The 1,153,433-nt window shown below is 50.2% G+C and overlaps 2 protein-coding genes across 7 annotated transcripts; one reads left to right on the plus strand and one right to left on the minus strand.

Annotated features, from left to right (window-relative positions):
* Positions 1 to 111,639: 111,639 nt before the first annotated feature.
* On the minus strand, positions 111,640 to 230,676 carry LOC140428232 (androgen-induced gene 1 protein-like). 5 transcript variants are annotated; one of them, XR_011948735.1, is made up of 8 exons: positions 230,457 to 230,676; positions 186,849 to 186,998; positions 186,483 to 186,584; positions 186,048 to 186,163; positions 183,345 to 183,496; positions 182,398 to 182,479; positions 152,873 to 152,928; positions 111,640 to 113,267 (listed from the first exon to the last, which is right to left on the minus strand). XR_011948735.1 is itself a non-coding variant. In XM_072514480.1 (7 exons), exons 1-7 carry the CDS (start codon positions 230,607 to 230,609, stop codon positions 113,250 to 113,252), a joined length of 747 nt encoding a protein of 248 aa, XP_072370581.1. In that variant the 5' UTR covers positions 230,610 to 230,676; the 3' UTR covers positions 111,640 to 113,249. The 5 variants fall into 5 exon arrangements, 4 of the variants coding, with proteins under 4 accessions (XP_072370581.1, XP_072370583.1, XP_072370580.1 ...); XM_072514480.1 differs by lacking the exon at positions 182,398 to 182,479; XM_072514479.1 differs by lacking the exons at positions 111,640 to 113,267; positions 182,398 to 182,479 and adding an exon at positions 116,971 to 118,523.
* A 113,497-nt stretch (positions 230,677 to 344,173) lies between these two features.
* LOC140428234 (uncharacterized) lies at positions 344,174 to 890,000 on the plus strand. Of its 2 annotated transcripts, none has more exons than XM_072514483.1 (8): positions 344,174 to 344,286; positions 446,708 to 446,914; positions 549,951 to 554,073; positions 563,179 to 563,294; positions 668,784 to 668,944; positions 685,607 to 685,705; positions 884,893 to 885,599; positions 888,004 to 890,000. In XM_072514483.1, the coding sequence occupies exons 3-8, from the start codon at positions 550,222 to 550,224 to the stop codon at positions 889,714 to 889,716; spliced, it is 6,648 nt and encodes a 2,215-aa protein (XP_072370584.1). In that variant the 5' UTR covers positions 344,174 to 344,286; positions 446,708 to 446,914; positions 549,951 to 550,221; the 3' UTR covers positions 889,717 to 890,000. The 2 variants fall into 2 exon arrangements, with proteins under 2 accessions (XP_072370584.1, XP_072370586.1); XM_072514485.1 differs by lacking the exon at positions 344,174 to 344,286 and adding an exon at positions 352,464 to 352,523.
* Positions 890,001 to 1,153,433: the final 263,433 nt, after the last annotated feature.

A 1,153,433-nucleotide genomic window follows, 5' to 3' on the forward strand; every position in this document is an offset into this window, starting at 1 on the left:
GGCTGCACGATGAGGCAGAGGCTGCTCGATGAGGAATAGGCAGCTCGATGAGCAGATTACTCGATGACACAGAGACTGCTCGATGAGGGATAGGCTGATCGATGAGGCAGAGGCTGCTCGATGAGGCAGAGGTTGCTCGATGAGGCAGAGGTTGCTCGATGAGGGATAGGCTGCTCGATGAGGGATCGGCTGCTCGATGAGTCAGAGGCTGCTCGATGAGGGATAGGCTGCTCCATGAGGCAGAGGCTGCTCGATGAGGCAGAGGTTGCTCGATGAAGCAGAGGTTGCTCGGTGAGGCAGAGGCTGCTCGATGAGGCAGAGGTTGCTCGATGAGACAGAGGCTGCTCGATGACGCAGAGGTTGCTCGATGAGGCAGAGGCTGCTCGATGAGGCAGAGGCTGCTCGATGAGGCAGAGGTTGCTCGATGAAGGATAGGCTGCTCGATGAGGGAGAGGCTGCTGGATGAGTCAGAGGTTGCTCGATGAGGCAGAGGTTGCTCGATGAGGCAGAGGGTGCTCAATGAGGTAGAGGGTGCTCAATGAGGCAGAGGTTGCTCGATGAGGCAGAGGCTGCTCGATGAGGCAGAGTTTGCTCGATGAGACAGAGGTTGCTCGATGAGGGATAGGCTGCTCGATGAGGGATCGGCTGCTCGATGAGTCAGAGGCTGCTCGATGAGGGATAGGCTGCTCCATGAGGCAGAGGCTGCTCGATGAGGCAGAGGTTGCTCGATGAAGCAGAGGTTGCTCGATGAGGCAGAGGCTGCTCGATGAGGCAGAGGTTGCTCGATGAAGGATAGGCTGCTCGATGAGGGAGAGGCTGCTGGATGAGTCAGAGGTTGCTCGATGAGGCAGAGACTGCTCGATGAGACAGAGGCTGCTCGATGAGGCAGAGGTTGCTCGATGAGGGAGAGGTTGCTCGATGAGGGATACGCTGCTCGATGAGTCAGAGGTTGGTCGATGAGGCAGAGGTTGCTCGATGAGGCAGAGGTTGCTCGATGAGGCAGAGGTTGCTCGATGAGGCAGAGGGTGCTCAATGAGGTAGAGGGTGCTCAATGAGGCAGAGGTTGCTCGATGAGGCAGAGGCTGCTCGATGAGGCAGAGTTTGCTCGATGAGGGATTGGCTGCTCGATGAAGCAGAGGTTGCTCGATGAGGGATAGGCTGCTCGATGAGTCATAGGCTGCTCGATGAGGCAGAGGCTGCTCAATGAGGCAGAGGTTACTCGATGAGACAGGCTGCTTGATGAGGCAGAGGTTGCTCGATGAGGCAGAAGTTGCTCGATGAGGCAGAGGCTGCTCGATGAGGGATCGGCTGCTCCATGAGGGATAGGCTGCTCGATGAGCCAGAGGCTGTTCAATGAGCCAGAGGCTGCTCGATGAGGCAGAGGTTGCTCGATGAGGCAGAGGCTGCTCCATGAGGCAGAGGTTGCTCAATGAGACAGAGGCTGCTCGATGAGGCAGAGGTTATTTGAGGTAGAGGCTGCTCAATGAGGCAGAGGTTGCTCGATGAGGCAGAGGTTGCTCGATGAGGCAGAGTTTGCTCGATGAGGGATAGGCTGCTCGCTGAGGCAGAGGCTGCTCGATGAGGCAGAGGTTGCTCGATGAGGCAGAGGTTGCTCGATGAGGCAGAAGCTGCTCGATGAGGCAGAGGTTGCTCGATGAGACAGAGGTTGCTCGATGAGGGATAGGCTGCTCGATGAGGCAGAGGTTGCTCGATGAAGCAGAGGTTGCTCGATGAGGGATAGGCTGCTCGGTGAGTCAGAGGATGCTCGATTTGGCAGAGGCTGCTCGATGAGGGATAGGCTGCTTGATGAGTCAGAGGCTGATCGATGAGGGATAGGCTGCACGATGAGGCAGAGGTTACTCGAGGTAGAGGCTGCTCGATGAGGCAGAGTCTGCTCGATGAGGCAGAGTTTGCTCGATGAGGGATAGGCTGCTCGATGAGGCAGAGGTTGCTCGATGAGGCAGAGGTTGCTCGATGAGGCAGAGGTTGCTCGATGCGGGATAGGCTGCTCGATGAGTCAGAGGCTGCTCGATGAGGGATAGGCTGCTCGATGAGGCAGAGGTTCCTCGATGAAGCAGAGGTTGCTCGATGAGGGATAGGCTGCTCGATGAGTCAGAGGTTGCTCGATTTGGCAGAGGCTGCTCGATGAGGGATCGGCTGCTCGATGAGTCAGAGGCTGCTCGATGAGGGATAGGCTGCTCCATGAGGCAGAGGCTGCTCGATGAGGCAGAGGTTGCTCGATGAAGCAGAGGTTGCTCGGTGAGGCAGAGGCTGCTCGATGAGGCAGAGGTTGCTCGATGAGACAGAGGCTGCTTGATGAGGCAGAAGTTGCTCGATCAGGCAGGGGCTGCTCGATGAGGGATAGGCTGCTCGATGACGCAGAGGTTGCTCGATAAGGCAGAGGCTGCTCGATGAGGCAGAGGTTGCTCGATGAAGGATAGGCTGCTCGATGAGGGAGAGGCTGCTGGATGAGTCAGAGGTTGCTCGATGAGGCAGAGGCTGCTCGATGAGACAGAGGCTGCTCGATGAGGCAGAGGTTCCTCGATGAGGGAGAGGTTGCTCGATGAGGGATACGCTGCTCGATGAGTCAGAGGTTGGTCGATGAGGCAGAGGTTGCTCGATGAGGCAGAGGTTGCTCGATGAGGCAGAGGGTGCTCAATGAGGTAGAGGGTGCTCAATGAGGGATAGGCTGCTCGATGAGGCAGAGGTTGCTCGATGAAGGATAGGCTGCTCGATGAGGGAGAGGCTGCTGGATGAGTCAGAGGTTGCTCGATGAGGCAGAGACTGCTCGATGAGACAGAGGCTGCTCGATGAGGCAGAGGTTGCTCGATGAGGGAGAGGTTGCTCGATGAGGGATACGCTGCTCGATGAGTCAGAGGTTGGTCGATGAGGCAGAGGTTGCTCGATGAGGCAGAGGTTGCTCGATGAGGCAGAGGTTGCTCGATGAGGCAGAGGGTGCTCAATGAGGTAGAGGGTGCTCAATGAGGCAGAGGTTGCTCGATGAGGCAGAGGCTGCTCGATGAGGCAGAGTTTGCTCGATGAGGGATTGGCTGCTCGATGAAGCAGAGGTTGCTCGATGAGGGATAGGCTGCTCGATGAGTCATAGGCTGCTCGATGAGTCAGAGGCTGCTCAATGAGGCAGAGGTTACTCGATGAGACAGGCTGCTTGATGAGGCAGAGGTTGCTCGATGAGGCAGAAGTTGCTCGATGAGGCAGAGGCTGCTCGATGAGGGATCGGCTGCTCCATGAGGGATAGGCTGCTCGATGAGCCAGAGGCTGTTCAATGAGCCAGAGGCTGCTCGATGAGGCAGAGGTTGCTCGATGAGGCAGAGGCTGCTCCATGAGGCAGAGGTTGCTCAATGAGACAGAGGCTGCTCGATGAGGCAGAGGTTATTTGAGGTAGAGGCTGCTCGCTGAGGCAGAGGCTGCTCGATGAGGCAGAGGTTGCTCGATGAGGCAGAGGTTGCTCGATGAGGCAGAAGCTGCTCGATGAGGCAGAGGTTGCTCGATGAGACAGAGGTTGCTCGATGAGGGATAGGCTGCTCGATGAGGCAGAGGTTGCTCGATGAAGCAGAGGTTGCTCGATGAGGGATAGGCTGCTCGGTGAGTCAGAGGCTGCTCGATTTGGCAGAGGCTGCTCGATGAGGGATAGGCTGCTTGATGAGTCAGAGGCTGATCGATGAGGGATAGGCTGCACGATGAGGCAGAGGTTACTCGAGGTAGAGGCTGCTCGATGAGGCAGAGTCTGCTCGATGAGGCAGAGTTTGCTCGATGAGGGATAGGCTGCTCGATGAGGCAGAGGTTGCTCGATGAGGCAGAGGTTGCTCGATGAGGCAGAGGTTGCTCGATGCGGGATAGGCTGCTCGATGAGTCAGAGGCTGCTCGATGAGGGATAGGCTGCTCGATGAGGCAGAGGTTGCTCGATGAAGCAGAGGTTGCTCGATGAGGGATAGGCTGCTCGATGAGTCAGAGGTTGCTCGATTTGGCAGAGGCTGCTCGATGAGGGATCGGCTGCTCGATGAGTCAGAGGCTGCTCGATGAGGGATAGGCTGCTCCATGAGGCAGAGGCTGCTCGATGAGGCAGAGGTTGCTCGATGAAGCAGAGGTTGCTCGGTGAGGCAGAGGCTGCTCGATGAGGCAGAGGTTGCTCGATGAGACAGAGGCTGCTTGATGAGGCAGAAGTTGCTCGATCAGGCAGGGGCTGCTCCATGAGGGATAGGCTGCTCGATGACGCAGAGGTTGCTCGATAAGGCAGAGGCTGCTCGATGAGGCAGAGGTTGCTCGATGAAGGATAGGCTGCTCGATGAGGGAGAGGCTGCTGGATGAGTCAGAGGTTGCTCGATGAGGCAGAGACTGCTCGATGAGACAGAGGCTGCTCGATGAGGCAGAGGTTCCTCGATGAGGGAGAGGTTGCTCGATGAGGGATACGCTGCTCGATGAGTCAGAGGTTGGTCGATGAGGCAGAGGTTGCTCGATGAGGCAGAGGTTGCTCGATGAGGCAGAGGGTGCTCAATGAGGTAGAGGGTGCTCAATGAGGCAGAGGTTGCTCGATGAGGCAGAGTTTGCTCGATGAGGGATTGGCTGCTCGATGAAGCAGAGGTTGCTCGATGAGGGATAGGCTGCTCGATGAGTCATAGGCTGCTCGATGAGGCAGAGGCTGCTCAATAAGCCAGAGGTTACTCGATGAGACAGGCTGCTTGATGAGGCAGAGGTTGCTCGATGAGGCAGAAGTTGCTCGATGAGGCAGAGGCTGCTCGATGAGGGATCGGCTGCTCCATGAGGGATAGGCTGCTCGATGAGCCAGAGGCTGTTCAATGAGCCAGAGGCTGCTCGATGAGGCAGAGGTTGCTCGATGAGGCAGAGGCTGCTCCATGAGGCAGAGGTTGCTCAATGAGACAGAGGCTGCTCGATGAGGCAGAGGTTGCTCGATGAGGCAGAGGTTGCTCGATGAGGCAGGGGCAGCTCGATGTGGCAGAGGTTGCTCGATGAGACAGAGGTTGCTCGATGAGGCAGAGGTTACTCGATGAGGGATACGCTGCTCGATGAGGGATAGGCTGCTCGATGAGGCAGAGGTTGCTCGATGAGGCAGAGGCTGCTCGATGAGCCAGAGGCTGCTCGATGAGGCAGAGGTTGCTCGATGAGGCAGAGGTTGCTCGATGAGGCAGAGGTTGCTCGATGAGGCAGAGGCTGCTCGATGAGGCAGAGGCTGCTCAATGAGGCAGAGGTTGCTCAATGAGGCAGGGGCTGCTCGATGAGGCAGGGGCTGCACGATGGGGCAGAGGTTGCTCGATGAGGCAGAGGTTGCTCGATGATGCAGAGGTTGCACGATGAGGCAGAGGTTGCACGATGAGGCAGAGTTTACTTGAGGTAGAGGCTGCTCGATGAGGCAGAGGTTGCTCGATGAGGCAGAGGTTATTTGAGGTAGAGGCTGCTCAATGAGGCAGAGGTTGCTCGATGAGGTAGAGGCTGCTCGATGAGGCAGAGTTTGCTCGATGAGGGATAGGCTGCTCGCTGAGGCAGAGGCTGCTCGATGAGGCAGAGGTTGCTCGATGAGGCAGAGGCTGCTTGATGAGGCAGAGGTTGCTCGATGAGGCAGAGGTTGCTCGATGAGGGATAGGCTGCTCGATGAGTCAGAGGCTGCTCGATGAGGGATAGGCTGCTCGATGAGGCAGAGGTTGCTCGATGAAGCAGAGGTTGCTCGATGAGTGATAGGTTGCTCGATGAGTCAGAGGCTGCTCGATTTGGCAGAGGCTGCTCGATGAGGGATAGGCTGCTCGATGAGTCAGAGGCTGCTCGATGAGGGATAGGCTGCTCGATGAGGGATAGGCTGCTCGATGAGGGATAGGCTGCTCGATGAGTCAGAGGCTGCTCGATGAGGGATAGGCTGCTCGATGAGGCAGAGGCTGCTCGATGAGGCAGACGTTGCTCGATGAGTCAGAGGCTGCTCGATGAGGGATAGGCTGCTCAATGAGGGATAGGCTGCTCGATGAGGGATAGGCTGCTCGATGAGGGATAGGCTGTTCGATGAGTCAGAGGCTGCTCGATGAGGGAGAGGCTGCTCGATGAGGGATAGGCTGCTCAATGAGGGATAGGCTGCTCAATGAGGGATAGGCTGCTCGATGAGGGATAGGCTGCTCGATGAGTCAGAGGTTGCTCGATGAGGGAGAGGCTGCTCGATGAGGGATAGGCTGCTCGATGAGTCAGAGGCTGCTCGATGAGGGATACGCTGCTCGATGAGGCAGAGGCTGCTCGATGAGGCAGACGTTGCTCGATGTAGCAGAGGTTGCTCGATGAGACAGAGGCTACTCGATGAGACAGAGGTTGCTCGATTAGGCAGAGGCTGCTCGATGAGGCAGAGGTTGCTCGATGAGGCAGAGGTTGCTCGATGAGGCAGAGGTTGCTCGATGAGGCAGAGGTTGCTCGATGAGGGATAGGCTGCTCGATGAGTCAGAGGCTGCTCGATGAGGGATAGGCTGCTCGATGAGGCAGAGGTTGCTCGATGAAGCAGAGGTTGCTCGATGAAGCAGAGGTTGCTCGATGAGGGATAGGCTGCTCGATGAGTCAGAGGCTGCTCGATTTGGCAGAGGCTGCTCGATGAGGGATAGGCTGCTCGATGAGTCAGAGGCTGCTAGATGAGGGATAGGCTGCTCGATGAGGGATAGGCTGCTCGATGAGGGATAGGCTGCTCGATGAGGGATAGGCTGCTCGATGAGACAGAGGCTGCTCGCTGAGGGATAGGCTGCTCGATTAGACAGAGGCTGCTCGATTAGACAGAGGTTGCTCGATGAGGCAGAGGTTACTCGATGAGTCAGAGGCTGCTCGATGAGACAGAGGGTGCTCGATGAGTCAGAGGCTGCTCGATGAGGGATAGGCTGCTCGATTAGGCAGAGGTTGCTCGATGAGGCAGAGGTTGCTCGATGAGTCAGAGGCTGCTCGATGAGACAGAGGTTGCTCGATGAGACAGAGGCTGCTCGATGAGGGATAGGCTGCTCGATGAGACAGAGGCTGCTCGCTGAGGGATAGGCTGCTCGATTAGGCAGAGGTTGCTCGATGAGGCAGAGGTTGCTCGATGAGTCAGAGGCTGCTCGATGAGACAGAGGCTGCTCGATGAGTCAGAGGCTGCTCGATGAGGGATAAGCTGCTCGATGACGGATAGGCTGCTCGATGAGGGATAGGCTGCTCGATGAGGGATAGGCTGCTCGATGAGTCAGAGGCTGCTCGATGAGGGATAGGCTGCTCGATGTGGGATAGGCTGCTCGATGAGGGATAGGCTGCTCGATGAGTCAGAGGCTGCTCGATGAGGGATAGGCTGCTCGATGAGGCAGAGGCTGCTCGATGAGGCAGAGGTTGCTCGATGTAGCAGAGTTGGTCGATGAGACAGAGGCTGCTCGATGAGACAGAGGCTGCTCGATGAGGCAGAGGTTGCTCGATTAGGCAGAGGTTGCTCGATGAGGGATACGCTGCTCGATGAGGGATAGGCTGCTCGATGAGTCAGAGGTTGCTCGATGAGGCAGAGGTTGCTCGATGAGTCAGAGGTTGCTCGATGAGGCAGGGGCTGCTCGATGAGGTAGCGGGTACTGAATGAGGTAGTGGGTGCTCAATGAGTCAGAGGTTGCTCGATGAGGCTGAGGTTGCTCGATGACGCAGAGGCTGATCGATGACGTAGAGGGTGCTTGATGAGGTAGAGGCTCCTCGATGAGGTAGAGGCTCCTCGATGAGGCAGAGGCTGCACGATCAGGCAGAGGCTGCTCGATGCGACAGAGACTGCTCGATGAGGCAGAGGCTGCTCGATGTGGCAGAGGTTGCTCGATGAGACAGAGGTTGCTCGATGAGGCAGGGGCAGCTCGATGTGGCAGAGGTTGCTCGATGAGACAGAGGTTGCTCGATGAGGCAGAGGTTACTCGATGAGGGATACGCTGCTCGATGAGGGATAGGCTGCTCGATGAGGCAGAGGTTGCTCGATGAGGTAGAGGCTCCTCGATGAGGTAGAGGCTCCTCGATGAGGCAGACGCTTCACGATCAGGCAGAGGTTGCTCGATGAGGCAGAGGTTGCTCGATGAGGCAGGGGCAGCTCGATGTGGCAGAGGTTGCTCGATGAGACAGAGGTTGCTCGATGAGACAGAGGTTGCTCGATGAGGCAGAGGTTACTCGATGAGGGATACGCTGCTCGATGAGGGATAGGCTGCTCGATGAGGCAGAGGTTGCTCGATGAGGCACAGGTTGCTCGATGAGGCAGAGGCTGCTCGATGAGGTAGCGGGTGCTCAATGAGGCAGAGGTTGCTCGATGAGGCAGAGGCTGCTCGATGAGGCAGAGGCTGCTCGATGAGGCAGAGGTTGCTCGATGAGGCAGGGGCTGCTCGATGAGGCAGGGGCTGCTCGATGGGGCAGAGGTTGCTCGATGAGGCAGAGGTTGCTCGATGAGACAGAGGTTGCTCGATGAGGCAGAGGTTGCACGATGAGGCAGAGGTTACTTGAGGTAGAGGCTGTTCGATGAGGCAGAGGTTGCTCGATGAGGCAGAGGTTACTTGAGGTAGAGGCTGCTCAATGAGGCAGAGGTTGCTCGATTAGGCAGAGGCTGCTCGATGAGGCAGAGGCTGCTCGATGAGGCAGAGGCTGCTAGATGAGGGATAGGCTGCTCGATGAGGCAGAGGCTGCTAGATGAGTCAGAGGATGCTCGATGAGTCAGAGGCTGCTCGATGAGGGATAGGCTGCTCGATGAGGGATAGGCTGCCCGATGAGTCAGAGGTTGCTCGATGCGGCAGAGGTTGCTCGATGAGGCAGAGGCTGCTAGATGAGGGATAGGCTGCTCGATGAGGCAGAGGCTGCTCGATGAGTCAGAGGCTGCTCGATGAGGGATAGGCTGCTCGATGAGGGATAGGCTGCTCGATGAGGCAGAGGCTGCTCGATGAGGCAGAGGCTGCTCGATGAGGCAGAGGCTGCTCGATGAGTCAGAGGCTGCTCGATGAGGGACACGCTGCTCGATGAGGGATAGGCTGCTCGATGAGTCAGAGGTTGCTCGATGCGGCAGAGGTTGCTCGATGAGGCAGAGGTTGCTCGATGAGGCAGAGGCTGCTCGATGAGGTAGAGGGTGCTCAATGAGGTAGAGGGTGCTCAATGAGGCAGAGGTTGCTCGATGAGGCAGAGGCAGCTCGATGAGGTAGAGGCTCCTCGATGAGGTGGAGGCCCCTCGATGAGGCAGAGGCTGCTCGATCAGGCAGAGGCTGCTCGATGAGGCAGAGGCTGCTCGATGAGGCAGAGGCTGCTCGATGAGGGATAGGCTGCTCGATGAGGGATAGGCTGCTCGATGAGGCAGAGGCTGCTCGATGAGGCAGAGGTTGCTCGATGAGGGATAGGCTGCTCGATGAGGGAGAGGCTGCTCGATGAGGCAGAGGCTGCTCGATGAGGCAGAGGCTGCTAGATGAGGGATAGGCTGCTCGATGAGGCAAAGGCTGCCCGATGAGTCAGAGGCTGCTCGATGATGGATAGGCTGCTCGATGAGGGATAGGTTGCTCGATGAGGCAGAGGCTGCTCGATGAGGGAGAGGCTGCTCGATGAGGCAGAGGCTGCTCGATGAGTCAGAGGCTGCTCGATGAGGGATAGGCTGCACGATGAGGCAGAGGCTGCTCGATGAGGGATAGGCAGCTCGATGAGCAGATTACTCGATGACACAGAGACTGCTCGATGAGGGATAGGCTGATCGATGAGGCAGAGGCTGCTCGATGAGGCAGAGGTTGCTCGATGAGGCAGAGGTTGCTCGATGAGGGATAGGCTGCTCGATGAGGGATCGGCTGCTCGATGAGTCAGAGGCTGCTCGATGAGGGATAGGCTGCTCCATGAGGCAGAGGCTGCTCGATGAGGCAGAGGTTGCTCGATGAAGCAGAGGTTGCTCGGTGAGGCAGAGGCTGCTCGATGAGGCAGAGGTTGCTCGATGAGACAGAGGCTGCTCGATGACGCAGAGGTTGCTCGATGAGGCAGAGGCTGCTCGATGAGGCAGAGGCTGCTCGATGAGGCAGAGGTTGCTCGATGAAGGATAGGCTGCTCGATGAGGGGGAGGCTGCTGGATGAGTCAGAGGTTGCTCGATGAGGCAGAGGTTGCTCGATGAGGCAGAGGGTGCTCAATGAGGTAGAGGGTGCTCAATGAGGCAGAGGTTGCTCGATGAGGCAGAGGCTGCTCGATGAGGCAGAGTTTGCTCGATGAGACAGAGGTTGCTCGATGAGGGATAGGCTGCTCGATGAGGGATCGGCTGCTCGATGAGTCAGAGGCTGCTCGATGAGGGATAGGCTGCTCCATGAGGCAGAGGCTGCTCGATGAGGCAGAGGTTGCTCGATGAAGCAGAGGTTGCTCGGTGAGGCAGAGGCTGCTCGATGAGGCAGAGGTTGCTCGATGAGACAGAGGCTGCTCGATGACGCAGAGGTTGCTCGATGAGGCAGAGTTTGCTCGATGAGACAGAGGTTGCTCGATGAGGCAGGGGCAGCTCGATGTGGCAGAGGCTGCTCGATGCGACAGAGACTGCTCGATGAGGCAGAGGCTGCTCGATGTGGCAGAGGTTGCTCGATGAGACAGAGGTTGCTCGATGAGGCAGGGGCAGCTCGATGTGGCAGAGGTTGCTCGATGAGACAGAGGTTGCTCGATGAGGCAGAGGTTACTCGATGAGGGATACGCTGCTCGATGAGGGATAGGCTGCTCGATGAGGCAGAGGTTGCTCGATGAGGTAGAGGCTCTTCGATGAGGTAGAGGCTCCTCGATGAGGCAGACGCTTCACGATCAGGCAGAGGTTGCTCGATGAGGCAGAGGTTGCTCGATGAGGCAGGGGCAGCTCGATGTGGCAGAGGTTGCTCGATGAGACAGAGGTTGCTCGATGAGGCAGAGGTTACTCGATGAGGGATACGCTGCTCGATGAGGGATAGGCTGCTCGATGAGGCAGAGGTTGCTCGATGAGGCAGAGGTTGCTCGATGAGGCAGAGGCTGCTCGATGAGGTAGCGGGTGCTCAATGAGGCAGAGGTTGCTCGATGAGGCAGAGGCTGCTCGATGAGGCAGAGGCTGCTCGATGAGGCAGAGGTTGCTCGATGAGGCAGGGGCAGCTCGATGAGGCAGGGGCTGCTCGATGGGGCAGAGGTTGCTCGATGAGGCAGAGGTTGCTCGATGAGACAGAGGTTGCTCGATGAGGCAGAGGTTGCACGATGAGGCAGAGGTTACTTGAGGTAGAGGCTGTTCGATGAGGCAGAGGTTGCTCGATGAGGCAGAGGTTACTTGAGGTAGAGGCTGCTCAATGAGGCAGAGGTTGCTCGATTAGGCAGAGGCTGCTCGATGAGGCAGAGGCTGCTCGATGAGGCAGAGGCTGCTAGATGAGGGATAGGCTGCTCGATGAGGCAGACGCTGCTAGATGAGTCAGAGGATGCTCAATGAGGGATAGGCTGCTCGATGAGGGATAGGTTGCTCGATGAGGCAGAGGCTGCTCGATGAGGGAGAGGCTGCTCGATGAGGCAGAGGCTGCTCGATGAGTCAGAGGCTGCTCGATGAGGGATAGGCTGCTCGATGAGGGATAGGCTGCCCGATGAGTCAGAGGTTGCTCGATGCGGCAGAGGTTGCTCGATGAGGCAGAGGCTGCTAGATGAGGGATAGGCTGCTCGATGAGGCAGAGGCTGCTCGATGAGTCAGAGGCTGCTCGATGAGGGATAGGCTGCTCGATGAGGGATAGGCTGCTCGATGAGGCAGAGGCTGCTCGATGAGGCAGAGGCTGCTCGATGAGGCAGAGGCTGCTCGATGAGTCAGAGGCTGCTCGATGAGGGACACGCTGCTCGATGAGGGATAGGCTGCTCGATGAGTCAGAGGTTGCTCGATGCGGCAGAGGTTGCTCGATGAGGCAGAGGTTGCTCGATGAGGCAGAGGCTGCTCGATGAGGTAGAGGGTGCTCAATGAGGTAGAGGGTGCTCAATGAGGCAGAGGTTGCTCGATGAGGCAGAGGCAGCTCGATGAGGTAGAGGCTCCTCGATGAGGTGGAGGCCCCTCGATGAGGCAGAGGCTGCTCGATCAGGCAGAGGCTGCTCGATGAGGCAGAGGCTGCTCGATGAGGCAGAGGCTGCTCGATGAGGGATAGGCTGCTCGATGAGGGATAGGCTGCTCGATGAGGCAGAGGCTGCTCGATGAGGCAGAGGTTGCTCGATGAGGGATAGGCTGCTCGATGAGGGAGAGGCTGCTCGATGAGGCAGAGGCTGCTCGATGAGGCAGAGGCTGCTAGATGAGGGATAGGCTGCTCGATGAGGCAAAGGCTGCCCGATGAGTCAGAGGCTGCTCGATGATGGATAGGCTGCTCGATGAGGGATAGGTTGCTCGATGAGGCAGAGGCTGCTCGATGAGGGAGAGGCTGCTCGATGAGGCAGAGGCTGCTCGATGAGTCAGAGGCTGCTCGATGAGGGATAGGCTGCACGATGAGGCAGAGGCTGCTCGATGAGGGATAGGCAGCTCGATGAGCAGATTACTCGATGACACAGAGACTGCTCGATGAGGGATAGGCTGATCGATGAGGCAGAGGCTGCTCGATGAGGCAGAGGTTGCTCGATGAGGCAGAGGTTGCTCGATGAGGGATAGGCTGCTCGATGAGGGATCGGCTGCTCGATGAGTCAGAGGCTGCTCGATGAGGGATAGGCTGCTCCATGAGGCAGAGGCTGCTCGATGAGGCAGAGGTTGCTCGATGAAGCAGAGGTTGCTCGGTGAGGCAGAGGCTGCTCGATGAGGCAGAGGTTGCTCGATGAGACAGAGGCTGCTCGATGACGCAGAGGTTGCTCGATGAGGCAGAGGCTGCTCGATGAGGCAGAGGCTGCTCGATGAGGCAGAGGTTGCTCGATGAAGGATAGGCTGCTCGATGAGGGAGAGGCTGCTGGATGAGTCAGAGGTTGCTCGATGAGGCAGAGGTTGCTCGATGAGGCAGAGGGTGCTCAATGAGGTAGAGGGTGCTCAATGAGGCAGAGGTTGCTCGATGAGGCAGAGGCTGCTCGATGAGGCAGAGTTTGCTCGATGAGGGATTGGCTGCTCGATGAAGCAGAGGTTGCTCGATGAGGGATAGGCTGCTCGATGAGTCATAGGCTGCTCGATGAGGCAGAGGCTGCTCAATGAGGCAGAGGTTGCTCGATGAGACAGGCTGCTTGATGAGGCAGAGGTTGCTCGATGAGGCAGAAGTTGCTCGATGAGGCAGAGGCTGCTCGATGAGGGATCGGCTGCTCCATGAGGGATAGGCTGCTCGATGAGCCAGAGGCTGTTCAATGAGCCAGAGGCTGCTCGATGAGGCAGAGGTTGCTCGATGAGGCAGAGGCTGCTCCATGAGGCAGAGGTTGCTCGATGAGACAGAGGCTGCTCGATGAGGCAGAGGTTGCTCGATGAGGCAGAGGTTGCTCGATGAGGCAGGGGTTGCTCGATGTGGCAGAGGTTGCTCGATGAGACAGAGGTAGCTCGATGAGGCAGAGGTTACTCGATGAGGGATACGCTGCTCGATGAGGGATAGGCTGCTCGATGAGGCAGATGTTACTCGATGAGGCAGAGGCTGCTCGATGAGCCAGAGGCTGCTCGATGAGGCAGAGGTTGCTCAATGAGGCAGGGGCTGCTCGATGAGGCAGGGGCTGCTCGATGGGGCAGAGGTTGCTCGATGAGGCAGAGGTTGCTCGATGAGGCAGAGGTTGCACGATGAGGCAGAGTTTACTTGAGGTAGAGGCTGCTCGATGAGGCAGAGGTTGCTCGATGAGGCAGAGGTTATTTGAGGTAGAGGCTGCTCAATGAGGCAGAGGTTGCTCGATGAGGCAGAGGTTGCTCGATGAAGCAGAGTTTGCTCGATGAGGGATAGGCTGCTCGCTGAGGCAGAGGTTGCTCGATGAGGCAGAGGTTGCTCGATGAGGCAGAGATTGCTCGATGAGGCAGAAGCTGCTCGATGAGGCAGAGGTTGCTCGATGAGACAGAGGTTGCTCGATGAGGGATAGGCTGCTCGATGAGGCAGAGGTTGCTCGATGAAGCAGAGGTTGCTCGATGAGGGAGAGGCTGCTCGGTGAGTCAGAGGTTGCTCGATTTGGCAGAGGCTGCTCGATGAGGGATAGGCTGCTTGATGAGTCAGAGGCTGATCGATGAGGGATAGGCTGCACGATGAGGCAGAGGTTACTTGAGGTAGAGGCTGCTCGATGAGGCAGAGTCTGCTCGATGAGGCAGAGTTTGCTCGATGAGGGATAGGCTGCTCGGTGAGGCAGAGGTTGCTCGATGAGGCAGAGGTTGCTCGATGAGGCAGAGGTTGCTCGATGCGGGATAGGCTGCTCGATGAGTCAGAGGCTGCTCGATGAGGGATAGGCTGCTCGATGAGGCAGAGGTTGCTCGATGAAGCAGAGGTTGCTCGATGAGGGATAGGCTGCTCGATGAGTCAGAGGTTGCTCGATTTGGCAGAGGCTGCTCGATGAGGGATCGGCTGCTCGATGAGTCAGAGGCTGCTCGATGAGGGATAGGCTGCTCCATGAGGCAGAGGCTGCTCGATGAGGCAGAGGTTGCTCGATGAAGCAGAGGTTGCTCGGTGAGGCAGAGGCTGCTCGATGAGGCAGAGGTTGCTCGATGAGACAGAGGCTGCTCGATGAGGCAGAGGTTGCTCGATGAAGCAGAGGTTGCTCGATGAGGGATAGGCTGCTCGATGAGTCAGAGGTTGCTCGATTTGGCAGAGGCTGCTCGATGAGGGATCGGCTGCTCGATGAGTCAGAGGCTGCTCGATGAGGGATAGGCTGCTCCATGAGGCAGAGGCTGCTCGATGAGGCAGAGGTTGCTCGATGAAGGATAGGCTGCTCGATGAGGGAGAGGCTGCTGGATGAGTCAGAGGTTGCTCGATGAGGCAGAGACTGCTCGATGAGGGATACGCTGCTCGATGAGTCAGAGGTTGGTCGATGAGGCAGAGGTTGCTCGATGAGGCAGAGGTTGCACGATGAGGCAGAGGGTGCTCAATGAGGTAGAGGGTGCTCAATGAGGCAGAGGTTGCTCGATGAGGCAGAGGCTGCTCGATGAGGCAGAGTTTGCTCGATGAGGGATTGGCTGCTCGATGAAGCAGAGGTTGCTCGATGAGGGATAGGCTGCTCGATGAGTCATAGGCTGCTCGATGAGGCAGAGGCTGCTCAATGAGGCAGAGGTTACTCGATGAGACAGGCTGCTTAATGAGGCAGAGGTTGCTCGATGAGGCAGAAGTTGCTCGATGAGGCAGAGGCTGCTCGATGAGGGATCGGCTGCTCCATGAGGGATAGGCTGCTCGATGAGCCAGAGGCTGTTCAATGAGCCAGAGGCTGCTCGATGAGGCAGAGGTTGCTCGATGAGGCAGAGGCTGCTCCATGAGGCAGAGGTTGCTCAATGAGACAGAGGCTGCTCGATGAGGCAGAGGTTATTTGAGGTAGAGGCTGCTCAATGAGGCAGAGGTTGCTCGATGAGGCAGAGGTTGCTCGATGAGGCAGAGTTTGCTCGATGAGGGATAGGCTGCTCGCTGAGGCAGAGGCTGCTCGATGAGGCAGAGGTTGCTCGATGAGGCAGAGGTTGCTCGATGAGGCAGAAGCTGCTCGATGAGGCAGAGGTTGCTCGATGAGACAGAGGTTGCTCGATGAGGGATAGGCTGCTCGATGAGGCAGAGGTTGCTCGATGAAGCAGAGGTTGCTCGATGAGGGATAGGCTGCTCGGTGAGTCAGAGGCTGCTCGATTTGGCAGAGGCTGCTCGATGAGGGATAGGCTGCTCGATGAGTCAGAGGCTGATCGATGAGGGATAGGCTGCACGATGAGGCAGAGGTTACTTGAGGTAGAGGCTGCTCGATGAGGCAGAGTCTGCTCGATGAGGCAGAGTTTGCTCGATGAGGGATAGGCTGCTCGATGAGGCAGAGGTTGCTCGATGAGGCAGAGGTTGCTCGATGAGGCAGAGGTTGCTCGATGCGGGATAGGCTGCTCGATGAGTCAGAGGCTGCTCGATGAGGGATAGGCTGCTCGATGAGGCAGAGGTTGCTCGATGAAGCAGAGGTTGCTCGATGAGGGATAGGCTGCTCGATGAGTCAGAGGTTGCTCGATTTGGCAGAGGCTGCTCGATGAGGGATCGGCTGCTCGATGAGTCAGAGGCTGCTCGATGAGGGATAGGCTGCTCCATGAGGCAGAGGCTGCTCGATGAGGCAGAGGTTGCTCGATGAAGCAGAGGTTGCTCGGTGAGGCAGAGGCTGCTCGATGAGGCAGAGGTTGCTCGATGAGACAGAGGCTGCTTGATGAGGCAGAAGTTGCTCGATCAGGCAGGGGCTGCTCGATGAGGGATAGGCTGCTCGATGACGCAGAGGTTGCTCGATGAGGCAGAGGCTGCTCGATGAGGCAGAGGTTGCTCGATGAAGGATAGGCTGCTCGATGAGGGAGAGGCTGCTGGATGAGTCAGAGGTTGCTCGATGAGGCAGAGACTGCTCGATGAGACAGAGGCTGCTCGTGAGGCAGAGGTTCCTCGATGAGGGAGAGGTTGCTCGATGAGGGATACGCTGCTCGATGAGTCAGAGATTGGTCGATGAGGCAGAGGTTGCTCGATGAGGCAGAGGTTGCTCGATGAGGCAGAGGTTGCTCGATGAGGCAGAGGGTGCTCAATGAGGTAGAGGGTGCTCAATGAGGCAGAGGTTGCTCGATGAGGCAGAGGCTGCTCGATGAGGCAGAGTTTGCTCGATGAGGGATTGGCTGCTCGATGAGGGATAGGCTGCTCGATGAGTCAGAGGCTGCTCGATGAGGGATAGGCTGCTCGATGAGGGATAGGCTGCTCGATGAGGGATAGGCTGCTCAATGAGGGATAGGCTGCTCGATGAGGGATAGGCTGCTCGATGAGTCAGAGGCTGCTCGATGAGGGAGAGGCTGCTCGATGAGTCAGAGGCTGCTCGATGAGGGATAGGCTGCTCAATGAGGGATAGGCTGCTCAATGAGGGATAGGCTGCTCGATGAGTCAGAGACTGCTCGATGAGTCAGAGGCTGCTCGATGAGGGATACGCTGCTCGATGAGGCAGAGGTTGCTCGATGTAGCAGAGGTTGCTCGATGAGACAGAGGCTGCTCGATGAGACAGAGGTTGCTCGATTAGGCAGAGGCTGCTCGATGAGGCAGAGGTTGCTCGATGAGGCAGAGGTTGCTCGATGAGGCAGAGGTTGCTCGATGAGGGATAGGCTGCTCGATGAGTCAGAGGCTGCTCGATGAGGGATAGGCTGCTCGATGAGGCAGAGGTTGCTCGATGAAGCAGAGGTTGCTCGTTGAAGCAGAGGTTGCTCGATGAGGCAGAGGTTGCTCGATGAGGGATAGGCTGCTCGATGAGTCAGAGGCTGCTCGATGAGGGATAGGCTGCTCGATGAGGCAGAGGTTGCTCGATGAAGCAGAGGTTGCTCGTTGAAGCAGAGGTTGCTCGATGAGGGATAGGCTGCTCGATGAGTCAGAGGCTGCTCGATTTGGCAGAGGCTGCTCGATGAGGGATAGGCTGCTCGATGAGTCAGAGGCTGCTAGATGAGGGATATGCTGCTCGATGAGGGATAGGCTGCTCGATGAGGGATAGGCTGCTCGATGAGGGATAGGCTGCTCGATGAGACAGAGGCTGCTCGCTGAGGGATAGGCTGCTCGATTAGACAGAGGTTGCTCGATGAGGCAGAGGTTACTCGATGATTCAGAGGCTGCTCGATGAGACAGAGGGTGCTCGATGAGTCAGAGGCTGCTCGATGAGGGATAGGCTGCTCGATTAGGCAGAGGTTGCTCGATGAGGCAGAGGTTGCTCGATGAGTCAGAGGCTGCTCGATGAGACAGAGGCTGCTCGATGAGACAGAGGCTGCTCGATGAGGGATAGGCTGCTCGATGAGACAGAGGCTGCTCGCTGAGGGATAGGCTGCTCGATTAGGCAGAGGTTGCTCGATGAGGCAGAGGTTGCTCGATGAGTCAGAGGCTGCTCGATGAGACAGAGGCTGCTCGATGAGTCAGAGGCTGCTCGATGAGGGATAAGCTGCTCGATGACGGATAGGCTGCTCGATGAGGGATAGGCTGCTCGATGAGTCAGAGGCTGCTCGATGAGGGATAGGCTGCTCGATGTGGGATAGGCTGCTCGATGAGGGATAGGCTGCTCGATGAGTCAGAGGCTGCTCGATGAGGGATAGGCTGCTCGATGAGGCAGAGGCTGCTCGATGAGGCAGAGGTTGCTCGATGTAGCAGAGGTTGCTCGATGAGACAGAGGCTGCTCGATGAGACAGAGGCTGCTCGATGAGGCAGAGGTTGCTCGATTAGGCAGAGGTTGCTCGATGAGGGATACGCTGCTCGATGAGGGATAGGCTGCTCGATGAGTCAGAGGTTGCTCGATGAGGCAGAGGTTGCTCGATGAGGCAGAGGTTGCTCGATGAGGCAGAGGCTGCTCGATGAGGTAGCGGGTGCTCAATGAGGCAGAGGTTGCTCGATGAGGCAGAGGCTGCTCGATGAGGCAGAGGCTGCTCGATGAGGCAGAGGTTGCTCGATGAGGCAGGGGCTGCTCGATGAGGCAGGGGCTGCTCGATGGGGCAGAGGTTGCTCGATGAGGCAGAGGTTGCTCGATGAGACAGAGGTTGCTCGATGAGGCAGAGGTTGCACGATGAGGCAGAGGGTACTTGAGGTAGAGGCTGTTCGATGAGGCAGAGGTTGCTCGATGAGGCAGAGGTTACTTGAGGTAGAGGCTGCTCAATGAGGCAGAGGTTGCTCGATGAGGCAGAGGCTGCTCGATGAGGCAGAGGCTGCTCGATGAGGCAGAGGTTGCTCGATGAGGCAGAGGTTGCTCGATGAGGGATAGGCTGCTCGATGAGTCAGAGGCTGCTCGATGAGGCAGAGGCTGCTCGATGAGGCAGAGGTTGCTCGATGAGGCAGAGGTTGCTCGATGAGGGATAGGCTGCTCGATGAGTCAGAGGCTGCTCGATGAGGGATAGGCTGCTCGTTGAGGCAGAGGTTGCTCGATGAAGCAGAGGTTGCTCGATGAGGCAGAGGTTGCACGATGAGGCAGAGGTTGCACGATGAGGCAGAGGTTACTTGAGGTAGAGGCTGCTCGATGAGGCAGAGGTTGCTCGATGAGGCAGAGGTTACTTGAGGTAGAGGCTGCTCAATGAGGCAGAGGTTGCTCGATGAGGCAGAGGCTGCTCGATGAGGTAGAGTTTGCTCGATGAGGGATAGGCTGCTCGCTGAGGCAGAGGCTGCTCGATGAGGCAGAGGTTGCTCGATGAGGCAGAGGCTGCTCGATGAGGCAGAGGCTGCTCGATAACGGATAGGCTGCTCAATGAGGGATAGGCTGCTCGATGAGGCAGAGGCTGCTCGATGAAGCAGAGGTTGCTCGATGAGGGATAGGCTGCTCGATGAGTCAGAGGCTGCTTGATTTGGCAGAGGCTGCTCAGTGAGGGATAGGCTGCTCGATGAGGCAGAGGCTGCTCGATGAGGCAGAGGTTTCTCGCTGAAGCAGAGGTTGCTCGATGAGGCAGAGGCTGCGCAATGAGGCGGAGGTTGCTCGATGAGACAGAGGCTGCTCGATGAGGCAGAGGTTGCTCGATGAGGCAGAGGTTGCTCGATGAGGCAGGGGCAGCTCGATGTGGCAGAGGTTGCTCGATGAGACAGAGGTTGCTCGATGAGGCAGAGGTTACTCGATGAGGGATACGCTGCTCGATGAGGGATAGGCTGCTCGATGAGGCAGAGGTTGCTCGATGAGGCAGAGGTTGCTCGATGAGGCAGAGGCTGCTCGATGAGGTAGCGGGTGCTCAATGAGGCAGAGGTTGCTCGATGAGGCAGAGGATGCTCGATGAGGCAGAGGCTGCTCGATGAGGCAGAGGTTGCTCGATGAGGCAGGGGCTGCTCGATGAGGCAGGGGTTGCTCGATGAGGCAGAGGTTGCTCGATGAGGCAGAGGTTGCTCGATGAGGCAGAGGTTGCACGATGAGGCAGAGGTTACTTGAGGTAGAGGCTGTTCGATGAGGCAGTGGTTGCTCGATGAGGCAGAGGTTACTTGAGGTAGAGGCTGCTCAATGAGGTAGAGGCTGCTCAATGAGGCAGAGGTTGCTCGATGAGGCAGAGGCTGCTCGATGAGGCAGAGTTTGCTCGATGAGGGATAGGCTGCTCGCTGAGGCAGAGGCTGCTCGATGAGGCAGAGGTTGCTCGATGAGGCAGAGGCTGCTCGATGAGGCAGAGGTTGCTCGATGAGGCAGAGGTTGCTCGATGAGGGATAGGCTGCTCGATGAGTCAGAGGCTGCTCGATGAGGGATAGGCTGCTCGATGAGGCAGAGGTTGCTCGATGAAGCAGAGGTTGCTCGATGAGTCAGAGGTTGCTCGATGAGGCAGAGGTTGCACGATGAGGCAGAGGTTACTTGAGGTAGAGGTTGCTCGATGAGGCAGAGGTTGCTCGATGAGGCAGAGGTTACTTGAGGTAGAGGCTGCTCAATGAGGCAGAGGCAGCTCGATGAGGCAGAGGTTGCTCGATGAGGCAGAAACTGCTCGATGAGGCAGAGGCTGCTCGATGAGGCAGAGGTTGCTCGATGAGGCAGAGGTTGCTCGATGAGGGATAGGCTGCTCGATGAGTCAGAGGCTGCTCGATGAGGGATAGGCTGCTCGATGAGGCAGAGGTTCCTCGATGAAGCAGAGGTTGCTCGATGAGGGATAGGCTGCTCGATGAGTCAGAGGCTGCTCGATTTGGCAGAGGCTGCTCGATGAGGGATAGGCTGCTCGATGAGTCAGAGGCTGCTCGATCTGGGATAGGCTGCTCGATGAGGGATAGGCTGCTCGATGAGGGATAGGCTGCTCGATGAGTCAGAGGCTGCTCGATGAGGGATAGGCTGCTCGATGAGGCAGAGGCTGCTCGATGAGGCAGAGGTTGCTCGATGAGTCAGAGGCTGCTCGATGAGGGATAGGCTGCTCAATGAGGGGTAGGCTGCTCGATGAGGGATAGGCTGCTCGATGAGTCAGAGGCTGCTCGATGAGGGATAGGCTGCTCGATGAGGGATAGGCTGCTCGATGAGTCAGAGGCTGCTCGATGAGGGATAGGCTGCTCGATGAGGCAGAGGCTGCTCGATGAGGCAGAGGTTGCTCGATGTAGCAGAGGTTGCTCGATGAGACAGAGGCTGCTCGATGAGACAGAGGCTGCTCGATGAGGCAGAGGCTGCTCGATGAGGCAGAGGTTGCTCGATGAGGGAAAGGCTGCTCGATGAGTCAGAGGCTGCTCGATGAGGCAGAGGCTGCTCGATGAGGCAGAGGCTGCTCGATGAAGCAGAGGTTGCTCGATCTAGCAGAGGTTGCTCGATGAGACAGAGGCTGCTCGATGAGACAGAGGCTGCTCGATGAGGCAGAGGTTGCTCGATGAGGGATACGCTGCTCGAAGAGGGATAGGCTGCTCGATGAGGCAGAGGTTCCTCGATGAAGCAGAGGTTGCTCGATGAGACAGAGGCTGCTCGATCAGTCAGAGGCTGCTCGATTTGGCAGAGGCTGCTCGATGAGGGATAGGCTGCTCGATGAGTCAGAGGCTGCTCTATCAGGGATAGGCTGCTCGATGAGGGATAGGCTGCTCGATGAGGGATAGGCTGCTCGATGAGGGATAGGCTGCTCGATGAGTCAGAGGCTGCTCGATGAGGGATAGGCTGCTCGATGAGGCAGAGGCTGCTCGATGAGGCAGAGGTTGCTCGATGAGTCAGAGGCTGCTCGATGAGGGATAGGCTGCTCAATGAGGGATAGGCTGCTCGATGAGTCAGAGGCTGCTCGATGAGGGATAGGCTGCTCGATGAGGGATAGGCTGCTCGATGAGTCAGAGGCTGCTCGATGAGGGATAGGCTGCTCGATGAGGCAGAGGCTGCTCGATGAGGCAGAGGTTGCTCGATGTAGCAGAGGTTGCTCGATGAGACAGAGGCTGCTCGATGAGACAGAGGTTGCTCGATGAGGCAGAGGCTGCTCGATGAGACAGAGGCTGCTCGATGAGGCAGAGGTTGCTCGATTAGGCAGAGGTTGCTCGATGAGGGATACGCTGCTCGATGAGGGATAGGCTGCTCGATGAGTCAGAGGTGTCATGATATTCAAACACACACATCATGATGGACACACTAACAGGCAAATCAGAGTACACAACACCACAACCAATCACAGACAAGAACACCAACCACATAAAAAGCACGAGCACGACACCTGGTGGTCAGTAGGTCTGGGGAGAAGGGAACAAGAAAGAGCTGTTAAAACATCACAAGCAGGGAACCCCCACGTGCAGAGTGCAAAGACCAAACTGTAAATAGTAAGTTTAAATAAAGAAGCATTGTACCATATGCAACCGTGTTGGCTCATCTGTGTGTCAGAACACCCAACACCACATGGTACAGGAGTGGATCGATACCTGCCTACTAACCTGCCATTCTGGACATGGACCACACCGACGGACCGCAGCCGATGCAAGTCGGGGGGAACCTAGGCACCAATTGGAAGCTCTACAGGCAGCGATTTGACCTGTACATCCGTGCCACCGAAAAACAGAATGTCTCGGATGACACGAAGATTGCAATGCTCCTCTTCTACGCAGGTCCGCACGCCACCGACGTCTTCAACTCACTGGTGTTCGAAGAAGGCGAAAACCAAGCCAAATATGACACGGTCATCCTCAAACTGGACCAGCACTTTCAAGTTGAAGTAAATGAAAGTTTTGAAAGATACCTCTTTCAGCAACGCCTGCAAGGTAAGGAGGAGCTTTTTCAACCCTTTTTGACGCACCTCCGGATTCTAGCGCAGTCCTGCGGTTACGGCACCACCACAGAGTCCATGATCAGGGACCAGATTGTTTTTGGCGTTGCCTCTAGTGGCCTACGCCAGCAGCTTTTTAAAATGAAAAGCCTCACCTTAGCGTCTGCTGTGGAAGCCTGTGTCCTCCACGAAAATGCTACCTGCCGTTTTGCCCGATTTCAGGCGTCCGAGTTGGCACGGAGGGGGTCCCCAGCCGTCGAATCAGCAAGCCAGGCCGCCCACGACGTCGAACGCATCCAGGCCGTCGATTACTTCCCGACCCACGGCCCGGACGACAGCGGCCGCTTCCCGCGCTTTTCGCGGTCTCCCGCGCAGGTGCGCGCCAAAAATAACGGCCACAACGAGGGACGCACTGCGCAGGCGCGCCCACCGCAAGATCGCACTGCGCATGCGCAGTGGCGCAACGAACGCCGTGACGTCATGACGTGCGGCAATTGTGGAGCTCTACATTTAAAAGGGCAATGTCCTGCAAAAAACCGACAGTGCCACAGATGTGGCAAGTTGGGCCACTACGCAGCCCACTGTCGTTCGGCTCAACCCATGGATCCGGCGCATCCTCGACAACCTCGCAGACAAGTCAGGACCGTCCAGCCCACGCATCAAGACTTCCAGTTAAGTGATGCAGATGACCAGGATGCCTTCCGAGTTTCCGTCATTGATGTCAACAAGGTCAATGCCATCAATCCAGCCGATGAGTGGTGTGCCACCCTGACGGTCAACCGATCGCGCGTCGCCTTCCGTCTGGACACCGGCGCATCCGCCAACCTGATTGCTTACTCTGCAGTCCAGGCCATGAAGGTCAAACCACCCATCACGCCATCCCGGCTCAAGATGGTTGACTATAACGGGAACGTCATCCCGTCCATAGGATCTTGCCAGCTACAGGTGACTCACAAGATGTACACGGCCACACTCCCCTTCGAAGTTGTCGGCTCATCAAAGGACTCGTTACTGGGCGCACAGGCGTGTAAGGTCCTTCACCTGGTACAGCGCATTATGTCTCTCTCTCCAGATGAGATATCCGACTTCCCGGATGCTGAGTTCCACGCAAATCTCCATTCCCTCCTTGCTCACAACCAGGAGGTTTTTGAAGGCATGGGGACATTGCCATACACGTACAAGATTCGACTCAAACCGGACGCCATCCCTGTCGTTCACGCACCTCGCAGGGTTCCTGCGCCACTCAAAGACCGCCTCAAGGCACAACTGCAGATTCTTCAGGACCAAGGGGTCCTATCCAGGGTCACGGAGCCCACGCCATGGGTCAGCTCCATGGTCTGTGTAAAGAAGCCCTCTGGCGAGCTCCGTATATGTATAGATCCTAAAGATCTGAATAACAACATCATGCGGGAACACTATCCCATCCCGAAACGAGAAGACCTCACCAGCGAGATGGCGCGAGCCAAAATATTCACTAAATTGGATGCGTCCAAAGGATTCTGGCAGATCCAACTGGACCCGGCCAGCCGAAGACTATGCACATTCAACACCCCTTTTGGCAGATTCTGCTACAACCGGATGCCATTCGGCATCATTTCGGCATCTGAAGTTTTCCACCGCATTATGGAACAGATGATGGAAGGCATCGAAGGGGTACGTGTATATGTGGACGATATCATCATTTGGTCCACCACTCCGCAGGAACACATGCATCGTCTACGACGTGTCTTTACCCGCATACGACAAAATGGCCTGCGTCTCAACCGTGCGAAGTGTGCCTTCGGCCAGACGGAGCTGAAATTCCTCGGGGACCACATCTCAAGGTCAGGGGTCCGTCCCGATGCAGACAAGGTTAGCGCCATCACAGCCATGCCACGACCGGCTGACAAGAAGGCTGTCTTAAGATTCCTGGGCATGGTCAACTTCCTTGGGAAGTTCATTCCCAACCTGGCTTCTCATACAACAAATATGCGCCATCTCGTAAAAAAATCGACAGAATTCAACTGGCACCAATCGCATCAGCGGGAATGGGAGGAGCTCAAGCACAAACTGGTCACGGCACCAGTGCTGGCCTTCTTTGACACGACTCGCCCTACAAAGATCTCAACAGACGCCAGCCAATCTGGTATTGGAGCGGTACTCCTGCAAAAAGACAGCACGTCGTCATGGGCCCCGGTTGCATATGCCTCACGAGCCATGACCCCTACCGAACAGCGCTACGCGCAAATCGAAAAAGAATGCCTGGGCTTGTTAACTGGACTGGACAAGTTCCACGACTATGTGTATGGCCTGCCACGATTTACGGTCGAAACTGACCACCGCCCCCTGGTCAACATCATTAACAAAGACCTGAACGACATGACTCCTCGCCTCCAGCGCATCTTACTTAAACTCAGGAGGTACGATTTTGAACTAATCTACACTCCGGGGAAGGAGCTCATCGTGGCGGACACTCTTTCCCGAGCAGTGAGCACACCACCAGATGCGGAGGGGTTCGTGCGTCAAATTGAGGCACACGTAACTCTGACAGCAGCAAATCTGCCAGCTGATGATCCTAGTCTGGCCCACATACGCGCAGAGACGGCGACTGACCCCCTTCTGCAGCGAGTGATGCGCCACATGACGGAAGGGTGGCTAAAAGGGCAGTGCCCCCAGTTTTATAATGTGCGAGATGATCTCACCAACATAGACGGGGTCCTTATGAAATCACACAGGATCGTTATTCCGCACAGCGTGCGCCAGATGATTCTTCATCAACTACACGAAGGCCACTTGGGCGTCGAAAAATGCAGACGAAGGGCCCGGGAGGCGGTATATTGGCCGGGTATTAATGAAGACATAGCCAACATGGTGCTCAACTGCACAACCTGTCAGAGGTTTCAGCCGGCGCAACCTCCGGAAACACTTCTACCACACGAGATGGTGACGTCCCCCTGGGCGAAGGTGGGTGTTGACCTATTTCACGCGCTCGGCAGAGATTACATTGTTATTATAGACTACTTCTCAAACTACCCGGAAGTCATGCCTCTCCATGATCTGACGTCGTCCGCAGTCATTGGGGCCTGCAAGGAAACATTTGCTCGCTATGGCATTCCAAGGACTGTCATGTCAGACAATGGACCTTGTTTTGCCAGCCGTGAATGGTCGTCCTTTGCCGCAGCATATGGTTTCACTCATGTGACATCCAGCCCTCTGCATCCACAATCGAACGGGAAGGCTGAAAAGGGTGTCCACATCGCCAAGCGGCTCCTGTGCAAGGCGGCTGCTGCCGGATCGGACTTTAACCTTGCCTTGCTGGCCTATCGATCGGCCCCGCTATCCACGGGTCTCTCGCCAGCGCAGCTACTAATGGGTCGCTCCCTCAGGACGACGGTACCTTCCATCCTGGCACCAACAACAGACCATGAGGCGGTTCTTCGGAACATGCAACTGCAGCGTGATCGCCAGAAAAGTCGGTACGACACACGAGCGACGGACCTGCCCCCCCTGTCCTCCGGAGACAAAGTACGCGTCCATCAACCGTATGGTGGCTGGTCAGCACCGGCCGAAGTCCTCCGACAAGTGGCTCCCCGCTCGTTCCTGGTTCGCATGCCGGATGGTTCCGTGCGTCGCCGCAATCGGCGCGCCCTTCGCCGACTTCCACGCTCACAGCCACACAGCTCACACACGCCAGATCCTCAACAGGCTTCCGAGGATGACTTTGTGGAGCTGCCGCACATCACGCCCTTTCCATTGCCACCCATGGCCATGCCTGCACAGCAGCCGGTGGTTCTTGATCCACCCTTGAGGCGGTCAACCCGAACTCGTCGCAAGCCCATTAGACTGGACTTATAATACCGTTCATATGTTTAACAAGTTGCACAATTTTACATGATAACCTGTTGTTGTTTATCGTTCCAGATGTCGTCTGACTGGACAACTGTTCAAGTTTTTTTTTCTTCTTCTCTCGTTCGCATTTATGTTATGTTATGGTACAACTTGGTTCATGTGACGCACCCGACATCGCCCCATGTACATAGTTCCGTCATATGCACATGCTGCACACGACACACACACACTCTTAGATGCACTCACGACACGATCATATTTATTACCACGTAGGCACATATCTTTGTAAAAATGGGGGATGTCATGATATTCAAACACACACATCATGATGGACACACTAACAGGCAAATCAGAGTACACAACACCACAACCAATCACAGACAAGAACACCAACCACATAAAAAGCACGAGCACGACACCTGGTGGTCAGTAGGTCTGGGGAGAAGGGAACAAGAAAGAGCTGTTAAAACATCACAAGCAGGGAACCCCCACGTGCAGAGTGCAAAGACCAAACTGTAAATAGTAAGTTTAAATAAAGAAGCATTGTACCATATGCAACCGTGTTGGCTCATCTGTGTGTCAGAACACCCAACACCACAAGAGGTTGCTCGATGAGGCAGAGGTTGCTCGATGAGGCAGAGGTTGCTCGATGAGGCAGAGGCTGCTCGATGAGGTAGCGGGTGCTGAATGAGGTAGAGGGTGCTCAATGAGTCAGAGGTTGCTCGATGAGGCAGAGGTTGCTCGATGAGGCAGAGGCTGATCGATGACGTAGAGGGTGCTTGATGAGGTAGAGGTTCCTCGATGAGGTAGAGGCTCCTCGATGAGGCAGAGGCTGCTCGATCAGGCAGAGGCTGCTCGATGAGGCAGAGACTGCTCGATGAGGCAGAGGCTGCTCGATGAGGGATAGGCTGCTCTATGATGCAGAGGTTGCTCGATGAGGCAGAGGCTGCTCGATAAGGGATAGGCTGCTCAATGAGGGATAGGCTGCTCGATGAGGCAGAGGCTGCTCGATGAAGCAGAGGTTGCTCGATGAGGGATAGGCTGCTCGATGAGTCAGAGGCTGATTGATTTGGCAGAGGCTGCTCGATGAGGGATAGGCTGCTCGATGAGGCAGAGGCTGCTCGATGAGGCAGAGGTTGCTCGCTGAAGCAGAGGTTGCTCGGTGAGGCAGAGGCTGCTCGATGAGGCGAGGTGGCTCGATGAGACAGAGGCTGCTTGATGAGGCAGAGGTTGCTCGATGAGGCAGGGGCTGCTCGATGAGGCAGGGGCTGCTCGATGAGGCAGAGGTTGCTCGATGAGGCAGAGGCTGCTCGATGAGGGATCGGCTGCTCCATGAGGGATAGGCTGCTCGATGAGCCAGAGGCTGCTCGATGAGCCAGAGGCTGCTCGATGAGGCAGAGGTTGCTCGATGAGGCAGAGGCTGCGCGATGAGGCAGAGGCTGCTCGATGAGGCAGAGGTTGCTCGATGAGGCAGAGGTTGCTCGATGAGGCAGGGGCAGCTCGATGTGGCAGAGGTTGCTCGATGAGACAGAGGTTGCTCGATGAGGCAGATGTTACTCGATGAGGGATACGCTGCTCGATGAGGGATAGGCTGCTCGATGAGGCAGAGGGTGCTCGATGAGGCAGAGGTTGCTCGATGCTTCAGAGGCTGCTCGATGAGGTAGCGGGTGCTCAATGAGGCAGAGGTTGCTCGATGAGGCAGAGGCTGGTCGATGAGGCAGAGGCTGCTCAATGAGGCAGAGGTTGCTCGATGAGGCAGGGGCTGCTCGATGAGGCAGGGGCTGCTCGATGGGGCAGAGGTTGCTCGATGAGGCAGAGGTTGCTCGATGAGGCAGAGGTTGCACGATGAGGCAGAGGTTACTTGAGGTAGAGGCTGCTCGATGAGGCAGAGGTTGCTCGATGAGGCAGAGGTTACTTGAGGTAGAGGCTGCTCAATGAGGCAGAGGTTGCTCGATGAGGCAGAGGCTGCTCGATGAGGCAGAGTTTGCTCGATGAGGGATAGGCTGCTCGCTGAGGCAGAGGCTGCTCGATGAGGCAGAGGTTGCTCGATGAGGCAGAGGCTGCTCGATGAGGCAGAGGCTGCTCGATGAGGCAGAGGCTGCTCAATGAGACAGAGGTTGCTCGATGAGGCAGAGGCTGCTCGATGAGGCAGAGGTTGCTCGATGAGTCAGAGGCTGCTCGATGAGGGATAGGCTGCTCAATGAGGGATAGGCTGCTCGATGAGGGATAGGCTGCTCGATGAGTCAGAGGCTGCTCGATGAGTCAGAGGCTGCTCGATGAGGGATAGGCTGCTCGATGAGGGATAGGCTGCTAGATGAGGGATAGGCTGCTCGATGAGGGATAGGCTGCTCGATGAGTCAGAGGCTGCTCGATGAGGGATAGGCTGCTCGATGAGGAATAGGCTGCTCGATGAGGCAGAGGCTGCTCGATGAGGCAGAGGCTGCTCGATGAGGCAGAGGTTGCTCGATGTAGCAGAGGTTGCTCGATGAGACAGTGGCTGCTCAATGAGACAGAGGTTGCTCGATGAGGCAGAGGCTGCTCGATGAGGCAGAGGTTTCTCGATGAGGCAGAGGTTGCTCGATGAGGGATAGGCTGCTCGATGAGTCAGAGGCTGCTCGATGAGGGATAGGCTGCTCGATGAGGCAGAGGTTGCTCGATGAAGTAGAGGTTGATCGATGAGGGATAGGCTGCTCGATGAGTCAGAGGCTGCTCGATTTGGCAGAGGCTTCTCGATGAGGGATAGGCTGCTCGGTGAGTCAGAGGCTGCTCGATGAGGGATAGGCTGCTCGATGAGGCAGAGGTTGCTCGATGAGGCAGAGGTTGCTCGATGAGGGATACGCTGCTCGATGAGGGATAGGCTGCTCGATGAGTCAGAGGTTGCTCGATGAGTCAGAGGCTGCTCGATGAGGGATAGGCTGCTCGATGAGGGATAGGCTGCTCGATGAGGGATAGGCTGCTCGAACAGGGATAGGCTGCTCGATGAGGGATAGGCTGCTCGATGAGGGATAGGCTGCTCGATGAGGGATAGGCTGCTCGATGAGGGATAGGCTGCTCGTTGAGTCAGAGGCTGCTCGATGAGGCAGAAGCTGCTCGATGAGGCAGAGGTTGCTCGATGTAGCAGAGGTTGCTCGATGAGACAGAGGCTGCTCGATGAGACAGAGGCTGCTCGATGAGGCAGAGTTTGCTCGATTAGGCAGAGGTTGCTCGATGAGACAGAGGTTGCTCGATGAGGCAGAGGTTGCTCGATGAGGGATACGCTGTTCGATGAGGGATAGGCTGCTCGATGAGTCAGAGGTTGCTCGATGAGGGTGAGGTTGCTCGATGAGGCAGAGGTTGCTCGATGAGGCATAGGCTGCTCGATGAGGTAGAGGGTGCTTGATGAGGTAGAGGCTCCTCGATGAGGTAGAGGCTCCTCGATGAGGCAGAGGCTGCTCGATCAGGCAGAGGCTGCTCGATGAGGCAGAGACTGCTCGATGAGGCGAGGTGGCTCGATGAGACAGAGGCTGCTTGATGAGGCAGGGGCTGCTCGATGAGGCAGGGGCTGCTCGATGTGGCAGAGGTTGCTCGATGAAGCAGAGGTTGCACGATGAGGCAGAGGTTACTTGAGGTAGAGGCTGCTCGATGAGGCAGAGGTTGCTCGATGAGGCAGAGGTTACTTGAGGTAGAGGCTGCTCAATGAGTCAGAGGGTGCTCGATGAGGCAGAGGTTGCTCGATGAGGCAGAGTTTGCTCGATGAGGGATAGGCTGCTCGATGAGGCAGAGGCTGCTCGATGAGGCAGAGGTTGCTCGATGAGGCAGAGGCTGCTCGATGAGGCAGAGGTTGCTCGATGAGGCAGAGGTTTCTCGATGAGGCAGAGGCTGCTCGATGAGGTAGCGGGTGCTCAATGAGGCAGAGGTTGCTCGATGAGGTAGAGGGTGCTCGATGAGGTAGAGGCTCCTCGATGAGGTAGAGGCTCCTCGATGAGGCAGAGGCTGCTCGATCAGGCAGGGGCTGCTCAATGAGCCAGAGGTTGTTCGATGAGGCAGAGGCTGCTCAATGAGGCAGAGGTTGCTCGATGAGGCAGAGGCTGCTCAATGAGGCAGAGGTTGCTCGATGAAGCAGAGGCTGCTCGATGAGGCAGAGGCTGCTCGATGAGGCAGAGGTTGTTCGATGAGGCAAAGGCTGCTCAATGAGTCAGAGGTTGCTCGATGAGGCAGGGGCTGCTTTATGAGGCAGGGGCTGCTCGATGGGGCAGAGGTTGCTCGATGAGGCAGAGGTTGCTCGATGAGGCAGAGGCTGCTCGATGAGGCAGGGGCTGCTCGATGTGGCAGAGGTTGCTCGATGAAGCAGAGGTTGCACGATGAGGCAGAGGTTACTTGAGGTAGAGGCTGCTCGATGAGGCAGAGGTTACTCGATGAGGCAGAGGTTACTTGAGGTAGAGGCTGCTCAATGAGTCAGAGGGTGCTCGATGAGGCAGAGGTTGCTCGATGAGGCAGAGTTTGCTCGATGAGGGATAGGCTGCTCGATGAGGCAGAGGCTGCTCGATGAGGCAGAGGTTGCTCGATGAGGCAGAGGCTGCTCGATGAGGCAGAGGTTGCTCGATGAGGCAGAGGTTGCTCGATGAGGGATAGGCTGCTCGATGAGTCAGAGGTTGCTCGATGAGGCAGAGGTTGCTCGATGAGGCAGAGGTTGCTCGATGAGGCAGATGCTGCTCGATGAGGTATCGGGTGCTCAATGAGGCAGAGGTTGCTCGATGAGGCAGAGGCTGCTCGATGAGGCAGAGGCTGCTCAATGAGGCAGAGGCTGCTCAATGAGGCAGAGGCTGCTCGATGAGGCAGAGTTTGCTCGGTGAGGGATAGGCTGCTCGATGAGGCAGAGGCTGCTCGATGAGGCAGAGGTTGCTCGATGAGGCAGAGGCTGCTCGATGAGGCAGAGGTTGCTCGATGAGGCAGAGGTTGCTCGATGAGGGATAGGCTGCTCGATGAGTCAGAGGCTGCTCGATGAGGGATAGGCTGCTAGATGAGTCAGAGGCTGCTCGATTTGGCAGAGGCTGCTCGATGAGGGATAGGCTGCTCGATGAGTCAGAGGCTGCTCGATGAGGGATAGGCTGCTCAATGAGGGATAGGCTGCTCGATGAGTCAGAGGCTGCTCGATGAGGGATAGGCTGCTCGAGGAGGCAGAGGTTGCTCGATGAGGCAGATGTTGCTCGATGAGACAGAGGCTGCTCGATGAGGGATAGGCTCCTCGATGAGGGAGAGGCTGATCGATGAGGCAGAGGCTGCTCGATGAGGCAGAGGCTGCGAGATGAGGGATAGGCTGCTCGATGAGGCAGAGGCTGCTCGATGAGTCAGAGGCTGCTCGATGAGGGATAGGCTGCTCGATGAGGGATAGGTTACTCGATGAGGCAGAGGCTGCTCGATGAGGCAGAGGCTGCTCGATGAGTCAGAGGTTGATCGATGAGGGATAGGCAGCTCGATGAGCAGGTTACTCGATGAGACAGAGACTGCTCGATGAGGGATAGGCTGCTCGATGAGGCAGAGGCTGCTCGATGAGGCAGAGGTTGCTCGGAGGCAGAGGTTGCTCGATGAGGGATAGGCTGCTCGATGAGGGATAGGATGCTCGATGAGACAGAGGTCGTTCGATGAGGCAGAGGCTGCTCGATGAGGCAGAACCTGCTCGATGAGGCAGGGGCTGCTCGATGAGGCAGAGGTTGCTCGATGAGGCAGAGGTTGCACGATGAGCCAGAGGTTACTTGAGGTAGAGGCTGCTCAATGAGGCAGAGGTTGCTCGATGAGGCAGCCTTACTTGAGGTAGAGGCTGCTCAATGAGGCAGAGGTTGCTCGATGAGGCAGAGGCTGCTCGATGAGGCAGAGGTTGCTCGATGAGGCAGAGGCTACTCGATGAGGCAGAGGCTGCTCGATGAGGCAGAGGTTGCTCGATGAGTCAGAGGCTGCTCGATGAGGGATAGGCTGCTCGATGAGGCAGTGGTTGCTCGATGAAGCAGAGGTTGCTCGATGAGGGTTAGGCTGCTCGATGAGTCAGAGGCTGCTCGATTTGGCAGAGGCTGCTCGATGAGGGATAGGCTGCTCGATGAGTCAGAGGCTGGTCGATGAGGGATAGGCTGCTCGATGAGGGATAGGCTGCTCGATGAGGGATAGGCTGCTCGATGAGTCAGAGGCTGCTCGATGAGGGATAGGCTGCTCGATGAGGCAGAGGTTGCTCGATGAGGCAGAGGTTGCTCGATGAGACAGAGGCTGCTCGATGAGGGATAGGCTGCTCGATGAGGGATAGGCTGCTCGATGAGGGATAGGCTGCTCGATGACGGATAGGCTGCTCGATGAGGGATAGGCTGCTCGATGAGTCAGAGACTGCTCGATGAGGGATAGGCTGCTCGATGAGGGATAGGCTGCTCGATGAGGGATAGGCTGCTCGATGAGGGATAGGCTGCTCGATGAGTCAGAGGCTGCTCGATGAGGGATAGGCTGCTCGATGAGCCAGAGGCTGCTCGATGAGGCAGAGGCTGCTCGATGCAGCAGAGGTTGCTCGATGAGACAGAGGCTGCTCGATGAGGCAGAGGTTGCTCGATGAGGCAGAGGTTGCTCGATGAGACAGAGTTTGCTCGATGAGGCAGAGGTTGCTCGATGAGGCAGAGGTTGCTCGATGAGGGATACGCTGCTCGATGAGGGATAGGCTGCTCGATGAGGCAGAGGCTGCTCGATGAGGCAGAGGTTGCTCGATGAGGCAGAGGTTGCTCGATGAGGCAGAGGCTGCTCGATGAGGCAGAGGTTGCTCGATGAGGCAGAGGTTGCACGATGAGCCAGAGGTTACTTGAGGTAGAGGCTGCTCAATGAGGCAGAGGTTGCTCGATGAGGCAGAGGTTACTTGAGGTAGAGGCTGCTCAATGAGGCAGAGGTTGCTCGATGAGGCAGAGGCTGCTCGATGAGGCAGAGTTTGCTCGATGAGGGATAGGCTGCTCGATGAGGCAGAGGCTGCTTAATGAGGCAGAGGTTGATCGATGAGGCAGAGGCTGCTCGATGAGGCAGAGGCTGCTCGATGAGGCAGAGGTTGCTCGATGAGGCAGAGGTTGCTCGATGAGGGATAGGCTGCTCGATGAGGGATAGGCTGCTCGATGAGGCAGAGGTTGCTCGATGAGGCAGAGGTTGCTCGATGAAGCAGAGGTTGCTCGATGAGGGATAGGCTGCTCGATGAGTCAGAGGCTACTCGATTTGACAGAGGCTGCTCGATGAGGGATAGGCTGCTCGATGAGTCAGATGCTGCTCGATGAGGGACAGGCTGCTCGATGAGGGATAGGCTGCTCGATGAGGGATAGGCTGCTCGATGCGTCAGAGGCTGCTCGATGAGGGATAGGCTGCTCGATGAGGCAGAGGTTGCTCGATGAGGCAGAGGTTGCTCGATGAGACAGAGGCGGCTCGATGAGGGATAGGCTGCTCGATGAGGTAGAGGCTCCTCGATGAGGCAGAGGCTGATCGATCAGGGATAGGCTGCTCGATGAGGGTTAGGCTCCTCGATGAGGGATAGGCTGCTCGATGAGTCAGAGGCTGCTCGATGAGGGATAGGCTGCTCGATGAGGGATAGGCTGCTCGATGAGGGATAGGCTGCTCGATGAGGCAGAGGCTGCTCGATGAGGCAGAGGTTGCTCGATGTAGCAGAGGTTGCTCGATGAGACAGAGGCTGCACGATGAGACAGAGGCTGCTCGATGAGGCAGAGGTTGCTCGATGAGGCAGAGGTTGCTCGATGAGACAGAGGTTGCTCGATGAGGCAGAGGTTGCTCGATGAGGGATACGCTGCTCGATGAGGGATAGGCTGCTCGATGAGGCAGAGGCTGCTCGATGAGGCAGAGGTTGCTCGATGAGGCAGAGGTTGCTCGATGAGGGATACGCTGCTCGATGAGGGATAGGCTGCTCGATGAGGCAGAGGCTGCTCGATGAGGCAGAGGTTGCTCGATGAGGCAGAGGTTGCTCGATGAGGCAGAGGCTGCTCGATGAGGCAGAGGTTGCTCGATGAGGCAGAGGTTGCACGATGAGCCAGAGGTTACTTGAGGTAGAGGCTGCTCAATGAGGCAGAGGTTGCTCGATGAGGCAGAGGTTACTTGAGGTAGAGGCTGCTCAATGAGGCAGAGGTTGCTCGATGAGGCAGAGGCTGCTCGATGAGGCAGAGTTTGCTCGATGAGGGATAGGCTGCTCGATGAGGCAGAGGCTGCTTAATGAGGCAGAGGTTGATCGATGAGGCAGAGGCTGCTCGATGAGGCAGAGGCTGCTCGATGAGGCAGAGGTTGCTCGATGAGGCAGAGGTTGCTCGATGAGGGATAGGCTGCTCGATGAGGGATAGGCTGCTCGATGAGGCAGAGGTTGCTCGATGAGGCAGAGGTTGCTCGATGAAGCAGAGGTTGCTTGATGAGGGATAGGCTGCTCGATGAGTCAGAGGCTACTCGATTTGACAGAGGCTGCTCGATGAGGGATAGGCTGCTCGATGAGTCAGATGCTGCTCGATGAGGGACAGGCTGCTCGATGAGGGATAGGCTGCTCGATGCGTCAGAGGCTGCTCGATGAGGGATAGGCTGCTCGATGAGGCAGAGGTTGCTCGATGAGGCAGAGGTTGCTCGATGAGACAGAGGCGGCTCGATGAGGGATAGGCTGCTCGATGAGGTAGAGGCTCCTCGATGAGGCAGAGGCTGATCGATCAGGGATAGGCTGCTCGATGAGGGTTAGGCTCCTCGATGAGGGATAGGCTGCTCGATGAGTCAGAGGCTGCTCGATGAGGGATAGGCTGCTCGATGAGGGATAGGCTGCTCGATGAGGCAGAGGCTGCTCGATGAGGCAGAGGTTGCTCGATGTAGCAGAGGTTGCTCGATGAGACAGAGGCTGCACGATGAGACAGAGGCTGCTCGATGAGGCAGAGGTTGCTCGATGAGGCAGAGGTTGCTCGATGAGACAGAGGTTGCTCGATGAGGCAGAGGTTGCTCGATGAGGGATACGCTGCTCGATGAGGGATAGGCTGCTCGATGAGGCAGAGGCTGCTCGATGAGGCAGAGGTTGCTCGATGAGGCAGAGGCTGCTCGATGAGGTAGCGGGTGCTCAATGAGGTAGAGGGTGCTCAATGAGGTAGAGGGTGCTCAATGAGGCAGAGGTTGCTCGATGAGGCAGAGGTTGCTCGATGAGGCAGAGGCTGATCGATGAGGTAGAGGGTGCTTGATGAGGTAGAGGCTCCTCGATGAGGTAGAGGCTCCTCGATGAGGCAGAGGCTGATCGATCAGGCAGAGGCTGCTCGATGAGGCAGAGACTGCTCGATGAGGCAGAGGCTGTTCGATGAGGCAGAGGTTGCTCGATGACGCAGAGGCTGCTCGATGAGGTAGCGGGTGCTCAATGAGGTAGAGGGTGCTCGATGAGGCAGAGGTTGCTCGATGAGGCAGAGGTTGCTCGATGAGGCAGAGGCTGATCGATGAGTTAGAGGGTGCTTGATGAGGTAGAGGCTCCTCGATGAGGTAGAGGCTCCTCGATGAGGCAGACGCTGATCGATCAGGCAGAGGTTGCACGATGAGGCAGAGGCTGCTCGATAAGGGATAGGCTGCTCACTGAGGGATAGGCTTCTCGATGAGGGAGAGGCTGATCGATGAGGCAGAGGCTGCTCGATGAGGCAGAGGTTGCGAGATGAGGGATAGGCTGCTCGATGAGGCAGAGGCTGCTCGATGAGTCAGAGGCTGCTCGATGAGGGATAGGCTGCTCGATGAGGGATAGGTTGCTCGATGAGGCAGAGGCTGCTCGATGAGGCAGAGGCTGCTCGATGAGGCAGAGGCTGCTCGATGAGTCAGAGGCTGCTCGATGAGGGATAGGCTGCTCGATGAGGCAGAGGCTGTTCGATGAGGGATAGGCAGCTCGATGAGCAGGTTACAAGATAACACAGAGACTGCTCGATGAGGGATAGGCTGCTCGATGAGGCAGAGGCTGCTCGATGAGGCAGAGGTTGCTCGATGAGGGATAGGCTGCTCGATGACGGATAGGATGCTCGATGAGACAGAGGTTGCATGATGAGCCAGAGGTTACTTGAGGTAGAGGCTGCTCAATGAGGCAGAGGTTGCTCGATGAGGCAGAGGTTACTTGAGGTAGAGGCTGCTCAATGAGGCAGAGGTTGCTCGATGAGGCAGAGGCTGCTCGATGAGGCAGAGTTTGCTCGATGAGGGATAGGCTGCTCGATGAGGCAGAGGCTGCTCGATGAGGCAGAGGTTGATCGATGAGGCAGAGGTTGCTCGATGAGGCAGAGGCTGCTCGATGAGGCAGAGGTTGCTCGATGAGGCAGAGGTTGCTCGATGAGTCAGAGGCTGCTCGATGTGTTATAGGCTGCTCGATGAGGCAGAGGTTGCTCGATGAAGCAGAGGTTGCTCGATGAGGGATAGGCTGCTCGGTGAGGCAGAGGCTGCTCGATGAGGCAGAGGTTGCTCGATGAAGCAGAGGTTGCTCGGTGAGGCAGAGGCTGCTCGATGAGGCGAGGTTGCTCGATGAGACAGAGGCTGCTTGATGAGGCAGAGGTTGCTCGATGAGGCAGGGGCTGCTTGATGAGGCAGAGGTTGCTCGATGAGGGAGAGGCTGCTCGATGAGGGAGAGGCTGCTCGATGATTCAGAGGCTGCTCGATGAGGCAGAGGTTGCTCGATGAGGCAGAGGCTGCTCGATGAGACAGAGGCTGCTCGATGTGAACAGCGGTTGCTCGATGAGGCAGAGGTTGCTTGATGAGGGATACGCTGCTCGATGAGGGATAGGATGCTCGATGAGTCAGAGGTTGCTCGATGAGGCAGAGGTTGCTCGATGAGGCAGAGGTTGCTCGATGAGGCAGAGGCTGCTCGATGAGGTAGAGGGTGCTCAATGAGGTAGAGGGTGCTCAATGAGGCAGAGCTTGCTCGATGAGGCAGCGGCTGCTCCATGAGGCAGAGTTTGCGCGATGAGGGATAGGCTGCTCGATGAAGCAGAGGTTGCTCGATGAGGGATCGGCTGCTCGATGAGTCATGTGCTGCTCGATGAGTCAGAGGCTGCTCGATGAGGCAGAGGCTGTTCGATGAGGCAGAGGTTGCTCGATGAGACAGTGGCTGCTCGATGAGGCAGAGGTTGCTCGATGAGGCAGAGGCTGCTTGATGAGGCAGAGGTTGCTCGATGAGACGGAGGCTGCTCGATGAGGCAGAGGTTCCTCGATGAGGCGGAGGTTGCTCGATGAGGCAGGGGCTGCTCGATGAGGCAGAGGTTGCTCGATGAGACAGAGGTTGCTCGATGAGGGATAGGCTGCTCGATGAGGTAGCGGGTGCTCAATGAGGCAGAGGTTGCTCGATGAGGTAGAGGGTCCTCGATGAGGTAGAGGCTCCTCGATGAGGTAGAGGCTCCTCGATGAGGCAGAGGCTGCTCGATCAGGCAGAGGCTGCTCAATGAGGCAGAGGTTGTTCGATGAGGCAGAGGCTGCTCAATGAGGCAGAGGCTGCTCGATGAGGCAGAGGTTGCTCGATGAGGCAGAGGCTGCTCGATGAGGCAGAGGCTTCTCGATGAGGCAGAGATTGTTCGATGAGGCAGAGGCTGCTCAATGAGGCAGAGGTTGCTCGATGAGGCAGGGGCTGCTCGATGAGGCAGGGGCTGCTCGATGGGGCAGAGGTTGCTCGATGTGGCAGAGGTTGCTCGAGGAGGCAGAGGCTGCTCGATGAGGCAGGGGCTGCTCGATGTGGCAGAGGTTGCTCGATGAGGCAGAGGTTGCACGATCAGGCAGAGGTTACTTGAGGTAGAGGCTGCTCGATGAGGCAGAGGTTGCTCGATGAGGCAGAGGTTGCTCGATGAGGGATAGGCTGCTCGATGAGTCAGAGGCTGCTCGATGAGGGATAGGCTGCTTGATGAGGCAGAGGTTGCTCGATGAAGCAGAGGGTGCTCGATGAGGCAGAGGCTGCTCGATGAAGCAGAGGTTGCTCGATGAGGCAGAGGTTACTTGAGGTAGAGGCTGCTCAATGAGGCAGAGGGTGCTCGATGAGGCAGATGCTGCTCGATGAGGCAGAGTTTGCTCGATGAGGGATAGGCTGCTCGATGAGGCAGAGGCTGCTCGATGAGGCAGAGGTTGCTCGATGAGGCAGAGGCTGCTCGATGAGACAGAGGTTGCTCGATGAGGCAGAGGTTGCTCGATGAGGGATAGGCTGCTCGATGAGTCAGAGGCTGCTCGATGAGGGATAGGCTGCTCGATGAGGCAGAGGTTGCTCGATGAAGCAGAGGTTGCTCGATGAGGGATAGGCTGCTCGATGAGGGATAGGCTGCTCGATGAGGGATAGGCTGCTCGATGAGTCAGAGGCTGCTCGATGAGGGATAGGCTGCTCGATGAGGCACAGGCTGCTCGATGAGGCAGAGGTTGCTCGATGAGTCAGAGGCGGCTCGATGAAGCAGAGGTTGCTCGATGAGACAGAGGCTGCTCGATGAGACAGAGGCTGCTCGATGAGGCAGAGGTTGCTCGATGAGGCAGAGGTTGCTCGATGAGGCAGAGGTTGCTCGATGAGGCAGAGGTTGCTCGATGAGGGATACGCTGCTCGATGAGGGATAGGCTGCTCGATGAGTCAGAGGTTGCTCGATGAGGCAGAGGGTGCTCGATGAGACTGAGGTTGCTTGATGAGGCAGAGGTTGCTCGATGAGGCAGAGGCTGCTCGATGAGGCAGAGGCTGCTCGATGAGGCAGAGGCTGCTCGATGAGGCAGAGGCTGCTCGATGAGTCAGAGGCTGCTCGATGAGGGATAGGCTGCTCGATGAGGCAGAGGCTGCTCGATGAGGGATAGGCAGCTCGATGAGCAGGTGACTCGTTGAGACAGAGACTGCTCGATGAGGGATAGGCTGCTCGATGAGGCAGAGGCTGCTCGATGAGGCAGAGGTTGCTCGGAGGCAGAGGTTGCTCGATGAGGGATAGGCTGCTCGATGAGGGATAGGATGCTCGATGAGACAGAGGTTGTTCGATGAGGCAGACGTTGCTCGATGAGGCAGAAGCTGCTCGATGAGGCAGGGGCTGCTCGATGAGGCAGGGGCTGCTCGATGAGGCAGAGGTTGCTCGATGAGGCAGAGGTTGCACGATGAGCCAGAGGTTACTTGAGGTAGAGGCTGCTCAATGAGGCAGAGGTTGCTCGATGAGGCAGAGGTTACTTGAGGTAGAGGCTGCTCAATGAGGCAGAGGTTGCTCGATGAGGCAGAGGCTGCTCGATGAGGCAGAGTTTGCTCGATGAGGGATAGGCTGCTCGATGAGGCAGAGGCTGCTCGATGAGGCAGAGGTTGATCGATGAGGCAGAGGTTGCTCGATGAGGCAGAGGCTGCTCGATGAGGCAGAGGTTGCTCGATGAGGCAGAGGTTGCTCGATGAGTCAGAGGATGCTCGATGAGTTATAGGCTGCTCGATGAGGTAGAGGTGGCTCGATGAAGCAGAGGTTGCTCGATGAGGGATAGGCTGCTCGATGAGGCAGAGGCTGCTCGATGAGGCAGAGGTTGGTCGATGAGGCAGAGGTTGCTCGGTGAGGCAGAGGCTGCTCGATGAGGCGAGGTTGCTCGATGAGACAGAGGCTGCTTGATGAGGCAGAGGTTGCTCGATGAGGCAGGGGCTACTCGATGAGGCAGGGGCTGCTCGATGAGGGATAGGCTGCTCGATGAGGCAGAGGTTGCTCGATGAGGCAGAGGCTGCTTGATGAGGCAGAGGTTGCTCGATGAGGGAGAGGCTGCTCGATGAGGGAGAGGCTGCTCGATGAGTCAGAGGCTGCTCGATGAGGCAGAGGTTGCTCGATGAGGCAGAGGCTGCTCGATGAGATAGAGGCTGCTCGATGAGGCAGAGGTTGCTCGATGAGGCAGAGGTTGCTCGATGAGGGATACGCTGCTCGATGAGGGATAGGCTGCTCGATGAGTCAGAGGTTGCTCGATGAGGCAGAGGTTGCTCGATGAGGCAGAGGTTGCTCGATGAGGCAGAGGCTGCTCGATGAGGTAGAGGGTGCTCAATGAGGTAGAGGGTGCTCAATGAGGTAGAGGGTGCTCAATGAGGCAGAGGTTGCTCGATGAGGCAGCGGCTGCTCCATGAGGCAGAGTTTGCGCGATGAGGGATACGCTGCTCGATGAAGCAGAGGTTGCTCGATGAGGGATACGCTGCTCGATGAGGGATAGGCTGCTCGATGAGTCAGAGGTTGCTCGATGAGGCAGAGGTTGCTCGATGAGGCAGAGGTTGCTCGATGAGGCAGAGGCTGCTCGATGAGGTAGAGGGTGCTCAATGAGGTAGAGGGTGCTCAATGAGGCGGAGGTTGCTCGATGAGGCAGGGGCTGCTCGATGAGGTAGAGGTTGCTCGATGAGACAGAGGTTGCTCGATGAGGGATAGGCTGCTCGATGAGGTAGCGGGTGCTCAATGAGGCAGAGGTTATCGATGAGGTAGAGGGTCCTCGATGAGGTAGAGGCTCCTCGATCAGGTAGAGGCTCCTCGATGAGGCAGAGGCTGCTCGATCAGGCAGAGGCTGCTCAATGAGGCAGAGGTTGTTCGATGAGGCAGAGGCTGCTCAATGAGGCAGAGGCTGCTCGATGAGGCAGAGGTTGCTCGATGAGGCAGAGGCTGCTCGATGAGGCAGAGGCTTCTCGATGAGGCAGAGGTTGTTCGATGAGGCAGAGGCTGCTCAATGAGGCAGAGGTTGCTCGATGAGGCAGGGGCTGCTCGATGAGGCAGGGGCTGCTCGATGGGGCAGAGGTTGCTCGATGTGGCAGAGGTTGCTCGAGGAGGCAGAGGCTGCTCGATGAGGCAGGGGCTGCTCGATGTGGCAGAGGTTGCTCGATGAGGCAGAGGTTGCACGATCAGGCAGAGGTTACTTGAGGTAGAGGCTGCTCGATGAGGCAGAGGTTGCTCGATGAGGCAGAGGTTGCTCGATGAGGGATAGGCTGCTCGATGAGTCAGAGGCTGCTTGATGAGGGATAGGCTGCTTGATGAGGCAGAGGTTGCTCGATGAAGCAGAGGGTGCTCGATGAGGCAGAGGCTGCTCGATGAAGCAGAGGTTGCTCGATGAGGCAGAGGTTACTTGAGGTAGAGGCTGCTCAATGAGGCAGAGGGTGCTCGATGAGGCAGATGCTGCTCGATGAGGCAGAGTTTGCTCGATGAGGGATAGGCTGCTCGATGAGGCAGAGGCTGCTCGATGAGGCAGAGGTTGCTCGATGAGGCAGAGGCTGCTCGATGAGACAGAGGTTGCTCGATGAGGCAGAGGTTGCTCGATGAGGGATAGGCTGCTCGATGAGTCAGAGGCTGCTCGATGAGGGATAGGCTGCTCGATGAGGCAGAGGTTGCTCGATGAAGCAGAGGTTGCTCGATGAGGGATAGGCTGCTCGATGAGGAATAGGCTGCTCGATGAGGGATAGGCTGCTCGATGAGTCAGAGGCTGCTCGATGAGGGATAGGCTGCTCGATGAGGCACAGGCTGCTCGATGAGGCAGAGGTTGCTCGATGAGTCAGAGGCGGCTCGATGAAGCAGAGGTTGCTCGATGAGACAGAGGCTGCTCGATGAGACAGAGGCTCCTCGATGAGGCAGAGGTTGCTCGATGAGGCAGAGGTTGCTCGATGAGACAGAGGTTGCTCGATGAGACAGAGGTTGCTCGATGAGGCAGAGGTTGCTCGATGAGGCAGAGGTTGCTCGATGAGGGATACGCTGCTCGATGAGGGATAGGCTGCTCGATGAGTCAGAGGTTGCTCGATGAGGCAGAGGGTGCTCGATGAGACTGAGGTTGCTCGATGAGGCAGAGGTTGCTCGATGAGGCAGAGGCTGCTCGATGAGGCAGAGGCTGCTCGATGAGGCAGAGGCTGCTCGATGAGGCAGAGGCTGCTCGATGAGGGATAGGCTGCTCGATGAGGCAGAGGCTGCTCGATGAGGGATAGGCAGCTCGATGAGCAGGTGACTCGTTGAGACAGAGACTGCTCGATGAGGGATAGGCTGCTCGATGAGGCAGAGGCTGCTCGATGAGGCAGAGGTTGCTCGGAGGCAGAGGTTGCTCGATGAGGGATAGGCTGCTCGATGAGGGATAGGATGCTCGATGAGACAGAGGTTGTTCGATGAGGCAGACGTTGCTCGATGAGGCAGAAGCTGCTCGATGAGGCAGGGGCTGCTCGATGAGGCAGAGGTTGTTCGATGAGGCAGAGGTTGCACGGTGAGCCAGAGGTTACTTGAGGTAGAGGCTGCTCAATGAGGCAGAGGTTGCTCGATGAGGCAGAGGTTACTTGAGGTAGAGGCTGCTCAATGAGGCAGAGGTTGCTCGATGAGGCAGAGGCTGCTCGATGAGGCAGAGTTTGCTCGATGAGGGATAGGCTGCTCGATGAGGCAGAGGCTGCTCGATGAGGCAGAGGTTGATCGATGAGGCAGAGGTTGCTCGATGAGGCAGAGGCTGCTCGATGAGGCAGAGGTTGCTCGATGAGGCAGAGGTTGCTCGATGAGTCAGAGGATGCTCGATGAGTTATAGGCTGCTCGATGAGGCAGAGGTGGCTCGATGAAGCAGAGGTTGCTCGATGAGGGATAGGCTGCTCGATGAGGCAGAGGCTGCTCGATGAGGCAGAGGTTGGTCGATGAAGCAGAGGTTGCTCGGTGAGGCAGAGGCTGCTCGATGAGGCGAGGTTGCTCGATGAGACAGAGGCTGCTTGATGAGGCAGAGGTTGCTCGATGAGGCAGGGGCTACTCGATGAGGCAGGGGCTGCTCGATGAGGGATAGGCTGCTCGATGAGGCAGAGGTTGCTCGATGAGGCAGAGGCTGCTTGATGAGGCAGAGGTTGCTCGATGAGGGAGAGGCTGCTCGATGAGGGAGAGGCTGCTCGATGAGTCAGAGGCTGCTCGATGAGGCAGAGGTTGCTCGATGAGGCAGAGGCTGCTCGATGAGATAGAGGCTGCTCGATGAGGCAGAGGTTGCTCGATGAGGCAGAGGTTGCTCGATGAGGCAGAGGTTGCTCGATGAGGGATACGCTGCTCGATGAGGGATAGGCTGCTCGATGAGTCAGAGGTTGCTCGATGAGGCAGAGGTTGCTCGATGAGGCAGAGGTTGCTCGATGAGGCAGAGGCTGCTCGATGAGGTAGAGGGTGCTCAATGAGGTAGAGGGTGCTCAATGAGGCAGAGGTTGCTCGATGAGGCAGCGGCTGCTCCATGAGGCAGAGTTTGCGCGATGAGGGATAGGCTGCTCGATGAAGCAGAGGTTGCTCGATGAGGGATAGGCTGCTCGATGAGTCATAGGCTGCTCGATGAGGCAGAGGCTGCTCGATGAGTCAGAGGTTGCTCGATGAGGCAGAGGCTGCTCGATGAGGCAGGGGCTGCTCGATGAGGGATCGGCTGCTCGATGAGGGATAGGCTGCTCGATGAGCCAGTGGCTGCTCGATGAGGCAGAGGTTGCTCGATGAGGCAGAGGCTGCTCGATGAGGCAGAGGTTGCTCGATGAGACAGAGGCTGCTCGATGAGGCAGAGGTTGCTCGATGAGGCAGAGGTTGCTCGATGAGGCAGAGGTTGCTCGATGAGGCAGGGGCTGCTCGATGAGGCAGAGGTTGCTCGATGAGACAGAGGTTGCTCGATGAGGCAGAGGCTGCTCGATGAGGTAGCGGGTGCTCAATGAGGCAGAGGTTGCTCGATGAGGTAGAGGGTGCTCAATGAGGTAGAGGCTCGTCGATGAGGTAGAGGCTCCTCGATGAGGCAGAGGCTGCTCGATCAGGCAGAGGCTGCTCAATGAGGCAGAGGTTGTTCGATGTGGCAGGGCCTGCTCAATGAGGCAGAGGTTGCTCGATGAGGCAGAGGCTGCTCAATGAGGCACAGGCTGCTCAATGAGGCAGAGGTTGCTCGATGAGGCAGAGGCTGCTCGATGAGGCAGAGGCTGCTCGATGAGGCAGAGGTTGTTCGATGAGGCAGAGGTTACTTGAGGTAGAGGCTGCTCAATGAGGCAGAGGGTGCTCGATGAGGCAGATGCTGCTCGATGAGGCAGAGATTGCTCGATGAGGGATAGGCTGCTCGATGAGGAAGAGGCTGCTCGATGAGGCAGAGGTTGCTCGATGAGGCAGAGGCTGCTCGATGAGACAGAGGTTGCTCGATGAGGCAGAGGTTGCTCGATGAGGGATAGGCTGCTCGATGAGTCAGAGGCTGCTCGATGAGGGATAGGCTGGTCGATGAGGCAGAGGTTGCTCGATGAAGCAGAGGTTGCTCGATGAGGGATAGGCTGCTCGATGAGGGATAGGCTGCTCGATGAGGGATAGGCTGCTCGATGAGTCAGAGGCTGCTCGATGAGGGATAGGCTGCTCGATGAGGCACAGGCTGCACGATGAGGCAGAGGTTGCTCGATGAGTCAGAGGCGGCTCGATGAAGCAGAGGTTGCTCGATGAGACAGAGGCTGCTCGATGAGACAGAGGCTGCTCGATGAGGCAGAGGTTGCTCGATGAGGCAGAGGTTGCTCGATGAGACAGAGGTTGCTCGATGAGGCAGAGGTTGCTCGATGAGGCAGAGGTTGCTCGATGAGGGATACGCTGCTCGATGAGGGATAGGCTGCTCGATGAGTCAGAGGTTGCTCGATGAAGCAGAGGGTGCTCGATGAGACTGAGGTTGCTCGATGAGGCAGAGGTTGCTCGATGAGGCAGAGGCTGCTCGATGAGGCAGAGGCTGCTCGATGAGGCAGAGGCTGCTCGATGAGGCAGAGGCTGCTCGATGAGGGATAGGCTGCTCGATGAGGCAGAGGCTGCTCGATGAGGGATAGGCAGCTCGATGAGCAGGTGACTCGTTGAGACAGAGACTGCTCGATGAGGGATAGGCTGCTCGATGAGGCAGAGGCTGCTCGATGAGGCAGAGGTTGCTCGGAGGCAGAGGTTGCTCGATGAGGGATAGGCTGCTCGATAAGGGATAGGATGCTCGATGAGACAGAGGTTGTTCGATGAGGCAGACGTTGCTCGATGAGGCAGAAGCTGCTCGATGAGGCAGGGGCTGCTCGATGAGGCAGAGGTTGCTCGATGAGGCAGAGGTTGCACGATGAGCCAGAGGTTACTTGAGGTAGAGGCTGCTCAATGAGGCAGAGGTTGCTCGATGAGGCAGAGGTTACTTGAGGTAGAGGCTGCTCAATGAGGCAGAGGTTGCTCGATGAGGCAGAGGCTGCTCGATGAGGCAGAGTTTGCTCGATGAGGGATAGGCTGCTCGATGAGGCAGAGGCTGCTCGATGAGGCAGAGGTTGATCGATGAGGCAGAGGTTGCTCGATGAGGCAGAGGCTGCTCGATGAGGCAGAGGCTGCTCGATGAGGCAGAGGTTGCTCGATGAGGCAGAGGTTGCTCGATGAGTCAGAGGATGCTCGATGAGTTATAGGCTGCTCGATGAGGCAGAGGTGGCTCGATGAAGCAGAGGTTGCTCGATGAGGGATAGGCTGCTCGATGAGGCAGAGGCTGCTCGATGAGGCAGAGGTTGGTCGATGAAGCAGAGGTTGCTCGGTGAGGCAGAGGCTGCTCGATGAGGCGAGGTTGCTCGATGAGACAGAGGCTGCTTGATGAGGCAGTGGTTGCTCGATGAGGCAGGGGCTACTCGATGAGGCAGGGGCTGCTCGATGAGGGATAGGCTGCTCGATGAGGCAGAGGTTGCTCGATGAGGCAGAGGCTGCTTGATGAGGCAGAGGTTGCTCGATGAGGGAGAGGCTGCTCGATGGGGGAGAGGCTGCTCGATGAGTCAGAGGCTGCTCGATGAGGCAGAGGTTGCTCGATGAGGCAGAGGCTGCTCGATGAGATAGAGGCTGCTCGATGAGGCAGAGGTTGCTCGATGAGGCAGAGGTTGCTCGATGAGGGATACGCTGCTCGATGAGGGATAGGCTGCTCGATGAGTCAGTGGTTGCTCGATGAGGCAGAGGTTGCTCGATGAGGCAGAGGTTGCTCGATGAGGCAGAGGCTGCTCGATGAGGGATAGGCTGCTCGATGAACCAGTGGCTGCTCGATGAGGCAGAGGTTGCTCGATGAGGCAGCGGCTGCTCCATGAGGCAGAGTTTGCGCGATGAGGGATAGGCTGCTCGATGAAGCAGAGGTTGCTCGATGAGGGATAGGCTGCTCGATGAGTCATAGGCTGCTCGATGAGGCAGAGGCTGCTCGATGAGTCAGAGGTTGCTCGATGAGGCAGAGGCTGCTCGATGAGGCAGGGGCTGCTCGATGAGGGATCGGGTGCTCGATGAGGGATAGGCTGCTCGATGAGCCAGTGGCTGCTCGATGAGGCAGAGGTTGCTCGATGAGGCAGAGGCTGCTCGATGAGGCAGAGGTTGCTCGATGAGACAGAGGCTGCTCGATGAGGCAGAGGTTGCTCGATGAGGCAGAGGTTGCTCGATGAGGCAGGGGCTGCTCGATGAGGCAGAGGTTGCTCGATGAGACAGAGGTTGCTCGATGAGGCAGAGGCTGCTCGATGAGGTAGCGGGTGCTCAATGAGGCAGAGGTTGCTCGATGAGGTAGAGGGTGCTCAATGAGGTAGAGGCTCGTCGATGAGGTAGAGGCTCCTCGATGAGGCAGAGGCTGCTCGATCAGGCAGAGGCTGCTCAATGAGGCAGAGGTTGTTCGATGAGGCAGGGGCTGCTCAATGAGGCAGAGGTTGCTCGATGAGGCAGAGGCTGCTCAATGAGGCACAGGCTGCTCAATGAGGCAGAGGTTCCTCGATGAGGCAGAGGCTGCTCGATGAGGCAGAGGCTGCTCGATGAGGCAGAGGTTGTTCGATGAGGCAGAGGCTGCTCGATGAGGCAGAGGTTGCTCGATGAGGCAGGGGCTGCTCGATGAGGCAGGGGCTGCTCGATGGGGCAGAGGTTGCTCGATGAGGCAGAGGTTGCTCGATGAGGTAGAGGCTGCTCGATGAGGCAGGGGCTGCTCGATGTGGCAGAGGTTGCTCGATGAGTCAGAGGTTGCACGATGAGGCAGAGGTTACTTGAGGTAGAGGCTGCTCGATGAGGCAGAGGTTGCTCGATGAGGCAGAGGTTGCTCGATGAGGGATCCGCTGCTCGATGAGTGATAGGCTGCTCGATGAACCAGTGGCTGCTCGATGAGGCAGAGGTTGCTCGATGAGGCAGAGGCTGCTCGATGAGGCAGAGGTTGCTCGATGAGACAGAGGCTGCTCGATGAGGCAGAGGTTGCTCGATGAGGCAGAGGTTGCTCGATGAGGCAGAGGTTGCTCGATGAGGCAGGGGCTGCTCGATGAGGCAGAGGTTGCTCGATGAGACAGAGGTTGCTCGATGAGGCAGAGGCTGCTCGATGAGGTAGCGGGTGCTCAATGAGGCAGAGGTTGCTCGATGAGGTAGAGGGTGCTCGATGAGGTAGAGGCTCGTCGATGAGGTAGAGGCTCCTCGATGAGGCAGAGGCTGCTCGATCAGGCAGAGGCTGCTCAATGAGGCACAGGTTGTTCGATGAGGCAGGGGCTGCTCAATGAGGCAGAGGTTGCTCGATGAGGCAGAGGCTGCTCAATGAGGCACAGGCTGCTCAATGAGGCAGAGGTTGCTCGATGAGGCAGAGGCTGCTCGATGAGTCAGAGGCTGCTCGATGAGGGATAGGCTGCTCGATGAGGCAGAGGCTGCTCGATGAGGCAGAGGTTGCTCGATGAAGCAGAGGTTGCTCGATGAGACAGAGGCTGCTCGATGAGACAGAGGCTGCTCGATGAGGCAGAGGTTGCTCGATGAGGCAGAGGTTGCTCGATGAGGCAGAGGTTGCTCGAAGAGGGATACGCTGCTCGATGAGGGATAGGCTGCTCGATGAGTCAGAGGTTGCTCGATGAGGCAGAGGTTGCTCGATGAGACAGAGGTTGCTAGATGAGGCAGAGGTTGCTCGATGAGGGATACGCTGCTCGATGAGGGATAGGCTGCTCGATGAGTCAGAGGTTGCTCGATGAGGCAGAGGTTGCTCGATGAGACAGAGGTTGCTCGATGAGACAGAGGTTGCTCGATGAGGCAGAGGCTGCTCGATGAGGCAGAGGCTGCTCGATGAGGCAGAGGCTGCTCGATGAGTCAGAGGCTGCTCGATGAGGGATAGGCTGCTCGATGAGGCAGAGGCTGCTCGATGAGGGATAGGCAGCGCGATGAGCAGGTGACTCGTTGAGACAGAGACTGCTCGATGAGGGATAGGCTGCTCGATGAGGCAGAGGCTGCTCGATGAGGCAGAGGTTGCTCGGAGGCAGAGGTTGCTCGATGAGGGATAGGCTGCTCGATGAGGGATAGGATGCTCGATGAGACAGAGGTTGTTCGTTGAGGCAGACGTTGCTCGATGAGGCAGAAGCTGCTCGATGAGGCAGGGGCTGCTCGATGAGGCAGAGTTTGCTCGATGAGGGATAGGCTGCTCGATGAGGCAGAGGCTGCTCGATGAGGCAGAGGTTGATCGATGAGGCAGAGGTTGCTCGATGAGGCAGAGGCTGCTCGATGAGGCAGAGGTTGCTCGATGAGGCAGAGGTTGCTCGATGAGTCAGAGGATGCTCGATGAGTTATAGGCTGCTCGATGAGGCAGAGGTGGCTCGATGAAGCAGAGGTTGCTCGATGAGGGATAGGCTGCTCGATGAGGCAGAGGCTGCTCGATGAGGCAGAGGTTGGTCGATGAAGCAGAGGTTGCTCGGTGAGGCAGAGGCTGCTCGATGAAGCGAGGTTGCTCGATGAGACAGAGGCTGCTTGATGAGGCAGTGGTTGCTCGATGAGGCAGGGGCTACTCGATGAGGCAGGGGCTGCTCGATGAGGGATAGGCTGCTCGATGAGGCAGAGGTTGCTCGATGAGGCAGAGGCTGCTTGATGAGGCAGAGGTTGCTCGATGAGGGAGAGGCTGCTCGATGGGGGAGAGGCTGCTCGATGAGTCAGAGGCTGCTCGATGAGGCAGAGGTTGCTCGATGAGGCAGAGGCTGCTCGATGAGATAGAGGCTGCTCGATGAGGCAGAGGTTGCTCGATGAGGCAGAGGTTGCTCGATGAGGGATACGCTGCTCGATGAGGGATAGGATGCTCGATGAGTCAGTGGTTGCTCGATGAGGCAGAGGTTGCTCGATGAGGCAGAGGTTGCTCGATGAGGCAGAGGCTGCTCGATGAGGGATAGGCTGCTCGATGAACCAGTGGCTGCTCGATGAGGCAGAGGTTGCTCGATGAGGCAGCGGCTGCTCCATGAGGCAGAGTTTGCGCGATGAGGGATAGGCTGCTCGATGAAGCAGAGGTTGCTCGATGAGGGATAGGCTGCTCGATGAGTCATAGGCTGCTCGATGAGGCAGAGGCTGCTCGATGAGTCAGAGGTTGCTCGATGAGGCAGAGGCTGCTCGATGAGGCAGGGGCTGCTCGACGAGGGATCGGGTGCTCGATGAGGGATAGGCTGCTCGATGAGCCAGTGGCTGCTCGATGAGGCAGAGGTTGCTCGATGAGGCAGAGGCTGCTCGATGAGGCAGAGGTTGCTCGATGAGACAGAGGCTGCTCGATGAGGCAGAGGTTGCTCGATGAGGCAGAGGTTGCTCGATGAGGCAGGGGCTGCTCGATGAGGCAGAGGTTGCTCGATGAGACAGAGGTTGCTCGATGAGGCAGAGGCTGCTCAATGAGGCACAGGCTGCTCAATGAGGCAGAGGTTCCTCGATGAGGCAGAGGCTGCTCGATGAGGCAGAGGCTGCTCGATGAGGCAGAGGTTGTTCGATGAGGCAGAGGCTGCTCGATGAGGCAGAGGTTGCTCGATGAGGCAGGGGCTGCTCGATGAGGCAGGGGCTGCTCGATGGGGCAGAGGTTGCTCGATGAGGCAGAGGTTGCTCGATGAGGTAGAGGCTGCTCGATGAGGCAGGGGCTGCTCGATGTGGCAGAGGTTGCTCGATGAGTCAGAGGTTGCACGATGAGGCAGAGGTTACTTGAGGTAGAGGCTGCTCGATGAGGCAGAGGTTGCTCGATGAGGCAGAGGTTGCTCGATGAGGGATCCGCTGCTCGATGAGGGATAGGCTGCTCGATGAACCAGTGGCTGCTCGATGAGGCAGAGGTTGCTCGATGAGGCAGAGGCTGCTCGATGAGGCAGAGGTTGCTCGATGAGACAGAGGCTGCTCGATGAGGCAGAGGTTGCTCGATGAGGCAGAGGTTGCTCGATGAGGCAGAGGTTGCTCGATGAGGCAGGGGCTGCTCGATGAGGCAGAGGTTGCTCGATGAGACAGAGGTTGCTCGATGAGGCAGAGGCTGCTCGATGAGGTAGCGGGTGCTCAATGAGGCAGAGGTTGCTCGATGAGGTAGAGGGTGCTCGATGAGGTAGAGGCTCGTCGATGAGGTAGAGGCTCCTCGATGAGGCAGAGGCTGCTCGATCAGGCAGAGGCTGCTCAATGAGGCACAGGTTGTTCGATGAGGCAGGGGCTGCTCAATGAGGCAGAGGTTGCTCGATGAGGCAGAGGCTGCTCAATGAGGCACAGGCTGCTCAATGAGGCAGAGGTTGCTCGATGAGGCAGAGGCTGCTCGATGAGTCAGAGGCTGCTCGATGAGGGATAGGCTGCTCGATGAGGCAGAGGCTGCTCGATGAGGCAGAGGTTGCTCGATGAAGCAGAGGTTGCTCGATGAGACAGAGGCTGCTCGATGAGACAGAGGCTGCTCGATGAGGCAGAGGTTGCTCGATGAGGCAGAGGTTGCTCGATGAGGCAGAGGTTGCTCGAAGAGGGATACGCTGCTCGATGAGGGATAGGCTGCTCGATGAGTCAGAGGTTGCTCGATGAGGCAGAGGTTGCTCGATGAGACAGAGGTTGCTAGATGAGGCAGAGGTTGCTCGATGAGGGATACGCTGCTCGATGAGGGATAGGCTGCTCGATGAGTCAGAGGTTGCTCGATGAGGCAGAGGTTGCTCGATGAGACAGAGGTTGCTCGATGAGACAGAGGTTGCTCGATGAGGCAGAGGCTGCTCGATGAGGCAGAGGCTGCTCGATGAGGCAGAGGCTGCTCGATGAGTCAGAGGCTGCTCGATGAGGGATAGGCTGCTCGATGAGGCAGAGGCTGCTCGATGAGGGATAGGCAGCGCGATGAGCAGGTGACTCGTTGAGACAGAGACTGCTCGATGAGGGATAGGCTGCTCGATGAGGCAGAGGCTGCTCGATGAGGCAGAGGTTGCTCGGAGGCAGAGGTTGCTCGATGAGGGATAGGCTGCTCGATGAGGGATAGGATGCTCGATGAGACAGAGGTTGTTCGTTGAGGCAGACGTTGCTCGATGAGGCAGAAGCTGCTCGATGAGGCAGGGGCTGCTCGATGAGGCAGAGGTTGCTCGATGAGGCAGAGGTTGCACGATGAGCCAGAGGTTACTTGAGGTAGAGGCTGCTCAATGAGGCAGAGGTTGCTCGATGAGGCAGAGGTTACTTGAGGTAGAGGCTGCTCAATGAGGCAGAGGTTGCTCGATGAGGCAGAGGCTGCTCGATGAGGCAGAGTTTGCTCGATGAGGGATAGGCTGCTCGATGAGGCAGAGGCTGCTCGATGAGGCAGAGGTTGATCGATGAGGCAGAGGTTGCTCGATGAGGCAGAGGCTGCTCGATGAGTTATAGGCTGCTCGATGAGGCAGAGGTGGCTCGATGAAGCAGAGGTTGCTCGATGAGGGATAGGCTGCTCGATGAGGCAGAGGCTGCTCGATGAGGCAGAGGTTGGTCGATGAAGCAGAGGTTGCTCGGTGAGGCAGAGGCTGCTCGATGAGGCGAGGTTACTCGATGAGACAGAGGCTGCTTGATGAGGCAGAGGTTGCTCGATGAGGCAGGGGCTACTCGATGAGGCAGGGGCTGCTCGATGAGGGATAGGCTGCTCGATGAGGCAGAGGTTGCTCGATGAGGCAGAGGCTGATTGATGAGGCAGAGGTTGCTCGATGAGGGAGAGGCTGCTCGATGAGGGAGAGGCTGCTCGATGAGTCAGAGGCTGCTCGATGAGGCAGAGGTTGCTCGATGAGGCAGAGGCTGCTCGATGAGATAGAGGCTGCTCGATGAGGCAGAGGTTGCTCGATGAGGCAGAGGTTGCTCGATGAGGGATACGCTGCTCGATGAGGGATAGGCTGCTCGATGAGTCAGAGGTTGCTCGATGAGGCAGAGGTTGCTCGATGAGGCAGAGGTTGCTCGATGAGGCAGAGGCTGCTCGATGAGGTAGAGGGTGCTCAACGAGGTAGAGGGTGCTCAATGAGGCAGAGGTTGCTCGATGAGGCAGCGGCTGCTCCATGAGGCAGAGTTTGCGCGATGAGGGATAGGCTGCTCGATGAAGCAGAGGTTGCTCGATGAGGGATAGGCTGCTCGATGAGTCATAGGCTGCTCGATGAGGCAGAGGCTGCTCGATGAGTCAGAGGTTGCTCGATGAGGCAGAGGCTGCTCGATGAGGCAGGGGCTGCTCGATGAGGGATCGGCTGCTCGATGAGGGATAGGCTGCTCCATGAGCCAGTGGCTGCTCGATGAGGCAGAGGTTGCTCGATGAGGCAGAGGCTGCTCGATGAGGCAGAGGTTGCTCGATGAGACAGAGGCTGCTCGATGAGGCAGAGGCTGCTCGATGAGGTAGCGGGTGCTCAATGAGGCAGAGGTTGCGCGATGAGGTAGAGGGTGCTCGATGAGGTAGAGGCTCGTCGATGAGGTAGAGGCTCCTCGATGAGGCAGAGGCTGCTCGATCAGGCAGAGGCTGCTCAATGAGGCAGAGGTTGTTCGATGAGGCAGGGGCTGCTCAATGAGGCAGAGATGGCTCGATGAGGCAGAGGCTGCTCAATGAGGCACAGGCTGCTCAATGAGGCAGAGATTGCTCGATGAGGCAGAGGCTGCTCGATGAGGCAGGGGCTGCTCGATGAGGCAGAGGTTGTTCGATGAGGCAGAGGCTGCTCAATGAGGCAGAGGTTGCTCGATGAGGCAGGGGCTGCTCGATGAGGCAGGGGCTGCTCGATGGGGCAGAGGTTGCTCGATGAGGCAGAGGTTGCTCGATGAGGCAGAGGCTGCTCGATGAGGCAGGGGCTGCTCGATGTGGCAGAGGTTGCTCGATGAGTCAGAGGTTGCACGATGAGGCAGAGGTTACTTGAGGTAGAGGCTGCTCGATGAGGCAGAGGTTGCTCGATGAGGCAGAGGTCGCTCGATGAGGGATAGGCTGCTCGATGAGTCAGAGGCTGCTCGATGAGGGATAGGCTGCTCGATGAGGCAGAGGTTGCTCGATGAAGCAGAGGTTGCTCGATGAGGGATAGGCTGCTCGATGAGTCAGAGGCTGCTCGATTTGGCAGAGGCTGCTCGATGAGGGATAGGCTGCTCGATGAGTCAGAGGCTGCTCGATGAGGGATAGGCTGCTCGATGAGAGATAGGCTGCTCGATGAGGGATAGGCTGCTCGATGAGTCAGAGGCTGCTCGATGAGGGATAGGCTGCTCGATGAGGCACAGGCTGCTCGATGAGGCAGAGGTTGCTCGATGAGTCAGAGGCTGCTCGATGAAGCAGAGGTTGCTCGATGAGACAGAGGCTGCTCGATGAGACAGAGGCTGCTCGATGAGGCAGAGGTTGCTCGATGAGGCAGAGGTTGCTCGATGAGGCAGAGGTTGCTCGATGAGGCAGGGGTTGCTCGATGAGGGATACGCTGCTCGATGAGGGATAGGCTGCTCGATGAGTCAGAGGTTGCTCGATGAGGCAGAGGTTGCTCGATGAGACAGAGGTTGCTCGATGAGGCAGAGTTTGCTCGATGAGGCAGAGGTTGCTCGATGAGGGAGACGCTGCTCGATGAGGGATATGCTGCTCGATGAGTCAGAGGTTGCTCGATGAGGCAGAGGTTGCTCGATGAGACAGAGTCTTCTCGATGAGACAGAGGCTGCTCGATGAGGCAGAGGTTGCTCGATGAGGCAGAAGTTGCTCGATGAGACAGATGTTGCTCGATGAGGCAGAGGTTGCTCGATGAGGGATACGCTGCTCTATGAGGGTTCGGCTGCTCGATGAGTCAGAGGTTGCTCGATGAGGCAGAGGTTGCTCGATGAGGCAGAGGTTGCTCGATGAGGCAGAGGCTTCTCGATGAGGTAGAGGGTGCTCGATGAGGTAGCGGCTCCTCGATGAGGTAGAGGCTCCTCGATGAGGCAGAGTCTGCTCGATCAGGCAGAGGCTGCTCGATGAGGCAGGGGCAGCTCGATGAGGCAGGGGCTGCTCGATGGGGCAGAGGTTACTCGATGAGGCAGAGGTTGCTTGATGAGGCAGAGGCTGCTCGATGAGGCAGGGGCTGCTCGATGTGGCAGAGGTTGCTCGATGAGGCAGAGGTTGCACGATGAGGCAGAGGGTACTTGAGGTAGAGTCTTCTCGATGAGACAGAGGCTGCTCGGTGAGGCAGAGGTTGCTCGATGAGGCAGAAGTTGCTCGATGAGACAGAGGTTGCTCGATGAGGCAGAGGTTGCTCGATGAGACAGAGGTTGCTCGATGAGGCAGAGGTTGCTCGATGAGGGATACGCTGCTCGATGAGGGATAGGCTGCTCGATGAGTCAGAGGTTGCTCGATGAGGCAGAGGTTGCTCGATGAGGCAGAGGTTGCTCGATGAGGCAGAGGCTTCTCGATGAGGTAGAGGGTGCTCGATGAGGTAGCGGCTCCTCGATGAGGTAGAGGCTCCTCGATGAGGCAGAGTCTGCTCGATCAGGCAGAGGCTGCTCGATGAGGCAGGGGCTGCTCGATGAGGCAGGGGCTGCTCGATGGGGCAAAGGTTACTCGATGAGGCAGAGGTTGCTCGATGAGGCAGAGGCTGGTCGATGAGGCAGGGGCTGCTCGATGAGGCAGAGGTTGCACAATGAGGCAGAGGGTACTTGAGGTAGAGGCTGCTCGATGAGGCAGAGGTTGCTCGATGAGGCAGAGGTTACTTGAGGTAGAGGCTGCTCAATGAGGCAGAGGTTGCTCGATGAGGCAGAGGCTGCTCGATGAGGCAGAGTTTGCTCGATGAGGGATAGGCTGCTCGATAAGGCAGAGGCTGCTCGATGAGGCAGAGGCTGCTCGATGAGGCAGAGGTTGCTCGATAAGGCAGAGGCTGCTCGATGAGGCAGAGGTTGCTCGATAAGGCAGAGGCTGCTCGATGAGGCAGAGGTTGCTGATGAGGCAGAGGATGCTCGATGAGGGCTAGGCTGCTCGATGAGTCAGAGGCTGCTCGATGAGGGATAGGCTGCTCGATGAGGCAGAGGTTGCTCGATGAAGCAGAGGTTCCTCGATGAGGGATAGGCTGCTCGATGAGTCAGAGGCTGCTCGATTTGGCAGAGGCTGCTCGACGAGGGATAGGCTGCTCGACGAGGGATAGGCTGCTCGACGAGGGATAGGCTGCTCGATGAGTCAGAGGCTGCTCGATGAGGGATAGGCTGCTCGATGAGGCAGAGGCTGCTCGATGAGACAGAGGTTGCTCGATGAGTCAGAGGCTGCTCGATGAGGGATAGGCTGCTCGATGAGGGATAGGCTGCTCGGTGAGGGATAGGCTGCTCGATGAGGGATAGGCTGCTCGATGAGTCAGAGGCTGCTCGATGAGGGATAGGCTGCGCGATGAGGCAGAGGCTGCTCGATGAGGCAGAGGTTGCTCGATGAAGCAGAGGTTGCTCGATGAGACAGAGGCTGCTCGATGAGACAGAGGCTGCTCGATGAGGCAGAGGTTGTACGATGAGGCAGAGGTTGCTCGATGAGGCAGAGGTTGCTCGATGAGGGATACGCTGCTCGATGAGGGATAGGCTGCTCGATGAGTCAGAGGTTGCTCGATGAGGCAGAGGTTGCTCGATGAGGCAGAGGTTGCTCGATGAGGGATACGCTGCTCGATGAGGGATAGGCTGCTCGATGAGTCAGAGGTTGCTCGATGAGGCAGAGGTTGCTCGATGAGACAGAGGCTGCTCGATGAGACAGAGGCTGCTCGATGAAGCAGAGGTTGCTCGATGCGGCAGAAGTTGCTCGATGAGACAGAGGTTGCTCGATGAGGCAGAGGTTGCTCGATGAGACAGACGTTGCTAGATGAGGCAGAGGTTGCTCGATGAGGGATACGCTGCTCGATGAGGGATAGGCTGCTCGATGAGTCAGAGGTTGCTCGATGAGGCAGAGGTTGCTCGATGAGGCAGAGGTTGCTCGATGAGGGATACGCTGCTCGATGAGGGATAGGCTGCTCGATGAGTCAGAGGTTGCTCGATGAGGCAGAGGTTGCTCGATGAGACAGAGGCTGCTCGATGAGACAGAGGCTGCTCGATGAAGCAGAGGTTGCTCGATGCGGCAGAAGTTGCTCGATGAGACAGAGGTTGCTCGATGAGGCAGAGGTTGCTCGATGAGGGATACGCTGCTCGATGAGGGATAGGCTGCTCATATGAGTCAGAGGTTGCTCGATGAGGCAGAGGTTGCTCGATGAGGCAGAGGCTGCTCGATGAGGTAGAGGGTGCTCAATGAGGCAGAGGTTGCTCGATGAGGCAGAGGCTGCTCGGTGAGGTAGCGGGTGCTCGATGAGGTCGAGGCTCCTCGATGAGGTAGAGGCTCCTCGATGAGGCAGAGGCTGCTCGATCAGGCAGAGGCTGCTCGATGAGGCAGAGGCTTCTCATTGAGGCAGCGGTTGTTCGATGAGGCAGAGGTTGCTCCATGAGGCAGAGGCTGCTCAATGAGGCAGAGGCTGCTCAATGAGGCAGAGGTTGCCCGATGAGGCAGAGGTTGCTCGATGAGGCAGAGGTTGCTCGATGAGGCAGGGGCTGCTCGATGAGGCAGGGGCTGCTCGATGAGGCAGGGGCTGCTCGATGAGGCAGGGGCTGCTCGATGGGGCAGAGGTTGCTCGATGACGCAGAGGTTGCTCGATGAGGCAGAGGCTGCTCGATGAGGCAGGGGCTGCTCGATGAGGCAGAGGTTGCTCGATGAGGCAGAGGTTGCTCGATGGGGCAGAGGTTGCTCGATGAGGCAGAGGTTGCTCGATGAGGCAGAGGCTGCTCGATGAGGCAGGGGCTGCTCGATGAGGCAGAGGTTGCTCGATGAGACAGAGGTTGCTAGATGAGGCAGAGGTTGCTCGATGAGGGATACGCTGCTCGATGAGGGATAGGCTGCTCGATGAGTCAGAGGTTGCTCGATGAGGCAGAGGTTGCTCGATGAGACAGAGGTTGCTCGATGAAGCAGAGGTTGCTCGATGAGGGATAGGCTGCTCGATGAGTCAGAGGCTGCTCGATTTGGCAGAGGCTGCTCGACGAGGGATAGGCTGCTCGATGAGGGATAGGCTGCTCGATGAGTCAGAGGTTGCTCGATGAGGCAGAGGTTGCTCGATGAGGCAGAGGTTGCTCGATGAAGCAGAGGTTGCTCGATGAGGGATAGGCTGCTCGATGAGTCAGAGGCTGCTCGATTTGGTAGAGGCTGCTCGACGAGGGATAGGCTGCTCGATGAGGGACAGGCTGCTCGATGAGTCAGAGGCTGCTCGATGAGGGATAGGCTGCTCGATGAGGCAGAGGCTGCTCGATGAGACAGAGGTTGCTCGATGAGTCAGAGGCTGCTCGATGAGGGATAGGCTTCTCGATGAGGTAGAGGGTGCTCGATGAGGTAGCGGCTCCTCGATGAGGTAGAGGCTCCTCGATGAGGCAGAGTCTGCTCGATCAGGCAGAGGCTGCTCGATGAGGCAGGGGCTGCTCGATGAGGCAGGGGCTGCTCGATGGGGCAAAGGTTACTCGATGAGGCAGAGGTTGCTCGATGAGGCAGAGGCTGGTCGATGAGGCAGGGGCTGCTCGATGAGGCAGAGGTTGCACGATGAGGCAGAGGGTACTTGAGGTAGAGGCTGCTCGATGAGGCAGAGGTTGCTCGATGAGGCAGAGGTTACTTGAGGTAGAGGCTGCTCAATGAGGCAGAGGTTGCTCGATGAGGCAGAGGCTGCTCGATGAGGCAGAGTTTGCTCGATGAGGGATAGGCTGCTCGATGAGGCAGAGGCTGCTCGATGAGGCAGAGGCTGCTCGATGAGGCAGAGGCTGCTCGATGAGGCAGAGGTTGCTCGAGAAGGCAGAGGCTGCTCGATGAGGCAGAGGTTGCTGATGAGGCAGAGGATGCTCGATGAGGGCTAGGCTGCTCGATGAGTCAGAGGCTGCTCGATGAGGGATAGGCTGCTCGATGAGGCAGAGGTTGCTCGATGAAGCAGAGGTTGCTCGATGAGGGATAGGCTGCTCGATGAGTCAGAGGCTGCTCGATTTGGCAGAGGCTGCTCGACGAGGGATAGGCTGCTCGACGAGGGATAGGCTGCTCGACGAGGGATAGGCTGCTCGATGAGTCAGAGGCTGCTCGATGAGGGATAGGCTGCTCGATGAGGCAGAGGGTGCTCGATGAGACAGAGGTTGCTCGATGAGTCAGAGGCTGCTCGATGAGGGATAGGCTGCTCGATGAGGGATAGGCTGCTCGATGAGGGATAGGCTGCTCGATGAGGGATAGGCTGCTCGATGAGTCAGAGGCTGCTCGATGAGGGATAGGCTGCTCGATGAGGCAGAGGCTGCTCGATGAGGCAGAGGTTGCTCGATGAAGCAGAGGTTGCTCGATGAGACAGAGGCTGCTCGATGAGACAGAGGCTGCTCGATGAGGCAGAGGTTGTACGATGAGGCAGAGGTTGCTCGATGAGGCAGAGGTTGCTCGATGAGGGATACGCTGCTCGATGAGGGATAGGCTGCTCGATGAGTCAGAGGTTGCTCGATGAGGCAGAGGTTGCTCGATGAGACAGAGGTTGCTCGATGAGGCAGAGGTTGCTCGATGAGGGATACGCTGCTCGATGAGGGATAGGCTGCTCGATGAGTCATAGGCTGCTCGATGAGTCAGAGGTTGCTCGATGAGGCAGAGGTTGCTCGATGAGACAGAGGCTGCTCGATGAGACAGAGGCTGCTCGATGAAGCAGAGGTTGCTCGATGCGGCAGAAGTTGCTCGATGAGACAGAGGTTGCTCGATGAGGCAGAGGTTGCTCGATGAGGGATACGCTGCTCGATGAGGGATAGGCTGCTCATATGAGTCAGAGGTTGCTCGATGAGGCAGAGGTTGCTCGATGAGGCAGAGGCTGCTCGATGAGGTAGAGGGTGCTCAATGAGGCAGAGGTTGCTCGATGAGGCAGAGGCTGCTCGATCAGTCAGAGGCTGCTCGATGAGGCAGAGGCTTCTCGATGAGGCAGCGGTTGTTCGATGAGGCAGAGGTTGCTCCATGAGGCAGAGGCTGCTCAATGAGGCAGAGGCTGCTCAATGAGGCAGAGGTTGCCCGATGAGGCAGAGGTTGCTCGATGAGGCAGAGGTTGCTCGATGAGGCAGGGGCTGCTCGATGAGGCAGGGGCTGCTCGATGGGGCAGAGGTTGCTCGATGACGCAGAGGTTGCTCGATGAGGCAGAGGCTGCTCGATGAGGCAGGGGCTGCTCGATGAGGCAGAGGTTGCTCGATGAGGCAGAGGTTGCTCGATGGGGCAGAGGTTGCTCGATGAGGCAGAGGTTGCTCGATGAGGCAGAGGCTGCTCGATGAGGCAGGGGCTGCTCGATGAGGCAGAGGTTGCTCGATGAGACAGACGTTGCTAGATGAGGCAGAGGTTGCTCGATGAGGGATACGCTGCTCGATGAGGGATAGGCTGCTCGATGAGTCAGAGGTTGCTCGATGAGGCAGAGGTTGCTCGATGAGACAGAGGTTGCTCGATGAAGCAGAGGTTGCTCGATGAGGGATAGGCTGCTCCATGAGTCAGAGGCTGCTCGATTTGGCAGAGGCTGCTCGACGAGGGATAGGCTGCTCGATGAGGGATAGGCTGCTCGATGAGTCAGAGGTTGCTCGATGAGGCAGAGGTTGCTCGATGAGGCAGAGGTTGCTCGATGAAGCAGAGGTTGCTCGATGAGGGATAGGCTGCTCGATGAGTCAGAGGCTGCTCGATTTGGCAGAGGCTGCTCGACGAGGGATAGGCTGCTCGATGAGGGATAGGCTGCTCGATGAGTCAGAGGCTGCTCGATGAGGGATAGGCTGCTCGATGAGGCAGAGGCTGCTCGATGAGATAGAGGTTGCCCGATGAGTCAGAGGCTGCTCGATGAGGGATAGGCTGCTCGATGAGGGATAGGCTGCTCGATGAGGGATAGGCTGCTCGATGAGTCAGAGGCTGCTCGATGAGGGATAGGCTGCTCGATGAGGGATAGGCTGCTCGATGAGTCAGAGGCTGCTCGATGAGGGATAGGCTGCTCGATGAGGCAGAGGCTGCTCGATGAGGCAGAGGTTGCTCGATGAAGCAGAGGTTGCTCGATGAGACAGAGGCTGCTCGATGAGACAGAGGCTGCTCGATGAGGCAGAGGTTGCTCGATGAGGCAGAGGTTGCTCGATGAGGCAGAGGTTGCTCGATGAGGGATACGCTGCTCGATGAGGGATAGGCTGCTCGATGAGTCAGAGGTTGCTCGATGAGGCAGAGGTTGCTCGATGAGAGAGAGGTTGCTAGATGAGGCAGAGGTTGCTCGATGAGGGATACGCTGCTCGATGAGGGATAGGCTGCTCGATGAGTCAGAGGTTGCTCGATGAGGCAGAGGTTGCTCGATGAGACAGAGGTTGCTCGATGAAGCAGAGGTTGCTCGATGAGGGATAGGCTGCTCGATGAGTCAGAGGCTGCTCGATTTGGCAGAGGCTGCTCGACGAGGGATAGGCTGCTCGATGAGGGATAGGCTGCTCGATGAGTCAGAGGTTGCTCGATGAGGCAGAGGTTGTTCGATGAGGCAGAGGTTGCTCGATGAAGCAGAGGTTGCTCAATGAGGGATAGGCTGCTCGATGAGTCAGAGGCTGCTCGATTTGGCAGAGGCTGCTCGACGAGGGATAGGCTGCTCGATGAGGGATAGGCTGCTCGATGAGTCAGAGGCTGCTCGATGAGGGATAGGCTGCTCGATGAGGCAGAGGCTGCTCGATGAGACAGAGGTTGCTCGATGAGTCAGAGGCTGCTCGATGAGGGATAGGCTGCTCGATGAGGAATAGGCTGCTCGATGAGAGATAGGCTGCTCGATGAGTCAGAGGCTGCTCGATGAGGGATAGGCTGCTCGATGAGGGATAGGCTGCTCGATGAGTCAGAGGCTGCTCGATGAGGGATAGGCTGCTCGATGAGGCAGAGGCTGCTCGATGAGGCAGAGGTTGCTCGATGAAGCAGAGGTTGCTCGATGAGGCAGAGGTTGCTCGATGAGGGATACGCTGCTCGATGAGGGATAGGCTGCTCGATGAGTCAGAGGTTGCTCGATGAGGCAGAGGTTGCTCGATGAGACAGAGGTTGCTAGATGAGGCAGAGGTTGCTCGATGAGGGATACGCTGCTCGATGAGGGATAGGCCGCTCGATGAGTCAGAGGTTGCTCGATGAGGCAGAGGTTGCTCGATGAGACAGAGGCTGCTCGATGAGACAGAGTCTGCTCGATGAAGCAGAGGTTGCTCGATGAGGCAGAAGTTGCTCGATGAGACAGAGGTTGCTCGATGAGGCAGAGGTTGCTCGATGAGGGATACGCTGCTCGATGAGGGATAGGCTGCTCATATGAGTCAGAGGTTGCTCGATGAGGCAGAGGTTGCTCGATGAGGCAGAGGCTGCTCGATGAGGTAGAGGGTGCTCAATGAGGCAGAGGTTGCTCGATGAGGCAGAGGCTGCTCGGTGAGGTAGCGGGTGCTCGATGAGGTAGAGGCTCCTCGATGAGGTAGAGGCTCCTCGATGAGGCAGAGGCTGCTCGATCAGGCAGAGGATGCTCGATGAGGCAGAGGCTTCTCGATGAGGCAGCGGTTGTTCGATGAGGCAGAGGTTGCTCCATGAGGCAGAGGCTGCTCAATGAGGCAGAGGCTGCTCAATGAGGCAGAGGTTGCCCGATGAGGCAGAGGTTGCTCGATGAGGCAGAGGTTGCTCGATGAGGCAGGGGCTGCTCGATGAGGCAGGGGCTGCTCGATGAGGCAGAGGTTGCTCGATGAAGCAGAGGTTGCTCGATGAGGGATAGGCTGCTCGATGAGTCAGAGGCTGCTCGATTTGGTAGAGGCTGCTCGACGAGGGATAGGCTGCTCGATGAGGGACAGGCTGCTCGATGAGTCAGAGGCTGCTCGATGAGGGATAGGCTGCTCGATGAGGCAGAGGCTGCTCGATGAGACAGAGGTTGCTCGATGAGTCAGAGGCTGCTCGATGAGGGATAGGCTTCTCGATGAGGTAGAGGGTGCTCGATGAGGTAGCGGCTCCTCGATGAGGTAGAGGCTCCTCGATGAGGCAGAGTCTGCTCGATCAGGCAGAGGCTGCTCGATGAGGCAGGGGCTGCTCGATGAGGCAGGGGCTGCTCGATGGGGCAAAGGTTACTCGATGAGGCAGAGGTTGCTCGATGAGGCAGAGGCTGGTCGATGAGGCAGGGGCTGCTCGATGAGGCAGAGGTTGCACGATGAGGCAGAGGGTACTTGAGGTAGAGGCTGCTCGATGAGGCAGAGGTTGCTCGATGAGGCAGAGGTTACTTGAGGTAGAGGCTGCTCAATGAGGCAGAGGTTGCTCGATGAGGCAGAGGCTGCTCGATGAGGCAGAGTTTGCTCGATGAGGGATAGGCTGCTCGATGAGGCAGAGGCTGCTCGATGAGGCAGAGGCTGCTCGATGAGGCAGAGGTTGCTCGAGAAGGCAGAGGCTGCTCGATGAGGCAGAGGTTGCTGATGAGGCAGAGGATGCTCGATGAGGGCTAGGCTGCTCGATGAGTCAGAGGCTGCTCGATGAGGGATAGGCTGCTCGATGAGGCAGAGGTTGCTCGATGAAGCAGAGGTTGCTCGATGAGGGATAGGCTGCTCGATGAGTCAGAGGCTGCTCGATTTGGCAGAGGCTGCTCGACGAGGGATAGGCTGCTCGACGAGGGATAGGCTGCTCGACGAGGGATAGGCTGCTCGATGAGTCAGAGGCTGCTCGATGAGGGATAGGCTGCTCGATGAGGCAGAGGGTGCTCGATGAGACAGAGGTTGCTCGATGAGTCAGAGGCTGCTCGATGAGGGATAGGCTGCTCGATGAGGGATAGGCTGCTCGATGAGGGATAGGCTGCTCGATGAGGGATAGGCTGCTCGATGAGTCAGAGGCTGCTCGATGAGGGATAGGCTGCTCGATGAGGCAGAGGCTGCTCGATGAGGCAGAGGTTGCTCGATGAAGCAGAGGTTGCTCGATGAGACAGAGGCTGCTCGATGAGACAGAGGCTGCTCGATGAGGCAGAGGTTGTACGATGAGGCAGAGGTTGCTCGATGAGGCAGAGGTTGCTCGATGAGGGATACGCTGCTCGATGAGGGATAGGCTGCTCGATGAGTCAGAGGTTGCTCGATGAGGCAGAGGTTGCTCGATGAGACAGAGGTTGCTCGATGAGGCAGAGGTTGCTCGATGAGGGATACGCTGCTCGATGAGGGATAGGCTGCTCGATGAGTCATAGGCTGCTCGATGAGTCAGAGGTTGCTCGATGAGGCAGAGGTTGCTCGATGAGACAGAGGCTGCTCGATGAGACAGAGGCTGCTCGATGAAGCAGAGGTTGCTCGATGCGGCAGAAGTTGCTCGATGAGACAGAGGTTGCTCGATGAGGCAGAGGTTGCTCGATGAGGGATACGCTGCTCGATGAGGGATAGGCTGCTCATATGAGTCAGAGGTTGCTCGATGAGGCAGAGGTTGCTCGATGAGGCAGAGGCTGCTCGATGAGGTAGAGGGTGCTCAATGAGGCAGAGGTTGCTCGATGAGGCAGAGGCTGCTCGGTGAGGTAGCGGGTGCTCGATGAGGTAGAGGCTCCTCGTTGAGGTAGAGGCTCCTCGATGAGGCAGAGGCTGCTCGATCAGTCAGAGGCTGCTCGATGAGGCAGAGGCTTCTCGATGAGGCAGCGGTTGTTCGATGAGGCAGAGGTTGCTCCATGAGGCAGAGGCTGCTCAATGAGGCAGAGGCTGCTCAATGAGGCAGAGGTTGCCCGATGAGGCAGAGGTTGCTCGATGAGGCAGAGGTTGCTCGATGAGGCAGGGGCTGCTCGATGAGGCAGGGGCTGCTCGATGGGGCAGAGGTTGCTCGATGACGCAGAGGTTGCTCGATGAGGCAGAGGCTGCTCGATGAGGCAGGGGCTGCTCGATGAGGCAGAGGTTGCTCGATGAGGCAGAGGTTGCTCGATGGGGCAGAGGTTGCTCGATGAGGCAGAGGTTGCTCGATGAGGCAGAGGCTGCTCGATGAGGCAGGGGCTGCTCGATGAGGCAGAGGTTGCTCGATGAGACAGACGTTGCTAGATGAGGCAGAGGTTGCTCGATGAGGGATACGCTGCTCGATGAGGGATAGGCTGCTCGATGAGTCAGAGGTTGCTCGATGAGGCAGAGGTTGCTCGATGAGACAGAGGTTGCTCGATGAAGCAGAGGTTGCTCGATGAGGGATAGGCTGCTCCATGAGTCAGAGGCTGCTCGATTTGGCAGAGGCTGCTCGACGAGGGATAGGCTGCTCGATGAGGGATAGGCTGCTCGATGAGTCAGAGGTTGCTCGATGAGGCAGAGGTTGCTCGATGAGGCAGAGGTTGCTCGATGAAGCAGAGGTTGCTCGATGAGGGATAGGCTGCTCGATGAGTCAGAGGCTGCTCGATTTGGCAGAGGCTGCTCGACGAGGGATAGGCTGCTCGATGAGGGATAGGCTGCTCGATGAGTCAGAGGCTGCTCGATGAGGGATAGGCTGCTCGATGAGGCAGAGGCTGCTCGATGAGATAGAGGTTGCCCGATGAGTCAGAGGCTGCTCGATGAGGGATAGGCTGCTCGATGAGGGATAGGCTGCTCGATGAGGGATAGGCTGCTCGATGAGTCAGAGGCTGCTCGATGAGGGATAGGCTGCTCGATGAGGGATAGGCTGCTCGATGAGTCAGAGGCTGCTCGATGAGGGATAGGCTGCTCGATGAGGCAGAGGCTGCTCGATGAGGCAGAGGTTGCTCGATGAAGCAGAGGTTGCTCGATGAGACAGAGGCTGCTCGATGAGACAGAGGCTGCTCGATGAGGCAGAGGTTGCTCGATGAGGCAGAGGTTGCTCGATGAGGCAGAGGTTGCTCGATGAGGGATACGCTGCTCGATGAGGGATAGGCTGCTCGATGAGTCAGAGGTTGCTCGATGAGGCAGAGGTTGCTCGATGAGAGAGAGGTTGCTAGATGAGGCAGAGGTTGCTCGATGAGGGATACGCTGCTCGATGAGGGATAGGCTGCTCGATGAGTCAGAGGTTGCTCGATGAGGCAGAGGTTGCTCGATGAGACAGAGGTTGCTCGATGAAGCAGAGGTTGCTCGATGAGGGATAGGCTGCTCGATGAGTCAGAGGCTGCTCGATTTGGCAGAGGCTGCTCGACGAGGGATAGGCTGCTCGATGAGGGATAGGCTGCTCGATGAGTCAGAGGTTGCTCGATGAGGCAGAGGTTGTTCGATGAGGCAGAGGTTGCTCGATGAAGCAGAGGTTGCTCAATGAGGGATAGGCTGCTCGATGAGTCAGAGGCTGCTCGATTTGGCAGAGGCTGCTCGACGAGGGATAGGCTGCTCGATGAGGGATAGGCTGCTCGATGAGTCAGAGGCTGCTCGATGAGGGATAGGCTGCTCGATGAGGCAGAGGCTGCTCGATGAGACAGAGGTTGCTCGATGAGTCAGAGGCTGCTCGATGAGGGATAGGCTGCTCGATGAGGAATAGGCTGCTCGATGAGAGATAGGCTGCTCGATGAGTCAGAGGCTGCTCGATGAGGGATAGGCTGCTCGATGAGGGATAGGCTGCTCGATGAGTCAGAGGCTGCTCGATGAGGGATAGGCTGCTCGATGAGGCAGAGGCTGCTCGATGAGGCAGAGGTTGCTCGATGAAGCAGAGGTTGCTCGATGAGACAGAGGCTGCTCGATGAGACAGAGGCTGCTCGATGAGGCAGAGGTTGCTCGATGATGCAGAGGTTGCTCGATGAGGCAGAGGTTGCTCGATGAGGGATACGCTGCTCGATGAGGGATAGGCTGCTCGATGAGTCAGAGGTTGCTCGATGAGGCAGAGGTTGCTCGATGAGACAGAGGTTGCTAGATGAGGCAGAGGTTGCTCGATGAGGGATACGCTGCTCGATGAGGGATAGGCCGCTCGATGAGTCAGAGGTTGCTCGATGAGGCAGAGGTTGCTCGATGAGACAGAGGCTGCTCGATGAGACAGAGTCTGCTCGATGAAGCAGAGGTTGCTCGATGAGGCAGAAGTTGCTCGATGAGACAGAGGTTGCTCGATGAGGCAGAGGTTGCTCGATGAGGGATACGCTGCTCGATGAGGGATAGGCTGCTCATATGAGTCAGAGGTTGCTCGATGAGGCAGAGGTTGCTCGATGAGGCAGAGGCTGCTCGATGAGGTAGAGGGTGCTCAATGAGGCAGAGGTTGCTCGATGAGGCAGAGGCTGCTCGGTGAGGTAGCGGGTGCTCGATGAGGTAGAGGCTCCTCGATGAGGTAGAGGCTCCTCGATGAGGCAGAGGCTGCTCGATCAGGCAGAGGATGCTCGATGAGGCAGAGGCTTCTCGATGAGGCAGCGGTTGTTCGATGAGGCAGAGGTTGCTCCATGAGGCAGAGGCTGCTCAATGAGGCAGAGGCTGCTCAATGAGGCAGAGGTTGCCCGATGAGGCAGAGGTTGCTCGATGAGGCAGAGGTTGCTCGATGAGGCAGGGGCTGCTCGATGAGGCAGGGGCTGCTCGATGAGGCAGAGGTTGCTCGATGAGGCAGAGGTTGCTCGATGAGACAGAGGCTGCTCGATGAGACAGAGGCTGCTCGATGAAGCAGAGGTTGCTCGATGCGGCAGAAGTTGCTCGATGAGACAGAGGTTGCTCGATGAGGCAGAGGTTGCTCGATGAGGGATACGCTGCTCGATGAGGGATAGGCTGCTCATATGAGTCAGAGGTTGCTCGATGAGGCAGAGGTTGCTCGATGAGGCAGAGGCTGCTCGATGAGGTAGAGGGTGCTCAATGAGGCAGAGGTTGCTCGATGAGGCAGAGGCTGCTCGGTGAGGTAGCGGGTGCTCGATGAGGTAGAGGCTCCTCGATGAGGTAGAGGCTCCTCGATGAGTCAGAGGCTGCTGATGAGGGATAGGCTGCTCGATGAGGCAGAGGCTGCTCGATGAGGCAGAGGTTGCTCGATGAAGCAGAGGTTGCTCGATGAGACAGAGGCTGCTCGATGAGACAGAGGCTGCTCGATGAGGCAGAGGTTGCTCGATGAGGCAGAGGTTGCTCGATGAGGCAGAGGTTGCTCGATGAGGGATACGCTGCTCGATGAGGGATAGGCTGCTCGATGAGTCAGAGGTTGCTCGATGAGGCAGAGGTTGCTCGATGAGAGAGAGGTTGCTAGATGAGGCAGAGGTTGCTCGATGAGGGATACGCTGCTCGATGAGGGATAGGCTGCTCGATGAGTCAGAGGTTGCTCGATGAGGCAGAGGTTGCTCGATGCGGCAGAAGTTGCTCGATGAGACAGAGGTTGCTCGATGAGGCAGAGGTTGCTCGATGAGGGATACGCTGCTCGATGAGGGATAGGCTGCTCATATGAGTCAGAGGTTGCTCGATGAGGCAGAGGTTGCTCGATGAGGCAGAGGCTGCTCGATGAGGTAGAGGGTGCTCAATGAGGCAGAGGTTGCTCGATGAGGCAGAGGCTGCTCGGTGAGGTAGCGGGTGCTCGATGAGGTAGAGGCTCCTCGATGAGGTAGAGGCTCCTCGATGAGTCAGAGGCTGCTCGATGAGGGATAGGCTGCTCGATGAGGCAGAGGCTGCTCGATGAGGCAGAGGTTGCTCGATGAAGCAGAGGTTGCTCGATGAGACAGAGGCTGCTCGATGAGACAGAGGCTGCTCGATGAGGCAGAGGTTGCTCGATGAGGCAGAGGTTGCTCGATGAGGCAGAGGTTGCTCGATGAGGGATACGCTGCTCGATGAGGGATAGGCTGCTCGATGAGTCAGAGGTTGCTCGATGAGGCAGAGGTTGCTCGATGAGAGAGAGGTTGCTAGATGAGGCAGAGGTTGCTCGATGAGGGATACGCTGCTCGATGAGGGATAGGCTGCTCGATGAGTCAGAGGTTGCTCGATGAGGCAGAGGTTGCTCGATGAGACAGAGGTTGCTCGATGAAGCAGAGGTTGCTCGATGAGGGATAGGCTGCTCGATGAGTCAGAGGCTGCTCGATTTGGCAGAGGCTGCTCGACGAGGGATAGGCTGCTCGATGAGGGATAGGCTGCTCGATGAGTCAGAGGTTGCTCGATGAGGCAGAGGTTGTTCGATGAGGCAGAGGTTGCTCGATGAAGCAGAGGTTGCTCGATGAGGGATAGGCTGCTCGATGAGTCAGAGGCTGCTCGATTTGGCAGAGGCTGCTCGACGAGGGATAGGCTGCTCGATGAGGGATAGGCTGCTCGATGAGTCAGAGGCTGCTCGATGAGGGATAGGCTGCTCGATGAGGCAGAGGCTGCTCGATGAGACAGAGGTTGCTCGATGAGTCAGAGGCTGCTCGATGAGGGATAGGCTGCTCGATGAGGAATAGGCTGCTCGATGAGAGATAGGCTGCTCGATGAGTCAGAGGCTGCTCGATGAGGGATAGGCTGCTCGATGAGGGATAGGCTGCTCGATGAGTCAGAGGCTGCTCGATGAGGGATAGGCTGCTCGATGAGGCAGAGGCTGCTCGATGAGGCAGAGGTTGCTCGATGAAGCAGAGGTTGCTCGATGAGACAGAGGCTGCTCGATGAGACAGAGGCTGCTCGATGAGGCAGAGGTTGCTCGATGATGCAGAGGTTGCTCGATGAGGCAGAGGTTGCTCGATGAGGGATACGCTGCTCGATGAGGGATAGGCCGCTCGATGAGTCAGAGGTTGCTCGATGAGGCAGAGGTTGCTCGATGAGACAGAGGCTGCTCGATGAGACAGAGTCTGCTCGATGAAGCAGAGGTTGCTCGATGAGGCAGAAGTTGCTCGATGAGACAGAGGTTGCTCGATGAGGCAGAGGTTGCTCGATGAGGGATACGCTGCTCGATGAGGGATAGGCTGCTCATATGAGTCAGAGGTTGCTCGATGAGGCAGAGGTTGCTCGATGAGGCAGAGGCTGCTCGATGAGGTAGAGGGTGCTCAATGAGGCAGAGGTTGCTCGATGAGGCAGAGGCTGCTCGGTGAGGTAGCGGGTGCTCGATGAGGTAGAGGCTCCTCGATGAGGTAGAGGCTCCTCGATGAGGCAGAGGCTGCTCGATCAGGCAGAGGATGCTCGATGAGGCAGAGGCTTCTCGATGAGGCAGCGGTTGTTCGATGAGGCAGAGGTTGCTCCATGAGGCAGAGGCTGCTCAATGAGGCAGAGGCTGCTCAATGAGGCAGAGGTTGCCCGATGAGGCAGAGGTTGCTCGATGAGGCAGAGGTTGCTCGATGAGGCAGGGGCTGCTCGATGAGGCAGGGGCTGCTCGATGAGGCAGAGGTTGCTCGATGAGGCAGAGGTTGCTCGATGAGACAGAGGCTGCTCGATGAGACAGAGGCTGCTCGATGAAGCAGAGGTTGCTCGATGCGGCAGAAGTTGCTCGATGAGACAGAGGTTGCTCGATGAGGCAGAGGTTGCTCGATGAGGGATACGCTGCTCGATGAGGGATAGGCTGCTCATATGAGTCAGAGGTTGCTCGATGAGGCAGAGGTTGCTCGATGAGGCAGAGGCTGCTCGATGAGGTAGAGGGTGCTCAATGAGGCAGAGGTTGCTCGATGAGGCAGAGGCTGCTCGGTGAGGTAGCGGGTGCTCGATGAGGTAGAGGCTCCTCGATGAGGTAGAGGCTCCTCGATGAGGCAGAGGCTGCTCGATCAGGCAGAGGCTGCTCGATGAGGCAGAGGCTTCTCATTGAGGCAGCGGTTGTTCGATGAGGCAGAGGTTGCTCCATGAGGCAGAGGCTGCTCAATGAGGCAGAGGCTGCTCAATGAGGCAGAGGTTGCCCGATGAGGCAGAGGTTGCTCGATGACGCAGAGGTTGCTCGATGAGGCAGGGGCTGCTCGATGAGGCAGGGGCTGCTCGATGAGGCAGGGGCTGCTCGATGAGGCAGGGGCTGCTCGATGGGGCAGAGGTTGCTCGATGACGCAGAGGTTGCTCGATGAGGCAGAGGCTGCTCGATGAGGCAGGGGCTGCTCGATGAGGCAGAGGTTGCTCGATGAGGCAGAGGTTGCTCGATGGGGCAGAGGTTGCTCGATGAGGCAGAGGTTGCTCGATGAGGCAGAGGCTGCTCGATGAGGCAGGGGCTGCTCGATGAGGCAGAGGTTGCTCGATGAGACAGAGGTTGCTAGATGAGGCAGAGGTTGCTCGATGAGGGATACGCTGCTCGATGAGGGATAGGCTGCTCGATGAGTCAGAGGTTGCTCGATGAGGCAGAGGTTGCTCGATGAGACAGAGGTTGCTCGATGAAGCAGAGGTTGCTCGATGAGGGATAGGCTGCTCGATGAGTCAGAGGCTGCTCGATTTGGCAGAGGCTGCTCGACGAGGGATAGGCTGCTCGATGAGGGATAGGCTGCTCGATGAGTCAGAGGTTGCTCGATGAGGCAGAGGTTGCTCGATGAGGCAGAGGTTGCTCGATGAAGCAGAGGTTGCTCGATGAGGGATAGGCTGCTCGATGAGTCAGAGGCTGCTCGATTTGGTAGAGGCTGCTCGACGAGGGATAGGCTGCTCGATGAGGGACAGGCTGCTCGATGAGTCAGAGGCTGCTCGATGAGGGATAGGCTGCTCGATGAGGCAGAGGCTGCTCGATGAGACAGAGGTTGCTCGATGAGTCAGAGGCTGCTCGATGAGGGATAGGCTTCTCGATGAGGTAGAGGGTGCTCGATGAGGTAGCGGCTCCTCGATGAGGTAGAGGCTCCTCGATGAGGCAGAGTCTGCTCGATCAGGCAGAGGCTGCTCGATGAGGCAGGGGCTGCTCGATGAGGCAGGGGCTGCTCGATGGGGCAAAGGTTACTCGATGAGGCAGAGGTTGCTCGATGAGGCAGAGGCTGGTCGATGAGGCAGGGGCTGCTCGATGAGGCAGAGGTTGCACGATGAGGCAGAGGGTACTTGAGGTAGAGGCTGCTCGATGAGGCAGAGGTTGCTCGATGAGGCAGAGGTTACTTGAGGTAGAGGCTGCTCAATGAGGCAGAGGTTGCTCGATGAGGCAGAGGCTGCTCGATGAGGCAGAGTTTGCTCGATGAGGGATAGGCTGCTCGATGAGGCAGAGGCTGCTCGATGAGGCAGAGGCTGCTCGATGAGGCAGAGGTTGCTCGAGAAGGCAGAGGCTGCTCGATGAGGCAGAGGTTGCTGATGAGGCAGAGGATGCTCGATGAGGGCTAGGCTGCTCGATGAGTCAGAGGCTGCTCGATGAGGGATAGGCTGCTCGATGAGGCAGAGGTTGCTCGATGAAGCAGAGGTTGCTCGATGAGGGATAGGCTGCTCGATGAGTCAGAGGCTGCTCGATTTGGCAGAGGCTGCTCGACGAGGGATAGGCTGCTCGACGAGGGATAGGCTGCTCGACGAGGGATAGGCTGCTCGATGAGTCAGAGGCTGCTCGATGAGGGATAGGCTGCTCGATGAGGCAGAGGGTGCTCGATGAGACAGAGGTTGCTCGATGAGTCAGAGGCTGCTCGATGAGGGATAGGCTGCTCGATGAGGGATAGGCTGCTCGATGAGGGATAGGCTGCTCGTTGAGGGATAGGCTGCTCGATGAGTCAGAGGCTGCTCGATGAGGGATAGGCTGCTCGATGAGGCAGAGGCTGCTCGATGAGGCAGAGGTTGCTCGATGAAGCAGAGGTTGCTCGATGAGACAGAGGCTGCTCGATGAGACAGAGGCTGCTCGATGAGGCAGAGGTTGTACGATGAGGCAGAGGTTGCTCGATGAGGCAGAGGTTGCTCGATGAGGGATACGCTGCTCGATGAGGGATAGTCTGCTCGATGAGTCAGAGGTTGCTCGATGAGGCAGAGGTTGCTCGATGAGACAGAGGTTGCTCGATGAGGCAGAGGTTGCTCGATGAGGGATACGCTGCTCGATGAGGGATAGGCTGCTCGATGAGTCATAGGCTGCTCGATGAGTCAGAGGTTGCTCGATGAGGCAGAGGTTGCTCGATGAGACAGAGGCTGCTCGATGAGACAGAGGCTGCTCGATGAAGCAGAGGTTGCTCGATGCGGCAGAAGTTGCTCGATGAGACAGAGGTTGCTCGATGAGGCAGAGGTTGCTCGATGAGGGATACGCTGCTCGATGAGGGATAGGCTGCTCATATGAGTCAGAGGTTGCTCGATGAGGCAGAGGTTGCTCGATGAGGCAGAGGCTGCTCGATGAGGTAGAGGGTGCTCAATGAGGCAGAGGTTGCTCGATGAGGCAGAGGCTGCTCGGTGAGGTAGCGGGTGCTCGATGAGGTAGAGGCTCCTCGTTGAGGTAGAGGCTCCTCGATGAGGCAGAGGCTGCTCGATCAGGCAGAGGCTGCTCGATGAGGCAGAGGCTTCTCGATGAGGCAGCGGTTGTTCGATGAGGCAGAGGTTGCTCCATGAGGCAGAGGCTGCTCAATGAGGCAGAGGCTGCTCAATGAGGCAGAGGTTGCCCGATGAGGCAGAGGTTGCTCGATGAGGCAGAGGTTGCTCGATGAGGCAGGGGCTGCTCGATGAGGCAGGGGCTGCTCGATGGGGCAGAGGTTGCTCGATGACGCAGAGGTTGCTCGATGAGGCAGAGGCTGCTCGATGAGGCAGGGGCTGCTCGATGAGGCAGAGGTTGCTCGATGAGGCAGAGGTTGCTCGATGGGGCAGAGGTTGCTCGATGAGGCAGAGGTTGCTCGATGAGGCAGAGGCTGCTCGATGAGGCAGGGGCTGCTCGATGAGGCAGAGGTTGCTCGATGAGACAGACGTTGCTAGATGAGGCAGAGGTTGCTCGATGAGGGATACGCTGCTCGATGAGGGATAGGCTGCTCGATGAGTCAGAGGTTGCTCGATGAGGCAGAGGTTGCTCGATGAGACAGAGGTTGCTCGATGAAGCAGAGGTTGCTCGATGAGGGATAGGCTGCTCGATGAGTCAGAGGCTGCTCGATTTGGCAGAGGCTGCTCGACGAGGGATAGGCTGCTCGATGAGGGATAGGCTGCTCGATGAGTCAGAGGTTGCTCGATGAGGCAGAGGTTGCTCGATGAGGCAGAGGTTGCTCGATGAAGCAGAGGTTGCTCGATGAGGGATAGGCTGCTCGATGAGTCAGAGGCTGCTCGATTTGGCAGAGGCTGCTCGACGAGGGATAGGCTGCTCGATGAGGGATAGGCTGCTCGATGAGTCAGAGGCTGCTCGATGAGGGATAGGCTGCTCGATGAGGCAGAGGCTGCTCGATGAGACAGAGGTTGCTCGATGAGTCAGAGGCTGCTCGATGAGGGATAGGCTGCTCGATGAGGGATAGGCTGCTCGATGAGGGATAGGCTGCTCGATGAGTCAGAGGCTGCTCGATGAGGGATAGGCTGCTCGATGAGGGATAGGCTGCTCGATGAGTCAGAGGCTGCTCGATGAGGGATAGGCTGCTCGATGAGGCAGAGGCTGCTCGATGAGGCAGAGGTTGCTCGATGAAGCAGAGGTTGCTCGATGAGACAGAGGCTGCTCGATGAGACAGAGGCTGCTCGATGAGGCAGAGGTTGCTCGATGAGGCAGAGGTTGCTCGATGAGGCAGAGGTTGCTCGATGAGGGATACGCTGCTCGATGAGGGATAGGCTGCTCGATGAGTCAGAGGTTGCTCGATGAGGCAGTGGTTGCTCGATGAGAGAGAGGTTGCTAGATGAGGCAGAGGTTGCTCGATGAGGGATCCGCTGCTCGATGAGGGATAGGCTGCTCGATGAGTCAGAGGTTGCTCGATGAGGCAGAGGTTGCTCGATGAGACAGAGGTTGCTCGATGAAGCAGAGGTTGCTCGATGAGGGATAGGCTGCTCGATGAGTCAGAGGCTGCTCGATTTGGCAGAGGCTGCTCGACGAGGGATAGGCTGCTCGATGAGGGATAGGCTGCTCGATGAGTCAGAGGTTGCTCGATGAGGCAGAGGTTGTTCGATGAGGCAGAGGTTGCTCGATGAAGCAGAGGTTGCTCGATGAGGGATAGGCTGCTCGATGAGTCAGAGGCTGCTCAATTTGGCAGAGGCTGCTCGACGAGGGATAGGCTGCTCGATGAGGGATAGGCTGCTCGATGAGTCAGAGGCTGCTCGATGAGGGATAGGCTGCTCGATGAGGCAGAGGCTGCTCGATGAGACAGAGGTTTCTCGATGAGTCAGAGGCTGCTCGATGAGGGATAGGCTGCTCGATGAGGAATAGGCTGCTCGATGAGAGATAGGCTGCTCGATGAGTCAGAGGCTGCTCGATGAGGGATAGGCTGCTCGATGAGGGATAGGCTGCTCGATGAGTCAGAGGCTGCTCGATGAGGGATAGGCTGCTCGATGAGGCAGAGGCTGCTCGATGAGGCAGAGGTTGCTCGATGAAGCAGAGGTTGCTCGATGAGACAGAGGCTGCTCGATGAGACAGAGGCTGCTCGATGAGGCAGAGGTTGCTCGATGATGCAGAGGTTGCTCGATGAGGCAGAGGTTGCTCGATGAGGGATACGCTGCTCGATGAGGGATAGGCTGCTCGATGAGTCAGAGGTTGCTCGATGAGGCAGAGGTTGCTCGATGAGACAGAGGTTGCTAGATGAGGCAGAGGTTGCTCGATGAGGGATACGCTGCTCGATGAGGGATAGGCCGCTCGATGAGTCAGAGGTTGCTCGATGAGGCAGAGGTAGCTCGATGAGACAGAGGCTGCTCGATGAGACAGAGTCTGCTCGATGAAGCAGAGGTTGCTCGATGAGGCAGAAGTTGCTCGATGAGACAGAGGTTGCTCGATGAGGCAGAGGTTGCTCGATGAGGGATACGCTGCTCGATGAGGGATAGGCTGCTCATATGAGTCAGAGGTTGCTCGATGAGGCAGAGGTTGCTCGATGAGGCAGAGGCTGCTCGATGAGGTAGAGGGTGCTCAATGAGGCAGAGGTTGCTCGATGAGGCAGAGGCTGCTCGGTGAGGTAGCGGGTGCTCGATGAGGTAGAGGCTCCTCGATGAGGTAGAGGCTCCTCGATGAGGCAGAGGCTGCTCGATCAGGCAGAGGATGCTCGATGAGGCAGAGGCTTCTCGATGAGGCAGCGGTTGTTCGATGAGGCAGAGGTTGCTCCATGAGGCAGAGGCTGCTCAATGAGGCAGAGGCTGCTCAATGAGGCAGAGGTTGCCCGATGAGGCAGAGGTTGCTCGATGAGGCAGAGGTTGCTCGATGAGGCAGGGGCTGCTCGATGAGGCAGGGGCTGCTCGATGAGGCAGAGGTTGCTCGATGAGGCAGAGGTTGCTCGATGAGACAGAGGCTGCTCGATGAGACAGAGGCTGCTCGATGAGACAGAGGCTGCTCGATGAAGCAGAGGTTGCTCGATGCGGCAGAAGTTGCTCGATGAGACAGAGGTTGCTCGATGAGGCAGAGGTTGCTCGATGAGGGATACGCTGCTCGATGAGGGATAGGCTGCTCATATGAGTCAGAGGTTGCTCGATGAGGCAGAGGTTGCTCGATGAGGCAGAGGCTGCTCGATGAGGTAGAGGGTGCTCAATGAGGCAGAGGTTGCTCGATGAGGCAGAGGCTGCTCGGTGAGGTAGCGGGTGCTCGATGAGGTAGAGACTCCTCGATGAGGTAGAGGCTCCTCGATGAGGCAGAGGCTGCTCGATCAGGCAGAGGCTGCTCGATGAGGCAGAGGCTTCTCGATGAGGCAGCGGTTGTTCGATGAGGCAGAGGTTGCTCCATGAGGCAGAGGCTGCTCAATGAGGCAGAGGCTGCTCAATGAGGCAGAGGTTGCCCGATGAGGCAGAGGTTGCTCGATGAGGCAGAGGTTGCTCGATGAGGCAGGGGCTGCTCGATGAGGCAGGGGCTGCGCGATGGGGCAGAGGTTGCTCGATGACGCAGAGGTTGCTCGATGAGGCAGAGGCTGCTCGATGAGGCAGGGGCTGCTCGATGAGGCAGAGGTTGCTCGATGAGGCAGAGGTTGCTCGATGGGGCAGAGGTTGCTCGATGAGGCAGAGGTTGCTCGATGAGGCAGAGGCTGCTCGATGAGGCAGGGGCTGCTCGATGAGGCAGAGGTTGCTCGATGAGACAGACGTTGCTAGATGAGGCAGAGGTTGCTCGATGAGGGATACGCTGCTCGATGAGGGATAGGCTGCTCGATGAGTCAGAGGTTGCTCGATGAGGCAGAGGTTGCTCGATGAGACAGAGGATGCTCGATGAAGCAGAGGTTGCTCGATGAGGGATAGGCTGCTCGATGAGTCAGAGGCTGCTCGATTTGGCAGAGGCTGCTCGACGAGGGATAGGCTGCTCGATGAGGGATAGGCTGCTCGATGAGTCAGAGGTTGCTCGATGAGGCAGAGGTTGCTCGATGAGGCAGAGGTTGCTCGATGAAGCAGAGGTTGCTCGATGAGGGATAGGCTGCTCGATGAGTCAGAGGCTGCTCGATTTGGCAGAGGCTGCTCGACGAGGGATAGGCTGCTCGATGAGGGATAGGCTGCTCGATGAGTCAGAGGCTGCTCGATGAGGGATAGGCTGCTCGATGAGGCAGAGGCTGCTCGATGAGACAGAGGTTGCTCGATGAGTCAGAGGCTGCTCGATGAGGGATAGGCTGCTCGATGAGGGATAGGCTGCTCGATGAGGGATAGGCTGCTCGATGAGTCAGAGGCTGCTCGACGAGGGATAGGCTGCTCGATGAGGGATAGGCTGCTCGATGAGTCAGAGGCTGCTCGATGAGGGATAGGCTGCTCGATGAGGCAGAGGCTGCTCGATGAGGCAGAGGTTGCTCGATGAAGCAGAGGTTGCTCGATGAGACAGAGGCTGCTCGATGAGACAGAGGCTGCTCGATGAGGCAGAGGTTGCTCGATGAGGCAGAGGTTGCTCGATGAGGGATACGCTGCTCGATGAGGGATAGGCTGCTCGATGAGTCAGAGGTTGCTCGATGAGGCAGAGGTTGCTCGATGAGAGAGAGGTTGCTAGATGAGGCAGAGGTTGCTCGATGAGGGATACGCTGCTCGATGAGGGATAGGCTGCTCGATGAGTCAGAGGTTGCTCGATGAGGCAGAGGTTGCTCGATGAGACAGAGGTTGCTCGATGAAGCAGAGGTTGCTCGATGAGGGATAGGCTGCTCGATGAGGGATAGGCTGCTCGATGAGTCAGAGGCTGCTCGATTTGGCAGAGGCTGCTCGACGAGGGATAGGCTGCTCGATGAGGGATAGGCTGCTCGATGAGTCAGAGGTTGCTCGATGAGGCAGAGGTTGTTCGATGAGGCAGAGGTTGCTCGATGAAGCAGAGGTTGCTCGATGAGGGATAGGCTGCTCGATGAGTCAGAGGCTGCTCGATTTGGCAGAGGCTGCTCGACGAGGGATAGGCTGCTCGATGAGGGATAGGCTGCTCGATGAGTCAGAGGCTGCTCGATGAGGGATAGGCTGCTCGATGAGGCAGAGGCTGCTCGATGAGACAGAGGTTGCTCGATGAGTCAGAGGCTGCTCGATGAGGGATAGGCTGCTCGATGAGGAATAGGCTGCTCGATGAGGGATAGGCTGCTCGATGAGTCAGAGGCTGCTCGATGAGGGATAGGCTGCTCGATGAGGGATAGGCTGCTCGATGAGTCAGAGGCTGCTCGATGAGGGATAGGCTGCTCGATGAGGCAGAGGCTGCTCGATGAGGCAGAGGTTGCTCGATAAAGCAGAGGTTGCTCGATGAGACAGAGGCTGCTCGATGAGACAGAGGCTGCTCGATGAGGCAGAGGTTGCTCGATGATGCAGAGGTTGCTCGATGAGGCAGAGGTTGCTCGATGAGGGATACGCTGCTCGATGAGGGATAGGCTGCTCGATGAGTCAGAGGTTGCTCGATGAGGCAGAGGTTGCTCGATGAGACAGAGGTTGCTAGATGAGGCAGAGGTTGCTCGATGAGGGATACGCTGCTCGATGAGGGATAGGCTGCTCGATGAGTCAGAGGTTGCTCGATGAGACAGAGGCTGCTCGATGAGACAGAGTCTGCTCGATGAAGCAGAGGTTGCTCGATGAGGCAGAAGTTGCTCGATGAGACAGAGGTTGCTCGATGAGGCAGAGGTTGCTCGATGAGGGATACGCTGCTCGATGAGGGATAGGCTGCTCATATGAGTCAGAGGTTGCTCGATGAGGCAGAGGTTGCTCGATGAGGCAGAGGCTGCTCGATGAGGTAGAGGGTGCTCAATGAGGCAGAGGTTGCTCGATGAGGCAGAGGCTGCTCGGTGAGGTAGCGGGTGCTCGATGAGGTAGAGGCTCCTCGATGAGGTAGAGGCTCCTCGATGAGGCAGAGGCTGCTCGATCAGGCAGAGGATGCTCGATGAGGCAGAGGCTTCTCGATGAGGCAGCGGTTGTTCGATGAGGCAGAGGTTGCTCCATGAGGCAGAGGCTGCTCAATGAGGCAGAGGCTGCTCAATGAGGCAGAGGTTGCCCGATGAGGCAGAGGTTGCTCGATGAGGCAGAGGTTGCTCGATGAGGCAGGGGCTGCTCGATGAGGCAGGGGCTGCTCGATGAGGCAGAGGTTGCTCGATGACGCAGAGGTTGCTCGATGAGGCAGAGGCTGCTCGATGAGGCAGGGGCTGCTCGATGAGGCAGAGGTTGCTCGATGAGGCAGAGGTTGCTCGATGGGGCAGAGGTTGCTCGATGAGGCAGAGGTTGCTCGATGAGGCAGAGGCTGCTCGATGAGGCAGGGGCTGCTCGATGAGTTAGGGGCTGATCGATGAGGCAGGGGCTGCTCGATGGGGCAGAGGTTGCTCGATGACGCAGAGGTTGCTCGATGAGGCAGAGGCTGCTCGATGAGGCAGGGGCTGCTGGATGAGGCAGAGGTTGCTCGATGAGGCAGAGGTTGCTCGATGGGGCAGAGGTTGCTCGATGAGGCAGAGGTTGCTCGATGAGGGATACGCTGCTCGATGAGGGATAGGCTGCTCGATGAGGCAGATGTTGCTCGATGAGGCAGAAGTTGCTCGATGAGGCAGAGGCTGCTCGATGAGGTAGCGGGTGCTCAATGAGGTAGAGGGTGCTCAATGAGGCAGAGGTTGCTCGATGAGGCAGAGGCTGCTCGATGAGGTAGAGGGTGCTCGATGAGGCAGAGGCTGCTCGATGAGGCAGAGGTTGCTCGATGAGGCAGAGGCTGCTCGATGAGGCAGAGGTTGCTGATGAGGCAGAGGTTGCTCGATGAGGTAGAGGGTGCTCGATGAGGGATAGGCTGCTCGATGAGGGCTAGGCTGCTCGATGAGTCAGAGGCTGCTCGATGAGGGATAGGCTGCTCGATGAGTCAGAGGCTGCTCGATGAGGGATAGGCTGCTCGATGAGGCAGAGGTTGCTCGATGAAGCAGGGGTTGCTCGATGAGGGATAGGCTGCTCGATGAGTCAGAGGCTGCTCGATTTGGCAGAGGCTGCTCGACGAGGGATAGGCTGCTCGACGAGGGATAGGCTGCTCGACGAGGGATAGGCTGCTCGATGAGTCAGAGGCTGCTCGATGAGGGATAGGCTGCTCGATGAGGCAGAGGCTGCTCGATGAGACAGAGGTTGCTCGATGAGTCAGAGGCTGCTCGATGAGGGATAGGCTGCTCGATGAGGGATAGGCTCCTCGATGAGGGATAGGCTGCTCGATGAGGGATAGGCTGCTCGATGAGTCAGAGGCTGCTCGATGAGGGATAGGCTGCTCGATGAGGCAGAGGCTGCTCGATGAGGCAGAGGTTGCTCGATGAAGCAGAGGTTGCTCGATGAGACAGAGGCTGCTCGATGAGACAGAGGCTGCTCGATGAGGCAGAGGTTGTACGATGAGGCAGAGGTTGCTCGATGAGGGATACGCTGCTCGATGAGGGATAGGCTGCTCGATGAGTCAGAGGTTGCTCGATGAGGCAGAGGTTGCTCGATGAGACAGAGGTTGCTCGATGAGGCAGAGGTTGCTCGATGAGGGATACGCTGCTCGATGAGGGATAGGATGCTCGATGAGTCAGAGGTTGCTCGATGAGGCAGAGGTTGCTCGATGAGACAGAGGCTGCTCGATGAGACAGAGGCTGCTCGATGAAGCAGAGGTTGCTCGATGAGGCAGAAGTTGCTCGATGAGACAGAGGTTGCTCGATGAGGCAGAGGTTGCTCGATGAGGGATACGCTGCTCGATGAGGGATAGGCTGCTCATATGTGTCAGAGGTTGCTCGATCAGGCAGAGGTTGCTCGATGAGGCAGAGGCTGCTCGATGAGGTAGAGGGTGCTCAATGAGGCAGAGGTTGCTCGATGAGGCAGAGGCTGCTCGGTGAGGTAGCGGGTGCTCGATGAGGTAGAGGCTCCTCGATGAGGTAGAGGCTTGTCGATGAGGCAGAGGCTGCTCGATCAGGCAGAGGCTGCTCGATGAGGCAGAGGCTTCTCGATGAGGCAGCGGTTGTTCGATGAGGCAGAGGTTGCTCGATGAGGCAGGGGCTGCTCGATGAGGCAGGGGCTGCTCGATGAGGCAGGGGCTGCTCGATGGGGCAGAGGTTGCTCGATGACGCAGAGGTTGCTCGATGAGGCAGAGGCTGCTCGATGAGGCAGGGGCTGCTCGATGAGGCAGAGGTTGCTCGATGAGGCAGAGGTTGCTCGATGGGGCAGAGGTTGCTCGATGAGGCAGAGGTTGCTCGATGAGGCAGAGGCTGCTCGATGAGGCAGGGGCTGCTCGATGAGGCAGGGGCTGATCGATGAGGCAGAGGTTGCTCGATGAGGCAGAGGTTGCTCGATGAGGGATACGCTGCTCGATGAGGGATAGGCTGCTCGATGAGTCAGAGGTTGCTCAATGAGGCAGATGTTGCTCGATGAGGCAGAAGTTGCTCGATGAGGCAGAGGCTGCTCGATGAGGTAGCGGGTGCTCAATGAGGTAGAGGGTGCTCAATGAGGCAGAGGTTGCTCGATGAGGCAGAGGCTGCTCGATGAGGTAGAGGGTGCTCGATGAGGTAGAAGCTCCTCGATGAGGTAGAGGGTGCTCGATGAGGTAGAAGCGAGGCTCCTCGATGAGGCAGAGGCTGCTCGATGAGGCAGAGTTTGCTCGATGAGGGATAGGCTGCTCGATGAGGCAGAGGCTGCTCGATGAGGCAGAGGTTGCTCGATGAGGCAGAGGCTGCTCGATGAGGCAGAGGTTGCTCAATGAGGCAGAGGTTGCTGATGAGGCAGAGGATGCTCGATGAGGGATAGGCTGCTCGATGAGTCAGAGGCTGCTCGATGAGGGATAGGCTGCTCGATGAGGCATAGGTTGCTCGATAAAGCAGAGGTTGCTCGATGAGGGATAGGCTGCTCGATGAGTCAGAGGCTGCTCGATTTGGCAGAGGCTGCTCGACGAGGGATAGGCTGCTCGATGAGGGATAGGCTGCTCGATGAGTCAGAGGCTGCTCGATGAGGGATAGGCTGCTCGATGAGGGATAGGCTGCTCGATGAGTCAGAGGCTGCTCGATGAGGGATAGGCTGCTCGATGAGGCAGAGGCTGCTCGATGAGGCAGAGGTTGCTCGATGAAGCAGAGGTTGCTCGATGAGACAGAGGCTGCTCGATGAGACAGAGGCTGCTCGATGAGGCAGAGGTTGCTCGATGAGGCAGAGGTTGCTCGATGAGGCAGAGGTTGCTCGATGAGGGATACGCTGCTCGATGAGGGATAGGCTGCTCGATGAGTCAGAGGTTGCTCGATGAGGCAGAGGTTGCTCGATGAGAGAGAGGTTGCTAGATGAGGCAGAGGTTGCTCGATGAGGGATACGCTGCTCGATGAGGGATAGGCTGCTCGATGAGTCAGAGGTTGCTCGATGAGGCAGAGGTTGCTCGATGAGACAGAGGTTGCTCGATGAAGCAGAGGTTGCTCGATGAGGGATAGGCTGCTCGATGAGTCAGAGGCTGCTCGATTTGGCAGAGGCTGCTCGACGAGGGATAGGCTGCTCGATGAGGGATAGGCTGCTCGATGAGTCAGAGGTTGCTCGATGAGGCAGAGGTTGTTCGATGAGGCAGAGGTTGCTCGATGAAGCAGAGGTTGCTCGATGAGGGATAGGCTGCTCGATGAGTCAGAGGCTGCTCAATTTGGCAGAGGCTGCTCGACGAGGGATAGGCTGCTCGATGAGGGATAGGCTGCTCGATGAGTCAGAGGCTGCTCGATGAGGGATAGGCTGCTCGATGAGGCAGAGGCTGCTCGATGAGACAGAGGTTGCTCGATGAGTCAGAGGCTGCTCGATGAGGGATAGGCTGCTCGATGAGGAATAGGCTGCTCGATGAGAGATAGGCTGCTCGATGAGTCAGAGGCTGCTCGATGAGGGATAGGCTGCTCGATGAGGGATAGGCTGCTCGATGAGTCAGAGGCTGCTCGATGAGGGATAGGCTGCTCGATGAGGCAGAGGCTGCTCGATGAGGCAGAGGTTGCTCGATGAAGCAGAGGTTGCTCGATGAGACAGAGGCTGCTCGATGAGACAGAGGCTGCTCGATGAGGCAGAGGTTGCTCGATGATGCAGAGGTTGCTCGATGAGGCAGAGGTTGCTCGATGAGGGATACGCTGCTCAATGAGGGATAGGCTGCTCGATGAGTCAGAGGTTGCTCGATGAGGCAGAGGTTGCTCGATGAGACAGAGGTTGCTAGATGAGGCAGAGGTTGCTCGATGAGGGATACGCTGCTCGATGAGGGATAGGCCGCTCGATGAGTCAGAGGTTGCTCGATGAGGCAGAGGTTGCTCGATGAGACAGAGGCTGCTCGATGAGACAGAGTCTGCTCGATGAAGCAGAGGTTGCTCGATGAGGCAGAAGTTGCTCGATGAGACAGAGGTTGCTCGATGAGGCAGAGGTTGCTCGATGAGGGATACGCTGCTCGATGAGGGATAGGCTGCTCATATGAGTCAGAGGTTGCTCGATGAGGCAGAGGCTGCTCGATGAGGTAGAGGGTGCTCAATGAGGCAGAGGTTGCTCGATGAGGCAGAGGCTGCTCGGTGAGGTAGCGGGTGCTCGATGAGGTAGAGGCTCCTCGATGAGGTAGAGGCTCCTCGATGAGGCAGAGGCTGCTCGATCAGGCAGAGGATGCTCGATGAGGCAGAGGCTTCTCGATGAGGCAGCGGTTGTTCGATGAGGCAGAGGTTGCTCCATGAGGCAGAGGCTGCTCAATGAGGCAGAGGCTGCTCAATGAGGCAGAGGTTGCCCGATGAGGCAGAGGTTGCTCGATGAGGCAGAGGTTGCTCGATGAGGCAGGGGCTGCTCGATGAGGCAGGGGCTGCTCGATGAGGCAGAGGTTGCTCGATGAGGCAGAGGTTGCTCGATGAGGCAGAGGTTGCTCGATGAGACAGAGGCTGCTCGATGAGACAGAGGCTGCTCGATGAGACAGAGGCTGCTCGATGAAGCAGAGGTTGCTCGATGCGGCAGAAGTTGCTCGATGAGACAGAGGTTGCTCGATGAGGCAGAGGTTGCTCGATGAGGGATACGCTGCTCGATGAGGGATAGGCTGCTCATATGAGTCAGAGGTTGCTCGATGAGGCAGAGGTTGCTCGATGAGGCAGAGGCTGCTCGATGAGGTAGAGGGTGCTCAATGAGGCAGAGGTTGCTCGATGAGGCAGAGGCTGCTCGGTGAGGTAGCGGGTGCTCGATGAGGTAGAGACTCCTCGATGAGGTAGAGGCTCCTCGATGAGGCAGAGGCTGCTCGATCAGGCAGAGGCTGCTCGATGAGGCAGAGGCTTCTCGATGAGGCAGCGGTTGTTCGATGAGGCAGAGGTTGCTCCATGAGGCAGAGGCTGCTCAATGAGGCAGAGGCTGCTCAATGAGGCAGAGGTTGCCCGATGAGGCAGAGGTTGCTCGATGAGGCAGAGGTTGCTCGATGAGGCAGGGGCTGCTCGATGAGGCAGGGGCTGCGCGATGGGGCAGAGGTTGCTCGATGACGCAGAGGTTGCTCGATGAGGCAGAGGCTGCTCGATGAGGCAGGGGCTGCTCGATGAGGCAGAGGTTGCTCGATGAGGCAGAGGTTGCTCGATGGGGCAGAGGTTGCTCGATGAGGCAGAGGTTGCTCGATGAGGCAGAGGCTGCTCGATGAGGCAGGGGCTGCTCGATGAGGCAGAGGTTGCTCGATGAGACAGACGTTGCTAGATGAGGCAGAGGTTGCTCGATGAGGGATACGCTGCTCGATGAGGGATAGGCTGCTCGATGAGTCAGAGGTTGCTCGATGAGGCAGAGGTTGCTCGATGAGACAGAGGTTGCTCGATGAAGCAGAGGTTGCTCGATGAGGGATAGGCTGCTCGATGAGTCAGAGGCTGCTCGATTTGGCAGAGGCTGCTCGACGAGGGATAGGCTGCTCGATGAGGGATAGGCTGCTCGATGAGTCAGAGGTTGCTCGATGAGGCAGAGGTTGCTCGATGAGTCAGAGGTTGCTCGATGAAGCAGAGGTTGCTCGATGAGGGATAGGCTGCTCGATGAGTCAGAGGCTGCTCGATTTGGCAGAGGCTGCTCGACGAGGGATAGGCTGCTCGATGAGGGATAGGCTGCTCGATGAGTCAGAGGCTGCTCGATGAGGGATAGGCTGCTCGATGAGGCAGAGGCTGCTCGATGAGACAGAGGTTGCTCGATGAGTCAGAGGCTGCTCGATGAGGGATAGGCTGCTCGATGAGGGATAGGCTGCTCGATGAGTCAGAGGCTGCTCGACGAGGGATAGGCTGCTCGATGAGGGATAGGCTGCTCGATGAGTCAGAGGCTGCTCGATGAGGGATAGGCTGCTCGATGAGGCAGAGGCTGCTCGATGAGGCAGAGGTTGCTCGATGAAGCAGAGGTTGCTCGATGAGACAGAGGCTGCTCGATGAGACAGAGGCTGCTCGATGAGGCAGAGGTTGCTCGATGAGGCAGAGGTTGCTCGATGAGGCAGAGGTTGCTCGATGAGGGATACGCTGCTCGATGAGGGATAGGCTGCTCGATGAGTCAGAGGTTGCTCGATGAGGCAGAGGTTGCTCGATGAGAGAGAGGTTGCTAGATGAGGCAGAGGTTGCTCGATGAGGGATACGCTGCTCGATGAGGGATAGGCTGCTCGATGAGTCAGAGGTTGCTCGATGAGGCAGAGGTTGCTCGATGAGACAGAGGTTGCTCGATGAAGCAGAGGTTGCTCGATGAGGGATAGGCTGCTCGATGAGGGATAGGCTGCTCGATGAGTCAGAGGCTGCTCGATTTGGCAGAGGCTGCTCGACGAGGGATAGGCTGCTCGATGAGGGATAGGCTGCTCGATGAGTCAGAGGTTGCTCGATGAGGCAGAGGTTGTTCGATGAGGCAGAGGTTGCTCGATGAAGCAGAGGTTGCTCGATGAGGGATAGGCTGCTCGATGAGTCAGAGGCTGCTCGATTTGGCAGAGGCTGCTCGACGAGGGATAGGCTGCTCGATGAGGGATAGGCTGCTCGATGAGTCAGAGGCTGCTCGATGAGGGATAGGCTGCTCGATGAGGCAGAGGCTGCTCGATGAGACAGAGGTTGCTCGATGAGTCAGAGGCTGCTCGATGAGGGATAGGCTGCTCGATGAGGAATAGGCTGCTCGATGAGGGATAGGCTGCTCGATGAGTCAGAGGCTGCTCGATGAGGGATAGGCTGCTCGATGAGGGATAGGCTGCTCGATGAGTCAGAGGCTGCTCGATGAGGGATAGGCTGCTCGATGAGGCAGAGGCTGCTCGATGAGGCAGAGGTTGCTCGATAAAGCAGAGGTTGCTCGATGAGACAGAGGCTGCTCGATGAGACAGAGGCTGCTCGATGAGGCAGAGGTTGCTCGATGATGCAGAGGTTGCTCGATGAGGCAGAGGTTGCTCGATGAGGGATACGCTGCTCGATGAGGGATAGGCTGCTCGATGAGTCAGAGGTTGCTCGATGAGGCAGAGGTTGCTCGATGAGACAGAGGTTGCTAGATGAGGCAGAGGTTGCTCGATGAGGGATACGCTGCTCGATGAGGGATAGGCTGCTCGATGAGTCAGAGGTTGCTCGATGAGACAGAGGCTGCTCGATGAGACAGAGTCTGCTCGATGAAGCAGAGGTTGCTCGATGAGGCAGAAGTTGCTCGATGAGACAGAGGTTGCTCGATGAGGCAGAGGTTGCTCGATGAGGGATACGCTGCTCGATGAGGGATAGGCTGCTCATATGAGTCAGAGGTTGCTCGATGAGGCAGAGGTTGCTCGATGAGGCAGAGGCTGCTCGATGAGGTAGAGGGTGCTCAATGAGGCAGAGGTTGCTCGATGAGGCAGAGGCTGCTCGGTGAGGTAGCGGGTGCTCGATGAGGTAGAGGCTCCTCGTTGAGGTAGAGGCTCCTCGATGAGGCAGAGGCTGCTCGATCAGGCAGAGGATGCTCGATGAGGCAGAGGCTTCTCGATGAGGCAGCGGTTGTTCGATGAGGCAGAGGTTGCTCCATGAGGCAGAGGCTGCTCAATGAGGCAGAGGCTGCTCAATGAGGCAGAGGTTGCCCGATGAGGCAGAGGTTGCTCGATGAGGCAGAGGTTGCTCGATGAGGCAGGGGCTGCTCGATGAGGCAGGGGCTGCTCGATGAGGCAGAGGTTGCTCGATGACGCAGAGGTTGCTCGATGAGGCAGAGGCTGCTCGATGAGGCAGGGGCTGCTCGATGAGGCAGAGGTTGCTCGATGAGGCAGAGGTTGCTCGATGGGGCAGAGGTTGCTCGATGAGGCAGAGGTTGCTCGATGAGGCAGAGGCTGCTCGATGAGGCAGGGGCTGCTCGATGAGTTAGGGGCTGATCGATGAGGCAGGGGCTGCTCGATGGGGCAGAGGTTGCTCGATGACGCAGAGGTTGCTCGATGAGGCAGAGGCTGCTCGATGAGGCAGGGGCTGCTGGATGAGGCAGAGGTTGCTCGATGAGGCAGAGGTTGCTCGATGGGGCAGAGGTTGCTCGATGAGGCAGAGGTTGCTCGATGAGGGATACGCTGCTCGATGAGGGATAGGCTGCTCGATGAGGCAGATGTTGCTCGATGAGGCAGAAGTTGCTCGATGAGGCAGAGGCTGCTCGATGAGGTAGCGGGTGCTCAATGAGGTAGAGGGTGCTCAATGAGGCAGAGGTTGCTCGATGAGGCAGAGGCTGCTCGATGAGGTAGAGGGTGCTCGATGAGGCAGAGGCTGCTCGATGAGGCAGAGGTTGCTCGATGAGGCAGAGGCTGCTCGATGAGGCAGAGGTTGCTGATGAGGCAGAGGTTGCTCGATGAGGTAGAGGGTGCTCGATGAGGGATAGGCTGCTCGATGAGGGCTAGGCTGCTCGATGAGTCAGAGGCTGCTCGATGAGGGATAGGCTGCTCGATGAGTCAGAGGCTGCTCGATGAGGGATAGGCTGCTCGATGAGGCAGAGGTTGCTCGATGAAGCAGAGGTTGCTCGATGAGGGATAGGCTGCTCGATGAGTCAGAGGCTGCTCGATTTGGCAGAGGCTGCTCGACGAGGGATAGGCTGCTCGACGAGGGATAGGCTGCTCGACGAGGGATAGGCTGCTCGATGAGTCAGAGGCTGCTCGATGAGGGATAGGCTGCTCGATGAGGCAGAGGCTGCTCGATGAGACAGAGGTTGCTCGATGAGTCAGAGGCTGCTCGATGAGGGATAGGCTGCTCGATGAGGGATAGGCTGCTCGATGAGGGATAGGCTGCTCGATGAGGGATAGGCTGCTCGATGAGTCAGAGGCTGCTCGATGAGGGATAGGCTGCTCGATGAGGCAGAGGCTGCTCGATGAGGCAGAGGTTGCTCGATGAAGCAGAGGTTGCTCGATGAGACAGAGGCTGCTCGATGAGACAGAGGCTGCTCGATGAGGCAGAGGTTGTACGATGAGGCAGAGGTTGCTCGATGAGGGATACGCTGCTCGATGAGGGATAGGCTGCTCGATGAGTCAGAGGTTGCTCGATGAGGCAGAGGTTGCTCGATGAGACAGAGGTTGCTCGATGAGGCAGAGGTTGCTCGATGAGGGATACGCTGCTCGATGAGGGATAGGATGCTCGATGAGTCAGAGGTTGCTCGATGAGGCAGAGGTTGCTCGATGAGACAGAGGCTGCTCGATGAGACAGAGGCTGCTCGATGAAGCAGAGGTTGCTCGATGAGGCAGAAGTTGCTCGATGAGACAGAGGTTGCTCGATGAGGCAGAGGTTGCTCGATGAGGGATACGCTGCTCGATGAGGGATAGGCTGCTCATATGAGTCAGAGGTTGCTCGATCAGGCAGAGGTTGCTCGATGAGGCAGAGGCTGCTCGATGAGGTAGAGGGTGCTCAATGAGGCAGAGGTTGCTCGATGAGGCAGAGGCTGCTCGGTGAGGTAGCGGGTGCTCGATGAGGTAGAGGCTCCTCGATGAGGTAGAGGCTCGTCGATGAGGCAGAGGCTGCTCGATCAGGCAGAGGCTGCTCGATGAGGCAGAGGCTTCTCGATGAGGCAGCGGTTGTTCGATGAGGCAGAGGTTGCTCGATGAGGCAGGGGCTGCTCGATGAGGCAGGGGCTGCTCGATGAGGCAGGGGCTGCTCGATGGGGCAGAGGTTGCTCGATGACGCAGAGGTTGCTCGATGAGGCAGAGGCTGCTCGATGAGGCAGGGGCTGCTCGATGAGGCAGAGGTTGCTCGATGAGGCAGAGGTTGCTCGATGGGGCAGAGGTTGCTCGATGAGGCAGAGGTTGCTCGATGAGGCAGAGGCTGCTCGATGAGGCAGGGGCTGCTCGATGAGGCAGGGGCTGATCGATGAGGCAGAGGTTGCTCGATGAGGCAGAGGTTGCTCGATGAGGGATACGCTGCTCGATGAGGGATAGGCTGCTCGATGAGTCAGAGGTTGCTCAATGAGGCAGATGTTGCTCGATGAGGCAGAAGTTGCTCGATGAGGCAGAGGCTGCTCGATGAGGTAGCGGGTGCTCAATGAGGTAGAGGGTGCTCAATGAGGCAGAGGTTGCTCGATGAGGCAGAGGCTGCTCGATGAGGTAGAGGGTGCTCGATGAGGTAGAAGCTCCTCGATGAGGTAGAGGGTGCTCGATGAGGTAGAAGCGAGGCTCCTCGATGAGGCAGAGGCTGCTCGATGAGGCAGAGTTTGCTCGATGAGGGATAGGCTGCTCGATGAGGCAGAGGCTGCTCGATGAGGCAGAGGTTGCTCGATGAGGCAGAGGCTGCTCGATGAGGCAGAGGTTGCTCAATGAGGCAGAGGTTGCTGATGAGGCAGAGGATGCTCGATGAGGGATAGGCTGCTCGATGAGTCAGAGGCTGCTCGATGAGGGATAGGCTGCTCGATGAGGCATAGGTTGCTCGATAAAGCAGAGGTTGCTCGATGAGGGATAGGCTGCTCGATGAGTCAGAGGCTGCTCGATTTGGCAGAGGCTGCTCGACGAGGGATAGGCTGCTCGATGAGGGATAGGCTGCTCGATGAGTCAGAGGCTGCTCGATGAGGGATAGGCTGCTCGATGAGGCAGAGGCTGCTCGATGAGACTGAGGTTGCTCGATGAGTCAGAGGCTGCTCGATGAGGGATAGGCTGCTCGATGAGGGATAGGCTGCTCGATGAGGGATAGGCTGCTCGATGAGTCAGAGGCTGCTCGATGAGGGATAGGCTGCTCGATGAGGGATAGGCTGCTCGATGAGTCAGAGGCTGCTCGATGAGGGATAGGCTGCTCGATGAGGCAGAGGCTGCTCGATGAGGCAGAGGTTGCTCGATGAAGCAGAGGTTGCTCGATGAGACAGAGGCTGCTCGATGAGACAGAGGCTGCTCGATGAGGCAGAGGTTGCTCGATGAGGCAGAGGTTGCTCGATGAGGCAGAGGTTGCTCGATGAGGGATACGCTGCTCGATGAGGGATAGGCTGCTCGATGAGTCAGAGGTTGCTCGATGAGGCAGAGGTTGCTCGATGAGACAGAGGTTGCTAGATGAGGCAGAGGTTGCTCGATGAGGGATACGCTGCTCGATGAGGGATAGGCTGCTCGATGAGTCAGAGGTTGCTCGATGAGGCAGAGGTTGCTCGATGAGACAGAGGCTGCTCGATGAGACAGAGTCTGCTCGATGAAGCAGAGGTTGCTCGATGAGGCAGAAGTTGCTCGATGAGACAGAGGTTGCTCGATGAGGCAGAGGTTGCTCGATGAGGGATACGCTGCTCGATGAGGGATAGGCTGCTCGATGAGTCAGAGGTTGCTCGATGAGGCAGAGGTTGCTCGATGAGACAGAGGCTGCTCGATGAGACAGAGTCTGCTCGATGAGGCAGAGGCTGCTCGATCAGGCAGAGGATGCTCGATCAGGCAGAGGATGCTCGATGAGGCAGAGGCTTCTCGATGAGGCAGCGGTTGTTCGATGAGGCAGAGGTTGCTCAATGAGGCAGAGGTTGCCCGATGAGGCAGAGGTTGCTCGATGAGGCAGAGGTTGCTCGATGAGGCAGGGGCTGCTCGATGAGGCAGGGGCTGCTCGATGGGGCAGAGGTTGCTCGATGACGCAGAGGTTGCTCGATGAGGCAGGGGCTGCTCGATGAGGCAGGGGCTGCTCGATGAGGCAGAGGTTGCTCGATGAGGCAGAGGTTGCTCGATGGGGCAGAGGTTGCTCGATGAGGCAGAGGTTGCTCGATGAGGCAGAGGCTGCTCGATGAGGCAGGGGCTGCTCGATGAGGCAGAGGTTGCTCGATGAGGCAGAGGTTGCTCGATGGGGCAGAGGTTGCTCGATGAGGCAGAGGTTGCTCGATGAGGCAGAGGTTGCTCGATGAGGGATACGCTGCTCGATGAGGGATAGGCTGCTCGATGAGTCAGAGGTTGCTCGATGAGGCAGATGTTGCTCGATGAGGCAGAAGTTGCTCGATGAGGCAGAGGCTGCTCGATGAGGTAGCGGGTGCTCAATGAGGTAAAGGGTGCTCGATGAGGTAGAGGGTGCTCGATGAGGTAGAGGCTCCTCGATGAGGTAGAGGGTGCTCGATGAGGTAGAGGCGAGGCTCCTCGATGAGGCAGAGGCTGCTCGATGAGGCAGAGTTTGCTCGATGAGGGATAGGCTGCTCGATGAGGCAGAGGCTGCTCGATGAGGCAGAGATTGCTCGATGAGGCAGAGGCTGCTCGATGAGGCAGAGGTTGCTCGATGAGGCAGAGGTTGCTCGATGAGGCAGAGGTTGCTCGATGAGGCAGATGTTGCTCGATGAGGGATAGGCTGCTCGATGAGTCAGAGCCTGCTCGATGAGGGATAGGCTGCTCGATGAGGGATAGGCTGCTCGATGAGGGATAGGCTGCTCGATGAGTCAGAGGTTGCTCGATGAGGGATAGGCTGCTCGATGAGGGATAGGCTGCTCGATGAGGGATAGGCTGCTCGATGAGTCAGAGGCTGCTCGATGAGTCAGAGGCTGCTCGATGAGTCAGAGGCTGCTCGATGAGGCAGAGGCTGCTCGATGAGGCAGAGGTTGCTCGATGAAGCAGAGGTTGCTCGATGAGACAGAGGCTGCTCGATGAGACAGAGGCTGCTCGATGACACAGAGGCTGCTCGATGAGGTAGAGGGTGCTCGATGAGGTAGAGGCGAGGCTCCTCGATGAGGCAGAGGCTGCTCGATGAGGCAGAGTTTGCTCGATGAGGGATAGGTTGCTCGATGAGGCAGAGGCTGCTCGATGAGGCAGAGGTTGCTCAATGAGGCAGAGGTTGCTGATGAGGCAGAGGATGCTCGATGAGGGATAGGCTGCTCGATGAGTCAGAGGCTGCTCGATGAGGGATAGGCTGCTCGATGAGGCAGAGGTTGCTCGATGAAGCAGAGGTTGCTCGATGAGGGTTAGGCTGCTCGATGAGTGAGAGGCTGCTCGATTTGGCAGAGGCTGCTCGACGAGGGATAGGCTGCTCGATGAGGGATAGGCTGCTCGATGAGTCAGAGGCTGCTCGATGAGGGATAGGCTGCTCGATGAGGCAGAGGCTGCTCGATGAGACAGAGGCTGCTCGATGAGACAGAGGCTGCTCGATGACACAGAGGCTGCTCGATGAGGCAGAGGTTGCTCGATGAGGCAGAGGTTGCTCGATGAGGCAGAGACTGCTCGATGAGGTAGAGGGTGCTCGATGAGGTAGAAGCTCCTCGATGAGGTAGAGGGTGCTCGATGAGGTAGAGGCGAGGCTCCTCGATGAGGCAGAGGCTGCTCGATGAGGCAGAGTTTGCTCGATGAGGGATAGGCTGCTCGATGAGGCAGAGGCTGCTCGATGAGGCAGAGGTTGCTCGATGAGGCAGAGGCTGCTCGATGAGGCAGAGGTTGCTCGATGAGGCAGAGGCTGCTCGATGAGGCAGAGGTTGCTCAATGAGGCAGAGGTTGCTGATGAGGCAGAGGATGCTCGATGAGGGATAGGCTGCTCGATGAGTCAGAGGCTGCTCGATGAGGGATAGGCTGCTCGATGAGGCAGAGGTTGCTCGATGAAGCAGAGGTTGCTCGATGAGGGATAGGCTGCTCGATGAGTCAGAGGCTGCTCGATTTGGCAGAGGCTGCTCGACGAGGGATAGGCTGCTCGATGAGGGATAGGCTGCTCGATGAGTCAGAGGCTGCTCGATGAGGGATAGGCTGCTCGATGAGGCAGAGGCTGCTCGATGAGACAGAGGTTGCTCGATGAGTCAGAGGCTGCTCGATGAGGGATAGGCTGCTCGATGAGGGATAGGCTGCTCGATGAGGGATAGGCTGCTCGATGAGTCAGAGGCTGCTCGATGAGGGATAGGCTGCTCGATGAGGGATAGGCTGCTCGATGAGTCAGAGGCTGCTCGATGAGGGATAGGCTGCTCGATGAGGCAGAGGCTGCTCGATGAGGCAGAGGTTGCTCGATGAAGCAGAGGTTGCTCGATGAGACAGAGGCTGCTCGATGAGACAGAGGCTGCTCGATGAGGCAGAGGTTGCTCGATGACGCAGAGGTTGCTCGATGAGGCAGAGGTTGCTCGATGAGGGATACGCTGCTCGATGAGGGATAGGCTGCTCGATGAGTCAGAGGTTGCTCGATGAGGCAGAGGTTGCTCGATGAGACAGAGGTTGCTAGATGAGGCAGAGGTTGCTCGATGAGGGATACGCTGCTCGATGAGGGATAGGCTGCTCGATGAGTCAGAGGTTGCTCGATGAGGCAGAGGTTGCTCGATGAGACAGAGGCTGCTCGATGAGACAGAGTCTGCTCGATGAAGCAGAGGTTGCTCGATGAGGCAGAAGTTGCTCGATGAGACAGAGGTTGCTCGATGAGGCAGAGGTTGTTCGATGAGGGATACGCTGCTCGATGAGGGATAGGCTGCTCATATGAGTCAGAGGTTGCTCGATGAGGCAGAGGTTGCTCGATGAGGCAGAGGCTGCTCGATGAGGTAGAGGGTGCTCAATGAGGCAGAGGTTGCTCGATGAGACAGAGGCTGCTCGGTGAGGTAGCGGGTGCTCGATGAGGTAGAGGCTCCTCGATGAGGTAGAGGCTCCTCGATGAGGCAGAGGCTGCTCGATCAGGCAGAGGATGCTCGATGAGGCAGAGGCTTCTCGATGAGGCAGCGGTTGTTCGATGAGGCAGAGGTTGCTCCATGAGGCAGAGGCTGCTCAATGAGGCAGAGGCTGCTCAATGAGGCAGAGGTTGCCCGATGAGGCAGAGGTTGCTCGATGAGGCAGAGGTTGCTCGATGAGGCAGAGGCTGCTCGATGAGGCAGGGGCTGCTCGATGACGCAGAGGTTGCTCGATGAGGCAGAGGCTGCTCGATGAGGCAGGGGCTGCTCGATGAGGCAGAGGTTGCTCGATGAGGCAGAGGTTGCTCGATGGGGCAGAGGTTGCTCGATGAGGCAGAGGTTGCTCGATGAGGCAGAGGCTGCTCGATGAGGCAGGGGCTGCTCGATGAGGTAGGGGCTGATCGATGAGGCAGGGGCTGCTCGATGGGGCAGAGGTTGCTCGATGACGCAGAGGTTGCTCGATGAGGCAGAGGCTGCTCGATGAGGCAGGGGCTGCTCGATGAGGCAGAGGTTGCTCGATGAGGCAGAGGTTGCTCGATGGGGCAGAGGTTGCTCGATGAGGCAGAGGTTGCTCGATGAGGGATACGCTGCTCGATGAGGGATAGGCTGCTCGATGAGTCAGAGGTTGCTCGATGAGGCAGATGTTGCTCGATGAGGCAGAAGTTGCTCGATGAGGCAGAGGCTGCTCGATGAGGTAGCGGGTGCTCAATGAGGTAGAGGGTGCTCAATGAGGCAGAGGTTGCTCGATGAGGCAGAGGCTGCTCGATGAGGTAGAGGGTGCTCGATGAGGTAGAGGCTCCTCGATGAGGTAGAGGGTGCTCGATGAGGTAGAGGCGAGGCTCCTCGATGAGGCAGAGGCTGCTCGATGAGGCAGAGTTTGCTCGATGAGGGATAGGCTGCTCGATGAGGCAGAGGCTGCTCGATGAGTCAGAGATTGCTCGATGAGGCAGAGGCTGCTCGATGAGGCAGAGGTTGCTCGATGAGGCAGAGGTTGCTCGATGAGGCAGATGTTGCTCGATGAGGGATAGGCTGCTCGATGAGTCAGAGCCTGCTCGATGAGGGATAGGCTGCTCGATGAGGGATAGGCTGCTCGATGAGGGATAGGCTGCTCGATGAGTCAGAGGCTGCTCGATGAGGGATAGGCTGCTCGATGAGGGATAGGCTGCTCGATGAGGGATAGGCTGCTCGATGAGTCAGAGGCTGCTCGATGAGTCAGAGGCTGCTCGATGAGTCAGAGGCTGCTCGATGAGGCAGAGGCTGCTCGATGAGGCAGAGGTTGCTCGATGAAGCAGAGGTTGCTCGATGAGACAGAGGCTGCTCGATGAGACAGAGGCTGCTCGATGAGACAGAGGCTGCTCGATGAGGCAGAGGTTGCTCGCTGAGGGATACGCCGCTCGATGAGGGACAGGCTGCTCGATGCGTCAGAGGTTGCTCGATGAGGCAGAGGTTGCTCGATGAGACAGAGGCTGCTCGATGAGACAGAGGCTGCTCGATGAAGCAGAGGTTGCTCGATGCGGCACAAGTTGCTCGATGAGACAGAGGTTGCTCGATGAGGCAGAGGTTGCTCGATGAGGGGATACGCTGCTCGATGAGGGATAGGCTGCTCGATGAGTGAGAGGTTGCTCGATGAGGCAGAGGTTGCTCGATGAGGCAGACACTGTTCGATGAGGTAGAGGGTGCTCAATGAGGCAGAGGTTGCTCGATGAGGCAGAGGCTGCTCGATGAGGTAGAGGGTGCTCGATGAGCTAGAGGCTCATCGATGAGGCAGAGGCTCCTCGATGAGGCAGAGGCTGATCGATGAGGCAGAGGCTGCTCGATGAGGCAGAGGCTGCTCGATGAGGCAGAGGTTGTTCGATGAGGCAGAGGTTGTTCGATGAGGCAGAGGCTGCTCGATGAGGCATAGGTTGCACGATGAGGCAGAGGTTGCTCGATGAGGCAGAGGTTGCTCTATGAGGCAGAGGCTGCTCGATGAGGCAGGGGCTGCTCGATGAGGCAGAGGTTGCTCGATGAGGCAGAGGCTGTTCGATGAGGCAGGGGCTGCTCCATGAGGCAGAGGTTGCTCGATGAGGCAGAGGTTGCTCGATGAGGGAAAAGCTGCTCGATGATGGATAGGCTGCTCGATGAGTCAGAGGTTGCTCGATGAGGCAGATGTTGCTCGATGAGGCAGAAGTTGCTCGATGAGGCAGAGGCTGCTCGATGAGGTAGCGGGTGCTCAATGAGGTAGAGGGTGCTCAATGAGGTAGAGGGTGCTCAATGAGGCAGAGGTTGCTCGATGAGGCAGAGGCTGCTCGATGAGGTAGAGGGTGCTCGATGAGGTAGAGGCTCCTCGATGAGGTAGAGGGTGCTCGATGAGGTAAAGGCGAGGCTCCTCGATGAGGTAGAGGCTCCTCGATGAGGCAGAGGCTGCTCGATCAGGCAGAGGCTGCTCGATCAGGCAAAGGCTGCTCGATGAGGCAGAGGCTGCTCGATGAGGCAGAGGTCGTTCGATGAGGCAGAGGCTGCTCGATGAGACAGAGGCTGCTCAATGAGGCAGAGGCTGCTCGATGAGGCAGAGGTTGCTCGATGAGGCAGGGGCTCCTCGATGAGGCAGGGGCTGCTCGATGGGGCAGAGGTTGCTCGATGAGGCAGAGGTTGCTCGATGAGGCAGAGGCTGCTCGATGAGGCAGGGGCTGCTCGATGAGGCAGCGGTTGCTCGATGAGGCAGAGGTTGCTCGATGAGGCAGAGGTTGCTCGATGAGGGATACGCTGCTCGATGAGGGATAGGCTGCTCGATGAGTCAGAGGTTGCTCGATGAGGCAGAGGTTGCTCGATGAGGCAGAGGCTGCTCGATGAGGTAGAGGGTGCTCAATGAGGCAGAGGTTGCTCGATGAGGCAGGGGCTGCTCGGTGAGGCAGGGGCTGCTCGATGAGGCAGAGGTTGCTCGATGAGGCAGAGGTTGCTCGATGAGGCAGAGGTTGCTCGATGAGGGATACGCTGCTCGATGAGGGATAGGCTGCTCGATGAGTCAGAGGTTGCTCGATGAGGCAGAGGTTGCTCGATGAGGCAGAGGCTGCTCGATGAGGTAGAGGGTGCTCAATGAGGCAGAGGTTGCTCGATGAGGCAGAGGCTGCTCGATGAGACAGAGGCTGCTCGATGAGGCAGAGGCTTCTCGATGAGGCAGCGGTTGTTCGATGAGGCAGAGGTTGCTCCATGAGGCAGAGGCTGCTCAATGAGGCAGAGGCTGCTCAATGAGGCAGAGGTTGCCCGATGAGGCAGAGGTTGCTCGATGAGGCAGAGGTTGCTCGATGAGGCAGGGGCTGCTCGATGAGGCAGAGGCTGCTCGATCAGGCAGAGGCTGCTCGATGAGGCAGAGGCTTCTCGATGAGGCAGCGGTTGTTCGATGAGGCAGAGGTTGCTCCATGAGGCAGAGGCTGCTCGATGAGGCAGAGGCTGCTCGATGAGGCAGAGGTTGTTCGATGAGGCAGAGGTTGCTCGATGAGGCAGAGGCTGCTCAATAAGGCAGAGGCTGCTCGATGAGGCAGAGGCTGCTCGATGAGACAGAGGCTGCTCAATGAGGCAGAGGCTGCTCGATGAGGCAGAGGTTGCTCGATGAGGCAGGGGCTCCTCGATGAGGCAGGGGCTGCTCGATGGGGCAGAGGTTGCTCGATGAGGCAGAGGTTGCTCGATGAGGCAGAGGCTGCTCGATGAGGCAGGGGCTGCTCGATGAGGCAGAGGTTGCTCGATGAGGCAGAGGTTGCTCGATGAGGCAGAGGTTGCTCGATGAGGGATACGCTGCTCAATGAGACAGAGGCTGCTCGATGAGGCAGCGGTTGTTCGATGAGGCAGAGGTTGCTCCATGAGGCAGAGGCTGCTCGATGAGGCAGAGGCTGCTCGATGAGGCAGAGGTTGTTCGATGAGGCAGAGGTTGCTCGATGAGGCAGAGGCTGCTCAATAAGGCAGAGGCTGCTCGATGAGGCAGAGGCTGCTCGATGAGACAGAGGCTGCTCGATGAGGCAGAGGCTGCTCGATGAGGCAGAGGTTGCTCGATGAGGCAGGGGCTCCTCGATGAGGCAGGGGCTGCTCGATGGGGCAGAGGTTGCTCGATGAGGCAGAGGTTGCTCGATGAGGCAGAGGCTGCTCGATGAGGCAGAGGTTGCTCGATGAGGCAGAGGTTGCTCGATGAGGCAGAGGTTGCTCGATGAGGGATACGCTGCTCAATGAGACAGAGGCTGCTCGATGAGGCAGAGGTTGCTCGATGAGACAGAGGTTGCTCGATGAGGCAGAGGTTGCTCGATGAGGGATACGCTGCTCGATTAGGGATAGGCTGCTCGATGAGTCAGAGGTTGCTCGATGAGGCAGAGGTTGCTCGATGAGGTAGAGGGTGCTCGATGAGGCAGAGGTTGCTCGATGAGACAGAGGCTGCTCGATGAGATAGAGGGTGCTCGATGAGGTAGAGGCTCCTCGATGAGGTAGAGGCTCCTCGATCAGGCAGAGGCTGCTCGATCAGGCAGAGGCTGCTCGATGAGGCAGAGGCTGCTCGATGAGGCAGAGGCTGCTCGATGAGGCAGCGGTTGCTCGATGAGGCAGCGGCTGCTCGATGAGGCAGAGGTTGCGCGATGAGGCAGAGGTTGCTCGATGAGGCAGAGGTTGCTCGATGAGGCAGGGGCTGCTCGATGAGGCAGGGGCTGCTCGATGAGGCAGGGGCTGCTCGATGAGGCAGCGGCTGCTCGATGAGGCAGGGGCTGCTCGATGAGGCAGGGGCTGCTCGATGGGGCAGAGGTTGCTCGATGAGGCAGAGGTTGCTCGATGAGGCAGAGGCTGCTCGATGAGGCAGGGGCTGCTCGATGAGGCAGAGATTGCTCGATGCGGCAGAGGTTGCTCGATGAGGCAGAGGTTGCTCGATGAAGCAGAGGCTGCTCGATGAGGCAGGGGCTGCTCGATGAGGCAGGGGCTGCTCGATGAGGCAGAGGTTGCTCGATGAGGCAGAGGTTGCTCGATGAGGGATACGCTGCTCAATGAGGCAGAGGCTGCTCGATGAGGTAGCGGGTGCTCGATGAGGTAGCGGGTGCTCAATGAGGTAGAGGCTCCTCGATGAGGTAGAGGCTCCTCGATGAGGTAGAGGCTCCTCGATGAGGTAGAGGCTCCTCGATGAGGCAGAGGCTGCTCGATGAGACAGAGGCTGCTCGATGAGGCAGAGGCTGCTCGATGAGGCAGAGGTTGTTCGATGAGGCAGAGGTTGCTCGATGAAGCAGAGGTTGCTCGATGAGGGATAGGCTGCTCGATGAGGCAGAGGCTGCTCGATGAGGCAGAGGTTGCTCGATGAAGCAGAGGTTGCTCGGTGAGGCAGAGGCTGCTCGATGAGGCGAGGTTGCTCGATGAGACAGAGGCTGCTTGATGAGGCAGAGGTTGCTCGATGAGGCAGGGGCTACTCGATGAGGCAGGGGCTGCTCGATGAGGGATAGGCTGCTCGATGAGGCAGAGGTTGCTCGATGAGGCAGAGGCTGCTTGATGAGGCAGAGGTTGCTCGTTGAGGGAGAGGCTGCTCGATGAGGGAGAGGCTGCTCGATGAGTCAGAGGCTGCTCGATGAGGCAGAGGTTGCTCGATGAGGCAGAGGCTGCTCGATGAGACAGAGGCTGCTCGATGAGGCAGAGGTTGCTCGATGAGGCAGAGGTTGCTCGATGAGGGAGACGCTGCTCGATGAGGGATAGGCTGCTCGATGAGTCAGAGGTTGCTCGATGAGGCTGAGGTTGCTCGATGAGGCAGAGGTTGCTCGATGAGGCAGAGGCTGCTCGATGAGGTAGAGGGTGCTCAATGAGGTAGAGGGTGCTCAATGAGGCAGAGGTTGCTCGATGAGGCAGCGGCTGCTCCATGAGGCAGAGTTTGCGCGATGAGGGATAGGCTGCTCGATGAAGCAGAGGTTGCTCGATGAGGGATAGGCTGCTCGATGAGTCATAGGCTGCTCGATGAGGCAGAGGCTGCTCGATGAGGCAGAGGCTGCTCGATGAGGCAGAGGCTGCTCGATGAGGCAGGGGCTGCTCGATGAGGGATCGGCTGCTCGATGAGGGATTGGCTGCTCGATGAGCCAGTGGCTGCTCGATGAGGCAGAGGTTGCTCGATGAGGCAGAGGCTGCTCGATGAGGCAGAGGTTGCTCGATGAGACAGAGGCTGCTCGATGAGGCAGAGGTTGCTCGATGAGGCAGAGGCTGCTCGATGAGGCAGAGGTTGCTCGATGAGATAGAGGCTGCTCGATGAGGTAGCGGGTGCTCAATGAGGCAGAGGTTGCTCGATGAGGTAGAGGGTGCTCGATGAGGTAGAGGCTCGTCGATGAGGTAGAGGCTCCTCGATGAGGCAGAGGCTGCTCGATCAGGCAGAGGCTGCTCAATGAGGCAGAGGTTGTTCGATGAGGCAGGGGCTGCTCAATGAGGCAGAGGTTGCTCGATGAGGCAGAGGCTGCTCAATGAGGCAGAGGCTGCTCAATGAGGCAGAGGTTGCTCGATGAGGCAGAGGCTGCTCGATGAGGCAGAGGCTGCTCGATGAGGCAGAGGTTCTTCGATGAGGCAGAGGCTGCTCAATGAGGCAGAGGTTGCTCGATGAGGCAGGGGCTGCTCGATGAGGCAGGGGCTGCTCGATGGGGCAGAGGTTGCTCGAAGAGGCAGGGGTTGCTCGATGAGGCAGGGGTTGCTCGATGAGGCAGAGGCTGCTCGATGAGGCAGGGGCTGCTCGATCTGGCAGAGGTTGCTCGATGAGGCAGAGGTTGCACGATGAGGCAGAGGTTACTTGAGGTAGAGGCTGCTCGATGAGGCAGAGGTTGCTCGATGAGGCAGAGGTTGCTCGATGAGGGATAGGCTGCTCGATGAGTCAGAGGCTGCTCGATGAGGGATAGGCTGCTCGATGAGGCAGAGGTTGCTCGATGAAGCAGAGGGTGCTCGATGAGGCAGAGGCTGCTCGATGAAGCAGAGGTTGCTCGATGAGGCAGAGTTACTTGAGGTAGAGGCTGCTCAATGAGGCAGAGGGTGCTCGATGAGGCAGATGCTGCTCGATGAGGCGAGTTTGCTCGATGAGGGATTGGCTGCTCGATGAGGCAGAGGCTGCTCGATGAGGCAGAGGTTGCTCGATGAGGCAGAGGCTGCTCGATGAGGCAGAGGTTGCTCGATGAGGCAGAGGTTGCTCGATGAGGGATAGGCTGCTCGATGAGTCAGAGGCTGCTCGATGAGGGATAGGCTGCTCGATGAGGCAGAGGTTGCACGATGAAGCAGAGGTTGCTCGACGAGGGGTAGGCTGCTCGATGAGTCAGAGGCTGCTCGATTTGGCAAAGTCTGCTCGATGAGGGATAGGCTGCTCGATGAGTCAGAGGCTGCTCGATGAGGGATAGGCTGCTCGATGAGGGATAGGCTGCTCGATGAGGGATAGGCTGCTCGATGAGTCAGAGGCTGCTCGATGAGGGATAGGCTGCTCGATGAGGCACAGGCTGCTCGATGAGGCAGAGGTTGCTCGATGAGTCAGAGGCTGCCTGATAAAGCAGAGGTTGCTCGATGAGACAGAGGCTGCTCGATGAGACAGAGGCTGCTCGATGAGGCAGAGGTTGCTCGATGAGGCAGAGGTTGCTCGATGAGACAGAGGTTGCTCGATGAGGCAGGGGTTACTCGATGAGGGATACGCTGCTCGATGAGGGATAGGCTGTTCGATGAGTCAGAGGTTGCTCGATGAGGCAGAGGTTGCTCGATGATACAGAGGTTGCTCGATGAGGCAGAGTTTGCTCGATGAGGCAGAGGTTGCTCGATGAGGGAGAGGCTTCTCGATGAGGTAGAGGGTGCTCGATGAGGTAGCGGCTCCTCGATGAGGTAGAGGCTCCTCGCTGAGGCAGAGTCTGCTCGATCAGGCAGAGGCTGCTCGATGAGGCAGGGGCAGCTCGATGAGGCAGGGGCTGCTCGATGGGGCAGAGGTTACTCGATGAGGCAGAGGTTGCTCGATGAGGCAGAGGCTGCTCGATGAGGCAGGGGCTGCTCCATGTGGCAGAGGTTGCTCGATGAGGCAGAGGTTGCACGATGAGGCAGAGGGTACTTGAGGTAGAGTCTTCTCGATGAGACAGAGGCTGCTCGATGAGGCAGAGGTTGCTCGATGAGGCAGAAGTTGCTCGATGAGACGGAGGTTGCTCGATGAGGCATAGGTTGCTCGATGAGGTATACGCTGCTCGATGAGGGATAGGCTGCTCGATGAGGCAGAGGTTGCTCGATGAGGCAGAGGTTGCTCGATGAGGCAGAGGTTGCTCGATGAGGCAGAGGCTTCTCGATGAGGTAGAGGGTGCTCGATGAGGTAGCGGCTCCTCGATGAGGTAGAGGCTCCTCGATGAGGCAGGGGCTGCTCGATGAGGCATGGGCTGCTCGATGGGGCAAAGGTTGCTCGATGAGGCAGAGGTTGCTCGATGAGGCAGAGGCTGCTCGATGAGGCAGGGGCTGCTCGATGTGGCAGAGGTTGCTCGATGAGGCAGAGGTTGCACGATGAGGCAGAGGGTACTTGAGGTAGAGGCTGCTCGATGAGGCAGAGGTTGCTCGATGAGGCAGAGGTTACTTGAGGTAGAGGCTGCTCAATGAGGCAGAGGTTGCTCGATGAGGCAAAGGCTGCTCGATGAGGCAGAGTTTGCTCGATGAGGGATAGGCTGCTCGATGAGGCAGAGGCTGCTCGATGAGGCAGAGGTTGCTCGATGAGGCAGAGGCTGCTCGATGAGGCAGAGGTTGCTGATGAGGCAGAGGATGCTCGATGAGGGATAGGCTGCTCGATGAGTCAGAGGCTGCTCGATGAGGGATAGGCTGCTCGATGAGGCAGAGGTTGCTCGATGAAGCAGAGGTTGCTCGATGAGGGATAGGCTGCTCGATGAGTCAGAGGTTGCTCGATGAAGCAGAGGTTGCTCGATGAGGGATAGGCTGCTCGATGAGTCAGAGGCTGCTCGATGAGGGATAGGCTGCTCGATGAGGCAGAGGCTGCTCGATGAGACAGTGGTTGCTCGATGAGTCAGAGGCTGCTCGATGAGGGATAGGCTGCTCGATGAGGGATAGGCTGCTCGATGAGTCAGAGGCTGCTCGATGAGGGATAGGCTGCTCGATGAGGGATAGGCTGCTCGATGAGTCAGAGGCTGCTCGATGAGGGATAGGCTGCTCGATGAGGCAGAGGCTGCTCGATGAGGCAGAGGCTGCTCGATGAAGCAGAGGTTGCTCGATGAGACAGAGGCTGCTCGATGAGGCAGAGGTTGCTTGATGAGGCAGAGGTTGCTCGATGAGGCAGAGGTTGCTCGATGAGGGATATGCTGCTCGATGAGGGATAGGCTGCTCGATGAGTCAGAGTTTGCTCGATGAGGCAGAGGTTGCTCGATGAGACAGAGGTTGCTCGATGAGGCAGAGGTTGCTCGATGAGGGATACGCTGCTCGATGAGTCAGAGGTTGCTCGATGAGGCAGAGGTTGCTCGATGAGACAGAGGCTGCTCGATGAGACAGAGGCTGCTCGATGAAGCAGAGGTTGCTCGATGAGGCAGAAGTTGCTCGATGAGTCAGAGGTTGCTCGATGAGGCAGAGGTTGCTCGATGAGGGATACGCTGCTCGATGAGGGATAGGCTGCTCATATGAGTCAGAGGTTGCTCGATGAGGCAGAGGTTGCTCGATGAGGCAGAGGCTGCTCGATGAGGTAGAGGGTGCTCAATGAGGCAGAGGTTGCTCGATGAGGCAGAGGCTGCTCGGTGAGGTAGCGGGTGCTCGATGAGGTAGAGGCTCCTCGATGAGGTAGTGGCTCCTCGATGAGGCAGAGACTGCTCGATCAGGCAGAGGCTGTTCGATGAGGCAGAGGCTTCTCGATGAGGTAGCGGTTGTTCGATGAGGCAGAGGTTCCTCCATGAGGCAGAGGCTGCTCAATGAGGCAGAGGCTGCTCAATGAGGCAGAGGTTGCCCGATGAGGCAGAGGTTGCTCGATGAGGCAGAGGTTGCTCGATGAGGCAGGGGCTGCTCGATGAGGCAGGGGCTGCTCGATGGGGCAGAGGTTGCTCGATGACGCAGAGGTTGCTCGATGAGGCAGAGGCTGCTCGATGAGGCAGGGGCTGCTCGATGAGGCAGAGGTTGCTCGATGAGGCAGAGGTTGCTCGATGGGGCAGAGGTTGCTCGATGAGGCAGGGGCTGCTCGATGAGGCAGGGGCTGCTCGATGAGGCAGGGGCTGCTCGATGAGGCAGAGGTTGCTCGATGAGGCAGAGGTTGCTCGATGAGGGATACGCTGCTCGATGAGGGATAGGCTGCTCGATGAGGCAGAGGCTGCTCGATGAGGCAGAGGCTGCTCGATGAGGTAGCGGGTGCTCAATAAGGTAGAGGGTGCTCAATGAGGCAGAGGTTGCTCGATGAGGCAGAGGCTGCTCGATGAGGCAGGGGCTGCTCGATGAGGCAGAGATTGCTCGATGCGGCAGAGGTTGCTCGATGAGGCAGAGGTTGCTCGATGAGGCAGAGGCTGCTCGATGAGGCAGGGGCTGCTCGATGAGGCAGGGGCTGCTCGATGAGGCAGAGGTTGCTCGATGAGGCAGAGGTTGCTCGATGAGGCAGAGGTTGCTCGATGAGGGATACGCTGCTCGATGAGGCAGAGGCTGCTCGATGAGGTAGCGGGTGCTCGATGAGGTAGCGGGTGCTCAATGAGGCAGAGGTTGCTCGATGAGGCAGAGGCTGCTCGATGAGGTAGAGGGTGCTCGATGAGGTAGAGGCTCCTCGATGAGGTAGAGGCTCCTCGATGAGGCAGATGCTGCTCGATCAGGCAGAGTCTGCTCGATGAGGCAGAGGTTGTTCGATGAGGCAGAGGTTGCTCCATGAGGCAGAGGTTACTCGATAAGGCAGAGGCTGCTCAATGAGGCAGAGGCTGCTCAATGAGGCAGAGGCTGCTCAATGAGGCAGAGGTTGCCCAATGAGGCAGAGGTTGCTCGATGAGGCAGAGGTTGCTCGATGAGGCAGCATCTCCTCGATGAGGCAGGGGCTGCTCGATGGGGCAGAGGTTGCTCGATGAGGCAGAGGTTGCTCGATGAGGCAGAGGCTGCTCGATGAGGCAGAGGTTGCTCGATGAGGCAGAGGTTGCTCGATGAGGCAGAGGTTACTTGAGGTAGAGGCTGCTCGATGAGGCAGAGGTTGCTCGATGAGGCAGAGGCTGCTCGATGAGGCTGGGGCTTCTCGATAAGGCAGAGGTTCCTTGACTGGCCCTACTCTTACCCTAGTCATTCGTTTATTCCATAAGTTGAAGAGAACATGAAGAGAGCAGAGTGGAAGTTGAAAAGAGAAATATAGCACAAGGTCAAGTCATAGTGTAGTTTGTATTGAATACTGTACTACATATGCAGTATCATTAGTTTATTATCTATAACTCAGTAGTGTGCGAACTTCATTTTAGTTAGTAGTGTCAAATAAATTAGTTTTAATTCAATCTCATTATTTGTATCTTCTTTGTCAACACTACATATCTAGCTATCTTGGAGGAAAAGGCAAGGAATATAACAGAGATAATACAAGCAATTGCTCAGCATTTAAATTTGCCAGAGACACAGCCTGAATCATTCAAATTAGTGTTACGGGACCCTGGGTTATGCACGGGCAATACCAGCCCACAGGCCCCGGAGCCGCAACACAAATGATTTAACCAATAATTTGTATCAGGTTTCTGAGATCTTTGGCCCTTGACTGTTTCATTTATTTACAGGCACAAAATGTGAAAGTGAAACACAACTGTTTATTTGTAACAAGAGATAAGACATGCAACAATTATACTCGAATAATGGCAGGTAATCTACTATTCTCCCGCCCCACTTTTTTACAGTCCCACCCTCTACCTAAACACACATAAGACAAACACAGGCAGGAGAGGGAGGGGAAAAATAAAATAGGATTAATGTAAAATGCAGGATGAGTGCCCTTGCTTCAGATGATAAAGTTGTTTTTCCAGCTGACTGTCCCCCAGGACGTGGAGTGATTGGGAACCACCGGTTCTTTACGACAGAGATAGATAGGTTCTTGATTAAGAAGGGGTTCAGGGGTTAAGGGGAGAAGGCAGGAGAATGGGGATGAGAAAATATCAGCCAAGATTGAATGGCGGAGCAGACTCGATGGGCCGAGTGGCCTAATTCTTCTATGTCTTATGGTCGGATGGTTAATGAGGATCTTCTGCCTGGAACATTCAGTCCAAATCTCCAGACAGTGTGATTCCGTCTGGGGAGTCACCACTGCTTTTTTTAACCTGGGCCTTCACTTAGGAGAGCCATCTCAGGCCGGTGTAATTCGTACATGTTTCCAACTCCACCAGAATGTTCCCTAACTTTACTGAGGAAAAACAGAGTTCCCCTCACGAGATTTTAAAGAGGGTGCTTTAAACAACTTGCCCTGCCTGCAACTGAACTTCCTTCAGTTCAATCAGACTCTAGAGAGAGAAAGGTCTTTACTTTGAACCTTTAGACAGAGTCCATCAGATTAGAGAGATCAAGGCTTTGACCCTCCAGCTTCTTGATCAAACCGCAACACTCACAAGCTGGATAGAGAGGAAAAGCTGGCTGCTCCGTTTACCTGGAGTGAGCCCCAGCCAAGGTGTTTCAGAGAGTTCTATGCTTTTTTAGGGAGAGAGAAAACTCCAAAGATCTTACTTTGGATCTGAGTTCAAACCAAATCTAATTTGAAAACAGTCTCAATGAGAAAAAGAGCATTCGAGAGCAGTCATTATCGATCAGCATAGATCAGTGTTCTTCAAACATTTTTCCGGGGACCCATTTTTACCAACCAGCCAACCTTCGGGCCGACCTTCACGACCCACGCCGGCCAACCTTCACGACCCACGCCGGCCGACATTCGCAGCCTATGCCGGCCACCTTCACGACCCACGCCGGCCGACCTTCACGATCCACGCCGGCTGACCTTCACGACCCACGCCGGCCGACCTTCGCGGCCCACACCGGACGACCTTCATGGCCCACGGCGGACGACTTTCGCAACCCACCTTTTCTCTTACCTTGTTTGCTGCTGACAAAAATGGAGGAAATGGTTTTGGGTCCCTTTGGCCCTCGCACACGCTCCGCCAATGGAGCCTGTTGGATGAAGGTGAAGCCTTCCGGTATCGGAAAGTATGGAGTCTCCACCTGTCCAAAGTTCTGCATTTTGTTCCGGTAAAATGTTTTCAAAAACCCGCCCCCCCCGAACTTGTAAAAAAAATTTAAATAAAATGAATAACATAAATGAAAAAAATAAAAATAAAATGAATAAAACAAATGAATAAAACCCCCACAAACTTGTAAAACAAAAAGCTGCGACCATTTTAAAAAGAAGGGGCCGCATGTTCGCCAATGATCGGGCACGCATGCGCATAGTTTTGCACATACGCGCCTGGCACGATCTGGCACGCATGCGCAGTGCAGCCGCATTTTTTAAACATGTTCGCGGCCATTTTGAAGGCCACTTGCAGCCGCCGTTTTTAACAGCCAGCTGCTGCGGCTGTTGCACGCAGATCTGCGCGATCGGGAGTGCCGCAACGGACGGCTCCGCGACCCTCCCGACACCCGCCCACAACCCACCCGCGGGTCGTGCCCCCGAGTTTGACAATGCCTGGCATAGATGACCAGCTGAGAGCCTGGTTGACAGCCTGGTAAATAGCTGATTGACCAACAGCCAAGTCCATCAAGGTGAGTCATCACCCATGTCAGCACATCCGGCTGGATTCCTTTTTTTAAAATTAAAGGTGAAGTCCATCTTTAAAAAAAAAAAAAATTTAGAGTACCCAATTAATTTTTTCCAATTAATGGGCAAATTAGCGTTGCCAATCCACCTACTCTGCACATCTTTGGGCTGTGGGGATGAAACCCACGCAAACACGGGGAGGATGTGCAAACTCCACACGGACAGTGACCCAGAGCCGGGATCGAACCTGGGACCTTGGCGCCGTGAGGCTGCAGGGCTAACCCACTGCGCCACCGTGCTGCCCCAAGGTGAAGCCCATCTTAAAGGCATAGATGATTTTTTGTTCAGATACATAAAGTATAAAAGCCAAACAAATGAAAATAAAGAGAATATACAGGGAAAACATGGTTTAAAGAGGAGGATCCTTACATACCTCCCTCCGAAAAGAATGAACTCTAAGGCACAGATATTTCATTCAGAGGTATGCAAGACATACAACACCCACAAATACCTATCTAACCTAGCCCCATCATTCAAGGTCCTTTCCTCATTTCTACATTCGTAAAGAGTCAGCTTTTAAACACATGATTAAATATTTGCCAACAAATTGCAGGACTATGTACAGGCTTAGTATCAAGCTGTTGCAATAACAAACTCCAACAGATTAATCTTGTGTTCTAAATGTGTATAAAAGTAGAAAATGGTTGGAAAAGTCCAGAGCAGCCAGCATCAATTTGTCCTCCTACATGGCTGCTGGTCTCCCAAACTCTCCTTGGTGTTCCATGGATCACAACAGTTTTGCTTGTTTCTGCAACATGTCCAACATTCACTATTCCTCAGTCTCTGTGGTTTTCGTTAAGATGGCTGTGGCTTTAGTGATTCAAGGTTCCAGAGGTCTACACCACGAGTAATTAAGAGACTACCCTCTGATGTTCCCCTACCACTCCATCTATGCTCCTTCGGTACCTGCACTACATCTGTCTCTTTCTGTCCCTCTAGTAAGACTGATAGTCTTTCCTGATTGCCAATGAACACTCAACCAGATTTCAAGGATCTCCGACCACTAAACTATGAGTAGGATTGTCAACACTGAGAGAAGTATTGGATTCACCTTTAACCAATAGAATCTTTTCAACGCTTCCAGCTTCACCTCCCTTGGCCTTCACATAGCTACCTTCAGCAACAAGGGCAACTGAGGGATCAGTCCTTTCAGGGTAGGTTGACTTGAAATGAACCACTCCTTAGCACCTAACTTTTACCTCCTCCTCAGAGTTCACATAATCACCACCTTTATCTCCAATTAGTAACACTGAATCACATGATTTGTGCTTTTCAGATTTCAATTTTGCTTCTCTACTTTCAGAATCAGAGTATGGTGCACAACTGGCTTTGAACGTTTTGCTTTTGGCCAACATCTATGGGTACAGAACCAGTATGAGGCTCTCCATCCACCTTCCCTTAACTCTGTAAAGGGATTATAGATCATAGAATTTACAGTGCAGTAGGCCATTCAGCCTATCGAGTCTGCACTGGTCCTTGGAAAGAGCACTCTACCTATGCCCACACCTCCACCCTATCCCCGTAACCCAATAACCGCACCGAACCTTTTCACACTAAGGGGAATTTAGCACGGCCAATCCACCTAACCTGCACATCTTTAGACTGTGGGAGGAAACCGAAGCACCCGGAGGAAACCCAGGCAGACACAGGAAGAATGTGCAGACCCAAGCCAGGAATCAAATCTGGGACCCTGGAGCTGTGAAGCAATTGTGCTAACCACTGCTACCGTGCTGCCCGTATTTGATTGCCAATTACTTCACCTGCCTTGCTATCTGCTTCTGCTACCTCGAAGAGGCGCTATAGACCTTCAAAAAGATAAGGGTAAACCAGCAGCTCGCTTGGTATCACTTCACAGAAAAACAGATGCTGTGCTGGCAGGTATACTTTCCTTCAAATGAAACCAGATTTAAGAAGGTGACTTCGGTGGCAGAATTTGGTGGCTCCCGCTCGAGGTAGAATTGTTTAGTCGTTTTCACCCGATATAGAGGGTGTTTGCTGATGCAAAGTGCATGAACAGTGGGAGACAGAGATTCTCCTCCGTGGGGCCAGTTTATGATTTGCCAAATGAGGACTGGAATGAGCGAGGATTGGATTTTTTCATTGTCACGTGTACCGAGGTACAGTGAAAAGTATTGTATTCCGTGCAGTTCAGACAGATCATTCCGTACATGAAAATACATAGGCAAACATAAAATACACAATGTAAATCCATAGACACAGGCATCGGGTGAAGCATACAGGTCTGTGGTGCTACTTAGTGGAGATGTGTGAAGAGATCAGGTCAGTCACAAGGGGGTCATTTAGGAGTCTGGTAACAGTGGGGAAGAAGCTTATTTTGTATCTGTTAGTGCGTGTTCTCAGACTTTTACATCTCCTGCCCAATGGAAGTTGGAAGAGTGAATAAGCCGGGTGGGAGGGGTCTTTGATTGTGCTGCCTGCTTTCCCAAGGCAGCAGGAGGTGTAGACAGAGTCAGTGATGGGAGGCAGGTTCGCGTGATGGACTGGGTTGGTGGGGCAATGGTCTGGCCAGGAGGACCTTCGAAGTGCAACATAGGGAAAAATGCAGGTGGCTTTTCACAATATACATTAATGACCTGGAAGAAGGAACTGAAGGTACTATTGCTAAGTTTGCAGATGATACAAAGATCTGTAGAGGGACAGGTAGTATTGAGGAAGCAAGGGGGCTGCAGAAGGATTTGGACAAGCTGGGAGAGTGGGCAGTGAAGTGGCAAATGAAATACAACGTGGAAAAGTGTGAGATTATGCACTTTGGAAGGAGGAATTTAGGCATAGACTATTTTCTAAATGGGAAATGCTTAGGAAATCAGAAGCACAAAGGGACTTGGGAGTCCTTGCTCACAATTCTCTTAATTTTAACATGCAGGTTCAGTCGGCAGTTAAGAAGGCAAATGCAATGTCAGCATTCATGTCTAGAGGGCTAGAATACAAGACCAGGGATGTTCTTCTAAGGCTGTAAAAGGCTCTGGTCAAACCCCATTTGGAGTATTTTGAGCATTTTTGGACTCTGTAGATAAGGAAAGATGTGCTGGCCTTGGAGAGGGTCCAGAGGAGTTTCACAAGAATGATCCCTGGAATGAAGAGCTTCTCGTATGAGGAACGGTTGAGGACTCTGGGTCAGTACTCGTTGGAGTTTAGAAGGATGAGGGGGGATCTTATTGAAACTTACAGGATACTGAGAGGCCTGGATACAGTGGACGTGGAGAGGATGTTTCCATTTGTAGGAAAAAATTAGAACCAGAGGGGACAATCTCAGACTAAAGGCACAATCCTTTAAAACCGAGATGAGGAGGAATTTCTTCAGCCAGAGGGTGGTGAATCTGTGGAACTCTTTGCCGCAGAAGGTTGTGGAGGCCAAATCACTAAATGCCTTCAAGACAGAGCTAGATCGGTTCTTGATTAATAAGGGGATCAGGGGTTATGGGGAGAATGCAGGAGAATGGGGATGAGAAAATATCAGCTATGATTGAATGGCGGAGCAGACTCAATGGGCCAAGGGGCCTAATTCTGCTCCTACGTTTATGGTCTTATGGCTCTGGTGTGTCGTTGGATGCCAAGTGGTCTACCGGGGAATTGGTGGAATTTGTGAATGCCAGGTTCCAGCATCAGATGCAAGAAGCCTTGGAGGACCTGGTTAAGGTGGCACAGCCGTTCAGGGCGCCTATTGAGAGAGTGGAGTAAAGGGTGCTGGTGCAGAATTCAGCGCTCCAGAAGGAGGAGTCAGTGATGCATATTTCTTGCATTTTCACTGTATAATGCTACACTGCCTGGATGTCACCACAAAGTGCTGTTTAGAAGAGTTCATCTAGGACAGTAGCAAGTTTTCCAATTATACTGTTGGGCCCTTGAATATCTAATTACCCAGACAAGTGAACATAACACAGAATCCCCCATTAACTGTTAGGTAAATCAACGTGGGGCAATTGGGGTTTGGGGAACAAATGCTGGCCTTACCAGTAACACCCACCTCATTACCCCCCTCACCTCACCCACCTCATTACCCCCCTCACCTCACCCACAGTCTATTTAACTAAGATCCTGATTTAAACTGCAATCCATTGGGAATGAAAAGGGTTATACACCATGTTCATACAACCATACATTACACAAGAGGCTCCTATAGCCAGTTATCTAGCAAAGAATAAACAGGCTGGGAACAAGCACACACACTTAGTCGTTTCTCAATTCAGTGAGTGAATTCTAGAATAGTTATTCACTGTTTAATCACAAAGACGGGGGCTCACAGTTTCTCACATGAAATCTGCCTTTATTATACAATACACAAAAATCATCCCAAGAATAACAGAAAACCAAAGGGCAAAAGAGAGGAATTTTAAACATTCATTATCGCCTGAGCAAAAAGTAGTGGGAAAATTTAAGATTGAAGATGGAGATGAGGTGGAATTTCTTCTCTCACATGGTCAATAATCTTTGGAATTCTCTCCCTCCTCAGAGAGCAGTGGGGTCATTGATTATATTCATGGCTGAGTTAGACAGATTTCAGATTGACAAGGTTTACTGCAGACAGACAAGGAAATGAAGTTAAGACGTCAATCAGTGCATCCATGATCTTATTAAATGCTGGATTGATCTTGAAGGGCCGAATGGCCTCCTCCTGCTCATATTGCTTATGACCTTAAGCCCCCAGATCAGGGGCAATGATGTGGGTGCATTAATAAATCACCTATACTCCCTTCCACAGTAATTAGCTTCCAGATGATTTGGGTTATGAATGGAACTGGATTTTGGATGGGTCAGAATGTAGACTAGCCCTTGCATTAATAGGGAACCATTCAAACTCCGGTTCTGGTACGCGACTTTGACATATCCTATTTTGCCCATCGCCCATTATTAACTGCTCACTATCTGGACAGCTGCTGTCAGTTACTGGGTATAGGAATTTGGTTCATGGTGTCTTCAGCAGTGACTGGGAATCACTGAAATCAGACCAAGAGTCATTGAAATCAGACCACAAGTCACTAAATTCAGACTGGGAATCACTTAAATCAGGCTGCGCATCAGGGCAATCAGACAAGGAATCACGGAAATCAGACCCAGGAACCACTGATATCAGAATGGGAAACATTGAAACTGGGATTCAACTAAATCAAACCAGGATTCTCTGAAATCAGGCTGCAAATCATTTAAATCAGAGTAGAAATCAATGACATCAGACTGGGAATCATTGAAATCAGACCACAAATCACTAAAATCAGACTGGGAATTACTGAAATCAGATTGGGCATCCGGAAAATCACAAGGAATCACTGAAATCAGACAAGGGTTCAGTGATAACAGACCAGGATCCACTGATATCAGATTGGGAATCACTGAAATCAGAACAGGAAACACGGAAATCGGGATTCACTGAAATCAAACCAGGATTCACTGAAATCAGGCTGTAAATCATTTAAATAAGAGCAGAAATCACTGACATCAGACAGGGAACCAGACATCAGACCGGGAATCATCAACATCAGACCAGGAATCATCGACATCAGACTGAAATCAGGCCGGGAATCAGTGAAATCAGTCCTGGACTCACTGAAATCACTGGAAATCATTGAACAGTGATCACTGATCCAGAGTCAACCGGTAAATCTTACTGTTGTTATGTCCACTAATAGCTGATAGGGCATTAACCAGACGAGGCATCTCTTGATCTACATGAATGCTACAGGGAATACTCTAACAGAATTCAATCATCTTGGGATTAATCAGAGATGCAGACCAGAAAGAAGAGATATTTCATTGTGATCAGGCCATTAATGGATTCAATAGCAAGATCCCAACAATAATGCTATAATTAACATCCTCATTTTAAATTCCAATTCTCAGCCGATCACTCCCACTTCCTCAGAGATTCCACGGTGCCTGCAAGGAACCAGAAGAAAAACAATCACTGAAACAAAAAATAGGAGCAATGCTCAGTCTGCAATCTAATATCAGATACCAGAGGGTCAAATACAGCAGTTTGGAATCAGGAAAGGAGCGGAGACGAGCGGTTGGACCAACGGCATCTTGGGAAGATAAGCGCGGTGTTTAAAAAATACCTCGTGGACGCAGTTTTCCTTATCAGGAGTGGAACATAGATGAGCGGTTGGACCAACGGCATCTTGGGAAGGTAAGCGGGTAAACAGTGAATCTGAGGATTAGACTGGGGGGAAACTGAAGAGTGACGTCACAGGAGGGCTATGATTTGATTGGCCAAGAGGGGACCTGCTAAATTTGAATCTATCTGGTAAGTAGTGGTGACTGGTAAGTAGTTTTTCTTCTCTTTTCATTTATCTATTTTTGGGGGGCATTGTAGTTATATAAGTTAAGGGCTAATACATTGCAGGAGATCCCAGACCTGTGTCATGCTCCTCATTTGCGATGTGGGAGTTCAGCGATGTGGAGTGTGTCAAGTTGCAGCTCCTGTTAAGACTGCTTGACGGCTTTGGAGCTGCGGATGGACTCACTTTGGGGCATCCACGATGCTGAGGAAGTCGTGGATAACACGTTTCGCGAGTTGGTCACACCTCAGATAAAGAGTACTAAGGAAGGTAGGGAATGGGTGACCAACAGGCAGAGGAAGAGTAGGAAGGCAGTGCATGGGTCCCCTGTGGTCACCTCCCTCCAAAACAGGTATACCGTTTTGGATACTGTTGGGGAAGATGGCTCACCAGGGGAAGGCAGCAGTAGCCAGGTTCATGGCACTGTGGCTGGCTCTGCTCCGCAGGAGGGCTGGAAAAAGAGTGGCAGAGCTATGGTGATAGGGGATTCGATTGTAAGAGGAGTAGACAGGCTTTTCTGCAGACGCAAACGAGTCTCCAGGAAGGTATGTTGCCTCCCAGGTGCAAGGGTCCTGGATGTCTCGAAGCGGCAGCTGGACATTCTAGAGCGGGAGGGTGAACAGCCAGCTGTCGTGGTGCATATAGGCACCAACGATACAGGTGAGAGAAAAAAAATGAGGTCTTACATGCTGAATTTAGGGAGTTAGGAGCTCAACTTAAAAATAGGACCTCAAAGGTAGTAATCTCGGGATTGCTACCAGTGCACGTGGTAGTCAGAGTAGGAGTGACAGGATGAATGCGTGGCTTGAGAGATGGTGCAGGAGGGAGGGATTCAGATTTTGGGGAAATTGGAACCGGTTCTGGGAGAGATGAAACCATTACAAATCGGACAGTCTACACCTGGGCAGGACTGGAACCAATGTCCTACGGGGGTTATTAACTAGCGCTGTTGGGGAGGGCTTAAACTAATGTGGCTGGGGGATGGGAACCAATGCAGGAAGTCAAAGGGTAGTAAAGAGGGGATAGAAACAAAATCCAGTAAGGAGAAAAGTGGAAGGCAGAGAAACAGATTGAATTACATTTATTTCAATGCAAGAGGCCCGGCAGGCAAGGCAGATGAACTCAGGGCAGGGATAGGTACATGGGACTGGGATATTATAGCTATTACTGAAACATGGCTAAAGGAGGCCATGTTGCGGAGTATAGATGCTTTAGGAAAGATAGAACAGGAGGTAAGAGAGGAGGGGAAGTTGGGTATTTGATTAGGGATAGTATCACGGCAGTACAGAGAGAGGATATATCCAAGGGTTTGCCCACTGGGTCTATATGGGTAGAACTGAAAATTAAGAAGGGTGAGATCACTTTGATTGGACTGTACTGTAGGCCCCCAAATAGTCAGCGGGAAATCAAGAAGCAAATATGTAAGGTGATTACAGGTAGCTGCTGGAAAAATAAGGTGGTAATAGGAGGGGACTTTAACTTTCCCAACATTAACTGGGACGGCCATAGTACTAGGGGTTTGGATGGAGAGAAATTTGTTGAGTTTATTCAGGAAGAATTCCTCATTCAATATGTGGATGACCCGATTAGAGAGGGGGTAAAATCTGACTTCCTCTTGGGGAATAAGGATGGGCAAGTGACGCAAGTGTTACTGAGGGATCACTTTGGGACCAGTGACCCTAATTAGTTTTAAGATAGCTCTGGAGAATGATAGATCTGGCCCAAAAGTTAAAATTCTAAATTGGGAAGTCTTTGAAAATGGTGTTAACTAGGGTTCAGGATGAGCACATTCCTCTTCAAGTGAAGGGTATGAAGTTGGGAACCCTGGATGAATGGGCAGCACAGTAGCATAGTAGTTAGCACTATGGTTTCACAGTCCAAGGTTCGATTCCCGACTTGGGTCACTGTCTGTGCAGAGTCTGCACGTTCTCCCAGTGTCTACGTGGGTTTCCTCCGGGTGCTCCTGTTTCCACCCACAAGTCCCGAAAGACGTGCTGTTAGGTGATTTGGACATTCTGAATTCTCAGTGTACCCGAACATGCGCCGGAATGTGGCGACTAGGGGCTTTTCACAGTAACTTCATTGCAGTGTTGTAAGCCTACTTGTGACAATAAAGATTATGACTCGGGATATTGCGGCCATGGTCAAATTAAGAAGCAGGCATATGACATGCATAGGCAGCTGGGATCAAGTGGATCCCTTGAAGAGTATAGGGCTTGTCGGAGTAGAGTTAAGAGAGAAATCAGGAGGGCAAAAAAGGGGACATGAGATTGTCTTGGCAGATAAGGCAAAACAAAATCCAAAGGGCCTTTATCGATACATAAAGGGCAAAAGACTGATTCGGGAGGGTAGGGTCTCTTCAGGATAAACAAGGTCATCTATGTGCGGATCCACAAGGGATGGAGAGGTCCGAAATAAATCTAGTCAGTATGTACTGTTGAGAAAGGCACAAATGTTAGGGAAATAAAACGTGATGTCTTGAAGAGTGTACATATTACAGAGAAGGAGGTGCCAGAGGTATTAAAGCGCATCAAGGTAGATAAATCCCCTGAACCTGATGAAATGTATCCCAGAATGTCGTGAAAGGCTTGGGAGGAAATTCCGTGCCCCAGCTGAGATATGTGAATCATCAACAGCCACAGAAGAGGTGCCTGAAGATTGGAGGGTAGCAAATGTTGTGCCCTTGTATTAGAAGGGCTGTAGGGTAAGCCTGGGAACTGCAAACTGGTGAGCCGTACTTCTGTAGTAGGTAAGCTGTTGGAATGTATTCGGAGGGACAGGATTTGCAGGCATTTAGGCAGGCAAGGGCTAATTAGACAAAGTCAGCTGGCTTTGTAAGGGAAAAGCCATGTCTAATCAATTTGATTGAGTTTTTTGAAGGTGTAAGCAAGAAGGTAGATGAGGGCAGTGCGGTTGACGTTCTCCACATGGACTTTAGCAAGGCCTTTGATAAGGTATCGCATGGTTGTTGCAAAAGGTCAAATCTCATAGAATCCAGGGTAAGGTAGCCAATTGGATACAAAATTGGCTTGGTGACCAAAGCCAAAGGGTGGATGTGGAAGGTTGTTTTTCAAACTAGAGGCCTGTGACCAGCAGTGTGCCTCAGGTATCGGTGCTGGGTCCATTGATTTGTTTTATATATACATATAAATAAATGATTTGGATGAAAATTGTTGCTCTTTTTAACCTTAGTCTATTTGTTCTGATTACGTCACCTTTGCTCATGAGTCGCCAGGTATCTTTATGATACCGCCACGTGGTTCAAGTTCAGGTTATGATTAATAATACAGCACACCGCTTAGTAAGGATTAAAACAACAGTCATTTATTATATACAACAAGCAATATTAATACCCTAATACTACTTTCTATATAATAAACCTATCACTACTGGCCAATACTTAACTTAGGAAGAGCCCACCAGGTCAGGGAAACGAATGGCTTGTCCAATCAGATCTGGCCCGCGGGATTCAACAGGTCGGTGGCTAGGTGTCTCTACCGGATAGCGATCGCTGGATTCAAACTTACTGTTGCCGGTTGCTGGTCTTGCGAAGGTCTCGAGCAGGCGAAGAGGAGAGCGAGAGAGATCTGAACTTGGACCCTCACTTTTATAGGGCCCAGGGTTTCCCGCCTCCCGGGGCGGCCCTTGACCCTGAGTCCCAAGTGATTGGATCTGTTCCCAATCCCTGGGGTCGATGTGTCCAATGGTGAGGCGATTCCTCGATCGGGGGGTGGTCGCTCACCTGTCTTTGTTTCGGCCACTGCAGGCGCCGACAGGTCTGGCCCGGTATTCAATTGCTAATATGTTGCAATTGTTCCCGGGGATAGCCGATTTAACTGTGGATGTCTGAGTTGATTAGGTGTAAACAGTCCTGAATGAAACTGCGGATACCTGGGTTGATGGGCTGTTGATAGCCCGGAGTATCGATCTGGGCTAACTTCCCAGAGCCGAATATGCAATACTGTCTGCAGCTGCCTGCTTGTGTCTTCTTAGCTGCTTTTCCCAGCAGTCTTTCGGGTTAGCCATTTTAAACTGGGTTTTGGCCAGATTAATCGGAACGCAGCCATTTTACGTGGCTACAGTCCCGCCTTGTGATCCTAACGCGAAGCGTGAAGGATCACATAAATGTTGTCCTCTTCGTTCCCTGACCAGGGGGGGGGCACCTCCTACATGGCCACTACTCTGACCCTAGCTATGCACAAAAATTTACCTAAACAATTCTTGAGGGCGCTATGTCAGGCAGGGGCATGTATCTATAAAAAAATAAACTCGGAACCTCTAATTTTACCTAAACAATTTTTCAAGCATTATACAATCTTATCTCTCTAAACATACAATAACAATCACAACATTTAATATATTATTTCCTGGCTTGGCAGTCATGCTCAGGATCATACATTTCCATACATTTTCTTTTTATTTACAGGAAAAACCGCCAGTGCATGTTTTGTTATTCATATGTCGCGGGGGTCTGGTCATAGCCGAATATGGGGATCGGATCCGATAGACCGGGGTTCGAGCACAGTACGCTCTCCTTTTCCACTTGCGGAGGCACATGGTCTGTACTGCACAACTGAGTATAGCCAATGCCAACAGTGCCTCAATGATGTACGATAGGGAGTACCAAGTTATGAACTTGGCACACCAGGATAATGCAGCGTGGTTGGTGACTGGGCCCTCGGTACTACTGGGCCGTGAAGTGTTAACAGGCAAGGGGTTTGGAGTGATGGGGTCCGCGTTCCCGCGCAAACAAAAGCTCATCAAAAGAGTGTTGAGCACGATGAAAGGAGTCCTCATGGCTGTCTTCTTTCTTTCCTTTTCCTGTGTTCGCTGGTTTTCTCCGGACTTGGAGCTTCTGTAAGACAAGCGCAGTGTGTGTAAATACTTCGGTTTAATATCTGGTGTGTTAGTGTGTCTGTCCTTCTTGGGGCCAATTAAACCCTTATAATTGGTCACAGTATGTGACTCTCCCCCCCCCCCCCCCATTTTTTTTTTTCAAAACAAATGTTTGGACACGGCACACTTCCCAATGGTGGACCAGTGGTAAGTTTATCATCCAAATGTTCCAGGATGTAAAATGTGGCAGCAACCCAAAGGTTGCCTAACTAAAATAAAACTTTTTTTTTGAAAGAAAAGGTCGAATGAGGTGCGTGTGGGCCGCGACGGGTAAGATTTGGGTGGAGTCCCCGGGTAGGACGGCTACCAATACCGTATCTTCCCTACCCGAGCGTTTTTGACCAACGGGGGGGTCCCCAGGCAGGGCGGGTCTCACGCCGTTTCTCCACTGCCTGAGCGACCAAAGAACGGACAAAAATGTAGTCATCATGGTGGGGTTACTGTTCTGATTCTACCATCAAATCAGAAGGGTAGCTACGATCGGGTGTCTGGTCTGGTGACCACGTATCAGCTGAAAAGCTAGTTCCTCTGAATGGGCGTCTGGTCTGGTGACCAGGTATCTGTGGACAAGTTGGTACCGCTGAACAAGCGTCTGGCTTGTCCGTTTGGAAAAAGAGCTACAAAGTTCAGGTGAATGGGTGTGGGGCGGTGAGAAAATTCTCCTGTAGGACGAACATTTAACAAACAGACAGACAACATAAAACATTCTGCAGGTTCCATCAGGAAGGACAACACTTTTCACCAAGTGTCTCCTTTAAATCATCATGTGGACACCTCAGTTCTCGGTCGCGATGGGCTCTGCCTTTTTCTTATTGAGAGTGCCTGTCGGTTGGGCACTCTGTGGTTTTTTAGGGCCATTGCATTCTTTAGCAAAATGTCCCAACTGTCCGCAATGGTAGCACTCTTGCGGTTTGGCTGGAGGGGGCTGTTCTTTCCCTCGTTTACCCAGGCGGGGTTGTGGAGAGTGGTTCTTACTGCCTGCACGCCTGCGGCAGCTTGGTTTTCCTCGGGCGTTCTAGTGGCTGATTTGCCGTGAGCCGCTTGTTCCCAAACACGGGACAATCTCTTGACCACCCACTTTTCATTATGAGCCTCCTCCGAGGGGTCATAATTGCTACAGGCATTCTGTCCTGCTTCCGTGGCATGGGTGATAAGGGTGCGGGTCCATTTGGCCATATTGTCTGGGGACAAATGGGCACGATCTACGTTGCAGAAAACGGCTTCAAAATGAATCCACAAGCGTCCTGCGAACGCTGTGGTGTGTTCAGACTTTTTCTGTCTGCATTTATTCAGACCGTCTACGGGGTCGCCCCGGTTGTACCCGATCGCATCCAGGATGGCGGTATGCATTTCTGCAAGGGTGCCTCCTCCTACATTCTGTGGGTCGGGAAGGGCTGCTGCGACCGATGGGTCTAAGCTGAGGACCGTGAGCTTTACCTGCTCTTTCTCATCCAGGCCGGACATGGTCGCCTGGTGTTTGACGGTGGCAAAGAAATGGTGTGGGTCTGAAGCGGGGAGGAACGGTGTGATTTTGGCACACGCGTCCCGTAATTGGGTCACTGTGAGTGGGGTGGAATATAAGACCTCCGCCTCGTCTGCTGTGGCGGTGCGGTGGGTTATTACAGGGTTCATGGGAGCCTGTATTATCTGTTGTGTGGGGGCCGGGGGTGCTTTCCTCCTTTGGGGTTTTCCCTGCGCACATAGAACATGGAACGATACAGCGCAGTACAGGCCCTTCGGCCCTCGATGTTGCACCGAAACAAAAGCCATCTAACCTACACTATGCCATTATCATCCATATGCTTATCCAATAAACTTTTAAATGCCCTCAATGTTGGCGAGTTCACTACTGTTGCCGGTAGGGCATTCCACGGCCTCACCACTCTTTGCGTAAAGAACCTACCTCTGACCTCTGTCCTATATCTATTACCCCTCAATTTAAAGCTATGTCCCCTCGTGCCAGCCATTTCCATCCGCGGGAGAAGGCTCTCACTGTCCACCCTATCTAACCCCCTGATCATTTTGTATGCCTCTATTAAGTCTCCTCTTAACCTTCTTCTCTCCAACGAAAACAACCTCAAGTCCAACAGCCTTTCCTCATAAGATTTTCCCTCCATACCAGGCAACATCCTGGTAAATCTCCTCTGCACCCGCTCCAAAGCCTCCACGTCCTTCCTATAATGCGGTGACCAGAACTGTACACAATACTCCAAATGCGGCCGTACCAGAGTTTTGTACAGCTGCAACATGACCTCCTGACTCCGGAACTCAATCCCTCTACCAATAAAGGCCAACACTCCATAGGCCTTCTTCACAACCCTATCAACCTGGGTGGCAACTTTCAGGGATCTATGTACATGGACACCTAGATCCCTCTGCTCATCCACACTTCCAAGAACTTTACCATTAGCCAAATATTCCGCATTCCTGTTATTCCTTCCAAAGTGAATCACCTCACACTTCTCTACATTAAACTCCATTTGCCACCTCTCAGCCCAGCTCTGCAGCTTATCTATGTCCCTCTGTAACCTGCTACATCCTTCCTCACTGTCGACAACACCACCGACTTTAGTGTCGTCTGCAAATTTACTCACCCACCCTTCTGCGCCTTCCTCTAGGTCATTGATAAAAATGACAAACAGCAACGGCCCCAGAACAGATCCTTGTGGTACGCCACTTGTAACTGAACTCCATTCTGAACATTTGCCATCAAGCACCACCCTCTGTCTTCTTTCAGCTAGCCAATTTCTGATCCATATCTCTAAATCACCCTCAATCCCCAGCCTCCTAGATGATTATAAATCTTGTCTCTTATAATCCCCTCCAAGACTTTACCCACTACAGACGTGAGGCTCACCGGTCTATAGTTGCCGGGGTTGTCTCTGCTCCCCTTTTTGAACAACGGGACCACATTTGCTATCCTCCAGTCCTCTGGCACTATTCCTGTAACCAATGATGACATAAAAATCAAAGCCAAAGGTCCAGCAATCTCTTCCCTGGCCTCCCAGAGAATCCTAGGATAAATCCCATCAGGCCCCGGGGACTTATCTATTTTCAGCCTGTCCAGAATTGCCAACACCACTTCCCTACGTACCTCAATGCCATCTATTCTAATAGCCTGGGTCTTAGCATTCTCCTCCACACCATGCTCACGGTAGCCTTGTGGATAGCACAATTGCTTCACAGCTCCAGGGTCCCAGGTTCGATTCCGGCTTGGGTCACTGTCTGTGTGGAGTCTGCACATCCTCCCCGTGTGTGCGTGGGTTTCCTCCGGGTGCTCCGGTTTCCTCCCACAGTCCAAAGATGTGCAGGTTAGGTGGATTGGCCATGATAAATTGCCCTTAGTGTCCAAAATTGCCCTTAGTGTTGGGTGGGGTTACTGGGTATGGGGATAGGGTGGCGGTGTTGACCTTGGGTAGGGTGCTCTTTACAAGAGCCGGTGCAGACTCGATGGGCCGAATGGCCTCCTTCTGCACTGTAAATTCTATGACAATCTATGCTCCCTGAACATATCTCTGCGCTGTCTCTTGCAATTCTTCCCAATCAGGGCCGTCTTCCTGGTCTAAACTTTCCCCAAAGGTTTCTTGAAATCCCTTTTGGACAGAAAGCAGTGCTTTCAAGTCTGCAATCTGCTTTCGGCACTTTGCATGGTCCAAAGTACTCTGCCTTTGTTCCGTGGTTGTGGCGTGGAGCGCTCTCAAGGCTGCCTTGAGATCACGGCATTGTTCCTGGAGCGTCTCTAACTGGTTTTCTGTTTCTTTCTTTACCAGGACTGCACGCTGCAGGTCCTGATAAGCCTTTTCATATTGTGACTGGAAACTATTCTAGTGCGCCAGACAAGATTGGTGACCCCGTTTGGCGTCAGCCACCTCTTCGTCCTTTGCTGCTAATTTCCCTTTTAACTCCAGGTTCTCTTTCTCAATTACTCATACATCGATTTTACTCAACCGATGTATGCCTTCTATTTCCTTGCGGAGCGTCCTGACGACCTCCTCTGTGCCTCGCAATTGTGCCAGACAGGACACAATTGCCATCGGCTTGCGCGCTTTTGCGAAACTCTTTCTGTGGATCTCACTCGGGTTCTCCCACCAAGTATGCCCTATACTTCCAGGACCTGAGTCGTCGTTATTGCAGAAATCCTTCCACATGAGCCATCCTTTGCCCTGCAGAAATTTGCGGATTTCCACTTCCCAAACGGGACACTGTCCCGCTCCTACGCTGCTGACTGGTGCGACAGCAAAATCTTCGGGGTTCATGAGGCGCTGCATCGCTTGCATTGCCTGCATGGCTCTCTCTTATCTGCTCGTTACGTTCGAGTTTGGAACAGGGGGCTAAGGTGGTGTGGTAGTTGCGGGTACGGCTTGCGCTAATTTCCGAAATACCAACTGCCGATATTTTTGACGCAACAAAAATCTATCAGTTTTGCCTTATAACCCTGTTAGTTACGCATGCATATACACACTTCCGAATTGTGAATTATTAACCAGAACCGCTTGAACACTTGTGGGTTTTTTTTTTTTGTTTCCGATTGGATTCTAATTCAAAATGTTGGGATTCTCTCGGAGTGGTTTTCCACTTCTATGTCGGGTCCCGTCAGGATATCGCCAATTATGTTGCTCTTTTTAATCTTAGTCTATTTGCTCTGATTACGTCACCTTTGCTCATGAGTCGCCAGGTATCTTTATGATACCGCCACGTGGTTCAAGTTCAGGTTATGATTAATAATACAGCACACCGTTCCGGGTGCGGCGATGACCAGCTGAGTCGCACGTTTCGGCAGCTCCCTGTGAAACGGACTTTTGGGCTCTTGATAGGAGCCCCAACGGCAATTTTGACGGCTAAAAACACTGTGCGGTAAACCAGAAGGGAATCCCCCCTGGATACGGATGGAAAAAGGAGGAGAGAGTGGCCAGATTGCAGTGGATCCTTTAGAACAGCGGCAAGGAAGGCAAGCAAAAACCAAGATGGCGTCGGAAGGTGGCAGTTTAACATGGGGCCCTGAACAACACGAGTTCTTGAAATGCTGTGTGGAAGAGATCAAAAAGGAAATGAAGAAAGAGCTGTTGGCCCCGTTACTTCAGGCGATCGAAGGGCTAAAGGAGGAACAAAAGACCCAGGAGCGGGAGCTTTGGGTCGTGAAGGCAAAGGCAGCCGAGAATGAGGACGATATACAGGGCCTGGTGGTGAAGACGGAGACGCAGGAGGCACATCAGAAACGATGTGTGGAAAGGTTGGAGGCACTGGAAAACAACGCAAGGAGGAACAACCTGAGGATTCTTGGTCTTCCTGAAGGTGTGGAGGGAGCGGACGTCGGGGCATATGTGAGCACGATGCTGCACTCGTTAATGGGAGCGGAGGCCCCGGCGGGTCCGTTGGAGGTGGAGGGAGCATACCGAGTGATGGCGCGAGGACCGAGAGCAGGAGAAATTCCCAGAGCCATAGTGGTGAGATTCCTCCGTTTTAAGGATAGAGAAATGGTCCTTAGATGGGCGAAGAAAACTCGGAGCAGTAAATGGGAGAACGCGGTGATCCGCGTTTATCAAGACTGGAGTGCGGAGGTGGCGAGAAGGAGGGCGAGCTTTAATCGGGCCAAGGCGGTGCTTCATAAAAAGAAGATAAAATTTGGAATGCTGCAACCGGCAAGACTGTGGGTCACATATCGAGGGAGGCACCACTACTTTGAGACGGCGGATGAAGCGTGGACTTTTATTGTGGAAGAAAAACTGGAATGAGCGGGTTATTAAAAAGAACGTTCGAACAAAGTGGTGGGGCGAATGTGGGGGGCAAAGAGGGGTTTTATGTACTAATCCTGCGATGTGGTAACTTTTCTCTCTCCCACAGGTGGTGATGGGGGGAGGAGGGGAGGTGGAGGAGATGGGGCGTTGGCCATTGGGGCGGGGCCAAGGGAGAAGCGCGGGCTTGGTTCCCGCGCTATGATAATCGTGGCGGGAATAGAGAAGCAGGAAGGAGGGGGCGTCGCACGGTGCGAGCCGAGGTCACGGGGGGAAGCCGAGGTCAGCCAGAGTTTGCTGACTTCTGGGAGCAACATGGGGGGAGTAATTACGCTAGCGGGGGATCTAGCGGGGGGGGTGGGAGGGGGGAATTACTGGGTTGCTGCTGCTGGGGAGAGGGGGGAGCTGGTATGGGAGAGGATGGGCGGGGGGGCACCGCCTGGGGGAGATACAGCTGCGTGGGAACTGGGTGAGGAGCTGGAAAAAGGTGATGGCTAATCGACAAGGGGGGGGGGGTAGGAAGCCCCCCAACTCGGCTGATCACGTGGAACGTGAGAGGGCTGAACGGGCCGATAAAGAGGGCACGGGTACTCGCACACCTTAAGAAACTTAAGGCAGATGTGGTTATGTTACAGGAAACGCACCTGAAACTGATAGACCAGGTTAGGCTACTCAAAGGATGGGTGGGGCAGGTGTTCCATTCGGGGCTAGATGCGAAAAACAGGGGGGTGGCTATATTAGTGGGGAAGAGGGTAATGTTCGAGGCAAAGACTATAGTGGCGGATAACGGGGGCAGATACGTGATGGTGAGTGGCAAACTACAGGGGGAGACGGTGGTTTTGGTAAACGTATATGCCCCGAACTGGGATGATGCCAATTTTATGAGGCGGATGCTAGGACGCATTCCGGACCTAGAGATGGGAAAGCTGATAATGGGGGAGATTTTAATACGGTGTTGGAACCAGGGCTGGATAGGTCGAAGTCCAGGACTGGAAGGAGGCCGGCAGCAGCCAAGGTGCTTAAAGATTTTATGGAGCAGATGGGAGGTGTAGACCCGTGGAGATTTAGCAGACCTAGGAGTAAGGAGTTCTCGTTTTTCTCCTATGTCCATAAAGTCTACTCGCGAATAGACTTTTTTGTGCTGGGTCGGGCATTGATCCCGAAGGTGAGGGGAACTGAGTATACGGCTATAGCCATTTCTGATCACGCCCCACACTGGGTGGACTTGGAGATAGGGGAGGAAACAGGAGGGCGCCCACCCTGGAGAATGGACATGGGACTAATGGCAGATGAGGGGGTGTGTCTAAGGGTGAGGGGGTGCATTGAAAAGTACTTGGAACTCAATGATAATGGGGAGGTCCAGGTGGGAGTGGTCTGGGAGGCGTCGAAGGCGGTGGTTAGAGGGGAGCTGATATCAATAAGGGCACATAAAGGGAAGCAGGAGAGTAAGGAACGGGAGCGGTTGCTGCAAGAACTTTTGAGGGTGGACAGACAATATGCGGAAGCACCGGAGGAGGGACTGTACAGGGAAAGGCAAAGGCTACATGTAGAATTTGACTTGCTGACTACAGGCACTGCAGAGGCACAATGGAGGAAGGCACAGTACGAATATGGGGAGAAGGCGAGCAGGTTGCTGGCACACCAATTGAGGAAAAGGGGAGCAGCGAGGGAAATAGGGGGAGTGAGGGATGAGGAAGGAGAGATGGAGCGGGGAGCGGAGAGAGTGAATGGAGTGTTCAAGACATTTTATAAAAAATTATATGAAGCTCAACCCCCGGATGGGAGGGAGAGAATGATGGGCTTCTTGGATCGGCTGGAATTTCCCAAGGTGGAAGAGCAGGAAAGGGTGGGACTGGGAGCACAGGTCAAGGTAGAAGAAGTGGTGAAAGGAATTAGGAGCATGCAGGCGGGAAAGGCCCCGGGACCGGATGGATTCCCAGTCGAATTCTATAGAAAATATGTGGACTTGCTCGCCCCGGTACTGACGAGGACCTTTAATGAGGCAAAGGAAAGGGGACAACTGCCCCCGACTATGTCTGAAGCAACGATATCGCTTCTCTTAAAGAAGAAAAAGGACCCGCTACAATGCGGGTCCTATAGACCTATTTCCCTCCTAAATGTAGATGCCAAGGTCCTGGCCAAGGTAATGGCAATGAGAATAGAGAGGAATGTGTCCCGGGGGTGGTCCACGAGGACCAAACTGGGTTTGTGAAGGGGAGACAGCTGAACACGAATATACGGAGGTTGTTAGGGGTAATGATGATGGCCCCACCAGAGGGAGAAACGGAGATAGTAGTGGCGATGGATGCCGAGAAAGCATTTGATAGAGTGGAGTGGGATTATTTGTGGGAGGTGTTGAGGAGATTTGGTTTTGGAGAGGGGTATGTTAGATGGGTGCAGCTGTTGTATAGGGCCCCAGTGGCGAGCGTGGTCACGAATGGACGGGGATCTGCATATTTTCGGCTCCATCGAGGGACAAGGCAGGGATGCCCTCTGTCCCCATTATTGTTTGCACTGGCGATTGAGCCCCTGGCGATAGCGTTGAGGGGTTCCAAGAAGTGGAGGGGAGTACTTAGGGGAGGAGAAGAGCACCGGGTATCTTTGTATGCGGACGATTTGCTACTATACGTGGCGGACCCGGCGGAGGGGATGCCAGAAATAATGCGGATACTTGGGGAGTTTGGGGATTTTTCAGGGTATAAATTGAACATGGGGAAAAGTGAGTTGTTTGTGGTGCATCCAGGGGAGCAGAGTAGAGAAATAGAGGACCTACCGTTGAGGAAGGTAACAAGGGACTTTCGTTACCTGGGGATCCAGATAGCTAAGAATTGGGGCACATTGCATAGGTTAAATTTAACGCGGTTGGTGGAACAGATGGAGGAGGATTTCAAGAGATGGGATATGGTATCCCTGTCAATGGCAGGGAGGGTGCAGGCGGTTAAGATGGTGGTCCTCCCGAGATTCCTCTTTGTGTTTCAGTGCCTCCCGGTGGTGATCACGAAGGCTTTTTTTAAAAAGATTGAAAAGAGCATCATGGGTTTTGTGTGGGCCGGGAAGACCCCGAGAGTGAGGAAGGGATTCTTACAGCGTAGCAGGGATAGGGGGGGGGGGCTGGCACTACCGAGCCTAAGTGAGTATTATTGGGCCGCTAATATTTCAATGGTGAGTAAGTGGATGGGAGAGGAGGAGGGAGCGGCGTGGAAGAGATTAGAGAGGGCGTCCTGTAGGGGGACTAGCCTACAGGCTATGGTGACAGCCCCATTGCCGTTCTCACCGAGGAACTACACCACAAGCCCGGTGGTGGTGGCTACACTGAAGATTTGGGGACAGTGGAGACGGCATAGGGGAAAGACTGGAGCCTTGGGGGGGTCCCCGATAAGAAACAACCATAGGTTTGCCCCGGGGGGAATGGATGGGGGATATGGAATGTGGCAAAGAGCAGGAATAACGCAACTGAAAGATCTGTTTGTGGATGGGAAGTTCGCGAGTCTGGGAGCGCTGACCGAGAAATATGGGTTGCCCCAAGGGAATGCATTCAGGTATATGCAACTGAGGGCTTTTGCGAGGCAACAGGTGAGGGAATTCCCGCAGCTCCCGACACAAGAGGTGCAGGACAGAGTGATCTCAAAAACATGGGTGGGGGATGGTAAGGTGTCAGATATATATAGGGAAATGAGGGACGATGGGGAGACTATGGTAGATGAACTAAAAGGGAAATGGGAAGAAGAGCTGGGGGAGGAGATCGAGGAGGGGCTGTGGGCAGATGCCCTAAGCAGGGTAAACTCGTCGTCCTCGTGTGCCAGGCTAAGCCTGATTCAGTTTAAGGTATTACACAGGGCACATATGACTGGAGCACGGCTCAGTAAATCTTTTGGGGTGGAGGATAGGTGTGCGAGGTGCTCGAGAAGCCCAGCGAATCATACCCATATGTTTTGGTCATGCCCGGCACTACAGAGGTTTTGGATGGGGGTGACAAAGGTGCTTTCAAAAGTAGTAGGAGTCCGGGTCGAACCAAGCTGGGGGTTGGCTATATTTGGGGTTGCACAAGAGCCGGGAGTGCAGGAGGCGAGAGAGGCCGATGTTTTGGCCTTTGCGTCCCTAGTAGCCCGGCGCAGGATATTGCTAATGTGGAAAGAAGCCAAGCCCCCGGGGGTGGAGACCTGGATAAATGACATGGCGGGGTTTATAAAGCTAGAGCGGATTAAGTTCGTCCTAAGGGGGTCGGCTCAAGGGTTCACCAGGCGGTGGCAACCGTTCGTCGAATACCTCGCAGAAAGATAGACGGAATGGGAAAAAGAAGGCAGCAGCAGCAGCCCAGGGTCGGGGGCGGGGGCGGGGGCGGGGGGGGGGGGGGGAGGGAGGAGGAACCAGAAGGACTCTCAGGGTTGTTAATATATACTGTATAGTATGTATAGGTCGTTGCTACAGATTGGACTGTTAAATTATATTTTTGGAGAGTGTTACTTGTGACAAGGCAGTTGCCAATTAGGGCTAGTTTTCATTTTTGTTATTTATTATTTATTCATTTTTTGTTTATAAAATAGGTCATTGTTATTTGTGTTGTTATAATATTGTGTAAAGGATGCACAATGTACTGTGTTGGTTGACCAAAAATTTTCAATAAAATATTTAATTAAAAAAAAAATAATACAGCACACCGCTTAGTAAGGATTAAAACAACGGTCATTTATTATATACAACAAGCAATATTAATACCCTAATACTACTTTCTATATAATAAACCTATCACTACTGGCCAATACTTAACTTAGGAAGAGCCCACCAGGTCAGGGAAACGAATGGCTTGTCCAATCAGATCTGGCTCGCGGGATTCAAAAGGCTGCTACAGGTCGGTGGCTAGGTGTCTCTACCGGATAGCGATCGCTGGATTCAAACTTACTGTTGCCGGTTGCTGGTCTTGCGAAGGTCTCGAGCAGGCGAAGAGGAGAGAGAGAGCGATCTGAACTTGGACCCTCACTTTTATAGGGCCCAGGGCTTCCCGCCTCCCGGGGCGGCCCTTGACCCTGAGTCCCAAGTGATTGGATCTGTTCCCAATCCCTGGGGTCGCTGTGTCCAATGGTGAGGCGATTCACCTGTCTTTGTTTCGGCCATTGCAGGCGCCGACAGGTCTGGCCCGGTATTCAATTGCTAATATGTTGCAATTGTTCCCGGGGATAGCCGATTTAACTGTGGATGTCTGAATAGATGGGCTGCAAACAGTCCTGAATGCAACTGCAAATACCTGGGTTGATGGGCTGTTGATAGCCCTGAGTATCGATCTGGGCTAACTTCCCAGAGCCAAATATGCAATACTGTCTGCAGCTGCCTGCTTGTGTCTTCTTAGCTGCTTTTCCCAGCAGTCTTTCGGGTTAGCCATTTTAAACTGGGTTTTGGCCAGATTAATCGGAACGCAGCCATTTTACGTGGCTACAAAATGCAGGAGGCATGGTTAGTAAGTTTGCAGTTGACACCAAGATTGGTGGCAGAGTGGACAGTGAAGAAGGTTATATAAGATTGCAACAGGATCTTGATCAATTGGGCCGATGAATGGCAGATGGAGTTTAATTTGGATAAATGAGAGGTGACGCATTTTGGTAGATCAAATCAGGGCAGGACCTACTCAGTTAATGGTAAGGAGTTGGGGAGAGTTACAGAACAAAGAGATCTAGGAGTACAGGTTCATAGCTCCTTGAAGGTGGAGTCGCAGGTGGACAGGGTTGTGAAGAAGGCATTCGGCATGCTCGGTTTTACTGGTCAGAATACTGAATACAGGAGTTGGGACGGCTTGTTGAAGTTGTACAAGATATTGGTATGGCCAGACATGGAATGCTGTGTTCAGTTCTGGTCACCCGATTACAAGATGGAAATTGTTAAACTAGAAAGAACACGATGTGGAGATGCCCGCGTTGGACTGGGGTGAGCACAGTAAGAAGTCTTACATCACCAGGTTAAAGTCCAACAGGTTTGTTTCGATGTCACTAGCTTTCGGAGCGCTGCCTCTTCATTCACCTGAGGAAGGAGCAGCGCTCCGAAAGCTAGTGACATCGAAACAAACCTGTTGGACTTTAACTTGGTGTTGTAAGACTTCTTACTAGAAAGAACACAGAAGAGATTTACAAGGATGCTAGCAGGACTTAATGGTCTGAGTTATAAGGACAGGCTGGGACTTTTTTCCCTGGAGCATAGGAGGCTTAGCGGTGATCTTATAGAGGTCTATAAAATTATGAGGAGCATAGATAAGGTAGATAGTCGATCTCCTTTCCCAAAGGTAGAGGAGTCTAGAACTAGAGGGCACAGGTTTAAGGGGAGAGGGGAGAGATACAAAAGGGACCAGAGGGAATACATTTTCAGAGAGGGTGGTGAGCATCTGGAACGGGCTGCCAGAGGCAGTGGTAGAGGCGGGTACAATTTTGTCTTTTAAAAAGCAGTTAGACAGTTACATGGGCAGGGTGGGTATAGAGGAATAAGGGCCATCAGCGGGCAAGTGGGGCTAGCTCCATGATAGAAACTGAGCGGCATGGACAAGCTGGGCCGAAGGGCCTGTTTCCATGCTGTAAACATCTATGACTCTATGAACAGCCATGATGTGGAGATGCTGGCGTTGGACTGGGGTGAGCACAGTAAGGAATAAGAAGGGTACTCTGTCGGTTGTGTCCCTTTGCTTGTCTTCTGAGGTCTTACAACACCAAGTTAAAGTCCAACAGGTTTGTTTCAAATCACTAGCTTTCGGAGCACTGCTCCTTCCTCAGGTGAACGAAGAGGTAGGTTCCAGAAACATATATATATAGACAAAGTCAAAGATGCAAGACGATACTTTGAATGCGAGCATTTGCAGGTAATTAACTCTTTACAGATCTAGAGAGAGGGGTAATCCCAGGTTAAAGAGGTGTGAATTGTCTCAAGCTAGGACAGTTGGCAGGATTTCACAAACCCAGGCCAGATGGTGGGGGATGAATGTAATGCAACATGAATCCAAGGTCCCGGTTGAGGCCGTACTCATGTGTGCGGAACCTGGCTATGTTTCTCTTGGCTAAGAGCTACAGAATAAAGCTCCCTTTACACTGTCCCTATCAACACTCGCAGGGCAGGTACAGCACGGGGTTAGATGCTTAGTAAAGTTCCCTCTACACTGTCCCCATCAAACTGTCATGTGAGAGTACCTTTAAGAAATGTTTTTTTATTACTGCAGTGACGTCAGAGAGTGGGTGGAGCTGGGCTGTGTCTGCTTTTACTTTTGCTTTGGGCTGTCTGCTACAGGGCGTGTTAAGTTTTGTTTTAGATTTGGAGAAGCTGCAGTCACAGCAAGCCAAAGAATGTTCATTTGGTGATTTCAAAGTGGTAACTGCTCTCAGTAGAAAAGTTAAACCTGATGTCTTTCGGTTAAAAGGTGTTTTTTTGTCTTATGGATGTTGCAAGGAAAGATTAAGAGTTACTTATAGAGTACTGTATTCTTTGGGGGATTTATCGATGTTGATAGTTGTTAAGATGTTTACTGTGGGTTTATAACGTATTAACTGGTTTCATAAATAAACATTGTTTTAATTTAAAAGTACTGTAGATCTCTGTTGCATCACACCTGCAGAGTAGGCCCATGTGCTCCCCATAACCAAAATAGATTAAAAGTTGTGGGTCAGGTGAACTTCATGATACACTTTGGGGTTCTCTAAACCCTGGCCCATAACAAAACACTCCCAGGACTGGTAATGCACAGGGTTAGATACAGGATAAAGCTCCCTCTGCACTCTCCCCATCAAACACTCTCAGGACAGGTACAGCACAGGGTAAGATACAGAGCAAAGCACCCTCCATGCTGTTCCCATCAAACACTTCCAGGACTGGTAATACACGGGATTAGACACAGAGTAAAGCTCCCTCCACGCTGTTCCCATCAAACACACCCAGGATGGTACAGCACAAGGTTAGATACAGAGTAAAGCTCCCTCTGCACTATCCCCATCAAACACTCGCAGAACAGGTTCAGAGTCAAATATCGTCCAAATGGAGGCTCTGGACACACACCATGGCTGATAATGGCAAAACCTAAGAATGATGACAATGTTCCCTGTAACTCAGTGAGACACCCAGGGTCCTGACTCTGAACAGATCTCAGCTGAACACCACTCATTTGCACAGCTTCAGGATGATTGTGCTGGAGATGGTGGAATAAATCTGTGTTTGGGGCCACGCTGCAAAGTTGGATGGCTGGAAAATCTGATCTCGGGAAATGACTGGACTGGTGGCGTGATGGGGGAGAAAATCAATTGGCTGAGATGAGTCTGGGATCAACCCTATTGGAGCTCATCAAATATCCGAAAAGACTGCAAAACGCAGAGCAACATGTACATTCAGGAAAACATCTTTCAGTTGAACACAAACAGGCGATGAGAACAAAAGCATAATTGCAAGAGATAGAGAACCCTCCTCACCCAGTGTCAGAGACCTCCAGCTACCCACAGACCCCAACCAACACAGAGACCACCACCTAAACAGGGACACCCCACCAACAGCGACTAAAGATACCCCCACTCAGAGACACCAACTCAGATAAACCCCCACCCCCCAGTGACAAAGAGCCTCATGCATGCATGCACGCACAGACACACACACACACAGTGACCCCCAGCCACCCACAGTGTAACACAGAGACCCCACCCAGATAGCAACAGAGACCCCGAATCCAGCCAAACTGACCCACCAGCCACCCACACATTCAGTGGTCCAGATCTCCCAGTCAGCGGTAATGCTGGGTCAATCACTTCTCTCTGCAAAGATCTCTGGACCCCGAGATTTCCGCGTCCTTCCAGCTGAATCTTCCACTTCTGGATGCAGCAGTGAGACTTCAGAGCAGCTAATCCCCTGGGAGAATCAGCTGCTGTATGTAGGTATGTGGGTAAGATAGAGTGAGTGAGGGTGTAAGAGTGGATGGATGAAGAGAGTGTGTGAGGGTGAATGTGAGAATGTGTGAGAGATTGAATGTGAGAATGTGTGAGGGTGATTGAGAGACTGTGTGTGAGAATGGCTAGGTGTGCGTGTGTGTGTGTGTGTGTGTGTGTGTGTGGGTAGGTGGGTGAGTAAGTGTGGTGGATGAATGAGAGAGAGAGTGAGGGTGAGGGAGATTGTGTGAAAGTGAGTGGGTGAGTGAGAGTGAGTGGATGAGTGAATGTGTGAGAGGGTGTGTGTGAGACAGTATGTATTAGAGTGAGCAAGATTGAGTGGGTGTGTGAGAGTGAGTGCGTGTGAGAATGAATAGGTAGGTGATAGGGTGAGTGGATGGGCGTGAGTGTGTGAGCGAGTGATTGTGTGGGTTAATGAGTGAGTGTGTGAGAGATTGTGTAAAGGTGAGTGGGTTAGTGTGGGTGGATGAGTGAGTGTGAGAGAATGTCAGTGTGAGAAAGTGAGAGGGTGGGTGAGTAAGTGTGTGAAAACACATGTGAGAGAGAGTGAGTTGGTAGGTGGATGGATAAGAGGTTGTGTGTGTGAGAGTGAAAGTGTGTGGGTGTGAGTGAGCAAGCAAGAGTTAACATAGACATAGAACAGTACAGCACAGAACAGGCCCTTCGGCCCTCGATGTTGTGCCGAGCATTGTCCGAAACCAAGATCAAGCTAGCCCACTCCCTGTCATTCTGGTGTGCTCCTTGTGCCTCTCCAATAACCGCTTGAAAGTTCCTAAAGTGTCCGACTCCACTCTCACAGCAGGCAATCCATTCCACACCCAAACCACTCTGAGTAAAGAACCTACCTCGGACATCTCTCCAATATCTCCCACCCTGAATCTTATAGTTATGCCCCCTTGTAACAGCTGCATCCACCCGAGGAAATAGTCTCTGAACGTCCACTCTATCTATCCCCTCATCATCTTATAAACCTCTATTAAGTCGCCTCTCATCCTCCTACGCTCCAAAGAGAAAAGCCCTAGCTCCCTCAACCCTTCCTCATAAGACCTATCCTGCAAACCAGGCAGCATCCTGGTAAATGTCCTTTTCACCCTTTCCAATGCTTCCACATCCTTCCTATAATGAAGTGACCAGAACTGCACACAATACTCCAAATGTGGTCTCACCAGGGTCATGTATAGTTGCAGCATAACCCCGCGGCTCTTAAACTCAAGCCCACTGTTAATAAACGCTAACACACTATAAGCCTTCTTCATGGCTCTATCCACTTGAGTGGCAACCTTCAGCGATCTGTGGACATAAACCCCAAGATCTCTCTGTTCCTCCACATTCCTCAGAACCCTGCCGTTGACCCTGTAATCCGCATTCAAATTTTTTCTACCAAAATGAATCGCCTCGCACTTATCAGGGTTAAACTCCATCTGCCATTTTTCGGCTCAGCTCTGCATCCTATCTCTTTGCAGCCTACAACAGCCCTCCACCTCATCCACTACTCCACCAATCTTGGTGTCATTAGCAAATTTACTGACCCACCCTTATGCCCCCTCCTCCAAGTCATTGATAAAAATCACAAATAGCAGAGGACCCAGCACTGATCCCTGTGGTACACCGCTGGTAACTGGTCTCCAGTCTGAACATTTTCCATCCACCACCACCCTTCTATGTGATAGCCAGTTACTTATCCAATTGTCCAAATTTCCCTCTATCCCACACCTCCTTACTTTCTTCATGAGCCTCCCATGGGGAACCTTATCAAACGCATTACTAAAATCCCTGTATACGACATCAACTGCTTTACCTTCATCTACACACTTAGTTACCTTCTCAAAGAATTCAATCAAATTTGTGAGGCAAGACTTACCCTTCATGAATCCGTGTTGACTATCCCGAATTAAGCTGCATCTTTCCAATTGGTCATAAATCCTATCCTTCAGGACCTTTTCCATTAACTTACCGACCACCGAAGTAAGACTAACTGGCCAAAAATTACCAGGGTCATTCTTATTCGCTTTCTTGAACAGAGGAACAACATTCGCCACTCTCCAGTCCTCTGGCATATCCCCATGGACAGTGAGGACCCAAAGATCAAAGCCAAAGGCTCTGCAATCTCATCCCTTGCCTCCCAAAGAATCCTTGGATATATCCCGTCTGGCCCAGGGGACTTGTCGACCCTCAGGTTTTTCAAAATTGCTAATACATCCTTCCTCAGAACATCTACCTCCTCCAGCCTACCCGCCTGTACCACACTCTCATCCTCAAAATCATGGCCCCTCTCCTTGGTGAACACTGAAGAAAGGTATTCATAGAATGCCTCTCCCATTTCGTCTGACTCCATGCACAAGTTCCCACTACTGTCCTTGACCGGCTCTACCCTCAACCTGGTCATTCTTTTATTTCTCACATTAGAGTAAAAAGCCTTGGGGTTTTCCTTGATCAGACCCACCAAGGACTCCTCATGCCCCCTCCCATCACTCCTAAGCCCTTTTTTTAAAGCTCATTCCTTGCTACCTTGTAACCCTCAAGCAACCCAACTGAACCTTGTTTTCTCATCCTTACATACTCTTCCTTTTTCCTCTTGACAAGACATTCAACCACTTGTGAACCAAGGTCCCCTCACACGGCCATTTCCTCCCTGCCTGACAGGGACATACCTATCAAGGACACGCAGTATTTGTTCCTTGAACAAACTCCACTTTTCATTTGTGCCTTTCCCGGAGTTTCTGTTCCCATTTATGCTCCCTAATCGCATCATAATTACCCCTCCCCCAATTATAAACCTTGCCCTGCCGTATGGCCCTATCCCTCTCCATTGCAATAGTGAAAGACACCGAATTGTGGTCACCATCTTCAAAGTGCATTCCCACAAACAAATCTAACATTTGGCCCGGTTCATTACCCAGTACCAAATCCAATGTGCCCCCCACCCTCTTGTCGGCCTATCCACATATTGTGTCAGGAAGCCCTCCTGCATACACTGTACAAAAACTGCCCCATCCGAACTGTTTGACCTATAAAGGTTCCAATCAATATTTGGCAAGTTAAAGTCACCCATGACAACTACCCTGAGACCTCCACACCTATCCATAATCTGTTTTCCAATTTCTTCCTCCACATCTGTTACTATTTGGGGGCCTATAGAAAACTCCTAACAACGTGACCGCTCCTTTCCTATGTCTAACTTCAGCCCAAATTACGTCAGTAAGCAGATCCCCTTCGAACTGCCTTTCTGCAGCCGTTAAACTATCCTTTATTAACAATGCTACTCTTCCACCTCTTTTACCACCTTCCCTACTCTTACTGAAACATCTATACCCCGGAACTTCCAACCACCATTTCTGTCCCTGTTCTAACCATGTCTCCGTAATGGCCACATCGTAGTCCCAAGTACCAATCCACGCTTCAAGTTCACTTATCGTATTCCGGATGGTCCTTGCATTGAAGTAGACACACTTCAACCCAGCTTTCTGTCTACTGGTACACTCCTGCGACCTTGATACCCTCCTCAGTGCCTCACAACTCTCAACACTGGCTTCTGGACTACAGCTCGTTTTCCCAGTCCCCTTATAAATTAGTTTAAACCCCCCCGAAGTGCCGTAGCAAATTTCCCTCCCAGTATATTGGTGCCACTCTGGTTCAGGTGCAAACCGTCCTGTCTGTACAGGTCCCACCTTCCCCAGAATGTGCTCCAATTATCCACGTACCTGAAACCCTCCCTCCTACACCATCCCTGCAACCACGTGTTTATCTGCACTCTCTCCCTGTTCCTCACCTCACTGTCACGTGGCACCGGCAACAAACCAGAGATGACAGCATGGTTTGTCCTGGCTCTCAGCTTCCACCCTAGCTCCCTAAATTCCTGTTTTAAATCCCCGTCCCTTCTCTTACCTCTGTCGTTGGTACTGATGTGTACCACGACTTGTGACTGTTCCCCCTCCCCCTTAAGGATTCTGAAAACACGGTCCGAGACATCACGGACCCTGGCACCCGGGAGGCAGCATACCATCCGTGAGTCTCTTTTGCTGCCACAGAACCGTCTATCTGACCCTCTAACTATTGAGTCCCCAATAACTATTGCTCTGCTGCTCTCCCTCCTTCCCTTCTGAGCCACAGGGACGGACTCAGTGCTGGAAATCCGTTCACCGTGGCTTACCCCTGGTAGGTCGTCCCCCTAAACAGTATCCAAAACGGTATACTTGTTACTGAGGGGAACAACCAGAGGATCCCTGCACTGACTGCTTCCTCCCAACTCCTCTCACCGTCACCCATCTATCTTGATTCTTCGGAGTAACTACATCCCTGAAGCTACTATCTATGACCACCTCTGCCTGCCAAATGATCTGAAGTTCATCCAGCTCCCTTACGCGGTTTCTGAGGAGCTGGAGATGGGTGCACTTCCAACAGGTGAAATCAGCAGGGACACTGATGGCGTCCCTCACCTCAAACATTCTGCAGGAGGAACATTGCACTACCTTCCCTGCCATCCCCTCTAGATAAAAAGAAAAAGAAATAAAGAGCTTACCTGTTATTCACTCTACCCCTTAGGTTCAAGGAGGTGGAAGGGTGGAGGACATTACAAGTGTACTGTCTAGGGTTTAGGAACTGCCCAACTTAAATACAGGTAAAAATAAAACATTTAACCAGCAACCACTGCGCCCCACACGAGAACAGCAATCAGCTGTTATGGGCCTGCGCATACAATTTAAATCTTTATTACTTACCCAGCAGTCACTCTGTCCTCACTCCGACCGGATTCAGCTGGAAACTCCCAACAGTAAGTTTTTTTAACAATTTACTCCCTTTCTCAGCAAGCACTCACTCAGCAACCACTACGCCCCGCACGATAACACCTCAGGGAAAAGAAAAACTACTTACCAGTCACCAGCCAATCACTTACCTGCAGGCTGTGACGTCACGGTTCAACTGCTTTCTACTTCTACCTGCCCTCGAGTCTCCCTCATTATCTTTACTCAGCTGGGATCCTTAGTGATTGTTTTTTTTTGTTTAGAGGAGGAGGTAGGGAGGGAAACACTGAAGAAATGTTTGGGGTTTAACTGTCACTTGACAACAACTCCTCCACAAACCACCTTCAAGATATGGTGTCCGCAATGCACTGATGCAAATTTTACCCGCAACAGCCAATCAGCAGCTCCGCTCTACTGCCCTCTGCTGGATGCTTGCCTTCACTTGAACACAGAGGGTGCCTTGCTCAGGTACACATTCTGGATGCAGTGACCGCAATGCACTGATGCAAATTTTTCCCGCAACAGCCAATGAGCAGCTCCGCTCTACTGCCCTCTGCTTGGTGAGTGTGGGAGGGAGAGTCAGTGCGTGAGTAGGTGGTAGGGTATGAATCAGTGCGAGTGGGTGAATGAATGTGTGAGGGAATGAGTGGGTCAGTGTGGGAGAGTAAGGGTGTGATAGAGGATGTGAGAGATTGTGCAAGAGTGAGTGAAAAAGAGTGGGTGGCTGAGTGAATGTGAGAGAATGTGAAATGTGAGAGGGTGGTTGAGTGAGTGCATTATAGGGTGCGGGGGTGAGAGTGAGCGTGAGTGGATGAGAGGGTTGTTGAGTAAGCGTGTGTGTTAGAATGTGCATGTGTGTGAGTGATTGAGTGCGTTAGAGGGTGCATGTGTGTGAGTGGATGAGAGGGTGGTTGAGTATGTGCTAGAGAGTGTGTGTGGTTGAGTGAGTGGGTGTGAAAGTGAACAAGTGTGCGAGAGAGAGAGTGTGTGTGAGTGGATGGGGAGTGAGTATGAGAGATGTGTCCATGTGTGAGAGGGTGTGTGTATGAGTGGTTAGCTGTGAGGGTGAGACATACAGTGAGTGGGTAGGTGCGTGAGAGTGAGTGACTGAGTGGGAGTAGACGAGGGTGTTAAGAGTGTGTGTGTGAGAGTGAGCTTGAGTGTGAGTGGGTGAGTGAAAGTGTGGGTTTGTGGAGTGAAAGTGTGAGTGAGAGTCTGTCCGAGTGAGAGGGTGGATGTAATAATGATAATCTTTATTGTCACAAAGTAGGCTTACATTAACACTGCAATGAAGTTACTGTGAAAATCCCCTAGTCGCCACACTCTGGCACCTGTTCGGGTCCACGGAGGGAGAATTCAGAATGTCCAATTCACCTAACAAGCACATCTTCTGGGACTTGTGGGCGAAAACCCATGCAGACACAGGGAGAACATGCAGACTCCGCACAGTGACCCAAGCCGGAAATCAAACCCGGATTCCTGGCGCTGTGAAGCAGAGTTCGAACCACTGTGCTACCGTGCTGCCCCTGTCAAGGAAGCATACGGAATGCTTGTATTCATTGGACGGGGCATCAAGTATAAAAACTGGTAAATTATGTTGTACAGAACCTTGTAAGGCTGTACTTAGAATATTGCGCACAATTCTGGTTGCCACACTACCAGGATGACGTGGAGGCTTTGGAGAGGATACAGAGGTTTACCAGAATGTTGCCTGGTCTTGAGGGTCTTAGCTATGCGGAGGCTGAATAGACTCGTACTGTTTTCTTTGGAACGAAGGAGGTTGAGGGGTGACTTGATAAGAGGTCTACAAGATTATGAGGAGCGTGGATAGAATGGATGGGTCAGTCACCAGGGGGCATAGGTTTAAGATCCTGGGGCAAAGTTTAGAGGAGATGTGCGAGGCAGGTTTTTTTTTTTTACACAGAGGGTGGCCAGTGGCTGGAACGTGTTGCCAGGGGACCAGATACATTAACGCCGTTCAAAAGGCATATTAACAAATAAATGGATAGGATGGGTACAGAGGGATAAAGCACAAAGAAGTGATGAGGGTTTGTCCAAGGTTGGTACCATGATGGACAGCACGGTGGCGCAATGCCTCACGGCGCCGAGGTCCCAGGTTCAATCCAGGCTCTGGAGTTTGCATTCTCCCTGTGTTGGCGTGGGTTTCGCTCCCACAGCCCAAAGATGTCTGCAAAGGGATTTGGATAGTTTAAGTGAATTGGCTGGGGTCTGGCAGATGGAATACAATGTTGACAAATGTGCGGTTATCCATTTTGGTAGGAATAACAGCAAAAGGGATTATTATTTAAATGATAAAGTATTAAAACATGCTGCTGTGTAGAGAGACCTGGGTGTGCTCGTGAATGAGCTGCAAAAAAGTTGGTTTACAGGTGCAACAGGTAATTAAGAAGGCGAATGGAGATTGTCCTTCATTGCTAGAGGGATGGAGTTAAGACGAGGGAGGTTATGCTGCAATTGTATAAGGTGTTAGTGAGGCCACACTTGGAGTATTGTGTTCAGTTTTGGTCTCCTTACCTGAAAAAGGACGTACTGGCACTGGAGGTTGTGCAGAGGAGATTCACTAGGTTAATCCCAGAGCTGAAGGGGTTGGATTACGAGGAGAGGTTGAGTAGACTGGGACTGTACTTGTTAGAATTTAGAAGGATGTGGGGGGGGGATCTTATAGAAACATATCAAATTATGAAGGGAATAGATAGGATAGATGCGGGCAGGTTGTTTCCACTGGCGGGTGAAAGCAGAACTAGGGGGCATAGCCTCAAAATAAGGGGAAGTAAATTTAGGACCGAGTTTAGGAGGAACTTCTTCACCCAAAGGGTTGTGAATCTATAGAATTCCTTGCCCAGTGAAGCAGTTGAGACTCCTTCATTAAATGTTTTTAAGATAAAGATAGATAGTTTTTTGAAGAATAAAGGGATTAAGGGTTATGGTGTTCGGGCCGGAAAGTGGAGCTGACGCCACAAAAGATCAGCCATGATCTCATTGAATGGCGGAGCAGGCTCGAGGGGCCAGATGGCTCACTCCTGCTCCTAGTTATTATGTGCAGGGTAGGTGGATTGGCTATGGTACATTGCCCCTTAATTGCAAACATGAAGTGGGTACTCAAAATTTTTTAATTTTTTTTTAAAAAGGTTGGTATCATGACCGGTACAAGCTTGGAGGGCCGGAGGGTCTGTTCCTGTGCTGTATTGTTCTTTGTTGTTATGTTTGATGCATGTTTCTGCGAAAAGAAAATTGTTCCCAGTGGTATTCCAGAGGGCTCAGTGTTGGGGCCCTCACTGTTTGGTGTATATATCGATGATTTAGGCTTATATGTAGGAGCATGCTTGGGAAATTTGCAGAGGAGACAAAAATTGGCCGTTTAGTTGCTCGTGAAGGGGATGCTCTCGGCTCCAGAATGATATCAATGGTTTGGTTCAGTGGGAAGAGAAGTGACGAATGGAATTCAATCCGGAAAAGTGAGAGGTAATGCATTTGGGGAAGGCTAACAAAGCAAGGGAATAATCAATAAGCAGGAAGATATTGAGAGTGGTTGAGAAAGTGACATTCACCTTGGAGTGAATGTCCACAGGTCGCTGATAGTGACAGGACAAGGTGGTTAATAACGCTTATGGGAGGCTTTCCTTTATTGGGCAAGGTATTGAATATTATTCAAGTATTATTGGGCAAGGATGTAATGAACTATATAAAACGCTGGTTCGGCCCCAGCTGGAGTATTGCGTTCTGGTCCCCACACTGCAGGAGGAACAGAATTGTTCTGGATAGAGTGCAGAGGAGATTTACAAGAATGTTGCCAGGGTTTGAAAATTACAGCCATGAGGAGAGACTGGATAGGCTAGGGCTGCTTTCCTTAGTACAGAGGAGGCTAAGGGGTGACCTAATTGAGGTGAACATAATTATGAGGTGCCGAGGGAGTAAAAACCTGTTTCCTCCTAGCGGAGGGGTCAAGTACATAGAACATAGAATACAGCGCAGTACAGGCCCTTCGGCCCACGATGTTGCACCGAAACAAAAGCCATCTAACCTACACTATGCCATTATCATCCATATGCTTATCCAATAAACTTTTAAACGCCCTCAATGTTGGCGAGTTCACTACTGTAGCAGGTAGGGCATTCCACGGCCTCACTACTCTTTGCGTAAAGAACCTACCTCTGACCTCTGTCCTATATCTATTACCCCTCAGTTTAAAGTTATGTCCCCTCGTGCCAGCCATTTCCATCCGCGGGAGAAGGCTCTCCCTGTCCACCCTATCCAACCCCCTGATCATTTTGTATGCCTCTATTAAGTCTCCTCTTAACCTTCTTCTCTCCAACGAAAACAACCTCAAGTCCATCAGCCTTTCCTCATAAGATTTTCCCTCCATACCAGGCAACATCCTGGTAAATCTCCTCTGCACCCGCTCCAAAGCCTTCCTGTAATGCGGTGACCAGAACTGTACGCAATACTCCAAATGCGGCCGTACCAGAGTTCTGTACATCTGCAACATGACCTCCCGACTCCGGAACTCAATCCCTCTACCAATAAAGGCCAACACCCCATAGGCCTTCTTCACAACCCTATCAACCTGGGTGGCAACTTTCAGGGATCTATGTACATAGACACCTAGATCCCTCTGCTCATCCACACTTTCAAGAACTTTACCATTAGCCAAATATTCTCTACATTAAACTCCATTTGCCACCTCTCAGCCCAGCTCTGCAGCTTATCTATATCCCTCTGTAACCTGCTACATCCTTCCACACTATCGACAACACCACCGACTTTAGTATCGTCTGCAAATTTACTCACCCACCCTTCTGCGCCTTCCTCTAGGTCATTGATAAAAATGACAAACAGCAACGGCCCCAGAACAGATCCTTGTGGTACTCCACTTGTGACTGTACTCCATTCTGAACATTTCCCATCAACCACCACCCTCTGTCTTCTTTCAGCTAGCCAATTTCTGATCCACATCTCTAAATCACCCTCAATCCCCAGCCTCCGTATTTTCTGCAATAGCCTACCGTGGGGAACCTTATCAAACGCTTTGCTGAAATCCATATACACATCAACTGCTCTACCCTCATCTACCTGTTCAGTCACCTTCTCAAAGAACTCAATAAGGTTTGTGAGGCATGACCTACCCTTCACAAAGCCATGCTGACTATCCCTGATCATATTATTCCTATCTAGATGATTATAAATCTTGTCTCTTATAATCCCCTCCAAGACTTTACCCACTACAGACGTGAGGCTCACCGGTCTATAGTTGCCGGGGTTGTCTCTGCTCCCCTTTTTGAACAAAGGGACCACATTTGCTGTCCTCCAGTCCTCTGGCACTATTCCTGTAGCCAATGATGACATAAAAATCAAAGCCAAAGGTCCAGCAATCTCTTCCCTGGCCTCCCAGAGAATCCTAGGATAAATCCCATCAGGTCCCGGGGACTTATCTATTTTCAGCCTGTCCAGAATTGCCAACACCTCTTCCCTACGTAGCTCAATGCCATCTATTCTATTAGCCTGGGGCTCAGCATTCTCCTCCACAACATTATCTTTTTCCTGAGTGAATACTGACGAAAAATATTCATTTAGTACCTCGCCTATCTCTTCAGACTCCACACACAATTTCCCATCCCTGTCCTTGACTGGTCCTACTCCTTCCCTAGTCATTCGCTTATTCCTGACATACCTATAGAAAGCTTTTGGGTTTTCCATGATCCTTCCTGCCAAATACTTCTCATGTCCCCTCCTTGCTCGTCTTAGCTCTCTCTTTAGATCCTTCCTCGCTACCTTGTAACTCTCCATCGCCCCAACCGAAACTTCACACCTCATCTTCACATAGGCCTCCTTCTTCCTCTTAACAAGAGATTCCACTTCCTTGGTAAACCACAGTTCCCTCGCTCGACGCCTTCCTCCCTGCCTGACCGGTACATACTTATCAAGAACACACAGTAGCTGATCCTTGAACAAGCCCCACTTGTCCAGTGTGCCCAACACTTGCAGCCTACTTCTCCACCTTATCCCCCCCAAGTCACGTCTAATGGCATCATAATTGCCCTTCCCCCAGCTATAACTCTTGCCCTGTGGTGTATACTTATCCCTTTCCATCATTAACGTAAACGTCACCGAATTGTGGTCACTGTCCCCAAAGTGCTCTCCTACCTCCAAATCCAACACCTGGCCTGGTTCATTACCCAAAACCAAATCCAACTTGGCCTCGCCTCTTGTTGGCCTGTCAACATATTGTTTCAGGAAACCCTCCTGCACACACTGTACAAAAAAACGACCCATCTATTGTACTCGAACTATATCTTTTCCAGTCAATATTTGGAAAGTTAAAGTCTCCCATAATAACTACCCTGTTACTTTCGCTCTTATCCAGAATCATCTTTGCCATCCTTTCCTCTACATCCCTAGAACTATTAGGAGGCCTATAAAAAGCTCCCAACAGGGTGACCTCTCCTTTCCTGTTTCTAACTTCAGCCCATACTACCTCGGAAGAAGAGTCCCCATCTAGCATCCTCTCCGCCACCGTAATACTGCTCTTGACTAGCAGCGCCACACCTCCCCCTCTTTTGCCTCCTTCTCTGAGCTTACTAAAACACCTAAACCCCGGAACCTGCAACATCCATTCCTGTCCCTGCTCTATCCATGTCTCCGAAATGGCCACAACATCGAAGTCCCAGGTACCAACCCATGCTGCCAGTTCCCCTACCTTGTTTCGTATACTCCTGGCATTGAAGTAGACACACTTCAAACCACCTACCTGAACACTGGCCCCCTCCTGCGACGTCAAATCTGTGCTCCTGACCTCTATACTCTCATTCTCCCTTACCCTAAAACTACAATCCAGGTTCCCATGCCCCTGCTGCATTAGTTTAAACCCCCCCAAAGAGCACTAACAAATCTCCCCCCCAGGATATTTGTGCCCCTCAGGTTCAGATGTAGACCATCCTGTCTGTAGAGGTCCCACCTTCCCCAGAAAGAGCCCCAGTTATACAGAAATCTGAATCCCTCCCGCCTGCACCATCCCTGTAGCCATGCGTTTAAATGCTCTCTCTGCCTATTCTTCATCTCACTATCACGTGGCACGGGCAACAACCCAGAGATAACAATTCTGTTTGTTCTAGTTCTGAGCTTCCATCCTAGCTCCCTGAAAGCCTGCCTGACATCCTTGTCCCCTTTCCTACCTATGTCGTTAGTGCCAATGTGGACCACGACTTGGGGCTGCTCCCCCTCCCCCCTAAGGACCCGGAAAACACGATCCGAGACATCACGTACCCTTGCACCTGGGAGGCAACATACCAAACGTGAGTCTCTCACGCTCCCACAAAATCTCCTATCTGTGCCCCTGACTATCGAGTCCCCAATTACTAATGCTCTGCTCCTCTCCCCCCTTCCCTTCCGAGCAACAGGGACAGACTCCGTGCCAGAGGCCCGTACCCCATGGCTTACCCCTGGTAAGTCCCCCCCCCCACAAGTATCCAAAGCGGTATACTTGTTTCTCAGGGGAACGACCGCAGGGGATCCCTGCACTGACTGCTTTTTCCCAGTCCCTCTTACAGTTACCCACCTATCTCCAATCTTTGGTGTAACTAATTCCCTGAAGCTGCTATCTATGACCCCTTCTGCCTCCCGAATGATCCGAAGTTCTTCAAACTCCAGCTCCAGTTCCCTAACTCGGTCTTGGAGGAGCTGGAGATGGCAGCACTTCCTGCAGGTAAAATCAGCAGTGACACTAACTGCATCCCTCACCTCAAACATCCTGCAGGAGGAACATTGCACTCCCTTCCCTGCCATTCCTCTAACTTTCTACCAAGGGGCAGCACGGTAGCATAGTGGATAGCACAATTGCTTCACAGCTCCAGGGTCCCAGGTTCGATTCCGGCTTGGGTCACTGTCTGTGCGGAGTCTGCACGTCCTCCCCGTGTGTGCGTGGGTTTCCTCCGGGTGCTCCGGTTTCCTCCCACAGTCCAAAGATGTGCAGGTTAGGTGGATTGGCCATGTTAAATTGTCCTTCGTGTCCAAAATTGCCCTTAGTGTTGGATGGGGTTACTGGGTTATGGGGATAGGCTGGAGGTGTGGGCTTGGGTAGGGTGCTCTTTCCAAGAGCCGGTGCAGACTCGATGGGCCGAATGGCCTCCTTCTGCACTGTAAATTCTATGAAATCTATGAAGATCTGACTAACAACTAAATTAAATTTTTTATAAAAAATAATAATAATATAATAAAATATGGTACTTACCTCAGACCAATGGGTTTTATTATTAGGTTAGAGGAGGAGGGCGGGTGGGAGACACTACACGTGTAGTGTCTCGGGTTTCCTCTCCACCAGAATTTATTGGTGAGTGTCTTCCCAGACGTCCGCGGGTCGACTTCCTGTTCCCGCCTAAAAAACTAATTTAAAAAAAAAAGAAAAATTCTCAGCTCCTGCTCAAATTGACTAACCAGCCAGCTCCACTCCCGCCGAAATCGACTGGCCTGCCCCTGCAAAGACAAGTGCTTTTAAAGGACAGACATACCTCCCAGCAGCCACTTCCGCACTGCTCCCGCTGAAACTGACTCACCAGCTGTTCTCCCGCCGAAATCGACTAGCCTGCCCCTGCAAAGACAAGTGCTTTTAAAGGACAGACTTACCTCCCAGCAGCCACTTCCGCACTGCTCCCGCTGAAACTGACTCACCAGCTGTTCTCCCACCGAAATCGACTGATACCAGTACCACGGTGATTGGTAGCAGGATTAGAGGAACATGAGAAAAAACCTTTTCACCCAGAGTGGTGGGTATCTGGAATTCACTGCCGAGGTTGGTGGTTGAGGTTGAAACATTCAATTCATTTAAAAGGTACCTGGATTTGGAATGCCACAACCATGGACGAGGTATTAGAACGTGGGATTAAAACGAACGGCTGGCGTTTTTTTGCATTTTGGCCAATGCAGACAGGATGGGCTGAGTGATCTCTTTCTGAACCGTAAGCTTTCTGTGGTTCGACAGTCAGTCAGTACATTAAATGCTGAAATAACGCACACGTAGTTTGTATTATGAGTATTTTATTTGGATGCTTTACATGAGGTTTAATAAAAAGTAGGAACGGTCTGTGTGTCAGGTACAGACCTGACAATTAGCAAATCCATCTTGTACAAACTTGGACCAAAAATGTGGTTTTGATACCCCTCTGAGCAGAGCAACTGGCCAGCTCGACATGGTGGGGGAGATCACCCTCCGCTCGACATGGTGGGGGAGATCACCTTCCCCTCGACATGGTGGGGGAGATCACCCTCCCCCTCACCTCGACATGGTGGGGGAGACCACCCTCCCCTCACCATGACATGGTGGGGGAGATCACCCTCCCCTCGACATGGTGGGGTAGATCACCCTCCCCTCGACATGGTGGGGGAGATCACCCTCCCCTCGACATGGTGGGGGAGATCAACCTCCCCTCACCTCGACATGGTGGGGGAGATCGCCCTCCCCTCGACATGGTGGGGGAGATCGCCCTCCCCTCGACATGGTGGGGGAGGTCACCCTCACCTCGACATGGTGGGGGAGATCACCCTCCCCTCACCTCGACATGGTGGGGGAGATCGCCCACCCCTCCCCTCGACATGCTGGGGGAGATCGCCCTCCTCTCCCCTCGACATGGTGGGGGCGATCGCCCTCCTCCCACCTCGACATGGTGGGGGAGATCTCTTACCTCGACACGGTGGGGGAGATCACCCTCCCGTCCCTTCGACATGGTGGTCGAGATCACCCTCGCTCACCTCTACATGGTGGCGGAGATCGCCCTCCCCTCACCTCGACATGGTGGGGGAGATCGCCCTCCCCTCACCTCGACATGGTGGGGGAGATCACCCTCCCCTCGACATGGTGGGGGAGATCACCTTCTTTTCACCTCGACATGGTGGGGGAGATCACCCTCCCCTCACCTCGTCATGGTGGGGGAGATCGCCCTCCCCTCCCCTCGACATGGTGGTGGAGATCCCCCTCCTCTTGACATGGTGGGAGAGATCACCCTCCTTTCACCTCGACATGGTGGGGGAGATCACCCTCCCCTCACCTCGACATGGTGGGGGAGATCACCCTCCCCTCGACATGGTGGGGGAGATCACTCTCCCCTCACCTCGTCATGGGGGAGATCACCCTCACCTCGACATGGTGGGGGAGATCACCCTCACCTCGACATGGTGGGGGAGATCACCCTCCCCTCGACATGGTGGGGGAGATCATCCTCCCCTCACCTCGACATGGTAGGGGAGATCACCCTCCCCTCGACATGGTGGGGGAGATCACCCTCCCCTCACCTTGACATGGTGGGGGAGATCACCCTCCCCTCGACATGGTGCGGAAGATCACCCTCCTCTCACCTCGACATGGTGGAGGAGATCACCCTCACCTCGACATGGTGGGGGAGATCAACCTCCCCTCCCCTCGACATGGTGGGGGAGATCAACCTCCCCTTACCTCGACATGGTGGGGGAGATCACCCTCCCCTCACCTCAACATGGTGGGGAGATCACCCTCTCCTCACCTCGACATGGTGGGGGAGATCACCCTCCCCTCACCTCGACATGGTGGGGGAGATCACCCTCCTCTCACCTCGACATGGTGGGGGAGATCACCCTTACCTCGACATGGTGGGGGAGATCACCCTCCCCTCACCTCGACATGGTGGGGGAGATCACCCTCACCTCGACATGGTGGGGGAGATCACCCTCCCCTCACCTCGACATGGTGGGGGTGATCACCCTCACCTCGACATAGTGGGGGTGATCACCCTCCCCTCGACATGGTGGGGGAGATCACCCTCCCCGCACCTCGACATGGTGGGGGAGATCACCCTCCCCTCGACATGTTAAAGTGTGTCTTCTTCAATGCCAGGAGCATCCGGAATAAGGTGGGTGAACTTGCGGCCTGGGTTGGTACCTGGGACTTCGATGTTGTGGCCATGTCGGAGACATGGATAGAGCAGGGACAGGAATGGTTGTTGCAGGTGCCGGGGTTTAGCTATTTCAGTAAGCTCAGGGAAGGTGGTAAAAGAGGGGGAGGGGTGGCATTGTTAGTCAAGGACAGTATTACGGTGGCAGAAAGGACGTTTGATGAGGACTCGTCTACTGAGGCAGTATGGGCTGAGGTGAGAAACAAGAAAGGAGAGGTCACCCTGTTAGGGGTTTTCTATAGGCCTTCGAAAAGTTCCAGAGATGTGGAGGAAAGGATTGCAAAGATGATTCTGAATATGAGTGAAAGCAACAGGGTAGTTGTTATGGGGGACTTTAACTTTCCAAATATTGACTGGAAACGCTATAGTTCGAGTACTTTAGATAGGGCTGTTTTTGTCCAATGTGTGCAGGAGGGTTTCCTGACACAGTATGTAGATAGGCCAACGAGAGGCGAGGCCATATTGGATTTGGTACTGGGTAATGAACCAGGACAGGTGTTAGATTTGGAGGTAGGTGAGCACTTTGGTGATAGTGACCACAATTCGATTAAGTTTACTTTAGTGATGGAAAGGGATAGGTATATACCGCAGGGCAAGAGCTATATCTGGGGGAAAGGCAATGATGCGATGAGGGAAGACTTAGAATGCAACTGATAGAGAGGAAAGCTGCAGGGGATGGGCACAATGGAAATGTGGAGCTTGTTCAAGGAACAGCTACGACGTGTCCTTGATAAGTATGTACCTGTCAGGCAGGGAGGAAGTGATTGAGCAAGGGAACCGTGGTTTACTAAAGCAGTCGAAACACTTGTCAAGAGGAAGAAGGAGGCTTATGTAAAGATGAGACATGAAGGTTCAGTTCGGGCGCTCGAGAGTTACAAGTTAGCTAGGAAGGACCTAAAGAGAGAGCTAAGAAAAGCCAGGAGGGGACATGAGAAGTCTTTGGCAGGTAAGATCAAGGATAACCCTAAAGCGTTCTATAGATATGTCAGGAATAAACGAATGACTAGGCTAAGAGTAGGGCCAGTCAAGGACAGTAGTGGGAAGATGTGCTTGGAGTCCGAGGAGATAGGAGAGGTGCTAAATGAATATTTTTCGTCAGTATTCACACAGGAAAAAGACAATGTTGTCGAGGAGAATACTGAGATTCAGGCTACTAGACTAGAAGGGCTTGAGGTTCATAAGGAGGAGGTGTTAGCAATTCTGGAAAGTGTGAAAATAAATAAATCCCCTGGACCGGATGGGATTTATCCTAGGATACTCTGGGAAGCTAGGGAGGAGATGGCTGAGCCTTTGGCTTTGATCTTTAAGTCATCTTTGTCTACAGGAATAGTGCCAGAAGACTGGAGGATAGCAAATGTTGTCCCCTTGTTCAAGAAGGGAACTAGAGACAACCCCGGTAACTATAGACCAGTGAGCCTTACTTCTGTTGTGGGCAAAATCTTGGAAAGGTTTATAAGAGATAGGACGTATAATCATCTGGAAAGGAATAATTTGATTAGAGATAGTCAACACGGTTTTATGAAGGGTAGGTCGTGCCTCACAAACCTTATTGAGTTCTTTGAGAAGGTGACCAAACAGGTGGATGAGGGTAAAGCAGTTGATGTGGTGTATATGGATTTCAGTAAAGCGTTTGATAAGGTTCCCCACAGTAGGCTACTGCAGAAAATACTGAGGCATGGGATTCAGGGTGATTTAGCAGTTTGGATCAGAAATTGGCTAGCTGGAAGAAGACAAAGGGTGGTGGTTGATGGGAAATGTTCAGACTGGAGTCCAGTTACCAGTGGTGTACCACAAGGATCTGTTTTGGGGCCACTGCTGTTTGTCACTTTTATAAATGACCTGGAGGAGGGCGTAGAAGGATGGGTGAGTAAATTTGCAGATGACACTAAAGTTGGTGGAGTTGTGGACAGTGCGGAAGGATGTTACAAGTTACAGAGGGACATAGATAAGCTGCAGCGCTGGGCTGAGAGGTGGCAAATGGAGTTTAATGCAGAAAAGTGAGAGGTGTTTCATTTTGGAAGGAATAACAGGAAGACAGAGCACTGGGCTAATGGTAAGATTCTTGGCAGTGTGGATGAGCAGAGAGATCTCGTTGTCCATGTACATAGATCCCTGAAAGTTGCCACCCAGGTTGAGAGGGTTGTTAAGAAGGCGCATGGTGTGTTAGCTTTTATTGGTAGAGGGATTGAGTTTCGGAGCCATGAGGTCATGTTGCAGCTGTACAAAACTCTGGTGCGGCCGCATTTGGAGTATTGCGTGCAATTCTGGTCGCCGCATTATAGGAAGGATGTGGAAGCGTTGGAAAGGGTGCAGAGGAGATCTACCAGAATGTTGCCTGGTATGGAGGGAAGATTTTATGAGGAAAGGCTGAAGGACTTGAGGCTGTTTTCGTTAGAGAGAAGAAGGTTAAGAGGTGACTTAATTGAGGCATTCAAGATGATCAGAGGATTGGATAGGGTGGGCAGTGAGAGCATTTTTCTTCGGATGGTGATGTCTAGCACGAGGGGACATAGCTTTAAATTGAGGGGAGGTAGATATAGGACAGATGTCAGAGGTAGGTTCTTTACTCAGAGTAGTAAGGGCATGGAATGCGCTGCCTGCAACAGTATTGGACTCGGCAACACCAAGGGCATTCAGATGGTTATTGGATAGACATATGGGCGATAAGGGAATAGTGTAGATGGGCTTTAGAGTGGTTTCACAGGTCGGCGCAACATCGAGGGGCGAAGGGCTTGTACTGCGCTGTAATGTTCTATGTTCTATGGTGGGGGAGATCATCCTCCTCTCACCTCGACATGGTGGGGGAGATCACCCTCACCTCGACATGGTGGGGGAGATCACCCTCCTCTCACCTCGACATGGTGGGGGAGATCACCCTCATCTCACCTCGACATGGTGGGGGAGATCACCCTCCCCTCCCCTCGACATGGTGGGGGTGATCACCCTCCTCTCACCTCGACATGGTGGGGGAGATCACCCTCCCCTCACCTCGACATGGTGGGGGAGATCACCCTCCCTTCACCTCGACATGGTGGGGGAGATCACCCTCCATAATGGCTCCAGTCTCCAGATGGAATCTCAGACACTCGGCCTCAGAACCAATGAATCACTATCTCTGGCCAATACCCCGCAGGATTCAGCAGCTCAAACATCTCCACTACCAGCCCCTTCCTCCACCCATCTCCAACACCCTTGCCGCTACCCTCCTCCACCCCTCCCTCCAAACCTCTCCCGCACCCACCCAACAAGCCGTATTTTCTCCCCGTCTCTCATATCCTTATAATCTATAAAGAAATTAAAAACAAAATATTTGGAATGTCCCTGTTTAGGGTGTATATTCCGGTCCTCATCCAATTAACTGTGAATAGGTGAACTCCCCAACCCTCACTCACAAGGTACCCAGTGGTGCTGAGGCCAATTTATATCTCCCTAGTCAGAGCCTTGGAGAGGTAAGTGAATTTATCACAGGTTATGAATCGAGCCTGGGGGAACTGCACTCTGCCTGTGCTCCTGAACTCGTTGATGAGATGCCTTTCATCGCCTTTCTAAGGCTTGGCAGCTGAGTTTTGAAGGGGAGGCGAGTGTGTTTTGGATTGCTGATCTCCTTTGGAGTACCAATCTCCACCTCTGGCTCCACAGAGAAGACACCAGCAGGCTTGCTCTGAACAACAGTGGTCAGGTTAGTTCTGAGACTAACACTGGTAGGAGATGGAGAGTGAATCTCAGGCTCGGCTGGTTGGGCGTGGCCTTGGGCAAGGGCACTCAGGCACTGGGCGATATTTTCTACCAGGTCTATCACCTGGTCCAACTTCCCTGCCAAATGTTCAAAGCCATCCTTTTGAAGATTTTGAAGCTTCTGTTGGAAAGTGTCTGGCAGTGGGGGAAGATTGCTGAGGGACTGGGAGCAGGTTGGTGTATTGGTAGGAGAAGGATCAGGGCAGAGAGGCAGGTCAGGGTCACTGCATTTCTGACTGCCAGTCATATTGGCCAGCTTCGGTCTGCTCACCAACACTTGCTCTTGATTGACGCAGAAAGATTCACTCCCACACTGATCCCGGTGTCCTGTGGATACAAAATTCAAACTTGTTAATAAACATCTGGAGAAGTTCATATGGATAGCAATTAGATTAAAATACCATTGTGATCCCATCACACAGTGGTTCCGAGTGACCCCAATTACATGCATTGACCAATCAGGTGAATGACGACGAGGGGCTGAACCAAAATAAAAATCAACATTTCTTTTGTTTACTTTTGACTGACCATCACCCGCTCATTCCCAGACCCTCAGCCCGGCCCCACCCTCTCACTCCCAGACCCTCGGCCCGGCCCCACCCCCTCACTCCCAGACCCTCGGCTCGGCCCCACCCCCTCACTCCCAGACCCTCGGCCCGGCCACACACCCCCATTCCCAGACACTCGGACCGGCCCCACCCCCACATTCCCAGACCCTCGGCCGGGGCCCACCCCCTCACTCCCAGACCATCGGCCTGGCCCAACCCCCTCATTCCCAGACACTCGGCCCGGCCCCACCCCCATTCCCAGACCCTCTGCCCGGCCCCACCCCCATTCCCTGACCCTCGGCCCGGCTTCACCCCCTCATTTCTAGACCATCGGCCCAGCACCAGATTCCCATACCCACCCCCTCATTCCCAGACCCTCGGCCCCATCCCCTCCTTCCCAAACCTTCAGCCCAGCCGCACCCCCTCATTCCCTGACCCTAGGCCCGGCCCCACCCCCTCATTCCCAGACCAACTCCCTCATTCCCAAACCCTCGGCCCGGCCCCACCCCCTCATTCCCAGACCCACGGCCTGGCCCCACCTCCTCATTCCCAGACCCTTGGTCTGGCCCCACCCCCTCAATCCCAGACCCTCGTCCCGGCCCCACTCCCTCATTCCCAGACCCTCGGCCCAGCCCAACCCCATCCTTCCCTGGCCCTCGGCCTCGCACCACCCCTTCATTCCCAGACCCTCGGGCCCACCCCCTCATTCCCAGACCCTCAGCGCGACCCCACCCCTCATTCCCAGACCCTCAGCACGGCCCCACCCCCTCATTCCCAGACCCTCAGCCCGACCCCACCCCCTCATTCCCAGACCAACCCACTCATTCCCAGACCCTCAGCCTGGCCCCACCCTCTCATTCCCATCCCCACCTTCCCATACCCACAGCCCGGCCCCACCCCTTCATTCCCAGACCATCGGCCCAGCCCCACCCCCTCATTCCTAGACCCTCAGCCCGGCCCCACTCCCTTATTCCCAGACCCTCGGTGCGGTCCCACCCCCTCATTCCCAGACCCTCGACCCGGCCCCACCCCTGCATCCCCAGACCATCGGCTCGGCCTCACCCCCTCATTCCCAGACCCTCGGTCTTGCACCACCCCCTCAGCCCCTGCCCACACACCCTCATTCCTAGCCCCATCCCCTCATTCCCAAACCTACAGCCCAGCCCCACACCCTCACTCCCAGACCCTCAGCCTGGCCCCACCCAATCATTCCCAGGCCCTTAGCCCGACCCCACCCCCTCATTCCAAGACCCCCAGCCCGGCCCCACCCTGAAATCCCAGACCCTCAGCCCGGCCCCACCCCCATTCCCAGACCCTCGGCCCAGCCCCACCCCTTCATTCCCAGACCCTCGGCCCGGCCCCACCCCTCATTCCCAGACCCACCCCCTCATTCCCAGACCCTCGGCTTGGCCCCACCCCCATTCCCAGACCCTCGTCCCGGCCCCAACCCCTCATTCCCAGACACTCGGACCGGCCCCACCCCCTCATTCCCAGACCCTCAGCCGGATCCCACCCCCTCATTCCCAGACCATCGGCCTGGCCCCACCCCCTCATTCCCAGACCTTCGGCCCGGCCCCACCCACTCATTCCCAGGCCATTAGCCCAGGCCCACCCCCTCATTCCCAGACCTTCGGCCCGGCCCCACCCCCTCATTCCCAGACCCACCCCCTCATTCCCAGACCCTCGGCCCGGCCCCACCCCCATTCCCAGACCCTCGGCCCGACCCCACCCCCACATTCCCAGACCCACCACTCATTCGCAGACACTCTGCCCGGCCCCACCCCCTCTTTCTCAGACCCTCGCCCCCAATCCCCTCCTTCGCAAACCTTCAGCCCGGCCCCACCCCCTCATTCCCAGACGGTCAGCCTGACCCCACCCCCTCATTCCCGGACCTACCCACTCTTCCCAGACCCTCGGCCCGGCCCCACCCCCTCATTCTAAGACCCTCGCCCCCAATCCCCTCCTTCCCAAACCTTCAGCCCGGCCCCACCCCCTCATTCCCAGACCCTCGGCCTGGCCCCACTCCCTCATTCCCAGACCCTCGGCCCGGCTCCACCCCCTCATTCCCAGACACTCGGCTCGGCCCCATCCCCTCATTCCCAGACCCTCGGCCTGGCCCCACTCCCTCATTCCCAGACCCTCAGCCCGGCCCCAACCCCTCATTCCCAGACCCTCGGCCCGGCCCCACCCCCTCATTCCCAGACCCTCTGCCCAGCCCAACCCCCTCATTCCCAGACCCTCAGCCCGGCCCCACCCCCATTCCCAGGCCCTCGGCCCAGCCCCACCCCTTCATTCCCAGACCCTCGGCCCGGCCCCATGCCCACACCCTCGGCTGGGCCCCACCCCTCATTCCCAGACCCACCCGCTCATTCCCAGACCCTCGGCCTGGCTGCACCCCCATTCCCAGACCCTCGGCCCGGCCCCACCCCCATTCCCAGACCCTCAGCCCGGCCGCACCCCTCATTCCCAGACACTCGGCCCGGCCCCACCCACTCATTCCCAGACCCTCAGCCCGGCCCCACCCCTCATTCCCAGACCCTCAGCCTGGCACCACCCCCTCATTCCCAGACCCTCGGCCCAATCCCCTCCTTCACAAACCTTCAGCCCGGCCCCAACCCCTCATTCCCAGACCCTCGGCCCGGCCCAACCCCTCATTCCCAGACCCTCGGCCCGGCCCCACCCCCTCATTCCCAGACCCTCAGCCCGGCCCATCCCTCTCATTCCCAGACCCTCGGCCTGGCCCCACCCCCTCATTCCCAAACCCTCGGTCTGGCACCACCCCCTCAGCCCCTGCCCACACACCCTCATTCCTAGCTCCATCCCCTCATTCCCAAACCTACAGCCCAGCCCCACACCCTCACTCCCAGACCCTCAGCCTGGCCCCACCCACTCATTCCCAGGCCCTTAGCCCGGCCCCACCCCCTCATTCCCAGACCCCCAGCCCGGCCCCACCCTGAAATCCCAGACCCTCAGCCCGGCCCCACCCCCATTCCCAGACACTCGGCCCAGCCCTACCCCTTCATTCCCAAACCCTCGGCCCAGCCCCATGCCCACACCCTCGGCCGGGCCCCACCCCTCATTCCCAGACCCACCCCCTCATTCCCAGACCCTCGACTTGGCTCCACCCCCATTACCAGACCCTCGTCCCGGCCCCAACCCCTCATTCCCAGACACACGGACCGGCCCCACCCCCTCATTCCCAGACCTTCGGCCCGGACCCACCCACTCATTCCCAGGCCATTAGCCCAGCCCCACCCCCTCATTCCCAGACCTTCAGCCGGGCCCCACCCCCTCATTCCCAGACCCTCGGCCCGGCCCCACCCCCATTCCCAGAACCTCGGCGCGTCCCCACCCCCACATTCCCAGACCCACCCCTCATTCGCAGACACTCTGCCTGGCCCCACCCCCTCATTCTCAGACCCTCGCCCCCAATCCCCTCCTTCGCAAACCTTCAGCCCGGCCCTACCCCCTCATTCCCAGACGGTCAGCCTGACCCCACCCCCTCATTCCCGGACCCACCCACTCTTCCCAGACCCTCGGCTTGGCCCCACCCCCTCATTCCCAGACCCTCAGCTCCATCCCTTCCTTCCCAAACCTTCAGCCCGGCCCCACCCCCTCATTCCCAGACCCTCGGCCCGGCCCAACCCCCTCATTCCCAGACCATCGTCTCGGCCCCACCCACTCATTCGCAGAACCTCGGCCCGGCCCCACCCCCTCATTCCCAGACCATCGGCTCGGCCCCACCCCCTCATTCCCAGACCATCGGCTTTGCCTCACCCTGAATTCCCAGACCCTCGGCCCTGCCCCACCCCCTCCGCCCCTGCCCGCACCCCCACATTCCTAGCCACACCCCCTCATTCCCAAACCTTCAGCCTGGCCCACCCCCATTCCCAGACCCTCAGCCCGACAGCACCCCCTAATTTCCAGACCGACTCACTCATTCCCAGACCCTCGGCCCGGCTTCACCCCCTCATTCCCAGACCCTCAGGCTGGCCCCACCCACTCATTCCCAGGCCCTTAGACCGGCCCCACCCCCTCATTCCCCGACCCTCAGCCCGGCCCCACCCTGAAATCCCAGACCGTCAGCCCGGCCCCACCCCCATTCCCAGGCCCTCGGCCCAGCCCCACCCCTTCATTCCCAGACCCTCGGCCCGGCCCCATGCCCACACCCTCGGCTGGGCCCCACCCCTCATTCCCAGACCCACCCCCTCATTGCCTGACCCTCGGCCTGGCCGCACCCCCATTCCCAGACCCTCGGCCCGGCCCCAACCCCTCATTCCCAGACCCTCAGCCCGGCCCCAACCCTCATTCCCAGACACTCGGCCCGGCCCCACTCCTCATTCCCAGACCCTCGGCCTGGCACCACCCCCTCATTCCCAGACACTCGGCCTGGCCGCACCCCCATTCCCAGACCCTCGGCCCGGCCCCAACCCCTCATTCCCAGACCCTCAGCCCGGCCCCAACCCTCATTCCCAGACACTCGGCCCGGCCCCACTCCTCATTCCCAGACCCTCGGCCTGGCACCACCCCCTCATTCCCAGACACTCGGCCTGGCCGCACCCCCATTCCCAGACCCTCGGCCCGGCCCCAACCCCTCATTCCCAGACCCTCAGCCCGGCCCCACCCCTCATTCCCAGACACTCGGCCCGGCCCCACTCCTCATTCCCAGACACTCGGCCCGGCCCCACTCCTCATTCCCAGACCCTCGGCCTGGCACCACCCCCTCATTCCCAGACCCTCGGCCCAATCCCCTCCTTCGCAAACCTTCAGCCCGGCCCCAACCCCTCATTCCCAGACCCTCAGCCCGGCCCAACCCCTCATTCCCAGACCCTCGGCCCGGCCCCACCCCCTCATTCCCAGACCCTCAGCCCAGCCCATCCCCCTCATTCCCAGACCCTCGGCCCGGCCCCACCCCCTCATTCCCAGACCATCTGCTCGGCCTCACCCCCTCATTCCCAGACCCTCGGCCGGGCCCCATCCCCTCATTCCCAGGCCATCGGCTCGGCCTCACCCCAAATTCCCAGACCCTCGGCCCTGTCCCACCCCCTCAGCTCCTGCCCGCACCCCCTCAGCCCGGCCCATCCCCCTCATTCCCAGACCCTCGGCCCGGCCCCACCCCCTCATTCCCAGACCATCTGCTCGGCCTCACCCACTCATTCCCAGGCCCTTAGCCCGGCCCCACCCCCCCATTCCCAGGCCCTCGGCCCAGCCCCACCCCTTCATTCCCAGACCCTCGGCCCGGCCCCATGCCCACACCCTCGGCCGGGCCCCACCCCTCATTCCGAGACCCACCCCCTCATTCCCAGACCCTCGGCCTGGCCGCACCCCCATTCCCAGACCCTCGGCCCGGCCCCAACCCCTCATTCCCAGACCCTCAGCCCGGCCCCACCCCTCATTCCCAGACCCTCGGCCCGGCCCCACTCCTCATTCCCAGACCCTCGGCCTGGCACCACCCCCTCATTCCCAGACCCTCGGCCTGGCACCACTCCCTCAGTCCCAGACCCTTGGCCTGGCACCACCCCCTCATTCCCAGACCTTCAGCCGGGCCCCACCCCCTCATTCCCAGACCCTCGGCCCGGCCCCACCCCCATTCCCAGAACCTCGGCGCGTCCCCACCCCCACATTCCCAGACCCACCCCTCATTCGCAGACACTCTGCCTGGCCCCACCCCCTCATTCTCAGACCCTCGCCCCCAATCCCCTCCTTCGCAAACCTTCAGCCCGGCCCTACCCCCTCATTCCCAGACGGTCAGCCTGACCCCACCCCCTCATTCCCGGACCCACCCACTCTTCCCAGACCCTCGGCTTGGCCCCACCCCCTCATTCCCAGACCCTCAGCTCCATCCCTTCCTTCCCAAACCTTCAGCCCGGCCCCACCCCCTCATTCCCAGACCCTCGGCCCGGCCCAACCCCCTCATTCCCAGACCATCGTCTCGGCCCCACCCACTCATTCGCAGAACCTCGGCCCGGCCCCACCCCCTCATTCCCAGACCATCGGCTCGGCCCCACCCCCTCATTCCCAGACCATCGGCTTTGCCTCACCCTGAATTCCCAGACCCTCGGCCCTGCCCCACCCCCTCCGCCCCTGCCCGCACCCCCACATTCCTAGCCACACCCCCTCATTCCCAAACCTTCAGCCTGGCCCACCCCCATTCCCAGACCCTCAGCCCGACAGCACCCCCTAATTTCCAGACCGACTCACTCATTCCCAGACCCTCGGCCCGGCTTCACCCCCTCATTCCCAGACCCTCAGGCTGGCCCCACCCACTCATTCCCAGGCCCTTAGACCGGCCCCACCCCCTCATTCCCCGACCCTCAGCCCGGCCCCACCCTGAAATCCCAGACCGTCAGCCCGGCCCCACCCCCATTCCCAGGCCCTCGGCCCAGCCCCACCCCTTCATTCCCAGACCCTCGGCCCGGCCCCATGCCCACACCCTCGGCTGGGCCCCACCCCTCATTCCCAGACCCACCCCCTCATTGCCTGACCCTCGGCCTGGCCGCACCCCCATTCCCAGACCCTCGGCCCGGCCCCAACCCCTCATTCCCAGACCCTCAGCCCGGCCCCAACCCTCATTCCCAGACACTCGGCCCGGCCCCACTCCTCATTCCCAGACCCTCGGCCTGGCACCACCCCCTCATTCCCAGACACTCGGCCTGGCCGCACCCCCATTCCCAGACCCTCGGCCCGGCCCCAACCCCTCATTCCCAGACCCTCAGCCCGGCCCCAACCCTCATTCCCAGACACTCGGCCCGGCCCCACTCCTCATTCCCAGACCCTCGGCCTGGCACCACCCCCTCATTCCCAGACACTCGGCCTGGCCGCACCCCCATTCCCAGACCCTCGGCCCGGCCCCAACCCCTCATTCCCAGACCCTCAGCCCGGCCCCACCCCTCATTCCCAGACACTCGGCCCGGCCCCACTCCTCATTCCCAGACACTCGGCCCGGCCCCACTCCTCATTCCCAGACCCTCGGCCTGGCACCACCCCCTCATTCCCAGACCCTCGGCCCAATCCCCTCCTTCGCAAACCTTCAGCCCGGCCCCAACCCCTCATTCCCAGACCCTCAGCCCGGCCCAACCCCTCATTCCCAGACCCTCGGCCCGGCCCCACCCCCTCATTCCCAGACCCTCAGCCCAGCCCATCCCCCTCATTCCCAGACCCTCGGCCCGGCCCCACCCCCTCATTCCCAGACCATCTGCTCGGCCTCACCCCCTCATTCCCAGACCCTCGGCCGGGCCCCATCCCCTCATTCCCAGGCCATCGGCTCGGCCTCACCCCAAATTCCCAGACCCTCGGCCCTGTCCCACCCCCTCAGCTCCTGCCCGCACCCCCTCAGCCCGGCCCATCCCCCTCATTCCCAGACCCTCGGCCCGGCCCCACCCCCTCATTCCCAGACCATCTGCTCGGCCTCACCCACTCATTCCCAGGCCCTTAGCCCGGCCCCACCCCCCCATTCCCAGGCCCTCGGCCCAGCCCCACCCCTTCATTCCCAGACCCTCGGCCCGGCCCCATGCCCACACCCTCGGCCGGGCCCCACCCCTCATTCCGAGACCCACCCCCTCATTCCCAGACCCTCGGCCTGGCCGCACCCCCATTCCCAGACCCTCGGCCCGGCCCCAACCCCTCATTCCCAGACCCTCAGCCCGGCCCCACCCCTCATTCCCAGACCCTCGGCCCGGCCCCACTCCTCATTCCCAGACCCTCGGCCTGGCACCACCCCCTCATTCCCAGACCCTCGGCCTGGCACCACTCCCTCAGTCCCAGACCCTTGGCCTGGCACCACCCCCTCATTCCCAGACCCTCGGCCCAATCCCCTCCTTCGCAAACCTTCAGCCCGGCCCCAACCCCTCATTCCCAGACCCTCAGCCCGGCCCAACCCCTCATTCCCAGACCCTCGGCCCGGCCCCACCCCCTCATTCCCAGACCCTCAGCCCGGCCCATCCCCCTCATTCCCAGACCCTCAGCCCGGCCCATCCCCCTCATTCCCAGACCCTCGGCCCGGCCCCACCCCCTCATTCCCAGACCATCTGCTCGGCCTCACCCCCTCATTCCCAGACCCTCGGCCCGGCCCCATCCCCTCATTCCCAGACCATCGGCTCGGCCTCACCCCGAATTCCCAGACCCTCAGCCCTGTCCCACCCCCTCGGCCCTCTCCCACCCCCTCAGCCCCTGCCCGCACCCCCACATTCCTAGACCCACCCCCTCATTCCCAGACCCTCGGCCCGGCCCCACCCCCTCATTCCCAGACCCTCAGCCCGGCCCACCCACTCATTCCCAGACCCTCAATCTGACACCACCCCCTGATTTCCAGACCCACTCGTTCATTCCCAGACCCATGGCCTGGCCCCACCCCCTCATTTCTAGACCATCGGCCCAGCCCCACCCCCTCATTCCCATACCCACTCCCAGACCCTCGGCCCCATCCCCTCCTTCCCAAACCTTCAGCACAGCCGCACCCCCTCATTCCCAGACTCTCGGCCCGGACCCACCCCCTCATTCCCAGACCCTCGGCCCGGCCCCTCCACCTCATTCCCAGACCCACCCCCTCATTCCCAGACCCTCAGCCTGGCCCCACCCACTCAATCCCAGACCCTCGGCCCGGCCCCACCCCCTTCTTTCCAGACCCTCGGCCTGGCACCACCCCTTCATTCCCAGACCCTCGGCCCCATCCCCTCCTTCCCAAACCTCCAGCCCGGCCCCACCCCCTCATTCCCAGACTCTCAGCCGGAAGCCACCCCATCATTCCCAAACCCTCGGCCCGGCCCCACTCCTCATTCCCAGACCCTCGGCCCGGCCCCACCCCCTCCTTTCCAGACCCTCGGCCTGGCACCACCCCTTCATTCCCAGACCCTCGGCCCCATCCCCTCCTTCCCAAACCTCCAGCCCGGCCCCACCCCCTCATTCCCAGACTCTCAGCCGGGAGCCACCCCATCATTCCCAGACCCTCAGCCCGGCCCCACCCACTCATTCCCAGACCCTCAGCCCGACCCCACCCCTCATTCCCAAACCCTCGGCCCGGCCCCACTCCTCATTCCCAGACCCTCGGCCTGGCACCACCCCCTCAGTCCCAGACCCTTGGCCTGGCACCACCCCCTCATTTCCAGACCCTCGGCCCAATCCCCTCCTTCGCAAACCTTCAGCCCGGCCCCAACCCCTCATTCCCAGACCCTCAGCCCGGCCCAACCCCTCAGGCTGGCCCCACCCACTCATTCCCAGGCCCTTAGCCCGGCCCACCCCCCCATTCCCAGGCCCTCGGCCCAGCCCCACCCCTTCATTCCCAGACCCTCGGCCCGGCCCCATGCCCACACCCTCGGCCGGGCCCCACCCCTCATCCCCAGACCCACCCCCTCATTCCCAGACCCTCGGCCTGGCCCCACCCCCATTCCCAGACCCTCGGCCCGGCCCCAACCCCTCATTCCCAGACCCTCAGCCCGGCCCCACCCCTCATTCCCAGACCCTCGGCCCGGCCCCACTCCTCATTCCCAGACCCTCGGCCTGGCACCACCCCCTCATTCCCAGACCCTTGGCCTGGCACCACCCCCTCATTCCCAGACCCTCGGCCCAATCCCCTCCTTCGCAAACCTTCAGCCCGGCCCCAACCCCTCATTCCCAGACGCTCAGCCCGGCCCAACCCCTCATTCCCAGACCCTCGGCCCGGCCCCACCCCCTCATTCCCAGACCCTCAGCCCGACCCATCCCCCTCATTCCCAGACCCTCAGCCCGGCCCATCCCCCTCGATCCCAGAGCCTCGGCCCGGCCCCACCCCCTCATTCCCAGACCATCTGCTCGGCCTCACCCCCTCATTCCCAGACCCTCGGCCCGGCCCCATCCCCTCAGCCCCTGCCCGCACCCCCACATTCCTAGACCCACCCCCTCATTCCCAAACCTTCAGCCCGGCCCACCCACTCATTCCCAGACCCTCAATCTGACACCACCCCCTGATTTCCAGACCCACTCGTTCATTCCCAGACCCATGGCCTGGCCCCATCCCCTCATTTCTAGACCATCGGCCCAGCCCCACCCCTTCATTCCCATACCCACCCCCTCATTCCCAGACCCTCGGCCCGGACCCACCCCCTCATTCCCAGACCCTCGGCCAGGCCACTCCCCCTCATTCCCAGACCCACCCACTCATTCCCAGACCCTCAGCCTGGCCCCACCCACTCAATCCCAGACCCTCGGCCCGGCCCCACCCCCTCATTCCCAGACCTTCAGCCCGGCCCCACCCCCTCATTCCCAGACCCTCAGCCTGACCCCACACCCTCATTCCCAGACCCTCGGCCCGGACCCACCCCCTCATTCCCAGACCCTCGGCCCGACCCCACCCCCCCCTTTCCAGACCCTCGGCCTGGCACCACCCCTTCATTCCCAGACCCTCGGCCCCATCCCCTCCTTCCCAAACCTCCAGCCCAGCCCCGCCCCCTCATTCCAAGACCCTCGGCACGGCCCCAACCCCTCATTCCCAGACGCACCCCCCATTCCCAGACCCTTAGCCTGGCCCCACCCCCTCAATCCCAGGCCCACGGCCCGGCCCCACCCCCACTTTTCCATACCCTTGGCCTGGCACCACCCCTTCATTCCCAGACCTTCAGCCCGGCCCCACCCCCTCATTCCCAGACTCTCAGCCGGGAGCCACCCCATCATTCCCAGACCCTCAGCCCGGCCCCACCCCCTCATTCCCAGACCCTCAGCCCGACCCCACCCCCTCATTCCCAGACCAACCCACTCATTCCCAGACCCTCAGCCCGGCCCCACCCTCGAATTCCCAGACACTCAGTGCGGCCCCACCCCCGAATTCCCAGACACTCAGTGCGGCCCCTCCCCCTCATTACCAGACCCTCGACCCAGCCCCACCCCCTCATCCCCAGACCATCGGCTCGGCCTCACCCCGAATTCCCAGACCCTTGGCCCGGCCCCACCCCCTCATTCCCAGACCAACCCACTCATTCCCAGACCCTCGGCCTGGCACTACCCTCTCATTCCCAGGCCCTCAGCCCCATCCCCTCCTTCCCAAACCCACAGCCCGGCCCCACCCCTTCATTCCCAGACCCTCGGCCCGGCCCCACGCCCTCATTCCCAGACCCTCAGCCCGGCCCCACCCCAGAATTGCCAGACCAACCCACTCATTCCCAGACCCTCGGCCCGGCCCCACCCCCTCAGCCCCTGCCCGCACACCCTCATTCCTACCCCCACCCCCTCATTCCCAAACCTTCAGCCCGGCCCCAACCCCTCATTCCCAGACCCTCAGCCCGGCCCAACCCCTCATTCCCAGAACCTCGGCCCGGCCCCATCCCCTCATTCCCAGACCCTCAATCTGACACCACCCCCTGATTTCCAGACCCACTCGTTCATTCCCAGACCCATGGCCTGGCCCCACCCCCCTCATTTCTAGACCATCGGCCCAGCCCCACCCCCTCATTCCCATGCCCACCCCCTCATTCCCAGACCCTCGGCCCCATCCCCTCCTTCCCAAACCTTCAGCCCAGCCGCACCCCCTCATTCCCAGACCCTCGGCCCGGACCCACCCCCTCATTCCCAGACCCTCGGCCCGGCCCCTCCCCCTCATTCCCAGACCCACCCCCTCATTCCCAGACCCTCAGCCTGGCCCCACCCACTCAATCCCAGACCCTCGGCCCGGCCCCACCCCCTCATTCCCAGACCCTCGGCCCGACCCCACCCTCTCCTTTCCAGACCCTCGGCCTGGCACCACCCCTTCATTCCCAGACCCTCGGCCCCATCCCCTCCTTCCCAACCTCCAGCCCAGCCCCGCCCCCTCATTCCAAGACCCTCGGCACGGCCCCAACCCCTCATTCCCAGACGCATCCCCCATTCCCAGACCCTTAGCCTGGCCCCACCCCCTCAATCCCAGACCCTCGGCCCGGCCCCACCCCCTCTTTTCCATACCCTTGGCCTGGCACCACCCCTTCATTCCCAGACCTTCAGCCCGGCCCCACCCCCTCATTCCCAGACTCTCAGCCGGGAGCCACCCCATCATTCCCAGACCCTCAGCCCGGTCCCACCCCCTCATTCCCAGACCCTCAGCCTGACCCCACCCCCTCATTCCCAGACCAACCCACTCATTCCCAGACCCTCGGCCGGCCCCACCCGCATTCCCAGGCCCTCAGCCCCATCCCCTCCATCCCAAACCCACGGCCCGGCCCCACCCCTTCATTCCCAGACCCTCAGCCTGGCCCCACCCCCTCATTCCCAGGCCCTTAGCCCGACCCCACCCCCTCATTCCCGGTCCCACCCCGAAATCCCAGACCCTCAGCCCGGCCCCCACCCCCTCATTCCCAGACCCACCCCCTCATTCCCAGTCCCTCAGCCTGGCCCCACCCCCTCATTCCCAGGCCCTCAGCCCGGCCCCACCCCCTCATTCCCAGACCCACAGCCCGGTCCCACCCCTGAATTCCCAGACCCTCTGCCCGGCCCCACCCTCGCATTTCCAGACCCTCAGTCCAGTCCCACCCCGATTCCCAATTCCAAAGCCTCCGGCCCCACCCCCTCATTCCCAGACCCTCAGCCCCGCTCCCCCTCTTTCGCGGACCCTCAGCCCCGCTCCCCCTCTTTCCCAGACCCTCAACCCCGCTCCCCCTTTCAGTCCAAGAGCCTCAGCCCCACCGACCGTTAATCTGGGAACTTCAGCCCTGCTCTCCCTCATTCCCGGACCCTCAGTCCAGCTACCCCATACACCTGGACCCACAGCCCAAACCCCATTCCCGGATCCCCAGCCACATTTGCCCTAATTTCCGTACTCTCAGCCCGGTTCTCTTTCCCATTTTCGCTCATTCCTGTTTACTTAGCCCAACTGTCCCTCAGCCCGACACACTCTCATTCCCAATCATTCCTACTCCTCTTCATTTCCAGATCCTCAATCTCACTCTCCCTAATTCCTGAATCCACAGCCATCTCCCTCTCGTTCCCAGACGCTCAGATCGTCTCTCCCTCATTCCCGGATAATCAGCCTGGCTCCCTCTCGTTCCCGGACAACAAGCCCAGTTCTCCCTCAGTCCTAGATAATCAGCCCGACTATCCCTCATTCCTGGCCCTCAGCCAGGCTCTTCCTCCTTCCCGGACAATCAGCCCAGCTCCCCCTCATTCCGGATCCTGAGCCTGGCACTCCCTCATTTCCGGACCCTCAGCCCAGCACTCCCTCATTCCCAGACCCACAGCCCGGCACTCCCTCATTCCCAGACCCTCAGCCCAGCACTCCCTCATTCCTGGACCCTCAGCCTGGCTTCCCCTCATTCTCACACCCCCAGCCCGGCTCTCGCTCATTCCCAGAACCTCATCTTGGCTCTCCCTCATTCCCGGATCCTCAGCCTGGCTCTCCCTTATTCTCGGACCCTCAGCCCCGTTCTCCCTCATTCCCGCACCCCAACCCGACTTCCCCTCATTCCCAGGCCCTCAGATTGGCTCTCCCTCATTTCCAGATGCTCAGACCAGCTGCGCCTCATGTCCAGACCCCCAACTCCATTTTTCCTGATTCTGAACCCTCAGCCCGTGAGCTCATTTGGCTCCATAGTGCTGATATGGTCACCCGGTTTTGGGGTCACTCTATATGCTTTGCTTGACCGAGAGTCTCTGCCCCTTTATTGCTTCAGTAACTGGACAGTTGGGGTTGCTCTGTACCATGGCTTACTTTCATTACATAAAATGGATGAGTACTGTTGGCTGATTTCAGACTGGTTGACTATTTGGACAGCCTTTTCTAGAGTCACAACTTCCTTGGCCTGTAGTATGTCTGAAAGTCATCGGCAACCACTCTGATGAAAATTCTGTCCCTTATGAGTTCTGACTTAAGATTATTGTGGTTACCACCTTCAGCCAATCTGTTCAATTCATTTATAAAAGAGTCAACTGATACTCCAGGCTGTTGGACATCTTTCTTGAATTTCAATCTCTCTAAAAATATGTAGCTTCTTTGATTAAAATATGTATTGAGTGATTGACTTCCGGTGACGGGGATATGCTGAGCGGATGCACAAAAGGTGTCTCTCTTCCTGAGAATTAGGATTTAGGCACTTTTAATTCAAAATAGCCCCCTAGAATCAGGACATGACACCCCCACCCCCACTTCCAACAACATCAAGATTAGCTGTGCCAAGCAGCAGCAGCTCCAGGGGAAGAAAAGAAGAAAAAGACAACAGAAGCCTGTAAGAGCGAACTGAAGAGACATCAAATATGGGGGGGTGATGAATTCCTGACCCAACTGAGGGGGGACCACCAGCCCGTGCACCGAGGTCACCCTCCCCTGCGAATGATGGAGGGAATTCCTTACAAAGGAACTCCAGGAACAGAAGGGGGCCATTATAATCAATATGACGGACACGGTCAAGGTGGTGGAGGCACTGATCACCATGCAGACAGCCCTGGAAAAGATGGAGAGGCAGCTCGAGATCCAGGGGTGTAGCCACTTAAAATGGCCAACTCCCGATTCAAAATGGCAAACGGCAAAGGCTGATGGGAAAGTCAGCCAACAAGACAAAAACAAGCAGCTGCAGGTTGGCTGTGTATTTACCTCTGGGAAGGCCAGACACTATCAATATCAGCAACCATCAGCATAACAAAACAACAGCCATCTGCATACTAATGAGCAATCCCCAGGAACAATAAGCAACATTTAGACACACAAAGCAAAACCAGACTCTTCGGCGCCAGCAGAAGCCTACACAAAAGGAGGTGAACGAGCACCTCAAGACCGCCCATCAATCAGGGAACCGCTCCAGCATTGGAGAAAATCGAACCAAGCGATTGGGACAAAGTCCAATCACTTGGGACCAGGTACAGGGTCCGCCCCGAAAGGCGGGAAGCCCCTGGGGACTATAAGAATTGAGCCCCAAGTTCAAATCGCTCTCTTCACTCTTCAGCAGCTCCTCTTCAGCTCTTTTTCCTGCCCGGGTCACCCAGCAACAACGAACCAACATTGACCGTGACCGGAGCAGTGAAGATCAAAATCGTAAGTCTTAATTCAACGCTCGCTACGAGATAGGCGCTCCTAGCTACCAATCCGTACCAACTTCAAATCCCGCAGGCTCAGAACCCGAACAAAAGGCCATTTGTTTCCCTGACCTGGTGGGCCAGTCAAAAGTTAAGTATCGGCCTGTTAGTTGTAGAAGTAGCTTAGACGTAGAATGCGTGCATGAGTAGCGATTACTGTGTATAATAAATGTGCTTTGATTTAAATCTTACTAATCGGTGTATTGGGTTATTGATTACTCGGACTTGAACCTCGTGGCGGTATCAGAAAGATACCTGGCGACTCGAGAGCAAAGGTAATAAAACAGAGCAATTGAACTAAGGCAAAGTTAGCAACAGGGGGCGACCATAAGGGAGCTGGAAAAGGTCTCAATAGACCAGAGCGACCAGATCGCTGCACTGGAAATGGAGGTGGCAAGGTTGGTGGCTACTCAGGGGATGCTAAAGGGAAAGGTCGAAGATCGGGCAGCACGGTAGCACAGAGGTTAGCACAATTGCTCCACAGCTCCAGGGTCCCAGGTTCGATTCCCGGCTTTGGTCACTGTCTGTGCGGAGTCTGCACATCCTCCCCGTGTCTGCGTGGGTTTCCTCCGGGTGCTCCGATTTTCTCCCCCAGTCCAAAGATGTGCAGGTTAGAAGGATTGCCCATGCAAAATTGCCCTTAGTGTCCAAAAAAGATTAGGTGGGGTTACTGGGATAGGGTGGAGACATGGGCTTGGGTGGGGTGCTCTTTCCAAGTGCCGATGCAGACTTGATGGGCCGAATGGGCTCCTTCTGCGCTGTAGATTCTAAGAAGTTCAGGCGCACCAACACCTACGCATAGTGGGCCTACCGAGGGCAGGAAAGCCACAGAATATGTGGCCCAGATGCTAGGCAACCTGATGGGGAGAGACAGCTTCCCCAAGCCACCAGAAATAGACAGAGCCCACAGGTCACTCCAGTCAAAGCCCAGTGCCAGCGGTCAGCCAAGGGATCATAATCGCAAAATTACACCGGTACCAAGATCGGGAAAGAATCCTTAACTGAGACAGGCAGACAAGGTCCTGCATCTGGGAGGGTCACCAAATCAGGATTTATCAGTGGTCAGCGCCGAGCGGAATTCATAGAATCATAGAATTTACAGTGCAGAAGGAGGCCATTCGGGTCATCGTATATGTACCGGCTCTTGGAAAGAGCACCCTACCCAAGATCAACACCTCCACCCTATCCCCATAACCCAGTAACCCCACCAAACACTAAGGGGAATTTATCATGGCCAATCCACCTAACCTGCACATCTTTGGACTGTGGGAGGAAACCGGAGCACCCGGAGGAAACCCACGCACACACGGGGAGGATGTGCAGACTCCCCACAGACAGTAACCCAAGCCGGAATCGAACCTGGGACCCTGGAGCTGTGAAGCAATTGTGCTATCCACAATGCTACCGTGCTGCCCCAATGGAATTCAAAGGAACCAAAGCAATCCTGTTCAAAAACGGGGTGAAATTCGGAATGCGGTACCCAACCAAGCTCTGGGTCACCTTCCAGGGCAGGGAGCATTACTTCATCACACCTACGGACGTGAACAAATTCTTCCATAAACACGGGCTTGGAATTCAGCAGTAGAGCCTGTCATAATATTCACTCGTATATAATGAGATGCAGACAGGCAGTGATTGACACATAGGATGACCAGTAAACATACAACACAGAACAGCCAATCACCAGACAGGACACCACCACTATAAAGCCACAGGGCATCAGGTTTCCCGCTCTCTCGGGACCCAGCTACTGAGACAGTCAAGAGTCCACGAGCTAGCGAACACAAACACCATGCGGTAGCTAGTAAGTCTGGTCAAGCTAGTACGAGGTCATCAGTCAGATTAGTTGAGTGTCAACCCACAGCTGAATATGTACAGCAGTTCTCAAGTTGAATAAAACAGTGTTGGATCATCTCCTGTGTTAGACGTCTGTTTCTAACTTCACTGCATCAAGTTGCAGTCCATGTCGAACCAACCTGCCTAACACATCATGGTACCAGAGTGTTATTAATCCTGACAAACCTACCTCGAGTGAATCTGCATCGAATCAGCAAGCAGCCATCCAGCGAAATGGAAAACATCCAGCCTCCTCTGCAACTCCGCATCTTCAGTAACCTCGGTGCCAATTGGAAAATCTTCAAGCAAAAGTTCCTTCTGTATATCGAGGCCTCCGACCTCGAGGCAGCATCGGATGCCAGGAAGATCGCGCTATTTCTGTCGACTGCGGGGGATCACGCCATCCATATTTACAATTCGCTTACGTTTGCCGATGGCGAAGACAAAACGAAGTTCAAGACAGTTCTGCTGAAATTCGACAGCCACTGCGACATTGAGGTGAATGAGAGCTTTGAACGGTACATCTTCCAGCAGAGGCTTCAGGGTAAGGATGAAGCTTTTCAGTCCTTCTTGACACATCTCCGCATCCTCGCGCAGTCATTTAATTATGACTCGATGGCTGATTCCATGATCCGGGATCAGATCGTTTCCAGACTCCACTCCGACTCCCTGCGGCAGCAGCTCCTTAAATTCAAACAGTTGACCCTCCCTGTCGCGATTGAGACGTGCGTTGTCCATGAGCATGCCAAGAATCGTTATTCCCACATCAGGGCGGCAGAAACTGCAAAGTTGGCCTCCCACGATTCGGAAAGGGTGCAGGCCATTGCACAAATGCAAGGCCTGAGCATCGAGGAGAGTGGCCGTTTCGCGCGCTTTTCCCGGATCCCTGCGCATGCGCGCCACGACCGGGTGGACGTAGGTGCGTACGTCGGCCGACCGCACTGCGATGGTGCACGGATCGTACTGACGTCAGCGTCATGACGTTTCAGAATTGTGGCCCCGCCCATTTAAAGCAGCAATGTCCGGCAAAAGGACGGCAATGTCGCCAGTGTGGCAAGCCTGGCCATTAAGCAGCCTTCTGCAGGTCCGCTCCACCGCTCAGCAACCAGCGATCCCAGCTGCGGCGCAGAAGTGTCCGCTCGATACAACAAGGCATGCCAGATTCTGATCCCAACAGCCCAACGGACCCTGATGCTGACTGCCTCAAGTCTCTATATCAGGTGGGCATCATAACCACACGAGCTGGCCTCCACCGCACCTGCACACCACCTCTCGATCCTCAAGTGTGGATCCCGACGACGAGTGGTGTGCTGTCCTCACAGTTAACCGGGCTCGCATCCGATTTAAACTGGACACCGGCACGTCTGCGAACCTCGTCTCACAGTCAGACCTCGACACCATCCGGGCCCAACCATGCATTCTTCCACCAGCCTGCCAACTCCTTGACTACAATGGCAATGCCATAGCTGCCAGTGGATCGTGTCAACGAGGGGTATCTAACAAGGCGATCAAGGCAACATTACGATTTGAAATTGTCCGGCCTGACAGGGCGTCCCTGCTCGGTGCTCATGCCTGCAAATTCCTGAGTCTGGTCCAGCGAGTCCACACCATGTCCTCGGCACCGGCGACTACCTCGGCCAATGTGAATGTCCAAGCCGAAATAGACGACATTATCACAACGTTATCGATGGAATGGGCACGCTCTCATATCGCTACAAGATACTGCTCAAGCCGAACGCCATCCTTGTGATCCATGCACCACACCGAGTCCCAGCACCCCTCGAGGATAGTTTAAAAAAGCAACTACAGGACCTTCAAGACCAGGGCATCATCTCGAAGGTCACTGAGCCAACAGACTGGGTCAGCTCCATGGTCTGCGTAAAGAAACCATCTGGGGAGCTCCGCATTTGCATTGATCCCAAAGATCTGAACCGCAACATCATGCGGGAGCACTACCCGATCCCGAAGCGTGAAGAGTTAACCAGTGAGATGGCTCATGCCAAGTTCTTCACCAAGCTGGACGCCTCCCGGGGTTTTTGGCAAATACAACTGGATGCATCCAGTCGGAAGCTGTACACGTTTAACACTCCGTTCGGCCGCTACAACCGCATGCCTTTCGGTATCAGATCAGCCTCCGAAGTATTTCATCGCATCATGGAGCAAACGATGGAGGGCATCGAGTGGGTGCGAGTCTATGTGGACGACGTGATCATCTGGTCCACAACGCCCCAGGAGCACATTGCTCGCCTCAAGCAGGTCTTCCAGCGCATTCATGAAAATGGTCTCCAGCTCAATAGAGCCAAATGCTCATTTGGTCAATCCGATATTAAGTTTCTGGGTGACCACATTTCACAGTAGGGTGTGCAACCTGACGCCGACAAGGTGTTGGTGATCAACGCCATGAAGGCCCCGGGAGGACAAGAAGGCAGTCCTCCGCTTCCTCGGGATAGTCAACTTTCTCGGGAAATTCATTCCCAATATGGCATCCCACACCACGGCCCTCTACCATCTCGTCAAGAAGTCAACGGAATTCCAGTGTCTGCTCACACTTGAAGCGGGATGGCGTGAGCTGAAGGCGAAGCTCACCACAGTCCCAGTTCTGGCGTTCTTCGACCCAACCAAGGAAACCAAGATATCAACTGATGCAAGCCAGGACGGCATTGAGGCAGTGCTCCTCCAGCGAGACGACTCCTCGTCCTGGGCTCCAGTGGCATATGCCTCCAGGGCCATGACGCCAACCAAGCAACGGTATGCCCAGATCGAAAAGGAGTGTTTGGGTCTTCTGACAGGAATAGTCAAGTTTCATGACTACGTATACGGCCTGCCGAAATTCACGGTGGAAACAGTCCACATAGTCCACAAAGATTTAAATGACATGACACCTTGGCTACAGCGGATTCTTCTTCGTCTCCGCCGATATGACTTCCAACTCGTCTACACACCAGGTAAGGAGCTGATCATCGCGGATGCCCTATCCCGATCCATCACCACGCCGCGTGAACAGGGCGACGTCATCTGCCACACCAGAGGCGCAAGTGCACTGTGCGCCACCTACATCACAGCCCCTGATGAACGTGTGGTCCAAATATGTGAAGAAACTGCCAAAGATCCTCTACTGCAGCGTGTGACGCAACACCTCGCCCATGGCTGGCAAAAGGGGCAATGTCCCCAGTTCTTTAACGTTAAAGACGAGTTAACGGTTGTTGTGGGGATCTTTTTTAAACTAGATAGGATCATCGTTCCTCAAAACATGCAGGCTATGGTGCTGGGTCAAATCCATGAGGGTCACCTTGGGATCGAGAAATGCCGACGCGGAGCTCGGGGGGCGGTTTACTGGCCGGGCATTAACCAGGATATTGCCAACACGGTCCTCAACTGCACCACCTGCCAGAAGTTTCAACCGGCTCAGCCCAAGGAAACACTGCAACAGCACGAGATAATGACCTCTCCGTGGTCCAAGGTAGGGGTAGACCTCTTTCACGTCAAGGGGCGTGACTACGTGCTCTTGGTCGACTACTTCTCCAGTTACCCAGAAGTGGTGAAACTGTCCAACCTCACGTCGCAGGCAGTCATTAAAGCCTGCAAAGAAACATTTGCCAGGCATGGGATACCACTCACAGTAACGAGTGACAACGGTCCATGCTTCTATAGCCAAGAATGGTTGATTTTGCACAGTCCTACAACTTCCATCACGTCACCTCCAGTCCCCACTACCCGCAATCAAACGGCAAGGCCGAGAAAGGGGTCCATATTGTCAAGCGGTTATTGTGCAAGGCTGCAGACTCAGGCTCCGACTTCAACTTAGCGATGCTGGCATACAGGGCAACCCCTCTGTCGACTGGTTTGTCTCCGGCGCAGCTGCTCATGAATCGCACTCTGAGGACCACTGTTCCAGCCATCCATGTTCCAGACCTTGACCACCGCACGATGCTACAAAAAGTGCAGCGATCCCAGGACCAGCAGAAGGTCGCGTATGATGCTCATGCCACGGATCTGCCTGCACTGGCTCCATCCGATCATGTTCGCGTCCAGTTGCCTGAGGGCGGTTGGTCAGCCACAGCTGTTGTTGTCAAACAGGTCGCCCCTCGGTTTCATTGTTCGTATGGCTGACGGCTCCATTCAACGGCGCAACAGAAGGGCGTTGCGAAGAGTTCCAAGCCCACCACCTGACCGCAGTGCTCCGCCAGTTATCATGCTTCCTCCGGACGACCCCTGCCACGAGGCCACCGATCAGCCAGCGATCCCGACTGCCCACGCGACCACCGCAATGCCACAGATCCCACCTCTCCACGTGCCAGCGGCTCCTGATCTGCCTCTGCGGCGATCGACAAGAATTCGTCGCCCGCCACAAAGACTGAATCTATAGACTTAACTCTTGTAAAGTTTTGTTCAGTTTGCTCTGTATCTGCACTATCGACACCTTCCCATGTACACATGTTCATTCACTCACCACTTGTACATAGTCAGGCATGTATATACACCCGAAATTTATTTATTTTTAAACGGGGGGCGATTTCATAATATCCACTCATGTATATAATGAGATGCAGACAGGCAGTGATTGACACATAGGACGACCAGTAAACATACAACACAGAACAGCCAATCACCAGACAGTACACCACCACTATAAAACCACAGGGCATTAGGTTTCCCGCTCTCTCGGGACCCAGCCACTGAGCCAGTCAAGAGTCCACGAGCTAGCAAACACAAACACCATGCGGTAGCTAGTAAGTCTGGTCAAGCTAGTACGAGGTCATCAGTCAGATTAGTTGAGTGTCAACCCACAGCTGAATATGTACAGCAGTTCTCAAGTTGAATAAAACAGTGTTGGATCATCTCCTGTGTTAGATGTCTGTTTCTAACTTCAGTGCATCGAGTTGCAGTCCATGTCGAACCAACCTGCCAAACACATCAGAGCCAGCAATGAAGCAGACACCCTGATAGACTGGGACTGTGAAAGACTATTTGTGCAGGACTGCACCGCCTCAGTTTGAATTTGAGAGCTAATTCTCAGAAAGGAGGGGGCAAGAGCAGGAGAGCGCAGGACATGAGGAGGAAGGGGGAACAGGCATGCAGTGGTTCAAGTGGAGGTTAGGCCAACCACAGGAGGGACCACACTAGCGGGAAAGCCAATGGCAGGAGGTACGAGTGAAAGAGGGGCCATGGTGGATCTCACTGTCGGGGAGAGGATGCCTGACGATTGGGGGGGGGGGGGGGGGGGGGGGGGGAGGAGATTGGATTGGAGGAGAGGGTGTGGGGAAAGGATCTATGCTGGCTATGACGGATCGCACATGACAACAAGGAACACAAAGGCACCGCAAACAGCCACTTTGGTGGGTCCCCACACAAAGGGAAACCCTGGAGTGCAGGGGCTCACCCACATGGCATATACACAGATGGTAGCTATTTTGGGTGGCCACTGGACAAAGGGGAACCTGAAACACAGGTGCCCACGTTGACCGTGGACATTTTGCATGGCCACCGAACAAAAGGAAACCCCGGAGCGCATCCACAAGTTAAGTATGATTGATCCCGCAGGAGAGGGGGACAGAAACCCCCCCATCAGAATAGTCACCTGGATCATCAGGGGGACTTAACAACCCAGTGAAAAGATCCAGAGTGTTTGCTCACCTGAAAGGCTGACATAGTCTTCCTCCAAAAATCACAGCTGAGGGAGAAGGACCGACTGCGGGTAAGGAAGAGCTGGGTGGGATCTCATGCTATAGGATGAGAGCCAAGGTGGCCTCACTGCTCAATAAGAGGACAGTGTTTATTGCGATGAAGACGGTTACGTACCCAGGGGGACGTACGTAATGGTTAGCGGTATGTACGCTCCCAACTGGGACAACACAGAATTTATAAAGAAGACCATGGCGGAAATCCCTGACATAAACACTCACCATGGGGGAGCGGGGGAGCTTTAACTGTGTACAGAACCCACGGACAGGCGAACAAACCTTAATTCGGAAAAAAATATCTAACATGGCAAAAGAACTTGGCACGTTCATGGGACAGATGGGGCAGTGGATCCATGGATGTTCACACACCCAAGGGAGAACATAGAACATACAGTGCAGAAGGAGGCCAAGGTGACCCTCATGGATTTGACCCAGCGGGAACCTGGGACCCTGGCGCTGTGAAGACACAGTGCTAAGCACTTGTGCTACCATGCTGCCAGTTCTCCTTCTTCTCCCAGGTACACAAAGTATTTACCAGGATCAACTTCTTTGTAGTGGGAATTCGGTGCTTCCAGGGGTTATAAGAGCAGAGCAGTACTCCGTAATTCTGATCTCTGACCACGCTCCATACTACATGGATGTGAGGCTGGAGAAAGGCCAGCCTAGTGTCCCCCACGGAGATTGGGCACGGCCCTCCTTGCCGGTAAGGATTTCTGCGAAACAATATCACAGGCCATAGACGGATACACTACCAATAACCAAAACAGGGAGATCTCACCCCCCCCCACATTCTGGAGGCGCTGAAGGCTGTAATCAGAGGAGAGATTATCGCTTACAAAGTGGGCGGAGAAAGGGAAGAGGGGCAACAACTGATCGACTCCATACTGGAGGTGGACCGACGGTACCTCGCAGCCCAGATCTTAGAGCTTCTGGAGGCGAGGAAAAAGCTACGACTGGACTTAATGACCTCTACGACGGATTGGACATGCCAATCGTGTGGGAAGATGAGACAGAGCCTGAAGGTACCATTAGAATTGGCGGAAGTTATGGAGAGTATCAAACTCATGCACAGAACATAGAACAGTACAGCACAGGACAAGCCCTTCGGCCCTCGATGTTATGCCGAGCATTGTCCAAAACCAAGATCAAGCTATCCCACTCCCTGTCATTCTGGTATGCTCTATGTGCCTATCCAATAACCGCTTGAAAGTTCCTATAGTGTCCGACTCCACTGTCACAGTAGGCAGTCCATTCCACACCCTAACCACTCTCTGAGTAAAGAACCTGCCTCGGACATCTCTCCAATATCTCCCACCCTGAATCATATAGTTATGCCCCCTTGTAACAGCTACATCCACCCGAGGAAATAGTCTCTGAATGTCCACTCTATCTATCCCCCTCATTATCTTATAAACCTCTATTAAGTCACCTCTCATCCTCCTCCGCCCTAGCTCCCTCATCCTTTCCTCATAAGACCTATCCTGCAAACCAGGCAGCACCTTGGTAAATCTCCTTTGCAACCTTTCCAATGCTTCCACATCCTTCCGATAATGAGGTGACCAGAACTGCACACAATACTCCAAATGTGGTCTCACCAGGGTCATGTATAGTTGCAGCATAACCCCGCGGCTCTTAAACGCTAACACACTATAAGCCTTCTTCACGGCTCTATCCACTCGAGTGGCAACCTTCAGAGATCTGTGGAAATGAACCCCAAGATCTCTCTGTTCCTCCACATTCCTCAGAACCCTGCCATTGACCCTGTAATCCGCATTCAAATTCTTTCTACCAAACTGAATCACCTCGCACTTATCAGAGTTAAACTCCATCTGCCATTTTACGGCCCAGCTCTGCATCCTATCAATGTCTCTTTGCAGCCTACAACAGCCTTCCACCTCATCCACTACTCCACCAATCTTGGTGTCATCAGCAAATTTACTGACCCACCCTTATGCCCCCTCCTCCAAGTCATTGATAAAAATCGCAAATAACAGAGGACCCAGCACTGATCCCTGTGGTACACCGCTGGTAACTGGTCTCCAATCTGAAAATTTTCCATCCACCACCACCCTGTGATAGCCAGTTACTTACCCAATTGGCCAAATTTCCCTCTATCCCACACCTCCTTACTTTCTTCATGAGCCGACCATGGGGAACCTTATCAAACGCCTTACTCAAATATATGTATACGGCATCAACTGCTCTACCTTCATCTACACACTTAGTTACCTCCTCAAAGAATTCAATCAAATTTGTGAGGCAAGACCTACCCTTCACGAATCCGTGTTGACTATCCCGGATTAAGCTGCATCTTTCCAAATGGTCATAAATCCTATCCTTCAGGACCTTTTCCATTATCTTCTCGACCACCGATGCAGGTGGGGAAGGCGCCGGGGTCAGATGGATTCAGGCGGGCTTCTGCGAAAGATTTGCACCAGGACTAGCCCTGCACTTGGAGGGGATGTTCACAGATTTGCTGGTAAAGGGCTCCCTGCCACCAACACTGGCGCAAGCTTCAATATTGCTGAAACTCAGGAAAGGCAAAGACCTGACTGAATGTGGGTCCCACAGACCCATTTCGCTGCTCAATGTAGATGCGGAAATTATAACAAAAATCCTGCCCAGACAGCTGCGTACCAGAGGTGGTCGCAGAGGACCAAACAGGCTTTGTCAAGGGCAGGCAGCTAACATTCAAGATCAGGCGCCTACTGAAGGTGATAATGAACCCATCATGGGAGAGAACACTAGAAGTGATCATCTCCCTGGTTGCAAAAAAAGCCTGCGACAGAGTGGAGTGGAAGGTACTGGATCTGTTTGGGCGTGGATGTGGTTTCACCTCCTGGGTGAAACTTAATGCTCCCATGGCGAGCGTGCAGACAAACATCACCAGCTCTAAATACTTCCAGTTGCACAGAGGCACAAGGCAGGGTTGCCCGCTGTCCCCGCTGCTGTTCGCACTGGCAATCGAGCCACTGGCAATTGCCCTCATAACAGCAAAAAGCAGGAGAGGTATCCAGAGTGGGCAGAAAGCATTTAGTCTCACTCTCTGCGGATGACCTGCTCCTCTACATTTCTGATCCCCAAACCAGTATGGAAGGGATCATAAAGCTCTTGAAGGTGTTTGGAGCCTTCTCGGGCAACAAACGCAACTTGAGCAAAAGTGAAATCTTCCCAGTGAACCTGCAAGGAGAGGGACAGAGCTGGAGGGATTACCGTTCAAACAAGCACAAAACAAATTCTGCTCCCTGGGGATCCAAATTGCCCACGACTGGACGCGGATCCACAAATGGAACCTGACGAATCCAAAAACGAGATCCAAAAACGGGTCCTACAAAGGAAAAGAAATATGAGAGGCCTGGCCCTGCCAAACCTACAGTTCTACCACTGGTAGAACAGGGTGGCCACAGCAGCAAGAGTGAGGCGATGGGCGATGGAAGCAGAATGGGTGGAAGATGAAAGAGAGTTCCTGAATAGGGACATCCCTCCAGGCCCTCGTCACGTCAGCACTCCCATCCCGATCGACCAAACACTAAAAAGCCTAGTGGTAGCAGCCACATTCCAAACATGGTACCAGCTGAGACAACACTTCGGCCTGACTGAAATGTCCACCATGGCCCCCATCTGTAACAACCACAGGTTCACACCCGCAACAATCAATGTCACCATTAAAAGGTGGAGATAGGATGAGGGGACACCGACAGTTGATGACATGTGGAGACGACAAACTTAGCGACTTTTGGGGAACTCGCGGAGATGTTCCAGTTGCCCAAAGGGAACAAATTAAGGTACATACAAATCAAAAACCTCCTCCATAGGGAAACAACAACGGACCCACGGATGCCGAGACACTCACTGGTAGAGGAACTATTGAATGCGGGTGACTCAGGAAAAGGGAACTAAGTGACCTGTACGGACGACTGTTGGAGGTGATATGCTTCCCCTGGACGAGACGAGATAGAAATGGGAGGGAGAACTAAGCATTGAAGTAGGGGGCGGAAACTCTGGATTGAAGCACTAATCTGGGCGAACTCCACCTCCACATGCGCAGGGCTGAGCCTAGCACAGCTAAAGATGGTACACAGAGCACACCTAACCATAAACCGAATGAACCGGTTTTCCCCGGAGATGGGGACAAATGTGAACGGTGCCAGGGAGGCCCGGCCAACCACATCCACATGCTCTGGGCCTGCCCAAGACTTGTTGGGTTCTGGACAACCTATTTTGAGGCGAAGTCCAAGGCTGTGGGGGTGAGAGTGCAGCCAAGCCCAAGAGACATGGTCTTCGGGGTCTCAGAACAGCCAGAACTCTTCATTGGGGGGGCGGGGGGAGGGGGGGCAACTCCCTAATCACCCACCAAAGAATCCTGCTCAGCTGGCGATCGGCAGCACCACCTAAAGCTGCAGACTGGCATTCCAACCTGTCGGAATTACTTCAACTGGAGAAAATAAAGTTCATCATCCGAGGATCGGAAGAGGGCTTCCACAAGACGTGGAAACCATTCACCAACTTATTCCAAGACTTGCTCATAGCCAGCAACCAATAGAGGGGGAAGGAGGAGAAGGGAGGGGAAAAATCCCCAGAGGTGATGACGGGATACAGACAGCATAGCTGCAGAGGACGAGCCTGAGGACAAGAGGAGCAAAGGGAAGAACACCAGCATGCTGCATGATACACACCAGGGCTAACATTGGGAGCCCAATCAGGGGGAAACGGCCAGATAGGGTCCACAGCCACCAGGGGGGGCCATGTAAATAATCATAAGATTCTTTGTTTGAATATGTATATTTTCTCTTTCTGTTTTGGGAGCTCTGTAAATTTGTAAGCATTTACCTTTCAGTGATTGCCAGAATACGTAACATAAAAAGATGAAAATCAACAAAAACATTTCATTTTAAAAAAATGCATCGAATGATTTAATAACTTAAGGATTCATTTATACCTTGCCTCACAATATCCCCAGCCATCAGATCCAATGAATATAGTGTTTCCTTGTGCAGCTTCTGTCTTTCTATCTAATTCTAAAGCTTCTCCACCCAAGTCTGTAATTTTGTATTTTGTCTGTTCCACATTGATCTGATGATGTTATGATCTGATGATCCTGTAGCCATCTGGGATGGCCACTTACAAAGGATCTCAGAAAATATGGCCACCTGCAAAGGACCATGGGAAATATGGTCAACCCAGGACTCAGGCACTCAGAGCTTGTGTATATTGACAACTCAGATAACTAGACGCTATCGAAACCCCCAGCTACTTTGCATTCTAATGGCCCATTTCCCCAGAACAAAAGACCTGTACTCAGGTAATAGATACAGAAACAGACTCATCAGCGCCACACCCTTTGCTCAGGGAGGTCAAAAAACCAAGGTCAATGACCGCTCAGGACACGCCCCACCATCAAGGCACCCGCCCCTTTATGGGCCAAAATCGAAGACAGTAATCAAAGCCTGCCAAATTATTGGGTCCAAAGCTAAGGACCGCCCAAATGAGTGCAAAACCCCAGAAGGATAAAGAGACACACTGCCATGTGTTTGGTCTCTCTTGGCCCCGACCTACGCCTAAAACCAAGTGTAGCATCACGACCAGAAGACAAGTTCAAGACCAACGATCGCGACCAGGCGGATGAGCCCAGCAGAAACAAAGTCACTTCTCCAGCCACGCAAGATCCGAACAAAGGCCTTGTTCCTCTGCATAAAGCCATGTGCCTGAAGTTAAGTACAGGTTGTTGTAGTGTTCGGTGTAATTTAGCTTGTAGTGTTTTATGTTGCATGCCGAAGTAATTCTTGTGTGTAAATAAACTATCATTGAACTTGAACTAACTAACTGGTTGTTTTGTCTTTGATCGATATCCGGTAAAACCTTGTGGTGGTATCATTTGATACCTGGCGACTCTGAAAAGCAATATCATCGATAACTGCCATATCAGTATCCAGTTAAAAGATTAACATGATTGGCGTCTCCGGTGCCGATTGGCAACACCCGATTATCTGAGTTTACAACGATCCTCTTCTCCGCTACTGTCCACAAGCAACAGGCCAAGTGAGAACTCCAGCTCAGGCCCCCGGCCGTGGTCCATTGTGGCTCCCTCCCACTGCTTCTTACCCCAGTCTCTGCTTCGTTAACCAACTGCCCTGGGTCTCCCCCCTCCCTCAATACCCTCTGTAGTCTGGGCTGTTGGGGAATCAACAAGCCTTGCACAAAGTTGGGGAACATAAACAGTAATCAAGGGTTTGGGGAATGGTACGGGTGTTAGGTACAGACAAACCATAATGAACGCAAAGCAATCAGAGACCCAGTTAGAGCCGAAAAGTAGGGGATTTGGGCGGGGGGAGGGGCGCCGCGGAGGGCTCGGGGGCGCCGCGGAGGGCTCGGGGGCGCCGCGGAGGGCTCGGGGGCGCCGCGGAGGGCTCGGGGGCGCCGCGGAGGGCTCGGGGGCGCCGCGGAGGGCTCGGGGGCGCCGCGGAGGGCTCGGGGGCGCCGCGGAGGGCTCGGGGGCGCCGCGGAGGGCTCGGGGGCGCCGCGGAGGGCTCGGGGGCGCCGCGGAGGGCTCGGGGGCGCCGCGGAGGGCTCGGGGGCGCCGCGGAGGGCTCGGGGGCGCCGCGGAGGGCTCGGGGGCGCCGCGGAGGGCTCGGGGGCGCCGCGGAGGGCTCGGGGGCGCCGCGAGGCTAAGGAAAGGTGGGTAGGGTCCAGGGTTGGGGAAAGGGAGTCACGGGTGTGGGGTACGTGCTTACCTTGGCAGGAACTCCTGGTTATGATCCTGACGTGCTGTACACCAGACTGTGTGGGCGGCAGGCTGGCTTCACTCCTGCGACACTGAAAGCAGCTCAGCAGAAGCACATTGAGTACAATAAGCAGCAAGAGCCAGTCATAGAACAGAGATCAGTGATCCCGCAGCAACACCCACACATCCATTCACAGCCACTGACTACATGCTAAGCTTCAGCATTACTGGCTCAGTCACTCAACCATGCCAGAGACCTGCCTCTCTCACTCTCATTGTTGCCCACTCGTTCAGGGAATGCCGCAACTATGCCTGCACAATACATCTCTACAATACATTAATTATTCAACTACCCAAAGAATGGGTGATGCTCAACAGCGACTGAGCTTCAATTCCCAGCACCCAGACATCGCAGAGCACCAAACATTCACCAACCATCAGTTAGTGCTGAGGGGCTTTTATTTCTGTTGCAAATCTGCTTGTTATCACTCTAGGCGTCTGTTTATTTAAATACTGCTGTACCTGTCCCGGGGGTGTTTGATGGGACTGTACAGACAGAGCTTTACTCTGTATCCAACCCCATGTTGTACCTGTCCTGGGAGTGTTTGATGGGGACAGTACAGAGGGAGCTTTACTCTGTATCTAACCACGTGCTGTACCTGTCCCGGGAGTGTTTGATGGGGACAGTGGAGAGGGAGCTTTACTCTGTATCCAACCCAGTGCTGTACCTGTCCTGGGAGTGTTTGATGGGGACAGTGTAGAGGGAACTTCATTCTGTATCTAACCACATGCTGTACCTGTCCCGGGAGTGTTTGATGGGGATAGTGTAGAGGGAACTTTACTCTGTATCTAACCACATGCTGTACCTGTCCTGGGATAGCACGGGTCAGTCTGTGTGAATGGAGTCTACCCTGGGAATGAGCCTGACAAGGTTAAACTCAGATCAATGTTACTTACCCCATCGCCAATGATGCAGTTTCACACCCACAGCGTACAGAGCGATGGTCACCAGGACAGCTGCTATGAGAAAGATGCCCATGCCAACAGGGCTGAGAACCTCCATAATGGGGTAGACCCAGATTGCTGACCTGTGACGAATCCAGAATACCCTGAAACCAGGAAAAGACAGCAGAGCCCACACGGAGATTAGCATCCCTCTCTCTATACTCTCTGCCTAGAATCCTCATGTTCGGGACTCAAGAGAAATCGTAAATATATTACACAGCTTATATCAGTGATGAAGGTTCACGTGACAGTGGATAAAGCTGAAAGACGGATCCATGTAAAACTTTGTGTTCAACCTTGTCCTGTACGTAGTCGATAGAATGCACGGTATAAGTTCATCAATAGGCTGAATCAAGCAGAAAGGGGGCGATGCGGGGCGGGGGGAAGAGAGGGCGCCACGTGCAGGGCAAGCCAGGAGACACCGCAGGTGGGGGGGGCAACCAGGGTGCACCGCGGGTCGGGTGGGGGGGTGCAGCCAGAGGGCGAGAAAGAAATACGTGTGAGAGAGGATACTGTGTGCATACACCAAGTGTGAAGGAGGAAGTGAGAAATGAGAATGCGAGAGAGAAAAAGAGAGGAGACTGCTGTGTGTGCGCGTTGAGAGACAGAGAAAGAGAGAGGGGTGAGAATGCAAGAGAGAGGCGGCTTTGGGTGTGCACAGACTGAATGTGAGAGGAGACTGTGTGCACAGAGTATGGCAGAGAGAGACAGGTGGAATGTTTGAGAGAGTAGACTGTGCGACAGAGAGAGTGAAATGAGAATGTGAGAGCGCAAGAAGACTGCGTGCGTGGGTGAGATGAGAATGAGTGTGAAAGAGAAGACTGTGTACACAGAGAAAGTGAGAGAGTGGGAGAGGTTGAGAATGTGTTTTTTGCAATATATCTTTTTTTTTAATATATTTTATTCAAGTTTTTTGGCCAAACATAACAATACGTAGTGTTTCTTTTACACAGCAATAAAGCAATATAAATAATCGTGGCCAGTTTTAAACAAATAAATAATATATAAACAAAAACAAAAAACAAAACTAAATGGCAACTGCCTTGTCCAAAATAAATACTCTCCAAAAATACAGTCCAGCAATCCAATATACAATTACATATACCAAATACCTATACATATACAATAACATCCCTGAGAGTCCGTCCGATTCTCTCCCCCCCCCCCCCCCCCCGGGTTGCTGCTGTTATCTACTTCTTTTCCATTCCCTCTATCTTTCTGTGAGGTAGTCGACGAACGGTTGCCACCGCCTGGTGAACCCCTGAGCCGAACCCCTTAACACGAACTTAATCCGTTCTAACTTTATGAACCCTGCCATATCGTTTATCGAGGTCCCCGGGGTTTGGCTTCCTTCCACATTAACAATATCCTGCGCCGGGCTACAAGGGACGCAAAGGCCAACACGTCAGCCTCTCTCGCCTCCTGCACTCCCGGCTCTTCTGCAACCCCAAATATAGCCAACCGCCAGCTTGGTTCGACCCGGACCCCCACAACCTTCGAAAGCACCTTTGCCACCCCCACCCAGAACCCCTGTAGTGCCGGGCATGACCAGAACATGTGGGTGTGATTCGCTGGGCCTCTCGAGCATCTCGCACACCTATCCTCTACCCCCAAAAATTTACTAAGCCGTGCTCCAGTCATATGTGCCCTGTGTAGCACCTTAAATTGTATCAGGCTTAGCCTGGCACACGAGGACGATGAGTTTACCCTACGTAGGGCATCAGCCCACAGCCCCTCCTCAATCTCCTCCCCCAGTTCTTCTTCCCATTTCCCTTTCAGCTCATCTACCATGATCTCCCCCTCGTCCCTCATCTCCCTGTATATATCCGCCACTTTACCGTCCCCCACCCATGTCTCTGAGATTTTGCAATATATCTTTAATGTTGCGTCAAACCATATCTTTCCAAAATTTACTTATTGGCCCCTTGAGTGAGAAAAAATTGTAATGTGACCACCTCCAAGTGAAAAGGCAGGCACGGTAGCATTGTGGATAGCACAATTGCTTCACAGCTCCAGGGTCCCAGGTTCAATGCCAGCTTGGGTCACTGTCCGTGCGGAGTCTGCACATCCTCCCCGTGTGTGCATGGTTTTCCTCCGGGTGCTCCGGTTTCCTCCCACAGTCCAAAAATGTGCAGGTTAGGTGGATTGGCCATGATAAATTGCCCTTAGTGTCCAGAATTGCCATAAGGGGTGGGGTTACTAGGTTATGGGGATAGGGTAGAGGTGTTGACCTTGGGTAGGGTGCTCTTTCCAAGAGCCGATGCAGGCTTGATGGGCCGAATGGCCTCCTTCTGCACTGTAAATTCTATTAAAAAAAAATGTTTTAAGCCTGCTTTTGACTAAACACCAGCAATTTTCAACCTGTAACTGCCTCAACAAACCAACAAGAATCCTTCATGCCCACAATGTTTTCAACCACCATCTGAACAAGCATAAAGTGGTCTATTCCTGTTTCCACATCTCTTCCTGGTCTGGAACAGGAGAGGACAGAGAGAGTGAGAGAAAACAACCACTTGGTCAGAGTCCAACTGCTGTACCCACTCCCTGGCCCCAAACCACTGCGACCACAATACCAGTATCCCCACAACTATTAGCTGGCATGCTGGCCTGATCCCATTGGAACTCGCTTGAAGTTGGCAACCAAGAGAAACTCACCACAGTAAGTAGGAGCAGCAAAAACTGATGAGTACGGCCATGCCTCCCTTGTGACTGGGCCAACGATGTGGCACCAGGATCAGTTCCAACATCAGCAGCAGCAACACCACAGAGTGCTGGAGAGAAAAATGTAGAATCAGGTAACACTGAGTCAGGATCAGGAGACAGCATGTGGGAGGGGGTGCCAGGGTAGAAGTGAGAGGGTGTTCGGGGGGGGGGGGTATGATGAGGAAAGGGAGTGGGGGCAGGATGCAAAGGCAAAGGGTGCAAGGGCATGTCAAGTGTGGGGGGGGGGCGCACAGAGAGCAAGGGCAATTCCTGGAAGTGAAACACAGAAATTACCAACACTTTTTCCAAGTCACACTGCAAACAATGAGGGAGAGGAACTGTGATTCAAAATGGCGCGACGGAGTCCTCCAAACACACAATACTCACCATGGCGTGATTCATCCAAGTGGGGATGATCTGGTCGAGAATCTTTGGGTAAACAAGCTCTCGGTCAAAGGCATAAAGGAGCCAGAAACTCACAACAACAAACTGGAAGAAAAGAAAATGGTCAACTTGCCAACTCCAACCAGATACCTTTGGTCCAACTTTGACCCCGGGGTGACCCCTGGACCTGAACCCTGGATCCAAACCACAGGACGACCCCAGAATGACCCACTGTCACGACCCTGCCCCCCCCCCCCCCCGGGCCTCATCCTGAGATCCAGGGCCCCAACACTGAGACTACCAGACCGACCCCGACTCTGGAACTCAACCCCGGACCCATGTGGATTTTTGTCGATGGTGAATACTTACAAAGCCGATGGGGAAAGCAAGAGCTGCGAAAAGCCAGTCTTGGAGAGCACTGATCCTCAGGCACAATCGCTGCACACGTTTACCATGCTGAGGGAGGAGCCACACCAGGTCTGTGAGGACACACACTCCAAAATATGTGGTCTGCAGAATCTAGAGAGAAAATATCAATCAGCTTCACCAGCATTTTACATGAGACAAGGGGTCTAGCTAACAATAATCTGATGGTGCAGAGAAAGGGGAGAGTTGTGAGGCCAAGGGGAATAGAAACAAAGAACAATACAGCACAGGAACAGGCCCTTTGGCCCTCCAAGCCTGCGCTGATCACGTGTCCTATCTTGACCAACCGCCTGTATCCTTCAAACCCTGTCTGTTCATGTGCCTACATCGATACATAGAAGAGCAGGAGGTGGTCTTTTGGCCCTTCGAACCTGCTCCGCTATTTATTACAATCATGGCTGATCATCCAACTAAATAGCCTAATCCTGCTTTCTCCCCAAGTGCTATATCTAGCCACCTCTTGACCCCTGGTTCATCCATCATTGGTAACATCTTCCCTGCTTCTACCCTGTCTAGTCCCGTTAGAATTTAATAAGTCTCTATGAGATCCCCCCTCATTCTTCTGAACTCCAGCCAGAACAATCCTGACTACCAGTCAATCTCTCCTCATATGACAGTCCCACCATCCCTGGAATCAGTCTCGTAAACCTTCGCTGCACTCCCTCGAGAGCAAGATCATCCTTCCTCAGAAAAGGAGACCAAAACATACACAATATTCTAGGTGTGGCCTCACCAATGCCCAGTATAATTGCAGCAACACATCCCTGCTTCTGTACTCGAAACCTGTCGCAATGAAGGCCAACATACCATTAGCCTTCTTTACCACTTGCTGCACCTGCATGCTTACCTTCAGCGGCTGGTGCACAAGGACTCCCAGGTCCCGCTGCACACTCCCCTCTCCCAATTCACAATCATTCAGGTAGTAATCTGCATTCCTGTTTTTGCTCCAAAGTGAATAACCGCACACTTATTCAAATTACACTGCATCTGCCATTGATTTGCCCACTCGCCCAACCTGTCCAGATCTTGCTGTAGGATCCCTGCATCGTCACAATTCACCCTCCCACCTAATTTGGTATCATCTGCAAACTTTGAGACGTTACATTTTGTTCCTTCATCCAAATTATTAATATATATTGTGAATAGCTGGGGTCCCAGCACCGATCCGTGTGGCACCCCACTAGTTACTGCCTGCCAATTTGAAAAGGATCCATTAATTTCTACTCTTCATTTCCGCTCTGCCAACCAGTTTTCTCTCCACCGCAATACATTTTCCCCAATCCCATGCGCTTTAATTTTGCACGATAATCTCATGCGGGACTTTGTCAAACGCCTTCTGAAAGTCCAAATATACCAAATCAACTGGCTTCCCCTTGTCAACTGTACTGGGTGCATCTTGAAATAATTCCAACAGATTTGTCAAGCATGATTTCCCTTCATAAATCCATGCTGACTCTGGCTGATCCTGCCATTGCTTTCTAAATGTTCCACTATCAAGTCCTTGATAATGGATTCAAGAATTTTCCCCCCAACGTTGTTAGACTTACTGGTCTATAATTCCCTGCTTTCACTCTACCTCCCTTTTTGAATATTGGAAAGACGCGAGCTACCATCCAAACTGCAGGGACTGTTCCAGTCTCTAGAATCCCAGAAGATGGGCGGCACGGTAGCACAGTGGTTAGCACAGTTGCTCCACAGCTCCAGGGTCCCAGGTTCGATTCCCGGCTTGGGTCACTGTCTGTGCGGTGTCTGCACATTCTCCCAGTGTCCGCGTGGGTTTCCTCCGGGCGCTCCGGTTTCCTCCCACAATCCAAAGATATGCGGGTTAGGTGGATTAGCCATGTTAAATTCCCCTTAGTGTCCAAAAAGGTTAGGTGGGGTTACTGGGATAGGGTGGAAGCATGGGCTTAAGTGGGGTGCTCTTTCCAAGGGCCTGTGCAGACTCGATGGGCCGACTGACCTCCTTCTGCACTGTAAAATTCTATGACCACCAATGCATCCACTATTTCCAGAGCCACCCCCCCTTAAGCACTCTGGGATGCAAATTCTCAGGCCCTGGGGATTTATCCGCCTTCAATCCCATCAATTTTCCCAGCACCATTTCTCTACTAAGGCTGATCTCCCTCAGTTCTTCCCTCGCACTAAACCCTTCATTCTCCAATATCCAGATAAGTCTTAAAGGTCACTAACGCCTCTGCCTCAACCACCTCACTTGGCAATGCATTCCACCACCGCCCACTGTGTAAAAAACTTCCCCCGCACATCTCCACTGAACCTATCCCCCCCCACCCCCCACCTCACCTTTAGCTTGTGCCCCCTTGTAATTTACAATTCCGCCCTGGGGAAAAGTCTCCAAATGTTCACCCTATCTATACCCCTAACAATTTTATAAACTTCTATCAGGTAGGATTCTGGGAAAGTCAGGATGTCCATTCGGATTGTGGTTCAGTGAGCCACCCGATGTGGAGAGGGAGGACCTCCTTATGAACCTGATCCTGGGTCTGGTGTTGCTAACTTTTGGTTGGCTCAATTGGCTCTGTTTTATAACCTTTGCTCTAGAGTCGCCAGGTATCTTTATACCGCCACGAGGTGCAAGCTCAAGTAATGATCAATAACTCAACACACCAATCAGTAAGATTCACATCAAAACACATGTATTATACACAGTAAATCACTACTCATACATAAACTCTACTTTCTAGGCTATTCTTATCACTAAAAGGCCTATGCTTAGCTTCGGACTGGCCCACCAGGTCAGGGGAACAAATGGCCTTTCGTTCAGGTCCTGAGTCTGCAGGATTCAAAAGCTGGTATGGACTGGCAGCTAGGAGCGCCTATCTCGTAGCGAGCGTTGACTGGAGACTTACTTGGTTGATGCGGCAGCTTGGACAGGTCACTCTCACTGGTTGATTCAAGTTGCTGAGTGACCCTGCCAAAGAAGAACAATTTGAACTTGGGGGCTTTACTTTATAGTCCCCAGGGGCTTCCCGCCCTTCGGGGCGGACCCCGTACCTGGTTCCAAGTGATTGGACTACTTTCCGATCACTTGGATCGATTTCTCCAATGCTGGAGTGGTTCCCTGATCGCTGGGCGGTCCCCAAGTGTCTGTTGGCCTCCCTTTGTCTTGGCTCCTGCTGGCGCCGAGGAGTCTGGCTTGGCTTTATTCACCTTAACTGTTGCGATTGTGCCCTGGAATCGCTCATTACTATGCAGATGGTTGCTGCATTACTATGCAGATGGCTGCTGGTTTCAGTGCTGTCTGGTTCCTTACAGGTTTCAATACACATGATTTCTGTATTTGCTAGTCTTTGCCTGTGTTGGCTGAAATTCCCTTCAGCCTTTGCGGTTCTCCATTTTAAGTCGGGAAGTGGCCAACTCAGGTGGCTACACTGGCCAAACTTAGCATAAACAAGTCCAGACAGCGAGCGACCGAGGGAATTATCCAACATGACTGTCTACCCCACTCCTGCGGTTACATTTGTGGCCGGGTGTCCCCGAGAGGGAGCATGCAATGTCCATGGGTACCATCGAGGCTTTCCATGGCAGCTGGGTCCCACAGGGCCTGGGGTGCTTTATCAGCCCTTTTAATCACGTTTTAGTTTGATGTTTTATTTTCATTTCCGGTTTGTCTTTTTTAATGGTAGTATCCCTTTAAGGGGTAGCCCAACCGTGAGACTGCCTGTGAACGACTTGTATTTGTGAAGTACAGAATTGGACTGTCTCGGCCGCCTCTCCGATTGCTGGAGGAATAAAGACCTTGGAACACTGAGATAAGTGTGACAAACATTATGCAAACATATCATGCTCTCGTGAAAGATACAATATGGGTTATCCCACATATTTTGAGGTAAGGGATGACATAAGGATATTGGTGAGAAAGGATTGGGCCTCAGAAAGTCATGAAGCACAATCAATTTATTTATTTTGTAAAAAAACATTTTTATTTTTATAAATTTAGTGTACCCAATTCATTTTTTCGAATTAAGGGGCAATTTAGCATGGCCAATCCACCTAGCATGCACATCTTTGGGTTGTGGGGGCGAAACCCACGCAAACACGGGGAGAATGTGCAAACTCCACACGGACAGTGACCCAGAGCCGGGATCGAACCTGGGACCTCGGCACCGTGAGGCTGCAATACTAACCACTGCGCCACCGTGCTTCCCTAAGCACAATCAATTTAGATGAAAATTAGGAATAGGAAAAGTCAGAAAACACTAGCAAGAGTATCTTATGGGCTCCCTAATCATAGTCATACCATTGGACAAAGCATTAAACAAGAAATCATTGATGCCAGTAATACAAAAAAAAAATGTAATAATTGTAGAATTTACTCAAGTAAATTAGGACAATCAAATTGTAAGAATGGTTCAGAAGATGAGTTTGTAGAATACCTTGGTGACAGTTTCCTGGCTGACTCAGGAGAAAGCGATCTTCGTATTGTGTAATGAAGCTGGGTTAATTAATGTCATGGTAAAAGATAATGGAACTAGTGATCATAATACCATTCAATTGCATGCAAAATTCTGGCTCAAGGGGTCGAGTGGCCTCCTTCTGTCCCTCATTTGTATGTATGTTTGTTGTATGTAACAAAGCGCAGCAAGATACACCCATCCAAGCCTCATTCAGGAAGATTAAAAGAAGAAGTTTTTAAAAGTTGCAAAAAAAAAAAAAAAAAACAGTAGCAACTCTGAGGATTGGGAAAGTTTTAGAAACCAGCAAAATGATTGTAAAAGGGGGAAAGGGTGAGAATAAACTAGCCAAAAATATAAAAAATACTAGATTTATAAATGACTAGATTTATAAATATATAAAAAGGAAGAGAGCAGCTAAAGTGCATGTTGGTCTCTTAGAAGCAGAGACAGGAGAAATCATCAGAGATGTTGAACAAATATTTTCTGCCTGTCTTCACAGTAGAAGACACAAGTACGATACCAGAAATAGACGATAACCTTGGGGCTAAAACGAGTGATCAACAAAGATGAAGTATTGCAGAAACTCAAATAACTGAAATCTAAACTGTGGAGAGGACAGAGAAAGCTGCAAAGAGATGGACAGGTGAAGTTGGTGGGCAACATGAAATGTAATGAAGGGATGTATGAAGTTATTCACTATGGTCATTAGAACAAGCAAGCAGGTTCAGAACAGGGTTGGTACAGAGTAAAGCTTCCTGTAACCAGTCCTCACAAATACTGCCAGGCCAGGTTCAGTATGGGGTTAGGTACAGAGTAATGCTCCATGCCTACTGTGCCCATTAACTCCACCAACAACAGGCTCAGTATGGGGTTAGATACAGAGTAAAGCTCCCTCTATGCTGTCGCCATCAAACACTCCCAGGACAAGGACAGCACAGGGTAAGATCCAGAGAAAGCTCCCTCTCTATAATCCCCATGAAAAGCGCCCAGGGCAGGAACAGCATGGGTTAGATACAGAGTACAGCTCCCGTTATACTGTTGAGGATTGTCAGAGGATACAGCAGGACGTGGATAGGTTGGAGAATTGGGCAGAGAAATGGAAAATGGAGGTTAATCTGGACAAATGTGAGGTAATACATTTTGGTAGGTTTAGAGGGGAAATATACCATGAATGGCAAAACTGAGGAATACAGAAAGTCAGAGAGATCTGGGCGTGCAGGTCCACAGATCTTTGAAGGTGACAACACAAGTGGATAAGATAGTCAAGAAAGCATACAAAATTCTTGCCTTCACAGGGCATAGAGTATAAAAACTGGCAAGTCATGCTACAGTTGTATAGAACCTTGGTGAGGTCGCACTTGGAAAATTGCCCACAATTCTGGTCGTCTGGTCTGGAAGGTGTCAGCTATGTGGAGAGGCTGAATAGATTCGGACTGTTTTCATTAGAAAGACGGAGGCTGAGGGGTGACCTGATAGAGGTCTACAAGATTATGAGGGACATGGATAGAGTGGATGGGTAGGCACTCTTTTCCAGGGTGGAGCGGTCAGTCGCCAGGGGGCATAGGTCTAAGGTCCGTGGGGCAACGTTTAGAGGAGATGTGCGAGCTAGGTTTTTTTACGCAGAGGCTGCCGAGTGCCTGCAACGCGCTGCCAGGCGAGGTTGAGGAAGCAGAAACATTAACGGGATTCAAAAGGCATCTTGACAAACACATGGATAGGATAGGTACAGAGGGATACATAGATACATAGAAGATAGGAGCAGGAGGAGGCCTTTTGGCCCTTCGATCCTGCTCTGCCATTCATCACGATCATGGCTGATCATCCAACTCAATAGCCTAATCCTGATTTCTCCCCATAGCCTTTGATCCCAATCTCCCCAAGTGTGATATCCAGCCACCTCTTGAATATATTCAAAGTTTTCGCATCAACTACTTCCTGTGGTAATGAATTCCATAGGCTCAGCACTCTGTGAAGAAATATCTCCTTATCTCTGTCTAAAATGGTTTACCCTGAATCCTCAGGCTGTGACCCCTGGTTCTGGACACACCCATCATTGGTAACATCTTCCCTGCATCTACCCTGTCTAGTCCTGTTAGAATTTTATAAGTCTCTATGAGATTCCCCCCTCATTCTTCTGAACTCCAGCAAGAATAATCCCAACCTATTCAATCTCTCCTCACATGACAGTCCCGCCATCCCTCGTATCAGTCGAGTAAACCTTCGCTGCACTCCCTCGAGAGCAAGATCATCCTTCCTCAGAAAAGGAGACCAAAACCTTATACACAATATTCTAGGTGTGGCCTCACCAAGGCCCTGTACAATTGCAGCAACACATCCCTGCTTCTATACTCGAAACCTCTTGCAATGAAGGGCAACATACCATTAGCCTTCTTTACCATCTGCTGCACCTGCATGCTTACCTTCAGTGAATGATGCACAAGGACATCCATGTCCCGCTGAACACTCTCCTCTCCCAATTTACAACCATTCAGGTAGTAATCTGCATTCCTGTTTTTGCTTCCAAAATGAATAACCTCACACTTATCCAAATTATACTGCATCTGCCATTGGTTTGCCCACTCGCCCAACCTGTTCAGATCTTGCTGTGGGATCCCTGCATCCTCGTCACAATTCACTGTCATAATTTTTACGGCACAAGGTAGTGCTGAGGGTTTTGGCAAAGGTTGGTATCATGACCAGTGCAGGCTTGGAGGGCCAAATGCCTGTTCCCGTCCTGTATTGGTCTTTGTTATCCTGTCCACATCAAACATTCCCAAGACAGGTCTGGAACTGTATTAGATAGAGTATAGCTCCCTCGACACTGACCCAATCAAACACTCCCAGGCAAGTTCAGCACGGGGTTAGATGCAGAGTAAAGCTCCCTCTACGCTATCCCATTAAACACTCCCAGGGCAGGTACAGAATGCGGTTAGATAAAGTAAAGCCCCCTCTACACTGTCCACATCAAAACCTCACAGGACAGTTACAGCACGGGGTCAGATACAGAGTAAAGCTCCCTATCAAACACTCCAAGGAATGATTCAGCCAGGGGTGAGATACAAAGTAAAGTTACCTGTATACTGTCCCTATCAAACGCTCGCAGGAAAGGTTCAGGACAGGGTTAGATACAGAGTAAAGCACCCTGCACACTGTCCCCATCAAACATTCCCAGGACAGGTTCAACATGGGGTAAAATACGGTAAAGCTCCCTCGGCACTGTCCCATCAAGGGGTTAGACCCAGAGTAAAGCACTAAAAAAAAAAGAGGGAACTAGAGAATAGGGCCAGTTGGACTCAAGGGAAGAGCACGCAGGGTGATGTTGCAAAACACATCAGGACTTGGTTGAGGGAGGGACAGTATTGGCAGCTAAACGTTCCAGGATTTGAATGTTTCAGGCGGGATGTAAAAGGGGTGGGGGTGTTGCATGGACTGTAGTGGCGAGAAACGCAGTCTTCCGGATTAGTTCGTGATTATGGGGAATTGCTTGGATAACACGAGTGATCCAGGCAGTCCATTGCAAATATTATGCGATATTTATCCAGATAAAGCGAGAGATTTTAGGAAAATGTCAGCATCTTTAAGGAAGAAATTGGGTGACGAATGGCCACTAGGGGGCACTAAAGACCTGGACATCATTAAGAAAATTCAGGGAGAAATCTGGAAAAAGGGCCAAAGTATGAAAGCAAAAGAATTAATTGGATTATGGAGACAATATTGTAAAGAGGAGAGGGATAAGATCATGTTATCAAGAAAATGCCCTTAAAATGGGGATTCCAATTAGTGAAGGGGGGAAACCAGAAAACTCTGGAGATCTTGAAAAAGGAGTGTGCATTCAGAAAACGCACAAGTCAAGAGAGGGTGGACTCGAGTTTTAAAAATGGGCTACGTAGTTCAATGGCTGGCCTTGCATTGACAGACGCAGATGATGACCTAGAGAATTGGACCATGTCGGCTAGAGTCCCGTCTGCACCAGTAGCATTGTCTGCACTAATTCCAGAACCACCAAGGTATCATTATTTATATCCAGTCACTGCTCCCCAGATTCAAATCAAGCCAGCCTCTCCAGCCCCTTCGGTTGATAGCGTGGGTCTATTTCAGCATCTTCACCATCTGTTAGAGAAGGGGAGCTCTATTCAACAAGCCCAGTTAGCTCTAGGACCCGATCTCAGACAATGAGAGAGGGGCCTGATCCTATCCAGAAACAATTACGCATACCTCCTAGATCCCTTAAGACCGATATGGTAGGACAGAAAAGTATGAGAACAAAGAAAGAGGAGGGGAATGGTTCTGAGGAGCCGGAACTCTTCCTTTCGGAAGGGAAGGACGTCGAAGTCTTTGAAGGGCCAGAGGAATCCGCTAAAGCGCCCCCTAGTGAGGCTCTGAGACAGTTGCCGATTAGGAAAATACCCAACCCTGATGCTGCAAAAGCAGCAGCCCAGCCCACGATAGACGTTTATTTCCCATGGAGACCCAGTGAGATGATGGCTATTCTGGCTGCAATCCCAGACAGGAAGAAATCTACTGCTGCTTTCGTGGACTATCTGAGAACTACCATCTCATTTTATCAAGCTGATTCAAGGGACCTCTGAGCCCTAGTCCAGCAGGTTTTAACCCTAGCAGAGCACTGCAGTCATCTCAACCACCAGGGCCCATGGTATTCGAGGCAAGGTACTAACATGGATTGACGATTGGCTGTCAGGCAGAAGGCAGAGAGTTGGGATAAAAGGTTCTTTTTCGGAATGGCAACTGGTGACGAGTGGTGTCCCGCAGGGTTCAGTGTTGGGGCCACAGCTGTTCTCTTTATATATTAACGATCTAGATGACGGGACTGGGAGCATTCTGGCTAAGTTTGCCGATGATACAAAGATAGGTGGAGGGGCAGGTAGTATGGAGGAGGTGGGGAGGCTGCAGAAAGATTTAGACAGTTTAGGAGAGTGGTCCAAGAAATGGCTGATGAAATTCAACGTGGGCAAGTGCGAGGTCTTGCACTTTGGAAAAAATAGAGGCATGGACTATTTTCTAAACGGTGACAAAATTCATAATGCTGAAGTGCAAAGGGACTTGGGAGTCCTAGTCCAGGATTCTCTAAAGGTAAACTTGCAGGTTGAGTCCGTAATTAAGAAAGCAAATGCAATGTTGTCATTTATCTCAAGAGGCTTGGAATATAAAAGCAGGGATGTACTTCTGAAGCTTTATAAAGCATTAGTTAGGCCCCATTTAGAATACTGTGAGCAATTTTGGGCCCCACACCTCAGGAAGGACATACTGGCACTGGAGCAGGTCCAGCAGAGATTCACACGGATGACCCCAGGAATGGTAGACCTAACATACGATGAACGTCTGAGGATCCTGGGATTATATTCATTGGAGTTTAGGAGGTTGAGGGGAGATATAATAGAAACTTACAAGATAATGAATGGCTTAGACAGGGTGGACGGAGGGAAGTTGTTTCCATTAGCAGGGGAGACTAGGACCCGGGGGCACAGCCTTAGAATAAAAGGGAGTCACTTCAGAACAGAGATGATGAGAGATTTCTTCAGCCAGAGAGTGGTGGATCTGTGGAATTCATTGCCACAGAGGGTGGTGGAGGCTGGGACGTTGAGTGTCTTTAAGACAGAAGTTGATAAATTCTTGATTTCTCGAGGAATTAAGGGCTATGGAGAGAGAGCGGGTAAATGGAGTTGAAATCAGCCATGATTGAATGGTGGAGTGGACTCGATGGGCCAAATGGCCTTACTTCCGCTCCTATGTCTTATGGTCTTAATTATGTTAGCCACGCCACACTTCAGCAAGCCCATGCTTTGGACGATGATAGACGGGCACAAATCCTGAATGCGTTGAATGTCACATTTCAAAAGCCCATAAACATTTCTGCTATCTTAGACCTCAAACCTAAAAATACTGAAGAGCCAGAGGAATTTCTGGAACGTTTTAATGAAATCTACCGTGGGCAGTCAGGCGACTTGCCGTATCAAAATGGTCAGAATTCCCCTCAATATTGTGCTATGTTAATGCATTGCCTACAACCTTTTGTGGCTACTGCCGTGAAATGTAATGACATGAATTGGACAGAGAACGACCCTTCTCAGGTGGCCCGGGCAGTCAGATTTTATTGGAAGGAGGGTGTAGGCCAGGAAGGAGGATCAGTTACAAGATTAAGACTGAGTATGTAATGAAAAAGGATGATCTGAGACCCCAACCAGCGGCAGATACGGTGGCTTACCAGCTGGAACCCCAATATTGTGACCTTGGGTGGGTGGATCAACACGGGGGAGGATATCAAACCCACCCAAATGGACCCTCAGCTCCTCTTTATGGCCCACGTTATGCACCAACAGCTTTACAACTGCCGCCCCCTCTGAGGGGCCATTGGTCTACTGGGAAGAGAGGACGGGGCAGATATAGAGGGAACAATACATGTTTTAATTGTGGCCGTGCAGATCACTGGCATCAGGAATGCCCCTTTAAAAGACGGGCAGCAGGAGACTACCCGACCCAAAGGAGGGGGTACCCACCAAGGGAGGACAGTCGAGGTACACCGACTTCTCCCAGGCAAACCCTTTCCCAACACAAGATTGACTAGCTAATTTAGTCATAAGGACTCTCCAATCGGACAGGGAACCTATTATTTCTCTGCAGATAGGAGATCAACACTGACCATTTGTAATCTACACTGGAGCAGCCAAGTCTTCGGTGCAATCATAACTTCGACTACCGTTATCTGATCACACGCAGCATTTGTCGGGGTTCCAAGTACAGGTGTGTGAGTATCCTATTTCTGAACCTGTGACAGTCACTTATGAGAATAAGTCTGCAGATCATCAGTTTGTGGTGACTACTGGATTGGACTGTAACTTGTTGGCCCGAGATTTACTGTGTATCTTCCAGCTACAGCGCAGAGACGAAGGGGTAATGGTTCAATCATGGAGGATGAGACAACAGTGCTATATTTCTATCACACCCCAGTGGTGGACGTTAGACATTGAACATTCACTGCACCACGTTACCCTGGCCTATGACAGAACAGGGAGTTGGAGGACAAACACCGGCTGTTAATTGGGACCGAATGGCCAGTCAAGATTACAGCCACAGTCACGGGAAAAGAAGGTAGAGCCTTTTTGTTACAATACCACCACATTTATGGCCACAGTCAGATTCTGTGGGCCCTCATATTACACGTCAGGTCCACGACCAGTACCATGCCAAGGATCTGGGGCCTATGGTAAGGAGGGCAGTGGATCATTCAGATCCAACAGAATACGCACTTCAAGTCATGCCAGACGGCACTTCCATAAAATATTTTGAGGTCCCTGTAACGATTAACACTCTACTTCAGCATCACCTGGGACGTGTCGTTTTGGAATATGCCAACCCACAGGTCTGGGCGGAATACCCATTACAAGTGGGACAGGCAAATGTTACACCCATTAAGGTAACGATTAAGGACCATGTAACGCTGCTTTCCATTCGGCAATACCCCCTGAAACCCCAAGCTGCCCCGTCTATAGACAAATTAATCAGAGAGCTGTTGCAACGGGGTATTCTGGTCCCTTGCCAATCAGAATGTAACACCCCCAACTTGCTGTGCCTAAACCAGCTGAACCAGACCAGTACCGATTAGTACAGGATTTACGTTCAATCAATGCCATCGCACAGCCACTACATGCTCTCGTCCCTAATCCTGCCCACATACTGGCTCAAATTCCAGCTCGAGCCCGGGTCTTCGCCATAGTTGACCTCCAGCACGCTTTCTTTGCCCTTCCACTCGCATCTGAAAGCCCATATTTGTTTGCCTTCACTTACAATGGACAGCAGTATACTTGGACCCGATTGCCTCAGGGGTTCGTCAACTCACCTACGCTCTTCGCCAGATGTCTGCAGACCCAACTCCAGGTCTTGACATTGCAGCATGGTTCCACTCTAGTGCAGTATGTAGATGACATATTGGTAGCGAGTCCCGACAAGCCCAGTAAAAGGGATGATGTGATCCAGTTAGAATTATAGAATCATAGAAGTTTACAGCATGGAAACAGGCCCTTCGTCCCAACCAGTCCATGCCGCCCAGTTTTTACCATTAAGCTAGTCCCAGTTGCCCGCACTTGGCCCATAACCCTCTATACCCATCTTACCCATGTAACTATCTAAATGCTTTTTAAAAGACACAATTGTACCCGCCTCTACTACTACCTCTAGCAGCACATTCCAGACACTCACTACCCTCTGAGTGAAGAAATTGCCCCTCTGGGCCCTTCTGAATCTCTCCCCTCTCACCTTAAACCTATGCCCTCTAGTTTTAGACTCCCCTACCTTTGGGAAAAGATGTTGACTATCTACCTTATCTATTCTCCTCATTATTTTATAGACCTCTATAAGATCAGCCCTAAGCTTCCTACGCTCCAGGGAAAAAAGTCCCAGTCTATCCAGCCTCTCCTTATAACTCGAACCATCAAGTCCCGGTAACATCCTAGTAAATCTTTTCTGCACTCTTTCTAGTTTAATAATATCTTTTCTATAATAGGGTGACCAGAACTGCACACAGTATTCCAAGTGTGGCCGTACCAATGTCTTGTACAACTTCAACAAGACGTCCCAACTCCTGTATTCAATGTTCTGACCAATGAAACCAAGCATGCCGAATGCCTTCTTCACCACCCTGTCCACCTGCGACTCCACCTTCAAGGAGCTATGAACCTGTACTCCTAGATCTCTTTGTTCTATAACTCTCCCCAACACCATACCATTAACTGAGTAGGTCCTGGCCTGATTCGATCTGCCAAAATGCATCACCTCACATTTATCTAAATTAAACTCCATCTGCCATTCGTCGGCCCACTGGCCTAATTGATCAAGATCCCGTTGCAATCCTAGATAACCTTCTTCACTATCCACTGTGCCTTGGTGTCATCTGCAAACTTACTATATTAAAATTCTCATCCAAATCATTAATATAAATCACAAATAACAGTGGACCCAGCACCGATCCCTGAGGCACACCACTGGTCACAGGCCTCCAGTTTGAAAAACAACCCTCTACAACCACCCTCTGTCTTCTGTCGTCCAGCCAATTTTGAATCCAATTGGCAACCTCACCCTGGATCCCGTAAGCTTTAACCTTCTGCAACAACCTACCATGCGGTACCTTGTCAAAGGCTTTGCTAAAGTCCATGTAGACAACACTGCCCCGAATCAGTCCTTGCCTCTCTAAATGCTTGTAGATCCGGTCTCTCAGAATACCTTCTAGCAACTTACCTACTACTGACGTTAGGCTCACCGGTCTGTAGTTCCCAGGCTTTTCCCTGCTGCCTTTCTTGAACAAGGGCACAACATTCGCCACTCTCCAATCTTCAGGCACCTCACCTGTGGCTGCCGATGATTCAAATATCTCTGTTAGGGGACCCGCAATTTCCTCCCTAGCCTCCCTCAACATCCTGGGATACATTTCATCAGGTCCCGGGGATTTATCTACCTTGATGCGCTTTAAGACTTCCAGCACCTCCTCCTCTGTAATATGCACACTTCTCAAGACATCACTATTTATTTCCCTTAGTTTCCTAACATCCATGCCTTTCTCCACCGTGAATACCGATGAGAAATATTCATTCAGGATCTCACCCAACTCTTATTAAACCACCTATCCTCATTGGGTTATGTTGTTTCACAATCAAAGGTCCTGTTGGCTCAGACAAAGGTCAAGTTCTTAGGAGTTTTACTTACAGCCACAGAAAGAAGTCTCAAACCCAGTAGGATTGAACCAATATGCCAATTCCCTGCCCCTACCACAGCCAAGGAGGTCCGTCATTGGCTGGGTATGGTGAATTATTGTAGGCAGTGGATACCAAACATCGCTGTCTATACAAAGCTGCTGACGCCTTACACTAGTGAAGGGGGGAATTTTACTCTCACCACCGAGGCACTCAAAGCCTTCCGTTGCCTGAAGCAGGCCTTGTTACATGTACCGGCCCTCGGTAGGCTCCTGTACGACCGGCCGATCCAGATATACTGTGCTGTTCTGTAAGGATGTTCAACAGCGGTACTCACCCAGCAACATGGGGACAAGCACCGGCCCGTCGCATATTACTCTTCCAAACTTGATCCAGTGGCGTTGGGCCACCCTGTTTGCACCCAGATCCTGGCAGCGATATACAATAGTTTGCAGGCTGCTGCCAATCTAACTCTCCAACAGGATATTACGGTGTACAGGTCCTACTCGGTCATCGCACTATTGGGGCAACTGCAGACTCAGCATCTTACCGCAGCTCGTCAGAATAGGTATGAAATATACCTTTTAAACAATCCACGTCTGACATTTAAATACTGTACCACTATCAATCCAGCCTGTTTTCTGACCATGAAGATGCACCTGGATGCCAAGACTGTTTAGCCTTGATTCAGGAAACTACCACAATAAGGGACGATCTGAGTGATATTCCGTTAGAACAACCTGACATGATTATGTATGTTGATGGTAGTGCATTAATAAGCCCCACTGGCCGGAGACTGTCCGGTTACGCAATCGTAGATCAGGATGGTCTGATTCCAGAAGCGGCCGCTTTTCAGACCCCTCATTCAGCCCAACAAGCCGAACTTTTTGCCCTTATCTGTGCATGTATACTTGGGGTAGATCGTCGGGTAAATGTTTATACTGACTCCCGATATGCCTTCGGGGTAGTTCATGACTTCGGACAGCTCTGGAAGAATAGGGGATTCCTTCCCTCGGCCGGCAAGGAAATATCCCACCGGGTTTTAGTTAATAACCTACAGCAGGCTCTCCTTATGCCCGCGCAGATTTCCGTCATTAAATGCGCTGCCCATACAAACGGTAAGACCCCAGTTGTCGTTGGTAACGAACAAGCAGATTGTGCAGCGCGGACAGCTGCGCAAATTCAGCAAGTGATGTTAAGTCAGACTAAACGATCGGCTGTAAATAGGTCTGCTTCTGACAAGCCAATGCCAACCATCCAAGACGTCATAAGGTTACAGGAGAACGCTCCTGAGTGTGATAAACAAATGTGGAAATGGTTAGGTTGTACATATGATTCTGTTTCCTCTTTATGGACCACGCCAGCACATCAGACTTGTATGTCTGATGTACTGGTTCAAGTGTCATCGCATGTGTACACTTTGCAACTCATTGTGGGGCTCAGGGGACTAGTGATTTGTTGCTGGACACTTGGTGGCACCCTAAAATGCAGGGGCTGGCCCAGAGTATCAGTAATCGGTGTTTGATTTGTCAGCAATAGAACACCGGCAAAGGTATCCCTTGTGGTATGGGGCAAACCCCATTGCCCAGTGGTCCCTTTGAGACGCTCCAAATGAATTACATTGAGTTAGAAAGGTGTCAATGTTATAAATATGTTTTGGTCATTGTGGATGTGTTCAACAGATGGGTCGAGGCGTATCCGACTACTGATAATAAAGCTGCTACGGTGGTTAAAGTTCTGATGCGGGAAATCATTCCCCGGTACGGCATACCAGCTCAGTTAAGTATTGATAACGGGCCTCATTTTATTGGACAGATTAACAAAGAGTTCTGCTCCCAGTTGGGCATACGCCAGCAGTTACACTGTGCGTACAGACCGCAGGCGGCCGGGTTGGTTGAGAGACACAATCAGACCCTCAAAACTAAATTGGCTAAATTAAGAGCAGATACGGGACTGACATGGCTTAAGTTGCTGCCCGTTGCCCTCTTCCAGCTGCGGGTTACACCTGCGGGACCGGCCCGGCTCTCTCCTGCCGATATCCTTTATGGCAGGCCCCTGGAACCTGCATGTTCCCAGACTGGTTCAGTTTCACCATATGACTGAAGAAATGACCACCTATGTTCTAGCCCTCACTAAGGTCCTCAAGGAGCTCCATGGCCAGGTCCACGCAGCTCATTACCTAGCTCACTTTCAGTGCAGCCTGGTAGTTATGTCATGGTCAAATATTGGACTCGGAAAGGGTCAGAGCCGCGATGGGAGGGGCCCTTCCAAGTTCTCCTTACCACCCCCACTGCAGTTAAAGTGGAGGGGCGGAGTGCTTGGGACAACCTCAACTACTGTAAATTGGGTCCACCTCCACCACTGTAAAAAGGTCGGTCACTAACCTGCCTCCCTTCCCCAGCGCTGTTTTACAGGTGTGAAGCATGATGGGGTGGCTACGCACCGTCTGTGTGATATTTGGCCTCGCCTCGCCTCGAGTGACATCGGCGACGGACATGGAAAAGGGAAATATCATCTACATCTGTAATCCCAACCAAACTACAAGGACATTTCATTTATGCAGAGGTGACTTTCTTCGCTGCCCCCATATACGAGGACATGGTATCGACTCGTGGAAGGTTATCAGGTTAACGGACAATGCAGGACTGATGAAGCAATTGCACCGGTCCCGGCGATGGGAAGGGAACATTGCATGGACATTGCCTTGTTTTTGGAGTACATGTAAATTTGATTTTGGATGTGTTAAGATTGGTGCCATAAAGGTAAAGTCAGACCGTACGGAGAGGGTAGGAAGAGGTTGAGAGAGAGAGAGAGGGGGACTAGAGAGAGGACGGAGTGTGTGAGAAGGGGAGTACAACTAGAACGTAGGTTATCAGGAGATACACTTAATTCATTTAGGAGCCGGAATGAGGAAAACCTGGGCAGTATGAATCTCTTCTACTAGATCTACCACCGCTTGTATGGCCAGGGACGGGTTGTCTGCTACCCGAACCCCGCAGCGGTGTCTAGGTTATTTTCTGTTTCACCGCTTTTGGACACTCCCCAAACGGTGGTTCACTGTCAGCATTCCGAGCCACCGCCCGAGCAAGACACTCTTCCTTACGATCCGGGTTCAGCACCACCGGCTATTTGCCTTCCCCTTCCTCGGGATAATTCCCACTCACAGTATGATAGGCTGCAACGGTGGAGGGCGTACATACCTAGCCACTTCACTCCCAATAGAGACTCCGAGTCGTACGAGAATTGTTTCAGCAATGACGGGTACGGCTGTTTGCTGGTAGAGGTGGAAACGAATATGACATGTCTGTTCCCCACCTGTACGGACAGGAGGTGTCATATCACTCAAGCGTCTGGCCAATGTGTCTGTTACAACACCACCTGCGTTCCATTGAACGCCGGCCTCCAGCTCCTTTGTGGCTGGGCGAATGTCTCTCATATCACTGTTGGGACTAGGGCTTTCCACATTGCTGGGAGGCCCGAATGGGCGTTCCAAAGCTGGATAAACTGGGCTACTGGGGGATCCCTACGCAACCGATATACTGATTGTGATGCTAGCCTGTACACGGAGCAAGGATACTACTTTTTATTTAATGGCACAGCGACCAATGTTTTGTCACCCCCATTTCCCCGCCAAATTGCTATCGGGACTCTAGTCCCTACCACAGTCCCCTGCCCCTCTGCGTGGATACTGCACAATCAGTTGGCACGCCAGGCAGTCTCAGCCGAATTCTGCGAGAACTGGAAAAAACCTCAGGTTCTCGCACCCAACCGGGGCCACTCAGCCGGATGGGAAATTCTGAGTGTCTTGACACTGGGAGGTGTGGTGGGTTCCTTGGCGGTCAGCGATAGAAATTATTTTATTTGTGGCCTTACCATCCTGGGAAACAAAACCTTGGGAGCCCTCGGGGCAATAACCAAGGAATTGTCTCAGCTGCGGTTGTTTGCAATGCAGAACCGGTATGCTCTTGACTATCTTCTGACCTGTGAGGGTGGGGTATGCGCCATAGTGCAGGGCAAGTGTATCATGGGAGTTCAAGACCTAACCGCTAACATCACTAAATTTATGGATCGCATACGGGATCACCTGGACGGTAGGCAGGACCCTGGCACTTGGGGTAACTGGGGATTCGGAGGTTGCAAGGACTGGTTGATAAATATGGCCATGTATTTAGCAGTGGCACTCGGCTGCATCTTTGTGGGCCTGGCCATCCTTAAATGCGTGATGGATAAAATGCAGGGTGCACTGGAACAGATAGACACATCGAGAATCTTGGCTGTTGGGATCCACGAGGGTGCAGCGGATGATGGGGTACTGCAACAGGAATTGGAAATGCAGCGACGAATCTTCTTAGATGAGGGGCCTGTAGCCACGTAAAATGGCTGTGTTCCGATTAATCTGGCCAAAACCCAGTTTAAAATGGCTAACCCGAAAGACTGCTGGGAAAAGCAGCTAAGAAGACACAAGCAGGCAGCTGCAGACAGTATTGCATATTCGGCTCTGGGAAGTTAGCCCAGATCGATACTCAGGGCTATCAACAGCCCATCAACCCAGGTATTTGCAGTTGCATTCAGGACTGTTTGCAGCCCATCTATTCAGACATCCACAGTTAAATCGGCTATCCCCGGGAACAATTGCAACATATTAGCAATTGAATACCGGGCCAGACCTGTCGGCGCCTGCAGTGGCCGAAACAAAGACAGGTGAGCGACCACCCCCCCGATCGAGGAATCGCCTCACCATTGGACACCATTGTCCCCAGAGATTGGGGACAGATCTAATCACTTGGGACTCAGGGTCAAGGGCCGCCCCGGGAGGCGGGAAGCCCCTGGGCCCTATAAAAGTGAGGGTCCAAGTTCAGATCTCTCTCTCTCTCCTCTTCACCTGCTCGAGACCTTCGCAAGAACAGCAACCGGCAACAGTAAGTTTGAATCCAGCGATCGCTATCCGGTAGAGACACCTAGCCACCGACCTGTAGCAGCCTTTTGAATCCCGCGGGCCAGATCTGATTGGACAAGTCATTCGTTTCCCTGACCTGGTGGGCTCTTCCTAAGTTAAGTATTGGCCAGTAGTGATAGGTTTATTATATAGATAGTAGTATTAGTGTATTAATATTGCTTGTTGTATATAATAAATGACCGTTGTTTTAATCCTTACTAAGCGGTGTGCTGTATTATTAATCATAACCTGAACTTGAACCACGTGGCGGTATCATAAAGATACCCGGCGACACATGAGCAAAGGTGATGTAATCAGAGCAAATAGGCTAAGGTTAAAAAGAGCAACAGGCCATAGCTATGGATTGAATTGATAGGTTATCATGAAATGTTAAAAGGAGGGAATGACGAATGTGATATAAAATAGTTAGTTCAAATATTAGTTACAGTGATGTAGATGTAGGCCAGTTTAATAATTCTAGTGAGTTCACAAAGGACAAAGCACAAAGGAATTCAGAAAGCATGGCAAGGAGAATGGGGAAAAGGATGCTTGGTAACAAGAGGCCCAGGGTTCAGGAATGCGAAGTGAGCCAATCAGGATGTATGGCCAGGTCAGGAGGGGTATAGGATGACCTATGGGAATCGTGTATGTGAAACTTGATGCCACTTGAATGTACTTGCAGAGATCTCTTTGTCTCCGACCTCATTCGTTTTCGAGGGGTCCTGGAGACAGCTTCTGTGTTCTGAGTCTCTGTGAAGCAAGTCAGCCTTGCAAATTGGTTAAAATAAATAATACTCTATCGACAAATCCATCTCGAGTTTTATTGAGGCCAGACTGACAGGTAAAGAATTGGTGACAATATTGACAGGGTTGTTGTGACGGGAGACTTCAACTTCCCCAATATTGACTGGGACTCACTTAATGCCAGGGGCTTAGACAGGGCAGAGTTTGGAAGGGGCTGTACTGGACCTGGTATTGGGGAATGAGCCCGGCCAGATGGTAGAAGTTTCAGTAGGGGAGCATTTCGGGAACAGTGACCACAATTCAGTAAGTTTTAAAGTGCTGGTGGACAAGGACAAGAGTGATCCACGGGTGAATGTGCTAAATTGGGGGAAAGTTAATTATAACAATATTAGGCGGGAACTGAAGAACCTGGATTGGGGGTGGATGTTGGAGGGTAAATCAACATCTGACATGTAGGAGGCTTTCAAGTGTCAGTTGAAAAGAATTCAGGAAGGGCATCTTCCTGTGAGGAAGAAGGATCAATACAGCAAATTTCGGGAAACTTGGATAACGAGAGATATTGTAGGCCTCGCCAAAAAGAAAAAGGAGGCATTTGTCAGGGCTAGTGTAGCCACGTAAAATGGCTGCGTTCCGATTAATCTGGCCAAAACCCAGTTTAAAATGGCTAACCCGAAAGACTGCTGGGAAAAGCAGCTAAGAAGACACAAGCAGGCAGCTGCAGACAGTATTGCATATTCGACTCTGGGAAGTTAGCCCAGATCGATACTCAGGGCTATCAACAGCCCATCAACCCAGGTATTTGCAGTTGCATTCAGGACTGTTTGCAGCCCATCTATTCAGACATCCACAGTTAAATCGGCTATCCCCGGGAACAATTGCAACATATTAGCAATTGAATACCGGGCCAGACTTGTCGGCACCTGCAGTGGCCGAAACAAAGACAGGTGAGCGACCACCCCCCGATCAAAGAATCGCCTCACCATTGGACACCATTGTCCCCAGAGATTGGGGACAGATCTAATCACTTGGGACTCAGGGTCAAGGGCCGCCCCGGGAGGCAGGAAGCCCCTGGGCCCTATAAAAGTGAGGGTCCAAGTTCAGATCTCTCTCTCTCTCTCCTCTTCGCATGCTCGAGACCTTCGCAAGAACAGCAACCGGCAACAGTAAGTTTGAATCCAGCGATAGCTATCCAGTAGAGACACCTAGCCACCGACCTGTAGCAGCCTTTTGAATCCCGCGGGCCAAATCTGATTGGACAAGTCATTTGTTTCCCTGACCTGGTGGGCTCTTCCTAAGTTAAGTATTGGCCAGTAGTGATAGGTTTATTAAAGAGAAAGTAGTATTAGGGTATTAATATTGCTTGTTGTATAGAATAAATGACCGTTGTTTTAATCCTTACTAAGTGGTGTGCTGTATTATTAATCATAACCTGAACTTGAACCACGTGGCGGTATCATAAAGATACCTGGTGACTCATGAGCAAAGGTGACGTAATCAGAGCAAATAGACGAAGGTTAAAAAGAGCAACATAATTGGCGACCCAGATGGGACCCGACATAGAAGTGGAAAACCACTCTGGGAGAACCCCAACATTTTGAATTAGAATCCAATCGGAAACAAAAAAAAAACCCACACGTGTTCAAGCGGTTCTGGTTAATAATTCACAATTCGGAAGTGTGTATATGCATGCGTAACTAACAGGGTTATAAGGCAAAACTGATAGATTTTTTTGTTACGTCAAAACTGTCGGCAGTTGGTATTTCGAAAATTAGCGCAAACCCTACCTGCATCTACCACACCACCTTAGCCCCCTGTTCCAAATTTGAACGTACCGAGCAGATAAGAGAGAGCCATGCAGGCAATGCAAGCGATGCAGCGCCTCATGAACCCCGAAGATTTTGCTGTCGCACCAGTCAGCAGCGTAGGAGCGGGACAGTGTCCCGTTTGGGAAGTGGAAATCCGCAAATTTCTGCAGGGCAAAGGATGGCCCATGTGGAAGGATTTCTGCAATAACGACGACTCAGGTCCTGGAAGTATAGGGCATACTTGGTGGGAGAACCTGAGTGAGATCCACAAAAAGAGTTCAGCAAAAGCGCGCAAGCCGATGGCAATTGTGTCCTGTCTGGCACAATTGCGAGGCACAGAGGAGGTCGTCAGGACGCTCCGCAAGGAAATAGAAGGCATACATCGGACGAGTAAAACCGATGTATGCGAAGTTGAGAAAGAGAACCTGGAGTTAAAAGGGAAATTAGCAGCAAAGGACGAAGAGGTGGCTGACGCCAAACGGGGTCACCAATCTTGTCTGGCGCACTAGAATAGTTTCCAGTCACAATATGAAAAGGCTTATCAGGACCTGCAGCGTGCAGTCCTGGTAAAGAAAGAAACAGAAAACCAGTTAGAGACGCTCCAGGAACAATGCCGTGATCTCAAGGCAGCCTTGAGAGCGCTCCACGCCACAACCACGGAACAAAGGCAGAGTACTTTGGACCATGCAAAGTGCCGAAAGCAGATTGCAGACTTGAAAGCACTGCTTTCTGTCCAAAAGGGATTTCAAGAAACCCTTGGGGAAGGTTTAGACCAGGAAGACGGACCTGATTGGGAAGAATTGCAAGAGACAGCGCAGAGATATGTTCAGGGAGCATGTGCGCAGGGAAAACCCCAAAGGAGGAAAGCACCCCCACCCCCCACACAACAGATAATCCAGGCTCCCATGAACTCTGTAACCACCCACCGCACCGCCACAGCAGACGAGGCGGAGGTCTTATATTCCAGCCCCCTCACAGTGACCCAATTACGGGACGCGTGTGCCAAAATCACACCGTTCCTCCCCGCTTCAGACCCACACCATTTCTTTGCCACCGTCAAACACCAGGCGACCACGTACGGCCTGGATGAGAAAGAGCAGGTAAAGCTCACGGTCCTCAGCTTAGACCCATCGGTCGCAGCAGCCCTTCCCGACCCACAGAATGTAGGAGGAGGCACCCTTGCAGAAATGCATACCGCCATCCTGGATGCGATCGGGTACAACCGGGGCGACCCCGTAGACGGTCTGAATAAATGCAGATAGAAAAAGTCTGAACACCCCACAGCGTTCGCAGGACGCTTGTGGATTCATTTTGAAGCAGTTTTCGGCAACGTAGATCGTGCCCATTTGTCCCCAGACAATATGGCCAAGTGGACCCGCACCCTTATCTCCCATGCCACGGAAGCAGGACAGAATGCCTGTAGCAATTATGACCCCTCGGAGAAGGCTCATAATGAAAAGTGGGTGGTCAAAAGATTGTCCCGCGTTTGGGAACAAGCAGCTAACGGTAAATCAGCAACTAGAGCCCCCGAGGAAAACCAAGCCGCCGCAGACGTGCAGGCAGTAAGAACCACTCTCCACAAACCCGCAGTTAGGGAACCCGGAGAAGAGCAGGCAGACATGCATCCAGTTAAAACACACCAGAACCCCGCATGGGTAAACGAAGGAAGGAACAGCCCCCCACAGAAACCACCGGAATGTTACAATTGCGGACAATTAGGACATTACGCACGAGAATGTCAAGCCCCCCTGAAACAGCAACGGGATAAGCCCACAAATGCCCCCCGAACCAGCAAAGAAACCAACAGCCCCGACCCCCCACCCAGGGAACCACACCCAAGGGAACAATGCACCAGAGAGCCTGCTCCATCTTATGTGCCTCAGGGGTCATGTTACAACTGTGAGCAGCCAGGACACTTCGCCCGAGATTGCAGGAGACCCCCACCAGCTAGACTAGCCCCCAGATATGAAAGAGAACACCACCCACAGCAGCTACAAGGTCCCAGCTGCCTCATGCAAACTGGGAGCGCTTACCCACCACTTCTCATGGCAGCGTTACCTCAGCAAGGCCACTTCATTTTTGTTTCACTCCTCCTTCCTTTCTTCTTTAGTCACGCTGCACTCCCTCCATATGCTAATTACACCCCAGCCCAAATGTGATTTACGACGTCCCGTATTCTGATGGAACCTGCAGAATGTTTTATGTTGTCTGTCTGTTTGTTAAATGTTGTTCGTCCTACAGGAGAATTTTCTCACCGCCCCACACCCATTCACCTGAACTTTTTAACTTTTCCCACTGACACCCACCGTGGCCTCACACCCATTCTGCCGAAACCTCTGAGGACTTGCCTCCGAGGCCCACCGAGACCAGACGCCCATTCAGAGGAACTAGCTGTTCAGCTGATACGTGGTCACCAGACCAGACACCCGATCGTAGCTACTCTTCTGATTTGATGGTAGAATCAGAACAGTAACCCCACCATGATGACGACATTTTTGTCCGTTCTTTGGTCGCTCAGGCAGTGGAGAAACGGTGTGAGACCCGCCCTGTCTGGGGACCCCCCCCACCTTTGGTCAAAAACGCTCGGGTAGGGAAGATACGGTATTGGTAGCCGTCCTACCCGGGGACTCCACCCAAATCGTACCCGTCGCGGCCCACACGCACCTCATTCGACCTTTTCTTTCAAAAACAGTTTTATTTTAGTTAGGCAACCTTTGGGGTGCTGCCACATGCTATTTACATCCTGGAACATTTGGATGATAAACCTAGCACTGGTCCACCATTGGGAAGTGTGCCGTGTCCAAACATTTGTTTTGAAAAAAAAAAAATGGGGGGAAGAGTCACATACTGTGACCAATTATAAGGGTTTAATTGGCCCCAAGAAGGACAGACACACTAACATACCGGATATTAAACCAAAGTATTTACACACACTACGCTTGTCTTACAGAACTCCAGAAGCTCCAAGTCCGGAGAAAACCAGCGAACACAAGAAAAGGAAGGAAAGAAGACAGCCATGAGGACTCCTTTCATCGTGCTCAACACTCTTTTGATTAACTTTTGGTTGCGCGGGAACGCGGACCCCATCACTCCAAACCCCTTGCCTGTTAACACTTCACGGCCCAGTAGTACCGAGGGCCCAGTCACCAACCACGCTGCATTATCCTGGTGTGCCAAGTTCATAACTTGGTACTCCCTATCGTACATCATTGAGGCACTGTTGGCATTGGCTATACTCAGTTGTGCAGGACAGACCATGCGCCTCCGCAAGTGGAAAAGGAGAGCGTACCGCGCTCGAACCCCGGTCTATCGGATCCGATCCCCGATATTCGGCTATGACCAGACCCCAGACCCCGCGACATATGAATAATAAAACATGCACTGGCGGTTTTTCCTGTAAATAAAAAGAAAATGTATGGAAATGTATGATCCTGAGCTTGACTGCCAAGCCAGGAAAGAATATATTAAATGTTGTGATTGTTATTGTATGTTTAGAGAGATAAGATTGTATAATGCTTGAAAAATTGTTTAGGTAAAATTAGAGGTTCCCAGTTTATTTTTTTATAGATACATGCCCCTGCCTGACATAGCGCCCTCAAGAATTGTTTCGGTAAATTTTTGTGCATAGCTAGGGTCAGAGTAGTGGCCATGTAGGAGGTGCCCCCCCCCACCCCCCCGGTCAGGGAGCGAAGAGGACAAAATTTATCTGATCCTTCACGCTTCGCGTTAGGATCACAAGGCGGGACTGTAGCCACGTAAAATGGCTGCGTTCCGATTAATCTGGCCAAAACCCAGTTTAAAATGGCTAACCCGAAAGACTGCCTGGAAAAGCAGCTAAGAAGACACAAGCAGGCAGCTGCCGACAGTATTGCATATTCGGCTCTGGGAAGTTAGCCCAGATCGATACTCAGGGCTATCAACAACCCATCAACCCAGGTATTTGCAGTTATATTCAGGACTGTTTGCAGCCCATCTATTCAGACATCCACAGTTAAATCGGCTATCCCCGGGAACAATTGCAACATATTAGCAATTGAATACCGGGCCAGACCTGCCGGCGCCTGCAGTGGCCGAAACAAAGACAGGTGAGCGACCACCCCCTGATCGAGGAATCGCCTCACCATTGGACACATCAACCCCAGAGATTGGGGACAGATCCAATCACTTGGGACTCAGGGTCAAGGGCCGCCCCGGGAGGCGGGAAGCCCCTGGGCCCTATAAAAGTGAGGGTCCAAGTTCAGATCTCTCTCTCTCTCTCCTCTTCGCCTGCTCGAGACCTTCGCAAGAACAGCAACCGGCAACAGTAAGTTTGAATCCAACAATCGCTATCCGGTAGAGACACCTAGCCACCGACCTGTAGCAGCCTTTTGAATCCCGCGGGCCAGATCTGATTGGACAAGCCATTCGTTTCCCTGACCTGGTGGGCTCTTCCTAAGTTAAGTATTGGCCAGTAGTGATAGGTTTATTATATAGAAAGTAGTATTAGGGTATTAATATTGCTTGTTGTATATAATAAATGACCGTTGTTTTAACCCTTACTAAGCGGTGTGCTGTATTATTAATCATAACCTGAACTTGAACCACGTGGCGGTATCATAAAGATACCTGGCGACTCATGAGCAAAGGTGACGTAATCAGAGCAAATAGACTAAGGTTAAAAAGAGCAACACTAGAAGGCTGGGAACAAACGAAGCCTGTGTGGAATATAAGGAAAGTAGGAAGGAACTTAAGCAAGGAGTCAGGAGGGCTAGGAGGGGGTCACGAAAAGTCATTGGCAAATAGGGTTACGGAAAATCCCAAGGCTTTTTAGACGTACATAAAAAGCAAGAGGGTAGCCAGGGGAAGGATTGGCCCACTGAAGGATAGGCAAAGGAATCTATGTGTGGAGCCAGAGGAAATGGGCGAGTTACGAAATGAATACTTTGCATCAGTATTTACCAAAGAAAAGGAATTGGTGGATGTTGAGTCTGTAGAAGGGTGTGTAGATAGCCTGGCTCACATTGAGATCCAAAAAGACGAAGTGTTGGGCATCTTGAAAAATATTACGGTAGATAGGTCAGCAGGGTCTGATGGAATCTACCCCAGAATACTGAAGGAGGCTCGAGAGGAAATTGCTGAGGCCTTGACAGAAATCTTTGGATCCTCACTGTCTTCAGGTGATGTCCCGGAGGACTGGAGAATAGCCAATGTTGTTCCTTTGTTTAAGAAGGGTAGCAAGGATAATCCAGGGAACTACAGGCCGGTGAGCCTTACGTCAGTGGTAGGGAAATTACTGGAGAGAATATTTCGAGCCAGGATCTACTCCCATTTGGAAGCAAATGGATGCATTAGTGAGAGGCAGCATGCTTTGTGAAGGGGCGGGGTTGTGTCTCACTAACTTGATAAGAGTTTTTCGAGGAGTTCACTAAGATGATTGATGCAGGTAGGGCAGTGGATGTTGTCTATATGGACTTCAGTAATGCCTTTGACAAGGTCCCTCATGGTAGACTGGTACAAAAGGTGAAGTCACAGGATCAGAGGTGAGCTGACAAGGTAGACACAGAACTGGCTAGGTCATGGAAGGCAGAGAGTAGCAATGGAAGGGTGCTTTTCTAATTGGAGGGCTGTGACTAGTGGTGTTCTGCAGGGATCAGTGCTGGGACTTTTGCTGTTCGTAGTATATACATATACAAATGATTTGGAGGAAAATGTAACTGGTCTGAATAATAAGTTTACAGACGACACAAAGGTTGGTGGAATTGCGGATAGCGATGAGGACTGTCAGAGGATACAGCAGGATTTAGATTGTTTGGAGACTTGGGCGGGGAGATGGCAGATGGAGTTTAATCCGGACAAATGTGAGGTAATGCATTTTGGAAGGTCGAATGCAGGTAGGGAATATTCAGTGAATGGTAGAACCCTCAAGAGTATTGAAAGTCAGAGATATCTAGGTGTACAGGTCCACAGGTCACTGAAAGGGGCAACACAGGTGGAGAAGGTAGTCAAGAAGGCATACGGCATGCTTGCCTTCATTGGCCGGGGCACTGAGTATAAGAATTGGCAAGTCATGTTGCAGCTGTATAGAACCTTAGTTAGGCCACACTTGGAGTATAGTGTTCAATTCTGGTTGCCACACTACCAGAAGGATGTGGAGGCTTTAGAGAGGGTGCAAAAGAGATTTACCAGAATGTTGCCTATGGAAGGCATTAGCTATGAGGAGCGATTGAATAAACTCGGTTTGTTCTCACTGGAACGACGGAGGTTTAGGGGCGACCTCATAGAGGTCTACAAAATTATGAGGGGCATAGACAGAGTGGATAGTCAGAGGCTTTTCCCCAGGGTAGAGGGGTCAATTACTAGGGAGCATAGGTTTAAGGTGCGAGGGGCAAGGTTTAAGGTAGATGTACGAGGCAAGTCTTTATTTTTTTTTTTTTTTTTTTACAGAGGGTAGTGGGTGCCTGGAACTTGCTGCCGGAGAAGGTGGTGGAATCAGGGACGAGAGTGACATTTCAGGGGCATCTTGACAAATACATGAATTTAGGATGGGAATAGAGGGATACGGACCCAGGAAGTGGAGAAGATTGTAGTTTAGTCGGGCAGCACGGTTGGCACTGGCTTGGAGGGCCGAAGGGCCTGTTCCTGTGCTGTACTTTGTTTGTTCTTTGTTGTCCGCAATCAATTAGGACCCTTGTAAAAGGTTCCTCAAATGCTGGACTGGGAATTAAGGGTGCTGGTTTTATCACTGCTTGAGGTTTCCCTATCACTTGTCATGTGTGACATGATTGACAAAATGTAACTACATCTTTATGTAGTCCAGGCCAATAAAAATGTTTTTGGATTTTAGCTTGAGTTTTTCTTATTCCCAAATGACCTCCCACTGGTACCTCATGTGCAACTTGCAACACCTCCTTTCAATACCCTACCGGCAATACCACTTGATGAACTCCGCCTGCATATGTAAAGGGCTCCATTTTCTCAGGAAGACATCACTTTTACGGTAATACTCTGGTATCCACTCAGTTTCCTCTTCCGTGTCTGCTTTCAGATACATCAATTTTATTTCTAAGTCTTGCTGTTGTAACTCTGCCAATTTTCCTGAACTAAAAATATCCGCCTCATCCTCCACCTGCTCTTTTCCAAGCATCTGATCAAAAATTGTTTCTGATAATTGCACTTCACCTTTAGCTTCACTCTCTGATTTCTCCTCTTGTCTTAACCTGTGACTTAGCGACTTTGTTACTACACAATCCGGAAAACTCCCAGGATATTCATCCTTCAACACTCCAGTTGTCTGATTTTCCACTGGCTTGTCAAGCACAGTAGGCATCACTCGCAACTGCGATCCAGCTATATCATTACCCAAGATAAATTGTACTCCTGGACAACATAGTTTCTCTCTTACTCCTACTACCACTTCACCACTTTTCACTGGACTTTCCAACCTTACCTTATATAATGGAACACTACTCCTCTCACCCTGAATTTCTGGCTACATTCTTCCCAAACTACATAGCTCCTCATCTCTTACCATTAAAGATTGACTAGCTCCCGTATCTCTTAAAATTGTGACTTAGAATCATAGAATCATAGAATTTACAGTGCAGAAGGAGGCCATTCGGCCCATCGAGTCTGCACCGGCTCTTAGAAAGAGCACCCTACCCAAGGTCAACACCTCCACCCTATCCCCATAACCCAGTAACCCCACCCAACATTAAGGGCAATTTTGGACACTAAGGGCAATTTATCATGGCCAATCCACCTAACCTGCACATCTTTGGACTGTGGGAGGAAACCGGAGCACCCGGAGGAAACCCACGCACACACGGGGAGGATGTGCAGACTCCACACAGACAGTGACCCAAGCCGGAATTGAACCTGGGACCCTGGAGCTGTGAAGCAATTGTGCTATCCACAATGCTACCGTGCTTCTTCACCTGCTCCTCCTGATACACGAGTAAACTTTACCCACGCAAGTAAATTCTTTGAAGAGATCTGGCACCTTCTTATCAATCACCTCTTGATCAGGCTGTACAATCTTTTGCATCTCTTTGCTTCACTTGGGCTTTCCTTTACCACTTTAACAAACCCCACTGTCTTATCCTGTTTTACCACATCAGTCTTCCCAGTGCTTTTCTTCAATCACCAACACTGTGACTTTACATGGCCTAGTTTATTACAGTGAAAATATTTGACATTTTTCATTTCTTTTCCACCCTCCTGGATTTCTTTTTTAATCTGAGGTACACTCTCCTTATTATCTCCCATCAGATCACCTTTACTTTTACCACTTGAGTATTTCTCATGTCCCCAGTTTCTATCCCTCACAGGCTGAAACTGAGGTCGGAAACCAAGCTTTGATTTATGCACTAATTCATAATCATTTGCCATTTCTGCTGCTAACCTTGCAGTTTTAATCCTCTGCTCTTCCACATGAGTTCTCACTACATCAGGAATTGAATTTTTAAACTTCTCCAAAAGCACCATTTCTCGGAGTGCTTCGTACGTTTGGTCTATTTTCAAAGCCCTTATCCACCTGTCAACCTTACTCTGTTTGAGCCTTTCAAACTCCATGAATGTTTGACCAAATTCTTTCCTTAAATTTCTAAACCTTTGTCTGTAGGCTTCAGGCACTAGTTCATATGCACCTGAGATGGATTTTTTCAGCTCCTCATACGTCCCAGATACCTCCTCCGATAGTGATGCAAACACTTCATGAGCCCTACCTATCAGCTTTGTTTGAATCAGTAATACCCACATGTCCTGTGGCCATTTCATTTGTTTAGCTACCTTCTCAAATCAAACGAAAAAGGCTTCACCTCCTTCTCGTCAAACCTTGGCAATGCTTGGACGTATTTAAATAGAGTCCCACCAAGCCTTCAACTTTGACGCTCTTTCTCACTATCCTCATCACTATCATCCAACTGTACGTTTCAGTTTACGTCTGCCAATTTTAACTGACTGTCATGTTTGATGGCCATTTTCTTAAGTTCAAACACTCTCTCTTTATCTTTTTCCCTGATCTGGATCTCCCTTTCTCTTTCTTTTTGTTCTGCCAGGGCTATTCTTTCTTTTCTCCTTTCTTCTCTCTCTTTCTTTTTCCTCTCTCTCTCTCTTTTTTTTCCTCTCTCTCTCTTTCTTTTTCCTCTCTTTCATAGTCAAGCTGCTTTAATTCTTTCTCGTGTTGCATTTGTTTAATTTGTAACTGAATTTTTGCCATTTCCAATGAGTCAAACTGTATCTCAGGCAACTTTAAATGCTTAGCCACCGCCATAATTTCCTCATCTTTTCGCATTTTGTTAGGTCATGTTAACTGCAATGTTTTTGCCAAATCTAACAGTCTGCTTTTAGTCTCTGTCTGTAAGGTATTGCGTGTGACCGTCTCCACCCCCAAAAACTTCAGCGCCTCTGAAAGAGCTATTGTCCACAACACACTCGCAACTTAAACTGGAATGCCACACCTGATAAGCAACCACAATATGCTCACCCCTCACTGTCTTTAAGTTCACTAAGCCAATCCAATAGATAAGACTTTTATCCCGGACGAGCTCCCAATTTGTTATGGGCCAGGGTTTAGAGAACAACCGAAGTGTATCAAGGAGTTCACCTGACCCACAACTTTTAATAGATTGTGGTATGGGGAGCACACGGCCCACTCTACAGGTGTGGTACAGCAGAAATGGAAAAGTATTTTTTAAAGCAAAACAATGTTTATTCTATGAACTAAAGTTAACCTTTTTAAAATATAGTGAACATCTTAGCAACCATTAATTCAAATACAACACTAAGTGACGCTTAATAACTTCCCAAACAACATCCAGAAGACAAAAGAAACACCTTTTTACAGAAGCACATTAGGTTTACATTCACTACCGAGAACATTTATAATTCTGAATTCACCAAATTATCAAGAAATAGTCTTTTGATGGCAGAGAGAACAGCAGTACACCTGCTTGGTCTGGTTTCAGCTCCAACACTGAAAACAAAACTAAAAAACACACTGCAGCAAACACCCTAAAACGAAAGTAAAAAGCTGACAGACAGCCCAGCTCCACCCACACTCTGACATCACTGATAAACACCCATTTTTTAAAGGTACATTTCTTAAACACCCATTTCTTAAAGGTACTCTCACATGACAATACGAGACTCACTTCTTGCTAGGGACTTGGATGGGGTAGAGTTCGTATGGAGCATCCAGGAAGGCTTCATGAAACAATATGTAGATAGTCCAACTAGGAACGTGGCAATACTGGACCTGGTATAGGGGAATGAACCCAGCCAGGTGGTTGAAGTTTCAATAGGGGCGCATTTCGGGAATAGTGACCATGTTTTAAGGTACTGTTGGATAAAGAGAAGAGTAGTCCTTGGGTGAAGGTGGTAAATTGGAGGAAGGTTAATTCTAACAATATCTAGATTAGGGGTGGATGTTGGAGTTTAATCAGCATCTGGCATGTGGGAGGCTTTCAAATGTCAGTTGATAGGAATTCAGGACCGGCATGTTCCTGTGAGGAAGGATAAGTATGGCAAATTTCGGAAATCTTGGTTCACGAGGGATATTGTGAACCTAGCCCAAAAGGAAAAGGAAGCATTTTTAAGGGCTAGAAGGCTGGGAACAGACAAAGCCCATGAGGAATATAAGGAAAGTAGGAAGGAACTTAAGCAAGGTTCTAAAAGAGGTCACGAAACGTCATAGGCAAACAGGATTAAAGAAAATCCCAAGGCTTTTACACGTATATAAAGAGCAAGAGGGTAGCCAGGGTTGGCCCACTCAAGGACAGGGGGGAAATCTATGCGTGGAACCAGAGGAAACAGGCAAGGTACTGAATGAGTACTTTGCATCAGTATTCACCAAAGAAAAGGACTTGTGGATGATGAGTCTGGGGGAAAGTATGTAGATAGTCTAGGTCACATTGAGATTAAAAAGGAGGTATTGCTGGGTGTCTTGAAAAACATCAAGGTAGATAAGTCCCCAGGGCTGATGGGATCTACTCCAGACTACTGAGGGAGGCAAAGGTGGAAATTGTTGGGTCATTGACAGGAATCTTTGTATCCTCACTGGCTACAGGTGGGGTCCCAGAGGACTGGAGAATATCTAATGTTGTTCCTTTGTTTAAGAAGGGTAGCAAGGATAATCCAGGAAATTACAGACTGGTGTGACTTGCGTCAGTGGTAGGGAAATTATTGGAGAGGATTCTTTGAGACAGGATTCACTCCCATTTAGAAGCAAATGAATGTATTAGCAAGAGGCAGCATGGTTTTGTGAAGGGGAGGTTGTGTCTCAGTAACCTGATCAAGTTTTTCGAGGAAGTGATGAAGATGACCAATTAAGGTAGGGCAGTGGATGTTGTCTATATGGACTTCAGTAAGGCCTTTGACAAGGTCCTTCATGGCAGAATGGTACAGAAGGTGAAGTCACATGGGATCAGAGGTGAGCTGGCAAGACAGATACAAAACGACGAGGGAGGGATTTGATTTTAGAAGTGGAGAAAAGGTCGGGGATGGGCGCTGCCAGGAGGCGGGGCTACAGAGGCGCAGGGCAGGGGTTGGGGGCAGGCCCAGGGAAGGGGATGGCTGGCCGGCAAGGGGGGGGGGGGGCACGGTGCCCCCAACTAGGCTGGTCACGTGGAACGTAGAGGGCTAAATGGGCCGGTGAAGAGGGCAAAAGTGTTCGCGCATCTTAGGGCTCTAAAGGCGGATGTGATAATGTTGCAGGAGACGCACCTGAAGGTGGCGGACCAGATTAGGTTGAGGAAGAGCAGGGTTAGTCAGGTATTCCACTCAGGGCTAGATACTAAGACAAGGAGGGTCACGATTCTGGTGAACAAGCGGGCGCAGTTTGAGGTGGGGAGTATTGTTTCGGACGGGGGAGGTCGCTACGTTATGGTTAGCGGTAAGCTGAAAGGGAGGAAGGTGGTCCTGGTCAACATATACGTGCCAAACTGGGATGATGCGGATTTCATAGAGAGGGTGCTGGGGAAGATAGCCAACCTGGATTCCCACAAGCTGGTTATGGGAGGGGACCGGTCGTGCTCAAAAAAGGGCAGAGTGTCAGCAATGTGAAAAGAACTGAGGGAGTTCATGCAAGTGCTCCATGTGCCTATCCAATAACCGCTTGAAAGTTCCAGGTCAACAATACTGGGGAAGTCTCAGCAGCGGTGGTGTGGGAGGCGCTCAAAGCAGTAGTGAGGGGGGAGCCGATTTCAATCCGGGCTCACAGGAACAAGACGGACAGGGCTGAAACGGACCGACTGTTAGCGGAGATCCTACAGATTGACTGGAGGCATGCGGGGACCCCGAATGCGGAGCTCTTGAGGGAACGGAGGAGGCTGCAGGCCGAGTTTGGGGTGGTGTCCACGGGTAAGGCAGTGCAGCCGCTCAGAATGGCGAGGGGTGGGGTATATGAACATGGAGAGAAAGCCTACAGGATGCTGGCTCAGCAGCTCAGAAAGAGGGAGACAGCTCGGGCAATAGGTAAAGTGGTGGATGGAGGCGGTAACTTGGTAGGGGGTTGGGGCAGGTGTGAACAGGGTTTTCAAGGACTTTTATAGCAATCTCCATAGCTCGGAGCCCCCCGCAGGGCCGGAGGGGATGAGCCGCTTCTTAGACGGCCTGACATTCCCAAAAGTGGGTCGGGAGATAGTAGAAGGGCTGGGCGCCCCGATCAGAGCTGAGGAGATATTTGAGGGCTTAAAGGCCATGCGATCAGGTAAAGCCCCGGGGCCGGATGGGTACCTGGTAGAATTTTATAAAAAGTTCTCCGGGATATTGGGGCCGCTGCTTGTCAAGGTTTTTAATGAGGCAAGGGACAGAGGGGTGCTACCCCAGACGATGTCGCAGGCTACCACGAACAAAGAAAAGTACAGCACAGGAACAGGCCCTTTAGCCCTCCAAGCCTGTGCCGACAATGCTGCCCGTCTAAACTAAAAACTTCTGCACTTCCTGAGTTTGCATCCCTCTATTCCCATCCTATTCATGTATTTGTCAAGATGCCCCTTAAATGTCACTATCGTAAACCTACCATCTCCTTGATTTTAAAACGGGACAAGAACCCGGAGTCGTGTGGATCTTATAGGCCGGTCTTCCTTCTTAACGTGGATGCTAAACTGCTGGCAAAGCTTTTGGCCACTAGGATTGAGGATTGTGTGCCGCGTGTTATTAGGGAGGACCAAACAGGGTTCATTAAAGGTAGGCAACTGGTGGCAAATATAAGGTTACTCAATGTGATCATGATGCCCCCAGAGGGAAAGGAGGTGGAGGTAGTGGTGGCAATGGACGCGGAGAAGGCGTTTGACCGGGTAGAATGGAACTACTTGAGAGGTGCTGGGACGGTTTGGATTTGGGGTGGGTTTCATCGACTGGGTCAGGCTGCTATATCAGGCCCTGGAGGCGAGTGTGAGGACAAACAGGACGACTACCGACTATTTTAGACTGCACCGCGGGACGAGACAGGGGTGACCCCTCTCCCTACTGCTGTTTGCGCTAGCTATAGAGCCACTGGCAATTGCTCTGAGGGTTGGAAGGGGCTGGTTCGGGGGGGGGGGGGAGCATAGAGTTTTATTGTACACAAATGACCTGCTCTTGTACGTTTTGGACCGAATGGCGTGGATGGACGGAATCATGGCGACCCTGGGGGAATTCGGCCGGATTTCAGGGTACAAACAAGTATACCACATTGGATACTGTTTGTGGGGGTGGGGGGGGGGGGACTTACCAGGGGTAAGCCATGGGGTACAGGTCTCTGGCACAGAGTCTGTCAGTGTTGCTCAGAAGGGAAGGGGGGTGAGGAGTAGAGCATTAGTCATTGGACACTCCATAGTTAGGGGGATAGATAGAGGAGATTCTGTGGGAACGAGAGACTCGCAGTTGGTGTGTTGCCTCCCAGGTGCCAGGGTGCGTGATGTCTCGGATCGTGTTTTCGGGATCCTTAAGGGAGAGGGGGAGCAGCCCCAAGTCGTGGTCCACATAGGTACCAATGACATAGGTAGAAAAAGGGATAGGGATGTAAGGCAGGAATTCAGGGAGCTAGGGTGGAAACTTAGATCTAGCACAAACAGAGTTATTATCTCTGGGTTGTTACCCGTGCCACGTGATAGCGAGACGAGGAATAGGGAGAGGGAGGAGTTGAACACGTGGCTACAGGGATGGTGCAGGAGGGAGGGTTTCAGATTTCTGGACAATGGGGACTCATTCTGAGGTCGGTGGGACCTCTACAAACTGGATGGTCTATCCTGGGGGTCAAATTTGCTAATGCTCTTCGGGAGGGTTTAAACTAGTTCAGCAGGGGCTTGGGAACCTGAATTGTAGCCCCGGGAACCTGAATTGTAGCTCCAGTATACAGGAGGTTGAGAGTAGGGAGGTCATGAGTAAGGATTCAAAGTTGCAGGAGTGTACCGGCAGGCAGGAAGGTGGTTTAAAGTGTGTCTTCTTCAATGCCAGGAGCATCCGGAATAAGGTGGGTGAACTTGCAGCATGGGTTGGTACCAGGGACTTCGATGTTGTGGCCATTTCGGAGACATGGATAGTGCAGGGACAGGAATGGTTGTTTCAGGTGGCGGGGTTTAGATATTTCATTAAGCGCAGGAAAGGTGGTAAAAGGGGCAGCACGGTAGCATTGTGGATAGCACAATTGCTTCACAGCTCTAGGGTCCCAGGTTCGATTCCGGCTTGGGTCACTGTCTGTGCGGAGTCTGCACATCCTCCCAGTGTGTGCGTGGGTTTCCTCCGGGTGCTCCGGTTTCCTCCCACAGTCCAAAGATGTGCAGGTTAGGTGGATTGGGCATGCTAAATTGCCCTTCGTGTCCAAAATTGCCCTTAGTGTTGGGTGGGGTTACTGGGTTATGGGGATGGGGTGGAGATGTTGACCTTGGGTAAGGTGCTCTTTCCAAGAGCCGGTGCAGACTCGACGGGCCGAATGGCCTCCTTCTGCACTGTAAATTCTATGATTCTATGAAAAGAGGGGGAGGGGTGGCACTGTTAGTCAAGGACAGTATTTCGGTGGCAGAAAGGACGGTTGATGAGGACTCGTCTACTGAGGTAGTATGGGCTGAGGTTAGAAACAAGAAAGGAGAGGTCACCCTGTTAGGGGTTTTCTATAGGCCTCTGAAAAGTTCCAGAGATGTAGAGGAAAGGATTGCAAAGATGATTCTGGATAGGAGCGAAAGCAACAGGGTAGTTGTTATGGGGGACTTTAACTTTCCAAATATTGACTGGAAACACTATAGTTCGAGTACTTTAGATGGGTCCGTTTTTGTCCAATGTGTGCAGGAGGGTTTCCTGACACAGTATGTAGATAGGCCAACGAGAGGCGAGGCCATATTGGGTTTGGTACTGGGTAATGAACCAAGACAGGTGTTAGATTTGGAGGTAGGTGAGCACTTTGGTGATAGTGACCACAATTCGATTAAGTTTACTTTAGAGATGGAAAGGGATAGGTATATACCGCAGGGCAAGAGTTATATCTGGGGGAAAGGCAATTATGATGCGATGAGGCAAGACTTCGGATGCATCGGATGAAGGAAAACTGCAGGGGATGGGCACAATGGAAATGTGGAGCTTGTTCAAGGAACAGCTGCTGCATGTCCTTGATAAGTATGTACCTGTCGGGCAGAGAGGAAGTGGTCGAGCCAGAGAACTGTGGTTTACAAAAGAAGTCGAAACACTTGTCAAGAGGAAGAAGGAGGCTTATGTAAAGATGAGACATGAAGGTTCAGTTAGGGCGCTCGAGAGATACAAGTTAGCTAGGAAGGACCTAAAGAGAGAGCTAAGAGCCAGGAGGGGACATGAGAAGTCTTTGGCAGGTTGGATCAAGGATAACCCTAAAGCTTTCTATAGATATGTCAGGAATAAACGAATGACGAGGGTAAGAGTAGGGCCAGTCAAGGACAGTAGTGGGAAGTTGTGCTTGGAGTCCGAGGAGATAGGAGAGGTGGTAAATGAATATTTTTTGTCAGTATTCACACAGGAAAAAGACAATGTTGTCGAGGAGAATATACTGAGATTCAGGCTACTAGACTAGAAGGGCTTGAGGTTCATAAGGAGGAGGTGTTAGCAATTCTGGAAAGTGTGAAAATAAATAAGTCCCCTGGGGCGGATGGGATTTATCCTAGGATTCTCTGGGAAGCTAGGGAGGAGAATGCTGAGCCTTTGGCTTTGATCTTTAAGTCATCTTTGTCTACAGGAATAGTGCCAGAAGACTGGAGGATAGCAAATGTTGTCCCCTTGTTCAAGAAGGGGAGTAGAGACAACCCCGGTAACTATAGACCAGTGAGCCTTACTTCTGTTGTGGGCAAGATCTTGGAAAGGTTTAGAAGAGATAGGATGTATAATCATCTGGAAAGGAATAATTTGATCAGAGATAGTCAACACGGTTTTGTGAAGGGTAGGTCGTGCCTCACAAACCTTATTGAGTTCTTTGAGAAGGTGACCAAACAGGTGGATGAGGGTAAAGCAGTTGATGTGGTGTATATGGATTTCAGTAAAGCGTCCGATAAAGTTCCCCACGGTAGGCTACTGCAGAAAATACGGAGGCATGGGATTCAGGGTGATTTAGCAGTTTGGATCAGAAATTGGCTAGATGGAAGACGACAAAGGGTGGTGGTTGATGGGAAATGTTCAGACTGGAGTCCAATTACTAGTGGTGTACCACAAGGATCTGTTTTGGGGCCACTGCTGTTTGTCATTTTTATAAATGACCTGGAGGAGGGCGTAGAAGGATGGGCGAGTAAATTTGCAGATGGCACTAAAGTCGGTGGAGTTGTGGACAGTGCGGACGAATGTTACAAGTTACAGAGGGACACAGACAAGCTGCAGCGCTGGGCTGAGAGGTGGCAAATGGAGTTTAATGCAGAAAAGTGTGAGGTGAATCATTTTGGAAGGAATAACAGGAAGACTGAGTACTGAGCTAATTGTAAGATTCTTGGCAGTGTGGATGAGCAGAGAGATCTCGGTGTCCATGTACATAGATCCCTGAATGTTGCCACCCAGGTTGAGAGGGTTGTTAAGGCGTACGGTGTGTTAGCTTTTATTAGTAGAGGGATTGAGTTTCGGAGCCATGAGGTCATGTTGCAGCTGTACAAAACACTGGTGCAGCCGCATTTGGAGTATTGCGTGCAATTCTGGTCGCCGCATTATAGGAAGGATGTGGAAGCATTGGAAAGGGTGCAGAGGAGATTGACCATAATGTTGCCTGGTATGGAGGGAAGATCTTATGAGGAAAGGCTGAGGGACTTGAGGGTGTTTTCGTTGGAGAGAAGAAGGTTAAGAGATGACTTAATTGAGGCATACAAGATGATCAGAGGATTGCATCAGGTGGACAGTGAGAGCCTTCTTCCTCGGATGGTGATGTGTAGCACGAGGGGACATAGCTTTAAACTGAGGGGAGATAGATATAGGACAGATGTCAGAGGTAGGTTCTTTACTCAGAGTAGTAAGGGCGTGGAATGCCCTGCCTGCAACAGTAATGGACTCACCAACACTAAGGGCATTCAAATGGTCATTGGATAGACATATGGAAGATAAGGGAATAGTGTAGATAGGCTTTAGAGTGGTTTCACAGGTCGGCGCAACATCGAGGGCCGAAGGGCCTGTACTGCGCTGTAATGTTCTAAATTGAATATGACAAAAAGTGAAATGTTTGTAGTTCAGAAGGGCCAAGGGGACCGGCTGAGAGAGCTGCCGTTCTGGTTAGTTGGGGGTCAGTTTCAGGTACCTGGGATTGGGGTCGACTGCACAAGCTGAACCTGTCCCGGTTGGTAGATCAAATCCGAGGGGAGTTCCGGAGGTGGGATGCTCTCCCGCTGTGGTTAGCTGGGAGAGTACAGACAGTTAAAATGACGGTCCTCCCAAGGTTCTTATTCGTGTTCCAGTGTCTCCCCATTTTCATTCCATGTTCCTTTTTTAAGAGGGTAAGCAAGATCATTTTGGGCTTTGTATGGGCAGGCAAGTCCCCGCGAGTGATGGTCGAGAGGAACTGGGGGAAGGGGGGCTTGCACTGCCGAATTTCAGCAACTATTATTGGGCGGTTAACATAGCCATGATAAGGAAGTAGGGGGTGGGGGAGGGTCGGCTTGGGAGCGGGTTGAGGCAGCCTCACGTAGGGGTATCAGTCTGAGAGCATTGGTGACGGCGCCTCTGCCGTTCCCGCCAGCACACTTCGCCACTAGTCCTGTAGTGGTGGCGACCCTTCGGTCCTGGGAACAATGGGCACGTGGGAGCAATGGGAGCATCGGTCTGGTCCCCAATATTTGACAACCATCGGTTTGCCCCGGGGAGGTTGGAAGGGGGGTTTCGGGTATGGCAGAGGGCGGGGATTGAGCGGATGGGAGATTTGTTTTTGGGAGGGAGCTTCCCTAGCTTGAGGGCGCTGGAGGCCAAGTTTGGGTTGACGAGGGGAATGAATTTCGGCATATTCAGGTGCGGGGCTTTTTGCGCTGGCAGGTGCCATCTTTTCCACTCTTGCCACTGAGGGGGATCCAAGACAGGGTAGTGTCTAGAGGATGGGTGGGGGAGGGAAGTGTCTCGAATATTTACAAGGAGGAGACGCCGACCGAGGAGCTGCGGCATAAATGGGAGGAGGAGTTGGGAGGGGAGATTGAGGAAGGCCTGTGGGCGGACACGCTGAGCAGGGTCAATGGGACTGCAACATGTGCCAGGCTTGGCCTGATTCAATTTAAGGTCTTCCACCAGGCCCACAAGTGTTCCAGATGAGCAGATTCTTCGGCGTAGAGGACAGGTGTGTAAAGTGTCTGAGAGGACCGGCAGACCATGTCCACATGTTTTGGGCTTGTGCAAAACTTAGGAGATACTGGCAGGGGTTCGAGGACGTCATGTCTAGAATATTGAACACGAGGCAATAAGTCCAGAGGTGGCGATTTTTGGGGTTTCAGAGGCCCCGGACCTCCAGGGGGAGAAAGAGGTCGCCATTTTGGCCTTTGCTTCCCTGGTAGCCCGGAGACGGATACTCCTAACTTGGAGGGACTCAAAGCCCCCGAAGTCGGAAGCCTGGCTGTCAGACATGGCGAGTTTCCTGGGCTTAGAGAAGATCAAATTCGCCTTGAGGGTCGTTGTTAGGGTTCACCCAGAGGTGGCAACCATTGACTTCTTTGCGGAGAATTAATTGTCAATAGGGGAAGGGGGGGGGGGGGTTAGGGAATGTAGTATAGGGGGTCAATTAGGCAGATCTTGGTGGAATGGGCTACGGCAATTGCACTATGTACTTTGTTTACTTTCCAGTCCTTTTGTTTTCTCGTTCTGTAATTCTACTGTTTACAATTCCAAAACATACCTCATTAAAATTGTTTATTTAAAAAAAAAGACGGATACAAAACTGGCTCCGTCATAGAAAACAAATTGATGTACAGAGAGATCTGGGTGTTCAGGTCCATTGTACCCTGAAGGTGGCTGCGCAAGTCGATAGAGTGGTCAATAAGTCACACGGCATGCTTTCCTTCATCGGAAGGGGTATGGAGTACAAGAGTTGGCAGGTCATGTTACAGTTGTATAAGACTTTGGTTCGGCCACATTTGGAATACTGCGTACAGTTCTGGTCGCCACATTACCAAAAGGATGTGGATACTTTGGAGGTGCAGGAGGTTCACCAGGATGTTGCCTGGTATGAAGGGCGCTAGCTATGAAGAGAGGTTGAGTAGATTAGGATTATTTTCATTAGAAAGACGGATGTTGAGGGGGGACCTCATTGCGGTCTCCAAAATCATGAGAGGTATGCACAGGGTGGATAGCAAGAAGCTTTTTCCCCAGAGCGGGTGACTCAATTACTCGGGGTCACGAGTTCAAGGTGAGCGGGGAAAAGTTTCAGGGAGATATACGTGGAAAGTTCTTTACACAGAGGGTGGTGTGTGCCTGGAACGCATTGCCGGCGAAGGTGGCAGAGGCGGGCACAATAGCGTCATTTAAGATGTATCTAGACAGATACATGAATGGGCAGGGAGCAGAGGGATACAGATCCTTAGAAAATAGGCGACAGTTTTAGATAGAGGATCTGGATTGGCACAGGCTTGGAGGGCCTGTTCCTGTGCTGTAATTTTTCTTTGTTCTTTGGTAGCAGTGGAAGGGCTCTTTTCTGAATGGAGGGTTATGACTAGTGGCGTTCGGCAGGGATCAGTGCTGGGAGCTTTGCTATTTGTTGTATATATAAATGATTTGGAGGAAAATGTAACTGGGTTGTAAGTTTCTGGACAACACAAAGGTTGGTGGAACTGAAGACAGTGATCAGGGCTGACAGAGGACACAGCAGGATATAGATCAGTTGGGAGACTTGGATGGAGAGATGGCAGATGGAGTTTAATCCAGACAAATGCATTTTCGAAGGTCCAATACAGGTGGGAAATATATAGTAAATGGCAGAATCCTTAAAAGTATTGACAGGCAGGGGGATCTGGGTGTACAGGTCCATCGGTCACTGAAAAAGAGGCAACGCAGGCGGAAAAGGTAGTCAAGGCAGCATACGGCATGCTTGCCTTCATCGGCCAGGGCAGAGAATAAAAATTGGCAAGTCATGCTGCAGCTGTATCGAGCCTTAGTTCGGCCACACATGGAATACAGTGTTCAATTCTGGTCCCACACTGTCAGAATGATGTGGAGGCTTTGGAGAGGGTACAGAAGAGGTGTACCAGGACATTGCCTGGTATGAAGGTCATTAGCTACGAGGAGAGGTTGGATAAAGGCTAAATTGCCCTTAGTGTCCAAAATTGCCCTTAGTGTTGGGTGGGGTTACTGGGTTACGGGGATAGGGTGGAGGTGTTGACCTTGGGTGGGGTGCTCTTTCCAAGAGCCGGTGCAGACTCGATGGGCCAAATGGCCCCCTTCTGCACTGTAAATTCTATGAAATCTATGAAATAAAGTTGGTTTGTTCTCACTGGAATGGTGGAGGTTGAGGGGCGACCTGATAGGAGTTTATAAAATTATGAGGGGCATGGACAGAGTGAAGCTTTTTCCCAGGGTGGCAGTGTCAATTACTCGGGGGCATAGCTTAAAGATGCATAGGGCAGTTTAGGGTTGTGCGAGGGAAGCTTTTTACACAGAGGAGAGTAGGTGCCTGGAACTCTGCCAGAAGAGGTGTTGGATGCAGGTCCGACAGTGACTTTTGAGGGGTGCGTTGACAAACACAACAATAATCCTTATTATTGTCACAAGTAGGCTTACATTAACACTGCAATTAAATTACTGTGAAAATGCCCTAGTCACCACACTCTGATGCCTGTTTGGGTACATAGAACACAGTGCAGGAGGTCATTCGGCCCATTGAGTTGGCACCGACCCACTTAAGCCCTCACTTCCACCCTATCCCCGTAACCCAATAACCCCTCCTAATCTTTTTGGTCACCAAGGGCAATTTATCATGGCCAATCCACCTAACCTGCACGTCTTTGGACTTTGGGAGGAAACCGGAGCACCCGGAGGAAACCCATGCAGACACGGGGAGAACGTGCAGACTCCGCACAGTGACCCAGTGGGGATTTGAACCTGGGACTGTGAAGCCAAAGTGCTATCCACTTGTGCTACCCTGAGGGACACTTCACAATGTCCAATTCACCTAACAAGCACGTCTTTCAGCACTAGTGGAAGGAAACACTGTCCCCATCCAACACTTCCAGGGAAGGCACAGTACAGGGTATGATGCAGTAAAGCTGCCACTCCACTTTCCACATCAAATACTTCCAGGACAGGTAGTGAGTGCATGGGGTTGGATACAGAGTAAAGCTCCGATTACACTCTGCTCTTTGGGAGTTTCCGGATGAGTCTCTCATGCTCTCCGTGACCACAGTAAGATCTTACACCAGGTTAAATCCAACAGGTTTATTTGGTGTTGTAAGACTGCTTACTGTGCCCACCCCAATCCAACGCCGGCATTTCCACATCCCCCCTGGCTACCATCTCCGTGACCAGACTGTGACCCGGTTTGGTTGCTCCTCCGGCCCCAGGTTCTAATCCAGCCCCAGGCTCTGGGCCTTTACCATGTTGATGAAGGTGAGATATTTCCAGCGACCGCCGTAAGTGGCGGCTCCAAGGAGCCTCCCGCCGGAGCTGAGCAGCACATCCCGGTGTAGAGTGAAGAGATACCAGAGGAAGAGCGGCAGGTGGAGCAGGAGAGGCCGGCGGAGCAGCATGGAGGCCCAGGAAGAGCAGGTGCAGGAGTCTGTCCGGGACCGGGTGGAGATTTTCCGGGGAGGGGGGGGGAGGGGGAGAGGGGAGGGAGGGGGAGAGGGGAGGGGGGGGGGGGAGGGGGAGAGGGGAGGGGGGGGGGGAGGGGGAGAGGGGAGGGGGGGGGGGAGGGGGAGAGGGGAGGGGGGGGGGGAGGGGGAGAGGGGAGGGGGGGGGGGGAGGGGGAGAGGGGAGGGGGGGGGGGAGGGGGAGAGGGGAGGGGGGGGGGAGGGGGAGAGGGAGGGGAGGGAGGGGAGGAGGGGAGGGGAGGGGAGGAGGGGAGGGGGGGGGAGGGAGGGGAGGAGGGGAGGGAGAGAGAGAGGGGGAGAGAGGGGAGGGGGGGAGGGGGAGAGAGGGGAGGGGGGAGGGGGAGAGAGGGGAGGGGGGGAGGGGGGGAGGGGGAGAGGGGGGAGGGGGAGGGGGGAGGGGGAGAGGGGAGGGGGGGAGAGAGGGGAGGGGGGGAGAGAGGGGAGGGGGGGGGGGGGAGAGAGGGGAGGGGGGGGGGGGGAGAGAGGGGAGGGGGAGAGAGGGGAGGGGGGGAGGGGGAGAGAGGGGAGGGGGGGAGGGGGAGAGAGGGGAGGGGGGGAGGGGGAGAGAGGGGAGGGGGGGAGGGGGAGAGAGGGGAGGGGGGGAGGGGGAGAGAGGGGAGGGGGGGAGGGGGAGAGAGGGGAGGGGGAGGGGAGGGGGGGAGGGGGAGAGAGGGGAGGGGGGAGGGGGAGAGAGGGGAGGGGGGAGGGGGAGAGAGGGGAGGGGGGAGGGGGAGAGAGGGGAGGGGAGGGGGGGGGCGGGCGGGAGTTCGGGTGGGGGGGCGGCGGCGGTGGTGGTCCGGGTCGGGGGGGGGGGGGGGGGGGGGTGGTGGTGGTCGGGGAGAGGGCGGCGGTGGTCCGGGTCTCTCGCTGTCTCTGGATTCCGGACTCCGCTCGGTGGGAGCTCCGATTATTTCCGCATGTGCGTTGCGTGGGGGGGGGGGGGGGGGAGAATAGTGTCCGGTCACCCCCACCCGGGCATTGAGCGGAGGGGGACGTAGGCAGTGGAATGAAAGTGCCAACGCTCCCACCCGCCGCAAATCATGTCAATGGCACAGTCCACCCGGGTCCAGACTCAGTGGCCCGGATGTGACCATTTCACCCGGGAGATTCAAACTGACCAATGGACAGCGAAACCTCGCCCCTCCACCTTGATTGACGTTAGACCAGGCCAGTTATTATTGTCTCATTTCCAATACTTGTTCAAACATCATAGAATATAAGACCATAAGACATAGGAGCAGAATTAGGCCACTCGGCCCATAGAGTTTGTACTAATTAATTCCCCCCCCCCAATCTTATCCACCTTTCCTTCACCTTTCTCCTCTTTGCTTCCCCCTTCCCCTCCCCCACATCTACAGTTCATCCTCTGATGTTAGTTTCCCTGCTCTTTGACTTTTCACATCTTTTGTTCTCTCTGGGGACTGCCATTAGCACTCTTTCCCCTTGGTTTCTGTGGCCATTCCCTCCGGTTTCCCTGGGTTTCTGTGGCTATGACTCATCTTTCATTCTCACTCCACAGTATAAATATTTCCCACTTTGTCTGTTAGCTTTGACAAAGAGTCATCGGACTTGAAACGTTAGCCCTTTTCTCTCCCTACAGATGCTGCCAGACCTGAGATTTTGCAGCATTTTCTCTTTCCAATCAAGGCTTGTGATATGTTTCTCATCCCCATTCTCCTGCCTTTGCCCCATAACCCCTGATCCCCTTATCATAGATCAGAGAATTTACAGTACAGAAGGAGGCCATTCGACCCATCGAGTCTGCACCGGCTCTTGGAAAGAGCACTCTACCTAAGCCTAAAACCTCCACACTATCCCTGTAACCCAGTAACCCAACCTGAACATTTTGGACACTAAGGGAAATTTAGCATGACCAATCCACCTGACCTGCGCATCTTTGGACTGTGGGAGGAAACTCATGTAGACACGGGGAGAAAGTTCAAATTCTGCACAGACCGTGACCCAAGCCGAAAATCGAACCTGGGACTCTGGAGCTGTGACACAACTGTGCTAACCACTGTGCTACTGTGCCCCCCTTAGTAATGAAGAACCTATCTATCTCTGTCTTAAAGACACTCAGTGATTTGGCCTCCACAGCCTTCTGCAGCAAGAGTTCACAGATTCATCATAGAATCATAGAATTTACAGTGCAGAAGGAGGCCATTTGGTCCATCGGGTCTGCACCAGCCCTTGGAGAGAGTACCCTACTTAAGCCCACACCTCCACCCCATCCCGTAACCTAGTAACCCCACCTAACCTATTGGACACTTAGAGGCAATTTAACATAGCACATCCACCTAACCTGCACATCTTTGGACTGGTGGGACCACCCTGTGGCTGAAGAAATTCCTCCTCATCTCAGTTTTAAAGGCTTGTCCCTTCAGTCTGAGGCTGTGCCCTCGGGTTCTAGTTTTTCCTACTAGTGGAAAGATCCTTCCCACGTCCACTCTATCTAGGCTTCTCACTATCCTGTGAGTTTCAATAAGATCCCCCATATCCTTCGAAACTCCATTGAGTACAGACCCAGAGTCTTCAACCGCTCCTCATATGACAAGCTCCTCATTCCAGGGATCATGTCTCCGAACGGGTAGAGGGCATCCTGAAGGGGGAGGGCAAACAGGCAGAGGTCGTTGTACATATTGGTACTAACGACATAGGCAGGAAGGGGCATGAGGTCCTGCAGCAGGAGTTCAGGGAGCTAGGCAGAAAGTCAAAAGACAGGACCTCTAGGGTTGTAATCTCAGGATTACTCCCTGTGCCACGTGCCAGTGAGGCTAGAAATAGGAAGATAGAGCAGCTAAACACGTGGCTAAACAGCTGGTGTAGGAGGGAGGGTTTCCGTTATCTGGACCAGTGGGAGCTCTTCCGGGGCAGGTGTGACCTATATAAGAAGGACGGGTTGCATCTAAACTGGAGAGGCATAAATATCCTGGCCGTGAGGTTTGCTAGTGTCACATGGGAGGGTTTAAACTAGTATGGCAGGGGGGTGGGCACGGGAGCAATAGGTCAGAACGTGAGAGCATTGAGGGAGAACTAGGGAATAGGGACAGTGGGGCTCTGAGGCAGAGCAGACAGGGAGAAGTTGCTGAACACAGCGGGTCTGGTGGCCTGAAGTGCATATGTTTTAATGGAAGAAGTATTACAGGTAAGGCAGATGAACTTAGAGCTTGGATTAGTACTTGGAACTATGATGTTGTTGCCATTACAGAGACCTGGTTGAGGGAAGGGCAGGATTGGCAGCTAAATGTTCCAGGATTTAGATGTTTCAGGCGGGATAGAGGGGGTTGTAAAAGGGGAGGCGGAGTTGCGCTACTGGTTCGGGAGAATATCACAGCTGTACTGCAGGAGGACACCTCAGAGGGCAGTGAGGCTATATGGGTAGAGATCAGGAATAAGAAGGGTGCAGTCACAATGTTGGGGGTTTACTACAGGCCTCCCAACAGCTAGCGGGAGATAGAGGAGCAGATAGGTAGACAGATTTTGGAAAAGAGTAAAAACAACAGGGTTGTGGTGATGGGAGACTTCAACTTTCCCAATATTGACTGGGACTCACTTAGTGCCAGGGGCTTAGACGGGGCGGAGTTTGTAAGGAGCATCCAGGAGGGCTTCTTAAAACAATATGTGGACAGTCCAACTAGGGAAGGGGCGGTACTGGACCTGGTATTGGGGAATGAGCCCGGCCAGGTGGTAGATGTTTCAGTAGGGGAGCATTTTGGGAACAGTGACCACAATGCAGTAAGTTTTAAAGTGCTGGTGGACAAGGATAAGAGTGGTCCGAGGATGAATGTGCTAAATTGGGGGAAGGCTAATTATAACAATATTAGGCGGGAACTGAAGAACATAGATTGGGGGCGGATGTTTGAGGGCAAATCAACATCTGGCATGTGGGAGGCTTTGAAGTGTCAGTTGAAAGGAATTCAGGACTGGCATGTTCCTGTGAGGAAGAAGGGTAAATACAGCAATTTTCGGGAACCTTGGATAACGAGAGATGTTGTAGGCCTCGTCAAAAAGAAAAAGGAGGCATTTGTCAGGGCTAAAAGGCTGGGAACAGACGAAGCCCGTGTGGAATATAAGGAAAGTAGGAAGGAACTTAAGCAAGGCGTCAGGAGGGCAAGAAGGGGTCACGAAAAGTCATTGGCAAAGAGGGTTAAGGAAAATCCCAAGTCTTTTTACACGTACATAAAAAGCAAGACGGTAGCCAGGGAAAGGGTTGGCCCACTGAAGGATAGGCAAGGGAATTTATGTGTGGAGCCATAGGAAATGGGCGAAGTACTAAATGAATACTTTGCATCAGTATTCACCAAAGAGAAGAAATTGGTAGATGTTGAGTCTGGAGAAGGGTGTGTAGATAGCCTGGGTCACATTGAGATCCAAAAAGACGAGGTGTTGGGTGTCTTAAAAAATATTAAGGTAGATAAGTCCCCAGGGCCTGATGGGATCTACCCCAGAATACTGAAGGAGGCTGGAGAGGAAATTGCTGAGGCCTTGACAGAAATCTTTGGATCCTCACTGTCTTCAGGTGATGTCCCGGAGGACTGGAGAATAGCCAATGTTGTTCCTCTGTTTAAGAAGGGTAGCAAGGATAATCCAGGGAACTACAGGCCGGTGAGCCTTACTTCAGTGGTAGGGAAATTACTGGAGAGAATTCTTCGAGACAGGATCTACTCCCATTTGGAAGCAAATGGACGTATTAGTGAGAGGCAGCATGGTTTTGTGAAGGGGAGGTCGTGTCTCATTAACTTGATAGAGTTTTTCGAGGAGTTCACTAAGATGATTAATGCAGGTAGGACAGTGGATGTTGTCTATATGGACTTCAGTAAGGCCTTTGACAAGGTCCCTCATGGTAGACTAGTACAAAAGGTGAAGTCACACGGGATCAGGGGTGAGCTGGCAAGGTGGATACAGAACTGGCTAGGTCATAGAAGGCAGAGAGTAGCAATGGAAGGATGCTTTTCTAATTGGAGGGCTGTGACCAGTAGTGTTCCACAGGGATCCGTGCTGGGACCTTTGCTGTTTGTAGTATATATAAATGATTTGGAGGAAAATGTAACTGGTCTGATTAGTAAGTTTGCAGACGACACAAAGGTTGGTGGAATTGCGGATAGCGATGAGGACTGTCAGAGGATACAGCAGGATTTAGATTGTTTGGAGACTTGGGCGGAGAGATGGCAGATGGAGTTTAATCCGGACAAATGTGAGGTAATGCATTTTGGAAGGTCTATTGCAGGTAGGGAATATACAGTGAATGGTAGAACCCTCAAGAGTATTGAAAGTCAAAGAGATCTAGGAGTACAGGTCCACAGGTCACTGAAAGGGGCAACACAGGTGGAGAAGGTAGTCAAGAAGGCATACGGCATGCTTGCCTTCATTGGCCGGGGCATTGAGTATAAGAATTGGCAAGTTATGTTGCAGCTGTATAGAACCTTAGTTAGGCCACACTTGGTGTTCAATTCTGGTCGCCACACTACCAGAAGGATGTGGAGGCTTTAGAGAGGGTGCAGAAGAGATTTACCAGAAAGTTGCCTGGTATGGAGGGCATTAGCTATGAGGAGCGGTTGAATGAACTCGGTTTGTTCTCACTGGAACGAAGGAGGTTGAGGGGCGACCTGATAGAGGTCTACAAAATTATGAGGGGCATAGACAGAGTGGATAGTCAGAGGCTTTTCCCCAGGGTAGAGGGGTCAATTACTAGGGGGCATAAGTTTAAGGTGAGAGGGGCATGGTTTAGAGTAGATGTATGAGGCAAGTTTTTTACGCAGAGGGTAGTGGGTGCCTGGAACTCGCTACCGGAGGAGGTGGTGGAAGCAGGGACGATAGTGCCATTTAAGGGGCATCTTGACAAATACATGAATAGAATGGGAATAGAGGGATACGGACCCAGGAAGTGTAGAAGATTGTAGTTTAGTCGGGCAGCATGGTCGGCACGGGCTTGGAGGGCCGAAGGACCTGTTCCTGTGCTGTACATTTCTTTGTTCTTTGTTCTATGTTCTTTGTTCATTCCTGTGAACCTCCTCTGGACCTTTTCCAAGGCCAGCACATCAATCCTTAGACACAGGGCCCAAAACTGCTCAAATACTCCAAATGGGGTCTGAGCAGAGCCTTATGGGCAGCACAGTAGCACAGTGGTTAGCACAGTTGCTTCAGAGCTCCAGGGTCCAAGGTTCGATTCCTGGCTTGGATCACTGTCTGTGTGGAGTCAGCATGTTCTCCCCGTGCCTGCATGGGTTTCCTCCGGGTGCTCCGGTTTCTTCCCACAGTCCAAAGATGGGCAGGTTAGGCGGATTGGTCATGCTACATTGCCCTTAGTGTCCAAAAAGGTTGGGTGGGGTTGCTGGGTTACCGGGATAGGGTAGTGGTGTTGGCTTGGGTGGGATGCTCTTTCCAAGGGCCAGTGCAGACTCGATGGGCTACATGGCCTCCTTCTGCACTGGAAATTCTCTGATTCTATTCAACCTCAGAAGTGCATTCCTGCTCTTGTATTCTAGCCCTCACAACATGAATGCTAACATTGCATTTGCCTTCCTAATTGCCTGGTGAACCTGCAAGTTAACCTTAAGAGAACCTTGAACTAGGACTCCTCAGTTCCTTTGTGCTTCTGATTTCCTAAGCCTTTTCCCAATTTGATAATAGTCTATGTCTCCATTCTTCCTATCAAAGTGCACTATCTCACACTTTTCCACATTGTATTCCATCTGCCACTTCTTCGCCCAATTATAGAATATGCAGTCATAGAAGATGGAATCATAGAATATACAATCGTAGAATATACAATCATAGAATATACAATCAAATAAATGGGAATATAGAATATGGCATCGTAGAATATAGAATCAAATAAATGGGAATATAGAATCACAGAATATAAAATCATAGAATATAGAGTCATAGAATTTTACAGCACAGAAGGAGGTGATTCAGCCCATCGTTTTTGCACTGGCCCCTGAAAGAGCCACATAGCTGGTCCCATTCCCCAGCCCTGTCTCCATAGACATGTGTAGAGTCATCTCAAGACTTTTCCTCATTTATTGATGTTAAATTAAAAGTTTTACAAACTTATGAAACTAAATGAATGCTTTGATGCAAAATCTAATGATGTGAACTTGAATAAACTTCACTTAGCCACAAGCAGCTGTTTCCACTGAGGGTGGAATGACCTCAAAATGACATTTGAACATTTTCTGGAGGAAGGGGATGGTGTTAGAACTTGTTAATGAACTCTTATTAATGAGCGCCAGGGACCCAGATTTAATTCTGGCCTCAGGTGACTGTTGGAGTTCACACGCTCTCCCCGTGTATGCGTGGGTTTCCTCCGGGTGGTCCGGTTTCCTCCCACAGTCGAAAGATAGGTGGATTGGCCATGCTAATTGACCCTTGGTGTCCAAAAGGTTAAGTGGGGTTACTGGATTACGGAGATAGGGTGGAGGTGTGGGCCAAGGTAAGGTGCAGACTTGAGGGGATTCTATGATTGTTTGTTGTTTCTCCTTCGAGGTGAAGAGGTTTAATATTAGGAGTGCTTGAGATGGTTCGGGTGGGTATGTGGGTGGTTGCCAATCGACACCATCCAAGACAAAGCTGTCTGCATTTTTGCTACCCCTTCCACAAACATTCACTCCCTCCACCACTACCGCACGGTGTGTACCATCTGGACGATGCACTGCTTGAACTCACCAGGAATCCTCTGGCAGCACCTTTCAAACCCACGACCACTACCATCTAAAAGGAGTGCAGCAGATACCTAGGAACCCCACCAATGGAAGTTCACAGACTGCATGGATTGGTTGGAGAAGCATTGGATACACTTAGGAGCATGCAGGTGGCAGAATGCATCATAGGCAGAAGATTTAGAGATGTGGTCACACCCAAGATGCAGGCAGATAGATGGGTGATGGCTAGATGGGGCATGCAGTCAGTGCAGGAATCCCATGTGGCAGGCTCCCTCTCTGGCAAATATACCATTTTGGATACGGTAGGGCCAGATGGCCTCCCAGGGGAAAACAACAACATCAGCCAAAGCGGTGGGATCACGGCTTGCTCTGTTGCTCAGGAGGGAGGGTCAAAGCGCAGAATAGACATGGTTAAAGGGGACACTATAGTCAGGGGCACAGAAAGGTGCTTCTGTGGACATGAAAGAGACACCAGGATGGTCTATTGCCTTCCTGGTGCCAGCTTCGAGGATGTCTCTGAACAGGCATGGGGCATTCTGAAGGGGGATGATGAACAGCCAAAGGTACACATTGGTACCAACAACATTGGCAGGAAGAGTGACAAGGTCCTACAGAGGGAGTTCAGGGAGACAGGTAGTAAGATAAAAAACAACACCTCTAAGATTTTAATCTCAGAATTACTCCATGTGCCACGTGTCAGTGAGGCTAGGAATAGGAAGATTGTGCAGCTAAGCACTTGGCTAAAGAGCTGGTGTAGGAGGGAGGGTTTGAGATATCTAGATCATTGGGATCTCTTCTGAGGCAAATGGACCTGTACAAGAAGTATGGATTTCACCTAAACTGCAAGAGCACCAATATCCTGGCCAGGAGGTTTGCTAGCATCACTCAGGAGGGTTTAAACTAGTGTGGCAGGGGGTGGGAACCAGAGCAATAGGTCAGCAGGCAAAGTAACTGATGAACTGCTAAAGAATAAGGCCAGTAAGACTAAGAGGAAGGACAGGCAGGGAGAGGTTGCTGAACACAGCGGGATTGGCGGTCTGAAGTGTATTTGTTTCAACGCAAGAAGTATAACAGGTAAGGCAGGTGAACTTAGAACTTGAATTAATACTTGGAACTATGATGTTCTTGCCATTACAGAGACTTGGTTGAGAGAGTGACAAGATCGGCAGCTAAACATTCCAGTATTTAGATGCTTCAGGTGAGATAGAGGGGGATGCAAAAGGGTTGGGGGAGTTGCACTACTGATTAAAGAGAATATCACAGCTGTATTGCAGGACACCTCAGAGGGCTCATGCAGCGATGCAATATGGGTAGAGCTCAGGAATAGGAAGGGTGCAAGTCACAATGTTGGGGTTTACTACAACCAGGGGGAGATGGAGAACAGATATTTAGACAGATTTTAAATAGATGTAAAAGCAACAGAGTTGTTGTGGTGGGTGATTTTAACCTCAATTTATCATAGAATTTACAGTGCAGAAGGAGGCCCTTCGGCCCATCGAGTCTGCACCGGCACTTGGAAAGAGCACCCTACCCAAGGTCAACACCTCCACCCTATCCCCATAACCCAGTAACCTCACCCAACACTAAGGGCAATCTTGGACACTAAGGGCAATTTATCATGGCCAATCCACCTAACCTGCACATCTTTGGACTGTGGGAGGAAACCGGAGCACCCGGAGGAAACCCACGCACACACGGGGAGGATGTGCAGACTCTGCACAGACAGTGACCCAAGCCAGAATCGAACCTGGGACCCTGGAGCTGTGAAGCAATTGTGCTATCCACAATGCTACCGTGCTGCCCCACCTTCATTGACTGGGACACACCTACTGCTAGAGGTTTGGATGGGGCAGAATTTGTAAGGAGCACCCAGGAGGTTTTCTTGAAACAATATATAGATAGTCCAACTAGGGAAGGGGCCTAGTATTAGGGAATGAGCCCAGCCAGGTGGTCGAAGTTTCAGTAGGATAGCATTTTGGGAGAGTAACCATAATTCTGTAAGTTTTAAGGTACTCGTGGATAAGGAGAAGAGTAGTCTTCGGTGCTAAATTGGGGAAAGGCTAATTACAACAATATTTGGCAGAAACTGAAGAATGTAGATTGGGGCGGGGGCTGTTTGAGGGTAAATCAACACCTTACATGTGGGTTTCTTTCAAATGTCAGTTTGAAATTTAGGACCGGCACGTTCCTGTGAAGATGAAGGATAAGTACGGTAAGTTTCGGGAATCGTGGATAACGAGGGATATTGTGAGCCTAGTCAAAAAGAAATAGGAAGAATTTGTAAGATCTAGAAGCTGAAAACAGCCCATGAAGAATATAAAGAAAGTAGGAAGGAACTTAAGCAAGGAATTAGGAGGGCTAAAAGTGGTCATGAAAAATCCTTGACAAACTGGATTAAGGAGAATCCCAAGGCATTTTATACGTATGTAAAGAGCAAGAGGGTAGCCAGGGAAAGAGTTGGGGGCCCACTGAAGGGCATGGGAGTGAATCTATGCAGGAGCCAGAGGAAATGGGCAAGGCACTAAATGAGTACTTTACATCAGTACATGAGTACTTTACATCACTGAAGAGAAGGACTTGGTGAATGATGAGTCTAGGGAAGGGTATGTAGATATTCTGGGTCATGTTGGTATCAAAAAGGTGTTGGGCATCTTAAAAAGCATTAAGCATACAAAGTTATCCAACGCGCACAAAACTACCCAGCAGGCTCAAAACTATTTAGCATGCTCAAAGCTATGCAGTGCACTCAAAGCTATCCAGCATGCTGAAAGCTATGCACAAAGCTGTGCAGCATGCTCAAAGAAATCCAGCATACTCAAAGCTATCCAGCATGCGCAAAGCAACCCAGCATGCTCAAAGCAATCCAGTTTGCACAAAGCTATCCAGCGTGCTCAAAGCTATCCAGAATGCTCAAAGCTATCCAGCGTGTTCAAAGTTATCCAGCATGCTCAAAGCAATCCAGCATGCTGAAAGCTATCCAGCATGCACAAAGCTATCCAGCATTCACAAAGCTATCCAGCATGCACAAAGCCTTCCAGCATGCTGAAAGCTATCCAACATGCACAAAGCTATCCAGCATTCACAAAGCTATCCAGCATGCACAAAGCCTTCCAGCATGCTCAAAGCTATGCAGCATGCTCAAAGCTATCCAGCATGCTCAAAGCAATCCAGCATGCTGAAAGCTATCCAGCATCCTGAAAGCTATCCAGCATGCACAAAGCTATCCAGCATGCACAAAGCCTTCCAGCATGCACAAAGCCTTCCAGCATGCTCAAAGCTATGCAGCATGCTCAAAGCTATCCAGCATGCACAAAGCTATCCAGCATGCACAAAGCCTTTCAGCATGCTGAAAGCTATGCAGCATGCTCAAAGCTATCCAGCATGCACAAAGCTATGCAGCATACACAAAGCTATGCAGCATGCACAAAGCTATCCAGCATGCACAAAGCTATGCAGCATACACAAAGCTATGCAGCATGCTCAAAGCTATCCAGCATGCACAAAGCTATGCAGCATACACAAAGCTATGCAGCATGCACAAAGCTATGCAGCATACACAAAGCTATGCAGCATGCTCAAAGCTATCCAGCATGCACAAAGCTATCCAGCATGCACAAAGCCTTTCAGCATGCTGAAAGCTATGCAGCATACACAAAGCTATGCAGCATGCACAAAGCTATGCAGCATACACAAAGCTATGCAGCATGCACAAAGCTAGTCAGTGTGCTCAAATTTATCCAGCTTGAAAGTAAAGATTGCCATCCAGGGGTCAAAAGTGAACTTCATTAGGATGTGGAAGCCATTCACCAACTTGTTCCAAGATGTGTTCTTAACCAACAACCAGTCGAATAATTGGCGGGGGGAGACACCAACGAGCCACGGGTTGAAGAGGAAAAGGAGAAAGGCTGTAACTGGGAAAGGAATGAAGGCATGCAAAGAAAGTGAGAGACAAGGGACAAAGCTGCAGGAGACTGATCCGAGGGCAAGCTTAAGCCTAAATTAAACTATAAATAGACATCTGTAAATATGTGCTCAGCCTACACTGGAGATCATAACAGATGTATTCAATTCTGCCCCATGCTGCATAGATGTATGCCAATTAAAGGGGAGCACGGCCACAGCAGGAAGGAAGACATTTCCTGTAAATATATGTGCTGATTTCTGTTGGTCTTTTTTTATTTTCCTTTTTTGGTGTGGTTTTATAATATGTAACTTATGAATTGCGAAATTAGATATGTGAAAACCCAATAAAAACGTTTGAAAAACTGTGCTGTTGGGTGGAAAGGTAGAAGATAACATCACCCTGCCTGCTCAAACGCAGTGGTCTGAAGTGTATTTGTTTCAACACCAGAAGTATAGCGGGTAAGGCAGATGAAATTAGAGCACTTATTAGTTCTTGGAATTATGATGTTGTGGCTATCACAGAAACGTGGTTAAAGGAAGAGCAGGATTGGCAGTTGAACATTGGAGGATATAGATGCTTCGGGAGAGATGGGGGGGATGTAAAAGGGGTGGGGGAGCAGCATTACTGGTTAAGGAGAATATTGTCACCATACTGCGGAGGACACCTCGGAGGCAATCTGGGTAGAGCTCAGGAACAGGAAGGGGCAACCACAGTGTTGGGGGTTTATTGCAGGCACCCTAACTGCCAACGAGAGATAGAAAAGCAGATAGGTAGAGAGATTTTGGATAGATACAAAAGTAATAGGATTGTTGGGGCAGGGGATTTTAATTTCCCCAATATTGACTGGGACTCACTTAGTGCTAGGGGCTTGGATGAGGCAGAGTTTTTAAGGTGTATCCAGGGAGGCTTCTTGATGCAATATGTAGATAGTCCAAGAAGGGAAGGGGCAGTACTGTACCTGGTATTGGGGAATGAGTCTGGACAGGATTCAGTAGGGGAACATTTTGGGAGTAGTGACCACAATTCCATACGTTTTAGGGTACTTTGGACAGGGATGAGGGTAACCCTTGCATTAAGGTGCTAAACTGGGGAAAGGCAGCTTACGATAACATTAGACATGAATTGAAGAATTTGAATTGGGTGCGGCTGTTGGAGGGTAAATCAACATCGGACATGTGGGAGTCTTTTCAAGCGACAGTTGATTAGGATTCAGGAAAGTCACGTTCCTGAGAGAACGAAGGATAAGTATGGGAAGTTTAGGGAGCCTTGGATAACGAGGGATATTGTGAACCTCATCAGAAAGAAAAAGGAGGCTTTTGTAGGTCTAGAAGGGTGGGGACAGTGGAAACCCTTGAGGAGTATAAAGAAAGTGGAAAGGTACTTAAGTGGGAAATTAAGAGGGCTAGGAGGGGGTCACGAAAAGTCCTTGGCAAGTAGGATTAAGGTGAATCCCAAAGCTTTTTATTCATATGTAAAACGCAAGAGGGTGGCCGGGGAAAGGACTGGACCACTTAAGTACAGTGGGGGGAATCTATGTGTTGAGCCAGAGGAAATAGACGAGGTACTAAATGAGTACTTTGCATCAGTGTTCAGCAAGGAAAGGGACTTTGTGGAAGATGATTCTTGGGTAAGGTGTGTGGACCGTCTGGGTCATGTTGATATTTGGGGCTGGATTCTCCGATTGTGAGGCTATGTCCTCACGCCAAATGGGCACAGTGGCATTTTACACCCGAAGATTCGGCACAAAATGGCCACCGATCCTCCATGTAGCTGGGGGCTAGCATGCTGGCAGCGTGGCGTCTGCCACTCGCGGACCCGACCTGTGAAATAGTGCCACCCCTTTGGCCTCTGACCAACCCCAATAGTGCCCCCAGCCCATGATAAAGTCTCCCCTGCCCCTGGATCGGCCCTCCCTAGACTGTGGTGGCACTGGACTGCGTCCGCAGCCGCCATGTCGAGTTCCCGACGGGTGAGACCATGAGAGACCCATGCCATCGGGAACTTGGCCAGCCGGGGGTGGAGCATTGTGGGTGGGGGGGGGGTGGATTTCGAGCAATGCCCTGAGGCCGTTGGTACGGCGAACAAGTACTCCGCTATGGATGAGGTGGAGCATCGCAAAAGTGGCGCCGTCCCTGATTTGGTGGAGAACTTGGATTCTCCGGCCGATCGCCGAACACGATTTCGGCATTGGTGACCGGAGAATCCCACCCTGGGTCTTTTTCAAGACATTAAGGTCGATAAGACTCCTGAGCAGGATGGGATTTACCCAAGAATACTGAGGGAAGCAAGGGAGCTTAACTGATATCTTTGTATCCTCAGGTAAGATCCCAGAGGACTGGAGAATAGCTAATGTGGTACTGCTGTTTCAGAAAGGTAGCAGGGATAATCCAGGAAACTAAAGGCCGGTGAGCCTCACGTCAGTCGTAGATAATTCTCTGGAACAGAATTTATCACCGTTTGGAAACAAATGGACTCATCAGCGATAGACAGCATGGTTTTGTGAAGGGGAGGTCATGCCTCACTAACTTGATTGAGTTTTTTGAGAAGGTGACAAAGATGACTGATGAGGGGACGGTGGTGGATGTTGTTTATATGGACTTCAGTAAAGCCTTTGACAAGATGCCACATGGCAGACTGGGATCAGAGGTGAGGTGTTAAGATGGATACAGACCTGGCTCGGTCACAGAAGGCAGTAGCAGTAGAATGGTATTTTTCTGAATGGAATGTGACTAGTGGTGCTCCACAGGGATCTGTGCTGGGGCCTCTGTTGTTTGTAGGATACATAAACGATTTGGAGGAAAATGTAGTTGGCCTGATTAGTAAATTCATGGATCGCACCAAGATTGGCAGATAGTGTTGAAGACTGTCAGAGGATACAGCAGGACATTGATAGGTTGGAGACTTGGGCATAAATGGAAAATGGAGTTTAATCCAGACAAATGTGAGGTAATGTATTTTGGTAGGTCTAACATAGAGGGAAAATATACCGTAAATGACAAAACACCATATAGAAAATCAGAGATCTGGGCGTACAGGTCCATAGATCTTTGAAAGTGGCAACATAAGTGGACAAGGTAGTGAGGAATCCAGGTCCTTATTTCTCATCATACTGGGCCTTCAGCTCAAGGCTCTCATTCAGGCCTCTATCATTCTGGAGAGACACTTTATTTCACATCAAACTTTGCTTTCAGTTTGTGGTTTGGATTCAGGCCCCTCCAGTCGCAATGAACAGTACTAGACTAGTACAAAAGGTGAAGTCACACGGGATCAGGGGTGAACTGGCAAGGTGGATACAGAACTGGCTAGGCCATAGAAGGCAGAGGGTAGCAATGGAGGGATGCTTTTCTAATTGGAGGGCTGTGACCAGTGGTGTTCCACAGGGATCAGTGTTGGGACCTTTGCTGTTTGTAGTATATATAAATGATTTGGAGGAAAATGTAACTGGTCTGATTAGTAAGTTTGCAGACGACACAAAGGTTGGTGGAATTGCGGATAGCGATGAGGACTGTCTGAGGATACAGCAGGATTTAGATTGTCTGGAGACTTGGGCGGAGAGATGGCAGATGGAGTTTAATCCGGACAAATGTGAGGTAATGCATTTTGGAAGGTCTAATGCAGTTAGGGAATATACAGTGAATGGTAGAACCCTCAAGAGTATTGAAAGTCAAAGAGATCTAGGAGTACAGGTCCACAGGTCATTGAAAGGGGCAACACAGGTGGAGAAGGTAGTCAAGAAGGCATACGGCATGCTTGCCTTCATTGGCCGGGGCATTGAGTATAAGAATTGGCAAGTCATGTTGCAGCTGTATAGAACCTTAGTTAGGCCACACTTGGAGTATAGTGTTCAATTCTGGTCGCCACACTACCAGAAGGATGTGGAGGCTTTAGAGAGGGTGCAGAAGAGATTTACCAGAATGTTGCCTGGTATGGAGGGCATAAGCTATGAGGAGCGATTGAATAAACTCGGTTTGTTCTCACTGGAACGAAGGAGGTTGAGGGGCGACCTGATAGAGGTATACAAAATTATGAGGGGCATAGACAGAGTGGATAGTCAGAGGCTTTTCCCCAGGGTAGAGGGGTCAATTACTAGGGGGCATAGGTTTAAGGTGAGAGGGGCAAGGTTTAGAGTAGATGTACGAGGCAAGTTTTTTACGCAGAGGGTAGTGGGTGCCTGGAACTCGCTACCGGAGGAGGTAGTGGAAGCAGGGACGATAGGGACATTTAAGGGGCATCTTGACAAATATATGAATAGGATGGGAATAGAAGGATACGGACCCAGGAAGTGTAGAAGATTGTAGTTTAGTCGGGCAGTATGGTCGGCACGGGCTTGGAGGGCCGAAGGGCCTGTTCCTGTGCTGTACATTTCTTTGTTCTTTGTTCTTTGTACTCAGAAACTTGCTGGAGAGAGAGTCAGCCCCCACAGTGTCCTTCTGGGGAGAATTAGCTGGATCTGTTTGGAGAGAGTTAGTCAGATCTCTTCATCGGGCTGCCAAAATCAAAACTGAAACCAGACTCTGATGACACCCTGCTCCGCAATGAGCTATGGTGCTCTGCAACATTGGACAACATCTGACTCTTGCTCACCGTTCACCTGGGTGTTCCCTTGTAACATTGTGTACAAGTGTTTAATGTGAAAACATAGATACAGATTTGTGCCCTAGCCCCTATCACTAAACTATGTCCTGCACTTGTGCCAACCTAACTGGTGTCTAACTTTCTAGCCGACCATGCTGCCCGTCTAAACTAAAATCTTCTACACTTCTTGGGTCCGTATCTCTCTATTCCCATCGTATTCATGTATTTGTCAAGATGCCACTTAAACATCACTTTCATCCCTGCTTCCACCACCTCCTCCGGCAGCAGATTCCAGGCACCCACTACCCTCTGTGTAAAAAACTTGCGTCGTACATCTCCTCTAAACCTTATCGCTCGAACTTTAAACCTATGCCCCCTAGTAATTGACCCCTCAACCCTGGGAAAAAGTCTCTGACTATCCACTCTGTCTATGCCCCTCATAATTTTGTAGACCTCTATCAGGTCGCCCCATCAACCTCCTTCATTCCAGTGAGAACAAACCAAGTTTATTCAACCTCTCCTCATAGCTAATGCCCTCCATACCAGGCAACATCCTGGTAAATATCTTCTGCACCCTCTCTAAAGCCTCCAATCCTTCTGGTAGTGTGGCGACCAGAATTGAACACTATACTCCAAGTGTGGCCTAACTAAGGTTCTATACAGCTGCAACATGACTTGCCAATTTTTATACTCAGTGCCCCGACCAATGAAGGCAAGCATGTCGTATGCCTTCTTGACTACCTTCTCCACCTGTGTTGCCTCTTTCAGTGACCTGTGGACTTGTATACCTAGATCTCTCTGACTGTCAATACTCTTGAGGGTTCTACCATTCACTGTATATTCCCTATCTGTATTATACCTTCCAAAATGCATTACCTCACATTTGTCCGGATTAAACTCCATCTCTCCGCACAAGTCTCCAAAGATCTAAATCCTCTGACAGTCCTCATCGCTATCCGCAATTCCACCAACCTTTGTGTCGTCCGCAAATTTACTAATCAGACCAGTTACATTTTCCTCCAAATCATTTATATATACTACAAACAGCAAAGGTCTCAGCACTGAACCCTGTGGAACACCAATAGTCACAGCCCTCCAATCAGAAAAGCATCCTTCCATTGCTACTCTCTGCTTTCTATGACCTAGCCAGTTCTGTATCCATCTTGCCAGCTCACCTCTGATCCCGTGTGACTTCACCTTTTGTCCCAGTCTGCCATGAGGGACATTGTCAAAGGCCTTACTGAAGTCCACATGGACAACATCCACTGCCCTACCTGCATCGATCATCTTTGTGACCTCGAAAAACTCTATCAAGTTAGTGAGACACGACCTCCCCTTCACAAAACAGTGCTGCCTCTCGCTAATACGTCCACTTGCTTCCAAATGGGAGTAGATCCTGTCACGAAGAATTCTCTCCAGTAATTTCTCTACCACTGACGTAAGGCTCACCAGCCTGTAGTTCCCTGGATTATCCTTCCTACCCTTCTTAAACAAAGGAACAACATTGGCTATTCTCCAGTCCTCCGGGACATCACCTGAAGACAGTGAGGATCCAAAGATTGCTGTCAAGACCTCAGCAATTTCGTCTCTAGCCTCCTGCAGTATTCTGGGGTAGATCCCATCAGGCCCTGGGGACTTATCCACCTTAATATTTTTCAAGACACCCAACACCTCGTCTTTTTGGATCTCAATGTGACCCAGGCTATCTACACACCCTTCTCCAGACTCAACATCCACCAATTCCCAATTCCTTCTCTTTGGTGAATACTGATGCAAAGTATTCATTTAGTACCTCGCCTATTTCCTCTGGCTCAACACATAGATTCTCTTGCCTGTCCTTTAGTGGGCCAACACTTTCCCTGGCTACCCTCTTGCTTTTTATGTACGTGTAAAAAGCCTTGGGACTTTCCTTCACCCTCTTTGCCAATGACTTTTCTTGACCCATTTTAGCCCTCCTGACTCCTTGCTTAAGTTCCTTCCGACTTTCCTCATATTCCACACAGGCTTTGGCTGTTCCCAGCCTTCTAGCCCTAACAAATGCCTCCTTTTTCTTTTTGAAGAGGCCTACAATATCGCTCGTTTTCCAAGGTTCCCGAAATTTGCCATATTTATCCTTCTTCCTCACAGGAACATGCCGGTCCTGAATTCCTTTCAAATGACATTTGAAAGCCTCCCACATGTCAGATGTTGATTTACCCTCAAACATGCGCCCCCAATCTGGGTTCTTCAGTTCCCGCCTAATGTTATAATTAGCCTTCCCCCAATTTAGCACATGTCAACCTGCTCATGGCCATGGAGCACAGTGAGTGGACCATCTGTGCCTGGGACTGTGCCACATTGCTCATTGACTGTATCACCAACTTCTGGGTCTGTGCCACATTGGCCAGTAAGATGTCATACAACACCAGGTTAAAGTCCAACAGGTTTGTTTCAAACACCAGCTTTCGGAGCGTTGATCCTTCCTCAGGTGAATGAAGAGGGATGTTCCAGAAACATAGATATGGACAAATTCAAAGATGCAAGACACTGCTTAGAATATGAGCATTTGCAGTTAATTAAGTGTTTACATATCCAGAGAGAGGGGTAATCCCAGGTTAAAGAGGTGTGAATTGTCTCAAGCCAGGACAGTTGGTAGGATTTTGCAAGCCCAGGCCAGATGGTGGGGGGTGAATGTAATGCGACATGAATCCCAGGTCCCGGTTGAGGCCCACTCATGTGTGCGGAACTTGGCAATGAGTTTCTGCTCGGCGATTCTGCGTTGTCGCGCGTCCTGAAGGCCGCCTTGGAGAAAGCTTACCCGGAGATCAGAGGCTGAATGCCCTTGACTGCTGAAGTGCTCCCCCACTGGAAGGGAACATTCCTGCCTGGTGATTGTCGCGCGATGTCCATTCATTCGTTGTCGCAGCGTCTGCATGGTCTCGCCAATGTACCACGCTTCGGGACACCCTTTCCTGCAGCGTATGAGGTAGACAACGTTGGCTGAGCCGCACGAGTATGTACCGCGTACCTGGTGGGTGGTGTTCTCACGTGTAATGGTGGTATCCATGTCGATGGCAAGATGTTCATCTTCATCGATGACGTGTTGAAGGCTGCGAAGAAGATGTCGTAGTTTCTCCGCTCCGGGAAAGTACTGGACGACGAAGGGTACTCTGTCGGTTGTGTCCTGTGTTTGTCTTCTGAGGAGGTTGGTGCGGTTTTTTGCTGTGGCGCGTTGGAACTGTCGATCGATGAGTCGAGCGCCATATCCCATTCGTACGAGGGCATCTTTCAGTGTCTGTAGATGTCTGTTACGCTCCTCCTCGTCTGAGCAGATCCTGTGTATACGGAGGGCTTGTCCATAGGGGATGGCTTCTTTAATGTGTTTAGGGTGGAAGCTGGAGAAGTGGAGCATCGTGAGGTTATCCGTGGGCTTGCGGGAAAGCAAAGTGCTGACGTGACCGTCCTTGATGGAGATGAGTGTGTCCAAGAACGCAACTGATTTTGAAGAGTAGTCCATGGTGAGTCTTATGGTGGGATGGAACTTATTGATTTCATCGTGTGGTCGTTTCAGTGATTCTTCGCCGTGGGTCCAAAGGAAAAAAATGTCATCGATGTATCTGGTGTACAACGTCGGTTGAAGGTCATGTGCGGTGAGGAGGTCTTGTTCAAACTTGTGCATGAAGGTGTTGGCATATTGAGGTGTGAATCTGATCCCCATGGCTGTTCCGTGCGTCTAGATGAAGAACTTGTTGTCGAAGGTGAAGACGTTGTGATCCAGAATGAAGCGGATGAGTTGCAGAATTGCATCTGGAGGTTGAACCAGAACAGCAGGCCGAGAGATCTGCGGTGCGGCAACCGAAGAGGAAAGAGTCCATTTGGACCCCTCTGGATGGCTGCTGCCCGAGACTCGACATGTATGCTCAGGCCGTCAGGAATCGCGTCAATGCCAGATTCATCAGTCGCATTCACAAGACAGCCTCGAACGGCACCCAAGCACAACGCAACGCCATCCGCGCTCTCAAGACCAACCGCAGCATCGTCATCAAACCAGCAGACAAAGGAGGGGCCACCGTCATACTGAACAGAACGGACTACTGCAAAGAAATGTACCGACAACTCAACAACCAGGAACACTACAGACAGTTACCCGCAGAACCGACCAAGGAATACATCTGCCAACTCAACAGACTGATTAAGACCTTGGATCCAGACCTTCAGAGCACCCTACGTGCTCCCATCCCACGTAATCTCCGCTTTGGAGAGCTCTACTGCCTCCCGAAAATACACAAGGCCAACACACCAGGCCGTCCTATCGTTTCAGGCAATGGGACCCTGTGTGAGAACCTCTCCGGCAACATCGAGGGCATCTTGAAACCCATCGACAAGGTACGCCCAGCTTCTGTCGTGACACAACGGACTTCCTACAGAAACTCAGCACCCATGGACCAGTTAAACCAGGAACATTGCTCGTCACAATGGACATCTCAGCACTCTACACCAGCATCTCCCATGACGACGGCATTGCTGCAACAGCCTCAGTACTCAACACCGACAACTGCCAATCTCCAGACGCAATTCTGCAACTCATCCGCTTCATTCTGGATCACAACGTCTTCACTTTCGACAACAAGTTCTTTATCCAGACGCACAGAACAGCCATGGGGACCAAATTCGCACCTCAATATGCCAACATCTTCATGCACAAGTTTGAACAAGACCTCCTCACCGCACAGGACTTTCAACCGACGTTGTACACCAGATACATCGATGACATTTTTTTCTTTTGGACCCACGGCGAAGAATCACTGAAACGACTACATGATGACATCAATAAGGTCCATCCCACCATCATACTCACCATGGACTACTCTCCAAAATCAGTTGCATTCTTGGACACACTCATCTCCATCAAGGACGGTCACCTCAGCACTTTGCTTTACCGCAAGCCCACGGATAACCTCACGATGCTCCACTTCTCCAGCTTCCACCCTAACCAATTAAAAAAGCCATCCCCTATGGACAAGCCCTCCGTATACACAGGATCTGCTCAGACGAGGAGGAGCGTAACAGACATCTACAGACACTGAAAGATGCCCTCGTATGAATGGGATATGGCGCTCGACTAAACGATCGACAGTTCCAACCCACCACAGCAAAACACCGCACCAACCTCCTCAGAAGACAAACATGGGACACAACCGACAGAGTACCCTTCGTCGTCTAGTACTTTCCCGGAGCGGAGAAACTAAGACATCTTCTTTGCCGCCTTCAACACGTCATCGATGAAGATGAACATCTTGCCAAGGTCATCCCCACACCCCCACTACTTGCCTTCAAACAACCGCGCAACCTCAAACAAACCATTGTTTGCAGCAAACTACCCAGCCTTCAGAACAGCGACCATGACACCACACAACCCTGCCATAGCAATCTTTGTAAGACGTGCCAGATCATCGACATGGATACCGCCATTACACGTGAGAACACCACCCACCAGGTACGCGGTACATATTCGTGCGGCTCGGCCAACGTTGTCTACCTCATACGCTGCAGGAAAGGATGTTCCGAAGCGTGGTACATTGGTGAGACTATGCAGACGCTGCGACAACGAATGAATGGACATCGCGCAACAATCACCAGGCAGGAATGTTCCCTTCCAGTTGGGGAACACTTCAGCAGTCAAGGGCATTCAGCCTCTGATCTCCGGGTAAGCGTTCTCCAAGGCGGCCTTCAGGACGCACGATAACGCAGAATCGCCAAGCAGAAACTCATTGCCAAGTTCCACACACATGAGTGCGGCCTCAACCTGGACCTGGGATTCATGTCGCATTACATTCACCCCCACCATCTAGCCTGGGCTTGCGAAATCCTACCAAGTGTCCTGGCTTGAGACAATTCACACCTCTTTAACCTGGGGTTACCCCTATCTCTGGATATGTAAACACTTAATTAACTGCAAAAGCTCACATTCTAAGCATTGTCTTGCATCTTTCAATTTGTCTATCTATATATTTCTGGAACATACCTCTTCATTCACCTAAGGAAGGAGCAGTGCTCCGAAAGCTAGTGTTTGAAACAAACCTGTTGGACCTTAACCTGGTGTTGTAAGACTTCTTACTGTGCTCACCCCAGTCCAACGCCGGCATCTCCACAACATTGGCTAGTGACTGCCATCTCCCTCTGGGACTGGACCACCTCCCCCTATGACTGTGCCATGTCGGCAAGCACTTGGGCAATGCCGGTGATGTTCTCAGACATGGCCTGCTGTGACTGGGCCACACTCAGGAGTGCCGCTGCTCTAGCACATGGCTGCCTGTGAGAGGGCAGCCCTGGACTGGGCCTCAGCTATTGCCTGCACAGAATGCCCAGGCCTTGGACATGCTGATCCATAGCCAAAACCCTCACCCCAAAGCCTCTACTTCGGACGCCACCTGTGCGGTGTTGGCATGGCCGACACCAATTCCTGCTCCTGCATGCAGTTGGACTCCTCCACCTGCACCTACAGGTGCTGCATGCTCGCCGATAACCCCTCACATAGTCCCTGGCTTTGTGACGGCATCTCCACAATCAATGGGACTGTCCGATCCAGAAGCCCAAAACCCTGGATAGCAGCTAGTCCTGGGGTCGGCCGGCCTTCTGACCATCCACCGCCTCGGGAGTTCCTACCGCCACCCACTGTACTGGAAGATATGTGTGGTGCACACCAGATGGTGTCCCAGGAGCCTCTTCACTAAAGTGCCCAACTGAGGTGAGTGTCTCTGGGATGGTGGAGGGTGTTGGACACAGATGTGACGGGAAATCACTGTCATCATTAGATTCGAGTTCTGGGGTGACCTGGATCTCGGGTTGATGGCACCCGTCCATGTTGACGTAGGTGTCGATGCTTGGCATCTGGGGCTCTGGATGTAGCTGGGGGCGGGGAAGAGTAGGGGTGGTGGGTGAAGCACAAGTGCGGGTGTGGTGTGGGGGTGCTGTGAGCGCGGTGTCGGGGTGATGGTGGTGTGAGGGTGTTGTGGGGTGAGGGTGGTGTGGGGTAAGGGTGATGTGGGGTTAAGGGTAGGGTGAGGGTAGTGTGGGATTGGTGTTGGGGGGCGATGACACACGTGTCGCAGGGAACTGCAACACAACAGGGTCTCACTTCCTCGCTGATCTCCACCCCAGTGACAGCCTTTTCCTGGGACCCACAAACCACGTTCAGTGCCATTTGCTCTGCTGCAGTGAGGGGCCACAGGTCCGCCAGTTCCCCCTCCAGTCTTTTTCCATACCCGTCCTTCTCCAGGGGTGGGAGGGAACAGAAAACGCACAGTGTTAGACAATCCAACGACACATGCAGCCCAGGGGGTGGGTAGCTGTTGGCTTCAATGGCCAAGGCAGCCGGCCATGGCGGCCGTTATGGGTTAATATGGGGTCATGTGGTGCAGTGTGGAGGATTAGGATGCCCACCAGGTAGAGGGGGTAGGGATACAGGTGTGTGGGACAGGTGTTGGTGCCAGTGGCACACTTCTGCCTACTCACCCTGGCCACCCTGAGGAGGCCGTGCAGTTGTTTCTGGCATAGCTGGCCCATCTGACTAGTTTTGCTTGTGCTGCTGATGGCCTCTGTCACCTGCACTGAAGCACGGCAAATGGCAGCAGCTTGCAGCCTCCTTTCCTGGCCAGGAAGTCTTCTCCTCTATGGTGTCGAGCAACGTCTCAAGTTCAGCGTCCGTGAACCTTCTTGTCACTCTCCTTACTGCCATCTTGTTGGCTGCGATGGTGAGTGTGGGAGTGGAGTGTGCATATGCAGCTGCAACTTGTCAGCCTCCTGAGTGTCAATCACGAATCCACTGATTCCGACCCAATTTCCCATTAGAATTAATTGTGTTCCACGTGGCGGCAGTGCTAGCCCCTTGACTGTCGGTCCAGGTGTGGCGCCAGTTTTGCTGTTGTAGAACTCTGCGAATCCTGCCCCGACGTCAACACTTAGTCTCAGGAAGGGAGAATCCATCAATGGTCTTTTCCCTCAATGGTCATGTACCTTGCTGGGCTATGTCCCTTCTCCCTAACTATGGTAACCACCCACTTGTGGGGAGTAGACTTTCCCATTGGGCCCTTCTGACACCTGAAACCATTTTTAATCTTCCTACAGTGAAAGTTTTTACTGAGGACGATCACCTCCCCGACATTGTATTCGGTTCGCTCACTTTCACCGCCCACACAGCACAATCCAAGGTTAATCCCTCAGCAAATGCTGATTGCATGTTAGACTAATGAGCTACAGGTCATTTATGATCTGCCTGTTGCTGGATCTATGGCAGTGTAATAATTCCCATTATTATGGCAGTGTATGTGGAGTGGACAAATCAAATCTGGCAGCTCTAATGACGGTGCTGTTGCTCGGAGTTATTTAAGACTGGTGAATGCGACCTCACACTCCTCCATCCATTCTGTCTTTTGTAACCTCTCATTAGATTTACAATGGGCTGATTGCTGCTGTGATATTGAGAGTCCACAAATAATTTCTCAAATGTTTGAAGCTATTGCAAATCTCGTTATACTTGCAGTCACCTGTAAAGCAAGCACAAAGGTTCCATTCTGCTTGGGGGAAAATGGGTTCATTTATTTGAACAAATCTGACAATTCAGAAACTTAAAATTTTGTAATTCCCAATTATGGTAAAACATCAAATGTCTCCAACTGTTAACAGACAAGAATTAATTCTCTACCCGTTTGAAAAGGGGTAGAGTAAATGTTTTCAAATGGGTGTCATTATATCAGAACCCTTCTTTTATTTTACTCCAACAAGAAACACGGTCAGGTACCCATTTTTATTTAACAATCTCTCCTTCTAAACATTTTTTTTCCAGTATCCAATCTCAATGTTCCTTTTTCATTTTGCCAGTTGAGTCAGGAATAACTCTTTGAACTTGACAAGTGTTATGAGCCAGGGTTTAGAGAACCCCAAAGAGTGGCATGGAGTTCACCTGACCCACACCATTTAATGGATTGTGGTATGCGGAGCACACGGCCCACTCGACAGGTGTGGTACAGCAGAAATGGAAAAGTATTTTTTAAAGCAAAACAATGTTTATTCTGTGAACTCAAGATAAGCTTTTTAAAACATACAGTGAACATTTTAGCAACCATTAATTCAAATACAACCCCCAAAGAATACAACACTAAGTAATCCTTTATAACTTCCCAAACAACATCCAGAAGCATGGTAGCATAGTGGTGAGCACAATTGCTTCGCAGCTCCAGGGTCCCAGGTTCGATTCCCTGCTGGGTCACTGTCTGTGCGGAGTCTGCACGTTCTCCTCGTGTGTGCGTGGGTTTCCTCCGGGTGCTCCGGTTTCCTCCCACAGTCCAAAGATATGCAGGTTAGGTGGATTGGCCAAGCTAAATTGCCCTTAGTCCAAAAGTGCCTTTAGTGTTGGGTGGGGTTACTGGGTTATGGGGATAGGGTGGGGGTGTGGGCTGGGTAGGGTGCTCTTTGTAAGGGCCGGTGAAGACTTGTTGGGCCGAATGGCCTCCTTCTGCACTGTAAATTCTATAAGAAGACAAAAGTAACACCTTTTGACAGAAGCACATTAGGTTTACATTCACTACTGAGAACATTTATAATTCTGAATTCACCAAATGATCAAGTGATAGTTTTTTCATGGCAGAAAGATCAACCGTTGACCTGCTCTGTCTGGCTTCAGCTCTAACACTGAAAATGAAACTAAAACACACCCTGCAGCAAACAACCTAAAACAAAAGTAAAAAGCTGACAGACAGCCCAGCTCCACCCACACTCTGGCATCACTGATAAACACCCATTTCTTAAAGGTACATTTCTTAAACACCCATTTCTTAGAGGTACTCTCACATGACACCTCCCCCAAGAAAAGAAAATAAACCATCAACTTCAAGATGGTTTCATTTTTCACCTTTTCACTGTCCTTTAAGAAATGCAAACAGTAAATATACTTTTTCATTTCAAAAAACAACACACGCAAACAGGTATAATAATATAGTCCATTTTTTTTCATTCCTCCAACTGAAATCCTTCTCAATTGACAATCTCATTGAACAAGAAGCTCTCTGCACGATCCGTCCATTTCTCTATGCTTCGGCATTTCTTTTTAAAGTCAGATACTTTAGTTCAATCTGATCACAGAGTCCCTTGTAATTCTCCAACACATGAGCATTGGTTATCACAGCTTTCAGGCAGTCAAATGCCTGTTGAAAGTCCGCTGTCCACTGAAATTTTCGACATTTCTTCAGCGAGTCCATCAGTCTTGAGGGTATCGGAAACTCCTCAATAACTGTTTGATGCTCGATCAGTAACTCCAGAAGCGAGATTGGAGACAATTGAAGTCTTTACTACACTAGATGTTTCTCCCACAGAAGGCAGCTGCTGGGGAGACACGGGCTCCTATACTCCACCTTACTGGGCGAAACCAGTAGGCAGGCTTAACCAATGAAAACAGTACCTCCTACACCAATGGTCTTACAGCATTACAGGGTACCGCAGTACCTCTAATATCGACTACCACATTCACCCCCTGCTAAAAAACGAGTCCGGCGGGGGGGGGGGGGGGCGGGGGGGGGGTGGTCGGCCTCGCATTACACAGTGGTAGAGGTTAAGGTTATGGAGGTATCCGGTGTACATCAGTACAGTGGGTTTGCCTCGTTACATCGCAACTATTTACAACATTTATTTACAGTTCGGAATGAAGCAATTAGTCGTCCTCTGCGATCGCCGTAGCTTTGGTGGTGATGCAGATGCCGGTTCGGGCATCTGTGGCTCTGGGAGCATGGCTTCGGCTTCTTCGGCAGCTTCATCACTCCTAGACGGGACCAGTGGGAGGACCGATCCACCTGGGAAGGGAGCGGCTATGGGGTGCACCGGTGGGAGCGAGGGTGGGATTGGTGGTGGGGGTGTGTGTGGATCCAGCGGGCACCAGGTCCCGTAGGGAGACCGTATCCTGTCGGCCATCGGGGTACGCCACGTAGGCGTACTGAGGGTTAGCGTGGAGGAGATGGACCCTCTCGACCAATGGGTCCAACTTGTGCACCCGCACGTGTTTTCGGAGCAGAATGGGTCCAGGAGCTGCCAGCCAGGTTGGGAGCGAAGTCCCGGAGGAGGACTTCCTAGGGAAGACACGGAGACCTTTGTGAGGTGTTTGGTTGGTCGTGGTACACAGCAGTGACCGGATGGAGTGGAGGGCATCCGGGAGGACCTCCTGCTAGTGGGAGTCTGGGAGATTCCTGGACCGTGAGGCCAGTAGGACGGTCCTCCAGACCGTTCCGTTCTCCCTCTTTACCTGTCCGTTTCCCCGGAGGTTGTAACTGGTCGTCCTGCTCGAGGCAATGCCCTTGCTGAGCAGGAATTGACACAGTTCGTCGCTCATAAAGGCGGACCCCCTATCGCTGTGTATGTAGGCGGGGAAACCGAACAGCATAAAGATACTGTGGAGCGCTTTTATGACGGTGGCTACGATCATGTCGGGGCAGGGAATGGCGAATGGGAACCGGGAGTACTCGTCAATCACGTTCAGGAAGTGCGTGTTGTGGTCGGTGGAGGGGAGGGGCCCTTTGAAGTCCATACTGAGGCGTTCAAAGGGACAGGAAGCCTTGATCAGGTGCGCTTTCTCTGGCCTGTAGAAGTGCGGCTTGCACTCCGCGCAGATTTGAAGTTCCTGGTGGCTGTCCTGACCTCCTCGATGGTGTAGGGCAGGTTGCGGGTTTTAATGAAACGGGATAGAGCATCAGGAGGCTCGTTTAGCTTCCCGGGACGATATAAGATCTCATAGTTGTGGGTGGACAGTACGATCCTCCACCGTGCGTTCTTGTCGTTCTTTGTGCTGTGCATTATCGAACATGAAGGCCACCGACCGTTGGTCAGTGAGGAGAGTGAATCTCCTGCCGGCCAGGTAATGCCTCCAATGCCGCACAGCTTCTACTATGGCCTGGACCTCCTTTTCAACTGAGGAATGGCGGATTTCTGAAGCGTGGAGGGTGCGTGAGAAGAAGGCCACGAGTCTGCCCGCTTGGTTGAGGGTGACCGCCAGAGCTACGTCGGACACGTCGCTCTTGACTTGGAAGGGGAGGGTCTCATCAATGGCATGCATCGTGGCCTTTGCGATGTCCGCTTTGATGCGGCTGAAGGCCTCTGACGACAGGGGGAAAACCATGGATTGGGCGGGCCTTGTCCGCATAGTTGGGGACCCACTGGGCATAATAAGAGAAAAATCCCAGGCAGCGTTTCAGGGCCTTGGAGCAGTGAGGAAGGGGGAACTCCATGAGGGTGCGCATGCGTTCAGGGTGTGGGCCTATAACTCCATCATGCACTACGAACCCGGGATGGCTAGACGGTCGGTGCTGAACACACAGGTTATCCTTGTGTTATAACCTGCCTACTTACCACTGGCTGGGGACTAATGACAATCCCACAATCCTGTGGGAGTATGAGATTCCCCAATGAGGGGGGCGGAGAAAGCATTAGTAAACTTCTAGTATAAATAAAGCTGGCCAGTTTAGGAACCAGCAGGAAGGAGTGTGCAGCAAGGGAACTTGCTGCTGCTGTTATATATATATGTTATTGTAAATAAATGTTATTACTTTGTATCCTTAAAACTCGTGCTGGATTCTTCGTGGCCCTCACAAAACTGGCGACGAAGGTTAAAGTGAATAGCTGTCTACACTGCTGAAGCCACCTCCCTGGATTTTTGTTGGATACAGGTTGGAAGTTGTTTTCTATTACACCATGCCTCTGTACGGACGTTTGGATGTTTTTGATGCTGCGCTGGAAAGCTGGAACCAGTACACACACACGGATGCGTTACTATTTCCGGGCAAACAATATCACCGAAAACGAGCGCCAGGTGGTCATATTGCTCACCGCCTGCGGCCCGCATACGTTTGGGGTGATTAGGAGCCTTACGTACCCAGCTGCTGCCGGACACCAAAACGTTTGATGAACTTGTGAATATAGTGGGGCAACATTTTAACCCAACCCCGTCCACGATAGTCCAGCGTTACCGGTTTAATACCGCTGATTTTCTATCCAGGCTACGCAGGATTGCGGAGTACTGTGACTATGGTGGACCTTGTCAGAAATGATACGCGACCATTTGGTTTGCGGTATTAACAATGCGGCCACCCAGAGAAAGTTGTTAGCTGAGCCAACATTGACTTTTCAACAGGCCATTCAAATAGTATTGTCCCGAGAGAGCGCAGAACGAGGAGTGCAGGACCAACAGGGAATGGAAGTGCATGCCTTGGGGCGCAACCCCTTCTGTCCGAAAACGTCCCCCCGCACTCCTGCAGTACCTTGGGTGAGGCAATGTCTGGACCGACGCCAGTGGCCGTCGGAGATTCATCCCCGAAGGGAGCCTTCTCCAGAACCAATGGATGAGGAACCATGTCCGTGTCAGACTTGTAGGCGCCGACCCCGTCGCAGACGGCGGTCCTGGGGGCGCCAGAGGCGCCGTCGTTCTGAACGAAACTGGGACCAGCCCAGGGGCCATAACTGGAACCAGCCCAGGGGCCGTACCTTCCATGTGGATGAACCTGCGGCGACTACTCCTGAGGACGTGGAGACGGAGGACGACTGCCTGCAGTTGCATTGTGTGGCAGCTCCCCATGTGGCCCCCAATAAGGTGACAGTATGGGTCAATGGCCACCCGCTTGAGATGGAGTTGGATACTGGCGCAGCGGTCTCCGTGATCGCCCCGAAGACATTCGACCGCATCAAGAAGGGTATACAGACCCTTACATTAACCGACTCACAGGCCAGGTTGGCCACCTACACGGGGGAACCACTGGACATTGCAGGAACTACAATGACCCCCTGTTGTTTATGGACGCCAGGAGGGGCGTTTCCCACTTATCGTGGTGCACGGCCATGGGCCCAGCCTGTTGGGTCGGGACTGGTTGCGCCATTTGCGGTTGCAATGGCAGCACATCCTCCAAACAGTTTCTGAAGGGTTGACTGAGGTGCTAGGACGATACCCAGATGTATTCCAGCCTGGTTTGGGGAAAATAAAAGGGGCCGTAGCCCGTATCCAAGTCGAACCAGGAGCCACGCCGCGCTATTTCCGGGCGCGCCCGGTGCCTTACGCCTTGCTCGAGAAGGTAGAAGGAGAGCTCACTCGTTTGGAGAGTTTGGGTATTATCAGGCCCGTCCGTTTTGCTGACTGGGCAGCACCAATTGTACCTGTAATGAAGCCAGATGCCACAGTTCGCTTGTGTGGCGACTATAAACTTACGGTGAATACGGCGTCCCGACTCAACCGATATCCAATGCCTCGCATAGAGGATCCTACGCGAAGCTTGCAGGTGGACTCTCGTTCACAAAATTAGATATGAGTCACGCCTACCTGCAGTTGGAGCTGGACCCTGCCTCCCGACCATATGTAACGATTAATACACACCGGGGCCTGTATGAATATACACGGTTGCCCTTTGGAGTATCCTCTGCCTGCGCAATTTTTCAACATGTTATGGAGGGCATTTTGAGAGGTTTATCATGTGTTGCTGTCTACTTAGATGACGTGTTGATTACAGGGATGTCGGAGCAGGAACATTTGGAAAATCTGGAGGCTGTCCTGAGACGCCTTTCGGAGGCTGGAGTCCGTTTACGTCGCACAAAGTGCGTATTTCAGGCAAAGGAAGTAGTCTACCTAGGTTATCGGGTGGACCGCGAAGGTTTGCACCCCGTCGCAGAGAAGGTGCGTGCAATTCAACAGGCCCCCGCACCGACTGACACTTCGCATCTTCGTTCTTTTCTCGGTCTCGTAAACTATTAGGGGAAGTTCCTCCCCAACCTGGCAACTACGCTGGCCCCTTTGCACCTTCTGCTAAAGAAACATCACACCTGGGTTTGTGGTCAGCCACAAGAAACCGCTTTCCGGCGGGTAAAGCAACAATTGTCGTCGTCTGGGTTACTAACCCACTATGATCCTGGAAAGCCTTTGCTCGTCACATATGATGCATCCCCGTATGGTATTGGGGCCGTCCTGTCCCACAAGATGGAGAACGGGGCTTATCGACCGATAGCTTTCGCCTCCCGCACTTTGACTGCAGCGGAGAAAAAGTACGCGCAGATCGAGAAGGAGGGCCTGGCAGTGGTTTTTGCGGTGAAACGCTTCCACCAGTACGTGTATGGCCGCCATTTCACTATCATGACTGATCATAAGCCTCTGCTGGGACTTTTCAGAGAGGATAAGCCAATACCGCCCATTGCTTCCGCACGGATCCAGCGCTGGGCTTTGTTGCTCACTGCATACGAGTATTCTCTGGAGCACAAACCAGGTACGCAGATAGCAAATGCCGACGCACTGAGCCGATTGCCTTTATCGACCAGCCCCATGTCGACCCCCACGACCGATGAGATGGTTGCAACCCTAAATTTTATGGACACCTTGCCTGTCACGGCATCATAGATCCGTGAGTAGACCCAGATGGAGCCAGTCCTGTCAAAGGTTCGGCACATAGTCCTGTATGGTGGGCAGCACAGACAGCTCCCAGGCGAGTTGCGGGCATTTTCCTCCAAGCTGTCCAAGAATTCAGCGTGGAAGACGGCATCCTCTTGTGGGGGACGCGTGTGATTGTCCCAGAAAAAGGCCAGGAGCTGATACTAACAGACTTGCACAATGGGCATCCAGGTGTGACCAAAATGAAAATGTTGGCCCGGAGTTATGTCTGGTGGCCAGGCCTCGACACCGACATTGAGAAGGTGGCCCAAAACTGCTCCATTTGCCAGGAGCATCAGAAGCTTCCACCGGCCGCGCCCCTACATCACTGGGAATGGTCAGGGCAGCCTTGGGCACGCTTGCATGCAGATTTTGCAGGCCCTTTTCAAGGATCCATGTTCCTTCTATTAATTGACGCCCAGTCTAAATGGCTAGACGTGCATAAGATGCAGGGAACAACGTCCTGCGCAACAATTGAAAAGATGCGTTTGTCGTTTAGTATGCATGGCCTCCCCGAGGTGCTGGTCACGGATAACAGCACTCCATTCACGAGTGAGGAGTTTGCGAGGTTCACGAAGATGAACGGCATACGCCATATCCACACTGCCCCTTACCACCCGGCTTCAAATGGGTTGGCAGAGCGCGCAGTGCAGACATTCAAAAGTGGTCTAAAGAAGCAGTCTTCCGGATTAATGGACACGAGACTGGCTCGCTTTTTGTTTACGTATAGGACCACCCCCCATGCGGTGACTGGGGTAGCTCCCGCAGAACTCCTAATGGGCCGGAGACTTCGCACACGCCTTAGTATGGTTTTCCCGGACATTGGCGCAAAAGTACGCCGCACACAAGAACGGCAGGGACAGGGATTCTCTCGGCATCGGCCGATTCGGCACTTTGCGCCCGGTGACCCAGTGTTCGTTCGGAATTTTGCTGGTGGTGTCCAGTGGGTTCCTGGTGTAATCTTTCGCCAAACGGGCTCTAGATCTTACCAGGTGCAAGCCCAGGGTCGTCTCCAGCGCAAACATGTAGACCACGTTCGGTCCAGAAGACTATCCCCTCAAAAGATTCCCCGCCCCGGAGCTCATTTCTACAGCCGCAGAGACCAGAGACAAGGGAAGGTAGTCCTCACAATCTTCCACTGGTGCCTCACTCGAAGCCTGAGCAGGTCGTTACAGAACCGAATGGAGATAGAGACGCTGACATGACGGAGGCAGCAGACTCTGACTCCGAGATGGAGACACAGGATGCATCAGAGGGGGAATCCTCGGGTCCACGGGCCGTGGATGTACAACTGTTACGCCGTTCATCACGGAAGCGCCGGTCTCCGTCTCGTTACACGCCGCCTGATCCAGCGCCGCGTGCAAATGGTGTCCGGCCTGCGGCAAAACGAGTCCGACGTCCTCCTTCGCCAGGGTCTTCGGTGGATTCCTTGGACTTTGGGGGGGAGGGATGTTATAACCTGCCTACTTACCATTGGCTGGGGACTAATGACAATCCCACAATCCTGTGGGAGTATGAGATTCCCCAATGAGGGGGGCGGAGAAACCATTAGTAAACTCCTAGTATAAATAAAGCTGGCCAGTTTAGGAACCAGCAGGAAGGAGTGTGCAGCAAGGGAAGTTGCTGCTGCTGTTATATATATATGTTATTGTAAATAAATGTTATTACTTTGTAGCCTTAAAACTCGTGCTGGATTCTTCGTGGCCCTCACAAAACCTTGTTATATGTCTAGGATTTTTGTGGTATGGAGGAATTTTCGGAGGTTGGTGTCGTGGTCCTGCTGGTCGTGGCCGCAGATGGTGACATTATCGAGGTACGGAAACGTGGCCCGAGAGCCGCCCATCTGCTTTGAAAGCAGTGTATTTGCGGTCGCTAGGGTGGATGGGGAGCTGGTGGTAGGCAGACTTTAGATCCACCGTGGAAAAGACCTTGTATTGTGCAATCCTGTTGACCAGATCGGATATGCGGGGGAGAGGGTACGCGTCAAGCTGCATATACCTGTTGATGGTCTGGCTATAATCGATGACCATCCTATGCTTCTCCCCGGTCTTTACAACCACTACTTGAGCTCTCCAGGGACTGTTGCTAACCTCAATGACACCTTCCCTCAGTAATCGCTGGACCTCTGACCTAATAAATGTCCGGTCCTGGGCACTGTACCATCTGCTCCTGGTGGCGACTGGTTTGCAATCCGGGGTGAGGTTCGCAAACAGGGAAGGCGGATCGACCTTGAGGGTCGCGAGGCTGCAGACAATGAGGGGGGGTATAGGGCCGCCGAATTTAAAGGATAAGGTTTAGAGGTTGCATTGAAAATCTAACCCGAGGAGTGTGGCAGCGCAGAGGTGGGGAAGGACTTAGAGCCGGTAATTTTTAAACTCCCTTCCCTGGACCGTGAGATTCGCTATGCAGAACCTCTTGATCTCCACTGAATGAGACCCGGAGGCCAGGGAGATTTTTTGGTTAACTGGGTGAATGGGGAGAGAACAGCGCCTTACCGTGTTGGGGTGTATGAAGCTCTCCGTGCTCCCAGAGTCGATCAGACAGGATGTTTCATGCCCATTGATGAGCACGGTCGTCGTTGCAGTCGAGAGTGTTCGGGCCGAGACTGGTCCAGGATCACCAAGGCTAGTCATGGCCAAAGTTGGATGTACTCCTCGGGCAGTGTGTGGTCATCCGAGTCGGGGTCCTGAGAGTCCAGCCAAGATGGCGGCGCCCACTGGTCGCACATGGCTGGGGGTGCACAAGATGGCGGCGCCCATCCATCACACGTGGTGTCCGAGAGACAAGATGGTGGCGCCCGGAGGCCACAGGTGGCCCTGAAGGAGGAAGATGGCGGCGCCCGCTGACCGCATGTGGCCCGTGGAGAGGGTTGTGGTGGTGGTCCTGATTAGCCTACGGAGACCGCAGCGACCGCCCGGGCCTGGAATACTGCCACAAAGTGGCCCTTTCTGCCGCATCCTTTGCAGAGGGATGAGCGGGCCGGATAGCGCTGTCAGGAGTGCTTGGCTTGCCCGCAAAAATAGCAGCGGGGCTCACCGGGGTTGCCTGGCAGTCTCGCAGCACAAGCTTGTGGGTGGATGGGGGAATGCATCGTAGTAGGTCGGGGGGGGGGGGGGGGGTCCCACGCTGCCCAAGGGGCTGCCGAGTGGTCGGGGATGTAAGTGCGGGCGTTTCGGGGGGCCATATCCAGGGAGATAGCAAGGGCGCGTGCCTCCTTGAGGCCTAGTGTCTCTGTCTCCAGCAATCGCTGGCGGATTTTGGAGGACAGCATACCTGCAACAAATGCGTCCCGGATCAAAAGGTCTGTGTGGTCGCTGGCCGAAACCTGCGGGCAGTTGCAGTTCCTCCCCAACATCAGGAGCGCATGGTAGAACTCCTCCAGCGATTCCCCAGGGATTTGTCGCCTCGTCGCTAGTAGATGTCAGGCGTAGACCTGGTTTACAGGGCGAATATAGTGTCCTTTCAGCAGATTCCTTGCGTCCTCACGATTTTTCGGGAGCGGGAGAGAGAGAGGGAGCTGGAGCGCAGCGAGTGCAGCTTGGGATTCAGGTAGGTGTTTAAACTTGCCCCCAGGTTCCAGCGGCCTTCATTTTCGGGAGCGGGAGAGAGAGAGGGAGCCGGAGCGCAGCGAATGCAGCTTGGGATTCAGGTAAGTGTTTAAACTTGACCCCAGGTTCCAGCGGCCTTCATTTCTGGGAGCGGGAGAGAGAGAGGGAGCCGGAGCACAGTGAGTGCAGCTTGGGATTCAGGTAGGTGTTTAAACTTGCCCCCAGGTTCCAGCGGCCTTCATTTTCGGGAGCGGGAGAGAGAGAGGGAGCCGGAGCACAGCGAATGCAGCTCGGGATTCAGGTAGGTGTTTAAACTTGCCCCCAGGTTCCAGCAGCCTTCATTTTTGGGAGCGGGAGAGAGAGAGGGAGTCGGAACGCAGCGAATGCAGCTTGGGATTCAGGTAGGTGTTTAAACTTGCCCCCAGGTTCCAGCGGCCTTCATTTCCGGGAGCGGGAGAGAGAGGGAGCCGGAGTGCAGCGAGTGCAGCTTGGGATTCAGGTCGGTGTTTAAACTTGCCCCAGGTTCCAGCGGCCTTCATTTCCGGGAGCGGGAGAGAGAGAGAGGGAGCCGGAGCGCAGCGAGTGCAGCTTGGGATTCAGGTAGGTGTTTAAACTTGCCCCCAGGTTCCACTTGTTGTGTCTCCCACTCTTCCACTTCCTCTAACCTAAGGGGGTGGGTGAATATCAGGTAAGCTCTCTCTTTTCTTTTTCTTTTATCCGCAAGTTATAACTTCAGATTTTCGGCGGGAACAGTGGCCAGGGATCTGTCAGGAAGGTAAGTAGCTGGGAGAAATTTAAGTCTTCGTGGGTTGGTAAGTATTGTGATTGGTAAGTAAAATCCTTATTCCTTTCACTTATTCATTATTTGATATTATATTTGTCATCAGTTAAGGTAAAGTGTAAAAATGGCAGGAGATCCCAGACCCGTGTTATGCTCCTCGTGCTCAATGTGGGAGTTCAGGGACGCGGCCGATGCCCCTGACTCTTTCATGTGCGGGAAGTGTGTCCAGCTGCAGCTCCTGTTAGACTGCATGACGGCTCTGGAACTGCGGATGGACTCACTTTGGAGCATCTGCAATGCTGAGGAGGTCGTGGATAGCACGTTCAGTGAGTTGGTCATACCGCAGATTAGGGTTGGTGAGGGAGATAGGGAATGGGTGACCAAAAGGCAGAGAAAGAGCAGGAAGGCAGTCCAGGTGTCCCCTGCGGTCATCTCCCTCCAAAACAGGTATACCATTTTGAATACTGTTGGGGGAGATGACTCACCAGGGGAAGGCAGTAGTAGCCAGGCTCATGGCACCGTGGCTGGCTCTGCTGCACAGAAGGGCGGGAAAAAGACTGGCAGGGCTATAGTCATAGGGAATTCAATCGTAAGGGGAGTAGACAGGCGTTTCTGTGGTCGAAAACGAGACTCACGAATGGTATGATGCCTCCCGGGTGCACGGGTCAGGGATGTCTCAGATCGGCTACAGGACATACTGAAGGGGGAGGGTGAACAGCCAGTTGGCGTGGTGCATATAGACACCAACGATATAGGTAAAAACGGGATGAGGTCCTACAATCAGAATTTAGGGAGTTAGGAGATAAGTTAAAAAGTAGGACCTCAAAGGTAGTAATCTCAGGATTGCTACCAGTGCCACGAGACAGTCAGAGTAGAAATTCAAGAATAGTCAGAATGAATACGTGGCTTGAGAGATGGTGCTGGAGGGAGGGGTTCAGATTTTTGGGACATTGGAACCGGTTCTGGGACCATTACAAATCGGATGGTCTACACCTGGGCAGGACTGGAACCAATGTCCTAGGGGGTGCATTTGCTAACACTGTTGGGGAGGTTTTAAACTAATGTGGCAGGGGGGTGGGAACCAGATTAGGAAGTTAGAGGTCAGTAAAGAGGCAGCAACTAAAGCCAGTAAGGTACTAGATAATAAACTCAATGTGACTAAGGGGAAGAGTAGATAGGGAAGAGATGATGAACGCAAAGGGACAGGTGGTCTGAGGTGCATTTGTTTCAATGCGAGAAGTGTAGCAGGTAAGGCAGATGAATTTAGGGCTTGGATTAGTACCTGGGAATATGATGTTATTGGTATTACGGAGACTTGGTTGAGGGAAGGGCAAGACTGGCAACTAAATATCCCAGGGTATAGAAGCTTCAGGAGGGATAGAGAGGGAGGTAAAAGGGGTGGAGGAGTTGCATTACTGGTCAGATCACAGCTCTGATTAAGGAGGGCACGATGGAGGTTTCGAGCACTGAGGCAATATGGGTAGAGCTAAGAAATAGGAAGGGTGCAGTAACATTGTTGGGACTTTACTACAGGCCTCCCAAAAGCGAGCGTGAAGTAGAGGTACAAATATGTAGACAGATTATAGAAAAATGTAGGAGCAATAGGGTGGGCGTGATGGGAGATTTTAACTTCCCCAACATTGAATGGGACTCATGTAGTGTTGGAGGCGTAGATGGAGCAGAATTTGTAAGGAGCATCCAGGAGAGATTTTTAGAGCAGTATGTAAATAGTCCAACTCGGGAAGGGGCCATACTGGACCTGATATTGGGGAATGATCCTGGCCAGGTGGTTAAAGTTTCAGTCGGTGATTACTTTGGGAATAGCGATCACAATTCCGTAAGTTTTAGAATACTCATGGACAAAGACGAGAGTGGGCCTAAAGAAAGAGTGCTAAATTGGGGAAAGGCCAAGTATAACAAAATTCAGCAGGAGCTAGGGAATGTGGATTGGGAGCAGCTCTTTAAGGGTAAATCCACATTTGAAATGTGGGAGTCTTTTAAGGAAAGGTTGATTAGAGTGCAGGACAGACATGTCCCTGTGCAAATGAAGGATAGAAATGGCAAGATTAGGGAACCATTGATGACGGGTGGAATTGTGAGACTAGCTAAGATGAAAAAGGAAGCATACATAAGATCTAGGCGACTTAAATCTGATGAAGCTTTGGAGGAATATCGGGAAAGTAGGACAAATCTCAAACGTGCAATAAAGAGGGCTAAAAGGGGTTATAGAATTATCATAGAATTTACAGTGCAGAAGGAGACCATTCGGCCCGTCGAGTCTGCACCGGCTCTTGGAAAGAGCACCCTACCCAAGGTCAACACCTCCACCCTATCCCCATAACCCAGTAACCCCACCCAACACTAAGGGCAATTTTGGACACTAAGGGCAATTTATCATGGCCAATCCACCTAACCTGCACATCTTTGGGCTGTGGGAGGAAACCGGAGCACCCGGAGGAAACCCACGCACACACGGGGAGGATGTGCAGACTCCACACAGACAGTGACCCAAGCCGGAATCGAACCTGGGACCCTGGAGCTGTGAAGCAATTGTGCTATCCACAATGCTACCGTGCTGCCCTGAAGTATCATGAAGTATCTTTGGCTAACAGGGTTAAGGAAAATCCCAAAGCCTTTTATTCATATATAAGGAGCAAGAGGGTAACTAGAGAAAGGATTCAGTAAGGCGTTTGATAAAGTTTCCCATGGCAGGTTGATGGAAAAAGTGAAGTCGTATGGGGTTTAGGGTGTACTAGCTAGATGGATAAAGAACTGGCTGGGCAACAGAGAGTAGTGGTGGAAGGGAGTGTCTCAAAATGGAGAAAGGTGACTAGTGGTGTTCCACAGGGGTCCGTGCTCGGACCACTGTTGTTTGTGATATACATAAATGATCTGGACGAAGGTATAGGTGGTTTGATTAGCAGGTTTGCAGATGATACTAAGATTGGTGGAGTTGCAGATAGCGAGGAGGACTGTCAGAGAATACAGCAAAATATAAATAGATTGGAGAGTTGGGCAGAGAAATGGCAGATGGAGTTCAATACAGGCAAATGCGAGGTGATGCATTTTGGAAGATCTAATTCAAGAGCGGACTATACGGTCAATGGAAGAGTCCTGGGGAAAATTGATGTACAGAGTGATCTGGGAGTTCAGGTCCATTGTACCCTGAAGGTGGCAACGCAGGTCGATAGAAGGCATACAGCATGCTTGCCTTCATCGGACGGGGTTTTGAGTACAAGAGTCGGCAGGTCATGTTACAGTTGTATAGGACTTTGGTTAGGCCACATTTGGAATACTGCGTGCAGTTCTGGTCGCCACATTACCAGAAGGATGTGGATGCTTTAGAGAGGTTCACCAGGATGTTGCCTGATATGGAGGGTGCTAGCTATGAAGAAAGGCTGAGTAGATTAGGATTGTTTTCGTTGGAAAGATGGAGGTTGAGGGGGGGACCTGATTGAGGTCTACAAAATTATCAGAGGTATGGGCAGGGTGGATAGCAACAAGCTTTTTCCAAGAGTGGGGGTGTCAATTACAAGGGGTCACGATTTCAAGGTGAGAGGGGGAAAGTTTAAGGGAGATGTGCGTGGAAAGTTTTTTACGCAGAGGGTGCTGGGTGCCTGGAACGCTTTGCCAGCGGAGGTGGTAGAGGCGAGCACAATAGCATCATTTAAGATGCATCTAGACAGATATATGAACGGGCGGGGAACAGAGGGAAGTAGATCCTTGGCAAATAGGTGACAGGTCTAGATAAAGGATCTGGATCGGCGCAGGCTGGGAGGGCCGAAGGACCTGTTCCTGTGCTGTAATTTTCTTTGTTCTTTGTTATTTTGTTCAAAATCGTCCGCGTCCTCGATGAGAGTGTAGATCTCTGGGCTCACCCCCGAGTGCAGAACTTGCATTTTCTGGTCCTCCGTGAATGTAATTGTGGCAGTTTTGAGATATCCATTGAAACACGCCAGCCAATGCTTGAAGGTTGCCGCTGAGTTTGCCGCATGGGGGCTGAGTTGCATGCACTCCGGCTTTAGTCGGAGCTCCATTCTTTAAAATGTAGTGTAATAAATTGATGCTCGATCAATAACTTCAGAAGTGAGATTGAAGAAAATTGAATGTTTTATTGCACGAGATGTTTCCCCCAGCAGCGCAGGTACAAAAGGCAGCTGCTGGGGAGACACAGGCTCTTATATTCCGCCTTACTGGGCGGAACCAGCAGGCAGGCTGAACCAATGAAAACCGGACCTCCTACACCAATGGTCTTACAGCATTACAGGATACCTTAATACCTCTAATACAGACTACCACACTGTTGTCTTCACATCCCGTGTGACCATTCGACCCTGTCCATTTGTATGGCCAAGGAAAGTGACTTGGACTTTACCAAATTCACTTTTGGCTAGGTTTATCACCAAACCCGCCTCCTGAAGTCGATCGAATAACTCCATCAGATGTTTTAAATGTTCTTTCTATGTCTGGCTGAAAATTACCAGATCGTCGATGGGTACCGCGCAATTGGGTAATCCTGAAACAAATTTGTTAGTTAACCGTTGAAATGTGGCTGGGGCCTTTTCATGCCAAATGGCATAACTTTGAATTGGTACCATCTGGAGTCACAAAAGCTGAAATCTCCTTCGCCCATTCGGATAAAGGTACCTGCCAGTAACCTTTAAGTAAATCCAGTTTGGAAATAAAAGCTGATTGTCGCACTTTCTCAATGCAATCCTCCAAACGTGGGATAGGATAATAGTCCATTCTTGTAACAGCATTAACCTTTCTATAGTCCACACACAGCCATTGGTTACCATCTGGTTTCGGTACCATCACTATGGGTGAGCTCCATTGGTTGCAACCCACTTCAATTATGCCATTTTTAAGCATACTCTCAATCTCTTTGTTAACCTGTGCCAATTTTAAATGGTTAAGTCTATATGGATATTGTTTGATAGGAACAGCATTTCCAACATCTACATCATGTATAGCCATTTTAGTACTTCCCAATTCATCTCTACAAACTTGCCCATGTGATATTACTAACTCTTTCAGGTCAGTCCGTTTTTCCTCTGGAAGGTAACTCAACAATTTATCCCAATTTTTAACAACATCCTCGTTTTCCAATTTAATTTGAGGTATGTCAAATTCACAGTCATCTGGATTTGATTCGTCATTTTGAGTTAGAATTATTAAAACCTCCTCCTTTTCTCTCCTTCCCTTTCAAAGTACCTTTTAAGCATATTCACATGACACACTCGGTGAGTCTTCCTTCTGTCTGGTGTTTTTACAACATAATTCGCCTCACTTAATTTCCTTTCAATCTGATAAGTTCCACAAAACCTATCTTGTAAAGGTTCACCTACCACTGGTAACAACACTAAAACTCTTATCTCCGCTGGCAAAACTACGAACTTTGCATTTCTTGTCCTCTACCCGTTTCATCACATTTTGTGCAACTTTTAAATGCTGTCTAGCCAATTCACTTCGCTATTTAATCGTTCCCTAAAATTTGACACGTAATCCAATCATGTAATTTCCGATTTCTCACTCACCAGTTTTTCCTTAATCAATTTTTTAGTGGTCTTCTTACCTCATGACCAAAAATTAGTTCAAAAGGACTAAATTTGGTTGACTCATTGGGTGCATCCCTAATTACAAACTGTATGAATGAAATTCCTTTATCCCAATCCTCTGGATAATCATGACAATAAGCCCTCAACATTGTCTTTAATGTCTGATGCCACCTTGCTAATGCTCCCTGCAACTCTGGATGGTACGCAGTTGATTTAAATTGTTTTATTCCTATGCTATCCATAACTTCTTGAGGTAAAATTTGATCCTTGATCCAATTGTATTTCTGTGGGTAGTCCATATCTAGTAAAAGAATTTAAGTAACTCCTCCAGCCTTTTTAGCTGTAATATTACGTACTGGAATGGCCTCTGCAAACCTCGTAGACACATCCATTGTAGTCAAAAGATATTGATTCCCACTTTTTGTTTTAGGAAGCGGTCCTATGCAATCAATTAGGACTCTTGTAAAAGGTTCATCAAATGCTGGAATGGATATTAAGGCCGCTGGTTTTATCACTGCTTGAAGTTTCCCTATCACTTGACATGTGTGACATGATTGACAAAATTTAACTACACCTTTATGTAGTCCAGGCCAATAAAAATGTTTCTGGATTTTAGCTTGAGTTTCCCTATTCCCAAATGACCTCCCACTGGTACCTCATGTGCAACTCGCAACACCTCCTTTCTATACCCTACCGGCAATACTACTTGATGAACTTCTGCCCACTTTTCACCCCCCTGCATATGTAAAAGTCTCCATTTTCTCATCAAGACATTACTTTCACGGTAATAACACTCTGGTTTACACTCAGATTCCTCTTCTGTATATGCTTTCTGATACATCCATTTTATTTCTACATCTTTCTGTTGTAACTCTGCCAATTTTCCTGAACTAAAAATATCCGCCTCATCCTCCACCTGTTCTTATTCTTTTTCAACCATCTGATCAAAAATTGTTTCTGATAATTGCACTTCAACCTCGTCTTCACTCTTTGATTTCTCCTCATCTTAACCTGTGACTTTGCGACCTTGTTACCACACAATCCAGAAAAATCCCAGGATATTCATCCTTCAACATTTTAGTTGTCTGATTTTCCCACTGGCTTGTCAACCATAGTAGGCATCACTCCCACCTGCGATCCAGTTATATCATTACCCAAGATAAACTATATTCCTGGACAAGATAGTTTCTCTATTACTCCAACTACCACTTCACCACTCTTCACTGGACTTTCCAACCTTACCTTATATAATGGAACATTACGCCTCTCACCCTGAATTCCACATATTATCACCTTTTCTGGCACCATACTTCCCAAACTACATAACTCCTCATCTCTTACCATTAAAGATTGACTAACTCCTGTATCTCTTAAAATTGTGACGTCTTTACCTATTCCTCCTGATACGGGGCTGTTTGGGGCTGTTTAGCACAGGGCTAAATCGCTGGCTTTGAAAGCAGACCAAGGCAGGCCAGCAGCACGGTTCGATTCCCATAACAGCCTCCCCGAGCAGGCGGCGGAATGTGGCGAAGCCTACTTGTGACAATAAGCGATTTTCATTTTCATTTCATACGCATGAGTAAACTTTACCCACACAAGCCTTCGACTATGACACTCTTTCTCACTATCCTCATCACTATCATCCAACTGTACGTTTTCCTTTACGTCTGTCAATTTTAACTGACTGTCATGTTTCATGGTCATTTTCTGAAGTACAAACTCTCTCTCTTTATCTTTTTCCCTGATCTGTATCTCCCTTTCTTTTTCTTTTTGTTCTGCTAGGGCTATTCTTTCTTTTCTCCTTTCTTCTCTCTCCTCTTCTTTTTCCTCTCTCTCTTTCTTTTTCCTCTCTCTCTCTTTCTTTTTCCTCTCTTTCGTATTCAAGCTGCTTGAATTCTTTCTCATGTTCCATTTGTTTAATTTGTAACTGAATTTTTGCCATTTCCAATGAGTCAAACTGTATCTCAGGCAACTTTAAATGCTTAGCCACCACCATAATTACCTCATCTTTTTGCATTTTGTCAGGTAACGTTAACTGCAATGTTTTTGCCAAATCTAACAGTCTGCTTTTAGTCTCTGTCCGTAAGATTCTGCATGTGACCGTCTCCACCCCCAAAAACCTCATAGCCTCTGAAAGAGCCATTGTCCACAACACAATCCCTACTTAAACTATAATACCACACCTGAAAAGCAACCACAATATGCTCACCCCTCACTGTCTTTAAGTTCACTAAGCCAATCCAATAGATAGACTCTTACCCCGGACAAGCCCCCAATTTGTTATGGGCCAGGGTTCAGAGAACCCCAAAGTGTATTATGGAGTTCACCTGACCCACAACTTTTAATAGATTGTGGTATGGGGAGCACACGGCCCACTCTACAGGTGTGGTACAGCAGAAATGGAAAAGTATTTTTTAAAGCAAAACAATGTTAATTCTATGAACTCAAGTTCACCTTTTTAAAACATACAGTGAACATCTTAGCAACCATCAATTCAAATACAACCCTCAAAGAATACGACACTAAGTAATCCTTAATAACTTCCCAAACAACATCCGAAAGACAAAACAAATACCTTTTAACAGAAGCACTTCAGGTTTACATTCACTTCTGAGAACATTTATAATTCTGAATTCACCAAATGATCAAGAGATAGTCTTTTCATGGCAGAGAGATCAGCAGTACACCTGCTCTCTCTGGCTTCAGCTCCAACACTGAAACCGAAACTAAAACACACCCTGCAGCAAACAGCCTAAAACAAATGTAAAAAGCTGACAGACAGCCCAGCTCCATCCACACTCTGACATCACTGATAACCACCCATTTCTTCAAGGTACACTTCTTAAACACCCATTTCTTAAATGTATTCTCACATGACACAAGAAATTTTAACCCAAGTTCGATTCAACAAAGGATTGGCCATAATCATTTCAAATATCCCGGGCGGGGATTCTCCATCGCCGGATGCCAAAATTGGGAAACGCAATTTGGCAGAGAATCGGTTTTGACGCCGACATTGTGGTGGGCACCAGTTTCACGCCAAATTGCAATTCTGCGGCGCCTTGACAGCAGCGTCAATGCATTCCACTCCGCACGTACAGTAAATACTGTTGGCATATCATTAGTAGGCCTGACACGGTATTCTCCGGGGCCTCCACGATTCTCCACCTCCAATGGGCCAACTTCCCAATGGTGAGGTTCACTTGTGCTTTAAGAATGTTGAAACTGGCGCCGTGGCTGCTGAAGATGAGAGAGGAGGTAGGACATGAAATATGCATACATATGGTGTGCGGGCCATGGGCTGGCAGTAACAGCAGGTCTGCCCCATGGGATAGAGGATGATGACAACCCACTCTGTGATGAGTTCTGGTGCTCTGCACCGTTTGACAATGTCTGACTCCTGCCCACGGTAGCATTTCCCAATGTCCACCTGCGCGATCCCGCATGCGAGCTAGCCATTCCATCACACAGTCCCACCCAATCCCTGGGAATACAGAGGTGGGGATAATGGAGTGGAGGGGGGCACCAGAGCAGTGAGCGCTGGCTGAACTGCGGTGCCTGAGCCAAGCCCACCCCCAACATTCGTCAATTTCATCCCCCCCCCCACTATGCCCCCTCTGCAGCCAGCCCAGCCCACCGAGCACCGAGGCAGGTTGTTACAGTGTGAACAGGTGTTTAACATGACAACATATAAACAGATTCATGCCCTAGCCCCTATCGCTAAACTGTGCCCTGCACCCGTGCCAATTTAACTAGTTTTCCGGCCTTACGGGTTCTAAAGTTCCATCTAGGTGGATCCCCAGGTGGTACTTCAGGACTGGAGGCAGCCTGCTGTGATTCCCGCCCTGCGACCTGGGTCACTGTTGGCGGCCGTCTTCTGGGGCGACGGGGCCTGGATGGGTCCAATTGCTACTGGGGTGTCCCAGGTGACAGGGTACTGCCCTGTTCTGCCCGATGCCCACCAGCTGTGCCAGGATAGGCGGGGGGGAGAAAGTCCAAAATGCTGCGATGTTCCGGCACCTCCCCTGCGGGAGTCACCGGTATGGGCCACATCACCTCCTCCTCCATTTATGTACCCAGTAGCCTCTGGGTACTCCATGGGATAGGGTTGTGAGTGGAACTAACCCCTGTGGCTCCCCCGGCACCTGGCACTGCCAATCCTGGAGGCCCGCTGCCGTCTCAGCCAGTGCCTGCATGCTTGCAGCCATGGAGCCCAGGGAGTGGACCTCCACCTGGGACTGTGCCACATCACCCATGACTGTGCCATCACCTTCTGGGTCTGTGCCACATCAGCCAGTGACTGCGCCATCTCCCTTTGGGATTGGGCCACCTCCCTCTATGTCGGTGCCACATCGGCCAGCGCCATGGCTGCCGACGTTTTTAGCCATGACACGCTGTGACTGGGCCACGCTCAGGAGCACTGCTGCAATGTCAATGTGGCACTGGCACATGGCTGCCTGTGAGAGGGCAGCCCTGTTCTGGGCCTCAGCCTCCACCTGCCCAGAATGTGCCAGGCCTTGGACATGCTGATCCATAGCCGAAGCCCTCGCCCCCAAGGCCTCCACAGCGGACGCACCAGTGCGGTGTTGGCCTGGGTTACACACATGGCTGGCACCATCTCCTGCAGTGGAGTTGGACTCCACCACCTGCACCTGCAGGTGCGGGATGCTCGGCGACAGCCCCTCAGTTGTCCCTGGCTCTGTGACTGCATTACCATGATCGTTGAGACGGTCCGCCAAAAAGGCCCAAAACCCATCTGGGCGGCAGCTAGTCCCTGGGGTCAGCTTGTCTTCCAACCGTCCGCCCCCTCGGGAGTTCCTACCTCCACCTGATGTACCAGAGTATCTGTGTGGTGAGCACCAGAGAGGGGGGATATGGGGGAAGGAGGAACAGACCCGGCCCATTAGGCATAACGACACCCCAGGACGTTCCAAGGCGGCCACGAGCCAGGGACAGACCCGGAGCACCAGGTGGACGCTGCCCACATCTAGTGCAAGTGTGGCAACGCCGGCGGGCCACACCCAGTGACGAGGAGGGCAGCCACAGCAACAGACCACCATTGCAGCCGACCCAGGACACCGACACACAGGACCCTAACACACAGGACACCGATGCCCAGGAGAGTGACGCACACATTACCCACACACAGGGGACGGATGGACAGGAATCACCACTCCAGGGGACCCCGGACTTTGGGTCGGATGAGGAGCATGCCATTACGTGACTGCTGTCCCCTACACCCTCCACCATCGCAGAGGCACTCAGCTCGGTTGGGCACTGATGAGGCATCTGGTACACTAACTGGTGCGCACAACTCAGCCGTCCTGGTACAGCAGGTGGAGACAGGATAAGCCGAGGGGCCGGGCGGTTGGAGGGCAGACCGGCTCAGGCAACCATCTGCCGCCCAGATTCCTGGAGTTACCACACCCACCCATAGACCTGATGCAGGCATGGGCCAAGGGACGACCGAAGGGGATGACGGCCGGCTTGCGGCAGCTGCAGACGAAGGTGGAGGAGTCCACCCGCGTGCAGGAGCTGGGAGTGGTGCTGGTCAGGCCTGCCACCCAGGTCGAAACCGCAAGGGTGGTCCGCGGTGGAGGCAATGGGTGCGACGGTGTCAGGCCTGGGTCACAGTATGCAAGGTGTGGGGCTTTCCGTGCAGGCAGCATCTGTGGCCTAGGACATTTCCTCTCACAGGCAGCCATGAGCCAGAGCCAGCAGCAGATCGCAGAGGCGCTCAACGCTGTGGCCCAGTCTCAGCAGGCAATGGCCCAGTCTCTGCAGGTCATCGCTAAGGGCATCGATGCCATGACCCAGGTGCTGGCCGGCGCCGCCCAGACACAGACAGGGATGGCCAACTCCCTGAGCTCCATGGCTGCAAACTTGCAGACCCTTGTTGATACCAGGGCGGGCCTCCAGGACTGGCAGCACCAGGTGTCAGGGGGGCATTGGGTGCTCGGTCCGTTTGCACCCCGACCCATGTAGAGGCCCGGGGCCATCGGGCATCCCGAGGGAGGAGGAGGTTGTGGTGGTATGTATTAGGGGTAATACGGTACACCACGTGTCGACAGGCTATTGGTGGAGGGATGCCAGGTCCTGATAGGATCTGCCACCTACTGGACTCCACCCAGAAATGCTGGTACAAGAACCCAGCTTTTCCCTCCATTTCCCTCAGCAGCTGCATTCTGTAACCACGCTGCTGGGGATAAAGTTCTGCTTAATAAAGCCTTCAATTGACATGACCTCAACCTGCCTCACGTCATATTGACGGTGCTACAATTTATGAAGCAGAATTTAAATTGAAGAAAACGACATGGGAACATGGAGCTCCGAATCACCCTCGGAGTGCCTGCGCATCGCACCCCAAGCAGCTAACTCGACCTCTATTTTCAAGCACTGGCTGGCATGCTTTGAGGGCTACCTCCGAACGGCCCCCGGCACACCAACAGACGAACAAAAGATGCAGGTCCTCTATTCCAGGGTGAGTCCTGACGTCTACTCCCTTATCGAGGACGAGGACGGTTTCACCGGTGCCATCGCCGCGCTGAAGGATATCTACATCCGGCCCGCCAACCAGGTTTTTGCTCGCTACCAGCTCGCCACACGACGGCAATTTCCGGGGGAATCGCTGGACGGGTTTTATAACGCCCTGCAGATCCTGGGTCGAAACTGCAACTGCCCGACGGTAACAGCAAATGAACACACAGATGGTCCGCGATGCGTATGTGGCAGGTTTGGCCTCTTCCCAGATCCGCCAGAGGCTTCTGGAGAAAGAATCTCTGGGACTTACAGAAGCTCGGGCCCTGGCGGCATCCCTCGATGTGGCCTCGCGTAACGCCCGCGCCTACACCCCCGACCGCACTACAGCCCCTTGGGCTCCGTGGACCCCCGCTGCGGTCGACTCTCTGACACCCCCCCCCCCACCCCCGCAAACCTGCGCGGCCAAAACACCAGACCAACCAGGGGGGCCCCGCTGCTATTTTTGCGGCCAGCCGAAACACCCTCGGCAGCGCTGCCCGGCCCGCGCGGCTACCTGCAAAAGCTGCGGGAAGAAGGGCCACTACGCGACGGTGTGCAAGTCCCGCGGGGTCGCCGCTATCTCCGGGGAAGAAACAGGACCACAGACCCAGCCCCCCCAGCGATCCACGTGCGACCAACGGACGCCGCCATTTTGGACCCCGGACGCCACTAGGGAGAGATGGCCGCCGCCATTTTGTCCACCCCCGACCGCGCTCGGTCCGTGGACCCCACCATCTTGGCTGAAGGACCCCGACATAGACGGCCACATACTGCCTGATTACTATGCTCAACTTCAACAACCACGTCTGGCTTCGACGACCCTCGACCAGTCGCGACCCCGGACGCTCCAGACTGCAACCACTACAGTCCTAGTGAATGGCTATGAGACTCTGGGAGCACGGAGAGCTTCATTCACCCGGACACGGTAAGGCGCTGTTCCCTCGTAATTCGGCCAAGCACCCAGAAAATTTTCCTGGCGGCGGGATCCCACTCCGTTCAGATCACGGGGTTCTGCATCGCTAACCTAACGGTGCAGGGGAGGGAGTTCCGAAATTACCGGCTGTATGTCCTCCCCCATCTCTGTGCGCCCACACTCCTAGGGTTGGACTTCCAATGCAACCTCCAGAGTTTAACATTTAAATTTGGCGGCCCTATACCCCCACTGACTGTCTGCGGCCTCGCGACCCTCAAGGTTGAACCACCTTCCTTGTTTGCGAACCTCACCCCGGATTGCAAACCCGTCGCCACAAGCAGCAGACGGTACAGCGCCCAGGACCGAGCATTTATCCGGTTCGAAGTCCAGAGGCTGCTAAAGGAAGGCATCATCCAGGCTAGCAACAGTCCCTGGAGAGCCCAGGTGGTAGTTGTTAAGACCGGGGAGAAACAGAGGATGGTCATCGACTATAGTCAGACCATCAACAGGTACACTCAGCTAGATGCGTTCCCTCTCCCCCGCGTATCCGACATGGTCAATCGGATTGCACAGTACAAGGTCTTTTCCACCGTGCACCTCAAGTCCGCCTACCACCAGCTCCCCATCCATCCCGGTGACCGCAACTTTACTGCCTTCGAAGCAGACGGGCGGTTATACCACTTTTTAAGGGTTCCATTCGGCGTCACGAACGGAGTCTCGGTCTTCCAACGAGAGATGGACCGAATGGTTGACCAGCACGGTTTATGGGCCACGTTCCCGTATCTCGACAACGTCACCATCTGCGGCCACGACCAGCAGGACCACGACGCCAACCTCCAAAAATTCCTCCAGACCGCTCACGCCCTGAACCTCACTTACAACAAAGAAAAATGCGTGTTCCGCACCGATCGTCTAACCATCCTGGGCTACGTAGTGCGTAATGGAGTGATAGGCCCCGACCCTGAACGCATGCGCCCCCTCATGGAGTTCCCTCTCCCCCACTGTGCCAAAGCCCTGAAACGTTGCCTGGGCTTCTTTTCTTATTACGCCCAGTGGGTTCCACAATACGCCGACAAGGCCCGTGCGCTAATCCAGTCCACTACTTTTCCCCTGTCGACAGAGGCATGCCAGGCCTTTAGCCGCATCAAAGCGGATATCGCAAAGGCCACGATGCGCGCCATCGACGAGTCCCTCCCCTTCCAGGTCGAGAGCGACGCATCGGATGTAGCTCTGGCGGCCACCCTCAACCAAGCAGGCAGACCCGTGGCCTTCTCCCGAATCCTCCACTCTTCAGAAATCCGCCACTCCTCAGTGAAAAAGGAGGCACAAGCAATAGTGGAAGCTGTGTGACACTGGAGGCATTACCTGGCCGGTAGGAGATTCACTCTCCTCACTGACCAACGGTCGGTTGCCTTCATGTTCGATAATGCACAGCGGGGCAAGATCAAGAACGACAAGATCTTGCGGTGGAGGATCGAACTCTCCACCTTCAATTATGAGGTCTTGTATCGTCCCGGAAAGCTGAACGAGCCATCCGTTGCCCTATCTCGCGGCACATGAACAAAGAACAAACAAAGAAATGTACAGCACAGGAACAGGCCCTTCGGCCCTCCAAGCCCGTGCCGACCATAGTGCCCGACTAAACTACAATCTTCTACACTTCCTGGGTCCGTATCCTTCTATTCCCATCCTATTCATATATTTGTCAAGATGCCCCTTAAATGTCCCTATCGTCCCTGCTTCCACTACCTCCTCCGGTAGTGAGTTCCAGGCACCCACTACCCTCTGCGTAAAAAACTTGCCTCGTACATCTACTCTAAACTTTGCCCCTCTCACCTTAAACCTATGCCCCCTAGTAATTGACCCCTCTACCCTGGGGAAAAGCCTCTGACTATCCACTCTGTCTATGCCCCTCATAATTTTGTATACCTCTATCAGGTCGCCCCTCAACCTCCTTCGTTCCAGTGAGAACAAACCGAGTTTATTCAATCGCTCCTCATAGCTTATGCCCTCCATACCAGGCAACATTCTGGTAAATCTCTTCTGCACCCTCTCTAAAGCCTCCACATCCTTCTGGTAGTGTGGCGACCAGAATTGAACACTATACTCCAAGTGTGGCCTAACTAAGGTTCTGTACAGCTGCAACATGACTTGCCAATTCTTATACTCAATGCCCCGGCCAATGAAGGCAAGCATGCCGTATGCCTTCTTGACTACCTTCTCCACCTGTGTTGCCCTTTCAATGACCTGTGGACCTGTACTCCTAGATCTCTTTGACTTTCAATACTCTTGAGGGTTCTACCATTCACTGTATATTCCCTACCTGCATTAGCCCTTCCAAAATGCATTACCTCACATTTGTCCGGATTAAACTCCATCTGCCATCTCTCCGCCCAAGTCTCCAGACAATCTAAATCCTGCTGTATCCTCAGACAGTCCTCATCGCTATCCGCAATTCCACCAACCTTTGTGTCGTCTGCAAACTTACTAATCAGACCAGTTACATTTTCATCCAAATCATTTATATATACTACAAAGAGCAAAGGCCCCAGCACTGAATCCTGTGGAACACCACTGGTCACAGCCCTCCAATTAGAAAAGCATCCCTCCATTGCTACCCTCTGCCTTCTATGGCTTAGCCAGTTCTGTATCCACCTTGCCAGTTCACCCCTGATCCCGTCTGACTTCACCTTTTGTACTAGTCTACCATGAGGGACCTTGTCAAAGGCCTTACTGAAGTCCATATAGACAACATCCACTGCCCTACCTGCATCAATCATCTTAGTGACCTCCTCGAAAAACTCTATCAAGTTAGTGAGACACGACCTCCCCTTCACAAAACCGTGCTGCCTCTCACTAATACGTCCATTTGCTTCCAAATGGGAGTAGATCCTGTCTCGAAGAATTCTCTCCAGTAATTTCCCTACCACTGAAGTAAGGCTCACCGGCCTGTAGTTCCCGGGATTATCCTTGCTACCCTTCTTAAACAGAGGAACAACATTGGCTATTCTCCAGTCCTCCGGGACATCCCCTGAAGACAGCGAGGATCCAAAGATTTCTGTCAAGGCCTCAGCAATTTCCTCTCCAGCCTCCTTCAGTATTCTGGGGTAGATCCCATCCGGCCCTGGGGACTTATCTACCTTAATATTTTTTAAGACACCCAACACCTCGCCTTTTTGGATCACAATGTGACCCAGGCTATCTACACACCCTTCTCCAGACTCAACATCTACCAATTCCTTCTCTTTGGTGAATACTGATGCAAAGTATTCATTTAGTACCTCGCCCATTTCCTCTGGCTCCACACATAGATTCCCTTGCCTATCCTTCAGTGGGCCAACTCTTTCCCTGGCTACCCTCTTGCTTTTTATGTACGTGTAAATGTACAAGTGGACTGTCTACAAGCCTTCCACGAGGACCTCTGCCACCCGGGGGTCACTCATTTCTACCACTTCCTTAAGGCCCGCAACCTCCCTTACTCCGTTGAGGACGTCCGAACAGTCAGCAGATACTGCCAGATCTGCGCTGAGTGCAAACCGCACTTTTTCAGGCCTGATCGAGCGCACCTGGTTAAGGCCTCTCGACCCTTTGAACGCCTCAGTTTGGATTTCAAAGGCCCCCTCCCCTCCACTGATCGCAACGCGTATTTCCTGAACGTTGTTGACGAATACTCCCGTTTCCCTTTCGCATCCCCTGCCCCGACATGACAGCGTCCACGGTCATTAAAGCCCTCGGTACCATTTTTACACTGTTCGGTTTCCCCGACTATATCCATAGCGACAGGGGGTCCTCCTTTATGAGTGACGAACTGCGTCAATTCCTGCTCAGCAAGGGCATAGCCTCGAGCAAGACGACCAGTTACAACCCCCGGGGGAACGGGCAGGTAGAAAGGGAGAATGGAACAGTCTGGAAGGCCGTCCTGCTGGCCCTCCGCTCTAGGAGTCTCCCAATTTTCCGCTGGCAGGAAGTCCTCCCGGATGCCCTTCACTCTATCCGGTACCTGCTGTGCACCACCACGAATCAAACGCCTCACGAGGGCCTCCTCCTCTTTCCTAGGAAGTCCTCCTCTGGAACGCCACTTCCGACCTGGCTAACAGCTCCGGGACCCATTCTGCTCTGGAAACATGTGCGGGCGCACAAGTCAGATCCGTTGGTGGAACGGGTGCATCTCCTTCACGCCAACCCGCAATACGCCTATGTGGAGTGCCCCGATGGCCGACAGGACACAGTCTCCCTGCGAGACCTGGCGCCCGCCGGAGCTACCCACACCCCCCCAACGCCAATCACCACCTCCTCACTCCCGCCTGTTCATCCCGCAGCCACGCCCTTCCCGGGGGGTTCGGTTCTCCTCCCAGACCCGCCCAGGAGTAAGGACACAGGGGACAGCGCTACGCTCCCAGAGTTGACGGGACTCGAGCCAGCGCCATCACCACCACGCCCGAGACGATCGGAAAGGACGACCAGGGCGCCCAACCGGCTCATCGAATCACTTTAACTCTCAACGTTTTCAGTTATTGTGTCTTGTTATAGTTATGGCATCATGCCGACCCTGTTTGGCCCGTTGGCCCAGTTGAAGCAATAATTTTGTGTTTTGTTCAAAGTTATGGCACAGTACCAACTCTGTAAACCCCTACCACCATGCGAACCACCATCCCGCCGGGTTCTTTTTCAACAAAGGGTGAATGTGGTGGTATGTATTAGGGGTAATACGGTACACCACGTGTCGACAGGCTATTGGTGGAGGGATGCCAGGTCCTGATAGGATCTGCCACCTACTGTACTCCACCCAGAAATGCTGGTATAAGAACCCAGCTTTTCCCTCCATTTCCCTCAGCAGCTGCATTCTGTAACCACGCTGCTGGGGATAAAGTTCTGCTTAATAAAGCCTTCAATTGACATGACCTCAACCTGCCTCACGTCATATTGACGGTGCTACAATTTATGAAGCAGAATTTAAATTGAAGAAAACGACATGGGAACATGGAGCTCCGAATACCCTCGGAGTGCCTGCGCATCGCACCCCAAGCAGCTAACTCGACCTCTATTTTCAAGCACTGGCTGGCATGCTTTGAGGGCTACCTCCGAACGGCCCCCGGCACACCGACAGACGAACAAAAGATGCAGGTCCTCTATTCCAGGGTGAATCCTGACGTCTACTCCCTTATCGAGGACGAGGACGGTTTCACCGGTGCCATCGCCGCACTGAAGGATATCTACATCCGGCCCGCCAACCAGGTTTTTGCTCGCTACCAGCTCGCCACACGACGGCAATTTCCGGGGGAATCGCTGGACGGGTTTTATAACGCCCTGCAGATCCTGGGTCGAAACTGCAACTGCCCGACGGTAACAGCAAATGAACACACAGATGGTCCGCGATGCGTATGTGGCAGGTTTGGCCTCTTCCCAGATCCGCCAGAGGCTTCTGGAGAAAGAATCTCTGGGACTTACAGAAGCTCGGGCCCTGGCGGCATCCCTCGATGTGGCCTCGCGTAACGCCCGCGCCTACGCCCCCGACCGCACTACAGCCCCTTGGGCTCCGTGGACACCCGCTGCGGTCGACTCTCTGACACCCCCCCCACCCCCGCAAACCTGCGCGGCCAAAACACCAGACCAACCAGGGGGGCCCCGCTGCTATTTTTGCGGCCAGCCGAAACACCCTCGGCAGCGCTGCCCGGCCCACGCGGCTACCTGCAAAAGCTGCGGGAAGAAGGGCCACTACGCGACGGTGTGCAAGTCCCGCGGGGTCGCTGCTATCTCCGGGGAAGAAACAGGACCACAGACCCAGCCCCCCCAGCGATCCACGTGCGACCAACGGACGCCGCCATTTTGGACCCCGGACGCCACGAGGGAGAGATGGCCGCCGCCATTTTGTCCACCCCTGACCGCGCTCGGTCCGTGGACGCCACCATCTTGGCTGAAGGACCCCGACATAGACGGCCACATACTGCCTGATTACTATGCTCAACTTCAACAACCACGTCTGGCTTCGACGACCCTCGACCAGTCGCGACCCCGACGCTCCAGACTGCAACCACTACAGTCCTAGTGAATGGCTATGAGACGCCGTGTCTTATCGACTCTGGGAGCACGGAGAGCTTCATTCACCCGGACACGGTAAGGCGCTGTTCCCTCGCAATTCGGCCAAGCACCCAGAAAATTTTCCTGGCGGCGGGATCCCACTCCGTTCAGATCACGGGGTTCTGCATCGCTAACCTAACGGTGCAGGGGAGGGAGTTCCGAAATTACCGGCTGTATGTCCTCCCCCATCTCTATGCGCCCACACTCCTCGGGTTGGACTTCCAATGCAACCTCCAGAGTTTAACATTTAAATTTGGCAGCCCTATACCACCACTGACTGTCTGCGGCCTCGCGACGCTCAAGGTTGAACCGCCTTCCTTGTTTGCGAACCTCACCCCGGATTGCAAACCCGTCGCCACAAGCAGCAGACGGTACAGCGCCCAGGACCGAGCATTGATCCGGTCCGAAGTCCAGAGGCTGCTAAAGGAAGGCATCATCCAGGCTAGCAACAGTCCCTGGAGAGCCCAGGTGGTAGTCGTTAAGACCGGGGAGAAACAGAGGATGGTCATCGACTATAGTCAGACCATCAACAGGTACACTCAGCTAGATGCGTTCTCTCTCCCCCGCGTATCCGACATGGTCAATCAGATTGCACAGTACAAGGTCTTTTCCACCGTGGACCTCAAGTCCGCCTACCACCAGCTCCCCATACATCCCGGTGACCGCAACTATACTGCCTTCGAAGCAGACGGGCGGTTATACAACTTTTTAAGGGTTCCATTCGGCGTCACGAACGGAGTCTCGGTCTTCCAACGAGAGATGGACCGAATGGTTGACCAGCACGGTTTACGGGCCACGTTCCCGTATCTCGACAACGTCACCATCTGCGGCCACGACCAGCAGGACCACGACGCCAACCTCCAAAAATTCCTCCAGACCGCTCACGCCCTGAACCTCACTGACAACAAAGAAAAATGCGTGTTCCGCACCGATCGTCTAACCATCCTGGGCTACGTAGTGCGTAATGGAGTGATAGGCCCCGACCCTGAACGCATGCGCCCCCTCATGGAGTTCCCTCTCCCCCACTGTGCCAAAGCCCTGAAACGTTGCCTGGGCTTCTTTTCTTATTACGCCCAGTGGGTTCCACAATACGCCGACAAGGCCCGTGCGCTAATCCAGTCCACTACTTTTCCCCTGTCGACAGAGGCATGCCAGGCCTTTAGCCGCATCAAAGCGGATATCGCAAAGGCCACGATGCGCGCCATCGACGAGTCCCTCCCCTTCCAGGTCGAGAGCGACGCATCGGATGTAGCTCTGGCGGCCACCCTCAACCAAGCAGGCAGACCCGTGGCCTTCTTCTCCCGAACCCTCCACGCTTCAGAAATCCGCCACTCCTCAGTGGAAAAGGAGGCACAAGCAATAGTGGAAGCTGTGTGACACTGGAGGCATTACCTGGCCGGTAGGAGATTCACTCTCCTCACTGACCAACGGTCGGTTGCCTTCATGTTCGATAATGCACAGCGGGGCAAGATCAAGAACGACAAGATCTTGCGGTGGAGGATCGAACTCTCCACCTTCAATTATGAGGTCTTGTATCGTCCCGGAAAGCTGAACGAGCCATCCGTTGCCCTATCTCGCGGCACATGTGCCAATGTACAAGTGGACTGTCTACAAGCCTTCCACGAGGACCTCTGCCACCCGGGGGTCACTCATTTCTACCACTTCCTTAAGGCCCGCAACCTCCCTTACTCCGTTGAGGACGTCCGAACAGTCAGCAGATACTGCCAGATCTGCGCTGAGTGCAAACCGCACTTTTTCAGGCCTGATCGAGCGCACCTGGTTAAGGCCTCTCGACCCTTTGAACGCCTCAGTTTGGATTTCAAAGGCCCCCTCCCCTCCACCGATCGCAACGCGTACTTCCTGAACGTTGTTGACGAACACTCCCGTTTCCCTTTCGCATCCCCTGCCCCGACATGACAGCGTCCACGGTCATTAAAGCCCTCGGTACCATTTTTACACTGTTCGGTTTCCCCGACTATATCCATAGCGACAGGGGGTCCTCCTTTATGAGTGACGAACTGCGTCAATTCCTGCTCAGCAAGGGCATAGCCTCGAGCAAGACGACCAGTTACAACCCCCGGGGGAACGGGCAGGTAGAAAGGGAGAATGGAACGGTCTGGAAGGCCGTCATGCTGGCCCTCCGGTCTAGGAGTCTCCCAATTTTCCGCTGGCAGGAAGTCCTCCCGGATGCCCTTCACTCTATCCGGTCCCTGCTGTGCACCACCACGAATCAAACGCCTCACGAGGGCCTCCTCCTCTTTCCTAGGAAGTCCTCCTCTGGAACGCCACTTCCGACCTGGCTAACAGCTCCGGGACCCATTCTGCTCTGGAAACATGTGCGGGCGCACAAGTCAGATCCGTTGGTGGAATGAGTGCATCTCCTTCACGCCAACCCGCAATACGCCTATGTGGAGTGCCCCGATGGCCGACAGGACACAGTCTCCCTGCGAGACCTGGCGCCCGCCGGAGCTACCCACACCCCCCCAACGCCAATCACCACCTCCTCACTCCCGCCTGTTCATCCCGCAGCCACCCCCTTCCCGGGGGGTTCGGTTCTCCTCCCAGACCCGCCCAGGAGTAAGGACACAGGGGACAGCGCTACGCTCCCAGAGTTGACGGGACTCGAGCCAGCGCCATCACCACCATGCCCGAGACGATCGGAAAGGACGACCAGGGCGCCCAACCGGCTCATCGAATCACTTTAACTCTCAACGTTTTCAGTTATTGTGTCTTGTTATAGTTATGGCATCATGCCGACCCTGTTTGGCCCGTTGGCCCAGTTGAAGCAATAATTTTGTGTTTTGTTCAAAGTTATGGCACAGTACCAACTCTGTAAACCCCTACCACCATGCGAACCACCATCCCGCCGGGTTCTTTTTCAACAAGGGGTGAATGTGGTGGTATGTATTAGGGGTAATACGGTACACCACGTGTCGACAGGCTATTGGTGGAGGGATGCCAGGTCCTGATAGGATCTGCCACCTACTGGACTCCACCCAGAAATGCCGGATAAGAACCCAGCTTTTCCCTCCATTTCCCTCAGCAGCTGCATTCTGTAACCACACTGCTGGGGATAAAGTTCTGCTTAATAAAGCCTTCAATTGACATTACCTCAACCTGCCTCGCGTCATATTGACGGTGCTACAGAGGTGCTGGGGCCCGTTCCGGGTCCCCCTTTAGGGAGGTCCCGGAACACCGCAACACCTCGGACTCCAAACCCCCCCTTCTGTCCCAGGTGCATCTGGTGGGCAACGGGCAGGACAGGCTGGCAGCTCTCCATCCCAGTCACCGGACCACGGCCTGGCCCATCTAGGCCGGGCCGCCCCAGGAAACGGCCGCCAAAGTCCTAGTCACAGGGCAGGAATCACAGGAGTCCACCTCCAGTTCTGTTGCACCGTCTGGGGAACCACCTAGACGTAGTCATCGGGTCCGTAAGGCCAACTAATTAGGCACGGAGTAAGTTGGCACGGGTGCAGGGCACAGATTAGTTCTGGGGCTTGGGCACGTGTATGAACTGTTGGTTATTAAAATCACTTTCACACCTACAGAAGCTGCCTCTGTGCTCTATCCGATGCGTGAGGGGGTGGTGGTGTGAGGTGAACGCCAGTGTGTGTGTGAGGGGTGATAGAACGCCGGCCTCAGGTGAGTGCACCCCCCCTCCCCCCCGAGTCACCCTCGCCATCCCCCTGGGCAGACGACAGGACCATGCGCTGCAGTGTCATGGCCGCATGCAGGGACGGTCCGGCTTGTGGGTGGTTCTGTGGCCATGGGTCAGATATTGTCCAACGATGTGGAGCCCAGAGCTCATCACAGAGTGGGTTGTCATCATCCTCCATGGCCTGCAATAGATACGCTTCCACCGGCGACCGTGTGAGCCCGGCCCGTTGTGCCGCAGGTGGATCTGCAATGGAGGGGTGGTGTGCATGCGGGTGGGGTGCGGGTGGTTGGTGTTGGGTGGATGGGGTGAGGATGAATTGTGTTGGGTGGGTGGGGTGAGGGTGGTTGGTATGCATGTGGGTGGGGTGAGGGTGGTTGGTGGTGGGTGGGTGGGGGGGGTGAGGGTGGTTGGTTGGTGGGTGGGGGGTGAGGGTGGTAGGGGGGTGAGGGTGGTTGGTGTTGGGTGGGTGGGGTGAGGGTGGTAGGCTGGTGCCGGGGTGTGCAGTCTGTGCTCATACTTGGCGATTCCCACGCCCCCCTCGTCCATGAACCAGGCGGCTATCAGCCTGTCCAGTGCCCGCTGGCCCAGCCGGTAAGGTGGGCAGACTCCCGTCCATGTCCACCCCTTCTGTCCTGACCATTGCCCCCATCCTCCTCATCTGGGGAGGCCTTGCTGCTCCTCCACTTCCCCCTCCTCTGCCTGCAGCACATCTCCCCTCTGCTGGGCTATGTTGTGCAGGACGCAGCAGACCACAACGATGTGGCCGACCCTATCTGACGGGTACTGGAGGGCCCCTCCAGGGCGGTCCAGGCACCTGAAGCGCATCTTCAGCAGCCCAAAGCACCTCTCTATCACACCCCTGGTCGCTGCATGGCATCGTTGTAGCGGTTCTCCGCGTCAGTCTGTGGCCTCCGTATAGGCGTCATCAGCCAGGACCGCAACAGGTAACCCCTGTCGCCCAGCAACCAGCCCCTCAGCCGGGGGGGGGGGGGGGGGGGGCATCCCTCGAACATGGTGGGGACGAAAGATTGCGCCAATCCGAATGAGTAGATGTACGAGGCAAGTTTTTTACGCAGAGGGTAGTGGGTACCTGGAACTCGCTACCGGAGGAGGTAGTGGAAGCAGGGACGATAGGGACATTTAAGGGGCATCTTGACAAATATATGAATAGGATGGGAATAGAAGGATACGGACCCAGGAAGTGTAGAAGATTGTAGTTTAGTCGGGCAGTATGGTCGGCACGGGCTTGGAGGGCCGAAGGGCCTGTTCCTGTGCTGTACATTTCTTTGTTCTTTGTTTGTTGAGTCATGTACACTGCCCGGGTACCGGGCGCAGATGTGCATGATCCTCATGCGGTGGTCACAGACCACTTGCACGTTCATGGAATAGGTCCCCTTCCTATTCATGAACATGGCCCTGTTATCTGCAGGTGGCTGCACGGTGACGTGCATCCCATCGATCGCCCCCTGGACCATGGGGAACCTGGCCACGGCAGAGAAGCCCGCTGCCCGGGCATCCTGGTTGGCCCGGTGCACAGACAACTGGATGTAGCGGTCCGCAATGGCATATCGGGCGTCTGTCACTGCACGGATGCACTGGTGCACCGATGCCTGCGAGATGCCGGGCAGGACCCCACTTGGCGCCTGGAATGACCTCGTGGCATAGAAGTTCAGGGCCACAGTAACCTTGACCGCTATGGGGAGAAGGTGTCCATGTAGAAGTGCCGTTCCCCCACGGCTGCCAACGTCGCTGGCTGATCACCAAACATAACAGCCTGCAGGGGGTGGGGGATAGACGACATTTCATCATCGCCCATACACGCCGCCCCCCCCCCCTCCCCTCCCAGCAGCCAGGTGCCATGGGCTGCATGGTCGCGACTGTTGCCAGCTGGCACGTGGCCAACCTCCCCAACACCCCCCCCCACCCCTCCTCCCCGGCACGCTCCCTTCCAAACCCCCCCCCCACTCTCCACCCCGACAGGCACGCATCCCACCCCCGCCCCTCCTCCCCAGCACGATCCCTCCCCAACCACCTCCACCCCGACAGGCACGCACCCCAACCACCCACTCTCCTCCCTGGCACGTTCCCTCCCCAAACCCCACCCTCTCCTCCCCGCCATCACCCTCCCAAACCCCCCTCTCCTCCCCGGCACGCTCCCTCCCCGACCCACCCCTCCCTCCCCGCATGCACCCTCCCCAACACACCCCCCGCCATCCCCGGCACGCACCCTCCCCAACCCTCCCCCACTCTCCTCCCCGCACGCACCCTCCCCAATCCTCCCCTCAACACCCCCTCTCCTCCCCGCACGCACCCTCCCCCCCCCCCCCCCCCCTCTCCACGCCGACAGGCACGCAGCCCAAACACCATCTCTCTCCACCCTGGCACGCACCCTCCCCAACCACCCCCCCTCCTCCCCGCACGCACGCTCCCAAACACCCCCTCTCCACACCAACAGGCACGCACCCCAACCCCCCCCTCTCCTCCCCGCATGCACCCTCCCCAACCACCCCCCCTCCTCCCCGCACGCACGCTCCCAAACACCCCCTGCTCTCCTCCCTGGCACGCTCCCTCCCCAAACCCCCCTCCCCCTCCTCCCCGCACGCATCCACCCCAAACCCCCCCTGCTCTTCTCCCTGGCACGCACCCTCCCCAAACCCCCCTTTCCTCCCCGCACGCACCCTCCTCCCCGCACGCACCATCCCCAACCCCCCCACTCCTCCACCCTGGCACGCTCCCTCCTCAACCCACCCCCCCTCCACCCGGGCACTCTCCCTCCCCAACCCACCCCCCCCCCCTCCTCCCCGACACACACACTCCCCAACCCTCCCCCCCCTCCTCCCCGACACACACCCTCCCCAAGCGCCCCCGCCCCCTCTCCTCCCCGGCACGACTCCTCCCCCCCGCCCCCCCCCTCCTCGCACGCACCCTCCCCAAACCACCCCCTCTCCTCCCTGGCACGCACCCTCCCCAAGCCCCCCCCTCCTCCCCGCACGCACCCTCCCCAACGCCCCCCCTCTACTCCCCGCACACACCCTCCCCAACCCCCCCCCCTCTCCTCCCCGGCACGCTCCCTCCCCAACCCCCCCCCCCCCTCCACCCCGACAGGCACCCTCCCCAACAACCCCCCCCCCCCTTCCACCCTGGCACGCTCCCTCCCCAACCCTCCCCAACACACACACCCTCCACCCGGGCACTCTCCCTCCCCAACCTTCCCCCCACCCCCCCTCCCCGGCATGCACCTTCCCCAACCCCTCCTCTCCTCTATGCACGCACCCTCCCCAAACCTCCCCCTCTCCTCCCTGGTATGCACCCCCCACAACCCCCCTCCCCCCCCCTCCCCGGCACGCACACTCCCCAAACCTGGGGGCCGGAGAATATCGCGGGCAGCCAGGTGGGATTTATGCCGCCCCCGACCCGCCAGGGGACGGAGAATCCCACCCCAGAATTGGGTGAGAATGGAAGGATACGGACTCCGAAAGTGCAGACAGTGTTAGTTTAGGCAGGTATCATGATTGGCGCAGGCTTGGAGGGCCGAAGGGCCTGTTCCTGTGCTGTATTGTTCTTTGTTCTTTGTTCATCCACATAAAACAAATGAAACACACAGATGCACACTGCTCGTAATTTCAAAGAGTTAATCCTCAACCTTCTCTCGCAGCTAAAACTTCCTCAAGCCAGAGCACCACAAGTTCACTATCACTTGATTAAATTTAAAAAAAGATCCTCCATATGACTTTGATCTTTTTATTTGTTCCATTTAAGCCAATATCCAATGCCTGATTTTATAGGCATCACCTATTCTGTGTTGATTCAAAATCTCAAAAGCATTCTCACCCAAACACGTGGGGAGGGATTCTCTGCGATCGGCGCGATGGCCTGCGCGGGAGTCAAAAACGGTGAGAACCACTCCGGCGTCGGGCCAACCGGAATGTCGGAAAACCTCCGACCCAAAAGGGGCTAGCAGTGGCGTGACACCAATCGCGACGGTGTCACCCGTCACTGATGCGCGCGTTGTCATTGACGCTGCGCAGCGTCGCAGCACAAAAGACGCTCCTGACGGAGACCTGGCAAAATGGCTGCCCGCCGCGGAGCGCCAAGGTTCCAGGAGCGCGACATCGAGGCGCTCCTGGATGCAGTGGTGAAGAGGAGGGAGGCCCTGTACCCCCCGGACACGGCCGCAGAGTCGCACCACACCTCAGCTGACGCCTGTGGACGGAGGTGGCAGAGGCCGTCAGTGCCATGGCCGTAACAACCAGGACAGGCATCCAGTGCCACAAGAAGGTCAATGACCTAGTCCGTTCAGCCAGGGCGAGTACCCCCCCCACCACCCACCAATGGGCGGGACAGCCCAAGCTGAAACCGACATGGCTGCATTGGCAAGATGGGGTGAGGACCTATGCCAACGTACACGCCCCCTTCCCCATTCCCCCTTTCCCCATCCCCCCTTCCCCCATCCACCTTCCCCCCTTTCCCCATCCCTCCTTTCCCCACGCCCCTTTCCCCATCCCCCTTTCCCCATCCCCCCTTTCCCCATCCCCCCTTTCCCCCTTCCCCCCCTTTCCTCCTTCCATCCTTTCCCCTTCCCTCTTTCCCCCTTCCCCCATCCCCTCTTCCCCATCCCCCCTGTCATAATATCCACTCATGTATATAATGAGATGCAGACAGGCAGTGATTGACACACAGGATGACCAGTGAGCACACAATACTGTTTAGGGGCTGTTTAGCACAGGGCTAAATTGCTGGCTTTGAAAGCAGACCAAGGCTGGCCAGCAGCACGGTTCAATTCCCGTAACAGCCTCCCCGAACAGGCGCCGTAATGTGGAGACTAGGGGGTTTTCACAGTAACTTCATTGAAGCCTACTTGTGACAATAAGCGATTTTCATTTCATTTCATTTCATTCAGTGCAGCCAATCACCAGACAGGACACCACCACTATAAAGCCAGAGGGCACTAGGTTTCCCGCTCTCTCTGGACCCAGCCACTGAGACAGTCAGAGTCCACGAGCTAGCAAGTGCAAACACCATGCGGTAGCTAGTAAGTCTGGTCAGGCTACTACAAGGTCTCCAATCAGTTCAGGAAAGTGTCGACCCACAGTTGAATATGTATATCAGCTCTATCGTTGGATAAAACAGTGTTGGTTCTTCTCTAGTGTTAGACGTCTGTTTCTAGCTTCCCTGCATCGAGTGCAGTCCACATCGAACCAACCTGCCTAACACATCATGGTACCAGAGTGATACTGATCTTGACGAACCTACCTCGAGTGAATCAGTATCGATCAGCAAGCAGCCATCCGGTGAAATGGAAAACATCCAGCCTCCTCCGCAACTCCGCATCTCCGGCAACCTCGGTGCCAATTGGAAAATCTTCAAGCAAAAGTTCCTCTTGTACATCGAGGCCTCCGACTTCGAAGCAGCATTGGATGCCAGGAAGATCGCGCTATTTCTCTCCATCGCGGGGGACCACGCCATCCACATCTACATCTCCCTTACGTTCGCTGACGGCGAAGACAAAACGAAATTCAAAACAGTCCTGCTGAGGTTTGACAGCCACTGCGACATGGAGGTGAATGAGAGCTTTGAACGGTATGTTTTCCAGCAGAGGCTTCAGGGTAAGGATGAACCTTTTCAGTCCTGCTTGACCCATCTCCGCATCCGAGCGCAGTCATGAAACTATGACTCGACGGCTGATTCCATGATCCGGGATCAAATCGTTTTCGGGGTCCACTCCGACTCCCTTTGGCAGCAGCTCCTGAAAGTCAAACAGTTGACCCTCTCTGTCGTTATTGAGACGTGCGTTGTCCATGAGCATGCCAACAATCGATACTCCCACATCAGGGCGGCAGAAACTGCGAAGTTGGCCTCCCACGAGGCGGAACGGGTGCAGGCCATTGCACAGCTGCAGGGTCTGAGCATCGAGGAGAGTGGCCGTTTCACACGCTTTTCCTGGGTCCCTGCGCATGCGCGCCATGATCGATTGGACAATGAGGCCGACAACCCGACTGCGCAGGTGTGTCCGTCGACCGACCGCACTGCGCATGCGCGATGGCGCACGGAACGCGCTGACGTCGGCGTCATGACGTGTCCGAATTGTGGCTCTGCCCACTTAAATTGGCAATGTCCAGCAAAAGGACGCCGGTGTCTAGAGTGTGGCAAGCTTCACCACTACGCAGCCCTTTGCAGATCTGCTCCACCGCTCAGCATCCAGCGATCCCAGCTGTGGTGCAGAAGTGTCCGCTCAATACAACAAGGCATGCCAGATTCCGATCCCGATAGACCAACAGACCCTGATGCTGAGTGCCTCAAGTCCCCAAACCGGGTGGGCATCATAACTACACATGCGCTGCCTTCCACCACAAGGGCGAAACGCCTCTTGATCCTCAGTGCGGATCCCGACGACGAGTGGTCTGCTGTCCTCACAGTGAACAAGGCCCGCATCCGGTTCAAACTGGATACCGGCGCATTGGCGAACCTCATCTCAAAATCCGACCTCGACACCATCCGTGCCAGACCAAGCATTCTTCCACCGGCCTGCCAGCTCCTTGACTACAATGGCAATGCCATAGCTGCCAGTGGCTCGTGTCAACTAGGTGTATCCAACAAGGCGATCAAGACAACACTGCGGTTTGAAATCGCAGGCCTGACAGAGTGTCCCTGCTCGGTGCTCGTGCCTGCAAGCTCCTGAACGTGGTTCAGCGAGTCCACACCATGTCATCATCACCGGCGACGGCCTCGCCTGATGGAAACTTGCAAGCCGACATAGATGACATTATCACGCAGTACCACAGCGTATTTGATGGAATGGTCACGCTCCCATACCGATATAAAATCCTGCTCAAGCCGAACGCCATCCCTGTAATTCAAGCACCACGCCGGGTGCCGGCACCCCTCAAGGATCGTCTGAAGAAGCAATTACAGGACCTCCAAGACCAGGGCATCATATCGAAGGTACCAGAGCCAACAGACTGGGTCAGCTCCATGGTCTGCGTAAAGAAGCCTTCAGGGGAGCTTCGCATTTGCATTGACCCGAAGGATCTAAACCGCAACATCATGCGGGAGCATTACCCGATACCAAAACGTGAAGAGTTGACCAGTGAGATGGCTCATGCAATATTCTTTATTAAGCTGGGCGCCTCCAAGAGTTTTTGGCAAGCTGTGCATGTTCAGTCGCTACTGCTACAACCGGGTGCCTTTTGGTATCAGTGAAGCGTTTGATAAGGTTCCCCACGGTAGGCTACTGCAAAAAATACGGAAGCATGGGATTCAGGGAGATTTAGCAGTTTGGATCAGAAATTGGCTAGCTGGAAGAAGACAAAGGGTGGAGGTTGACAGGAAGTGTTCAGACTGGAGTCCAGTTACTAGTGGTGTGCCACAAGGATCTGCTTTGGGGCCACTGTTGTTTGTAATTTTTATAAATGACCTGGAGGAGGGCGTAGAAGGATGGGTGAGTAAATTTGCAGATGACACTAAAGTCGGTGGCGTTGTGGACAGTGCGGAAGGATGTTACAAGTTACAGAGGGACATAGATAAGCTGCAGCGCTGGGCTGAGATGTGGCAAATGGAGTTTAATGCAGAAAAGTGTGAGGTGATTCATTTTGGAAGAAATAACAGGAAGACAGAGTACTGGGCTAATGGTAAGATTCTTGGCAGTGTGGATGAGCAGAGAGATCTCGGTGTCCATGTACAAAGATCCCTGAAAGTTGCCACTCAGGTTGAGAGGGTTGTTAAGAAGGCGTACGGTGTGTTAGCTTTTATTGGTAGAGGGATTGAGTTTCGGAGCCATGAGGTCATGTTGCAGCTGTACAAAACTCTGGTGCGGCCGCATTTGGAGTATTGCGTGCAATTCTGGTCGCCGCATTATAGGAAGGATGTGGAAGCATTGGAAAGGGCGCAGAGGAGATTTACCAGAATGTTGCCTGGTATGGAGGGAAGATCTTATGAGGAAAGGCTGAGGGACAAGTGGCTGTTTTCGTTCGAGAGAAGAAGGTTAAGAGGTGACTTAATTGAGGCATACAAGATGATCAGAGGATTGGATAGGGTGGACAGTGAGAGCCTTTTTCCTCGGATGGTGATGTCTCGCACGAGGGGACATAGCTTTAAATTGAGGGGAGATAGATATAAGACAGATGTCAGAGGTAGGTTCTTTACTCAGAGAGTAGTCAGGGTGTGGAATGCCCTGCCTGCAACAGTAGTGGACTCGCCAACACTGAGGGCATTCAAATGGTCATTGGATAGACATATGGACAATAAGGGAATAGTGTAGATGGGCTTTAGAGTGGTTTCACAGGTCGGCGCAACATCGGGGGCCGAAGGGCCTGTACTGCGCTGTAATGTTCTATGTTCTATGTTCTATATCTGCCTCCGAAGTATTTCACCGCATCATGGAGCAGATGATGGAGGGCATCGAGGGGGTGTGAGTATACATTGACAACGTAATTATCTAGTCCACAACGCCCCAGGAACACATCGCTCGCCTCAAGAAGGTATTCCAGAGAATTCATGAACATGGTCTCCAGCTCAACGGGGCCAAGTGCTCATTTGGTCAATCAGATATTAAGTTCCAAGGTGACCACATCTTGCAGCAGAGCGTGCGGCCAGATGCCGACAAGGTCTCGGCGATCAACGCCATGAAGACCCCAGAGGACAAGAAGGCGGTCCTCCGCTTCCTCAGGATGGTCAACTTCCTCAGAAAATTCATTCCCGATATGGCATCCCACACCACGGCCCTCCGCCATCTCGCCAAGAAGTCGACGGAATTCCAGTGGCTGCCCACGCATGAAGAGGAATGGCGTGAGCTGAAAACAAAGCTCACCACAGCCCCGGTTCTAGCGTTCTTCAACCCAACCAAGGAAACCAAGATATCAACTGATGCAAACCAGGACGGCATTCGGGCGGTGCTCCTTCAGCGAGATGACTCCTCGTCCTGGGCTCCAGTGGCGTATGCCTCGAAGGCTATGACGCCCACTGAGCAACGGTACGCTCAGATTGAGAAGGAGTGTCTGGGCCTTCTGACAGGGATAGTCAAGTTTCACGACTACGTTTACGGCCTGCCAAAATTCACAGTGTTGGATCTTCTCTCGTGTTAGACGTCTGTTTCTAGCTTCCCTGCATCGAGTGCAGTCCACATCGAACCTACCTGCCTAACACATCATCCCCTTTACCCATCCCCCATTTCCCCATCCCCCCTTCCTCATCTCCCTTTCCCCATCCCCACTTTCCCCATCCCCCCTTTCCCCATCCCCCCTTCCCCATCCCCCCCTTCCCCCCCTTCCCCAACCCCCCTTCCCCATCTCCCCTTCCTCATCCCCACTTCCCCATCCCCCCTTCCCCATCCCCCCTTCCCCATCTCCCCTTCCTCATCCCCACTTCCCCATCCCCCCTTTCCACATCCCCCCTTTCCCCCTTCCCCCATCCCCGTCTGCGTGTCTAACCATGCATGCTGTATTGTGTATTGCAGGACCAAACGTCGACTCACCCACCCCTGCGGATGCCGACCGCCCCCAGGACGTGCCAGAGCGCCCACGAGACAGGGATAGACCTGGCCCGTCAGGCATACGACGCCCCCACCCAGTGCCAGGGCGCCGCGAGCCAGGGACAGACCCGGAGCGTCAGGCGTACGCTGCCCCAACCAATGCTAGTGCGGCGACACCGGTGGGTCACACCCAGCAACGAGGAGGGCAGCCTGACTGGCCAGGTCTATCCCTGTCTCGTGGGCACCCTGGCACATCCTGGGGGCGGTCAGCATCTGCAGGGACGGGTGGATCGACGTTTGGTCCTGCAATACACAACAGGCCCCCGTCCCGTCGACCCGAGACACTGAGACACACGACACAAGCACCAACATACAGGACACACCCGCCCAGGACACATCCACCCAGGACACACTCACCCAGGACACACCCACCCAGGACACAACCACCCAGGATACTGACGCACAGGATACTGACGCACAGGACACTGACGCACCGGACACTGATACACCGGACACTGATGCACCGGACACTGACACACAGGACACACACACACAGGACAAAACCCCCAGGACACCCACACACAGGGGACAGATAGACAGGAAACACCACTCCCAGGGCCCCCGAACTTTGGGTCGGATGAGGAGCACAACATTACGCCACTGCTATCTCCTACACCCTCCACCATCGTAGAGACACTCGCCACGGTTGGGCACTTTAGTGATGAGGCCTGTGGTATACTAACTGGTGCGTACAACTCAGCCGTCCAGGTACAGCAGGCGGAGGTAGGAGCAGCCGAGGGGCCGGACAGTCGGAGGGCAGCCCGACGCAAGCAATCATCTGCCGCCCAGATGGGTCCCGGGTTCCTGGAGTTACCACACCCATCCATAGACTCTATGCAGTCACGGACCCAGGGACGATCGAAGAGGGTGACAGCCGGCTTGCGGCAGCTGCAGAAGGGGTCCCTAGTCACAGGGCAGGAATCACAGGAGTCCACCTCCAGTTCTGCTGCACCATCTGGGGAACCACCTAGACATAGTCATAGGGTCCGTAAAGCCTACCAATTAGGCACTGAGTAAGTTGGCACGGGTGCAGGGCACAGATTAGTTCTGGGACTAGGGCACGTGTATGAACTGTTTGTTATTAAAATCACTTTCCACACCTACCGAAGCTGCCTCTGTGCTCTGTCCGATGCGTGCGGGGGGGGGTGGTGTGAGGTGAGTGCCAGTGTGTGTGTGAGGGGTGATAGAACGTCGGCCTCAGGTGAGTGTGACCCCCCCCACCCTGGTCGCCCTCGCTATCCCCCTGGGCAGACGACGGGACCATGCGCTGCAGTGTCAAGGCCGCATGCAGGGATGGTCCAAGTGGAGGGTGGTACTGTTGCCATGAGTCAGACATTGTCTAATGATGTAGAGCCCAGAGCTCATCGCAGAGCGGGTTGTCATCATCCTCCATGGCCTGCAATAGACACGCTTCCACTGGTGACCGTGTGAGCCCAGCCCGTTGTGCCGCAGATGGATGTGCAATGGAGGGGTGGTGTGCATGCGGGTGATGTGAGGGTGGTTGGTGGTGGGTGGATGGGGTGAGGGTGGTTGGAGGTGGGTGGGTGGGTTGAGGGTGGTTGGTGGTGGGTGGGTGGGGTGAGGGTGGTTGGTGGTGGGTGGATGGGGTGAGGGTGGTTGGTGGTGGGTGGGTGGGGTGGGGTGGGGTGGGGGTGGATGAGTGGGATGAGGGTGGTAGGCGGGTGCCATACTGTGCTGTCTGTGCCCAGACCCTGGAAATACCCACACCCCCTAGTCTATGAACCGGGCAGCTATCAACCCGTCCTGTGCCCGCTGGCCCAGCCGGTAATGGTGGGCAGCCTCCCGTCCATGTCCAGCCCGTCTGTCCTGTATCATCCTCATCTGGGGAGGCCTTTCCTTCGTCATTTTGCTCCTCCCCCTCCCCTTCCTCTGCCTCCAGCACATCGCCCACGGCCACCAGGTGTGCCATGTGATGGCAGATATGGGCGCCGGTAACCCGGCTCATCCTGAGTCGCCTCCTGCATGCCCGGTCCATGAGGTCCTGGTACGACGTGTGGCGCCGGTACACACGGGGCCTCATCGGGCGTCTCCGTCGCCATGGCACCATCAACGCCTCCTCCTCGTCCTCCTCGTGTCGTGCGGGTGGCCCTCCAGCCTGGGCGGCTGCCACCTGCCTCTCTGCGGCACGCTCCTCTGCGGCAGCCTCCGCTACCTCCGTGGCACGCTCCTGCTCCACCCAGGGCAACATGTAGAAGAGCGGCTACCGCCACGGCGGCCAACATCGCTGGGTGATGCCAAAACATAACGGCCTGCAGGGGGTGGGGGGTGGTGGATAGACGATGTTGCTGATTTTCTCCTTGGTTCAATTGCTCTGTTTTATTACCTTTGCTCTCGAGTCGCCAGCTATCTTTATGATACCGCCACGAGGTTCAAGTCCGAGTAATGATCAATAACTCAATACACCGATTAGTAAGATTTAAATCAAAGCACATTTATTATACACAGTAATCGCTACTCATGCACAAATTCTACATCTAAGCTACTTCTAAAACTAACAGGCCTATACTTAACTTCAGACTGGCCCACCAGGTCAGGAGAACAAATGGCCTTTCGTTCGGGTTCTGAGTCTGCGGGATTCGAAGTTGGTACGGATTGGTAGCTCGGAGCGCCTATCTCGTAGCGAGCGTTGAATTAAGACTTAGTTCTGTCGGGAGTCACTGCACCGGTCACGGTCAATGTTGGTTCATGTTGCTGGGTGACCCGGGCAGGAAGAAGAGAGTGAAGAGAGAGAGATTTGAACTTGGGGCTCAACTCTTATAGTCCCCAGGGGCTTCCCGCCTTTCGGGGCGGACCCTGTACCTGGTCCCAAGTGATTGGACTTTGTCCCAATCGCTTGGTTCGATTTTCTCCAATACTGGAGCGGTTCCCTGATTGATGGGCGGTCTCGAGGTGCTCGTTCACCTCCTTTGTGTTGGCTCCTGCTGGCGCCGAGGAGTCTGGCTTTGCTTTGTGTGTCCAAAATGTTACTTATTGTTCCCGGGGATTGCTCATCAGTATGCAGATGGCTGCTACTTTGTTATGCTGATGGCCGCTGGTATCGATGTTGTCTGGCCTTTGCTGAGGTAAATACACAGCAAACCTACAGCTGCTGGTTTCTGTCTATGTTGGCTGACTTTCCCATCAGCCTTTGCCGTTCGCCATTTAAAATCAGGAGTTGGCCAATTTAGGTGGCTACACACCCTCCTTGTGATCCTAACGCGAAGCGTGAAGGATCACATAACTACGTTGCTTTCCATTCCCTGACCTGGGGGGCACTTCTTTCATGGCCTCGACACTGACCATAACTATGCAAAAGCATTTTTAACTGACAATTCTAAGGGGCGCTATGTCAAACAGGGACATGCATTACAAAACAATAAAATGGGAACCTCTAACTATTCTTAATACATTACACTCACTTAAACATTTCATTATTCTAACATCCTTAACCATGCAAACAAAATCATAGCAGTTTATACACATTTTTCCTGGCTTGGCAGTCAAGCTCAGGATCGTACAATTTGCTCATGAACATTTCTTTATTTACAATAAAACCGCAAATGAATGCTCTTTATTATAGATCGCGGGGGTCGGGGATCTGGTCGTATCTGAAAATAGGGGATCTGATCCTATATACCGGGGTTCGAGCGCGGTAGGTTCTCCTTCTCCATTTTCTTAGACCCATAGTCTGCACGATGCAGCAGAGGATCGCCAATACCAGTAAGGTTTCTATTACATATGACAGAGAGTACCAGGTTATAAACCTGGCACACCAAGATGGTGTGGTGTCCCTGGTGGCTGGGCTCTGGGTACTGTGGGGAAGTGAAACATTAACGGCTGGGGGGCTTGAGGTCATGGGGTTCGCGTTCACTCGCAACCAAATGTCCATTATCATGATGATGAACCATGTGAAGGAAGTCCTCATGGCTCTTCTCTTTTCTTCTCCCTTCTCCGGTCCTGGAGCTTCTGGAATTCTGTGGAAACAAGCATAGTGTCTGTAACTATCTTGGTTTAATATCTCGTACGATAGTCTGTCTGTCCTTTAGTGCCAATTACTCCCTTTATAATTGGTCACTATGTGTGACTCCCTCATTTTGTTTTTCAAAACCGAATTTTAGGACAAGCCACGCTTCCAACTAATGAACCAGTGCGAGCCGTCTCTCAGACTGTGCAATTCACCATCCAAATGTTTCAGGATGTGAATAGCATGTGGTTGGCAACCTAAGGGTTACCTGAAATGAAACAAAACTTTTTGAACTAAAATTTCCAAAATGAGGTGCGTATGGGCCGCGACGGGTAAGAGTTGGATGGAGTCCCCAGGTAGGATGGCTACCAATGCCGTGTCTCTCCTACCCGAGCGTAGTTGACCAGAGTGGGGGGTTCCCAGGCAGGGCGGGTCCCAAGCTGTTTCTCCACTGCCTGAGCAACCGACAAGAACGGGCAAGAAATGTAGTCATCGTGGGGGGGCTGCCGTATTGGTTCCTTCCTTGAACCAGAAGAGCAGTTACGAACGGGCGTCTGGGTTTCCGTCGACAGACGGGTTCCGCTAAACTGGCGTCTGGGACCTTAACAAGTCTCTGCAGACAAACTAGTTCCTCTGAACTAGCGTCTGGCCAATAGCACGTCTCTGTGGGCAAGACCTCAGAGGTTTCGGCCGAAAAGGCGTGGGGCCGTGAACATTTTTTCGGTCTGACAAACAACATTTAACAAACTTACAAACAACATAAAAATGTAAAAGGTTCCATCAGAAAGGACACCGTTTCTCCCAAGTGGTTCCTTTAAAACATCATCTGGACACCTCAGTTCTCGGTTGCGAACAGGATCGCAAAGGGGTTCTCGGTTTGGGAGTCAGACTCAAGGTCGTCATCTTCTCCCGGGTGCCAAACTCTTGAGTGTATCAGGGCTGAAAGGGCTGCATGGTGTGAGGTGGGGTCGATCTCGTCGTTGCGGACGAGTCGGAATGAGTTATCTCGGTGCCAAAAGTTGGTGTCTAGTTGTGTGGGGACAGAATCGGGGTCGTCATGGTAGTTCGGTGGTCGGTGGTGGGGTTTGTTTAGGAAAGTGATCATGAAGGGATCACTTGGATCGTAGTCGGATTCGCTGGGTGTGGGTCCTGTTGCATGGGGATAGTAGGGAGGCGTGCTGTGGCTATCGTCCGAGTCAGTGTCTCTGCTGCTGCAGTCTGTGGGCGTTCCGGGGCGGAGTGTATATTTAGGGGGTGGAGTCGAGGTCGAGTCCGTGGCTGGGCTGGACGTGTTGGGGGATGGTAGGGTTACGTTGGCTGTGGGCGGGGCGTGGTGTGCTGCGTCGAGCATGACGTGGTGTGCGTGGTTAAACTGTTCCATTTGCCTTCAGCTGGTTGATATGGAACCACGCAGTCTTACCGTTGGGATACTTTATTTTATATACGGAAGGGCTTACTTTGTCCGCAATGGAGTACGGACCCAAGTATTTTGGTGACAGGAATGTGCTGGGGTTATATACGGAGAGCATGATTTGCTGTCCTATACTGTACTCAGTTGCATACACTGTCTTGTCGAAACAAGCCTTGCTCTGTATCTTCCTTGTGCCCAATTTTACTGCGGCTGCTAGCTGAGCCGTTTGAACATTTTCAACTAATTGCTCTACTGCTTCCTCGTGTGTGAGGGCCGTCACCTCGGGGCTGGTCAAGTCTAAACCTAACAAATATTCTGTGCCTTTCATGGGGCGTCCGGTCATCAGGGGTTGTGGGGTGTAACCTGTGGAAGTTGAAATTGTATTACACAAAAACATCAGCGCAACAGGGAGGACTGAGTCCCAAGAGGTGTTGTTCTGCTGGACCATTTTTTCTGAGGGTAGATTTTAGGGTCCGATTCATGCGCTCCACGATACCACTCGACTGGGGGTGGTATGCTATGTGGAATTTTTGGGTGATGCCAAATATCGTGAGGATGTTCTGCATGACACGTCACGTAAAATGGGAACCTTGGTCGGATTCAATGCTGCGGGGGAGTCCCCATCTTGTAAAGATGTGGTGGGTCAAAATCTTGGCTGTGGTTTTTGCAGTGTTTGTGCGGGCTGGGAATGCTTCCACCCATTTTGTAAATGTGTCAATCACCACGAGTACATATTTGTAGCCATTCCGACAAGGGGGCAATGGACCTATAAAGTCAATCTGGAGGTTAGTCCAGGGGCCATTAACAGATCGGGTGTGGCTGAGTTGAGCATTTTTGGCATATCTGTCCGGATTATTCTGCGCACAGATAAGACAATTCTCGATGTAGTGATTTACATAGTCCTTTAAATTCGGCCAGCAACGAAGCTGCTTGAGATGGGCTGTAGTGGGATCGATTCCCTGATGTCCATGACCGTCATGGAACAAGCAAATCAGTTGATTCCTGTCCTGTTCAGGAACCACATAATGGGTGTCTTTTAACACCACACCGTCATGTGTGGTCAGTGCATTTTTGAACCTCTCATAGGGTGCTGGATATTTTCCTTTTACAATCTCCCTGAGATTGCTGTCCTGCTTCTGGGCCTCCACTAGATCCTCAATCTTTGTCTGTGAGACCTGAACTGCACTCACTGGGGCGCTTTCGGGGGGTATCCAAAAATATCCATGCCTGGAACCTGCCTTAGCCAGTGCGTCAGCTTTCACATTTCCAGGGGGGGAGGAACGATGGTGACTACGAACCTTGACTATCCCAAACGTCCTGTTCTGGGCTCTCTCTAAAATGTGACGGAGCAATGGGGCTGAGGGGAGGGGTTTTCCATCTGTGGAAACAAATCCTCTTGCTTTCCACAGGGGCAGAAATTCCGTGAGGCTGTTGCAGACACAGAGGCTGTCCAAGTATATGTCTGCTGGGCTGGGGAAGGAATCTGGGTGTTCCACGATATACGCAATGGCCGCGAGCTCTGATGCCTGCGCGCCTAAGTGGCCTGGAAGTTTCCTCAAGTCCCTGCGCGTCCTCAACATATATACCGCAACCTGTTATGTGCTTCCCATCCAAGACTGTGGAAGATCCATCCACGTAGATCTTTATGGGCTCACACGTGTCTGTGTGCTGTGGGCTCTTGGTTGAACTACCTATCTTTCTGGGGGCTGTTTTCGCAATAAAGGGGCCTGAGTTGTGGTGTGGAGAGATAATTTCACATTCATGGGGGGTTCCGGGGTACTGTAAGTTGTCGGTTAAAAAGGTGTGCGCCTTTGTCCGTTTAACAGTGATGTCCCGTCCCTGCAAGAGAAGGGTCCATCTAGCTGCTCTAATCTGGCCTACTGTACCGTCCTTGAGTCGTCCGTCCAGTAAAAGTTGGGTGGGGGTGTATTCGGTGAGAATTGTGATGGGGTTCAGTCCGGTAATATATGAAAAATACTGAACTGCCCAAAATACTGCGAGCAGGTGCCTCTCACAGGCTGAAAATCCCTCCTCCACAGCACCTAAAATTCTGGAGGCATAAGCTACTGGCCTTAACTAGTCGTGCCGTTCCTGGAGGAGCACAGCCGAAAGGGTACGGTCTGTGGTTGCTACCTCTATGGCGTAAGGGGAAAGCGGGTCTGGAACTTGTAGTGCGGGGGCTGCTATGAGTGCCTGTTTTAAAGAGTCCACAGCATCCGTATGCTGCGGAAGCCATTCCCAGGGGGCTCCTTTCTTTAGGAGGTCCGAGAGGGGTGCTGCCTTGCTGGCGAAACCATCAATGTGGTTTCGGCAGTAGCCAACCAGTCCTAAAAACAACCGGAGGACTGAAACGTTCTGGGAAAGGGGCAATTTAGCAATCGAGTCAATCCTTTTATGCTCGATCTCGCGTTTACAATGTGTGATAATTGTTCCCAAATATATCACCTTATCTTCCAAAATCTGGGCCTTTTTGGGGTTGACTTTACAACCGATTGAGTGTAAGAGTTCCAGGAGTTCGGACAGAAGCTCAATGTGCCCTCCCTTGGTGTCTGTCTGCAGTAGTAGGTCGTCTACATACTGAACCAGACATTCGGGGCGAGAGAATTTGGCTAAACCATTTGCCAGCTGTCGGTGGAAAATGGAGGGGGAGTTGTGGAATCCTTGTGGCAGGCATGTCCACATGTGCTGCTGATTTTTAAAAGTGAAGGCAAATTTGTACTGGCACGCCTTTGCCAATGGAATGGACCAGAATCCATTACTGACATCCAAAACCATAAAGAATCGGGAATTGAGTCCCTGCTTGAGCATGGTCTAGGGACTTGTTGCTACTGTGGGGGCTGCTGCGGGGGTGATTTTGTTGAGTTCCCGGTAATCGATGGTCAGGCGCCATGATCCAACGGGCTTTCTCACTGGCCAAATCGGGGCATTATTAGTGGAGGCTACTGATCTAAGTACGCCCTGCGCGAATAAGCTTTCTATTACCTTGGAGATTTCTCCCTCTGCCTCTTGGGGAAATCCATACTGTTTTTGGGGTCTTGGGTCAGGTCCTGTTATTTGTACGGAGCCAGCCATCCGTCCACAGTCGTGCTTGTGGGTCGCGAATGCTGCCCTCTTCTTTTGCAGAACTGCCCTAACCTGCTTGTCCGTACTAAGCGTGATCGGGTTGAACCAAAATTTGCCTACTGCGCTAATTTTGTTCGCGTACTCTCCTATGTTGAGCGTTGCGGGGTCTCTTGTGGATTTTGTCATCTTCCAGACACACTGGTTGACTGGATCAAATGAAAGATTGTGGGAATTCATGAAATCGATTCCCAGGATGTGTTCTGTTGTCTGGGGTAGGTCAACTAAAACTACGGGGTGCTTGGTGGTGATGGTACCGATTTCAATTGGTACAGGGGCTGTGATGTGTCCCCGCTGTGAGTGGCCTGAAAGCCGCTGAGGGTGATAGAGGCTGTCGTAGGCCACGTGTCTTTTTGGAACATGGTGGAGGAATTTATTGTGGTGCAAATTTCCTGTGTCCCAGAGAAATTCGATGGGCTGTCCCCGAATTTTCGCTGCAACTACAGGTCGTCCGGACCTATCCCAAAGGGTGTCGCAGACTCAACTGGGGGAGCCCGTACACCGTCAGTCCTTTCCGGTCAAGTCCGTCTGATCTGAACGGCTGCTAACACTATGAATGGGCTCTGTCTTCTTCTTACTCAGAGTGCCTGTCTGCTGGGCTCTCTGTGGCTTTCTAGGGGCATTGCACTCACTTGCGAAGTGTCCCAATTGTCCGCAGTTGTAACACTCCTGTGACTTGGGTGGGGGGCTGTTCTTTCCTTCATTCACCCATGCGGGGTTCTGGTGTGTTTTTACTGCCTGTATATCTGCGTCGGCCTGCTTTTCCTCGGGATTCTTGACTGCGGGTTTGCTTTGTATAGATTGCTCCCAAGCGCGGGACAATCTTTTCACTACCCACTTCTCGTTATGGGCCTCCTCTGAGGGATCATAACTCGCGCAAGCTGCTACTGAAGGGTCTAAACTTAAAACTGTGAGCTTTACATGCTCTCGCTCATCCAGGCCGTACATGGTCGTCTGATGCTTGACTGTGGCAAAGAAATGGTGGGGGTCTGAGGTGGGGAGGAATGGTGTGATTTTCTCGCACGCGTCCCGCTGTTAAGGGGGTGGAGTATAGAAATTCCGCATCGTCCGATGTGGCTGTGCGGTGGGTGGTGACTGGGTTCATTGGAGCTTGAACCATCTGCTCTGTGGGGGGTTGGGGCGCTTTCCTCTTTTGTGGCTTTCCCTGCGCACATGTTCCCTGAACATATCTCTGCGCTGTTTCATTCAATTCTTCCTAATCAGGGCCATCTTCCTGATCTAATTTCGCTCCAAAGGTTTCCTGGAAGCCTTTCTGAACTGAATAGGGGGAGGGTGAGCAGCCAGAAGTCGTGGTGCACATTGGTACCAACGACATAGGTAGGAAAAGGGGTGTGGAGGTAATAAACAAGTTTAGGGAGTTAGGCTGGAAGTTGAAAGCCAGGACAGACAGAGTTGTCATCTCTGGTTTGTTGCCGGTGCCACGTGATAGCGAGGCTAGGAATAGGGAGAGAGTGCAGTTGAACACGTGGCTGCAGGAATGGTGTAGGAGGGAGGGCTTCAGGTATTTGGATAATTGGAGCGCATTCTGGGGAAGGTGGGACCTGTACAAGCAGGACGGGTTGCATCTGAACCAGAGGGGCACCAATATCCTGGGAGGGAGGTTTGCTGGTACTCTTCGGGAGGGTTTAAACTAATTTGGCAGGGGAATGGGAACCGGATTTGTAGTCCAGCAACTAAGGTAGCCGATATTCAGGACGCCAAAGCATGTAATGAGGCAGTGGGGAAGGGAACACTGACAAAGGAGAGTATTTGCAGGCACGGAGATGGGTTGAAGTGTGTATACTTCAACGCAAGAAGCATCAGGAATAAGGTGGGTGAACCTAAGGCATGGATCGGTACTTGGGACTACGATGTGGTGGCCATCACGGAAACTTGGATAGAAGAGGGGCAGAAATGGTTGTTGGAGGTCCCTGGTTATAGATGTTTCAATAAGATTAGGGAGGGTGGTAAAAGAGGTGGGGGGGGGGGAGGCATTATTAATTAGAGATAGTATAACAGCTGCAGAAAGGCAGTTTGAGAAGTATCACCCTATTGAGGTAGTATGGGTTGAAGTCAGAAATAGGAAAGGAGCAGTCACCTTGTTAGGAGTTTTCTATAGGCCCCCCAATAGTAACAGAGATGTGGAGGAACAGATTGGGAAACAGATTTTGGAAAGGTGCAGAAGTCATAGGGTAGTAGTCATGGGCGACTTTAACTTCCCAAATATTGAGTGGAAACTCTTTAGATCAAATAGTTTGGATGGGGTGGTGTTTGTGCAGTGTGTCCAGGAAGCTTTTCTAACACAGTATGTAGATTGTCCGACCAGAGGAGGGGCAATATTGGATTTAGTACTGGGTAATGAACCAGGGCAAGTGATAGATTTGTTAGTGGGGGAGCATTTTGGAGATAGTGACCACAATTCTGTGACTTTCACTTTAGTAATGGAGAGGGAGAGGTACGTGCAACAGGGCAAGGTTTACAATTGGGGGAAGGGTAAATACGATGTTGTCAGACAAGAATTGAAGTGCATAAGTTGGGAACATAGGCTGGCAGGGAAGGACACAAGTGAAATGTGGAACTTGTTCAAGGAACAGGTGCTACGTGTCCTTGATATGTATGTCCCTGTCAGGCAGGGAAGAGATGGTCGAGTGAGGGAACCATGGTTGACAAGAGAGGTTGAATGTCTTGTTAAAAGGAAAAAGGTGACTTATGTAAGGCTGAGGAAACAAGGTTCAGACAGGGCATTGGAGGGATACAAGATAGCCAGGAGGGAACTGAAGAAAGGGATTAGGAGAGCTAAGAGAGGGCATGAACAATCTTTGGCGGGTAGGATCAAGGAAAACCCCGAGGCCTTTTACACATATGTGAGAAATATGAGAATGACTAGAGCGAGGGTAGGTCCGATCAAGGACAGTAGCGGGAGATTGTGTATTGAGTCTGAAGAGATAGGAGAGGTCTTGAATGAGTATTTTTCTTCTGTATTTACAAATGAGAGGGGCGATATTGTTGGAGAGGACAGTGTGAAACAGATTGGTAAGCTCGAGGACATACTTGTCAGGAAGGAAGATGTGTTGGGCATTTTGAAAAACTTGAGGATAGACAAGTCCCCCGGGCCTGACGGGATATATCCAAGGATTCTATGGGAAGCAAGAGATGAAATTGCAGAGCCGTTGGCAATGATCTTTTCGTCCTCACTGTCAACAGGGGTGGTACCAGGGGATTGGAGAGTGGCGAATGTCGTGCCCCTGTTCAAAAAAGGAACTAGGGATAACCCTGGGAATTACAGGCCAGTTAGTCTTACTTCGGTGGTAGGCAAAGTAATGGAAAGGGTACTGAAGGATAGGATTTCTGAGCATCTGGAAAGACACTGCTTGATTAGGGATAGTCAGCACGGATTTGTGAGGGGTAGGTCTTGCCTTACAAATCTTATTGAATTCTTTGAGGAGGTGACCAAGCATGTGGATGAAGGTAAAGCAGTGGATGTAGTGTACATGGATTTTAGTAAGGCATTTGATAAAGTTCCCCATGGTAGGCTTATGCAGAAAGTAAGGAGGCATGGGATAGTGGGAAATTTGGCCAGTTGGATAACGAACTGGCTAACCGATAGAAGTCAGAGAGTGGTGGTGGATGGCAAATATTCAGCCTGGATCCCAGTTACCAGTGGCGTACCGCAGGGATCAGTTCTGGGTCCTCTGCTGTTTGTGATTTTCATTAATGACTTGGATGAGGGAGTTGAAGGGTGGGTCAGTAAATTTGCAGACGATACGAAGATTGGTGGAGTTGTGGATAGTAAGGAGGGCTGTTGTCGGCTGCAAAGAGACATAGATAGGATGCAGAGCTGGGCTGAGAAGTGGCAGATGGAGTTTAACCCTGAAAAGTGTGAGGTTGTCCATTTTGGAAGGACAAATATGAATGCGGAATATAGGGTTAACGGTAGAGTTCTTGGCAATGTGGAGGAGCAGAGAGATCTTGGGGTCTATGTTCATACATCTTTGAAAGTTGCCACTCAAGTGGATAGAGCTGTGAAGAAGGCCTATGGTGTGCTCGCGTTCATTAACAGAGGGATTGAATTTAAGAGCCGTGAGGTGATGATGCAGCTGTACAAAACTTTGGTAAGGCCACATTTGGAGTACTGTGTACAGTTCTGGTCGCCTCATTTTAGGAAGGATGTGGAAGCTCTGGAAAAGGTGCAAAGAAGATTTACCAGGATGTTGCCTGGAATGGAGAGTAGGTCTTACGAGGAAAGGTTGAGGGTGCTAGGCCTTTTCTCATTAGAGCGGAGAAGGATGAGGGGCGACTTGATAGAGGTTTATAAGATGATCAGGGGAATAGATAGAGTAGACAGTCAGAGACTTTTTCCCCGGGTGGAACACACCATTACAAGGGGACATAAATTTAAGGTGAAAGGTGGAAGATATAGGAGGGATATCAGAGGTAGGTTCTTTACCCAGAGAGTAGTGGGGGCATGGAATGCACTGCCTGTGGAAGTAGTTGAGTCGGAAACATTAGGGACCTTCAAGCAGCTATTGGATAGGTACATGGATGACGGTAAAATGATATAGTGTAGATTTATTTGTTCTTAAGGGCAGCACGGTAGCATTGTGGATAGCGCAATTGCTTCACAGCTCCATGGTCCCAGGTTTGATTCCGGCTTGGGTCATTGTCTGTGCGGAGTCTGCACGTCCTCCCCGTGTCTGCGTGGGTTTCCTCCGGGTGCTCCGGTTTCCTCCCACAGTCCAAAGATGTGCGGGTTAGGTGAATTGGCCAATGATAAATTGCCCTTAATGTCCAAATTGCCCTTGGTGTTGGGTGGAGGTGTTGAGTTTGGTTATGGTGCTCTTTCCAAGAGCCGGTGCAGACTCAAAGGGCCGAATGGCCTCCTTCTGCACTGTAAATTCAATGATAATCTATGATTAATCTAGGACAAAGGTTCGGCACAACATCGTGGGCCGAAGGGCCTGTTCTGTGCTGTATTTTCTATGTTCTATGTTCTATGAAAGCAGCGATTGCAGCTCTGCAATCTGCTTCCGTCACTTTGCGTGATCTAGCGTACTTTGTTTTTGTTCTGTGGTGGCAGCATGGAGTGCTCTTAATGCTGCCTTTAGATCGCTACACTGTCTCTGTAACGCTCCTACCTGCTTTTCTGTTTCTTCACGTACTAGGACTGCACGTTGCGTGTCCTGATAGGCCTTTTCATATTGAGACTGGAAGCTGCTTAAGTGTGCCAGACAAGACTGGTGTGCCCTTTTGGCATCCTCCACCTCTCCATCTTTTGCTGCCAACTTCTTTCTCAATTCTAAATTCTCATTTTCTACCTCGCTTACATCGACCTTACTCATTCGATGTATGCCCTCAACTTCTTTCTGGAGCGTCCTAACGACCTCCTCTGTGCCTCGCAATTGTGCCAAGCAGGACACGATTGCCATCGGCTTGCGAGCTTTCCCTAAGCTCTTTTTGTGGATCTCGCTCAGGTTCTCCCACCAAGTATGTCATATACTCCCGGGGCCTGATTTCTTGTTGTCACAGAATTCATTCCATAGGGGCCATCCTTTCCCTTTGAGATATTTCCTGATCTCTTCCTTCCAATTGGGACATTGTCCCACTCTACTGCTGCTGGTCGCTGCGACCGCAAATTCCTCTGGGTTCTTGAGGCGTTGCCTTGCCTGCATTGCCATCCTTCCTATCCAAATGCTGCTCTTCAAATTTGGGACAGGGGTATCAAGGTGGTGCTATAAATACGGGTACGGCTTTCGCTACTTTCCGATATACAAACTTCCGACAGTTTTGTCGCAACAAAAAATCTGTCTGTTTTACCTTATAGCCCTGTTAGTTACGCATGCATACACACACTTCCGAATTATGAGTATTGATCAGAACTGCTTGAACACTTGTGGTTTTCTGATTCCAATTGGATCTCTAATTCAAATTCTGGGTTCCCCCAGAGTGATTTTCCACGTCTAGATCGGGTCCCGGCGGAGTCGCCAAATAATGTTGCTGCTTTTCTCCTTGGTTCAATTGCTCTATTTTATTACCTTTGCTCTCGAGTCGCCAGGTATCTTTATGAAACCGCCATGAGGTTCAAGTCCGAGTAATGATCAAAACCCAATACACCGATTAGTAAGATTTAAATCAAAGCACATTCATTATACACAGTAATCGCTACTCATGCACAAATTCTACGTCTAAGCTACTTCTACAACTAACAGGCCTATACTTAACTTCGGACTGGCCCACCAGGTCAGGGGAACAAATGGCCTTTCGTTCGGGGTCTGAGTCTGCGGGATTCGAAGTTGGTACGGATTGGTAGCTCGGAGCGCCTATCTCGTAGCGAGCGTTGAATTAAGACTTAGTTCTGTCGGGAGTCACTGCACCGGTCACGGTCAATGTTGGTTCATGTTGCTGGGTGACCCGGGCAGGAAGAAGAGAGTGAAGAGAGAGAGATTTGAACTTGGGGCTCAACTCTTTTAGTCCCCAGGGGCTTCCCGCCTTTCGGGGCGGACCCTGTACCTGGTCCCAAGTGATTGGACTTTGTCCCAATCGCTTGGTTCAATTTTCTCCAATACTGGAGCGGTTCCCTGATCGATGGGCGGTCTCGAGGTGCTCGTTCATCTCCTTTGTGTTGGCTCCTGCTGGCGCCGAGGAGTCTGGCTTTGCTTTGTGTGTCCAAAATGGTACTTATTGTTCCCGGGGATTGCTCATCAGTATGCAGATGGCTGCTACTTTGTTATGCTGATGGCTGCTGGTATCGATGTTGTCTGGCCTTTGCTGAGGTAAATACACAGCAAACCTGCAGCTGCTGGTTTCTGTCTATGTTGGCTGACTTTCCCATCAGCCTTTGCCGTTCGCCACTTTAAATCGGGAGTTGGCCAATTTAGGTGGCTTCAACGACATTTCATCATTGTACATACCCCGCTCCAAGGCAGGTGCCATGGGCTGCATGGTCGCGATTGCTGCCACTTGGCCATGCAACCCCCACCCCCGGCACTCACCCTCCCCAGCCCCCCCCTCCCCGGCACTCACCCACCCAAGCCCCCCCTCCTCGGCACTCACCGACCCCAGCCGCCCCTTCCCGGCACTCACCCTCCCGAGCCTCCCCTCCCCGGCACTCACCCTCCCCAGCCCCCACTTCGCCGGCACTCACCCACCCAGCCCCCCCCTCCCCGGCACTCACAATCCCCAGCCCCTCCTCCCCGGCACTCACCCTCCCCAGCCGCCCCTCCCCGGCACTCACAATCCCCAGCCCCTCCTCCCCGGCACTCACCCTCCCCAGCCGCCCCTCCCCGGCACTCACACTCCCCGGCACTCACACTCCCCGACACTCACACTCCCCGGCACTCACACTCCCCGGCACTCACCCTCCCCGGCACTTACCCTCCCCGGCACTCACCCTCCCCAGCCCCCTCTCCCCGGCACTCACACTCCAATGCACTCACCCTCCTCAGCCCCCCTCCCCGGTACTCACACTCCCCAGCCCCTCCTCCCCAGCACTCACCCTCCACAGCCCCCCCTCCCCGGCACTCACCCTCCCCAGCCCCCCCTCCCCGGCACTCACAATCCCCAGCCCCTCCCCCCCGGCACTCACCCTCCCCGCCCCCCCCTCCCCGGCACGCACAATCCCCAGCCCCCCCTCCCCGGCACTCACAATCCCCAGCACCCCCTCCCCGGCACTCACACTCCCCGGCACTCACACGCCCCGGCACTCACCCTCCCCGCCACTCAGACTCCAATGCACTCACCCTCCCCAGCCCCCTCTCCCCGGCACCCACCCTCCCTGGCACTCACACTCCAATGCACTCACCCTCCCGGCGCCCCCACCTCACCGGCACACACGCACCCCCGCACTCACCCTCCCCAGCGCCCCCACCTCACCGGCACACACCCTCCCTGGCACTCACCCTCCCAGCCCCCCCTTCCCGGTACTCACACTCCCCAGCCCCCCCCCTCCCCAGCACTCACCCTCCCCCGCCCCCCCCCCCCCCCCCCTCCCTGGCACTTCCCTTCCCCAGCCCCCACCTTGCCGGCATTCACCCTCCCCAGCCCCCCTTCCCCGGCACTCACACTCCCCAGCACCCCCTCCCCGGCACTCACCATGCCCAGCCCACCCCTCCCCGGCTCTCACCCTCCCCCCCCTCCCCGGCACTCACCCTCCCTGGCACTCACCCTCCCCCAGCCCCCCCCCTCCCCGGCACTCACCATCCCCCATACCCGTCACTCACCCTACCCAGCCCCCCCTCCCCGGCACTCACCCTGCCCAGCGCCCCCCCCCCCCCCCCCGGCACTCACCCTTCCCAGCCCCCCCTCCCCGGCACTCACACTCCCTAGCACACGCCCTCCCCAGCCCCCACACCGCCGGCACTCACCCTCCCCAGCCCCCCCTCCCCGGCAATCACCTTCCCCAGCCCCCCCTCCCCGGCACTCACCGTCCCCGGCAGTCACCCTTCCCAGCACTCACCCTCCCCAGCCCCCCCTCCCCAGCGCTCACACTCCCCAGCCCCCCCTCCCCGGCACTCACCCTCCCCGGCACTCACCCTCCCCAGCGCCCCCACCTCACCGGCACACACCCTCCCTGGCACTCACCCTCCCAGAGCCCCCACCTCACCGGCACTCACCCTCCCCGGCACTCATCCTCCCCGGCACTCACCCTCCCCGGAACTCACTCTACCAACGCCCCCCTCACCGGCACTCACCCTCCCCGGCATTCACCCTCCCTCAGCCCCTCCTCCCTGACACTCACCTTCCCCAGCCCCCCCCCCACCCCCCCATCTCCAGCACTCACCCTCCCCTCTCCAGCACTCCCCCCCCCCCCCCCCCCCCCTCCCCGGCACTCACCCTCCCCGGCACTCACCGTCCCCCACCATCCTGGCACTCACCCTTCCCGGCACTCACCCTCCCCCACCATCCCGGCATTCACCCTTCCCGGCACTCCCCCTCCCCCCACCGTCCCGGCACTCACCCTCCCCGGCACTCACCCTCCCCCCTCCCCGGCACTCACCCTCCCCGGCACTCAACCTCCCCGGCACTCCCCCTCCCCCCAACTTCCCGGCACTCACCCTCCCCAGCACTCACCCTCCCCCCACCCTCCCCGGCACTCACACACCCCAGACCCCCCTCCCCACCACTCACCCTCCCCAGCACTCACACTCCCCCCACCGGCACTGACCGGCCCTGGCGCTGACGCCCACCCCCCCCGGCACTCACCCTCCCCGGCACTCACATTCCCCGGCACTCCCCCTCCCCCCCGGCACTCATCCTCCACCCCTCCCCGGCACTCACACTCGCCGGCACTCACCCTCCCAGCCCCCCCTCCCCGGCACTCACAATCCCCAGCCCTTCCTCCCCGGCACTCACAATCCCCAGCCCCTCCTCCCCGGCACTCACCCTCCCCAGCCCCCCCACCCCGGCACTCACAATCCGCGGCACTCACACGCCCCGGAATAAGGGAATAAATAAACAGGAAGGACCCTCACGCTGTACAATGTTCAGCACCATTCACCACTTCTCAGATACTGAAGCAGCTCATATCCAAATGCAGCAAGACCAGGATCATGTCCAGACTTGGGCTGATGTAAAGAAATATTTGTGCCACACAAGTGCTAGGCAATGACCATCTCCAACAAGAGAGGATCTAACCATCACCTCTTGACATTCAATGGCATTACCATCGCTGAATCCTCCACTATCAACATCCTGGGGGTTACCATTGACCACAAACTGAACTAGAATAGCCATATAAATACTGTGGCTGCAAGAGCAGATCAAAGGCTAGGAATTCTGTGGGGAGTATCTCACTTCCTGACTCCCCTAAGCCTGTTCACCATCCACAAGTCATAAGTCAGGAGTGTAATTTGGATTTTGCTGTTTATTTTCACTTGTACCGAGATACAGTGAAAAGTATTTTTCTGCGACCAGCTCAACAGATCATTAAGTACATGAAAATAAAATAAAATACATAATAGGTCAACGCAAGGTACACAATGTAACTACATAAACACCGGCATCAGGTGAAGCAAACAGGGGTGTAGTGTTATTGAGGTCAGTCCATAGGAGGGTCGTTTAGGAGTCTGGCAACAGCGGGGAAGAAGCTGTTTTTGAGTCTGTTCGTGTGTGTTCTCAGACTTTTGAACACTTATTTTTACGCCTTTCTACCCCTCTGTGTTTGTCTATCTTCTGTGTGTGGACAGATGGTGAGACAGTTAAAGTGGGAAGTAGGTATTAGCTTGTCGTTAACCAGTTGTATTTACTGCATATTTCATGATAGTCTTTGTTCTAAATAAACAGTAATTTTAAACTTACAAACCTGGGGCGAAATTCTCCGGTATCGGCGCGATGTCCGCCGACTGGCGCCCAAAACGGCGCAAATCAGTCGGGCATCGCGCCGCTCAAAAGGTGCGGAATGCTCCGCATCTTGGGGGGCCGAGCCCCAACCTTAAGGGGCTAGGCCCGCGCCAGACTAATTTCCGCCCCGCCAGCTGGTGGAAAAGGCCTTTGGTGCCCCGCCAGCTTGCGCGGAAATGACATCTCCGGGCGGCGCATGCGCGGGAGCATTAGCGGCCGCTGACGGCATCCACGGTGGAGACCGTGGCAAAGGCGGAAGGAAAAGAGTGCCCCCATGGCACAGGCCCGCCCATGGATCGGCGGGCCCCGATCGCGGGCCAGGACCCCGGAGCCCGCCCGCGCCGCCTTGTCCCGCCGGTAAGGTAGGTGGTTTATCTACGCCGGCGGGACAGGCATTTTAGCAGCGGGACTTCGGCCCATCCGGGCCGGAGAATCGCGGGGAGGGGGGCCCGCCAAACGGCGCGGCGCGATTCCCGCCCCCGCCGAATATCCGGTGCCGGAGAATTCGGCAACTGGCGGGGGCGGGATTCACGCCAACCTCCGGCGATTCTCCGACCCGGCGGGGGGTCGGAGAATCTCGCCCCTGGTATTTATTGGGCATCGAAGGGCCAAAGACTTTCGGTATTTTTATAATAATTATTGGTTAATTCTCCTGCCCGATGGGACAAGTTGAAAGAGTGAGTAAGCCGGGTGGGAGGAGTCTTTGATTACGCTGACCACTTTCCCCAGGTTTAGCATAGGGCTAAATTGCTGGCTTTGAAAGCAGACCAGGCAGGCCAGCAGTACGGTTCAATTCCCGTACCAGCCTCCCCGAACAGGTGCGACATGTGCGAACATGTGGCGACTAGGGGCTTTTCACAGTAACTTCATTTTGAAGCCTACTTGTGACAATAAGCGATTTTCATTTCATTTTTTTTTCAGGTAGCGGGAGGTGTAGATGGAGTAAATGGGTAGTATGAGTTGAAGTCAGAAATAGGAAATGAGTTGGGAGCTTTCTATAGGGCCCCCAATAGCAGCAGAGATGTGGAGGAACAGATTGGGAAACAGATTTTGGAAAGGTGCAGAAGTCACAGGGTAATAGTCATGGGTGACTTCAACTTCCCAAATATTGAGTGGAAACTCTTTAGATCAAATAGTTTGGATGGGGTGGTGTTTGTGCAGTGGGTCCAGGAAGCTTTTCTAACACAGTATGTAGATTGTCCGACCAGAGGGGAGGCCATATTGGATTTGGTACTTGGTAATGAACCAGGGCAAGTGATAGATTTGTTAGTGGGGGAGCATTTTGGAGATAGTGACCACAATTCTGTGACTTTCACTTTAGTAATGGAGAGGGATAGGTGCATGCAACAGGGCAAGGTTTACAATTGGGGGAAGGGTAAATACGACGCTGTCAGACAAGAACTGAAGTGCATAAGTTGGGAACATAGGCTGTCAGGGAAGGACACAATTGAAATGTGGAACTTGTTTAAGGAACAGATACTACGTGTCCTTGATATGTATGTCCCTGTCAGGCAGGGAAGAGATGGTCGAGTGAGGGAACCATGGTTGACAAGAGAGGTTGAATGTCTTGTTAAGAGGAAAAAGGTGACTTATGTAAGGCTGAGGAAACAAGGTTCAGACAGGGCGCTGGAGGGATACAACATAGTCAGGAGGGAACTGAAGAAAGGGATTAGGAGAGCTAAGAAAGGGCATGAAAAATCTTTGGCGGGTAGGATCAAGGAAAACCCCAAGGCCTTTTACACATATGTGAGAAATATGAGAATGACTAGAGCGAGGGTAGGTCTGATCAAGGACAGTAGCGGGAGATTGTGTATTGAGGCTGAAGAGATAGGCGAGGTCTTGAACGAGTACTTTTCTTCAGTATTTATGAATGAGAGGGGCCATATTGTTGGAGAGGACAGTGTGAAACAGACTGGTAAGCTCGAGGAGATACTTGTTAGGAAGGAAGATGTGTTGGGCATTTTGAAAAACTTGAGGATAGACAAGTCCCCCGGGCCTGACGGGATATATCCAAGGATTCTATGGGAAGCACGAGATGAAATTGCAGAGCCGTTGGCAATGATCTTTTCGTCCTCAGTGTCAACAGCGGTGCTACCAGGGGATTGAAGAGTGGCGAATATCATGCCCCTGTTCAATAAAGGGAATAGGGATAACCCTGGGAATTACAGGAGAGTTAGTCTTACTTCAGTAGTAGGCAAAGGGTACTGAGGGATAGGATTTCTGAGCATCTGGAAAGACACTGCTTGATTAGGGATAGTCAGCACAGATGTGTGAGGGGTAGGTCTTGCCTCACAAGTCTTATTGAATTCTTTGAGGAGGTGACCAAGCACGTGGATGAAGGTAAAGCAGTGGATGTAGTGTACATGGATTTTAGTAAGGCATTTGATAAGGTTCCCCATGGTAGGCTTATGCAGAAAGTAAGGAGACATGGGATAGTGAGAAATATGGTGAGTTGGATAATGAACTAGCTAGCCGATAGAAGTCAGAGAGTGGTGGTGAATGGCAAATATTCAGCCTGGAGCCCAGTTACCAGTGCCGTACTGCAGGGATCAGTTCTGGGTCCTCTGCTGTTTGTGATTTTCATTAATGACTTGGATGAGGGAGTTGAAGAGTGGATCAGTAAATTTGCAGACGATACGAAGATTGGTGGAGTTGTGGATAGTGAGGAGGGCTGTTGTCGGCTGCAAAGAGACATAGATAGGATGCAGAGCTGGGCTGAGAAATGGCAGATGGAGTTTCACCCTGAAAAGTGTGAGGTTGTGCATTTTGGAAGGACAAATATGAATGCGGAATGCAGGGTTAATGGTCGGGTTCTTGGCAATGTGGAGGAGCAGAGAGATCTTGAGGTCTATGTTCATAGATCTTTGATAGTTGCCACTCAAGTGGAGAGAGCTGTGAAGAAGGCCTATGGTGTGCTAGCGTTCATTAGCAGAGGGATTGAATTTAAGAGCTGTGAGGTGATGATGCAGCTGTACAAAACCTTGGTAAGGCCACATTTGGAGAACTGTGTGCAGTTCTGGTCGCCTCATTTTAGGAAGGACGTGGAAGCTTTGGAAAAGGTGCAAAGGAGATTTACCAGGATGTTGCCTGGAATGGAGAGTAGGTCTTACAAGAAAAGGTTGAGGGTGCTAGGCCTTTTCTCATTAGAACGGAGAAGGATGAGGTGTGACTTGAAAGAGGTTTATAAGATGATCAGGGGAACCGACAGAGTAGACAGTTGGAGACATTTTCCCCGGGTGGAACAAACCATTACAAGGGGACATAAATTTAAGGTGAATATGGAAGATATAGGGGAGATGTCAGGGGTAGGTTCTTTACCCAGAGAGTAGTGGGGGCATGGAATGCACTGCCGTGGAAGTAGTTGAATCGGAAACATTAGGGACCTTCAAGCGGCTATTGGATAGGTACATGGATTCCGGTAGAATGATGGGGTGCAGATTAATTTGTTCTTAATCTGGGACAAAAGTTTGGCACAACATCGTGAGCAAAAGGCCTGTTCTGTGCTGTATTTTTCTATGTTCTATGTTCTAAATGGATGGGAGACAGGTTTGTGTGATGGACTGGGCTGTGTTCATGACTCTCTGAAGTTTCTTGCAGTCTTTGGCTGAACAGTTGCCATACCAGGCTGTGATGCAGCCAGATAGGATGCTTTCCATGGTGCATCTGTAAAAGTTGGTCAGAGTTAATGTGGACATGCCGAATTTCCTTCCTTTCCTGAGGAAGTATAGGCGTTGTTGTGCTTTCGAGATAGCAGCATCGATGTGGGTGGACCAGGACAGATTTTTGGAGATGTGTCGGAATTTGAAACTGCTAACCATCTCCACCTCGACCCTGTTGATGCAAACAGGGGTGTGTACAGTACTTAATCAATGACCAGCTCTTTAGTTTTGTTGGCATTGAGGGAGAGATTGTTGTCACCACTCCTAGGTTCTCTATCTCCCTCCTGTATTCTGACTCGTCGTTATTCGAGATCCGGCCCACTATGGTCATGTCATCAGCAAACTTGTAGATGGAGTTGAGACTACATTTTGCCACGCAGTTGTGTGTATACAGGGAGTACAGTAGGGGGCTAAGTATGCAGCCTTGCGGGGCCCTGGTATTGAGGACTATTGTGGAGGAGATGTTGTTTATTCTTACTGATTGTGGTCTGTGGGTCAGAAAGTCGAGTATCCAGTTGCAGAGTGAGGAGCCAAGTCCTAGGTTTTGGAGCTTTGATATGAGCTTGGCTGGGATTATGGTGTTGAAGACGGAGCTGTAATAAATAAATAGGAGTCTGATGTTGGAGTCCTTGTTGTCGAGATGCTCGAGGGATGGGTGTAGGGCCAGGGAAATGGCGTCTGCTGTGGACCGATTGCGGCTGTACGTGAATTGCAGTGGATCAAGGCGTTCTGGGAGTATGGACCAACCTCTCGAAGCTCTTCATCACGATTGATGTCAGGACCACCGGGCAGTAGTCATTGAGGCACATTGCCTGGTTCTTCTTTGGCACTGGTATGATGGTGGTATTCTTGAAGCAGACGGGGACCTTGGAGTGGAGGAGGGACAGGTTAAAGATGTCCGCGAACACATCTGCCAGCTGGTCCGCACAGGCTCTGAGTGCACGACCCGAGATCCCGTCCGGACCAGTCTCCTTCTGAGGGTTCACTTTCAGGAAGGCCGATCTGACTTCGGAAGCTGTGATGGTGGGTATGGGTGTGTTATTGGCTGCTGGGGCACTCAACAGCAGATTGATGGTTTCCTGCTCAAACCGAGCATTGAATGCATTGAGTTAATTAGGAAGGGGTGCGCTGCTGCTGGAGATACTACTCAGGTTCGCTTTGTAGCCTGGAATACTCTTCACTTGCCTGGATGAGTGCAACACCAACAACATTCAAGAAGCTCAACACCATCCAGGACAAAGCAGCCCTCTTGATCGGTACCCTTTCCACAATCCCTCCACGCACAGTAGCAGGTTTGTGTACCGTCTACAAGATGCACTGCAGGAACTCACCAAAGTTCCGTCGGCAGAACCTTCCAAAACCATGGCCACTACCATCTAGAACAACAAGATCAGCAGATACCTGGGAACACCACCACCTGGATGTTCCCCTCTAAGTCACTCGGCATTCTGGCTTGGGAAAATATTGCAGTTTCTTCACTGTCACTGGGTCAAAATCCTGGAACTCCCTCCCAACAGCACAGTGGGTGTACCTATTATGTTATTCTCTAGGTCTGAATAAAGATTGTAGACTTCCAGTTAACGCAAATACTTTATTCAGTGGGTTCGTTCTGTTTCCAGAGCTTAACTAGATATAATACAGTCAAGAGGTATGACCAGTGAAGCTAAAGTGTACAAGACCATGAAGATCTATCAAGCTTATTTGAGCCACCAGAAGAAGACACTGAATGTCTACCCACTGTATGTGAGACAAGTGACGAAGAAATCACAATTCCCATACAGAAGGTGCAGGATCACAGCGAGACTGACATATCTCAGCTAGTCTATACAGAAGCACTCAATAATCAGAGGACGGCCACCCAAGAGTCCAGAGAGACCACGTCAATAGAAATCCTGAAGATTTTGACTCCAGAACAGGAGCACCAAAAGTCCAGAGAGACCACGTCAATAGAAATCCTGAAGATTTTGACTCCAGAACAGGAGCACCAAAAGTCCAGAGAGACCACGTCAATAGAAATCCTGAAGATTTTGACTCCAGAAAAGGAGCGCAAAGAGATCACAGATGATTCAAATGAACCTGAAGTGACTCCAAAAGAGGAGCACCAAGAAATCAATGATAATTCAAGTGAACCAGAAATGACTCCAAAAGAGGAGCACCTAGAAATCAATGATGATTCAAGTGAACGAGAAATGACTCTAGAAGAGGAGTACCAAGTAAGCAAAGAAGAGGAATCGAATCCACCACAATAACTGATGTCACCTACATCAATGCAACATCAGATCATTCTCACAATTCTCAAGAAGAACTGCTCAATGTAGCAGAGACCACAAAGGACACTGACGCCAATAACTGTGACAATGACTCAAATCATCCACATGGCACACTCATTGAGCGCAACAAGAACAACAAAAAATGCAAGAAGCACAGCAGAAACAAGAACAACAACAGCAACAGCAAAAACAACATGCAGCGCAACAAGAATGACAAAAACAACAAGAAGCATCCCAGAAACAACAAGCACGATAAGAAAAAGAACAAGAATAAAAGCGAAAACAACAAAAACAGAATCAACAAGCGCGACAAAAAGAACAACAACAACAAGAATGCCAACGAAAACAACAAAGTCAGAAATGACAGAAACAACAACAATGAAACAACGACCTGTACAAAATGGTACAATTCTGCACATGAAGGACAATGCCACAGCACCCTGCGAAACAATGACAAGACTGCAAACATGCCATGGCATGATAAAGAATCTCACGAATTCACATCTGCTCCAGAACAAACGAGCAAAACAGCTTTCATGAATGATGACATACAGAATCAAAACCACAAACACAGGAAAAAGTTGAGGTCAGACAATGGTGCGACACAGAATCGCTACCCGCAATCAAATGGAACAGGGGAAAAAGATGTCCACATCATTAAATGACTCATCAGCAAAGCAGCCGAGTCATGTTCCGACATCAACCTAGCTCTGTTATTGTACCGAGCAACCCCATTGAGCTCAGGACTGTCGCCAGCGCAAATGCTCTTTGGCAGAGACATCCGGACTACCCTACCGGCAAAGCAATTCCGAGACCCCGGCAACGCACGGTTCTCAACGACATGCGGGCACTATGCTCCAAACAGAAAGTATACTACGATCAACATGCGACCCCACGCCTGGTACCATATGTTATTCTCTAAGTCTGAATAAAGATTGTAGACTTCCAGTTAACACAAATACTTTATTCAGTGGGTTTGTTCTGTTTCCAGAGCTTAACTAGATATAATACAGTCAAGAGGTATGACCAGTGAAGCTAAAGTAAACTGCCTATGCTGAGCTGTCTCTGTGTGCTGCTGCTCACTAGCCCTGTGCTTCTGAAAGAGGCGGATCCTCCCTTGGGCTGGACCCTTTATTCCCGTCTTTGATGCTGCCCTCTAGTGATGCTGTGGCTGTTACATCTGTCTGTAGTCCCTGGTGTATGTGCAGATGTATGTACAGATGTACAGATCACTACACCTATGGCACAGCACAGTGAGTGTACCTACGGCACAGCACAGTGGGTGTACCTATGGCACAGTACAGTGGGTGTACCTATGGCACAGCACAGTGGGTGTACCTATGGCACAGCACAGTGGGTGTACCTATGGCACAGCACAGTGGATGTACCTATGCCACATGGACTGCAGCGGTTCAAGAAGGCAGCTCACCACCACCTTCTCAAGGGCAATTAGGAATGGGCAATATATGCTGGCCCAGCCTATGACACTCATAACACATAAAATTATGTTTTTAAAAACGCAATCAATAACTCAACTTCCACTCAGACCCTCACAGCAACACTCCAAACAATTCACACCAAAACTCTCATTGTTCATGTTTAACACAGCCTCAGTCAAATTCTGATGCCTACACTCAAACAAGACCTCAACATAAATCTCCTGGTAATCTGCATACCCAGCCCCTCCGAATCTTAATTCACACCAATTCCTTCAAACTGAGATACACGCAATGTCACCACAGCTGACACTGGGAGTTTCAAAGCAAGTACAGGCCACCTTGTGGAAATGTTGGTTCACATGCCCATGCAGCTGGTTGTTTGTGGTTTCTGTGATGATATGCATAAAGCAATTCTGTACATAATGTTATGCACGACCTTTGACCACTAGGTGGCAGTGTAAACCCACCACGTGATCCCGTGGCTGGAAGTTGGGAATTGGGAGTAGGTCGTATTGGGGATAGACGTATTTTGCAGCAGTTCTACAATAGTTAATTAGTATTAGTAGATTATTATTTTATTTATCCAAGTTATCTTATCATACAGTTGTTCCATAATAAATTATTTAAACTAGATATTTTGTAGTTCATCATTCACTTCGGCCAGTCTACAGAACATGACAGGATTTACAAAAGCTTGCAGTTTTGCAGAATAGGGGTCATTTATGAAACTGGCCTGGATGAAGGAGGATTAGTCATCCATGTCTTCAAAGTCTGGGACATATTGTTTGCTCACATATTATAAAACCACATAACCACGGTAGCTGAATTGTTGGGTGAAATTAAGATTAAGTTAAATGTGTCTTCTTGGCTCCATGTTGTATGTCTCAGGCTTGATTTTGTACTTTATTGCATTATAGTTAACTAATAGTAAGTATGAAATGTAGAGATCAAATGTAGAGTTGGTACAAAATAATTTGAGTAAACCACTGTCTGCTGTCGACATGTTCGAGTTCGAAACTGTCTACTTAATTTCTTCTCGTGAATAGTGAACTCAGTAACAACGAACTGTGTCATCACACTGCAATTGTGTGATATAATTTGACTGAGTTTCCATATTGGATTGCGTGACAAAAGAACAATAATGACAAGGATCTCATTCTGTTGTTTAAATTTAAATAATGATGGGAAAAAGAATGGGAACGTCGTCCAACACACCTCACAGTAAAAGGCCAGCAGCGACACTCAATGCCTCATTCCCACACAGAACCCAACCTCAACACACCTCACCCACAAACCCTCACCCTCAAACCTTCACCTTCACCCTCAAACTGAAACCCTCACTATCAAACCCTCACCATCAAGCCCTCACCTTCACCATCAAACCCTCACCTTTGCCCTCAAACCGTTACCCTCACCCTCAAACCCTCACATTCTTCCACAAACCTTCACCTTCAAGCCCTCACCCTCAAACCCTCACCCTCGACCTAAAGCCCTCCTCCTCAAAACCTGACCTGGCACTGAAATCTGGCCTTCAAACCCTCACCTTCACCCTCAGATTTTCAACCTCAAATCCACACCTTCACCCTCAAACCCTCACCCGTATGTACTGGCACCACTTGTCATTTGAGGAACTGCCAGATCGGGCATGCTGTCGAACACTCTGGCTGTGCTGGGGGACAGTGCAACATATCTGCCAAATCATGGCGCACCTAGCACCGCGGGGGTATGCTGGCCATCAAGGTGGTGGTCGCCCTGAACTTTTACACCATGGGGTCCTTCCGAGTGGGGACCTGTCCAGAATCTCACAGATCTTTATGCAAAGGTGTATCCACGCCATCACAGAGGCCCTATATGCCTGGTCAGCACAGTACGTCAAATTCAATGTGGACCGAGTCCACGAGGATACCAGGGCAACGGGGTTCGCCATCATCATCGAGATGCTGCAGATAGAGGGAGTGATCAACAGGATGCATGCCCGACGAGCATCAGCCCATGTCAGGCTAGTCTTCACAAACCAAAAAGGGTACCACTGAATGAATGTGCAGCTGGTGTCTGACCATCAAATGCACATCATGCACGTCTGCGCCCAATACCCGGTCAGTGTGCATGTTGCCTTCATCCTGGCACACTCGATGATTCCTACCTCTTCTGGCAGACCCCCGGCTGAGCAGCTGGCTCCTTGCAACAGGAGTTATCTGCTGCGGCCGTGGCTGATGATGCCTATCCGTAGACCACAGACTGACGCAGAGACCCACTGCAACCATGCTCATGCAGCGACCAGGTGCGTGATCGATGGCTGTTTCGGCATCCTGAATAGGTGCTCCAGTAGAGCGTTAGGATGGTCTCCCACACCCTGGTGGCCTTCTGCGTCCTCTACAAGATCATGCAGAAGAGGGGCAAAGTGCTGGAGGAGGAGGATGAATGCCAAGCCTCATCCAATGAAGAGGATGCGGGGGAAGGTGAGGCGGGCAGGACATGGGCCGAGACAGTCATGGGAGGCCACACAGTATGTCCATCTGGACCGACGTGCATGGGATGCTCTAATCGCGTCCAGGTTCACCGACTAGGGGGTGTAACCATTGGCATGGACATCCCATCCCACGACCTCCCACCCGACCGGCCATCCTCTCCCATTAACACCCTCCCTGTGCCCACAGAAGCATCAATAATGACATTAGCACCACCCTCTCTTGCAACCCCCACCATGATTCCTACCTGCGTCACTACGACGTGCAGGTTGGCCGTAATAGCATGTCCGGGATGGAGGATGATGACAACCTGCTCTGCGATGAGCTCTGGTGCACTCTGCTGCCAGCCCAGATCAGGCCATCCCTCACACCCTTCTGACAGAACAAAGAACAAAGAATAATACAGCACAGGAACAGGCCCTTCGGCCCTCCAAGCATGTACCTGTCATGACAGAGCACCAAGGCATGTTGTAACATTGTGAACAGGTGTTTAATGTGAACAAGTAAACATAAATAGACAGCTTTGTATGCTAGCCTCTATCGTTATACTATGTGCTGCACCCATGCCAATTTAACTAGTGTCTACCTTTCTGGCCTTACGGGCCCTAATGCTACGCCGATGTGAATCCCCAGAGGATACATCAGGAATGGAGGCTGTTGTGTTCTGTGACCTTGTTGTTGCAATGATGCATACAGAACAATTGGTGACTTAACTAGAATTATGTTTCATTGATGAACACATGGAAAGATAATAAACAGAATACTATACAAAGTTATTGTTTGAGTTTTGTGAACTCTCCTGGAACTACGCTATGTCCTGTTGTACGCCTTACTACCAACTGGCAAGAGTCGGATGTCGCATGACCGATGTCTGACGCCACCAGCTGGTTGGAGGTCACATTGCTAATTATGTACAATATTATTCACAGGTATATCACCACATCCACCTTCCTTTGGAGATATTAACATTTATATGCAAAACATGATTGGTGCTATTGTTTAACACAAGTGGCATGTATATACAGATTTGACTGAGCTTTAGTTCACATGATATGCCTGCTAAATGTGTCCCTTGTGCACAGCTCATCCCGCTGATCGTCTGGGCTCTTGTCAGCTTTCTGGTAGACTGGTTTCCACAATGGTCTTTTGTGCCTTCACCTTTTCACGCAATGCGTTCTGAGGCCGGTGTCCTTTCTGGCCATACCTGCATCATCAGCTTCTGTGTCAGCAGCTTCTTTTGTATCCTTACGCAATGCTTTTTGCTGCTGCGTCACCAGCTTTTCTTGTGTCCTCACACAATGCTTTTTGCTGCTGCGTTGTGTATTCTCTGGCCTGTCGGCCACATTGCTGCTGTCTTCTTGCTTGGTGTCATCAGTGGGACTCATGGTATCTGCCACTCTCCTTCTCTTCCTCTTTTTGGTTTTGAGAACGATTTTGTGACTGATTTTGTGACTGCTCCTCTTTTTTGCCCGCACCCACCTTGCCGCAGGCCTACACCATGGGAGCAGTAGTTTGTGGATTGTGTGCTGAGATGTCTCGTGTTGGCGTGCTTCTGGGGGACTGTGTGGTTGTGGTCAAGTCTGTACCTTCAACGGCTAGCTGCAGAGGATCGCACTCTGGTGTCTGGATTGGATCCACATCCCCAACGTTGGGTGCTGGCCCGACATCCTGTGTTTGAGCCCCAAGTGATGGCTCGTCTCTTGAAATTACAATGCACATGTTAACTGGTCCTGAAGTAGCAAGTAGTGGCTCATCCTAGTCTTGTAATATTTTATACGTATCATCCGTCGTCGTAGGACTACACAGCGATATAGGCATCTGCTCCTTGAACTCATCTTTCGGTGGAGTGGCCACAAGTATTGGGGAGTCCGCAACCGGAACCATTTCAGAGGCCTGAGACGATTCACCATATGCCGCTGGAGCCAGTTTCTCCAGAATGGGTATTATATCTTTTGTTATTAGTTTGTTTGCAGCTGAGTCTTTTTTCTCCGAGGTGTCTGTTACTGCAATCTCACTTTCCAACTCTGCAAGCACTATTTTTGAGCTTTCACACTTCTTGGTGTCCTGCGCAGGCTCGGCGTTCCTTGTGATCACCTCATCACTACCGCAAAACAATCTTACTCGTGTTTCATCATTGTCCTCATCCAGTTCACCCTCTGAGCGTTCACTTTCTTCATCGTATTCATGGTCTTCGTAAATATCCTCGTAGTCCTCATCATCGGAGTCAATATCATCGTACTCATCATCATCGTCTTCCGTGAAGTATAACATTGCTCGTGGAATTGTGTGTTCATGCAGGAATTGGCCTATTTTCAAATCTTACAACATCAGGTTAAAGTCCAACAGGTTTGTTTCGATGTCACTAGCTTTCGGAGCACTGTTCCTCCCTCAGGTGAATCACCTGAGGAAGGAGCAGTGCTCTGATAGCGAGTGAGTCGAAACAAACCTGTTGGAATTTAACCTGGTGTTGTAAGACTTCTTACTGTGCTCACCCCAGTCCAACGCCGGCATCTCCACAGCATATTTTCAAATCAGCAACGAGTTTTGCTGCAGACCTTCTATCTAATACTCCATGCTCTGGAACCTGAGGAGGAATGAAGAAGTTGAAAAACAAGTCATTTAGTACAGATTTTGTGACTGCTTTACGAATAGGCCGATCCTTACGCGACTGCTTCATTCTAATGGTTTTCATTGTGACATTTGTTTCTTTCTTCCAGTTGATGTGCCAGCCTGTGCATCCCGTGATGTACATATGAAAAAGCCTGACCCCTCAGGCCCCAGCTCCATCTGCTATGTTTTGGCGAGCACCTCATTTGTGAAGTACTCATTTGATTCAAACCTGAACTCCAGAATGAAGCTCATTGGCTGTCCGGGATCTGAGATGTTTAAGGCAACACCTTGTAGATGTTGCAGGATGGGCTCATCATGCTCCTGTAACATGTGGCTGAGCATATCCTAATTTTCGAAGACCAATAACCAGAACTCTGAAGTGTCCTTCGGATCCTTTATCGCGTTATCTGGTTGATCTTCCTCCACTTTCACTGTCATTGGCATCTCATCGGATAATTGCGCCACTGTATCGAGTTGGGAGTCTCAGTATTCCTTTGTCGTCTCTCTGACTGGGACGTACAGTCACTCCACTAGGTTCAGCGCCTCACACGCATCCAGCCCTAGGATAGACTCACGTTTCATGTCCACAATGGAAAATGGTATGATGTGTCTTCTGTTGTGTACCTGTGCCTCGAGTTCACATTCCCCCAACGTCTCAAACTCATTCCCACTATAATCTATTAGCAGTCTTGGTTGATTGACGACTTTCGGCCAAATCACACAGACTGAGGAGGTTTGCCCTTGCTCCCGTGTCGCGCTTGCATTTTATCAGTGTGTCATTTAGCATCACTAGAGTGGTCTGTCTGTTTTTGACGGTATCAGCTGGATCATTACTGTTGTTCCAACTGGTCCTTAAGACTTCTTCCTCTTTTGTATTCAGATTAATCATGTCCTTGGTTGAAATTAGATCAACAAAAAATAGTTTATCAAGGGGCATCTCATCAATTGCATTGATTGACCCCGTTTGGTCGGCACCACCTCCTGCTCCTGCACGGGGTAGAACACTTCCAACTGGGGCTCTGTTTGAAGGTGATGGGATTGATAAGATGTTGTAAAGGGGGAGGGGTGGGCCTTTGAGCCTAGTCCTTAAGTGGATGGTGTGTTTGCTTTCTGTGCTTGGTGCTATTGTTTTGAAAACTTATGTTAAGAGTTGGGGGGTAAAGATCCAGCAGCTGGTAGAATCCTAGGCGCAAGCGAGAGATAGGTTTAGGTACTTGGGGATTCAGGTAGTGAGGACGGGGCTCCATAAGTGGGACTTAACAAAGCTGGTGGAGGAGGCCAGGGAGGATCTTAAAAGGTGGGATACACTGCACTTAACGCTGGCGGGGAGGGTCCAAGTGGTGAAAATGAATATTCTGCAGAGGTTTTTGTTTATCTTTCAGGCTCTCCCGATCTTGATACCAAAGGACTTTTTTCGGAAAGTGAACACAATCATCTCTGACTTTGTATGGGCGGGGAAGGTGCCGAGGTTGGGGAGGACCCTGCTACAGAGGCAGAGGCAGCAGGGGGGTTTGGCATTGCCAAACTTGCTTCATTATTATTGGGCGGCGAATGTGGACAAGGTGCGGCGGTCATGGGAAGGAGAAGGGGTAGAGTGGGTTAGGATGGAGGAGGAATCTTGTAAGGGGTCTAGTTTGAGGGCTCTGGTGATGGCAGTATTGCAATGGCTCTGAGTAGGTATTCAGGGAGCCCAGTGGCGCAGACCACGGTGAAGATATGGAATCAGCTGAGGTGGCATTTTAGGGTGGAAGGGATGTCGGTGCTAACACTGAAAATCATGGGTTTGAGCCGGGGGGGGGATGGATAGCGTATACAGAAGGTGGAGGGAAGTGGGGCTGGTCAAGGGGAGGGATTTGTACTTGGAGGAAGGGTTCGCCAGTCTGGAGGAGCTAAGGGCGAGGGTAGAGCTGCCGAGGGGTAGTGAGTTCAGGTATCTACAGGTTAGGGACTTTGCACAAAAGGTCTGGAAGGGGTTCCCTAGATTGTCGGGATACATCCTGCTGGAGGGACTGCTGCTTCCGGATGTGGAAGGGGAGGGAAGAATTGGGGATATATATATAAGAGGAGTATCAGCCGACTGAGGTAGTATGGGTTGAAGTCAGAAATAGGAAAGGAGCAGTCACCTTGTTAGGAGTTTTCTATAGGCCCCCCAATAGTAGCAGAGATGTGGAGGAACAGATTGGGAAACAGATTTTGGAAAGGTGCAGAAGTCACAGGGTAGTAGTCATGGGTGACTTTAACTTCCCAAACATTGAGTGGAAACTCTTTAGATCAAATAGTTTGGATGGGGTGGTGTTTGTGCAGTGTGTCCAGGAAGCTTTTCTAACACAGTATGTAGATTGTCCGACCAGAGGAGGGCCAATATTGGATTTAGTACTTGGTAATGAACCAGGGCAAGTGATAGATTTGTTAGTGGGGGAGCATTTTGGAGATAGTGACCACAATTCTGTGACTTTCACTTTCGTAATGGAGAGGGATAGGTGCGTGAAACACGGCAAGGTTTACAATTGGGGGAAGGGTAAATACGATGTTGTCAGACAAGAATTGAAGTGCATAAGTTGGGAACATAGGCTGTCAGGGAAGGACACAAGTGAAATGTGGAACTTGTTCAAGGAACAGGTACTACGTGTCCTTGATCTGTATGTCCCTGTCAGGCAGGGAAGAGATGGTCGAGTGAGGGAACCATGGTTGACAAGAGAGGTTGAATGTCTTGTTAAGAGGAAAAAGGAGACTTATGTAAGGCTGAGGAAGCAATGTTCAGACAGGGCCTTGGAGGAATACAAGATAGCCAGGAGGGAACTGAAGAAAGAGATTAGGAGAGCTAAGAGAGGGCATGAACAATCTTTGGCGGTGGGATCAAGGAAAACCCCAAGACCTTTTACACATATGTGAGAAATATGAGAATGACTAGAGCGAGGGTAGGTCTGAACAAGGACAGGAACGGGAGATTGTGTATTGAGTCTGAAGAGATAGGAGAGGTCTTGAACGAGTACTTTTCTTCTGTATTTACAAATGAGAGGGGCGATATTGTTGGAGAGGACAGTGTGAAACAGATTGGTGTTGCTCTTTTTCAGCCTTAGTCTATTGGCTCTGATTACGTCACCTTTGCTCACAAGTCGGCAGGTATCTTTATGATACCGCCACGTGGTTCAAGTTCAGGTTATGATTAATAATACAGCACACCGCTTAGTAAGGATTAAAACAACGGTCATTTATTATATACAACAAGCAATATTAATACCCTAATACTACTTTCTATATAATAAACCTATCACTACTGGCCAATACTTAACTTAGGAAGAGCCCACCAGGTCAGGGAAACGAATGGCTTGTCCAATCAGATCTGGCCCGCGGGATTCAAAAGGCTGCTACAGGTCGGTGGCTAGGTGTCTCTACCGGATAGCGATCGCTGGATTCAAACTTACTGTTGCCGGTTGCTGGTCTTGCGAAGGTCTCGAGCAGGCGAAGAGGAGAGAGAGAGAGATCTGAACTTGGACCCTCACTTTTATAGGGCCCAGGGGCTTCCCGCCTCCCGGGGCGGCCCTTGATCCTGAGTCCCAAGTGATTGGATCTGTCCCCAATCTCTGGGGTCGATGTGTCCAATGGTGAGGCGATCCCTCGATCGGGGGGTGGTCGCTCACCTGTCTTTGTTTCGGCCACTGCAGGTGCCGACAAGTCTGGCCCGGTATTCAATTGCTAATATGTTGCAATTGTTCCCGGGGATAGCCGATTTAACTGTGGATGTCTGAATAGATGGGCTGCAAACAGTCCTGAATGCAACTGCAAATACCTGGGTTGATGGGCTGTTGATAGCCCTGAGTATCGATCTGGGCTAACTTCCCAGAGCCGAATATGCAATACTGTCTGCAGCTGCCTGCTTGTGTCTTCTTAGCTGCTTTTCCCAGCAGTCTTTCGGGGTTAGCCATTTTCAACTGGGTTTTGGCCAGATTAATCGGAACGCAGCCATTTTACGTGGCTACATTGGTAAGCTCGAGGAAATACTTTTTAGGAAGGAAGATGTGTTGGGCATTTTGAAAAACTTGAGGATAGACAAGTCCCCCGGGCCTGACGGGATATATCCAAGGATTCTATGGGAAGCAAGAGATGAAATTGCAGAGCCGTTGGCAATGATCTTTTCGTCCTCACTGTCAACAGGGGTGGTACCAGGGGATTGGAGAGTGGCGAATGTCGTGTTCAAAAAAGGGAATAGGGATAACCCTGGGAATTACAGGCCAGTTAGTCTTACTTCAGTGGTAGGCAAAATCATGGAAAGGGTACTGAAGGATAGGATTTCTGAGCATCTGGAAAGACACTGCTTGATTAGGGATAGTCAGCACGGATTTGTGAGGGGTAGGTCTTGCCTTACAAGTCATATTGAATTCTTTGAGGAGGTGAACAAGCATGTGGATGAAGGTAAAGCAGTGGATGCAGTGTACATGGATTTTAGTAAGGCATTTGATAAGGTTCCCCATGGTAGGCTTCTGCAGAAAGTAAGGAGGCATGGGATAGTGGGAAATTTGGCCAGTTGGATAACAAACTGGCTAACCGATAGAAGTCAGAGAGTGGTGGTGGATGGCAAATATTCTGCCTGGATCCCAGTTACCAGTGGCATACCGCAGGGATCAGTTCTGGGTCCTCTGCTGTTTGTGATTTTCATTAATGACTTGGATGAGGGAGTTGAAGGGTGGGTCAGTAAATTTGCAGACGATACGAAGATTGGTGGAGTTGTGGATAGTAAGGAGGGCTGTTGTCGGCTGCAAAGAGACATAGATAGGATGCAGAGCTGGGCTGAGAAGTGGCAGATGGAGTTTAACCCTGAAAAGTGTGAGATTGTCCATTTTGGAAGGACAAATATGAATGCGGAATACAGGGTTAACGGTAGAGTTCTTGGCAATGTGGAGGAGCAGAGAAGTCTTGGGGTCTATGTTCATACATCTTTGAAAGTTGCCACTCAAGTGGATAGAGCTGTGAAGAAGGCCTATGGTGTGCTAGCGTTCATGAACAGAGGGATTGAATTTAAGAGCCGTGAGGTGATGATGCAGCTGTACAAAACTTTGGTAAGGCCACATTTGCAGTACTGTGTACAGTTCTGGTTGTCTCATTTTAGGAAGGATGTGGAAGCTTTGGAAAAGGTGCAAAGGAGATTTACCAGGATGTTGCCTGGAATGGAGAGTAGGTCTTACGAGGAAAGGTTGAGAGTGCTAGGCCTTTTCTCATTAGAACGGAGAAGGATGAGGGGCGACTTGATAGAGGTTTTTAAGATGATCAGGGGAATAGATAGAGTAGACAGTTAGAGACTTTTTCCCCGGGTGGAACAAACCATTACAAGGGGACATAAATTTAAGGTGAATGGTGGAAGATATAGGGGGGATGTCAGAGGTAGGTTCTTTACCAAGAGAGTAGTGGGGGCATGGAATGCACTGCCTGTGGAAATAGTTGAGTCGGAAAAATTAGGGACCTTCAAGCAGCTATTGGATAGGTACATGGATTACGGTAAAATGATATAGTGTGGATTTATTTGTTCTTAAGGGCAGCACGGTAGCGCAATTGCTTCACAGCTCCAGGGTCCCAGGTTTGATTCCGGCTTGGGTCACTGTCTGTGCGGAGTCTGCACATCCTCCCCGTGTCTGCGTGGGTTTCCTCCGGGTGCTCCGGTTTCCTCCCACAGTCCAAAGATGTGCAGATTAGGTGGATTGGCCATGATAAATTGCCCTTAGTGTCCAAAATTGCCCTTAGTGTTGGATGGAGGTGTTGACTTTGGGTAGGGTACTCTTTCCAAGAGCCGGAGCAGACTCAATGGGCCGAATGGCCTACTTCTGCACTGTAAATTCAATGATAATCTATGATTAATCTAGGAAAAAGGTTCGGCACAACATCGTGGGCCGAAGGGCCTGTTCTGTGCTGTATTTTTCTATGTTCTATGTTCTAAGTGGCTGGGGGAGCAGGGAGGCGAGTGGGTGGTGAAGATCAAGGAAAAATGGGAAGCGGAGTTGGGAATGGGGATCAATTGGGGAGTATGGGGTGAGGCACTGCAAAGGGTAAATGGGACCTCCTCTTGTGCAAGGATGAGCCTGATACAGTTTAAGGTGGTGCACAGAGTGCATATGACTTGGGTGAGAATGAGTGGGTTCTTTCAGGGGGTAGCAGATGAGTGTGAGAGGTGTGGGCGGGGGCCAGCGAATCATGCGCACATGTTTTGGGGCTGTGAAAAATTGGGAAGATTCTAGGCGGGAGTGTTCGCGGACATAGCCAGGATAGTGGAGGAGGGAATGCACCCGGACCCTTTGGTGGCGATATTTGGGGTTTCAGAGAAGCCGGAGCTCATGGAGAGGAGGAAGGCCGATGTCTTGGCCTTCGCCTCTCTGATTGCACGGCGACAAATTTTGCTGGAGTGGCGGTTGGCATCGCCGCCGGGGGTAGCAGAATGGTTGGGTGACTTGTGCGACTTCCTGCAGTTAGAGAAGATAAAGTATGAGTAAAGGGGCTCAGCAGGGGAGTTTGAGAAAAGGTGGGGGATGTTTGTGACCGTGTTTGAGGAGCTGTTCATCGCGGGGAGGGGGGGGGGGGGAAAAAGGCGAAAAACCTGTACAAACTGTATAGTTGATTCTTGAGAAGAATGTTTCCCGGGGTGTTTATTTGCTGTAACCTACTTTGATACAAGTTTGAATAAAATGCGTTTAAAAAAAAAAGAATCCTAGGCGCTAGGGGCGCGACCTGCTCGGCTAGCTGGTAAGGCTGGTTCATGGGAGCGAAGTGGGGGGTGAGCTGAAAAGCAACGGGGCGGGGGAGGAGAGGGTGGGGGAGGGGCGGACGGCTGATGATTAGAGGACTTCCAGGAGGTCGGAGATGGAGACTAGATGGCGGGACCTGCCGAGGGGTGGATCTGGGGAGGTACAGGCCATGGGCTAAGGGCTGGCCTAGAAAAGGTCATGGCTGATCGACATGGTAGGGGGGGCAAGAGTCCCCCTGACCAGACTGGTTACGTGGAATGTTCGTGGCCTGAATGGGCAGGTCAAGGGGGCCCATGTGTTTGCACACTTGAGACAGTTAAAGGCGGACATGGCCATGGTACAGGATAAACACTTGAAGCTGGGGGATCAATTTCGACTGAAAAAGGGATGGGTCGGGCAGGTGTTCCATTCAGGATTGGACTTTAAAACAAGGGGGGTGGCCATCCTGATTAACAAAAGGGTGGCGTTTGAGGTGGAGTAAATGGAGACAGACCCTGGAGGCAGATTTATTATGGTTCGCGGGAAACTGGAGGGAACGGTAGTGGTGCTGGTAAATATATATGCCCCAAACTGGGATGACGTCGCGTTTGATAGGAAGATGCTGGGAAAAATACCGGCCTCGACTCGTACCAGTTGATTATGGGGGGTGACTTTAACTCGGTCTTGGATCCTAGGAAGGACCGGTCAAGTTCTAGGTTGGGGAAAGTATCAGCAGTGGTGAAAGAGCTGAGGGGGTTCATGGAGCACATGGGGGGTGTTAATCCGTGGAGATTTCAGAGGCCAAGGAGCAAGGAATATTTATTCTACTCTCATGTGCACAAAGCGTACTCCAGGATAGATTTTTTAATATTGGACAAAACATTGTTAGCGGGAGTGGTGGACACAGAGTATTCAGCAATCGTAGTATCGGACCATGTGCCACATTGGCTAGAGCTACAGGTGAACACGGGAAATTCTCAGCGGCCACAGTGGGGGCTAGATGCAGGGCTGTTAGCAGACGACAAGATATGTGAGCGAGTGAGGGAGGCCTTTCGGGGGTATATAAAAACCAACGACACGGGAGAGATGCTGGGGTGGTGTGAGAGGCATTGAAAGCGGTCATCGGAGGGGAATATATTTCGATTCGGACCCACAGGGAAAGGGCTGAACGGGCGGAGCTGGACAGGCGATTAGGAGAAATCTTTCATGTGGATAGGAGATATGCGAAGTCTCTGAATGAGAAGCTCCTGAAGGATCATCAGAGACTTCAAATGGATTTTGGTCTCTTTTCTACAGGCAAGGCAGAGGGACAGCTGAGGAGGGTTAAAGGGGCAATATATGAATATGGGGAGAAAGCTAGGAGGATGTTGGCAGATCAGCTGAGGAAGCAGGAGGCGGCGAGAGAAATAGGGAAAATTAAGGATGTGAGGGGGAAAGTAGTGAGGGACCCGTGGGCTGTTAATGATGTGTTTTGTGAATTCTATAGTCGTTTATATGAGTCTGAATCCCCTGCGGGGGAGGAGGGAATTATCCAATTCCTGGAGAGGCTAGAGTTCTCAAAGGTAGATGAGGAGCTGGTTGAAGTCTTGGGGGGCCCAATTGGGCTCGATGAAGTGATAAACGGATTGGGGGCAATGCAATCAGGTAAGGCCCGGGACTTGATGGATTCCCAGTGGAATTTTATAAAAGGTTTTCAGAGTCAAGGCTTTCAATGAATCCAAGGAGTTGGGAGTGCTTCCCCCAATGCTATTACAGGCATCAATCTCTCTCATCCTGAAGCGAGACAAGGACCCAGAGAGCTGTGGATCGTACAGACCAATTTCCCTTTCAAATGTAGATGCTAAATTACTGGAAAAGGTCTTGGCCACCAGAATGGAGGACTGTGTCCCGGAGGCAATAATAATGTAATTATTAATAATAATCACTTATTGTCACAAGTAGGCTTCAATGAAGTTACTGCGGAAAGCCCCTCATCGCCACATCCCAGCGCCTGTTCGGGGAGGCCGGTATGGGAATTGAACCCGCGCTGCTGGCCTTGTTCTGCATTACAAGCCAGCTTTTTAGCCCACTGTGCTAAACCCGCCCCAGTGAGGATAGGTGAGGATCAGACGGGATTTGTGAAGGGCAGGCACCTAACATCCAATATTAGGCGGCTTCTTAATGTTATAATGATGCCAGCTGAGGGGTGTGATGCTGAGGTGGTCGTAGCCATGGACATGGAGAAGGCTTTCAACCAGGTGGAGTGGAAGTACCTATGGGATATTTTAGGCAGGTTTGGGTTCGGGCAGGGATTTGTGGACTAGGTCCGACTGTTCTATTGGGCCCCAGTGGCAAATGTGAGAACCAACCAAGCCCGGTCAGAATATTTTAATCTCGGGAGAGGGAGGGACAAGGCAGGGATGCCTGCTCTCCCCAGTACTGTTTGCCCTGGCCATAGAGCCTTTAGCAATGGCCCTCAGAGCATTGAGTGCGTGGCGGGGAATAGTGAGGGGGGAGGGGGGGGGTGGCGGTTGGAGCACAGGGTTTCTCTGGAGTAGCGGGTGACTTGCTGCTTTATGTTACAGACCCGGTGGGGGGATGACCGAAATCATGGAGGTACTGGGAGAATTTGGGCGATTTTCAGGCTACAAGTTGAATGTGGGAAAGAGCGAGATGTTTGTGATCCAGGCACGGGGGCAGTAAAGGAGACGGAGGGAGTTACCTTTTAAAGTGGTGGCGGGGAGTTTTAGATATTTAGGGATTCAAGTGGCTAAAGAGTGGGGGCAGCTCCACAAGTTAAATCTAGGCAAAGCGGTCGACCAAATAAAAAGGGATTTCCACAGATGGGATATGCTCCCGCTGACGCGAGCGGGAAGGGTCCAGACGTGAAGATGACAGTCCTCCCAAGACTGCTCTTCCTTTTTCAATGCCTTCCAATTTTTGTCCCAAAGGCTTTTTTTAGAAAAATAAACGTAGCGTTTGCAAGCTTTGTGTAGTCGGGGAAAACCCCGAGAGTAAAGAGGGCACTCCTGGAGCGGGGTCGCGGAAAGGAGGGCCTGGCCCTTCCGAGCTTTATTACTTATTACTGGGCAGCCAACATATCGATGGTCAGGAAGTGGATAGTAGAGGAGGGGTCGGCCTGGGAGCAAGTGGAAGCGGCACCCTGTAAGGGCACGAGTTTGGAGGCTTTACTGACGGCGCTCCTGCCTTTTGCCGGCTCGGTACTCCACAAGCCCGGTGGTGGTGGCAGCCCTAAGGATGTGGGGGCAATGGAGGCAGCACATGATATTGGAGTGTGGTCTCCGATTTGTAACAGTCACCGGTTTGTCCTGGGGAGACTGGATGGGGGCTTCAGGAGGTGAGAGCAGGCAGGGATCGAGAGATTTGGGGATTTGTTTAGCTAGGAGGGCTTTCCAAACTTGAAGGCACTAGAGGAGGAGTTTAAGCTTCTGGGCGGGAATGGGTTTCGATACCTTCAGCTCCGGGACTTTGTCTGGAAGCAGGTTCCCAGCTTTCCTCGCCTCCCCTGAGGGGACTACAGGATAAGATGATGTCAAAAACTGGGGTTGGAGAGGGGAGGATTTTGTAGATATACAAGGAGTTGATGGAGTGGAAGGGGGCCCCGATCAGGGAGGTTAAGTGGAAGTTGTGGTGATGTGCATCACTGTAAAGACACAAGGGGTTAATGTAAATACATGTAGACTAGCTAGACACTAGAGGGAGCACCAGAGACATGACACACAGACACTCAACCAATAGAACAGTTAGATAGGAAACGACCAATGGGCATTCACGATACACACAGAGGTGACACGACCACAGGAGGGCATTACACCAACCCATATATAAAGGACACAACACACATGGTCTTCCTCTTTCCAGTGGAGACAGTCAGTGAGTAGAGACACAGGGTTGATTCAATATTACACCCACCACGTGGATTGTAGCAGACTGGTTAGTCAGTCTGAGTAGCTATAGAAGGAATAACAGTAGTGGCGAACCCGAGTAGGAGAACTGTAAATAGTTCAATAAATGTGTTGAAGTTATCTCCACGTCTGAACCTTCCTTTGTCAGAGTGCACATCAAGGAAGCCGCTTATGCTACGCCAAAAGCAGAACAAGACATGGTACCAGAGAGAACTGTTTCAATCCATATAGCTAAAACTCAGCGTACAGTGACAACCAGCAACAATACCCAGGCAAGATGTTCGAGATCCCGGTTGCGCAGTGGCTCCAGTGCCGTGGCGATCTCCGCGAAAACTGGCGGGCATTCCGGCAAAGGTTTGAAATCTTCCTGGTTGCAGCCGACCTACAAGACGTGGCCGATGATGAAAAGACAGAGCTTCTGCTCACCATCATAGGTGGCAAAGCAGAAGAAATCTTTTAAAAATTCAAGTTCTCCAAAGGGCAAAACAGGAACGACTTCCAGGCAATCCTGGATAAATTCGGTAAATACTGTGAGGAAAACACACTCCAACCAGTTGGAAACGGTAAGAGAAGCGCCAGTACTCACCACAAGGCCGAGATCCGGGAGCAGAGAACAATTTTGATCGGCGGCCACCTTTGTAAAGGTACTGCACATGCGCAGTTGCGCGAGAAGCGCACAGAAGGGGAAGGTCTGTGTGCACATGCGCGATTGCGAAAACGGCCCCAGTACAGGAACAGCGATATGCGCATGCGCAAACGCTTCCTCTGTCTGACATCACATGCGTCATGACGTCAGAGGCCCCGGATCATGCCCATTTAAAGGGGAAATGTCCCAAATCACGAAAAAAATCTCTTAAAGCTGTAAACAAGCTTCTTTCACCTGGAATGACAGCACAATGTCTCAAATTCAACCAGGAACTGAAAGTAACCTCCACAAAACCCTGCAACAAGCAGTTAGCACCGCCCAAAGCAATGACACAGACCTTGAATATTACGACACCGACCTTTATTTTTTCTCTGGACATCGCGAGCCCCATGCCAGCTCCGACACAAACAGTGATGATATGGTCCTAGAGGACTACGACTCGGACGAAAGTTTTTTCATTAGAAATGGCGACCCCCGTACTGAATCCGATGCAGACGCGGATTCGGTCTTCGGATTTGAGGATCTTCAGCCCAGCATATACAACATCCCGACTCGTCAGTGCAGGATTATGCTGCGGCCTGACACCAAGAGACAGAGAGCGGTACAAGCCCACAGAGAGCGGCCTGCTGCCACACAGAGAATGGTCCACGCACCGCTAAGGGTTCCGACTCCACGATAGAAGACACGCAAGACTCCACACCGCAGTCCTTGCATGAACAGGAAGTGACTCCCGTGTCACAAGCCTCCACAGCGAGCTCGTAGACAGACTCCATGATTGAAGAAACGCAAGACTCCAGAGCGCAGTCCTTGCACGAACAAGAAGTGACTCCAGTGTCACAAGCCTCCACAGCGAGCTTGTGTACAGTCTCCACAATAGAAGCAACGCAAGACTCCAAAGCGCAGTCCTTGCAGGAACAAGACCATGAGGGTCTAGCAACCTCCTCTGACCAATTAGCAGCAGACGATGCAAGTCTGCCATGCTCAAGTAAACAGCAAGAAGACTATGACAGTCTACCACGCTCCAGTGCACAGCAGGACAACCATGACGGTCTATCATGCTCCAGTGAAGAACAAAGCGACTATGACAGTCCAAGCCCAAATGAACAACACAGCGACTATGACGTTCCACCCACATTGTCTGAGCCACAAGGAGAAGACTCTGACAGTATACCCAGCCCAAGTGAACAACAAGAAGCTACTGAGGCTCTATCCCCTGTATGTGAGACGAGTGACGACAGCATCCCACTTCCCATGCAAGATGTGCAATGTGACAGACCTCAGCTAGTGTGTACAGAGGCACTCGACGATCACTGTGAGACCACTGGTGACTCCGGTGACACCACGTTACTTCCAACCTCATTCGCTCGAACCTCTCCACAAGTCAATGCATTCCTGCATGTTCCAACTCCAGACGTGGAGCTTCAAGAAATCTCAGCTGACTCCAGTGAACCTGCCAAGACTCCGGACGGGGAGCACCAACAAACCAACACTGACTCAGGTGAAACAGACCAGACTCCAGGTGGAGAGCAACCAAACGGCAACTCTGATTCACATAAGCCGGACTTTACTCCAGACAAGGAATGCCGCAAACTCAGTGACGGCACGCTCAGGGTGACGACGACGACAGGAGATGGATCACTTGACAATTACACTGGGTCAGTAATAACAAGTAGTGGCTACAGTCTAAGAGGAATACACCAATATTCACCACAGCTATATCCTTCCAAGCCATACCCACGCATTCTTTCCACACCAGCAGTGCAGTCAATGACAGCTTATGCTGGACAAACCCAGTATTCAGGAATGCAGCAGCATATTCTCAAACAGGCCAGCACTACGGATCGCCCACTTATGGAATCAAGACCGAAGGAGTACTACCGCAAGCACAATCTGCAATGCAGACTGGATGCCTTAGTTACAGCCCAGGATTTGCTGCACCCCAACTGGCCAAATGGCATATTCCTAACAGATGCAAGGTTCTAGTTTCACACCATCACCCAGTAGTTATGCGAGTTAAGTGTACAGAAAATATGTAACATGTAAAAAAGGGGGATGTGGTGATATGCATCACTGTAAAGACACAAGGGGTTAATGTAAATACATGTAGACTAGCTAGACACTAGAGGGAGCACCAGAGACATGACACACAGACACTCAACCAATAGAACAGTTAGATAGGACACGACCAATGGGCATTCACGATACACACAGAGGTGACACGACCACAGGAGGGCATTACACCAGCCAATATATAAAGGACACAACACACATGATCTTCTTCTTTCCAGTGGAGACAGTCAGTGAGTAGAGACACAGGGTTGATTCAATATTACACCCACCACGTGGATTGTAGCAGACTGGTTAGTCAGTCTGGGTAGCTATAGTAGGATTAACATAGAACATAGAACATAGAATATTACAGTGCAGTACAGGACCTTTGGCCCTCGATGTTGCACCGACCTGTGAAACCACTCTAAAGCCCATCTACACTATTCCCTTATTGTCCATATGTCAGTCGTGGTGAACCCGAGTAGGAGAACTGTAAATAGTTCAATAAACATGTTGACGTTATCTTCGCGTCTGAACCTTCCTTTGTCAGAGTGCACATCAAGGAAGCCGCTTATGCTACGCCAAGAGCATAACAAAACAGAAGTGGGAAGAGGAGCTGGGAAGAGAGCAGGAAATGGAAAAGTGGGAAAACTGCTCTCCTCCTGTGGTTGTGGTTGGGGTGGAGGGCAACAGAAGGGCCCGACTCATCGCCAGATGATCCTGCAAGACACAAGACAAGATGTTTAAAAACCTCCTTACCTTGCAGGTCAGCTGGGAGCGGGAGAGAGAGAGAGCCGGGACATTGAAAACAGCGCGGGAGATTTAAAAAGCGCGGAAGCTGCGAGTCAGAGCGGAGAGTATAAAAGTTTGCGGCCTGGCAGAGGTAAGTACTGTTTAAAAACTTCCTTACCTTGCAGGTCAGCTGTTAGTTTCGGGAGATCAGTTTCGGGAGCAGGCCTATTGGCTGACTGTAAATCAGGAAGGATACAAAAGGTGTGGCTGAAGAGCCTTTAGAAACGGAGTGCTGGAAGCAAACAGAGTGTATCAGGGTTTGGGTAAGGCTGAGTTCGGGTAAGAGGTGAGTGAGGGCTGTGTTTTTTTGGAGTTTGGTGTTTGGGGTTGAGTTTCCCCCCCCAAAAAAAATCCAATTAATTAAGTAGATTAATTAACTAGTTAAGGGAATTTGGTGCTCATCTTAAGGAGGTGCAGAGAAGCAGACCTGTGAGGGAGTCTCGGGAGCAATTACATCACAGCCAGCAGGTAAGTGATTGGTTTGTGACTGGTAAGTGATTTTTCTCTCTTTGACTTTCTCTTAGCTGTGTAGTGTTGTTCAAATTTAACTTCAGGTTTAAGTCATGGCAGGAGAGCTCAGACCCGTGTCATGCTCCTCTTGTGAGATGTGGCAAATCAGGGACCCTTCTGGTGTCCCTGACTCCTTCATCTGCAAGAAGTGTGTCCAACTGCAGCTCCTGTTAGACCGCTTGACGGCTCTGGAGCTGCGGATGGATTCACTTTGGAGCATCCGCGATGCTGAGGAAGTTGTGGATAGCACATTCAGTGAGTTGGTCACACCGCAGATTAAAATTACTGAGGCAGATAGGGAATGGGTGACCAACAGACAGAGGAAGAGTAGGAAGGCAGTGCAGGGATCGCCTGCGGTCATCTCCCTCCAAAACAGATTTACCGTTTTGGAAACTGTTGGGGGAGATGGCTCACCAGGGGAAGGTGGCAGCAGCCAGGTTCATGGCACCGTGGCTGGCTCTGCTGCACAGAAGGGCGGGAAAAAGAGTGGCAGAGCTATAGTGATAGGGGATTCAATTGTAAGGGGAATAGACAGGCGTTTCTGCGGACGCAAACGAGAATCCAGGTTGGTATGTTGCCTCCCTGGTGCAAGGGTCAAGGATGTCTCGGAGCGGCTGCAGGGCATTCTGGAGGGAGAGGGTGAACAGCCAGCTGTCGTAGTGCATATAGGCACCAACAATATAAGTAAAAAACGGGATGAGGTCCTACAAGCTGACTTTAGGGAGTTAGGAGTTAAACTAAAAAGTAGGACCTCAAAGGTAGTAATCTCAGGATTGCTACCAGTGCCACGTGATAGTCAGAATAGGAATGACAGGACAGCTAGGATGAATACGTGGCTTGAGAGATGGTGCAAGAGGGAGGGTTTCAAATTCCTGGGACATTAGGACCGGTTCTGGGGGAGGTGGGACCTGTACAAATCGGACGGTCTGCATCTGGGTGGGACCGGAACCAATGTTCCGGTCCCACCCAAGAGGGTGTGTTTGCTAGTGCAGTTGGGGAGGGTTTAAACTAATGTGGCAGGGGGATGGGAACCGATGTAGGAAGTCAGTGGGGACGGAAACAAAAGGCAGGAAGGGAGAGTGTGTAAAGCATGACCAGAGAAAGCAGGGCAGAGAGCAAGGAAAGTCTACATTAAACTGCATTTATTTCAATGCAAGGCGCCTGACGGGCAAAGCGGATGAACTCAGGGCATGGATGGGCACATGGGACTGGGATATTATAGCTATGACTGAAACATGGCTAAGGGAGGGGCAGGACTGGCAGCTCAATGTTCCGGGGTACAGATGCTATAGAAAGGATAGAACAGGAGGTAAGAGAGGAGGGGGAGTGGCGTTTTTGATTAGGGAGAACATCACGGCAGTACTTAGAGGGGATATATCCGAGGGTTCGCCCACTGAGTCTATATGGGTGAAGAAGGGAGAGATCACCTTGATAGGACTGTACTACAGGCCCCCAAATAGTCAGCGGGAAATTGAGGAGCAAATATGTAAGGAGATTACAGATAGCTGCAAGAATAATAGGGTGGTAATAGTAGGGGACTTTAACTTTCCCAACATTGACTGGGACAGGATAGCATTAGGTGCTTGGATGGAGGGAAATTTGTTGAGTGTATTCAGGAGGAATTTCTCATTCAGTATGTGGATGGACCGTCTAGAGAGGGGGCAAAACTTGACCTCGTCTTGGGAAATAAGGAAGGGCAAGTGACAGAAGTGTTAGTGAGGGATCACTTTGGGACAAGTGACCATAACTCCATTAGTTTTAAGATAGCTATGGAGAATGATAGGTCTGGCCCAAGAGTTAAAATTCTTAATTGGGGCAAGGCCAATTTTGATGGTATCAGACAGGAACTTTCAGAGGTAGGTTGGGGGAGACTGTTGGCAGGCAAAGGGACGGCTGGTAAATGGGAGGCTTTTAAAAATGTGTTAACCAGGGTTCAGGGTAAGCACATTCCCTTTCGAGTGAAGGGCAAGGCTGGTAGAAGTAGGGAACCCTGGGTGACTCGAGATATTGAGACTCTGTTCAAAAAGAAGAAGGAGGCATATGACGTACATAAACAACTGGGATCAAGTGGATCCCTTGAAGAGTATAGAGATTGTCGAAATAGAGTTAAGAGGGAAATCAGGAGGGCAAAAAGGGGACATGAAATTGCTTTGGCAAATAATGCAAAGGAGAATCCAAAGAGCTTCTACAGATACATAAAGGGAAAAAGAGTAACTAGGGACAGAGTAGGGCCTCTTAAGGATCAACAAGGACATCTATGTGCAGAGCCACAAGAGTTGGATGAGATCCTGAATGAATATTTCTCATCGGTATTCACGGTGGAGAAAGGCATGGATGTTAGGAAACTAAGGGAAATAAATAGTGATGTCTTGAGAAGTGTGCATATTACAGAGGAGGAGGTGCTGGAAGTCTTAAAGCGCATCAAGGTAGATAAATCCCCGGGACCTGATGAAATGTATCCCAGGATGTTGTGGGAGGCTAGGGAGGAAATTGCGGGTCCCCTAACAGAGATATTTGAATCATCGGCAGCCACAGGTGAGGTGCCTGAAGATTGGAGAGTGGCGAATGTTGTGCCCTTGTTTAAGAAGGGCAGCAGGGAAAAGCCTGGGAACTACAGACCGGTGAGCCTAACGTCTGTCGTAGGTAAGTTGCTGGAAGGTATTCTGAGAGACAGGATCTACAAGCATTTAGAGAGGCAAGGACTGATTTGGGGCAGTCAGCATGGCTTTGTGCGTGGAAAATCATGTCTCACAAATTTGATCGAGTTTTTTGAGGGGGTGACCAAGAAGGTAGATGAGGGCAGTGCAGTAGACGTTGTCTACATGGACTTTAGCAAAGCCTTTGACAAGGTACCGCATGGTAGGTTGTTGCAGAAGGTTAAAGCTCACGGGATCCAGGGTGAGGTTGCCAATTGGATTCAAAATTGGCTGGACGACAGAAGACAGAGGGTGGTTGTAGAGGGTTGTTTTTCAAACTGGAGGCCTGTGACCAGTGGTGTGCCTCAGGGATCGGTGCTGGGTCCACTGTTATTTGTGATTTATATTAATGATTTGGATGAGAATTTAGGAGGCATGGTTAGTAAGTTTGCAGATGACACCAAGATTGGTGGCACAGTGGATAGTGAAGAAGGTTATCTAGGATTGCAACGGGATCTTGATCAATTAGGCCAGTGGGCCGACGAATGGCAGATGGAGTTTAATTTAAATAAATGTGAGGTGATGCATTTTGGCAGATCGAATCAGGCCAGGACCTACTCAGTTAATGGTATAGCGTTGGGGAGAGTTATAGAACAAAGAGATCTAGGAGTCCAGGTTCATAGCTCCTTGAAGGTGGAGTCGCAGGTGGACAGGGTGGTGAAGAAGGCATTCGGCATGCTTGGTTTCATTGGTCAGAACATTGAATACAGGAGTTGGGACGTCTTGTTGAAGTTGTACAAGACATTGGTACGGCCACACTTGGAATACTGTTTGCAGTTCTGGTCACCCTATTATAGAAAGGATATTATTAAACTAGAAAGAGTGCAGAAAAGATTTACTAGGATGTTACCGGGACTTGATGGTTCGAGTTATAAGGAGAGGCTGGATAGACTGGGACTTTTTTCCCTGGAGCGTAGGAAGCTTAGGGGTGATCTTATAGAGGTCTATAAAATAATGAGGGGCATAGATAAGGTAGATAGTCAACATCTTTTCCCAAAGGTAGGGGAGTCTAAAACTAGAGGGCATAGGTTTAAGGTGAGAGGGGAGAGATTCAGAAGGGCCCAGAGGGGCAATTTCTTCACTCAGAGGGTAGTGAGTGTCTGGAATGGGCTGCCAGAGGTAGTAGTAGAGGCGGGTAAACTTGTGTCTTTTAAAAAGCATTTAGATAGTTACATGGGTAAGATGGGTATAGAGGGTTATGGGCCAAGTGCGGGCAACTGGGACTAGCTTAATGGTAAAAACTGGGCGGCATGGACTGGTTGGGCCGAAGGGCCTGTTTCCATGCTGTAAACTTCTATGATTCTATGTATGATTAGACCGTTGGCTGGGGTGGCGGGTGGTGGTGGAGGGGGCGGTGTGAGGGGATATGTGTGGGGAAGGAGTTGGTTGTGGGAGTGATGACACACGTGCTATGGGGAACGCAACTCAGCAATGTCTCACTTGCTCGCCCGATGCCGACGTCTGCCTGACAACTGCTCTGTCCCGTGCCCACCATCAAGTCCGGTGCCCGCTGCTCAGCTGTGCTGAGAAGCCGCAGGTCCCAGTGGTTCCCCTCATTTTTTACTCTCTCCCAGCGGTTGCCGGCCAACTCCTGCTGGGTGGGGGTCGAAGACTGAAAACGCACAGTGCGAGACAGCCGGACGCAGGGGGTGGGTAGCTGGTGGACTTCGTGGACAGGGCACCCGGCAATGGCGGCACATATAGGTGCTGCCAAGTGGTGCAGGGTGGGGGTTCATTCGTCCTCGTGGTAGAGGGACATGGGTGGAGGTTACAGGGGTGTGTGCAAGGGGCAAAGTGTTGCCTTCTCACCCTGAGGTCGTGCAGTTCTTGTGGCACTGCTGGCTGGTCCTGGCGGTGTTGCCCATGGCGCTCACAGCATCTCCTACCTGTGCTCAGACCCGGTGCATGTTGACAGGTGGCAACTGCCTCACCATCCCAAGGTACAGGGTGGCCACCCTCTCCTCCCTGCGTCTAGCAGAGCCTGCAGCTGCACATCGGTGAACTGCAGTGCCGCTCTCCGTGCTGTGCTACCGTGCAGTGGGCAGCACGGTAGCACAGTGGTTAGCACGGTTGCTTCACAGCTCCAGGGCCCCAGGTTCGATTCCTGGCTTGGGTCACTGTGTGTGTGGAGTTTGCACGTTCTCCCCCTGTCTGTCTGGGTTTCTCTGGGTGCTCCCGTTTCCTCCCACAGTCCAAAGACGTGGAGTGGCCATGCTAAATTGCCCTTAGTGTCCAAAAAGGTTGGGTGGGGTTACTGAGTTACGGGGATAGGATGGAGGTGCGGGCTTAGGTAGGGTGCTCTTTCCAAGAGCCGGTGCAAACCCAATGGGCTGAATAGCCTCCTTCTGCACTGTAAATTCTATGAATTCTATGATTTATAGTCTCCTTGTGTGTTTAAAAGAGGCATTTTGAGTTCATTCGACCATTGTAACTTAAGATGTGCTTTGTAATTCATGTTGATGTTTAAATTTGTTAAGCTAAGGGGGAGTAAATGAGTATTGTATAATAATCCAACTTTTCATGTATAATAATGTTTTTCTTGTTGTTAAAATTAATTAGCGGTTCTGTGACTCTGTTTCTCCACGTTTTATTTTTAAAAAGTACAAGTTATGATATTTTGAGGCAGCGTTCCATTCTGGGATCATCTCGTCCAATTATATATTGTAACAACAGTCTGGCTCCAGAGTTTTACCCTGACTTTACCTTTCCATTGACTCCAGTTTTACAAGGGCTCATTGATAGAATCATAGAATCCTTACCGTGCAGAAGGACACCATTTGGCCCATTAACTCTGCACCGACCCTCTGAAAAAGCACCCCACCTAGGCTCCATTGCCCGCCCTATCCCCGTCACCCTTCCAGCATCTTTGGACACTAAGGGGCAATTCCTGAAAGACGTGCTGTTAGGTTATTTGGATATTCTGAATTCTTCCTCAGTGTACCCGAAAAGGCAAGTGGTGACTAGGGGATTTTCACAGTAACCTCATTGCAGTGTTAATGTAAGCCTACTTGTGACAATAAAGATTATTATTATCATTTAACATGGTCAGTCCCCTAACCTGCACATCTTTACACTGTGGGAAGAAACCGGAGCACCAGGAGGAAACCCACGCAGACACGTGGACAAAGTGCAAACTCCACACAGACGGCCACCCAAGGCTGGAATTGAACCTGAGTCCCTGGCGTTGTGAGGAGCAGTGCTAACCACTCTACCACCGTGCAGCCCATACTCAATCAAATGCTGCACTGATGTCAAGGTTAGCCACTTTCACCTCACCTCTGGAGTTCAGCTCTTTTGTCCATGTTTGAATCAAGGCTGTAATGAGTCAGGAGCTGAGTGACCCTGGTGGAACCCAAACTGAGCAGGTTATTGCTGAGTAAGTGCCGCTGGACAGCACTGTTGATGACCCCTTCCATCACTTTACTGATGATCAGGAGTAGACTGATGAGGCAGGAATTGGCCAGGTTGGATTTGTCCTGCTATTTTTGGTCTAGTAGTCACTCACTCAGCAATGATCAAGAAAAGTCTAGATGATTCAGTTTAACACAAGGTTCCCTGCACAGTAATCAACTGCAGAAACCTGGATAATTTTGCCTCTTCCAGGTTTCAATGCAAGGTGACCAGGAACAGAAATTGTGGCTGATTTACCCACTGGGGATCACAGGACAATAATCAGGATCAGGAATACTGGGTGATTGCTTCCCTTCTCTGTCCCATCTTCCCTTCCCATCTTCAAGAGTATTGAAAGTCAGAGAGATCTAGGTGTACAGGTCCACAGGTCACTGAAAGGGGCAACACAGGTGGAGAAGGTAGTCAAGAAGGCTTACGGCATGCTTGCCTTCATTGGCCGGGGCATTGAGTATAAGAATTGGCAAGTTATGTTGCAGCTGTATAGAACCTTAGTTAGGCCACTCTTGGAGTATAGTGTTCAATTCTGGTCGCCACACTACCAGAAGGATGTGGAGGCTTTAGAGAGAGTGCAGAAGAGATTTACTAGGATGTTGCCTGGTATGGAGGGCATTAGCTATGAGGAGCGGTTGAATAAACTCGGTTTGTTCTCAATGAAACGATGGAGGTTGAGGGGCGGCCTGATAGAGGTCTACAAAATTATGAGGGGCATAGACAGAGTGGATAGTCAGAGGCTTTTCCCCAGGGTAGAGGAGTCAATTACTAGGGGCATAGGTTTAAGGTGCGAGGGGCAAGGTTTAGAGGAGGTGTACGAGGCAAGTTTTTTACACAAAGGGTAGTGGGTGCCTGGAACTCGCTGCCGGAGGAGGTGGTGGAAGCAGGGACGATAGTGACATTTAAGGGGCATCTTGACAAATACATGAATAGGATGGGAATAGAAGGACATGGACCCAGGAAGTGTAGAAGATTTTAGTTTAGTTGGGCAACATGGTCAGCACGGGCTTGGAGGGCCGAAGGGCCTGTTCCTGTGCTGTACATTTCTTTGATCTTTTTTTTTGTAATGCAGGTAGTCAAAGTCCAATTTTACCGCTCTTACTCATAGAAGAACATAGAACAGTACAGCACAGTACAGGCCCTTCAGCCCACTGATGATGTGATAAGTGTTGTGTGAACGTCATAACTGTGGATCTGCCTCCTCGGGTTCCAGCATTCTGATCAGAATCCGGAGCTATTCCATGGTGCTGCTCTATCTGATGCTCACTGCAAAGCCCACAGTTGAAGCTGCTCTCTTGGTGATGCTTCTGTTGGTAAGTTGCAGATTGTTTTCACAGATAGGTAGAGATTGTCAGCTCCAATCCCCACTGTACAGGAACAAGGTGGGCTGGTTGGTGTTGTGCTGTGTTACTGGTGGTGTGTTATTGTGGCGTTCATTTCTACAGCCCTTGCTGTGTAGTTTGAAGCCAGGCTTGTCATTATGTACACCCACACAACCCCAGCGGGAAAACACTCACTGCTCCAAGTCACCAGACTGCTTGGCTTGGCTCAGAAAACACTTCCCACACATGTGTGGGCAGCAGTGCTGATGGGATATGAATAGACGACAACCTTCCTCGACGTGAAGTGTGAGTAGGCAGGCTATCAGCTCCAGATTAACCATGAAATCTCCGCTCCAAACAGCAGCCGCTCCTTACAAGGCCGCACCCATCATCAGAAGGTTAGAGGCATTGTCTCTCGCTACTCTCATCTTTATCTGCTGCCATCCATCATCTTCCTTTAGCCATGTTCTGATCTTAGGATTTGTTGTTTTTATGTGAGATACTGAGGGGTAGAATGTTCTCCTGGTTATCTCAGTTGTTCGAAACAGGGGGGTGCTGAGAAACAGCATCATTCAACAAGTAAAACGACTGCAGGAATCACAGGCAGATCGCAGGATCACCTGTTTTGTATCCAAGCGAGAATCTATCACATTTCTGCAAATTTACAGAAACCGAGAGAGAAATTGACATGGTAGAGATGGACGGAGAATGAGAGAGAGAAGCAGTGTGAGAATTGGCAAAAAGAGAGAGAGACAAAAGGTCGGAGAGAGTGAGGGAGAGACACAGACAGGCAGAGAGACAGAGAAGGCAAGGAAAGAGGCAGAGAAAGAAGCAGTGAGAGTGAAAGACAAATAAAGATGTGGGCTGGATTCTCCGAGCCTCCGTGCCGAAATCGCATTTTATCCGGAAATCGGGACCGGCGCAGCTGAAGTGATTCTCCAGTCCCCAGATCTACGTGGGTAGGGGGCCATTGACAGGACCCCCCACCCACCCCAAACCCCCTCTCGCGATTCTCCATGCAAAACTGTCTGGGTTCCCAACGGCGTAGTTCTAACCATATATCGGCCTTCGTGAAGTCCGCGGCCGCCCTGTTGGGGGGGCGGGGGAATCGATCGGCGGAAGGGGGGGCCCTCATGGATGGCCAGGGGCGATCGTGCGTCATGGACCCGCGGGCGCACCCGATCTCAGCGGGCCTACGTTTTTGATGACGGTCCGCGGTGCGGGTCCGCCATGTCACACGAAACAGCCGCTGCAGGCCGCCGCCGTGCGCATGCGCAGACTCGCGACCGGAGGTGCGGGGCCCCATATCCGCAGTCAGAGGTGAGAGAAGCACTATGGGGCCCTGTCAGCCCCTTACAGGTAGGAGAAACGCTCAGGACTTTTTTTAAGGAAGTGCGGAGTGAAAAACCAGCGTTTTACACTGGCGTGGGGACATAGCCCCATTTTTGGAGAATCCAGCACTTGAAATGGCAGAGAATGATGAGACAGAGCAAGAGGAAAGGGAAAGGTGGAGAGGATCAGAGTGACATGGTGATAGTGAGAGACTCAGAGTGACAGAGAGAGGCTCAGAGTGACAGAGAGAGGATCAGAGTGACAGAGAGAGGATCAGAGTGACAGAGTGATGGAGGGAGGCTCAGAGTGACAGAGAGAGGCTCAGAGTGGCAGACAGGCTCAGGGTGACAGACAGGCTCAGAGAGAGGCTTAATGTGACAGGGTGATAGACAGATGATCAGAGTAACAGTGACAGAGAGAGCCTCAGATTGTCTGACAGAGTGACAGAGGGAGCATCAGAGTGACAGACAGAGGCTCAGAGTGACAGAGAGAGGCTCCGAGTGACAGAGCGAGGCTCAGAGTGGCAGAGAGAGGCTCAGAGTGACAGAGAGGCTCAGAGCAACAGAGAGAGGATCAGAGTGACAGACTGATAGCGAGAGGCTCAGACTGACAGAGAGAGGCTAAAAGTGATAGAGAGGATCAGAGTGATAGAGAGATGGAGTGAGGATCAGAGTGATAGAGAGGCTCAGGGTGACAGAGAGAGGATCAGAGTGACAGAGTGAGGCTCAGAGTGACAGAGTGAGGCTCAGAGTGACAGAGTGATAGAGAGAGGCTCACAGTGACAGAGAGAGGCTCAGAGTGACAGAGAGAGGCTCAGAGTGATAGAGTGATAGAGAGAAGCTCAGAGTGACAGAGAGAGGCTCAGAGTGACAGAGAGAGGCTCAGAGCGAGAGAGAGAGGCTCAGAGCGAGAGAGAGAGGCACAGAGTGACAGAGTGACAGAGAGGGGATCACAGTGACAGAGAGAGGATCAGAGTGACAGAGAGAGGCTCAGAGTGACAGAGTGATAGAGAGTGGCTGAGAGTGACAGAGAGAGGCTCAGAGTGACAGAGAGAGGCTCAGAGTGACAAAGAGGAGATCAGAGTGACAGAGAGAGGATCAGAGTGACAGAGAGAGGATCAGAGTGACAGAGAGAGGCTCAGAGTCACAGAGAGGCTAAGGGTGACAAAGAGGAGATCAGAGTGACAGAGAGAGGATCAGAGTGACAGAGAGAGGCTCAGAGTCACAGAGAGAGGCTCAGAGTGACAGAGAGAGGATCAGAGTGACAGAGAGAGGCTCAGAGTGATAGAGTGACAGAGAGAGGCTCAGAGTGACAGAGAGAGGCTCAGAGTGATAGAGTGATAGAGAGAAGCTCAGAGTGACAGAGAGAGGCTCAGAGCGAGAGAGAGAGGCACAGAGTGACAGAGTGACAGAGAGAGGCTCACAGTGACAGAGAGAGGCTCACAGTGACAAAGAGAGGATCAGAGTGACAGAGAGAGGCTCAGAGTGACAGAGTGATAGAGAGTGGCTCAGAGTGACAGAGAGAGGCTCAGAGTGACAGAGAGAGGCTCAGAGTGACAGAGAGACTGAGAGAGGCTCAGAGTGACAAAGAGGAGATCAGAGTGACAGAGAGAGGATCAGAGTGACAGAGAGAGGCTCAGTGTCACAGAGAGGCTAAGAGTGACAGAGAGAGGCTCAGAGTTACAGAGAGAGGCTCAGAGTGACAGAGAGAGGCTCCGAGTGACAGAGCGAGGCTCAGAGTGGCAGAGAGAGGATCAGAGTGACAGAGAGACGGAGGGAGGCTCAGAGTGACAGAGAGAGGCTCAGAGTGGCAGACAGGCTCAGGGTGAAAGACAGGCTCAGAGAGAGGCTTAATGTGACAGGGTGGTAGACAGATGATCAGAGTAACAGTGACAGAGAGAGCCTCAGATTGTCTGACAGAGTGACAGAGGGAGCCTCAGAGTGACAGACAGAGGCTCAGAGTGACAGAGAGAGGCTCCGAGTGACAGAGCGAGGCTGAGAGTGGCAGAGAGAGGCTCAGAGTGACAGAGAGGCTGAGAGTGACAGAGAGAGGATCAGAGTGACAGAGTGATAGCGAGAGGCTCAGACTGACAGAGAGAGGCTAAAAGTGATAGAGAGGATCAGAGTGATAGAGAGATGGAGGGAGGCTCAGAGTGACAGAGTGAGGATCAGAGTGATAGAGAGAGGCTCAGAGTGACAGAAAGAGGCTCAGAGTGACAGAGAGAGGCTCAGACTGACAAAGAGAGGCTCAGAGTGACAGAGAGAGGCTCAGAGTGACAGAGTGAGGCTCAGAGTGACAGAGTGATAGAGAGAGGCTCACTGTGACAGAGAGAGGCTCAGAGTGACAGAGAGAGGCTCAGAGTGATAGAGTGATAGAGAGAAGCTCAGAGTGACAGAGAGAGGCTCAGAGTGACAGGCAGAGGCTCAGAGCGAGAGAGAGAGGCACAGAGTGACAGAGTGACAGAGAGAGGCTCACAGTGACAGAGAGAGGCTCACAGTGACAAAGAGAGGCTCAGAGTGACAGAGAGAGGATCAGAGTGACAGAGAGAGGCTCAGAGTGACAGAGTGATAGAGAGTGGCTCTAAGTGACAGAGAGAGGCTCAGAGTGACAGAGAGAGGCTCAGAGTGACAGAGAGAGGCTCAGAGTGACAGAGAGAGGCTCAGAGTGACAGAGAGACTGAGAGAGGCTCAGAGTGACAGAGAGAGGATCAGAGTGACAGAGAGAGGATCAGAGCGACAGAGAGAGGCTCAGAGTGACAGAGAGAGGCTCAGAGTGACAGAGAGGAGATCAGAGTGACAGAGAGAGGCTAAGAGTGACAGAGAGAGGCTCAGAGTCACAGAGAGAGGCTCAGAGTGACAGAGAGAGGCTCAGAGTGACAAATAGAATCTCAGAGTGACAGAGAGAGGATCAGAGTGACAGAGAGAGGCTCAGATTGATAAAGTGACAGAGAGAGGCTCAGAGTGACAGAGAGAAAAAGAGAGGCTCAGAGTGACAGAGAGAGGATCAGAGTGACAGAGTGATAGAGAGAGGGTCAGAGTGACAGAGAGAGGCTCAGACTGACAAAGAGAGGCTCAGAGTGACAGAGAGAGGCTCAGAGTGACAAAGAGGAGATCAGAGTGACAGAGAGAGGATCAGAGTGACAGAGAGAGGATCAGAGTGCCAGAGTGATAGAGAGAGGGTCAGAGTGACAGAGAGAGGATCAGAGCGACAGAGAGAGGCTCAGAGTGACAGAGAGAGGCTCAGAGACACAAAGAGGAGATCAGAGTGACAGAGAGAGGATCAGAGTGACAGAGAGGGGCTCAGAGTCACAGAGAGGCTAAGAGTCACAGAGAGAGGCTCAGAGTCACAGAGAGAGGCTCAGAGTGACAGAGAGAGGCTCAGAGTGACAAATAGAAGCTCAGAGTGACAGAGAGAGGATCAGAGTGACAGAGAGAGGCTCAGAGTGATAGAGTGATAGAGAGAGGCTCAGAGTGACAGAGAGAGGCTCAGAGCGACAGAGAGAGGATCCGAGTGACAGAGAGATGGAGGGAGGCTCAGAGTGACAGAGTGACAGAGAGAGGCTCAGAGTGGCAGACAGGCTCAGGGTGACAGACAGGCTCAGAGAGAGGCTTAATGTGACAGGGTGATAGACAGATGATCAGAGTAACAGTGACAGAGAGAGCCTCAGATTGTCTGACAGAGTGACAGAGGGAGCCTCAGAGTGACAGAGCGAGGCTCAGAGTGACAGAGAGAGGGTCAGAGTGACAGAGAGGCTCAGAGCAACAGAGAGAGGATTAGAGTGACAGAGTGATAGCGAGAGGCTCAGACTGACAGAGAGAGGCTAAAAGTGATAGAGAGGATCAGAGTGATAGAGAGATGGAGGGAGGCTCAGAGTGACAGAGTGAGGATCAGAGTGACAGAGATAGGCTCAGATTGATAAAGTGACAGAGAGAGGCTCAGAGTGACAGAGAGAGGATCAGAGTGACAGAGTGATAGAGAGAGGGTCAGAGTGACAGAGAGGGGCTCAGACTGACAAAGAGAGGCTCAGAGTGACAGAGAGAGGCTCAGAGTGACAGAGTGAGGCTCAGAGTGATAGAGTGACAGAGCGAGGCTCAGAGTGGCAGAGAGAGGCTCAGAGTGACAGAGAGGCTCAGAGCAACAGAGAGAGGATCAGAGTGACAGAGTGATAGCGAGAGGCTCAGATTGACAGAGAGAGGCTAAAAGTGATAGAGAGGATCAGAGTGATAGAGAGATGGAGGGAGGTTCAGAGTGACAGAGAGAGGATCAGAGTGACAGAGTGATAGAGAGAGGATCAGAGTGATAGAGAGAGGCTCAGATTGATAAAGTGACAGAGAGAGGCTCAGAGTGACAGAGAGAAAAAGAGAGGCTCAGAGTGACAGAGAGAGGATCAGAGTGACAGAGTGATAGAGAGAGGGTCAGAGTGACAGAGAGAGGCTCAGACTGACAAAGAGAGGCTCAGAGTGACAGAGAGAGGCTCAGAGTGACAGAGTGATAGAGAGAGGCTCAGAGTGACAGAGAGAGGCTAAGAGTGACAGAGAGAGGCTCAGAGTGATAGAGTGATAGAGAGAAGCTCAGAGTGACAGAGAGAGGCTCAGAGTGAGAGAGAGAGGCACAGAGCGACAGAGAGAGGCACAGAGTGACAGAGTGACAGAGAGAGGCTCACAGTGACAGAGAGAGGCTCAGAGTGACAAAGAGAGGCTCAGAGTGACAGAGAGAGGCTCAGAGTGACAGAGAGAGGCTCAGAGCGACAGAGAGAGGCTCAGAGTGACAGAGAGAGGCTCAGAGCGACAGAGAGAGGCTCAAAGTGACAGAGTGATAGAGAGAGGCTCAGAGTGACAGAGAGAGGCTCAGAGTGACAGAGAGAGGCTCAGAGTGACAGAGAGACTGAGAGAGGCTCAGAGTGACAGAGAGAGGCACAGAGCGACAGAGAGAGGCTCAGAGCGACAGAGAGAGGCTCAGAGTGACAAAGAGGAGATCAGAGTGACAGAGTGAGGATCAGAGTGACAGAGAGAGGCTCAGAGTCACAGAGAGGCTACGAGTGACAGAGAGAGGCTCAGAGTCACAGAGAGAGGCTCAGAGTGACAGAGAGAGGCTCAGAGTGATAGGGTGATAGAGAGAGGCTCAGAGTGACAGAGAGACAGAGAGAGGCTCAGAGTGACAAAGAGAGGCTCAGAGTGACAGAGAGAGGCTCAGAGTGACAGAGAGAGGCTCAGAGTGGCAAAGAGAGGCTCAGAGTGACAGAGAGACAGAGAAAAGCTCAGAGTGACAGAGAGAGGTTCAGAGTGACAGAGAGAGGCTCAGAGTGACAGAGAGAGGCTGAGAGTGACAGAGAGAGGCTCAGAGTGACAGAGAGAGGCTCAGAGTGATAGTGAGAGGCTCAGAGTGACAGAGGGAGGCTCAGAGTGACAGAGGGACAGAGAGAGGCTCAGAGTGACAAAGAGAGGCTCAAAGCGACAGAGAGAGGATCAGAGTGACAGAGAGAGGCTCAGAGTGACAGAGAGAGAGAGAGAGAGAGAGGCTCAGAGTGACAGAGAGAGGCTCAGAGTGACACAGAGAGGCTCAGAGTGACACAGAGACGATCGGAGTGACAGAGAGAGGTTCAGAGTGACAGAGAGAGGTTCAGAGTGACAGAGAGAGGCTCAGATTGACAGAGCGACAGAGAGAGGCACAGAGCGACAGAGAGAGGCTCAGAGCGACAGAGAGAGTGCATCAGAGTGACAGAGTGATAGAGAGTAGCTCAGAGTGACAGAGAGAGGCTCAGAGTGACAGAGAGAGGCTTAGAGTGACAGAGAGAGGCTCAGAGTGACAGAGAGGGGCTCAGAGCGACAGAGAGAGACTCAGAGCGACAGAGAGAGGCTCAGAGTGACAGAGTGACAGAGAGAGGCTCAGAGTGACACAGAGAGGATCAGAGTGACAGAGAGATGGAGGGAGGCTCAGAGTGATAGATAGACAGAGAGAGGCTCGGAGTGACAGAGAGAGGCTCAGAGTGACAGAGGGAGGCTCAGAGTGACAGAGAGACAGAGAGAGGCTCAGAGTGACAAAGAGAGGCTCAGAGCGATAGAGAGAGGCTCAGAGCGACAGAGAGAGGCTCAGAGCGACAGAGAGAGGCTCAGAGTGACAAAGAGGAGATCAGAGTGACAGAGAGAGGATCAGAGTGACAGAGAGAGGCTCAGAGTCACAGAGAGGCTAAGAGTGACAGAGAGAGGCTCAGAGTTACAGAGAGAGGCTCAGAGTGACAGAGAGAGGCTCAGAGTGATAGAGTGATAGAGAGAGGCTCAGAGTGACAGAGAGCCAGAGAGAGGCTCAGAGTGACAAAGAGAGGCTAAGAGTGACAGAGAGAGGCTCAGAGTGACAGAGAGAGGCACAGAGTGACAGAGAGAGGCTCAGAGTGGCAAAGAGAGGCTCAGAGTGACAGAGAGACAGAGAGAGGCTCAGAGTGACAGAGAGAGGCTCAGAGTGACAGAGAGAGGCTCAGAGTGACAGAGAGAGGCTCAGAGTGACAGCGAGAGGCTCAGAGTGGCAGAGAGAGGCTCAGAGTGACAGAGGGAGGCTCAGAGTGACAGAGGGACAGAGAGAGGCACAGAGTGACAAAGAGAGGCTCAAAGCGACAGAGAGAGGATCAGAGTGACAGAGAGAGGCTCCGAGTGACAGAGAGAGAGAGCGAGAGAGGCTCAGAGTGACAGAGAGAGGCTCAGAGTGACACAGAGAGGCTCAGAGTGACACAGAGAGGCTCAGAGTGACACAGAGAGGATCGGAGTGACAGAGAGAGGTTCAGAGTGACAGAGAGAGGCTCAGAGTGACAGAGCGACAGAGAGAGGCACAGAGCGACAGAGAGTCTCAGAGCGACAGAGAGAGTGCATCAGAGTGACAGAGTGATAGAGAGTAGCTCAGAGTGACAGAGAGAGGCTCAGAGTGACAGAGAGAGGCTTAGAGTGACAGAGAGAGGCTCAGAGTGACAGAGAGAGGCTCAGAGCGACAGAGAGAGGCTCAGAGCGACAGAGAGAGGCTCAGAGTGACAGAGTGACAGAGAGAGGCTCAGAGTGACAGAGAGAGGATCAGAGTGACAGAGAGATGGAGGGAGGCTCAGAGTGACAGAGAGACAGAGAGAGGCTCGGAGTGACAGAGAGAGGCTCAGAGTGATAGTGAGAGGCTCAGAGTGACAGAGAGAGGCTCAGAGTGACAGAGGGAGGCTCAGAGTGACAGAGAGACAGTGGGATGCTCAGAGTGACAGAGAGAGGCTCAGAGCGATAGAGAGAGGATCAGAGTGACAGAGAGAGGCTCAGAGTGACAGAGAGAGCGAGAGAGGATCAGAGTGACAGAGAGAGGCTCAGAGTGACAGAGAGAGGATCGGAGTGACAGAGAGAGGCTCAGAGTGACAGAGCGACAGAGAGAGGCTCAGAGCGACAGAGAGAGTGCATCAGAGTGACAGAGTGACAGAGAGAGGCTCAGAGTGATAGTGAGAGGCACAGAGTGACAGAGAGAGGCTCAGAGGGACAGAGGGAGGCTAAGAGTGACAGAGAGACAGAGAGAGGCTCAGAGTGACAAAGAGCGGCTCAGAGCGACAGAGGGAGGATCAGAGTGACAGAGAGAGGCTCAGAGTGACAGAGAGAGCGAGAGAGGCTCAGAGTGAGAGAGGCTCAGAGTGACAGAGAGAGGCTCAGAGTGACAGAGAGAGGATCTGAGTGACAGAGAGAGGCTCAGAGTGACAGAGCGACAGAGAGAGGCTCAGAGCGACAGAGAGAGTGCATCAGATTGACAGAGTGACAGAGAGAGGCTCAGAGTGATAGTGAGAGGCTCAGAGTGACAGAGAAAGGCTCAGAGGGACAGAGGGAGGCTAAGAGTGACAGAGAGACAGAGAGAGGCTCAGAGTGACAAAGAGCGGCTCAGAGCGACAGAGAGAGGATCAGAGTGACAGAGAGAGGCTCAGAGTGACAGAGACAGCGAGAGAGGCTCAGAGTGAGAGAGGCTCAGAGAGACAGAGAGAAGCTCAGAGTGACAGAGAGAGGATCGGAGTGACAGAGAGAGGCTCAGAGTGACAGAGAGAGGCTCAGAGTGACAAAGACAGGGTCAGAGTGACAGAGAGAGGCTCAGAGCGACAGAGAGAGGCTCACAGTCACAGAGAGAGGCTCAGAGTCACAGAGAAAGGCTCAGAGTGACAGAGAGAGGATCAGAGTCACAGAGAGCGGCTCAGATTGACAGAGAGAGGCTCAGAGTGACAAAGAGAGGCTCAGAGTGACAGAGAGACAGAGAGAGGCTCAGACTGACAGAGAGAGGCACAGAGCGACAGAGTGAGGCTCAGAGTGACAGAAAGTGGCTCAGATTGACAGAGAGAGGCTCAGAGTGACAAAGAGAGGCTCAGAGTGACAGAGAGAGGCTCAGAGTGACAGAGAGAGGCACAGAGCGACAGAGTGAGGCTCAGAGTGACAGTGATAGAGAGAGGCTCAGAGTGACAGAGTGATAGAGAGTGGCTCAGAGTGACAGAGAGAGGCTCAGTGTGACAGAGAGAGGCTCAGATTGACAGTGATAGAGAGAGGCTCAGAGTGACAGAGTGATAGAGAGAGGCCCAGAGTGACAGGCAGAGGCACAGAGCGACAGAGTGAGGCTCTGAGTGACAGAGAGTGGCTCAGATTGACAGAGAGAGGCTCAGAGTGACAAAGAGAGGCTCAGAGTGACAGAGAGACAGAGAGAGGCTCAGAGTGACAGACAGTGGCTCAGAGTGACAGAGAGAGGCTCACAGTGACAAAGAGAGGCTCAGAGTGACAGAGAGAGGATCAGAGTGACAGAGAGAGGCTCAGAGTGACAGAGTGATAGAGAGTGGCTCTAAGTGACAGAGAGAGGCTCAGAGTGACAGAGAGAGGCTCAGAGTGACAGAGAGAGGCTCAGAGTGACAGAGAGAGGCTCAGAGTGACAGAGAGACTGAGAGAGGCTCAGAGTGACAGAGAGAGGATCAGAGTGACAGAGAGAGGATCAGAGCGACAGAGAGAGGCTCAGACTGACAGAGAGAGGCTCAGAGTGACAGAGAGGAGATCAGAGTGACAGAGAGAGGCTAAGAGTGACAGAGAGAGGCTCAGAGTCACAGAGAGAGGCTCAGAGTGACAGAGAGAGGCTCAGAGTGACAAATAGAATCTCAGAGTGACAGAGAGAGGATCAGAGTGACAGAGAGAGGCTCAGATTGATAAAGTGACAGAGAGAGGATCAGAGTGACAGAGAGAGGATCAGAGTGCCAGAGTGATAGAGAGAGGGTCAGAGTGACAGAGAGAGGATCAGAGCGACAGAGAGAGGCTCAGAGTGACAGAGAGAGGCTCAGAGTGACAAAGAGGAGATCAGAGTGACAGAGAGAGGATCAGAGTGACAGAGAGGGGCTCAGAGTCACAGAGAGGCTAAGAGTGACAGAGAGAGGCTCAGAGTCACAGAGAGAGGCTCAGAGTGACAGAGAGAGGCTCAGAGTGACAGAGAGAGGATCAGAGTGACAGAGAGAGGATCAGAGTGACAGAGAGAGGCTCAGAGTGATAGAGTGATAGAGAGAGGCACAGAGTGACAGAGAGAGGCTCAGAGCGACAGAGAGAGGATCCGAGTGACAGAGAGATGGAGGGAGGCTCAGAGTGACAGAGTGACAGAGAGAGGCTCAGAGTGGCAGAGAGAGGATCCGAGTGACAGAGAGATGGAGGGAGGCTCAGAGTGACAGAGTGACAGAGAGAGGCTCAGAGTGACAGAGGGAGGCTCAGAGTGACAGAGAGAGGCTCAGAGTGACAGGCAGAGGCTCAGAGTGATAAAGAGAAGCTCAGAGTGACAGAGAGAGGCTCAGAGTGACAGTGATAGAGAGAGGATCAGAGTGACAGAGTGATAGAGAGAGGCTCAGAGTGACAGAGAGAGGCTCAGAGTGACAGAGAGAGGCCCAGTGTGTCAGAGAGAGAACTCAGAGTGACATTGAGAGGCTCAAAGTGACAGAGAGAGGCACAGAGCGACAGAGTGGCTCAGAGTGACAGAGAGATTCTCAGAGTGACAGAAAGAGGCTCAGAGCGACAGAGAGAGTATCGGAGTGACAGAGTGAGGCTCAGAGTGACAGAGTGAGAGAGAGAGGCTCAGATTGATAAAGTGATAGAGAGAGGCTCAGAGTGACAAAGAGAGGCTCAGAGTGACAGAGAGAGGCTCAGAGTGACAGAGAGAGGCACAGAGCGACAGAGTGAGGCTCAGAGTGACAGTGATAGAGAGAGGCTCAGAGTGACAGAGTGATAGAGAGTGGCTCAGAGTGACAGAGAGAGGCTCAGTGTGACAGAGAGAGGCTCAGAGTGACAGTGATAGAGAGAGGCTCAGAGTGACAGAGTGATAGAGAGAGGCCCAGAGTGACAGGCAGAGGCACAGAGCGACAGAGTGAGGCTCTGAGTGACAGAAAGTGGCTCAGATTGACAGAGAGAGGCTCAGAGTGACAAAGAGAGGCTCAGAGTGACAGAGAGAGGCTCAGAGTGACAGAGAGAGGCTCAGAGCGACAGAGTGAGGCTCAGAGTGACAGAGAGAGGCTCAGAGCGACAGAGAGAGGCTCAGAGTGATAGAGTGATAGAGAGAAGCTCAGAGTGACAGAGAGAGGCTCAGAGTGACAGAGAGGGGCTCAGAGCGACAGAGAGAGGCTCAGAGTGACAGAGAGAGGCTCAGAGTGGGAGAGAGAGGCTCAGAGTGGCAGAGTGACAGAGAGAGGCTCAGAGTGAGAGAGGGAGGCTCAGAGTGACAAAGAGAGGCTCAGACTGACAGAGAGACGCTCAGAGCGACAGAGAGAGGCTCAGAGTGATAGAGAGAGGCTCCGTGTGAAAGGCAGAGAGAGGCTCAGAGTGACTGAGAGAGGCTCAGAGTGACAGAGAGAGGCTCAGAGCGACAGAGTGAGGCTCAGAGTGACAGAGAGAGGCTCAGAGCGACAGAGAGAGGCTCAGAGTGACAGAGTTATAGAGTTAGGCTCAGAGCGACAGACAGAGGCTCAGAGTGATAGAGTGATAGAGTGAAGCTCAGAGTGACAGAGAGAGGCTCAGAGTGACAGAGAGGGGCTCAGAGCGACAGAGAGAGGCTCAGAGTGACAGAGAGAGGCTCAGAGTGAGAGAGAGAGGCTCAGAGCACAGAGTGAGGCTCAGAGTGACAGAGTGATAGAGAGAGGCTCAGAGTGACAGAGAGAGGCTCAGAGTGACAGAGAGAGGCTCAGAGTGATAGAGAGAGGCTCAGAGTGACAGAGTGATAGAGAGAAGCTCAGAGTGACAGAGAGAGGCTCAGAGTGACAGCGAGAGGCTCAGAGTGACAGCGAGAGGCTCAGAGCGACAGAGAGTGGCTCAGAGTGACAGAGTGACAGAGAGAGGCTCAGAGTGAGAGAGAGGGGCTCAGAGTGACAGAGAGAGGCTCAGAGTGATAGAGTGATAGAGAGAAGCTCAGAGTGACAGAGAGAGGCTCAGAGTGACAGAGAGAGGCTCAGAGTGACAGAGAGGCTCAGAGTGACAGAGTGATAGAGAGAAGCTCAGAGTGACAGAGAGCAGCTCAGAGTGACAGAGAGAGTCTCAGAGCGACAGAGAGAGGCTCAGAGTGACAGAGTGACAGAGAGAGGCTCAGAGTGAGAGAGAGAGGCTCAGAGTGACAGAGAGAGGCTCAGAGTGACAGAGAGAGGCTCAGAGTGATAGAGTGATAGAGTGAAGCTCAGAGTGACAGAGAGAGGCTCGGAGTGACAGAGTGACAGAGAGAGGCTCAGAGTGAGAGAGAGAGGCTCATAGCGACAGAGTGAGGCTCAGAGTGACAGAGTGATAGAGAGAGGCTCAGAGCGACAGAGAGAGTGCATCAGAGTGACAGAGTGACAGAGAGAGGCTCAGAGTGATAGTGAGAGGCTCAGAGTGACAGAGAGAGGCTCAGAGGGACAGAGGGAGGCTAAGAGTGACAGAGAGACAGAGAGAGGCTCAGAGTGACAAAGAGCGGCTCAGAGCGACAGAGAGAGGATCAGAGTGACGGAGAGAGGCTCAGAGTGACAGAGAGAGCGAGAGAGGCTCAGAGTGAGAGAGGCTCAGAGTGACAGAGAGTGGCTCAGAGTGACAGAGAGAGGATCGGAGTGACAGAGAGAGACTCAGAGTGACAGAGCGACAGAGAGAGGCTCAGAGCGACAGAGAGAGTGCATCAGATTGACAGAGTGACAGAGAGAGGCTCAGAGAGACAGAGAGAAGCTCAGAGTGACAGAGAGAGGATCGGAGTGACAGAGAGAGGCTCAGAGTGACAGAGAGAGGTTCAGAGTGACAAAGACAGGGTCAGAGTGACAGAGAGAGGATCAGAGTGACAGAGAGAGGCTCAGAGTCACAGAGAGGCTAAGAGTGACAGAGAGAGGCTCACAGTCACAGAGAGAGGCTCAGAGTGACAAAGAGAAGATCAGAGTGACAGAGAGAGGATCAGAGTGACAGAGAGAGGCTCAGAGTCACAGAGAGGCTAAGAGTGACAGAGAGAGGCTCACAGTCACAGAGAGAGGCTCAGAGTGACAGAGAGAGGCTCAGAGTGACAGAGAGAGGATCAGAGTCACAGAGAGCGGCTTAGATTGACAGAGAGAGGCTCAGAGTGACAAAGAGAGGCTCAGAGTGACAGAGAGACAGAGAGAGGCTCAGACTGACAGAGAGAGGCACAGAGCGACAGAGTGAGGCTCAGAGTGACAGAAAGTGGCTCAGATTGACAGAGAGAGGCTCAGAGTGACAAAGAGAGGCTCAGAGTGACAGAGAGAGGCTCAGAGTGACAGAGAGAGGCACAGAGCGACTGAGTGAGGCTCAGAGTGACAGTGATAGAGAGAGGCTCAGAGTGACAGAGTGATAGAGAGTGGCTCAGAGTGACAGAGAGAGGCTCAGTGTGACAGAGAGAGGCTCAGCGTGACAGTGATAGAGAGAGGCTCAGAGTGACAGAGTGATAGAGAGAGGCCCAGAGTGACAGGCAGAGGCACAGAGCGACAGAGTGAGGCTCTGAGTGACAGAGAGTGGCTCAGATTGACAGAGAGAGGCTCAGAGTGACAAAGAGAGGCTCAGAGTGACAGAGAGACAGAGAGAGGCTCAGAGTGACAGACAGTGGCTCAGAGTGACAGAGAGAGGCTCACAGTGACAAAGAGAGGCTCAGAGTGACAGAGAGAGGATCAGAGTGACAGAGAGAGGCTCAGAGTGACAGAGTGATAGAGAGTGGCTCTAAGTGACAGAGAGAGGCTCAGAGTGACAGAGAGAGGCTCAGAGTGACAGAGAGAGGCTCAGAGTGACAGAGAGAGGCTCAGAGTGACAGAGAGACTGAGAGAGGCTCAGAGTGACAGAGAGAGGATCAGAGTGACAGAGAGAGGATCAGAGTGACAGAGAGAGGATCAGAGCGACAGAGAGAGGCTCAGAGTGACAGAGAGAGGCTCAGAGTGACAGAGAGGAGATCAGAGTGACAGAGAGAGGCTAAGAGTGACAGAGAGAGGCTCAGAGTCACAGAGAGAGGCTCAGAGTGACAGAGAGAGGCTCAGAGTGACAAATAGAATCTCAGAGTGACAGAGAGAGGATCAGAGTGACAGAGAGAGGCTCAGATTGATAAAGTGACAGAGAGAGGATCAGAGTGACAGAGAGAGGATCAGAGTGATAGAGAGAGGGTCAGAGTGACAGAGAGAGGATCAGAGCGACAGAGAGAGGCTCAGAGTGACAGAGAGAGGCTCAGAGTGACAAAGAGGAGATCAGAGTGACAGAGAGAGGATCAGAGTGACAGAGAGGGGCTCAGAGTCACAGAGAGGCTAAGAGTGACAGAGAGAGGCTCAGAGTCACAGAGAGAGGCTCAGAGTGACAGAGAGAGGCTCAGAGTGACAGAGAGAGGATCAGAGTGACAGAGAGAGGATCAGAGTGACAGAGAGAGGCTCAGAGTGATAGAGTGATAGAGAGAGGCTCAGAGTGACAGAGAGAGGCTCAGAGCGACAGAGAGAGGATCCGAGTGACAGAGAGATGGAGGGAGGCTCAGAGTGACAGAGTGACAGAGAGAGGCTCAGAGTGGCAGAGAGAGGATCCGAGTGACAGAGAGATGGAGGGAGGCTCAGAGTGACAGAGTGACAGAGAGAGGCTCAGAGTGACAGAGGGAGGCTCAGAGTGACAGAGAGAGGCTCAGAGTGACAGGCAGAGGCTCAGAGTGATAAAGAGAAGCTCAGAGTGACAGAGAGAGGCTCAGAGTGACAGTGATAGAGAGAGGATCAGAGTGACAGAGTGATAGAGAGAGGCTCAGAGTGACAGAGAGAGGCTCAGAGTGACAGAGAGAGGCCCAGTGTGTCAGAGAGAGAACTCAGAGTGACATTGAGAGGCTCAAAGTGACAGAGAGAGGCACAGAGCGACAGAGTGGCTCAGAGTGACAGAGAGATTCTCAGAGTGACAGAAAGAGGCTCAGAGCGACAGAGAGAGTATCGGAGTGACAGAGTGAGGCTCAGAGTGACAGAGTGAGAGAGAGAGGCTCAGATTGATAAAGTGATAGAGAGAGGCTCAGAATGATAGAGAGAGGTTCCGTGTGACAGGCAGAGAGAGGCTCAGAGTGACAGAGAGAGGCTCAGAGTGACAGAGAGAGGCTCAGAGCGACAGAGTGAGGCTCAGAGTGACAGAGAGAGGCTCAGAGCGACAGAGAGAGGCTCAGAGTGATAGAGTGATAGAGAGAAGCTCAGAGTGACAGAGAGAGGCTCAGAGTGACAGAGAGGGGCTCAGAGCGACAGAGAGAGGCTCAGAGTGACAGAGAGAGGCTCAGAGTGGGAGAGAGAGGCTCAGAGTGGCAGAGTGACAGAGAGAGGCTCAGAGTGAGAGAGGGAGGCTCAGAGTGACAAAGAGAGGCTCAGACTGACAGAGAGACGCTCAGAGCGACAGAGAGAGGCTCAGAGCGACAGAGTGAGGCTCAGAGTGACAGAGAGAGGCTCAGAGCGACAGAGAGAGGCTCAGAGTGATAGAGTGATAGAGAGAAGCTCAGAGTGACAGAGAGAGGCTCAGAGTGACAGAGAGAGGCTCAGAGTGGGAGAGAGAGGCTCAGAGTGGCAGAGTGACAGAGAGAGGCTCAGAGTGAGAGAGGGAGGCTCAGAGTGACAAAGAGAGGCTCAGACTGACAGAGAGACGCTCAGAGCGACAGAGAGAGGCTCAGAGTGATAGAGAGAGGCTCCGTGTGAAAGGCAGAGAGAGGCTCAGAGTGACAGAGAGAGGCTCAGAGTGACAGAGAGAGGCTCAGAGCGACAGAGTAAGGCTCAGAGTGACAGAGAGAGGCTCAGAGCGACAGAGAGAGGCTCAGAGTGACAGAGTTATAGAGTTAGGCTCAGAGCGACAGACAGAGGCTCAGAGTGATAGAGTGATAGAGTGAAGCTCAGAGTGACAGAGAGAGGCTCAGAGTGACAGAGAGGGGCTCAGAGCGACAGAGAGAGGCTCAGAGTGACAGAGAGAGGCTCAGAGTGAGAGAGAGAGGCTCAGAGCACAGAGTGAGGCTCAGAGTGACAGAGTGATAGAGAGAGGCTCAGAGTGACAGAGAGAGGCTCAGAGTGACAGAGAGAGACTCAGAGTGATAGAGAGAGGCTCAGAGTGACAGAGTGATAGAGAGAAGCTCAGAGTGACAGAGAGAGGCTCAGAGTGACAGCGAGAGGCTCAGAGTGACAGCGAGAGGCTCAGAGCGACAGAGAGTGGCTCAGAGTGACAGAGTGACAGAGAGAGGCTCAGAGTGAGAGAGAGAGGCTCAGAGTGACAGAGAGAGGCTCAGAGTGACAGAGAGAGGCTCAGAGTGACAGAGAGGGGCTCAGAGTGACAGAGAGAGGCTCAGAGTGATAGAGTGATAGAGAGAAGCTCAGAGTGACAGAGAGAGGCTCAGAGTGACAGAGAGAGGCTCAGAGTGACAGAGAGAGGCTCAGAGTGACAGAGTGATAGAGAGAAGCTCAGAGTGACAGAGAGCAGCTCAGAGTGACAGAGAGAGGCTCAGAGCGACAGAGAGAGGCTCAGAGTGACAGAGTGACAGAGAGAGGCTCAGAGTGAGAGAGAGAGGCTCAGAGTGACAGAGAGAGGCTCAGAGTGACAGAGAGAGGCTCAGAGTGATAGAGTGATAGAGTGAAGCTCAGAGTGACAGAGAGAGGCTCGGAGTGACAGAGTGACAGAGAGAGGCTCAGAGTGAGAGAGAGAGGCTCATAGCGACAGAGTGAGGCTCAGAGTGACAGAGTGATAGAGAGAGGCTCAGAGTGACAGAGAGAGGCTCAGAGTGACAGAGAGAGGCTCAGACTGACAGAGAGAGGCTCAGAGCGACAGAGAGAGGTTCAGAGTGACAGAGTGACAGAGAGAGGCTCAGAGTGAGAGAGAGAGGCTCAGAGTGACAAAGAGAGGCTCAGAGTGACAGAGAGAGGATCAGTGACAGAGTGAGGCTCAGAGTGACAGAGAGACAGAGAGAGGCTCAGATTGACAGAGACAGGATCAGAGTGACAGAGAGCGGCTCAGAGTGACAGAGAGACAGAGAGTGGCTCAGAGTGACAGAGAGAGGCTCAGAGTGACAGAGAGAGGCTCAGAGTGACAGAGAGATTGTGAGAGGCTCAGAGAGACAGAGCGACAGAGAGAGGCTCAGAGTGACAGAAAGAGGCTCAGGCCTACAGAGAGATAGAGAGGCTCAGAGCGACAGAGAGAGGATCAGAGTGACAGAGAGAGGATCAGAGTGACAGAGCGATCGAGAGAGGCTCAGAGTGACAGAGAGAGGCTCAGAGCGACAGAGTGAGGCTCAGAGTGACAGAGAGAGGCTCAGAGCGACAGAGAGAGGCTCAGAGTGATAGAGTGATAGAGAGAAGCTCAGAGTGACAGAGAGAGGCTCAGAGTGACAGAGAGGGGCTCAGAGCGACAGAGAGAGGCTCAGAGTGACGGAGAGAGGCTCAGAGTGGGAGAGAGAGGCTCAGAGTGGCAGAGTGACAGAGAGAGGCTCAGACTGACAGAGAGACGCTCAGAGCGACAGAGAGAGGCTCAGAGTGATAGAGAGAGGCTCCGTGTGAAAGGCAGAGAGAGGCTCAGAGTGACAGAGAGAGGCTCAGAGTGACAGAGAGAGGCTCAGAGCGACAGAGTGAGGCTCAGAGTGACAGAGAGGGGCTCAGAGCGACAGAGAGAGGCTCAGAGTGACAGAGTTATAGAGTTAGGCTCAGAGCGACAGACAGAGGCTCAGAGTGATAGAGTGATAGAGTGAAGCTCAGAGTGACAGAGAGAGGCTCAGAGTGACAGAGAGGGGCTCAGAGCGACAGAGAGAGGCTCAAAGTGACAGAGAGAGGCTCAGAGTGAGAGAGAGAGGCTCAGAGCACAGAGTGAGGCTCAGAGTGACAGAGTGATAGAGAGAGGCTCAGAGTGACAGAGAGAGGCTCAGAGTGACAGAGAGAGGCTCAGAGTGATAGAGAGAGGCTCAGAGTGACAGAGTGATAGAGAGAAGCTCAGAGTGACAGAGAGAGGCTCAGAGTGACAGCGAGAGGCTCAGAGTGACAGCGAGAGGCTCAGAGCGACAGAGAGTGGCTCAGAGTGACAGAGAGAGGCTCAGAGTGAGAGAGAGAGGCTCAGAGTGACAGAGAGGGGCTCAGAGTGACAGAGAGAGGCTCAGAGTGATAGAGTGATAGAGAGAAGCTCAGAGTGACAGAGAGAGGCTCAGAGTGACAGAGAGAGGCTCAGAGTGACAGAGAGAGGCTCAGAGTGACAGAGTGATAGAGAAAAGCTCAGAGTGACAGAGAGCAGCTCAGAGTGACAGAGAGAGGCTCAGAGCGACAGAGAGAGGCTCAGAGTGATAGAGTGATAGAGAGAGGCTCAGAGTGAGAGAGAGAGGCTCAGAGTGACAGAGAGAGGCTCAGAGTGACCGAGAGAGGCTCAGAGTGATAGAGTGATAGAGTGAAGCTCAGAGTGACAGAGAGAGGCTCGGAGTGACAGAGTGACAGAGAGAGGCTCAGAGTGAGAGAGAGAGGCTCATAGCGACAGAGTGAGGCTCAGAGTGACAGAGTGATAGAGAGAGGCTCAGAGTGACAGAGAGAGGCTCAGAGTGACAGAGAGAGGCTCAGACTGACAGAGAGAGGCTCAGAGCGACAGAGAGAGGTTCAGAGTGACAGAGTGACAGAGAGAGGCTCAGAGTGAGAGAGAGAGGCTCAGAGTGACAAAGAGAGGCTCAGAGTGACAGAGAGAGGATCAGTGACAGAGTGAGGCTCAGAGTGACAGAGAGACAGAGAGAGGCTCAGATTGACAGAGACAGGATCAGAGTGACAGAGAGCGGCTCAGAGTGACAGAGAGACAGAGAGTGGCTCAGAGTGACAGAGAGAGGCTCAGAGTGACAGAGAGAGGCTCAGAGTGACAGAGAGATTGTGAGAGGCTCAGAGAGACAGAGAGAGGCTCAGAGTGACAGAAAGAGGCTCAGGCCTACAGAGAGATAGAGAGGCTCAGAGCGACAGAGAGAGGATCAGAGTGACAGAGAGAGGATCAGAGTGACAGAGCGATCGAGAGAGGCTCAGAGTGACAGAGAGAGGCTCAGAGCGACAGAGAGAGGCTCAGAGTGACAGAGTGACAGAGAGAGGCTCAGAGTGAGAGAGAGTGGCTCAGAGCGACAGAGTGAGGCTCAGAGTGACAGAGTGATAGAGAGAGGCTCAGAGTGACAGAGAGAGGCCCAGAGTGACAGAGAGAGGCTCAGCGCGATAGAGTGTTAGAGAGAAGTTCAGAGTGACAGAGAGAGGCTCTGAGTGACAGAGAGAGGATCAGAGTGACAGAGAGAGGCTCAGAGCGACAGAGAGAGGCTCAGAGTGATAGAGTTATAGAGTTAGGCTCAGAGCGACAGACAGAGGCTCAGAGTGATAGAGTGATAGAGTGAAGCTCAGAGTGACAGAGAGAGGCTCAGAGTGACAGAGAGGGGCTCAGAGCGACAGAGAGAGGCTCAGAGTGACAGAGAGAGGCTCAGAGTGAGAGAGAGAGGCTCAGAGCACAGAGTGAGGCTCAGAGTGACAGAGTGATAGAGAGAGGCTCAGAGTGACAGAGAGAGGCTCAGAGTGACAGAGAGAGGCTCAGAGTGATAGAGAGAGGCTCAGAGTGACAGAGAGAGGCTCAGAGTGATAGAGAGACGCTCAGAGTGACAGAGTGATAGAGAGAAGCTCAGAGTGACAGAGAGAGGCTCAGAGTGACAGCGAGAGGCTCAAAGTGACAGCGAGAGGCCCAGAGCGACAGAGAGAGGCTCAGAGTGACAGAGTGACAGAGAGAGGCTCAGAGTGAGAGAGAGAGGCTCAGAGTGACAGAGAGAGGCTCAGAGTGACAGAGAGAGGCTCAGAGTGATAGAGTGATAGAGAGAAGCTCAGAGTGACAGAGAGAGGCTCAGAGTGACAGAGAGAGGCTCATAGTGACAGAGAGAGGCTCAGAGTGACAGAGAGAGTCTCCGAGCGACAGAGAGAGGCTCAGAGCGACAGAGTGACAGAGAGAGGCTCAGAGTGAGAGAGAGAGGCTCAGAGTGACAGAGAGAGGCTCTGAGTGACAGAGAGAGGCTCAGACTGATAGAGTGATAGAGAGAAGCTCAGAGTGACAGAGAGAGGCTCAGAGTGACAGAGAGAGGCTGAGAGCGACAGAGAGAGGCTCAGAGTGACAGAGTGACAGAGAGAGGCTCAGAGTGAGAGAGAGAGGCTCATAGCGACAGAGTGAGGCTCAGAGTGACAGAGTGATAGAGAGAGGCTCAGAGTGACAGAGAGAGGCTCAGAGTGACAGAGAGAGGCTCAGAGTGACAGAGTGATAGAGAGAAGCTCAGAGTGACAGACAGAGGCTCAGAGTGACAGAGAGAGGCTCAGAGCGACAGAGAGAGGCTCAGAGTGACAGAGTGACAGAGAGAGGCTCAGAGTGAGAGAGAGAGGCTCAGAGTGACAAAGAGAGGCTCAGAGTGACAGAGAGAGGATCAGTGACAGAGTGAGGCTCAGAGTGACAGAGAGACAGAGAGAGGCTCAGATTGACAGAGAGAGGCTCAGAATGACAGAGAGAGGCTCAGAGTGACAGAGAGATTGTGAGAGGATCAGAGAGACAGAGCGACAGAGAGAGGCTCAGAGTGACAGAGAGAGGCTCAGGCCTACAGAGAGATAGAGAGGCTCAGAGTGACAGAGAGATTGTGAGAGGATCAGAGAGACAGAGCGACAGAGAGAGGTTCAGAGTGACAGAGTGACAGAGAGAGGCTCAGAGTGAGAGAGAGAGGCTCAGAGTGACAAAGAGAGGCTCAGAGTGACAGAGAGAGGATCAGTGACAGAGTGAGGCTCAGAGTGACAGAGAGACAGAGAGAGGCTCAGATTGACAGAGACAGGATCAGAGTGACAGAGAGCGGCTCAGAGTGACAGAGAGACAGAGAGTGGCTCAGAGTGACAGAGAGAGGCTCAGAGTGACAGAGAGAGGCTCAGAGTGACAGAGAGATTGTGAGAGGCTCAGAGAGACAGAGCGACAGAGAGAGGCTCAGAGTGACAGAAAGAGGCTCAGGCCTACAGAGAGATAGAGAGGCTCAGAGCGACAGAGAGAGGATCAGAGTGACAGAGAGAGGATCAGAGTGACAGAGCGATCGAGAGAGGCTCAGAGTGACAGAGAGAGGCTCAGAGCGACAGAGTGAGGCTCAGAGTGACAGAGAGAGGCTCAGAGCGACAGAGAGAGGCTCAGAGTGATAGAGTGATAGAGAGAAGCTCAGAGTGACAGAGAGAGGCTCAGAGTGACAGAGAGGGGCTCAGAGCGACAGAGAGAGGCTCAGAGTGACAGAGAGAGGCTCAGAGTGGGAGAGAGAGGCTCAGAGTGGCAGAGTGACAGAGAGAGGCTCAGACTGACAGAGAGACGCTCAGAGCGACAGAGAGAGGCTCAGAGTGATAGAGAGAGGCTCCGTGTGAAAGGCAGAGAGAGGCTCAGAGTGACAGACAGAGGCTCAGAGTGACAGAGAGAGGCTCAGAGCGACAGAGTGAGGCTCAGAGTGACAGAGAGGGGCTCAGAGCGACAGAGAGAGGCTCAGAGTGACAGAGTTATAGAGTTAGGCTCAGAGCGACAGACAGAGGCTCAGAGTGATAGAGTGATAGAGTGAAGCTCAGAGTGACAGAGAGAGGCTCAGAGTGACAGAGAGGGGCTCAGAGCGACAGAGAGAGGCTCAGAGTGACAGAGAGAGGCTCAGAGTGAGAGAGAGAGGCTCAGAGCACAGAGTGAGGCTCAGAGTGACAGAGTGATAGAGAGAGGCTCAGAGTGACAGAGAGAGGCTCAGAGTGACAGAGAGAGGCTCAGAGTGATAGAGAGAGGCTCAGAGTGACAGAGTGATAGAGAGAAGCTCAGAGTGACAGAGAGAGGCTCAGAGTGACAGCGAGAGGCTCAGAGTGACAGCGAGAGGCTCAGAGCGACAGAGAGTGGCTCAGAGTGACAGAGAGAGGCTCAGAGTGAGAGAGAGAGGCTCAGAGTGACAGAGAGAGGCTCAGAGTGATAGAGTGATAGAGAGAAGCTCAGAGTGACAGAGAGAGGCTCAGAGTGACAGAGAGAGGCTCAGAGTGACAGAGAGAGGCTCAGAGTGACAGAGTGAGAGAGAAAAGCTCAGAGTGACAGAGAGCAGCTCAGAGTGACAGAGAGAGGCTCAGAGCGACAGAGAGAGGCTCAGAGTGATAGAGTGATAGAGAGAGGCTCAGAGTGAGAGAGAGAGGCTCAGAGTGACAGAGAGAGGCTCAGAGTGACCGAGAGAGGCTCAGAGTGATAGAGTGATAGAGTGAAGCTCAGAGTGACAGAGAGAGGCTCGGAGTGACAGAGTGACAGAGAGAGGCTCAGAGTGAGAGAGAGAGGCTCATAGCGACAGAGTGAGGCTCAGAGTGACAGAGTGATAGAGAGAGGCTCAGAGTGACAGAGAGAGGCTCAGAGTGACAGAGAGAGGCTCAGACTGACAGAGAGAGGCTCAGAGCGACAGAGAGAGGTTCAGAGTGACAGAGTGACAGAGAGAGGCTCAGAGTGAGAGAGAGAGGCTCAGAGTGACAAAGAGAGGCTCAGAGTGACAGAGAGAGGATCAGTGACAGAGTGAGGCTCAGAGTGACAGAGAGACAGAGAGAGGCTCAGATTGACAGAGACAGGATCAGAGTGACAGAGAGCGGCTCAGAGTGACAGAGAGACAGAGAGTGGCTCAGAGTGACAGAGAGAGGCTCAGAGTGACAGAGAGAGGCTCAGAGTGACAGAGAGATTGTGAGAGGCTCAGAGAGACAGAGAGAGGCTCAGAGTGACAGAAAGAGGCTCAGGCCTACAGAGAGATAGAGAGGCTCAGAGCGACAGAGAGAGGATCAGAGTGACAGAGAGAGGATCAGAGTGACAGAGCGATCGAGAGAGGCTCAGAGTGACAGAGAGAGGCTCAGAGCGACAGAGAGAGGCTCAGATTGACAGAGTGACAGAGAGAGGCTCAGAGTGAGAGAGAGTGGCTCAGAGCGACAGAGTGAGGCTCAGAGTGACAGAGTGATAGAGAGAGGCTCAGAGTGACAGAGAGAGGCCCAGAGTGACAGAGAGAGGCTCAGCGCGATAGAGTGTTAGAGAGAAGTTCAGAGTGACAGAGAGAGGCTCTGAGTGACAGAGAGAGGATCAGAGTGACAGAGAGAGGCTCAGAGCGACAGAGAGAGGCTCAGAGTGATAGAGTTATAGAGTTAGGCTCAGAGCGACAGACAGAGGCTCAGAGTGATAGAGTGATAGAGTGAAGCTCAGAGTGACAGAGAGAGGCTCAGAGTGACAGAGAGGGGCTCAGAGCGACAGAGAGAGGCTCAGAGTGACAGAGAGAGGCTCAGAGTGAGAGAGAGAGGCTCAGAGCACAGAGTGAGGCTCAGAGTGACAGAGTGATAGAGAGAGGCTCAGAGTGACAGAGAGAGGCTCAGAGTGACAGAGAGAGGCTCAGAGTGATAGAGAGAGGCTCAGAGTGACAGAGAGAGGCTCAGAGTGATAGAGAGACGCTCAGAGTGACAGAGTGATAGAGAGAAGCTCAGAGTGACAGAGAGAGGCTCAGAGTGACAGCGAGAGGCTCAAAGTGACAGCGAGAGGCCCAGAGCGACAGAGAGAGGCTCAGAGTGACAGAGTGACAGAGAGAGGCTCAGAGTGAGAGAGAGAGGCTCAGAGTGACAGAGAGAGGCTCAGAGTGACAGAGAGAGGCTCAGAGTGATAGAGTGATAGAGAGAAGCTCAGAGTGACAGAGAGAGGCTCAGAGTGACAGAGAGAGGCTCATAGTGACAGAGAGAGGCTCAGAGTGACAGAGAGAGTCTCCGAGCGACAGAGAGAGGCTCAGAGCGACAGAGTGACAGAGAGAGGCTCAGAGTGAGAGAGAGAGGCTCAGAGTGACAGAGAGAGGCTCTGAGTGACAGAGAGAGGCTCAGACTGATAGAGTGATAGAGAGAAGCTCAGAGTGACAGAGAGAGGCTCAGAGTGACAGAGAGAGGCTGAGAGCGACAGAGAGAGGCTCAGAGTGACAGAGTGACAGAGAGAGGCTCAGAGTGAGAGAGAGAGGCTCATAGCGACAGAGTGAGGCTCAGAGTGACAGAGTGATAGAGAGAGGCTCAGAGTGACAGAGAGAGGCTCAGAGTGACAGAGAGAGGCTCAGAGTGACAGAGTGATAGAGAGAAGCTCAGAGTGACAGACAGAGGCTCAGAGTGACAGAGAGAGGCTCAGAGCGACAGAGAGAGGCTCAGAGTGACAGAGTGACAGAGAGAGGCTCAGAGTGAGAGAGAGAGGCTCAGAGTGACAAAGAGAGGCTCAGAGTGACAGAGAGAGGATCAGTGACAGAGTGAGGCTCAGAGTGACAGAGAGACAGAGAGAGGCTCAGATTGACAGAGAGAGGCTCAGAATGACAGAGAGAGGCTCAGAGTGACAGAGAGATTGTGAGAGGATCAGAGAGACAGAGCGACAGAGAGAGGCTCAGAGTGACAGAGAGAGGCTCAGGCCTACAGAGAGATAGAGAGGCTCAGAGCGACAGAGAGAGGATCAGAGTGACAAAGAGAGGGTCAGAGTGACAGAGCGATCGAGAGAGGCTCAGAGTGACAGAGAGAGGCTCAGAGCGACAGAGAGAGGCTCAGAGTGACAGAGTGACGGAGAGAGGCTCAGAGTGAGAGAGAGTGGCTCAGAGTGACAGAGAGAGGCCCAGAGTGACAGAGAGAGGCTCAGCGCGATAGACTGATAGAGAGAAGCTCAGAGTGACAGAGAGAGGCTCAGAGTGACAGAGAGAGGGTCAGAGTGACAGAGAGAGGATCAGAGTGACAGAGCGATCGAGAGAGGCTCAGAGTGACAGAGAGAGGCTCAGAGTGACAGAGAGAGGCTCAGAGTGAGAGAGAGTGGCTCAGAGCGACAGAGTGAGGCTCAGAGTGACAGAGTGAGAGAGAGAGGCTCAGAGTGACAAAGAGAGGCTCAGAGTGACAGAGAGAGGATCAGTGACAGAGTGATGCTCAGACTGACAGAGAGACAGAGAGAGGCTCAGAGTGACAGAGAGAGGATCAGAGTGACAGAGAGAGGTTCAGAGTGACAGAGAGACAGAGAGTGGCTCAGAGTGACAGAGAGGCTCAGAGTGACAGAGAGAGGCTCAGAGTGACAAAGAGAGGCTCAGAGTGACAGAGAGAGAATCAGTGACAGAGTGAGGCTCAGAGTGACAGAGAGACAGAGAGAGGCTCAGAGCGACAGAGAGAGGATCGGAGTGACAGAGAGAGGCTCAGAGCGACAGAGAGGCTCAGAGTGACAGAGAGAGGCTCAGAGTGACAAAGAGAGGCTCAGAGTGACAGAGAGAGGATCAGTGACAGAGTGAGGCTCAGAGTGACAGAGAGACAGAGAGAGGCTCAGAGCGACAGAGAGAGGATCGGAGTGACAGAGTGAGGCTCAGAGTCACAGAGTGATAGAGAGGCTCAGATTGATAAAGTTATAGAGAGAGGCTCAGAGTGATAGAGAGAGGCTCCGTGTGAAAGGCAGAGAGAGGCTCAGAGTGACAGAGAGAGGCTCAGAGTGACAGAGAGAGGCTCAGAGCGACAGAGAGAGGCTCAGAGTGACAGAGAGGGGCTCAGAGCGACAGAGAGAGGCTCAGAGTGATAGAGTGATAGAGAGAAGCTCAGAGTGACAGAGAGAGGCTCAGAGTGACAGAGTGAGGCTCAGAGTGATAGAGTGAGGCTCAGAGTGATAGAGAGAGGCTCAGAGTGACAGAGAGAGGCTCAGAGTGACCGAGAGAGGCTCAGAGTGACAAAGAGCGGCTCAGAGCGACAGAGAGAGGATCAGAGTGACAGAGAGAGGCTCAGAGTGACAGAGAGAGCGAGAGAGGCTCAGAGTGAGAGAGGCTCAGAGTGACAGAGAGAGGCTCAGAGTGACAGAGAGAGGATCGGAGTGACAGAGAGAGGCTCAGAGTGACAGAGCGACAGAGAAAGGCTTAGAGCGACAAAGAGAGTGCATCAGATTGACAGAGTGACAGAGAGAGGCTCAGAGAGACAGAGAGAAGCTCAGAGTGACAGAGAGAGGATCGGAGTGACAGAGAGAGGCTCAGAGTGACAGAGAGAGGCTCAGAGTGACAAAGACAGGGTCAGAGTGACAGAGAGAGGCTCAGAGCGACAGAGAGAGGCTCAGAGTGACAGAGAGAGGCTCAGAGTGACAAAGAGAAGATCAGAGTGACAGAGAGAGGATCAGAGTGACAGAGAGAGGCTCAGAGTCACAGAGAGGCTAAGAGTGACAGAGAGAGGCTCACAGTCACAGAGAGAGGCTCAGAGTGACAGAGAGAGGCTCAGAGTGACAGAGAGAGGATCAGAGTCACAGAGAGCGGCTCAGATTGACAGAGAGAGGCTCAGAGTGACAAAGAGAGGCTCAGAGTGACAGAGAGACAGAGAGAGGCTCAGACTGACAGAGAGAGGCACAGAGCGACAGAGTGAGGCTCAGAGTGACAGAAAGTGGCTCAGATTGACAGAGAGAGGCTCAGAGTGACAAAGAGAGGCTCAGAGTGACAGAGAGAGGCTCAGAGTGACAGAGAGAGGCACAGAGCGACAGAGTGAGGCTCAGAGTGACAGTGATAGAGAGAGGCTCAGAGTGAGAGAGTGATAGAGAGTGGCTCAGAGTGACAGAGAGAGGCTCAGTGTGACAGAGAGAGGCTCAGAGTGACAGTGATAGAGAGAGGCTCAGAGTGACAGAGTGATAGAGAGAGGCCCAGAGTGACAGGCAGAGGCACAGAGCGACAGAGTGAGGCTCAGAGTGACAGACAGTGGCTCAGAGTGACAGAGAGAGGCTCACAGTGACAAAGAGAGGCTCAGAGTGACAGAGAGAGGATCAGAGTGACAGAGAGAGGCTCAGAGTGACAGAGTGATAGAGAGTGGCTCTAAGTGACAGAGAGAGGCTCAGAGTGACAGAGAGAGGCTCTGAGTGACAGAGAGAGGCTCAGAGTGACAGAGAGACTGAGAGAGGCTCAGAGTGACAGAGAGAGGATCAGAGTGACAGAGAGAGGATCAGAGCGACAGAGAGAGGCTCAGAGTGACAGAGAGAGGCTCAGAGTGACAGAGAGGAGATCAGAGTGACAGAGAGAGGCTAAGAGTGACAGAGAGAGGCTCAGAGTCACAGAGAGAGGCTCAGAGTGACAGAGAGAGGCTCAGAGTGACAAATAGAATCTCAGAGTGACAGAGAGAGGATCAGAGTGACAGAGAGAGGCTCAGATTGATAAAGTGACAGAGAGAGGATCAGAGTGACAGAGAGAGGATCAGAGTGCCAGAGTGATAGAGAGAGGGTCAGAGTGACAGAGAGAGGATCAGAGCGACAGAGAGAGGCTCAGAGTGACAGAGAGAGGCTCAGAGTGACAAAGAGGAGATCAGAGTGACAGAGAGAGGATCAGAGTGACAGAGAGGGGCTCAGAGTCACAGAGAGGCTAAGAGTGACAGAGAGAGGCTCAGAGTCACAGAGAGAGGCTCAGAGTGACAGAGAGAGGCTCAGAGCGACAGAGAGAGGATCCGAGTGACAGAGAGATGGAGGGAGGCTCAGAGTGACAGAGTGACAGAGAGAGGCTCAGAGTGGCAGAGAGAGGATCCGAGTGACAGAGAGATGGAGGGAGGCTCAGAGTGACAGAGTGACAGAGAGAGGCTCAGAGTGACAGAGGGAGGCTCAGAGTGACAGAGAGAGGCTCAGAGTGACAGGCAGAGGCTCAGAGTGATAAAGAGAAGCTCAGAGTGACAGAGAGAGGCTCAGAGTGACTGTGATAGAGAGAGGATCAGAGTGACAGAGTGATAGAGAGAGGCTCAGAGTGACAGAGAGAGGCTCAGAGTGACAGAGAGAGGCCCAGTGTGTCAGAGAGAGAACTCAGAGTGACATTGAGAGGCTCAAAGTGACAGAGAGAGGCACAGAGGGACAGAGTGGCTCAGAGTGACAGAGAGATTCTCAGAGTGACAGAAAGAGGCTCAGAGCGACAGAGAGAGGATCGGAGTGACAGAGTGAGGCTCAGAGTGACAGAGTGAGAGAGAGAGGCTCAGATTGATAAAGTGATAGAGAGAGGCTCAGAATGATAGAGAGAGGTTCCGTGTGACAGGCAGAGAGAGGCTCAGAGTGACAGAGAGAGGCTCAGAGTGACAGAGAGAGGCTCAGAGCGACAGAGTGAGGCTCAGAGTGACAGAGAGAGGCTCAGAGCGACAGAGAGAGGCTCAGAGTGATAGAGAGAAGCTCAGAGTGACAGAGAGAGGCTCAGAGTGACAGAGAGAAGCTCAGAGTGACAGAGAGAGGATCGGAGTGACAGAGAGAGGCTCAGAGTGACAGAGAGAGGCTCAGAGTGACAAAGACAGGGTCAGAGTGACAGAGAGAGGCTCAGAGCGACAGAGAGAGGCTCAGAGTGACAGAGAGAGGCTCAGTGTGACAAAGAGAAGATCAGAGTGACAGAGAGAGGATCAGAGTGACAGAGAGAGGCTCAGAGTCACAGAGAGGCTAAGAGTGACAGAGAGAGGCTCACAGTCACAGAGAGAGGCTCAGAGTGACAGAGAGAGGCTCAGAGTGACAGAGAGAGGATCAGAGTCACAGAGAGCGGCTCAGATTGACAGAGAGAGGCTCAGAGTGACAAAGAGAGGCTCAGAGTGACAGAGAGACAGAGAGAGGCTCAGACTGACAGAGAGAGGCACAGAGCGACAGAGTGAGGCTCAGAGTGACAGAAAGTGGCTCAGATTGACAGAGAGAGGCTCAGAGTGACAAAGAGAGGCTCAGAGTGACAGAGAGAGGCTCAGAGTGACAGAGAGAGGCACAGAGCGACAGAGTGAGGCTCAGAGTGACAGTGATAGAGAGAGGCTCAGAGTGAGAGAGTGATAGAGAGTGGCTCAGAGTGACAGAGAGAGGCTCAGTGTGACAGAGAGAGGCTCAGAGTGACAGTGATAGAGAGAGGCTCAGAGTGACAGGCAGAGGCTCAGAGTGGGAGAGAGAGGCTCAGAGTGGCAGAGTGACAGAGAGAGGCTCAGAGTGAGAGAGGGAGGCTCAGAGTGACAAAGAGAGGCTCAGACTGACAGAAAGACGCTCAGAGCGACAGAGAGAGGCTCAGAGTGATAGAGAGAGGCTCCGTGTGAAAGGCAGAGAGAGGCTCAGAGTGACAGAGAGAGGCTCAGAGTGACAGAGAGAGGCTCAGAGCGACAGAGTGAGGCTCAGAGTGACAGAGAGAGGCTCAGAGCGACAGAGAGAGGCTCAGAGTGACAGAGTTATAGAGTTAGGCTCAGAGCGACAGACAGAGGCTCAGAGTGATAGAGTGATAGAGTGAAGCTCAGAGTGACAGAGAGGGGCTCAGAGCGACAGAGAGAGGCTCAGAGTGACAGAGAGAGGCTCAGAGTGAGAGAGAGAGGCTCAGAGCACAGAGTGAGGCTCAGAGTGACAGAGTGATAGAGAGAGGCTCAGAGTGACAGAGAGAGGCTCAGAGTGACAGAGAGAGGCTCAGAGTGATAGAGAGAGGCTCAGAGTGACAGAGTGATAGAGAGAAGCTCAGAGTGACAGAGAGAGGCTCAGAGTGACAGCGAGAGGCTCAGAGTGACAGCAAGAGGCTCAGAGCGACAGAGAGTGGCTCAGAGTGACAGAGTGACAGAGAGAGGCTCAGAGTGAGAGAGAGAGGCTCAGAGTGACAGAGAGGGGCTCAGAGTGACAGAGAGAGGCTCAGAGTGATAGAGTGATAGAGAGAAGCTCAGAGTGACAGAGAGAGGCTCAGAGTGACAGAGAGAGGCTCAGAGTGACAGAGAGAGGCTCAGAGTGACAGAGTGATAGAGAGAAGCTCAGAGTGACAGAGAGCAGCTCAGAGTGACAGAGAGAGGCTCAGAGCGACAGAGAGAGGCTCAGAGTGACAGAGTGACAGAGAGAGGCTCAGAGTGAGAGAGAGAGGCTCAGAGTGACAGAGAGAGGCTCAGAGTGACCGAGAGAGGCTCAGAGTGATAGAGTGATAGAGTGAAGCTCAGAGTGACAGAGAGAGGCTCGGAGTGACAGAGTGACAGAGAGAGGCTCAGAGTGAGAGAGAGAGGCTCATAGCGACAGAGTGAGGCTCAGAGTGACAGAGTGATAGAGAGAGGCTCAGAGTGACAGAGAGAGGCTCAGAGTGACAGAGAGAGGCTCAGACTGACAGAGAGAGGCTCAGAGTGAGAGAGAGAGGCTCAGAGTGACAAAGAGAGGCTCAGAGTGACAGAGAGAGGATCAGTGACAGAGTGAGGCTCAGAGTGACAGAGAGACAGAGAGAGGCTCAGATTGACAGTGACAGGATCAGAGTGACAGAGAGCGGCTCAGAGTGACAGAGAGACAGAGAGTGGCTCAGAGTGACAGAGAGAGGCTCAGAGTGACAGAGAGAGGCTCAGAGTGACAGAGAGATTGTGAGAGGCTCAGAGAGACAGAGCGACAGAGAGAGGCTCAGAGTGACAGAAAGAGGCTCAGGCCTACAGAGAGATAGAGAGGCTCAGAGCGACAGAGAGAGGATCAGAGTGACAGAGAGAGGATCAGAGTGAAAGAGCGATCGAGAGAGGCTCAGAGTGACAGAGAGAGGCTCAGAGCGACAGAGAGAGGCTCAGAGTGACAGAGTGACAGAGAGAGGCTCAGAGTGAGAGAGAGTGGCTCAGAGCGACAGAGTGAGGCTCAGAGTGACAGAGTGATAGAGAGAGGCTCAGAGTGACAGAGAGAGGCCCAGAGTGACAGAGAGAGGCTCAGCGCGATAGAGTGATAGAGAGAAGTTCAGAGTGACAGAGAGAGGCTCTGAGTGACAGAGAGAGGATCAGAGTGACAGAGAGAGGCTCAGAGCGACAGAGAGAGGCTCAGAGTGATAGAGTTATAGAGTTAGGCTCAGAGCGACAGACAGAGGCTCAGAGTGATAGAGTGATAGAGTGAAGCTCAGAGTGACAGAGAGAGGCTCAGAGTGACAGAGAGGGGCTCAGAGCGACAGAGAGAGGCTCAGAGTGACAGAGAGAGGCTCAGAGTGAGAGAGAGAGGCTCAGAGCACAGAGTGAGGCTCAGAGTGACAGAGTGATAGAGAGAGGCTCAGAGTGACAGAGAGAGGCTCAGAGTGACAGAGAGAGGCTCAGAGTGATAGAGAGAGGCTCAGAGTGACAGAGAGAGGCTCAGAGTGATAGAGAGACGCTCAGAGTGACAGAGTGATAGAGAGAAGCTCAGAGTGACAGAGAGAGGCTCAGAGTGACAGCGAGAGGCTAAAAGTGACAGCGAGAGGCCCAGAGCGACAGAGAGAGGCTCAGAGTGACAGAGTGACAGAGAGAGGCTCAGAGTGAGAGAGAGAGGCTCAGAGTGACAGAGAGAGGCTCAGAGTGACAGAGAGAGGCTCAGAGTGATAGAGTGATAGAGAGAAGCTCAGAGTGACAGAGAGAGGCTCAGAGTGACAGAGAGAGGCTCAGAGTGAGAGAGAGAGGCTCAGAGTGACAGAGAGAGTCTCCGAGCGACAGAGAGAGGCTCAGAGTGACAGAGTGACAGAGAGAGGCTCAGAGTGAGAGAGAGAGGCTCAGAGTGACAGAGAGAGGCTCAGAGTGACAGAGAGAGGCTCAGACTGATAGAGTGATAGAGAGAAGCTCAGAGTGACAGAGAGAGGCTCAGAGTGACAGAGAGAGGCTGAGAGCGACAGAGAGAGGCTCAGTGTGACAGAGTGACAGAGAGAGGCTCAGAGTGAGAGAGAGAGGCTCATAGCGACAGAGTGAGGCTCAGAGTGACAGAGTGATAGAGAGAGGCTCAGAGTGACAGAGAGAGGCTCAGAGTGACAGAGAGAGGCTCAGAGTGACAGAGTGATAGAGAGAAGCTCAGAGTGACAGACAGAGGCTCAGAGTGACAGAGAGAGGCTCAGAGCGACAGAGAGAGGCTCAGAGTGACAGAGTGACAGAGAGAGGCTCAGAGTGAGAGAGAGAGGCTCAGAGTGACAAAGAGAGGCTCAGAGTGACAGAGAGAGGATCAGTGACAGAGTGAGGCTCAGAGTGACAGAGAGACAGAGAGAGGCTCAGATTGACAGAGACAGGATCAGAGTGACAGAGAGAGGCTCAGAGTGACAGAGTGACAGAGAGAGGCTCAGAGTGACAGAGAGATTGTGAGAGGCTCAGAGAGACAGAGCGACAGAGAGAGGCTCAGAGTGACAGAGAGAGGCTCAGGCCTACAGAGAGATAGAGAGGCTCAGAGCGACAGAGAGAGGATCAGAGTGACAGAGAGAGGGTCAGAGTGACAGAGCGATCGAGAGAGGCTCAGAGTGACAGAGAGAGGCTCAGAGCGACAGAGAGAGGCTCAGAGTGACAGAGTGACAGAGAGAAGCTCAGAGTGAGAGAGAGTGGCTCAGAGTGACAGAGAGAGGCCCAGAGTGACAGAGAGAGGCTCAGCGCGATAGAGTGATAGAGAGAAGCTCAGAGTGACAGAGAGAGGCTCAGAGTGACAGAGAGAGGATCAGAGTGACAGAGAGAGGATCAGAGTGACGGAGCGATCGAGAGAGGCTCAGAGTGACAGAGAGAGGCTCAGAGTGACAGAGAGAGGCTCAGAGTGAGAGAGAGTGGCTCAGAGCGACAGAGTGAGGCTCAGAGTGACAGAGTGAGAGAGAGAGGCTCAGAGTGACAAAGAGAGGCTCTGAGTGACAGAGAGAGGATCAGTGACAGAGTGATGCTCAGACTGACAGAGAGACAGAGAGAGGCTCAGAGTGACAGAGAGAGGATCAGAGTGACAGAGAGAGGTTCAGAGTGACAGAGAGACAGAGAGTGGCTCAGAGTGACAGAGAGGCTCAGAGTGACAGAGAGAGGCTCAGAGTGATAGAGTGATAGAGAGAAGCTCAGAGTGACAGAGAGAGGCTCAGAGTGACAGAGTGAGGCTCAGAGTGATAGAGTGAGGCTCAGAGTGATAGAGAGAGGCTCAGAGTGACAGAGAGAGGCTCAGAGTGACAGAGAGAGGCTCAGAGTGACAGAGAGAGGCTCAGAGTGACAGAGTGACAGAGAGAGGCTCAGAGTGAGACAGTGAGGCTCAGAGCGACAGAGTGAGGCTCAGAGTGACAGAGTGACAGAGAGTGGCTCAGAGTGATAGAGAGAGGCTCAGAGTGACAGAGAGTGGCTCAGAGTGACAGAGAGAGGATCAGAGTGACAGAGCGATCGAGAGAGGCTCAGAGTGTCAGAGAGAGGCTCAGAGCGACAGAGAGAGGCTCAGAGTGACAGAGTGATAGAGAGAGGCTCAGAGTGACAGAAATAGGCTCAGAGTGACAAAGAGAGGCTCAGAGTGACAGAGAGAGGATCAGTGACAGAGTGAGGCTCAGAGTGACAGAGAGACAGAGAGAGGCTCAGAGTGACAGAGAGAGGATCAGAGTGACAGAGAGAGGCTCAGAGTGACAAAGAGAGGCTCAGAGTGACAGAGAGAGGATCAGTGACAGAGTGAGGCTCAGAGTGACAGAGAGACAGAGAGAGGCTCAGAGTGACAGAGAGAGGATCAGAGTGACAGAGAGAGGCTCAGAGTGACAGTGAGACAGAGAGTGGCTCAGAGTGACAGAGTGAGGCTCAGAGTAACAGAGTGATAGAGAGAGGCTCAGAGTGACAGAGAGAGGCTCAGAGTGACAAGGAGAGGCTCAGAGTGATAGAGAGAGGATCAGTGACAGAGTGAGGCTCAGAGTGACAGAGAGACAGAGAGAGGCTCAGAGTGACAGAGAGAGGATCAGTGACAGAGTGAGGCTCAGAGTGACAGAGAGACAGAGAGAGGCTCAGAGTGACAGAGAGGATCAGAGCGACAGAGAGAGGATCAGAGTTACAGAGAGACAGAGAGTGGCTCAGAGTGACAGAGAGAGGCTCAGAGTGACAGGGGGAGGCTCAGAGTGACAGAGAGATTGAGAGAGGCTCAGAGCGACAGAGAGAGGTTCAGAGTGACAGAGAGAGGCTCAGACCGAAAGATAGAGAGGCTCATAGTGACAGAGAGAGGCTCAGAGCGACAGAGAGAGGCTCAGAGTGACAGAGAGAGGCTCAGAGTGAGAGAGAGAGGCTCTTAGTGACAAAGAAAGGCTCAGAGTGACAGAGAGAGGATCAGTGACAGAGTGAGGCTCAGAGTGACAGAGAGACAGAGAGAGGCTCAGAGTGACAGAGAGAGGATCAGAGTGACAGAGAGAGGCTCAGAGTGACAGTGAGACAGAGAGTGGCTCAGAGTGACAGAGAGAGGCTCAGAGTGACAGAGAGAGGCTCAGAGTGACAGAGAGATTGTGAGAGGCTCAGAGTGACAGAGCGACAGAGAGAGGCTCAGAGTGACAGAGAGAGGCTCAAGCCGACAGAGAGATAGAGAGGCTCAGAGTGACAGAGAGAGGATCAGAGTGACAGAGAGAGGATCAGAGTGTTAGAGAGAGGCTCAGAGTGACAGAGAGAGGCTCAGAGCGACAGAGAGAGGCTCAGAGCGACAGAGAGAGGCTCAGAGTGACAGAGTGAGAGAGAGAGGCTCAGAGTGAGAGAGAGTGGCTCAGAGCGACAGAGTGAGGCTCAGAGTGACAGAGTGATAGAGAGAGGCTCAGAGTGACAGAGAGAGGCTCAGAGTGACAGAGAGAGGCTCAGAGTGATAGAGTGATAGAGAGAAGCTCAGAGTGACAAAGAGAGGCTCAGAGTGACAGAGAGAGGATCAGAGTGACAGAGAGAGGATCAGAGTGACAGAGCGATCGAGAGAGGCTCAGAGTGACAGAGAGAGGCTCAGAGCGACAGAGAGAGGCTCAGAGTGACAGAGTGACAGAGAGAGGCTCAGAGTGACAGGGGGAGGCTCAGAGTGACAGAGAGATTGAGACAGGCTCAGAGTGACAGAGCGACAGAGAGAAGTTCAGAGTGACAGAGAGAGGCTCAGACCGAAAGATAGAGACGCTCAGAGTGACAGAGAGAGGCTCAGAGTGATAGAGAGAAGCTCAGAGTGACAGTGAGACAGAGAGTGGCTCAGAGTGACAGAGAGAGGCTCAGAGTGACAGAGAGAGGCTCAGAGTGACAGAGTGATAGAGTGAGGCTCAGAGTGACAGAGAGAGGCTCAGAGTGACAGAGAGAGGCTCAGAGTGATAGAGTGATAGAGAGAAGCTCAGAGTGACAGAGAGAGGCTCAGAGTGACAGAGCGACAGAGAGAGGCTCAGAGTGACAGAGAGAGGCTCAGAGTGACAGAGAGAGGCTCAGAGTGATAGAGAGAGGCTCAGAGTGACAGAGAGAGGATCAGAGTGACAGAGAGAGGCTCAAGCCGACAGAGAGATAGAGAGGCTCAGAGTGACAGAGAGAGACTCAGAGTGACAGAGAGAGGCTCAGAGTGATAGAGAGAAGCTCAGAGTGACAGAGAGAGGCTCAGAGTGACAGAGCGACAGAGAGAGGCTCAGAGTGACAGAGCGACAGAGAGAGGCTCAGAGTGACAGAGAGAGGCTCAAGCCGACAGAGAGATAGAGAGGCTCAGAGTGACAGAGAGAGGCTCAGAGTGACAGAGAGAGACTCAGAGTGACAGAGAGAGGCTCAGAGTGACAGAGAGAGGATCAGAGTGACAGAGAGAGGATCAGAGTGACAGAGAGAGGCTCAGAGTGACAGAGTGACAGAGAGAGGCTCAGAGTGAGAGAGAGACGCTCAGAGTGACAGAGTGACAGAGCGATCGAGAGAGGCTCAGAGTGACAGAGAGAGGCTCAGAGCGACAGAGAGAGGCTCAGAGTGACAGAGAGAGGCTCAGAGTGACAGAGAGACTGAGAGAGAGAGGCTCAGAGTGACAGAGTGAGAGAGAGAGGCTCAGAGTGACAGAGTGAGAGAGAGAGGCTCAGAGTGACAAAGAGAGGCTCAGAGTGACAGAGAGAGGATCAGTGACAGAGTGAGGCTCAGAGTGACAGAGAGACAGAGAGAGGCTCAGAGTGACAGTGAGACAGAGAGTGGCTCAGAGTGACAGAGAGAGGCTCAGAGTGACAGAGAGATTGAGAGAGGCTCAGAGTGACAGAGCGACAGAGAGAGGCTCAGAGTGACAGAGAGAGGCTCAAGCCGACAGAGAGATAGAGAGGCTCAGAGTGACAGAGAGAGGATCAGAGTGACAGAGAGAGGCTCAGAGTGACAGAGAGAGGATCAGAGTGACAGAGAGAGGATCAGTGACAGAGTGAGGCTCAGAGTGACAGAGAGACAGAGAGAGGCTCAGAGCGACAGAGAGAGGCTCAGAGCGACAGAGAGAGGCTCAGAGTGACAGAGAGAGGCTCAGAGTGACAGAGAGACTGAGAGAGAGAGGCTCAGAGTGACAGAGTGAGAGAGAGAGGCTCAGAGTGACAGAGTGAGAGAGAGAGGCTCAGAGTGACAAAGAGAGGCTCAGAGTGACAGAGAGAGGATCAGTGACAGAGTGAGGCTCAGAGTGACAGAGAGACAGAGAGAGGCTCAGAGTGACAGAGAGAGGCTCAGAGTGACAGAGAGATTGAGAGAGGCTCAGAGTGACAGAGCGACAGAGAGAGGCTCAGAGTGACAGAGAGAGGCTCAGAGTGACAGAGAGAGGATCAGTGACAGAGTGAGGCTCAGAGTGACAGAGAGACAGAGAGAGGCTCAGAGTGACAGAGAGAGGATCAGAGTGACAGAGAGAGGCTCAGAGTGACAGTGAGACAGAGAGTGGCTCAGAGTGACAGAGAGAGGCTCAGAGTGACAGAGAGATTGAGAGAGGCTCAGAGTGACAGAGCGACAGAGAGAGGCTCAAGCCGACAGAGAGATAGAGAGGCTCAGAGTGTCAGAGAGAGGATCAGAGTGACAGAGAGAGGATCAGAGTGACAGAGCGATCGAGAGAGGCTCAGAGTGACAGAGAGAGGCTCAGAGTGACAGAGAGATGCTCAGAGTGACAGAGTGAGAGAGAGAGGCTCAGAGTGCGAGAGAGTGGCTCAGAGCGACAGAGTGAGGCTCAGAGTGACAGAGTGATAGAGAGAGGCTCAGAGTGACAGAGAGAGGCTCAGAGTGATAGAGTGATAGAGAGAAGCTCAGAGTGACAGAGAGAGGCTCAGAGTGACAGAGAGAGGTTCAGAGTGACAGAGAGAGGATCAGAGTGACAGAGTGACAGAGAGAGGCTCAGAGTGACAGAGTGACAGAGAGAGGCTCAGAGTGACAGGGGGAGGCTCAGAGTGACAGAGAGATTGAGAGACGCTCAGAGTGACAGAGCGACAGAGAGAGGTTCAGAGTGAGAGAGAGAGGCTCAGACCGAAAGATAGAGAGGCTCAGAGTGACAGAGAGAGGCTCAGAGCGACAGAGAGAGGCTCAGAGTGACAGAGTGACAGAGAGAGGCTCAGAGTGAGAGAGAGAGGCTCAGAGTGACAAAGAGAGGCTCAGAGTGACAGAGAGAGGATCAGTGACAGAGTGAGGCTCAGAGTGACAGAGAGACAGAGAGAGGCTCAGAGTGACAGAGAGAGGATCAGAGTGACAGAGAGAGGCTCAGAGTGACAGTGAGACAGAGAGTGGCTCAGAGTGACAGAGTGAGGCTCAGAGTGACAGAGTGATAGAGAGAGGCTCAGAGTGACAGAGAGAGGCTCAGAGTGACAGGGAGAGGCTCAGAGTGATAGAGTGAGAGAGTGAGGCTCATGGTGACAAAGAGAGGCTCAGAGTGACAGAGAGAGGATCAGTGACAGAGTGAGGCTCAGAGTGACAGAGAGACAGAGAGAGGCTCAGAGTGACAGAGAGGATCAGAGTGACAGAGAGAGGATCAGAGTGACAGAGAGACAGAGAGTGGCTCAGAGTGACAGAGAGAGGCTCAGAGTGACAGGGGGAGGCTCAGAGTGACAGAGAGATTGAGAGAGGCTCAGAGCGACAGAGAAAGGTTCAGAGTGACAGAGAGAGGCTCAGACCGAAAGATAGAGAGGCTCATAGTGACAGAGAGAGGCTCAGAGCGACAGAGAGAGGCTCAGAGTGACAGAGAGAGGCTCAGAGTGAGAGAGAGAGGCTCTTAGTGACAAAGAGAGGCTCAGAGTGACAGAGAGAGGATCAGTGACAGAGTGAGGCTCAGAGTGACAGAGAGACAGAGAGAGGCTCAGAGTGACAGAGAGAGGATCAGAGTGACAGAGAGAGGCTCAGAGTGACCATGAGACAGAGAGTGGCTCAGAGTGACAGAGAGAGGCTCAGAGCGACAGAGAGAGGCTCAGAGTGACAGAGTGACAGAGAGAGGCTCAGAGTGACAGAGTGACAGATAGAGAGGCTCAGAGTGACAGGGGGAGGCTCAGAGTGACAGAGAGATTGAGAGAGGCTCAGAGTGACAGAGCGACAGAGAGAGGCTCAGAGTGACAGAGAGAGGATCAGAGTGACAGAGAGTGGATCAGAGTGACAGAGCGATCGAGAGAGGCTCAGAGTGACAGAGAGAGGCTCAGAGAGACAGAGAGAGGCTCAGAGTGACAGAGTGAGAGAGAGAGAGGCTCAGAGTGAGAGAGAGTGGCTCAGAGCGACAGAGTGAGGCTCAGAGTGACAGAGAGAGGCTCAGAGTGACAGAGAGAGGCTCAGAGTGATAGAGTGATAGAGAGAGGCTCAGAGTGACAGAGAGAGGCTCAGAGTGACAGAGAGAGGCTCAGAGTGACAGAGAGAGGCTCAGAGTGATAGAGTGATAGAGAGAAGCTCAGAGTGACAGAGAGAGGCTCAGAGTGACAGAGAGAGGATCAGAGTGACAGAGAGAGGATCAGAGTGACAGAGCGATCGAGAGAGGCTCAGAGTGACAGAGAGAGGCTCAGAGCGACAGAGAGAGGCTCAGCGTGACAGAGTGACAGAGAGAGGCTCAGAGTGACAGAGTGAGAGAGAGTGGCTCAGAGTGACAAAGAGAGGCTCAGAGTGACAGAGAGAGGATCAGTGACAGAGTGAGGCACAGAGTGACAGAGAGACAGAGAGAGGCTCAGAGTGACAGAGAGAGGATCAGAGTGACAGAGAGAGGTTCAGAGTGACAGAGAGACAGAGAGTGGCTCAGCGTGACAGAGAAAGGCTCAGAGTGACAGGGAGAGGCTCAGAGTGACAGAGAGATTGAGAGAGGCTCAGAGTGACAGGGGGAGGCTCAGAGTGACAGAGAGAGGCTCAGAGTGACAGAGTGAGAGAGAGAGAGGCTCAGAGTGACAGAGCGACAGAGAGAAGTTCAGAGTGACAGAGAGAGGCTCAGACCGAAAGATAGAGAGGCTCAGAGTGACAGAGAGAGGCTCAGAGTGACAGAGAGAGGCTCAGAGTGACAGAGAGAGGCTCAGAGTGACAGTGAGACAGAGAGTGGCTCAGAGTGACAGAGAGAGGCTCAGAGTGACAGAGAGAAGCTCAGGGTGACAGAGAGATTGAGAGAGGCTCAGAGTGACAGAGCGACAGAGAGAGGCTCAGAGTGACAGAGAGAGGATCAGAGTGACAGAGCGATCGAGAGAGGCTCAGAGTGACAGAGAGAGGCTCAGAGCGACAGAGAGAGGCTCAGAGTGACAGAGTGAGAGAGAGAGAGGCTCAGAGTGAGAGAGAGTGGCTCAGAGCGACAGAGTGAGGCTCAGAGTGACAGAGTGATAGAGAGAGGCTCAGAGTGACAGAGAGAGGCTCAGAGTGACAGAGAGAGGCTCAGAGTGATAGAGAGAGGCACAGAGCGACAGAGAGAGGATCAGAGTGACAGAGAGAGGATCAGAGTGACAGAGCGATCGAGAGAGGCTCAGAGTGAGAGAGAGGCTCAGAGCGACAGAGAGAGGCTCAGCGTGACAGAGTGACAGAGAGAGGCTCAGAGTGACAGAGTGAGAGAGAGTGGCTCAGAGTGACAAAGAGAGGCTCAGAGTGACAGAGAGAGGATCAGTGACAGAGTGAGGCACAGAGTGACAGAGAGACAGAGAGAGGCTCAGAGTGACAGAGAGAGGATCAGAGTGACAGAGAGAGGTTCAGAGTGACAGAGAGACAGAGAGTGGCTCAGCGTGACAGAGAAAGGCTCAGAGTGACAGGGAGAGGCTCAGAGTGACAGAGAGATTGAGAGAGGCTCAGAGTGACAGAGAGAGGCTCAGAGTGATAGAGTGATAGAGAGAAGCTCAGAGTGACAGAGAGAGGCTCAGAGTGACAGAGAGAGGATCAGAGTGACAGAGAGAGGATTAGAGTGACAGAGAGAGGATCAGAGTGACAGAGCGATCGAGAGAGGCTCAGAGTGACAGAGAGAGGCTCAGAGTGACAGAGTGACAGAGAGAGGCTCAGAGTGACAGAGTGACAGAGAGAGGCTCAGAGTGACAGGGGGAGGCTCAGAGTGACAGAGAGATTGAGAGAGGCTCAGAGTGACAGAGCGACAGAGAGAGGTTCAGAGTGACAGAGAGAGGCTCAGACCGAAAGATAGAGAGGCTCAGAGTGACAGAGAGAGGCTCAGAGCGACAGAGAGAGGCTCAGAGTGACAGAGTGACAGAGAGAGGCTCAGAGTGAGAGAGAGAGGCTCAGAGTGACAAAGAGAGGCTCAGAGTGACAGAGAGAGGATCAGTGACAGAGTGAGGCTCAGAGTGACAGAGAGACAGAGAGAGGCTCAGAGTGACAGAGAGAGGATCAGAGTGACAGAGAGAGGCTCAGAGTGACAGTGAGACAGAGAGTGGCTCAGAGTGACAGAGTGAGGCTCAGAGTGACAGAGTGATAGAGAGAGGCTCAGAGTGACAGAGTGAGAGAGAGAGGCTCATAGAATCATAGAATCATAGAAGTTTACAGCATGGAAACAGGCCCTTCGGCCCAACCAGTCCATGCCGCCCAGTTTTTTACCATTAAGCTAGTCCCAGTTGCCCGCACTTGGCCCATAACCCTCTATACCCATCTTACCCATGTAACCATCTAAATGCTTTTTGAAAGACACAATTGTACCCGCTTCTACTACTACCTCTGGCAGCCCATTCCAGACACTCACTACCCTCTGAGTGAAGAAATTGCCCCTCTGGGCCCTTCTGAATCTCTCCCCTCTCACCTTAAACCTATGCCCTCTAGTTTTAGACTCCCCTACCTTTGGGAAAAGATGTTGACTATCTACCTTATCTATGCCCCTCATTATTTTATAGACCTCTATAAGATCACCCCTAAGCCTCCTACGCTCCAGGGAAAAAAGTCCCAGTCTATCCAGCCTCTCCTTATAACTCAAACCATCAAGTCCCGGCAACATCCTAGTAAATCTCGGCAACATCCTAGTAAATCTCATGGCTCATGGTGACAAAGAGAGGCTCAGAGTGACAGAGAGAGGATCAGTGACAGAGTGAGGCTCAGAGTGACAGAGAGAGGCTCAGAGTGACAGGGGGAGGCTCAGAGTGACTGAGAGATTGAGAGAGGCTCAGAGCGACAGAGAGAGGTTCAGAGTGACAGAGAGAGGCTCAGACCGAAAGATAGAGAGGCTCATAGTGACAGAGAGAGGCTCAGAGCGACAGAGAGAGGCTCAGAGTGACAGAGAGAGGCTCAGAGTGAGAGAGAGAGGCTCTTAGTGACAAAGAGAGGCTCAGAGTGACAGAGAGAGGATCAGTGACAGAGTGAGGCTCAGAGTGACAGAGAGACAGAGAGAGGCTCAGAGTGACAGAGAGAGGATCAGAGTGACAGAGAGAGGCTCAGAGTGACAGTGAGACAGAGAGTGGCTCAGAGTGACAGAGAGAGGCTCAGAGTGACAGAGAGAGGCTCAGAGTGACAGAGAGATTGAGAGAGGCTCAGAGTGACAGAGCGACAGAGAGAGGCTCAGAGTGACAGAGAGAGGCTCAGAGCGACAGAGAGAGGCTCAGAGTGACAGAGTGAGAGAGAGAGGCTCAGAGTGAGAGAGAGTGGCTCAGAGCGACAGAGTGAGGCTCAGAGTGACAGAGTGATAGAGAGAGGCTCAGAGTGACAGAGAGAGGCTCAGAGTGACAGAGAGAGGCTCAGAGTGATAGAGTGATAGAGAGAAGCTCAGAGTGACAGAGAGAGGCTCAGAGTGACAGAGAGAGGATCAGAGTGACAGAGAGAGGATCAGAGTGACAGAGCGATCGAGAGAGGCTCAGAGTGACAGAGAGAGGCTCAGAGCGACAGAGAGAGGCTCAGAGTGACAGAGTGACAGAGAGAGGCTCAGAGTGACAGAGTGACAGATAGAGAGGCTCAGAGTGACAGGGGGAGGCTCAGAGTGACAGAGAGATTGAGAGAGGCTCAGAGTGACAGAGCGACAGAGAGAGGTTCAGAGTGACAGAGAGAGGCTCAGACCGAAAGATAGAGAGGCTCAGAGTGACAGAGAGAGGCTCAGAGTGACAGAGAGAGGCTCAGAGTGACAGAGAGAGGCTCAGAGTGACAGTAAGACAGAGAGTGGCTCAGAGTGACAGAGAGAGGCTCAGAGTGACAGAGAGAAGCTCAGAGTGACAGAGAGATTGAGAGAGGCTCAGAGTGACAGAGCGACAGAGAGAGGCTCAGAGTGACAGAGAGAGGCTCAAGCCGACAGAGAGATAGAGAGGCTCAGAGTGACAGAGAGAGGATCAGAGTGACAGAGAGAGGATCAGAGTGACAGAGCGATCGAGAGAGGCTCAGAGTGACAGAGAGAGGCTCAGAGCGACAGAGAGAGGCTCAGAGTGACAGAGTGAGAGAGAGAGAGGCTCAGAGTGAGAGAGAGTGGCTCAGAGCGACAGAGTGAGGCTCAGAGTGACAGAGTGATAGAGAGAGGCTCAGAGTGACAGAGAGAGGCTCAGAGTGACAGAGAGAGGCTCAGAGCGACAGAGAGAGGCTCAGAGTGACAGAGTGACAGAGAGAGGCTCAGAGTGACAGAGTGAGAGAGAGAGGCTCAGAGTGACAAAGAGAGGCTCAGAGTGACAGAGAGAGGATCAGTGACAGAGTGAGGCACAGAGTGACAGAGAGACAGAGGGAGGCTCAGAGTGACAGAGAGAGGATCAGAGTGACAGAGAGAGGTTCAGAGTGACAGAGAGACAGAGAGTGGCTCAGCGTGACAGAGAAAGGCTCAGAGTGACAGGGAGAGGCTCAGAGTGACAGAGAGATTGAGAGAGGCTCAGAGTGACAGAGTGACAGAGAGAGGCTCAGAGTGACAGAGAGAGGCTCAGACCGACAGAGAGATAGAGAGGCTCAGAGTGACAGAGAGAGGATCAGAGTGACAGAGAGAGGCTCAGAGTGACAGAGAGACAGAGAGTGGCTCAGAGTGACAGAGAGAGGATCAGAGTGACAGAGAGAGGCTCAGAGTGACAGAGAGATTGAGAGAGGCTCAGAGTGACAGAGCGACAGAGAGAGGCTCAGAGTGACAGAGAGAGGATCAGAGCGACAGAGAGAGGTTCAGAGTGACAGAGTGATGGAGAGAAGCTCAGAGTGACAGAGCGAGGCTCAGAGTGACAGAGAGAGGCTCAGAGCGACAGAGAGGCTCAGAGTGACAGAGTGACAGAGAGAGGCTCAGAGTGAGAGAGAGAGGCTCAGAGTGACAAAGAGAGGCTCAGAGTGACAGAGAGAGGATCAGTGACAGAGTGAGGCTCAGAGTGACAGAGAGACAGAGAGAGGCTCAGAGTGACAGAGAGGATCAGAGTGACAGAGAGAGGTTCAGAGTGACAGAGAGACAGAGAGTGGCTCAGAGTGACAGAGAGAGGATCAGAGTGACAGAGCGATCGAGAGAGGCTCAGAGTGACAGAGAGAGCCTCAGAGCGACAGAGAGAGGCTCAGAGTGACTGAGTGACAGAGAGAGGCTCAGAGTGACAGAGTGAGAGAGAGAGGCTCAGAGTGACAAAGAGAGGCTCAGAGTGACAGAGAGAAGATCAGTGACAGAGTGAGGCTCAGAGTGACAGAGAGACAGAGAGAGGCTCAGAGTGACAGAGAGAGGATCAGAGTGACAGAGAGAGGTTCAGAGTGACAGAGAGACAGAGAGTGGCTCAGCGTGACAGAGAGAGGCTCAGAGTGACAGGGAGAGGCTCAGAGCGACAGAGTGAGGTTCAGAGTGACAGAGTGATAGAGAGAGGCTCAGAGTGACAGAGAGAGGCTCAGAGTGACAGAGAGAGGCTCAGAGTGATAGCGTGATAGAGAGAAGCTCAGAGTGACAGAGAGAGGCTCAGAGTGACAGAGAGAGGCTCAGAGCGACAGAGAGAGGCTCAGAGTGACAGAGAGAGGCTCAGAGTGACAGAGTGATAGAGAGAAGCTCAGAGTGACAGAGAGAGGCTCAGAGCGACAGAGAGAGGCTCAGAGTGACAGAGTGACAGAGAGAGGCTCAGAGTGAGAGAGAGAGGCTCAGAGTGACAAAGAGAGGCTCAGAGTGACAGAGAGAGGATCAGTGACAGAGTGAAGCTCAGAGTGACAGAGAGACAGAGAGAGGCTCAGAGTGACAGAGAGAGGATCAGAGTGACAGAGAGAGGCTCAGAGTGACAGAGAGACAGAGAGTGGCTCAGAGTGACAGAGAGAGGCTCAGAGTGACAGAGAGAGGCTCAGAGTGACAGAGAGATTGAGAGAGGCTCAGAGTGACAGAGCGACAGAGAGAGGCTCAGAGTGACAGAGAGAGGCTCAGGCCGACAGAGAGATAGAGAGGCTCAGAGTGACAGAGAGAGGATCAGAGTGACAGAGAGAGGATCAGAGTGGCAGAGCGATCGAGAGAGGCTCAGCGTGCCAGAGAGAGGCTCAGAGCGACAGAGAGAGGCTCCGAGTGACAGAGTGACAGAGAGAGGCTCAGAGTGAGAGAGAGTGGCTCAGAGCGACAGAGTGAGGCTCAGAGTGACAGAGTGATAGAGAGAGGCTCAGAGTGACAGAGAGAGGCTCAGAGTGACAGGGAGAGGCTCAGAGTGATAGAGTGATAGAGAGAAGCTCAGAGTGACAGAGAGAGGCTCAGAGTGACAGAGAGAGGATCAGAGTGACAGAGAGAGGATCAGAGTGACAGAGCGATCGAGAGAGGCTCAGAGTGACAGAGAGAGGCTCAGAGCGACAGAGAGAGGCTCAGAGTGACAGAGTGATAGAGAGAGGCTCAGAGTGAGAGAGAGTGGCTCAGAGCGACAGAGTGAGGCTCAGAGTGACCGAGTGACAGAGAGAGGCTGAGAGTGACAGAGTGAGAGAGAGAGGCTCAGAGTGACAAAGAGAGGCTCAGAGTGACAGAGAGAGGATCAGTGACAGAGTGAGGCTCAGAGTGACAGAGAGACAGAGAGAGGCTCAGAGTGACAGAGAGAGGATCAGAGTGACAGAGAGAGGCTCAGAGTGATAGCGTGATAGAGAGAAGCTCAGAGTGACAGAGAGATGCTCAGAGTGACAGAGAGAGGCTCAGAGCGACAGAGAGAGGCTCAGAGTGACAGAGTGACAGAGAGAGGCTCAGAGTGACAGAGAGAGGCTCAGAGTGACAGAGTGATAGAGAGAAGCTCAGAGTGACAGAGGGAGGCTCAGAGTGACAGAGAGAGGCTCAGAGCGACAGAGATAGACTCAGAGTGACAGAGTGACAGAGAGAGGCTCAGAGTGAGAGAGAGAGGCTCAGAGTGACAAAGAGAGGCTCAGAGTGACAGAGAGACAGAGAGAGGCTCAGAGTGACAGAGAGAGGATCAGTGACAGAGTGAGGCTCAGAGTGACAGAGAGACAGAGAGAGGCTCAGAGTGACAGAGAGTGGCTCAGAGTGACAGAGAGAGGCTCAGAGTGACATAGAGAGGCTCAGAGTGACAGAGAGATTGAGAGAGGCTCAGAGTGACAGAGCGACAGAGAGAGGCTCAGAGTGACAGAGAGAGGCTCAGGCCGACAGAGAGATAGAGAGGCTCAGAGTGACAGAGAGAGGATCAGAGTGACAGAGAGAGGATCAGAGTGACAGAGCGATCGAGAGAGGCTCAGAGTGACAGAGAGAGGCTCAGAGCGACAGAGAGAGGCTCCGAGTGACAGAGTGACAGAGAGAGGCTCAGAGTGAGAGAGAGTGGCTCAGAGCGACAGAGTGAGGCTCAGAGTGACAGAGTGATAGAGAGAGGCTCAGAGTGACAGAGAGAGGCTCAGAGTGACAGGGAGAGGCTCAGAGTGATAGAGTGAGAGAGAGAGGCTCATGGTGACAAAGAGAGGCTCAGAGTGACAGAGAGAGGATCAGTGACAGAGTGAGGCTCAGAGTGACAGAGAGACAGAGAGAGGCTCAGAGTGACAGAGAGGATCAGAGTGACAGAGAGAGGTTGAGAGAGACATAGAGACAGAGAGTGGCTCAGAGTGACAGAGAGAGGCTCAGAGTGACAGGGGGAGGCTCAGAGTGACAGAGAGATTGAGAGAGGCTCAGAGTGACAGAGCGACAGAGAGAGGTTCAGAGTGACAGAGAGAGGCTCAGACCGAAAGATCGAGAGGCTCAGAGTGACAGAGAGAGGCTCAGAGCGACAGAGAGAGGCTCAGAGTGACAGAGTGACAGAGAGAGGCTGAGAGTGAGAGAAAGAGGCTCAGAGTGACAAAGAGAGGCTCAGAGTGACAGAGAGAGGATCAGTGACAGAGTGAGGCTCAGAGTGACAGAGAGACAGAGAGAGGCTCAGAGTGACAGAGAGAGGATCAGAGTGACAGAGAGAGGCTCAGAGTGACAGTGAGACAGAGAGTGGCTCAGAGTGACAGAGAGAGGCTCAGAGTGACAGAGAGAGGCTCAGAGTGACAGAGAGATTGAGAGAGGCTCAGAGTGACAGAGCGACAGAGAGAGGCTCAGAGTGACCATGAGACAGAGAGTGGCTCAGAGTGACAGAGAGAGGCTCAGAGTGACAGAGAGAGGCTCAGAGTGACAGTGAGACAGAGAGTGGCTCAGAGTGACAGAGAGAGGCTCAGAGTGACAGAGAGAAGCTCAGAGTGACAGAGAGATTGAGAGAGGCTCAGAGTGACAGAGCGACAGAGAGAGGCTCAGAGTGACAGAGAGAGGCTCAAGCCGACAGAGAGATAGAGAGGGTCAGAGTGACAGAGAGAGGATCAGAGTGACAGAGAGAGGATCAGAGCGACAGAGCGATCGAGAGAGGCTCAGAGTGACAGAGAGAGGCTCAGAGCGACAGAGAGAGGCTCAGTGTGACAGAGTGAGAGAGAGAGAGGCTCAGAGTGAGAGAGAGTGGCTCAGAGCGACAGAGTGAGGCTCAGAGTGACAGAGTGATAGAGAGAGGCTCAGAGTGACAGAGAGAGGCTCAGAGTGACAGAGAGAGGCTCAGAGTGATAGAGTGATAGAGAGAAGCTCAGAGTGACAGAGAGAGGCTCAGAGTGACAGAGAGAGGATCAGAGTGACAGAGAGAGGATCAGAGTGACAGAGCGATCGAGAGAGGCTCAGAGTGACAGAGAGAGGCTCAGAGCGACAGAGAGAGGCTCAGAGTGACAGAGTGACAGAGAGAGGCTCAGAGTGACAGAGTGAGAGAGAGAGGCTCAGAGTGACAAAGAGAGGCTCAGAGTGACAGAGAGAGGATCAGTGACAGAGTGAGGCTCAGAGTGACAGAGAGAGGCTCAGAGTGACAGAGAGAGGCTCAGAGTGACAGAGAGAGGATCAGAGTGACAGAGAGAGGTTCAGAGTGACAGAGAGACAGAGAGTGGCTCAGCGTGACAGAGAAAGGCTCAGAGTGACAGGGAGAGGCTCAGAGTGACAGAGAGATTGAGAGAGGCTCAGAGTGACAGAGAGCGGCTCAGAGTGACAGAGAGAGGCTCAGATCGACAGAGAGATAGAGAGGCTCAGAGTGACAGAGAGAGGATCAGAGTGACAGAGAGAGGCTCAGAGTGACAGAGAGACAGAGAGTGGCTCAGAGTGACAGAGAGAGGATCAGAGTGACAGAGAGAGGCTCAGAGTGACAGAGAGAGGCTCAGAGTGACAGAGAGATTGAGAGAGGCTCAGAGTGACAGAGCGACAGAGAGAGGCTCAGAGTGACAGAGAGAGGATCAGAGCGACAGAGAGAGGCTCAGAGTGACAGAGTGATGGAGAGAAGCTCAGAGTGACTGAGCGAGGCTCAGAGTGACAGAGAGAGGCTCAGAGCGACAGAGAGGCTCAGAGTGACAGAGTGACAGAGAGAGGCTCAGAGTGAGAGAGAGAGGCTCAGAGTGACAAAGAGAGGCTCAGAGTGACAGAGAGAGGATCAGTGACAGAGTGAGGCTCAGAGTGACAGAGAGACAGAGAGAGGCTCAGAGTGACAGAGAGGATCAGAGGGACAGAGAGAGGTTCAGAGTGACAGAGAGACAGAGAGTGGCTCAGAGTGACAGAGAGAGGATCAGAGTGACAGAGCGATCGAGAGAGGCTCAGAGTGACAGAGAGAGGCTCAGAGCGACAGAGAGAGGCTCAGAGTGACAGAGTGACAGAGAGAGGCTCAGCGTGACAGAGAGAAGATCAGTGACAGAGTGAGGCTCAGAGTGACAGAGAGACAGAGAGAGGCTCAGAGTGACAGAGAGAGGCTCAGAGTGACAGAGAGAGGCTCAGAGTGACAGTGAGACAGAGAGTGGCTCAGAGTGACAGAGAGAGGCTCAGAGTGACAGAGAGAAGCTCAGAGTGACAGAGAGATTGAGAGAGGCTCAGAGTGACAGAGCGACAGAGAGAGGCTCAGAGTGACAGAGAGAGGCTCAAGCCGACAGAGAGATAGAGAGGGTCAGAGTGACAGAGAGAGGATCAGAGTGACAGAGAGAGGATCAGAGCGACAGAGCGATCGAGAGAGGCTCAGAGTGACAGAGAGAGGCTCAGAGCGACAGAGAGAGGCTCAGTGTGACAGAGTGAGAGAGAGAGAGGCTCAGAGTGAGAGAGAGTGGCTCAGAGCGACAGAGTGAGGCTCAGAGTGACAGAGTGATAGAGAGAGGCTCAGAGTGACAGAGAGAGGCTCAGAGTGACAGAGAGAGGCTCAGAGTGATAGAGTGATAGAGAGAAGCTCAGAGTGACAGAGAGAGGCTCAGAGTGACAGAGAGAGGATCAGAGTGACAGAGAGAGGATCAGAGTGACAGAGCGATCGAGAGAGGCTCAGAGTGACAGAGAGAGGCTCAGAGCGACAGAGAGAGGCTCAGAGTGACAGAGTGACAGAGAGAGGCTCAGAGTGACAGAGTGAGAGAGAGAGGCTCAGAGTGACAAAGAGAGGCTCAGAGTGACAGAGAGAGGATCAGTGACAGAGTGAGGCTCAGAGTGACAGAGAGAGGCTCAGAGTGACAGAGAGAGGCTCAGAGTGACAGAGAGAGGATCACATTGACAGAGAGAGGTTCAGAGTGACAGAGAGACAGAGAGTGGCTCAGCGTGACAGAGAAAGGCTCAGAGTGACAGGGAGAGGCTCAGAGTGACAGAGAGATTGAGAGAGGCTCAGAGTGACAGAGAGCGGCTCAGAGTGACAGAGAGAGGCTCAGATCGACAGAGAGATAGAGAGGCTCAGAGTGACAGAGAGAGGATCAGAGTGACAGAGAGAGGCTCAGAGTGACAGAGAGACAGAGAGTGGCTCAGAGTGACAGAGAGAGGATCAGAGTGACAGAGAGAGGCTCAGAGTGACAGAGAGAGGCTCAGAGTGACAGAGAGATTGAGAGAGGCTCAGAGTGACAGAGCGACAGAGAGAGGCTCAGAGTGACAGAGAGAGGATCAGAGCGACAGAGAGAGGCTCAGAGTGACAGAGTGATGGAGAGAAGCTCAGAGTGACTGAGCGAGGCTCAGAGTGACAGAGAGAGGCTCAGAGCGACAGAGAGGCTCAGAGTGACAGAGTGACAGAGAGAGGCTCAGAGTGAGAGAGAGAGGCTCAGAGTGACAAAGAGAGGCTCAGAGTGACAGAGAGAGGATCAGTGACAGAGTGAGGCTCAGAGTGACAGAGAGACAGAGAGAGGCTCAGAGTGACAGAGAGGATCAGAGGGACAGAGAGAGGTTCAGAGTGACAGAGAGACAGAGAGTGGCTCAGAGTGACAGAGAGAGGATCAGAGTGACAGAGCGATCGAGAGAGGCTCAGAGTGACAGAGAGAGGCTCAGAGCGACAGAGAGAGGCTCAGAGTGACAGAGTGACAGAGAGAGGCTCAGCGTGACAGAGAGAAGATCAGTGACAGAGTGAGGCTCAGAGTGACAGAGAGACAGAGAGAGGCTCAGAGTGACAGAGAGAGGCTCAGAGTGACAGAGAGAGGATCAGAGTGACAGAGAGAGGTTCAGAGTGACAGAGAGACAGAGTGTGGCTCAGCGTGACAGAGAGAGGCTCAGAGTGACAGGGAGAGGCTCAGAGCGACAGAGTGAGGCTCAGAGTGACAGAGTGATAGAGAGAGGCTCAGAGTGACAGAGAGAGGCTCAGAGTGACAGAGAGAGGCTCAGAGTGATAGCATGATAGAGAGAAGCTCAGAGTGACAGAGAGAGGCTCAGAGTGACAGAGAGAGGCTCAGAGCGACAGAGAGAGGCTCAGAGTGACAGAGAGAGGCTCAGAGTGACAGAGTGATAGAGAGAAGCTCAGAGTGACAGAGAGAGGCTCAGAGCGACAGAGAGAGGCTCAGAGTGACAGAGTGACAGAGGGAGGCTCAGAGTGACAGAGAGAGGCTCAGAGCGACAGAGAGAGGCTCAGAGTGACAGAGTGACAGAGAGAGGCTCAGAGTGAGAGAGAGAGGCTCAGAGTGACAAAGAGAGGCTCAGAGTGACAGAGAGACAGAGAAAGGCTCAGAGTGACAGAGAGTGGCTCAGAGTGACAGAGAGAGGCTCAGAGTGACATAGAGAGGCTCAGAGTGACAGAGAGATTGAGAGAAGCTCAGAGTGACAGAGCGACAGAGAGAGGCTCAGAGTGACAGAGAGAGGCTCAGGCCGACAGAGAGATAGAGAGGCTCAGAGTGACAGAGAGAGGATCAGAGTGACAGAGAGAGGATCAGAGTGACAGAGCGATCGAGAGAGGCTCAGAGTGAGAGAGAGAGGCTCAGAGTGACAAAGAGAGGCTCAGAGTGACAGAGAGACAGAGAGAGGCTCAGAGTGACAGAGAGTGGCTCAGAGTGACAGAGAGAGGCTCAGAGTGACATAGAGAGGCTCAGAGTGACAGAGAGATTGAGAGAAGCTCAGAGTGACAGAGCGACAGAGAGAGGCTCAGAGTGACAGAGAGAGGCTCAGGCCGACAGAGAGATAGAGAGGCTCAGAGTGACAGAGAGAGGCTCAGAGTGACAGAGAGAGGATCAGAGTGACAGAGAGAGGTTCAGAGTGACAGAGAGACAGAGAGTGGCTCAGCGTGACAGAGAAAGGCTCAGAGTGACAGGGAGAGGCTCAGAGTGACAGAGAGATTGAGAGAGGCTCAGAGTGACAGAGAGCGGCTCAGAGTGACAGAGAGAGGCTCAGATTGACAGAGAGATAGAGAGGCTCAGAGTGACAGAGAGAGGATCAGAGTGACAGAGAGAGGCTCAGAGTGACAGAGAGACAGAGAGTGGCTCAGAGTGACAGAGAGAGGATCAGAGTGACAGAGAGAGGCTCAGAGTGACAGAGAGATTGAGAGAGGCTCAGAGTGACAGAGCGACAGAGAGAGGCTCAGAGTGACAGAGAGAGGATCAGAGCGACAGAGAGAGGCTCAGAGTGACAGAGTGATGGAGAGAAGCTCAGAGTGACAGAGCGAGGCTCAGAGTGACAGAGAGAGGCTCAGAGCGACAGAGAGGCTCAGAGTGACAGAGTGACAGAGAGAGGCTCAGAGTGAGAGAGAGAGGCTCAGAGTGACAAAGAGAGGCTCAGAGTGACAGAGAGAGGATCAGTGACAGAGTGAGGCTCAGAGTGACAGAGAGACAGAGAGAGGCTCAGAGTGACAGAGAGGATCACAGGGACAGAGAGAGGTTCAGAGTGACAGAGAGACAGAGAGTGGCTCAGAGTGACAGAGAGAGGATCAGAGTGACAGAGCGATCGAGAGAGGCTCAGAGTGACAGAGAGAGGCTCAGAGCGACAGAGAGAGGCTCAGAGTGACAGAGTGACAGAGAGAGGCTCAGCGTGACAGAGAGAAGATCAGTGACAGAGTGAGGCTCAGAGTGACAGAGAGACAGAGAGAGGCTCAGAGTGACAGAGAGAGGATCAGAGTGACAGAGAGAGGCTCAGAGTGACAGAGAGACAGAGAGAGGATCAGACTGACAGAGAGAAGATCAGTGACAGAGTGAGGCTCAGAGTGACAGAGAGAGGCTCAGAGTGACAGGGAGAGGATCAGAGTGACAGAGAGAGGTTCAGAGTGACAGAGAGACAGAGTGTGGCTCAGCGTGACAGAGAGAGGCTCAGAGTGACAGAGAGAGGCTCAGAGTGACAGAGAGAGGCTCAGAGTGACAGAGAGAGGATCAGAGTGACAGAGAGAGGTTCAGAGTGACAGAGAGACAGAGTGTGGCTCAGCGTGACAGAGAGAGGCTCAGAGTGACAGGGAGAGGCTCAGAGCGACAGAGTGAGGCTCAGAGTGACAGAGAGATTGAGAGAGGCTCAGAGTGACAGAGTGACAGAGAGAGGCTCAGAGCGACAGAGAGAGGCTCAGAGTGACAGAGTGATAGAGAGAAGCTCAGAGTGACAGAGCGAGGCTCAGAGTGACAGAGAGAGGCTCAGAGCGACAGAGAGGCTCAGAGTGACAGAGAGAGGCTCAGAGTGAGAGAGAGAGGCTCAGAGTGACAAAGAGAGGCTCAGAGTGACAGAGAGAGGATCAGTGACAGAGTGAGGCTCAGAGTGACAGAGAGACAGAGAGATGCTCAGAGTGACAGAGAGGATCAGAGTGACAGAGAGAGGTTCAGAGTGACAGAGAGACAGAGAGTGGCTCAGAGTGACAGAGAGAGGCTCAGAGTGACAGGGAGAGGCTCAGATTGACAGAGAGATTGAGTGAGGCTCAGAGTGACAGAGAGAGATTCAGAGTGACAGAGAGAGGCTCAGACCGACAGATAGAGATGCTCAGAGTGACAGAGAGAGGATCAGAGTGACAGAGAGAGGATCAGAGTGACAGAGCGATCGAGAGAGGCTCAGAGTGACAGAGAGAGGCTCAAAGTGACAGAGAGATGCTCAGAGTGATAGAGAGAGGCTCAGAGCGACAGAGAGAGTGCATCAGAGTGACAGAGAGAGGCTCAGAGTGACATTGAGAGGCTCAGAGTGACAGAGAGAGGCTCAGAGCGACAGAGAGAGCATCAGATTGACAGAGTGATAGAGAGAGGCTCAGAGTGACAGAGACAGGCTCAGAGTGACATTGAGTGGCTCAGCGCAACAGAGAGAGGCTCAGAGCGACAGAGAGAGGATGTGAGTGACAGAGAGAGGCTCAGAGCGACAGAGAGAGGATCAGAGTGACGGAGTGAGAGAGAGAGGCTCAGAGTGAGAGAGAGCGGCTCAGAGCGACAGAGTGAGGCTCAGAGTGACAGAGTGATAGAGAGAGGCTCAGAGTGACAGAGAGAGGCTCAGAGTGACAGAGAGAGGCTCAGAGTGATAGAGTGATAGAGAGAAGCTCAGAGTGACAGAGAGAGGCTCAGAGTGACAGAGAGAGGTCCAGAGTGACAGAGAGAGGATCAGAGTGACAGAGCGATCGAGAGAGGCTCAGAGTGACAGAGAGAGGCTCAGAGCGACAGAGAGAGGCTCAGAGTGACAGAGTGACAGAGAGAGGCTCAGAGTGACAGAGTGAGAGAGAGAGGCTCAGAGTGACAAAGAGAGGCTCAGAGTGACAGAGAGAGGCTCAGAGTGACAGAGAGAGGCTCAGACCGACAGAGAGATAGAGAGGCTCAGAGTGACAGAGAGAGGATTAGAGTGACAGAGAGAGGCTCAGAGTGACAGAGAGACAGAGAGTGGCTCAGAGTGACAGAGAGAGGATCAGAGTGACAGAGAGAGGCTCAGAGTGACAGAGAGATTGAGAGAGGCTCAGAGTGACAGAGCGACAGAGAGAGGCTCAGAGTGACAGAGAGAGGCTCAGAGCGACAGAGAGAGGCTCTGAGTGACAGAGTGATAGAGAGAAGCTCAGAGTGACAGAGCGAGGCTCAGAGTGACAGAGAGAAGCTCAGAGCGACAGAGAGGCTCAGAGTGACAGAGAGAGGATCAGTGACAGAGTGAGGCTCAGAGTGACAGAGAGACAGAGAGATGCTCAGAGTGACAGAGAGGATCAGAGTGACAGAGAGAGGTTCAGAGTGACAGAGAGACAGAGAGTGGCTCAGAGTGACAGAGAGAGGCTCAGAGTGACAGGGAGAGGCTCAGATTGACAGAGAGATTGAGTGAGGCTCAGAGTGACAGAGAGAGATTCAGAGAGAGGCTCAGACCGACAGATAGAGAGGCTCAGAGTGACAGAGAGAGGATCAGAGTGACAGAGAGAGGATCAGAGTGACAGAGCGATCGAGAGAGGCTCAGAGTGACAGAGAGAGGCTCAAAGTGACAGAGAGAGGCTCAGAGTGATAGAGAGAGGCTCAGAGCGACAGAGAGAGTGCATCAGAGTGACAGAGTGAAAGAGAGAGGCTCAAAGTGACAGAGAGAGGACGAGAGTGACAGAGTGATAGAGAGAGGCTCAGAGTGACAGAGTGACAGAGAGAGGCTCAGAGTGACATTGAGAGGCTCAGAGTGACAGAGAGAGGCTCAGAGTGACAGAGAGAGGCTCAGAGTGACAGAGAGAGGCTCAGAGTGACATTGAGAGGCTCAGAGTGACAGAGAGAGGCTCAGAGCGACAGAGAGAGCATCAGATTGACAGAGTGATAGAGAGAGGCTCAGAGTGACAGAGACAGGCTCAGCTTGACATTGAGTGGCTCAGCGCAACAGAGAGAGGCTCAGAGCGACAGAGAGAGGATGTGAGTGACAGAGTGATAGAGAGAGGCTCAGATTGATAAAGTGACAGAGAGAGGCTCAGAGTGACAGAGAGAGGCTCAGAGTGACAGATAGAGGATCAGAGTGATCGGGAAAGGCTCCGTGTGACAATGAGAGGCTCAGAGTGACAGAGAGAGGCTCCGACTGACAGAGAGAGGCTCAGAGTGACAGAGAGAGGCTCAGAGTGACAAAGAGACTCAAAGTGATAGAGAGAGGATCAGAGTGACAGAGAGAGGCTCCGAGTGACAAAGAGAGGCCCAGAGTGACAGAGAGACTCACAGTGCTAGAGAGAGGATCAGAGTGACAGAGAGAGGCTCAGAGTGTCGGAGTGAGTCTCCGAGTGACAGAGAGATGCTCAGAGTGACAGAGTGAGGCTCAGAGTGACAGAGAGGGGTTCAGGGTGATGGAGAGAGGCTCTGAGTGATAAGGAGAGGCTCAGAGTGATAGAGAGATGCTCAGAGTGACAGAGTGAGGCTCAGAGTGACAGAGAGAGGCTCAGAGTGACAGAGAGACTCACAGTGATAGAGAGAGGATCAGAGTGACAGAGAGAGGCTCAGAGTGACAAAGATAGGCCCAGACTGACAGAGACTCACCGTGCTAGAGAGAGGATCAGAGTGACAGAGTGACAGAGAGAGGCTCAGAGTGTCAGAGTGAGTCTCCGAGTGACAGAGAGATGCTCAGAGTGACAGAGTGAGACTCAGAGTGACTGAGAGATGTTCAGGGTGATGGAGAGAGGCTCTGAGTGATGAGGAGAGGCTCAGAGTGATATAGAGAGATGCTCAGAGTGACAGAGTGAGGCTCAGAGTGATAGAGAGATGCTCAGAGTGACAGAGAGATAGAGAGAGGCTCAGAGTGACAGAGTGAGGCTCAGAGTGACAGAGAGAGGCTCAGAGTGAGAGAGAGAGGATCAGAGTGACAGAGAGACAGAGAGAGGCTCAGAGTGACAGAGAGAGCCTCAGAGTGACAGAGAGGCTCAGAGTGAGAGAGAGGATCAGAGTGACGGAGTGATGGAGAGAGGCTCAGAGTGATAGAGAGACGGAGAGAGGCTCATATTTATAGACTGTTCAGAGAGGTTTGGAGTGACAGAGCGGGGCTCAGAGTGACAAAGAACAACAAAGAACAAAGAAATGTACAGCACAGGAACAGGCCCTTCGGCCCTCCAAGCCCGTGCCGACCATGCTGCCCGACTAAACTACAATCTTCTACATTTCCTGTGTCTGTATCCCTCTATTCCCATCCTATTCATGTATTTGTCAAGATGCCCCTTAAATGTCACTATCGTCCCTGCTTCCACCACCTCCTCCGGTAGCGTGTTCCCGGCACCCACTACCCTCTGCGTAAAAAACTTGCCTCGTACATCTACTCTAAACCTTGCCCCTCTCACCTTAAACCTATGCCCCCTAGTAATTGACCCCTCTACCCTTGGGAAAAGCCTCTGACTATCCACTTTGTCTATGCCCCTCATAATTTTGTAGACCTCTATCAGGTCTCCCCTCAACCTCCTTCGTTCCAGTGAGAACAAACCGAGTTTATTCAACCGCTCCTCATAGCTAATGCCCTCCATACCAGGCAACATTCTGGTAAATCTCTTCTGCACCCTCTCTAAAGCCTCCACATCCTTCTGGTAGTGTGGCGACCAGAATTGAACACTATACTCCAAGTGTGGCCTAACTAAGGTTCTATACAGCTGCAACGTGACTTGCCAATTCTTATACTCAATGCCCCGGCCAATGAAGGCAAGCATGCCGTATGCCTTCTTGACTACCTTCTCCACCTGTGTTGCCCCTTTCAATGACCTGTGGACCTGTACTCCTAGATCTCTTTGACTTTCAATACTCTTGAGGGTTCTACCATTCACTGTATATTCCCTCCCTGCATTAGACCTTCCAAAATGCATTACCTCACATTTGTCCGGATTAAACTCCATCTGCCATCTCTACGCCCAACTCTCCAAACAATCTAAATCCTGCTGTATCCTCTGACAGTCCTCATCGCTATCCGCAATTCCACCAACCTTTGTGTCGTCTGCAAACTTACAGTTTTTTACTGCAGACCAGTTACATTTTCCTCCAAATCATTTATATATACTACAAAGGGCAAAGGTCCCAGGACTGATCCCTGTGGAAAACCACTGGTCACAGCCCTCCAATTAGAAAAGCATCCTTCCATTGCTACTCTCTGCCTTCTATGGCCTAGCCAGTTCTGTATGCACCTTGCCAGCTCACCCCTGATCCCGTGTGACTTCACCTTTTCTACTAGTCTACCATGAGGGACCTTGTCAAAGGCCTTGCTGTAGTCCATATAGACAACATCCACTGCCCTACCTGCATCAATCATCTTAGTGACCTCCTCGAAAAACTCTATCAAGTTAGTGAGCCCCTCTCTGTCCCCTTCACAAAACCATGCTGCCTCTCACTAATACGTCCATTTGCTTCCAAATGGGAGTAGATCCTGTCTCGAAGAATTCTCTCCAGTAATTTCCCTACCACTGAAGTAAGGCTCACCGGCCTGTAGTTCCCTGGATTATCCTTGCTACCCTTCTTAAACAGAGGAACAACATTGGCTATTCTCCAGTCCTCCGGGACATCCCCTGAAGACAGTGAGGATCCAAAGATTTCTGTCAAGGCCTCAGCAATTTCCTCTCCAGCCTCCTTCAGTATTCTGGGGTAGATCCCATCAGGCCCTGGGGACTTATCTACCTTAATATTTTTTAAGACACCCAACACCTCGTCTTTTTAGATCTCAATGTGACCCAGGCTATCTACACACCCTTCTCCAGACTCAACATCTACCAAGTTCTTCTCTTTGGTGAATACTGATGCAAAGTATTCATTTAGTACCTCGCCCATTTCCTCTGGCTCCACACATCGATTCCCTTGCCTATCCTTCAGTGGGCCAACCCTTTCCCTGGCTACCCTCTTGCTTTTTATGTACGTGTAAAAAGCATTGGGATTTTCCTTAACCCTATTTGCCAATGACTTTTCATGACCCCTTCTAGCCCTCCTGACTCCTTGCTTAAGTTCCTTCCTACTTTCCTTATATTCCACGCAGGCTTCGTCTGTTCCCTGCCTTTTAGCCCTGACAAATGCCTCCTTTTTCTTTTTGACGAGGCCTACAATATCTCTCGTTATCCAAGGTTCCTGAAAATTGCCGTATTTATCCTTCTTCCTCGCAGGAACATGCCGGTCCTGAATTCCTTTCAACTGACACTTGAAAGCCTCCCACATGTCAGATGTTGATTTGCCCTCAAACATCTGCCCCCAATCTATGTTCTTCAGTTCCCGCCTAATATTGTTATAATTAGCCTTCCCCCAATTTAGCACATTCATCCTAGGACCACTCTTATCCTTGTCCACCAGTACTTTAAAACTTACTGAATTGTGGTCACTGTTACTGAAATGCTCCCCTACTGAAACATCTATCACCTGGCCAGGCTCATTCCCCAATACCAGGTCCAGTACCGCCCCTTCCCTAGTTGGACTGTCTACATATTGTTTTAAGAAGCCCTCCTGGATGCTCCTTACAAACTCCGCCCCGTCTAAGCCCCTGGCACTAAGTGAGTCCCAGTCAATATTGGGGAAGTTGAAGTCTCCCATCACCACAACCCTGTTGATTTTACTCTTTTCCAAAATCTGTCTACCTATCTGCTCCTCTATCTCCCGCTGGCTGTTGGGAGGCCTGTAGTAAACCCCCAACATTGTGACTGCACCCTTCTTATTCCTGATCTCTACCCATATAGCCTCACTGCCCTCTGAGGTGTCCTCCCGCAGGACAGCTGTGATATTCTCCCTAACCAGTAGCGCAACTCCGCCTCCCCTTTTACATCCCTCTCTATCCCGCCTGAAACATCTAAATCCTGGAACGTTTAGCTGCCAATCCTGCCCTTCCCTCAACCAGGTCTCTGTAATGGCAACAACATCATAGTTCCAAGTACTAATCCAAGCTCTAAGTTCATCTGCCTTACCCGTAATACTTCTTGCATTAAAACATATGCACTTCAGGCCACCAGACCCGCTGTGTTCAGCAACTTCTCCCTGTCTGCTCTGCCTCAGAGCCCCACTGTCCCTATTCCCTAGTTCTCCCTCAATGCTCTCACCTCCTGACCTATTGCTCCCGTGCCCACCCCCCCTGCCATACTAGTTTAAACCCTCCCGTGTGACACTAGCAAACCTCGCAACCAGGATATTTATGCCTCTCCGGTTTAGATGCAACCCGTCCTTCTTATATAGGTCACACCTGCCCCGGAAGAGCTCCCAGTGGTCCAGATAACGGAAACCCTCCCTCCTACACCAGCTGTTTAGCCACGTGTTTAGCTGCTCTATCTTCCTCTTTCTAGCCTCACTGGCACGTGGCACAGGGAGTAATCCCGAGATTACAACCCTAGAGGTCCTGTCTTTTAACTTTCTGCCTAACTCCCTGAACTCCTGCTGCAGGACCTCATGCCCCTTCCTGCCTATGTTGTTAGTACCAATATGTACAACGACCTCTGCCTGTTTGCCCTCCCCCTTCAGGATGCCCTCTACCCGTTCGGAGACATCCTGGACCCTGGCACCAGGGAGGCAACATACCATCCTGGCGTCTCTTTCACGTCCACAGAAGCGCCTATCTGTGCCCCTGACTATAGAGTCCCCTATTACTATTGCTCTTCTGCGCTTTGACCCTCCCTTCTGAACATCAGAGCCAGCCGTGGTGCCACTGCTCTGGCTGCTGCTGTTTTCCGCTGATAGGCTATCCCCCCCGACAGTATCCAAAGGGATATACCTGTTCGAGAGGGGGACAACCACAGGGGATTCCTGCACTGACTGCCTGCCCTTTCTGGTGGTCACCCATTTCTCTGCCTGCAATTTGGATGTGACCACATTTACATAACTGCGATCTATGACGCTTTCCGCCACCTGCATGCTCCTAAGTGCATCCAATTGCTGCTCCAACTGAACCATGCGGTCTGTGAGGAGCTCCAGTTGGGTGCACTTTCTGCAGATGAAGCCATCCGGGATGCTGGAAGCCTCCCGGACCTGCCACATCTCACAGTCAGAGCACGGCACCCCTCTAACTGACATTGCATCAATTAATTAAAATTAAAAAAATTTTAAATATATATTTTTAAAATATATTTTTAAAACATTTTCAAAGTTACTGTTAACTATCTGTTTCCTAGCACTAGATTTCTAATAGAAATGCGAAAGCTAAATATAGTACTCTCCTATCTCTGTCTTAGATACCCCTCTAAATTATAATTAAGTAATTATGTTTAATTAGTTACCAATGCTTAATTTTTAAAATTTAGTGTAGATTCCCAACCAGCCACTCAGGTCACAGCTTTTCTGTGATGTCACTTCAGTTTCCCCCGACACACACAATTTGAAAAGGTATAAAAGTAAAAATCACTTACTTACCTTCTTACCTTCTGAGTGTCTTAGATGTTCTCAGGTTCTCTCCCTGACAGAGACTGCTCCTCCACCTCCGAACCTTGACCTGTACAATACTAATAAAATATAATAATAATATAATATGGCACGTACCTCACACCAATGGGTCTTATTATTAGGTTAGAGGAGGAGGGCGGGTGGGAGACACTACACGTGTAGTGTCTCGGGTTTCCTCTCCACCAGAATTTATTGGTTGGGGGGGGGGTCTTCCCAGAAGTCCGTGGGTCGAAAAAAATAAAACAGAAAATAAGTGATTTTTTAAAAGGATAAACTTACCTCCCAGAAATCACTTGCGCCCCGCTCCCGCTGAAATCGACTGGCCTGCTCCTGTGAAGGTAAGTGTTTTTAAAGGATACACTTACCTCCCAGAAATCACTTGCGCACCGCTCCCGCCGAAATACAAAGGCCTGCTCCTGTGAAGGTAAGTGTTTTTAAAGGATACACTTACCTCCCAGAAATCACTTACGCACCGCTCCCGCTGCAATCGACTGGCCTGTTCCTGTGAAGGTGTTTTTAAAGGATAAACTTACCTCCCAGAAATCACTTGCGCACCGCTCCCGCTGAAGTCGACTGGCCTGCTCCTGTGAAGGTAAGTGTTTTTAAAGGATACACTTACCTCCCTGAAATCACTTGCACACCGCTCCCGCTGACAGAGAGAGGCTCAGAGTGACAGAGAGGCTCAGAGTGATAGAGTGATAGAGAGAAACTCAGAGTGACAGAGAGAGGCTCAGAGTGACAGAGAGAGGCTCAGAGTGACAGAGAGATAGAGAGAGGCTGAGAGTGACAGAGAGAGGCTCAGAGTGACAGAGAGAGGCACAGAGTGACAGAGAGGCTCACAGTGATAGAGAGAGGATCAGAGTGACAGAGAGAGGCTCAGAGTGACAGAGAGAGGCTCCGAGTGACAGAGAGAGACTCAGAGTGACAGAGAGAATCACAGTGATAGAGAGAGGATCAGAGTGACAGAGAGAGGCTCAGAGTGACAGAGAGAGGCTCAGAGTGACAGAGAGAGACTCCGAGTGACAGAGAGAGGCTCAGAGTGACAGAGAGACTCACAGTGATAGAGAGAGGATCAGAGTGACAGAGAGAGGCTCAGAGTGACAGAGAGCGGCTCAGTGACAGAGAGATAGAGAGGCTCAGAGTGACAGAGAGAGGCTCAGAGCGACAGAGAGAGGATCAGAGTGACAGAGCGATCGAGAGAGGCTCAGAGTGACAGAGAGAGGCTCAGAGTGACAGAGAGAGGCTCAGAGTGACAGAGAGAGGCTCCAAGTGACAGAGAGAGGCTCAGAGTGACAGAGGGATAGAGAGGCTCAGAGTGACAGAGAGAGGCTCAGAGCGACATCGAAGAGGATCAGAGTGACAGAGTGATAGAGAGAGGCTCAGAGTGACAGAGTGACAGAGAGAGGCTCAGAGTGACATTGAGAGGCTCAGCGCAACAGAGAGAGGCTCAGAGCGACAGAGAGAGGATCTGAGTGACAGAGTGATAGAGAGAGGCTCAGATTGATAAAGTGATAGAGAGAGGCTCAGAGTGACAGAGGGAGGCTCAGCGTGACAGATAGAGGATCAGAGTGTTAGAGAGAGTCTCCGTGTGACAATGAGAGGCTCAGAGCGACAGTGAGAGGATCAGAGTGACAGAGCGATCGAGAGAGGCTCAGAGTGACAGAGAGAGGCTCAGAGTGACAGAGAGAGGCTCCGAGTGACAGAGGGATAGAGAGGCTCAGAGTGACAGAGAGAGGCACAGAGCGACATAGAGAGGATCAGAGTGACAGAGTGATAGAGAGAGGCTCAGAGTGACAGAGTGCCAGAGAGAGGCTCAGAGTGACATTGAGAGGCTCAGGGCAACGGAGAGAGGCTCAGAGTGACAGAGAGAGGCTCAGAGTGACAGAGAGAGACTCCGAGTGACAGAGAAAGGCTCCGAGTGACAGAGAGAGGCTCAGAGTGACAGAGAGACTTACAGTGATAGAGAGAGGATCAGAGTGACAGAGAGAGGCTCATAGAACATAGAACATAGAAAATACAGCACAGAACAGGCCCTTCGGCCCACGATGTTGTGCCGAACCTTTGTCCTAGATTAATCATAGATTATCATCGAACCCACAGCGCAGAAGGAGGCCACTCGGCCCCCCGAGTCTGCACCAGCCCCCGGAAAGAGCACCCCACCCAAACTCGACACCTCCACCCAACACCAAGGGCAATTTGGACATTAAGGGCAATTTATCATTGGCCAATTCACCTAACCCGCACATCTTTGGACTGTGGGAGGAAACCGGAGCACCCAGAGGAAACCCACGCAGACACGGGGAGGACGTGCAGACTCCGCACAGACAATGACCCAAGCCGGAATCGAACCTGGGACCATGGAGCTGTGAAGCAATTGTGCTATCCACAATGCTACCGTGCTGCCCTTAAGAACAAATAAATCTACACTATATCATTTTCCCGTAATCCATGTACCTATCCAATAGCTGCTTGAAGGTCGCTAATGTTTCCGACTCAACTACTTCCACAGGCAGTGCATTCCATGCCCCCACTACTCTCTGGGTAAAGAACCTACGTCTGATATCCCTCCTATATCTTCCACCATTCACCTTAAATTTATGTCCCCTTGTAATGGTGTGTTCCACCCGGGGAAAAAGTCTCTGACTGTCTACTCGATCTGTTCCCCTGATCATCTTATAAACCTCTATCAAGTCGCCCCTCATCCTTCTCCGTTCTAATGAGAAAAGGCCTAGCACCCTCAACCTTTCCTCGTAAGACCTACTCTCCATTCCAGGCAACATCCTGGTAAATCTTCTTTGCACCTTTTCCAAAGCTTCCACATCCTTCCTAAAATGAGGCGACCAGAACTGTACACAGTACTCCAAATGTGGCCTTACCAAAGTTTTGTACAGCTGCATCATCACCTCACGGCTCTTAAATTCAATCCCTCTGTTAATGAACGCGAGCACACCATAGGCCTTCTTCACAGCTCTATCCACTTGAGTGGCAACTTTCAAAGATGTATGAACATAGACCCCAAGATCTCTCTGCTCCTCCACATTGCCAAGAACTCTACCGTTAACCCTGTATTCCGCATTCATATTTGTCCTTCCAAAATGGACAACCTCACACTTTTCAGGGTTAAACTCCATCTGCCACTTCTCAGCCCAGCTCTGCATCCTATCTATGTCTCTTTGCAGCCGACAACAGCCCTCCTCACTATCTACAACTCCACCAATCTTCGTATCGTCTGCAGATTTACTGACCCACCCTTCAACTCCCTCATCCAAGTCATTAATGAAAATCACAAACAGCAGAGGACCCAGAACTGATCCCTGCGGTACACCACTGGTAACTGGGATCCAGGCTGAATATTTGCCATCCACCACCACTCTCTGACTTCTATCGGTTAGCCAGTTCGTTATCCAACTGGCCAAATTTCCCACTATCCCATGCCTCCTTACTTTGTGCAGAAGCCTACCATGGGGAACTTTATCAAATGCCTTACTAAAATCCATGTACACTACATCCACTGCTTTACCTTCATCCACATGCTTGGTCACCTCCTCAAAGAATTCAATAAGATTTGTAGGGCAAGACCTACCCCTCACAAATCCGTGCTGACTATCCCTAATCAAGCAGTGTCTTTCCAGATGCTCAGAAATCCTATCCTTCAGTACCCTTTCCATTACTTTGCCGACCACCGAAGTAAGACTAACTGGCCTGTAATTCCCAGGGTTATCCCTAGTTCCTTTTTTGAACAGGGGCACGACATTCGCCACTCTCCAATCCCCTGGTACCACCCCTGTTGACAGTGAGGATAAAAAGATAATTGCCAACGGCTCTGCAATTTCATCTCTTGCTTCCCATAGAATCCTTGGATATATCCCGTCAGGCCCGGGGGACTTGTCTATCCTCAAGTTTTTCAAAATGCCCAACACATCTTCCTTCCTAATAAGTATTTCCTCGAGCTTACCAATCTGTTTCACACTGTCCTCTCCAACAATATCGCCCCTCTCATTTGTAAATACAGAAGAAAAGTACTCATTCAAGATCTCTCCTATCTCTTCAGACTCAATACACAATCTCCCGCTACTGTCCTTGATCGGACCTACCCTCGCTCTAGTCATTCTCATATTTCTCACATATGTGTAAAAGGCCTTGGGGTTTTCCTTGATCCTACCCGCCAAAGATTGTTCATGCCCTCTCTTAGCTCTCCTAATCCCTTTCTTCAGTTCCCTCCTGGCTATCTTGTATCCCTCCAATGCCCTGTCTGAACCTTGTTTCCTCAGCCTTACATAAGTCACCTTTTTCCTCTTAACAAGACATTCAACCTCTCTTGTCAACCATGGTTCCCTCACTCGACCATCTCTTCCCTGCCTGACAGGGACATACATATCAAGGACACGTAGCACCTGTTCCTTGAACAAGTTCCACATTTCACTTGTGTCCTTCCCTGCCAGCCTATGTTCCCAGCTTATGCACTTCAATTCTTGTCTGACAACATCGTATTTACCCTTCCCCCAATTGTAAACCTTGCCCTGTTGCACGTACCTATCCCTCTCCATTACTAAAGTGAAAGTCACAGAATTGTGGTCACTATCTCCAAAATGCTCCCCCACTAACAAATCTATCACTTGCCCTGGTTCATTACACAATACTAAATCCAATATTGCCCCTCCTCTGGTCGGACAATCTACATACTGTGTTAGAAAAGCTTCCTGGACACACTGCACAAACACCACCCCATCCAAACTATTTGATCTAAAGAGTTTCCACTCAATATTTGGGAAGTTAAAGTCGCCCATGACTACTACCCTATGACTTCTGCACCTTTCCAAAATCTGTTTCCCAATCTGTTCCTCCACATCTCTGTTACTATTGGGGGGCCTATAGAAAACTCCTAACAAGGTGACTGCTCCTTTCCTATTTCTGACTTCAACCCATACTACCTCAATAGGGTGATACTCCTCGAACTGCCTTTCTGCAGCTGTTATACTATCTCTAATTAATAATGCCACCCCCCCCACCTCTTTTACCACCCTCCCTAATCTTATTGAAACATCTATAACCAGGGACCTCCAACAACCATTTCTGCCCCTCTTCTATCCAAGTTTCCGTGATGGCCACCACATCGTAGTCCCAAGTACCGATCCATGCCTTAAGTTCACCCACCTTATTCCTGATGCTTCTTGCGTTGAAGTATTCACACTTCAACCCATCTCCGTGCCTGGAAATACTCTCCTTTGTCAGTGTTCCCTTCCCCACTGCCTCATTACATGCTTTGGCGTCCTGAATATCGGCTACCTGAGTTGCTGGACTACAAATCCGGTTCCCATTCCCCTGCCAAATTAGTTTAAACCCTCCCGAAGAGTACTAGCAAACCTCCCTCCCAGGATATTGGTGCCCCTCTGGTTCAGATGCAACCCGTCCTGCTTGTACAGGTCCCACCTTCCCCAGAATGTGCTCCAATTATCCAAATACCTGAAGCCCGCCCTCCTACACCATTCCTGCAGCCACGTGTTCAACTGCACTCTCTCCCTATTCCTAGTCTCGCTATCACGTGGCACCGGCAACAAACCAGAGATGACAACTCTGTCTGTCCTGGCTTTCAACTTCCAGCCTAACTCCCTAAACTTGTTGATTACAGTTTATTCTCAGAGTGACAGAGAGAGGCTCAGAGTGACAGAGAGAGACTCCGAGTGACAGAGAGAGGCTCAGAGTGACAGAGAGAGGCTCAGAGTGACAGAGAGAGTCTCAGAGTGACAGAGAAAGGCTCTGTGACAGAGAGATAGAGAGGCTCAGAGTGACAGAGAGAGGCTCAGAGCGACAGAGAGAGGATCAGAGTGACAGAGCGATCGAGAGAGGCTCAGAGTGACAGAGAGAGGCTCAGAGTGACAGAGAGAGGCTCAGAGTGACAGAGAGAGGCACAGAGCGACATAGAGAGGATCAGAGTGACAGAGTGATAGAGAGAGGCTCAGAGTGACAGAGTGACAGAGAGAGGCTCAGAGTGACATTGAGAGGCTCAGCGCAACGGAGAGAGGCTCAGAGCGACAGAGAGAGGATCTGAGTGACAGAGTGATAGAGAGAGGCTCAGATTGATAAAGTGATAGAGAGAGGCTCAGAGTGACAGAGAGAGGATCAGAGTGACAGAGCGATCGAGAGAGGCTCAGAGTGACAGAGAGAGGCTCAGAGTGACAGAGAGAGGCTCAGAGTGACAGAGAGAGGCTCCAAGTGACAGAGAGACTCACAGTGATAGAGAGAGGATCAGAGTGACAGAGAGAGGCTCAGAGTGACAGAGAGAGGCTCAGAGTGACAGAGAGAGGCTCAGAGTGACAGAGAGAGGCACAGAGTGACAGAGAGGCTCACAGTGATAGAGAGAGGATCAGAGTGACAGAGAGAGGCTCAGAGTGACAGAGAGAGGCTCCGAGTGACAGAGAGAGACTCAGAGTGACAGAGAGAATCACAGTGATAGAGAGAGGATCAGAGTGACAGAGAGAGGCTCAGAGTGACAGAGAGAGGCTCAGAGTGACAGAGAGAGACTCCGAGTGACAGAGAGAGGCTCAGAGTGACAGAGAGACTCACAGTGATAGAGAGAGGATCAGAGTGACAGAGCGATCGAGAGAGGCTCAGAGTGACAGAGAGAGGCTCAGAGTGACAGAGAGAGGCACAGAGTGACAGAGAGACTCACAGTGATAGAGAGAGGATCAGAGTGACAGAGAGAGGCTCAGAGTGACAGAGAGAGGCTCAGAGTGACAGAGAGAGGCTCAGAGTGACAGAGAGAGGCACAGAGTGACAGAGAGGCTCACAGTGATAGAGAGAGGATCAGAGTGACAGAGAGAGGCTCAGAGTGACAGAGAGAGGCTCCGAGTGACAGAGAGAGACTCAGAGTGACAGAGAGAATCACAGTGATAGAGAGAGGATCAGAGTGACAGAGAGAGGCTCAGAGTGACAGAGAGAGGCTCAGAGTGACAGAGAGAGACTCCGAGTGACAGAGAGAGGCTCAGAGTGACAGAGAGACTCACAGTGATAGAGAGAGGATCAGAGTGACAGAGAGAGGCTCAGAGTGACAGAGAGCGGCTCAGTGACAGAGAGATAGAGAGGCTCAGAGTGACAGAGAGAGGCTCAGAGCGACAGAGAGAGGATCAGAGTGACAGAGCGATCGAGAGAGGCTCAGAGTGACAGAGAGAGGCTCAGAGTGACAGAGAGAGGCTCAGAGTGACAGAGAGAGGCTCCAAGTGACACAGAGAGGCTCAGAGTGACAGAGGGATAGAGAGGCTCAGAGTGACAGAGAGAGGCTCAGAGCGACATCGAGAGGATCAGAGTGACAGAGTGATAGAGAGAGGCTCAGAGTGACAGAGTGACAGAGAGAGGCTCAGAGTGACATTGAGAGGCTCAGCGCAACAGAGAGAGGCTCAGAGCGACAGAGAGAGGATCTGAGTGACAGAGTGATAGAGAGAGGCTCAGATTGATAAAGTGATAGAGAGAGGCTCAGAGTGACAGAGGGAGGCTCAGCGTGACAGATAGAGGATCAGAGTGTTAGAGAGAGGCTCCGTGTGACAATGAGAGGCTCAGAGTGACAGAGAGAGGCTCAGAGTGACAGAGAGAGGCTCCGAGTGACAGAGAGAGGCTCAGAGTGACAGAGTGAGGCTCAGAGTGACAGAGAGAGGCTCAGAGTGACAGAGTGAGGCTCAGAGTGACAGAGAGAGGCTCAGAGTGACAGAGTGAGGCTCAGAGTGACAGAGAGAGGCTCAGAGTGAGAGAGAGAGGATCAGAGTGACGGAGTGATAGAGAGAGGCTCAGAGTGATAGAGAGACGGAGAGAGGCTCAAATTGATACACTGTTCAGAGAGGGGCTCAGAGTGACAGAGAGGGGCTCAGAGTGACAGAGAGGGGCTCAGAGTGACAGAGAGAGACTCCGAGTGACAGAGAGAGGCTCAGAGTGACAGAGAGACTCACAGTGATAGAGAGAGGATCAGAGTGACAGAGCGAGGCTCCGTGTGACAATGAGAGGCTCAGAGTGACAGAGAGAGGCTCAGAGTGACAGAGAGAGGCTCCGAGTGACAGAGAGAGGCTCAGAGTGACAGTGAGAGACTCACAGTGATAGAGAGAGGATCAGACTGACAGAGAGAGGCTCAGAGTGACAGAGAGAGGCTCCGAGTGACAGAGAGAGACTCCGAGTGACAGAGAGAGGCTCAGAGTGACAGAGAGACTCACAGTGATAGAGAGAGGATCAGAGTGACAGAGCGAGGCTCCGAGTGACAGGGAGAGGCCCAGAGTGACAGAGAGACTCACAGTGATAGAGAGAGGATCAGAGTGACAGAGTGAGGCTCAGAGTGACAGAGAGAGGTTCAGGGTGATGGAGAGAGGCTCTGAGTGATAAGGAGAGGCTCAGAGTGATAGAGAGATGCTCAGAGTGACAGAGAGATAGAGAGAGGCTCAGAGTGACAGAGTGAGGCTCAGAGTGACAGAGAGAGGCTCAGAGTGACAGAGAGAGCCTCAGAGTGACAGAGAGGCTCAGAGTGAGAGAGAGAGGATCAGAGTGACGGAGTGATAGAGAGAGGCTCAGAGTGATAGAGAGACGGAGAGAGGCTCAAATTGATAGACTGTTCAGAGAGGGGCTCAGAGTGACAGAGAGGGGCTCAGAGTGACAGAGTGAGGCTCAGAGTGACAGAGAGAGGCTCAGAGTGACAGAGTGAGGCTCAGAGTGACAGAGAGAGGCTCAGAGTGATAGAGAGAGGCTCAGAGTGATAGAGAGACGGAGAGAGGCTCAAATTGATAGACTGTTCAGAGAGGGGCTCAGAGTGACAGAGAGGGGCTCAGAGTGACAGAGTGAGGCTCAGAGTGACAGAGAGAGGCTCAGAGTGACAGAGAGAGGCTCCTCCTTCAAGGAGCGATGAAACTGTTTTCCCAGATCACTTTGTTCTGTAATCCCTCCAACTGTTTCGCATTATCTGAGTAGCTCCTACCCTGATTTGATCTACCCAAATGCATCACCTCAAATTTATCCAAATTATACTCCATCTGCCATTCATCGGCCCAATTGGTCAAGATTCTGTTGCAATCTTATATAACCTTCTTCACTGTCCACTCTGCCACCAATCTTGGTGTCATCTGCAAATTTACTAACCATGCCTCATACATTCTCATCCAAATCATTAATATATACAACAAATAACAGTGAACCCAGCACCGATCCCTGAGGCACACCGCTGGTCACAGGCCTCCAGTTTGAAAAACAACCCTCCACAACCACCCTTTGGCTTCGGTCGCCAAGCCAATTGGCTACCTCAGCTTGGATTCTGTGAGATCTAACCTTCTGCAACAACCTACCATGCGGTACCTTGTCAAAGGCCTTGCTAAAGTCCATGGAGACAACGTTAACCTCACCTACTTTCCCTCATCTACTTTCTTGGTTATCCCTTTAAAAAACACAGATTTGTGAGACATGACTTTCCCCTTACAAAGCTATGCTGACTTTCCCAAATTAACCCTTGCCTGTCTAAATGCCTGGCGACCCTGTCTCTCAGAATACATGCTTACAACTTCCCCACTGTAGAAGTAAGGCTTACCGTGTAGTTCGCAGGCTTATCCCTACAGCCCTTCTAATACAAGGGCACAACATTTTCTACCCTCCAACCTTCAGGCACCTTTCCTGTGGCTGTCGTTGATTCAAATATCTCAGCTAGGGACCGGCAATTTCCTTCCTTTCCACAATGTCCTGGGATACATTTTATCCGGTCCCGGAGAGTTATGTATCTTGATGCGCTTTAATACCTCCAGCACTTCCTTCTCTGTAATATGCACACTCCTCAATACATCACTTTTTATTTCCCCAATTTCCGGAACATTCGTGCCTTTCTCAACAGTAAATACTGACGAGAAATATTCATTCAGAGTCTCTTTCATCTCTCGTGGATCTGCACATAGATTACCTTGTTTATCCTTAAGAGACCCGGCCCTCTTCCGAGTCAGTCTTTTGCCCTTTGTGTACCTTTAAAAGCTCTTTGGATTTTCCATTGCCTTATCTGCCAAGACAATCTCATGTCACCTTTTTGCACTCCTGATTTCTCTCTTAACTCTACTCCGACAACCCCTGTACTCTTCAAGGGATCCATTTGATCCCCACTGCCTATGCATGTCATATGCCCCCTTCTTCCTTTTGACCATGGCCTCAATATCCCAAGTCATCCAGAGTTCCCTACTCCTACTAGCCTTACCTTTCACTCGAAGAGGGATGTGCTCACCCTGAACCCTTGATAACACCCTTTTGAAAGAGTCCCTTGCCTGTCACCAGGCACCTGCACATATTGAACTTGGCCCAATTGGTGGAGGGTGGATTTTAAGAGGTGGGATGTGTTGCCGCTATCGGTGGCTGGGCATGTGCAGAGAATGAAAATGACGGTGCTGTTTAGGTTTCTGTTTGTGTTCCAGAACCTTCCTATCATTTTCCCCAAGTCCTTTTTTCGGAAGGATAATGTTATAACCTGCCTGCTTACCACAGGCTGGGGACTAATGGCAATCCCACAATCCTTAGGGAGTATGAGCTTCCCCAATGAGGGTGGGCGGAGAAATCATTAGCAGGTCCCTGCATAAATAAAGCTGGCCAGTTTGGAACCGGCTAGAGAGGAGTGAGTAGCAAGGGAGTTATTGCTGCTGTTGTATATATATATGTTATTGTAAATAATGTTTTTTCTGTTCTACAAACTCGTGCTGGATTCTTCATGGCCCTCACAAAACTGGCGACGAAGGTTAAAGTGGACAGCTGTCTACGCTGCTGAAGCCACCTCCCTGAATTTTTGTTGGATACAGGTTGGAAGTTTTTTTTCTGTTACACCAAGCCTCTGTATGGCCGTTTGGATGTCTTTGATGCTGTGCTGGACAGTTGGAACGAGTACGCACATCGGATGCATTACTATTTCCGGGCAAACAACATCATCGAAAACCAGCGGCAGATGGTCATTTTGTTCACCGCCTGCGGCGCGCATACGTTTGAAGTGATTAGGAGCCTCATGTACCCAGCTGCACCGGATACCAAGACATTTGATGAGCTTGTGACCTTAGTGGGGCAACATTCTAACCCAACCCAGTCCACGATACTACAGCTTCACCGGTTTAATACCGTTGAAATTACCCCAAGAGAATCCCTTGCAGAGTTGCTATCCAGGCTACGTAGGATTGCGGAGTACTGTGACTATGGTGAGACATTGTCAGAAATGTTACGTGACCATTTGGTTTGCGGTATTAACAATGCGGCCACCCAGAGAAAGTTGTTAGCTGAGCCAACATTGACTTTTCAACAGGCCATTCAAATAGTATTGTCCCCAGTGAGCGCAGAACGGGGAGTGCAGGAGCTACAGGGAATGGAGGTGCACGTCTTGGGGCACAACCGCTTCCGTCCAAAAGCGTCTCCCCACACCCCTGTCATACTTTGGGCGGGGCGGCGTCCGGATTGACGGCAGTGGCCGCCGGACGTTCCTCCCCAATGGTAGCCTTCTCCAGAATCGATGGATGAGGAGCCATGTCAGTGTCGAACTTGTGGGCGCCGACCCCGTCACGGACACCAGTCCTGGGGGTGCCAGAGGTGCCGTCATTCCCACGGAAACTGTGGCCAGCCCAGGGGCCGTACCTTCCATTCGGATGAACTTGCAGCGACTACTCCCGAGGACGTGGAGATGGAAGATGACTGCCTGCAGCTGCATTGTGTGGCAGCTCCCCGTGTGGCCTCCATTAAGGTGACAGTACGGGTCAATGGTCACCCGCTTGAGATGGAGTTGGACACTGGCGCAGCGGTCTCCGTGATCGCCCAGAGGACCTTCGACCACATCAAGCAGGGTATACAGACCCTTACATTAACCAATACACAGGCCAGGTTGGCCACCTACAGGGGGGAACCATTGGACATCGCTGGAACTACGATGACTCCTGTTGTTTATGGACGCCAGGAAGGGCGTTTCCCACTTATCGTGGTGCGCGGCCATGGGCACAGCCTGTTGGGTTGGGACTGGTTGCGCCATTTGCGGCTGCAGTGGCAACACATCCTCCAAACAGGTTCTGGAGGGTTGACTGAGGTACTAGGACGGTATCCAGATGTATTCCAGCCCAGTTTGGGGAAGATAAAAGGGGCCCTAGCCTTATCCAGGTCAAACCAGGAGCCACTCCACGCTATTTCCGGGCACGCCCAATGCCTTACACCTTGCTCGAGAAGGTAGAAGGGGAGCTCACTCGTTTGGAGTCCTTGGGTATTATCAGGCCCGTCCGTTTTGCTGACTGGGCAGCGCCAGTTGTACCTGTAATGAAGCCAGATGTCACAGTTCGCTTGTGCAGCGACTATAAACTTACAGTGAATATGGCTTCCCAGCTCGACCGATATCCAATGCCTCGCATAGAAGATCTCTACGCGAAGCTTGTAGACGGACATTCGTTCACAAAATTAGATATGAGTCACGCCTACCTACAGTTGGAGCTGGACCCTGTCTCCCGGCCATATGTAAATATTAATACACACAGGGGCTTGTATGAATATACACGGTTGCCCTTTGGGGTATCCTCTGCCTGCGCTATCTTTCAGCACGTCATGGAGGGCATCTTGAGAGGTTTACCGCGTGTCGCTGTCTACTTAGAGGACGTTTTGATTACAGGGACGTCGGAGCAGGAACATTTGGAAAATTTTGAGGTTGTCCTTAGACGCTTCTCAGAGGCTGGAGTCCGTTTACATCGTACAAAGTGCGACTTTCAGGCGAAGGAAGTGGTCTATCTGGGTTATCAGGTGGACCGCGAAGGTTTGCACCCCGTCGCAGAAAGGTGTGCGCAATTCAACAGGCCCCCACCCCGACTGACGCATCTTCGTTCTTTTCTTGGCCTCGTAAAGTATTACGTGAAGTTCCTCCCCAATCTGGCAACTACGCTGGCCCCGTTGCACCTTCTGCGAAAGAAGAATCACACCTGGGTTTGGGGTCAGCAGCAAGAAACCGCCTTCCGGTGTGTAAAACAACAATTGTCGTCGTCTGGGTTAATAACCCACTATGATCCTGGAAAGCCTTTGCTCATCACGTGTGATGCATCCCCGGATGGTATTGGGGCCATCCTGTCCCACAAGATGGAGAACGGGGCCGAGCGGGCGATAGCTTTCGCCTCCCGCACATTGACTGCAGCGGAAAAGAAGTACGCGCAGATCCAGAAGGAGGGCTGGCGGTGGTCTTTGCGGTGAAACACTTCCACCAGTATGTGTATGGCCATCACTTCACTATCGTGACTGATCATAAGCCTCTGCTGGGACTTTTCTGAGAGGATAAGCCAATACCGCCCATTGAACAAAGAACAAAGAAAAGTACAGCGCAGGAACAGGCCCTTTGGCCCTCCAAGCCCGTGCCGACCATGTTGCCCGACTAAACTACAATCTTCTGCATTTCCTGGGTCCGTATTCCTCTATTCCCATCCTATTCATGTATTTGTCAAGATGCCCCTTAAATGTCACTATCGTCCCTGCTTCCACCACCTCCTCCGGTAGCGAGTTCCAGGCACCCACTACCCTCTGTGTAAAAAACGTGCCTCGTACATCTACTCTAAACCTTGCCCCTCGCACCTTAATTATCAGGACATTATTAAGTCAATTTTGGAGATTTATGGTGATAATGAGGGAAATTATTCAGTGATGTTTTATGATTATTTATTATTTAGTGATTTAAGGGATGTTGGTGTTTTTGATTATTGGGATATTTGCACGTGATTGAAATGGATATTGTAAAATGATTTTAAGTTCATTAGTCAGTTTATATCATTGATCTCTTTTGGTACTGTCAAAGTGAGTTTCTACAGTGCATCTTGTAGATGGTACACACTGCTGCTTCTGAACATCAGTGGAGGAGGGAGCGAATCTTTGTGAATAGGGTTTGAATCAAGCGGGCTGCTTTGCCCTGGATGGTGTTGAGCTTCTTGAATGTTTTTGGAGATGCACTCATCCAGGCAAGTGGAGAGTATTCCATCACACGCCTGACGTGTGCCTTGTAGAGGGTGGACAGGCTTTGGGGGGTCTAGAGGTGAATCTAAGAAACATTTTGTCAACATTGCGTATTTCTTACTCGTGGATAATGTAGCTCTGACTTCATCTCAAGTTCAGAGATACACAAGAACTAATCGCCATAGGATTCCTAGCCTTTGACCTGCCCAGGTATTAATATGGTTCGTCCAGTTCAGTTTCTGGTCAACCCCCATGGTGTTGATTGTAGGGATCCAATTGGACATGGACTGTTTAAGTAAATGAGGAGTTGCGAATGGTACTGAACATTGTCTAATGATCTGCAAACATCCCCACTTCTGACCTTATGTTGAAAGCAAAATCATTGATGAAGATGGTTGGGCCTAGGACACTACCCTGAGGAACTCCTGCAGTGATGTCCTAGAACCAAGATGGTTGACCTCCAACCACCTTCCTTTGTGCCAGATATGACTCCAACCAGTGAAGGGTTTTCGCCCTGATTCCCATTGACTCCAGTTTTCCTCCTTGATGCCATACTCGGTCAAATGCTGCCTCGATGTCAAGGGCATTCACTCTAACTCAAAAGCGATAGACAGCATGTTTGTCTGAAGGGGAGGTTGTGCCTCACGAACTTGATCGTGTTTTTTAAGCAGCTGACAATGATGATTGATGAGGGGAGAGCGGTTGTTTACATAGACTTCAGTAAAGCCTTTGACAAAGTACCTTATGGCAGACTGGTACAAAAGGTGAAGTCACATGGGATCAGGGCAGTAGAATCAAAGATCCCTCCCACCCGGCTTTCTCACTCTTCCAACTTCTTCCATCGGTCAGGAGATACAGAAGTCTGAGAACACGCACGAACAGACTCAAAAACAGCTTCTTCCCCACTGTCACCAGACTCCTAAATGACCCTCTTATGGACTGATTTCATTAACACTACACCCTGTATGCTTCATCCGATGCCAGTGCTTATGTAGTTACATTGTATATGTTGTGTTGCCCTTTTCTGTATTTTCCTTTATTCCCTTTTCTTCTCATGTACTTAATGATCTGTTGAGCTGCTCACAGAAAAATACTTTTCACTGTACCTTGGTACACGTGACAATAAACAAATCCAATCCAATCCAATCCAATCCATCAGGTTAGTGAGATAAGACCTCCCCTTCACAAAACTGTGCTGCCTCTCGCTAATACGTCCACTTGCTTCCAAATGGGAGTAGATCCTGTTTCGAAGAATCCTTTCCAATGATTTCCCGACCACTGCATATGGCTCACCAGTCTGTAATTTCTCGATTATCCTTGCTACCCTTCTTAAACAAAGCAACAACAATAGCTATTGTCCAGTCCTCTGGGACCTCACCTGTAGCCAGTGAGGATACAATGATTTTTGTCAAGGCCTCAGTAATTTCCTCCCTTGCCTCCCTCAGTATTCAGGGGTAGATTCGATCAGGCCCTGGAGAATTATCTATCTTAATGTTTTCAAGACACCCAACACCACCTCCTTTTTGGATCTCAATGTGACCCAGGCTATCTGCACACCCTTCTCCAGACTCAACATCCACTAATTCCTTCTCTTCAGTGAATGCTTATGCAAAGTACTCATTTAGTACCTTGCCAATTTCCTTTGGCTCCACACAAAGATTCCGTCCTCTGTTTTGAATGGGCCAACCCGTTCCTTTGCTACCCTCTTCCTCCACTCTTTATATATGGATAAAAAACCTTGGGATTTTCCTTAATCCTGTTTGCCAATGGCTTTTCATGACCACTTTTAGCCGTCCTGACTGCTTGCTTCATACTTTCTTCATGCTCCTCATGGGGTTCGTCTGTTCCCAGCCTTCTAACCTCACAAATGCTTCCTTTTTCTTCTGGACTAGGCTCACAATATCCGTCGTTATCCAAGGTTCCCAAAACTTGCCATCGTTATCCTCCTTGCAGAGGGCAGTAGAGCGGAGCTGCTGATTGGCTGTTGCGGGGAAAATTTGCATCAGTGCATTGCAGTCATTGCATCCAGAATGTGTACCTGAGCAAGACACCCGCCGTGTTCAAGTGAAGGCAAGCATCCAGCAGAGGGCAGTAGAGCGGAGATGCTGATTGGCTGTTGTGGGGAAAATTTGCATCAGTGCATTGCGGTCACTGCATCTTGAAGGTGGTTTGTGGAGGAGCTGTTGTCAAGTGACAGTTAAGATCAAGTGCCGAATAAAGATAAAGAGGGAGACTCGAGGGCAGGTAGAAGTAGAAAGAAGTTGAACCGTGACGTCACAGCCTGCAGGTTAGTGATTGCCTGGTGACTGGTAAATAGTTTTGCTTTTCCCTCAGGTGTTCTCGTGCGGGGCACAGTGGTTGCTGAGTGAGTGCTTGCTGAGAAGGGCAATAAATTTTTAAAAAACTTACTGTTGGGAGTTTCCAGCTGAATCCGGTTGGAGTGAGGACAGAGTGACTGCTGGGTAAGTAGTTTTAAATTGTTTGCGCAGGCCCATAACAGCTGATTGCTGTTCTCGTGTGGGGCGCAGTAGTTGCTGGTGAAGTGTTTTATTTTTACCTGTATTTAAGTTGGGCAGTTTCTAAACCCTAGACACTACACTTGTAGTGTCCTCCACCCTTCCACCTCCTTTAACCTAAGGGGTAGAGTGAATAACAGGTAAGCTCTTTCTTTTTCTTTTTTTTAATCTAGAGGGGATGGCAGGGAAGGCAGTGCAATGTTCCTCCTGCAGAATGTTTGAGGTGAGGGACGCCATCAGTGACCCTGCTGATTTCATCTGTGGGAAGTGCACCCATCTCCAGCTCCTCAGAAACCGTTTTAGGGAGCTTGTGCTGGATGAACTTCGTATCATTTGGGAGGCAGAGGTGTTTATAGATAGTTGCTTCAGGGATGTAGTTACTCTGAAGAATCAAGATAGATGGGTGACGGTGAGAGGGGCTGGGAGGAAGCAGTCAGTGCAGGGATCCTATGTGGTCGTTCCCCTCAGTAACAAGTATACCGTTTTGGATACTGTTGAGGGGGACGACCTACCAGGGGTAAGCCACTGTGAACGGATCTCCAGCACTGAGTCCGCCCCTGTGGCTCAGAAGGGAAGGGGGAGAGCAGGAGAGCAATAGTTATTGGGGACTCAATAGTTAGAGGGACAGATAGACGGTTCTGTGGCAGCGAAAGAGACTCACGGATGGTATGTTGCCTCCCGGGTGCCAGGGTCTGTGACGTCTTGGACCGTGTTTTCAGAATCCTTAAGGGGAAGGGTGAACAGTCACAAGTCGTGGTACACATCAGTACCAACGACAGAGGTAAGAGAAGGGACGGGGATTTAAAACAGGAATTTAGGGAGCTAGGGTGGAAGCTGAGAGCCAGGACAAACCATGTTGTCATCTCTGGTTTGTTGCCGGTGCCACGTGCTAGTGAGGTGATGAACAGGGAGAGAGTGCAGATAAACACGTGGTTGCAGGGATGGTGTAGGAGGGAGGGTTTCAGGTACGTGGGTAATTGGAGCACATTCTGGGGAAGGTTGGACCTGTACAGACAGGACGGTTTGCACCTGAACCAGAATCCTGGAGGGAAATTTGCCACGGCTCTTCGGGGGGGTTTTAACTAATTTTTCAGGGGACTGGGAAAACGAGCTGTAGTCCAGAAGCCAGTGTTGAGAGTAGTGAGGTACTGAGGAGGGTATCAAGGTCGCAGGAGTGTACCGGCAGACAGGAAGGTGGGTTGAAGTGTGTCTACTTCAATGCAAGGAGCATCCGGAATAAGGTAAGTGAACTTGGAGCGTGGATTCGTACTTGGGACTACAATGTTGTGGCCATTACGGAGACAGGGTTAGAACAGGGACAGGAATGGTTGTTGGAAGTTCCGGGGTATAAATGTTTCAGTAAATGTAGGGAAGGTGGTAAAAGAGGTGGAGGAGTTGCATTGTTAATCAAGGATAGTTTAACGGCTGCAGAAAGGCAGTTCAAAGGGGATCTGCCTACTGAGGTAATATGGGCTGAAGTTAGGAATAGCAAAGGAGGGGTCACATTGTTAGGAGTTTTCTATCGGCCCCCAAATAGTAATAGAGATGTGGAGGCAGAAATTGCAAAACAGATTATGGCTAGATGTGGAGGTTTCAGGATAGTTGTCATGGGTGACTTTAACTTTCCAAATATTGATTGGAACCTCTCTAGGTCGAACAGTTCGGATGGGGCAGTTTTTGTACAGTGTGTGCAGGAGGGTTTCGTAACACAATATGTGGATAGGCCGACAAGAGGGGGGGCCACATTGAATTTGGTACTGGGTAATGAACCGGGCCAAGTGTTAGGTTTGTTTGTGGGAGAGCACTTTGGAGATAGTGACCACAATTTGCTGTCTTTCACTTTTGCAATGGAGAGGGATAGGGCCATACGGCAGGGCAAGGTTTATAATTGGGGGAGGGGTAATTATGATGCGATCAGGCAAGAATTAGGGAGCATAAGATGGGAACAGAAACTGTCAGGGAAAGGCACAAATGAAAAGTGGAGCTTTTTCAAGGAACAAATACTGCGTGTCCTTGATAGGTATGTCCCTGTCAGGCAGGGAGGAAATGGCCGTGAGGGAACCATGGTTCACAAAAGAGGTTGAATGTCTTGTCAAGAGGAAAAAGGAAGAGTATGTAAGGATGAGAAAACAAGGTTCAGTTGGGTCGCTTGAGGGTAGCAAGGAATGAGCTAAAAAAAAGGGTTTAGGAGAGCTAGGAGGGGGCATGAGAAGTCCTTGGCAGGTCGGATCAAGGAAAATCCCAAGGCTTTTTACTCTTATGTGAGAAATAAAATAATGACCAGGGTGAGGCTAGGGCCGGTCAAGGACAGTAGTGGGGACTTGTGCGTGGAGTCAGAAGAAATAGGAGAGGCGTTGAATGAATACTTTTCTTCAGTGTTCACCAAGGAGAGGGGCCATGTTTTTGAGGATGAGAGTGTGATTCAGGTGGGTAGGCTGGAGTAAGTAGATGTTCTGAGGAAGGATGTATTAGCAATGTTGAAAAACCTGAGGGTCGACAAGTCCCCTGGGCCAGATGGGATATACCCAAGGATTCTTTGGGAGGCAAGGGGTGAGATTGCAGAGCCTTTGGCTTTGATCTTTGGGTTCTCGCTGTCCACGGGGATAGTGCCAGAGGACTGGAGAGTGGTGAATGTTGTTCCTCTGTTCAAGAAAGGGAATAGGAATGACCCTGGTAATTATAGGCCACTTAGTCTTACTTCGGTGGTCGGGAAGATAATGGAAAAGGTCCTGAAGGATAGGATTTATGACCATTTGGAAAGATGCAGCTTAATCCGGGATAGTCAACACGGATTCGTGAAGGGTAGGTCTTGCCTCACAAATTTGATTGAATTGTTTCAGGAGGTAACTAAGTGTGTAGATGAAGGTAGAGCAGTTGATGTCGTATACATGTATTTTAGTAAGGTGTTTGATAAGGTTCCCCATGGTCGGCTCATGAAGAAAGTAAGGAGGTGTGGGATAGAGGGAAATTTGGCCAATTGGATAAGTAACTGGCTATCACATGGAAGACAGAGGATGGTGGTGGATGGAAAATTTTCAGATTGAAGACCAGTTACCAGCGGTGTACCACAGGGATCAGTGCTGGGTCCTCTGTTATTTGTGATTTTTATCAATGACTTGGAGGAGGGCGCTGAAGGGTGGGTCAGTAAATTTGCTGATGACACCAAGATTGGTGCAGTAGTGGATGAGGTGGAGGGCTGTTGTAGACTGCAAAGAGACATTGATAGGATGCAGAGCTGGGCCGAAAAATGGCAGATGGAGTTTAACCCTGATAAGTGCGAGATGATTCATTTTGGGTGAAAACATTTGAATGCGGATTACAGGGTCAACGGCAGGGTTCTGAGGGATGTCGAGGAACAGAGAGATCTTGGGGTTCATGTCCACAGATCTCTGAAGGTTGCCACTCAAGTGGATAGAGCCATGAAGAAGGCTTATAGTGTGTGAGCGTTTATTAACAGGGGGCTTGAGTTTAAGAGCCGTGGGGTTATGCTGCAACTATACATGACCCTGGTGAGACCACATTTGGAGTATTGTGTGCAGTTCTGGTCACCTCATTATAGGAAGGATGTGGAAGCATTGGAAAGGGTGGAAAGGAGATTTACCAGGATGCTGCCTAGTTTGCAGGATAGGTCTTATGAGGAAAAGTTGAGGGAGCTAGGGCTTTTCTCTTTGGAGCGGAGGAGGATGAGAGGCAACTTAATAGAGGTTTATAAGATAATGAGGGGGACAGATAGAGTGGACGTTCAGAGACTATTTCCTCGGGTGGATATAGCTGTAACAAGGGGGCATAGCTATAAGATTCAGGGTGGGAGATATTGGAGGGATGTCCGAGGTAGGTTCTTTACTCAGAGTGGTTAGGTGTGGAATGAACTGCCTGCTGTGATTGTGGATGCAGTGCTCTGACTGTGAGATGTGGCAGGTCCGGGAGGCTTCCAGCGTCCCGGATGGCTTCATCTGCAGAAAGTGCACCCAACTGGAGCTCCACACAGACCGCATGGTTCGGTTGGAGCAGCAATTGGATGCACTTAGGAGCATGCAGGTGGCGGAAAGCGTCATAGATCGCAGTTATGTAAATGTGGTCACACCCAAGGTGCAGGCAGAGAAATGGGTGACCACCAGAAAGGGCAGGCAGTCAGTGCAGGAATCCCCTGTGGTTGTCCCCCTCTCGAACAGGTATACCCCTTTGGATACTGTCAGGGGGGATAGCCTATCAGGGGAAAACAGCAGCAGCCAGAGCAGTGGCACCACGGCTGGCTCTGATGTTCAGAAGGGAGGGTCAAAGCGCAGAAGAGCAATAGTAATAGGGGACTCTATAGTCAGGGGCACAGATAGGCGCTTCTGTGGACGTGAAAGAGACGCCAGGATGGTATGTTGCCTCCCTGGTGCCAGGGTCCAGGATGTCTCCGAACGGGTAGAGGGCATCCTGAAGGGGGAGGGAAAATAGGCAGAGGTTGTTGTACATATTGGTACTAACGACATAGGCTGGAAGGGGCATGAGGTCCTGCAGCAGGAGTTCAGGGAGCTAGGCAGAAAGTTAAAAGACAGGACCTCTAGGGTTGTAATCTCGGGATTACTCCCTGTGCCACGTGCCAGTGAGGCTAAAAATAGGAAGATAGAGCAGCTAAACACGTGGCTAAACAGCTGGTGTTATCTGGACCACTGGGAGCTCTTCCGGGGCAGGTGTGACCTATACAAGAAGGACGGGTTGCATCTAAACCGGAGAGGCATAAATATCCTGGCCGCGAGGTTTACTAGTGTCACACGGGAGGGTTTAAACTAGTATGGCAGGGGGGTGGGCACGGGAGCAATAGGTCAGAAGGTGAGAGCATTGTGGGAGAACTAGGGAATAGGAACAGTGGGGCTCTGAGGCAGAGCAGGTAGGGAGAAGTTGCTGAACACAGCGGGTCTGGTGGCCTGAATGCATATGTTTTAATGCAAAAAGTATTACGGGTAAGGCAGATGAACCTAGAGCTTGGATTAGTACTTTGAACTATGATGTTGTTGCCATTACAGAGACCTGGTTGAGGGAAGGGCAGGATTGGCAGCTAAACGTTCCAGGATTTAGATGTTTCAGGCGGGATGAAGGGGGATGTAAAAGGGGAGGCGGAGTTGCGCTACTGGTTAGGGAGAATAGAACATAGAACGATACAGCGCAGTACAGGCCCTTCGGCCCACGATGTTGCACCGAAACAAAAGCCATCTAACCTACACTATGCCATTATCATCCATATGTTTATCCAATAAACTTTTAAATGCCCTCAATGTTGGCGAGTTCACTACTGTAGCAGGTAGGGCATTCCACAGCCTCACTACTCTTTGCGTAAAGAACCTACCTCTGACCTCTGTCCTATATCTATTACCCCTCAGTTTAAAGCTATGTCCCCTCGTGCCAGCCATTTCCATCTGCGGGAGAAGGCTCTCACTGTCCACCCTATCTAACCCCCTGATCATTTTGTATGCCTCTATTAAGTCTCCTCTTAACGTTCTTCTCTCCAACGAAAACAACCTCAAGTCCATCAGCCTTTCCTCATAAGATTTTCCCTCCATACCAGGCAACATCCTGGTAAATCTCCTCTGCATCCGCTCCAAAGCCTCCACGTCCTTCCTATAATGCGGTGACCAGAACTGTACGCAATACTCCAAATGCGGCCGTACCAGAGTTCTGTACAGCTGCAACATGACCTCCTGACTCCGGAACTCAATCCCTCTACCAATAAAGGCCACCACTCCATAGGCCTTCTTCACAACCCTATCAACCTGGGTGGCAACTTTCAGGGATCTATGTACATGGACACCTAGATCCCTCTGCTCATCCACACTTCCAAGAACTTTACCATTAGCCAAATATTCCGCATTCCTGTTATTCCTTCCAAAGTGAATCACCTCACACTTCTCTACATTAAACTCCATTTGCCACCTCTCAGCCCAGCTCTGCAGCTTATCTATATCCCTCTGTAACCTGCTACATCCTTCCACACTATCGACAACACCACCGACTTTAGTATCGTCTGCAAATTTACTCGCCCACAATTCTGCGCCTTCCTCTAGGTCATTGATAAAAATGACAAACAGCAACGGCCCCAGAACAGATCCTTGTGGTACTCCACTTGTAACTGAACTCCATTCTGAACATTTCCCATCAACCACCACCCTCTGTCTTCTTTCAGCAAGCCAATTTCAGATCCACATCTCTAAATCATCCTCAATCCCCAGCCTCCTTATTTTCTGCAATAGCCTACCGTGGGGAACCTTATCAAACGCTTTGCTGAAATCCATATACACCACATCAACTGCTCTACCCTCGTCTACCTGTTCAGTCACCTTCTCAAAGAACTCGATAAGGTTTGTGAGGCATGACCTACCGTTCACAAAGCCATGCTGACTATCCCTGATCATATTATTCCTATCTAGATGATTACAAATCTTGTCTCTTATAATCCCCTCCAAGACTTTACCCACTACAGACGTGAGGCTCACCGGTCTATAGTTGCCGGGGTTGTCTCTGCTCCCCTTTTTGAACAAAGGGACCACATTTGCTATCCTCCAGTCCTCTGGCACTATTCCTGTAGCCAATGATGACATGAAAATCAAAGCCAAAGGTCCAGCAATCTCTTCCCTGGCCTCCCAGAGAATCCTAGGATAAATCCCATCACGACCCGGGGACTTATCTATTTTCAGCCTGTCCAGAATTGCCAACACCTCTTCCCTACGTACCTCAATGCCATCTATTCTATTAGCCTGGGTCTCAGCATTCTCCTCCACAACATTATCTTTTTCCTGAGTGAATACTGACGAAAAATATTAGAACATAGAACATAGAACAATACAGCGCAGTACAGGCCCTTCGGCCCACGATGTTGCACCGAAACAAAAGCCATCCAACCTACACTATGCCATTATCATCCATATGTTTATCCAATAAACTTTTAAATGCCCTCAATGTTGGCGAGTTCACCACTGTAGCAGGTAGGGCATTCCACGGCCTCACTACTCTTTGCGTAAAGAACCTACCTCTGACCTCTGTCCTATATCTATTACCCCTCAGTTTAAAGCTATGTCCCCTCGTGCCAGCCATATCCATCCGCGGGAGAAGGCTCTCACTGTCCACCCTATCCAACCCCCTGATCATTTTGTATGCCTCTATTAAGTCTCCTCTTAACCTTCTTCTCTCCAACGAAAACAACCTCAAGTCCATCAGCCTTTCCTCATAAGATTTTCCCTCCATACCAGGCAACATCCTGGTAAATCTCCTCTGCACCCGCTCCAAAGCCTCCACGTCCTTCCTATAATGCGGTGACCAGAACTGTACGCAATACTCCAAATGCGGCCGTACCAGAGTTCTGTACAGCTGCAACATGACCTCCCGACTCCGGAACTCAATCCCTCTACCAATAAATGCCAACACTCCATAGGCCTTCTTCACAACCCTATCAACCTGGATGGCAACTTTCAGGGATCGATGTACATGGACACCTAGATCCCTCTGCTCATCCACACTTTCAAGAACTTTACCATTAGCCAAATATTCCGCATTCCTGTTATTCCTTCCAAAGTGAATCACCTCACACTTCACTACATTAAACTCCATTTGCCACCTCTCGGCCCAGCTCTGCAGCTTATCTATATCCCTCTGTAATCTCCTACATCCTTCCACACTATCGACAACACCACCGACTTTAGTATCATCTGCAAATTTACTCATCCACCCTTCTGCGCCTTCCTTGAGGTCATTGATAAAAATGACAAACAGCAACGGCCCCAGAACAGATCCTTGTGGTACTCCACTTGTGACTGTACTCCATTCTGAACATTTCCCATCAACCACCACCCTCTGTCTTCTTTCAGCTAGCCAATTTCTGATCCACATCTCTAAATCACCCTCAATCCCCAGCCTCCGTATTTTCTGCAATAGCCTACCGTGGGGAACCTTATCAAACGCTTTGCTGAAATCCATATACACCACATCAACTGCTCTACCCTCGTCTACCTGTTCAGTCACCTTCTCAAAGAACTCAATAAGGTTTGTGAGGCATGACCTACCCTTCACAAAGCCATGCTGACTATCCCTGATCATATTATTCCTATCTAGATGATTATAAATCTTGTCTCTTATAATCCCCTCCAAGACTTTACCCACTACAGACGTGAGGCTCACCGGCCTATAGTTGCCGGGGTTGTCTCTGCTCCCCTTTTTGAACAAAGGGACCACATTTGCTGTCCTCCAGTCCTCTGGCACTATTCCTGTAGACAATGATGACATAAAAATCAAAGCCAAAGGTCCAGCAATTTCTTCCCTGGCCTCCCATAGAATTCTAGGATAAATCCCATCAGGTCCCGGGGACTTATCTATTTTCAGCCTGTCCAGAATTGCCAACACCTCTTCCCTACGTACCTCAATGCCATCTATTCTATTAGCCTGGGGCTCAGCATTCTCCTCCACAACATTATCTTTTTCCTGAGTGAATACTGACGAAAAATATTCATTTAGTATCTCGCCTATCTCTTCAGACTCCACACACAATTTCCCATCCCTGTCCTTGACTGGTCCTCCTCTTTCCCTAGTCATTCGCTTATTCCTGACATACCTATAGAAAGCTTTTGGGTTTTCCTTGATCCTTCCTGCCAAATACTTCTCATGTCCCCTCCTTGCTCGTCTTAGCTCTCTCTTTAGATCCTTCCTCGCTACCTTGTAACTCTCCATCGCCCCAACCGAAACTTCACACCTCATCTTCACATAGGCCTCCTTCTTCCTCTTAACAAGAGATTCCACTTCCTTGGTAAACCACAGTTCCCTCGCTCGACGCCTTCCTCCCTGCCTGACCGGTACATACTTATCAAGAACACACAGTAGCTGATCCTTGAACAAGCCCCACTTGTCCAGTGTGCCCAACACTTGCAGCCTACTTCTCCACCTTATCCCCCCCAAGTCACGTCTAATGGCATCATAATTGCCCTTCCCCCAGCTATAACTCTTGCCCTGTGGTGTATACTTATCCCTTTCCATCATTAACGTAAACGTCACCGAATTGTGGTCACTGTCCCCAAAGTGCTCTCCTACCTCCAAATCCAACACCTGGCCTGGTTCATTACCCAAAACCAAATCCAACGTGGCCTCGCCTCTTGTTGGCCTGTCAACATATTGTTTCAGGAAACCCTCCTGCACACACTGTACAAAAAACGACCCATCTATTGTACTCGAACTATATCTTTTCCAGTCAATATTTGGAAAGTTAAAATCTCCCATAATAACTACCCTGTTACTTTCGCTCATATCCAGAATCATCTTGGCCATCCTTTCCTCTACATCCCTAGAACTATTAGGAGGCCTATAAAAAACTCCCAACAGGGTGACCTCTCCTTTCCTGTTTCTAACTTCAGCCCATACTACCTCGGCAGAAGAGTCCCCATCTAGCATCCTCTCCGCCACCGTAATACTGCTCTTGACTAGCAGCGCCACACCTCCCCCTCTTTTGCCTCCTTCTCTGAGCTTACTAAAACACCTAAACCCCGGAACCTGCAACATCCATTCCTGTCCCTGCTCTATCCATGTCTCCGAAATGGCCACAACATCGAAGTCCCAGGTACCAACCCACGCTGCCAGTTCCCCTACCTTGTTTCGTATACTCCTGGCATTGAAGTAGACACACTTCAAACCACCTACCTGAACACTGGCCCCCTCCTGCGACGTCAAATCTGTGCTCCTGACCTCTATACTCTCATTCTCCCTTACCCTAAAACTACAATCCAGGTTCCCATGCCCCTGCTGCATTAGTTTAAACCCCCCCAAAGAGCACTAACAAATCTCCCCCCCAGGATATTTGTGCCCCTCAGGTTCAGATGTAGACCATCCTGTCTGTAGAGGTCCCACCTTCCCCAGAAAGAGCCCCAGTTATCCAAAAATATGAATCCCTCCCGCCTGCACCATCCCTGTAGCCACGTGTTTAAATGCTCTCTCTCCTTATTCCTCATCTCACTATCACGTGGCACGGGCAACAACCCAGAGATAACAACTCTGTTTGTTCTAGTTCTGAGCTTCCATCCTAGCTCCCTGAAAGCCTGCCTGACACCCTTGTCCCCTTTCCTACCTATGTCGTTGGTGCCAATGTGGACCACGACTTGGGGCTGCTCCCCCTCCCCCCTAAGGACCCGGAAAACACGATCCGAGACATCACGTACCCTTGCACCTGGGAGGCAACATACCAAACGTGAGTCTCTCACGCTCCCACAAAATCTCCTATCTGTGCCCCTGACTATAGAGTCCCCAATTACTAATGCTCTGCTCCTCTCCCCCCTTCCCTTCTGAGCAACAGGGACAGACTCCGTGCCAGAGGCCCGTACCCCATGGCTTACCCCTGGTAAGTCGTCCCCCCCACAAGTATCCAAAGCGGTATACTTGTTTCTCAGGGGTACGACCGCAGGGGAACCCTGCACTGACTGTTTTTTCCCAGTCCCTCTTACAGTTACCCACCTATCTCCAATCTTTGGTGTAACTAATTCCCTGAAGCTGCTATCTATGACCCCTTCTGCCTCCGGAATGATCCAAAGTTCTTCCAACTCCAGCTCCAGTTCCCTAACTCGGTCTTGGAGGAGCTGGAGATGGCAGCACTTCCTGCAGGTAAAATCAGCAGGGACACTAACTGCATCCCTCACCTCAAACATCCTGCAGGAGGAACATTGCACTCCCTTCCCTGCCATTCCTCTAACTTTCTACCAAGATCTGGCTAAAAAATAATAATAATATAATAAAATATGGTACTTACCTCAGACCAATGGGTTTTATTATTAGGTTAGAGGAGGAGGGCGGGTGGGAGACACTACACGTGTAGTGTCTCGGGTTTTCCTCTCCACCAGAATTTATTGGGGAGGGTCTTCCCAGACGTCCGCGGGTCGACTTCCTGTTCCCGCCTGAAAAACTAATTTAAAATAAAAAAAAAGAAAAATTCTCAGCTCCTGCTGAAATTGACTAACCAGCCAGCTGTTCTCACGCCGCCGAAATCGACTGGCCTGCCCCTGCAAAGACAAGTGCTTTTAAAGGTTGACTTACCTCCCAGCAACCTCCTTCCGCAATGCTCCCGCTGAAACTGACTCACCACTCACCAGCTGTTCTCACGCCGCCGAAATCGACTGGCCTGCCCCTGCAAAGACAAGTGCTTTTAAAGGTTGACTTACCTCCCAGCAACCTCCTTCCGCAATGCTCCCGCTGAAACTGACTCACCACTCACCAGCTGTTCTCACGCCGCCGAAATCGACTGGCCTGCCCCTGCAAAGACAAGTGCTTTTAAAGGTTGACTTACCTCCCAGCAACCTCCTTCCGCAATGCTCCCGCTGAAACTGACTCACCACTCACCAGCTGTTCTCACGCCGCCGAAATCGACTGGCCTGCCCCTGCAAAGACAAGTGCTTTTAAAGGTTGACTTACCTCCCAGCAACCTCCTTCCGCAATGCTCCCGCTGAAACTGACTCACCACTCACCAGCTGTTCTCACGCCGCCGAAATCGACTGGCCTGCCCCTGCAAAGACAAGTGCTTTTAAAGGTTGACTTTTAAAGGTTGACTTACCTCCCAGCAACCTCCTTCCGCAATGCTCCCGCTGAAACTGACTCACCACTCACCAGCTGTTCTCACGCCGCCGAAATCGACTGGCCTGCCCCTGCAAAGACAAGTGCTTTTAAAGGTTGACTTACCTCCCAGCAACCTCCTTCCGCAATGCTCCCGCTGAAACTGACTCACCACTCACCAGCTGTTCTCACGCCGCCGCCAAAATCGACTCAATATTCATTTAGTATCTCGCCTATCTCTTCAGACTCCACACACAACTTCCCATCCCTGTCCTTGACTGGTCCTACTCTTTCCCTAGTCATTCGCTTATTCCTGACATACCTATAGAAAGCTTTTGGGTTTTCCTTGATCCTACCTGCCAAATACTTCTCATGTCCCCTCCTTGCTCGTCTTAGCTCTCTCTTTAGATCCTTCCTCGCTACCTTGTAACTATCCATCGCCCCAACTGAAACTTCACACCTCATCTTCACATAGGCCTCCTTCTTCCTCTTAACAAGAGATTCCACTTCTTTGGTAAACCACGGTTCCCTCGCTCGACGCCTTCCTCCTTGCCTGACCGGTACATACTTATCAAGAACACGCAGTAGCTGATCCTTGAACCAGCTCCACTTATCCAGTGTGCCCAACACTTGCAGCCTACCTCTCCACCTTATCCCCCCCAAGTCACGTCTAATGGCATCATAATTGCCCTTCCCCCAGCTATAACTCTTGCCCTGCGGTGTATATTTATCCCTTTCCATCATTAACGTAAACGTCACCGAATTGTGGTCACTGTCCCCAAAGTGCTCTCCTACCTCCAAATCCAACACCTAGCCTGGTTCATTACCCAAAACCAAATCCAACGTGGCCTCGCCTCTTGTTGGCCTGTCAACATATTGTGTCAAGAAACCCTCCTGCACACACTGTACAAAAAACGACCCATCTAATGTACTCGAACTATATCTTTTCCAGTCAATATTTGGAAAGGTAAAGTCTCCCATAATAACTACCCTGTTACTTTCGCTCTTTTCCAGGATCAATCTCGCCATCCTTTCCTCTACATCCCTAGAACTATTTGGAGGCCTATAGAAGACTCCCAACAGGGTGACCTCTCCTTTCCTGTTTCTAACCTCAGCCCATACTACTTTGGGAGATGAGTCCCCATCTAGCATCCTCTCCGCCACCGTAATACTGCTCTTGACTAGCAGCGCCACACCTCCCCCTCTTTTGCCTCCTTCTCTGAGCTTACTAAAACACCTAAACCACGGAACCTGCAACATCCATTCCTGTCCCTGCTCTATCCATGTCTCCGAAATGGCCACAACATCGAAGTCCCAGGTACCAACCCATGCTGCCAGTTCCACTACCTTATTTCGTATACTCCTGGCATTGAAGTAGACACACTTCAAACCACCTACCTGAACACTGGCCCCCTCCTGCGACGTCAAATCTGTGCTCCTGACCTCTATACTCTCATTCTCCCTTACCCTAAAACTACAATCCAGGTTCCCATGCCCCTGCTGCATTAGTTTAAACCCCCCCAAAGAGCACTAACAAATCTCCCCCCCAGGATATTTGTGCCCCTCAGGTTCAGATGTAGACCATCCTGTCTGTAGAGGTCCCACCTTCCCCAGAAAGAGCCCCAGTTATCCAGAAATCTGAATCCCTCCCGCCTGCACCATCCCTGTAGCCACGTGTTTAATTGCTCTCTCTCCCTATTCCTCATCTCACTATCACGTGGCACGGCAACAACCCAGAGATAACAATTCTGTTTGTTCTAGTTCTGAGCTTCCATCCTAGCTCCCTGAAAGCCTGCCTGACATCTTTGTCCCCTTTCCTACCTATGTCGTTAGTGCCAATGTGGACCACAACTTGGGCTGCTCCCCCTCCCCCCTAAGGACCCGGAAAACACGATCCGAGACATCACGTACCCTTGCACCTGGTAGGCAACATACCAAACGTGAGTCTCTCACGCTCCCACAAAATCTCCTATCTGTGCCCCTGACTATTGAGTCCCCAATTACTAATGCTCTGCTCCTCTTCCCCCCTTCCCTTCTGAGCAACAGGGACAGACTCCGTGCCAGAGGCCCGTACCCCATGGCTTACCCCTGATAAGTCCCCCCCCCCCACAAGTATCCAAAGCGGTATACTTGTTTCTCAGGGGAATGACCGCAGGGGATCCCTGCACTGACTGCTTCTTCCCAGTCCCTCTTACAGTTACCCATCTATCTCCAATCTTTGGTGTAACTAATTCCCTTGTCTCGGGTTTCCTCTCCACCAGAATTTATTGGTGAGGATCTTCCCAGAAGTCCGCGGGTCGAACTTCCTGTTCCTGCCTTAAACACTAAAATTAACTTAAAAAAAACAGCAAAGAGGGACCGAAAACGGGACCAGGTACGTGTTTACCGCTGAAATTGACTAGCCTGCTCCTGTGAAGGTCTCCCAGAAATCACTAACGCACCGCTCCCGCTGAAATCGACTGGCCTGCTCCTGCAAAGACAAGTGTTTTTAAAGGAGAAACTTACCTCCCAGAAATCACTTGCGCACTGCTCCCGCTGAAATTGACTAACCTGCTCCGCTCCCGCTGAAATCGACTGGCCTGCTCCTGCAAAGACAAGTGTTTTTGAAGGAGAAACTTACCTCCCAGAAATCACTTGCGCATTGCTCCCGCTGAAATTGACTAACCTGCTCCGCTCCCGCTGAAATCGACTGGCCTGCTCCTGCAAAGACAAGTGTTTTTAAAGGAGAAACTTACCTCCCAGAAATCACTTGCGCACTGCTCCCGCTGAAATTGACTAACCTGCTCCGCTCCCGCTGAAATCGACTGGCCTGCTCCTGCAAAGACAAGTGTTTTTAAAGGAGAAACTTACCTCCCAGAAATCACTTGCGCACTGCTCCCGCTGAAATTGACTAACCTGCTCCGCTCCCACTGAAATCGACTGGCCTGCTCCTGCAAAGACAAGTGTTTTTAAAGGAGAAACTTACCTCCCAGAAATCATTTGCGCACTGCTCCCGCTAAAATTGACTAACCTGCTCCACTCCCGCTGAAATCGACTGGCCTGCTCCTGCAAAGACAAGTGTTTTTAAAGGAGAAACTTACCTCCCAGAAATCACTTGCGCACTGCTCCCGCTGAAATTGACTAACCTGCTCCGCTCCCGCTGAAATCGACTGGCCTGCTCCTGCAAAGACAAGTGTTTTTTAAAGGAGAAACTTACCTCCCAGAAATCACTTGCGCACTGATCCCGCTGAAATTGACTAACCTGCTCCGCTCCCGCTGAAATCGACTGGCCTGCTCCTGCAAAGACAAGTGTTTTTAAAGGAGAAACTTACCTCCCAGAAATCACTTGCGCACTGCTCCCGCTGAAATTGACTAACCTGCTCCGCTCCCGCTGAAATCGACTGGCCTGCTCCTGCAAAGACAAGTGTTTTTAAAGGAGAAACTTACCTCCCAGAAATCACTTGCGCACTGCTCCCGCTGAAATTGACTAACCTGCTCCGCTCCCGCTGAAATCGATGGGCCGAATGGCCTCCTTCTGCACTGTATGTTCTATGTTCTACAGAGCCGTTGGCAATTGCTCTGAGAGCCTCAAGGGGCTGGTCCGGGGAGGGGGGGAGGGGTGGGGGGGAGCACAGAGTCTCGCTCTTTGCAGACAACCTGCTCCTGTATGTTTCGGACCCATTCTAGGGGATGGAAGAAATCATGAGGATTCCAGAGAAATTTGGCCGGTTTTCGGGGTATAAGCTAAATATGGGGAAAAGTGAGATGTTTGCGGTCCAGGCGAGGGGACAGGAGAGGCAATTGGGGGAGCTGCCGTTTAGATTAGTGGGGGGAAGCTTTCAGTACCTAAGCATTCAAGTGACGCGGGAATGGGACCGGCTGCATAAATTAAGTCTGGCCCGGCTAGTAGACCAAATGAAGGACGATTTTTGGAGATGGGATACGCTTCCGTTGTCACTAGCTGGGAGGGTGCAGACGGTGAAGATGACGGTCCTCCCGAGATTCCTGTTCGTGTTTCAATGTCTCCCCATCTTTATTCCGCGGTCCTTTTTTAAACGGGTCAACAAAGTGATCATTGGCTTCGTTTGGGAGGGCAAGACCCCGCGAGTAAGGAAGGTAATGCTTGAGCGGAGTCGGGGAGAGGGCAGGCTGGCGCTGCCAAATTTTAGTAACTATTACTGGGCGGCGAATATAGCCATGATCAGGAAGTGGGTGGTGGGGGAGGGGTCGGCATGGGAACATATGGAAGCGGCTTCATACAAGGGCACCAGTTTGGGGGCGTTGGTATCTGCGCCTCTGCCGTTCCCGCCAGCAAGATACTCCACCAGCCCCGTGGTGGTGGCGGCTCTGAGAGTCTGGGGGCAATGGAGGAGACATGTGGGAGCAGAGGGAGCATCGGTCTGGTCCCCAATCTGTAATAATCACCGGTTTGCCCCGGGAAGTATGGATGGGGAGTTCCGGATATGGCGGAGATCAGGGATTGAGAGGATAGGGGATATGTTTGTAGAGGGGAGCTTTCCGAGTATGAGGGTGCTGGAGGAGAAGTTCGGGTTGGCGAGCGGAAACAAATTCAGGTGCGGGACAGGTGATTTTAGGTTAAACTTAGATTAGGATAAATGGTCGGCACAACATCATGAGCTGAAGGGCCTGTATTGTGCTGTACTGTTCTATGTTCTATATATCCTATTTCTAGCATGTGACACAAGGAGTCATTAAGTGGCACTTGATAGCACTGTTGATGACCCCTTCCATAACTTACTGATGATGGAGAGTAGACTGATGGGGTGATAATTGGCTGGGCTGGAGTTTTCCTGTTTCTTGTGTGCAGGACATACCTGGGCAATTTTCCACATTGCTGGGTAAATGTCAGTGTTGTTGCTGTACTGGAAGAACTTGACTACGGGTACGGCAAGTTCTGGAACACAAGTCTTCAGTACTATTGCTGAAATATTATCAGGGCCCATAGCCTTTGCAGTATCCAGTGCCTTCAGCCGTTTCTTTAATTGGATTGGCTGAAGACTGGCATCTATGTTGAAGGGGACGTCTGGCATGACTGAATGAGGCTGCCCATGAATAATATTCCTTTCTAGGATATCAGATTTCCTTCCCTAAAGCACATTAGTGAACCAGATGGGTTTTTATGACCATCGACAATTGGGATTCATTGACCTTTGAATTTCACTGTTTGCCCTGGTGGAATTCGAACACAGATCTCCAGAGCATGACTCTGGGTCTCTGGATTACTAGTATAGAGACAGGGCCACTGCATCACAGTTCCCCTTTAATTGGTTGTGGGGGTCACTTTGCTCTGTCTATCACTTGCTGCTTCCGCTGTTTGGCACGCAAGTAGCGCTGTGTTGTAGCTTCACTAGTGACCAGCTGGAACTCAGTCCTAAACCAACAGGGCCAAGGTATGAGTCTGTGGTGAACTAGCTGGTGACATACCTGCCTTTTGTCTGTTAAGATAGTTATTTTGTGAGATGTGCACATATTGTCTCTTCACTACAATGTGATGGACTGAAGAGCTTCTGTGCTATAGACCTCCGTGTTTCTATGACCATGGAGCACTCGTCATTGTTTATGCAAAATCTGTAACATCACTTTTAAATTCATTTTGATTTACAGATGATGGCACGGCAGGGGTTTTGGTGGGTTCCTGCTGGATATCCATGGTGACTAAATGTAAAATTGGATTTGAAAAACCTATCTTGCAATGCAACCTACAGTTTCAGTAGCAATTTTGTGTTGACTGGTATTCTGTGGTTTAATGAGAGTGAGGTTAGCTCACTTCCTTCATATCTCATGTCACTTCTGCTCACCGCCTACACATCCTTCCACAGTAATACGTAGCAACCACTTTTCAGAAATGATATTTGCTGCTAAGATTTGGAAACTCCTACCAGAAGCTCTGGCAGTCTCTCATTCCCCTCTTGTCACTGTATTTGTGTTTCAGTGAGGGTACTGGACGAAGACCAGTTTTGATGCTACAATAGCCAGTGTTACTGTGGGGCACTCACCATTACGGATGTATGAGCAAAGGTTTCTCATTGTCGTGGGCTGCAGTCATGCTGATGGTTAAACACACTTCCACTTTGACCTGATCTGCGCTGCAGAAGGGATATGAACTCAATGTGTCTGCAACATAAGCTTTCAATAAAAGGTAGGTAATTATTAAATATAATGAGAAAGTCTGGGGAAGACCTGTCACACAATCCACTTTGACCCGAAGATGACCCTGAGGAACAATTTGTGAGAGCTTGTGTTATGTGTCAATAATGGAAATTCTTTGTGATCAATCTGGACGTGAGGAATGTAACATTCCTGTTATTCTATCCCTTTTCCTATCTCTTCACCGTATGTCTGTTTTGTGCGTATCTGGGTGGAGGGTGGGACGGGGTTTTGGGAATAGGCAGACTAGTGTACCGTAGTTCAATTATTTCCTTTCTATGTTCACCTTTTACTCTTGTTATAAATAAACAGTTTATTAATGTTTTACTTACAAATCTGGTATCTGTAACTCATTGGGGCAGCCAGTTAATAAGTTTCAGATCACTTGATGTCAGTCCGATGGGAACAAGAGCATAAATTACCAGAAGTGATGGTTTTTGGAGCTCAGATGAGCTGGTGTTTGAAAACGTCGATGCACAAAGTGTCGAACCAACATATGATAGCAACTGTGAGTTGTGAAACCATTTCAAACCTACACAATCCAGAGATCACCATTATACACAATCCATCGATCCCAATTATACACAATCCATTGATCCCGGTTATATACAATCCATTGATCCCCATGACACACAATCCATTGATCCCCTTTATACACAATCCATCGATCCCCATTAAACACAATCCATCGATCCCCATTATACACAATCCATTAATCCCCGTTACACACAATCCATCGATTCCCCATTATACACAATACATTATTCCCCATTATAAACAATCCATTGATCCCCGTTATATACAATCCATAGATCGCCATTATACACAATCCAATGATTCCCATTGTACACAATCCTGAGATCACTATTATACACAATCCAGAAATCCTCATTTTGCACAATCCAGTGGCCTCCATTATACACAATGCAGTGATCCCCATTATATACAATCCAGAAATAACCATTATACACAATCCAATGATTCCCATTATACACAATCCAGAGATCACCATTTGTTAGAATATTGTTGTAAAATGTTTGTCTGGTCTGTGTTTCCCTTTTAATTTCTGCCCTGCTGGCTGCCTTTAACCTACAGTTCTTACTGGCTGCTGCGACACTGGCCTTTTGCTTAAGCTACAGACTTTAAGCAAACCAAGGCACCCCTGGCCTAATGGACTAGCCCCTGATTTTCCCTCTGAGTTCTGTGGCAGAGCCCATGATGTCAGTTTTATAGACTTGGCAAGCAGCCATACGGTGAATCTGAAGCCATTGCCTGTTGTTGCTTGCGATTGGTGGAGCCATTCAGAATCTTCCGGAAGAAGATGAGTCATGTGAAGAGCTCCTTTATGTCCTGAGCTTTGGGAAGAGATTCAGCCAAGAAGCAGCTGGGAGACACTTTCCTCCCTGCTACTGGTCAGACCTGGGAAGGAACTCCTGTTTAAAGACAGAGCAGACAGAATTGTGAAGGGAACTTCTGGGGTGAAAGGTTGCAAGCCGTTCCTTACCAGGTCTGTAATGCTATAATCCTCTGTCTGAATGGCTGGAAAGAACTCAAATTGGTAACTCTCTTCATAATTCAGCCAAAGTTTCTACACAGAGATCAGGCAAATGGAAAAGCCTGTAAAATGCTCAGGTATAAAGCTCCAGTAATATCTCCGGGAGACAGAGACTCCATCTGGTGGTCGGAGGCCATAAGTGCACCGACCTGAATCTGTATGAACCAATTGCCCAGAGGGTCGCATTGGGAGAAGACCAGCGCCCACAGACGCCACAACTGTAGCAGCGAAGATTCATCGCAAACCTTTTCCTTCCATTCCTGTTATTCTATCCCTTTTCCTATCTCTTCACCATATGTCTGTTTTGTGCGTATCTGGGTGGAGGGTGGGACGGGGTTTTGGGAATAGGCGACCAGTGTACCGTAGTTCAATTATTTCCTTTCTATGTTCACCTTTTACTCTTGTTATAAATAAACAGTTTATTAATGTTTTACTTACAAATCTGGTATCTGTAACTCATTGGGGCAGTCAGCGGTTAAAGGTCTCAGGAAAACATGAATTATGGGTTCATTAATTTTTTTATTTTGAAAAATATATTTTAATTCGAGATATTTGCAATTTTATAATTTTTTAAAAATATATATATATTTATTAAGAATTTTAACAGTTTTTCACCCTTACAAACAAACCCCCGCCCCCCCCCGTAACAAAAAGAAAGAAAGCGCACATAGCAAGACATGAACATAGTAAATCGATATGATACAGAGCTTTGTACAATGGATTCCTCCCATACATGTCAGTTTTCCAGATCCTTCATGTATTTTCTTGCTCGAATACCCCCCAAACAAGCCCCCCGCCCTCCCTCCCTCCCCCCCCCCCCCCCCCCCCCCCGGGTTGCTGCTGCTGCTGACCGACCTTCATCTAACGCTCCGCAAGATAGTCTAGGAACGGTTGCCACCGCCTGTAGAACCCCTGCGCAGACCCTCTCAAGGCAAACTTTATTCGCTCCAATTTGATAAACCCTGCCATATCATTTATCCAGGCCTCCACGCTGGGGGGCTGTGCCTCTTTCCACATTAACAAGATCCTTCGCCGGGCTACTAGGGACGCAAAGGCCAGTATGCCGGCCTCTTTCGCCTCCTGCACTCCCGGCTCGTCCACTACTCCAAATAGTGCTAGCCCCCAGCTTGGCTTGACCCAGACTTTCACCACCTTCGATATTGTTCCCGCCACTCCCCTCCAGAACCCCTCCAGTGCCGGGCATGACCAAAACATATGGTCATGGTTTGCCAGACTTCCTGAGCACCTCCCACATCTGTCCTCTACCCCAAAAAGACTACTCAGCCTCGCCCCCGTCATGTGCGCTCTATGAACCACCTTAAATTGTATCAGGCTAAGCCTGGCACACGAAGAAGAGGAATTAACTCTACTTGGGGCATCAGCCCATAGCCTCTCCTCAATCTCCTCCCCCAGCTCCTCCTCACATTTACCCTTCAGCTCCTCTACCAGCGCTACCCCTCTTCTTTCATCTCCTGGTATATCGCCGACACCTTGTCCTCTCCGACCCATACACCCGAGATCACCCTGTCTTGAATCTCCTGTGCCGGGAGCAACGGGAATTCCCTCACCTGTCGCCTCACAAACGCCCTCACCTGCATGTATCTGAAAGCATTTTCCGGGGGTAGCCCAAACTTCTCCTCCAGTGCCCCTAGGCTCGCAAACGTCCCTTCAATGAACAGGTCCCCCATTTTTCTAATCCCTGCTCGATGCCAGCTCTGAAACCCCCCGTCCATCCTCCCTGGGACAAACCGGTGGTTACCCCTCAATTTTATAATATCAACAATAACAGCAACATAAACATGGAAAATAAACATTTCAACCCCATCACAATCTTCAATCACCCCAACAATAAAATAACAGTATTGCCCTCCCAACCCCCTTGGAATTCTGCTTCTGCTGACGTTTTAATTTTCCCCGAGAAAGTCGATGAACAGCTGCCACCTCCGGGTGAACCCTAACATTGACCCTCTTAAGGCGAACTTTATTTTCTCGAGACTGAGAAACCCAGCCATGTCACTAACCCAGGTCTCTACACTCGGTGGGGGGGGGGGGGGGGGGGGGGGGCTTCGAGTCCCTCCACATTAATAAGATCCGTCTCCAGGCTACTAGTGAGGCAAAGGCCAAGACATCGGCCTCTTTCGCCCCCTGGACTCCTGGATCTTCCGACACTCCAAAGATCACCACCACTGGACTCGGCACCACACATGTATTGAGTACCATGGACACCACCTTAGCGAAACCCTCTAAGCTTCGGACATGCCCAAAACATGTGGACATGATTTGCTGGGCTTCTCGCGCACCTCGCACACCTGTCCTCTACCCCAAAAAACTTGCTCATCTGGGCCACCGTCATGTGTGCCTGGTGGACTACCTTGAACTGTATTAGGCTAAGCCTGGCACATGATGAGGATGTATTAACCCTGCTTAGGGCATCCGCCCACAGACCCGTCTCTATCTCTCCTCCTTCCCACTTGCCGTTAAGCTCCTCTACCGGAGTTTTCACTGATTCCAAAAGTTCCTGGAAGATATCTGATACCTTCCCCTCTCCCACCCATTTCCTGGAGACTACTCTGACCTGTATCCCCCGTAGCGGCAGCAGCGGGAAGCCCGGAACCTGCCTTCTCAAGAAGTCTCATACCTGCAGATACCTAAACCCATTCTCTGCTGGCAATTCAAATTTATCCTCCAAAGCTTTCAAGCTGGGGAAGCTCTTGTCTATAAATAGATCCCCCATCCTCCTAATTCCTGCCCTTTGCCATCTCCAGAACCCACCATCCAGCCTACCCGGTACAAACCGATGGTTATTCTAAATCGGGGTCCAAACCGATGCACCCTCCACTCTCTTGTATCTCCTCCACTGCCCCCAGATTCTCAGAGCCGCCACCATCACCGGACTTGTGGAGTATCAGGCCGGCGAGAACGGAAGAGGTGCTGTTATCAGTTCACCCAAACTGGTGTCTTTACATGATGCCGCCTCCATCCACTCCCACACTGACCCCTCCCCCACTACCCACTTCCTAATCATGGCTACATTAGCCGCCCAGTAGTAATTACAAAAGTTCGGCAGCGCCAACCCACCCTCCCCCCGACTGCGCTCCAGCAACACTTTCTTCACTCGCGGGGTTTTACCTGCCCACACAAAGCCCAAAATAACCTTATTTACCCATTTAAAAAAGGCCCTTGGGATGAAGATGGGGAGGCACTGAAAGACAAACTGAAATCTGTGGAAGACCGTCATTTTCACAGTCTGTCGCCTCCCCACCAGTGATAGCGGGAGCATGTCCCATCTCTTAAACTCCTTTCATTTGTTCTACGAGCTGGGATAGGTTTAACTTGTGCAGTGCCTCCCATTCGCGAGCCACCCGGATTTCCAGATATCGAAAGCGCCTTCTCCCGCCCTCTCGTCTGTATCGCGAACATCTCGCTTTTCCCCATGTTCAATTTATACCCCGAAAAATGTCCAAATTCCCCTAAGGATCCGCATAACTTCCCCCATCCCCTCCAATGGGTCTGAAATATAAAAAGAGCAGGTCATCTGCGTAAGCGAGACCTGGTGCCCCCCCCCTCCCCCCCGAACCAGCCCTTTCCTGTTCCTAGAGGTTTAACAGCATGGCCAGTGGCTCTATGGCCAGAGCAAACAATAGCGGGGAGTGGGGACACCCTTGTTTCGTCCCTTGGTGTAGTCCCGACCTCAACCGGTTCGTATGCACATTCGCTACTGGTGCCTTATAGAGCAATCGCACTCAGTCAATTAAGCCCTCACTAAACCCAAACCTTCCCAGCACCTCTCACAGGTAATCCCACTCCACCCGATCAGAAGCCTTCTCCGCATCCATCGCACCCACCGCCTCCATCTCTTCTCCTTCTGAGAGCATCATGATAACATTTAAAAGCCTTTGAACGTTGGCCGTGAGTTGCCTGCCCTTTACAAATCCCGTCTGGTCTTCCCCTATCATCCCCGGGACACAATCCTCTATCCTTGTGGCTAATATCTTAGCCAGCAGTTTGGCATCCACATTCAGTAGAGAAATTGGCCTGTGACCTGCATTGCTCCGGATCCTTCTCCCGTTTCAGGATCAATGAAATCGAGGCCTGCGACAATATTGGGGGGAGGACTCCCTTCCCTCTTGCTTCATTAAATGTCCTCACCAGCAGTGGGCTCAATAGAATTCCACCGGGTAACTGTCCGGCCCCGGGGCCTTGCCTGACTGCATGCCCTCCAGCACCTCCATTATCTCCTCAAATTCAATTGGGGCTCCCAGACCTTCCACCAGATCCTCATCCACCCTCAGGAACCTCAACTGACCCAAAAACTGCGTCATCCCCTCCATCCCAGCCGGGGGTTCCGACTCCTATAATTTGCTGTAAAAGTCCTTAAACACCTCATTCACCCCACTGGGTCCAGGACCGTGATCCCACCTCTACCCTTTATCCCTGGCTGCCTCCCTTTTTCTGAGCTGGTGCGCTAACATTCTGCTTGCCTTTTCCCCATACTCATAGATCGCCCCCCTTGCCTTCCTCAGCTGTTCCACCGCCTTCCCTGTAGTCAACAGCCCAAACTGTAACCTCCGCCGCTCCCTCATTGGCCCCCCCGTCCGGGGCCTCTGAGTATCTCTTGTCCACCTGGAGTATCTCCTCAACTAACCTATCCCTCGCAGCCCATTCCACCTTTTCTCTGTGAGCCCCTATTGAGATTAATTCCCCTCTGACCACTGCCTTCAAAGCTTCCCAGACCGCTGCTACAGAGACCTCCCCCGTATCCAGGTAGTTCGGGATCGACTTGTTCATCTGCCCACAGACCGCTTCATCTGTTAACAACCCCATATCCAGCCTCCAGGTCCACCCAATGTGGGGCATGATCCGACAATGCGAATGCCGAGTACTCAGTATCCACCAACCTAGGTATTAGAGTCCTGCTCAGAACAAAAACGTTGATCCGAGAGTATACCTTGTGGACATGGGTGATAAAAAAAAACTCCTTCGCCCTTGGCCGTGCAAACCTCCATGGATCTACTCCCATCATCTGTTCCATAAACCCCTTCAATTCCTTTGCTGCGGCTGGCACCTTCCCTGTCCTGGATTTTGACCGGTCCAATTCTGGATCAATGACTGTGTTAAAATCTCTCCTCCTCCTCCTCCCCCCCCCCCCCCCCATGATCAGGTTATGTGACTCGAAGTCTGGGATCTTACCTAACGCCCGCCTCATAAATTCCACATCGTCCCAATTCGGAGCATATACGTTCACGAGTACCACCGGCACACCCTCCAGCTTCCCATTCACCATTATGTACCTGCACTCCATGTTTGACACAATTCTCCCTGCCTCGAATGCCACCCGTTTATTAATCAAAATCGCTACCCCCTGGTCTTTGAGTCCAGCCCTGAGTGGAATACATGGCCAACCCACCCCTTTCTCAATCTAGTCTGGTCTGTAACCTTTCGGTGTGTCTCTTGTAACATTGCCACATCCGCCTTCAGTTCCCTCAAATGTGCGAACACACAAGGCCTTTTGACCGGCCTATTCAGCCCTCTAACCCTTTATAGGCCAGCTTCCAGCTCACGCCCCCGGTCTCCTCGAGCCCCCCCCTCGGGCATCCGCCATCCTCGACCTCCCATTTGCCCCCTAGTAACAGTTCCTCCCCTGTAAGCAAAACAGCTCCCGCCCCCTCCCTCCCCCCTGGTAACAGCACCAGAAACCCAACCCCCATATCAAGCTCAAGTTTATCATCTGCTCGCCCCCCACTGTGCTTCCGTGAGTCAGCCAGGTAGCTGATAGCTCCCACCCATGGCACGAAACAGACTGTCTCCCCATTGTTCTCTCCCCTCTCCCCCCACTTGCACATATATATTCAAAGCATCACATTCCCCAGTAAATAAACAGCAGAAAAAAACAGTGGCAAAGCAACCACAGAAAAAACAACCACAGAAACCATCCCCCCCACTCCACCCAGCTCCCAGTAAGACAAAGTTAACTTTAGCTTATTGCACATATCACTACTTATTCAAACTAGCACAAAAGTGATTGTCAACAAATCACCATTACTCTCCCCAAGGATTCAGTGTCTTTAGTTCACATCCAGTCTTTTTTCCCTGATGAAAGTCAATGCATCGTCTAGTGTTTCAAAGTAAAATTCTCGGTCCTCAAATGTGACCCACAGGCGCGCTGAGTACAACATCCTGAACTTCACCCCCTTCCTGAAGGGGGCCGTTTTTGCCCGATTAAACCCGGCTGGCCTCTTGGCCAAATCCACGCCCAGGTCTTGATAAATGCGCAGCTCACAATTCTCCCACCTGCTGCTCCGCACTTTCTTGGCCCACTGCAGAACGTGTTCCTTGTCCAGGAACCGATGCATATGTACCACCATCGCCCTCGGCGGCTCGTTCGCTCGGGGCTTCTTCGTGAGGGCTCTGTGTGCTCTCTATCCACTTCCAGGGGCCAAGGGACCACCTCAGCCCCAATCAACTTCTCCAGCATGTTCGTCACATAGGCCCTCGCATCCGCTCCCTCACTGCCTTCAGGGAGGCTGCCGATTCTCAGGTTCTGCCTCCTGGTCCTGTTCTCCAAGTCCTCCATCTTCTGCATTCTCTTCTGGCGGTCATTCATCATCTCCACCTTGGTCTCCAGCACGGTTAGGTATTCCTCGTGCTCGGTAACCTTTTTCTCCTCCTCCTGGATCGCACGTCCGTGGATTTCTTGATTCTGCACGTCCTGATCAATCGAAGCCTTGATCGGGTCCAGTGTGTCCTCTTAAGCTTGACGGAGCAATCTTCAAAAAACTTCATCAGCTGCTCCGTTGACCACTGTACCATCTCCCCACGGCCCTGCTTCTCTGCGATGCTTTCCTGCGTTGCCAGCTCTGTTCGCGTCTTTCCTGTCTCTTACACGGCCACTTCTGGTCCAATTCTCTATACACTAGAGGGGGATTTCTCCTCACCAACTCACTCTCCACCGATTCATCCAATAAAATCCGGGAAAAAACGGGAGAAAAAGGTCCAAAAGTCCACCACAGGCAGGAGCGATCAAATGTGCACCCTACTTCTCCAAGGAGTAGACAGTCAGAGACTTTTTCCCCGGGTGGAACAAACCATTACAAGGGGACATAAATTTAAGGTGAATGGTGGAAGATATAGGGGGGGATGTCAGCGGTAGGTTCTTTACCCAGAGAGTAGTGGGGGCATGGAATGCACTGACTGTGGAAGAAGTTGAGTCGGAAACATTAGGGACCTTCAAGCGGCTATTGGATTACGGTAGAATGATGGGGTGTAGATTAACTTGTTCTTAATCTAGGACAAACGTTCGGCACAACATCGTGGGCCGAAGGGCCTGTTCTGTGCTGTATTTTTCTATGTTTTTTGTTCTATGGCCGCACGTGGAAGTCCGGTTAATTAATTTATGTTCAGACTCCAGGGTCCGTGGGCTGGAAAGGGCCGTGCACTCACCCAGGGTATCATAACACATTATACACATTCAAGTGATTCCCATTATACACAATCCAGAGATCACCATTATACACAATCTGAGACCACCATTTTACACAATCCAGGACAGTTGGTAGGATTTCACAAGCCCAGGCCAGATGGTCAGATGGTGGGGTGTGAATGTAATACAACATGAATCAAAGGTCCCGGTTGAGGTCACACAATGAGTACGGTGATTTCACCGAAGTTCATCATGTAAACTGAATCAGCTGGCACGAACTGTCTGGTCTGTTTACACCTGTCTGGGCAATGCCCTTGTTGCTCTTGATCATGGCATATTTTCCGCCAATATCTGGAAATGCAAGGCTGAGGTGGGTCCAAAGTCAGCGGCACATTAAAACCTCTGTCGGTGCACCCCGGTCGTGGCATGTGGGATGGTACAGTAACAGAATAAAAACCTGGCCAGGTGCATGTCGGGAGAGTCCGAGGTCTGCTTTTTCAATCCTTTCTTGAATATTTACACCGTTCTTTTGGCTCGGCCATTTAAAGTTGGGTGATACGAGTCCTTGCAGATGTGTCACACTCCTTTTGTCTTCCCAAACTCTTTGCAAGTAAATTGCATGCCGTTATTGGTGACTAACCGGACCTTCTTTCCCAATTTGCGCAAACTTGCACTCAGCCACGGTCAGTGTTCTTGAGGTGGATGTAACTGGCCGCTCCTACCGTCATCCATCTGATGTAACAAGACGTCGCTGATGCTGTATGGTGAGGTATCACACGTGACTAGGAGTGGTTTGGTGGGATCGTAGTGCGTCAGCAGGCCAGATGAAGTCAGCTGCCGTTTCACTTTAGCAAACGCCCCTTCCTGCGGTGCTCTCCAAGCACACTCCTGATTTTTTTTTTAGCAGGGTGCCGAGTATGGTTGCGAGGTCTGGGATAAATTTGCTGTAGTAATTTACTAGTCCCAGAAACGATCGCAGCTCGGTTATGTTTTCCGGTATGGGGGCTTGTTTGAGGGCACGTACCTTTTCCTCCATTGGGTGTAGGCAATCCCGGTCTACCCTATACCTCAGATAGATGACAATTTTGACATAATAAAGACACTTTTCTCTCTTGAGGTGCATGTCTGTCTCTGAAAATGGGCTGAGCACCTCATCCAAATTGCTGAAGTGCTCTCACTCCGTTGTGCCGCACAATGTAGGCCCGCAGAATAATTTCCATATTTCGCTGGAAAATGGCACAAGCCGATGTGTCTAGTGTACTCATACAATCCCCTGTGGGTATTGGAGGTATGCATGGCTCATATCAAAGAACAAAGAAAAGTACAGTTAGAGGTCTGACAACACCAGGTTAAAGTCCAACAGGTTTGTTTGGAATCACGAGCTTTCGGAGCGCAGCTCCTTCATCAGGTGCGCACTGAAAGCTAGTGATTCCAAACAGACTTGTTGGACTTTAACTTGGTGTTATAAGACTTCTTACTGTGCCCACCCCAGTCCAACACCGGCATCTCCACATCAAAGAAAAGTACAGCACAGTTACAGACCCTTCGGCCCTCGAAGCGTGTCATAGAATCATCGAATTTACAGTGCAGAAGGAGGTCATTTGGCCCATCAAGTCAGCACTGGTCCTGGGAAAGAACACCCTACTTAAGCCCATGCCTCCACCCTATCCCCGTAACCCAGTAATGCCACCTGATTTTTTTACGCCAGCGCAATAGAACATACAGTGCAGAAGGAGGCCATTCGGCCCATCGAGTCTGCACCACTTAAGCCCTCACATCCACCCTATCCCCATGACCTAATAACCCCTCCTTTCCCTTTTGGTCACGAAGGGCAATTTATCATGGCCAATTCACCTAACCTGCACATCTTTGGACTGTGGGAGGGACCGGAGTATCCGGAGGAAACCCATGCAGATACGGGGAGAACGTGCAGACTCTGCACAGACAGTGACCCAGCAGGGAATCGGACCTGGGACGCTGGCGCTGTGAAGCCACAGTGCTAGCCACTTGTGCTACCGTGCTGCCCGATGTGCCGATCATGACGTCCTAACTAAAAAAAAAATCTTCTGCCCTTACTCAATCCGTAACTCTCTATTTCCTCCCTATTCATGGACCCATCCAGATGCCTCTTAAATGTTGCTAATGTACCTGTTTCTATCACATCCTCTGACAGCATGTTTCAGGCACCCACCACTCTCTGCGTGAAAAACGTACCCTGCACACCTCCCTTAAACTTTCCTCCTCTCACCTTGAACTTGTACCCCATTGTAATTATTTTGTGGACCTCGATCAGGTCTCCCCTCAGCCTCCATCTTTCCAGTGAAAACAATCCTAGTTTATTCAACCTTTCCTCATAGCCAACACCCTCAAGACCAGGCAAGATCCTGGTGAACCTTCTTTGCACTCTCTCCAAAGTTTCCACGTCCTTCTGATAATATGGTGACCAGACCTGCACACAATACTCCAAATGCGGCCGAACCAAGGTTTTATATAGCTGCAACATGATTTCCTAACTCCTGTACTCGATGCCCTGGCTGATGAAGGCAAGCATGCCATATGCCTTCTTAATCACCTTGGCCACCTGTGTTGCCACTTTTTGGAAACTGTGGACCTGCACGCCCAGATCCCTCTGTTTGTTAATGTTCCTAAGGGTTCTGCCATTTACAGTGTAATTCATACCTTGATTTGATCCTCCAAAATGCAGCACCTCGCATTTGACCATTGTGAATGAGTGACTTCCAGTCATTTTTGCGAACAGGTCGGGTACTGATCCAATCTGGAGGCCCTATTCACAGTCAATTTAGAATCACCACAAAGACAAACAGTTCTATCAGTCTTTAGGAAGGTGACGACCGATGCTGCTCAGTCGCTGAATTTAACCGACCTGATGATCCTTAGGTCTTCTCGCCGTCTGAGCTCCATCTCAAGGGAATCGGGCGGGCTTGGAAATATGAAATGAAATGAAAATCGCTTATTGTCGCAAGTAGGCTTCAAATGAAGTTACTGTGAAAAGCCCCGAGTCGCCACATTCCGGCACCTGTTCGGAGAGGCTGGTACGGGAATTGAACCGTGCTGCTGGCCTGCTTAGTCTGCTTTAAAAGCCAGCAATTTAGCCCAGTGCGCTAAACCATATATAGGTTATGTGTCACGGTCTACATGAATTTTTGCTATGGCTCCTTTGATTTTCCTCAAGCCAGCCTAGAAAACCTCAGGATATTTCTCCAATATTTAATAGAGGCTTCCTGAGCCCACCTGGAAAATCCGCTGCCAATCAAGGCGGAGATGCTGCAGCCAATTGCGGCCTGGTAAACTGGGGCCATGTCCTTTCACTATTATCAGCAGTAACCCTATGGGTTCCATAGACTATTGGGGTCATTGTGGTCCCCGCTACAGCCAGCAGTTCTCCCACATACATGCCAATCGTCCCTCAATATCTCGCAATTGCAGGCATTGCACTCCTGACTTTGTGTCTGGGGGTGCGGGGTACGTTAGGATTTTGATTACACTAAAGGTCAGCACGAGTTTGTAGAGTCGAAAGAAATAACTTTCTTTACAAGTACATATATACAGCAGCAGCAGCACTTCACCACTGTTCTCTCCTCTCTCGCTGGGCCAGTTCTATTTATGCAGGTGTCTCTGCTGGTGATTTCTCCGCCCTCCTCATTGGGGGTGTGTGGTAAACCACTGTTACATCTGTATTAGGTGATGTACGGTAGGATCTGTACTACAGGTTCGCCGGTAGTCCCTGCCTGCTGGCTCCGCCCAGAAGGCGGGATATAAATATGCGTGTCCTCCAGCCAGCAGCCATTTCACCAGCTGCTGTGGGAGGCCACACATCTGATAGCAATAAAGCCTCAGTTGGATTCAACTATCGTCTTTTGTCCAATTGATCGTGCCTCAATTTATTGCTATCAGCTTCTAAGGATGGACCTCCGTATTAAACCGGATCGCCTGCAGCTGGATCCGCACTCAAGCGACGCCAGAAAGGACCACCAGCACTGGCTAGCTTGCTTCGAAGCGTATATCAATGCGGCACCAACCCCTGTTCCGGAGGCTCAGAAGATTCAGATTTTATATTCCAGGTTGAGCTCCAAAGTCTTTCTGTTAATCCAGGAGGCGCCGAACTACACCAAAGCCATGACTCTACTCAAGGACAACTATGCACAGAAAATGAACACGCTCTTCGCCAGGCACGCACGTGCCACTCGCTCTCAACTCCCTGGTGAATCCATAGAAGACTTCTGGCGGGCCCTAATCCCACTAGTCAGGGACTGTGACTGTCAGGCCGTTATGGCCACGGAACACTCAGACCTTATGCGGGATGCTTTTGTGACTGGAATTGGGTCAGATCTCATACGCCAGCGACTCCCAGAAGGGGCCACGTGCGACCTCGCAGAGACTAAAACGCTAGCGCTCTCCATGATGGACGCCCTGCGCAACATCCAGTCCTACTCCCCCAGCTGCGCAGCCCACCCCTCCTACGCTTTGTGGACCCTACAGACAGCCGCCCCAGCGGGGGCGCTGCCCACCCAATACGCCTGTGCTGCACGCCAGCCAGCGAACCCCAGGGGCCCCCGATGCTATTTTTGCGGCCAACAGAAGCACCCCCACCAACGCTGCCCGGCTCGCGCTGCCCTTTGTAAAGCCTGCGGGAAGAAGGGCCACTTCGCCGCGGTGTGCCAGGCCCGCTCAGTAGCCGCTATCACCCCCACCCCCCTCGGTCACGGACAATGGGCGCTGCCATCCCCCCCCCCTCAGGCCACGTGCGGCCAGTGGGTGCCGCCATCTTCCCCTCCGCGCAACACGTGCATTTCATGGGCGCCGCCATTTTGTAACCCTCAAGATCTTCGGGCGCTGCCATCTTGTCCACCCCTCAGCACATGGGCACCACCAGCGTTCCAGGACCCGGGCTCACCAGCAGCCCCATTACCCGATGACCAACCAAGACTCGCCTCCATGTCAATCGATCAGTCTCGTCCGCATAACCTGACCAACCAGCGTGAAAGTCGACGGACATGTAACCTCCTGCCTGCTGGACTCCAGGCGCACCAAAAGCTTCATACACCTGGATACGGTAAGGCGCTGCTCCCTCACGATACTCCCCGCCAACCAAAAAATCTCCCTAGCCTCCGGATCCCATTGCGTGGCGATCTGGCGGTACTGTACGGTCACGCTCATGGTGCAGGGTGTAGAATTCAGCGGCTTCCGCCTCTACGTCCTCCCTAACCTCTGCGCTGCACTAATCTTTGGTCTGGACTTCCAGTGCAACCTCCAGAGCCTAACTCTGAAATTCGGCGGGCCCTTACCACCCCTTACTGTGTGGGGCCTCGCGACCCTAAAGGTCGACCCACCTTCCCTCTTTGCCAATCTAACTCCAGATTGCAAACCCGTCGCCACCAGGAGCAGACGGTACAGCGCCCAGGACAAGACCTTCATCAGGTCCGAAGTCCAGCGGCTGCTTCGGGAAGGCATCATCGAGGCCAGCAACAGCCCCTGGAGAGCTCAAGTGGTAGTAGTTAAAACTGGGGAGAAACACCGAATGGTCGTGGACTACAGCCAGACCATCAACCCGTACATGCAGCTCGACGTGTACCCCCTCCCACGCATATCTGACATGGTTAACCAGATTGCGCAGTACCAGGTCTTCTCAACGGTAGACCTGAAATCCGCCTACCACCAGCTCCCCATCCATAAATCGGACCGTCCATACACCGCCTTCGAGGCAGACGGCCGCTTATACCACTTCCTTAGGGTCCCCTTCGGCGTCACCAACGGGGTCTCGGTCTTCCAAAGGGAGATGGACCGAATGGTCGACCGGTACGGGTTGCGGGCCACCTTTCCGTACCTAGACAACGTCACCATCTGCGGCCATGATCAGCAGGACCACAACGCCAACATTGCTAAATTTCTCCACACCGCTACTCTCCTAAACCTCACTTACAACAAGGAGAAGTGCGTGTTCAGCACAAACCGCTTAGCCATCCTCGGCTATGTGGTCCAGAACAGAGTTCTGGGGCCCGATCCTGACCGCATGTGCCTCCTCATGAAGCTCCCCCTCTCCCACTGCCCCAAGGCCCTCAAATGCTGCCTGGAGTTCTTTTCGTACTACGCTCAGTGTGTCGCAAACTATGAGGACAAGGCCCGCCCACTCATACAGTCCACCCAGTTTCCCCGCCTACATGCACAGTGACAGGGGATCCTCATTCATGCGTGATGAGCTGCGTCAGTTCATGCTTAGCAGGGGTATCACCTCCAGCAGAACGACAAGCTATAACCCCCGGGGAAACGGACAGGTAGAAGGGAGAATGGGACGGTATGGACGGCCGTCCAGCTGGCCCTATGGTCCAGAAACCTCCCAGCCTCCTGCTGGCAGGAGATCCTCCCTGATGCACTCCACTCCATTCGCTCATTACTCTGCACTGCCACTAACAGTACACACCATGAACGTCTTTTTGCCTTCCCCAGGAAGCCTACATCCGGGGTGTTGCTCATGACTTGGCTCGCAGCTCCGGAAACCGTGCTTCTCCATAAGCACGTCCGACTCCACAAGGGGGACCCATTGGTGGAGAAGGTGCACTTGCTCCACGCAAACCCCCAGTACGCCTATGTGGCTTTCCCCAACAGCCGCCAGGATACTGTCTCCCTCAGGGTCCTGGCACCAGCAGGTTCCACCCCCACCCCCACTCCGCCCCTGGAGCCACCCTCCCCTCCCCCGTCGCTCCCAACAGCACCCCCCCCCCCCTTCCAGGATCATTCGTCCCCGCCTCTGCCCACGCCCGACGATGAAGAGGATTTTGGCACGCTCCCAGAGTCACCATCGACCAGATCAGCACCAACATCGCCGACACCACTGCGTCACTGATTTACCATCTGATGCTGCTTTTGTTTGGACTGCTGACTGTTTATCGTTTCTATGTTTGGAAGCCATGTGTTGTTCCTACCACTCCTATTTTTGCGGCCTGGACCAGGGGCTGACTGGAGCAGGTGACTGGACATTGGGACTACAGGAGGAGAGCAGTGGTGGCTCACCTCAACTGGACACCTTGGAACGTCCGTGAAGGCTGTTGGCCGGCCACTTCTGCGTAATAATGACTGTTTCTAGTTCAAGTTTGGAAGGTCATGTTGATGGCTGGTGACTTTGTACTGTTGCATATTGTTGTTTAATGTTTGCTCATATGCTTGTTATTGAATTGGTGCTGTTTTTTGTCTACTGTCTGGGCTGGTGTCTTCGCTATGTGTCTGCCTGTTTTTTGTGTTTTCTTTCAGTGACGCTACTGCTGCTGGTGTGGGTGGGGATATTCCTTCTCCTTCTTCCGTTACCCCGTGTCAAAGAGACCTTTTCCGGTGAGTTGGGCTGCTCGGAGCTCCCTTCCACTGATGTGGGTTTCTGTGGCCGTGGGTCGGGGAAGCACTGTCTCGGCAGCTGGTGGCGTTGTTCCTTGTCTTTTGATATGCTCTGTACGGTTTGGTTATTATGTGCCGTGGTTATTCTGGGCTGAATTATGCCACTCTTGGGAGGGGTGGACTGTTCTTTCTCTCTCTCCTCTGCTCCGTGTTGGAGTGGCCTATTCTGGTGGATTGGGCTGTTCTACCTTTCTGCTGACGTAGGTCAGAGCGGGGCGTGGGGTGGGTGGGGGGGAGGGGTGGGGGGGGTGGGGGGGGGTGGGGGCGGTAGATGGTAAGTGTGTTCTGGGGTGCCATGTGTTTGGTGTCCTTGTTGTACTGTTTTCTGTATTTCGATACACTAAAATACTCGGCAATAGTCCCCAGCTAAAATACTAGGCCATATTCCCCAGCCAATAGTAACCAGGCAGGTTATAACACTCCCATTATACACAATCCAGTTACTGTCATTATACACAATCCAGTGATTCGCATTAAGTACAATGCAGTGATCCCGGTTATACACAATCCAGTGATCCCCATTATACACTGACAATGGTGCCCATTATACACAATCCAGTGATCCCCATTATACACAATCCAGTGATCCCCATTATACACAATCCAGTGATCCCCATGATAACCTTCTTCTCCTGGGTGCAAAGAACAATACAGCACAGGAACAGGCCCTTCGGCTCCCCAGCCTGTCCCAGTCATGATACCAACCTTTGCATAGAGAGATCAGTTCAGTCCATAAGAGGACCATTCAGGAGACTGGTAACAGCGGGGAAGAAACTGTTTTTGAATCTATTGGTGCGTGTTCTCAGACTTTTGTAACTTCTGCTCGATGGGAGAGAAAATAACCCAGGTGGGAGGGATCTTTGAGTATGCTGCCCGCTTTTCCAAGGCAGTGGGAGGTGTAGACAGAGTAAAAGAACGAAGAACAATACAGCACAGGAACAGACCCTTCGACTCTCCAAGCCTGTACCGGTTATGATACAACCATTGGTAAAAACCCACAGCACTTCCTCGTGCCGTATCGCTCTATACCCATCCTATCCATGTATTTGTCGAGATGCCTTTTGAACGCCGTTAATGTATCTGCTTCCACAACCTCTCCTGGCAACCTGTTCCAAGCACTGTCCACCCTCTGTATAAAAAACCTGCCTCGCACATCTCCTCTAAACTTTGCCCCACGGACCTTAAACCTATGCCCCTGAGTGACTGACCCACCCTGGGAAAGAGTTGCCTGCCCATCCACTCTATCCATGCCCACCATAAGGATAGAAGGTAGGATTGCATGATGTGCAATTTCTGTGTTAATTTCTTCTCTCGGAGGGTAGCGTATCTGTGGAATTCTTTATCACAGAGAACAGTAAAGGCTGGGTCATTAAGTATGTTCAAAGCTGCGATAGGCAGATTTTTAATTAGTGAGGGAATCAAGGGTTATGGAGATATGGCGGGAAAGTGGAGTTGAGGATTATATCAGTTCAGTCCTGATCTCATTGAGTTGCAGAGCAGATTCGATGGGCCAAATGACCTACTTTTGCTCCTACATCTTATATATTAATGGCCATATCAGGAAGAGCAAGAGTCCCAAAACTGATCCTGGGGAACTCCACAACAAACCTTCCTCCAATCTGAAAAATAACTATTTATTTTTACTCTCTCTTTTATGTTATTAAGAGAATTTCTCAGCCAAGTGCCTTTTGAAAATCGATATATACCACATCAACAGCGTTGTCCTCATCAACCTTCTCTGTTACCTCCTCAAAAAACTCCAGCAAGTTAATTAAACACGATTTGCCCTTAATTAATCCATGCTGGCTTTCCTTAACTATCCTGTACTTGTCTGAGAGACTTTAATTGTCACTGAGGAGTCCAGTTCGTGAAAATAAATTGTTTTAAGCAACTAATATATACATAACATTCAGGGTGGTCAGTGGGATGTGCAGCACGGTAATGGCGGTCCATGCCTGGACACTGCTCCAGTCCTGTGGGGAGTCACCCCGGCCCCGGCAGGGCTCTGCCCACCAGCCAGTCTGGCCAGTGTCCGACCTGGCAGCCCACAGTCTCTCTCCTCATCAGCCATGACACCGATTTCACGATTTTTCAACGCACAAGTGAACTCAGCCCATCAGAGGAGGAGAATCATAGAACATAGAACATAGAACGATACAGCGCAGTACAGGCCCTTCGGCCAACGATGTTGCACCGAAACAAAAGCCATCTAACCTACACTATGCCATTATCATCCATATGTTTATCCAATAAACTTTTAAATGCCCTCAATGTTGGCGAGTTCACTACTGTAGCAGGTAGGGCATTCCACGGCCTCACTACACTTTGCGTAAAGAACCTACCTCTGACCTCTGTCCTATATCTATTACCCCTCAGTTTAAAGCTATGTCCCCTCGTGCCAGCCATTTCCATCTGCGGGAGAAGGCTCTCACTGTCCACCCTATCCAACCCCCTGATCATTTTGTATGCCTCTATTAAGTCTCCTCTTAACCTTCTTCTCTCCAACGAAAACAACCTCAAGTCCATCAGCCTTTCCTCATAAGATTTTCCCTCCATACCAGGCAACATCCTGGTAAATCTCCTCTGCACCCGCTCCAAAGCCTCCACGTCCTTCCTATAATGCGGTGACCAGAACTGTACGCAATACTCCAAATGCGGCCGTACCAGAGTTCTGTACAGCTGCAACATGACCTCCTGACTCCGGAACTCAATCCCTCTACCAATAAAGGCCAACACTCCATAGGCCTTCTTCACAACCCTATCAACCTGGGTGGCAACTTTCAGGGATCTATGTACATGGACACCTAGATCCCTCTGCTCATCCACACTTCCAAGAACTTTACCATTAGCCAAATATTCCGCATTCCTGTTATTCCTTCCAAAGTGAATCACCTCACACTTCTCTACATTAAACTCCATTTGCCACCTCTCAGCCCAGCTCTGCAGCTTATCTATATCCCTCTGTAACCTGCTACATCCTTCCACACTATCGACAACACCACCGACTTTAGTATCGTCTGCAAATTTACTCACCCACCCTTCTGCGCCTTCCTCTAGGTCATTGATAAAAATGACAAACAGCAATGGCCCCAGAACAGATCCTTGTGGTACTCCACTTGTAACTGAACTCCATTCTGAACATTTCCCATCAACCACCACCCTCTGTCTTCTTTCAGCTAGCCAATTTCTGATCCACATCTCTAAATCACCCTCAATCCCCAGCCTCCGTATTTTCTGCAATAGCCTACCATGGGGAACCTTATCAAACGCTTTGCTGAAATCCATATACACCACATCAACTGCTCTACCCTCGTCTACCTGTTCAGTCACCTTCTCAAAGAACTCGATAAGGCTTGTGAGGCATGACCTACCCTTCACAAAGCCATGCTGACTATCCCTGATCATATTATTCCTATCTAGATGATTATAAATCTTGTCTCTTATAATCCCCTCCAAGACTTTACCCACTACAGACGTGAGGCTCACCGGTCTATAGTTGCCGGGGTTGTCTCTGCTCCCCTTTTTGAACAAAGGGACCACATTTGCTATCCTCCAGTCCTCTGGCACTATTCCTGTAGCCAATGACGACATAAAAATCAAAGCCAAAGGTCCAGCAATCTCTTCCCTGGCCTCCCAGAGAATCCTCGGATAAATCCCATCCGGCCCAGGGGACTTACCTATTTTCACACTTTCCTGAATTGCTCACACCTCCTCCTTCTGAACCTCAAGCCCATCTAGTCTAGTAGCCTGTATCTCAGTATTCTCCTCGGTAACATTGTCTTTTTCCTGTGTGAAGACTGACGAAAAATATTCATTTAGTATCTCGCCTATCTCTTCAGACTCCACACACAACTTCCCATCCCTGTCCTTGACTGGTCCTACTCTTTCCCTAGTCATTCGCTTATTCCTGACATACCTATAGAAAGCTTTTGGGTTTTCCTTGATCCTACCTGCCAAATACTTCTCATGTCCCCTCCTTGCTCGTCTTAGCTCTCTCTTTAGACCCTTCCTCGCTACCTTGTAACTATCCATCGCCCCAACTGAAACTTCACTCCTCATCTTCACATAGGCCTCCTTCTTCCTCTTAACAAGAGATTCCACTTCTTTGGTAAATCACGGTTCCCTCGCTCAACGCCTTCCTCCTTGCCTGACCGGTACATACTTATCAAGAACACGCAGTAGCTGATCCTTGAACCAGCTCCACTTATCCAGTGTGCCCAACACTTGCAGCCTACTTCTCCACCTTATCCCCCCAAGTCACGTCTAATGGCATCATAATTGCCCTTCCCCCAGCTATAACTCTTGCCCTGCGGTGTATACTTATCCTTTTCCATCATTAACGTAAACGTCACCAAATTGTGGTCACTGTCCCCAAAGTGCTCTCCTACCTCCAAATCCAACACCTGGCCTGGTTCATTACCCAAAACCAAATCCAACGCGGCCTCGCCTCTTGTTGGCCTGTCAACATATTGTGTCAGGAAACCCTCCTGCACACACTGTACAAAAAACGACCCATCTAATGTACTCGAACTATATCTTTTCCAGTCAATATTTGGAAAGTTAAAGTCTCCCATAATAACTACCCTGTTACTTTCGCTCTTATCCAGGATCATCCTCGCCATCCTTTCCTCTCCATCCCTAGAACTATTTGGGGGCCTATAAAAGACACCCAACAGTGTGACCTCTCCTTTCATGTTTCTAACCTCAGCCCATACTACTTTGGGAGATGAGTCCCCATCTAGCATCCTCTCCGCCACCGTAATACTGCTCTTGACTAGCAGCGCCACACCTCCCCCTCTTTTGCTTCCTTCTCTGAGCTTACTAAAACACCTAAACCCCGGAACCTGCAACATCCATTCCTGTCCCTGCTCTATCCATGTCTCCGAAATGGCCACAACATCGAAGTCCCAGGTACCAACCCATGCTGCCAGTTCCACTACCTTATTTCGTATACTCCTGGCATTGAAGTAGACACACTTCAAACCACCTACCTGAACACTGGCCCCCTCCTGCGACGTCAAATCTGTGCTCCTGACCTCTGTACTCTCATTCTCCCTTACCCTAAAACTACAATCCAGGTTCCCATGCCCCTGCTGCATTAGTTTAAACCCCCCCAAAGAGCACTAACAAATCTCCCCCCCAGGATATTTGTGCCCCTCAGGTTCAGATGTAGACCATCCTGTCTGTAGAGGTCCCACCTTCCCCAGAAAGAGCCCCAGTTATCCAGAAATCTGAATCCCTCCCGCCTGCACCATCCCTGTAGCCACGTGTTTAATTGCTCTCTCTCCCTATTCCTCATCTCACTATCACGTGGCACGGGCAACAACCCAGAGATAACAACTCTGTTTGTTCTAGTTCTGAGCTTCCATCCTAGCTCCTTGAAAGCCTGCCTGACATCCTTGTCCCCTTTCCTACCTATGTCGTTAGTGCCAATGTGGACCACGACTTGGGGCTGCTCCCCCTCCCCCCAAGGACCCGGAAAACACGATCCGAGACATCACGTACCCTTGCACCTGGGAGGCAACATACCAAACGTGAGTCTCTCACGCTCCCACAAAATCTCCTATCTTTGCCCCTGACTATCGAGTCCCCAATTACTAATGCTCTGCTCTAGCATCGTAGAGAACACCGGGTTCTGTCTGCTAATGACATGCAAACAGTGTTCCTGTACATGTGTTCCGGAATGCATTGGTGCCGCTGTCGAGGTGACGGAGAATTACGGTTTGATTCTCAGACCAATCGCGATTTCCCGATTTCAGCTTCAGCCAATGGAGAATTCTGCATGTTTTCATCAAGCAGTTATATATAGCACTTAGCGACTTCAAGTGATGTCATGTAAGCGGAGGTCGTACGTGGGGAAGTTCTTTCTGAAAATTTTGTTTTTCGATCTTTATAGCCCGACCCCAGCGGTGACCTTTGTCTAAATTGGTGTTGGAAGATTTTAGAAGAAGATAAGTTTTGTGAAGGGTAGGTCATGCCTCACAAGCCTTATTGAGTTCTTTGAGAAGTTGACCAAACAGGTGGACGAGGGTAAAGCCATTGATGTGGTGTATATGGATTTCAGTAAAGCGTTTGATAAGGTTCCCCATGGTAGGCTATTGCAGAAAATACGGAGGCATGGGATTAAGGGTGATTTAGCAGTTTGGATCAGAAATTGGCTAGCTGTAAGAAGACAGGGGGTGGTGGTTGATGGGAAATGTACAGCCTGGAGTTCAGTTACTAGTGGTGTACCACAAGGATCTGTTTAGGGGCCACTGCTGTTTGTTATTTTTATAAATGACCTGGAGGAGGGCGTAGAAGGATGGGTGAGTAAATTTGCGGATGACACTAAAGTCGGTGGAGTTGTGAAAAGTGCGGAAGCATGTTGCAGGTTACAGAGGGTTACAGCTGGGCTGAGAAGTGGCAAATGGAGTTTAATGCAGAAAAGTGTGAGGTGATTCATTTTGGAAGGAGTAACAGGAATACAGAGTACTGGGCTAATGGTAAGATTCTTGGTAGTGTGGATGAGCAGAGAGATCTCGGTGTCCATGTACATAGATCCCTGAAAGTTGCCACCCAGGTTGATAGGGTTGTTAAGAAGGCGTACATTAGCTTTTATTGGTAGAGGGATTGAGTTTCGGAGCCATTAGGTCATGTTGTACCTGTACAAAACTCTGGTGCGGCCGCATTTGGAGTATTGCGTGCAGTTCTGGTCACTGCATTACAGGAAGGATGTGGAAGCATTGGAAAGGGTGCAGAGGAGATTTACCAGGATGTTGCCTGGTATGGAGGGAAGATCTTATGAGGAAAGGCTGAGGGACGTGAGGCTGTTTTCGTTAGAGAGAAGGAGGTTAAGGGGTAACCTAATAGAGCCATACAAGATGATCAGAGGATTAGATAGGGCGGACAGTGAGAGCCTTTTTCCTCGGATGGTGATGGCTAGCACGAGGGGACATAGCTTTAAATTGAGGGGAGATAAATATAGGACAGATGTCAATGGTAGGTTCTTTGCTCAGAGAGTAGTAAGGGCGTGGAATGCCCTGCCTGCAAAAGTAGTCGACTCGCCAACATTAGGGGCATTTAAATGGTCATTGGATAAACATATGGATGATAATGGAATAGTGTAGATGGGTTTTAGATTTGTTTCACAGATCAGCGCAACATCGAGGGCCGAAGGGCCTGTACTGCGCTGTAATGTTTTATTGTTCTATAAGAGAGGAAGGAAAGAAGTTGAAAAGGATGGAGGAGGCTATGTCACAGCACAGCGACCCGATCACTTCGATGGGTGAGGAGTTGCGGAGGGTGGTTGAGGTCAACAAAGGGCTCAAAGCCTTGGGGGAGGACCTGGAGAACAGGCCAAGGAGGCAAAATCTTCTTATCGTAGGTCTGCCGGAGGGAGCGGAGGGCCTGAGGCTGACCGAATACTTTGCAAAGATGTGGGTGGAGTTGATGGGGGAGGGAGAAGAACCCTCCCGATACAAGCTGGACAGGGCACATTGGTCACTAAGGCTGAAGCCAAAAGCAAATGAGCCGCCAAGAACAGTCGTCCTCAAGTATCGTACCCAGGAAAAGGTCCGAAACTGGGCGAAGCAAAGGCGAGAGGTGAAAGGGGAGGGTGCTGGTATACAAATTTACCAAGATTTGACAATGGATTGGCAAAAAGGTGGGCGGCTCTCGGAGACAAAGACATGAGATTTGGAGTGGCATATCCCGCGAAATTGAGGGTGACGTGCAATTTGAAGGGTCTCTATTTCAGAACGGTGGAGGTGGCGGAGTCATTTGTGAAGGCCGAAGGATTGGGACTGAAATGAGAGATGGGACTGGAAATGTGACCTGGACTGAGGGGAAGGGGACTGGGCATAGTCTTTGTTTTTCGTTTATGGTATTTTACATTTCTGTACTGGGTGGCGGGAAAGTAGGGGTCTTGGGGTTGGTTGAATGTGGGAGGGTACTCTAGCTGTGTTTAGAGTATTTGTGCTTTGGAGGATATGTGCACTAGATTTGGTGGGAGTAGTTGGGAGGTGGATTGTTTTTTTTTGTTCCTGGGATTGTGCCATGGAAGAGGGGATTTGGAGGAGGGGTGTTCAGGTAGGGGCCCCCGCACTAGCAAGCAGAGTTTGGCCCAGAGAATGGGAGTGTGGTGGGGAGAGGGGCCGTGGCTGTCAGTCTGGTTGAGCAGATTTCGATGGGCCTGGGAGGCGTGAAAAGTGGGGAGGGGAGGAAAAGTGATACTGGGTGAAGGGTTGATATGGGGAAGCAGTGTTTTTTTTTGAGGGGTGGAGTGGTGGTGGTGGTGTTTTGACGGTAACAAAAAGATTAGGCCTGACAGGCAGGCTATGATGATGGTGGATAGGAAGTGAAGTGTTGGGTGCTCTGAGACACAGACGAACCAACACGGTTGCGATTGGTACAACGCAGTTTTATTTCTTTTAACTATTTATATAACAAACTCTGGTACTCAGCACATGGTGACTGTCTGAGTGTCTGGCTTGGAGGTCCTTGCCCTGAGCCGTCTCCTGCTGGACTTCTCAGGAAGTGTCGTGTTCCTTGTTTTGTACTGTGTATGCTCTTGTCTGTGATTGGCTATCGTGTTGTGTGTGCTAATTGGTCCATTGATCTGTCCATCACTATGTATGTGTGTATGTGCTGTGATGTTCACTTGAATATCATGACAGGAAGGATGGGGATGGGGGGCTGAGAGGCCCGCAGTCAGAATAGTAACGTGGAACATGAGGGGTTAGGGGGACATGTGAAGAGATTGAAGCTTTTCACTCATTTGAAGAGTTTAAAGGCGGATGTAGTGATGCTGCAGGAGTCTCATCTGAGGGTCAGAATAGTAACGTGGAACATGAGCGGTGAGGGGGAGTCTCACCTGAGGGTGAAAGATCAGGTGAGGCTTAGGAAGGGCTGGGTGAGTCAGCTATTTCACTCAGTGTTTGATAGTTGGGCTCGGGTACTGGTAGGCAAGAGGGTACGGTTTCAGATGGAGAAGGTGGTGGCACATCAAGGGGGCAGGTATGTAGTAGTGACGGCTGCGCTGGAGGGTAGGATTGTGGCATTAGTGAGCGCATATGGTCCCAACTGGGACAATGTGGGGTTTTCAAAGAAGGTGATGGGTGCTATCCTGGATCCGGATACCCAGGAGCTGATAGTAGGGGAGATTGGAACATGGATCAAAAGGTGGACAAGTCCCAGCCACGCTCGCTGTCCCAATCTGGGGGGGGGGGGGGGGGGGCAAAAGCATTGGCTGGGCTTATGGGTGGGTTAGGAGGAGTAGGTCCGGGAATTTTCTACATCCAGAGGTATGGGAGTATTCTTTTTTTCTCGCCGGTACACAAGGTGCACTCAAGAATTTACTTCTTCATGGTGGGAAAGGCCCTATTGGCTGTGATTTAGAGATCTGAGTACTTAGCACTGGATGGATGTGGTACTGGAAAAAGGGGTGGATCCGAGGCCGGGGTGGAAAATGGATGTGGGGTTACTAGCAGGCCGGAGCTTCTGTAAAAAGATTGGGAAGGTGATTGAGGTGTATGTGATGTTTAATTATATGGGGGAGGTCTTGCAATCGGTGGTCTGCAAGGCGTTGAAGGCAGTAGTAATAAAATAAAATAATAAATAATCTGGTGTGATGACAATAATCTCTCCCTCAATGTCAACAAAACGAAGGAGATTGTCATCGACTTCAGGAAGCATAGTGGAGAACATGCCACTGTCTACATCAATGGGAACGAAGTAGAAAGGGTCGAGAGCTTTAAGTTTATAGGTGTCCAGATCACCAACAGCCTGTCCTGGTCTCCCCTTACTGACACTATAGTTATAATTAAGAAAGCCCACCAACGACTCTACTTTCTCAAAAGACTAAGGAAATTTGCCATGTCACCTACGACTCTCGCCAATTTCTACAGATGCACCATAGAAAGCGTTCTTTCTGGTTGTAACACAGCTTGGTATGGAGCCTGCTCTGCCCAAAACCGCAGGAAATTACAAAAGGTCGTGAATGTAGCCCAATCCATCACGCAAACTAGCCTCCCATCCATCGACTCTGTCTACAATTCCCGCTGCCTCGGAAAGGCAGCCAGCATAATTAAGGACCCCACCCACCCTGGACATCTCTTCCACCTTCTTCCGCCAGGAAAAAGATACAAACGTTTGAGGTCACGTACCAACCGAATCAAGAACAGCTTCTTCCCTACTGCCATCAGACTTTTCAATGGACCTACCTCGTATTAAGTTGATCTTTTCTCTACGCCTTGCTATAACTGTAATGCATGATTAATTAAACTCGAAGACGAGGTTATATCATAACTGAAGGCTTTAATAGACTAGATCTGTTCCCCAGCAGCTACGGTACAGAATGAGGGCTGCTGAGACGGCACCTGTTCTTATACCCCACCTGTCAGGGCAGAGCCACATACCAAACAGCCAATGGTAAGCTGCTAGGCTTACCCAATGGTCTACAGCCTCCACCCAATGGTCTACAGCCTCTCGGGTACTGCAATACCTGATACTACCACATTCACCCCCTGTTAAAAAAGAGTCTGGCGGGGGTGGTGGCCAGTGGTTACAATTGCATTCAACATGGTATGATCAGATATGGGGGTACCGTGAGTATTTACAAGCGTGGAAGATATATACAGTCAGTGTTCATTTACAGTTACAGTGTAGCAATCAGTCGGTTGGGTGGCCTGGTCGTCCTCCTGGATCATCTGAGCCTCTGTGGTGATTCTGGTGGGGGTCCGGGCGTCTGCGACTCCGGGAGCGTGGCTTCGTCGTCCATGGCAGCTTCGTCACCCCTAGACGGCGCTGGTGGGGCAAACGGTTGACACGAGAGGGGGGCGCCTGTAGGGGGCGTCGGTGGGTGGGATGGCCTAGGTAGGAGCGGCGGGAGGACCGACCCCCCCAGTGAGTAGCTGTGGGGGGGGGGGGGAGGGGGGGGGGTAATGGTTCGGGTGCGCGTGGGGTTCCGGCGGCGGCAGGTCCCGGAGGGAGACTGTATCTTGCCGGCCGTCAGGGAACGCCACGTAGGCGTACTGGGGGTTAGGGTGCAGCAGGTGGACCCTTTCGACCAACGGGTCTGACTTGTGCCCCCCGCACGTGCTTCCAAAGCAGGATGGGTCCGGGTGTCGCTCGCCAGGTTGGGAGCGAGGTCTCGGAGGAGGACATCCTGGGGAAGACAAGGAGACGTTCATGAGGTGTCTGATTGGTAGTTGTACAGAGCAGCGACCGAATGGCGTGGAGGGCCTCCGGGAGGACTTCCTGCCAGCGGGAGATGGGGAGAGACCTGGACCACAGGGCCAGTAGGACGGTCTTCCAGACCGTTCCGTTCTCCCTCTCTACCTGCCCGTTTCCCCGGGGGTTGTAACTGGCCGTCCTGCTTGAGGCGATGCCATTGCTGAGCAGGAATTGACGCAGTTCGTCGCTCCTATCACTGTGTATGTACGCGGGGAACCCGAACAGTGTAAAGATACCCTGGAGGGCCTTGATGACAGTGGTTGTGGTCATGTCGCGGCAGGGGATGGCGAATGGGAACCGGGAGTACTCGTCAATCACGTTCAGGAAGTACGTGTTGCGGTCGGTGGAGGGGAGGGGGCCTTTGAAGTCCATGCTGAGGCGCTCAAAGGGACGGGACGCCTTTATCAGGTGCGCCCTCTCTGGCCGGTAGAAGTGCGGTTTGCACTCCACGCAGATTTGGCAGTCCCTGGTGACTGTCCTGACCTCCTCGATGGAGTAGGGCAGGTTGCGGGACTTAATGAAGTGGAAAAAGCGAGTGACCCCCAGGTGGCAGAGGTCCTCGTGGTGGGCTCGGAGGCGGTCCACTTGTGCGGTGGCACACGTGCCACGGGACAGGGCATCGGAAGGCTCGTTTAGCTTCCCAGGACGGTACAAGATCTCGTAGTTGTAGGTGGAGAGTTCTATCCTCCACCGCAAGATCTTGTCGTTCTTTATCTTGCCCCGCTGTGCATTATCAAACATGAACTCCACCGACCGTTGGTCAGTGAGGAGAGTGAATCTCCTGCCGGCCAGGTAATGCCTCCAGTGTCGCACAGCTTCTACTATGGCATGTGCCTCCTTTTCGACCGAGGAATGGCGAATTTCTGAAGCATGGAGGGTGCGGGAGAAGAAGGCCACGGGTCTGCCCGCTTGGTTGAGGGTGGCGGCCAGAGCTACGTCGGACGCATCGCTCTCGACCTGGAAGGGGAGGGACTCGTCGATGGCGCGCATCGTGGCCTTTGCAATGTCTGCTTTGATGCGGCAGAAGGCCTGGCGGGCCTCCGTCGACAGGGGGAAGGTTATGGACTGGATTAGGGGTCGGGCTTTGTCTGCGTAGTTGGGGACCCACTGTGCGTAATAGCTGAAAAACCCGAGGCAGCGCTTCAGGGCCTTGTGGCAGTGAGGGAGGGGGAATTCCATAAGGGGGCGCATGCGTTCAGGGTCGGGGCCTATAACTCCATTTCGCACTACGTAGCCGAGAATGGCTAGGCGGTCGGTGCTAAAGACGCATTTATCCTTATTGTACGTTAAGTTAAGGATTTTCGCGGTCTGGAGAAATTTTCGGAGGTTGGTGTCGTGGTCCTGCTGGTCATGGCTGCAGATGGTGACATTATCAAGATACGGGAACGTTGTGCGTAAGCCGTACCGGTCAACCGTTCGGTCCATCTCGCATTGGAAGACCGAGACCCCATTAGTGACACCAAAGGGAACACTTAAAAATTGGTAGAGCCGCCCATATGCTTCGAAGGCAGTGTACTTGCGGTCACTAGTGCGGAGGGGTAGCTGATGGTAGGCGGACTTGAGATCCACCGTGGAGAAGACCTTGTATTGCGCGATCCTGTTCACCAGGTCGGATATGCGGGGGAGAGGGTACGCATCCAGCTGCGTAAACCTGTTGATGGTCTGACTGTAGTCAATGACCATCCTATGTTTCTCCCCGGTCTTTACCACCACTACTTGAGCTCTCCAGGGACTGTTGCTAGCTTCATGACCCCTTCCCTCAGTAGCCTTTGGACCTCTGACCTGATGAAGGTCCGGTCCTGGGCACTGTACCGTCTGCTCCTGGTGGCGACGGGTTTGTAATCCGGGGTGAGGTTCGCAAACAGGGAAGGCGGGTCAACCTTAAGGGCCGCGAGGCTGCAGACAGTAAGGGGGGCTATAGGGCCGCCAAATTTAAAAGTGAGGCTTTGCAAGTTACATTGGAAGTCCAAACCCAGGAGTGTAGCCGCGCAGAGGTGCGGCAGGACATAAAGGCGGAAATTGTTGAATTTCCTGCCTTGGACAGTGAGGTTTGCTAGGCAGAACCCCTTTATCTCCACTGAGAGTGACCCAGAGGCCAGGGAGATTCTTTGGTTTACGGGGTGGGTAACAAGTGAACAGCGCCTTACCATGTCGGGGTGTATAAAGTTCTCCGTGCTCCCAGAGTCGATCAGGCAAGACGTCTCGTGGCCGTTGAAGATTGTCGTCGTTGCTGTTGCGAGTGTCCGAGGCAGATTTTGGTCGAGCATCACCGAGGCCAGATGGAGCAGTTGTGGGTTGTGATCGGGCAGCATGTAGTCGGCTGTGCTGGGGGCCTGGGGCCCCATCCAACATGACGTCTCCCATTGATCGCACATGGTGGTCGGGGATGTACAAAATGGCGGCGGGGAATGACAAAATGGCGGTGCCCATCCGTCCAGCGTGGCGTCCGAGGGGCAAGATAGCCGCAGCTGTGGGTCGGGCGTGGCCCTCGGAAAGGGGGGTGGCGGTGAGTGCTGGCTGCCTGGGGCCCGAAGGGAAGGTTGCCGCGGCGGTCCGGAGTTGTTGGAGACTGCGGCAACAGCTCGTGCTTGACAGACCCCCACAAAATGGCCCTTCGTGCCGCAGCCTTTGCAGATGAAGGTGCGGGCTGGGCAGCGCGGGCGGGGGTGCTTCACCTGCCCGCAGAAGAAGCAACAGGGCCCAACAGAGCTAGCGGGCCTTAATACAGCGCAGGCCTGCGGGGACACGGGGAAGGTCAGTGGGGCTGCCGCTGCGGGATGCCACGCAGCCCAGGGGGCCGCTGCGTGCTCGGGCGGGGAGGGTATCGATCCAGGGAGTGAGATGGGGAGGGTATCAATCCAGAGAGTGTGATGGGGAGGGTATTGATTCAGAGAGTGTGATGGGGAGGGTATCGATTCAGAGAGTGTGATGGGAGGGTATCGATTCAGAAAGTGTGATGGGGAGGGTATCGATTCAGAGAGTTTGATGGGGAGGGTATTGATTCAGAGAGTGTGATGGGGAGGGTATCGACTCAGAGACAGTGATGGGGAGGGTATGGATTCAGAGAGTGTGATGGGGAGGGTATTGGTTCAGAGAGTGTGATGGGGAGGGTATTGATGGGGAGGGTATCGATTCAGAGAGTGTGATGGGGAGGGTACCGATTCAGAGAGTGTGATGGGGAGGGTATCGTTCAGAGAGTGTGATGGGGAGGGTATCGATTCAGAGAGTGTGATGGGGAGGGTATCGATTCAGAGAGTGTGATGGGGAGGGTATTGATTCAGAGACAGTAATGGGGAGGGTATTTATTCAGAGAGTGTGATGGGGAGGGTATTGATTCAGAGAGTGTGATGGGGAGGGTATTGATTCAGAGAGTGTGATGGGGAGGGTATTGATTCAAAGAGTGTGATGGGGAGGGTATTGATTCAGAGAGTGTGATGGGGAGGGTATCGATTCAGAGAATGTGATGGGGAGGGTATCGATTCAGAGAGTATGATGGGGAGGGTATCGATTCGGAGACAGTGATGGGGATGGTATTTATTCAGAGAGTGTGATGGGGAGGGTATTGATTCAGAGACAGTGATGGGGAGGGTATTTATTCAGAGAGTGTGATGGGGAGGGTATCGATTCAGAGAGTGTGATGGGGAGGGTATTGATTCAGAGAGTGTGATGGGGAGGGTATTGATTCAGAGACAGTGATGGGGAGGGTATTTATTCAGAGAGTGTGATGGGGAGGGTATCGATTCAGAGAGTGTGATGGGGAGAGTATTGATTCAGAGACAGTGATGGGGAGTGCATCGATTGAGAGAGTGTGATGGGGACGGTATTGATTCAGAGAGTGTGATGGGGAGCGTATTGATTCAAAGAGTGTGATGGGGAGGGCATTGATTCAGAGAGTGTGATGGGGAGGGTATCGATTCAGAGAATGTGATGGGGAGGGTATCGATTCAGAGAGTGTGAAGGGGAGGGTATCGATTCAGAGAGTTTGAAGGGGACGGTATCGATTCCGGGAGTGTGAAGGGGAGGGTATTGATTCAGAGAGTGAGATGGGGAGGGTATCGATTCAGAGAGTGTGATGGGAAGGGTATTGATTCAGAGAGTGTGATGGGGAGGGTATTGATTCAGAGAGTGTGATGGGGAGGGTATTGATTCAAAGAGTGTGATGGGGAGGGCATTGATTCAGAGAGTGTGATGGGGAGGGTATCGATTCAGAGAATGTGATGGGGAGGGTATCGATTCAGAGAGTGTGAAGGGGAGGGTATCGATTCAGAGAGTTTGATGGGGAGGGTATCGATTCAGAGAGTGAGATGGGGAGGGTATCAATTCAGAGAGTATGATGGGGAGGGTATCGATTCGGAGACAGTGATGGGGAGGGTATTGATTCAGAGCGTGTGATGGGGAGGTTCTTGATTCAGAGACAGTGATGGGGAGGGTATCGATTCAGAGAGTGCGATGTGCAGGGTATTAATTCAGAGAGTGTGATGGGGAGGGTATTTATTCAGAGAGTGTGATGGGGAGCGTATTGATTCAGAGAGTGTGATGTGGAGTGTATCGATTGAGAGAGTGTGATGTCGAGGTTATTGATTCAGAGAGTGTGATGGGGAGGGTATAGATTCAGAGAGTGCGATGTGCAGGGTATTAATTCAGAGAGTGTGATGGGGAGGGTATTTATTCAGAGAGTGTGATGGGGAGCGTATTGATTCAGAGAGTGTGATGGGGAGTGTATCGATTGAGAGAATGTGATGACGAGGCTATTGATTCAGAGAGTGTGATGCGGAGGTTATTGATTGATTCAGAGAGTCTGATGGGGAGGGTTTTGATTCAGAGAGTGTGATGGGGAGGTTATTGATTCATAGACAGTGATGGGGAGTGTATTTATTCAGAGACGGTGATGGGGAGGGTATTGATTCAGAGAGTTTGATGGGGAGGGTATCGATTCCGGGAGTGTTATGGGGAGGGTATTGATTCAGAGAGTGTGATAGGGAGGGTATCGATTCAGAGAGTGTGATGGGAAGGGTATTGATTCAGAGACGGTGATGGGGAGGGTATCGATTCAGAGAGTGTGATGGAGAGGGTATTGATTCAGAGACAGTGATGGGAGGGTATTTATTCAGAGAGTGTGATTTGCAGGGTATCTGTTCAGAGACAGTGATGGGGAGGGTATCGATTCAGAGACAGTGATGGGGAGTGTATCAATTCAGAGAGTTTGATGGAGAGGGTATTGATTCAGAGACAGTGACGGGGAGGGTATTTATTCAGAGAGTGTGATTTGCAGGGTATCGGTTCAGAGTGTGTGATGGGGGGGGGTATTAATACAGAGAGTGTGAATGGGAGGTTATTAATTCATAGACAGTGATGGGGAGTGTATTTATTCAGAGAGTGTGATGGGGAGGGTATCGATTCAGAGAGTGTGATGGGGAGGGTATTGATTCAGAGAGTGTGATGGGGAGGGTATCGATTCAGAGACAGTGATGGGGAGGGTATCAATTCAGAGAGTGTGACGGAGAGGGTATTGATTCAGAGTCAGTGATGGGGAGGGTATTTATTCAGAGAGTGTGATTTGCAGGGTATCGGTTCAGAGTGTGTGATGGGGGGGATATTGATACAGAGAGTGTGATAGGGAGGGTATCGATTCAGAGAGTGTGATGGGGAGGTTATTGATTCATAGACAGTGATGGGGAGTGTATTTATTCAGAGACAGTGATGGGGAGTGTATTTATTCAGAGAGTGTGATGGGGAGGGTATCGATTCAGAGAGTGTGATGGGGAGGGTATCGACTCAGAGTCAGTGATGGGGAGGGTATGGATTCAGAGAGTGTGATGGGGAGGGTATTGATGGGGAGGGTATCGATTCAGAGAGTGTGATGGGGAGGGTACCGATTCAGAGAGTGTGATGGGGAGGGTATCGTTCAGAGAGTGCGATGGGGAGGGTATCGATTCAGAGAGTGTGATGGGGAGGGTATCGATTCAGAGAGTGTGATGGGGAGGGTATTGATTCAGAGACAGTAATGGGGAGGGTATTTATTCAGAGAGTGTGATGGGAAGGGTATTGATTCAGAGAGTGTGATGGGGAGGGTATTGATTCAGAGAGTGTGATGGGGAGGGTATTGATTCAAAGAGTGTGATGGGGAGGGTATTGATTCAGAGAGTGTGATGGGGAGGGTATCGATTCAGAGAATGTGATGGGGAGCGTATCGATTCAGAGAGTGTGATGGAGAGGGTATCGATTCAGTGAGTTTGATGGGGAGGGTATCGATTCAGAGAGTGAGATGGGGAGGGTATCGATTCAGAGAGTATGATGGGGAGGGTATCGATTCGGAGACAGTGATGGGGATGGTATTTATTCAGAGAGTGTGATGGGGAGGGCATTGATTCAGAGACAGTGATGGGGAGGGTATTTATTCAGAGAGTATGATGGGGAGGGTATCGATTCAGAGAGTGTGATGGGGAGGGTATTGATTCAGAGAGTGTGATGGGGAGGGTATTGATTCAGAGACAGTGATGGGGAGGGTATTTATTCAGAGAGTGTAATGGGGAGGGTATCGATTTAGAGAGTGTGATGGGGAGGCTATTAATTCAGAGAGTGTGATGGGGAGGGTATTGATTCAGAGAGTGTGATGGGGAGAGTATTGATTCAGAGACAGTGATGGGGAGTGCATCGATTGAGAGAGTGTGATGGGGAGGGTATTGATTCAGAGAGTGTGATGGGGAGGGTATTGATTCAAAGAGTGTGATGGGGAGGGCATTGATTCAGAGAGTGTGATGGGGAGGGTATCGATTCAGAGAATGTGATGGGGAGGGTATCGATTCAGAGAGTGTGAAGGGGAGGGTATCGATTCAGAGAGTTTGAAGGGGACGGTATCGATTCCGGGAGTGTTAAGGTGAGGGTATTGATTCAGAGAGTGAGATGGGGAGGGTATCGATTCAGAGAGTGTGATGGGGAGGGCATTGATTCAGAGAGTGTGATGGGGAGGGTATCGATTCAGAGAATGTGATGGGGAGGGTATCGATTCAGAGAGTGTGAAGGGGAGGGTATCGATTCAGAGAGTTTGATGGGGAGGGTATCGATTCAGAGAGTGAGAAGGGGAGGGTATCAATTCAGAGAGTATGATGGGGAGGGTATCGATTCGGAGACAATGATGGGGAGGGTATTGATTCAGAGCGTGTGATGGGGAGGTTCTTGATTCAGAGACAGTGATGGGGAGGTATTGATTCAGAGAGTGCGATGTGCAGGGTATTAATTCAGAGAGTGTGATGGGGAGGGTATCTATTCAGAGAGTGTGATGGGGAGCGTATTGATTCAGAGAGTGTGATGGGGAGTGTATCGATTGAGAGAGTGTGATGGCGAGGTTATTGATTCAGAGAGTGTGATGGGGAGGGTATAGATTCAGAGAGTGCGATGTGCAGGGTATTAATTCAGAGAGTGTGATGGGGAGGGTATTTATTCAGAGAGTGTGATGCGGAGGTTATTGATTCAGAGAGTCTGATGGGGAGGGTTTTGATTCAGAGAGTGTGATGGGGAGGTTATTGATTCATAGACAGTGATGGGGAGTGTATTTATTCAGAGACGGTGATGGGGAGGGTATTGATTCAGAGAGTTTGATGGGGAGGGTATCGATTCCGGGAGTGTTATGGGGAGGGTATTGATTCAGAGAGTGTGATGGGGAGGGTATCGATTCAGAGAGTGTGATGGGAAGGGTATTGATTCAGAGACGGTGATGGGGAGGGTATCGATTCAGAGAGTGTGATGGAGAGGGTATTGATTCAGAGACAGTGATGGGAGGGTATTTATTCAGAGAGTGTGATTTGCAGGGTATCTGTTCAGAGACAGTGATGGGGAGGGTATCGATTCAGAGACAGTGATGGGGAGGGTATCAATTCAGAGAGTGTGATGGAGAGGGTATTGATTCAGAGACAGTGATGGGAGGTTATTTATTCAGAGAGTGTGATTTGCAGGGTATCGGTTCAGTGTGTGTGATGGGGGGGGTTATTGATACAGAGAGTGTGAATGGGAGGTTATTGATTCATAGACAGTGATGGGGAGTGTATTTATTCAGAGAGTGTGATGGGGAGGGTATCGATTCAGAGAGTGTGATGGGGAGCGTATTGATTCAGAGAGTGTGATGGGGAGGGTATCGATTCAGAGACAGTGATGGGGAGGGTATCAATTCAGAGAGTGTGACGGAGAGGGTATTGATTCAGAGTCAGTGATGGGGAGGGTATTTATTCAGAGAGTGTGATTTGCAGGGTATCGGTTCAGAGTGTGTGATGGGGAGAGTATTGATTCAGAGAGTGTGATGGGGAGTGTATCGATTGAGAGAGTTTGATGGCGAGGTTATTGATTCAGAGAGTCTGATGGGGAGGGTATTGATTCAGAGAGTATGATGGGGAGGGTATTGATTCAAAGAGTGTGATGGGGAGGGTATTGATTCAGAGAGTGTGATGGGGAGGGTATCGATTCAGAGAATGTGATGGGGAGGGTATCGATTCAGAGAGTGTGATGGGGAGGGCATCGATTCAGAGAGTCTGATTGGGAGGGTATTGATTCAGAGAGTGTGATGGGGAGGGGATCGATTGAGAGAGTGTGATGGGGAGCCTATCGATTCAGAGATTGTGATGGGGAGGGTATTGATTCAGAGAGTGTGATGGTGAGGGTATTGATTCAGAGCGTGTGATGGGGAGGTTATTGATTCAGAGACAGTGATGGGGGGGTATTTATTCAGGGAGTGCGATGTGCAGGGTATTAATTCAGAGAGTGTGATGGGGAGGGTATTTATTCAGAGAGTGTGATGGGGAGTGTATCGATTGAGAGAGTTTGATGGCGAGGTTATTGATTCAGAGAGTGTGATGGGGAGGGTATCGATTCAGAGAGTGTGATGGGGAGGTTATTGATTCAGAGAGTCTGATGGGGAGGGTATTGATTCAGAGAGTGAGATTGGGAGGGTATCGATTCAGAGAGTATGATTGGGAGGGTATCGATTCGGAGACAGTGATGGGGAGGGTATTTATTCAGAGAGTGTGATGGGGAGGATATTGATTCAGAGCGTGTGATGGGGAGGTTATTGATTCAGAGACAGTGATGGGGAGGGTATTTATTCAGAGAGTGCGATGTGCAGGGTATTAATTCAGAGAGTGTGATGGGGAGGGTTTTTATTCAGAGAATGTGATGGGGAGGGTATTGACTCAGAGCGTGTGATGGGGAGGTTATTGATTCAGAGACAGTGATGGGGAGGGTATTTATTCAGAGAGTGCGATGTGCAGGGTATTAATTCAGAGAGTGTGATGGGGAGGGTATTTATTCAGAGAGTGTGATGGGGAGAGTATTGATTCAGAGAGTGTGATGGGGAGTGTATCGATTGAGAGAGTTTGATGGCGAGGTTATTGATTCAGAGAGTGTGATGGGGAGGGTATCGATTCAGAGAGTGTGATGGGGAGGTTATTGATTCAGAGAGTCTGATGGGGAGGGTATTGATTCAGAGAGTGTGATGGGGAGGGTATTGATTCAAAGAGTGTGATGGGGAGGGTATTGATTCAGAGAGTGTGATGGGTAGGGTATCGATTCAGAGAATGTGATGGGGAGGGTATCGATTCAGAGACTGTGATGGGGAGGGTATCGATTCAGAGAGTCTGATGGGGAGGTTATTGATTCAGAGAGTGTGATGGGGAGGGGATCGATTGAGAGAGTGTGATGGGGAGCCTATCTATTCAGAGATTGTGATGGGGAGGGTATCGATTCAGAGAATGTGATGGGGAGGGTATCGATTCAGAGAGTGTGAAGGGGAGGGTATCGATTCAGAGAGTTTGATGGGGAGGGTATCGATTATGAGAGTGAGAAGGGGAGGGTATCGATTCAGAGAGTGTGATGGGGAGGTTAATGATTCAGAGAGTCTGATGGGGAGGGTATTGATTCAGAGAGTGAGATTGGGAGGGTATCGATTCAGAGAGTGTGATTGGGAGGGTATCGATTCGGAGACAGTGTTGGGGAGGGTATTAATTCAGATAGTGTGATGGGGAGGGTATTTATTCAGAGAGTGTGATGGGGAGAGTATTGATTCAGAGAGTGTGATGGGGAGTGTATCGATTGAGAGAGTTTGATGGCGAGGTTATTGATTCAGAGAGTGTGATGGGGAGGGTATCGATTCAGAGAGTGTGATGGGGAGGTTATTGATTCAGAGAGTCTGATGGGGAGGGTATTGATTCAGAGAGTGTGATGGGGAGGGTATTGATTCAAAGAGTGTGATGGGGAGGGTATTGATTCAGAGAGTGTGATGGGGAGGGTATCGATTCAGAGAATGTGATGGGGAGGGTATCGATTCAGAGACTGTGATGGGGAGGGTATCGATTCAGAGAGTCTGATGGGGAGGTTATTGATTCAGAGAGTGTGATGGGGAGGGGATCGATTTAGAGAGTGTGATGGGGAGGGTATTGATTCAGAGCGTGTGATGGGGAGGTTATTGATTCAGAGACAGTGATGGGGAGGGTATTTATTCAGAGAGTGCGATGTGCAGGGTATTAATTCAGAGAGTGTGATGGGGAGGGTATTTATTCAGAGAGTGTGATGGGGAGAGTATTGATTCAGAGAGTGTGATGGGGAGTGTATCGATTGAGAGAGTTTGATGGCGAGGTTATTGATTCAGAGAGTGTGATGGGGAGGGTATCGATTCAGAGAGTGTGATGGGGAGGTTATTGATTCAGAGAGTCTGATGGGGAGGGTATTGATTCAGAGAATGTGATGGGGAGGGTATTGATTCAAAGAGTGTGATGGGGAGGGTATTGATTCAGAGAGTGTGATGGGTAGGGTATCGATTCAGAGAATGTGATGGGGAGGGTATCGATTCAGAGACTGTGATGGGGAGGGTATCGATTCAGAGAGTCTGATGGGGAGGTTATTGATTCAGAGAGTGTGATGGGGAGGGGATCGATTGAGAGAGTGTGATGGGGAGCCTATCGATTCAGAGATTGTGATGGGGAGGGTATCGATTCAGAGAATGTGATGGGGAGGGTATCGATTCAGAGAGTGTGAAGGGGAGGGTATCGATTCAGAGAGTTTGATGGGGAGGGTATCGATTATGAGAGTGAGAAGGGGAGGGTATCGATTCAGAGAGTGTGATGGGGAGGTTATTGATTCAGAGAGTCTGATGGGGGGGTATTTATTCAGGGAGTGCGATGTGCAGGGTATTAATCAGAGAGTGTGATGGGGACGGTATTTATTCAGAGAGTGTGATGGGGAGTGTATCGATTGAGAGAGTTTGATGGCGAGGTTATTGATTCAGAGAGTGTGATGGGAGGGTATCGATTCAGAGAGTGTGATGGGGAGGTTATTGATTCAGAGAGTCTGATGGGGAGGGTATTGATTCAGAGAGTGAGATTGGGAGGGTATCGATTCAGAGAGTATGATTGGGAGGGTATCGATTCGGAGACAGTGTTGGGGAGGGTATTTATTCAGAGAGTGTGATGGGGAGGGTATTGATTCAGAGCGTGTGATGGGGAGGTTATTGATTCAGAGACAGTGATGGGGAGGGTATTTATTCAGAGAGAGCGATGTGCAGGGTATTAATTCAGATAGTGTGATGGGTAGGGTATTTATTCAGAGAGTGTGATGGGGAGAGTATTGATTCAGAGAGTGTGATGGGGAGTGTATCGATTGAGAGAGTTTGATGGCGAGGTTATTGATTCAGAGAGTGTGATGGGGAGGGTAACGATTCAGAGAGTGTGATGGGGAGGTTATTGATTCAGAGAGTCTGATGGGGAGGGTATTGATTCAGAGAGTGTGATGGGGAGGGTATTGATTCAAAGAGTGTGATGGGGAGGGTATTGATTCAGAGAGTGTGATGGGGAGGGTATCGATTCAGAGAATGTGATGGGGAGGGTATCGATTCAGAGACTGTGATGGGGAGGGTATCGATTCAGAGAGTCTGATGGGGAGGTTATTGATTCAGAGAGTGTGATGGGGAGGGGATCGATTGAGAGAGTGTGATGGGGAGCCTATCGATTCAGAGATTGTGATGGGGAGGGTATCAATTCAGAGAATCTGATGGGGAGGGTATCGATTCAGAGAGTGTGAAGGGGAGGGTATCGATTCAGAGAGTTTGATGGGGAGGGTATCGATTATGAGAGTGAGATGGGGAGGGTATCGATTCAGAGAGTATGATGGGGAGGGTATCGATTCGGAGACAGTGATGGGGAGGGTATTGATTCAGAGCGTGTGATGGGGAGGTTATTGATTCAGAGACAGTGATGGGGAGGTATCGATTCAGAGAGTGCGATGTGCAGGGTATTAATTCAGAGAGTGAGATGGGGAGGGTATTTATTCAGAGAGTGTGATGGGGAGCGTATTGATTCAGAGAGTGTCATGGGGAGTGTATCGATTGAGAGAGTGTGATGGCGAGGTTATTGATTCAGAGAGTGTGATGGGGAGGGTATCGATTCAGAGAGTGCGATGTGCAGGGTATTAATTCAGAGAGTGTAATGGGGAGGGTATTCATTCAGAGACTGTGATGGGGAGCGTATTGATTCAGAGAGTGTGATGGGGAGTGTATCGATTGAGAGAGTGTGTTGGCGAGGTTATTGATTCAGAGAGTGTGATGGGGAGGGTATCGATTCAGAGAGTGTGATGCGGAGGTTATTGATTCAGAGAGTCTGATGGGGAGGGTTTTGATTCAGAGAGTGTGATGGGGAGGTTATTGATTCATAGACAGTGATGGGGAGTGTATTTATTCAGAGACAGTGATGGGGAGGGTATTGATTCAGAGAGTTTGATGGGGAGGGTATCGATTCCGGGAGTGTTATGGGGAGGGTATTGATTCAGAGAGTGTGATGGGGAGGGTATCGATTCAGAGAGTGTGATGGGGATGGTATTGATTCAGAGATGGTGATGGGGAGGGTATCGATTCAGAGAGTGTGATGGAGAGGGTATTGATTCAGAGACAGTGATGGGAGGGGATTTATTCAGAGAGTGTGATTTGCAGGGTATCTGTTCAGAGACAGTGATGGGGAGGGTATCGATTCAGAGACAGTGATGGGGAGGGTATCAATTCAGAGAGTTTGATGGAGAGGGTATTGATTCAGAGACAGTGATGGGGAGGGTATTTATTCAGAGAGTGTGATTTGCAGGGTATCGGTTCAGAGTGTGTGATGGGGGGGGGGTATTGTTACAGAGAGTGTGATGGGGAGGTTATTGATTCATAGACAGTGATGGGGAGTGTATTTATTCAGAGACAGTGATGGGGAGTGTATTTATTCAGAGAGTGTGATGGGGAGGGTATCGATTCAGAGAGTGTGATGGGGAGGGTATTGATTCAGAGAGTGTGATGGGGAGGGTATCGATTCAGAGACAGTGATGGGGAGGGTATCAATTCAGAGAGTGTGACGGAGAGGGTATTGATTCAGAGTCAGTGATGGGGAGGGTATTTATTCAGAGAGTGTGATTTGCAGGGTATCGGTTCAGAGTGTGTGATGGGGAGAGTATTGATTCAGAGAGTGTGATGGGGAGTGTATCGATTGAGAGAGTTTGATGGCGAGGTTATTGATTCAGAGAGTCTGATGGGGAGGGTATTGATTCAGAGAGTGTGATGGGGAGGGTATTGATTCAAAGAGTGTGATGGGGAGGGTATTGATTCAGAGAGTGTGATGGGGACGGTATCGATTCAGAGAATGTGATGGGGAGGGTATCGATTCAGAGAGTGTGATGGGGAGGGCATCGATTCAGAGAGTGTGATGGGGAGGGGATCGATTGAGAGAGTGTGATGGGGAGCCTATCGATTCAGAGATTGTGATGGGGAGGGTATTGATTCAGAGAGTGTGATGGTGAGGGTATTGATTCAGAGCGTGTGATGGGGAGGTTATTGATTCAGAGACAGTGATGGGGAGGGTATTTATTCAGAGAGAGCGATGTGCAGGGTATTAATTCAGATAGTGTGATGGGGAGGGTATTTATTCAGAGAGTGTGATGGGGAGAGTATTGATTCAGAGAGTGTGATGGGGAGTGTATCGATTGAGAGAGTTTGATGGCGAGGTTATTGATTCAGAGAGTGTGATGGGGAGGGTAACGATTCAGAGAGTGTGATGGGGAGGTTATTGATTCAGAGAGTCTGATGGGGAGGGTATTGATTCAGAGAGTGTGATGGGGAGGGTATTGATTCAAAGAGTGTGATGGGGAGGGTATTGATTCAGAGAGTGTGATGGGGAGGGTATCGATTCAGAGAGTGTGATGGGGAGGGTATCGATTCAGAGACTGTGATGGGGAGGGTATCGATTCAGAGAGTCTGATGGGGAGGTTATTGATTCAGAGAGTGTGATGGGGAGGGGATCGATTGAGAGAGTGTGATGGGGAGCCTATCGATTCAGAGATTGTGATGGGGAGGGTATCAATTCAGAGAATCTGATGGGGAGGGTATCGATTCAGAGAGTGTGAAGGGGAGGGTATCGATTCAGAGAGTTTGATGGGGAGGGTATCGATTATGAGAGTGAGATGGGGAGGGTATCGATTCAGAGAGTATGATGGGGAGGGTATCGATTCGGAGACAGTGATGGGGAGGGTATTGATTCAGAGCGTGTGATGGGGAGGTTATCGATTCAGAGAGTATGATGGGGAGGGTATCGATTCGGAGACAGTGATGGGGAGGTTATTGATTCAGAGAGTCTGATGGGGAGGGTATTGATTCAGAGAGTGAGATTGGGAGGGTATCGATTCAGAGAGTATGATTGGGAGGGTATCGATTCGGAGACAGTGATGGGGAGGGTATTTATTCAGAGAGTGTGATGGGGAGGATATTGATTCAGAGCGTGTGATGGGGAGGTTATTGATTCAGAGACAGTGATGGGGAGGGTATTTATTCAGAGAGTGCGATGTGCAGGGTATTAATTCAGAGAGTGTGATGGGGAGGGTATTGATTCAGAGCGTGTGATGGGGAGGTTATCGATTGAGAGAGTTTGATGGCGAGGTTATTGATTCAGAGAGTGTGATGGGGAGGGTATCGATTCAGAGAGTGTGATGGGGAGGTTATTGATTCAGAGAGTCTGATGGGGAGGGTATTGATTCAGAGAGTGTGATGGGGAGGGTATTGATTCAAAGAGTGTGATGGGGAGGGTATTGATTCAGAGAGTGTGATGGGTAGGGTATCGATTCAGAGAATGTGATGGGGAGGGTATCGATTCAGAGACTGTGATGGGGAGGGTATCGATTCAGAGAGTCTGATGGGGAGGTTATTGATTCAGAGAGTGTGATGGGGAGAGGATCGATTGAGAGAGTGTGATGGGGAGCCTATCGATTCAGAGATTGTGATGGGGAGGGTATCGATTCAGAGAATGTGATGGGGAGGGTATCGATTCAGAGAGTGTGAAGGGGAGGGTATCGATTCAGAGAGTTTGATGGGGAGGGTATCGATTATGAGAGTGAGAAGGGGAGGGTATCGATTCAGAGAGTGTGATGGGGAGGTTATTGATTCAGAGAGTCTGATGGGGGGGTATTTATTCAGGGAGTGCGATGTGCAGGGTATTAATCAGAGAGTGTGATGGGGACGGTATTTATTCAGAGAGTGTGATGGGGAGTGTATCGATTGAGAGAGTTTGATGGCGAGGTTATTGATTCAGAGAGTGTGATGGGGAGGGTATCGATTCAGAGAGTGTGATGGGGAGGTTATTGATTCAGAGAGTCTGATGGGGAGGGTATTGATTCAGAGAGTGAGATTGGGAGGGTATCGATTCAGAGAGTATGATTGGGAGGGTATCGATTCGGAGACAGTGTTGGGGAGGGTATTTATTCAGAGAGTGTGATGGGGAGGGTATTGATTCAGAGCGTGTGATGGGGAGGTTATTGATTCAGAGACAGTGATGGGGAGGGTATTTATTCAGAGAGAGCGATGTGCAGGGTATTAATTCAGATAGTGTGATGGGGAGGGTATTTATTCAGAGAGTGTGATGGGGAGAGTATTGATTCAGAGAGTGTGATGGGGAGTGTATCGATTGAGAGAGTTTGATGGCGAGGTTATTGATTCAGAGAGTGTGATGGGGAGGGTAACGATTCAGAGAGTGTGATGGGGAGGTTATTGATTCAGAGAGTCTGATGGGGAGGGTATTGATTCAGAGAGTGTGATGGGGAGGGTATTGATTCAAAGAGTGTGATGGGGAGGGTATTGATTCAGAGAGTGTGATGGGGAGGGTATCGATTCAGAGAATGTGATGGGGAGGGTATCGATTCAGAGACTGTGATGGGGAGGGTATCGATTCAGAGAGTCTGATGGGGAGGTTATTGATTCAGAGAGTGTGATGGGGAGGGGATCGATTGAGAGAGTGTGATGGGGAGCCTATCGATTCAGAGATTGTGATGGGGAGGGTATCAATTCAGAGAATCTGATGGGGAGGGTATCGATTCAGAGAGTGTGAAGGGGAGGGTATCGATTCAGAGAGTTTGATGGGGAGGGTATCGATTATGAGAGTGAGATGGGGAGGGTATCGATTCAGAGAGTATGATGGGGAGGGTATCGATTCGGAGACAGTGATGGGGAGGGTATTGATTCAGAGCGTGTGATGGGGAGGTTATTGATTCAGAGACAGTGATGGGGAGGTATCGATTCAGAGAGTGCGATGTGCAGGGTATTAATTCAGAGAGTGAGATGGGGAGGGTATTTATTCAGAGAGTGTGATGGGGAGCGTATTGATTCAGAGAGTGTCATGGGGAGTGTATCGATTGAGAGAGTGTGATGGCGAGGTTATTGATTCAGAGAGTGTGATGGGGAGGGTATCGATTCAGAGAGTGCGATGTGCAGGGTATTAATTCAGAGAGTGTAATGGGGAGGGTATTTATTCAGAGACTGTGATGGGGAGCATATTGATTCAGAGAGTGTGATGGGGAGTGTATCGATTGAGAGAGTGTGTTGGCGAGGTTATTGATTCAGAGAGTGTGATGGGGAGGGTATCGATTCAGAGAGTGTGATGCGGAGGTTATTGATTCAGAGAGTCTGATGGGGAGGGTTTTGATTCAGAGAGTGTGATGGGGAGGTTATTGATTCATAGACAGTGATGGGGAGTGTATTTATTCAGAGACAGTGATGGGGAGGGTATTGATTCAGAGAGTTTGATGGGGAGGGTATCGATTCCGGGAGTGTTATGGGGAGGGTATTGATTCAGAGAGTGTGATGGGGAGGGTATCGATTCAGAGAGTGTGATGGGGATGGTATTGATTCAGAGATGGTGATGGGGAGGGTATCGATTCAGAGAGTGTGATGGAGAGGGTATTGATTCAGAGACAGTGATGGGAGGGGATTTATTCAGAGAGTGTGATTTGCAGGGTATCTGTTCAGAGACAGTGATGGGGAGGGTATCGATTCAGAGACAGTGATGGGGAGGGTATCAATTCAGAGAGTTTGATGGAGAGGGTATTGATTCAGAGACAGTGATAGGGAGGATATTTATTCAGAGAGTGTGATTTGCAGGGTATCGGTTCAGAGTGTGTGATGGGGGGGGGGTATTGTTACAGAGAGTGTGATGGGGAGGTTATTGATTCATAGACAGTGATGGGGAGTGTATTTATTCAGAGACAGTGATGGGGAGTGTATTTATTCAGAGAGTGTGATGGGGAGGGTATCGATTCAGAGAGTGTGATGGGGAGGGTATTGATTCAGAGAGTGTGATGGGGAGGGTATCAATTCAGAGACAGTGATGGGGAGGGTATCAATTCAGAGAGTGTGATGGAGAGGGAATTGATTCAGAGTCAATGATGGGGAGGGTATTTATTCAGAGAGTGTGATTTGCAGGGTATCGGTTCAGAGTGTGTGATGGGGGGGGGTATTGATACAGAGAGTGTGATAGGGAGGGTATCGATTCAGAGAGTGTGATGGGGAGGTTATTGATTCATAGACAATGATGGGGAGTGTATTTATTCAGAGACAGTGATGGGGAGTGTATTTATTCAGAGAGTGTGATGGGGAGGGTATCGATTCAGAGAGTGTGATGGGGAGGGTATTGATTCAGAGCGTGTGATGGGGAGGTTATTGATTCAGAGACAGTGATGGGGAGGGTATTTATTCAGAGAGTGCGATGTGCAGGGTATTAATTCAGAGAGTGTGATGGGGAGGGTATTTATTCAGAGAGTGTGATGGGGAGAGTATTGATTCAGAGAGTGTGATGGGGAGTGTATCGATTGAGAGAGTTTGATGGCGAGGTTATTGATTCAGAGAGAGTGATGGGGAGGGTATCGATTGAGAGAGTGTGATGGGGAGGTTATTGATTCAGAGAGTCTGATGGGGAGGGTATTGATTCAGAGAGTGCGATGAGGAGGGGATCGATTGAGAGAGTGTGATGGGGAGCCTATCGATTCAGAGATTGTGATGGGGAGGGTATTGATTCAGAGAGTGTGATGGTGAGGGTATTGATTCAGAGCGTGTGATGGGGAGGTTATTGATTCAGAGACAGTGATGGGGAGGGTATTTGTTCAGAGAGTGCGTTGTACAGTGTATTAATTCAGAGAGTGTGATGGGGAGGGTATTTATTCAGAGAGTGTGATGGGGAGAGTATTGATTCAGAGAGTGTGATGGGGAGGGTATCGATTCAGAGAGTGTGATGGCGAGGGCATTGATTCAGAGACAGTGATGGGAGGGTATTTATTCAGAGAGTGTGATTTGCAGGGTATCTGTTCAGAGACAGTGATGGGGAGGGTATCGATTCAGAGAGTGTGATGGAGAGGGTATTGATTCAGAGACAGTGATGGGAGGGTGTTTATTCAGAGAGTGTGATTTGCAGGGTATCTGTTCAGAGACAGTGATGGGGAGGGTATCGATTCAGAGAGTGTGATGGAGAAGGTATTGATTCAGAGACAGTGATGGGGAGGGTATCGATTCGGAGAGTGGGATTGTAAGGGTATCGATTCAGAGAGTGTGTTGGGCAGGGTATCAATTCAGACACCGTGATGGGGGGGGGTATCAATTCAGACACCGTGATGGGGGGGGTATCGATTCAGAGAGTGTGATGGGGAGGGTATTTATTCAGAGACAGTGATGAGGAGGGTATCGATTCAGAGACAGTGATGGGGAGGGTATCGATACAGAGAGTGTGATCGGGAGGGTATCGTTTCAGAGAGTGTGATGGGGAGGGTATCGATTCAGAAAGTCTGATGGCGAGGGTAATGATTCAGAGAGTGTGATGGGAGGGTATCGATTCGGAGACAGTGATGGGGAGGGTATTGTCAAAGGGTGTGATGGGGAGGGTATTGATTCAGAGAGTGTGATGGGAGGGTATCGATTCAGAGAGTGTGATGGGGAGGGTATGGATTCAGAGATTGTGATGGGGAGGGTATTTATTCAGAGAGTGTGATGGGGAGGGTATCGATTCAGAGACAGTGATGGGGAGGGTATCGATTCATACAGTGTGATGGGGAGGATATCGATTCAGAGAGTGTGATGGGGAGGGTATTGATTCAGAGACAGTGATGGGGAGGGTATCGATTCAGAGAGTGTGATTGGGAGGATTTTGATTCAGAGAGTTTGATGGGGAGGTTATTGATTCAGAGACAGTGATGGGGAGGGTATTTATTCAGAGAGTGCGATGTGCAGGGTATTAATTCAGAGAGTGTGATGGGGAGGGTATTTATTCAGAGAGTGTGATGGGGAGCGTATTGATTCAGAGTGTGTGATGGGGAGTGTATCGATTGAGAGAATGTGATGGGGAGGTTATTGATTCAGAGAATCTGATGGGGAGGTTATTGATTCAGAGAATCTGATGGGGAGGGTATCGATTCCGGGAGTGTGATGGGGAGGATATCGATTCAGAGTATGTGATGGGGAGGGTATCGATTCAGAGAGTGTGATGGGGAGGGTATCGATTCAGAGAGTGTGATATGGAGGGTATTGATTCAGAGAGTGTGATGGGGAGGGTATTGATTCAGAAAGTGTGATGGGGAGGGTATTGATTCAGAGAATGTGATGGGTAGGTTTTTTGTTCAGAGACAGTGATGGGGAGGGTATTTATTCAGAGAGTGTGATTTGCAGGGTATCGGTTCAGAGTGTGTGATGGGGGGGTATTGATACAGAGAGTGTGAAGGGGAGGGTATCGATTCAGAGACAGTGATGGGGAGGGTATCGATACAGGGAGTGTGATGGGGAGGGTATCGTTTCAGAGAGTGTGATGGTGAGGGTATCGATTCAGAAAGTCTGATGGGGAGGGTAATAATTCAGAGAGTGTGATGGGAGGGTATCGATTCGGAGACAGTGAAGGGGAGGGTATTGTCAGAGAGTTTGATGGGGAGGGTATTGGGGAGGGTATTGATTCAGAGAGTGTGATGGGTGGGTATCGATTCAGAGAGTGTGATGGGGAGGGTATCGATTCAGAGATTGTGATGGGGAGGGTATTTATTCAGAGAGTGTGATGGGGAGGGTATCGATTCAGAGACAGTGATGGGGAGGGTATCGATTCGGAGAGTGTGATGGGGAGGGTATTGATTCAGGGACAGTGATGGGGAGGGTATCGATTCAGAGAGTATGATGGAGAGGGTATTGATTCAGAGACAGTGATGGGGAGGGTATTTATTCAGAGATTGTGATGGGGAGGTTATTGATTCATAGACAGTGATGGGGAGCGTATTCATTCAGAGACAGTGATAGGGAGTGTATTTATTCAGAGAGTGTGATGAGGAGGGTATCGATTCAGAGAGTGTGATGGGGAGGGTATTGATTCAGAGAGTGTGATGGGGAGGGTAACGATTCAGAGACAGTGATGGGGAGGGTATCAATTCAGAGAGTGTGATGGAGAGGGTATTGATTCAGAGTCAGTGATGGGGAGGGTATTTATTCAGAGAGTGTGATTTGCAGGTTATCGGTTCAGAGTGTGTGATGGGGGGGTTTTGATACAGAGAGTGTGATAGGGAGGGTATCGATTCAGAGAGTGTGATGGGGAGGTTATTGATTCATAGACAGTGATGGGGAGTGTATTTATTCAGAGACAGTGATGGGGAGTGTATTTATTCAGAGACAGTGATGGGGAGGGTATTTATTCAGAGAGTGTGATTTGCAGGGTATCGGTTCAGAATGTGTGATGGGGAGGGTATTTATTCAGAGAGTGTGATGGGGAGGGTATCGATTCAGAGAGTGTGATGGGGAGGGTATTGATTCAGAGCGTGTGATGGGGAGGTTATTGATTCGGAGACAGTGATGGGGAGGGTATTTATTCAGAGAGTGCGATGTGCAGGGTATTTATTCAGAGAGTGTGATGGGGAGAGTATTGATTCAGAGAGTGTGATGGGGAGTGTATCGATTGAGAGAGTTTGATGGCGAGGTTATTGATTCAGAGAGTGTGATGGGGAGGGTATCGATTCAGAGTGTGTGATGGGGAGTGTATCGATTGAGAGAGTGTGATGGCGAGGTTATTGATTCAGAGAGTGTGATGGGGAGCCTATCGATTCAGAGATTGTGATGGGGAGGGTATTGATTCAGAGAGTGTGATGGTGAGGGTGTTGTTTCAGAGAGTAAGATGCGGATGGTATAGATTCAGAGAGTGTAATGTGGAGGGTGTTGATTCAGAGAGTGTCATGGGGAGGGTGTCGATTCAGAGAGTTTGATGGGGAGGGTATCGATTCAGAGTGTGTGATGGGAGGGTATCGATTCAGAGACAGTGATGGGGAGGGTATCGATTCAGAGAGTGTGATGGAGAGGGTATTGATTCAGAGAGTGTGATGGGGAGGGTATCGATTCAGAGACAGTGATGGGGAGGGTATCGATTCAGAGAGTGAGATGGAGAGGGGATTGATTCAGAGACAGTCATGGGGAGGGTATTTATTCAGAGAGAGTGATTTGCAGGGTATCGGTTCAGAGTGTGTGATGGGGGGTTATTGATACATAGAGTGTGATAGGGAGGGTATCGATTCAGAGACAATGATGGGGAGGGTATCGATTCAGAGAGTTTGATGGGGAGGATATCAATTCAGAGAGTGTGATGGGGAGGGTATTGATTCAGAGACAGTGATGGGGAGGGTATCGATTCGGAGAGTGGGATTGGAAGGGTATCGATTCAGAGAGTGTGTTGGGGAGGGTATCAATTCAGACACCGTGATGGGGGGGGTATCGATTCAGAGAGTGTGATGGGGAGGGTATTTATTCAGAGACAGTGATGAGGAGGGTATCGATTCAGAGACAGTGATGGGGAGGGTATCGATACAGAGAGTGTGATCGGGAGGGTATCGTTTCAGAGAGTGTGATGGGGAGGGTATCGATTCAGAAAGTCTGATGGCGAGGGTAATGATTCAGAGAGTGTGATGGGAGGGTATCGATTCGGAGACAGTGATGGGGAGGGTATTGTCAAAGGGTGTGATGGGGAGGGTATTGATTCAGAGAGTGTGATGGGAGGGTATCGATTCAGAGAGTGTGATGGGGAGGGTATCGATTCAGAGATTGTGATGGGGAGGGTATTTATTCAGAGAGTGTGATGGGGAGGGTATCGATTCAGAGACAGTGATGGGGAGGGTATCGATTCATACAGTGTGATGGGGAGTATATCGATTCAGAGAGTGTGATGGGGTGGGTATTGATTCAGAGACAGTGATGGGGGAGGGTATCGATTCAGAGAGAGTGATTGGGAGGATTTCGATTCAGAGAGTTTGATGGGGAGGTTATTGATTCAGAGACAGTGATGGGGAGGGTATTTATTCAGAGAGTGCGATGTGCAGGGTATTAATTCAGAGAGTGTGATGGGGAGGGTATTTATTCAGAGAGTGTGATGGGGAGCGTATTGATTCAGAGAGTGTGACGGGGAGTGTATCGATTGAGAGAATGTGATGGCGAGGTTATTGATTCATAGACAGTGATGGGGAGGGTATTGATTCAGAGAGTGCGATGGGGAGGTTATTGATTCAGAGAATCTGATGGGGAGGTTATTGATTCAGAGAATCTGATGGGGAGGTTATTGATTCAGAGAATCTGATGGGGAGGGTATTGATTCAGAGAGTGTGATGGGGAGGGTATCGATTCCGGGAGTGTGATGGGGAGGATATCGATTCAGAGTATGTGATGGGGAGGGTATTGATTCAGAGAATGTGATGGGTACGTTTTTTGTTCAGAGACAGTGATGGGGAGGGTATTTATTCAGAGAGTGTGATTTGCAGGGTATCGGTTCAGAGTGTGTGATGGGGGGGTATTGATACAGAGAGTGTGAAGGGGAGGGTATCGATTCAGAGACAGTGATGGGGAGGGTATCGATACAGGGAGTGTGATGGAGAGGGTATCGTTTCAGAGAGTGTGATGGTGAGGGTATCGATTCAGAAAGTCTGATGGGGAGGGTAATAATTCAGAGAGTGTGATGGGAGGGTATCGATTCGGAGACAGTGAAGGGGAGGGTATTGTCAGAGAGTGTGATGGGGAGGGTATTGGGGAAGGTATTGATTCAGAGAGTGTGATGGGAGGGTATCGATTAGGAGAGTGTGATGGGGAGGGTATCGATTCAGAGATTGTGATGGGGAGGGTATTTATTCAGAGAGTGTGATGGGGAGGGTATCGATTCAGAGACAGTGATGGGGAGGGTATCGATTCGGAGAGTATGATGGGGAGGGTATTGATTCAGGGACAGTGATGGGGAGGGTATTTATTCAGAGAGTGTGATGGGGAGGGTATCGATTCAGAGACAGTGATGGGGAAGTTATCAATTCATACAGTGTGATGGGGAGGATATCGATTCAGAGAGTGTGATGGGGAGGGTATTGATTTAGAGACAGAGATGGGGAGGGTATCGTTTCGGAGTGTGTGATGGGGAGGGTATTGATTCAGAGATAGTGATGGGGGGGGGTATTTATTCAGAGACAGTTTTGGGGAGGGTATTTATTCAGAGAGTGTGATGGGGAGGGTATTGATTCAGAGAGTGTGATGGGGAGGGTATCGATTCAGAGAGTTTGATGGGGAGGGTATCGACTCAGAGAGTGTGATGGGTAGGTTATTGGTTCAGAGACAGTGATGGGGAGGGTATCGATCCAGAGACAGTGGTAGGGAGGGTATCGATTCAGAGAGTGTGATGGAGAGGGTATTGATTCAGAGAGGGTGATGGGGAGGGTATCGATTCAGAGACAGTGATGGGGAGGGTACCAATTCAGAGAGTGTGATGGACAGGGTATTGATTCAGAGTCAGTGATGGGGAGGGTATTTATTCAGAGAGTGTGATTTGCAGGGTATCGGTTCACAGTGTGTGATGGGGGGCGGTATTGATACAGAGAGTGTGATAGGGAGGGTATCGATTCAGAGAGTGCGATGTGCAGGGTATTAATTCAGAGAGTGTGATGGGGAGGGTATTTATTCAGAGAGTGTGATGGGGAGGTTATTGATTCAGAGACAGTGATGGGGAGGGTATTTATTCAGAGAGTGCGATGTGCAGGGTATTAATTCAGAGAGTGTGATGGGGAGGGTATTGATTCAGAGCGTGTGATGGGGAGGTTATCGATTGAGAGAGTTTGATGGCGAGGTTATTGATTCAGAGAGTGTGATGGGGAGGGTATCGATTCAGAGAGTGTGATGGGGAGGTTATTGATTCAGAGAGTCTGATGGGGAGGGTATTGATTCAGAGAGTGTGATGGGGAGGGTATTGATTCAAAGAGTGTGATGGGGAGGGTATTGATTCAGAGAGTGTGATGGGTAGGGTATCGATTCAGAGAATGTGATGGGGAGGGTATCGATTCAGAGACTGTGATGGGGAGGGTATCGATTCAGAGAGTCTGATGGGGAGGTTATTGATTCAGAGAGTGTGATGGGGAGAGGATCGATTGAGAGAGTGTGATGGGGAGCCTATCGATTCAGAGATTGTGATGGGGAGGGTATCGATTCAGAGAATGTGATGGGGAGGGTATCGATTCAGAGAGTGTGAAGGGGAGGGTATCGATTCAGAGAGTTTGATGGGGAGGGTATCGATTATGAGAGTGAGAAGGGGAGGGTATCGATTCAGAGAGTGTGATGGGGAGGTTATTGATTCAGAGAGTCTGATGGGGGGGTATTTATTCAGGGAGTGCGATGTGCAGGGTATTAATCAGAGAGTGTGATGGGGACGGTATTTATTCAGAGAGTGTGATGGGGAGTGTATCGATTGAGAGAGTTTGATGGCGAGGTTATTGATTCAGAGAGTGTGATGGGGAGGGTATCGATTCAGAGAGTGTGATGGGGAGGTTATTGATTCAGAGAGTCTGATGGGGAGGGTATTGATTCAGAGAGTGAGATTGGGAGGGTATCGATTCAGAGAGTATGATTGGGAGGGTATCGATTCGGAGACAGTGTTGGGGAGGGTACTTATTCAGAGAGTGTGATGGGGAGGGTATTGATTCAGAGCGTGTGATGGGGAGGTTATTGATTCAGAGACAGTGATGGGGAGGGTATTTATTCAGAGAGAGCGATGTGCAGGGTATTAATTCAGATAGTGTGATGGGGAGGGTATTTATTCAGAGAGTGTGATGGGGAGAGTATTGATTCAGAGAGTGTGATGGGGAGTGTATCGATTGAGAGAGTTTGATGGCGAGGTTATTGATTCAGAGAGTGTGATGGGGAGGGTAACGATTCAGAGAGTGTGATGGGGAGGTTATTGATTCAGAGAGTCTGATGGGGAGGGTATTGATTCAGAGAGTGTGATGGGGAGGGTATTGATTCAAAGAGTGTGATGGGGAGGGTATTGATTCAGAGAGTGTGATGGGGAGGGTATCGATTCAGAGAATGTGATGGGGAGGGTATCGATTCAGAGACTGTGATGGGGAGGGTATCGATTCAGAGAGTCTGATGGGGAGGTTATTGATTCAGAGAGTGTGATGGGGAGGGGATCGATTGAGAGAGTGTGATGGGGAGCCTATCGATTCAGAGATTGTGATGGGGAGGGTATCAATTCAGAGAATCTGATGGGGAGGGTATCGATTCAGAGAGTGTGAAGGGGAGGGTATCGATTCAGAGAGTTTGATGGGGAGGGTATCGATTATGAGAGTGAGATGGGGAGGGTATCGATTCAGAGAGTATGATGGGGAGGGTATCGATTCGGAGACAGTGATGGGGAGGGTATTGATTCAGAGCGTGTGATGGGGAGGTTATTGATTCAGAGACAGTGATGGGGAGGTATCGATTCAGAGAGTGCGATGTGCAGGGTATTAATTCAGAGAGTGAGATGGGGAGGGTATTTATTCAGAGAGTGTGATGGGGAGCGTATTGATTCAGAGAGTGTCATGGGGAGTGTATCGATTGAGAGAGTGTGATGGCGAGGTTATTGATTCAGAGAGTGTGATGGGGAGGGTATCGATTCAGAGAGTGCGATGTGCAGGGTATTAATTCAGAGAGTGTAATGGGGAGGGTATTTATTCAGAGACTGTGATGGGGAGCATATTGATTCAGAGAGTGTGATGGGGAGTGTATCGATTGAGAGAGTGTGTTGGCGAGGTTATTGATTCAGAGAGTGTGATGGGGAGGGTATCGATTCAGAGAGTGTGATGCGGAGGTTATTGATTCAGAGAGTCTGATGGGGAGGGTTTTGATTCAGAGAGTGTGATGGGGAGGTTATTGATTCATAGACAGTGATGGGGAGTGTATTTATTCAGAGACAGTGATGGGGAGGGTATTGATTCAGAGAGTTTGATGGGGAGGGTATCGATTCCGGGAGTGTTATGGGGAGGGTATTGATTCAGAGAGTGTGATGGGGAGGGTATCGATTCAGAGAGTGTGATGGGGATGGTATTGATTCAGAGATGGTGATGGGGAGGGTATCGATTCAGAGAGTGTGATGGAGAGGGTATTGATTCAGAGACAGTGATGGGAGGGGATTTATTCAGAGAGTGTGATTTGCAGGGTATCTGTTCAGAGACAGTGATGGGGAGGGTATCGATTCAGAGACAGTGATGGGGAGGGTATCAATTCAGAGAGTTTGATGGAGAGGGTATTGATTCAGAGACAGTGATAGGGAGGATATTTATTCAGAGAGTGTGATTTGCAGGGTATCGGTTCAGAGTGTGTGATGGGGGGGGGGTATTGTTACAGAGAGTGTGATGGGGAGGTTATTGATTCATAGACAGTGATGGGGAGTGTATTTATTCAGAGACAGTGATGGGGAGTGTATTTATTCAGAGAGTGTGATGGGGAGGGTATCGATTCAGAGAGTGTGATGGGGAGGGTATTGATTCAGAGAGTGTGATGGGGAGGGTATCAATTCAGAGACAGTGATGGGGAGGGTATCAATTCAGAGAGTGTGATGGAGAGGGAATTGATTCAGAGTCAATGATGGGGAGGGTATTTATTCAGAGAGTGTGATTTGCAGGGTATCGGTTCAGAGTGTGTGATGGGGGGGGGTATTGATACAGAGAGTGTGATAGGGAGGGTATCGATTCAGAGAGTGTGATGGGGAGGTTATTGATTCATAGACAATGATGGGGAGTGTATTTATTCAGAGACAGTGATGGGGAGTGTATTTATTCAGAGAGTGTGATGGGGAGGGTATCGATTCAGAGAGTGTGATGGGGAGGGTATTGATTCAGAGCGTGTGATGGGGAGGTTATTGATTCAGAGACAGTGATGGGGAGGGTATTTATTCAGAGAGTGCGATGTGCAGGGTATTAATTCAGAGAGTGTGATGGGGAGGGTATTTATTCAGAGAGTGTGATGGGGAGAGTATTGATTCAGAGAGTGTGATGGGGAGTGTATCGATTGAGAGAGTTTGATGGCGAGGTTATTGATTCAGAGAGAGTGATGGGGAGGGTATCGATTGAGAGAGTGTGATGGGGAGGTTATTGATTCAGAGAGTCTGATGGGGAGGGTATTGATTCAGAGAGTGCGATGAGGAGGGGATCGATTGAGAGAGTGTGATGGGGAGCCTATCGATTCAGAGATTGTGATGGGGAGGGTATTGATTCAGAGAGTGTGATGGTGAGGGTATTGATTCAGAGCGTGTGATGGGGAGGTTATTGATTCAGAGACAGTGATGGGGAGGGTATTTGTTCAGAGAGTGCGTTGTACAGTGTATTAATTCAGAGAGTGTGATGGGGAGGGTATTTATTCAGAGAGTGTGATGGGGAGAGTATTGATTCAGAGAGTGTGATGGGGAGGGTATCGATTCAGAGAGTGTGATGGCGAGGGCATTGATTCAGAGACAGTGATGGGAGGGTATTTATTCAGAGAGTGTGATTTGCAGGGTATCTGTTCAGAGACAGTGATGGGGAGGGTATCGATTCAGAGAGTGTGATGGAGAGGGTATTGATTCAGAGACAGTGATGGGAGGGTGTTTATTCAGAGAGTGTGATTTGCAGGGTATCTGTTCAGAGACAGTGATGGGGAGGGTATCGATTCAGAGAGTGTGATGGAGAAGGTATTGATTCAGAGACAGTGATGGGGAGGGTATCGATTCGGAGAGTGGGATTGTAAGGGTATCGATTCAGAGAGTGTGTTGGGCAGGGTATCAATTCAGACACCGTGATGGGGGGGGGTATCAATTCAGACACCGTGATGGGGGGGGTATCGATTCAGAGAGTGTGATGGGGAGGGTATTTATTCAGAGACAGTGATGAGGAGGGTATCGATTCAGAGACAGTGATGGGGAGGGTATCGATACAGAGAGTGTGATCGGGAGGGTATCGTTTCAGAGAGTGTGATGGGGAGGGTATCGATTCAGAAAGTCTGATGGCGAGGGTAATGATTCAGAGAGTGTGATGGGAGGGTATCGATTCGGAGACAGTGATGGGGAGGGTATTGTCAAAGGGTGTGATGGGGAGGGTATTGATTCAGAGAGTGTGATGGGAGGGTATCGATTCAGAGAGTGTGATGGGGAGGGTATGGATTCAGAGATTGTGATGGGGAGGGTATTTATTCAGAGAGTGTGATGGGGAGGGTATCGATTCAGAGACAGTGATGGGGAGGGTATCGATTCATACAGTGTGATGGGGAGGATATCGATTCAGAGAGTGTGATGGGGAGGGTATTGATTCAGAGACAGTGATGGGGAGGGTATCGATTCAGAGAGTGTGATTGGGAGGATTTTGATTCAGAGAGTTTGATGGGGAGGTTATTGATTCAGAGACAGTGATGGGGAGGGTATTTATTCAGAGAGTGCGATGTGCAGGGTATTAATTCAGAGAGTGTGATGGGGAGGGTATTTATTCAGAGAGTGTGATGGGGAGCGTATTGATTCAGAGTGTGTGATGGGGAGTGTATCGATTGAGAGAATGTGATGGGGAGGTTATTGATTCAGAGAATCTGATGGGGAGGTTATTGATTCAGAGAATCTGATGGGGAGGGTATCGATTCCGGGAGTGTGATGGGGAGGATATCGATTCAGAGTATGTGATGGGGAGGGTATCGATTCAGAGAGTGTGATGGGGAGGGTATCGATTCAGAGAGTGTGATATGGAGGGTATTGATTCAGAGAGTGTGATGGGGAGGGTATTGATTCAGAAAGTGTGATGGGGAGGGTATTGATTCAGAGAATGTGATGGGTAGGTTTTTTGTTCAGAGACAGTGATGGGGAGGGTATTTATTCAGAGAGTGTGATTTGCAGGGTATCGGTTCAGAGTGTGTGATGGGGGGGTATTGATACAGAGAGTGTGAAGGGGAGGGTATCGATTCAGAGACAGTGATGGGGAGGGTATCGATACAGGGAGTGTGATGGGGAGGGTATCGTTTCAGAGAGTGTGATGGTGAGGGTATCGATTCAGAAAGTCTGATGGGGAGGGTAATAATTCAGAGAGTGTGATGGGAGGGTATCGATTCGGAGACAGTGAAGGGGAGGGTATTGTCAGAGAGTTTGATGGGGAGGGTATTGGGGAGGGTATTGATTCAGAGAGTGTGATGGGTGGGTATCGATTCAGAGAGTGTGATGGGGAGGGTATCGATTCAGAGATTGTGATGGGGAGGGTATTTATTCAGAGAGTGTGATGGGGAGGGTATCGATTCAGAGACAGTGATGGGGAGGGTATCGATTCGGAGAGTGTGATGGGGAGGGTATTGATTCAGGGACAGTGATGGGGAGGGTATCGATTCAGAGAGTATGATGGAGAGGGTATTGATTCAGAGACAGTGATGGGGAGGGTATTTATTCAGAGATTGTGATGGGGAGGTTATTGATTCATAGACAGTGATGGGGAGCGTATTCATTCAGAGACAGTGATAGGGAGTGTATTTATTCAGAGAGTGTGATGAGGAGGGTATCGATTCAGAGAGTGTGATGGGGAGGTTATTGATTCAGAGAGTGTGATGGGGAGGGTAACGATTCAGAGACAGTGATGGGGAGGGTATCAATTCAGAGAGTGTGATGGAGAGGGTATTGATTCAGAGTCAGTGATGGGGAGGGTATTTATTCAGAGAGTGTGATTTGCAGGTTATCGGTTCAGAGTGTGTGATGGGGGGGTTTTGATACAGAGAGTGTGATAGGGAGGGTATCGATTCAGAGAGTGTGATGGGGAGGTTATTGATTCATAGACAGTGATGGGGAGTGTATTTATTCAGAGACAGTGATGGGGAGTGTATTTATTCAGAGACAGTGATGGGGAGGGTATTTATTCAGAGAGTGTGATTTGCAGGGTATCGGTTCAGAATGTGTGATGGGGAGGGTATTTATTCAGAGAGTGTGATGGGGAGGGTATCGATTCAGAGAGTGTGATGGGGAGGGTATTGATTCAGAGCGTGTGATGGGGAGGTTATTGATTCGGAGACAGTGATGGGGAGGGTATTTATTCAGAGAGTGCGATGTGCAGGGTATTTATTCAGAGAGTGTGATGGGGAGAGTATTGATTCAGAGAGTGTGATGGGGAGTGTATCGATTGAGAGAGTTTGATGGCGAGGTTATTGATTCAGAGAGTGTGATGGGGAGGGTATCGATTCAGAGTGTGTGATGGGGAGTGTATCGATTGAGAGAGTGTGATGGCGAGGTTATTGATTCAGAGAGTGTGATGGGGAGCCTATCGATTCAGAGATTGTGATGGGGAGGGTATTGATTCAGAGAGTGTGATGGTGAGGGTGTTGTTTCAGAGAGTAAGATGCGGATGGTATAGATTCAGAGAGTGTAATGTGGAGGGTGTTGATTCAGAGAGTGTCATGGGGAGGGTGTCGATTCAGAGAGTTTGATGGGGAGGGTATCGATTCAGAGTGTGTGATGGGAGGGTATCGATTCAGAGACAGTGATGGGGAGGGTATCGATTCAGAGAGTGTGATGGAGAGGGTATTGATTCAGAGAGTGTGATGGGGAGGGTATCGATTCAGAGACAGTGATGGGGAGGGTATCGATTCAGAGAGTGAGATGGAGAGGGGATTGATTCAGAGACAGTCATGGGGAGGGTATTTATTCAGAGAGAGTGATTTGCAGGGTATCGGTTCAGAGTGTGTGATGGGGGGTTATTGATACATAGAGTGTGATAGGGAGGGTATCGATTCAGAGACAATGATGGGGAGGGTATCGATTCAGAGAGTTTGATGGGGAGGATATCAATTCAGAGAGTGTGATGGGGAGGGTATTGATTCAGAGACAGTGATGGGGAGGGTATCGATTCGGAGAGTGGGATTGGAAGGGTATCGATTCAGAGAGTGTGTTGGGGAGGGTATCAATTCAGACACCGTGATGGGGGGGGTATCGATTCAGAGAGTGTGATGGGGAGGGTATTTATTCAGAGACAGTGATGAGGAGGGTATCGATTCAGAGACAGTGATGGGGAGGGTATCGATACAGAGAGTGTGATCGGGAGGGTATCGTTTCAGAGAGTGTGATGGGGAGGGTATCGATTCAGAAAGTCTGATGGCGAGGGTAATGATTCAGAGAGTGTGATGGGAGGGTATCGATTCGGAGACAGTGATGGGGAGGGTATTGTCAAAGGGTGTGATGGGGAGGGTATTGATTCAGAGAGTGTGATGGGAGGGTATCGATTCAGAGAGTGTGATGGGGAGGGTATCGATTCAGAGATTGTGATGGGGAGGGTATTTATTCAGAGAGTGTGATGGGGAGGGTATCGATTCAGAGACAGTGATGGGGAGGGTATCGATTCATACAGTGTGATGGGGAGTATATCGATTCAGAGAGTGTGATGGGGTGGGTATTGATTCAGAGACAGTGATGGGGGAGGGTATCGATTCAGAGAGAGTGATTGGGAGGATTTCGATTCAGAGAGTTTGATGGGGAGGTTATTGATTCAGAGACAGTGATGGGGAGGGTATTTATTCAGAGAGTGCGATGTGCAGGGTATTAATTCAGAGAGTGTGATGGGGAGGGTATTTATTCAGAGAGTGTGATGGGGAGCGTATTGATTCAGAGAGTGTGACGGGGAGTGTATCGATTGAGAGAATGTGATGGCGAGGTTATTGATTCATAGACAGTGATGGGGAGGGTATTGATTCAGAGAGTGCGATGGGGAGGTTATTGATTCAGAGAATCTGATGGGGAGGTTATTGATTCAGAGAATCTGATGGGGAGGTTATTGATTCAGAGAATCTGATGGGGAGGGTATTGATTCAGAGAGTGTGATGGGGAGGGTATCGATTCCGGGAGTGTGATGGGGAGGATATCGATTCAGAGTATGTGATGGGGAGGGTATTGATTCAGAGAATGTGATGGGTACGTTTTTTGTTCAGAGACAGTGATGGGGAGGGTATTTATTCAGAGAGTGTGATTTGCAGGGTATCGGTTCAGAGTGTGTGATGGGGGGGTATTGATACAGAGAGTGTGAAGGGGAGGGTATCGATTCAGAGACAGTGATGGGGAGGGTATCGATACAGGGAGTGTGATGGAGAGGGTATCGTTTCAGAGAGTGTGATGGTGAGGGTATCGATTCAGAAAGTCTGATGGGGAGGGTAATAATTCAGAGAGTGTGATGGGAGGGTATCGATTCGGAGACAGTGAAGGGGAGGGTATTGTCAGAGAGTGTGATGGGGAGGGTATTGGGGAAGGTATTGATTCAGAGAGTGTGATGGGAGGGTATCGATTAGGAGAGTGTGATGGGGAGGGTATCGATTCAGAGATTGTGATGGGGAGGGTATTTATTCAGAGAGTGTGATGGGGAGGGTATCGATTCAGAGACAGTGATGGGGAGGGTATCGATTCGGAGAGTATGATGGGGAGGGTATTGATTCAGGGACAGTGATGGGGAGGGTATTTATTCAGAGAGTGTGATGGGGAGGGTATCGATTCAGAGACAGTGATGGGGAAGTTATCAATTCATACAGTGTGATGGGGAGGATATCGATTCAGAGAGTGTGATGGGGAGGGTATTGATTTAGAGACAGAGATGGGGAGGGTATCGTTTCGGAGTGTGTGATGGGGAGGGTATTGATTCAGAGATAGTGATGGGGGGGGTATTTATTCAGAGACAGTTTTGGGGAGGGTATTTATTCAGAGAGTGTGATGGGGAGGGTATTGATTCAGAGAGTGTGATGGGGAGGGTATCGATTCAGAGAGTTTGATGGGGAGGGTATCGACTCAGAGAGTGTGATGGGTAGGTTATTGGTTCAGAGACAGTGATGGGGAGGGTATCGATCCAGAGACAGTGGTAGGGAGGGTATCGATTCAGAGAGTGTGATGGAGAGGGTATTGATTCAGAGAGGGTGATGGGGAGGGTATCGATTCAGAGACAGTGATGGGGAGGGTACCAATTCAGAGAGTGTGATGGACAGGGTATTGATTCAGAGTCAGTGATGGGGAGGGTATTTATTCAGAGAGTGTGATTTGCAGGGTATCGGTTCAGAGTGTGTGATGGGGGGCGGTATTGATACAGAGAGTGTGATAGGGAGGGTATCGATTCAGAGAGTGCGATGTGCAGGGTATTAATTCAGAGAGTGTGATGGGGAGGGTATTTATTCAGAGAGTGTGATGGGGAGAGTATTGATTCAGAGAGTGTGATGGGGAGTGTATCGATTGAGAGAGTTTGATGGCGAAGTTATTGATTCAGAGAGTGTGATGGGGAGGGTATCGATTCAGAGATTGTGATGTGGATGGTATAGATTCAGAGAGTGTAATGTGCAGGGTATTGATTCAGAGAGTGTGATGGGGAGGGTGTCGATTCAGAGAGTGTGATGGGGAGGGTATCGATTCGGAGTGTGTGATGGGAGGGTATCGATTCAGAGACAGTGATGGGGAAGGTATCGATTCAGAGAGTATGATGGAGAGGGTATTGATTCAGAGAGGGTGATGGGGAGGGTATCGATTCAGAGACAGTGATGGGGAGGGTATCGATTCAGAGAGTGTGATGGAGAGGGGATTGCTTCAGAGACAGTCATGGGGAGGGTATTTATTCAGAGAGTGTGATTTGCAGGGTTTCGGTTCAGAGTGTGTGATGGGGGGTATTGATACATAGAGTGTGATAGGGAGGGTATCGATTCAGAGACAATGATGGGGAGGGTATCGATTCAGAGAGTGTGATGGGGAGGATATCGATTCAGAGAGTGTGATGGGGAGGGTATTGATTCAGAGACAGTGATGGGGAGGGTATCGTTTCGGAGAGTGGGATTGGAAGGTTATTGATTCAGAGCGTGTGATGGGGAGGTTATTGATTCAGAGACAGTGATGGGGAGGGTATTTATTCAGAGAGTGCGATGTGCAGGGTATTAATTCAGAGAGTGTGATGGGGAGGGTATTTATTCAGAGAGTGTGATGGGGAGAGTATTGATTCAGAGAGTGTGATGGGGAGTGTATCGATTGAGAGAGTTTGATGGCGAGGTTATTGATTCAGAGAGTGTGATGGGGAGGGTATTGATTCAAAGAGTGTGATGGGGGGGGCATTGATTCAGAGAGTGTGATGGGGTGGGTATCGATTCAGAGAATGTGATGGGGAGGGTATCGATTCAGAGAGTGTGAAGGGGAGGGTATCGATTCAGAGAATTTGATGGGGAGAGTATCGATTCAGAGAGTGAGATGGGGAGGGTATCGATTCAGAGAGTATGATGGGGAGGGTATCGATTCGGAGACAGTGATGGGGAGGGTATTTATTCAGAGAGTGTGATGGGGAGGATATTGATTCAGAGATAGTGATGGGGAGGGTATTTATTCAGAGAGTGTGATGGGGAGGGTATCGATTCAGAGGGTGTGATGGGGAGGGTATTGATTCAGAGCGTGTGATGGGGAGGTTACTGATTCAGAGACAGTGATGGGGAGGGTATCGATTCAGAGAGTGCGATGTGCAGGGTATTAATTCAGAGAGTGTGATGGGGAGGGTATTTATTCAGAGATTGTGATTGGGAGCGTATTGATTCAGAGAGTGTGATGGGGAGTGTATCGATTGAGAGAGTGTGATGGCGAGGTTATTGATTCACAGAGTGTGATGGGGAGGGTATTGATTCAGAGAGTGTGATGGGGAGGTTATTGATTCATAGACAGCGATGGGGAGTGTATTTATTCAGAGACAGTCATGGGGAGGGTATTGATTCAGAGAGTTTGATGGGGAGGGTATCGATTCCGGGAGTGTTATGGGGAAGGTATTGATTCAGAGAGTGTGATGGGGAGGTTATCAATTCAGAGAGTGTGATGGGGAGGGTATTGATTCAGAGACGGTGATGGGGAGGGCATCGATTCAGAGAGTGTGATGGGGAGGGTATCGATTCAGAGAGTGTGATGGAGAGGGTATTGATTCAGAGACAGTGATGGGAGGGTATTTATTCAGAGAGTGTGATTTGCAGGGTTGCTGTTCAGAGACAATGATGGGGAGGGTATCGATTCAGAGACAGTGATGGGGAGGGTATCGATTCAGAGAGTGTGATGGAGAGGGTATTGATTCAGAGACAGTGATGGGGAGGGTATTTATTCAGAGATTGTGATTTGCAGGGTATCGGTTCAGAGTGTGTGATGGGGGGGGTATTGATACAGAGAGTGTGATAGGGAGGGTATCGATTCAGAGACAGTGATGGGGAGGGATTGATTCAGAGAGTGTGATGGGGAGGTTATTGATTCATCGACAGTGATGGGGAGTGTATTTATTCAGAGACAGTGATGGGGAGTGTATTTATTCAGAGAGTGTGATGGGGAGGGTATCGATTCAGAGAGTGTGATGGGGAGGGTATTGATTCAGAGAGTGTGATGGGGAGGGTAACGATTCAGAGACAGTGATGGGGAGGGTATCAATTCAGAGAGTGTGATGGAGAGGGTATTGATTCAGAGTCAGTGATGGGGAGGGTATCGATTCAGAAAGTCTGATGGGGAGGGTAATAATTCAGAGAGTGTGATGGGAGGGTATCGATTCGGAACATGAAAGCTACTGACCGTTGGTCAGTGAGGAGAGTGAATCTCCTGCCGGCCAGGTAATGCCTCCAATGTCGCACCGCTTCCACTATGGCTTGGGCTTCCTTTTCCACTGAGGAGTGGCGGATTTCTGAGTCGTGGAGGGTTCGGGAGAAAAAGGCCACAGGTCTGCCCGCTTGGTTTTGGGTGGCCGCTAGAGCTACATCGGAGGCGTCGCTCTCGACCTGGAAGGGGAGGGACTCGTCGATGGCGCGCATCGTGGCCTTTGCGATATCCGCTTTGATGCGGCTGAAGGCCTGGCAAGCCTCTGTCGACAGAGGGAAGGTCGTGGTCTGTATTCGGGGGCGTACCTTGTCTGCGTACTGGGGGACCCACTGGGCGTAATATGAAAAGAACCCCAGGCAGCGTTTTAGGGCTTTTGAGCAGTGAGGGAGGGGAAATTCCATGAGGGGGCGCATACGTTCGGGGTCGGGGCCTATTATCCCATTGCGCACTACATATCCCAAGATGGCTAGCCGGTTTGTGCTAAAAACGCACTTGTCCTCGTTGTATGTGAGGTTCAAGGCTTTAGTGGTCTGGAGGAATTTTTGGAGGTTGGCGTCGTGGTCCTGCTGATCGTGGCCGCAGATGGTTACATTGTCGAGATACGGGAACGTGGCCTGCAACCCGTGTTGATCAACCATTTGGTCCATCTCTCGTTGGAAGACCGAGACCCCGTTTGTGACGCCAAATGGGACCCTTAGGAAGTGGTATAATCGCCCGTCTGCCTCGAAGGCTGTGTACTTGCGGTCACTTGGGCGGATGGGGAGCTGATGGTAGGCGGACTTGTGGTCCACGGTGGAGAAGACCTTATATTGGGCAATCCGATTGACCATGTCGGATATGCGGGGGAGAGGGTACGCATCTAGCTGTGTGTACCAGTTGATGGTCTGGCTATAGTCTATGGCCATCCTTTGCTTCTCCCCTGTCTTTACTACTACCACCTGTGCTCTCCAGGGACTATTGCTGGCCTGGATTATGTCTTCCTTCAGTAGCCGCTGGACTTCGGACCGAATGAATGTCCGGTCATGGGCGCTGTACCGTCTGCTCCTAGGGGCGACGGGTTTGCAATCCGGGGTGAGGTTTGCAAACAAGGATGGGGGCTCAACTTTGAGGGTTGCGAGGCCGCAGATAGTGAGTGGGGGTATTGGGCCGCCGAATTGAAACATTAGGCTCTGCAGGTTGCACTGGAAATCTAATCCCAGTAATGTGGGCGCGCAGAGTTGGGGAAGGACGTAGAGCCTGTAGTTTTTAAACTCCCTCCCTTGCACCGTTAGGGTCACTATGCAGAACCCTTTGATCTCTACGGAGTGGGATCCTGCAGCTAAGGAAATCTTTTGCTTACTGGGACGGATGGTCAAAAAACAGCGTCTTACCGTGTCGGGGTGGATGAAGCTTTCTGTGCTCCCGGAGTCGACCAGGCATGGTGTCTCGTGCCCGTTGATCAGCACCGTTGTTGTTGTCGTCGTCTGGAGCGTCCGGGGCCGTGCTTGGTCCAGCGTCATTGAGGCCAGACGTGGTCGTAGTGCTTCAGTGTCTTCCTCGAACCCCGTTGAGCCGTCGATGCTGGGGTCCATTGTTGCCGTCCAAGATGGCGGTGGGGGTGAACAAAATGGCCACCCCCATGCATCGCACAGGGCTGGGGGGTCCCAAGATGGCGGCGGGGTGGACAAAATGGCCGCCCCATGCGTCGCACAGGGCTGGGGGGTCCCAAGATGGCGGCGCCCCTCCTCCCCTCGTCGTGGCCGGGACCCAAAATGGCGGCGCCTGCGGGTCGCACATGGGGCGCTGGGGGGTTGGGGAGCGCTTGAAACGCGCAGGACTCCTTGTTCTCCGGGGACAGCGGTGGCCGGGCCCCAAAATAGCTGTGCCTGCGGGTCGTACATGGGGCGCTGGGGGGGTTGGGGAGCGTTAGAAACGCGCAGGACTCCTTCTTCTCCTGGGACAGCGGGGACCTCCCGGGACCGGCACACAGCCGCGAAATGGCCCTTTTTCCCGCAGCTCTTGCAAATCGCTGCGCGGGCCGGGCAGCGCTGCCGGGGGTGTTTCGCCTGGCCGCAGAAATAGCAGCGGGCCCCCCTGGGACGACTTGGCGTCTGAACCGCGCAAACCTGTGGGGTGGGGGGGGGTTTGTCGCGATGGGGGTCCACGGAGCCCAAGGGGCTGCCGCGCGGTCGGGGCCGTACGTGCGGGCGTTTCGCGCGGCCACATCTAGGGAGGCTGCAAGGGCCCGTGCCTCTGAGAGTCCTAGCGACTCTTTTTCTAAAAGTCTTTGGCGGATTTGGGGAGAGTTCATACCTGCCACAAAAGCATCGCGAATTAACATGTCCGTGTGTTCAATCACGTTTACCGGCGGGCAGCTGCAGGTCCGTCCCAAAATTAGCAGCGCGGCGTAGAATCCGTCTAGCGATTCTTCGGGACTTTGCCGTCCCGTTGTAAGTTGGTAGCGTGCGTAGATCTGGTTCACTGGGCGAACATAGATGCTCTTTAGTGCTGCGAACGCCGTCTGGAAATCCTCTGCGTCTTCGATGAGAGGGAAAATTTCCGGGCTTACCCTCGAGTGCAGGACCTGTAGTTTCTGGTCTTCTGTGACCCGGCCGGGGGCCGTTCGGAGGTATGCTTCGAAACAAGTCTGCCAGTGTTTAAAAACTGCTGCTGAGTTCACTGCGTGGGGGCTGATCCTCAGGCATTCCGGGTGATCCTGAGCTCCATAGTCCTTTAATCTCGCTTAATAAATTGTAGCGCACAAAGACTCACAAGAGACGAATAGAGATGAAGTCGATGAGGCTTTATTAAGCGTGACTTGTTCCCCGCAGTTCAGTAACAGACTGGCCTGCGGGGGAGAACTCCTGGTTCTTATACTCCGCCTTCAGGGCGGAGCTAGAGGTCAACAGCCAACCAGGACCTGGGATCTGTCAGCCAATGACATCATGGCTTCACAGTCCCATATGACCCCTAATGCATACTACCACATAGTGCAATTACATCATAGTTACAGTGCAATGAGAGCAAGGATAATCCAGGGAACTACAGGCCGGTGAGCCTTACGTCAGTGTCAGGAAATTACTGGAGAGAATTCTTCAAGACAGGATCTACTCCCATTTGGAAGCAAATGGATGTATTAGTGAGAGGCAGCATGGTTTTGTAAAGGGGAGGTCGTGTCTCACTAACTTGACAGAGTTTTTCGAAGAGGTCACAAAGATGATTGATGCAGGTGGGGCAGTGGATGTTGTCTATATGGACTTCAGTAAGGCCTTTGACAAGGTCCCTCATGGTAGACTGGTACAAAAGATGAAGTCACACGGGATCAGAGGTGAGCTGGCTAGGTCATAGAAGGCAGAGAGTAGCAATGGAAGGGTGCTTTTCTAATTGGAGGGCTGTGACTAGTGGTGTTCCGCAGGGATCAGTGCTGGGGCCTTTGTTGTTCGTCGTATATATAAATGATTTGGAGGAAAATTTTACTGGTCTGATTAGTAAGTTTGCAGACGACACAAAGGTTGGTGGAATTGCGGATAGCGATGAGGTCTATCAGAGGATATAGCAGGATTTAGATCGTTTGGAGACTTCCCTTCATAATCTTATATGTTTCTATAAGATCCCCCCTCACCCTTCTAAATTCCAACGAGTACAGTCCCAGTCTACTCAACCTCTCCTCGTAATCCAACCCCTTCAGCTCTGGGATTAACCTAGTGAATCTCCTCTGCACACCCTCCAGTGCCAGTACGTCCTTTCTCAAGTAAGGAGACCAAAACTGAACACAATACACCAGGTGTGGCCTCACTAACACCTTATACAATTGCAGCATAACCTCCCTAGTCTTAAACTCCATCCCTCTAGCAATGAAGGACAAAATTCCATTTGCCTTCTTAATCACCTGTTGCACCTGAAAACCAACTTTCTGCGACTCATGCACTAGCACACCCAGGTCTCTCTGCACAGCAGCATGTTTTAATTTTTTAACATTTAAATAATAATCCCTTTTGCCGTTATTCTTACCAAAATGGATAACCTCACATTTGTCAACATTGTATTCCATCTGCCAGACCCTAGCCCATTCACTTAGCCTGTCCAAATCCCTCTGCAGACTTCCAGTATCCTCTGCACTTTTTGCTTTACCACTTATCTTAGTGTCGTCTGCAAACTTGGACACATTGCCCTTGGTCCCCAACTCCAAATCATCTATGTAAATTGTGAACAGTTGTGGGCCCAACACTGATCCCTGAGGGACACCACTAGCTACTGATTGCCAACCAGAGAAACACCCATTAATCCCCACTCTTTGCTTTCTATTAATTAACCAATCCTCTATCCATGCTCCTACTTTCCCCTTAATGCCATGCATCTTTATCTTATGCAACAACCTTTTCTTCGCAGTTAGATCTCAGTTATAGCGCAGTTAGATCTCAGTTATAGTGCAGTGAGATCACAGTTAGAATGCAGTTAGACCTCAGTTCTAGTGCAGCTAGATCACAATTATAATGCAGTCAGATCACAGTAATGGTGCAATTAGATCTCGGTTATAGTGCAATTAGATCTCAGTTATATTTCAGTTAGATCACAGTTATCGTGCAATTAGATCACAGTTATAGTGCAATTAGATCACAGTTATAATGCAGTTAGATCTCAGTTATGGTGCAGTGAGATCGGTTATAATGCAGGTAGATCTCAGTTATAATGCAGTTAGATCATAGTTATAGTGCAGTTAGAGCTCAGTTATAATGCAGTTAGATCTCAGTTATAAAGCAGTTAGATCACAGTCACAGTGCAGTTTGGTCACAGTTATAATGCTGTTAGATCTCAGTTAAAGTGCAGTTAGATCCCCGTAATAGTGCAGTTAGATTTCAGTTATCGTGCAGTTAGAACACAGTAATAGTGCAGTACGATCTCAGTTACAGTGATGTTAGATCACAGTTATGGTGGAGTTATAGTTCTCGAAAACACTTATAGTGCAGCTAGACCACAGTTAGAATGCAGTTATATCAGAGTTATAATGCAGTTAGATCTCCGCTATGGTGCAGTTAGATCACATTTATAGTGCCATTAGATCACAGTCACAGTGCAGTTAGATCAAAGTTATAGTGCAGTTAGATCACAGTTAGAATGCAGTTAGATCTCAGTTATAGTGCAGTTAGATCATAGTTATAGTGCAGTCAGATCATAGTTTTTTTTTTTTTAAATGTTTTATTTAATTATTTTTCCCAAACAACAATTTTTCCCCTCTTACAAAGCAAACGCAACAATAACAATACAGAAATTTTTAACAATACACAAGTAACAAAACCCCATTATCTTTGACCTAAACTAAACTAAACCAACTGGTACCAGCTCTGAAATCCTCCATCCATTCTTCCTGGGGCGAACCTATGGTTGTTCCTGATTGGGGACCCCACCAGGGCTCCCAGCACCCCTCTCTGTCGCCTCCACTGTTCCCAGATATTCAATGTTGCCGCCACCACCGGGTTCGTGGTAAACTTTTTAGGTGAGATCGGTAGCGGCGCCGTCACCAGCGCCTCTAAACTCGTCCTTTTACAGGACTTTCTCTCCAGTCTTTTCCACGCCGCTCCCTCACCCTCCATCATCCATTTACGTATCATTGCCACATTGGCGGCCCAATAGTAATCGCCCAAGTTCGGTAGTGCCAATCCTCCTCTGTCCCTACTACGTTAAAGGAACCCCCTCCTTACTCTCGGAACTTTCCCTGCCCACACGAAGCTCGTGATGCTCCTGTCTATTTTATTAACAAAGGTCTTGGTGATTAGTATAGGGAGATATTGAAATACAAATAAGAACCTCGGGAGGACATCATCTTAATTGCTTGCACCCTGCCCGCCAGCGATAGAGGCTGCATGTCCCACCTCTTGAAGTCCTCCTCCATTTGTTCTACCAACCGTGTCAGATTAAGTCTGCGCAAGGTTCCCCAGCTCCTAGCGATCTGAATCCCCAGGTATCGGAAGTTTCTTTCCACTTTCCTTAGAGGCAAGCCTTCTATCTCTCTACTCTGGTCCCCTGGATGTATCACAAATAATTCACTCTTCCCCGTGTTTAGCCTATACCCCGAGAAATCCCCAAACCCCCTCAAAATTCGCATAACCTCTATCATTCCCCCCGCTGGGTCCGACACGTATAACAATAGGTCATCCGCGCATAACGAGACTCGGTGTTCTTCTCCCCCTCTAATCACCCCTCTCCATTTCCTGGAGTCTCTCAACGCCATGGCCAGAGGTTCAATTGCCAACGCGAACAACAATGGAAACAGCGGGCATCCCTGTCTTGTTCCCCTATATAATCGGAAATACTCCGATCTATGTCGACCTGTAACTACGCTTGCCGTTGGAGCCCCATAAAAAAGTCTAACCCAACTAATAAACCCGTTCCCAAACCCAAACCTCCTTAACACTTCCCATAAGTACTCCCACTCCACCCTATCAAATGCCTTCTCTGCGTCCATTGCCGACACTATCTCTGCCTCCCCCTCCACTGGGGGCATCATTATCACCCCTAATAGTCGTTGCACGTTAACATTCAGTTGTCTCCCTTTTACGAACCCTGTCTGGTCTTCATGCACCACCCCTGGGACACAGTCCTCTATCCTCGATGCCAGTACCTTTGCCAACAATTTGGCGTCCACGTTCAATAATGAAATGGGTCTATAAGACCCGCACTGCAACGGATCTTTATCCCTCTTCAAAATTAACGATATCGTCGCCTCCGACATCGTCGGGGGTAGAGTCCCCCCTTCCCTGGCCTCATTGAACGTCCTCACCATCAACGGGGCCAACAAGTCCACATATTTTCTGTAATATTCCACCGGGAACCCGTCTGGTCCCGGGGCCTTCCCTGCTTGCATGCTTCCCAGTCCCTTAATAACCTCGTCCACCCCAATCGGTGCCCCCAGGCCTACCACCCCCCGCACCTCCACTTTCGGGAACCTCAATTGGTCCAGGAACTGCCACATCCCCTCCTCTCCCTCTGGGGGTTGAGACCTATACAGTTCCTCATAGAAGGTTCGGAGGAGGAGGAGCAGTCTCTGTCAGGGAGAGAACCTGAGAACATCTCAGACACTCAGAGGGTAAGAAGGTAAGTAAGTGATTTTTACTCATTTTTACTTTTATACCTTTTTCAAATTGTGTGTGTCGGGGGGAAACTGAAGTGACATCACATAAAAGCTGTGGCCTGAGTGGCTGGTTGGGAATCTACACTAAATTTAAAAAATTAAGCATTGGTAACTAATTAAACATAATTACTTAATTATAATTTAGAGGGATATCTAAGCCAGAGATCGGAGAGTACTATATTTAGCTTTCGCATTTCTATTAGAAATCTAGTGCTAGGAAACAGATAGTTAACAGTAACTTTGAAATTTCTTTTTAAATATTAATTTTTAAAAAATTTTTTTAATTAATTGACACAATGTCAGTTAGAGGGGTGCAGTGCTCTGACTGTGAGATGTGGCAGGTCCGGGAGGCTTCCAGCGTCCCGGATGGCTTCATCTGCAGAAAGTGCACCCAACTGGAGCTCCTCACAGACCGCATGGTTCGGTTGGAGCAGCAATTGGATGCACTTAGGAGCATGCAGGTGGCGGAAAGCGTCATAGATTGCAGTTATGTAAATGTGGTCACACCCAAGGTGCAGGCAGAGAAATGGGTGACCACCAGAAAGGGCAGGCAGTCAGTGCAGGAATCCCCTGTGGTTGTCCCCCTCTCGAACAGGTATACCCCTTTGGATACTGTCGGGGGGGATAGCCTATCAGGGGAAAACAGCAGCAGCCAGAGCAGTGGCACCACGGCTGGCTCTGATGTTCAGAAGGGAGGGTCAAAGCACAGAAGAGTAATAGTAATAGGGGACTCTATAGTCAGGGGCACAGATAGGCGCTTCTGTGGACGTGAAAGAGACTCCAGGATGGTATGTTGCCTCCCTGGTGCCAGGGTCCAGGATGTCTCCGAACGGGTAGAGGGCATCCTGAAGGGGGAGGGCAAACAGGCAGAGGTCGTTGTACATATTGGTACTAACGACATAGGCAGGAAGGGGCATGAGGTCCTGCAGCAGGAGTTCAGGGAGCTCGGCAGAAAGTTAAAAGACAGGACCTCTAGGGTTGTAATCTCGGTATTACTCCCTGTGCCACGTGCCAGTGAGGCTAGAAATAGGAAGATAGAGCAGCTAAACACGTGGCTAAACAGCTGGTGTAGGAGGGAGAGTTTCCGTTATCTGGACCACTGGGAGCTCTTCCGGGGCAGGTATGACCTGTATAAGAAAGACGGGTTGCATCTAAACCGGAGAGGCATAAATATCCTGGCCGCGAGGTTTGCTAGTGTCACACGGGACGGTTTAAACTAGTATGGCAGGGGGGTGGGCACGGGAGCAATAGGTCAGAAGGTGAGAGCATTGAGGGAGAACTAGGGAATAGGGACAGTGTGGCTCTGAGGCAGAGCAGACAGGGAGAAGTTGCTGAACACAGCGGGTCGGGTGGCCTGAAGTGCATATGTTTTAATGCAAGAAGTATTACGGGTAAGGCAGATGAACTTAGAGCTTGGATTAGTACTTGGAACTATGATGTTGTTGCCATTACAGAGACCTGGTTGAGGGAAGGGCAGGATTGGCAGCTAAATGTTCCAGGATTTAGATGTTTCAGGCGGGATAGAGGGGGTTGTAAAAGGGGAGGCGGAGTTGCGCTACTGGTTCGGGAGAATATCACAGCTGTACTGCGGGAGGACACCTCAGAGGGCAGTGAGGCTATATGGGTAGAGATCAGGAATAAGAAGGGTGCAGTCACAATGTTGGGGGTTTACTACAGGCCTCCCAACAGCTAGCGGGAGATAGAGGAGCAGATAGGTAGACAGATTTTGGAAAAGAGTAAAAACAACAGGGTTGTGGTGATGGGAGACTTCAACTTTCCCAATATTGACTGGGACTCACTTAGTGCCAGGGGCTTAGACGGGGCGGAGTTTGTAAGGAGCATCCAGGAGGGCTTCTTAAAACAATATGTAGACAGTCCAACTAGGGAAGGGGCGGTACTGGACCTGGTATTGGGGAATGAGCCCAGCCAGGTGGTAGATGTTTCAGTAGGGGAGCATTTCGGTAACAGTGACCACAATTCAGTAAGTTTTAAAGTACTGGTGGACAAGGATAAGAGTGGTCCTAGGATGAATGTGCTAAATTGGGGGAAGGCTAATTCTAACAATATTAGGCGGGAACTGAAGAACATAGATTGGGGGCGGATGTTTGAGGGCAAATCAACATCTGACATGTGGGAGGCTTTCAAGTGGCAGTTGAAAGGAATTCAGGACCGGCATGTTCCTGTGAGGAAGAAGGATAAATACAGCAATTTTCGGGAACCTTGGATGACGAGAGATATTGTAGGCCTCGTCAAAAAGAAAAAGGAGGCATTTGTCAGGGCTAAAAGGCTGGGAACAGACGAAGCCTGCGTGGAATATAAGGAAAGTAGGAAGGAACTTAAGCAAGGAGTCAGGAGGGCTAGAAGGGGTCACGAAAAGTCATTGGCAAATAGGGTTAAGGAAAATCCCAAGGCTTTTTACACGTACATAAAAAGCAAGAGGGTAGCCAGGGGAAGGATTGGCCCACTGAAGGATAGGCAAGAGAATCTATGTGTGGAGCCAGAGGAAATGGGCGAGGTACTAAATGAATACTTTGCATCAGTATTCACCAAAGAGAAGGAATTGCTGGATGTTGAGCCTGGATCAGGGTGTGTAGATAGCCTGGGTCACATTGAGATCCAAAAAGACGAGGTGTTGGGTGTCTTAAAAAATATTAAGGTAGATAAGTCCCCAGGGCCTGATGGGATCTACCCCAGAATACTGAAGGAGGCTGGAGAGGAAATTGCTGAGGCCTTGACAGAAATCTTTGGATCCTCGCTGTCTTCAGGGGATATCCCGGAGGACTGGAGAATAGCCAATGTTGTTCCTCTGTTTAAGAAGGGTAGCAAGGATAATCCCGGGAACTACAGGCCGGTGAGCCTTACTTCAGTGGTAGGGAAATTACTGGAGAGAATTCTTCGAGACAGGATCTACTCCCATTTGGAAGCAAATGGACGTATTAGTGAGAGGCAGCACGGTTTTGTGAAGGGAAGGTCGTGTTTCACTAACTTGATAGAGTTTTTCGAGGGGGTCACTAAGATGATTGATGCAGGTAGGGCAGTAGATGTTGTCTATATGGACTTCAGTAAGGCCTTTGACAAGGTCCCTCATGGTAGACTAGTAGAAAAGGTGAAGTCACACGGGATCAGGGGTGAGCTGGCAAGGTGGATACAGAACTGGCTAGACCATAGAAGGCAGAGAGTAGCAATGGAAGGATGCTTTTCTAATTGGAGGGCTGTGACCAGTGGTGTTCCACAGGGATCAGTGCTGGGACCTTTGCTCTTTGTAGTATATATAAATGATTTGGAGGAAAATGTAACTGGTCTGGTTAGTAAGTTTGCAGACGATACAAAGGTTGGTGGAATTGCGGATAGCGATGAGGACTGTCGGAGGATACAGCAGGATTTAGATTGTTTGGAGACTTGGGCGGAGAGATGGCAGATGGAGTTTAATCCGGACAAATGTGAGGTAATGCATTTTGGAAGGTCTAATGCAGGCAGGGAATATACAGTGAATGGTAGAACCCTCAAGAGTATTGAAAGTCAAAGAGATCTACGTGTACAGGTCCACAGGTCACTGAAAGGGGCAACACAGGTGGAGAAGATAGTCAAGAAGGCGTACGGCATGCTTGCCTTCATTGGCCGGGGCATTGAGTATAAGAATTGGCAAGTCATGTTGCAGCTGTAGAGAACCTTAGTTAGGCCACACTTGGAGTATAGTGTTCAATTCTGGTCGCCACACTACCAGAAGGATGTGGAGGCTTTAGAGAGGGTGCAGAAGAGATTTACCAGAATGTTGCCTGGTATGGAGGGCATTAGCTATGAGGAGCGGTTGAATAAACTCGGTTTGTTCTCACTGGAACGAAGGAGGTTGAGGGGAGATCTGATAGAGGTCTACAAAATTATGAGGGGCATAGACAGAGTGAATAGTCAGAGGCTTTTCCCCAGGGTAGAGGGGTCAAGGGGTTTAAGGTGAGAGGGGCAAGGTTTAGAGTAGATGTACGAGGCAAGTTTTTTACGCAGAGGGTAGTGGGTGCCTGGAACTCGCTACCGGAGGAGGTGGTGGAAGCAGGGACGATAGTGACATTTAAGGGGCATCTTGACAAATACATAAATAGGATGGGAATAGAGGGATACGGACCCAGGAAGTGTAGAAGATTGTAGTTTAGTCGGGCAGCATGGTCGGCACGGGCTTGGAGGGCCGAAGGGCCTGTTCCTGTGCTATACATTTCTTTGTTCTTTGTTCTTTGTTCTTTGTCTTGAACACCTCATTTATCTTTCCTGCCCTTCGCACCGTGTCTCCCCTTTCGTCTCTAATTCCTCCTATCTCCCTCGCTGCTGCCCTCTTTCGCAATTGATGACCCAACAGGCGACTAGCCTTTTCCCCATATTCATACCTCCTCCCTTGTGCCTTCCTCCACAGTACCTCCGCCTTTCTGGTGGTCAGAAGGTCAAATTCCGTCTGGAGTCGTCTCCTCTCCCTGTACAATTCCTCGTCCGGGGTCTCTGCAAATTCCCTTTCCACCCTTAAAATCTCCCCCAGTAATCTTTCCCTTTCCTTGGCCTCTGTTTTCCTTTTGTGGGCCCCAATGGAGATCAGCTCTCCTCTGACCACCGCTTTTAGTGCTTCCCATACCACTCCCACAGGGACCTCGCCGTCGTCATTGACCTCCAGGTATCTCTCAATACACCCCCGCACTCTTGCACACACTCCCTCATCCGCCATCAGTCCCACATCTAATCGCCAGAGTGTTCTCTGCTCCCTTTCCTCTCCTAATTCCAGGTTCACCCAATGTGGGGCATGATCCGAAACCGCTATGGCTGAGTACTCAGCTTCTTCCACCCAATAGATCAACGACCTTCCCAAAACAAAAAAATCTATCCGGGAGTACACTTTATGGACATGGGAGAAGAAGGAAAACTCCCTAGCCCTCGCTCTAAGAAATCGCCATGGATCCACTCCCCCCATTTGGTCCATAAACCCCTTGTAGCGCACCATGACTTACGAGAGAGACGAATAGAGATGAAGTCGATGAGGCTTTATTAAGCGTGACTTGTTCCCCGCAGTTCAGCAACAAACTGGAGCGGCGGGGAGAAGCCCGGGTTCTTATACTCCGCCTTCAGGGCGGAGCTAGGGGTCAACAGCCAACCAGGACCCGGGATCTGTCAGCCAATAGCATCACGGCTTCACAGTCCCACATGACCCCTAATACATACTACCACATTCACCCCTTGTTAAAAATGAACCCGGCGGGGTGGTGCTTCGCATGGTGGTAGGGGTTTACAAGGCTGGTCCTGGGAGGAAAAACTTTTGGCATGTCATTTCAATGCCCTACACTTTGCCCTACACTGGGCTATGTACAGGGTTTGTGAACTATTTACAATATTCGTAAGAGGAAAAGAACATTCTCGTTACTGTCCAACAACATTCTTGTGTTACACCGATGCCACGAGTCGAGCGGGTGGTCTGGTCTTCCTTGTCGATCGCCTCAGCCCCGGTGGTGGTGCAGGTGCTTGTTCCCGCGTTGTCGTCTCCGGGAGCTTTTCGGTGTCTGCTTCTGTTTCACTCCTGGTCGGACATGGGAGGAGGACCGATCCTCCCGGGAAGGTGGCGGTCACGGGGTGCGCCGGTGGCAGGTAGGGGGTGATCGGTGTCGGGGGGGTGTGCATGTTGCCGGCGGGCGCCAGGTCTCGCAGGGAGACCGTGTCCTGTCGGCCGTCGGGGTACGCCACGTAGGCGTACTGCGGGTTCGCGTGGAGGAGATGAACATACTCGACCAACGGGTCCGACTTGTGCGCCCGCACATGTTTCCGGAGTAAGATGGGTCCTGGGGCCGCCAGCCAGGTCGTCAGCGACGTTCCGGAGGAGGACTCCCTGGGGAAGACAAGGAGGCGCTCATGAGGCGTTTGGTTAGTGGTGGTACATAGCAGCGACCGGATGGAGTGGAGAGCATCCGGGAGGACCTCCTGCCACCGTGAAACTGGGAGATCCCTGGACCGTAGTGCCAGTAGGACGGTCTTCCAGCCCGTGCCGTTCTCCCTCTCTACTTGCCCGTTCCCCCGGGGATTGTAGCTGGTCGTCCTGCTCGAGGCTATACCCTTGCTGAGCAGCTCGTCACTCATGAAGGAGGACCCCCTGTCGCTATGGATATATGCGGGGCAACCGAACAGTGTGAATATGGTGCTAAGGTAATAACTGTGGCCGCTGTCATGTCGGGGCAGGGGATGGCGAAAGGGAAACGGGAGTACTCGTCCACCACGTTCAGGAAGTATGTGTTGCGGTCGGTGGAGGGGAGGGGCCCTTTGAAATACAGACTGAGGCGTTCAAATGGACGGGAAGCCTTGATCAGGTGCGCTCTATCTGGCCTGAAAAAATGCGGTTTGCACTCAGTGCAGATGTGGCAGTTCCTGGTGACTGTACGGACCTCCTCCACAGAGTAGGGGAGGTTGCGGGACTTTATAAAATGGTAGAACCGAGTGACCCCCGGGTGGCAGAGGTCTTCGTGGAGGGCTTGGAAACGGTCTATTTGTGCGTTGGCACATGTGCCGCGGGATAGGGCATCGGACGGCTCGTTCAGCTTACCGGGACGGTACAAGATCTCGTAGTTGAAGGTGGAGAGCTCGATCCTCCACCTTAAGATCTTGTCATTTTTAATTTTGCCCCGCTGTGCATTATCGAACATGAAAGCTACCAACCGTTGGTCAGTGAGGAGAGTGAATCTCCTGCCGGCCAGGTAATGCCTCCAATGTCGCACAGCTTCCACTATGGCTTGGGCTTCCTTTTCCACTGAGGAGTGGCGGATTTCTGAGGTGTGGAGGGTTCGGGAGAAGAAGGCCACGGGTCTGCCCGCTTGGTTAAGGGTGGCCGCTAGAGCTACATCGGAGGCGTCGCTCTCGACCTGGAAGGGGAGGGACTCGTCGATGGCGCACATCGTGGCCTTTGCGATATCCGCTTTGATGCGGCTGAAGGCCTGGCGAGCCTCTGTCGACAGGGGGAAGGTAGTAGTCTGTATTAGTGGGCGGGCCTTGTCTGCATACTGGGGGACCCACTGGGTGTAATATGAAAAGAACCCCAGGCAGCATTTCAGGGCTTTGGAGCAGTGGGGGAGGGGAAATTCCATGAGGGGGCGCATGCGTTCGGGAACGTGGCCTGCAACCCGTGTTGATCAACCATTCGGTCCATCTCCCGTTGGAAGACCGAGACCCCGTTTGTGATGCCAAATGGGACCCTTAGGAAGTGGTCTAGTCGCCCGTCTGCCTCGAAGGCTGTGTACTTGCGGTCACTTGGGCGAATGGGGAGCTGGTGGTAGGCGGACTTGAGGTCCACGGTGGAGAAGACCTTATATTGGGCAATCCGATTTACCATGTCGGATATGCAGGGGAGAGGGTACGCATCTAGCTGTGTGTACCTGTTGATGGTCTGGCTATAGTCTATGACCATCCTTTGCTTCTCCCCGGTCTTTACTACTACCACCTGTGCTCTCCAGGGACTATTGCTGGCCTGGATTATGCCTTCCTTCTGCAACCGCTGGACTTCGGACCGAATAAATGTCCGGTCCTGGGCGCTGTACCGTCTGCTCCTAGGGGCGACGGGTTTGCAATCCGGGGTGAGGTTTGCAAACAAGGACGGCGGTTCAACTTTGAGGGTTGCTAGGCCGCAGATAGTGAGTGGGGGTATTGGGCCGCCGAATTGAAACATTAGGCTCTGCAGGTTGCACTGGGGGGTTGGGGAGCGTTTGGGATGCGCTGGACTCTTTCTTCTCCGGGGACAGCGGTGACCCCCCGAGACCGGCACACAGCCGCGAAATGGCCCTTTTTGCCGCAGCTCTTGCAAATCGCTGCGCGGGCCGGGCAGCGCTGCCGGGGGTGTTTCGCCTGCCCGCAGAAATAGCAGCGGGCCCCCCCGGGATGATCTGGCGTCTTAACCGCGCAAGCCTGTGAGGGGGGGGGGGGTTTGTCGCGACGGGGGTCCACGGAGCCCAAGGGGCTGCCGCGCGGTCGGGGCCCTAGGCGCGGGCGTTTTGCGAGGCCACATCTAGGGAAGCTGCAATGGCCCGTGCCTCTGAGAGTCCTAGCGACTCTTTTTTTAAAGTCTTTGGCGGATTTGGGGAGAGTTCATACCTGCCACAAACGCATCGCGAATTAACATGTCCGTGTGTTCAGTCGCGTTTACCGGCGGGCAGCTGCAGCCCCGTCCCAAAATTAGCAGCGCGGCGTAGAACTCCTCTAGCGATTCTCCGGGACTTTGCCGTCTCGTTGCGAGTTGGTAGCGTGCGTAGACCTGGTTCACTGGGCGAACGTAGACGCTCTTTAGTGCTGCGAGCGCCGTCGGGAAATCCTCTGCGTCTTCTATGAGAGGGTAAATTTCCGGGCTTACCCTTGAGTGCAGGACCTGTAGTTTCTGGTCGTCTGTGATCCGGCCGGGGGCCGTTCGGAGGTAGCCTTCGAAACAAGCCTGCCAGTGTTTAAAAACTGCTGCTGAGTTCACTGCGTGGGGGCTGATCCGCAGGCATTCCGGGGCGATCCTGAGCTCCATAGTCCTTTAAGCACGCTTAATAAATTGTAGCGCACCATGACTTACGAGAGAGACGAATAGAGATGAAGTCGATGAGGCTTTATTAAGCGTGACTTGTTCCCCGCAGTTCAGCAACAGACTGGAGCGACGGGGAGAAGCCCGGGTTCTTATACTCCGCCTTCAGGGCGGAGCTAGGGGTCAACAGCCAACCAGGACCCGGGATCTGTCAGCCAATAGCATCACGGCTTCACAGTCCCACATGACCCCTAATGCATACTACCACACCCCTTAAGTACTTTGGCCGCTGCCGGCCTTCTTCCGGTCCTTGAGCTGGATCTATCTAGCCCCGAGTCCAGCACCGTATTAAAGTCCCCTCCTAAAATCAAGTTTCCTACCTCCAGGTCCGGTATACGCCCCAGCATCCGTCTCATAAATCCCGCATCGTCCCAGTTTGGGGCATACACATTAACCAACACGACCTCCATTCCCCCCAGCCTGCCACTCACCATTACATATCTACCTCCGCTATCTGCTACGATGTTCTTTGCTTCAAATGCTACCCGTTTCCCCACCAAAATGGCCACCCCTCTATTCTTTGCGTCCAGTCCTGAGTGGAACACCTGTCCCACCCATCCTTTCCTTAACCTAACTTGGTCCGCCACCTTTAGGTGCGTCTCTTGGAGCATAACCACGTCTGCCCTTAGTCCTTTCAAATGCGCGAGCACTCGGGCCCTTTTTATCGGTCCGTTCAGGCCTCTCACGTTCCACGTGATCAGCCTCACTAGGGGGCGACCTGCCCCCCTCCCGTGTTGACTAGTCATTACCTTCTCTAGGCCAGTCCCATATCCCGCCTCCGCGCTCCCGCTCGCTCCCCCAGCGTCGCACACCATCCCCACCCACCCACTCTTTAGCCATTTCCTTTTGGATTTCCACAGCAGCAACCCAGTTGTCCCCCCCCAGCTAGATCTCTTTCTAGCATGATTGCTCCCCCCATATTACTTCCGTAAGTCAGCTGACTTCAACTGACCCCGGCTACTCCTGCTCACTCCTCGACCCCCCCGTGTGGGGAACTCCCATCCGCCTTGCGCCTGTCTTCCCGCCTTATTCTTTCTGGCGCGGGAACATCCCTTTACCTGACCCGCCTCTTATGGCGCAGCTCCCTTTCCCCTCCCCCTCCCCTTCCCCATTCTCCAACTATGTCCCGTCTTTCCCCCCTCACCGGCGCCCACATTTCCCCAATGTCTCCCCCCTTCCCAATTTACTTCTCAATTAACTTCAACCATAACATTAACAATAACATTTCCTGCAGCATCAGTCCCTCAGTTCCGATCCAATTTCTCTTCTTTGATGAAGGTCCATGCTTCCTCCGCCATCTCGAAATAATGGTGTATCTCCTGATACGTGACCCATAGTCTTGCCGGCTGCAGCATCCCGAACTTCACCTTCCTTTTATGCAACACCTCTTTGGCTCGGTTGAAGCTCGCCCTCCTTCTCGCCACCTCCACACTCCAATCCTGGTATACCCGTACCACTGCATTCTCCCATCTGCTACTCCGAACCTTTTTAGCCCATCTCAGGACCTCTTCTCTATCCTTAAGGCGGTAAAATCGCACGATTATCGCCCTGGGTGGTTCTCCCGCTTTTGGTCTTCTCGCCGGAATCCGATTTGCCCACTCCACCTCCAAGGGGCCCGTAGGGGCCTCAGCACCCATCAGTGAGCTCAGCATCGTACTTGCGTACGCTCCACAGTCCACTCCTTCCACACCCTCAGGGAGACCCAGTATCCGAAGGTTCTTCCTTCGCGCTCCGTTTTCTAGGGCCTCGATCCTTTCAGTACACTTTTTATGAAGTGCCTCGTGCGTCTGTGTCTTAACCGCCAGGCCCAGGATCTCGTCCTCAATATCTGTCACATTCTGCTCCACCACGCGGAGCTCTGTCTCCTGGGTTTTTAGTTTCTCTTTGAGCCCCTCAATTGCCTGTAGCATCGGGGTCAGCACCTCCCTCTTCAGCAGCTCCACGCACCGTCTCACAATTTCATCCTGCTCAGGCCCCCATGTCGCCTGCGCTTTCTCCGCCGCCATCTTGTACTTCTCTCTGACCCTTTGGTCGACGATTCCTCGCGCTGCAGCCGCCGCCGCCGGTTTTTTCCTCCTTCATTTGAAGGGACTCCCTTCTCACACACCCCACACCGGGTTGTGTCGTCGAAAAATTCCCCGTTGGGGCTCTTAAAAGAGCCTGAAGGTCCGTCGGAGCTGGAGCCGCCGAAGCATGCGGCTAGCTAGGCATCACCGCAACCGAAAGTCCCTTCAGTGGCCTTGATGAGATCTTTTCACAGTTGTTCCCTCTGCTGCTAGAATTCACCTTTGATACAGGCCCTCAGGTCAGCTTGCAGCTTTAAGCTTGCCCTTCCCCCGCCTGCATGCTGGAAGAGGCCCTGTTTATCCTGCAGTTGCAGCCAAATCTTTTACTGTTTCTGCCGTGTCTGGCAACCAAGAGTCATACCCTTCCTGGGGGACACTGTCGGGGGAATGTTGCAGCCTTCTTCCCACACCGGGAAATGGCAAACAAATGCCGTGGGGGCCCTGTAACGAGTCCAAAAGTCCGTTCCAAGCAGGAGCTACCAAATATGCGACCTAGCTCTGCATAGCCGCACCCGGAAGTCCCAGTCAGATCATAGTTAAAGTGCAATTAGATCACAGTTATAATGCAGTTTGATCTTAGATATGGTGCAGTTAGATCTCAGCTTTGGTGCAGTTAGATCTCAGTTATTGTGCAATTAGATCATAGTTATAGTGCAGTAAGATCACAATTATAACGCAGTTAGATCACAGTTATGGTGCAATTAGATCTCATTCACAGTGCATTTAGAACACAGATATGGTGCAGTTAGATCACAGTTATAATGCAGTTAGATCACAATTAGAATGCAGTTAGATCTCAGTTATAGTGCAGTTAGGACATAGTTATAGTGCAATTAGATCACAGTTATAATGCAGTTAGATAACAATTAGAATGCAGTTAGATCTCAGTTATAGTGCAATTAGATCATAGTTATAGTGCAGTTAGATTCTCAGTTATAGTGCAGTTAGATCACAGTTATAGTGCAGTTAGATCACAGTTAAAATGCAGTTAGATCTCAGTTATAGTGCAGTTAGATCATAGTTATAGTGCAGTCAGATCACAGTTATAGTGCAATTAGATCATAGTTAGAGCACAGTTAGATCACAGTTATAATGCAGTTAGTTCTCCATTATAATGCAGTTAGATCTCAGTTATACAGCAGTTAGATCTTATATATTGTGCAGTGATATCATTGTTATAGTGCAGTTAAATCACTGTTACAGCACAGTTAGATCACAGTTATAATGCAGTTGGTTCCCAGTTATAATGCAGTTAGATCATAGTTACAATGCAGTTAGATCACAGTTAGGATGCAGTTAGATTACCATTTTAGTGCAGATAGATCTCAGTTATACAGCAGTTAGATCTTATATATTGTGCAGTGATATCATTGTTATAGTGCAGTTAAATCACAGTTAGATCACAGTTATAATGCAGTTAGTCCCCAGTTATAATGCAATTAGATCATAGTTCAGGTGCAGTTAGATCACAATTATAGTGCAGTTAGATCATAGTTATAGTGCAACTGGTTCATAGTTATAATGCAGTTAGATCACAGTTATAGTGCAGTTAAATCACAGTTAGAGCACAGTTAGATCACAGTTATAATGCAGTTAGTTCTCAGTTATAATGCAGTTAGATCACCGTTATAGTGCAGTTAGATCTCAGTTATATAGCAGTTAGATCTTATTTATTGTGCAGTGATATCATAGTTACATTGCAGTTAAATCACAGTTAATGCACAGTTAGGTCACAGTTATAATGCAGTTAGTTCTCAATTATAATGCAGTTAGATCATAGTTATAGTGCAGTCAGATCACAGTTATGGTGCAATTAGATCATAGTTAGAGCACAGTTAGATCACAGTTATAATGCAGTTAGTTCTCCGTTATAATGCAGTTAGATCTCAGTTATACAGCAGTTAGATCTTATATATTGTGCAGTGATATCATTGTTATAGTGCAGTTAAATCACTGTTACAGCACAGTTAGATCACAGTTATAATGCAGTTAGTTCCCAGTTATAATGCAGTTAGATCACAGTTAAAATGCAGTTAGATTTCAGTTATAGTGCAGTTAGATCATAGTTATAGTGCATTCGGATCACAGTTATAGTGCAATTATATCATAGTTAGAGCACAGTTAGATCACAGTTATAATGCAGTTAGTTCTCCGTTATGATGCATTTAGTTCCCAGTTATAATGCAGTTAGATCATAGTTACAATGCAGTTAGATCACAGTTAGGATGCAGTTAGATCATAGTTATAGTGCAATTAGATCACAGTTATAATGCAGTTAGATCTCAGTTATAGTGCAATTAGATCATAGTTATAGTGTAATTAGATCACAGATATACCGCAGTTCGATCACAGTTATAGTGCAGTTAAGTCACAGTTAGAGCACAGTTAGATCACAGTTATAATGTAGTTAGTTTTCAGTTATAATGCAGTTAGATCACCGTTATAGTGCACTTAGATCTCAGTGAAAAAGCACTTAGATGTTATTTATTGTGCAGTGATATCATAGTTATAGTGCAGTTAAGTCACAGTTAGAGCGCAATTAGATCACAGTTATAATGCAATTAGTTCTCAGTTATAATGCAGTTAGATCATAGTTACAATGCAGTTAGATCACAGTTAGGATGCAGTTAGATTACATTTATAGCGCAGTTCGATCTCAGTTATAGTGCAGTTAGATCTCAGTTATAGTGTAGTTAGGTCTCAGTACTTGTGCAGTTGGATCACAATTATAATGCAATTAGATCACAGTTATGATGCAGTTAGATCTTAGATATGGTGCAGTTAGATCTCAGTTATGGTGCAGTTAGATCATAGTTATCGTGCAGTTAGATCACAGTTATAGTGCAGTTAGATCACAGTTAGAATGCAGTTAGATCTCAGTTATAGTGCAGTTAGATCATAGATATAGTGCAGTTAGATCACAGTTATAGTGCAATTAGACCATAGTTATAGTGCAGTTAAACCACAGTTATAATGCAGTTAGTTCTCAGTTAAAATGCAGTTAGATCACCGTTATAGTGCAGTTAGATCTCAGTTATACAGCAATTAGATCTTATTTATTGTGCAGTGTTATCATAGTTATAGTGCAGTTAAATCACAGTTAGAGCACAGTTAGATCACAGTTATAATGCAGTTAGTTCTCAATTATAATGCAGTTAGATCATAGTTATAGTGCAGTTAGATCTCAGTTATGGCGCAGTTAGATCTCAGTTATGGTGCAGTTAGATCTCAGTTATGGTGCAGTTAGATCTCAGTTATTGTGCAATTAGATCATAGTTATAGTGCAGTTAGATCATAGTTATAGTGCAATTAGATCACAGTTAGAATGCAGTTAGATTACATTTATAGCGCAGTTAGATCTCAGTTATAGTGCAGTTAGATCACCGTGAAAGTGCAGTTAGATCTCAGTTATATAGCAGTTAGATCTTATTTATTGTGCAGTGATATCATAGTTACATTGCAGTTAAATCACAGTTAATGCACAGTTAGGTCACAGTTATAATGCAGTTAGTTCTCAATTATAATGCAGTTAGATCATAGTTATAGTGCATTCAGATCACAGTTATGGTGCAATTAGATCATAGTTAGAGCACAGTTAGATCACAGTTATAATGCAGTTAGTTCTCCGTTATAATGCAGTTAGATCTCAGTTATACAGCAGTTAGATCTTATATATTGTGCAGTGATATCATTGTTATAGTGCAGTTAAATCACTGTTACAGCACAGTTAGATCACTGATATAATGCAGTTAGTTCCCAGTTATAATGCAGTTAGATCACAGTTAAAATGCAGTTAGATTTCAGTTATAGTGCAGTTAGATCATAGTTATAGTGCATTCGGATCACAGTTATAGTGCAATTATATCATAGTTAGAGCACAGTTAGATCACAGTTATAATGCAGTTAGTTCTCCGTTATAATGCATTTAGTTCCCAGTTATAATGCAGTTAGATCATAGTTACAATGCAGTTAGATCACAGTTAGGATGCAGTTAGATCATAGTTATAGTGCAATTAGATCACAGTTATAATGCAGTTAGATCTCAGTTATAGTGCAATTAGATCATAGTTATAGTGTAATTAGATCACAGATATACCACAGTTCGATCACAGTTATAGTGCAGTTAATTCACAGTTAGAGCACAGTTAGATCACAGTTATAATGTAGTTCGTTTTCAGTTATAATGCAGTTAGATCACCGTTATAGTGCACTTAGATCTCAGTGAAAAAGCACTTAGATGTTATTTATTGTGCAGTGATATCATAGTTATAGTGCAGTTAAGTCACAGTTAGAGCGCAATTAGATCACAGTTATAATGCAATTAGTTCTCAGTTATAATGCAGTTAGATCATAGTTACAATGCAGTTAGATCACAGTTAGGATGCAGTTAGATTACATTTATAGCGCAGTTCGATCTCAGTTATAGTGCAGTTAGATCTCAGTTATAGTGTAGTTAGGTCTCAGTACTTGTGCAGTTGGATCACAATTATAATGCAATTAGATCACAGTTATGATGCAGTTAGATCTTAGATATGGTGCAGTTAGATCTCAGTTATGGTGCAGTTAGATCATAGTTATCGTGCAGTTAGATCACAGTTATAGTGCAGTTAGATCACAGTTAGAATGCAGTTAGATCTCAGTTATAGTGCAGTTAGACCATAGTTATAGTGCAATTAGACCATAGTTATAGTGCAGTTAAACCACAGTTATAATGCAGTTAGTTCTCAGTTATAATGCAGTTAGATCACCGTTATAGTGCAGTTAGATCTCAGTTATACAGCAATTAGATCTTATTTATTGTGCAGTGTTATCATAGTTATAGTGCAGTTAAATCACAGTTAGAGCACAGTTAGATCACAGTTATAATGCAGTTAGTTCTCAATTATAATGCAGTTAGATCATAGTTATAGTGCAGTTAGATCTCAGTTATGGCGCAGTTAGATCTCAGTTATGGTGCAGTTAGATCTCAGTTATGGTGCAGTTAGATCTCAGTTATTGTGCAATTAGATCATAGTTATAGTGCAGTTAGATCATAGTTATAGTGCAATTAGATCACAGTTAGAATGCAGTTAGATTACATTTATAGCGCAGTTAGATCTCAGTTATAGTGCAGTTAGATCACAGTTATAGTGCAGTTAGATCTCAGTTATTGTGCAGTTAGATCATAGTTATAGTGCAGTTAGATCATAGTTATAATGCAGTTAGTTCACAGTTATACCACAGTTAGATCACAGTTATAGTGCAGTTAAGTCACAGTTAGAGGACAGTTAGATCACAATTATAATGCAGTTCGTTCTCAGTTATAATGCAGTTAGATCACAGTCTTAGTGCAGTTAGATCTCAGTTATAAAGCAGTTAGATCTAATTTATTGTGCAGTGGTATCATAGTTATAGTGCAATTAGATCACAGTTATAATGCAGTTAGATCTCAGTTATGGTGCAGTTAGATCTCAGTTATGGTGCAGTTAGATCTCAGTTATGGTGGAGTTAGATCTCAGTTATTGTGCAGTTAGATCATAGTTATAGTGCAGTTAGATCATAGTTATAATGCAGTTAGATCACAGTTATAGTTCAATTAGATCACAGTTATAATGCAGTTAGATCACAGTTATGGTGCAGTTAGATCTCAGTTATAGTGCACTTATATCACAGTTATGGTGCAGTTAGATCATAGTTATAGTGCAATTAGACCACAGTTATATTGCAGTTAGATCACAGTTATAATGCAGTTAGATCACGGTCACAGTGCAGTTAGATTTCAGTTATAGTGCTGCTAGACCAGTCACCGTGCAGTTACATCTCAGTTCTAGTGCATTTAGATCACAATTAGAATGTAGTTAGATCTCAGTTATAGTGCAGTTAGATCTCAGTTATAGTGCAATTAGTTCTCAGTTATAATGCAGTTAGATCTAAGTTATGGTGCAGTTAGATCCCCGTTAGTGTGCAGTTAGATCATAGTTACAGTGCAGTTAGATCACAGTTATAGTGCAATTAGATCACAGTTATAATGCAGTTAGAGCATAGTTATTGTGCAGTGAGATCATAGTTATAGTGCTGTTAGATCATAGTTATAATGCAGTTTGATCACAGTTATAGTGCAGTTAGATCACGGTCACAGTGCAGTTAGATTTCAGTTATAGTGCTGCTAGACCAGTCACTGTGCAGTTAGATCTCAGTTATAGTGCAATTAGTTCTCAGTTATAATGCAGTTAGATTACAGTTATGGTGCAGTTAGATCCCCGTTAGTGTGCAGTTAGATCACAGTTATGGTGCAGTTAGATCATAGTTATAGTGCAATTAGATCACAGTTATAATGCAGTTAGATCGCAGTTATAATGCAGTTAGATCACGGTCACAGTGCAGTTAGATTTCAGTTATAGTGCTGCTAGACCAGTCACCGTGCAGTTAGATCTCGGTTCTAGTGCATTTATATCACATTAGAATGCAGTTAGATCTCAGTTGTAATGCAGTTAGATCTCAATTATAGTGCAATTAGGTCTCAGGTATAATGCAGTTAGATCTCAGTTATGTTGCAGTTACATCATAGTTATAGTGCAATTAGATCACAGTTATAATGCAGTTAGATCTCCGTAATAATGCAGTTAGATCTCCGTAATAATGCAGTTAGATCACGGTCACAGTGCAGTTGGATTTCAGTTATAGTGCTGCTAGACCAGTCACCGTGCATTTAGATCTCAGTTCTAGTGCATTTAGATCAGAATTAGACTGCAGTTAGATCTCAGTTATAGTGCAATTAGGTCTCAGTTATAGTGCAGATAGATCACAGTTATAGTGCAATTAGATCACAGATATAATGCAGTTAGATCTCAGTTATGGTGCAGTTAGATCTCCGTTATAGTGCAGTTAGATCACAGTTATGGTGCAGTTAGATCACAGTTATAGTGCAATTAGATCACAGTTATAGTGCAATTAGATCATAGTTATAGCACAATTAGATCACAGTTACACCGCAGATAGATCACAGTTATAGTGCAGTTACGTCACAATAATAATGCAGTTAGATCACAGTTATAGTGCAGTTAGATCACAGTTAACGTGCAGTAAGTTTCTAGTTACAGTGAAATTTGATCTTAGTTATAGTGCAATTAGATCTCAGTTATAATGCAGTTAGGTCACAGTTCTAGTGCAGTTAGATCACAGTTCTAGTGCTGTTAGATCTCAGTTATAGTGCAGTTAGGTTACAGTTATGCTGCAATGAGATCATAGTTACAGTGCAGTTAGATCACAGTTATAATGCAGTTAGTTGACAGTTATTGTGCAGTTAGATCAGAGTTACAGTGGAATTAGATCACAGTTACAGTGCAGTTAGATCACAGTTACAGTGCACTTATATCACAGTTATGGTGCAGTTAGATCATAGTTATAGAATATAGAACGATACAGCGCAGTACAGGCCCTTCGGCCCACGATGTTGCACCGAAACAAAAGCCATCTAACCTACACGATGCCATTATCATAGATTATCATAGAATTTACAGTGCAGAAGGAGGTCATTCGGCCCATCGAGTCTTGGAAAGAGCACCTTACCCAAGGTCAACATCTCCACCCCATCCCCATAACCCAGTAATCCCACCCAACACTAAGGGCAATTTTGGACACGAAGGGCAATTTAGCATGGCCAATCCACCTAACCTGCACATCTTTGGACTGTGGGAGGAAACCGGAGCACCCGGAGGAAACCCATGCACACACGGGGAGGATGTGCAGACTCCACACAGACAGTGACCCAAGCCGGAATCGAACCTGGGACCCTGGAGCTGTGAAGCAATTGTGCTATCCACAATGCTACCGTGCTGCCCCAACCATCCATATGTTTATCCAATAAACTTTTAAGTGCCCTCAATGTTGGCGAGTTCACTACTGTTGCAGGTAGGGCATTCCACGGCCTCACTACTCTTTGCGTAAAGAACCTACCTCTGACCTCTGTCCTATATCTATTACCCCTCAGTTTAAAGCTATGTCCCCTCGTGCCAGCCATTTCCATCCACGGGAGAAGGCTCTCACTGTCCACCCTATCTAACCCCCTGATCATTTTGTATGCCTCTATTAAGTCTCCTCTTAACCTTCTTCTCTCCAACGAAAACAACCTCAAGTCCATCAGCCTTTCCTCATAAGGTTTTCCCTCCATACCAGGCAACATCCTGGTAAATCTCCTCTGCACCCGCTCCAAAGCCTCCACGTCCTTCCTATAATGCGGTGACCAGAACTGTACGCAATACTCCAAATGCGGCCGTACCAGAGTTTTGTACAGCTGCAACATGACCTCCTGACTCCGGAACTCAATCCCTCTACCAATAAAGGCCAACACTCCATAGGCCTTCTTCACAATCCTATCAACCTGGGTGGCAACTTTCAGGGATCTATGTACATGGACACCTAGATCCCTCTGCTCATCCACACTTCCAAGAACTTTATTCCAAGCCAAATATTCCGCATTCCTGTTATTCCTTCCAAAGTGAATCACCTCACACTTCTCAACATTAAACTCCATTTGCCACCTCTCAGCCCAGCTCTGCAGCTTATCTATATCCCTCTGTAACCTGCTACATCCTTCCACACTGTCGACAACACCACCGACTTTAGTATCGTCTGCAAATTTACTCACCCACCCTTCTGCGCCTTCCTCTAGGTCATTGATAAAAATGACAAACAGCAACGGCCCCAGAACAGATCCTTGTGGTACGCCACTTGTAACTGAACTCCATTCTGAACATTTCCCATCAACCACCACCCTCTGTCTTCTGTCAGCTAGCCAATTTCTGATCCACATCTCTAAATCACCCTCAATCCCCAGCCTCCGTATTTTCTGCAATAGCCTACCGTGGGGAACCTTATCAAACGCTTTACTGAATTCCATATACACCACATCAACTGCTCTACCCTCGTCTACCTGTTCAGTCAGCTTCTCAAAGAACACGATAAGGTTTGTGAGGCATGACCTACCCTTCACAAAGCCATGCTGACTATCCCTGATCATATTATTCCTATCTAGATGATTATAAATCTTGTCTCTTATAATCCCCTCCAAGACTTTACCCACTACAGACGTGAGGCTCACCGGTCTATAGTTGCCGGGGTTGTCTCTGCTCCCCTTTTTGAACAAAGGGACCACATTTGTTATTCTCCAGTCCTCTGGCACTATTCCTGTAGCCAATGATGACATAAAAATCAAAGCCAAAGATCCAGCAATCTCTTCCCTGGCCTCCCAGAGAATCCTAGGATAAATCCCATCAGGCCCCGGGGACTTATCTATTTTCAGCCTGTCCAGAATTGTCAACACCTCTTCCCTACGTACCTCAATGCCATCTATTCTAATAGCCTGGGTCTCAGCATTCTCCTCCACAACATTATCTTTTTCCTGAGTGAATACTGACGAACAATATTCATTTAGTATCTCTCCTATCTCTTCAGACTCCACACACAACTTCCCATCCCTGTCCTTGACAGTTCTAATGCTGTTAGATCACAGTTATGGTGCCGTTAGATCATAGTTATAGTGCAATTAGATCACAGTTATAATGCAGTTAGATCACGGTCACAGTGCAGTTAGATTTCAGTTATAGTGCTGCTAGACCAGTCACCGTGTAGTTAGATATCAGTTCTAGTGCATTTAGATCACAATTAGAATGCAGTTAGATCTCAGTTATCGTGCGGTTAGATCTCAGTTATAGTGCAATTAGGTCTCAGTTATAATGCAGTTAGATCTTAGTTATGGAGCAGTTAGATCTCCATTCGTGTGCAGTTAGATCACAGTTATGGTGCAGTTAGATCACAGTTATAGTGCAATTAGATCACAGTTATAGTGCAATTAGATCACAGTTATGGTGCAGTTAGATCACAGTTATAGTGCAGTTAAATCACAGTTAGAGCACCGTTAGATCACAGTTATAATGCAGTTAGTTCTCAGTTATAATGCCGTTAGATCACCGTTATAGTGCAGTTAGATCTCAGTTATAAAGCAGTTAGATCTTATTTATTGTGCAGTGATATCACAGTTATAATGCAGTTAGTTCTCAATTATAATGCAGTTAGATCATAGTTAGAATGCAGTTAGATCACAGTTAGAATGCAGTTAGATTACATTTATAGTGCAGTTAGATCATAGTTATAGTGCAATTAGATCACAGTTATAATGCAGTTAGATCTCAGTTCTGGTGCAGTTAGATCTCAGTTATTGTGCAGTTAGATCATAGTTATAGTGCAGTTAGATCATAGTTATAATGCAGGTAGATCACAGTTATGGTGCAGTTAGATCTCAGCTATAGTGCAGTTAGATCACAGTTATGGTGCAGTTAGATCTCAGTTATAATGCAGTTTGATCCTGGTCACAGTGCAGTTAGATTTCAGTTATAGTGCTGCTAGACCAGTCACCGTGCAGTTAGATCTCAGTTCTAGTGCATTTAGATCACAATTAGAATGCAGTTAGATCTCAGTTATCGTGCAGTTAGATCTCAGTTATAGTGCAATTTGGTCTCAGTTATAATGCAGTTAGATCTCAGTTATGGTGCAGTTAGATCTCCGGTAGTGTGCAGTTACATCACAATAAGAATGCAGTTAGATTACATTCATATTGCAGTTAGATCTCAGTTATGGTGCAGTTAGATCTCAGTTATTGTGCAGTTAGATCATAGTTATAGTGCAGTTACATCATAGGTATAATGCAGTTAGATCACAGTTATGATGCAGTTAGATCTCAGTTATAGTGCAGTTAGATCACAGTTATGGTGCAGTTAGATCTCAGTTATAATGCAGTTTGATCCTGGTCACAGTGCAGTTAGATTTCAGTTATAGTGCATTTAGATCACAATTAGAATGCAGTTAGATCTCAGTTATCGTGCAGTTAGATCTCAGTTATAGTACAGTTAGATCTCAGTTATTTGTGCAGTTAGATCAGAGTTATAGTGCAATTAGATCACAGTTACAGTGCAGTTAGATCACAGTTACAGTGCCGTTAGATCACAGTTACAGTGCACGTATATCACAGTTAGAGCACGGTTAGATCACAGTTATAATGCAGTTAGTTCTCAGTTATAATGCAGTTAGATCACCGTTATAGTGCAGTTAGATCTCCGTTATAGTGCAGTTAGATCACAGTTATGGTGCAGTTAGATCACAGTTATAGTGCAATTAGATCACAGTAATAATGCAGTTCGATCACAGTTATAATGCAGTTCGATCACCATTAGAATGCAGTTAGATCTCAGTTATTGTGCAATTAGATCATAGTTATAGTGCAATTAGATCACAGTTCCACCGCAGTTAGATCACAGTTATAGTGCAATTAAGTCTCAGTTATCGTGCAGATAGATCACAGTTATAATGCAGTTCGTTCTCAGTTCTCATGCAATTAGATCACCGTTATGGTGCAGTTAGATCTCAGTTATAAAGCAGTTAGATCTTATTTATTGTGCAGTTAGATCATAGTTATAATGCAGTTAGATCACAGTTATGGTGCCGTTATTTCTCAGTTATAGTGCAGTTATATCACAGTTATGGTGCAGTTAGATTTCAGTTATAATGCAGTTAGATCACAGTCATAGTGCAGTTAGATTTCAGTTATAGTGGTGCTAGACCGGTCACCGTGCAGTTAGATCTCAGTTCTAGTGCATTTAGATCACAATTAGAATGCAGTTAGATCTCAGTTATCGTGCAGTTAGATCTCAGTTATAGTGCAATTAGGTCTCAGTTATAATGCAGTTAGATCTCAGTTGTGGTGCAGTTAGATCTCCATTAGTGTGCAGTTAGATTACAGTTATGGTGCAGTTAGATCACAGTTATAGTGCAATTAGATCACAGTTATGGTGCAGTTAGATCATAGTTATAGTGCAATTAGATCACAGTTACAATGCAGTTAGATCTCAGTTATAATGCAGTTAGACCTCCGTTATTGTGCAGTTACATCACAATAAGAATGCAGTTAGATTACATTCATATTACAGTTAGATCATAGTTATAGTGCAGTTAGATCATAGTTAAAGTGCAATTAGATCACAGTTAAAATGCAGTTAGACCTTAGTTATGGTGCAGTTAGTTCTCAGTTATGGTGCAGTTAGATCTCAGTTATTGTGCAATTAGATCATGGTCATAGTGCAGTTAGATCATAGTTCTAGTGCAGTTAGATCACAATTATTATGCAGTTAGGTCACAGTTATAGTGCAGTTAAATCACAGTTAGAGCACAGTTAGATCACAGTTATAATGCAGTTAGTTCTCAGTTATAATGCAGTTAGATCACCGTTATAGTGCAGTTAGATCTCAGTTATAAAGCAGTTAGATCTTATTTATTGTGCAGTGATATCATAGTTATAGTGCAGTTAAATCACAGTTAGAGCACAGTTAGATCACGGTTATAATGCAGTTAGTTCTCAATTATAATGCAGTTAGATCATAGTTAGAATGCAGTTAGATCACAGATAGAATGCAGTTAGATTACATTTATAGTGCAGTTAGATCATAGTTATAGTGCAATTGGATCACAGTTATAATGCAGTGAGATCTCAGTTATGGTGCAGTTAGATCTCAGTTCTGGTGCAGTTAGATCTCAGTTATGGTGCAGTTAGATCTCAGTTATTGTGCAGTTAGATCATAGTTATAGTGCAGTTAGATCACAGTTATAATGCAGTTAGATCACAGTTATGGTGCAGTTAGATCTCAGTTATAGTGCAGTTAGATCACAGTTATGGTGCAGTTAGATCTCAGTTATAATGCAGTTTGATCCTGGTCACAGTGCAGTTAGATTTCAGTTATAGTGCTGCTAGACCAGTCACCGTGCAGTTAGATCTCAGTTCTAGTGCATTTAGATCACAATTAGAATGCAGTTAGATCTCAGTCATAGTGCAATTAGGTCTCAGTTATAATACAGTTAGATCTCAGTTATGGTGCAGTTAGATCTCCGTTAGTGTGCAGTTAGATCACAGTTATGGTGCAGTTAGATCACAGTTATGGTGCAGTTAGATCACAGTTATAGTGCAATTAGATCACAGTTATGGTGCAGTTAGATCATAGTTATAGTGCAATTAAATCACAGTTACAATGCAGTTAGATCTCAGTTATAATGCAGTTAGATCTCCGTTATTGTGCAGTTACATCACAATAAGAATGCAGTTAGATTACATTCATATTGCAGTTAGATCATAGTTATAGTGCAGTTAGATCATAGTTATAGTGCAATTAGATCACAGTTATAATGCAGTTAGATCTCAGTTATAATGCAGTTAGATCACAGTCACAGTGCAGTTAGATTTCAGTTATAGTGCAGCTAGACCAGTTACCGTGCAGTTAGATCTCAGTTCTAGTGCATTTAGATCTGTTATAATGCAGTTAGATCTCCATTATAATGCAGTTAGATCTCTGTTATAGTGCAGTTACATCACAATAAGCATGCAGTTAGATCACAGTTATAGTGCAGTTAGATTGGGCAGACGCAGCATGGGTTCATAAAGGGCAGGTCATGCCTAACTAATTCAGTGGATTTTTTGAGGACATTAACAGGGCGGTAGATAACGGGAAGCCAATGGATGTGGTATATCTGGATTTCCAGAAAGCCTTTGACAAGGTGCCACACAAAAGGTTGCTGCATAAGATAAAGATGCATGGCATTAGGGGAAAGTAGTAGCATGGATAGAGGATTGGTTAATTAATAGAAAGCAAAGAGTGGGGATTAATGGGTGTTTCTCTGGTTGGCAATCAGTAGCTAGTGGGGTCCCTCAGGATCAGTGTTGGGCCCACAACTGTTCACAATTTACATAGATGATTTGGAGTTGGGGACCAAGGGCAATGTGTCCAAGTTTGCAGACGACACTAAGATAAGTGGTAAAGCAAAAAGTGCAGAGGGTACTGGAGGTCTGCAGAGGGATTTGGATAGGCTAAGTGAATGGGCTAGGGTCTGGCAGATGGAATACAATGTTGACAAATGTGAGGTTATCCATTTTGGTAGGAATAACAGCAAAAGGGATTATTATTTAAATGATAAAATATTAAAACATGCTGCTGTGCAGAGATACCTGGGTGTGCTAGTGCATGAGTCGCAAAAAGTTGGTTTTCAGGTGCAACAGGTGATTAAGAAGGCAAATGGAATTTTGTCCTTCATTGCTAGAGGGATGGAGTTTAAGACTAGGGAGGTTCTGCTGCAATTGTATAAGGTGTTAGTGAGGCCACACCTGGAGTATTGTGTTCAGTTTTGGTCTCCTTACTTGAGAAAGGACGTACTGGCACTGGAGTGTGTGCAGAGGAGATTCACTAGGTTAATCCCAGAGCTGAAGGGTTTGGATTACGAGGAGAGGTTGAGTAGACTGGGACTGTGCTCGGTGGAATTTAGAAGGATGAGCGGGGATCTTTTCGAAACATATAAGATTATGAAGGGAATAGACAGGATAGATGCGGGCAGGTTGTTTCCACTGGCGGGTGAAAGCAGAACTAGGGGGCATAGCCTCAAAATAAGGGGAAGTAGATTTAAGACTGAGTTTAGGAGAAACTTCTTCACCCAAAGGGTTGTGAATCTATGGAATTCCATAGATAGTTTTTTGAAGAATAAAGGGATTAAGGGTTATGGTGTTCGGGCCGGAAAGTGGAGCTGAGTCCACAAAAGATCAGCCATGATCTCATTGAATGGTGGAGCAGGCTCGAGGGGCCAGATGGCCTACTCCTGCTCCTAGTTCTTATGTTCTTATCACAGTTAACGTGCAGTAAGTTTCTAGTTATAGTGAAATTGGATCTTAGTTATAGTGCAATTAGATCTCAGTTATAATGCAGTTAGGTCACAGTTCTAGTGCAGTTAGATCACAGTTCTAATGCTGTTAGATCTCAGTTATAGTGCAGTTAGGTTACAGTTATGCTGCAGTGAGATCATAGTTACAGTGCAGTTAGATCACAGTTACAGTGCACCTATCATCCCAGGTCCCTCTGGTCCTGCAACCCCTTCAGAATTGCATCTTTTATTTTGTATTGTCTACCTGCACTTCTTTTTTTTAAGAAAATATTTTATTGAAGCATTTGTAATTTTGTCTACCTGCACATCTTTCCAAAATGAATCACTTCACACTTCTGAACAGCAAACAGAGGGCTGGATTCTCCGATTTTGAGACTGTGCTGACGCCGGCGAGGGAACAGTGGCGTTTTACGACATGAAAAACAGCGCAACAGCTGCACCAATTCAGTAACTTGGAATCGGCTAGCACCATATCGTGGAATGCTATCAATTCCATACCAAACGGATTCACCAGGTCCGTGATTGGCGCAAAGGCTCACACGCCCCAGGCACACTTCATGGAAATCTCATAGAATTTACAGTGCAGAAGGAGGCCACGTGGCCCATCGAGTCCGCGCCACCCCCCGAAAAGATAATCCAACAAGCCCACAGCTCCACCCCACCCGACCTCTTTGGACTGTGGGAATCCTGAGCACCCGTAGGAAACCCACACAGGGAGAACGTGCTGACTCCACACAGTGACCCAAGACGGGAACTGAACCTGGGACCCTGGAGCTGTGAAGTAATTGTGCTAACCACTGTGCTACTGTGCAGCCATTTGGGGGGAAGGACTTAAATGGTCCTTCTCCCCCACGCACACCGTCCAGTCAACAAGATGGCTGGAAGGAGAGCAGCGCCGTGGTTCAGGGACGCTGGGCTGGACACCCTCCTGGTCGCCGTGAAGGAGAGATGGATGACCCTATAAGCCGGCCCAGGAGGAAGCCGCAGTTCACCGTACCAGGCCGCAGGTGGCCGAGGCGGTTAGCACCGTGGGCAACGTCGCGTGGACTCGCCAGCAGTTCCGAAAAAAACTCCTCGAACTCCTCAGGGTGGCCAGGATGAGTTGGCTGCTCTGTGCCCCTGGTACTAAACCCACTGCCCCCAGACACACCCGTAACCCAGCCCCTCCCTCCCGGGGACAGCCAAATTCCCACCCTCCCCCACATGCCAGCATCCATACCAGCTGCCATGGCCAGGTGCCCTGGCCACTGACGCCATCATGTACCCAACCCCTGGACTGCATGGGTCGAACCGTCTAACGGTGTCGTTGTTTGTGTCTGCCCCCCAGGAGAAGGCCGTGCACAACCACCGGAAGCGGGAGAAGACCGGAAGGGGACAAGCAGAGGGACGTGCCTGAGCAGAGGGACGTGGTTGGTGGCCTGGAGGAAAGGGAGGTCACCGAGGTGGAGGTCGGCGGCAGGCGAGGAAGCGAGACCCTGCTGAGTTGCGGATCCCCATGACACATGTGTGGACACCCCCCACCCCGCCCACACCCCCTCACCCCTGGTGAAGTATCACCGTTGCTCCCGTCGGTGGTCGAGAGAGCAAATGGCGGAGCAGACTCGACGGGCCTGTTTATATTTTCTATGTTTCTATGCAAAGTCTGGGCTGCAGGCTTTTTATATTTGCAAGCTGCAGGCTGTCTGTGTCTCTGTGTTGGCCAATTTCCCATCGATCTTTGCGGGTGGCCACTTTAGATGGCCACATATTCATCCTCTTGAGCCTTAACGCGAAGCGTGGCGGATCACAGACTCGGACCAATACCTGCCCTGCATCCCCAGTCCGTCAAGTAAGACCAGGGGCGGGATTCTCCGAGCATCCGCGCTAAAATCGCGATCAGCGTGGGGGCAGAGAATGGGCGTTGACGCCGCAATCCGGCGCGACGCCACTCCTGCAATTCTGCAGTCCCCGGAGAATCATCCCCATGAATCGCGCACGTGCGCGGTCAACGCAGCGCAGGTTGGGGGCCATTGACAGAGGCCCCTGCGGTGATTCTGTGAGGACAACTGGCCGAGTTCCCGATGACGTGGTTCAAACACGTTTTGCCTGTCGGGAATGGTCGGCGGCGTCTGCGGGGCGGGGGGGATTCTTCACCGAGGGTGGGGGGACCTCACAGACGGCCAGCGGGCGATCAAGCAGCACTGATCCGCGGGCACGCCCGATCTCGGGGGGACCTACATTCATGCTGCCGCTCAGCGGGCTGAGTCCACCATGTTGCACGGGGCGGCCGCCACAGGCGGCCGCCGAGCGCATGCGTGGACCCCCGACCGGAAGTGCAGCCAGAGCGGCGAGGAACACTCCGGGACACTGCTAGCCCCCTGCAAGTATTATTTTCCCAGAATCTTTTGTTTGGCTGAATGAAAGTAGCCCGTGCAGTGGGTCCCCGTGTCCTGGAGCTTCGTGATCTCCGCTGTCCACGTACGGAATTGGACCGTGAGGATGATGAGGTAGATTAAGGTAAACAGGATCAGCATGACAGCCAGGTGGGAGCGGAGTGGAACAATGGGGTGTCTCTGAAGGTTAGAGCCCCAATCCCAGGAATCATCCCACCAAGATCTGGCCTTGCATTCTTCATCTGTCGGGTGACAACCTGGGTTTGCTGTCGCCTAATGTCTCCGTTCATTCTACCATATTGTCACTATGCGCGACTCCCACCCTTTTCTTTTTTCTTTCAAATATGTTCGAACCCAACACAGCCTTCCCTTGGCTGAGGCTTGGAGTGGTCGGAACCTGTCTTCAACCACCTCCTTCTTAACGCAACCATATACTGGTTGAGGTTTGGCTTAATCAGCTGAACTTCAGGGCGGCCAGTTGTATACAATCTCGTCTCAGGAGCACAGAGGTTTGACCAGAGGAGTGGGGGGGGTGAATTGTAGGGCAGCCCAATTCCTTCACAGCAGCAATCGCCACAGGGTTGCTAAGCGTCAATAGCATGTGGGGTCGGTCCAAAGGGACCTCTGTAGGAGAGTGAAGAAGAGGATGAGTTATGACCTGAGTCGCTGAATACATTTTTGGCCCCACAACCAAACGGTGAGGTGTGGGCAACGGTTTTGGATTGTGACTTGCCCAAGTGTTTGGTACTGTAAGTAGCGATTCCAGATAGTGGGAGTCAGAGGGAAAGAGGGTTAGAGGTGAGAGAGGTGCGTATAGGCCACAGTGGGTGAAGAATGTGTGGGGTCTCCACGTAGGGCGGAAAAATGCCGCAACTCCACTACCAGAGTGTGTTGAAGAACTGGACAAGTGTGTATTCCAAGGAAGGGGCTACTTCCTAGGTCTGAACAGAATGATGGCTGGTAGCGGCAGGAACGCGATGGCGATGTGTTGGGTGTCCAATGACAGATAACAGGACGAGGGAGGGTGTGTGATTGGTGAGGGGCTACCTCCTAGTCTGTGATAGATGGGGTGATCTCCACACACAGCGACGGTGAAGATTCGACTCTGATCAGGACGGGGATGGGGGGGGGGGGGAAGATGGTCAGGGAGTGAATATAAACGTGGGTTGATCCCAGTGAAATACACAAGGGGAAGTGTGCAGGTAGTGAACATGCCAATTGCTCTGAGTAGTGGGGGACAATCGTGGAGTTGCGTGGCAGGCAACAATGTAGCATGGGTTGGTAGTCTGTTATCCGTGAATGGAAAGATGGCTCAGATTGAGTGCTGATGATGAAGGTGCTCTCAGAGTCTGATCAGTGAGAAGCGATGGATAGTGCGAGTTACAGAGAACGTGCAGGGAGGAGAAGAAGGGATAGGGAGACAATGGTGAAACAACAGACAAACAAAGAAGATTAGCGTGTGTGGAGCACAGATGATGGGGCAGGTTCCATCAGAAAATCGTGTGCCATGCTTATTGGGAGGCGTCCGATTGTCATCATCTGGACACCTCAGAATATTTGTGCTCCACACACCTCAGGACACTGTGCAGGTTACAGTTGAGTTATAGGGGCTAGGGCACAGACTGTGTGTATATTTTTGCACAATAAACACCTGTTACCACCGTTAAAACTTGCCTCAATGCTCTGTCTGCTTGTGTGGGGGTGGGCTGGTCAGGGCTGGTCGGGGCGGCGGGGCCAGGGGAGCAGGCGATCAGTGCATGCACCGTGGGTGGACCACGCTCCCCATCCTCCCTCCACCCACACCCCAGGGATTCAACGGGGCCATGTGATGGACAGGCCAGCTCGCATGCAGGGATCACCCAGGTGGTAGGTGTTACATGAGTCAGACGATGTCATACGATGTGGAGCACCAGAGCTCATTGCAGAGTGGGTTGTCATCATCTTTCATCCCGTGGACCAGACCCGCTGCCACTGCCACCTCCACCCCCCCCCCCTCCCCCTCCCCCTCCCAGCACATAACGCCGCAGGTATGTATAATGGAGGGGGTGTGCATGCGGGCGGTTTGGCAGTGTGGGAGGTGAGGGTGTGTGGGTCTGGGATGTGGTGTCCATCCCCCTGGCCAGCAACCCCCCCTTCTCCACCCCGTCCCTCCTAGTCAGTGAACCTGGAGGCGATCAGAGTGTCCCGTGCGCATTGGCCCTGGCGATGATGTCGTGCGGCCTGCCCGGGCCCCATGTCCCCTCATCGTCCTCCATCCTCCTCCTCCAGCACATCACCCCTCTGCTGTGCGATGTTATTCAGGATGCAGCAGGCCACGACAATGCAGGCAGCCCTCTCAGTATCATACTGGTGGGCATTCCAGAGCGGACCAGGCACCTGAAGCGCATCTTCAGGATGTTGAAGCACTGTTCGATCACACTCCTGGTTGCTGTATGGGTATCATAGCGGGGCATCGTAGCGGGACTCCGCATCGGTCTGGTTTCACCGGATAGGTGTCATCAGCCATGGCCAAGCAGGTAATCCCTGTCGCCCATGAGCCAACCCCTCAGCCAGGGGAGGGTGCCCCATGAACATGTCAGGAGTCACCGAGTGTGCCAGGATGAAGGAGTCGTGCACAATGCCTGGGTATCGGGCACAGAGGTGAATGATGTGCAGCTGATGGTCACAGATAAGCTGGATGTATCCCCTTTGGTTAGTGTAGAACAGCCGGTTATCCGCTGGTGCCCGTAGGGTAACATGCATCCCATCAATCGCCCCCTTGTCAAGGGGCAACCCGGCGATGGCAGTGAATCCCACTGCCCGGGCATCCTGGTGGGCTCGGTCCACATGGAACTGGATATATTAAGGCGCCTCCGCATATAGAGCCTCCATGACAGCGCGGATGCACCTGTCTACCCAGGTCTGTGAGATCCCAGACAGGACCCCACTCAACGACGGGAAGGACCCCGTGGCATAGAGGTTCAGGGCAATCATCACCTTGACAGTCACCGGGAGCGGGTGTGCCACCTCCCGGTGCCAGGTGTGCCATCATCTGGCAGATGTGTCGCACTGTCTCTCTGCTCATCCGGAGTCTCCAACAGCATGACCGGTCCGTCAGGTCCTCGAATTACAGGCCCTGCCGAGACACACGAGACTTCATGCGGTGCCTCCTTGGCACCTCCTCCTCCTGGGCCCTCCAGCGTGTGCGACTGCCACCTGCCCCTCTGCAGCCTGATCCTCTGCAACACATTCCTCTGCAGCCCGTTCTGCTGCTGCCCACTCCGCTGCTGCAGCTTCCCCCTCCTCCCTGAGCTGCTCCCGCTCAAGCAGCCGCAGGGCATCTCGCAGAGCAGTGGCCATCACCACGGCGGCCAGTATTGCTGGTTGATGGCCAAATGCCATTGTCTGCAGGGGGTGGAAGGCCAACATGTTAGCATGGCACATACTCCCGTGCCAAACCAGGTTTGATGGTCTACACGGTGGCCCCAGTTGCCACTGCGGGCCCCGCACCCCTGCCCCATCGGTATTTGGCTCCGTCGGTGCCTGGTCCTGGCACCCTATCCTGCCAGAGGTACCATTGGCTGGCACTGCCCTCATTAGGGACTGCCTTGTGTTTGGCTTTGGTGGTGCCCCGGGTGGCTGCCGGTTGGCGGCGTGTTTGGGGGTGGGCGGGCGTGCTGTGGCGGGGGGTGGAGTGCGGGGGTGTGCGCACCCATACTGCCGGTGTCACTGTGTAGAGCCAGGAGCCGAGGTGAGTGTTCAATGGGTGCGCAGCAAGACGGCCGCCGTAATGGCGGTCCCAGTCCTGTGGGGGGGCACCCCAGCTGCTCGGCCTGCCCCCCCTCCCCCTCTGCTCCCCCGGCCCTGGCAAGGGTTCCCCACACTCCAGCCAGCAAGGCTGGTGTCCGGGCCGGCAGCCTGCAGTCATTCCACGCCATTTCCTACCTCCTCTCTCTCGCTCAGCAGCCACAACGCCAGGATCACGATTTTTAAAACCACAAGTGAATGACGTCGGCGAGAACTCAGCCCATCGGACGCGGTGAATCTCTGAGGCCCCGGAGAATAGGGTGTCAGGCCCGCTAATGATATGCCTACTGTACTTTACCCCGCATGGCGAGCAATGCATTTACACCATTTTCAAGTGCCAGAGCATCCCCATTTGGTGTCAAATCGGTGCCTACCGCGATTTCGGCGTCGGAAGCTATTCTCCACCCATTCGCGTTTTGCAATGTTGTCATCGGCCAGAGTCTTTGATATCCTCACATGGCTACCAGGACGCTCCAGCCTCATTGAGCTGGGGGTCCACTCAGGTTTGGAATGCAGTAAATGCATTGAGTACACATGTTAATTAAAGTGAGAGACACAGACCTCAGGCTGTGTATCTAAAATTTCAACACACGAATATTCCAAAGTTACATGCTGTCTGTTAATCAAACATGTTTGCATTTTACACCAGATAACTCAGAATCATCCTGGCGATCAGCAGAACACTGAAGCAGAATTCAGCTTGTGATGGTGTACGATGAGAGATAAGGTTGAGGATCTACATTCCATCTCACATCGTCTGACTGATCCATGCTCCTGTCCTCCAGCTAGGATTCGTTGGTACATTACCCCATCCTGATCTTCCAGAATCAATTGAATGCCAGCCTCTTTCTGACTAGGTCCCTGTAAGATAAATCTATTTCCTGATCAACAGTCAGCTCATCACAGATTATCAACAAGGAATGGATAAGAACTCTTATATTCTTCATGCCTGTGGTATATCAGACCTCCCAACCTCTCAATCCAAGACAATTTGTCAGCCACAAATCCAGAATGAAAAACAAACAGCTCAACCCACCCCCCACGGGATTGGTTCTTGGCCCCAAGCATCTCCTCACGGGATTGGTTCAGGGCTCCAAGCATCTCCTCACGGGATTGGTTCAGGGCTCCAAGCATCTCCTCACGGGATTGGTTCAGGGCTCCAAGCATCTCCACACGGGATTGGTTCAGGGCTCCAAATAACTCCTCACGGGATTGGTTCAGGGCTCCAAGCATCTCCTCACGGGATTGGTTCAAGGCACCACCCCTTTCCCCATGGGATTGGTCTTGTTGTGAATGCTAATCAGATCAAAATAAAAAAGCGGAATAAATATGTATGTGATCATTGTGGGAGAGACTGCTCGAAACCCAGTGTCTTGGAGAAACATATTCGTTGTCACACTGGTGAACGGCCATTCCCATGCACAACTTGTGGGATTTCCTTTAAAACCCAGAGTAATCTGTATAAACACAGAAGAACCCAAACACATGTGAATAATTGTCACCTGTTAACAGAATTGGAGAGAAGCAGTGAGTCAGGAGCAAGTGTCCCTGACCTGTCAATGAACCATATGCCTGATGGCAATTCAGCTCCAAATCCTCAGCTGGAAGCTGAGCAGATTGGAGACCGAGACTGTTACAGTGAGGTACTGGTCGCCAACTCCAATAACATAAACTATTCCGGACACCGGGCCTTCCCAAATGTTGTGCCCTGGGGCAGGGTTTGGAGCGGGATTTCCACTGTGAAGAAAAAAGAGAACGAGGTGATTGATGGAGAGAAATGGGATATTCAGCTGCACAAGGGTTCAACTGGAAACCGACAGATGGTTTTACAGAGACAGCAGGCAACTTATTTTGCTAAACAGTGGGTCTACAAGTCTTCAAGTTCCAGTGTACAAACAAATGAAAGCACAGATTCTGGCTACTTTTCCCATTCTGACAGTGCTGATCACCAGCCATCCTCAGCACGCTCACTACAATACACTGATACTGAGGCAGAAAAAGCCTCTCAGTCAAGCCAATGCGTGGTCAGTTTTGAGCAGTGTGCTCTTGGATCGATTGGAAATGATGTAACAGTCCAAGGAATGGACAAGGATCAACTTGGGAAGTGGGAGCTGGGGGAACGGATCTCAAAGCTAATCTCCGATAATAAGGCCGTAGTTGATGACAAACGGTTAGAAAATGTGCGGCCAAGAAAGACAGTTATTTCAAAGCAAGGGAGTATTGATTTACCAATGCCGTATACATTTAAGGATTCCTTTCACTTTGACATGAAGTCTACTCAGGTTAATAAGAGATCAAACATTTCCTCTGATTTACCCAAGCCCATATCACCATCACCTGGCAAATTACAGCAAGTGTTCCTCTCATTGCCTTCTCATGTTAATTCTACTGTTGATTGTTTACCAGTTACAAGGAGCAATTCCACACCACCCGGGGAGGGCAGTTTGTTATCCAGTAAAATAGCCAACACTTTAAGCTCTCAGCTAGAGAAGCATTGTTTGCAGAGGATGCCTTCTACTGCATTACACAGGAAGAGCTCACAGTCAAGGTCACTGGACTCCCATCCCTCATACCATCGAACGCTGGTCAGGCAAACTGCGCTCGAGGATTCACCAGGAAGTAGTCCTGTTGTGGACGGGTTCATCACTGTTGGTGAAGGAAACCCCAATGTTACTGGAGTTCTGCAGGTATCAAAAAACAAGCACACATCCTTAGAAAAGAAAAACAGCCAGAAAAAGCTGAAAAAATTCTCTCAGGAGAGATGGTCGATATATGGGGAGGAGACATTTAGAAAGAAATATCAAGAGGTAAAGAGAACCATCAGTTCCTCGCCTGTCCTACAATGTGGCATCCAACTCGCACAGATTCACACAATGAACTGTGCCAATTCTGACATGGCGCCGTCCAAGGGCACCTCCGTCCTGTCTGAAAATCTACAATCCAGCTCACTGGCCTCGCCTTCAACCCACAAAAGCCCTGTTCGCAAACACCTTCCAGATCCATTGAGTTTGAGCTCAGTGAAGGTCACAACCTTCAACAGCCAAATGTTTCAGACACATTTTTTACAAAGAAATGTTGACAGGTTGACTAATCCAGCTCCTTGTGCTGATGCTAAAAATACTCCACTGATCGAGGACAGTGCTTGCAAAGTGCCTGTTATTAAAATATCCAGCTCCACAGAGCTGCTGAACATGGGTGAAGGATTGGACAATATAAATCCACCAGATGCGGCTGAGGAAATCGCTAGCTACAGAGTGAAGAGTCTTCCTCCACTACAGCCATCATTTGCATCTATCACCCAGAAAGGAAAAGACCCCAAAAGATCGATCCAGAGAAATTTCTCACACCCAAAGCTGTTGAGGCAACACAGCATTCTTGTTCCGGAGAGTCAAACCATACAAGGTTCTATAAGAACAAGGAAGCAGCAAGCAAGCCAGGCTGAAGAATTTAACAGTGCAGATAGCGATTATGGTGTCTCATCAGAAAAACCTCCCATAAAGAAGCAAAGAATGAAATTAGCTGATATTGGATGCCCAACCGAGGCGCTACAGTTGGGCTCTGATTTAGCAAATGCCACTATTCCTGCACAGTCATCTCAGTTGGCTGGTGCCTTGGCTTCAGATGGTTGTCCTGGGGACCTTCAAGTTACCAACCCCCCAAAGCAGCCGTCACCAACTGTCCGAGTCAGCCTCACTGACCTCGGCCAGGCATCCTGTGCGAAGTTAGTGTCAACTTCTACATCTGTTCAACAGCTGCCTTCACCTCCACTGGGCAGAACACAACAAAAAGATGGCAGTGATAGAAATACGATCACAAATTCTCCATCACTATCAGACACAGTGGGAATTCAGGCAAATCAGATTGACAAAACTATACACAAACCCCAAAGTGTTACACTAGTACTTGCCAAGGTCAAAGTTCCTCACTTGCAAAAGCAACATTTTCTTCCAAAATATCAACTCAAATGGACCAAGAAGGAACTGACTGGACAATGCTCTGTACTGACTACACAATCTCCAGTTACCATCAATGATGCTCAGCCATCTGAGTGGGCTCTATCTAGGACATCCCATCATACACAGCACACAGCAGAGCAAACAGTCCAGTCCTCATTTACTTCTGACCAAACCGGCAATGAAGCGAAGAAAATTGAAAGATGTGAAAAATGTGAATGCTCCTTTCCTGTCTCTGATCCGTTATCATCAACAGCCATTGTCACCAATCTTATTCACTTAATGAACAAGAGAGTTAAGTGGCCAATTGACAGTCAATCTGTTTACAAACATCAGGATGTACACTGGTCAGAAGTTAGCAGACTACAGAGAGGAAGATGGGCTCCGGTTTGTAACATTGCACATTCTTTATTAGGGCAATGCCAACAGAGTTCCAGCAATGACAAAATAAGTGGAGAGCTGGATTGGTCAAAGATTGCAGGATTAGAATCTGAGAAACTCATGTGTGTTTCAGGTAGTCCGAGATCCCATCAGTGTCTCCAATGCAGATCAGTGAGCGAGCAAAGCAGCATGATCCCACTGACTGACGTAGACTCCCAACATGCTCCCTTTCAGAAGATGAGCACTCAGCCTGAGCTCACCTGGTGTTACCTGGGAAAGACTGTGCCCTTACACAGCCAGCAGACAGACAAGACCACTTCAGTCTATGCTACTTGGAGCAGATGTGAAAGCACCTCAGATACACCAAGCCTGGGAATGAAGGATCTCTTTCTTGTAAACAAACTGCAGCAGAAAGGCCGGGATACTCGCGTCCAATCAGTAAGTTCACGTTCAAACTTTCCCTTCGAGATTCATGTCATGATTCCATTCTTCCTACCCTTTGTCTATACTCTGCCTTATTCAGGCTGTGGACTCCTCTCAGGGCTCCCATGTTCAGCTCTATACTGATCTCCATCCACTGTCTCCTGGCTACAGAGACTGACATGGTGATGATGGGATCTATCTCACATTTCACCCAGACAGTGACAGACTCAGTCAGTCCCGATTCCCTAGATTGCCAGTTCAGAGCCTCCTAAACGACTGGAGATGTGGATAAGATGCCAGGTTTTCTGAGCTCGAACACAGATGGACGATTTTCTCTTCTGGATGCAGAAAGGTCATTTTCTGCCTGTGTCCTGAGCATAGAAGCTAGAACAGTACAGCACAGAACAGGTCCTTTGGTCCTCGATGTTGTGCCGAGCCTTGCCCGAAACCAAGATCAAGCTATCCCACTCCCTGTCATTGTGGTGTGCTCCATGTGCCTATCCAATAACCGCTTGAAAGTTCCTAAAGTGTCCGACTCCACTAACACAGCAGGCAGTCCATTCCACACCCTAACCACTCTTTGAGTAAAGAACCGACCTCCCTCCAAGATCTCCCACCCTGAACCTTATAGTTATGGCCCCTTATAACAGCTACATCCACCAGGGGAAATAGTCTCTCAACGTCCACTCTATCTATCCCCCTCATCATCTTCTAAAGCTCTATTAAGCCGCCTCTCATCCTCCTCCGCTCCAAAGAGAAAAGCCCTAGCTTCCTCAACCTTTCCTCATAAGACCTATCCTCCAAACCAGGCAGCATCCTGGTAAATGTCCTTTGCACCCTTTCCAATGCTTCCACCTGAAAATAAAAAAATGAAAATTGCTTATTGTCACAAGTAGGCTTCAAATGAAGTTACTGTGAAAATCCCCTAGTCGCCACATTCCGGCGCCTGTTCGGGGAGGCTGGTACGGGAATTGAACCATGCTGCTGACCTGCTTGGTCTGCTTTAAAAGCCAGCTATTTAGCCCTGTGCTAAACCAGCCCCTGTAGTGAGGTGATCAGAACTGTACACTCAATATTCCAAATGTGGTCTCACCACGGTCATGTATAGTTGCAGCATAACCCCACGGCTCTTAAACTCAAGCCCCCTGTTAATAAACGCTAACACACAATAGGCCTTCTTCACGGTTCTATCCACTTGAGTGGCAACCTTCAGAGATCTGTGGACATGAACCCCAAGATTTCTCTGTTCCTCCACATTCCTCAGAACCCTGCCGTTGATCCTGTAATCCGCATTCAAATTTTTCCTTCCAAAATGAATCACCTTGCACTTATCAGAGTTAAACTCCATCTGCCATTTTTCGGCCCTGCTCTGCATCCTATCAATGTCTCTTTGCAGCCTACAACAGCCCTCCACCTCATCCACTACTCAATCAATCTTGGTGTTATCAGCAAATTTACTGACCCACCCTTCAGCCCCCTCCTCCAAGTCATTGATAAAAATCGCAAATAACAGAGGACCCAGCACTGATCCCTGTGGTACACCGCTGGTAACTGGTCTCCAGTCTGAAAATTTTCCATCCACCACCACCCTGTCTTCTATGTGATCGCCAGTTACTTATCCAATTGGCCAAATTTCCCTCTAATCCACACCTCCTTACATTCTTCATGAGCCGACCATGGGGAACCTTATCAAACGCCTTAATAAAATCCATGTATATGACATCAACTACTCGACCTTCATCTACACACTTAGTTACCTCCTGAAAGAATTCAAACAAATTTGTGAGGCAAGACTTACCCTTCACGAATCCGTGTTGACTATCCCGGATTAAGCTCCATATTTCCAAATGGTTATGAATCCTATCCTTCAGGACCTTTTCCATTAACTTACCGGCCACCGAATTAAGACTAACCGGCCTATAATTACCAAGGTCATTCCTATTCCCTTTCTTGAACAGAGGAACAACATTTGCCACTCTCCAGTCCTCTGGCACTATCCCCATGGACAGTGAGGACCCAAAGATCAAAGCCAAAGGCTCTGCAATCTCACCCCTTGCCTCCCAAAGAATCCTAGCATATATCCCATCTGGCCCAGGGGACCTGTCGACTCTAAGGTTTTTCAAAATTGCTAATACATCCTTCCTCAGAACATCTACCTCCTCCAGCCTACCCGCCTGTATCACACTCTCATCCTCAAAAACATGGCCCCTCTCCTTGGTGAACACTGAAGAAAAGTATTCATTCAACGCCTCTCCTATCTCTTCTGATTCCATACACAAGTTCCCACTACTGTCCTCGACCGGTCCTAACCTCACCCTGGTCATTCTTTTATTTCTCACATAAGAGCAAAAAGCCTTGGCGTTTTCCTTGATCCGACCCGCCAAGGACTTCTCATGCCCCCTCCTAGCTCTCCTAAGCCCTTTTGTTCGCTCATTCCTTGCTGGCTTGTAACCCTCAAGCGACCCAACTGAACCTTGTTTTCTCATCCTTACATACTCTTGCTTTTTCCTCTTGAGAAGACATTCAACCTCTTTTGTGAACCATGGTTCCCTCACACGGCCATTTCATCCCTGCCTGACAGGGACATACCTATCTAGGACACGCAGTATTTGTTCCTTGAACAAGCTCCACTTTTCATTTGTGCCTTTCCCTGACAGTTTCTGTTCCCATCTTATGCTCCCTAATTCTTGCCTAATCGCATCATAATTATCCCTCCCCCAATTATAAACCTTGCCCTGCCGTATGGCCCTATCCCTCTCCATTGCAATAGTGAAAGACACCGAATTGTGGTCATTATCTCCAAAGTGCTCTCCCACAAACAAACAGTTGGCCCGATTCATTACCCAGTACCAAATCCAATGTGGCCCCACCTCTTGTCGGCCTTTCCACATATTGTGACAGGAAACCCTCCTGCACATACTGTACAAAAACTGCCCCATCCGAACTGTTCGACCTATAAAGGTTCCAATCAATATTTGGCAAGTTAAAGTCACCCATGACAACTACCCTGAGACCTCCACACCTATCCATAATCTGTTTTGCAATTTCTTCCTCCACACGTTTACTTTAGTGATGGAAAGGGATAGGTATATACCGCAGGGCAAGAGTTATATCGGTGGAAAGGCAATTATGATGCGATAAGGCAGGTCTTAGGATGCATCGGATGGAGAGGAAAACTGCAGGGGATGGGCACAATGGAAATGTGGAGCTTGTTCAAGGAACAGCTACTGCGTGTCCTTGATAAGTATGTGCCTGTCAGGCAGGGAGGAAGTGGTCGAGCAAGGGAACCATGGTTTATTAAGGCAGTCGAAACACTTGTCAAGAGGAAGAAGGAGGCTTATGTAAAGATGAGACATGAAGGTTCAGTAAGGGCACTCGAGAGTTACAAGTTAGCTAGGAAGGACCTAAAGAGAGAGCTAAGAAGAGCCAGGAGGGGACATCAGAAGTCTTTGGCAGGTAGGATCAAGGATAACCCTAAAGCTTTCTATAGATATGTCAGGAATAAAAGAATGACTAGGGTAGGAGTAGGGCCAGTCAAGGACAGTAGTGGGAAGTTGTGCTTGGAGTCCGAGGAGATAGGAGAGGTGCTAAATGAATATTTTTCGTCAGTATTCACACAGGAAAAAGACAATGTTGTCGAGGAGAATACTGAGATTCAGGCTACTAGACTAGAAGGGCTTGAGGTTCATAAGGAGGAGGTGTTAACAATTCTGGAAAGGGTGAAAATAGATAAGTCCCCTGGGCCGGATGGGATTTATCCTAGAATTCTTTGGGAAGTTAAGGAGGAGATTGCTGAGCCTTTGGCTTTGATCTTTAAGTCATCTTTGTCAACAGGAATAGTGCCAGAAGACTGGAGGATAGCAAATGTTGTCCCCTTGTTCAAGAAGTGGAGTAGAGACAACCCCGGTAACTATAGACCAGTGAGCCTTACTTCTGTTGTGGGCAAAATCTTGGAAAGGTTTATAAGAGATAGGGTGTATAATCATCTGGAAAGGAATAATTTGATTAGACATAGTCAACACCGTTTCATGAAGGGTAGGTCGTGCCTCACAAACCTTATTGAGTTCTTTGAGAAGGTGCCCAAACAGGTGGATGAGGGTAAAGCAGTTGATGTGGTGTATATGGATTTCAGTAAAGCATTTGATAAGGTTCCCCACGGTAGGCTACTGCAGAAAATATGGAAGCATGGGATTCAGGGAGATTTAGCAGTTTGGATCAGAAATTGGCTAGCTGGAAGAAGACAAAGGGTGGTGGTTGATGGGAGGTGTTCAGACTGGAGTCCAGTTACTAGTGGTGTACCACAAGGATCTGTTTTGGGGCCACTGCTGTTTGTCATTTTTATAAATGACCTGGAGGAGGGCGTAGAAGAATGGGTGAGTAAATTTGCAGATGACACTAAAGTCGGTGGAGTTGTGGACAGTGCAGAAGGATGTTACAAGTTACAGAGGGACATAGATAAGCTGCAGCGCTGGGCGGAGAGGTGGCAAATGGAGTTTAATGCAGAAAAGTGTGAGATGATTCATTTTGGAAGGAATAACAGGAAGACAGAGTACTGGGCTAATGGTAAGATTCTTGGCAGTGTGGATGAGCAGAGAGATCTCGGTGTCCATGTACATAGATCCCTGAAAGTTGCCACTCAGGTTGAGAGGGTTGTTAAGAAGGCGTTAGCTTTTATTGGTAGAGGGATTGAGTTTCGGAGCCATGAGGTCATGTTGCAGCTGTACAAAACTCTGGTGCGGCTGCATTTAGAGTATTGCGTGCAATTCTGGTCACCGCATTATAGGGAGGATGTGGAAGCATTGGAAAGGGTGCAGAGGAGATTTACCAGAATGTTGCCTGGTATGGAGGGAAGATCTTATGAGGAAAGGCTGAGGGACTTGAGGCTGTTTTCGTTAGAGAGAAGAAGGTTAAGAGGTGACTTAATTGAGGCATACAAGATGATCAGAGGATTGGATAGGGTGGACAGTGAGAGCCTTTTTCCTCGGATGGTGATGTCTAGCACGAGGGGACATAGCTTTAAATTGAGGGGAGATAGATATAAGACAGACGTCAGAGGTAGGTTCTTTACTCAGAGAGTAGTAAGGGTGTGGAATGCCCTGCCTGCAACAGTAGTGGACTCGCCAACACTAAGGGGATTCAAATGGTCATTGGATAGACATATGGACGATAAGGGAATAGTGTAAATGGGCTTTAGAGTGGTTTCACAGGTCGGCGCAACATCGAGGGCTGAAGGGCCTGTACTGCGCTGTAATGTTCTATGTTCTATGTAAAAATGATGTCTTCATGAGAAAATGGAGACATTTACATATGCAGGTCGATGAAAAGTGGGCAGATGTTCATCAAGTGGTATTGTCGGTAGGGTATAGGAAGGAGGTGTTGCGAGTAGCACATGAGGTACCAATCGGAGGTCATTTGAGAGTAAGGAAAACTCAAGTTAAAATACAAAAACATTTTTATTGACCTAAACTACGTAGAAATGTAGTTAAATTTTGTCGATCATGTCACACATGTCAAGTGATAGGGAAACCTCAAGTGGTGATAAAACCAGCGCCCTTAATACCCATTCCAGCATTTGCGGAATCTTTTACAAGGGTCTTCATTGATTACGTAGGACCGCTTCCTAAAACGAAAGGTGGGAATCAATATCTTTTGACTATAATGAATCTGTCTACTCGGCTTCCAGAGACCATTCCAGTACGCGATATTACAGATAAAAAGATTGTGGAGGCGTTACTTAAATTATTTACTAGATATGGACTACCCACAGAAATACAATCGGATCAAGGATCAAATTTTACCTGAAAGTTATTCAAGGAAGTTATGAATAGGTTAGGAATAAAACAATTTGAATCAACTGCGTACCATCCAGAATCACAGGGAGAGTTAGAAAGGTGGTATCAGACGTTCCTCAAATTGAATTGGATAATGAGGATGTGAGCAGTTTTGGGCCCCGTATCTAAGGAAGGATGTGTTGGCATTGGAAAGGGTTTAGAAGAGGTTCACAAGAATGATCCCTGGAATGAAAAGCTTGTCATCTGGGAACGGTTGGGAACCCTGCTTCTGTACTCGTTAGAGTTTAGAAGGATGAGGGGGGATCTTATTGAAACTTAACAGGATACTGCGTGGCCTGGATAGACTGGACATGGAGAGGATGTTTCCACTTGTAGGAAAAACTAGAAGCAGAGGACACCATCTCAGACTAAAGGGACGATCCTTTAAAACAGAGATGAGGAGGAATTTCTTCAGCCAGAGGGTGGTGAATCTATGGAACTCTTTGCCGCAGAAGGCTGTGGAGGCCAAATCACTGAGTGTCTTTAAGACAGAGATAGATAGGTTCCTGATTAATAAGGGAATCAGTGGTTATGGGGAGAAGGCAGGAGAATGGGGATGAGAAAAATATCAGCCATGATTGAATGGCGGAGCAGACTCGATGGGCCGAGTGGCCTAATTCTGCTCCTATGTCTTATGGTCTTAAAACATATTCCGATCCTCGAGTTGACGCAATCACCCGAAAAAGACGCCTCGGTGCCAGGTGCGAGCGGGACACCCTGGTGCAATTTTGCTACCTTGAGACGTTCGTTTTCTCAACGCCGGGGGGCTTTAGCCGCTCCCTAAGCTCAGGGTCATTGGGCGGTGGTGACATGGAGGGCCCCCCTCTCCGTCGTAGCCTCCGACGTCGGGCATCTCCATCCCGGAGGGTTTTCCGGAATTGTTCCAATGTCGCAAGAGGAGGGGAGGTGAGCTCTGTGAGGGTTTCCTCTGGGCCGAGACCCCGAGAGGAGCCCGTGAGGAACCTGTTTGTCGGCAATCAGGGGTGGGATCAAGGCAGACCCAGGGCTGGTTGGTGGGTCTGTGCCGTCCGCCACACTCAATGGGGCAGAGGACTCGGTCCTAGACGGCAACTGCCTGAAGGAGGACGGCTGATCGGTGGGGGGCACAGGGGATGATTTTGAGTCCATCTGCAGCGAGGTCTCCCTCGTACCCAACACCGAGTCTCCCTTCATCCCCCAAGGGGAACTCCGGGATTTTCTGCATGCAAACCCTGGTCGCCGAAACCGATTGCAGCTAGTCCTCGACCGGTGGCCGGACATGGCTGCTCATCCGGTCTTCCCAAGCCTATGTTAAAAAGGAGACAAGGACGGGACTGAGCAGCGCTGGCTTAAATCTTTCCTTGCTGGACTCCAGCGGAAGCGGAGGGGCTCGGGCTCCTCTCTGCTCCCTCCGAGCACTGAAAAGGTGAAGGTGACGGTAGCACTTTACAGCTGACATGGAGGTAACCATAGACAGCCTCAACATCGATGGCAGCATGGACGGGCTCCGCAGATTCCAGAACTTCTCGGTCCTCCGGGACGGAACGCATGCGGCGTGCTTCCTGCAAGAAACCCACACCGCTCCGGCAGACGAAGCCACGTGTCTCCTGGAAGGGGGGGGGGGTCTACATGAGTCACCAGACCTCATGTTCAAGTGGGGTGGCTATCTTGTTGGCCCCGCACCTTTAGCCAGAGATCTTGGGGGTCAAGGAGCCAGTGCTAGGCCCGCTGCTGCACCTAACGGTGCAGCGAGGGAATAGAGGTACTTCACTTTTTGAACGTCCTACGCTCCCCAGGCTGGCCAGCAGCAGACGACTTTCTTCAAGCAAGTGCCTACTCATCTTGGCACCATCTCCGCAGGCAAATGCATCGGCCTGTGGGGGGGTAATTATAACTGCACCCTCGGGGCAAAGGACAGCCTCAGTAACCAGTGCTCCTCTCGCAGTGGTGAAGTTAAGGAACCTGGTCGGATTCTTGGACTTGGTGGACGTCTGGCGGACTCTCCATCCTGACTCCAGCATCTTCACCTTTCTGAGGTCTGGGGTGGGAGCGTCCAGAATAGACTGCCTCTACATTTCAAGGGCATACCTGCCCCATGTTCCGATGGCCTCTGTGCTGCAGTTGCTGCGCTCAGACCATGGTCTGATGTGGGCGGGGCTTGCTCTGTCTCGCGCCTAGTCGTGGCCCACGTACTGGCATTTTAACAACCTGCTGCTGGAGGACGAGTGGTTCCTGAGCTCGTTTCATCGTTTCTGGGCCGGCTGGAGATGGAGGCGGAGAGGCTTCCCTTCCTTGAGGCTATGGTGGGACATGGGCAAAACTCACTTGCATATATTCTGTCAGGAGTTTGCGAGGGGGATGACAAAGAAATGGAAATCCAAGGTCGAGGGGTTGGAGAGAGAGGTGCTCGATCTGGAGTCACGTCTCGGTCAGCCCGATGAGGACCCGGTTACTGACGCTGCTGGTTGGCGAGAGGTACCTCGTCTCGGATCCCTCTATAGACCCCTCTTCTCCCCGAATCTGTCCAGCGAGGATGCTTGCAGAGTTTTGTGGGAGGACTACCGCAGGTGGATCCACAGGGCATCGGGAGGCTTGATGCCCCTATAAGCCTGGGTGAGCTGACCGGTGCCCTCGACCATAGCCAGCCTCAACATCGATGGCAGCACCTCCCCCTCTTCAATCTCCTCACCTCACCTCCCTCCCCATCCTCACCTCCCTCCCCATCCTCACCTCCCATCCTCATCTCCCCTCTTCAATCCACTGCCCTCCTCACCTCCCTCCCCATCCTCACCTCCAATCCTCCTCACCTTCCTCTCCATTCTCAAGCCTCTCGCCCCCTTACCTCCTCCTCTCATTACCTCCATCCCCTTCCCCATCCCACTGCCCCTCCACAATCCCCATCTCTCCTCCCCACCTCACCTCCCTTCCCACGTCTCCTCATTACCACCCTTCTCCTTCTTGCCCAACCCCTCCTCACCTCCTTCCCCTTCCTACTCCTACCTCTCCTCACTTCTCTCCCCCCCACCCCCTCCTCACCTCCTTCCCCACCACTTCCCGTGTCCTCCTCCTCCCCACCCATTCCTCCTCCTCACCCCACCCACTCTTCACGCCCTCCCCCTCGATACCCCCTTCCCCTCCTCAACACCCCATGCCCTCCTTATCCCCCTACTCATCTCCCTCCCCAACCTCTCCTGCCTCCCCATTTGCATCCCTCAACCCCCATCTTGCAGCAAATTCTCACTCCCATTGTCACTGTAACACATTCTACCCATGTTCAGCACAGTCAACACACAGGTTGATGTCTCCACAGGTTTCCCTGAGCACTCGCTCTCGACACAAGTTGGTCCCCAGGTCACTGGTTACTGCCCAGGGAAGAAGGAGACGTGGTGGAAGCAAGTATCAAAGTGCAGGTAGCTCCACTGGAGGGTGAGTGTCCTGATTTTTTTTGTGTTGTGTTTGATTTCTGTGACTCTGTGCCTGCAGATGTGAAAGGATCTGATCTGGTCTATTGTTCCATGCTGCATTTTTCCATGCTGCATTGTTCCATGCTGCTCTGTTGCATGCGGCATTGTTCCATGCTGCATTGTTCCAAATTGCATTGTTCCGTGCTGCTATGCTCCAAGCTGCTATGTTCCATGGTGCATTGTTCCATGCTGCATTGTTCCTTCTTGCACTGTTCCATGCTGTTGTGTTCCATGCTGCAATATTCCATTCTGCAATGTTCCATGCTGCTGTGTTCCATGTTCCATTGTTATGCTGTATTATCCCATGCTACATTATTCCAAGTTGCATTGTTCCATGCTCCTTTGTCATTTCCTGCATTGTTCCATGTTGAATAGTTCCATGTTGCATTGCTCCATGCTGCTATGTTCTAAGCTGGCTTGTTGCATTGCTCCAGGTGTAGTGATATGCATCACTGTATATACACACGGGGTTAATGTAAATACACTACAACTAAGTAACCACGAGAAAGAGCACCAGAGATGTCATGACATGCAGACATGCAACCGATGGGTCATTAGAACAGGACACAACCAATGGATAATCAGGACACCCAGAGGTGGCATTGCCACAAGGGGGCACTACACGACCCATATAAAAAGGACAAGGCACACAGGCTCTGCCTCTTCCACCGGCAGAAACCAAGATAGCAGGGCCGGGCTGATTATCAGCAACATCACACCCTAGCACATGGGCGAGACCAAGCTTGTATAGTTAGCAGAATAGACTTGAGTTACTAGAGAGGCAGATTAGTAGAGTGTCGAACTCATTTAAGAGCATTGTTAATCATTCAATAAATACGTTAAACTTATCTCCGAGTCTGGAGCATCTTTCAGTAGAGCCTACGTCAAGTGGCAACTTATGTTACTAGCAATAACATAACACACACCAGGGTGCATTGCTCTATGCTGCATTATTCCATGCTGCTATGTTCCATGCTGTTATGTTCCATGTTGCATTGTGATGTCTGCATAGTTCTACGCTGCATTGTTTCATGCTGGTGTCTGGGGTTTTGCTGTATAACAGCAAAATGAGCTGCACTATCACTGAAACCCTACGAGACCCTTTAGCATCCCCGGCTGAGTAACCCTGGGCTGGATTCTCCGATTTTGTGCCGACGCCGGCGTGGGAACAGTGGCGTTTTATGACAGAAAAAATGGCCCAACAGCTGCACCGATTCAGCTACTTTAAAAGGGCTAGCACCATTGCCACGTGGAACACAATCAATTCCGAGCAAAACGCCGCCGGATTTGCCGGGTCATTAATTGGCGCACATGAGGCTCACACGCCTCAGCCGCACTTAAACGATCTATCCCCCCCACACACACCGTCCCAGTCAACAAGATGGCTGGAAGGAGAGCAGCGCCATGGTTCAGAGACGCTGAGCTGGACGCCATGGTTTAGAGACGCTGAGCTGGACACCCTCCTGGACGCCGTGGAGGATAGAAGGAAGACCTTGTACCTGGGCCCGGGAGGAAGGCCGCCACGCACTGCCATTCGCCGTCCTGGGCGAAGGTGGCAGATGCGCTCAGCGCTGTGGGAAACGTTGCCCGGACTGGCCAGCAGTGCCGGAAAAAACATCACAACCTCCTCAGTGCAGCCAGGATGGGTTGGCACACACCCGTCCCATACACCCGTAACCCTATCCTCCCCGCCCCCCCAGGACGGCTGAACCCCACCCTGCCCCACATGCCAGCACCCATGCCAGCCGCAATGGCCGGGTGTCCTGGCCACTGAGGCCACCATCTACCCGACCGCTGGGCTGCATGTGTCGGACCGTCTTAACGTGGCCAGCGGCCCGGAGGAAAGGGAAGTCATTGAAGTGGAGGTCGGCGGCGGGTGAGCAAGTGAGACCCTGCTTACTTGCGGATCCCCATGACACATGTGTGGAAACCCCCCCCCCCCCGCACACCCTCCTCAACCCACACCCCTGTGGTGAGCCACGTATGGCTGTTGTATATATTATTGTATTTACTCACTGTTACTGTTGTGTTGATGTTGCTGTTGGCTCCGGCTGTGGCTCTGCCCCTCTGAGAAGGTATATAACCCATCGATCCGGGACGGCCTCTCAGTGTGGGAGAAGCTACTGGTGGGCACATTCTAGCTGATTAAAACCACAGTTCTTGTTAACTACCGTTTCGACTGGATTGATTGGATTTAATCAGCTCCAATTTTTTAAATATGGAAGCAGTTTTAAAACCAGAACGCCTCGATCTTGACCCGCAGGCGCCGGAGTGTGGTAATATCAGGTATTGCAGTACCCGAGAGGCTGTAGACCATTGGGTAAGCCTAGCAGCTTACCATTGGCTGTTTGGTATGTGGCTCCGCCCTGACAGGCGGGGTATAAGAACAGGTGCCGTCCCAGCAGCCCTCATTCTGTACCGAAGATGCTGGGGAACAGATCAAGTCTATTAAAGCCTTCAGTTATGATACAACCTCGTCTTTGAGTTTAATTGATTGTGCATCAATTTAATAGACTACTCTTAAGCTGAAAGAATGGATCTCCGAATCAAGCAGGAGTGTCTACAACTCAGCCCCCACGCGGAGAACCTGGCGGCGATATTTAAGCACTGGCTGGCATGTTTTAAAGGCTACCTCGAGACAGCCAGAGGCACCCCCTCAGGAGAACAGAAACTGCATCTCCTGCACTCGAGAGTAAGTCCTGGAATCTTCTCCCTCATCGAGGAGGCGGAGGACTATGATAATGCGATCGAACTGTTAAAGGGACATTATATACGCCCTGTAAACCAGGTCTACGCACGTCACCTGCTTGCAAATAGACGGCAAAGCCCTGGGGAATCGCTGGAGGACTTCTACCGTGCACTGCTGGTGCTGGGCAGAAACTGTGGCTGCCCACAAGTTTCGGGCAGCGAGCACACACAACTTCTAATCCGGGATGCCTTTGTAGCAGGTATGAGCTCTTCAGAGATCCGCCAAAGACTTTTAGAAAAGGACACCCTGGGACTGAGAGAAGCACGGGCCCTGGCAGGGTCCATGGATGTTGCCTCCAGAAACGCGCAGTCCTATGCGCCCGACCGCGCAGCGGCCCCCTGGGTTGCGTGGCATCCCGCAGCGGCAGCCCCACTGACCTTCCCCATGTCCCTGCAGGCCTGCGCTGTAAGACGGCCCGCTAACTCTGTTGGGCCCCACTGTTTCTTCTGCGGGCAGGCGAAGCACCCCCGCCAGCGCTGACCAGCCCGCACCTCCACCTGCAAAGGGTGCGGCAGGAAGGGGCATTTTGTGGGGGTCTGCCAAGCACGAGCCGTGGCCGCGGTCTCCAACGACTCCGGACCGCCGCGGCAACCTTCCCCACAGGATTTTCCAGCTCATCAGAGACGCGGCCTCATACAAAGAGGCAGTGGAGCTGCTCAAATGACAGTTCGTGAGGCTGGTGAATGAGGTACTTGCTCGACACCTCCTGACCACCCGGCGTCAGTGCCAGGGTGAATCACTCGCTGAATACCTACGTGAACTGAGAAGTACTCGTCTGCAGTTGTAACTGCAGGACTGTCACAACGATCGAGCACGCGGAGCTGATGGTCCGGGACACCTATGTGGCAGGTGTCTGGTCCAGCTACATCCGGCAGCGGCTTCTAGAAAATGGGGCCCTCGACCTGGAGGAGACTGTGAAGCTGGCTACCTCGCTGGAAGTGGCCTTCCAGACCCTGGATGCCTTTCCATTCGACCACGCGGCATCCTCGGGGACGTCGGAGGCGCAGCCAAGGCGTGCCTCATTCCTACGCCGCGCGGCAGCCGTCCAGCTCCGGAGGACAATGCTGTTCCTTCTGCGGTCAGGGCCAGCATCCCAGGCAGCATTGCCCGGCTTGCAACTCCACATGTAACGAGTGTGACAAGAAGGGGCACTACGCAAAAGTATGCCTAGCTAAGCCTAAAAATCAAAATCAAAAACCAAAAGCCTGTCAAGCCCAGTCTGAGACTCACAGACCCCACAGCGTGGCATCGTGCCTGCCCGGAGCGCCCTCTGCTGACGCGTCACACGCCATGTGCAATCCATGGGGGCAGCCATCTTGTCTAATGTCATCAACATCAAACGCCATGTGCAATCCATGGGGGCAGCCATCTTGTCTGACATCATCGCGTCGAACGTCGAGTGCAATCCATAGGGGCAGCCATTTTGTCCGACTTAGTCGACGCTGTCATTTTGCGACCAGAACGACACTCATCGCCATCAACTCAGCTCCATTCAACTTGACCAGTCCCGGCCTTGCCATCTTCAAAGCTCGATGATGGCCATCAGCCTCAACGGGCAGGAGACGCCCTGCCTCTTCGACTCCGTGAGCACGGATAGCTTTGTCCACTCGGACATGGTGAGGCGCTGTTCCCTCTGATGCACAATCAATCACTACTGAAGCAAGATTGTAGTCCAATTGAAGGCTTTAATGAACAAATAGTTACCCCAGCAGCTCCGGTACAGAATGACTGCAGTGGATGGAACACAGACTCTTATGCTCCGCCTGCTGGGCGGAACCAGCAGGCAGGTTCTACCACTCATACTACAGTATAAGGTACATCCCACCTAGGTACCGCGATACCCCTAATATAGCCTACCGCATTCACCCCTGTTTAAAAAAGAGTCCGGTGGGTGGTGGTGGCAGAGGTTATAGCGGTCCCCTTCGGTGCCTTTACATGTAATACACATATTTACAGACAATTATTTACAAGGTCATTTTATAATGAAACTATCAGCCGGCGGTGATGCTGGCGCCGGCTCTGGCATCCGTGGCTCTGGGAGCGTGTCGTCTTCAGCTTCATCACGTCCGGATGGGGCCAGTAGGAGGACGGATCCTCCTGGGAAAGGGGGCTGCGGTGGTGTGCGCCGGTGAAAAAATGGTTGGGGTTGGTGGGGGTTGTGAGGATGGGGATGCAGCGGGGGCCAGATCCCGGAGGGAGACCGTGTCTTGTCGGCCGTCGGGGTGCGCCACATAGGCATACTGGGGGTTAGCATGGAGGAGATGTACCCTCTCGACCAGTGGGTCCGACTTGTGGGCCCGTACGTGTTTGCGGAGTAGGACGGGTCCGGGGGCTGCCAGCCATGTTGGGAGCGAGGTCCCCGAGGAGGACTTCCTAGGGAAGGCAAGGAGACATTCATGAGGTGTTTCGTTGGTAGTAGTGCACAGTAGTGATCGGATGGAGTGAAGTGCATCGGGGAGGACCTCCTGCCATCGGGGCACTGGGAGATTCTTGGACCGTAGGGCCAGTAGGACGGTCTTCCAGACCGTTCCGTTCTCCCTCTCTACCTGCCCATTTCCCCGGGGGTTGTAACTGGTCGTCCTGCTGGAGGAAATGCCCTTGCTGAGCAGGAATTGATGCAGCTCGTCACTGATAAAGGAGGACCCCCTATCGCTGTGTATGTAGGCGGGGAAACCGAACAGGGTAAAGATGCTGTGGAGGGCTTTAATGACGGTGGCAGCCGTCATGTCGGGACAGGGGATGGCGAAAGGGAACCGGGAGTACTCATCAATCAAGTTTAAGAAATATGTGTTGCGGTCGGTGGACGGAAGGGGCCCTTTGAAATCCACGCTGAGGCGTTCAAAGGAGTGGGAATCCTTCATCAGGTGCGCTTTCTCTGGTCTGCAGAAGTGCGGCTTGCACTCCGCGCAGATTTGGCAGTTTCTGGTTAATGAAAAAAATGAATGAAAATCGCTTATTGTCACAAGTAGGCTTCAATGAAGTTACTGTGAAAAGCCCCTAGTCGCCACATTCCGGCGCCTGTTCGGGGAGGCCGGTACGGGAATTGAACCGTGCTGCTGACCTGCTTGGTCTGCTTTAAAAGCCAGCCAGCCCTGTGCTAAACATCCCAGGTGAGGATCAGACGGGGTTCGTGAGAGGGAGGCAGCTCTTTTCAAACGTTACGGCCCTGACCTCCTCGATGGAGTAGGGCAGATTGTGGGTTTTAACAAAGTGGAAGAACCGGGTGACCCCTGGGTGGCAGAGGTTGTCGTGGAGGGTCCAGAGTCGGTCTACTTGTACACTGGCACAAGTGTGGCACAAGACAGGGCATCAGGAGTCTCGTTGAGCTTCCTGGGACAATACAAGATCTCGTAATTATAGGTGGAAAGCTCGATCCTCCACCGTAAGATCTTATCATAATTTTGCCCCGCTGTGCATTGTCAAACATGAAGGCTACCGACCGTTGGTCAGTGAGGAGAGTGAATCTCCTGCCGGCCAGGTAATGCCTCCAATGCCACACAGCTTCGACGATGGCTTGGGCCTCCTTCTCGACAGAGGATTGGCAGATTTCTGAGGCGTGGAGGATACGGGAGAAGAAAGCCACGGGTCTGCCCGCCTGATTGAGGGGGGCAGCCAGAGCTACGTCTGATGCATCGCTCTCGACCTGGAAGGGGAGGGACTCATCAATTGCGTGCATCGTCGCCCTGGCGATGTCTGTTTTGATGCGACTGAAAGCCTGGCGGGCTTCTGCCGATAGGGGAAAAACCGTGGACTGGATTAGTGGGCGGGCCTTGACGGCATTATTGGGGACCCACTGGTCGCAATAAGAAAAGAAGCCCAGGCAACATTTCAGGGCCTTGAGGCAGTGGGGGAGGGGAAACTCCATGAGGGGGCGCATGCGTTCGGGATCTGGGCCTATGACTCCATCATGCACTACGTAGCCGAGGATGGCTAGACGATCGGTGCTAAACACATCCTTGTTATAGGTTAAGTTAAGGATTTTTGCGGTATGGAGGAATTTGCGGATGTTGGTGTCGTGGTCCTGCTGGTCGTGGCCACAGATGGTGACATTTCGAGATACAGGAATGTGGCCCGCAAACCGTACCGGTCAACCATTCGGTCCATCTCCCGTTGGAAGACCGAGACCCAATTTGTGACACCAAAGGGAACGCTTAGAAAGTGGTAGAACCGCCCATCTGCTTCGAATGCAGTGTACTTGCGGTCGTCCGGGCGAATGGGGTAGGCTGATTTAAGGTCTACTGTGGAGAAAACCTTGTATTGCGCTATCTGGTTGACCATTTCAGATATGCAGGGGAGAGGGTACACGTCGAGTTGCGTATACCTGTTGATGGTCTGACTGTAGTCTATGACCATCCTATTGTGGTCAACCACTGTTGTACCTATATTAGAGGATGTACGGTAGAACCTGCACTACAGGTTCGCCTGTAGCCCCTGCCTGCTGGCTCTGCGGGAGGCGGGGTATAAATATGCGTGTTCTCCAGCTCGCAGCCATTTCGCCAGCTGATGTGGGAGGCCACACATCTGATCGCAATAAAGCCTCAGTTTGGATTCAACTATCGTCTTTAGTCCAATTGATCGTGCCTCAATTTATTGCTACCAGTTTCTAAGGATGGACCTCCATATTAAACCGGATCGCCTGCAGCTGGATCCGCACTCAAGCGACGCCAGAAAGGACTTCCAGCACTGGCTAGCTTGCTTCGAAGTATATATCAACGCGGCGCCAACCCCTGTTCCGGAGGCTCAGAAGATCCAGATTTTACATTCCAGGATGAGCTCCAAAGTCTTCCAGGATGCGTCGAACTACGCTGAAGCCATGACTCAACTCAAGGACAACTACGAGCAGAAGACGAACACGCTCTTCGCCAGGCACTCGCTCGCCACTCGCTCTCAACTACCTGGTGAGTCCATAGAAGACTTCTGGCGGGCCCTAGTCCCACTAGTCTGGGACTGTGACTGCCAGGACGTCACGGCCAAGGAGCACTCAGACCTCCTTATGCGGGATGCCTTTGTGACTGGAATTGGGTCAGATATCATGCGCCAGCGGCTCCTTGAAGGGGCTACGCGCGACCTCGCAGAGACTAAAACGCTAGCGCTCTCCATGACGGTCGCCCTGTGCAAAGTCCAGTCCTATGCCCCCAACCGCGCGGCCCACAACTCCTATGCTTCGTGGACCCCACAGACAAGCCGCCCCAGCGGGGGCGCTGCCCACCCAATATGCCTGTGCTACACGCCAGCTAGCGTCCCCGGGGGCCCCCGATGCTATTTTTGCGGCCAGCAAAAGCACCCCCGCCAGTGCTGCCCGGCCTTTGTAAGGCCTGCGGGAAGAAGGGCCACTTTGCCGCGGTGTGCCAGGCCCGCTCAGTAGCCGCTATCGCCCCCACCCCCCTTGGTCTCGGACAATGGGCGCCGCCATCTCCTCCTCCCCCCCCCCCCCCACAGACCACGTGCGACCTGTGGGCACCGCCATCTTCCCCTCTGCGCAACACGTGTGTTTAAGGGGTGCCGCCATCTTGTTCGGCCCCCACAATGTACGTTCCATGGACGCCGCCATTTTGTAACCCTCAAGATCTTCGGGCGCCGCCATCTTGTCTACCCCTCAGCACATGTGCACTACCGGCATTCCAGGACCGGAGCTCAATGGCCGCCCCATTACCCGATGACCAATCAAGGCTCGCCTCCATGTCAATCGACCAGTCTCGCCCACATATCCTGACCAACGCATCCACCAGCGTGAAAGTCAATGCCCATATAGCCTCCTGCCTGCTGGACTCCGGGAGACCCGAAAGCTTCGTACACCCGGATACAGTAAGGCGCTGCTCCCTCACAATACACCCCGCCGATCAAAAAATCTCCCTGGCCCCCGGATCCCATTGCGTAGCGATCGGGGGGTACTGTACGGTCACGCTCACGGTCCAGGGCGTAGAATTCCACGGCTTCCGCCTCTACGTTCTCCCTAACCTCTGCGCCACACTAATCCTCGGCCTGGATTTCCAGTGTAACCTCCAGTGCTTAACCCTGAAATTCGGTGGACCCTTACCACCCCTTACTGTGTGCAGCCTCGCGACCCTAAAGGTCGACCCACCTTCCGTCTTTGCCAATCTAACTCCAGATTGCAAACCAGTCGCCACCAGGAGCAGACGGTACAGCACCCAGGACAGGACCTTCATCAGGTCTGAAGTCCAGCGGCTGCTTCGGGAAAGCATCATCGAGGCCAGCAACAGCCCCCGGAGAGCTCAAGTGGTAGTAGTTAAAACTGGGGAGAAGCACCGAATGGTCGTGGACTACAGCCAGACCATCAACCGGTACACGCAGCTCGACGCGTCCCCCCTCCCACGCATATCTGACATGGTTAACCAGATTGCACAGTACCGGGTCTTCTCAACGGTAGACCTGAAATCCGCCTACCACCAGCTCCCCATTCGTAAATCGGACCGTCCATATATCACTACCTTAGGGTCCCCTTCGGCGTCACTAACGGAGTCTCGGTCTTCCAAAGAGAGATGGACCGAATAGTCGACCGGTACGGGTTGCGGGCCACTTTTCCGTACCAGACAACGTCACCATCTGCAGCCATGATCAGCAGGATCACGACGCCAACCTTGCTAAATTCCTCCACACCGCTACTCTCCGAAACCTCACTTACAACAAGGAGAAGTGCGTGTTCAGCACGAACTGCTTAGCCAGCCTCGGCTATGTGGTCTAGAACAGAGTTCTGGGGCCCGATCCTGACCACATGCGCCCCCTCATGGAGCTCCCCCTCCCCCACTGCCCCAAGGCCCTCAAACACTGCCTGGGGTTCTTTTCATACTAAGCCCAGTGGGTCCCAAACTATGTGGGCAAGGCCCGCCCACTCATACAGTCCACCCACTTCCCCCTGACGGCCGAGGCCCAACAGGCATTCGCCCAGATCAGAGCTGATATTGCCAAGGCCACAATGCACGCGGTAGATGAAACACTGCCCTTCCAAGTAGAAAGCGACGCATCAGATGTCGCCCTTGCTGCCACCCTCAATCAGGCAGGCAGGCCCTTGGCATTTTTTTCCCGCACCCTTCATGCCTCTGAAATTCTGCACTCATCCATCAAAAAAGAGGCCCAAGCTATCGTTGAAGCTGTGTGGCATTGGAGGCATTACCTGGCCAGCAGGAGATTCACTCTCCTCACTGACCAACAGTCGGTAGCCTTCATGTTCAACAACACACAGCGGGGCAAGATCAAAAATGATAAAATCTTGCAGTGGAGAATCGAGCTCTCTACCTATAATTACGAGATTATGTATCGCCCTGGCAAACTCAACGAGCCCCCAGACGCCCTATCCCGAGGTACATGTGCCAGCGCACAGGTAGACCGACTCCGGACTCTGCACGACAGTCTTTGTCACCCAGGAGTCAGACTGTTGTACCACTTCATTAAGGCACAAAATCTGCCCTACTCCGTCGAGGAAGTAAGGACAATCACCAGGGACTGCCAAGACTGTGCGGAGTGCAAGCCGCACTTCTACCGGCCGGACCGCGCACGCCTGGTGAAGGCCTCAGCGTGGATTTCAAAGGGCCCCTCCCCTCCACCGATCGTCACACATATTTCCTCAGTGTGATCGACGAATACTCCCGGTTCCCCTTCGCCATCCCATGCCCCGACATGACGTCTGCCACCGTCATTAAAGCCCTCAATTCGATCTTCACTCTGTTCGGTTTCCCCGGCTACATCCGCAGTGACAGGGGATCCTCATTCATGAGTGATGAGCTACGTCAGTTCCTGCTCAGCAGGGGTATCGCCTCCAGCAGAACGACAAGCTACAACCCCGGGGAAAAGGACAGGTAGAAAGGGAGAATGGGACGGTATGGAGGGCTGTCCAGCTGACCCTATGGTCCAGAAGTCTCCCAGCCTCCCACTGGCAAGAGGTCCTCCCTGATGCACTCCATTCCATTCGCTCATTACTCTCCACTGCCACTAACAATACACTGCATGAACGCCTTTTTGCCTTCCCCAGGAAGTCCACATCCGGGGTGTCGCTCCCGACGTGGCTCACAGCTCCGGCAACCGTGCTTCTCCGTAAACCTGTCCGACTCCACAAGGCGGACACGTTGGTGGAGAGGGTGCACTTGCTCCACGCAAACCCCCAGTATGCCTCCATGGCGTTCCCTGACGGCCGCCAGGACACCGTCTCCCTCAGGGACCTGGTACCAGCAGGTTCAACCCCCACACCACCCCTTTCGCCTCCTGCGCCACCGTCCCCTCCCCCGTCGCTCACAACAGCACCACCCCCCAGGACCGTACGCACCCCCCCTCTCCCCCCTGCCCACGGCCGTCGATGAAGAGGATTTCGGCACACTCCCGGAGTCACCTTCGACCACGTCAGCACCAACATCGCCGACACCACTTCGTTGCTCCCAGAGGAACATCAAGGCCCCGGATCGGCCAAACCTCTGACCGGTCCACCGGACGTCAATGGACATTTGTTTGGTTTGTAAATATTAGCTCATTATTGTTTACAGTTATCCACTACCCCGCCGGACTCAATTTTTAACAGGGGGTGAATGTGGTAAACCACTGTTGTACCTATATTAGAGGATGTACCGTCGAACCTGCACTACAGGTTCGCCTGTAGCCCCTGCCTGCTGGCTCCGCCCAGCAGGCGGGGTATAAATATGCATGTCCTCCAGCTCGCAGCCATTTCGCCAGCTGCTGTGGGAGACCACACATCTGATAGCAATAAAGCCTCAGTTTGGATTCAACTATCGTCTTTAGTCCAATTGATCGTGCCTCACCTATGTTTCTCCCCGGTCTTTACAACCACCACTTGAGCTCTCCAGGGGCTGTTGCTGGCCTCGATAATGCCTTCCTTTAGTAACCGTTGGACTTCCGACCTAATGAAGGTCCGGTCCTGGGCACTGTACCGTCTGCTCCTGGTGGTGACGGGTTTGCAATCGGGGGTAAGGTTTGCAAACAGGGAAGGGGGTGGATCTTGAGGGTCGCGAGGCCGCAGACAGTGAGGCGGGGTATGGGGCCGACGAATATGAACGTTAAACTTTGCAGGTTACACTGGAAGTCCAGTCCCAGGAGTGTGGCAGCGCAGAGATGGGGAGGACGTAAAGTTGGAAGTTATTGAACGCCACGCCCTGGACCGTGAGGTTGGCTATGCAGTATCCCCGGATCTCCACAGAGTGGGACCCAGAGGCCAGGGAGATCTTTTGTTTAATCGGGTGTACAGCGAGGGAGCTGTGTCTTACCGTATTGGGATGGATGAAGCTCTCCGTGCTCCCAGAGTCGATCAAGCAGGATGTCTTGTGCCCGTTGATGAGTACCGACGTCGTAGCGGTTGAAAGCGTTCGGGGCCGATACTGGTCCAGTGTCACTGAGGCAGGTTGTGGCAGAAGTTGAGAGATCTCGTCGGGTGATACACAGCCAACTGAGTCGGGGGCCTGAGACGTCATCCAAGGTGGCTGCCCCCATGAATCGCACATGGCCTGTGAGGAGAGGAATGGCAGCAGGCCCGGTTCACCTGTGGAGACAGCGGCGGCCGACCGGGCCTGGCATACTGCCACGAGGTGCCCCTTCTTCCCGCAGCCCTTGCAGATTGCGGATCGGGCTAGGCAACGTTGCCGGGGGTGTTTGCTTTGCCCGCAAAAATAGCATCCCCCCCCCCCCCCCCCCCCCGGGGTTCCTGGGTGCCGCACTGCACAAGCTTGTGGGGAATTTAAGGGTGCTTTGGAATCGGCCGCGGGTGGGGTCCACCCTGTCCATGCTGGTACCGCCCAGTCGCGAAGGTAGGCCTGGGCGTTGCGGGAGGCTACATCTAGGGAGTGCGCAAGTTTCCGTGCCTCTTTAAGCCCTAGCGTGTCATTTTCCAGCAGTCGCTGGCGGATTTTAGAGGATAGCATGTCCGCAACAAAAGCATCCCGTATTAAGAGTTCAGTGTGGTCATTGGCTAGGACTTGTGGACAGTTACAGTTTCTACCTAACACCAACGATGTGCGGTAAAAATCGTCCAGTGATTCCCCTGGGATCTGCCGCCTGGTAGCAAAAAGATGCCGAGCGTATACCTGATTCACAGTGCGGATGTAGTTCTCTTTTAACAAAGTCATTGCGTCCTCGAAACCGTCCGTGTCTTCGATAAGCGTGTAGATTTCTGGGGTCACCCTCGAGTGGAGGACTTGCATTTTCTGTTCCTCCATGGGGGTAGTCGGGGCCGTCCTGATGTACCCGTTGAAACATGCCAGCCAATGTTTAAAAGTTGCTGCTGCATTTGCTGCATGAGGGTTGATTTGCAGACACTCTGGCTTGATGCAGAGAGCAGCCATTCTTCAATTCTTGTTCATTAAATTGATGCACAATCAATCACTGCTGAAGCGAGATTGTAGTCCATTTGAAGGCTTTAATGAACAAATAGTTATCCCAGCAGCTCCGGTACAGAATGACTGCTGTGGGTGAAACACAGACTCTTATGCTCCACCTGCTGGGCGGAACCAGCAGGCAGGTTCTACCACTCATACTACAGTATAAGGTACACCCCACCTAGGTACCGCGATACCCCTAATATAGCCGACCACAACATCCTGCCTCTTCGACTCCGCGAGCACGGATAGCTTCGTCCACCCGGACATGGTCAGGCGCTGTTCCCTCCGGGTCCTCCCCATCTCACAAGTCATATCCCTAGCGTCCGGATCACACTCCGTGCAGATCCGGGGGTACTGCACCGCCAACCTGGCAATACAGGGCGTCGAATACGCCAATTTCAAACTCTACGTCCTCCCCATCTCTGCGCCCCTGTTCTACTGGGTTTAGACTTTCAGTGCAACTTCCGTAGTCTAACCCTGAAGTTCGGAGCACCCCTGCCCCCTCTCACCGTTTGTAGCCTCACGACCCTGAAGGTCACCCCTCCCTCGCTCTTCGCGAACTTCACCCCAGGCTGTAAGCCCGTCGCCACCCAGAGCAGGCGGTACAGTGCTCATGACAAGGCCTTCGTCAGGTCAGAGGTCCAGCGACTCCTGAGGGAAACGATCATTGAGGCCAGTAATAGCCCCTGGAGAGCACAAGTGGTGGTCGACAGGACCGGGGAGAAACACCGGATGGTCATCGACTACAGTCAGACGATCAACCGGTACACGCAACTCGATGCGTACCCCCTCCCGCGCATGTCTGACATGATCAATCAGATTGCGCAGTATCGAGTCTTCTCTACGGTGGACTGGAAGTCCTCGTACCACCAGTTCCCTATCCGGTGGGAGGACCGCCAATACACTGCCTTTGAGGCAGGTGGCCGTCTCTTCCATTTCCTCAGGGTCCCCTTCAACATCACCAACGGGGTTTCGGTCTTCCAACGAACGATGGACCGAATGGTCGACCAGTACGGGCTGCAGGCCACATTCCCGTACTTGGATAATGTTACCATCTGTGGCCATGGCCTGCAGGGCCACGACGCCAACGTTGAAAAATTCCTCCGGACCGCCCGACTCCTTAATTTGACATATACTAAGGAGAAATGCGTTTTCCGCACAACCCGGCTAGCCATCCTCGGCTATGTCGTGGAAAACGGAGTCCTAGGGCCTGATCCCGAACGCATGCAACTCTCCCTCCCCCACTGCCCCAAGGCCCTGAAAAGGTGCTTGGTGTTCTTCTCCTACTATGCCCAGTGGGTCCCCAACTACGTGGACAAAGCCCGCACACTTATTAACATAGAACAGTACAGCACAGAACAGGTCCTTCGGCCCTCGATGTTGTGCTGAGCATTGTCCGAAACCAAGATCAAGCTATCCCACTCCCTGTCATTCTGGTGTGTTCCATGTGCCTATCCAATAACCGCTTGAAAGTTCCTAAAGTGTCCAACTCCACTATCACAGCAGGCAGTCCATTCCACACCCTAACCACTCTCTGAGTAAAGAACCGACCTCAGACATCCCTCCTATTTCTCCCACCCTGAATCTTATAGTTATGTCCCCTTGTAACAGCTACATCCACCCGAGGAAATAGTGTCTGAACGTCCACTCTATCTATCCCCCTCATTATCATAAACCTCTATTAATTCGCCTCTCATCCTCCTCCGCTCCAAAGAGAAAAGCCCTAGCTCCCTCAACCCTTCCTCATAAGACCTATCCTGCAAACCAGGCAGCATCCTGGTAAATCTCCTTTACACCCTTTCCAATGCTTCCACATCCTTCCTATAATGAGGTGACCAGAACTTCACACAATACTCCAAATGTGGTCTCACCACGGTCATGTATAGTTGCAGCATAACCCCGTGGCTCTTAAACACAAGCCCCCTGTTCATCAACGCTAACATACTATAAGCCTTCTTCACGTCTCCATCCACTTGAGTGGCAACCTTCAGAGATCTGAGGACATGAACCCCAAGATCTCTCTGTTCCTCCACATTCCTCAGAACCCTGCCGTTGACCCTGTAATCCGCATTCAAATTTTTTCTACCAAAATGAATCACCTCGCACTTATCAGGGTTAAACTCCATCTGCCATTTTTCGGCCGAGCTCTGCATCCTATCAATGTCTCTTTGCAGCCTACAACAGCCCTCCACCTCATCCACTACTCCACCAATCTTGGTGTCATCAGCAAATTTACTGACCCACCCTTCAGCCCCCTCCTCCAAGTCATTGATAAAAATCACAAATAGCAGAGGACCCAGCACTGATCCCTGTGGTACACCGCTGGTAACTGGTCTCCAGTCTGAAAATTTTCCATCCACCACCACCCTCTGTCTTCTATGTGATAGCCAATTACTTATCCAATTAGCCAAATTTCCCTTTATCCCACACCTCCTTACTTTCTTCATCAGCCGACCATGGAGAACCTTATCAAACGCCTTACTAAAATCTATGTATACGAACGACATCCACTGCTTTACCTTCATCTACACACTTAGTTACCTCCTCAAAGAATTCAAGCAAATTTGCGAGGCAAGATTTACCCTTCACGAATCCGTGTTGACTATCCCGAATTAAGCTGCATCTTTCCAAATGGTCATAAATCCTATCCGTCAGGACCTTTGCTATTAACTTACCGACCACCGAAGTAAAACTAACTGGCCTATAATTACCAGGGTCATCCCTATTCCCTTTCTTGAACAGAGGAACAATATTTGCCACTCTCCAGACCTCTGGCACTATCCCTGTGGACAGTGAGGACCCAAAGATCAAAGCCAAAGGCTCTGCAATCTCATCCCTTGCCTCCCAAAGAATCCTTGGATATATCCCATCTGGCCCAGAGGACTTGTCGACCCTCAGGTTTTTCAAAATTGCTAATACATCCTTCCTCAGAACATCTACCTCCTCCAGCCTACCCGCCTGTATCACACATCCTCAAAAACATGGCCCCTCTCCTTGGTGAACACCGAAGAAAAGTATTCATTCAACGCCTCTCCTATTTCTTCTGATTACATGCACAAGTTCCCACTACTGTCCTTGACCGGCCCTACCCTCACACTGGTCATTCTTTTATTTCTCACATTAGAGTAAAACGCCTTGGGGTTTTCCTTGATCTGTCCCGCCAAGGACTTCTAATGCCCCCTCCTAGCTCTCCTAAGCTCTTTTTTCAGCTCATTCCTTGCTACCTTGTAACCCTCAAGCGACCCAACTGAACCTTGTTTTCTCATCCTTACATACTCTTCCTTTTTCCTCTTGACAAATTCAACCTCTTTTGTGAACCATGGTTCCCTCACACGGCCATTTCCTCCTTGCCAGATTTCCTGCCACTAAGTCCACCACTTTTTCCCCTGACGGCTGACGTCCGCCTGGTTTTCAACCGCACCAGATCCGAAATTGCCAAGGCCACGATGCACGCCGTGGATGAATCCATTCTGTTCCAGGTGGAAAGCGATGCGTCTGACTTTGTCCTGGCAGCCACTCTTAACTAGGCAGGGAGGCCTGTCGCCTTTTTTTCCTGTACCCTCCATGCCTCCGAAATTCGACACTCCTCTGTTGAAAAGGAGGCGCAAGCCATTGTGGAAGCTGTGCGGCACTGGAGGCATTACCTGGCCGGCAGGAGATTTACTCTCCTCACAGACCAACGGTCGGTTGCCTTCATGTTCAACAACACGCAGAGGGGCAAAATTAAGAACGACAAGATTTTGTGGTGGAGGATCGAGCTCTCCACCTATAACTACGACATCTTGTATCGCCCTGGGAAGCTCAATGAGCCCCCAGATGCCCTGTCCCGTGGCACCTGCGCCAACGCGCAGGCTGACCGGTTATGGGCTATCCACAACGACCTCTGTCACCCGGGGGTCACCCGGCTTCTCCACTTTGTCAAGGCCCGCAATCTGCCCTACTCCACAGAGGAGGTCAAGGCCATAACCAGGGACTGCCAAATCTGTGCGGAGTGCAACCTGCACTTCTATCCGCCAGACTATCGTCCAGACAAGGCCCACCTGGTGAAGGCCTCCCGCCCTTTTGAACGCCTCAGTATGGATTTCAAAGAGCCACTCCCCTCCACTGATCGTAACGTGTACTTTCTCAACGTTGTTGATGAGTACTCACGTTTTCTTTTCGCCTTCCCATGCCCTGATATGACCTCTGCCACAGTCATCAAGGCCCTGCGCAGCATCAACACCCTGTTCGGTTTCCCCACTTATATTCACAGCGATCGGGCATCCTCATTCATGAGCGAAGAGCTGCGTCAGTACCTGCTCAGTAAGGGCATCGCCTCGAGCAGGACTACCAGCTACAACCCCAGGAGAAACGGGCAGGTGGAGAGGGAGAATGCTACGGTCTGGAAGGCCGTCCTTCTGGCCCTACAGTCTAGAAGTCTCCCAGTCGCCTGCTGGCAGGAGGTCCTCCCTGACGCGCTCCACTCCATCCGGTCGCTGTTGTGTACTGCCACTAACGAGACCCCTCACGATCGTCTATTTGTCTTTCCTAGGACGTCGATCTCCAGGGTCTCGCTTCCTACCTGGCTCACGACTCCTGCGCCGGTACTCCTCCGGAAGCACGTGAGGAGCCATAAGGCCAACCCCCGCGAACCCTCAGTACGCATACGTGACACACCGCGATGGGCGGCAGGACCACAGTCTCCCTGGCCCCCGCGGGTACCCCTTTGCCCATCATCACCTCACCGCTTCCTTCTACCTCCCCATCTACCCCATCAACTGGTACCCCTGCGCCCACCATCACCTCACCGCTTCCTTATACCTCCCCATCTACCCCATCAACTCATCCGGGGTCCATTAGCACCGCCCCTGCGTCGTCACCCTGTCTGGGACCCTGTTGTGAGGATGACGTGCTCACGGAGTCAAAGGTCTCGACGCCAGCGCCTACACAGCTGTACTACGGGAGGACACCTCAGAGGGCAGTGAGGCTATATGGGTAGAGATCAGGAATAAGAAGGGTGCAGTCACAATGTTGGGAGTTTACTACAGGCCTCCCAACAGCCAGCGGGAGATAGAGGAGCAGATAGGTAGACAGATTTTGGAAAAGAGTAAAAACAACAGGGTTGTGGTGACGGGAGACTTCAACTTCCCCAATATTGACTGGGACTCACTTAGTGCCAGGGGCTTAGACGGGGCAGAGTTTGTAAGGAGCATCCAGGAGGGCTTCTTAAAACAATATGTAGACAGTCCAACTAGGGAAGGGGCGGTACTGGACCTGGTATTGGGGAATGAGCCCGGCCAGGTGGTAGAAGTTTCAGTAGGGAGCATTTCGGGAACAGTGACCACAATTCAGTAAGTTTTAAAGTGCTGGTGAACAAGGATAAGAGTGGTCCTGTGGTGAATGTGCTAAATTGGGGAAGGCTAATTATAACAATATTAGGCGGGAACTGAAGAACATAGATTGGGGGCGGATGTTTGAGGGCAAATTAACATCTGACCTGTGGGAGGCTTTCAAGTGTCAGTTGAAAGGAATTCAGGACCGGCATGTTCCTGTGAGGAAGAAGGATAAATACGGCAATTTTCGGGAACCTTGGATAACGAGAGATATTGTAGGCCTCGTCAAAAAGAAAAAGGAGTCATTTGTCAGGGCTAAAAGGCTGGGAACAGCCGAAGCCTGTGTGGAATATAAGGAAAGTAGGGAGGAACTTAAGCAAAGAGTCAGGAGGGCTAGAAGGGGTCACGAAAAGTCATTGGCAAATAGGGTTAAGGAAAATCCCAAGGCTTTTTACACGTACATAAAAAGCAAGAGGGTAGCCAGGGAAAGGGTTGGCCCACTGAAGGATAGGCAAGGGAATCTATGTGTGGAGCCTTTGTTTAAGAAGGGTAGCAAAGATAATCCAGGGAACTACAGGCCGGTGAGCCTTACTTCAGTGGTAGGGAAATTACTGGAGAGAACTCTTCGAGACAGGATCTACTCCCATTTGGAAGCAAATGGACGTATTAGTGAGAGGCAGCACGGTTTTGTGAAGGGGAGGTCGTGTCTCACTAACTTTGATAGTTTTTCGAGGAGGTCACAAAGATGATTGATGCAGGTAGGGCAGTGGATGTTGTCTATAAAGACTTCAGTAAGGCCTTTGACAAGGTCCCTCATGGTAGACTAGTACAAAAGGTGAAGTCACACGGGATCAGGGGTGAGCTGGCAAGGTGGATACAGAACTGGCTAGGTCATAGAAGGCAGAGAGTAGCAATGGAAGGATGCTTTTCTAATTGGAGGGCTGTGACCAGTGGTGTTCCGCAGGGATCAGTGCTGGGACCGTTGCTGTTTGTAGTATATATAAATGATTTGGAGGAAAATGTAACTGGTCTGATTAGTAAGTTTGCAGACGACACAAAGGTTGGTGGAATTGCGGATAGCGATGAGGACTGTCAGAGGATACAGCAGGATTTAGATTGTTTGGAGACTTGGGCAGAGAGATGGCAGATGGAGTTTAATCCGGACAAATGTGAGGTAATGCATTTTGGAAGGTCTAATGCAGGTAGGGACTATACAGTGAATGGTAGAACCCTCAAGAGTATTGAAAGTCAGAGAGATCTATGTGTACAGGTCCACAGGTCACTGAAAGGGGCAACACAGGTGGAGAAGGTAGTCAAGAAGGCATACGGCATGCTTGCCTTCATTGGCCGGGCATTGAGTATAATAATTGGCAAGTCATGTTGCAGCTGTATAGAACCTTAGTTAGGCCACACTTGGAGTATAGTGTTGAATTCTGGTCGCCACACTACAGAAGGATGTGGAGGCTTTAGAGAGGGTGCAGAAGAGATTTACCAGCATGTTGCCTGGTATGGAGGGCATTAGCTATGAGGAGCGGTTGAATAAACTCGGTTTGTTCTCACTGGAATGACGGAGGTTGAGGGGCGACCTCATAGAGGTCTACAAAATTATGAGGGGCATAGACAGAGTGGATAGTCAGAGGCTTTTCCCCAGGGTAGAGGGGTCAATTACTCGGGGGCATAGGTTTAAGGTGAGAGGGGCAAGGTTTAGAGTAAATGTACGAGGCAAGTTTTTTTACACAGAGGGTAGTGGGTGCCTGGAACTCGCTACCGGAGGAGGTGGTGGAAGCAGGAACGATAGTGACATTTAAGGGGCATCTTGACAAATACATGAATCGGATGGGAATAGAGGGATACGGACCCAGGAAGTGTAGAAGATTGTAGTTTAGTCGGGCAGCATGATCGGCACGGGCTTGGAGGGCCGAAGGGCCTGTTCCTATGTTGTACATTTCTTTGTTCTTTGTTCACAGCAGACAATACCCCCTCCTGTGAGACCGAACCTGTGAGTCCACTTCATTCCGCCGGACTTTTTTTAACAGGGGGTGAATGTGGTGAGCCACGTATGGCTGGTGTATATATTGTATTTACTCATTGTTATTGTTGTTGTGTTGATGTTGTTGTTGGCTCCGCCTGTGACTCCGCCCCTCTGAGAAGGTATATAACCCGTCGATCCGGGACAGCCTCTCAGTGCGGGAGAAGCTACCGGTGGGCACATTCTAGCTGATTAAAACCACAGTTCTTGTTAACTACCGTTTCGACTGGATTGATTGGTATCAAGGGTCGTTCTTGTGTGTTAGTTTAGAGTTCAACTTGTATGTGTGTGTTAACTTTGTGTGTGTGTAATAAACTATTATCGTATTAAACAACTTGTGTGGTCATTTGTCCACCATAGATGGGTTACAGACACACACTGTGGTTCAGAAGGTACAACAGGGATGAGGGGTGTGTGGGCTGAGTGGAGTGAGGGGTGTGGGTTGAGGAGGGTGTGCAGGGCATGGGGGGTCCACACATGGATAGGGTTACGGGTGTATGGGACGGGTGTGTGCCAACTCATCCTGGCCGCTCTGAGGAGGTCGTGAAGTTTTTTCTGGCATATTGCTCCATGCTGCTATGTTCCATGTTGCATTGTGATGTACTGCATCGTCCCATGCTGCATTGTTTCATGCTGGTGTCTGGGGTTTTGCTGTACAACAGCAGAATGAGCTGCACTATCACTGAAACCCTACGAGACCCTTTAGCTGCCGAGTAACCCTGGGCTGGATTCTCCGATTTTGAGAATAAGTGCTGATGCTGGCGTGGGAACAGTGGCGTTTTATGACAGAAAAAATGGCCCAACAGCTGCACCGATTCAACTACTTTAAAAGGGCTAGCACCATTGCCACGTGGAACACAATCAATTCCGAGCAAAACGCCGCCGGATTTGCCGGGTCATTAATTGGCGCACATGAGGCTCACACGCCTCAGCCGCACTTAAACGATCTATCCCCCCACACACACCGTCCCAGTCAACAAGATGGCTGGAAGGAGAGCAGCGCCATGGTTCAGAGACGCTGAGCTGGACACCATGGTTCAGAGACGCTGAGCTGGACACCCTCCTGGACGCTGTGGAGGATAGAAGGATGACCCTGTACCTCGGCCTGGGAGGAAGGCCGCCAGGCACTGCCATTCGCTGTCCTGGGCGCAGGTGGCAGACGCGCTCAACGCTGTGGGAAACGTTGCCCGGACTGGCCAGCAGTGCCGGAAAAAACTTCACGACCTCCTCAGAGCAGCCAGGATGAGTTGGCACACACCCGTCCCATACACCCGTAACCCTATCCTCCCCGCCCCCCCAGGACGGCCGAACCCCACCCTGCCCCACATGCCAGCACCCATGCCAGCCGCAATGGTTGGGTGTCCTGGCCACTGAGGCCACCATCTACCCAACCGCTGGGCTGCATGTGTCAGACCGTCTTAACGTGGCTAGCGGCCCGGAGGAAAGGGAAGTAATTGAAGTGGAGGTCGGCGGCGGGCGAGCAAGTGAGACCCTGCTTACTTGTGGATCCCCATGACACATGTGTGGACCCCCCCTCCCTCTGCACACCCACCTCAACCCACACCCCCTCACTCCCCTCAGCCCACACACCCATCACCCCCGTTTTACCTTCTGAACCACAGTGTGTGTCTGTAACCCGTCTACGGTGGACAAATGACCACACCAGTTGTTTAATACGGTAATAGTTTATTACACACACACAAAGTTAACACACACATACAAGTTGAACTCTAAACCAAGACACAAGAACGACCCTAACTCCACCTCTAGTTGACTGACAAATAAAGAGCTGCTAAAAGCAAATTACTGTGGATACTGGAATCTGAAACCAAAGAGAAAATGCTGGAAAATCTCGGCAGATATGGCAGCATCTGTAGGGAGAGAAAACATTAAAACATTTTGAGTCCAGATGACCCTTTGTCAAAGCTGAAACTTTGTCAAAGTGCAGAGCAGATATGGCCTCATCTGGAAAACAGTTGTCTGGCAATGCTGGATGTCTGTTGCTGGTTGCCTGTGTCCCCGGCTCTGGTCCCTCTGTCGATGGCGTGGATGTTCCTCTCTTTGGCTGGTGATCACCGCTGGTATCACCGCTGTTGCCATCAGTGGTCGAGAGACTGAATGGCAGAGCAGACTCAAAGGGCCGAATGGCCTCCTCCTGTGTGTATTTGCTATGTTCCAATGCAACATCCGGGCTGCAAACTTTGTATATTTGCAAGCTGCAGCCTGTCTGTGTGATGCGACCATCAAATCACGCGAGACAGAGAGTTGAAGCGAACGGTGGCTTTAATCGACTAGAACAGTGCCTGCCTGCGACTTCTCTGCTAGTGAGAGTCGCCTACAGGGCAGCTGCTCTTTATAACTCCCCTCAAGGGGGCGGAGCCAGGGGCGGAGCCCACAGAGACACCAACATGATCCATTCCGTGTAGTACAGTACAATGGTCCATAGGTGGAGCCCAACAACACTGTGACACAATATAAAACAGTGGTGAATGGTTAGTAGAATACGTTCACCACACTGTGTCCATGTGTTGCCCAATATCCCATCTATCTTTGCGGGCGGCCATTTCAGAAGGCCACATATCCCTTCTCTTGATCCTTCACGCAAAGCGTGGTGGATCACACACTCGAACCAATTGTTGCCCTGCATCTCCAGTCACCTGACACGGTAGTACAGTGGTTAGTATGTTGCTTCACAGCTCCAGAGTCCCAGGTCTGATTCCCGGCTTGGGTCACTGTCTGTGCGGAGTCTGCACATCCTCCCCGTGTGTGCGTGGGTTTCCTCCGGGTGCTCCGGTTTCCTCCCACAGACCAAAGATGTGCAGGTTAGGTGGAACGGCCATGATAAATTGCCCTTCGTGTCCAAAAAGGTTAGATGGGGTTACTGGGTTATGGGGATAGGGTGGAGATGTGGGCTTCGATAGGGTGTTCTTTCCCTGGGCCTGTGCAGACTCGATGGGACAAATGGTTTCCTTTTGCACTGTAAATTCTATGATCTATGACCTGTCCGTCAAGTAAGACCCGAACTCTACATGCACAAATCCCTAATACATAATACATGAATAATAAAGATAAATATATATTACATAACGGACCTAATATGGTTGGAAAAATGGAAGTGTCCATATCCTAATGTAAAATTGGCAGTCTAATACAAAGGTAGGAAAATAACCTAAACCTAATACAAAAGTGGAGAAATACTTTCTGGTACAAATTGCAGAAAATATTGACGGTAGTGAAGATCAATTCCAACAGGCTGGTCTGAAGAATTTACAGTTTCTTAAGAACTCCAGGACTGCCAGTTTTATAAAGTTTCGTCCCGGGAACACAGAGGTTTGACCAGAGTGGGGGGGGGGGGGGGGGGGGGTGAATTGTAGTGCAGCCCAATTCCTTCACAGCAGCAATGATCACAGGGTTGCTAAGCGTCAATAGCATGTGGGGTCGGTCCAAAGGGACCTCTGTAGGAGAGTGAAGAAGAGGATGAGTTGTGACCTGAGTCACTGAATACAATTTTCGCCCCACAACCAAACGGTGAGGTGTGGGCAACGGTTTTGGTTTGAGACCTGCCCAAGTGTTTGGTACTGTAAGTAGCGATTCCAGATTGTGGGTGTCAGAGGGAAAGAGGGATTAGTGGTGAGAGGTGCGTATGGGCTGCGGTGGGCGAAGAATGTGAGGGGTTCCTGCGTAGGGCGGGGAAAATGCCGTAACTCCACTACCAGAGTGTGTTGAAGAACTGGACAAGTGTGTATTCCAAGGAAGGGGCTACTTCCTAGGTCTGAACAGAACGATGGCTGGTACCGGCAGGAACGTGATGGCAATATGTTGGGTGTCCAACGACAGATAACAGGACAAGGGTGTGTGGTTGGTGAGGGACTACCTCCTAGTGTGTGATAGGTGGGGTAATTCCCACACACAGCGAAGGTGAAGATTGGACTCTGATGGTTGGGGGAGAAAATGGTCAGAGAGTGAATATAATCATGTGTTGATCCCAGTGAAATACACTAGGGGGAAGTGTGCAGGTAGTGAACATGCCAATTGCTCTGAGTAGTGGGGGACAATCGTGGAGTTGTGTGGCAGGCACACAATGTAGCATGGGTTGGTAGTCTGTTATCTGTGAGGGAAAAGACGGCTCATCATGAGTGTTGATGATGAAGGTGCTCTCTGAGTATGAGGCGAGGGACAGTTCGAATCGTAAATAACTTGCAGGGAGGAGGAACAAAGAACAAAGAAAAGTACAGCACAGGAACAGGCCCTTCGGCCCTCCAAGCCCGTGCCGACCATGCTGCCCGACTAAACTACAATCTTCTACACTTCCTGGGTCCGTATCCCTCTATTCCCATCCTATTCATGTATTTGTCAAGATGCCCCTTAAATGTCACTATCGTCCCTGCTTCCACCACCTCCTCCGGTAGCGAGTTCCAGGCACCCACTACCCCCTGCGTAAAAACCTTGCCTCGTACATCTACTCTAAACCTTGCCCCTCTCACCTTAAACCTATGCCCCCTCGTAATTGACCCCTCTACCCCGGGGAAAAGCCTCTGACTATCCACTCTGTCTATGCCCCTCATAATTTTGTAGACCTCTATCAGGTCGCTCCTCAACCTCCTTCATTCCAGTGAGAACAAACCGAGTTTATTCAACCGTTCCTCATAGCTAATGCCCTCCATACCAGGCAACATTCTGGTAAATCTCTTCTGCACCCTCTCTAAAGCCTCCACATCCTTCTGGTAGTGTGGCGACCAGAATTGAACACTATACTCCAAGTGTGGCCTAACTAAGGTTCTATACAGCTGCAACATGACTTGCCAATTCTTATACTCAATGCCCCGGCCAATGAAGGCAAGCATGCCGTATGCCTTCTTGACTACCTTCTCCACCTGTGTTGCCCCTTTCAGTGACCTGTGGACCTGTACTCCTAGATCTCTTTGACTTTCAATACTCTTGAGGGTTCTACCACTCACTGTATATTCCCTACCTGCATTAGACCTTCCAAAATGCATTACCTCACATTTGTCCAGATTAAACTCCATCTGCCATCTCTCCGCCCAAGTCTCCAAACAATCTAAATCCTGCTGTATCCTCTGACAGTCCTCATCGCTATCCGCAATTCCACCAACCTTTGTGTCGTCTGCAAAGGAGAAGAAGGGATGGGGAGACGAGGGTCATACAACGCACAAAGAAGACTAGCGTGCATGGAGCACAGATGATGGGGCAGGTCCCATCAGGAAATCTTGTACCATGCTTATTGGGAGGCATCCGATTGTGATCATCTGGACACCTCAGAATGTTTGTGGTCCACACACCTAAGAACACTGCGCTCTGCAGTGGTTATTGCAATACCCCATGGAAGGTTCATCCATGGAATCATCTACCTCCTCTTGTCGCCAGACCCGCGACTGCCAGTTGCTTGCATTCATTGGGTTCAGGATTACCGTATGCTGGTTCTCAAATCGTTTGGCTACTCTGACCAACCGTTTGGTGTGGTCCCATGTCCAATAGGGAGATTAGGGAGTGTGAATGGTTGTGGGGTGGTTGCGTTGTGGGTGGGAACTGCTTCGTGAAAGTGCCAATGATAACTAGTACATCCTTAAATCCATTTCTGCATGGTGGGGGTGGGCCGATGTAATCCATGGGGGTTCGTCCAGGATGGGTGTATCCTATATGTCCCTTCCTGGCATAACTGTCGGGAATATTCTGGGCGCAAATGAGGCAGTCTCAATGTAATGAGTGACATCCTCCTTTAGTTCCAGCCACCAACATAAAGGTGGTCCGTTCTGGTCCCCATGCCCTGGGGTCCGTACCGTCATGGGATTGGTATGTGAGCTGGTTTCGATCCTGTGGAGGGACCACATCATTCCCGTCCTTTAAACAAATCCATCCTGTATGGTCAGCTCGTCCTCCCATATATTTTAGGGGGCTGGTAATTGTCGTTCAGAATTTGTTAGAAGGAATCGCCTGTGCGTTGGAACTGAGCTAGGTCGGCTATGATAGTCTGGGAGACGTCAACCACATTCATCAGCTCACCTCTGGGTGGCTGCCAGAAATGTCTGTTACTGGCACCGGCTCTGTGTTAGGCGTCGGTCGACCTTGCAATTGCCGGGTGTGGAGGTGTGGTGATGGCTCTTCACCTCAATGATGCCATCGGTGTGGCCAGTGGTTTCTTATTGTTCGGCGGACGTTTCCCGTGCACTTCGCTCACATCTTCCCACCAAGTGTGCCCTACTGCCCCAAGGCCAATCTCAGTGCCTGATGAAAAGTCTGACCACATGGGCCAACCTTTCCCTTTTATATATCTCTGTATTACCCCCTCCCATATGGACCACCTCTCTGCTCCTGTCTCCTGCACCTCTACATCTTTCCCTGTTGTCTGAGCTGCTATAGTGATGTTAGGTAACAAGTGGGTAGAAGGTCGACTGGACAGCGGGTACGGCTTGTGGCTATGTTCCGGCCCTATCTGCCTATCCTCCCTTGTTAGGTACGCATGCGGTTAGTGCACACTTCAGAAATTCGGTGATTTGTCCAATACGGAGTTTACACCTGTGGTTTGTTTTTGAATAATCCTCAAGAATAGAGACCTTTATATTCCCTTCAATTTACTTGGAATCCTGGCTGTTACGTGGGTTAGTTGCCTTTCTAATTCGGGCTCAGACGAAATCTCCAAGACTATACGTACTGAGAGATCTTTCAGGGCAACAATTGTTACTTCCAGTCGAAAGCCACCAGGGTCGCCAAATTTGTTGTATTTTCTGAACCACAGTGTGTCTCCAACCCGTATATGATGGACAAATGACCACACAAGTTGTATAATACAACACTAGTTTATTACACACACAGGAGTCAATCACACACACAGACAGGTTGGACTCTAATCTAACACACAAGAAAGACCAAGTTAACTTTCAGGTGACTGGCAAGTACAGAACAGATATGGCCTCATCTGGAATCCATCGTCTGGCAATGCTGGATATCTGTTATTGGTCGTCTGTGTCCTCGGCTCTGGTCCCTCTGTAGATGGTCCCCTCCTTGGCTGGTGCAGGTATCACCGTTGTCATTGGTGGTCGAGAGAGCGAGTGATGGGATGCAAAGCATCTTTTATCCCTTCCTGGTTTTGCGTGCTTTTGGGCGGTCCCAGGTAGATGTCCAATAAATCGATCAGGGCTCTATCACTTGATCGATCTCAACCAATTGGGGTGGACAACTTGATGGCAGGGCGGGTCCCAGTGTCCGAGGCATGTAGGCCTTCCCAAATAAGGAAACTGATGTCACCAAGTCTGCCACATATTGTTGGGTTTGTACCAGGAGCCCATTGTCCCAGGATGGCCTTTCAATGGCCTTTTCTCTGTGTCAGTTCCTGCAAGGTCCTTGTCGTGTTGGGTGTTCCGATGCACAAATGATCCAACACGGTTGTAGATGGTACAACTCTGTTTTATTGTCTTAAACAATAACAACTAATAACTGCTGGCTGAGGTTCGTGCTTCACCAGCTAACCTGTGGACCCAGCCCTTTCACTATCTTGGTGAGGCACTCAGCACATGGTGTATGTCTGAGTGACATGCTCTGTGCTCTGAGCTATCTCCTGGTAGAATGAGCGGGAACTGTGGTGTTCCCTGTTTTATAGTGCGTGTGCTCTCACTGGTGATTGGCTACGATGTTGTGTGTGTGTTGAGTGGTCCAACTACCTGTCCATCAGTGTGTGTGTGATTGCACCATGATATGCTAATGTGGATATCATGACAGTCCGGGCTGCAGCCCTTGTATATTTGCAAGCTGCAGCCTATCTACATCTCTGTGTTGACCAATTTCCCATCGATCTTTGCGGGTGGCCATTTTAGATGGCCACAACCCTCACCCCCTCACCCTCACCCACACCCTCCTCATCCCCCTCCCCCCCCTCACCCCCAAAGCCACCCCCTCCCACCCAACGACCGCCCAGCCCACTGTTTAATGATACGTGTCGTCTTGTGTCTTACAGTTCCTGCCAGAGATGGGGCCTGTTCAGTCAGATTTGCCCATCCCCAGATAGCCGAGCACTGACTGGGAGAGCAGCCTGAACACCAGCCCTCCGCCCGAGACTCAGGACACCCCGGAGCTCGGGTCGGAGGAGGACACGGACTTTCTATCACTGCTGCCTCCAACACCCTCCACCATCCCAGAGACTATCACCTCGGTTGAGCACATTAGTGAAAAGGATCCTGGTACACCATCTGGTGCGCAGCATATGGTACAACAGGTGGATTAGGAGCAGCCGAGGGTCCGGACGGTCGGAGGGCAGGCCGGCCCCAGGAACCAGCTGCCGCCCAGATGGTTTCTGGGCTTCTGGAACATCCAGTCCCAGCCACAGTGCAGGTGCAGCCAGAGACCCAGAGACCACAGGAGGGGATGACGGCGAGCATCCAGCACCTGCAGGCGCTGGTGGAGGAGTCCATTCGCGTGCAGGAGCAGGAGATGGTGCCACTCATGCGTGCCACCCAGGCCAACACCGCACGGGTGAGGTCCGCGGTGGAGGCATTGGGGGTGTCGGTGTTGGATATGGATCAGCATGTCCATGGCCTGGAGTATTCTGTGCCAAGGTCCAGGATAGGGCTGCCCTCTCACAGACAGCCATGTGCCAATGCCATCTGGACATTGCAATAGTGCTCCTCAGCATGGCCCAGTCACAGCAGGCCATGGCTGGGAAGGTCGGCGGCATTAGCAAAGCGCTGGTCGGCGTGGCGCAGGTACTGGGCGGGGTGGCCCAGTCCCAGAGGGAGGTGGTCCAATCCCAGAGGGGATATGGCCCAGTTACTGGCTGATGTGGCACAGACCCTCAGGGTGGTGGCACAGTCACAGCGTGATGAGGTGCAATCCCAGACAGCGATGGTCCACCTCCTGTGCTCCATGGCTGTGACCATGCAGATCTTGGTCGAGACCAGGTGCGGGCCTCCAGGACTGGCATTGCCAGGTGGCGGGGGCGCCTCAGGGGATGGCTCTACTCGCACCCCAGTCCCATGGAGTAGCCCAGGGGCCATCGGGCACCATGAGAGAGGAGGAGGTGACATGTCCCTGGTGCATCTGGTGGGCAGTGGGCAGAACAGGTGTCACCACGCCACTCGGGACACCCGAGCAGCGGCCTGGCCCATCCAGGCCAGATGGCACCAGGAGGCGTGCGCCAACGGGGACCCTTGCCGCAGGGTAGGAGTCACAGAGGGCTGCCTCCACTCCTGTTGTACCGTCTGGGGAACCACCTCAGCATAGTGTTAGGGCCCATAAGGCCAGACTGCAGCACGGTAGCACAAGTGATTAACTCTGTGGCTTCACAGCGCCTGGGTCCCAGATTCGATTCCCCGCCGGGTCACTGCCTGTGCGGAGTCTGCACGTTCTCCCCGTGTCTGCGTGGGTTTCCTCCGGGTACTCCGGTTTCCTCCCACAGTCCAAAGACGTGCAGGTTAGGTGGATTGGCCACGATAAATTGCCCTTAGTGAACAAAAGAAAAGGTTAGGAGGGTTTATGGGGTTACAGGGATAGAGTGGAAGTGGGGGCTTAAGTGGATCGGTGGAGACTCGATGGGCCGAATGGCCTCCTTCTGCACTGTATGTTCTGTGTTCTATGTATATCTTTCTGCACAATAAACACCTGTAACCACGTAACGTCTGTAAAACCTGCCACTGCTGCATGTGGGGGTGGGCTGTACAGGGCTGGCCGGGGGTGGGAAACCAGTGCAAGCCCTGTGGGTGAACAATCCTCCCACAACACCCCCCCCCCCCCTCCCCGCCCCCCACCACCACCAGGGATCCAACGGGACTGTGTGATGGACCAGTCAACTCGCATGCAGGGATCACCCAGGTGGAAGGTGCTAACGTGGGCATGAATCAGATTTTGTCATGCGATGTGTAGCACCAGAGCTTATCACAGAGCGGGTTGTCATCATCCTCCATTCCATGGATCAGAACCACTGTCACTGTCAACCCAGAGCCCCAGCTCGTAGCACCGCAGGTATATGTAACGGACGGGGTGTCACACTGTCTCTCTGCTCATCCGCAATCTCCGACGGCATGCCCGGCCTGGCAGGTCCTCGAATGACATGCTGCACCGGTACACACAAGTCCTTTTGCATCCAGCCTCCAGCCTGTGCGGTCGCCACCTGCCCCTGGGCTGCCCGCTCCGCTGCTGCAGCCTCCCCCTCCTCTGTGAGCGGACCCCGCTCATGCAGCCGCAGGGTATCTCGCAGGGCTGCGGCCATCACCACAGTGGCCAACATTGCAGGTTGATATCTAAATGCCATTGTCTGCAGGGTGTGAAAGGCCAACATGTTAGCATGACGCATACTCCCGTGCTCAGCCAGGTTACATGTGCTACACGGTGGCCCTAGTTGGCACAGCGGGCTCCGCCCACGCATGTTCCTCCCCCACCCCCGCGCCTCTGCTCCATCAATATATCCGGCCCAGTCGGTGCCCCCCGACCTGGCCCTCTCCCTTCTGCCAGGGGTACTTTTGGCTGGCACTGCCCTCACTGAGGGCTGCCTTGGGTGTGGCCCTGGGTGGTCCTCCAGGGGGTAGCTGCCAGTTGGGAATGATGTTTGGGGCCAGGAGACGTGTTGTGGCAGGAGTTGGAGTGAGGGAGTTGAAGCACCCCTATGGCCGGTGTCACTGTTGAACCAGGGGCCGGGTTGGGTGGTCAGTGGGTGCGCAGACAGATGGCCGTCATAATGGCGGTCGCACCGCCCCAGTACTGTGGGGGGGGGGTTCCCCGGCTTCTTGGCCCACCCAACCCCTCCCCCCCCCAATTCCCCTCCCCTGCCCCGACCCTGGCAGGGGTCCCCCCACCGCAGCCAGGTCGGTGTCCGAGCCAGCAGCCCGCAGCCACTCCACGCCATTTCCAATCTCCTGTCTCTCTCGCTCGCTTAGCAGCCAGGATGCCAGGTTCACTATTTTCAAAACCACAAAGGAACAATGCCATCGGGAACTTGGCCCATCAAAGGCACTGAATCTTCGAGGCCTGGAGAACAGGGTGTCCGGCCTCCTGATGATATGCAGACTGTACTTTCACCCCGCACGGCGAGCGACGTATTTACGCCATTTTTGGTATGCTGGAGCATCCTATTTGGCATCAAACTGGCGCCAACCGCTATTTTCGCCACGGAATCAATTCTCCGCCTTCTCGCGTTTCACGATTTCAGCGTCGGCCAGTGGAGAATCCCACCCCTTGCGATTCAAAACCGAAGAAAGTATTAACAAGGCAGAGACAAGTCAGGCGTTCAGGTTACAATAATCAGAGCTCATTCAGATTGATAACGAAGTGAATCATATTTATTTAATTGTGATTGGAGTGAATGATGGTTATTTAATTGTGATTGGAGTGAGTGATGTTTATTTAATTGTGATTGGAGTGAATGATGTTTATTTAATTGTGAATGGAGTGAGTGATATTTATTTAATTGTGAATGGAACAAGCGATGTTTATTAGATTGTGACATGGAATTAGTGATGTTTATTGAATTGTGAATGGAATGAGTGATGTTTATTTAATTGTGTTTGGAGTGAGTGATGTTTATTTAACTGTGATTGGAGTGAATGATGTTTATTTAATTGTGAAGAGTTAGTGATGTTTATTGAATTGTGACATGGAGTGAGTGATGTTTATTTAATTGTGAATGGAGTGAGTGATGTTTATTTCACTGTGATTGGAGTGAGTGATGTTTATGTAATTGTGATTGGAGTGAATGCTATTTATTGAACTGTGAATGGGGGTGAGTGATGTATATTTAATTGTGAATGGAGTGAGTGATGTTTATTTCACTGTGATTGGAGTGAATGATGTTTATTTCATTGTGAATGGAGTTAGTGATGTTTATTGAATTGTGACATGGAGTTAGTGATGTTTATTGAATTGTGAATGGAGTGAGTGATGTTTATTTAATTGTGAATGGAGTGAGTGATGTTTATTTAATAGTGAATAGGGTGAGTGATGTTTATTTCAGTGCGAATGGAGTGAGTGATGTTTATTTAAGTGTGAATGGAGTGAGTGATTATTGAATTGTGAATGGAGTGAGTGATGTTTATTTAATTGTGAATGGAATGAGTGATGTTTATTTCACTGTGATTGGAGTGAGTGATGTTTATTTAATTGTGATTGGAGAGAATGATGTTTATTTAATTGTCATTGGAGTGAGTGATGTTTAGTTAATTGTGAATGGAGTCAATGATGTTTATTGAATTGTGAACGGAGTGAGTGATGTTTATTGAATTGTGAATGGAGTGAGTGATGTTTATTTAACTGTGAATGGAATGAGCGATGTTTATTTGATTGTGACATGGAGTTGGTGATGTTTATTGAATTGTGATTGGAGTGAGCGATGTTTATTTAATTGTGACATTGAGTTAGTGATGTTTATTTAATTGTGATTGGAGTGAGTGATGTTTATTTTACTGTGATTGGTGTGAATGATGTTTATTTAATTGTGAATGGTGTGAGCGATGTTTATTTAATTGTGACATAGAACATAGAACATAGAACAATACAGCGCAGTACAGGCCCTTCATATTATATTATTCCTATCTAGATGATTATAAATCTTGTCTCTTATAATCCCCTCCAAGACTTTACCCACTACAGACGTGAGGCTCACCGGTCTATAGTTGCCGGGGTTGCCTCTGCTCCCCTTTTTGAACAAAGGGACCACATTTGCTGTCCTCCAGTCCTCTGGCACTATTCCTGTAGCCAATGATGACATAAAAATCAAAGCCAAAGGTCCAGCAATCTCTTCCCTGGCCTCCCAGAGAATCCTAGGATAAATCCCATCAGGTCCCGGGGACTTATCTATTTTCAGCCTGTCCAGAATTGCCAACACCTCTTCCCTATGTACCTCAATGCCATCTATTCTATTAGCCTGGGGCTCAGCATTCTCCTCCACAACATTATCTTTTTCCTGAGTGAATACTGACAAAAAATATTCATTTAGTATCTCGCCTATCTCTTCAGACTCCACACAGAATTTCCCATCCCTGTCCTTGACTGGTCCTACTCTTTCCCTAGTCATTCGCTTATTCCTGACATACCGATAGAAAGCTTTTGGGTTTTCCTTGATCCTTCCTGCCAAATACTTCTCATGTCCCCTCCATGCTCGTCTTAGCTCTCTCTTTAGATCCTTCCTCGCTACCTTGTAACTATCCATCGCCCCAACTGAAACTTCACAGCTCATCTTCACGTAGGCCTCCTTCTTCCTCTTAACAAGAGATTCCACTTCCTTGGTAAACCACGGTTCCCTCGCTCGACGCCTTCCTCCCTGCCTGACCGGTACATACTTATCAAGAACACGCAGTAGCTGATCCTTGAACAAGCCCCACTTATCCAGTGTGCCCAACACTTGCAGCCTACTTCTCCACCTTATCCCCCCCAAGTCACGTCTAATGGCATCTAATTGCCCTTCCCCCAGCTATAACTCTTGCCCTGCGGTGTATACTTATCCCTTTCCATCATTAACGTAAACGTCACCGAATTGTGGTCACTGTCCCCAAAGTGCTCTCCTACCTCCAAATCCAACACCTGGCCTGGTTCATTACCCAAAACCAAATCCAACGTGGCCTCGCCTCTTGTTGGCCTGTCAACATATTGTTTCAGGAAACCGTCCTGCACACACTGTACAAAAAACGACTCATCTATTGTACTCGAACTATATCTTTTCCAGTCAATATTTGGAAAGTTAAAGTCTCCCATAATAACTATCCTGTTACTTTCGCTCTTATCCAGAATCATCTTCGCCATCCTTTCCTCTACATCCCTAGAACTATTAGGAGGCCAATAAAAAACTCCCAACAGGATGACCTCTCCTTTCCTGTTTCTAACTTCAGCCCATACTACCTCGGAAGAAGAGTCCCCATCTAGCATCCTCTCCGCTACCGTAATACTGCTCTTGACTAGCAGCGCCACACCTCCCCCTCTTTTGCCTCCTTCTCTGAGCTTACTAAAACACCTAAACCCCGGAACCTGCAACATCCATTCCTGTCCCTGCTCTATCCATGTCTCCGAAATGGCCACAACATCGAAGTCCCAGGTACCAACCCACGCTGCCAGTTCCCCTACCTTGTTTCGTATACTCCTGGCATTGAAGTAGACACACTTCAAACCACCTACCTGAACACTGGCCCCCTCCTGCGACGTCAAATCTGTGCTCCTGACCTCTCTACTCTCATTCTCCCTTACCCTAAAACTACAATCCAGGTTCCCATGCCCCTGCTGCATTAGTTTAAACCCCCCCAAAAAGCACTAACAAATCTCCCCCCCAGGATATTTGTGCCCCTCAGGTTCAGATGTAGACCATCCTGTCTGTAGAGGTCCCACCTTCCCCAGAAAGAGCCCCAGTTATCCAGAAATCTGAATCCCTCCCGCCTGCACCATCCCTGTAGCCACGTGTTTAAATGCTCTCTCTCCCTATTCCTCATCTCACTATCACGTGGCACGGGCAACAACCCAGAGATAACAACTCTGTTTGTTCTAGTTCTGAGCTTCCATCCTAGCTCCCTGAAAGCCTGCCTGACATCCTTGTCCCTTTTCCTACCTATGTCGTTAGTGCCAATGTGGACCACGACTTGGGGCTGCTCCCCCTCCCCCCTAAGGACCCGGAGACATCACGTACCCTTGCACCTGGGAGGCAACATACCAATCCTGAGTCTCTCACGCTCCCACAAAATCTCCTATCTGTGCCCCTGACTATAGAGTCCCCAATTACTAATGCTCTGCTCTTCTCCCCCCTTCCCTTCTGAGCAACAGGGACAGACTCCGTGCCAGAGGCCCGTACCCCATGGCTTACCCCTGGTAAGTCCCCCCCCCACAAGTATCCAAAGCGGTATACTTGTTTCTCAGGGGAACGACCGCAGGGGATCCCTGCACTGACTGCTTTTTCCCAGTCCCTCTTACAGTTAAAACCTATCTCCAATCTTTGGTGTAACTAATTCCCTGAAGCTGCTATCTATGACCCCTTCTGCCTCCCGAATGATCCGAAGTTCTTCCAACTCCAGCTCCAGTTCCCTAACTCGGTCTTGGAGTTGCTGGAGATGGCAGCACTTCCTGCAGGTAAAATCAGCAGGGACACTAACTGCATCCCTCACCTCAAACATCCTGCAGGAGGAACATTGAGGGCATTTAAAAGTTTATTGGATAAACATATGGATGATAATGGCATAGTGTAGGTTAGATGGATTTTGTTTCGGTGCAACATCGTGGGCCGAAGGGCCTGTACTGCGCTGTATTGTTCTATGTTCTGTGTAATTGTCCATGGAGTGCGTAATGTTCATTTCACTGTGATTGGAAAGAGTGATGTTTACTTAATTGTGATTGGAGTGAGTGATGTTTATTCAATTGTGAATGGAGTGAGTGATGTTTATTTAATTGTGCAGGAGTGAGTGATTATTTAAATGTGAATGGAGCGAGTGATGTTTATTGAATTGTGAATGGGCTGACTGATGTTTATTTCATTGTGAATGGAGTGAGTGATGTTTATTTAATTGTACATGGAGTGCGTAATGTTTATTTCACTGTGATTGGAAAGAGTGATGTTTATTTAATTGTGAATGGAGTGAGTGCTGTTTATTTAATTGTGAATGGAGTGAATGTTTTTTATTGAATTGTGAATGGAGTGAGTGATGTTTATTTAATTGTGAATGGAATGCGAGGTTTATTTCACTGTGACTGGAGTGAGGGATGTTTATTTCATTGTGATTGAAGTGAGTGATGTTTATTTAATTGTGATTGGAATGAGTGATGTTTATTGAATTCTGATTGGAGTGAGTGATGTTTATTTAATTGTGATTGAAGTGAGTGATGTTTATTTAATTGTGATTGGAATGAGTGATGTTTATTTAATTGTGAATGGAGTGAGTGATGTTTATTGAATTGTGAATGGAGTGAGTGATGTTTATTGAATTGTGAATGGAGTGAGTGATGTTTATTTAATTGTGATTGGAGTGATTGATATTTATTTAATTGTGAATGAAGTGAGTGATTATTTACTTGTGAATGGAGTGAATGATGTTTATTTCATTGTGAATGGAGTGAGTGATGTTTATTGAAGTGTGAATGGAGTGAGTGATTATTGAATTGTGAATGGAGTAAGTGATGCTAATTGAATTGTGAATGGAGTGAGAGATGTTTATTTAATTGTGAATATAGTGAATGTTTTTTATTGAATTGTGAATGGAGTGAGTAATGTTTATTTAATTGTGATTGGAATGAGTGATGTTTATTTAATTATGATTGGAGTGTGTGATGTTTATTGAATTGTGAATGGAGTGAGTGATGTTTATTGAACTGCAAAGGGAGTGAGTGATGTTTATTGAATTGTGAATGGAGTGAGTGATATTTATTTAATTGTGAATGGTCTGACTGATGTTTATTTCATTGTGAATGGAGTGAGTGATATTTATTTAATTGTGATTGGAGTGAGTGATGTTTATTTAATTGTGAATGGAGTGAGTGATGTTTATTTAATTGTGATTGGAGTGAGTGATGTTTATTTTACTGTGATTGGTGTGAGTAATGTTTATTTCATTGTGATTGGAGGAAGTGATGTTTATTGAATTGTGAATGGAGTGTGTGATGTTTATTGAATTGTAATGGGAGTGAGTGATGTTTATTTAATTGTCATTGGAGTGAGTGATGTTTATTTAATTGTGAATGGGGTGAGTGATGTTTATTTATCTGTGAATGGAATGAGCGATGTTTATTTGATTGTGACATAGAGTTAGTGATGTTTATTGAATTGTGAATGGAGTGAGCGATGTTTATTTCATTGTTACATTGAGTTAGTGATGTTTATTTAAGTGTGATTGGAGTGAGTGATGTTTATTTTACTGTGATTGGAGTGAGTGATGTTTATTTCATTGTGATTGTAGCAAGTGATGTTTATTTAATTGTGAATGGGGTGAGATATTTATTTCACTGTGATTGGAGTTAATGATATTTATTGAATTGTGAATGGGGGTAAGTGATTTTTATTTAATTGTGAATTGAGAGAGAGATGTTTTTTAATTGTGAATGGGGTGAGTGATGTTTATTTAATTGTGAAGGACTGAGTGGTGTTTATTTCACTGTGATTGGAGTGAGTGATGTTTATTTTAGTGTGATTTGAATGAGTGATGTTTATTGAATTGTGAATGGAATGAGTGATGTTTATTGAATTGTAAAGGGAGTGAGTGACGTTTATTGAATTGTGAATGGAGTGAGTGATGTTTATTTAATAGTGATTGGAGTGAGTGATGTTTATTTAACTGTGATTGGGGTGAATGATGTTTATTTAGTTGTGAATGGAGTGAGCGATGTTTATTTAATTGTGAATGGAGTGAGCGATGTTTATTTAATTGTGAATGGAGTGAGCGATGTTTATTTAATTGTGACATGGAGTTAGTGATATTTATTGAATTGTGAATGGAGTGAGTGATGTTTATTTAATTGTGATTGGAGTAAGTGATGTTTATTTAATTGTGATTGGAGTGATTGCTATTTATTGAATTGTGAATGAAGTGAGTGATTATTTACTTGTGAATGGAGTGAATTATGTTTATTTAATTGTGATTGGAGTGAATGATGTTTATTTAACTGTGATTGGAGTGAGTAATGTTTATTTAATTGTGAATGGAGTGAGTGATGCTTTTTTAATTGTGATTGGAGAGAATGATGTTTATTTCACTGTGATTGGAGTGAGTGATGTTTATTTAGTTGTGAATGGAGTGAGTGATTATTTAATTGCGAATAGGGTGAGTGATGTTTATTGAAGTGTGAATGGAGTGAGTGATGTTTATTGAAGTGTGAATGGTGTGAGTGATTATTGAATTGTGAATGGAGTAACTGATGTGTGTTGAATTGTGAATGGAGTGAGTGATGTTTATTTAATTGTGAATGGAGTGAATGTTTTTTATTGAATTGTGAATGGAGTGAGTGATGTTTATGTAATTGTGAATGGAATGAGTGATGTTTATTTCGCTGTGATTGGAGTGAGTGATGTTTATTTAATTGAGATTGGAGTGAGTGATGTTTATTTAATTGTGATTGGAATGACTGATGTTAATTTAATTGTGCTTGGAGTGAGTGATTATTTAACTGTGAATGGAGTGAGTGATGTTTATTGAATTGTGAATGGAGTGAGTGCTGTTTATTGAATTGTAAACGGAGTGAGTGATGTTTATTGAATTGTGAATGGAGTAAGTTTATTTATATAATTGTGAATGGACTGTGTGATGTTTATTTAATTGTGAATTGAGAGAGAGATGTTTTTTAATTGTGAATGGGGTGAGTGATGTTTATTTAATTGTGAAGGACTGAGTGGTGTTTATTTCACTGTGATTGGAGTGAGTGATGTTTATTTTATTGTGATTGGAATGAGTGATGTTTATTGAATTGTGAATGGAATGAGTGATGTTTATTGAATTGTAAAGGGAGTGAGTGACGTTTATTGAATTGTGAATGGAGTGAGTGATGTTTATTTAATAGTGATTGGAGTGAGTGATGTTTATTTAACTGTGATTGGGGTGAATGATGTTTATTTAGTTGTGAATGGAGTGAGCGATGTTTATTTAATTGTGAATGGAGTGAGCGATGTTTATTTAATTGTGAATGGAGTGAGCGATGTTTATTTAATTGTGACATGGAGTTAGTGATATTTAATGAATTGTGAATGGAGTGAGTGATGTTTATTTAATTGTGATTGGAGTAAGTGATGTTTATTTAATTGTGATTGGAGTGATTGCTATTTATTGAATTGTGAATGAAGTGAGTGATTATTTACTTGTGAATGGAGTGAATTATGTTTATTTAATTGTGATTGGAGTGAATGATGTTTATTTCACTGTGATTGGAGTGAGTAATGTTTATTTAATTGTGAATGGAGTGAGTGATGCTTTTTTAATTGTGATTGGAGAGAATGATGTTTATTTCACTGTGATTGGAGTGAGTGATGTTTATTTAGTTGTGAATGGAGTGAGTGATTATTTAATTGCGAATAGGGTGAGTGATGTTTATTGAAGTGTGAATGGAGTGAGTGATGTTTATTGAAGTGTGAATGGTGTGAGTGATTATTGAATTGTGAATGGAGTAACTGATGTGTGTTGAATTGTGAATGGAGTGAGTGATGTTTATTTAATTGTGAATGGAGTGAATGTTTTTTATTGAATTGTGAATGGAGTGAGTGATGTTTATGTAATTGTGAATGGAATGAGTGATGTTTATTTCACTGTGATTGGAGTGAGTGATGTTTATTTAATTGAGATTGGAGTGAGTGATGTTTATTTAATTGTGATTGGAATGACTGATGTTAATTTAATTGTGCTTGGAGTGAGTGATTATTTAACTGTGAATGGAGTGAGTGATGTTTATTGAATTGTGAATGGAGTGAGTGCTGTTTATTGAATTGTAAACGGAGTGAGTGATGTTTATTGAATTATGAATGGAGTAAGTTTATTTATATAATTGTGAATGGCCTGTGTGATGTTTATTTAATTGTGATTGGAGTGAGTGATGTTTATTTTATTGTGAATAGGGTGAGTAATGTGTACTTCATTGTGAATGGAGTGAGTGATGTTTATTGAAGTGTGAATGGAGTGAGTGATGTTTATTGAATTGTGAATGGAGTGAGTGATGTTTATTGAATTGTGAAGGGAGTGAGTGATGTTTATTGAATTGTGAATTGAGTGAGTGATATTGATTTAATTGTTAATGGACTGACTGATGTTTATTTCATTGTAAATGGAGTGAGTGATGTTTATTTAATTGTCCATGGAGTGCGTAATGTTTATTTCACTGTGATTGGAATGAGTGATGTTTACTTAATTGTGATTGCTGTGAGTGATGTTTATTTAATTGTGATTGGAATGATTGATATTTATTCAATTGTGAATGGAGTGAGTGATGTTTATTTAATTGTGAATGGAGTGAGTGATGTTTATTTAATTGTCATTGGAGAGAATGATGTTTATTTAATTGTCATTGGAGTGAGTGATGTTTATTTAATTGTGAATGGGGTGAGGGAAGTTTATTTAATTGTGAACAGAGTGAGTGATGTTTATTGAATTGTGAATGCAGTGAGTGATGTTTATTTCACTGTGCTTGGAATGAGTGATATTTATTTAATTGTGATTGCAGTGAGTGATGTTTATTTAATTGTGTTTGGAATGATTGATATTTATTCAATTGTGAATGGAGTGAGTGATGTTTATTTAATTGTGCAGGAGTGAGTGATGTTTATTTCACTGTGATTGGAGTGAGTGATGTTTATTTCATTGTGATTGGAGTGAGTGATGTTTATTTAATTGTGATTGGAATGAGTGATGTTTATTGAATTCTGATTGGAGTGAGTGATGTTTATTTAATTGTGAATGGAGTGAGTGATGTTTATTGAATTGTGAATGGAGTGAGTGATGTTTATTGAATTGTGAATGGAGTGAGTGATGTTTATTTTACTGTGATTGGAGTGAGTGATGTTTATTAAATTGTGATTGGAGTAAGTGATGTTTATTTAATTATGATTGGAGTGATTGATATTTATTTAATTGTGAATGAAGTGAGTGATTATTTACTTGTGAATGGAGTGAATGATGTTCATTTAATTGTCAATTGAGTGAGTGATGTTTCTTTAATTGTGAATAGGGTGAGTGATGTTTATTTAATTGTGAATAGAGTGAGTGATGTTTATTGAATTGTGAATGGAGTGAATGTTTTTTATTGAATTGTGAATGGAGTGAGTGATGTTTATTTAATTGTGAATGGAATGAGTGATGTTTATTTCACTGTGATTGGAGTGAGTGATGTTTATTTAATTGTGATTGAAGTGAGTGATGTTTATTTAATTGTGATTGGAATGAGTGATATTTATTTAATTGTGATTGGAGTGAGTGATGATTATTTAATTGTGAATGGAGTGAGTGATGTTTATTGAATTGTGAATGGAGTGAGTGATGTTTATTGAATTGTGAATGGAGTGAGTGATGTTTATTGAATTGTGAAGGGAGTGAGTGATGTTTATTGAATTGTGAATGGAGTGAGTGATGTGTATTTCATTGTGATTGGAATGATTGATATTTATTCAATTGTGAATGGAGTGAGTGATGTTTATTTCACTGTGATTGAAGTGAGTGATGTTTATTGAACTGTGATTGGAATTAGTGATGTTTATTAGATTGTGACATGGAATTAGTGATATTTATTGAATTGTGAATGGAGTGAGTGATGTTTATTTAATTCTGATTGGAGTGAGTGATGTTTATTTAATTGTAAATGGAGTGAATGCTTTTTATTGAATTGTGAATGGAGTGAGTGATGTTTATTTAATTGTGAATGGAATGAGTGATGTTTATTTCACTGTGATTGGAGTGAGTGATGTTTATTTAATTGAGAATAAAGTGAGTGATGTTTATTTAATTGTGATTGGAATGAGTGATCTTGATTGAATTCTGATTGGAGTGAGTGATGTTTATTTAATTGTGAATGGAGTGAGTGATGTTTATTGAATTGTGAATGGAGTGAGTGATGTTTATTGAATTGTGAATGGAGTGAGTGATATTTATTGAATTGTGAATGAAGTGAGTGCTGTTTATTTTACTGTGATTGGAGTGAGTGATGTTTATTTAATTGTGTTTGGAGTAAGTGATGTTTATTTAATTGTGAATAGGGTGAGTGATGTTTATTTCATTGTGAATGGAGTGAGTGATGTTTATTGAAGTGTGAATGGAGTGAGTGATGTTTATTGAAGTGTGAATGGAGTGAGTGATGTTTATTGAATTGTGAATGGAGTGAGTGATATTTATTTAATTGTGAATGGACTGACTGATGTTTATTTCTTTGTAAATGGAGTGAGTGATGTTCACTCCAATCAGAATGTTTTTTCACTTTGGAAGGAATAACAGGAATGCGGAATATTTGGCTAATGGTAAAGTTCTTGAAAGTGTGGATGAGCAGAGGGATCTAGGTGTCCATGTACATGGATCACTGAAAGTTGCCACCCAGGTTGATAGGGTTGTGAAGAAGGCCTATGGAGTGTTGGCCTTTATTGGTAGAGGGATTGAGTTCCGGAGTCGGGAGGTCATGTTGCAGCTGTACAGTACTCTGGTACGGCCGCATTTGGAGTATTGCGTACAGTTCTGGTCACCGCATTATAGGAAGGACGTGGAGGCTTTGGAGCGGGTGCAAAGGAGATTTACCAAGATGTTGCCTGGTATGGAGGGAAAATCGTATGAGGAAAGGCTGATGGACTTGAGGTTGTTTTCGTTGGAGAGAAGAAGGTTAAGAGGAGACTTAATAGAGGCATACAAAATGATCAGGGGGTTGGATAGGGTGGACAGTGAGAGCCTTCTCCCGCGGATGGATATGGCTGGCACGAGGGGACATAACTTTAAACTGAGGGGTAATAGATATAGGACAGAGGTCAGAGGTACGTTCTTTACGCAAAGAGTAGTGAGGCCGTGGAATGCCCTACCTGCTACAGTAGTGAACTCGCCAACATTGAGGGCATTTAAAAGTTTATTGGATAAACATATGGATGATAATGGCATAGTGTAGGTTAGATGGCTTTTGTTTCGGTGCAACATCGTGGGCCGAAGGGCATGTACTGCGCTGTATTGTTCTATGTTCTGTGTAATTGTCCATGGAGTGCGTAATGTTTATTTCACTGTGATTGGAATGAGTGATGTTTACTTAATTGTGATTGCTGTGAGTGATGTTTATTTAATTGTGATTGGAATGATTGATATTTATTCAATTGTGATTGGAGTGAGTGATGTTTATTCAATTGTGAATGGATTGAGTGATGTTTATTTAATTGTGCGGGAGTGAGTGATTATTTAATTGTGATTGGAGTGAGTGATGTTTATTTCACTGTGATTGGAGTGAGTGATGTTTATTGAACTGGGATTGGAATGAGTGATGTTTATTGAATTGTGAATGGAATGAGTGATGTTTATTTCATTCTGATTGGAGTGAGTGATGTTTATTTAATTGTGAATGGAGTGAATGCTTTTTATTGAATTGTGAATGGAGTGAGTGATGTTTATTTAATTGTGAATGGAATGAGTGATGTTTATTTCACTGTGATTGGAGTGAGTGATGTTTATTTAATTGTGATTGGAATGAGTGATGTTTATTGAATTCTGATTGGAGTGAGTGATGTTTATTTAATTGTGATTGAAGTGTGTGATGTTTCTTTAATTGTGATTGGAGTGAGTGATGTTCATTTATTTGTCAATAGGGTGAGTGATGTTTATTTCATTGTGAATGGAGTGAGTGATGTTTATTGACGTGTGAATGGATTGAGTGATTATTGAATTGTGAATGGAGTAAGTGATGTTTATTGAATTGTGAATGGAGTGAGTGATATTTATTGAATTGTGAATGGAGTGAGTGATAATAGAGGCATACAAAATGATCAGGGGGTTGGATAGGGTGGACAGTGAGAGCCTTCTCCCGCGGATGGAAATGGCTGGCACGAGGGGACATAACTTTAAACTGAGGGGTAATAGATATAGGACAGAGGTCAGAGGTAGGTTCTTTACGCAAAGAGTAGTGAGGCCGTGGAATGCCCTACCTGCTACAGTAGTGAACTCGCCAACATTGAGGGCATTTAAAAGTTTATTGGATAAACATATGGATGATAATGGCATAGTGTAGGTTAGATGGCTTTTGTTTCGGTGCAACATCGTGGGCCGAAGGGCCTGTACTGCGCTGTATTGTTCTATGTTCTATATGTTCTATGTTTATTGAATTGTAATTGGAGTGACTGATGTTTATTTAATTGTGAATAGGGTGAGTAATGTTTATTTCATTGTGAATGGAGTGAGTGATGTTTATTGAAGTGTGAATGGAGTGTGTGATTATTGAATTGTAAATGGAGTGAGTGATGTTTATTGAATTGTGAATGGAGTGAGTGGTGTTTATTTTACTGTGATTGGAGTGAGTGATGTTTATTTAATTGTGATTGAAGTAAGTGATGTTTATTTAATTGTGATTGGAATGAGTGATATTTATTTAATTGTGATTGGAGTGAGTGATGTTTATTCAATTGTGAATGGAGTGAGTGATGTTTATTGAATTGTGAATGGAGTGAGTGATGTTTATTGAATTGTGAATGGAGTGAGTGATGTTTATTGAATTGTGAAAGGAGTGAGTGATGTTTATTGAATTGCGAATGGAGTGTGTGATGTTTATTGAATTGTAATGGGAGTGAGTGATGTTTATCTAATTGTTATTGGAGTGAGTGAAGTTTATTTAATTGTGAATGGGGTGAGTGGTGTTTATTGAATTGTGAAAGGAGTGAGTGATGATTATTGAATTGTGAATGGAGTGAGTGATGTTTATTTATCTGTGAATGGAATGAGCGATGTTTATTTGATTGTGACATAGAGATAGTGATGTTTATGGAATTGTGAATCGAGTGAGCGATGTTTATTTAATTGTTACATTGAGTTAGTGATGTTTATTTAATTGTGATTGGAGTGAGTGATGTTTTTTTTACTGTGATTGGAGTGAGTGATGTTTATTTCATTGTGATTGGAGAAAGTGATGTTTATTGAATTGTGAATGGAGTGTGTGATATTTATTGAATTGTAATGGGAGTGAGTGATGTTTATTTAATTGTCATTGGAGTGAGTGATGTTTATTTAATTGTGAATGGGGTGAGTGGTGTTTATTGAATTGTGAACAGAGTGAGTGATGATAATTGAATTGTGAATGGAGTGAGTGATGTTTATTTATCTGTGAATGGAATGAGCGATGTTTATTTGATTGTGACATAGAGTTAGTGATGTTTATTGAATTGTGAATGGAGTGAGCGATGTTTATTTAATTGTTACATTGAGTTAGTGATGTTTATTTAATTGTGATTGGAGTGAGTGATGTTTATTTTACTGTGATTGGAGTGAGTGATGTTTATTTCATTGTGATTGGAGTAAGTGATGTTTATTTAATTGTGAATGGGATGAGATGTTTATTTCACTGTGATTGGAGTGAATGATATTTATTGAATTGTGAATGGGGGTAAGTGATATTTATTTAATTGTGAATGGAGAGAGAGATGTTTTTTAATTGTGAATGGGGTGAGTGATGTTTATTTAATCGTGATTGGAGTGAGTGATGTTTATTGAATTGTGAATGGAGTGAGTGCTGTTTATTGAATTTTAAACGGAGTGAGTGATGTTTATTGAATTGTGAATGGAGTAAGTTTATTTATATAATTGTGAATGGACTGAGTGATGTTTATTTAATTGTGATTGGAGTGAGTGATGTTTATTTTATTGTGAATAGGGTGAGTAATGTGTATTTCATTGTGATAGGGTGAGTAATGTGTATTTCATTGTGAATGGAGTGAGTGATGTTTATTGAAGTGTGAATGGAGTGAGTGATGTTTATTGAATTGTGAATGGAGTAAGTTTATTTATATAATTGTGAATGGAGTGAGTGATGTTTATTTAATTGTGATTGGAGTGAGTGATGTTTATTTTATTGTGAATAGGGTGAGTAATGTGTATTTCATTGTGATAGGGTGAGTAATGTGTATTTCATTGTGAATGGAGTGAGTGATGTTTATTGAAGTGTGAATGGAGTGAGTGATGTTTATTGAATTGTGAATGGAGTGAGTGATGTTTATTGAATTGTGAAGGGAGTGAGTGATATTGATTTAATTGTTAATGGACTGACTGATGTTTATTTCATTGTAAATGGAGTAAGTGATGTTTATTTAATTTTCCATGGCGTGCGTAATGTTTATTTCACTGTGATTGGAATGAGTGATGTTTATTTAATTGTGATTGGAATGATTGATATTTATTTAATTGTGAATGGAGTGAGTGATGTTTATTTAATTGTCATTGGAGAGAATGATGTTTATTTAATTGCCATTGGAGTGAGTGATGTTTATTTAATTGTGAATGTGGTGAGGGAAGTTTATTTAATTGTGAACGGAGTGAGTGATGTCTATTGAATTGTGAATGCAGTGAGTGATGTTTATTTAACTGCGAATGGAATGAGCGATGTTTATTTGATTGTGACATGGAGTGAGTGATGTTTATTTAATTGTCCATGGAGTGCGTAATGTTTATTTCACTGTGATTGGAATGAGTGATATTTATTTAATTGTGATTGCAGTGAGTGATGTTTATTTAATTGTGATTGGAATGATTGATATTTATTCAATTGTGAATGGAGTGAGTGATGTTTATTTAATTGTGCAGGAGTGAGTGATGTTTATTTCACTGTGATTGGAGTGAGTGATGTTTATTTCATTGTGTTTGGAGTGAGTGATGTTTATTTCACTGTGATTGGAGTGAGTGATGTTTCTTGAACTGTGATTAGAATGAGTGATGTTTATTAGATTGTGACATGGAATTAGTGATGTTTATTGAATTGTGAATGGAGTAAGTTTATTTATATAATTGTGAATGGACTGAGTGATGTTTATTTAATTCTGATTGGAGTGAGTGATGTTTATTTAATTGTGAATGGAGTGAATGCTTTTTATTGATTTGTGAATGGAGTGAGTGATGTTTATTTAATTGTGAATGGAATTAGTGATGTTTATTTCACTGTGATTGGAGTGAGTGATGTTTATTTAATTGTGATTGAAGTGAGTGATGTTTATTTAATTGTGATTGGAATGAGTGATGTTTATTGAATTCTGATTGGAGTGAGTGATGTTTATTTAATTGTGAATGGAGTGAGTGATGTTTATTGAATTGTGAATGGAGTGAGTGATGTTTATTGAATTGTCAATGGAGTGAGTGATGTTTAATTTACTGTGATTGGAGTGAGTGATGTTTATTAAATTGTGATTGGAGTAAGTGATGTTTATTTAATTGTGATTGGAGTGATTGATATTTATTTAATTGTGAATTAAGTGAGTGATTATTTACTTGTGAATGGAGTGAATGATGTTCATTTAATTGTGAATTGAGTGAGTGATGTTTATTTAATTGTGAATAGAGTGAGTATTGTTTATTGAATTGTGAATGGAGTGCATGTTTTTTATTGAATTGTGAATGGAGTGAGTGATGTTTATTTAATTGTGAATGGAATGAGTGATGTTTATTTAATTGTGATTGGAGTGAGTGATGTTTATTAGATTGTGTATGGAGTGAGTGATGTTTATTGAATTGTGAAGGGAGTGAGTGATGTTTATTGAATTGTTAATGGACTGAGTGATGTTTATTTAATTGTGATTGGAATGATTGATATTTATTCAATTGTGAATGGAGTGGGTGATGTTTATTTAATTGTGCAGGATCGAGTGATGTTTATTTCACTGTGATTGGAGTGAGTGATGTTTATTTCATTGTGATTGGAGTGAGTGATGTTTATTTCACTTTGATTGGAGTGTGTGATGTTGATTGAACTGTGATTGGAATGAGTGATGTTTATTAGATTGTGACATGGAATTAGTGATGTTTATTGAATTGTGAATGGAGTGAGTGATGTTTATTTAATTCTGTTTGGAGTGAGTGATGTTTATTTAATTGTAAATGGAGTGAATGATTTTTATTGAATTGTGAATGGAGTGAGTGATGTTTATTTAATTGTGAATGGAATGAGTGATGTTTATTTCACTGTGATTGGAGTGAGTGATGTTTATTTAATTGAGATTGAAGTGAGTGATGTTTATTTAATTGTGAGTGATGTTTATTTAATTGTGAGTGATGTTGATTGAATTCTGATTGGAGTGAGTGACGTTTATTTAATTGTGAATGGAGTGAGTGATGTTTATTGAATTGTGAATGGGGTGAGTGATGTTTATTGAATTGTAAATGGAGTGAGTGATGTTTTTTGAATTGTGAATGGAGTGAGTGATGTTTATTTTACTGTGATTGGAGTGAGTGATGTTTATTTAATTGTGTTTGGAGTAATGATGTGTATTTAATTGTGAATAGGGAGAGTGATGTTTATTTCATTGTGAATGGAGTGAGTGATGTTTATTGAAGTGTGAATGGAGTGAGTGATGTTTATTGAATTGTGAATGGAGTGAGTGATATTTATTTAATTGGGAATGGACTGACTGATGTTTATTTCATTGTAAATGGAGTGAGTGATGTTTATTTAATTGTCCATGGAGTGCGTAATGTTTATTTCACTGTGATTGGAATGAGTGATCTTTACTTTATTGTGATTGCTGTGAGTGATGTTTATTTAATTGTAATTGGAATGAATGATATTTATTCAATTGTGAATGGAGTGAGTGATGTTTATTCAATTGTGAATGGAGTGAGTGATGTTTATTTAATTGTGCAGGAGTGAGTGATTATTTAATTGTGAATGGAGCGAGTGATGTTTATTGAATTGTGAATTGAGTGAGTGATGTTTATTGAATTGTGAATGGAGTGAGTGATGTTTATTGAATTGTGAATGGAGTGAGTGCTGTTTATTTAATTGTGAATGGAGTGAATGTTTTTTATTGAATAGTGAATGGAGTGAGTGATGTTTATTTAATTGTGAATGGAATCAGATGTTTATTTCACTGTGATTGGAGTGAGGGATGTTTATTTAATTGTGATTTAAGTGAGTGATGTTTATTTAATTGTGATTGGAATGAGTGATGTTTATTGAATTCTGATTGGAGTGAGTGATGTTTATTTAATTGTGATTGAAGTGAGTGATGTTTATTTAATTGTGATTGGAATGAGTGATGTTTATTTAATTGTGAATGGAGTGAGTGATGTTTATTGAATTGTGAATGGAGTGAGTGATGTTTATTGAATTGTGAATGGAGTGAGTGATGTTTATTTAATTGTGATTGGAGTGATTGATATTTTTTTAATTGTGAATGAAGTGAGTGATTATTTACTTGTGAATGGAGTGAATTATGTTTATTTCATTGTGAATGGAGTGAGTGGTGTTTATTGAAGTGTGAATGGAGTGAGTGATTATTGAATTGTGAATGGAGTCAGTGATGTTTATTGAATTGTGAATATAGTGAATGTTTTTTATTGAATTGTGAATGGAGTGAGTAATGTTTATTTAATTGTGATTGGAATGAGTGATGTTTATTAATTGTGATTGGAGTGAGTGATGTTTATTGAATTGTGAATGGAGTGAGTGATGTTTATTGAATTGTAAAGGGAGTGAGTGATGTTTATTGAATTGTGAATGGAGGAAGTTTATTTATATAATTGTGAATGGACTGAGTGATGTTTATTTAATTGTGATTGGAGTGAGTGATGTTTATTTTATTGTGAATAGGGTGAGTAATGTGTATTTCATTGTGATAGGGTGAGTAATGTGTATTTCATTGTGAATGGAGTGAGTGATGTTTATTGAAGTGTGAATGGAGTGAGTGATGTTTATTGAATTGTGAATGGAGTAAGTTTATTTATATAATTGTGAATGGAGTGAGTGATGTTTATTTAATTGTGATTGGAGTGAGTGATGTTTATTTTATTGTGAATAGGGTGAGTAATGTGTATTTCATTGTGATAGGGTGAGTAATGTGTATTTCATTGTGAATGGAGTGAGTGATGTTTATTGAAGTGTGAATGGAGTGAGTGATGTTTATTGAATTGTGAATGGAGTGAGTGATGTTTATTGAATTGTGAAGGGAGTGAGTGATATTGATTTAATTGTTAATGGACTGACTGATGTTTATTTCATTGTAAATGGAGTGAGTGATGTTTATTTAATTTTCCATGGCGTGCGTAATGTTTATTTCACTGTGATTGGAATGAGTGATGTTTATTTAATTGTGATTGGAATGATTGATATTTATTTAATTGTGAATGGAGTGAGTGATGTTTATTTAATTGTCATTGGAGAGAATGATGTTTATTTAATTGCCATTGGAGTGAGTGATGTTTATTTAATTGTGAATGTGGTGAGGGAAGTTTATTTAATTGTGAACGGAGTGAGTGATGTCTATTGAATTGTGAATGCAGTGAGTGATGTTTATTTAACTGCGAATGGAATGAGCGATGTTTATTTGATTGTGACATGGAGTGAGTGATGTTTATTTAATTGTCCATGGAGTGCGTAATGTTTATTTCACTGTGATTGGAATGAGTGATATTTATTTAATTGTGATTGCAGTGAGTGATGTTTATTTAATTGTGATTGGAATGATTGATATTTATTCAATTGTGAATGGAGTGAGTGATGTTTATTTAATTGTGCAGGAGTGAGTGATGTTTATTTCACTGTGATTGGAGTGAGTGATGTTTATTTCATTGTGTTTGGAGTGAGTGATGTTTATTTCACTGTGATTGGAGTGAGTGATGTTTCTTGAACTGTGATTAGAATGAGTGATGTTTATTAGATTGTGACATGGAATTAGTGATGTTTATTGAATTGTGAATGGAGTAAGTTTATTTATATAATTGTGAATGGACTGAGTGATGTTTATTTAATTCTGATTGGAGTGAGTGATGTTTATTTAATTGTGAATGGAGTGAATGCTTTTTATTGATTTGTGAATGGAGTGAGTGATGTTTATTTAATTGTGAATGGAATTAGTGATGTTTATTTCACTGTGATTGGAGTGAGTGATGTTTATTTAATTGTGATTGAAGTGAGTGATGTTTATTTAATTGTGATTGGAATGAGTGATGTTTATTGAATTCTGATTGGAGTGAGTGATGTTTATTTAATTGTGAATGGAGTGAGTGATGTTTATTGAATTGTGAATGGAGTGAGTGATGTTTATTGAATTGTCAATGGAGTGAGTGATGTTTAATTTACTGTGATTGGAGTGAGTGATGTTTATTAAATTGTGATTGGAGTAAGTGATGTTTATTTAATTGTGATTGGAGTGATTGATATTTATTTAATTGTGAATTAAGTGAGTGATTATTTACTTGTGAATGGAGTGAATGATGTTCATTTAATTGTGAATTGAGTGAGTGATGTTTATTTAATTGTGAATAGAGTGAGTATTGTTTATTGAATTGTGAATGGAGTGCATGTTTTTTATTGAATTGTGAATGGAGTGAGTGATGTTTATTTAATTGTGAATGGAATGAGTGATGTTTATTTAATTGTGATTGGAGTGAGTGATGTTTATTAGATTGTGTATGGAGTGAGTGATGTTTATTGAATTGTGAAGGGAGTGAGTGATGTTTATTGAATTGTTAATGGACTGAGTGATGTTTATTTAATTGTGATTGGAATGATTGATATTTATTCAATTGTGAATGGAGTGGGTGATGTTTATTTAATTGTGCAGGATCGAGTGATGTTTATTTCACTGTGATTGGAGTGAGTGATGTTTATTTCATTGTGATTGGAGTGAGTGATGTTTATTTCACTTTGATTGGAGTGTGTGATGTTGATTGAACTGTGATTGGAATGAGTGATGTTTATTAGATTGTGACATGGAATTAGTGATGTTTATTGAATTGTGAATGGAGTGAGTGATGTTTATTTAATTCTGTTTGGAGTGAGTGATGTTTATTTAATTGTAAATGGAGTGAATGATTTTTATTGAATTGTGAATGGAGTGAGTGATGTTTATTTAATTGTGAATGGAATGAGTGATGTTTATTTCACTGTGATTGGAGTGAGTGATGTTTATTTAATTGAGATTGAAGTGAGTGATGTTTATTTAATTGTGAGTGATGTTTATTTAATTGTGAGTGATGTTGATTGAATTCTGATTGGAGTGAGTGACGTTTATTTAATTGTGAATGGAGTGAGTGATGTTTATTGAATTGTGAATGGGGTGAGTGATGTTTATTGAATTGTAAATGGAGTGAGTGATGTTTATTGAATTGTGAATGGAGTGAGTGATGTTTATTTTACTGTGATTGGAGTGAGTGATGTTTATTTAATTGTGTTTGGAGTAATGATGTGTATTTAATTGTGAATAGGGTGAGTGATGTTTATTTCATTGTGAATGGAGTGAGTGATGTTTATTGAAGTGTGAATGGAGTGAGTGATGTTTATTGAAGTGTGAATGGAGTGAGTGATGTTTATTGAATTGTGAATGGAGTGAGTGATAGTTATTTAATTGGGAATGGACTGACTGATGTTTATTTCATTGTAAATGGAGTGAGTGATGTTTATTTAATTGTCCATGGAGTGCGTAATGTTTATTTCACTGTGATTGGAATGAGTGATCTTTACTTTATTGTGATTGCTGTGAGTGATGTTTATTTAATTGTAATTGGAATGAATGATATTTATTCAATTGTGAATGGAGTGAGTGATGTTTATTCAATTGTGAATGGAGTGAGTGATGTTTATTTAATTGTGCAGGAGTGAGTGATTATTTAATTGTGAATGGAGCGAGTGATGTTTATTGAATTGTGAATTGAGTGAGTGATGTTTATTGAATTGTGAATGGAGTGAGTGATGTTTATTGAATTGTGAATGGAGTGAGTGCTGTTTATTTAATTGTGAATGGAGTGAATGTTTTTTATTGAATTGTGAATGGAGTGAGTGATGTTTATTTAATTGTGAATGGAATCAGATGTTTATTTCACTGTGATTGGAGTGAGGGATGTTTATTTAATTGTGATTTAAGTGAGTGATGTTTATTTAATTGTGATTGGAATGAGTGATGTTTATTGAATTCTGATTGGAGTGAGTGATGTTTATTTAATCGTGATTGAAGTGAGTGATGTTTATTTAATTGTGATTGGAATGAGTGATGTTTATTTAATTGTGAATGGAGTGAGTGATGTTTATTGAATTGTGAATGGAGTGAGTGATGTTTATTGAATTGTGAATGGAGTGAGTGATGTTTATTTAATTGTGATTGGAGTGATTGATATTTTTTTAATTGTGAATGAAGTGAGTGATTATTTACTTGTGAATGGAGTGAATTATGTTTATTTCATTGTGAATGGAGTGAGTGATGTTTATTGAAGTGTGAATGGAGTGAGTGATTATTGAATTGTGAATGGAGTCAGTGATGTTTATTGAATTGTGAATATAGTGAATGTTTTTTATTGAATTGTGAATGGAGTGAGTAATGTTTATTTAATTGTGATTGGAATGAGTGATGTTTATTAATTGTGATTGGAGTGAGTGATGTTTATTGAATTGTGAATGGAGTGAGTGATGTTTATTGAATTGTAAAGGGAGTGAGTGATGTTTATTGAATTGTGAATGGAGTGAGTGATATTTATTTAATTGTGAATGGACTGACTGATGTTTATTTCATTGTGAATGGAGTGAGTGATGTTTATTTAATTGTACATGGAGTGCGTAATGTTTATTTCACTGTGATTGGAGTGAGTGATGTTTATTGAACTGTGATTGGAATGAGTGGTGTTTATTAGATTGTGACATGGAATTAGTGATGTTTATTGAATTGTGAATGGAGTGATTGATGATTATTTAATTCTGATTGGAGTGAATGATGTTTATTTAATTGTGAATGGAGTGAATGCTTTTCATTGAATTGTGAATGGAGTGAGTGATGTTTATTTAATTGTGAATGGAATGAGTGATGTTTATTTCACTGTGATTGGAGTGAGTGATGTTTACTTAATTGTGATTGGAATGAGTGATGTTTATTGAATTCTGATTGGAGTGAGTGATGTTTATTTAATTGTGATTGAAGTGAGTGATGTTTCTTTAATTGTGATTGGAGTGAGTGATGTTCATTTAATTGTGAATAGGGTGAGTGATGTTTATTTCATTGTGAATGGAGTGAGTGATGTTTATTGAAGTGTGAATGGAGTGAGTGATTATTGAATTGTGAATCGATTAAGTGATGTTTATTGAATTGTGAATAGAGTGAGTGATATTTATTGAATTGTGAATGGAATGAGTGATGTTTATTGAATTGTAATTGGAGTGAGTGATGTTTATTTAATTGTGAATAGGGTGAGTAATGTTTATTTCATTGTGAATGGAGTGAGTGATGTTTATTGAAGTGTGAATGGAGTAAGTTTTTATTGAATTGTAAATGGAGTAAGTGATGTTTATTGAATTGTGAATGGAGTGAGTGATGTTTATTTAATTGTGAATGGAGTGAATGTTTTTTATTGAATTGTGAATGGAGTGTGTGATGTTTATTTAATTGTCAATAGGGTGAGTAATGTTTATTTCATTGTGAATGGAGTGAGTGATGTTTATTGAAGTGTGAATGGAGTAAGTTTTTATTGAATTGTAAATGGAGTAAGTGATGTTTATTGAATTGTGAATGGAGTGAGTGATGTTAATTTAATTGTGAATGGAGTGAATGTTTTTTATTGAATTGTGAATGGAGTGTGTGATGTTTATTTAATTGTGAATGGACTGACTGATGTTTATTTCATTGTGAATGGAGTGAGTGATGTTTATTTAATTGTACATGGAGTGCGTAATGTTTATTTCACTGTGATTGGAGTGAGTGATGTTTATTGAACTGTGATTGGAATGAGTGGTGTTTATTAGATTGTGACATGGAATTAGTGATGTTTATTGAATTGTGAATGGAGTGATTGATGATTATTTAATTCTGATTGGAGTGAATGATGTTTATTTAATTGTGAATGGAGTGAATGCTTTTCATTGAATTGTGAATGGAGTGAGTGATGTTTATTTAATTGTGAATGGAATGAGTGATGTTTATTTCACTGTGATTGGAGTGAGTGATGTTTACTTAATTGTGATTGGAATGAGTGATGTTTATTGAATTCTGATTGGAGTGAGTGATGTTTATTTAATTGTGATTGAAGTGAGTGATGTTTCTTTAATTGTGATTGGAGTGAGTGATGTTCATTTAATTGTGAATAGGGTGAGTGATGTTTATTTCATTGTGAATGGAGTGAGTGATGTTTATTGAAGTGTGAATGGAGTGAGTGATTATTGAATTGTGAATCGATTAAGTGATGTTTATTGAATTGTGAATAGAGTGAGTGATATTTATTGAATTGTGAATGGAATGAGTGATGTTTATTGAATTGTAATTGGAGTGAGTGATGTTTATTTAATTGTGAATAGGGTGAGTAATGTTTATTTCATTGTGAATGGAGTGAGTGATGTTTATTGAAGTGTGAATGGAGTAAGTTTTTATTGAATTGTAAATGGAGTAAGTGATGTTTATTGAATTGTGAATGGAGTGAGTGATGTTTATTTAATTGTGAATGGAGTGAATGTTTTTTATTGAATTGTGAATGGAGTGTGTGATGTTTATTTAATTGTGAATAGGGTGAGTAATGTTTATTTCATTGTGAATGGAGTGAGTGATGTTTATTGAAGTGTGAATGGAGTAAGTTTTTATTGAATTGTAAATGGAGTAAGTGATGTTTATTGAATTGTGAATGGAGTGAGTGATGTTAATTTAATTGTGAATGGAGTGAATGTTTTTTATTGAATTGTGAATGGAGTGTGTGATGTTTATTTAATTGTGAATGGAATGAGTGATGTTTATTTCACTGTGATTGGAGTGAGTGATGTTTATTAATTGTGATTTAAGTAAGTGCAGGTATAGTGTAGGTTAGATGGCTTTTGTTTCGGTGCAACATCGTGGGCCGAAGGGCCTGTACTGCGCTGTATTGTTCTATTCTATCTATAAGTGATGTTTATTTCACTCTGATAGGAGTGAGTGATGTTTATTGAACTGTGATTGGAATGAGTGATGTTTATTGAATTCTGATTGGAATGAGTGATGTTTATTTCATTGTGATTGGAGTGAGTGGTGTTTATTTAATTGTGAACAGAGTGAGTGATGATTATTGAATTGTGAATGGAGTGAGTGATGTTTATTTATCTGTGAATGGGATGAGTGATGTTTATTTGATTGTGACATAGAGTTAGTGATGTTTATTGAATTGTGAATGGAGTGAGCGATGTTTATTTAATTGTTACATTGAGTTAGTGATGTTTATTTAATTGTGATTGGAGTGAGTGATGTTTATTTTACTGTGATTGGAGTGAGTGATGTTTATTTCATTGTGATTGGAGTAAGTGATGTTTATTTAATTGTGAATGGGGTGAGATGTTTATTTCACTATGATTGGAGTGAATGATATTTATTGAATTGTGAATGGGTGTAAGTGATATTTATTTAATTGTGAATGGAGAGAGAGATGTTTTTTAATTGTGAATGGGGAGAGTGATGTTTATTTAATCGTGATTGGAGTGAGTGATGTTAATTCAATTGTGAAGGACTGAGTGGTGTTTTTTTTACTGTGATTGGAGTGAGTGATGTTTATTTAATTGTGATTGGAATGAGTGATGTTCATTGAATTGTGAATGGAATGAGTGATGTTTATTGAATTGGAAAGGGAGTGAGTGACGTTTATTGAATTGTGAATGGAGTGAGTGATGTTTATTTAATAGTGATTGTAGTGAGTGATGTTTATTTAACTGTGATTGGGGTGAATGATGTTTATTTAATTGTGAATGGAGTGAGCGATGTTTATTTAATTGTGAATGGAGTGAGCGATGTTTATTGAATTGTGAATGGAGTGAGCGATGTTTATTTAATTGTGACATGGAGTTAGTGATATTTATTGAATTGTGAATGGAGTGAGTGATGTTTATTTAATTGTGATTGGAGTAAGTGATGTTTATTTAATTGTAATTGGAGTGATTGATATTTATTTAATTGTGAATGAAGTGAGTGATTATTTACTTGTGAATGGAGTGAATGATGTTTATTTAATTGTGATTGGAGTGAATGATGTTTATGTCTCTGTGATTGGAGTGAGTGATGTTTATTTAATTGTGAATGGAGTGAGTGATGCTTTTTTAATTGTGATTGGAGTGAATGATGTTTATTTCACTGTGATTGGAGTGAGTGATGTTTATTTAGTTGTGAATGGAGAGAGTGATTATTTAATTGCGAATAGGGTGAGTGATGTTTATTGAAGTGTGAATGGAGTGAGTGATGTTTATTGAAGTGTGAATGGAGTGAGTGATTATTGAATTGTGAATGGAGTAACTGATGTGTGTTGAATTGTGAATGGAGTGAGTGATGTTTATTTAATTGTGAATGGAGTGAATGTTTTTTATTGAATTGTGAATGGAGTGAGTGATGTTTACGTAATTGTGAATGGAACGAGTGATGTTTATTTAATTGAGATTGGAGTGAGTGATGTTTATTTAATTGTGATTGGAATGAGTGATGTTTATTTAATTGTGCTTGGAGTGAGTGATTATTTAATTGTGAATGGAGTGAGTGATGTTTATTGAATTGTGAATGGAGTGAGTGCTGTTTATTGAATTTTAAAGGGAGTGAGTGATGTTTATTGAATTGTGAATGGAGTAAGTTTATTTATATAATTGTGAATGGACTGAGTGATGTTTATTTAATTGTGATTGGAGTGAGTGATGTTTATTTTATTGTGAATATGGTGAGTAATGTGTATTTCATTGTGAATGGAGTGAGTGATGTTTATGTAATTGTGAATGGAACGAGTGATGTTTATTTCACTGTGATTGGAGTGAGTGATGTTTACTTAATTGTGATTGGAATGAGTGATGTTTATTGAATTCTGATTGGAGTGAGTGATGTTTATTTAATTGTGATTGAAGTGAGTGATGTTTCTTTAATTGTGATTGGAATGAGTGATATTTATTGAATTGTGATTGGAGTGAGTGATGATTATTGAATTGTGAATGGATTGAGTGATGTTTATTGAATTGTGAATGGAGTGTGTGATATTTATTTAATTGTGAATGGACTGACTGATGTTTATTTCATTGTGAATGGAGTGAGTGATGTTTATTGAATTGTGAATTGAGTGAGTGCTGTTTATTGAATTTTAAACGGAGTGAGTGATGTTTATTGAATTGTGAATGGAGTAAGTGATGTTTATTGAATTGTGAATGGAGTGAGTGATGTTCATTTAATTGTGAATGGAGTGAATGTTTTTTATTGAATTGTGAATGGAGTGTGTGATGTTTATTTAATTGTGAATGGAATGAGTGATGTTTATTTCACTGTGATTGGAGTGAGTGATGTTTATTAATTGTGATTTAAGTAAGTGCAGGTATAGTGTAGGTTATATGGCTTTTGTTTCGGTGCAACATCGTGGGCCGAAGGGCCTGTACTGCGCTGTATTGTTCTATTCTATCTATAAGTGATGTTTATTTCACTGTGATAGGAGTGAGTGATGTTTATTGAACTGTGATTGGAATGAGTGATGTTTATTGAATTCTGATTGGAATGAGTGATGTTTCTTTAATTGTGATTGGAGTGAGTGATGTTCATTTAATTGTGAATAGGGTGAGTGATGTTTATTTCATTGTGAATGGAGTGAGTGATGTTTATTGAAGTGTGAATGGAGTGAGTGATTATTGAATTGTGAATCGATTAAGTGATGTTTATTGAATTGTGAATAGAGTGAGTGATATTTATTGAATTGTGAATGGAATGAGTGATGTTTATTGAATTGTAATTGGAGTGAGTGATGTTTATTTAATTGTGAATAGGGTGAGTAATGTTTATTTCATTGTGAATGGAGTGAGTGATGTTTATTGAAGTGTGAATGGAGTAAGTTTTTATTGAATTGTAAATGGAGTAAGTGATGTTTATTGAATTGTGAATGGAGTGAGTGATGTTTATTTAATTGTGAATGGAGTGAATGTTTTTTATTGAATTGTGAATGGAGTGTGTGATGTTTATTTAATTGTGAATAGGGTGAGTAATGTTTATTTCATTGTGAATGGAGTGAGTGATGTTTATTGAAGTGTGAATGGAGTAAGTTTTTATTGAATTGTAAATGGAGTAAGTGATGTTTATTGAATTGTGAATGGAGTGAGTGATGTTAATTTAATTGTGAATGGAGTGAATGTTTTTTATTGAATTGTGAATGGAGTGTGTGATGTTTATTTAATTGTGAATGGAATGAGTGATGTTTATTTCACTGTGATTGGAGTGAGTGATGTTTATTAATTGTGATTTAAGTAAGTGCATGTATAGTGTAGGTTAGATGGCTTTTGTTTCGGTGCAACATCGTGGGCCGAAGGGCCTGTACTGCGCTGTATTGTTCTATTCTATCTATAAGTGATGTTTATTTCACTCTGATAGGAGTGAGTGATGTTTATTGAACTGTGATTGGAATGAGTGATGTTTATTGAATTCTGATTGGAATGAGTGATGTTTATTTCATTGTGATTGGAGTGAGTGGTGTTTATTTAATTGTGAACAGAGTGAGTGATGATTATTGAATTGTGAATGGAGTGAGTGATGTTTATTTATCTGTGAATGGGATGAGTGATGTTTATTTGATTGTGACATAGAGTTAGTGATGTTTATTGAATTGTGAATGGAGTGAGCGATGTTTATTTAATTGTTACATTGAGTTAGTGATGTTTATTTAATTGTGATTGGAGTGAGTGATGTTTATTTTACTGTGATTGGAGTGAGTGATGTTTATTTCATTGTGATTGGAGTAAGTGATGTTTATTTAATTGTGAATGGGGTGAGATGTTTATTTCACTATGATTGGAGTGAATGATATTTATTGAATTGTGAATGGGTGTAAGTGATATTTATTTAATTGTGAATGGAGAGAGAGATGTTTTTTAATTGCGAATGGGGAGAGTGATGTTTATTTAATCGTGATTGGAGTGAGTGATGTTAATTCAATTGTGAAGGACTGAGTGGTGTTTTTTTTACTGTGATTGGAGTGAGTGATGTTTATTTAATTGTGATTGGAATGAGTGATGTTCATTGAATTGTGAATGGAATGAGTGATGTTTATTGAATTGGAAAGGGAGTGAGTGACGTTTATTGAATTGTGAATGGAGTGAGTGATGTTTATTTAATAGTGATTGTAGTGAGTGATGTTTATTTAACTGTGATTGGGGTGAATGATGTTTATTTAATTGTGAATGGAGTGAGCGATGTTTATTTAATTGTGAATGGAGTGAGCGATGTTTATTTAATTGTGAATGGAGTGAGCGATGTTTATTTAATTGTGACATGGAGTTAGTGATATTTATTGAATTGTGAATGGAGTGAGTGATGTTTATTTAATTGTGATTGGAGTAAGTGATGTTTATTTAATTGTAATTGGAGTGATTGATATTTATTTAATTGTGAATGAAGTGAGTGATTATTTACTTGTGAATGGAGTGAATGATGTTTATTTAATTGTGATTGGAGTGAATGATGTTTATGTCTCTGTGATTGGAGTGAGTGATGTTTATTTAATTGTGAATGGAGTGAGTGATGCTTTTTTAATTGTGATTGGAGTGAATGATGTTTATTTCACTGTGATTGGAGTGAGTGATGTTTATTTAGTTGTGAATGGAGAGAGTGATTATTTAATTGCGAATAGGGTGAGTGATGTTTATTGAAGTGTGAATGGAGTGAGTGATGTTTATTGAAGTGTGAATGGAGTGAGTGATTATTGATTTGTGAATGGAGTAACTGATGTGTGTTGAATTGTGAATGGAGTGAGTGATGTTTATTTAATTGTGAATGGAGTGAATGTTTTTTATTGAATTGTGAATGGAGTGAGTGATGTTTACGTAATTGTGAATGGAACGAGTGATGTTTATTTAATTGAGATTGGAGTGAGTGATGTTTATTTAATTGTGATTGGAATGAGTGATGTTTATTTAATTGTGCTTGGAGTGAGTGATTATTTAATTGTGAATGGAGTGAGTGATGTTTATTGAATTGTGAATGGAGTGAGTGCTGTTTATTGAATTTTAACGGGAGTGAGTGATGTTTATTGAATTGTGAATGGAGTAAGTTTATTTATATAATTGTGAATGGACTGAGTGATGTTTATTTAATTGTGATTGGAGTGAGTGATGTTTATTTTATTGTGAATAGGGTGAGTAATGTGTATTTCATTGTGAATGGAGTGAGTGATGTTTATGTAATTGTGAATGGAACGAGTGATGTTTATTTCACTGTGATTGGAGTGAGTGATGTTTACTTAATTGTGATTGGAATGAGTGATGTTTATTGAATTCTGATTGGAGTGAGTGATGTTTATTTAATTGTGATTGAAGTGAGTGATGTTTCTTTAATTGTGATTGGAGTGAGTGATGTTCATTTAATTGTGAATAGGGTGAGTGATGTTTATTTCATTGTGAATGGAGTGAGTGATGTTTATTGAAGTGTGAATGGAGTGAGTGATTATTGAATTGTGAATCGAGTAAGTGATGTTTATTGAGTTGTGAATGGAGTGAGTGATGTTGATTTAATTGTGAATGGAGTGAATGTTTTTTATTGAATTGTGAATGGAGTGTGTGATGTTTATTTAATTGTGAATGGAATGGGTGATGTATATTTCACTGTGATTGGAGTGAGTGATGTTTATGAATTGTGATTGAAGTAAGTGATGTTTATTTAATTGTGATTGGAATGAGTGATATTTATTGAATTGTGATTGGAGTGAGTGATGATTATTGAATTGTGAATGGATTGAGTGATGTTTATTGAATTGTGAATGGAGTGTGTGATATTTATTTAATTGTGAATGGACTGACTGATGTTTATTTCATTGTGAATGGAGTGAGTGATGTTTATTGAATTGTGAATTGAGTGAGTGCTGTTTATTGAATTTTAAACGGAGTGAGTGATGTTTATTGAATTGTGAATGGAGTAAGTGATGTTTATTGAATTGTGAATGGAGTGAGTGATGTTCATTTAATTGTGAATGGAGTGAATGTTTTTTATTGAATTGTGAATGGAGTGTGTGATGTTTATTTAATTGTGAATGGAATGAGTGATGTTTATTTCACTGTGATTGGAGTGAGTGATGTTTATTAATTGTGATTTAAGTAAGTGCAGGTATAGTGTAGGTTATATGGCTTTTGTTTCGGTGCAACATCGTGGGCCGAAGGGCCTGTACTGCGCTGTATTGTTCTATTCTATCTATAAGTGATGTTTATTTCACTGTGATAGGAGTGAGTGATGTTTATTGAACTGTGATTGGAATGAGTGATGTTTATTGAATTCTGATTGGAATGAGTGATATTTATTTCATTGTGATTGGAGTGAGTGATGTTTATTAATTGTGATTTAAGTAAGTGATGTTTATTTCACTGTGATTGGAGTGAGTGATGTTTATTGAACTGTGATTGGAATGAGTGATGTTTGTTGAATTCTGATTGGAATGAGTGATGTTTATTTCATTGTGATTGGAGTGAGTGGTGTTTATTGAATTGTGAACAGAGTGAGTGATGATTATTGAATTGTGAATGGAGTGAGTGATGTTTATTTATCTGTGAATGGGATGAGTGATGTTTATTTGATTGTGACTTAGAGTTAGTGATGTTTATTGAATTGTGAATGGAGTGAGCGATGTTTATTTAATTGTTACATTGAGTTAGTGATGTTTATTTAATTGTGATTGGAGTGAGTGATGTTTATTTTACTGTGATTGGAGTGAGTGATGTTTATTTCATTGTGATTGGAGTAAGTGATGTTTATTTAATTGTGAATGGGGTGAGATGTTTATTTCACTGTGATTGGAGTGAATGATATTTATTGAATTGTGAACGGGTGTAAGTGATATTTATTTAATTGTGAAAGGAGAGAGAGATGTTTTTTAATTGTGAATGGGGAGAGTGATGTTTATTTAATCGTGATTGGAGTGAGTGATGTTAATTCAATTGTGAAGGACTGAGTGGTGTTTTTTTTACTGTGATTGGAGTGAGTGATGTTTATTTAATTGTGATTGGAATGAGTGATGTTCATTGAATTGTGAATGGAATGAGTGATGTTTATTGAATTGGAAAGGGAGTGAGTGACGTTTATTGAATTGTGAATGGAGTGAGTGATGTTTATTTAATAGTGATTGTAGTGAGTGATATTTATTTAACTGTGATTGGGGTGAATGATGTTTATTTAATTGTGAATGGAGTGAGCGATGTTTATTTAATTGTGAATGGAGTGAGCGATGTTTATTTAATTGTGACATGGAGTTAGTGATATTTATTGAATTGTGAATGGAGTGAGTGATGTTTATTTAATTGTGATTGGAGTAAGTGATGTTTATTTAATTGTAATTGGAGTGATTGATATTTATTTAATTGTGAATGAAGTGAGTGATTATTTACTTGTGAATGGAGTGAATGATGTTTATTTAATTGTGATTGGAGTGAATGATGTTTATTTCTCTGTGATTGGAGTGAGTGATGTTTATTTAATTGTGAATGGAGTGAGTGATGCTTTTTTAATTGTGATTGGAGTGAATGATGTTTATTTCACTGTGATTGGAGTGAGTGATGTTTATTTAGTTGTGAATGGAGAGAGTGATTATTTAATTGCGAATAGGGTGAGTGATGTTTATTGAAGTGTGAATGGAGTGAGTGATGTTTATTGAAGTGTGAATGGAGTGTGTGATTATTGAATTGTGAATGGAGTAACTGATGTGTGTTGAATTGTGAATGGAGTGAGTGATGTTTATTTAATTGTGAATGGAGTGAATGTTTTTTATTGAATTGTGAATGGAGTGAGTGATGTTTATGTAATTGTGAATGGAACGAGTGATGTTTATTTAATTGAGATTGGAGTGAGTGATGTTTATTTAATTGTGATTGGAATGAGTGATGTTTATTTAATTGTGCTTGGAGTGAGTGATTATTTAATTGTGAATGGAGTGAGTGATGTTTATTGAATTGTGAATGGAGTGAGTGCTGTTTATTGAATTTTAAAGGGAGTGAGTGATGTTTATTGAATTGTGAATGGAGTAAGTTTATTTATATAATTGTGAATGGACTGAGTGATGTTTATTTAATTGTGATTGGAGTGAGTGATGTTTATTTTATTGTGAATAGGGTGAGTAATGTGTATTTCATTGTGAATGGAGTGAGTGATGTTTATGTAATTGTGAATGGAACGAGTGATGTTTATTTCACTGTGATTGGAGTGAGTGATGTTTATTTAATTCAGATTGGAGTGAGTGATGTTTATTTAATTGTGATTGGAATGAGTGATGTTTATTTAATTGTGCTTGGAGTGAGTGATTATTTAATTGTGAATGGAGTGAGTGATGTTTATTGAATTGTGAATGGAGTGAGTGCTGTTTATTGAATTTTAAACGGAGTGAGTGATGTTTATTGAATTGTGAATGGAGTAAGTTTATTTATATAATTGTGAATGGACTGAGTGATGTTTATTTAATTGTGATTGGAGTGAGTGATGTTTATTTTATTGTGAATAGGGTGAGTAATGTGTATTTCATTGTGAATGGAGTGAGTGATGTTTATTGAAGTGTGAATGGAGTGAGTGATGTTTATTGAATTGTGAATGGAGTGAGTGATGTTTATTGAATTGTGAAGGGAGTGAGTGATGTTTATTGAATTGTGAATTGAGTGAGTGATATTGATTTAATTGTTAATGGACTGACTGAAGTTTATTTCATTGTAAATGGAGTGAGTGATGTTTATTTAATTGTCCATGGAGTGCGTAATGTTTATTTCACTGTGATTGAAATGAGTGATGTTTATTTAATTGTGATTGGAATGATTGATATTTATTCAATTGTGAATGGAGTGAGTGATGTTTATTTAATTGTGAATGGAGTGAGTGATGTTTATTTAATTGTCATTGGGGAGAATGATGTTTATTTAATTGCCATTGGATTGAGTGATGTTTATTTTATTGTGAATGTGGTGAGGGAAGTTTATTTAATTGTGAACGGAGTGAGTGATGTCTATTGAATTGTGAATGCAGTGAGTGATGTTTATTTAACTGCGAATGGAATGAGCGATGTTTATTTGATTGTGACATGGAGTGAGTGATGTTTATTTAATTGTCCAAGGAGTGCGTAATGTTTATTTCACTGTGATTGGAATGAGTGATATTTATTTAATTGTGATTGCAGTGAGTGATGTTTATTTAATTGTGATTGGAAAGATTGATATTTATTCAATTGTGAATGGAGTGAGTGATGTTTATTTAATTGTGCAGGAGTGAGTCATGTTTATTTCACTGTGATTGGTGTGAGTGATGTTTATTTCATTGTGATTGGAGTGAGTGATGTTTATTTCACTGTGATTGGAGTGAGTGATGTTTCTTGAACTGTGATTAGAATGAGTGATGTTTATTAGATTGTGACATGGAATTAGTGATGTTTATTGAATTGTGAATGGAGTAAGTTTATTTGTATAATTGTGAATGGACTGAGTGATGTTTATTTAATTCTGATTGGAGTGAGTGATGTTTATTTAATTGTGAATGGAGTGAATGCTTTTTATTGATTTGTGAATGGAGTGAGTGATGTTTATTGAATTGTGAATGGAATGAGTGATGTTTATTTCACTGTGATTGGAGTGAGTGATGTTTATTTAATTGTGATTGGAATGAGTGATGTTTATTGAATTCTGATTGGAGTGAGTGGTGTTTATTTAATTGTGAATGGAGTGAGTGATGTTTATTGAATTGTGAATGGAGTGAGTGATGTTTATTGAATTGTGAATGGAGTGAGTGATGTTTAATTTACTGTGATTGGAGTGAGTGATGTTTATTAAATTGTGATTGGTGTAAGTGATGTTTATTTAATTGTGATTGGAGTGATTGATATTTATTTAATTGTGAATGAAAAGAGTGATTATTTACTTGTGAATGGAGTGAATGATGTTCATTTAATTGTGAATTGAGTGAGTGATGTTTATTTAATTGTGAATAGAGTGAGTATTGTTTATTGAATTGTGAATGGAGTGCATGTTTTTTATTGAATTGTGAATGGAGTGAGTGATGTTTATTTAATTGTGAATGGAATGAGTGATGTTTATTTCACTGTGATTGGAGTGAGTGATGTTTATTTAATTGTGATTGAAGTGAGTGATGTTTATTTAATTGTGATTGGAATGAGTGATATTTATTTAATTGTAATTGGAGTGAGTGATGTTTATTAGATTGTGTATGGAGTGAGTGATGTTTATTTCATTGTGATTGGAGTGAGTGTTGTTTATTTAATTGTGAATGGAGTGAGTGATGTTTATTTCATTGTGATTGGAGTGAGTGTTGTTTATTTAATTGTGAATGGAATGAGTGATGTTTATTTCACTGTGATTGGAGTGAGTGATGTTTACTTAATTGTGATTGGAATGAGTGATGTTTATTGAATTCTGATTGGAGTGAGTGATGTTTATTTAATTGTGCTGTAAGTGAGTGATGTTTCTTTAATTGTGATTGGAATGAGTGATGTTTATTTAATTGTGATTGGAGTGAGTGATGTTTATTGAATTGTGAATGGACTGAGTGATATTTATTTAATTGTGATTGGAATGATTGATATTTATTCAATTGTGAATGGAGTGCGTGATGTTTATTTAATTGTGCAGGAGCGAGTGATGTTTATTTCACTGTGATTGGAGTGAGTGATGTTTATTTCATTGTGATTGGAGTGAGTGATGTTTATTTCACTGTGATTGGAGTGTGTGATGTTTATTGAACTGTGATTGGAATGAGTGATGTTTATTAGATTGTGACATGGAATTAGTGATGTTTATTGAATTGTGAATGGAGTGAGTGATGTTTATTTAATTCTGTTTGGAGTGAGTGATGTTTATTTAATTGTAAATGGAGTGAATGCTTTTTATTGAATTGTAAATGGAGTGAGTGATGTTTATTTAATTGTGAATGGAATGAGTGATGTTTATTTCACTGTGATTGGAGTGAGTGATGTTTATTTAATTGAGATTGAAGTGAGTGATGTTTATTTATTTGTGATTGCAATGAGTGATGTTGATTGAATTCTGATTGGAGTGAGTGATGTTTATTTAATTGTGAATGGAGTGAGTGATGATTATTGCATTGTGAATGGGGTGTGTGATGTTTATTGAATTGTGAATGGAGAGAGTGATGTTTATTTAATTGTCCATGGAGTGCGTAATGTTTATTTCACTGTGATTGGAATGAGTGATGTTTACTTGATTGTGATTGCTGTGAGTGATGTTTATTAAATTGGAATTGGAATGAATGATATTTATTCAATTGTGAATGGAGTGAGTGATGTTTATTCAATTGTGAATGGAGTGAGTGATGTTTATTTAATTGTGCAGGAGTGAGTGATTATTTAATTGTGAATGGAGCGAGTGATGATTATTGAATTGTGAATGGAGTGAGTGATGGTTATTGAATTGTGAAGGGAGTGAGTGATGTTTATTGAATTGTGAATGGAGTGAGTGCTGTTTATTTAATTGTGAATGGAGTGAATGTTTTTTATTGAATTGTGAATGGAGTGAGTGATGTTTATTTAATTGTGAAAGGAATCAGATGTTTATTTCACTGTGATTGGAGTGAGGGATGTTTATTTAATTGTGATTTAAGTGAGTGATGTTTATTTAATTGTGATTGGAATGAGTGATGTTTATTGAATTCTGATTGGAGTGAGTGATGTTTATTTAATTGTGATTGAAGTGAGTGATGTTTATTTAATTGTGATTGGAATGAGTGATGTTTATTTAATTGTGAATGGAGTGAGTGATGTTTATTGAATTGTGAATGAAGTGAGTGATGTTTATTGAATTGTGAATGGAGTGAGTGATGTTTATTTAATTGTGATTGGAGTGATTGATATTTATTTAATTGTGAATGAAGTGAGTGATTATTTACTTGTGAATGGAGTGAATTATGTTTATTTCATTGTGAATGGAGTGAGTGATGTTTATTGAAGTGTGAATGGAGTGACTGATTATTGAATTGTGAATGGAGTCAGAGATGTTTATTGAATTGTGAATATAGTGAATGTTTTTTATTGAATTGTGAATGGAGTGAGTAATGTTTATTTAATTGTGATTGGAATGAGTGATGTTTATTTAATTGTGATTGGAGTGAGTGATGTTTATTGAATTGTGAATGGAGTGAGTGATGTTTAGTTTACTGTGATTGGAGTGAGTGATGTTTATTAAATTGTGATTGGTGTAAGTGATGTTTATTTAATTGTGATTGGAGTGATTGATATTTATTTAATTGTGAATGAAATGAGTGATTATTTACTTGTGAATGGAGTGAATGATGTTCATTTAATTGTGAATTGAGTGAGTGATGTTTATTTAATTGTGAATAGGGTGAGTGATGTTAATTTAATTGTGAATAGAGTGAGTTTATTTATATAATTGTGAATGGACTGAGTGATGTTTATTTAATTGTGATTGGAGTGAGTGATGTTTATTTTATTGTGAATAGGGTGAGTAATGTGTATTTCATTGTGAATGGAGTGAGTGATGTTTAGTGAAGTGTGAATGGAGTGAGTGATGTTTATTGAATTGTGAATGGAGTGAGTGATGTTTATTGAATTGTGAAGGGAGTGAGTGATGTTTATTGAATTGTGAATTGAGTGAGTGATATTGATTTAATTGTTAATGGACTGACTGATGTTTATTTCATTGTAAATGGAGTGAGTGACGTTTATTTAATTGTCTATTGAGTGCGTAATGTTTATTTCACTGTGATTGGAATGAGTGATGTTTATTTAATTGTGATTGGAATGAGTGATGTTTATTTAATTGTGCAGGAGTGAGTGATTATTTAATTGTGAATGGAGCGAGTGATGTTTATTGAATTGTGAATGGAGTGAGTGATGGTTATTGAATTGTGAAGGGAGTGAGTGATGTTTATTGAATTGTGAATGGAGTGAGTGCTGTTTATTTAATTGTGAATGGAGTGAATGTTTTTTATTGAATTGTGAATGGAGTGAGTGATGTTTATTTAATTGTGAAAGGAATCAGATGTTTATTTCACTTTGATTGGAGTGAGGGATATTTATTTAATTGTGATTTAAGTGAGTGATGTTTATTTAATTGTGATTGGAATGAGCGATGTTTATTTGATTGTGACATGGAGTGAGTGATGTTTATTTAATTGTGATTGAAGTGAGTGATGTTTATTTAATTGTGATTGGAATGAGTGATGTTTATTTAATTGTGAATGGAGTGAGTGATGTTAATTGAATTGTGAATGAAGTGAGTGATGTTTATTGAATTGTGAATGGAGTGAGTGATGTTTATTTAATTGTGATTGGAGTGATTGATATTTATTTAATTGTGAATGAAGTGAGTGATTATTTACTTGTGAATGGAGTGAATTATGTTTATTTCATTGTGAATGGAGTGAGTGATGTTTATTGAAGTGTGAATGGAGTGACTGATTATTGAATTGTGAATGGAGTCAGAGATGTTTATTGAATTGTGAATATAGTGAATGTTTTTTATTGAATTGTGAATGGAGTGAGTAATGTTTATTTAATTGTGATTGGAATGAGTGATGTTTCTTTAATTGTGATTGGAGTGAGTGATGTTTATTGAATTGTGAATGGAGTGAGTGATGTTTAATTTACTGTGATTGGAGTGAGTGATGTTTATTAAATTGTGATTGGTGTAAGTGATGTTTATTTAATTGTGATTGGAGTGATTGATATTTATTTAATTGTGAATGAAATGAGTGATTATTTACTTGTGAATGGAGTGAATGATGTTCATTTAATTGTGAATTGAGTGAGTGATGTTTATTTAATTGTGAATAGGGTGAGTGATGTTAATTTAATTGTGAATAGAGTGAGTTTATTTATATAATTGTGAATGGACTGAGTGATGTTTATTTAATTGTGATTGGAGTGAGAGATGTTTATTTTATTGTGAATAGGGTGAGTAATGTGTATTTCATTGTGAATGGAGTGAGTGATGTTTAGTGAAGTGTGAATGGAGTGAGTGATGTTTATTGAATTGTGAATGGAGTGAGTGATGTTTATTGAATTGTGAAGGGAGTGAGTGATGTTTATTGAATTGTGAATTGAGTGAGTGATATTGATTTAATTGTTAATGGACTGACTGATGTTTATTTCATTGTAAATGGAGTGAGTGACGTTTATTTAATTGTCTATTGAGTGCGTAATGTTTATTTCACTGTGATTGGAATGAGTGATGTTTATTTAATTGTGATTGGAATGATTGATATTTATTCAATTGTGAATGGAGTGAGTGATGTTTATTTAATTGTGAATGGAGTGAGTGATGTTTATTTAATTGTCATTGGAGAGAATGATGTTTATTTAATTGCCATTGAATTGAGTGATGTTTATTTTATTGTGAATGTGGTGAGGGAAGTTTATTTAATTGTGAACGGAGTGAGTGATGTCTATTGAATTGTGAATGCAGTGAGTGATGTTTATTTAACTGCGAATGGAATGAGCGATGTTTATTTGATTGTGACATGGAGTGAGTGATGTTTATTTAATTGTCCATGGAGTGCGTAATGTTTATTTCACTGTGATTGGAATGAGTGATATTTATTTAATTGTGATTGCAGTGAGTGATGTTTATTTAATTGTGATTGGAATGATTGATATTTATTCAATTGTGAATGGAGTGAGTGATGTTTATTTAATTGTGCAGGAGTGAGTGATGTTTATTTCACTGTGATTGGAGTGAGTGATGTTTATTTCATTGTGATTGGAGTGAGTGATGTTTATTTCACTGTGATTGGAGTGAGTGATGTTTCTTGAACTGTGATTAGAATGAGTGATGTTTATTAGATTGTGACATGGAATTAGTGATGTTTATTGAATTGTGAATGGAGTAAGTTTATTTGTATAATTGTGAATGGACTGAGTGATGTTTATTTAATTCTGATTGGAGTGAGTGATGTTTATTTAATTGTGAATGGAGTGAATGCTTTTTATTGATTTGTGAATGGAGTGAGTGATGTTTATTTAATTGTGAATGGAATGAGGGATGTTTATTTCACTGTGATTGGAGTGAGTGATGTTTATTTAATTGTGATTGAAGTGAGTGATGTTTATTTAATTGTGATTGGAATGAGTGATGTTTATTGAATTCTGATTGGAGTGAGTGATGTTTATTTAATTGTGAATGGAGTGAGTGATTTTTATTGAATTGTGAATGGAGTGAGTGATGTTTATTGAATTGTGAATGGAGTGAGTGATGTTTAATTTACTGTGATTGGAGTGAGTGATGTTTATTAAATTGTGATTGGTGTCAGTGATGTTTATTTTATTGTGATTGGAGTGATTGATATTTATTTAATTGTGAATGAAATGAGTGATTATTTACTTGTGAATGGAGTGAATGATGTTCATTTAATTGTGAATTGAGTGAGTGATGTTTATTTAATTGTGAATAGGGTGAGTGATGTTAATTTAATTGTGAATAGAGTGAGTATTGTTTATTGAATTGTGAATGGAGTGCATGTTTTTTATTGAATTGTGAATGGAGTGAGTGATGTTTATTTAATTGTGAATGGAATGAGTGATATTTATTTCACTGTGATTGGAGTGAGTGATGTTTATTTAATTGTGATTGAAGTGAGTGATGTTTATTTAATTGTGATTGGAATGAGTGATATTTATTTAATTGTAATTGGAGTGCGTGATGTTTATTAGATTGTGTATGGAGTGAGTGATGTTTATTGAATTGTGAAGGGAGTGAGTGATGTTTATTGAATTGTGAATGGACTGAGTGATGTTTATTTAATTGTGATTGGAATGATTGATATTTATTCAATTGTGAATGGAGTGTGTGATGTTTATTTAATTGTGCAGGAGCGAGTGATGTTTATTTCACTGTGATTGGAGTGAGTGATGTTTATTTCATTGTGATTGGAGTGAGTGATGTTTATTTCACTGTGATTGGAGTGTGTGATGTTTATTGAACTGTGATTGGAATGAGTGATGTTTATTAGATTGTGACATGGAATTAGTGATGTTTATTGAATTGTGAATGGAGTGAGTGATGTTTATTTAATTCTGTTTGGAGTGAGTGATGTTTATTTAATTGTAAATGGAGTGAATGCTTTTTATTGAATTGTGAATGGAGTGAGTGATGTTTATTTAATTGTGATTGAAGTGAGTGATGTTTATTTAATTGTGATTGGAATGAGTGATATTTATTTAATTGAGATTGAAGTGAGTGATGTTTATTTAATTGTGATTGGAGTGAGTGATGTTTATTTAATTGTGCTGGAAGTGAGTGATGTTTCTTTAATTGTGATTGGAGTGAGTGATGTTTATTTAATTGTGATTGGAATGAGTGATGTTTATTTAATTGTGAATGGAGTGAGTGATGTTTATTGAATTGTGAATGGAGTGAGTGATGTTTATTGAATTGTGAATGGAGTGAGTGATGTTTATTTAATTGTTATTGGAGTGATTGATATTTATTTAATTGTGACTGAAGTGAGTGATTATTTACTTGTGAATGGAGTGAATTATGTTTATTTCATTGTGAATGGAGTGAGTGATGTTTATTGAAGTGTGAATGGAGTGAGTGATTATTGAATTGTGAATGGAGTCAGTGATGTTTATTGAATTGTGAATATAATGAATGTTTTTTATTGAATTGTGAATGGAGTGAGTAATGTTTATTTAATTGTGATTGGAATGAGTGATGTTTATTTAATTGTGATTGGAGTGAGTGATGTTTATTGAATTGTGAATGGAGTGAGTGATGTTTAATTTACTGTGATTGGAGTGAGTGATGTTTATTAAATTGTGATTGGTGTAAGTGATGTTTATTTAATTGTGATTGGAGTGATTGATATTTATTTAATTGTGAATGAAATGAGTGATTATTTACTTGTGAATGGAGTGAATGATGTTCATTTAATTGTGAATTGAGTGAGTGATGTTTATTTAATTGTGAATAGGGTGAGTGATGTTAATTTAATTGTGAATAGAGTGAGTATTGTTTATTGAATTGTGAATGGAGTGCATGTTTTTTATTGAATTGTGAATGGAGTGAGTGATGTTTATTTAATTGTGAATGGAATGAGTGATGTTTATTTCACTGTGATTGGAGTGAGTGATGTTTATTTAATTGTGATTGAAGTGAGTGATGTTTATTTAATTGTGATTGGAATGAGTGATATTTATTTAATTGTAATTGGAGTGCGTGATGTTTATTAGATTGTGTATGGAGTGAGTGATGTTTATTGAATTGTGAAGGGAGTGAGTGATGTTTATTGAATTGTGAATGGACTGAGTGATGTTTATTTAATTGTGATTGGAATGATTGATATTTATTCAATTGTGAATGGAGTGGGTGATGTTTATTTAATTGTGCAGGAGCGAGTGATGTTTATTTCACTGTGATTGGAGTGAGTGATGTTTATTTCATTGTGATTGGAGTGAGTGATGTTTATTTCACTGTGATTGGAGTGTGTGATGTTTATTGAACTGTGATTGGAATGAGTGATGTTTATTAGATTGTGACATGGAATTAGTGATGTTTATTGAATTGTGAATGGAGTGAGTGATGTTTATTTAATTCTGTTTGGAGTGAGTGATGTTTATTTAATTGTAAATGGAGTGAATGCTTTTTATTGAATTGTGAATGGAGTGAGTGATGTTTATTTAATTGTGAATGGAATGAGTGATGTTTATTTCACTGTGATTGGAGTGAGTGATGTTTATTTAATTGAGATTGAAGTGAGTGATGTTTATTTAATTGTGATTGGAGTGAGTGATGTTTATTTAATTGTGCTGGAAGTGAGTGATGTTTCTTTAATTGTGATTGGAGTGAGTGATGTTTATTTAATTGTGATTGGAAGAGTGATGTTTATTTAATTGTGAATGGAGTGAGTGATGTTTATTGAATTGTGAATGGAGTGAGTGATGTTTATTGAATTGTGAATGGAGTGAGTGATGTTTATTTAATTGTGATTGGAGAGATTGATATTTATTTAATTGTGAATGAATTGAGTGATTATTTACTTGTGAATGGAGTGAATTATGTTTATTTCATTGTGAATGGAGTGAGTGATGTTTATTGAAGTGTGAATGGAGTGAGTGATTATTGAATTGTGAATGGAGTCAGTGATGTTTATTGAATTGTGAATATAATGAATGTTTTTTATTGAATTGTGAATGGAGTGAGTAATGTTTATTTAATTGTGATTGGAATGAGGATGTTTATTTAATTGTGATTGGAGTCAGTGATGTTTATTGAATTGTGAATGGAGTGAGTGATGTTTATTGAATTGTAAAGGGAGTGAGTGATGTTTATTGAATTGTGAATGGAGTGAGTGATATTTATTTAATTGTGAATGGACTGACTGATGTTTATTTCATTGTGAATGGAGTGAGTGATGTTTATTTAATTGTACATGGAGTGCGTAATGTTTATTTCACTGTGATTGGAGTGAGTGATGTTTATTGAACTGTGATTGGAATGAGTGGTGTTTATCAGATTGTGACATGGAATTAGTGATGTTTATTGAATTGTGAATGGAGTGAGTGATGTTTATTTAATTCTGATTGGAGTGAGTGATGTTTATTTAATTGTGAATGGAATGAATGCTTTTTATTGAATTGTGAATGGAGTGAGTGATGTTTATTTAATTGTGAATGGAATGAGTGATGTTTATTTCACTGTGATTGGAGTGAGTGATGTTTACTTAATTGTGATTGGAATGAGTGATGTTTACTGAATTCTGATTGGAGTGAGTGATGTTTATTTAATTGTGATTGAAGTGAGTGATGTTTCTTTAATTGTGATTGGAGTGAGTGATGTTCATTTAATTGTGAATAGGGTGAGTGATGTTGATTTCATTGTGAATGGAGTGAGTGATGTTTATTGAAGTGTGAATGGAGTGAGTGATTATTGAATTGTAAATGGAGTAAGTGATGTTTATTGAATTGTGAATGGAGTGAGTGATGTTTATTTAATTGTGAATGGAGTGAATGTTTTTTATTGAATTGTGAATGGAGTGTGTGATGTTTATTTAATTGTGAATGGAATGGGTGATGTATATTTCACTGTGATTGGAGTGAGTGATGTTTATTAATTGTGATTGAAGTAAGTGATGTTTATTTAATTGTGATTGCAATGAGTGATATTTATTGAATTGTGATTGGAGTGAGTGATGATTATTGAATTGTGAATGGAGTGAGTGATGTTTATTTAATTGTGAATGGAGTGAGTGATATTTATTTAACTGTGAATGGACTGACTGATGTTTATTTCATTGTGAATGGAGTGAGTGATGTTTATTTAATTGTCCATGGAGTGCGTAATGTTTATTTCACTGATTGGAATGAGCGATGTTTATTTAATTGTGATTGGAGTAAGTGATGTTTATTGAATTGTGATTGGAGTGAGTGATGTTCATTTAATTGTGAATGCGGTGAGTGGTGTTTATTGAATTGTGAACAGAGTGAGTGATGATTATTGAATTGTAAATGGAGTGAGTGATGTTTATTTAGCTGTGAATGGAATGAGTGATGTTTATTTGATTGTGACATAGAGTTAGTGATGTTTATTTGATTGTGACATAGAGTTAGTGATGTTTATTGAATTGTGAATGGAGTGAGCGATGTTTATTTAATTGTTACAGTGAGTTAGTGATGTTTATTTAATTGTGATTGGAGTGAGTGATGTTTATTTAATTGTGATTGGAATGAGTGATATTTATTTAATTGTAATTGGAGTGCGTGATGTTTATTAGATTGTGTATGGAGTGAGTGATGTTTATTGAATTGTGAAGGGAGTGAGTGATGTTTATTGAATTGTGAATGGACTGAGTGATGTTTATTTAATTGTGATTGGAATGATTGATATTTATTCAATTGTGAATGGAGTGGGTGATGTTTATTTAATTGTGCAGGAGCGAGTGATGTTTATTTCACTGTGATTGGAGTGAGTGATGTTTATTTAATTGTACATGGAGTGCGTAATGTTTATTTCACTGTGATTGGAGTGAGTGATGTTTATTGAACTGTGATTGGAATGAGTGGTGTTTATATGATTGTGACATGGAATTCGTGATGTTTATTGAATTGTGAATGGAGCGAGTGATGTTTATTTAATTCTGATTGGAGTGAGTGATGTTTATTTAATTGTGAATGGAATGAATGCTTTTTATTGAATTGTGAATGGAGTGAGTGATGTTTATTTAATTGTGAATGGAATGAGTGATGTTTATTTCACTGTGATTGGAGTGAGTGATGTTTACTTAATTGTGATTGGAATGAGTGATGTTTACTGAATTCTGATTGGAGTGAGTGATGTTTATTTAATTGTGATTGAAGTGAGTGATGTTTCTTTAATTGTGATTGGAGTGAGTGATGTTCATTTAATTGTGAATAGGGTGAGTGATGTTGATTTCATTGTGAATGGAGTGAGTGATGTTTATTGAAGTGTGAATGGAGTGAGTGATTATTGAATTGTAAATGGAGTAAGTGATGTTTATTGAATTGTGAATGGAGTGAGTGATGTTTATTTAATTGTGAATGGAGTGAATGTTTTTTATTGAATTGTGAATGGAGTGTGTGATGTTTATTTAATTGTGAATGGAATGGGTGATGTATATTTCACTGTGATTGGAGTGAGTGATGTTTATTAATTGTGATTGAAGTAAGTGATGTTTATTTAATTGTGATTGCAATGAGTGATATTTATTGAATTGTGATTGGAGTGAGTGATGATTATTGAATTGTGAATGGAGTGAGTGATGTTTATTTAATTGTGAATGGAGTGAGTGATATTTATTTAACTGTGAATGGACTGACTGATGTTTATTTCATTGTGAATGGAGTGAGTGATGTTTATTTAATTGTCCATGGAGTGCGTAATGTTTATTTCACTGATTGGAATGAGCGATGTTTATTTAATTGTGATTGGAGTAAGTGATGTTTATTGAATTGTGATTGGAGTGAGTGATGTTCATTTAATTGTGAATGCGGTGAGTGGTGTTTATTGAATTGTGAACAGAGTGAGTGATGATTATTGAATTGTAAATGGAGTGAGTGATGTTTATTTAGCTGTGAATGGAATGAGTGATGTTTATTTGATTGTGACATAGAGTTAGTGATGTTTATTTGATTGTGACATAGAGTTAGTGATGTTTATTGAATTGTGAATGGAGTGAGCGATGTTTATTTAATTGTTACAGTGAGTTAGTGATGTTTATTTAATTGTGATTGGAGTGAGTGATGTTTATTTTACTGTGATTGGAGTGAGTGATGTTTATTTCATTGTGATTGGAGTAAGTGATGTTTATTTAATTGTGAATGGGGTGAGATGTTTATTTCACTGTGATTGGAGTGAATGATATTTATTGAATTGTGAATGGGGGTAAGTGATATTTATTTAATTGTGAATGGAGAGAGAGATGTTTTTTAATTGTGAATGGGGAGAGTGAAGTTTATTTAATCGTGATTGGAGTGAGTGATGTTAATTTAATTGTGAAGGACTGAGTGGTGTTTATTGAATTGTGAGTGGAATGAGTGATGTTTATTGAATTGTAAAGGGAGTGAGTGACGTTTATTGAATTGTGAATGGAGTGAGTGATGTTTATTTAATAGTGATTGTAGTGAGTGATGTTTATTTAACTGTGATTGGGGTGAATGAAGTTTATTTAATTGTGAATGGAGTGAGCGATGTTTATTTAATTGTAAATGGAGTGAGCGATGTTTATTTAATTGTGAATGGAGTGAGCGATGTTTATTTAATTGTGACATGGAGTTAGTGATATTTATTGAATTGTGAATGGAGTGAGTGATGTTTATTTAATTGTGATTGGAGTAAGTGATGTTTATTTAATTGTAATTGGAGTGATTGATATTTATTTAATTGTGAATGAAGTGAGTGATTATTTACTTGTGAATGGAGTGAATTATGTTTATTTAATTGTGATTGGAGTGAATGATGTTTATTTCTCTGTGATTGGAGTGAGTGATGTTTATTTAATTGTGAATGGAGTGAGTGATGCTTTTTTAATTGTGATTGGAGTGAATGCTGTTTATTTCACTGTGATTGGAGTGAGTGATGTTTATTTAGTTGTGAATGGAGAGAGTGATTATTTAATTGCGAATAGGGTGAGTGATGTTTATTGAAGTGTGAATGAAGTGAGTGATGTTTATTGAAGTGTGAATGGAGTGACTGATTATTGAATTGTGAATGGAGTAACTGATGTCTGTTGAATTGTGAATGGAGTGAGTGATGTTTATTTAATTGTGAATGGAGTGAATGTTTTTTATTGAATTGTGAATGGAGTGAGTGTTGTTTACGTAATTGTGAATGGAACGAGTGATGTTTATTTAATTGAGATTGGAGTGAGTGATGTTTATTTAATTGTGATTGGAATGAGTGATGTTTATTTACTTGTGCTTGGAGTGAGTGATTATTTAATTGCGAATGGAGTGAGTGATGTTTATTGAATTTTAAAGGGAGTGAGTGATGTTTATTGAATTGTGAATGGAGTAAGTTTATTTATATAATTGTGAATGGACTGAGTGATGTTTATTTAATTGTGATTGGAGTGAGTGATGTTTATTTTATTGTGAATAGGGTGAGTAATGTGTATTTCATTGTGAATGGAGTGAGTGATGTTTATTGAAGTGTGAATGGAGTGAGTGATGTTTATTGAATTGTGAATGGAGTGAGTGATGTTTATTGAATTGTGAATGGAGTGAGTGATGTTTATTGAATTGTGAATTGAGTGAGTGATATTGATTTGATTGTTAATGGACTGACTGATGTTTATTTCATTGTAAATGGAGTGAGTGATGTTTATTTAATTGTCCATGGAGTGCGTAATGTTTATTTCACTCTGATTGGAATGAGTGATGTTTACTTAATTGTGATTGCTGTGAGTGATGTTTATTTAATTGTGATTGGAATGATTGATATTTATTCAATTGTGAATGGAGTGAGTGATGTTTATTTAATTGTGAATGGAGTGAGTGATGTTTATTTAATTGTCATTGGAGAGAATGATGTTTATTTAATTGTCATTGGAGTGAGTGATGTTTATTTAATTGTGAATGGGGTGAGGGAAGTTTATTTAATTGTGAACGGAGTGAGTGATGTTTATTGAATTGTGAATGCCGTGAGTGATGTTCATTTAACTGCGAATGGAATGAGCGATGTTTATTTGATTGTGACATGGAGTGAGTGATGTTTATTTAATTGTCCATGGAGTGCGTAATGTTTATTTCACTGTGATTGGAATGAGTGATATTTATTTATTTGTGATTGCAGTGAGTGATGTTTATTTAATTGTGATTGGAATGATTGATATTTATTCAATTGTGAATGGAGTGAGTGATGTTTATTTAATTGTGCAGGAGTGAGTGATGTTTATTTCACTGTGATTGGAGTGAGTGATGTTTATTTCATTGTGATTGGAGTGAGTGATGTTTATTTCACTGTGATTGGAGTGAGTGATGTTTATTGAACTGTGATTAGAATGAGTGATGTTTTTTAGATTGTGACATGGAATTAGTGATGTTTATTGAATTGTGAATGGAGTGAGTGATGTTTATTTAATTCTGATTGGAGTGAGTGATGTTTATTTAATTGTGAATGGGTGAATGCTTTTTACTGATTTGTGAATGGAGTGAGTGATGTTTATTTAATTGTGAATGGAATGAGTGATGTTTATTTCACTGTGATTGGAGTGAGTGATGTTTATTTAATTGTGATTGAAGTGAGTGATGTTTATTTAATTGTGATTGGAATGAGTGATGTTTATTGAATTCTGATTGGAGTGAGTGATGTTTATTTAATTGTGAATGGAGTGAGTGATGTTTATTGAATTGTGAATGGAGTGAATGATGTTTATTGAATTATGAATGGAGTGAGTGATGTCTATTGAATTGTGAATGGAGTGAGTGATGTTTATTTTACTGTGATTGGAGTGAGTGATGTTTATTTAATTGTGTTTGGAGTAAGTGATGTTTATTTAATTGTGAATAGGGTGAGTGCTGTTTATTTCATTGTGAATGGAGTGAGTGATGTTTATTTAATTGTCCATGGAGTGCGTAATGTTTATTTCACTGTGATTGGAATGAGTGATGTTTACTTTATTGTGATTGCTGTGAGTGATGTTTATTTAATTGTGATTGGAATGATTGATATTTATTCAATTGTGAATGGAATGAGTGATGTTTATTCAATTGTGAATGGAGTGAGTGTTGTTTATTTAATTGTGCAGGAGTGAGTGATTATTTAATTTTGAATGGAGCGAGTGATGTTTCTTCAATTGTAAATGGAGTGAGTGATAGTTATTGAATTGTGAATGGAGTGAGTGATGTTTATTGAATTGTGACTGGAGTGAGTGCTGTTTATTTAATTGTGAATGGAGTGAATGTTTTTTATTGAATTGTGAATGGAGTGAGTGATGTTTATTTAATTGTGCATGGAATGAGATATTTATTTCACTGTGACTGGAGTGCGGGATGTTTATTTAATTGTGATTGAAGTGAGTGATGTTTATTTAATTGTGATTGGAATGAGTGATGTTTATTGAATTCAGATTTGAGTGAGTGATGTTTATTTAATTGTGATTGAAGTGAGTGATGTTTATTTAATTGTGATTGGAATGAGTGATGTTTATTTAATTGTACATGGAGTGCGGAATGTTTATTTCACTGTGATTGGAATGAGTGGTGTTTATTTAATTGTGATTGCAGTGAGTGATGTTTATTTAATTGTGATTGGAATGATTGATATTTATTTAATTGTGCAGGAGTGAGTGATTTTTATTTCACTGTGAATGGAGTGAGTGATGTTTATTGAAGTGTAAATGGAGTGAGTGATGTTTATTGAATTGTGAATGGAGTGAGTAATGTTTATTTAATTGTGATTGGAATGAGTGATGTTTATTTAATTTTGATTGGAGTGAGTGATGTTTATTGAATTGTGAATGGAGTGAGTGATGTTTATTGAATTGTGATTGGAGTGAGTGATGTTTATTGAATTGTGAATAGGGCGAGTAATGTGTATTTCATTGTGAAAGGAGTGAGTGATGTTTATTGAAGTGTGAATGGAGTGAGTGATGTTTATTGAATTGTGAATGGAGTGAGTAATGTTTATTTAATTGTGATTGGAATGAGTGATGTTTATTTAATTTTGATTGGAGTGAGTGATGTTTATTGAATTGTGAATGGAGTGAGTGATGTTTATTGAATTGTAAAGGGAGTGAGTGATGTTTATTGAATTGTGAATGGAGTGAGTGATATTTATTTAATTGTGAATGGACTCACTGATGTTTATTTCATTGTGAATGGAGTGAGTGATGTTTATTTAATTGTACATGGAGTGCGTAATGTTTATTTCACTGTGATTGCAATGAGTGGTGTTTATTTAATTGTGATTGCAGTGAGTGATGTTTATTTAATTGTGATTGGAATGATTGATATTTATTTAATTGTGCAGAAGTGAGTGATTTTTATTTCACTGTGATTGGAGTGAGTGATGTTTATTTCATTGTGATTGGAGTGAGTGATGTTTTTTTCACTGTGATTGGAGTGAGTGATGTTTATTGAACTGTGATTGGAATGAGTGATGTTTATTAGATTGTGACGTGGAATTAGTGATGTTTATTGAATTGTGAATGGAGTGAGTGATGTTTATTTAATTCTGATTGGAGTGAGTGATGTTTATTGAATTGTGAATGGAGTGAATGCTTTTTATTAAATTGTGAATGGAGTGAGTGATGTTTATTTAATTGTGAATGGAATGAGTGATGTTTATTTCACTGTGATTGGAGTGAGTAATGTTTATTTAATTGTGATTGGAATGAGTGATGTTTATTGAAATCTGATTGGAGTGAGTGATGTTTATTGAAGTGTGAATGGAGTGAGTGATTATTGAATTGTGAATGGAGTGAGTGATGTTTATTTAATTGTGAATGGAATGAGTGATGTTTATTTCACTGTGATTGGAGTGAGTAATGTTTATTTAATTGTGATTGGAATGAGTGATGTTTATTGAAATCTGATTGGAGTGAGTGATGTTTATTGAAGTGTGAATAGGGTGAGTAATGTTTATTTCATTGTGAATGGAGTGAGTGATGTTTATTGAAGTGTGAATGGAGTAAGTGATTATTGAATTGTAAATGGAGTTAGTGATGTTTATTGAATTGTGAATGGAGTGAGTGATATTTATTGAATTGTGAATGGAGTGATTGATGTTTATTGAATTGTAATTGGAGTGAGTGATGTTTATTTAATTGTGAATAGGGTGAGTAATGTTTATTTCATTGTGAATGGAGTGAGTGATGTTTATTGAAGTGTGAATGGAGTAAGTGATTATTGAATTGTAAATGGAGTTAGTGATGTTTATTGAATTGTGAATGGAGTGAGTGATGTTTATTTAATTGTGAATGGAGTGAATGTTTTTTATTGAATTGTGAATGGAGTGTGTGATGTTCATTTAATTGTGAATGGAATGAGTGATGTTTATTTCACTGTGATTGGAGTGAGTGATGTTTATTAATTGTGATTTAAGTAAGTGATGTTTATTTCACTGTGATTGGAGTGAGTGATGTTTATTGAACTGTGATTGGAATGAGTGATGTTTATTGAATTCTGATTGGAATGAGTGATGTTTATTTCATTGTGATTGGAGTGAGTGGTGTTTATTGAATTGTGAACAGAGTGAGTGATGAGGTTTGAATTGTGAATGGAGTGAGTGATGTTTATTTATCTGTGAATGGAATGAGTGATGTTTATTTGATTGTGACATAGAGTTAGTGATGTTTATTGAATTGTGAATGGAGTCAGCGATGTTTATTTAATTGTTACATTGAGTTAGTGATGTTTATTTAATTGTGATTGGAGTGAGTGATGTTTATTTTACTGTGATTGGAGTGAGTGATGTTTATTTCATTGTGATTGGAGTAAGTGATGTTTATTTAATTCTGAATGGGGTAAGATGTTTATTTCACTGTGATTGGAGTGAATGAGATTTATTGAATTGTGAATGTGGGAAAGTGATATTTATTTAATTGTGAATGGAGAGAGAGATGTTTTTTAATTGTGAATGGGGTGAATGATGTTTATTTAATCGTGATTGGAGTGAGTGATGTTAATTTAATTGTGAAGGACTGAGTGGTGTTTATTTCACAGTGATTGGAGTGAGTGATGTTTATTTAATTGTGATTGGAATGAGTGATGTTTATTGAATTGTGAATGGAATGAGTGATGTTTATTGAATTGTAAAGGGAGTGAGTGACGTTTATTGAATTGTGTATGGAGTGAGTGATGTTTATTTAATAGTGATCGGAGTGAGTGATGTTTATTTAACTGTGATTGGGGTGAATGATATTTATTTAATTGTGAATGGAGTGAGTGGTGTTTATTTAATTGTGAATGGAGTGAGCGATGTTTATTTAATTGTGAATGGAGTGAGCGATGTTTATTTAATTGTGACATGGAGTTAGTGATATTTATTGAATTGTGAATGGAGTGAGCAATGTTTATTTAATTGTGAATGGAGTGAGTGATGTTTATTTAATTGTGAATAGAGTGAGTGATGTTCATTGAATTGTTAATGGAGTGAATGTTTTTTATTGAATTGTGAATGGAGTGAGTGATGTTTATTTAATTGTGAATGGAATGAGTGATGTTTATTTCACTGTGATTGGAGTGAGTGATGTTTATTTAATTGTGATTGAAGTGAGTGATGTTTATTTAATTGTGATTGGAATGAGTGATATTTATTTAATTGTGATTGGAGTGAGTGATGATTATTTAATTGTGAATGGAGAGGGCGATGTTTATTTAATTGTGACATGGAGTTAGTGATATTGATTGAATTGTGAATGGAGTGAGTGATATTTATTGAATTGTGAATGGAGTGATTGATATTTATTTAATTGTGAATGAAGTGAGTGATTATTTACTTGTGAATGGAGTGAATGATGTTTATTTAATTGTGATTGGAGTGAATGATGTTCATTTCTCTGTGATTGGAGTGAGTGATGTTTATTTAATTCTGAATGGTGTGAGTGATGCTTTTTTAATTGTGATTGGAGTGAATGATGTTTATTTCACTGTGATTGGAGTGAGTGATGTTTATTTAGTTGTGAATGGAGTGAGTGATTATTTAATTGTGAATGGAGTAACTGATGTGTGTTGAATTGTGAATGGAGTGAGTGATGTTTATTTAATTGCGAATGGAGTGAATGTTTTTTATTGAATTGTGAATGGAGTGAGTGATGTTTATGTAATTGTGAATGGAACGAGTGATGTTTATTTCACTGTGATTGGAGGGAGTGATGTTTATTTAATTGAGATTGGAGTGAGTGATGTTTATTTAATTGTGAATGGAGTGAATGATGTTTATTGAATTGTGAATGGAGTGAGTGATGTTTAATTCACTGTGATTGGAGTGAGTGATGTTTATTTAATTCTGAATGGAGTGAGTGATGTTTATTTAATTGTGAATGGAGTGAGTGATGTTTTTTGAAGTGTGAATGGAGTGAGTGATGTTTATTGAATTGTGAATTGAGTGAGTGATGTTTATTGAATTGTGAATGGAGTGGGAGATGTTTATTGAATTGTGATTGGAGTGAATGTTTTTTATTCAATTGTGGAATGGAGGGAGTGATGTTTATTTAATTGTGTATTGAGCGAGTGATGTGTATTTAATTGTGAATGGACTGAGTGGTGTTAATTTAATTGTGAATGGACTGAGTAATGTTAATTTAATCGTGAATGGAGTGAGTGATGTTTATTTAATTGTGAATGGAGTGAGTGATGTTTATTTAATCGTGATTGGAGTGAGTGATGTTTATTTCACTGTGATTGGAGTGAGTGACGTTTATTGAATTTTGATTGGAATGAGTGATGTTTCTTTCATTGTGATTGGAGTGAGTGATGTTCATTTAATTGTGAATGGAGTGAGTGATGTTTATTTAATTGTGAATGGGTTGAGTGATGTTTACTTAATTGTGAATGGAGTGAGTGATGTTTATTTAACTGTGATTGGAGTGAATGATGTTTATTTTATTTCATAGAATTTCATAGAATTTACAGTGCAGAAGTAGGCCATTCGGCCCATCGAGTCTGCACCGGCTCTTGGAAAGAGCACCCTACCCAAGGTCCACACCGCCACCCTATCCCCATAACCCAGTAACCCCACCCAACACTAAGGGCAATTTTGGACACTAAGGGCAATTTATCCTGGCCAATCCACCTAACCTGCACATCTTTGGACTGTGGGAGGAAACCGGAGTACACGGAGGAAACCCACGCACACACAGGGAGGATGTGCAGACTCCGCACAGACAGTGACCCAAGCCGGAAGCGAACCTGGGACCCTGGAGCTGTGAAGCAATTGTGCTATCCACAATGCTACCGTGCTGCCCCTATTGTGAATGGTGGGAGTAATGTTTATTTAAATGTGACATGGAGTGAGTGCTTTTTATTTAATTGTGTTTGGAGTCAGTGATATTTATTTAATTGTGAATGAAGTGAGTGATTATTAACTTGTGAATGATGTTTATTTACTTGTGATTGGAGTGAATGATATTTATTGAATTGTGAATGGGGTTGAGTGATGGTTATTTAATTGTGAATGGAGTGTGTGATGTTTATTTAATTGTGAATGGGGTGAGATGTTTATTGAACTGTGATTGGAGTGAATGATATTTAATGAATTGTGAATGCAGTGAGTAATGATTATTTAATTGTGAATGGAGTGAGTGATGTTTATTTAATTGCGATTGGAGAGTATGATTTTTATTCAATTGGAATTGAAGTGAGTGATGTTTATTTAATTGTGAATGGGGTGAGTGATGTTTATTTAATTGTGAACGGAGTGAGTGATGTTTATTTAACTGTGAATGGAATGAGCGATGTTTATTTGATTGTGACATTGAGTTAGTGATTTTTATTGAATTGTGAATGGAGTGAGCGATGTTTTTTTAAATTGTGAGATTGTGTTAGTGATGTTTAATTAATTGTGAATGGAGTGAGTGATGTTTATTTAATTGTAATTGGAGTGAGTGATATTTTTTCACTGTGATTGTAGTGAATGATGTTTATTTTATTGTGAATGGTGGGAGTAATGTTTTTTTAAATGTGACATGGAGTGAGTGCTTTTTATTTAATTGTGTTTGGAGTCAGTGATGTTTATTTAATTGTGATTGGAGTGATTGATATTTATTGAATTGTGAATGGAGTGATTGATGTTTATTTAACTGCGAATGGAATGAGCGATGTTTATTTGATTGTGACATGCAGATAGTGATGTTTATTGAATTGTGAATGGAGTGCGTGATGTTTATTTAATTAATTGGAGTGAGTGATGTTTATTTAACTGTGATTGGAGTGAATGATGTTTATTTAATTGTGAATGGTGTGAGCGATGTTTATTTAATTGTGAATGGAGTGAGTGATGTTTATTTCACTGTGATTGGAGAGTTTGATATTTATTAACTTGTGAATGGAGTGAGTGATGTTTATTTAATTGAGTGGAGTGAGTGTTGTTTATTTAATTGTGAATGGGGTGAGTGATGTTTATTTTATTGTGAATGGAGTGATGTTTATTTAATTGTGATTGGAGTGAATGATGTTTATTTAATTGTAAATGGAGTGAGTGATGTTTATTGAAGTGTGAATGGGGTCAGTGATTATTGAATTGTGAATGAAGTGAGTGATATTTACTGAATTGTGAATGGAGTGAGTGATGTTTATTTAATTGTGATTGGAGTGAGTGATGTTTATTTCACTGTAATTGGAGTGAGTGATGTTTATTTAATTGTGAATGGAGTGAGTGATGTTTATTTAATTGTGATTGGAATGAGTGATGTTTAATTAATTGTGATTGGAGTGAGCGATGTTTATTTAATTATGAATGGAGTGAATGTTTTTATTGAATTGTGAATGGAGTGAGTGATGTTTATTTAATTATAAATGGAGTGAGAGATGTTTATTTCACTGTGATTGGAGTGAATGATGTTTATTTAATTGTGATTGGAGTGAGTGATGTTTATTTAATTGTGATTGGAATGAGTGATGTTTATTTAATTGTGAATGGACTGAGTGATGTTTATTTAATTGTGAATGGGGTGAGTGATGTTTATTTAATTGTGAATGGACTGAGTGATGTTTATTTAATTGTGATTGGAGTGAGTGATGTTTATTTAATTGTGAATGGAGTGAGTGATGTTTATTGAAGTTTGAAACGAGTGAGTGATGTTTATTGAAATGTGAATGGACTGAGTGATGTTTATTGAATTGTGAATGGACTGAGTGATGTTTATTTAATTGTGATTGGAGTCAGTGATGTTTATTTAATTGTGATTGGAGAGATTGATATTTATTTAATTGTAAATGAAGTGAGTGATTATTAACTTGTGAATGGAGTGAATGATGTTTATTTAATTGTGATTGGAGTGAATGATATTTATTGAATTGTGAATGGGGGTGAGTGATGTTTATTTAATTGTGAATGGAGTGTGATGTTTATTTAATTGTGAATGGGGTGAGATGTTTCTTGAACTGTGATTGGAGTAAATGATATTTATTGAATTGTGAATGGGGGTAAGTGATATTTATTTAATTGTGAATGGAGAGAGTGATGTTTAATTCACTGTGATTGGAGTGAGTGATATTTATTTAATTGTGAATTGAGTGAGTGATGTTTATTTAATTGTGAATTGAGTGAGTGATGTTTATTTAATTATGAATGGAGTGAGTGATGTTTATATCACTGATTGGAGTGAGTGATGAGTATTTAATTGTTATTGGAGTGAGTGATCTTTATTTCACTGATTAGAGTGAGAGATGTTTATTGAATTGTGATTGGTAAGAGTGATGTTTCGGTAATTGTGATTGGAGTGAGTGATGTTCATTTAATTTTGAATGGAGTGATTGATGTTTATTTAATTGTGAATGGGGTGGGTGATGTTTTTTTAATTGTGAATGGGGTGATTGATGTTTATTTAATTGTGAATGGAGTGAGTGATGTTTATTGAGTTATGAATGGAGTGAGTGATGTTTATTTTATTGTGATTGGAGTCAGTGATTTTTATTTAATTGTGATTGGAGTGAGAGATGTTTACTGAAGTGTGAATGGAGTGAGTGATGTTTATTTAATTGTGATTGGAGTGATTGATATTTATTTAATTGTTAGTGAAGTGAGTGATTATTTACTTGTGAATGGAGTGAATGATGTTTATTTAATTTTGATTGCGGTGAAAGATATTTATTGAATTGTGTATGGAGTGAGTGATGTTTATTTAATTGTGAATGGAGTGAGTGCTGTTTATTTCACTGTGATTGGAGTGAGTGATGTTTATTTAATTGTGATTGGAGTCAGTGATGTTTATTTAATTGTGAATGGAGTGAGTGATGTTTATTTAATTGGGAATGGAGAGAGTGATGTTTATTGAAGTGTGAATGGAGTGAGTGATGTTTATTGAATTGTGATTGGAATGAGTGATGTTTATTTAATTGTGAATGGGGTGAGTGATGTTTATTTAATTGTGAATGGGGTGAGTGATGTATATTTAATTGTGAATGGAGTGAGTGATGTTTATTTAATTGTGAATGGAGTGAGTGATGTTTATTGAAGTGTGAATGGAGTGAGTGATGTTTATTGAATTGTGAATGGAGTGAGTGATGTTTATTTAATTGCGAAGGACTGAGTCATTATTGAAGTGTGAATGGAGTGAGTGATGTTTATTGAATTGTGACTGGAGTGAGTGATGTTTATTTAATTGTGAATGGAGTGAGTAATGTTTATTGAAATGTGAATGGAGTGAGTGATGTATATTTAATTGTGAATGGAGTGAGTGATGTTTATTGAAGTGTGAATGGAGTGAGTGATGTTTATTGAATTGTGAATGGAGTGAGTGATGTTTATTTAATTGCGAAGGACTGAGTCATTATTGAAGTGTGAATGGAGTGAGTGATGTTTATTGAATTGTGACTGGAGTGAGTGATGTTTATTTAATTGTGAATGGAGTGAGTGATGTTTATTTAATTGAGTGGAGTTAGTGTTGTTTATTTAATTGTGAATGGGGTGAGTGATGTTTATTTTATTGTGAATGGAGTGATGTTTATTTAATTGTGATTGGAGTGAGTGATATGTATTTAATTGTGAATGTAGTGGGTGATGTTTATTGAAGTGTGAATGGAGTCAGTGATTATTGAATTGTGAATGAAGTGAGTGATGTTTATTGAATTGTGAAAGGAGTGAGTGATGTTTATTTAATTGTGATTGGAGTGAGTGATGTTTATTTCACTGTAATTGGAGTGAGTGATGCTTATTGAAGTGTGAATGGAGTGAGTGATTCTTGAATTGTGAATGGAGTGAGTGATGTTTATTGAATTGTGAATTGAGTGATTGGTGTTGATTTAATTGTGAATGGAGTGAGTGATGCTTATTGAAGTGTGAATGGACAGAGTGATGTTTATCGAATTGTGAATGGAGTGATGTTTATTTAATTGAATGGAGTGAGTGATGTTTATTTCACGATGATTGGAGTGAGTGATGTTTATTTAATTGTGATTAGAGTGAGTGATGTTTATTTCACTTTGATTAGAGTGAGTGATGTTTCTTTAATTGTGATTGGAGTGAATGATATTTATTGAATTATGAACGGAATGAGTGATGTTTATTCAATTGTGAATGGGGTGAGCGATGTTTACTTAAATGTGAATGGGGTGAGTGATGTTTATTTAATTGCAAAGGACTGAGTGTTATTTACTTAACTGTAATTGGAGTGAGTGCGTTCATTTAATTTTGAATGGAGAGAGTGATGTTTATTGAAGTGTGAATGGAGTGAGTGATGTTTATTTAATTGAGTGGAATGAGCGTTGTTTATTTAATTGTGAATGAGGTGAGTGATGTTTATTTTATTGTGAATGGAGTGATGTTTATTCAATTGTGATTTGAGTGAGTGATGTTTATTTAATTGTGAATGGGGTGGGTGTTATTTATCTAATTGTGATTGGAGTGAGTGATGTTTATTTAATTGTGAATGGAGTGAGTGATGTTTATTGAATTGTGAATGGAGTGAGTGATGTTTATTTAATTGTGAATAGAGTGAGTGATGTTTATTTAATTGAGTGGAGTGTGTTGTTTATTTAATTGTGAATGGGGTGAGTGATGTTTATTTAAATGTGAATGGGGTGGGTGATGTTTATTTAATTGTGAATGGAGTGAGTGATGTTTATTGAAGTGTGAATGGAGTGAGTGATGATTGAACTGTGAATGGAGTGAGTCATGTTTATTGAATTGTGAATGGAGTGATTGATGTTTATTTAATTGTGAATGGAGTGAGTGATGTTTATTTAATTGTGAATGGAAAGAGTGATGTTTATTTAATTGTGAATAGAGTGAGTGATGTTTATTTAATTGAGTGGAGTGTGTGTTGTTTATTTAATTGTGAATGGAGTGAGTGATGTTTATTGAAGTGTGAATGGAGTGAGTGATTCTTGAATTGTGAATGGATTGAGTCATGTTTATTGAATTGTGAATAGAGTGATTGGTGTTGATTTAATTGTGAATGGAGTGAGTGATGTTTATTTAATTGTGAATGGAGTGAGTGATGCTTATTGAAGTGCGAATGGACAGAGTGATGATTATCGAATTATGAATGGAGTGATGTTTATTTAATTGAATGGAGTGAGTGATGTTTATTTCACTATGATTGGAGTGAGTGATGTTTATTTAATTGTGATTAGTGTGAGTGATGTTTATTTCACTGTGATTAGAGTGAGTGATGTTTCTTTAATTGTGATTGGAGTGAATGATATTTATTGAATTATGAACGGATTGAGTGATGTTTATTTAATTGTGAATGGGGTGAGCGATGTTTACTTAATTGTGAATGGGGTGAGTGATGTATATTTAATTGCAAAGGACTGTGTGTTATTTACTTAACTGTAATTGGAGTGAGTGATGTTTATTTAATTGTGAATGGAGAGAGTGATGTTTATTGAAGTGTGAATGGAGTGAGTGATGTTTATTTAATTGAGTGGAATGACCGTTGTTTATTTAATTGTGAATGAGGTGAGTGATGTTTATTTTATTGTGAATGGAGCGGTGTTTATTCAATTGTGATTTGAGTGAGTGATGTTTATTTAATTGTGAATGGGGTGGGTGATGTTTATTTAATTGTGAATGGGGTGATTGCTGTTTATTTAATTGTGAATGGAGTGAGTGATGTTTGTTTAATTGTGAATGGAGAGAGTGATGTTTATTGAATGGGAATGGAATGAGTGATGTTTATTGAATTGTGAATGGAGTGAGTGATGTTTATTTAATTGTGAATGGGGTGAGTGATGTTTATTTAATTGTGAATGGGGTGATTGCTGTTTATTTAATTGTGAATGGAGTGAGTGATGTTTATTGAAGTGTGAATGGAGTGAGTGATTATTGAATTGTGAATGGAGTGTGTGATGTTTATTTAATTGTGATTGGAATGAGTGATGTTTATTTAATTGTGAATGGGGTGAGTGATGTTTATTTAATTGTGAATGGAGTGAGTGATGTTTATTTAATTGTGAATGGAGTGAGTGATTTTTATTTAATTGTGAATGGAGAGAGTGATGTTTATTGAAGTGTGAATGGAATGAGTGATGTTTATTGATTTGTGAATGGAGTGAGTGATGTTTGAATTGTGAATGGAGTGAGTGATGTTTATTTAATTAAGTGGAGTGAGCGTTGTTTATTTAATTGTGAATGGGGTGAGTGATGTTTTTTTTATTGTGAATGGAGTGATGTTTATTCAATTGTGATTGGAGTGAGTAATGTTTATTTAATTGTGAATGGAATGAGTGATGTTTATTGAATTGTGAATGGACTGATTGATGTTTGTTTAATTGTGAAAGGAGTGAGTGATGTTTATTTACTTGTGAATGGAGTGAGTGATGTTTATTTAATTGTGATTGGAGTGAGTGATGTTCATTTAATTGTGAATGGAGTGAGTGATGTTTATTTAATTGTGAATGGCGTGAGCGATGTTTACTTAATTGTGAATGGGGTGAGTGATTTGTATTCAATTGCGAAGGATTGAGTGTTATTTATTTAATTGTGATTGGAGTGAGTGATGTTTATTTAATTGTGAATGGAGTGAATGATGTTTATTTAATTGTGAATGGAGTGAGTGATTATTGAATTGTGAATGGAGTGAGTCATGTTTATTGAATTGTGAATGGAGTGACTGATGTTAATTTAATTGTGAATGGAGTGAGTGATGTTTATTTAATTGTGAATGGAGTGAGTGATGCTTAATGAAGTGTGAATGGACTGAGTGGAGTTTATTGGATTGTGGATGGAGTGATGTTTATTTTATTGAATGGAGTGAGTGATGTTTATTTCACTGTGATTAGAGTGAGTGATGTTTATTTCACTGTGATTAGAGTGAGTGATGTTTCTTTAATTGTGATTGGAGTGAATGATATTTATTTAATTGTGATTGGAGTGAGTGATGTTCATTTAATTGTGATTGGAGTGAGTGATGTTTATTTCACTGTAATTGGAGTGAGTGATGTTTATTTAATTGTGATTGGAGTGAGTGATGTTTATTTAATTGTGATTGGAATGTGTGATGTTTATTTAAATGTGATTGGAGTGAGCGATGTTTATTTAATTGTGAATAGAGTGAATGTTTTTATTGAATTGTGAATGGAGTGAGTGATATTTATTTAATCGTAAATGGAGTGAGTGATGTTTATTTCACTGATTGGAATGAGTGATGTTTATTTAATTGTGAATGGCGTGAGTGATGTTTATTTAATTGTGAATGGGGTGGGTGATGTATATTTAATTGTGATTGGAGCAAATGATAATTATTGAATTATGAATGGAGTGAGTGATGTTTATTTAATTGAGTGGAGTGTGTTGTTTATTTAATTGTGAATGGGGTGAGTGATGTTTATTTAAATATGAATGGGGTGGGTGATGTTTATTTAATTGTGAATGGAGTGAGTGATGTTTATTGAAGTGTGAATGGAGTGAGTGATGATTGAACTGTGAATGGAGTGAGTCATGTTTATTGAATTGTGAATGGAGTGATTGATGTTTATTTAATTGTGAATGGAGTGAGTGATGTTTATTTAATTGTGAATGGAAAGAGTGATGTTTATTTAATTGTGAATAGAGTGAGTGATGTTTATTTAATTGAGTGGAGTGTGTGTTGTTTATTTAATTGTGAATGGGGTGAGTGATGTTTATTGAATTGTGAATGGGGTGGGTGATTTAATTGTGAATTGAGTGAGTGATGTTTATTGAAGTGTGAATGGAGTGAGTGATTCTTGAATTGTGAATGGAGTGAGTGATGTTTATTGAATTGTGAATTGAGTGATTGGTGTTGATTTAATTGTGAATGGAGTGAGTGATGTTTATTTAATTGTGAATGGAGTGAGTGATGCTTATTGAAGTGTGAATGGACAGAGTGATGTTTATCGAATTGTGAATGGAGTGATGTTTATTTAATTGAATTGAGTGAGTGATGTTTATTTCACTATGATTGGAGTGAGTGATGTTTATTTTATTGTGATTAGAGTGAGTGATGTTTATTTCACTGTGATTAGAGTGAGTGATGTTTCTTTAATTGTGATTGGAGTGAATGATATTTATTGAATTATGAACGGAATGAGTGATGTTTATTTAATTGTGAATGGGGTGAGCGATGTTTACTTAATTGTGAATGGGGTGAGTGATGTTTATTTAATTGCAAAGGACTGAGTGTTATTTACTTAACTGTAATTGGAGTGAGTGCGTTCATTTAATTGTGAATGGAGAGAGTGATGTTTATTGAAGTGTGAATGGAGTGAGTGATGTTTATTTAATTGAGTGGAATGAGCGTTGTTTATTTAATTGTGAATGAGGTGAGTGATGTTTATTTTATTGTGAATGGAGTGATGTTTATTCAATTGTGATTTGAGTGAGTGATGTTTATTTAATTGTGAATGGGGTGGGTGTTATTTATTTAATTGTGATTGGAGTGAGTGATGTTTATTTAATTGTGAATGGAGTGAGTGATGTTTATTAAATTGTGAATGGAGTGAGTGATGTTTATTTAATTGTGAATAGAGTGAGTGATGTTTATTTAATTGAGTGGAGTGTGTTGTTTATTTAATTGTGAATGGGGTGAGTGATGTTTATTTAAATGTGAATGGGGTGGGTGATGTTTATTTAATTGTGAATGGAGTGAGTGATGTTTATTGAAGTGTGAATGGAGTGAGTGATGATTGAACTGTGAATGGAGTGAGTCATGTTTATTGAATTGTGAATGGAGTGATTGATGTTTATTTAATTGTGAATGGAGTGAGTGATGTTTATTTAATTGTGAATGGAAAGAGTGATGTTTATTTAATTGTGAATAGAGTGAGTGATGTTTATTTAATTGAGTGGAGTGTGTGTTGTTTATTTAATTCTGAATGGAGTGAGTGATGTTTATTGAAGTGTGAATGGAGTGAGTGATTCTTGAATTGTGAATGGATTGAGTCATGTTTATTGAATTGTGAATGGAGTGATTGGTGTTGATTTAATTGTGAATGGAGTGAGTGATGTTTATTTAATTGTGAATGGAGTGAGTGATGCTTATTGAAATGCGAATGGACAGAGTGATGATTATCGAATTATGAATGGAGTGATGTTTATTTAATTGAATGGAGTGAGTGATGTTTATTTCACTATGATTGGAGTGAGTGATGTTTATTTAATTGTGATTAGTGTGAGTGATGTTTATTTCACTGTGATTAGAGTGAGTGATGTTTCTTTAATTGTGATTGGAGTGAATGATATTTATTGAATTATGAACGGATTGAGTGATGTTTATTTAATTGTGAATGGGGTGAGCGATGTTTACTTAATTGTGAATGGGGTGAGTGATGTTTATTTAATTGCAAAGGACTGTGTGTTATTTACTTAACTGTAATTGGAGTGAGTGATGTTTATTTAATTGTGAATGGAGAGAGTGATGTTTATTGAAGTGTGAATGGAGTGAGTGATGTTTATTTAATTGAGTGGAATGAGCGTTGTTTATTTAATTGTGAATGAGGTGAGTGATGTTTATTTTATTGTGAATGGAGCGGTGTTTATTCAATTGTGATTTGAGTGAGTGATGTTTATTTAATTGTGAATGGGGTGGGTGATGTTTATTTAATTGTGAATGGGGTGATTGCTGTTTATTTAATTGTGAATGGAGTGAGTGATGTTTGTTTAATTGTGAATGGAGAGAGTGATGTTTATTGAATGGGAATGGAATGAGTGATGTTTATTGAATTGTGAATGGAGTGAGTGATGTTTATTTAATTGTGAATGGGGTGAGTGATGTTTATTTAATTGTGAATGGGGTGATTGCTGTTTATTTAATTGTGAATGGAGTGAGTGATGTTTATTGAAGTGTGAATGGAGTGAGTGATTATTGAATTGTGAATGGAGTGTGTGATGTTTATTTAATTGAGATTGGAATGAGTGATGTTTATTTAATTGTGAATGGGGTGAGTGATGTTTATTTAATTGTGAATGGAGTGAGTGATGTTGATTTAATTGTGAATGGAGTGAGTGATTTTTATTTAATTGTGAATGGAGAGAGTGATGTTTATTGAAGTGTGAATGGAATGAGTGATGTTTATTGATTTGTGAATGGAGTGAGTGATGTTTGAATTGTGAATGGAGTGAGTGATGTTTATTTAATTAAGTGGAGTGAGCGTTGTTTATTTAATTGTGAATGGGGTGAGTGATGTTTATTTTATTGTGAATGGAGTGATGTTTATTCAATTGTGATTGGAGTGAGTAATGTTTATTTAATTGTGAATGGAATGAGTGATGTTTATTGAATTGTGAATGGACTGATTGATGTTTGTTTAATTGTGAAAGGAGTGAGTGATGTTTATTTACTTGTGAATGGAGTGAGTGATGTTTATTTAATTGTGATTGGAGTGAGTGATGTTCATTTAATTGTGAATGGAGTGAGTGATGTTTATTTAATTGTGAATGGCGTGAGCGATGTTTACTTAATTGTGAATGGGGTGAGTGATTTTTATTCAATTGCGAAGAATTGAGTGTTATTTATTTAATTGTGATTGGAGTGAGTGATGTTTATTTAATTGTGAATGGAGTGAATGATGTTTATTTAATTGTGAATGGAGTGAGTGATTATTGAATTGTGAATGGAGTGAGTCATGTTTATTGAATTGTGAATGGAGTGACTGATGTTAATTTAATTGTGAATGGAGTGAGTGATGTTTATTTAATTGTGAATGGAGTGAGTGATGCTTAATGAAGTGTGAATGGACTGAGTGGAGTTTATTGGATTGTGGATGGAGTGATGTTTATTTTATTGAATGGAGTGAGTGATGTTTATTTCACTGTGATTAGAGTGAGTGATGTTTATTTCACTGTGATTAGAGTGAGTGATGTTTCTTTAATTGTGATTGGAGTGAATGATATTTATTTAATTGTGATTGGAGTGAGTGATGTTCATTTAATTGTGATTGGAGTGAGTGATGTTTATTTCACTGTAATTGGAGTGAGTGATGTTTATTTAATTGTGATTGGAGTGAGTGATGTTTATTTAATTGTGATTGGAATGTGTGATGTTTATTTAAATGTGATTGGAGTGAGCGATGTTTATTTAATTGTGAATAGAGTGAATGTTTTTATTGAATTGTGAATGGAGTGAGTGATATTTATTTAATCGTAAATGGAGTGAGTGATGTTTATTTCACTGATTGGAATGAGTGATGTTTATTTAATTGTGAATGGCGTGAGTGATGTTTATTTAATTGTGAATGGGGTGGGTGATGTATATTTAATTGTGATTGGAGCAAATGATAATTATTGAATTATGAATGGAGTGAGTGATGTTTATTTAATTGAGTGGAGTGTGTTGTTTATTTAATTGTGAATGGGGTGAGTGATGTTTATTTAAATATGAATGGGGTGGGTGATGTTTATTTAATTGTGAATGGAGTGAGTGATGTTTATTGAAGTGTGAATGGAGTGAGTGATGATTGAACTGTGAATGGAGTGAGTCATGTTTATTGAATTGTGAATGGAGTGATTGATGTTTATTTAATTGTGAATGGAGTGAGTGATGTTTATTTAATTGTGAATGGAAAGAGTGATGTTTATTTAATTGTGAATAGAGTGAGTGATGTTTATTTAATTGAGTGGAGTGTGTGTTGTTTATTTAATTGTGAATGGGGTGAGTGATGTTTATTGAATTGTGAATGGGGTGGGTGATTTAATTGTGAATTGAGTGAGTGATGTTTATTGAAGTGTGAATGGAGTGAGTGATTCTTGAATTGTGAATGGAGTGAGTGATGTTTATTGAATTGTGAATTGAGTGATTGGTGTTGATTTAATTGTGAATGGAGTGAGTGATGTTTATTTAATTGTGAATGGAGTGAGTGATGCTTATTGAAGTGTGAATGGACAGAGTGATGTTTATCGAATTGTGAATGGAGTGATGTTTATTTAATTGAATTGAGTGAGTGATGTTTATTTCACTATGATTGGAGTGAGTGATGTTTATTTTATTGTGATTAGAGTGAGTGATGTTTATTTCACTGTGATTAGAGTGAGTGATGTTTCTTTAATTGTGATTGGAGTGAATGATATTTATTGAATTATGAACGGAATGAGTGATGTTTATTTAATTGTGAATGGGGTGAGCGATGTTTACTTAATTGTGAATGGGGTGAGTGATGTTTATTTAATTGCAAAGGACTGAGTGTTATTTACTTAACTGTAATTGGAGTGAGTGCGTTCATTTAATTGTGAATGGAGAGAGTGATGTTTATTGAAGTGTGAATGGAGTGAGTGATGTTTATTTAATTGAGTGGAATGAGCGTTGTTTATTTAATTGTGAATGAGGTGAGTGATGTTTATTTTATTGTGAATGGAGTGATGTTTATTCAATTGTGATTTGAGTGAGTGATGTTTATTTAATTGTGAATGGGGTGGGTGTTATTTATTTAATTGTGATTGGAGTGAGTGATGTTTATTTAATTGTGAATGGAGTGAGTGATGTTTATTAAATTGTGAATGGAGTGAGTGATGTTTATTTAATTGTGAATAGAGTGAGTGATGTTTATTTAATTGAGTGGAGTGTGTTGTTTATTTAATTGTGAATGGGGTGAGTGATGTTTATTTAAATGTGAATGGGGTGGGTGATGTTTATTTAATTGTGAATGGAGTGAGTGATGTTTATTGAAGTGTGAATGGAGTGAGTGATGATTGAACTGTGAATGGAGTGAGTCATGTTTATTGAATTGTGAATGGAGTGATTGATGTTTATTTAATTGTGAATGGAGTGAGTGATGTTTATTTAATTGTGAATGGAAAGAGTGATGTTTATTTAATTGTGAATAGAGTGAGTGATGTTTATTTAATTGAGTGGAGTGTGTGTTGTTTATTTAATTCTGAATGGAGTGAGTGATGTTTATTGAAGTGTGAATGGAGTGAGTGATTCTTGAATTGTGAATGGATTGAGTCATGTTTATTGAATTGTGAATGGAGTGATTGGTGTTGATTTAATTGTGAATGGAGTGAGTGATGTTTATTTAATTGTGAATGGAGTGAGTGATGCTTATTGAAATGCGAATGGACAGAGTGATGATTATCGAATTATGAATGGAGTGATGTTTATTTAATTGAATGGAGTGAGTGATGTTTATTTCACTATGATTGGAGTGAGTGATGTTTATTTAATTGTGATTAGTGTGAGTGATGTTTATTTCACTGTGATTAGAGTGAGTGATGTTTCTTTAATTGTGATTGGAGTGAATGATATTTATTGAATTATGAACGGATTGAGTGATGTTTATTTAATTGTGAATGGGGTGAGCGATGTTTACTTAATTGTGAATGGGGTGAGTGATGTTTATTTAATTGCAAAGGACTGTGTGTTATTTACTTAACTGTAATTGGAGTGAGTGATGTTTATTTAATTGTGAATGGAGAGAGTGATGTTTATTGAAGTGTGAATGGAGTGAGTGATGTTTATTTAATTGAGTGGAATGAGCGTTGTTTATTTAATTGTGAATGAGGTGAGTGATGTTTATTTTATTGTGAATGGAGCGGTGTTTATTCAATTGTGATTTGAGTGAGTGATGTTTATTTAATTGTGAATGGGGTGGGTGATGTTTATTTAATTGTGAATGGGGTGATTGCTGTTTATTTAATTGTGAATGGAGTGAGTGATGTTTGTTTAATTGTGAATGGAGAGAGTGATGTTTATTGAATGGGAATGGAATGAGTGATGTTTATTGAATTGTGAATGGAGTGAGTGATGTTTATTTAATTGTGAATGGGGTGAGTGATGTTTATTTAATTGTGAATGGGGTGATTGCTGTTTATTTAATTGTGAATGGAGTGAGTGATGTTTATTGAAGTGTGAATGGAGTGAGTGATTATTGAATTGTGAATGGAGTGTGTGATGTTTATTTAATTGAGATTGGAATGAGTGATGTTTATTTAATTGTGAATGGGGTGAGTGATGTTTATTTAATTGTGAATGGAGTGAGTGATGTTGATTTAATTGTGAATGGAGTGAGTGATTTTTATTTAATTGTGAATGGAGAGAGTGATGTTTATTGAAGTGTGAATGGAATGAGTGATGTTTATTGATTTGTGAATGGAGTGAGTGATGTTTGAATTGTGAATGGAGTGAGTGATGTTTATTTAATTAAGTGGAGTGAGCGTTGTTTATTTAATTGTGAATGGGGTGAGTGATGTTTATTTTATTGTGAATGGAGTGATGTTTATTCAATTGTGATTGGAGTGAGTAATGTTTATTTAATTGTGAATGGAATGAGTGATGTTTATTGAATTGTGAATGGACTGATTGATGTTTGTTTAATTGTGAAAGGAGTGAGTGATGTTTATTTACTTGTGAATGGAGTGAGTGATGTTTATTTAATTGTGATTGGAGTGAGTGATGTTCATTTAATTGTGAATGGAGTGAGTGATGTTTATTTAATTGTGAATGGCGTGAGCGATGTTTACTTAATTGTGAATGGGGTGAGTGATTTTTATTCAATTGCGAAGAATTGAGTGTTATTTATTTAATTGTGATTGGAGTGAGTGATGTTTATTTAATTGTGAATGGAGTGAATGATGTTTATTTAATTGTGAATGGAGTGAGTGATTATTGAATTGTGAATGGAGTGAGTCATGTTTATTGAATTGTGAATGGAGTGACTGATGTTAATTTAATTGTGAATGGAGTGAGTGATGTTTATTTAATTGTGAATGGAGTGAGTGATGCTTAATGAAGTGTGAATGGACTGAGTGGTGTTTATTGGATTGTGGATGGAGTGATGTTTATTTTATTGAATGGAGTGAGTGATGTTTATTTCACTGTGATTAGAGTGAGTGATGTTTATTTCACTGTGATTAGAGTGAGTGATGTTTCTTTAATTGTGATTGGAGTGAATGATATTTATTTAATTGTGATTGGAGTGAGTGATGTTCATTTAATTGTGATTGGAGTGAGTGATGTTTATTTCACTGTAATTGGAGTGAGTGATGTTTATTTAATTGTGATTGGAGTGAGTGATCTTTATTTAATTGTGATTGGAATGTGTGATGTTTATTTAAATGTGATTGGAGTGAGTGATGTTTATTTCACTGTAATTGGAGTGAGTGATGTTTATTTAATTGTGAATGGAGTGAGTGATGTTTATTTAATTGTGAATGGAAAGAGTGATGTTTATTTAATTGTGAATAGAGTGAGCGATGTTTATTTAATTGAGTGGAGTGTGTGTTGTTTATTTAATTGTGAATGGGGTGAGTGATGTTTATTGAATTGTGAATGGGGTGGGTGATTTAATTGTGAATTGAGTGAGTGATGTTTATTGAAGTGTGAATGGAGTGAGTGATTCTTGAATTGTGAATGGAGTGAGTGATGTTTATTGAATTGTGAATTGAGTGTTTGGTGTTGATTTAATTGTGAATGGAGTGAGTGATGTTTATTTAATTGTGAATGGAGTGAGTGATGCTTATTGAAGTGTGAATGGACAGAGTGATGTTTATCGAATTGTGAATGGAGTGATGTTTATTTAATTGAATTGAGTGAGTGATGTTTATTTCACTATGATTGGAGTGAGTGATGTTTATTTTATTGTGATTAGAGTGAGTGATGTTTATTTCACTGTGATTAGAGTGAGTGATGTTTCTTTAATTGTGATTGGAGTGAATGATATTTATTGAATTATGAACGGAATGAGTGATGTTTATTTAATTGTGAATGGGGTGAGCGATGTTTACTTAATTGTGAATGGGGTGAGTGATGTTTATTTAATTGCAAAGGACTGAGTGTTATTTACTTAACTGTAATTGGAGTGAGTGCGTTCATTTAATTGTGAATGGAGAGAGTGATGTTTATTGAAGTGTGAATGGAGTGAGTGATGTTTATTTAATTGAGTGGAATGAGCGTTGTTTATTTAATTGTGAATGAGGTGAGTGATGTTTATTTTATTGTGAATGGAGTGATGTTTATTCAATTGTGATTTGAGTGAGTGATGTTTATTTAATTGTGAATGGGGTGGGTGTTATTTATTTAATTGTGATTGGAGTGAGTGATGTTTATTTAATTGTGAATGGAGTGAGTGATGTTTATTAAATTGTGAATGGAGTGAGTGATGTTTATTTAATTGTGAATAGAGTGAGTGATGTTTATTTAATTGAGTGGAGTGTGTTGTTTATTTAATTGTGAATGGGGTGAGTGATGTTTATTTAAATGTGAATGGGGTGGGTGATGTTTATTTAATTGTGAATGGAGTGAGTGATGTTTATTGAAGTGTGAATGGAGTGAGTGATGATTGAACTGTGAATGGAGTGAGTCATGTTTATTGAATTGTGAATGGAGTGATTGATGTTTATTTAATTGTGAATGGAGTGAGTGATGTTTATTTAATTGTGAATGGAAAGAGTGATGTTTATTTAATTGTGAATAGAGTGAGTGATGTTTATTTAATTGAGTGGAGTGTGTGTTGTTTATTTAATTCTGAATGGAGTGAGTGATGTTTATTGAAGTGTGAATGGAGTGAGTGATTCTTGAATTGTGAATGGATTGAGTCATGTTTATTGAATTGTGAATGGAGTGATTGGTGTTGATTTAATTGTGAATGGAGTGAGTGATGTTTATTTAATTGTGAATGGAGTGAGTGATGCTTATTGAAATGCGAATGGACAGAGTGATGATTATCGAATTATGAATGGAGTGATGTTTATTTAATTGAATGGAGTGAGTGATGTTTATTTCACTATGATTGGAGTGAGTGATGTTTATTTAATTGTGATTAGTGTGAGTGATGTTTATTTCACTGTGATTAGAGTGAGTGATGTTTCTTTAATTGTGATTGGAGTGAATGATATTTATTGAATTATGAACGGATTGAGTGATGTTTATTTAATTGTGAATGGGGTGAGCGATGTTTACTTAATTGTGAATGGGGTGAGTGATGTTTATTTAATTGCAAAGGACTGTGTGTTATTTACTTAACTGTAATTGGAGTGAGTGATGTTTATTTAATTGTGAATGGAGAGAGTGATGTTTATTGAAGTGTGAATGGAGTGAGTGATGTTTATTTAATTGAGTGGAATGAGCGTTGTTTATTTAATTGTGAATGAGGTGAGTGATGTTTATTTTATTGTGAATGGAGCGGTGTTTATTCAATTGTGATTTGAGTGAGTGATGTTTATTTAATTGTGAATGGGGTGGGTGATGTTTATTTAATTGTGAATGGGGTGATTGCTGTTTATTTAATTGTGAATGGAGTGAGTGATGTTTGTTTAATTGTGAATGGAGAGAGTGATGTTTATTGAATGGGAATGGAATGAGTGATGTTTATTGAATTGTGAATGGAGTGAGTGATGTTTATTTAATTGTGAATGGGGTGAGTGATGTTTATTTAATTGTGAATGGGGTGATTGCTGTTTATTTAATTGTGAATGGAGTGAGTGATGTTTATTGAAGTGTGAATGGAGTGAGTGATTATTGAATTGTGAATGGAGTGTGTGATGTTTATTTAATTGTGATTGGAATGAGTGATGTTTCTTTAATTGTGATTGGAGTGAATGATGTTTATTTAATTGTGATTGGAGTGAGTGATGTTCATTTAATTGTGAATGGAGTGAGTGATGTTTATTTAATTGTGATTGGAGCAAATGATAATTATTGAATTATGAACGGAGTGAGTGATGTTTATTTAATTGTCAATGGGGTGAGCGATGTTTACTTAATTGTGAATGGGGTGAGTGATGTTTATTTAATTGCGAAGGACTGAGTGTTATTTACTTAACTGTGATTGGAGTGAGTGATGTTTATTTAATTGTGAATGGAGAGAGTGATGTTTATTGAAGTGTGAATGGAGTGAGTGATGTTTATTGAATTGTGAATGGGGTGGGTGATGTTTATTTAATTGTGAATTGGGTGATTGCTGTTTATTTAATTGTGAATGGAGTGAGTGATGTTTATTGAAGTGTGAATGGAGTGAGTGATTATTGAATTGTGAATGGAGTGAGTGATGTTTCTTTAATTGTGAATGGAATGAGTGATGTTTATTTAATTGTCAATGGGGTGAGCGATGTTTACTTCATTGTGAATGGGGTGAGTGATGTTTATTTAATTTCAAAGGTCTGAGTGTTATTTACTTAACTGTGATTGGAGTGAGTGATGTTTATTGAAGTGTGAATGGAATGAGTGATGTTTATTGAATTGTGAATGGAGTGAGTGATGTTTATTGAATTTTGAATGGACTGATTGATGTTTGTTTAATTGTGAAAGGAGTGAGTGATGTTTATTTACTTGTGAATGGAGTGAGTGATGTTTATTTAATTGTGATTGGAGTGAGTGATGTTCATTTAATTGTGAATGGAGTGAGTGATGTTGATTTAATTGTGATTGGAGCGAGTGATGTTTATTTAATTGTGAATGGAGTGAGTGATGTTTATTGAAGTGTGAATGGAGTGAGTGATATTTATTGAATTGTGAATGGAGTGAGTGATATTTATTGAATTGTGAATGGAGTGAGTGATGTTTATTGAATTGTGAATGGAGTGACTGATGTTTATTTAATTGTGAATAGAGTGAGTGATGTTTATTTAATTGAGTGGAGTGTGTTGTTTATTTAATTGTGAATGGGGTGAATGATGTTTATTTATTTGTGAATGGGGTGGGTGATGTTTATTTAATTGTGAATGGAGTGAGTGATTATTGAATTGTGAATGGAGTGAGTCATGTTTATTGAATTGTGAATGGAGTGACTGATGTTTATTTAATTGTGAATGGAGTGAGTGATGTTTATTTAATTGTGAATGGAGTGAGTGATGCTTATTGAAGTGTGAATGGACTGAGTGGTGTTTATCGGATTGTGAATGGAGTGATGTTTATTTTATTGAATGGAGTGAGTGATGTTTATTTCACTGTGATTAGAGTGAGTGATGTTTATTTCACTGTGATTAGAGTGAGTGATGTTTCTGTAATTGTGATTGGAGTGAATGATGTTTATTTAATTGTGATTGGAGTGAGTGATGTTCATTTAATTGTGAATGGAGTGAGTGATGTTTATTTAATTGTGATTGGAGCAAATGATAATTATTGAATTATGAACGGAGTGAGTGATGTTTATTTAATTGTCAATGGGGTGAGCGATGTTTACTTAATTGTGAATGGGGTGAGTGATGTTTATTTAATTGCGAAGGACTGAGTGTTATTTACTTAACTGTGATTGGAGTGAGTGATGTTTATTTAATTGTGAATGGAGAGAGTGATGTTTATTGAAGTGTGAATGGAGTGAGTGATGTTTATTGAATTGTGAATGGAGTGAGTGATGTTTGAATTGTGAATGGAGTGAGTGATGTTTATTTAATTAAGTGGAGTGAGCGTTGTTTATTTAATTGTGAATGGGGTGAGTGATGTTTATTTTATTGTGAATGGAGTGATGTTTATTCAATTGTGATTGGAGTGAGTAATGTTTATTTAATTGTGAATGGGGTGGGTGATGTTTATTTAATTGTGAATTGGGTGATTGCTGTTTATTTAATTGTGAATGGAGTGAGTGATGTTTATTGAAGTGTGAATGGAGTGAGTGATTATTGAATTGTGAATGGAGTGAGTGATGTTTATTTAATTGTGATTGGAATGAGTGATGTTTATTTAATTGTGAATGGGGTGAGTGATGTTTATTTAATTGCGAATGGGGTGAGTGATGTTTATTTAATAGTGAATGGTGTGAGTGATGTTTATTTAATTGTGAATGGAGTGAGTGATGTTTATTGAAGTGTGAATGGAGTGAGTGATGTTTTTTGAATTGTGAATGGGGTGAGTGATGTTTATTGAATTGTGAATGGACTGATTTATGTTTATTTAATTGTGAATGGAGTGAGTGATGTTTATTTAATTGTGATTGTAGTGAGTGATGTTTATTTCACTGATTGGAGTGAGTGATGTTTAATTAATCGTGATTGGAGTGAGTGATGTTTATTTGCTAGCGCTTTACCTCACAAATGCTGCACACTTTGATTAACTTTTCAGAGAGAAAGCCAATGAGAGAGTTTGTGGGCGTGGGAAATATATCTGCACTGAATGTGGGGTGTGCTGTAAGAAACCCAGCACTTTGAAGATCCATCTTCAGACTCACACCAACATTCGACCCTATCACTGCAAGCTTTGTGATCAGTCCTTCAAAACAAAAGGTGCGCACAAACACTGAGAAACACAGTTTAATAAAAATAAATTTAGAGAAACCAATTCATTTTTTCCATTGATGGGGCAATTTAGCATTGCCAATGGACCTATTCTGCACATCTTTGGGTTGTGGGGGCGAAACCCACACAAACACGTGCAAACTCCACATGGACAGTCACCCAGGGCCGGGATCGAACCTGGGACCTCGGCGCAAACCACTGCGCCACCATGCTGCCATCTGGCAGCACACAGTTGAACACCTCAGTCATAAAATTGGGAAAAAGTGATCCAAACCCTGAGCCTGAGGCAAGCTTCAGGGAGAGAAACCGAGAGACTCAGAGTGCAAGAGCGAAAGAAACTCACCAACAGATAGGGAGGGGAAGAGTGAGAAAGACAGAGAGAGAAAAAGAGTCTCATAGAAAGAAAGAGAGGACGAAAGAGATAGAGGGAACAACATAGAACGTAATACAGTGCAGAAGGAGGCCGTTCGGCCCATCGAGTCTGCACCGATCCACTTAAGCCCTCATTTCCACCCTATCCCCGTAACCCAATAACCCCTCCTAACCTTTTTGGTCACGAAGGGCAATTTATCATGACCTATCCACCTAACCTGCACACCTTTGGACTGTGGGAGGAAACCGGAGCACCCGGAGGAAACCTACGCAGACACGGGGAGAACGTGCAGACTCCACACAGACAATGACCCAGCGGGGAATCGAACCTGGGACCCTGGTGCTGTGAAGCCTCAGTGCTGTCCACTTGTGCTACCGTGCTGTCCTAGGAAGGACAGAGGCAGAGACTCACAGAGAGAGAGGGAGAGGGAGAGGGAGAAAGAAGAAAAGGGCAGATCCATCCCAGGAGAAGGGATCACTGTCTCTTTGAAATGGCGTTTAGTCAGGGTCTGTGTCAGGGTCAGGTTAAAGTCAGCGTCCCTATTTGACCATCACCAGCCAATCTTGAAAGCCGCTGTGCTGCATACTTGGTACAATGATAAAATATCAGTGATGGCAGGAAGAAACTGTCAAGCAACATTGATTGGAAAGAGGAACTCAGTGATATCAGTGCAGATCTTAACTCCTGTGAGCATCAGAGATAAACAGTAATCAGTGAATGTTATTCCAGCAGCTTCATTTCCGAGGTGTGGAGTGTTTGAATTGGACAAAAATCAACATTGATCAAAGCAGGGATATATATCTACTAGAATAGTAGCACAGTGGTTCACAATGTTGCTTCACAGCTCCAGGGTCCCAGGTTCGATTTGCGGCTTGGCTCACTATCTGTGCTGAGTCTGCACATTCTCCCCGTGTCTGCGTGAGTTTCCTCCAGGTGCGACGGTTTTCTCCCACAAGTCCCGAAAGACGTGCTTGTTAGGTGAATTGGACATTCTGAATTCTCCTTGTGTGTACCCGAACAGGCACCAGAATGTGGCGACCAGGGTATTTTCACAGTAACTTCATTGCAGTGTTAATGGAAGCCTACTTGTGACACTAATATTATTATTATTATGGACCTGGATGAGCACTTGGCACGTCACAACATTCAAGTCTATTGGCCAAGTGATGGCAAATGTGATGAGATAGGCAGGTCAGGACTTTTTTCATGCAGACTTTCGGTGCAGACTTGAGGGCGAAGGACTTCTTCTATGCTGTATTATTCTGTGATTCTGTTATTCTGGGTCATCCCCATGGGGCTCATATGGGTTATTACAAAGTTAATTGAAGTTAGAATTCACCATCATCATGAACTTCCCATCTCGGCGTATTCGTACCCTGCAGCTTCCCCCACCCTTGATCCCACAAGAGGCACTGTGAAATCCACTGGAAATTTCAACGCCGTGACTGTACAACAATTACCCAACAAGTTTCAACTTCTGTTCAGCAATTCCTCTGTGAGAATGATTCATACCAGTTCTAACTCCTGAGTAACTTGGTTACTAAGCACCAGACTCCCCTTGGAACCTCCCCCTCCCCCTCACCCAACTTCCTGCCTCCCTACCCCTCACCCACCTACCTATCCCTTCATCCACTTACCTCCCTGTCTGAAAGAACAAAGAAAAGTACAGCACAGGAACAGGCCCTTCGGCCCTCCAAGCCTGTGCCGACCATGCAGCCCGTCGAAACTAAAATCTTCTCCACTTCCTGGGTCCGTATCCCTCTATTCCCATCATATTCATGTATTTGTCAAGATGCCCCTTAAATGTCACAATCGCCCCTGCTTCCACCACCTCCTCCGGCAGCGAATTCCAGGAACCCACTACTCTCTATATCAACAACTTGCCTCGTGCATCTCCTCTGAACCTTGCCCCTCGCACCTTAAATCTATGCCCCCTACCCTGTCACCCATCTCCCTACCCTCTCACCAACCTCCCTACCCTCTCACCGACCCCTACCCTCTCACCCACCTCTACCCTCTCACCCAACGCCCTACCCTCTCACCCACCTCCCTACGCACTCACCCACCCCCTACCCTCTCACCCACCCCCTACCCTCTCACCAACCCCCCTACCCTCTCACCCACCCCCCCTACCCACTCAACCACCCCCTACGCTCTCACCCACCCCCTACCCTCTCAACCACCCCCTACCCTCTCAAGCACCCCCATACCCTCTCAACCACCCCCTACCCTCTCAAGCACCCCCCTACCCTCTCAATCACCCCCTACCCTCTCAACCACCACCTACCCTCTCACCCACCCCCTACCCTCTCAGCCACACCCCTACCCTATCACCCACCCCTACCCGCTCAACCACCCCCCTACCCGCTCAACCACACCCCTACCCGCTCAACCACACCCCTACCCTCTCTCCCACCCCCCTACCCTCTCTCCCACCCCCTACCCTCCCACCCCCCTACCCTCTCACCCACCCCCCTACCCTCTCACCCACCCCCTACCCTCTCACCCACCCCCCTACCCTCTCACCCAGCCCCCCTACCCTCTCACCCACGCCCCTACCCTCTCACCCACCCAACTACCCTCTCACCCACCTCTACCCTCTCACCCAACGCCCTACCCTCTCACCCACCTCCCTACGCACTCACCCACCCCCTACCCTCTCACCCACCCCCCTACCCTCTCACCAACCCCCCTACCCTCTCACCCACCCCCCCCTACCCACTCAACCACCCCCTACGCTCTCACCCACCCCCTACCCTCTCAACCACCCCCTACCCTCTCAAGCACCCCCATACCCTCTCAACCACCCCCTACCCTCTCAAGCACCCCCTACCCTCTCAATCACCCCCTACCCTCTCAACCACCACCTACCCTCTCACCCACCCCCTACCCTCTCAACCACCCCCCTACACTCTCAGCCACACCCCTACCCTCTCACCCACCCAACTACCCTCTCACCCACCCCCCTACCCTCTCGCCCACCCCCTATGTTCGCAACCACCTCTCTACCCTCTCACCCACCCCCTACCCTCTCACCCACCCCCTACCCTCTCACCCACCTCTCTACCCTCTCACCCACCCCCTACCCTCTCACCCACCTCCCTACCCTCTCACCCACCACTCTACCCTCTCACCCACCACTCTACCCTCTCACCCACTCCCCTACCCTCTCACCCACCTCCCTACCCTCTCACCCACCTCTCTACCCTCTCACCCACCTCTCTACCCTCTCACCCATCTCTCTACCCTCTCACCCATCTCTCTACCCTCTCACCCATCTCTCTACCCTCTCACCCATCTCTCTACCCTCTCACCCATCTCTCTACCCTCTCACCCACCTCCCTACCCTCCCACCCACCTCCCTACCCTCTCACCCACCTCCCTACCCTCTCACCCACCTCTCTACCCTCTCACCCACCCCTACCCTCTCACCCACCCCTACCCTCTCACCCATCTCTCTACCCTCTCACCCATCTCTCTACCCTCTCACCCATCTCTCTACCCTCTCACCCATCTCTCTACCCACCCACCCACCTCCCTACCCTCTCACCCACCTCCCTACCCTCTCACCCATCTCTCTACCCTCTCACCCATCTCTCTACCCTCTCACCCATCTCTCTACCCTCTCACCCATCTCTCTACCCTCTCACCAACCCCCTACCTTCTCACCCACCCCCTACCCTCTCACCCACCCACCTACCCTCTCACCCACCCCCTACCCTCTCACCCACCTCCCTCCCACTCACCCAACCCCCTACCCACTCACCCACCCCCTACCCTCTCACCCACCCCCCTACCCTCACCCACCCCTACCCACTCAACAACCCCAACCCTCTCACCCACCCCCTACCCTCTCAACCACCCCCCTACCCTCTCAACCACCCCCCTACCCTCTCAACCACCCCCCTAACCTCCCAACCACCCCCTACCCTCTCCAGCACCCCCCTACCCTATCACCCACCTCCCTACCCTCACCCACCTCTCTACCCCCTCAACCACCCCCTACCCTCACACCCACCCCCCACCCTCTCAACCACACTCCTTCCCTCTCACCCACCCCCCTACACTCTCAACCACCCCCTACCCTCACAACCACCCCCCTACCCTCTCAACCACCCCCTACCCTCTCATTCTCATCCACCCCCTACCCTCTGACCCACCCCCCTACCCTCTCACCCACCCCCTACCGTTTCACCCACCCCCTACCCTCTCACCCACCCCCCTACCCTCTCACCCACCCCCCTACCCTCTCACCCACCCCCTACTCTCTCACCCACCCCCTACTCTCTCACCCACCCCCTACCCACTCACCCACCTCCCCACCCTCTCAACCACCTCCTTACCCACTCACCCCCCTACCCACTCACCCACCCCCCTATTCTCACACCCACACCCCTCCCTCTCACCCACACCCCTACTCTCACCCACACCCCTACTCTCTCACCCACCTGCTTACCCTCTCACCCACCTCCTTACCCTCTCACCCACCTCCTTACCCTCTCACCCACCTCCTTACCCTCTCACCCACCTCCTTACCCTCTCACCCACCTCACTACCCTCTCACCCACCACCCATACCCTCTCACCCCCACCCTCACTCACCCCCCTATCCTCTCACCCACCCCCCTACCCTCCCACCCACCCCCTACCCTCTCGCCCACCCCCTACCCTCTCACCCACCCCCTACCCTCACTCACCCCCTATCCTCTCACCCACCCCCATACCCTCCCACCCACCCCCCTACCACTTAACCCACCCCCCTACCCTCTCTCCCACCCCCTACCCTCTCTCCCACCCCCTACCCACTCCCACCCCCCTACCCTCTCACCCCCCCCACCCTTTCAACCACCTCCCTACCCACTGACCCACACCCCTACCCTCTCACCCACCAACCTACACACTCACCCACCCTCTCACCCGCTCCCTACCCTCTCACCCGCCCCCTACCCTCTCACCCACCCCCTACCCTCTCACCCACCCCCTACCCTCTCAACCACCCCCTACCCTCTCACCCACCCACTACCCTCACCCACCCACTACCCTCTCACCCACCCTCCTACACACCCTGCTACCCACTCACCCACCCCCTACCCTCTCAACCACCTCCTTACCCACTCACCCACCTCTCTACCCTCCCAGCCACCCCCCTACCCTCTCACCCACCCCCTATCCTCTCACCCACCCCCTACCCTCTCACCCACCCCCCTACCCTCTCACCCACCCCCTACCCTCCCACCACCCTACCCTCTCACCCACCCTCTACCCTCTCACCCACCCCCTACCCTCTCACCCACCCCCCTACCCTCTCACCCACCCCCTACCTCTCACCCACCCCCTACCCTCTCACCCACCCCCTACCCTCTCACCCACCCCCCTACCCTCTCACCCACCCCCCTACCCTCTCACCCACCCCCCTACCCTCTCACCCACCCCCCTACCCTCTCACCCACCCCCCTACCCTCTCACACACCCCCTACCCTCTCACCCACCCACTACCCTCTCACCCACCCCCCTACCCTCTCACCCACCCCCCTACCCTCTCACCTCCCCCCCTTGGTAGATGCTGAGTTTGGAGAAGGGGGTGTAGATAGCCTGGGTCACATTGTGATCCAAAAAGACGAGGTGTTGGGTGTCTTAAAAAATATTAAGGTAGATAAGTCCCCAGGGCCTGATGGGATCTACCCCAGAATACTGAAGGAGGCTGGAGAGGAAATTGCTGAGGCCTTGACAGAAATCTTTGGATCCTCGCTGTCTTCAGGGGATGTCCCGGAGGACTGGAGAATAGCCAATGTTGTTCCTCTGTTTAAGAAGGGTAGCAAGGATAATCCCGGGAACTACAGGCCGGTGAGCCTTACTTCAGTGGTAGGGAAATTTCTGGAGAGAATTCTTCGAGTTAGGATCTACTCTGAGTGCTGAATTTGGTGCTTTTTGAGTGCGATAGTGAGAGTTTGGTGACCGAGGGAGTGCTGAATTTGGTGCTTTTTGAGTGCGATAGTGAGAGTTTGGTGACCGAGGGAGTTAGGTGAGGAGGGAGTAAGGTGCTCCTTTCATTTTGTTTCCGACATTTCCGCAAAGAGTGCGAAGAGAGCCAGGAGTTTACAGGAAGTGTAGCTGACTGGGAGCAGAGTCGGAGGGCGGAGATCTCGTTAGTCCACACAGCAGCTATATTCTTTAAGGTAAGAGGGGATGGAGGCTAGGCCAGTTACATGCTCCTCCTGTAGGATGTGGATGGTGAGGGATACCACCGGTGTCCCCACTGACTATACCTGCGGGAAGTGCACCCAACTTCAGCTCCTCAAAGACCGTGTTAGGGAACTGGAGCTGAAGCTGGATGAACTTCGGATCATCCGGGAGGCAGAGGGGGTGATTGAGAAGAGTTACAGGGAGGTAACCACACCCAAGGTACAGGACAAGAATAGCTGGGTTACAGTCAGGGGGAAAAAAACAAACAGGCAGACAGTGCAGGGATCCCTCGTGGCTGTTCCCCTTCAAAACAAGTATACCGTTTTGGATGCTGTTGGGGGGGATGACCTACCGGGGGAAGGCCCTAGCGGTCAGGTCTCTGGCACGGAGTCTGGCTCTGGGGCTCAGAAGGGAAGGGGGGAGAATAGAAAAGCAATAGTTGTAGGAGATTCAATGGTTAGGGGAATAGATAGGAGATTCTGTGGTCGCGAGCGAGACTCCCGGAAGGTATGTTGCCTCCCGGGTGCCAGGGCCAGGGATGTCTCGGATCGTGTCTTCAGGATCCTTAAGGGGGAGGGTGAGCAGCCAGAAGTCGTGGTGCACATTGGTACCAACGACATAGGTAGGAAAAGGGGTGTGGAGGTAATAAACAAGTTTAGGGAGTTAGGCTGGAAGTTGAAAGCCAGGACAGACAGAGTTGTCATCTCTGGTTTGTTGCCAGTTCCACGTGATAGCGAGGCTAGGAATAGGGAGAGAGTGCAGTTGAACACGTGGCTGCAGGAATGGTGCAGGAGGGAGGGCTTCAGGTATTTGGATAATTGGAGCGCATTCTGGGGAAGGTGGGACCTGTACAAGCAGGACGGGTTGCATCTGAACCAGAGGGGCACCAATATCCTGGGAGGGAGGTTTGCTAGTACTCTTCGGGAGGGTTTAAACTAATTTGGCAGGGGAATGGGAACCGGATTTGTAGTCCAGCAACTAAGGTAGCCGATATTCAGGACGCCAAAGCATGTAATGAGGCAGTGGGGAAGGGAACACTGACAAAGGAGAGTATTTGCAGGCACGGAGATGGGTTGAAGTGTGTATACTTCAACGCAAGAAGCATCAGGAATAAGGTGGGTGAACTTAAGGCATGGATCGGTACTTGGGACTACGATGTGGTGGCCATCACGGAAACTTGGATAGAAGAGGGGCAGAAATGGTTGTTGGAGGTCCCTGGTTATAGATGTTTCAATAAGATTAGGGAGGGTGGTAAAAGAGGTGGGGGGGGGGGGGGGGTGGCATTATTAATTAGAGATAGTATAACAGCTGCAGAAAGGCAGTTCGAGGAGTATCACCCTATTGAGGTAGTATGGGTTGAAGTCAGAAATAGGAAAGGAGCAGTCACCTTGTTAGCAGTTTTCTATAGACCCCCCAATAGTAACAGAGATGTGGAGGAACAGATTGGGAAACAGATTTTGGAAAGGTGCAGAAGTCATAGGGTAGTAGTCATGGGCGACTTTAACTTCCCAGATATTGAGTGGAAACTCTTTAGATCAAATAGTTTGGATGGGGTGGTGTTTGTGCAATGTGTCCAGGAAGCTTTTCTAACACAGTATGTAGATTGTCCGACCAGAGGAGGGGCAATATTGGATTTAGTGCTGGGTAATGAACCAGGGCAAGTGATAGATTTGATAGTGGGGGAGCATTTTGGAGTTAGTGACCACAATTCTGTGACTTTCACTTTAGTAATGGAGAGGGATAGGTACGTGCAACAGGGCAAGGTTTACAATTGGGGGAAGGGTAAATACGATGTTGTCAGACAAGAATTGAAGTGCATAAGTTGGGAACATAGGCTGGCAGGGAAGGACACAAGTGAAATGTGGAACTTGTTCAAGGAACAGGTGCTACGTGTCCTTGATATGTATGTCCCTGTCAGGCAGGGAAGAGATGGTCGAGTGAGGGAACCATGGTTGACAAGAGAGGTTGAATGTCTTGTTAAGAGGAAAAAGGTGACTTATGTAAGGCTGAGGAAACAAGGTTCAGACAGGGCATTGGAGGGATACAAGATAGCCAGGAGGGAACTGAAGAAAGGGATTAGGAGAGCTAAGAGAGGGCATGAACAATCTTTGGCGGGTAGGATCAAGGAAAACCCCAAGGCCTTTTACACATATGTGAGAAATATGAGAATGACTAGAGCGAGGGTAGGTCCGATCAAGGACAGTAGCGGGAGATTGTGTATTCAGTCTGAAGAGATAGGAGAGGTCTTGAATGAGTATTTTTCTTCTGTATTTACAAATGAGAGGGGCGATATTGTTGGAGAGGACAGTGTGAAACAGATTGGTAAGCTCGAGGAAATACTTGTCAGGAAGGAAGATGTGTTGGGCATTTTGAAAAACTTGAGGATAGACAAGTCCCCCGGGCCTGACGGGATATATCCAAGGATTCTATGGGAAGCAAGAGATGAAATTGCAGAGCCGTTGGCAATGATCTTTTCGTCCTCACTGTCAACAGGGGTGGTACCAGGGGATTGGAGAGTGGCGAATGTCGTGCCCCTGTTCAAAAAAGGAACTAGGGATAACCCTGGGAATTACAGGCCAGTTAGTCTTACTTCGGTGGTAGGCAAAGTAATGGAAAGGGTACTGAAGGATAGGATTTCTGAGCATCTGGAAAGACACTGCTTGATTAGGGATAGTCAGCACGGATTTGTGAGGGGTAGGTCTTGCCTTACAAATCTTATTGAATTCTTTGAGGAGGTGACCAAGCATGTGGATGAAGGTAAAGCAGTGGATGTAGTGTACATGGATTTTAGTAAGGCATTTGATAAAGTTCCCCATGGTAGGCTTATGCAGAAAGTAAGGAGGCATGGGATAGTGGGAAATTTGGCCAGTTGGATAACGAACTGGCTAACCGATAGAAGTCAGAGAGTGGTGGTGGATGGCAAATATTCAGCCTGGATCCCAGTTACCAGTGGCGTACCGCAGGGATCAGTTCTGGGTCCTCTGCTGTTTGTGATTTTCATTAATGACTTGGATGAGGGAGTTGAAGGGTGGGTCAGTAAATTTGCAGACGATACGAAGATTGGTGGAGTTGTGGATAGTAAGGAGGGCTGTTGTCGGCTGCAAAGAGACATAGATAGGATGCAGAGCTGGGCTGAGAAGTGGCAGATGGAGTTTAACCCTGAAAAGTGTGAGGTTGTCCATTTTGGAAGGACAAATATGAATGCGGAATATAGGGTTAACGGTAGAGTTCTTGGCAATGTGGAGGAGCAGAGAGATCTTGGGGTCTATGTTCATACATCTTTGAAAGTTGCCACTCAAGTGGACAGAGCTGTGAAGAAGGCCTATGGTGTGCTCGCGTTCATTAACAGAGGGATTGAATTTAAGAGCCGTGAGGTGATGATGCAGCTGTACAAAACTTTGGTAAGGCCACATTTGGAGTACTGTGTACAGTTCTGGTCGCCTCATTTTAGGAAGGATGTGGAAGCTCTGGAAAAGGTGCAAAGAAGATTTACCAGGATGTTGCCTGGAATGGAGAGTAGGTCTTACGAGGAAAGGTTGAGGGTGCCAGGCCTTTTCTCATTAGAGCGGAGAAGGATGAGGGGCGACTTGATAGAGGTTTATAAGATGATCAGGGGAATAGATAGAGTAGACAGTCAGAGACTTTTTCCCCGGGTGGAACACACCATTACAAGGGGACATAAATTTAAGGTGAAAGGTGGCAGATATAGGAGGGATATCAGAGGTAGGTTCTTTACCCAGAGAGTAGTGGGGGCATGGAATGCACTGCCTGTGGAAGTAGTTGAGCCGGAAACATTAGGGACCTTCAAGCAGCTATTGGATAGGCACATGGACGACGGTAAAATGATATAATGTAGATTTATTTGTTCTTAAGGGCAGCACGGTAGCATTGTGGATAGCGCAATTGCTTCACAGCTCCATGGTCCCAGGTTCGATTCCGGCTTGGGTCATTGTCTGTGCGGAGTCTGCACGTCCTCCCCGTGTCTGCGTGGGTTTCCTCCGGGTGCTCCGGTTTCCTCCCACAGTCCAAAGATGTGCGGGTTAGGTGAATTGGCCAATGATAAATTGCCCTTAATGTCCAAATTGCCCTTGGTGTTGGGTGGAGGTGTTGAGTTTGGGTATGGTGCTCTTTCCAAGAGCCGGTGCAGACTCAAAGGGCCGAATGGCCTCCTTCTGCACTGTAGATTCAATGATAATCTATGATTAATCTAGGACAAAGGTTCGGCACAACATCGTGGGCCGAAGGGTCTGTTCTGTGCTGTATTTTCTATGTTCTATGTTCTATGTACTCCCATTTGGAAGCAAATGGACGTATTAGTGAGAGGCAGCATGGTTTTGTGAAGGGGAGGTCGTGTCTCACTAACTTGATAAAGTTTTTCGAGGAGGTCACTAAGATGATTGATGCAGGTAGGGCAGTAGATGTTGTCTATATGGACTTCAGTAAGGCCTTTGACAAGGTCCCTCATGGTAGACTAGTACAAAAGGTGAAGTCACACGGGATCAGGGGTGAGCTGGCAAGGTGGATACAGAACTGGCTAGGCCATAGAAGGCAGAGAGTAGCAATGGAAGGATGCTTTTCTCATTGGAGGGCTGTGACCAGTGGTGTTCCACAGGGATCAGTGCTGGGACCTTTGCTCTTTGTAGTATATAGAACATAGAACATAGAACATACAGTGCAGAAGGAGGCCATTCGGCCCATCGAGTCTGCACCGACACATTTAAGCCCTCACTTCCACCCTATCCCCGTAACCCCAATAACACCTCACTAACCTTTGTGGTCACTAAGGGCAATTTAGCATGGCCAATCCACCTAATCTGCACGTCTTTGGACTGTGGGAGGAAACCGGAGCACCCGGAGGAAACCCACGCAGACACGGGGAGAACGAGCAGACTCCGCGCAGACAGTGACCCAGTGGGGAATTGAACCTGGGACCCAGGCGCTGTGAAGCCACAGTGCTAGCCACTAGTGCTACCGTGTTGCCCGATGATATATAAATGATTTGGAGGAAAATGTAACTGGTCTGATTAGTAAGTTTGCAGACGACACAAAGGTTGGTGGAATTGCGGATAGCGATGAGGACTGTCGGAGGATACAGCAGGATTTAGATTGTCTGGAGACTTGGGCGGAGAGATGGCAGATGGAGTTTAATCCGAACAAATGTGAGGTAATGCATTTTGGAAGGTCTAATGCAGGTAGGGAATATACAGTGAATGGTAGAACCCTCAAGAGTATTGAAAGTCAAAGAGATCTAGGAGTACAGGTCCACAGGTCATTGAAAGGGGCAACACAGGTGGAGAAGGTAGTCAAGAAGGCATACGGCATGCTTGCCTTCATTGGCCGGGGCATTGAGTATAAGAATTGGCAAGTCATGTTGCAGCTGTATAGAACCTTAGTTCAATTCTGGTCGCCACACTACCAGCAGGATGTGGAGGCTTTAGAGAGGGTGCAGAAGAGATTTACCAGAATGTTGCCTGGTATGGAGGGCATTAGCTATGAGGAGCGATTGAATAAACTCGGGTTGTTCTCACTGGAACAAAGGAGGTTGAGGGGAGACCTGATCGAGGTATACAAAATTATGAGGGGCATAGACAGAGTGGATAGTCAGAGGCTTTTCCCCAGGGTAGAGGGGTCAATTACTAGGGGGCATAGGTTTAAGGTGAGAGGGGCAAGGTTTAGAGTAGATGTACGAGGCAAGTTTTTTACGCAGAGGGTAGTGGGTGCCTGGAACTCGCTATCGGAGGAGGTAGTGGAAGCAGGGACGATAGGGACATTTAAGGGGCATCTTGACAAATATATGAATAGGATGGGAATAGAAGGATACGGACCCAGGAAGTGTAGAAGATTGTAGTTTAGTCGGGCAGCATGGTCGGCACGGGCTTGGAGGGCCGAAGGGCCTGTTCCTGTGCTGTACATTTCTTTGTTCTTTGTTCTTTGTACCCTATCACACACACCCTACCCTCTCACCCACCTCCCTACCCTCTCAGCCACCCCCCTACTCACTCACCCACCCCCTACTCACTCACCCACCCCCTTACCCTCTCACCCACCCGCCTACCCTCTCACCCGCCCCCTACTCTCTCACCCCCCCTACCCTCTCACCCACTTCCCTACCCTCTCATCCACCCCCTACCCTCTCACTCACCCCCTACCCTCTCACCCACCCCCTACCCTCTCACCCACCCCCTACCCTCTCACCCACCTCCTTACCCACTCACCCACCTCTCTACCCACCCAGCCACCCCCCTACCCTCTCACCCACCCCCCTACCCTCTCACTCACCCCCCTACCCTCTCACCCTCTACCCGCTCACCCACTCCCCTACTCTCTCACCCAGCCCCCTACCGACTCACCGACCCCCTATCATCTCACCCACCCCCTACCCTCTCACCCACCCCCCTACCCTCTCACCCACCCCCTACCCTCCCACCACCCTACCCTCTCATCCACCCTCTACCCTCTCACCCACCCCTACCCTCTCATCCACCCCCCTACCCTCTCACCCACCCCCTACCCTCTCACCCACCCCCCTACCCTCTCACCCACCCCCCTCCCCTGTCACACCCCCCCTACCCTCTCACCCACCTCCCTACCCTCTCAGCCACCCCCCTGCTCACTCACCCACCCCCTACTCACTCACCCACCCTCTTACCCTCTCACCCACCCGCCTACCCTCTCACCCACCCGCCTACCCTCTCACCCGCCCCCTACTCTCCCACCCACCCCCCTACCCTGTCACACACCCCCTACCCTCTCACCCACCTCCCTACCCTCTCAGCCACCCCCCTACTCACTCACCCACCCCCTACTCACTCACCCACCCCCTACCCTCTCACCCACCCGCCTACCCTCTCACCCACCCGCCTACCCTCTCACCCGCCCCCTACTCTCTCACCCCCCTACCCTCTCACCCACTTCCCTACCCTCTCATCCACCCCCCTACCCTCTCACTCACCCCTACCCTCTCACCCACCCCCTACCCTCTCACCCACCCCCTACCCTCTCACCCACCCCCCACCCTCTCACCCACCCCCCTACCCTCTCACTCACCCCCCTATCCTCTCACCCTCTACCCGCTCACCCACTCCCCTACTCTCTCACCCACCCCCCTACCCACTCACCGACCCCCCTACCCACTCACCCAACCCCCTACCATCCCACCCACCCCCCTACCCTCTCACCCACCCCCTTACCCTCTCACCCACCCCCCTACCCTCTCACCCACCCCCTACCCTCTCACCCACCCCCCTACCCTCTCACCCACCCCCCTACCCTCTCACCCACCCCCCTACCCTCTCACCCAACCCCTTATCCTCTCACCCACCCCCCTACCCTCTCACCCACCCCCCTACCCTCTCACCCACCCCCCTACCCTCTCACCCACCCCCTACCCTCTCACCCACCCCCCTACCCTCTCACCCACCTCCCTACCCTCTCACCCACCTCCCTACCCTCTCACCCACCTCCCTACCCACTCACCCACCTCCCTACCCTCTCACCCACCTCCCTACCCTCTCAGCCACCCCCCTACTCACTCACCCACCCCCCTACTCACTCACCCCCGCTACCCACTCACCCCCTCACCCACTCACCCACCCCCCTGCACACTTAACCTCCCCCTACCCACACCACCACCTCCCTATCCTCTCCTACCCTCCCACCCTCCCACCCCCCTACCCACTTACCCAACCCCCTACCCTCTCACCCACCCAGCCACTACCCTCTCACCCACCCCCCTACCATTTCACCCCCCTACCCTCTCAGCCACCCCCGACCCTCTCACCCAACCTCCTACCCTGTCACCCACCCCCCTACCATCTCACCCACCCCATACCCTCTCACCCACCCCCTACCCACTCACCCATCTCCCTACCCACTCACCCACCCCCCTACCCACTCACCCACCTCCCTACCCACTCACCCACCCCCTACCCTCTGAACCACCCCCTTACCCTCTGATCCACCCCCCCTTCCCACTCATCCACCCCCCCCTTCCCACTCATCCACCCCCCCTTCCCACTCATCAACCCCCCTTCCCACTCATCCACCCCCCCTTCCCACTCAACCACCCCCCTTCCCACTCAACCACCCCCCTTCCCACTCATCCACCCCCCTTCCCACTCATCCACCCCCCCTTCCCACTCATCCACCCCCCCTTCCCACTCATCCACCCCCCTTCCCACTCATCCACCCCCCTTCCCACTCATCCACCCCCCTTCCCACTCATCCACCCCCCCTTCCCACTCATCCACCCCCCCTTCCCACTCATCCACCCCCCCTTCCCACTCATCCACTCCCCTTCCCACTCATCCACCCCCCTTCCCACTCATCCACCCCCCCCTCCCACTCATCCACCCCCCCTTCCCACTCATCCACCCCCCCTTCCCACTCATCCACCCCCCCTCCCACTCATCCACCCCCCCTTCCCACTCACCCACCCCCCTTCCCACTCATCCACCCCCCCTTCCCACTCATCCACCCCCCCTTCCCACTCATCCACCCCCCTTCCCACTCACCCACCCCCCCTTCCCACTCATCCACCCCCCTTCCCACTCATCCACCCCCCCTTCCCACTCATCCACCCCCCCTTCCCACTCATCCACCCCCCCTTCCCACTCATCCACCCCCCTTCCCACTCATCCACCCCCCCTTCCCACTCATCCACCCCCCCTTCCCACTCATCCACCCCCCCTTCCCACTCACCCACCCCCCCTTCCCACTCATCCACCCCCCTTCCCACTCATCCACCCCCCTTCCCACTCATCCACCCCCCCTTCCCACTCATCCACCCCCCCTTCCCACTCATCCACCCCCCTTCCCACTCATCCACCCCCCCTTCCCACTCATCCACCCCCCCCTTCCCACTCATCCACCCCCCCTTCCCACTCATCCACCTCTCCTTCCCACTCATCCACCCCCCCTTCCCACTCATCCACCCCCCTTCCCACTCATCCACCCCCTCTTCCCACTCATCCACCCCCCTTCCCACTCATCCACCCCCCCTTCCCACTCATCCACCCCCCTTCCCACTCATCCACCCCCCCTTCCCACTCATCCACCCCCCCTTCCCACTCATTCACCCCCCCTTCCCACTCATCCACCCCCCCTTCCCACTCATCCACCCCCCCTTCCCACTCATCCACCCCCCTTCCCACTCATCCACCCCCCTTCTCACTCATCCACCCCCCTTGCCCTCTCACCCACCTCCATACCCTCTCAACCACCTCCCCACCTCCCTACTCTCTCACCCACCTCACTGTCACATCGTCTTGTCCCTCCTGTAGCTTCTCAAAGTGGTTTTGGTTCCTCTAAACTACACTCACTGGAATACGGCAGCAGCTACTGGATTCGCGATTGATTTTTCCTGAAATAAGGAGGAGGAGCTCCCAGAATAGAGAGGGGTGGCAGCACAATGATATTGCCACTGGAATAGTAATCCAGAGACTCAGTCATGCTCTGAGGACCCGGTTCAAATGCCACCATGGCAGATGATGAAATTTGAATTCAATAAAAATCTGGAATTAAACATTCAATAATAATCATGAAATCATTGTCGATAGTCATAAAATTCCCTCTGGTTCACTAATGTCGATTAGAGAAGGAAAACCCTAGTCCTTACCTGGTCTGGCCTACATGTGACTCCAGACCCACAGCAATGTGGTTGACTCTTAAATGCCGTCTGAATCGCCTAACAAGCCAGTCAGTTCAAGTGCAATTAGGGATGGGCAATAAATACTGCCGTAGCCAGTGACACCCACATCCCATGAAAGAGGGAAAAAAGGAATATTTCTGAAGAGGCCATTTTAGAAATCTGCGCCAGAAATGCAGAGCTCCATCTTTGGGTAAAGGAAAAGGTGCAGAGGGTGAAATGAACAGCGATTGTCACTCTTCAGAAGATTCACCTGAGATTTTCAGATCCTTTCATCACATGAACCCGATCATTGACTTCTCTCTGCTTTTGCTGATGGATGTGATTGAGTAAAGTGAGCATTGAGTCCAGTTTAATTGTGGTGTAATTAAGAAGTGAATCTGTGTAAGGGTAACTATATACATATATACTGCAAAATGTTAACAAGATCCAATCTGTCATTCTCTCAGGGAACCTAACAAAACATATCAAGTCCAAGATACACAGTAAAAAGCATATAAAACCACAGGCCTGCACAAGTTCAGAAAGGCAGGAGCCTGCCAGAGAAGGTACAGTATGTGCTGACATATTTCAATTTGCTTCAATCTCTGTAACTGACCGTCAATCTTTGGAAAGGCCCTGAATCTCTGTAACTGAACTTCGGTCTCTATAACTGACCCTGAAAATCTGTAACTGCCCCTCAGTCCCGGCCCCTGCCCCTCAGTCCCGGCCCCTGCCCCTCAGTCCCGGCCCCTGCCCCTCAGTCCCGGCCCCTGCCCCTCAGTCCCGGTCCCTGCCCCTCAGTCCCGGCCCCTGCCCCTCAGTCCCGGACCCTGCCCCTCAGTCCCGGCCCCTGCCCCTCAGTCCCGGCCCCTGCCCCTCAGTCTCGACCCCTGCCCCTCAGTCCCGGCCCCTGCCCCTCAGTCCCGGCCCCTGCCTCTCAGTCCCGGCCCCTGCCCCTCAGTCCCGGCCCCTGCCCCTCAGTCCCGGCCCCTGCCCCTCAGTCCCGGCCCCTGCCCCTCAGTCCCGGCCCCTGCCGCTCAGTCCCGGCCCCTGCCCCTCAGTCCCGGCCCTTGCCTCTCAGTCCCGGCCCCTGCCCCTCAGTCCCGGCCCCTGCCCCTCAGTCCCGGCCCCTGCCCCTCAGTCCCGGCCCCTGCCCCTCAGTCCCGGCCCCTGCCCCTCAGTCCCGGCCCCTGCCCCTCAGTCCCGGCCCCTGCCCCTCAGTCCCGGCCCCTGCCCCTCAGTCCCGGCCCCTGCCCCTCAGTCCCGGCCCCTGCCCCTAAGTCCCGGCCGCTGCCCCTCAGGCGAAGGGCCTGTACTGCGCTGTAAAGGATCTTCAATCTCTGTAACTGAACTTCGGTCTCTTTAACTGACCTTGAATCTCTGTAACTGACCCTGAATCTCTGTAACTGCCCCTTAATCTCTGTAATGACCTTCAATCTCTGTAACTGACCCTGAATCTCTGTAACTGACCCTCAATCTCTGTAACTGCCCCTTAATCTCTGTCATGACCTTCAATCTCTGTAACTGCCCCTCAATCTCTGTAACTGCCCCTCAATCTCTGTAACTGCCCCTCAATCTCTGTAACTGCCCCTCAATCTCTGTAACTGACCTTCAATCTCTGTAACTGCCCCTCAATCTCTGTAACTGACCTTCAATCTCTGTAACTGCCCCTCAATCTCTGTAACTGACCTTCAATCTCTGTAATTGACCCTCAATCTCTGTAACTGACCCTCAATCTCTGTAACTGCCCCTCAATCTCTGTAACTGCCCCTCCATCTCTGTCACTGCCCCTCCATCTCTGTCACTGCCCCTCCATCTCTGTCACTGCCCCTCCATCTCTGTCACTGCCCCTCCATCTCTGTCACTGCCCCACAATGTCTGTCACTGGCCCTCAATCTCTGTCACTGACCCTCAATCTCTGTCACTGAACTTCAATCTTTGTCTTTGACCCTCAATCTCTGTAACTAGCCCTTAATCTCTTACCACCCCTCAATCTCTGTAACTGACCTTCAATTTCTAACTGCCCCTCAATCTCTGTAACCGCCCCTCAATCTCTGTAACCGCCCCTCAATCTCTGTAACCGCCCCTCAATCTCTGTAACCGCCCCTCAATCTCTGTAACCGCCCCTCAATCTGTGTAATTGCCCCTCAATCTCTGTAATTGCCCCTCAATCTCTGTAACTGCCCCTCAATCTCTGTGACAGCCCCTCAATCTCTGTAACCGCCCCTCAATCTCTCTAACCGCCCCTCAATCTCTGTAACCGCCCCTCAATCTCTGTAACAGGCCCTCAATCTCTGTAACAGCCCCTCAATCTCTGTAACCGACCTTCAATCTTTGGAAAGGCCCTGAATCTCTGTAAACGATCTTCAATCTCTGTAACTGAACGTCGGTCTCTATAACTGACCTTGAATCTCTGTAACTGACCCTCAATCTCTGTAATTGCCCCTTAATCTCTGTAATGACCTTCAATCTCTGTAACTGACCCTCAATCTCTGTAACTGCCCCTCAATCTCTGTAACTGCCCCTCAATCTCTGTAACTGCCCCTCAATCTCTGTAACTGCCCCTCAATCTCTCTACCTGCCCCTGAATATCTGTAACTGCCCCTCAATCTCTGTAGCTGCCCCTCAATCTCTGTAACTGCCCCTCAATCTCTGTAACTGCCCCTCAATCTCTGTAACCGACCCTCAATCTCTGTAACCGACCCTCAATCTCTGTAACCGACCCTCAATCTCTGTTACTGCCCCACAATCTCTGTCACTGACTCTCAATCTCTGTAACTAACCCTCAATCCCTGTAACCAACCCTCAATCTCTGTTACTGACCCTCAATCTCTGTAACCGACCCTCAATCTCTGTTACCGACCCTCAATCTCTGTAACCGACCCTCAATCTCTGTTACCGACCCTCAATCTCTGTAACCGACCCTCAATCTCTGTAACCGACCCTCAATCTCTGTTACTGCCCCACAATCTCTGTAACTGACCCTCAATCTCTGTCACTGTCCCTCAGTCTCTGTCACTGTCCCTCAGTCCCTGTCACTGCCCTTCAGTCCCTGTCACTGCCCCTCAGTCCCTGTCACTGCCCCTCAGTCCCTGTCACTGCCCCTCAGTCCCTGTCACTGCCCCTCAGTCCCTGTCAATGCCCCTCAGTCCCTGTCACTGCCCCTCAGTCCCTGTCACTGCCCCTCAGTCCCTGTCACTGCCCCTCAGTCCCTGTCACTGCCCCTCAGTCCCTGTCACTGCCCCTCAGTCCCTGTCAATGCCCCTCAGTCCCTGTCCCTGTCAATGCCCCTCAGTCCCTGTCCCTGTCACTGCCCCTCAGTCCCGGCCCCTGCCCCTCAGTCCCTGTCCCTGTCAATGCCCCTCAGTCCCGGCCCCTGCCCCTCAGTCCCGGCCCCTGCCCCTCAGTCCCGGCGCCTGCCCCTCAGTCCCGGCCCCTGCCCCTCAGTCCCGGCCCCTGCCCCACAGTCCCGGCCCCTGCCCCACAGTCCCGGCCCCTGCCCCTCAGTCCCGGCCCCTGCCCCTCAGTCCCGGCCCCTGACCCTCAGTCCCGGCCCCTGCCCCTCAGTCCCTGTCACTGCCCCTCAGTCCCTGTCAATGCCCCTCAGTCCCTGTCCCTGTCAATGCCCCTCAGTCCCTGTCCCTGTCACTGCCCCTCAGTCCCGGTCCCTGCCCCTCAGTCCCTGTCCCTGTGCTGTATCGTTCTATGTTCTATGTAACTGCCCCTTCAATCTCTGTAATTGCCCCTCAATCTGTGTAATTGCCCCTCAATCTCTGTAATTGCCCCTCAATCTCTGTAACTGCCCCTCAATCTCTGTGACAGCCCCTCAATCTCTGTAACCGCCCCTCAATCTCTCTAACCGCCCCTCAATCTCTGTAACCGCCCCTCAATCTCTGTAACAGGCCCTCAATCTCTGTAACAGCCCCTCAATCTCTGTAACCGACCTTCAATCTTTGGAAAGGCCCTGAATCTCTGTAAACGATCTTCAATCTCTGTAACTGAACGTCGGTCTCTATAACTGACCTTGAATCTCTGTAACTGACCCTCAATCTCTGTAATTGCCCCTTAATCTCTGTAATGACCTTCAATCTCTGTAACTGACCCTCAATCTCTGTAACTGCCCCTCAATCTCTGTAACTGCCCCTCAATCTCTGTAACTGCCCCTCAATCTCTGTAACTGCCCCTCAATCTCTCTACCTGCCCCTGAATATCTGTAACTGCCCCTCAATCTCTGTAGCTGCCCCTCAATCTCTGTAACTGCCCCTCAATCTCTGTAACTGCCCCTCAATCTCTGTAACCGACCCTCAATCTCTGTAACCGACCCTCAATCTCTGTAACCGACCCTCAATCTCTGTTACTGCCCCACAATCTCTGTCACTGACTCTCAATCTCTGTAACTAACCCTCAATCCCTGTAACCAACCCTCAATCTCTGTTACTGACCCTCAATCTCTGTAACCGACCCTCAATCTCTGTTACCGACCCTCAATCTCTGTAACCGACCCTCATTCTCTGTTACCGACCCTCAATCTCTGTAACCGACCCTCAATCTCTGTAACCGACCCTCAATCTCTGTTACTGCCCCACAATCTCTGTAACTGACCCTCAATCTCTGTAACCGACCCTCATTCTCTGTTACCGACCCTCAATCTCTGTAACCGACCCTCAATCTCTGTAACCGACCCTCAATCTCTGTTACTGCCCCACAATCTCTGTAACTGACCCTCAATCTCTGTCACTGTCCCTCAGTCTCTGTCACTGTCCCTCAGTCCCTGTCACTGCCCTTCAGTCCCTGTCACTGCCCCTCAGTCCCTGTCACTGCCCCTCAGTCCCTGTCACTGCCCCTCAGTCCCTGTCACTGCCCCTCAGTCCCTGTCAATGCCCCTCAGTCCCTGTCACTGCCCCTCAGTCCCTGTCACTGCCCCTCAGTCCCTGTCACTGCCCCTCAGTCCCTGTCACTGCCCCTCAGTCCCTGTCACTGCCCCTCAGTCCCTGTCACTGCCCCTCAGTCCCTGTCAATGCCCCTCAGTCCCTGTCCCTGTCAATGCCCCTCAGTCCCTGTCCCTGTCACTGCCCCTCAGTCCCGGCCCCTGCCCCTCAGTCCCTGTCCCTGTCAATGCCCCTCAGTCCCGGCCCCTGCCCCTCAGTCCCGGCCCCTGCCCCTCAGTCCCGGCGCCTGCCCCTCAGTCCCGGCCCCTGCCCCTCAGTCCCGGCCCCTGCCCCACAGTCCCGGCCCCTGCCCCACAGTCCCGGCCCCTGCCCCTCAGTCCCGGCCCCTGCCCCTCAGTCCCGGCCCCTGACCCTCAGTCCCGGCCCCTGCCCCTCAGGCGAAGGGCCTGTACTGTGCTGTATCGTTCTATGTTCTATGTAACTGCCCCTTCAATCTCTGTAATTGCCCCTCAATCTCTGTAACTGCCCCTCAATCTCTGAAACTGCCACTGAATCCCTGTCACTGCCCCTCAATCTCTGTAATTGCCCCTCAATCTCTGTAATTGCCCCTCAATCTCTGTAACTGCCCCTCAATCTCTGTAACTGCCCCTCAATCTCTCTACCTGCCCCTGAATATCTGTAACTGCCCCTCAATCTCTGTAGCTGCCCCTCAATCTCTGTAACTGCCCCTCAATCTCTGTAACTGCCCCTCAATCTCTGTAACCGACCCTCAATCTCTGTAACCGACCCTCAATCTCTGTAACCGACCCTCAATCTCTGTTACTGCCCCACAATCTCTGTCACTGACTCTCAATCTCTGTAACTAACCCTCAATCCCTGTAACCAACCCTCAATCTCTGTTACTGACCCTCAATCTCTGTAAGCGACCCTCAATCTCTGTTACCGACCCTCAATCTCTGTAACCGACCCTCAATCTCTGTTACCGACCCTCAATCTCTGTAACCGACCCTCAATCTCTGTAACCGACCCTCAATCTCTGTTACTGCCCCACAATCTCTGTAACTGACCCTCAATCTCTGTCACTGTCCCTCAGTCTCTGTCACTGTCCCTCAGTCCCTGTCACTGCCCTTCAGTCCCTGTCACTGCCCCTCAGTCCCTGTCACTGCCCCTCAGTCCCTGTCACTGCCCCTCAGTCCCTGTCACTGCCCCTCAGTCCCTGTCACTGCCCCTCAGTCCCTGTCACTGCCCCTCAGTCCCTGTCACTGCCCCTCAGTCCCTGTCACTGCCCCTCAGTCCCTGTCCCTGTCAATGCCCCTCAGTCCCTGTCCCTGTCACTGCCCCTCAGTCCCGGCCCCTGCCCCTCAGTCCCTGTCCCTGTCAATGCCCCTCAGTCCCGGCCCCTGCCCCTCAGTCCCGGCCCCTGCCCCTCAGTCCCGGCGCCTGCCCCTCAGTCCCGGCCCCTGCCCCTCAGTCCCGGCCCCTGCCCCACAGTCCCGGCCCCTGCCCCACAGTCCCGGCCCCTGCCCCTCAGTCCCGGCCCCTGCCCCTCAGTCCCGGCCCCTGACCCTCAGTCCCGGCCCCTGCCCCTCAGGCGAAGGGCCTGTACTGTGCTGTATCGTTCTATGTTCTATGTAACTGCCCCTTCAATCTCTGTAATTGCCCCTCAATCTCTGTAACTGCCCCTCAATCTCTGAAACTGCCACTGAATCCCTGTCACTGCCCCTCAATCTCTGTAATTGCCCCTCAATCTCTGTAATTGCCCCTCAATCTCTGCAACTGCCCCTCAACCTCTGCAACTGCCCCTCAACCCATGCAACTGCCCCTTAACCTCTGCAACTGCCCCTCAATTTCTGTAACTGCCCCTCAATCTCAGTAACTGCCACTGAATCCCTGTCACTGCCCCTCAATCTCTGTAACAGCCCCTCAACCTCTGTAACTACCCCTCAATTTCTGTAACTGCCCCTCAATCTCAGTAACTGCCACTGAATCCCTGTCACTGCCCCTCAATCCCGGTAACAGCCCTTTAATCTCTGTAACTGACCTTCAATCTTTGGAAAGGCCCTGAATCTCTTTAAACGATCTTCAATCTCTGTAACTGAACTTCGGTCTCTATAACTGACCTTGAATCTCTGTAACTGACCCTGAATCTCTGTAACTGCTCCTTAATCTCTGTCATAGATTTCATAGAATTTACAGTGCAGAAGGAGGCCATTCGGCCCATCGAGTCTGCACCGGCTCTTGGAAAGAGCACCCTACCCAAGCACACACCACCCTATCCCCATAACCCAGTAACCCCACTCAACGAACACTAAGGGCAATTTTGGACACTAAGGGCAATTTAGCATGGCCAATCCACCTAACCTGCACATCTTTGGACTGTGGGAGGAAACCGGAGCACCCGGAGGAAACCCACGCACACACGGGGAGAACGTGCAGACTCCGCACAGACAGTGACCCAGCCGGGAATTGAACCTGGGACCCTGGAGCTGTGAAGCAATTGCGCTAACCACTATGCTACCGTGCTGCCCAATGTCATGACCTTCAATCTCTGTAACTGCCCCTCAATCTCTGTAACTGCCCCTCAATCTCTGTAACTGCCCCTCAATCTCTGTAACTGTCCCTCAATCTCTGTAACTGCCCCCGAATCTCTGTAATTGCCCCTCAATCCCTGTCACTGCCCCTCAATCTCTGTTATTGCCCCTCAATCTCTGCAACTGACCCTCAATCTTTGCAACTGACCCTCAACCTCTGTAACTGCCCCTCAATCTCTGTAACTTCCCCTCAATCTCTGTAACTGACCTTCAATCTCTGTAACTGACCCTTAATCTCTGTAACTGACCCTCAATCTCTGTAACTGCCCCTGACTCTCTGTTACTGCCCCTGAATCTCTGTTACTGCCCCTGAATCTCTGTTTTTGCCCCTCCATCTCTGTAACTGCCCCTCCATCTCTGTAACTGCCCCTCCATCTCTGGAACTGCCCCTCCATCTCTGGAACTGCCCCTCCATCTCTGCAACTGCCCCTCCATCTCTGCAACTGCCCCTCCATCTCTGCAACTGCCCCTCCATCTCTGCAACTGCCCCTCCATCTCTGCAACTGCCCCTCCATCTCTGCAACTGCCCCTCCATCTCTGCCACTGCCCCTCCATCTCTGTCACTGCCCCTCCATCTCTGTCACTGCCCCTCCATCTCTGTCACTGCCCCTCCATCTCTGTCACTGCCCCTCCATCTCTGTCACCTCCCCTCCATCTCTGTCACTGCCCCACAATGTCTGTCACTGACCCTCAATCTCTGTCACTGAACTTCAATCTTTGTCTTTGACCCTCAATCTCTGTACCTACCCCTTAATCTCTTACTACCCCTCAATCTCTGTAATTGACCGTCAATCTCTAACTGCCCTTCCATCTCTGCAACTGCCCCTCCATCTCTGCAACTGCCCCTCCATCTCTGCAACTGCCCCTCCATCTCTGCAACTGCCCCTCCATCTCTGCAACTGCCCCTCCATCTCTGCAACTGCCCCTCCATCTCTGCAACTGCCCCTCCATCTCTGTCACTGCCCCTCCATCTCGGTCACTGCATCTCCATCTCTGTCACTGCCCCTCCATCTCTGTCACTGCCCCTCCATCTCTGTCACTGCCCCTCCATCTCTGTAACTGCCCCTCAATCTCTGTAGCTGCCCCTCAATCTCTGTAACTGCCCCTCAATCTCTGTAACTGCCCCTCAATCTCTGTAACCGACCCTCAATCTCTGTAACCGACCCTCAATCTCTGTAACCGACCCGCAATCTCTGTTACTGCCCCACAATCTCTGTCACTGACTCTCAATCTCTGTAACTAACCCTCAATCCCTGTAACCAACCCTCAATCTCTGTTACTGACCCTCAATCTCTGTAACCGACCCTCAATCTCTGTTACCGACCCTCAATCTCTGTAACCGACCCTCAATCTCTGTTACCGACCCTCAATCTCTGTAACCGACCCTCAACCTCTGTAACCGACCCTCAATCTCTGTTACTGCCCCACAATCTCTGTAACTGACCCTCAATCTCTGTCACTGTCCCTCAGTCCCTGTCACTGCCCCTCAGTCCCTGTCACTGCCCCTCAGTCCCTGTCACTGCCCCTCAGTCCCTGTCACTGCCCCTCAGTCCCTGTCAATGCCCCTCAGTCCCTGTCACTGCCCCTCAGTCCCTGTCACTGCCCCTCAGTCCCTGTCACTGCCCCTCAGTCCCTGTCACTGCCCCTCAGTCCCTGTCACTGCCCCTCAGTCCCTGTCACTGCCCCTCAGTCCCTGTCACTGCCCCTCAGTCCCTGTCAATGCCCCTCAGTCCCTGTCCCTGTCAATGCCCCTCAGTCCCTGTCCCTGTCACTGCCCCTCAGTCCCGGCCCCTGCCCCTCAGTCCCTGTCCCTGTCAATGCCCCTCAGTCCCGGCCCCTGCCCCTCAGTCCCGGCCCCTGCCCCTCAGTCCCGGCGCCTGCCCCTCAGTCCCGGCCCCTGCCCCTCAGTCCCGGCCCCTGCCCCACAGTCCCGGCCCCTGCCCCACAGTCCCGGCCCCTGCCCCTCAGTCCCGGCCCCTGCCCCTCAGTCCCGGCCCCTGACCCTCAGTCCCGGCCCCTACCCCTCAGTCCCGGCCGCTGCCCCTCAGGCGAAGGGCCTGTACTGTGCTGTATCGTTCTATGTTCTATGTAACTGCCCCTTCAATCTCTGTAATTGCCCCTCAATCTCTGTAACTGCCCCTCAATCTCTGAAACTGCCACTGAATCCCTGTCACTGCCCCTCAATCTCTGTAATTGCCCCTCAATCTCTGTAATTGCCCCTCAATCTCTGTAATTGCCCCTCAATCTCTGTAACTGCCCCTCAATCTCTGTGACAGCCCCTCAATCTCTGTAACCGCCCCTCAATCTCTCTAACCGCCCCTCAATCTCTGTAACCGCCCCTCAATCTCTGTAACAGGCCCTCAATCTCTGTAACCGACCTTCAATCTTTGGAAAGGCCCTGAATCTCTGTAAACGATCTTCAATCTCTGTAACTGAACGTCGGTCTCTATAACTGACCTTGAATCTCTGTAACTGACCCTCAATCTCTGTAATTGCCCCTTAATCTCTGTAATGACCTTCAATCTCTGTAACTGACCCTCAATCTCTGTAACTGCCCCTCAATCTCTGTAACTGCCCCTCAATCTCTGTAACTGCCCCTCAATCTCTGTAACTGCCCCTCAATCTCTCTACCTGCCCCTGAATATCTGTAACTGCCCCTCAATCTCTGTAGCTGCCCCTCAATCTCTGTAACTGCCCCTCAATCTCTGTAACTGCCCCTCAATCTCTGTAACCGACCCTCAATCTCTGTAACCGACCCTCAATCTCTGTAACCGACCCTCAATCTCTGTTACTGCCCCACAATCTCTGTCACTGACTCTCAATCTCTGTAACTAACCCTCAATCCCTGTAACCAACCCTCAATCTCTGTTACTGACCCTCAATCTCTGTAAGCGACCCTCAATCTCTGTTACCGACCCTCAATCTCTGTAACCGACCCTCAATCTCTGTTACCGACCCTCAATCTCTGTAACCGACCCTCAATCTCTGTAACCGACCCTCAATCTCTGTTACTGCCCCACAATCTCTGTAACTGACCCTCAATCTCTGTCACTGTCCCTCAGTCTCTGTCACTGTCCCTCAGTCCCTGTCACTGCCCTTCAGTCCCTGTCACTGCCCCTCAGTCCCTGTCACTGCCCCTCAGTCCCTGTCACTGCCCCTCAGTCCCTGTCACTGCCCCTCAGTCCCTGTCAATGCCCCTCAGTCCCTGTCACTGCCCCTCAGTCCCTGTCACTGCCCCTCAGTCCCTGTCACTGCCCCTCAGTCCCTGTCACTGCCCCTCAGTCCCTGTCACTGCCCCTCAGTCCCTGTCACTGCCCCTCAGTCCCTGTCAATGCCCCTCAGTCCCTGTCCCTGTCAATGCCCCTCAGTCCCTGTCCCTGTCACTGCCCCTCAGTCCCGGCCCCTGCCCCTCAGTCCCTGTCCCTGTCAATGCCCCTCAGTCCCGGCCCCTGCCCCTCAGTCCCGGCCCCTGCCCCTCAGTCCCGGCGCCTGCCCCTCAGTCCCGGCCCCTGCCCCTCAGTCCCTGTCCCTGTGCTGTATCGTTCTATGTTCTATGTAACTGCCCCTTCAATCTCTGTAATTGCCCCTCAATCTGTGTAATTGCCCCTCAATCTCTGTAATTGCCCCTCAATCTCTGTAACTGCCCCTCAATCTCTGTGACAGCCCCTCAATCTCTGTAACCGCCCCTCAATCTCTCTAACCGCCCCTCAATCTCTGTAACCGCCCCTCAATCTCTGTAACAGGCCCTCAATCTCTGTAACAGCCCCTCAATCTCTGTAACCGACCTTCAATCTTTGGAAAGGCCCTGAATCTCTGTAAACGATCTTCAATCTCTGTAACTGAACGTCGGTCTCTATAACTGACCTTGAATCTCTGTAACTGACCCTCAATCTCTGTAATTGCCCCTTAATCTCTGTAATGACCTTCAATCTCTGTAACTGACCCTCAATCTCTGTAACTGCCCCTCAATCTCTGTAACTGCCCCTCAATCTCTGTAACTGCCCCTCAATCTCTGTAACTGCCCCTCAATCTCTCTACCTGCCCCTGAATATCTGTAACTGCCCCTCAATCTCTGTAACCGACCCTCAATCTCTGTTACTGCCCCACAATCTCTGTCACTGACTCTCAATCTCTGTAACTAACCCTCAATCCCTGTAACCAACCCTCAATCTCTGTTACTGACCCTCAATCTCTGTAAGCGACCCTCAATCTCTGTTACCGACCCTCAATCTCTGTAACCGACCCTCAATCTCTGTTACCGACCCTCAATCTCTGTAACCGACCCTCAATCTCTGTAACCGACCCTCAATCTCTGTTACTGCCCCACAATCTCTGTAACTGACCCTCAATCTCTGTCACTGTCCCTCAGTCTCTGTCACTGTCCCTCAGTCCCTGTCACTGCCCTTCAGTCCCTGTCACTGCCCCTCAGTCCCTGTCACTGCCCCTCAGTCCCTGTCACTGCCCCTCAGTCCCTGTCACTGCCCCTCAGTCCCTGTCAATGCCCCTCAGTCCCTGTCACTGCCCCTCAGTCCCTGTCACTGCCCCTCAGTCCCTGTCACTGCCCCTCAGTCCCTGTCACTGCCCCTCAGTCCCTGTCACTGCCCCTCAGTCCCTGTCAATGCCCCTCAGTCCCTGTCCCTGTCAATGCCCCTCAGTCCCTGTCCCTGTCACTGCCCCTCAGTCCCGGCCCCTGCCCCTCAGTCCCTGTCCCTGTCAATGCCCCTCAGTCCCGGCCCCTGCCCCTCAGTCCCGGCCCCTGCCCCTCAGTCCCGGCGCCTGCCCCTCAGTCCCGGCCCCTGCCCCTCAGTCCCTGTCCCTGTGCTGTATCGTTCTATGTTCTATGTAACTGCCCCTTCAATCTCTGTAATTGCCCCTCAATCTGTGTAATTGCCCCTCAATCTCTGTAATTGCCCCTCAATCTCTGTAACTGCCCCTCAATCTCTGTGACAGCCCCTCAATCTCTGTAACCGCCCCTCAATCTCTGTAACCGCCCCTCAATCTCTGTAACCGCCCCTCAATCTCTGTAACAGGCCCTCAATCTCTGTAACAGCCCCTCAATCTCTGTAACCGACCTTCAATCTTTGGAAAGGCCCTGAATCTCTGTAAACGATCTTCAATCTCTGTAACTGAACGTCGGTCTCTATAACTGACCTTGAATCTCTGTAACTGACCCTCAATCTCTGTAATTGCCCCTTAATCTCTGTAACTGACCCTCAATCTCTGTAACTGACCCTCAATCTCTGTAACTGCCCCTCAATCTCTGTAACTGCCCCTCAATCTCTGTAACTGCCCCTCAATCTCTGTAACTGCCCCTCAATCTCTGTAACTGCCCCTCAATATCTGTAACTGCCCCTCAATCTCTGTAGCTGCCCCTCAATCTCTGTAACTGCCCCTCAATCTCTGTAACTGCCCCTCAATCTCTGTAACCGACCCTCAATCTCTGTAACCGACCCTCAATCTCTGTAACCGACCCTCAATCTCTGTTACTGCCCCACAATCTCTGTCACTGACTCTCAATCTCTGTAACTAACCCTCAATCCCTGTAACCAACCCTCAATCTCTGTTACTGACCCTCAATCTCTGTAAGCGACCCTCAATCTCTGTTACCGACCCTCAATCTCTGTAACCGACCCTCAATCTCTGTTACCGACCCTCAATCTCTGTAACCGACCCTCAATCTCTGTAACCGACCCTCAATCTCTGTTACTGCCCCACAATCTCTGTAACTGACCCTCAATCTCTGTCACTGTCCCTCAGTCTCTGTCACTGTCCCTCAGTCCCTGTCACTGCCCTTCAGTCCCTGTCACTGCCCCTCAGTCCCTGTCACTGCCCCTCAGTCCCTGTCACTGCCCCTCAGTCCCTGTCACTGCCCCTCAGTCCCTGTCAATGCCCCTCAGTCCCTGTCACTGCCCCTCAGTCCCTGTCACTGCCCCTCAGTCCCTGTCACTGCCCCTCAGTCCCTGTCACTGCCCCTCAGTCCCTGTCACTGCCCCTCAGTCCCTGTCACTGCCCCTCAGTCCCTGTCACTGCCCCTCAGTCCCTGTCCCTGTCAATGCCCCTCAGTCCCTGTCCCTGTCACTGCCCCTCAGTCCCGGCCCCTGCCCCTCAGTCCCTGTCCCTGTCAATGCCCCTCAGTCCCGGCCCCTGCCCCTCAGTCCCGGCCCCTGCCCCTCAGTCCCGGCGCCTGCCCCTCAGTCCCGGCCCCTGCCCCTCAGTCCCGGCCCCTGCCCCACAGTCCCGGCCCCTGCCCCACAGTCCCGGCCCCTGCCCCTCAGTCCCGGCCCCTGCCCCTCAGTCCCGGCCCCTGACCCTCAGTCCCGGCCCCTGCCCCTCAGTCCCTGTCACTGCCCCTCAGTCCCTGTCAATGCCCCTCAGTCCCTGTCCCTGTCAATGCCCCTCAGTCCCTGTCCCTGTCACTGCCCCTCAGTCCCGGCCCCTGCCCCTCAGTCCCTGTCCCTGTGCTGTATCGTTCTATGTTCTATGTAACTGCCCCTTCAATCTCTGTAATTGCCCCTCAATCTGTGTAATTGCCCCTCAATCTCTGTAATTGCCCCTCAATCTCTGTAACTGCCCCTCAATCTCTGTGACAGCCCCTCAATCTCTGTAACCGCCCCTCAATCTCTCTAACCGCCCCTCAATCTCTGTAACCGCCCCTCAATCTCTGTAACAGGCCCTCAATCTCTGTAACAGCCCCTCAATCTCTGTAACCGACCTTCAATCTTTGGAAAGGCCCTGAATCTCTGTAAACGATCTTCAATCTCTGTAACTGAACGTCGGTCTCTATAACTGACCTTGAATCTCTGTAACTGACCCTCAATCTCTGTAATTGCCCCTTAATCTCTGTAATGACCTTCAATCTCTGTAACTGACCCTCAATCTCTGTAACTGCCCCTCAATCTCTGTAACTGCCCCTCAATCTCTGTAACTGCCCCTCAATCTCTGTAACTGCCCCTCAATCTCTCTACCTGCCCCTGAATATCTGTAACTGCCCCTCAATCTCTGTAGCTGCCCCTCAATCTCTGTAACTGCCCCTCAATCTCTGTAACTGCCCCTCAATCTCTGTAACCGACCCTCAATCTCTGTAACCGACCCTCAATCTCTGTAACCGACCCTCAATCTCTGTTACTGCCCCACAATCTCTGTCACTGACTCTCAATCTCTGTAACTAACCCTCAATCCCTGTAACCAACCCTCAATCTCTGTTACTGACCCTCAATCTCTGTAACCGACCCTCAATCTCTGTTACCGACCCTCAATCTCTGTAACCGACCCTCAATCTCTGTTACCGACCCTCAATCTCTGTAACCGACCCTCAATCTCTGTAACCGACCCTCAATCTCTGTTACTGCCCCACAATCTCTGTAACTGACCCTCAATCTCTGTCACTGCCCCTCAATCCCTGTAACTGCCCCTCAATCTCTGTTACTGCCCCACAATCTCTGTTACTGCCCCTCAATCTCTGTACCTGCCCCTCAATCTCTGTAACTGCCGCTTCAATCTCTGTAACTGCCCCTCAATCTCTGTAACTGCCCCTCAATCCGTGTAACTGCTCCTCAATCCCTGTCACTGCCGCTCAATCTCTGTCACTGCCCCTCAATCTCTGTAACTGTCCCTCAATCTCTGTAACTGCCCCTCAATCACTGTAAATGCCCCTCAATCACTGTAACTGCCCCTCAATCTCTGCAACAGCCCCTCAATCTCTGCAACTGCCCCTCAACCTCTGTAACTGCCCCTCAATTTCTGTAACTGCCCCTCAATCTCAGTAACTGCCAATTAATCTCTGTTACTGCCCCTCAATCTCTGTTACTGCCCCTCAATCTCTGTAACTGCCCCCAATCTCTCTAACTGCCCCTCAATCTCTGTAACTGCCCCTCAATCTCTGTAACTGCCCCTCAATCTCTGTAACTGCCCCTCAATCTCTGTAACTGCCCCTCAACCTCTGTAACTGCCCCTCAATCTCTGTAACTGCCCCTCAATCCCTGTCACTGCCCCTCAATCTCTGTCACTGCCCCTCAATCTTTGTAACTGCCCCTCAATCCCCGTCACTGCCTCTCAATCCCTGTCAGTGCCCCTCAATCTCTGTCACTGCCCCTCAATCTCTGTTACTGCTACTCAATCCCTGTCACTGCCCCTCAATCTCTGTAACTGACCCTCAATCTCTGTTACTGCCCCTCAATCTCTGTAACTGCCCCTCAATCCGTGTAACTGCTCCTCAATCCCTGTCACTGCCGCTCAATCTCTGTCACTGCCCCTCAATCTCTGTAACTGTCCCTCAATCTCTGTAACTGCCCCTCAATCACTGTAAATGCCCCTCAATCACTGTAACTGCCCCTCAATCTCTGCAACAGCCCCTCAATCTCTGCAACTGCCCCTCAACCTCTGTAACTGCCCCTCAATTTCTGTAACTGCCCCTCAATCTCAGTAACTGCCACTGAATCTCTGTTACTGCCCCTCAATCTCTGTTACTGCCCCTCAATCTCTGTAACTGCCCCCAATCTCTGTAACTGCCCCTCAATCTCTGTAACTGCCCCTCAATCTCTGTAACTGCCCCTCAATCTCTGTAACTGCCCCTCAATCTCTGTAACTGCCCCTCAATCTCTGTAACTGCCCCTCAATCTCTGTAACTGCCCCTCAACCTCTGTAACTGCCCCTCAATCTCTGTAACTGACCCACAATCCCTGTCACTGCCCCTCAATCTCTGTCACTGCCCCTCAATCTTTGTAACTGCCCCTCAATCCCCGTCACTGCCTCTCAATCCCTGTCAGTGCCCCTCAATCTCTGTCACTGCCCCTCAATCTCTGTTACTGCTACTCAATCCCTGTCACTGCCCCTCAATCTCTGTAACTGACCCTCAATCTCTGTTACTGCCCCTCAATCTCTGCAACTGCCCCCAATCCCTGTAACTGACCCTCAATCTCTGTTACTGACCCTCAATCTCTGTAACTGCCCCTCAATCTCTGTTACTGACCCTCAATCTCTGTTACTGCCTCTCAATCTCTGTTACTGCCCCTCAATCTCTGTAACTGCCCCTCAATCTCTGTAACTGCCCCTCAATCTCTGTTACTGACCCTCAATCTCTGTAGGTGCCGCTCAATCCCTGCCACTGCCCCTCAATGCCTGAAACTGCCCCTCAATCTCTGCACCTGCCCCTCAATCTCTGCACCTGCCCCTCAATCTCTGTAACTGCGCCTCAATCTCTGGAACGGCCCCTCAATCTCTCTAACTGCCCCTCAATCTCTGTAACTGCCTTTCAATCTCTGTTACTGCCCCTCAATCCCTGTCACTGCCCCTCAATCCCTGTTACTGCCCCTCAATCTATGTAACTGACCCTCAATCTCTGTAACTCACCATCAATCTCTGTAACTGCCCCTCAATCTCCGTTACTGCGCCTCAATCCCTGTAACTGCCCCTCAATCTCTGTAACTGCCCCTCAATCTCTGTAACTGCCTTTCAATCTCTGTAACTGCCCCTCAATCTCTGCAACTGCCCCCAATCCCTGTCATTGCCCCTCAATCCCTGTCACTGCCCCTCAATCTCTGTTCCTGCCCCTCAATCTCTGTTACTGACCCTCAATCTCTGTAACTGCCCCTCAATCTCTGTAACTGCCCCTCAATCTCTGTAACTGCCCCTCAATCTCTGTAACTGCCCCTTAATCCATGTAACTGCCCCTCAATACATGTAACTGCCCCTCAATCCATGTAACTGCCCCTCAATCTCTGCAACTGCACCCCAATCCCTGTAACTGCCCCTCAATCCCTGTAACTGCCCCTCAATCTCTGTGACTGGCCTTCAATCTCTATGACTGATCTTCAATCTTTGGAAAGGCCTTGAATCTCTGTAAATGGTCTTCAATGTCTGTAACTGAACTTCGGTCTCTCTAACTGCTCCTCAATCTCTGTAACTGCCCCTCAATCCCTGTAATGACCCTCAATCCCTGTAACGACCCTCAATCCCTGTAACTGCCCCTCAATCTCTGTCACTGCCCCTCAATCCCTGTAACTGCCCCTCAATCTCTGTAACAGCCCCTCAATCTCTGTCACTGCCCCTCAATCTCTGTAACCGACCCTCAATCTCTGTAACCGACCCTCAATCTCTGTAACTGCCCCTCAATCTCTGTAACTGCCCCTCAATCTCTGTAACTGCCCCTCAATCTCTGTAACTGCCCCTCAATCTCTGTAACAGCCCCTCAATCTCTGTAACAGCCCCTCAATCTCTGTCACTGCCCCTCAATCCCTGTAACGGCCCCTCAATCCCTGTAACGGCCCCTCAATCCCTGTAACTCCCCCTCAATCCCTGTAACTGCCCCTCAATCCCTGTTACTGACCTTCAACCTCTGTAACTGGCCCCCAATCTCTGTGACTGGCCTTCAATCTCTGTGACTGATCTTCAATCTTTGGAAAGGCCATGAATCTCTGTAAATGGTCTTCAATGTCTGTAACTGAACTTCGGTCACTCTAACTGCCCCTCAATCTCTGTAACTGCCCCTCAATCTCTGTATAGAATCATAGAAGTTTACAGCATGGAAACAGGCCCTTCGGCCCAACCAGTCCATGCCGCCCAGTTTTTACCATTAAGCTAGTCCCAGTTGCCCGCACTTGGCCCATAACCCTCTATACCCATCTTACCCATGTAACCATCTAAATGCTTTTTGAAAGACACAATTGTACCCGCCTCTACTACTACCTCTGGCAGCCCATTCCAGACACTCACTACCCTCTGAGTGAAGAAATTGCCCCTCTGGGCCCTTCTGAATCTCTCCCCTCTCACCTTAAACCTATGCCCTCTAGTTTTAGACTCCCCTACCTTTGGGAAAAGATGTTGACTATCTACCTTATCTATGCCCCTCATTATTTTGTAGACCTCTATAAGATCACCCCTAAGCCTCCTACGCTCCAGGGAAAAAAGTCCCAGTCTATCCAGCCTCTCCTTATAACTCAAACCATCAAGTCCCGGCAACATCCTAGTAAATCTTTTCTGCACTCTTTCTAGTTTAATAATATCCTTTCTATAATAGGGTGACCAGAACTGCACACAGTATTCCAAGTGTGGCCGTACCAATGTCTTGTACAACTTCAACAAGACGTCCCAACTCCTATATTCAATGTTCTGACCAATGAAACCAAGCATGCCGAATGCCTTCTTCACCACCCTGTCCACCTGCGACTCAACCTTCAAGGAGCTATGAACCTGTACTCCGAGATCTCTTTGTTCTATAACTCTCCCCAACGCAATACCATTAACTGAGTAGGTCCTGGCCTGATTCGATCTGCCAAAATGCATCACCTCACATTTATCTAAATTAAACTCCATCTGCCATTCGTCGGCCCACTGGCCTAATTGATCAAGATCCCGTTGCAATCCTAGATAACCTTCTTCACTATCCACTGTGCCACCAATCTTGGTGTCATCTGCAAACTTACTAACCATGCCTCCTAAATTCTCATCCAAATCATCAATCTCTGTAACTGCCCCTCAATCTCTGTAACTGCCCCTCAATCTTTATAACTGCCCCTCAATCTCTGTAACTGACCCTCAATCTCTGTAACTGCCCCTCAATCTCTGTAACTGCCCCTCAATCTCTGTAACTGCCCCTCAATCTGTGTCACTGCCCCTCAATCCCTGTCACTGCCCCTCAATCTCTGTCACTGCTACTCAATCTCTGCAACTGCCCCCAATCCCTGTCACTGCCCCTCAATCTCTGTAACTGCCCCTCAACCTCTGTAACTGCCGCTCAATCTCTGTAACTGCCCCTCAATCTCTGTAACTGCCCCTCAATCTCTGTAACTGCCCCTCAATCTCTGTAACTGCCCCTCAATCTCTGTAACTGCCCCTCAATCTCTGTAACTGCCCCTCAATCTCTGTAACTGCCCCTCAATCTCTGTAACTGCCCCTCAATCTCTGTAACTGCCCCTCAATCCCTGTAACTGCCCCTCAATCCCTGGCACTGTCCCTCAATCTCTGTAACTGACCCTCAATCTCTGTAACTGACCCTCAATCTCTGTAACTGACCCTCAATCTCTGTAACTGACCTTCAATCTCTGCAACTGACCCTCAATCTCTGTAACTACCCCTCAATCTCTGTAACTGCCCCTCAATCCCTGTCACTGACCCTCAATCTCTTTAACTGTCCCTCAATCTCTGTAACTGCCCCTCAATCTCTGTAACTGCCCCTCAATCTCTGTAACTGCCCCTCAATCCCTGTCACTGCACCTCAATACTTGTCACTGCCCCTCAATCCCTGTAACTGCCCCTCAATCTCTGTAACTGCCCCTCAATCCCTGTCACTGCACCTCAATCCCTGTCACTGCCCCTCAATCTCTGTAACTGCCCCTCAATCACTGTAACTGCTCCTCAATCCCTGTCACTGCCCCTCAATCTCTGTAACTGCCGCTCAATCTCTGTAACTGCCCCTCAATCACTGTAACTGCCCCTCAATCTCTGCAACAGCCCCTCAATCTCTGCAACTGCCCCTCAACCTCTGTAACTGCCCCTCAACCTCTGTAACTGCCCCTCAATTTCTGTAACTGCCCCTCAATCTCAGTAACTGCCACTGAATCTCTGTAACTGCCCCTCAATCTCTGTTACTGCCCCTCAATCTCTGTACCTGCCCCCCAATCTCTCTAACTGCCCCTCAATCTCTGTAACTGCCCCTCAATCTCTGTAACTGCCCCTCAATCTCTGTAACTGCCCCTCAATCTCTGTAACTGCCCCTCAATCTCTGTAACTGCCCCTCAATCTCTGTAACTGCCCCTCAACCTCTGTAACTGCCACTCAATCTCTGTAAATGCCTCTCAATCTCTGTAACTGCCCCTCAATCCCTGTCACTGCCCCTCAATCTCTGTCACTGACCCTCAATCTCTGTAACTGCCCCTCAATCCCCGTCAGTGCCCCTCAATCCCTGTCAGTGCCCTCAATCTCTGTCACTGCCCCTCAATCTCTGTTACTGCTCCTCAATCCCTGTCACTGACCCTCAATCTCTGTAACTGACCCTCAATCTCTGTTACTGCCCCTCAATCTCTGTTACTGACCCTCAATCTCTGTTACTGCCTCTCAATCTCTGTTACTGCCCCTCAATCTCTGTAACTGCCCCTCAATCTCGGTAGGTGCCCCTCAATGCCTGAAACTGCCCCTCAATGCCTGAAACTGCCCCTCAATCTCTGCACCTGCCCCTCAATCTCTGCACCTGCCCCTCAATCACTGTAACTGCCCTCAATCTCTGGAACGGCCCCTCAATCTCTCTAACTGCCCCTCAATCTCTGTAACTGCCCCTCAATCCCTGCCACTGCCCCTCAATCCCTGTCACTGCCCCTCAATCTATGTAACTGACCCTCAATCTCTGTAACTCACCATCATTCTCTGTAACTGCCCCTCAATCTCCGTTACTGCGCCTCAATCCCTGTAACTGCCCCTCAATCTCTGTAACTGCCCCTCAATCTCTGTAACTGCCTTTCAATCTCTGTAACTGCCCCTCAATCTCTGTAACTGACCCTCAATCTCTGTAACTGCCTTTCAATCTCTGTAACTGCCCCTCAATCTCTGCAACTGCCCCCAATCCCTGTCATTGCCCCTCAATCTCTGTAACTGCCCCTCAATCTCTGTAACTGCCCCTCAATCTCTGTAACTGCCCCTCAATCTCTGTAACTGCCCCTCAATCTCTGTAACTGCCCCTCAATCTCTGTTACTGAACCTCAATCCATGTAACTGCCCCTCAATCCATGTAACTGCCCCTCAATCCATGTAACTGCCCCTCAATCTCTGCAACTGCCCCCCAATCCCTGTAACTGCCCCCCAATCCCTGTAATTGCCCCTCAATCTCTGTAACTGCCCCTCAATCTCTGTAACTGCCCCTCAATCCCTGTAACTGCCCCTCAATCTCTGTGACTGGCCTTCAATCTTTGGAAAGGCCTTGAATCTCTGTAAATGGTCTTCAATGTCTGTAACTGAACTTCGGTCTCTCTAACTGCCCCTCAATCTCTGTAACTGCCCCTCAATCCCTGTAACGACCCTCAATCCCTGTAACGACGCTCAATCTCGGTAACTGCCCCTCAATCTCTGTCACTGCCCCCTCAATCTCTGTAACCGACTCTCAATCTCTGTAACCGACCCTCAATCTCTGTAACCGACCCTCAATCTCTGTAACTGCCCCTCAATCTCTGTAACAGCCCCTCAATCCCTGTCACTGCCCCTCAATCCCTATAACGGCCCCTCAATCCCTGTAACTGCCCCTCAATCTCTGTAACTGCCCCTCAATCCCTGTAACTGCCCCTCAATCCCTGTAACTGCCCCTCAATCCCTGTAACTGCCCCTCAACCTCTGTAACTGGCCCTCAATCTCTGTGACTGGCCTTCAATCTCTGTGACTGATCTTCAATCTTTGGAAAGGCCATGAATCTCTGTAAATGGTCTTCAATGTCTGTAACGGAACTTCGGTCTCTCTAACTGCCCCTCAATCTCTGTAACTGCCCCTCAATCCCTGTAACGACCCTCAATCTCTGTAACTGCCCCTCAATCTCTGTAACTGCCCCTCAATCTCTGTAACTGCCCCTCAATCTCTGTAACTGCCCCTCAATCTCTGTAACTGCCCCTCAATCTCTGTAACTGCCCCTCAATCTCTGCACCTCAATCTCTGCACCTGCCCCTCAATCTCTGCACCTGCCCTACAATCTCTGCACCTGCCCCACAATCACTGTAACTGCCCCTCAATCCCTGCCCCTCAATCTCTGTAACTGCCCCTCGATCTCTGGAACTGCCCCTCGATCTCTGTAACTGCCTTTCAATCTCTGTAACTGCCCCTCAATCTCTGTAACTGCCCCTCAATCCATGTAACTGCCCCTCAATCTCTGTAACTGCCCCTCAATCTCTGTAACTGCCCCTCAATCTCTGCAACTGCCCCCCAATCCCTGTACTGGCCCTCAATCTCTGTAACTGCCCCTCCTTCCCTGTAACTGCCCCTCAATCTCTGTGACTGGCCTTCAATCTCTGTAACTGGCCTTCAATCTCTGTGACTGGCCTTCAATCTCTATGACGGATCTTCAATCTTTGGAAAGGCCTTGAATCTCTTTAAATGGTCTTCAATGCCTGTAACTGAACTTCGGTCTCTCTAACTGCCCCTCATTCTCTGTAACTGCTCCTCAATCCCTGTAACGACCCTCAATCCCTGTAACGATGCTCAATCTCTGTAACCGCCCCTCAATCTCTATAACTGCCTCTAATCTCTGTAACTGCCCCTCAATCTCTGTAACTGCCCCTCAATCTCTGTAACTGCCCCTCAATCTCTGTAACTGCCCCTCAATCTCTGTAACTGCCCCTCAATCTCTGTCACTGCTGTCATGATATTCAAACACACACATCATGATGGACACACTAACAGGCAAATCAGAGTACACAACACCACAACCAATCACAGACAAGAACACCAACCACATAAAAAGCACGAGCACGACACCTGGAGGTCAGTAGGTCTGGGGAGAAGGAAACAAGAAAGAGCTGTTGAAACACCACAAGCAGGGAGCCCCCCACGTGCAGAGTGCAAAGACCAAGTTGTAAATAGTGAGTTTAAATAAAGAAGCGTTGTACCATATGCAACTGTGTTGGCTCATCTGTGTGTCAGAACACCCAACACCACATGGTACAGGAGTGGATCGATACCTGCCTACCAACCTGCCATTCTGGACATGGACCACACCGGCAAACCGCAGCCGATGCAAGTCACGGGGAACCTAGGCACCAACTGGAAGCTCTACAGGCAGCCATTTGACCTGTACATCCGTGCCACCGAAAAACAGAATGCCTCGGATGATTCGAAGATTGCAATGCTCCTCTTCTACGCAGGCCCCCACCCAAACGATGTCTTTAATTCACTGGTGTTCGAAGAAGGCGAAAACCAGGCCAAATATGACACGGTCATCCTCAAACTGGACCAGCACTTTCAAACTGAAGTAAACGAAACTTTCGAAAGATACATCTTTCAGCAACGCCTGCAAGGTAAGGAGGAGCTTTTTCAACCCTTTTTGACGCACCTCCGGATTCTAGCGCAGTCCTGCGGTTACGGCACCACCACAGAGTCCATGATCAGGGACCAGATTGTTTTTGGCGTTGCCTCTAGTGGCCTACGCCAGCAGCTTCTTAAAATAAAGAGCCTCACCTTAGCGTCTGCTGTGGAAGCCTGTGTCCTCCATGAAAATGCTGCCTGCCGTTTTGCCCGATTTCAGGCGTCCGAGTTGGCACGGAGGGGGTCCCCAGCCGTCGAATCGGCAAGCCAGGCCGCCCACGACGTTGAACGCATCCAGGCCGTCGATTTCTTCCCGCCCCACACGACAGCGGCCGCTTCCCGCGCTTTTCGCGGTCTCCCGCGCAGGTGCGCGCCAAGAATAACGGCCACAACGAGGGACGCACTGCGCAGGCGCGCCCACCGCAAGATCGCACTGCGCATGCGCAGTGGCGCAACGAACGTCGTGACGTCATGACGTGCAGCAAGTGTGGAGGTCTACACTTAAAAGGGCAATGTCCTGCAAAAAACCGACAGTGCAACAGATGTGCCATGATAGGCCACTACGCAGCCCGCTGTCGTGCGGCTCAACCCATGGATCCGGCGCATCCTCGACAACCTCGCACACGAGTCAGGACCGTCCAGCCCACGCATCAAGACTTCCAGTTAAGTGATGCAGAAGACCAGGATGACTTCCGAGTTGCCGTCATTGATGTCAACAAGGTCAATGCCATCAATCCAGACGATGAGTGGTGTGCCACCCTGACGGTCAACCGATCGCGCGTCGCCTTCCGTCTGGACACCGGCGCATCCGCCAACCTGATTGCTTACTCTGCAGTCCAGGCCATGAAGGTCAAACCACCCATCACACCATCCCGGCTTAAGATGGTTGACTATAACGGGAACGTTATCCCGTCCATAGGATCTTGCCAGCTACAGGTGACTCACAAGAGGTACACGGCCACACTCCCCTTCGAAGTTGTGGGCTCATCAAAGGACTCGTTACTGGGCGCACAAGCGTGGAAGGTCCTTCACCTGGTACAGCGCATCATGTCTCTCTCTCCAGATGAGATATCCGACTTCCCGGATGCTGAGTTCCACGCGAATCTCCATTCCCTCCTCGCTCACAACCAGGAGGTTTTTGAAGGCATGGGGACATTGCCACACACGTACAAGATTCGACTCAGACCGGACGCCATCCCTGTCGTTCACGCACCTCGCAGGGTTCCTGCGCCTCTCAAAGACCGCCTCAAGGCACAACTGCAGATTCTTCAGGACCAAGGGGTTCTATCCAAGGTCACGGAGCCCACGCCATGGGTCAGCTCCATGGTCTGTGTAAAGAAGCCCTCTGGCGAGCTCCGTATATGTATAGATCCAAAAGATCTGAACAACAACATCATGCGGGAACACTATCCCATCCCGAAACGAGAAGACCTCACCAGCGAGATGGCGCGAGCCAACATATTCACTAAATTGGATGCGTCCAAAGGATTCTGGCAGATCAAACTGGACCCGGCCAGCCGAAGACTATGCACATTCAACACCCCTTTTGGCAGATTCTGCTACAACCGGATGCCATTCGGCATCATTTCGGCATCTGAAGTATTCCACCGCATTATGGAGCAGATGATGGAAGGCATCGAAGGGGTACGTGTATATGTGGACGATATCATCATTTGGTCCACCACTCCGCAGGAACACATGCATCGTCTTCGACGTGTCTTCACCCGCATACGGCAAAATGGCCTGCGTCTCAACCGTGCGAAGTGTGCTTTCGGCCAGACGGAGCTGAAATTCCTCGGGGACCACATCTCAAGGTCCGGGGTCCGTCCCGATGCAGACAAGGTTAGCGCCATCACAGCCATGCCACGACCGGCTGACAAGAAGGCTGTCTTAAGATTCCTGGGCATGGTCAACTTCCTTGGGAAGTTCATTCCCAACCTGGCTTCTCATACAACAAACATGCGCCATCTCGTAAAAAAATCGACGGAATTCAACTGGCACCAGTCGCATCAGCGGGAATGGGAGGAGCTCAAGCACAAACTGGTCACGGCACCAGTGCTGGCCTTCTTTGACACGACTCGCCCTACAAAGATCTCAACAGACGCCAGCCAATCTGGTATTGGAGCGGTACTCCTGCAAAAAGACAGCACGTCATCATGGGCCCCGGTTGCGTATGCCTCACAAGCCATGACCCCTACCGAACAGCGCTACGCGCAAATCGAAAAAGAATGCCTGGGCTTGTTAACTGGACTGGACAAGTTCCACGACTATGTGTATGGCCTGCCACGATTCACGGTCGAAACTGACCACCGCCCCCTGGTCAACATCATTAACAAAGACCTGAACGACATGACTCCTCGCCTCCAGCGCATCTTACTTAAACTCAGGAGGTACGATTTTGAACTGATCTACACTCCGGGGAAGGAACTCATAGTGGCGGACACTCTTTCCCAAGCAGTGAGCACACCACCAGATGCGGAGGGGTTCGTGCGTCAAATTGAGGCACACGTGACTCTGACAGCAGCAAATATGCCAGCTGATGATCCTTGTCTGGCCCACATACGCGCAGAGACGGCGACTGACCCTCTGCTGCAGCGAGTGATGCGCCACATGACGGAAGGGTGGCTAAAAGGGCAGTGCCCCCAGTTTTATAATGTGCGAGATGATCTCACCAATATAGACGGGGTCCTTATGAAATCGCATAGGATCGTCATTCCACACAGTGTGCGCCAGATGATTCTTCGTCAACTACACGAAGGCCACTTGGGCGTCGAAAAATGCAGACGAAGGGCCCGGGCGGCGGTATATTGGCCGGGTATTAATGAAGACATAGCCAACATGGTGCTCAACTGCACAACCTGTCAGAGGTTTCAGCCAGCGCAACCTCCGGAAACACTTCTACCACACGAGATGGTGACGTCCCCCTGGGCGAAGGTGGGTGTTGACCTATTTCACGCGCTCGGCAGAGATTACATTGTTATCATAGACTACTTCTCAAACTACCCGGAAGTCATGCCTCTCCATGATCTGACGTCGTCCGCAGTCATTGGGGCCTGCAAGGAAACGTTTGCTCGCCATGGCATTCCAAGGACTGTCATGTCAGACAATGGACCTTGTTTTGCCAGCCGTGAATGGTCGTCCTTTGCCGCAGCATATGGTTTCACTCATGTGACATCCAGCCCTCTGCATCCACAATCGAACGGGAAGGCTGAAAAGGGTGTCCACATCGCAAAGCGGCTCCTGTGCAAGGCGGCTGATGCCGGATCGGACTTTAACCTTGCCTTGCTGGCCTATCGATCGGCCCCGTTATCCACGGGCCTCTCGCCAGCGCAGCTACTAATGGGTCGCTCCCTCAGGACGACGGTACCTTCCGTCCTGGCACCGACAACAGACCATGAGGCGGTTCTTCGGAACATGCAACTGCAGCGTGATCGCCAGAAAGGTCGGTACGACACACGAGCGACGGACCTGCCCCCCCTGTCCTCCGGAGACAAAGTACGCGTCCATCAACCGTATGGTGGCTGGTCAGCACCGGCCGAAGTCCTCCGACAAGTGGCTCCCCGCTCGTTCCTGGTTCGCATGCCGGATGGTTCCGTGCGTCGCCGCAATCGGCGCGCCCTTCGCCGACTTCCACGCTCACAGCCACACAACACGCCAGATCCTCAACAGGCTTCCGAGGATGACTTTATGGAGCTGCCGCACATCACGCCCTTTCCATCGCCACCCATGGCCATGCCTGCACAGCAGCCGGTGGTTCTTGATCCACCCTTAAGGCGGTCAACCCGAATTCGTCGCAAACCCATTAGAATGGACTTATAATACAGTTCATATGTTTAATAAGTTGGACAATTTTACATGATAACCTGTTGTTGTTTATCGTTCCAGATGTCGTCTGACTGGACAACTGTTCAAATTTTTTTTTCTTCTTCTCTCGTTCGCATTTCTGTTATGTTATGGTACAACTGGATTCATGTGACGCACTCGACATCGCCCCATGTACATAGTTCCGTCATAGACACATGCTGCACACGACACACACACACTCTTAGATGCACTCACGTCACGATCATATTTATTACCACGTAGGCACATATCTTTGTAAAAAGGGGGGATGTCATGATATTCAAACACACACATCATGATGGACACACTAACAGGCAAATCAGAGTACACAACACCACAACCAATCACAGACAAGAACACCAACCACATAAAAAGCACGAGCACGACACCTGGAGGTCAGTAGGTCTGGGGAGAAGGAAACAAGAAAGAGCTGTTGAAACACCACAAGCAGGGAGCCCCCCACGTGCAGAGTGCAAAGACCAAGTTGTAAATAGTGAGTTTAAATAAAGAAGCGTTGTACCATATGCAACTGTGTTGGCTCATCTGTGTGTCAGAACACCCAACACCACAACTGCCTCTCAATCCCTGTCACTGCCCCTCAATCTCTGTCACTGCCCCTCAATCTCTGTCACTGCCCCTCAATCTCTGTCACTGCCCCTCAATCTCTGCAACTGCCCCCAATCCCTGTCACTGCCCCTCAATCTCTGTAACTGCCCCTCAATCTCTGTAACTGCCCCTCAATCTCTGTAACTGCCCCTCAATCTCTGTAACTGCCCCTCACTCTCTGTAACTGACCCTCAATCTCTGTAACTGACCCTCAATCTCTGTAACTGACCCTCAATCTCTGTAACTGACCCTCAATCTCTGTAACTGACCCTCAATCTCTGTAACTGACCCTCAATCTCTGTAACTGACCCTCAATCTCTGTAACTGACCCTCAATCTCTGTAACTGACCCTCAATCTCTGTCACTGACCCTCAATCTCTGTCACTGACCCTCAATCTCTGTCACTGACCCTCAATCTCAATAACTGCCCCTCAATCCCTGTCACTGCACCTCAATCCCTGTCACTGCACCTCAATCCCTGTAACTGCCCCTCAATCTCTGTAACTGCCCCTCAATCTCTGTAAATGCTCCTCAATCCCTGTCACTGCCCCTCAATCTCTGTAACTGCCCCTCAATCTCTGTAACTGCCCCTCAATCTCTGTAACTGCCCCTCAATCTCTGTAACTGCCCCTCAATCTCTGTAACTGTCCCTCAATCTCGGTAACTGCCCCTCAATCTCGGTAACTGCCCCTCAATCTCTGTAACTGACCCTCAATCTCTGTAACTGACCCTCAATCTCTGTAACTGCCCGTCAATCTCTGCAACTGCCCCCTGTGGTGTTGGGTGTTCTGACACACAGATGAGCCAACACAGTTGCATATGGTACAACGCTTCTTTATTTAAACTTACTATTTACAGTTTGGTCTTTGCACTCTGCACGTGGGGGGCTCCCTGCTTGTGGTGTTTTAACAGCTCTTTCTTGTTCCCTTCTCCCCAGACCTACTGACCACCAGGTGTCGTGCTCGTGCTTTTTATGTGGTTGGTGTTCTTGTCTGTGATTGGTTGTGGTGTTGTGTACTCTGATTTGCCTGTTAGTGTGTCCATCATGATGTGTGTGTTTGAATATCATGACACCCCCAATCCCTGTCACTGCCCCTCAATCCCTGTAACTGCCCCTCAATCCCTGTAACTGCCCCTCAATCCCTGTAACTGCCCCTCAATCCCTGTAACTGCCCCTCAATCTCTGTAACTGGCCCTCAATCTCTGTGACTGGCCTTCAATCTCTGTGACTGATCTTCAATCTTTGGAAAGGCCATGAATCTCTGTAAATGGTCTTCAATGTCTGCAACTGAACTTCGGTCTCTCTAACTGCCCCTCAATCTCTGTAACTGCGCCTCAATCCCTGTAACGACCCTCAAGCTCTGTAACTGACCCTCAATCTCTGTAACTGCCCCTCAATCTCTATAACTGTCCCTCAATCTCTGTAACTGCCCCTCAATCTCTGTAACTGCCCCTCAATCTCTGTAACTGCCCCTCAATCCCTGTCACTGCACCTCAATCCCTGTCATTGCCCCTCAATCCCTGTAACTGCCCCTCAATCTCTGTAACTGCCCCTCAATCCCTGTCACTGCACTTCAATCCCTGTCACTGCCCCTCAAACCCTGTAACTGCCCCTCAATCTCTGTAACTGCCCCTCAATCTCTGTAACTGCTCCTCAATCTCTGTAACTACCCCTCAATCTCTGTAACTGCCCCTCAATCCCTGTCACTGACCCTCAATCCCTGTCACTGACCCTCAATCTCTTTAACTGTCCCTCAATCTCTGTAACTGCCCCTCAATCTCTGTAACTGCCCCTCAATCTCTGTAACTGCCCCTCAATCCCTGTCACTGCACCTCAATCCTTGTCACTGCCCCTCAATCCCTGTAACTGCCCCTCAATCTCTGTAACTGCCCCTCAATCCCTGTCACTGCACCTCAATCCCTGTCACTGCCGCTCAATCACTGTAACTGCCCCTCAATCTCTGTAACTGCCCCTCAATCTCTGTAAATGCTCCTCAATCCCTGTCACTGCCCCTCAATCTCTGTAACTGCCCCTCAATCTCTGTAACTGCCCCTCATTCTCTGTAACTGCCCCTCTATCTCTGCAACTGCCCCCAATCACTGTCACTGCCCCCAATCCCTGTCACTGCCCCTCAATCTCTGTAACTGCCCCTCAATCTCTGTAACTGCCCCTCAATCTGTGTAACTGCCCCTCAATCCCTGTCACTGCCCCTCAATCACTGTCACTGCTACTCAATCTCTGCAACTGCCCCCCATCCCTGTCACTGCCCCTCAATCTCTGTAACTGCCCCTCAACCTCTGTAACTGCCGCTCAATCTCTGTAACTGCCCCTCAATCTCTGTAACTGCCCCTCAAACTCTGTAACTGCCCCTCAATCTCTGTAACTGCCCCTCAATCTCTGTAACTGCCCCTCAATCCCTGTAACTGCCCCTCAATCCCTGTCACTGTCCCTCAATCTCTGTAACTGACCCTCAATCTCTGTAACTGACCCTCAATCTCTGTAACTGACCCTCAATCTCTGTAACTGACCCTCAATCTCTGTAACTGCCCCTCAATCTCTGTAACTGCCCCTCAATCCCTGTCACTGACCCTCAATCTCTTTAACTGTCCCTCAATCTCTGTAACTGCCCCTCAATCTCTGTAACTGCCCCTCAATCTCTGTAACTGCCCCTCAATCCCTGTCACTGCACCTCAATACTTGTCACTGCCCCTCAATCCCTGTAACTGCCCCTCAATCTCTGTAACTGCCCCTCAATCCCTGTCACTGCACCTCAATCCCTGTCACTGCCCCTCAATCTCTGTAACTGCCCCTCAATCACTGTAACTGCTCCTCAATCCCTGTCACTGCCCCTCAATCTCTGTAACTGCCGCTCAATCTCTGTAACTGCCCCTCAATCACTGTAACTGCCCCTCAATCTCTGCAACAGCCCCTCAATCTCTGCAACTGCCCCTCAACCTCTGTAACTGCCCCTCAATTTCTGTAACTGCCCCTCAATCTCAGTAACTGCCACTGAATCTCTGTAACTGCCCCTCAATCTCTGTTACTGCCCCTCAATCTCTGTACCTGCCCCCCAATCTCTCTAACTGCCCCTCAATCTCTCTAACTGCCCCTCAATCTCTGTAACTGCCCCTCAATCTCTGTAACTGCCCCTCAATCTCTGTAACTGCCCCTCAATCTCTGTAACTGCCCCTCAACCTCTGTAACTGCCACTCAATCTCTGTAAATGCCTCTCAATCTCTGTAACTGCCCCTCAATCCCTGTCACTGCCCCTCAATCTCTGTCACTGACCCTCAATCTCTGTAACTGCCCCTCAATCCCCGTCACTGCCCCTCAATCCCTGTCAGTGCCCCTCAATCTCTGTCACTGCCCCTCAATCTCTGTTAATGCTCCTCAATCCCTGTCACTGCCCCTCAATCTCTGTAACTGACCCTCAATCTCTGTAACTGCCCCTCAATCCCCGTCACTGCCCCTCAATCCCTGTCAGTGCCCCTCAATCTCTGTCACTGCCCCTCAATCTCTGTTAATGCTCCTCAATCCCTGTCACTGCCCCTCAATCTCTGTAACTGACCCTCAATCACTGTAACTGCCCTCAATCTCTGGAACGGCCCCTCAATCTCTCTAACTGCCCCTCAATCTCTGTAACTGCCCCTCAATCCCTGTCACTGCCCCTCAATCCCTGTTACTGCCCCTCAATCTATGTAACTGACCCTCAATCTCTGTAACTCACCATCATTCTCTGTAACTGCCCCTCAATCTCCGTTACTGCACCTCAATCCCTGTAACTGCCCCTCAATCTCTGTAACTGCCCCTCAATCTCTGTAACTGCCTTTCAATCTCTGTAACTGCCCCTCAATCTCTGTAACTGACCCTCAATCTCTGTAACTGCCTTTCAATCTCTGTAACTGCCCCTCAATCTCTGCAACTGCCCCCAATCCCTGTCATTGCCCCTCAATCTCTGTAACTGCCCCTCAATCTCTGTAACTGCCCCTCAATCTCTGTTCCTGCCCCTCAATCTCTGTTCCTGCCCCTCAATCTCTGTAACTGCCCCTCAATCTCTGTAACTGCCCCTCAATCTCTGTTACTGAACCTCAATCTCTGTAACTGCCCCTCAATCTCTGTAACAGCCCCTCAATCTCTGTAACTGCCCCTCAATCCATGTAACTGCCCCTCAATCTCTGCAACTGCCCCCCAATCCCTGTAACTGCCCCCCCAATCCCTGTAATTGCCCCTCAATCTCTGTAACTGCCCCTCAATCCCTGTAACTGCCCCTCAATCTCTGTGACTGGCCTTCAATCTCTATGACTGATCTTCAATCTTTGGAAAGGCCTTGAATCTCTGTAAATGGTCTTCAATGCCTGTAACTGAACTTCGGTCTCTCTAACTGCCCCTCAATCTCTGTAACTGCTCCTCAATCTCTGTAACTGCCCCTCAATCTCTGTAACTGCCCCTCAATCCCTGTAACGACGCTCAATCTCGGTAACTGCCCCTCAATCCCTGGAACTGCCCCTCAATCTCTGTAACTGCCCCTCAATCTCTGTAACTGCCCCTCAATCCCTGTCACTGCCCCTCAATCTCTGTAACTGCCCCTCAATCTCTGTAACAGCCCCTCAATCCCTGTCACTGCCCCTCAATCCCTGTCACTGCCCCTCAATCCCTGTCACTGACCCTCAATCCCTGTAACGGCCCCTCAATCCCTGTAACTGCCCCTCAATCCCTGTAACTGCCCCTCAATCCCTGTTACTGACCCTCAACCTCTGTAACTGCCCCTCAATCCCTGTAACTGCCCCTCAATCCCTGTAACTGCCCCTCAATCCCTGTTACTGACCCTCAATCCCTGTAACGGCCCCTCAATCCCTGTAACTGCCCCTCAATCCCTGTAACTGCCCCTCAATCCCTGTAACTGCCCCTCAATCTCTGTAACTGGCCCTCAATCTCTGTGACTGGCCTTCAATCTCTATGACTGATCTTCAATCTTTGGAAAGGCCATGAATCTCTGTAAATGGTCTTCAATGTCTGTAACGGAACTTCGGTCTCTCTAACTGCCCCTCAATCTCTGTAACTGCCCCTCAATCCCTGTAACGACCCTCAATCTCTGTAACTGACCCTCAATCTCTGTAACTGCCCCTCAATCTCTGTAACTGACCCTCAATCTTTATAACTGCCCCTCAATCTCTGTAACTGCCCCTCAATCTCTGTAACTGCCCCTCAATTTCTGTAACTGCCCCTCAATCTCTGTAACTGCCCCTCAATCTCTGTAACTGCCCCTCAATCTGTGTAACTGCCCCTCAATCCCTGTAACTGCCCCTCAAACCATGTAACTGCCCCTCAATCTCTGTAACTGCCCCTCAATCTCTGTAACTGCCCCTCAATCTCTGTTACTGCCCCTCAATCTCTGTACCTGCCCCTGAATCTCTGTAACTGCCCCTCAATCTCTGTAACTGCCCCTCAATCTCTGTAACTGCCCCTCAATCTCTGTAACTGCCCCTCCGTGAGACAAATAGAGTGAAGTCGATGAGGCTTTATTAAGCGTGTCTGTTCCCCAGCAGCCCGATAGTAAACTGGCCTGCAGGGGAAGGCACCGGCTTCTTATACTTCAGGGCGGAGTATGAGGTCAACGGCCAACCAGGACCCGGGATCTGTCAGCTAATGACATTAGGGCTTCCAGTCCCACATGACCCCCAATACATACTACCACATTCACCCCTTGTCAAAAATGAACCCGGCGGGGTGATGCTTCGTATGGTGGTAAGGGTTTTCCGAACTGGTCCTGGGAGGATAGAACAGTTACATGGTAGTACCGTATTGGACAGTATCGTCCTGTTCCAACTATTTACAGAGGATATAGGAAAACAAAATGTTCATTGGACAGTCCATCTTTGTTTTACATCGACGCCACGAGTCGGTCGGGCGGTCTGGTCGTCCGTGTCGATCGCCTCGGCCCCGGCGGTGGTGGTGGTGCTCGTACCAGCGTTGTCGCCTCCGGGAGCCGCACGGTTTCAGCTGTCGGTGCAAAGGGGAGGGGGACTGATCCTCCTGGGAAGGGGGCGGTCGCGGGGTGCGGCGGTGGCAGGAAGGGGGGCGGTTGGGTTGATGGTGCCGGGGGGGTGTGCGCGGTGCCGGCGGGCGCCAGATCCCGCAGGGAGACCGTGTCCTGTCGGCCGTCGGGGTACTCCACGTAGGCGTACTGGGGGTTTGCGTGGAGGAGGTGAACCCTTTCGACCAACGGGTCCGCCTTATGTGCCCGCACGTGCTTTCGGAGCAGGATGGGTCCTGGGGCCGCCAGCCAGGTCGGCAGCGACGTTCCAGAGGAGGACCTCCTAGGGAAGACAAGGAGACGCTCGTGAGGCGTTTGATTAGTGCTCGTACATAATAACGACCGGATGGAATGGAGAGCGTCCGGGAGGACCTCCTGCCACCGTGAAACTGGGAGATCCCTGGACCGTAGGGCCAGTAGGACGGCCTTCCAGACCGTGCCGTTCTCCCTTTCTACTTGCCCGTTCCCCCGGGGGTTGTAGCTGGTCGTCCTGCTTGAAGCTATACCCTTGCTGAGCAGGAACTGGCGCAGCTCGTCACTCATGAAAGAGGACCCCCTGTCGCTGTGGACGTATGCGGGGTAACCGAACAGTGTGAATATGCTGTTCAGGGCTTTAATGACTGTGGCCGCGGTCATGTCGGAGCAGGGAATGGCAAAAGGGAAGCGGGAGTATCCGTCCACTACATTAAGGAAATACGCGTTGCAGTCGGTGGAGGGGAAGGGCCCTTTGAAATCGAGACTGAGGCGTTCAAAGGGACGGGAAGCCTTAATCAGGTGCGCTCCATCTGGCCTGAAAAAATGCGGTTTGCATTCTGTGCAGATGTGGCAGTCTCTTGTGACTGTACGGACCTCCTCTAAGGAGTATGGGAGATTGCGGGACTTGATGAAGTGGTAAAACCGAGTGACCCCCGGGTGGCAGAGGTCCTTGTGGAGGGCTTGGAGGCGGTCAATTTGTGCGTTGGCACATGTCCCGCGGGATAGGGCATCAGACGGCTCGTTCAGCTTTCTGGGCCGGTACAAGATCTCATAGTTGAAGGTGGAGAGTTCGATCCTCCACCGCAAGATCTTGTCGTTCTTGATCTTGCCCCGCTGTGCATTATCGAACATGAAGGCTACCGACCGTTGGTCAGTGAGGAGAGTGAATCTCCTGCCGGCCAGGTAATGCCTCCAATGTCGCACAGCTTCCACTATGGCTTGGGCTTCCTTTTCCACTGAGGAGTGGCGGATTTCTGAGGCGTGGAGGGTTCGGGAGAAGAAGGCCACGGGTCTGCCCGCTTGGTTAAGGGTAGCCGCTAGAGCTACGTCAGAGGCGTCGCTCTCGACCTGGAAGGGGAGGGACTCGTCGATGGCGCGCATCGTGGCCTTTGCGATGTCCGCTTTGATGCGGCTGAAAGCCTGGCAAGCCTCTGTCGACAGCGGGAAAGTCGTGGTCTGTATTAGGGGGCGGGCCTTGTCTGCGTACTGGGGGACCCACTGGGCGTAGTATGAAAAGAACCCCAGGCAGCGTTTCAGGGCTTTTGGGCAGTGCGGGAGGGCAATTCCATGAGTGCGCGCATACGTTCGGGGTCGGGGCCTACTATCCCATTGCGCACTATGTAGCCCAGAATGGCTAGCCGATCGGTGCTAAAAACGCACTTGTCCTCGTTGTACGTGAGGTTCAAGGCTTTGGCAGTCTGGAGGAATTTTTGGAGGTTGGCGTCATGGTCCTGCTGATCGTGGCCGCAGATGGTTACATTGTCGAGGTACGGGAACGTGGCCCGTAACCCATGTTGATCAACCATTCGGTCCATTTCCCGTTGGAAGACCGAGACGCCGTTTGTGACGCCAAAAGGGACCCTTAGGAAGTGGTATAATCGCCCGTCTGCCTCGAAGGCTGTGTACTTGCGGTCACTTGGGCGGATGGGGAGCTGATGGTAGGCGGACTTGAGGTCCACGGTGGAGAAGACTTTATACTGGGCAATCCGATTGACCATGTCGGATATGCGGGGGAGAGGGTACGCGTCTAGTTGTGTGTACCTGTTGATGGTCTGGCTATAGTCAATGACCATCCTTTGTTTCTCCCCTGTCTTCACTACTACCACCTGCGCTCTCCAGGGACTATTGCTGGCCTGGATTATGCCCTCCTTTAGTAGCCGCTGGACTTCGGACCGAATGAAGGTCCGGTCCTGGGCGCTGTACCGTCTGCTCCTAGTGGCGACGGGTTTGCAATCCGGGGTGAGGTTCGCAAACAAGGACGGGGGTTGCACCTTGAGGGTGGCGAGGCCGCAGATAGTGAGTGGGGGTATGGGGCCGCCGAATTTAAACGTAAGGCTCTGTAGGTTACATTGAAAATCTAAGCCCAGCAAGGTGGGGGCACAGAGTTGGGGAAGGACGTTAAGTTTGTAGGTTTTGAATTCCCTCACCTGTACCGTTAGGGTAACTATGCAGAATCCCTGGATCTGTACGGAGTGGGATCCTGCAGCTAGGCAAATCTTTTGTGCGCTGGGGAAGGTAGTTAAGGAACAGCGTCTTACCGTGTCGGGATGTATAAAACCTTCCGTGCTCCCAGAGTCGACTAGGCATGGCGTCTCGTGGCCGTTAATTAGGACCGTTGTCGTCGTCGTCTGGAGAGTCCGGGGCCGAGCCTGATCGAGTGTAACCGAAGCGAACCGTGGTTGTAGTAGTGGGGTGGGGTCCGTTGTTGCCGTCCAAGATGGCGTCGGGGATGGACAAAATGGCCACCCCCATACCTCGCCCGTAGCTGAGGGGTCACAAGATGGCGTCGGGGGTGGACAAAATGGCCGCCCCCATGCGTCGTACAGGTCGGGGGCGGTCCAAGATGGCGGGGCCCCTCCTCCCCTCGTGGTGGTCGGGACCCAAAATGGCGGCGTCTGCGGGTCGCACATTGAGTGCTGGGGGGTCTGGGGGGCGCTAGGACCGCGCGGAGTTCCTGCATTGCGAGCGCCCGGGCCGCGGGCGCTAGGACCGCGCGGAGTTCCTTGGCTGCGAGCGCCAGGGCCGCGGGCGCTAGGACTGCGCGGAGCTCCCTCGCCGGGGACAGCGGTGGTCGGGGCCAAGGCCGGCGGGTCAGTACTGCGAGCGCTGGGACCGTGAGCAGGTCCCTCGCCGGGGACGGAGATCGGGGTCCAGGTAAGTTGTATTGCCGGCGGGTCAGGCGTGGGGCGCGGGACGGGGGTGAGGGCCCAGGTCGGCGGCGCTGGCGGGTCAGGCGTGGGGCGCGGGACGGGGGTGAGGGCCCAGGTCGGCGGAGCTGGGGGGTCAGGCGTGGGGCGCGGGACGGGGGCGAGGGCCCAGGTCGGCGGCGCTGGCCGGTCAGGCGTGGGGCGCGGGACGGGGGTGAGGGCCCAGGTCGGCGGCGCTGGCGGGTCAGGCGTGGGGCGCGGGACGGGGGTGAGGGCCCAGGTCGGCGGTGCTGGCGGGTCAGGCGTGGGGCGCGGGACGGGGGTGAGGGCCCAGGTCGGCGGCGCCGGCGGGTCAGTCGTGGGGCCGCGAGCGCTGGGACCGTGCGGAGCTCCCTCGCCGGGGACAGCGGTGGTCGGGGTCAAGGTAGGTGGCGCCGGCGGGTCAGGCGTGGGGCGCGGGACGGGGGGTGAGGGTGGCGTTCGGGATGCGAAAAACTCCCTCCTCTCCGTGGAGAGTGTTGGCCGGCACCCAAATCGGGAGCGCCGGCGGCGGGTCGTACATGGGCTGCGGGGAGGGGAGTTGGGGAGCGTAGGCGGCGTGCAGGGCTCCCAGTTCTCCCGGGGCCGCGGTGGTCGGGACCCAAAATGGCGGCACCTGCGGGTCGCACATGGCGTGCTGGGGAGCCTGTAGGGCTCCCTGTTCTCCCGGGACGGCGGCGACCACGCGGGACCGGCACACCACCGCATAGAGGCCCTTTTTCCCGCAGCTTTTGCAGATGGCTGCGCGGGCCGGACAGCGTTGTCGGGGGTGCTTCGCCTGGCCGCAGAAATAACAGCGGGCGCCCCCGGTGCGACTCGGCGTTTGGACTGCGCAAGCCTGTGGGGTGTCCGGGGGGGGGGTAGGGGGTTAGCCGCGGCGGGTACGTACCGGGCCCAATGGCCTGCCGCGCGGTCGGGGCCGTAGGCGCGGGTATTACGCGCGGCTACGTCCAGCGAGGCTGCCAGGGCCCGTGCCTCTGAGAGTCCTAGTGACTCTTTTTCTAGAAGTCTTTGGCGGATTTGGGAGGATTGCATACCTGCAACAAAAGCATCGCGCATTAACATGTCCGTGTGTTCGTTTGCGTTCACCGACGGGCAGCTGCAGGCTCGTCCCAAAATCAGCAGTGCGGCGTAGAACTCGTCCATCGATTCTCCGGGAGCTTGCCGTCTCGTCGCGAGCTGGTAGCGAGCGTAGATTTGGTTAACTGGGCGAACATAGAGACTTCTCAGTGCTGTGAAGGCCGTCTGGAAATCGCGGGTGTCTTCAATGAGGGTGAAAATCTCCGTGCTCACCCTCGAGTGCAGGACCTGCAGTTTTTGTTCATCTGAGACTCGGCCTGTGGTCGATGTGATGTAGGCCTCAAAGCAAGTCTGCCAGTGTTTGAAGGCTGCTGCCGCATTCACTGCGTGGGGGCTGATCCTCAGGCATTCTGGAATGATCCTGAGCTCCATAGTCCTTTTTAGGCACGCTTAATAAATTGTGGCGCACAAAGACTCCATGAGACAAATAGAGTGAAGTCGATGAGGCTTTATTAAGCGTGTCTGTTCCCCAGCAGCCCGATAGTAAACTGGCCTGCGGGGGAAGGCACCGGCTTCTTATACTTCAGGGCGGAGTATGAGGTCAACGGCCAACCAGGACCCGGGATCTGTCAGCCAATGACATTAGGGCTTCCAGTCCCACATGACCCCCAATACATACTACGACACCCTCAATCTCTGTTACTGCCCCTCAATCTCTGTAACTGCCCCTCAATCTCTGTAACTGCCCCTCAATCTCTGTAACTGCCCCTCAATCTCTGTAAATGCCTCTCAATCTCTGTAACTGCCCCTCAATCCCTGTCACTGCCCCTCACTCTCTGTTATTGTCTCTCAATCTCTGTTACTGCCCCTCAATCTCTGTAACTGCCCCTCAAACTCTGTAGGTACCCCTCAATCCCTGCCACTGCCCCTCAATGCCTGGAACTGCCCCTCAATCTCTGCACCTGCCCCTCAATCTCTGCACCTGCCCCTCAATCTCTGCACATGCCCCTCAATCTCTGCACCTGCCCCTCAATCTCTGTAACTGCGCCTCAATTTCTGGAACGGCCCCTCAATCTCTCTAACTGCCCCTCAATCTCTGTAACTGCCCCTCAATCCCTGTCACTGCCCCTCAATCTCTGTTACTGCCCCTCAATCTATGTAACTGACCCTCAATCTCTGTAACTCACCATCAATCTCTGTAACTGCCCCCAATCCCTGTCACTGCCCCTCAATCTCTGTTCCTGCCCCTCAATCTCTGTTCCTGCCCCTCAATCCCTGTCACTGCCCCTCAATCTCTGTAACTGCCCCTCAATCTCTGTTACTGACCCTCAATCTCTGTAACTGCCCCTCAATCTCTGTAACTGCCCCTCAATCCATGTAACTGCCCCTCAATCCATGTAACTGCCCCTCAATACATGTAACTGCCCCTCAATCCATGATACTGCCCCTCAATCACTATAACTGCCCCTCAATCTATGTAACTGCTCTTCAATCTCTGCAACTGCCCCTCAATCCCTGTAACTGGCCCTCAATCTCTGTAACTGCCCCTCAATCCCTGTAACTGCCCCTCAATCTCTGTGACTGGCCTTCAATCTCTATGACTGATCTTCAATCTTTGGAAAGGCCTTGAATCTCTTTAAAAGGTCTTCAATGCCTGTAACTGAACTTCGGTCTCTCTCACTGCCCCTCATTCTCTGTAACTGCCCCTCAATCTCAGTAACCGACCCTCAATCTCTGTAACCGACCCTCAATCTCGGTAACCGCCCCTCAATCTCTGCAACTGCCCCTCAATCTCTGTAACTGCCCCTCAATCTCTGTAACTGTCCCTCAATCCCTGTAACTGCCCCTCAATCTCTGTAACTGTCCCTCAATCCCTGTAACTGCCCCTCAATCTCTGTAACTGCCCCTCAATCTCTGTAACTGCCCCTCAATCTCTGTAACAGCCCCTCAATCTCTGTCACTGCCCCTCAATCCCTGTAACGGCCCCTCAATCCCTGTAACTGCCCCTCAATCCCTGTAACGGCCCCTCAATCCCTGTAACTGCCCCTCAATCCCTGTAACTGCCCCTCAATCCCTGTAACTGCCCCTCAATCCCTGTAACTGCCCCTCAATCCCTGTAACTGCCCCTCAATCTCTGTAACTGGCCCTCAATCTCTGTGACTGGCCTTCAATCTCTGTGACTGATCTTCAATCTTTGGAAAGGCCATGAATCTCTGTAAATGGTCTTCAATGTCTGCAACTGAACTTCGGTCTCTCTAACTGCCCCTCAATCTCTGTAACTGCCCCTCAATCCCTGTAACGACCCTCAAGCTCTGTAACTGACCCTCAATCTCTGTAACTGCCCCTCAATCTCTATAACTGTCCCTCAATCTCTGTAACTGCCCCTCAATCTCTGTAACTGCCCCTCAATCTCTGTAACTGCCCCTCAATCCCTGTCACTGCACCTCAATCCCTGTCACTGCCCCTCAATCCCTGTAACTGCCCCTCAATCTCTGTAACTGCCCCTCAATCCCTGTCACTGCACTTCAATCCCTGTCACTGCCCCTCAAACCCTGTAACTGCCCCTCAATCTCTGTAACTGCCCCTCAATCTCTGTAACTGCTCCTCAATCTCTGTAACTACCCCTCAATCTCTGTAACTGCCCCTCAATCCCTGTCACTGACCCTCAATCTCTTTAACTGTCCCTCAATCTCTGTAACTGCCCCTCAATCTCTGTAACTGCCCCTCAATCTCTGTAACTGCCCCTCAATCCCTGTCACTGCACCTCAATCCTTGTCACTGCCCCTCAATCCCAGTAACTGCCCCTCAATCTCTGTAACTGCCCCTCAATCCCTGTCACTGCACCTCAATCCCTGTCACTGCCGCTCAATCACTGTAACTGCCCCTCAATCTCTGTAACTGCCCCTCAATCTCTGTAACTGCCCCTCAATCTCGGTAACTGTCCCTCAATCTCTGTAACTGCCCCTCAATCTCGGTAACTGCCCCTCAATCTCGGTAACTGCCCCTCAATCTCTGTAACTGCCCCTCAATCTCTGTAACTGCCCCTCAATCTCTGTAACTGCCCCTCAATCTCTGCAACTGCCCCCAATCCCTGTCACTGCCCCTCAATCTCTGTAACTGCCCCTCAATCTCTGTTCCTGCCCCCCAATCCCTGTCACTGCCCCTCAATCTCTGTAACTGACCCTCAATCTCTGTTACTGACCCTCAATCTCTGTAACTGCCCCTCAATCTCTACAACTGCCCCTCAATCTCTGTAACTGCCCCTCAATCCATGTAACTGCCCCTCAATCCATGTAACTGCCCCTCAATCTCTGTAACGACGCTCAATCTCTGTAACCGACCCTCAATCTCGGTAACCGCCCCTCAATCTCTATAACTGCCCCTCAATCTCTGTAACAGCCCCTCAATCTCTGTAACTGCCCCTCAATCTCTGTAACTGCCCCTCAATCTCTGTAACAGCCCCTCAATCTCTGTCACTGCCCCTCAATCCCTGTAACGGCCCCTCAATCCCTGTAACTGCCCCTCAATCCCTATAACTGCCCCTCAATCCCTGTAACTGCCCCTCAATCCCTGTAACTGCCCCTCAATCTCTGTAACTGGCCCTCAATCTCTGTGACTGGCCTTCAATCTCTGTGACTGATCTTCAATCTTTGGAAAGGCCATGAATCTCTGTAAATGGTCTTCAATGTCTGTAACTGAACTTCAGTTTCTCTAACTGCCCCTCAATCTCTGTAACTGCCCCTCAATCCCTGTAACGACCCTCAATCCCTGTAACGACCCTCAATCCCTGTAACTGCCCCTCAATCTCTATAACTGCCCTTCAATCTCTGTAACTGCCCCTCAATCTCTGTAACTGCCCCTCAATCTCTGTAACTGCCCCTCAATCTGTGTAACTGCTCCTCAATCCCTGTCACTGCGACTCAATCTCTGTCACTGCCCCTCAATCTCTGCAACTGCCCCCAATCCCTGTCACTGCCCCTCAATCTCTGTAACTGCCCCTCAATCTCTGTAATTGCCGCTCAATCTCTGTAACTGCCCCTCAATCTCTGTAACTGACCCTCAAACTCTGTAACTGCCCCTCAATCTCTGTAACTGCCCCTCAATCTCTGTAACTGCCCCTCAATCCCTGTAACTGCCCCTCAATCCCTGTCACTGTCCCTCAATCTCTGTAACTGACCCTCAATCTCTGTAACTGACCCTCAATCTCTGTAACTGACCCTCAATCTCTGTAACTGACCCTCAATCTCTGTAACTACCCCTCAATCTCTGTAAATGCCCCTCAATCCCAGTCACTGACCCTCAATCTCTTTAACTGTCACTCAATCTCTGTAACTGCCCCTCAATCCCTGTAACTGCCCCTCAATTCCTGTAACTGCCCCTCAATCTCTGTAACTGCCCCTCAATCTCTGTTACTGACCCTCAATCTCTGTAACTGCCCCTCAATCTCTGTAACTGCCCCTCAATCCATGTAACTGCCCCTCAATCCATGTAACTGCCCCTCAATACATGTAACTGCCCCTCAATCCATGTTACTGCCCCTCAATCTCTATAACTGCCCCTCAATCTATGTAACTGCTCTTCAATCTCTGCAACTGCCCCTCAATCCCTGTAACTGGCCCTCAATCTCTGTAACTGCCCCTCAATCCCTGTAACTGCCCCTCAATCTCTGTGACTGGCCTTCAATCTCTATGACTGATCTTCAATCTTTGGAAAGGCGTTGAATCTCTTTAAAAGGTCTTCAATGCCTGTAACTGAACTTCGGTCTCTCTCACTGCCCCTCATTCTCTGTAACTGCCCCTCAATCTCTGTAACCGACCCTCAATCTCTGTAACCGACCCTCAATCTCGGTAACCGCCCCTCAATCTCTGTAACTGCCCCTCAATCTCTGTAACTGCCCCTCAATCTCTGTAACTGTCCCTCAATCCCTGTAACTGCCCCTCAATCTCTGTAACTGTCCCTCAATCCCTGTAACTGCCCCTCAATCTCTGTAACTGCCCCTCAATCTCTGTAACTGCCCCTCAATCTCTGTAACTGCCCCTCAATCTCTGTCACTGCCCCTCAATCCCTGTAAAGGCCCCTCAATCTCTGTAACTGCCCCTCAATCCCTGTAACTGCCCCTCAATCCCTGTAACTGCCCCTCAATCCCTGTAACTGCCCCTCAATCCCTGTCACTGCCCCTCAATCCCTGTAACTGCCCCTCAATCCCTGTAACTGCCCCTCAATCTCTGTAACTGGCCCTCAATCTCTGTGACTGGCCTTCAATCTCTGTGACTGATCTTCAATCTTTGGAAAGGCCATGAATCTCTGTAAATGGTCTTCAATGTCTGCAACTGAACTTCGGTCTCTCTAACTGCCCCTCAATCTCTGTAACTGCCCCTCAATCCCTGTAACGACCCTCAAGCTCTGTAACTGACCCTCAATCTCTGTAACTGCCCCTCAATCTCTATAACTGTCCCTCAATCTCTGTAACTGCCCCTCAATCTCTGTAACTGCCCCTCAATCTCTGTAACTGCCCCTCAATCTCTGTAACTGCCCCTCAATCCCTGTCACTGCACCTCAATCCCTGTCACTGCCCCTCAATCCCTGTAACTGCCCCTCAATCTCTGTAACTGCCCCTCAATCCCTGTCACTGCACTTCAATCCCTGTCACTGCCCCGCAAACCCTGTAACTGCCCCTCAGTCTCTGTAACTGCCCCTCAATCTCTGTAACTGCTCCTCAATCTCTGTAACTACCCCTCAATCTCTGTAACTGCCCCTCAATCCCTGTCACTGACCCTCAATCTCTTTAACTGTCCCTCAATCTCTGTAACTGCCCCTCAATCTCTGTAACTGCCCCTCAATCTCTGTAACTGCCCCTCAATCCCTGTCACTGCACCTCAATCCTTGTCACTGCCCCTCAATCCCTGTAACTGCCCCTCAATCTCTGTAACTGCCCCTCAATCCCTGTCACTGCACCTCAATCCCTGTCACTGCCGCTCAATCACTGTAACTGCCCCTCAATCTCTGTAACTGCCCCTCAATCTCTGTAAATGCTCCTCAATCCCTGTCACTGCCCCTCAATCTCTGTAACTGCCCCTCAATCTCTGTAACTGTCCCTCAATCTCTGTAACTGTCCCTCAATCTCGGTAACTGCCCCTCAATCTCGGTAACTGCCCCTCAATCTCTGTAACTGCCCCTCAATCTCTGTAACTGCCCCTCAATCTCTGTAACTGCCCCTCAATCTCTGCAACTGCCCCCAATCCCTGTCACTGCCCCTCAATCTCTGTAACTGCCCCTCAATCTCTGTTCCTGCCCCTCAATCCCTGTCACTGCCCCTCAATCTCTGTAACTGACCCTCAATCTCTGTTACTGACCCTCAATCTCTGTAACTGCCCCTCAATCTCTACAACTTCCCCTCAATCTCTGTAACTGCCCCTCAATCCATGTAACTGCCCCTCAATCCATGTAACTGCCCCTCAATCTCTGTAACGACGCTCAATCTCTGTAACCGACCCTCAATCTCGGTAACCGCCCCTCAATCTCTATAACTGTCCCTCAATCTCTGTAACAGCCCCTCAATCTCTGTAAGTGCCCCTCAATCTCTGTAACTGCCCCTCAATCTCTGTAACAGCCCCTCAATCTCTGTCACTGCCCCTCAATCCCTGTAACGGCCCCTCAATCCCTGTAACTGCCCCTCATCCCTATAACTGCCCCTCAATCCCTGTAACTGCCCCTCAATCCCTGTAACTGCCCCTCAATCTCTGTAACTGGCCCTCAATCTCTGTGACTGGCCTTCAATCTCTGGGACTGATCTTCAATCTTTGGAAAGGCCATGAATCTCTGTAAATGGTCTTCAATGTCTGTAACTGAACTTCAGTTTCTCTAACTGCCCCTCAATCTCTGTAACTGCCCCTCAATCCCTGTAACGACCCTCAATCCCTGTAACGACCCTCAATCCCTGTAACTGCCCCTCAATCTCTATAACTGCCCCTCAATCTCTGTAACTGCCCCTCAATCTCTGTAACTGCCCCTCAATCTCTGTAACTGCCCCTCAATCTGTGTAACTGCTCCTCAATCCCTGTCACTGCGACTCAATCTCTGTCACTGCCCCTCAATATCTGCAACTGCCCCCAATCCCTGTCACTGCCCCTCAATCTCTGTAACTGCCCCTCAATCTCTGTAATTGCCGCTCAATCTCTGTAACTGCCCCTCAATCTCTGTAACTGACCCTCAAACTCTGTAACTGCCCCTCAATCTCTGTAACTGCCCCTCAATCTCTGTAACTGACCCTCAATCTCTGTAACTGACCCTCAATCTCTGTAACTGACCCTCAATCTCTGTAACTGACCCTCAATCTCTGTAAATGCCCCTCAATCCCAGTCACTGACCCTCAATCTCTTTAACTGTCCCTCAATCTCTGTAACTGCCCCTCAATCCCTGTAACTGCCCCTCAATCCCTGTAACTGCCCCTCAATCTCTGTAACTGGCCCTCAATCTCTGTGACTGGCCTTCAATCTCTGTGACTGATCTTCAATCTTTGGAAAGGCCATGAATCTCTGTAAATGGTCTTCAATGTCTGCAACTGAACTTCGGTCTCTCTAACTGCCCCTCAATCTCTGTAACTGCCCCTCAATCCCTGTAACGACCCTCAAGCTCTGTAACTGACCCTCAATCTCTGTAACTGCCCCTCAATCTCTATAACTGTCCCTCAATCTCTGTAACTGCCCCTCAATCTCTGTAACTGCCCCTCAATCTCTGTAACTGCCCCTCAATCTCTGTAACTGCCCCTCAATCCCTGTCACTGCACCTCAATCCCTGTCACTGCCCCTCAATCCCTGTAACTGCCCCTCAATCTCTGTAACTGCCCCTCAATCCCTGTCACTGCACTTCAATCCCTGTCACTGCCCCGCAAACCCTGTAACTGCCCCTCAGTCTCTGTAACTGCCCCTCAATCTCTGTAACTGCTCCTCAATCTCTGTAACTACCCCTCAATCTCTGTAACTGCCCCTCAATCCCTGTCACTGACCCTCAATCTCTTTAACTGTCCCTCAATCTCTGTAACTGCCCCTCAATCTCTGTAACTGCCCCTCAATCTCTGTAACTGCCCCTCAATCCCTGTCACTGCACCTCAATCCTTGTCACTGCCCCTCAATCCCTGTAACTGCCCCTCAATCTCTGTAACTGCCCCTCAATCCCTGTCACTGCACCTCAATCCCTGTCACTGCCGCTCAATCACTGTAACTGCCCCTCAATCTCTGTAACTGCCCCTCAATCTCTGTAAATGCTCCTCAATCCCTGTCACTGCCCCTCAATCTCTGTAACTGCCCCTCAATCTCTGTAACTGTCCCTCAATCTCTGTAACTGTCCCTCAATCTCGGTAACTGCCCCTCAATCTCGGTAACTGCCCCTCAATCTCTGTAACTGCCCCTCAATCTCTGTAACTGCCCCTCAATCTCTGTAACTGCCCCTCAATCTCTGCAACTGCCCCCAATCCCTGTCACTGCCCCTCAATCTCTGTAACTGCCCCTCAATCTCTGTTCCTGCCCCTCAATCCCTGTCACTGCCCCTCAATCTCTGTAACTGACCCTCAATCTCTGTTACTGACCCTCAATCTCTGTAACTGCCCCTCAATCTCTACAACTGCCCCTCAATCTCTGTAACTGCCCCTCAATCCATGTAACAGCCCCTCAATCCATGTAAATGCCCCTCAATCTCTGTAACGACGCTCAATCTCTGTAACTGCCCCTCAATCTCTGTAATTGCCGCTCAATCTCTGTAACTGCCCCTCAATCTCTGTAACTGACCCTCAAACTCTGTAACTGCCCCTCAATCTCTGTAACTGCCCCTCAATCTCTGTAACTGCCACTCAATCCCTGTAACTGCCCCTCAATCCCTGTCACTGTCCCTCAATCTCTGTAACTGACCCTCAATCTCTGTAACTGACCCTCAATCTCTGTAACTGACCCTCAATCTCTGTAACTGACCCTCAATCTCTGTAACTGACCCTCAATCTCTGTAACTACCCCTCAATCTCTGTAAATGCCCCTCAATCCCAGTCACTGACCCTCAATCTCTTTAACTGTCCCTCAATCTCTGTAACTGCCCCTCAATCCCTGTAACTGCCCCTCAATCCCTGTAACTGCCCCTCAATCTCTGTAACTGGCCCTCAATCTCTGTGACTGGCCTTCAATCTCTGTGACTGATCTTCAATCTTTGGAAAGGCCATGAATCTCTGTAAATGGTCTTCAATGTCTGTAACTGAACTTCAGTCTCTCTAACTGCCCCTCAATCTCTATAACTGCCCCTCAATCTCTGTAACTGCCCCTCAATCTCTGTAACTGCCCCTCAATCTCTGTCACTGCCTCTCAATCTCTGTAACTGCCCCTCAATCCCTGTCACTGCCCCTCAATCTCTGTCACTGCCCCTCAATCTCTGCAACTGCCCCCAATCCCTGTCACTGCCCCTCAATCTCTGTAACTGCCCCTCAATCTCTGTAACTGCCCCTCAATCTCTTTAACTGCCCCTCAATCTCTGTTACTGACCCTCAATCTCTGTTACTGCCCGTCAATCTCTGTACCTGCCCCTCAATCCATGTAACTGCCCCTCAATCCATGTAACTGCCCCTCAATACATGTAACTGCCCCTCAATCTCTGTAACTGCCCCTCAATCTCTGTAACTGCCCCTCAATCTCTGTAACTGTCCCTCAATCTCTGTAACTGTCCCTCAATCTCGGTAACTGCCCCTCAATCTCGGTAACTGCCCCTCAATCTCTGTAACTGCCCCTCAATCTCTGTAACTGCCCCTCAATCTCTGTCACTGCCCCTCAATCTCTGCAACTGCCCCCAATCCCTGTCACTGCCCCTCAATCTCTGTAACTGCCCCTCAATCTCTGCTGCTGCCCCTCAATCCCTGTCACTGCCCCTCAATCTCTGTAACTGACCCTCAATCTCTGTTACTGACCCTCAATCTCTGTAACTGCCCTTCAATCTCTGTAACTGCCCTTCAATCTCTGTAACTGCCCCTCAATCTCTATAACTGCCCCTCAATGTCTGTAACTGCCCTTCAATCCATGTAACTGCCCCTCAATCTCTGTAACTGCCCTTCAATCTCTGTAACTGCCCCTCAATCTCTTTAACTGCCCCTCAATCTCTGTTACTGACCCTCAATCTCTGTTACTGCCCCTCAATCTCTGTACCTGCCCCTCAATCTCTGTAACTGCCCCTCAATCTCTGTAACTGCCCCTCAATCTCTATAACTGCCCCTCAATCTCTGTAACTGCCCCTCAATCCCTGTCACTGCCCCTCAATCTCTGTTACTGCCCCTCAATCTATGTAACGGACCCTCAATCTTTGTAACTCACCATCAATCTCTGTAACTGCCCCTCAATCTCCGTTACTGTGCCTCAATCCCTGTAACTGCCCCTCAATCTCTGTAGCTGCCCCTCAATCTCGGTAACTGCCTTTCAATCTCTGTAACTGCCCCTCAATCTCTGCAACTGCCCCCAATCCCTGTCACTGCCCCTCAATCTCTGTAACTGCCCCTCAATCTCTATAACTGCCCCTCAATCTCTGTAACTGCCCCTCAATCCATGTAACTGCCCCTCAATCTCTGTAACTGACCCTCAATCCCTGTCACTGTCCCTCAATCTCTGTAACTGCCCTTCAATCTCTGTAACTGCCCTTCAATCTCTGTAACTGCCCCTCAATCTCTATAACTGCCCCTCAATCTCTGTAACTGCCCCTCAAACCATGTAACTGCCCCTCAATCCGTGTAACTGCCCCTCAATCTCTGTAACTGCCCTTCAATCTCTGTAACTGCCCCTCAATCTCTTTAACTGCCACTCAATCTCTGTTACTGACCCTCAATCTCTGTTACTGCCGCTCAATCTCTGTAACTGACCCTCAATCTCTGTAACTGCCCCTCAATCTCTGTAACTGCCCCTCAATCCCTGTCACTGCACCTCAATCCCTGTCACTGCCGCTCAATCCCTGTAACTGCCCCTCAATCTCTGTAACTGCCCCTCAATCTGTGTAACTGCTCCTCTATCCCTGTCACTGCCCCTCAATCTCTGTAACTGCCGCTCAATCTCTGTAACTGACCCTCAATCTCTGTAACTGCCCCTCAATCTCTGTAACTGCACCTCAATCCCTGTCACTGCCGCTCAATCCCTGTAACTGCCCCTCAATCTCTGTAACTGCCCCTCAATCTCTATAACTGCTCCTCAATCCCTGTCACTGCCCCTCAATCTCTGTAACTGCCGCTCAATCTCTGTAACTGCCCCTCAATCTCTGTAACTGCCCCTCAATCTCTGTAACTGTCCCTCAGTCTCTGTAACTGTCCCTCAGTCTCTGTAACTGTCCCTCCATCTCGGTAACTGCCCCTCAATCTCTGTAACTGCCCCTCAATCTCTGTAACTGCCCCTCAATCTCTGTAACTGCCCCTCAATCTCTGTCACTGCCCCTCAATCTCTGCAACTGCCCCCAATCCCTGTCACTGCCCTTCAATCTCTGTAACTGCCCCTCAATCTCTGTAACTGACCCTAAATCCATGTAACTGCCCCTCAATCTCTGTAACTGCCCTTCAATCTCTGTCACTGCCCCTCAATCTCTATAACTGCCCCTCAATCTCTGTTACTGACCCTCAATCTCTGTTACTGCCCCTCAATCTCTGTACCTGCCCCTCAATCTCTGTAACTGCCCCTCAATCTCTGTAACTGCCCCTCAATATCTGTAACTGCCCCTCAATCTCTGTAACTGCCCCTCAATCTCTGTAACTGCCCCTCAATCTCTGTAACTGGCCCTCAATCTCTGTAACTGGCCCTCAATCCCTGTCACTGCCCCTCAATCTCTGTTACTGCCCCTCAATCTATGTAACGGACCCTCAATCTCTGTAACTCACCATCAATCTCTGTAACTGCCCCTCAATCTCCGTTACTACGCCTCAATCCCTGTAACTGCCCCTCAATCTCTGTAACTGCCCCTCAATCTCTGTAACTGCCTTTCAATCTCTGTAACTGCCCCTCAATCTCTGCAACTGCCCCCAATCCCTGTCACTGCCCCTCAATCTCTGTAACTGCCCGTCAATCTCTGTTCCTGCCCCTTAATCTCTGTTCCTGCCCCTCAATCCCTGTCACTGCCCCTCAATCTCTGTAACTGCCCCTCAATCTCTGTTACTGACCCTCAATCTCTGTAACTGCCCATCAATCTCTGTAACTGCCCCTCAATCCATGTAACTGCCCTTCAATCCATGTAACTGCCCCTCAATACATGTAACTGCCCCTCAATCTCTGCAACTGCCCCCAATCCCTGTCACAGCCCCTCAATCCCTGTAACTGCCCCTCAATCTCTGTAACTGCCCCTCAATCTCTGGAACTGCTCCTGAATCCCTGTCACTGTCCCTCAATCCCTGTAACTGCCGCTCAATCTCTGTAACTGCCCCTGAATCTCTGTAACTGCCCCTCAATCTCTGTAACTGTCCCTCAATCTCTGTAACTGTCCCTCAATCTCGGTAACTGCCCCTCAATCTCGGTAACTGCCCCTCAATCTCTGTAACGGCCCCTCAATCTCTGCAACTGCCCCTCAATCTCTGTCACTGCCCCTCAATCTCTGCAACTGCCCCCAATCCCTGTCACTGCCCCTCAATCTCTGTAACTGCCCCTCAATCTCTGCTCCTGCCCCTCAATCCCTGTCACTGCCCCTCAATCTCTGTAACTGACCCTCAATCTCTGTTACTGACCCTCAATCTCTGTAAATGCCCTTCAATCTCTGTAACTGCCCCTCAATCTCTATAACTGCCCCTCAATCTCTGTAACTGCCCCTCAATCCATGTAACTGCCCCTCAATCCGTGTAACTGCCCCTCAATCTCTGTAACTGCCCTTCAATCTCTGTAACTGCACCTCAATCTCTTTAATTGCCCCTCAATCTCTGTTACTGACCCTCAATATCTGTAACTGCCCCTCAATCTCTGTAACTGCCCCTCAATCTCTGTAACTGCCCCTCAATCTCTGTAACTGCCCCTCAATCTCTGTTACTGCCCCTCAATCCCTGTCACTGCCCCTCAATCTCTGTTACTGCCCCTCAATCTATGTAACTGATCCTCAATCTCTGTAACTCACCATCAATCTCTGTAACTGCCCCTCAATCTCTGTAACTGCCCCTCAATCCCTGTCACTGCCCCTCAATCTCTGTAACTGCCCCTCAATCTCTGTAACTGCCCCTCAATCTCTGTAACTGCCCCTCAATCTCTGTTACTGCCCCTCAATCCCAGTCACTGCCCCTCAATCTCCGTTACTGCGCCTCAATCTCTGTAACTGCCCCTCAATCTCTGTAACTGCCCCTCAATCTCTGTTCCTGCCCCTCAATCTCTGTTCCTGCCCCTCAATCCCTGTCACTGCCCCTCAATCTCTGTAACTGCCCCTCAATCTCTGTTACTGACCCTCAATCTCTGTAACTGCCCCTCAATCTCTGTAACTGCCCCTCAATCCATGTAACTGCCCTTCAATCCATGTAACTGCCCCTCAATCTCTGCAACTGCCCCTCAATCTCTGTAACTGCCCCTCAATCTCTGTAACTGCCCCTCAATCCATGTAACTGCCCTTCAATACATGTAACTGCCCCTCAATCTCTGCAACTGCCCCCAATCCCTGTCACAGCCCCTCAATCCCTGTAACTGCCCCTCAATCTCTGTAACTGCCCCTCAATCTCTGTAACTGCTCCTCAATCCCTGTCACTGTCCCTCAATCTCTGTAACTGCCGCTCAATCTCTGTAACTGCCCCTCAATCTCTGTAACTGCCCCTCAATCTCTGTAACTGTCCCTCAATCTCTGTAACTGTCCCTCAATCTCGGTAACTGCCCCTCAATCTCGGTAACTGCCCCTCAATCTCTGTAACTGCCCCTCAATCTCTGTAACTGCCCCTCAATCTCTGTCACTGCCCCTCAATCTCTGCAACTGCCCCCAATCCCTGTCACTGCCCCTCAATCTCTGTAACTGCCCCTCAATCTCTGCTCCTGCCCCTCAATCCCTGTCACTGCCCCTCAATCTCTGTAACTGACCCTCAATCTCTGTTACTGACCCTTAATCTCTGTAACTGCCCTTCAATCCCTGTAACTGCCCCTCAATCTCTATAACTGCCCCTCAATCTCTGTAACTGCCCCTCAATCCATGTAACTGCCCCTCAATCCGTGTAACTGCCCCTCAATCTCTGTAACTGCCCTTCAATCTCTGTAACTGCCCCTCAATCTCTTTAACTGCCACTCAATCTCTGTTACTGACCCTCAATCTCTGTAACTGCCCCTCAATCTCTGTAACTGCCCCTCAATCTCTGTAACTGCCCCTCAATCTCTGTAACTGCCCCTCAATCTCTGTTACTGCCCCTCAATCCCTGTCACTGCCCCTCAATCTCTGTTACTGCCCCTCAATCTATGTAACTGACCCTCAATCTCTGTAACTCACCATCATTCTCTGTAACTGCCCCTCAATCTCCGTTACTGCGCCTCAATCCCTGTAACTGCCCCTCAATCTCTGTCACTGCCCCTCAATCTCTGTAACTGCCCGCAATCCCTGTCACTGCCCCTCAATCTCTGTAACTGCCTTTCAATCTCTGTAACTGCCCCTCAATCTCTGCAACTGCCCCCAATCCCTGTCACTGCCCCTCAATCTCTGTTCCTGCCCCTCAATCCCTGTCACTGCCCCTCAATCTCTGTAACTGCCCCTCAATCCATGTAACTGCCCCTCAATCCATGTAACTGCCCCTCAATACATGTAACTGCCCCTCAATCCATGTAACTGCCCCTCAATCTCTGTAACTGCCCCTCAATCTCTGTAACTGCCCCTCAATCTCTGCAACTGCCCCCCAATCTCTGCAACTGCCCCCCAATCCCTGTAACTGCCCCTCAAACTCTGTAACTGCCCCTCAATCTCTGTAACAGCCCCTCAATTTCTGTCACTGCCCCTCAATCCCTGTAACTGCCCCTCAATCCCTGTAACTGCCCCTCAATCCCTGTAACTGCCCCTCAATCCCTGTAACTGCCCCTCAATCCCTGTCACTGCACCTCAATCCCTGTCACTGCCGCTCAATCCCTGTAACTGCCCCTCAATCTCTGTAACTGCCCCTCAATCTCTGTAACTGCTCCTCTATCCCTGTCACTGCCCCTCAATCTCTGTAACTGCGGCCCAATCTCTGTAACTGCCCCTCAATCTCTGTAACTGCCCCTCAATCTCTGTAACTGTCCCTCAATCTCTGTAACTGTCCCTCAATCTCGGTAACTGCCCCTCAATCTCGGTAACTGCCCCTCAATCTCTGTAACTGCCCCTCAATCTCTGCAACTGCCCCCAATCCCTGTCACTGCCCCTCGATCTCTGTAACTGCCCCTCAATCTCTGTGCCTGCCTCTCAATCCCTGTCACTGCCCCTCAATCTCTGTAACTGACCCTCAATCTCTGTTACTGACCCTCAATCTCTGTAACTGCCCTTCAATCTCTGTAACTGCCCTTCAATCTCTGTAACTGCCCCTCAATCTCTATAACTGCCCCTCAATCTCTGTAACTGCCCCTCAAACCATGTAACTGCACCTCAATCCATGTAACTGCCCCTCAATCTCTGTAACTGCCCCTCAATCTCTGTAACTGCCCCACAATCTCTTTAACTGCCCCTCAATCTCTGTTACTGCCCCATAATCTCTGTTACTGCCCCTCAATCTCTGTAACTGCCCCTCAATCTCTGTAAATGCCCCTCAAACTCTGTAACTGCCCCTCAATCTCTGTAACTGCCCCTCAATCTCTGTAACTGCCCCTCAATCCCTGTAACTGCCCCACAATCCCTGTCACTGTCCCTCAATCTCTGTAACTGACCCTCAATCTCTGTAACTGACCCTCAATCTCTGTAACTGACCCTCAATCTCTGTAACTGACCCTCAATCTCTGTAACTACCCCTCAATCTCTGTAAATGCCCCTCAATCCCTGTCACTGACCCTCAATCTCTTTAACTGTCCCTCAATCTCTGTAACTGCCCCTCAATCTCTGTAACTGCCCCTCAATCTCTGTAACTGCCCCTCAATCCCTGTCACTGCACCTCAATCCTTGTCGCTGCCCCTCAATCATTGTAACTGCCCCTCAATCTCTGTAACTGCCCCTCAATCCCTGTCACTGCACCTCAATCCCTGTCACTGCCGCTCAATCCCTGTAACTGCCCCTCAATCTCTGTAACTGCCGCTCAATCTCTGTAACTGCCCCTCAATCTCTGTAACTGCCCCTCAAACTCTGTAACTGCCCCTCAATCTCTGTAACTGCCCCTCAATCTCTGTAACTGCCCCTGAATCCCTGTAACTGCCCCTCAATCCCTGTCACTGTCCCTCAATCTCTGTTACTGACCCTCAATCTCTGTAACTGACCCTCAATCTCTGTAACTGACCCTCCATCTCTGTAACTGACCCTCAATCTCTGTAACTACCCCTCAATCTCTGTAAATGCCCCTCAATCCCTGTCACTGACCCTCAATCTCTTTAACTGTCCCTCAATCTCTATAACTGCCCCTCAATCTCTGTAACTGCCCCTCAATCTCTGTAACTGCCCCTCAATCCCTGTCACTGCACCTCAATCCTTGTCACTGCCCCTCAATCCCTGTAACTGCCCCTCAATCTCTGTAACTGCCCCTCAATCCCTGTCACTGCACCTCAATCCCTGTCACTGCCACTCAATCCCTGTCACTGACCCTCAATCTCTGTAACTGCCCCTCAATCTCTGTAACTGCCCTTCAATCTCTGTAACTGCCCCTCAATCTCTATAACTGCCCCCCAATCCCTGTCACTGCCCCTCAATCTCTGTAACTGCACCTCAATCCATGTAACTGCCCCTCAATCTCTGTAACTGCCCCTCAATCTCTGTAACTGCCCCTCAATCTTTTTAACTGCCCCTCAATCTCTGTTACTGCCCCACAATCTCTGTTAATGCCCCTCAATCTCTGTACCTGCCCCTCAATCTCTGTAACTGCCCCTCAATCCCTGTCACTGCACCTCAATCCCTGTCACTGCCACTCAATCCCTGTCACTGACCCTCAATCTCTTTAACTGTCCCTCAATCTCTGTAACTGCCCCTCAATCTCTGTAACTGCCCTTCAATCTCTGTAACTGCCCCTCAATCTCTATAACTGCCCCTCAATCTCTGTAACTGCCCCTCAAACCATGTAACTGCACCTCAATCCATGTAACTGCCCCTCAATCTCTGTAACTGCCCCTCAATCTCTGTAACTGCCCCTCAATCTTTTTAACTGCCCCTCAATCTCTGTTACTGCCCCACAATCTCTGTTACTGCCCCTCAATCTCTGTACCTGCCCCTCAATCTCTGTAACTGCCCCTCAATCTCTCTAACTGCCCCTCAATCTCTCTAACTGCCCCTCAATCTCTGTAACTGCCCCTCAATCTCTGTAACTGCCCCTCAATCTCTGTAACTGCCCCTCAATCTCTGTAAATGCCCCTCAAACTCTGTAACTGCCCCTCAATCTCTGTAACTGCCCCTCAATCTCTGTAAATGCCCCTCAATCCCTGTAACTGCCCCTCAATCCCTGTCACTGTCCCTCAATCTCTGTAACTGACCCTCAATCTCTGTAACTGACCCTCAATCTCTGTAACTGACCCTCAATCTCTGTAACTGACCCTCAATCTCTGTAACTACCCCTCAATCTCTGTAAATGCCCCTCAATCCCTGTCACTGACCCTCAATCTCTTTAACTGTCCCTCAATCTCTGTAACTGCCCCTCAATCTCTGTAACTGCCCCTCAATCTTTTTAACTGCCCCTCAATCTCTGTAACTGCCCCTCAATCTCTGTAACTGCCCCTCAATCTCTGTAACTGCCCCTCAATCTCTGTAAATGCCCCTCAAACTCTGTAACTGCCCCTCAATCTCTGTAACTGCCCCTCAATCTCTGTAACAGCCCCTCAATCCCTGTAACTGCCCCTCAATCCCTGTCACTGTCCCTCAATCTCTGTAACTGACCCTCAATCTCTGTAACTGACCCTCAATCTCTGTAACTGACCCTCAATCTCTGTAACTGACCCTCAATCTCTGTAACTACCCCTCAATCTCTGTAAATGCCCCTCAATCCCTGTCACTGACCCTCAATCTCTTTAACTGTCCCTCAATCTCTGTAACTGCCCCTCAATCTCTGTAACTGCCCCTCAGTCTCTGTAACTGCCCCTCAATCCCTGTCACTGCACCTCAATCCTTCTCACTGCCCCTCAATCCCTGTAACTGCCCCTCAATCTCTGTAACTGCCCCTCAATCCCTGTCACTGCACCTCAATCCCTGTCACTGCCGCTCAATCCCTGTAACTGCCCCTCAATCTCTGTAACTGCCCCTCAATCTCTGTAACTGCTCCTCTATCCCTGTCACTGCCCCTCAATCTCTGTAACTGTGGCTCAATCTCTGTAACTGCCCCTCAATCTCTGTAACTGCCCCTCAATCTCTGTAACTGTCCCTCAATCTCTGTAACTGTCCCTCAATCTCGGTAACTGCCCCTCAATCTCGGTAACTGCCCCTCAATCTCTGTAACTGCCCCTCAATCTCCGTAACTGCCCCTCAATCTCTGCAACTGCCCCCAATCCCTGTCACTGCCCCTCAATCTCTGTAACTGCCCCTCAATCTCTGTTCCTGCCCCTCAATCCCTGTCACTGCCCCTCAATCTCTGTAACTGTCCCTCAATCTCTGTTACTGACCCTCAATCTCTGTTACTGACCCTCAATCTCTGTAACTGCCCTTCAATCTCTGTAACTGCCCTTCAATCTCTGTAACTGCCCCTCAATCTCTATAACTGCCCCTCAATCACTGTCACTGCCCCTCAAACCATGTAACTGCACCTCAATCCATGTAACTGCCCCTCAATCTCTGGAACTGCCCCTCAATCTCTTTAACTGCCCCTCAATCTCTGTTACTGCCCCTCAATCTCTGTTACTGCCCCTCAATCTCTGTACCTGCCCCTCAATCTCTGTAACTTCCCCTCAATCTCTGTAACTGCCCCTCAATCTCTGTAACTGCCCCTCAATCTCTGTAACTGCCCCTCAATCTCTGTAAATGCCCCTCAATCTCTGTAAATGCCTCTCAATCTCTGTAACTGCCCCTCAATCCCTGTCACTGCCCCTCACTCTCTGTTCTTGCCTCTCAATCTCTGTTACTGCCCCTCAATCTCTGTAACTGCCCCTCAATCTCTGTAGGTGCCCCGCAATCCTTGCCACTGCCCCTCAATGCCTGGAACTGCCCCTCAATCTCTGCACCTGCCCCTCAATCTCTGCACCTGCCCCTCAATCTCTGCACCTGCCCCTCAATCACTGTAACTGCGCCTCAATATCTGGAACGGCCCCTCAATCTCTCTAACTGCCCCTCAATCTCTGTAACAGCCCCTGAATCCCTGTCACTGCCCCTCAATCTCTGTTACTGCCCCTCAATCTATGTAACTGACCCTCAATCCCTGTCACTGCCCCTCAATCTCTGTAACTGCCCCTCAATCTCTGTAACTGCCTTTCAATCTCTGTAACTGCCCCTCAATCTCTGCAACTGCTCCCAATCCCTGTCACTGCCCCTCAATCTCTGTAACTGCCCCTTAATCTCTGTTCCTGCCCCTCAATCTCTGTTCCTGCCCCTCAATCCCTGTCACTGCCCCTCAACCTCTGTAACTGCCCCTCAATCTCTGTTACTGACCCTCAATCTCTGTAACTGCCCCTCAATCCCTGTCACTGTCCCTCAATCTCTGTAAGTGACCCTCAATCTCTGTAACTGACCCTCAATCTCTGTAACTGACCCTCAATCTCTGTAACTGACCCTCAATCTCTGTAACTGACCCTCAATCTCTGTAACTACCCCTCAATCTCTGTAAATGCCCCTCAATCCCTGTCACTGACCCTCAATCTCTTTAACTGTCCCTCAATCTCTGTAACTGCCCCTCAATCTCTGTAACTGCCCCTCAGTCTCTGTAACTGCCCCTCAATCCCTGTCACTGCACCTCAATCCTTCTCACTGCCCCTCAATCCCTGTAACTGCCCCTCAATCTCTGTAACTGCCCCTCAATCCCTGTCACTGCACCTCAATCCCTGTCACTGCCGCTCAATCCCTGTAACTGCCCCTCAATCTCTGTAACTCCCCCTCAATCTCTGTAACTGCTCCTCTATCCCTGTCACTGCCCCTCAATCTCTGTAACTACGGCTCAATCTCTGTAACTGCCCCTCAATCTCTGTAACTGCCCCTCAATCTCTGTAACTGTCCCTCAATCTCTGTAACTGTCCCTCAATCTCGGTAACTGCCCCTCAATCTCGGTAACTGCCCCTCAATCTCTGTAACTGCCCCTCAATCTCCGTAACTGCCCCTCAATCTCTGCAACTGCCCCCAATCCCTGTCACTGCCCCTCAATCTCTGTAACTGCCCCTCAATCTCTGTTCCTGCCCCTCAATCCCTGTCACTGCCCCTCAATCTCTGTAACTGACCCTCAATCTCTGTTACTGACCCTCAATCTCTGTAACTGCCCTTCAATCTCTGTAACTGCCCTTCAATCTCTGTAACTGCCCCTCAATCTCTATAACTGCCCCTCAATCACTGTAACTGCCCCTCAAACCATGTAACTGCACCTCAATCCATGTAACTGCCCCTCAATCTCTGGAACTGCCCCTCAATCTCTTTAACTGCCCCTCAATCTCTGTTACTGCCCCTCAATCTCTGTTACTGCCCCTCAATCTCTGTACCTGCCCCTCAATCTCTGTAACTGCCCCTCAATCTCTGTAACTGCCCCTCAATCTCTGTAACTGCCCCTCAATCTCTGTAACTGCCCCTCAATCTCTGTAAATGCCCCTCAATCTCTGTAAATGCCTCTCAATCTCTGTAACTGCCCCTCAATCCCTGTCACTGCCCCTCACTCTCTGTTCTTGCCTCTCAATCTCTGTTACTGCCCCTCAATCTCTGTAACTGCCCCTCAATCTCTGTAGGTGCCCCGCAATCCTTGCCACTGCCCCTCAATGCCTGGAACTGCCCCTCAATCTCTGCACCTGCCCCTCAATCTCTGCACCTGCCCCTCAATCTCTGCACCTGCCCCTCAATCACTGTAACTGCGCCTCAATCTCTGGAACGGCCCCTCAATCTCTCTAACTGCCCCTCAATCTCTGTAACTGCCCCTGAATCCCTGTCACTGCCCCTCAATCTCTATTACTGCCCCTCAATCTATGTAACTGACCCTCAATCCCTGTCACTGCCCCTCAATCTCTGTAACTGCCCCTCAATCTCTGTAACTGCCTTCCAATCTCTGTAACTGCCCCTCAATCTCTGCAACTGCTCCCAATCCCTGTCACTGCCCCTCAATCTCTGTAACTGCCCCTCAATCTCTGTTCCTGCCCCTCAATCTCTGTTCCTGCCCCTCAATCCCTGTCACTGCCCCTCAACCTCTGTAACTGCCCCTCAATCTCTGTTACTGACCCTCAATCTCTGTACCTGCCCCTCAATCTCTTTAACTGCCCCTCAATCCATGTAACTGCCCCTCAATCCATGTAACTGCCCCTCAATACATGTAACTGCCCCTCAATCCATGTAACTGCCCCTCAATCTCTGTAACTGCCCCTCAATCCCTGTCACTGTCCCTCAATCTCTGTAACTGCCCCTCAATCTCTGTAACTGACCCTCAATCCCTGTCACTGCCGCTCAATCCCTGTAACTGCCCCTCAATCTCTGTAACTGCCCCTCAATCTCTGTAACTGCTCCTCTATCCCTGTCACTGCCCCTCAATCTCTGTAACTGCCGCTCAATCTCTGTAACTGCCCCTCAATCTCTGTAACTGCCCCTCAATCTCTGTAACTGTCCCTCAATCTCTGTAACTGTCCCTCAATCTCGGTAACTGCCCCTCAATCTCGGTAACTGCCCCTCAATCTCTGTAACTGCCCTTCAATCCTTGTAACTGCCCCTCAATCTGTAACAGCCCCTCAATCCCTGCCACTGCCCCTCAATGCCTGGAACTGCCCCTCAATCTTTGCACCTGCCCCTCAATCTCTGCACCTGTCCCTCAATATCTGCACCTGCCCCTCAATCCCTGTCACTGCCCTTCAATCTCTGTAACTGCCCCTCAATCTCTGCTCCTGCCCCTCAATCCCTGTCACTGCCCCTCAATCTCTGTAACTGACCCTCAATCTCTGTTACTGACCCTCGATCTCTGTAACTGCCCTTCAAACTCTGTAACTGCCCTTCAATCTCTGTAACTGCCCCTCAATCTCTATAACTGCCCCTCAATCTCTGTAACTGCCCCTCAATCCATGTAACTGCCCCTCAATCTCTGTAACTGCCCTTCAATCTCTGTAACTGCCCCTCAATCTCTTTAACTGCCCCTCAATCTCTGTTACTGACCCTCAATCTCTGTTACTGCCCCTCAATCTCTGTACCTACCCCTCAATCTCTGTACCTGCCCCTCAATCTCTGTAACTGCCCCTCAATCTCTGTAACTGCCCCTCAATCTCTGTAACTGCCCCTCAATCTCTGTAACTGCCCCTCAATCTCTGTAACTGCCCCTCAATCTCTGTAACTGCCCCTCAATCCCTGTCACTGCCCCTCAATCTCTGTTACTGCCCCTCAATCTATGTAACGGACCCTCAATCTCTGTAACTCACCATCAATCTCTGTAACTGCCCCTCAATCTCCGTTACTACGCCTCAATCCCTGTAACTGCCCCTCAATCTCTGTAACTGCCCCTCAATCTCTGTAACTGCCTTTCAATCTCTGTAACTGCCCCTCAATCTCTGCAACTGCCCCCAATCCCTGTCACTGCCCCTCAATCTCTGTAACTGCCCCTCAATCTCTGTTCCTGCCCCTCAATCTCTGTTCCTGCCCCTCAATCCCTGTCACTGCCCCTCAATCTCTGTAACTGCCCCTCAATCTCTGTTACTGACCCTCAATCTCTGTAACTGCCCCTCAATCTCTGTAACTGCCCCTCAATCCATGTAACTGCCCTTCAATCCATGTAACTGCCCCTCAATACATGTAACTGCCCCTCAATCTCTGCAACTGCCCCCAATCCCTGTCACAGCCCCTCAATCCCTGTAACTGCCCCTCAATCTCTGTAACTGCCCCTCAATCTCTGGAACTGCTCCTCAATCCCTGTCACTGTCCCTCAATCTCTGTAACTGCCGCTCAATCTCTGTAACTGCCCCTCAATCTCTGTAACTGCCCCTCAATCTCTGTAACTGTCCCTCAATCTCTGTAACTGTCCCTCAATCTCGGTAACTGCCCCTCAATCTCGGTAACTGCCCCTCAATCTCTGTAACTGCCCCTCAATCTCTGTAACTGCCCCTCAATCTCTGTCACTGCCCCTCAATCTCTGCAACTGCCCCCAATCCCTGTCACTGCCCCTCAATCTCTGTAACTGCCCCTCAATCTCTGCTCCTGCCCCTCAATCCCTGTCACTGCCCCTCAATCTCTGTAACTGACCCTCAATCTCTGTTACTGACCCTCAATCTCTGTAACTGCCCTTCAATCTCTGTAACTGCCCCTCAATCTCTGTAACTGCCCCTCAATCCATGAAACTGCCCCTCAATCCCTGTCACTGCACCTCAATCCTTGTCACTGCCCCTCAATCTCTATACCTGCCCCTCAATCTCTATAACTGCCACTCAATCTCTATAACTGCCCCTCAATCTCTGTAACTGCCCCTCAATCTCTTTAATTGCCCCTCAATCTCTGTTACTGCCCCTCAATCTCTGTAACTGCCCCTCAATCTCTGTAACTGCCCCTCAATCCCTGTCACTGTCCCTCAATCTCTGTAACTGACCCTCAATCTCTGTTACTGACCCTCAATCTCTGTAACTGAACCTCAATCTCTGTAACTGACCCTCAAGCTCTGTAACTACACCTCAATCTCTGTAACTGCCCCTCAATCTCTGTAACTGCCCCTCAATCTCTTTAACTGTCCCTCAATCTCTGTAACTGCCCCTCAATCTCTGTAACTGCCCCTCAATCTCTGTAACTGCCCCTCAATCCCTGTCACTGCACCTCAATCCTTGTCACTGCCCCTCAATCCCTGTAACTGCCCCTCAATCTCTGTAACTGCCCCTCAATCCCTGTCACTGCCCCTCAATCTCTGTAACTGCCCCTCAATCCCTGTCACTGCCGCTCAATCCCTGTAACTGCCCCTCAATCTCTGTAACTGCCCCTCAATCTCTATAACTGCTCCTCAATCCCTGTCACTGCCCCTCAATCTCTGTAACTGCCGCTCAATCTCTGTAACTGCCCCTCAATCTCTGTAACTGCCCCTCAATCTCTGTAACTGTCCCTCAGTCTCTGTAACTGTCCCTCAATCTCGGTAACTGCCCCTCAATCTCTGTAACTGCCCCTCAATCTCTGTAACTGCCCCTCAATCTCTGTCACTGCCCCTCAATCTCTGCAACTGCCCCCAATCCCTGTCACTGCCCTTCAATCTCTGTAACTGCCCCTCAATCTCTGCTCCTGCCCCTCAATCCCTGTCACTGCCCCTCAATCTCTGTAACTGACCCTCAATCTCTGTTACTGACCCTCAATCTCTGTAACTGCCCTTCAAACTCTGTAACTGCCCTTCAATCTCTGTAACTGCCCCTCAATCTCTATAACTGCCCCTCAATCTCTGTAACTGCCCCTCAATCCATGTAACTGCCCCTCAATCTCTGTAACTGCCCTTCAATCTCTGTAACTGCCCCTCAATCTCTTTAACTGCCCCTCAATCTCTGTTACTGACCCTCAATCTCTGTTACTGCCCCTCAATCTCTGTACCTGCCCCTCAATCTCTGTAACTGCCCCTCAATCTCTGTAACTGCCCCTCAATCTCTGTAACTGCCCCTCAATCTCTGTAACTGCCCCTCAATCTCTGTAACTGCCCCTCAATCTCTGTAACTGCCCCTCAATCCCTGTCACTGCCCCTCAATCTCTGTTACTGCCCCTCAATCTATGTAACGGACCCTCAATCTCTGTAACTCACCATCAATCTCTGTAACTGCCCCTCAATCTCAGTTACTACGCCTCAATCCCTGTAACTGCCCCTCAATCTCTGTAACTGCCCCTCAATCTCTGTAACTGCCTTTCAATCTCTGTAACTGCCCCTCAATCTCTGCAACTGCCCCCAATCCCTGTCACTGCCCCTCAATCTCTCTAACTGCCCCTCAATCTCTGTTCCTGCCCCTCAATCTCTGTTCCTGCCCCTCAATCCCTGTCACTGCCCCTCAATCTCTGTATCTGCCCCTCAATCTCTGTTACTGACCCTCAATCTCTGTAACTGCCCCTCAATCTCTGTAACTGCCCCTCAATCCATGTAACTGCCCTTCAATCCATGTAACTGCCCCTCAATACATGTAACTGCCCCTCAATCTCTGCAACTGCCCCCAATCCCTGTCACAGCCCCTCAATCCCTGTAACTGCCCCTCAATCTCTGTAACTGCCCCTCAATCTCTGGAACTGCTCCTCAATCCCTGTCACTGTCCCTCAATCTCTGTAACTGCCGCTCAATCTCTGTAACTGCCCCTCAATCTCTGTAACTGCCCCTCAATCTCTGTAACTGTCCCTCAATCTCTGTAACTGTCCCTCAATCTCGGTAACTGCCCCTCAATCTCGGTAACTGCCCCTCAATCTCTGTAACTGCCCCTCAATCTCTGTAACTGCCCCTCAATCTCTGTCACTGCCCCTCAATCTCTGCAACTGCCCCCAATCCCTGTTACTGCCCCTCAATCTCTGTAACTGCCCCTCAATCTCTGCTCCTGCCCCTCAATCCCTGTCACTGCCCCTCAATCTCTGTAACTGACCCTCAATCTCTGTTACTGACCCTCAATCTCTGTAACTGCCCTTCAATCTCTGTAACTGCCCCTCAATCTCTGTAACTGCCCCTCAATCCATGAAACTGCCCCTCAATCCCTGTCACTGCACCTCAATCCTTGTCACTGCCCCTCAATCTCAATAACTGCCCCTCAATCTCTGTAACTGCCCCTCAATCTCTATAACTGCCCCTCAATCTCTGTAACTGCCCCTCAATCTCTTTAATTGCCCCTCAATCTCTGTTACTGACCCTCAATCTCTGTAACTGCCCCTCAATCTCTGTAACTGCCCCTCAATCTCTGTAACTGCCCCTCAATCTCAGTAACTGCCCCTCAATCTCTGTTACTGCTCCTCAATCCCTGTCACTGTCCCTCAATCTCTGTTACTGCCCGTCAATCTATGTAACTGACCCTCAATCTCTGTAACTCACCATCAATCTCTGTAACTGCCCCTCAATCTCTGCAACTGCCCCTCAATCCCTGTCACTGCCCCTCAACCTCTGTAACTGCCCCTCAATCTCTATAACTGCCCCTCAATCTCTGTAACTGCCCCTCAATCTCTGTTACTGCCCCTCAATCCCTGTCACTGCCACTCAATCTCCGTTACTGCGCCTCAATCTCTGTAACTGCCCCTCAATCTCTGTAACTGCCCCTCAATCTCTGTTCCTGCCCCTCAATCTCTGTTCCTGCCCCTCAATCCCTGTCACTGCCCCTCAATCTCTGTAACTGCCCCTCAATCTCTGTTACTGACCCTCAATCTCTGTAACTGCCCCTCAATCTCTGTAACTGCCCCTCAATCCATGTAACTGCCCTTCAATCCATGTAACTGCCCCTCAATCTCTGCAACTGCCCCTCAATCTCTGTAACTGCCCCTCAATCTCTGTAACTGCCCCTCAATCCATGTAACTGCCCTTCAATACATGTAACTGCCCCTCAATCTCTGCAACTGCCCCCAATCCCTGTCACAGCCCCTCAATCCCTGTAACTGCCCCTCAATCTCTGTAACTGCCCCTCAATCTCTGTAACTGCTCCTCAATCCCTGTCACTGTCCCTCAATCTCTGTAACTGCCGCTCAATCTCTGTAACTGCCCCTCAATCTCTGTAACTGCCCCTCAATCTCTGTAACTGTCCCTCAATCTCTGTAACTGTCCCTCAATCTCGGTAACTGCCCCTCAATCTCGGTAACTGCCCCTCAATCTCTGTAACTGCCCCTCAATCTCTGTAACTGCCCCTCAATCTCTGTCACTGCCCCTCAATCTCTGCAACTGCCCCCAATCCCTGTCACTGCCCCTCAATCTCTGTAACTGCCCCTCAATCTCTGCTCCTGCCCCTCAATCTCTGTTACTGACCCTCAATCTCTGTTACTGCCCCTCAATCTCTGTACCTGCCCCTCAATCTCTGTACCTGCCCCTCAATCTCTGTAACTGCCCCTCAATCTCTGTAACTGCCCCTCAATCTCTGTAACTGCCCCTCAATCACTGTAACTGCCCCTCAATCTCTGTAACTGCCCCTCAATCTCTGTAACTGCCCCTCAATCCCTGTCACTGCCCCTCAATCTCTGTTACTGCCCCTCAATCTCTGTTACTGCCCCTCAATCTATGTAACGGACCCTCAATCTCTGTAACTCACCATCAATCTCTGTAACTGCCCCTCAATCTCTATAACTGCTCCTCAATCCCTGTCACTGCCCCTCAATCTCTGTAACTGCCGCTCAATCTCTGTAACTGCCCCTCAATCTCTGTAACTGCCCCTCAATCTCTGTAACTGTCCCTCAGTCTCTGTAACTGTCCCTCAATCTCGGTAACTGCCCCTCAATCTCTGTAACTGCCCCTCAATCTCTGTAACTGCCCCTCAATCTCTGTCACTGCCCCTCAATCTCTGCAACTGCCCCCAATCCCTGTCACTGCCCTTCAATCTCTGTAACTGCCCCTCAATCTCTGCTCCTGCCCCTCAATCCCTGTCACTGCCCCTCAATCTCTGTAACTGACCCTCAATCTCTGTTACTGACCCTCAATCTCTGTAACTGCCCTTCAAACTCTGTAACTGCCCTTCAATCTCTGTAACTGCCCCTCAATCTCTATAACTGCCCCTCAATCTCTGTAACTGCCCCTCAATCCATGTAGCTGCCCCTCAATCTCTGTAACTGCCCTTCAATCTCTGTAACTGCCCCTCAATCTCTTTAACTGCCCCTCAATCTCTGTTACTGACCCTCAATCTCTGTTACTGCCCCTCAATCTCTGTACCTGCCCCTCAATCTCTGTACCTGCCCCTCAATCTCTGTAACTGCCCCTCAATCTCTGTAACTGCCCCTCAATCTCTGTAACTGCCCCTCAATCTCTGTAACTGCCCCCTCAATCTCTGTAACTGCCCCTCAATCTCTGTAACTGCCCCTCAATCCCTGTCACTGCCCCTCAATCTCTGTTACTGCCCCTCAATCTATGTAACGGACCCTCAATCTCTGTAACTCACCATCAATCTCTGTAACTGCCCCTCAATCTCCGTTACTACGCCTCAATCCCTGTAACTGCCCCTCAATCTCTGTAACTGCCCCTCAATCTCTGTAACTGCCTTTCAATCTCTGTAACTGCCCCCCAATCTCTGCAACTGCCCCCAATCCCTGTCACTGCCCCTCAATCTCTGTAACTGCCCCTCAATCTCTGTTCCTGCCCCTCAATCTCTGTTCCTGCCCCTCAATCCCTGTCACTGCCCCTCAATCCCTGTCACTGCCCCTCAATCTCTGTAACTGCCCCTCAATCTCTGTTACTGACCCTCAATCTCTGTAACTGCCCCTCAATCTCTGTAACTGCCCCTCAATCCATGTAACTGCCCTTCAATCCATGTAACTGCCCCTCAATACATGTAACTGCCCCTCAATCTCTGCAACTGCCCCCAATCCCTGTCACAGCCCCTCAATCCCTGTAACTGCCCCTCAATCTCTGTAACTGCCCCTCAATCTCTGGAACTGCTCCTCAATCCCTGTCACTGTCCCTCAATCTATGTAACTGCCGCTCAATCTCTGTAACTGCCCCTCAATCTCTGTAACTGCCGCTCAATCTCTGTAACTGTCCCTCAATCTCTGTAACTGTCCCTCAATCTCGGTAACTGCCCCTCAATCTCGGTAACTGCCCCTCAATCTCTGTAACTGCCCCTCAATCTCTGTAACTGCCCCTCAATCTCTGTCACTGCCCCTCAATCTCTGCAACTGCCCCCAATCCCTGCCACTGCCCCTCAATCTCTGTAACTGCCCCTCAATCTCTGCTCCTGCCCCTCAATCCCTGTCACTGCCCCTCAATCTCTGTAACTGACCCTCAATCTCTGTTACTGACCCTCAATCTCTGTAACTGCCCTTCAATCTCTGTAACTGCCCCTCAATCTCTGTAACTGCCCCTCAATCCATGAAACTGCCCCTCAATCCCTGTCACTGCACCTCAATCCTTGTCACTGCCCCTCAATCTCAATAACTGCCCCTCAATCTCTGTAACTGCCCCTCAATCTCTATAACTGCCCCTCAATCTCTGTAACTGCCCCTCAATCTCTTTAAATGCCCCTCAATCTCTGTTACTGACCCTCAACCTCTGTAACTGCCCCTCAATCTCTGTAACTGCCCCTCAATCTCTGTAACTGCCCCTCAATCTCAGTAACTGCCCCTCAATCTCTGTTACTGCCCCTCAATACCTGTCACTGTCCGTCAATCTCTGTTACTGCCCCTCAATCTATGTAACTGACCCTCAATCTCTGTAACTCACCATCAATCTCTGTAACTGCCCCTCAATCTCTGTAACTGCCCCTCAATCCCTGTCACTGCCCCTCAATCTCTGTAACTGCCCCTCAATCTCTGTAACTGCCCCTCAATCTCTGTAACTGCCCCTCAATCTCTGTTACTGCCCCTCAATCCCTGTCACTGCCACTCATCTCCGTTACTGCGCCTCAATCTCTGTAACTGCCCCTCAATCTCTGTAACTGCCCCTCAATCTCTGTTCCTGCCCCTCAATCTCTGTTCCTGCCCCTCAATCCCTGTCACTGCCCCTCAATCTCTGTAACTGCCCCTCAATCTCTGTTACTGACCCTCAATCTCTGTAACTGCCCCTCAATCTCTGTAACTGCCCCTCAATCCATGTAACTGCCCTTCAATCCATGTAACTGCCCCTCAATCTCTGCAACTGCCCCTCAATCTCTGTAACTGCCCCTCAATCTCTGTAACTGCCCCTCAATCCATGTAACTGCCCTTCAATACATGTAACTGCCCCTCAATCTCTGCAACTGCCCCCAATCCCCGTCACAGCCCCTCAATCCCTGTAACTGCCCCTCAATCTCTGTAACTGCCCCTCAATCTCTGTAACTGCTCCTCAATCCCTGTCACTGTCCCTCAATCTCTGTAACTGCCGCTCAATCTCTGTAACTGCCCCTCAATCTCTGTAACTGCCCCTCAATCTCTGTAACTGTCCCTCAATCTCTGTAACTGTCCCTCAATCTCGGTAACTGCCCCTCAATCTCGGTAACTGCCCCTCAATCTCTGTAACTGCCCCTCAATCTCTGTAACTGCCCCTCAATCTCTGTCACTGCCCCTCAATCTCTGCAACTGCCCCCAATCCCTGTCACTGCCCCTCAATCTCTGTAACTGCCCCTCAATCTCTGCTCCTGCCCCTCAATCCCTGTCACTGCCCCTCAATCTCTGTAACTGACCCTCAATCTCCGTTACTGACCCTCAATCTCTGTAACTGCCCTTCAATCTCTGTAACTGCCCCTCAATCTCTATAACTGCCCCTCAATCTCTGTAACTGCCCCTCAATCCATGTAACTGCCCCTCAATCCGTGTAACTGCCCCTCAATCTCTGTAACTGCCCTTCAATCTCTGTAACTGCCCCTCAATCTCTTTAACTGCCCCTCAATCTCTGTTACTCACCCTCAATCTCTGTAACTGCCCCTCAATCTCTGTAACTGCCCCTCAATCTCTGTAACTGCCCCTCAATCTCTGTAACTGCCCCTCAATCTCTGTAACTGCCCCTCAATCCCTGTCACTGCCCCTCAATCTCTGTTACTGCCCCTCAATCTATGTAACTGACCCTCAATCTCTGTAACTCACCATCAATGTCTGTAACTGCCCCTCAATCTCCGTTACTGCGCCTCAATCCCTGTAACTGCCCCGCAATCTCTGTCACTGCCCCTCAATCTCTGTAACTGCCCCCAATCCCTGTCACTGCCCCTCAATCTCTGTAACTGCCTTTCAACCTCTGTAACTGCCCCTCAATCTCTGCAACTGCCCCCAATCCCTGTCACTGCCCCTCAATCTCTGTAACTGCCCCTCAATCTCTGTTCCTGCCCCTCAATCTCTGTTCCTGCCCCTCAATCCCTGTCACTGCCCCTCAATCTCTGTAACTGCCCCTCAATCTCTGTTACTGACCCACAATCTCTGTTACTGCCCCTCAATCTCTGTAACTGCCCCTCAATCCATGTAACTGCCCCTCAATCCATGTAACTGCCCCTCAATACATGTAACTGCCCCTCAATCCATGTAACTGCCCCTCAATCTCTGTAACTGCCCCTCAATCTCTGTAACTGCCCCTCAATCTCTGCAACTGCCCCCCAATCTCTGCAACTGCCCCCCAATCCCTGTAACTGCCCCTCAATCCCTGTAACTTCCCCTCAATCTCTGTGACTGGCCTTGAATCTCTATGACTGATCTTCAATCTTTGGAAAGGCCTTGAATCTCTTTAAATTGTCTTCAATGCCTGTAACTGAACTGCGGTCTCTCTAACTGCCCCTCATTCTCTGTAACTGCCCCTCAACCTCTGTAACTGCCCCTCAATCTCTGTCACTGCCCCTCAATCTCTGCAACTGCCCCCAATCCCTGTCACTGCCCCTCAATCTCTGTAACTGCCCCTCAATCTCTGTCACTGCCCCTCAATCTCTGCTCCTGCCCCTCAATCCCTGTCACTGCCCCTCAATCTCTGTAACTGACCCTCAATCTCCGTTACTGACCCTCAATCTCTGTAACTGCCCTTCAATCTCTGTGACTGCCCCTCAATCTCTATAACTGCCCCTCAATCTCTGTAACTGCCCCTCAATCCATGTAACTGCCCCTCAATCCGTGTAACTGCCCCTCAATCTCTGTAACTGCCCTTCAATCTCTGTAACTGCCCCTCAATCTCTTTAACTGCCCCACAATCTCTGTTACTGACCCTCAATCTCTGTAACTGCCCCTCAATCTCTGTAACTGCCCCTCAATCTCTGTAACTGCCCCTCAATCTCTGTAACTGACCCTCAATCTCTGTTACTGACCCTCAATCTCTGTAACTGCCCTTCAAACTCTGTAACTGCCCTTCAATCTCTGTAACTGCCCCTCAATCTCTATAACTGCCCCTCAATCTCTGTAACTGCCCCTCAATCCATGTAGCTGCCCCTCAATCTCTGTAACTGCCCTTCAATCTCTGTAACTGCCCCTCAATCTCTTTAACTGCCCCTCAATCTCTGTTACTGACCCTCAATCTCTGTTACTGCCCCTCAATCTCTGTACCTGCCCCTCAATCTCTGTACCTGCCCCTCAATCTCTGTAACTGCCCCTCAATCTCTGTAACTGCCCCTCAATCTCTGTAACTGCCCCTCAATCTCTGTAACTGCCCCCTCAATCTCTGTAACTGCCCCTCAATCTCTGTAACTGCCCCTCAATCCCTGTCACTGCCCCTCAATCTCTGTTACTGCCCGTCAATCTATGTAACGGACCCTCAATCTCTGTAACTCACCATCAATCTCTGTAACTGCCCCTCAATCTCCGTTACTACGCCTCAATCCCTGTAACTGCCCCTCAATCTCTGTAACTGCCCCTCAATCTCTGTAACTGCCTTTCAATCTCTGTAACTGCCCCCCAATCTCTGTAACTGCCCCCAATCCCTGTCACTGCCCCTCAATCTCTGTAACTGCCCCTCAATCTCTGTTCCTGCCCCTCAATCTCTGTTCCTGCCCCTCAATCCCTGTCACTGCCCCTCAATCTCTGTAACTGCCCCTCAATCTCTGTTACTGACCCTCAATCTCTGTAACTGCCCCTCAATCTCTGTAACTGCCCCTCAATCCATGTAACTGCCCTTCAATCCATGTAACTGCCCCTCAATACATGTAACTGCCCCTCAATCTCTGCAACTGCCCCCAATCCCTGTCACAGCCCCTCAATCCCTGTAACTGCCCCTCAATCTCTGTAACTGCCCCTCAATCTCTGGAACTGCTCCTCAATCCCTGTCACTGTCCCTCAATCTCTGTAACTGCCGCTCAATCTCTGTAACTGCCCCTCAATCTCTGTAACTGCCGCTCAATCTCTGTAACTGTCCCTCAATCTCTGTAACTGTCCCTCAATCTCGGTAACTGCCCCTCAATCTCGGTAACTGCCCCTCAATCTCTGTAACTGCCCCTCAATCTCTGTAACTGCCCCTCAATCTCTGTCACTGCCCCTCAATCTCTGCAACTGCCCCCAATCCCTGCCACTGCCCCTCAATCTCTGTAACTGCCCCTCAATCTCTGCTCCTGCCCCTCAATCCCTGTCACTGCCCCTCAATCTCTGTAACTGACCCTCAATCTCTGTTACTGACCCTCAATCTCTGTAACTGCCCTTCAATCTCTGTAACTGCCCCTCAATCTCTGTAACTGCCCCTCAATCCATGAAACTGCCCCTCAATCCCTGTCACTGCACCTCAATCCTTGTCACTGCCCCTCAATCTCAATAACTGCCCCTCAATCTCTGTAACTGCCCCTCAATCTCTATAACTGCCCCTCAATCTCTGTAACTGCCCCTCAATCTCTTTAAATGCCCCTCAATCTCTGTTACTGACCCTCAACCTCTGTAACTGCCCCTCAATCTCTGTAACTGCCCCTCAATCTCTGTAACTGCCCCTCAATCTCAGTAACTGCCCCTCAATCTCTGTCACTGCCCCTCAATACCTGTCACTGTCCCTCAATCTCTGTTACTGCCCCTCAATCTATGTAACTGACCCTCAATCTCTGTAACTCACCATCAATCTCTGTAACTGCCCCTCAATCTCTGTAACTGCCCCTCAATCCCTGTCACTGCCCCTCAATCTCTGTAACTGCCCCTCAATCTCTGTAACTGCCCCTCAATCTCTGTAACTGCCCCTCAATCTCTGTTACTGCCCCTCAATCCCTGTCACTGCCACTCATCTCCGTTACTGCGCCTCAATCTCTGTAACTGCCCCTCAATCTCTGTAACTGCCCCTCAATCTCTGTTCCTGCCCCTCAATCTCTGTTCCTGCCCCTCAATCCCTGTCACTGCCCCTCAATCTCTGTAACTGCCCCTCAATCTCTGTTACTGACCCTCAATCTCTGTAACTGCCCCTCAATCTCTGTAACTGCCCCTCAATCCATGTAACTGCCCTTCAATCCATGTAACTGCCCCTCAATCTCTGCAACTGCCCCTCAATCTCTGTAACTGCCCCTCAATCTCTGTAACTGCCCCTCAATCCATGTAACTGCCCTTCAATACATGTAACTGCCCCTCAATCTCTGCAACTGCCCCCAATCCCCGTCACAGCCCCTCAATCCCTGTAACTGCCCCTCAATCTCTGTAACTGCCCCTCAATCTCTGTAACTGCTCCTCAATCCCTGTCACTGTCCCTCAACCTCTGTAACTGCCGCTCAATCTCTGTAACTGCCCCTCAATCTCTGTAACTGCCCATCAATCTCTGTAACTGTCCCTCAATCTCTGTAACTGTCCCTCAATCTCGGTAACTGCCCCTCAATCTCGGTAACTGCCCCTCAATCTCTGTAACTGCCCCTCAATCTCTGTAACTGCCCCTCAATCTCTGTCACTGCCCCTCAATCTCTGCAACTGCCCCCAATCCCTGTCACTGCCCCTCAATCTCTGTAACTGCCCCGGAATCTCTGCTCCTGCCCCTCAATCCCTGTCACTGCCCCTCAATCTCTGTAACTGACCCTCAATCTCCGTTACTGACCCTCAATCTCTGTAACTGCCCTTCAATCTCTGTAACTGCCCCTCAATCTCTATAACTGCCCCTCAATCTCTGTAACTGCCCCTCAATCCATGTAACTGCCCCTCAATCCGTGTAACTGCCCCTCAATCTCTGTAACTGCCCTTCAATCTCTGTAACTGCCCCTCAATCTCTTTAACTGCCCCTCAATCTCTGTTACTCACCCTCAATCTCTGTAACTGCCCCTCAATCTCTGTAACTGCCCCTCAATCTCTGTAACTGCCCCTCAATCTCTGTAACTGCCCCTCAATCTCTGTAACTGCCCCTCAATCCCTGTCACTGCCCCTCAATCTCTGTTACTGCCCCTCAATCTATGTAACTGACCCTCAATCTCTGTAACTCACCATCAATGTCTGTAACTGCCCCTCAATCTCCGTTACTGCGCCTCAATCCCTGTAACTGCCCCTCAATCTCTGTCACTGCCCCTCAATCTCTGTAACTGCCCCCAATCCCTGTCACTGCCCCTCAATCTCTGTAACTGCCTTTCAACCTCTGTAACTGCCCCTCAATCTCTGCAACTGCCCCCAATCCCTGTCACTGCCCCTCAATCTCTGTAACTGCCCCTCAATCTCTGTTCCTGCCCCTCAATCTCTGTTCCTGCCCCTCAATCCCTGTCACTGCCCCTCAATCTCTGTAACTGCCCCTCAATCTCTGTTACTGACCCACAATCTCTGTTACTGCCCCTCAATCTCTGTAACTGCCCCTCAATCCATGTAACTGCCCCTCAATACATGTAACTGCCCCTCAATACATGTAACTGCCCCTCAATCCATGTAACTGCCCCTCAATCTCTGTAACTGCCCCTCAATCTCTGTAACTGCCCCTCAATCTCTGCAACTGCCCCCCAATCTCTGCAACTGCCCCCCAATCCCTGTAACTGCCCCTCAATCCCTGTAACTGCCCCTCAATCTCTGTGACTGGCCTTCAATCTCTATGACTGATCTTCAATCTTTGGAAAGGCCTTGAATCTCTTTAAATTGTCTTCAATGCCTGTAACTGAACTGCGGTCTCTCTAACTGCCCCTCATTCTCTGTAACTGCCCCTCAACCTCTGTAACTGCCCCTCAATCTCTGTCACTGCCCCTCAATCTCTGCAACTGCCCCCAATCCCTGTCACTGCCCCTCAATCTCTGTAACTGCCCCTCAATCTCTGTCACTGCGCCTCAATCTCTGCTCCTGCCCCTCAATCCCTGTCACTGCCCCTCAATCTCTGTAACTGACCCTCAATCTCCGTTACTGACCCTCAATCTCTGTAACTGCCCTTCAATCTCTGTGACTGCCCCTCAATCTCTATAACTGCTCCTCAATCTCTGTAACTGCCCCTCAATCCATGTAACTGCCCCTCAATCCGTGTAACTGCCCCTCAATCTCTGTAACTGCCCTTCAATCTCTGTAACTGCCCCTCAATCTCTTTAACTGCCCCACAATCTCTGTTACTGACCCTCAATCTCTGTAACTGCCCCTCAATCTCTGTAACTGCCCCTCAATCTCTGTAACTGCCCCTCAATCTCTGTAACTGCCCCTCAATCTCTGTTACTGCCCCTCAATCCCTGTCACTGCCCCTCAATCTCTGTTACTGCCCCTCAATCTATGTAACTGACCCTCAATCTCTGTAACTCACCATCAATCTCTGTAACTGCCCCTCAATCTCCGTTACTGCGCCTCAATCCCTGTAACTGCCCCTCAATCTCTGTCACTGCCCCTCAATCTCTGTAACTGCCCCCAATCCCTGTCACTGCCCCTCAATCTCTGTAACTGCCTTTCAATCTCTGTAACTGCCCCTCAATCTCTGCAACTGCCCCCAATCCCTGTCACTGCCCCTCAATCTCTGTAACTGCCCCTCAATCTCTGTTCCTGCCCGTCAATCTCTGTTCCTGCCCCTCAATCCCTGTCACTGCCCCTCAATCTCTGTAACTGCCCCTCAATCTCTGTTACTGACCCACAATCTCTGTTACTGCCCCTCAATCTCTGTAACTGCCCCTCAATCCATGTAACTGCCCCTCAATCCATGTAACTGCCCCTCAATACATGTAACTGCCCCTCAATCCATGTAACTGCCCCTCAGTCTCTGTAACTGCCCCTCAATCTCTGTAACTGCCCCTCAATCTCTGCAACTGCCCCCCAATCTCTGCAACTGCCCCCCAATCCCTGTAACTGGCCCTCAATCTCTGTAACTGCCCCTCAATCCCTGTAACTGCCCCTCAATCTCTGTGACTGGCCTTCAATCTCTATGACTGATCTTCAATCTTTGGAAAGGCCTTGAATCTCTTTAAATGGTCTTCAATGCCTGTAACTGAACTTCGGTCTCTCTAACTGCCCCTCATTCTCTGTAACTGCCCCTCAACCTCTGTAACTGTCCCTCAATCCCTGTAACTGCCCCTCAATCTCTGTCACTGCCCCTCAATCCCTGTAACGACCCTCAATCCCTGTAACCGACCCTCAATCTCTATAACTGCCCCTCAATCTCTGTAACTGCCCCTCAATCTCTGTAACTGTCCCTCAATCCCTGTAACTGCCCCTCAATCTCTGTAACTGCCCCTCAATCTCTGTAACTGCCCCTCAATCTCTGTAACTGTCCCTCAATCCCTGTAACTGCCCCTCAATCTCTGTAACTGCCCCTCAATCTCTGTAACTGCCCCTCAATCTCTGTAACAGCCCCTCAATCTCTGTCACTGCCCCTCAATCCCTGTAACGGCCCTTCAATCCCTGTAACTGCCCCTCAATCCCTGTAACTGCCCCTCAATCCCTGTAACTGCCCCTCAATCCCTGAAACTGCCCCTCAATCTCTGTAACTGTCCCTCAATCTCTGTGACTGGCCTTCAATCTTGTGGTGTTGGGTGCTCTGGTGCACAGATGAGCCAACACAGTTGTATGTGGTACAACTCTATTTTATTTGAACTCTTATAATACAGTTCGTTCTGGATACTCTGCACGTGCTGTCTCCCTGAGTGTGTTTGGTAACAGATGTGTCCTGGTCCTCCTCTGCAGCTAATACTGACCACCGGGGGTCGTGTCTGTGCTTTTATATCTTTCTGTCATTGGTTGTGGTGTTGTGTGTTCTGATTTGTCTGTTGGTGTGTCTATCATGATGTGTGTGTTTGAATATCATGACATCCCCCCTTTTTACAAAGATATGTGCCTACGTGGTTATAAATATAATTGTGTCGTGAGTGCATCTAAGAGTGTGTGTGTGTGTTGTGTACAGCGTGTGTATATGACGTAACTATTTACATGGGGCGATGTCGGGTGCGTCACACTAACAAGGTTGTACCATAACAAAACTTGGATGCGAGAGAAAAAAAAACTTGACCATTGGTCTGGTCAGACGATATCTGGAACAATAAACAACAACAGGTTATAATACAGAAGTGTTTGACTTTTTGAACGTATGAACACTGTTATAAGTCTAGTCTAAAGGGTGACCGCCTCAAGAATGGGCTGGTCCTCAAGCCGGTTCAGCTGTGGAGATTTGGGGTCACACTGGTTCACCTTGGACTGTTGGAGGTGATGCTGTTGCCGAAGTCTCTACTTTACCATTTGTTGTACTTCGTGCAGTGCTTGGTTTTTTCATTCGTGCAAATATAACATTCAACATCTTTGTTAGTGGTGCCTTGGCTGTGGTTTGGTTCTGGTGGCGATGGAAGGGGCATGATCCGTGGCATCTCCACGAAGTCATCCTTGGGAACCATTGGAGGATCCGGCGTGTGCGTACGGTTCAGTTGCGAGCGTGGAAGGCGGCGCAAAGCTCGCTGATTGCGCCTACGCACCAATCCATCCGCCCTGCATGCCAGGAACAAGGTGGAGTCTTTTTCTTTTTATGTTTGTGGTGGACGGCATCTTGTAGCCGATGGGTCGTTGCCATCGAAGTAGCACCATCACTAATATCATGCAAGGCGATGACTGTGCCAGATGTGGAAGTTGGCCGAGACCGTGCACGCTGGTTCCGGCCACCTGCTGTGCCGGAAGGGCGACTCCGCAGAGAAACGTCGAAGCATGTCGCCTTGGAGAGAGAATTGTTGCTCGCATCAACGTCTGGCGATGGCGCGAATTGGTGTGTCCATCTTGGACCGCCGGTGCTGGTTGCCACTGCCGACCCAGTGGGACTGCCACGCGATCCATTCCCTGTCACCGTGGCATCCGCCGTCACCCTGAGCGTGCCATCACCGAGGCAGCGACACCGCCCGTCCGGAGCAAGGTCTGGCGTGCGCAAATCAGAGTTGGCGCTTGGCTGCTCCCCATCTGGAGTCCGGTCTGCCTTCCGTCGATGCCCCCCGTCCGGAGTCCCAACAGGTTCACTGGAGGCAGCCGAGATTCCCTGAAGCTGCACTTCTGGAGTCGGAACATGCAGGAATGCACCAACCAGTGGAGAGGGTCGAGCCATCGAGGGTGGAAGCGGTGCGCCGCCACCGCAGTCGTCAGTGGTCCCACCGTGATCGTCGAGTGCCTCGGTACGCACTAGGCGAGGTCTGTCACCTTGCACCTTTTGCATGGGAAGTGGGATGCTGTCGTCACTCGTCTCACATCCCGTGGATAGATCCTCATTAGCAGCTTGCTGTTCGCTAGGGTTGGGTAAATTGTCAGAGTTTTCATCTGGTGGTGCACACCATGTCGGTGGACTGTCATTGTCTTGCCGTTGTCCTTCATTTGGGCTTTTCTTCTTTGGAATTTTAAATCTTCCCCCAGACATTGCAGAACCTTGTTTATTACCCCCAAATTCTCCCATATGTATGGTCTCGAATATAGGATCCAATGTTTCTTTCGACATTGTACTATTTTCCAAAGAACATTCCGTTTCACTTTTCTTCTCAGGTACCTCATATGTATCTTTGTCTAATGTACATGCCTTCATGGTCTCTGGGTCTGATTTTGCTGGGACTGGCATGGTCACAGTCTCTCTTTTACTGTTCTCAATTGCCCACATTATACTCCCCATACATAACTGCTTAATCACTGGGGTTAGTGTGTTACAATGGATAATCGGGTCGACCTTATCTGCATCTTCACCATTAGTGGAAAGCACACTTGGTTCACTTGAAACTGCTGTGGGTTTTAAATTCGTTATCTGGCTACTCGATGTCGGTGTCCTCCGGATTCTTGCTCCAATGTTCTGCTCAAGGTTTGAAGAGTCATTACTGACTAACTGCTGGTCTCCGAAGTTGGGATTTTGCGGCGTTGTGTTGAAGGGAGACATTTGTCCCTGCTGTAGATATGATTCAGGTTGTGTTATTTCCATTACCTGAGGATCAATGTCTTGTCCATTTTTTCGATCCGTACTAAAACACTGGCAATTCTCAGTCTCCTCCTTGCAAGTTAAACATTCAATTAATTTCGTTAGCAAATCCTCAGCATCCTTCTGTGGCCGTGCAGCATTATTAATCTCTGTTCGGCTATAATGATCATGAAGGTCAGCGCATAAACCTTTTTTCTTCGGGCTTGGACGAGGCGATTCCTTTGGCTTGTCTTCAGTTGGGCTTGAACAGTCTTCAGCGCTGTGCCCTTCATTGTAGCATGAGAGACCGTCATGGTCATGCTGCTGTGTAGTGGAGCATGGTAGGCTGTTATAGCCTTCTTGCTGTTCACGTGAGCATGGCAGACTTGCATCGTCTGCCGCTGGTTGGTCAGGAGAGGTTGCTAGACCCTCATGGTCTTGTTCCTGCAAGGACTGCACATTGGAGTCTTGCGTTGCTTCTATCGTGGAGGCTGTCCACGAGCTCTCTGTGGAGGCTTGTGACACTGGAGTCACTTCTTGTTCGTGCAAGGACTGCGCTCTGGAGTCTTGCGTTGCTTCTATCGTGGAGGCTGTCCACGAGCTCTCTGTGGAGGCTTGTGACACTGGAGTCACTTCTTGTTCGTGCAAGGACTGCGCTCTGGAGTCTTGCGTTGCTTCTATCGTGGAGGCTGTCCACGAGCTCTCTGTGGAGGCTTGTGACACTGGAGTCACTTCTTGTCCGTGCAAGGACTGCGCTCTGGAGTCTTGCATTTCTGCAATTGTGGAGTCTGTCCACGAGCTTGCTGTGGAAGCTTGTGACACTGGAGTCACTTCTGGTTCATGCGAGGACTACACTCTGGAGTCTTGCATGTCTTCTTTCATAGAGTCGGGAACGTTGAGCGGGACGTGGACCACGCTCTGTGTGGCAGCAGGGCGCTCTCCGTGTGCTTGCACCGCTCCCTGTCTGTTAATGTCAGGCTGCAGCATCATCCGGTACTGATAAGTTGGAACGTCATATCTGCTGGATTGAAGATCCTCAAATCCGAAAAATGAATCCGCATCTGCGTCGGATTCAATGTGGGGGCCGCCAATGTGCAACACGAAAGGTTCGTCTGAGTCATAGTCGTATAGGACCACGGAGCTATCATTGGGCTTGCGAGGTCCGGAAACACTGTAAAGATCGTCATCGAAGTATTCGAGGTCGGAATCATCGGCTTGTGCGTAGGTAACTGCTTGTCGGAGGGTTCTTCGGAGGTCAAATTCATCTCCTGGGTCAATTTGCAGCAATGTGCTGTCATTCCAGGTGAGGGAAGGTTGTTTTACAGCTTTAACAGATTTTTGTTTTTTTGATTTGGGACGTTTCCCTTTTAAATTGGATTTGGGACATTTCCCCTTTAAATTGGTGCAGTCTGGGGCCTCTGACATCCTGACGCTCGGTATGTAGCACGTAGGAAGCGACTGCGCATGCTCAGATCGCTGTTCCTTTACCGATGGCCGTTTTCTTGACTGCGCATGCGCAGCATCTAGCGCATGCGCAAACAAAACTTCCGGTTCTGCGCACTGCTCGCGCAACTGTGCTAGCGTGATACCTTTAGCAAGATGGCCACCGACCTCGACCCAGCCCTCTCTCAGGCCCGGGATTTTGGCCTCTGGGAAATCGGGCTCCGGGATCCCAGCCACGAGGTGAGTACTGCAGCTTTTCTTACCTTTACTAGCCGATTGGATTGCGTTTTCTTCACAGTACTTGGAGAATTTGTCCAGGACTGCCTGGTAATCGTACCTTTGCTGCCTCCTGAAGAACCTGAACCTTGTGAATATTTCTCTTGCCCTTGCACCGGCGATGGTGAGGAGAAATTCAATTTTTTCGCTATCATCCAGGTCTTTGAGTTCAGCTGCCACCAGGAACAATTCGAACATTTGCCGGAATCACCGCCAGTTTTCGCGGAGATCGCCGTAGCACTGGAGCGGCTGCGGAACCGGGAGCTCTATCATTTTGCCTGGGCACTGCTGGTTGTCTGTGTACACTGAGGTATGCCGGCAGGTATCGATCCACTCCTGTACCATGTGGTGTTGGGTTCTCTGGTGCACAGATGAGCCAACACAGTTGTATGTGGTACAACTCTATTTTATTTTAACTCTTATAATACAGTTCGTTCTGGATACTCTGCACGTGCTGTCTCCCTGAGTGTGTTTGGTCGCAGATCTGTCCTGGTCCTCCTCTGCAGCTAATACTGACCACCGGGGGCCGTGTCTGTGCTTTTATATCTTTCTGTCATTGGTTGTGGTGTTGTGTGTTCTGATTTGTCTGTTGGTGTGTCTATCATGATGTGTGTGTTTGAATATCATGACAAAGATGGCCGCCAACCTCGACCCAGCCCTCTCTCAGGCCCGGGATTTCGGCCTCTGGGAATTCGGGCTCCGGGATCCCAGCCACGAGGTGAGTACTGCCGCTTTTCTTACCTTTACTTGCCGATTGGATTGCGTTTTCTTCACAGTACTTGGAGAATTTGTCCAGGACTGCCTGGTAATCGTACCTTTGCTGCCTCCTGAAGAACCTGAACCTTGTGAATATTTCTCTTGCCCTTGCACCGGCGATGGTGAGGAGAAATTCAATTTTTTCGCTATCATCCAGGTCTTGGAGTTCAGCTGCCACCAGGAACAATTCGAACCATTGCCGGAATCGCCGCCAGTTTTCGCGGAGATCGCCGTAGCACTGGAGCGGCTGCGGAACCGGGAGCTCTATCATTTTGCCTGGGCACTGCTGGTTGTCTCTGTACACTGAGGTATGCCGGCAGGTATCGATCCACTCCTGTACCATGTGGTGTTGGGTGCTCTGGTGCACAGATGAGCCAACACAGTTGTATGTGGTACAACTCTATTTTATTTTAACTCTTATAATACAGTTCGTTCTGGATACTCTGCACGTGCTGTCTCCCTGAGTGTGTCGTGTAGTAGGTCTGTCCTGGTCCTCCTCTGCAGCTAATACTGACCACCGGGGGTCGTGTCTGTGCTTTTATATCTTTCTGTCATTGGTTGTGGTGTTGTGTGTTCTGATTTGTCTGTTGGTGTGTCTATCATGATGTGTGTGTTTGAATATCATGACAAATCTCTGTGACTGATCTTCAATCATTGGAAAGGCCATGAATTTCTGTAAATGGTCTTCAATGTCTGTAACTGAACTTCGGTCTCTCTAACTGCCCCTCAATCTCTGTAACTGCCCCTCAATCCCTGTAACGACCCTCAATCTCTGTTACTGCCCCTCAATCTCTGTAACTGCCCCTCAATCTCTATAACTGCCCCTCAATCTCTATAACGGCCACTCAATCTCTGTAACTGCCCCTCAATCTCTGTAACTGCCCCTCAAACTCTGTAACTGCCCCTCAATCTCTGTAACTGCCCCTCAATCTCTGTAACTGCCCCTCAATCCCTGTAACTGCCCCTCAATCCCTGTCACTGTCCCTCAATCTCTGTCACTGACCCTCAATCTCTGTAACTGACCCTCAATCTCTGTAACTGACCCCCAATCTCTGTAACTGACCCTCAATCTCTGTCACTGCCCCTCAATCTCTGTAACTGCCCCTCAACCCCTGTCACTGCCCCTCAATCTCTGTCACTGACCCTCAATCTCTATAACTGTCCCTCAATCTCTGTAACTGCCCCTCAATCTCTGTAACTGCCCCTCAATCTCTGTAACTGCCCCTCAATCTCTGTAACTGCTCCTCAATCCCTGTCACTGCCCCTCAATCTCTGTAACTGACCCTCAATCTCTGTTACTGACCCTCAATCTCTGTTACTGCCCCTCAATCTCTGTAACTGCCCCCAATCCCTGTCACTGCCCCTCAATCTCTGTAGCTGCCCCTCAATCTCTGTAGGTGCCCCTCAATCCCTGCCACTGCCCCTCAATGCCTGAAACTGCCCCTCAATCTCTGCACCTGCCCCTCAATCTCTGCACCTGCCCCTCAATCTCTGCACCTGCCCCTCAATCACTGTAACTGCGCCTCAATCTCTGTAACTGCCCCTCAATCCCTGCCACTGCCCCTCAATGCCTGAAACTGCCCCTCAATCTCTGCACCTGCCCCTCAATCTCTGCACCTGCCCCTCAATCTCTGCAACTGCCCCTCAATCACTGTAACTGCGCCTCAATCTCTGTAACTGCCCCTCAATCTCTGTAACTGCCCCTCAATCTCTGTAACTGACCCTCAATCTCTGTCACTGACCCTCAATCGCTGTAACTGCCCCTCAATTTCTGTAACTGCCTTTCAATCTCTGTAACTGCCCCTCAATCTCCGTTACTGCGCCTCAATCCGTGTCACTGCCCCTCAATCGCTGTAACTGCCCCTCAATTTCTGTAACTGCCTTTCAATCTCTGTAACTGCCCCTCAATCTCTGCAACTGCCCCCAATCCCTGTCACTGCCCCTCAATCTCTGTAACTTCCCCTCAATCTCTGTTCCTGCCCCTCAATCTCTGTTCCTGCCCCTCAATCGCTGTAACTGCCCCTCAATCCCTGTAACTGCCCCTCAATCTCTGTAACTGCCCCTCAATCTCTGTAACTGCCCCTCAATCCCTGTCACTGCCCCTCAATCTCTGTAACTGCCCCTCAATCCCTGTAACTGCCCCTCAATCTCTGTAACTGCCCCTCAATCTCTGTCACTGCACTTCAATCCCTGTCACTGCCCCTCAAACCCTGTAACTGCCCCTCAATCTCTGTAACTGCCCCTCAATCTCTGTAACTGCTCCTCAATCCCTGTCACTGCCCCTCAATCTCTGTAACTGCAACTCAATCTCTGTAACTGCCCCTCAATCTCTGTAACTGCCCCTCAATCTCTGCAACTGCCCCCAATCCCTGTCACTGCCCTCAATCTCTGTAACTGCCCCTCAATCTCTGTTCCTGCCCCTCAATCCCTGTTACTGCCCCTCAATCTCTGTAACTGCCCCTCAATCTCTGTTACTGACCCTCAATCTCTGTAACTGCCCTTCAATCTCTCTAACTGCCCTTCAATCTCTGTAACTGCCCCTCAATCTCTATAACTGCCCCTCAATCTCTGTAACTGCCCCTCAATCCATGTAACTGCCCCTCAATCCATGTAACTGCCCCTCAATCTCTGTAACTGCCCCTCAATCTCTTTAACAGCCCCTCAATCTCTGTTACTGACCCTCAATCTCTGTTACTGCCCCTCAATCTCTGTACCTGCCCCTCAATCTCTGTAACTGCCCCTCAATCTCTGTAACTGCCCCTCAATCTCTGTAACTGCCCCTCAATCTCTGTAACTGCCCCTCACTCTCTGTAACTGCCCCTCAATCTCTGTAACTGCCCCTCAATCTCTGTAAATGCCTCTCAATCTCTGTAACTGCCCCTCAATCCCTGTCACTGCCCCTCAATCTCTGTCACTGACCCTCAATCTCTGTTACTGACCCTCAATCTCTGTAACTGCCCCTCAATCCCCGTCACTGCCCCTCAATCCCTGTCAGTGCCCCTCAATCTCTGTCACTGCCCCTCAATCTCTGTACCTGCCCCTCAATCTCTGTACCTGCCCCTCAATCTCTGTTACTGCTCCTCAATCCCTGTCACTGCCCCTCAATCTCTGTAACTGACCCTCAATCTCTGTTACTGACCCTCAATCTCTGTTACTGCCCCTCAATCTCTGTAACTGACCCTCAATCTCTGTAACTGCCCCTCAATCTCTGTAACTGACCCTCAATCTCTGTACCTGCCCCTCAATCTCTGTACCTGCCCCTCAATCTCTGTTACTGCTCCTCAATCCCTGTCACTGCCCCTCAATCTCTGTAACTGACCCTCAATCTCTGTTACTGACCCTCAATCTCCGTTACTGCCCCTCAATCTCTGTAACTGCCCCCAATCCCTGTCACTGCCCCTCAATCTCTGTAGCTGCCCCTCAATCTCTGTAGGTGCCCCTCAATCCCTGCCACTGCCCCTCAATGCCTGAAACTGCCCCTCAATCTCTGCACCTGCCCCTCAATCTCTGCACCTGCCCCTCAATCTCTGCACCTGCCCCTCAATCACTGTAACTGCGCCTCAATCTCTGTAACTGCCCCTCAATCCCTGCCACTGCCCCTCAATGCCTGAAACTGCCCCTCAATCTCTGCACCTGCCCCTCAATCTCTGCACCTGCCCCTCAATCTCTGCACCTGCCCCTCAATCACTGTAACTGCGCCTCAATCTCTGTAACTGCCCCTCAATCTCTGTAACTGCCCCTCAATCTCTGTAACTGACCCTCAATCTCTGTCACTGACCCTCAATCGCTGTAACTGCCCCTCAATTTCTGTAACTGCCTTTCAATCTCTGTAACTGCCCCTCAATCTCCGTTACTGCGCCTCAATCCGTGTCACTGCCCCTCAATCGCTGTAACTGCCCCTCAATTTCTGTAACTGCCTTTCAATCTCTGTAACTGCCCCTCAATCTCTGCAACTGCCCCCAATCCCTGTCACTGTCCCTCAATCTCTGTAACTGCCCCTCAATCTCTGTTCCTGCCCCTCAATCTCTGTTCCTGCCCCTCAATCGCTGTAACTGCCCCTCAATCCCTGTAACTGCCCCTCAATCTCTTTAACTGCCCCTCAATCTCTGTAACTGCCCCTCAATCCATGTAACTGCCCCTCAATATCTGTAACTGCCCCTCAATCTCTGTAACTGCCCCTCAATCTCTGCAACTGCCCCCCAATCCCTGTAACTGGCCCTCAATCTCTGTAACTGCCCCTCAATCCCTGTAACTGCCCCTCAATCTCTGTGACTGGCCTTCAATCTCTATGACTGATCTTCAATCTTTGGAAAGGCCTTGAATCTCTGTAAATGGTCTTAAATGCCTGTAACTGAACGACGGTCTCTCTAACTGCCCCTCATTCTCTGTAACTGCCCCTCAATCCCTGTAACGACCCTCAATCCCTGTAACGACGCTCAATCTCTGTAACCGACCCTCAATCTCGGTAACCGCCCCTCAATCCCTGGAACTGCCCCTCAATCACTGTAACTGCCCCTCAATCCCTGTCACTGCCCCTCAATCCCTGTCACTGTCCCTCAATTTCTTGTAACTGTCCCTCAATCCCTGCCACTGCCCCTCAATCTCTGTTACTGCCCCTCAATCCCTGTCAGTGTCCCTCAATTTCTGTAACTGCCCCTCAATCTCTGTAACTGACCCTCAATCTCTGTAACTGCCCCCAATTCCTGTCACTGCCCCTCAATCTCTGGAACTGCCCCTCAATCTCTGTTCCTGCCCCTCAATCCCTGTCACTGCCCCTCAATCCATGTATCTGCCCCTCAATCCATGTAACTGCCCCTCAATCTCTGTAACTGCCCCTCAATCTCTGTAACTGCCCTTCAATCCATGTAACTGCCACTCAATCTCTGTAACTGCCCCTCAATCTCTGTACCTGCCCCTCAATCTCTGTAACTGCCCCACAATCTCTGTAACTGCCCCTCAATCTCTGTAACTGCCCCTCAATCTCTGTAACTGCCCCTCAATCTCTGTAACTGCCCCTCAATCTCTGTAACTGCCCCTCAATCTCTGTAATTGCCCCTCAATCTCTGTAATTGCCCCTCAATCTCTGTAACTGATCTCCAATCTCTGTAACTGCCCCTCAATCTCTGTAACTGCCCCTCAATCTCTGTAACTGCCCCTCAACCTCTGTAACTGACCCTCAATCTCTGTAACTGACCCTTGTTGCACCGTCAATATGACGCGAGGCAGGTTGAGGTAATGTCAATTGAAGGCTTTATTAAGCAGAACTTTATCCCCAGCAGCGTGGTTACAGAATTCAGCTGCTGAGCGAAATGGAGGGAAAAGCTGGGTTCTTATACCGGCATTTCTGGTTGGAGTCCAGGAGGTGGCAGATCCTATCAGGACCTGGTATCCCTCCACCTATAGCCTGTCGACACGTGGTGTACCGTATTACACCTAATACATACCACCACATTCACCCCTTGTTGGAAAAGAACCCGGCGGGATGGTGGTTCGCATGGTGGTAGGGGTTTACTGAGTCGGTACTGTGCCGTAACTTTGAACAAAACACAAAATTATAGCTTTTACTGGGCCAACGGGCCAAACAGGGTCGGCATGATGCCATAACTATAACAAGACACAATAACTGAAAACATTGAGAGTTAAAGTGATTCGATGAGCCGGATGGGCGCCCTGGTCGTCCTTTCCGATCGTCTCGGGCGTGGTGGTGATGGCGCTGGCTCGAGTCCCGTCGACTCTGGGAGCGTAGCGCTGTCCCGTGTCCTTACTCCTGGGCGGGTCTGGGAGGAGAACCGAACCCCCCGGGAAGGGGGTGGCTGCGGGATGAACCGGCGGGAGTGAGGAGGTGGTGATTGGCGTTGGGGGGTGTGGGTAGCTCCGGCGGGTGCCAGATCTCGCAGGGAGACAGTGTCCTGTCGGCCATCGGGGTACTCCACATAGGCGTATTGCGGGTTTGCGTGAAGGAGATGCACCCGTTCCACCAACGGATCTGACTTGTGCGCCCGCACATGTTTCCAGAGCAGAATGGGTCCCGGAGCTGCTAGCCAGGTCGGAAGTGGCGTTCCAGAGGAGGACTTCCTAGGGAAGAGGAGGAGGCGCTCGTGAGGCGTTTGATTCGTAGTGGTGCACAGCAGGGACCGGATAGAGTGAAGGGCATCCAGGAGGACTTCCTACCCACGGGAAATTGGGAGACTCCTAGACCGGAGGGCCGGCAGGACGGCCTTCCAGACCGTTCCATTCTCCCTTTATACCTGCCCGTTCCCCCGGGGGTTGTAACTGGTCATCCTGCTCGAGGCTATGCCCCTGCTGAGCAGGGATTGACGCAGTTCGTCACTCATAAAGGAGGACATCCTGTCGCTATGGATATAGTCGGGGAAACCGAACAGTGTAAAAATGGTGCCGAGGGCTTTAATGACCGTGGACGCTGTCATGTCGGGGCAGGGGATGGCGAAAGGGAAACGGAAGTATTCGTCAACAACGTTCAGGAAGTACGCGTTGCGATCGGTGGAGGGGAGGGGGCCTTTGAAATCCAAACTGAGGCGTTCAAAGGGTCGAGAGGCCTTAACCAGGTGCGCTCTATCTGGCCTGAAAAAGTGCGGTTTGCACTCAGCGTAGATCTGGCAGTTTCTGGTGACTGTTCGGACGTCCTCAACGGAGTAAGGGAGGTTGCGGGCCTTCAGGAAGTGGTAGAAACGAGTGACCCCCAGGTGGCAGAGGTACTCGTGGAGGGCTTGTAGACGGTCCACTTGTACATTGGCACATGTGCCGCGAGATAGGGCATCGGATGGCTCGTTCCGCTTTCCGGGACGGTACAAGATCTCATAATTGAAGGTGGAGAGTTTGATCCTCCACCGCAAGATCTTGTCGTTCTTGATCTTGCCCCACTGTGCATTATCGAACATGAAGGCAACCGACCGTTGGTCAGTGAGGAGAGTGAATCTCCTACCGGCCAGGGAATGCCTCCAGTGTCGCACAGCTTCCACTATTGCTTGTGCCTCTTTTTCCACTGAGGAGTGGCGGATTTCTGAAGCGTGAAGGGTTCAGGAGAAGAAGGCCACGGGTCTGCCTGCTTGGTTGAGGGTGGCCGCCAGAGCTACATCCGATGCGTCGCTCTCGACCTGGAAGGGGATCATCGATGGCGCGCATCATGGCTTTGCGATATCCGCTTTGATGCGGCTAAAGGCCTGGCATGCCTCTGTCGACAGGGGAAAAGTAGTGGACTGGATTAGCGCACGGGCCTTGTCGGCGTATTGTGGAACTCACTGGGCGTAATAAGAAAAGAAGCCCAGGCAGCGTTTCAGGGCTTTGGCACAATGGGGGAGAGGGAACTCCATGAGGGGGCGCATGCGTTCAGGGTCGGGGCCTATCACTTCATTACGCACTATGTAGCCCAGGATGGCTGGACGATCGGTGCGGAACACGCATTTTTCTTTGTTGTAAGTGAGGTTCAGGGCGAGAGCGGTCTGGAGGAATTTTTGGAGATTGGCGTCATGGTCCTGCTGGTCGTGGCCGCAGATGGTGACGTTGTCGAGATACGGGAACGTGGCCCGTAAACCGTGCTGGTCAACCATTCGGTCCATCTCTCGTTGGAAGACCGAGACGCCGTTCGTGACGCCGAATGGAACCCTTAAAAAGTGGTATAACCGCCCGTCTGCTTCGAAGGCAGTATAGTTGTGGTCACCGGGACAGATGGGGAGCTGGTGGTAGGCGGACTTGAGGTCCACGGTGGAAAAGACCTTGTACTGTGCAATCCGATTGACCATGTCGGATACGCGGGGGAGAGGGTACGCATCTAGCTGAGTGTACCTGTTGATGGTCTGACTATATTCGATGACCATCCTCTGTTTCTTCCCGGTCTTAACGACTACCACCTGGGCTCTCCAGGGACTGTTGCTAGCCTGGATGATGCCTTCCTTCAGCAGCCTCTGGACTTCGGACCGGATAAATGCTCGGTCCTGGGCGCTGTACCGTCTGCTGCTTGTGGCGACGGGTTTGCAATCCGGGGTGAGGTTCGCAAACAAGGAAGGTGGTTCAACCTTGAGGGTCGGGAGGCCGCAGACAGTCAGTGGGGGTATAGGGCCGCCAAATTTAAATGTTAAACTCTGGAGGTTGCATTGGAAGTCCAACCCTAGGAGTGTGGGCACACAGAGATGGGGACAGCCGGTAATTTCGGAACTCCCTCCCCTGCACCGTTAGGTTAGCGATGCAGAACCCCATGATCTGAACGGAGTGGGATCCCGCCGCCAGGAAAATTTTCTGGGTGCTTGGCCGAATTACAAGGGAACAGCGCCTTACCGTGTCCGGATGAATGAAGCTCTCCGTGCTCCCAGAGTTTTTAAAAAAAAAATATTTATTAAAGTTTTTTAACACAATTTTTCTCCCTTACAAACAATAACCCCCCCCCCCCCCCTCGTAACAAAAAAAAAAGAGAAATCGCGCAGAGCAAGATATATACATGGCAAAATGATATATTTACACAGCTTTGTACACTGGCCCTCACCCGTACGTGCCAGTTTCCCCAACCCTTCATGTTATCACATGCACATCCACCCTCCCAGGCAGTCCCCCCTTTCCCACCCCCCCCCCCACCAGGACGTCCCCTCCCCCCCCTCCCCCCAAGGTTGCTGCTGCTGCTGACCGACCTTCCTCTAACGCTCCGCGAGATAGTCTAGGAACGGTTGCCACTGCCTGTAGAAACCCTGCGCAGACCCTCTCAAGGCGAACTTAATCCTCTCCAACTTTATGAACCCTGAACAATCTTTGGCGGGTAGGATCAAGGAAAACCCCAAGGCCTTTTACACATATGTGAGAAATATGAGAATGACTAGAGCGAGGGTAGGTCCGATCAAGGACAGTAGCGGGAGATTGTGTATTGAGTCTGAAGAGATGGGAGAGGTCTTGAATGAGTACTTTTCTTCTGTATTTACAAATTAGAGGGGCGATATTGTTGGAGAGGACAGTGTGAAACAGATTGGTAAGCTCGAGGAAATACTTGTTAGGAAGGAAGATGTGTTGGGCATTTTGAAAAACTTGAGGATAGACAAGTCCCCCGGGCCTGACGGGATATATCCAAGGATTCTATGGGAAGCAAGAGATGAAATTGCAGAGCCGTTGGCAATTATCTTTTCGTCCTCACTGTCAACAGGGGTGGTACCAGGGGATTGGAGAGTGGCGAATGTCGTGCCCCTGTTCAAAAAAGGAACTAGGGATAACCCTGGGAATTACAGGCCAGTTAGTCTTACTTCGGTGGTAGGCAAAGTAATGGAAAGGGTACTGAAGGATAGGATTTCTGAGCATCTGGAAAGACACTGCTTGATTAGGGATAGTCAGCACGGATTTGTGAGGGGTAGGTCTTGCCTTACAAATCTTATTGAATTCTTTGAGGAGGTGACCAAGCATGTGGATGAAGGTAAAGCAGTGGATGTAGTGTACATGGATTTTAGTAAGGCATTTGATAAAGTTCCCCATGGTAGGCTTCTGCACAAAGTAAGGAGGCATGGGATAGTGGGAAATTTGGCCAGTTGGATAACGAACTGGCTAACCGATAGAAGTCAGAGAGTGGTGGTGGATGGCAAATATTCAGCCTGGATCCCAGTTACCAGTGGTGTACCGCAGGGATCAGTTCTGGGTCCTCTGCTGTTTGTGATTTTCATTAATGACTTGGATGAGGGAGTTGAAGGGTGGATCAGTAAATTTGCAGACGATACGAAGATTGGTGGAGTTGTGGATAGTAAGGAGGGCTGTTGTCGGCTGCAAAGAGACATAGATAGGATGCAGAGCTGGGCTGAGAAGTGGCAGATGGAGTTTAACCCTGAAAAGTGTGAGGTTGTCCATTTTGGAAGGACAAATATGAATGCGGAATACAGGGTTAACGGTAGAGTTCTTGGCATTGTGGAGGAGCAGAGAGACCTTGGGGTCTATGTTCATACATCTTTGAAAGTTGCCACTCAAGTGGATAGAGCTGTGAAGAAGGCCTATGGTGTGCTCGCGTTCATTAACAGAGGGATTGAATTTAAGAGCCGTGAGGTGATGATGCAGCTGTACAAAACTTTGGTAAGGCCACATTTGGAGTACTGTGTACAGTTCTGGTCGCCTCATTTTAGGAAGGATGTGGAAGCTCTGGAAAAGGTGCAAAGAAGATTTACCAGGATGTTGCCTGGAATGGAGAGTAGGTCTTACGAGGAAAGGTTGAGGGTGCTAGGCCTTTTCTCATTAGAGCGGAGAAGGATGAGGGGCGACTTGATAGAGGTTTATAAGATGATCAGGGGAATAGATAGAGTAGACAGTCAGAGACTTTTTCCCCAGGTGGAACACACCATTACAAGGGGACATAAATTTAAGGTGAAAGGTGGAAGATATAGGAGGGATATCAGAGGTAGGTTCTTTACCCAGAGAGTAGTGGGGGCATGGAATGCACTGCCTGTGGAAGTAGTTGAGTCGGAAACATTAGGGACCTTCAAGCAGCTGTTGGATAGGTACATGGATTACGGGAAAATGATATAGTGTAGATTTATTTGTTCTTAAGGGCAGCACGGTAGCATTGTGGATAGCACAATTGCTTCACAGATCCATGGTCACAGGTTCGATCCGGCTTGGGCCATTGTCTGTGCGGAGTCTGCACGTCCTCCCCGTGTCTGCGTGGGTTTCCTCCGGGTGCTCCGGTTTCCTCCCACAGTCCAAAGATGTGCGGGTTAGGTGAATTGGCCAATGATAAATTGCCTTTAATGTCCAAATTGCCCTTGGTGTTGGGTGGAGGTGTTGAGTTTGGGTAGGGTGCTCTTTCCAAGAGCTGGTGCGGACTCGAGGGGCCGAATGGCCTCCTTCTGCACTGTAAATTCAATGATAATCTATGATTAATCTAGGACAAAGGTTCGGCACAACATCGTGGGCCGAAGGGCCTGTTCTGTGCTGTATTTTCTATGTTCTATGTTCTATGTTTAACCCAGCCATATCATTTATCCAGGCCTCCAGGATCTTTCGCCGGGCTACTAGGGACGCAAAGGCCAGAATGCCGGCCTCTTTCGCCTCATGCACTCCCGGTTCGTCCACTACTCCAAATATTGCTAGCCCCCAGCTTGGCTTGACCCGGACTTTCACCACCTGAGATATTGCTCCCGCCACTCCTCTCCAGAATCCCTCCAGTGCCAGGCATGACCAAAACATATGGACATGGTTCGCCGGGCTCCCTGAGCACCTTCCACATCTGTCCTCTACCCCAAAGAACCTACTCAACCTCGCCCCCGTCAAGTGCGCTCTGTGGACCACCTTAAATTGTATCAGGCTGAGCCTTGCACACGAGGAGGAATTAACCCTACCTAGGGCATCAGCCCACAGACCTTCCTCGATTTCGTCCCCCAGCTCCTCCTCCCATTTACCCTTCAACTCTTCTACCAGCGCATCCCCCTCTTCTTTCAACTCCTGGTGTATTTCCGACACCTTGCCCTCCCCGACCCATACACCCGAGATCACCCTATAGAACATAGAACGATACAGCGCAGTACAGGCCCTTCGGCCCACGATGTTGCACCGAAACAAAAGCCATCTAACCTACACTATGCCATTATCATCCATATGTTTATCCAATAAACTTTTAAATGCCCTCAATGTTGGCGAGTTCACTACTGTTGCAGGTAGGGCATTCCACGGAATCACTACTCTTTGCGTAAAGAACCTACCTCTGACCTCTGTCCTATATCTATTACCCCTCAGTTTAAAGCTATGTATCCTCGTGCCAGCCATTTCCATCCGCGGGAGAAGGCTCTCACTGTCCACCCTATCTAACCCCCTGATAATTTTGTATGCCTCTATTAAGTCTCCTCTTAACCTTCTTCTAAACAACCTCAAGTCCATTAGCCTTTCCTCATAAGATTTTCCCTCCATACCAGGCAACATCCTGGTAAATCTCCTCTGCACCTGCTCCAAAGCCTCCACGTCCTTCCTATAATGCGGTGACCAGAACTGTACGCAATACTCCAAATGCGGCCGTATCAGAGTTTTGTACAGCTGCAACATGACCTCCTGACTCCGGAACTCAATCCCTCTACCAATAAAGGCCAACTCTCCATAGACCTTCTTCACAACCCTATCAACCTGGGTGGCAACTTTCAGGGATCTATGTACATGGACACCTAGATCCCTCTGCTCATCCACACTTCCAAGAACTTTACCATTAGCCAAATATTCCGCATTCCTGTTATTCCTTCCAAAGTGAATCACCTCACACTTCTCGACATTAAACTCCATTTGCCACCTCTCAGCCCAGCTCTGCAGCTTATCTATATCCCTCTGTAACCTGCTACATCCTTCCACACTGTCGACAACACCACCGACTTTAGTATCGTCTGCAAATTTACTCACCCACCCTTCTGCGCCTTCCTCTAGGTCATTGATAAAAATGACAAACAGCAACGGCCCCAGAACAGATCCTTGTGGTACGCCACTTGTAACTGAACTCCATTCTGAACATTTCCCATCAACCACCACCCTCTGTCTTCTTTCAGCTAGCCAATTTCTGATCCACATCTCTAAATCACCCTCAATCCCCAGCCTCCGTATTTTCTGCAATAGCCTACCGTGGGGAACCTTATCAAACGCTTTACTGAAATCCATATACACCACATCAACTGCTCTACCCTCGTCTACCTGTTCAGTCATCTTCTCAAAGAACTCGATAAGGTTTGTGAGGCATGACCTACCCTTCACAAAGCCATGCTGACTATCCCTGATCATATTATTCCTATCTAGATGATTATAAATCTTGTCTCTTATAATCCCCTCCAAGACTTTACCCACTACAGACGTGAGGCTCACCGGTCTATAGTTGCCGGGGTTGTCTCTGCTTCCCTTTTTGAACAAAGGGACCACATTTGCTATCCTCCAGTCCTCTGGCACTATTCCTGTAGCCAATGATGACATAAAAATCAAAGCCAAAGGTCCAGCAATCTCTTCCCTGGCCTCCCAGAGAATCCTAGGATAAATCCCATCAGGCCCCGGGGACTTATCTATTTTCAGCCTGTCCAGAATTGCCAACACCTCTTCCCTACGTACCTCAATGCCATCTCTTCTAATAGCCTGGGTCTCAGCATTCTCCTCCACAACATTATCTTTTTCCTGAGTGAATACTGACAAAAAATATTCATTTAGTATCTCTCCTATCTCTTCAGACTCCACACACAACTTCCCATCCCTGTCCTTGACTGGTCCTACTCTTTCCCTAGACATTCGCTTATTCCTGACATACCTATAGAAAGCTTTTGGGTTTTCCTTGATCCTACCTGCCAAATACTTCTCATGTCCCCTCCTTGCTCGTCTTAGCTCTCTCTTTAGATCCTTCCTCGCTACCTTGTAACTATCCATCGCCCCAACTGAAACTTCACACCTCATCTTCACATAGGCCTCCTTCTTCCTCTTAACAAGAGATTCCACTTCTTTGGTAAACCACGGTTCCCTCGCTCTACCCCTTCCTCCCTGCCTGACCGGTACATACTTATCAAGAACACGCAGTAGCTGATCCTTGAACAAGCTCCACTTATCCAGTGTGCCCAACACTTGCAGCCTACTTCTCCACCTTATCCCCCCCAAGTCACGTCTAATGGCATCATAATTGCCCTTCCCCCAGCTATAACTCTTGCCCTGCGGTGTATACTTATCCCTTTCCATCATTAACGTAAACGTCACCGAATTGTGGTCACTGTCCCCAAAGTGCTCTCCACCTCCAAATCCAACACCTGGCCTGGTTCATTACCCAAAACCAAATCCAACGTGGCCTCGCCTCTTGTTGGCCTGTCAACATATTGTGTCAGGAAACCCTCCTGCACACACTGTACAAAAAACGACCCATCTAATGTACTCGAACTATATCTTTTCCAGTCAATATTTGGAAAGTTAAAGTCTCCCATAATAACTTCCCTGTTACTTTCGCTCTTATCCAGGATCATCCTCGCCATCCTTTCCTCTACATCCCTAGAACTATTTGGAGGCCTATAGAAAACTCCCAACAGGAGTTGAACTTGAACTTCTTGTGCCGGGAGCAACGGGAATTCCCTCACCTGTCGCCTCACAAAAGCCCTCACCTGCATATATCTAAAGGCATTTCCCGGGGGTAACTCAAACTTCTCCTCCAGTGCCCCTAGGCTCGCAAACGTCCCGTCGATGAACAGGTCCCCAATTCTTCCAATCCCCGCCCGATGCCAGCTCTGGAACCCCCGTCCATCTACCCCGGGACAAACCGGTGGTTACCCCTGATCGGGGACCACACCGATGCTCCCATTGCACCCCGGTGCCGTCTCCACTGGCCCCAGATCCTTAGCGTTGAGGCCACCACCGGCTCGTGGCATACTTTGTCGACGAGAGCGGCAGCGGTGCTGTCACCAACGCCCCCAGGCTCGTTCCTTTACAGGACGCCATCTCCATCCTCTTCCATGCCGCCCCCTCTCCCTCCATAACCCACTTGCGGATCATCGCCACATTTGCTGCCCCGTAGTAGCTCCCCAGGTTTGGCAGCGCCAACCCTCCTCGGTCCCTACTGCGTTCCAGGAACCCTCTCCTTACTCTCGGGGTCTTATTCGCCCACACAAACCCCATAATACTCCTGCCTACTCTCTTAAAAAAGGCCTTAGTGATCACGATGGGAAGGCACTGAAACACAAACAGAAACCTCGGAAGGACCACCATTTTGACCAACTGCACTCTACCCGCCAGCGAGAGCGGTAACATGTCCCATCTTTTGAAATCCTCCTCCATTTGCTCCACCAACCTCGTCAGATTCAGTTTATGTACGGTCCCCCAACTCCTGGCTATCTGGATCCCCAGATACAGAACGCTCCCCTCCGCCCTCCTCAGCGGTAGGTCCCCTATCCCTTTTTCTTGGTCCCCCGCCTGTAATACAAAGAGCTCACTCTTCCCTACATTGAGCTTATAGCCCGAAAACTCCCCAAACTCCCTTAGAGTCTGCATGACCTCCACCATCCCCTCCATTGGATCCTCCATTTACAGCAACAGGCCATCCGCATATAGCGACGCCCGATGCTCTTCTCCCCCTCGGACCACCCCCCTCCATTTATTAGACTCCCTCAATGACATGGCCAATGGTTCGATCGCCAATGCGAACGACAGGGGGGACAGGGGGCACCCCTGCCTCATCCCTCGGTACAGTCGAAAGTACTCCGACCTCCGCCGGTTCGTCACTACACTCGCCATCGGGGTTCTGTAAAGGAGCTTAACCCAATTGATAAACCCTACTCCGAACCCAAACCTACGCAGCACCTCCCAGAGGTACTCCCACTCTACTCGGTCAAAGGCCTTCTCCGCGTCCATAGCTGCCACTATCTCCGCCTCTCCCTCCTCCGATGGCATCATTATCACGTTTAAGAGCCGCCGCACATTGGTGTTTAGTTGCCTGCCCTTTACAAATCTCGTCTGGTCCTCGTGGATTACCCCTGGGACACAGTCCTCGATCCTCGTGGCCAGCACTTTTGCCAGCAACTTTGCATCCACATTGAGGAGCGAGATCGGCCTGTACGATCCACATTGCAGTGGGTCCTTGTCCCGCTTTTGGATCAAATAAATTGTCGCTTCCGACATTGTCGGGGGCAGGGTCCCCTCCTCTCTTGCCTCATTAAAGGTCCTCACCAGTAGCGGGGCCAACAGGTCTGCGTACTTCCTGTAGAACTCCACTGGGAATCCGTCCGGTCCCGGGGCCTTCCCCGCCTGCATGCTCCCCAAACCCTTGCTCAGCTCCTCCAACCCAATTGGTGCCCCCAAACCAGCCACCTCTTGCTCCTCCACCCTCGGGAATCTCAGCTGATCTAGGAATCGTCTCATCCCCTCTTCCCCCGCTGGGGGCTGGGATCTGTACAGCTCTTCATAAAAGGCCTTGAAGGCCTCGTTTATTTTTGTCGCACTCCGAACCGTGGCTCCCCTTCCATCTTTGACTCCCCCTATTTCCCTCGCTGGCATCCTCTTACTTTTAATAGACTCCCTCCCCGACTAGCCTTTTCCCCATACTCGTAGGTCGCCCCCTGCGCTTTCCTCCACTGTGCCTCTGCCTTCCCTGTGGTCAACAGGTCAAACTCCGTCTGGAGCCGTCGTCTTTCCCCAAGTAATCTTTCCTCCGGGGCCTCTGCGTATCTCCTGTCAACTCTCAAAATCTCCCCCACTAACCTCTCCCTTTCCATACCCTCTGTCTTCTCCCTATGAGCCCTAATGGAAAGTAGCTCTCCCCTGATCACCGCCTTCAACGCCTCCCATACCACTCCCACCCGCACCTCCCCGTTGTCGTTGGCCTCCAAGTACCTTTCGATACACCCCCTGACCTTCCCACACACCACCTCGTCCGCCAACAGTCCCACATTCAGCCGCCACAACGGGCGTTGGTTCCTCTCCTCTCCCAGCTCCAGTTCCACCCAGTGCGGGGCATGGTCCGAAACGGCTATAGCCGAATACTCCGTCCCCTCCACCCTCGGGATGAGCGCCCTACCCAGAACAAAGAAATCTACCCGGGAGTAGGCTTTGTGTACATGGGAGAAGAAAGAAAATTCCCTGGCCTGCGGCCTTGCAAACCGCCATGGGTCCACTCCCCCCCTTCTAATCCATAAACCCCCGAAGTACCTTGGCCGCCGCCGGCCTCTTTCCAGTCCTTGATTTGGAGCGGTCCAGTGCTGGATCCAACACTGTATTGAAGTCCCCTCCCATTATCAGGCCTCCTATCTCCAGGTCCGGAATGCGCCCCAACATGCGCTTCATGAATCCTGCATCATCCCAGTTCGGGGCGTATACGTTTACCAACACCACCCACGTCCCTTGCAGCCTACCGCTCACCATTACATATCGCCCTCCATTGTCCGCTACAATAGTCTTGGCCTCAAATGACACCCGCTTTCCCACCAATATTGCCACCCCTCTATTCTTCGTGTCCAGTCCCGAGTGGAATACCTGTCCTACCCATCCCTTTCTTAGCCTGACCTGGTCCGCCACCTTCAGATGTGTCTCTTGGAGCATGGCCACGTCCGCCTTCAGTCCCTTTAAGTGCGCAAACACTCGAGCCCTCTTCACCGGCCATTCAGGCCCCTCACATTCCACGTTTTCAGCCGGATTGGAGGGGCTCTCACCCCACCCCCCCCCACCCCCCCACGCCCCGCCGACTAGCCATCTCCTTTTCTCGGCCAGTCCCGTGTCCACGCCTCCCTCACCCTCCAGTCCCCCAGAGGGGGGACCCCCGTCCCGACCACCTCTTCTGTGTCCCATTCCCTTTCGGCCAGTGCAGCAGCAACCCTTTTTTCCCCCCCTCCCCACCCCCCCCCCCCCCCTCGCTAGACCCCTGTCTAGCTTTTTTGCTCTCCCCATGTCACTCCCGTAAGTCAGCTGACGCCTGCTGACCCCGGCTTCCCCCGCCGTCCCATTGACCTCCCCGTGTGGGAGTCTCCCAATCATAAGAACATAAGAACTAGGAGCAGGAGTAGGCCATCTGGCCCCTCGAGCCTGCTCCACCATTCAATGAGATCATGGCTGATCTTTTGTGGACTCAGCTCCACTTTCCGGCCCGAACACCATAACCCTTAATCCCTTTATTCTTCAAAAAACTATCTATCTTTATCTTAAAAACATTTAATGAAGGAGCCTCTACTGCTTCACTGGGCAAGGAATTCCATAGATTGACAACCATTTGGGTAAAGAAGTTCCTCCTAAACTCAGTCCTAAATCTACTTCCCCTTATTTTGAGGCTATGCCCCCTAGTTCTGCTTTCACCCGGCAGTGGAAACAACCTGCCCGCATCTATCCTATCTATTCCCTTCATAATCTTATATGTTTCAGCGAGGGTCCACGGAGCCCAAGGGGCTGTAGTGCAGTCGGGGGCGTAGGCGCGGGCGTTACGCGAGGCCACATCGAGGGATGCCGCCAGGGCCCGAGCTTCTGTAAGTCCCAGAGATTCTTTCTCCAGAAGCCTCTGGCGGATCTGGGAAGAGGCCAAATCTGTCACATACGCATCACGGACCAGGAGCTCTCTGTGTTCACTCGCTGTTACCGCCGGGCAGTTGCAGTTTCGACCCAGGATCTGCAGGGCGTTATAAAACTCATCCAGCGATTCCCCCGGAAATTGCTGTCGTGTAGCGAGCTGGTAGCGAGCAAAAACCTGGTTGGCGGGCCGGATGTAGATATCCTTCAGCGCGGCGATGGCACCGGTGAAACCGTCCTCGTCCTCGATAAGGGAGTAGACATCAGGACTCACCCTGGAATAGAGGACCTGCATCTTTTGTTCGTCTGTTGGTGTGCCGGGGGCCGTTCGGAGGTAGCCTTCAAAGCATGCCAGCCAGTGCTTGAAAAAAGAGGTTGAGTTAGCTGCTTGGGGTGCGATGCGCAGGCACGCCGAGGGTGATTCGGAGCTCCATGTTCCAACGTCGTTTTCTTCAATTTAAATTCTGCTTAATAAATTGAAGCACCGTCAATATGACGCGAGGCAGGTTGAGGTAATGTCAATTGAAGGCTTTTTTAGCAGAACTTTATCCCCATCAATGTGGTTACAGAATGCAGCTGCTGAGGGAAATGGAGGGAAAAGATGGGTTCTTATACCGGCATTTCTGGGTGGAGTCCAGTAAGTGGCAGATCCTATCAGGACCTGGCATCCCTCCACCAATAGCCTGTCGACACGTGGTGTACCGTATTACCCCTAATACATACCACCACAACCATCAATCTCTGTAACTGCCCCTCAATCTCTGTAACTGTTCTCCAATCTCTGTAACTGCCCCTCAATCTCTGTGACCGGCCCTCAATCCCTGTAACTGACCCTCAATCTCTGTAACTGCCCTCAATCTCTGTAACTGCCCCGCAATCTCTGTAACTGCCCCTCAATCTCTGTAACTGCCCCGCAATCTCTGTAACTGCCCCTCAATCTCTGTAACTGCCCCTCAATCTCTGTAACCGACCCTCAATCCCTGTAACTGCCCCTCAATCTCTGTAACTGCCCCTCAATCTCTGTAACTGCCCCTCAATCTCGGTAACTGCCCCTCAATCACTGTAACTGCCCCTCAATCTCTGTAACTGCCCCTCAATCTCTGTAACTGCCCCTCAATCTCTGTCACTGCCCCTCAATCAATGGAACTGCCCCTCAATCTCTGTAACTGTTCTCCAATCTCTGTAACTGCCCCTCAATCTCTGTGACCGGCCCTCAATCCCTGTAACTGACCCTCAATCTCTGTAACTGCCCTCAATCTCTGTAACTGCCCCGCAATCTCTGTAACTGCCCCTCAATCTCTGTAACTGCCCATCAATCTCTGTAACTGCCCCGCAATCTCTGTAACTGCCCCTCAATCTCTGTAACTGCCCCTCAATCTCTGTAACCGACCCTCAATCCCTGTAACTGCCCCTCAATCTCTGTAACTGCCCCTCAATCTCTGTAACTGCCCCTCAATCTCTGTAACTGCCCCTCAATCTCTGTAACTGCCCCTCAATCTCTGTAACTGCCCCTCAATCTCTGTTACAGCCCATCAACCTCTGTAACTGACCCTCAATCTCTGTAACTGCCCCTCAATCTCTGTTACTGACCCTCAATCTCTGTAACTGCCCCTCAATCTTTGTAACTGCTCCTCAATCTCTGTGACTGACCTTCAATCTTTGGAAAGGCCTTGAATCTCTGTAAATGATCTTAAATGTCTGTAACTGAACTTTGGTCTCTCTAACTGCCCCTCAATCTCTGTAACTGCCCCTCAATCCCTGTCACTGCCCCTCAATCGCTGTAACTGCCCCTCAATCTCTGTAACTGCCCCTCAATCTCTGTTACTGACCCTCAATCTCTGTAACTGCCCCTCAATCTCTGTAACTGCCCCTCAATCTCTGTAACTGCCTCTCAATCCCTGTCACTGCCCCTCAATCCCTGTCACTGCCCCTCAATCTCTGTAACTGCCCCTCAATCTCTGTAACTGACCCTCAATCTCTGTAACTGACCCTCAATCTCTGTAACTGCCCCTCAATCTCTGTAACTGCCCCTGAATGCCTGTCACTGCCCCTCAATCACTGTAACTGCCCTCAATCTCTGTAACTGACCCTCAATCTCTGTAACTGCCCTCAATCTCTGTAACTGACCCTCAATCTCTGTAACTGCCCCTCAATCCCTCTCACAGCCCCTCAATCACTGTAACTGCCCCTCAATCTCTGTAACTGCCCCTCAATCTCTGTAACTGCCCCGCAGTCTCTGTAACTGCCCCGCAATCTCTGTAACTGCCCCTCAATCTATGTAACTGCCCCTCAATCTCTGTAACTGCCCCTCAATCTCTGTTACTGCGCCTCAATCTCTGTAACTGCGCCTCAATCTCGGTAACTGCCCCTCAATCTCTGTAACTGCCCCCCAATCCCTGTAACTGCCCCTCAATCCCTGTAAATGCCCCTCACTCTCTGTTAGTGCCCCTCAATCCCTGTAATTGGCCCTCAACCTCTGTAACTGCCCCTCATCCTCTGTTACAGCCCCTCAATCTTTGTAACTGACCCTCAATCTCTGTAACTGATCCTCAATCTCTGTAACTGACCCTCAATCTCTGTAACTGACCCTCAATCACTGTAACTGCCCCTCAATCTCTGTTACTGACCCTCAATCTCTGTAACTGCCCCTCAATCCCTGTCACTGCCCCTCAATTTCTGTAACTGACCCTCAATCTCTGTAACTGCCCCACAATCTATGTAACTGCCCCACAATCTCTGCAATTGATCTTCAATCTGTGTAACTGACCCTCAATCTCTGTAACTGCCCCTCAAACCCTGTCACTGCCCCTCAATCGCTGTAACTGCCCCTCAATCTCTGTAACTGCCCCTCAATCTCTGTTACTGACCCTCAATCTCTGTAACTGCCCCTCAATCTCTGTAACTGCCCCTCAATCTCTGTAACTGCCCCTCAATCCCTGTCACTGCCCCTCAATCTCTGTAACTGCCCCTCAATCTCTGTAACTGCCCCTCAATCTCTGTAACTGCCCCTCAATCTCTGTAACTGCCCCTCTGTGATGAACGGTTACTGCCTTATCATCATGTAAGGTGATTCCCCTTTAAGACCAGGCTTGGAACCCTGGGGACTCCGCCTCTGGCTCCGCCCATAAGAACGTATAAGGACTAGGAGCAGAAGTAGGCCATCTGGCCCCTCGAGCCTGCTCCACCATTCAATGAGATCATGGCTGATCTTTTGTGGACTCAGCTCCACTTTCCGGCCCGAACACCATAACCCTTAATCCCTTTATTCTTCAAAAAACTATCTATCTTTATCTTAAAAACATTTAATGAAGGAGCCTCTACTGCTTCACTGGGCAAGGAATTCCATAGATTCACAACCCTTTGGGTGAAGAAGTTCCTCCAAAACTCAGTCCTAAATCTACTTCCCCTTATTTTGAGGCTATGCCCCCTAGTTCTGCTTTTACCCGCCAGTGGAAACAACCTGCCCGCATCTATCCTATCTATTCCCTTCATAATCTTATATGTTTCTATAAGATCCCCCCTCATCCTTCTAAATTCCAACGAGTACAGTCCCAGTCTACTCAACCTCTCCTCGTAATCCTACCCCTTCAGCTCTGGGATTAACCTAGTGAATCTCCTCTGCACACCCTCCAGTGCCAGTACATCCTTTCTCAAGTAAGGAGACCAAAACTGAACACAATGCTCCAGGTGTGGCCTCACCAACACCTTATACAATTGCAGCATAACCTCCCTAGTCTTAAACTCCATCCCTCTAGCAATGAAGGACAAAATTCCATTTGCCTTCTTAATCACCTGTTGCACCTGAAAACCAACTTTCTGCGACTCATGCACTAGCACACCCAGGTCTCTCTGCACAGCAGCATGTTTTAATATTTTATCATTTAAATAATAATCCCTTTTGCTGTTATTCCTACCAAAATGGATAACCTCACATTTGTCAACATTGTATTCCATCTGCCAGACCCTAGCCCATTCACTTAGCCGATCCAAATCCCTCTGCAGACTTCCAGTATCCTCTGCACTTTTTGCTTTACTACTTATCTTAGTGTCGTCTGCAAACTTGGACACATTGCCCTTGGTCCCCAACTCCAAATCATCTGTGTAAATTGTGAACAGTTGTGGGCCCAACACTGATCCCTGAGGGACACCACTAGCTACTGATTGCCAACCAGAGAAACACCCATTAATCCCCACTCTTTGCTTTCTATTAATTAACCAATCCTCTATCCATGCTACTACTTTCCCCTTAATGCCATGCATCTTTATCTTATGCAACAACCTTTTGTGTGGCACCTTGTCAAAGGCTTTCTGGAAATCCAGATATACCACATCCATTAGCTCCCCGTTATCTACCGCACTGATAATGTCCTCAAAAAATTCCACTAAATTAGTTAGGCACGACCTGCCCTTTATGAACCCATGCTGCGTCTGTCCAATGGGACAATTTCCATCCAGATACCTCGCTATTTCTTCCTTGATGATAGATTCCAGCATCTTCCCTACTACCGAAGTTAAGCTCACTGGCCTATAATTACCCACTTTCTGCCTACCTCCTTTTTTAAACAGTGGTGTCACGTTTGCTAATTTCCAATCCGCCGGGACCACCCCAGAGTCTAGTGAATTTTGGTAAATTATCACTAGTGCATTTGCAATTTCCCTAGCCATCTCTTTTAGCACTCTGGGATGCATTCCATCAGGGCCAGGAGACTTGTCTACCTTTAGCCCCATTAGCTTGCCCATCACTACCTCCTTGGTGATATCAATCCTCTCAAGGTCCTCACCTGTCATAGCCTCATTTCCATCAGTCACTGGCATGTTATTTGTGTCTTCCACTGTGAAGACCGACCCAAAAAACCTGTTCAGTTCCTCAGCCATTTCCTCATCTCCCATTATTAAATCTCCCTTCTCATCCTCTAAAGGACCAATATTTACCTTAGCCACTCTTTTTTGTTTTATGTATTTGTAGAAACTTTTACTATCTGTTTTTATATTCTGAGCAAGTTTACTCTCATAATCTATCTTACTCTTCTTTATAGCTTTTTTAGTAGCTTTCTGTTGCCCCCTAAAGATTTCCCAGTCCTCTAGTCTCCCACTAATCTTTGCTACTTTGGATGTTTTTTCCTTCAATTTGATACTCTCCCTTATTTCCTGAGATATCCACGGTCGATTTTCCCTCTTTTTACCGTCCTTCCTTTTTGTTGGTATAAACCTTTGCTGGGCACTGTGAAAAATCACTTGGAAGGTTCTCCACTTTTCCTCAACTGTTTCACCATAAAGTCTTTGCTCCCAGTCTACCTTAGCTAGTTTTTCTCTCATCCCATTGTAATCTCCTTTGTTTAAGCACAAAACACTCGTGCTTGATTTTACCTTCTCACCCTCCATCTGTATTTTAAATTCCACCATATTGTGATCGCTCCTTCCGAGAGGATCCCTAACTATGAGATCCTGAATCAATCCTGTCTCATTACACAGGACCAGATCGGACCGCTTGTTCCCTCGTAGGTTCCATTACATACTGTTCGAGGAAACTATCGCGGATACATTCTATAAACTCCTCCTCAAGGCTGCCTTGACCGACCTGGTTAAACCAATCAACATGTAGATTAAAATCCCCCATGATAACTGCTGTACCATTTCTACATGCATCTGTTATTTCTTTGTTTATTGCCTGCCCCACCATAATGTTACTATTTGGTGGCCTATAGATTACTCCTATCAGTGACTTTTTCGCCTTACTATTCCTGATTTCCACCCAAATGGATTCAACCTTATCCTCCATAGCACCGATGTCATCCCTTACTGTTGCCCGGATGTGATCCTTAAATAACAGAGCTACACCACCTCCCTTACCATCCACTCTGTCCTTCCGAAAAGTTTGATACCCTCGGATATTTAACTCCCAGTCGTGACCATCCTTTAACCATGTTTCAGTAATGGCCACTAAATCAGAATCATTCACGATGATTTGCGCCATCAACTCATTTACCTTATTCCGAATACTACGAGCATTCAGGTAAAGTACACTTATGTTGGCTTTTTTACCTCTGTTCTTAATCTTAACACCTCGATCAGTAACCTCTCCTAAGTTATATTTCCTCTTAACCTTTGTCCTAATTTTCCTTGTCGTCGAACCCATATCTTCCTGTAACAACCTGCTGCGTCGCTTACCATTAATGTTTTCACTTCCCGTTTTATTTCTTTTAGTATTCCTGGTCCTATTCACTGAGCTCCCCTCAGTCACTGTACCTTGTACTGTCGCCCTTTTTGATTTTTGACTATGGCTTCTCTGCCTTACACTTTCCCCCTTACTGCCTTTTATTTCTGTCCCTGTTTTACTACCTTCCAACTTCCTGCATTGGTTCCCATCCCCCTGCCACATTAGTTTAAACTCTCCCCAACAGCTCCCCATCTGGGAGCCATACATAAAGGCCTGCCTCATGGTCTGTATAGCAGTCAGCTCTCGTCCAAATCTGTAGCATAGTTATTAGCCTAATAAAGCCTTCTTTACAGTTTAATCTCTAAGCATCATTATTGAGGGTACCTCACCCTCAATCTCTGTAACTGCCCCTCAATCTCTGTAACTGCCCCTCAATCTCTGTAACTGCCCCTCAATCCCTCTCACAGCCCCTCAATCACTGTAACTGCCCCTCAATCTCTGTAACTGCCCCTCAATCTCTGTTACTCCCTTTCAATCTCTGCACCTGCCCCTCAATCTCCGCAACTGCCCCTCAATCTCTGCACCTGCCCCTTAATCTCTGCACCTGCCCCTCAATCTCTGTAACTCAACATCAATCTCTGTAACTGCCCCTCAATCTCTGTGACTGCCCCTCAATCTCTGTACCAGCCCCTCAACCTCTGTGCCTGCCCCTCAACCTCTGTAACTGCCCCTCAATCTCTGTAACTGTCCCTCAATCTCTGTTACTGCCCCTCAATCTCTGTTACTGCCCCTCAATCTCTGTAACTGCCCCTCAATCTCTGTCACTGCCCCTCAATCCCTGTCACTGCCCCATAATCTCTGTAACTGCCCCTCAATCTCTGTTACTGCCCCTCAATCTCTGTAACTGCCCCTCAATCTCTGTAACTGCCCCTCAATCTCTGTAACTGCCCCTTAATTTCTGTTCCTGCGCCTCAATCTCTGTAACTGCCCTCCAAACTCTGTAACTGCTCCTCAATCACTGTAACTGCCCCTCAATCACTGTAACTGCCCCTCAACCTCTGTAACTGCCCCTTAACCTCTGTAACTACCCCTCAACCTCTGTAACTGCCCCTCATCCTCCGTTACAGCCCCTCTGCCCCTCATCCTCCGTTACAGTCCGTCAACATCTGTTGCAGCCCCTCAATCTCTGTAAATGCCCCACAATCTCTGTTTGCCCCTCAATCTCTGCAATTGATCTTCAATCGATGTAACTGACCCTGAATCTCTGTCACTGCCCCTCAATCCCTGTCACTGCCCCTCAATCTCTGTAACTGCCCCTCAATCTCTGTAACTGCCCCTCATTCTCTGTAACTGCCCCTCAATCTCTGTTACTGACCCTCAATCTCTGTAACTGCCCCTCAACCTCTGTTACAGCCCATCAATCTCTGTAACTGACCCTCAATCTCTGTAACTGACCCTCAATCTCTGTAACTGCCCCTCAATCTCTGTAACTGCCCCTCAATCTCTGTTACTGCGCCTCAATCCCTGTAACTGCCCCTCAACCTCTGTAACTGCCCCTCAATCTCTGTTACTGACCCTCAATCACTGTAACTGCCCCTCAATCTCTGTAACTACCCCTCAATCCCTGTCACTGCCCCTCAATCTCTGTAACTACCCCTCAATCCCTGTCACTGCCCCTCAATCTCTGTTACTGCCCCTCAATCTCTGTCACTGCCCTCAATCCCTGTAACTGCCCCTCAAGCTCTGTAACTGCCCCTCAATCTCTGTTACTGACCCTCAATCTCTATAACTACCCCTCAATCCCTGTCACTGCCCCTCAATCCCTGTCACTGCCCCTCAATCTCTGTCACTGCCCCTCAATCTCTGTCACTGCCCCTCAATCCCTGTCACTGCCCCTCAATCTCTGTAACTGCCCCTCAATCTCTGTCACTGACCCTCAATCTCTGTTCCTGCCCCTCAATCCCTGTCACTGCCCCTCAATCTCTGTAACTCAACATCAATCTCTGTAACTGCCCCTCAATCTCTGTAACTGCCCCTCAATCTCTGTAACTGCCCCTCAATCTCTGTTACTGCCCCTCAATCTCTGTAACTGACCCTCAATCTCTGTAACTGCCCCTCAATCTCTGTAACTGCTCCTCAATCCCTGTCACTGCCCCTCAATCTCTGTCACTGCCCCTCAATCTCTGTCACTGCCCCTCAATCCCTGTCACTGCCCCTCAATCTCTGTAACTGCCCCTCAATCTCTGTTCCTGCCCCTCAATCCCTGTCACTGCCCCTCAATCTCTGTCACTGCCCCTCAATCCCTGTCACTGCCCCTCAATCTCTGTAACTGCCCCTCAATCTCTGTTCCTGCCCCTCAATCCCTGTCACTGCCCCTCAATCCCTGTCACTGCCCCTCAATCTCTGTCATTGCCCCTCAATCTCTGTAACTGCCCCTCAATCCCTGTCACTGCCCCTCAATCTCTGTCACTGCCCCTCAATCTCTGTCACTGCCCCTCAATCCCTGTCACTGCCCCTCAATCTCTGTAACTGCCCCTCAATCTCTGTAACTGCCCCTCAATCCCTGTCACTGCCCCTCAATCTCTGTCACTGCCCCTCAATCTCTGTCACTGCCCCTCAATCCCTGTCACTGCCCCTCAATCTCTGTAAAGCCCCTCAATCTCTGTAACTGCCCCTCAATCCCTGTCACTGCCCCTCAATCTCTGTCACTGCCCCTCAATCTCTGTCACTGCCCCTCAATCTCTGTTACTGACCCTCAATCTCTGTAACTCCCCCTCAATCTCTGTAACTGCCCCTCAATCTCTGTTACTGACCCTCAATCTCTGTAACTGCCCCTCAACCTCTGTTACAGCCCATCAATCTCTGTAACTGACCCTCAATCTCTGTAACTCAACATCAATCTCTGTAACTGCCCTCAATCTCTGTTACTGCGCCTCAATCCCTGTAACTGCCCCTCAATCTCGGTAACTGCCCCTCAATCTCTGTAACTGCCCCTCAATCTCTGTTACTGACCCTCAATCTCTGTAACTGCCCCTCAATCTCTGTAACTACCCTTCAATCCCTGTAACTGCCCCTCAATCTCTGTAACTGCCCCTCAATCTCTGTAACTACCCTTCAATCCCTGTAAGTGCCCCTCAATCTCAGTCACTGCCCCTCAATCCCTGTCACTGCCCCTCAATCCCTGTCACTGCCCCTCAATCTCTGTAACTGCCCCTCAATCTCTGTAACTGCCCCTCAATCCCTGGAACTGCCCCTCAATCTCTGTAACTGCCCCTCAATCCCTGGAACTGCCCCTCAATCTCTGTTACTGCCCCTCAATCTCTGTAACTGCCCCTCAATCTCTGTTACTGACCCTCAATCTCTGTAACTGCCCCTCAATCTCTGTAACTACCCTTCAATCCCTGTAACTGCCCCTCAATCTCTGTCACTGCCCCTCAATCCCTGTCACTGCCCCTCAATCCCTGTCACTGCCCCTCAATCTCTGTAACTGCCCCTCAATCCCTGTCACTGCCCCTCAATCTCTGTCACTGCCCCTCAATCTCTGTCACTGCCCCTCAATCTCTGTTACTGACCCTCAATCTCTGTAACTCCCCCTCAATCTCTGTAACTGCCCCTCAATCTCTGTTACTGACCCTCAATCTCTGTAACTGCCCCTCAACCTCTGTTACAGCCCATCAATCTCTGTAACTGACCCTCAATCTCTGTAACTCAACATCAATCTCTGTAACTGCCCCTCAATCTCTGTTACTGCGCCTCAATCCCTGTAACTGCCCCTCAATCTCGGTAACTGCCCCTCAATCTCTGTAACTGCCCCTCAATCTCTGTTACTGACCCTCAATCTCTGTAACTGCCCCTCAATCTCTGTAACTAACCTTCAATCCCTGTAACTGCCCCTCAATCTCTGTAACTGCCCCTCAATCTCTGTAACTACCCTTCAATCCCTGTAACTGCCCCTCAATCTCAGTCACTGCCCCTCAATCCCTGTCACTGCCCCTCAATCCCTGTCACTGCCCCTCAATCTCTGTAACTGCCCCTCAATCTCTGTAACTGCCCCTCAATCTCTGTAACTGCCCCTCAATCCCTGGAACTGCCCCTCAATCTCTGTAACTGCCCCTCAATCCCTGGAACTGCCCCTCAATCTCTGTTACTGCCCCTCAATCTCTGTGACTGCCCCTCAATCTCTGTTACTGACCCTCAATCTCTGTAACTGCCCCTCAATCTCTGTAACTACCCTTCAACTCTGTAACTGCCCCTCAATCTCTGTCACTGCCCCTCAATCCCTGTCACTGCCCCTCAATCCCTGTCACTGCCCCTCAATCTCTGTTCCTGCCCCTCAATCTCTGTAACTGCCCCTCAATCCCTGGAACTGCCCCTCAATCTCTGTTACTGCCCCTCAATCTCTGTAACTGCCCCACAATCTCTGTAAATGCCCCTCAATCTCTGCAATTGATCTTCAATCTATGTAACCCACCATCAATCTCTGTAACTGGCCCTCAATCTCTGTAACTCAACATCAATCTCTGTAACTGCCCCTCAATCTCTGTAACTGCCCCTCAATCTCTGTAACTGCCCCTCAATCTCTGTTACTGCCCCTCAATCTCTGTAACTGACCCTCAATCTCTGTAACTGCCCCTCAATCTCTGTAACTGCCCCTCAATCTCTGTAACTGCCCCTCAATCCCTGTCACTGCCCCTCAATCCCTGTCACTGCCCCTCAATCCCTGTCACTGCCCCTCAATCTCTGTCACTGCCCCTCAATCTCTGTCACTGCCCCTCAATCTCTGTAACTGCCCCTCAATCCCTGTCACTGCCCCTCAATCCCTGTCACTGCCCCTCAATCTCTTTTACTGCCCCTCAATCTCTGTTACTGCGCCTCAATCCCTGTCACTGCCCCTCAATCTCTGTTACTGACCCTCAATCTCTGTTACTGCCCCTCAATCTCTGTAACTGCCCCTCAATCTCTGTTACTGCCCCTCAATCTCTGTAACTGCCCCTCAATCTCTGTAACTGCCCCTCAATTTCTGTTCCTGCCCCTCAATCTCTGTAACTGCCCCTCAATCTCTGTAACTGCCCCTCAATCTCCGTAACTGCCCCTCAATCTCTGTAACTGCCCCTCAATCTCTGTAACTGCCCCTCAATCTCCGTAACTGCCCCTCAATCTCTGTAACTGCCCCTCAATCTCTGTAACTGCCCCTCAATCTCTGTTACTGCCCCTCAATCTCTGTAACTGCCCCTCAATCTCTGTTACTGCCCCTCAATCTCTGTAACTGACCCTCAATCTCTGTAACTGCCCCTCAATCTCTGTAACTGCCCCTCAATCTCAGTCACTGCCCCTCAATCCCTGTCACTGCCCCTCAATCCCTGTCACTGCCCCTCAATCTCTGTAACTGCCCCTCAATCTCTGTAACTGCCCCTCAATCTCTGTAACTGCCCCTCAATCCCTGGAACTGCCCCTCAATCTCTGTAACTGCCCCTCAATCCCTGGAACTGCCCCTCAATCTCTGTTACTGCCCCTCAATCTCTGTGACTGCCCCTCAATCTCTGTTACTGACCCTCAATCTCTGTAACTGCCCCTCAATCTCTGTAACTACCCTTCAACCCTGTAACTGCCCCTCAATCTCTGTCACTGCCCCTCAATCCCTGTCACTGCCCCTCAATCCCTGTCACTGCCCCTCAATCTCTGTTCCTGCCCCTCAATCTCTGTAACTGCCCCTCAATCCCTGGAACTGCCCCTCAATCTCTGTTACTGCCCCTCAATCTCTGTAACTGCCCCACAATCTCTGTAAATGCCCCTCAATCTCTGCAATTGATCTTCAATCTATGTAACCCACCATCAATCTCTGTAACTGGCCCTCAATCTCTGTAACTCAACATCAATCTCTGTAACTGCCCCTCAATCTCTGTAACTGCCCCTCAATCTCTGTAACTGCCCCTCAATCTCTGTTACTGCCCCTCAATCTCTGTAACTGACCCTCAATCTCTGTAACTGCCCCTCAATCTCTGTAACTGCCCCTCAATCTCTGTAACTGCCCCTCAATCCCTGTCACTGCCCCTCAATCCCTGTCACTGCCCCTCAATCCCTGTCACTGCCCCTCAATCTCTGTCACTGCCCCTCAATCTCTGTCACTGCCCCTCAATCTCTGTAACTGCCCCTCAATCCCTGTCACTGCCCCTCAATCCCTGTCACTGCCCCTCAATCTCTTTTACTGCCCCTCAATCTCTGTTACTGCGCCTCAATCCCTGTCACTGCCCCTCAATCTCTGTTACTGACCCTCAATCTCTGTTACTGCCCCTCAATCTCTGTAACTGCACCTCAATCTCTGTTACTGCCCCTCAATCTCTGTAACTGCCCCTCAATCTCTGTAACTGCCCCTCAATTTCTGTTCCTGCCCCTCAATCTCTGTAACTGCCCCTCAATCTCTGTAACTGCCCCTCAATCTCCGTAACTGCCCCTCAATCTCTGTAACTGCCCCTCAATCTCTGTAACTGCCCCTCAATCTCCGTAACTGCCCCTCAATCTCTGTAACTGCCCCTCAATCTCTGTAACTGCCCCTCAATCTCTGTTACTGCCCCTCAATCTCTGTAACTGCCCCTCAATCTCTGTTACTGCCCCTCAATCTCTGTAACTGACCCTCAATCTCTGTAACTGCCCCTCAATCTCTGTAACTGCCCCTCAATCTCTGTAACTGCCCCTCAATCCCTGTCACTGCCCCTCAATCCCTGTCACTGCCCCTCAATCCCTGTCACTGCCCCTCAATCTCTGTTACTGCCCCTCAATCTCTGTCACTGCCCCTCAATCTCTGTAACTGCCCCTCAATCCCTGTCACTGCCCCTCAATCCCTGTCACTGCCCCTCAATCTCTTTTACTGCCCCTCAATCTCTGTTACTGCGCCTCAATCCTTGTCACTGCCCCTCAATCTCTGTTACTGACCCTCAATCTCTGTTACTGCCCCTCAATCTCTGTAACTGCCCCTCAATCTCTGTAACTGCCCCTCAATCTCTGTAACTGCCCCTCAATCTCTGTAACTGCCCCTCAATCTCTGTTCCTGCCCCTCAATCTCTGTAACTGCCCCTCAATCTCTGTAACTGCCCCTCAATCTCCGTAACTGCCCCTCAATCTCTGTAACTGCCCCTCAATCTCTGTAACTGCCCCTCAATCTCCGTAACTGCCCCTCAATCTCTGTAACTGCCCCTCAATCTCTGTAACTGCCCCTCAATCTCTGTTACTGCCCCTCAATCTCTGTTACTGACCCTCAATCTCTATAACTGCCCCTCAATCTCTGTAACTGCCCCTCAATCTCTGTAACTGCCCCTCAATCTCCGTAACTGCCCCTCAATCTCTGTAACTGCCCCTCAATCCCTGGAACTGCCCCTCAATCTCTGTTACTGCCCCTCAATCTCTGTAACTGCCCCTCAATCTCTGTTACTGACCCTCAATCTCTGTAACTGCCCCTCAATCTCTGTAACTACCCTTCAATCCCTGTAACTGCCCCTCAATCTCTGTCACTGCCCCTCAATCCCTGTCACTGCCCCTCAATCCCTGTCACTGCCCCTCAATCTCTGTAACTGCCCCTCAATCTCTGTTCCTGCCCCTCAATCTCTGTAACTGCCCCTCAATCCCTGGACCTGCCCCTCAATCTCTGTTACTGCCCCTCAATCTCTGTAACTGCCCCACAATCTCTGTAAATGCCCCTCAATCTCTGCAATTGATCTTCAATCTATGTAACCCACCATCAATCTCTGTAACTGGCCCTCAATCTCTGTAACTCAACATCAATCTCTGTAACTGCCCCTCAATCTCTGTAACTGCCCCTCAATCTCTGTAACTGCCCCTCAATCTCTGTTACTGCCCCTCAATCTCTGTAACTGACCCTCAATCTCTGTAACTGCCCCTCAATCTCTGTAACTGCCCCTCAATCTCTGTAACTGCCCCTCAATCCCTGTCACTGCCCCTCAATCCCTGTCACTGCCCCTCAATCCCTGTCACTGCCCCTCAATCTCTGTCACTGCCCCTCAATCTCTGTCACTGCCCCTCAATCTCTGTAACTGCCCCTCAATCCCTGTCACTGCCCCTCAATCCCTGTCACTGCCTCTCAATCTCTTTTACTGCCCCTCAATCTCTGTTACTGCGCCTCAATCCCTGTCACTGCCCCTCAATCCCTGTCACTGCCCCTCAATCTCGGTAACTGCCCCTCAATCTCTGTAACTGCCCCTCAATCTCTGTTACTGACCCTCAATCTCTGTAACTGCCCCTCAATCTCTGTAACTACCCTTCAATCCCTGTAACTGCCCCTCAATCTCTGTAACTGCCCCTTAATCTCTGTAACTACCCTTCAATCCCTGTAACTGCCCCTCAATCTCAGTCACTGCCCCTCAATCCCTGTCACTGCCCCTCAATCCCTGTCACTGCCCCTCAATCTCTGTAACTGCCCCTCAATCTCTGTAACTGCCCCTCAATCCCTGGAACTGCCCCTCAATCTCTGTAACTGCCCCTCAATCCCTGGAACTGCCCCTCAATCTCTGTTACTGCCCCTCAATCTCTGTAACTGCCCCTCAATCTCTGTTACTGACCCTCAATCTCTGTAACTGCCCCTCAATCTCTGTAACTACCCTTCAATCCCTGTAACTGCCCCTCAATCTCTGTCACTGCCCCTCAATCCCTGTCACTGCCCCTCAATCCCTGTCACTGCCCCTCAATCTCTGTAACTGCCCCTCAATCCCTGTCACTGCCCCTCAATCTCTGTCACTGCCCCTCAATCTCTGTCACTGCCCCTCAATCTCTGTTACTGACCCTCAATCTCTGTAACTCCCCCTCAATCTCTGTAACTGCCCCTCAATCTCTGTTACTGACCCTCAATCTCTGTAACTGCCCCTCAACCTCTGTTACAGCCCATCAATCTCTGTAACTGACCCTCAATCTCTGTAACTCAACATCAATCTCTGTAACTGCCCCTCAATCTCTGTTACTGCGCCTCAATCCCTGTAACTGCCCCTCAATCTCGGTAACTGCCCCTCAATCTCTGTAACTGCCCCTCAATCTCTGTTACTGACCCTCAATCTCTGTAACTGCCCCTCAATCTCTGTAACTAACCTTCAATCCCTGTAACTGCCCCTCAATCTCTGTAACTGCCCCTCAATCTCTGTAACTACCCTTCAATCCCTGTAACTGTCCCTCAATCTCAGTCACTGCCCCTCAATCCCTGTCACTGCCCCTCAATCCCTGTCACTGCCCCTCAATCTCTGTAACTGCCCCTCAATCTCTGTAACTGCCCCTCAATCTCTGTAACTGCCCCTCAATCCCTGGAACTGCCCCTCAATCTCTGTAACTGCCCCTCAATCCCTGGAACTGCCCCTCAATCTCTGTTACTGCCCCTCAATCTCTGTGACTGCCCCTCAATCTCTGTTACTGACCCTCAATCTCTGTAACTGCCCCTCAATCTCTGTAACTACCCTTCAATCCCTGTAACTGCCCCTCAATCTCTGTCACTGCCCCTCAATCCCTGTCACTGCCCCTCAATCCCTGTCACTGCCCCTCAATCTCCGTAACTGCCCCTCAATCTCTGTTCCTGCCCCTCAATCTCTGTAACTGCCCCTCAATCCCTGGAACTGCCCCTCAATCTCTGTTACTGCCCCTCAATCTCTGTAACTGCCCCACAATCTCTGTAAATGCCCCTCAATCTCTGCAATTGATCTTCAATCTATGTAACCCACCATCAATCTCTGTAACTGGCCCTCAATCTCTGTAACTCAACATCAATCTCTGTAACTGCCCCTCAATCTCTGTAACTGCCCCTCAATCTCTGTTACTGCCCCTCAATCTCTGTAACTGACCCTCAATCTCTGTAACTGCCCCTCAATCTCTGTAACTGCCCCTCAATCTCTGTAACTGCCCCTCAATCCCTGTCACTGCCCGTCAATCCCTGTCACTGCCCCTCAATCCCTGTCACTGCCCCTCAATCTCTGTCACTGCCCCTCAATCTCTGTCACTCCCCCTCAATATCTGTAACTGCCCCTCAATCCCTGTCACTGCCCCTCAATCCCTGTCACTGCCCCTCAATCTCTTTTACTGCCCCTCAATCTCTGTTACTGCGCCTCAATCCCTGTCACTGCCCCTCAATCTCTGTTACTGACCCTCAATCTCTGTTACTGCCCCTCAATCTCTGTAACTGCCCCTCAATCTCTGTTACTGCCCCTCAATCTCTGTAACTGCCCCTCAATCTCTGTAACTGCCCCTCAATTTCTGTTCCTGCCCCTCAATCTCTGTAACTGACCCTCAATCTCTGTAACTGCCCCTCAATCTCTGTAACTGCCCCTCAATCTCTGTAACTGCCCCTCAATCCCTGTCACTGCCCCTCAATCCCTGTCACTGCCCCTCAATCCCTGTCACTGCCCCTCAATCTCTGTTACTGCCCCTCAATCTCTGTCACTGCCCCTCAATCTCTGTAACTGCCCCTCAATCCCTGTCACTGCCCCTCAATCCCTGTCACTGCCCCTCAATCTCTTTTACTGCCCCTCAATCTCTGTTACTGCGCCTCAATCCTTGTCACTGCCCCTCAATCTCTGTTACTGACCCTCAATCTCTGTTACTGCCCCTCAATCTCTGTAACTGCCCCTCAATCTCTGTAACTGCCCCTCAATCTCTGTAACTGCCCCTCAATCTCTGTTACTGCCCCTCAATCTCTGTTCCTGCCCCTCAATCTCTGTAACTGCCCCTCAATCTCTGTAACTGCCCCTCAATCTCCGTAACTGCCCCTCAATCTCTGTAACTGCCCCTCAATCTCTGTAACTGCCCCTCAATCTCCGTAACTGCCCCTCAATCTCTGTAACTGCCCCTCAATCTCTGTAACTGCCCCTCAATCTCTGTTACTGCCCCTCAATCTCTGTTACTGACCCTCAATCTCTATAACTGCCCCTCAATCTCTGTAACTGCCCCTCAATCTCTGTAACTGCCCCTCAATCTCCGTAACTGCCCCTCAATCTCTGTAACTGCCCCTCAATCCCTGGAACTGCCCCTCAATCTCTGTTACTGCCCCTCAATCTCTGTAACTGCCCCTCAATCTCTGTTACTGACCCTCAATCTCTGTAACTGCCCCTCAATCTCTGTAACTACCCTTCAATCCCTGTAACTGCCCCTCAATCTCTGTCACTGCCCCTCAATCCCTGTCACTGCCCCTCAATCCCTGTCACTGCCCCTCAATCTCTGTAACTGCCCCTCAATCTCTGTTCCTGCCCCTCAATCTCTGTAACTGCCCCTCAATCCCTGGACCTGCCCCTCAATCTCTGTTACTGCCCCTCAATCGCTGTAACTGCCCCACAATCTCTGTAAATGCCCCTCAATCTCTGCAATTGATCTTCAATCTATGTAACCCACCATCAATCTCTGTAACTGGCCCTCAATCTCTGTAACGCAACATCAATCTCTGTAACTGCCCCTCAATCTCTGTAACTGCCCCTCAATCTCTGTAACTGCCCCTCAATCTCTGTTACTGCCCCTCAATCTCTGTAACTGACCCTCAATCTCTGTAACTGCCCCTCAATCTCTGTAACTGCCCCTCAATCTCTGTAACTGCCCCTCAATCCCTGTCACTGCCCCTCAATCCCTGTCACTGCCCCTCAATCCCTGTCACTGCCCCTCAATCTCTGTCACTGCCCCTCAATCTCTGTCACTGCCCCTCAATCTCTGTAACTGCCCCTCAATCCCTGTCACTGCCCCTCAATCCCTGTCACTGCCTCTCAATCTCTTTTACTGCCCCTCAATCTCTGTTACTGCGCCTCAATCCCTGTCACTGCCCCTCAATCCCTGTCACTGCCCCTCAATCTCGGTAACTGCCCCTCAATCTCTGTAACTGCCCCTCAATCTCTGTTACTGACCCTCAATCTCTGTAACTGCCCCTCAATCTCTGTAACTACCCTTCAATCCCTGTAACTGCCCCTCAATCTCTGTAACTGCCCCTTAATCTCTGTAACTACCCTTCAATCCCTGTAACTGCCCCTCAATCTCAGTCACTGCCCCTCAATCCCTGTCACTGCCCCTCAATCCCTGTCACTGCCCCTCAATCTCTGTAACTGCCCCTCAATCTCTGTAACTGCCCCTCAATCCCTGGAACTGCCCCTCAATCTCTGTAACTGCCCCTCAATCCCTGGAACTGCCCCTCAATCTCTGTTACTGCCCCTCAATCTCTGTAACTGCCCCTCAATCTCTGTTACTGACCCTCAATCTCTGTAACTGCCCCTCAATCTCTGTAACTACCCTTCAATCCCTGTAACTGCCCCTCAATCTCTGTCACTGCCCCTCAATCCCTGTCACTGCCCCTCAATCCCTGTCACTGCCCCTCAATCTCTGTAACTGCCCCTCAATCCCTGTCACTGCCCCTCAATCTCTGTCACTGCCCCTCAATCTCTGTCACTGCCCCTCAATCTCTGTTACTGACCCTCAATCTCTGTAACTCCCCCTCAATCTCTGTAACTGCCCCTCAATCTCTGTTACTGACCCTCAATCTCTGTAACTGCCCCTCAACCTCTGTTACAGCCCATCAATCTCTGTAACTGACCCTCAATCTCTGTAACTCAACATCAATCTCTGTAACTGCCCCTCAATCTCTGTTACTGCGCCTCAATCCCTGTAACTGCCCCTCAATCTCGGTAACTGCCCCTCAATCTCTGTAACTGCCCCTCAATCTCTGTTACTGACCCTCAATCTCTGTAACTGCCCCTCAATCTCTGTAACTAACCTTCAATCCCTGTAACTGCCCCTCAATCTCTGTAACTGCCCCTCAATCTCTGTAACTACCCTTCAATCCCTGTAACTGCCCCTCAATCTCAGTCACTGCCCCTCAATCCCTGTCACTGCCCCTCAATCCCTGTCACTGCCCCTCAATCTCTGTAACTGCCCCTCAATCTCTGTAACTGCCCCTCAATCTCTGTAACTGCCCCTCAATCCCTGGAACTGCCCCTCAATCTCTGTAACTGCCCCTCAATCCCTGGAACTGCCCCTCAATCTCTGTTACTGCCCCTCAATCTCTGTGACTGCCCCTCAATCTCTGTTACTGACCCTCAATCTCTGTAACTGCCCCTCAATCTCTGTAACTACCCTTCAATCCCTGTAACTGCCCCTCAATCTCTGTCACTGCCCCTCAATCCCTGTCACTGCCCCTCAATCCCTGTCACTGCCCCTCAATCTCCGTAACTGCCCCTCAATCTCTGTTCCTGCCCCTCAATCTCTGTAACTGCCCCTCAATCCCTGGAACTGCCCCTCAATCTCTGTTACTGCCCCTCAATCTCTGTAACTGCCCCACAATCTCTGTAAATGCCCCTCAATCTCTGCAATTGATCTTCAATCTATGTAACCCACCATCAATCTCTGTAACTGGCCCTCAATCTCTGTAACTCAACATCAATCTCTGTAACTGCCCCTCAATCTCTGTAACTGCCCCTCAATCTCTGTAACTGCCCCTCAATCTCTGTTACTGCCCCTCAATCTCTGTAACTGACCCTCAATCTCTGTAACTGCCCCTCAATCTCTGTAACTGCCCCTCAATCTCTGTAACTGCCCCTCAATCCCTGTCACTGCCCGTCAATCCCTGTCACTGCCCCTCAATCCCTGTCACTGCCCCTCAATCTCTGTCACTGCCCCTCAATCTCTGTCACTGCCCCTCAATCTCTGTAACTGCCCCTCAATCCCTGTCACTGCCCCTCAATCCCTGTCACTGCCCCTCAATCTCTTTTACTGCCCCTCAATCTCTGTTACTGCGCCTCAATCCCTGTCACTGCCCCTCAATCTCTGTTACTGACCCTCAATCTCTGTTACTGCCCCTCAATCTCTGTAACTGCCCCTCAATCTCTGTTACTGCCCCTCAATCTCTGTAACTGCCCCTCAATCTCTGTAACTGCCCCTCAATTTCTGTTCCTGCCCCTCAATCTCTGTAACTGCCCCTCAATCTCTGTAACTGCCCCTCAATCTCCGTAACTGCCCCTCAATCTCTGTAACTGCCCCTCAATCTCTGTAACTGCCCCTCAATCTCCGTAACTGCCCCTCAATCTCTGTAACTGCCCCTCAATCTCTGTAACTGCCCCTCAATCTCTGTTACTGCCCCTCAATCTCTGTAACTGCCCCTCAATCTCTGTTACTGCCCCTCAATCTCTGTAACTCACCCTCAATCTCTGTAACTGCCCCTCAATCTCTGTAACTGCCCCTCAATCTCTGTAACTGCCCCTCAATCCCTGTCACTGCCCCTCAATCCCTGTCACTGCCCCTCAATCCCTGTCACTGCCCCTCAATCTCTGTTACTGCCCCTCAATCTCTGTCACTGCCCCTCAATCTCTGTAACTGCCCCTCAATCCCTGTCACTGCCCCTCAATCCCTGTCACTGCCCATCAATCTCTTTTACTGCCCCTCAATCTCTGTTACTGCGCCTCAATCCTTGTCACTGCCCCTCAATCTCTGTTACTGACCCTCAATCTCTGTTACTGCCCCTCAATCTCTGTAACTGCCCCTCAATCTCTGTAACTGCCCCTCAATCTCTGTAACTGCCCCTCAATCTCTGTAACTGCCCCTCAATCTCTGTTCCTGCCCCTCAATCTCTGTAACTGCCCCTCAATCTCTGTAACTGCCCCTCAATCTCCGTAACTGCCCCTCAATCTCTGTAACTGCCCCTCAATCTCTGTAACTGCCCCTCAATCTCCGTAACTGCCCCTCAATCTCTGTAACTGCCCCTCAATCTCTGTAACTGCCCCTCAATCTCTGTTACTGCCCCTCAATCTCTGTTACTGACCCTCAATCTCTATAACTGCCCCTCAATCTCTGTAACTGCCCCTCAATCTCTGTAACTGCCCCTCAATCTCCGTAACTGCCCCTCAATCTCTGTAACTGCCCCTCAATCCCTGGAACTGCCCCTCAATCTCTGTTACTGCCCCTCAATCTCTGTAACTGCCCCTCAATCTCTGTTACTGACCCTCAATCTCTGTAACTGCCCCTCAATCTCTGTAACTACCCTTCAATCCCTGTAACTGCCCCTCAATCTCTGTCACTGCCCCTCAATCCCTGTCACTGCCCCTCAATCCCTGTCACTGCCCCTCAATCTCTGTAACTGCCCCTCAATCTCTGTTCCTGCCCCTCAATCTCTGTTACTGCCCCTCAATCTCTGTTCCTGCCCCTCAATCTCTGTAACTGCCCCTCAATCCCTGGAACTGCCCCTCAATCTCTGTTACTGCCCCTCAATCTCTGTAACTGCCCCACAATCTCTGTAAATGCCCCTCAATCTCTGCAATTGATCTTCAATCTATGTAACCCACCATCAATCTCTGTAACTGGCCCTCAATCTCTGTAACTCAACATCAATCTCTGTAACTGCCCCTCAATCTCTGTAACTGCCCCTCAATCTCTGTAACTGCCCCTCAATCTCTGTTACTGCCCCTCAATCTCTGTAACTGACCCTCAATCTCTGTAACTGCCCCTCAATCTCTGTAACTGCCCCTCAATCTCTCTAACTGCCCCTCAATCCCTGTCACTGCCCGTCAATCCCTGTCACTGCCCCTCAATCCCTGTCACTGCCCCTCAATCTCTGTCACTGCCCCTCAATCTCTGTAACTGCCCCTCAATCCCTGTCACTGCCCCTCAATCCCTGTCACTGCCCCTCAATCTCTTTTACTGCCCCTCAATCTCTGTTACTGCGCCTCAATCCCTGTCACTGCCCCTCAATCTCTGTTACTGACCCTCAATCTCTGTTACTGCCCCTCAATCTCTGTAACTGCCCCTCAATCTCTGTTACTGCCCCTCAATCTCTGTAACTGCCCCTCAATCTCTGTAACTGCCCCTCAATTTCTGTTCCTGCCCCTCAATCTCTGTAACTGCCCCTCAATCTCTGTAACTGCCCCTCAATCTCCGTAACTGCCCCTCAATCTCTGTAACTGCCCCTCAATCTCTGTAACTGCCCCTCAATCTCCGTAACTGCCCCTCAATCTCTGTAACTGCCCCTCAATCTCTGTAACTGCCCCTCAATCTCTGTTACTGCCCCTCAATCTCTGTAACTGCCCCTCAATCTCTGTTACTGCCCCTCAATCTCTGTAACTCACCCTCAATCTCTGTAACTGCCCCTCAATCTCTGTAACTGCCCCTCAATCTCTGTAACTGCCCCTCAATCCCTGTCACTGCCCCTCAATCCCTGTCACTGCCCCTCAATCCCTGTCACTGCCCCTCAATCTCTGTCACTGCCCCTCAATCTCTGTAACTGCCCCTCAATCCCTGTCACTGCCCCTCAATCCCTGTCACTGCCCATCAATCTCTTTTACTGCCCCTCAATCTCTGTTACTGCGCCTTAATCCTTGTCACTGCCCCTCAATCTCTGTTACTGACCCTCAATCTCTGTTACTGCCCCTCAATCTCTGTAACTGCCCCTCAATCTCTGTAACTGCCCCTCAATCTCTGTAACTGCCCCTCAATCTCTGTAACTGCCCCTCAATCTCTGTTCCTGCCCCTCAATCTCTGTAACTGCCCCTCAATCTCTGTAACTGCCCCTCAATCTCCGTAACTGCCCCTCAATCTCTGTAACTGCCCCTCAATCTCTGTAACTGCCCCTCAATCTCCGTAACTGCCCCTCAATCTCTGTAACTGCCCCTCAATCTCTGTAACTGCCCCTCAATCTCTGTTACTGCCCCTCAATCTCTGTTACTGACCCTCAATCTCTATAACTGCCCCTCAATCTCTGTAACTGCCCCTCAATCTCTGTAACTGCCCCTCAATCTCCGTAACTGCCCCTCAATCTCTGTAACTGCCCCTCAATCCCTGGAACTGCCCCTCAATCTCTGTTACTGCCCCTCAATCTCTGTAACTGCCCCTCAATCTCTGTTACTGACCCTCAATCTCTGTAACTGCCCCTCAATCTCTGTAACTACCCTTCAATCCCTGTAACTGCCCCTCAATCTCTGTCACTGCCCCTCAATCCCTGTCACTGCCCCTCAATCCCTGTCACTGCCCCTCAATCTCTGTAACTGCCCCTCAATCTCTGTTCCTGCCCCTCAATCTCTGTAACTGCCCCTCAATCCCTGGAACTGCCCCTCAATCTCTGTTACTGCCCCTCAATCTCTGTAACTGCCCCACAATCTCTGTAAATGCCCCTCAATCTCTGCAATTGATCTTCAATCTATGTAACCCACCATCAATCTCTGTAACTGGCCCTCAATCTCTGTAACTCAACATCAATCTCTGTAACTGCCCCTCAATCTCTGTAACTGCCCCTCAATCTCTGTAACTGCCCCTCAATCTCTGTTACTGCCCCTCAATCTCTGTAACTGCCCCTCAATCTCTGTAACTGCCCCTCAATCTCTGTAACTGCCCCTCAATCTCTGTAACTGCCCCTCAATCCCTGTCACTGCCCCTCAATCCCTGTCACTGCCCCTCAATCCCTGTCACTGCCCCTCAATCTCTGTCACTGCCCCTCAATCTCTGTCACTGCCCCTCAATCTCTGTAACTGCCCCTCAATCCCTGTCACTGCCCCTCAATCCCTGTCACTGCCTCTCAATCTCTTTTACTGCCCCTCAATCTCTGTTACTGCGCCTCAATCCCTGTCACTGCCCCTCAATCTCTGTTACTGACCCTCAATCTCTGTTACTGCCCCTCAATCTCTGTAACTGCCCCTCAATCTCTGTTACTGCCCCTCAATCTCTGTAACTGCCCTTCAATCTCTGTAACTGCCCCTCAATCTCTGTTCCTGCCCCTCAATCTCTGTAACTGCCCCTCAATCTCTGTAACTGCCCCTCAATCTCCGTAACTGCCCCTCAATCTCTGTAACTGCCCCTCAATCTCTGTAACTGCCCCTCAATCTCCGTAACTGCCCCTCAATCTCTGTAACTGTCCCTCAATCTCTGTTACTGCCCCTCAATCTCTGTTACTGCCCCTCAATCTCTGTAACTGCCCCTCAATCTCTGTCACTGCCCCTCAATCCCTGTCACTGCCCCATAATCTCTGTAACTGCCCCTCAATCTCTGTTACTGCCCCTCAATCTCTGTAACTGCCCCTCAATCTCTGTAACTGCCCCTCAATCTCTGTAACTGCCCCTTAATTTCTGTTCCTGCGCCTCAATCTCTGTAACTGCCCCTCAATCTCTGTAACTGCTCCTCAATCACTGTAACTGCCCCTCAATCACTGTAACTGCCCCTCAATCACTGTAACTGCCCCTCAACCTCTGTAACTGCCCCTTAACCTCTGTAACTACCCCTCAACCTCTGTAACTGCCCCTCATCCTCCGTTACAGCCCCTCTGCCCCTCATCCTCCGTTACAGCCCCTCAATCTCTGTAAATGCCCCACAATCTCTGTTTGCCCCTCAATCTCTGCAATTGATCTTCAATCGATGTAACTGACCCTGAATCTCTGTCACTGCCCCTCAATCCCTGTCACTGCCCCTCAATCTCTGTAACTGCCCCTCAATCTCTGTAACTGCCCCTCATTCTCTGTAACTGCCCCTCAATCTCTGTTACTGACCCTCAATCTCTGTAACTGCCCCTCAACCTCTGTTACAGCCCATCAATCTCTGTAACTGACCCTCAATCTCTGTAACTGACCCTCAATCTCTGTAACTGCCCCTCAATCTCTGTAACTGCCCCTCAATCTCTGTTACTGCGCCTCAATCCCTGTAACTGCCCCTCAACCTCTGTAACTGCCCCTCATTCTCTGTTACTGACCCTCAATCACTGTAACTGCCCCTCAATCTCTGTAACTACCCCTCAATCCCTGTCACTGCCCCTCAATCTCTGTAACTACCCCTCAATCCCTGTCACTGCCCCTCAATCTCTGTTACTGCCCCTCAATCTCTGTCACTGCCCTCAATCCCTGTAACTGCCCCTCAAGCTCTGTAACTGCCCCTCAATCTCTGTTACTGACCCTCAATCTCTGTAACTACCCCTCAATCCCTGTCACTGCCCCTCAATCCCTGTCACTGCCCCTCAATCTCTGTCACTGCCCCTCAATCTCTGTCACTGCCACTCAATCCCTGTCACTGCCCCTCAATCTCTGTAACTGCCCCTCAATCTCTGTCACTGACCCTCAATCTCTGTAACTGCCCCTCAATCTCTGTAACTGCCCCTCAATCTCTGTTCCTGCGCCTCAATCTCTGTAACTACCCCTCAATCCCTGTCACTGCCCCTCAATCTCTGTCACTGCCCCTCAATCCCTGTCACTGCCCCTCAATCTCTGTAACTGACCCTCAATCTCTGTCACTGACCCCCAATCTCTGTTACAGCCCATCAATCTCTGTAACTGTCCCTCAATCTCTGTAACTGCCCCACAATCTCTGTAAATGCCCCTCAATCTCTGCAATTGATCTTCAATCTATGTAACCCACCATCAATCTCTGTAACTGGCCCTCAATCTCTGTAACTCAACATCAATCTCTGTAACTGCCCCTCAATCTCTGTAACTGCCCCTCAATCTCTGTAACTGCCCCTCAATCTCTGTTACTGCCCCTCGATCTCTGTAACTGACCCTCAATCTCTGTAACTGCCCCTCAATCTCTGTAACTGCCCCTCAATCCCTGTCACTGCCCCTCAATCTCTGTCACTGCCCCTCAGTCTCTGTCACTGCCCCTCAATCCCTGTCACTGCCCCTCAATCTCTGTAACTGCCCCTCAATCTCTGTTCCTGCCCCTCAATCCCTGTCACTGCCCCTCACTCTCTGTCACTGCCCCTCAATCCCTGTCACTGCCCCTCAATCTCTGTAACTGCCCCTCAATCTCTGTTCCTGCCCCTCAATCCCTGTCACTGCCCCTCAATCTCTGTCACTGCCCCTCAATCTCTGTAACTGCCCCTCAATCCCTGTCACTGCCCCTCAATCTCTGTCACTGCCCCTCAATCTCTGTCACTGCCCCTCAATCCCTGTCACTGCCCCTCAATCTCTGTAACTGCCCCTCAATCTCTGTAACTGCCCCTCAATCCCTGTCACTGCCCCTCAATCTCTGTCACTGCCCCTCAATCTCTGTCACTGCCCCTCAATCCCTGTCACTGCCCCTCAATCTCTGTAACTGCCCCTCAATCTCTGTAACTGCCCCTCAATCCTTGTCACTGCCCCTCAATCTCTGTCACTGCCCCTCAATCTCTGTCACTGCCCCTCAATCTCTGTTACTGACCCTCAATCTCTGTAACTCCCCCTCAATCTCTGTAACTGCCCCTCAATCTCTGTTACTGACCCTCAATCTCTGTAACTGCCCCTCAACCTCTGTTACAGCCCATCAATCTCTGTAACTGACCCTCAATCTCTGTAACTCAACATCAATCTCTGTAACTGCCCCTCAATCTCTGTTACTGCGCCTCAATGCCCGTAACTGCCCCTCAATCTCGGTAACTGCCCCTCAATCTCTGTTACTGACCCTCAATCTCTGTTACTGACCCTCAATCTCTGTAACTGCCCCTCAATCTCTGTAACTACCCTTCAATCCCTGTAACTGCCCCTCAATCTCTGTAACAGCCCCTCAATCTCTCTAACTACCCTTCAATCCCTGTAACTGCCCCTCAATCTCAGTCACTGCCCCTCAATCCCTGTCACTGCCCCTCAATCCCTGTCACTGCCCCTCAATCTCTGTAACTGCCCCTCAATCTCTGTAACTGCCCCTCAATCCCTGGAACTGCCCCTCAATCTCTGTAACTGCCCCTCAATCCCTGGAACTGCCCCTCAATCTCTGTTACTGCCCCTCAATCTCTGTAACTGCCCCTCAATCTCTGTTACTGACCCTCAATCTCTGTAACTGCCCCTCAATCTCTGTAACTACCCTTCAATCCCTGTAACTGCCCCTCAATCTCTGTCACTGCCCCTCAATCCCTGTCACTGCCCCTCAATCCCTGTCACTGCCCCTCAATCTCTGTAACTGCCCCTCAATCCCTGTCACTGCCCCTCAATCTCTGTCACTGCCCCTCAATCTCTGTCACTGCCCCTCAATCTCTGTTACTGACCCTCAATCTCTGTAACTCCCCCTCAATCTCTGTAACTGCCCCTCAATCTCTGTTACTGACCCTCAATCTCTGTAACTGCCCGTCAACCTCTGTTACAGCCCATCAATCTCTGTAACTGACCCTCAATCACTGTAACTCAACATCAATCTCTGTAACTGCCCCTCAATCTCTGTTACTGCGCCTCAATCCCTGTAACTGCCCCTCAACCTCTGTAACTGCCCCTCAATCTCTGTTACTGACCCTCAATCACTGTAACTGCCCCTCAATCTCTGTAACTACCCCTCAATCCCTGTCACTGCCCCTCAATCTCTGTAACTACCCCTCAATCCCTGTCACTGCCCCTCAATCTCTGTTACTGCCCCTCAATCTCTGTCACTGCCCTCAATCCCTGTAACTGCCCCTCAAGCTCTGTAACTGCCCCTCAATCTCTGTTACTGACCCGCAATCTCTGTAACTACCCCTCAATCCCTGTCACTGCCCCTCAATCCCTGTCACTGCCCCTCAATCTCTGTCACTGCCCCTCAATCTCTGTCACTGCCCCTCAATCCCTGTCACTGCCCCTCAATCTCTGTAACTGCCCCTCAATCTCTGTCACTGACCCTCAATCTCTGTAACTGCCGCTCAATCTCTGTAACTGCCCCTCAATCTCTGTTCCTGCGCCTCAATCTCTGTAACTACCCCTCAATCCATGTCACTGCCCCTCAATCTCTGTCACTGCCCCTCAATCTCTGTCACTGCCCCTCAATCCCTGTCACTGCCCCTCAATCTCTGTAACTGACCCTCAATCTCTGTCACTGACCCCCAATCTCTGTTACAGCCCATCAATCTCTGTAACTGACCCTCAATCTCTGTAACTGCCCCACAATCTCTGTAAATGCCCCTCAATCTCTGCAATTGATCTTCAATCTATGAAACCCACCAGCAATCTCTGTAACTGGCCCTCAATCTCTGTAACTCAACATCAATCTCTGTAACTGCCCCTCAATCTCTGTAACTGCCCCTCAATCTCTGTAACTGCCCCTCAATCTCTGTTACTGCCCCTCAATCTCTGTAACTGACCCTCAATCTCTGTAACTGCCCCTCAATCTCTGTAACTGCCCCTCAATCCCTGTAACTGCCCCTCAATCTCTGTCACTGCCCCTCAATCTCTGTCACTGCCCCTCAATCCCTGTCACTGCCCCTCAATCTCTGTAACTGCCCCTCAATCTCTGTTCCTGCCCCTCAATCCCTGTCACTGCCCCTCAATCTCTGTCACTGCCCCTCAATCCCTGTCACTGCCCCTCAATCTCTGTAACTGCCCCTCAATCTCTGTTCCTGCCCCTCAATCCCTGTCACTGCCCCTCAATCTCTGTCACTGCCCCTCAATCTCTGTAACTGCCCCTCAATCCCTGTCACTGCCCCTCAATCTCTGTCACTGCCCCTCAATCTCTGTCACTGCCCCTCAATCCCTGTCACTGCCCCTCAATCTCTGTAACTGCCCCTCAATCTCTGTAACTGCCCCTCAATCCCTGTCACTGCCCCTCAATCTCTGTCACTGCCCCTCAATCTCTGTCACTGCCCCTCAATCCCTGTCACTGCCCCTCAATCTCTGTAACTGCCCCTCAATCTCTGTAACTGCCCCTCAATCCCTGTCACTGCCCCTCAATCTCTGTCACTGCCCCTCAATCTCTGTCACTGCCCCTCAATCTCTGTTACTGACCCTCAATCTCTGTAACTCCCCCTCAATCTCTGTAACTGCCCCTCAATCTCTGTTACTGACCCTCAATCTCTGTAACTGCCCCTCAACCTCTGTTACAGCCCATCAATCTCTGTAACTGACCCTCAATCTCTGTAACTCAACATCAATCTCTGTAACTGCCCCTCAATCTCTGTTACTGCGCCTCAATCCCTGTAACTGCCCCTCAATCTCGGTAACTGCCCCTCAATCTCTGTAACTGCCCCTCAATCTCTGTAACTGCCCCTCAATCTCTGTAACTGCCCCTCAATCTCTGTAACTACCCTTCAATCCCTGTAACTGCCCCTCAATCTCTGTAACTGCCCCTCAATCTCTGTAACTACCCTTCAATCCCTGTAACTGCCCCTCAATCTCAGTCACTGCCCCTCAATCCCTGTCACTGCCCCTCAATCCCTGTCACTGCCCCTCAATCTCTGTAACTGCCCCTCAATCTCTGTAACTGCCCCTCAATCCCTGGAACTGCCCCTCAATCTCTGTAACTGCCCCTCAATCCCTGGAACTGCCCCTCAATCTCTGTTACTGCCCCTCAATCTCTGTAACTGCCCCTCAATCTCTGTTACTGACCCTCAATCTCTGTAACTGCCCCTCAATCTCTGTAAATACCCCTCAATCCCTGTCACTGCCCCTCAATCTCTGTCACTGCCCCTCAATCCCTGTCACTGCCCCTCAATCCCTGTCACTGCCCCTCAATCTCTGTAACTGCCCCTCAATCCCTGTCACTGCCACTCAATCCCTGTCACTGCCCCTCAATCTCTGTCACTGCCCCTCAATCTCTGTTACTGACCCTCAATCTCTGTAACTCCCCCTCAATCTCTGTAACTGCCCCTCAATCTCTGTTACTGACCCTCAATCTCTGTAACTGCCCCTCAACCTCTGTTACAGCCCATCAATCTCTGTAACTGACCCTCAATCTCTGTAACTCAACATCAATCTCTGTAACTGCCCCTCAATCTCTGTTACTGCGCCTCAATCCCTGTAACTGCCCCTCAATCTCGGTAACTGCCCCTCAATCTCTGTAACTGCCCCTCAATCTCTGTTACTGACCCTCAATCTCTGTAACTGCCCCTCAATCTCTGTAACTACCCTTCAATCCCTGTAACTGCCCCTCAATCTCTGTAACTGCCCCTCAATCTCTGTAACTACCCTTCAATCCCTGTAACTGCCCCTCAATCTCAGTCACTGCCCCTCAATCCCTGTCACTGCCCCTCAATCCCTGTCACTGCCCCTCAATCTCTGTAACTGCCCCTCAATCTCTGTAACTGCCCCTCAATCCCTGGAACTGCCCCTCAATCTCTGTAACTGCCCCTCAATCCCTGGAACTGTCCCTCAATCTCTGTTACTGCCCCTCAATCTCTGTAACTGCCCCTCAATCTCTGTTACTGACCCTCAATCTCTGTAACTGCCCCTCAATCTCTGTAACTACCCTTCAATCCCTGTAACTGCCCCTCAATCTCTGTCACTGCCCCTCAATCCCTGTCACTGCCCCTCAATCCCTGTCACTGCCCCTCAATCTCTGTAACTGCCCCTCAATCTCTGTTCCTGCCCCTCAATCTCTGTAACTGCCCCTCAATCCCTGGAACTGACCCTCAATCTCTGTTACTGCCCCTCAATCTCTGTAACTGCCCCACAATCTCTGTAAATGCCCCTCAATCTCTGCAATTGATCTTCAATCTATGTAACCCACCATCAATCTCTGTAACTGGCCCTCAATCTCTGTAACTCAACATCAATCTCTGTAACTGCCCCTCAATCTCTGTAACTGCCCCTCAATCTCTGTAACTGCCCCTCAATCTCTGTTACTGCCCCTCAATCTCTGTAACTGACCCTCAATCTCTGTAACTGCCCCTCAATCTCTGTAACTGCCCCTCAATCTCTGTAACTGCCCCTCAATCCCTGTCACTGCCCCTCAATCCCTGTCACTGCCCCTCAATCCCTGTCACTGCCCCTCAATCTCTGTCACTGCCCCTCAATCTCTGTCACTGCCCCTCAATCTCTGTAACTGCCCCTCAATCCCTGTCACTGCCCCTCAATCCCTGTCACTGCCTCTCAATCTCTTTTACTGCCCCTCAATCTCTGTTACTGCGCCTCAATCCCTGTCACTGCCCCTCAATCTCTGTTACTGACCCTCAATCTCTGTTACTGCCCCTCAATCTCTGTAACTGCCCCTCAATCTCTGTTACTGCCCCTCAATCTCTGTAACTGCCCTTCAATCTCTGTAACTGCCCCTCAATCCCTGTCACTGCCCCTCAATCCCTGTCACTGCCCCTCAATCTCTGTAACTGCCCCTCAATCTCTGTAACTGCCCCTCAATCCCTGGAACTGCCCCTCAATCTCTGTAACTGCCCCTCAATCCCTGGAACTGTCCCTCAATCTCTGTTACTGCCCCTCAATCTCTGTAACTGCCCCTCAATCTCTGTTACTGACCCTCAATCTCTGTAACTGCCCCTCAATCTCTGTAACTACCCTTCAATCCCTGTAACTGCCCCTCAATCTCTGTCACTGCCCCTCAATCCCTGTCACTGCCCCTCAATCCCTGTCACTGCCCCTCAATCTCTGTAACTGCCCCTCAATCTCTGTTCCTGCCCCTCAATCTCTGTAACTGCCCCTCAATCCCTGGAACTGACCCTCAATCTCTGTTACTGCCCCTCAATCTCTGTAACTGCCCCACAATCTCTGTAAATGCCCCTCAATCTCTGCAATTGATCTTCAATCTATGTAACCCACCATCAATCTCTGTAACTGGCCCTCAATCTCTGTAACTCAACATCAATCTCTGTAACTGCCCCTCAATCTCTGTAACTGCCCCTCAATCTCTGTAACTGCCCCTCAATCTCTGTTACTGCCCCTCAATCTCTGTAACTGACCCTCAATCTCTGTAACTGCCCCTCAATCTCTGTAACTGCCCCTCAATCTCTGTAACTGCCCCTCAATCCCTGTCACTGCCCCTCAATCCCTGTCACTGCCCCTCAATCCCTGTCACTGCCCCTCAATCTCTGTCACTGCCCCTCAATCTCTGTCACTGCCCCTCAATCTCTGTAACTGCCCCTCAATCCCTGTCACTGCCCCTCAATCCCTGTCACTGCCTCTCAATCTCTTTTACTGCCCCTCAATCTCTGTTACTGCGCCTCAATCCCTGTCACTGCCCCTCAATCTCTGCTCCTGACCCTCAATCTCTGTTACTGCCCCTCAATCTCTGTAACTGCCCCTCAATCTCTGTTACTGCCCCTCAATCTCTGTAACTGCCCTTCAATCTCTGTAACTGCCCCTCAATCTCTGTTCCTGCCCCTCAATCTCTGTAACTGCCCCTCAATCTCTGTAACTGCCCCTCAATCTCCGTAACTGCCCCTCAATCTCTGTAACTGCCCCTCAATCTCTGTAACTGCCCCTCAATCTCCGTAACTGCCCCTCAATCTCTGTAACTGTCCCTCAATCTCTGTTACTGCCCCTCAATCTCTGTTACTGCCCCTCAATCTCTGTAACTGCCCCTCAATCTCTGTCACTGCCCCTCAATCCCTGTCACTGCCCCATAATCTCTGTAACTGCCCCTCAATCTCTGTTACTGCCCCTCAATCTCTGTAACTGCCCCTCAATCTCTGTAACTGCCCCTCAATCTCTGTAACTGCCCCTTAATTTCTGTTCCTGCGCCTCAATCTCTGTAACTGCCCTCCAAACTCTGTAACTGCTCCTCAATCACTGTAACTGCCCCTCAATCACTGTAACTGCCCCTCAACCTCTGTAACTGCCCCTTAACCTCTGTAACTACCCCTCAACCTCTGTAACTGCCCCTCATCCTCCGTTACAGCCCCTCTGCCCCTCATCCTCCGTTACAGCCCCTCAATCTCTGTAAATGCCCCACAATCTCTGTTTGCCCCTCAATCTCTGCAATTGATCTTCAATCGATGTAACTGACCCTGAATCTCTGTCACTGCCCCTCAATCCCTGTAACTACCCCTCAATCCCTGTCACTGCCCCTCAATCTCTGTAACTACCCCTCAATCCCTGTCACTGCCCCTCAATCTCTGTTACTGCCCCTCAATCTCTGTCACTGCCCTCAATCCCTGTAACTGCCCCTCAAGCTCTGTAACTGCCCCTCAATCTCTGTTACTGACCCTCAATCTCTGTAACTACCCCTCAATCCCTGTCACTGCCCCTCAATCCCTGTCACTGCCCCTCAATCTCTGTCACTGCCCCTCAATCTCTGTCACTGCCCCTCAATCCCTGTCACTGCCCCTCAATCTCTGTAACTGCCCCTCAATCTCTGTCACTGACCCTCAATCTCTGTAACTGCCCCTCAATCTCTGTAACTGCCCCTCAATCTCTGTTCCTGCGCTTCAATCTCTGTAACTACCCCTCAATCCCTGTCACTGCCCCTCAATCTCTGTCACTGCCCCTCAATCTCTGTCACTGCCCCTCAATCCCTGTCACTGCCCCTCAATCTCTGTAACTGACCCTCAATCTCTGTCACTGACCCCCAATCTCTGTTACAGCCCATCAATCTCTGTAACTGTCCCTCAATCTCTGTAACTGCCCCACAATCTCTGTAAATGCCCCTCAATCTCTGCAATTGATCTTCAATCTATGTAACCCACCATCAATCTCTGTAACTGGCCCTCAATCTCTGTAACTCAACATCAATCTCTGTAACTGCCCCTCAATCTCTGTAACTGCCCCTCAATCTCTGTAACTGCCCCTCAATCTCTGTTACTGCCCCTCGATCTCTGTAACTGACCCTCAATCTCTGTAACTGCCCCTCAATCTCTGTAACTGCCCCTCAATCCCTGTCACTGCCCCTCAATCTCTGTCACTGCCCCTCAGTCTCTGTCACTGCCCCTCAATCCCTGTCACTGCCCCTCAATCTCTGTAACTGCCCCTCAATCTCTGTTCCTGCCCCTCAATCCCTGTCACTGCCCCTCACTCTCTGTCACTGCCCCTCAATCCCTGTCACTGCCCCTCAATCTCTGTAACTGCCCCTCAATCTCTGTTCCTGCCCCTCAATCCCTGTCACTGCCCCTCAATCTCTGTCACTGCCCCTCAATCTCTGTAACTGCCCCTCAATCCCTGTCACTGCCCCTCAATCTCTGTCACTGCCCCTCAATCTCTGTCACTGCCCCTCAATCCCTGTCACTGCCCCTCAATCTCTGTAACTGCCCCTCAATCTCTGTAACTGCCCCTCAATCCCTGTCACTGCCCCTCAATCTCTGTCACTGCCCCTCAATCTCTGTCACTGCCCTTCAATCCCTGTCACTGCCCCTCAATCTCTGTAACTGCCCCTCAATCTCTGTAACTGCCCCTCAATCCCTGTCACTGCCCCTCAATCTCTGTCACTGCCCCTCAATCTCTGTCACTGCCCCTCAATCTCTGTTACTGACCCTCAATCTCTGTAACTCCCCCTCAATCTCTGTAACTGCCCCTCAATCTCTGTTACTGACCCTCAATCTCTGTAACTGCCCCTCAACCTCTGTTACAGCCCATCAATCTCTGTAACTGACCCTCAATCTCTGTAACTCAACATCAATCTCTGTAACTGCCCCTCAATCTCTGTTACTGCGCCTCAATGCCCGTAACTGCCCCTCAATCTCGGTAACTGCCCCTCAATCTCTGTTACTGACCCTCAATCTCTGTTACTGACCCTCAATCTCTGTAACTGCCCCTCAATCTCTGTAACTACCCTTCAATCCCTGTAACTGCCCCTCAATCTCTGTAACTGCCCCTCAATCTCTGTAACTACCCTTCAATCCCTGTAACTGCCCCTCAATCTCAGTCACTGCCCCTCAATCCCTGTCACTGCCCCTCAATCCCTGTCACTGCCCCTCAATCTCTGTAACTGCCCCTCAATCTCTGTAACTGCCCCTCAATCCCTGGAACTGCCCCTCAATCTCTGTAACTGCCCCTCAATCCCTGGAACTGCCCCTCAATCTCTGTTACTGCCCCTCAATCTCTGTAACTGCCCCTCAATCTCTGTTACTGACCCTCAATCTCTGTAACTGCCCCTCAATCTCTGTAACTACCCTTCAATCCCTGTAACTGCCCCTCAATCTCTGTCACTGCCCCTCAATCCCTGTCACTGCCCCTCAATCCCTGTCACTGCCCCTCAATCTCTGTAACTGCCCCTCAATCCCTGTCACTGCCCCTCAATCTCTGTCACTGCCCCTCAATCTCTGTCACTGCCCCTCAATCTCTGTTACTGACCCTCAATCTCTGTAACTCCCCCTCAATCTCTGTAACTGCCCCTCAATCTCTGTTACTGACCCTCAATCTCTGTAACTGCCCGTCAACCTCTGTTACAGCCCATCAATCTCTGTAACTGACCCTCAATCACTGTAACTCAACATCAATCTCTGTAACCGCCCCTCAATCTCTGTTACTGCGCCTCAATCCCTGTAACTGCCCCTCAACCTCTGTAACTGCCCCTCAATCTCTGTTACTGACCCTCAATCACTGTAACTGCCCCTCAATCTCTGTAACTACCCCTCAATCCCTGTCACTGCCCCTCAATCTCTGTAACTACCCCTCAATCCCTGTCACTGCCCCTCAATCTCTGTTACTGCCCCTCAATCTCTGTCACTGCCCTCAATCCCTGTAACTGCCCCTCAAGCTCTGTAACTGCCCCTCAATCTCTGTTACTGACCCGCAATCTCTGTAACTACCCCTCAATCCCTGTCACTGCCCCTCAATCCCTGTCACTGCCCCTCAATCTCTGTCACTGCCCCTCAATCTCTGTCACTGCCCCTCAATCCCTGTCACTGCCCCTCAATCTCTGTAACTGCCCCTCAATCTCTGTCACTGACCCTCAATCTCTGTAACTGCCGCTCAATCTCTGTAACTGCCCCTCAATCTCTGTTCCTGCGCCTCAATCTCTGTAACTACCCCTCAATCCCTGTCACTGCCCCTCAATCTCTGTCACTGCCCCTCAATCTCTGTCACTGCCCCTCAATCCCTGTCACTGCCCCTCAATCTCTGTAACTGACCCTCAATCTCTGTCACTGACCCCCAATCTCTGTTACAGCCCATCAATCTCTGTAACTGACCCTCAATCTCTGTAACTGCCCCACAATCTCTGTAAATGCCCCTCAATCTCTGCAATTGATCTTTAATCTATGAAACCCACCATCAATCTCTGTAACTGGCCCTCAATCTCTGTAACTCAACATCAATCTCTGTAACTGCCCCTCAATCTCTGTAACTGCCCCTCAATCTCTGTAACTGCCCCTCAATCTCTGTTACTGCCCCTCAATCTCTGTAACTGACCCTCAATCTCTGTAACTGCCCCTCAATCTCTGTAACTGCCCCTCAATCCCTGTAACTGCCCCTCAATCTCTGTCACTGCCCCTCAATCTCTGTCACTGCCCCTCAATCCCTGTCACTGCCCCTCAATCTCTGTAACTGCCCCTCAATCTCTGTTCCTGCCCCTCAATCCCTGTCACTGCCCCTCAATCTCTGTCACTGCCCCTCAATCCCTGTCACTGCCCCTCAATCTCTGTAACTGCCCCTCAATCTCTGTTACTGCCCCTCAATCTCTGTAACTGCCCCTCAATCTCTGTAACTGCCCCTCAATTTCTGTTCCTGCCCCTCAATCTCTGTAACTGCCCCTCAATCTCTGTAACTGCCCCTCAATCTCCGTAACTGCCCCTCAATCTCTGTAACTGCCCCTCAATCTCTGTAACTGCCCCTCAATCTCCGTAACTGCCCCTCAATCTCTGTAACTGCCCCTCAATCTCTGTAACTGCCCCTCAATCTCTGTTACTGCCCCTCAATCTCTGTAACTGCCCCTCAATCTCTGTTACTGCCCCTCAATCTCTGTAACTCACCCTCAATCTCTGTAACTGCCCCTCAATCTCTGTAACTGCCCCTCAATCTCTGTAACTGCCCCTCAATCCCTGTCACTGCCCCTCAATCCCTGTCACTGCCCCTCAATCCCTGTCACTGCCCCTCAATCTCTGTTACTGCCCCTCAATCTCTGTCACTGCCCCTCAATCTCTGTAACTGCCCCTCAATCCCTGTCACTGCCCCTCAATCCCTGTCACTGCCCATCAATCTCTTTTACTGCCCCTCAATCTCTGTTACTGCGCCTCAATCCTTGTCACTGCCCCTCAATCTCTGTTACTGACCCTCAATCTCTGTTACTGCCCCTCAATCTCTGTAACTGCCCCTCAATCTCTGTAACTGCCCCTCAATCTCTGTAACTGCCCCTCAATCTCTGTAACTGCCCCTCAATCTCTGTTCCTGCCCCTCAATCTCTGTAACTGCCCCTCAATCTCTGTAACTGCCCCTCAATCTCCGTAACTGCCCCTCAATCTCTGTAACTGCCCCTCAATCTCTGTAACTGCCCCTCAATCTCTGTAACTGCCCCTCAATCTCCGTAACTGCCCCTCAATCTCTGTAACTGCCCCTCAATCTCTGTAACTGCCCCTCAATCTCTGTTACTGCCCCTCAATCTCTGTTACTGACCCTCAATCTCTATAACTGCCCCTCAATCTCTGTAACTGCCCCTCAATCTCTGTAACTGCCCCTCAATCTCCGTAACTGCCCCTCAATCTCTGTAACTGCCCCTCAATCCCTGGAACTGCCCCTCAATCTCTGTTACTGCCCCTCAATCTCTGTAACTGCCCCTCAATCTCTGTTACTGACCCTCAATCTCTGTAACTGCCCCTCAATCTCTGTAACTACCCTTCAATCCCTGTAACTGCCCCTCAATCTCTGTCACTGCCCCTCAATCCCTGTCACTGCCCCTCAATCCCTGTCACTGCCCCTCAATCTCTGTAACTGCCCCTCAATCTCTGTTCCTGCCCCTCAATCTCTGTTACTGCCCCTCAATCTCTGTTCCTGCCCCTCAATCTCTGTAACTGCCCCTCAATCCCTGGAACTGCCCCTCAATCTCTGTTACTGCCCCTCAATCTCTGTAACTGCCCCACAATCTCTGTAAATGCCCCTCAATCTCTGCAATTGATCTTCAATCTATGTAACCCACCATCAATCTCTGTAACTGGCCCTCAATCTCTGTAACTCAACATCAATCTCTGTAACTGCCCCTCAATCTCTGTAACTGCCCCTCAATCTCTGTAACTGCCCCTCAATCTCTGTTACTGCCCCTCAATCTCTGTAACTGACCCTCAATCTCTGTAACTGCCCCTCAATCTCTGTAACTGCCCCTCAATCTCTCTAACTGCCCCTCAATCCCTGTCACTGCCCGTCAATCCCTGTCACTGCCCCTCAATCCCTGTCACTGCCCCTCAATCTCTGTCACTGCCCCTCAATCTCTGTCACTGCCCCTCAATCTCTGTAACTGCCCCTCAATCCCTGTCACTGCCCCTCAATCCCTGTCACTGCCCCTCAATCTCTTTTACTGCCCCTCAATCTCTGTTACTGCGCCTCAATCCCTGTCACTGCCCCTCAATCTCTGTTACTGACCCTCAATCTCTGTTACTGCCCCTCAATCTCTGTAACTGCCCCTCAATCTCTGTTACTGCCCCTCAATCTCTGTAACTGCCCCTCAATCTCTGTAACTGCCCCTCAATTTCTGTTCCTGCCCCTCAATCTCTGTAACTGCCCCTCAATCTCTGTAACTGCCCCTCAATCTCCGTAACTGCCCCTCAATCTCTGTAACTGCCCCTCAATCTCTGTAACTGCCCCTCAATCTCCGTAACTGCCCCTCAATCTCTGTAACTGCCCCTCAATCTCTGTAACTGCCCCTCAATCTCTGTTACTGCCCCTCAATCTCTGTAACTGCCCCTCAATCTCTGTTACTGCCCCTCAATCTCTGTAACTCACCCTCAATCTCTGTAACTGCCCCTCAATCTCTGTAACTGCCCCTCAATCTCTGTAACTGCCCCTCAATCCCTGTCACTGCCCCTCAATCCCTGTCACTGCCCCTCAATCCCTGTCACTGCCCCTCAATCTCTGTCACTGCCCCTCAATCTCTGTAACTGCCCCTCAATCCCTGTCACTGCCCCTCAATCCCTGTCACTGCCCATCAATCTCTTTTACTGCCCCTCAATCTCTGTTACTGCGCCTCAATCCTTGTCACTGCCCCTCAATCTCTGTTACTGACCCTCAATCTCTGTTACTGCCCCTCAATCTCTGTAACTGCCCCTCAATCTCTGTAACTGCCCCTCAATCTCTGTAACTGCCCCTCAATCTCTGTAACTGCCCCTCAATCTCTGTTCCTGCCCCTCAATCTCTGTAACTGCCCCTCAATCTCTGTAACTGCCCCTCAATCTCCGTAACTGCCCCTCAATCTCTGTAACTGCCCCTCAATCTCTGTAACTGCCCCTCAATCTCCGTAACTGCCCCTCAATCTCTGTAACTGCCCCTCAATCTCTGTAACTGCCCCTCAATCTCTGTTACTGCCCCTCAATCTCTGTTACTGACCCTCAATCTCTATAACTGCCCCTCAATCTCTGTAACTGCCCCTCAATCTCTGTAACTGCCCCTCAATCTCCGTAACTGCCCCTCAATCTCTGTAACTGCCCCTCAATCCCTGGAACTGCCCCTCAATCTCTGTTACTGCCCCTCAATCTCTGTAACTGCCCCTCAATCTCTGTTATGTGGTGTTGGGTGTTCTAACACACAGAAGAGCCAACACAGTTGCATATGGTACAACACTTGTTTATTTAAACTTGCTATTTACAACTTGGTCTTTGCACTCTGCACGTGGGGGGCTCCCTGCTTGTGGTGTTTCAACAGCTCTTTCATGCTTCCTTCTCCCCAGACCTACTGACCTCCAGGTGTCGTGCTCGTGCTTTTTATGTGGTTGGTGTTCTTGTCTGTGATTGGTTGTGGTGTTGTGTACTCTGATTTGCCTGTTAGTGTGTCCATCATGATGTGTGTGTTTGAATATCATGACATCCCCCCTTTTTACAAAGATATGTGCCTACGTGGTAATAAATATGATCGTGACGTGAGTGCATCTAAGAGTGTGTGTGTGTCGTGTGCAGCATGTGTCTATGACGGAACTATGTACATGGGGCGATGTCGAGTGCGTCACATGAATCCAGTTGTACCATAACATAACAGAAATGCGAACGAGAGAAGAAGAAAAAAAATTTTGAACAGTTGTCCAGTCAGACGACATCTGGAACGATAAACAACAACAGGTTATCATGTAAAATTGTCCAACTTATTAAACATATGAACTGTATTATAAGTCCATTCTAATGGGTTTGCGACGAATTCGGGTTGACCGCCTTAAGGGTGGATCAAGAACCACCGGCTGCTGTGCAGGCATGGCCATGGGTGGCGATGGAAAGGGCGTGATGTGCGGCAGCTCCACAAAGTCATCCTCGGAAGCCTGTTGAGGATCTGGCGTGTTGTGTGGCTGTGAACGTGGAAGTCGGCGAAGGGCGCGCCGATTGCGGCGACGCACGGAACCATCCGGCATGCGAACCAGGAACGAGCGGGGAGCCACTTGTCGGAGGACTTCGGCCGGTGCTGACCAGCCACCATACGGTTGATGGACGCGTACTTTGTCTCCGGAGGACAGGGGGGGCAGGTCCGTCGCTCGTGTGTCGTACCGACCTTTCTGGCGATCACGCTGCAGTTGCATGTCCCGAAGAACCGCCTCATGGTCTGTTGTCGGTGCCAGGACGGAAGGTACCGTCGTCCTGAGGGAGCGACCCATTAGTAGCTGCGCTGGCGAGAGGCCCGTGGATAACGGGGCCGATCGATAGGCCAACAAGGCAAGGTTAAAGTCCGATCCGGCATCAGCCGCCTTGCACAGGAGCCGCTTTGCGATGTGGACACCCTTTTCAGCCTTCCCGTTCGATTGTGGATGCAGAGGGCTGGATGTCACATGAGTGAAACCATATGCTGCGGCAAAGGACGACCATTCACGGCTGGCAAAACAAGGTCCATTGTCTGACATGACAGTCCTTGGAATGCCATGGCGAGCAAACGTTTCCTTGCAGGCCCCAATGACTGCGGACGACGTCAGATCATGGAGAGGCATGACTTCCGGGTAGTTTGAGAAGTAGTCTATAATAACAATGTAATCTCTGCCGAGCGCGTGAAATAGGTCAACACCCACCTTCGCCCAGGGGGACGTCACCATCTCGTGTGGTAGAAGTGTTTCCGGAGGTTGCGCCGGCTGAAACCTCTGACAGGTTGTGCAGTTGAGCACCATGTTGGCTATGTCTTCATTAATACCCGGCCAATATACCGCCGCCCGGGCCCTTCGTCTGCATTTTTCGACACCCAAGTGGCCTTCGTGTAGTTGACGAAGAATCATCTGGCGCACACTGTGTGGAATGACGATCCTATGCGATTTCATAAGGACCCCGTCTATATTGGTGAGATCATCTCGCACATTGTAAAACTGGGGGCACTGCCCTTTTAGCCACCCTTCCGTCATGTGGCGCATCACTCGCTGCAGCAGAGGGTCAGTCGCCGTCTCTGCGCGTATGTGGGCCAGACAAGGATCATCAGCTGGCATATTTGCTGCTGTCAGAGTCACGTGTGCCTCAATTTGACGCACGAACCCCTCCGCATCTGGTGGTGTGCTCACTGCTCGGGAAAGAGTGTCCGCCACTATGAGTTCCTTCCCCGGAGTGTAGATCAGTTCAAAATCGTACCTCCTGAGTTTGAGTAAGATGCGCTGGAGGCGAGGAGTCATGTCGTTCAGGTCTTTGTTAATGATGTTGACCAGGGGGCGGTGGTCAGTTTCGACCGTGAATCGTGGCAGGCCATACACATAGTCGTGGAACTTGTCCAGTCCAGTTAACAAGCCCAGGCATTCTTTTTCGATTTGCGCGTAGCGCTGTTCGGTAGGGGTCATGGCTCGTGAGGCATACGCAACCGGGGCCCATGATGACGTGCTGTCTTTTTGCAGGAGTACCGCTCCAATACCAGATTGGCTGGCGTCTGTTGAGATCTTTGTAGGGCGAGTCGCGTCAAAGAAGGCCAGCACTGGTGCCGTGACCAGTTTGTGCTTGAGCTCCTCCCATTCCTGCTGATGCGACTGGTGCCAGTTGAATTCCGTCGATTTTTTTACGAGATGGCGCATGTTTGTTGTATGAGAAGCCAGGTTGGGAATGAACTTCCCAAGGAAGTTGACCATGCCCAGGAATCTTAAGACAGCCTTCTTGTCAGCCGGTCGTGGCATGGCTGTGATGGCGCTAACCTTGTCTGCATCGGGACGGACCCCGGACCTTGAGATGTGGTCCCCGAGGAATTTCAGCTCCGTCTGGCCGAAAGCACACTTCGCACGGTTGAGACGCAGGCCATTTTGCCGTATGCGGGTGAAGACACGTCGAAGACGATGCATGTGTTCCTGCGGAGTGGTGGACCAAATGATGATATCGTCCACATATACACGTACCCCTTCGATGCCTTCCATCATCTGCTCCATAATGCGGTGGAATACTTCAGATGCCGAAATGATGCCGAATGGCATCCGGTTGTAGCAGAATCTGCCAAAAGGGGTGTTGAATGTGCATAGTCTTCGGCTGGCCGGGTCCAGTTGGATCTGCCAGAATCCTTTGGACGCATCCAATTTAGTGAATATGTTGGCTCGCGCCATCTCGCTGGTGAGGTCTTCTCGTTTTGGGATGGGATAGTGTTCCCGCATGATGTTGTTGTTCAGATCTTTTGGATCTATACATATACGGAGCTCGCCAGAGGGCTTCTTTACACAGACCATGGAGCTGACCCATGGCGTGGGCTCCGTGACCTTGGATAGGACCCCTTGGTCCTGAAGAATCTGCAGTTGTGCCTTGAGGCGGTCTTTGAGAGGCGCAGGAACCCTGCGAGGTGCGTGAACGACAGGGATGGCGTCCGGTCTGAGTCGAATCTTGTACGTGTGTGGCAATGTCCCCATGCCTTCAAAAACCTCCTGGTTGTGAGCGAGGAGGGAATGGAGATTCGCGTGGAACTCAGCATCCGGGAAGTCGGATATCTCATCTGGAGAGAGAGACATGATGCGCTGTACCAGGTGAAGGACCTTACACGCTTGTGCGCCCAGTAACGAGTCCTTTGATGAGCCCACAACTTCGAAGGGGAGTGTGGCCGTGTACCTCTTGTGAGTCACCTGTAGCTGGCAAGATCCTACGGACGGGATAACGTTCCCGTTATAGTCAACCATCTTAAGCCGGGATGGTGTGATGAGTGGTTTGACCTTCATGGCCTGGACTGCAGAGTAAGCAATCAGGTTGGCGGATGCGCCGGTGTCCAGACGGAAGGCGACGCGCGATCGGTTGACCGTCAGGGTGGCACACCACTCATCGTCTGGATTGATGGCATTGACCTTGTTGACATCAATGACGGCAACTCTGAAGTCATCCTGGTCATCTGCATCACTTAACTGGAAGTCTTGATGCGTGGGCTGGACGGTCCTGACTCGTGTGCGAGGTTGTCGAGGATGCGCCGGATCCATGGGTTGAGCCGCACGACAGCGGGCTGCGTAGTGGCCTATCATGGCACATCTGTTGCACTGTTGGTATTTTGCAGGACATTGCCCTTTTAAGTGTAGACCTCCACACTTGCTGCACGTCATGACGTCACGGCGTTCGTTGCGCCACTGCGCATGCGCAGTGCGATCTTGCGGTGGGCGCGCCTGCGCAGTGCGTCCCTCGTTGTGGCCGTTATTCTTGGCGCGCACCTGCGCGGGAGACCGCGAAAAGCGCGGGAAGCGGCCGCTGTCGTCCGGGCCGTGGGGCGGGAAGAAATCGACGGCCTGGATGCGTTCAACGTCGTGGGCGGCCTGGCTTGCCGATTCGACGGCTGGGGACCCCCTCCGTGCCAACTCGGACGCCTGAAATCGGGCAAAACGGCAGGTCGCATTTTCATGGAGGACACAGGCTTCCACAGCAGACGCTAAGGTGAGGCTCTTTATTTTAAGAAGCTGCTGGCGTAGGCCACTGGAGGCAACGCCAAAAACAATCTGGTCCCTGATCATGGACTCTGTGGTGGTGCCGTAACCGCAGGACTGCGCTAGAATCCGGAGGTGCGTCAAAAAGGGTTGAAAAAGCTCCTCCTTACCTTGCAGGCGTTGCTGAAAGATGTATCTTTCGAAGGTTTCGTTTACTTCAGTTTGAAAGTGCTGGTCCATTTTGAGGATGACCGTGTCATATTTGGCCTGGTTTTCGCCTTCCTCGAACACCAGTGAATTAAAGACATCATTTGGGTGGGGGCCTGCGTAGAAGAGGAGCATTGCAATCTTCGAATCATCCGAGACATTCTGTTTTTCGGTGGCACGGATGTACAGGTCAAATCGCTGCCTGTAGAGCTTCCAGTTGGTGCCTAGGTTCCCCGTGACTTGCATCGGCTGCGGTTTGCCGGTGTGGTCCATGTCCAGAATGGCAGGTTGGTAGGCAGGTATCGATCCACTCCTGTACCATGTGGTGTTGGGTGTTCTAACACACAGAAGAGCCAACACAGTTGCATATGGTACAACACTTGTTTATTTAAACTTGCTATTTACAACTTGGTCTTTGCACTCTGCACGTGGGGGGCTCCCTGCTTGTGGTGTTTCAACAGCTCTTTCATGCTTCCTTCTCCCCAGACCTACTGACCTCCAGGTGTCGTGCTCGTGCTTTTTATGTGGTTGGTGTTCTTGTCTGTGATTGGTTGTGGTGTTGTGTACTCTGATTTGCCTGTTAGTGTGTCCATCATGATGTGTGTGTTTGAATATCATGACATGTTACTGACCCTCAATCTCTGTAACTGCCCCTCAATCTCTGTAACTACCCTTCAATCCCTGTAACTGCCCCTCAATCTCTGTCACTGCCCCTCAATCCCTGTCACTGCCCCTCAATCCCTGTCACTGCCACTCAATCTCTGTAACTGCCCCTCAATCTCTGTTCCTGCCCCTCAATCTCTGTAACTGCCCCTCAATCCCTGGAACTGCCCCTCAATCTCTGTTACTGCCCCTCAATCTCTGTAACTGCCCCACAATCTCTGTAAATGCCCCTCAATCTCTGCAATTGATCTTCAATCTATGTAACCCACCATCAATCTCTGTAACTGGCCCTCAATCTCTGTAACTCAACATCAATCTCTGTAACTGCCCCTCAATCTCTGTAACTGCCCCTCAATCTCTGTAACTGCCCCTCAATCTCTGTTACTGCCCCTCAATCTCTGTAACTGCCCCTCAATCTCTGTAACTGCCCCTCAATCTCTGTAACTGCCCCTCAATCTCTGTAACTGCCCCTCAATCCCTGTCACTGCCCCTCAATCCCTGTCACTGCCCCTCAATCCCTGTCACTGCCCCTCAATCTCTGTCACTGCCCCTCAATCTCTGTCACTGCCCCTCAATCTCTGTAACTGCCCCTCAATCCCTGTCACTGCCCCTCAATCCCTGTCACTGCCTCTCAATCTCTTTTACTGCCCCTCAATCTCTGTTACTGCGCCTCAATCCCTGTCACTGCCCCTCAATCTCTGTTACTGACCCTCAATCTCTGTTACTGCCCCTCAATCTCTGTAACTGCCCCTCAATCTCTGTTACTGCCCCTCAATCTCTGTAACTGCCCTTCAATCTCTGTAACTGCCCCTCAATCTCTGTTCCTGCCCCTCAATCTCTGTAACTGCCCCTCAATCTCTGTAACTGCCCCTCAATCTCCGTAACTGCCCCTCAATCTCTGTAACTGCCCCTCAATCTCTGTAACTGCCCCTCAATCTCCGTAACTGCCCCTCAATCTCTGTAACTGTCCCTCAATCTCTGTTACTGCCCCTCAATCTCTGTTACTGCCCCTCAATCTCTGTAACTGCCCCTCAATCTCTGTCACTGCCCCTCAATCCCTGTCACTGCCCCATAATCTCTGTAACTGCCCCTCAATCTCTGTTACTGCCCCTCAATCTCTGTAACTGCCCCTCAATCTCTGTAACTGCCCCTCAATCTCTGTAACTGCCCCTTAATTTCTGTTCCTGCGCCTCAATCTCTGTAACTGCCCCTCAATCTCTGTAACTGCTCCTCAATCACTGTAACTGCCCCTCAATCACTGTAACTGCCCCTCAATCACTGTAACTGCCCCTCAACCTCTGTAACTGCCCCTTAACCTCTGTAACTACCCCTCAACCTCTGTAACTGCCCCTCATCCTCCGTTACAGCCCCTCTGCCCCTCATCCTCCGTTACAGCCCCTCAATCTCTGTAAATGCCCCACAATCTCTGTTTGCCCCTCAATCTCTGCAATTGATCTTCAATCGATGTAACTGACCCTGAATCTCTGTCACTGCCCCTCAATCCCTGTCACTGCCCCTCAATCTCTGTAACTGCCCCTCAATCTCTGTAACTGCCCCTCATTCTCTGTAACTGCCCCTCAATCTCTGTTACTGACCCTCAATCTCTGTAACTGCCCCTCAACCTCTGTTACAGCCCATCAATCTCTGTAACTGACCCTCAATCTCTGTAACTGACCCTCAATCTCTGTAACTGCCCCTCAATCTCTGTAACTGCCCCTCAATCTCTGTTACTGCGCCTCAATCCCTGTAACTGCCCCTCAACCTCTGTAACTGCCCCTCATTCTCTGTTACTGACCCTCAATCACTGTAACTGCCCCTCAATCTCTGTAACTACCCCTCAATCCCTGTCACTGCCCCTCAATCTCTGTAACTACCCCTCAATCCCTGTCACTGCCCCTCAATCTCTGTTACTGCCCCTCAATCTCTGTCACTGCCCTCAATCCCTGTAACTGCCCCTCAAGCTCTGTAACTGCCCCTCAATCTCTGTTACTGACCCTCAATCTCTGTAACTACCCCTCAATCCCTGTCACTGCGCCTCAATCCCTGTCACTGCCCCTCAATCTCTGTCACTGCCCCTCAATCTCTGTCACTGCCACTCAATCCCTGTCACTGCCCCTCAATCTCTGTAACTGCCCCTCAATCTCTGTCACTGACCCTCAATCTCTGTAACTGCCCCTCAATCTCTGTAACTGCCCCTCAATCTCTGTTCCTGCGCCTCAATCTCTGTAACTACCCCTCAATCCCTGTCACTGCCCCTCAATCTCTGTCACTGCCCCTCAATCCCTGTCACTGCCCCTCAATCTCTGTAACTGACCCTCAATCTCTGTCACTGACCCCCAATCTCTGTTACAGCCCATCAATCTCTGTAACTGTCCCTCAATCTCTGTAACTGCCCCACAATCTCTGTAAATGCCCCTCAATCTCTGCAATTGATCTTCAATCTATGTAACCCACCATCAATCTCTGTAACTGGCCCTCAATCTCTGTAACTCAACATCAATCTCTGTAACTGCCCCTCAATCTCTGTAACTGCCCCTCAATCTCTGTAACTGCCCCTCAATCTCTGTTACTGCCCCTCGATCTCTGTAACTGACCCTCAATCTCTGTAACTGCCCCTCAATCTCTGTAACTGCCCCTCAATCCCTGTCACTGCCCCTCAATCTCTGTCACTGCCCCTCAGTCTCTGTCACTGCCCCTCAATCCCTGTCACTGCCCCTCAATCTCTGTAACTGCCCCTCAATCTCTGTTCCTGCCCCTCAATCCCTGTCACTGCCCCTCACTCTCTGTCACTGCCCCTCAATCCCTGTCACTGCCCCTCAATCTCTGTAACTGCCCCTCAATCTCTGTTCCTGCCCCTCAATCCCTGTCACTGCCCCTCAATCTCTGTCACTGCCCCTCAATCTCTGTAACTGCCCCTCAATCCCTGTCACTGCCCCTCAATCTCTGTCACTGCCCCTCAATCTCTGTCACTGCCCCTCAATCCCTGTCACTGCCCCTCAATCTCTGTAACTGCCCCTCAATCTCTGTAACTGCCCCTCAATCCCTGTCACTGCCCCTCAATCTCTGTCACTGCCCCTCAATCTCTGTCACTGCCCCTCAATCCCTGTCACTGCCCCTCAATCTCTGTAACTGCCCCTCAATCTCTGTAACTGCCCCTCAATCCCTGTCACTGCCCCTCAATCTCTGTCACTGCCCCTCAATCTCTGTCACTGCCCCTCAATCTCTGTTACTGACCCTCAATCTCTGTAACTCCCCCTCAATCTCTGTAACTGCCCCTCAATCTCTGTTACTGACCCTCAATCTCTGTAACTGCCCCTCAACCTCTGTTACAGCCCATCAATCTCTGTAACTGACCCTCAATCTCTGTAACTCAACATCAATCTCTGTAACTGCCCCTCAATCTCTGTTACTGCGCCTCAATGCCCGTAACTGCCCCTCAATCTCGGTAACTGCCCCTCAATCTCTGTTACTGACCCTCAATCTCTGTTACTGACCCTCAATCTCTGTAACTGCCCCTCAATCTCTGTAACTACCCTTCAATCCCTGTAACTGCCCCTCAATCTCTGTAACAGCCCCTCAATCTCTCTAACTACCCTTCAATCCCTGTAACTGCCCCTCAATCTCAGTCACTGCCCCTCAATCCCTGTCACTGCCCCTCAATCCCTGTCACTGCCCCTCAATCTCTGTAACTGCCCCTCAATCTCTGTAACTGCCCCTCAATCCCTGGAACTGCCCCTCAATCTCTGTAACTGCCCCTCAATCCCTGGAACTGCCCCTCAATCTCTGTTACTGCCCCTCAATCTCTGTAACTGCCCCTCAATCTCTGTTACTGACCCTCAATCTCTGTAACTGCCCCTCAATCTCTGTAACTACCCTTCAATCCCTGTAACTGCCCCTCAATCTCTGTCACTGCCCCTCAATCCCTGTCACTGCCCCTCAATCCCTGTCACTGCCCCTCAATCTCTGTAACTGCCCCTCAATCCCTGTCACTGCCCCTCAATCTCTGTCACTGCCCCTCAATCTCTGTCACTGCCCCTCAATCTCTGTTACTGACCCTCAATCTCTGTAACTCCCCCTCAATCTCTGTAACTGCCCCTCAATCTCTGTTACTGACCCTCAATCTCTGTAACTGCCCGTCAACCTCTGTTACAGCCCATCAATCTCTGTAACTGACCCTCAATCACTGTAACTCAACATCAATCTCTGTAACTGCCCCTCAATCTCTGTTACTGCGCCTCAATCCCTGTAACTGCCCCTCAACCTCTGTAACTGCCCCTCAATCTCTGTTACTGACCCTCAATCACTGTAACTGCCCCTCAATCTCTGTAACTACCCCTCAATCCCTGTCACTGCCCCTCAATCTCTGTAACTACCCCTCAATCCCTGTCACTGCCCCTCAATCTCTGTTACTGCCCCTCAATCTCTGTCACTGCCCTCAATCCCTGTAACTGCCCCTCAAGCTCTGTAACTGCCCCTCAATCTCTGTTACTGACCCGCAATCTCTGTAACTACCCCTCAATCCCTGTCACTGCCCCTCAATCCCTGTCACTGCCCCTCAATCTCTGTCACTGCCCCTCAATCTCTGTCACTGCCCCTCAATCCCTGTCACTGCCCCTCAATCTCTGTAACTGCCCCTCAATCTCTGTCACTGACCCTCAATCTCTGTAACTGCCGCTCAATCTCTGTAACTGCCCCTCAATCTCTGTTCCTGCGCCTCAATCTCTGTAACTACCCCTCAATCCATGTCACTGCCCCTCAATCTCTGTCACTGCCCCTCAATCTCTGTCACTGCCCCTCAATCCCTGTCACTGCCCCTCAATCTCTGTAACTGACCCTCAATCTCTGTCACTGACCCCCAATCTCTGTTACAGCCCATCAATCTCTGTAACTGACCCTCAATCTCTGTAACTGCCCCACAATCTCTGTAAATGCCCCTCAATCTCTGCAATTGATCTTCAATCTATGAAACCCACCAGCAATCTCTGTAACTGGCCCTCAATCTCTGTAACTCAACATCAATCTCTGTAACTGCCCCTCAATCTCTGTAACTGCCCCTCAATCTCTGTAACTGCCCCTCAATCTCTGTTACTGCCCCTCAATCTCTGTAACTGACCCTCAATCTCTGTAACTGCCCCTCAATCTCTGTAACTGCCCCTCAATCCCTGTAACTGCCCCTCAATCTCTGTCACTGCCCCTCAATCTCTGTCACTGCCCCTCAATCCCTGTCACTGCCCCTCAATCTCTGTAACTGCCCCTCAATCTCTGTTCCTGCCCCTCAATCCCTGTCACTGCCCCTCAATCTCTGTCACTGCCCCTCAATCCCTGTCACTGCCCCTCAATCTCTGTAACTGCCCCTCAATCTCTGTTCCTGCCCCTCAATCCCTGTCACTGCCCCTCAATCTCTGTCACTGCCCCTCAATCTCTGTAACTGCCCCTCAATCCCTGTCACTGCCCCTCAATCTCTGTCACTGCCCCTCAATCTCTGTCACTGCCCCTCAATCCCTGTCACTGCCCCTCAATCTCTGTAACTGCCCCTCAATCTCTGTAACTGCCCCTCAATCCCTGTCACTGCCCCTCAATCTCTGTCACTGCCCCTCAATCTCTGTCACTGCCCCTCAATCCCTGTCACTGCCCCTCAATCTCTGTAACTGCCCCTCAATCTCTGTAACTGCCCCTCAATCCCTGTCACTGCCCCTCAATCTCTGTCACTGCCCCTCAATCTCTGTCACTGCCCCTCAATCTCTGTTACTGACCCTCAATCTCTGTAACTCCCCCTCAATCTCTGTAACTGCCCCTCAATCTCTGTTACTGACCCTCAATCTCTGTAACTGCCCCTCAACCTCTGTTACAGCCCATCAATCTCTGTAACTGACCCTCAATCTCTGTAACTCAACATCAATCTCTGTAACTGCCCCTCAATCTCTGTTACTGCGCCTCAATCCCTGTAACTGCCCCTCAATCTCGGTAACTGCCCCTCAATCTCTGTAACTGCCCCTCAATCTCTGTAACTGCCCCTCAATCTCTGTAACTGCCCCTCAATCTCTGTAACTACCCTTCAATCCCTGTAACTGCCCCTCAATCTCTGTAACTGCCCCTCAATCTCTGTAACTACCCTTCAATCCCTGTAACTGCCCCTCAATCTCAGTCACTGCCCCTCAATCCCTGTCACTGCCCCTCAATCCCTGTCACTGCCCCTCAATCTCTGTAACTGCCCCTCAATCTCTGTAACTGCCCCTCAATCCCTGGAACTGCCCCTCAATCTCTGTAACTGCCCCTCAATCCCTGGAACTGCCCCTCAATCTCTGTTACTGCCCCTCAATCTCTGTAACTGCCCCTCAATCTCTGTTACTGACCCTCAATCTCTGTAACTGCCCCTCAATCTCTGTAACTACCCCTCAATCCCTGTCACTGCCCCTCAATCTCTGTCACTGCCCCTCAATCTCTGTTACTGACCCTCAATCTCTGTAACTCCCCCTCAATCTCTGTAACTGCCCCTCAATCTCTGTTACTGACCCTCAATCTCTGTAACTGCCCGTCAACCTCTGTTACAGCCCATCAATCTCTGTAACTGACCCTCAATCACTGTAACTCAACATCAATCTCTGTAACCGCCCCTCAATCTCTGTTACTGCGCCTCAATCCCTGTAACTGCCCCTCAACCTCTGTAACTGCCCCTCAATCTCTGTTACTGACCCTCAATCACTGTAACTGCCCCTCAATCTCTGTAACTACCCCTCAATCCCTGTCACTGCCCCTCAATCTCTGTAACTACCCCTCAATCCCTGTCACTGCCCCTCAATCTCTGTTACTGCCCCTCAATCTCTGTCACTGCCCTCAATCCCTGTAACTGCCCCTCAAGCTCTGTAACTGCCCCTCAATCTCTGTTACTGACCCGCAATCTCTGTAACTACCCCTCAATCCCTGTCACTGCCCCTCAATCCCTGTCACTGCCCCTCAATCTCTGTCACTGCCCCTCAATCTCTGTCACTGCCCCTCAATCCCTGTCACTGCCCCTCAATCTCTGTAACTGCCCCTCAATCTCTGTCACTGACCCTCAATCTCTGTAACTGCCGCTCAATCTCTGTAACTGCCCCTCAATCTCTGTTCCTGCGCCTCAATCTCTGTAACTACCCCTCAATCCCTGTCACTGCCCCTCAATCTCTGTCACTGCCCCTCAATCTCTGTCACTGCCCCTCAATCCCTGTCACTGCCCCTCAATCTCTGTAACTGACCCTCAATCTCTGTCACTGACCCCCAATCTCTGTTACAGCCCATCAATCTCTGTAACTGACCCTCAATCTCTGTAACTGCCCCACAATCTCTGTAAATGCCCCTCAATCTCTGCAATTGATCTTTAATCTATGAAACCCACCATCAATCTCTGTAACTGGCCCTCAATCTCTGTAACTCAACATCAATCTCTGTAACTGCCCCTCAATCTCTGTAACTGCCCCTCAATCTCTGTAACTGCCCCTCAATCTCTGTTACTGCCCCTCAATCTCTGTAACTGACCCTCAATCTCTGTAACTGCCCCTCAATCTCTGTAACTGCCCCTCAATCCCTGTAACTGCCCCTCAATCTCTGTCACTGCCCCTCAATCTCTGTCACTGCCCCTCAATCCCTGTCACTGCCCCTCAATCTCTGTAACTGCCCCTCAATCTCTGTTCCTGCCCCTCAATCCCTGTCACTGCCCCTCAATCTCTGTCACTGCCCCTCAATCCCTGTCACTGCCCCTCAATCTCTGTAACTGCCCCTCAATCTCTGTTACTGCCCCTCAATCTCTGTAACTGCCCCTCAATCTCTGTAACTGCCCCTCAATTTCTGTTCCTGCCCCTCAATCTCTGTAACTGCCCCTCAATCTCTGTAACTGCCCCTCAATCTCCGTAACTGCCCCTCAATCTCTGTAACTGCCCCTCAATCTCTGTAACTGCCCCTCAATCTCCGTAACTGCCCCTCAATCTCTGTAACTGCCCCTCAATCTCTGTAACTGCCCCTCAATCTCTGTTACTGCCCCTCAATCTCTGTAACTGCCCCTCAATCTCTGTTACTGCCCCTCAATCTCTGTAACTCACCCTCAATCTCTGTAACTGCCCCTCAATCTCTGTAACTGCCCCTCAATCTCTGTAACTGCCCCTCAATCCCTGTCACTGCCCCTCAATCCCTGTCACTGCCCCTCAATCCCTGTCACTGCCCCTCAATCTCTGTTACTGCCCCTCAATCTCTGTCACTGCCCCTCAATCTCTGTAACTGCCCCTCAATCCCTGTCACTGCCCCTCAATCCCTGTCACTGCCCATCAATCTCTTTTACTGCCCCTCAATCTCTGTTACTGCGCCTCAATCCTTGTCACTGCCCCTCAATCTCTGTTACTGACCCTCAATCTCTGTTACTGCCCCTCAATCTCTGTAACTGCCCCTCAATCTCTGTAACTGCCCCTCAATCTCTGTAACTGCCCCTCAATCTCTGTAACTGCCCCTCAATCTCTGTTCCTGCCCCTCAATCTCTGTAACTGCCCCTCAATCTCTGTAACTGCCCCTCAATCTCCGTAACTGCCCCTCAATCTCTGTAACTGCCCCTCAATCTCTGTAACTGCCCCTCAATCTCCGTAACTGCCCCTCAATCTCTGTAACTGCCCCTCAATCTCTGTAACTGCCCCTCAATCTCTGTTACTGCCCCTCAATCTCTGTTACTGACCCTCAATCTCTATAACTGCCCCTCAATCTCTGTAACTGCCCCTCAATCTCTGTAACTGCCCCTCAATCTCCGTAACTGCCCCTCAATCTCTGTAACTGCCCCTCAATCCCTGGAACTGCCCCTCAATCTCTGTTACTGCCCCTCAATCTCTGTAACTGCCCCTCAATCTCTGTTACTGACCCTCAATCTCTGTAACTGCCCCTCAATCTCTGTAACTACCCTTCAATCCCTGTAACTGCCCCTCAATCTCTGTCACTGCCCCTCAATCCCTGTCACTGCCCCTCAATCCCTGTCACTGCCCCTCAATCTCTGTAACTGCCCCTCAATCTCTGTTCCTGCCCCTCAATCTCTGTTACTGCCCCTCAATCTCTGTTCCTGCCCCTCAATCTCTGTAACTGCCCCTCAATCCCTGGAACTGCCCCTCAATCTCTGTTACTGCCCCTCAATCTCTGTAACTGCCCCACAATCTCTGTAAATGCCCCTCAATCTCTGCAATTGATCTTCAATCTATGTAACCCACCATCAATCTCTGTAACTGGCCCTCAATCTCTGTAACTCAACATCAATCTCTGTAACTGCCCCTCAATCTCTGTAACTGCCCCTCAATCTCTGTAACTGCCCCTCAATCTCTGTTACTGCCCCTCAATCTCTGTAACTGACCCTCAATCTCTGTAACTGCCCCTCAATCTCTGTAACTGCCCCTCAATCTCTCTAACTGCCCCTCAATCCCTGTCACTGCCCGTCAATCCCTGTCACTGCCCCTCAATCCCTGTCACTGCCCCTCAATCTCTGTCACTGCCCCTCAATCTCTGTCACTGCCCCTCAATCTCTGTAACTGCCCCTCAATCCCTGTCACTGCCCCTCAATCCCTGTCACTGCCCCTCAATCTCTTTTACTGCCCCTCAATCTCTGTTACTGCGCCTCAATCCCTGTCACTGCCCCTCAATCTCTGTTACTGACCCTCAATCTCTGTTACTGCCCCTCAATCTCTGTAACTGCCCCTCAATCTCTGTTACTGCCCCTCAATCTCTGTAACTGCCCCTCAATCTCTGTAACTGCCCCTCAATTTCTGTTCCTGCCCCTCAATCTCTGTAACTGCCCCTCAATCTCTGTAACTGCCCCTCAATCTCCGTAACTGCCCCTCAATCTCTGTAACTGCCCCTCAATCTCTGTAACTGCCCCTCAATCTCCGTAACTGCCCCTCAATCTCTGTAACTGCCCCTCAATCTCTGTAACTGCCCCTCAATCTCTGTTACTGCCCCTCAATCTCTGTAACTGCCCCTCAATCTCTGTTACTGCCCCTCAATCTCTGTAACTCACCCTCAATCTCTGTAACTGCCCCTCAATCTCTGTAACTGCCCCTCAATCTCTGTAACTGCCCCTCAATCCCTGTCACTGCCCCTCAATCCCTGTCACTGCCCCTCAATCCCTGTCACTGCCCCTCAATCTCTGTCACTGCCCCTCAATCTCTGTAACTGCCCCTCAATCCCTGTCACTGCCCCTCAATCCCTGTCACTGCCCATCAATCTCTTTTACTGCCCCTCAATCTCTGTTACTGCGCCTCAATCCTTGTCACTGCCCCTCAATCTCTGTTACTGACCCTCAATCTCTGTTACTGCCCCTCAATCTCTGTAACTGCCCCTCAATCTCTGTAACTGCCCCTCAATCTCTGTAACTGCCCCTCAATCTCTGTAACTGCCCCTCAATCTCTGTTCCTGCCCCTCAATCTCTGTAACTGCCCCTCAATCTCTGTAACTGCCCCTCAATCTCCGTAACTGCCCCTCAATCTCTGTAACTGCCCCTCAATCTCTGTAACTGCCCCTCAATCTCCGTAACTGCCCCTCAATCTCTGTAACTGCCCCTCAATCTCTGTAACTGCCCCTCAATCTCTGTTACTGCCCCTCAATCTCTGTTACTGACCCTCAATCTCTATAACTGCCCCTCAATCTCTGTAACTGCCCCTCAATCTCTGTAACTGCCCCTCAATCTCCGTAACTGCCCCTCAATCTCTGTAACTGCCCCTCAATCCCTGGAACTGCCCCTCAATCTCTGTTACTGCCCCTCAATCTCTGTAACTGCCCCTCAATCTCTGTTATGTGGTGTTGGGTGTTCTAACACACAGAAGAGCCAACACAGTTGCATATGGTACAACACTTGTTTATTTAAACTTGCTATTTACAACTTGGTCTTTGCACTCTGCACGTGGGGGGCTCCCTGCTTGTGGTGTTTCAACAGCTCTTTCATGCTTCCTTCTCCCCAGACCTACTGACCTCCAGGTGTCGTGCTCGTGCTTTTTATGTGGTTGGTGTTCTTGTCTGTGATTGGTTGTGGTGTTGTGTACTCTGATTTGCCTGTTAGTGTGTCCATCATGATGTGTGTGTTTGAATATCATGACATCCCCCCTTTTTACAAAGATATGTGCCTACGTGGTAATAAATATGATCGTGACGTGAGTGCATCTAAGAGTGTGTGTGTGTCGTGTGCAGCATGTGTCTATGACGGAACTATGTACATGGGGCGATGTCGAGTGCGTCACATGAATCCAGTTGTACCATAACATAACAGAAATGCGAACGAGAGAAGAAGAAAAAAAATTTTGAACAGTTGTCCAGTCAGACGACATCTGGAACGATAAACAACAACAGGTTATCATGTAAAATTGTCCAACTTATTAAACATATGAACTGTATTATAAGTCCATTCTAATGGGTTTGCGACGAATTCGGGTTGACCGCCTTAAGGGTGGATCAAGAACCACCGGCTGCTGTGCAGGCATGGCCATGGGTGGCGATGGAAAGGGCGTGATGTGCGGCAGCTCCACAAAGTCATCCTCGGAAGCCTGTTGAGGATCTGGCGTGTTGTGTGGCTGTGAACGTGGAAGTCGGCGAAGGGCGCGCCGATTGCGGCGACGCACGGAACCATCCGGCATGCGAACCAGGAACGAGCGGGGAGCCACTTGTCGGAGGACTTCGGCCGGTGCTGACCAGCCACCATACGGTTGATGGACGCGTACTTTGTCTCCGGAGGACAGGGGGGGCAGGTCCGTCGCTCGTGTGTCGTACCGACCTTTCTGGCGATCACGCTGCAGTTGCATGTCCCGAAGAACCGCCTCATGGTCTGTTGTCGGTGCCAGGACGGAAGGTACCGTCGTCCTGAGGGAGCGACCCATTAGTAGCTGCGCTGGCGAGAGGCCCGTGGATAACGGGGCCGATCGATAGGCCAACAAGGCAAGGTTAAAGTCCGATCCGGCATCAGCCGCCTTGCACAGGAGCCGCTTTGCGATGTGGACACCCTTTTCAGCCTTCCCGTTCGATTGTGGATGCAGAGGGCTGGATGTCACATGAGTGAAACCATATGCTGCGGCAAAGGACGACCATTCACGGCTGGCAAAACAAGGTCCATTGTCTGACATGACAGTCCTTGGAATGCCATGGCGAGCAAACGTTTCCTTGCAGGCCCCAATGACTGCGGACGACGTCAGATCATGGAGAGGCATGACTTCCGGGTAGTTTGAGAAGTAGTCTATAATAACAATGTAATCTCTGCCGAGCGCGTGAAATAGGTCAACACCCACCTTCGCCCAGGGGGACGTCACCATCTCGTGTGGTAGAAGTGTTTCCGGAGGTTGCGCCGGCTGAAACCTCTGACAGGTTGTGCAGTTGAGCACCATGTTGGCTATGTCTTCATTAATACCCGGCCAATATACCGCCGCCCGGGCCCTTCGTCTGCATTTTTCGACACCCAAGTGGCCTTCGTGTAGTTGACGAAGAATCATCTGGCGCACACTGTGTGGAATGACGATCCTATGCGATTTCATAAGGACCCCGTCTATATTGGTGAGATCATCTCGCACATTGTAAAACTGGGGGCACTGCCCTTTTAGCCACCCTTCCGTCATGTGGCGCATCACTCGCTGCAGCAGAGGGTCAGTCGCCGTCTCTGCGCGTATGTGGGCCAGACAAGGATCATCAGCTGGCATATTTGCTGCTGTCAGAGTCACGTGTGCCTCAATTTGACGCACGAACCCCTCCGCATCTGGTGGTGTGCTCACTGCTCGGGAAAGAGTGTCCGCCACTATGAGTTCCTTCCCCGGAGTGTAGATCAGTTCAAAATCGTACCTCCTGAGTTTGAGTAAGATGCGCTGGAGGCGAGGAGTCATGTCGTTCAGGTCTTTGTTAATGATGTTGACCAGGGGGCGGTGGTCAGTTTCGACCGTGAATCGTGGCAGGCCATACACATAGTCGTGGAACTTGTCCAGTCCAGTTAACAAGCCCAGGCATTCTTTTTCGATTTGCGCGTAGCGCTGTTCGGTAGGGGTCATGGCTCGTGAGGCATACGCAACCGGGGCCCATGATGACGTGCTGTCTTTTTGCAGGAGTACCGCTCCAATACCAGATTGGCTGGCGTCTGTTGAGATCTTTGTAGGGCGAGTCGCGTCAAAGAAGGCCAGCACTGGTGCCGTGACCAGTTTGTGCTTGAGCTCCTCCCATTCCTGCTGATGCGACTGGTGCCAGTTGAATTCCGTCGATTTTTTTACGAGATGGCGCATGTTTGTTGTATGAGAAGCCAGGTTGGGAATGAACTTCCCAAGGAAGTTGACCATGCCCAGGAATCTTAAGACAGCCTTCTTGTCAGCCGGTCGTGGCATGGCTGTGATGGCGCTAACCTTGTCTGCATCGGGACGGACCCCGGACCTTGAGATGTGGTCCCCGAGGAATTTCAGCTCCGTCTGGCCGAAAGCACACTTCGCACGGTTGAGACGCAGGCCATTTTGCCGTATGCGGGTGAAGACACGTCGAAGACGATGCATGTGTTCCTGCGGAGTGGTGGACCAAATGATGATATCGTCCACATATACACGTACCCCTTCGATGCCTTCCATCATCTGCTCCATAATGCGGTGGAATACTTCAGATGCCGAAATGATGCCGAATGGCATCCGGTTGTAGCAGAATCTGCCAAAAGGGGTGTTGAATGTGCATAGTCTTCGGCTGGCCGGGTCCAGTTGGATCTGCCAGAATCCTTTGGACGCATCCAATTTAGTGAATATGTTGGCTCGCGCCATCTCGCTGGTGAGGTCTTCTCGTTTTGGGATGGGATAGTGTTCCCGCATGATGTTGTTGTTCAGATCTTTTGGATCTATACATATACGGAGCTCGCCAGAGGGCTTCTTTACACAGACCATGGAGCTGACCCATGGCGTGGGCTCCGTGACCTTGGATAGGACCCCTTGGTCCTGAAGAATCTGCAGTTGTGCCTTGAGGCGGTCTTTGAGAGGCGCAGGAACCCTGCGAGGTGCGTGAACGACAGGGATGGCGTCCGGTCTGAGTCGAATCTTGTACGTGTGTGGCAATGTCCCCATGCCTTCAAAAACCTCCTGGTTGTGAGCGAGGAGGGAATGGAGATTCGCGTGGAACTCAGCATCCGGGAAGTCGGATATCTCATCTGGAGAGAGAGACATGATGCGCTGTACCAGGTGAAGGACCTTACACGCTTGTGCGCCCAGTAACGAGTCCTTTGATGAGCCCACAACTTCGAAGGGGAGTGTGGCCGTGTACCTCTTGTGAGTCACCTGTAGCTGGCAAGATCCTACGGACGGGATAACGTTCCCGTTATAGTCAACCATCTTAAGCCGGGATGGTGTGATGAGTGGTTTGACCTTCATGGCCTGGACTGCAGAGTAAGCAATCAGGTTGGCGGATGCGCCGGTGTCCAGACGGAAGGCGACGCGCGATCGGTTGACCGTCAGGGTGGCACACCACTCATCGTCTGGATTGATGGCATTGACCTTGTTGACATCAATGACGGCAACTCTGAAGTCATCCTGGTCATCTGCATCACTTAACTGGAAGTCTTGATGCGTGGGCTGGACGGTCCTGACTCGTGTGCGAGGTTGTCGAGGATGCGCCGGATCCATGGGTTGAGCCGCACGACAGCGGGCTGCGTAGTGGCCTATCATGGCACATCTGTTGCACTGTTGGTATTTTGCAGGACATTGCCCTTTTAAGTGTAGACCTCCACACTTGCTGCACGTCATGACGTCACGGCGTTCGTTGCGCCACTGCGCATGCGCAGTGCGATCTTGCGGTGGGCGCGCCTGCGCAGTGCGTCCCTCGTTGTGGCCGTTATTCTTGGCGCGCACCTGCGCGGGAGACCGCGAAAAGCGCGGGAAGCGGCCGCTGTCGTCCGGGCCGTGGGGCGGGAAGAAATCGACGGCCTGGATGCGTTCAACGTCGTGGGCGGCCTGGCTTGCCGATTCGACGGCTGGGGACCCCCTCCGTGCCAACTCGGACGCCTGAAATCGGGCAAAACGGCAGGTCGCATTTTCATGGAGGACACAGGCTTCCACAGCAGACGCTAAGGTGAGGCTCTTTATTTTAAGAAGCTGCTGGCGTAGGCCACTGGAGGCAACGCCAAAAACAATCTGGTCCCTGATCATGGACTCTGTGGTGGTGCCGTAACCGCAGGACTGCGCTAGAATCCGGAGGTGCGTCAAAAAGGGTTGAAAAAGCTCCTCCTTACCTTGCAGGCGTTGCTGAAAGATGTATCTTTCGAAGGTTTCGTTTACTTCAGTTTGAAAGTGCTGGTCCATTTTGAGGATGACCGTGTCATATTTGGCCTGGTTTTCGCCTTCCTCGAACACCAGTGAATTAAAGACATCATTTGGGTGGGGGCCTGCGTAGAAGAGGAGCATTGCAATCTTCGAATCATCCGAGACATTCTGTTTTTCGGTGGCACGGATGTACAGGTCAAATCGCTGCCTGTAGAGCTTCCAGTTGGTGCCTAGGTTCCCCGTGACTTGCATCGGCTGCGGTTTGCCGGTGTGGTCCATGTCCAGAATGGCAGGTTGGTAGGCAGGTATCGATCCACTCCTGTACCATGTGGTGTTGGGTGTTCTAACACACAGAAGAGCCAACACAGTTGCATATGGTACAACACTTGTTTATTTAAACTTGCTATTTACAACTTGGTCTTTGCACTCTGCACGTGGGGGGCTCCCTGCTTGTGGTGTTTCAACAGCTCTTTCATGCTTCCTTCTCCCCAGACCTACTGACCTCCAGGTGTCGTGCTCGTGCTTTTTATGTGGTTGGTGTTCTTGTCTGTGATTGGTTGTGGTGTTGTGTACTCTGATTTGCCTGTTAGTGTGTCCATCATGATGTGTGTGTTTGAATATCATGACATGTTACTGACCCTCAATCTCTGTAACTGCCCCTCAATCTCTGTAACTACCCTTCAATCCCTGTAACTGCCCCTCAATCTCTGTCACTGCCCCTCAATCCCTGTCACTGCCCCTCAATCCCTGTCACTGCCACTCAATCTCTGTAACTGCCCCTCAATCTCTGTTCCTGCCCCTCAATCTCTGTAACTGCCCCTCAATCCCTGGAACTGCCCCTCAATCTCTGTTACTGCCCCTCAATCTCTGTAACTGCCCCACAATCTCTGTAAATGCCCCTCAATCTCTGCAATTGATCTTCAATCTATGTAACCCACCATCAATCTCTGTAACTGGCCCTCAATCTCTGTAACTCAACATCAATCTCTGTAACTGCCCCTCAATCTCTGTAACTGCCCCTCAATCTCTGTAACTGCCCCTCAATCTCTGTTACTGCCCCTCAATCTCTGTAACTGCCCCTCAATCTCTGTAACTGCCCCTCAATCTCTGTAACTGCCCCTCAATCTCTGTAACTGCCCCTCAATCCCTGTCACTGCCCCTCAATCCCTGTCACTGCCCCTCAATCCCTGTCACTGCCCCTCAATCTCTGTCACTGCCCCTCAATCTCTGTCACTGCCCCTCAATCTCTGTAACTGCCCCTCAATCCCTGTCACTGCCCCTCAATCCCTGTCACTGCCTCTCAATCTCTTTTACTGCCCCTCAATCTCTGTTACTGCGCCTCAATCCCTGTCACTGCCCCTCAATCTCTGTTACTGACCCTCAATCTCTGTTACTGCCCCTCAATCTCTGTAACTGCCCCTCAATCTCTGTTACTGCCCCTCAATCTCTGTAACTGCCCTTCAATCTCTGTAACTGCCCCTCAATCTCTGTTCCTGCCCCTCAATCTCTGTAACTGCCCCTCAATCTCTGTAACTGCCCCTCAATCTCCGTAACTGCCCCTCAATCTCTGTAACTGCCCCTCAATCTCTGTAACTGCCCCTCAATCTCCGTAACTGCCCCTCAATCTCTGTAACTGTCCCTCAATCTCTGTTACTGCCCCTCAATCTCTGTTACTGCCCCTCAATCTCTGTAACTGCCCCTCAATCTCTGTCACTGCCCCTCAATCCCTGTCACTGCCCCATAATCTCTGTAACTGCCCCTCAATCTCTGTTACTGCCCCTCAATCTCTGTAACTGCCCCTCAATCTCTGTAACTGCCCCTCAATCTCTGTAACTGCCCCTTAATTTCTGTTCCTGCGCCTCAATCTCTGTAACTGCCCCTCAATCTCTGTAACTGCTCCTCAATCACTGTAACTGCCCCTCAATCACTGTAACTGCCCCTCAATCACTGTAACTGCCCCTCAACCTCTGTAACTGCCCCTTAACCTCTGTAACTACCCCTCAACCTCTGTAACTGCCCCTCATCCTCCGTTACAGCCCCTCTGCCCCTCATCCTCCGTTACAGCCCCTCAATCTCTGTAAATGCCCCACAATCTCTGTTTGCCCCTCAATCTCTGCAATTGATCTTCAATCGATGTAACTGACCCTGAATCTCTGTCACTGCCCCTCAATCCCTGTCACTGCCCCTCAATCTCTGTAACTGCCCCTCAATCTCTGTAACTGCCCCTCATTCTCTGTAACTGCCCCTCAATCTCTGTTACTGACCCTCAATCTCTGTAACTGCCCCTCAACCTCTGTTACAGCCCATCAATCTCTGTAACTGACCCTCAATCTCTGTAACTGACCCTCAATCTCTGTAACTGCCCCTCAATCTCTGTAACTGCCCCTCAATCTCTGTTACTGCGCCTCAATCCCTGTAACTGCCCCTCAACCTCTGTAACTGCCCCTCATTCTCTGTTACTGACCCTCAATCACTGTAACTGCCCCTCAATCTCTGTAACTACCCCTCAATCCCTGTCACTGCCCCTCAATCTCTGTAACTACCCCTCAATCCCTGTCACTGCCCCTCAATCTCTGTTACTGCCCCTCAATCTCTGTCACTGCCCTCAATCCCTGTAACTGCCCCTCAAGCTCTGTAACTGCCCCTCAATCTCTGTTACTGACCCTCAATCTCTGTAACTACCCCTCAATCCCTGTCACTGCGCCTCAATCCCTGTCACTGCCCCTCAATCTCTGTCACTGCCCCTCAATCTCTGTCACTGCCACTCAATCCCTGTCACTGCCCCTCAATCTCTGTAACTGCCCCTCAATCTCTGTCACTGACCCTCAATCTCTGTAACTGCCCCTCAATCTCTGTAACTGCCCCTCAATCTCTGTTCCTGCGCCTCAATCTCTGTAACTACCCCTCAATCCCTGTCACTGCCCCTCAATCTCTGTCACTGCCCCTCAATCCCTGTCACTGCCCCTCAATCTCTGTAACTGACCCTCAATCTCTGTCACTGACCCCCAATCTCTGTTACAGCCCATCAATCTCTGTAACTGTCCCTCAATCTCTGTAACTGCCCCACAATCTCTGTAAATGCCCCTCAATCTCTGCAATTGATCTTCAATCTATGTAACCCACCATCAATCTCTGTAACTGGCCCTCAATCTCTGTAACTCAACATCAATCTCTGTAACTGCCCCTCAATCTCTGTAACTGCCCCTCAATCTCTGTAACTGCCCCTCAATCTCTGTTACTGCCCCTCGATCTCTGTAACTGACCCTCAATCTCTGTAACTGCCCCTCAATCTCTGTAACTGCCCCTCAATCCCTGTCACTGCCCCTCAATCTCTGTCACTGCCCCTCAGTCTCTGTCACTGCCCCTCAATCCCTGTCACTGCCCCTCAATCTCTGTAACTGCCCCTCAATCTCTGTTCCTGCCCCTCAATCCCTGTCACTGCCCCTCACTCTCTGTCACTGCCCCTCAATCCCTGTCACTGCCCCTCAATCTCTGTAACTGCCCCTCAATCTCTGTTCCTGCCCCTCAATCCCTGTCACTGCCCCTCAATCTCTGTCACTGCCCCTCAATCTCTGTAACTGCCCCTCAATCCCTGTCACTGCCCCTCAATCTCTGTCACTGCCCCTCAATCTCTGTCACTGCCCCTCAATCCCTGTCACTGCCCCTCAATCTCTGTAACTGCCCCTCAATCTCTGTAACTGCCCCTCAATCCCTGTCACTGCCCCTCAATCTCTGTCACTGCCCCTCAATCTCTGTCACTGCCCCTCAATCCCTGTCACTGCCCCTCAATCTCTGTAACTGCCCCTCAATCTCTGTAACTGCCCCTCAATCCCTGTCACTGCCCCTCAATCTCTGTCACTGCCCCTCAATCTCTGTCACTGCCCCTCAATCTCTGTTACTGACCCTCAATCTCTGTAACTCCCCCTCAATCTCTGTAACTGCCCCTCAATCTCTGTTACTGACCCTCAATCTCTGTAACTGCCCCTCAACCTCTGTTACAGCCCATCAATCTCTGTAACTGACCCTCAATCTCTGTAACTCAACATCAATCTCTGTAACTGCCCCTCAATCTCTGTTACTGCGCCTCAATGCCCGTAACTGCCCCTCAATCTCGGTAACTGCCCCTCAATCTCTGTTACTGACCCTCAATCTCTGTTACTGACCCTCAATCTCTGTAACTGCCCCTCAATCTCTGTAACTACCCTTCAATCCCTGTAACTGCCCCTCAATCTCTGTAACAGCCCCTCAATCTCTCTAACTACCCTTCAATCCCTGTAACTGCCCCTCAATCTCAGTCACTGCCCCTCAATCCCTGTCACTGCCCCTCAATCCCTGTCACTGCCCCTCAATCTCTGTAACTGCCCCTCAATCTCTGTAACTGCCCCTCAATCCCTGGAACTGCCCCTCAATCTCTGTAACTGCCCCTCAATCCCTGGAACTGCCCCTCAATCTCTGTTACTGCCCCTCAATCTCTGTAACTGCCCCTCAATCTCTGTTACTGACCCTCAATCTCTGTAACTGCCCCTCAATCTCTGTAACTACCCTTCAATCCCTGTAACTGCCCCTCAATCTCTGTCACTGCCCCTCAATCCCTGTCACTGCCCCTCAATCCCTGTCACTGCCCCTCAATCTCTGTAACTGCCCCTCAATCCCTGTCACTGCCCCTCAATCTCTGTCACTGCCCCTCAATCTCTGTCACTGCCCCTCAATCTCTGTTACTGACCCTCAATCTCTGTAACTCCCCCTCAATCTCTGTAACTGCCCCTCAATCTCTGTTACTGACCCTCAATCTCTGTAACTGCCCGTCAACCTCTGTTACAGCCCATCAATCTCTGTAACTGACCCTCAATCACTGTAACTCAACATCAATCTCTGTAACTGCCCCTCAATCTCTGTTACTGCGCCTCAATCCCTGTAACTGCCCCTCAACCTCTGTAACTGCCCCTCAATCTCTGTTACTGACCCTCAATCACTGTAACTGCCCCTCAATCTCTGTAACTACCCCTCAATCCCTGTCACTGCCCCTCAATCTCTGTAACTACCCCTCAATCCCTGTCACTGCCCCTCAATCTCTGTTACTGCCCCTCAATCTCTGTCACTGCCCTCAATCCCTGTAACTGCCCCTCAAGCTCTGTAACTGCCCCTCAATCTCTGTTACTGACCCGCAATCTCTGTAACTACCCCTCAATCCCTGTCACTGCCCCTCAATCCCTGTCACTGCCCCTCAATCTCTGTCACTGCCCCTCAATCTCTGTCACTGCCCCTCAATCCCTGTCACTGCCCCTCAATCTCTGTAACTGCCCCTCAATCTCTGTCACTGACCCTCAATCTCTGTAACTGCCGCTCAATCTCTGTAACTGCCCCTCAATCTCTGTTCCTGCGCCTCAATCTCTGTAACTACCCCTCAATCCATGTCACTGCCCCTCAATCTCTGTCACTGCCCCTCAATCTCTGTCACTGCCCCTCAATCCCTGTCACTGCCCCTCAATCTCTGTAACTGACCCTCAATCTCTGTCACTGACCCCCAATCTCTGTTACAGCCCATCAATCTCTGTAACTGACCCTCAATCTCTGTAACTGCCCCACAATCTCTGTAAATGCCCCTCAATCTCTGCAATTGATCTTCAATCTATGAAACCCACCAGCAATCTCTGTAACTGGCCCTCAATCTCTGTAACTCAACATCAATCTCTGTAACTGCCCCTCAATCTCTGTAACTGCCCCTCAATCTCTGTAACTGCCCCTCAATCTCTGTTACTGCCCCTCAATCTCTGTAACTGACCCTCAATCTCTGTAACTGCCCCTCAATCTCTGTAACTGCCCCTCAATCCCTGTAACTGCCCCTCAATCTCTGTCACTGCCCCTCAATCTCTGTCACTGCCCCTCAATCCCTGTCACTGCCCCTCAATCTCTGTAACTGCCCCTCAATCTCTGTTCCTGCCCCTCAATCCCTGTCACTGCCCCTCAATCTCTGTCACTGCCCCTCAATCCCTGTCACTGCCCCTCAATCTCTGTAACTGCCCCTCAATCTCTGTTCCTGCCCCTCAATCCCTGTCACTGCCCCTCAATCTCTGTCACTGCCCCTCAATCTCTGTAACTGCCCCTCAATCCCTGTCACTGCCCCTCAATCTCTGTCACTGCCCCTCAATCTCTGTCACTGCCCCTCAATCCCTGTCACTGCCCCTCAATCTCTGTAACTGCCCCTCAATCTCTGTAACTGCCCCTCAATCCCTGTCACTGCCCCTCAATCTCTGTCACTGCCCCTCAATCTCTGTCACTGCCCCTCAATCCCTGTCACTGCCCCTCAATCTCTGTAACTGCCCCTCAATCTCTGTAACTGCCCCTCAATCCCTGTCACTGCCCCTCAATCTCTGTCACTGCCCCTCAATCTCTGTCACTGCCCCTCAATCTCTGTTACTGACCCTCAATCTCTGTAACTCCCCCTCAATCTCTGTAACTGCCCCTCAATCTCTGTTACTGACCCTCAATCTCTGTAACTGCCCCTCAACCTCTGTTACAGCCCATCAATCTCTGTAACTGACCCTCAATCTCTGTAACTCAACATCAATCTCTGTAACTGCCCCTCAATCTCTGTTACTGCGCCTCAATCCCTGTAACTGCCCCTCAATCTCGGTAACTGCCCCTCAATCTCTGTAACTGCCCCTCAATCTCTGTAACTGCCCCTCAATCTCTGTAACTGCCCCTCAATCTCTGTAACTACCCTTCAATCCCTGTAACTGCCCCTCAATCTCTGTAACTGCCCCTCAATCTCTGTAACTACCCTTCAATCCCTGTAACTGCCCCTCAATCTCAGTCACTGCCCCTCAATCCCTGTCACTGCCCCTCAATCCCTGTCACTGCCCCTCAATCTCTGTAACTGCCCCTCAATCTCTGTAACTGCCCCTCAATCCCTGGAACTGCCCCTCAATCTCTGTAACTGCCCCTCAATCCCTGGAACTGCCCCTCAATCTCTGTTACTGCCCCTCAATCTCTGTAACTGCCCCTCAATCTCTGTTACTGACCCTCAATCTCTGTAACTGCCCCTCAATCTCTGTAACTACCCCTCAATCCCTGTCACTGCCCCTCAATCTCTGTCACTGCCCCTCAATCCCTGTCACTGCCCCTCAATCCCTGTCACTGCCCCTCAATCTCTGTAACTGCCCCTCAATCCCTGTCACTGCCACTCAATCCCTGTCACTGCCCCTCAATCTCTGTCACTGCCCCTCAATCTCTGTTACTGACCCTCAATCTCTGTAACTCCCCCTCAATCTCTGTAACTGCCCCTCAATCTCTGTTACTGACCCTCAATCTCTGTAACTGCCCCTCAACCTCTGTTACAGCCCATCAATCTCTGTAACTGACCCTCAATCTCTGTAACTCAACATCAATCTCTGTAACTGCCCCTCAATCTCTGTTACTGCGCCTCAATCCCTGTAACTGCCCCTCAATCTCGGTAACTGCCCCTCAATCTCTGTAACTGCCCCTCAATCTCTGTTACTGACCCTCAATCTCTGTAACTGCCCCTCAATCTCTGTAACTACCCTTCAATCCCTGTAACTGCCCCTCAATCTCTGTAACTGCCCCTCAATCTCTGTAACTACCCTTCAATCCCTGTAACTGCCCCTCAATCTCAGTCACTGCCCCTCAATCCCTGTCACTGCCCCTCAATCCCTGTCACTGCCCCTCAATCTCTGTAACTGCCCCTCAATCTCTGTAACTGCCCCTCAATCCCTGGAACTGCCCCTCAATCTCTGTAACTGCCCCTCAATCCCTGGAACTGTCCCTCAATCTCTGTTACTGCCCCTCAATCTCTGTAACTGCCCCTCAATCTCTGTTACTGACCCTCAATCTCTGTAACTGCCCCTCAATCTCTGTAACTACCCTTCAATCCCTGTAACTGCCCCTCAATCTCTGTCACTGCCCCTCAATCCCTGTCACTGCCCCTCAATCCCTGTCACTGCCCCTCAATCTCTGTAACTGCCCCTCAATCTCTGTTCCTGCCCCTCAATCTCTGTAACTGCCCCTCAATCCCTGGAACTGACCCTCAATCTCTGTTACTGCCCCTCAATCTCTGTAACTGCCCCACAATCTCTGTAAATGCCCCTCAATCTCTGCAATTGATCTTCAATCTATGTAACCCACCATCAATCTCTGTAACTGGCCCTCAATCTCTGTAACTCAACATCAATCTCTGTAACTGCCCCTCAATCTCTGTAACTGCCCCTCAATCTCTGTAACTGCCCCTCAATCTCTGTTACTGCCCCTCAATCTCTGTAACTGACCCTCAATCTCTGTAACTGCCCCTCAATCTCTGTAACTGCCCCTCAATCTCTGTAACTGCCCCTCAATCCCTGTCACTGCCCCTCAATCCCTGTCACTGCCCCTCAATCCCTGTCACTGCCCCTCAATCTCTGTCACTGCCCCTCAATCTCTGTCACTGCCCCTCAATCTCTGTAACTGCCCCTCAATCCCTGTCACTGCCCCTCAATCCCTGTCACTGCCTCTCAATCTCTTTTACTGCCCCTCAATCTCTGTTACTGCGCCTCAATCCCTGTCACTGCCCCTCAATCTCTGTTACTGACCCTCAATCTCTGTTACTGCCCCTCAATCTCTGTAACTGCCCCTCAATCTCTGTTACTGCCCCTCAATCTCTGTAACTGCCCTTCAATCTCTGTAACTGCCCCTCAATCTCTGTTCCTGCCCCTCAATCTCTGTAACTGCCCCTCAATCTCTGTAACTGCCCCTCAATCTCCGTAACTGCCCCTCAATCTCTGTAACTGCCCCTCAATCTCTGTAACTGCCCCTCAATCTCCGTAACTGCCCCTCAATCTCTGTAACTGTCCCTCAATCTCTGTTACTGCCCCTCAATCTCTGTTACTGCCCCTCAATCTCTGTAACTGCCCCTCAATCTCTGTCACTGCCCCTCAATCCCTGTCACTGCCCCATAATCTCTGTAACTGCCCCTCAATCTCTGTTACTGCCCCTCAATCTCTGTAACTGCCCCTCAATCTCTGTAACTGCCCCTCAATCTCTGTAACTGCCCCTTAATTTCTGTTCCTGCGCCTCAATCTCTGTAACTGCCCTCCAAACTCTGTAACTGCTCCTCAATCACTGTAACTGCCCCTCAATCACTGTAACTGCCCCTCAACCTCTGTAACTGCCCCTTAACCTCTGTAACTACCCCTCAACCTCTGTAACTGCCCCTCATCCTCCGTTACAGCCCCTCTGCCCCTCATCCTCCGTTACAGCCCCTCAATCTCTGTAAATGCCCCACAATCTCTGTTTGCCCCTCAATCTCTGCAATTGATCTTCAATCGATGTAACTGACCCTGAATCTCTGTCACTGCCCCTCAATCCCTGTAACTACCCCTCAATCCCTGTCACTGCCCCTCAATCTCTGTAACTACCCCTCAATCCCTGTCACTGCCCCTCAATCTCTGTTACTGCCCCTCAATCTCTGTCACTGCCCTCAATCCCTGTAACTGCCCCTCAAGCTCTGTAACTGCCCCTCAATCTCTGTTACTGACCCTCAATCTCTGTAACTACCCCTCAATCCCTGTCACTGCCCCTCAATCCCTGTCACTGCCCCTCAATCTCTGTCACTGCCCCTCAATCTCTGTCACTGCCCCTCAATCCCTGTCACTGCCCCTCAATCTCTGTAACTGCCCCTCAATCTCTGTCACTGACCCTCAATCTCTGTAACTGCCCCTCAATCTCTGTAACTGCCCCTCAATCTCTGTTCCTGCGCCTCAATCTCTGTAACTACCCCTCAATCCCTGTCACTGCCCCTCAATCTCTGTCACTGCCCCTCAATCTCTGTCACTGCCCCTCAATCCCTGTCACTGCCCCTCAATCTCTGTAACTGACCCTCAATCTCTGTCACTGACCCCCAATCTCTGTTACAGCCCATCAATCTCTGTAACTGTCCCTCAATCTCTGTAACTGCCCCACAATCTCTGTAAATGCCCCTCAATCTCTGCAATTGATCTTCAATCTATGTAACCCACCATCAATCTCTGTAACTGGCCCTCAATCTCTGTAACTCAACATCAATCTCTGTAACTGCCCCTCAATCTCTGTAACTGCCCCTCAATCTCTGTAACTGCCCCTCAATCTCTGTTACTGCCCCTCGATCTCTGTAACTGACCCTCAATCTCTGTAACTGCCCCTCAATCTCTGTAACTGCCCCTCAATCCCTGTCACTGCCCCTCAATCTCTGTCACTGCCCCTCAGTCTCTGTCACTGCCCCTCAATCCCTGTCACTGCCCCTCAATCTCTGTAACTGCCCCTCAATCTCTGTTCCTGCCCCTCAATCCCTGTCACTGCCCCTCACTCTCTGTCACTGCCCCTCAATCCCTGTCACTGCCCCTCAATCTCTGTAACTGCCCCTCAATCTCTGTTCCTGCCCCTCAATCCCTGTCACTGCCCCTCAATCTCTGTCACTGCCCCTCAATCTCTGTAACTGCCCCTCAATCCCTGTCACTGCCCCTCAATCTCTGTCACTGCCCCTCAATCTCTGTCACTGCCCCTCAATCCCTGTCACTGCCCCTCAATCTCTGTAACTGCCCCTCAATCTCTGTAACTGCCCCTCAATCCCTGTCACTGCCCCTCAATCTCTGTCACTGCCCCTCAATCTCTGTCACTGCCCTTCAATCCCTGTCACTGCCCCTCAATCTCTGTAACTGCCCCTCAATCTCTGTAACTGCCCCTCAATCCCTGTCACTGCCCCTCAATCTCTGTCACTGCCCCTCAATCTCTGTCACTGCCCCTCAATCTCTGTTACTGACCCTCAATCTCTGTAACTCCCCCTCAATCTCTGTAACTGCCCCTCAATCTCTGTTACTGACCCTCAATCTCTGTAACTGCCCCTCAACCTCTGTTACAGCCCATCAATCTCTGTAACTGACCCTCAATCTCTGTAACTCAACATCAATCTCTGTAACTGCCCCTCAATCTCTGTTACTGCGCCTCAATGCCCGTAACTGCCCCTCAATCTCGGTAACTGCCCCTCAATCTCTGTTACTGACCCTCAATCTCTGTTACTGACCCTCAATCTCTGTAACTGCCCCTCAATCTCTGTAACTACCCTTCAATCCCTGTAACTGCCCCTCAATCTCTGTAACTGCCCCTCAATCTCTGTAACTACCCTTCAATCCCTGTAACTGCCCCTCAATCTCAGTCACTGCCCCTCAATCCCTGTCACTGCCCCTCAATCCCTGTCACTGCCCCTCAATCTCTGTAACTGCCCCTCAATCTCTGTAACTGCCCCTCAATCCCTGGAACTGCCCCTCAATCTCTGTAACTGCCCCTCAATCCCTGGAACTGCCCCTCAATCTCTGTTACTGCCCCTCAATCTCTGTAACTGCCCCTCAATCTCTGTTACTGACCCTCAATCTCTGTAACTGCCCCTCAATCTCTGTAACTACCCTTCAATCCCTGTAACTGCCCCTCAATCTCTGTCACTGCCCCTCAATCCCTGTCACTGCCCCTCAATCCCTGTCACTGCCCCTCAATCTCTGTAACTGCCCCTCAATCCCTGTCACTGCCCCTCAATCTCTGTCACTGCCCCTCAATCTCTGTCACTGCCCCTCAATCTCTGTTACTGACCCTCAATCTCTGTAACTCCCCCTCAATCTCTGTAACTGCCCCTCAATCTCTGTTACTGACCCTCAATCTCTGTAACTGCCCGTCAACCTCTGTTACAGCCCATCAATCTCTGTAACTGACCCTCAATCACTGTAACTCAACATCAATCTCTGTAACCGCCCCTCAATCTCTGTTACTGCGCCTCAATCCCTGTAACTGCCCCTCAACCTCTGTAACTGCCCCTCAATCTCTGTTACTGACCCTCAATCACTGTAACTGCCCCTCAATCTCTGTAACTACCCCTCAATCCCTGTCACTGCCCCTCAATCTCTGTAACTACCCCTCAATCCCTGTCACTGCCCCTCAATCTCTGTTACTGCCCCTCAATCTCTGTCACTGCCCTCAATCCCTGTAACTGCCCCTCAAGCTCTGTAACTGCCCCTCAATCTCTGTTACTGACCCGCAATCTCTGTAACTACCCCTCAATCCCTGTCACTGCCCCTCAATCCCTGTCACTGCCCCTCAATCTCTGTCACTGCCCCTCAATCTCTGTCACTGCCCCTCAATCCCTGTCACTGCCCCTCAATCTCTGTAACTGCCCCTCAATCTCTGTCACTGACCCTCAATCTCTGTAACTGCCGCTCAATCTCTGTAACTGCCCCTCAATCTCTGTTCCTGCGCCTCAATCTCTGTAACTACCCCTCAATCCCTGTCACTGCCCCTCAATCTCTGTCACTGCCCCTCAATCTCTGTCACTGCCCCTCAATCCCTGTCACTGCCCCTCAATCTCTGTAACTGACCCTCAATCTCTGTCACTGACCCCCAATCTCTGTTACAGCCCATCAATCTCTGTAACTGACCCTCAATCTCTGTAACTGCCCCACAATCTCTGTAAATGCCCCTCAATCTCTGCAATTGATCTTTAATCTATGAAACCCACCATCAATCTCTGTAACTGGCCCTCAATCTCTGTAACTCAACATCAATCTCTGTAACTGCCCCTCAATCTCTGTAACTGCCCCTCAATCTCTGTAACTGCCCCTCAATCTCTGTTACTGCCCCTCAATCTCTGTAACTGACCCTCAATCTCTGTAACTGCCCCTCAATCTCTGTAACTGCCCCTCAATCCCTGTAACTGCCCCTCAATCTCTGTCACTGCCCCTCAATCTCTGTCACTGCCCCTCAATCCCTGTCACTGCCCCTCAATCTCTGTAACTGCCCCTCAATCTCTGTTCCTGCCCCTCAATCCCTGTCACTGCCCCTCAATCTCTGTCACTGCCCCTCAATCCCTGTCACTGCCCCTCAATCTCTGTAACTGCCCCTCAATCTCTGTTCCTGCCCCTCAATCCCTGTCACTGCCCCTCAATCTCTGTCACTGCCCCTCAATCTCTGTAACTGCCCCTCAATCCCTGTCACTGCCCCTCAATCTCTGTCACTGCCCCTCAATCTCTGTCACTGCCCCTCAATCTCTGTCACTGCCCCTCAATCTCTGTAACTGCCCCTCAATCTCTGTAACTGCCCCTCAATCCCTGTCACTGCCCCTCAATCTCTGTCACTGCCCCTCAATCTCTGTCACTGCCCCTCAATCCCTGTCACTGCCCCTCAATCTCTGTAACTGCCCCTCAATCTCTGTAACTGCCCCTCAATCCCTGTCACTGCCCCTCAATCTCTGTCACTGCCCCTCAATCTCTGTCACTGCCCCTCAATCTCTGTTACTGACCCTCAATCTCTGTAACTCCCCCTCAATCTCTGTAACTGCCCCTCAATCTCTGTTACTGACCCTCAATCTCTGTAACTGCCCCTCAACCTCTGTTACAGCCCATCAATCTCTGTAACTGACCCTCAATCTCTGTAACTGCCCCTCAATCTCTGTAACTGCCCCTCAATCTCTGTAACTGCCCCTCAATCCCTGTAACTGCCCCTCAATCTCGGTAACTGCCCCTCAATCTCTGTAACTGCCCCTCAATCTCTGTAACTGCCCCTCAATCTCTGTAACTGCCCCTCAATCTCTGTAACTACCCTTCAATCCCTGTAACTGCCCCTCAATCTCTGTAACTGCCCCTCAATCTCTGTAACTACCCTTCAATCCCTGTAACTGCCCCTCAATCTCAGTCACTGCCCCTCAATCCCTGTCACTGCCCCTCAATCCCTGTCACTGCCCCTCAATCTCTGTAACTGCCCCTCAATCTCTGTAACTGCCCCTCAATCCCTGGAACTGCCCCTCAATCTCTGTAACTGCCCCTCAATCCCTGGAACTGCCCCTCAATCTCTGTTACTGCCCCTCAATCTCTGTAACTGCCCCTCAATCTCTGTTACTGACCCTCAATCTCTGTAACTGCCCCTCAATCTCTGTAACTACCCTTCAATCCCTGTAACTGCCCCTCAATCTCTGTCACTGCCCCTCAATCCCTGTCACTGCCCCTCAATCCCTGTCACTGCCCCTCAATCTCTGTAACTGCCCCTCAATCCCTGTCACTGCCCCTCAATCCCTGTCACTGCCCCTCAATCTCTGTCACTGCCCCTCAATCTCTGTTACTGACCCTCAATCTCTGTAACTCCCCCTCAATCTCTGTAACTGCCCCTCAATCTCTGTTACTGACCCTCAATCTCTGTAACTGCCCCTCAACCTCTGTTACAGCCCATCAATCTCTGTAACTGACCCTCAATCTCTGTAACTCAACATCAATCTCTGTAACTGCCCCTCAATCTCTGTTACTGCGCCTCAATCCCTGTAACTGCCCCTCAATCTCGGTAACTGCCCCTCAATCTCTGTAACTGCCCCTCAATCTCTGTTACTGACCCTCAATCTCTGTAACTGCCCCTCAATCTCTGTAACTACCCTTCAATCCCTGTAACTGCCCCTCAATCTCTGTAACTGCCCCTCAATCTCTGTAACTACCCTTCAATCCCTGTAACTGCCCCTCAATCTCAGTCACTGCCCCTCAATCCCTGTCACTGCCCCTCAATCCCTGTCACTGCCCCTCAATCTCTGTAACTGCCCCTCAATCTCTGTAACTGCCCCTCAATCCCTGGAACTGCCCCTCAATCTCTGTAACTGCCCCTCAATCCCTGGAACTGTCCCTCAATCTCTGTTACTGCCCCTCAATCTCTGTAACTGCCCCTCAATCTCTGTTACTGACCCTCAATCTCTGTAACTGCCCCTCAATCTCTGTAACTACCCTTCAATCCCTGTAACTGCCCCTCAATCTCTGTCACTGCCCCTCAATCCCTGTCACTGCCCCTCAATCCCTGTCACTGCCCCTCAATCTCTGTAACTGCCCCTCAATCTCTGTTCCTGCCCCTCAATCTCTGTAACTGCCCCTCAATCCCTGGAACTGACCCTCAATCTCTGTTACTGCCCCTCAATCTCTGTAACTGCCCCACAATCTCTGTAAATGCCCCTCAATCTCTGCAATTGATCTTCAATCTATGTAACCCACCATCAATCTCTGTAACTGCCCCTCAATCTCTGTAACTGCCCCTCAATCTCTGTTCCTGCCCCTCAATCTCTGTAACTGCCCCTCAATCTCTGTAACTGCCCCTCAATCTCCGTAACTGCCCCTCAATCTCTGTAACTGCCCCTCAATCTCTGTAACTGCCCCTCAATCTCCGTAACTGCCCCTCAATCTCTGTAACTGCCCCTCAATCTCTGTAATTGCCCCTCAATCTCTGTTACTGCCCCTCAATCTCTGTAATTGCCCCTCAATCTCTGTTACTGCCCCTCAATCTCTGTAACTGACTCTCAATCTCTGTAACTGCCCCTCAATCTCTGTAACTGCCCCTCAATCTCTGTAACTGCCCCTCAATCCCTGTCACTGCCCCTCAATCCCTGTCACTGCCCCTCAATCCCTGTCACTGCCCCTCAATCTCAGTTACTGCCCCTCAATCTCTGTCACTGCCCCTCAATCTCTGTAACTGCCCCTCAATCCCTGTCACTGCCCCTCAATCCCTGTCACTGCCCCTCAATCTCTTTTACTGCCCCTTAATCTCTGTTACTGCGCCTCAATCCTTGTCACTGCCCCTCAATCTCTGTTACTGACCCTCAATCTCTGTTACTGCCCCTCAATCTCTGTAACTGCCCCTCAATCTCTGTAACTGCCCCTCAATCTCTGTAACTGCCCCTCAATCTCTGTTCCTGCCCCTCAATCTCTGTAACTGCCCCTCAATCTCTGTAACTGCCCCTCAATCTCCGTAACTGCCCCTCAATCTCTGTAACTGCCCCTCAATCTCTGTAACTGCCCCTCAATCTCCGTAACTGCCCCTCAATCTCTGTAACTGCCCCTCAATCTCTGTAACTGCCCCTCAATCTCTGTTACTGCCCCTCAATCTCTGTTACTGACCCTCAATCTCTATAACAGCCCCTCAATCTCTGTAACTGCCCCTCAATCTCTGTAACTGCCCCTCAATCTCCGTAACTGCCCCTCAATCTCTGTAACTGCCCCTCAATCCCTGGAACTGCCCCTCAATCTCTGTTACTGCCCCTCAATCTCTGTAACTGCCCCTCAATCTCTGTTACTGACCCTCAATCTCTGTAACTGCCCCTCAATCTCTGTAACTACCCTTCAATCCCTGTAACTGCCCCTCAATCTCTGTCACTGCCCCTCAATCCCTGTCACTGCCCCTCAATCCCTGTCACTGCCCCTCAATCTCTGTAACTGCCCCTCAATCTCTGTAACTGCCCCTCATTCTCTGTAACTGCCCCTCAATCTCTGTTACTGACCCTCAATCTCTGTAACTGCCCCTCAACCTCTGTTACAGCCCATCAATCTCTGTAACTGACCCTCAATCTCTGTAACTGACCCTCAATCTCTGTAACTGCCCCTCAATCTCTGTAACTGCCCCTCAATCTCTGTTACTGCGCCTCAATCCCTGTAACTGCCCCTCAACCTCTGTAACTGCCCCTCATTCTCTGTTACTGACCCTCAATCACTGTAACTGCCCCTCAATCTCTGTAACTACCCCTCAATCCCTGTCACTGCCCCTCAATCTCTGTAACTATCCCTCAATCCCTGTCACTGCCCCTCAATCTCTGTTACTGCCCCTCAATCTCTGTCACTGCCCTCAATCCCTGTAACTGCCCCTCAAGCTCTGTAACTGCCCCTCAATCTCTGTTCCTGACCCTCAATCTCTGTAACTACCCCTCAATCCCTGTCACTGCCCCTCAATCCCTGTCACTGCCCCTCAATCTCTGTCACTGCCCCTCAATCTCTGTAACTGCCCCTCAATCTCTGGAACTGCCCCTCAATCTCTGTTACTGCCCCTCAATCTCTGTAACTGCCCCACAATCTCTGTAAATGCCCCTCAATCTCTGCAATTGATCTTCAATCTATGTAACCCACCATCAATCTCTGTAACTGGCCCTCAATCTCTGTAACTCAACATCAATCTCTGTAACTGCCCCTCAATCCCTGGAACTGCCCCTCAATCTCTGTTACTGCCCGTCAATCTCTGTAACTGCCCCACAATCTCTGTAAATGCCCCTCAATCTCTGCAATTGATCTTCAATCTATGTAACCCACCATCAATCTCTGTAACTGGCCCTCAATCTCTGTAACTCAACATCAATCTCTGTAACTGCCCCTCAATCTCTGTAACTGCCCCTCAATCTCTGTAACTGCCCCTCAATCTCTGTTACTGCCCCTCAATCTCTGTAACTGCCCCTCAATCTCTGTAACTGCCCCTCAATCTCTGTAACTGCCCCTCAATCCCTGTCACTGCCCCTCAATCCCTGTCACTGCCCCTCAATCCCTGTCACTGCCCCTCAATCTCTGTCACTGCCCCTCAATCTCTGTCACTGCCCCTCAATCTCTGTAACTGCCCCTCAATCCCTGTCACTGCCCCTCAATCCCTGTCACTGCCCCTCAATCTCTTTTACTGCCCCTCAATCTCTGTTACTGCGCCTCAATCCCTGTCACTGCCCCTCAATCTCTGTTACTGACCCTCAATCTCTGTTACTGCCCCTCAATCTCTGTAACTGCCCCTCAATCTCTGTTACTGCCCCTCAATCTCTGTAACTGCCCCTCAATCTCTGTAACTGCCCCATAATCTCTGTTCCTGCCCCTCAATCTCTGTAACTGCCCCTCAATCTCTGTAACTGCCCCTCAATCTCCGTAACTGCCCCTCAATCTCTGTAACTGCCCCTCAATCTCTGTAACTGCCCCTCAATCTCCGTAACTGCCCCTCAATCTCTGTAACTGCCCCTCAATCTCTGTAACTGCCCCTCAATCTCTGTTAGTGCCCCTCAATCTCTGTAACTGCCCCTCAATCTCTGTTACTGCCCCTCAATCTCTGTAACTGACCCTCAATCTCTGTAACTGCCCCTCAATCTCTGTAACTGCCCCTCAATCTCTGTAACTGCCCCTCAATCCCTGTCACTGCCCCTCAATCCCTGTCACTGCCCCTCAATCCCTGTCACTGCCCCTCAATCTCTGTTACTGACCCTCAATCTCTGTTACTGCCCCTCAATCTCTGTAACTGCCCCTCAATCTCTGTAACTGCCCCTCAATCTCTGTAACTGCCCCTCAATCTCTGTTCCTGCCCCTCAATCTCTGTAACTGCCCCTCAATCTCTGTAACTGCCCCTCAATCTCCGTAACTGCCCCTCAATCTCTGTAACTGCCCCTCAATCTCTGTAACTGCCCCTCAATCTCCGTAACTGCCCCTCAATCTCTGTAACTGCCCCTCAATCTCTGTAACTGCCCCTCAATCTCTGTTACTGCCCCTCAATCTCTGTTACTGATCCTCAATCTCTATAACTGCCCCTCAATCTCTGTAACTGCCCCTCAATCTCTGTAACTGCCCCTCAATCTCTGTAACTGCCCCTCAATCTCTGTAACTGCCCCTCAATCTCTGTTACTGCCCCTCAATCTCTGTAACTGCTCCTCAATCTCTGTCACCGACCCTCAATCTCTGTAACAGCCCCTCAATCCCTGTAACTGTCCCTCCGTGACAGGGATTGAGGAGCAGTAACAGAGACTGAGGGGCAGTGACAGAGATTGAGGCTGCACGGTAGCACAATTGCTTCACAGCTCCAGGGTCCCAGGTTCGATTCCGGCTTGGGCCACTGTCTGTGCGGAGTCTGCATATCCTCCCCGTGTGTGCGTGGGTTTCCTCCGGGTGCTCCGGTTTCCTCCCACATTCCCAGAGTCCAAAGATGTGCAGGTTAGGTGGATTGGCCATGATAAATTGCCCTTAGTGTCCAAAATTGCCCTTCGTGTTGAAACAATCTCTTAGAACATAGAACATAGAACAATACAGCGCAGTACAGGCCCTTCGGCCCACGATGTTGCACCGAAACAAAAGCCATCTAACCTACACTATGCCATTATCATCCATATGTTTATCCAATAAACCTTTAAATGCCCTCAATGTTGGCGAGTTCACTACTGTTGCAGGTAGGGCATTCCACGGCCTCACTACTCTTTGCGTAAAGAACCTACCTCTGACCTCTGTCCTATATCTATTACCCCTCAGTTTAAAGCTATGTCCCCTCGTGCCAGCCATTTCCATCCGCGGGAGAAGGCTCTCACTGTCCACCCTATCTAACCCCCTGATCATTTTGTATGCCTCTATTAAGTCTTCTCTTAACCTTCTTCTCTCCAACGAAAACAACCTCAAGTCCATCACCCTTTCCCCATAAGATTTTCCCTCCATACCAGGCAACATCCTGGTAAATCTCCTCTGCACCCGCTCCAAAGCCTCCACGTCCTTCCTATAATGCGGTGACCAGAACTGTACGCAATACTCCAAATACGGCCGTACCAGAGTTTTGTACAGCTGCAACATGACCTCCTGACTGCGGAACTCAATCCCTCTACCAATAAAGGCCAACACTCCATAGGCCTTCTTCACAACCCTATCAACCTGCGTGGCAACTTTCAGGGATCTATGTACATGGACACCTAGATCCCTCTGCTCATCCACACTTCCAAGAAGTTTACCATTAGCCAAATATTCCGCATTCCTGTTATTCCTTCCAAAGTGAATCACCTCACACTTCTCTACATTAAACTCCATTTGCCACCTCTCAGCCCAGCTCTGCAGCTTACCTATATCCCTCTGTAACCTGCTACATCCTTCCACACTGTCGACAACACCACAGACATTAGTATCGTCTGCAAATTTACTCACCCACCCTTCTGCGCCCTCCTCTAGGTCATTGATAAAAATGACAAACAGCAACGGCCCCAGAACAGACCCTTGTGGTACTCCACTTGTAACTGAACTCCATTCTAAACATTTCCCATCAACCACCACCCTCTGTCTTCTTTCAGCTAGCCAATTTCTGATCCACATCTCTAAATCTCCCTCAATCCCCAGCCTCCGTATTTTCTGCAATAGCCTACCGTGGGGAACCTTATCAAACGCTTTACTGAAATCCATATACACCACATCAACTGCTCTACCCTCGTCTACCTGTTCAGTCATCGTCCTATCTTCCTTTACATTACTAGCTAGCTTGCACTCATACTTCATCTTCTCCCCCCTTATTTCTTTTTTAGTTGTCCACTGCTCCCTTTTAAAGGCTTCCAAATCCTCTGGTTTCCCACTAATCCTCACCATTTTGTATGCTTTTTCTTTAGCTTTTATGCTGTTCTTAAAATCCCTCGTCAACCATGGATGACTTGTCCTCCCCTTAGCATGTTTCCTCCTCCTTGGGATGAATTTCTGTTGTGCCTCCCTAATAACCCCCAAAAACTCCTGCCATTGCCACTGTCTTCCCTGCTAGACTTCTTTTCCAATCAACTCTGGCCAGCTCCTCCCTCATGTCTTTGTGGTTACCCTTATTTAATTGTAAAACCATTACATCTGATTGCAGCTACTCCCTCTCAAACTGCAGGGTAAATTTTATCATATTGTGGTCACTGCTCCCTTAGGATTCCTTCACCTTAAGTTCCCTAATCAAGTCTGCCTCATTACACATCACCAAATCCAGAATTGCCTGTTCCCTAGTAGGCTCTGTCACAAGCTGCTCCCAAAAATCATCTCTTAGACATTCCACAAATTCCATTTCTTGGGATCCACTACCAACCCAATTTTCCCAGTCCACCTGCATATTGAAGTCCCCATGATTATTGTAATATTGCCTTTTTTACATGTCTTTTCTATCTCCTGATTTATTTTCTGCCCCACATGGCGGAAATCTTCCGGTGGCGAAATCGCGGCAGGTCGCCGGTTTGACATCGAATCGCGATGCTCTGCCTCCTCGAAAACAGCATCAATGCGATGCTCGGCGCACGTATTTGCAACCATGTTCGTATCTCATTAGCCGGCCCACCCATGATTCTCCGCCTCCGATGGGCCTAGTTCCCGACAGCGCGGTACATGTGTTCTCTCAACAATCATGAACCTGGCGTGTTGGCTGCGGAGAAATGAGAGGGCGTACGGACAGTGTCCAGCACTGCCATACTTCACCGGCATTTATGCCGCTGGCCGGGAGGCTTCTGCCAGGGCTGGGGAGAATAGTGGGGGTTTGTCAGGAGGTGGGCGCGCTCCAGCACAACCTGTGCCATCTTTTCGGCCATGATCGGTGTGTGTGTGAGGGGGGTGTATAGTCTACGCGCAGCTGCGGCTTGTCAGCCTTATGCGTGCCCATCACGGTCCCGCCGATTCCCGCACCATTTTTTTGTGTGTTCTCCTGGTGTTCCACGCGCCGCTGGTGCTAGTCCCTCACCGGTAACGGATCGGTGCGGATTTAGTGCCAATTTTTCTGACGTGGAACTCCACGGATCCTCCGTTGGCATCAGCACATAGAATTAGGAAGGGAGAATCCAGCCCGCTTCGTCACTTTTTTGGGTCTTGGGGAGTTTCTCACCAGTTTAACCCACACTTAGGGACGCGATCTTCTCAAAAAGGAACAAAGTCCCCGAGCGAGCGCATTTAGCCGCATAATTTCCGACACTCGCTGTGCTGAGAAACACCCGCGGCCGAAACTGCACATAGCCCTGTTTTTTACAATGGGGAGCTCCACTTGCTGGAACTCCCCACTGTAGCGAGAGATCGGGATGTCATTCATGCCAGGGATTCCCGTACCAGCCTCCCCGAACAGGCGCCGGAATGTGGCGACTAGGGGCTTTTCACAGTAACTTCATTTGAAACGTACTTGTGACAATAAGTGATTTTCATTTCATTTTTCATTTCATTTGTCAGGACGCCCCCCACCCTCTCATCCTCAACACTCACGGCGGGCAACCCGAGCCTGATCACGTGCGCACAAAAATGTCAGCTTGGCAGTGCCAATCTGGCACCTTGGCAGTGCCAGGCTGGCACCCAGGTTCCGCCTGGTCCTCGTTTGTGAGACCAGTACTGAACAGTGTCCCGCTGCGGCCTCACAGGCCGGAGAATCGAGGCAGCCCAGTGGATGCTGGGTAAGTTTGCCAAGCCGGTTTAAAACCGTTTGGTCACGCCCCTTGTGGGCGGGATTCAGACACTGCGCATCGCGGTACTTGGGGAATCCCGCGAGGCGTAAAGACTGTTGGGAAGCCTGCAAGAGGGTTCTCTAGTATTCACTGTGGTGTTGGGTGCTCTGACACACAGATGAGCCAACACGGTTGCATATGGTACAACGCTACTTTATTTAAGCTTACTATTTACAGTTTGGTCTTTGCACTCTGCACGTGGGGGTTCCCTGCTTGTGATGTTTTAACAGCTCTTTCTTGTTCCCTTCTCCCCAGACCTACTGACCACCAGGTGTCGTGCTCGTGCTTTTTATGTGGTTGGTGTTCTTGTCTGTGATTGGTTGTGGTGTTGTGTACTCTGATTTGCCTGTTAGTGTGTCCATCATGATGTGTGTGTTTGAATATCATGACATCCCCCCTTTTTACAAAGATATGTGCCTACGTGGTAATAAATATGATCGTGTCGTGAGTGCATCTAAGAGTGTGTGTGTGTCGTGTGCAGCATGTGCATATGACGGAACTATGTACATGGGGCGATGTCGGGTGCGTCACATGAACCAAGTTGTACCATAACATAACATAAATGCGAACGAGAGAAGAAGAAAAAAAACTTGAACAGTTGTCCAGTCAGACGACATCTGGAACGATAAACAACAACAGGTTGTCATGTAAAATTGTGCAACTTGTTAAACATATGAACGGTATTATAAGTCCAGTCTGATGGGCTTGCGACGAGTTCGGGTAGACCGCCTTAAGGGTGGATCAAGAACCACCGGCTGCTGTGCAGGCATGGCCATGGGTGGCGATGGAAAGGGCGTGATGTGCGGCAGCTCCACAAAGTCATCCTCGGAAGCCTGTTGAGGATCTGGCGTGTGCGTGCTGTGTGGCTGGGAGCGTGGAAGTCGGCGAAGGGCGCGCCGATTGCGGCGACGCACGGAACCATCCGGCATGCGAACCAGGAACGAGCGGGGAGCCACTTGTCGGAGGACTTCGGCCGGTGCTGACCAGCCACCATACGGTTGATGGACGCGTACTTTGTCTCCGGAGGACAGGGGGGGCAGGTCCGTCGCTCGTGTGTCGTACCGACTTTTCTGGCGATCACGCTGCAGTTGCATGTTCAGAAGAACCGCCTCATGGTCTGTTGTTGGTGCCAGGATGGAAGGTACCGTCGTCCTGAGGGAGCGACCCATTAGTAGCTGCGCTGGCGAGAGACCCGTGGATAGCGGGGCCGATCGATAGGCCAGCAAGGCAAGGTTAAAGTCCGATCCGGCAGCAGCCGCCTTGCACAGGAGCCGCTTGGCGATGTGGACACCCTTTTCAGCCTTCCCGTTCGATTGTGGATGCAGAGGGCTGGATGTCACATGAGTGAAACCATATGCTGCGGCAAAGGACGACCATTCACGGCTGGCGAAACAAGGTCCATTGTCTGACATGACAGTCCTTGGAATGCCATAGCGAGCAAATGTTTCCTTGCAGGCCCCAATGACTGCGGACGACGTCAGATCATGGAGAGGCATGACTTCCGGGTAGTTTGAGAAGTAGTCTATAATAACAATGTAATCTCTGCCGAGCACGTGAAATAGGTCAACACCCACCTTCGCCCAGGGGGACGTCACCATCTCGTGTGGTAGAAGTGTTTCCGGAGGTTGCGCCGGCTGAAACCTCTGACAGGTTGTGCAGTTGAGCACCATGTTGGCTATGTCTTCATTAATACCCGGCCAATATACCGCCTCCCGGGCCCTTCGTCTGCATTTTTCGACGCCCAAGTGGCCTTCGTGTAGTTGATGAAGAATCATCTGGCGCACGCTGTGCGGAATAACGATCCTGTGTGATTTCATAAGGACCCCGTCTATGTTGGTGAGATCATCTTGCACATTATAAAACTGGGGGCACTGCCCTTTTAGCCACCCTTCCGTCATGTGGCGCATCACTCGCTGCAGAAGGGGGTCAGTCGCCGTCTCTGCGCGTATGTGGGCCAGACTAGGATCATCAGCTGGCAGATTTGCTGCTGTCAGAGTTACGTGTGCCTCAATTTGACGCACGAACCCCTCCGCATCTGGTGGTGTGCTCACTGCTCGGGAAAGAGTGTCCGCCACGATGAGCTCCTTCCCCGGAGTGTAGATCAGTTCAAAATCGTACCTCCTGAGTTTAAGTAAGATGCGCTGGAGGCGAGGAGTCATGTCGTTCAGGTCTTTGTTAATGATGTTGACCAGGGGGCGGTGGTCAGTTTCGACCGTAAATCGTGGCAGGCCATACACATAGTCGTGGAACTTGTCCAGTCCAGTTAACAAGCCCAGGCATTCTTTTTCGATTTGCGCGTAGCGCTGTTCGGTAGGGGTCATGGCTCGTGAGGCATATGCAACCGGGGCCCATGACGACGTGCTGTCTTTTTGCAGGAGTACCGCTCCAATACCAGATTGGCTGGCGTCTGTTGAGATCTTTGTAGGGCGAGTCGTGTCAAAGAAGGCCAGCACTGGTGCCGTGACCAGTTTGTGCTTGAGCTCCTCCCATTCCCGCTGATGCGATTGGTGCCAGTTGAATTCTGTCGATTTTTTTACGAGATGGCGCATATTTGTTGTATGAGAAGCCAGGTTGGGAATGAACTTCCCAAGGAAGTTGACCATGCCCAGGAATCTTAAGACAGCCTTCTTGTCAGCCGGTCGTGGCATGGCTGTGATGGCGCTAACCTTGTCTGCATCGGGACGGACCCCTGACCTTGAGATGTGGTCCCCGAGGAATTTCAGCTCCGTCTGGCCGAAGGCACACTTCGCACGGTTGAGACGCAGGCCATTTTGTCGTATGCGGGTAAAGACACGTCGTAGACGATGCATGTGTTCCTGCGGAGTGGTGGACCAAATGATGATATCGTCCACATATACACGTACCCCTTCGATGCCTTCCATCATCTGCTCCATAATGCGGTGGAAAACTTCAGATGCCGAAATGATGCCGAATGGCATCCGGTTGTAGCAGAATCTGCCAAAAGGGGTGTTGAATGTGCATAGTCTTCGGCTGGCCGGGTCCAGTTGGATCTGCCAGAATCCTTTGGACGCATCCAATTTAGTGAATATTTTGGCTCGCGCCATCTCGCTGGTGAGGTCTTCTCGTTTCGGGATGGGATAGTGTTCCCGCATGATGTTGGTATTCAGATCTTTAGGATCTATACATATACGGAGCTCGCCAGAGGGCTTCTTTACACAGACCATGGAGCTGACCCATGGCGTGGGCTCCGTGACCCTGGATAGGACCCCTTGGTCCTGAAGAATCTGCAGTTGTGCCTTGAGGCGGTCTTTGAGTGGCGCAGGAACCCTGCGAGGTGCGTGAACGACAGGGATGGCGTCCGGTCTGAGTCGAATCTTGTACGTGTATGGCAATGTCCCCATGCCTTCAAAAACCTCCTGGTTGTGAGCAAGGAGGGAATGGAGATTTGCGTGGAACTCAGCATCCGGGAAGTCGGCTATCTCATCTGGAGAGAGAGACATAATGCGCTGTACCAGGTGAAGGACCTTACACGCCTGTGCGCCCAGTAACGAGTCCTTTGATGAGCCGACAACTTCGAAGGGGAGTGTGGCCGTGTACATCTTGTGAGTCACCTGTAGCTGGCAAGATCCTATGGACGGGATGACGTTCCCGTTATAGTCAACCATCTTGAGCCGGGATGGCGTGATGGGTGGTTTGACCTTCATGGCCTGGACTGCAGAGTAAGCAATCAGGTTGGCGGATGCGCCGGTGTCCAGACGGAAGGCGACGCGCGATCGGTTGACCGTCAGGGTGGCACACCACTCATCGGCTGGATTGATGGCATTGACCTTGTTGACATCAATGACGGAAACGCGGAAGGCATCCTGGTCATCTGCATCACTTAACTGGAAGTCTTGATGCGTGGGCTGGACGGTCCTGACTTGTCTGCGAGATTGTCGAGGATGCGCCGGATCCATGGGTTGAGCCGAACGACAGTGGGATGCGTAGTGGCCCATCTTGCCACATCTGTGGCACTGTCGGTTTTTTGCAGGACATTGCCCTTTTAAATGTAGAGCTCCACAATTGCCGCACGTCATGACGTCACGGCGTTCGTTGCGCCACTGCGCATGCGCAGTGCGATCTTGCGGTGGGTGCGCCTGCGCAGTGCGTCCCTCGTTGTGGCCGTTATTTTTGGCGCGCACCTGCGCGGGAGACCGCGAAAAGCGCGGGAAGCGGCCGCTGTCGTCCGGGCCGTGGGTCGGGAAGTAACCGACGGCCTGGATGCGTTCGACGTCGTGGGCGGCCTGGCTTGCCGATTCGACGGCTGGGGACCCCCTCCGTGCCAACTCGGACGCCTGAAATCGGGCAAAACGGCAGGTAGCATTTTCGTGGAGGACACAGGCTTCCACAGCAGACGCTAAGGTGAGGCTTTTCATTTTAAGAAGCTGCTGGCGTAGGCCACTAGAGGCAACGCCAAAAACAATCTGGTCCCTGATCATGGACTCTGTGATGGTGCCGTAACCGCAGGACTGCGCTAGAATCCGGAGGTGCGTCAAAAAGGGTTGAAAAAGCTCCTCCTTACCTTGCAGGCGTTGCTGAAAGAGGTATCTTTCAAAACTTTCATTTACTTCAACTTGAAAGTGCTGGTCCAGTTTGAGGATGACCGTGTCATATTTGGCTTGGTTTTCGCCTTCTTCGAACACCAGTGAGTTGAAGACGTCGGTGGCGTGCGGACCAGCGTAGAAGAGGAGCATTGCAATCTTCGTGTCATCCGAGACATTCTGTTTTTCGGTGGCACGGATGTACAGGTCAAATCGCTGCCTGTAGAGCTTCCAATTGGTGCCTAGGTTCCCCGCGACTTGCATCGGCTGCGGTCCGTCGGTGTGGTCCATGTCCAGAATGGCAGGTTAGTAGGCAGGTATCGATCCACTCCTGTACCATGTGGTGTTGGGTGCTCTGACACACAGATGAGCCAACACGGTTGCATATGGTACAACGCTACTTTATTTAAGCTTACTATTTACAGTTTGGTCTTTGCACTCTGCACGTGGGGGTTCCCTGCTTGTGATGTTTTAACAGCTCTTTCTTGTTCCCTTCTCCCCAGACCTACTGACCACCAGGTGTCGTGCTCGTGCTTTTTATGTGGTTGGTGTTCTTGTCTGTGATTGGTTGTGGTGTTGTGTACTCTGATTTGCCTGTTAGTGTGTCCATCATGATGTGTGTGTTTGAATATCATGACATTCACCACCCGCACCGCAATCAAGGGAGAGTCCAACACAGCCAGTGGGTCGTGCCCATTGAGTCAGACTGAAACAGCCAAGGTCAGACTGGGATATATTGGGTCAGACTGGGACTGTCCAGGACAGACTGGGACACATTGGGATACAGTGGGACAGAGTGGGTCAGAATGTGTTAGACTTGGACAGACTGGGACATGCTGAGTCAGACTGGGTCAGACTGGGACATATTGAGCCAGACTGTAAAATATTGGGCCAAACTGGGTCAGACTGGGACACACTGGGTCAGTTTGGGCGAGGCTGGAACAGACTGCATCAGACTGGAAAAGATTGGGTCATACTGGCCAGACTGGAACTGCTTGGGTCAAACTTGGACAGACTAGGTCAGACAAGGATGGACTGGGACAGACTGGGTCGGTCTGGAGCATATTAGGTCAGACTGGGAAATATCCGGTCAGACTAGGAGACATTGGGCCAGATTTGTACTGACTGGGACAGACTAGGTCAGTCTGGAACATAATTTGAGTCTGACTGAGACATAATGGGACAGACTGGTCAGACTGTGTGGGGTCGCCTCCCTTAATTCTAATTACGTTTTGCTCTAGAGTCGCCAGGTATCTTTCGATACCGCCACAAGGTTCAAACCGAATACTGATCAAAGACTCGATACACCAGTCAGTTAGTTCAAGGTCAATACTTATTTATTTACACATACAGTTAAATATACTCATGCACGAAACTCTACAGACTAAACTATCACTACTGCTCAAGCCTATACTTAGCTTCGGGCGCCCACTCAGTCAGAGGAACAATGGCCGTTGTTCGGTTCTGAGACTGCTGGGGTCGAACTGGTAAAGGTGAACAGCTAAGGTCGTCTGTCTGGTAGCGAGCGTAGACCTTGGACTTACTTGCTTCTGGTGCAGCTGGTGGACAGGTCTCTCCTCGGTGAGGGCCAGGTCCAAGAGAACGATTCTGTCTTGGGGGCTCCTTCTTATACCCAAAGGGGCTTCGCGCTCTTTTGGGCGACCCTTGAACTTGGCCCCAATCAATTGGGCCATTTCTTGATCATTCATATTGATCTCGTCCAATAAAGGGGTGGGTGCCCAGATGGCTGGATATGTTCTAGGTGGCCGTTGGCCTGCTTTGTTTTGGTCTCCTCTGGCGCCGGGGTGTCTGCCTTAGTATCAGTTACTCAAATGTTACTCTTTTGTTCCCGGAGATGGGCCATTAGTATGCTCATGGGCCTACAGTTTTGGTCTTGTCTGGGAGCTGCGGCTCCAATATACAGACAAACCCTGAACCTGCTTGTTTTCTCAGTATTGTCCATTTACCCTGCAATCTTTGCAAAGTGTCCATTTTGTAATTGGGAAGTGGCCATCCCAGATGGCTACACACCCTCCTTGTGATCCTCAACGCGAAGCGTGAAGGATCACATTACCGCGTCGTCTTCATTCTGACCAAGCGGGGCACCCATAAGCACTTCACGGGCTCTACACTGCCCTATCCTATAAATCGCAATTTTTACCTAAAATCATTTTACATACATACATCATTATAAAACTCTACGGGGCACTATGACATTCAGACATGCATTACAAAATAAAAAACTGGAACCTCTAACTATCCTCAATAAACTATCCTCCCTTAACCAATCAAAAATAATCTACAACACTTTAAACTGTACAAATATCAGCAACACAAGTTTCTCTGGCTTGGCAGTCAAGCACAGGGGTTTACATTTCTTTATTGAGCGAACAAAACATACACAAAAAAAAGGATGCACTTTAATTCACTTAAAGGGGCTGGGGGATTTGTTGGAGTCTGAAAATAGGGGACCTATATGTGTATACCGGGGTGCGAGAGCGGGAGGCTCTCCTTCGCCAATTCCTGAGTCTAAGTGTCTGCACGACACTGCAGAGTATCGCTAGTACTAAGAGTGCTTCTACTATGTAATATAATGTAAGGGGCAGTACGGTAGCATTGTGGATAGCACAATTGCTTCACAGCTCCAGGGTCCCAGGTTCGATTCCGGCTTGGGTCACTGTCTGTGCGGAGTCTGCACATCCTCCCCGTGTGTGCGTGGGTTTCCTCCGGGTGCTCCGGTTTCCTCCCACAGTCCAAAGATGTGCAGGTTAGGTGGATTGGTTATGATTAATTGCCCTTAGTGTCCGAAATTGCCCTTAGTGTTGGGTGGGGTTACTGGGTTATGGGGATAGGGTGGAGGTGTTGACCTTGGGTAGGATGCTCTTTCCAAGAACCGGTGCATACTTGATGGGCCGAATGGCCTCCTTCTGCACTGTTAATCTATGATGAATACCAGGTGATAAACGTGTCACACCAGGTCGGGGTGTCGGTACCTGTCTCGGGGGTAACTATCTCGGGGTTAACTATCTCGGGGTACAGTGTATGGCAGGGGTGGGAATCATTCACGGCCTGTGTGGTAGGGATCAGGAGGGTAGCGGTTCATTTTTCCTTTTTTCTGTCTTCTTCTTTTTCTTCCTCTGGGGTTCCTGAGGTTCCGGATGTCTATGGACACAAGCATAATATCTGTTATTATCTTGCTTAAGATCTCGTATGACTGTCTGTCCTTTGTTGCCAATTACCCATTATAATTGGTCACCATCTGTGACTCCCTCATTTTTTTTTTAAACCAAATATTTGGACAAGACATCGGAGAAAAATACTGCCATAGTGCGAGCCGTCTCGCAGCCTGTGCGATCTACCATCCTAGTGTTTGAGGATGTAAATAGCATACGGAAGCAACCTAAGGGTCGCCATAAACAAACAAAAAGGTTTCGAACTAAAAGTGCCAAAATGGGGGAAAGGAATGAACTGGGGTTGTATAGGGAAAGCATCACTTGCTGCCCTACTACAAACTCGGTGGCATATACCGTTTTATCGAAACAAGCTTTGCTTTGTTTCCTCCTGGTCCCAAGTCTCACAGCTGCTGCGAGCTGGGCTGCCTTTATGTTCTCAATAAGCTGCTGTACAGCATTTTCATGCGTGAGGGCGGTGACTGCGGGGTTGGCCAAATCCAGTCCTAATAGGTACTCTGTCCCTTTCATGGGGCGTCCAGCCATGAGGGTGTGGGGGGTGTATCCTGTGGATGTGGATATTGTGTTTCGTAAGAACATTAAAGCAAATGGGAGAACTGAGTCCCAGGTGCTGTTGTTCTGTTGTACCATTTTCCTGAGAGTGGCTTTCAGAGTTCTGTTCATCCTCTCTACAATGCCGCTTGACTGGGGGTGGTATGCTATGTGAAACTTCTGCCTAATTCCGAAAATTGTGAGGACGTTCTTCATTACTCGTCCTGTAAAATGGGAGCCTTGATCAGACTCTATACTGCGTGGGAGGGCCCATTTTGTAAAGATGTGCTGTGTTAGGATTTTAGCTGCCGTTTTGGCCGTATTCGTTCTGGATCGAAAAGCTTCCACCCATTTTGTGAAGGTGTCGATGACCACCAACACATACTTAAAATGATTTCTGCAGGGGGGTAAGGGTCCTATGTAATCTATCTGCAAATTCGTCCAGGGGCCATTAACGGGGCGGGTGTGACTAAGCTGAGCCTTTCCTGCATACTGTGCGGGTTGTTCTGGAGACAGATCAAGCAATTTTCAATGTAATGGGTTACATCGGCTTTTAAATCAGGCCACCAGCAGAGAGGTCTGAGGTGGGTGAGGGTGGGTTCAATACCTTGGTGTCCATGATTGTCATGGAACTGACAAATAATCTGGTTCCTGTCCTGGCTGGGAACTACATAAATGCCGTCTTTCAAAATCACCCCGTCATGTGTGGTTATTGCGTTCTTAAACTTATCCTACGGGCGGGGCTGGGAAGGTTCCTTTTAAAACTTCCCTGAGCTTTTCCTCTTCCTTTTGGGCTTTCGCTCAATCCTGAATGTTGGTCTGTGAGACCTAAACCGCGTGTACTGGGGTGCTCTCGGGGGGGTTTCCAAAAGTAATCATGTCTGGAACCTGCCTTCACTAGTGTGGTAGTATGCATTAGGGGTCATGTGGGACTGTGAAGCCATGATGTCATTGGCTGACAGATCCCGGGTCCTGGTTGGACGGTGACCTCTAGCTCCGCCCTGAAGGCGGAGTATAAGTACCTGGAGTCCTCCCCACAGGCAGTCTACTACTGAACTGCGGGGGAAACAGTCACGCTTAATAAAGCCTCATCGACTTCACTCTATTCGTCTCTCGGAGTCTTTGTGCGCTACAATTTATTAAGCGTGACTAAAGGACTATGGAGCTCAGGATCATCCCGGAATGCCTGAGGATCAGCCCCCACGCAGTGAACGCGGCAGCAGCTTTCAAGCACTGGCAGACTTGTTTTGAGGCCTACCTCAGAACGGCCACCGGCCGGGTCACAGAAGACCAAAAACTACAGGTCCTGCACTCGAGGTTAAGCACGGAGATTTTCTCTCTCATCGAAGACGCAGAGGATTTCCAGACGGCAATCGCAGCACTAAAAAGTCTCTATGTCCGCCCAGTAAACCAGATCTACACTCGCTATCAACTCGCAACGAGACGGCAAAGTCCCGGAGAATCGATAGATGAATTCTACGCCGCGCTACTAATTTTGGGACGAGCCTGCAGCTGCCCGTCGGTGAACGCAAATGAACACACGGACATGTTAATGCGCGATGCTTTTGTGGCAGGTATGAACTCCTCCCAAATCCGCCAAAGACTTCTAGAAAAAGAGTCGCTAGGACTCTCAGAGGCACGGGCCCTAGCAGCCTCCCTAGACGTGGCCGCACGAAATACCCGCGCCTACGGCCCCGACCGCGCAGCAGCCCATTGGGCTCCGTACGTACCCGTCGCGACAAACCCACCCCCCCCCCCCGGACACCCCACAGGCTTGCGCGGTCCAAACGCCAAGTCACACCGGGGGCGCCCGCTGCTATTTCTGCGGCCAGGCGAAACACCCCCGGCAGCGCTGCCCGGCCCACGCAGCGATCTGCAAGAGCTGCGGGAAAAAGGGCCATTTCGCGGCTGTGTGCTGGTCCCGCGAGGTCGCCGCTGTCTCGGGAGAACAGGGAGCCCTGCACGCCGTTAACGCTCCCCAACCCCCCCAGCGCCCCATGTACGACCCGCAGGCGCAGCCACTCTGGGTCCCGACCACCGCGGTCCCGGGAGAACAGGGAGCCCTGCACGCCGCTTACGCTCCCCAACCGCCCCCCCCCGCGCCCCATGTATGACCCGCCGGCGCTACCACTTTGGGTCCCGACCACCGCTCTCCCCGGAGAAGAGGGAGTTCTGCGCGTCTCTAACGCCCCCCAAACCCCCCAGCGCCCCATGTGCGACCCGCAGACGCCGCCATTTTGGGTCCCGGCCACCACGAGGGGAGGAAGGGCGCCGCCATCTTGGACCACCCCAGACCTGTACGACGCATGGGGGCGGCCATTTTGTCCACCCCCGCCGCCATCTTGTGACCCCCCAGCCATGTGCGATGCATGGGGGCAGCCATTTTGTTCACCCCCGACGCCATCTTGGACGGCAACAACGGACCCCAGTATCGACGGCTCCCCGGGGTTCGAAGAAGACGCTCAACTACTACAACCACGTCTCGCTTCAATAACGCTGGACCAAGCTCGGCCCCGGACACTCCAGACGACGACGACAACGGTGCTGATAAACGGGCACGAGGCACCATGCCTAGCCGACTCCGGGAGCACGGAGAGCTTTATCCACCCCGACACGGTAAGACGCTGTTCTTTGACCACCCATCCCAGCGCACAAAAGATTTCCCTAGCTGCAGGATCCCACTCCGTACAGATCAAAGGCTTCTGCATAGTTACCCCAACGGTGCAAGGGAGGGAGTTCAAAAACTACAGGCTCTACGTCCTTCCCCAACTCTGCGCCCCCACATTACTGGGATTAGACTTCCAGTGCAATCTACAGAGCCTAACCTTCAAATTCGGCGGCCCAATACCCCCACTCACTATCTGCGGCCTCGCAACCCTCAAGGTGCAACCCCCGTCCTTGTTTGCAAACCTCACCCCGGATTGCAAACCCGTCGCCACTAGGAGCAGACGGTACAGCGCCCAGGACCGGACCTTCATTCGGTCCGAAGTCCAGCGGCTACTAAAGGAAGGCATAATCCAGGCCAGCAATAGTCCCTGGAGAGCACAGGTGGTAGTAGTAAAGACAGGGGAGAAGCAAAGGATGGTCATAGACTATAGCCAGACCATCAACAGGTACACACAACTAGACGCGTACCCTCTCCCCCGTATATCCGACATGGTCAATCGGATTGCCCAATATAAAGTCTTCTCCACCGTGGACCTCAAGTCCGCCTACCATCAGCTCCTCATCCGCCCAAGTGACCGCAAGTACACAGCCTTCGAGGCAGACGGGCGATTATACCATTTCCTAAGGGTCCCATTTGGCGTCACAAACGGGATCTCGGTCTTCCAACAAGAGATGGACTGAATGGTTGACCAACACGGGTTGCGGGCCACGTTCCCGTATCTCGACAATGTAACCATCTGCGGCCACGATCAGCAGGACCACGACGCCAACCTCCACAAATTCCTCCAGACCGCTAAAGCCTTGAACCTCACGTACAACGAGGACAAGTGCGTTTTCAGCTCAAACCGGCTGGCCATCCTGGGCTACGTAGTGCGCAATGAGATAATAGGCCCCGACCCCGAACGTATGCGCGCCCTCATGGAATTTCCCCTCCCGCACTGCTCAAAAGCCCTGAAACGCTGCCTGGGGTTCTTTTCATACTACGCCCAGTGGGTCCCCCAGTACGCAGACAAGGCCCGCCCCCTAATACAGACCACGACCTTCCCTCTGTCGACAGAGGCTTGCCAGGCCTTCAGCCGCATCAAAGCGGATATCGCAAAGGCCACGATGCGCGCCATCGACGAGCCCCTCCCCTTCCAGGTCGAGAGCGACGCCTCCGACGTAGCTCTAGCGGCCACCCTTAACCAAGCGGGCAGACCCGTGGCCTTTTTCTCCCGAACCCTCCACGCTTCAGAAATCCGCCACTCCTCAGTGGAAAAGGAAGCCCAAGCCATAGTGGAAGCTGTGCGACATTGGAGGCATTACCTGGCCGGCAGGAGATTCACTCTCCTCACGGACCAACGGTCGGTAGCCTTCATGTTCGATAATGCACAGCGGGGCAAAATCAAAAACGACAAGATCTTAAGGTGGAGGATCGAGCTCTCCACCTTCAACTACGAGATCTTGTATCGTCCCGGAAAGCTGAACGAGCCGTCCGATGCCCTATCCCGCGGCACATGTGCCAACGCACAAATTAACCACCTCCAAACCCTCCACGAGGACCTCTGCCACCCGGGGGTCACTCGGTTTTACCACTTTATCAAGTCCCGCAACCTCCCATACTCCTTAGAGGAGGTCCGTACAGTCACAAGGAACTGCCACATCTGCGCAGAGTGCAAACCGCATTTTTTCAGGCCGGATGGTGCGCACCTGATTAAGGTTTCCCGCCCCTTTGAACGCCTTAGTCTGGATTTCAAAGGACCCCTCCCCTCCACCGACCGCAACATATACTTCCTTAATGTGGTGGACGAGTACTCCCGCTTCCCATTCGCCATCCCCTGTTCTGACATGACCGCGGCCACAGTCATTAAAGCCCTGAACACCGTATTCACACTGTTCGGTTGCCCCGCATACGTCCACAGCGACAGGGAGCCTCCTTCATGAGTGACGAGCTGCGCCAGTTCCTGCTCAGCAACGGGATAGCCTCGAGCAGGACTACCAGCTACAACCCCCGGGGGAGCGGGCAAGTAGAGAGGGAGAACGGCACGGTCTGAAAGACCGTCCTACTGGCCCTACGGTCCAGGGACCTCCCAGTTTCACGGTGGCAGGAGGTCCTTCCGGACGCCCTCCACTCCATCCGGTCACTACTGTGTACTAGCACGAACCAAACGCCTCATGAGCGCATCCTTGTCTTCCCCAGGAAGTCCTCCTCTGGAACGTCGCTGCCGACCTGGCTGGCGGCCCCAGGACCCATCTTGCTCCGAAAGCACGTGCGGGCGCACAAGTCGGACCCGTTGGTCGAAAGGGTTCACCTCCTTCACGCGAACCCGCAGTACGCTTACGTGGAGTACCCCGACAGCCGACAGGACACGGTCTCTCTGCGAGATCTGGCGCCCGCCGGCAACACACACACCCCCCCCGACACCAATCACCCAACCCCCCCACTTCCTGCCACCGCCGCACCCCTCGACCGCCCCCTTCCCAGGAGGATCAGTCCTCCTCCCAGGCCCGACCAGGAATGAAGCCCAAGCTGAAACCGTAAGGCTCCCGGAGACGACAACACCGGAACAAGCACCACCACCACCACCGGGGCCGAGGCGATCGACACGGACGACCAGACCGCCCGACCGACTCGTGGCGCGATCTAACAGTACAATATGTGGACTTTTAACGAGAACATTTTGTCTTTTCCTGACGATTACTGTAAATAGTTTGAAAAAAAAACCTTGTACATACTGTAATAACATGCAAAAGTTTTCCTCCCAGGACCAGCCTTGTAAACCCTTACCACCATGCGAAGCATCACCCCGCCGGGTTCATTTTTAACAAGGGGTGAATGTGGTAGTATGCATTAGGGGTCATGTGGGACTGTGAAGCCATGATGTCATTGGCTGACAGATCCCGGGTCCTGGTTGGACGTTTACCTCTAGCTCCGCCCTGAAGGCGGAGTATAAGTACCTGGAGTCCTCCCCCGCAGGCAGTCTACTACTGAACTGCGGGGGAAACAGTCACGCTTAATAAAGCCTCATCGACTTCACTCTATTCGTCTCTCGGAGTCTTTGTGCGCTACAGCTAGGGCGTCTGCTTTAATGTTACCAGGGAGGGAAGAACGGTGATGGCTGCGAACTTTAATTATACCATATTTCCTATCTTTAGCTGTCTCTAGGATATGCCGGAGTAGTGGGCCTGAGGGTAGGGGCTTTTCATCTGTGGAAACGAATCCTCTAGTTTCCCACAGGGATAGGAATTCCGATAAACTATTGCAGACATATAAACTGTCCGAATATATGTCCGCTGGGGTCGGAAACGAGAAGGGTGGTCTATAATGTAAGCTAAGACTGCCAGTTCTGCTGCCTGCGAGCCGAGATGTCCTGGCAACTTTAATGAAATCTCGTCAAGGGAGCGTCCCTGCGCGTCCTCTGCATAAATGCTGCAACCGGTGATTCTCTTTCCATTTAAAACTGTGGAGGAGCCATCCACATAAATTTTCTGGGGTGCGCACGTGTCTGTGGGCTGGGCTCTCTGGGGTGTATTAGCTGCTTTCCTGGGATTTGACTTAGGTATAAATGGGCCTGAATTATGGTTTGTGGTGATGATCTCACACTCATGTGGGGTACCTGCATATTGCAAATTGTCAGCTAGGAAAGTGTGGGGCTTGGTTCTTTTAACTGTAATGTCCTTCCCCTGTAAAAGAAGGGTCCAACGGGCTGCGCGGATTTGGCTGACTGTGCCACCTTTAAGTCGACAGTCTAATAATGGCTGTGTCGGGGTGTGTTCAGTGAGAATGGTGATGGGGTTGAGTCCTGTAATGTAGGCGAAGTACTGTATTGCCCAAAAAACTGTAAGCAGGTGACTTTCGCAGGCAGAGAATCCTTGCTCGACAGGATCTAACACGCGTGAGGCGTATGCCACGGGGCTTAATCGGTCATGGCGTTCCTGGAGGAGCACGGCCGAAAGGGTTCGGTCGGTGCTTGCAACTTCGATTGCGTACGGGGAGAGTGGATCTGGGACCTGCAGTGTGGGGGCTGTGCTGAGGGCTCTCTTTAAACCATCCACGGCATCCGTGTGCTGTGGAAGCCATTCCCAAGGTGACTGTTTCTTGAGAAGATCGGATAGGGGCGCTGCTTTTGTGGCGAAACCGTCGATATGGTTTTGGCAATAGCCAACCGGTCCTCGAAATGACCAGAGGGCTGTTATGCTATGGGGAAGGGGCAATTTGACGATCGAGTCAATTCTCTTTTGCTCGATCTCGCGTTTACCATGCGTGATTACTGTACCCAAGTAAATCACTTTTTCCTGCAAACTCTGGGCCTTCTTGGAGTTGACGTTACATCCAATCTGTTTTCGGAGTCCTAGGAGTTCGGCGAGAAGTGAAATGTGCTCTCCCTTTGTGTCTGTCTGTAGTAGCAAGTCATCCACATACTGGACCAGACAATCGGTCGGGAAAATTTTGCTCGTCCATTTGCCAGCTGTCGGTGGAAAATGGAGGGGGAATTGTGGAAGGCACGTCCACGTATATAGTTGTCCCTGGAATGTGAATGCGAATTTATATTGGCACGCTTTATCCAATGGAATGGACCAAAAGCCGTTGCTAATGTCCAAAACCAAATTTTTTTTTGACTGGAGTCCCTGTTTGAGCATGGTCCCGGGACTCGTTGCTACGGTGGGGGCTGCTACTGGGGTTACTTTGTTCAGTTCCCGGTAATCAATGGTCAGTCGCCATGATCCATCGGGTTTCCTGACGGGCCAAATTGATGCGTTATTCGTGGAGGCTACTGATCAGAGTACGCCTTGGTCAAGCAAACTCTGTATTACCTTTGAAATTTCTCCCTCTGCCTCTTGGGGAAAACTGTACTGCTTTTGGGGTCTGGGATCGGGACCTGTAATGTTCACTAAGCCAGCTATCTTGCCACAGTTGTGCTTCTGCTGTGCAAATGCTGCTTTGTGTTGCTGTAGGACTTCCTTAACCTGTTTGTCCTGACTAATGGCTCGAGGGTTGAACCAGAAGCCTCAGACTGCGCTAATTCTGTTTTCATACTCTCCAACTGTGAGCGTGGCGGTGGCTCATCCTGCCTTTGACATTTTCCATACACATTTATTAACCGGATCAAAAGAGAGGTTGTGGGAGCTCATAAAATCGATTCCTCGGATGTGTTCAGCTGTCTGGGTTAGATTGACCAAAACTACGGGGTGTTTAGTCGTAATGTTCCCCATTTGTATCGCTACAGGGGCTGTGATGTGTTCTTGTTGTAATTGACCTGTACAGCCGCTGAGTGCGATGGTGTCTGTTGTGGGCCACGTGTCTCGCTGAAACATCGTGGAGGAATTGAGCGTGGTGCAGGACCCTCCTGTGTCCCCGGGGTGTCCCGGGGTTCTACGGGGTGTCCCCGGACTTGTCCCAAAGGGTGTCGCAGACCCAAGTTGGGGAGCCCGAACACCGTCAGTCGGTGCTGTTCATGTCTGCGTTCTCTGAACGGGCGCTAATGCTATGGATTGGTTTTGCCCTATTCTTATTTAGGGTGTCTGTCTGTTGGGTTTCCTGCTGCTATTGGGGCACGCTGCACTCTCGTGCATAGTGTCCTAATTGTCCACAGTTGTAGCATTCCTGGGATTTGGGTTGCGGTGGGCTGTTCCTGCCCACATTTACCTATGTGGGGTTCTGGTGCGTCCTAACTGGATTCATGTCTGCCTGCTCTTCCTCTGGTTTTGCAAATGTGGTTTTGCCTTGGACGGATTGTTCCCAAGAGCGGGACAATCTTTTCAAAACCCATTTCTCGTTGTGGGCCTGAGGGGTCGTAATTTGCACAAGCTCTCTGTCCTGCCTCTGTCGCATGAGAGACTAGGATTCGAGTCCATTTGGCCATATTATCTGCGGACAAATGGGGCGTGGGCTAACTCTCCAAATACTGCTGTGAAATGTATCCACAAGCATCCAGCAAACGCTGTGGGGTGCCCTGTTTTCTTTTGCCTACAGTTGTTTAGGCTTTCTACGGGGTCTCCTCGGGGTCTCCTCTGTTATAGCCGATCACTGTATGCATTTCTTGGAGTGTGCCTCCTCCTACATTCTGTGGGTCGGGAAGGGCTGCCACGACTGAAGGGTTAAGGCTTAAAACTGTGAGCTTCACTTGCTCCTTTTCGTCCAGGCCGTTCACGGTAGCCTGCTGTTTAACTCTAGCGAAAAACTGGTGGGGGTCTGATGTGGGAAGGAACGGTGTAATTTTTCCACACACGTCCCGTAATTGGGTCACGGTTGACAGGGTTGTATATAGGAAATCTGCGTTTCCTTCTGCTGTGGCCCTGCGGTGTGTGGTTACAGGGTCCATGGGGGTGTGTTCTGCCTGTTCAGTCGGGGTTGGTGTGCTTTCCTTTTTTGTGTTTTTTCTTGCGTACATGTCCCATGTACGTAGCTGTGGGCAGTTTCATTTAACTCCTGCCAATCGGGGCAGTTTTCCTGGTCTAACTGGGGTCCAAACGTACTTTGAAACCCATTCTGGACAGAAAGCAAAGATTGCAATTCCGAAATTTGCTTCCGGCACTTTGCGTGATCTGCCGAGCTCTGCCTTTGTTCCATCGTGGAAGTTTGGAGCGCTCGTAGGGCTGCTTTTGAATCATTGCACTGTTTCTGCAATTCCTCTACCTGTTGCTCAGTTTTTTGGCTTACCAAGACCACGCGTTGCGTGTCCTGGTAGGCCTTATCGTACTGGGTCTGAAATCTACTCAAATGGGCAAGACAATACTGGTGTGCCCGCTTGGCACCATCCACCTCTCTGTTCCTCGCTGCTAACTGTTCTCTGAACTCTTTATTCTCCTTCTCAAATTCGCTCACATCTCCCTCACTATTTCTATCTCTCTCCTCAATCTCTCTACGGAGCATCCTAACGACTTCCCCTGTGCCTTGCAATTGTGCCAAGCAGGACACGATTGCCATCTGCTTGCGAGCTTTCCCCAAGCTCTTCTTCTGAATCTCTGACAGGTTCTCCCACCAAGTATGTCCTGTACTCCAGGGACCTGTTTCGTCATTGCCGCAGAATTCACTCCAAAGGGGCCATCCTTTCCCTTTGAGATATTTTCTGATCTCTTCTTCCCATACGGGACACTGTCCTACTCTACTGATCGCTGCAACCTAGAATTCCTGGGGGTTCATAAGACGTTCCATTGCCTTCATTGCCATTTTCTCTCTATCTCTGTGTTCTCTACTGAATTTGGAACAGGGGGTGATAAAGTGGTGATGTAAACACGGGTACGGCTTACGCTATTTTTCGGCCTACAAAACTCCCGACAGTTTTACGCAACAAAATCTCTCAGGCTTACCTTATATCCCTGTTAGTACGCATGCATTAACACACTTCCGAATCTCGGAGGTTTGATCAGTATCGTTCTTACACTTGTGGTTTTTCTGTTTCTAATTGGATTCAAATTCAAATTTGGGTTATCTTGGAGTGACTAGGCCACTTCTAGGTCGAGTCCCACCAGAGTCGCCAGTAAATGTTGCTCTCTTTGGTTGGCTCTGAATATGGCGGTCAATATGGTCGCCTCCCTTAATTCTAATTACGTTTGCTCTAGAGTCGCCAGGTATCTTTCGATACCGCCACAAGGTTCAAACCGAATACTGATCAAAAACTCGATACACCAGTTAGTTAGTTCAAAGTCAATACTTATTTATTTACACACACAGCTAAATATATTCATGCACAAAACTCTACAGACTAAACTATCACTACTGCTAAAGCCTATACTTAGCTTCGGGCGCCACTCAGTCAGAGGAACAATGGCCGTTGTTCAGTTCTGAGGCTGCTAGGGCCGAACTGGTAAAGGTGAACAGCTAAGGTCGTCTGTCTGGTAGCGAGCGTTGACCTTGGACTTACTTGCTTCTGGTGCAGCTGATGGACAGGTCTCTCCTCGGTGTGTGCCAGGTCCAAGAGAACGATTCTGTCTTGGGGGCTCCTTCTTATACCCAAAGGGGCTTTGCGCTCTTTTGGGCGGGCCTTGAACTTGGCCCCAATCAATTGGGCCATTTCTTGATCATTCATATTGATCTCGTCCAATAAAGGTGTGGGTGCCCTGATGGCTGGGCGTGTCCTAGGTGGCCGTTGGCCTGCTTTGTTTCGGTCTCCTCTGGTGCCGGGGTGTCTGCCTTAGTATCGGTTACTCAAATGTTACTCTTTTGTTCCCGGAGATGGGCCATTAGTATGCTAATGGGCATACAGTTTTGGTCTTTTCTGGGAGCTGCGTCTCCGATATACAGACAAACCCTGAACCTACTTGTTTTCTCAGTATTGTCCATTTTCCCTGCAATCTTTGCAAAGTGTCCATTTTGTAATCGGGATGTGGCCATCGCTACACTGGTCAGACTAGAACAGCCTGGGTCAAACTTAGACAGACTAGGTCAAACAAGGATGGACTGGGACAGATGAGAACAGACTGGGACAGATTGGGAGAGATTTGATGAGACAGTGAGCTGTGAATTGGACTGTCTGCTCTTGCTGTTACGCAGTACTGGGAGCTGTTTGATGTGTTGTTTTTGTTTTGTTCCAGGATCCTGAATGATTTTTAACTATTCTCATCATTTTCTTTAGATCGAGGGAATGAGCATTTCTCATATTGGTCTCAATCTCCAGCACCTTCTCTGGTTCTACGAGCAACTGGCCTACACGCCCATCTTTTCATTGAATCTGCTCCTCTGTTAACTGGAGGTTTTGTCCTTTCTCAACCCAGAGAGCTTCTGGTTAGCTCGGGTGTCCCCTGCAGTTCAATATCAATGAGCTCTTCACCCCTGAATACATTGCAAAACCTTTTCAATTCCTCATCCTGGACATTGCCGGTATTGGAATATCGACCCGAGACGCTGCCAGTGTCAGAGTGTCTAGCTGTCACACTCTGCTCTCAGATACCTATGTGGTCATTTCCTCAAATCTCAAATGTATCTAAACTCCAGGACTTCCCAATAGCCAAAGTTGGTGTGAATGAACAAAGTGACTCACACAGTTCCGCTGTCTGTGGGTTTCCAGTTGCTGCAGTTCCAGACCTATCAAAGGATGAAGCGCGACCTGATTTCCAATCCTTTTTTGCTTCTTATATTGCAAATACTAAATCTCCAGAAACTCTGTGTTCAGTAACTAATACAAGTCCTGTCAGCATATCATCTGGTCGCTATATATCACCCACTATTGACAAAGCCTTGTCACTAACTATGGAAGCACAGAGAAGAGCGAGTGAGCTAATCAAAGACAAAGTCCTCAAGTCAACAGAAACTCTTCCAAGCCAGACTTCACATGGGAAAGAGGTGAGTCTCTCGTGTCTTTCAACAGTGCAGACAACTGTCACTCAGTGCACATCACCCCAGAGCTAGACTTTTGTGGGTTTAAGTGCAGATTTGACATATTCGAGGCTTATATTCAGTCCTGAGAGTGTTGTCATCTTTTGGATAGTTTTCAGCTCACACTGCCCTCCCAGATGGACATTCCCATTGAAGGAATTCAAAGATGAACAGGAGAGTTCTTTCCTGTGTCCTTGTCAATGTGTATTGGCAGCACGGTAGCATTGTGGATAGCACAATTGCTTCACATCTCCAGGGTCCCAGGTTCGATTCCAGCTTGGGTCACTGTCTGTGCGGAGTCTGCACATCCTCCCCGTGTGTGCGTGGGTTTCCTCCGGGTGCTCCGGTTTCCTCCCACAGTCCAAAGATGTGCAGGTTAGGTGGATTGGCCATGATAAATTGCCCATAGTGTCCAAAATTGCCCTTAGTGTTGGGTGGGGTTACTGGGTTGTGGGGATAGGGTGGAGGTGTTGACCTTTGGTAGGGTGCTCTTTCCAAGAGCCGGTGCAGACTTAATGGGCAGAATGGCCTCCTTCTGCACTGTAAATTCTATGATAATCTATGATATTCCTTAATCATACAATCTTGCAGGGCAGCATGTGGCGCAGTGGCTAGCACTGGAACAACGGTGCTGAGGACCCGGGTTCAAATCCCGGCCCTGGGTCACTGTCCATGTGGAGTTTGCACATTCTCCCTGTGTCTGTGTGGGTTTCACCCCCACAACCCAAAGATGTGCAGGTTAGATTGGCCACGCTAAATTGCCCCTTAATTGGAAAAAAAAATTATTGGGTACTCTAAATTTATTTATTTTTTAAATCATACAACCTTGCAGCAAGTGGAGATCATTTGGTCCATCATATCTGTGTCAGCCCTTTAGCAGAGATGTCTAATTAGTCCCATTCCAGTGCAAGGTCTGCTATTGCTCTGTAATTTAATCCTCTCTGTGGATTTGCATAACCCTCTGAAAGTTCACAATTCATTTAATTAAAAACTTCTCATCATTTCCCAATGGATTCTTTTGCTAATTACTTTAAATCAGCATCATTAAACACAATATCCTCTCATTATGGCCAGGGCCAGATGAACTGTATCCCAGGCTGTTGAATGAGGCATGGGAAGAAATAACAGGGGCGCTGGTAATAATTTTCAATTCCTCTCTGGCCACAGAAGAGGTGCCAGTGGACTGGAGGATAGCTAATGTGGTAACATTATTCAAAAGGGAGGAATGGACAAATTAGAAAACTACGGGCCAGCCAGTCTAACCTCAGGGGCTGCCTCCTCCACTGCGAAACAACAGCGGGTTGCCAGGAAAATCGCGGGATTAAAACACCCTATCACACAGTGTGTAATATATATTACAACACTCTACCACAGTGTTTAATATATATTACAACACGTTATCACAGTGTGTAATATATTACAACACTCCATCACACAATGTGTACTATATTACAACACTCTATCACAGTGTGTAATATATATTGCAACACTCCATCATTTAGTGTGTCATCGATATTGCAATACTCTATCACATAGTGTGTCATATATATTTTTTTCTAAATGTTTTTTAATTGGGTTTTAGAACAAAGTATATTTACCGTTATTAGTGTGTAATATATATATGATATGGAGATGCCGGCATTGGACTCGGGTGGGCACAGTAAGAAGTATTACAACACCATCAGGTGACTCACCTGATGAAGAAGCTGCGCTCCGAAAGCTAGTGATTCGAAACAAACAAACTTTAACCTGGTGTTGTAAGACTTTGTAATATATATAGCAACACTCCATCACACAGTGTGTAATATATCTTTAAAAACTCTATCACATTGCAATATGTTGCAGAATTCTATCACAAGCATTTGATCTGTTCTATAGGTTCTAAAATTCTATGTGGAACATTTTGATAGTCTCCAAAAAGAGGCCCAGGTTTTGCAGCAATGATCAACCCATGTGCTTTCCTGCTAATATTGGCATGTTGCAAACCTCAGGCTCAGCTGCTAATCTAAATCATTATAATGTGGAGATGCCGGCGTTGGACTGGGGTGGGCACAGTAAGAATCACTAGCTTTCGGAGTGCAGCTCCTTCATCATGTGAATGAAGAGGTGGGTTCCACAAACACATATATAGGCAAATTCAATGACGCAAGATGATACTTTGAATGTGAGTCTTTGTAGATAATTAAGTCTTTACAGGTCCAGACGGTGCGACTGGAGAGAGGGAAAATCACAGGTTAATGAGGTGTGAATTGTCTCAAGCCAGGACAGTTGGTAGGATTTCGCAAGCTCAGGCCAGATGGTGGGGGGGTGAATGTTCGATTACTGCACTTATTTTCTGATCACTCATTCAGTTCTTCTTCTGCTTACTCAGCTGCAGACCAGTGGATTAAAACACAAAGTGATGACAAATTTCGAGACTGCACAGCCTCGTGTTCTGCTCCTGCCTGCAGGGCTCTCCTCTGTAATTCCACACTGGCCATTCACAGTACCCACAGTTCCTGCTGTCTCCAGTGATCTCACAAGTCTCACTATCCCCAGTGAATCCACTGTTTCCAGTGAGTCCATAGTTCCCACTGTCTCCAGTGAGTCCATAATTCCCACAGTCTCCAGTGAGTCCATAGTTCCCATTGTCTCCAGTGAGTCCATAATTCCCACAGTCTCCAGTGAGTCCATAGTTCCCAATGTCTCCAGTGAGTCCATAGTTCCCAATGTCTCCAGTGAGTTAATAGTTCCCACTGTCTCCAGTGAGTCCACAGTACCCACTGTCTCCAGTGAGTCCACAGTTCCCACTGTCTCCAGTGAGTCCTCGGTACCCACTGTCTCCAGTGAATCCACTGTTCCCACTGTCTCCAGTGAGTTCACAGTGCCCACTTTCTCCAGTGAGTTCACAGTTCCCACTGTCTTCAGTGAGTTCACAGTACCCACTGTCTCCACCGAGTCCACAGTTCCAACTGTCTCCACTGAGTCCACAGTTCCCACTGTCTCCACTGAGTCCACTGTTCCCACTGTCTCCAGTGAATCCACTGTTCCCACTGTCTCCAGTGAGTTCACAGTGCCCACTGTCTCCACCGAGTCCACAGTTCCAACTGTCTCCACTGAGTCCACAGTTCCCACTGTCTCCACTGAGTCCACTGTTCCCACTGTCTCCAGTGAATCCACTGTTCCCACTGTTTCCAGTGAGTCCATAGTTCCCACTGTCTCCAGTGAGTCCATAATTCCCACAGTCTCCAGTGAGTCCATAGTTCCCACTGTCTCCAGTGAGTCCACTGTTCCCACTGTCTCCAGTGAGCTCACAGTGCCCACTTTCTCCAGTGAGTTCACAGTTCCCACTATCTTCAGTGAGTTCACAGTACCCACTGTCTTCAGTGAGTCCACTGTACCCACTGTCTTCATTGAGCCCACTGTCTCCAGCGAGTTCACAGTTCCCACTGTCTCCAGCGAGTTCACAGTTCCCACTGTCTTCAGTGAGCCCACAGTTCCCACTGTCCCCAGTAACACCACTGTCCCCAGTGTCAACACTGTTCCCACTGTATCCAGTGACCCTAGAAATCCCACTGACCCTACAGTGAAAATTAGTTTACAGGATTCACTTGTGCCTTTAAGTGTTTGCGATGGTGATGAAAGTCGGGACTGCACGTTTAGAGTGACGATTGCTGCAGAGAATACTTGGAATACACACTGCACCAGTCTTGGGCTGGTAAAACTGGGAAACACTGGCCTAGACAACACTATCAAAGTTCCTCATGCAGAATGGAAACATTCTGAATCTTTGAAGAATGATAAGCAGAAACTCCATCAACAAACGGACCTTACGGCCCCTTCGTGCAGTTGGTTCAGTCCCCGGGCTCCACCTTCCTGGGACTCACCCATGTCTGAGGAGAGAGCCTGGTTTTGGCACAGCGAGTGCCATTGCATCGATGTGAAAAAGTGTGAAGGAATTTGTGGAAGTCAGGATGTTCCCAATGCTGCCCTTCCAAACAGACAGAGAAGGGTCAAATCTCTGGAAGGGACAATCAGACAGCAGCGAGAGGAGAACAATGAGAGCAGCAGTGATGAAGACAGACTTGTCATAGAGACGGAATAAACGTGAGAGCTATGGGTGGCCCGAGCTGCTCAGGATGTGAGTGGACATTGGAGACTGATGTTAGGTTCCATGGGGGACTGTGGTTTGTAAGTGAAGGAATATTTTGCCATACTGATGGTAAAGGTCTCTAAACCCTTTGTATAAATGAACTATTGCATGTGATCATTTTATGTAGCTACTGGGTAAGATGATTTTTTCAGTATTTGTGGAATGCAGGGATTAAAAGTGGAAAATGTCAGTGTTTTCACACACGTTCTCAGTAACATTATAAAGAGTTTATGTTTCTCATGTGTATAGAGTGGACTCATTGGGTGGAACCCCACCAAAAATAGCAAAGTGTCAGTCCCAGCGAGAAAAAGAGTGAATCCCACTGACTGAGCCAGCGAGTTTTCTTATGGAATCTTACACCATTTTTCTGCCCACGTCAATCACGCTGCACTCAGGCCACTCTCCCGCTGATTCGCTTGCCATGGGAAAACTTTTTTTTCTTTTTTTTAATATATAAATTTAGAATACCCAATTAATGTTTTCCAATTTATGAGGCAATTTAGCGTGGCCAATTCACTTACCCTGCACATCTTTGGGTTGTGGGAGTGAAACCCACACAAACACGGGGAGGATGTGCAAACTCCACACGGATAGTGACCCAGAGCCGGGATCGAACCTGGGACCTCGGCGCCGTGAGGCAGCAGGGCTAACCCACTGCGCCACCGTGCTGCCCCGCCATGGGAAAACGTAATCAGTGGAGAGATCCATGTGAACGTCTCCGCAGCACTGCCCAGCGCTTGTTCCAGATCCACTTGGGGGGGAAGACACACAGAAGCCAGCAGCGTGTTTCACGGAGGGAACCCTGACCAGATTCCTGAATGATGTGCAACGGAGACGCACTGTTTCGACTGAGGTGACTGGATTCACTGTTTTGGAGACTATGTGCCAGTGCCGGATGGGAATTGTGACGTTTTACAATGGCAAAATCGGCGCTGAACCCTCACCAATCCTGTGACCGGTGAAGGGCTAGCAGCCATGCCAAGTAAAACTCTCAGCTCACCCAATATAAATGCCTGGGGAATGGCCGGGTCTGTGACCGCGCATGTATCCCCACAGGACAAACTCAAACACAACCAGCATGAGCGGGCATAGCCACCCAGAGTAATGCAGGAGCTCTGCATCCTCCATGAGGAAAGAGCCGTTGAGCTGGCCGGTGAGGAGCAGCACTGTGCGTATGCTGATGCTGATGGAGATGGGGCAGCAAACAAAAGGGAGAACCTAAGGACACACAGACATTCCTCAAACCTCGTGTGAGTAAACAGCATGCATCATTTATCCCCCGTGACATAACATGGTAACAAAGAAAATAGGAGCAGGAGGAGGCCATACGGCCGTTCAAGCCCGCTCCACCATTCATTATGATTATCCAACTCAATATACGGATCCCACTTTCCCCCCATATCCTTTGATCCCCTTCGCCCTAAGATCCAAATCCAACTGCTTTTTGAAATCATACAGGGTGGGATTCTCCTTTACAGAAACTATGGGCTGGATTCACTGTTTTGGAGACTATGTGCCAGGGCTCGCATGGGAATTGTGGCATTTTACAATGGCAAAATCGGTGCTGAACCCTCACCAATCCTGTGACCGGTGAAGGGCTAGCAGCCACGCCAAGTAAAACTCTCAGCTCACCCAATATAAATGCCTGGGGAATGGCCGGGTCTGTGACCGCCGAAAAACATGGCGCCGGCCATGTGCGGACCCGACCTGCCAAATAGTGCCCCCCTGGCCACACCCCACCAATCCCCCGAGCCCTCGCAGAAGCCCCCCCAAGCCACCAGCATGGCTCCCAGCCAACTGTGGTGGCGCTGAACACAGTCTGCAGCCGCCACACTGGGTTCCCACACAGCTGAGACCACACGGCCCGTGCATGGTCGGGAACTCAGCCTATCAGTGGAGGGACTCCAGATGACGCGCCAACGCCGTTACAATGATGATGTGATGATGCCATTTCGGAGGGGGCGGAGGATAGAAAACTGGCATCAATTCGGCGGAGCCCCCGATTTCGCCGTCGGAAGGGATTCTCCGCCCGATCGCTGATTATGATATCGGCACTGGGGAACGGTGAACCCCACACTAAGTTTTAAGGCCGGGACTTAATCGGTGGACTTCTATGACAATTAAATTGGTGCTGGTCCCCAAGCAATTAATGATCCATTAATGAGCTAGCATCGGCACCACGTGGAGCATGATCGACTCCAATGAAAAATGGTGTCCGATTCTCTGGAATTGCGATTGCCATTCAAAAGGCTTAAAGCTGCAGCCGCAATTAGCACTCCACTCCCCACACACACTCATCCCAGCTAATGAGAAAGCAGCACGCAGATGCCTAACCGGACACCGTGGAGGAGAGGCGGGCCACCCTGTTCCCCAGGGTGAGAAGGAGACTGCCGCCCTCCGCCATACACCGGGCCTGGGTACAGGTGGCAGAGGTCATGAGTCGTGGGCCCCACCGCCAGGACCATACAGCAGTGCCAAAAGAAGCTGCACAACCTCCTCAGGGTGGCCAGGGTCAGGAGGCAGCGCTGTGCCCCTAGCGCCAACCTGCCCCACCTCCCCACTGACTCGGAGGGTGACCAAAACCCACCCACCAGCGGCGCACACACTCCCCACCCTGCACCGCATGCCAGCACTCATACCGGCCGCCATTGCCACGAATGTCACTAGCTGCCCATCCCCTGTACTTCCCGCATCCGACTGTCTTAACACTGCACTTTCTGTCTCCCACGCCCCTCATAACCGCAGGGAGAGAGAGAAGACCAGAGGGGCCGTCAGACCTGCGGCCCCTCACCGCAGTGACATGGCGGGCACTGGACCTAGTCGGTGGGCCCGGAGAGAGGGCAATCGCCGAGTGGATGGTTGGCATTGGACATTTAAGTCAGATCCTGTTTCCCATGTCATGCATGGCACCATCCCTCACCACCTCCACACCACCCCAACCTGCGATCCAATCGTGTGTCATGTCTTGTGTCTTGCAGAATCACTTGGCGATGAGGTGGGCCCTTCTGGTGTCCCCTGCCCCGACCCCATGTTCCAGTAAGGAGGAGGTGACGGATAGTGAAGAGACCCCCAAACACAGCCCTAGAGATCCCAGAGCTCGAGTCCAGGGATGGCACTGACTTCCCGTGTCCCGTCGAGACACTTACCTCAGTTGGACACAAGAGGCACCTGGGGTACGATCTGATGCACACCACACATGCTGAGGTACATCAGGTGGAGGTAAGAACCCCCAAGGGGTGGATGATCAGAGGGCAGCTTGGTGCCAGGGACAAGTTGCCATCCAGATGCGTCTCAAGCTTCTGGAAAGGGCAGTCCCATCAAAGGCGGAAATGCAGTCGCAGAGCCAGGGACTACATGCTACATGAGGGGGTGTCAGCCACCATTCAGCATGTGCAGATGCAGTTGGAGGAGTCCAACCACCTGCAGGGCCAGGAGGCTGTGCAGACAATGCGTGCCACCCAGGCCAACACCGAACAGGTGACATCCGGGGTGGAGGCCTTGGGGCGAAGGTATCGGACATGCGTCAGGGTGTCCAATGCCTGGAGCACTGGGCGCAGGCAATGGTCGAGGCACAGGGACCTATGTACGGGGCACCTGGACATTGCAGTGGTGCTCCAGAGCTTGGTCCAGTCACAACGGGTTAAGGCTGAGGATGTCGTCGGCATTGACCGGCACTGTCTGACTTGAGCCAGTCCCGGAGGCAGGTGGGACAGTCACAGAGGGAGTGGCACAGTCCCTGTGCTCCATGGCCTTGAAAGAGTGAAATTTTAAGCCCAGCAATGGCAGCCAAACAAAGTGCTGATTTTGAACTTGGCGCCTTGTTTCGAAAACATGTAATTCCGTGTGCAAAGTTAGATTTTTCAGGTGAAAAGACTGACGATGTTGCAGGATCCGAGGTCAACTACTATTAAAACCTGTTTGAGGTTGCTGACGATGATGAAGGTGAGACGTATGATGAACACTATGATATGCTTCTCCAGAGCCAAGCAATCACGAGGTGGTCACAGAGGACACCCGGGCCGTGCTGGACTCTGTGGAGAGTGCGAGTTTGGAGATGGCTCATGCAGAATTCAAGGCTGCTGATATTATTGACGATCAGCCATTGAGAGAATCAGAGCTGTACCAATCTTAGAAAAACTGTCCTCGGAGATATGTGGGGCGAGATTCTCTGCCCCGCCGCACCGGGATTCTCCGTGTCGCCAGCCAGCCAGTGTAGTATCCCATTGTAGCCAGCCCCACGCTGTTGGGAAATCCCCAGGCTGCTGGCACTACGGAGAATCCGACAGCAGAGAATCCAGCCCATGATGTCCCGCTTTAAACAATCAGCTTTAAACAAAGCTTCTACTTGTAGGCACTTGCAGCTGGAGCTTGTTAATTAGTAATTGGATTAGGCCAGTTTTCAGAGGCTAGATTCACAGTATAAAAGTGATCCCCTACAGTGCAGACTTTGTTTGCACTGAGTGCTGAATTTAGTGCTTTTTGAGTGCGATAGTGAGAGTTTGGTGACTGAGGGAGTTAGGTGAGGAAGGAGTAAGGTGCTCCTTTCATTTTGTTTCCTACATTTCCGCAAAGAGTGAGAAGAGAGCCAGGGGTTTACAGAGAGTGCAGCTGACTGGGAGCAGAGTCGGAGGGCGGAGATCCAGTTGGTCCACAGGGCAGCTATATTCTGTAAGGTAAGAGGGGATGGAGGCTAGGCCAGTTACATGCTCCTCCTGTAGGATGTGGGTGGTGAGGGATACCACCGGTGTCCCCGCTGACTATACCTGCGGGAAGTGCACCCAACTCCAGCTCCTCAAAGACCGTGTTAGGGAACTGGAGCTGAAGCTCGATGAACTTCGGATCATCCGGGAGGCAGAGGGGGTGATTGAGAAGAGTTACAGGGAGGTAACCACACCCAAGGTACAGGACAAGAATAGCTGGGTTACAGTCAGGGGGAAAAAAAACAAACAGGCAGACAGTGCAGGGATCCCTCGTGGCCATTCCCCTTCAAAACAAGTATACCGTTTTGGATGCTGTTGGGGGGATGACCTACCAGGCTGGGAAGGCCCTAGCGGCCAGGTCTCTGGCACTGAGCCTGGCTCTGGGGCTCAGAAGGGAAGGGGGGAGAATAGAAAAGCAATAGTTATAGGAGATTCAATGGTTAGGGGAATAGATAGGAGATTCTGTGGTCGCGAGCAAGACTCCCGGAAGGTATGTTGCCTCCCGGGTGCCAGGGCCAGGGATGTCTCTGATCGTGTCTTCAGGATCCTTAAGGGGGAGGGGAAGCAGCCAGAAGTCGTGGTGCACATTGGTACCTACGACGTAGGTAGGAAAAGGGGTGTGGAGGTAATAAATGAGTTTAGGGAGTTAGGCTGGAAGTTAAAAGCAAGGACAGACAGAGTTGTCATCTCTGGTTTGTTGCCGGTGCCACGTGATAGCGAGGCTAGGAATAGGGAGAGAGTGCAGCTGAACACATGGCTGCAGGAATGGTGTAGGAGGGAGGGCTTCAGGTATTTGGATAATTGGAGCGCATTCTGGGGAAGGTGGGGCCTGTACAAGCAGGACGGGTTGCATCTGAACCAGAGGGGCACCAATATCCTGGGAGGGAGGTTTTCTAGTACTCTTCGGGAGGGTTTAAACTAATTTGGCAGGGGAATGGGAACCGGATTTGTAGTCCAGCAACTAAGGTAGCCGATATTCAGGGCGCCAAAGCGTGTAATGAGGCAGTGGGGAAGGGAACACTGACAAAGGAGAGTACTTGCAGGCACGGAGATGGGTTGAAGTGTGTATACTTCAACGCAAGAAGCATCAGGAATAAGGTGGGTGATCTTAAGGCATGGATCGGTACTTGGGACTACGATGTGGTGGCCATCACGGAAACTTGGATAGAACAGGGGCAGAAATGGTTGTTGGAGGTCCCTGGTTTCAATAAGATTAGGGAGGGTGGTAAAAGAGGTGGGGGTGGCATTGTTAATTAGAGATAGTATAACAACTGCAGAAAGGCAGTTCGAGGAGTATCAGCCGACTGAGGTAGTATGGGTTGAAGTCAGAAATAGGAAAGGAGCAGTCACCTTGTTAGGAGTTTTCTATAGGCCCCCCAATAGTAGCAGAGATGTGGAGGAACAGATTGGGAAACAGATTTTGGAAAGGTGCAGAAGTCACAGGGTAGTAGTCATGGGTGACTTTAACTTCCCAAACATTGAGTGGAAACTCTTTAGATCAAATAGTTTGGATGGGGTGGTGTTTGTGCAGTGTGTCCAGGAAGCTTTTCTAACACAGTATGTAGATTGTCCGACCAGAGGAGGGGCAATATTGGATTTAGTACTGGGTAATGAACCAGGGCAAGTGATAGATTTGTTAGTGGGGGAGCATTTTGGAGATAGTGACCGCAATTCTGTGACTTTCACTTTAGTAATGGAGAGGGATAGGTGCGTGCAACAGGGCAAGGTTTACAATTGGGCGAAGGGTAAATACGATGTTGTCAGACAAGAATTGAAGTGCATAAGTTGGGAACATAGGCTGTCAGGGAAGGACACAAGTGAAATGTGGAACTTGTTCAAGGAACAGGTACTACGTGTCCTTGATATGTATGTCCCTGTCAGGCAGGGAAGAGATGGTCGAGTGAGGGAACAATGGTTGACAAGAGAGGTTGAATGTCTTGTTAAGAGGAAAAAGGAGACTTATGTAAGGCTGAGGAAACAAGGTTCAGACAGGGCGTTGGAGGGATACAAGAAGGCCAGGAGGGAACTGAAGAATGGGATTAGGAGAGCTAAGAGAGGGCATGAACAATCTTTGGCGGGTAGGATCAAGGAAAAATATGAGAATGACTAGAGCGAGGATAGGTCCAATCAAGGACAGTAGCGGGAGATTGTGTATTCAGTCTGAAGAGATAGGAGAGGTCTTGAACGAGTACTTTTCTTCTGTATTTACAAATGAGAGGGGCCATATTGTTGGAGAGGACAGTGTGAAACAGACTGGTAAGCTCGAGGAAATACTTGTTAGGAAGGAAGATGTGTTGGGCATTTTGAAAAACTTGAGGATAGACAAGTCCCCCGGGCCTGACGGAATATATCCAAGGATTCTGTGAGAAGCAAGAGATGAAATTGCAGAGCCGTTGGCAATGATCTTTTCGTCCTCACTGTCAACAGGGGTGGTACCAGGGGATCGGAGAGTGGCGAATGTCGTGCCCCTGTTCAAAAAAGGGACTAGGGATAACCCTGGGAATTACAGGCCAGTTAGTCTTACTTCGGTGGTAGGCAAAGTCATGGAAAGGGTACTGAAGGATAGGATTTCTGAGCATCTGGAAAGACACTGCTTGATTAGGGGTAGTCAGCACAGATTTGTGAGGGGTAGGTCTTGCCTTACAAGTCTCATTGAATTCTTTGAGGAGGTGATCAAGCATGTGGATGAAGGTAAAGCAGTGGATGTTGTGTACATGGATTTTAGTAAGGCATTTGATAAGGTTCCCCATGGTAGGCTTCTGCAGAAAGTAAGGAGGCATGGGATAGTGGGAAATTTGGCCAGTTGGATAATGAACTGGCTAACCGATAGAAGTCAGAGAGTGGTGGTGGATGGCAAATATTCAGCCTGGATCCCAGTTACCAGTGGCGTACCGCAGGGATCAGTTCTGGGCCCTCTGCTGTTTGTGATTTTCATTAATGACTTGGATGAGGGAGTTAAAGGGTGGGTCAGTAAATTTGCAGACGATACGAAGATTGGTGGAGTTGTGGATAGTGAGGAGGGCTGTTGTCGGCTGCAAAGAGACATAGATAGGATGCAGAGCTGGGCTGAGAAGTGGCAGATGGAGTTTAACCCTGAAAAGTGTGAGGTTGTCCATTTTGGAAGGATAAATATGAATGCGGAATACAGGGTTAACGGTAGAGTTCTTGGCAATGTGGAGGAGCAGAGAGATCCTGGGGTCTATGTTCATACATCTTTGAAAGTTGCCACTCAAGTGGACAGAGCTGTGAAGAAGGCCTATGGTGTGCTAGCGTTCATTAACAGAGGGATTGAATTTAAGAGCCGTGAGGTGATGATGCAGCTGTACAAAACTTTGGTAAGGCCACATTTGGAGTATTGTGTACAGTTCTGGTCGCCTCATTTTAGGAAGGATGTGGAAGCTTTGGAAAAGGTGCAAAGGAGATTTACCAGGATGTTGCCTGGAATGGAGAGTAGGTCTTACGAGGAAAGGTTGAGGGTGCTAGGCCTTTTCTCATTAGAACGGAGAAGGATGAGGGGCGACTTGATAGAGGTTTATAAGATGATCAGGGGAATAGATAGAGTAGACAGTCAGAGACTTTTTCCCCGGGTGGAACAAACCATTACAAGGGGACATAAATTTAAGGTGAAAGGTGGAAGATATAGGAGGGATATCAGAGGTAGGTTCTTTACCCAGAGAGTAGTGGGGACATGGAATGCACTGCCTGTGGAAGTAGTTGAGTCAGAAACATTAGGGACCTTCAAGCAGCTATTGGATAGGTATATGGATTACGGTAAAATGATATAGTGTAGATGTATTTGTTCTTAAGGGCAGCACGGTAGCATTGTGGATAGCACAATTGCTTCACAGCTCCAGGGTCCCAGGTTCGATTCCGGCTTGGGTCACTGTCTGTGCGGAGTCTGCACATCCTCCCCGTGTGTGCGTGGGCTTCCTCCGGGTGCTCCGGTTTCCTCCCACAGTCCAAAGATGTGCAGGTTAGGTGGATTGGCCAATGATAAATTGCCCGTAGTGTCCAAAATTGCCCTTAGTGTTGGGTGGAGGTGTTGACTTTGGGTAGGGTGCTCTTTCCAAGAGCCGGTGCAGACTCAATGGGCTGAATGGCCTCCTTCTGCACTGTAAATTCAATGATAATCTATGATTAATCTAGGACAAAGGTTCGGCACAACATCGTGGGCCGAAGGGCCTGTTCTGTGCTGTATTTTTCTATGTTCTATGCTGCAGGTTCTGGAAATGGCTCCAATGACAAGCAGTCGGCGACATGGAGAACGAGTAGGAGGACATCGATGAAGGTGTTGAGTGCGGTGATGTGGAGGATGAACTATTCGGCAACTCTGACATTGACTCTAATGGTGGCCAAGTGACCATATCATTATGCATCTCCATGGACCACAACTTCATCAATCTAGAAGACCCAGGGCTTGGATCAGCTCAACCAGAAGCCATAGTCATCTCCAATGATGACGAGCAAGTCACTGATGCTCCAGCACACCGAGATGAGGTGGGACCACAAACCACGGCTCCATCCTCTTTGCCGGCACTAGAATCCGCGGTCATCCAGCATGCTGATGAGGCTGCAGAAATGGTGTGCTCACACCAACCAGAGATGAGGAGATGCCTAGACCTCTTCGGACACCTCACTACACAATGACCAGCGCCATAACAGAGGGCGTGACAAAGAAGACAACCAAGATACACACAAGAGCACTTCACCATGTCCGAAAATAAAAAAGAAAAGGAAGAAAAGGCTGGGAAAAACATCACATCCCGCCAGCTAACCAGTATCGAAAGCACTTGCAGGTAACAAGCAAAAACGTGCCAGAAAACAAAAGTGACTGCTGATGCTGATATGGCAGTCTTGGAGAAAGGCCTTTCAACAATACAGGGTGAAGCATAAGACAAGCAAGAAGCCGACAAGTGAACCAGACTCTGCAGAAGTGGACATCGATTTGAAACATTGATTTCTGCACAGAATGCACACTTTTTGCAAAACTTGCTCACTGTATCAACGATATGCAATATCTGCATAAAATGTAATGTGTAATGCCCGTAAAAATAATTTTATATTGATCTTTTGTGAGGAAGGGGGAATGTGTCAATATGCCTATGGGCCAAATCATAGTTGGATGGTGTGAGACTTCCAATAACAGGTGGCGGTACAGACACACCATGCGGTCTCAAGACCAAGGTCATGTGATCTCATATATTTCTATAAAGAGAGGCTCATCTGGCCATCTACATTACAAAAGATAGAGGGTAATAAGATGTACATGTAATTGGTCAGCACAAGGTGTAAGTTCCAGAGGAGTAGCAAAACTCCATGATAACGTGCTCTGTATCAGATTGCCATCCTACTGCACGAGACACAATAAAAGGATCCTGGTTTGGACAGATCAAAGTGTTTGGTGAGTTCATCATAAAGTACAAGAGACCAAACACAACAGAGTCCACCAGCCTCCTACTTCTTCATCTTTAGCACATATAGAACATAGAACATAGAACAATACAGCGCAGTACAGGCCCTTCGGCCCACGATGTTGCACCGAAACAAAAGCCATCTAACCTACACTATGCCATTATCATCCATATGTTTATCCAATAAACTTTTAAATGCCCTCAATGTTGGCGAGTTCACTACTGTAGCAGGTAGGGCATTCCACGGCCTCACTACTCTTTGCGTAAAGAACCTACCTCTGACCTCTGTCCTATATCTATTACCCCTCAGTTTAAAGTTATGTCCCCTCGTGCCAGCCATATCCATCCGCGGGAGAAGGCTCTCACTGTCCACCCTATCCAACCCCCTGATCATTTTGTATGCCTCTATTAAGTCTCCTCTTAACCTTCTTCTCTCCAACGAAAACAACCTCAAGTCCATCAGCCTTTCCTCATAAGATTTTCCCTCCATACCAGGCAACATCCTGGTAAATCTCCTCTGCACCCGCTCCAAAGCCTCCACGTCCTTCCTATAATGCGGTGACCAGAACTGTACGCAATACTCCAAATGCGGCCGTACCAGAGTTCTGTACAGCTGCAACATGACCTCCCGACTCCGGAACTCAATCCCTCTACCAATAAAAGCCATCACTCCATAGGCCTTCTTCACAACACTATCAACCTGGGTGGCAACTTTCAGGGATCTATGTACATGGACACCTAGATCCCTCTGCTCATCCACACTTTCAAGAACTTTACCATTAGCCAAATATTCCGCATTCCTGTTATTCCTTCCAAAGTGAATCACCTCACACTTCTCTACATTAAACTCCATTTGCCACCTCTCAGCCCAGCTCTGCAGCTTATCTATATCCCTCTGTAACCTGCTACATCCTTCCACACTATCGACAACACCACCGACCGTCTGCAAATTTACTCACCCACCCTTCTGCGCCTTCCTCTAGGTCATTGATAAAAATGACAAACAGCAACGGCCCCAGAACAGATCCTTGTGGTACTCCACTTGTGACTGTACTCCAATCTGAACATTTCCCATCAACCACCACCCTCTGTCTTCTTTCAGCTAGCCAGTTTCTGATCCACATCTCTAAATCACCCTCAATCCCCAGCCTCCGTATTTTTTGTAATAGCCTACCGTGGGGAACCTTATCAAACGCTTTGCTGAAATCCATATACACCACATCAACTGCTCTACCCTCGTCTACCTGTTCAGTCACCTTCTCAAAGAACTCAATAAGGTTTGTGAGGCATGACCTACCCTTCGCAAAGCCATGCTGACTATCCCTGATCATATTATTCCTATCTAGATGATTATAAATCTTGTCTCTTATAATCCCCTCCAAGACGTTACCCACTACAGACGTGAGGCTCACCGGTCTATAGTTGCCGGGGTTGTCTCTGCTCCCCTTTTTGAACAAAGGGACCACATTTGCTGTCCTCCAGTCCTCTGGCACTATTCCTGTAGCCAATGATGACATAAAAATCAAAGCCAAAGGTCCAGCAATCTCTTCCCTGGCCTCCCAGAGAATCCTAGGATAAATCCCATCAGGTCCCGGGGACTTATCTATTTTCAGCCTGTCCAGAATTGCCAACACCTCTTCCCTACATACCTCAATGCCATCTATTCTATTAGCCTGGGGCTCAGCATTCTCCTCCACAACATTATCTTTTTCCTGAGTGAATACTGACGAAAAATATTCATTTAGTATCTCGCCTATCTCTTCAGTCTCCACACACAATTTCCCATCCCTGTCCTTGACTGGTCCTACTCTTTCCCTAGTCATTCGCTTATTCCTGACATACCTATAGAAAGCTTTCGGGTTTTCCTTGATCCTTCCTGCCAAATACTTCTCATGTCCCCTCCTTGCTCGTCTTAGCTCTCTCTTTAGATCCTTCCTCGCTACCTTGTAACTATCCATTGCCCCAACCGAAACTTCACACCTCATCTTCACATAGGCCTCCTTCTTCCTCTTAACAAGAGATTCCACTTCCTTGGTAAACCACGGTTCCCTCGCTCGACGCCTTCCTCCCTGCCTGACCGGTACATACTTATGAAGAACACGCAGTAGCTGATCCTTGAACAAGCCCCACTTATCCAGCGTGCCCAACACTTGCAGCCTACTTCTCCACCTTATCCCCCCCAAGTCACGTCTAATGGCATCATAATTGCCCTTCCCCCAGCTATAACTCTTGCCCTGCGGTGTATACTTATCCCTTTCCATCATTAACGTAAACGTCACCGAATTGTGGTCACTGTCCCCAAAGTGCTCTCCTACCTCCAAATCCAACACCTGGCCTGGTTCATTACCCAAAACCAAATCCAACGTGGCCTCGCCTCTTGTTGGCCTGTCAACATATTGTTTCAGGAAACCCTCCTGCACACACTGTACAAAAAACGACCCATCTATTGTACTCGAACTATATCTTTTCCAGTCAATATTTGGAAAGTTAAAGTCTCCCATAATAACTACCCTGTTACTTTCGCTCTTATCCAGAATCATCTTCGCCATCTTTTCCTCTACATCCCTAGAACTATTAGGAGGCCTATAAAAGAGGTCACAGGGTGACCTCTCCTTTCCTGTTTCTAACTTCAGCCCATACTACCTCGGAAGAAGAGCCCCCATCTAGCATCCTCTCCGCCACCGTAATACTGCTCTTGACTAGCAGCGCCACACCTCCCCCTCTTTTGCCTCCTTCTCTGAGCTTACTAAAACACCTAAACCCCAGAACCTGCAACATCCATTCCTGTCCCTGCTCTATCCATGTCTCCGAAATGGCCACAACATCGAAGTCCCAGGTACCAACCCATGCTGCCAGTTCCCCTACCTTGTTTCGTATACTCCTGGCATTGAAGTAGACACACTTCAAACCACCTACCTGAACACTGGCCCCCTCCTGCGACGTCAAATCTGTGCTCCTGACCTCTATACTCTCATTCTCCCTTACCCTAAAACTACAATCCAGGTTCCCATGCCCCTGCTGCATTAGTTTAAACCCCCCCCAAAGAGCACTAACAAATCTCCCCCCCAGGATATTTGTGCCCCTCAGGTTCAGATGTAGACCATCCTGTCTGTAGAGGTCCCACCTTCCCCAGAAAGAGCCCCAGTTATCCAGAAATCTGAATCCCTCCCGCCTGCACCATCCCTGTAGCCACGTGTTTAAATGCTCTCTCCCCCTATTCCTCATCTCACTATCACGTGGCACGGGCAACAACCCAGAGATAACAACTCTGTTTGTTCTAGTTCTGAGCTTCCATCCTAGCTCCCTGAAAGCCTGCCTGACATCCTTGCCCCCTTTCCTACCTATGTTGTTAGTGCCAATGTGGACCACGACTTGGGGCTGCTCCCCCTCCCCCTAAGGACCCGGAAAACACGATCCGAGACATCACGTACCCTTGCACCTGGGAGGCAACATACCAAACGTAAGTCTCTCACGCTCCCACAAAATCTCCTATCTGTGCCCCTGACGATAGAGTCCCCAATTACTAATGCTCTGCTCCTCTCCCCTCTTCCCTTCTGAGCAACAGGGACAGACTCCGTGCCAGAGGCCCGTACCCCATGGCTTACCCCTGGTAAGTCCCCCCCCCCACATGTATCCAAAGCGGTATACTTGTTTCTCAGGGGAACGACCGCAGGGGATCCTTGCACTGACTGCTTTTTCCCAGTCCCTCTTACAGTTACCCACCTATCTCCAATCTTTGGTGTAACTAATTCCCTGAAGCTGCTATCTATGACCCCTTCTGCCTCCCGAATGATCCGAAGTTCTTCCAACTCCAGCTCCAGTTCCCTAACTCGGTCTTGGAGGAGCTGGAGATGGCAGCACTTCCTGCAGGTAAAATCAGCAGGGACACTAACTGCATCCCTCACCTCAAACATACTGCAGGAGGAACATTGCACTCCCGTCCCTGCCGTTCCTCTAACTTTCCACCAAGATCTGGCTAACAACTAAATTAAATTTTTTATAAAAAATAATAATAATATAATAAAATATGGTACTTACCTCAGACCAATGGGTTTTATTATTAGGTTAGAGGAGGAGGGCGGGTGGGAGACACTACACGTGTAGTGTCTCGGGTTTCCTCTCCACCAGAATTTATTGGTGAGGGTCTTCCCAGACGTACGCGGGTCGACTTCCTGTTCCAGCCTAAAACACTAATTTAAAAAAAAAAAAAAATTTCCTCAGCTCCTGCTGAAATTGACTAACCAGCCAGCTCCACTCCCGCCAAAATCGACTGGCCTGCCCCTGCAAAGACAAGTGCTTTTAAAGGACAGACTTACCTCCCAGCAACCACTTCCGCACTGCTCCCGCTGAAACTGACTCACCAGCTGATTCTCCCGCCGAAGTCGACTGGCCTGCCCCTGCAAAGACAAGTGCTTTTAAAGGACAGACTTACCTCCCAGCAACCACTTCCGCACTGCTCCCGCTGAAACTGACTCACCAGCTGATTCTCCCGCCAAAATCGACTGGCCTGCCCCTGCAAAGACAAGTGGTTTTAAAGGACAGACTTACCTCCCAGCAACCACTTCCGCACTGCTCCCGCTGAAACTGACTCACCAGCTGTTCTCACGCCGAAATCGACTGGCCTGCCCCTGCAAAGACAAGTGCTTTTAAAGGACAGACTTACCTCCCAGCAACCACTTCCGCACTGCTCCCGCTGAAACTGACTCACCAGCTGATTCTCCCGCCGAAATCGACTGGCCTGCCCCTGCAAAGACAAGTGCTTTTAAAGGACAGACTTACCTCCCAGCAACCACTTCCGCACTGCTCCCGCTGAAACTGACTCACCAGCTCATTCTCCCGCCGAAATCGACTGGCCTGCCCCTGCAAAGGCAAGTGCTTTTAAAGGACAGACCTACCTCCCAGCAACCACTTCCGCACTGCTCCCGCTGAAACTGACTCACCAGCTCATTCTCCCGCCGAAATCGACTGGCCTGCCCCTGCAAAGACAAGTGCTTTTAAAGGACAGACTTACCTCCCAGCAACCACTTCCGCACTGCTCCCGCTGAAACTGACTCACCAGCTGATTCTCCCGCCGAAATCGACTGGCCTGCCCCTGCAAAGACAAGTGCTTTTAAAGGACAGACTTACCTCCCAGCAACCACTTCCGCACTGCTCCCGCTGAAACTGACTCACCAGCTGATTCTCCCGCCGAAATCGACATGCGCGCTATTAGAAATGATTTCCCCCCCCAAAGGACGGCCTGAGCAGCCTCCCACAACATGGAAGGGGAGATGGAGTCAGACCTATTTAATTTTATGTCGTCATCAATAGAGCTGGATAGGCGCTCGCAAAATTTGTCAGCCAGCAAAGCAGTATCCAATCTCCAGGGTGGGGCCAGATTCTGGCAATAGATCAACAAAGTGCGGGGTGTGGTCAGAGATTACAGTTGCTGAGTACTCAGCCACCACTAGAGGGAGGAAAGCCCGAATGAAAATGAAAAAGTCAATGCGGGAATACGCATGGTGAACATGAGAGAAAAAGGAGAAATCCTTGTCATTCGGGTTGGAAAATGCCATGGGTCTACCCCTCCCATCTGAAAGAAGACAAGGCACTGGTCACCTCCAATGGGACAAGAGATTCAGGTTTAGAACGATCCAATTTACAGTCCAGACTACAGTTCAGATTACCTCCTAAAATCAGCTGGTGTGAGTGGAGGTTGGGGAGGGAAGATAACAGAGAGTTAATGAAATTCGCATCATCCCTGTTAGGGGTATAAACATTGACCATTACTACTGGAGTGTTTGATGGAGAGCCGCAAATGATAATATATCGACCATTGGGGTCAGTCGCAATCTGGGATGGAGGACTCTTTTATTAATTAAAATCGCTGTGCCACTGGCCCTGTGTTGAGACTGGAATGAAAAGCTTTCCCAACACATCCTTTGCGGAACCTGATCAGATCCTTAATAGGGTTTCCTGCAAAAAAACGATTCAGAGTTTAGACTCATAAGATGAGGGAATGCTTACAGCCATTTTAAAAGGCCATTCAAATCCCTAACAATCCAGGTAATCAGTCAGATTGGAGATCTCCCATCACCTCTCAAACCGGAGTCAGCCATTCCCAAGTAGGGATATTAAACAAGGGAAAAACAAGTAGATGGCCACCGAGCCAAGTCGGATGACTCAACAAAGAGAGACCAGCAGACACCGTCAGAAAACTCAACCAAAAATCCACCCCACCCCAAAAATGCCATCACAGTCGAGCATAACCACATTCAAAAGCAAATGGAACAGTGGCAAAAACCTAAAACCTACAAATAACAAAACATCACTAAATACAAACTCAAAGCTCATTTTAAAAACTACTTGTTATGAGCTGCAGAAAACCCACAATACCACTCCCATTAACTAACACACCTCATTAGCAGGGGGACCCCCAACTGGAGAGTAAACATTTCTTGAACTTACAACCCCACGCTGGTGACTACAAGTCACGCCAAATTATAATAATGAAAAGAGAAAGGAAAAAATAGGTTAATGTACAGCAGAAAACTCTCAAATATAATCAAGGGCATGAAGAATATATCCAAATGACAAATGAAACAAAGCATCCTACACTGAGCCATATAACAGGTTAATTGTGCTCCTGGCAAAGGAGTCAGCATCTCCCAGTGAGTTAAAGAAAATAGTCTTTTTCTCAGAACGTTTCATAGATTTCATTGAATTTACAGTGCAGAAGGAGGCCATTCGGCCCATCGAGTCTGCACTGGCTCTTGGAAAGAGCACCCTACCCAAACTCTCACCTCCACCCTATCCCCCTACCCAAACTCTCACCTCCACCCTAACCCAGTAACCCCACCCAACACTAAGGACAATTTTGGACACAAAGGGCAATTTAGCATGGCCAATCCATCTAACCTGCACATCTTTTAACTGTGGGAGGAAACCGGAGCACCCGGAGGAAACCCACGCATACACGGGGAGAACTGGAGACACAGACAGTGAACCAAGCTGGGAATCGAACCTGGGACCCTGGAGCGGTGAAGCAATTGTGCTATCCACAATGCTGCCGTGCTCGAAGTTACTCGAAGGCGATCTGGATAAATCACCCTGAACTTAACTCCACTCTTGTATAGGTGGATATCAGTTCATTAAAAGTGGCTCTTCTCTTCGATGGTCTGCACTCATGTCCTGATGCAACCTATTAGAGCGACCGTCCCACTTAAAATCCAGATGTTCCCTTGCCCCTCGAAGTACCAGCTCCTTCCTTCTAAAACTGAAATCTTGAAATCACTTCATGAGGAGGATCTCAAACGCAAGGCTTAGGTAAAAATGAACAGTGGGCCCCGTCTAATTCTGGTGTGGGTTGGAAGTACCCCTTCTTAGAACATAGAACATAGAACAATACAGCGCAGTACAGGCCCTTCGGCCCACGATGTTGCACCGAAACAAAAGCCATCTAACCTACACTATGCCATTATCATCCATATGTTTATCTAATAAACTTTTAAATGCCCTCAATGTTGGCGAGTTCACTACTGTTGCAGGTAGGGCATTCCACGGCCTCACTACTCTTTGCGTAAAGAACCTACCTCTGACCTCTGTCCTATATCTATTACCCCTCAGTTTAAAGCTATGTCCCCTCGTGCCAGCCATTTCAATCCACGGTAGAAGGCTCTCACTGTCCACCCTATCCAACCCCCTGATCATTTTGTATGCCTCTATTAAGTCTCCTCTTAACCTTCTTCTCTCCAACGAAAACAACCTCAAGTCCATCAGCCTTTCCTCATAAGATTTTCCCTCCATACCAGGCAACATCCTGGTAAATCTCCTCTGCACCCGCTCCAAAGCCTCCACGTCCTTCCTATAATGCGGTGACCAGAACTGTACGCAATACTCCAAATGCGGCCGTACCAGAGTTCTGTACAGCTGTAACATGACCTCCTGACTCCGGAACTCAATCCCTCCACCAATAAAGGCCAACACTCCATAGGCCTTCTTCACAACCCTATCAACCTGGGTGGCAACTTTCAGGGATCTATGTACATGGACACCTAGATCCCTCTGCTCATCCACACTTTCAAGAACTTTACCATTAGCCAAATATTCCGCATTCCTGTTATTCCTTCCAAAGTGAATCACCTCACACTTCTCTACATTAAACTCCATTTGCCACCTCTCAGCCCAGCTCTGCAGCTTATCTATATCCCTCTGTAACCTGCTACATCCTTCCACACTATCGACAACACCACCGACTTCAGTATCATCTGCAAATTTACTCACCCACCCTTCTGCGCCTTCCTCTAGATCATTGATAAAAATGACAAACAGCAACGGCCCCAGAACAGATCCTTGTGGTACTCCACTTGTGACTGAGCTCCATTCTGAACATTTCCCATCAACCACCACCCTCTGTCTTCTTTCAGCTAGCCAATTTCTGATCCACATCTCTAAATCACCCTCAATCCCCAGCCTCCGTATTTTCTGCAATAGCCTACCGTGGGGAACCTTATCAAACGCTTTGCTGAAATCCATATACACCACATCAACTGCTCTACCCTCATCTACCTGTTCAGTCACCTTCTCAAAGAACTCGATAAGGTTTGTGAGGCATGACCTACCCTTCACAAAGCCATGCTGACTATCCCTGATCATATTATTCCTATCTAGATGATTATAAATCTTGTCTCTTATAATCCCCTCCAAGACTTTACCCACTACAGACGTGAGGCTCACCGGTCTATAGTTGCCGGGGTTGTCTCTGCTCCCCTTTTTGAACAAAGGGACCACATTTGCTATCCTCCAGTCCTCTGGCACTATTCCTGTAGCCAATGATGACATAAAAATCAAAGCCAAAGGTCCAGCAATCTCTTCCCTGGCCTCCCAGAGAATCCTAGGATAAATCCCATCAGGTCCCGGGGACTTATCTATTTTCAGCCTGTCCAGAATTGCCAACACCTCTTCCCTACGTACCTCAATGCCATCTAATCTATTAGCCTGGGGCTCAGCATTCTCCTCCACAACATTATCTTTTTCCTGAGTGAATACTGATGAAAAATATTCATTTAGTATCTCGCCTATCTCTTCAGACTCCACACACAACTTCCCATCCCTGTTCTTGACTGGTCCTACTCTTTCCCTAGTCATTCGCTTATTCCTGACATACCTATAGAAAGCTTTTGGGTTTTCCTTGATCCTTCCTGCCAAATACTTCTCATGTCCCCTCCTTGCTCGTCTTAGCTCTCTCTTTAGATCCTTCCTCGCTACCTTGTAACTATCCATCGCCCCAACTGAAACTTCACACCTCATCTTCACATAGGCCTCCTTCTTCCTCTTAACAAGAGATTCCACTTCCTTGGTAAACCACGGTTCCCTCGCTCGACGCCTTCCTCCCTGCCTGACCGGTACATACTTATCAAGAACACGCAGTAGCTGATCCTTGAACAAGCCCCACTTATCCAGTGTGCCCAACACTTGCAGCCTACTTCTCCACCTTATCCCCCCCAAGTCACGTTTAATGGCATCATAATTGCCCTTCCCCCAGCTATAACTCTTGCCCTGCGGTGTATACTTATCCCTTTCCATCATTAACGTAAACGTCACCGAATTGTGGTCACTGTCCCCAAAGTGCTCTCCTACCTCCAAATCCAACACCTGGCCTGGTTCATTACCCAAAACCAAATCCAACGTGGCCTCGCCTCTTGTTGGCCTGTCAACAAACTGTCAGGAAACCCTCCTGCACACACTGTACAAAAAACGACCCATCTAATGTACTCAAACTATATCTTTTCCAGTCAATATTTGGAAAGTTAAAGTCTCCCATAATAACTACCCTGTTACTTTCGCTCTTATCCAGGATCATCTCGCAGGACCTGATCTTGTGGAGCAGGTCCGAAGATTATGAGCAGGAGTGTGATCTTCAATTTCCATGGTAACCTCACCATATGCAAATTTCAACATCTCGATCTGGAGCTGGATTCTCCAATTTTGAGGCTATGTCCGGAGCATGTGTCTAGTCCTACGACCACAAAGTCGGCAGCCCCCTGCACCAATACTCCGCCCGGTGGGGGCTAGCAGCCGCCACGTAAAGCCCCGAGCTTCACCTGCAGATATGGATGGAGAATTGCCGGGTCCGTGGCAGCGCAAGCGCACGGTGGTGACCCACGGCGGCCGCTCCGTACAGCATGACGACGGCCGCGCGTGGACCTGGCCTGCCAGATACTGCCCCTCTGTAACCCCTCTTGCCAACCCCGGACCACACCCCACCAGTCCCCCCAGTCCTGACGAAGCCCCTCGGTCAGCGGAATGGCTTCCACCACCCCACCCCCCCCGCAACTGTGGCGGTGCTGGACACAGTCTGCAAGGTCCCCGAAAACTTGAGGACACCCAACCGATGCCGCCGGGAGGTCAGCCCATCGGGGGCGGAGCATCAGGGGAGGGCCTCATGTGATGTCCTGAGGCCGTCCCAATGGCATGCAGCGTACTCAGCGATTATGCCGTTTTTGAGGGGGCGCAGCATCCAAAAAACACATCTGCCCCCAATTCTGGCGTAAAAACGGATTCTCCAGCCAATCATCAAACGCGATTTCAGAGTCGCCATTCGGAGAATCCCGCCCTATGTTCAGTGGGACATACCTATCAAGGACACACAGTATTTGTTCCTTGAACACGCTTCACTTTTCATTTGTGCCTTTCCCTGACAGTTTCTGTTCCCATCTTATGCTCCCTAATTCTTGCCTAATCGCATCATAATTACCCCTCCCCCAATTATAAACATTGCCCTGCCATATGGCCCTATCCCTCTCCATTGCAATAGTGAAAGACACCGAATTGTGGTCACTATCTCCAAAGTGCTCTCCCACAAACAAATCTAACACTTGGCCCAGTTCATTACCCAGTACCAAATCCAATGTGGCCCCACCTCTTGTCGGCCTATCCACATATTGTGTCAGGAAACCCTCCTGCACACACTGTACAATAACTGCCCCATCCGAACTGTTCGACCTATAGAGGTTCCAATCAATATTTGGAAAATTAAAGTCACCCATGACAACTACCCTGAGACCTCCACATCTATCCATAATCTGCTTTGCAATTTCTTCCTCCACATCTCTATTACTATTTGGGGGCCTATAGAAAACTCCTAACAACGTGACTGCTCCTTTCCTATTTCTAACTTCTGTTCTGTGCTGTTCTGTTCAGCCCATATTACCTCAAATGGCAGATCCCCCTCGAACTGCCGATCTGCAGTCGTTAAACTATCCTTGATGCGGAAGTGATTTCTGGGAGGTAAGTCTCTCCTTTAAAAACACTTGTCTTTGCAGGGGCAGGCCAGTCGATTTCAGCGGGAGGGGAGCTGGTTAGTCAATTTCAGTGGGAGCAGTGCGGAAGTGATTTCTGGGAGGTAAGTCTCTCCTTTAAAAACACTTGTCTTTGCAGGGGCAGGCCAGTCGATTTCAGCGGGAGCGGAGCTGGTTAGTCAATTTCAGCGGGAGCAGTGCGGAAGTGATTTCTGGGAGGTAAGTCTCTCCTTTAAAAACACTTGTCTTTGCAGGAGCAGGCCAGTCGATTTCAGCGGGAGCGGAACTGGTTAGTCAATTTCAGCGGGAGCAGTGCGGAAGTGATTTCTGGGAGGTAAGTCTCTCCTTTAAAAGCACTTACCTGGTCCCGTTTTCGGTCCCTCTTTGCTGTTTTAAAAAAAAATTTTAGTGTTTAAGGCGGGAACAGGAAGTTCGACCCGCGGACTTCTGGGAAGACCCTCACCAATAAATTCTGGTGGAGAGGAAACCCGAGACACTACACGTGTAGTGTCTCCCACCCGCCCTCCTCCTCTAACCTAATAATAAAACCCTTTGGTGTGAGGTAAGTACCATATTTTATTATTATTATTTTTTTTTTTTTTAATTTAGTTGTTAGCCAGATCTTGGTAGAAAGTTAGAGGGATGGCAGGGTTTGGAGTGCAATGTTCCTCCTGCAGGATGTTTGAGGTGAGGGATGCCGTAGTGTCCCTGCTGATTTTACCTGCAGGAAGTGCTGCCATCTCCAGCTCCTCCAAGACCGAGTTAGGGAACTGGAGCTGGAGTTGGAAGAACTTCGGATCATTCGGGAGGCAGAGGGGGTCATAGATAGCAGCTTCAGGGAATTAGTTACACCAAAGATTGGAGATAGATGGGTAACTGTAAGAGGGACTGGGAAAAAGCAGTCAGTGCAGGGATCCCCTGCGGTCGTTCCCCTGAGAAACAAGTATACCGCTTTGGATACTTGTGAGGGGGGGGGACTTACCAGGGGTAAGCCATGGGGTACGGGCCTCTGGCACGGAGTCTGTCCCTGTTGCTCAGAAGGGAAGGGGGAGAGGAGCAGAGCATTAGTAATTGGGGACTCGATAGTTAGGGGCACAGATAGGAGATTTTGTGGGAGCGTGAGAGACTCACGTTTGGTATGTTGCCTCCCAGGTGCAAGGGTACGTGATGTCTCGGATCGTGTTTTCCGGGTCCTTAGGGGGAGGGGGAGCAGCCCCAAGTCGTGGTCCACATTGGCACTAACGACATAGGTAGGAAAGGGGACAAGGATGTCAGGCAGGCTTTCAGGGAGCTAGGATGGAAGCTCAGAACTAGAACAAACAGAGTTGTTATCTCTGGGTTGTTGCCCATGCCACATGATAGTGAGATGAGGAATAGGGAGAGAGAGCAATTAAACACGTGGCTACAGGGATGGTGCAGGCAGGAGGGATTCAGATTTCTGGATAACTGGGGATTTTTCTGGGGAAGGTGGGACCTCTACAGACAGGATGGTCTACATCTGAACCTGAGGGGCACAAATATCCTGGGGGGGAGATTTGTTAGTGCTCTTTGGTGGGGGTTTAAACTAATGCAGCAGGGGCATGGGAACCTGGATTGTAGTTTTAGGGTAAGGGAGAATGAGAGTATAGAGGTCAGGAGCACAGATTTGACGTCGCAGGAGGGGGCCAGTGTTCAGGTAGGTGGTTTGAAGTGTGTCTACTTCAATGCCAGGAGTATACAAAATAAGGTAGGGGAACTGGCAGCATGGGTTGGTACCTGGGACTTCGATGTTGTGGCCATTTCGGAGACATGGATAGAGTGGGGACAGGAATGGATGTTGCAGGTTCCGGGGTTTAGTTGTTTTAGTAAGCTCAGAGAAGGAGGCAAACGAGGGGGAGGTGTGGCGCTGCTAGTCAAGAGCAGTATTACGGTGGCGGAGAGGATGCTAGATGGGGACTCATCTTCCGAGGTAGTATGGGCTGAGGTTAGAAACATGAAAGGAGAGGTCACACTGTTGGGAGTCTTCTATAGGCCTCCAAATAGTTCTAGGGATGTAGAGGAAAGGATGGCAAGGATGATCCTGGATAAGAGCGAAAGTAACAGGGTAGTTATTATGGGAGACTTTAACTTTCCAAATATTGACTGGAAAAGATATAGTTCGAGTACATTAGATGGGTCGTTTTTTGTACAGTGTGTGCAGGAGGGTTTCCTGACACAATATGTTGACAGGCCAACAAGAGGCGAGGCCACGTTGGATTTGGTTTTGGGTAATGAACCAGGCCAGGTGTTGGATTTAGAGGTAGGAGAGCACTTTGGGGACAGTGACCACAATTCGGTGACGTTTACGTTAATGATGGAAAGGGATAAGTATACACCGCAGGGCAAGAGTTATAGCTGGGGGAAGGGCAATTATGATGCCATTAGACGTGACTTGGGGGGGGATAAGGTGGAGAAGTAGGCTGCAAGTGTTGGGCACACTGGATAAGTGGAGCTTGTTCAAGGATCAGCTACTGCGTGTTCTTGATAAGTATGTACCGGTCAGGCAGGGAGGAAGCTGTCGAGCGAGGGAACCGTGGTTTACCAAAGAAGTGGAATCTCTTGTTAAGAGGAAGAAGGAGGCCTATGTGAAGATGAGGTGTGAAGTTTCAGTTGGGGCGATGGATAGTTACAAGGTAGCGAGGAAGGATCTAAAGAGAGAGCTAAGACGAGCAAGGAGGGGACATGAGAAGTATTTGGCAGGTAGGATCAAGGAAAACCCAAAAGCTTTCTATAGGTATGTCAGGAATAAGCGAATGACTAGGGAAAGAGTAGGACCAGTCAAGGACAGGGATGGGAAGTTGTGTGTGGAGTCTGAAGAGATAGGCGAGATATTAAATGAATATTTTTCGTCAGTATTCACTCAGGAAAAAGATAATGTTGTGGAGGAGAATGCTGAGCCCCAGGCTAATAGAATAGATGGCATTGAGGTAGGTAGGGAAGAGGTGTTGGCAATTCTGGACAGGCTGAAAATAGATAAGTCCCCGAGACCTGATGGGATTTATCCTAGGACTCTCTGGGAGGCCAGGGAAGAGATTGCTGGACCTTTGGCTTTGATTTTTATGTCATCATTGGCTACAGGAATAGTGCCAGAGGACTGGAGGATAGCAAATGCGGTCCCTTTGTTCAAAAAGGGGAGTAGAGACAACCCCGGCAACTATAGACCGGTGAGCCTCACGTCTGTAGTGGGTAAAGTCTTGGAGGGGATTATAAGAGACAAGATTTATAATCATCTAGATAGGAATAATATGATCAGGGATAGTCAGCATGGCTTTGTGAAGGGTAGGTCATGCCTCACAAACCTTATTGAGTTCTTTGAGAAGGTGACTGAACAGGTAGACGAGGGTAGAGCAGTTGGTGTGGTGTATATGGATTTCAGCAAAGCGTTTGATAAGGTTCCCCACGGTAGGCTATTGCAAAAAATACGGAGGCTGGGGATTGAGGGTGATTTAGAGATGTGGATCAGAAATTGGCTAGCTGAAAGAAGACAGAGGGTGGTGGTTGATGGGAAATGTTCAGAATGGAGTACAGTCACAAGTGGAGTACCACAAGGATCTGTTCTGGGGCCGTTGCTGTTTGTCATTTTTATCAATGACCTAGAGGAAGGCGCAGAAGGGTGGGTGAGTAAATTTGCAGACGATACTAAAGTCGGTGGTGTTGTCGATAGTGTGGAAGGATGTAGCAGGTTACAGAGGGATATAGATAAGCTGCCGCTGGGCTGAGAGGTGGCAAATGGAGTTTAATGTAGAGAAGTGTGAGGTGATTCACTTTGGAAGGAATAACAGGAATGCGGAATATTTGGCTAATGGAAAAGTTCTTGAAAGTGTGGATGAGCAGAGGGATCTAGGTGTCCTTGTACATAGATCCCGTAAAGTTGCCACCCAGGTTGATAGGGTTGTGAAGGCCTATGGAGTGTTGGCCTTTATTGGTAGAGGGATTGAGTTCCGGAGTCAGGAGGTCATGTTGCAGCTGTACAGAACTCTGGTACGACCGCATTTGGAGTATTGCGTACAGTTCTGGTCACCGCATTATAGGAAGGACGTGGAGGCTTTGGAGCGGGTGCAGAGGAGATTTACCAGGATGTTGCCTGGTATGGAGGGAAAATCTTATGAGGAAAGGCTGATGGACTTGAGGTTGTTTTCGTTGGAGAGAAGAAGGTTAAGAGGAGACTTAATAGAGGCATACAAAATGATCAGGGGGTTGGATAGGTGGACAGTGAGAGCCTTCTCCCGCGGATGGAAATGGCTGGCACGAGGGGACATAGCTTTAAACTGAGGGGTAATAGATATTGGACAGAGGTCAGAGGTAGGTTCTTTACGCAAAGAGTAGTGAGGCCGTGGAATGCCCTACCTGCTACCGTAGTGAACTCTCCAACATTGAGGGCATTTAAAAGTTTATTGGATAAACATATGGATGATAATGGCATAGTGTAGGTTAGATGGCTTTTGTTTCGGTGCAACATTGTGGGCTGAAGGGCCTGTTCTGCGCTGTATTGTTCTATATTCTATGTTCTATTAACAATGCTACTCCTCCACCTCTTTTACCACCTTCCCTACTCTTCCTGAAACATCTATAACCCGGAACTTCCAACAGCCATTCCTGTCCCTGTTCTAACCAGGTCTCCGTAATACCCACAACATCGTAGTCCCAAGTACCAATCCACGCTCCAAGTTCACCTACCTTATTCCGGATGCTCCTTGCATTGAAGTAGACACACTTCAACCCACCTTCCTGTCAGCCGGTAGACTCCTTCGATCTTGATACCCTCCTCAGTACCTCACTACTCTCAACACTGGTTTCTGGACTACAGCTCATTTTTACATCCCCCTGACAAATTAGTTTAAACTCCCCCGAAGAGCCATAGCAAATTTCCCTTACAAACCTCGTGTCTGTACAGATCCCACCTTCCCCAGAATGTGCTCCAATTATCCACGTAACTGAAACCCTCCCTCCTACACCATCCCTGCAGCAATGTGTTTATCTGCAATCTCTCCCTGTTCCTCACCTCGCTAGCACGTGGCACCGGCAACAAACCAGAGATGACAACATGGTTTGTCCTGGCTCTCAGCTTCCACCCTAGCTCCCTAAATTCGTGTTTTACATCCCCGTTCCTTCTCTTACCTATGTCGTTGGTACCGATGTGTACCACGACTTGTGACTGCTCCCCCTCCCCTTTAAGGATTCTGAAAACATGGTCCGAGACGTCACGGACCCTGGCACCCGGGAGGCAACATATCATCCATGTATCTCTTTCTTTGCCACAGAACCTTCTATCTGTCCCTCTAACTGTCGAGTCCCCAATAACTATTGCTCTCCTGCTGTCCCACCTTCCCATCTGAGCCATAGGGACGGAGTCAGTGCTGGAAATCCGTTCACCGTGGCTTACCCCTGATAGGTCGTCTCCCTCAACAGTATCCAAAGTGGTATACTTGTTACTGAGGGGAACGACCACAGAGGATCCCTGCACTGACTGCTTCCTCCCAGCCCCTCACACCGTCACCCATCTATCTTGATTCTTCGGAGTAACTACATCCCTGAAGCTACTATCTATGACCACCTCTGTCTCCCAAATGATCCGAAGTTCATCCAGCTCCAGCTCCAGTTCCCTCACGCGCTTTCTGAGGAGCTGGAGATGGGTGCACTTCCCACAGGTGAAATCAGCAGGGACGCTGACGGCATTCCTCACCTCAAACATTCTGTAGGAGGAAAATTGCACTGCCTTCCCTGCTATCCCCTCTAGATAGCTTGCGGATAAAACAAGAAAAAGAAAGAAAGAAAGAGCTTACCTGATATTCACTCTACCCCTTAGGTTAGAGGAGGTGGAAGGGTGGGGACACTACAAGTGCAGTGTCTCGGGTTTAGGAACTGGCCAACTTAAATACAGGAAAAAATAAAACACTTAGCCAGCAACCACTGCGCCCCACAGTATAACAGCAATCAGCTGTTATGGACCCGCACAAGCAATTTAAATCTTTACTACTTACCCAGCAGTCACTCTGTCCTCACTCCGACCGGATTCAGCTGGAAACCCCTTCTCAGCAAGCACTCAATCAGCAACCACTGCGCTCCGCACTAAAACAGCAATTGAATTTGCTCACAGGAGTAAGGCAGGTGATCCTATCACTACAGCTCGACAATGTAGTCTCCATGCCCTTAATTGCGGCTCCATGAGTTTCAACAGTCTTGCTAGTGCCTCAAGAACTCAACAAATGGGGGCCAACACCTCCTCAATTGATCCTTTAAGTTCCGCCGATAAGCTTTTGATATTTATCGAGATCAATCACCAAACTTTTGGTGAGAGCTTTGGCCATTAGTGGCGTGGTCGGAAAAGAAGCTAAATCCACCATCTTACGTCCAGCTGATCCCTGAGGGGCTTCCACCCGGCGGTAGCTCGGATTGCCGGCTGCGGATCCAATCCGCGGCCGCCCTGGTGGAGGGGCGGGGGCATCCATCGCCGGGGAAGGCCTCCAGGACAGCCAGGATTCCGATCAGGGGCCACCAATCGGCAGGCGCGTATGATCTGGGTGGGGCCTATATTGTGAGGGCTTGCCCGCTGTGTGGGTCCACCATGTTGCGCAGGGTCACCACCACAGGCGGCTGCCGTGCGCATGCGCCGACCTCTGGCCGGAAATGCAGGGCCCCTTATCCGCAGCTGGAGCTGCGTGGAGCACTCCGGGCCTGATGCACGATCAATGACCACTAAAGCGAGGTTATAGTCCAACTGAAGGCTTTAATAAGCTAGATGTTTCCCCCAGCAGCTCAGGTACAGAATGAGGGCTGCTGGGGCGGCAAGGGTTCTTATACCCCACCTATCAGGGCGGAGCTATCATACACTCTAACCAATAGAAAGCATACAGTTTCCACCAATGGTGCTTTAGCCTATCATGGCTGGAATGTGCATGGGCTTCCAGCGGGCGCCAGATCCCGTAGGGAGACCGTATCTTGTCGGCCGTCGGGGTACGCCATGTAGGCGTACTGGGGGTTAGCATGGAACAGATGGACCCTCTCGACCAACGGATCCGACTTGTGCGCCCGCACGCGTTTTTGGAGCAGGATGGGTCCGGGTGCTGCCAGTCAGGTCGGGAGCGAGGTCCCAGAGGAGCACTTCCTAGGGAAGACAAGGAGATGTTCGTGAGGTATCTGATTGGTGGTCGTACAAGGCAGTGACTGGATGGAGTGGAGGGCATCCGGGAGGACTTTTTGCCAGCGGGAAACTGGGAGGTTCCTGGACCGTAGGGCCAGTTGGATGGTCTTCCAGACCGTTCCGTTCTCTCTCTCTACCTGTCCGTTACCCCGGGGGTTGTAACTGGTCGTCCTGCTCGAGGCGATGCCCTTGCTGAGCAGGAATTGACGCAGTTCGTCGCTCAGAAAGGAGGACCCCCTATCACTGTGTATGTAAGCGGGGAACCCGAACAGTGCAAAGATGCTATGGAGGGCCTTGATGACGGTGGTTGCGGTCATGTCGGGGCAGCGGATGGCGAATGGGAACCGGGAGTACTCATCAATCATGTTCAGGAAGTACGTGTTGCGTTCGGTGGAGGGGAGGGGGCCTTTGAAGTCGATGCTGAGGCGTTCAAAGGGACGGGAAGCCTTTATCAGGTGCACTTTCTCTGGCCGGTAGAAGTGCGGTTTGCACTCCGCGCAGATTTGGCAGTCCATGGTGGCTGTCCTGACATCCTCGATGGAGTAGGGCAGGTTGCGGGTCTTGACAAAATGGAAAAAGCGAGTGACCCCCGGGTGGCAGAGGTCCTCATGGAGGGCTCGGAGTCGGTCCACTTGTGCAGTGGCACATGTGCTGCGGGCAGGGCGTCAGGAGGCTCGTTTAGCTTCCCGGGACGGTACAAGATGGGCAGCACGGTAGCATTGTGGATAGCACAATTGCTTCACAGCTCCAGGGTCCCAGGTTCGATTCCGGCTTGGGTCACTGTCTGTGTGGAGTCTGCACATCCTCCCCGTGTGTGCGTGGGTTTCCTCCGGGTGCTCCGGTTTCCTCCCACAGTCCAAAGATGTGCAGGTTAGGTGGATTGGCCATGATAAATTGCCCTTAGTGTCCAAATTTTCCCTTAGTGTTGGGTGGGGTTACTGGGTTATGGGGATAGGGTGGAGGTGTGGACCTTGGGTAGGGTGCTCTTTCCAAGAGCCGGTGCAGACTCGATGGGCCGAATGGCCTCCTTCTGCACTGTAAATTCTAAGATCTCGTAGTTGTAGGTGGAGAGTTCGATCCTCCACCGCATGATCTTGTCGTTTTTTTATCTTGCCCCGCTGTGCATTATCAAACATGAAAGCCACCGACCGTTGGTCAGTGAGGAGAGTGAATCTCCTGCCGGCCAGGTAATGCCTCCAATGTCGCACAGTTTCTACTTTGGCCTGGGCCTCCTTTTCGACTGAGGAGTGGCGGATTTCGGAAGCATGGAGGGTACGGGAGAAGAAGGCCACGGGTCTGCCCGCTTGGTTGAGGGTGGCCGCCAGAGCTACGTCGGACGCATCGCTCTCGACCTGGAAGTGGAGGGACTCGTCGATGACGTGCATCGTGGCCTTTGCAATGTCTGCTTTGATGCGGCTGAAGGCCTGGCGGGCCTCTATCGACAGGGGAAAAACTGTGGATTGGATCAGGGGATGGGTCTTGTCCGCGTAGTTGGGAACTCACTGAGCGTAGTAGCTAAAAAACCCTAGGCTGCGTTTCAGGGCCTTGGAGCAGTGAGGGAGGGGGAACTCCATAAGGGGGCACATGCGTTCAGGGTCGGGGCCTATAACTCCATTTCACACTACGTAGCCGAGGATGGCTAGACGGCCGATGCTAAAGACGCATTTATCCTTGTTGTATGTACGGTTAAGGATTTTTGCGGTCTGGAGGAATTTTCATAGGTTTGTGTTGTGGTCCTGCTGGTCGTGGCCGCAGATGATGACATTATCGAGATACGGGAATGTTGTTCGGAACCCGTCACGGTCAACCATTCGGTCCATCTCGCGCTGGAAGACCGAGACCCTGTTGGTGACACCGAAGGGAACCCTTAAGAAGTGATAGAGCCGCCCATCTGCCTCGAAGGCAGTGTATTTGCAGTCACTAGTACGGATGCGGAGCTGGTGGTAGGCGGACTTGAGATCCACCGTGGAGAAGACCTTATAATGCGCGATTCTGTTTACCAGGTCAGATATGCAGGGGAGAGGGTACGCGTCCAGCTGCGTAAACATGTTGATGGTCTGACTGTAGTCGATGACCATCCTATGCTTCTCCCCGGTCTTTTCCACCACTACTTGAGCTCTCCAGGGGCTGTTACTGTTAATGACCCCTTCCCTCAGTAGCCTTTGGACCTCTGACCTAATAAAGATCCGGTCCTGGGCACTGTAGCGTCTGCTCCTGGTGGCGATGGGTTTGCAATCCGGGGTGAGGTTCGCAAACAGGGAAGGCGGGTCGACCTTAAGGGTCGCGAGGCCGCAGACAGTAAGGGGGGTATAGGGCCGCCGAATTGGAAGGTCAGACTTTGAAGGTTACACTGGAAGTCTAAACCCAGGAGTGTAGCCGCGCAGAGGTGGGGAAGGACGTAGAGACGGAAATTTTTGAACTCCTTTCCCTGGACTGTGAGGTTTGCTACACAAAACCCCTTTATCTCCACTGAGTGTGAACCGGAGGTCAGTGAGTATTTTTGATTAACGGGGTGGGTGAGGAGAGAACAGCGCCTTACCGTGTCGGGGTGTATGAAGCTCTCCGTGCTCCCAGAGTCGATTAGGCAGGACGCCTCGTGTCCGTTGATGAATACGGTCGTCGTAGCAGTTGAGAGTGTTCGAGGCCGAGACTGATCCAGAGTCACCGAGGCCAAACGCAGCAGTTGAGAGTTCTGTTCGGGCAGTGTGTGGTCAGCCGAGCTGGAGCCCTGGGGATTCATCCAAGATGGCATTTCCCATTGGTCGCACATGGCTGGGGGTGCACAAAATGGCGCCGCCCATCCCTCTAACGTGTCGTTCGCGGAACAAGATGGCGGCGCCCGGGGTCCGCACGTGGCCCTGGGATATGGAGGTGGTGGCGACCGCTGGCCGCATGGGGCCCGTGGAGAAGTTTGTGGTTACGGTCCGCATTTGCCGCTGGAGACCGCGGCCACCGCCCGGGCCTGGCATTCCCCCACGAAATGGCCCTTTTTGCCGCAAACCTTGCAGGTGGTTGCGTGGGCCGGGCAGCGCTGGCGGGGTTGCTTGGCCTGCCTGCAAATGTAGCAGCGGGGCCCCTTGGGGTTGCCAGGCCGCCTTGCAGCGCAGGCCTGTGGGAAGTCTCGGGGGCGGCCGCGGAGGTGTTCCACGCTGCCCAGGGGGCTGCCGCGCGGTCGGGAACGTAAGCGCGGGCATTCCTGGAGGCCACGTCCAGGGAGCCTGCAAGGGCCCGTGCTTCCCTGAGACCCAGGGTGTCCTTTTCAAACAGGCGCTGGCGAATTTGTGACGATAGCATACCTGCCACAAAAGCGGGCAGCCGCAGCTGGCGTGCCCGTTAGAATTCCTCCAGCAATTCCCCAGGTGTCGTCGGGCTTGGACCTGGTTTACCGGGCGAATATAGTGTCCTTTTAGCAGCTCTATTGCTGCATCGAAGTCTTCCGCTTCCTCGATGAGGGTGTAAATCTCCAGGCTACCCTTGAATGCAGGACGTGCAGTTTCTGCTCTCCCGTGGGTGCGTTTTCGGCAGTCTTAAGATACTCTTTAAAGCACGCCAGCCAGTGCTTAAAGATTGCCGCTGAGTTCGCCGCATGTTGCAGACACTCTGGCTTGATTCGGAGCTCCATCCTTTCTTCTTAAAAAAACTAGCTTATTAAATTGATGCACGATCAATGACCACTAAAGCGAGGTTGTAGTCCACCTGAAGGTTTTAATAAGCTAGATGTTTCCCCCCATCAGCTCAGGTACAGAATGAGGGCTGCTAGGGCGGCACGGGTTCTTATACCCCACCTATCAGGGCGGAGTTATCATACACTCTAACCAATAGAAAGCATACAGTTTCCACCAATGGTGCTTTAGCCTATCAGGTACCGTAATACCTGTAATACCACAGGGTCCCTGTTGGCTCCCTTTATAATGGAGAATCACTCTTGACTTTCTCCAAGAAAGTCCAGAGTGATTTGCGCCTATTTTCTCGCAGGCGTGGGGACATAGCCCCATTTTAAGAGAATTCCTCCCCATGTGTTTAAGGTCCTAAGCTATGTCGTATGCAAGAGGTCTCCTCCCTTTGCAGCCCATGACCCAACACTGCCCGAGATGACACATGCGATCATATCTGTTGATTCTGCCCTCCTTCCTCTGTGGGGAACTGACCACAATTCCCTCTTCTCCTGCCCATTAGCGCCATGATCACCTTGTGCCATCCTGTCTTCATGCACATGAGAATGTGTTCAGGTGAGAGTAGTGTGTGCTGGAGGTCAGCAAGCTGACAAGGACAATCCTTCAGTTACATCAGCTCTAGACCCGCAAATAGAGAGGATTCCTCGGATTGGATCATCTGTGAGATACACATAAAGAGACGATGATTGCAGCTGACCGTTGCAGTGACGATGATTGCAGCTGACCACTGCAGTGACGATGTTTGCAGCTGACCGCTGCAGTGACGATGATTGCAGCTGACCACGGCAGTGACGATGATTCCAGCTGACCATGGCAGTGACGATGATTCCAGCTGACCGCTGCAGTGACGATGATTGCAGCTGACCGCTACAGTGATGATGATTCCAGCTGACCGCTGCAGTGACGATGATTCCAGCTAAACATTGCAGTGACGATAATTCCTGTTGACCGCTGCAGTGACGATGATTCCACATGACCACTGCAGTGACAATGATTCCAGCTGACCGCTGCAGTGACGATGATTCCAGCTGACCGCTGCAGTGACGATGATTCCAGCTGACCGCTGCAGTCACGATGATTGCAGCTGACCGCTGCAGTGACGATGATTGCAGCTGACCATGGCAGTGATGATGATTCCAGCTGACTGCTGCAGTGACGATGATTGCAGCTGACCATGGCAGTGACGATGATTCCAGCTGACCGCTGCAGTGACGATGATTGCAGCTGACCGCTACAGTGACGATGATTCCAGCTGACCGCTGCAGTGACGATGATTCCAGCTGACCGCTGCAGTGACGATGATTGCAGCTGACCGCTGCAGTGACGATGATTGCAGCTGACCGCTGCAGTGATGATGATTGCAGCTGACCGCTGCAGTGACGATGATTGCAGCTGACTGCTGCAGTGATGAGTGCAGCTGACCGCTGCAGTGACGATGATTGCAGTTGACCACTGCAATGACGTGATTGCAGCTGACCACTGCAGTGACGATGATTGCAGCTGACCGCTGCAGTGATGATGATTGCAGCTGACCGCTGCAGTGACGATGATTGCAGCTGACCGCTGCAGTGACGATGATTGCAGCAGACCGCTGCAGTGACGATGATTGCAGCTGACCGCTGCAGTGATGATGATTGCAGCTGACCACTGCAGTGATGATGATTGCAGCAGACCGCTGCAGTGATGACGAGTGCAGCTGACGGCTGCAGTGATGATGATTCCAGTTGACCGCTGCAGTGATGATGATTGCAGCTGACCGCTGCAGTGATGACGAGTGCAGCTGACGGCTGCAGTGATGATGATTCCAGTTGACCGCTGCAGTGATGATGATTGCAGCTGACCGCTGCAGTGATGATGATTGCAGCTAATCTCTATAATTACCACGACTTCAGGAATGCCCTTTTCACCATGTCTGAACTTTCTCTTCTATTTCACTGGTGATCTCTGGCCGTCTGCTCCTTCCCTTCCTGTCTGGGACTTCTCCATTGCATTGTGAATCAATTTTTCCTGCAAAAATGAAAGTGGGTGTTATATGACATTGCTCTCCTCCCTGCACTGTCCTCTATCCATAAACAGTCAAATTGAACAAAAAAACAAAGAAAAGGAGAGCACAGGAACAGGCCCTTTGGCCCTCCAAGCCTGTACCGGTCTTGAGCCTGTCTGACATAGAACATAGAACATAGAACAATACAGCGCAGTACAGGCCCTTCGGCCCACGATGTTGCACCGAAACAAAAGCCATCTAACCTACACTATGCCATTATCATCCATATGTTTATCCAATAAACTTTTAAATGCCCTCAATGTTGGCGAGTTCACTACTGTAGCAGGTAGGGCATTCCACGGCCTCACTACTCTTTGCGTAAAGAACCTACCTCTGACCTCTGTCCTATATCTATTACCCCTCAGTTTAAAGCTATGTCCCCTCGTGCCAGCCATATCCATCCGCGGGAGAAGGCTCTCACTGTCCACCCTATCCAACCCCCTGATCATTTTGTATGCCTCTATTAAGTCTCCTCTTAGCCTTCTTCTCTCCAACGAAAACAACCTCAAGTCCGTCAGCCTTTCCTCATAAGATTTTCCCTCCATACCAGGCAACATCCTGGTAAATCTCCTCTGCACCCGCTCCAAAGCCTCCACGTCCTTCCGATAATGCGGTGACCAGAACTGTACGCAATACTCCAAATGCGGCCGGACCAGAGTTCTGTACAGCTGCAACATGACCTCTCGACTCCGGAACTCAATCCCTCTACCAATAAAGGCCAACACTCCATAGGCCTTCTTCACAACCCTATCAACCTGGGTGGCAACTTTCAGGGATCTATGTACATGGACACCTAGATCCCTCTGCTCAGCCACACTTTCAAGAACTTTACCATTAGCCAAATATTCCGCATTCCTGTTATTCCTTCCAAAGTGAATCACCTCACACTTCTCTACATTAAACTCCATTTGCCACCTCTCAGCCCAGCTCTGCAGCTTATCTATATCCCTCTGTAACCTGCTACATCCTTCCACACTATCGACAACACCACCGACTTTAGTATCATCTGCAAATTTACTCACCCACCCTTCTGTGCCTTCCTCTAGGTCATTGATAAAAATGACAAACAGCAACGGCCCCAGAACAGATCCTTGTGGTACTCCACTTGTGACTGTACTCCATTCTGAACATTTCCCATCAACCACCACCCTCTGTCTTCTTTCAGCTAGCCAATTTCTGATCCACATCTCTAAATCGCCCTCAATCCCCAGCCTCCGTATTTTTTGCAATAGCCTACCGTGGGGAACCTTATCAAACGCTTTGCTGAAATCCATATACACCACATCAACTGCTCTACCCTCGTCTACCTGTTCAGTCACCTTCTCAAAGAACTCAATAAGGTTTGTGAGGCATGACCTACCCTTCACAAAGCCATGCTGACTATCCCTGATCATATCATTCCTATCTAGATGATTATAAATCTTGTCCCTTATAATCCCCTCCAAGACTTTACCCACTACAGACGTGAGGCTCACCGGTCTATAGTTGCCGGGGTTGTCTCTGCTCCCCTTTTTGAACAAAGGGACCACATTTGCTGTCCTCCAGTCCTCTGGCACTATTCCTGTAGCCAATGATGACATAAAAATCAAAGCCAAAGGTCCAGCAATCTCTTCCCTGGCCTCCCATAGAATCCTAGGATAAATCCCATCAGGTCCCGGGGACTTATCTATTTTCAGCCTGTCCAGAATTGCCAACACCTCTTCCCTACGTACCTCAATGCCATCTATTCTATTAGCCTGGGACTCAGCATTCTCCTCCACAACATTATCTTTTTCCTGAGTGAATACTGACGAAAAATATTCATTTAGTATCTCGCCTATCTCTTCAGTCTCCACACACAATTTCCCATCCCTGTCCTTGACTGGTCCTACTCTTTCCCTAGTCATTCGCTTATTCCTGACATACCTATAGAAAGCTTTCGGGTTTTCCTTGATCCTTCCTGCCTAATACTTCTCATGTCCCCTCCTTGCTCGTCTTAGCTCTCTCTTTAGATCCTTCCTCGCTACCTTGTAACTATCCATCGCCCCAACCGAAACTTCACACTTCATCTTCACATAGGCCTCCTTCTTCCTCTTAACAAGAGATTCCACTTCCCTGGTAAACCACGGTTCCCTCACTCGACGCCTTCCTCCCTGTCTGACCGGTACATACTTATCAAGAACACGCAGTAGCTGATCCTTGAACAAGCCCCACTTATCCAGTGTGCCCAACACTTGCAGCCTACTTCTCCACCTTATCCCCCCCAAGTCACGTCTAATGGCATCATAATTGCCCTTCCCCCAGCTATAACTCTTGCCCTGCGGTGTATACTTATCCCTTTCCATCATTAACGTAAACGTCACCGAATTGTGGTCACTGTCCCCAAAGTGCTCTCCTACCTCCAAATCCAACACCTGGCCTGGTTCATTACCCAAAACCAAATCCAACGTGGCCTCGCCTCTTGTTGGCCTGTCAACATATTGTTTCAGGAAACCCTCCTGCACACACTGTACAAAAAACGACCCATCTATTGTACTCGAACTATATCTTTTCCAGTCAATATTTGGAAAGTTAAAGTCTCCCATAATAACTACCCTGTTACTTTCGCTCATATCCAGAATCATCTTCGCCATCCTTTCCTCTACATCCCTAGAACTATTAGGAGGCCTATAAAAAACTCCCAACAGGGTGACCTCTCCTTTCCTGTTTCTAACTTCAGCCAATACTACCTCGGAAGAAGAGTCCCCATCTAGCATCCTCTCCGCCACCGTAATACTGCTCTTGACTAGCAGCGCCACACCTCCCCCTCTTTTGCCTCCTTCTCTGAGCTTACTAAAACACCTAAACCCCGGAACCTGCAACATCCATTCCTGTCCCTGCTCTATCCATGTCTCCGAAATGGCCACAACATCGAAGTCCCAGGTACCAACCCACGCTGCCAGTTCCCCTACCTTGTTTCGTATACTCCTGGCATTGAAGTAGACACACTTCAAACCACCTACCTGAATGCTGGCCCCCTCCTGCGACGTCAAATCTGTGCTCCTGACCTCTATACTCTCATTCTCCCTTACCCTAAAACTACAATCCAGGTTCCCATGCCCCTGCTGCATTAGTTTAAACCCCCCCAAAGAGCACTAACAAATCTCCCCCCCAGGATATTTGTGCCCCTCAGGTTCAGATGTAGACCATCCTGTCTGTAGAGGTCCCACCTTCCCCAGAAAGAGCCCCAGTTATCCAAAAATCTGAAACCCTCCCGCCTGCACCATCCCTGTAGCCACGTGTTTAAATGCTCTCTCTCCCTATTCCTCATCTCACTATCACGTGGCACGGGCAACAACCCAGAGATAACAACTCTGTTTGTTCTAGTTCTGAGCTTCCATCCTAGCTCCCTGAAAGCCTGCCTGACATCCTTGTCCCCTTTCCTACCTATGTCGTTGGTGCCAATGTGGACCACGACTTGGGGCTGCTCCCCCTCCCCCCTAAGGACCCGGAAAACACGATCCGAGACATCACGTACCCTTGCACCTGGGAGGCAACATACCAAACGTGAGTCTCTCACGCTCCCACAAAATCTCCTATCTGTGCCCCTGACTATAGAGTCCCCAATTACTAATGCTCTGCTCCTCTCCCCCCTTCCCTTCTGAGCAACAGGGACAGACTCCGTGCCAGAGGCCCGTACCCCATGGCTTACCCCTGGTAAGTCGTCCCCCCCACAAGTATCCAAAGCGGTATACTTGTTTCTCAGGGGAACGACCGCAGGGGATCCCTGCACTGACTGTTTTTTCCCAGTCCCTCTTACAGTTACCCACCTATCTCCAATCTTTGGTGTAACTAATTCCCTGAAGCTGCTATCTATGACCCCTTCTGCCTCCCGAATGATCCGAAGTTCTTCCAACTCCAGCTCCAGTTCCCTAACTCGGTCTTGGAGGAGCTGGAGATGGCAGCACTTCCTGCAGGTAAAATCAGCAGGGACACTAACTGCATCCCTCACCTCAAACATCCTGCAGGAGGAACATTGTACTCCCTTCCCTGCCATTCCTCTAACTTTCTACCAAGATCTGGCTAACAACTAAATTAAATTTTTATAAAAAATAATAATAATATAATAAAAATATGGTACTTACCTCAGACCAATGGGTTTTATTATTAGGTTAGAGGAGGAGGGTGGGTGGGAGACACTACACGTGTAGTGTCTCGGGTTTCCTCTCCACCAGAATTTATTGGTGAGGGTCTTCCCAGACGTCCGCGGGTCGACTTCCTGATCCCGCCTAAAAAACTAATTTAAAGAAAAGAGAAAAAGTCTCAGCTCCCGCTGAAACTGACTAACCAGCTGCTCTCACGCCACCGAAATCGACTGGCCTGCCCCTGCAAAGAGAAGTGCTTTTAAAGGTTGACTTCCCTCCCAGCACCCTCCTTCCGCAATGCTCCCGCTGAAACTGACTAACCAGCTGCTCTCACGCCACCGAAATCGACTGGCCTGCCCCTGCAAAGAGAAGTGCTTTTAAAGGTTGACTTACCTCCCAGCACCCTCCTTCCGCAATGCTCCCGCTGATACTGACTAACCAGCTGCTCTCACGCCACCGAAATCGACTGGCCTGCCCCTGCAAAGAGAAGTGCTTTTAAAGGTTGACTTACCTCCCAGCACGCTCCTTCCGCAATGCTCCCGCTGAAACTTACTAACCAGCTGCTCTCACGCCACCGAAATCGACTGGCCTGCCCCTGCAAAGAGAAGTGCTTTTAAAGGTTGACTTCCCTCCCAGCACCCTCCTTCCGCAATGCTCCCGCTGAAACTGACTAACCAGCTGCTCTCACGCCACCGAAATCGACTGGCCTGCCCCTGCAAAGAGAAGTGCTTTTAAAGGTTGACTTCCCTCCCAGCACCCTCCTTCCGCAATGCTCCCGCTGAAACTGACTAACCAGCTGCTCTCACGCCACCGAAATCGACTGGCCTGCCCCTGCAAAGAGAAGTGCTTTTAAAGGTTGACTTACCTCCCAGCACCCTCCTTCCGCAATGCTCCCGCTGATACTGACTAACCAGCTGCTCTCACGCCACCGAAATCGACTGGCCTGCCCCTGCAAAGAGAAGTGCTTTTAAAGGTTGACTTACCTCCCAGCACGCTCCTTCCGCAATGCTCCCGCTGAAACTGACTAACCAGCTGCTCTCACGCCACCGAAATCGACTGGCCTGCCCCTGCAAAGAGAAGTGCTTTTAAAGGTTGACTTCCCTCCCAGCACCCTCCTTCCGCAATGCTCCCGCTGAAACTGACTAACCAGCTGCTCTCACGCCACCGAAATCGACTGGCCTGCCCCTGCAAAGAGAAGTGCTTTTAAAGGTTGACTTACCTCCCAGCACCCTCCTTCCGCAATGCTCCCGCTGATACTGACTAACCAGCTGCTCTCACGCCACCGAAATCGACTGGCCTGCCCCTGCAAAGAGAAGTGCTTTTAAAGGTTGACTTACCTCCCAGCACGCTCCTTCCGCAATGCTCCCGCTGAAACTTACTAACCAGCTGCTCTCACGCCACCGAAATCGACTGGCCTGCCCCTGCAAAGAGAAGTGCTTTTAAAGGTTGACTTCCCTCCCAGCACCCTCCTTCCGCAATGCTCCCGCTGAAACTGACTAACCAGCTGCTCTCACGCCACCGAAATCGACTGGCCTGCCCCTGCAAAGAGAAGTGCTTTTAAAGGTTGACTTCCCTCCCAGCACCCTCCTTCCGCAATGCTCCCGCTGAAACTGACTAACCAGCTGCTCTCACGCCACCGAAATCGACTGGCCTGCCCCTGCAAAGAGAAGTGCTTTTAAAGGTTGACTTACCTCCCAGCACCCTCCTTCCGCAATGCTCCCGCTGATACTGACTAACCAGCTGCTCTCACGCCACCGAAATCGACTGGCCTGCCCCTGCAAAGAGAAGTGCTTTTAAAGGTTGACTTACCTCCCAGCACGCTCCTTCCGCAATGCTCCCGCTGAAACTGACTAACCAGCTGCTCTCACGCCACCGAAATCGACTGGCCTGCCCTGCAAAGAGAAGTGCTTTTAAAGGTTGACTTCCCTCCCAGCACCCTCCTTCCGCAATGCTCCCGCTGAAACTGACTAACCAGCTGCTCTCACGCCACCGAAATCGACTGGCCTGCCCCTGCAAAGAGAAGTGCTTTTAAAGGTTGACTTCCCTCCCAGCACCCTCCTTCCGCAATGCTCCCGCTGAAACTGACTAACCAGCTGCTCTCACGCCACCGAAATCGACTGGCCTGCCCCTGCAAAGAGAAGTGCTTTTAAAGGTTGACTTACCTCCCAGCACGCTCCTTCCGCAATGCTCCCGCTGAAACTGACTAACCAGCTGCTCTCACGCCACCGAAATCGACTGGCCTGCCCCTGCAAAGAGAAGTGCTTTTAAAGGTTGACTTACCTCCCAGCACCCTCCTTCCGCAATGCTCCCGCTGAAACTGACTAACCAGCTGCTCTCACGCCACCGAAATCGACTGGCCTGCCCCTGCAAAGAGAAGTGCTTTTAAAGGTTGACTTACCTCCCAGCACCCTCCTTCCGCAATGCTCCCGCTGAAACTGACTAACCAGCTGCTCTCACGCCACCGAAATCGACTGGCCTGCCCCTGCAAAGAGAAGTGCTTTTAAAGGTTGACTTCCCTCCCAGCACCCTCCTTCCGCAATGCTCCCGCTGAAACTGACTAACCAGCTGCTCTCACGCCACCGAAATCGACTGGCCTGCCCCTGCAAAGAGAAGTGCTTTTAAAGGTTGACTTACCTCCCAGCACCCTCCTTCCGCAATGCTCCCGCTGATACTGACTAACCAGCTGCTCTCACGCCACCGAAATCGACTGGCCTGCCCCTGCAAAGAGAAGTGCTTTTAAAGGTTGACTTACCTCCCAGCACGCTCCTTCCGCAATGCTCCCGCTGAAACTGACTAACCAGCTGCTCTCACGCCACCGAAATCGACTGGCCTGCCCCTGCAAAGAGAAGTGCTTTTAAAGGTTGACTTCCCTCCCAGCACCCTCCTTCCGCAATGCTCCCGCTGAAACTGACTAACCAGCTGCTCTCACGCCACCGAAATCGACTGGCCTGCCCCTGCAAAGAGAAGTGCTTTTAAAGGTTGACTTCCCTCCCAGCACCCTCCTTCCGCAATGCTCCCGCTGAAACTGACTAACCAGCTGCTCTCACGCCACCGAAATCGACTGGCCTGCCCCTGCAAAGAGAAGTGCTTTTAAAGGTTGACTTACCTCCCAGCACGCTCCTTCCGCAATGCTCCCGCTGAAACTTACTAACCAGCTGCTCTCACGCCACCGAAATCGACTGGCCTGCCCCTGCAAAGAGAAGTGCTTTTAAAGGTTGACTTCCCTCCCAGCACCCTCCTTCCGCAATGCTCCCGCTGAAACTGACTAACCAGCTGCTCTCACGCCACCGAAATCGACTGGCCTGCCCCTGCAAAGAGAAGTGCTTTTAAAGGTTGACTTACCTCCCAGCACCCTCCTTCCGCAATGCTCCCGCTGAAACTGACTAACCAGCTGCTCTCACGCCACCGAAATCGACTGGCCTGCCCCTGCAAAGAGAAGTGCTTTTAAAGGTTGACTTACCTCCCAGCACCCTCCTTCCGCAATGCTCCCGCTGAAACTGACTAACCAGCTGCTCTCACGCCACCGAAATCGACTGGCCTGCCCCTGCAAAGAGAAGTGCTTTTAAAGGTTGACTTCCCTCCCAGCACCCTCCTTCCGCAATGCTCCCGCTGAAACTGACTAACCAGCTGCTCTCACGCCACCGAAATCGACTGGCCTGCCCCTGCAAAGAGAAGTGCTTTTAAAGGTTGACTTACCTCCCAGCACCCTCCTTCCGCAATGCTCCCGCTGATACTGACTAACCAGCTGCTCTCACGCCACCGAAATCGACTGGCCTGCCCCTGCAAAGAGAAGTGCTTTTAAAGGTTGACTTACCTCCCAGCACGCTCCTTCCGCAATGCTCCCGCTGAAACTGACTAACCAGCTGCTCTCACGCCACCGAAATCGACTGGCCTGCCCCTGCAAAGAGAAGTGCTTTTAAAGGTTGACTTCCCTCCCAGCACCCTCCTTCCGCAATGCTCCCGCTGAAACTGACTAACCAGCTGCTCTCACGCCACCGAAATCGACTGGCCTGCCCCTGCAAAGAGAAGTGCTTTTAAAGGTTGACTTACCTCCCAGCACCCTCCTTCCGCAATGCTCCCGCTGAAACTGACTAACCAGCTGCTCTCACGCCACCGAAATCGACTGGCCTGCCCCTGCAAAGAGAAGTGCTTTTAAAGGTTGACTTACCTCCCAGCACCCTCCTTCCGCAATGCTCCCGCTGAAACTGACTAACCAGCTGCTCTCACGCCACCGAAATCGACTGGCCTGCCCCTGCAAAGAGAAGTGCTTTTAAAGGTTGACTTCCCTCCCAGCACCCTCCTTCCGCAATGCTCCCGCTGAAACTGACTAACCAGCTGCTCTCACGCCACCGAAATCGACTGGCCTGCCCCTGCAAAGAGAAGTGCTTTTAAAGGTTGACTTACCTCCCAGCACCCTCCTTCCGCAATGCTCCCGCTGATACTGACTAACCAGCTGCTCTCACGCCACCGAAATCGACTGGCCTGCCCCTGCAAAGAGAAGTGCTTTTAAAGGTTGACTTACCTCCCAGCACGCTCCTTCCGCAATGCTCCCGCTGAAACTGACTAACCAGCTGCTCTCACGCCACCGAAATCGACTGGCCTGCCCCTGCAAAGAGAAGTGCTTTTAAAGGTTGACTTCCCTCCCAGCACCCTCCTTCCGCAATGCTCCCGCTGAAACTGACTAACCAGCTGCTCTCACGCCACCGAAATCGACTGGCCTGCCCCTGCAAAGAGAAGTGCTTTTAAAGGTTGACTTACCTCCCAGCACCCTCCTTCCGCAATGCTCCCGCTGAAACTGACTAACCAGCTGCTCTCACGCCACCGAAATCGACTGGCCTGCCCCTGCAAAGAGAAGTGCTTTTAAAGGTTGACTTACCTCCCAGCACCCTCCTTCCGCAATGCTCCCGCTGAAACTGACTAACCAGCTGCTCTCACGCCACCGAAATCGACTGGCCTGCCCCTGCAAAGAGAAGTGCTTTTAAAGGTTGACTTCCCTCCCAGCACCCTCCTTCCGCAATGCTCCCGCTGAAACTGACTAACCAGCTGCTCTCACGCCACCGAAATCGACTGGCCTGCCCCTGCAAAGAGAAGTGCTTTTAAAGGTTGACTTACCTCCCAGCACCCTCCTTCCGCAATGCTCCCGCTGATACTGACTAACCAGCTGCTCTCACGCCACCGAAATCGACTGGCCTGCCCCTGCAAAGAGAAGTGCTTTTAAAGGTTGACTTACCTCCCAGCACGCTCCTTCCGCAATGCTCCCGCTGAAACTGACTAACCAGCTGCTCTCACGCCACCGAAATCGACTGGCCTGCCCCTGCAAAGAGAAGTGCTTTTAAAGGTTGACTTCCCTCCCAGCACCCTCCTTCCGCAATGCTCCCGCTGAAACTGACTAACCAGCTGCTCTCACGCCACCGAAATCGACTGGCCTGCCCCTGCAAAGAGAAGTGCTTTTAAAGGTTGACTTACCTCCCAGCACCCTCCTTCCGCAATGCTCCCGCTGAAACTGACTAACCAGCTGCTCTCACGCCACCGAAATCGACTGGCCTGCCCCTGCAAAGAGAAGTGCTTTTAAAGGTTGACTTACCTCCCAGCACCCTCCTTCCGCAATGCTCCCGCTGAAACTGACTAACCAGCTGCTCTCACGCCACCGAAATCGACTGGCCTGCCCCTGCAAAGAGAAGTGCTTTTAAAGGTTGACTTACCTCCCAGCACCCTCCTTCCGCAATGCTCCCGCTGAAACTGACTAACCAGCTGCTCTCACGCCACCGAAATCGACTGGCCTGCCCCTGCAAAGAGAAGTGCTTTTAAAGGTTGACTTCCCTCCCAGCACCCTCCTTCCGCAATGCTCCCGCTGAAACTGACTAACCAGCTGCTCTCACGCCACCGAAATCGACTGGCCTGCCCCTGCAAAGAGAAGTGCTTTTAAAGGTTGACTTACCTCCCAGCACCCTCCTTCCGCAATGCTCCCGCTGAAACTGACTAACCAGCTGCTCTCACGCCACCGAAATCGACTGGCCTGCCCCTGCAAAGAGAAGTGCTTTTAAAGGTTGACTTACCTCCCAGCACCCTCCTTCCGCAATGCTCCCGCTGAAACTGACTAACCAGCTGCTCTCACGCCACCGAAATCGACTGGCCTGCCCCTGCAAAGAGAAGTGCTTTTAAAGGTTGACTTACCTCCCAGCACCCTCCTTCCGCAATGCTCCCGCTGAAACTGACTAACCAGCTGCTCTCACGCCACCGAAATCGACTGGCCTGCCCCTGCAAAGAGAAGTGCTTTTAAAGGTTGACTTCCCTCCCAGCACCCTCCTTCCGCAATGCTCCCGCTGAAACTGACTAACCAGCTGCTCTCACGCCACCGAAATCGACTGGCCTGCCCCTGCAAAGAGAAGTGCTTTTAAAGGTTGACTTACCTCCCAGCACCCTCCTTCCGCAATGCTCCCGCTGAAACTGACTAACCAGCTGCTCTCACGCCACCGAAATCGACTGGCCTGCCCCTGCAAAGAGAAGTGCTTTTAAAGGTTAACTTACCTCCCAGCACCCTCCTTCCGCAATGCTCCCGCTGAAACTGACTAACCAGCTGCTCTCACGCCACCGAAATCGACTGGCCTGCCCCTGCAAAGAGAAGTGCTTTTAAAGGTTGACTTACCTCCCAGCACCCTCCTTCCGCAATGCTCCCGCTGAAACTGACTAACCAGCTGCTCTCACGCCACCGAAATCGACTGGCCTGCCCCTGCAAAGAGAAGTGCTTTTAAAGGTTGACTTACCTCCCAGCACCCTCCTTCCGCAATGCTCCCGCTGAAACTGACTAACCAGCTGCTCTCACGCCACCGAAATCGACTGGCCTGCCCCTGCAAAGAGAAGTGCTTTTAAAGGTTGACTTACCTCCCAGCACCCTCCTTCCGCAATGCTCCCGCTGAAACTGACTAACCAGCTGCTCTCACGCCACCGAAATCGACTGGCCTGCCCCTGCAAAGAGAAGTGCTTTTAAAGGTTGACTTCCCTCCCAGCACCCTCCTTCCGCAATGCTCCCGCTGAAACTGACTAACCAGCTGCTCTCACGCCACCGAAATCGACTGGCCTGCCCCTGCAAAGAGAAGTGCTTTTAAAGGTTGACTTACCTCCCAGCACCCTCCTTCCGCAATGCTCCCGCTGAAACTGACTAACCAGCTGCTCTCACGCCACCGAAATCGACTGGCCTGCCCCTGCAAAGAGAAGTGCTTTTAAAGGTTAACTTACCTCCCAGCACCCTCCTTCCGCAATGCTCCCGCTGAAACTGACTAACCAGCTGCTCTCACGCCACCGAAATCGACTGGCCTGCCCCTGCAAAGAGAAGTGCTTTTAAAGGTTGACTTACCTCCCAGCACCCTCCTTCCGCAATGCTCCCGCTGAAACTGACTAACCAGCTGCTCTCACGCCACCGAAATCGACTGGCCTGCCCCTGCAAAGAGAAGTGCTTTTAAAGGTTAACTTACCTCCCAGCACCCTCCTTCCGCAATGCTCCCGCTGAAACTGACTAACCAGCTGCTCTCACGCCACCGAAATCGACTGGCCTGCCCCTGCAAAGAGAAGTGCTTTTAAAGGTTGACTTCCCTCCCAGCACCCTCCTTCCGCAATGCTCCCGCTGAAACTGACTAACCAGCTGCTCTCACGCCACCGAAATCGACTGGCCTGCCCCTGCAAAGAGAAGTGCTTTTAAAGGTTGACTTACCTCCCAGCACCCTCCTTCCGCAATGCTCCCGCTGAAACTGACTAACCAGCTGCTCTCACGCCACCGAAATCGACTGGCCTGCCCCTGCAAAGAGAAGTGCTTTTAAAGGTTGACTTACCTCCCAGCACCCTCCTTCCGCAATGCTCCCGCTGAACTGACTAACCAGCTGCTCTCATGCCACCGAAATCGACTGGCCTGCCCCTGCAAAGAGAAGTGCTTTTAAAGGTTGACTTCCCTCCCAGCACCCTCCTTCCGCAATGCTCCCGCTGAAACTGACTAACCAGCTGCTCTCACGCCACCGAAATCGACTGGCCTGCCCCTGCAAAGAGAAGTGCTTTTAAAGGTTGACTTACCTCCCAGCACCCTCCTTCCGCAATGCTCCCGCTGAAACTGACTAACCAGCTGCTCTCACGCCACCGAAATCGACTGGCCTGCCCCTGCAAAGAGAAGTGCTTTTAAAGGTTAACTTACCTCCCAGCACCCTCCTTCCGCAATGCTCCCGCTGAAACTGACTAACCAGCTGCTCTCACGCCACCGAAATCGACTGGCCTGCCCCTGCAAAGAGAAGTGCTTTTAAAGGTTGACTTACCTCCCAGCACCCTCCTTCCGCAATGCTCCCGCTGAAACTGACTAACCAGCTGCTCTCACGCCACCGAAATCGACTGGCCTGCCCCTGCAAAGAGAAGTGCTTTTAAAGGTTAACTTACCTCCCAGCACCCTCCTTCCGCAATGCTCCCGCTGAAACTGACTAACCAGCTGCTCTCACGCCACCGAAATCGACTGGCCTGCCCCTGCAAAGAGAAGTGCTTTTAAAGGTTGACTTCCCTCCCAGCACCCTCCTTCCGCAATGCTCCCGCTGAAACTGACTAACCAGCTGCTCTCACGCCACCGAAATCGACTGGCCTGCCCCTGCAAAGAGAAGTGCTTTTAAAGGTTGACTTACCTCCCAGCACCCTCCTTCCGCAATGCTCCCGCTGAAACTGACTAACCAGCTGCTCTCACGCCACCGAAATCGACTGGCCTGCCCCTGCAAAGAGAAGTGCTTTTAAAGGTTGACTTACCTCCCAGCACCCTCCTTCCGCAATGCTCCCGCTGAAACTGACTAACCAGCTGCTCTCACGCCACCGAAATCGACTGGCCTGCCCCTGCAAAGAGAAGTGCTTTTAAAGGTTGACTTACCTCCCAGCACCCTCCTTCCGCAATGCTCCCGCTGAAACTGACTAACCAGCTGCTCTCACGCCACCGAAATCGACTGGCCTGCCCCTGCAAAGAGAAGTGCTTTTAAAGGTTGACTTACCTCCCAGCACCCTCCTTCCGCAATGCTCCCGCTGAAACTGACTAACCAGCTGCTCTCACGCCACCGAAATCGACTGGCCTGCCCCTGCAAAGAGAAGTGCTTTTAAAGGTTGACTTACCTCCCAGCACCCTCCTTCCGCAATGCTCCCGCTGAAACTGACTAACCAGCTGCTCTCACGCCACCGAAATCGACTGGCCTGCCCCTGCAAAGAGAAGTGCTTTTAAAGGTTGACTTACCTCCCAGCACCCTCCTTCCGCAATGCTCCCGCTGAAACTGACTAACCAGCTGCTCTCACGCCACCGAAATCGACTGGCCTGCCCCTGCAAAGAGAAGTGCTTTTAAAGGTTAACTTACCTCCCAGCACCCTCCTTCCGCAATGCTCCCGCTGAAACTGACTAACCAGCTGCTCTCACGCCACCGAAATCGACTGGCCAGCCCCTGCAAAGAGAAGTGCTTTTAAAGGTTGACTTACCTCCCAGCACCCTCCTTCCGCAATGCTCCCGCTGAAACTGACTAACCAGCTGCTCTCACGCCACCGAAATCGACTGGCCTGCCCCTGCAAAGAGAAGTGCTTTTAAAGGTTGACTTCCCTCCCAGCACCCTCCTTCCGCAATGCTCCCGCTGAAACTGACTAACCAGCTGCTCTCACGCCACCGAAATCGACTGGCCTGCCGCTGCAAAGAGAAGTGCTTTTAAAGGTTGACTTACCTCCCAGCACCCTCCTTCCGCAATGCTCCCGCTGAAACTGACTAACCAGCTGCTCTCACGCCACCGAAAATCGACTGGCCTGCCCCTGCAAAGAGAAGTGCTTTTAAAGGTTGACTTACCTCCCAGCACCCTCCTTCCGCAATGCTCCCGCTGAAACTGACTAACCAGCTGCTCTCACGCCACCGAAATCGACTGGCCTGCCCCTGCAAAGAGAAGTGCTTTTAAAGGTTGACTTACCTCCCAGCACCCTCCTTCCGCAATGCTCCCGCTGAAACTGACTAACCAGCTGCTCTCACGCCACCGAAATCGACTGGCCTGCCCCTGCAAAGAGAAGTGCTTTTAAAGGTTGACTTACCTCCCAGCACCCTCCTTCCGCAATGCTCCCGCTGAAACTGACTAACCAGCTGCTCTCACGCCACCGAAATCGACTGGCCTGCCCCTGCAAAGAGAAGTGCTTTTAAAGGTTGACTTACCTCCCAGCACCCTCCTTCCGCAATGCTCCCGCTGAAACTGACTAACCAGCTGCTCTCACGCCACCGAAATCGACTGGCCTGCCCCTGCAAAGAGAAGTGCTTTTAAAGGTTGACTTACCTCCCAGCACCCTCCTTCCGCAATGCTCCCGCTGAAACTGACTAACCAGCTGCTCTCACGCCACCGAAATCGACTGGCCTGCCCCTGCAAAGAGAAGTGCTTTTAAAGGTTGACTTACCTCCCAGCACCCTCCTTCCGCAATGCTCCCGCTGAAACTGACTAACCAGCTGCTCTCACGCCACTGAAATCGACTGGCCTGCCCCTGCAAAGAGAAGTGCTTTTAAAGGTTGACTTACCTCCCAGCACCCTCCTTCCGCAATGCTCCCGCTGAAACTGACTAACCAGCTGCTCTCACGCCACCGAAATCGACTGGCCTGCCCCTGCAAAGAGAAGTGCTTTTAAAGGTTGACTTACCTCCCAGCACCCTCCTTCCGCAATGCTCCCGCTGAAACTGACTAACCAGCTGCTCTCACGCCACCGAAATCGACTGGCCTGCCCCTGCAAAGAGAAGTGCTTTTAAAGGTTGACTTACCTCCCAGCACCCTCCTTCCGCAATGCTCCCGCTGAAACTGACTAACCAGCTGCTCTCACGCCACCGAAATCGACCTAAATCCTATACTTCCTGGGTCCATGCTTCTATCTATTCCTTTCATAATTTTATACGTTTTTATAAGATCCCCCCTCATTGTTCCAAATTCCAGTGAGTATAGTCCCAGTCTGCTCAGTCTCTCCTCATAAGCTAATCTTCTCCACTCTGGAATCTCCTCTGTGCACCTTCCAGTGCCAGTACATCCTTTCTCACGTAAGGAGACCAAAACTGAACACAGTGCTTCAGATGTGGCCTCACCAGCACCCTATACAGCTGCAACATAACATTCCTTTTTTAAACTCCATCCCTCTAGCAACGAAGGACAAATTTCCATTTGCCTTCCTAATTACCTGCTGCACCTGCAAACCAACATTTTTCAATTCATGCACAAGGACACCCAGGTCCCTCTGCACAGCAGCATGCTGCAATTTTTTACCATTTAAACAATAGTCAATTTTGCTGTTATTCCTACCAAAATGTATGATGTCACAGTTCCAATATTTTACTCCATCGGCCAGACCTTGCTATCCATACTAATACATCACCCGTTAGGCCATGCACCTTTATCTTATGCAGCAGCCTTTTGTGCGGCACTTTGTCGAATGCGTTCTGGAAATCCAGGTACACCACATTCACCTGTTCCCCATTGTCCACCGCGCTTGTAATGTCCTCAAATAATTCCAGGGTTATCTTCCCCACGTCTGGGGTTATCTTCCCTGTACCTGGACAGATCTTCCCCGGGTCTGGGGGTATCTTCCCGGGTCTGGAACTTTCTTCTCCGGGTCTAAGGGTGTCTTCCTTGTGTCTAGGGGTGCCCCTCATAATCGTGTAGACCTCTACCAGGTCACCCCTCAACCTCCGTCTTTCTAATGAAAACAGTCCGAGTCGATTCAGTCTCTCTGCATAGCTAACACCCTCCAGACCAGGCAACATCCAGGTGAACCTCCTCTGCACCCTCTCCAAAGCCTCCACATCCTTCTGGTAGTGTGTCGACCAGAATTGTGCGCAATATTACAAGTGCGATCTTACCAAGGTTCTACACAACTGTGGCATGACTTGCCAGTTTATATACTCAATGCCCCGTCCAATGAAGGCAAGCGTTCCGTATGCTTTCTTGACTACCTTGTCCACTTGTGTTGCCACCTTCAAAGATTTGTGGACCTGCACGTCCAGATCTCTCTGACTTTCTATACTCCTAAGAGTTTTGCCATTTACGGTATTTCCCCTCTATTTTAGGCCTACCAAAATGCATTACCTCATATTTGTCTGGATTAAACTCCATTTGCCATTTCTTTGCCCATGAGTGATTCAACTTCCCTAATATTGACTGGAACCTCCTTGGCGCAAATGGCTTGGATGGAGCAGATTTTGTCAGGTGTGTACAGGAAAGATTCCTGACTCAATATGTAGATAGGCCACTAGGGGGGGGGGCATATTGGACTTGGTGCTCGGCAACAAACCAGGCCAGGTGTCAGATGTTTCGGTGGGAGAACATTTCGGTGACAGTGACCACAACTCCTTGACCTTTACCATAGTCATGGAGAGGGATAGGAACACACAGTATGGAAGGCATTTAATTGGGGGAGGGGAAATTATACTGCTATTAGACAGGAGCAGAGGGGCATGAAGTGGGAACAATTGTTCTTGTAGAATAGTGCTGAATAGTTCTGTCCCACTGAGGCGAGGAAGGAATGGCAAGGTGAAGGAGCCTTGGATGACCAGAGAAGTGGAGCTTCTAGTCAAGAGGAAGAAGGAAGCTTACGTAAGGTTGAGGAAGCGAGGATCTGACTCGGCTCTAGAGGGTTACAAGGTCGCCAGGAAGGAACTCAAAAATGGACTAGAAGGGGACATGAAAAAGCCCTGGCGGGAAGCTTAGGGAAAACCCCAAGGCGTTCTCCACTTATGTGAGAAATAAGAGGATGATCAGAGTGAGAGTAGGGCCGATCAGGGATAGTGGACGGAACTTGTGCCTAGAGTCTGAGGAGATGAGGGAGGCCCTAAATGAATACTTTGCTTCAGTATTCACTGGAGAGAGGGACCTTGTTGCCTATGAGAACAGTGTGAACCAGGTTAATAGACTCGAACAGGTTGATATTAAGAAGGAGGATGTGCTGGAAAGTTTGAAAAGCATCAGGATAGATAAGTCCCCTGGGCCTGACAGGATATACCCAAGGTTATTACGGGAAGCGAGGGAGGAGATTGCTGCCCTATTGGCGATGATCTTTGCATCCTCACTCTCCACTGGAGTAGTACCGGATGATTGGAGGGAGGCAAATGTTGTTCCCCTGTTCAAAAAAGGGAAAAGGGAAATCCCTGGGAATTACAGACCCATCAGTCTATTTATGATTTTTATCAATGACTTGGAGGAGGGGGCTGAAGTGAGCAAAATATTGGAAAGGATTCTGAGAGATAGGATTCATGATTATTTAGAAAAACATAGTTTGATTAAAGATAGTCAGCATGGCTTTGTGAGGGGCAGGTCATGCCTCACAAGTCTCATTGAATTCTTTGAGGATGTGACGAGACACTTTGATGAAGGTCGGGCAGTGGATGTAGTGTATATGGATTTCAGTAAGGCAGATAAGGTTCCCCATGGTAGACTCATTCAGAAAGTTAGGGGGCATGGGATACAGGAAAATTTGGCTGTCTGGACAAAGAACTGGCTGGCCGAAAGAAGACAGCGGGTGGTCGTGGATAGAAAGTATTCCGCCTGGAGGTCGTTGACCAGTGGTATCTCGCAAGGATCTGTTCTGGGACCTCTGCTCTTTGTAGTTTTTAATAAATGACTTGGATGAGGAAGTCGAAGGGTGGGTTAGTAAGTTTGCCGATGACACAAAGGTTGGTGGAGTTGTAGATAGTGTTGAGGGTTGTTGCAGGTTACAACAGGACATTGACAGGATGCAGAACTGGGCTGAGAAGTGGCAGATGGAGTTCAAACTTGATAAATGTGAAGTGATTCATTGTGGAAGGTCGAATTTGAATGCTCAATACAGGGTTAAAGGCAGGATTCTTGGAAGTGTGGAGGAACAAAGGGATCTTGGGGTCCACGTGCATAGATCCCTCAAAGTTGCCACCCAGGTTGATAGGGTGGAGAATAACTAATGTGGTACCACTGTTTAAGAAAGGTAGCAGGGATAATCCTGGAAACCATAGGCCGGTGAGCCTCATGTCAGTAGTAGGTAAATTATTGGACAGAATTCTCAGGGACAGGATTTATACCCATTTGGAAACAAATGGACTCATTAGTGATAGACAGCAAAGTTTTGTGAGGGGGAGTTCGCGCCTCACTAACTTGATCGAATTTTTTGAGGGCACAGACAAAGATGATTGATGAGAGGATGGCGGTGGATGTTGTTTACAGGGACTTCGGTAAAATCTTTGACAAGATGCCTCATGGCAGACTGGTACAAAAGGTGAAGTCACACGGGATCAGAGGTGAGGTGGTAAGATGGATACAGAACTGGCTAAGTCACAGAAGGCAAAGGGTAGCAGTAGAAGGGTGTTTTTCTGAATGGAAGGTTGTGACTAGTGGTGTTCCACATGGATCTGTGCTGAGGCCTCTGTTGTTTGTAGCATACATAAACGATTTGGAGGAAAATGTAGCTGGTTTGATTAATAAAGTTCGGGGATGACAACAAGGTTGAGGAGAGACGTTGAATGAATACTTTTCTTCAGTGTTCACCAAAGAGAGGGGCCATGTTTTTGAGGATGAGAGTGTGATACAGGTGGGTAGGCTAGAGGAGGTAGTTGTTCTGAGGAAGAATGTATTAGCAATTTTGAAAAACCTTAGGGTCGACAAGTCCCCTGGGCCAGATGGGATATATCCTAGGATTCTTTCGGAGGCAAGAGATGAGATTGTAGAGCCTTTGGCTTTGATCTTTGGGTCCTCACTGTTCATGGGGATAGTGCCAGAGGACTGGAGAGTGGCAAATGTTGTTCCTCTGTTCAAGAAAGGGAATAGGAATGACCCTGGTAATTATAGGCCGGTTAGTCTTACTTCGGTGGTCGGTAAGTTAATGGAAAAGGTCCTGAAGGATATGATGTATGACCATTTGGAAAGATTCAGCTTACTCCGGGATAGTCAACACGGATTCGTGAAGGGTAAGTCCTGCCTCATAAATTTGCTTGAATTCTTGAGGAGGTAACTAAGTGTGTAGATGAAGGTACAGCAGTTGATGTCGTATACATGGATTTCAGTAAGGCATTTGATAAGGATCCCCATGGTCGGCTCATGAAGAAAGTAAGGAGGTGTTGGATAGAGGGAAATTTAGCCAATTGGATAAGTAACTGGCTATCACATAGAAGACAGAGGGTGGTGGTGGATGGCAAATTTTCAGACTGGAGACCAGGGTGCTGGGTCCTCTGCTATTTATGATTTTTATCAATGACTTGGAGGAGGGGGCTGAAGGGTGGGTCAGTAAATTTGCTGATGACACCAAGATTGGTGGAGTAGTGGATGAGGTGGAGGGCTGTTGTAGGCTGCAAAGAGACATTGATAGGATGCAGAGCTGGGCCGAAAAATGGCAGATGGAGTTTAATCCCGATAAGGGGCATCTTGACAAATACATGAATAGGATGGGAATAGAGGGGTACGGACCCAGGAAACCTAGAAGATTGTAGTTTAGTCGGGCAGCATGGTCAGCACGGGCTTGGAGGCCGAAGGGCCTGTTCCTGTGCTGTACATTTCTTTGTTCTTTGTTCTTTTCAAAGTGCGAGGTGATTCATTTTGGTCGGAAAATTTTGAATGGAAATTACAGGGTCAACGGCAGAGTTCATAGAATTCACAGTGCCGAAGGAGGCCATTCGGCCCATCGAGTCTGCACCGGCTCTTGGAAAGAGCACCCCACCCAAATTCAGCACCTCCACCCTATCCCCATAACCCAGTAACCCCACCCAACACTAAGGGCAATTTTGGACACTAAGGGCAATTTATCATGACCAAGCCACCTAACCCGCACATCTTTGGACTGTGGGAGGAAACCGGAGCACCCGGAGGAAACCCACACACACACGGGGAGGATGTGCAGACTCCGCAAAGACAGTGACCCAAGCCAAAATCGAACCTGGGACCCTGGAGCTGTGAAGCAATTGTGCTATCCACAAGGCTACCGTGCTGCCTCGGTTAGTTCTGAGGAATATGGAGGAACAGAGAGATCTTGGGGTTCATGTCCACAGATCTCTGAAGGTTGCCACTCAAGTGGATAGAGCCGTGAAGAAGGCTTATAGTGTGTTAGCGTTTATTAACAGGGAGCTTGAGTTTAAGAGCCGTGGGGTTATGCTGCAACTGTACATGACCCTGGTGAGACCGCATTTGGAGTATCGTGTGCAGTTCTGATCACCTCACCACAGGAAGGATGTGGAAGCATTGGAAAGGGTGCAAAGGCAATTTACCAGGATGCTGCCTGGTTTGCAGGATAGGTCTTATGAGGAAAGGTTGAGGGAGCTAGGGCTTTTCTCTTTGAAGCGGAGGAGGATGAGAGGCGACTTAATGGAGGTTTATATGATAATGAGGGGGATAGTTAGAGTGGACGTTCAGAGACTATTTCCTCGGGTGGATGTAGCTGTTACAAGGGGGCATGACAAAAGATTCAGGGTGGGAGATATAGGAGGGATGTCTGAGGTGGGTTCTTTACTCAGAGAGTGGTTAGGGTGTGGAATGGACTGCCTGCTGTGATAATGGAGTCGGACACTTGAGGAACTTTCAAGCGGTTATTGGATAGGCACATGGAGCACACCAGAATGACAGGGAGTGTGATAGCTTGATCTTGGTTTTGGACAAGGCTCGGCACAACATCGAGGGCCGAAGGGCCTGTTCTTTGCTGTACTGTTCTATGTTGGTGGAATGGCAGATAGTGTTGAGGATTGTCAGAGGATACAGCAAGACATGCATAGAACATAGAGCATAGAACATCAAACTGTACAGCACAGTACAGGCCCTTCAGCCCACAATGTTGTGCCGACCATTTATCCTAATCTAAGATCAACCTAACCTACACCCCTTCAATTTATTGCTGTCCATGTGTCTGTCTAAGAGTCGATTAAATGTGCCTAATGACTCTGACTCCACCACCTCTGCTGGCAGTGCATTCCACACACCCACCACTCTCTGTGTAAAGAATCTACCTCTGACATCTCCCCTATACCTTCCTCCAATCACCTTAAAATTATGTCCTCTCATGACAGCCATTTCCAGCCTGGGGAAAGGTCTCTGGCTATACACTCTATCCATGCCATCTGCACTGTAAATTCTATGATAATCTATGATGCCTCTCATCACCTTGCACACCTCTATCAAGTCACCTCTCTGCCTTCTTCGCTCCAGTGAGAAAAGCCCTAGCTCCCTCAACCTTTCTTCGTAAGATATGCCTTCCAATCCAGGCAGCATCCTGGTAAATCTCCTCTGTACCCTCTCCAAAGCATCCACATCCTTCCTATAATGAGGCGACCAGAACTGGACACAGTATTCCAAGTGTGGTCTAACTAGAGTTTTTTAAAGCTGCAGTAAAACCTTGCGGCTCAAAAACTCAACCCCCCTGTTAATGAAAGCCAACACACCATCCGCCTTCTTAACAACCAAGAACAAAGAACAAAGAAATGTACAGCACAGGAACAGGCCCTTCAGCCCTCCAAGCCCGTGCCGACCATGCTGCCCGACTAAACTACAATCTTCTACACTTCCTGCCTCCGAAAGAATCCTAGGATATATCCCATCTGGCCCAGGGGACTTGTCGACCCTAAGGTTTTTCAAAATTGCTAATACATTCTTCCTCAGAACAACTACCTCCTCTAGCCTACCCACCTGTATCACACTCTCATCCTCAAAAACATGGCCCCTCTCTTTGGTGAACACTGAAGAAAAGTATTCATTCAACGTCTCTCCTCAACCTTGTTGTCATCCCCGAACTTTATTAATCAAACCAGCTACATTTTCCTCCAAATCGTTTATGTATGCTACAAACAACAGAGGCCTCAGCACAGATCCATGTGGAACACCACTAGTCACAACCTTCCATTCAGAAAAACACCCTTCTACTGCTACCCTTTGCCTTCTGTGACTTAGCCAGTTCTGTATCCATCTTACCACCTCACCTCTGATCCCGTGCGACTTCACCTTTTGTACCAGTCTGCCATGAGGCATCTTGTCAAAGATTTTACCGAAGTCCCTGTAAACAACATCCACCGCCATCCTCTCATCAATCATCTTTGTCTGTGCCCTCAAAAAATTCGATCAAGTTAGTGAGGCGCGAACTCCCCCTCACAAAACTATGCTGTCTATCACTAATGAGTCCATTTGTTTCCAAATGGGTATAAATCCTGTCCCTGAGAATTCTGTCCAATAATTTACCTACTACCGACGTGAGGCTCACCGGCCTATGGTTTCCAGGATTATCCCTGCTACCTTTCTTAAACAGTGGTACCACATTAGTTATTCTCCATTCCTCTGGGATCTCACCTGTAGTCAATGAGGATACATCTTCGTCAAGGCCTGAGCAATTTCCTCCCTTGCTTCCCTCAGTATTCTGCGGTAAATCCCAGCTAGCCCAGGAGACTTATTTACCTTAATATCTTTTAAAAGACCCAATACCTCCTTCTTTTCGATGTTAACATGGTCCAGACTATCCACACACCCTACCCAAGAATCATCTTCCACAGAGTCCCTTTCTTTGGTGAACACTGATGCAAAGTACTCGAAAAGTACCCCACCCATTTCCACTGGCTCCACTGTCCTTCTGTGGTCCAGTCCTTTCCCTGGCCACCCTCTTGCTTTTTACATATGAATAAAAAGATTTGGGATTCACCTTAATCCTACTTGCCAAGGACTTTTCATGACCCCCTCCTAGCCCTCTTAATTTCCCACTTAAGTACCTTTCCACTTTCTTTAGACTCCTCAAGGGTTTTGAGGAGTCCCCACCCTTCTAGACCGTACAAAAGTGTCCTTTTTCTTTTTGACGAGGTTCACAATATCCCTTGCTATCCCAGGCTTATCCTTCATTCTCTCAGGAACATGACTTTCCTGAATCCTAATTAACTGTCACTTGAAAGTCTCCCACTTGTACGATTTTGATTTACCATCCAACAGCTGCACAAATCCAAATTCTTTAATTCCTGTCTCATGTTATCGGAGTTTGCCTTTCCCCATGGTTACCCTCATCCCTATCCAAAAGTACCTTAAAACCTACGGAATTGTGGTCACTACTCGCAAAATGTTCCGCTGCTGAATCCTCAACCACCTGTCCAGGCTCATTCCCCAATACCAGGTCCAGTATTGCCTCTTCCGTTCTTGGACTATCTACATATTGCATCAAGAAGCCTTCCTGGATACACCTTAAAAACTCTGCCCCATCCAAGCCCCTGGCACTAAGTGAGTCCCAGTCAATATAGGGGAAATTAAAATCACCTACAAAACAACCCTGTTCCTTTTGTCCCTATCCAAAATTTCTCTACCTATCTGCTCTTCTATCTCTCGCTGGCGGTTGGCGGGCCTGTAATAAACCCCAACATTGTGATTGGACCCTTCCTGTTCCTGAGCTCTACCCAGATCGCCTCATTGTATGAGATCTACAAGGTGTCCTCCCGCAGTACGGCTATAATATCCTTCTTAACCAGTAATGCTACTCCCGCACCCCTTTTACATCCCCCTCTATCTCTCCTGAAGCATCTATATCCTCTGGATATAGGGGCTGGTTTAGCACAGGGCTAAATCGCTGGCTTTGAAAACAAACCAAGGCAGGCCAGCAGCACGGTTCAATTCCCGTACCAGCCTCCCCGAACAGGCGCCGTAATGTGGCGACGAGGCGCTTTTCACAGTAACTTCATTTGAAGCCTACTTGTGACAATAAGCAATTTTCATTTCATTTCATTTCATTCCAACGTTCAGCCAATCTTGCTTTAACCACGTTTCTGTGATAGCCACAACATCATAATTCCAAGTCCTTAGAAGTGCTCTAATAAAAACAAATTACGGAGGATGCTGGAATCTGAAACCAAAGAGAAAGTGCTGGAAAATCTCAGCAGGTCTGGCAGCATCCGTAGGGAGAAAAAAGAGCTAACGTTTCAAGTCCAGGTGACCCTTTGTCAATAAGTGCTCTATGTTCACCTTCCTTACCCGCTGTACTTCTGGCGTTGAAACAAATACACTTCAAACCACTGAGTTTGAGCAGACAGAGTAATGTTCTCTTATTTTTATTCTCTATTTCCCCTTCAATTATTACACCCTCTAAGCTCGCGCTCTGGTTCCCACTTCCCTGCCATACTAGTTTCAATCCTCCCGAGTGACTCAAGCAAACCTCCCAGCAAGGATATTGGTGCCCCTCGTGATTAGATGCTACCCTTCCTTCTTGTACAGGTCACACCTGCCCCAGAAGAGATCCCAGTGGTTCAGAAATCTGAAACGCTTCCTCCTACACGACCAGTTTAGCCACTATTTAGCTGCACTATCCTCCTATTTCTAGCCTCACTGGCATGTGGCACAGAGAGTGATCCTGAGATTACAACCCGAGAGGTTCTGCTTTTTAGCTTATTGCCTAACTCCCTCAACTCCTTCTGCAGGACCTCATCGCTCTTCCTGCCTATGTCGTTAGTGCCTATGTGTGCTATGACCTCTGGCTGTTCATCCTCCCCCTTCAGGATGTCCTGTATTTGTTCAGAGACATCCTTGACCCTGGCACAAGGGAGGCAACATACCATCCTGGAATCTCTTTCACGTGCACAGAGGCCCCTACAACTATCACTCTCCTGCACTTTGCCCTCCCCTGCTGAGCAACAGAGCCAGTTGTGGTGCCACTGTTCAGGCTGCTGTCGTTTTCCCCTATTAGGCTATCCCCCCAACAGTATCCAAAATGGTTCACCTGTTAGAGAGGGGACAGCCACAGGTGATTCCTGCACTGCCTGCCTGCCCTTTCTAGCGTTCACCCATCTGCCTGCCTGCACCTTGGGTGTGACCAGGTCTCTATAACTCCTATCTATGATGCTTCCCGCCACCTGCATGCTCCTAAGTGCATCCAACTGCTGCTCCAACTGAACCATACGGTCTGTGAGGAGCTGCCATTGGTTATACTTCCTGCAGACAAAGTCGACCGAACGCTGGAAGTATCACGGATCTCCCACATCTCACAGTTAGAGCACTGCACCCCACTGAGTGACATTTAAATACTGAAATCATTATTAGATTAAGTTATGATTAACTATTTGCTCCCTGGCGCTAGATTTTTAATGTAAAATCAAATGCTAAATATTTATCTCTGCCCTCAGGTTTAGTTACCTAGTTAAGTCTGGGGGCATTACCTCTGCAATATCTTCCTTGAGCCTGAGGGTATCTCACTTGGGGTCTGGGTTATCTTCCCTGGGTACGGGGGTGACTCTCCTGTCAGGGGTCTGGGGTTAATCTCCTGGGTCTGGGATTATCTCCCCTGTGGTCTGGAGGTAATTGCCTGTGTACGCGGTAATCTCCCCTGGAGTCTGGGGGTATCTCCCTTGGACTCGAGGGGTATCTCCCCAGGTCTGGGGTATCGTCCCGATGTCTGCACATATCTACCCCAGACTGGGGGTATCTTGCCTGGGTCCAGTGGTCTTTCCCTGAGACTGGGGCTATCTTCCCCAGGTCTATGGGTATCGCCCTTGGTCTGGGGGAATCTTCCCCAGGTCGGGGATGTCTTCCCTCGCTCTGTGGCTATCCTTCCCTGGCCATAGGGAATCTTCCCTTGGTCTGGGGGCATCACCCCTGAAGTATCCTGCCCGGGTCTGGGCCATCTCAATTGGGGTCTGGGGTACCTCCCCTGGGACTTTTTAAAAACATTCTCCTTTTTCACATCTTCTCCCAAATTTACATTCAATAATAAACAATAATCAGTAACGAATGTAATGTCAATCCCCATTACAATAACAACGATCCCATCCTCCCACCAAACCCCCAAACATTAGGCCCACATAGAATCATAGAATCATAGAAGTTGACAGCATGGAAACAGGCCCTTTGGCCCAACCAGTCCATGCCGCCCAGTTTTTACCATTAGGCTAGTCCCAGTTGCCCGCACTTGGCCCATATCCCTCTATACCCATCTTACCCATGTAACTATCTAAATGCTTTTTAAAAGACACAATTGTACCCACCTCTACTACTACCTCTGGCAGCACATTCCAGACACTCACTACCCTCTGAGTGAAGAAATTGCCCCTCTGGGCCCTTCTGAATCTCTCCCCAATCACCTTAAACCTATGCCCTCTAGTTTTAGACTCCCCTACCTTTGGGAAAAGATGTTGACTATCTACCTTATCTATGCCCCTCATTATTTTATAGACCTCTATAAGATCACCCCTAAGCCTCCTACGCTCCAGGGATAAAAGTCCCAGTCTATCCAGCCTCTCCTTATAACTCAAACCATCAAGTCCCGGTAACATCCTAGTAAATCTTTTCTGCACTCTTTCTAGTTTAATAATATCCTTTCTATAATAGGGTGACCAGAACTGCACACTGTATTCCAAGTGTGGCCGTACCAATGTCTTGTACAACTTCAACAAGACGTCCCAATTCCTGTATTCAATGTTCTGACCAATGAAACCAAGCATGCCGAATGCCTTCTTCACCACCCTGTCCACCTGCGACTCCACCTTCAAGGAGCTATGAACCTGTACTCCTAGATCTCTTTGTTCTATAACTCTCCCCAACGCCATACCATTAACTGAGTAGGTCCTGGCCTGATTCGATCTGCCAAAATGCATCACCTCACATTTATCTAAATTAAACTCCATCTGCCATTCGTCGGCCCACTGGCCTAATTGATCAAGATCCCGTTGCAATCCTAGATAACCTTCTTCACTATCCACTGTGCCACCAATCTTGGTGTCATCTGCAAACTTACTAACCATGCCTCCTAAATTCTCATCCAAATCATTAATATAAATCACAAATAACAGTGGACCCAGCACCGATCCCTGAGGCACACCACTGGTCACAGGCCTCCAGTTTGAAAAACAACCCTCTACAACCGCCCTCTGTCTTCTGTTGTCCAGCCAATTTTGAATCCAATTGGCAACCTCACCCTGGATCCCGTGAGCTTTAACCCTCTGCAACAACCTACCATGCGGTACCTTGTCAAAGGCTTTGCTAATGTCCATGTAGACAATGTCTACTGCACTGCCCTCATCTACCTTCTTGGTCACCCCCTCAAAAAACTCAATCAAATTTGTGAGACATGATTTTCCATGCACAAAGCCATGCTGACTGCCCCGAATCAGTCCTTGCCTCTCTAAATGCTTGTAGATCCTGTCTCTCAGAATACCTTCGAGCAACTTACCTACTACAGACGTTAGGCTCACCGGTCTGTAGTTCCCAGGCTTTTCCCTGCTGCCCTTCTTAAACAAGGGCACAGCATTCGCTTCTCTCCAATCTTCAGGCACCTCACCTGTGACTGCCGATGATTCAAACATCTCTGTTAGGGGACCCGCAATTTCCTCCCTCGCCTCCCACAACATCCTGGGATACATTTCATCAGGTCCCGGGGATTTATCTGCCTTGATGCGCTTTAAGACTTCCAGCACCTCCTCCTCTGTAATATGCACACTTCTCAAGACATCACTATTTATTTCCCTTAGTTTCCTAACCTCCATGCCTTTCTCCACCGTGAATACCGATGCGAAATATTCATTCAGGATCTCACCCAACTCTTGTGGCTCTGCACATAGATGCCCTTGTTGCTCCTTAAGAGGCCCTACTCTGTCCCTAGTTACTCTTTTTCCCTTTATGTATCTGTAGAAGCTCTTTGGATTCTCCTTTGCATTATTTGCCAATGCAATTTCATGTCCCCTTTTTGCCCTCCTGATTTCCCTCTTAACTCTATTTCGACAATCTCTATGCACTTCAAGGGATCCACTTGATCCCAGTTGTTTATGTACGTCATATGCCTCCTTCTTCTTTTTGACCAGAGTCTCAATATCTCGAGTCATCCAGGGTTCCCTACTTCTACCAGCCTTGCCCTTCACTCTAAAGGGAATGTGCTTACCCTGAACCCTGGTTAACACATTTTTAAAAGCCTCCCATTTACCAGCCGTCCCTTTGCCTGCCAACAGTCTCCCCCAATCTACCTCTGAAAGTTCCTGTCTGATACCATCAAAATTGGCCTTGCCCCAATGAAGAATTTTAACTCTTGGGCCAGACCTATCATTCTCCATAGCTATCTTAAAACTAATGGAGTTATGGTCACTTGTCCCAAAGTGATCCCTCACTAACACTTCTGTCACTTGCCCTTCCTTATTTCCCACGACGAGGTCAAGTTTTGCCCCCTCTCTAGTCGGTCCATCCACATATTGAATGAGAAATTCCTCCTGAATACACTCAACAAATTTCCCTCCATCCAAGCCCCTAATGCTATGGCTGTCCCAGTCAATGTTGGGAAAGTTAAAGTCCCCTACTATTACCACCCTATTTTTCTTGCAGCTATCTGTAATCTCCTGACATATTTGCTCCTCAATTTCCTGCTGACTATTTGGGGGCCTGTAGTACAGTCCTATCAAGGTGATCTCTCCCTTCTTATTTTTCAGTTCCACCCATATAGACTCAGTGGGCGAACCCTCGGATATATCCCCTCTAAGTACTACCGTGATGTTCTCCCTAATCAAAAACGCCACTCCCCCTCCTCTCTTACCTCCTGTTCTATCCTTTCTATAGCATCTGTGCCCTGGAACATTGAGCTGCCAGTCCTGCCCCTCCCTTAGCCATGTTTCAGTCATAGCTATAATATCCCAGTCCCATGTGCCCATCCATGCCCTGGGTTCATCCGCTTTGCCCGTCAGGCCCCTTGCATTGAAATAAATGCAGTTTAATGTCGACTTTCCTTGCTCTCTGCCCTGCTTTCTCTGGTCATGCTTTACACACTCTCCCTTCCTGCCTTTTGTTTCCGTCCCCACTGACTTCCTACATCGGTTCCCATCCCCCTGCCACATTAGTTTAAACCCTCCCCAACTGCACTAGCAAACACACCCCCGAGAACATTGGTTCCGGTCCCACTCAGATGCAGACCGTCCGATTTGTACAGGTCCCACCTCCCCCAGAGCCGGTTCCAATGTCCCAGGAATTTGAAACCCTCCCTCTTGCACCATCTCTCAAGCCACGTATTCATCCTAGCTATCCTGTCATTCCTACTCTGACTATCACGTGGCACTGGTAGCAATCCTGAGATTACTACCTTTGAGGTCCTACTTTTTAGTTTAACTCCTAACTCCCTAAATTCAGCTTGTAGGACCTCATCCCGTTTTTTACCTATATCGTTGGTGCCTATATGCACCACGATAGCTGGCTGTTCACCCTCTCCCTCCAGAATGCCCTGCAGCCGCTCCGAGACATCCTTGACCCTTGCACCAGGGAGGCAACATACCAACCTGGATTCTCGTTTGCGTCCACAGAAACGCCTGTCTATTCCCCTTACAATTGAATCCCCTATCACTATAGCTCTGCCACTCTTTTTCCCGCCCTTCTGTGCAGCAGAGCCAGCCACAGTGCCACGAACCTGGCTGCTGCCACCTTCCCCTGGTGAGCCATCTCCCCCAACAGTTTCCAAAACGGTAAATCTGTTTTGGAGGGAGATGACCGCAGGGGATCCCTGCACTGCCTTCCTACTCTTCCTCTGTCTGTTGGTCACCCATTCCCTATCTGCCTCAGTAATTTTAATCTGCAGTGTGACCAACTCACTGAATGTGCTATCCACAACTTCCTCAGCATCGCGGATGCTCCAAAGTGAATCCATCCGCAGCTCCAGAGCCGTCAAGCGGTCTAACAGGAGCTGCAGTTGGACACACTTCTTGCAGATGAAGGAGTCAGGGACACCAGAAGGGTCCCTGAATTGCCACATCTCACAAGAGGAGCATGACACGGGTCTGAGCTCTCCTGCCATGTCTTATACCTGAAGTTAAATTTGAACTACACTACACAGCTAAGAGAAAGTCAAAGAGAGAAAAGAAAAATCACTTACCAGTCACAAGCCAATCACTTACCTGCTGGCTGTGATGTAATTGCTCCCGAGACTCCCTCACAGGTCTGCTTCTCTGCACTTCCTTAAGATGAGCACCAAATTCCCTTAACTAGTAAATTAATTTACTTAATTAATTGTTGTTTTTTTTTGGAAACTCAACCCCAAACACCAAACTCCAAAAAACACAGCCCTCACTCACCTCTTACCCGAACTCAGCCTTACCCAAACTCAGGTACACTCTGTTTGCTTCCAGAACTCCGTTTCTAAAGGCTCTTCAGCCACACCTTTTGTATCCTTCCTGATTTACAGTCAGCCAATAGGCCTGCTCCCGGCACTGAACACCCGAAACTAACGGCTGACCTGCAAGGTAAGGAACTTTTTAAACAGCACTTACCTCTCCCAGCACCACTTGCTCCCTGTGGCCGCTCCCGGCACTTATCTCCCGAAACTAACGGCTGACCTGCAAGGTAAGGAACTTTTTAAACAGCACTTACCTCTCCCAGCAGCACTTGCTCCCTATGGCCGCTCCCGGCACTGAACTCCCGAAACTAACATGTTAACATAAACAAATGACAAAAAGGAATCAGGAATCACCCACAGTCGCCATTAACACATGCAGTCCTCCTCTCCCCAACCCCCTCAGCCCCCAACCCCCCTAATGTTTGGTGTGATCCAATTCTCGAAAGTGCATAATGAATAACGCTCATGAATTGTAGAATCCCTCCATCCTTCCCCTCAGTTCAAATTATTGACCATTTCAAGCGTCAAGAATTCCAGCAGGTCCCCCCGCCACGCCAGGGCACAGGGTGGAGAGGTTGCTCTCCATCCCAATAGGATCCGCCTTCAGGCGATCAACGAGGTGAAGGCTACAACATCTGCCTCCGCACGCATTTCCAACACCCTGCTGGTCCAACACCCCAAATATGGCCTCCCGAGGGCCGAGGTCCAGTTTCACGTGCACCACTTTAGAGATTACCTAAACACCCCCAGACAATAATCCTCTAGCTTTGGACAGGACCAAAACATCTGAATGTGGTTTGCAGGGCCCGCCCCCCCCCACCCCCCGGAAACTTCACACACATCTTCTACCCCCTCAAAGAGCCGGCTCATCCTCGCCCTTGTAAAGTGCGCTCTATACACCACCTTCAGCTGTGTCAGTCCCAACCTCGCACACGAGGTGGAGGCGTTCAACCTCCGGAGCACCTCACACCAGAACCCCTCCTCCATACCCTCTCCCAACTCTTCCTCACACTTTGCCTTGATCCCTTCTAGCGGCGCCTTCTCCTCCTCCAAAATAGCCCCGAAAACCACAGATATTACCCCCTTCTCTCGTCCCCCTGTCGTCAGCATCTCCTCCAGCAATATGGAAGCGGGCTCTACTGGGAAGCTCTGTATCTCCTTTCTGACAAAGTCTCGAACCTGCATGTATCGAAATATTTCCCCCTGCTCCAGCCCATACTTTGCTCCCAGCTCCTTCAATCCCGCAAAACGACCCCCAAGAAACAAATCTTTTAGTGTCCTAATTCCTTTCTCCTTCCATCTCCGAAAAATTCCATCCCACTTCCCTGGCTCAAATCTGCAGTTCCCCCGAATCGGCATTTTCCTTGACCCTGCCCCCAACCCGAACTGCTGTCAAAATTGCATCCAAATTCTCAACTAAGCTATTACTACCGGACTCCCTGAGTATCTCCCCAGGGCTGTCGGGAGCGGCGCTGTCGCTAGCGCCTTGAATCCCGACCCCCCTACCCAAAGTCTCCTCCATTCTGACCCATTGGGAGTCAACCCCCTGACCCAGCTCCGTACCGTCTCCACATTCGTCGCCCAGTAATAATACATCAGGTTCGAAGACACAAACCCCCTGCCTGCCTTCCTCTCTGTAGTAGCACCTTTTTAATTCTGGCCACCTTCTCGCCCCATATGATCGAGGTAATCATCCCTTCCATCTCTCTAAGAAATGCCTTTGGAAGGAAAATCGGCAGGCATTGAAAAATAAACAGGAATCGCGGTAGCACATTCAGTTTAACCTCCTGTACCCGACCCGCCAGTAACAGAGGGAGACCATCCCACCTTGCCAGATCAGCTTTAACTCTCCCCATCAAACTAGAAATGTTGTACCTACGGAGCCACCCACCCAATCCCGAGCAACCTGCACCCCCAGGTATTTAAAGTGAGCCTCTGCCTTACGGAATGGCAACCCCCCCCATCCCTGCCCCCACCCCAGGCCGAGACACCACAAAATATTCACTCTTGTCTCGATTTAATTTGTACCCTGAGAAAGACCCAATCACCCAAAGCAGCTCCAGTATTCCCCCTATTGACAGACTTGGTTACGACACGTATAATGACAAGTCATCGGCATGGGAGGACACCCTATGCACCTCCGGGTGCTCCGGTCCTCCCACAGTGCAAAGACGTGCAGGTTAGGTGGATTGGCCATGATAAATTGCCCTTAGTGGTTGGCAGGGGTTGTTGGGTTGTGGGGATGGGTTGGAAGTGACGGCTTGGGTGGGTTGGTGCAGACTCGATGGGCCGAGTTGCCTCCTTCTGCACCGCATGTTTTATGTCCTCTGACGTTCCAACCTCCTCTTTGTCTAGCCTCGCCTTGAACAACATCACTGTACCCCTCACCACCGCCTTTAAAGCATCCCAGACAACCGCCTGTGACAACAAAGAACAAAGAAATGTACAGCACAAGAACAGGCCCTTCAGCCCTCCAAGCCCATGCCGACCATGCTGCCCGACTAAACTACAATCTTCCTGGGTCCGTATCCCTCTATTCCCATCATATTCATGTTTTTGTCAAGATGCCCCTTAAATGTCACTATCGTCCCTGCTTCCATCACCTCCTCCGGTAGCGAGTTCCAGGCACCCACTACCCTCTGTGTAAAAAACTTGCCTCGTACATCTACTCTAAACCTTGCCCCTCTCACCTTAAACCTATGCCCACTAGTAATTGACCCCTCTACCCTGGGAAAAAGCCTCTGACTATCCACTCTGTCTATGCCTTTCATAATTTTGTAGACCTCTATCAGGTCGCCCCTCAACCTCCTTCGTTCCAGTGAGAACAAACCGAGTTTATTCAACCGCTCCTCATAGCTAATGCCCTCCATACCAGGCAACATTCTGGTAAATCTCTTCTGCACCCTCTCTAAAGCCTCCACATCCTTCTGGTAGTGTGGCGACCAGAATTGAACACTATACTCCAAGTGTGGCCTAACTAAGGTTCTATACAGCTGCAACATGACTTGCCAATTCGTATACTCAATGCCCCGGCCAATGAAGGCAAGCATGCCTTATGCCTTCTTGACTACCTTCTCCACCTGTGTTACCCCTTTCAGTGACCTGTGGACCTGTACTCCTAGATCTCTCTGACTTTCAATACTCTTGAGGGTTCTACCATTCACTGTATATTCCCTATCTGCATTCGACCTTCCAAAATGCATTACCTCACATTTGTCCGGATTAAACTCCATCTACCATCTCTCCGCCCAGGTCTCCAAACAATCTCAATCCTGCTGTATCCTCTGACAGTCCTCATCGCTATCCGCAATTCCACCAACCTTTGTGTCATCTGCAAACTTACTAATCAGACCAGTTACATTTTCCTCCAAATCATTTATAGATACTACAAAGAGCAAAGGTCCCGGCACTGATCCCTGCGGAACACCACTGGTCACAGCCCTCCAATTAGAAAAGCATCCTTCCATTGCTACTCTCTGCCTTCTATGGCCTAGCCAGTTCTGTATCCACCTTGCCAGCTCACCCCTGATCCCGTGTGACTTCACCTTTTGTACTAGTCTACCATGAGGGACCTTGTCAAAGGCCTTACTGAAGTCCATATAGACAACATCCACTGCCCTACCTGCATCAATCATCTTTGTGACCTCCTCGAAAAACTCTATCAAGTTAGTGAGACACGACCTCCCCTTCACAAAACCATGCTGCCTCTCACTAATACGTCCATTTGCTTCCAAATGGGAGTAGATCCTGTCTCGAAGAATTCTCTCCAGTAATTTCCCTACCACTGAAGTAAGGCTCACCGGCCTGTAGTTTCCTGGATTATCCTTGCTACCCTTCTTAAACAGAGGAACAACATTGGCTATTCTCCAGTCCTCCGGGACATCACCTGAAGACAGTGAGGATCCAAAGATTTCTGCCAAGGCCTCAGCAATTTCCTCTCCAGCCTCCTTCAGTATTCTGGGGTAGATCCCATCAGGCCCTGGGGACTTATCTACCTTAATATTTTTTAAGACGCCCAACACCTCGTCTTTTTGGATCTCAATGTGACCCAGGCTATCTACACACCCTTCTCCAGACTCAACATCGACCAATTCCTTCTCTTTGGTGAATACTGATGCAAAGTATTCATTTAGTACTGCGCCCATTTCCTCTGGCTCCACACATAGATTCCCTTGCCTATCCTTCAGTGGGCCAACCCTTTCCCTGGCTACCCTCTTGCTTTTTATGTACGTGTAAAAAGCCTTGGGATTTTCCTTAACCCTATTTGCCAATGACTTTTCATGACCCCTTCTAGCCCTCCTGAATCCTTGCTTAAGTTCCTTCCTACTTTCCTTATATTCCACACAGGCTTCGTCTGTTCCCAGCCTTTTAGCCCTGACAAATGCCTCCTTTTTCTTTTTGACGAGGCCTACAATATCTCTCGTTATCCAAGGTTCCCGAAAATTGCCGTATTTATCCTTCTTCCTCACCGGAACTTGCCGGTCCTGAATTCCTTTCAACTGACACTTGAAAGCCTCCCACATGTCAGATGTTGATTTGCCCTCAAACATCCGCCCCCAATCTAGGTTCTTCAGTTCCCGCCTAATATTGTTATAATTAGCCTTCCCCCAATTTAGCACATTCATCCTAGGACCACTCTAATCCTTGTCCACCAGCACTTTAAAACTTACTGAATTGTGGTCACTGTTACCGAAATGCTCCCCTACTGAAACTTCTACCACCTGGCCGGGCCCATTCCCCAATACCAGGTCCAGTACCGCCCCTTCCCTAGTTGGACTGTCTACATATTGTTTTAAGAAGCCCTCCTGGATGCTCCTTACAAACTCCACCCCGTCTAAGCCTCTGGCACTAAGTGAGTCCCAGTCATCTGCAAACTTACTAATCAGACCAGTTACATTTTCCTCCAAATCATTTATAGATACTACAAAGAGCAAAGGTCCCGGCACTGATCCCTGCGGAACACCACTGGTCACAGCCCTCCAATTAGAAAAGCATCCTTCCATTGCTACTCTCTGCCTTCTATAACCTAGCCAGTTCTGTATCCACCTTGCCAGCTCACCCCTGATCCCGTGTGACTTCACCTTTTGTACTAGTCTACCATGAGGGACCTTGTTAAAGGCCTTACTGAAGTCCTTACTGGAGTTTGGGGAAGTTGAAGTCTCCCATCACCACAATGCTGTTGTTTTTACTCTTTTCCAAAATCTGTCTACCTATCTGCTCCTCTATCTCCCGCTGGCTGTTGGGAGGCCTGTAGTAAACCCCCAACATTGTGACTGTCACTTCTTATTCCTGATCTCTACCCATATAGCCTCACTGCCCTCTGAGGTGTCCTTCCGTAGTACAGCAGTGATATCCTCCCTAACCAGTAGCGCAACTCCGCCACCCCTTTTACATCCCCCTCTATCCCGCCTGAAACATCTAAATCCTGGAACATTTAGCTGCCAATCCTGCCCTTCCCTCAACCAGGTCTCTGTAATGGCAACAACAACATAGTTCCAAGTACTAATCCAAGCTCTAAGTTCATCTGCCTTACCCGTAATACTTCTTGCATTAAAACATATGTACTTCAGGCCACCAGACCCGCTATGTTCAGCAACTTCTCCCTGTCTGCTCTGCCTCAGAGCGACACTGTCTCTATTCCCTAGTTCTCCCTCAATGCTCTCACCTTCTGACCTATTGCTCCCATGCCCACCCCCCTGCCATACTAGTTTAAACCCTCCCGTGTGACACTAGCAAACATCACGGCCAGGATATTTATGCCTCTCCAGTTTAGATGCAACCCATCCTTCTTATATTGGTCACACCTGCCCCGGAAGAGCTCCCAGTGGTCCAGATAACGGAAACCCTCCCTCCTACACCAGCTGTTTAGCCACATGTTTAGCTGCTCTATCTTCCTATTTCTAGCCTCACTGGCACGTGGCACAGGGAGTAATCCCGAGATTACAACCCTAGAGGTCCTGTCTTTTAACTTTCTGCCTAGCTCCCTGAATTCCTGCTGCAGGAACCCATGCCCCTTCCTGCCTATGTCATTAGTACCAATAAGTACAACGACCTCTGCCTGTTTGCCCTCCCCCTTCAGGATTCCCTCTACCCGTTCGGAGACATCCTGGACCCTGGCACCAGGGAGGCAACATACCATCCTGTAGTCTCTTTCACATCCACAGAAGCGCCTATCTGTGCCCCTGACTGTAGAGTCCCCTATTACTATTACTCTTCTGCGCTTTGACCCTCCCTTCTGAACATCAGAGCCAGCCGTGGTGCCACTGCTCTGGCTGCTGCTGTTTTCCCCTGATAGGCTATCCCCCCCCGACAGTGTCCAAAGTGGTATACCTGTTCGAGAGGGGGATAACCACAGGGGATTCCTGCACTGACTGCCTGCCCTTTCTGGTGGTCACCCATTTCTCTGTCTGCACCTTGGGTGTGACCACATTTATATAACTGTGATCTATGACGTTTTCCGCCACCTGCATGCTCCTAAGTGCATCCAATTGCTGCTCCAACCGAACGATGCGGTCTGTGAGGACCTCCAGTTGGGTGCACTTTCTGCAGATTAAGCCATCCGGGACGCTGGAAGCCTCCCGGACCTGCCACATCTCACAGTCAGAGAACTGCACCCCTCTAACTGACATTGCGTCAATTAATTAGTAAATTAAAATTAAAAGTTTAATAATTCTTTTTTTTTAAGTTACTGTTAACTATCTGTTTCCTCGCACTAGATTTCTACTATAAATGTGAAAGCTAAATATAGTACTAAATTCTAATTAAGTAATAATGTTTAATTAGTTACCAATGCTTAATGTTTTAAATTTAGTGTAGATTCCCAACCAGCCACTCAGGTCACAGCTTTTCCGTGATGTCACCTCAGTTTCCCACCCCCACACACACAATTTGAAAAGGTAATAAAAGTAAAAATGAGTAAAAATCACTTACTTACCTTCTTACCTTCTGAGGGTCTCAGATGTTCTCAGGTTCTCTCCCTGACAGAGACTGCTCCTCCTCCTCCAAGCGGCTCCCGAAACTAGGCCGTGATCTTTTAAAATCACCGCTCCGACTCGCAGCTCCCATTCTTTTTAAATCTCCGCTCCGACTCGCAGCTCCCGCGCTTTTTAAATCTCCGCTCTGACTCGCAGCTCCCGCGCTTTTTAAATCTCCGCTCTGACTCGCAGCTCCCGCGCTTTTTAAATCTCCGCTCCGACTCGCAGCTCCTGCTGTTTTTAAATCTCTGACACCTCACCCGTGCAGTTAAAACCTACATATTCCTTGATTACTTTTTCAATTTTGTCACAGAACTCTCAGTCCACCAACAGTCCCACATCCAACTTCCACCCTGGTCTCTGTACCATTGCCTTCTCCAGTACAATATCCACCACTTCCCCTGGGTCTTAAGGTGACACACCAGTCAGGTGGTATCCCTCCTTAGGTCTGGGGTTAATACCTCAATATGGGGGTATCTCCCCTGGGTCTTGAGGTGACACACCGGTCAGGTAGTATCCCTCCTTATTCCTGGGGTTAATACCTCACTATGGGGGATGGGGGTATCTCTCATGGGTCTGGATGGGAACTCCCATAGGTCTGGGGTTATCCCCCTGGATTCTGGGTGTGTCTTCCCTAGGTCTTGGGTACCTTCCCTTGTATCTTCCCAGTGAGTTCTTCCAGTGAGCCAGAGAAGACACAGCCAGGAGTGAGGCACAACGAAGAGTGAGTTCGGGAATTTGTAGCTAGGTGGGAAATAAACTGGTAAGACTGTTCCTTTTTGAATTTCAGGAATTTAATTTAATTTAATCTAGAAATTGTGTAGTTAAGGCTAATAAGGGGCTGCCCCACCCACTCACATAACTGATTGGCAGTTAACTGTCAGTCACCTTCGGCACTGATTGAGGCGAGCAAGGGGGGCAGTTTACTTTGATCTAATTTTAGCAGGTGGGGGGAGTCATCTCAGGCCAATTTAAAAGAGCAACTTGTAACTCACTCCCAGTGAGTTCTCCCGGTGAGCCAGAGAAGATGGGAGAACAGCCCAGAGTGAGGCACAATGAAGAGTGAGTTTGGGAATTCGAAGCTGGGTGGGGAGGAGCTGCTTCTTATCCCTGGGAACAAGTTTTTATTTTTTTTCCTTTTTTTCTTCTTTCCATTTGTCTATGTTTTTGTTTTGTTCTTTGTTTTGTTTTTTGGAATTGTAGTTGTATAAGTTAACCGAAGGTTCAGGACATGGCAGGAGATCCCAGACCTGTGTCATGCTCCTCGTGTGCGATGTGGGAGCTCAGGGACACGTCCACTGACCTTGGCTCCTTCACGTGCAAGAAGTGTGTCCAGCTTCAGCTCCTGTTAGACCGCTTGACGGCTCTGGAGCTGACGGTCGACTCACTTTGGAGCATCCGTGATGCTGAGGACGTCGTGGATAGCACGTTCGCTGAGTTGGTCACACCGCAGGTGAAGATTACTGAGGGAGATAGAAAATGGATGACCAATAGACAAAGCAAGAGAAGGAAAGCAGTGCAATTGTCCCCTGCGGTCATCTCACTGCAAAACAGATACACCGTTTTCTGTTGAGGGAGTTGGCTCACGAGGGGAAGGCAGCAGCAGCCAGTTCATGGCACCGTGGCTGGCTCTGTTGTGCAAGAGGGCAGAAAGAAAAATGGCAGGGCTATAGTGTTAGGGGACTTAATCGTAAGGGGAATAGACAGGTGGTTCTGCAGACGCAATCAAGACTCCAGGATGGTATGTTGCCTCCCTGGTGCAAGGGTCAAGGATGTCTCGGAGCGGCTGCAGGACATTCTAGGGGGAGAGTGAACAGCCAGCTTTCGTGGGGTACATAGGCACCAACGATACAGGTAAAAAAGCGGGTTGAGGTCCTACAAGTTGAATCAGGGAGTTAACCTAAAAAGTAGGACCTCAAAGGTAGTAATCTCAAGATTGCTACCAGTGCCACGAGCTAGTCAGAGTAGGAATGTCAGGATAGACAGGATGAATGCGTGGCTCAAGAGATGGTGCAAGAGGGAGGGATTCAAATTCCTGGGGCATTGCAACCGGTTCTGGAGGAGGTGGGACCAGTACAAACCGAAAGGTCTGCACCTGGGCAGGACTGGAACCGATGTCCTAGTGTTTTCTAGTGCTGTTGGAGAGGGTTTAAACTAATGTGACAGGGAGATGGGAACCTATGCAGGAAGTCAGCGGGAAGTAAAACGGGGACAGAAACAAAAGGCAATAATGAGAAAAGTGTAAAACAGAGAAGCTACAGTCAAAAATCAAAAAGAGCCACAGTACAGGGTACAGTGACTGAGGAGAGCTCTGTGAATATGCCCAGTAATACTGAAAGGAATAAAACGGGAAGTAAAAACTTAAATGGAAAGCGATGCAGCAGGTTATTACATGAAGATATGGGGCGGGATTCTCCGACCTCCCAGCCGGGTCGGAGAATCACCGGGGGCTGCCGAATTATCCAGCACCGGGGATTTAGCGGGGGCGGGAATCGCGCCACGCTAGTTGCCGGCCGCTGGCAGCGGCCCCCCCCGGCGATTCTCCGGCCCGCAATGGGCCGAGTAGCCGAGGGCCCAAGGTGGCCTGGCCCGCGACCAGGGCCCACCAATCCTCGGGCGAGCCTGTTCCGTGGGGGCACTCTAACTCTTCCGCACTGGCGGCTGGAGCTGTCCGCCATTGCTGGTGCGGAGACGAAGCCCTCTGCACATGCGCTGGGATGACGCCAGCACACACTGGTGCTCCCGCGCATGCGCCAACTCACGCCAAGCCCCTTCCCCGCCAGCCGGCGTGGCGCAAACCACTCCAGGGCCGGCCTAGCCCCTGAAGGTGCGGAGGATTCCGCACCTTTGAGACGGCCCGACGGCAAAGTGGTTCACGCCACTCCTTCCCACCGGAGTCTCCCCCCCCCCCCCCCCCCCCCCCCCCGGCCGATTCAGGCAGAATCCTGCCCATGGGTTCTACGATAAGGAAAATTAGGAGAAAAGTTAAAAGGAAAAATAACTTAGGAGAGGTCACTGATAGAGGTGTTGAGATTCAACACGGAGGTATAAAAGCCAACATAAGCGTACTTTACCTGAATGCTCGTAGTATTCGGAATAAGATAAATGAGTTGATGGCGCAAATCATCGTGAATGACTGATATAGTGGCCATAACTGAAACATGGTTAAAGGATGGTCACAACTGGGAGAGAAATATCCAAGGGTGTGAAACTATTCAGAAGGACAGAGTGGATGGTAAGGGAGGTGGTGTAGCTCTGTTACTTAAGGATGACATCCGGGCAGTAGTGAGGGACGACATTGGTGCTCTGGAGGATAAGGTTGAATCCATCTGGGTGGAAATCAGGATAGTACAGCAAAAAAGTCACTGATAGGAGTAGTCTATAGGCCACCAAATACTAACATTACGGTGGGGCAGGCAATAAACCATGAAATAACTGATGCATGTAGAAATGGTACAGCAGTTATCATGGGGGATTTTAATCTACATGTCGATTGGTTTAACCAGGTCGGTCAAGGCAGCCTTGAGGTGGAGTTTATAGAATGTATCCGCGATAGTTTCCTAGAACAGTATGTAATGGAATCTACGAGGGAACAAGCGGTCCTAGATCTGGTCCTGTGTAATGAGACAGGATTGATTAATCATAGAATTTTTAATAGAATTTACAGTGCAGCAGGAGGCCATTCGGCCCATCGAGTCTGCACCGGCTCTTGGAAAGAGCACCCTACCCAAGGTCAACACCGCCACCCTATCCCCATAAGCCAGTAACCCCACCCAACACTAAGGGCAATTTTGGACACTGAGGACAATTTATCATGGCCAATCCACTTAACCTGCACATCTTTGGACTGTGGGAGGAAACCTGAGCACCCGGAGGAAACCCACGCACAGGAGGATGTACAGACTCCGCACAGACAGTGGCCCAAGCTGGAATCGAACCTGGGACCCTGGAGTTGTGAAGCAATTGTGCTATCCACAAGGCTACCGATCTTATAGTTCAGGATCCTCTCGGAATGAGTGATCACAACATGGTGGAATTTAAAATACAGATGGAGGGTGAGGAGGTAAAATCAAACACTAGTGTTTTGTGCTTAAACAAAGGAGATTACAATGGGATGAGTGAAGATCTGGCTGAGGTAGACTGGGAGCAAAGACTTTATGGTGAATCAGTGGAGAACCTTCCAAGTGAATTTTCACAGTGCTCAGCAAAAGTTTACACCAACAAAAAGGAAGGACGGGAGAAAGAGAGAAAATCGACCGTGGATATCTCAGGAATTAAGGGAGAGTGTCAAATTGAAGGAAAAAGCATCCAAAGTGGCAAATATTAGTGGGAGATTAGATGATTGGGAAATCTTTCGGGGGCAACAGAAAGTTACTAAAAAAAGCTATAAAGAAGAGTAAGATAGATTGAGAGTAAACTTGCTCAGAATATAAAAACAGATAGTAAACGTTTCTACAAATATATAAAACAAAAGAGTGGCTCAGGTAAATATAGGTTCTTTAGAGGATGAGAAGGGGGATTTAATAATGGGAGATGAGGAAATGGCTGAGGAACTGAACAGGTTTTTTTGGTTGGTCTTCACAGTGAAAGACACAAATAAGATGCCAGTGACTGATGGAAATGAGGCTATGACAGGTGAGGAGCTTGAGACAATTGTTATCACTAAGGAGGTAGTGATGGGCAAGCTAATGGGGCTAAACATAGAATATAGTACATAGTACAGCACAGTACAGGCCCTTCAGCCCACGATGTTGTACCGACCATTTATCCTAATCTAAAATCAACCTAACCTACACCCCTTCAATTTACTGCTGTACATGTGCCTGTCCAAGAGTCGCCTAAATGTCCAAGAGTCGCCTAAATGTCTCTAATGACTCAGACTCCACCACCTCTGCTGGCAGTGCATTCCACACACCCATCATTCTCTGAGTAAAGAATCTACCTCTGACATCTCCCCGATACCTTCCTCCAATCACCTTAAAATTATGTCCCCTCATGACAACCGTTTCCGTCCTGGGGAAAGTCTCTGGCTATCCACTCTATCATAGATTATCATAGAATTTACAGTGTAGAAGGAGGCCATTCGGCCCATCAAGTCTGCAACGGCTCTTGGAAAGAGCACCCTACCCAAGGTCAACACCTCCACCCTATCCCCATAAACCAGTAACCCCACCCAACACTAAGGGCAATTTTGGACACTAAGGGCAATTTATCATGGCCAATCCACCTAACCTGCACATCTTTAGACTGTGGGAGGAAACCGGAGCGCCCGGAGGAAACCCACGCACACACGGGGAGGATGTGCAGACTCCGCACAGACTGTGACCCAAGCCGGAATGGAACCTGGGACCCTGGAACTGTGAAGCAATTGTGCTATCCACAATGCTACTATCCATGCCTCTCATCACCTTGTACACCTCTATCAAGGAACCTCTCTGCCTTCTTCACTCCAGTGAGAAAAGCCCTAGCTCCCTCAACCTTTCTTCATAAGACATGCCCTCCAGTCCAGCCAGCATCCTGGTAAATCTACTCTTTACCCTCTCCAAAGCACCCACATCCTTCCTGTAATGAGGCGACCAGAACTGGACACAATATTCCAAGTGTGGTCTAACTAGGGTTTTTATAAAGCTGCAGCAAAACCTTGCGTCTCTTAAACTCAATCCCCCGTTAATGAAAGCCAACACACCATACGCCTTCTTAACAACCCTATCAACCTGGGTGGCATCTTTGAGGGATCTATGTACGTGGACCCCAAGATCCCTCTGTTCCTCCACACTTCCAAGAATCCTGTCTTTAGCCCTGTATTGACCATTCAAATTCACCTTCCAAAATGAATCACTTCACATATATCTAGGTTGAACTCCATCTGCCACTTCCCAGCCCAGCTCTGCATCCTGTTAATGTCATGCTGTAACCTGCAACAGCCCTCAACACTATCTACAACTCCACCAACCTTCGTGTCATTGGCAAACTTACTAACCCACCCTTCGACTTCCTCATCCAAGTCATTTATAAAAACCACAACGAGCAGAGGTCCCAGAACAGATCCCTGCGGGACACCACTGGTCACCGACCTCCAGGCGGAATACTTTCCACTCACTACCACTCGCTGTCTTCTTTCGGCCAGTCAATTCTGTATCCAGATAGCCAAAAACTTTCTGAATGAGCCGACCATGGGGAACCTTATCAAATGCCTTACTGAAATCCATATACACCACATCCACTGCCCGACCTTCATCAATGTGTCTCGACACATTTTCAAAGAATTCAATAAGGTTTGTGAGGCATGACCTGCCCCTCACAAAGCAATGCATCTTTAATCAAACTATGTTTTTCTAAATAATCATGAATCCTATCTCTCAGAATCCTTTCCAATATTTTGCTCACCACAGACGTAAGACTGATGGGTCTGTAATTCCCCGTGCTTTCCCTATTCCCTTTCTTAAAGAGGGGAACAACATTCACCACCTTCCAATCATCCAGTACTACTCCAGTGATGAGTAAGGAAGCAAAGATCATCGCCAACGGCGCAGCAATCTCCTCCCTCGCTTCCCGTAGTAACCTTGGGTATATCCCATCAGGCCCAGGGGACTTATCTATCCTGATGCTTTTCAAACTTTCCAGCACATCCTCCTTCTTAGTATCAACCTGTTCGAGTCTATTGACCTGGTTCACACTGTTCTCATGAGCAACAAGGTCCCTCCTAGTGAATACTGATGCAAAATATTCATTTAGCGCATTCCCCATCTCCTCAGACTCCAGGCACAAGTTCCCTGCACTATCCCTGATCTGCCCTACTCTCACTCTGATCATCCTCTTATTTCTCACATAAGTGTAGAATGTCTTGGGGCTTTCCCTGATCCTTCCCGCCAGGGCTTTTTCATGCTCCCTTCTAGCTCTCCTAAATCCATTTTTGAGTTCCTTCCTGGCTACCTTGTAACCCTCTAAAGGGAGACAGGTCTCCTGGTGCTGATGGAATGCATCCCAGGGTTCTAAAAGAGATGGCTAGGGAAATTGCAAATGCACTAGTGCTAATTTACCAAAATTCACTAGACTCTGGGGTGGTCGTGGCGGATTGGAAATGAGCAAACGTGACACTATGGTTTAAAAAACGAGGTAGGCAGAAAGCGGGTAATTATTGGCCTGTTAGCTTAACTTCGGTAGTAGGGAAGATGCTGGAATCTATCATCAAGGAAAAAATAGCGAAGCATCTGGATGGAAATTGTCCCATTGGCCAGATGCAGCATGGGTTCATAAAGGCCAGGTCGTGCCTAACTAATTGAGTGGAATTTTTTGAGGACATTACCAGTGCGGTAGACAATGGGGAGCCAATGGATGTGGTATATCTGGATTTCCAGAAAGCTTTTGACAAGGTGCCACACAAAAGGTTGCTGCATAAGATAAAGATACACAGCGTTCAGGGTGAAGTAGGAGCATGGATAAAGGATTGGCTAATTAACAGAAAGCAAAGAATGGGGATTAATGGGTGTTTCTCTGGTTGGCAATCAGTAGCTAGTGGTGTCCCTCAGGGATCAGTGTTGGGCCCACAATTGGTGAAGCAGAAAGTGCAGAGGATACTGGAAGTCTGCAGAGGGATTTGGGTAGCTTAAGTGAATGGGCTAGGGTCTGGCAGATGGAATACAATGTTGACAAATGTGAGGTTATCCATTTTGGTAGGAATAACAGCAAAAGGTATTATTTAAATGATAAAATATTAAAACATTCTGTTGTGCATTGGGACCTGGGTGTCCTAGTGCATGAGTCACAAAAAGTTGATTTACAGGTGCAACAGGTGATTAAGAAGGCAAATGGAGTTTGTCCTTCATTGCTAGAGGGATAGAATTTCAGACTAGGGAGGTTATGCTGCAATTGTATAAGGTGTTCGTGAGGCAACACCTGGAGTATTGTGTTCAGTTTTGGTCTCCTTACTTGAGAAAGGACGTACTGGCACTGGAGGGTGTGCAGAGGAGATTTAGTGGGTTAATCCAAGAGCTGAAGGGGTTGGATTACGAGGAGAGGTTGAGTAGACTGGGACTGTACTCGTTGGAATTTAGAAGGATTAGGGGGGATCTTATCGAAACATATAAAATTATGAAGGGAATAGATAGGATAGATGCGGGCAGGTTGTTTCCACTGGGTAAAAGCAGAACTAGGGGGCATAGACTCAAAATAAGGGGAAGTAGATATAGGACTGAGCTTAGGAGGAACTTTTTCACCCAAAGGGTTGTGAATATTCTGTGGAATTCCTTGCCCAGTGAAGCAGTAGAGGCTCCTTCATTGAATGTTTTTAAGATAAAGATAGATAGTTTTTTGAAGAATAAAGGGATTAAGGGTTATTGTGTTCGGGCTGGAAAGTGGAGCTGAGTCCACAAAAGATCAGTCATGATCTCATTGAATGGCGGAGCAGGCTCGAGGGGCCAGATGGCCTACTCCTGCTCCTACTTCTTATGTTCTTATGTTCTGTTGGCCCCTCTCCTGGAATAACTTCCCCTGGCCTGGGGGCATCGCACTTGATGTCTGGGGTATCTCCCGACATCTGGAGGTATTTCCACAGTTATGGGGTCTCTTCCCTCTGTTTGGAGTATCTTCCCTGGACCAAAGGATTATTGATCCCAGGTCTGGATGTATCTTCCCTGTCTCTAGGGGTGTTTCCCCAGGTCTGGATTCATCTCTCCTGGGATCTGGGGTAAACCACCTGGGTCTGGGGGTATGTTCCCTGTGTGTGGGAATATCTACCCCAGGCCTGGGGTTGTCTTCCCCCTGAGTTGAGGTATTTTCCTCAGCTCTGGGGGCATCTTGCCTGGGTCTGGGGCATCTTCCCTGAGTGTGGGGATATCTTCCCTGATCTGGAGGTGTCTATCCCGTGTCTGGGGGTATCTCCTCTGGGCTCTAGGGGTATCTACTCGGATCTGGGGTATCCTCCTGGGTCTGGGAGCATCTTTCCTGGGTCTGGGGTATCTCCTCTCGGCTCTGGGGTCTAATTCCCAGATATCTCCCTGTGCCTATGGCTGTCTTCCCTGGGCCTGCTGATATCCCCCATTGGTCAGGGGTATCTTCCCTGGGTCTGGGGGCATCTCCGCAAGCCTGGGGATATCTTTCCCGGATCCGAAGGTATCTTCCCCTAGCCCAAGGGTATCTTCCCCTGGTTCGAGTGTATCTTCCCTGGGTCTGGAGTCATCTCCCCTGGAGTATCTTCCCTGGGATTGCAGACATCTCAGTTGGGTTCTGGGTCATCGTACCGAGTCTGGGGGTATCTCTCCTTGGGTTCAGGGTAACGTCCCTTGATATTGGGATTGTTCCCTGGGATCTGTTTTTTTTTTACCTGGTTGTAGTGGCATCTTAACTGGGCCTGGGAATATCTTCCCCAGGTCTGGGGTATCTCCCGGGTGTGGGGGCAGCTGTCCTGGGATGTGAGGTGACTCCTCATGTCTGGGGTATCTCCACAGGATCTGACAGTATCCTCCCTGGTTCTGGGTTTATCTTCCCCAGGTCTGGGTGTATCTCAGATAATCCCTAGAGCACAGAAGGAGGCCATTCGGTCGACCAAGTCTGCACTGACGCTCCTAAAGATCACCCTACCCAGGCCCAATTTGCTGCCCTGTTCTGTAAAACCACCCTAAAGGGCGGTTGATCAATCCACCTAACTTGCATATCTTTGGACTGTCGGAGGAAACCGGAGCACCCGGAGGAAATCAACGCAGACACGGGGAGAATTTACAAACCCACACGGACAGACACCCAAAGCCGGAATTGAACCCGGGTCCCTGGCACTGTGAGGCAGCAGTGCTAACCTCTGTGCCACCATATCTAACCCAGATCTGAGGTTATCTTCCCAAGGTCTGGGGTAACTCGTAACTCCCTGGGTATGGGGTATCTCCACTGGAGTCTGAGGGCATCTCACCTAGCATCTGGGGATAACTCCCTGTGTCTGGGGGTATCTCCCTGGTTCTGGGGGTAACTCTCCGGTTTTGGGGGTAACTCCCCGCTTCTGGCGGTAACTCCCCGTGTTTGGGGGTAACCCCCTGGTTCTGGGGGTAACTCCCTGGTTCTGGGGGTAATTCCATGTGTCTGGGGATAACTCCCCGGTTCTGGGGGTAACTCCCCGGTTCTGGGGGTAACCCTCTGGTTCTGGGGGTAACTCCCCGGTTCTGGGGGTAACTCCCCATGTCTGGGGGTATATTCCCTGGGTGTAGGGGTATCTTACCAGGTCTGGGTTTACCTTACCCGGATGTAGGGGTATGTCCCAGGTGTGGGGGTATCTCTGCTGGGGTCTGAGGTAACTCCTTGGGCGGCATTCTCCATTTACTGATGCCGAAATCGCAAAATGTGATTGGGCGGAGAATAGCTTCCGATGCCGAATGAAATCGGGATGCTCCGGAACCCCGAAAATGCGTAGATGTGTCGCTCGGCGCACAGGGTTAAAGTACAATAGGCATATCATTAGCGGGCCTGACACCCTATGGTCCGGTGCCTCCGCGGTTTACCGCCTCTGATGGGCCGAGTTCCCGACGGCTCTCACAAATCGTGAACCTTACGTCCTGGCTTCTGAGCGAGAGAGAGGAGGTAGGAAATAGCGTGGAGTGACTGCGGGCTGCCTGCCCGGACACCAGCCATGCCGGCTGCGGCAGGAGGGCCCCTGCCAGGGCAGGGCAAGGGCACGACGAGCAACCGAGATGCCCCCCCAGATGGGACTTACGCAGTCCCCAGGCACTGACCGCCATCTTGCTGAACACCCACTGACCACCCCTGGTTTTACACAGTGGCACCGGCCATACGGGTGCACCTACCCCCGCACCCCCAACCCCGTCAAAGCACCCCGCCCCGGCCCCGAATACTCTTCCCAACCGGTAGCCACCTGCCAGAGGACCACCCTGGGCTACACCCAAAGCAGCCCCCAGTGAGGAAAGTGCCAGCCAACAATATTCCTGGCAGCAAGGAGGGCGCCAGGACCGGGGGCACCGACCGGGCCGGATACCGGCAGGGCAAGGGTGTGGGGGACATGCATGGGCGGGGCCAGCAGTGTCAACCGGGGCCACCATGTAGCCTATGGTGCCTGGATAGGCACGGGAGTATGTGCCATGCCAACATGTTGGCCTTCCACTCCCTGCAGACAATGGCATTCGGACATCAACCAGCAATCCTGGCCACTGTGGTGATGGCCGTAGCCCTACGAAATATCCTACGGACGCGTGAGTGACCGGATAGGAGGGAGAGGCTACAGCAGAGACCGGGCTGCAGAGAGGCAGGTGGCAGCAGCACAGGCTGACGGGTCGGCCACCCAACAGGCCGAGGAGGAGGTAGGAACAGCGCAGTACAGGCCCTTCGGCCCTTGATGTTGCGCCGATCTGTGAAACCACTCTAAAGCCCATCGACACTATTCCCTTATTGTCCATATGTCTATCCAATGACCATTTGAATGTCCTTAGTGTTGTCGAGTCCACTACTGTTGCAGGCAGGGCATTCCACGCCCTTACTACTCTCTGAGTAAAGAACCTACCTCTGACATCTGTCTTATATCTATCTCCCCTCAATTTAAAGCTATGTCCCCTCGTGCTAGACATCACCATGCGAGGAAAAAGGCTCTCACTGTCCACCCTATCCAAACCTCTGATCATCTTGTATGCCTCAATTAAGTCACCTCTTAACCTTCTTCTCTCGAACGAAAACAGCCTCAAGTCCCTCAGCCTTTCCTCATAAGATCTTCCCTCCATACCAGGTAACATCCTGGTAAATCCCCTCTGCACCCTTTCCAATGCTTCCACATCCTTCCTATAATGCGGCGACCAGAATTGCACGCAATACTCAAATGCGGCCGCACCAAAGTGTTGTATAGCTGCAACATGACCTCATGGCTCCTAAACTCAATCCCTCTACCAATAAAAGCTAACACACCATACGCCTTCTTAACAACCCTCTCAACCTGGGTGGCAACTTTCAGGGATCTATGTACATGGACACCGAGATCTCTCTGCTCATCCACACTGCCAAGAATCTTACCATTATCCCAGTACTCAGTCTTCCTGTTATTCCTTCCAAAATGAATCACCTCACACTTTTCTGCATTAAACTCCATTTACCACCTCTCAGCCCAGTGCTGCAGCTTATTTATGTCCCTCTGTAATTTGTAACATCCTTCCGCACTGTCCACAACTCCACCGACTTTAGTGTCATCTGCAAATTTACTCACCCATCCTTCTACACCCTCCTCCAGGTCATTTATAAAAATGACAAAGAGCAGTGGCCCCAAAACAGATCCTTGTGGTACACCACTAGTAACTGGAATCCAGTCTGAACATTTCCCATCAACCACCACCCTTTGTATTCTTCCAGCTAGCCAATTTCTGATCGAAACTGCTAAATCACCCTGAATCCCATGCCTCCGTATTTTCTGCAGTAGCCTGCCATGGGGAACCTTATCAAACGCTTTACTGAAATCCAGAGACACCACATCAACTGCTTTACCCTCATCCACCTGTTTGGTCACCTTCTCAAAGAACTCAATAAGGTTTGTGAGGCACGACCTACCCTTCACAAAACCGTGTTGACTATCTGTAATCAAATTATTCCTTTCCAGATGATTATACATCCGGGGCGTCATTCTCTGACCCCCCAGAGGGTCGGAGAATGGCCGTTGGCCGCTGTGAATCCCGCCCCCGCCGGTTGCCGAAGTCTCCGAAGGGAGAAAAGTCAGCGGGGCGTTAATGGCGCCGCTGCCGTCGGAGAATGGCACGTGTCTGCGCAAGGCAGCCGATTTTCGGCCTGCCGATATTCTCCCTTCCAGATGGGCCGAAGTCCCGTCGACGTGATGACCGTTCACGTCGACGTAAATTAAACCTTTTCATCGGCGTGACCCTGTGCTCCAGGGTCACGCCGACCAGCGTGGAGGTGAGTGACGGCCTGGGGGGTTGGCTCTGGGCAGGCAATGGCGTGGCCGCAGTCTGAATGTGTGAGGAGAGGTGTGTCTCAGGTTGTGTGTGTGTGTGTGCGGCGGGGGGGGGGGGGGGGGTGGTGGTTAGAGTGGGCTGGGCTCCGGGGGAGTGCCGGGAGGGGGGTCCGTGCCGGGGAGGAGGTTGGGGTCCGTGCCGGGGAGTGGGATGGGGGGTCCGTGCCGGGGAGGAGGTTGGGGTCCGTGCCGGGGAGGAGGTTTGGGGGGTCCGTGCCGGGGAGGAGGTTGGGGGGGTCTGTGCCGGGGAGGGGGATGGGGGGTCCGTGCTGGGGAGGAGGTTGGGGTCCGTGCCGGGGAGGAGGTTGGGGGGGGTCCGTGCCGGGGAGGAGGTTGGGGGGGGTCCGTGCCGGGGAAGAGCTTGGGGGGGTCCGTGCCGGGGAGGAGGTTGGGGGGCGGGGTCCGTGCCGGGGAGGGGGATGAGGGGTCCGTGCCGGGGAGGAGGTTGGGGTCCGTGCCGGGAAGGGGGATGGGGGTCCGTGCCGGGGAGGAGATTGGGGTCCGTGCCGTGGAGGGGGATGGGGCGTCCGTGCCGGGGAGGGGGATGGGGGGTCCGTGCCGGGGAGGAGGTTGGGGTCCGTGCCGGGGAGGAGGTTGGGGGGGTCCGTGCCGGGGAGGAGGTTGGGGGGGGGGGTCCGTGCCGGGGAGGGGGATGGGTCCGTGCCGGGGAGGAGGTTGGGGTCCGTGCCGGGGAGGGGGATGGGGGGTCCGTGCCGGGGAGGAGGTTGGGGTCCGTGCCGGGGAGGGGGATGGGGGGTCCGTGCCGGGGAGGGGGATGCGAGGGCAAGTGAGTCCACCTTGGTCCACCTGGCCAGGTGCCAGCCTCCAACAGTTGGACCCATGCGGTCCATGCCACCTGGCTGGGGGGAGGAGGGGATATGGGCAATGGTGACGTGTCGTCGTTCCCCTCCCCCCCACCAGGCCGTCATGTTTTCCGATCATCCAGCGATGTTGGCCGCCGTGGCGGCAGCCGCTAATGTCTATGTTGCCCTGGATGAGGAGGAGGAGGAGGAGCGTGCCAGAGAGGCGGCGCAGGCTGCTGCAGAGGGACAGGCGGCAGCCGCCCAGGCTGGAGGGACACCTGACCGACAGGACGAGGAGGGGGAGGAGGACGTCGCGGCCCCACGGCAACGGAGGCACCCGAGGGCGCCCTGTGTGTACCGGCCCCGGCTGTCATACCAGGACCTCACGGACCGGGAATGCAGGAGGAGACTCCGGATGAGGCGGGAAACCGTGGCACACATCTGCCACCTGCTGGCACACCTGTCACCGCGTGGCACTGGCGGGGGACACCCTCTCCCCGTGTCCGTCAAGGTTACGGTGGCCCTGAACTTTTATGCAACGGGGTCATTCCAGGCACCGAGTGGGGACTTGTCCGGCATATCGCAGACATCGGTGCATCGGTGCATCCGGGCAGTGACAGATGCCCTATATGCCATGGCGCACCGCTACATCCGCTTCCCTGTGGACCGGGCCAGCCAAGATGCCCGGGCCGTGGGCTTCTCTGCCGTGGCCGGGTTCCCCATGATCCAGGGCGCGATTGATGGAATGCACGTCGCCGTGCGGCCACCTGCAGATAACAGGGCCGTGTTCACCAATAGGAAGGGGACCTATTCGATGAACATACAGGTGGTCTGCGACCACCGCATGATGATTCTGCACGTCTGCGCCCGTTACATGACTCATACGTGTTGTCGCGGTCATCCATCCCCGGCATGTATGAAGGACGCCATCCCTGGCTGAGGGGCTGGTTGCTGGGCGACAGGGGCTACCCATTGCGATCGTGGCTGATGACGCCTATACGGAGGCCACGCAATGAGGTGGAGAACCACTACAATGATGCCCATGTAGCGACAAGGGGAGTGCTAGAGAGGTGCTTTGGCGTGCTGAAGATGCGTTTCAGGTGCCTGGACCTCTCTGGGGGCGCCCTCCAGTATCGGTCAGATAGGGTCGGCCGCATCATTGTGGTGTGCTGCGTCCTGCACAACATAGCCCAGCAGAGGGGCGATGTGCCGCAGGCAGAGGAGGGCGGAGAGGAGGAGCAGCAGGAAGAGGCGCAGTCCTCCCCAGATGAGGGGGATGGGGGTAATGGTCAGGGCAGACGGGGTAGACACAGGCGGGTGGCTGTCCACCGTTACCGGCTGGCCCAGCGGGCAAGGGACAGACTGATAGCCGCCCGCTTCACTGACTAGATGGGCGTGGGAATCGGGTAGTATGGCCACAGACCGCACACCATGGCAACAGCCGACCACCCACACCCCCCACCCACCCACCCACCCAGCACCCTCACCCCCCTCCCCAACCCCACCCACCCCACCCGCATGCACACCCCCCCCCCCCCCATTGCCGATCCACCTGCGGCACAACGGGCCGGGCTCACACAGTTGCGGGTGGACGCGTGTCTATTGCAGGCCATGGAGGATGATGACAACCCGCCCTGCGGTGAGCTCCTGGCTCCACATCATTGGACTATGTCTGACCCATGGCCACAGTACCACCATCCACCCGGACCATCCCTGCATGCGGCTGTGACACTGCAGCGCACGGTCCCGTCCTCTGCCCGGGGGGATGTTGATGGCGGCCCAGGGGGAACGGGGCAGACTCACCTGGGGCTGAGGTAAGACCACCCCTCACACACACACTTGTGCTCAACGTACATGACACCCCCGCACGCTTTGGACAGAGCACAAAGGCAGCTTCTGTAGGTGTAACATTGACTTTAATAACCAAAGGAGTTCATGCACGTGCCCTAGCCCCTAAAACTCATCTGTGCCCTGCACCAGTGCCAACTTACTCAGTGTCTAATTGTTTGGCCTTACGGGCCCTTTGACTACGTCTACGTGGTTCCCCAGACGGTGCAGCAGAACTGGAGGTGGACTCCTGTGATTCCTGCCCTCTGACACTGGATCCCTTTGGCGGCCGTTTCCTGGGGCGTCCTGGCCTAGATGGGCCAGGCTGCGGCCCAGGCGACTGGGATGGCGAGCTGCCAGCCTGTCCTGCCCGTTGCCCACCAGATGCACCTGGGACGGAAGGGGGGGAGTCCGAGGTGTTCCGGGACCTCCCCTACAGGGGGAGCCGGGACGGACCACACCACCTCCTCCTCCCTCGGGGTGCCCGATGGCCCCCAGGCCTCTACATGGGTGGGGGATGCGAATGGACTGGCCATCCGACGCCCCCCGACATCTGGCGCTGCCAGTCCTGGAGGCCCGTGCTGGTATCGACAGGGGTCTGCAGGTTTGCAGCCATGGAGCCCAGGGGATTGGCAAACCCTGTCTGTGACAGTGCAACGCCGGCTCGCACATGGCCACTGGCGCCGATGCCCTCAGCGATGGTCTGCAGAGACTGGGCCATGGCCAGCTGAGACTGGGCTATGGTGTTTAGCGCCTCTGCCATCTGGCGCTGGCACTGGCTCATGGCCTCCTGTGAGAGGGCAGCCATGTCCTGGGCCACAGACGCCGCCTGCACGGAAAGTCCCAGGCCTCGCAAACCGTTCCCCGTGTCTGACATCGTCGCACCCATTGCCTCCACCGCGGACGCCACCCGTGCGGTGTCGGCCTGGGTGGCACGTATGACCGGCACCACTTCCAGCTCCTTGACGCGGGTGGACTCCTCCTCCGCGACTGCAGCCGCCGCAAGCCGGCCGTCACCCTCTTCGCTCGTCTCCGGGTCGGTGGTTGCATCGGATCTATGTGTGGGTGTGGTAACTCCAGGAACCCGGGATCCATCTGGGCGGCAGATGTTCGCTTGGGCTGGGCTGCCCTCCGACCGCCCGGCCCCTCAGCTGCTCCTACCTCCACCTGCTGTACCGGGACGGCTGTGTTGTGCGCACCAGTGAGTGTGCCAGACGCCTCATCACTAAAGTGCCCAACCGAGGTGAGTGTTTCTGCGATGGTGGAGGGTGTTGGTGACAGCAGTGGCGTTGTGTCGTGCTCTTCGTCCCACTCTGAGTCCATGGCACTTTGGGGTGGGGGTTCGTCTCCACCCATCCACTCTGAGTCACTGTCCGGTATTTCGTCTTCCTGGGTAGTGCTGTTCCGGGTAGGGGTGTCCTGGGTAGGGGTGTCCTGGGTAGTGGTGTCCTGGGTAGTGGTGTCCTGGGTAGTGGTGTCCTGGCTCGGATGTGACGGGGGCCTGTGGCTGCCCCCCTCGTCGCTGGGTGGTCGCTCCCGCACGTGATAGGGGTGTCGTCTCCCTGTTGCTCCAGGTCTCTCCGTCTCCCGTGGTGTGCGAGGGGCATCCTGCGGGCGTCGCATGCTGGAGGGTCCGGGACTCTCTGTCTCCCGTGGCCTCCGAGGGGCATCCTGCGGGCGTCGCATGCTGGAGGGTCCGGGTCTCTCTGTCTCCCATGGCCTCCGAGGGGCATCCTGCGGGCGTCGCATGCTGGAGGGTCCGGGTCTCTCTGTCTCCCGTGGCCTACGAGGGGCATCCTGCGGGCGGTCTGCATCTGCGGGGATGGGTGCCTGGATGTTTGGTCCTGCGATACACAATGAAGCATGCATGGTTAGACACGCAGGCAGTGATCAGATGATATGGGGGAGGGGGATATAGGGGAGGGGGGATATGGGGACGGGCTGTCGGTGGCCCACTTGCTAGTATGCCCCCGACCTCTGCATCAGCAACCTCCCGGTCGTCAGGTCCGCCAGCCAGTTCCAGGGCCCTTTCCTCGTGTTCGGTCAGTGGCCTCTCATCAGCGGGGCCTCCTCCAGTCCTCACATGCTCCCTATTGTTGTGTGCGCGCGTCTCCTGTGGGGGGGGGGGGGAAGGCGGTGGTGGCAGGGGTAAAAGGCAACACTGTTAGGCAGGTATATGAATGCACGCCATCGGTTGCGCGTGCATTGCAGAGGTTAAGGTTAGGGCTGGATTCACTTGGGGATATGGGGGAGGGGGGATATGGGGGAGGGGGGATATGGGGAGGGGGGATATGGGGGAGGGGGGATATGGGGGAGGGGGGATATGGGGGAGGGGAGATATTGGAGAGGGGGGAATATGGGGGATATGGGGGAGGGGGGATATGGGGGAGGCGGGATATGGGGAGGGGGGGATATGGGGGAGGGGGGGTATGGGGGAGGGGGGATATGGGGGAGGGGGGGATATGGTGGAGGGGGGATATGGGGGAGGGGGGATATGGGGAGGGGGGATATGGGGAGGGGGATATGGGGGAGGGTGGATATGGGGAGGAGGGATATGGGGAGGGGGATATGGGGGAGGGGGGATATGGGGGATATGGGGAGGGGGGATATGGGGAGGGGGGATATGGGGAGGGGGGATATGGGGAGGGGGGATATGGGGGAGGGGGGATATGGGGGAGGGGGATATGGGGGAGGGGGGATATGGGGGAGGGGGGATATGGGGAGGGGGGATATGGGGGAGGGGGGATATGGGGGAGGGGGGATGTGGGGGAGGGGGGATATGGGGGAGGAGGGATATGGGGAGGGGGATATGGGGGAGGCTCACCCTGCCTGCTCTGACGAGGTCGTTCACCTTCTTGTGGCACTGGGTGCCAGTCCGTGGTGTCAGGGCCACAGCGGTGACGGCCTCTGCCACTTCCCTCCACAGACGCCGACTGTGGCGTGGGGCAACTCTGCGGCCGTGCCCGGGATACAGGGCGTCCCTCCTCTGCTCCACTGCGTCCAGGAGCGCCTCCACATCCCGTGACTCGAACCTCGGGGCTGAGCGGCGGCCGGCCATCCAATCGGGTGTTCCGGTCGGGTGTTCCGGTCGGGTGGGGGGGGGAGCAGCGCGGCCTTATGAGCCGTCACGCCGTGCGGCGCGTATGACGCTGCACGGCGTGAACCACGTGCGCAGGCGCGGATCCCGTTACGTCGCTGCTAGCCCATTTCGGGCCGGAGACTTTCGACCCATTTTTCCGACGTGACGCAAGTCGGATTTGCGCCGTTTTTTGTGCCGATCGGCGGACTTTGCGCCGATAACGGAGAATTTCGCCCCCTGTCTCTTATAAACCTTTCCAAGAGTTTTCCCACAACAGAAGTAAGGCTCACTGGTCTATAGTTACCTGGGTTATCTCTATTCTTCTTCTAGGGCAGCACGGTAGCATAGTGGTTAGCACTGTTGCTTCACAGCTCCAGGGTCCCAGGTTCGATTCCCGGCTTGGGTCACTGTCTGTGCGGAGTCTGCACATACTCCCCGTGTGTGCGTGGGTTTCCTCCGGGTGCCCGGTTTCCTCCCACAGTCCAAAGTTGTGCGGGTTAGGTGGATTGGTCATGCTAAATTGCCCTTAGTGTCCATAATAGGTTAAGTGGGATTATGGGGATAGAGTAAATATGTGGGCTTGAGTGGGGTGCTCTTTGTAAGGGCCGGTGCAGACTTGATGGGCCAAATGGCTTCCTTCTGCACTGTAAATTCTATGATTCTATGATTCTATGAACAAGGGGACAACATTTGCTATCCTCCAGTCTTCTGGCACTATTCCTGTTGACAAAGATGACTTAAAGATCAAGGCCAAAGGCTCAGCAATCTCCTCCCTAGCTTCCCAGAGAATCCTAGGATAAATCCCATCCGGCCCAGGGGACTTATTTATTTTCACACTTTCCAGAATTGCTAACACCTGCTCCTTATGAACCTCAAGCCCTTCTAGTCTAGTAGCCTCAATCTCAGTATTCTCCTCGACAACATTGTCTTTTTCCTGTGTGAATACTGACGAAAAATATTCATTTAGCACCTCTCCTATCTCCTCGGACTCCAAGCACAACTTCGCACTACTGTCCTTGACTGGCCCTACTCTTACCCGAGTCATTCCTTTATTCCTGACATATCTATAGAAAGCTTTAGGGTTATCCTTGATCCTACCTGCCAAAGACATCTCATGTCCCCTCCTGGCTCTTCTTAGCCCTCTCTTTAGGTCCTTCCTAGCTAATTTGTAACTCTCGAGCGTCCTAACTGAACCTTCATGTCTCATCTTTACTCCTTCTTCCTCTTGACAAGTGTTTTGACTGCTTTAGTAAACCACGGTTCCCTCACTCGACCACTTCCTCCCTGCCTGACAGGTACATACTTATCAAGGACACGCAGTAGCTGTTCCTTGAACGAGCTCCACATTTCCATTGTGCCCATCCCCTGCAGTTTTCCTCTCCATCCGATGTATCCTAAGTCTTGTCTCATCGCATCATAATTGCCTATCCCCCAGATATAACTCTTGCCCTGCGGTATATACCTATCCCTTTCCATCACTAAAGTAAACGTAATCGAATTGTGGTCACTATCACCAAAATGCTCACCTACCTCCAAATCTAACACCTGTCCTGGTTCATTACCCAGTACCAAATCCAATATGGCCTCGCCTCTCGTTGGCCTATCTACATACTGTGTCAGGAAACCCTCCTGCACACATTGGACAAAAACAGACCCATCTAATGTACTCGAACTATAGCGTTTCCAGTCAATATTTGGAAAGTTAAAGTCCCCCATAACAACTACCCTGTTGCTTTCACTCCTATCCAGAATCATCTTTGCAATCCTTTCCTCTACATATCTGAAACTTTTCGGAGGCCTATAGAAAACCCCTAACATGGTGACCTCTCCTTTCCTGTTTCTAACCTCAGCCCATACTACCTCAGTAGACGAGTCCTCATCAAACGTCCTTTCTGCCACCGTAATACTGTCCTTGACTGACAATGCCACCCCTCCTCCTCTTTTACCACCTTCCCTGAGTTTACTGAAATACCTAAATCCCGGCACCTGCAACAACCATTCCTGTCCCTGCTCTATCCATGTCTCCGAAATGGCCACAACATCGAAGTCCCAGGTACCAACCCATGCTGCACGTTCACCCACCTTATTCCGGATACTCCTGGCATTGAAGAAGACACACTTTAAACCACCTTCCTGCCTGCCGGTACACTCCTGCAACTTTGAAACCCTACTCATGACCTCACTACTCTCAACCTCCTGTATACTGGAGCTACAATTCAGGTTCCCTAGCCCCTGCTGAACTAGTTTAAACCCTCCTGAAGAGCATTAGCAAATTTCCCCCCCCCGAATATTGGTACCCCTCTAGTCCAGGTGCAGACCATCCCGTTTGTAGAGGTCCCACCGACCCCAGAATGAGCCCCAATTATCCAGAAATTTGAAACCCTCCCTCATGCACCATCCCTGTAGCCACGTGTTCAACTCCTCTCTCTCCGTATTCCTCGTCTCGCTATCACGTGGCACGGCTAACAACCCAGAGATAATGACTCTGTTTGTCCTAGATCCTAATTTCGGGAGCCGTTCGGAGGAGGAGGAGCAGTCTCTGTCAGGGAGAGAACCTGAGAACATCTAAGGCACTCAGAAGGTAAGAAGGTAAGTAAGTGATATTTACTCATTTTCACTTTTATACCTTTTTCAAATTGTGTGTGTCGGGGGGAAACTGAAGTGACATCACAGAAAAGCTGTAACCTGAGTGGCTGGTTGGGAATCTACACTAAATTTTAAAAATTAAGCATTGGTAACTAATTAAACATAATTACTTAATTATAATTTAGAGGGGTATCTAAGCCAGAGATCGGAGAGTACTATATTTATCTTTATCTTAGAAATCTAGTGCAAGGAAACAGATAGTTAACAGTAACATTAAAAAATTTTGTTTTAATATTTTTTTAAATTTTAAACATTTAATTTTAATTAATTGACGCAATGTCAGTTAGAGGGGTGCAGTGCTCTGACTGTGAGATGTGGCAGGTCCGGGAGGCTTCCAGCGTCCCGGATGGCTTCATCTGCAGAAAGTGCACCCAACTGGAGCTCCTCACAGACCGCATGGTTCGGTTGGAGCAGCAATTGGGTGCACTTAGGAGCATGCAGGTGGCGGAAAGTGTCATAGATCGCAGTTATATAAATGTGGTCACACCCAAGGTGCAGGCAGAGAAATGGGTGACCACCAGAAAGGGCAGGCAGTCAGTGCAGGAATCCCCTGTGGTTGTCCCCCTCTCGAACAGGTATACCCCTTTGGATACTGTCGGGGGGGATAGCCTATCAGGGGAAAACAGCAGCAGCCAGAGCAGTGGCACCACGGCTGGCTCTGATGTTCAGAAGGGAGGATCAAAGCGCAGAAGAGAAAAAGTAATCGGGGACTCTATAGTCAGGGGCACAGATAGGCGCTTCTGTGGACGTGAAAGAGACTCCAGGATGGTATGTTGCCTCCCTGATGCCAGGGTCCAGGATGTCTCCGAACGGGTAGAGGGAATCCATATTGGTACTAACGACATAGGCAGGAAGGGGCATGAGGTCCTGCAGCAGGAGTTCAGGGAGCTAGGCAGAAAGTTAAAAGACAGGACCTCGAGGGTTGTAATCTCGGGATTACTACCTGTGCCACGTGCCAGTGAGGCTAGAAATAGGAAGATAGAGCAGCTAAACACGTGGCTAAACAGCTGGTGTAGGAGGGAGGGTTTCCGTTATCTGGACCACTGGGAGCTCTTCTGGGGCAGGTGTGACCTATATAAGAAGGACGGGTTGCATCTAAACTGGAGAGGTATAAATATCCTGGCCGCGAGGTTTGCTAGTGTCACACGGGAGGGTTTAAACTAGTATGGCAGGGGGGTGGGCATGGGAGCAATAGGTCAGAAGGTGAAAGCATTGAGGGAGAACTAGGGAATAGGGACAGTGTGGCTCTGAGGCAGAGCAGACAGGGAGAAGTTGCTGAACATAGCGGGTCTGGTGGCCTGAAGTGCATATGTTTTAATGCAAGAAGTATTACGGGTAAGGCAGATGAACTTAGAGCTTGGATTAGTACTTGGAACTATGATGTTGCTGCCATTACAGAGACCTGGTTGACGGAAGGGCAGGATTGGCAGCTAAACGTTCCAGGATTTAGGTGTTTCAGGCAGGATAGAGGGGGATGTAAAAGGGGTGGCGGAGTTGCGCTACTGGTTAGGGAGAATATCACAGCTGTACTGCGGGAGGACACCTCAGAGGGCAGTGAGGCTATATGGGTAGGGATCAGGAATAAGAAGGGTGCAGTCACAATGTTGGGGGTTTACGACAGGCCTCCCAACATCCAGCTGGAGATAGAGGAGCAGATAGGTAGACAGATTTTGGAAAAGAGTAAAAACAACAGGGTTGTGGTGATGGGAGACTTCAACTTCCCCAATATTGACTGGGACTCCCTTAGTGCCAGGGGCTTAGACGGGGCGGAGTTTGTAAGGAGCATCCAGGAGGGCTTCTTAAAACAATATGTAGACAGTCCAACTAGGGAAGGGGCGGTACTGGACCTGGTATTGGGGAATGAGCCCGGCCAGGTGGTAGATGTTTCAGTAGGGGAGCATTTCGGGAACAGTGACCACAATTCAGTAAGTTTTAAAGTACTGGTGGACAAGGATAAGAGTGGTCCTAGGATGAATGTGCTAAATTGGGGGAAGGCTAATTATAACAATATTAGGCGGGAACTGAAGAACATAGATTGGGGGCGGATGTTTGAGGGCAAATCAACATCTGACATGTGGGAGGCTTTCAGGTGGCAGTTGAAAGGAATTCAGGACCGGCATGTTCCTGTGAGGAAGAAGGATAAATACGGCAATTTTCGGGAACCTTGGATGACGAGAGATATTGTAGGCCTCGTCAAAAAGAAAAAGGAGGCATTTGTCAGGGCTAAAAGGCTGGGAACAGACGAAGCCTGCGTGGAATATAAGGAAAGTAGGAAGGAACTTAAGCAAGGAGTCAGGAGGGCTAGAAGGGGTCACGAAAAGTCATTGGCAAATAGGGTTAAGGAAAATCCCAAGGCTTTTTACACGTACATAAAAAGCAAGAGGGTAGCCAGGGAAAGGGTTGGCCCACTGAAGGATAGGCAAGGGAATCTATGTGTGGAGCCAGAGGAAATGGGCGAGGTACTAAATGAATACTTTGCATCAGTATTCACCAAAGAGAAGAAATTGGTAGATGTTGAGTCTGGAGACGGGTGTGTAGATAGCCTGGGTCACATTGAGATCCAAAAAGACGAGGTGTTGGGTGTCTTAAAAAATATTAAGGTAGATAAGTCCCCAGGGCCTGATGGGATCTACCCCAGAATACTGAAGGAGGCTGGAGAGGAAATTGCTGAGGCCTTGACAGAAATCTTTGGATCGTCGCTGTCTTCAGGGGATGTCCCGGAGGACTGGAGAATAGCCAATGTTGTTCCTCTGTTTAAGAAGGGTAGCAAGGATAATCCCGGGAACTACAGGCCGGTGAGCCTTACTTCAGTGGTAGGGAAATTACCGGAGAGAACTCTTCGAGACAGGATCTACTCCCATTTGGAAGCAAATGGACGTATTAATGAGGGGCAGCACGGTTTTGCGAAGGGGAGGTCGTGTCTCACTAACTTGATAGAGTTTTTCGAGGAGGTCACTAAGATGATTGATGCAGGGAAGGCAGTGGATGTTGCCTATATGGACTTCAGTAAGGCCTTTGACAAGGTCCCTCATGGTAGACTAGTACAAAAGGTGAAGTCACACGGGATCAGGGGTGAGCTGGCAAGGTGGATACAGAACTGGCTAGGCCATAGAAGGCAGAGAGTAGCAATGGAAGGATGCTTTTCTCATTGGAGGGCTGTGACCAGTGGTGTTCCACAGGGATCAGTGCTGGGACCTTTGCTCTTTGTAGTATATATAAATGATTTGGAGGAAAATATAACTGGTCTGATTAGTAAGTTTGCAGACGACACAAAGGTTGGTGGAATTGCGGATAGCGATGAGGACTGTCGGAGGATACAGCAGAATTTAGATTGTTTGGAGACTTGGGCGGAGAGATGGCAGATGGAGTTTAATCCGGACAAATGTGAGGTAATGCATTTTGGAAGGTCTAATGCAGGTAGGGAATATACAGTGAATGGTAGAACCCTCAAGAGTATTGAAAGTCAAAGAGATCTAGGAGTACAGGTCCACAGGTCATTGAATGGGGCAACACAGGTGGAGAAGGTAGTCAAGAAGGCATACGGCATGCTTGCCTTCATTCGCCGGGGCATTGAGTATAAGAATTGGCAAGTCATGTTGCAGCTGTATAGAACCTTAGTTAGGCCACACTTGGAGTATAGTGTTCAATTCTGGTCGCCACACTACCAGAAGGATGTGGAGGCTTTAGAGAGGGTGCAGAAGAGATTTACCAGGATGTTGCCTGGTATGGAGGGCATTAGCTATGAGGAGCGGTTGAATAAACTCGGTTTGTTCTCACTGGAACGAAGGAGGTTGAGGGGAGACCTGATAGAGGTATACAAAATTATGAGGGGCATAGACAGAGTGGATAGTCAGAGGCTTTTCCCCAGGGTAGAGGGGTCAATTACTAGGGGGCATAGGTTTAAGGTGAGAGGGGCAAGGTTTAGAGTAGATGTACGAGGCAAGTTTTTTACGCAGAGGGTAGTGGGTGCCTGGAACTCGCTACCGGAGGAGGTGGTGGAAGCAGGGACGATAGTGACATTTAAGGGGCATCTTGACAAATACATGAATAGGATGGGAATAGAGGGATACGGACCCAGGAAGTGTAGAAGATTGTAGTTTAGTCGGGCAGCATGGTCGGCACGGGCTTGGAGGGCCGAACGGCCTGTTCCTGTGCTGTACATTTCTTTGTTCTTTGTTCTTTGTTCATGTTGACTATGTCTGATCAAATTATTCCTTTCCAGATAATTATACACCCTAGCTCTTATAAACCTTTCCAAAATTTTGCCCACAACAGAAGTAAGGCTCACTGGTCTATAGTTACCGGGGTTGTCTCTACTCCCCTTCTTGAACAAGGGGACAACATTTGCTATCCTCCAGTCTTCTGGCACTATTCCTGTTGACAAAGATGACTTAAAGATCAAAGCCATAGGCTCAGCAATCTCCTCCCTAGCTTCCCAGAGAATCCTACGATAAATCCCATCCGGCCCAGGGGACTTATATATTTTCACCCTTTCCAGAATTGTTAGAATCTCCTCCTTATGAACCTCAAGCCCTTCTAGTCTAGTAGCCTCAATCTCAGTATTCTCCTCGACAACATTATCTTTTTCCTGTGTGCATACTGACAAAAAATATTCATTTAGCACCTCTCCTATCTCCTCGGACTCCAAGCACAACTTCCCACTACTGTCCTTGACTGGCCATACTCTTACCCTTGTCATTCTTTTATTTTAGGGTTATCCTTGATCCGACCTGCCAAAGACCTCTCATGTCCCTCCTGGCTCTTCGTAGCTCTCTCTTTAGGTCGTTCCTAGCTAACTTGTAACTCTCGAGCGCCCTCACTGAACCTTCATGTCTCATCTTTACATAAGCCTCCTTCTTCCTCTTGACAAGTGTTTCGACTGCCTTAGTAAACCACGGTTCCCTTGCCCGACCACTTCCTCTCTGCCTGACAGGTACATACTTATCAAGGACACGCAGTAGCTGTTCCTTGAACAAGCTCCACATTTCCATTGTGCCCATCCCCTGCAGTTTTCCTCTCCAACTGATGCATCCTAAGTCTTGCCTCATCACATCATAATTGCCTTTCCCCCAAATATTACTCTTGCCCTGCGGTATATACCTATCCCTTTCCATCCTTGGAGTTTCAGCGGGAGCGGAGTGCAGACGCTACTGGTGGGTAAGTATTTGGGTTTAAAATAACTTACCTGGTCCCGTTTCTGTTCCTCTTTGCTGTTGTATTTTTTTTCTTAAATTATTTTTTAATGCGTGAACAGGAAGTTCGACCCGCAGACTTCTGGGAAGGTTCCCCCCCCCCCTCCCCTCACCAATAAAGTCTGGTGGAGAGGAAACAAGAGACACTACACGTGTAGTGCCTCCCACCCGCCCTCCTCCTCTAACCTAATAATAAAACCCATTGGTGTGAGATTTCGGCGGGAGAATCAGCTGGTGAGTCAGTTTCAGAGGGAGCATTGCGGAAGTGGCTGCTGGGAGGTAAGTCAACCTTTAAAAGCACTTGTCTTTGCAGGGGCAGGCCAGTCGATTTCGGCGTGAGAACAGCTGGTGAGTCAGTTTCAGCGGGAGCATTGCGGAAGTGGCTGCTGGGAGGTAAGTCAACCTTTAAAAGCACTTGTCTTTGCAGGGGCAGGCCAGTCGATTTCGGAGGGAGAATCAGCTGGTGAGTCAGTTTCAGCGGGAGCATTGCGGAAGTGGCTGCTGGGAGGTAAGTCTGTCCTTTAAAAGCACTTGTCTTTGCAGGGGCAGGCCAGTCGATTTCGGCGTGAGAACAGCTGGTGAGTCAGTTTCAGAGGGAGCATTGCAGAAGTGGCTGCTGGGAGGTAAGTCAACCTTTAAAAGCACTTGTCTTTGCAGGGGCAGGCCAGTCGATTTCGGCGGGAGAACAGCTGGTGAGTCATTTTTAGCGGGAGCATTGCGGAAGTGGTTGCTGGGAGGTAAGTCTGTCCTTTAAAAGCACTTGTCTTTGCAGGGGCAGGCCAGTCGATTTCGGCGGGAGAATCAGCTGGTGAGTCAGTTTCAGCGGGAGCATTGCGGAAGTGGATGCTGGGAGGTAAGTCTGTCCTTTAAAAGCACTTGTCTTTGCAGGGGCAGGCCAGTCGATTTCGGCGTGAGAACAGCTGGTGAGTCAGTTTCAGCGGGAGCATTGCAGAAGTGGCTGCTGGGAGGTAAGTCAACCTTTAAAAGCACTTGTCTTTGCAGGAGCAGGCCAGTCGATTTCGGCGGGAGAACAGCTGGTGAGTCAGTTTCAGCGGGAGCATTGCGGAAGTGGTTGCTGGGAGGTAAGTCTGTCCTTTAAAAGCACTTGTCTTTGCAGGGGCAGGCCAGTCGATTTCGGCGGGAGAATCAGCTGGTGAGTCAGTTTCAGCGGGAGCATTGCGGAAGTGGCTGCTGGGAGGTAAGTCAACCTTTAAAAGCACTTGTCTTTGCAGGGGCAGGCCAGTCGATTTCGGCGTGAGAACAGCTGGTGAGTCAGTTTCAGCGGGAGCATTGCGGAAGTGGCTGCTGGAAGGTAAGTCAACCTTTAAAAGCACTTGTCTTTGCAGGGGCAGGCCAGTCGATTTCGGCGGGAGTGGAGCTGGCTGGTTAGTCAATTTCAGCAGGAGCTGAGAATTTTTCTTTTTTTTTTAATTAGTTTTTTAGGCGGGAACAGGAAGTCGACCCGCGGACGTCTGGGAAGACCCTCACCAATAAATTCTGGTGGAGAGGAAACTCGAGACACTACACGTGTAGTGTCTCCCACCCGCCCTCCTCCTCTAACCTAATAATAAAACCCATTGGTCTGAGGTAAGTACCATATTTTATTATATTATTATTATTTTTTATAAAAATTTAATTTAGTTGTTAGCCAGATCTTGGTAGAAAGTAAGAGGAATGGCAGGGAAGGGAGTGCAATGTTCCTCCTGCAGGATGTTTGAGGTGAGGGATGCAGTTAGTGTCCCTGCTGATTTTACCTGCAGGAAGTGCTGCCATCTCCAGCTCCTCCAAGACCGAGTTAGGGAACTGGAGCTGGAGTTGGAAGAACATCGGATCATTCGGGAGGCAGAAGGGGTCATAGATAGCAGCTTCAGGGAATTAGTTTCACCAAAGATTGGAGATAGGTGGGTAACTGTAAGAGGGACTGGGAAAAAGCAGTCAGTGCAGGGATCCCCTGCGGTCGTTCCCCTGAGAAACAAGTATACCGCTTTGGATACTTGTGGGGGGGGGGACTTACCAGGGGTAAGCCATGGGGTACGGGCCTCTGGCACGGAGTCTGTCCCTGTTGCTCAGAAGGGAAGGGGGGAGAAGAGCAGAGCATTAGTAATTGGGGACTCTATAGTCAGGGGCACAGATAGGAGATTTTGTGGGAGCGTGAGATACTCACGTTTGGTATGTTGCCTCCCAGGTGCAAGGGTACGTGATGTCTCGGATGTGTTTTCCGGGTCCTTAGGGGGGAGGGGGAGCAGCTCCAAGTCGTGGTCCACATTGGCACTAACGACATAGGTAGGAAAGGGGACAAGGATGTCAGGCAGGCTTTCAGGGAGCTAGGATGGAAGCTCAGAACTAGAACAAACAGAGTTGTTATCTCTGGGTTGTTGCCCGTGCCACGTGGTAGTGAGATGAGGAATAGGGAGAGAGAGCATTTAAACACGTGGCTACAGGGATGGTGCAGGCGGGAGGATTCAGATTTCTGGATAACTGGGGCTCTTTCTGGGGAAGGTGGGACCTCTACAGACAGGATGGTCTACATCTGAACCTGAGGGGCACAAATATCCTGGGGGGGGAGATTTGTTAGTGCTCTTTGGGGGGGTTTAAACTAATGCAGCAGGGGCATGGGAACTTGGATTGTAGTTTTAGGGTAAGGGAGAATGAGAGTATAGAGGTCAGGAGCACAGATTTGACGTCGCAGGAGGGGGCCAGTGTTCAGGTAGGTGGTTTGAAGTGTGTCTACTTCAATGCCAGGAGTATACGAAACAAGGTAGGGGAACTGGCAGCATGGGTTGGTACCTGGGACTTCGATGTTGTGGCCATTTCGGAGACATGGATAGAGCAGGGACAGGAATGGATGTTGCAGGTTCCGGGGTTTAGGTGTTTTAGTAAGCTCAGAGAAGGAGGCAAAAGAGGGGGAGGTGTGGCGCTGCTAGTCAAGAGCAGTATTACGGTGACGGAGAGGATGCTAGATGGGGACTCTTCTTCCGACGTAGTATGGGCTGAAGTTAGAAACAGGAAAGGAGAGGTCACCCTGTTGGGAGTTTTTTATAGGCCTCCTAATAGTTCTAGGGATGTAGAGGAAAGGATGGCGAAGATGATTCTGGATATGAGCGAAAGTAACAGGGTAGTTATTATGGGAGACTTTAACTTTCCAAATATTGACTGGAAAAGATATAGTTCGAGTACAATAGATGGGTCGTTTTTTGTACAGTGTGTGCAGGAGGGTTTCCTGAAACAATATGTTGACAGGCCAACAAGAGGCGAGGCCACGTTGGATTTGGTTTTGGGTAATGAACCAGGCCAGGTGTTGGATTTAGAGGTAGGAGAGCACTTTGGGGACAGTGACCACAATTCGGTGACGTTTACGTTAATGATGGAAAGGGATAAGTATACACCGCAGGGCAAGAGTTATAGCTGGGGGAAGGGCAATTATGATGCCATTAGACGTGACTTGGGGGGGATAAGGTGGAGAAGTAGGCTGCAAGTGTTGGGCACACTGGATAAGTGGGGCTTGTTCAAGGATCAGCTACTGCGTGTTCTTGATAAGTATGTACCGGTCAGGCAGGGAGGAAGGCGTCGAGCGAGGGAACCGTGGTTTACCAAGGAAGTGGAATCTCTTGTTAAGAGGAAGAAGGAGGCCTATGTGAAGATGAGGTGTGAAGTTTCAGTTGGGGCGATGGATAGTTACAAGGTAGCGAGGAAGGATCTAAAGAGAGAGCTAAGACGAGCAAGGAGGGGACATGAGAAGTATTTGGCAGGAAGGATCAAGGAAAACCCAAAAGCTTTCTATAGGTATGTCAGGAATAAGCGAATGACTAGGGAAAGAGTAGGACCAGTCAAGGACAGGGATGGGAAATTGTGTGTGGTGTCTGAAGAGGTGGGCGAGATACTAAATGAATATTTTTCGTCAGTATTCACTCAGGAAAAAGATAATGTTGTGGAGGAGAATGCTGAGCCCCAGGCTAATAGAATAGATGGCATTGAGGTACGTAGGGAAGAGGTGTTGGCAATTCTGGACAGGCTGAAAATAGATAAGTCCCCGGGACCTGATGGGATTTATCCTAGGATTCTCTGGGAGGCCAGGGAAGAGATTGCTGGACCTTTGGCTTTGATTTTTATGTCATCATTGGCTACAGGAATAGTGCCAGAGGACTGGAGGACAGCAAATGTGGTCCCTTTGTTCAAAAAGGGGAGCAGAGACAACCCCGGCAACTATAGACCGGTGAGCCTCATGTCTGTAGTGGGTAAAGTCTTGGAGGGGATTATAAGAGACAAGATTTATAATCATCTAGATAGGAATAATATGATCAGGGATAGTCAGCATGGCTTTGTGAAGGGTCGGTCATGCCTCACAAACCTTATTGAGTTCTTTGAGAAGGTGACTGAACAGGTAGATGAGGGTAGAGCAGTTAATGTGGTGTTTATGGATTTCAGCAAAGCGTTTGATAAGGTTCCCCACGGTAGGCTATTGCAGAAAATACGGAGGCTGGGGATTGAGGGTGATTTAGAGATGTGGATCAGAAATTGGCTAGCTGAAAGAAGACAGAGGGTGGTGGTTGATGGGAAATGTTCAGAATGGAGTACAGTCACAAGTGGAGTACCACAAGGATCTGTTCTGGGGCCGTTGCTGTTTGTCATTTTTATCAATGACCTAGAGGAAGGCGCAGAAGGGTGGGTGAGTAAATTTGCAGACGACACTAAAGTCGGTGGTGTTGTCGACAGTGTGGAAGTATGTAGCAGGTTACAGAGGGATATAGATAAGCTGCCGCTGGGCTGAGAGGTGGCAAATGGAGTTTAATGTAGAGAAGTGTGAGGTGATTCACTTTGGAAGGAATAACAGGAATGCGGAATATTTGGCTCATGGTAAAGTTCTTGAAAGTGTGGATGAGCAGAGGGATCTAGGTGTCCATGTACAGAGATCCCTGAAAGTTGCCACCCAGGTTGATAGGATTGTAAAGAAGGCCTATGGAGTGTTGGCCTTTATTGGTAGAGGGATTGAGTTCCGGAGTCGGGAGGTCATGTTGCAGCTGTACAGAACTCTGGTACGGCCGCATTTGGAGTATTGCGTACAGTTCTGGTCACCGCATTATAGGAAGGACGTGGAGGCTTTAGAGTGGGTGCAGAGGAGATTTACCAGGATGTTGCCTGGTATGGAGGGAAAATCTTATGAGGAAAGGCTGATGGACTTGAGATTGTTTTCGTTGGAGAGAAGAAGGTTAAGAGGAGACTTACTAGAGGCATACAAAATGATCAGGGGGTTGGATAGGGTGGACAGTGAGTCTTCTCCCGCGGATGGAAATGGCTGGCACGAGGGGACATAACTTTAAACTGAGGGGTAATAGATATAGGACAGAGGTCAGAGGTAGGTTCTTTACGCAAAGAGTAGTGAGGCCGTGGAATGCCCTACCTGCTACAGTAGTGAACTCGCCAACATTGAGGGCATTTAAAAGTTTATTGGATAAACATATGGATGATAATGGCACAGTGTAGGTTAGATGGCTTTTGTTTCGGTGCAACATCGTGGGCCGAAGGGCCTGTACTGCGCTGTATTGTTCTATGTTCTATATTCTATCACTAAAGTAAACGTAATCGAATTGTGGTCACTATCACCAAAGTGCTCACCTACCTCCAAATCTAACACCTATCCTGGTTCATTACCCAGCACCAAATCCAATCCGGCCTCGCCTCTCATTGGCCTATCTACATACTGTGTCAGGAAACCCCCCTGCACACATTGGACAAAAACTGACCCATCTAAAGTACTCGAACTATAGCGTTTCCAGTCAATATTTGGAAAGTTAAAGTCCCCCATAACAACTACCCTGTTGCTTTCGCTCCTATCCAGAATCATCTTTGCAATCCTTTCCTCTACATCTCTGGAACTTTTCGGAGGCCTATGGAAAACCCCTAACAGGGTGACCTCTCCTTTCCTGTTTCTAACCTCAGCCCATACTACCTCAGTAGACGAGTCCTCATCAAACATCCTTTCTGCCATCGTAATACTGTCCTTGACTAACAGTGCCACCCCTCTCCCTCTTTTACCACCTTCCCTGAGCTTACTGAAATATCTAAACCCCGGCACCTGCAACAACCATTCCTGTCCCTGCTCTATCCATGTCTCCAAAATGGCCACAACATCGATGTCCCAGGTATCAACCCATGCCGCAAGTTCACTCACCTTATTCCGGATGCTCCTGGCATTGAAGAAGACACACTTTAAACCACCTTCCTGCCTGCCGGTACACTCCTGCAACTTTAAAACCTTACTCATGCCTCACTACTCTCAACCTCCTGTATACTGGAGCTACAATTCAGGTTCCCAAGCCCCTGCTGAACTAGTTTAAACCCTCCCGAAGAGCATTAGCAAATTTCCCCCCCCAGGATATTGGTACCCCTCTGGTCCATGTGTAGACCATCCCGTTTGTTGCAGCATAACCCCCGCGGCTCTTAAACTCAAGCCCCCTGTTAATAAACGCTAACACACTATAAGCCTTCTTCACAACTCTATCCATTGAGTGGCAACCTTCAGCGATCTTTGGACATGAACCCCAAGATCTCTCTGTTCCTCCACATTCCTCAGAACCCTGCCGTTGACCCTGTAATCCACATTCAAATTTTTTCTCCCAACATGAATCACCTCGCACTTATCAGGGTTAAACTCCATCTGCCATTTTTTGGCCCAGCTCTGCATTCTATCAATGTCTCTTTGCAGCCTACAACAGCCCTCCACCTCATCCACTACTCCACCAATCTTGGTGTCATCAGCAAATTTACTGACCCACCCTTATGCCCCCTCCTCCAAGTCATTGATAAAAATGACAAATAGCAGAGGACCCAGCGCTGATCCCTGTGGTACACCGCTGGTAACTGGTCTCCAGTCTGAAAATTTTCCATCCACCACCACCCTCTGTCTTCTATGTGATAGCCAGTTACTTATCCAATTGGCCAAATATCCCTCTATCCCACACCTCCTTACTTTCTTCATGAGCCGACCATGGGGAACCTTATCAAATGCCTTACTCAAATCCATGTATACGACATCAACTGCTGTACCTTCATCTACACACTTAGTTACCTCCTCAAAGGATTCAATCCAATTTTTGAGGCAAGACCTACTCTTCACAAATCCGTGTTGACTATCCAGGATTAAGCTGCATCTTTCCAAATGGTCATAAATCATATCCTTCAGGACCTTTTCCATTTTCTTACTGACCACCGAAGTAAGACTAACTGGCCTATAATTACCAGGGTCATTCCTATTCCCTTTCTTGAACAGAGGAACAACATTCGCCACTCTCCAATCCTCTGGCACTATCCCCGTGGACAGCGAGGACCCAAAGATCAAAGCCAAAGGCTCTTCAATCTCATCCCTTGCCTCCCAAAGAATCCTTGGATATACCCTATCTGGCCTAGGGGACTTGTCGACCCTCAGGTTTTTCAAAATTGCTAATACATCCTTCCTCAGAACATCTACCTCCTCCAGCCTACCCATCTGAATCACACTCTCATCCTCAAAAACATGGCCCCTCTCCTTTGTGAACACTGAAGAAATGTATTCATTCAACGCCTCTCCTATTTCTTCTGACTCCATGCACAAGTTCCCACTACTGTCCGGCCCTACCTTCACCCTGGTCATTCTTTTATTTCTCACATAAGAGTAAAAAGCCTTGGGGTTTTCCTTGATCCGACCCGCCAAGGACTTGTCATGCCCCCTCCTAGCTCTCCTAAGCCCTTTTTTCAGCTCATTCCTTGCTACCTTGTAACCCTCAAGCGATCCTACTGAACCTTGTTTCCTCATCCTTACATACTCTTCCTTTTTCCTCTTGACAAGACATTCAACCTCTTTTGTGAACCATGGTTCCCTCACACGGCCATTCCCTCCCTGCCTGACAGGGACATGCCTATCAAGGACACGCAGTATTTGTTCCTTGAACAAGCTCCACTTTTCATTTGTGCCTTTCCCTGACAGTTTCTGTTCCCATCTTATGCTTCCTAATTCTTGCCTGATCGCATCATAATTACCCCTCCCCCAATTATAAACCTTGCCCTGCCGTATGGCCCTATCCCTCTCCATTGCAATAGTGAAAGACACCGAATTGTGGCCACTATCTCCAAAGTGCTCTCCCACAAACAAATCTAACACTTGGCCCGGTTCATTACCCAGTACCAAATCCAGTGTGGTCCCCCCTCTTGTCGGCCTATCCACATAATGTGTAAGGAAACCCTCCTGCGCACTCTGTACAAAAACTGCCCCATCCGAACTGTTCGACCTATAGAGGTTCCAATCAATATTTGGGAAGTTAAAGTCACCCATGACAACTACCCTGAGACCTCCACACCTATCCATAATCAGTTTTGCAATTTCTTCCTTCACATCTCTATTGCTATTTGGGAGCCTATAAAAAACTCCTAACAATGTGACCGCTCCTTTCCTATTTCTAACTTCGGCCCATATTACCTCAGTAGACAGATCCCCTTCAAACTGCCTTTCTGCAGCCGTTAAACTATCCTTGATTAACAATGCAACTCCTCCACCTCTTTTACCACCTTCCCTACTCTTACTGAAACACCAACAACCATTCCTGTCCCTGTTCTAACCATGTCTCCGTAATGGCCACATTATTGTAGTCCCAAGTACCAATCCCCGCTCCAAGTTCACCTACCTTATTCCAGATGCTCCTTGCATTGAAGTAGACACACTTCAACCCACCTTTCTGGTCTGCCAGTACACTCCTGCGACCTTGATACCCTCCTCCGTACCTCACTACTCTCAACACTGGCTTCTGGACTACAGTTCGTTTTCCCAGCCCCTGACAAATTAGTTTAAACCCCCCCCCCCCCCCCCCCCCCCTAAGAGCCATAGCAAGTTTTCCTCCCAGGATATCGGTGCCCCTCTGGTTCAGGTGCAAACCGTCCTGTCTGTACAGGTCCCACCTTCCCCAGAATGTGCTCCAATCATCCACGTAGCAGAAACCCTCCCTCCTACACCATCCCTGCAGCTACGTGTTTATCTGCACTCTCTCCCTGTTCCTCACCTCACTATCACGTGGCACCTGCAACAAACCAGAGATGAAAACATTTTTTGTCCTGGCTCTCAGCTTCCACCCTAGCTCCCTAAATTCCTGTTTTAAATCCCCGTCCCTTCTCTTACCTATGTCGTTGGTACCGATGTGTACCACGACTTGTGACTGCTCCCCCTTCCTCTTAAGGATTCTGAAAACATGGTCCGAGACGTCACGGACCCTGGCACCCGGGAGGCAACATACCATCTGTGAGTCTCTTTCGCTGCCACAGAACTGCCCCTCTAACTATCGAGTCCCCAATAATTATTGCTCTCCCTCCTTCCCTTCTGAGCCACAGGGACGGACTCAGTGCTGGAGATCCGTTCACTGTGGCTTACCCCTGGTAGGTCGTCCCCCTCGACAGTATCCAAAGCGGTATACTTGTTACTGAGGGGAACGGCCACAGAGGATCCCTGCACTGATTGCTTCCTCCCAGCCCTTCACACCGTCACCCATGTATCTTGATTCTTCGGAGTAACTACATCCCTGAAGCTACTATCTATGACCACCTCTGCCTCCCGAATGATCCGAAGTTCATCCAGCTCCAGCTCCAGTTCCCTCACGCGCTTTCTGAGGAGCTGAAGATGGGTGCACTTCCCACAGGTGAAATCAGCAGGGACACTGACGGCGTCCCTCACCTCAACATTCTGCAGGAGGAACATTGCACTGCCTTCCCTGCCATTCCCTCTAGATAAAAAAAGAAAAAAAAAGAAAGAGCTTACCTGTTATTCACTCTACCCCTTAGGTTAAAGGAGGTGGAAGGGTCGGGGACACTACAAGTGTAGTGTCTAGAGTTTAGAAACTGCCCAACTAAAATACAGGTAAAAATAAAACACTTAGCCAGCAACCACTGCGCCCCACATGAGAACAGCAATCAGCTGTTATGGGTCTGCGCAAACAATTTAAATCTCTACTACTTACCTAGCAGTCACTCTGTCCTCACTCCGACCGGATTCAGCTGGAAACTCCCAACAGTAAGTCTTTTAAAAATTTACTCCCCTTCTCAGCAAGCACTCACTCAGCAACCACTGCACCCCGCACGATAACACCTCAGGAAAAAGAAAATCTACTTACCAGACACCAGCCAATCACTTACCTGCAGGCTGTGATGTCACGGTTCAACTTCTTTCTACTTCTACCTGCCCTCAAGTCTCCCTCTTGATCTTTACTTGTCTGGGATCCTTACAGTGATTGTCTTTTTCTTTTGGTTAGAGGAGGAGGTAGGGAGGGAAACACTGAAGAAGTGTTTCGGGTTTAACTGTCACTTGACAACAGCTCCTCCACAAACCACCTTCAAGATACTGTGACCGCAATGCACTGATGCAAATTCACCCTGCAACAGCCAATCAGCAGCTTTGCTCTACTGCCCTCTGCTGGATCTTCCCTAGGTCTGAGGATTGCTTCCCTGGGGTCTAGGGGTATCTTCCCTAGGGTCTGGAGGTAGCTTCCCTGAGTCTGAGGGTTGCTTCCCTAGGGTCTGGGTGTATCTTCCATGAGGTCTGGAGGTATCTTCCCTGAGCCTGGAGGTATCTTCCCTGGGTGTGGAGATATCTTCCCTGAGGCTGGTGGTATCTTCCCCGGGGTCTGGAAGTATCTTTCCTAGGTCTTGAGGTGTCTTAGTTAGGTCTGGGAATTTCTTCCCTGGGGTCTGAGGATGTCTTCCCTGGATCTGAGGGAGCCTTCCTTGGGATCTGGGGGGTATGCTCCCTGGGTTCTGGGGGTATCTTCCCTGGTGTCTGGGAATTTCTTCCCTGGGTTCTGGGGGTGTCTTCCCTGGGTTCTGGGAGTATCTCCCTGGGGTCGAGGAATGTCTTCCCTGAGTCTGTGGTATCTTCCCCGGGGTCTGGGGATGTCTTCTCTGGATCTGGGGGTGTCTTCCTTGGGATCTGGGGGTGTCTTCCCTCTGACTGTGGTGTCTTCCCTGGAACCTGGGGTATCTTCCCTGGAATCTGGGGTATCTTCCTTGGGGTCTGGGGATGTCTTGCCTGGGTCTGGGGGTGTCTTCCCTGAGGTCTGGAGATATCTTCCCTGAGCCTGGTGGTATCTTCCCTGGGGTCTGGAACTACTTCCCTGGATCTCGAGGTGTCTTTCTGGGGTCTGGGAATTTCTCCGCTGAGGTCTGGAGGTGTTTTCCCTGGATCTCGGGGTATCTTCCCTGGGTCTGGGGGTATCTTCCCTCGGTCTGGGGGTATCTTCCCTGGGGTCTAGGTGTATCTACCTGGGACTGGGGGTGTCTTCCCTGGCCCTGGGGTTATCTTCCCTGGGTCTGGGAATGAATTCCCTGGGGGTCAGGGGTTGTCTTCCCGGGTCGGGGGTATGTTTCATGGGGTCTGGGTGTATCGTCCCTGGGTCGGGGGGTATCTTCCCTGAGTTACATAGAATACATAGTTACATAGAATTTACAGTGCAGAAGGAGGCCATTCAGCCCATCGAGACTGCACCGGCTCTTGGAAAGAGCACCCTACCCAAGCCCACACCCCCACCCTATCCCCATAACCCAGTAACCCCACCCAACACTAAGGGCAATTTAGCATGGCCAATCCACCTAACCTGCACATCTTTGGACTGTGGGAGGAAACCGGAGCACCCGGAGGAAACCCACGCACACACGCGGAGAACGTGCAGACTCCGCACAGACAGTGACCCAAGCCGGGAATCGAACCTGGGACCCTGGAGCTGTGAAGCAATTGTGCTAACCACTATGCTACCGTGCTGCCCGTAAACCTGGGGGTGTCTGGAGCTATCTTCCCTGGGTCTAGGAATGCATTCCCTGGGTCAGTGGGTGTCTACCCTGGGACTGGGTGTGCCTCCACTTGGCCTGTGGGTGTCTTCCCTGGGGTCTGGGGGTATCTTCCCTCGGGTCCGGGGGTATGTTTCCTGGGACTGGGAGTGTCCTCCCTTGGCTTGTGGGTATCATGCCTGGGGTCTGGTACTGTCTACCCTGGGATTTGGGGTAATCTTCCCCAGGGTCTGGGCTATCTTCCCTGACCTAGTGGTATCTTCCCTGGGTCTGGGGGTGTCTACCCTGGGCCTCGGCGTGTCTTCTTTGGGGTCTGGAGGTGTTTTCCCTGAGCTGGTGGTATCTTCCCTGGAGTATGGAGGTATCTTCCCCGGGTTTGAGGGTTGTTTCCCTGGGATCTGGGAGTATCTACTCTGGGGTTTGGGGTAATCTTCCCAAGGGTCTGGGGTATCTTACCTGAGCCTGGTAGTATCTTCCCTGTGTCTGGGGGTGTCTTCCCTGGGGTCTGGGGTGTCTTCACTGGGGTCTGGAGGTATCTTCCCTTGGGCCTGGGGTGTCTTCCCTGGGGTCTGGGGGTATCTTCCCAGGGGTCTGGGGTGTCTTCCCTGGGATCTGGAGGTATTTTTACTGGGGTCTGGGGTGTCTTCCCTGGGGTCTGGAGGTATCTTCCCTGGGGTCTAGGGCATCTTTCCGGGGGTCTGGGGGTATATTCCCTGCGTCTCGGGGTATGTTTCCTTGGTCTCGGTGTATCGTTCCTTTGGACAGGGGGGTATCTTCCCTGGGTCTGGAGATATGATTCCTGGTGTCTGGAGCATCTTCCCTGGGGTCTGGGGGTACCTTTCCTGGGGTCTGGAGGTATCTTCCCTGGGGTCTGGGGGTGTCTTCCCTGGGGTCTGGAGGTATCTTCCCTGGGGTCTGGAGGTATCTTCCCCAGGGTCTGGGTGTGCCTTCCTTGGTGTCTGGATGTGCCTTCCCTGGGGGTGGGGCATCTTCCCGGGGGTCTGGCTGTATCTTCCCTGGGTCTGAGGGTTGCTTCCCTGGATCTGGGGGTATGTTTCCTGGGTCTGGGGGTATCATTCCTGGGGTCTGGGGGTATCTTCCCTCGGTCTGGGGGTATGTTTCCTGGGGTCTGGGGGTATCTTCCCTCATTCTGGGGCATCTTCCCTGGGGTCTGGAGGTATCTTCCCTGGGGTCTGGAGGTATCTTCCCTGCGGTCTGGGGATGTCTTCCTTGGGATCAGGAGGTTTTTTCCCTGAGCCTTGTGGTATCTTCCCCAGGGTCTTGGTGTGTCTTCCTTGGTGTCTGGGGGTGTCTCCCCTGGATCTGGGGGTATCTTCCCTGGGTCTGGGGGTATCTTCCTGGGGTCTGGAAGTGTCTTCCTCAGGTCTGGGAATTTATCCCTGGGGCTTGGATGTGTTTTCCTTGGATCTTCCATAATGTCTGGGGGTATCATCCCTGGTTCTGGCGGTATCTTCCCAAGGTCTGAGGGTATCTTCCCTGGGGTCTGGGGGTTGCTTCCCTGGCATATGGGGGTATCTTCTTTGGGGTCTGTGGGTATCTACCCTGGGTCTGGGGGTATCTTTCCTGGGTCTGGGGTTATGTTTCCTGGGGTCTGGGGATAGCTTCCCAGGTCTGGGGGTATCTTCCCTGAGTCTGGGGGTATCTTCTCTGCATCTGGGAATGAATTCCCTGGGGTCACAGGGTGTCTACCCTGGGACTGGGTGTGCCTTCCCTTGGCCTGTGGGTATCTTCCCTTGGCTTGAGGGTATCGTCCCAGGGATCTGGAAGTATCTACCCTGGGATCTGGCTGTATCTTCCCTACAACTGTGGTGTCTTCCTTGGGGTCTGGATGTGTCTTCCTTAGGGTCTGGAGGTATCTTACCTGGGTCTGGGGTATCTTCCCTGGGTCTGGGGGTGTCTTCCCTGGGCCTGGGGCTGTCTTCCTTGGGTCTGGAGGTGTTTTCCCTGAGCCTGGTGGTATCTCCCCTGGTGTCTGGAGGTATCTTCCCTGGGTCTGTGGTGTCTTCCTTGGGACCTGGGAGTATCTTCCCTGGGATCTGGGGTAATCTTCCCTCGGGTCTGGGGTATCTTACTTGAGCCTGGTGGTATCTACCCTGGATCTGGGGGTGTCTTCCCTGGGGTCTGGGGTGTGTTCCCTAGGGTCTGGGAGTATCTTTCCTGGGGTCTGGAGGTATCTTCCCGGGGGTCTGGAGGTATCTTCCCTAGGGTCTGGGGGTATCTTCCCTGGGGTCTGGGGATGTCTTCAATGGGTCTGGAGGTATCTTCCCTGGGTCTGGGGGTGTCTTCCTTGGGGTCTGGAAGTTTTTTCTCTGAGCCTGGTGGTTTCTTCCCTGGGGTCTGGAGGTATCTTCCCTGGGGTCTGGAGGTATCTTCCCCAGGGTCTGGGTGTGGCTTCCTTGGTGTCTGGAGGTGCCTTCCCTGGGTCTGGGGCATCTTCCCGGGGGTCAGGTTGTATCTTCCCTGGGTCTGAGGGTTGCTTCCCTAGATCTGGGGGTATGTTTCCTGGGTCTGGGGGTATCATTCCTGGGGTCTGGGGGTATCTTCCCTCGGTCTGGGGGTATGTTTCCTGGGATCTGGGGGTATCTTCCCTCATTCTGGGGCATCTTCCCTGGGGTCTGGGGGTATTTTCCCTGGGTCGGAGGGTTGCTTCGCTGGGGTCTGGATGTATCTTCCCTGGGGTCTGGAGGTATCTTCCCCAGGGTCTGGGTGTGCCTTCCTTGGTGTCTGGATGTGCCTTCCCTGGGGGTGGGGCATCTTCCTGGGGGTCTGGCTGTATCTTCCCTGGGTCTGAGGGTTGCTTCCCTGGATCTGGGGGTATGTTTCCTGGGTCTGGGAGGTATCATTCCTGGGGTCTGGGGGTATCTTCCCTCGGTCTGGGGTTATGTTTCCTGGGGTCTGGGGGTATCTTCCCTGGCTCTGAGGGTTGATTCCCTGGGGTCTGGAGGTATCTTTCCTGGTGTCTCAAAGTATCTTCCATGGGGTCTGAAGGTATCGTCCCTGGGCTCTGGGATGTCTTCCTTGGGATCAGGAAGTTTTTTCCCTGAGCCTTGTGGTATCTTCCCCAGGGTCTGTGTGTGTCTTCCTTGGTGTCTGTGGATGTCTTCCCTGGGTCTGGGGGTATCTTCCCTGGGTCTGGGGGTATCTTCCTGGGGTCTGGAAGTGTCTTCCTCAGGCCTGGGAATTTATCTCTGGGGTTTGGAGGTGTTTTCCCTGGATCTTCCATAATGTCTGGGGGTTTCATCCCTGGTTCTGGCGGTATCTTCCCAAGGTCTGAGGGTATCTTCCCTGGGGTCCTGGCGTTGCTTCCCTGGCATCTGGGGGTATCTTCTTTGGGGTCTGTGGGTATCTACCCTGGGTCTGGGGGTATCTTTCCTGGGTCTGGGATTATGTTTCCTTGGGTCTGGGGATAGCTTCCCTGAGGCTGTGGGTATCTTCCCTGAGGCTGTGGGTATCTTCCCTGGGTCTGTGGGTATCTTCCCTGGGCCTGGGGGTGTCTTTCTTGGGGTCTGAAGGTGTTTTCCCTGAGCCTGGTGGTATCTTTCCTGGGGTCTGGGGTGTCTTCCCTGGGTCAGGGGTGTCTTCCCTGGGTCTGGGGGTATCTTCCCTGGGTCTGGGGGTAGCTTCCCTGGGCCTGGGGGTGTCTTCCCTCGGGTCTGGAGTATCTTGCCCGAGCCTAGTGGTATCTTCTCTGTGTCTGAGGACTGCTTCCCTGGGGTCTAGGGGTATCTTCCCTGGGGTCTGGAGGGATCTTCCCTGGGTCTGAGGGTTGCTTCCCTGGGGTTTGGGGGTATCTTCCCTGAGGTCTGGAGATAACTTCCCTGAGCCTGGTGGTACCTTCCTTGGGGTCTGGGATTATCTTCCCTGGAATCTGGGGTAATTGTCCCTCGGGTCTGGGGTACCTTGCCAGAGTCTGGTGGTATTTTCCCTGGGTCTGGGGATGTCTTCCCTGGGGTCTGGAGGTATCTTCCCTGGGGTCTGGAGGTATCTTCCCTGGGGTCTGGAGGTATCTTCCCTGGGGTCTGGAGGGATCTTCCCTGGGTCTGAGGGTTGCTTCCCTGGGGTTTGGGGGTATCTTCCCTGAGGTCTGGAGATAACTTCCCTGAGCCTGGTGGTACCTTCCTTGGGGTCTGGGATTATCTTCCCTGGAATCTGGGGTAATTGTCCCTCGGGTCTGGGGTACCTTGCCAGAGTCTGGTGGTATTTTCCCTGGGTCTGGGGATGTCTTCCCTGGGGTCTGGAGGTATCTTCCCTGGGGTCTGGAGGTATCTTCCCTGGGGTCTGGAGGTATCTTCCCTGGGGTCTGGAGGTATCTTCCCTGGGGTCTGGAGGTATCTTCCCTGGGGTCTGGAGGTATCTTCCCTGGGGTCTGAGATATCTTCCCTGGGGTTTGGGGGTATCTCCCCTGGTGTCTGGAGGTATCTTCCCTGGGTCTGAGGGTTGCTTCCCTGGTGTCTGGATGTATCTTCCCTGGGTCTTGAGGTGTCTTCCTTGGGTCTTGGAATTTCTTCCCTGGGGTCTGGGGATGTCTTCCCTGGATTATCATAGAATTTACAGTGCAGAAGGAGGCCATTCGGCCCATCGAGTCTGCACCAGCTCTTGGAAAGAGCACCCTACCCAAGGTCAACACCTCCACCCTATCCCCATAACCCAGTAACGCCACCCAACACTAAGGGCAATTTTGGACACTGAGGGCAATTTATCATGGCCAGCCCACCTAACCTGCACATCTTTGGACTGTGGGAGGAAACCGGAGCATCCGGAGGAAACCCACACACACACGGGGAGGATGTGCAGACTCAACACAGACAGTGACCCAAGCCGGAATTGAACCTGGGACCCTGGAGCTGTGAAGCAATTGTGCTGTCCACAATGCTACCGTGCTGCTCTGGATCTGGACGTGTCTTCCTTGGGGTCAGGGGGGGTGTTCCTTGGGTTCTGGGGGTATCTTCCCTGGCATCTGGGGTATAGTCCCTGGAATCTGGGGTATCTTCCCTGGGGTCTGGGGATGTCATGCCTGGGTCTAGGGGTGTCTTCCCTGGGGTCTGGTGTATCTTCCCTGGGGTCTGGTGTATCTTCCCTGGGGTCTGATGGTATATTCCTTGGGGTCTGGGGAGTCTTCCCTGGGGTCTGGAGATGTCTTACTTGGGTCTGGGGGTATCTTCCCTGGGTTCTGAGAGTATCTATCCTCGGGCCTGGGAAATCTCCTCAGGATTGGGGGTATTTCACGGGTCTGGGATTATCTCCCCAGGTATGTGGGTCTTTCTCGGGTTTGTTGGTATTTCTTGAGTCTGGGTGTGTCTCTTGGGTCTGTGGTATCTCTCCCGAATTTGGGCTATCTATCCCGGGTTTGGTTCTATCTATCCTGGGTCTGGGGTATCTCTCCCGAGTCTGGGGCTATCTGTCCCGGATCTAGGATATCTCTCCTGGGTCTGGGCGAATTTCTGGGAACCTCCCATTCCAGATTTGCACTTTGGGAGCAGTGCCTTCTGAATCTTTACAATTCAATCTGGAGACGGAGCAGAAACAGAGTCAGAACTGGGACAGGGACAGACATGGTCCAGAAAGACCAGGACAGGGAAAGAGAGAGACACGGGAAAGAGAGAGACACGGGACAGAGAGACAAAGGACACAGAGAGATCCGGGATAGAGATACCGGGACTGGGATAGAGAGAAACCCGGGACACAGAGAGACCCGGGACCGAGAGACGGGGATTGGAATAGAGAGAAACCCGGGATAGAGAGATCTGGGATAGAGAGACCCGGGACTGGGATAGAGAGAAACCGTGGATCGAGAGATCTGGGATAGAGAGACCGGGACACAGACCATGGACTGTGAGAGAGACCCGGGACACAGAAAGATTTGGGACAGAGAGGACCCGGAACACAGACCCGGGACAGAGAGAGAGACCCAGGACAGAGAGAGATCCGGGACAGAGAGGACCCAGAACACAGAGAGAGAGACCCAGGACAGAAAGAGATCCGGGACAGAGAGGACCCGGAACACACACCCGGGACAGAGAGAGAGACTCAGGACAGAGAGAGATCCGGGACAGAGAGAAATCCGGGATAGAGAGATCCAGGATAGAGAGCCCCGGACACAGACCCAGGATTTGCACCGACCAAAGTCTCCGCTGATGTGGGTTTTGCTGCTGCTGCTCGGAGCTCTCTCGCGGGCAGTCAGAACCGTGGATGGGGACAGGGTCTGGGAAAGGGGGTTGGCGTGAGATATACGGAGAAGGGATATTTATGGTAGTGTGCAAGAGAGAAAACAATGTACAAAATTATGAGGGGCATAGACAGGTCAGAGACTTTTTCCCAGGGTAGAGGGGTCAATTACTTGGGGGCAAAGGTTTAAGGTGCGAGGGGCAAGGTTTAGAGGAGATGTACAAGGCAATTTTTTTACACAGAGGGTAGTAGGTGCCTGGAACTCGCTGCCGGAGGAGGTGTTGGAAGCAGGGACGATTAAGGGGCATCTTGACAAATACATGAATAGAATGAGAATAGAGGAATATGGACCCCGAAAGTGTAGAAGATTTTAGTTTAGACGGGCAGCATGGTCAGGGCAGGTTTGGAGGGCCGAAGGGCCTGTTCAGTGTTGTACTTTTCTTTGCTCTTTGTCCTTTGAAAGACGAATGAGACAGGGTAACAGGAGAGAGAGAGTGTGAGATGGGAAATGAGAAAGAGTTGAAGAAATGGCCTGTGGAATGGATAGAGAGATTTTCCCGTCCAGGCAGTGTCAGAGTTAGAGACAGAGTGATACAGATAAACAGTGCCCAGCTTAATTAAACTAGTCAGAGACGCCCACATGCAGAGAGGCACACACACACACACACACACGCAGAGAGGCATAGATACCTTACACCCCCCCACATGCAGAGAGTCACAAACATCCACACAGATACCCATGTGCAGAGAGGTACAGACACCCACACACACACCCATACATAGAGAGGCACAGATATCCACACACATACCCACGGGCACAAATTCACCCACAGAGGCATCCCCACACACGCTCACATTTCCACAGACCAAAATGGTATCCTGAAAAATATTAACATTTTCATCTCAGCTTGGATAGAGAATTGGTTAACTAACAGGAAAAAAAGATTGGGTATAAATGAGGCATTTTCATGTTGGCATTCTGTAACTAGCTGTGTGCCATAAGGATCGGTGCTTGGTCTATTTATACAAGGAATACAATATGCAGCTACAGCAAGCAATTATTTTGTTTTTGTTTTTGTTTTATTTCTTGTCACGTGTACCGAGGTACAGTGAAAAGTATTTTTCTGCGAGCAGCTCAAACAGATCATTCAGTACACGTAAATAAAAGAAAATAAAAGAAAATACATAATAAGGCAACACAAGGTACACAATGTAACTACATAAACACCGGCATCGGGTGAAGCATACAGGGGTGTAGTGTTAATGAGGTAAGTCCATAAGAGGGTTGTTTAGGAGTCTGGTAACAGCGGGGAAGAAGCTGTTTTTATATAGATAGAACAATACAGCGCAGTACAGGCCCTTCGGCCCACGATGTTGCACCGAAACAAAAGCCATCTAACCTACACTATGCCATTATCATCCATATGTTTATCCAATAAACTTTTAAATGCCCTCAATGTTGGCGAGTTCACTACTGTAGCAGGTAGGGCATTCCACGGCCTCACTACTCTTTGCGTAAAGAACCTACCTCTGACCTCTGTCCTATATCTATTACCCCTCAGTTTAAAGTTATGTCCCCTCGTGCCAGCCATATCCATCCGCGGGAGAAGGCTCTCACTGTCCACCCTATCCAACCCCCTGATCATTTTGTATGCCTCTATTAAGTCTCCCCTTAACCTTCTTCTCTCCAACGAAAACAACCTCAAGTCCATCAGCCTTTCCTCATAAGATTTTCCCTCCATACCAGGCAACATCCTGGTAAATCTCCTCTGCACCCGCTCCAAAGCCTCCACGTCCTTCCTATAATGCGGTGACCAGAACTGTACGCAATACTCCAAATGCGGCCGTACCAGAGTTCTGTACAGCTGCAACATGACCTCCCGACACCGGAACTCAATCCCTCTACCAATAAAGGCCAACACTCCATAGGCCTTCTTCACAACCCTATCAACCTGGGTGGCAACTTTCAGGGATCTATGTACATGGACACCTAGATCCCTCTGCTCATCCACACTTTCAAGAACTTTACCATTAGCCAAATATTCCGCATTCCTGTTATTCCTTCCAAAGTGAATCACCTCACACTTCTCTACATTAAACTCCATTTGCCACCTCTCAGCCCAGCTCTGCAGCTTATCTATATCCCTCTGTAACCTGCTACATCCTTCCACACTATCGACAACACCACTGACTTTAGTATCGTCTGCAAATTTACTCACCCACCCTTCTGCGCCTTCCTCTAGGTCATTGATAAAAATGACAAACAGCAACGGCCCCAGAACAGATCCTTGTGGTACTCCACTTGTGACTGTACTCCATTCTGAACATTTCCCATCAACCACCACCCTCTGTCTTCTTTCAGCTAGCCAATTTCTGATCCACATCTCTAAATCACCCTCAATCCCCAGCCTCCATATTTTTTGCAATAGCCTACCGTGGGGAACCTTATCAAACGCTTTGCTGAAATCCATATACACCACATCAACTGCTCTACCCTCGTCTACCTGTTCAGTCACCTTCTCAAAGAACTCAATAAGGTTTGTGAGGCATGACCTACCCTTCACAAAGCCATTCTGACTATCCCTGATCATATTATTCCTATCTAGATGATTATAAATCTTGTCTCTTATAATCCCCTCCAAGACTTTACCCACTACAGACGTGAGGCTCACCGGTCTATAGTTGCCGGAGTTGTCTCTGCTCCCCTTTTTGAACAAAGGGACCACATTTGCTGTCCTCCAGTCCTCTGGCACTATTCCTGTAGCCAATGATGACATAAAAATCAAAGCCAAAGGTCCAGCAATCTCTTCCCTGGCCTCCCAGAGAACCCTAGGATAAATCCCATCAGGTCCCGGGGACTTATCTATTTTCAGCCTGTCCAGAATTGCCAACACCTCTTCCCTACGTACCTCAATGCCATCTATTCTATTAGCCTGGGGCTCAGCATTCTCCTCCACAACATTATCTTTTTCCTGAGTGAATACTGACGAAAAATATTCATTTAGTATCTCGCCTATCTCTTCAGACTCCACACACAATTTCCCATCCCTGTCCTTGACTGGTCCTACTCTTTCCCTAGTCATTCGCTTATTCCTGACATACCTATAGAAAGCTTTTGGGTTTTCCTTGATCCTTCCTGCCAAATACTTCTCATGTCCCCTCCTTGCTCGCCTTAGCTCTCTCTTTAGATCCTTCCTCGCTACCTTGTAACTATCCATCGCCCCAACCGAAACTTCACACTTCATCTTCACATAGGTCTCCTTCTTCCTCTTAACAAGAGATTCCACTTCCTTGGTAAACCACGGTTCCCTCGCTCGACGCCTTCCTCCCTGTCTGACCGGTACATACTTATCAAGAACACGCAGTAGCTGATCCTTGAACAAGCCCCACTTATCCAGTGTGCCCAACACTTGCAGCCTATTCTCCACCTTATCCCCCCCAAGTCACGTCTAATGGCATCATAATTGCCCTTCCCCCAGCTATAACTCTTGCCCTGTGGTGTATACTTATCCCTTTCCATCATTAACGTAAACGTCACCGAATTGTGGTCACTGTCCCCAAAGTGCTCTCCTACCTCCAAATCCAACACCTGGCCTGGTTCATTACCCAAAACCAAATCCAACGTGGCCTCGCCTTTTGTTGGCCTGTCAACATATTGTTTCAGGAAACCCTCCTGCACACACTGTACAAAAAACGACCCATCTATTGTACTCGAACTACATCTTTTCCAGTCAATATTTGGAAAGTTAAAGTCTCCCATAATAACTACCCTGTTACTTTCGCTCATATCCAGAATCATCTTCGCCATCCTTTCCTCTACATCCCTAGAACTATTAGGAGGCCTATAAAAAACTCCCAACAGGGTGACCTCTCCTTTCCTGTTTCTAACTTCAGCCCATACTACCTCGGAAGAAGAGTCCCCATCTAGCATCCTCTCCGCCACTGTAATACTGCTCTTGACTAGCAGCGCCACACCTCCCCCTCTTTTGCCTCCTTCTCTGAGCTTACTAAAACACCTAAACCCCGGAACCTGCAACATCCATTCCTGTCCCTGCTCTATCCATGTCTCCGAAATGGCCACAACATCGAAGTCCCAGGTACCAACCCACGCTGCCAGTTCCCCTACCTTGTTTCGTATACTCCTGGCATTGAAGTAGACACACTTCAAACCACCTACCTGAACGCTGGCCCCCTCCTGCGACGTCAAATCTGTGCTCCTGACCTCTATACTCTCATTCTCCCTTACCCTAAAACTATAATCCAGGTTCCCATGCCCCTGCTGCATTAGTTTAAACCCCCCCAAAGAGCACTAACAAATCTCCCCCCCAGGATATTTGTGCCCCTCAGGTTCAGATGTAGACCATCCTGTCTGTAGAGGTCCCACCTTCCCCAGAAAGAGCCCCAGTTATCCAAAAATCTGAATCCCTCCCGCCTGCACCATCCCTGTAGCCACGTGTTTAAATGCTCTCTCTCCCTATTCTTCATCTCACTATCACGTGGCACGGGCAACAACCCAGAGATAACAACTCTGTTTGTTCTAGTTCTGAGCTTCCATCCTAGCTCCCTGAAAGCCTGCCTGACATCCTTGTCCCCTTTCCTACCTATGTCGTTAGTGCCAATTTGTGTCGTTAGTGCCAATTTTGATCTATTCGTGTGTGTCCTCAGACGTTTGTATCCCCTGCCCGATGGAAGAAGTCGGAAGAGTGAGTAAGCCTGGTGGGAGTATGATATGGTACGAATTAAGTAATGGCATGATGGGAAAACTGGTCAATGGGAAGACTGGTCAAAAGGTTTGATACAATACAAGAAAGACTGAAACTACCCATTCCAGCTCACCAGGCCCAGGTAAAGAATGCTGCCCTAACCATTTTCAGACTAGTATGACCGTAGGCCAACTCTGCATAACTTGAAGTCTGAAAAGATCAGCGAAGGTCGAGCCATTCCAAAACACCGGACCTCGGCAACTCCTGATAAAACTGACTCGTCATAACCCAGGGCCATAGGAATTTAAAACAAAGGTAAGTTCAGGAAGAAACAAGTCTATTCTGACCTTTCAATGTTCCCTCCGAGGACTAAATAATGGTATGTGTGATATGACCAAACATGGTCTGGTCTTTGCTTCCGTTTGTATTTCCGATCAAACTCCTGACCATATTGTTGTCACATAATCTTGATAAAGATAATGTATAAATATTGAGCTAATTCTCCGCGAAAGCACGGAACTTGTGAAAGACTGAGCAGTTTTGTTGACTGCTCTCTGACTTCAAGTTTCAGCCATTACTGCATGCAGTTGTTTTGGAAAAATAAATCTTGTTATTCTGTCTTAACGAGTGTGTTGAATCTTTCTACTACAGAAGCGGGAAAATATTGACTTTGACATTTTGGCGCAAGCGAGCAGTTACCAATATCCTGAGTGAATTCCATGGGGGACTGAAGAAGTGATCGAGCCAGACCCGGAGGAAAGAGACAGACGCTGGCACAAGGTAAGATTAACCTTGGTCTCTCTCTCTCTCTCTCGGATTAGTGGTTCGACCCCTCATCCCTGACTGAAGTAACTAAACAGGTGATGGTGCTCGAATCTAAATTGTACTTATTAAATTGTTAGTCGAGTACTCCGGGTCAGGGACCCCAATTGTGGTTAGCCTTAGGTCAGGGACCTCTTGCTTGTTTTACAGGTTTAAGTTTGGGTCGGGGACCTCTTATACAGTTTGGGTCAGGGACCCTGCAATTTGATTTTGTACTAGGGATTTTTTTGATTGCCAGGGGCACATTTTATTGACATTATGGGACAGAGTTTAGACAAAACCGGGGGCAATTCCCCTCTATTTTTCATGTGCTCTGAAAACCCTTCTCAAGAACGTAATTTACGAAGATTATCTGCAGCGCTAAACAATAAATTGGGTAACGATATTTGGCCACTAGGGGGCACTTGGAACTACGATAATTGCATTTCTGCTGAGAAAATCATTTGGCAGAGAAACGCCGGTTTTAAGTGGAAATGTTTAATCTCAGAGTGGAAAAAGCAATCCACTAAGCGCCACGAACAATCACTATTAATGAGTTGGAGAGATAATGCCCGTAGAAAAGGGATTGACGATTGTGTGGATGGGAGACTTTAAAATTGGAATGTGAACTTTGGGATAGAAAGCATAAACAACAAGGCGAAAATAAAAAATCTCCAACCAATAGGCAGAGAGGGCTAGCCCAGCAGATTAAACGAAAGGAGGATCCTCCCAGTTGCTCTGGCATGCCAATGTTTCCCTATTCAGGTGATACGGAAGAGGAAGAGGATTTAACCCCTGGACCCCACCCTCATCCTGACCCTACAATTCCACCGTCCCAAGTCCAGACTCCCCCTTATGGTCCCACTGCCAATGAAACTCCTGCTAACGCATCCCCCGTAGCAACACATACGCAAGCCGTTAATATGGAACAACCCTTCACCTCTGTTAATCAGGCTTTTCCTGATTTATCACTCCTTCTGCACTGTAAATTCTATGATAATTCTATGATAATTCCAACCGAAGGAGGAGGAAACTTTTCCGCCACCACCTCCCCCCGCAAATTATCCCATTAGGAGTATTATTAACCCCCACGCTGGTGATAATGACGACCCATTCATTGAGGTGTGGTAGGCTTTTAAACCCCATGAGCTATGTTTGATCATGGCCCAATGTCCCTCCTGCAAAGAGGACCCAGAGGGGTTCACTAAGTTTTTGAGGAGAACTGCGACCATGTACGGTGCTACCGCACGTGATCAATATTCTCTGATTTATTCAACTCTTTCCCCAGAATTAGGAGAAAGATGGAAAAATGAATTAGGACTTCATGGGGACACGTGGACGGCCTTCAGCACCGCACACCAAACGGAGGACGATCAGCGTACTTTAATGTTCCCTGTACTAAAACGGGCTCTCTGTAAATCCATTGACATCGCCAAACTCCTTGAATGTACCCCCACTTCTAAGGAAGATGGTCCAGAATTTTTTGACCGCTTTTGTGGCGTGTACACTCTTTACTCCGGGGACATTGCTTTCAATGCAGGCACACAGTCTCCCCAATTTAATGCACTATTAATGCAGGTTTTGCCTGACCGCGTAGCATCCAGTATTAAAACTAATAACATGGACTGGTCTGACAATTCTAAATCTCAAATTAAACATGCTGTGTCTTATTATTGGAGCAATGGCCGCAACCTGTTACAAAGACACTTCGCCCAAAATTAAATCCGAATTCATCCAACGTCCCTCTCAAAGAAGAGCTCCTAAAGGTCAGAACGTTACTATCACCCAGATTGCACGGACCCTCCTGAATTTGGTTACCGCTCACAGGCTCCTTACCCCTTCACTCCACACACGGATTTCGACAGCGCTCCTCCGCGTCGTCCTCCTGCCAAATATAATGTCACTTGCTTCAACTGTCAACGTACAGGCCACTACGCTAGGGATTGTCCAGCACCCCGACGACAAGGTTGATTTCAACCCCGTCGCAGGCACCCTTTACTACCTCTAACTCCTACTGACTAGCCAGATCAAACTTTCCGGTACTCTCAACAGACCACTCTGACGACCCACCGCTACGAGTGTGAGGTGATTCATTTTGGAAGGAATAACAGGAAGACTGAGTACTGGGCTAATGGTAAGATTCTTGGCAGTGTGGATGAGCAGAGAGATCTCGGTGTCCATGTATATAGATCCCTGAAAGTTGCCACCCAGGTTGAGAGGGTTGTTCAGAAGGCGTACGGTGTGTTAGCTTGTATTGGTAGAGGGATTGAGTTTAGGAGCCATGAGGTCATGTTGCAGCTATACAACACTCTGGTGCGGCCGCATTTGGAGTATTGCGTGCAATTCTGGTCGCCGCATTATAGGAAGGATGAGGAAGCATTGGAAAGGGTGCAGAGGAGATTTACCAGAATGTTGCCTGGTATGGAGGGAAGATCTTATGAGGAAAGGCTGAGGGACTTGAGGCTGTTTTCGTTCGAGAGAAGAAGGTTAAGAGGTGACTTAATTGAGGCATACAAGATGATCAGAGGATTGGATAGGGTGGACAGTGAGAGCCTTTTTCCTCGGATGGTGATGTCTAGCACGAGGGGACATACCTTTAAATTGAGGGGAGATAGATATAAGACAGATGTCAGAGGTAGGTTCTTTACTCAGAGAGTAGTAAGGGCCTGGAATGCCCTGCCTGCAACAGTAGTGGACTCGCCAACACAATGGACATTCAAATGGTCATTGGATAGACAAATGGACAATAAGGGAATAGTGTAGATGGGCTTTAGAGTGGTTTCACAGGTCGGCGCAACATCGAGGGCCGAAGGGCCTGTGCTGCGCTGTAATGTTCTATGTTCTATGGCCTGATTGACACCGGCGCAACTCATTCTACGCTAGACTGGACATTAATTCAGAAACATTGCTTTCCCCTTTCTGATAAGCATGTAGAACTTGCTGGTTTCATGGGGGAAGGTGCTGTTTATCCGCTTACGAAGCCGCTCTCTGTTCAATTTGAGGGCCGGGAATGTTGCATCCCTTTCACAGTTACCCGCGTCCTCGGTGTCAACCTGGCCGGACGTGACTTGCTGTGTCCCTTGCAGGTGGAAATTGTTTGCCTTGATAACGGCATTACTATATCAGCTATCCCGCAGGCCCAGCTTTGAAATTTTCCCCTTTTCACTACTCCACAGTGGTGGTCGGTTGATTTTGATCCCTCACACTTTTCACCTCCCTTAGATATTCCCGATCCACATGTCACTCTTTGCTACGATCATACAGGATGTTCGCCTGATTTGGAGAGCATTTACCAAGACGCCCTCAGTTCTCTACAATCCGATTCCTTTGTTGACCTCGCTAAGGGAAAAGAAGGGTGCCTTTCTTGTCAATTTACCCCATGGCCTCTGGCGTCAGTCGGGACTTGTGTCACCCCACGTGACCCTTTCTGTGAACCAAGGCTACAGTGCCATGTCCTTGGGATTTCTGGCAGCTGCACTGCGAGGACAAGCTGATCCTTTCTTTAATGGAAGTCAAATCCTACTCGCAGGCACTTTAGAATATTTTCAACGCCCATTTGTCCTCATTGGCACACTGCACCACCATCGTTCAGTCCAATCAACGACTTCTGAACTACCCGCAGATTTATGGGCGGCCTCCAAACACGAAGTTGGTCTCACTAATGTCCCTCCCGTTGTTATTAAAGTTAAACCTGACATGCCCTTGCCCTCGATTTCACAGTACCCTTTGCGCCCCGAGGCTGAAGAAGGAGTCTCGGTCATGATTCAATCGTTCCTTCAACAGGGAATTGTGGTACCAAGCCAATCGCCCTGTAACACCCCGATTCTTCCAGTTCCTCAGATAGGAAGACCATCCGAATGGCGTTTGGTCCAAGACCTCCGATGTATTAATCAGATAGTGGAACCCTTACATCCTATTGTCCCAAACCCGGCGACAATCCTTCGTAATGTCCCACTGGAAGCGACTGTTTTCACCCTTGTTGATTTACAACATGCCTTTTTTGCGATACCCCTCGCCCCTGAATCACAGTATTTGTTTGCCATTACATTAAGGGCAACCAATACACTTGGACTAGGCTCCCACAGGGCTTCATTCATTCTCCAACCCTTTTCTCACAAGCATTGCACTCCCAGTTAGCGACATTATCAACTCCTGGTGGCTCCACCATCATCCAATATGTTGATGACTTACTCCTTGCCAGCCCTAACTTCAACGCTAACCAGCGTGACACCATTTACCTGCTCATCCGTCTCCATTCATGGGGATTTGTGATCCCGCCCACTAAAGTTCATAAAGGCCAACGGCAGGTCAAATATTTGGGTGTCCTAATAAGAGCTACGGATCGCTCCCTTACTCAGGAACGCATTACTCCTGTACTGCAGACCCCATTTCCTACATCGCCCAAGCAGGTGCGAGCCTTTTTAGGATTGGTGAACTTTTGCAGACAATGGATTCCGAATGTTACTGTCCATACTAAAGATTTAACTCCGCACTCCTCTCAAAATGCTCCTCTTAAGTTTGAACTTCCTGATTCAGCAAAACAATCTTTTGTTACTCTCAAAAACGCCCTGGCTACCGCCTCAGCGCTAGGACGACCTATGTATGACAGACCCTTTCAGTTGTGCGTTAATGTTCTTGATGAATGTGCCACTGGTGTTCTAACACAAGAACACGGTGACCGGCGTCGCCCCGTCGCCTACTATTCTACAAAATTGGATCCTGTAGCTTGCAGTCTACCTCCCTGCACCCAAATTCTTACGGCTGTCCATTTGTTAGCACAGGCAGCCTCTAATCTGACCCTTCACCAGCCAGTACAAGTGCATACCTCGCACTCCATTGTGGCTCTCCTAACGTCTCAGCAAACCCAGCATCTGACTCAAGCCCGCTTGAGCCGCTATGAGGTTTCACTATTGCAAAACCCCTACCTCTCTTTTCTTTACTGTTCTACCTTAAATCCTGCTGTGTTCCTCGAACAGCCCCCCGATAACCTTGCGGACCCGCCACACGATTGTTTGCTTCGGAATTACTTCCTTACCGCGCCTCGCCCGGATTTAACGGACCGGCCTATTGATAATCCAGATCTAATTTTTTATGTTGATGGCAGTTCCTCCATTTCTCTCACTGGCATCCCACAGTCGAGATATGCCGTGGTAACCGACACTGACGTGCAGGAAGCAGCAGCCTTCGAGACCCCTGTCTCTGCACAAAAAGCTGAGCTATTTGCCCTTACTCGAGCATGTATTTTGGCCACAGATAAAAGTACTAATGTTTACACTGATTCTAGGTATGCCTTTGGCGTGACCAATGCTCTTTGGGTTAAAAGTCTCCTCGATGCTATTCAGCTTCCCCATCTATTGGCAATTATTAAATGTGCTGCGCACACAAAGGGGGACACTCCTGTTCAATTAGGAAATACCCGTGCTGATTCGGCTGCTAAGGCTGCGGTTATATCAGCCTCTCTGATTGTTCCCAGTGGGGCTAATCAGGCTCTAAACCAGGTACCTGCATTAGGAACGAAGGGCATGCCAGACATAACTGAAGTTCAAAATTTACAGAGGGACGTCTCTGATTCCGAGCGCACACTATGGAAGTCAATGGGGTGTTCACACTCCTTGACACGAGACCTCTGGCTTACTCCCGTTGGTCAAGTTTGTATTCCGATTTCTTTATTGCCGGTACTTATTGATTATTTGCATTCTTGTACCCATCTTGGCAAGGAGGGTATGGTACAGCTAGTCCTGAAAACTTGGTGGCACCCAGATTTGAATACAGCAGTGCAAACGCGGCTGGATCGATGCGTTATTTGCATGAAACATAATAAGGGTAAAGGCATTAAATGCCCTCCAGGAACCACTCCCTTGCCAGATGGCCCTTTTGCCTGTATACAGCTTGATTTTATCGAATTGCCAAAAGCACAGTGCTATAAATATTGTTGAGAAATAATCGATGTGTTTAGTAAATGGATTGAAGCCTTCCCCACCACTAATTGAACGGCACATACAGTGGTGAAGTTGTTGTTAACGGAAGTCATTCCTCGTTTCGGGGTACCCAAAATGGTGAGCTCAGACAATGGACCACATTTTGTAGCTCGGATCAATACTGAATTGTACGAAGCACTCGTAATTAAACAGCAACTGCACAGTGCGTATCACCCGCAGGCTGCAGGAATTGTGGAAAGAGCCAACGGGACTTTAAAAGAAAAATTATCTAAATTAACTGAAGAAACTGGGTTAAAAAGTATTATCCTTGGCACTGTTTCACATGCGAGTGACTCCCCATTCGTGGACCGGACTGTCAGCTGCAGAGATAGTCTATGGTCGGCCAATGAGGACTCCCTGGGATGCCCATGAAAAACCCCTAGAGAGAGTAGACCTCCATGTGATGGGGGAACAAATGCAGAACTATTTGAAGCAATTAACACTTTCTCTGAAGTTTCTCCACTCACAGGTAAAACAGGCACATCTCCCAGTAACGGCCGGGACAGCCGTCCCTCGATATCCAGTGATCAAACCCGGAGACCACGTGTTGGTGAAAAACAGGGACAGAAAGACACTAGGACAACGCAGCGGACCCTTCCTCGTACTGCTGACTACATAGACTTCCGTCAAACTTGAAGGACGGGGGCGGCAGGTCCTTGATGGAGACGGTCTCCTCACGCCCGTCGGGGTACGCTATTTACGCGTACTGTGGGTTGGCGTGGAGGAGACGGACTCTCTCCACCAGGGGCTCCGCCTTAGAGGTCCGCACGTGCTTGCGGAGCAGGACGTCTCCCGGGGACAGGAGCCAGGACGGAAGCGATGTCACGGATGCCGATCTCCTGGAGAAGAGAAACATCCGCTCATGGCAGCACGGTAGCATTGTGGATAGCACAATTGCTTCACAGCTCCAGGGTCCCAGGTTCGATTCCGGCTAGGGTCACTGTCTGTGCGGAGTCTGCATGTCCTCCCCGTGTCTGCGTGGGTTTCCTCCGGGTGCTCCGGTTTCCTCCCACAGTCCAAGATGTGCAGGGTAGGTGGATTGGCCATGATAAATTGCCCTTAGTGTCCAAAATTGCCCTTGGTGTTGGGTGGAGGTGTTGAGTTTGGGTGGGGTGCTCTTTCCAAGAGCCGGTGCAGACTCAGGGGGCTGAATGGCCTCCTTCTGCACTGTAAATTCAATGATAATCTATGATTAATCTAGGACAAAGGTTCGGCACAACATCGTGGGCCGAAGGGCCTGTTCTGTGCTGTATTTTTCTATGTTTTTCTATGTTCTATGAGGGGTAGCATTCGTTGCAGTACACAAAAGGGACCGGATGGAGTGGAGTGCGGCCAGGAGGGCCTCCTGCCAACGGGAGACTGGTAGGCCTTTGGACTTGAGGGCTAGCAGCACGGCCTTCCAAACTGTCGCGTTCTCCCTCTCCACCTGTCCGTTCCCCCGGGGGTTGTAACTGGTCGTCCTGCTCGAGGCAACGCAGGTACCGACGCAGCTCCTCACTCATGAAGGAGGAGCCCCGGTCACTGTGAATGTAATTGGGATAACCGAACAGCATGAAGAGGTCGTGCAACGCTTTGATGACGATGGCGGAGGTCGTGTCGTGGCAGGAATGGCGAAGGGGAACCGCGAGTACTCGTCGATGACATTGAGGAAGTACGTGTTGCGGTTGTGGGTGGGGAGGGGCCCTTTGAAGTCAATGCTGAGACGTTCAAAGGGACGGGTAGCCTTGATTTGGTGCGCCTTGTCTGGCTTGTAGAATTGCGGCTTGCACTCCGCACAGACTTGGCAGTTCCTAGTCACGGCCTTGACCTCCTCGACTGAGAAGGGCAGGTTGTGGCCCTTGATGTAGTGGTAGAACCGCCTGACGCCCGGGTGACGGAGGTCATTATGTAGTGCCCGCAGTCGGTCATCCTGTGCGTTGGCACAAGTACTACGGGATAGGGCATCAGGAGGATCATTGAGCTTACCTGGCCGGTATAAGATATTATAATTGTAGGTGGAGAGTTCGATCCTCCACCGTAATATCTTATCATTTTTGATTTTACCTCGTTGTTTGTTGTCGAACATGAACGCAACTGATCGTTGGTCAGTAACGAGGGTAAATGGTTTTCCGGCCAGGTAGTGCCTCCAGTGCCGGACGGCTTCCACTATGGCCTGTGCCTCCTTCTCAACAGAGGAGTGGCGGATCTCGAGGCCTTGGAGTGTGCGGGAAAATAAGGCGATGGGCGTGCTCGCCTGGTTGAGGGTGGCACCCAGGGCAAAGTCGGAGGCATCGCTCTCGACTTGGAATGGTGCAGACCCGTCTACCGCATGCATGGCGGCTTTGGCGATAGCGGTTTTTCGGAGGTGGAAGGCCTGGCAGGCCTCGGGCGGGAGGGGGAATGAGGGGGAACGGAGGAGGGGTCGGGCCTTGTCAGCGTACTCGGGCACCCACTGGGCATAGTAGGCAAAGAACCCGAGGCATCACCTCAGTTCTTTGGGGCAGGTGGGAATGGGGAGTTCAAGAAGGGGGCGCAGACGGTCGGGATCGGGGCCGAGGACACCGTTCTCCACCACGTAGCCAAGTATGACGAGGCGGGTGGTGCCGAAAACACATTTTGCCTCGTTGTACGTGAGATTGAGGCGTTTGGCAGTTTGGAGGAATTTAGTGAGGTTGATGTCATGGTCCTGCTGGTTGTGGCCGCAGATGGTGACATTGTCCAGATACGGGAAGGTAGCCCGCAGTCTGTTCTGGTCCACCATTCGGTCCATCTCCCGTTGGAAGACCGAGACTCCATTGGTGACGCCAAAGGGTACCCTAAGAAAGTGGTAGAGGCGGCCGTCCGCCTCGAAGGCCGTGAAGTTACGGTCCTCCGGGCGGATAGGGAGCTGGTGGTAGGCGGATTTCAAGTCTATGGTGGAGAACACCCGGTACTGTGCAATCCGGTTGACCATGTCAGATATGCGGGGGAGGGGATACCTATCAAGCAGCGTGTACCAGTTGATGGTCTGACTGTAGTCAATGACCATGCGGTGTTTCTCGCCAGACTTGACTACCACCACTTGGGCTCGCCAGGGGCTGGTGCTGGGAGCAATGATCTTTTCCGAGAGAAGGCGCTTAATCTCCGCTCGAATGAATTGGCGGTCCCCGAAACTTTTAGTAGCCACGGGCTTGCAGTCGGGGGTGAGATTAGCAAACAGTGAAGGGGGGGGGATCCTGAGCGTGGAGAGACTACAGGTGGGACCCGGGGGGTGGATCAGGGAAGAACTGGGGGTTGGAGACCGTGAGGGGGGGAGGGGGCCATTAAAATGCAAGGTGAGGCTGCGCAGGTGGCATTGGAAGTCCAGGCCGAGGATCGCATCGGCGCAGAGGTGAGGGAATACCATGAATTTGAAATCCTGGAACACCGCGCCGTTCACTGAGAGGGTGACGACGCAGTAGCCCGAAACCTCGGCCGACTGGGAGTTGGAGGCCATGGAAATATGCCTGCGCGTGGGTAGTACCTTGAGGGAGCAGTGGCGCACGGTGTCCGGGTGGAGGAAGCTCTCTGTGCTGCCGCTGTCGAAGAGGCAGGTGACAGTGAAACAATTTACCTGAACCTCCATGGTGGATCTGGCGAGCTGATGCGGTCGGTCCTGGTCGAGGACGATGGATGCGATGGTGGAGCTGTTGGAGAAGGGTGCCAGATCTGGGGAGCGGCCTGCGGAAGAAGGTGGCGGAGCCCAGGCGTCGTAGGCTGCTGTTGGAGGCCAGGTTGGCTGCATCTCAGTTGTTTGCAGCATTTTGGTCGGGTGCACAGGACCGGACGTGACGATCGGCGGTGGACCGGAAGTGACGATCGGCGGTGGACCGGAAGTGACGATCGGCGGTGGACCGGAAGTGAAGGAAGCCTGCGGAAGAAGGTGGCGGAGCCCAGGCGTCGTAGGCTGCTGTTGGAGGCCAGGTTGCTGTCGTTGGCTGCATCTCAGTTGTTTGCAGCATTTCGGTCAGGTGCACTGGACCGGACGATCGGCGGTGGACCGGAAGTGACGATCGGCGGTGGATCGGAAGTGACGATCGGCGGTGGACCGGAAGTGACGATCGGCGGTGGACCTGCCGCCATCCTCCGTTCCCGGCTCGCTATTCGACACGTGCGACGCATGGGCGCCGCCATCTTTGACTATCCCCGGCCCGGCTTCCTTCACTTCCGGTCCGCCGTACGTCACTTCCGGTCCACAGCCGATCGTCACTTCCAGTTCAGCGCCGATCGTCACTTCCGGTCCACCGCCGATCGTCACTTCCGGTCCACCGCCGATCGTCACCCCGAGGCAGCGGTGGAGCGGCAGACGTTTGCAACATGGCCTTTCTTGCCACAGGCTGAACAGGTAGCATCTCTAGCAGGGCAGCGTTTCCTGGGGTGTTTTGCCTGGCCACAAAAGTAACACTGGGGCCCAGGCGTTCTTTTTACTGCTGGTGTGGCTGGGTGGGCCGTGACTTGCAGGGGTTGTTGCTGGGCGGGCAGCAGGGAGGTAGCGGCCACGTAGGGGACGTGGGCAGGCGCATAGGAAGTTTGGTCAGGTGTGTAGGACGCATTATTGTCATAAGCTGCCTGTTGGGCCTCTGTCATAGTGACTGCCGTGTCCAGAGTCTGGGGTCGTCTGTCGGGTAAGCTTCCTATGTAGTATATTAAATTGATGCACTAAGCGTCAAGAACCACAAAGACATGTGAGACTTTCACCAAGGCTTTAATACACTACACAGGAAGCTTTTTAAAAAAAAAATATTTTTAATTCTCCTATATTTTCACATTTTCTCCCACATTTACATCCATCAACAATAAACAATAGTCAGCAAGATATGTCAGTCCCCATAATAACAACAACGATCCCATCTACCCACCAACCCCCAAACCTCAACCCGCATGTTTACATAAACAAATGACAAAAATAAATCAGGGATTACCCGTAGTCACCCTTAATCTTACACAGCTCCCCCCCCAACCCCCCCCCCCCACCCCCCACCCCAGGCCTCCAGCTCCACCCGTCCACTGCCTCTTGTAAAACTCCTCCCCCTAACCTCGGTTCCTTCCCCCCCAACTTTCCACCCCGGCTAGACCACTCGGACCCTGTTCTGCCAGGCTCCGATGGCCGCAGCCCCTCCCCCCACCTCACTCCCGTTCACTGGCCGGCACACACCGGCCAGCGTGGAGGCCCCCGCCCGGGTCCCTTTCCCACTTGCCCGGCCCCAGGAAAGCCCAAAGATCCCCTTTTAGCACACAAACCCCGCCTATCCACCTACACCCCAAAGAACTCTCATTTTGAGTGAAAGTCCCGTCCCTTCCCTCGACTACACAGGAAGCTTACCCGACACAGACGACCCCAGACAAATGGGTCCGGTCTCAGAAGCTGGGTCTTATATCTAACTCCCGGGAGAGTGGCCAAGGCGGAGCTCTCCGTGGCCAGGTCAGGTTACATACAGGTGACCGAATCTCTACAGAGCTACAGTACAATACACAGTACAATACACAGGGTTACAGGGCCACGTTACACACAACTATTATATAACTATGTACAATGCTAGGGAAGTACAGTGGTGTATCACCACAGTTTCCAACCCAGACGAGAACACAGGATGAAGATCTTCATTATAATTTTTGGAGTCTCTGGACTATTTAGCCTTAATGGCCACTCGGTAGTAAAAAAAACGACCTAAACGAGACCTGCCTTCCAATACCTATTTATATATGTCATATCTTTAGGCCGAAAATTTGAACGTAAGCATGTGCTGGGTTTGCACCCACATCCCCATCCATTCGACGGAAGGAATACCTCTCCAATCCCTCCCCTTTCATATCGCAGAGACGGTTGAATGGATTTTACGACAAAATCAAACAGGGAGCAGGGGAAATAGGGGGGATATGGAAATATGGAGATCAGCTGGCTATGACATGACTAAATTTTCAGCTTCGTATCAATCTACCTATAATCATGCCTTGACTCCACCCTCCCTCACTGTCCACTCGTATAATGTTCAAGGTTCCATGTGTTTTAATAAATCAGGGAAAGGAAAGTTAATGGGGCAAAGTAGGTGCAACCTTACAGTTGACTGGCAAGGACCGGTACCAGGCATATCCAACAAGGGCATGTTTAACTGTGATTGGTCCAAGGTATGGAATATAACCTCTAACATTTCATGGGGACAGACATCCCCAATCCCCTGGATGACATCAGCTGATGATTTTACGGCCTATAATGGAACCTATTTCATATGCGGCACTAAAGCATATCCATGGCTCCCTAATGATTGGACAGGATCCTGCTTTTTAGGATATGTTGTACCTCAAATGCGTCACCTACCCACCTTTAAGCACTCCCCCTCACAAGCAAAAAGGATTATTTCTAAAACGGAACAGTTCGTTATGATGGCCTTTCCCTTGTACGGAACGGGCAAGGCATCCGACGAACTGATCCACATGGCCACAGCTGGCGAACAACTGGCGAACGTAACGGCAGCAGAAGCCAGGGAAACTGGACAGGCACTGACTGAGGTCTCAGCTGAGCTAGTAGCTGTCCGGACCATGGCATTACAAAATCGACTGGCTTTGGATTATCTGTCTCGCAGGGAGGAACGTGCGCTATCATAGGTCAGGAGTGCTGTACTTATATTCCAGATGGCTCTGAAAATATCACTAGCCTGGCCGACCATATTTTTTTTAATAAATATATTTTATTAAAGTTTTTCGATCAAACAAAAATTTCCCATTTTACAACTTTGTAATAATATATACATTGATCGTTTTTTAAAAATAAATAATATGCTAACTAACGGCAACCGCCAACAACAAAATAAGAAACAACAGAAATAGTAACTAAAATAGTAACTTCGTAACATCTAATATAAATAACTAATATATAAACACACACAAAACCCCTGAGGACCCAAATGAGCCCCCCCCCCACCCCACCCCCCCCCCCCCACGCCCCCACCCCCGCCCCCCCTGGGTTGCTGCTGCTACCTTTCCTATTTTCCCTTATCGCTCTGCGAGATAGTTGAGGAACGGTTGCCACCGCCTGGTGAACCCTTGAGCCGAACCTCTTATTGCGTACTTTATCCGCTCCAATTTTATGAACCCTGCCATGTCATTGATCTAGGCCTCCACACCCGGGGGCTTAGCTTCTTTCCACATAAGTAGAATCCTTCGCCGGGCTACTAGGGACGCAAAGGCCAAAACATCGGCCTCTCTCTCCTCCTGCACTCCCGGCTCATCTGCAACCCCAAATATAGCCAACCCCCAGCCTGGTTCGGCCCGGACCCCCACCACCTTTGAAATCACTTTTGCCACACCCACCCAGAACCCATGCAATACCGGACAGGACCAAAACATGTGGGGGTGGGTCGCCGGGCTTCCCGCGCATCTCCCGCACCTATCCTCCACTCCAAAAAATCTACTCAGCCTTGCTCCAGTCATATGCGCCCTGTGTAGAACCTTGAATTGTATCAGGCTGAGCCTGGCACACGAGGACGAAGAGTTTACCCTACTTAGGGCATCTGCCCACAGCCCCTCCTCAATCTCTTCCCCCAGCTCCTCCTCCCATTTTCCCTTCAGCTCCTCTACCATCGTCTCCCCCTCGTCTCTCATTTCCCTATATATATCTGACACCCTACCATCACCCACCCATGCCCCCGAAATCACTCTGTCCTGGATCTCTTGCGCCGGGAGCTGCGGAAATTCCCTCACCTGTTGCCTCACAAATGCCCTCACTTGCATAGAGCGAAATGCATTCCCAGGTGGCAACCCATATTTTTCTGTCAGTGCTCCCAGACTCGCGAACGTCCCAGCTAAGAACAAGTCCTTCAATTTCGCAATTGCTGCTCGCTGCCAAGACTTAAATCCCCCATCTATCCTTCCCGGGACGAACCTATGGTTGTTCCTTATCGGGGACCACACTGAGGCACCCGTCACTCCCTTATGTCGTCTCCACTGCCCCCAAATTTTCAGAGTTGCCACCACCACTGGGTTTGTGGTGTATTTTTTGGGGGAGAACGGTAACGGCGCCGTCGCCAGTGCTTTTAGACTAGTTCCCCTACAGGACGCCATCTCCAGTCTTTTCCACGCTGCTCCCTCCCCTTCCCTCACCCACTTACATATCATTGACACGTTGGCGGCCCAATAATAATCACTTAGACTCGGCAGTGCCAGTCCCCCTCTGTCCCTACTGCGCTGCAGGAACCCCCTCTTTACTCTTGGGGTCTTTCCAGCCCACACAAAGCTCATAATACTCTTGTCCACCTTCTTAAAAAAGGCCTTTGTAATCAGTACAGGGAGGCACTGGAACACAAAATGAAACTTCGGAAGAACCACCATTTTAACCGCCTGCAACCTGCCCGCCAATGACAGGGGCGCCATGTCCCACCTCCTAAAGTCCTCTTCCATCTGCTCTACCAGTCGTGCCAAGTTAAGCTTATGCAAGGTTCCCCAGTTCCTGGCCACCTGGATCCCTAAATACCGGAAATCCCTTGTTACCCTCCTCAACGGTAAATCATCTATTCCCCTGCCCTGTTCCCCGGGGTGCATCACCAACAGTTCACTCTTCCCCATATTCAATTTATATCCTGAAAATTCTCCAAACTCCCTGAGTGTCTGCATTATCTCAGGCATCCCCTCCACTGGGTCCGCGACATACAACAACAAATCATCCGCATATAATGACACCCGATGCTCTTCTCCTCCTCTAAGTACCCCCCTCCACTTCCTAGAGCCCCTCAGCGCTATGGCCAGTGGCTCAATTGCCAACACAAACAGTAACGGGGACAGGGGACATCCCTGTCTTGTACCCCTATATAGTCGGAAGTGGTCAGACCGTTGCCTATTTGTAATCACACTTGCCACCGGGGCCCTGCACAGGAGCTGAACCCATCTAATGAACCCCTCTCCAAATCCAAATCTCCTCAGTACTTCCCACAGGTAGTCCCACTCCACTCTATCAAATGCTTTCTCTGCATCCATCGCCACCACTATCTCCGCCTCCCCTTCCGGTGGGGGCATCATCATCACCCCCAGCAGCCTCCGTATATTAGCATTCAATTGCCTCCCTTTAACAAACCCCGTTTGATCATCATGCACCACCCCAGGGACACAGTCCTCTATCCTCGTCGCCATCACCTTGACCAAAAGCTTGGCATCTACGTTCAAGAGGGAAGTAGGCCTGTATGACCCGCACAGCAGCGGGTCTTTGTCTCTTTTCAGGATCAGCGATATCGTCGCCTCCGACATCGTCGGGGGTAGTGTCCCCCTTTCCCTAGCCTCATTAAAGGTTCTCGTCAGAAGTGGGGCCAGCAGGTCCACGTATTTCCTATAGAATTCCACCGGGAACCCATCCGGTCCCGGGGCCTTCCCTGCCTGCATGTTCCCAATTCCTTTTACCACCTCCTCCACCTCAATCTGCGCTCCCAGTCCTGTCATCAACCTTCAGGAACGCCAGCTGGTCTAGGAAACGCATCATTCCCTCTTTCCCTTCCGGGGGTTGAGCCTTATATAGCCTCTCGTAAAATACCTTAAACACCCTGTTCACCCTCTCCGCTCCCCGTTCCATCTTTCCCTCCTCGTCTCTAACCCCTCCGATCTCTCTCGCCGCCCCCCTCTTCCTAAGTTGTTGGGCCAGCAGCCGGCTCGCCTTCTCTCCATAGTCATACTGCACTCCCTGTGCCTTCCTCCATTGTGCCTCCGCCTTACCCGTGGTCAACAAGTCAAAGTCCGTGTCCAATCTCCGTCTTTCCCTGTATAACCCTTCATCTGGAGCGTCCGCATATTACCTATCCACCCTCAAAATCTCCCTCAACAATCTCTCCCTTTCTTTACCCACTTGTTTCCCCTTATGGGCCCTTATGGAGATCAGCTCCCCTCTAACCACCACCTTCAGCGCCTCCCAGACCACTCCCACCTGGACCTCTCCGTCATCATTAATCTCTAGGTACCTTTCAATACATTCCCTCACCCTTACACATACCCCCTCGTCCGCCAACAGTCCCATATCTAATCTCCAGAGTGGGCGCTGTTCCTTTTCCTCTCCTACTTCCAGATCTACCCAATGTGGGGCAGGATCTGAAATGGCTATAGCCGAATACTCCGTTCCTGCCACCTTCGGGATCAGCGCCCTTCCCAGGACAAAGAAGTCTATCCGGGAGTACACTTTGTGGACATGGGAGAAGAAGGAAAACTCTTTACTCCTTGGCCTAGTAAATCTCCAGGGATCCACTCCTCCCATCTGCTCCATAAAGCAGGTTGGCCGCTGGCTGCCTCCTCCCGGTCCAAGATCTGGACCGGTCCAGCCCCGTGTTGAAGTCCCCCCCCCATTACCAACTTTCCCATCTCCAGGTCCGGGATGCGCCCCAACATACGCTTCATAAAGTTCACGTCATCCCAGTTCGGGGCATATACATTCACCAGCACCACCGCCTCACCTTGCAATCTGCCACTCACCATCACGTATCTACCCCCACTGTCCGCCACTATGGTCTTCGCCTCAAACAATACCCGTTTCCCCACCAGTATTGCCACCCCTCTATTTTTTGCGTCCAAGCCGAAGTGGAATACCTGTCCCACCCATCCTTTTCTTAATCTGACCTGATCCACCAGTTTCAGGTGCGTCTCCTGAAGCATGACCACGTCTGCCTTTAGCTTCTTTAGGTGCGCAAGTACCCTTGCCCTCTTAATCGGCCCATTCAACCCTCTCACGTTCCACGTGATCAACCCGGTTGGGGGGCTCTTTACCCCCCCCCTCGTCAACTAGCCATCCCCTTTTTTAGACCAGCTCCTCACCCGGTTCCCACGCACCCGCTTATCCCCCCGACGGCACCCTCCCATCCCGACCATCCCATCCCGTAACAGCTCCCCCTTCCCCTTAGCAGCAGCAACCCAGTTAACCCCCCCCCCCTCCGCTAGATCCCTCTCTAGCTTAGTTGCTTCCCCCATATTGCTTCCGGAAGTCAGCAAACTCTGGCTGACCTCGGCTTCCCCCGTTTATCCTTAGCCTCCCATTATGTGAGGCCCCCTCCTTCCTGCGCCCCAATTTTCCCGCCACAATTTCCATAGCACGGGAACAAAGTCCGCTCTTCCCTCTCGGCCCCGCCCCTGATGGCGCAGCTCCCTCTCTCCTTCCCCCTCCCCTTCCCCACCAGCGCCCACATTTCTTCGTGTCCCCCCCCTTCGAGGGGAAAGAAAATTTTCCCCCATCTGATTCACAGTCCCTTACCACCACCTCACTACTTCATTTCAAACACTCTTTCTCCAATCTAGTCCAACTTCTCCTCTTCAATAAATGTCCACGCCTCTTCTGCCGTCTCGAAGTAGTGGTGTTTACCCTGGTATGTAACCCACAGTCTTGCCGGCTGCAACATTCCGAACTTCACTTTCCTCTTGTGGAGCACCGCCTTGGCCCGATTGAAACTCGCCCTCCTTCTCGCCACCTCCGCACTCCAATCCTGATACACGCGGATCACCGCGTTCTCCCACCTGCTGCTCCGTGTCTTTTTTGCCCATCTCTGGACCATCTCCCTGTCGTTGTAGCGGTGGAACCTCACCACTATTGCTCAAGGTATTTCTCCTGCCTTTGGTCTTCTCACGAGGACTCGATACGCTCCCTCCACTTCCAGGGGGCCCGTCGGGGCCTCAGCTCCCATTAGAGTATGAAGCATCGTGCTCACATACGCCCCAACGTCGGCTCCCTCTGCCCCTTCGGGAAGACCCAAGATTCTTAAGTTCTTCCTCCTCGAGCTATTTTCCAGGGCTTCCAGTCTCTCCATACACCTCTTATGCAGTGCCTCGTGCGTCTCTCTCTTCACCACCAAGCCCTGTATCTCGTCCTCATTTTCGGCAGCTTTTGCCTTCACTCCACGGAGCTCCACCTCTTGGGTCTTCTGTGCCTCCTTTAACCCCTCAATCGCCTGCAGCATCGGCGCCAGCACCTCCTTCTTGAGCTCCTCCACACATCGCCGGAGGAATGCTGTTCCAGGCCCCATACCAACTGGCTTCCCTCCACCGCCATCTTGCTTCTCACTTCCCTTCTTTGCCGCTGCTCCAGAGAATCCTCCGCAATCTGACCACTATTATCTCTTCTGTCCATTCACATCCGGGGGGACTCCCTTCTATGTCGCCTCACAGTGGGTTTAGCCTTCGAAAATTGCCGTTAGGGCTCCCGATAAGAGCCCAAAAGTCCGTTAAAACGGGAGGTGCCGAAACGTGCGACTTAGCTGGTCATCGCCGCACCTGGAAGTCCCTGGCCGACCATATTAAGAGACAGGCTGCTCGACCTCCGGTTGCGGCGGTGCGGAGCTAAGCCGCACATTTCGGCAGCTCCCGCTATAACGGTCTTTTGGGCTCTCCTGAGGAGCCCCAACGGAAATGTTTTGATCGAATCCCGTGTGGGAAGGCGAAGTAAGGTCCCCCTTACGTCGTATGGCGGGGATTAGCGGTGGAGCGACGGAGAAAGAGGCTTTGGAGCAGCGGCAAAAATGAGGGGGAAAAAACAAGATGGCGGAGGACGGAGATCGAGCAGCATGGGGGCTGGACCAGCAGAAGTTCCTCAGGCGCTGCGTGGAGGAGCTTAAAAAGGAGGTGCTGGCGCCAATGCTGTTGGCGATCGAGGGGCTGAAGGAGACCCAGAAGGCCCAGGCGGTGGAGCTCCATGAGGTGAGGGATGAAACTAATGAGAACGAGGACGAGAACCTGGGCCTGGCGGTAAAGATGGAGGCGCACGAGGCGGTGCACAGGAGGTGGGCCGAGAGACCCGAGGTCCTGGAGAACAGGTCGAGGAGGAAGAATCTCCGGATTCTGGGTCTCCCCGAAGGAGGGGAGGGGGCTGATGCCGGGGCGTATGTGAGCACGATGCTCCATTCGCTGATGGGTGCGGAGGTATCTCCAAGCCCCCTGGAGCTAGAAGGGGCTCACTGGGTCCTGGCGAGGAGACCCAAGGCTGGCGAGCCACCAAGGGCGATAGTGGCGAGGTTCCATCGCTTCGCGGACAAAGAGAGTGTCCTGAGATGGGCCAAGAAGGTGCGGAGCAGTACATGGGAGAATGCGGTGTTCCGAGTCTACCAGGACTGGAGTGCGGAGGTGGCAAAGAGGAGAGCTGGCTTCAACCGGGCCAAGGCGGAGCTGCATAAAAAAAGAGTGAGATTCGGAATGCTGCAGCCAGCGCGACTGTGGGTCACTTATCAGGACCGACACCACTATTTTGAAACGCCAGAAGAGGCTCGGACCTTTATCCAAACGGAAAAAAAGGACTAGAACTGAGGGGCTGTGGTTGTGGGGGAGATGTTGACTGTATACAGGGTTGTAAATATGGGTAAAGAATGTTTCACGGGTGGGATGATGGATGGGGTTGGGGGAAGAGTTCTTTTTTCTTTTGATGAGATAATGGGGAATGTGGGCGTCGGTGCTGGAGGGAGGTGAGACTCGGGGATGGGGGAACTGCGTTAAGGCCGCAACAGGAGCTGCGCCACAGGGGACTGGGCTGGCTTAGGAAAGCGCGGGCTTTTTCCCGCGCTACGGAGGGGGGGGATGGAGGAATGTAAGGAGGAGGAGAGATTCCCACACGGGGAGATCAACGGGAAGGCGGGGGAAGCCGGGGCCAGCAGAAGTCAGCAGACTCACGGAAGTAGTATGGGGGGAGCAAAAGAGCTAGATGTGGATCTAGCGGGGAGGGGGGGGGGAGGGAAGGGGGGGAGAGGAGGGGACAATAGGGTTGCTGCTGCACTGGCCGAGGGGAACTGAAAATGGAAGAGGTGGTCGGGGCGGGGGTTCCCCGTCTGGGGGACTGGAGGGTGCGGGAGACGGGGGCACGGGACTGGCCTATGATAGGAGATGGCTAGTCGGGGGGGGTAGCCCCCCAATCCGGCTGATCACGTGGAATGTGAGAGGCCTAAATGGGCCGGTTAAGAGGGCACGAGTGTTCGCACACTTAGAGGGACTGAAGGCAGACGTGGTCATGCTTCAGGAGACACATCTGAAGGTGGCAGATCAGGGCAGGTTAAGGAAGGGATGGGTAGGACAGGTGTTCCATTCGGGGCTGGATGCGAAGAATAGAGGGGTGGCAATACTGGTGGGGAAGCGGGTGTCGTTTGAGGCCAAGAACATAGTAGCGGACAATGGAGGCCGATACGTGATGGTGAGCGGTAGGTTGCAGGGGACGGGGGTGGTACTGGTAAATGTATACTCCCCGAACTGGGACGATGCTGGATTCATGAAACGGATGTTGGGGCGTATTCCGGACTTGGAGGTAGGGAACTTGATAATGGGTGGGGATTTCAACACGGTGTTGGACCCAGCATTAGATCGTTCCAGATCTAGGACGGGGAAGAGGCCGGCTGCGGCCAAGGTGCTCAGGGAGTTTATGGATCAGATGGGGGGAGTAGATCCGTGCAGATTTGCCAGGCCTTTGGCCAGAGAATTTTCTTTTTTCTCCCATGTACATGAAATGAAATGAAATGAAAATGAAATGAAATTAAATGAAAATCGCTTATTGTTATGAGTAGGCTTCAATGAAGTTACTGTGAAAAGCCCCTAGTCGCCACATTCCGGCGCCTGTTCGGGGAGGCTGGTACGGGAATTGAACCGTGCTGCTGGCCTGCCTTGGTCTGCTTTAAAAGCCAGCAATTTACCCCAGTGTGCTAAACCAGCCCGTAAGGCCTACTCCCGGACAGATTTTTTTGTTCTGGGCAGGGCATTGGTCCCGAAAGTGGAGGGAACAGAGTATTCAGCCATAGCCATTTCAGACCACGCCCCACATTGGGTGGAGCTAGAGCTGGGGGAGGAGAGGGACCAACGCCCGTTGTGGCGGTTGGATGTAGGACTGCTGGCAGACGAGGAAGTGTGCGGGAGGGTGCGGGGGTGCATTGAAAGGTACCTGGAGCCCAACGACAGCGGGGAGGTGCAGGTGGGAGTAGTATGGGAGGCGCTGAAGGCGGTGGTCAGGGGAGAGTTCATCTCCATCAGGGCTCATAGGGTGAAGAGAGAGGGCAGGGAAAGGGAGAGGTTAGTGGGGGAGATTTTAAGAGTGGACAGAGTATATATCATTTTGCCATGTATATATCTTGCTCTGCGCGATTTCTCATTTTTTTTTGTTACGGGGGGGGTTATTGTTTGTAAGGGAGAAAAATTGTGTTGAAAAACTTTAATCAATATATATATATATTTTTTAAAAGAGTGAACAGAGTGAGCCAGAGAAGACACAGCCAAGAGTGAGACAGAACCAAGAGTGAGTTTGGGAATTTGAATCTAGGTGGGAATTCGAAGCTGGGTGGGGAGAAGTGCTTTTTATCCCTGGTAACTGACTGGTAAGTAGTGTTTCTGTTTTTCTGTTTCTTTTCATTGGTATATTTTTTTTTTTCTTCGTTGTTTATTTATTTAATTTTGGGGGGGGGGAAATTGTAATTGTTGAAGTTAACTGAAGGTTTAAGACATGGCAGGAGATCTCAGACCTGTGTCATGCTCCTCGTGTGCGATGTGGGAGCTCAGGGACACGTCCACTGTCCCTGGCTCCGTCACGTGCAAGAAATGTGTCCAGTTGCAGCTCCTGTTAGACTGCTTGACGGCTCTGGAGCTGCGGATGGACTCACTTTGGAGCATCCGCGATGCTGAGGACGTCGTGGATAGCACGTTTAGCGAGTTGGTCACACCGCAGGTGAAAGGTACTGAGGGAGATAGAAAATGGGTGACCAAAAGACAGAGCAAGAGTAGGAAGGCAGTGCAGGTGTCCTCTGCGGTCATCTCCCTGCAAAACGCTTTGGATACTGTTGAGGGAGATGGCTCACCAGGGGAAGGTAGCAGCAGCCAGGTTCATGGCACCATGGCTGGCTCTGCTGCGCAGCTGGGCAGGAAGAAGAATGGCAGGGCTATAGTGATAGGGGACTCAATTGTAAGGGGAATAGACAGGCGGTTCTGCGGACGCAATCAAGACTCCAGGATGGTATGTTGCCTCCCTGGTGGATGTCTCGGAGCGGCTGCAGGATATTCTGGGGGGGGGGGGGGGGGGGGAGGGTGAACAGCCAGCTGTCGTGGTGCACATAGGCACCAACGATATAGGTAAAAAACGGGATAAGGTCCTACAAGCTGAATTTAGGGAGCTAGGAGTTAAACTAAAAAGTAGGACCTCAAAGGTAATAATCTCAGGATTGCTACCAGTGCCACGAGCTAGTCAGAGTAGGAATGTCAGGATAGAGAGGATGAATGCGTGGCTCGAGAGATGGTGCAAGAGGGAGGGATTCAAATTCCTGGGACATTGGAACCGGTTCTGGGGGAGGTGGGACCAGTACAAACCGGACGGTCTGCACCTGGGCAGGACTGGAACCGATGTCCTAGGGGGGGTGTTTGCTAGAGCTGTTGGGGAGAGTTTAAACTAATGTGGCTGGGGGATGGGAACCGATGCAGGAAGTTGGAAGATAGTAAAACAGGGACAGAAATAAAAGGCAGTAAGGGGGAAAGTGTAAGGCAGAGAAGCCACAGTCAAAAATCAAAAAGGGTGACAGTACTGGGTACAGTGACTGAGGGGAGCTCAGTGAATCGGACCAGGAATACTAAAAGAAATAAAACGGGAAGTGAAAACATTAATGGTAAGCGACACGGCAGGTTGTTACATGGAGATATGGGTTCAACGACAAGGAAAATTAGGAGAAAGGTTAAGAGGAAATATAACATGGAGAGGTGACTGATCGAGGTGTTAAGATTCAGAACAGAGGTAAAAAAGCCAACATAAGTGTACTTTACCTGAATGCTTGTAGTATTTGGAATAAGGTAAATGAGTTGCTGGCGCAAATCATCGTGAATGACTCTGATTTAGTGGCCATTACTGAAACATGGTGAAGGATGGTCACAACTGGGACTTAAATATCCGAGGGTATCAAACTATTCGGAAGGACAGAGTGGATGGTAAGGGAGGTGGTGTTGCTCTGTTATTTAAGGATGACATCCGGGCAACAGTAAGGGATGACATCGGTGCTATGGAGGATAAGGTTGAATCCATTTGGGTGGAAATCAGGAATAGTAAGGCGAAAAAGTCACTGATAGGAGTAATCTATACGCCACCAAATAGTAACATTATGGTGGGGCAGGCAATAAACAAAGAAATAATTGATGCATGTAGAAACGGTACAGCAGTTATCATGGGGGACTTTAATCTACATATTGATTGGTTTAACCAGGTCGGTCAAGGCACCCTTGAGGAGGAGTTTATAGAATGTATCCGCGATAGTTTCCTAGAACAGTATGTAATGGAACCTGCGAGGGAACAAGCGGTCCTAGATCTGGTCCTGTGTAATGAGACAGGATTGATTCAGGATCTCATAGTTAGGGATCCTCTCGGAAGGAGCGATCACAATATGGTGGAATTTAAAATACAGATGGAGGGTGAGAAGGTAAAATCAAGCACTAGTGTTTTGTGCTTAAACAAAGGAGATTACAATGGGATGAGAGAAGAACTAGCTAAGGTAGACTGGGAGCAAAGACTTTATGGTGAAACAGTTGAGGAACAGTGGCGAACCTTCCAAGTGATTTTTCACAGTGCTCAGCAAAGGTTTATACCAACAAAAAGGAAGGATGGTAAAAAGAGGGAAAATCGACCGTGGATATCTAAGGAAATAAGGGAGAGTATCAAATTGAAGGAAAAAACATACAAAGTAGCAAAGATCAGTGGGAGACGAGAGTACTGGGAAACCTTTAGGGGGCAACAGAAAGCTACTAAAAAAGCTATAAAGAAGAGTAAGATAGATGATGAGAGATATTTATTCACTCCTCATTTTATGAATTTTGGCATTGTCTATTCCATTGGATTTTCAACGCTCTAAACTTGAATATATTGAAGACTACAATAGATTTTTGGAGATTTGGTGAATGAAGGGACATCGTGGAATGGGAGAGAAGTATATTTGATGTTAAAACTTAGCCATATTCATATTGAATGGTGGATCTGGCTCAAGGGGATGAATGGCCTACTCAGGTTCTGAATTTTAGCTCAGTGGGCTAGAAAGTTAGTAATTGTAATGCAGAACAAGGCCAGCAGCGTGGGTTCAATTCCTGTACCAGCTCTGTGTACCTGAACAGGTGCCGGAATGTGGTGACTAGGGGCTTTTCACAGTAACTTCATTGCAGTGTAAGCCTACTTGTGACAATAAAAGGTTATTTCTATTATTTCAAAAAATCGAAGGACAAATGATATTGTGGATCTGGGCACTGGGGGTGATATAAAGAACAACCAAGGAAGACAAACATTACAGTCAGAATTGCAAAGAAAATGAAAACACGTTGTAAGGAACCTCAAGATTAGTGTAACATCAATTATTATCAGGAGAAAAGGCTAACGTAGGCCCTTAAAGAAGGTTAATGTGCAGCTGAAAGCAAAGTCGTGGAAGGCACGTTAGGCATGTTAGGGCAGCACGGTAGCATTGTGGATAGGTTCGATTCCGGCTTGGGTCACTGTCTGTGCGGAGTCTGCACATCCTCCCCGTGTGTGCGTGGGTTTCCTCCGGGTGCTCCGGTTTCCTCCCACAGTCCAAAGATGTGCAGGTTAGGTGGATTGGCCATGATAAATTGCCCTTAGTGTCCAAAATTGCCCTTCGTGTTGGGTGGGGTTACTGGTTTATGGGGATAGGGTGGAGGTGTGGACCTTGGGTAGGGTACTCTTTCCAAGAGCCGTTGCAGACTCGATGGGCCGAATGGCCTCCTTCTGCACTGTAAATTCTATGATAATCTATGATATGTTGGAGCGTTACTTTGTGTCAGTCTTCACGTTAGTGGAAAGGATAATATTCATAAAATTCCAGGGAAACTAACAATGAATCAAAGAAAAATAACGACATGGAAGAAGTCTGCAAAATTCCCCAGGATCAGATGACTGACATCAGGGTTTAAAAGGAAAGGTATGTGAGTAAATTGCAGGTGCTTTCAACGTGATCTTCCAAATCTCTAATACAAATGCAAAATATTGGAAATCTCAAATAAAAACAGGAAGAGCTGCTCAGATAAGGTATTGTTTCAGGTCTGAGACCCTTCAGCATAATTCTGGGCAACACGGTAGCATAGTGGTTATCACAGTTGCTTCACAGCTCCAGGGTCTCAGGTTCGATTCCCAGGAGTGTGCACCTTCTCCTCTTGTCTATGTACGTTTCCTCCGGGTGCTCCGGTTTCCTCCCACAGTCCAAAGACGTGCAGGTTAGGTGGATTGGCCATGATAAATTGCCCTTAGTGTCCAAAAATGTTAGCTGGGGCTACTGGGTTACCAGAATAGGGTGGAGGTTTGGGCTTTGGTGGGGGTGCTCTTTCCAAGGGCCGGTGCAAACTCGATAGGCCGAATGGCCTCTTTCTGCACTGTAAATTCTGTGATTCTGTGACCGGGGTGAATGGCCTCACGGGATGTGAAAACAAACGTTATTGGGGAGTTTCCAATACCCTCGACACAAAGAGAAATAATGCGATTTCTTGGCATGAGTGGATTTTACTGAAAATGTGTGCCGAATTTTAGCAACGTGGTTGCTCCACTGGTGGACTTGCTGAAGAAGCGTAGCACATTTCAGTGGACGGTGGAGTGTCAACAGGCATTTGACGGCCTGAAGGCTGTGTTGGTCACCCCAAATTACACAAAACCATTCAAAGTGTCTGTTGATGCAAGTGATGGGATGTAGGTGCTCTGCTCGTGCAAGAAGACGACGAAGGAATAGAGTGGCCTATTGGATATTTTTCCAGGAAATTGAATGATCACCACAGGAAGTATTCAACAATTTAAAAGGAGACTTGGTGCTGGCTTTGCAACATTTTAACATTTATATTAGCAGCTATTCGTCTGAAACAACTATATATACTGATCATAATCCATTGACTTTTTTGGAGCATTCAGGAATAAAAATGGCAGACAGTTTTGATGGAGTTTATTATTACAGCCATTTCATTTAAAAATTATACATGTGGCAGGACGAGAAAATATGACAGCTAATGCTTTGTCACAAATGTGATGAAGAGAAGCAGGTTCGATGGTGGAAGGCAAAGAACTAAAATGGACTGTATTATTATCAATGTTTGCCTGTTTTGTTTTTGTTTAAAAAAATGTATATTTATTGTCAATTGTTCTTATTGGAAAAGTGAAAAGGTAAAAAATGAAACCATCTTTGAAGTTGATGGTTTACTTTTTTTCTTGGGGGGAGGTGTCATGGGAGTGTCCCTTTGAGAAATGTTTTTGTGTTATCACATAGCTTCAGTGATGTCATTGTGTGGGTGGAGCTGGGCTGTGGCTCTGGGAGTTGGTTTTACTTTCGCTTTGGCTTGGGGCAGTTTTGTGGCTCTAAGTCTTTTGCTTTCGTTTTCACATTTTTTGCTGCTGCACTCAGAAAAAGGAGTGTTTTGGCCTGTCACTCGATCTTCATTTTAAAAGCTGTTTCCAGGCTGCTTGATAACCTGAAAATAAATAACTGTTTTCTGGAAGGAATTCAAACCTGCTGTTTTGGAAAGGAAACAAGAGCATCCATACCAGGTCTTGAGTGCTGGGCCATACCTTTGAAAAGGGGGTACAGGTTTATGGGATTTTGTTATTAAATTGGCACAGTTAAAGGGGGACATTTATTAAGGGTTATACATAGATTACCGTAGGTGTGTGGGGTATTTATATTTGTAGTTGATGAAAATGCTTATTGTGTGTGTTTATAAAAATGTTAATTAAATTTGTAGAATGAACTTAGTTTTTGATTGAAAGCGCTTAAGGCCTCTGTTGAATAACACCTGAAAGGCAGGCCCTTGTGCTCATTGTAACCAAACTCAATAAACAGTTGTAGGTCAGGTGAACTCCATGATATACTTTGGAGTTTTCTAAACCCTGGCCCATAATACTCCGTGATTCATACCTGCCGTACTACGGGGTATGGGCCCTGGGTTGGCAGTAACGTCAGGATGGAGGATGATGGCATACTGTTCTGCGATGAGCTCTGGTGCTCCACACCGTATGACAATGACTCCTGCACACGGTTGCACCTTCCACTGTCTACCTGGGTGATCCCTGCATGTGACCTGGCCATTCCATCACACAATCCCATCGGATCCCAGGGGTGACAGGGGTGGGGATAGTTGGGAGGGAAGAGAGGGTGGGGAGCATGCGCCAACCACAATGTCTTCCCATTCCCTCCCCGCTCTTCCTCTCTGGCCAGCCCAGATCAGCCCACCCCTCACAACCATCTCTGATAGAGCACCAAGGCAGGTTGCAACAGTGGTAACAGTGGTAACCGGAGGACTGGAGAATAGCCAATGTTGTTCTTCTGTTTAAGAAGGGTAGCAAGGATAATCCAGGGAACTACAGGCCGGTGAGCCTTACTTCAGTGGTAGGGAAATTACTGGAGAGAATTCTTCGAGACAGGATCTACTCCCATTTGGAAGCAAATGGGCGTATTAGTGAGAGGCAGCATGGTTTTGTGAAGGGGAGGTCGTGTCTCACTAACTTGATAGAGTTTTTCGAGGAGGTCACTAAGATGATTGATGCAGGTAGGGCAGTGGATGTTGTCTATATGGACTTCAGTAAGGCCTTTGACAAGGTCCCTCATGGTAGACTAGTACAAAAGGTGAAGTCACACGGGATCAGGGGTGAGCTGGCAAGGTGGATACAGAACTGGCTAGGTCATAGAAGGCAGAGAGTAGCAATGGAAGGATGCTTTTCTAATTGGAGTGCTGTGACCTGTGGTGTTCCACAGGGATCAGTGCTGGGACCTTTACTGTTTGTAGTATATATAAATGATTTGGAGGAAAATGTAACTGGTCTGATTAATAAGTTTGCAGACGACACAAAGGTTGGTGGAATTGCGGATAGCGATGAGGACTGTCAGAGGATACAGCAGGATTTAGATTGTTTGGAGACTTGGGCGGAGAGATGGCAGATGGAGTTTAATCCAGACAAATGTGAGGTAATGCATTTTGGAAGGACTAATGCAGGTAGGGAATATACAGTGAATGGTAGAACCCTCAAGAGTATTGAAAGTCAAAGAGATCTAGGAGTACAGGTCCACAGGTCACTGAAAGGGGCAACACAGGTGGAGAAGGTAGTCAAGAAGGCATACGGCATGCTTGCCTTCATTGGCCAGGGCATTGAGTATAAGAATTGGCAAGTCATGTTGCAGCTGTATAGGACCTTAGTTAGGCCACACTTGGAGTATAGTGTTCAATTCTGGTCGCCACACTACCAGAAGGTTGTGGAGGCTTTAGAGAGGGTGCAGAAGAGATTTACCAGAATGTTGCCTGGTATGGAGGGCATTAGCTGTGAGGAGCGGTTGAATAAACTCGGTTTGTTCTCACTGGAACGAAGGAGGTTGAGGGGCGGCCTGATAGAGGTCTACAAAATTATGAGGGGCATAGACAGAGTGGATAGTCAGAGGCTTTTCCCCGGGTTAGAGGGGTCAATTACTAGGGGGCATAGGTTTAAGGTGAGAGGGGCAAGGTTTAGAGTAGATGTACGAGGCAAGTTTTTTACACAGAGGGTAGTGGGTGCCTGGAACTCGCTACCGGAGGAGGTGGTGGAAGCAGGGTCGATAGTGACATTTAAGGGGCATCTTGACAAATACATGAATAGGATGGGAATAGAGGGATACCGTCCCAGGAAGTGTAGAAGATTGTAGTTTAGTCGGGCAGCATGGTCGGCACGGGCGTGGAGGGCCGAAGGGCCTGTTCCTGTGCTGTACATTTCTTTGTTCTTTGTTGTTGTTCTTTAATGTGCGCAAATATATACATGTACATGCCCTCGCCCCTATAACTAAGCTGTGCCCTGCACCAGTGCCAACTTTACTGGTGTCTAACTTTCTGGCCTTAGGGGCCCTAATGCTATGTCTAGGTAGATCCCCAGACGGTACAGCAGGAGTGGAGGCGGCTGGCTGTGATTCCGTCCTGTGACCTGGATCCCCATTTGAGGGCGTCTTTTGTGGTGATGGGGCCTGGATGGGCCTAGTTGTTGCTTTGGTATGGCGCCACCCTGTTCTGCCGTCAGCCCACTAAATGCACCAGGGACAGGAGGGGGGGGAAGTCCGAGGTGCTATGGTTTTCCGGCACCTCCCCTACTGGAGTCACTGGCATGGGACCCAACATCTCCTCCTTCCTCGGGTGCCCGATGGTCCCGGGCTAGTCCATGGGAGGGTGGTGTGAGCGGAGCTATCCCCTGAGGCTTCCCTGCCATCTGGTGCTGCCAGTCCTGGAGGCCCGCTCTAGTCTCGGCCAGGGTTGGCAAGCTTGCAGCCATGGAGCACATGGAGTGAACCATCTCCGTCTGGGACAGTTCCACATTGCCCAATGACTGTGCCATCACCTCTGGGTTTGTGTCACATCAGCCAGTGACTGCACCATCTCCCTCTAGAACGCTGTCACCTCCCTCTGTGTCTACGCCACGTTGGCCAGTGCCTGGGCAATGCCTCCGAAGTTCCCAGCCATGGCCTGCTGTGACTGGGTCACACTCATAAGCGCCGCTGCGATTCCCAGGTGGCTCTGGCACCTGTCCTGGGCCTTGGCCAGCACCCGCACAGAATGCCCCAGGCTTTGGACATGCTGGCCCATAGCCAAAATCGTCACCCCGAATGCCTCCACCACGGACGTCACCCATGCGGTGTTGGCCTGGGTAGCACGCATTGTCGGCACCAGCGCCTGCTGCTACACGCGGTTGGACTCCTCCAACTGCACGTGCAGGTTTGGATGCTCGCCGACAACCCCTCATGTATCCCTGGCTCTGCGATTACATCTCCATGATTGATGGGACTGTCCGTTCAAGAAGACCGAAACCCATCTAGACGGCAGCTAGTCCTTGGGGTCGGCCTTCTCTCCGATAGTCCACCCCTCGGGTGTTCATACCTCCACCTGCTGTACCAGGTCAGCTGTGTGATGCATGCGCACCAGAGAGTATCACAGGAGCCTCTTCACTAAAGTGCCCAAATGAGGTGAGTGCCTCTGGGATAGTGGAGGGTGTTGGAGACAGCTGTGATGGGAAATCCGGGTCATCTTCCGACTCGAGGCTGCCATCCGAGCTGCTTGGCTCATGGGGGGCTCCGGCTGTGGCACTGGCTGGGGGTGGGAGAACGTCAGATTGACCCCCATCTCCAGCAGCTCCTGCAAGACACAAGAGAAGACACGCTTAGACTGCGGCCCCAATGGGCCGACTTCCTAACAGCATCGGCCGCGTGTCCTCTCAATATTCGGGGACCTCAAGTGGTGTCTGCGGACTGTTTCCAGCGCTGCCACAGTCAGTGGGGGGAGCCATTCAGCTGGCAAGGGGGGCTTTGGTGGGATCTGGGGAGACTGATGGCTGGTGGTCCGGGAGTGGCGAGGGGGGTTACTATCTGGCAGGCCGGGTTCGCGCGCAGCCGCCACAGGTCACCGCCGTGTGCATGCGCAGCCACGGACCTGCCCATTTTCCATCCATATCTGCAGGTAAAGCCGGGGGCTTTACCATGAGTGGTTGCTAGCCCCCCCCTCGAGCGGAGCACGGTGTGAGAACAAAGAACAAAGGAACAGGCCCTTCGGCCTTCCAAGCCTGCTGCCCGTCTAAACTAAAATCTTCTAAAAGAACAAGACTCCCTCCCTCCCTCTGTGTGGGGGCGCCGCTGATTTTTTGGTCATAAGATGATGCTTCCTCCCGGACATAGCCCCAAAATCGGAGAATCCCACCCTTGATCTTTCTCTCTCATCTGTCTAAACATCCAAATTAAGTCCTTTCTCTGTGCGCAGGCAGATTGAACGGCAGGAAAATCCAGTCCAGCAGCAGCCAAAGGCAGGGTCAGTTGTTCAAAAATCATTTTTAAAATATTGTGTGGGGAACTCTGTTCTTATCTCAGCAAGGTTGTTGGTCATTCTGATGGAGTTGGAAATAGATAAGAATTACACAGGCCTGAGCCTGTTCTGTTGAGCAGAAGCCCAGGTTAATAAAAGTTAAAGTGATTCCCTCAGAGGGAATCCTATAGCTTGGGAGCTCTGAGTGAATGTCAGCAGATCCTCGTTCGCAATCCAACCAACCGTTTCAATCACTCCATGTCCTAGGAGGACAGTCTGCTGCAAAAACAACTTGAACATCAGAAGCAATGACACTCATCTTTCAGTTCATATTTTAATTCCTATTATTTTTATCCCTCCCCCTCCCTCTGTGTGTATCTGCCTTGTGTGTATTCAGGGAGAGGTAAAATGGTGGGAGCAGTAGATTATCTGGTTAATTCACTTGTGCTGGGGCTCCGGGGTCTGTGGGGTTGGAATCGACCACACATTAGTCCAGGGTGTTGTAACATTATGGAAAAGTGCAAAGCTGGACCTGAAATAAAGGTTCTGAATTGGAGGAAGTCCGATTTTAATAGGACAAGATGGGATGTGGCCGAAGTGCACTGGGAGCAGCTCCTTGGCGCAAAATCCACATCAGAGCAGTCATTCAAAAAATAAATAGAGAAATATAAGCCATCATGTTCCAAAAAGGTAAAGGGTGGGACTAACAAGCCAGAGAACCCTGGATGGCAAGGGATATATAGCATTGGATCAGGAAAAGAAGGAAGGATTACGGCAGACACGGGGCTCAAAACAGTGGATGCCCTGGAGGAGTACAGGAGTATTAAAAAATAAATTAGTCGAACAGAAAGGTGGCATGAATGAACACTGACCGGCGAAGTGAAGGGAAATTGCATGGTGTTTCATAAATAAATTAAGGGCAATAGGGTAACCAGGGAAAGAGTCTGACTCATTAAGGACCAAAGTGACAACCTGTATGTAGAGCTGAAAGACGTAGGTGAGATAGTGAATAAGTATTAAATAAGGCACCGTGCTACAGTGGTTAGCATGCTGACTCCCAGCGCCAGAGAGCTGGGTTCGACAACGGCCTTGGGTAACTGTGTGGAGTTTGCACGTTCTCTCCCTGTCTGCGTGGATTTCCTCCAGATACTCCAGTTTCGTCCCACAGTTCAAACATGTGCAGGTTAGATGGATTTGCCATGCTAAATTACCCCTTCATGTGAGAGTACCTTTATGAAACGGGTGTTCACAATGATGTCAGAGTGTGGGTGGAACTGGGCTGTCTGTCAGCTTTTTACTTTCATTGTAGGCTGTTTGCTGCAGGGTGTGTTTTAGTTTCGTTTTCAGAGCTGGATAGCTGCAGTCACAGCCAGAAGGGGTATTAGTCTCTCTCTCTGTAATCTAAAAACTGTAAATCGATCCACATCAGAGCAGTCATTCAAAAAATAAATCGAGAAATATAAGCCATCATGTTCCAAAAAGGTAAAGGGTGGGACTAATAACTAATAACTGCTCTCAGTAGTGACTTTAACCTGATGTGCTTCTGTTTAAAAGATTTTTTAAAGTCTTATGGATGTGAAAAGGACAGCTTAAGGATTACTTAGTGTTGTATTCTTTGGGGGTTGCATTTGAATTAATGGTTGCTAAGATGTTCACTGTATGTTTTAAAAAGGTGAACTTGAGTTCCTGGAATAAAGATTGTTTTGCTTTTAAAAAATACTTTTCCATTTCTGCTGTACCACACCTGTAGAGTGGGTCGTGTGCGCCCCATACCATAATCTATTAAAAGTTGTGGGTCAGGTTAACTCCATGATACACTTTGGGGTTCTCTAAACCCTGGCCCATAACACCCCTTAGTGTCCAAAAATGTGCAGGTCAGGTGGATGGCCATGATCAATGTACAGGAATAGGGCGGGGGAGTGGGCCTAGATGAAGTGCTCTTTCGATGGGTCGGTGCAGATTCGAAGGGCCAAATGGCCTCCTTATGCACCGTAGAAATTCTATGGATTCTATGATTATATTTTGCGTTGAGTTCACTGTGGAGAAGGACGATGTGAGTATAGATTTTCATAGAATTTACAGTGCAGAAGGAGGCCATTCAGCCCATAGAGTCTGCACCGGCCGTTGGAAAGGGCACCACACCTTCACCCTATCACTGTAATGCAGTAACCCCCATCTAGCCTTTTTGGACACTAAGGGCATTTTGCATGGCAAATCCACTTAACCCGCGCATCTTTGGACTGTGGGAGGAAACCCACGCATTCACAGGGAGAATGTGCAGACTCCGCACAGACAGTGACCCAAGTCGGGAATCGCACCTGGGACACTGGAGCTGTGTAGCAACAGTGCTAATCTCCGTGCTATTGTGCCACCGTGCCACCAGAAAGCAGGGTGGAGGACTGTGATATAATTAATCAGATTAGCATCGGGAGTGAGATGTTTTAGCAGGCTTAAAGTAGATAAATTCCCAGGCTCAGATGAGATGTATCGTAGGCTGAGAGACTGGAGTCTAATTGCAGACAATGAAGCGATACCATTGTCTGCCCCCGAAATAGCTGTTAAGGGCCTGTGGTCCATCAACAATATAACAATAATAATATTTACTGTCATAAGTAGGCTTACGTTAATACTGCAATGAAGTTAGTGTGAAATGACGACCATACAGGTATTGGTGACATTTCCGTACACCAAATACAAAACTTAATGCCTCCTTCTCCAACTCAGCAGAGTAGAATTCTGCACCAGCTAATGTCCAGGTAGCATATGTAACATCGCCGCTCCAACACCGTATGGTGAAGCATTACCAGCAAGTTGTAATAGGAACTTCGGGTTGAAATATACCAATATGTCTGGCTTTTTCAGTGCTTCTTTTGCAGATTTAGGTGTCCATTGCCAAACCTATTTTGCACACAACAATATATGCAATGGTTTCAATAGGGTTGAAAGACTATGGATGAATTTTCATTAGGAGTTGATTAACTCTAGGAATGACCTAAGTTGAGTGACATTTGTTGATCTTGGAGCCTCCATAATGGCTTCCAATTATTTAGGAGCTTTTTGCAGATTCTTACTGTCAATTATTTATGGACAGCATGGATTTATGAAGGGAAAATCATGCTTTATAAATCTACTGGAATTCTTTGAGGATGTTACTAGTACAATTGATGAAGGGTAGATATTGGATGTGTGTATTTGGACTTTCAGAAGGCTTTTAACAAAGTCCCGCAAAAAGATTAGCGTGTAAAATTAAAGCACATGAGATTGGGGATAGTGTATTGAGATGGAAAATGTTTACAGGAAACAAAGGGTAGGAATTAATGGGTCTTTTTCAAATTGGCAGGCAGTGACTAGTAGGGTACCACAGGGATTGATGCTAGGACCCCAGCTATTCACAATATATATTAATGATTTAGATGAGGGAACAAAATGATATTTCCAAATTTGCAGATGACACCAAGTTGGGTGGGAGGGTGAGCTGTGAGGAGGATGCAGCGATCCTTCAGTGTGATTTGGACAAGTTGAGTGGGTGGGCAAATGAATGGCAGAAGCAGTATAATTTGGAGAAATGCAAGGTTATCCACTTGGGTAGCAAAAACAAGAAGGCAGACTATTATCTGAATGGCCATAAATTAGGAGAGGGGAACATGCAACGAGATTGTGGTGTCCTTGTACACCAGTCACTGAAGGGAACCATGCCATTGCAGAAAGCGGTAAAGAAGGCAAATGGTATGTTGGCCTTCATTGCGAGAGGATTCGAGTATAGGAGCAGGGATGTGTTGCTGCAATTATACAGGCCTTGGTAAGATCACACCTGGAATATTGTGTGCAGTTCTGGTCTCGTTTTCTGAGGAAGGATGTTCTACCTATAGAGGGAGTGCAGCAAAGGTTTACCAGATTGATTCCTGGGATGGCAGTACTGACGTGCAAGGAGAGATTGAATCAGTTAGGATTGTATTTGCCGGAGTTCTGAAGAATGTGGGGCGATCTCACAGAAACCAACAAAATTCTAACAGGACTTGACAGAGTAGATGCAGGAAGAATGTTCCTGAAGGTGGGTGTGTCCAGAACCAGGGGTCACAGTCTGAGCTTGTTCAAGGAACAAATACTGCGTGTCCTTCATAGGTATGTCCCTGTCAGGCAGGGAGGAAATTGCCGTGTGAGGGAACCATGTCTTACAACACCAGGTTAAAGTCCAACAGATTTGTTTCAAACACTAGCTTTCGGAGCACTGCTCTGAAAGCTAGTGTTTGAAACACGCCTGTTGGACTTTAACCTGGTGTTGTAAGACTTCTTACTGTGCTCACCCCAATCCAATGCCGGCGTCTCCACATCGAGGGAACCATGGTTCACAAAAGAGGTTGACTGTCGTGTCAAGAGGAAAAAGGAAGCGTATGTAAGGATGAGAAAACAAGGTTCAGTTGGGTCGCTTGAGGGCTACAAGGTAGCAAGGAATGAGCTAAAAAAAAGGGCTTAGGAGAGCGAGGAGGCGGCATGAGAAGTCCTTGGCGGGTCGGATCAAGGAAAACCCCAAGGCTTTTTACTCTTATGTGAGAAATAAAAGAATGACCAGGGTGAGGTAAGGGCCAGGCAAGGACAGTAGTGGGAGCTTGTGCATGGAGTCAGAAGAGATAGGAGAGGCTTTTCTTCAGTGTTCACCAAGGAGAGGGGCTATGTTTTTGAGGATGAGAGTGTGATACAGGTGGGTAGGCTGGAGGAGGTAGATGTTCTGAGGGAGGATGTAATAGCAATTTTGAAAAACCTGAGGGTCGACAAGTCCCCTGGGCCAGATGGGATATATCCAAGGATCCTTTGGAAGGCAAGGAATGAGATTGTAGAGCCTTTGGCTTTGATCTTTGGGTCCTCACTGCCCATGGGGATAGTGCCAGAGGACTAGAAAGTGGCGAATGTTGTCCCTCTGTTCAAGAAAAGGAATAGGAATGACCCTGGTAATTATAGGCTGGTTAGTCTTACTTCGGTGGTCGGTAAGTTAATGGAAAAGGTCCTGAGGGATAGGATTAATGACCGTTTGGAAAGATGCAGCTTAATCTGGGATAGTCAACACGGATTTGTGAAGAGTCTTGCCTCACAAATTTGATTGAATTCTTTGAGGAGGTAACTAAGTGTGTAGATGAAGGTAGAGAAGTTGATGTCGTATACATGGATTTGAGTAAGGCGTTTGATAAGGTGTAGCCACCTGAGTCGGCCACTTCCCGACATAAAATGGAGAACCGCAAAGGCTGAAGGGAAATTCAGCCAACACAGGCAAAGACTAGCAAATACAGAAATTATGTATATTGGAACCTGCAAAACAGGACTGAAACCAGCAGCCATCTGCATAGTAATGCAGCAGCCATCTACATAGTAAAGTGCGATTCCAATGCACAATGGCAACAGTTAAGGTAAATAAAGCCAAGCCAGACTCCTCGGCGCCAGCAGGAGCCAAGACAAAGGGAGGCCAATGGACATTTAGGGACCACCCAACGATCAGGGAACCGCTCCAGCATTGGAGAAATCGATCCAAGTGATCAGAAAGTAGTCCAATCACTTGGAACCAGGTATGGGGTCCGCCCCGAAGGGCGGGAAGCCCCTGGGGACTATAAAGTAAAGCCCCCAAGTTCAAATCGTCCTTCTTTGGCAGGGTCACTCAGCAGCTCGAACCAACCCTTGACAGTGACCTGCCTCGCTGCCACATCAACCAAGTAAGTCTCAAGTCAACACACGCTACGAGATAGGCGCTCCTAGCTACAAGTCCATACCAGCTTTTGAATCATGCAGATTCAGCACCTGAACGAAAGGCCATTTGTTCCCCTGACCTGGTGGGCCAGTCCAAAGCTAAGGATAGGCCTTTTAGTGATAGGAATAGCCTAGAAAGTAGAGTTTATGCATGAGTAGTGATTTACTGTGTCTCATAAATGTGTTTTGATTTGAATCTTACTAATTGTTGTGTTGAGTTATTGATCATTACTTGAACCTCGTGGCGGTATCATAAAGATACCTGGCGACTCTAGAGCAAAGGTTAAACAAACAGAGCAAATTACGAATTAAGAGCCAACCAAAAGTTAGCAACATATTACTGGCGACATCCTGACGGGACCCGATCTAGAAGTGGCTTAACCACTCCGGGAGAACCCAAAATTTGAATTAGAAATCCAATTGGGAACAGAAAAACCACAAGTGTTCAAGCAGTTGCGATCAATCCTCATAATTTGGAAGTGCGTTAATGCATGCGTAACTAACAGAGCTAAAAGGTAAACTGATAGATTTTTTGTTGTGACAAAACTGTCGGGAGTTTGTATTTCGAAAAATAGCGAAAGCCGTACCCGTAATTACAGCACCGCCTTATTACCCCTCGTTCCAAATTTTAACAGAAGTATTCAGAGAGGAAAGATGGCAATGCAGGCAATGCAACGCCTCATAAACCCTGAGGAATTTGTGGTCGCAGCGACCAGCAGCAGAGTAGGACAGTGTCCCGTTTGGGAAGAGGAAATCAGAAAGTGCCTCAAAGGGAAAGGATGGCCCCTTTGGAGCGAATTCTGTGACAATGAGGAAACAGGACCCGGGAGTATAGGACATACTTGGTGGGAGAACCTGAGCGAAATCCATAAGAAAAGCTTGGGAAAAGCTCGCAAGCCGATGGCAATCGTGCCCTGTTTGGCACAATTGCGAGGCACAGAGGAGGTCGTTCGGACGCTCCACAGAGAGATAGAGGAGGCACATCGAATGAGTAAGGTCGATGTGAGCGAGATAGAGAAAGAGAACGTAGAACTAAGAAGGAAGTTAGCAGCAAAGGACGGAGAGGTGGATTATGCCAAGAGAGCACACCAGTCTTGTCTGGCGCACCTAAGCAGCTTCCAGACACAGTACGAAAAGGCCTATCAGGACATGCAGCGTGCAGTCCTGGTAAGAGAGGAAACAGAGAAACAGGTAGAGGCATTGCAAAGGCAGTGTAGCGACCTGAATGCAGCATTACGAGCACTCCATGCTACCACCATGGAGCACAGACAGAGCTCATTAGATCACGCAAAGTACCGGAAGCAGATTGCAGAACTGCAGTCTTTACTTTCAGTTCAAAATGGGTTCCAGAGCACCTTTGGATCCAAATTAGATGAGGAAGACAGCCCGGATTGAGAAGAATTAAATGAGACCGCATAGATATGTTCAGGGAACATGTGCGCAAGGAAAGCCCCAGAAGAGAAAAGCGCCCCAACCCCCCACAGAGCAGATAGTTCAGGCACCAATGAACCCAGTAGCTACCCACCGCACCGTCACATCGGACGGAGACGCAAAATTCCTGTACATGACCCCCTTAACCGTGACCCAATTACGGGACGCGTGCGAGAAAATCACACCGTTCCTCCCAACCTCAGACCCACACCACTTCTTTGCTAGAGTAAAGCAGCAGGCGACCATGTACGGCCTGGACGAACGTGAGCACGTGAAGCTCACAATTTTGAGTTTAGGCCCTTCAGTCGTAGCAGCCCTTGCCGACCCACAGAATGTAGGAGGAGGCACCCTTGCAGAGATACACGCAGCGATCCTAGATGCGATCGGATACAACAGAGGTGACCCCGTAGAAGGCCTGATAAAGTGCTGGCAGAAAAAGACGGAACACCCCACAGCGTTTGCTGGATGCCTGTGGATTCATTTCACGGCAAATTTAGAATGCGCCCATTTGTCCCAAGACGGTATGGCCAAATGGACCCACACCCTTATCTCCCATGCCACAGAGGCAGGACAAAAGCCTGTACGAATTATGACCCCTCAGAGAAAGCCCACAATGAGAAATGGGTTTTTAAAAGATTGTCCCGCACCTGGGAGCAGTCTGTACAAAACAAACCCGCAGTTAGGAAACCCGAGGAACAGCAGGCAGAAGCAGACATCCAAGCGGTGAAAACGCACCAGAACCCCGCATGGGTGAACGAAGGCAGGAACAGCCCCCCACAGAAGCCACAGGAATGTTACAACTGTGGACACTTCGGTCACTTTGCACGAGAATGCAATGCCCCATGAATGCCACAGAGAGCCCAGCAGGAAGGCACTCTGAATAAGAATAGGACAGAGCCCATACATAGTGTGAGCACCCGTTCAGACCAGACGGACCTGAACAGAATGGACTGACGGTGTTCGGGCTCCCCCAGTTGGGTCTGCGACACCCTTTGGGATAGGTCCGGCCGACCAGTAGTTGCAGCAAAGATACGGGGACAGCCCATCGAATTTCTCTGTGACACAGGAGGGTCCCGCACCACAATCAATTCCTCCACCATATTCCAGAAAGACACGTGGCCCACTACAGACACAATCACCCTCAGCGGCTTCACAGGCCACTCACAGCAGGGACACATCACAGCCCCTGTACCCATTCTGATTGGCAATATAACGACAAAGCACCCCATAGTTTTAGTCGATCTTCCCCACACAGCAGAACACATTTTGGGAATTGACTTTATGAATTCCCACAACCTGTCCTTTGATCCAGTCAACCAATGCGTTTGGAGAATGGCAAAATCCGCAAGAGCCCCCGCAACGCTCACAATAGGGGAATATGCAAACAAGATTAGCGCAATCGGCAAATTTTGGTTTGACCCGACCATAATTAGCACAGAAAAGCAGGTTAGGGCAGTTCTGCAGAAGCACAGGACAGCATTCGCGACCCACAAACACAACTGTGGCCGGATGACTGGTTCCGTTCAAATCACAGGACCTGACCCTAGACCCCAAAAGCAATACGGATTTCCCCAAGAGGCAGAGGGAGAAATCGCAAAAGTTATCGACAGCTTATTAGAGCAGGGCGTACTCAGATCAGTAGCCTCCACTAATAATGCCCCGATTTGGCCAGTGAGAAAGCCCGATGGATCATGGCGACTGACCATCGATTACCGGGAACTCAACAAAGTCACCCTCGCAGCAGCCCCCACAGTAGCCACAAGTCCTGAGACCATGCTCGAACAGGGACTCAACTCACAATAATTTACGGTTTTGGACGTCAGTAATGGATTCTGGTCCATTCCATTGGCAAAGACGTGCCAATACAAATTTGCCTTCACTTTTAAAAATCAGCAGTACACGTGGACATGCCTCCCACAAGGATTCCACAACTCCCCCTCCATTTTCCACCGACAGCTGGCAAATGGATTATCAACATTTTCTCGCCCCGAATGTCTGGTCCAGTATGTGGACGACTTATTACTGCAGACAGACACCAAGGCAGAGCACGTCGAGCTTCTGGCCGAACTCCTGGAACTCCGACAGAAAATTGGTTGTAAAGTAAACCCCAAAAAGGCCCAGATTTTGGAAAACAAGGTGATATATTTGGGTACGATTATCACGCACGGTAAATGCGAGATCGAGCATAAAAGGATTGACTCGATTGCCAAATTGCCCCTTCCCCAGAATGTTTCAGCCCTCCGGTCATTTTTAGGACTGGTTGGCTACTGCCGGAACCACATTGATGGTTTTGTCAGCAAGGCAGCACCCCTCTCGGAACTCCTAAAGAAAGGAGCCCCTTGGGAATGGCTTCCACAGCATACGAATGCTGTGGATGCTTTGAAAAGAGCCCTCATTGCAGCCCCCGCACTACAGGTTCCAGACCTACTTTCCCCTTATGCTATAGAGATAGCTAGCACCGACTGCACCCTTTCAGCCGTGCTCCTCCAGGAACGGCACAAACAGTTTACGCCTCCAGACTTTTAGATCCTGTGGAGCAGGGATTTTCGGCCTGTGAAAGGCACCTGCTCGCAGTTTTCTGGGTGATTGTAGAAGCCAGGAATTTCGAATACAATTAGTATAGGTAAAAGATAGCTGTTTAAGCATAAATGTTGAGCCCCAGTTTTAAATACCCATTTATACAGCATAATTCACTTTTACTGAGGTCCGTTGTTCTGGCAAATGCATATTTTCAGAGTCAGTGTGACATTAAAACAGCACAGTTGCAAGATAATTTGACACTGCTTGTGCTAATTGTCAAGGCCAAGGGATTGAATACACAGCAACATGAAGGCACCATTGTTCACAATGCAGATAACAGCTAGGTCAGAAAAGCTGATGTTGCACATTGAAGATGGATGGCTTGCCATCAAATCAAATGTGTTTGAGTCTAACCCAAACCAATTAGGATTATATTGGGGTGTAATTAGACGACTTAAGACAGATATGAAAGTGTATAACTGAAAAGTTTCTCCCCGCCATTTTGGTTTGGTTTTATTGTCTTTGAAAGTGTGTTGTCTGTGGTGTATTGTCTTTGGGTGTGTGTGTTGTGCGAAGATGTCTTTGTGTTGTCTTTCTGTTAGTTTAGTCAGTTTTGTCCTTTATAGTCTCCATTTTGGTTTTTAGTGTTTAGTTTTTAGGTAATTGTCTTTGGGGGTTCTGTCAGCCTAACAGTCTGTGTCAGTGATGTTAGTCCACTTTTGACTTTGAGTTTGAGTTTAGCTGAAGATTAGCTTTCTCTCTCTCTTCATGTTTCATTGCCAGACTTTGACCGTTTAAAAGTTACTTTCGAGCTGTCTGCCTAAGCAAAGAAAGATAATGTCTGTAATTCTCTGAAAGCTTCGAATTGTCTACGAATTGCCTTTTAAATGACTTTCAAATTGTAATCAAGCGACTACAAATAAAACAATTCCTTTTGGCACCTGAGAAGTTTATACTGCAAATTTCTGCTGAGTTCCAGTATTCGCAAAGTGCTACTGATAACCGAATAGCAGAGATGATATAAATTCCTTCAACTATACACAGTCGAATAATACAAGGAATCGAACAACTTGACATAGTCTACAAATAGTACAAATCTTACAACTTGTCGTATTGCGTCAGGACTTGATTCATCAACTAAGCTTCCCCCAAACTTGGCGTAGTTCAACAGGTTAAGATTCCCATAAATTGAAGTTTCCTTTAGTGATTCAGTATTTTTCCTACATAACCGGACTAAACCCCATCACAATCCTCACAGAACACACCCCCACCCAACTTTTACTTGACGGACGACTCAAGGACGGTACAGTTCGTCAAATTAGAGCTGCTAGATGGACCCTTCTTTTGCAGGGATGGGACATCACTGTTAAAAGGACCAAGACCCACACTTTCTTCGCTGACAACCTTCAGTACCCAGGCACCCCCACGAATGTGAAATCATCTCACCGCACCACAACACAGGCCCCTTTATTGCAAAAACACCCCCCAGAGCCCCCAGCACACAGACACGTGCACAGCTTTGCGAATATATGTGGATGGTTCTTCCACGGTCTTAGAAGGGAAGCGCATTACAGGATGCGCATTTATGTCGAGGACACGCAGGGACGCGCCCTAGAAGAGATTTCCTTAAAGCTACCAGGCACTTGGGCGCGCAGGCAGCAGAACTAGCAGCCGTGGCGTACATTATAGATCACCCAGATTCCTTCCCCAGCCAAGCAGACATATACTCGGACAGCCTCTATGTCTGTAATAGCCTTACAGAATTCCTACCCCTGTGGAAAGCAAGAGGATTTGTTTCCGCAGACGGAAAACCTCTCACTTCAGCCCCATTGCTCCGCCACATTTTAGAAAAGGCACAGAACAGGACATTCGGAATTGTCAAAGTTCGCAGTCACCACCATTCCTCCCCCCCAGGAAATGTAAAAGCCGACTCACTGGCCAAAGCAGGTTCCAGGCAAGGATATTTTTGGACACCCCCCGAAAGCGCACCAGTGAATGCAGTTCAGGTCTCGCAGACTAATATCGAGGATTTAGTGCAGGCCCAGAAGCAGGATAGCAACCTCAGGGAGATTTTGAAAGGAAAATTTACAGCCCCCTATGATAGATTCAAAAATGCACTGACCACACATGACGGTGTGGTGTTAAAAGACACCTTTAATGTGGTTCCTGAACAGGACAGGAATCAACTTATCTGTTTATTTCATGACAGTCAAGAACATCAGGGAATTGATCCCACTACAGCCCACCTCAGGCAGCTCTGTTGGTGGCCAAGTTTAAAAGAAGACGTAACGCACTACGTTGAGAATTGCCTTATCTGTGCCCAGAACAATCCGGACAGATATGCAAAGAAAGGTCAGCTCAGTCACACCCGCCCCGTTAATGGCCCCTGGACTAACCACCAGATCGATTTTATAGGACCATTGCCCCCTTGCAGGAATGGTTACAAATACGTATTAGTCGTCTTAGACACTTTTATGAAATGGGTAGAGGCATTCCCATCCAGAACGAACACGGCAAAGAACACAGCCAAGATCTTAACCCACCACATCTTTACGAGATGGGGACTCACCCGCAGCATTGAATCCGACCAAGGTTCCCATTTTACGGGACATGTCATGAAAAACGTCCTCACGATATTTAGCATTACCCAAAAATTCCACATCGCATACCACCTCCAGTCGAGTGGTATCGTGGAGCACATGAATCGGACCCTAAAATCCACCCTCCGAAAAATGGTCCAACAGAACAACACCACTTGGGATTCAGTCCTCCCTTTTGCGCTGATGTTTTTGAGAAATACTGTCTCGACATCCACAGGTTACACCCCACACACTCTCATGACCGGATGCCCCATGAAAGGCACAGAATTTTTATTAGGATTGGACTTGACCAGCCCCGAAGTGACGGCCCTCACACATGAGACCACAGTAAAACAGCTGGTGGAGAATGTTAAAACGGCTCAGCTAGCAGCCGCAGTAAGATTAGGCACAAGGAAGAAACAGAGCAAGGCCTGTTTCGACAAGACAGTGCATGCGACTGAGTTTGAGGTCGGACAGCAGGTCATGCTCTCAATTTACAACTACAGCACATTCCTGTCACCAAAGTATTCGGGTCCGTACTCCATTGCAGACAAAGTAGCCCCTCCGTGTATATAATTAAGTACCCCAACGGAAAGACTTTGTGGTTCCATATTAACCAGCTTAAGGCATATGGCCCACAGTCCAACCACGCACATCACGTCATGCTCGACGCAGCAGACCACACCCCGCCCACAGCCAACGTATCCCTACCCTCCCCCAACACGCCCATCACATCCATGGACTCGCCCTCGACTCCACCCCCGACCTCTAGACTCTGCCCCGGAATGCCCACAGACAGCAGCAGCAGCAACAGCGACTGTGACTCGGACAACAGCCACAGCACGCCTCCCTACTATCCCCATGCAACAGGACCCACACCCAGCGAATCTGACCACGATTCGAGCGATCCCTTCCTCATCACTTTCCTCAACAAACCCCACCAAAGACCACCGCCCTACGATTACGACCCCGACTCCGTCCCCACAGAACTAGGCACCACCTTTTGGCACCGCGACAACTCATACAAGCTCGTCCGGAACGACGAGATGGACCCCAAATCGCACCATGCAGCCCTATCAGCCCTTGTACATTCGAGAGTATGGCATCCGGGAGAAGATGACGACTTTGAGTCTGACTCCCAAAGTGAGAACCCCTTTGCGACCCTGTTCGCAACTGATAACTGAGGTGTCCAGATGATGTTTTAAAAAGAAACTGCTTGGTGTCCTTTCTGATGGAACCTGCAGCATGTAGTTTAATGTTGTTTGTTACTGTTAGTGTTAAATGTTGTTTGTAAGATCGGAAAATTTTCCACGGCCCCATGCCTTACTTGTCTGCAGAAACCTTTGAGAACTTGCCAGCACACTCATCGGCCGAAACCGCTTAGAGCTTGCCAGACCCCCTTTCGTAACTGCTCTTCTGGTTCGAAGGTAGAAGCAATACGGCAACCCCCACGATGACTACATTTCTTGCCCGTTCTTGCCAGTTGCTCAGGCAGTGGAGAAACGGCATTGGTCTCCGTCCTGCCTGAGGACCCCCCTCTGGTCAGCTACGCCCAGGTAGAGCACACACGGCATCGGTCACCATCCTACCCGGGGATTCCATCCAAATCTTACCCGTCGCGGCCCATACGCACCTCATTTCGGCACTTTTGGTTCAAAAAGTTTTGTTTTGTTTTCAGGCGACCCTTAGGTTGCCATCCCGATGCTATTTAGATCCTCAAACATTTGGATGGTAAATCGCACAGTCTGCGAGACGGCTCGCACTGTTTCAGTATTTTTAAGTGTGACTTGTCCTGAATATTCGGGTTTTTTTTTAAATGAGGGGGTCACACATGGTGACAAATTGTAAAGGGAGAATTGGCACAAAAGGACAGACATACTAACAGACGAGATATTAAACCAAGATAGCAACAGACACTATGCTTGATCCCACAGAACCCCAGAAGCTCCAGGAAAAGAGACGAAATGGAAAGGAAGAGAAGAGTAGAGAAAGAAGAAGACAACAATGAAGACGGAATACATGTTTTTCGTTGTTGCAATTTGTACCCGGTTGCGCGCGAACGCGAACCCCCTGACACCAACCCCCCCCCCCCCCCAGCCGTTAATGATTCACTTCCCCATAGCACCCAGAGCCCAGCAACAGGCAACATCACACCATCATGGTGTGATAAGCTCATAACGTGGTACTCCCTTTCCTACGTAGTCAAATCCCTATTAGTGTTGACGATACTCTGCAGCATCATGCAGACTATGAGGAAATGGAGAAGGAGAGCCTACCGCGCCTGCACCCCGGTATACAGAATAAGATCCCCTATGTTTAGTTATCCCCAGGACCCCGAACCCCTCGATCTATAATAAAGGACATTCGTTTGCGCTCTTCTGTAAATAAAGAAATGGAAAGATTGTACAACCCTGTGTTTGACTGCCAAGCCAGGAAAAATGTAAATGCTGCTTTCATTTTATATTGTTTAGGAAGTTAGTATGATTGAATGTTTGAGTAAGTGTAGTTTATTGAGGACAGTTAGAGGTACCGTTTTTTTATTTTGTAATGCATGTCCTTGTTTTGACATAGCGCCACTTAGAAATTGTCAGTTAAAATTTTTCTTGCATAGTTATGGTCAGTGTAGAGGCCATAGAAGAGTGCTCGCTGGGTCAGGGAATGAAGACAACGCAGTGATGTGATCCTTCACGCTTCACGTTAGGATCACAAGGAGGGAATGTAGCCACCTGAGTTGGCCACTTCCCAACTTAAAATGGAGAACCGCAAAGGCTGAAGGGAAATTCAGCCAACACAGGCAAAGACTAGCAAATACAGAAATCATGTATATTGGAACCTGCAAAACAGCCAGACAGCACTGAAACCAGCAGCCATCTGTATAGTAATGCAGTAGCCATCTAAATAGTAATGTGCGATTCCAGGGCACAATGGCAACAGTTAAGGTAAATTAAGCCAAGCCAGACTCCTCGGCGCCAGCAGGAACCAAGACAAAGGGAGGCCAACGGACATTTAGGGACCACCCAACGATCAGAGAACCACTCCAGCATTGGAGAAATCGATCCAAGTGATCAGAAAGTAGTCCAATCACTTGGAACCAGGTACGGGGTCCACCCCAAAGGGCGGGAAGCCCCTGGGGACTATAAAGTAAAGCCCCCAAGTTCAAATCATCCTTCTTTGGCAGGGTCACTCAGCAGCTCGAACCAACCATTGACAGTGACCTGCCTCGCTACAGCATCAACCAAGTAAGTCTCAAGTCAACGCTCACTACGAGATAGGTGCTCCTAGCTACAAGTCCATGCAAGCTTTTGAATCCTGCAGTCTCAGGACCTGAACGAAAGGCCATTTGTTCCCCTGACCTGGTGGGCCAGTCCGAAGCTAAGTATAGGCCTTTTAGTGATAGGAATAGCCTAGAAAGTAGAGTTTATGCATGAGTAGTGATTTACTATGTTTCATAAATGTGTTTTGATTTGAATCTTACTAATTGGTGTGTTGAGTTATTGATCATTACTTGAACTTGAACCTCGTGGCGGTATCATAAAGATACCTGGCGACTCTAAAGCAACGGTTAAACAAACAGAGCAAATTACGAATTAAGAGCCAACCAAAAGTTAGCAACAAAGGTTCCCCATTGTCGGCTCATGAAGAAAGTAATGAGGTGTGGGATAGAGGGAAATTTGGCCAATTGGATAAGTAACTGGCTATCATGTAGAAGACAGAGGGTGGGGGTGGATGGAAAATTTTCAGACTGGAGACCAGTTATCAGCGGTGTACCACAGGGATCAGTGCTGGGTCCTCTGCTATTTGTGATTTTTATCAATGACTTGGAGGATGGGGCTGAAGGGTGGGTCAGTAAATTTGCTGAGGACACCAAGATTGGTGGAGGCGTGGATGAGGTGGAGGGCTGTTGTAGGCTGCAAAGAGACATCGATAGGATGCAGAGCTGGGCCGGAAAATGGCAGATAGTGTTTAACCCTGATAAGTGTGAGGTGATTCATTTTGATCGGACAAATTTGAATGTGGATTACAGGGCCAATGGCAGGGTTCTGAGGAATTTGGAGGAAAAGAGAGATCTTGGGGTTCATGTCCACAGATCTCTGAAGGTTGCCACTCAAGTGGATAGAGCCGTGAAGAAGACCTGTAGTGTGTTAGCGTTTATTAACAGGGGGCTTGAGTTTAAGAGCCGTGGGGTTATTCTGCAAGTGTACAGGACCCTGGTGAGACCACATTTGGAGTATTGTGTGCAGTTCTGGTCACCTCACTATTGGTGGGATGTGGAAGCATTAGAAAGGGTGCAAAGGAGATTTACCAGGATGCTGCCTGGTTTGGAGGGTAGGTCTTATGAGGAAAGTTTGAGGGAGCTAGGGCATCTTTGACTTTGTCTGTAAATATGTTTCTTGAACCCACCTCTTCATTCACCTGAGGAAGGAGCAGTGCTCCGAAAGCAAACAAATTCAAAACAAACCTGTTGAACTTTAACCTGGTGTTGTAAGACTTCTTATCATAATGAATGGCAGAGCTGGCTTGAAGGGCCAAATGGTCTCCTCTGCTCCTATTTTTTCTGTGTCTTCTATGTTTCTAACAAGGTGGATGTGGAAAGGATGTTTCTTGTTGTGGGTAAGTTCAGAAGGAACCCTCTCATAGGATTGTGCAGCTTTGGAACTCTCTGCCTCAGTAGGTGGCAGAGGCAGGGTCACTGAACATTTAAATGTGGAGGGATATGGATTATTTTTAAAATATTTTTTATTCTCCTTTTTCACATTTTCTTCAGGATTTACACCCACCAACAATCAACAGTAACAAATAAAATGTCAAACCCCTTAGCATCAACAACAATCCCATCCTCCCACCAAACCCCAAACACAAACATCAAATAATAAAGGAATCAGAAATCACAAATAGTCACCATCAACATACACAGTCCCAACCCCCCAACCCCTCCCTCATATTCAATGTCATCCAATGCTTGAAAGTGCATAATAAGACCATAAGACATAGGAGCGGAAGTAAGGCCATTCGGCCCATCGAGTCCACTCCACCATTCAATCATGGCTGATTTCAACTCCATTTACCCGCTCTCTCTCCATAGCCCTTAATTCCTCGAGATATCAAGAATTTATCAACTTCTGTCTTAAAGACACTCAACGTCCTGGCCTCCACCGCCCTCTGTGGCAATGAATTCCACAGACCCACCACGGAATAACGTCCGTGAATTGTAGAACCCCTCCTTCCCCTCAGTTCAAATTTCACCTTCACAAGAGTTAAGAATTCCAGCAGGTCCCCCACCACGCCAGGACACAGGGTGGAGAGGTTGACCTCCACCCCAACAGGATCCACCTGCAGGCGATCAACAAGGCGAAGGCTACAACATCTGCCTCCGCAACCGCTTCCAATCCCGGCTGATCCGACACTCCAAATATGGCCTCCAGAGGGCCTGGGTCAAGTTTCACGTGCACCACCTTAGAGATTACCCTAAACACTTCCTTCCAGTAATCCTCCTCCAGCTTTGGACAGGACCAAAACATATGAGTGTGGTTTGTGCCCTCCCACCCCCAGCAATGTTCACACACTACCTCTATCCCCTCAAAGGCTCATCCTTGCCTTTGTGAGGTGTGCTCTATATACCATCTTCAGTTGCATCAGCCCCAATCTCGCGCACGAGGTGGAGGCATTCACTCTCCGGAGCACCTCACACCAGAACCCCTGCTCCATACCCTCTCCCAACTCTCCCTCCCACTTTGTTTTGATCCCTTCCAGCTGTGCCTTCTCCTCTTCCAAAATAACCCTGTAAACCGCCAACACCATCCCCTTCTCCAATCTCCCTATCGTAAGCACCTCCTGTGGAAGCTCTGTATCTCCTTCTTGGCAAAGTCTTGAACCTGCATGTATCGAAACATTTCCCCCTGCTCCAGCCCATACTTCTGACGAATGTGATATAAAATAGTTACTTTAGAGATATTAGTTACTGTAATGTAGAGATAGGCCAGTCTCATTCTGGTGAGTTCACAGACAAAGGATTTCAGACCGCATGGCAAAGCAGGAAGAGGTGTGTCCACCAAAGGAGGAGAAAAGGATGCTGGGTAATAGGAGCCAGAGGAAGGGACTGGAAGTGAGCCAATCAGAATATATCAACAGGTCAGGAGGGATATAGGATGACCTATGGGCATCGTGTATGTGAAACTTGATGCCATTTGAATGTATCAGTACAGACTCCTTTGTTCTACAGCCTCACTTGATTCCAGAAGTCTACGAAGCAGGATGTGCTTCGTGCTCCTGAGAATTGAGGAAAGCTTGCAAGCTAAATAAAATAACTAATGCTGTACCTGCAAATCCATCTCAACTTTTATTGAGGCCAGACTGACGAGTAAAGAAATCTGGGATTTGACAATTGGTGCAGAAAACCCGGGATTTCTCAAGACGGTTCTGACCAACTGCGAAATCAGAATTAGACTGATTATGAACAGGAGGATGGGGAAAAAGGGCCCACAATGTACAGCTGGAAAATGACCACGCATTGATTTTTCCCCTTTTCTTATCGTCTGGTTAGTTGGTACGGAAAGATCGTCTCAACGAAATCAAAGGTCAGTCTGGGGATTAGAAATTTAATTGATGGGATTTCATATTGTTGATTCGGCTTGGGTTAGGTTTTGGGTTGATGGGACATCTAAAATGATGATTCAATTCCAAGTATAAGTGTTTTTATGGCTGATGGGACTTCAGTAGATGGAGGTTCAGTCAAGTATAAGTGTTTTTATGGCTGATGTGACTTCAGTAGATGGAGGTTCAGTCAAGTATAAGTGTTTTTATGGCTGATGTGACCTCAGGATGAGGGTTCAGTTCAATGAGTGTTTTTAAATCTGAAGATGATTCAATTCCATGAGTGAGTGTTTTAAATCTATAGTTGATTAAGCTAAAAAAAAATTGTACCCTTGGACTGTAGTGGCGAAAAACGCAGTTCTGAGGACTAGTTGAGATTGTGGGGAATTGCTTGGATAAATTTCAAGACAAGAACATCCTGTCTTGAAAGCTGGATGCTGCATATTGGTTGAAGCAGAAGTCTCTCAAAGGGTTAACAGCAGCAGCCAAAGTTAAACACGACAGACAGTGCTTCTCACTCAGGCCTTGAGATAACAGCAGCAGCCTGTAGTGTAATCGGATACCTTTCCTTTGAGTCAGTGAACTCCAGCTAAGTTACGTTTTGAATTAATTAAAGGAAACCAGTGGGTTTCTCCACCTCTTTGATAAAAGTTATTATTTTCGAAAGCAATTGATTGAAATTGCCAGAATCTTCAGTTTTACTTACTTGAAATAATGTTTATCTCATTTTATTTGTGAATTAATAGAAACTTAAAGAAGATCACTGACACCATTTTAAAAAGTGTAAATCTGGAGATGATAGTTGACTTTGCCAACATTTTTGTGAATGTAAGAAAAACTTGTTAAAAGAAAAATTGTTAAGATAAAGAATTAATTAAGTTGTAAATGTTATACAAGTTGTGTTAAGCAAATCGTAAATTTAGTTCTGAGTTGAGATCAGAGCTAAGCTTGCAAGTTGCAGTAATTCAATTTGAATTTTCAAACATTTTTAAGTTTTAAAAGAACACTGTTAGAACCTTTTCAATCGTTTTGCCAAGAAAAAAAAAGAAAAAAATGCGCAAGTAGAGACAGGAAAGTCTCGGGTCAAACAGAAGATGAGCTACGTAGTTCAATGGCTGGCCTTGAATTGACAGAAAATGATTAATTCAATAATTTAAAAATGTCAGTAAAAGTTTTGACTGCACCTGTAGCATTGTCTGCACTAATTCCAGAACCACCGGAGTATAATAATTTATATCCAGTCAATGCTCCCCAGATTCCAATCATGCCAGTAACTCCAGCCCTTTTTTGTTGATAGTGTGGGTCCTGATTTACCATCTTCACGATCAGTAGAGAAAGAGGAGCTCTGTTCCGCAAGCCCAGTTAGCTCTAGGACCAGATCTCGGACAGCGAGAGAAGGGCTTGATCCTAACCAGAAACAATTAAGCATACCAACTAAATCCCTCCAAACCAAGGGGAAACCGCAAATTTCAGAACAAAGGGAGCTGCAACAGATGATTTTGAAGAGAAAGAACTCCCTCTAGTGACAGGGAGGGACGTCGAAGTCTTGGAAGAACAGAGGAAATAGCTAGAGTGCCCCCTGGTGAGACTCGGAGACAGTTGCGGATTAGGAAGATACCAATCACCTGAATTATGCTAGCCACGCCGCACTTCAGCAAGCCCATGCGTTAGACGACGATAGACGGACACAGATCCTGAATGTGTTGAATAGCACATTTCAAAAGCCCATAAATATTTCTGCTATCTTAGACTTAAAACCTAAGAAGACTGAAGAGCCAGAGGAATTTCTGGAGCGTTTTAATGAAATCTACCGTGGGCAATCAGGCGACTTGCCATATCAAAATGGTCAGAATTCCCCTCAATATTGTGCTATGTTAATGCATTGCCTACCACCTTCTGTGGCTACTGCTGTGAAATGTAATAACATGAATTGGACAGAGAACGACCCTTCCCAGATGGCAAGGGCAGTCAGATTTTATTGGAAGGAGGGTGTAGGCCAGGAAGGAGGCTCAGTTACAAAGGTTAAGTATGTAATGAAAAAGGATGATCTGCGACCCCAACAAGCGGCAGAAATGGTAGTTTACCAGCAGGAGCCCCAATATTGTGACTTTGGGTGAGTGGATCAGCGAGGGGGAGGATACCAAACTCACCCAAAGGGACCCTCAGCTCCTTTTTATGGCCCACCGTAGACATCAACAGCTTTACAACCGCCGCCCCCTCTGAGGGGCCATTGGTCTACTGGGAGAAGAGGACGGGGCAGATATAGAGGGAACAATGCATGTTTTAATTGCGGCTGTGCAGATCACTGGCAACAGGAATGCCCCTTTAAAAGACAGGCAGCAGAAGGAGATTATCCGACCCAAAGGAGGGGGTACCCACCAAGGGGAGGACAGACGAGATACACTGACTTCTCCCAGGCAAACCCTTTCCCAACACAGGATTGACTAACTAATTTAGTCATAAGGACTCTCCAATCGGACAGGGAACCTATTATCTCTCTGCAGATAGGAGATCAACATCACTCATTTGTAATCAACACTGGAGCAGCCATGTCTTCTGTGCAATCAGAACTTCGACTACCACTATCCGACCACACGCAGCAATTGTCTGGGTTCCAAGGACAGGTGTGTGAGTATCCTATTTCTGAACCTGTGACAGTCACTTATGAGAATAAGTCTGCAGATCATCAGTTTGTAGTGACTACTGGATTGGACTGTAACTTGTTGGCCCGAGATTTACTGTGTATCTTCCAGCTGTAGCAAGAGTGCGGAGACGAGGGGGTAACGGTTAAATCATGGAGGATGAGACAACAGTGCTATATTTCTATCACCCCCCAGTGGTGGACGTTAGACATTGAACATTCACTTCATCACGTTACCCTGGCCTATGACAGAACTGGACAAAACAGGGAGTTGGAGGACAAATACCGGCCATTAATTGGGACCGAATGGCCAGTCAAAGGTACAGCCACAGTCACGGGAAAAGAAGGTACAGCCGATTTTGTTACAATACCACCACATTTATGGCCACAGTCAGCTTCGGTAAGCCCTCATATTACACGTCAGGTCCACGACCAGTACCATGCCAGGGATCTGGGGCAAATGGTAAGGAGGGTAGTGGATCATTCGGATCCAACAGAGTACGCACTTCAAGTCATGCCGGACGGCACTGCCATAAAATATTTTGAGGTCCCTGAAACAATTAACACTCGACTGCAGCATCAGGGGGGACATGATGTTTTGGAATATGTCAATCCACAGGTCTGGGCGAAATACCCATCACAAGTGGGAAAGACAAATGTTACACCTATAAAGGTAACGATTAAGGATCATGTAAAGCTACCTTCCATTCGGCAATACCCCCTGAAATCCCAAGCTGCTCCGTCTATAGACAAATTAATTCAAGAGCTGTTGCAACAGGGTATTTTGGTCCCTTGCCAATCAGAATGTAACACCCCCATACGTGCTGTGCCTAAACTAGCCAAACCAGACCAGTACCGATTAGTACAGGATTTACGTTCAATCAATGCCATCGCATTGCCGTTACATGCTCTCACCCTCCAACAGGATATTACGGTGTATAGCTCCCACTCGGTCATCGCACTACTGAGGCAACTGCAGACTCAGCATCTTACCGCAGCTCGTCAGAATAGGTATGAGGTATACCTTTTGAACAATCCACACCTGACATTTAAACACTGTACCACTATCAATCCAGCCTGTTTTCTTAGTGGTCCCCCTGTCCATGAAGACGCACCTGGCCACGACTGTTTAGCCTTGATTCAGGAAGCTACCACAATAAGGGACGATTTGAGTGACATTTCGTCAGAACAACCTGACATGATTATGTGTGGTCAAATATCCCACCGGGGTTTAGTTAATGACTTACCGCAGGCCCTCCTTATGCCCGCGCATATTTCCGTTATTAAATGCGCTGCCCACACAAATGGTAAGACCCCAGTTGACGTTGGTAATGAACAAACAGATTGTGCAGCGCGGACAGCCGCACAAATTCAGCAAGTGATGGTGCCTAAAATGTTAAGTCAGACTAAATGATCTACTATAAATATGTCTGCTTCTGACAAGTCAAGGCCAACCATCCAAGACGTCATAAGGTTACAGGAGGACGCTCCTGAGAGTGATAAACAAATGTGGAAACGGTTAGGTTGTACATATGATTCTGTTTCCTCTTTATGGACCACGCCAGCACATCAGACTTGTATGCCTGGTGTACTGGCTTTATGGGTCATTGAATGTGTACACTTTGCAACTCATTGTGGGGCTCGGGGGACTAGTGATTTGTTGCTGGACACTTGGTGGCACCCTAAAATGCAGGGGTTGGCCCAGAATATCAGTAATCGGTGTTTGATTTGTCAGCAATATAACACCGGCAAAGGTATCCGTTGTGGGATGGGGCAAACCCCGTTGCCCAGTGGTCCCTTTGAGACGCTCCAAATGGATTACATTGAGTTGGAAAGGTGTCAATGTTATAAATATGTTTTGGTCATTGTGGATGGGTTCAGCAGATGGGTTGAGGCGTATCCGACTACCGATAATAAAGCTGCTACTGTGGTTAAAGTTCTGATGCGGGAAATCATTCCCCGGTACAATAGACCAGCTCAGTTCAGTTCTGATAACGGGCCTCATTTTCTTGGACAGATTAACCTGCCTCACTTCTCCAGTGCTATTTTACAGGTGTGGAGCATGATGGGGTGGCTACGCACCGTCTGTGTGATATTTGGCCTCACTTCGCTTGGAGTGTTATTGGCGACGGACATGGAAAAGGGGAATATTAACTACATTTGTAACCCCAACCAATCTACAAGGATACATCACCTATGCAAAGGTGATGCTCTTCGCTGCCCCCATTTACGAGGACATGGTATCGACTCATGGAAGGTCGTCAAAGTTAAGGAGAATGCAGGACTCATGAAGCAATTGCACCGGTCCCGGCGATGGGAAGGGAACATTATATGGACATTGCCTTGTTTTTGGAATACATGTAAATTTGATTTTGGATGTGTTAAGATTGGTGCAATAAAGGTAACATCAGGCCGTCAGGAGAGCGTAGGAAGAGGCTATGAGAAAGAGGGAGGGACTAGAGAGAGGACGGGGCGTGTGAGAAGGGAAGTACAGCTAGGACGTAGGTTACCAGGAGATACACTTAAGTTAGTTAAAGGCCAAACTGAGGAAAACCTGGGTAGTATGAATCTCTTCTACCAGATTTACCATCGCTTGTATGGCCATGGATGGGTTGTCTGCTACCCGAACCCCGCAGAGTGTCTAGGTTATTTTCTGTTTCACCGCTTTGGGGCACTCCCCAAACGGTGGTTCATTGTCAGCATTCCGAGCCACTGCCTGAGCAAGTCACTCTTCCTTACGATCCAGGTTCAGCACCACCGGCTAGTTGCCTTCCCCTTCCTCGGGATAATTCCCATTCACAGTATGATAGGCTGCAACGGTGGAGGGCATATATACCTAGCCACTTCCCTCCCAATAGGGATTCCCGGTCGTACGAGAATTGTTTCAGCAGTGAAGGATACAGCTGTTTGCTGGTAGAGGTGGAAACGAATATAACATGTCTGTTCCCCACCTGTACGGACAGGAGGTGCCATATCACCCAGGCGTCTGGCCAATGCGTTTGTTACAACACCACTTGCGTTCCATTGAACGCCGGCCTCCAGCTCCTTTGTGGCTGGGCGAATGTCTCTCATATCACTGTTGGGACTAGGGCTTTCCGCATTGCTAGGCGGCCCGAATGGGCGTTTCGAAGCTGGATAAACTGGGCTACTGGGGGATCCTTACGCAACCGATATACTGATTGTGATGCTAGCCTGCACACGGAACAAGGATACTACTTTTTATTTAATGGCACAGCGACCAATGTTTTGTCACCCCCATTTCCCCGCCAAATTGTTATTGGGACTCTAGTCCCTACCACAGTCCCCTGCCCTTCGGCGTGGAAGCTGCATAATCAGTTAGCACGACGGGCAGTCTCGGCTGAATTTTGCGAGAACTGGAAAAAACCTCAGGTTCTCGCACCCAACTGGGGCCACTCAGCCGGGTGGGGCATTCTAAGCGTATTGACACTGGGAGGTGTGGGGGGTTCCTTGGCTGTCAGCAATAGGAATTTTTTATTTGTGGCCTTACCATCTTGGGAAATGAAACCTTGGGAGCCCTCGGAGCAATAACCAAGGAATTGTCTCAGCTACGGTTGTTTGCAATGCAGAACCTGTATGCTCTTGACTATCTTCTGGCCCGTGAGGGTGGGGTATGCGCCATAGTGCAGGGCAAGTGTATCATGGGAGTTCAGGACTTGACCGCTAACATCACTAAATTTATGGATCACATACGGGATCACCTGGACGGAATGCAGGATCCTGGCTCTTGGGGTAACTGGGGATTTGGAGGTTGGAAGGACTGGTTGATAAATATGGTCATGTATTTAGTGGTGGCTATCGGCTGCATCTTTGTGGGCCCAGCCATCCTTAAATGTGTGATGGGTAGAATGCGGGTTACACTGGAACAGATCAACGCCCCTAAAATCTTAACTGTTAAAATCCATGAGGGTGTAGCAGATGAAGCCAGGAATTGGAAATGCAGCGACGGATCTTTTTAGATGAGGAACCGTAGCTATGGATTGGATAGTTCGGTTATCATGGAATGATAAAAGGAGCGAATGACGAATGTGATATAAAATAGATAGTTACTTTAGAGATATTAGTTACTGTAATGTAGAGATAGGCCAGTCTCATTCTGGTGAGTTCACAGACAAAGGATTTCAGACCGCATGGCAAAGCAGGAAGAGGTGTGTCCACCAAAGGAGGAGAAAAGGATGCTGGGTAATAGGGGCCAGAGGAAGGGATTGGAAGTGAGCCAATCAGAATATATCAACAGGTCAGGAGGGATATAGGATGACCTATCGGCATCGTGTATGTGAAACTTGATGCCATTTGTACAGACTCCTTTGTTCTACAGCCTCACTTGATTCCAGAAGTCTACGAAGCAGGATGTGCTTCGTGCTCCTGAGAATTGAGGAAAGCTTGCAAGCTAAATAAAATAACTAATGCTGTACCTGCAAATCCATCTCGACTTTTATTGAGGCCAGACTGACGGGTAAAGAAATTTGGGATTTGACACTTCGCTCCCAGCTCCTTCCATCCTGCAAACCACCCCCTAGAAACAAATCTTTTCATGCCCTAACTCCCTACCCCTCCCATCTCCGAAAATGCCCATCCCACTTCCCTGGCTCAAATCTGTGATTCCCCCGAATTGTCATTTCCCTCGACCCTGCCCCCAACCTGAAGTGCTGAAATTCTAAACAATGCTATTACTGCCGGACTCCCTGAGTATTTCCGCGGGGCCATCGGGAGCGGCACTGTTGTTAGCGCCATCAATCCCAACCCCCGACACAAACTCTCCTCCATTCTGACCCACTGGGAATCCACCCCTCTGACCCAGCTCCGCACTTTCTCCACATTCACCGCCCAGTAATAATACATCAGGTTCGGAAGACTGTCTTCCCCTCTGTAGCAGCACCTTTCGAACTCTAGCCACCTGACATATTGAAAGTCAGAGAGTTCTGGGCGTGCAGGTCCACAGATCTTTGAAGATGGCAACACAAGTGGACAAGGTAGTCAAGAAAGCAGACGAAATGCTTATCTTCATTGGATGGGGCATCGAGTATAAAAACTGGCATGTCATGCTATAGCTGTATGGAACCTTGGTAACTTGGAATATTGCGCACAATTCTGGTCCCCACACTACCAGAAGGATGTGATGACTTTGGAGGCGGTGCAGAGGAGGTTTACCAGGATGTTGCTTGGTCTGGACAGTGTTAGCTATGTGGAGAGATTGAATAGACTCAGACTGTTTTCATTAGAAAGACGGAAGGTGAGGGGTGACCTGATAGCGGTCTATAAGATTATGAGGGGCATGGATAGAGTGGATGGGCAGGCATTCTTTCCCAGGATGGAGGAGTCAGTCACCAGAGGTTTAAGGTCCATGGGGCAAAGTTTAGAGGAGATGTGCGAGGCAGGTTTTTTACGCAGAGGGTGGTGAGTGCCTGGAATACATTGCCAGGGGAGGCTGTGGAAGATACGTTAATGGCGTTCAAAAGGCATCTTGATAAACATATGGATAGGATGAGTATCGAGGGATACGGCACAAGGAAGTGCTGAGAGTTTTGACAAAGTTTTGTATCATGACCGATCCAGGCGTGGAGGGCCAAAGGGCCTATTCCTGTGCTGTATTGTTCTTTGTTCCCTCCCCATAATCATTCCTTCAATCTTTCTAAAAAATGTCGGTGGCAGGAAGATCGGCAGGCATTGAAAAATAAACAAAAATCGCGGCAACAAGTTCATTTTAATCGCCTGAACCCGACCCACCAGCGACAGAGGGAGACCATTCCACCTTGCCAGATCAGCTTTCACCGTCCCACCAAACTAGCAATGTTGTACCTACGGAGCCCCCCCAATCCCGAGCAACCTGCACCCCCAGATATTCAAAGTGAGTCCCTGCCCAACGGAATGGCATCCCCCCACCCCTGCCCCTACCCCCGGCCGAGACACCACAGAATACTCACTCTTGTCTCGATTTAATTTGTGCCCCGAGAAAGACCCAAACACCTGAAGCAGCTCCAATATTCCCCCTATTGACACACTCGGTTCCGCTATGTATGACAGCAAGTCATCCGCATATACGGACACTCTATGCTCAATGGCCAACAGCTCAATCGCGCGTGAAAATAACGGGAGATATAGGATATCCCTGCCTAGTCCCATGGTGGAGAGAAAAATATCCAGAGCTGATGTTATTTGTGCAACCACTCGCCCTCGGCTCCTTATACAGTAGCTTTACCCAGCCCACAAATCGTGGTCCAATCCCAAACCGCTCCAGAACTGCCATCAATTACCTCCATTCTACCCGGTCAAGTGCTTTTTTGGCATCCAACGCCACAACCACTTCTGTTTCCCTCCCCTCCACCGGCGCTATAACCACATTCAATACCTTCCTAATGTTCGAAAAGAGCTGCATCCCTCTCACAAACTCCATCTGATCCTTCGGGAGGCATTCAAAGAATAAAGAAAAGTACAGCACAGCAACATGCCCTTCGGCCCACCAAGCCTGCGCCGACCATGCTGCCCGTCTAAACTAAAATCTTCCGGGGTCCGTATCCCTCTGTTCCCATCCTATTCATGTATTTGTCAAGATACCCCTTAAACGTCACTATCGCCCCTGCTTCCACCACCTCCTCCGGCAGTGGGTTCCAGGCACCCACTACCCTCTGTGTAAAAAACGTACCTCGTACCTCTCCTCTAAACCTTGCCCCTCGCACCTTAAACCGATGCTCCCTAGTAATAGACCCCTCTATCCTGGAAAAAAGTCTCTGACTATCCACTCTGTCTATGCCCCTCATAATTTTGTAGATCTCTATCAGGTCGCCCCGCAACCTCCTTCATTGCAGTGAGAACAAACCAAGGTTATTCAATCTCTCCTCATAGCTAATGCCCTCCATACCAGGCAACATCCTGGTAAATCTCTTCTGCACCCTCTCTAAAGCCTCCACATCCTTCTGGTAGTGTGGCGACAAGAATTGAACACTATACTCCAAGTGTGGCCTAACTGAGGTTCTATACAGCTGCAACATGACTTGCCAATTCTTATACTCATGCCCCGGCCAATGAAGGCAAGCATGCCTTATGCCTACGTGACTACGTTCTCCACCTGTGTGGCCCATTTCAGTGACCTGTGGACCTGTACACCAAGATTTCACTGACTGTCAATACTCTTTGGGTTCTACCATTCACTGTATATTCCCGGCCTATATTAGACCTTCCAAAATGCATTATGTCATGTGAGAGTACCTTTAAGAAATGAGTGTTTAAGAAATGTACCTTTAAGAAATGGGTGTTTATCAGGGATGTCCGAGTGTGGGTGAAGCTGGGCTGCCTGTCAGCTTTTTACTTTCGTTTTAGGCTGTTTGCTGCAGGGTGTGTTTTAGTTTCGTTTTCAGAGCTGGATAGCTGCAGTCACAGCCAGAAGGTGTATGAGTCTCTCTGTAATCTAAAGACTGTAAAGCGATCCTTGGTGATTTAAAACTAATAACTGCTCTCAGTAGTGACTTTAATCTGATGTGCTTCTGTTTAAAGTTTTTTTAAAAGTCTTATGGATGTTCAAAGGACAGCTGAAGGATTACTTAGTGTTGTAATCTTTGGGGGTTATATTTGAATTGATGGTTGCTAAGATGTTCACTGTATGTTTTAAAAATGTTAACTTGAGTTCATAGAATAAACATTGTTTTGCTTTAAAAAACACTTTTCCATTTCTGCTGTACCACACCTGTAGAGTGGGCCGTGTGCTCCGCATACCACAGTCTATTAAAAGTTGTGGGTCAGGTGAACACCATGATATACTTTGGGGTTCTCTAAACCCTGGCCCACAACAATGCCCTCACATTTGTCCGGATTAAACTCCATCTACCATCTCTCCGTCCAAGTCTCTAAACAATCTAAATCCTGCTGCATCCTCTGACAGTCCTCATCGCTATCTGCAATTCCACCAACTTTTGTGCCATCCACAAACTTATCAATCAGACGAGTTACATTTTCCTCCAAATCATTTATATATCCTACGAACAGCAAAGGTCCCAGCGCTGATCCCTGCAGAACACCACTAGTCACAACCCTCCAATCAGAAAAGCACCCATCCATTGCTACTCTCTGCCTTCTATGACCTTGCCAGTTCTGTATCCATCTTGCCAGCTCACCTCTGATCCCATGCGACTTCACCTTTTGTACCTGTCTGCTATGACGGACATTGTCAAAGGCCTTACTGAAGTCCACATAGACAACATCCACTGCCCTGCCTGCATCAATCATCTTTGTGACCTCCTCAAAAAACTCTGTGCGGGATTCTACGATAATCGGCGCGATCGCTGGAACCCGGCGCCAAAAACGGTGCAGATCACTCTGGCGCAAAGTCTCCGGACCGGAATGGGCTAGTAGCGGCGCGACGTGCCGCGTCATTGATGCCGCGCGCGTTACAGCACAAAAGACGCCGCCGCCCCCCCCGCCCCCGGAGAGCCGTCAAGATGGCCGCCTGCCGCGCAGTTCCGAGGTTCCAGGAGCGCGACATCGAGCAGAGAAGGGAGGCCCTGTACCTCGGGCACGGCCGTAAGGTCACCCCATGCCTCAGCCGGCGCCTGTGAAGGGAGGTGGCAGAGGCTGTCAGCGCTGTGGCAGTAACACCAAGGACAGGCACCCAGTGCCACAAGAAGGTCAATGACCTTGTCAGGGCAGCCAGGGTGAGTACCGCCCTCCCGCCCCCTCCGATGTGCGGCACAGCCCTAGGTACAACTGACGTGGCTGCACCCACCCATGAGGCCTGCAGTGGCAGAATGTGCTGTGCTCCTCTGCCAATAATCGCACAACCACTGGCCTGCATGTATATCCCTTCCTAACACTGTTGCCCTTTCTCCCTGCCACCCACCTACTCGCTCCCCACAGGAGATGCGCGCACACAACAACAGGGAGCGTGAGAGGATCAGAGGGGGCCCAGCTGATGAGAGACCACTCACCGTTCATGAAGAGAGGGCCTTGGAACTGGCAGGCGGACCCGAGGACCGGGCGGTTGCTGATGCAGAGGCCGGGGGCGCACCACCAAGTGAGACCCCCCACGGCCCGTATCCCTTCCCCCATATCCCCCCTGCCCCATATCCCTCTACCCCATATCCCTCCTCCACATATCCCCCCTCCCCATATCCCCCCTCCCCCATACTCCCCTCCACCATACCCCCCTCCCCCATATCCTCCTCCCCATATCCCCCCTCCCCCATATCCCCCAATCACCGCCTGCATGTATAACCATGCATGCTGTATTGTGTATTGCAGAACCAAACGTCGAGGCACCCATCCCCACGGTCGCTGACCGCCCCCAGGACAATCCAGGGCGGCCACAAGACAGGGAGCGGCCTGGCCCCTCTGGCATACGATGCCTCCAGGACGCCCCAGGGTGGCCACGAGACAAGGAGAGACCCGGCCTCTCCGGCAAGCAACCATCTGCCGCCCAGACGGGTCCCGGTTTCCTGGAGTTACCACACCCACCCATAGACCCGATGCAGTCACGCAACAAGGGAGGATCGAAGGGAGTGACGGCCAGCTTGTAGCGGCTGCAGACGCAGGTGGAGGAGTCCACCCGCCTCCAGGAGCTGGGACTGGTGCTAGTCATGTGTGCCACCCAGGCCGAAACCATACGGGTGGCGTCCGCGGTGGAGGCAATGGGTGCGACTCTGTCAGACATAGGGAGCAGTATGCAAGGCCTGGGGTTTCCGTGCAGGCGGCGTCTGTGCCCCAGGACATGGCTGCCCTCTCACAGGGAGCCATGAGCCAGAGCCAGCGGCAGGTGGCAGAGGCGCACAACGCCGTAACCCTGTCTCAGCAGGCCATGGTCCAGTCTCTGCAGGCAGTGGCCCAGTCTAGGCAGTCCATCGCTGAGGGCATCGGCGCCATTGCCCAGATGCTGGCCGACGTCGCCCAGACACAGACAGGGATGGCCAACTCCCTGAGCTCCATGGCTGCAAACTTGCAGACCCTTGTCGATGCCAGGGCGGGCCTCCATGACTGGCATCGCCAGGTGTCGGGGGGGGCGTCGGATGGTCGGTCCGTTTGCATGCCCGACCCATGTAGAGGCCTGGGGGCCATCGGGCACCCTGAGGGAGGAGGAGGTGCTGGGGCCCGTTCCGGGTCCCCCTGTTGGGGATGTCCCGGTACACCGCGGCACCTCGGACCCTTCCGTCCCAGGTGCACCCGTCGCCCGAGACGTAGCCTGGCCCATCTAGGCCGGGCCACCCCTGGAAACGGTCACCAAAGGGTTCCAGAGTCACAGGGCAGGAATCACAGGAGTCCACCACCTGAAGTTCTGCTGTACCGTCTGGGGAACCACCTCGACATAGTCAAAGGGCCCGTAAGGCCAAACAATTAGACACTGATTAAGTTGGCACGGGTGCAGGGCACAGACGTTTATCGGGGCTAAGGCACATGTATGAACTGTTTGTTATTAAAATCACTTTCACACCTACAGAAGCTGTCTTTGTGCTCTGTCCGAAGTGTGCGGGGGTGCGGTGAGCGCCAGTGTGTGTGGAGGGGTGGTATTACGTCGGCCTCAGGTGAGTGTGCCTCCCCCCCCCCCCACGCCCCGGGTCGCCCTCGCCATCCCCCTGGGCAGAGGACGTGACCGTGCGCTGCAGTGTCACGGCCGCCTGCAGGGATGGTCCGGGTGGAGGGTGGTACTGTGGCCATGGGTCAGACATTGTCCAATGATGTAGAGCCAGGGGCTCATTGCAGAGCGGGTCGTCATCATCCTCCATGGCCTGCAATAGACACGCTTCCACCGGCGACCATGTGAGCCCAGCCCGTTGTGCCGTAGGTGGATGTGCAATGGAGGGGTGGTGTGCATACAGGTGGGGTGAGGGTGGTTGGTGGTGGGTGGGTGGGGGGTGAAGATGGTTGGTGGTGGGTGGGTGGGGGGGGTGAGGGTGGTTGGTGGTGGGTGGGTGGGGGCGGTGAGGGTGGCTGGTGGTAGGTGGGTGGGGGTGGTGAGGGTGGTAGGGGGGTGAGGGTGGCTGGTGGTGGGTGGGTGGGGGGGGGAGAAGGTGGCCGGCTGGTGCTGTGGTGTGCAGTCTGTGCCCGTACTCGGCGTTTCCCACGCCCCCCTAGTCAGTGAACTGGGCGGCTAGCAGCCTGTCCCATGCCCACTGGCCCAGCCGGTAATGGTGGGCAACCTCCCGCCCATGTCCAGCCCGTCTGTCCCGACCATTGCCCCCATCCTCCTCATCTGGGGAGGACTGCACCTCATCCTGCTGCTCCTCCACTCCCTCCTCCTCTGCCTGCGGCACATCGCCCTTCCGCTGGGCTATGTTGTGCAGGACGCAACACACCACAATGATGCGGCCGACCCTATCTGGCGGGTACTGAAGGGCTCTTCCAGAGCGGTCCAGGCACCTGAAATGCATTTTTAGCAGCCCAAAGCAACTCTTTATCACACCCCTAGTCACTGCATGGGCATCGTTGTAGCCGTTATCTGCGTCAGTCTGTGGCCTCCGTGTAGGCATCATCAGCCACGACCGCAACGGGGGTGGGGGGGGGGGTCCTCGAACATGCCGGGGATGTAAGACTGCGCCAGTACGAATGAGTCATGTACACTGGGCGCAGACGTGCAGGATCATCATGCAGTGGTCGCAGACCACCTGAATGTTCATGGAATAGGTCCCCTTTCTATTGGTGAACTCGGCACAGGTGGCCGCAGGGCGACGTGCATCCCATCGATCGCGCCCTGGACCATGGGAAACCTGGCCACGGCAGCGAAAACCGCTGCCCGGGCTCCTGACTGGCCCGGTCCACAGGGGACTGGATGCAGTGGTCTGCAGTGGCATATGGGGTGTCTGTCACTGCCCGGATGCACCGGTGCACAGATGTCTGCGAGATGCCGGACAGATCCCCACTCGGTGCCTGGAATGACCGCGTGGCATAAATGTTCGGGGCCACAGTAACCTTGATGGACACGGGGAGAGGATGTCCTCCCCCAGTGCCACGCGGTGCCAGGTGTGCCATCAGGTGGCAGATGTGTGCCACGGTTTCCTGGCTCATCCGGAGTCTCCTCCTGCATGCCCGGTCCGTGAGGTCCTGGTATGACAAGCGGGGCCGGAACACACGGGGCCTCCTCGGGCGTCTCCATCGCTGTAGCGGCACCACCACCTCCTCCTCCTCCTCGTGCTCCTCCTCCTCCTCATCCTGTCGGGCGGGCGGCCCTCCAGCTTGGGCGGCACCCTCCGCCGCCTCCCTGGGAGTTCATCCTCCTGCTCCCCCAGTGCAACAGGTAGAAGTGCGGCTCCCACCACGGCGGCCAACATCGCTGTCTGATATTCAAACATAACGGCCTGCAGGGAATGGGGGGTGGGGGCAGGGGGTGGGGGGAACAACGACATGTCAGCATTGCCCGTACCCCCCCCTCGCAGCCAGGTGCCATGGGCTGCATGGTCGCGTCTGTTGGAAGCTGGCACCTGGCCAGGCAGACGACCTCCCCAACACCCCCCCTGCCTGGCACTCCCCCTCTCCCCAGCACTCACCCCTCCCTCCCCAGCACTCCCCCTCTCCCCCGCACTTGCCCCCTCCCCCCTCTCCGGCACTTTCCCCCCTCCCCGGCACTCGCCCTCTTCCCCCCTCCCGGGCACTCGCCCCCTCTCCCTGGCACTCGCCCCTCTCCTCGGCACTCGCCCTCTCCCCCCACCCCGGCATTTGCCCTCTCCCCCCTCCCCGGCACTCGCCCTCTCCCCCTTCCCCGGCACTCGCCCTCCCCTCCCACCTCTCCACCCCCCCTGCACACACACCCTCCACACCCCCCCTCCACACGCCCCCCCCACCTCCACACACAACCCCCCCTCTACCCCCCCTCCACACACCCCCCCCTCCATCCCCCTTCCACACACACACACCCTCTCCACTCACACACCCTCCACACACACACACACCCCTACACACACACACACACCCCTTCCGGCCTGAACATCGAATTCAACAACTTCAGATGATCAGCCCCACCTCGACCCATTTGTTTTCATTTCATTTTAACTGTCTTTTACCATTCCTTTCTTTCTTAATATGTATTTAATCCCCCCCCCTAATCTTATCCACCTTTCCTTCACCTCTCTCCTCTTTGTTTCCCCCTTCCCCTCCCCCCACACCTACAGTTCATCCTCTGATGTTAGTTTCTCTGCTGTTTGGCCTTTCACATCTTTTGTCCTCTCTGGGGACTGCCATTGGCACTCTTTCCCCTTGGTTTCTGTGGCCATTAGCACCTGGTTTCCCTGGGTTTCTGTGGCTGTGACTCATCTTTCATTCTCACTCCACAGTATAAATATTTCCCACTTTCTGTGTCTGTTAGCTTTGACAAAGAGTCATCGGACTCGAAACGTTAGCTCTTTTCTCTCCCTACAGATGCTGCCAGACTTGCTGAGATTTTCGAGCATTTTCCCTTTCGTTTCAACTTTCCTCATCCTATTGATTTTGCAGGCACCCATGTGGACCATGACAACTGGATAAGAGAATTTCTCTGAAGGTTGCTGGTCTTTGGAATTCTCATCCACTGCTCTCTGTGGAAGCTTGGCTGGGGGAGGGCATACGTATGTTCAGGAACTGGGGTTTTGGAATGGTGTAGCAGTGGTGGTGTGCTTAGAGTAATAGAGGAAGTAGATTGCTGGGGAATTGGAAGGAGAAGGGATCACCAATGGCTGTATTGGGGGACTGAGAGTGGATGAGAGTGTGCAGGGTTGCTGGCTGATTCTGGGAGAATCTAGGATAGGTGGGGATTGTGGTTCGGAATGGGAGGAGTGTGTACAGGTGCTGGTTGATTGGGGGTAGGGAGTTGGAAAGCATGGGAGAGGGGTGCGATTGGAACTTGAGGAGAGAGGCAGAAATGGATGATTGGGGGAATGAGGGTCTGTGCCTGGGAAGCAGGATTGGGGATGGGTGAGGCTAAAAGGGTGTTGAGGCATGGGTTTGGGGGATGGACTGGTGGAGAGTGTCGGGCTTGTCGGAGATTTGGGGATGTGGAGGGTGTAGGGATTGGAGAAGGGGAGTGGGAAAGGTTTTTCGGGGGGTTGGAGGAGGGAGGAAAGTTCAGGAATGTTGGGGGCTGATGGGATGGGTGAATGGGAAGTGGGTGAAGGAGGAGGTGAGGAGTGGGTGTAGAAAAGGGGTTGGTGGAGGATGGAGTTGAGGAGGGAATGGGGTAAAGAGAGCGGTGGATGTGGCTGGTGAAGGCGAGAGGGTGGTGGAGATGATGGGCTGAGGCCTATGTGTGTAGAAGGCTCGGGGTTAAGGGGAGGCAAAGGGAATTGGACGTGATAAAGAGGAGATCATGCAGGGGAGGGGGTGGGGAGCAAATGGAGGAAAGGGTGGAGTGGAAGGCAAGCGGTGAAGGGGAAGGGCTGTGGGAGGGGATAAGACTGGTGGGGGAGGGGTGGAGTTGGAGATGGGATGAAGAGTTGGATGGGGGTGGGGTGAATGTGGAGTGAAGTGGATGGTGGGAGAGGGCTTCAGATGGGGTTAAAAGGAGGTTGGGAGAGGGTTGGAGATGGGTTGAATGGGAGGGGCAGAGACAAGATGTGTGGGTGAAGGGGTGATATGGAATGTGGGGGTGGGTGGGGGAGTGGAGGTTTGGGGAGTGGAAGGATAGAGATGGGGTAGGGTTGGAGATGGGAGTGTGGTGGAAGGTGGGGGAATTGGAGGAAATGGTCGTGTGGGCGAACAATGTAGATGGGGATGTGAAAGGAGGGCAGTGGAGGAGGATAGAGCTGGGTGTGGGATGATGGGGGGGTGGCAGAGTGGTGTGTGGGGAGGGATGGAGATTGTGTATGGGGGAGGATGGGGAGAAAAGGAGATGGGGTCTGGGGCTGTGTGCGGGAGGGGAGGAAATGGGGTGTGGGGAAAGCGAAGGGTAGAGGAGCGGCGGAGATGGTGGATGGGGGATGATGGGGGAGATAGGAATGTGTCCGGATGGGCAGAGATAGGGTGTGGGGAAGGTGAACATAGAACATAGAACATAGAAAAATACAGCACAGAACAGGCCCTTCGGCCCACGATGTTGTGCAGAACCTTTGTCCGAGATTAATCAGAGATTATCATAGAATTTACAGTGCAGAAGGAGGCCACCCGGCCCATCGATTCTGCACCGGCTCCTGGAAAGAGCACCCTACCCAAGGTCAACACCTCTACCCTATCCCCACAACCCAGCAACCCCACCCAACACTAAGGGCAATTTTGGACACGAAGGGCAATTTATCATGGCCAATCCACCTAACCCGCACATCTTTGGATTGTGGGAGGAAACCGGAGCACCCGGAGGAAACCCACGCACACACAGACTCCGCACAGACAGTGACCCAAACCAGAATCGAACCTGGGACCCTGGAGCTGTGATGCAATTGTGCTATCCACAATGCTACCGTGCTGCCCTTAAGAACAAATTAATCTCCACTATATCATTCTACCGTATTCCATGTACCTATCCAATAGCTGCTTGAAGGTCCCTAATGTTTCCGACTCAACTACTTCCACAGGCAGTGCATTCCATGCCCCCACTACTCTCTGGGTAAAGAACCTACCTCTGACATCCCCCCTATATCTTCCACCATTCACCTTAAATTTATGTCCCCTTGTAATGGTTTGTTCCACACGGGGAAAAAGTCTCTGACTGTCTACTCTGTCTATTCCCCTGATCATCTTATAAACCTCTATCAAGTCGCCCCTCATCCTTCTCTGTTCTAATGAGAAAAGGCCTAGCACACTCAACATTTACTCGTAAGACCTACTTTCCATTCCAGGCAACATCCTGGTAAATCTCCTTTGCACCTTTTCCAAAGCTTCCACATCCTTCCTAAAATGAGGCGACCAGAACTGTACACAGTACTCCAAATGTGGCCTTACCAACAGCTGCATCATCACCTCATGGCTCTTAAATTCAAGCGCGCTGTTAATGAACGCTAGCAGCTTGACACCATAGGCCTTCTTCACAGCTCTATCCATTTGAGTGGCAACTTTCAAAGATGTATGAACATAGACCCCAAGATCTCTCTGCTCCTCCACATTGCCAAGAACTCTACCGTTAACCCTGTATTCCGCATTCATATTTGTCCTGCCACAATGGACAACCTCACACTTTTCAGGGTTGAACTCCATCTGCCACTTCTCAGCCCAGCTTTGCATCCTATCTATGTCTCTTTGCAGCCGATAACAGCCCTCCTCACTATCCACAACTCCACCAATCTTCATATCGTCTGCAAATTTACTGACCCACCCTTCAACTCCCTCATCCAAGTCATTAATGAAAATCACAAACAGCAGAGGACTCAGAACTGATCCCTGCGGTACTCCACTGGTAACTGGGCTCCAGGCTGAATATTTGCCATCCACCACCACTCTCTGACCTCTATCGGTTAGCCAGTTCGTTATCCAACTGGCCAAATTTCCCACTATCCCATGCCTCCTTACTTTCTGCATAAGCCTACCATGGGGAACCTTATCAAATGCCTTACTAAAATGCATGTGCACTACATCCACTGCTTTACCTTCATCCACATGCTTGGTCACCTCCTCAAAGAATTCAATAAGACTTGTAAGGCAAGACCTACCCCTCACAAATCCGTGCTGACTATCCCTAATCAAGCAGTGTCTTTCCAGATGCTCAGAATTCCTATCTTTCAGTACCCTTTCCATTACTTTGCCTACCACCGAAGTAAGACTAACTGGCCTGTAATTCCCAGGGTTATCCCTAGTCCCTTTTTTGAACAGGGGCACGGCATTCGCCACTCTCCAATCCCCTGGTACCACCCCTGTTGACAGTGAGGACGAAAAGATCATTACCAACGGCACTGCAATTTCATCTCTTGCTTCCCATAGAATCCTTGGATATATCCCGTCAGGCCCGGGGGACTTGTCTATCCTCAAGTTTTTCAAAATGCCCAACACATCTTCCTTCCTAACAAGTATTTCCTCGAGCTTACCAGTCTGTTTCACACTGTCCTCTCCAACAATATCGCCCCTCTCATTTGTAAATACAGAAGAAAAGTACTCGTTCAAGACCTCTCCTATCTCTTCAGACTCAATACACAATCTCCCGCTACTGTCCTTGATCGGACCTACCCTCGCTCTAGTCATTCTCATATTTCTCACAGATGTGTAAAAGGCCTTGGGGTTTACCTTGATCCGACCCGCCAAAGATTGTTCATGCCCTCTCTTAGCTCTCCTAATCCCTTTCTTCAGTTCCTTCCTGGCTATCTTGTATCCCTCCTGCACCCTGTCTGAACCTTGTGTCCTCAGCCTTACATGAGTCTCCTTCTTCCTCTTAACAAGACATTCAACCTCGACCATCTCTTCCCTGCCTGACAGGGAGATACATATCAAGGACACGTAGTACCTGTTCCATGAACAAGTTCCACATTTCACTTGTGTCCTTCCCTGCTTAACCACTTCCTTACCTTGCAGGTCAGCTGTTCGGGAGAGAGAGGGAGCCGGGACCTTGGAAACAGCGCGGGAGTTTCAAAAAGCGCGGGAGCTGCGAGGCAGAGGGGACAGTTTAAAAGGTTGCGCCGTGGGTGAGGTAAGTACTGCTTAACCACTTCCTTACCTTGCAGGTCAGCTGTTCGGGAGAGAGAGGGAGCCGGGACCTTGGAAACAGCGCGGGAGTTTCCAAAAGCGCGGGAGCTGCGAGGCAGAGGGGACAGTTTAAAAGGTTGCGCCGTGGGTGAGGTAAGTACTGCTTAACCACTTCCTTACCTTGCAGGTCAGCTGTTCGGGAGAGAGAGGGAGCCTGGACCTTGGAAACAGCGCGGGAGTTTCAAAAAGCGCGGGAGCTGCGAGGCAGAGGGGACAGGTTAAAAGGTCGCGCCGTGGGTGAGGTAAGTACTGCTTAACCACTTCCTTACCTTGCAGGTCAGCTGTTCGGGAGAGAGAGGGAGCCGGGACCTTGGAAACAGCGCGGGAGTTTCAAAAAGCGCGGGAGCTGCGAGGCAGAGGGAACAGTTTAAAAGGTCGCGCCGTGGGTGAGTTAAGTACTGCTTAACCACTTCCTTACCTTGCAGGTCAGCTGTTCGGGAGAGAGAGGGAGCCGGGACCTTGGAAACAGCGCGGGAGTTTCAAAAAGCGCGGGAGCTGCGAGGCAGAGGGGACAGTTTAAAAGGTCGCGCCGTGGGTGAGGTAAGTACTGCTTAACCACTTCCTTACCTTGCAGGTCAGCTGTTCGGGAGAGAGAGGGAGCCGGGACCTTGGAAACAGCGTGGGAGTTTCAAAAAGCGCGGGAGCTGCGAGGCAGAGGGGACAGTTTAAAAGGTCGCGCCGTGGGTGAGGTAAGTACTGCTTAACCACTTCCTTACCTTGCAGGTCAGCTGTTCGGGAGAGAGAGGGAGCCGGGACCTTGGAAACAGCGCGGGAGTTTCAAAAAGCGCGGGAGCTGCGAGGCAGAGGGGACAGTTTAAAAGGTCGCGCCGTGGGTGAGGTAAGTACTGCTTAACCACTTCCTTACCTTGCAGGTCAGCTGTTCGGGAGAGAGAGGGAGCCGGGACCTTGAAAACAGCGCAGGAGTTTCAAAAAGCGCGGGAGCTGCGAGGCAGAGGGGACAGTTTAAAAGGTTGCGCCGTGGGTGAGGTAAGTACTGATTAACCACTTCCTTACCTTGCAGGTCAGCTGTTCGGGAGAGAGATCAGTTTTGGGAGCAGGCCTATTGGCTGACTGTAAATCAGGAAGGATACATAGGGTGTGGCTGAAGTGCCTATAGAAACAGAGTGCTGGAGGCAAACAGAGTGTATCTGAGTTTGGGTAAGGCTGAGTTCGGGTAAGAGGGGAGTGACAAAAAAAAAAAAAAAAAATCAAATTAATTAAGTAAATTAATTAACTAGTTCAGGGAATTTGGTGCTCACCTGAAGGAGGTGCAGAGAAGCAGAGCTGTGAGGGAGTCTCTGGAGCAATTACATCACAGCCAGCAGGTAAGTGATTGGCTTGTAACTGGTAAGTGATTTCTCTCTCTTTGACTTTCTCTTAGCTGTGTAGTGTAGTTCAAATTTAACTTCAGGTTTAAGTCATGGCAAGAGAGCTCAGACCCGTGTCATGCTCCTCTTGTGAGATGTGGCAAGTCAGGGACCCTTCTGGTGTCCCTGACTCCTTCATCTGCAAGAAGTGTGTCCAACTGCAGCTCCTGTTAGACCGCTTGACGGCTCTGGAGCTGCGGATGGACTCACTTTGGAGCATCCGCGATGCTGAGGAAGTTGTGGATAGCACATTCAGTGAGTTGGTCAAACCGCAGATTAAAATTACGGAGGCAGATAGGGAAAGGGTGACCAACAGACAGAGGAAGAGTAGGAAGGCAGTGCAGAGATCCCCTGCGGTCATCTCCCTCCAAAACAGATTTACCGTTTTGGAAACTGTTGGGGGAGATGGCTCACCAGGGGAAGGTGGCAGCAGCCAGGTTCATGGCACCGTGGCTGGCTCTGCTGCACAGAAGGGCGGGAAAAAGAGTGGCAGAGCTATAGTGATAGGGGATTCAATTGTAAGGGGAATAGACAGGCGTTTCTGCGGACGCAAACGAGAATCCAGGTTGGTATGTTGCCTCCCTGGTGCAAGGGTCAAGGATGTCTCGGAGCGGCTGCAGGGCATTCTGGAGGGGGAGGGTGAACAGCCAGCTGTCGTGGTGCATATAGGCACCAACGATATAGGTAAAAAACGGGATGAGGTCCTACAAGCTGAATTTAGGGAGTTAGGAGTTAAACTAAAAAGTAGGACCTCAAGGGTAGTAATCTCAGGATTGCTACCAGTGCCACGTGATAGTCAGAGTAGGAATGACAGGATAGCTAGGATGAATACGTGGCTTGAGAGATGGTGCAAGAGGGAGGGTTTCAAATTCCTGGGACATTGGGACCGATTCTGGGGGAGGTGGGACCTGTACAAATCGGACGGTCTGCATCTGGGTGGGACCGGAACCAATGTTCTCGGGGGGGTGTTTGCTAGTGCAGTTGGGGAGGGTTTAAACTAATGTGCCAGGGGGATGGGAACCGATGTAGGAAGTCAGTGGGGACAGAAACAAAAGGCAGGAAGGGAGAGTGTGTAAAGCATGACCAGAGAAAGCAGGGCAGAGAGCAAGGAAGGTCTACATTAAACTGCATTTATTTCAATGCAAGGGGCCTGACGGGCAAAGCGGATGAACTCAGGGCATGGACGGGCACATGGGACTGGGATATTATAGCTATGACTGAAACATGGCTAAGGGAGGGGCAGGACTGGCAGCTCAATGTTCCGGGGTACAGATGCTATAGAAAGGATAGAACAGGAGGTAAGAGAGGAGGGGGAGTGGCGTTTTTGATTAGGGAGAACATCACGGCAGTACTTAGAGGGGATATATCCGAGGGTTCGCCCACTGAGTCTATATGGGTGGAACTGAAAAATAAGAAGGGAGAGATCACCTTGGTAGGACTGTACTACAGGCCCCCAAATAGTCAGCGGGAAATTGAGGAGCAAATATGTAAGGAGATTACAGATAGCTGCAAGAATAATAGGGTGGTAGTAGTAGGGGACTTTAACTTTCCCAACATTGACTGGGACAGCCATAGCATTAGGGGCTTGGATGGAGGGAAATTTGTTGAGTATATCCAGGAGGAATTTCTCATTCAGTATGTGGATGGACCGACTAGAGAGAGGGCAAAACTTGACCTCGTCTTGGGAAATAAGGAAGGGCAAGTGACAGAAGTGCTAGTGAGGGATCACTTTGGGACAAGTGACCATAATTCCATTAGTTTTAAGATAGCTATGGAGAATGATAGGTCTGGCCCAAGAGTTAAAATTCTTAATTGGGGCAAGGCCAATTTTGATGGTATCAGACAGGAACTTGCAGAGGTAGATTGGGGGAGACTTTTGGCAGGCAAAGGGACGGCTGGTAAATGGGAGGCTTTTAAAAATGTGTTAACCAGGGTGCAGGGTAAGCACATTCCCTTTAGAGTGAAGGGCAAGGCTGGTAGAAGTAGGGAACCCTGGATGACTCAAGATATTGAGACTCTGGTCAAAAAGAAGAAGGAGGCATATGACGTACATAAGCAACTGGGATCAAGTAGATCCCTTGAAGAGTATAGAGATTGTCGAAATAGAGTTAAGAGGGAAATCAGGAGGGCAAAAAGGGGACATGAAATTGCTTTGGCAAATAATGCAAGGGAGAATCCAAAGAGTTTCTACAGATACATAAAGGGAAAAAGAGTAACTCGGGACAGAGTCGGGCCTCTTAAGGATCAACAAGGACATCTATGTGCAGAACCACAAGAGTTGGGTGAGATCCTGAATGAATATTTCTCATCGGTATTCACGGTGGAGAAAGGCATGGATGTTAGGAAACTAAGGGAAATAAATAGTGATGTCGTGAGAAGTGTGCATATTACAGAGGAGGAGGTGCTGGAAGTCTTAAAGCGCATCAAGGTAGATAAATCCCCGGGACCTGATGAAATGTATCCCAGGATGTTGTGGGAGGCTAGGGAGGAAATTGCGGGTCCCCTAACCGAGATATTTGAATCATCGGCAGCCACAGGTGAGGTGCCTGAAGATTGGAGAGTGGCGAATGTTGTGCCCTTGTTTAAGAAGGGCAGCAGGGAAAAGCCTGGGAACTACAGACCGGTGAGCCTAACGTCTGTAGTAGGTAAGTTGCTAGAAGGTATTCTGAGAGACAGGATCTACAAGCATTTAGAGAGGCAAGGACTGATTCGGGGCAGTCAGCATGGCTTTGTGCGTGGAAAATCATGTCTCACAAATTTGATTGAGTTTTTTGAGGGAGTGACCAAGAAGGTAGATGAGGGCAGTGCAGTAGACGTTGTCTACATGGACTTTAGCAAAGCCTTTGACAAGGTACCGCATGGTAGGTTGTTGCAGAAGGTTAAAGCTCACGGGATCCAGGGTGAGGTTGCCAATTGGATTCAAAATTGGCTGGACGACAGAAGGCAGAGGGTGGTTGTTGAGGGTTGTTTTTCAAACTGGAGGCCTGTGACCAGTGGTGTGCCTCAGGGATCGGTGCTGGGTCCACTGTTATTTGTGATTTATATTAATGATTTGGATGAGAATTTAGGAGGCATGGTTAGTAAGTTTGCAGATGACACCAAGATTGGTGGCACAGTGGATAGTGAAGAAGGTTATCTAGGATTGCAACGGGATCTTGATCAATTAGGCCAGTGGGCCGACGAATGGCAGATGGAGTTTAATTTAGATAAATGTGAGGTGATGCATTTTGGCAGATCGAATCAGGCCAGGACCTACTCAGTTAATGGTATGGCGTTGGGGAGAGTTATAGAACAAAGAGATCTAGGAGTACAGGTTCATAGCTCCTTGAAGGTGGAGTCGCAGGTGGACAGGGTGGTGAAGAAGGCATTCGGCATGCTTGGTTTCATTGGTCAGAACATTGAATACAGGAGTTGGGACGTCTTGTTGAAGTTGTACAAGACATTGGTACGGCCACACTTGGAATACTGTGTGCAGTTCTGGTCACCCTATTATAGAAAGGATATTATTAAACTAGAAAGAGTGCAGAAAAGATTTACGAGGATGTTGCCGGGACTTGATGGTTTGAGTTATAAGGAGAGGCTGGATAGACTGGGACTTTTTTCCCTGGAGCGTAGGAGGCTTAGGGGTGATCTTCTAGAGGTCTATAAAATAATGAGGGGCATAGATAAGGTAGATGGTCAACATCTTTTCCCAAAGGTAGGGGAGTCTAAAACTAGAGGGCATGGGTTTAAGGTGAGAGGGGAGAGATTCAGAAAGGCCCAGAGGGGCAATTTCTTCACTCAGAGGGTAATGAGTGTCTGGAATGGGCTGCCAGAGGTAGTAGTAGAGGCGGGTACAATTGTGTCTTTCAAAAAGCATTTAGATAGTTACATGGATAAGATGGGTATTGAGGGTTATGGGCCAAGTGCGGGCAACTGGGACTAGCTTAATGGTAAAAACTGGGCGGCATGGACTGGTTGGGCCGAAGGGCCTGTTTCCATGCTGTAAACTTCTATGATTCTATGATTCTATGTTCCCAACTTATGCACTTCAATTCTTGTCTGACAACATCGTGTTTACCCTTCCCCCAATTGTAAATCTTGCCCTGGTGCACGCACCTATCCCTATCCATTACTAAAGTGAAAGTCACAGAATTGTGGTCACTATCTCCAAAATGCTCCCACACTAACAAATATAACACTTGCCCTGGTTCATTACCAAGTACCAAATCTAATATGGCCTCCCCTCTGGTCGGACAATCTACATACTGTGTTAGAAAAGCTTCCTGGTCACATTGCACAAACACCACCCCATCCAAACTATTTGATCTAAAGAGTTTCCACTCAATATCTGGGAAGTTGAAGTCACCCATGACTACTACACTGTGACTTCTGCACCTTTCCAAAATCTGTTTCCCAATCTGTTCCTCCTCATCTCTGCTACTATTGGGGGGCCTATAGAAAACTCCTAACAAGGTGACTGCTCCTTTCCTATTTCTGACTTCATCCCATACTACCTCAGTAGGCAGATACTCCTCGACCTGCCTTTCTGCAGCTGTTATACTATCTCTAATTAACAATGCCACCCCCCACCTCTTTTACCACCCTCACTAATCTTATTGAAACATCTATAACCAGGGACCTCCAACAACCATTTCTGCCCCTGTTCTATCCAAGTTTCCGTGATGGCCACCACATCGTAGTCCCAAGTACCGATCCATGCCTTAAGTTCACCCACCTTATTCCTGATGCGTTGAAGTATACGATATGTCGATTTCAGTGGGAGCGGAGCAGGCTAGTCAATTTCAGCGGGAGCAGTGCGCAAGTGATTTCTGGGAGGTAAGTCTCTCCTTTAAAAACACTTGTCTTTGCAGGAGCAGGCCAGTCGATTTCAGCGGGAGCGGAGCAGGCTAGTCAATTTCAGCGGGAGCAGTGCGCAAGTGATTTCTGGGAGGTAAGTCTCTCCTTTAAAAACACTTGTCTTTGCAGGAGCAGGCCAGTCGATTTCAGCGGGAGCGGTGCGTTAGTGATTTCTGGGAGACCTTCACAGGAGCAGGCTAGTCAATTTCAGCGGTAAACACTTACCTGGTCCCGTTTTCGGTACCTCTTTGCTGTTTTTAAAAAGATTTTTAGTGTTTAAGGCGGGAACAGGAAGTTCGACCCGCGGACTTCTGGGAAGACCCTCACCAATAAATTCTGGTGGAGAAGAAACCCGAGACACTACATGTGTAGTGTCTCCCACCCGCCCTCCTTCTCTAACCTAATAATAAAACCCTTTAGTGTGAGGTAAGTACCATATTTTATTATTATTATTATTATTTTTTTAAAAATTTAATTTAGTTGTTAGCCAGATCTTGGTAGAAAGTTAGACGGATGACAGGGAAGGGAGTGCAATGTTCCTCCTGCAGGATGTTTGAGGTGAGGGATGCCGTTAGTGTCCCTGCTGATTTTACCTGCAGGAAGTGCTGCCATCTCCAGCTCCTCCAAGACCGAGTTAGGGAACTGGAGCTGGAGTTGGAAGAACTTTGGATCATTCGGGAGGCAGAGGGGGTCATAGATAGCAGCTTCAGGGAATTAGTTACACCAAAGATTGGAGATAGATGGGTAACTGTAAGAGGGACTGGGAAGAAGCAGTCAGTGCAGGGATCCCCTGCGGTCGTTCCCCTGAGAAACAAGTATACCGCTTTGGATACTTGTGAGGGGGGGGGACTTACCAGGGGTAAGCCATGGGGTACGGGCCTCTGGCACGGAGTCTGTCCCTGTTGCTCAGAAGGGAAGGGGGGAGAGGAGCAGAGCATTAGTAATTGGGGACTCGATAGTCAGGGGCACAGATAGGAGATTTTGTGGGAGCGTGAGAGACTCACGTTTGGTATGTTGCCTCCCAGGTGCAAGGGTACGTGATGTCTCGGATCGTGTTTTCCGGGTCCTTAGGGGGAGGGGGAGCAGCCCCAAGTCGTGGTCCACATTGGCACTAACGACATAGGTAGGAAAGGGGACAAGGATGTCAGGCAGGCTTTCAGGGAGCTAGGATGGAAGCTCAGAACTAGAACAAACAGAGTTGTTATCTCTGGGTTGTTGCCCGTGCCACGTGATAGTGAGATGAGGAATAGGGAGAGAGAGCAATTAAACACGTGGCTACAGGAATGGTGCAGGCGGGAGGGATTCAGATTTCTGGATAACTGGGGCTCTTTCTGGGGAAGGTGGGACCTCTACAGACAGGATGGTCTACATCTGAACCTGAGGGGCACAAATATCCTGGGGGGGAGATTTGTTAGTGCTCTTTGGGGGGGTTTAAACTAATGCAGCAGGGGCATGGGAACCTGGATTATAGTTTTAGGGTAAGGGAGAATGAGAGTATAGAGGTCAGGAGCACAGATTTGACGTCGCAGGAGGGGGCCAGTGTTCAGGTAGGTGGTTTGAAGTGTGTCTACTTCAATGCCAGGAGTATACGAAATAAGGTAGGGGAACTGGCAGCATGGGTTGGTACCTGGGACTTCGATGTTGTGGCCATTTTGGAGACATGGATAGAGCAGGGACAGGAATGGATGTTGCAGGTTCCGGGGTTTAGGTGTTTTAGTAAGCTCAGAGAAGGAGGCAAAAGAGGGGGAGGTGTGGCACTGCTAGTCAAGAGCAGTATTACGGTGACGGAGAGGATGCTAGATGGGGACTCATCTTCCGAGGTAGTATGGGCTGAGGTTAGAAACATGAAAGGAGAGGTCACACTGTTGGGAGTCTTCTATAGGCCTCCAAATAGTTCTAGGGATGTAGAGGAAAGGATGGCGAGGATGATCCTGGATAAGAGCAAAAGTAACAGGATAGTTATTATGGGAGACTTTAACTTTCCAAATATTGACTGGAAAAGATATAGTTCGAGTACATTAGATGGGTCGTTTTTTGTACAGTGTGTGCAGGAGGGTTTCCTGACACAATATGTTGACAGGCCAACACGAGGCGAGGCCACGTTGGATTTGGTTTTGGGTAATGAACCAGGCCAGGTGTTGGATTTGGAGGTAGGAGAGCACTTTGGGGACAGTGACCACAATTCGGTGACGTTTACGTTAATGATGGAAAGGGATAAGTATACACCGCAGGGCAAGAGTTATAGCTGGGGGAAGGACAATTATGATGCCATTAGACGTGACTTGGGGGGGGATAAGGTGGAGAAGTAGGCTGCAAGTGTTGGGCACACTGGATAAGTGGAGCTTGTTCAAGGATCAGCTACTGCGTGTTCTTGATAAGTATGTACCGGTCAGGCAGGGAGGAAGCTGTCGAGCGAGGGAACCGTGGTTTACCAAAGAAGTGGAATCTCTTGTTAAGAGGAAGAAGGAGGCCTATGTGAAGATGAGGTGTGAAGTTTCAGTTGGGGCGATGGATCGTTACAAGGTAGCGAGGAAGGATCTAAAGAGAGAGCTAAGACGAGCAAGGAGGGGACATGAGAAGTATTTGGCAGGTAGGATCAAGGAAAACCCAAAAGCTTTCTATCGGTATGTCAGGAATAAGCGAATGACTAGGGAAAGAGTAGGACCAGTCAAGGACAGGGATGGGAAGTTGTGTGTGGAGTCTGAAGAGATAGGCGAGATACTAAATGAATATTTTTCATCAGTATTCACTCAGGAAAAAGATAATGTTGTGGAGGAGAATGCTGAGACCCAGGCTAATAGAATAGATGGCATTGAGGTACGTAGGGAAGAGGTGTTGGCAATTCTGGACAGGCTGAAAATAGATAAGTCCCCGGGTCCTGATGGGATTTATCCTAGGATTCTCTGGGAGGCCAGGGAAGAGATTGCTGGACCTTTGGCTTTGATTTTTATGTCATCATTGGCTACAGGAATAGTGCCAGTGGACTGGAGGATAGCAAATGTGGTCCCTTTGTTCAAAAAGGGGAGCAGAGACAACCCTGGCAAGTATATTATAATCATCTAGATCGGAATAATATGATCAGGGATAGTCAGCATGGCTTTGTGAAGGGTAGGTCATGCCTCACAAACCTTATCGAGTTCTTTGAGAAGGTGACTGAACAGGTAGACGAGGGTAGAGCAGTTGATGTGGTGTATATGGATTTCAGCAAAGCGTTTGATAAGGTTCCCCATGGTAGGCTATTGCAGAAAATACGGAGGCTGGGGATTGAGGGTGATTTAGAGATGTGGATCAGAAATTGGCTAGCTGAAAGAAGACAGAGGGTGGTGGTTGATGGCAAATGTTCAGAATGGAGTTCAGTTACAAGTGGAGTACCACAAGGATCTGTTCTGGGGCCGTTGCTGTTTGTCATTTTTATCAATGACCTAGAGGAAGGTGCAGAAGGGTGGGTGAGTAAATTTGCAGACGATACTAAAGTCGGTGGTGTTGTCGATAGTGTGGAAGGATGTAGCAGGTTACAGAGGGATATCGATAAGCTGCAGAGCTGGGCTGAGAGGTGGCAAATGGAGTTTAATGTAGAGAAGTGTGAGGTGATTCACTTTGGAAGGAATAACAAGAATGCGGAATATTTGGCTAATGGGAAAGTTCTTGGAAGTGTGGATGAGCAGAGGGATCTAGGTGTCCATGTACATAGATCCCTGAAAGTTGCCACCCAGGTTGATAGGGTTGTGAAGAAGGCCTATGGAGTGTTGGCCTTTATTGGTAGAGGGATTGAGTTCCGGAGTCAGGAGGTCATGTTGCAGCTGTACAGAACTCTGGTACGGCCGCATTTGGAGTATTGCGTACAGTTCTGGTCACCGCATTATAGGAAGGATGTGGAGGCTTTGGAGAGGGTGCAGAGGACATTTACCAGGATGTTGCCTGGTATGGAGGGAAAATCTTATGAGGAAAGGCTGATGGACTTGAGGTTGTTTTCGTTGGAGAGAAGAAGGTTAAGAGGAGACTTAATAGAGGCATACAAAATGATCAGGGGTTAGATAGGGTGGACAGTGAGAGCCTTCTGTCGCGGATGGAAATGGCTGGCACGAGGGGACATAGCTTTAAACTGAGGGGTAATAGATATAGGACAGAGGTCAGAGATAGGTTCTTTACGCAAAGAGTAGTGAGGCCGTGGAATGCCGTACCTGCTACAGTAGTGAACTCGCCAACATTGAGGGCATTTAAAAGTTTACTGGATAAACATATGGATGATAATGGCAGAGTGCAGGTTAGATGGCTTTTGTTTCGGTGCAACATCATGGGCCGAAGGGCCTGTACTGCGCTGTATCGTTCTATGTTCTATGTTCTATACACACTTCAACCCATCTCCGTGCCTGCAAGTACTCTCCTTTGTCAGTGTTCCCTTCCCCACTGCCTCACTACACGCTTTGGCGTCCTGAATATCGGCTACCTTAGTTGCTGGACTACAAATCCGGTTCCCATTCCCTTGCCAAATTAGTTTAAACCCTCCCGAAGAGTACTACAAAACCTCCCTCCCAGGATATTGGTGCCCCTCTGGTTCAGATGCAACTCGTCCTGCTTGTACAGGTCCCACCTTCCCCAGAATGCGCTCCAATTATTCAAATACCTGAAGCCCTCCCTCCTACACCATTCCTGCAGCAACGTGTTCAACTGCACTCTCTCCCTATTCCTAGCCTCGCTATCACGTGGCACCGGCAACAAACCAGAGATGACAACTCTGTCTGTCCTGGCTTTTAACTTCCAGCCTAACTCCCTAAACTCGTTTATTACCTCCACACCCCTTTTCCTACCTACTTCGTTGGTACCAATGTGCACCACGACTTTTGGCTGCTCACTGTCCCCCTTAAGGATCCTGAAGACACGATCCGAGACATCCCTGGCACCCGGGAGGCAACATACCTTCCGGGAGTCTCGCTCGCGACCACAGAATCTCCTATCTATTCCCCTAACCATTGAATCTCCTACTACTATTGCTTTTCTATTCTCCCCTCTTCCCTTCTGAGCCCCAGAGCCAGACTCAGTGCCAGAGACCTGGCCGCTAGGGCCTTCCCCTGGTAGGTCATCCCCCCCCCAACAGCATTCAAAACGGTATACTTGTTTTGAACGGGAAAGGCCACGAGGGATCCCTGCACTGTCTGCCTGTTTGTTTTCTTTCCCCTGACTGTAACCGAGCTACTCTTGTCCTGTACCTTGGGTGTGGTTACCTCCCTGTAACTCCTCTCTATCACCCCCTCTGCCTCCCGGATGATCCGAAGTTCATCCAGCTCCAGCTCCAGTTCCCTAACACGGTCTCCGAGGAGCTGGAGTTGGGTGCACTTCCCGCAGGTATAGTCAGCGGGGATACCGGTGGTATCCCTCACCACCCACATCCTACAGGAGGAGCATGCAACTGGCCTAGCCTCCATCCCCTCTTACCTTACAGAATATAACTGTCCTGTGGACCAACTGGACCTCCGCCCTCCGACTCTGCTCCCAGTCAGCTGCACACTCTGGAAACACCTGGCTCCCTTCTCGCTCTTTGCGGAAATGTAGGAAACAAAATGAAAGGAGCACCTTACTCCCTCCTCACCTAACTCCCTCAGTCACCAAACTCTTACTATAGCACTCAATTGCACCAAATTCAGCACTCCCTCAGTCACCAAACTCTCACTATAGCACTCAAATGCACCAAATTCAGCAATCCCTCAGTCACCAAACTCTCACTATAGCACTCAAATGCACCAAATTCAACACTCCCTCAGTCACCAAACTCTCACTATAGCACTCAAATGCACCAAATTCAGCACTCCCTCAGTCACCAAACTCTCACTATAGCACTCAAATGCACCAAATTCAACACTCCCTCAGTCACCAAACTCTCACTATAGCACTCAAATGCACCAAATTCAGCACTCAGTGCAAACAAAGTCTGCACTGTAGCTGGCTCATCTTTATACTGTGAATCTAGCCTCTGAAAACTGGCCTAATCCAATTAACTAATTAATAAGCTCCAGCTGCAAGTACCTACAAGTAGAACCTTTGTTTGAAGCTGATTGAACATTCACCTTCTTCTAAACCAAACAGCAACTTTTAAGTCTTGGTTAGGTTGTCCCACCAAGTTTGTCTATGCTACCAGGACCTGACTCTTCACTCGAACTTGTATTTCCTTAGTTGCTTAATTAACTAAATAAAAGAAAGACTAGACTTTAGATAAAAATGAACCCTTAATATCCCTCAGTCACCAAACTCTCACTATAGCACTCAAATGCACCAAATTCAGCACTCAGTGCAAAAACCAGTGAAGGTGGAGGCGCGGACATGGTGTGTGGGGGAGGGTGGGGAATGGTGTGGGGGTATGCTGGGGAGGGGTGGAATGGGTTTTAGGGAAGGGTAGGTGATAGTGTTTAGGGGAGGGTGGGGGATAACGGTGATGGGGTTCAGGGGAGGGTGGCGGTGATGGGGTTTAGGGGATGGCGATGATGGGGTTCAGGGGAGGGTGTGGAAGGGGCAGAGAAGGAGTTTAGGGGAGGGTGGGGGATGGCGGTGATGGGGTTTAGGGGAGGGTGGAGGAGGGGCAGAGATGGGATTTACGGGAGGGTGGGTTTGGCGGTGATGGGGTGAACAAGTTTTATTCATTGAAAAGGTATGAGGATCTATATTTTCGGAATATCTCAAGACTACAGGATATTGTCTCCAACTTGTGTTCATCTTTAAATCACAGGCTTCTCAACAACAAATTATTTTGGAGGTGGAATGTCATCAAGGATTATGTGATAAAATCAGATATTGTTTATAAATACCATTTTGATGGGGTTTAGATGGGAATGGCGGTGATGGGGTTCAGGGGAGGGAGGGGGATGGCGGTGATGGGACTTGGGGGAGAGACAGAGATGGGGTTCAGGGGAGGGTGCAGTTGGCGGTGATGGGGTTCAGGGTAGGGTGGGGGTTGGCGGTGATGGGGCTCAGGGGTGGGTGGGGGTTGGCGGTGATGGGGGTCAGGGTAGGGTGGGGGTTGGCGCTGATGGGGGTCAGGGGAGGGTGGGAGATGGCGGTGATGGGGTTCAGGGGAGGGTGGGGGATGGCGGTGATGGGGCTTGGGGGAGAGAGAGAGGGAGAAACAGAGATGGGGTTTAGGGGAGGGTGTGGTTGGCAGTGATGGGGTTCAGGGGAGGGTGGGAGAAGGGGTTTAGGGGTGGGTGGGGCGGGGATTGGGTTTATGGGGAGAGGGGCAGTGATGGGGGGTGGGGGAGGGTGGGTGATGGGGTGTGGGGGAGGGGCGGTGATGGGGTTTAGGGGAGGGTGCGGTTGGTGGTGATGGGGCTTGGGGGAGAGGGAGGGACAGTGATGGGGTTCAGTGGGGGTTGGGGTGATGGGGTTCAGGGGAGGGTGGGGGATTGTGTGATGGGGCTTGGGGGAGAGAGGGGGAGAGACAGTGATGGGGTTCAGGGGAGGGTGCGGTTGGCGGTGATGGGGTTCAGGGGAGGGTGCGGTTGGTGGTGATGGAGCTTGGGGGAGAGACAGTGATGGAGTTCAGGGGAGGGTGCGGTTGGTGGTGATGGGGTTCAGGGGAGGGTGCGGTTGGTGGTGATGGAGCTTGGGGGAGAGAAGGGGAGAGACAGTGATGGAGTTCAGGGGAGGGTGCGGTTGGTGGTGATGGGGTTCAGGGGATGGTGGGAGAAGGGGTTTAGGGGTGGGTGGGGAGGGGCGGTGATTGGGTTTATGGGGAGAGGGGCAGTGATGGGGTGTGGGGGAGGTTGGGTGATGGGATGTGGGGGAGGGGCGGTGATGGGGTTTGGGGAGGGTGGGAGTGGGGCGGAGATGAGGTTTGGGGAGGGTGGGATGGTGATGGGGTTTAGGGGAGGGGGGAAGGGCAGTGATGGGGGTGTGGGGCGGCAGTGATGGGGGTGTGGGGAGGGGCGGAGATGAGGTGTTGGGGAGGGGCAGTGATGTGTGGTGATGAGATTTAGGGGAGGTAGGAGGAGGGGTGGTGGTGGGGTGTGGGAAGGGTGGTGATGGGGTGTGGGAAGGGTGGTGATGGGGTTTAGGAGAAGGTCGGGGAGGGGCAGTGATGGGGTTTAACGGTGGGTTGGGGAGGGGTGGTGATGGGGTTCAGGGGAGGGTGGGGGAGGGGCAGTGATGGGGATCAGGGGAGGGTGGGGATGGTGTGTGGGGGAGAGGCGGTGATGGGGTGTGGGTGAAGGTGGGGAGGGGTGGTGATGGGGTTTAGGTGAGGGTGGGAGGGGCAGTGATGGGGCATGGGGAGGGATGGGCGATGATGGGGTTTCGGGGAGGGTGGGGAAGGGGCGGTGATGGGGTTCAGGGGAGGGTGGGGAGGGGCAGTGATGGGGTGTGGGCGAGGGGCGGAGATGGGGAGGGGCAGTCATGGGGTGTGGGGGAGGGGTAGTGATGGGTTGTGGGGAGGATAGGGGAGGGGTGGAGATGGGGTGTGGGGGAGAGTGGTGGCGGGGTGGTGATGAGATTTAGGGGATGGAGGGGCAGTGATAGGGTGTGGTGGAGGGGCGGTGATGGGGTGTGGGGGAGGGTGGTGGAGGGGTGGTGATGGGGTTTAGGGGAAGGTGGGGGAGGGGCAGTGATGGGGTGTGGGGCATGGACGGTGATGGGGTGTGGGGCATGGGCGGTGATGGGGTGTGGGGAGATGCGGTGATGGGATGTGGGTGGCGGTGGGGGAGGAGCGGTGTTGGTGTGTGGGGGCGGGGCTGTGATGGGGTGTGGGGGGTAGGGGAGGGGCGAGATGGGGTTTAAGGGTGGGTGGGGGAGGGGCGGTGATGGGGTTGGGGGAGGGGCAGTGATGGGCTTCGGGGGAGGCTGGGAGGGGCTGAGATGGGGTTGGGGGCGGTGATGGGGTGTGTGGGAGGTGCGGTTATGGGGTGTGGTGGTGATGGGGATTAGTGGATGGTAGGAGAGGGGCAGTGATGGGGTGTGAGGGAAGGGCGGTGATGGGGTGTGGGGGAGGGGCGGTGATGGGGTGTGAGGGAAGGGCGGTGATGGGGTGTGGGGGAGGGGCGGTGATGGGGTGTGGTGGAGGGGTGGTGATGGGGTGTGAGGGAGGGGTGGTGATGGGGGGTGTGGGAGGGGCAGTGATGGGGTTTAGGGGACGTGGGGGAGGGGCAGTGATGGGGTGTGAGGGAGGGGCGGTGATGGGGTGTGGGGGAGGAGCGGTGATGGGGTGTGGGGAGGGGCGGTGATGGGGGAGGGGCGGTGATGGGGTGTGGGGGAGGGGCGATGATGGGGTTTAGGGGATGGTGGGAGAGGGGCAGTGATGGGGTGTGAGGGAGAGGCGGTGATGGGGTGTGGGGAGGTGCGATGATGGGGTTTAGAGGACGGTGGGGGAGGGGCAGTGATGGGGTGTGAGGGAGGGGCGGTGATGGGGCGTGGGAGAGGGGTGGTGATGGATTCAGGGGAGGGTGGGATGGGCGGTGATGGGGTGTTCGGGAGGGGCAGTGATGGGGTTTAGTGGAGGGTGGGGAAGGAGCGGTGATGGAGTCTTGGGGAGGGCTGTAATGGGGTGTGGGGAGGGGTGGTGATGGGGTTTAGGGGACGGTGGGGGAGGGGCAGTGATGGGGTTCAGGGGAGGGGTGGTGATGGGCTGTTCGGGAGGAGCGGTGATGGGCTTCAGGGGATGGTGGGAGGGGCGGTGATGGGCTTCAGGGGAGGGTGGGAGGGGCGGTGATGGGCTTCAGGGGATGGTGGGAGGGGCGGTGATGGGCTTCAGGAGAGGGTGGGAGGGGCGGTGATGGGGTGTTCGGGAGGGGCGGTGATGGGGTTTAGTGGAGGGTGGGGAAGGAGCGGTGACGGAGTCTTGGGGAGGGCTGTAATGGGGTGTGGGAGGGGTGGTGATGGGTTGTGGGGGAGGGGTGGTGATGGGTTTTGGGGAGGGCGATGATAGGGTTTAGGGGAGGGTCGGTGATTGGCTTGAGGGGAGGGGCGGTGAAGGGATGAGGGGAGGGTGAGGAAGGAGCGGTGATGGGGTGTGGGGGAGGGGCGATGTTGGGTTTGAGGGAGGGTGGGCAGGGGTGGCGACGTGGTGTTGGGAGGGTGGGGGAGGGGCGAACTCGCCGCTCTGAGTTGCGCCTCTACTGATTGGACGGCGTCGGGGCCAATGTAGTGACGGCAGTTACCGCGCTCAGAATTTTGATGCCGAACAGAAAACGGTCCGAGAGCGCGAGGGGCGAGAGTGAGGGGAGGGTGAGTGAGTGAGGGGTGAGTGAATGAGGAGTGAGTGGAAGGGTGAAAAGGTGAGTGAGTGAGGGAAAGAGAAACTGAGGGTGAAGGGGAAGGAGGGAGTGAAGGGAAGGAGGCAGTGAGTAAGAGTGAGGGAAACGAGTGAGTGAGAGGAATTAATGCGAGGGGGGGATGAGGGAGTTAGGAGGGAATGAGAGAGGTAATGAAGTGGGAATGAGAAATGAGGGGGAAGGACGTAATGGATGGGGCATGAGGAGGGAATGAGGCAGGAATGGAGGGTGAGTGAGGAGGGAATAGAGGGAGAATGACAATGAGTGGTGATATGAGGGGGAGTGGGGGGGATATGAGAAGGGAGTGGGCGGAGTATGGCCTCGGAGGGGGAAGTTGCGAGTGAGGGAAGGGTTTATGTGGGGCGATTTTAGCAGGGGGGATATGTGGGGGAAATGAGGCTGAAGCAGGAAAAGAGGATATGAGTGGGGAAAGGGAAGTTTGGGAGGAGAGAAAAAGGAGTTGGTTATGAGTGGGTGATAGGTGCGAGTGAGGGGAATACAAGGGGAGATGGGGGTATGGGATACAAGACCGGGAATAGGAAGAATAGGGAGATATGAGGGAGAGTTGGGGGTAGGGGGATATGAAGACACTGGGGATAGGGGAGTGCAGGGATATGAGGGGGGGGGGGCTGGGTTAAGGGATATGAGAGGGATAGGTTAAGGGATATGAGAGGGATAGGCGTACTGGGCTAGGGGATGTGAGGAGGGAGGGTGGTGGTACAATAAGGGGCATGTGGAATTGTGGGAATTTTTTGGCTGGGGCAGAATGTGATTGAGGCAGCGGATGGAATGTGTTGGAAAAGGAAAAGTGTTTCAGCTCCAGCTGTCCCCTCTTGAATCATGTAACCTCTGCTGATTCACAAAATGTGGCATGTAAAAGTTTAACAATGCTTCAATGTTGTGAAAATTTAAATGCACTTTTTAATTTTCAGTGCTGGCAGGAGAATTGCTCACAGGATATCAGAACGATGCATTTTGGAAAAGAACTGCAAGTATGAAATATTTTCAGCATTTTTTGATAAAGTCACACTGCAATTCAATATCTCAAACTCAACGACATTCCCAAGTCCAGACTGAACAAACAAACAAAGAACAAAGAAATGTACAGCACAGGAACAGGCCCTTCGGCCCTCCAAGCCCGTGCCGACCATGCTGCCCGACTAAACTACAATCTTCTACACTTCCTGGGTCCGTATCCCTCCATTCCCATCCTATTCATGTATTTGTCAAGATGCCCCTTAAATGTCACTATCGTCCCTGCTTCCACCACCTCCTCCGGTAGCGAGTTCCAGGCACCCACTACCCTCTGCGTAAAAAAGTTGCCTCGTACATCTACTCTAAACCTTGTCCCTCTCACCTTAAATCTATGCCCCCGAGTAATTGACCCCTCTACCCCGGGGAAAAGCCTCTGACTATCCACTCTGTCTATGCCCCTCATAATTTTGTAGACCTCTATCAGGTCGCCCCTCAACCTCCTTCGTTCCAGTGAGAACAAACCGGGTTTATTCAACCGCTCCTCATAGCTAATGCCCTCCATACCAGGCAACATTCTGGTAAATCTCTTCTGCACCCTCTCTAAAGCCTCCACATCCTTCTGGTAGTGTGGCCTAACTAAGGTACTATACAGCTGCAACATGACTTGCCAATTCTTATACTCAATGCCCCGGCCAATGAAGGCAAGCATGCCGTATGCCTTCTTGACTACCTTCTCCACCTGTGTTGCCCCTTTCAGTGACCTGTGGACCTGTACCCCTAGATCTCTTTGACTTTCAATACTCTTGAGTGTTCTACCATTCACTGTATAGTCCCTACCTGCATTAGACCTTCCAAAATGCATTACCTCACATTTGTCCGGATTAAACTCCATCTGCCATCTCTCCACCCAAGTCTCCAAACAATCTAAATCCTGCTGTATCCTCTGACAGTCCTCAACGCTATCCGCAATTCCACCAACATTTGTGTCGTCTGCAAACTTACTAATCAGACCAGTTACATTTTCCTCCAAATCATTTATATATACTACAAAGAGCAAAGGTCCCAGCACTGATCCCTGTGGAACACCACTGGTCACAGCCCTCCAATTAGAAAAGCATCCTTCCATTGCAACTCTCTGCCTTCTATGACCTAGCCAGTTCTGTATCCACCTTGCCAGCTCACCCCTATTCCCGTGTGACTTCACCTTTTGTACTAGTCTACCATGAGGGACCTTGTCAAAGGCCTTACTGAAGTCCATATAGACAACATCCACTGCCCTACCTGCATCAATCATCTCAGTGACTTCTTCGAAAAACTCTTATCAAGTTCGTGAGACACGACCTCCTTCACAAAACCATGCTGCCTCTCACTAATACGTCCATTTGCTTCCAAATGGCAGTAGATCCTGTCTCGAAGAATTCTCTCCAGTAATTTCCCTACCACTGAAGTAAGGCTCACCGGCCTGTAGTTCCCTGGATTATCCTTGCTACCCTTCTTAAACAGAGGAACAACACTGGCTATTCTCCAGTCCTCCGGGACATCACCTGAAGACAGTGAGGATCCAAAGATTTCTGTCAAGGCCTCAGCAATTTCCTCTCCAGCCTCCTTCAGTATCCTGGGGTAGATCCCATCAGGCTCTGGGGACATATCTACCGTAATATTTTTTAAGGCACCCAACACCTCGTCTTTTTGAATCTCAATATGACCCAGGCTATCTACACATCCTTCTCCAGACTCAACATCTACCAATTTCTTCTCTTTGGTGAATACTGATGCAAAGTATTCATTTAGTACCTCGCCCATTTCCTCTGGCTCCACACATAGATTCCCTTGCCTATCCTTCAGTGGGCCAACCCTTTCTCTGGCTACCCTCTTGCTTTTTATGTACGTGTTCAAAGCCTTGGGATTTTCCTTAACCCTATTTGCCAATGACTTTTCGTGACCCCTTTTAGCCCTCCTGACTCCTTGCTTAAGTTCCTACCTACTTTCCTTATATTCCACACAGGCTTCATCTGTTCCCAGCCTTTTAGCCCTGACAAATGCCTCCTTTTTCTTTTTGACGAAGCCTACAATATCTCTCGTTATCCAAGGTTCCCGAAAATTGCCGTATTTATCCTTCTTCCTCACAGGAACATGCCGGTCCTGAATTCCTTTCAACTGACACTTGAAAGCCTCCCACATGTCAGATGTTGATTTGCCCTCAAACATCCGCCCCCAATCTAGGTTCTTCAGTTCCCGCCGAATATTGTTATAATTAGCCTTCCCCCAATTTAGCACATTCATCCTAGGACCACTCTTATCCTTGTCCACCAGTACTTTAAAACTTACTGAATTGTGGTCACTGTTCCCGAAATGCTCCCCTACTGAAACATCTACCACCTGGCCGGGCTCATTCCCCAATACCAGGTCCAGTACCGCTCCTTCCCTAGTTGGACTGTCTACATATTGTTTTAAGAAGTCCTCCTGGATGCTCCTTACAAACTCCGCCCCGTCTAAGCCCCTGGCACTAAGTGAGTCCCAGTCAATATTGGGGAAGTTGAAGTCTCCCATCACCACAACCCTGTTGTTTTTACTCTTTTCCAAAATCTGTCTACCTATCTGCTCCTCTATCTCCCGCTGGCTGTTGGGAGGCCTGTAGTAAACTCCCAACATTGTGACTGCACCCTTCTTATTCCTGATCTCTACCCATATAGCCTCACTGCCCTCTGAGGTGTCCTCCCGTAGTACAGCTGTGATATTCTCCCTAGCCAGTAGCGCAACTCCGCCACCCTTTTTACATCCCCCTCTATCCCGCCTGAAACATCTAAATCCTGGAACGTTTAGCTGCCAATCCTGCCCTTCCCTCAACCAGGTCTCTGTAATGGCAACAACATCATAGTTCCAAGTACTAATCCAAGCTCTAAGTTCATCTGCCTTACCCGTAATACTTCTTGTATTAAAACATATGCACTTCAGGCTACAAGACCCGCTGTGTTCAGCAACTTCTCCCTGTCTGCTCTGCCTCAGAGCCCCATTGTCCCTATTCCCTAGTTCTCCCTCAATGCTCTCACCTTCTGACCAATTGCTCCCGTGCCCACCCCCCCTGCCATACTAGTTTAAACCCTCCCGTGTGACACTAGCAAACTCGCGGCCAGGATATTTATGCCTCGCCAGTTTAGATGCAACCCGCCCTTATATAGGTCACACCTGCCCCGGAAGAGCTCCCAGTGGTCCAGATAACGGAAACCCTCCCTCCCACACCAGCTGTTTAGCCACGTGTTTAGCTGCTCTATCTTCCTATTTCTAGCCTCACTGGCACGTGGCACAGGGAGTAATCCCGAGATTACAACCCTAGAGGTCCTGTCTTTTAACTTTCTGCCTAGCTCCCTGAACTCCTGCTGCAGGACCTCATGCCCCTTCCTGCCGATGTCGTTCGTACCAATATGTACAACGACCTCTGCCTGTTTTCCCTCCCCCTTCAGGATGCCCTCTACCCGTTCGGAGACATCCTGGACCCTGGCACCAGGGAGGCAACATACCATCCTGGAGTCTCTTTCACGTCCACAGAACCGCCTATCTGTGCCCCTGACTATAGAGTCCCCTATTACTATCGCTCTTCTGTGCTTTGACCCTCCCTTCTGAACATCAGAGCCAACCGTGGTGCCACTGCTCTGGCTGCTGCTGTTTTCCCCTGATAGGCTATCCCCCCCGACAGTATCCAAAGGGGTATCCCTGTTTGAGAGGGGGACAACCACAGGGGATTCCTGCACTGACTGCCTGCCCTTTCTGGTGGTCACCCATTTCTCTGCCTGCACCTTGGGTGTGACCACATTTATATAACTGCGATCTATGACGCTTTCCGCCACCTGCATGCTCCTAAGTGCATCCAATTGCTGCTCCAACCGAACCATGCGGTCTGTGAGGAGCTCCAGTTGGGTGCACTTTCTGCAGATGAAGCCATCCGGGACGCTGGAAGCCTCCTGGACCTGCCACATCTCACAGTCAGAGCACTGCACCCCTCTAACTGACATTGCGTCAATTAATTAAAATTAAAAGTTTAAACATTTTAAAAATATTTTAAAATTATAAAAAAAAAAAAAGTTACTGTTAACTATCTGTTTCCTAGCACTAGATTTCTAATATAAATGCGAAAGCTAAATATAGTACTCTCCGATTTCTGGCTTAGATACCCCTCTAAATTATAATTAAGTAATTATGTTTAATTAGTTACCAATGCTTAATTTTTTTAATTTAGTGTAGATTCCCAACCAACCACTCAGGTCACCGCTTTTCTGTGATGTCACTTCAGTTTCCCCCCACCCCCGACACACACAATTTGAAAAAGGTATAAAAGTAAAAACAAGTAAAAATCACTTACTTACCTTCTTACCTTCTGAGTGTCTTAGATGTTCTCAGGTTCTCTCCCTGACAGAGACTGCTTCTCCTCCTCCGAACATTAGTAATGGAGAAGCGCAAAGGACATGCAAAGTATAACTTCTAAATTATGAGAGGGCCAATTTCATTGTGATGGCTAGGGATTTATCCAGGAAATCAAAAATTTTCATGGAAGTCTGCAATGGAACAATGATCTAAGGAGATGTCTCAGGTACAGGCACAGTGGGTAGCACTGTTGTTTCACAGTTGCAGGGTCCCAGGTTCGATTCCCGGCTTGGGTCACTGCGGAGTCTGCACCCTCTCGCTGTGTCTGCGTGGGTTTCCTCCGGGTGCTTCGGTTTCCTCCCACAAGTCCTGAAAGACGTGTTGTTAGGTAAGTTAGACATTCTGAATTTTCCCTCTGTGTACCCGAACAGGTGTCGGAATGTGGCGACTAGGGGCTTTTCACATTAACTTTCTTGCAATGTGGGATTGGGAACATAGACTACATCCCTGGCGTTAAACGTCCATTCCGGCGCACTTAAATCGTGGTGTCTGTTCTGCATCGCCTGCTACATTACTACCTTCCTGTCGAGACTTGGAAATGTCAGACTCGGACGAGTCCTGAGCCTTCGGCCCATCAACTGCTCCGCAGGGGCGATTCCTGTCGTCACGTGGCATCATGTGATAACTAAAAAGGAATCATGACAGTTGCGAGTCTGAAGGCCCAGTGGACTGCTTCTTTTGAAGATCTGGACCACTCTTTCAGCTAAACCAATGGAGGAGGGATGAAACGGTGCTGTTTGAATATGTCGAATATTGTTCCTTTTATGAACAAAGGAAATGAGAAATAGTATCCAATCTAAGGAAAAAGCATACAGATAGGCCAAGAAAAATAATAAGTCTGAGGAGTGGGAGCAGTTTAGAATTTAGCAAAGAAGGACCAAGGTATTGATTAAGAAGGGGAAAATACAGTACAAGAGTGAGCTTGCAGGGAACATAAAGACTAACACTAAGTTTCTATAGATATGTGAAGAGAACGAGATTGGAAAAGACAAGATTTTCCAGCATTTTCTCTTTCGTGGTAAAGACAAATTTAGGCCCCCTACAGACAGAAACAGGGGAATGTATAATAATGGTCAATGAACTGGCTGAGCAATTGAATACACACTTTGGTTTTGTCTTTGCAAAAGAGGACACAAATCAGATACCAGAAATGTTGGAGAATGAAAGGTTTAGTGAGAGGGAAGAACTGAGGGAGATCAATATTAGTCGAGAAATGGTGCTGGTATCAGGTTCTTTTTGTTTTTCTGTTTTTATGTAGGGCAGCACGATAGTATAGTGGTTAGCACAATTGCTTCACAGCTCCAGGGTCCCAAGTTCGGTTCCCGGCTTGGGTCACTGTCTGTGCGGAGTCTGCACATTCTCCCCGTGTGTGCGTGGGTTTCCTCCCACAATCCAAAGATGTGCAGGTTAGGTGGATTGGCCATGCTAAATTGCCCTTAGTCCAAAATTGCCCTCAGTATTGGGTGGGGCTACTGGGTTATGGGGATAGGGTAGGGGTGTGGGCTTGGGTAGCGTGCTCTTTCCAAGAGCCGGTGCAGACTCAATGGGCCGAATGGCCTCCTGCACTGTAAATTCTATGATGTTGTACTGTCTTGCTAGAATAAAGGAGTAAAGTGAATTATAGAACATAGAACAGTACAGCACAGAACAGACCCATCGGCCCTCCATGTTGTGCCGAACATTGTCCGAAAACAAGATCAAGCTATCCTGTCATTCTGGTGTGCTCCATGTGCCTATCCAATAACCACTTGAAACTTCCTAAAGTGTCCAACTCCACTATCACAGCAGGCAGTCCATTCCACACCCTAACCACTCTCTGAGTAAAGAACCTACCTTGGACATCCTTCCTCTATCTCCCACCCTGAACCTTATAGTTATGCCCCCTTGTAACAGCTACATCCACCCGAGGAAATAATCTCTGAACGTCCATTCTTATCTATCCCCCTCGGCATCTTATAAACCTCTATTAAGTCGCCTCACATCCTCTTCCGCTCCAAAGAGAAAAGCCCTAGCTCCCTCAACCTTTCCTCATAAGACCTATCCTGCAAACCAGGCAGCATCCTGGTAAATCTCCTTTGCGCCCGTTCCAATGCTTCCATATCCTTCCAATAGTGAGGTGACCAGAACTGCACACAATACTCCAAATGTGGTCTCACAAGGGTCATGTACAGTTAAGGCATAAGCCTGGGGCTCTGAAACTCAAGCCCCCTGTTAATAAACGCTAACAGACTATAGGCCTTGTTCACGGCTCTATCCACTTGAGTGGCAACCTTCATAGATCCGTGGACTTGAATCCCAAGATCTCTCTGTTCCTTCAAATTCCTCAGAACCCTGCCGTTGACCCTGTAATCGGCATTCAAAGCTTTTCTACCAAAATGAATCACCTCGCACTTATCAGGGTTAAACTCCATCTGCCATTTTTCGGCCCAGCTCTGCATCCTATCAATGTCTCTTTACAGCCTAGAACAGCCCTCCACCTCATCCACTACTCCACCAATCTTGATGTCATCAGAAAATTTACTGACCCACCCTTCAGCCCCCTCCTCCAAGTCATTGATAAAAATCACAAATAGCAGAGGACCCAGCACTGATCCCTATGGTACACCGCTGGTAACTTGTCTCCAGTCCGAAAATTTTCCATCCACCACCACCCTCTGTCTTCTATGTGATAGCCAGCGACTTATCTAATTGGCCAAATTTCCCTCTATCCCACACCTTACTTTCTACATAAGCCGACCATGGGGAACCTTAGAACATGGAACATTACAGCGCAGTACAGGCCCTTCGGCCCTCGATGTTGCGCCGACCTGTGAAACCACTCTAAAGCCCATCTACACTACTCCCTTATCGTCCATATGTCTATCCAATGACCATTTGAATGCCCTTAGTGTTGGCGAGTCCACTACTGTTGCAGGCAGGACATTCCACGCCCTTACTACTCTTTTAGTAAAGAACCTACCTCTGACATCTGTCCTATATCTATCTCCCCTCAATTTAAAGGTATGTCCCCTCGTGCTAGACATCACCATCCGAGGAAAAAGGCTCTCACTGTCCACCCTATCTAATCCTCTGATCATCTTGTATGCCTCAATTAAGTCACCTCTTAACCTTTTTCTCTCTAACGAAAACAGCCTCAAGTCTCTCAGCCTTCCCTCATAAGATCTTTCCTCCATACCAGGCAACATCTGGTAAATCTCCTCTGCACCCTTTCCAATGCTTCCACATCCTTCCTATAATGCGGCGACCAGAATTGCAAGCAATACTCCAACTGCAGCCGCACCAGAGTTTTGTACAGCTGCAACATGACCTCATGGCTCCGAAACTCAATCCCTCTACCAATAAAAGCTAAAACACCATACGCCTTCTTAACAACCCTCTCAACCTGGGTGGCAACTTTCAGGGATCTATGTACATGGACACCGAGATCTCTCAGTTCATCCACACAACCAAGAATCTTACCATTAGCCCAGTACTCTGTCTTCCTGTTATTCCTTCCAAAATGAATCACCTCATACTTTTCTGCGTTAAACTCCATGTGCCACCTCTCAGCCCAGCTTTGCAGCTTATCTATGTCCCTCTGTAACTTGTAACATCCTTCCGCACTGTCCACAACTCCACCGACTTTAGTGTCCTCTGCAAACTTACTCACCCATCCTTCTACGCCCTCCTCCAGGTAATTTTTAAAAATGACAAACAGCAGTAATACCACTAGTAACTGGATTCCAGGCTGAACATTTCCCATCAACCACCACCTTTTGTCTTCTTCCAGCTAGCCAATTTCCGATCCAAACTGCTAAATCACCCTGAATCCCATGCCTCCGTATTTTCTGCAATAGCCTACCGTGTGGAACCTTTAAAACTCTTTACACAAATCCATATACACCACATCAACTGCTTTACCCTCATCCACCAAAGGTTTGTGAGGCACGACCTACCCTTCACAAAACCGTGTTGACTATCTCTAATCAAATTATCCCTTTCCAGATGATTATACATCCTATCTCTTATAAACATTTCCAAGACTTTGCCCACAACAGAAGTAAGGCTCACTGGTCTATAGTTACCGGGGTTGTCTCTACTTCCCTTCTTGAACAAGGGGACAACATTTACTATCCTCCAGTCTTCTGGCACTATTCCTGTAGACAAAGATGACTTAAAGATCAAAGCCAAAGGCTCAGCAATCTCCTCCCTAGCTTCCCAGAGAATCCTAGGATAAATCCCATCCGGCCCAGGGGACTTATGTATTTTCACACTTTCCAGAATTGCTAACACCTGCTCCTTATGAACCTCAAGCCCTTCTAGTCTAGTAGCCTGTATCTCAGTATTCTCCTCGACAACATTGTCTTTTTCCTGTGTGAATACTGACGAAAAATATTCATTTAGCACCTCACCTCTCTCCTTGAACTCCAAGCACAACTTCCCATTACTGTCCTTGACTGGCCCTACTCTTACCCTAGTCATTCTTTTATTCCTGACATATCTATAGAAACCTTCTCAAACGCCTTACTGAAATCCATGTATACGACATCAACTGCTCTACCTTCATCTACACACTTAGTTACCTCCTCAAAGAATTCAATCAAATTTGTGAGGCAAGAGTTACCCTTCACAAATCCGTGTTGACTATCCCGGATTAAACTGCATCTTTCCAAATGGTCATAAATCCTATCGTTCAGGACCTTTTCCATTAACTTAACGACCAACGAAGTAAGGCTAACCGGCCTATTATTACCAGGGTCATTCCTATTCCCTTTCTTTAACAGAGGAACAACATGTGGTGGTATGTATTAGGGGTCACGTGGGACCTGTGAAGCCGAGATGCTGTTGGCTGACAGATCCCGGGTCCTGGTTGGATCTGCCGACTTCTGGCTCCGCCCTGAAGGCGGAGTATAAGAACCTGAGCTTCTCCCCGCAGCTTCATTCTGTTGCTGAGCTGCTGGGGACAAGCATCGCTTAATAAAGTCTGGATCGACTTCATCACTTCTCGTCTCTCGTAAGTCATTGTGCGCTACAATTTATTAAGCGAGCTTGAAAGACTATGGAGCTCCGGATCGCCCCGGAATGCCTGCGGATCAGCCCCCACGCAGCGAACTCGGCAGCAGTATTCAAACACTGGCAAGCATGCTTTGAAGGCTACCTCCGAACGGCCCCCGGCCGGATCACAGAAGACCAGAAAATGCAGGTCCTGCATTCGAGGGTAAGCCCGGAAATTTACCCTCTCATAGAAGACGCAGAGGATTTCCCGACGGCGCTCGCATTGCTGAAGGGCATCTACGTTCGGCCCGTTAACGAGGTCTACGCGCGCGCAAAGTCCCGGAGAATCGCTAGAGGAATTCTACGCTGCGCTGCTAATTTTGGGACGAGGCTGCAGCTGCCCGCCGGTGAACGCGATCGAACACACGGACCTGCTAATTCGTGATGCATTTGTGACTTTTGGAAAGAGAGTCGCTAGGACTCTCAGAGGCACGGGCCCTTGCAGCCTCCCTTGATGTGGCCTCGCAAAACGCCCGCGCCTACGGCCCCGACCGCGCGGCAGCCCCTTGGGCACCGTGGACCCCCGTCGCGACAAACTCCCCCCCCCCCCCCCGCAAGCTTGCGCGGTTAAAGCGCCAGACCATCCCGGGGGGGCCCGCTGCTATTTCTGCAGACAAGCGAAACACCCCCGGCAGAGCTGCTAGGCCCGCGCAGCTATTTGTAAAAGCTGCGGCAAAAAGGGCCATTACGCGGCAGTGTGCCGGTCCCGGGGGGTCGCCGCAATCCCCGGAGAAGAATGAGCCCAGCACATCCCAAACACCCCCCAACCCCCCCAGCACCCCATGTGCAACCCGCGGGCATTTTGGGTCCCGGGCACCACGAGGGGAGGATGGGCGCCGCCATCTTGTGACCCCCCAGCCACGTGCGATTCATGGGGGCGGCCATTTTGTCCACCCTCGACCACGTTCGATCCATGGGGGCGGCCATTTTGTCCACCCCCAGCCGCGTGCGATTCATGGACACCACCATCTTGGTTGACAACAAAGGACCCCAGCATCGACGGCTCCACGGGGTCCGAAGAAGACGCCGCAACACTACTACCACGACTGGCTTCGGTGACACTGGATCAATCGCGGCCCCGGACGCTCCAGACGACGACAACAACGGTGCTGGTCAATGGATATGAGACGCCATGCCTGATCAACTCCGGGAGCACTGAATGTTTTATTCACCCAGACACGGTAAGACGCTGTTTTCTGACCATCCATCCAAGCACGCAGAAGATTTCCCTAGCTGCAGGATCCCATTCCGTAGAGATCAAAGGGTTCTGCATCGCAAACCTAACGGTGCAAGGGAGGGAGTTGAAGAACTATAGGCTCTACGTCCTTCCCCAACTCTGCGCGCCCACATTACTGGGATTAGATTTCCAGTGTAACCTGCAGAGCCTAACATTCCAATTCGGCGGCCCAATACCCCCACTCACTATCTGCGGCCTCGCAACTCTCAAGGTTGAACCGCCGTCCTTGTTTGCAAACCTCACCCCGGATTGCAAACCCGTCGCCACTAGGAGCCGACAGTACAGCGCCCAGGACCGGATATTTATTCGGTCTGAAGTCCAGCGGTTGCTGAAGAAAGGCATAATCCAGGCCAGCAATAGTCCCTGGAGAGCCCAGGTGGTAGTAGTAAAGACCGGGGAGAAGCAAAGGATGGTCGTAGACTATAGTCAGACCATCAACAGGTACACACAGCTAGATGCGTACCATCACCCCCGCATATCCGACATGGTCAATCGGATTGCCCAGTATCAGGTCTTTTCCACCGAGGACCTCAAGTCTGCCTACCACCAGCTCCCCATCCACCCAGTTGACCGCAAGTACACCGCCTTCGAGGCAGACGGGCGTCTATACCACTTCCTAAGGGTCCCTTTGGCGTCACGAACGGGGTCTCGGTCTTCCAACGGGAGATAGACCGAATGGTTGACCAGCACGGGTTGCAGGCCACGTTCCCGTATCTCGACAACATAACCATCTGCGGCCACGATCAGCAGGACCATGACGCCAACCTCCAAAAGTTCCTCCAGACCGCTAATGCCCTGAACCTCACATATAACGAGGAAAAATGCGTTTTTAGCACAAACCGTTTGGCCATCCAGGGATATGAAGTGCGCAATGGAGTAATCGGCCCCGACCCCGAACGCATGCGCCCCCTTATGGAATTCCCCCTCCCACACTGCTCCAAAGCCCTGAAACGTTGCCTGGGTTTCTTTTCATGTTACGCCCAGTGGGTCCCCCAGTACGCAGACAAGGCCCGCCCGCTAATACAGTGCACTACCTTCCCCCTGTCGACAGAGGCATGCCAGGCCTTCAGCCGCATCAAAGCGGATATCGCAAAGGCCACGATGCGCGCCATCGACGAGTCCCTCCCCTTCCAGGTCTAGAGCGACGCATCCGACGTAGCTCTGGCGGCCACCCTTAACCAAGCGGGCAGACCCGTGGCCTTTTTCTCCCGGACCCTCCACGCCTCAGAAATCCGCCACTCCTCAGTGGAAAAGGAAGCCCAAGCCATAGTGGAAGCTGTGCGACATTGGACGCATTACCTGGCCGGCAGGAGATTCACTATCCTCACCGACCAACGGTCGGTAGCCTTCATGTTCGATAATGCACAGCGGGGCAAAATTAAGAATGACAAGATCCTAAGGTGGAGGATCGAGCTCTCCACCTTCAACTATGAGAAAAAGTTGAACGAGCCGTCCGATGCCGCGGCACATGTGCCAACGCACAAATAGACCGCCTCCAAGCCCTCCACGAGGACCTCTGCCACCCGGGGGTCACTCGATTCTACCATTTCGTAAAGTCCCACCACCTCCCCTACTCTGTGGAGGAGGTCCGTACAGTCACCAGGAACTGCCACATCTGCGCAGAGTGCAAACCGCACTTTTTCATGCCGGATAGAGCGCACCTGATCAAGGCTTCCCGCCCCTTTGAACGCCTCCGTTTGGATTTCAAAGGGCCCCTCCCCTCCACCGACCGCAACGCATACTTCCTGAACGTGGTGGACGAGAACTCTCGTTTCCCCTTCGCCATCCCCTGCCCCGACATGACAGCGGCCACAGTCATTAAAGCCCTTGGCACCATATTCACACTGTTCGGTTGCCCCGCGTATATCCATAGCGACAGGGGGTCCTCCTTCATGAGTGACGAGCTGCGCCAGTTCCTGCTCAGCAAGGGTATAGCCTTGAGCAGGACGACCAGCTACAACCCCCGGGGGAACGGGCAAGTAGAGAGGAAGAACGGCACGGTCTGGAAAACCGTCCTACTGGCCCTACGGTCCAGGGATCTCCCAGTTTCCCAGTGGCAGGCGGTCCTACTCCATCCGGTCGCTGCTGTGTACCACCACTAACCAAACGCCTCATGAGCGCCTCCTTGTCTTCCCCAGGAAGTCCTCCTCCGGATCGTCGCTGCCGACCTGGCTGGCGGCCCCAGGACCCATCTTGCTCCGGAAACATGTGCGGGCACACAAATCGGACCCGTTGGTCGAGAGGGTTCACCTTCTCCACGCGAACCCGCAGTATGCCTACGTGGCGTAACCCGACGGCCGACAGGACACGGTCTCCCTGCGAGACCTGGCGCTCGCCGGAAACACACACACACCCCCGACACCGATCATCCCCTCCCTGCCACCGGCGCACCCCGCGACCGCCCCCTTCCCGGGGGGATCGGTCCTCCTCCCGTGCCCGCCCAGGGGTAAAACAGGAACAAACAGCGAAACGCTCCCGGAGACAACGCCCGAGCAAGCACCTGCACCACCACCGGGGCTGAGGCGATCGACGAGGAAGACCAGACCGCCCGCTCGACTCGGGGAATCCGCGTGACACCAAGAATGCTGTAACAAAAAAAATTTTTTTTGCTCATATTGTAAATAGTTCTCACAAACGTGTACATAGCCCTGTGTAGGGCTAAAGCTGTAGTAACACTGTCCGAAATTTGTTCCAGGGCTAGCCTTGTAAACCCCTACCACCATGCGAACCACCACCCCGCCGGGTTCCTTTTTAACAAGGGGTGAATGTGGTGGTATGTATTAGGGGTCATGTGGGACCTGTGAAGCCGAGATGCTATTGGCTGACAGATCCCGGGTCCTGGTTGGATCTGCCGACTTCTGGCTCCGCCCTGAAGGCGGAGTATAAGAACTCGAGCCTCTCCCCGCAGCTTCATTCTGTTGCTGAGCTGCTGGGGACAAGCATCGCTTAATAAAGCCTGGATCGACTTCATCACTTCTCGTCTCTCGTAAGCCATTGTGCGCTACACAACATTCACCACTCTCCTGTCCTCTGGCACTATCCCCGTGGACAGTGAGGACCCAAAGATCAAAGCCGATGGCTCTGCAATCTCATCCCTTGCCTCCCAAAGAATCCTTGGATATATCCCATCTCGCCCAGGGGACTTGTCGACCCTCAGGTTTTTCAAAATTGCTAATACATCCTTCCTCAGAACATCTACCTCCTCCAGCCTACCCGCCTGTATCACACTCTCATCCTCAATAACATGGCCCCTCTCCTTGGTGAACACTGAAAAAAGTATTCATTCAACGCCTCTCCTATTTCTTCTGACTCCATGCACAATTTCCCACTACTGTCCTTGACCGGCCCTAACCTCACCCTGGTCATTCTTTTATTTCACACATAAGAGTAAAAAGCCTTGGGGTTTTCCTTGATCTGACCCGCCAAGGACTCCTCGTGCCCCCTCCGAGCTCTCCTAAGCCCTTTTTTTTCGCTCATTCCTTGCTACCTTGTAACCCTCAAGCGACCCAACTGAACCTTGTTTTCTCATCCTTACATACGCTTCCTTTTTCCTCGTGACAAGACATTCAAACTCTTTTGTGAACCATGGTTCCCTCACACGGCCATTTCCTCCCTGCCTGACAGGGACATACTTATCAAGGACACGCAGTATCTGTTCCTTGAACAAGCTCCACTTTTCATTTGTGCCTTTCCCTGACAGTTTCTGTACCCATCTTATGCTCCCTAATTCTTGCCTAATCACATCATAATTACCTCTCCCCTAATTATAAACCTTGCGCTGCCGTATGGCCCTTTCCCTCTCCATTGCAATAGTGAAAGACACCGAATTGTGGTCACTATCTCCAAAGTGCTGTCCTACAAACAAATCTAACACTTGGCCGGTTCATTACCCAGTACCAAATCCAATGTGGCCCCCCCTCTTGTCGGCCTATCCACATATTGTGTCAGGAAATCCTCCTGCACACACTGTACAAAAACTGCCCCATCCAAACTGTTCGACCTATAGAGGTTCCAATCAGTATTTGGTAAGTTAAAGTCACCCATGACAACTATCTGAGACCTCCACACCTATCCATAATCTGTTTTGCAATTTCTTCCTCCAGATCTCTGTTACTATTTGGAGGCCTATAGAAAACTCCTAACAACGTGACCGCTCCTCCTTTTTCTACCTTCGCCCCATATTACCTCAGTAGGCAGATCCCCTTCGAACTGCCTTTCTGCAGCTGTTAAAACTATCCTTGATTAACAATGCTACTCCTCCACCTCCTTTACCACCTTCCCTACTCTTACTGAAACATCTATACCCGGAACTTCCAACAACCATTTCTGTCCCTGTTCTAACCATGTCTCCGTAATGGCCACAACATCGTAGTCCCAAGTACCAATCCACGCTCCAAGTTCACCTACCTTATTCCGGATGCTCCTTTGGATTGAAGTGAACACACTTCAACCCACCTTTCTGTCTGCCGGTACACTCCTGCGACCTTGATACCCTACTCTCAACACTGGCTTCTGGACTACAGCTCGTTTTCCCATCCCCCTGACAAATTAATTTAAACCCTCCCGAAGAGCAGTAGCAAATTTCCCTCCCAGGATATTGGTGCCCCTCTGGTTCAGGTGCAAACCGTCCTGTCTGGACACGTCCCACCTTCTCCAGAATGTGCTCCAATTATCCACGTAACTGAAACCCTCCCTCCTACACCATCCCTGCAGCAATGTGTTTATCTGCACTCTCTCCCTGTTCCTCACCTCGCTAGCACGTGGCACCGGCAACAAACCAGAGATGACAACATGGTTTGTCCTGGCTCTCAGCTTCCACCCTAGCTCCCTAAATTCCTGTTTTAAATCCCCGTCCCTTCTCTTACCTATGTCGTTGGTACCGATGTGTACCACGGCTTGTGACTGTTCCGCCTCCCCCTTAAGCATTCTGAAAACACGGTCCAAGAAGCCACGGACCCTGGCACCCGGGAGGCAACATACTATCCGTGAGTCTCTTTTGTTGCCACAGAACCGTCTATCTGTCCCTCTAACTATCGAGTCTCCAATAACTATTGTCTACTGCTCTCCCTCCTTCCCTTCTGAGCCGCAGGGACGGATTCAGTCTGGAGATCCATTCACCGTGGCTTACCCCTGGTAGGTCGTCCCCCTCAACAGTATCCAAAGCGGTATACTTGTTACTGAGGGGAACGACCACAGAGGATCCCTGCACTGACTGCTTCCTCCCAGCCCCTCTCACCGTCACCCATCTATCTTGATTCTTCGGAGTAACTACATCCCTGAAGCTACTATCTATGACCACCTCTGCCTCTCGAATGATCCGAAGTTCATCCAGCTCCAGCTCCAGTTCCCTAACGCTGTTTCTGAGGAGCTGGAGATGGGGGCACTTCCCACAGGGACACTGACGGCGCCCCTCACTTCAAACATTCTGCAGGAGGAACATTGCACTGCCTTCCCTGCTATCCCCTCTAGGTAAAACAAGAAAAAGAAAGAAAGTGCTTACCTGTTACCTTAGGATAGAGGAGGTGGAAGGGTGGGGGACACTACAAGTGTAGTGTCTAGGTTTAGGAACCGCCCAACTTAAATACAGGTAAAAAATTAAAACACTTAACAGCAACCACTGCGCCCGCATGAGAACAGCAATCAGTTGTTATGGGCCCGCGCAAACAATTTAAATCTTTACTACTTACCCAGCAGTCACTCTGTCCTCACTCCGACCGGATTCAGCTGGAAACTCCCAACAGTAAGTTGAAAAAAAAATTTACTCCCATTCTCAGCAAGCACTCATTCAGCAACCACTGCGCCTCGCACGAGAGCACCTCGGGGAAAAGAAAAACTACTCAGCAGTCACCAGCCAATCACTTACCTGCAGGCTGTGACGTCACAGTTCAACTTCTTTCTACTTCTACCTACCCTCGAGTCTCCCTCTTGATCTTTACTTGGCTGGGATCCTTGCAGTCATTGGTTTTTTTGGTTAGAGGAGGAGGTAGGGAGGGAAGTGTTTGGGGTTTAACTGTCACTTGACAACAGCTCTTCCACAAACCACCTTCAAGATACGTTGACCGCAATGCACTGATGCAAATTTTCCCGACAACAGGCAATCAGCTGCTCTGCTCTGCTGCCCTCTGCTGGATACTTGCCTTCACTTGAGCACGAAGGGTGTCTTGCTCAGGTACACGTTCTGGATACAGCAAATTTTCCCCGTGACAGCCAATCAGCCGCTCCTTTCTGTTGCCCTCTGCTGGATGCTTGCCTTCACTTGAACACGAAGGGTGTCTTGCTCAGGTACATGTTCTGGATACAGTGACCGCAATGCACTGATGCAAATTTTCCCCGCAACAGGCAATCGGCAGCTCTGCTCTGCTGCCCTCTGCTGGATGCTTGCCTTCACTTGAACACGAAGGGTGTCTTGCTCAGGTACATGTTCTGGATACAGTGACCGCAGTGCACTGATGCAAATTTTCCCCGCAACAGCCAATCAGGAGCTCCACTCTGTTGCCCTCTGCTGGATGCTTGCCTTCACTTGGAACACGAAGGGTGTCTTGCTCAGGTACACGCTCTGGATACAGTGACCGCAATGCAGTAATGCAAATTTTCCCTGCAACACCAATCAGCATCTCCGCTCTGCTGCCCTCTGCTGGATAAATTATGCCGTGTTGTAAACTGCATGTTTTGAGATGACCTGAAGTTATGAGAGTTGAAATCCTTAATTTAAAATGGGTAAAACTGGGGCTTCATATTTATCCTAAATAGCTATCTTTTACCTATCAGGTGTGTTCGGAAATAGTTGACTTCTACAGTCCCCGCTTTTGATAAATCGAAAAATTAATTGGGATATATCAGAATAAGATAAAATACATAATTAATGCGATAGGATAGGTAAAAGCGCAAAGAGTAACTCATTCATATTGTCATTGCAGTTTTAAACAATAGAATGGATAAGCATTGCAACAATTAATACATTTATCAAATTTGATACTACTGAGTCAGTATTAATATAAAATATTGGTCAAATAATTGATTGATCAGTAACATTTCAACAATAGTATTTCATTTCAAATTCATCCAATGGGGGTGCAGTTGGGTTACTTTGAATCATTCTGACAGTTGGTCCCCTGCGTTTCGCGGATAGTTCTTTGATGCACTTGGCACATTGGTATGTTATGTAAATGATGAATACAGCTACACAGGAGAGTAGAACTATTCTTATTGTGGACATTCCAGTGTGTCCACGCCACCCCAAATTTTATCCCAGAGAGAGAGAGAACTTGGGGTGGATCAAGTTTTTAGATTTTTTTTACACAGAGGGTAGTGGGTGCCTGGAACTCGCTGCCGGAGGAGGTGGAGGAAGCAGGGACGATAGTGACATTTAAGGGGCATCTTGACAAATACATGAATAGGATGGGAATAGAGGGATACGGAACCCAGGGCGTGTAGAAGATTGTAGTTTAGTAGGGCAGCATGGACGGCACGGGCTTGGAGGGCCGAAGGGCCTGTTCCTGGGCTGTACTTTTCTTTGTTCTCTTTGTTCTGTTTCTTTTTGGATATGTAATGCCAAATCTTTAACTTCTTTTAAATTATCTGGAATGAAAGTGCAGCACTCTGCACCAATCAGGGCACAGGTGACACTTTCTTCGGCTAGCACATAGTCAAGTGCCATTCGATTTTGTAATACCCCGGTTCGAATTGCTCGCATTTCGTTAGAAATTTTATCGAGGGCAGTGGCGGTGTAATCGGCTACGTTTTCTATGATGGTTGTTATTTTATTCAATTCATTCTCCATCCTTATTTCCCAGTAGAAAGGAATTATTCTAGCATAAATTGCATCTCTTAAGGTAATGGAACGTTTATTTTTTCGAGCAGCCACTTCTGAAACATGAGGGAGATTAGGCGCATGACGAATGGCAGGTGCAATGTATCCTAAATAGCAAAATCTTGACGAGGATCTTGGGAGCCAGGGATATGCTTTATCATCACAAATAAAATATGTTCCGTTATAAGCAGAAAATGAAAAGAAAATCGCTTCTTGTCACAAGTAGGCTTCAAATGAAGTTACTGTGAAAAGCCCCTAGTCGCCACATTCCGGCGCCTGTTCGTGGAGGCTGTTACGGGAATTGAACCGTGTTGCTGGCCTACCTTGGTCTGCTTTCAAAGCCAGCGATTTAGCCCTATACTAAACAGCCCCATGAATATGCTTCAGAACGGATCACCACAGAGTGAGGGACGCTTTGATAGAAGTACCATTCTGCTGTTTCTGAAGCATTAAAAGGAATAGTTAGAAAGGGAATACTCTCCCCTGAGTTAGTAGGGGTTGCAATGCATACTCAACAATTGGAAACATTAAAGTTTAATATAAGTAAATATATTCTAAGAACCATTGGTCTGAGAATATTTTATTATTTTTGAGGTTGGGTATGCCTGTTATCCTTGAGGACCACATAACTCTTTGTGAGTGATCGTTTGTACATTTATAAGCATCTACATAATTAGTACAAACACTATTACCCATTTGTATCCCTTTAGGGTTCTTACTGATGAGGCAAATTGATCCTTTTTGTTTAATATTAGTTGGGAGGTTAAGATGTTGAGGTTTTTGGTTGGGGTTATATTTATGTTGGTGCCACCCTGAAAAGGTGTTCAGTGGATAGCCTGCAGATTTCCATAAATTAATAGATTTTTGGATGTTAATCTGGTACCTCCCTTTTCCTCATGAATATGCTTCAGAACGGATCACCACAGAGTGAGGGACGCTTTGATAGAAGTACCATTCTGCTGTTTCTGAAGCATTAAAAGGAATAGTTAGAAAGGGAATACCCTCCCCTGAGTTAGTAGGGGTTGCAATGCATACCCAACAATTGGAAATATTAAAGTTTTTAGCATATATCTTAGATGTGTAAAGGAATGGGTTCTTATTCAGTTCTGATACAACGTTCACAAAGCCAATCAAATAACTGAAAATTAAAATTGCGGCAAACATTTTGCTTGTACGCGCGCTTCACGTGCGATGCGTGAATGCAACTTTTCTTTCCTTTTAACTCCACAGCGGATTGGGTGGTGAGAAGGATTATGAGACTTCCGGGTGCGGCTATACTGAGCTAGGTCGCATATTCGGTAGCTCCCGCTTGGAACGGACTTTTGGGCTCTTTTACAGGGCCCCCACGGCATTTGTTTGACATTTCCCAGTGTGGCAAGAAGACTGCAGCATTCCCCTGACAGTGTCTCCCAGGAATGTTATGTCTTTTGACTATCAGACCCGGCAGAAACAGTAAAAGATTTGGCTTTGGCTGCAGGTTTAGACAAAAGCCTCTTCCAGCATGCAGGCGGGGGAAGGGCAAGCTGAAAGCTGCAATCTGACTTGACTCTATCAAAGGTGAATTCTAGCAGCAGAGGGAACAACTGTGAAAAGATCTACCAAGGCCATTGAAGAAGCAGGGACGAGGCTTCCGGTGGCCGCCATGGAGGAGTAGGTCGTGCATTCGGCAGCTTCTGTCTGGAACTGACTCTCAGACCTTTTTCAGGAGTTTCCATAGACTTTTTAAACGGACCGGAAGTGTAACGGCCAAAGGAGCGGCACTGGAGCAATGGGAGAAGCGAGGGAAAGAAAACAAAGTGGCGGCGGACAGGGACAAAGGGGAGCTGCATGAGTTCATCAAGCGCTGCTTCGAGGAGCAGCGTGAGGAGATGCACAAGGAGATGTTGGCGCCTATGCTTTCGGCAATTGAAGGACTCGGGATCACCCAGAAGGTCCACGAAGCTAAGATCCAGGAGGTACAGAAAAGAGTCAGTCAGAACGAGGACGAGCTCATGGGCCTGGCGGTGAGAGTGGAGCAGAACGAGGCGCTACACAAGAGATGGGGGGGAAGACTCGAAGATCTGGAGAACAGGTCGAGGAGAAAGAATCTGCGAATCCTGATTCTCCCTGAGGGAGTGGAGGGGGCTGATGCCGGGGCATACGCGAGCACGATGCTCGAGGCGATGATGGGCACGAAGGCCCCTTCGAGGCCGCTGGAGTTGGACGGGGCACATCGGGTGCTGGCGAAGAAGCCCCAGGCAAATGAGCCGCCAAGGGCGATGGTGGTGAGGTTCCGCCGGTTCACGGACAGAGAGTGGGTCCTGAGATGGGCCAAGAAGGAGCGGAGCAGTAAGTGGGACAATGCAGAGATCCGGATATACCCGGACTGGAGCACAGAGGTTGCAAAGCGGAGAGCGGGTTTCAACCGGGCCAAAGCGGCGTTGTACCGGAAAGAAGTGAAATTCGGAATGCTGCAGCTAGCGTGACTGTGGGTCACATACAAGGGCCAACACTATTACTTCAAAACGCCTGAAGAGGCGTGGACCTTTGTACAAGCCGAAAAGTTGGACTCTTAACTGAGGGTTTGTGAGGGTAGGAGGGATGTTTGAGGTTCGATGTGTGATGGTTGTTGTATATAGGGGGTCAATCACGCGCAGGAAATGTTACATGGGCTGGAGGAGAGAGACAAGGCCGCGACAGGAGCTGCGCCAGAGGGGGCGGAGCGGGCTTTGGAAAGCGCGGGGTGTTTTCACGCGCGCGGGAAGAAAGGCGGGAAGGGGAACGAAGGAACGCATATGGATTGGGAGACTCCCACGCGGGGAGGTCAAGGGGACAGCAGGGGAAGCCGGGGTCAGCAGGCGTCAGCTGACTTACGGGAGTGACATGGGGGGAGCAAAAAAGCTAGACAGGGGTCTAGCGGGGGGGGGGGGGGGGGGAAGGGTTGCTGCTGCACTGGCCGAAAGGGAATGGGACACAGAAGAGGTGGTCGGGACGGGGTCCCCCCTCTGGGGGACTGGAGGGTGAGGGAGGCGTGGACACGGGACTGGCCGAGAAAAGGAGATGGCTAGTCGGCGGGGCGTGGGGAGGGTGAGAGCCCCTCCAATCCGGCTGATAACATGGAACGTGAGGGGCCTGAATGGGCCGGTGAAGAGGCTCACTTAAAGGGACTGAAGGCGGACGTGGCCATGCTCCAAGAGACACACCTGAAGGTTGCGGACCAGGTCAGGCTAAGAAAGGGATGGGTACGACGGGTATTCCACTCGGGACTGGACGCGAAGAATAGAGGGGTGGCAATATTGGTGGGAAAGCGGGTGTCATTTGAGACCAAGACTATTGTAGCGGACAATGGAGGGCGATATGTAATGGTGAGCGGTAGGCTGCAAGGGATGTGGGTGGTGTTGGTAAACGTATACGCCCCGAACTGGGATGATGCAGGATTCATGAAGCGCATGTTGGGGCGCATTCCGGACCTGGAGATAGGAGGCCTGATAATGGGAGGGGACTTCAATACAGTGTTGGATCCAGCACTAGACCGCTCCAAAGCCGTTTCGGACCATGCCCCACACTAGGTGGAACTGGAGCTGGGAGAGGAGAGGGACCAACGCCCATTGTGGCGGCTGGATGTGGGACTGCTGGCGGACGAGGTAGTGTGTGGGAAGGTGACGGGGTGTATCGAAAGGTACTTGGAGGCCAACGACAACGGGGAGGTGCGGGTGGGGGTGGTATGGGAGGCGTTGAAGGCGGTGATCAGGGGAGAGCTAATTTCCATTAGGGCTCATAGGGAGACGACAGAGGGTATGGAAAGGGAGAGGTTAGTGGGGGAGATTTTGAGAGTGGACAGGAGATACGCAGAGGCCCCGGAGGAAAGATTACTTGGGGAAAGACGACGGCTCCAGACGGAGTTTGACCTGTTGACCACAGGGAAGGCGGAGGCACAGTGGAGGAAAGCGCAGGGGGCGACCTACGAGTATGGGGAAAAGGCTAGTCGGATGCTGGCACACCAGCTCCGTAAGAGGATGGCAGCGAGGGAAATAGGGGGAGTCAAAGATGGAAGGGGAGCCACGGTTCGGAATGCAACGAAAATAAACAAGGTATTCAAGGCCTTTTATGAAGAGCTGTACAGATTCCAGCCCCCAGCGGGGGAAGAGGGGATGAGACGATTCCTAGATCAGCTGAGATTTCCGAGGGTGGAGGAGCAAGAGGTGGCTGGTTTGGGGGCACCAATTGGGTTGGAGGAGCTGAGCAAGGGTTTGGGGACCATGCAGGCGGGGAAGGCCCCGAGACCGGACAAATTCCCGGTGGAGTTCTACAGGAAGTACGCAGACCTGTTGGCCCCGCTACTGGTGAGGACCTTTAATGAGGCAAGAGAGGAGGGGACCCTGCCCCCGACAATGTCGGAAGCGACAATTTCTTTGATCCTAAAGCGGGACAAGGACCCACTGCAATGTGGATCGTACAGGCCCATCTCGTTCCTCAATGTGGATGCAAAGTTGCTGGCAAAAGTGCTGGCCACGAGGATCGAGGACTGTGTCCCGGGGGTAATCCACGAGGACCAGACGGGATTTGTAAAAGGCAGGCAACTAAACACCAATGTGCGGCGGTTCTTAAACGTGATAATTAAACTCTCTGCCTTCTATGACTTAGCCAGTTCTGTATCCATCTTGCCAGCTCACCTCTGATCCCGTGTGACTTCACTTTTTGTACCAGTCTGCCATGAGGGACCTTGTCAAAGGCCTTACTGAAGTCCATATAGACAACATCCACTGCCTTACCTGCATCAATCATCTTTGTGACCTCCTCGAAAAACTCTTATCAAGTTAGTGAGACACGACCTCCTCTTCACAAAACCGTGCTGCGTCTCACTAAGTTTGGGCAGCACGGTAGCATGGTGGTTAGCACAATTGCTTCACAGCTCCAGGGTCCCTGTGGGAGACTTTCCGCAACATATTTCGCCACACCAGAGGATGCAATGGACTTTGGACGGCAATGGACTGGGAGGTGTGTGAGGACATTGAACTTTGAAGGAGTTTTGTGTGCTTATTAAAGTCTCTGGGAGTGGGTATTCCGGGGCAGATCTTGGCGGGGGAGCAGTGATGGTGAGTGTGCCTTTACTTACTCTCTGTGTTGGCGCTGGGATGATCGGTGGGGTGGAAAACCTGGAGGGAAGAGGAGACGTTGGGGGCCTTGGGCCACCATGCTGGATGGGCTAGTTAACGGGAGTGAAGTGAGGGTTTGCCAGAAGGGGGGGGGGGGAGAGAATGTAGTTTTTTTTTGTTGGTTGAGTGGAGCGGGGGGCGGGGTTACTGACAAGGGTGTGGTTGATGTCGGTAGACATCTGAGGGTGGGCCTGGATGGGCTTGTGACATAGGCTGAGGTTGGCTCAGAAAGCGGTATGGCTGATCGGCAGGGGAAGGGGGTGGGTAGTCCTCGACCAGGCTGGTCATGTGGAATGTGAGGGGGTTGAATGGTCCGTTTAAACAGCACATTTGAGGAGTTTGAAGGCAGACGTGACATGCAGGAGACACAGCTGAAGTTGGGGGATCAGACGAGGCTGAGAAAGGGATGGGTGGGGCAGGTGTTCCATTCAGGGCTGGATATGAAGACGAGGGGTGGTGGTGTTGGTCAATAGGAGAATTGCGTTTGAGGTAGGCAGCATTTTGTGGCCGATCCAGGAGTGATAGAACATAGAAGAGTACAGCACAGTACAGGCCCTGATGTGATGGTTAGTGGGAAGTTGGAGTGATGTCGGTGGTTCTGGTAAACGTTTATGCCTGAATTGGGATGATGTGGATTTTATGAGGCGGGTGTTGGGGAAGATTCCGGACTTGGACTCACATTGGTTGATTATTGGGTGGTGGGAGGGGGAATTTTAATACGGTCATAGATCAGAGCTTGGACCAGTGGAGTCCTAAGTCTTCGAGGGCGTGGGCAGTGGAGAGAGAGCTGAGGGGGTTCATGGAATGCATTGGGGGGGATGTGGATGGACCCCTGGAGGTTTGGGAGGCTGAGAACTCAGGAGTTTTCATACCTCTCCCATGTTTACCGGGTGCAATCCCAGATTGACATTTTTGTGATAGACAAGGCGCTGCTGTCAGGGGTGGCCAACTCTTGAGTTTTCTGTGATTGTGGTTTCTGACCACGCACCGCATTGGGTGGATTTGTGGGTGGCTCGGGGATTGTTCATCAGCCACAGTGGAGGCTAGACGTGGGGTTGCTGGCGGATTAGTAGGTGTGTGAGTGGATGTGGGCAGCCATTCAGGGATATGTTGAGTTGAACGATACAGGAGAGCCCACAGCTGCTACGTTGTGGGAGGCACTCAAGGCGGTAGTTAGAAGGGAATTTATTTGATTCGGGCGCACAGGGAGAGGGTGGAGCGGGAGGAGAGGGCAAGGCTGGTGGATGAGATTTTGAGGGTGGACTGGAGGTATTCGAATCCGCCGGAGGCAGTGTTGATGAAGGAGAGGCAGAGGCTCCAGATGGAGTTCGGGCTGGTCTCATGGGGAAGATGGTTGGACAGTTGTTGAGGGCCAGAGGGGTAGTGTATGAGTACGGGGAAAATGGCCCATCAGTTGAGGAAGCAGGCGGCGGTGAGGGAATTGGTAGAGTAAGGGATGATAAGGGTAAGGTGGTGATGGATCTGGAGGGGTGAATGGGTTATTTGAGGCCTTTTAAAGGAGGCTGTACGAGTCAGAGCCCCTGACCAGGGCGGAGGTGATGCAGTGGTCCCTGGGTGGGCTGGAAGAAGAAGAAATCGCTTATTGTCACACGTAGGCTTCAAATGAAGTTACTGTGAAAAGCCCCTAGTCGCCACATTCCGGCGCCTGTTCGGGGAGGCTGGTACGGGAATTGAACCGTGCTGCTGGCCTGCCTTGGTCTGCTTTCAAAGCCGAGTTTCCCAAAGTGGAGGAGGGGCTGGTTCAGGGCCTGGGGGCCTCAATTGGGCTGAAGGAGTTGATGGATGGTATGGGGGCAATGCAAGCAGGAAAGGCCCAGGGGCCGGATGGGTTTCCAGCAGAGTCTAATACAAAGTTTGGGGTGGATCTGGGGCCACCGCTGGTGAGGGCGTATGATAATAATAATGATGATCTTTATTCGTGTCACAAGTAGGCTTAATTAATCCTGCAATTAAGTTACTGTGAAAATTCCCTCATCGCCACACTCCGGCACCTGTTCGGGTACACTGAGGGAGAGTCCAATGAAGTGAGAGAGAAGGGGGGGGATATCTCCCCTACATTGTCGCAGGCTTCCATCACCTGATTCGAAAGCAGGAGAGGGATCCGGAGCAGAGTGGGTTGAACCACCCGATATCGTTACTGAATGTAGAATGCCAAGTTATTGGTGAGGGTGTTTGCCTCGCGTGTGGAGGACTGTGTGCTGGGGGTGATAGGCGAGGATCAGACGGAGTTTGTGAAGAGAATGCAGTTGTCGGCAGATGTAGAGGCTATTCAATATAATTGATGCCTTCGGAGGGGCAGGAGGGAGGTAGTGGTGGCGATGGACGTGGAAAAGGCTTGGGAGTGGGCATATTTGTTGGAGGTGCTGGGGCAATTTGGGTTCGGGCAGAGGTTTGTGGATTGGGTCCGACTGCTATATAAGGTGCTAGTTACAAACATACAGACTGACCGAGTGAGTTTGGGGTAGTTTGGGCAACACCGTGGGACGAGGCAGGGGTGCCCGCTCGCCCCGTTGTTTTTCGCCTTGGTGATAGAGCCGTTGGCAATGGCGCTTCGGGCGTTGGGGGATTGGAAAGGGATTAAGTGGGGTGGGGGGCGGGGCCGGGGGTGGGGTGGGGGGGTTGCTGCTGCCGAACATAGGGTCTGGCTATATGCGGACAACCTGTTATTATATATCTTGGACCCTGTGGGCAGCATTGGAGGTAATATGGAGATTTGGGGGCAATTCGGCCGGTATTCGGTATATAAATTGAACATGGGAAAGAGAGAGGCGTTCCCGTTTCATGCCAGAGGGCAGGAAAGGAGACGAGGGACGTTGTTGTTTCGGATGTTGGGGGGCGAGTTTCAGGTATCCAGGTTGCACGGAGCTGGGCGCAATTGCATAAACTGAACTTGGCTCGACTGGTAGAGCAGAAGAAGGTGGATTTTAAGAGGTGGGATGTGTTGCCGCTGTCATTGACAGTGAAAATGAAGGTGCTATGTAGGATTCTGTTTGTGTTTCAGTCCTTCCCTATCTTTGTTCCAGGTCGTTCTTTAGGAAGGTCAATGGTCTGATCTTCGGGATTGTGTAGATGGAGAAGACTCCGCGGGTGCGGCGGGCATTTTATGGATCGATGGCGAAGGTGGTGGGGAAGGCGGGCTGACATTACCAAATATGATAAATTATTATTGGGTGGCGAATATTGCAATGGTGCGTAAGTGGGCTGTGGAGGTGGGGTCGGTCTGGGGCAGGTGGAGGCATTGTGTCGGGGAAAGGGTTTGAGGGCTTCTTTATTGCCGCCTTTACCATTCTCACTGGCCAGATACTCTGTGGGCCCAGTGTTGGCCCTAAGGGTATAGGGGCAGTGGAAGGCAGCATTTGGGGCTGGAGGATGCCTCGGTGTGAGCACCGATCTGCAACAACCATAGGTTTGCGCTGGCCGGGCTGGATGCGTGGTTTAGGGGGTGGTGGCAGGCGGAGATTGAGCACTTTGGTGACTTGTTTATTGGGGAAAATTTGCAGAGCTGGAGGACTTGGAGGAAGTGTACGAGTTGCCAGGGGGAATGGCTTTTGATACCTGCAGGTTAGGGATTTTGTGAAGAAAGAGGTGCTGTCCTTTCCTGGCTGCCGCCTCTAGGTTGCATGACAAGTTGCTGACAAGGATGAAATAGGGGACGGGAAGGTGTCGGATATATGTAAGGAATTGATGGAGTGGGAGGGAGCCATGGTAGGGAATATTGAGCATAAATGGGAGGAGGAGTTCGGAGAGGAGGTGGGGGCTGGGACGTGGGCAGAGGACTTGTGGAGGAGGGTGAACGTGTCCACATTGTGTGTGAAGATAAACCTCATCTAGCCAAAGGTGGTGCAGAAAGCCCACATGACAATGGCGAGAATGAGTAAGTTCTTTGCAGGGGGTAGAGGGAATCCCATCCATATGTTCTGGACATGTCTAAAACTGAGGGGCTTCTGGCAGGGGTTCTCGAATGTGATGTGTGAGGTGTTGAGTTTGAAGGTGGTTCCGAGTCAAAAAGTAGCAATATTTGGGGTGTCAGAAAACCTGGGAGTCCAGGTGGTGAGAGAGACTGATTTCTTGTCCTTTGCCTGCCTGATAGCATGGAGACGGATTTTGCTAGTGGCGGAACTTTGAGCTGCCGAAAACGGGTATTTCGGTGAGTGACCTGGCAGAATTCCCAAGGCTCGAAAATGTCAAGTTCGCTCTGCAAGGGTCGGCAGAGGGGTTCAGCCGGAGATAGAAGACGTTTATCGATTTCTTCTAGGAGGATTGGGCGGTCAGCAAGGGGGGGGGGGGGGTGCGGGGGGTGGTGGTTGGGGGGCGGGTAAAGGTGTTAAAACGGGGAAGGCGGGATGTGGCATGGTGTTGGTGTCAGGTGGGCAGAAGTGTTGTGGTTGTTTGTTGAGTTGCAGTGTTCTGATATTTTGTGTACACATGTGAAAATGCATTGAATAAAAATATTTTTTTGAAAAAGTAAATGATTTGGGGATTTTTATTTCCTCCATAAGAAAGTAGGGTCGGGGTGCATGATGAATGTAAGAAATAGGGGTACAGATTTTATTGTATATATCTGTTGCAGTCATCTTATCAAACGCCTGGGTTAAGATTCAAACCTCGGGTTACTGTCTGTGCGGAGTCTGCACGTTTTCCTCGTGTCTGCGTGGGTTTCCTCCGGTTGCTCCGGTTACCTCCCACAGTCCAAAGACGTGCAGGTTAGGTGGATTGGCCATACTAAATTGTCCCTTAGGGTGGCATTACAGGGTGGGGGATTGGGCCTGGGGTGGTCTTTCGAAGTGTTGGTGCAGACTCAAAAGAACAAAGAAGAACAAAGAAATGTACAGCACAGGAACAGGCCCTTCGGCCCTCCAAGCCCGTGCCGACCATGCTGCCCGACTAAACTACAATCTTCTACACTTCCTGGGTCCGTATCCTTCTATTCCCATCCTATTCATATATTTGTCGAGATGCCCCTTAAATGTCCCTATCGTCCCTGCTTCCACTACCTCCTCCGGTAGCGAGTTCCAGGCACCCACTACCCTCTGCGTAAAAAACTTGCCTCGTACATCTACTCTAAACCTTGCCCCTCTCACCTTAAACCTATGCCCCCTAGTAATTGACCCCTCTACCCTGGGGAAAAGCCTCTGACTATCCACTCTGTCTATGCCCCTCATAATTTTGTATACCTCTATCAGGTCTCCCCTCAACCTCCTTCGTTCCAGTGAGAACAAACCGAGTTTATTCAATCGCTCCTCATAGCTAATGCCCTCCATACCAGGCAACATTCTGGTAAATCTCTTCTGCACCCTCTCTAAAGCCTCCACATCCTTCTGGTAGTGTGGCGACCAGAATTGAACACTATACTCCAAGTGTGGCCTACCTAAGGTTCTATACAGCTGCAACATGACTTGCCAATTCTTACACTCAATGCCCCGGCCAATGAAGACAAGCATGCCGTATGCTTTCTTGACTACCTTCTCCACCTGTGTTGCCCCTTTCAATGACCTGTGGACCTGTATTCCTAGACCTCTTTGACTTTCAATACTCTTGAGGGTTCTACCATTCACTGTATATTCCCTACCTGCATTAGACCTTCCAAAATGCATTACCTCACATTTGTCCGGATTAAACTCCATCTGCCATCTCTCCGCCCAGGTCTCCAGACAATCTAAATCCTGCTGTATCCTCCGACAGTCCTCATCGCTATCCGCAATTCCACCAACCTTTGTGTCGTCTGCAAACTTACTAATCAGACCAGTTACATTTTCCTCCAAATAATTTATATATAGTACAAAGAGCAAAGGTCCCAGCACTGATCCCTGTGGACCACCACTGGTCACAGCCCTCCAATTAGAAAAGCATCCCTCCATTGCTACTCTCTGCCTTCTATGGCCTAGCCAGTTCTGTATCCACCTTGCCAGCTCACCCCTGATCCCGTGTGACTTCACCTTTTGTACTAGTCTACCATGAGGGACCTTGTCAAAGGCCTTACTGAAGTCCATATAGACAACATCTACTGCCCTACCTGCATCAATCATCTTAGTGACCTCCTCGAAAAACTCTATCAAGTTAGTGAGACACGACCTCCCCTTCACAAAACCGTGCTGCCTCTCACTAATACGTCCATTTGCTTCCAAATGGGAGTAGATCCTGTCTCGAAGAATTCTCTCCAGTAATTTCCCTACCACTGAAGTAAGGCTCACCGGCCTGTAGTTCCCGGGATTATCCTTGCTACCCTTCTTAAACAGAGGAACAACATTGGCTATTCTCCAGTCCTCCGGGACATCCCCTGAAGACACCGAGGATCCAAAGATTTCTGTCAAGGCCTCAGCAATTTCCTCTCCAGCCTCCTTCCGTATTCTGGGGTAGATCCCATCAGGCCCTGGGGACTTATCTACCTTAATATTTTTTAAGACACCCAACACCTCGTCTTTTTGGATCACAATGTGACCCAGGCTATCTACACCCACTTCTCCAGATTCAACATCTACCAATTCCTTCTCTTTGGTGAATACTGATGCAAAGTATTCATTTAGTACCTCGCCCATTTCCTCTGGCTCCACACATAGATTCCCTTGCCTATCCTTCAGTGGGCCAACCCTTTCCCTGGCTACCCTCTTGCTTTTTATGTACGTGTAAAAAGCCTTGGGATTTTCCTTAACCCTATTTGCCAATGACTTTTCGTGACCCCTTCTAGCCCTCCTGACTCCTTGCTTAAGTTCCTTCCTACTTTCCTTATATTCCACGCAGGCTTCGTCTGTTCCCAGCCTTTTAGCCCTGACAAATGCCTCCTTTTTATTTTTGACGAGGCCTACAATATCACTCGACATCCAAAGTTCCCGAAAATTGCAGTATTTATCTTTCTTCCTCACAGGAACATGCCGGTCCTGTATTCCTTTCAACTGCCACTTGAAAGCCTCCCACATGTCAGATGTTGATTTGCCCTCAAACATCCGCCCCCAATCTATGTTCTTCAGTTCCCGCCTAATATTGTTATAATTAGCCTTCCCCCAATTTAGCACATTCATCCTCGGACCACTCTTATCCTTGTCCACCAGTACTTTAAAACTTACTGAATTGTGGTCACTGTTACCGAAATGCTCCCCTACTGAAACATCTACCACCTGGCCGGGCTCATTCCCCAATACCAGGTCCAGTACCGCCCCTTCCCTAGTTGGACTGTCTACATATTGTTTTAAGAAGCCCTCCTGGATGCTCCTTACAAACTCCGCCCCATCTAAGCCCCTGGCACTAAGTGAGTCCCAGTCAATACTGGGGAAGTTGAAGTCTCCCATCACCACAACCCTGTTGTTTTTACTCTTTTCCAAAATCTGTCTACCTATCTGCTCCTCTATCTCCCGCTGGCTGTTGGGAGGCCTGTAGTATACCCCCAACATTGTGACTGCACCCTTCTAATTCCTGATCTCTACCCATATAGCCTCACTGCCCTCTGAGGTGTCCTCTCGCAGTACAGCTGTGATATTCTCCCGAACAAGTAGCGCAACTCCGCCTCCCCTTTTACATCCCCCTCTATCCCGCCTGAAACATCTAAATCCTGAAACGTTGAGCTGCCAATCCTGCCCTTCCCTCAACCAGGTCTCTGTAATGGCAACAACATCATAGTTCCAAGTACTAATCCAAGCTCTAAGTTCATCTGCCTTACCCGTAATGCTCCTTGCATTAAAACATATGCACTTCAGGCCACCAGACCCGCTGTGTTCAGCAACTTCTCCCCGTCTGCTCTGCCTCAGAGCCACACTGTCCCTATTCCCTAGTTCTCCCTCAATGCTCTCACCTTCTGACCTATTGCTCCCGTGCCCACCTCGCTGCCATACTAGTTTAAACCCTCCCGTGTGACACTAGCAAACCTCGCGGCCAGGATATTTATGCCTCTCCGGTTTAGATGCAACCCGTCCTTATACAGGTCACACCTGCCCCGGAAGAGCTCCCAGTGGTCCAGATAATGGAAACCCTCCCTCCTACACCAGCTGTTTAGCCACGTGTTTAGCTGCTCTATCTTCCTATTTCTAGCCTCACTGGCACGTGGCACAGGGAGTAATCCCGAGATTACAACCCTCGAGGTCCTGTCTTTTAACTTTCTGCCTAGCTCCCTGAACTCCTGCTGCAGGACCTCATGCCCCTTCCTGCCTATGTCGTTAGTACCAATATGTACAACGACCTCTGCCTGTTTGCCCTCCCCCTTCAGGATGCCCTCTACCCGTTCGGAGACACCCTGGACCCTGGCACCAGGGAGGCAACATACCATCCTGGAGTCTCTTTCAAGTCCACAGAAGCGCCTATCTGTGCCCCTGACTATAGAGTCCCCTATTACTATTACTCTTCTGCGCTTTGACCCTCCCTTCTGAACATCAGAGCCAGCCGTGGTGCCACTGCTCTGGCTGCTGCTGTTTTCCCCTGATAGGCTATCCCCCCCGACAGTATCCAAAGGGGTATACCTGTTCGAGAGGGGGACAACCACAGGGGATTCCTGCACTGACTGCCTGCCCTTTCTGGTGGTCACCCATTTCTCTGCCTGCACCTTGGGTGTGACCACATTTACATAACTGCGATCTATGACGCTTTCCGCCACCTGCATGCTCCTAAGTGCATCCAATTGCTGCTCCAACCGAACCATGCAGTCTGTGAGGAGCTCCAGTTGGGTGCACTTTCTGCAGATGAAGCCATCCGGGACGCTGGAAGCCTCCCGGACCTGCCACATCTCACAGTCAGAGCACAGCACCCCTCTAACTGACATTGCGTCAATTAATTAAAATTAAAATTAAAATGTCTTTTTTAAAAAAAATATTTTTAATAAAAGTTTCAAAGTTACTGTCAACTATCTGTTTCCTAGCACTAGATTTCTAATAGAAATGCGATAGCTAACTATAATACTCTACGATCTCTGGCTTAGATATCCCTCTAAATTATAATTAAGTTATTATGTTTAATTAGTTACCAAATACTCAAATTTTTTTAAAATTTAGGGTAGAATCCCAACCAGCCATTCTGGCCACAGCTTTTCTGTGATGTCACTTCAGTTTCCCCCCGACACACAATTTGAAAAAAGGACTCGATGGGCCGAATGGCCTCGCTGCTTTTTAAGGATTCGATAACTGATTCTGCGCCACAGGTCCATCAAGGCGCCGAATGGGGACCTGTCCAGGATCTCTCAGACCTCAGTGCACAGGTGCCTCCATGCCTTCACGGAGGCCCGATATGGCCAGGCGACTCAATACATCCACTTCAATGTGGACCGAGCCAACCAGGATGCCTGGGCAGCAGGTTTTGCCGGCATCAACGGGATGCCTTGGGTCCAGGGGGTGATCAACGGTATGCTTGCCCCCGAGGAGCGGTTGATGACAGGCCGCTCTACACCAACCGAAAGGGGCTCCACTTAAACGTGCAGCTGATATGTGACCATCAGATGCACATCTTACACGTTTGCGTTCGATACCCAGGCAGTGTGCATGACACCTTCATCCAGGCACACTCGCCGGTTCCTGACATGTTGGCTCTTGAGCGACAGGGATTATCCACTGTGGGCGCGGCTGATGACACCTATCCGGAGGCCACAGACTGACACGGAGACCCACTACGATGCCCATACAGCAACCAGGAGCGTGATCGAGCGGTGCTTCGGCCTCCTGAAGATGCGGTTCAGTTGCCTGAGAGAGTCCCCCACTTCGTGGTGGCCTGCTGCGTCCTCCACACCATCGCGCAACAGAGATGCGATGTGCTGGAGGAGTAGGAGGAACGCCACGCCTCGTCCGCAAGGAGGATGTGGGGAGCGGGAGGATGGGCAAGACATGGAGCCCAGCCCATGACGTGTGCGCCAGGGCCAATGCATGGGATGCTCTGATCGCCTCCAGGTTCACCAACTTTCACGTTCCCCGCATCCCATCCACCCGACCCGCCCCCTCTCCTGCAACTCCCAGGCCACCGGAGACCTACCTACCAAGGCAGGTTGTAACCGTGTGATTAGGTTTTAATGTGACAACATTAAACAACTTGTGACAATCTTTATTGTCACAAGTAGGCTTACATTAACCCTGCAATGAAGTTACTGTGAAAAGCCCCTAGTCGCCACATTCCGGCGCCTGTTCGGATACACGGAGACTTCAGAATGTCCAAATTACCTAACAGTACGTCTTTCGGGACTTCTGGGAGGTAACCGGAGGAAACCCATGCAGACACAGGGAGAACGTGCAGACTCCACACAGCCAGTGACACAAGCTGGGAATTAAACCATCCCAGCCAACATAATGCAGGAAGATGCGCAGCCTACGCTTCATGGATGCAGAGCTGCAGACCCTCCTGGATGCAGTGGAGGAGAGGTGGATGACCCTGTACCCTGGCCCAGGAAGGACACTGTGACTGGTTTAGCACAGGGCTAAATAGGTGGCTTTTAAAGCAGACCAAGGCAGGCCAGCAGTGCGGTTAGATTCCCGTACCAGCCTCCCCGGACAGGCGCCGGAATGTGGTGATGTGGGGCTTTTCACAGTAACTTCATTTGAAGCCTACTTGTGACAATAAGCGATTTTCAGTTCATTTAATTTGAGCAGCACGGGAGCACAAGCACTGTGGCTTCAGGTTCGATTCCCTGCTGGGTCACTGTGAGGAGTCTGCACGTTCTCCCCGTGTCTGCGTGGGTTTCCTCCGGGTGCTCCGGTTTCCTCCCACAGTCCAGGTTAGGTGGATTGGCCAAGATAAATTGCCCTTGGTGTCCAAAAAAAAACGGTTAGGAGGTGTTATTGGGTTTCGAGAATAGGGTGGAAGTGAGGGCTTAAGTGGGTCGGTGCAGACTCGATGGGTCGAATGGCCTCCTTCTGCACAGTATGTTCTATTTCACCAGGGACCCTGGCCCTGTGAAGCCATTGTGCTAACCAGTATGCTACCATGCTGCCCGCCTGGATGGCAGCTCGTACCTCTGGTTGGCCTGCCCTCTGACTGTCGCCCTCTTGGGTGTTCCTACTGCACCTGCTGTACCAGATCAGCTGTGTGGTGCGCACCAGAAAGGGTCCCAAAAGCCTCTTGACCAAAGTGCCCAACTGAATTGAGTGTCTTTGGGATGGTGGTGGGTGTTGGAGACAGTTGTTACGGGAAGTCAGTGTCATTCTCAGACTTGAGCTCCAGGGTGTCCATGCTAAATTGCCCCTTAATTGGAAAAAGTGAATTGGGTACTATAAATTTAAAAACAAAAATGTAGAAAAATTGGTCCAGGTGCGGCGCCAGTTTTGCTGTCGTGAAACTCCATGAATTTTGCGCCGTCATCAACAGAAACAGAGAATCCAGCGCATTGTGTTTAGGTTTAGCTAAGCAGGTCATGAGGTATGAGTGAGATAAAGATGATGGAGCAAGGTCTGTCTGTAGTTCTGTAGTTTGATATGGGTTTGGCAGTTTTTACGTTGAGCTGAAGTTCTTTCCGAATGCTGTCAGGTTGAGCAATAGTCTGACAAAGACAGAAGGATCTGCAGGCTGTTTCTTGCAAGGGTCTTTCTCTTCAAGCAGTCTTTCCAAGAAATGTCTACAAGTGTACAGCAAGTAGCCCTATGTTTGCTGACTTTATAAGTGGATTTTGACCTCTAATGGGCTTTGCTTAATTGGAGATAGAGAAGGTATAAGTTAGGAGTAAAAATGGTTTCCTTTTATTTTAAAAGTTGTTTAACTGTTGATTGAAAAGCTATTTTCCGTGATGTTAATTTGTTTAGTCCTGTGTTAGGAAGGTTTGTTTTAAGATAAAAAATAACTGTTTGTCAGTGGAATTACCTCTGGATTGAAGTATCCTTTCCTCACAGTTTTAAACATTTAAAAGAAGGGATTGACATACTTGTCTGGTATCCTAACAACTCGTGGGGTCTGATCTGGGACCATAACAGTTGGAAGAAGGGTGATGTAAGGAAGTGATCAAAGATAGCTTTATTTGTTTTTGAAACTATGGAGCAACAAGACCATGTGACATGGCAAAGTCAAGAGTGGCATGGCATAATCAAGGGAGTGGCCATGAATATTGTTGCAGAGTTTACACAGGAGAGATTTAGTGAGATAAGAGGGCAGGAAACGTGTAAAGTGGTCATAATGAGTTAAATCACTGAGGATGAGAAGTCATTTTGTGCTGTGGCTGAGGGTGGAAAGCAGTGAAGAAAACTAGGCAATCATTCCTGGGAGGGGAGTACAGAATATGAATTTTGAAAGAAGTGAGATGTTCAACAGAGGGGACAGTGCCAGAGGAGCGGGGGAGTGGTCAGGTCTTCTCCCGCTTAATGAAGTGTTGTTGCCTATTTCTTCCACCACTTGGCTTAGATTTTAAGATAATCAGCAAAAGATTTTAAAAAAATCATGCAGCAAGTTAAGCTCGGTTGCAAACGCCCCTGCGCAAAGTAGTTTCTGTCTGTTTACTTGATCAAAACACTTTATTTTGAACACCTCGAGGGTGTTGGCAGAAGTTTAAGAGCAGGAGAGTGGGATCCCAAGTGAGCTGAAGTATGATGGGCTAATCATCTCATGTTTTGAGTGGTTCAATATGTTCATTTAGAATTTAAAAAAATTATTTTATGGAATGTGGGCTTTGTTGACCAGGTCAACAAGATTATTGCGCATTCCTAATTGTCCTTGAGAAGGTGGTAATAAGCTGTCTTCTTGAACAGCTGCAGTCCATGTTGTGTAGGTACACCCACAATTCAGTTAGGGAGAGAATTCCAGACATTGAAGGAACGGTGATATATTTCCAAGTCAGCATGGTGCGTGACTTGGAGGGGAACTTCCAGGTGTTGGTGTTCCCATGTATCTGCTGACCGTGCCTTTTACATGGTACATAGAACAGAACAGCACAGAACAGGTCCTTCAGCCCTCGCTGTTGTGCCGAGCATTGTCCGAAACCAAGATCAAGCTATCCAACTCCCTGTCATTCTGATTTGCTCCATATGCCTATCCAATAACCACTTGAAAGTTCCTAAAGTGTCCGACTCCACTATCACAGCAGGCAGTCCATTCCACACCCTAACCACTCTCTGAGTAGAGAACCTACCTCGGACATCCCTCCTATATCTCCCACCCTGAATCTTATAGTTATGCCCCCTTGTAACAGCTACATCCACCGGAGGAAATAGTCTCTGAACGTCCACTCTATCCCCCTCATTATCTTATAAACCTCTATTAAGTCGCCTCTCATCCTCCTCCGCTCTAAAGAGTAGTGGTTGTGGAGACTTGGTGAGTTCCTGCAGTGCATCTTGTAGATGTGATGTGGAGATGCCGGCGTTGGACTGGGGTGAGCACAGTAAGAAGTCTTACGAAACTAGGTTAAAGTCCAACGGGTTTGTTCCAAACACTAGCTTTCGGAGCATTGCTCCGAAAGCTAGTGTTTGAAACAATCCTGTTGGACTTTAACCTGGTGTTGTAAGACTTCTTACTGTGCTCATCTTGTAGATGTTACACACTGCTGCTACTGTTTGCTGGTGGTGGGGGGAGTGGATGGGGTGCCAATCAAGCATGTGCTTTGACCCGGATTTGAATCATAGAATCCTCACAGTGCAGAAGTAGGCCATTCAGCCCGTCGAGTCTGCACCGACCCTCTGAAAGAACACCGTACCTAGGCCCACTCTCTGCCATATCCCCATAGCCCCACCGAACCTACATAGCTTTGGAGACTAAGGGGTATTTTCATTTAGCATGGCAAATCCACCGAACCTGGACATCTTTGGATTGTGTCAGGCTTCTTGAGTGTTGTTGGATCTACACTCATCCAGGCAAGTAGAGAGGATTCCATTCCACTCCTGACTTTTGCCTAGTAGATGGTGGGCAGACTTCAGGGAGTCAGGAGGTAAGTTCCTCACCGCAGGATTTCTAGTCTTTGACCTGCTCTTGTCGCCATGGTATTTATATGCCTAGTTCAGTTCAGTTTCTGGTCAGTGATAACCCCCATTTTATACAGATAATTGTCATTTTATACAGATAATTAAGATGGAATGATCAATCTTTAATTTTGTGAATATTGTTTCTTTGTATTTTAGCTGGAAAGATTAATAGATGATGCTATTAAAAGAAGTACTTTTAAATCACTGGAAGAATTACCAGAAGAAAGTGATGAGATTGTTTGTTGCAAATGCAGCAAGCAGATGATGAACAAACTGAACAAACTTGTCCAGAGGGTAAGAAATATTTTGAAAATTCATCTTACATAGATACATAGATAGAAGATAGGAACAGGAGGAGGCCTTTTGGCCATTCGAGCCATTTATCACGATCATGGCAGATCATCCAACTCAATAGTTTAATCCTGCTTTCTCCCCATAACCCTTGATCCCATTCGCCCCAAGTGCTATATCTAGCCGCATAGATACAAAGTTTCAATAGTGGATAGAAGTGTAGAGCTAAGTAGATCCATTAGACATAGTTTCATTATGTATTTTGGACTGAGTCATTACCACACACAAGTGGTAATTTGGCTTCTCAAGTCCCTGCCAACACTGCTGAGCAACCCTATCAGTTCCGTTCCAACGCTCTATTCCTGTTGCCCTGCAAGTTTATTTCCCTCAAGTGCCCATCCAATTTCTTTTTGAAATCATTGATCGTCTCTGCTTTCACCACACCTGTGTAGGGAGCGAGTTCCAGGTCATTATTACTTGCTCCGAAAAGAAGCCCTTTAACTTATTACCTCTGTTTCTCTTTCCCACAACTTAAATCTGTAAACCTGTGCCCCAGTACCATCAGCCAATAGGAACAGTAATTACATAGAATATAGAACAGTACAGCACAGAACAGGCCCTTCGGCCCTTGATGTTGTGCCGAGCATTGTCCAAAACCAAGACCAAGCTATCCCACTCCCTGTTATTCTGGTGAGCTCCATGTGCCTATCCAATAACCCCTTGAAAGTTCCTAATGTGTCCGACTCCACTATCACAGCAGTCAGTCCATTCCACACCCTAACCACTCTCTGAGTAAAGAACCTACCTCGGACATCCTTCCTATATCTCCCACCCTGAATCTTGTAACAGCTACATCCACCCGAGGAAATAGTATCTGAACGTCCACTCTATCTAACCCCCTCATCATTTAATAAACCTCTATTAAGTCGCCGCTCATCCTCCTCCGCTCCAAAGAGAAAAGCCCTAGCTCCCTCAACCATTCCTCATCCTTCCTAGAATGCGGTGACCAGAACTGCACACAATACTCCAAATGTGGTCTCACCAGGGTCCTGCATAGTTGCAGCATAACCCCGCGGCTCTTAAACTCAAGCCCCCTGTTAATAAACGCTAACACACTATAAGTCTTCTTCACGGCTCTATCCACTTGAGTGGCAACGTTCAGAGATCTGTGGACATGAACCCCAAGATCTCTCTGTTCCTCCACATTCAGGCAGGGAAGGCAGTGCAATGTTCCTCCTGCAGAATGTTTGAGGTGAGGGACGCTGTCAGTGTCCCTGCTGATTTCACCTGTGGGAAGTGCACCCATCTCCAGCTCCTCAGAAACCGAGTTAGGGAACTGGAGCTGGAGCTGGATGAACTTCGGATCATTCGGGAGGCAGAGGTGGTCATAGATAGTAGCTTCAGGGGTGTAGTTACTCCGAAGAATCAAGATAGATGGGTGACGGTGAGAGGGGCTGGGAGGAAGCAGTCAGTGCAGGGATCCTCTGTGGTTGTTCCCCTCAGTAACAAGTATACCGTTTTGGATACTGTTGAGGGGGACGACGATCCAGGGGTAAGCCACGGTGAACGGATCTCCAGCACTAAGTCCGTCCCTGTGGCTCAGAAGGGAAGGAGGCAGAGCAGGAGAGCAATAGTTATTGGGGACTCGATAGTTAGAGGGACAGATAGATGGTTCTGTGGCAGCGAAAGAGACTCACGGATGGTATGTTGCCTCCCGGGTGCCAGGGTCCGTGACGTCTCGGACCGTGTTTTCAGAATCCTTAAGGGGGAGGGTGAACAGTCATAAAGAACAAAGAAATGTACAGCACAGGAACAGGCCCTTCGGCCCTACAAGCCCGTGCCGACCATACTGCCCGACTAAACTACAATCTTCTACACTTCCTGGGTCCGTATCCTTCTATTCCCATCCGATTCATATATTTGTCAAGATGCCCCTTAAATGTCCCTATCGTCCCTGCTTCCACTACCTCCTCCGGTAGTGAGTTCCAGGCACCCACTACCCTCTGCGTAAAAAACTTGCCTCGTACATCTACTCTAAACCTTGCCCCTCTCACCTTAAACCTATGCCCCCTAGTAATTGATCCCTCTACCCTGGGGAAAAGCCTCTGACTATCCACTCTGTCTATGCCCCTCATAATTTTGTATACCTCTATCAGGTCGCCCCTCAACCTCCTTCGTTCCAGTGAGAACAAACCGAGTTTATTCAATCGCTCCTCATAGCTTATGCCCTCCATACCAGGCAACATTCTGGTAAATCTCTTCTGCACCCTCTCTAAAGCCTCCACATCCTTCTGGTAGTGTGGCGACCAGAATTGAACACTATACTCCAAGTGTGGCCTAACTAAGGTTCTATACAGCTGCAACATGACTTGCCAATTCTTATACTCAATGCCCCGGCCAATGAAGGCAAGCATGCCGTATGCCTTCTTGACTACCTTCTCCACCTGTGTTGCCCCTTTCAATGACCTGTGGACCTGTACTCCTAGATCTCTTTGACTTTCAATACTCTTGAGGGTTCTACCATTCACTGTATATTCCCTACCTGCATTAGCCCTTCCAAAATGCATTACCTCACATTTGTCCGGATTAAACTCCATCTGCCATCTCTCCGCCCAAGTCTCCAGACAATCTAAATCCTGCTGTATCCTCCGACAGTCCTCATCGCTATCCGCAATTCCACCAACCTTTGTGTCGTCTGCAAACTTACTAATCAGACCAGTTACATTTTCCTCCAAATCATTTATATATACTACAACGAGCAAAGGTCCCAGCACTGATCCCTGTGGAACACCACTGGTCACAGCCCTCCAATTAGAAAAGCATCCCTCCATTACTACCCTCTGCCTTCTATGGCCAGGCCAGTTCTGTATCCACCTTGCCAGTTCACCCCTGATCCCGTGTGACTTCACCTTTTGTACTAGTCTACCATGAGGGACCTTGTCAAAGGCCTTACTGAAGTCCATATAGACAACATCTACTGCCCTACCTGCATCAATCATCTTAGTGACCTCCTCGAAAAACTCTATCAAGTTAGTGAGACACGACCTCCCCTTCACAAAACCGTGCTGCCTCTCACTAATACGTCCATTTGCTTCCAAATGGGAGTAGATCCTGTCTCGAAGAATTCTCTCCAGTAATTTCCCTACCACTGAAGTAAGGCTCACCGGCCTGTAGTTCCCGGGATTATCCTTGCTACCCTTCTTAAACAGAGGAACAACATTGGCTATTCTCCAGTCCTCCGGGACATCCCCTGACGACAGCGAGGATCCAAAGATTTCTGTCAAGGCCTCAGCAATTTCCTCTCCAGCCTCCTTCAGTATTCTGGGGTAGATCCCATCAGGCCCTGGGGACTTATCTACCTTAATATTTTTAAGACACCCAACACCTCGTCTTTTTGGATCACAATGTGTCCCAGGCTATCTACACCCCCTTCTCCAGACTCAACATCTACCAATTCCTTCTCTTTGGTGAATCCTGATGCAAAGTATTCATTTAGTACCTCGCCCATTTCCTGTGGCTCCACACATAGATTCCCTTGCCTATCCTTCAGTGGGCCAACCCTTTCCCTGGCTACCCTCTTGCTTTTTATGTACGTGTAAAAAGCCTTGGGATTTTCCTTAACCCTATTTGCCAATGACTTTTCGTGACCCCTTCTAGCCCTCCTGACTCCTTGCTTAAGTTCCTTCCTACTTTCCTTATATGCCACACAGGCTTCGTCTGTTCCCAGCCTTTTAGCCCTGACAAATGCCTCCTTTAACTTTTTGACGAGGCCTACAATATCACTCGTCATCCAAGGTTCCCGAAAATTGCCGTATTTATCTTTCTTCCTCACAGGAACATGCCGGTCCTGTATTCCATTCAACTGACACTTGAAAGCCTCCCACATGTCAGATGTTGATTTGCCCTCAAACATCCGCCCCCAATCTATGTTCTTCAGTTCCCGCCTAATATTGTTATAATTAGCCTTCCCCCAATTTAGCACATTCATCCTCGGACCACTCTTATCCTTGTCCACCAGTACTTTAAAACTTACTGAATTGTGGTCACTGTTACCGAAATGCTCCCCTACTGAAACATCTACCACCTGGCCGGGCTCATTCCCCAATACCAGGTCCAGTACCGCCCCTTCCCTAGTTGGACTGTCTACATATTGTTTTAAGAAGCCCTCCTGGATGCTCCTTACAAACTCCGCCCCGTCTAAGCCCCTGGCACTAAGTGAGTCCCAGTCAATATTGGGGAAGTTGAAGTCTCCCATCACCACAACCCTGTTGTTTTTACTCTTTTCCAAAATCCGTCTACCTATCTGCTCCTCTATCTCCCGCTGGCTGTTGGGAGGCCTGTAGTATACCCCCAACATTGTGACTGCACCCTTATTCCTGATCTCTACCCATATAGCCTCACTGCCCTCTGAGGTGTCCTCTCGCAGTATAGCTGTGATATTCTCCCGAACAAGTAGCGCAACTCCGCCTCCCCTTTTACATCCCCCTCTATCCCGCCTGAAACATCTAAATCCAGGAACGTTTAGCTGCCAATCCTGCCCTTCCCTCAACCAAGTCTCTGTCATGGCAACAACATCATAGTTCCAAGTAGTAATCCAAGCTCTAAGTTCATCTGCCTTACCCGTAATGCTCCTTGCATTAAAACATATACACTTCAGGCCACCAGACCCGCTGTGTTCAGCAACTTCTCCCCGTCTGCTCTGCCTCAGAGCCACACTGTCCCTATTCCCTAGTTCTCCCTCAATGCTCTCACCTTCTGACCTATTGCTCCCGTGCCCACCCCCCTGCCATACTAGTTTAAACCGTCCCGTGTGACACTAGCAAACCTTGCGGCCAGGATATTTATGCCTCTCCGGTTTAGATGCAACCCGTCCATCTTATACAGGTCACACCTGCCCCGGAAGAGCTCCCAGTGGTCCAGATAACGGAAACCCTCCCTCCTACACCAGCTGTTTAGCCACGTGTTTATCTGCTCTATCTTCCTATTTCTAGCCTCTAAGTCGTGGTTCACATTGGTACCAACGACATAGGTAAGAGAAGGGACGGGGATTTAAAACAGGAATTTAGGGAGCTAGGGTGGAAGCTGAGAGCCAGGACAAACCATGTTGTCATCTCTGGTTTGTTGCCGGTGCCACGTGCTAGTGAGGTGAGGAACAGGGAGAGAGTGCAGATAAACAATGTGGCTGCAGGGATAGTGTAGGAGGGAGGGTTTCAGGTACGTGGATACTTGGAGCACATTCTGGGGAAGATGGGACCTGTATGGACAGGACGGTTTGCCATTCCTAATGGTTATCTTCGATTAGAACATGGAGGCGGTAGATTGATTGATTGATTCGTTCATTGTCACATGTACTGAAGTACAGTGAAAAACATTTTTCTGCAGCCAAGGGAATGTACATAGTATGTACACAGTAGACAAAAAGAATAATCGACAAAGTACATTGACAAATAGTGATTAGTTACATTGCGGAACAAGGGCCAAACAAAGCAAACACATGAGCAAGAGCAACATAGGGCATCTTACAGGGAACAGACCAGTCCGAGGGAGAGGTGTTGAGTCCAGTAGCTGTGGAGAAGAAGCTGCCCTTGCGTCTGGATGTGCGGGTCTTCAGACCTCTGTATCTTCTGCCTAATGGAAGGGTCTGGAAGAGGGCAAAGCCTGGGTGTGAGGGGTAACTGAGAATGTTGTCTGCCTTCCTGAGCACAGTAAGAAGTCTTACAGCACCAGGTTACAACACGCTGCCTCAGGAAGAGGCAGCGAGAGGTATAGACAGAATCAATGGGAGGGTGGCAAGCTTGTGTGATGCGTCGGGCTGAGTTCACCAGACTCTGCAGTTTCTTGCGATCTTGAGCCGAGCAGTTGCTATGATGCTGCCGGATAGGATGATCCCTATGGCACATCTTTAGAGGTTTGTGAGAATCAATGCAGACATAACAAAGAAACACAGGAACAGGCCCTTCAGCCCGCCAAGCCTGCGCCGATCACGTGTCCTATCGAGACCAACCGCCTGTATCCTATACCCCATCTGCTCAAGCCCTATCCAGATAAGTTTTAAAGGTTGCTAACGTATCGGCCTCAACCACCTTACTTAGCAGTGCATTCCAGGTCACCACCACTCTGTGTAAAAAAACTTCCACTGAACATCTCCACTGAACTTTCCCCCCCCCTCGCCTTGAACTTGTGCCCCCTTGTAATTGTCATTTCCGCCCTGGGAAAAAGCCTCCAAACAGCCAGAGGTCGTTGTACACATTGGTACTAACGACATAGGCAGGAAGGGGCATGAGGTCCTGCAGCAAGAGTTCAGGGAGCTAGGCAGAAAGTTAAAAGACAGGACCTCTAGGGTTGTAATCTCGGGATTACTCCCTGTGCCACGTTCCAGTGAGGCTAGAAATAGGAAGATAGAGCAGCTAAACACGTGGCTAAACAGCTAGTGTAGGAGGGAGGGTTTCCGCTATCTGGACCACTGGGAGCTCTTCCGGGGCAGGTGTGACCTATATAAGAAGGACGGGTTGCATCTAAACTGGAGAGGCATAAATATCCTGGCCGCGAGGTTTGCTAGTGTCACACGGGAAGGTTTAAACTAGTATGGCAGTGGGGTGGGCACGGGAGCAATAGGTCAGAAGGTGAGAGTATTGAGGGAGAACTAGGGAATAGGGACAGTGGGGCTCTGAGGCAGAGCAGACAGGGAGAAGTTGCTGAACACAGCGGGTCTGGTGGCCTGAAGTGCATATGTTTTAATGCAAGAAGGATTACGGGTAAGGCAGATGAACTTAGAGCTTGGATTAGTACATGGAACTATGATGTTGTTGCCATTACAGAGAGGAAGGGCAGGATTGGCAGCTAAACGTTCCAGGATTTAGATGTTTCAGGCGGGATAGAGGGGGATGTAAAAGAGGTGGCGGAGTTGCGCTACTGGTTAGGGAGAATATCACAGCTGTACTGCGGGAGGACACCTCAGAGGGCAGTGAGGCTATATGGGTAGAGATCAGGAATAAGAAGGGTGCAGTCACAATGTTGGGGGTTTACTACAGGCCTCCCAATAGCCAGCGGGAGATAGAGGAGCAGATAGGTAGACAGATTTTGGAAAAGAGTAAAAACAAAGGGTTGTGGTGATGGGAGACTTCAACTTCCCCAATATTGACTGGGACTCACTTAGTGCCAGGGGCTTAGATGGGGCGGAGTTTGTAAGGAGCATCCAGGAGGGCTTCTTAAAACAATATATAGACAGTCCAACTAGGGAAGGGGCGGTACTGGACCTGGTATTGGGGAATGAGCCCGGCCAGGTGGTAGATGTTTCAGTAGGGGAGCATTTCGGGAACAGTGACCACAATTCAGTAAGTTTTAAAGTGCTGGTGGACAAGGATAAGAGTGGTCCTAGGATGAATGTGCTAAATTGGGGGAAGGCTAATTATAACAATATTAGGCGGGAACTGAAGAACCTAGATTGGGGGCGGATGTTTGAGGGCAAATCAACATCTGACATGTGGGAGGCTTTCAAGTGTCAGTTGAAAGGAATTCAGGACCGGCATGTTCCTGTGAGGAAGAAGGATAAATACGGCAATTTTCGGGAACCTTGGATAACGAGAGATATTGTAGGCCTCGTCAAAAAGAAAAAGGAGGCATTTGTCAGGGCTAAAAGGCTGGGAACAGACGAAGCCTGCGTGGAATATAAGGAAAGTAGGAAGGAACTTAAGCAAGGAGTCAGGAGGGCTAGAAGGGGTCACGAAAAGTCATTGGCAAATAGGGTTAAGGAAAATCCCAAGGCTTTTTACACGTACATAAAAAGCAAGAGGGTAGCCAGGGAAAGGGTTGGTCCACTGAAGGATAGACAAGGGAATCTATGTGTGGAGCCAGAGGAAATGGGCGAGGTACTAAATGAATACTTTGCATCAGTATTCACCAAAGAGAAGAAATTGGTAGATGTTGAGTCTGGAGAAGGGTGTGTAGATAGCCTGGGTCACATTGAGATCCAAAAAGACGAGGTGTTGGGTGTCTTAAAAAATCGTAAGGTAGATAAGTCCCCAGGGCCTGATGGTATCTACCCCAGAATACTGAAGGAGGCTGGAGAGGAAATTGCTGAGGCCTTGACAGAAATCTTTGGATCCTCACTGTCTTCAGGGGATGTCCCGGAGGACTGGAGAATAGCCAATGTTGTTCCTCTGTTTAAGAAGGGTAGCAAGGATAATCCAGGGAACTACAGGCCGGTGAGCCTTACTTCAGTGGTAGAGAAATTACTGGAGAGAATTCTTCGAGACAGGATCTACTCCCATTTGGAAGCAAATGGACGTATTAGTGAGAGGCAGCATGGTTTTGTGAAGGGGAGGTCGTGTCTCACTAACTTGATAGAGTTTTTCGAGGAGGTCACTAAGATGATGGATGCAGGTAGGGCAGTGGATGTTGTCTATATGGACTTCAGCAAGGCCTTTGACAAGGTCCCTCATGGTAGACTAGTACAAAAGGTGAAGTCACACGGGATCAGGGGGGAGCTGGCAAGGTGGATACAGAACTGGCTAGGTCATAGAAGGCAGAGAGTAGCAATGGAAGGACGCTTTTCTAATTGGAGGGCTGTGACCAGTGGTGTTCCACAGGGATCAGTGCTGGGACCTTTGCTGTGTGTAGTGTATATAAATGATTTGGAGGAAAATGTAACTGGTCTGATTAGTAAGTTTGCAGACGACACAAAGGTTGGTGGAATTGCGGATAGCGATGAGGACTGTCAGAGGATACAGCAGGATTTAGATTGTCTGGAGACTTGGGCGGAGAGATGGCAGGTGGAGTTTAATTCGGACAAATGTGAGGTAATGCATTTTGGAAGGTCTAATGCAGGTAGGGAATATACAGTGAATGGTAGAACCCTCAAGAGTATTGAAAGTCAAAGAGATCTAGGAGTACAGGTCCACAGATCACTGAAAGCGGCAACACAGGGGGCGAAGGTAGTCAAGAAGGCATACGGCATGCTTGCCTTCATTGGCCGGGGCATTGAGTATAAGAATTGGCAAGTCATGGTGCAGCTGTATAGAACCTTAGTTAGGCCACACTTGGAGTATAGTGTTCAATTCTGGTCGCCACACTACCAGAAGGATGTGGAGGCTTTAGAGAGGGTGCAGAAGAGATTGACCAGAATGTTGCCTGGTATGGAGGGCATTAGCTATGAGGAGCGGTTGAATAAACTCGGTTTGTTCTCACTGGAACGAAGGAGGTTGAGGGGCGCCCTGATAGAGGTCTACAAAATTATGAGGGGCATAGACAGAGTGGATAGTCAAGAGGCTTTTCCCCGGGGTAGAGGGGTCAATTACTCGGGGGCATAGGTTTAAGGTGAGAGGGCCAAGGTCTAGAGTAGATGTACGAGGCAACTTTTTTACGCAGAGGGTAGTGGGTGCCTGGAACTGACTACCGGAGGAGGTGGTGGAAGCAGGGACGATAGTGACATTTAAGGGGCATCTTGACAAATACATGAATAGGATGGGAATAGAGGGATACCGACCCAGGAAGTGTAGAAGATTGCAGCATGGTCGGCACGGGCATGGAGGGCCGAAGTTGCCTGCTCCTGTGCTGTACATTTCTTTGTTCTTTGTTGTTCTTTGTTCACCAACATGCCAAATTTCTTTACCTTCCTTAGGAAGTAGAGACGTTGTTGGGCTTTCTTTAGTGTTGCATCAACGTGAGTGGACCAGAGCAGACTGTTGGTGATGGTGACCCCCAGGAACTTAAAGCTATCGACCATCTCCACTTCTGAGCCATTGATGTAGAGGGGGATGTGTGTCGTGCTACGCTTCCTGAAGTTGTTGATCAGTTCCTTGGTTTTCCCGACATTTAGATTTGCTTTGTTTGGTCCTTGTTCCGCACTGAAACCAATCACTATTTATCGATGTGCTTTCGATTATTCTTTTTGTCCACTCTGTACGTTGTTTTCGATACACCCTGTATCCAAGTGATCTAACGCCTTTCTGTGATCTGATTCGTCATTGTTTGAGATACAACCCACCACAGTCGTATCATCTGCAAACCTATAGATCAAATTGGAGTTGTATCTTGACACAGTCGTGTGTGTGTATAGGGAGTACAGTAGAGGGCTGAGCACACATCTTTGGTGTTGAGGATTATTGTGGAGGAGGTGCTGTTACCTATCCTGACAGATTGCGGTCTGTTGGTGAGGAAGTCAAGGATCCAGCTGCATAGGGATGGGTCAAATACAAGATTGCAGAGTTTTGGTTATTAGTCTTGTCTAGATAATGGTGTTGAAGGCAGAGCTGTAGACGACGAACAACAGTCTGATGTGGGTGTCCTTGTTGTCGAGGAGTTTGAGTGTTGATTGTAGGACCAGGGAAGTAGCATCTGCTGTGGATTGGTTGCGGCGATAGGTGAACTGCAATGGATCGAAACCGTCTGGGAGGCTGGCGTTGATCCGCGTCATGACTAGGCGCTCGAAGCATTTCATGATAACAGATGTCAGGGCCACCGGTCGGGAGTCGTTGCGGCAGGCTACCGGTCGGCAGACGTTGAGGCAGGCTCCCTTGTTCTTCTTTGTTACTGGCATTATGGTGGTCTTCTTTGAAGAAGGTGGGAACCCCGGAGTGGAGAAGTGAGGTGTTGAAGATGTCAGTGAATACACTCATCATCCTCCAGACAGTCACTTGTAGGACATCTGCCAGTCTATTCCTCAGACTCACTGAGGTAAAATTAGAATTCTCCACCTGAGGATTTAACTAGGTTTCTAAACAACCCCTTCCTACAGGTGGCGCGGGACATTTGCAGGTTGACCTGACTGCAAAGAAAATGATCCGTTGGTTGAGAAAAGTCAGTTTCAGTTCCCCAGCCTTTTACTCAGAAGTGGAACATTCACAGGCCGGCTGGAGGGTATTTTAATTGCCAGCCATAACTGATAGAAAGAGTGTTTCATATCACCAGCCTTGGAGATTTAAAATTGCCACAGACCTGACAACTGCCTGCAGGCTTCATAGGAGGGACTTCCTCATGCTTGGCTGGAACCAGTTTAAATCGCCAAGCTGAAAGCTCATAGAATTATCATAGAATTTACAGTGCAGAAGGAGTCCATTCGGCCCATCGAGTCTGCACCAGCTCTTGGAAAGAGCACCCTACCCAAGGTCCACACCTCCACCCTATCCCCATAACCCAGTAACCCCACCCAACACTAAGGGCAATTTTGGACACTAAGGGCAATTTAGCATGGCCAATCCACCTAACCTGCACATCTTTGGACTGTGGGAAGAAACCGGAGCACCCGGAGGAAACCCACGCACACACGGGGAGAATGTGCAGACTCCGCACAGACAGTGACCCAAGCCGGGAATCGAACCTGGGACCCTGGAGCTGTGAAGCAATTGTGCTATCCACAATGCTACTGTGCAGTCCTAAAGCTGAGAGAGAGATCTGCTTTGAGCTGCCTTCCAGCCCAAAACCCCCAAAGTGAAACTAAAACAAAATGGCTTGTTGTGTTCTCCCGAACATTCTGAAGTGCTTGACCAATCACCAGTGGAAATATGAAAAGGTCCGGAATTCCAGAAGTGGTGATTGGCTGGTAGCTGAATCCATCAAAATGACATAACGGGTTATGCCACAAGAATATACTAAATCAGAGATGATCTGCCAGATTAGTCCACATAGCTTTGGGGGGAGGGGGTCAGTTCAAAACCAAAAGACTGTGATTTCAAAACCAGCTAGCAGGACAGGCATTAAACGAGAAACACAAAGCACACAAGTACTTTAGCAAGTTTCTTACAAGTCCAAGATCCCTTATGCTTTGCTAATCAATATGCCCTGCAACCTTCAATGATCTGTAATCAAAGAACAATACAGAACAGGAACAGGCCCTTCGGCCCTCCAAGCCTGTACTGATACCACCCTTGCCAAAACCCTCAGCACTTCCTAGTGCCGTATCCCTCTACCCATTCTATCCATTTATTTGTCGACATGCCTTTGAACTCTGTTAATGTGTCGGCTTCTACAACCTTCCCTGGCCGCGCTTTCAGCACTCACCACCCTCTGTGCCCCACAGACCTTAAACCTATGTCCCCCAGTGACTGACCTCTCCACCCTGGAAAAGAGTGCCTGCCCATCCACTTTACCCATGCTCCTCATCTTATTGACCTCTATTAGATCGCCCTCCAAGCTCTGTCATTCTAATGAAAACAGTCCGAGTCTATTCAGCCTCTCCTCATAGCCTCTGCAAAAACCTCCAAGACCTTCTCCAAAGCCTCCACATCCTTCTGGTAGTGTGGTGACCAGAATTGTGCACAATATTCCAAGCGCAGTCGTACCAAGGTTCTATACAACTGTAGCATGACTTGCCAGTTTTTATACTTGATGCCCCATCCAATGAAGGCAAGCATTCCGTATGCTTTCTTGACTACCTTGTCCACTTGTGTTGCAGCCTTCAAAGATCTGTGGACCTGCATGTCCAGATATCTCTGACTTTCTATATGCCTTTTGTCATTTACGGTCAATTTCCCTCTATGTTAGACCTACCAAAATGCATACTTCACATTTGTCTGGATTAAACTCCATTTGCCATTTCTCTGCCCAAGTCTCCAACATATTTATGTCCTGCTGTATCCTCCGATCATCCTCAACACTATCTGCCACTCCACCAACCTTGGTGTTATCTGCGAACTTACCAATCATACCAGCTACATTTTCCTCCAAATCATTTATGTATACTACAAACAACAGAGACCCCTGAACCGATGTCTGTGGAACACCACTAATCAAATGCTTCCATTCAGAAAAACACCCTTCTACTGCTACCCTTTGCCTTCTGTGACCGAGCCAGTTCCGCATCCATCTTACCACCTCACCTCTGATCCCGTGTGACTTCACCTTTTGTACCAGTCTGCCATGAGGCACCTTGTCAAAGGCTTTACTGAAGTCCATGTAAACAACATCCACCAATCCGCATCAATCAATTTGCGTGCCAACAACTAATTTCTTCTTTGATTGAAATCTCATTTAACTGCTTCAGGGATATTATTGAGATGCTTTTTAAGTTCACACTCTATCCAAACTAATAAATTACCCCTAATCCCATGTAATCTTACCGTGTTTATTAACCTTTTGTGCGGCACCTTGTCAAATGACTTTTGGAAGTCCAGATATACTACATTTACAGAATCCCCCATTATCCATTTGGCTTGTTACATCTTTGAACAACTCTAGCAAGTTAGTCAAACACAATTTACCCTTTATAAAACTATGCTGACTCTGATGGATTACATTTTGACTTTCCAAATGTCCTGTTACTACATCCTTAATAATGTATTCTAATAATTTTCTAATGACCGATGTTAAATGAACTGATCTATAGTGTTATGGGCCAGGGTTTAGAGAGCCCCAAAGTGTTTCATGGAGTTCACCTGACCTACAACTTTGAATAGATTGTGGTTATGGGGAAACACACGGGCCTACTCTGCAGGTGTGATGCACCAGAAATCTACAGGACTTGTAAATTAAAACAATGTTTATTTATGAAACCAGTTAACACTTTATAAACCCACAGTAAACATCTTAACAACTAACAACACCAATAAATCCCCCCAAAGTACAGTACTCTATAGATAGCCCTTATTAAATTCCCAAACAACATCCGGAAGACGAAAGACCCTTTTCAACACAGCGATCAGGTTTAAATTCTCTACTGAGAGCAGTTATCACTCTGAATTCACCAAATGATCTAGAGATAGTCTGTAGATGGCAGAGAGATTCAAATTACACCTTCTTTGGCTGGCTTCAGCTCCAACACTAAAAGGAAACTAAAAAACACAGACACACCCAAGCTTTTCCTCAAAGTGAAACTAAAGAGCAGAGCCAGAGCTCAGCTCCACCCACACTCTGACATTACTGCCTCGCCACTTGAGCAGACAAACATTTCTTAAAGTGACATTTCCATGACACCTCCAGAAAAACAAATAAACCATCAACTTCAAGATGGTTTCCTTTTTCACCTTTTCACTATCCTTTAAGAAATGCAGACAGTAAATATACGGTTTCATTTCAAAAAACAACGCACGCAAACAGGGATAATAACATAGTCCATTTTAGCTCTTCTTCCTCCACCGAACCAATCACATTCGAGACAAAGCATCGGCCATCATGTTTTCTCGTCCTGCCACATGTATTATTTTTAAATGAAATGGCTGTAACAATAAACTCCATCGAAACAGTCTGGCATTGTTATTCCGGAATCACTCCAAAAATGTCAATGGATTATGATCAGTACAGATAATTGTGTCAGACGGATTGCTGGTCACATAAATTTCAAAATGTTGCAAAGCCAGCACCAAGCTCAAAGTTTCCTTCTCAATCGTAGAATACTTCTTCTGGTGAGAATTCAATTTCTTCGAAAAATAACTCTAGCCCTTCGTCGTCGTCATCTTGTAGAAGCACCGCACCTACACCCTCATCACTCGCATCAACAGCCATTTTGAATTTGGTATGGTGAACACAGGAGCAGTGGTTAACACAGCCTTCAGGCCGTCAAATGCCTGTTGTCACTCCGCTGTCCACTGGAATTTATTACGCTTCTTGAGCAAGTCCGTCAGTAGAGTGACCACACTGCTAAAATTCGGTACAAATTTCTGGTAAAATCCAATCATACCAAGAAATCGCTTTATTTCCCGTTGTGTCGAGGATATCGGAAACTCCCCAATAACTTTAGTTTTCACATCCTGTGGGACCATTCAACCCTGTCCAATTGTATGGCCAAGGAAAGTGACTTGGGCTATTCCAAATTCACTTTTGGCTAGGTTTATCACCAAACCCGCCTCCTGAAGTTGATCGAATAACTCCATCAGATGCTTCAAATGTTCTGTCCATGTTTGGCTAAAAATTACCAGATCGTCGATGTATATAGCACAATTGGGTAATCCGGAAACAACTTTGTTCGTTAACTGTTGAAATGTGGCTGGGGCGTTTTTCATGCCAAATGGCATAACTTTGAATTGGTATATACCATCTGGAGTCACAAAAGTGTGGGTACTCCAAATCTAGTAAAGAATTTAAGTAACTCCTCCACAATCTTTTCAGCTGTAATATTATGTACTGGAATGGTCTCTGAAAACCGAGGAGACACATCCATTATAGTCAAAAGATATTGATTCCCACTTTTCATTTCAGGAAGTGGTCCTACGCAATCAATTAAGACCCTTGTAAAATGTTCCTCAAATGCTGGAATGGGTATTAAGGGCACTGGTTTTATCACTGCTTGAGGTTTCTCTATCACTTGACATGTGTGACATGATCGACAAAATTTAACTACCTCTTTATGTAGTCCAGGCCAATAAAAGTGTTTTTGTATTTTAGCTTGAGTTTTCCTTACTCCCAAATGACCTCCCACTGATACCTCATGTGCAACTCGCAACACCTCCTTTCTATACCCTACCGGCAATACCACTTAATGAACTTCTGCCCACTTTTCATCCGCCTGCATATGTAAGTGTCTCCATTTCCTCATCAAGACATCGTTTTTACAGTAATAATACCCCGATATACACTCAGATTTCTCTTCTCTGTATGCTTTTTGATACATCGGTTTATTTCTACATCTTTATGTTGTAACTCCGCCAATTTTCCTGAACTAAAAATATCCGCCTCATCCTCCACCTGTTCTTTTCCAACCATCTGATCAAAAATAATTTCTGATAATGGCACTTTACCTTTATCTTCACTCTTTGATTTCTCCTTTCATCTTAACCTGTGACTTTGCGACCTTGTTACTACACAATCCGGAAAAATCCCAGGATACTCATCCTTCAACACTTCAGTTGTCTGATTTTCCACTGGCTTATCAACCACAGTAGGCATCACTCACCTGTGATCCAGCTATATCATTACCCAAGATAAACTGTATTCCTGGACAAGATAGTTTCTCTATTACTCCTACTACCACTTCACCACTCTTCACTGCACTTTCCAACCGTACCTTCCCAAACTACATAACTCCTTATCTCATCTCTTACCATTAAAGATTGACTAACTCCCGTATCTCTTAAAATTGTGAACTCTTTATTTGCTCCTCCTGATACACATGAGTAATCTTTACCCACACAAGTAAATTCTTCAAAGACATCTGGCACCTTCTTATCAATCACCTCTTGATCAGGCTGTACAATCTTTTCCACCTCCTTCGCTTCACTTGGGCTTTCCTTTACCACTTTCACAAACCCCACTGTCTTATCCTGTTTTACCATATCAGCCTTGCCAGTGCTTTTCTTCAACCACCAACACTGCGACTTTACATGGCCTAGTTTATTACAGTGAAAATGTTTGAAACTTTTCATGTCTCTTCCAACCTCCTGGATTTCCTTTTTAGTCTGAGGTACACTCTCCTCATTATCTCCCACTTGTAGATGGAGTTGGAACCAAATATTGCCACATAGTCGTGTATGTATGGGGATATAATAGGGGGCGAAGTGCGCAGCCTTGCGGGGGCCCGATTTTGAGGACTATCGTGGAGGAGGTGTCACTGTTTATCCTTCGTGATTGTGGTCTATGTGTCAGGAAGCCGAGGATCCAGTAGTAGAGGGAAGAGCCAAGTTCTAGGTTTTGCAGTTTGGATATGAGCTTTGCTGGGATTATAGCATTGAAGGCGGAGCTGAAGTCAACGTATAGGAGTCAAACGTAGGAGTCCTTGTTGTCAAGATGCTCCAGGGAAGAGTTTGGGGCCAGGGAGATTGCGTCTGCTGTGGACTGGTTGTGGTGGTATGCAAATTACATTGGATCAAGGCATTCTAGAAGTATGGAGTTGATGTGTCTCATGACCAACCTCTTGAAGCACTTCATAATGATCAATGTCAAGGTCACCAAATGGTAGTCATTGAGGAACGTCACCTGGTTTATCTTTGGTACCGGTATGATAGTGGTCTTCTTGAAGCAGATGGGAACCTCAGAATGGAGGAGATAGAGATTGAAGATGTCTGCGAATACAACTACCAGTTGGTCCCCAGGATCTGAGAGCATGACCCAGGACTCCCGTCAGAACCCATTGATTTCTGTGGGTTCACTTTCAAGAAGGTTGATCTGACTTCTGAAGCTGCGACAGTAGGTATGGGTATGTCCGAGGCTGTTGGGGCAGTTGACAATGAGCATAGAATGCATTGAGTTCATCGGGGAGAGGTGCTCTGTTGCCAGAGATTCTATTCGGCGTTGCTTTGTAGCCCGTTATATTGTTTAAGCCTTGTAACAACCAACGAGAGTCCATGTCGCTAGTCTGTGACTTTAGCTTAGTCTGGTATTGACTCTTGGCGTCCATGATGACTTTGCGGAGGTCGTACCTAGATTTCCTGTACAGGTCAGGGTCGCCAGTCTTGAACTCTTCAGACGTG

Source organism: Scyliorhinus torazame, chromosome 8 (genome assembly GCF_047496885.1).
Source record: "Scyliorhinus torazame isolate Kashiwa2021f chromosome 8, sScyTor2.1, whole genome shotgun sequence".
Taxonomy (NCBI): domain Eukaryota; kingdom Metazoa; phylum Chordata; class Chondrichthyes; order Carcharhiniformes; family Scyliorhinidae; genus Scyliorhinus; species Scyliorhinus torazame.

Excerpts from the sequence above, each read along its gene's own strand:
- LOC140428232 (XM_072514479.1), bottom strand. The coding sequence starts at position 230,609 with ATGCTGCTCCGCCGGCCTCTCCTGCTCCACCTGCCGCTCTTCCTCTGG. Across the intron at positions 186,585-186,848 it reads TTGCTTTCCCCATCGGCTTT|TTTGTTGTTGTGAGTTTCTG; the intron begins GTAAGTATTCAC and ends CTTTTCTTCCAG. Across the intron at positions 186,164-186,482 it reads CTTGGATGAATCACGCCATG|CACTCTGTGGTGTTGCTGCT; the intron begins GTGAGTATTGTG and ends TTTTCTCTCCAG.
- LOC140428234 (XM_072514483.1), top strand. The coding sequence starts at position 550,222 with ATGGATAAGAACTCTTATATTCTTCATGCCTGTGGTATATCAGACCTC. Across the intron at positions 554,074-563,178 it reads GGGATACTCGCGTCCAATCA|GTTTCCCTGAGCACTCGCTC; the intron begins GTAAGTTCACGT and ends ATGTCTCCACAG. Across the intron at positions 668,945-685,606 it reads TCAGTCCTTCAAAACAAAAG|GGAACCTAACAAAACATATC; the intron begins GTGCGCACAAAC and ends TCATTCTCTCAG.